The sequence below is a fragment of the Stenella coeruleoalba genome, assembly GCF_951394435.1.
Source record: "Stenella coeruleoalba genome assembly, chromosome: 4".
NCBI classification, from domain to species: Eukaryota; Metazoa; Chordata; class Mammalia; order Artiodactyla; family Delphinidae; genus Stenella; species Stenella coeruleoalba.
This window is the reverse complement of record NC_137149.1, coordinates 73,875,076-75,028,508: the sequence shown is the minus strand read 5'-3', so window position 1 is coordinate 75,028,508 and position 1,153,433 is coordinate 73,875,076. Positions and strand designations below refer to the sequence as shown.

The following is a 1,153,433-nucleotide window of genomic DNA, read 5'->3' as shown; positions in this document are numbered from 1 at the left end:
ACTATATAATGATCAAGGGATCAATCCAAGAAGAAGATATAACAATTATAAATATATATGCACCCAACATAGGAGCACCTCAATACATAAGGCAACTGCTAACAGCTATAAAAGAGGAAAACGACAGTAACACAATAATAGTGGGGGACTTTAACACCTCACTTACACCAATGGACAGATCACCCAGGCAGAAAATTAATAAGGAAACACAAGCTTTAAATGACACAATAGACCAGATAGATTTAATTGATATTTATAGGACATGCCATCCAAAAACAGCAGATTGCACTTTCTTCTCAAGTGCACATGAAACATTCTCCAGGATAGATCACATCGTGGGTCACAAATCAAGCCTCAGTAAATGTAAGAAAACTGAAATCATATCAAGCATCTTTTCCAACCACAATGCCATGAGATTAGAAATCAAATACAGGGGAAAAAAAGTAAAAAACACAAACACATGGAGGCTAAACAATACATTACTAAATAACCAAGAGATCACTGAAAAAATCAAAGAGGAAATCAAAAAATTCTTAGAGCCAAATTACAAAGAAAACACAACGATCCAAAATTTATGGGATGCAGCAAAAGCAGTTCTTAGAGGAAAGTTTATAGCAATACAAGCCTACCTCAAGAAACAAGAAAAATCTCAAATAAATAATCTAACCTTACACCTAAAGGAACTAGAGAAAGAAGAACACACAAAACCCAAAGTTAGCAGAAGGAAAGAAATCATAAAGATCAGAGCAGAAATAAATGAAATAGAAACAAAGAAAACAATAGCAAAGATCAATAAAACTAAAAGCTGGTTCTTTGAAAAGATAAACAAAATTGATAACCTTTAGCCAGACTCATCAACAAAAAAAGGGGGAGGACTCAAATCAATAAAATTAGAAATGAAAAAGGAGAAGTTACAACAGACACTGCAGAAATACAAAGCATCCTAAGATACTCGTGCAAGCAACCCTATGCCAATAAAATGGACGACCTGGAAGAAATGGACAAAATCTTAGAAAGGTATAACCTTCCAAGACTGAGCCAGGAAGAAATAGAAAATATGAACAGACCAATCACAAGTAATGAAATTGAAACAGTTATTAAAAATCTTCCAACAAACAAAAGCCCAGGACCAGATGACTTCACAGGTGAATTCTATCAAACATTTAGAGAAGAGCTAACACCCATCCTTCTCAAACTCTTCCAAAAAGTTGCAGAGGAAGGAACACTCCCAAACTCATTCTATGAGGCCACCATCACCCTGATACTAAAACCAGACAACGATACTACAAAAAAAGAAAATTACAGACCAGTATCACTGACGAATATACATGCAAAAATCCTCAACAAAATACTAGCAAACAGAATCCAACAACACATTAAAAGGATCATACACCATGATCAAGTGGGATTTATCCCAGGGATGCAAGGATTCTTCAGTACACGCAAATCAATCAGTGTGATACATCACATTAACGAACTGAAGAAGAAAAACCATATGATCATCACAATAGATGCAGAAAAAGCTTCTGACAAAATTGAACACCGTTTATGAAAAAACTCTCCAGAAAGTGGGCATAGAGGGAACCTACCTCAACATAATAAAGGCCATATACGACAAACCCATAGCAAACATCATTCTCAATGGTGAAAAACTGAAAGCATTTCCTCTAAGATCAGGAACAAGACAAGGATGTCCACTCTCGCCACTATTATTCAACATAGTTTTGGAAATTCTAGCCATGGCAATCAGAGAAGAAAAATAAATAAAGGAATAAAAATTGGAAAAGAAGAAGTAAAATTGTCACCATTTGCAGATGACATGACACTATACATAGAAAATCCTAAAAATGCCACCAGAAAACTACTAGAGCTAATCAATGAATTTGGTAAAGTAGCAGGATACAAAATTAATGCACAGAAATCTGTTGCATTCCTATACACTAACAACGAAAGATCAGAAAGAGAAAGTAAGGAAACAATCCCATTCACCATTGCAACAAAAAGAATAAAACCCTAGCAATAAACCTACCTAAGGAGGTAAAAACGTGTACTCAGTATCCTATAAGACACTGATGAAAGAAATCAAAGATGACACAAACAGATGGAGAGATATACTATGTTCTTGGATTGGAAGAATCAATATTATGAAAATGACTATACTACCCAAAGCAATCTACAGATTCAATGCAATCTCTATCAAATTACCAGTGGCAATTTTTACCGAACTAGAACAAAATATCTTAAAATTTGTACGGAGACACAAAAGACCCGAATAGCCAAAGTGGTATTGAGGGAAAAAAATGGAGCTGGAGGAATCAGACTCCCTGACTTCACAATATACTACAAAGCTACAGTAATCAAGACAATATGGTACTGGCATAAAAACAGAAATATAGATCAATGGAACAAGAGAGAAAGCCCAGAGATAAACCCACTCACCTATGGTCAACTAATCTATGACAAAGGAGGCAAGGATATACAATGGAGAAAAGACAGTCTCTTCAATAAGTGGTGCCGGGAAAACTGGACAGCTACATATAAAAGAATGAAATTAGAACACTCCCTAACACCATACACAAAAATAAACTCAAAATGGATTAGAGACCTAAATGTAAGACCAGACACTATAAAACTCTTAGCGGAATACATAGGAAGAACACTCCTTGACATAAATCACAGCAAGATCTTTTTTGATCCATCTCCTAGAGTAACGGAAATAAAAATAAAAATAAACAAATGGGACCTAATGAAACTTAAAAGCTTTTGCAAAGAAAGAAAACTACAAACAAGATGAAAAGATAGCCCTTAGAATGGGAGAAAATATTTGCAGATGAATCAACAGACAAAGGATTAATCTCCAAAATATATAAACAGCTCATGCAGCTCAATATTAAAAAAACAAACAACCCAATCAAAAAATGGGCAGAAGACCTAAATAGACATTTCTTCAAAGAAGACATACAGATGGCCAAGAAGCACATGAAAAGCTGCTCAACATCACTAATTATTAGAGAAATGCAAAAATCAAAACTACAATGAGGGATCACCTCACACCAGTTAGAATGGCATCATCAGAAAATCTACAAACAACAAATGCTGGAGAGGATATGGAGAAAAGGAACCCTCTTGCGCTGTTGGTGGGAACGTAAATTGATACAGCCACTACGGGAGAACAGTATGGAGGTTCCTTAAAAAACTAAAAATAGAATTACCATATGATCCAGCAATCCCACTACTGGGCATATACAAAGAGAAAACCATAATTCAAAAGACACATGCACCCCAATGTTCATTGCAGCACTATTTACAATAGCCAGGTCATGGAAGCAACCTAAATGCCCACCGACAGACGAATGGATAAAGAAGTTGTGGTACATATATACAATGGATATTACTCAGCCATAAAAAGAATGAAATTGGGTCATTTGTAGAGACGTGGATGGATCTAGAGACTGTCATACAGAGTGAAGTAAGTCAGAAAGAGAAAAACAAATGTGGTGTATTAACGCATATATGTGAACCTAGAGAAATGGTATAGATGAACCGGTTTTCAGGGCAGAAATTGAGACACAGATGTACAGAATAAACGTATGGACACCAGGGGGAAGCAGCGGGTGGTGGTGGTGGTGGTGTGCTGAACTGGGCAATTGGGATTGACATGTATACACTGATGTGTATAAAATTGATGACTAATAAGAACCTGCTGTATAAAAAAAATAAATAAAATATAATTCAAAAAAATTTTAAATAAAATAAAGTGAAGTCAGCTATAAGGATGATGGGGAAAAAAAGGGCATCATCTGGTTGCCTGTGCTTTGGAGAAGGGCATAGACAGCAATGCCATTAACGAATTCTGGAATAAAATGAGCAGATCGAATGAGCATCCCATAAGTTTATTTTTAGACACAATGAGTATGAGATGTCTATGGGACAATAATATGCACATGTCCAGCAGAAGGTGGAAAAGCAGGTCTGGAGTCGTAAGAGAGGCGGGGCTTGCTGATTAGCTTCAGCACTCATCAGTTGAGAGACGGGAATTCGATCAGCAGGTTGGATGAGATTGGCTAGAGGGAGTATGTGTAAGTGGAAGAGAAAGGACTAAGAATGGAACTTGTTTATACATGGTTTCACATTATTCCTTAAAATTTTACCTTGCCATAAAAAGCATAAACTTTCCTAATCCCTAGCTTTTACTTCTTTCATCCAGAGTAGCTGTTAAGAGCATGGGCTCTGAGAAAGGTAGTCCTAACTCTGCCACCAGAAGCTCAGTGATTATGGGTAAATTTCATAATCTCCCTGGGCCTCAGTTTCCTTATCTGTATAATAGGGATATCACAGTAACCACCATGTATGGTTTTTGTGAGAATTAGATGAGGTGATGTGTGTAAAGTGCTTAGCACAGTGTCTGGCACAGGGAAAGCACTCCAATAAATGTTAGCTTCTATGACGGTGGCAATGAAGAATCCTCCACAGAACTTACTACAACTCTGGCCATATGACAGGAACTTAATAAATACTGGCTGTACTGTTCTATGGTTTTGGTGTTTTTTTTGTGGTATACAGGGCTCTCACCGCTGCGGCCTCTCCCGCCGCAGAGCATAGGGACTCCGGACACGCAGGCCCAGCGGCCATGGCTCACGGGCCCAGCCACTCCGCGGCACGCGGGATCCTCCCGGACCGGGCACGAACCCACGCCCCCCTGCATCGGCAGGCGGACCCTCAACCACTGCGCCACCAGGGAAGCCCTGTTCTATGTTTTTAACATCTATTTTAATTTCTCAATGGGTGGCTTATATAAAGAGTATTTTGTTGATTTGAGTAAAACATAATTCACTATATAATAAATACAGATTCAGTGAGCACAGGGAACTGTATTCAGTACCCTGTAATAAACCACAATGGAAAAGAATATGAAGAAGTATATATATATATATATATATATATATATCAATATATATATATATAATATATATAACTGAATCACTTTGCTGTATACCAGAAACTAACATAACATTGTAAATCAACTACACTTCAATTTAAAAAATATATATATAGACAGTGTATTCTCTGATTATGTACATACAGTAACATACATTGTTACTATATAAAAACTTGACTGAGAAGTTACTGCATTGAAGAAATGGCATTCTTGTATTCTTTTCTGTTGATATTAGTACAACCTTCTGTCTCTGATCCTTTCCTACTTTAAACATTCAAGAATCCATGAACAAAAATAAGTTCCTAATCATCTACTACAAAAGGATGAAACAGGGGCATGCAGGACAGGAAAATGGATAATTTCGACTGTACAAAATAAGGAGGGTGGGCCAGATGATCTCTGCTGTCCCTTCTGGTCCAGTCGATGCTGAGTCTATGGTTGGTGGATCTTTTAATAATGGCATTACATATGTCCACTGTCATTAATGATGAAAATCTGTCAGTTGAATAGAATCAAATGATACAGAGGACAGGCTTTGTTTTAGTTGTTTCAATATTCAAAAAGTATTGCTGTTTTTATGAAAAAGCAATTTTAAAATAAAAAATCCAGTCATTGGAAAAAGCCAAAGATGTGTTATGGCACATATTTTTTAATTGCTTAAGTTTACGTACAATAAGGAGACTAAAAAAAGACAGGGCAGAGATTTGACAAACTTGGTGATGAGACAGAAATTACTGCAGCAGAGTCTATGAATATCCCAGCCTTTTAAGAAACCTACTATTAAGCAATCTCTTTCTATGTCCTATATCACCAACGTGCAGCACAGAGTGGAATTAGAAGGACCTGAGATTGAATTACAGCTCCATTACTTTGACCTTGTAAAATGAAGACAAGAACATCTACCCCATAGATATGAAGACAATGATACCCACAACTGGTTGTCTACAGGGTCTATCCTGCCACGTCTAGGCTGTAGATAAAATTGGTTCCGTTTATTTTGTTCTTAGAAAAGTTCCTTTTTCCCTATGCTATATGAAACCAGAACATCAGTGTCAGGCTTCCTGAGTCAAGCAGCAGGAGTCACATCCTTTATGCAACTGGATAAGATCTATATACCCACCTGAGAAAGAAATTTATTATAATCTCTGATAAGATAGAACTGGTACAACTTATCACCTTCCACACCAGACAGAGAAGATGACTAAGCTTGTTGGTTAAAGCAATTATTCAAGAGTGCAGGCAGAGGAAAACAAGGAGCGGCCAACACCTAACACTGACTGCAAGGAGACAGAGTCGCTGATGTTTTTGATTCTGAAAATGGGTCACTGTATCGCCAGCAGTAACCTTGGAATTCTAATGACTGCAGAACCCAGTCGGCGAAACAGAGAATGCTGACCAGAGAACAGAACAGTGGGGACGAAAACAATGAACTTTGGTAGTTCTGACTACACTAGTATCACATAATTTGCAAAGTGTGAAGTCACTTTGTTTCTAGCAAGAATAGGTCTTTTTTTTTAACATCTTTATTGGAGTATAATTGCTTTACAATGGTGTGTTAGTTTCTGCTTTATATCAAAGTGAATCACAGAACAGAAGATCTTAAAATAGCATTCTCCCAGGTTCTCACTTCCTCTTCCCTCTTAAAATTACTAACTGGAGATAGTAAAACATAGCAACAGACTGGGAAGTCAATGACCCAGGGGGGCTTCCTGGTTTATGCTTCATTACTTTAACTTCTTTGAATCTTCATTTCCTCAGTATAAGTTAGGTGAGGTTGGACCACCTATCTCTGAAGGATCCTCCAACACTAAAACTCCAAGTCTAGGTGCACTCTGATTTTAAAACAAACTTTGTTTTATCTTACTAGCAACACCAATCTTATATTTCTATAATAGCTTTACCATTATCTCACTGGAAAAATAAATGAGCACATATATGATCCTATTTTTTTCCAGTAAGATAAGAACAGCAATTACTATTTGAGATCTGGAAGTAAAGATGATTTGTCCAAAAGTCACCCTAATATTCTGGGATTTAGAAAATGCAGTCATTTTTTTTAAAAGCCAAAAGGAATAGGTCCAGAGTGAAGCAGTGAAATAAAGGTATTCTTAAAATTCTTACAATTCTAAAATATTTGGTTCTGAAATGGGTCCAATCAGCTCTGACACAGGTGTGAACAATGCCCAGTGCATTATGGGAGCAGGCAAAAAGGAGGACCCTCTGATCCATCAAGTCTCAGTTCAAATGCCACACTCCCTTCAAAGACCTTTCTGGTCTGGACCTCTGCTCACCCCATCCCCTCCCCGTTAGAATTACTATCAATCGAACTCCACCGACCTCACACAGCACTTTTTATCAGTATCTTTTATAGCACATACGGCTTTCTTCCTAGATTACAAATATTTATGCACATGTTTTATCTCCTCTATTTTAAGTTCATCACATTGCTTGTAATAATAAATAAATACTTGTAAGATCAATGATTCTCCAGAAAAATGGCTCTCTTTTTTTACTAGAATGCACAGGTAAGAAATATTTTACATTGGGACCCAGTACACATGTGCTACGTATAAATATAAATATATAAATGAAACAATAGATAGCTAGTGGGAAGCAGCCACATAGCACAGGCAGATCAGCTCGGTGCTTTGTGACCACCTAGAGGGGTGGGATAGGGAGGGTGGGAGGGAGATGCAAGAGGGAGGATACATGGGGATATATGTATACGTATAGCTGATTCACTTTGTTATAAGCAGAAACTAACACAACGTTGTAAAGCAATTATACTCCAATAAAGATGTAAAAAAAAAAAAAGAAAAACCAAAATAAATAAATAAATAAATGAAACAAGTATTTCACAAATACTTGCCCTAATCAAGTTAAGATACATTCTGATATTCTCTATTCTTTTCTATTTTAGTCTGTTTCATTTTTTTAAATCATGGTAGAAACTGACTAGATTTATGTTTATGAATCTCACCCTACAATTTGAAAATTAGTGCTCTATGAGAGTTATTGAAAAAGAAAAAAATTTAAAGGAATATCTATTTTCTGAAATTTATTTTTTTAACAAAATTATATCATCTTCATTCTTGGGCTCCCATCCTTTTTTCTTAATTAGTTTTTACTGGAATATAGTTGATTTATTAAAACTCATTTTATACTTGGACTACCCAAAAGTCATTCATGATTTACTTATTCCTCACCTTCCTACAGATGCTGAAAAGCTAAATATTTATCTTCCCAGGCTCCCTTGCAGCTATGCACAGTCATGACCCATTTCTGGCAAATGAAGTATAAGCAGAGTCACTGGAGTGCCTTCAGGAACGTTTTCTAAAGGGGGCAGATTCTCCTGCCATGCCCCTCAGCCCTTTGACTTCTCCCCCTTCTTCTTGTCTGAAATGTGGAGACAACATGTGGAGGTGTGATGGGCACCTGACAAGCATGATAACAAGACCTACAAGGAGTGGAAGAAGAGAAGGAACCCAAGTCCACGGTATCATCACAGAGCCACCAGCTCAGCCATGGGCTGTCCACCCCAGACATTTTATTATGGCAGATAAACAACATCCTTACTTGCTTTAGCCACTGTTAGGCTTTTGGTTATTTATAGTTGAACATATTCCAAAAGATCCTACACTCAATAAACCTTTTTTGGATTCAATGATCCTCCATGGGAGGTAAATTTTTTAAAAAGGAAGGGTATCTTTTCTGAAATTTATTATGGAGGGCCTCCAATGCTTTTATTTATACAAGAAAGGCTTTGGAGACCTCCAGTATAGAAAATGCCTACAGTGATCAGTTCACAGAAAAGAATTCTTTTTTGTAAAAATTTTAATTATGTATTAGTTTAATTTCATCACCAGGCACAGTGCTAGTCACTGAAGATACCACAAAGACTAGAACCCTAAGAGGCTTATAGTCTGGTGCAAGAAGTAAAGAGATAACAGGTCTGTACAATATCATGAGATAAATGCTGCGATAGGTGTCACCAGGGCACTGGGAGGGAACCAAGATGAGGCAGAAGGGATTCACATGCCTTTCAAAGTGTCACAGACAATAAAAACTAGCAAACTTTGTTCAATTGTCTCAGCAACTTCATTTCTCCTCTAAAAATGCACTGAACAGGATTATTTGTAAATGGAATAATGTGGAGAAATATCTTCCCGTGGCCTCCAGTGAAACCCTTCTACGATCGCTAAAAACGTCCCATGGAAAAGAACTTCACTGTTTCAATTAAATCTCCAAATAGCTTTTTGCAAACTAGGAAAAAGACTTAGTGCCTATCATCTCACATCACACTTTTTTTGCATCTGTCAGTTAAACTGGTGCCATTGTGGGTATCAAATGACTTCTATTTTAGCACTTTGAAAAGATCAACAATCAAAGATAACTGATATTTTTATTAATCTTCACATCCTAGAACAACAGACAGTTGACTAACCAGAAGAGTAAGACAGTAAATGTTGTCAAATTAAAAAGATAAAAATAAAAATTTTAAACAATGCATACTAGAAACAAGGATTTTTATTAATACAGCAACTTAGCTAATCGAATCAACCTATTAGAGCCAAGTCCACATTAAGATCACAGTGACCTCAATACAGTAGTTTCAACATTACAACAAGACTCTGAACAGACAGACAGATAGATCCACTTAAGTCTATCTATTTTTTTCTTTTCTTTTCTTTTTTTTTTTTTTTTGGTATTAGATCCAACACCTTTACTCACAGTGGCCGTTATTTTCAAACCAAAAATTAATTGAGCCTAATTACTAAGACTGAAACTAACCTAAAAAACCAGTGACAATACAAATAAACACCATGCCTGATCCCCAGCCAGCAAGAAGAAATAGGGGTGAGGGAGAGTAAGGACTGTGTTAAACACAGATTTCAAGCAATATGGTTTAGGTGCAATGTTAGCCCATAAGTCTTTTTTTCTGAAAGAAAACAAAAGGTTTTCAAGAAGGTTTAGGTAAGCAGGACAATTGGCAAATTGTCATGTACACAAAGTCAGTCCCTCCTCTAACTATAAATCCTTCAGCTGCTTTTTATCCCTCTTAAGGTTGCCATTCAGAACTATAAAAATTCACTTCTTAGGGCAAATTAAATATTTTTAACTTCCAGAAAAACTTACACCTGGAGGGTGTTTCCACTTCTATTCACTTGTTTTCCTTTTTTATATTTATGCTTCCTTGACTCCAAAGTTACACACACAGGTAGTTTACAGAATCAAATCGTTCTGCATGGCCTATTACACAAGCAGTGTCTTCCCACCCCATTTTTCCCACTTCCCAGAGGCAACCACATTCAAGTTTTTTAGTTGTTTCTTTTAGCACTGATCTCCATATCTTCAAATGCAATGTGTCTACTCTTGGTTTTTTAGCTATGAAAGTTTATTATCTTTTGCTTCCCCATTATGGAAACCAACCCTCCTCCCAATCCACATCTACACACACCCCTACTTCCCATCCTCCCAACCATTTTGAATGGTTCTATATTCAATGTCTATGTTATTACTGTGTAAACACTACTTACAGCTGAGCCAAATGGTACACTAATGATTATTCTTCTTTTCTTAAAAACCTCCTATTCCTAACCCCACCCTCAATGACTGTCTTATCTTTTAGTTTTCTTTATGTATTTAACACCAATTATTTTTGAAAATGTTCCACAAACTGTTTAAGTCTTCTCTTAATGGGTTAAATCAAGATTTACATCAATTTCATCTTGGAGACACGGCCCCTGAATATTTCTGACCTGTTCAAATTTGGACTACTTTGCTTTCAAGGCCTCCCACAAAGCTGTCATCTGGAGATTTTCCTTCACTGTCATCCTGAAGATTCCCTTTGCCTCACTTTTATGTTGAAGCTGTTATTTCTTGCTTTTCATGTTTTTCTATCTTTTTTGACACCCTTACTTCTCCAAAGCCTATCTTCTAGTAACTTCCCGGGAAGTAAAATTTTTGAGACCCTGAATATCTGAAAATGTATTTATTCCACCCTCATTTACTGCTGACCAAAAGACAGCATCCTAGGGTGAAAATACTTCACTGAATTTTGAAGGCATTTGCTTCATATTCTTACTGTATTCTTTCCACTGCCTTATAATGTCCATGTGTTTCAACAGTGCTGTTGAGAAGTCTGATGCCATTTTGATTCTTACCTTTGGGTATGTATCATGTGTTCTCTCTTTTCTCTGAAAGCCTTTAAGACCTTCTCTTTATCCCCAATATTTTGCAATGTCACACCAGTACGCAGAGTAGGTCACTGGCAACTATTATGCTGAGTGCTCAGTGGGCCTTCTCAGTATGGAAACTCACGTCTTCCAGGAAATTGTCCTGAAATATTTCCATGATGATGTTCTCCCTTCCATTTCTCCTTCTTTGTGGATTCCCTGTGATTGGGATGTTGGGCCTCCAGTACTGATACTCTGATTTTCTTCTATTTTCTATCTCTTTTGTCTTTTTTCTCTACTTTCTGGGAGTTTTCTTCAACTTTATCTTCCAAATCTTTTTATTATATTTTTAAATTTACCTGTGGTATTTTAATTTCATCTTTTTCATATTTAATTTTGAAATAAATTTAAATAAAAGTTGAAAAATTTTACAGAGTTTATACATACCTTTCACTCAGCTTTCCCTAATGTCAACAATGTACACACCCACCTTAAAACTAGCAAAACCATAAAATTAACATTGGAATAATACAATTAACTAAACTTCTAAGCTTATTCAAATTTCACCAGTCTTTCCCCTAATGACCCTTTTCTGTTCCAGGATCCAATCCAGGATCCCACATTGTATTTAGTCGTTACGGCTCCTTAATCTCCTCTAATCTGTGACAGGTCCTTAGTCTTTCCTTATCTTTCATAACCTTGACACCTAGGATGAGTACTAGTCAGTTAATAGTATTTTGTATAATCTCTCAATTTGAGTTTGTCTGATATTTCCTCATGATTGGATTGAGGTTATGCATTTTTGGTAAAAACACCAGAGAAGTGATGTTGCATCCTTCAAAGGGCATTGTATCAGGGATACTTGCCTGATACAAAAATACATTGTATTTTTGGTGGTGTTAATCTTGATCACTTAGTTAAGGTGGTGCCCGCCATGTTTCTCAACTGTAAATACAATAATTTCCCCTTTGTAATTGGGACAAGGTAGCAGGCAGGCAAGCACCTAACTAGCCCATTTTAACCAAAAGTGCGTGCTCTGGGTTAACTTGTTACTGTTTTTCCTGTACTCCAGCGAAAACAAACAGAAGAGGGCTTTTTTCCTTCTGAAAACTTCAAAAATAAGTAGTTGTCCAGGGAAAGAGGACTCCCAGCATCCTTAGATCTAACATAGTCTGGGGATCTACAAACACAGTGTTTATGTTTATGTTATGGTCCCTTTTGTTAAATAGGACTAAAAATTTGGCAAGTAGCTAGCAATGGTCTAATGTTTGAATCCTAACTTGGACAAAAATATAGGTACCTCCGGGCTTCCCTGGTGGCGCGGTGGTTGGGAGTCTGCCTGCCAGTGCAGGGGACGCGGGTTTGTGTCCCGGTCTGGGAGGATCCCACATGCCGCGGAGCGGCTGCGCCCATGAGCCATGGCAGCTGAGCCTGCGCGTCCGGAGCCTGTTGCTCCGCAGCGGGAGAGGCCACAGCAGTGAGAGGCCCGCGTACCACAAAAAAATATATATATATATAGGTACCTCCCGAAGGAGAAAAGGATTCACATACAGTGCGTCAGCTCTGTCACCCATAATGTCTTCTCCAGCTCAATCAACCCATTTTTGTCTTGCCTCCCAGCAGTAAATGCCCATCTCAGCTAGGACACCAGTTGTGTTCACCTTCTCTAAGGTAGAATGAATGTCTGGGTTCAATGATCTGAAGACGAAGCTCTAACTTGGAAACTCCATAAATGAAAAGGACATCTCTTTCCACTACAAGAGGTGTCCCTGAATAGACCAAAGGGACTGCCAAGGGCTGGCGGTCCCTGGGGAGGTCAAAAACTAAAGACATGACAAGTTGGAAAACTGAAAAGAGGGAAAGAAGAGATGAAAAGAAGTGTCAGGTTAGAAACAAGAAGAGAGAAGAAAAGGAATAATAATACTAGCTAAAATTTACTAAGTACATATGTGCCACTGTTCAAAGTGCATTATGAACACAGCAACAGCCCTTTAAGGTGGGTACTATCACTGCCTTCATTATACAGAGGGAAAAATGGAGGCAACAAGAGGGTAATAACCTGTCCAAGGTCATACAGTAAGTGGCCAGTCCAGGATATGATCCCAGGCCATTTAGCCACTAATGCTCTTCAAATATTATGTCTGCAGCCTCCATTAGAAGTCCACATACATGGTTGGCAAGTTCCACCAATTACCTCCGGTGCCACCCATGGCACTATTATCTTAAGTTGCATAGCCTTAGTGCGGAAACAGAGCTCGGCCTTACATATGCCTTGTGCTTTTCTAGTAGATATATTATTTGTGCTTTTCCACAAGGACAACCATCACAGTTCAACGGTGTTCATTAAATATTCTCAGGTTCTTGTACAACCCAAATGATAACTGATTATTAAAGACCAAGCTATTACAGAGGAAACAAGAAAAAAGAGGAAAAAAGAATAATGATTTCCCTTACTGCACTCAGATAAGCCCGCCTGCTATTTGCTTTAGGGAACTATGTGACCTGCTCTGACTAGAGAACAGCTTTCTTATGGCTGCTGAGAAAACTTCCACACAGCTAACACTGAAAAGGTTTGCAGACTGGAATAAATCAATCTTGCCAGCCTAGGAACTTTCCAAATATACTATTCAGATTGACAAGTGTCAGAAAGTCAAGACAAGTACAGATCTCCTTCGATAAGGATGAGTGTTTTTAAACACAAGCAGTCTTCGGGGTTTCGTTTTTATAATTCTGTAGAGTAGGATCCACTCTTGGGACTCTTCATGTCTCCTCTCACTGTGCTTTTGGCTGTTTACAGTTTATAATTCTGAGGATCCCATGGGCCTTTCCTGACTTCTGCAGAAGTCTACAGGACAGAAAGGGTTTGGCTTAAAGATGTGTGGCCTGGGGACAAATGAGATTATAAAGAGCTTTAAAAAAACAAGAAGCCCAGACTTGCAGGGACAGCCTGACTCTGCATCCAGGCCCCCAACTGGGAGATCAGAGAGGATGCTGCTGAGAAAAACACCCTACGTACCATTTCAGCCTGGCCTGAAAGTCCTTGAAGAGAGACCAAGCTCTAACATAATAACTTCCACATACACCCAGAAACTTTCCAGAAAGCAGGTTTTAATGAGGACAAGAGCTTGGGGATGGAAAAAAGATTCTGAAGGAAGTCAGATGTCACAAGGATTACTTGGAGGCAGTAGCCCAAAGCTCAGGAAGAAAGAATTAGATTTTCCCGGGATGGATTTGCAGAGTTTCAGGAGTGGAAAGAAGAGAGTAGGATTAGATGTAATATATGTCCAACAAACATCACAGACATTCCACATTTAGAATCGTATTCTAGCTAATGTTCAGACTCAATAAATTTTGACAGAAAACAAAGGCATTAACGGTTGGAAAGGATGCTGTCTCATCACTGAAAAAAGACAACCTAGGTTTGTTATCGTGAAAGGCATCAGATAATAGTAATAACTATAAATAATTAATAACCAACACTTAATATAGAGCCTATTATGTGGGAGGCAAGCTCTAAATCTATAAACTCATTTCTATTACCCATTTGACACACAACCATATCAGACACACAACCATATCATTTAATGACAGATTAGTAGGTCCTATTATTTTATTAGAAATGAGAACAGATTTAAGTGTGCACTTTGCTCCTAACGCATGAAACAACTCAAGCTCACTGCTCCAGTTATTTTTCCTTTGTCAAAAATCAAAATAACTGGATATTCATAATAACTACCTTAAAGAGTCCTTTGAAAGATCAGTGATATACTACAGGCAAATATCTTCTATTCTGTAGCAAAAGACATGACTTGGCGGCAGGTAGTTTTATTTAATTAGCTTTGATGTTCTTACTCTGCATTCTTGCAACCTCTCAGTTGCTCTTTGCTTTTAATGAAAACACAGAGCTCCAAGAATGTGTTCCACCGAGAGCCCTGAGTTCCCAAGGCTGTGAGCAAAGTGAAGACTTGCAAAAGTTCTTAACTCCTTGCCTAAGAAATAGATACCAGAGCTAAATAGAAAATAAGACAATTCGTTATCATCCATCTTAAAAACATGTGTCTGCTACCAACTGCTAAGTGAACAATGCTAAGAGAATTTCTTTCTTTTGATAATGAGTTAGGAATAACATAGAAGAATTATAGCTATTTAATGTTTTTAATAGAATTATGGACATGCCTACAAAAAGGTAGAGATGTCTCCTCTCTTCTTCTATCTTAGGCAATGCTGAGTTTACAAAAGACAAAGGATAGAAAATCTAATAATAAAAGTAAGCTTTCTACTTGGATGTAGAATCTCACCACTTGGACTTTGCCAGGAGTTCCATTATTCTTTAAGAATTAATGTAATGAAATGATTAGTCATATATAGAAGCCGCTTTCATCTTGTGCAAGTAAAAGTAATCATTTGGGAGGAGGGGAACACAAAACGGCTTCTTACTCTTATACCGTACACTCATTTTGAGTTCTTCAAACCAGAATCTTGGAAGGAAAGGCCCAGCTAAGATCTACTCAGAGGTTTCCCGCTCTAAGTTAATAATAAGGGCTTCTAGAGTAGAAGTGACCCATCCTACCACGGTCCAGACCCTCTTGGGTTTGGAGTTTAGCCAGCCAACCAGCTGTACTGGAAACCCTCAAAGGGAGCTCAAATGGCCCACCCTAGGGGCTGCCTGATTAGGTACCTACTGATCTAGCGCTCCTTTTCCCAAGGACCAATTTGGTATTTTTCCTTTTTCTCCTCTTCTGCCTATCCTCTTGCCATATCCTTTAAGCTATGAGGGTAAATCTTTAATACAGTCCATCTGGTTTTGCTCTCTTCCGGAAGAATAGGGTTAGGCGGCGTAGGGTTAGGCTGAGAAGGAAATGGGGGAGTCCAATTAGATACAGTTTTGCCTCCAGGGAGTTAGGTAAGATGAACTTCTTAAAGACTCTGAACATTTATTCATTCACTTATTCCACAAATAGTTATTGAGTTCCAACCATCTGTCAGGCACACTGCTAAAAGCTAGGGATAGAACAGTGAGTGAGCAGAAACAGATGCAGGCCCTGACTTCGTGAGACTCAGTGACAGATGGGGAAAGAGACCTTCATAAACAATCATACATGTAAATGTATATCTGCAGCTGTGGTGAGTGCTGTGAAAGGTACAAGGCCTTGAGAGCATAAAGGAGGGATGTGGTCTCGTAGGAAAGCTCAGAAAGGCTTCCCTGAGGAAGTGACGGCCGGAGCTGAGAGCTACAAGCAGAGAGAACCTAGGGCCCTGTTGAGGAAGGGGGCTGCTGGGCAAGTGTGAAGCCAAAAGCAAGCCTTATGGCCAGAAGAAAGACAGTGAGGGATACAGGAGAGCTGGAAGAGGCAGTAGGGGCCCCATCCAGCAGACTGAGCTAAGCAGCTCTGACTTTCAAGCAAGCAGTGGGAAACCAGAAGGGTTTTCGACAAGGAGGTGATGACTCAGGTTTGCAGAAAATTCAGATACAACAAAATCCCGTACGTAATCCGCCCACAGTCACCAATTAAACTCTCCTGATAGGTCAGTTTAGCCCTGGACCCTATTCGCAACAACACCAAAAAGGTCATTCATCCAAACACATGATGTGGCTATTTGGCATAAGAGAAAGAACAGTCGACTGGGAGTTTTTGTCTGTTTGGGGGCAAAGAACTAGTCACTACATTTCTCTAGTATATCCCTTTGTTTCTGCCTTTTTTTAATGAGGAGGTGGGCACTGGACCACTTAGTCCATTCTGGCCCTGGGACTCTGACTGAAAAAGGAAAAAAAAAAAAAAAAGATATACTTTTAAAAACTCAAGTGGCCAATAAACGTGGAAGAGATGATAATATTCATACATAACTAGAGAAATTAAAATGCATTCGATTGGCACAAAAATCCTGCCAGCAAGGATGTGAAACAACGGGAACCTACACTATTAAGCAGGAGTATAAATAGGTACAACCACTTCGTAGAACGATTGGGCGGTATCTTGAAAAGACACAACCCATGACTTAGCAGTTCCACCCACAGATACCTGCCCTAAATAAACTTTCACACATGGAAAGTTTATGCACAAGGAAATATATACAAAAATAGTTATAGCAGCATCATTCCTGAACAAAGTAGAAACAGCCTAAATATTAGCAAGAGAATAGAGAAATGTAGTATACTCATAAAAGGGAAAACTCTACAGCAGTGGAGAGGAATGAGATGGAGCAATGTATACAGCAACAAGGATAAATCTCATAGACAAAACTGAGTGGAATAAAAACAAATCGAGAAGTATACATTTAACATGATATCTTTACATAATGTTTAAGACATACACAATGATGCTCTATGTTGTTTAGTAATATAGTCATTTTTGGTAAAAGTACAAAGATACATGGTAAAACTAGTCACCTCTAGGGGAAGGGAGGGAAATATGACCAGGGGAGGACTCTAACTCAGTTTGTAATATTTTAACTGCTTCAAGGAGGCGGTGGATATACAAGGTAATTATCATGTTACCTTTATGCCTTTTTGTATATAGAAAGTATTCTTAACAACAACAACAGAAAGGATGGGAGGAAGGGAGGAAGAAAAACAGGTTGCTTTTCTAAATCAAATATGTCAAAACAGTAGAACTTGATTACGTATATACAGATACAGCCTTGAGAAGAAAAGGAGTTGGGCTCGGCTTTGAGCCAGAAAGTGAGAGACCTGGGCATGGAGGTGCCCATACGTAATACTGCTCCCCTGAATCAATCCTCTAAGCACTCCAGGTGGTAGTTCCCTCGTCTGTAAATCAGGAGGTTGCAACAGAGGATGCCTAAGGTCCTTCCTTTCCAGACCTAAAATCTCATGGTTTTCTACTATACTCCACCTCCACAAGCCCCATATTAGCTGGGGCTCTGGCACTGGCAACAGAGAGGCTAAGCCCTGATTTTCCCCACTCAGATCATTTGTAATCTAAATTAAGGTTTTAAAACTTGCATTTAGCTTTTTATCTATAAAATCATATGTTTTTATTCTCTTGCTCACACCTGATATGTGTATTAGCGTGCTAAGGCTGCTATAACAGAGTACCACAGACTGGGTGGCTTAAATAACGGAAATTTATTTTCTCACAATTTTGGAGGCTGGAAGTCCATGATCAAGGCAGGGTTGGTTGCTTCTGAAGCCTTCTCTCCCCTTGGCTTGCAGATGGCTGCCTTTTCCCCATGTCTTCACATGGTCTTCCCTCTGTGTGTATCTGTGTCCAACTTTGCTCTTCTTATAAGGAAACCAATCATACTGGATTAGGGCCCACCCTCATTTTAACTTAATAACCTTGGTAAAGACTTTATCTCCAAATAGTCACATTCTGAAATACTAGGGGTTAGGACTTCACCATATGAATTTTGGGGGACATAATTCAACCCATAACAATAGGAAAGCCCTAAATCTTCCTACTGATAGGTTTGTGGGAAGAAGTAGCAAAAACTTACTAACTTACCACTAATTTAAATTTGTTAGCTACTCTAATTCTATAACTGTTTACTTCCTGTCACTAAAATGTCACACATTTATCTTAGTTGCGGCATGCATGTGGTAGTTCCCCAACCAGGGATTGAACCCGGGCCCCCTGCATTGAGAGCATGGAGTCTTGCCCACTGGACCACCAGGGAAGTCCCACTATGTCTTTTCTTTTAAGAAAAACTCATTCATTTTCTAGAAATAATTTGGTTGGAAAAACACACAACTGGTTTCCAAGAACTAACGTCTGGTGCCAAAAATGACATATATATATATATATATATATATATATACACACACACACACACACACACACACATTTATATATGTGCCATATATGTCATTATACATATATATGTGTGTGTGTGTATATATATATGTCATATATATATATATATATATATATATATATATATATATATATATAATTTCTCCAGCATATCATTTCACTAGACTCTGCTAATGGAGAGACATGGTCATTTCAGAGTTAGTCCACAGCAACACATACGGCATTATATGATGTGTAATTGGCCAGTTTGTCCCACTTCCAGCGTGCTGCTCACTTAATTTAGCCCAGTGAGTGACAAACTGAACTCTGTTGGCTTGGCAGAAGTCTCAATGTCTGCTAACCCACACAGAGCCTCCTTTCTTGAGCCTGTAATCATAGGAAAGAGAGCCAGGTCTCATTAGGGCAAAACCATCAAAGGACACTGGGAGTCATGGAAACTGGCCATTCTGGAGCAGTCAATATGCCAAAACTTAAATGGCCAGTGTGGGCAGCTGAAGGACACTGTTCCTTAAGCCACAGACATGTCTATTTTTCACTTGGGGAAACTGTGGTTTTAGCCAAGACATACCTTACACCAAAGACAGGTGAGTACATCATCAAAGCATGTCCCCAGAGAGCAGGTACTTAGAAGATCCAACTTCATTTGGAACAACGAAGGAGCCAGAGGAAACAGAGAATATCAAATACTAATGTCAGATCCTGGTCATAGAAATGGTACTTGAATAAGGTAGTCACTAGCAGACAGATACACAAATCCAGCAGACCCAAAGTCTTCTCGTGAAAGATGAAGAGAGACTCTCAAAAGCGTCTCTCAAAAGAGACTCTGATGATTCAGATAGAGGCCCAAGGTTACCTAAACCTTCAAGTGAAACTAAACAGCTACCTGTTCCTCAATGAATGGTCACCAAATCTATACGATCACTGTTTCTCATGTAATTAACAGGGCAGAAATTCAGCAGAGAGTTCATGCTGTTTACCTTGATAAAGAATAGCTAATGGTGGCAGCATCAAGTTTAAATGTGGAGGTCTCTTGGGAGACAAGCTGTTGACCCCTGGAATTATCCTGTTGACACCTTAAGTTCTCATTATTATTAAGTGGAAGAAGTGTTAACTATATCAGTTTTATTAAAAATGAAGCAACAGTGCTCTAAATCTGTGACAACTGATATTATTCTTAAAGCGTGGGTCAGAATAAGCCTCAGTAATTAATGTTCTTTTTAAAGTTGATCACACTTTGTAGAATTTCCCAAAACCATAATAATATTTACTTACATTGTTACCAAAGCAGTATAAGTATATGCATACATAAAGAGTTAACATTGAACTTATGTCATCATATGTGAAAAAGAAAAACTTCAAAAGTTTTTCAAAGTTTCATATATGAAAATATGAAAAATCAAGGCAGATTTTGCAACCTGTCCATAGCAAAATCTATCACGCTGCTCTACCAGAAAACCTTAAGTCCTTACTGTTTTTCACATTATGCTTTAAATGCCAGAAAATTTTACTACAATTTCAAAGAAACTTTACGTATGCTGCAGTAAAACATTTGTCAAGTAAATGTGCAAAGCTAGCTTAAAGCACCGGAACTTCAAACCAGAAAGTCTAAATTCACTGGATTTGCCAAAGGGCATTTTGAAAGTATTTTAAAGAAGGAGTAAAAACCAGCAAAGCACTTAGGGCTTTAAAAACTTTTTTTTTTTTGAAAACTAAACACACATATAAATGTTCTCATTTTAGTTCTTTTTTTTGAATTTTTTTTCATTTTAGGGTTCTTTTGGAGAAATTTAAGCGTTGGTTTATACAATGTTAACAACTGAGGGGAGAGTAGGTCAAAGAGATAATTGTTTTAAGTAACTGCCAACTAAAAATCAGATAAAAAATGAAAATGTCACTTCTCTAAAACGATCAATAACAACAACCCCTCCATCCAATTCTCTATCACTTCCTTTTTTTACTCCAAACATCTCTAAAAATTTCTTGACCCCTCTGTACTCGCAAATACCTTTCTCACCATCATTCACTGTTTTCTTGTCCTCAGATTTCACCTAAGCCAGTTTCAATCCGTGGTCTATCATAACCATCACTTCCCTGCACACACCTTTACCTCGCTCACTCCTGTTCTCATTTCATCCTATTCACACGTCAAAACACCAAACCCAGCGAAACCCAATCCTTACCTCTTCCACAACTGTGCCAGTGTTTTTGAACATGGCTAGAAAAATACAGTCAACTAGAATGACAGGTCAAATTTTCAATTCATGGTCATGAACCTCAAGCAGCGGAGCCCTTAGCGTGGTCAGGCAATCCTAATATAGTACCATACCATCCATTCTTCCACTGTCATGGACAACCATTCCATACCTTTCCCCTTTCCTCCAACATCCAACAGGGGCTCCCCGCACCCTCACTCTCGTCTGGTGGAATAGAGGCAACCAGAAGAGAACTTCCACAAGCTCTCAGCACTGAATCTACTTACCTGCCTGTAGCTGGGCCCACTTATGGTATTCTCTCTTCCCTCCTATTACTATGGATGACATGTCCATTTCCCTAAGACCAACCCCTCCACTTTGTGCACTAGACCCCATTCACTCTCATCCACTCAAGGGGAAACATCCAGCAATTCTCCCCCTTCTCCTACATCATTAATTTTCCCACTCTACTTGGACATCCACTGGCACATATGGGAGCACAGAAACATACTATATTTCCCATCTTAAAAAAAATACCTTTCTTGACTCTTGTTTGCCTTTATAGCTTTGGTTCCATTTCTCTGTTCCACATGACAGTAACCTCAAAAAGTTGTCTCTATTTGCCGTCTTCAGTTCAACTCCTTTTATCCCTTAAACCTATTCTGATCAATTTGTCGCCACCAACATTCCACTGAGCTGCTCCTGTCCGTGTCACCAATGATCTTCATACCATTAAATCCGATGGTCAGTTCACAGTCCTCATCATCCTTGACTTCTCAGCAGCATTGGAGATGGTGGGTCGTTTCCTCCTTTCCTGAAACACTGTCTTCTTCAGAACTTCATCATCCCTGGCTCACCAGAGGCTTTCTCAGTTGAGTCCCCCGCTTATCGCAAACCTTTAAACATTAAAGTACTCGAGGGCTCAGTCCTTGAACCTCTTGCTTTTGTCATTTATACTCACTCTTTGGGTTACTTCATCCAGCCTCACAGCTTTAAATACCAATTATGGACTGATGCTTCCCAAATGTGTATTTCCACCCAGATCTCTCCCCTGAACGCAAGCCTCATGTAGCCCTCTGCCTCTTCTACATCTCTACTTGAACGTCTAATACACATCTCAACTTACTTTGTCCAAAACTGAGCCTCTGGTCTTCCCCTCCAAATGTGCTCCTTCTACAACCTTCCTCATCTCAATAAATAGCAACTCCACCCTTCCAATGGCTCAGATGAAAAAACTCTGGTGTCACCCCTGACTCCTCTCTCTCACCTCCCACATCCAATGCATCATCAAATCCTGTTGGTTCTACCTCTGAAAAATATGAAAGATACAGACATATTTCAAATCTGACCATTTCTCACTACTCCATAGCTAACACCATGACACCTGCAAGGGATGAACAAGAGCCTCTCACCTGGTCTCCCTGACCCCTCACTGTTACTCTCCACACAGATGTCAGAGTGACCCTGATAAGTCAGGTTCTATTCCCCTCTGTCAGAACCCTCCAAAGACTTTCCACCCCTCTGAGGTAAAAGCCAAAGCTTCTGCAATGACCTACAAGGTATCAGGCATGAGGGTATCAGGCTACTTCATCTCCCACTACTCTTCCCCCAACTTACTCCATTCCACCCACATGATCTTGTTCCCTGAACAAGTCAGGCACACTCCCACCTCAGAGCCTTTCCACATGCTCTGTCCTCAGCTTGGTTCATTCTTTCCCATTATAACCACATGCTACCATCTCAATTGCTTCAGGTCTTTGCTCAGATGCCACCTCCTGACTGAGGCCTCCCTAATAATTCTACTTATAATTGTAACACTCCCTATTCCTTTTCCCTGATTTTTCTCTATGGAAGTCATTGATATTTCTCCACTGCAGTACTGATAGTACTGATAAATTACATGTTCTTGAGTTTTAGTTTATTATCTGTTTCTTCCACAGTGCAGGAGAGCAGGGATTCTTGTTCACAGTTATACCCTCAGAGCCCAGGAGAGTTCCTGGCATATTATAGGCAATAAGTATTTAGAATGAATGAAAGAATGAATGAACATATTATATGATTTAAACTATATACTATGTTTTAAATTTTGATATAGTCTAATTTATCAATCTTTTTCTTTATTACCTATGCATTTTAATGTCTTATTTAAGAAATCCTACTTGACTCAGATATAACTTTATGCCATTTCTTTAAAAAGAAACAAACAGGGACTTCCCTGGCAGTCCAGTGGTTAAGACTCCACACTTCCAGTGCGAGCGGTGCAGGTTCAATCCCTGGTTGGGGAACTAAGATCCCACATGATGCATGGTGTGGCCAAGAAAATGAAAACACAAAACAAAACAAAACATAAAATAAAGTGAAACAAACAGTACAAATTATAAAGGAGGGAACTGGTAAGTTGCTTTACTTCTTCCTAAGACAGCATAAATAAAGCTAAAAGACAACAAACAGATGGAGGTAAGATCCAAAATATATAAATACTTCCTTGAAACTAGAAAGAAAAAGACCGTAAGAATTGAAAAATAAGGGCTTCCCTGGTGGCGCAGTGGTTGAGAGTCCGCCTGCCGATGCAGGGGACACGGGTTCATGCCCCGGTCCGGGAAGATCCCACATGCCGCGGAGCGGCTGGGCCCGTGAGCCATGGCCGCTGAGCCTGCGTGTCCGGAGCCTGTGCTCCGCACCGGGAGAGGCCACAACAGTGAGAGGCCCGCGTACCACAAAAAAAAAAAAAAAAAGAATTGAAAAATAGACAACAGTGATGATGAGGCAATTCACAGAGAGAAGGTTCAACAGGTCAATAATTCTAAGAAAAAATGCTCAGCCATACTGCTGATCAGAAAATGCAGATTGAAACAACTGTGAAATACCATTTTATATTCATGAAATGAGGGGAAAAAAATCAAGCTATCTGCTAATAGTAAGTGGTGGTAAGGATGCCAACAAATTGTAACTTTCACACTTTTCTGGTGGATGTATAAGTGGGTATACAAAATAAATTATATTTCTTTTATTACAGGAAATTTAAGTTTTAAGATTTCTAGTAGATAATTCTGTTAAATGTATATAGATAAATGTGCATGGAGTTATGGAATACACATAAACGAACATACATAAAGTCACTATATAAATTCCTTCCGTATTTTCCTATGCCTACATTTCCAACTAAAACATGGCAGTAGCCAATAGAGTCGAGTCGCAAACATTATTATGACTTGTTAGGGAAGAAGGAGAAAGCTCTTTGTGACACAAGGATTCAAAAGGAACAAGCAATTATTGGAAGAAAAGGTATATGTACACCGACCCAGCTTTTATTGCATTTCAAACGGTTTCCTTCAAATACAGTTTTAAAATCTCTCAGACATTTAATAAAACAGCAAACTATTTTTCCAACATTGAACTCAATAACTGTTACTTGAACTAAACTTTAAGCAAACCTTTCCACGTTATGCAATCAACTCCTAGTGACCATCTTAAAACAGAGCCAAATTCAGTCCTCCAAATGATATCATTTCAAGGTGTCCTTAATTCAAACCAAATTATCATGACTGGGTGTCCCAATCTGAAGCCTAGAAACTGCCAGCCATGGTGCATACATTACTGACAGGGAAGGAAAGACCTTTGTGTTTCTGCCAAAAAAAAGAAAGAAAGGCATCAGCATTTTCTTCTAACCAATCACTATCTAAAATGGCATGAGGCCAGAAGGGCCTCTGATTACCTACCCTCCTGAAGCATAAACAAGGTCTTCAGGATTCTGATATTGTCACTTGTGTAGAACAAGAGTATCAAAAACATTCAGAAGATAAGGCATCGCTTTGGCATGGAACCTGGCACCAGAATTCCTATTCAGGGCTTCCAGTGGAAGAACTTACCTACCTTGTGGAGAAAGACAAGAGCATTTAAGGGAAAGGAAGTTGGCCTGGTCGCAGGAAACATGAGGCCAGCCTCTATGTGCCTAAAGGAACTCCAGAGGGCCACTCTGGATATAATGTAATCTCTTTACTTGTAAAATGGGAATAATTATTTTCATCATACGATAAAGACCTCAGAAACCTCACGTGAAAAGAATAAGACAAAAATGCAAATGAAACTACTGTCATCAACGTGCATAGCCATTTCTCAACACAGCCACTCTCTGAGTTCCAAACATATTCCCAAATACCCACAGGCAGGTATGACTAACTTATGTCACATCAGAAAGTGAGGGAAGGAACCAACATTTATAAATCAGAGGCTAGCAGGATTTCCCCGTGCCTGATACACAGGAGACACTTGACCAAAGCTGATTTAACCCTCAAAACAACCCCACAAGGTAGTATTTGCCCCATTTGATAGATGAAAAAGGCCTGAGGAGAATCAAATAAATTGTCCCTAGTAAAACAAACACAGAAACTACCACAAAATCCTTAAGTACTCAAACCCCCATCAGGCTTGAGTCCAAAGCACCGGCTAATTCATCTACACCAGTGCCGTCCACTGGAAACATAACACAAGCCACAGATGCATTTTTTAAAAAAATATTTGGATCTACTTCCTTTTTTATTTATTTTTTTATTTTACATATTTCTATTGAAGTATAGTTGATTTACAATGCTGTGTTAGTTTCAGGTGTACAGCACAGTGATTCAGTTACATCTATAGACACATATTGTTTTTCAGATTCTTTTCTCTTATAGGTTATTACAAAATACTGAGTATAGTTCCCTGTACTATACAGTAGTTCCTTGTTGGTTATCTATTTTATATATAGTAGTGTGTATATGTTAATCCCAACCTCCTCATTTATCCCTCCCCCACTCCTTTGGTAACCATAAGTTTGTTTTCTCTGTCTGTGGGTCTACTTCTGTGTTGTAAATAAGTTCATTTATACACAGATGCAATTTTTATTTATTTATTTATTTTTGGAGCCGATGCAATTTTTAATCTTCTAGTAGTCTCATTAAGAAAGGTAAACAGAAATCAGTGAGATTTGTCAATATGTCAAAATATTATCAATTCATTGTGTAATCCATATAAAAAAATATCGGAGGGCTTCCCTGGGGGCGCAGTGGTTGAGAGTCCGCCTGCCGATGCAGGGGACACGGGTTCGTGCCCCGGTCCGGGAAGATCCCACATGCCGCGGAGCGGCTGGGCCCGTGAGCCATGGCCGCTAAGCCTGCGCGTCCGAAGCCTGTGCTCCGCAACGGGAGAGGCCACAACAGTGAGAGGCCCGTGTACCACAAAAAAAAAAAAAAAAAAAAAAAAAAAAGTGGCAATGTTTACATTCTTTTTTTCATTCGAAGTCTTTGGAAGTCTGGTGCATATTTTACACTTACGAACATTTTGGTTTGGACTAGCCACGCTTAGTGCTCAAGAGCCACTTGTGGCTAGTGGTCACGGTACTGGGACAGTCCATGTCTATACCCCACTGATTTCCACAAGCAAGGAAACTGTTCCTCAGGGCCCAAGACTGACGAGTGCTCTCCATCTCACAGCTGGTGGCATGAGGGGCGAGTTCCTGGAGGCATCATGTTCCCTTCTTTCCCTGGGTCAGATGCCTCTCACCTGAAAACTTCCCTCTTTAGTGGTGCCTTTCCTGACCCAAAGTCACTCTCCACCCCACCCTGGCCACCTTCTTCCACCACATCCTCTTTTACTTTTCTTCATGGCGCATATCACTAACTAAATTATCTGGTCATTCATTTGTTCACTGTTTTTTGCCCATCTCCCCACCCTAAAATTTAAGCTCCGTGATAGCAGAGCCTTTTCCATATCTTTCATCACTGCTGCCAAAGCTTGGAGCAGTGCCCGACACATAGAAGGTATTCAAAAAATATTTGTTGCATTAATGAACTGTTATAGCCAAAGGGCAGAAATTCTCCTTCCCACCAACTAGGAAAGGCATTTACCACAGAAACAATGTCATATGGAAGTCAGTTTCCCAGACTAGCCCACCAAAGTCTACTTAAGCCACAATGTATCCAAAACCTAGGAGGAAATAACAGTACGTGGGACAATGTCAGCAAGTGGCTTAGTAAAGAGCGAGTCAAAACCTCCTCCAAGGCCCAGGTCATTGTAATCACTTTACTTTCCCAGGTCCTGGTATAATCCCTGGGACACAGCAGGCCTTCAATATGAATGAATGAATCCATTCAAAGGGGAAACAGTAATCAATTCCAGCTACACTATGGGTTAGATCATCATGTGTAGGTTATCCTGGGAATCTAACCAACAATTACAACACTGTGTAAAAATATGCCGTAAGTGGCTTTCCCTGATTCCTTGATTTGGGTTAGGTCCCCATGCTATACACGTCTGTATTACAAAAGACTGCTCTGGTGTCATCCAACAGAAATTCAACCCAAACTACCTTAAGTAAAGAAGTGATATTTATTGTAAAGATTCTCATGGAGAACTCTAACCAGAAACCCAAACACTGCGAGAACTTTCTCTCCATCTCTGGTACCCACACCTCTCAGTATCAGGTTCATTTCCTCCCATTCTCTTCCTGTGGCTTCCTTCCCTCATCCGGACCTTATGGTGACCCTAAAGGCTCCCATGCTTTCACATTCCTGTTTAGACACCCAGAAATTCCTTGGCCTTTCTGTCTCTGTTCCATCTTCCAACATTCCTGGGGAAGAATAGTTACTGGCCTAGTTTGACAGGTGCTCACCCTTGAACCAATCAACTGTGACTCCCAGCATTGGTTCAACTTGTAATAACCATGTAGATGGTTGGGTATAAGAGGTGATTCCTAGAAAAGGGGTGCCAGGTAGACAAACCCACTGCAGTCCATTACAGTCCTCTAAACCCTGCATTTCCCCTTTCACTATATTCATCACACATAAGTACAACTACTGATTTAAAGTTTACCTTTCAGATTATGCCATAAACTCAAGGAAGGCAGAATATGTCTCCCTCTTGGTCTCTAGCCCCTCACCGGGAGTCGTTTCTGGCACGTAGATGCCCTTCAATATACTTCTGTTAAATAAATGAAACTATTTTAAAAGGAAAATTTAAGGTGAAGACATACAGGAGAGGTAAAACTCCTCATTGAGAACTTTTTATATAAATTAATGATATCAACCCATGAAATAAATCCTCCTCCTTTATAAGCAGACACCTGCAGCAATTCGACTGGGAATCCAGTGTTGCAGACCATAAAACCCTATAATACCCTCACCAAAACCACTTTGTCTGAATGACTCCTGTACACACTAGCTAGGCTCCCTACAGGAAGTAGTGCCCAAAGGCGGCAACTTAACAGTAGACATTCTATCAAGAAAAGTGATAGGGTTCAGGAAAAAAAAGTCTGCAAAGTGAACCCTCAGGTAACAAAAGCAACAACAGAGCAGTGCGGGAGAGGGAAGCATCGTGTTTACAGCTTAACAAAAGGAAGGATAAGCAGCCCTGTGTCTGGAGCAATACAAGCTCCTTTCACTTAGAAAGCGACCCAATTTCGCTGGCATTTGAAATCCTACTTTGGAGCAAAGGTATGAACTCTTCAAGACATGTACATTTGTACTCCCAGAGTTTTGTAGGGCATTCTAAATGTTGTACTTTACCGGTGATACTAAGTATTAACTCATTTACTCCTCAAATCTAAAGGAAAGTATCTCTAATACCGCAAAGAAACGAACATAATTTGCCAGAATTTGGTCTCTGAGGTGTACCCACATGTGTAAACTCAAATGAAAAACTAAGTTACAAGTCCTATTTGCATAACCCTTACAAAGCACTCCCACATGCTGTATATGGTTTGAATAAAGGCTCAGGGGGAGGAAGTAACTCGGCATGAATCAGTTTGGCTAGAAATGCCTAAAACAATACTTCAAACTAAGTCTTTGATACCAAACCCATTGTTCTTTTTTTTCCTTCCAGTTTTATTCAGATATAATTGACATACAGCACTGTATAAGTCTAAGGTGCACAGCATAAAGATTTGACTTCCACAACATCATGAAATGGTCACCACAGTAAGTGTAGTGGACATCCATCACCTCACATAGATACAACATTAAAGAAATAAAAAAAGTATTTTTTTCCTTATGTTGAGAACTCTTGGGATTTACTCTCTTAACTTTCATATATAACATACATCAGTGTTATATTTATCACGTTGTACACTCTCTCTCTAGTACTTATCTTATAACTGGCAGTTGGCACCTTTTGACTGCCTTCATCCTATTCCCCACCCCCCTCACTCTACTGTTCTTTCTACTGCCTCAAAAATCACAGGTAAATTCTAGTAAAGTGAGTATTCCTTAAACTTACGACTGCAGGTTACTTGTTGCACTCTGGATGCATAACTAGCATGTGTAAATACTAACTAAATCCTAGCTCTCCTGCTACACAGCTACGTGACATTGAGCAAGATGTTTATTTAGCTTCTTTTGAGCCTTAGTTTCCTCATCCATAGAATGGGTATAATAATGCCAGCTGCATGGGGTTATCATAAGTGTTAATTGAGAGGGATGCTCTGGATTCAATGAGAAACAAACAAGATTCCTCTGTCTTGGAAGAGTGCACAGTCCATGAGTAAGACATAGATAGCAACAAATAACTTCAATAATAGTGGTAAGAGAGGGATGCACAATGTGTGGGATCAAATATGAGCTGAAGTCCATGAAAAGGAACAGTCGGGACTTCTCTTGTGGTGCAGTAGATAAGAATCTGCCTGCAATGCAGGGGACACACGTTCAATCCCTGGTCCGGGAAGATCCCACATGCCGCTGAGCAACTAAGCCCGTGTGCCACAACTACTGAGCCTGCACTCTAGAGCCCAAGAGCCACAACTACTGAGCCTGCACGCCACAACTACCAAAGCCCACATGCCTAGAGCCCGTGCTCCGCAACAAGAGAAGCCACCGCAATGAAAAGCAGGCACACCACAAGGAAGAGTAGCCCCCGCTCACCGCAACTAGAGAAAGCCTGCGCGCAGCAACGAAACCCAACGCAGCCAAAAATAAATAAATAAAATAAAATAAATAAATTTATAAGAAAGAAAAGGAACAGCACAAGGAAGAGCATGGAAACATGAAAGAGTATAGAGCTCCCTGAACTCCGAGAAGGTGGTATTACTAGGCAGCAAAGGACAAAGAATGTCAGGAAACAGGTCTGGAGAGGTGGAGGTGCCAGATCTAAGGAGCTGGGTTTTATTCCGTAGATGATGGGTTGCCACTGAAGAATTTTAAGGAGTGTGACATGGTAACAGGTGTGAATTTTAGATATGGCTACAAGGATGGATTTAAGGAGGACAAAACCAGAGAAAAAGATGGCAGAGAGAGGTGATGAGGGCCTGAATTAGTGATGTGGTAGCAGAGAAGGAGGGATACAGAGGAGAGGCAGTGATGGGATAAAATCGGCAGAGCTTACTAAGTGACTGGAAGGGGAAGGGAACGGACAAAGGAGAAATGTCGAGGTCTAGGAAGATGTTCGTGCTTCTGGCTTGGGAGAGTTGGTTAATGGAGACAGGGAACAAAAGAAGAGCTTCAGGTTTGGGGGAGAAGGTGCTGACGTTAGTTTTGCACAGACTGAATTTTGTGATGCCCATGGGAAATCTAAGTAGTGATGTCCAAGAAGGCATCTGGATAAAGGAGTGTGAGGTTTAGGAGGAAAGGCTGGGACGAAGATGCACATTTGGCAAAGCAATGCCTCAAGAATGAACGAAATCAGCTCAAGAAAGCACGTAGGAGAAGAGGGTTTTGGAAAGCACCTGGGTAAGGGAAACTGCCACATTCAAGTGGTGGGCAGTGTGGGAGCCAAGAGAGGAGGCCACGGGAAAAGGAGCAGAGAAGCATGAGAAGAATCCAAGAAACCTGGTAAGAAGGCATCTCAGAGCGTCAATGGCTAACAACGTCTCTGTGACAAACACGTTCAGTTAGAGAAGGACTGAAAAGGCATCCATTCTGTGTATCAATGCCCAAATTACTGCCATCCTTCCGAAAGAAAAAAAAAGGCAGAGTGCATTTTTGTGGAGTAGGGGGAATGATTACCAAATTACTGAGGTGGAGGAGAGAACAGGTGAAAAAGTGGAGTGCAGGCTTCTTTTTCAAATGTGCCTGACCGAAAAAAGTGTTCACAGCGGTTCTGGAGTCAAAACCCCAAGGTCATATTCAGACTCCAAGGTCATAATCAGACCCCCTGGCATTACTGGAGGCTGGGACAACTCACTAACTGTACCACCAACAGCAACAGCGCAGAAAGTTGGAAGAAACTCACTGGGCCTTGCTGGGAGAGTGATATGGCTGGACAGTTCCTGACCACCACGGAAATCAGATAAGAGGGGCAGAGAAGAGGAGGAAACAGGAGTGGGCACTGGATTGGGGTGTACGGGTGGGGGAAGAGGTGGAGGGAAAGCGGGGGAGTTTGGGGCACACGGTCCAGAGTGCCCACTTCTGGGTCTTGTCCTCCGGGAAACCAAAACGCCAGCACATCCCAGTATGGGCTAAGGGGTCTCTTTAAATAGAACTTTGGACTGTTGGTTAAGTGTGAGCAACAGGATGCAACTCTATCAGAAAGGAAGGACTGGGGGGCTTCCCTGGTTGCGCAGTGGTTAACAGTGCGCCTGCCGATGCAGGGGACATGGGTTCGTGCCCCGGTCCGGGAAGATCCCACATGCCGCGGAGCGGCTGGGCCCGTGAGCCATGGCCGCTGAGCCTGCGCCTCCGGAGCCTGTGCTCCGCAACGGGAGAGGCCACGACAGTGAGAGGCCCGCATACCGCAAAAAAAAAAAAAAAAAGAAAGGAAGGACTGGGGTATTTCCTAACATTCATTCCCACCCCCATTGCCATCCCCTGCTCCCTCCCAGCCACTCTCTCCCAAAATTCAGAGCAGCTGCGGTCAGGCCTGTTTAATACTTATTTCTTTGCTTAGGCCTCCAGGGGCAATAAAATGGCTGCTTCCTTTTAGTAAGTGAAAGGTCACATCTCCATCTGCAAAGAAAGCCATTCCTCTAACTAGTTTGCTTCTCTGGGCAATTTGTATGCAATAAGAAATCTGCCGAGTGCTACAAAGGGTAGACAGCAATATGCTTGTAAAGTTGAAGAGTAGGACTTAGGAGTGAAATCAAATTTAAAACAGAGAAAATTACAAAACGGAAACTGTGTCATGAATAAATACATAATATTTAAAATAAAACAAAAAGCCAACAAGCAAACAAAAGCCCTTGCCTCCAGAATCTCCTCTCTAGCCTGGTGTTCCTCAGAGCCTTACCTCTAGAAAGTGGCCGTTCAAACTCCTCCTTTTGACTTTCCCCCGTCCTTTTCTATTATATATTGGTATATCAATAGATTGGGGTGGGCAAACGAAGGCAAGGGAGCCAAAGTCAGCCCCCAACCTGCTTATGTGTGGGCCGGGAGCTAAGAATGGTTTTTATATTTTTTAAGGGTTATAACAAACAAATAAAACCAAAGTAGAATACTCAAGGGGGACCATATGTGGCCTGGGAAGCCTGAAATATTTACTTTCTGGTCCATTACAGGAAAAGGTTGTCCCCTGAGTACGATGAAGACTTTGGTGCCCAGCAGGGCAGAGACTTTCCTGGAGCCACACAGCTGTTTAGCAGGAGAACTTCCACAAGAATCCTTGGCTCCGAGCCCCGGGCACCCTCCCAACCACCGCACTGTAGAGCCGACAGAACTGTCAGCCAAACACAGACTTGCAGTAATTCCCACTTGAAAATAAAAAGGGGAGACTTTAAGGTTTCTGAGAGAGCCACATAAATAAACGTGAGAGATTCTACTACTATATTTTAAGGACTTCTGGTTGAGGGTATGAAACGGGAGGGAAATATTTACTGATGGGCAACACACATCCCTCAGACTCTCCCTTTCTACACTCACCTTTTCCTCTAACGGTGCCTCCTGAAATCTAATCTCTGTCCCCTGGATAAGAGTGTTTGTAGAAAAGATATGTCAGGAAGTAGGATTTGTTCTTGGCCAGGCACCACTCCACTCAGACCTACCCACACTCACGCATAAAGCCACACTGTGAAGCTATGTGACAATCACACTGCCTGCAGTGAAGGCTATGCCCCGAGAGATTTTTCACGTGGCTTAAGTGGTAATCCAAGTCAAAATGTCTCTCTTTTAATGTTTAAAACTGTTTCCTACGTAATTCATTTACCTAACTTCTGATGAAGTTATGTGTGATAATCAAACTCACCTTGAAACGGCCAAGGAAAATTCACATGGTACTGACCCCTGCATAAATCTTTCCATACTAACCAGACTATTTTCCGGTTTACCTCTCTGTCCTGAATGGCCATTCAGAAACAACTCATCTCGGGGCAGATATTTAATATCATTCACTAAGAAAGGGTGGTGATAATGTATCTGTCTTTCTAAATCACAACACATCCCCACTCATCTCATCAGACATTTCTCAGTGCCCGTGGCCTCATTCTATCCTGGAGCTGGGCAGAGCTGACCCTGATGATAACAATATTATGAACACCATCATAAAAAACCTAAAAGGCGGGCTTCCCTGGTGGCGCAGTGGTTGAGAGTCTGCCTGCCGATGCAGGGGACACGGGTTCGTGCCCCGGTCCGGAAAGATCCCACATGCCGCGGAGCAGCTGGACCCCGTGAGCCATGGACGCTGAGCCTGCGCGTCCGGAGCCTGTGCTCCGCAACGAGAGAGGCCACAACAGTGAGCGGTCCGCGTACCGCAAAAAACAAAAACAAAAACCTAAAAGGCAAGAATCTGGGACAAGAAGATAAATGCAGATTTCATACTGAGTATTATTTTCAAATGTTAAAGTAAATTTTAGAAATCTAGTCCAGATTTTTCAAAAAGATACTAGGACATCATCATAAATAACAGAACCCAAGTATAATGTCTTAACTGAGTGTTCTTTCATGTCTCTTAAGACCATATTAATAATTCAAAAGAAAAGAAAAAGGAAAGATGGAGGGAAGGAAAGGGGACGGATAAAAAGAAAAATCCTCAGCCCAATGTACTTCCTGACTTTTCAGCCCAATGTAGTTCCACGGCTTTTAAACTTTCTCAGTTACTTTTATTATTTGTAATAGTTTCACTGGTCTTTTGGGGTGAAGCAGACTGGAGGTCCCAATAACATACCTCCTTACAGTACACCTAGCATGTTTCTTGGTCTTCTTATTACACATTTATCTAAAATCCCTGTTCCTCTTATCTCCTTGTTGAATTGATTCATTTGTAGGTCCTTACAGATTGCTAGTAAACACATTTTTAACCAATATCCAATTTTTAAGAAAATTAACAGTGAGTCTAGGATGGCTATAGATCCTACTTACAATAATCAAAAAAAATCTCAAATTGTTTTTCTATTCTAAATGGAGACTATTACATCAAGAAATGTAGGTGGGTTTAGGGTATGGTATGGCATGGTATGGAATGTATGCATGTGTTTACTGTGTATTTGTTTATGAGTTTATTCCCGCAGCTCAGCTTAACCTGTTAATTGATGGTTAATTTCTCACTTTTTCCACTAAGAGGAAGAAGTCCTTCTGGGAGCCTCTTTTCTTTACAAAACGAATAATTGTACATTGCTACTGATTTATTTTTCAGGTCATATTCAACCTGCTGCTTAGCTAATAACAAACTGTAAAAAAACATTTTCATCCTGGAAACATTTCAGGGTACAAGATCCTTTCTAATAACAAAGAATGGAATCAAGGCAATTTCCTACTTTTGAAAACGATTTGGTCTCATTTGCTTTTGGTTGGTGTGCTGGTGTCACTTCCACAGTCAATTACAAGAAAGAAAAAATGTTGTGACCTCCTTACAAGCCTCCAGATCTGTCTTTGGCTCTAAGGGCAGAAAGCAGGAGAATGCAGAATCTGAGCGGGAATGTGTGTCCTTTGTGTCTCTAATTTTGAGCCATCTGTCTCTTTTGTCCGTAAATTTTCTTTCTGTATCTTTCCATCTCTGTGTCTTTCTCTGACTTGCTTATTGCTCTTGTTTGTATTTTCCACTCTTTTTTCTTTTTCCCAAACTTCCTGTCCCACTTCTGCTGACAGGCCAGCATGTAGAAAATATGATACATTTATAATGTTTTTTCTCTTTTTTTCAAATGTATTGAATAGAATGTGATGTCTCTGTTCTTGGAAGCACTGGGGAAAATCTTTTGGTTTTTACCAAATCTTAAAAGCCTACCCCCTAAGCCCTATCTTTTCCTACCTCTGTATCTGAAACCCTTGGCTCCTTTTCTCTAAATTCCATCCTTTCTCCAAAGTTCGCCATCATTTACCCAGTTGCTTAAGCCAGAAATCTAGAAGTCATCTTTGATTTCTAATTTCCTCATATTCCATTTCATTTTTTTAAAATTCTCGTATAGTTGATTTATAATGTTGTGTTAGTTTCAGGTGTAGAGCAAATTGATTCAGTTATTAACTATATATATATATTCTTTTTCATATTCTTTTCCCATATAGGCTATTACAAAATATTAAGTATAGTTCCCCATGCTATACAGTAGGTCCGTGTTGTTTATCTATTTTACATATAAAATATATAACATCCTGACATCCCACTTCAAATCCATAAGCAGATGCTGCAGGCTCTACACCCAAAACACATGCCAAATCTATCCACTTCACCCCATGCCCCCTACCACCCTTCTGTAGAAGACACCATAATCCCTCACTTGGACTTCTATAGTCGCCCCCTATTTAGTACCTCTGCTTCTGCTCTTGCCTTCCTTAAATACATTCTTCACACAGTGTCCATAATGAAATTCAGAAACCAGCTCATGGCGCTGCTTTAAGGCCTCCCATTGTTTACCACCGCAATTAGCATTTCATCCAAACTTATCAAAAACCCCACAGGTCCATATGATCTGGGATCCCTACCAACCCTCCTGATCTCATCTTCTTGTTCCTCAAACATACCAAGCTCCTTCCTGCCTTGGGGCCTGGGCACCGGCGACCCCTCTGCCTGGAGGGACCAAATGTCACATGGCTGCTTCCTTCTTGTCATTCAAGTCTCAGTTAAAACATCACCACTTCCAAGCAGCCCATGTTGACCAACAATCTAACGTAATCTCCCAAAGTACTCTATCATACCACCCTATATTAAAGTTCTGCAAAACCATTATCAAATATTTCTTGTTAAATAGATTTTTTTGTTTACTGTCTTCTTTTCCCACCAGAACATAAGCACTTTAAAAGCAGAGAACTGGTAAGTCTTGTCCTCTGCTGTATGCCCAATACCTAGAGAGATTCCAGGAACTTAGTAAGATCTCAATAAACCTTTTTCTATTTTTATACAATTTTTAAAGGTTACTTTCCATTTACAGTTATTAGAAAATATTGCTATATTTCCTGTGTTGTACAGTAAGTCCTTGAGTCTATCTTACACCTAATAGTTTGTGCTTCCCACCTTCCACGATTCTTGACCACTAGTTTGTTCTCTATATCTGTGAGTTCACTTCTTTTTTGTTATATACACTAGCTTGTTATATTTTTTAGATCCCACACATAAGTGATATCATACAGTATTTGTCTTCCTCTGACTTATTTCACGTGGCATAATGTCCTCCAAGTCCATCCATGTTGCTGCAAATGGCAACATTTTGTTCTTTTTTGTGGCTGAGTAGTATTCCATTGCATGTGTATGTGTGTGTGTGTACACACACACACATCTTCTTTATCCATTCACCTGCTGATGTACACTTAGGCTGCTTCCATATCTTGGCAATTGTAAATAATGCTGCTGTGAACATTGCTGTGCACGTATCTTTTCAAATTAGTGTTTTTGTTTCTTCCCGATATATGCCCAGGAGTGGAACTGCTGGGTCATATGGTAGTTCTACTTTTAATTTTTTGAGAAACCTCCCTACTGTCTTCCACAGTGGCTGTACCAATTTACATTCGCACCAACAATGTACAAGTGTTCCCTTTACTCCACGTTCTCGCCAACATTTGTTATTTGTGTTCTTTTTGCTGATAACCATCTGACAGGTGTGAGGTGATAACTTGTGGTTTTAATTTGCATTTCCCTGATGATTAGCGATACTGGGAATCTTTTCATGTGCCTGCTCGCCATCTGCATTTTCTTTTTGGAAAAATGTCTTTTCAGGTCTTCTGTCCATTTTTAATCAGGTTGTTTGGTTTTTCAGGGGGGGAGAGGTCTTTTTTTTTTTATTATTGAAGTATAGTTAATTTACAATGTTGTGTTAGTTTAATCGGGTTGTTTTTTTGATGTTGAGTTGTATAAGCTATTTATATATGTTGGATATTAACCCCTATGGGTCATATCATTTGCAAATATTTTCTCCCATTCAGTAGGTTGTCTTTTCATTTTGTCAATGGTTTCCTTTGCTGTGCAAAAGCTTTTAAGTTTAGTAAGGTCCCATTTGTTTATTTGTACTTTTACTCCCTTTACTTCGGGAGGCGGCTCCAAAAAAATATTGCTGCAATTTATGTCAAAGAGTGTTCTGCTCTTGTTTTCCTCTAGGAGTTCTATAGTATCCGATCTGACATTTAGGTCTTTAATCCATTTTTAGTTTATTTTTGTTTATGGTGTTAGAGACTGTTCTAATTTCATTCTTTTACATGTAGCTGTCCAGTTTTCCCAGGACCACTTACTGAATAAATGAACAAAAATCCCCACAGTCTGCCCAAAGTCACTCCTTACCACTCTAGCCTAAAATGATAATTTTCCTTTACGACTTCAGAGCATTTATTTGACTCTTTGTGCCTTGCTACATCTCTTGTACTGATGCTTTCAATAAATACATGATTTAACTTTTCATGATGTCACCATTATCAACCACAAATATTATAAATATTAAACATGTACCTCCTATAGTTGAATGAAGAGAGGCAGGAAACAAAAAATATTTTGGTCAGAAAATTAATTAGCCTTTTTACCTGAGCATTCTACCTCAAGGAGATCTTTGAGTTTCTGGCAGTCATGCTGTACAGGTGCTCAGATCATTAAAAATAAAACTATACTTGATACATTCTGCATACACCATCCAGGTGAGTCTTAGGCAAAATAGTACTAAGTATAAAGTGGTGTTGATATGAAAGAATTTGAACAGAAGATGTCACATAGGTGTTTAATTTGATCTATGGTAACTAGATAATTGGGGCAAGAGAAAATAAGTGTACAGATCTAATATAGCTTGAGAAATGAGACATTTCTGGAATTTTGTTTTTAGAGAGAAGGGCATCGCTGCTCTAAACATATCATTTATCTTCGTTAATAAAGGTCTGGTGCCTTGCTTGCTGGTCACAAAAGGGCGGATGCCTTTAAAAGCAATAAATATTTTAAGTCTTGTCACCTTGACTTTGCCACTGAAACTCTCTGTTGATGAGAGAGGGGCCTTTATTTTGTAACTATATCTTCTAGAAAACTGACCTTACTAATGAGTTGGCAAACTACCACCCGCTAACACAGCGTATTCCAGTTCAAAGGAGGTTCCATAAAAGTGGGAGCCACTCTTTAGTTTATAATCAGAGATTATCTGACAAACAAAACAAGACTTCTTTAATCACCCATGCAGTAACGCGTGTGTGTAACATCACTGTAAAAAAATAAATAAATAAAATGAAAACGTATGTAGGGCTTCTTAAGCAGAGGTGACATCTGATCTCTAGCCACACACCACAACAGGTTCTAAAGGCGAGGGAAAATCTGATGCAATTTAATATCTGATCCAGCGTATGTGGTCGCTTACAATGTAAGATGATTTATGGAAATCAAACTTAGAATTGTTTAAGCCATTGCTGAAAAAGAATATAACATTCTATGGGCCAGAACCCATGATCATATTGAATTGTTTAAGCCATCGCTGAAAAAGAATACAGCATTCTATGGGCCAGAACCCATGAGCATATTTCCAGCAAATGCTACTATTTTATTTATTTATTTATTTATTTTGCAGTACACGGGCCTCTCACTGCTGTGGCCTCTCCCGCTGCGGAGCACTGGCTCCGGACGCGCAGGCTCAGCAGCCATGGCTCACGGGTCTAGCCACTCCAAAGCACGTGGGATCCTCCGGGACCAGGGCACGAACCCGTGTCCCCTGCATCAGCAGGTGCACTCTCAACCACTGCGCCACCAGGGAAGCCCAAATGCTACTATTTTAAAAGAATTCCTTCCAGTTTTCTTTTTGCCACCATTTCTTTTAACATCGTTCGGAAAAGTAAATTTAAAATATTCAATACTCAGCTAATAACACAAATTATAAGCCATTAGAAAACAGTGCTTCTGAGTTGCAGTTTTCCTTATCCTGTCTCCTATACCCCCTCTCATCTCACTCTTCTAGCGCTCATGTCCTGATCACTCAAATTATTAAACTGTTCACATGGTAAACCGACACTTGCCTTCTGTTGCTGGGGAAAAGACAAATCTGCTATTGCACAAAGTTGCGGTTTTTTCATTTTAAGGAAGAGAAAGAAGATTAAAAGAAAAGGTTATTAGGGGGACATGAGAAATAAGCTTGGTTTAGACCCAGATGCAATCAACAATTATTAGACAAAAAGAAACAAATCTTAAGCATCTAACCTATAAGCCATGTCTATTCCTACCTCCTCTGAAAAGGGGAAAAGAAACCAAAACAGGGTGATGATTCAAATATGAAGTAATTAAAAATATATACTTTTAAATCTTCCTTCCAAAAATGAAATCAGAAAGGAGACATCTTTGCATATAGACCTTTAGAGTTGATGGTAACCTTCAATATACACAATGCACTGAAAAGTCTATTCAGCCTCCCTCTGAAGTTGTTTTGGGAAAACCTCCAGAGCCTGGGGACTGGGCCGGCATGGTGCCTTTAAATGGCTTCCCCTGCCCTGGCAAGACACGCTGGACTTCACATAAAAGGAGCCTTCTACCACCAGCCAAGTGTCTGCAGACTTCGTTTTCTGAACAGCCCAACTTCACCTGCCCAGTTTTTTCGCTCCATTCCCTGGACCTGCTGTGCCTCTGAGAGTTCCATCTGTGGATTCTTCCCTTGTAACTAAAATAACCCAGACTCTCCCAGGTTCCTCCCAGCCACCCTGCTGTCTCACCTTCTTGGTTGAATGCATTCCATTAATTGCATCCGGGGTAAACTCTCTCTGCCAACCAGGCTAAAAGACACATTTTCCCCATGTACTTCAGCAAATAACCCCCCTCCAGGCCTATCGTGGCGGCCCAGATGAGAGCCAGACAATGAAAACTCAAGGGAAAAGGAAACTTGGGGTCTGCTTAGCAAAAAAGGAACCAAATGGTACCCTGTTCTGTGTCTTCTCCTTAAAAACCTAATAACAATTTAGTCAAATGGGCAATACTAGGTTTTAATCTGGATGTTAAATTAAGTACAAATACAGGGAATGACAAAGTAATTCACTCTAATGCTCTGATACAGTCATCACAGGCTTTTCTTTCATTTTATTTTGAGTTATGAAAACACTAGAGCAACAATATTAAAGGAAATTCTGAAAAAGGAAAAAGAAACCTACTGATAATTCCACAACCATAAAACACCAACTATTTATTTAGGGATATTCTTTTTCAGTTTTTTTGCCACATACACATTCATCTTTGGACCAGATCTTTCCATAGGTTGGTGCCTTTGTGTATTTCTTTCCCACTTTTCATGTGGCAAATTTCCACTCTCCTTTCAAACCCAGCTCATATATGATGTCCTCCCAAAATATCTCCAGGAAGAGCATCTGCTGGGCTCGTCAGGCCTCACAGCATCCTCTCTCTATCTCTGCTGTAGCACTGAACCTGCTGAATTCATCTGACCCTGCAGAATTCATCTGTTTTCATGACCAGTCGTGAACAAACTGCATGCTCCATGAGAACAGAGGCCTCCCTTAGTCAACTTTATATCCCAGGACCTAGCCCACCACTTGCAGGTGGTACATGAAAAGAAGGAATGAAACAATTACAATTGTGTTGTACATACAATTCGGATTTACTTTGGTTAGCTTCATGTTGTATCATAAACATTGTCCAATACCCATCTCAAGCAACTGCTGAAGGAAGGAGGAATCTGTTTGTATCACAATCTCCAATAAGAAGTACTAGGAAACTATAAAAGGACTAATAGGAGTCTTTTTTTTTTTTTTTTTTTTTTTTTTTTTTTTGCAGTACGCGGGCCTCTCACTGCTGTGGCCTCTCCCGTTGTGGAGCACAGGCTCCGGACGCGCAGGCTCAGCAGCCATGGCTCACGGGCCCAACCGCTCTGCGGCACGTGGGATCCTCCCAGACCGGGGCATGAACCCATGTCCCCTGCATCGGCAGGTGGACTCTCAACCACTGCGCCACCAGGGAAGCCCTAGGAGTCTTTTTCAATGAGGTAGGTAGCATGAAATCTGAAATCCTCTGGGGAACAAGTCAAAGTTGAGTCCATTATACACATACACACACACATACATACATGCATGCACACATATATGCCACACTGGCAGAATATGAAAGGGACCTACAGTACATGCAGAGCAGATCCCACTAGTATTCTTTTGTACTTAGAGACAAAACCACACCCATTATGACAAATAATTCAGATGAATTATTAGAGAAGCAGCATGGTATCGTTGAGAAAGAGCTGAATTTAGATGCTAAAAAAACTAAGTTCAAATTATTAGCTATAAGATCTGATACATCCATAAACAAAATATCCTGGCACTCTGCTGGATGCTGGAAATTCAGTGATGAGAGACAGAGCTCCCATTCACAGGGCTGCCAATCTGGTAAAGGAAACAGACAACAAACGGGCAACACAGTTCAGGTGGTTGGCACCATGGTGGGGAAATAGTACTAAGAAGGTTAGCAGGTCAGGGAAAGCTAGGTCCTGAAAGAGTTTAGCAGAGAAAAGAGGTGGTACGTAGGGAGGCAGGGAAGTGTCTTTCTAGGCAACAGGAACGACACGTATAAATGCCCACAGGCATCTATAAGATAGGAATCTGAATGCCAAAGCACCGCATGGAGCAATTCTGAGGTTCAAATTAGATATTGGTGTGGAAGGGTAAATTCCTTTGTGAATGGTACTTATTAATAAGATTATAAAATTGAAAAACAATTTTGCAATTTTTTAATAACATCGAGAACTGGAAAGAAATAGATGTGAATTTAAAAGAACGTAAAATAGAGTAAGTTATTCTACATTGGTGTTTCTCAACCCTTTTGTCATGATTACCCCCCTTTATAAGTCTGCTAGGGATGCCATAACAAAGTACTGTGGCTTAAACAACAGAAATTTATTCTCTCACAGTTCTAGAGACTAGAAGTCCCAGATCAAAGTGTCAGCAGGGTTTTCTTCTAAGGCCTCCCTCCTTGGCTTGTAGATGGCCACCTTCTCCCTTCGTCTTCACATGGTCTTCCCTCTATGCTCAACTTTGTACTAATGTCCTCTTCTTAAAAAGACACCAGTCATATTGGATTAGGGCCCATCCTAATGACCTCATTTTACCTTAATTACCTCTATAAGGCCCTATCCCCAAATTAGTCACGTTCTGAGGTACAAGGGGTTAGGACTTCAACATATGAATTTGAGGGAGAAGCACCCCCCAAGGAACCTTTTAAGACATTTTCTTCCCTAATCACTCCCCTCACCCATGAAATGTAAATATCTGCTTATATATTGTGGCATTTTGGAGGGCCACAAACCATTGTTATATCTAAGATTTTAGCCCCTCCGAGAACTAATTTTTGTGCCCTTGAAGGCAGTATCCTCCCTGTTGAGAACACATGCTCCTCATTATAAACAACCAGATCAAGGGACTTCCCTGGTGGTCCAGTGGTTAAGACTCCCCGTCTCCAATGCAGGGGGTGCAAGTTCATCCTCTGGTTGGGGAACTAAGATCCCGCATGTCACACGGCACAGCCAAAAAACAAAACAAAACAACCAGATCAACATCCAGCCAAAGGGCATGAGATGGTGAATTATACTGAACTAAAATGCCATGTGACCCCAATGTGGCTAACAGGATGATTTTTACTTTTTTGTTAATACTTTTCTGAGTTTCATACATTTTTTACAATGATTATGTCACATTCTCTTTAATCAGGAAGCTAAGCAAACTATGTTTTTTTATTATCTATTTGGTGTCAAGACAATTCAATGGGGAAAAGAAGAGACAATTCCACATCCACAGGCAAAAGAATAAAGTTGGGGTCCTACCTTACACCATATACAAAAATTAACTAAAATGGATCAAAGGCTTAAAGGGCTAAAACTATAAAGCTCATAGAAGAAAACATAGGCATAAATCTTCATGACCACTGATCAGGCAACAGTTTCTTATATTTGACATGAAAAGCACAAATGATAAAAGAAAAAATAGATAAATTGAACTATATCACAATGTAAGACTTTTGTGGTTCAAAGGACACCATCAAGAAAGTGAGAAAACAACCCACAGAACAGAAGAAAATATTTGCAAACCCTATACCTAGAATATATAAAGTACTCCTACAAAATAATTTTTAGAAAACCAACCCAATATAAAATTGGCAAAGAATCTCAATAGACATTTCTCCAAAGAAGATATACTAATGGACCATAAGCATATCAAAAGAAGCTCTAAGTCATTAGCCATCAAGGAAGTGCAAATCAAAATCACACTGAGATACCACTTCATAGCCACTAGGATAGTTATAATCCAAAACACTCTCATAATAATAAGTGTTGCAAGGATATAGAGAAACTAGAACCTTCATACACTGCTGGTGGGAATGTAAAATGGTACAGCCACCTTGGAAAAGTCTGGCAGTTCCTCAAAATATTAAACACAAGTTACCACATGATCCAGCAATTCCACTCCTAGAAATACACCCTAGAGATTGAAAATGTACATCCACTCAAAAACTTGTCCACAAATGTTCATTATGTACAAAGTATAATATAAAAATATGTACCCAGATAGAAAAACTTATGTAAAAATAATTTATGAGAGTGAAAGGATAAACAGAAGCATAATTTGTGTCTCTTATACTATGAACTTTAGTCGGAGTTTATACTTTATCTGAACCCAGATATTCCAATTTTGAAACTTTTGTAAGAACTAAAGAAATAAATAAATACAACCTTCACTAACAGTGATTGTTACCATCACAACATATTAAGGTAGAAAAAAACAACCTAGATCTTCTATTGACAAGGTAAATACAATTTACCTTGAGCAAAGGTAAATACAAGAGGATGGATCCTTCATTACTGTCACCAGGGAAGCTCTGGTATATCTCAGACCCTGAAGGAAGAAACTGTCTACCTGAAAAGATACCAGCTAGCGTGGGTACACATCACTGTCACCAGTATCTTTCTTGCAAAGAATCAGTTTTCTCTTTTCCTTGGTTGTCCTAAGTTTATCCTAGTGCAAAAACTTAAGGGGAATGAAAGTCTTAACCAAAAGAAGTTAAGTATTTGATTCTTAGAAGTTGTCAGTACTAATAGGGTTCTTAACGCTAGCTATTTTAATCCAGATACTAATATGAGAGGAATCCAACTTTAAAGCCTTACAAGGTCTTTTTACAAGGTAATAAAGACTGGCAAAATGTTACACAGGTCATGCCAGACACAACACAAAACTTCTGCTAGGAGAGACTCATCAGGGGAGCTGCCAAGCAGAAAAGACAGTTTTCCTCTCGCTGGGAACCCAAAGGTACACCTGCCCATGGGGGTGCCCTGTGCATGTGTGCTCACACGTACACACACACACACACACACACATACACAACCCACAGCCCCTGGGCTGCTTTCCTCCATATTTACCCAGCAGGTTCGGCTCTGAGGCACAGGCAGGAAGCATCTGCAGAAGAGGGATGGGGGACTGGAAGCTAAAGCATTCTACTCCCCACTACCACCACCAGCATAGCTGCAGCACCCACATATTGTCCTGGGAATCATGCTAAAGAATTTCAAAGAGGAAGAGAGAAATGTGACTAGACAGGTCAGGAAGGAATTCACAGGTGTTGTCAGAGCTGTGAAAATGGGCCAGGACCTGGACAGGGAGAGAGGAAGTGGGAGGGGCTGCAGGCAAAGCACACAGGGGGAAAGCATGGAATTGACAGGGACCGATGGCAGCAGAGAGGGGGTGACTGGAGGCACTGAGCAGAGGGTCGAACAAGAGAGTGAGACGCAAGACACGGTGAGGGAGGAAGGGGGAGGGGGAGGAAGTGGAATGGAAATGGAGCTGGAACCAGAAAGCAGAGAGCCTTAGGTGCCAAGCGAATGACTTTTCACTGATTTCTCTTTTTGTGTAGCTTAAGGGAATCGTTGGTTCCTGAGCATCTGAGTCTCAATCTCCTTATCTATAAAGTGACAGTTTAGGATTAGAAAATAGCTATTAACTAATAATAATTACATAAGTTGCTCACCCATTACATGTAGAGCTGTGTGCTGTGCGTGTACACACACTATCACATTAATTAAGCCCCTTCCAGTCTCAACCTGCTACAACTCTTTGAAAGAGTCTGTCTCTCTAATTGATTCTAATTCCTCCTTTGACCTGGCGTATTCTCTGAAGTGGGAGAAGAGAAAACAGCACACAGCTTCTCTGCCGCTCCAATTTATTCTGACAGCTTTCTATGCAAGCTCATTCTTGAACTGGGTAAAGGGTCCCCCATCCTTTCTTCCTCCTCTGATATAAAGTGTTCCCTGGTGGAAGATATCTGAGGTTAGTACAGAACAAAAACTAGGGACTTTCCATGGCGGTCAAGTGGTTAAGCCTTCACACTTCCACTGCAGGGGGCACGGGCTCCATCCCTGGTCGGGGAACTAAGATCCCACAAGCCATGTGCCATGGCCAAAAACAAGAAAAAAAAAAAAAAGGTAAAAAATTAGTGGGGAAAAGGAGATAATCTGAGAAGATGGGAGGTAATAAGGTCAAGAGAACAAACACAAAGTTTGACTTCAGAAAAAGAGAAGTTTTTCTTCTGGAACACTAAAGAAGAGAAGCTTGAGTAAAGATTAAGTGAGATTAATGTATATGCAAGCACCTTGTGAAGTGTACTGCTCCCTCTAAAGTTAGTTATTATGCAGCATCTACCAAATGCCAAAAGAGCAGGCATTCAAAACGTGTCTTTAAAAACAAAAATGAAAACCATGTCTGTTAAAATAAATGAGATCTTGGGTCTTCCCTGGTGGTGCAGTGGTTAAGAATCTGTCTGCCGGGCTTCCCTGGTGGCGCAGTGGTTGAGAGTCCGCCTGCCAATGCAGGAGACACGGGTTTGTGCCCCGGTCCGGGGAGATCCCACATGCCACAGAGCGGCTGGGCCCGTGAGCCATGGCCGATGAGCCTGCGCGTCCGGAGCCTGTGCTCCGCAACGGGAGAGACCACAACAGTGAGAGGCCCACGTACCGCAAAAAAAAAAAAAAAAAAAAAAAAAAAGAATCTGTCTGCCAATGCAGGGCACACGAGTTCAATCCCTGGTCCAGGAAGATGCCATATGCCACGGAGCAATTAATCCTGTGCGCCAAAACGACTGAGCCTGCGCTCTAGAGCCCGCGAGCCAAAACTACTGAACCCACATGCCACAACTGCTGAAGCCCGGGCGCCTAGAGCCCGTGCTCTGCAACGAAGAGTAGCCCCCGCTCGCCGCAACTAGAGAAAGACTGCACGCAGCAACAAAGACCCAATGCAGCCAAAAATAAATAAATAAATAAATGAGATCTAGAGGAAATCTAAGATAGTGAAATAGTTATGGGAACTGAAATGCTTAAGAAAAAGAGAAGAGAAGCAAGTTCATGCTGAATTTCCTGAGAAAAGCAAGAGACTAAGTCACCCAAAATTGAAGGCAGATTTGAAACGTATGGAAAAGGTTTGAAATAACTGCTTTGAAAACTGCGTGAAGCAAGAGGGAGGAGATATGGGGGATGTATGTGCATGTATAGCTGATTCACCTTGTTACAGAGCAGAAACTAACACACAGTTGTAAAGCAATTATACTCCAATAAAGATGTTAAAAATAAATAAAAATAGGGGCTTCCTTGGTGGCGCAGTGGTTGAGAGTCCGCCTGCCGATGCAGGAGACAAGGGTTCGTGCCCCGGTCCGGGAAGATCCCACATGCCGCAGAGCGGCTGGGCCCGTGAGCCATGGCCGCTGAGCCTGCGCGTCCGGAGCCTGTGCTCCGCAACGGGAGAGGCCACAACAGCGAGAGGCCCGCGTATCGCAAAAAAATTAAATTAATAAAATTTAAAAATAAATAAATAAATAAATAATTTAAAAAGAAAACTGCATGAAGGAGTCAAGGGCAGTAAAATAAGTCACTGAAAATTTTAATTAGTATTTTATTGGAAACCTTTTAGTCCTGACAAACAACGATGGCTCAGTCAAGGACTGGCAATATAAATGTGTAACTAACAGTGAAGAGGACTGGAGGCAGGGGTGCAGCAGCTGAGGTTGGGGGTGTCTTTAGGGTGTTAGGAGGGAAGTACTGGTGCATATTGACACGTTTGCTCATGGAGCCCAGGCTGAGCATGAGGGTGAGTAAAACGAGGAGACTGATGCACTGGGCAAATGGGAGAGGGTAGAAAAGGGGAAAAACTCAGAATGAAGGCAGAAAAGAAAGACTATCACTATGAGGAAATGGTGGGACTGAAAGGCAAGAAGGCTGTGGTCAGAGAAGGGGGCTCCATCCGCAGGGTCTGGAGCAAGAAGTCCAGAATGCTAGCAGGTGGGGATGAGCTCAACGTTCAATCCTGAATCCTAGCTGTCTCTACCCTTTAAACAGCACAGAGATATTGGACAAAATGAGATCCGCTAAGGCCAAGGTCCAAAAGTTCCAATCTAATCAGAATGAGAAAGTGCGTATTTATTTCTTCTCTTGTTGCAAGGTTGGTGGGTGGTATGGAATTTATATTAAACTATTCTTAGCTCTGGGACAGATGCTAACACATTCATCACAGCCGAAGGAAGGAGGTCAAAGAACACTGCGAGACTCTATAACCTGAGGCTAGGTACGGAAATGGCTCATTTCTTTTACATTGAAACATTACTTGGTGCAGTAAAACTCTGAAATATCCTCTAAGGAAATACTTGTTTCCTTATTACATTTTTAAATATACTGGCTCTCTAACCAATCAAAAACAAATACTCTATTTGGAGAAACTATTTTTAAACAAGTTTGCATAAAAACAAAGTCGTACGTATATATGTACATGCACATTTATACACATAAAAAATTCCGTAACTGTAAAATTATTCCAGCAAAGCAGTTTTATGATGTTTCATAAAACTTTTTAAAAAAATAAAGATTCAACTGCATCTAAGAATAACCCTTGTTATCTTACAAGAAGACAAAAATGCCCCCCCAATTCTATACTGGCTGAAACTATTTGTGCAATACTGGGGACATGAAATTTACCCATTCTTGAGAACTGAGATGGCACCCTGGGATTGGAAAGAGGACATGATTAATAGCTCTATTCTAGTTTTTATATTAATCTATTCGTCAATACCAATTTTACACTTGGAGTTGATCTCATGCACAAAAATTGGGTTCTTCTATGCACCCCTCTTATCAATTAAAGATGGAACTATAGGGCTTCCCTGGTGGCACAGTGGTTAAGAATCCACCTGCCAATGCAGGGGACACGGGCTCGAGCCCTGGTCCAGGAAGATCCCACATGCCGCGGAGCAACTAAGCCCGCGAGCCACAACTACTGAGCCTGCACTCTAGAGACCACGAGCCACAACTACTGAGCCCACGTGACACAACTACTGAAGCCCACACAGCTAGAGCCTGTGCTCCACAACAAGAGAAGCCACCGCAATGAGAAGCCCACACACTGCAATGAAGAGTAGCCCCCGCTCGCTGCAACTAGAGAAAGCCCATGCGCAGCAACAAAGACCCAATGCAGACAAAAATAAATAAAAACAAATAAATTTATAAAAGAAAAAAGATGGAACTATAGTGGTTAGCATCTTTGCATCTCTACAGACATGTCAGGAAACATCACTAATTCTAAACTTCTTAACAACCCTCAATCTCCTAGAGAACTATTTCTGTTTTGTTTTGATTTTACATATTAGACTTAAAGACAAGGGACCACATACTGAAAACTTATGCTACCTCCTCATGCCGTTTCTCCATCTATCACATGTAAAGACAATTTCCTGAAAATCTGTACTGCAAGTTTTTTGCTGACTTACTCAGCCTCACATACCACCACAAATTCTTCGCCAGCTTGAGAGAACCAGTAAGTACACAGTTGGGACTTCCCTGGTGGTGCAGCGGTTAAGAATCCGCCTGCCAATGCAGGGGACACAGATTCAATCCCTGGTCCAGGAAGATCCCACATGCTGTGAGGCAACTAAGCCCGTGTGCCACAAATGCTGAGCCTGCACTCTGGAGCCCACGAGCCACAACTACTGAACCTGTGTGCCACAACTGCTGAAGCCCACGTGCCTAGAGCCCATGCTCCGCAACAGGCGAGGCCACTGCAATGAGAGGCCTGCGTGCCGCAGCAGAGAGTGGCCCCCACTCACCACAACTAGAGGAAGCCTGCGTACAGCAACGAAGACCCAATGCAGCCAAAAATAAATGAAAAAAAGAAAAAAAAGAAGTACACAATTGTGTTTTCTTCCCATTGTCCTAAGTATGAGTTAGGGAGATAATAAAGGAAATTTTCTTCATTTTAACAGTGAAAACCATAAGCACCACCACTGTAAGCTTCAGGTGATAAACAAACAATGACCGTTCCAGTCAAAAAGGCAGATTGCTTGAGAAAGTTGGATACGGCAGCTGCAAACAGAAGATTTATAATTTAAAAAATCTTGTAGGTGGAAATGTAATGGATAATCCTGTCCCCAAAAGAAATAACAAGAGTGAAAGTGTATCTGGTTACTCACTGAACTAGTGTATAGCTTTTCTCTCACCAACATAAGAGACACTAGGACAAACATACAATTAGCACAGAAGGAGATACAACAGGGAAAAGCAGGTGAGCACCACAGGCAGAATATCACTGCTGAATCAAAGTGGATCAAAATTTGTAAGAAAACCAGAACATGGGGTTATCAGCAAAGTTTTGGGAAGCAACATGGAGGAAAAATATATGAATGACCAATACTAAACTACACTCTATGTCAGATGCCCTGGCTGTAGGAAGCCCTACATTTCTCAGTATTCATTCATGGCTTTGCCCACTGGCTTCCCAGAAGGAGCACTTGTAAACTCTCAGGGACCCTGAATCCAGATTGTGACTCAGAGACTTCATCTTGTCTTCTCCTGGAAGCTTTAATCAAACAGCATCAATATTACCATCTACTTGAAGAGCTGAGTTTGTAGCTTGCTTTTTAAGCCTCTTCCACATACATATATTAACTTTTACAGTTAAGAAAACATGTAAACACCATCAAGAAAGTGAAAACACAACCCTTAGAATAAGAGAAAATAGTTACAAATGATGTATCTGATAAGTGATTGATATCCAGAATATATAAAGAATTCCTACAACTCAACAACAAAAAAAGCAAACATCTCAATTCAAAAATGGGCAAAGGGGGCTTCCCTGGTGGTGCAGTGGTTGACAGTCCACCTGCCAATGCAGGGGACACGGGTTCGTGCCCTGGTCCAGGAAGATCCCACATGCCGCACAGCAGCTGGGCCTGTGAGCCATGGTCGCTGAGCCTGTGCATCCGGAGCCTGTGCTCCACAACAGGAGAGGCCACAACAGTGAGGGGCCCACGTACCGCAAAAAAAAAAAAAAAAAATGGGCAAAGGGGAGAGGGGTTCTGGGAAGATGGCAGAGAATCTGTCTCCCCACCTAGAAAACAACTGCACTGGCAGAATCTGTTAGATGTAATTATCTGGAATTCTGGAGTCTGTTGAAGGCTTGCAATTTCCAGAGGAAGACCTGGGCTGTAAGTTGTGGTTAATTTAAGTCAACTTCAGCTCTTAGCACCATGGCAGTTATCATCCCCCACTCCAGCCACATGGCAAGCAGCTGTGCATGGTTACTGGAGCAGCTTGCACACAGCCTGAGACAGCCAGGGTGGGCAAAAAGGAATCTGTCCTCCAAATACTTGGGAACTGTGCTGTGATTGTTGATTGCTGTCCCTCATCACAGAGGTGCAGACAAAGGGGCTGCCAGCCATTGCTGTATCTCTTCCCGTTGTTGTAAGCCCCTCTCCCTGTGGCTGAAGTGACTTATGGGAATTTACAAGGCCAGTGCCCTTCCCCCACCACCACCATTTTTCACTTTTTCCCCTTTTTGGAGCCAGATATTGAGGACTAGGACATTCAGAAACAACTGCATATATGGGGAAAATTAGAAAGTGGCCATACATACTCTGGGAAAGGTTCAGAAAAGATCTGAGAAGACATTAAGTTTACACTTCAGACTAATTCTCAGCACAGAGACAGCCTACAACAATCACAAAAATACAAAGTAAAAGAAAATAGCAAATCCCAGAGAAGGTAGAGAATCTGATTTCCAGAGTTAGAGTCAAATGTCCAAGGTTCAACAAAAAAATAACATGGCTTACAAAGAAACAAGAAAGCAAGGTCCATTCAAAAGAGAAAATAAATCGATAGAATAGTAACTGTCCCTGAAAAAGACCTAATGGCATATATACTAGACAAAGACTCTAAAACAAAGACTCTAAAACAACTATCTTAAAGATGCTCAAGGAACTAAAAGAAGATGTGGAGAAAGTCAAGAAAATGGAAATGTCAAAAAAGAAATACAAAACTTGAAAAGAAATTCTGGAGCTGAAAAGTATAACAAAAAGGAAAAATTCACTAGACAGATTCAAAGGCAGATTTAAGTAGGTAGAAGAATGAATCAGTGAACTTGAAGACAGAACAATGGAAATTAATGAGGCTGAGGAACAGAAAGAAAAAAGATTGAAGAAAAGCAAAGAGAGCCTAAAGGACCTGTGGGACACCACCAAGCTGACCAATATTTGCATCATGGGAATCCTAGAGTGAGAAGAGAGGGAAAGGGACAGAGAGAGTATTTGAAGAAATAATGGCTAAAACTGCCCAAATTTGATGAAAGACATGAATATACAAATCCAGAAAGTTCAATGAATTTCAAGTAAGATGAACTCAGAGACCCACACCAAGACACATTATAATCAAACTTTCAAAGCAGCAAGAGAGAAGCAAATCATCACATACAAGGAATCCTCAACAGAAAAAGACCTGAGATTATCAACAGATTTCTCATGGGAAACTTTGGAGGCCAGAAGGCAGTGGGCTGGTATATTCAGTGTGCCAAAAGGAAAACACTGTCAACCAAGAAATCAACATCCACCAAAATGTCCTTCAAAAGTGAGGGAGAAATTAAGACATTCCCAGATAAACAAAAGTTGAAGGGGTTCATGATCACTAAACCTGACCTGCAAGAAATGCTCAAGAGAGTCCTGCAAGGTGAAATGAAAGGACACCAGACAGTAACTTAAAACCATATGGAGAAATAATGATCTCAATAAAGGTAACCATATGGGCAATTATAAAAGCTAGTATTATTGTAACAATGGTTTGTAACTATGCATTTTGTTTGCTTTCTATATGATTTAGGAGACTAATTCATTTACAGAAAAAAATAATTATTAATATAAAGCTAGTATAACTGTAACTTTGGTATGTAACTCCAAATCTTGATTTCTACATAAGTTAGGAGACTAATGCATTTAAAAGAATTAACAGAGTATGTACTTTGTCATACAATGTATATAAAGATATAATTTTGTGACAAAAACAACCAAAAGGGATGGGGACAGAGCTATAAAGGAGCAGTTTTTGTATGTTATTGAAGTTAAGCTGATATAAAGTCTAATTAGAGTATTATAAATTTAGGATGGTAAATGTAATCCCTATGGTAACCACAAAGAAAATAACTATAGAATATACACAAAAGGAAATGAGAAAGGAATTTAAACATTTCCCTAAAAAAAATCAAGTAAACAAAGATGACAGTAATGCAGGAAATAAGGGATAAAAACATCATAGGGCAAATAGAAGACAAACAGCACAATGACAGAAGTCCCTTCTTATCAGTAATCACTTTAAACGTAAATGAATTAAACTCCCGAATCAAAAGACACAGACTTCGCAGAGTAAATAAAAACACATGACCCAATAACAGGTCCCCTATTTATGAAGGCTCAGTTCATAATTCTTTGAATTTACGACAGTGCTAAAGCAATATGCATTCAGTAGAAACTGTACTTTGAATTTTGTTCTTTTCCTGAGCTAGTGATATGCAGTACAATACTCTCTGGTGATGATGGGCAGCAGCAGCGAGCTGCAGATCCTAATCAGTCATACAATCATGAAAGTAAACAACCAATACACTTACAACCATTCTGTTTTTCACTTATAGTTCAATAGTCAATGAATTATATGAAATATTCAACACTTTATTATAAAATAGACTGTGTCAGATGATTTTGCCCAACTGTAGGCTAAGTGACTGAGTGACTGAGCACATTTAAGGTAGGCTAGGTATGATGTTCAGTAGGTTAGGTGTATTAAATGCATTTTTGACTTATGATAGTTTCAGCTTATGATGGGTTTACTGGGACATTACCCCACTGTAAGTCAAGGAAGATCTGTATATGTTGTCTATAAGAGATTCATTTGAGATCCAGAGATACAAACAGGTTAAAAGTGAAAGGATGGGAAAAAGATATTCCGTGCAAATAGTAACCAAAATAGAATATGGTGGCTATACTAACATCAGAAAAAATAGATTTGAAATCAGGAAAAGTTTACAAGGATATTATAAAGTAATAAAAGGTTTAATACATCAAGGAAATATAACAATTACATAAACACTTAGGCATCTAAAAACAGACCACCAAATTATATGAAGCAAAACTGACAGAATTGAAAGGAGAACTAGATCGTTTTAAAATAGCAGTTGGAGACTTCAATATCCCACTCACAATAATGGATAGAACAACCAGACAAAAGATAGATAAGGAAAGAGAGGACTTAAACAACTTAATAAACCAACTAGATCTAACAGACATACAGAACACTCTACCCAACAAGTGCATGTGGGATATTTTCCAGGATAAACCATTTGTTAGACCACAAATTAAGTCTCAAAAGATTTTAAAACATAGGTATCATACAAAGTATCTGCTCTGACCATATCAGAATAAAGTTAGAAATCAATAACAAAAGTAAAGGTGAAAAACTAACAAAATTGTGGAAATTAAACAATACACTTTTAAACAACCAATGGGTCAAAGAAGAAATCACAAGGGAAATTAGAAAATAGAGATGAATGAAAATGAAAACAACAATATACCAAAATATATGAGACACAGCAAAAGCAGCACTAAGAGGGAAATTTATAGCTACAAACACTTACATTAAAAAACAAGAGGGCTTCCCTGGTGGCGCAGTGGTTGAGAGTCTGCCTGCCGATGCAGGGGACACGGGTTCGTGCCCGGGTCCGGGAGGACCCCACATGCCGCGGAGCGGCTAGGCCCATGAGCTATGGCCGCTGAGCCTGCGCGTCCGGAGCCTGTGCTCCGCAACAGGAGAGGCCACAGCAGTGAGAGGCCCGTGTACTGCAAAAAAAAAAAAAACAAAAACAAGAGCTCAGGGGCTTCCCTGGTGGCTCCGTGGTTAAGAATCCACTTGCCAATGCAGGGGACATGGGTTCGAGCTCTGGTCCAGGAAGATCCCATGTGCCATGGAGCAACTAAGCCCGTGAGCCACAGCTACTGAGCCTGCGCTCTAGAGCCCGTGAACCACAGCTACTGAAGCCCGCATGCTACAACTACGGAAGCCTGCACACCTAGAGCCCATGCTCCACAACAAGAGAAGCCACCGAAATGAGAAGCCCGCACACCGTGACGAAGAGTAGCCCCCCGCTCAGCGCAACTAGAGAAAAGCCTGTGCACAACAACAAAGACACAATGCAGCCAAAAATAAATAAATAAAATGAATAATTAAAAAAAAAACGAGCTCAAATCAACAACCTAACTTTATAACTTAAGGAACTAGAAAAAGAACAAACTAAACCCAAAACTAGCAAAAGGAAGGAAACAATAAAGGTGAGAGCAGAGATAAACAAAATAGAGAATAGTAAAACAGCAGAGAACATCAATGGAACCAAAAGTTGGTTCTTTGAAAAAAATCAACAATATTGACTGGACTATTAGTCCAGCCATTAGCTGGACTAAGAAAAAAAGAGAGAACACTCAAATTACTAAAATCAGAAATGAAAGTGGGGGTCATTAGTACTGATTCTATACATATAAAATGTATTATAAGAAAGTACTGTATGCCAAAAAATTGAATAACCTAGATGAAATGGACAAACTCCTTGAAACAAAAAACTGACAGCTTCACTGGTGAATTCTACCAAACATTTAAAGAAGAACTAATACCAATCAAACCTCAAACTTTTCCAGAAAATTCAAGAGGAGGCAACGCTTCCTAACCCATTCTATGAGGCCAACATAACGCTGATACCAAAGCAAAACATACTACAAGAAAAGAAAACTATAGACCAGTATCTCTTAGGAACACTGATGCAAAAATCCACAATAGAATACTAGCAAGAAAAGAAAAATACCACATGATCATCTCAACTGATGCAGAAAAAACATTTGACAAACTCTAACACCCTTTCATGATAAAAAGACACAACCAAATAGAAATAGAAGAAATAGAAGGAAACTACCTCAACATAATAAAAGCCATATATTAAAAACCCACAGCAGGGCTTCCCTGGTGGCGCAGTGGTTGAGAGTCCACCTGCCGATGCAGGGGACACAGGTTCGTGCCCCGGTCCAAGAAGATCCCACATGCCACAATGCAGCTGCGCCTGTGAGCCATGGTCACTGAGCCTGCACGTCCAGAGCCTGTGCTCCACAACGGGAGAGGCCACAACAGTGAGAGGCCCGCGTACCGCCAAAAAAAAAAAAAAGCCCACAGCAAACATCATATTCAATGGTAAAAGACTGAAAGTTTTCCCCCTAATATCAGCAAGAACATAAGGATGTCTGCTTTCACCACTTCTATTCAACATAGTACTGGAAGTTCTAGCCAGAGCAATTAAGCAAGAAAAAGAAAAAAAGGCATCCAATTGGAAAGAAAGATGTAAATTATCTGTTTACAAATGATAGATCTAGAAAATCATAAAGACTCCACAAAAAAAGCTGTTAGAACTAATAAATGAATTCAGCGAAGCAGCAGGATACAAAGTCAGACAGAAAAATCAGCTGTATTTCTACACACAAACAATGAACAATCTGAAAAGGAAATTACAAAAACAATTCCATTTACATTAGCATTAAAAAGAATAAGATATTTCACAATTAACTTAACCAAAGAGGTATAGACTTGCACAATGAAAACTGCAGAACACTGCTGGAAGAAATTAAAGAAGACATAAATAAATGGAAACACATCCCATGTTCATGGATGAGAAGACCTGATATTGTTAAAATGTTAATACTACTCAAAGCCATCTATAGACTCAGTGTAATCCCTGTCAAAATCCCAATGATGTTTTTTGGCAGACATGGAAAACTCATCCTAAAATTCATATGGAATCTCTAGGAGCCCCAAGTAGCCAAAACGATCTTGAAAAAGAAGTACAAAACTGGGAAATTCACATTTCTGAATTTCAAAACTTACCACAAAGCTATAGTAATCCAAACAGTGTAGTATTGGCATTAAGGACAGACATATAGACCAATGGAATACAACAGAGAGTCCAGAAATAAACTCTTGCATATAGGGTCAAATGATTTTTGACAACGGCACTAACACCATGGAAAGAACAGTCTTTTCAACAAATGGTGCTAGAAAAACTTGATATCCACCTGCAGAAAAATGAAGTTGGACCCTTGCCTAACACCATATACAAAAATTAACTCAAAATGAATCAAGGATCAAAATGTAAGACCTAAAACAATAAAACTCTGAGAAGAAATCATAGGACAAAAGCTTCACAATATTGGATTTGGCAATGATTTCTTGGATATGACACCAAAGACACAGGTAACAAAAGAAAAAATAGACCAATTGGACTTCATGAAAACTTTAAAATTTTGTGCATTAAAAGACACTACCCACTGAGTAAAAAGGCAACCACAGAATGGAAGAAAATATCTGCAAATCATATATCTGATAAGGGATTGATATCCGGAATATATAGAGAACTCCTAAAACTCGACAACAAAAAAAGCAAACAATCTGATTCAAAAGAGGGCAAAGGACTTGAATAGACATTTCTCCAAAGAAGATATAGGAATGGACAATAAGCACATGATAAGATGCTCAACGTAACTAATCCTTAGGGAAATGCAAATCAAAACCACAGTGAGATATCACTTCACACCTGTCAGGATGACTATTATGAAGAAACAAAAGACAATAAGTACTGGAGAGGATGTAGAGAAATTGGAACCCTTGTGCACTGCTGGCAGGAATGTAAAATGGTATAGCCACACTGGAAAACAGTATGGTGGTTCCTCAAAAAATTAAAAATAGAATTATCATATGATCCAGCAATTCATTTTTGGGTATATATCCAAAAGAACTGAAAGCAGGTTCTCAAAGAGATATTTATACACCCTTGTTCATAGCAGCATTATTTACTATAGCTAAGACATGGAGGGAATTCCCTGGCAGTCCAGTGGTCAGGGCTTTGCACTTCCACTGCAGGGTGCACAGGTTCGATCCCTGGTAGGGGAACTAAGATCCCACATGTCGCACGGCACAGCCAAAAAAAAAAAAAAACCACCCATGGAAGTAACACAAGGTTTCACTGACAGATGAATGAATAAACAAAATGTGGTATATACATACAATGGAATATTAATTGTTATAACAAGAAATCACCAGTGAGGCTGTGGAGAAACTGAAACCCTTGCACATTGCTGGTGGGAATTTAAAATGGTATAGTCACCATGGAAAACAATTTGGCAGGTCCTCAAAAGGTTAAACAATGAATTACCATACGACCCAGCAATTCCACTCCTACCTATATATCCAGAAGAATAGAAAGCAGGGACTCAATCAGATACCTATATAACAATGTTCACAGCAGCATTATTCACAATAACCAAAAGGTGGAAACAACCCAAATGTCTATCAACAGATGAATGGATTTTTTTAAATGTATACACACACACACACACAACACACACACAGTGGAAACTTATTCAGCCATAAAAAGGAATAAAGGTCTGCTATTTGCTACAACATAAATGAACCTTGAAAACATTATTCTAAGTGAAATAAGTCAGCCACAAAAGGACAAATATTGTATGATCCCACTTCTATGAGGTACCTAGAATTCATAGAAAATTCACAGAGACAGAAAGAAGAATAGAGGTTACCAGCGGATGGGGGGAATGAAGAGTTATTGTTTAACAGATACAGAGTTTCTGTTTGTAATGTAAAGTTCTGGAAATGGATAAAGGTGATAGTTGCATGACGTTTTTTGTTTTTTGGCCACACAGTGCAGCTTGCAGGATCTTAGTTCCCTGACCAGGGATGGAACCTGGGACCCGGGCAGTGGAAGCACAGAGTCCTAACCACTGGAGGACCAGGGAATTCCCCCCAACCTTTTTTTTTTTTTGCATAACATTTTGAATGTACTTAACGCTAATAAACTGTACACTTAAGAATGGTTAAAATGATACAGAAAATGATACATTATAAATATTTTACCATAATAAAAAATATTTTTAACATTTGAAGGAAAAAAAGCAGAATATTGTAATTCATATATAATGAGCAAATCAAATACTAACATGACCTGTTAGTACAGTGTCCAAACAGAACTCCCTTTCTTCTTTCCCTCCTTTCCTTCCTTCCTTGCCTTCCTCTCTCTTTCTTAAGCTATACCAAACAACAAAACATTCTAAGGAAGACAGATGCATGAGAGAATTATAATGAAAATTTAATTTTAAAAAAATAAATCATATTGCAACAGAGACTGGCAGAATGAGGTAATCCAGAGCAGGGATTATAAAAAACTAGCAGGCAGAACCAAAGACCAGGAGGTATTTCTATCTTCAGTAAAAGTGAAAATGAAGAAAAGACAAAAATGTATATGCAAGCCCCAAATTTGTAAGTCATTTAGTTCTAGAACAACTCCTTGTAATTATCTTAAAGGATAAGTTAAATAATTCAGGTGGGGCCAGTCTCACTGGCTGTGAACTACTAGGCAAGGAGACAAAGCAACAGCCTGGATTCCATGCCAGCGGAGGCCAGGGATCACATCTTACACCATCTCTGAAAGTACAGTCTACCACTCTAGCTTCCCAACACTGCAGACATAATTTGTGGGAAATCAATTTAAAACTCTATGTGAGGGGGCTTCCCTGGTGGCACAGTGGTTGGGGGTCCACCTGCCGATGCAGGGGACGCAGGTTCGTGCCCCGGTCTGGGAGGATCCCACGTGCCGCAGAGCGGCTGGGCCCGTGGGCCATGGCCGCTGGGCCTGCGCGTCCAGAGCCTGTGCTCCGCAGAGGGAGGGGCCGCAATGGTGAGAGGCCCACGTACCGCAAAAAGAAAAAAAAAAAACTCTATGTGAGGAAAAAAAAACCCAACTCTATGTGAATAGTCCTCACTAAATAGTAAGTCCAGATTTCCCAAGCTCATAGCTCATGTTCAACAACAAGCCAGTTTTAAGCATGCTCTTCTGCAGATTACTGCTCAGCTGTTTCACATCTCCAAGAAAAAGGTTTAGGGCCAAAGAAGAATGTTTGTATTCTTCTGCCTTTCACTTGATTTGACAAGAATCATCTATAAAATAAACTTTAAGACCTCAGGAAAGACTCAGCTTATTAAGGATTCTTTTAAAAAATCATGCCACTGTTACGATTATAACTGGCAGAAATGGTCTCCTAAGATGCATTCCAACTCTAATTAAAACAGAGCTTTCCCAGGGCTCCCACTTAATTTTAATTTATATTACAATAGAAGAGCCATTCAATATACTGAACAACCACCCTAAATCTAGTGGCTTAAACAGGAGCATCTTCCCCTTTCATAAGCCATAAGCTTTGAGATGGGTAATGCGCTGAGGGATAACATGCAGAATTACCCATGCAAGGGGCATTTTTCCCAAACACTGAAGAAATTGTTTTCTAAAATGCGATTATGCTGTACTTAGTCGACTATGCTGTACTTTCAAAGATGGAGCACTAAATAGAGTCTGTCCATCGACAGCCATACCAGTGGACCTAATGGAAACTGTAAGAACAACATCTATTTGGAAACTGACTTTAATCAATATTGAAGAGATTGAACTCCCATAGCTTTTCACTTAATTATACCTATGATTTGAGATCTGGAAGAGATTCCAAAGAGTCCCATGGCTTCTTTCACTTCATCCAAAGTTTTCTGGGCTGCTCTGTGGAAACTTCTCACTCCACTCGCTCAGCTTGACTTTCCTTACAGCACTTACCACGACATGACACCGTGCTATATACTATATACTATATGCTATATACTATATACTGTTTCTTGTCCCTCTCTCCCACCAGAATATCATCTTCACAGCACAGGAGCCCTGGCTGTATGTCTGCTTTTGTATCCCAGCACCAAAAGTAGCACCTAGCACAGACCAGGCCCTTGGTAAGTCCCGTCTTTGTTTACTGATTGACCGGATAACTCTTGCCACACCCTTTTGGGTTTTTTTTGTTTTGTTTTTTTTGTTTTACAGTACGAGGGCCTCTCACTGCTGTGGCTTCTCCCGTTGCGGAGCACAGGCTCCGGACGCGCAGACTCCGCGGCATATGGGATCTTCCCAGACCGGGACACGAACCAGCGTTCCCTGCATCGGCAGGCGGACTCTCAACCACTGCGCCACCAGGGAAGGCCCACCCTTTTGTTTTATACACGAGATTATTCGAGGCCCAGAGGAGTAAAGTGACTTGCCCATGGTCACTAGACTAATTAGAGGGAAAGTTGGCCTCAGAGCCAAGCTTAACTCCCAGTCATCCTTCCAAAGTAGATACAATTATGCCACGCCCTGCTTTTGATAGCTCCTAAAAATTGTCAGGATGCTTCAGCCTTTCAAATCTCTCCAAATTTTGCCTGATCCCCTTCCTCTAGTCTTCTCTCCTGCCACTCCCTACCATGCCTGAATGTTCCTGCCACCTCAGTATACCATGGCCTCATGCTTGCCATATCTTTGCTCACTCTGTTCCCTACCTCTGGAATACCTTTCCATCTCCTCTCGATCTGTCAAAATTCTACCCACCCTTCAAGACCCAGCTCAACTATCACTTCCTCTGTAAGCAACCTCCTTATCTTTCTTCATTCTATCCTCCTTCCCCCGAACAGTCACTCCTTCTTCTGAGCCACCATAGCACTTGGACCTTCTATCACAGCACATTTTACATTCTTGTCTTTCTTCTTTACTAGAATGTGAATTCTTCATTTTGGCAGTGCCTGGTATGAACAGCTGGATCAGGGAAAGAAGGAGAAATACAGGGGACATACGCTACCTTTCCATATTCAATATGATTCCCAACATGACAACAAGCCTCCCAGCACCCCAACTGACTGTCCCAATGACCCAAATTAAAAAAAAAAAAAATCGGTTACAACTAGAAATGGGACGTGACAGCACATGAAATCAACTAGTGAATTGTATGACATAAATCATAATGCATTCATTCATTCTGCAGCAATGTAAAAACGCTACATTCTTTTCTCAAGCTAGAAACTACAAGAAAAGTTCTCATTCAAGTGACCTGTACTTCCCTAATCTTTGTTCTTTTCACGCTATGTCCATGGTGCCCAGCCCACGGTTCGCAGCACTCAACACACGTCTGCTGACGTGAAATAAACTGGATTTACGATGACTCAGGCTGCATGGGATGTGGATGGTCATGGTACTTTTCATTAAGCTTCATACCGCAGGACACAGTTACTTATTTCTGGCCTACTCCAAGGTAAGCATTTAAGACTGCTATCTTGTTTTGTTCCTCTGATCAACTTCGGTTGTTTGCAACAGACAAAAAGCATAGAAAAATGATCTCTTGATATATTTTCATAAGCCACCCTTCTGGAAGTAATTGCCTATCTTCTCTCAACCTCCACACTGCCCCTAGTAAAAGGATAAGTTCGTGCACATTACTAGCTAGTAGGGATGATGAGAGTAATTGAAGTGTAAAGAGGTTGCCTGACAAAGTTGCTGCTCATGAGTTGTCACTGATAACAAACTGATAGTAACTTACAACTCTGTATGGGCAAGGGGGAGAAAAAGACAGACTAGATCTGAGCTGCATAATGAAAACATCTTTAAGATGTTAATCTGAGCTGCCTATGTGGATTAGGAAAACAAAAATCTCAACTAAAAATAACAAATTTGGTCCTGAGGTTTTCTTCCTTTCTATCTTTGCCAATTAAAGACTATTATGTCACAAAATTGACAAGAAGCCCCCACTGGGGGCCACGGCTTTCGCACCACCTGATCCTGGCTATTTCTTCTTTGACTGGAACATCAGTCACATCCACGGTTAAGAGATAGTCACTAACAGCTCATAAGCTCTTCCTGTGGAACACCGGCTAAGCAATCTCTCTTCACTTTAGCTCTCCTCCCTCCAAAAGGAATACAGCCTTTAAATCTTGCTGCTTTGTCCTCAAGCGTCATTCAAAACTGTCTGAAATCTTCACAATGTATATTAAAGTATTCACTCAATTGAGCACCATATTTATTCCAGAGTTACAACTGTTAATGTCTAATAATTTAATGTGCTTTTCTCATAACTAAATAAAGCCATAGGGCTTCTGGCCTATAATAGGAAGGTAGAACTGAGCCTAAAAATCAACACCATAAACAAAACAAAGCCCCCCTCCTACACACGCACGCACATGCACACACACACACAACACACACACACACACACACACACACACACACACACACACATCTGGCATAATACCTAATATGCAGTGACTTAGGCACAGATCTTGCAACATATGATAATTGCCATGCACTAAATGGTCTTTTAATGGTTCAAAGGGTTCCCATCTTCCTGAACACCTAACCTATTAGCAGAGAGAGATTACAGGCAATGGAAAGAACTCAGCTCAGTTACTTAACCTCTGAACTTAGCCTTCTCATCTGTAAAATGAAGGGTTGGTCTAGAACAACACCACCCAATAGAAATATAATGCAAGCCGCATATGTAGCTTTTATTTTTCTAGTAGGTACATTTTAAAAAGTAAAAGAAAAAAAAGGTAAAATTAACTTTAATAATGTTTTAGTCAATCTAACATAGCTAAAACATTATTTCAACATGTTATATTTTTAAATTATCAATGATATATTGTACATTTTTTTCATACCAAGAGTTTGAAATCCAGTGTGTATTTCAAACGTAGGGCTCCTCCCAATTTGGACAGGCCACATTTCAAATGCTCAATAACCACATGGGGGACCAGTTACTGTATGAGACAGCACTGGTCTAGATGATCTTGGATATTTCTCTCGACACTAGAAGTAATTTTAATAAAGAGAATAAGAGATTTGGAGATGAAGGTATGCTTAAAAAAAACTATAAAGTGTTTTCCGAATATTCTCAGTCTATTCATTCTCATTCAAAATGGTGTTTTGCTTTTTTTAACTTTTATTTTTTTAATTCAAATGGGGTTGGATTTGTAAACAACTGACTAGGTCGTCTAATCTATTACTGTCAGACTTACCCTGTTCTCACTAACAGAGCCACTGTCCTACAAACCTATAAGGAAAGCTAACATTCAAGACAATGTATAACTGATAAATAAATGAGACTTCTAAAACCTCAGAACTAGAAAAAACAACTGTTAAAATGGGAGTTCAACAGAAATGACAAAGAAAATTATGGGACAACCATGTTATCTTCCACATATTAAGATAATGCCAGGAAACACCAAATGTGCACGTGCTTTTGGAATTGTTTCTCTAATTACTCAACATCCACTGAGGAAGATTCATGCTACTCCTCCCACACCGGTCTTGCTTATTAGTCCCTTTGTGATCAATGATCTGCCTTCGCCAGATGGCTGGTCTGCGTTAAGAGCACAATATGAGATCAGAGAACAAAGCAAAGCTAACTGGCCTTCCCGGGAATTGAACCTGTGACCCTGACCTCATTAACTCTAGAAAACAGTTAACCCATCACAAACATGCCTGGGCAGCTGCATCCTAAGTCGTGCCAAACAAGCCCACTGCATCTGTCACAATAATACTCTGGTAGAGAAAAAGTCACTCTACATCTATTAAGAACTTTTCAAAATGAAGAAAAGCTGGAATGCAATCATTGAGGGCAGCTGGAATTCATCGGCAGTGTCTTACCAGCTCTGCTGAATCCGTCGCAGGCTTCCCTAAGAACTTCAGCAGTGGCCCTGGCCTGAGATCACAAATGGCTTTGACAATGGGGTCCTGATGTTTCCTCTTCCAAAAACCATGATCTTGGGGCCATGGACTTTCCTTTTTTTTCTCCCAAGTTGGGAAAGTGTGGGTTAACAATTACATACAAGAACTTTCACAGATTATTTGTTGAATCCGGCTTATCCCTGATTTAAACAATAACTGAGTTTCTCTGTTGCCCCCGCCTGCTCCCCTTCTCCCCATTAGTGCCAGCCAATCCCTGACCAGGGGAGTGGAGACAGGCCCGTGGACCTCTGGGTGGCTTATTCCTACTCTCCCTGGTAAAAAGCCCAACACCTTTTTTACAAGTGCTCCCTCCTTTCTTGTTAATGAGAATAATTCTTAGCAGCTGGTATCAGCTCTAAATTCTACTCTAAAAACCTGTCTCTAGTGAGCTGAGTACTTGCTGCCAATTTAAATATTTCCCAAAGTGTTTCAGGGATGCAGCTTCTGTATCTTTTCCTCAAAGACACATTTTTAAAATATTACCAGTTTCAGAAGTAAGTTTATTAAAATTTCCACGCAAGCCTCAAAGAATACTATTTGAAAAATTCTACAAACATCTGGAAGAGCTGGTGAAGATTTTAAAATCTGAAAATATTTCTGCATTTCATTTTTGACATTTTAAATGGAATCATCTTTCCACATGCAAACTCACTAGAATATAAAAGCTATTACGTACAGTTGTTCTATTTGGCTTCTTAAATATTTCTGATAACATGTGACTAAAGCATTCAACATCTCTTAAATGTTTTTACTCGGTTTTTTCATTTCCACAAAGTTACTTAAGATCATTTTTAAATTTATGGATTAATTTAAAATTGTAATCTTGCACTTCTCATGTAACTGTGGAAATCATACATATAAGTAGATCCAAAATATGCCTATGTATCCGCCTCAAAGGCACTAGTACAAGTACATATCTAAATTGACTTTGCTCTTTTTATCTCAAAGAATTTTCACATCAAGAATAAAAGTAGTACAAAATGTAATGGGAACCCAGTTTACTTGCCTGAATGTAAAAACATCACAGTGACCGTTCAATAGCTGTAATGTTTCTTGATGCTCATAAAAACTATACCAATCCACTAAGGGTCAAGTGTTAGACAAAAGGAATAAATTAATAAAATAAGCATAAAACATAAGCTTATGACAACTGTACACAATTTCGTCAGGGGCAAAACAAGTTTTTGAGGGCTCATCTAAGGATAAAATCTGATGTCCAACAATAAATGAAACAATATACTCACTTTTATCTAATCTTAACAGAAAATGATGGTTTATGAAAAATATGTGGTTTCACATAAACCATGAAACTGCTGATCTTTGTCTAATATAGCATCATGATCTACACAAACTCTGATTTTTAAAAATCGTCAGTTTTGAAAATACCAACCTTAATTCAACAAATAAACTAGTTAAACATACCGGTGAAAGTTCAAAGCTCCATACACACGGAAGCTATAATGCAAAAGCAAAAGCGTATTTATATATCTTTAAGCACCTGGTATTTATCTTATTTATAAGATACACTCCTACGCGTTCAACCAGACACTGAAAAAGCCTGAATCTGTCAGACATAAGTGTGAAAGAAACAGTGAAATTTGCCTTTCCATTGTCATGTAAAATTATCTATTTGTGTTTCAAAGTACTCTTTATAAAATATATTGCCTAAATTCTTTCTCACAATATTTTTTTCACAATATTTTTAAAAGAGGAGGAAAGTCCCAGAACTACCAAAAAATTAAAATTAAAACACTGCTAAAAATTTAAGAAACATTTGCAAGGAAGTGAAACACAAAACCAAAAAATTAATAGTACAGTTAGTGGTGGTTTCTTACAAGTACTTTACAAAATAAATACTTTCAAAAATAAATAAATAAATACTTTCACTGCCTGGTGAGTTTGAAACAAATCAATATACTATAAAGTACTCTCGTAGCTCTTAAGTCTTCATTTTGTGCCTTAACAAAAGCCGACATTCATTTGTAATGAAATCTTTTTACAGTGACACAGCTATTTCATGTCTCTTCTGAATATGTATTAAACCTTTGGGTACACAATAAAACTGACCAATTGAGTGACTCTGTCATAAAAACCTGAGAAATTATTCCAAAATGTTTACATCAAAGACCAGCCAAAGTCAAAATGAAGTACTAGTCTATGCAGTATACTTTCTTACTTTACTAACTTGAAGATTTTCTTCAAATGGGTCCTTTCAAAGGAAAACTACAAAAGATGTACCACAACCGGTAAGTTCTCAATATTACCATTCAAATTTATGCAAAAGAAGGAATGATATGTCTTCAGAAATCACTGTGAGAGAACCTCAGAACACAGTGTTGAGGCTGAAAGAGTATAGAGCTTTGGGGTCAAACAGAACAATTCTTGCTTCAACTCTCACTAACTTTGTGACCTTGTGCAAGTTCCTAAAACCACTTTGAGTCTTAATTTCAATTACCAAATGGAAACAGAAGACCTTCTTACAAGGCTGTCATGAGCACTAAATTAGATAACATACAAAAATAGACTGCTTAGCACCGTACCTAGATGGTAATAAATACTCAATATGTGGTTATAATTACTAAGAAATGTTTAAAAACCTATTTTCAGTGTAATTTAATATTCAAATTCCAAAAGATGCTGTAAATCATTAGAGGGAAAAACAAAGATTCAATAACAGATTTTTCTTTAAGGCACTCATTAACCTGATTATCCTTTACATTAGTGCTTTTCAAATTGCAGGTCCTGGTGCATTAACGGGATATGAAATTATTTCGTGTATCTCAACCAGCATTTCTAAATAAAACAGAATGAAAAATATAAGAATGCATTGCACATAGGAAGTATGAGCACTGATTAATGAATTTTTTTTAATTAAACACACTTGTAATGTATCTGTATACTGGATGGCAAAGTAAAACTCATCTCTTATTGTGCCCCCAAAAAAAGTTTAAAAGCCACTGCTTCGTTACAATAATGAGAATAAAAGTAATTAGCTGACACTGAATGCTTAGTTTCTACTAGACACTGTGCTAAGCATTATGCTAAGCACATTGTTTCATTTGATCCTCCCCCAAATCCTGTAAGGTAGGTAGGTACTATTACTTTCACCATTTTACAGATGAGAAAACTGAGACTTAGTGAGATTAAGTCACTTGCCAAAGATGCAGAACTAGTGGCTGGTAAATCCAGAGTTCAAGTTTAGTCACCTGTCTCCAGAACTCGCACATTTAACCACTTCACTAAGTAGTGGGTTATAATATATAACTTTTCCTTATGTAAAAGTTATTCAAAAGGTAGACTTTAATAAGGCCTAATTCAAGAGAGATTTTCTGGAGGTGCAGCGTATCTTGGAGAAGACAGTGTGATTCAGAGATGAAAGCACCAGGCGTGAGGTCGAGCTTCTGTCCCTGGCATTGTTGCTTCAGTGGCGAGGAGTTGGCAAGTCATTTAATCTCGCTGTGTCTGGATTTCCTCACCTACAAAACGGGAATGATAGTATCTGCCCTGCCTCCCCACAGGCCATTGTGAGAAAGTATTTGTACATATAACAAGTGAAATGTTCTATTGTGCTACTCAGTTACATGAGATGATCATTAACATGACCCAAGGGGCCCCAGTCTTCATAGAAACATACATCACACATGATCAAAAAAGGAAGGTCACCAGGCTTTTATTATAAACTGTGTGTGGAAACAGTCTGTACAGTTCTTGGCACACAGTAGGACTTCAGTAAATGTTCATTAAACTAAAAGAAGTAAACCAATTCGATCTGTATGCATATTTTATCCATTTGCATTTTATTTTTCATTAATTCATTCTTTCTGCAACTACTTATTGAACACTTAGTATATACCAGACTGTCCCTTACCCTGGAGAAGTTCATATTAATTTCAAGTAATTTTCCCAAAATTGTGTAAGAGAAAACTGTAAAATACAGCTTCTTCACCTAGCTGTATAATATAATAACTTATATTTATTACAGTGCTTTACAGTTTTTGGAAAGAACCATGTGGAAGCTTTTGTTTCTCACACCAATTGCCTAAGTGTGTCAAGTCAGTATTATTATCTTCCTGACTCCAAATTCAGTGCTAAATGACTGCTAAGTCTTTAAAGTGAAAGTTTCCCCATTTCTGAATATCGGATTTGAAGAAGCTACCTTTTAATTCTGGAAAGGGGCAATCTAGTAGCCTGATTTTCCTCCCTTCACATGTCTGAGCTGAAGTAACGCAACCATATCGCCTACATAAGATGCATTTTTCAAAATATTTCTTAAAAAACCTGCCTTTGAAATCTTTTTTTCTTACAGTTAATTTTCTGTTGAATATATTGAACTAGGATTCAGTTTTCTCATAGCATAAAGGAGGGAGTAGTGGAAGTGTCTTTCCTTTGTTGACTTTTTAAAATTACTCAAAATTGTTGTTTTCAGATTCCTGAGTCACATACAACACCAAATAATTGTTAGCCTTTTTATATATAATTCAACAACTACTACAGGTGATTTTTACAGGGAAACGATGATTTAATGACAACTTGATGAACTGAAAATTTGCTACATGATACTAAGAAGCCTTTACTAAAATTGCCTTATCCTTTGTATTCTAACCACTCCCTCTCCATCACCACCACCCCCAACACACACGCACTCCCTCACCTACACCAGATCAGTTTCCGGGCCATTATTCTTAAAACCATATTAAAATTTCACAACACACGGTGGTAGTTACTAGGTTTTCTGCCCCCTGCCACCCCGCCCATTCACTGAATCACTGTGTCTTTAAATATATATATTTTCTCTGAAAATGCAAAATTCAGAAGATGATTACGATGCCTCTATTCTGAGACTATCTCAAATGTAGCCGTCTGCCCTTCTGTTTACTGATAAGCCGGAATAAAAGCCATACCCCACCCACCGTCTCGGTAGGGTTAGGAGGTCCAATCTCGCCACTACAGAGCTCTGCAAGAAAGGAGGGTTATAGAACCAGAAAAACCTCTGGGAGGAGATAAGGAAAACACATTTTACACCACTGGCAGCGTGCAGTCTCCCGATTCCAGCCCTTGTAAACAGGGAAAACCTTTGTCTTGCCTCAGCCATCAAACTGGTGGCTCATCAGAATTGGAGCAACAAGAGTTCGTGCGAAATGGCTCGGCAGAGGTTAAACAAAGCAATGCAGTTCAGGCCCGGGGAGAGGGCTGAGCCAGGTCAGCGTCCGAGATCCCAGACGGCGAGGTCTCGCTTTGACCCCCGCCACAGTCGGGACCCGAGCCGGGGACCCCGGGACAGGCTGCTGCGGCGCGGGAAGGACAGAGGGAATTAGAAGGTCCCACGCTCTCTGCAAGTTCCCGGGGGCACAGCCGGTCCGCAGGTTCCTCGGGTGGGATCTAAAGCGGCGCACACCACGAGCGGGTGCCTCAGGGAGGGTCCGCGCAGAACGCGCGGGGACACCGCCCCAAAGTCCACGGCCCGCCACGCCGAGCCCACGCCCCCAGGGCAAAGGCAAGGTCGGGGACCCCGGGACGCCGCGGGGGCCTGGCCCGCGGGTCGCGAGGGGAAGGGAGAAGCCCGCCCGCTGCACCCATTGTCTGGCTCTGGCCGCGGGCCGGGAGGGCGCTCACCTGAGGTCCCCGCCTGGAGCCGGGGCTGGCAGAGGGGCTGGACGGCGACGGGCGGTCCCGCGCGGGCGGCGGGCGCGGATGCACAGCCCGCGGCGCTGCCGCAGCACCAGCAGACTCCTCAGCAGCACCGGCAGCGCACCCGCCTCTCAGGCGGCCGCGGCCTCCATTGCTCTCCCCGCCGCCGCCAGCGCGCGGCACTGCGCTCCCGGCCCCGCGCGGCGTGGTCACATGCTCCGCCCGCGCCTCGGGCGCTCGGACCCGCGCCGCGGCCCCGCCTGGCTTCGCGCGTGGACCGCCGGGCCCTGCTGCGGGGCGCGGGGAGCCCCGAGTTCCCTTTCGCGCCCTCCAGGAAAGACAGGCGCCGGACGGCTCCCTTCCCGGGGAAGTAGGCGGGGGGGCCCAAAAACCGGAGCCAGGCACAGGGAAGGGCGTGGGATTGGTCAGTGCCCTCCCTACCACTGCAGGGATGTCCCGGCTGAACCCGTGGCGTCGGAGGTTACTGTGGTGAGCTCCCAGGGAGGCTCACGTGGGGCAAGAACCGGGGACCGTAAGTCACCACCCCACGGGATGCAAGTCTGGCCCCTGGTACCTGGATGAGTCAGAGACTCACGGGAACGACCTGGACTCCAGAAGGAGTTGCGCCCTGCAGAGCCCAGACAGTGAGAAATGGCAGTGGACTCCTGAAAGTCAAGTTGAAAGATGCTACACAAATAGAAAGGCTCAAAATTGCTTTGCTGAGTCGCTGTACGTCTGAACAGACTGACACTGACATTGGGCATTATTATCCCTAGCCATAATTAAATATTGACTTTGATATTTTAAGAAAACTATTTATCTTTTCCTTTTTTGGCCTAACTGGAAACACTAAGGTTTTTTCTCCATATGTTTTGCTATGACTATTTCGATGGAACTTGGAAATCCGTTTCTAGTGATCTTTTCCTTCGGTATGCATGCAAAGATGCTAAAAACAATTTTGTATCATTATTAATCAAGAAGTTGAAAACAAAGCAAAAAAAACAATTTCTGTGACAAAAGATGCAGAAGATGAGGGGTAAACTTAATAGGTGCTCCATCTTGAGTTGGATGTCCCAATGCCAAAACCAGGGCTACTAATTTAAATGCAGGTGCCTGACTTACAAGAGCAACTTTGATAGTGGGAGCATAGTGCATATTGCCTTATCCAACTGAGTTTTTCTAGATAAACAATTAACTACAGAATATGGTTGTGTATTTTTGTAAATATAGATATCATTGTTCAGTGTCTGCATATTCTAAATGATGTCTGCTTTATTCCAAATAAGCATAATGAAGAGTTGTATAAAGGCTTGAGCAAGTTCTCTTTGATTTGATCTAGTAGCACTAGAAGTTCTCAGAAGCCAAAAATTAAATCTGTGTAGAACATATAACTGGGGTCTTTTTCTTGACATATTATAGTCTTGCCAAGGACATGAATACACACACTATAAATATTCAAATTTACATAAATCAAGTGTAGGTCTACTGTCTTTTAATTTTGCAGGGCAAGGAATACCAAATTATACACCCTTAAAATATTGAAAGAGTTCTAGAGGATTTATGCTTATGTTAGAGTTCTCTAGCTCTAATGGACTTTTTGTCTCATGGGCCTCAGAAATCAGCAGCAATCAGGCACCACTTTTGACAGGTGCTGTTTTTTCCCTCACTTTTCAAACACATTGGTTCCTAGTTACTACATTCAGGGCTATAATAACAATGTGGCACATCAAACCAGGTATCAGCCCACTATTCCACTTTTGACATGTAAGACATGGATTTTCAGAGACCATAATACAATACAAAAGAAAGATGCAGAACATTAAGAATTTTTAAAATATTTAACCATTTAACTGCTGTATTAGAGGATACAGGTTAAAGGATATAAGAAAGAAATTATATAGTTAAACCAACAGTTCTCAATTGTGAGTGATTTTTCCTCTAGGAAACATTTGGCAGTTTCTGGAGACATCTTTAGTTGTCACAACTGGTTGGTAGGTGCTACTATGAGCATCTAGTGGGTAGAGGCCAGAGATGCTGCCAAACATTCTACAATGCACAGGACTACCTCCACAACCAAGAATTATCTAACCTAAAATGTCAACAGTGCCAAGGCTGAGAAACCCTGAATTAGATCATGGACTTCCAAAACCTCAGGATACTATACTCTACCATGTCTGCTTAACATCCCTTTCCCTGTGTATTCACATGGAATTTTCTTAGTGCTCAGGAAAGGAGTACAATAGTAAAATCTTTCACTGGGAGGAGAGACCAATGAACTGAATAGGACAAAAAGTAATGGTGCAAATAAAAGTTATATAGGTAATAAATAAATAAAGATAGGAAAAAGCTAAAGTAGTAGAAATACTGTGGTGTAGGAAGTATCGTGATTGTCCCTTGCAACTTCTTCAGAACCTTGTTGTGTTCCCAACAGCCTTAACCTCCAAAGTGAGAAAATTGAAGTATGACATCATTTTGCAAATTTCTATTAGTCAAGGATAAGGTTAGTAATTCCCTTCTGACCACTCCAGGGGATGGGCTGTTGTGAATATTCAGAGTTCAAGGTGAGTGAGGTGGACTTATTTAAAAGACTCAAAGGGCAGGCAGTGGCTCTTGGGATGGGGTGACACTCGGAATAACACCTACCCTATCCATAGTACTGGCTCTGTGTTCTGTGCATGGGATAATTCACTTAATTTCAGACGTTTCTTCAGGTCTGTAAAATGGGGATAATTGTTGCATGTTACATATCTTACATCTAAATTACAAAGTTATTCCTGTGATAAACCATAATGGAAAAGAATATGAAAAAGAATGTATATACATGTATAACTGAATCACTTTGCCATACAGTAGAAATTAAAACATTGTAAATCAAATATATTTCAATAAAATAAATTTTAAAAAATAAATTACAAAGTTATAATGGTGTCTAAAAATAAAGTAACAGCAAAGTATACTAGGCAAACACTAACAAAAAGAAAGCACATGGAGACAACTGGATATTAGTATGCAAAAGAATGAAACACCATCTCACACCATATACAAAAATTAATTCAAAATAGATCATAGACCTAAAAGCAAAAGCTAAAACTGTAAAACTCTTCAAACAAAACATAGGAGTAAATCTTCACATCCTTGGCTTAGACAATGGTTTCTTAGCTACAACACCAAAAGCAAAAGCAACTAAAGAAAAAATAAATAAAACAAGACTACATCAAAATTCAAAGCTTTTGTGCTGCAAATAATATCATAAAGAGAGTGGGACTTCCCTGGCGGTGCAGTGGTTGGGAGTCCACCTGCCAATGCAGGGGACACGGGTTCGAGCCCTGGCCCAGGAGGATCCCACATGCCGCGGAGCAGCTGGGCCCATGCGCCACAGCTACTGAGCCTGTGTGCTGCAACTGCTGAGGCCCGCACGCCTGGAGCCTGTGCTCCGCAACGAGGAGTGGCCCTGGCTCACCGCAACTAGAGAAAAGCCAGTGCACAGCAATGAAGACCCAATGCAGCCAAAAATAAATTTTAAAAAAAAAAAGTGAAAATATGACCCCTCCCCTGCTATCTGAAAGCAGAGCATTCTTATGAAGACTTTCATAATCCAAAGTGGTGTAAAGCAAAGAAGCAATTACCTTAGGACACAGCTTGCTAACAGATGCACAAAATAAATCAGGGTAAAGCACTTAGACAATAAGGTCCTCCCGTATAGCACAGAGAATTATATTCAATATCCTATGACAAAACATAATGGAAAAGAATATAAAAAAAGAACGTATACATATGTATAACTGAATCACTTTGCTGTACAGCAGTAATTAACACAACATTGTAAATCAACTATACTTCAATAAAAAAATAATAACACAATTTTTAAAAGATAAGGCACAGATACATACAGACACAGTTCAAACTATGGCAGCTTGATGCTGAGATGCTTAGTTTCTGGGGAAAGAGCTTGGCAGTGCCACTCTCAGTGCTTGGGATGCACATCTTTTCTATAACAGCTTGCTGTAGAACGCTGACCACTATTTTTGCTTTTTGACTTTTTCTGTAAAGAGAAAATCCTCTTTGGATTTCTTTCAGTTAGCAAAAACAGGTACTAATACAACGAAGCGGCATAAAGCAAACTTTTGAAAATCCGGGGATACCTGTATTTGCAAATCATATATGTATCTGATAAGAGACTTGTAGGCAAAATATATAAAGAACTTGTACAACTCAATAGTTTAAAAGAGAAATATCCGAATTTTTAAATGGGCAAAGGATCTCAACAGACATTTCTCTAGTAAAGATATACAAACGGCCAATAAGCAAATGAAAAGATGCTCAACACCATTAACCATCGGGGAAATGCAAATCAAAGCCACAATGAAATACCACTTTACACCCACTAGGATAGCAATAATTTAAAAGATAGATAATAACAATTGTTGGTGAGGATGTAGGAACATTCAACCCTCACACATTGCTGGTAGTAATGTAAAATGGTGCAGCCACTTTGGGAAATAGTTGGCAGTTCTGAAATATGTTAAATATGGAGTTACCTACCATATGACCCAGAAATTCCACTCCTAGGTACACACCTAAGAGAAATGAAAGATATGTGGCACAAACAATGTACATGAATGTTTATGGTAGCGTTACTTATAATGGCCAAAAGTGGAAATAATCAAAATGTCCATCGACTCATGAATGGATTAAACAAAAGGTGGTATTATCCATACAGTGGAATATTTGGCAATAAAAAAGGAATGAAATACTGATACATGCTACCACACGGATGAACCTTGAAAACGTTATGCTAAATGGAAGAAGCTAGGCACAAAAGACCATATATCACATGATTCCATTTATATCAAATGTCCAGACAGGCAAATCTATAGAGACAGTAGGAGATTCATGGCTGGGGCGAGGGGGAGTGGGGAGAATGTAGAGTGACTCTTAATAGGTATGAGGTTTCTTTTTAGGATGATGAAAATATTCTAAAATTGGTTGTGGTAATGGTTGTACAATGCTGTGAACGTACTAAAAATCATCAAATCATACAATTTAAATGGGTGCATTTTATGGAGATATATAAAGTATATCTCAATAAAGCTGTTCAAAAAAGAGTAGAAAGCATAAGCAGCAATATTAATATTTGATAAAAGAGATTTTAAGGTAAAAAGTATCAAATGCTAAAAGATACAAGCCAACAACAAAAAAACAGTCTTGAAAATTTACGTATCTAACAATAGAAATTTTGAATTATTTAAGCCAAAAACGGAAATAAAAGGAAAGGTTAAAAATCTGCTGTCATAGTGGGAGAGCTTTCAACTTTTCTTAGAAATTGACACATCACATAAACAAAGATAACTACACAGAAAATTAACAAGCTTGATTTAAAAGATGTCAAGAAATGTGTATCCAACAGAAAACATGCACATTCCGTACAGCACCATGTGGCACAGTCACAAAACTTTACCAAGTCTTAGCGCCACACACCCCCAAAAGCTCAATAAATTAAAAAAAAAAAAATCCTTGCAGACCACATTCTGTGATTAAAATTCAGTACATTACAAAGTTGTAAAAAGATCCTATGTCCTATGTGAAAATTTTTAATTTCCTTTTAAATAACTCATGTTAAAAATAGGGTGGTTCACCAGAACCTTTCTGGTTCACCCTAAACAGTCCCAGCTTACACTTATTGTCTGGACATAATATGCATATTTCACTCACGAAAGTATCCCAGTTTGGATGGTGAATTATATAGTGACCCCAGTTAATGAATAATCCAGAACAGAAAAAGGAATCTATTTAGAAAGCAATGACAAAATACCTTTGGGGGTACAGCCCAAGGTTCTTAGAGGAAATTTAAGAAAGATTAAAAGTAAACTAAGTATATAACTCAAGAATGAAAACACATAAAGGCAAAGAAAGCAGAAAAGAGGAAATGAAAGCAGAAGTAATGAAATAAAAACAAACAGTAGATGTGATCAGCAAAATAAAATGTTGATTCTTAGGAAAAGGTCAGTCAGTGAAGAGACACAAAAAATAAGCGTTTCACAAGAGAAACAATTAAGGTATGGATTTTTAAAAATCTAGATGAAATAGATTTTCCAGAAAAACTGAATTTCCAAAAGTGACTTGAGAAGGGGAAGAAAATCAGAATAGATGAATATTATAGGAGAAATCAAAAAGGTGGTCAAATGTTTTCTTCTAAAAAAGACACCTACCCAGGTAATTTCATTAGTCAGCTCTAACAAACGTTCAAGGAGTCAACAATTCCCATGTAAGGCAAAGGGTTCCAGGGCATGGGAAAAGAGAAATTTCACTACCCATTCCAGGACATTATTGGCCAGAGACGTATTAATACGTCTTTTGTTACCCGAACGTTATTGACCGGAGACGTATCAATACGTATTTTAGAGAGTGATTAATTAACATCACCTTGTGAAGCTGTTAGAGCTTAAAATTGATCAAGAGTTAATTATACAACTTATGATTGTCGTTATCATTCATATTTTGCTCTGTTAGGTTTTTGTTCCAACCTTGTGTGTATTATAAATGCAAGTTTATTACCATAAAATTTTCAAAAATGACACCATGAAATTTTGAGTGAAGAATTTTTCAGTGAATTTTATGCAGATACTTTCTCTGATTGTCCAAGTGACATATATACTAATGTCTCAGAAGATGATAGTTCTTCAGACGATGTGAATATTAGACCAAGAGAAAGACAAAAAACATTAGTGATTGATTCTGACACAGAAAGTGAAAATGAAACTCATGGTGCTGGAGAATGCTCCTTTGCTTCTACAGAAGAATGGATTGAACATTTCACGAAAAGTAGAAGACTTTACAGGTGTGTCAGGTGTAACTACTGAATGTAATAACCCGCAAAGTGTTAGTGAAATAACAGAATTAATTTTGGGTAACGACTTTTTTTTTTGGCTTCATTGGGTCTTCATTGCTGCGCGCAGGGTTTCTCTAGTTGCAGTGAGCGGGGGCTACTGTTAGTTGTGGTGCACGGGCTTCTCATTGCGGTGGCTTCTCTTGTTGCAGAGCACGGGCTCTAGGCGCCTGGGCCTCAGTAGTTACGGCTCACGGGCTCAGTTGTTGTCGCTTGAGGGCTGTAGAGCACAGGCTCAGTAGTTGTGGAGCATGGGCTTAGTTGCTCCACTTCATGTGGGATCTTCCCGGACCAGGGCTCAAATCCATGTCCCCTGCATTGGCAGGCGGATTCTTAACCACTGCGCCACCAAGGAAGTCCCGGTAATGACTTTTTTGAGTTGGTTGCTTCTCAAACAAACTTGTATCGCCAACAGAATGAAGAATCATATAAAAAGTATGATAAGGCTTTAAAATGGACTGATGTAGCCAACAGTGACATGAAGAAGTTTCTTGGATTAATAATTTTGATGGAAAAAATAAGAAAGTCAAACTGGAAAAATATTGGTCAACTGATCCCTTACTTGAAACACTTATCTTTCCAAAGATTATGACGAGAAGAAGTTTCAAACAATAATTTCTTCACTTTAACAATAACTCGGAAACTCCACTTCCTGTGGACAGAATTTCAGAAGTTAAACCTCTTTTGGATTATTTTTTCTACCAAAATTTCAATTGATCTATATACCCAAACAAGAGCTATCGCTTGATGAGGCAATGATAAAGTGGAGAGGACAACTCAGTTTCGAAACCTATAATCTCGAGGACTTCCGTGGTGGTCCAGTGGACTCCACGCTACAGCGCAGAGGGCCCGGATTCAATCCCTGATCAGGGAACTAGATTCCACACGCGCCAACAAAGATCCTGCATGCTGCAACTAAGACCCGGCACAGCCAAACAAATAAATATTTTTTTAAAAATCCTATAATCCTGGAAAATTTACAAAATATGGAGCTTTGGCCAGGATGGTTAGCGAAAGTGGAACTGGATATATATGCAAGCTTGAGATTTACACGGGTGAAGGAAAGAAACTGCAAGAAACAATATTATCAGTCCTACAACCTTATCTTGGTTCATGGCACCATAGTTACCAAAACAATTATTACAACAGTGTGTCCACATCTGAAATATTGTTGAAAAATAAAACCAGAGTTTGTGGGATTATAAGAGAGAATAGTGGTCTACCAAACCAATTAAAGGAGAAATCTAAAAATCTACAGAGGGGAGAAATGACATTCTTACGGAAGGGAGAAGTGATTCTTCTCATGTGGAAAGACAAGAGGCTAGTCCACATGGTGACAACTATTCATGACACCTCCATAGCATCTCCAGGAAAGGAAGACAGGAGGACTGGCCATCAGATACCTAAGCCCACTTGTATATTAGAGTATAATAAATATATGGAAGGAGTTGATTGATCCTATCAATATCTGGCAAACTTCAATATCCTCTGGAAAACTCGAAAATGGTATAAGAAAGTGGGTTTCTATTTGAGTAATTGCAGTTTATTCAATGCGTTTAAAATTTATTGTAGCCTTAATGCACAGAATAAAATGACTTACAAGCAATTTTTGTTAGCACTAGCTAGAGAATGGGTAACTGACCATTCTTGTGAATGTAATGGTAGTCCAACACCTGGTCCTTCTTGTGGAGTTTCTAAAAGAGCCCCCTGCAAAGATTCACCTTGCCGATTATCAGGTAAAATAAAGGAATATATTCTAGAGGAAATAATACCCACAGGACTAAGAAAAAAAGTGCCGCCAGAAAGTGTAGTCTGCTCTTCCAGGGAAAGGGCAGTGAAACACGGTATAGTTGTAATAGATGTTCTGTTCCCCTGCACGAAGGTGCCTGTTATAATGCCTATCACGCTCTAACAAAATATTAAAATGCCTTTAGTATGACATGTACGAAGTTTCAAATAAATACATGAAGTGCAAAAAATGTTGTTGATATTTACTCAAATGCAGGTGTTTTAATATTCACTTACATAACACATCACCGGACACAGGCATTAGTTTCTGCAAAAATCCCCTCGTCAATAATGTGCTGGTAAGCAAGGATGACTATGACATCAAAGCTAGACAACACTGCTTTCACACAAAAGATGACTATGGGCCAGTCCCACCTATGAACACAGATAAAAAATTCAAATTAAATGCAAAACCAGCGGTGCATTAAAAATAATATTACAGCTCTGGAAATGAATAGTGGTGATAGTACTACAACATTGTGAATGTATTTAATGCCACCGAACTGTACACTTAAAAATTGTTAAAATGGTACATTTCATGTACATCTTACCAGAATTTAAAAAAAGATAACATTACAGATGTTGGAGACAACTCTACACAGAGCTCTCATTTCTGCATGTTTTTTTCGCTGAGGTAGGGACAGTTTTTGTTCTGAACAATCTTTTCAAGGATGCTTGTAAAGCTTTGGGAGGTAGAGACAATGTCACCCCAGAGAACAAGGCAGCTTTGTTTACCATCCAATATAAGAAAGATAACATCTCCTTCCAGGGCAAAGGTTGTGCAGGTTTGCTTGAAGCCCCTTATTTGAGACTGAGGTTTCCTAAATTCCAATTCCTCAGTTGGGATATAAACCCATTGCATGTGCAGCATCCATCTAGGTCTGCCTGAATGCCCCCTGTGGGATATGGGGACAGGAGGAACTGGTGTAAAACTCACACTGCCTGCTGTGCAGTGATAAAGAGCTTCCTCCCTGACCCAGGAGTCTCTTGTCCTCTGCTGGCGCTCGTGAACCTGTGGCAGGCTACATACCAGGCTGTGAGCAGAACCAAGTCTCAGACCACTCACGGTTCTCCAGTTTGGGCCACAAAAGGATGGGTGCTGACAGACATGGCTCTCTGAAAAGAAAGGATGAAGTTAGGGGACAGGAGAAGGTTGTGCAGGAAATGATTGTAGTGAACGCTCTCACCCAAGTGTTGAGTGAAGGCGAGGAAATAGGCGTCCCGGACTGTCCTACCTGTTAGTGAATATTTAGAAGCTGAGCCATGAGAGGTACGATTGAAACAAGCTGTTGGAATGGTGTTCTGCTCAGGTGGGACAGGAAAGAGATGTCATCGTGACAACGGGCAGCAAGCCCTACAGCCCCAGTCGAAAGGCAATACACTGTGGCTGCTGAAATAAATGGTGTCAGCAATAAGGACATAGAACTTTGGTTCAGCCACTTGAAATTAGAAGTCAGTGCAAAGCTTTGCTTATTGGGGATGTCAACTGAAAAAAAAAAAAAAGGTACAACCTAAAAGTTGGGAATTATGTTTTATTTGGTGGACCAAACTGAGGACTTAAGCCTGGAAGACAGCCTCTCAGCTCTGAGGGACTGCTCCAAAGAGGTAAGGGAAGGGCCCGGGTACATAAGGGAGGGGCCGGTTTTCTTTGCAACAAAAACCAGGTAGTTGGAACATCAAAATGTTACTGTTAATTAAAGAAAAACAGACCTCTCAAGTTAATGAATTTGGTGCTTTTCTAGGTATGGGAGGATGCAAGGGTCTGGGCTCATTGAAATCATCCCTTTGATATGAACCTTAGCTATCCAGGGCCAGGATCCTGCTTTTGTCCATCCTGAAATGCAGTCCCTGATGCAGTCACTGATGGCTTGATGGCCACAACATCCTTAGCTTACTGATATGGCAGGCGACATTCTTTGTCCAAAGGGAGGAGCTGCTCTCTCCCTCTGCGCCCTCCAATCTCCCCCTCCTTCTTTTTTCTGACCTCAGGAAAGTCTTGTTACTCTAAGAAACCAAATGTTTGGGTTTGTCCCAAAGGAGGACTGAAGGCCATACACACTCTGTACAAATATACTTAGGAACCTCAGGGAGGGGAGGGACTCAAATTTCTATGGCTTCCTTGGATATAGGCACCCAAGTCACCATCCTACCTGGTCCATTGATGCTCAAATTTAATTGATGGGATTAGGACAGGGTTCTGAATGGGGAAGAGAAGCTAATTTGACCATATGGGTGGAACTAATTCAATGTGCTGCTGTTGCCTGTACATCTGAATAAATAGTAGGAATTGAGGTGCTATAGGCTTATACTCCCATCCTGTAAGTATCAGAGGGGATTATCCCAATCAGGGAAGTATAGAAAGTAGAGACATGCTTGTGAGATGAACTCCCTGCCATTTGTCACTAGTGGGTGTGCCTTTACCCTCTGATTTCAAAGTTTTCACCCTATAGATGACATCCTATTGGTTGGCAAGTCAGAAGCCTCCATCTCAAGGCCCCTATCACACCTACACTAGCGGGGTGGCTGATAAACCCTAACAAAATTCAGAGGCTGGCTTTCCAAGTGAAGTTTCTTGGACTTAAATGGGCAGATTCACAACCCTCTATTTGTCTGGCACCCCAGGAAAAAGTGCTGTATATCTGCTCCACCTACCGTCTTCCTCCAACCAAACCTTTGAGGTTTAGCTTCTTGTTGGACTTTTGGGGAACTGGAGAGAGTATGTGCCCACTTGGGCTTTCTATTTGGTCCTTTATATCAGCTAACCCACAAATCAGCATTTTTTGAGCGGGGCCCAAACCAATAGCAATGAATGCTCTCTTTGTCCCCTACAAAAAGCCTACATTGCAGCCTGCAAAAAATCATATGGTCTGCCTGAAGCAAGAAACTGCAGTGGCTGGCAATCTGACCTGCTGCTGTGTCTGTCACCCCTGTCCACAGGCTATGAAAACAGAAAAACTCATCCACTCTTGAACCATTTATTTTGCTTCGCCCAATGCCATCGATGGAAGCTCCCAGGCATGGACTCCGCCTTGTACCTGTACAAACACACACACCAACACAATCTTTTAAAAATCTGATCGATACAAATTCATATGCTTCTCCTGACTGCTGAGCAGCTTTGGGTTATGCCATGTACAACTCTCAAGGCTATCACTACCCAGTGACATAGCCCAGGTTTCTCAACCAAACCAGTGCGATGATGATCCCAATCAAGTTTAACCACAAACCCCAAACTGGAGTGACTTGTGACCTTTGGGCTATCTGTTTGTATGTGGGGGAGAGATGGCCATGGACTCTCCATTGTGGCTGAGGGTTGCTGTTTTGCTCATCTATTGCCCCATTGGCAATGACACCAGAGATTAACCAGTCAATCTAAATTGCATGAGTCATAATGGATAACAGAATGACTTTAGACCACATCCTTCATGTCTAAAATAACACCCTCTGCTCCCCATGATAACTATAGTGGGCTACGTCTGGGATCCTGGAAGGCACAATTGAGATCAGTACTGCTGGTTAGCCTCTTCCTTCTGCTTTTGGGATCTTACTGATATTAGCCTTAATTAATGCTATATGAGACACATTGAACAGGTTTGGTCCCAGCCTCTGTTGGGCATTTTCAGCAGGTGGTCAATGGAGTGGCATACTCAACTTCGGCCAAGAATGTATTAAGATCAAGGGATAGAATATCCTTGGGAGAGGCAATGTGCCATACACCCCTGAGTATCCCTGTACATTCTTTCTTTATAAAAATTTATTTATTTTTGGCTGCATTGGGTCTTCGTTGCTGCACGCGGGCTTTTCTCTGGTAGCGGTGAGCGGGGGCTACTCTTCGTTGTGGTGCGCGGGCTTCTCATTGTGGTGGCTTCTCTTGTTGGCACAGGCTCTAGGTGTGCGGACTTCAGTGGTTGTGTCACGTGGGCTCGGTAGTTGTGGCTCGGGGGCTCTAGAGCGCAGGCTCAGTAGTTGTGGTGCACGGGCTTAGTTGTTCCGCAGCATGTGGGATCTTCCCGGACCAGGGCTCAAACCCGTGTCTCCTGCATTGGCAGGCGGATTCTTAACCACTGCACCACCAGGGAAGGCCCTCCCTGTACGTTCTTGTTGTGGGTATGCAAAGAATGCAAGGCCCCAATTTATCTTCATCCAGGCCATTTCTCAGCATTGTGTTTGCAGTGAGCAACCTTGGGGGATGAAGTGATGCATCCTTCTGGGACAAAGAGCAGGCTTACTAATTGCTTGCTATAAAAGAGATGGATTAACTAAGTTCAGTGCTCTAGGCTGCTACGTGAACCTCTGCATGCTTAGTATTCATCTGGGCCCCTCCACATTGCCCCTGTGGGGATTGAGGAGGTTAAGGAGAACCAGTGCAAACATGATGCTTATGCTGCTTGCTGTGCCATGAGTAATAAAGGCCTCTGTCTCTGATCCAGGAGTCTCCTATTTTATTCCTGCATCTAGGAAACAGTAATAGGTTAACTTATTAGCTTGCAACTAAGGTAAAATAAAATCCCAACCATTATATTTGACTGTCTCTCAATTTCTTTAGTACATATTGTTCTCGTTGAGTTCTATTTTATTTCTTGTACCACGTTTCAGCATTTTTAGTTTTCATTGCATTTATCCATTTCATATATTAGCATATGTTCACTCTTCATACTTTTATTTTCTTAATATCTAAAATATTTGTAGTTATTTCCCCCTTCTGTGTTTTGACTATATATTTGTCTTGTTTCAAGTAATGTTCATTAATCAGTCCTTTTATAGATCCAGCTCTTAATTTTGTAAATCTCAATTTTTGTGGTTGATATTATTGTTCTCCAACTCATTGTTTTTTGTCCTTTATTATTTCTGTTACTTTTGGCGGAGGAGGAGCAGGGATTACTGTTACTTTTTTCCAATCTCTTGATTTAAATGCTTGCTCATTTGTGAACAGTTTTATTTCCTGATTAACACATTTAAAATTATAGGTTTTCCTCTAATTACTCATCTTTAGCTGTGTCCCACAATTTTGATTTTAATGGTTTATTACTTGATTATCAGTCTAAATTATTTTACTTTCTTTATGATTTTCATCTTTAACAAAGGGTAATTTAGAAAGACATTTTTAGTTTCCAGACATATTGAAGTTTTTTCTATCCTTTTGAAAAATTATTTTCTAATTTTATGCATTATGGCCAGAGAAATGACTTATATAATTCTTTTGAATCTGAGGCTTCCTTTAAGGGCTACTATATGGTCTATTTTTTCAAATGTAAGAGATATGCTTGAAAAACGTGTATTCTCAGTTTGTAGGGTGTGGAGTTTTATACATGTATGTACATATATAGTCGTATGTTTATGTTGGCTATATCTTCTTGTTCTATTGTACTTGTTATTCTTCTTGTTGTTCACCACTATATCACACTTTTTTTCCACCCCAAGATTCTATCTTTTTAGATAATAAGGTTAGTACTCCAGCTTTCTTTTGGTTCCCATTTGCCTGGTGAATCTTTTTCTTTCCTTCTATTTTCAAATTTTAAAAAGCATACCTCTCTTGTAACTCACATACTGTCTTGTTTTAATAAATTTATTTTTTAATATTTTTTTTTGGCTGTGTTAGGTCTTCGTTGCTGCGCGTGGGCTTTCTCTAGTTGCGGTGAGTGGGGGCTACTATTCGTTGCGGTGCGCAGGCTTCTCATTGCAGTGGCTTCTATTGTTGCAGAGCACAGGCTCTAGGCACGCGGGCTTCAGTAGTTGTGGCATACAGGCTCAGTAGTTGTGGCTCGCAGGCTCTAGAGTGCAGGCTCAGTAGTTGTGGCACACAGGCTTAGTTGCTAGATGGCATGTGGGATCTTCTTGGACAAGGGCTCGAACCCATGTCTCCTGCATTGGCAGGCGGATTCTTAACCACTGCACCACCAGGGAAGTCCCCTGTCTTTTAAATCTGATTCTTTTTTAAAAAATAAATTTATTTATTTATTTATTTTTGGCTGCATTGGGTCTTCGTTGCCATGCGTGGGCTTTCTCTAGTTGCTGCAAGTGGGGGCTGCTCTTCGTTGCAGCACATCGGCTTCTCATTGTGGGGGCTTCTCTTGCTGTGGAGCACAGGTTCTAGGCACACAGGCTTCAGTAGTTGTGGTCGTGGGCTCAGTAGTTGTGGCTCACGGGCTCTAGAGCACAGGCTCAGTAGTAAGCTCACGGGCTTAGTTGCTCCGTGGCATGTGGCATCTTCCCGGACCAGGGATTGAACCCGTGTCCCCTGCACTGGCAGGTGGATTCTTAACCACTGCATCACCAGGGAAGCCCCTGATTCTTTCTTTTTATTGATGGATTTTATCCATCAATTTACAATTTATTGTGGTTACTCTTGCATAAGGATTTATTTCTGCCATTTTGTTTCATATTTTCCATCTACTGTACTTCAATTTCATTTTTTTGTTTTGATTTTTTTTCTCTTTTCCTGCTTTCCACTGCAGAGGTCAAGTGTTCTTCTGCTGGTTAAATATTAAATCACTTTTGAAAGCATCCCAAAATGACTTCATCATTATTAGTTAAGTGGTCATGGGCAAGTCTTTCCTGTGCTCTCATCTGTAAAATGAGAATAAAGGAGAATATGGTTGTTGTGGGAATTAATTAATATATGTAAAACTCTTGAGAAAGTGCCTGGTAAGAATAAAGTTCTATGTGTTTACTGTTATATCATTTTGATAGTTGCTCTTAAGACACCTGTTTGTGTTACCCCTCCTTGCTGATTTCTGAAATATCGAGATTTGTATGTTCTCCTGACAGGTATTTTACCTCATGTGCCTTTCTTCTCTTTCTGTCCTCCTCCCCACTATCTAGCATGTTGGTATTATCCAGATTCTAAAATTTTTGGTCTTAATTTTTATAGATATATTTTGTTTCTTTTTTTGGTCCCTCCTCTTCTTAATATGCTTTACCAAGCTATTTGATTATCTTTAATTATCATATCTCTTGCAGCATCTTCTATACCTACTTCTCTAATTGATTACTTCCTTCAAGTTTTTTCAATGTTGATCTTCATTTGACATTCTGAGACTTTGTATGCCTAAGAACATTTTTATTACACCTTCAGATTTGAATGACAGCATAGTTATAAAATAGGTTCAAAATTCATTTCTTTCAATGTTCTGAAAATACTATGTTGCTCGTTTCCAGTGTAATTATTGAGAAGGTTGATGTTGTCTCAGTCTGTTGGAATTGCTATAATAATTTACCATAGATTGGTAAACAATAAAAATTTATTTCTCATGGTTTTGGAGGCTAGAAGTCAGAGATAAGGTGCCAGCATGGTCAGGTGCTGGTGAGAGCCCTTTTCTGGGTTATAGACTGCTGACTTATTATTGTACCCTCATACAACAGAGAGTGCAAGAGCTTTCTGGGATTCCTTTTACAAGGGTACTAATCCCATTCATGAGGGCTCCATCCTCATGACCTAATTATCTCCCAAAGGCCCCACCTCCTGTCATCACATTAGAAAATAGGGTTTCCACATAGCAATTTTGGGAGACACATTCAGTCCACAACAGATGTAAATCTGACCCTTGTTCCTTTTTAGGTGACCTGTTTTCTCTCTGAAGCTTTTATAATTTCTCTCCTGTCTTCAATATTGTGTCTAAATGTGGGTTTTTCCTTCTCTCCTACTTGGCTTTCTCTGAGCCCTTTTAATAAAGACCTCAGACTTTATTAAAGTATGCTTAATTTGGGGACATTTATCTCCATTATTTCTTAAACTATTTTCTACACTCCTGTCTAATATTTCTCATTTCTAAGGCTCATTATTACCTGGATGTTGGCACTCCTACACATATCCTCTATGATGCTCATCCTTTCTTTTACATTTTCAATCTCTTTTTCTGATGCCTTCTGGAAGAAGTCCTCAATCTTATCTTCAAATGCACTATTTTAAAGCTATATCTGTACCTAATCCTTCCTCAAAGAAAAATAGGAGCAGTATCAAACATAACGAAAAAGCACTAAGTGGAAAGATTAGGTATGAAAAAGGTAATAGTGGAAATAAAGAACACATGGGGGTTGTTGGTGCCTTGATAAGAATGGTTTGACTGGAGTAACGGGAATAAATTGTGATTAGGTGATTAGAATAGTTCAAGAAGGAAGGGTGGCATGAAGTGAGTATGGATAACTCCTTTCAAGGAACTTTTGCTACAAAGAGTATGAAAAATGGAATGGTATGGTTCAAGAGGGTTTTAAAATGGGAGATTAAAAATGGGAGGTATTTTTTGATGATGGCCATTCTGACTGGTGTGAGGTGATACCACATTGTAGTCTTCACTTGCATTTCTCTAACGATTAGTGATGTTGAGCAACCTTTCATGTGTTTGTTGGCAGTCTGTATATCTTCTTTGGAGAAATGTCTATTTAGGTCTTCTGCCCATTTCTGGATTGGGTTATTTGTTTTCCTGATATTGAGCTGCACAAACTGCTTGTAAATTTTAGAGATTAATCCTTTGTCAGTTGCTTCGTTTGCAAATATTTTCTCCCATTCTGAGGGTTGTCTTTTCATCTTGTTTATGGTTTCCTTTGCTGTGCAAAAGCTTTGAAGTTTCATTAGGTCCCATTTGTTTATTTTTGTTTTTATTTCCATTTCTCTAGGAGGTGGGTCAAACAGGATCTTGCTGTGATTTATCTCATAGAGTGTTCTGCCTATGATTTCCTCTAAGAGTTTTCTAGTGCCTGGCCTTCATTTGGGTCTTTAATCCATTTTGAGTTTATTTTTGTGTATGGTGTTAGGGAGTGTTCTAATTTCATTCTTTTACATGTAGCTGTCCAGTTTTCCCAGCACCACTTATTGAAGAGGCTGTCTTTTCTCCATTGTATATTCTTGCCTCCTTTATCAAAGATAAGGTGACCATATGTGTGTGGGTTTATCTCTGGGGCTTCCTATCTTGTTCCATTGATCTGTATTTCTGTTTTTGTGCCAGTTGGCCATCATCAAAAAATCTACAAACAATAAATGCTGGAGAGGGTGTGGAGAAAAGGGAACCCTCTTGCACTGTTGGTGGGAATGTAAATTGATACAGCCACTATGGAGAACAGTATAGAGGTTCCTTAAAAAACTAAAAATAGAACTACCATACAACTCAACAATCCCACTACTCAGCATATACCCTGAGAAAACCATAATTCAAAAGGAGTCACGTACCACAATGTTCACTGCAGCTCTATTTACAATAGCCAGGACATGGAAGCAACCTAAATGTCCACTGACAGACGAATGGATAAAGAAGATGTGGCACATATATACAATGGAATATTACTCAGCCATAAAAAGAAACGAAATTGAGTTATTTGTACTGAGGTGGATGGATCTAGAGTCTGTCATACAGAGTGAAGTAAGTCAGAAAGAGAAAAATAAATACCGTTATGCTAACACATATATATGGAATCTGAAAAAAAAAAATGGTTCTGACGAACCTAGGGGCAGGACAGGAATAGAGACGCAGATGTAGAGAATGGACTTGAGGACACGGGGAGGGGGAAGGGTAAACTGGGATGAAGTGAGAGAGTGGCACTGACATATATACACTACCAAATGTAAAACAGATAGCTAGTGGGAAGCAGCTGCATAGCACCGGGAGATCAGCTCCATGGTTTGTGACCACCCAGAGGGGTGGGATAGGGAGGGTGGGAGGGAGACGCAGAGGGAGGGGATATGGGGATATATGTACACGTTTAGCTGATTCATTTTGTTATTCAGCAGAAACTAACACAACATTGTAATGCAATTATACTCCAATAAAGATGTTAAAAAAAAAAAAAAAAGAAAGTGCCTGGAATCTGAGTTCAGAGACTTCTCCATATCCCACCATGATAAAATTTGATTTGAATAAATTACACTTAACTTTAGAATTAAGAATATTGCTACCATTATACAAAATTATTTGTAAGAAAGAGAAAATAAATGGACTGGAAAGTTTATTGGAAAATCTATGTCAAGCTCCATAATTTAAAATTATTTAAAACAAATTAAAAACATCTATAAAAGGTCAGAACATTCAGTATTTCAAGATAAAACTACTTTAAAAAATTGTATCATGGTTATGAAAATAACAATTATGGCAAACTATACATTTTTAAATTATAGAAACATTAAAAATAAAATATTGAACAAAATATGCCTTGCTGTTGTTTTGGGGAAAAGGTGGGGACAAATTTTAAAATTTTATTTACATATATTTATTAAAAGATTTTCCATATGACATTGTAAATAGTCCCATTTCTATTGTATTTTGCTGTAATACATGAATTCACACACAGGAGATAGAATACATAAAATTACATAGATGGTGAAAAAGTAAGCCACATCACACCAAATACACAATTACTGCAAAGGGCATAATGAGAACATATAAGGAATATTAGTTTTAGAAAAAGAGTGCTGTCCACCCCCAGGTACACACAAACACTCACACATAAGCTCCACTTTATTAAACCACAGGAGGAAATAAAATGTATCATAAATAATTGGTCTTCCATTTTCCAATGCTAGTTTTTAAGTTCTTTTTCGATCATAATGAAATCTATTAAGAACAGGATTTTCTTCAAATGTATGGTTTAAACACGATTAGTTTTTGTATGACAATCTATTTTGTACTTTTGTTCTTTTATTAATATCTGTATATATCTAAATCCTTTAAAGTTACAACTTTGAAAATTCACTGTAAAAAGCTGTTTTCTATCTAATATGCCACAACAGGTCAGTGTTTACATACTATTCTGGAAGACTGATAAATTACAACACACAGGTTTAGAAGCAAAAAACTGGATATTATTGAATGTATAATGGAATTTTAACAAAATGTTTTACTGTATTTACCCTATATATTGATATTTTTGTATTCAAAATTTTAGATTCGTACAGTGATAAATTTTATTTACTGAAAAGTATCCCAAATTTCTGTTCTATCGTTTTACAAAATTCTAAATACAGCTTTTAGTTTAATTTTGATAGCGTTTATATTATGTGAAGAGTCCATGTGGTAGCCAAAATAGTATATTGTATATAATATATGAATGTATCTTTTCTATCACAGTTCTTCTAGTTGGCAATAACAAATTATATATGGCAACCATTATTTTATCAAGACCTTTGCTATTATAAGAATAGACCTGAATATAGTCCCCTCAATGATAGACAGCATATTGGTGCATAATTAATTTTACATTTAGAAGAAAAAAGTTAAACATGACAGCATAGCATCAAAGTTGATCATCCCTTGTGAATGTATTAAAGATATGGGTTATAAACACAGGCATGGAAATGAGAATATTTATATACATATATCATGGTTCATTAAGAAAAAAATTATTAAAGCATAATGTGAATAATACATCATATTAATTCACAGTATAAACACACTTTGAGAAGTAATTTAAGTCAGGAATAATAAAAATACAGATATAACATTAGCACTATCCATACATATTCTGTTCTGTCATATATATGAAAATATACACATGGATATAGCTCTTTTAAACCAAATTTTTACATAAATATTCACTGATTTAAATAAAAGTTGACAGAGGTAGAATTTGTGTCAATGTTCATAATTTTCAGGAACAAGTGCTTCAAATATTTCATTACTGTCTGTCCTTTAAAAAAATCCATATAGCCAACTCATGAAAGCCATCATTCTGAAAAAGCGGGGAGGGGAAAGGTGGATTAAGAAAAAAATGATAAAATTACTCAGTACTTTCATGAAAAATTGCAATTCAGTAATGTTTTAACTGAAATTATAATCTCTAATAAAATCTTTGCCCACAAATTATAGTTAATAGTCAAGAAGTATTGTTCTATATTTCAAAAAGATATTCCCTTTAAACTATTATACAAAAGCACTTCAAAGTATAAGAGTACTGAAAGAATGATACACAGTGAAAAGAATGGGGTAACATAGAATGTTAATTGAGAAAAATCGTTCAAAAGAAGGGATACTATGATGTATAGGTTTCATAAAATTACAAACAAGTACTGTAAATTATGTTGTCTGAGTCTTAAAATAGCATGTTAAGGATAGTCAAATATTTTTCCAAGTATTTTGACCTTACGTGCTATCTAACCACCCTCCCAATTAAAAAACACAGACATTAAGATATAAAAAAATCACACAATGGAAACACTGAGAAAGTAATTATTTTTTTCTATATTGAGGAAGACATACTTAAGAAGAAATTATCAGGCAGGTTGTCAAATACTGATGTAAAACATTGTTTATAAGAAAAAAAAAGCTGGAAACAAACTATCGATATATGTTCCATAAGAGGAGAATGATTAAATAATTTATGGAATATCCATGTGATCAACTGTTAAACCACTATTTTAAAATGGCATTTTTGAAAATGCTTTTAATGATAAGAATAAATGTATGCAACTATATTAAGGGGAAAACCCCACAGAACAGAACAAAACAAAAAAACTGATAAAAACTATTTTGAGTATGATTTCTATTAGAATTATACATGTATGTCTATGCTTGTGTGTATATTTACTACAAATTAAACATAAGAAAGGAGTAGGGGCTTCCCTGGTGGTCCAGTGGTTAAGACTCCATGCTCCCCTCCCAATGCAGGGGTCACGGATTTGACCCCTTGTTGGGGAACTAAGATCCTGCAAAGATTCTGCATGTCGCGTGTCACGGCCAAAATAAATAAATAAATAAAGTTTAAAAAAAGTAAATAAATAAACCTTTTTTTTCTTTTTAAAAAGAAGAGAGTGTACCAAATGGCTAATTGCTATTTTCTCTGGGTTGTAGGATTAAAAGTGATTTTGATTTGTACATCCATGTTCACAGCAGCATTTTCACAATAGCCAAAAGATGGAAGCAAGCCAAGTGATGAATGGATAAACAAAGTGTGCTATATACATAGTATGGAATAATATTCGGCCTCAAAAAGGAAGGGAATTCTGACACATACTCCCTCCCTCATGGATAAAACTTGAAAACATTATAGTAAGTGAAATAAGTCAGTCACAAAAACACAAATGCTGCATGATTCCACTTACTTAAGGTACAAAGAATAGTCAAATTCATAGAGACAGAAATTGTCACGGTGATTGCAAGAGGTTAGGGGAAAGGGAGAATGGGGAGTTAGTGTTTAATGGGTACAGAGTTTTAGCTGGGGAAGATGAAAAAGTTCTGGAGATTGATGGTGGAGATGATTTTTGCACAAGAGTGTGAATGTACTAACTGCCAGAGAAATGTACACTTAAAAAATGGTTAAAATGATAAATTTGACCTTATGTATATTTTACTCCAATAAAAAAAATATAAAAAGAAGTGATTTTGGTTATCTTCTTTCTACTTTTGTATTTTATGTTTTCTCAGTGAGCATTTTTTAGATGCAATAATCAAAACAGTAAAAGCAAAACTGGATTATATATGTTAACTATTAGAGACACTGTAAATACGACTTGATATGAATATTTCATATTCATTTCTGGGTACTTATGGGGAAATCCCTTAAAATTAGTTTTGGTGACAACGTTAGAAAATATGAATGGAAATGTGCTACCAATTAACAACATCATTAGGATACTCTGGGAATTTGTTAATGGTTGTAGACATTTTCTAATCTACATCTACTAGAATGGCTATAATAAAAAAATGGAAAATAACAAGTGTTGATAAGGACTTGGAAAACTGGAACTCTTAGACTGCTGGTGAGAATGGTACAGTTATGTGGAAAAAGTTTGGCAGGTATTCAAAAAGTTAAACATAGAATTACCTTATGACCCAGCAACTCTAGGTACTCACAAAAGATATTAAAACAGACTAAAACAGATACTTGTACACCAATGTTCACAGCAGCATTATTCACAATAGCTAAGAGATGAAAACAACCCAGGTGTCCATCAACTGATGAGCAAAAGAACAAAATGTGGTATAAACACAAAGGAATATCATTCAGGGATGAAAAGGAATGAAGTTCTGATACATGCTACAACACAGATGAACCCTGAAGACATTATTCTAAATGAAGTAAGCTAGATGCAAAAAGACAAATATTGTATAAATTCACTTATATGAAAATCTAGAGTAGGCTAATTTATAGAGATAGAAAGTAGATTAGAGGTTATCAGGGGCAGGGAAGTGAAGACAGGGGACTGGAGAGTTATTGCTTAATAGATACAGAGTTTCTGTCGGGGTGATAAAAAATTCTGGAAATAGTGGTGATGGTTGTACAACATTGTGAATTTAATGCCACTGAGTTGTACACTTTACAAAATAGTTAAGAAGGCAAAGTTGAGGGACTTCCCTCGTTGTCCAGTGGTTAAGACTTTGCCTTCCAATGCAGGGGGTGTGGGTTCGATCCCAGGTCAGGGAAATAAGATCCCACATCCCTCCTGGCCAGAAAAAAAACAAAACAAAGCATAAAACTGAAGCAATATTGTAACAAATTCAATAAAGACTTTAAAAATGGTACACGTCAAAAAAACTTAAAAAAAAAGTAGGCAAAGTTCATGTTATATATATTTTATCATAATTTTAAAAAGTTTTCTAATTCATTACAGCTTTAGAGATTGCTGGAAAGCACTATGTTCTAGATCAGTGGTTCTTCTTTTTTTTTTTTTTGCGGTATGCGGGCCTCTCACTGTTGTGGCCTCTCCCATTGTGGAGCACAGGCTCCGGACGTGCAGGCTCAGCGGCCATGGTTCACAGGCCCAGCCGCTCTGCGGCATGTGGGATCTTCCGAGACTGGGGCACGAACCCATGTCCACTGCATCGGCAGGCGGACTCTCAACCACTGTGCCACCAGGGAAGCCCCCAGTGGTTCTTAAATTATAGTTTGGGGATCCCTGGGAGTCAAGCCTCTTTTCATAAACTAAGGAATTACTTGCTTTTTCACTCATATTATCTCACAAGTATACAGATAAGTTTTCCAGGGGCTATGTGACATGAAAGGCCAGTTAGTAAATAAATATTTCAGATTTGTGGGCCACAGGGTCTCTGTCACAACTCCCTAATTCTGCCACTGCAGAAAAGCAGTCTGAGACAATATGTAAACAAATCGGTGTGGCTTAATAAAGCTTAATTTACAAAATTAGGCAGTGGTGTGGATTTGGCCTACAGGGGCCTAGTTTACCAACCCTTGATCTAAAATGCAGCTGTGAATCAAGCATGAAAAAAATGCTTGTGTCACAACTGCCAAGAGGCTTTATAATGAGAAGCAGAACCTCCATCTAATCACATTCAAATTAATGCAGCAGCTTAGAAGTTGTGAGGACAAAGTGACTGCTGCCAGCACTAGGAAGTGGTCCTCAAAGTGAAAGAGGAAGCCAAATGTTTTAGTCAAATAAACAAACACAAAAGCAAAAAGCACAGCAATCAGGAATCATTTAAACATAGGCCCTACAAATACCAATAAACCCTGGGGCATCAGTATATTAAAGAATAGAACATAGCTAATACTCTTATGAGGATTCTGAAGTCACCAAGGAAATGCTTAATTATCTCCTATAAAATTCTATTGAGAGAAGCCAAAAAATGAATAATTTTTAAAAGGACTGACTTTACTATTTCTGTCAATAAGCCTGCACTTTTCAGTCATCTACTTTTCAAACCCTGGGTCTGACATGCTTCTTTCCCATTCACTCCCATCTCCAATGAATGAGCACATCACTTTGACCCTTCCTCAGCCAAATGTGTCCTAGCTCTTTACAATCACTCTGGAAAACTGCCTTACTATAACTACTCAAGCTCGAACACATGCACGTCCAGTGACCTGACAATCTCACCCCTAAGTGTATACCCAAAAGAAATGCACACATCTGTTCGCCAACATAAGGTACTAGAATGTTCATCATAATTCTATCTGTAATAGCCCAAACTGGAAATTATCACATGCCCATCAAAAACAGAATGAGTAAATGGACTGTGGTATGTTCACATAATGGAATACTATACAGCAACAAGACTGAACCAACTACAAGTACACAGCAGTATGGATGAATGTCACAGAGGTACTATTGAGAAAAAAGCCAGGAATATATGATTTCATTTATAAAATGTCCAGAAACAGACAAAAGAAATCTATGCTTTTAATAACTGAGACAGTTACTTTTAGAGTAAGGCTTATGACCAGAAGGACACCCAAGAGAGGTCATGTTTTGTTTCTTGATCCGGGTGCAGGTTGCATAGGTGTGTTCAGTTTGTAAAAATTCATTGAGCTGTATATCCTATGATATAGCACTTTTCTGTATGTATATAATAATTTATCTTAAAATATCTAGCTTTCAATATTAAATAATATTTTCTATGTCTTTGTCCACACTTTCACTATCTGTTATTTGTACCTTGAGTTTGGCACTTTATCAAATATTACCCTGTGATACATTGTCATTTAATTTTTGTTGTGGATGTCTTCTCTCTCTCTCTCTTTTTTTAAATCTGCATCGGGTCTTAGTTGCGGCGTGTGGGATCTTCATTGAGGCATGCGGGATCTTTCGTTGCGGCGTGCAGGCTCTTCCTTGCAGTGCACGGGCTTCTCTCTAGTTGTGGTGCGTGGGTTTTCTCTCTCTAGTTTTAGTGGCACATGGGCTTCTCTCTAGTTGTGGCGTGCAGGTTTTCTCTCTAGTTAGAGCGGCACATGGGCTTCTCTCTAGTTGTGGTGCGTGAGTTTTCTCTCTCTAGTTGTAGTGGCGCATGGGCTTCTCTCTAGTTGTGGCGTGCAGGTTTTCTCTCTAGTTGTAGCGGCGCGTGGGCTTCTCTCTAGTTGTGGTGCGTGAGTTTCCTCTCTCTAGTTGTGGTGTGCGGGCTCCAGAGCACGAGGGCTCTGTAGTTTGTGGCACCCAGGCTCTCACTGAGGCGCGCAAGCTCAGCAGTTGTGGTGCATGGGCTTAGTTGCCCCACGGCATGTGGGATCTTAGTTCCCCGATCAGGGATCAAACCCACGTACCCTGCATTGGAAGGCAGATTCTTTACCACTGGACCACCAGGGAAGTCCCCAGATGTCTTCTTTTTTAATTAATGTATAATTTATGTACAATAAAATACATGGACTGTAAACGTTCAGTTCAACGAATTTTTACAATTGTATACAGCCATGTAACCATCACCACCATGACACAGCACATTCTATTACCTCTGAAAGTTCCCTACCACCTTTATAGGCAATCTCCTCTCCCCCCACACAGAAAACAACTCTTGTAATTTTTATAACCAGAGATAAGTTTTGCTTGTACTTGGTGTTACATACATACCTTTCTGATAATCAGTTTGTATGTTCAGGAGAATGTAAAGGAGACTTCAGAGTAGAACTAAGGGGTGGTGTGCGAAGACCGTGCCGACGCATCTCTTGGATTGCTCGTTCTCTGTCAATAAAGACAAAATAAGAGATTATACCAAAAAGTGGTAAACAAATAAAAGGTCCTGTTATTGTTGTTAAGTAATTTCTACTCAATTGATTAATTAGTATTTCTACTAAATTTAAATCCTTTGAAGGGACTTCCCGGGTGGCACAGTGGTTAAGAATCTGCCTGCCAATGCAGGGGACACAGGTTTGAGCCCTGGTCCAGGACGATCCCACATGCTGCGGAGCAACTAAGCCCGTGTGCCACAACTACTGGGTCGGCGTTCTAGAGCCCGTGAGCTACAACTACTGAGCCCACGTGCCACAACTACTGAAGCCTGCGCGCCTAGAGCCCGTGCTCCATAACAAGAGAAGCCACCGCATAGAGAAGCCTGCACACCTCAATGAAGAGTAGCCCCTGCTTGCCATGGCAACTAGAGAAAGCCCACGCAGCAACAAAGACCCAACGCAGCCATAAACAAATAAATAAATCCTATGTCTTTATATCATTTCTAAGTTGAGGATAAAAGATGTCAATTAAAGGAATATGTACTTTAAGAGATTGTTCAAAGCCCTTCTGAATATAGATTTTCAAAGTTGGTTGGTTCCCCTCTCTGCCCCTACCTTTCCCACCTCTTCTTGCACATAAATCTAGTCCTCTTCCTTCCTGTCTCAAAACGCCCAAATGTTAGAAGTAAAATAATCTACTTTCTGTTATGTCTGGGTCTGTCCCACAAAGCATGATGACTGTGTTGCCACCTCTACTGTGGGCTATTCACAGTCCCTGGCCCAGACTTTCTGACTTGAGCTCTTCAGTACCTAGGATTTCTACCTAGACGGGTGCTTCACAAACTTTTTTCATTATAATCCCCTACAAAAACTTTTTTAGATGCCCCTCCCCAAATTATTCCCCCTCCGTCCAATTTTAATACATCAGATTTTAATACATAGATACACTGTTAATACACTGTGGCCCTTCCGAGGGCCATAAATCACTGTAGTACCTAAGGTTTCTTTACCATTTCCTCTTCCCCAAGAATCTATATTGTTCCCTGCAGGGACAATATTGCCTCTTTAAAAATGCAAGATCTAGTTGCATGGTAAACAGAAGGAAAGACATGGTCATGTGGGTCAAGGTTTCTTTGGGGACCAGGGGCAAGGAAAAAGGAGAAGAATTAAGGGAGTCTATAACCCTAGGCAACAGAGGGCTTGGTTTAGGACCCTTGAATTGAAGAGAATTTCAGTTGTCATTAATAAATGAAAATCATTACATATATACAGTTTAGTACATTCAGAAAATAGATCTTCTAAATAACAAGAAATTAACAACACTACTTTCATGACACTGATGCAACCTCAGGCTTCATTTCTCTTTGAAATCACAAATACTGATTTCCTAGCAAATTCCATCTATAATCCAAATTGCACATCACTTAAAAGTTTTGAAGCAAATGGTTAAGAATAAGATTAGAGAACTCAAAATATTGACCTAAATAAGCAATCTGACCACTATTTGAGAATGAAATCTTAGGAATGCTGATGCCTATGGTATTAATACAGTAGGAAAGAATAATGGAAGAAAAGTAAATTGACAAGTTGATTCACAAATTAGACTTGGATTTTAACTGTTAAAGCAGGTCTCATTCCTGTCTGTAACACTTGGAGATTAAAATTTTCAACATAATAAAGCAAATGAACTGAAATATAAGTGTCTATAAAAATTCCTAAGCTGTAGGGAATATATTGAAAAGATTAAGAGCACAGGCTTTAAAATTAGACAAACCTATATGGATTTTAGTCTTGGCTCTGCTATTTACTATTTGCGTGACCTTAGTTTTTAATAACAATATAGGCACAATAATAGATAGTTAATAGGATTAATCAGATACATACATAGTATCTGGCATATATTTGTTAAGTGCCCTTAAGATCATCAGTATCATCGCTTTCATGATGATTTGTATTTGGAATTTCCTATTGGACCATAATGTTTTGGGCTCTTGTAGAATCCTTACTAGCTTGCTGATTCCCTAACTATATCCTTTGAAATAATGCCCTAATTTTGTCCTGAGGAATGCTACAGCAAACATTCATACAATACTTGCTACTTTATTGTGGGGATATTATCTTCTACAACACTTGTTGCCTTTTTAGGAAGAATTACCAAAGAAATTTATTTTACATATTAATGCTAAGAAAAGTTTGCTATTTGTAAGCCATATTAAATCCTTTTGGAATAGAATAGGGAATAAATAAAAACGCTGTTCAATGCTAAAAATATATTCTTACCGTTCATATCTTTCAGTTGAAATCTGCCTTTTCAGAACATCAAGATCTGTTTGTAATTGTGCCATTTTAGCCCGAAGCATGGTGTTTTCCCGGCTTTGACTATTTCTTAAAAACAAATTTAGAAAATCAAATAAATAATAAATATTCTGTTTTATAGCATCAAGTGCTATGGATTTTTGTTTTTGTTATTAATAAATACAAATGGAGGTGACATATAAGGATGAAAAAAGAGAAGACTTTCCAACAATAATTCCATAAACGTCTGGAGCTTCTATCACAAAGTTTTCTTTTTCATTCATCTCATTTATTTAACGAACATTTACTAAGCTTCTAGTATGTGCTAGGCACTGCAGCAATGCTGGAGATACCAATGTGAGAAGACATGAATTGTAACATCAAAAAGTAAAGTATCTTTACTGGCTCTTTCTTGATTCCTACCTCAGAAAGAGATATATTTCTAATTCCTTTTAAAAGTTAATTATTCCACTCATACTATCTACTCTATGTTTCCTCCCTTCTTCCAAAAATATGTCCAAACTTCTCCATTATCAATCTCCTAAAAGGTAATCAATATTATGAGGGTCAAATTTCATGGCCTTTTCAAAGTCTTTTTCCTAATCCATAGCATGAAACACAGCCAGTTCTCCCCATTCTGAAATGCTCTCCCCTTCGCTGACTTCTCTCTTCAGTCCTCAAATTTAGGTATTTTTCTAAAGTCCACTCGTTCACTTCCATGGGTACCACCTCTGTGGAGAACATATACAAATTACACGCCCAAACATGATGTCTCTTCTGAGCTAAACCCCCTGAGTTTCCCAAAGCAGCAGCCATGTAATCAAAATACTTTGCTTTGCACTCCCATCCCCCAGTCCCCCAACACTTTGAAAACAAAATTTTTTTCGTTCCTCCACTATTTTTCTATCATTTGTTTTATGCTACAAATCTATAAAAAATTATTCATATTGAAAAATTATTTGTGACAAGCTATTTTCCTCACATAAGTTGATTCATGATGCTTACAATTTGCTTTCTGAAAGGGTTAACTTCTCTTTAAGTAGCTGAATTTCTGTATCCTTCTCATGGGAGGTTAAATGGGAATGAAATTCTTTATCTCTATTTGTAGCCAACAATGATTCAAGGTTTTTAATCGTATGTCTCTCACTTGACAGTTGTTTTTTTAACAGCTCTGATTCTGATTTTACATTTTCTAATTCCACTGCAACCTACAAGAAAAACAAAGCAAGATTACTTCAGTATAATTTTAGACTTACTCTGAAAAATTATCTGCACAGCTATACACACATCAGTTGCTTCATTTTGGGTACTGATTAAAGATTCTGTAATACTTTTCACATATAGGAAAAACATCTTATTTTCAAAATAATCTTTGTTATTTTTAGCAAAGACCTATCCCAACCCTCAAATAGTTTTCTTTCATGTTATCTTGTCAAGAGGGGGTAATTAACGTAAAATCCTAAAATGTGGCCACCCTATCAGTAAGGAGGCCCTTCTGGTTTATTAAATATGTATATTCTGTTTACATAGTCAAACCAGTCTTGAAGCTTCTCAGTACCTGAAAATAAAGTTACTACTAAATAAGTGAAAACTGGAAACACCCATGTTTAAAAACACACATTGGGTTGTTTAAAGTAATGCTTCGGTTTGGGAATAGGACGTTCCAGTTAACTCGACTTTTAAAATTAAGTAAGATTTTTATCAGGAAAATATTCCACTTAGAAAGGAATCAACTGCTCAATTCTTCATATAAGTCTTACTTTTAAGCAGAGAAAGAATGTATTGGGATATGTTCCTATTCTATAATTAGAAGACTTATATTCTCCTAAATACCCATCTGCTTCAAAACAGCACCTAATTTTATCATCATGTTTGCCAAAGAAACCTCGACAAAAAATGTAGTAGTCAAATTAGAGTAGGGCTGAATAAAACAATATGCTACTGGGACTTCCTGGTGGTGCAGTGGTTAAGAATCCGCCTGCCAATGTAGGGGACACAGGTTCGAGCCCTGGTCCGGGAAGATCCCACATGCCTCGGAGCAACTAAGCCCGTGCGCCACAACTACTGAAGCCCACGTGCCACAGCTACTGAAGCCCACGCGCCTAGAGTCCATGCTCTGCAACAAGAGAAGCCACCGCAATGAGAAGCCCGCGCACCGCAACGAAGAGTAGCCCCCACTCGCCACAACTAGAGAAAGAGCGCATGCAGCAATGAAGACCCAATACAGCCAAAAATAAATAAATAAAATAAGTAAATTTATATATAAAAAAACAATATGGTACAATATTATCTTTTAAGTTCTTACCCTCTCAAATTCAAGGTTTTTGGAATTCAATTGCTGGGTCATAATATCTTTGCCTGAATCAAGCTTAATGCAAAGGTCTCTAAGAGATGACACATCATTTAATACTGCTGCTTTCTCATCTTCTTGGTGTCTCAGCTCTTCTTCTAATCTAGACATGGCTTTTGCCATGGATGAGATCTGAGATTCATAAGCATGATGTGCATTTATGTGCTGAAAATAAGAAAACAGGTAAAAAGTTAAAGTAACCCAGTAATATTAAAGGTTTGAATCTGTGTAACTACAACGTCCCTTCATATAACTATAAAAGCCAATTTTTGCAATTTAAAAAATTTTGCAATTTTAAGATACTCTCAGGAAGCTGTCTTCTATTTAAAGATGGCCTATTTAATGCTTAAAAAAATAAACTGTGTTTAATTATTAATCATGGTAACTAAGTACCTCATGTATATATTTGGAAGATGAAAATTACTGCTTTAGGGTTGTGAACATGAGAGATCTTTTAAGTCATATTAAATTTTTCCTTTATAAACTCTGTTATAATAATGCTTTTTAAAGTAACATATATACTTATCACTCCTCAACTGCCTTTAAATTCTGAATTTCAAAAATGGAGTTTGCTTTAAAACTATATACCTAAACTCATATTTAAATTTAACTTAACCTAATAATAGTATACAACTTTATAAGATTTTAATAACTGAAATGACGAGCAAAATTTGAAATACTGATAAACACTTCTTTCCTAAAGTAATATACATTAAAAAAAATTAATTTATTTATTTTTGGTTGCGTTGGGTCTTCGTTGCTGCACACAGGCTTTCTCTAGTTGTGGTGAGCAGGGAGGGGCTACTCTTCGTTGCGGTGTGCGGGCTTCTCATTGCAGTGGCTTCTCTTGTTGCGGAGCACGGGCTCTAGGCGTGCGGGCTTCAGTAGTTGCAGCACACAGGCTTCAGTAGTTGTGGTGCACAGGCTTCAGTAGTTGTGGCTCATGGCTCTAGCGCTCAGGCTCAGTAGTTGTGGTGCATGGGCTTCATTGCTCCGTGGCATGTGGGATCTTCCTGGACTCCTGGGCTCGAACCCATGTCCCCTGCACATTCTTAACCACTGCATGGGCCACCAGGGAAGTCCCAAGTAATGCACATTTAAAATTTTTCACAATTTAAAATGTGAGTGATAAATACAAACAGATATAAACTCTACTTCTAGAATTTAGGAAGAATTCCACATTTGAAAATTAAATTATTAAACAAGCTTTACTAAAATGAATCAACATTAAAAATCTAATACACTGCTATGAAGATTTAATAAATTTCAACAATTGTAGAAAAGTACTTGGATTTTCCAAATATTAATGAATTAATTAATCAAAATTCCCCCAAAGAAATATAAATATGTAAGTCAATCTTATATACCACATAAGAACATGAACAATGACAAAGAACAAAAGAACTAAAGAATAGTTTCTCCCGAGAACTATTTTGAAGGTTGAAAAACATTCCTTTAGTTATTATACTCTTAACAGAAAAACTTACAGAAATAGTGTATTCGTTTCCTAGGACTGCTGTAACAAATTACTGCAAATTGCTGGGTGGCTTAAAACAACAGAAATTTATTCCCTCACAATTCTGGAGGTTACAAGTCTGAAATTTAGATGCTGGCAGAGTTGGCTTCTTCGGGAGGTTCTGAGGTAGAATCTGTTCCATGCCTCTCTCCAAACTTCTGGTGATTGCTGGCAATCCTTGGTGTTCCTTGCCTTGTAGACACATAACTCCAATCTCTGCCTTCACCTTCACTTGACATTCTCCTTGTGTCTTCTGTGTCCAGATTTCTCTTATCTCATAAGGATACCAAACATTAGGTTATGGCCTGCCCTAGTCCAGTATGACCTCACCTTAAATTGATTACACCTGCAAAGGTCCTATTTCCAAAAAGGTCACATTCACAGGTTCTGGTGGTTAGCATTTCAATATATTTCGGAGGGGCATAATTCTATCAACTCTCTGGCTCCCCCAAATTCATGTCCTTCCCATGTGCAAAATATATTCATTCTATCCCAACATTCTAGCATCAACTCTAAGTCCAAAATCTTATCTAAGTCAGAATGGGTAAGACTCTGGGTATGGTCCTTCCTGGGGCAAAATTCCTCTCCTTCCACAGACCTGTGATACTAGAAAACAAGTTACCTCCCTCTGAAATAAAATGGTGGAAAAGGCATAAAATGGTCCCATTCTGAAAGGGAGAAAATAGAAGGAATAAAGGAGTTACTAGTCCAAAGTAAGCCTGCAGCCAAGTAGGGCAAATTCCATTAGATTTCAAGGCCTAAAAATAATTATCTGTGTCTTGATACTCTGTCCTCTGGACCTGCTAGGGCAGCCCCACCTTCTCAGCCCTCAGGTATAGCCCCATCTCTTGGCTCACAGTGGCAGTGGCGCTGCTTTCTGGAATCAAGGAAGAAATAGCCCAGTCCCCTGGGCCTATGGTAGCGTAGCAGGTCCACCAGCTTTTGAGCTGCCCTTGGCAGCCCTGCTCATCTCTGAGCCACCTTCATTCTTCCCTTTTCTTGAAGGAGAACATATGTTCATAACTCTAGTGGCCTGTTTTCTGCTAGTAGGATCCAAGAAGTTTAACCTTCTTTCCTTGTATCCTGTTTCTGTCCCTTTCAGCCCAAGCTGGCAGTGTTTCTGCTGAGGTGATTGGTTGGGTCTATGAGTCACTCACCTACTCTCTTTGCCTAGCCACACTCTCGGCCCTGCCTCCAGAACACGCTATCTGGATAGACAAGACTTTTCCAAATCATCAAGTCCCAGCTCTTTTTTTGCTTAGCAATTCCTTCTTCAATCTGTCTCTTTCCTTCACATCTTACTATAAGCAGCAAGGAGAAACCAGGTTGCACCTTTCATACTCTGCTTGGAAATTTCCTCAGCTAAATATCCAAGTTCATAACTTATAAGTTCTACTTTCCTAAGAGTATACCATAATTCAGTCAAGTTCTCTGACATTTTATAATAAGAATTACCTTTTCTCCAGTGTCCAATAACATGTTCCTCAATTCCATCTGAGACCTCACTAGAAGAAACATTCTTATTTCTGGACAAATTCCATTCATGACGATTTATGTATTTTGTAAATAATAGAAGTTTTCTCTACAGCTTTCCTCTTTTTTTCTGCGGTACGCGGGCCTCTCACTGCTGTGGCCTCTCCTGCTGTGGAGCACAGCTCTGGACGCGCAGGCCCAGCGTCCATGGCTCACGGGCCCAGCCGCTCTGCGGCATGTGGAATCCTCCCGGACCAGGGCACAAACCTGCGTCCCCTGCATCGGCAGGCGGACTCTCAACCACTGCGCCACCAGGGAAGCCCTCCTCTTTTTTTCTGAGTTCTCGCCAGAATTGCCTTTAATATCCATCTTTCTATCTACAAACTTTTCAAGGTTGTCTAGACTTTTCTATCACGCACCTCAAAACTCTTCCAGCCTGTACCCATTACTCTTCCAGCCTGTACCCAATTCCAAAGACCCTTTTTAGGTTTGTTACAAAAGCATCCCACTTCCTGGTACCAAAATCTGTACTAGTTTCTTAACGCTGCCATAACAAAGTACCAGAAACTAGATAGCTTAAAACAACAGAAATGTATTCCCTCTCAGTTCTGGAGGCCACAAGTCTGAAACCCAGATGTCAGCAGGATCGGTTCCTTCTGGAGGTTCTGAATGAGAATCTTTTCCACACCCCTCTCCCAGCTCAAGTGATTGCTGGCAATCCTTGGGGTTCCTTGCCTTGGTAGACACATCATTTCAATCTCTGCCTCTATCCTCATATGGCATTCTCCCCTGTGTCTTCTGTGTCTGAATCTCCCTTATTTTACAAGGACACCAGTTATCAGATTAGGGTCCATCCTACCCAGTGTCACCTCATTTTAACCGTTTTAAAAAATATTTATTTATTTTTGGCTGCATTGGGTCTTCATTGCTGTGCACGGGCTTTTCTCCAGTTGCGGCGAGCGGGGGTTAGTCTTCGTTACGGTGCACAGGCTTCTCACTGCGGTGGCTCTCTTGTTGCGGAGCACGGGCTCTAGGCTCACGGGTTTCAGTAGTTGTAGCTCGTGGGCTCTAGAGTGCAGGCTCAGTAGTTGTGCGCACGGGCTTAGGTGCTCCGCGGCATGTGGGATCTTCCCAGACCAGGCCTCGAACACGTGTCCCCTGCACTGGCAGGCGGATTCTCAACCACTGTGCCACCAGGGAAGCCCACCTCATTTTAACTTGATTAAATCTGCAAAGATGCTATTTCCAAATAAGGTCACATTCACAGGTACTGGGAGCTAGGACCTAAATATATTTTTGGGGGGAGGGGTGCATAATTCTACGCACTATAGATAATCAATACTTTCTTCTAAAAAATAAAGACCAACTACGATTCTATACCAACAAAACAAAACAAAAGTAGAACTAATAGCCAACTGTTCCTTATCAATCTAACTTATTTAGGGTCCCTATATTTTAACTAAACTCAAAATTTTATCATGAGAGTTTTTTTTTTTTTTTTTTTTGCAGTATGCGGGCCTCTCACTATTGTGACCTCTCCCATTGTGGAGCACAGGCTCCAGACACGCAGGCTCAGCGGCCATGGCTCACGGGCCCAGCCGCTCCGCGGCATGTGGGATCTTCCTGGACCGGGGCACAAACCCACGTCCCCTGCATCAGCAGGCGGACTCTCAACCACTGCGCCACCAGGGAAGCCCTAAGAGACTTTTATTAGACTGTCTTTATGACAAAAGCTTATTTAAATCCATATGCAAAAGAATGAAGTTGGAACCTTACCTTATATCATGTATAAAAATTAACTCAAAATGGATCAAAGACCTCAACATAAGAGCTAAAACTATAAAACGCATAGAAAAAACAGGGGAAAAGCTTCATTATGTTCGATTTAGCAACGATTTCTTAGATATGACACCAAAAATACAGGCAAGAAGAAAAAAATAGATAAATTGGACTTCATCAAAATTTAAAACTCTTGTGCATCAAAGGATAAAACTGAGTGACAAGGTAAGCCATGAGATGGGAGAAAATATTCACAAATCACATATCTAATAAGGGATTGAAATCCAGAATATACAAACAATTCCTACAACTCAACAACAACAGAAAACAACCTGATTAAAAACTAGGCAAAGGGGCTTCCCTGGTGGCGCAGTGGTTGAGACTCCGCCTGCCGATGCAGGGGACACAGGTTCGTGCCCCAGTCCAGGAAGATCCCACATGCCGTGGAGCGGCTGGGCCCGTGAGCCACGGCCGCTGAGCCTGCACGTCTGGAGCCTGTGCTCCGCAGCAGGAGAGGCCACAACAGTGACAGGCCCGCGTACTGAAAAAAAAAAAAAACTATGCAAAGGATTTGAATACATATTTCTCCAAAGAAAATATACAAATGGCCAATAAACACACAAAATACGCTCAACATCACTAATCATTAAGAAAATACAAGTCAAAACCAAAATGAAATACCACTTCACTCCCATTGGGATGGCCATTATTAAAACAAAAAAAAACAAAACAAAAAACCCCAGAAAATAACAAGTGTTGGTGAAGATGTGGAGGAACTGGAAGCCTAACATTGCAGATGGGAATGTAAAATGGTGCAGCCCCTGTGAAAAACTGTATGGTGGTTATTCAAAAAATTAAACATAAAATTATAATATGATCCAGTAATTCCATGTCTGGATATATCCTAAAGAACTGAAAATAAAGACTTGAATAGATATTGTACATCCAAGTTCATAGCAGCATTATTTTCAATAGCCAAAGATGGAAACAAACCAAATGTTCATTGACAGATGAATGTTTAGAATGTGGTATATGCATACAGTGGGATATTATTCAGCCTTAAAAAGGAATGAAATTCTGACACATGCTACAACATGGGTGAACCTTGAGATTTAAGTGAACCTTAGGCCTAAGTAAAATAATTCAGTCACAAAAAGACAAATATTGTATGACTCCACTTACAAGAGGGACATGGAGTAGTCAAATTCATAGAGAGAAAGTAGAATGGTGGTTGTCAGTGGCTGGGGGAGGGGAGAACGAGGAGCTAGTTAGTATTTAATGGGTACAGAGTTTTAACTGGGGAAGATGAAAAAGTTCTGGAGAAGGATGGTGGTGATAGTTGCACAACAATATGCATGTACTAACTGCCACTGTATACTTAAAAATGGTTATAATGGTAAATTCGATATTATGTATATTTTACTTACAATATAAAAGTAATGGGGCTCTCCTAAGCAAATTATCAGAATGACAGATTACCATTGAACTTGATTTTTACCAATGCTTAAACCTCACTTCAATAAAGTGCCTTTGAATGTTTTCTGTTTTACTAAATTCTGTCTGTGCAAGACAAATGAATATATTACCTCCTGAATTTCTTTTTCTAGTAGCTCCACTCTTTCTCGAAGGTGTCTCCTCTCGGTGTCAATAGAAAGAAGTTCCAGTCGAACTGAGCTGCTTTCTCCCTCAGCTTGATGGGCTTTGACCTCCCAGTCTTCAGCACGGTCATGAAGCATCTGAAATCTATCTAACAAATCTTGATTTTCTCTTTCCTGGTTTAACCACAATTAAATTGTTTCTAAATTAGTCATCATTACTCACTGGAATATCCATGTCATAAACATATACACACACTGGGATTTTTGTTTTAATTTAGGAAGCATAAGCTATCTGTGCAGACACTATACTAAGTAAGATCTGTAAGAAAATATACAAAGACAGTAGGCAAGCTCTCCACTTTCATATGTTAATATCTAATAGAGGAGACAGAATAAAGAAACATGAAAAAGTTTGAAAAAAAATCAGTCTTAAATCCAACCTAAACAATGTTTTTTCACCTTAGAAGCCATTAAGCTCTCCCATCGTGACACTTCAGTTATGTAATTATGAACTCTACTCTTCATTTCTTCTTTTTCTTGCACTGCTGCTTCTAATTCCAATGAAATTTGCTATAAATCAGAAAATTGAAGACAAATCTAAAATGAATGTAGCACCTAATGAGTTCTATTTATGTTCAAATAGCTCTTTCTGAATTTGGGGAATAAGTGAGAGTAGGAAAAAAGGAAAACTGTTCCTGACCATTATTTTCACATGTTTTTCTGGACTGATCTTGACTTTTTAACCAAATATTACCATATATCTCCCACAACATATGTGACCACATATCTGGTATTTAAACTAAGGGCTAGCTACACTCAGGGGTTGACATTTTTAAAAATTTATATATCAGCAATATACTCTATAATGAATAATGTTTAAAAATAAAATATTTAAAATAAGAAAATTATTGGTTTTCTTGGTGTAATCCTTTAACAAACCAGCACAAACAAAACCAATACCTTTTAGTATTTGCCATTCTAAAATATTCATTAATTAACTTACAGGCATATCTCTAAGCCACTGGAAGTAAGTACGAATAATTAAAATCTATCATGGGTCTTTAAAACACAGCAACTTTGCCCTGGGAGTGATGCTGAGGTCCTCACCCAGTAGAGTAACACCGATTTCTGCCATAGAGAACACCATGCTCCCAGCTTCAGGATTCCTTGCAACAAAGACCACAATGGTGAGGGGACTACAGTTGTACCCATTACACACCCTGTAATATACCGCAGCATTCTAAACCACATTTTAAAATACCCTTATAAACACTATTCTCCTTAAAGAATTATTTCTTTTGTTGTTGATATTTATATAATTAAAATTTAGAAAGCATATTTAAAGCTTTAAAATTTAGCAAACAACGAATACATTGTATAACTGTATACTATAAAACTATCAAAGTTTATGCTTTATGCTCATACCTGGTTTTCTCTTGCCACTGTAGCCAGATCATCCTGTAATCTTCTGTTTTCCTTAAAAGACATTTCTTTAGATCTTCCTACTTCATCAAGTTCCTTGTGAACTGCATCAAGCTGGCGCCGGAGGCTGCTTATCTCACGGTCCCGATTAATCAATGTTTCCTTTAGGTGGCTGTTACATGGGTGGTATAGCAATAATAAAGAAAGCTTTTTGGAAAATTTAGTTCATTTAACTGTTGTACTCTGATTTAAGTATACTAGGAATGCAAGAAATTACAACTACTCAACCTATGGACTGGGAGAAAATATTTGTAAATGATGTAACCAACAAGGGTGTATACCAACAGCTCACACAACTCAATAACAAAAAAACAAACAACCCAAGTAAAAACTGGACAGAAGACCTAAATGGACATTTCTCCAAAGAAGAAACGCAGATGGCCAATAGGCACATGAAAAGATGCTCAACATTGCTAATTATTAGAGAAATGCAAATCAAAACTACAATGAGGTACCACCTCACACCAGTCAGAATGGCAAACATTAAAAAGTCTACAAATAGGGCTTCCCTGGTGGCACAGTGGTTGAGAGTCCGCCTGCCGATGCAGGGGACACAGGTTTGTGCCCCGGTCCGGGAGGATCCCACATACCGCGGAGCAGCTGGGCCTGTGAGCCACGGCCGCTGAGCCTGTGCATCTGGGCCTGTGCTCCAGAACGGGAGAGGCCACAACAGTGAGAGGCCCGCGTACCGCAAAAAAGAAAAAAAAGTCTACAAATAACAAATGCTGGAGAGGGTGTGGAGAAAAGGGAACCCTCCTACACTGTTGGTGGGAATCTAAATTGATACAGCCACTATGGAGAACAGTATGGAGGTTCCTTAAAAAAGAGAGTTACCGTATGATACAGCAATCCCACTCCTGGGCCTATACCCAGACAAAACTATAATTTGAAAAGATACACACGCCCCTATGTTCATAGCAGCATTATTTACAATAGCCAAGACATGGAAGCAACCTAAATGTCCACTGACAGTGAAATCTATAAAGAAGATGTGGTACATATATACAATGGAATACTACTCAGCCATTAAAAAGAATGAAATAAAGCCATTTGCAGCAACATGGAGGGACCTAGAGATTATCATACTAAACGAATAAGTCAGAAAGAGAAAGACAAATACCATATGGTATCACTTATATGTGGAATCTAAAATATGACACAAATGAACATATCGAAGAAACAGACTCACAAACAGAGATTGTGGTTGCCAATGGGGAGGGGGCTGGAGGAGGAAAGGATTGGGAGTTTGGGATTAGCAGATGCAAACTAGTATTACAGAATGGATAAACAACAAGTCCTACTATATAACACAGGGAACTATGTTCAATATCCTATAATAACCATAATGGGAGACTTCCCTGGTGGTGCAGTGGTTAAGAACCTGCCTGCCAATGCAGGGGACACAGGTTCAATCCCTGGTCCGGGAAGATCCCACATGCCTCAGAACAACTACGCTCGTGTCCCACAACTATTGAGCCTGCGCTCCAGAGCCCACGTGCCACAACTACTGAAGCCTGCGTGCCCTAGAGCCTACGCACTGCAACTACTAAAGCCCGCGCACCTAGAGCCTGTGCTCCACAACAACAGAAGCCACCACAATGAGAAGCCTGCGCACCGCCAACGAAGAGTAACCCCCGCTCACCGCAACTAGAGAAAGCCTGCGCGCAGCAACGAAGACCCAATGCAGCCAAAAAAACAAAAAAAACATAATGGAAAATAATATGATAAAGAATATATATATATAACTGAATCATTTTGCTGTATAGCAGAAATTAACACATTATAAATCAACCATACTGCAATAAAATTTAAAAAAAGAAATTACAACTACTGCATTAAGATACTGATTAATTAGGTGAAGCAGACATTTTAGATCTCTACCAATCATTATGTGCAAATAAAGTCATAAAATAAATTTATTATTCCAAAAGTCAAGTAAAAACAGAAGACTTTCAAGTGTTAGGAGAACATAAACGATTTAATTGGCAAACACTTATTTAATGTTTAAGTCCCCACTATTATATAATATGTAAGGGTGTATAAAATAAATACAATTAGTGACTTTCGTCTTGAAGTAGAGACCAGATATAAAATGTAAAGTCTTGTAACAATGTTCAAAAAGGTTTAGATGTGGAATAAATTAAACACTGGCTACTAGGGTAATCTAAGTTTTAATGATTAGGGCCTGCACAGGGTAATTACAGTAGAAATAAGGAGCAAGTAGGTATGTAAAAGAATAATTAATAAGACATAATTGTTTAGATGTGGATGACAGAGGAGGGAAGAAAGTTAAAGAGGATAACATTTCCATGCAGGAGACTGAGAAAATAACTGCTACTGATAAAATTAGGAAAATAGAAAAAGAAATTTTCCTATTGCCAGATTGCTATTCAAATAGATAAAGCTGCATTCACTGAAAATTTCTAAAAAAACCTGGATGCCGGGGCTTCCCTGGTGGCGCAGTGGTTGAGAGTCCGCCTGCCGATGCAGGGGACACGGGTTCGTGTCCCGGTCCGGGAAGATCCCACATGCCGCGGAGCGGCTGGGCCCATGAGCCATGGCCACTGAGCCTGCGCGTCTGGAGGCTGTGCTCCGCAATGGGAGAGGCCACAACAGTGAGAGGCCCGCGTACCGCAAAAACTAAACAAAACAAAACAAAACTGGATGCCGTTCCATTGATTACTTACTTCATAGAAGATTCATACTCTGAGACTGTTATCTTCATCTGAGTAATAGCTTTTTCCTATAGAAATTATAAAAATATGTAAGATTCTAAACCATTCATATAGAAATGTCTTCATTTGAATTGATACAATGTCACATTTATATAGTTTAAATCCAATTATATAAATTATATTATAAAAGAAACCTCCAAGTAAACATATTTCCATGTACCAATTATATTTCATATATTGGCATATTTCTACTCACTAAGAATTTGAATCGTTCCTTGAGTTTGCTATAATCATATATGATAAAACTTTCTTCTAGAAATAGAACTTTTAAAGATTCAAATTATTGGTATAAAATGAAATTTAAACACATTAGAAGGTATGGCTTTGGGTCTTAGGAGCTTGTACACAGGCAATAAGAACTGCATATCTAAAACAGAGAATAAAATAAGCTTTTCTGTTCAGATGCTGGATAACATTACTTAACAGTCACATACTTTATTAGCTAGGTTTTCATGCAAGTTTGCAATCTTTTCTGTCTTCTCATCTACAGTCTCCTGAAGAATGTCTTTTTCTTTATCAATAACACCAATGGTCTTTTTCATTACATGAGCCTCTTCATTCTGTGAAGTCATCTTGAAGTGTAGTTTATCTATAAATGAAAAAGAAATGTTTGTTAGACAAAGTAAATTAGGATTGCAAAAACAAAATTGGAGAATCCTTACCTATTTTTTCCTCCAGTATTTTAACTTGTGCTTGTGCTGATTCAAGTTCACTTCTTTTCATGGAAAGTTGGTGCTGATGGTCCTCAAGTGACCGCTGTAGCTGCTCATTTACTAGCCTAAAGAGTCAGTGGACAAAAACAAATGGTATTCTTTATCTCTGGTAGAAATAATTTTTTTTAAATGAAAGATCTTAAAAAATATTTTTATTTTTAAAGTTTCTTTTATTCCTTATTTTAAAGCTCTTCCAGTATAATCAATGGCATTATACTATATATATTATTCCTTTCTTCAAAACTGTTCCATCTTCCTCAAAATAATACAGTGTAAAAATCAAATTAATTGTATACTTTTTTCTAGAGGCTTCCTAGTAGTTTTAAAGCTTTTCTCCGTCTCCTAATCACAACCCTCTTTCTCTTAAAATCTATTTTCAATAGTCAAGGCAAAGGAAAAGTCTTGCTTTTACAGAATGGCCTAGCACTTCAACATCCTGACCATCCTGACCAGCAAGCTTTGAATTCTGCTTCCCATTCTGACTTTTTTTGATAGGTAGTCAACGGGAGGTCACAGTAAACAGGGAAATAGGTATTAACTGTAGTGCAATGAGGATTTAAGACTAAAGATTGGTTTCAGGGAGCAAAAAAAAAAGACATACAGCAAAAATAAAGACAATTTCAGACGAATCCCTTACTGATCAGTAAGATTAATTTTTTTTCAGAAGTAACAAGAATTTGCTCTCATGTCATCTAGGGTCTTTGGAAGCTTTTAGTCCTGGCCTAGGAATTCTTAGTCTGGCCTTGCTGGAAAAACATGGCTCTCACATTAGGCTATTTATTGGGGACTTCCACAGGTTCCTTTTAGGGTTTGTTTGAAGATGAGATAGTAAAAGATACTAAAGGTGGCTTAGTTTAGCATTGCCTAATAGGGAGGAGGTTGGATTCTGAAACCACTAGTAAGATGGGACATCTCCCACAGAAATGAAAAAGTTTTACATGCAACACTGAGATATTCTGAAACACAAAAGACATGACCCTGACTGCTCTAATAGCAAATGAATGATGACCCAGAGGCAGCGAGGGAAGTCAAGGTGAGGCTGACTTCTTTAGAATTGCACAACCAAATAAAACCAAGTCAGAAAGACTCTCGGTTCAAGCAATTTTACTTCATAAAATCATCTGTGAGGTCCAGGTGACTCACTGTATTCAAGCTGCTTGTAAAAGCTACAACTATTACTCTGAGGGATATAACTACACGGAGTGGAGAAAAAAGAAAGCTAATATTCACTGTACTGATAATTTACAGACATTACCTCATTTATTCCTAGGACAGTTCCATAATTAGAACCATTATCTTGATATTATAGAAACAAATAATAACTTGTTCAAGATGGCAAAGCTATTAAGGCAAAGAAAATATATAAATCCAGTTTAGTCTACCCTGATATCAATGTTTTTCTACTACATCACACTGCCTACTACGAAGAGCACAGGACATCTTCCGTGTGGAAGGGAAAATGTCTGCCAGTAAGCTATAAAGAATCCTTTCAAAACTGGAATGGCTCCCAGAGTTCCTACTGAAGGACACTGAGTAGTTGGCAGTGCTTGAAATCCTAAGTAGAAATGTAAAGATTTTTTTACATCTAAGTTCATTAGCAGGGTTAATTCCTAATGAAAGTAGGGTTGATAAATGAAGGCAGGATAACATCTTGATTGATTATACATATAAAGGAGGCCCTTAGTGAGTCTTAAAAATAGCTTTGCCTTTTCATATTCTAGTGTAGGCAGGCAAGGGAATAATAGAGATTCCACACAGACCTCGGCAGTAACTTTCTGACAGAAGGATTGCTGCTAAGATAAAGGTCTTCTTAACGAAAGAACTGAGGTATAAAGTTCATAGGAAAGAATAGTTGAGTGACTATCATATTATTGGTCATCATGGTGTTTGGAAAAGAAAATTTGAGAACCTGTTGAGAAGTAAGTTGCTAGGATGAGCTAATTTCTTAGCTTCGAAAGTGCTATAAGCAAAAAGCAAAGGGAAGTGATGACTTCCCACCAGAGAGTGAAGCAATAAAACTTAGAATCAAAATTCTAGCTCTCCACTTACCAGCCATGTGGCTGGATAAGACCATCTCTCTGAGCCTCAAATTCCTGAGTTTTATTACAGTACATGGATGTATACATGCTCTCATCTTAGGGGGCAAAAGTAATTACTTCTCTTCATGATAGAGTATATTTTAAACAAAGACAGCATCATAAAGGGTCCTTTATTCATAAGAAGTGTTCAAGTTGTAAAATGGAGCTGAAGCTCTATCTAAGAGGCATAGGTTTGGAATTTTAATGGCCTCTTAGAAGAAAGAGAGATTGATATGGTATCCCTGTTTTTTTTTAATTAATTAATTAATTTTTGGCTGCGTTGGGTCTTTGTTGCTGCCCATGGGCTTTCTCTAGTTGCAGAGAGCGGGGCTACTCTTCATTGCGGTGAGCAGGCTTCTCATTGCAGTGGCTTCTCTTGTTGCGGAGCATGGGCTCTAGGCACACAGGCTTCAGTAGTTGTGGCTTGCAGGCTCTAGAGTGCAGGCCCAGTAGTTGTGGTGCATGGGCTTAGTTGCTCTGTGTTATGTGGGATCTTCCCGGACCAGGGCTCGAACCTGTGTCTCCTGCACTGGCAGGCGGATTCTTAACCACTACGCCACCAGGGAAGCCCAGTAATGCTGGATTTTTTTTTGGTATCCCTGTTTTATTTCAGATGTCTCCAAGACTCTATGGTTATGACCACCACTAACTGAGAAAGTATCATCTCTTGATAACTGAGAGAGGGGAATAGGGATAAGGACTGGCTTTTCTGTCACATTTCTGCAAAAGGATGATGATTTATATCTGGTGGTCCTAGGTCCCTTGGCCCTTCTAAGTCCAGTTCCATGAGCTCAGCTGTCTTTACTTAGGGCCCTGGCTCCTCTTCCTGTCTTGGTAGAAAAAAATGTTAGACATGCCCAGAAGATAATTCTTAGGCATCCTAAGGAATCTATGAGCCTTATCTAAAATGGTTCTCAATTCCCTTAACAAATAAATACTTCTCAAAGGAGACCAGTTATATTTGGTTTTCTGAATATACAAACACACTGATACTTATTGCCATAATAATAACTCTAACTAGAGCTTATGGGCTCTTCCCAGGAAAATCAGCTAATGCATTTATTTGATCCTGGATAAGTACATAACCCTCTAGTTTTAAAGAAGGTACACAGAATAACTAAAGACTAAGGTGAAATGAAAACAGTCTGACGGTATTTTCAGCTGCAGAAATCTAAATGTTTAGAGGCTCATAGCTAGCAGTGGTGAGGATTAAGGCTATTGTCCTCTGCTGCTGCACCAAGAGATCCTCTATTTGGACAATTAGAGACTGTGCTTGATATAGAAAAGACTGTTTGGTGGCACTGAAATTTGATGAAAAATGCCTAACTCAGGAAGGGAAAGAGAAAATGGGCCCACCAGGTGGATGAAAAGGAATATATGCTTTATCTCTCTGAGTATCAGCTTCTTAAATGTCTTCATGTTAAGGGAAACAGAACTTGATGTGATTAAAGCGACAGCAAGATCGCTATTAAACATATCAAAAGTTGCATGAGGTTTGGACAAGGCGACTTTATTTCCATACAGTTCTTGGTATTATGTTTGTATTGGGTTCAGCTTTGGATGTGAACCTGACAGCTTGAACTCATAGTTCTAATGTTTACTGATGTATACTGATATGGAGAATGTGACTGACACACCTTCCTCAGAGACAAGTCTGATATTTGTCAGAGCAAAAAAAGTTATGGAATCCTGCAATCCCCCCATTATTACCTGTCTCTGTTTACAGACAAACAAAGGTAAAGAGAAAATTTTCCACAACCCATTCCTATAACAAGGTAAAGAGAAAATTCTCCACAACCCATTCCTATAACACAGTGACTGGATTATTCCTAGGTGAGGGAAGTAGGAGGCTGGGTAAGAGAAAAGGGTATTAGTATAGCGGAGAAAACGCCCAAGGAGCTGCACGGTAGGGGATCCAAGGGAGGGCACTGAAAGCTGTCTTATAAGACTGGAAAGGGTATCCTATGAGGGAGGGAAAGGGGAGTTATAGCTATAGTTTGAAGGAAAAAGCAAAATGGACTAAATGCAGCTCCAATCATCTGGACACAAAACGGAAAAGGGTAGACTAGTAATTCTGGGTGACAGAAATATACCATGGTATTTGTACTTTGGAGTTGAACATAGATAGACATGAACCAGAGGGGGAGAGGCCATTCCATTCAGGTAGCTCTCCTTCATAGGATGTATGTAGTGCCTTGCAAGGAAAAAAAAAAAAAAAAAAAAACGGAAAAAGAAGCTTCTACCTTAGTTCTTCCTAAACAGTATTCCTTAATTAAACAGACAAACAGTCAGTTCTTGGTCTTATTACATAGTTTGTTTTGATTTTGTGTAACAAATGTTTCCTAAATCTCACCACTGTTCTCCAAGTTCATTGCCACTGTTTCACTCCAGACACATTGTCTCCATTGTCTGCCATCAGTCTCTTAAGACTCCAAATTCACCTTCCCTATTTTTGTGAGAGTTCACTTCCTAAGAGGCATGGTAGGAAGTCACCCCCTTGGTTAAAAATTTGTTTGTTCTCCATGTTTATAAGATAAAATCCAGACACTCTTGGTTATCATACCAAGTTCTTTATTACTTGACTTCAACCTGTAGATACAGCCTACTTGGGCCATACTGACTTTTTTTACCATTTTTCAGACACATCACCTTTTAGACTCTATATATAAATATTCTGATTTTACATTTCTTTGAAAGAAGAACGAGAAGAACAATGACATAGGTAGCAAAAAACTCTGTAATTTCCAGCAATTCTACACTAAGGAGTACAAATAATCTGAAGTACAGGCATACCTTGGAGATATTGTGGGTTTGGTTCCAGACCACCACAGTAAAGAAAATATGGCAATAAAGTGTATCATGTGGATTATTTGGTTTCCCAGGGCATATAAAATTATGTTTAATACTCACAAACATAAAAAACAAACTTACGGTTAACAAAGGGGAAGGGGGAAGGGGGAAGGGGTAAATTAGGAGTTTGGGAATAGCAGATACAAACTACTATATATAAAATAAACAACAAGGTCCTACTGTATAGCACAGAGAACTATAATCACTATCTTGTTACAAAACATAATGGAAAGAATATGAAAAAGTATATATGTGTGTATATATATAAATATATATATATATATGCATATATGTATTAGTGAATCACTTTGCTGTACACCAGAAACTAACACAGCATTGTAAACAACTATACTTCAATAAAAAATATTAAATTAAAAATTCAAAGCCATTAAAAAAATAAGCAAATGAAAGTTATGTCTGTACTATACTGTAGTCTATTAGGTGTGCAATAGCATTATGTCTGAAAAAAACGATGCACACACCTTAATTTAAAAAACTTTATTTCTATAAAATAGTAACCATCATCTGAGCCTTCAGTGAGTTGTAGTAATAGTCAAAGCTCACTGATCACAGATCATCATAACAAATATAATAATTACGAAAAAGTTTGAAATATTGCAAGAATTACCAAAATGTGACACAGAAACATGAAGTGAGCAAATGCTGTTGGAAATACGGCACCAATAAACTTGCTTGATGCAGGTTTGCCAAAAACCTTCAATTTGTAAAAAACACAACATCTGCAAAGCACAATAAATTGAAGCACAATAAAACAAAGTACACCTGTATCTGTTAGGGAGATTTCAGAAGGAGGTAGGTACAAAAATTTGCCTGCAATCATATCAAGCTATGAAAGTCTTTAGAAGTACAGATACTCAAAACTTACCCAGATTCACTCAGTGAACAGGAACCTCCAGAGATCAGTCCCTAAATCCATACTTTACAAAAGCTCCCCAAGTGATTCTGCTGCAAAGCCAACTTTGAGAACTACTGCTTTTCAAAGGCCTACTCCAAAATGCCACCATTATGAACCTTATATAGCAACAAGCTTGTTCCCAGAAGAGAAATGAAACTTTCAATAAACTTACCTAAGTGAGTTCATCTCTGTTTTCTGATGAGATGAGTCACCAGCCACATGGCTAAGTTTTTGAGCTTGGAGTTTTACTTTTTTCTCTAAAGACTCTATTGTTTCTTTCATTTTTAACATTTTAGACTTTAATTCACATTTTTCGTTTTCAAGCTATAATTAAATTTTAAAAATTAATAGGTATATGTCTCAGTTTCTTTTCCTTAAGCACTCTTTCATAATATCTCTGGAAGAAAACTAAGGAAATAAATTAGATTTATTTAAAAATACTTTAAAAGTCACGTGTACACTTTAGGTTCTAGATGTCAGAATAGGCAAACACATTTTTCTCTCTCTCCTCTTCAGTATCATTGAAATCAAAGAAAAGATACCAAAAAAGAAAGGCAAGAAAGGAAGAAAAGAATGTATCCATAACAGCAATGAAGGGAAACCACTAGCAGGCCAAAATTTTGAGAAATTTCTAAAAAAAAATGTAGCTAGGACTGAACTGAAGAAAGATCAGAGCAGAAAATACCGTAACCCAAACACAAAATGGACAAGATTTACATGAGGAACCTGTAACATGTTCCTGAAGAGCATAAAACACAACCTGACAATGTGAAGACACACCATATTTCCGAATGGGAACACAATATTGGAAAGGGATTAAAATTTCCTGAAATAATTGTAAATTCAATAAAATTTCAGTAAGAATCCTGACACAACCTTTTTAAAATTAGATGGGTGACTCAGATTTCATTCTAAAATTTATTTAGGAAAAAAGAAAGTTAAGAAAAAACAGTAAAAATGGGGGGCGGGAGGAAGACTGCAGTTAGGCTTGCTTTATGAGATATCAAAATAAATGAAAAAGCTACTATAATTAAGACAGTATGGATTTCACATATGGATAAGCAGATACATCACAGATGTAAGTTTAGAAAAGGCAGCATTTTAAGAAAGTGGGAAAAGAATAAACTTTTTAAAAATAGAGCTGGGATAGCCACTCATTGAAGACAAAAAATTAGCTAGATTCTATTTTATTTTACGTACAAAAATAAACTCCAGATGCAATAATGATCTATATACAAAATTCAAAACCAAGAAACATTAGTGATAAATTTCAGTCTTCCAGTTGAAACTGTAGACTGACCACACACATTTTTAACACCCTTCTTCTGGAAACAGTGCTAAAATGACAGTAAAGAAATAAGGTTATATACTCATAAGGACAGAGAGAACAAGAGGGAAAACAAGGGTGAACAAGTGGCTTCAAAAACTTGTGGAAGACAGAGCAGAGAGTGGTTCAGAGTGGAAGAAAGATATATACAATCTAAAGTAGGGTCTGAACCTAGGAACTAACGACCTTTGAGGCCAGATAATTGTTTGTTGTGAGGGCCGTCCTGGGCACTGTAGGACGTTTAGCAACATCCCTGCCTTCTGCTTACCAGATACAATAAGTACTTTTTCCCCTAATTGTGACAGACAAAAATTCTCCAGATATTGCCAAATATCTCTTAGGAGGCAGAACTGGCCCCAGTAGAGAATCACTGACCTAAAATGGCCACAGTAGGGAATACCAATGAGCGCAGCCAGTTGACTTAGCCTGAAGAAGCTCAACACGTGGGGGCATGAAGCCGTGAGGGGGGGGGTCACAAAGAGAACTGAACAAGGAGATTGGCTGAAAGTCTATATACTGGGACACTCATACCCCAGTTATCTCTTTCTAGAAAGTTCTCTTGGAAATCAAATATATTTAAAAAATCAATAGAAGGGCTAAAAGACAAAGTTGAGGCAATCTCCCAGAAAGTTCAACAAAAAGTCAAAGAGAAAATAAAGGAGAAAGGATAAGAATATTAGATCTCTTTAGGAAGTCTAAAACCAACAAATAAAGCTCCAGAGAGAGAAAACAGAAGAGTATAGTAAATTGAAGACATAAGATAAAGAGAAAACCCCAAATCCTTTCAGAAATAAAAACATGTCATGTACAGAGGACTCAGAAAAGAATAGCATCAGACATCTCAAAGAAAGTTGAAAGACCAATGGAGAACAGTATTCAAAATTTTTAGTGAAAATAATTTTCCAATCTGGACTGCCACATGCCTAAGCCAAATCATAAATTATAAAAGTTCAATAAAGACATTTTCAGAAAAGTAGAGTACCAAAAAAATTTCCTCCCATGTATTCTTTTTCAGGAAACTGCTGGAGAAGATGCTATACCATAATGAAGGAACAAACCAAGAAAAGAAGAAAACATGAGGTTCAACACAGGAGAGGGGGACAGGGAAAGTCTTATGAGGACAGCTATGGAGAGACATAGCCCATAATGAATCAAGACAGAAAGCTCAAGAAGGAGGAAAAAGGGGGAAAAAGACCAGAACTGGTTAAGTTTGAAAACTCAAAAAATATTGAAAGGCATGTGGCAGAGATGGAGTTCTTGATAAAAATTAGCAATGAAAAACAGAAAAGTAACAAAAAACAAAATGAAACAAAACAAAACAAAAGCAATTATTAACTCCAGGAAAATGGTCTACAAGAAAAAAGGTAAGAGTAGTACTGTCCCACTTGGCTGAGCCGTAAACCACGAGAAGTCTTGGTAATATAAACAATAACTACTTAAGTGAGCAAAATATGTAATTAAACTATGTAATGGGGGAAGAAAAGGGGAGTGCTAATCCATCATCTACCATCACGGAGACTCACTAAATAACCTTAAATCAATAAAGACTAAATAGCACGAGCACATTATTTAGAAACAGGGAAGTAAACACCAGGAAAGAGAGTTGTGGATGGTAATTTGTGGGATATGGAGGTGGGAAAGGAAAAAAAAATTTTTTTGCACTAAAAATCTTCCAGAATTCTTGTTCAAACAAGAGTACATGTGTGGTATAAAGACTAAAAACAGGAACGTTTGTGTACCCATCACCTGGCTTAAAAAATATTACCTGAACCTTTGACACTACTGTGAGCAGTCTCCAGTGACATCCTCTAACTCCTGCCCACAGTATCCACTAACCTGAGTCTTCTGTTTCTCATTTCTTGCTTTTCCTTAGCACACCACGTTTGTATGAATCTCCAAACAATTTACAGTTTAGGTTAGCATGTTTTTCAACTTTACATAAGCAGAATCATACTGCATGTTTTCTTCAACATCATATTTGCAAGATTCATGCATGTTGATGTTTGTAGCTATTATTCATTCATTTTTGTTGCTCTGTAACACGCCATTGTATGACTTACCACTGTTTATTTTCCTCACAACTGACATCCAGATTGTTTTCTTTTTTCTGTCAGAGAGTAAACATTTTAGGTTTTGTGAGCCATATGGTCCTTTGCCACTACTCTACTGTAACAAAGACACAGCCATAAACAATGTATTAACAAATAAGCATGGCTGTGTTCCAATAAAAACTTTATTACAAAAACAGACTGGAGACCAGATTTGGTCTAGAGGCCATAGTTTATTGACTTTGATCCAGGGTTCATATCTAGAAATGTATTTGCTGGCTAATAGAGTATGCCTTTGCTAACCTAGAACAATGCCAAATTATTCTCCAAAGAGGTACGACCAGTTTGCACTCCCAGAAGCTTCACAAAACTAATAATACTAGCTATAACTTGTTAATTTCTGATGGATGTGAAATGATTTTGCTGTGGTTGTAATTGGTATTTTCCCTCTTATTGAGGTAGAACATCTTTTTATATTTATTAACCATTTATAATTTCTTCTGCCATGAAGTGTCAATTCATATCTTCTGTTGAGGTTTTTTAGGTTAAATGTATAGTAAGTTGTTCTCTGCATTATTGGCTTGTCTTTTCAATTTATGGCAATTTGATAAACAAAGATGTTCTTGTCAATGTGGTCCTATTTATCTATGTTTTCTTTAAAGAAATAAACTTATTTGTGTCTTGTTTAGGAGCAAACACTGGCACCTGACACCTGCTAGCTGTGTGATCTTGGGCAAGCTTCCCCTCTGTTTCTTTATCTGTGAAATAAGGATAATATTAGCATTTACTTCTTATGGTTGTTGTAAGAATTAAAATTATATACATAAATATATATAAAATGTTGAGAATAGTACCTGACACACAGTAAATGCTATATAAATGATTGCTATTATTATTATTTTGTCAAGGTAAAAAAGATTTTTCTTCTAAAATTTGTAGCTATTTCTTGAACATTCAAGGTTGCAAGTAACCTTGAACTGATTTTTGGGTCTGGTATATTTTAGGTAGGATCCAATTCTCTTTTATTTTTTATTTAAAAAAATATCTATCTAGCTAGCTATCTATCTATCTACCTATCCATTCATCCATCCATCCATCCATCCATCCATCCATCCATCCATCCATCCATCCATCTAGCTAGACTGTGCTGGGTCTTAGGTGCGGCACATGAGATCTTCATTGCGGCATGTGGGATCTTTTAGTTGTGGCATGCAGACTCTTAGTTACGGCATGCGTGTGTGATCTAGTTTCCTGACCAGGGATCAAACCTGGGCCCTCTTCATTGGGAGTGCAGAGTCTTTCCCACTGGACCACGGGGGAAGTCCCCAATTACTTTTTTATATACATATATATTAACAATTGTCCCAGATACAATTTTGTGGGTTTGCTCTCTACTGGGTTTTATCATTCTCTTAATCCCTGAGCACTACCACCCTATCTTAATTAATGACTCTAAAGCCTTTATATCTAGTAAGACAAGTTCCACACCACGTTCTTCTTTAAAATTTCTTTGTGATTCTTGGCTCTTTGCTTCCATGTAAATTTTAAAATCTATTGTCAGTGTTCACTCTCACACACATCCACCCACCCAGCCATCTTCTTGGGATTTCAGCTGAAACTACATCAACTCTACAGATGAATTTGGCAAGAATTTACATTATTTTATAAACATAATATCTGTCACCTTTTTAATAAATTGGATATATCTCTCCACTTATTTAGGTCTTCCTTAATGTCTTTCAGTAAGGATGCAAAATGTTTTCTATTAAGATCCTGCAAAATTATACATAGGTATCTTGTATTATTTATTGCTACAAAAATGGTATGGATTTTCTTTTTATCTTGCTTAGGATTTGTCATGCTACTAGAATTCACTGTACATCCTGAATCAGAGGATTCCTGTGTTTTCTATCATACCTAGAAAAGTATCAGTTATTATGTCTTCAAATACAGCCTTCTCCCATATTTTATTATATTCTCCTAGAATTTTGACTAAATAAATGTTGGACCTTCTCACTTTATTCTCTAAGGCTTTAACTTATTTTATATTTTCTATCTCCTAGTCTCTTTCCAATGACTTCTAGTACTTCAGATATATTTTCCAGTTCATTAATTCTTGCTTTCAGATTCTGGGCAGGCTAGAGTGACAGGGACCCTTCTACCTGAAATAACTAAAAATTTGGGCAAAGCATATGGAACAATGGTTTTCAAAACACTGGCCATTAGGCAATGATGGATAGTGACCCCTGAGAGATGAAACAAGTGAGATGAGCCCTATAATTGTTCCAGTTTATTGCCTGAAGAATTTCCAAGCTGTGGCACAGGGAAAGAAACCAGCTGGACCTGGTGATTCCCGTAAGTTCAGAATACAGGACTGAGAGTCAAGGGAGGCCAAAGCCGTTAGAATTCGCAGGGCGGATACTGGAGGAGAACTGCACAGAGTAAGAGCACCAGAGATCTATAAAGGGTGCCCCTTGAATCTTCAGCTGAGGAGAGCACAGCTCACAGAGAGCTACCCAAGGCCAGGGAAAGAACCATCAAAGAATTAGAGGGAACAGTACTGAGGGCTCATGCAGGGCCAGGAATAGGTTCTTTTCCCATCAGTCATTTGAAAACCTCATAATTCATGAGGCAACTGGTAGTGAGCGTACTCAAAAAGATTTGGTTTCAGTAGTAAAACAAAATTAGTCCGAAACTAAATGCCATTCTAGTCCCACCTAATTAAGCTTAAAAGCAAAATCAAAAAGTAACAAGCTACTTCCATCTGACTTAAGCGTATCCCAGAACAAACTTCAAGAGTGTTTCTAGGAATACAAGCTCTCCAGCAACCAAGAAAATAAAATTCACAATGTCTGACATCCAATCCAAAGTCAGCAGGCATACAAAGAAGCAGGAAAATACAACCTATGAGGAAGAGGGAAAAAAAATCAAGTGGCCCAAAGCTGATAGAAACAGATGATAGAATTAGCAGACAAATAAAAACAATGAAGACAGGGAAAAAGAAACTAGTCAAAACAAAACACAGAAAGCAAAAAAGACTATCAGAACACATACCAATTTGTTAAAAGCCCTATCTCTAGTGAGAGCAATAAGGAATGAAAATGATTTTCACTTTTTACTCTAAGTCTGTATTACATGATTTTTTAAACAAGAGCAAAACAACAATAATCATAGCTAACACTTACTGAGTGCTTACGATATGTCAGTAACTATACTAAGTTCTTGATATCTATTAACTCATTTAATTTTCACAAAAACTCTAAGAAGTAAGTATTAGCACCATTTCTATCTTACAAATAAAGAAATTAAGGGATGAAAAGTTTAAGAAACTTGCCTACAGGTAACAGGTGACAAAGATGGATTTGAATCTAAGTAGTCAACCTTCAGAGTACATACTCCTAGTCACTGTTATACAGTTTCTCTAACATATTATTTTTTAATTTTAAAAACATAAAAAAAAAGAAAAAGAAAAACAAATACCATATGCTAACACATATATATGGAATCTAAAAAAAAAAAAAATGGTTCTGATGAACCTAGAGTCAGGACCGGAATAAAGACACAGATGTACAAGATGGATTTGAGGACATGGGGGCTGGGCGGGGGAAGGGTAAGCTGGGATGAAGTGAGAGAGGGCATGGACATATACACTACCAAATGTAAAATAGATAGCTAGTGGGAAGCAACTGTATAGCACAGGGAGACCAGCTCAGTGCTTTGTGACCACATAGAGGGGTGGGATAGGGAGGGTGGGAGGAGACGCAAGAGGGAGGGGATATGGGGATGTATGTATACATATAGCTGATTCACTTTGTTATAGAGCAGAAACTAACACAATATTGTAAAGCAATTATACTCCAATAAAGATGTGAATTAAAAAAAATGATAAAGAAAAACAAACAAACAAAAAAAACATACAGTACATTAAAACTATAATTAAAATAGTCATTCATACAACAAAATATACCCCAAATTCAGTTTGATAAATTACCTGGTGATTAACACATGTCAAATGTTCAACAGTTTTCTCTAATTCTGATTTTCCCAAAATACTCATTTCATGGAGATTCTGTAAGAGAATTTTATAGATGTTCACTCACGTCAGATAATAAAACAAAATTACCAAAGTAAGCAATGCAAGTCTACAGTACTATTTTATCTGTCTTTTTATAACATAGAAATGTTTTAGAAAGAAAATCATTCGAAATTTTACCAAAACAATGCTTTTGGTTGAAAACAAAAACACAAGAGGTTCTCATCTTTTATGCTTTACCTCCATGTATGACTATAACAGAAGACACAGATTGGTATGGGTTCATTTATAAAGATTTGCACAGATCAATCCATTAGCACAACTATAAAGGGAAAAACCCAGCAGGTTAAGTAAGCTCAGGAGAATGCCCTCATGAGAGGAGATGAAAGAGGAAAAGAGTGTAAAGGAAGAACAGATGGGATCAGAAAGACACAGGAAGCAGAACGCTACAGGGCCATGCAAGTGATCAGTTTCAACAATGAGCTGGTCAACAGTGTAAACACGAGTGTTGTTATTTTTGGTTATATTACCTTATCCAACTTTTGCTGATGCTAAGTCTAGGACAAGTGACATGTTGGTGTTCTGTGAGAATTTTTCGTGCAAATTCTTACTTCCATCCATCTTATTCATTAAAAATAAGTAAAGACATCTGATGTTTGGATTATATATTTCATTGAAAAGATCACTGTGCTGTATGCATTTTTTTGTTTATTAAATCATTCAACTGGTATTGAGTACATACTATATACCCAGCACCAAGTAAGGTATTAGGAATACAGTAAAATGGATAAAGTCTCTGATGTCATAGACATTATAGTCTATTAAAGACAAACCTTAAACATATTAAAATAAAATCCATGAATATTCTGCTAGGAAAAGGAACTTTATGGCGACATACTGAAAGGGAGTCTAGGATCTAGGGTTCATTTCCTTTGTGAGGAAATGATGTTTAACTTGGCTATAAAGGATGAACAGGAATTAGTCAGGTGAGGGGACTGGAAGGGGTGAAGGATTTTTTCCTTAGAAAGTTGAGGGCAAGAAAAAGTCCATTAAGCCTAGCGTTGAGAAACTGAGGGGTGAGGAATAGGGGGGATGAGCTTGGGGAAAAGAAGCTAGACCTTGAAGTAGGCAAGGGCCAATCATCGAAGTCCCTGAAAACAGTTAATGGATTTTAAATAGGAAGTGATGTGATCGGATTTATATCTTTGAAAGATGACTCTGACTTCAGTGTGAAATACAGATTTGAGAGGCCGCTAATACACTAGTGCAGTTGAGAGAGAATAATGGCCAGAATAGGATGGTAGCAGGGGAACAGAAACAAGTAGGCTGATTGAAGAGAAACCAGTGTGAGCTGAGGAGCCAGATTCTTTGTGACTTCATTAGCAGGTGATCTTGGACAAATTATTATTACTGCTTTTTAAAAATTAAGGTATAGTTGATCCACAATATTATATGTCTTAGGTGTACAACATAGTGACTCACAATTTTTAAAGATTATACTTCATTTATAGTTTTTATAAAATATTGGCTGTATTCCCTGTGCTGTACAATATATCCTTGTAGCTTATTTATTTTATACATAGTTGTTTGTACCTCTTAATCTCCTACCCCATTTTGCTCCTCTCCCCTTCCCTCTCCCCACTGGTCACCACTAGTTTATTCTCTGTATCTGTGAGTCTGATTCTTTTTTGTTATATTCACTAGTTTGTTTTATTTAGATTCTATATATAAGTGATAACAGACAGTATTTGTCTTCCTCTGACTTACCTAAGCATAATACCCTCCAAGTCCATCCATGTTGTTGCAAACGCCAAAATTTAATTCTTTTTTTATGGCTGAGTGGGTACTCCATTGTGTGTGTGTGTGTGTGTGTGTGTGTGTGTGTATACATATATATATATATATGTATATATCACATCTTCTTTATCCATTCATTTGTTGATGGACACTTAAGTTGTGTCCATATCTTGGCAACTATAAATAAGGCTGCTATGAACATATATCTTTTCGAATTAGTGTTTTCATTTTCTTCAGATATATACCCAGGAGTGGAATTGCTGGATCATACAGTAGTTGCATTTTTAGGTTTCTGAGGAACCTGCATACTGTTTTCCACAGTGGCTGCACCGATTTACATTCCCACCAACAGTATACAAGGGTTCCCTTTTCTCCACAACCTTGCCAACATTCGCTATTTGTGTTTTTTTTTTGACGACAGCCATTCTGACAGGTATAAGGTGATATCTCGTTGCGGTTTTGAATGTCATTTCTCTGATGATTAGCAATGTTGAGCATCTTTTCACGTGTCTGTTGGCTGGGCAAATTATTTAAACTCACTGTAACTCAGAGACCACATCTGTAAGCATTACCTGACTAAAAAGGCAATTGTGAAGATTTGTTGAGATAGCTCTTGTAAAAAGCACTCAGAACAGAGCTTCCCACATGGAAAGGGCTTAATAAATGTTAACTATTATTTAAGAGGTAGCATCAATAGGACTTTGTGATTAAATGAGAGATAGGAGCTTTCAGGGAAAGAGGACTCAGTGCCTGGGTTCAACAACTGGGTAGATAGATAGTGGAACAACAGGAAACTACTAGAGAAGACTTAAAGACTGAGAGGATTAGTTCAGTTTTTATGTAAAAGACCTATTGCAAACTCATAAATCCTGACTCTTGTAATCCAGAAAGATTCTGGTCATATGAATGTCACTTTTTCTGAGTTTTTGGTACAAGTGCATTTTTTTAATCCTGTTTTTACATTCCTTAGTCATTTCAATGATATGGAAAAGGCTAAACCAGTAGCTTGTACTAAAACTTGCCATATTGCACAGAAGTTTTCCATTTGGTAATTTTAACAATTATTTTTATAAAAAAGCACCTTCTGGAAGGCAATATTCCAAAGGATCCCAATTAAAAGTATTTTGTAGGGGTAAAACTTTAACTGAAAATTTATGACATAAAGACTACCCTTATAATACTTAAAATGTTTTTATTCTTAATCTTAGTGACTAATTTCTAAGCATTAATTCAATAATATTTATTGGAAGTAAACTATGGACTCTGTAATAGTTAACAATAATAGTTTAATATTGAGTTCTTATAATGTACTGAGCAGTATGAAGTGCTTTATGTATATTAAAATTTTGGGGGAGATTATAAAATATAAAATACTGTCCCTAGATATTATACCAAAAGCACACGCAATAAAAGAAAAAATAGATAAATTGGACTTCATCAAAATTAAAAACTATCTGTGCTTCAAAGGACAATACTAAGAAAATGAAAAGACAACCCACTGAATGGGGGAAAGTATTTGCAAATCATATATCTGATAAGGGGACTATATTGAGAATATATTGATACAAAGTATTCTTATAATTCAATAATAATGAGACAACCCCATTTAAAAATGGGCAAAGGATCTGAATAGACACTAAAGAAGATATACAAGTGACCAAATAAGCACTGAAAGTAAGCACATTAGCTAACAGAGAAATGCAAATGAAAACCACAATGGATACTACTTCACACCCACCAGCATGATGATGATAAAAAACCTAATAACAAGTATTGGTGAGGATGTACAGAAATTAGAACTCTTGTACACTGTTGGTGGGAATATAAATGGTAAAGCCACTTTGGAAAACAGCTTGGCAGTTGCTCAAATGGTTAGTTATAGTTATCATATGAATCTAGGTATATGTCCAAGATAAATAAAAACATATATCCACATAAAAAGTTGTATACAAATGTTCATAGCACCATTATTCATAACAGCCAAAAAGTAGAAACCACCCCAATGATAAAATATTTTCTATCCATAAAATGGAATATTATTCCACAATAAAAAGGAATAAAGTATTGATACATACTACATAATGGATGAACCTTGAAAACATTATGCTAAGCTATGGAAGCCAGACATAAAGAAACACTTACTGAATGATTCAATCTATATGAAATGTCCAGAGTAGGTAAATCTAGAGATAGAAAGTAGATTAGTGGTTGTCTAGGCCTGAGGAGGCTGGGGAAAATTAAGAGTGGCTGCTATTGGGTACAGGGTTTCTTTTCGAGGTAATGAAAATCCTCTAAAATTGATTGTGGTGATGGTTGAACAAGGCTGTGAATGTACTAAAACCAAAGAATTGTACACTTTAAATGGGTGAATTATATAGTAAAGTGAATATCTCAATGAAGTTGTTTTGCAAAAAAAGATAATGCCCCTCCACATGAAGGACTTCCTATTGAGATCAGAGGTTGGTTCTTTTCTATAAAGAACCAGATGATAAATATTTAGGCTTTGTGGACCATACAGTTTTTATCGCAGTTACTCAACTCTGCCACTGCAGCACAAAAAAAGCTACACAAAACACATAAACGAATGAGTATTCCAATTAATGAGTATTATCAACAATGAAATCTGAGTTTCATAATTTTCATGTCTCATGAAATATTTTTCTTTTGATATTTTTTCAATGATTTTAAAATGTAAAAACCATTCTTAGCACACGGGCCATACAAAAACACAGCGTTCTGGATTTGGCTCATGTGCCATTGTTTGCCAACCCCTGATCTAGTTTCAAAATAGTCATGTCACAGGAAAACATATAAAAAGACCTCCCCTTTTCTCAATAAATTATCTTTTAAAAATAAGTCAATTAAGTCAATACGTACTTTTAACTTTTCTTTTAAAGCTTCTCTTTCTGCCATAATCCTTCTTAAGTCAGATAATGCAAGTTCTTTTTCCTTTTCCATAAGACTAACAGTATTATGGGAGACTGTGGTTTGGGCAGATTCTTGTCTGAGTGCAGATAATTCTTCCTGAGCCTTAATGTATTAAAGATATAAATTAAAAAACATTGGACATGCTCCCAGTTTAAAAAAGGCAACTAAACATATGCTACTTTTGCTCTCTTCCCAAATGCCACCAAAATGAGAGTAAAAGGATTAATGTAATAACAGTAATAATAAAAACAAAGGACAAGGAGATTGAGGGAAGTGCCAGCCACAAAATTTGGGAAACCAAATAGCACATGGACAACTAGTAATAAACTAAGCAGTCCCAAGAAAGCAGAAATCTAAGCTAACAGTGGGAAAAGCCCAGAAGTGGATCAATTTGTACTGCAGAATCCCAAAAAAGCACCAGAAGTGAAAACGGCTTTTTCAACTTGGCCTCTTAACCCGTATGTCCTTCTCTCCCTCTAAAAAAAGCAACAGGATTTCATGGGAGATTGGTATGGGAACAAATTTTGGTGATAAACACCATGCTTTGCTCAGACTCACCTTGCCCTCTAACAACTGAGGCTTTATAATTAGCCCAAACTGTATTGAATCTCCCCTCCCTATCCCTAGAGGCTAAGTCCTTAATATCCAATTAGTGAGTGCTACCCACTGTTTCATAGACATACCCCAACATGTCTGAATCCCAAGGATACACTTGGCTCAGAGTCAGGCTGAGACTCATTCAGTAGTTTTAGAAATAGGGAATTATCTCTAACTGACCTGACCCATAGATAAGCTAGAAAAGAGGAAGAATAAATATGAAAAAGCAATAGAAATCTCTGCTTTGGGAACAGAATGATAGTAGAAACTATTATTAATTCTAACTCTGAAGGAAAATCACTAAGGTCCATATATTACAGTAATTTAAAGGATATATACTGGTACCATTACAGTTAACTGGTGCTATATAATCTGTTGGCTTAATTATAATCAATATCTTACTTCATTATATAAGACACTTAGTTTATCTCTTTCTGCTGTCAATAATTTAACATTGGACTGTATATCCTCCATATGTTTTTCAAATCTTTCTAGCATATGCTGAAGTTCATCTCTTTCTCTTGTGATCACATGAATTTCTGAGTTGTAATCACCCTGAAACATAATTCAAAAACAGAAGTTATCATTTGTTATAATTATCACCATGTGGTTGCCACAAGGATGCTGATGATGAGACTGACTGAAAGATGCTAACAGACAAAAAGAACACAACTTCCTTTAATGTAATTAAGGAACACAATTTTTAATCTATAAGGAGAGAAGGAGAGAGAGTGCTGGCAGTACTGGGGCAAATTTCCTGGCCTTCAAGTTCCCAGCAAGGGACCCAGTTGCCACTGATACTACTTGATCAGATTCCATGAGCTGTTTCAACTGTCATTCTCCCTGAGTTGTTTATACTGGTGGTAACTAAAGTATAATCCCCAGACCAGAAGCATGTAGCATCTGGGAACTTGTTAGGCATGCAAGTTTTGGGGCCCACCCCAGACCTACTCGATCAGAAACTTTGGGGACAGGGCCCAGTAACTGGTTTATCAAGCCCTCCAGGTGATTCTGATTCATACTGATTGTTGGGAATCCCTAGTTTATAACCCTCTCCAGGGGAGGAATTAAGAGGGTATGCGTATAGCTGCTCATCCAGTACAAGTAACTGTACAGCCCAGCACATTCCTCAGTGTCTTCTGTGACTGAATCTAAGATCAATTTCCCTAGCACACCAAACCCCAACTATCCCAGCTTCAAACCTATGTGAGGTCTATTTTTGCAATCAGATAAATATAAATATTTCTTTTTTTTAAGATTTATTATTTATTTATTTTTGGCTGCATCGGGTCTTAGTTGCAGCTCACGGGCCCTTTGTTGCGGCACGTGGGATTCTCTCCAGTTGTGGAGTGTGGGTTTTCTCTTCTGAAGTTGTGGTGTGCAGGCTCCAGGGAGCATGGGCTCTGTAGTTTGTGGCACACGGGCTCTCTAGTTGAGGCGGGCGAGCTCAGTAGTTGTGGCGCGCGCAGGCTTAGCTGCCCTGCGGCATGTGGGATCTTAGTTCCCCGACCAGGGATCGAACCCACGTGGCCTGCGTTGGAAGGCCGATTCTTTACCACTGGACCACCAGGAAAGTCCCAATATAAATATTTCTACCAGACGGTGTACATTAGGGATGTTCACTGAATAAGCAACTACTTCCAACATTTCTAAAACAAGATTTTGCCTATTATTCCAGTACAATTCAAAAAATCCACTATCTTCATAGCTATTGTAGAAAATAAATACAGTAAATGTAGACTTGGGATCTGTGGTATATTAATGTTCAAGTACTAAATGCAGAAGCTCCAGATAGTGATAATCTGATAATTTGGTACACTGGGAAGCATCCTAATCTATGTTATTCAGTATCTACTGTGCACATACCATGACCAATATAGACTTGGTAAATGGTAGATATCTGTGAAGTTCCCTTCACCTGCCACTTGGAAATAAGTTATCCTCTTGGTTAAACAAGCAAAATTAAGGCATAATGGATGAGATTAGCTATATGGACACCTTAAAGGACAAGATGTATTATAGGACAAAAGCGATTAGGGTGAGGACTTAATCAAGGTTTAAATAACAATAAAAGAAAATCTGTAACTTAACAGTATCTAAATAAAAATATCTTACAGAAGGGAGGTGGGCTGCCTATGTTTTAGAAAGGAGAGCTCAATGAATAAGGATTTGACAGTCTATTTTCATTACTGTCTAGGTCTCAGCTTAAACATCACTTTCTCTAAGGAGTCCTTCAGGATTCTCCAACCTAATTCAGATCTCCCTCAATGTACTCTCATAGCATTCTGAATCTTTCCTGTATTCTTTCCTCATTAACACTTACTTTACATGAGATTATAAAGTTATTTACATGATTGGGTGTTTAATGTGTCTTTACCACTAAAATGTAAGCTCTATCAGGGACACAGTAGGTATCTGGTCTTACCACATCTTCAGGACCTAGCATGGTACCCAGTAAAATGAATGAATTCTCTACTTTTCCAAATAGATCTTGTATGTAGGCATTTATATTTGTGTTAATAATTCCCTTTTACCACTCCATTGTTCCTAATACACACACACACACACACACAGGCACACACACAATGCTAAAGACTGTGAGTATAGGAAACAGGTCTTCTTTATCGCATATTCTGGGTGTCTCATTCATAGTACAATTCAAAGTGTATGTCTACTGAACTGAACCTAACTTTCTACCTAGACCTGATGTGCTTTGAACCAGCAAATAATAAGGAAATGAAACATTTACTAGGAACTAGGTGTTAATGCTGAACCCTTCTACAAATTATCTCATGTAACCTTCACAAGAGGCTGTAGTTACTTTCCTCACTTTGCAAATGAGGAAACGTGAAGTTAGGTAACTTGCCTAAGGTCATAAAGCCAGTGTGCAGAGTTGAAACTTCTATCAGGTTTCCAAATCCAAAGCACTTTCTGCTACACTATACTCAAAACTCACATTTGGAACCCTAGTCAGTACAACGTGAAAGAGGACAGTGCCGTCCCTACACAGACAACAGAGAATCAATGGGTGTACTGTTGACAAAAATCATTGATATTAAAAATGTCAATATTTTACTGAGTTGCTGCAATCCCAAGAAACTCTGCCTAACAATTTGCCATAAGGCAGGGGTTGAAAACTCACAGCCTGTACCTAATTCAGCTTTAGAGAAGTCTTTGTTGTCTGCCAACAAGTGTTTCTAAGCACGTTTAAAATACCCAATTTTAGGTGGGAATTTACTCTAGTTCCCAGCACTCACAACTGTCTTACACTCCATCCATTTCACTCATGTACATCACCTATTATTCCCCACCATGCCTGAAATTTATTACTGGGACTTTAAAATGCTATCAATGTCCCAACTTTCTAAACTTTAGAAAGTGAATTCTTTATCTACGTCAGGTAACATTAGAATATTTCAAGAAGTAAATAAGTTGAAGGGGGAGAAAGTCTCTCCTAATTTCACCAGTACCTTACCAGTACATCTCAATTTGTCTTTCAATTATGAATTCACACCAAGCAAACAAATCAAATATTTAAAAGCGTTGAGGTACTTATCTACTCAGTTCTATTTAATAAATACTTGATTAAACTCATCAACCATCTTGTAGAAGATTGTCTGACACAATGAAGGTGATCAATTCAGTGATTTTTCCCGATCCCTAGGTATATATGGAGCTTGAAAACAACTCAGTACACATAAATTAACTTACACTGCATTTTCCACCAATTCATTGTGCTTGTAACAGATAACACAGCATAGTGTTTAAACTAAACTTTGTAAGTCAAATTCAGCCACTAGCCAATGAGGTTAAAAAACAGTCTAATCAGAAAATGACTCAAAACCATTTGACAATGGACAGAGATCTTCAGGAAAAAGATGACATAGTTGGTTAATAGAGCCAAGTCTGAAATCAAATGTTCTGAGTTTTAATGATTTTACTCCTAACTTCCCCTAATTTTATCTAGTGTGTAGACAACATCAGGGTCACATAAGCCTCCAGGACTCCCATAGCTCCAAAGCTTAAAATAAAGAAAAATCTAAAGAACCCAAATGATATTTATAAAATGTTGAAAATAATTAAGACCTAAAATAGAGACACATGCTTTTAATCTCTTATAAATCATGGTTAACTTTAAGTAATATATGTCTTTAGACTACCGAGTTGCAAATGTGATTGTAGTGGACAAATGGGATGATCTGTCCAGCACTCACTGACATTTTGTACCTTCCCCTGTTGCATAGTTATCATGGAAGATGACTGGTCTGTACAATGTGGCCTGGCTTTCTGACTGGTCCAAGGCTGGGAATGGCATGAAGCCATATAAACAAAGCCACTTTGCTTCAAGAGACAAAATGCATCTGATACAGAAAGTAAAGGATAGAAAGAGAGGGAATATCCAATAGCATGAGTTCCTGATTCCAGTTTCTGGAAGCTCAGATGCCCCTGCACTCCTCCCATATATATAATGAGCTATTCAATCTTTCCTTAATTTCCAGGAGTCAGTATGCTTTGCTTTGTTCTTAAGTAGTTTTCCTAATTAATACAGTGTTCCTAAAGTACAGGTCATGGAAGAAAACAAAAATCAAAATTAAGAAAGACTTCTTAAAAGCAAGTAGAATAACGTTAGATTTAATACAATAATAAACCATAAAAGTTTGCTCATAAAGATACTTTCTTGCCTTATCAATTACTCTCATAAAGAGATATTACCTTTTCTAGTGTCTTAATTACTGGAATTTTTTCACATGTAGAATGACTTCGAGAGCAAGATCTTCGCTGTATTAAATGCTGGAGTCTTTCTAGCTCTTTCTTATAAAAATCTCGTTCATCTTCTATACCTTTCAGAAACGTATCTAAACGAGAAGGTGACTTGTCTCGTCGTTTTATTCCATGTTCTAGCCTCATCCTCTCAACTTCCAAAGTAAGTTCTCTTTCTGCAAATTAAAGTATAAAATATTAAAACAATGTTGCATATAAAATGTATAATCAGCCAAATAAATTGTATCAATAACTTTTACAATGTAAGTTACTAAAAATCATTAGCTATTTCGTATATCACCTATAACTGCCAGGTATCAAAGAGGTAAATGCTGAAAGGAAAAGAGAAAAAAAACAAAAGCAAAAATTAAAAGTTTAAATAAAATCCAATAAGTCAAAGTCCTCTGCTTTTGTCATATACAAGGATAGGTACTATTTAGTACTACACAGTGAAGCAGTAAATCATCACATGGTACATTCTGATGACCTGAAAATGCACTAAAAGAAAATTTACCTGTAAACAATTGATCATAATGTGGGCAATTTTAACATTAAGCTTGAATTTAATATAGTATATATACAAAAAGGTCAAAACAACTAGTCTTTCTTTAAATAAACACAATTATTAACTTTTACCATAGAAATCACCTTTTCAGGAGTCATAAGTAGCCTAATACTGGCAATTTCATATAGTTCAATTTAACTGATATTCTTTACAGCTCTAAAGCATGAAATGATTTTCAAGACATATTCTGATTCACTTCCCATCTTTTCTTTCATTCATTCCACAGATAATTATTGAGTATTTACTATATGCCCAGCATGAGCTAAGGATACAAGTATGAAAAACATAGCCAAGGTCAAATAATTATTCTAGTTGTAGTAGGACAAGAGCTACAAAAGAACAGCATGCAATGCAATCTGGAGGATGAATAGGGAAATTCATTCTGAGGAGTGACCAGAGAGGTAAGAAAGTATGAGAGTGGAAGGAACAGGCAAATGTGTTAAATGCTAAGTCAAATAAACTGATGAATGGAAAAGTGTCCACTGCATTCAGCATAATGGAGGTGAGTGGTGACCTTAACAAGAGCTGTTTTATTGGTGACGTGAGGACAGAGCCAACTGGAGTGGACTGAGGTGATAAAGGGTAGTTGGTGATCAAGCAGAAAAGTACAGATGACTTTTTAAGGTGTTAAAGCTATGATGAGAAGGAAAGAGTGGCTGGATAGGAATGGGTACAATTTTTGCTTTTAGAATGGGAGAAGGGTAAGCATGTTTGAACACTAATGGGAAAAAAAACAGTACAAAGGCTAAAGTTAGGAAAGGAGATAATTAATATGAAAGCGTTATAAAATTAGAGAGAATGGGATCTAGAGAACAGATGGAGGCAGTGGCCTTTCCTAAGAGGTACAAGTAACAGGAGGGAAGATAAAGATGGACAGGTTCAAGATCTGGGGACAGGAAACCGACAGAATGCCTCCCTGATGGCTTCCATTTTCTTAGGGGAAACCAAAGGTTAAGATCATCCTCTTAGAATGGGTTTACTGAGAATGAAAAACACTTGAAAATGTTCCCTGCAGAGACTGGGCAACTAAGCAGTAAGAAGTATAGAGTAAGATTTCCACACATCACTGAGGGGTGGGTGCTGTGGTTTGGGACCATACAAGTTACAGTGCCGTTGATACTGTCGGGTGCACACGCAAGGACTGCTTAGCTGCTCATGTGTGAGTACTTTGGTTGATCCATGGCTAGGTTTTGTGCAGGGGGATATATTCAAAACACAAAGGAACGAGGGAGTTTCAGGCATCTGAAAAATTACACTGAAATGGCAGGATAGAGCTAGCATGAAAGGAAGTAAATTGCAAAGTTTTATATGTAGGTCTAAGCACTTTAATAATATATTAACCCATTTAATCCTCACAACAACCTTCTGGATTAGGTGCCACCATTAACCACACAGATATGGAAACTGAAGCAATGCTAAGGAACATGCTCAGGTCATACAGCTGGTAAGTAGAGAAGGTTAGACAGATTATCCACATGAATGCTGAAGAGCCTAGGATATAGCTTCTTCTTAAAATAGCACACTGGCTTTCTTTCACTACATGGAGTTTGATGGCACCAGGCTTCCACACTTGCCATCCCCTCTGCCTGGAAAATTGCCCCAGATCTTCATATGGTTGGTGTCCTGTCACTAAGCCCTTGGATCAGTTGATCTCTAGCATACCCTCCCATTGTATTTGAAAATTCTTACCACCTAAAACTAACTTCTTCACTTATGTGCTACTAGTTTGTCTCCCTAACTAGATTAAAGCCACCACAAGAGCAGGGGCCTTTGTGTATCTTGTTTACCATTATGTACCCTGGCACCAAAACCGGTTCATAAACACTTGTCAAATGAATGAATGAACAAATGAATGAATTCTTACAAGTTCCTTAAATCAACTCATTTAGGATGGGGTACCTGGCAGAAAGCCTATTTCAAGTGTGTGTGTGTGTGTGTGTGTGTGTGTGTGTACTTTAAGGTGATAAAACTGCATTTACTTAAAAAGATTCTATACTTCAATTTTCCACTATTTCAGAATGGTCTTCCGCGTAATCGTAATTAATTCTATTACTGCATGCCTCAAAGAAGGATATATGTACATTGAAAAATATTCAAACGGGGTTCCCTGTACCAACTAGTCAGAATGTAAAAGGCCCCTGTAAGGTCCCTGAGGCAGAGAGGTTTTCTACTGTATCTCAGTGCCTACTCTGGTTTCTGATACACAGCAAGCACTCAACAAATATTTATTGAATGAATGAATGAAAGATCATCTACTACTAAAAATAATACATTAAGAAGACATCACAATCATTTTTTAAGTTACCAACATTTCATATTTTACCTGTAACTGCGAAACTTTCAATTTTTTTGTTAAGTCTTTGCTTTTCTTGTTCAAGCTGATGAACAACAGTTTCCAGGTCTGATTTTATAAGGAGTTCATCACTCAGCCTCTCCTTTTCTTTATGACATAAGTTTAATTCCTGAAAATTTTAACACTATAATTAAGATTTCTAGCAACTTTATAAATATAGCACTTAAAACAGTATTTGTAAGCACATTTATTTAAGAGTAAGTCACATACACACTTTTAGTCAGTCAAATATATATGGTTTCAATGAAAGTTAATTATCAATTATGGCTAAAAGCAACAATAAAACCCAAATTCAACAGTGCTCCTTTCTAAAGTAGTAGAACTATCGGATTTTATTTTCTTTTAATTTGTTTCTTTTAATTTGTTAGCATACTGTCTTTTTAAAAAATGAATATGTACTTGTGCAATAAAAAATTTTGAAGTTTTTTATGTTTAAAGGAAAGCAGAAGTTAAGACAGTGCTCTAAGACTACCATAGGTATACATAAGTACAAAGGTTTCTCTCTCAGCCTCATCTGCACAATGAGGATAAGACCAGTACCTGGACACTGAGGATTCATCTATAAATGGATGACTCTGTGAATGTGAAGCACTCTGTACAATGTCCGGCACATGGCAAGTACTTAATAAGTGTTAGCTAATGATATCATTAGTATTTACCTTAAAAAAACAAAAAATGTAGTGCCAATGGAAAAAATAAGAAGGTCAGAAAGTACAGCAACATCTTGCTGTCAGGCAACAATACTAAAATTTGGTCAGAGTTCTGAGATAAGCATTATGAATCACATATAACTGTATACAGCGTGCATAAAAACAGCACTGAACAAACAACAAAAATCCCTGTCCTCACAGAGCTTACACTGTAGTGAAAACATCAAAACATCTACTTTACATTTATTGACCTCACTGGAGAATTTAAAAATATCTACGAAACTCAAGAGTAGACAACATTTAGCAGGTTTAGCTAATTCAATTATTCAATATTGAGCTGAACTGAATACCTGCAGTTGAGTAAAACAGGAAGCCATTGTGATGCACTGTTTATAGTGAGCATATAAAAATCAACAAGTATTTGAACACCTACTATGTGCCAGCATATCACAAATGGCTTTGTTTTTTAATTTGCCTTATGACTGCCACCAGAACATTACAGCTTGACTGTAAAAAGAGTATAAGTAATGAGAAAACTTGGAAATTAGTATTAGTCTTTTCATTATTAGTGGAAACTCATCCAATTTAACAGGCTATTAAAAAAATTCTTAACAATCTTTTGGATGACCACCTAGAAATTTCTACCTGTAAGACATTCTTTCTGCCAGTTCTAGACTCTAAGACTATATGCTATATCTAGGTTTATGCTGGGATGATTATTAGTTTTCTCATTTGAAGACCACCAGAACAAACAATATGACTAGTAAAACGGTTTGTAATGCCAAACAAAATTATTAAAAGACGACTGAGTGCTTTTAATAAAAGTCAACAAAATTTTACAAAGTAACTATCAATTTTTAGTTTAAATATTAGTAAACTGACAAGTCATGAAGTCATTTAAAGAATATAAAATTCCTAACAGGTTTTCCAAATTTGAGTGTAACTTGCTACCTATTATATATGACATGAAAGAATTATAAAAATATAAATGAAACTAAATATATACATACAATGGAATATTACTTAGCCATAAAAAGGAGTAACGATACATGCTATGACATGCTTGAACCTTGAAAACATTGTGCTAAGTGAAAGCCAAACACAAAAGGTCACATATTATATAATTCTATTTATACAGAATATCCAGAATAGGCAAATCTACAGAAACAGAAAGCAGACCAGTGGTCGCCAGAGGCTGAGCAGAGGAAAATGAGGGGTGACTGCTAATGGATATGAAGCTTTTTCCTGGAGTGAAAAAATGTTCTGGAATTACATAGTAATGAAAAAAACCACTGCACCTCCTATCTTCCTCCTCACTCTTTTGCCCACGCCAGCCTTGCCAATGGCAAGTTAAAGACTGACCAGACAGCCCCTCAGGGAGTGGATACAAAACTGTGGGAGCAGAGTAGCAATGAGACCCCCGAGAGATGAAGATCATTTTAATACCTTAAATTACTTTCCCACATTTTCTAAGAAACCACTTCATTCATTGGAAACTCTGATGCCTTTGTCTTACTCTGCTTACACTTTAGATGGCTTTCTACTGTCCACTAGGATAAAATCCAAACATCCTGCCATGGTTTAGAATGTCTTCCATAATTTGGACAAACTATGGTTGCACTCCTTTGTGCCTATACCAAAACCGCTGAATTGTTCACTTAAAAGAGTGAATATCATGATAGGTTAATTGTATCTTAGTTAAAAAAAAGTATAATAAAACATAAAAATTTTCTTGATGAAAATGCTGGCAATTCAATATAACAGCAGTCCCCAACCTTTTTGGCACCAGGGACTGGTTTCGTGGAAGACCATTTTTCCACGGATGGGGGTGGGGATGGCTCAGGCGGTAATGCACGTGATGGGGAGCAGCAGATGAAGTTCTGCTCATCCGCCGCTCACCTCCTGCTGTGCGGCCCGGTTCCTAACAGGCCACAGACCGGTACCAGTCCACGACCCGAGGGTTGGGGACCCCTGCAATATAACACCTACTTACCAGTTGAAGTTTTCCCATTGTTTCTTCAAGATTCTGCATTTCAGATAGCTTTTTTTTAATCTCTTTCTAGGAATAAAAAGCCTATTAGGTAAATACCTAAAAGTCAAGAATACTTATCACTAAGTCACAGTGCAAATGAGACCAAGCCATTTTCCGAGCAGTTCATGTTCCCTCTCACCAGTGAGACCTGAGGCATTAGCCAGCCCTAAGCCTCAGTTTCAATGAGGAGGAGGCAAAGTTTAGGTTTCTCTAATTTCTTGGTATCCTGAATGCTTACAGGGACCTATCTGTAACATATGAAACGAGAGGGCTACTTGAAAATCTTTTTCTATCTGTATACTTGTAGGACTTTTCTTGATCCTTGATTTTTAGGATTCATCTTGTGGCCCTGTCATTTCCTGACTTTCCTATCTTGTTTGCTTTCTCACCACCTGCTACTACCAACCTGGATCCTCTACACTGCAACTGAGAGTGCTGAATGCCAAGATTAAAATATTATAACCTAGGGGCTTCCCTGGTGGCGCAGTGGTTGAGAGTCCGCCTGCCGATGCAGGGGACACGGGATCGTGCCCCGGTCCGGGAAGATTCCACGTGCCACGGAGTGGCTGGGCCCGTGAGCCATGGCCGCTGAGCCTGCGCGTCCGGAGCCTGTGCTCCGCAACGGGAGAGGCCACAACAGTGAGAGGCCCGCGTACCGCAAAAAAAAAAAAAAAATTATAACCTAATAGGAATCTTCTATTGAGCCAAGGTGTCATTCTTGATTACTGCCAATTGGACACATGAAGCTGTGTTCAATATGTTGTATGCACAGCACAGAATATGCAAAAGGAAGTGGAAAAGGAGAGGAATGAGATATAGGAGTGTTGCAATGAAACTAAAGCCACAAAAGCAAAATTAAAACCGCAATAATTATGTTCTTCATTTTCAAGGCTGTCTTGACTATTCTGGGTCCCTTAAGATTCCACATGAATTTTAGGATTTTTTTCCTATTTCTGTAAAAAATGCCATTGGGATTTGGAGAGGTATTACACTGAATCTGCACATTGTTTTGGGTAGTATGGACATTCGAGCAGTATACAGTCTTCCAATCCATGAACACAGGATATCTTTCCATTTATTTCTGTCTTAATTTCTTTCAGCAGTGTTTTACAGCTGTCAGGGTACAAGTCTTTTGCCTCCTTGATTAAGTTTATCCCTAAGTACTTTATTCTTTTTTGATGCTATTGTAAATGGGATTATTTTCTTAATTTCCTTTTTGTATTTTAATTACTAGCATATAGAAATGCACCAGGTTTTTATGCAATGATTTTGTATCCTGCAAGTTTGCTGAATTTATTAGTTCTGTTTTTTTTTTTTTTCTTTTTAATGGAATCTTTAGTGTTTTCTACACATAAGATCATCTCATCTGGAAACATAATCTTACTTCTTTCTTTTAATTGGATGCCTTTTATTTCTTTTTCTTGCCTAATTCCTCTGGTTAGGACTGCCAGTACTATGTTGAATAGAAGTAGTAAGAATGGGCATCCTTCCCTTGCTCCTAACCTTAGAGGAAAAGTTTTCAGTCTTTTGTCACTGGGTATGATGTTAGCTGCGGGCTTTTCATAATATGGCCTTTATTATGTTGAGGTAGTTTCCTTCTATTCCCCTAATTAGTGGAGGTGACACTATAAAATTAACTCATATTATTCAACTGATGTAAAGTAGTGATCTTCAAACTAGGTTATACTCATTCCTGGGATAACATAAAGACTATCCAAGTATTATGTAAAACTATCATATATATATATACACACACACACACACACAAATAATATATTATTTACAATATATATTATATATATATATATAGTTTCAAGGAATCAATATCTGGATTCTTTTTTTTTTTTTATAAATTTATTTATTTATTTATTTTGGGGTGTGTTGGGTCTTCGTTTCTGTGCGAGGGCTTTCTCTAGTTGCGGCGAGCGGGGGCTACTCTTCGTCGCGGTGCGCGGGCCTCTTACTGTCGCGGCCTCTCTTGTTGCGGAGCACAGGCTCCAGACACGCAGGCTCAGTAGTTGTGGCTCACGGGCCTAGCTGCTCCGTGGCATGTGGGATCTTCCCAGACCAGGGCTCGAACCCGTGTCCCCTGCATTGGCAGGCAGATTCTCCACCACTGCGCCAGGAAAGCCCTGGATTCTTAAATTTGCACATACAGTCCTTCTTAAAAATTATCTACCTGAGAACCTGCTTGTGCTCTAGGTATCATGTGAGTTCTTCTTTCCCACTTCCCCTTCCAAAACTGCCTTTTCCCCACTTTTCAAAAGAAGGGCATGCATCTAATGTAATTCTATCTCTACTTATAAAAAACTTCCGAAGCACCAGACAAAAAGATAACCTGAAACGTTGGAGCTGGCCGAAGCCTTTGATTAAGACACTATTTTCTCCCATTATATCTTACTAAGAAATGTATTTCCAATAAAATTTTACTTTTTAATTTAATAAGTATTTATCAACATTTGTACTACAGTTGTCACTTTGATCCACTGATTACTAATAATTATAATGATAACACTATTTAGAGGAAAATACTAAATACTAACACTCTGAACCTTACAGTCGCAGGACATTTTTTAAAATAAAAAATTTCAATTCATGTATTTTTTTTAACTGCAGAGACATTTGATATGAGTTATTATAAAAAGATATTCAAGCATAAAATGTTAAAATAGGATAAAATTTTGTGAGGATTTCAAGAAGGGTCATTTGGATTATACTGGCTATATTTAAAAGAATGATATGACAGTTTTAAGAGATCAATACTTACAATTGATTAGAAATTACATCCTTTGCATCTATTTAAACCTGAAGATGAAAAATGTTAGCTATCAACTTAAAAATGTGCAAGGACATACACAGTTTTAAAAAATACCTTTAAAGGTTCATGAGCACAAAATGACCTAGAGGACAAACTTCAGAAGCCTGCTCACAATGCAGAGATAAAAGGACAGAGATGAAAATCTTGTAGAAAAAGAGGATAGAGTCTGGAGAGCTGTCCTAGGAAGAGATGTGCTTCAGAAAGACAAACAACTAGAAAAAGGGCAAGAATTTAGGGGATGTAAACAACACCTTAGAAAAACGTGAATTACAAAACAAACCAAAAGGCCTGAATAGGACATCAAAAGGTCTCAAGCTCACCATACTCTAGGAGAATTAATGAGCACCTCCACAACCTAGACACACCTTTGCTTCCTCAAGTTCTTTGTCGGCAGTCTCGAGCACTTCTTCTTTATGTCTTTCCAACTGCTGTGCTAACTGGTCTATTTCAGTTAATTCCTGGCAGAGTTTTTCATTTTTGTTACTTAAATTAACAACTTCAGTAGTTACTGTTTCCTTGGTTTCCATAAGCTCTTGTATATGCTTTTCCAGGTCTTTATTAGCTTGCTGAAGAAAGTCAACCTAAATTGAATTTGTAATTCATAAGGTATATAAATTGGAAAATTATTAAAATACTGAACTTCCAAAATATTTCAAAATACTATATTTAAAAAAAACCCAAAAGTTAAAACCCCAGCTCTTTTACATTTGCAAACTTATGCTGTTTCTATTTGCAAAACTGACAATGTGTGGTTTAGTAAAAATATATATCCACTGTCTTCAATTTTCAAGCATGGACGGAAAGGATAAGTAAGAAATTTGTGTGAACTTTTTCCCAATGCAGAGTTTTAAAAATATGACAAGATTATCACTACGATGATAATATTAGTCTAGAGTGCTGTCCAATATAGTAGCCACTAGCATCCACACATGGCTACTGAGCACTTAAAATGTGGCTAGTCCAAACAGAGATGTGCTATAAATGTAAAATACAAACAGGATCCCAAAGACTTAGTACAAAAAAAAGTAAAACGCTGCAACGATATTTGACAACATTGATTACATGTTGAAATGGTAATATTTTGGATATATTTAGGTAGATACATTATTAAAATTAATCTCATCTGTTTTCTTTTTACTTTTTTAATCAGGCTACTAGGAAGTTTTAAATTACATATGTGGCTCATATCCTATTTCTATTGAACAGCACTGCTCAAGAGTTACTGCTGATATTTGGGGCTTACTCTATTCTGGTTGCAGTCTAGGCAGCAGTGACATTTAAATTTCTGAAGGTCATGGAAACAACCTAAATGTCCATCAGAAGAATGGATAAAGAAGTTGTGGTGTGTAAATATATACACACACACAACAGAATCTTACCTAGCCATAAAAAAGAATGAAATAATGCTATTTACAGACACATGGATGGGCCTAGAGATTATCATACTAAATGAAGTAAGTGAGAAAGAGAAAGACAAATACCATATGATACCACTTATATGTGGAATAAAAAATAATAATACAAATGTACTTATTTACTAAACAGAAACAGACTCATAGACATAGAAAACAAACTTATGGTTACCAAAGGGGTAAGGGGATGGAGGATGGATAAATCAGGAGTTTGGAATTAGCAGATACAAACTACCATATATAAAACAAAGAACAAGGTCCTACTGTATAGCACAGGGAACTATATTCAATATTATGTAATAAAACATAATGGAAAAGAATATGAAAAAGAATAATATATATAACTGAATCACTTTGATGTATACCAGAAACTAACACACATTGTAACTCAACTATACTTCAATTAAAAAACAAATAAATAAATTCCTAAAGGTCATTTGTCATGCTTCATAGAAGTCTCTTGTTCTTTCACTCTTAGGTCAAATGCATGACAAGGGAAACCACTACATAGGTAAGTGAAAACTATATGTTTAATTTTTATATTTATTTTAAAAAACCATCTTTTATATATTATAAAAGAAATACTGTCATAAAAATTTTGAAAATGGAGAAAATCATAAAGAAGACTATCACATCACACAAAGATAAACATTGCTAGTGTACTTTGGTGTATTCTCTTCTAGTGTTTTCTCTTTCTGAATGCATACACACATTTTTTTGGTGTGTGTGTGTTCACCTAGTGTTTTTTTTATTTTTTTATACAGCAGGTTCTTATTAGTCAGCAATTCTATACACACACACATTTTTTTTTAAAGCAAATTGAAGGTTACATTTTACCTATGGTTTATTCTCTTCTTTTAAATATTTATCATTATGGTGTATATATTCCTACCTCATTAAATATTCTTAAAAAACGTGAGTTTTCAATAGCTGTACCCAATTTTGGATACTTTGACTCCATCAAATTTTTTCCACCGTAAATAATAGCCAAGAAAACAACGCTGTCACTTTCACAAACCCACAGACCATTATAAACACTTATGATTTCATATGCTCAGTGAAATAATTATAAAACTCATTACCTGAATATTTAAATGAGCAATAAGCTTTTCGTTGGCTTTATTTTTAGTCTCCAGAGAAAGGATATCAGGGGAGCGACCCCCATCCAATGCAACCGACAGTCGTTCTATCTCTCGTTCTCTTAGTTCAATCTGAAGACATAAAGTCGTGCTATCATTTTAAAAACTCGGGTTTTCAACTGAAATGATTAACACTGGACAAACATTTATTTGGATATACTTCCATTTTTCTTAGGTCCCACAATATATACAAAAGATTAACATTCATATATATACCCACACATAAATGGGATTACGAAATGCATTTATGCAGAGCAAAAATATACACAGAAAATATCAACCTAAGAACTGTCAACATAGGTTTCATAAGTATTTTTATTGAAGATATTCTTCCTAATTTTTTTGTTTTGTTTTTTCCTCCTCTAAGAGTAGGCAATGTTTATATAAAAAGAAACTACTAACTACTGGAATTGAGTCTGAACTACTTCACTGCCTGGTGGAATAAATGTGGGATAAACAAATGAATGTAAAACACAAAGGAAAGTGATTTGCTACTGAAACTCAATATTAAAAAGGATATGAGGCTGGAGTGAATTTAATTAATTATCTATTATTTAGAAAACAACAGACTATGATTAAAAACATCACTACCAACCACGAATTCACATACAAGAATCTGGAAAAACAACCTGAACCAAGATGGCGGAGTAGAATGACGTGCTCTCACTCCCTCTTGGGAGAACACGAGAATCACAACTAGCTGCTGGACAATCATCGACAGGAAGACACTGGAACTCACCAAAAAGGATACCCCACATCCAAAGACAAAGGAGAAGCCACAATAAGACTGCAGGAGGGGCGCAATCACAGTAAAATCAAATCCCATAACTGCTGGATGGGTGACTCACAGACTGGAGAACACTTATACCACAAAAGTCGACCCACTGGAATGAAGGTTCTGAGCCCCACGTCAGGCTTCCCAACCAGGGGGTCCAGCAGCGAGAGGAGGAATTCCTAGACTTACAGACTTTGAAGGCTACTGGGATTTGACTACAGGATTTCGACACGACTGGGGGAAACAGAGACTCCACTCTTGGAGTGCACACACAAAGTGGTGAGCGCACTGGGACCCAGGGGAAGGAGCAGTGACCTCAAGGGAGACTGAACCAGACCTACCTGCTTGTGTTGGAGGGTCTCCTGCAGAGGCGGGGGGGTGGCTGTGGCTCACCGTGGGGACAAGGACACTGGCAGCAGAAGTTCTGGGAAGTACTCCTTGGTGTGAGCCCTCCCACAGTCAGTCATTAGCCCCACCAAAGAGCCACCATAGGTTCCAGTGTTGGGTTGCCTCAGGCCAAACAACCAACAGGGAGGGAACCCAGCCCCACCCATCAGCATTCAAGCAGATTAAAGTTTTACTGAGCTCTGCCCACCAGAGCAACAGTCAGCTCTACCCACCACCAGTCCCTCCCATCACGAAACCTACACAAGCCACTTATATAGCCTCATCCACCAGAGGGCAGACAGCAGAAGCAAGAAGAACTACGATCCTGCAGTCTGTGGATCAAAAGCCACATTCACAGAAAGACAGACAAGATGAAAAGGCAGAGGGCTATATACCGTATGAAGGAACAAGATAAAACCACAGAAAAACAACTAAATGAAGTGGAGATAGGAAACCTTCCCGAAAAAGAATTCAGAATAATGATAGTGAAGATGACCCAGGACCTTGGAAAAAGAATGGAGGCAAAGATCGAGAAGATACAAGAAATGTTTCACAAAGACCTAGAAGAATTAAAGAAGAAACAAACAGAGATGAACAATACAATAACTGAAATGAAAACTACACTAGAAGAAATCAATACCAGAAAAACTGAGGCAGAAGAACGGGTAAGTGATCTGGAAGACAGAATGGTGGAATTCACTGTTGTGGAACGGAATAAAGAAAAGAGAATGAAAAGAAATGAAGACAGCCTAAGAGACCTGTGGGACAACATTAAATGCAACAACATTTGCATTATAGGGGTCCCAGAAGGAGAAGAGAGAGAGAAAGGACCCGAGAAAATATTTGAAGAGATTATAGTCGAAAACTTCCCTAACGTGGGAAAGGAAACAGCCACCCAAGTCCAGGAACTACAGCAAGTCCCACATAGGATAAACCCAAGTAGAAACACAACAAGACACATAATACTCAAATTGGCAAAAATTAAAGAAAAAGAAAAATTATTGAAAGCAGCAAGGGAAAAACGACAAATAACATACAAGGGAACTCCCATAAGGTTAACAGCTGATTTCTCAGCAGAAACTCTACAAGCCAGAAGGGAGTGGCATGATATACTTAAAGTGATGAAAGGGAAGAACCTAAAACCAAGATTACTCTACCCAGCAAGGATCTCATTCAGATTCCATGGAGAAATCAAAAGCTTTAGAGACACACAAAAGCTAAGAGAATTTAGCACCACCAAACCAGCTATATAGCAAATGCTAAAGGAACTTCTCTAAGTGGGAAACACAAGAGAAGAAAAGGAACTACAAAAACAAACCCAAAACAATTAAGAAAATGGTCATAGGAACATACATATCGATAATTACCTTAAACGTGAATGGATTAAATGCTCCATCCAAAGGACACAGGCTTGCTGAATGGATACAAAAACAAGACCCATATACATGCGGCCTACAAGAGAACCACTTCAGTCCTAGGGACACAGACAGACTGAAAGTGAGGGGATGGAAAAAGATATTCCATGCAAATGGAAATCAAAAGAAAGTTGGAATAGCAATACTCATATCTGATAAAACAGACTTTAAAATAAAGAATGTTACAAGAGACAAGGAAGGACACTACACAATGATCAAGGGATCAATCCAAGAAGAAGATACAACAATTATAAATATATATGCACCCAACATAGGAGCACCTCGATACATAAGGCAACTACTAACAGCTATAAAAGAGGAAATCGACAGTAACACAATAATAGTGGGGGACTTTAGTACCTCACGTACACCAATGGACAGATCATCCAAAATGAAAATAAATAAGGAAACAGAAGCTTTAAATTACACAATAGACCAGATAGATTTAATTGATATTTATAGGACATGCTATCTGAAAACGGCAGATTACACTTTCTTCTCAGGTGTGCATGGAACATTCTCCAGGATAGATCACATCTTGGGGCACAAATCAAGCCTCAGTAAATTTAAGAAAATTGAAATCATATCAAGCATCTTTTCTGACCACAACGCTATGAGATTAGAAATGAACTACATGGGAAAAAACGTAAAAAACACAAACACATGGAGGCTAAACAATACATTACTAAATAACCAAGAGATCACTGAAAAAATCAAAGAGGAAATCAAATAATACCTAGAGACAAATGACAATGAAAACACGACGATCCAAAACCTATGGGATGCAGCAAAAGCAGTTCTAAGAGTGAAGTTTATAGCTATACAAGCCTACCTCAAGAAACAAGAAAAATCTCAAATAAACAATCTAACCTTACACCTAAAGGAACTAGAGAAAGAACAGCAAACAAAACCCAAAGTTAGCAGAAGGAAAGAAATCATAAAGATCAGAGCAGAAAAAAATGAAACAGAAACAAAGAAAACAATAGCAAAGATCAATAAAAGTAAAAGCTGGTTCTTTGAGAAGAGAAACAAAATTGATAACCTTTAGCCAGACTCCTCAAGAAAAAGAGGGAGAGGATTCAAATCAATAAAATTAGAAATGAAAAAGGAGAAGTTATAACAGACACTGCAGAAATACAAAGCATCCTAAGAGACTAATGCAAGCAACCCTATGCCAATAAAATGGACAACCTAGAAGAAATGGACAAATTCTTAGAAAGGTATAACCTTCCAAGACTGAACCAGGAATAGAAAATATGAACAGACCAATCACAAGTAATGGAATGGAAACTGTGATTAAAAATCTTCCAACAAACAGAAGTCCAGGACCAGATGGCTTCACAGGTGAATTCTATCAAACATTTAGAGAAGAGCTAACACCCATCCTTCACAAACTATTCCAAAAAATTGCAGAGGAAGGAACACTTCCAAACTCATTCTATGAGGCCACCATCAACCTGATACCAAAACCAGACAGAGATACAAAAAAAAAAAAAGAAAATTATAGACCAATAGCACTGATGAATATACATGCAAAAATCCTCAACAAAATACTAGCAAACAGAATCCAACAGCACATTAAAAGGATCATACACCATGATCAAGTGGGATTTATCCCAGGGATATGAGGATTCTTCAATATACACAAATCAATCAATGTGATACATCATATTAACAAATTGAAGAATAAAAACCATATGATCATCTCAATAGATGCAGAAAAAGCTTTTGACAAAATTCAACACCCATTTATGATAAAAAACTCCCCAGAAAGTGGGCATAGAGGGAACCTACCTCAACATAATAAAGGCCATATATGACAAACCCACAGCAAATATCATTCTCAATGGTGAAAAACTGAAAGCATTTCCTCTAAGATCAGGTACAAGACAAGGATGTCCACTCTCACCACTATTATTCAACATAGTTTTGGAAGTCCTAGCCACGGCAATCAGAGAAGAAAAAGAAATAAAAGGAATACAAATTGGAAAAGAAGAAGTAAAACTGTCACTGTTTGCAGATGACATGATACTATACATAGAGAATCCTAAAAATGCCACCAGAAAACTACAAGAGCTAATCAATGAATTTGGTAAAGCAGCAGGATACAAAATTAATGCACAGAAATCTCTCGCATTCCTATACACTAATGATGAAAAATCTGAAAGAGAAATTAAGGAAACACTCCTATTTGCCACTGCAACAAAAAGAATAAAATACCTAGGAATAAACCTACCTAGGGAGACAAAAGACCTGTATGCAGAAAACTATAAGACACTGATGAAAGAAATTAAAGATGATACCAACAGATGGAGAGATATACCATGTTCTTGGATTGGAAGAATCAACATTGTGAAAATGACTCTACTACCCAAAGCAATCTACAGATTCAATGCAATCCCTATGAAATTACCAATGGCATTTTTTACAGAACTAGAACAATCTTAAAATTTGTATTGAGACACAAAAGACCTCAAATAGCCAAAGAAGTATTGAGAGAAAAAAACGGAGCTGCAGGAATCAGACTCCCTGACTTCAGACTATACTACAAAGCTACAGTAATCAAGACAATATGGTCCTGACACAAAAACAGAAACATAGATCAATGGAACAAGATAGAAAGCTCAGAGGTAAACTCACGCACCTATGGTCAACTAATCTATGACAAAGGAGGCAAGGATATACAATGGAGAAAAGACAGTCTCTTCAATAAGTGGTGCTGGGAAAACTGGACAGCTACATGTAAAAGAATGAAATTAGAACACTCCCTAACACCATACACAAAAATAAAATCAAAATGGATTCAAGACCTAAATGTAAGAGCAGACACTATAAAAGTCTTAGAGGAAAACATAGCAAGAACACTCTTTGACATAAATCACAGCAAGATCTTTTTTGATCCACCTCCTAGAGTAATGGAAATAAAAACGAGAATAAACAAATAGGACCTAATGAAACTTCAAAGCTTTTGCATGGCAAAGGAACCCATAAACAAGAAAAGACAACCCTCAGGATGGGAGAAAATATTTGCAAACAAATCAATGGACAAAGGATTAATCTCCAAAATATATAAACAGTTCATGCAGCTCAATATTAAAGAAACAAACAATGCAATCCAAAAATGGTCAGAAGACCTAAATAGACAGTTCTCCAAAGAAGACATACAGATGGCCAAGAAGCACATGAAAAGCTGCTCAACATCACTAATTATTAGAGAAATGCAAATCAAAACTACAATGAGGGATCACCTCACACCAGTTAGAATGGGCATCATCAGAAAATCTACAAACAACAAATGCTGGAGAGGGTGTGGAGAAAAGGGAACCCTCTTGCGCTGTTGGTGGGAATGTAAATGGATACAGCCACTATGGAGAACAGTATGGAGGCTCCTTAAGAAACTAAAAATAGAACTACCATATGACCCAGCAATCCCACTACTGGGCATATACCCAGAGAAAATCATAATTCAAAAAGACACATGCACCCCAATGTTCATTGCAGCACTATTTACAATAGCCAGGTCATGGAAGCAGCCTAAATGCCCATCAACAGACAAATGGATAAAGAAGTTGTGGTACATATATACAATGGAATATTACTCAGCCATAAAAAGGAACGAAATTGGGTCATGTGTTGAGACGTGGATGGATCTAGAGACCATCATACAGAGTGAAGTAAGCCAGAAAGAGAAAAACAAATATTGTATATTAACGCATGTATGGGAACGTAGAAAACCGGTTCATCTGTACCATTTTTCAGGGCAGAAGTTGAGAGACAGATGTAGAGAGAAAACATATGGACACCAAGGGGGGAAAGCCCCGGTTGGGGGGGGGGGATTGTGGTGTGATGAATTGGGCGATTGGAATTGACATGTATACACTGATGTGTATAAAATTGATGACTAATAATAACCTGTTGTATAGAAAAATAAATAAAATAAAATTCAAATATTAAAAAAAAAAGAAAACCCCACACACTTTCAATATTTGGTTTTGTTTTCCAAAAAATTTGAAAACAAAAACCAAGTATTCAATTTAACAAACAATTATTGAGCTTTGTTCTTAAGAATACAAAGATGAATAAAACACAGTCCCTTACTTTCAGGAACACACAGCTTTACAGGAAAAGCAAGCAAGCTAACCAATAATTGCTTTAATATGTTATTCAATGGTAGAAAAATAGAAATAGGTATATGGTACCAAAGTAGTCAAGGGAATAGAGTGATTTAGACTCCATTATACAATCATTTCTATCGAAATTAATGAAGGCCTTATCAAATAAACAAGTCTAAAAAACTTATAAATGATGCTAGTCAGAGAAGAAAGGAGGGATGTTCCAGGCAGTGACAGAGAAGCATAAAGCAACACGGTATGTTTGAGAGAGCAGAAATGACTCAGTATGACTGGACTGTAATGTGCGAGGAAACTAATAGTTGGAGATGAGTCTGAAGAATTAGGCAGGAACTAATTATGATAAGCACTGAATACTTCGCTGGGAGAAATATTACTCTGGACTAAAGGATGAATTTGATAAGAATAAGACCAGAGGCAGGAAGACCATTGTAGGAATATATGAGAGATGATTAGGGCCAGTGGGATAGGGCAGAGCAGAAGTAGTAAGTTTAAGAAGCACTCAGAACTGACAGAGCATGGTGAGTGGTGTGTGACAGGAGGAGAATGAGATCTAGAAAGACTACAGAATGTTGGCTTGGGCAAATGCTGATGCTTCCAACCAAAGTAGAGAATATAGGAGGAAAAAGAGATTTGAGACAGAAGTTGGGAAGTTCAGTACTAGGCATATGTGTACAGAGAGCATTCATCCAAGTGAAAATGCCCAGTGTCAAGTTGGGTATATGGGTCTGGACCTCAGCAGAGAGGTCTGAGCCTGAGACACTGGGGAGTCATCAGTATTCAGGTAATAAACTAAGAGAGTGGATGAGACTATTTGAGAAAACACAGAGGGAGAGGAGAAGGAGTCAAAGACAGAGTCTTGAGAGACAGTGATATTTTAGGGAGCAGGCAAAGGAAAAAAGCAAAGAAGATATTATAAGAGGTTAAAAAAAAAAAGCAAGAAAAGGAAAACCAACAGAAAATGAAGCCACGGATGAGTTTCAAAGAAAAATTATGAATGATGTCAAATACTACAGAGTGGGTCACAAAAATGAAGACTTAAAGTATCTTTCTGGAGGTAGCAGTTGATGTCAGTGGTATCAATTACTAGGTCAATTTATAAAGTGTGGGACAGAAGCCAGAATGCAAAAGGTTATGGAGTGAACAGGAGGTGAAGAAGCAGAGAAAGAAGAATAAGATACTCTTTAGAGAAATACTTATGAGGAAGAAAACATTAATTAGCAAGAGGGAAAAGTAGTTAAAAGAGATTTTTAACGGGATATTAGTGATGACACTAGTGCCTCCTCACCGGACTGTTAAGAAGACTAAAAAATTTATAATTGTAAAGCGGCCATGTAAGCTTGTTAAAGAATAATTGATTAAAGCAATATCCTAAGGAGAAGAGAGAAAATGGGGCCAAGTGCCCAGGCAGAAAGACTAAACCTTAAACAGGAAGAAGTACCACCCTACCCACTAAGTCTTAAGGAGAGCCTGAGTGTGCATATTGCTCATTTTAAAGGGGTAGAGATAGGAAATTGAGAAAAAGGTGATATCCTGAGAAGGAGGGTCTTATAGTCCAGGGAAAGAGCTTGAAGAGAACAGTAAAATCTGGAATATATGCTGAAAAAAACAGAACAAGTTCAAACAAAAAAAAAAACTGATAGGGAACAGAGTGGACTCAATCAAGATTGATAACCACAATAGATTGGTGGTTTCAATCAGAATGGTCAGGTTATTTTCTCCAAACACCCCAGCCACCTCATGCAGAGATAGTAAAGATTGGTCAGTTTATGTTCATAAAGTACTTGGAAAAAAATATGATGAAAGAATGACTGAATATAAATTGAAAAATATCAATACAATTCATCTCATCTCCATGAAGTAAGTTTTTTGGTTGACATTATAACAATTCCTTTTAACTCCATTTTATCCAAGTAATCTTCAAAGTACTTTATAAACTTAACAGTTACACCAACACATAAGTTACATCTATATTTGTATGTGCAGATTTCTTCACTCCAAAAAAACGTAGTCATGTGCAGAAAATGAAAAACATGTTACCCAATTTAAACTTCAGTAAGCTGTTAAGAAAGAAAGCCTATAATTATCCAAGTCAAAATTTAGCCAAGACGTCAACAGAAAGTAGGAAAGAACAAAGCTTGTTAAAGTTATAATCTAACTCTGCATCTATTAATTCCCCTGCTTCTTCAGAAAACTGTGTTATGGGGTACTAGTGCTTGTAGCAAAAACATGCAACAAATATGGTAACACAGAAAAGTAACTTTCGAAGAGCCTTATATTCAAAATGACAAAATCTATAGTAAGATTAAAAAATTATTTAAAATACCATTACAAAGCATAACACACTTTAATAAAATACCTCCTGAGATGGAAACAGTTAATACGGTTATATTTGGGGAGACAGATGATTCACCTTAAAAAAATCAAAACAAAACAAAAAACTACTATTCACCTCCATGCATAATGAAGGGAATGGACTGAATGCCCTGAAGCCATCTAAGCCATTCCATCTATTAATTCTAAATATTAACAAATTTATGAAAAAGAAGAGCTGTTTTAAAAACTCAGTATCAGTAATATCAAATATAACTTAATTTCACTTACAATCACACCTACTATGCAAGTAAATAAAAATCCTACCTGCTTGTTATAATCTCTCAGTCCACTTTCCATCACTGCTAACTTTTCTTGTAACTGGTAGACTTCTTGCTGAAGTTCTTGAATTCTGAAACACATTTATAACTAATGTCAATATACTTTTGTTAAGAAATACAAAATAACAAGAAATGAAACTAGATGCCTTCTCTTAAAAACCCTCTACTTTTTGTTTCTCAGTGAGGTAGGAGGTGCTGTTCCAAAGGGTTCCGAAGCCACGGCATAGAGTACATCATCTTGCAGATTTAATTTTCCAAGAATAGATAAAACATTGAGTGGTAAATAATTTGAAACTCAGATACATTATGCCTACTACTGCATTTTAATCCTCAGGACAACTCTTCCAGGTACTGTTGCCAATTCTCAGGTTCAGGGAACTAAGCGTCCAGTCCAAAATTCACAATATTATAAAGTGAAATAAGGGACCCTACATGACCCTGTATTTTCTAATGAACTATCCTGCAATCCTAGAAAAAAGAAAAATATTGAGAAATACTACCACTTTCCAAGTAACTACAGTAAAAAACCTACTCCTTTCCAGAACTCGTTAATTCTAAGAGAAACAAGATTTGTCTAAATTATCTGAATTCTGCAACTGCCCAAATGTATTTGTTTTACATCAAACTTTGCCATGCATTAACATAAATATGACACAACCACTTTCATACCGGAAAAATAAAGCCTGAAGCCAGGTCTGCTTTTAAGAGAGGGGCTTCCCTGGCGGCGCAGTGGTTGAGAGTCTGCCTGCCGATGCAGGGGACACGGGTTCGTGGCCTGGTCCAGGAAGATCCCACATGCCACAGAGTGGCTGGGCCCGTGAAGCCATGGCCGCTGAGCCTGCGCATCCGGAGTCTGTGCTCCACAACGGGAGAGGCCACAGCAGTGAGAGGCCCGCATACCGCAAAAAAAAAAAAAAGAGATTTTCCATGGAGTAGGGGTGAGTAAGGCTAAACACTGCTCGTCCCTGCCATTACTGGAACCAACATTTCCTACTAATCTAGGTGTAGGAGAGGAGTATGTATGCAACCACACTTACATATGCACGAATGACTCTGAATACAGTTAAATGTGCACATGCAAATTAAAACAAACAAGATAATCAAGAGACTAATGCTACCTATGATGGTTTGATAGAAAAGAAGAATGAAGAAGAACATTAAGGTGAAAGAAAAAGACAGAAAATGATAACACACGTAGCCCCCAAAAACTTCTTGCATAATACTAACACACTGTCTAAGTCCTAGATTATAACTGTACCATAAAACAAAACACGAGGTATTTCATGGGTAAGGTCAGATAACTATATAAATACAGGTACATAATACTGTGTGAGATGAACTGAGCTAAAAGATCCTAATTGGTCCCTCAATCAATGTCTTTTTTTTTTTTTTTTGCTATATTGAGATTAATAAAGTAGAAAACTCCCCCATATTCTCTGCATAATCTACAAAGTAAAAAGCTAACTGCACTAACCATTTCCACCAGTGTGTTCCGTACTTTAAACTGTTTCTGCAGCTAAGACCACAGAGGCTGTCACTAGTGCTCTCTCACTCCTCTGTACCTCTTATAATTTTCTTAATGGCATTTTGTGTATTCCTTTGTCTCATCTTTATTATACTGGGTTATAAGCTTCTCAAGAGCTGCAACACCACCTTATTCATCTTTACATCCCCAGAACAGTTACATAGTGCCTTTTCCAGAGAACTTAATGAAGTTTTAATTAAAACAATTTATATCTGATTCCAATTTAAGGAAATATCAACATATACAGCTAGAGAATCATGAAGCAGAATTTCAAAGCCAGTTACAAGTCTACTCATGTCTACTGGTATTTGACAAAAATCTGAAGTTATAAGGAGTCTGTAAAAGATTTACTGGGTGATGAAACTAAATGTCAAAGCAACTCTACTGAAATAGGCTCTAGATGGCACTAAATTGTTTTAAATCAAATATGGACAGAAACATCAGATACATGATCTCTTTGAAATCAAAAGTTTCAAAACAAGTAAAAACCTTCTATATTCAGAATACACTCAGAAAGCATTTACTGAGTGCTTGTGCAAAGTTCTGTGCTAGGCACCAGAGATACGCTAGTTAAGAAGACAGAAGCCCTACTATGAACAGACTGAAGGGGAACCAAGTGATCAATTAACTGAAGCCAACAAAGAATTATTTAATGCACCTGTTATCAGCCACTTGCAGGAGGTCTGCAATGTAAGGGTCATCTGGCTGAGGAACTGGATAAGAACTGACTTCAGAGGGAGGGACTGGTTCATCAATTTGCATACGCTGGCGCCTGAAAGCAATACTTCTTTTCTTGCCACCTAAAAAAAGCAAATGTGTATTTCAAAAAAAAAAAAAAAATTAAAAACAAAACAAAACACTGTCTTAGAATTAAATATTTCAGAAGGTTAGCCTTTTAGTTATAAAGTGTGTCTCTAGCTCATATTACATACGGATAAAATGTTTTCTTCCTTATATATAAATACCCACTTGATCTTTAAACAATGCATTCCTAAAAACCTCAACAAGATATGGTTATAAAACAAGCTTTATTTTCTGCATGCTTGGTACATATGCCCAGATTTAATCCGTTCCTCCAAGAGATGAGGACCAGCCTTCGGCAAGATGAAAGTTGAGTGTGCCTTGTGGTATTCGCTATTATGAGCTCAAGAAATCATCACCAGCAGAAAACTGTCAAACGAGGAGCTTAAGGTAGTGATAACTAAAATAAACATGCTTATTAAGCAATGCCAAAGGAGAAGATAACTGAAACTTTAAGAAGCCAAATCAGGATACAGTGGAATGTATACCCTGAATTAGTATAATTTCTTAAGTAGTAAATTGTCTCAATTATCCTTAAAACTAGCAGGAGTAATTTATTTTTATGGTTAGATATATCTTGCCTTGGTCCAAGCCACATGGATAATTTACCTTTTCCAGTATCTGGCCCAGATTAGACATGTACTTGAAAAACTAATCGACCCTCACAAAGAAAAAACATAACTCTCAACTTTGTCTTCATTAGAACCCTAACAAATTTTTTATACTCCTAATCTTTTGTTTTGAGGATGAAGAAACCGGGTCAAAAGTATTTAAATGACCTGCTTGTATACACACCTGAACAGGTAAACCATTTTCTTCTTCCCTTATCTCCTGGTTTTCCTCCTTGGTTGCTCCTCAGTTTCTTTCAAAGACCCTCTTCTTCCACCTGTGCCTTAAATGCCAATTTTCCTAGGGTCTGTCTTTGGTTCTCCTCTCTTTCCAGTCTACATAATCTTACTAGATAATTCCTACCACATTCAGAGCTTCAATTCTCATGATATTCCAATGATTCCCAAATGTGAATCTCCATCTGGGATCATACTGCTGAGAACAGATCTACATATCCCACTGCATACTAGAAATCTCAGCGTGAATGTCCTGTAGGTATAACATACTCAACACACCCTTTGTGGAGGGTGGACTCCTGTTCTGCTTTCCACATTCTCTACCTTAAGAAATATTACCATCATCCACCCACTCATTCCCTTCTAACAGAAATTTAGGAATTCCTCTACTTCCCAAGTCTACCATATCCAGTCACTAAATTTTAGAGATTACACCTCCTAAATCTCTCTTGAATCTGTCCCACTCTTTTCTCAGAAAATCCTCTTTTTTGTTTTCTTAATTTTCTAGGTACTTCTGAGATCTTCTCCCACATTTCTCCATCTTTTCTGCCTTTGGCTCACGGTCCTCCCTCTCCATCTCATTTCCTGCCATTTCAAATCCCACTGATTCCTCCCCGACCCTGACCCCTCGGTTCACAATTCCTCAACTCCAATGAGTCTCCTCTTCACTCAGCTATAGGCCCACAGTAACATGATTACGCCTGGACTTTGTCACTGGTTAGAACTGTGCCAGTGCCCAGATCTTCAACTCTCTTCTGATGGCAATCTTCATTCTGACCAAATTACTTCAGTCTCTACCTAGTCTCATAATTCAGCACTTTCCTACACCTCACTTACTTCCATAATCTTAATCCCATGGTTTAGACATCTCAATGATCTGGTTACTAATACTGGAGATTGTTCCACTGACTTTATGACCAGACAACCACCAACTCTGCATATACCCCATCATTTCTTTTTTCTTGCTTGAGAACTACTGAGCATAAAGCTAAAAAGAGTAAAATAGGGCTTCCCTGGTGGCGCAGTGGTTGAGGGTCCGCCTGTTGATGCAAGGGACGCGGGTTCATGCCCTGGTCTGGGAGGATCCCGCATGCCGCGGAGTGGCTGGGCCCGTGAGCCATGGCCGCTGGGCCTGCGCGTCCGGAGCCTGTGCTCCGCGGCGGGAGAGGCCACAGCAGTCAGAGGCCCGCGTACCGCAAAAAAAAAAAAGAGTAAAATAAACTAAGAAATAAGAAAGTACATCATTTCCAAATTCTTTAATGAGTATGAATTACTTTTATAACTGAAATAATAATAATGATAAAAATAATAGAAAAAAGAATTTAAATTAATGATTAAGGAAATAAAACTCTGGGCACTGAAGCCAGACTACTTGTATCTAAGAAGTTATTATTACATAAATTTCTAAGCACATGTATAGAATATAAGCTGGATCTTCAGAAATAAATTTAAAAGTTTTTGTGACTAGCCAAGTACATCTTTTCAAATACTAAAGTCTAAGCATGAAAATCCAAAGTCCCATTTCAGTCAACAGTTCTAATACCTTTAAAATATTACATACGTACAATTTGTTTTGAGAGGCAACAGACTCACCTGGAGTTTGTACTATAGCTTGCAAATTCTTTTCTTGAAGTTGTTGAATTTTTTCATTCTTAGCTTTACTCTCTTTCTCCAAAAGTTTGAGCTTATGAACATATTGATTATTTAGAAATTTCAGATCAGCTGTTTCACGTGCACACTTTTTCAATGTGGTTTTCAACTCTTAAAATGAAAAAGATTCAAAGAGTATTTTACAATCTAGAAATTCTTCCATTTCACAAAATACAAAAAGTCATAGTAATTTGAAAGGCTCCACCTGATTCTCATGTATGCTTTGTTAGAAAGGCTATACCTTTTCTACCACTATTAACAAACTGCAAATAAGTCACTAAGCACAAAAAGGAATTATATTTTTCTTCTGTGGTATGAGCCTAATATAAATCATGACTTTTGATCCAGTAAATTGAATATGAAGCTAAGGGATTATGAATTCATGCCAGGTATCAGACAGGGCTTCCTATTGAATATGAGAAGATTTTATAATAAGTTAGCTATATAATTACCCTTTGCCCAGTACCTTTGAAATCATTCTAATTCTACCTTCCAGATCAAAGACTGGATATTAAAGAATCAGAACGACAGATACATGGCTTTCTCTCAGTTAAGAGAAAAACAAAAGTTATTTCAAGAACATTTCTTCAGTTCCAGCATTTAATATTTTCTACAGCAATTTTTTTAAAAATTAATTTATTTATTTATGGCTGCGTTGGGTCTTTGTTGCTGTGTGCGGGCTCTTCTCTAGTTGCAGCGTGCGGGGGCTACTCTTTGTTGCGGTGTGCGGGCTTCTCCTGTTGCACAGCATGGACTCTAGGCACACAGGCTTCAGCAGTTGTGGCACGTGGGCTTCAGTAGTTGTGGCACATGGGCTCAGTAGTTGTGGTGCACGGGCTTAGTTGCTCTGCGGCATGTGAGATCTTCCCGGACCAGGGCTCAAACCCATGTCCCCTGCATTGCCAAGTGGATTCTTAACCACTGTGCCACCAGGGAGGGCCCTCTACAGCAATTTTAATTCTAAAAATTTAATCCACATAAAGTAAAAATGAATACAGTTATGGAATGCAAATTTACTTTCCTTCTTGGAAACTCTTCAACACACCCTACAATATTTCAAGAGGTGTCAATAGGATGACTATCACATTTTCTAATCAACAGTTTTAAAGGTAGACTAGGCTTTCTTACATATAAAATAAAAAGGGCAAAAATATTGCATTTTAAAAATCACAAAATTTGGGCTTCCCTGGTGGTGCAGTGGTTGAGAGTCCACCTGCCGATGCAGGGGACGCGGGTTCGTGGCCCGGTCCGGGAAGATCCCACATGCGGCAGAGCGGCTGGGCCCATGAGCCATGGCTGCTGAGCCTGTGCGTCCAGAGCCTGTGCTCCGCAACGGGAGAGGCCACAACAGTGAGAGGCCCGCGTATCGCAAAAAAAAAACCACAATATTTTACCTTTAATGTGTTGGCCTGATTGTTCTCTCAGTTTCATTAATTCCAGGTATAATTCATTATTTTCCTTACTCAATCTTGCATTTTCAAGTTTATAAGGTTCCAATACAAAATCAAAATTGGCACTTTCTTTTTCAGCTTTCACAGCAGATAATTTTGATTTCCGAAGACTTTCTGTTGTATGAACTAGATCACTAATATTCAAGAACAGAAAATGTAAATACAAGGAAACATTCCATTAACTTTTAATAACTAAAAACATATTTGTAAAAAGACTTAAAATAAATGTTAATGTTAAGTGAGCTCAAATCTAAAAACAAACAAACAAAAACAAACACTAGGAGTCTTTCAAGGTACCAGAAAGTACTCAAAAACTTCTCAAAACAGGATTAAAGTTTTTTTTAATATAAATTTATTTTATTTTTGGCTGCATTGGGTCTTCGTTGCTGTGCACAGGCTTTCACTAGTTGCAGTGAGCAGGGGCTACTCTTTGTTGTGGTGCACGGGCTCTAGGCACGTGAGCTTCAGTAGTTGTGGCACGTGGGATCAGTAGTTATGGCCTGCGGGCTCTAGAGCGCGGGCTTAGTAGTTATGGCCCGTGGGCTCAGTCACTCCGCGGCATGTGGGCTCTTCCCAGACCAGGAATCGAACCTGTGCCCCCTGCATTGGCAGGCGGATTCTTAACCACTGAGCCACCAGTGAAGTCCCAAAACAAGATTAATTAAAAGTTATGAAACAGGCTTCCCTGGTGGCACAGTGGTTGGGAGTCCGCCTGCCAATGCTGGGGACACGGGTTCATGCCCTGGTCTGGGAGGATCCCATGTGCCGCAGAGCGGCTGGGCTCGGGAGCCATGGCCGCTGGGCCTGCGCGTCCGGAGCCTGTGCTCCACAGCGGAAGAGGCCACAACAGTGAGAGGCCCACATACCGCAAAAAAAAAAAAAAAAGTTATGAAACATATACACACAGGCAGAATCATCTTTCAATCTCCCCTCTAACTTACCCCCCCATGTCTAATTAGTCACCTAATCTGGTGGAATCTGTGAAACTTATTTGTTCATTCAGCAAACATTTACTGAATACCTGCTATATGCTGTGTCAGGGACGCAACAAATAATGAGTCAGTTCCCGACCTCTAAGAACACAGACCAGTGGAATATTCATTCCATCAACATTTATTGAGCAGGGCACATGGTAAAGAACCCACTATCACGGATCTTATATTCTACTAACAATTTGTCAAAAGTTATAATACTATGTGATAACCTCAACAAATATTTCAGTGCCAACAATGTGTTCAGCCTGTTCTAGGTATGCCAGTTATAAAGTCAGTCTCTAGTCTCATGGAGTTTGCATTCTATCGGGAAGATAAAACAAGTTTCCAACAATGATAATAGCTAATAACATGCAGCAGATGTGACAGAGTCCTGCAGGCCATATGGCTAACTGAACATAAGGGCAAGGCAGGAGGGAGAGGAGAAAGGGACTTTATAGGCAGATAGAATAGCATATGGAGAGACCAAGGAAGAAAGTGAACACATGTTTAGGAGCTTCAGGTGGTTAATACAGGGGAGATGAAGGTGTACGAGTATAAAATCACTGTGGAAAAAGTTTGTCAGTTTCCTGAAAAGTTAAATATACTTCTACCCTATAACTCCGAATTGTCGATCTAGTACTCGATCATGAAGGATTCTGCAGGCCATGCTAAAGACCATAAAGTATCTTTCATCCATTCTCTCCTTTCCATCATCATCACTTATAGTCCTACTGCAAAAGCCTCCTAGGCCACTTCCCTGCTCTAGTCTCAAATCACAGTAGTAGAATTCATGTGGAAAAGAACAAAAATCACAAAGACTCTTTCAGTTAAAGTAACAAGTAACAGCTAAAGTCATGGTCAACCACATTAGAGAAACATTATAAATGTAACAGTAATTAGAGACCAGTGACTAACATAATGTCAACTATATTTCAATAAAAAATTAATGATCAGTGAATAAAGCAGTTACAGAACTCTCAACTAGATCAGAAAATCACATTAAAAATTGTACTTTTACTCACAGACAAAACCTGCAGAAACATTCACTCTGAATAGTATAGTGTGAATGGTGACCCTAGAGTTTTGCAATGTGGAGGCCCTGAATGACGACAGCAGAGTAGAATCTAAGAAGAATAGAGAAACTTCAGATGACTTAAGGACTTTTAAAAAATCTACCCATTTCTCTACTGAAGGATAAAGTTCAATCAGAAACTAGATAAATGGGATTAAGGATCACACAGGTTTAGAACCGTATTTTCATCTTTACCTGAAAAGTTTTTCTACCAAAGGTAAACACTCCACTGTCAGAGTCTGGCGGTATCCCAACTGATCCAATCTTTTCCTAATATTAATATATTTTCTTTCTGCAGCTGTAGTCATCTTGTCTTCCAAACTGGTTTTATTCATTTCCAAAAGTTAAAATCCTAAAAGAAAAGAATGAAACATCATTCTGTTATCAGCTATTATTATTGTTTCACGTTAAGAAGAAAAGAATCTTTTAATACGAAGCACTTATTCTTTGTTTCTTTTCAGGTAGGCAGTCTTCTGGAATATTCAGATTGATTTAAATCCAATGTTTATGATATTCACATTGCTGCATTAAAATAAACATCTCCTCATAAGCCTATACAGAAAAGTTAAAACAGGGACTTCCCTGGTGGTGCAGTCGTTAAGAATCCGCCTGCCAATGCAGGGCACATGGGTTCGAGCCCTGGTCCAGGAAGATCCCACATGTCGCGGAGCAACTAAACCCCTGTGCCACAACTACTGAGCCCGCGTGCCACAACTACTGAAGCCTGTACGCCTAGAGCCCGTGCTTCACAACAAAGAGAAACCACCGCAACGAGAAGCCCACGCACCACAACGAAGAGTAGCCCCCGCTTGCTGCAACTAGAGAAAGCCCACGTGCGGCAACGAAGACCCAATGCAGCAAAAAATAAATAAATAATTTTTTTAAAACAAGTTAAAACAATAAAGCTTCTAGAAAAAAAAAATATTTTCCCAAGCCTGAGACAGGCAAAGAATACTTAGAAAAGCCTCTTTTAACAGCATTAAATACAAAGGAAAAACTTGATAAACTGGATTTCTTTAAATTGAAAAGTCTGCTCATCAAAATATGCCCTTTTATTTGACAAACAAAAACAAAAGAGGAGAAAAATATTCGTAATATCTAACAAAGGATTTGTATATGGGATAAAGAACCCTTACAATTCAATAATAAAGACAACCCAATAAGAAAATGGGCTAAGACTTGCAAAAGATACCTGAATGGGAATAATCATATGAAAAGTTGCTTAATACCATTAGACATCAGGGAAATTGAAACCACAATGAGATACAATTATGCCCATACTAGAATGGCTAAAATTAAAGGTACAATATCAAATGTCATTAAGGACTTGGAGTAACAGGAATCTTCACATTGCTGACAGGAGTGTAAAATCTCTGTGGAAAAAGCCTGGTAACTTCTTATAAAGTTAAACATACTTCTATCCTATGACTCTCTAATTCTATTCCAAGGTATTTACTCAAGGAAATGAAAATAAGCATCTACAAAGAGACTCTACAAGAATATTCGAAGCAGCTTTATTCATAATAGCCCCAAACTGCAAACAACCTATTTATCCACCAATAGAGGAAAGATGTTACATAACATACATATACTGTATGATTCCATTTATATGAAGTTCAAGAACAGGCAAAATTAAACTATGTGCACAGAAATGAGAACAGCAGTGGCCTAGGGCTATGCGGGTGTGAGGAGAGCCTGACTGGATGGGCTACAAGGGAACTTTCTGAGGTAATGAAAATATTGTGTTGATGGGGACAGACGTCACACCAGTGTATACATTTATCAAAGCTTTTCAAATAGCACACTTAAGATCTGTGCATTTCACCATGTAAATTTTACTTAGTTTAGAAAGAGAAAAAGACACAAACGCATAAGCATCTCTGTACATGTTTTTATCCTTGTCTTTTTAAATATTTATGAATATATTATCTATCAACCTGCCCTAAAATGGAGTCATTCAAAAATCACTTCTTGGGCTTCCCTGGTGGCACAGTGGTTGAGAGTCCGCCTGCCGATGCAGGGGACACGGGTTCGTGCCCCAGTCCGGGAAGATCCCACATGCCGCGGAGCGGCTGGGCCCGTGAGCCATGGCCGCTGAAGCTGCATGTCCGGAGCCTGTGCTCCGCAACGGGAGAGGCCACGGCAGTGAGAGGCCCAAGTACCGCAAAAAAAAAAAAAATCACTTCTTTAGAAAAATGTGCTCTTTTCTAATTTTGCCAGGTAAATATGGTCCTAATACTCGTATTTCTAAACCAAATAAAAACTCTGTTATATATCTCTACTGTTCACAATTTATAAAACATGCAAGTATATGAATACATGCAAAATTTGGTCCTCACAACCACCCTGTGAGGGAGACAGGGTGCAGGACACCCTCCCTGTTCAAAGATGAGGTAAGACTGCCTCAAGAGAGTAACTTTCGGGACTTCCCTGGTGGCGCAGTGGTTAAGAATCCGCCTGTCAATGCAGGGGACACGGGTTGGAGCCCTGGTCCGGGAAGATCCCACATGCCGCGGAACAACGAAGCCCGCGTGCCACAACTAATAAGCCTGCGAGCCACAACTACTGAGCCCGTGCACCTAGAGCCCATGCTCCGCAACAAGAGAAGCCCACGCACCACAACGAAGAGCAGCCCCCGCTCTCCGCAACTAGAGAAAGCCCGCGCGCAGCAATGAAGACCCAAGGCAGCCAATAAATAAATAAAAAGAGTAACTATATTCCCAAACCACAAGGCCACGAAGTAGGTGGGCATTCAGGTCCCCTGAGTCCTGATCCAGCACTCTGGTTTCTGTACTATGCTGCCTCAACTTATCAAATCACTAAATTAGTACCTCTCCTTGATTACTCCTTTCTACAAATCTTTCCTTCTCCACACTCTTGCTAGCCTTTTCTTTGAATGGAGTCCCCATTCTATACTAGGTTCTTTCTAGGTTCCTTCCACAAGAGGGACCTGACTGATGCAGGGTGTTCTAGAAAAAGTCCTGGAGACATCAGAAATTCACCGGTCAAACCAAGAACTAGTAGAGCCTCAACATTCAAACATGTCTCCATTTTGTCTGGTACCCACCTTGGTTACCCAGAAATAATACTTCCTCACATCCTTCTGAGAGAGAGGGAGAATATGAATATGAATCAAAAAATCATCCACACACAGGACAGATGAAAAAGATTAAAATCCTCCCAACAAGGACAAAAAACACGTATTAAGCTTTCCCCACCCATAGGCTGCTGTCCTCCACCACCGCCCCCATCTCCATTACCCAAACACTGTGGCTATACTGAAAATTTCTAGCAAAACAACATAAAAGGTAAGGTTTGGAGGTCCTCCACACATACGTGTTTAGAACCAGCCACTTGCTTAACTCTGGGGGGTTGACGTCTGAAAGCCAGTACATCTTATTTTTACAAAAATATCCTGTGCGTACATATGCACAGGGGCCAAAAAAACAAAACATAACAAACCCCCAAACCAACCTTAACTGAGTTTATCTCGGGAATCCTCACTCATTTCAGAGAGTGGAAGCAAGAGGGGATGTTTACTAAGGTGCTGGCCAAGGGTTAATAAACGACTCTCGTCCTACGCTTTGGGGCACTTTTGTTTTTACAAAGAGCCTGTATGATTCTTATATGAAAAGAGCATTTTAACTTTTAAATCAACCCATCAGTCAGTAGAAGGCGGGTCCGCGGGGGCCGCACAGACGCTCGCGGCGAGAGGGTTAGGAGGAAACAGGGGGCTCCCGCGGCCCCAGGCCGACCTCTGGGCCGCAGCTCCGCAGTCGGGTGTTGAAGGGAAGGGGTGTCAGCAGCGGGGCGGCGGGGAGTCTCCGCGCCCCGTCCGCCAGCCCGCCCGGGCCCCACTTCCTCCCAAGGTTGCGCGGCCTCTCTCCCGGCCGCGCCCCGGCCCGCCGGGACCGCCCGGGAGGCGGAGGCACTGCCCAGCTCGGCCCTTCCGCCCCGCGCCGCGCTCACCCGCAGACCCGGCCGCTGCTCCCTCCGCCTGCGGTCGCATTCTCTCTCGCGCCTCGCCTCCCTTGCTGGCTCCTTCCGCCCCAGACACCGGTTCCGGCTCCAGGACAGTTTGAAAATGGCGCGGAGAGACTATCGGGGCAGGCGCGGAGGAGGCGCCGCGGTTGCCTCGGTAACGGGAGCGGCAGTCGTTTCGCCGCGCGCGGCGGGGACGCGCCCGACAGAGATGGCGACGCTAGGCCCGGCCCGGAAACGCAACGGCCCGCACGGCGCGACGCCGCGGCACCCCTAGCGGCGGGCGAACCCCGAACCTCAGCGGGCGCCAGAAACTGTGTCATCCTCTCCGTCGTGTGCCTTAACCTTCTGGACGCGGGGTTGAAACCCTGCCCAGCCCTGGTCCCTGCTGCGGATTGGCCTTCACCTGCTAGGGGGACGCCTACTCACCACGTAAACTCCAGCTTAAATAGCCAGTTGTCTGTGCAACTTTCCCTGAGAACCACCCACACCCACGTCCCCGATGCGTAGATCCTTATATTATATTCATCCCATTATGATGAGTATAATATCACTATGTTTTGATCCCATGAGTTATAACTCATCCCGTCAAAAGGTAATTATTTGTTTATATGTCTCTCCCTGCCTCCTCCAATTTTGAATTCCTTGAGTCAAGATTATTTTACTCAGCTAGTTTCTCTGGCACCGACCGCAGTAAACATGTGTGAATGAAATTACATTTAAATCAACTGGTTATAGAGAGCCTGCTCATATATAGAAAACACATGGTCAAATCCTAGAATTCCATTTCTCGCGTGAAAACTTCTAGATGATCAGAGAGAAGCTCATTTCCTCCTTTCTATTTACTACTCTCTCAAGTAGGACTTCCGTTCTGAAAATGTACCTAATCTTTGGGTATCACCTAACTGCTCTGTGGGTTGTGAATACTTTGTACTCATTCATATATTGCTTTAACCATTTTCATTGTGTGTGCCTTGTATGTTTTCCCACGTGCTTTAATAAGTTGTTTTATGAATTGTGGGGCAATCCTGTTGGGGCCACCCTCAAACCTGATAACTGGGGGGAAGGAGAGCCAGATGCAGAGAGAAAAAAAAATAACCTTTCACTGAAAGTGCGCTTACAAACCAAAAACAATGAAGAAATCTAATGCTAACAAGGATAGCCAACAAAATAAAACATCAAAACATGAATTCTCTCTAGATGAAATGAAAGAGTCTGATGAAGCCTTTAAAATGAATATGTGTAAGGTGATCTAGATCGAAGTTTCTCGACCTTGGCACTTTTGACATTTTGGGCTGAATAATTCTTTGTTTTAGAGGGCTTGTCCTGTGTATTGTAGAATGTTTAATAACATTCTTGGCTTCTACCCACTAGATGCCAGTAGCATCCCCCAAGTTGTGACAACCAAAAATCTCTCCAGACATTGCCAGCTGTCCCTTGGGGGGATAAATCACTCCTGGTTGAGAACCACTGGTCTAGATAGATGGAAGGAATAACAGCCATTAGAAAGAATAAGAATTGTTAAATGAAACAAGAACAGATGCATATGAAAGGGAGTCAATCAGAAAAATTGGAAATTAAAAATACAGTCATCAAATTTTTTTTTACATTACGTGGGATGAACTGTAGATTAGATATAGTGAAAAGAATTAGAAAATTTACCTATAACCTAGTGCAAAGGAATATATTTAGAAAGCAATAAAGAAATACAAATAATAGCTTCAGAGACTCAAAGAAGGTCCCAGAGCTATGAAAGGCAGACGCCCCCCGCAAAGGTGTCTACACCCAAATTTCTGGAACCTATGAATATTACATGGCAAGAGGGATTTTCCAGACATAATTAAGGTCGTTAAAGGCCTTAAAACCGGGAGATTGTCCTGGATATTCCAGGTGGGCCCAATGCATTTGCACAAACCCTTAAAAACAGACAAGTGTGAGCAGGACTTGACGGCTGTTGGGGGTTTGAAGATGGAGGGTGCAGTGTGATGAGGAATGCGGGGATCCTAGGACAGCTGAGGGAGGCTAAGAGCCTGCAGAGTATCATGAACCTCAGCCCTCCAGGAGCAAGGAATGGAATTCCTGCCAACAACCTAAGTGAATGTGGAAGCAGATTTCCTCCTTTATTCTCCTACCTTGAGATAAAAGCCAGGCTACTGACACCTTGATTTTGGCAGCAGGGCCTACCTAGACTTCTGACCTACAGAACTATGAGATAATCAATTTGTATTGTCTTAAGCTGCTACGTTTATGGTGACTTGTTACAGTAGGAAGAGAAAAACTAATTCAGCAAAGAAGCAATGTTTGAAGACATAATCGCTAAGAATTGTCCAGAACTGAATCAAGGTACAAATCTTCAGATAAAAATTTTGCATCATTTTAATTAAAGATGGCAGATTAAATGTACACATTAGCTTCAGCCTTCCTCTCGCCCTCCCTCCCTCCTTCATCCTTTTAAAATGACAGTAAAGGTACTTAAATAAATTAATTAATTAATTTTGGGCTGTGTTGGGTCTTCGTTGCTGCGCATGGGCTTTCTCTAGTGGCGGCGAGCGGGGGCTACTCTTCGTTGCGGTGTGCGAGCTTCTCATTGCGGCCGGAGCACGGGCTCTAGGTGCGCGGGCTTCAGTAGTTGTTGCACACGGGCTCAGCAGTTGTGGCACATGGGCTCAGTTGCTCCGCGGCATGTGGGATCTTCCTGGACCAGGGCTCGAACCCATTTCCCCTCATTGGCAGGCCGATTCGTTGTGGTGTGCGGGCTTCTCATTGCAGTGGTTTCTCTTGTGGAGCATGGGCTCTAGGCATATGGGCTTCAGTAGTTGTGGCTCTTGGGCTCTAGAGCGCAGGCTCAGTAGTTGTGGCTCAAGGGCTTAGTTGCTCCGCGGCATGTGGGATCTTCCTGGACCAGAGACCGAACCCTTGTCCCCTGCATTGGCAGGTGGATTCTTAACCACTGTGCCACCAGGGAAGTCCAAAAGTACTTTTTAAAAGCCTTTAGAACCAAGAGAATAGTGGAGGAGACAAGATCAGTAAAATTTGGGGACTGGCAAGCAGTTGGACAGCAGAAAACAGACTTCTCAGCCTTGAAAAATCTGAATCCCAAACAGCAGTGGTAAAAGCTAAGAAGTAAGCTAACTACTCTGCAGAAACCCCAAAGGCCCAGGAACTGGTAGTATCAGGTAGCCCTGAGGGGGCTAACAGCAGCAGACTTGTTCTTGGTAGTTTCCTACTGTCTTGCTCTGTAGGCAATCTGGAGCTAGTTCCATGTAGCTCCACCTTCATCAGGAATAGATGCTTTGCCCCCTCACCTTCATTACTTCATTACAGGTCCCCCAGCAGGATGGATCAGATGCAGGCTGAGCAAACTCTGGGGGTACAGACAGGAATTATTCATGCCGGCCCTCAGCAAGCTATTTGCTGGCTGCTATCAATGTGGGGTGCTCTCCAGATAGTAATGAGAAAGACAACTGAGAAAGCTCCTAGACACAGTGATATACACGCACAGACTAACCTGTCTCCCAGAAGCTCCTTGGCACTTGCTTGTTCAGTGTGTGGGGCTGTGGAAGGCAGGGATTTCCTAGGCTCTGGGCTTTGATATTGATTCTGTTAAGTCCATCTGATCCCTCCCCTACTTTCACTCCCTGTATTAGTTTCCCGGCTGCCATTATAAATGATCACAAACTGGGTGGCTTACCACGACAGAAATGTAACCTCTCACGGCTCTGGAGGCCAGAAGTCCATGTGTGTCTTTTATAAAGGCACTTATCATTGGATTTAGGGCCCACCCAGATAATCCAGATGATCTCTTCATCTCAAGGTCCTTAACTTTTCACATCTGCTAAGATCCTTTTTCCAAATAAGGTAACATTTGCTGGTCATGGGAATTAGGATGTAGACATGTCTCTTGGGGGGGCTACCATTCAACCCACCACACTCCCCTAGTTTTTGACATTTTTATTTAGTCTGGGTGAGGGGAAAGACAAAATACCATGTCATGTATTCTACACAGCCTCACACTTGCGTAAGGTTTTTCATCTTTTGTTTCCTTCCTTTCTTCCTCCCTCACTCTCTCCCTTTCTGCTTCACTTAAAAGCTGAGAACTTTCTATATTTGCTTATTTGTTTAGTTATGGCTGAGGTGGGAGAGGGATGGAGAGGGCTGTCCAGGTAAAAGTGAAAGAATTCAGTGAAGTGTAAAAGCATTATTCTGTCATTGCTGTATAGTGAAATAGAGCAGCCCAGCAAAATAAGAGATAGCATCTCAATGGAAGTGAGATTATAAAGCCAGACTATAGGGCGAATATCACATATTATCAAATACATATTTTTAAACATTAGATCACATTCAGAGTGACTAGATGCTGAGTTTCCAAGAAGCAAAACGAAATTGCATCTGACTGAGTGAACAGCAGAATCTCATCTTGCATCTCAATTTCCCCTGGGGAGCATAAATAAAATAGTGGGTAAAACTGCCTAGATTATTCAAATTGTGCTTTTTCCTTTCTTCCTATTTTTATAGTTCTTGGCTGAGAGCATTTTGCTGAATTTAAATGAGTGCTTTGTGTTAGAACTTTATATATTGTTATGGGTTGAATTGTGTCCTCCCCAAAATTCATATATTGAAGTCCTAGCCCCCTCAGAATGTGACCTTATTTGGAAATTGGGTCATTGCAGATATAATTGATTAAGATGAATTCATATTGGTGTAGGATGGGCCCCTAATCCAATATGCCTGGTGTCCTTATAAAAAGAACACACTATGTAAAGAGAAAGAGACACATACAGAGAAAAGACAATATGAAGACAGGGAGAATGCTGTCTACAAGGAATGCCGAATATTGCCAACAAACCACAAGTTAGGAGAGCAGCATGAAGCAGATCCTCCCTCACAGCTCTCAGAAGGAACCAGCCCTGCCAACACATTTATCTCAGATTTCTAGCCTCCAGACAATAAATTTCTGTTGTTTGAGCAACCCAATTCATGCTACTTTGTTCCTGCAGTCTTAGCACACTAATACATATATGTTTAACTACCAGTTGATGGCACAGAATAACTGTCTCAGGAATTCATAAAAGAAAAAAAATCCTTTGAGGAAAAGGACCACCAAAATTTCATGGATCAGATGGAACTTGGAGTTGAACCTTGAAACAATTAGAACTTAGATGTATAGAGAACAGGAACAGACCACTTCCAAGCCCTCTCTTTGTGGCTGTTGGCAGCATGGCTTAGTTTCTTCCCATGTGGGTCTCTCTGTAGGGCAGCAGGAGTGTCCTCACGTCATGGCAGCTGGCTTGCCACCAGGGAGAGAGAGGTCAAGGAGGAATCTGCACTGACTTTTATGACAGTCTCCGAAAGCACCCACAGTCACTTCTTCCATTTTCATCATCATCGTCACCATCATCGTCATCACCATCATCGTTGTCGTCATCATCATCACATCATCATGTATTCCATGGTAGCAAGCCACTAAGCCAGCCTATACTCAAGAGGAGGGGAATTATACCCCACCTACTGAATGGAGCAGTGTCAAACAATTTGTGGCTATCTCTTAAAACCATCACATTCCCAATAGAGGATGAAACCAGGTCAACAGGGGTAGGTTTAAACCAGACGATACATAGAGATATGTTGGTACATCTGCCTGACTGCCAGCAGCCCGAAGATGCTTATTTGCTAGTCCTTGGCTTGGTGTCTCTGAGACTCAATTATTTGCTGTCTCCCTTAGAAGGAATTGACAAAGAAAGGGAATTGGATCCTTCTAGCTGAGCCACTAAAGCTGATTTAATTGGAGTAAGGATTTGTCAAGCAAAGGGAGCAAATGTGAATTAGATATTAGGTTACTGGGCTGAAGAAAAGTTCACAGTTCAGATTCAGGGTGAAATAGATGATAGTATCTGGAAGTCAGGTCCCCACCAGAATCAATGCTGGGTACTTAATCCCTCCAACCACACTAGCTTAAACGGACTTGAGCAGGCTCTCCCATCCAAGAAGCCACTTCTCAATAAAGTAGGGAACATCTGGGAACTAGAAATGTCTATCTGTGCTTGACTGCTCCTTTAAATCCAGTGTGCAGTTTAACTCTATGGGGTCCCCTTGTCCTGGGCTTCCTGATGGAAATGTGTTCTTGAAGAGAACCAGTCCTGTCTTCACCCTCAAGAGAAACTTATATGAAGCTTGTCAGTTCAACACATTCTTAGTGAATGTCTACTGTATTTCTGGCACCCGTGACCAACCAAGTTTTTAGAGCTTTCAGGCATCTTCAAGATGCAAATTTCTGTTTAGATTTATGCTCTGCCTCTTCCTACCATATTCTTATCTATAGCCTTGCTTGCTTTAGAATATACTTGAATAAGAAGCATTGCTGCTGAGGCAGCTTATTCAAAAAAAAAAAAAAAAGTACTTCTTCCACAAGTCAAGAGCTCATCTTTAAAGCACCTTTAAATAAATTTTGTTTTTCCTTCTGATTTTGAGATGGAGTCAAAATAGATGGTCTTTTATTTATTTATTTATTTTAAATGTTTGGGTTACCAGCTTTTTGGGACTCTCAGAATTTACTGTCTCAGTTCAAACATTTCCATTAGAATGCAGCCTGCCAGCACTGTTTACAACAGCCAAGACATGGAAGCAACCTAAATGTCCATTGACAAATGAATGGATAAAGAAGATGTGGTACATATATACAATGGAATATTACTCGGCCAATAAAAAGAATGAAATAATGCCATTTGCAGCCACATGGATGGACCTAGAGATTGTCATACTGAGTGAAGTAAGTCAGACAGAGAAAGACAAATATTGTATGATATAGCTTATATGCAGAATCTAAAAAAAAAGATACAAATGAACATACTTACAAAACAGAAACAGACGCACAGACATAGAAAACTTATGGTTACCAAAGGGGAGGGTGCGGGGATAAATTGGGGGTATAGGATTAATAAACGCACACTCCCATATATAAAATAAACAAGGATTTACTGTATAGCACAGGGAGCTATATTAAATATCTTATAATAAACTATAATGGAAAAGAATAAAAAATATAGATACATATATATGTATAACTGTATCACTTTGCTGTACACCTGAAACTAACACAAAATTGTAAATCAACTATATTTCAATTAAAAAACAAAACAAAAACTCTCACCCTGCCATCTTTCTAAGAGTGGGAGGCTGGCAGAGAGGAGCTGAAATGCTTGATAGTCATTTGGCCACACTGAGATTTCCAAAGGGAGCACTTGCCAGTGCTTGAAACCCAAATCCCTGGACACTTCAAACTTAGAGAATCCCATGAATCTAGCACAGAATATCCATTCTTGCTCCAATGTACCCACTTACTCTCTATCTTAATGTTAAAACAAAACAAAACAAAGCGAAACCTCTAGCCCAGACCAAGGGTAATTTTACAGGAAACCAGGACAGCTGGGGAGGGACACTGTAGAGATAAGGGGCAAGAAGTGTGGTGAGCCATCCTGCACCCATTGTCTGTATCCAAGTCTCCGAGGACTGGGAGCCAGTGCCTCTCCTTCACCTGAAGATGGAGCCCATCTCTTTCCACCTGGGTGAGGAGACCCTCTGCTTCCCCAGGGATCAATCCGAAAGATGTCCTGCAGAGCCTAGAGGACACTCTCATTTGCAGGTGTCCAGTTAAAGCATCTTTTAAATATTTTTTATATATATATATATATATATATATATATATATATTTTTTTTTTTTTTTTTTTTTTTTTTTTTTTTTTTTGCTGTACGCGGGCCTCTCACTGTTGTGGCCTCTCCCATTGCGGAGCACAGGCTCCGGACACGCAGGCTCAGCAGCTATGGCTCACGGGCCCAGCCGCTCCGCGGCATGTGGGATCTTCCCAGACCGGGGCACGAACCCGTGTCCCCTGCATCGGCAGGTGGACTCTCAACCACTGCGCCACCAGGGAAGCCCCATAAATATTATATATATATATATATATATATTTTTTTTTTTAAACACCCTTTCCTGTCTTAGTGCCACCAGTGGCCCAGTTCCATCCATTCTGAATGGAAAAGCAGAGACTGCCAGTACTTTCCTTGGTCTTCTCTTCATCTCTCTTGATCTGGAAGTTCCCCTACCCATCCCATTCATCTCTCTGTTGTGGACGGATAGCAGAGGGCACCAGGCAGTCCTGTGTGACTCCTCCATGATCAGTATTTTTGTGTCTTGTTTTTGTAACTGTCCTTCTGAACCAGCAGGTGTTTGGAAATTAGGGAAAAAATTAAATTCTCACCAGTAGTTGCTGTTATAGTTAAATCAATAAAGATCTTGAGTATTAAAAAAAGAAGAGCGGTAAAAAAAAAAACAAAAAACAGTGCTTTGTGACCTCCTGGAGGGGTGGGATAGGGAGGGTGGGAGGGAGGGAGACGCAAGAGGGAAGAGATATGGGAACATATGTATATGTATAAATGATTCACTTTGTTATAAAGCAGAAACTAACACACCATTGTAAAGCAATTATACTCCAATAAAGATGCAAAAAAAAAAGAAAAGAAAAGTGGGAGAGACAAATTTGGAGAGGGGAGAAAAGGAGGAGAGGAGATAACATGATGAGAAAGATACTTATGGGGAAGATGATTGCTTCAGTAATAACAAAGGCAGCAAACTGATGGGGGCAAGGACGGGCAGAGTGGCATATATGACAACACTGGAAATGAAAAGTGATATCGGGGGGTGGGTGGTGGTGGTGGGATGAATTGGGAGATTGGGACTGACATATATACACTAATATGTATAAAATAGATAACTAATAAGAACCTGCTGTATAAATAAATAAATAAAATTTAAAAAGACATGAAAATGAGCACTGAATTAAATAAAAAGTGATATCAAAAGACTAAAACAGTCACTGAATGTTAGATTTCAGAGCTTGAATTTTATCCAGTATATAATGGAGAATTACTGAACATCTTTTAAACTGGAAAATTGCACGATGAAATTAGTTTGGGGAAGGTTAATTTGGGTAGTAGAAGGATGGAATGGTGAATGGTGCAGAAAGCAATATTATCTAGGACAAGAGATTATTTTAACGATGAGATAAAGGCCTGAGGGAAATGTGAGAAATATTACAAAGGAGGAATGGGCAGGGCATAGTGAGGGGCCAGCCTCTAGAAGAGAAGGGGTGGAAGGAATCCAGGTAAATGTCAAGGTTTTGAGTTTCAGAGACTGAAGAATGTGCTGTCGTGCAGACCCCTGGGTGTATAATCAGGAGGCCATCTTGAAGGGTGCTGGGGCAGGAAGGGGACAAGGGGTGGATGGTAAGCGTGGCCTGTAAGATAAGGGGCTTGAGGTGATATTGCAAAAGTATCTTGGGGTGGCATTATAGGAGAGATGTTTGGTCTTTTTCCCCAAACAGAGCATCTAAAGTCCTTGGAACTTCCTGAGTGACAAGGGTGAGAGGTACATCTTTTGTTCTAATGAGATGACTCTCAACAGGGCCCTGGATAGCTTCAGGATGGGGCTGGTCACCAGAAAGACCAAGCCTTGATTAGAAGCTTGGAATTTTCAGCCCCACCCACAATCTCTAAAGAGGACAGAGGGACTGGAGCTTGAGTTAATCACCAATGGCCAATGACTTAAACAATCATGACTACCCACCGGAACTCTGTAAAAACCCTAAACTAAGGGGTGGGATCGGGAGGGTGGGAGGGAGGGAGACGTAAGAGGGAAGAGATATGGGAACATATGTATATGTACAACTGATTCACTTTGTTATAAAGCAGAAATTAACACACCATTGTAAAGCAATTATACTCCAATAAAGATGTTTAAAAAACAAACAAACAAACAAACAAACCCTAAACTAAGGGAATCAGAAAGCTTCCAGGTGGGTAAACACATCAGGTGCTTGGAAGGTGGTGCACCTGGTGAGGACTCAGAAGCTCTGTGCCCCTTCCCCGCTTCCTTGCCCTGGGCATCTCTTCCATTTGGCTGTTCCTGAATTCTATTCTTTTTAATAAACTGGTAATAGTAAGTAAAGTGTCTTCCTGGGTTCTGTTCTAGTAAATTATCTAACCTGAGAGGGGATTATGGGAATATCCAATGTATAGCTGGTCAGTCAGAAATATGGGAGGCCTGGGACTTGTGACTGGGATCTGGAATAGGGACAGTCTTGTGGGACTGAGCCCTTAACCTGTGGGGTCTCTACTAACAAGTAGTAAGTGGTTTGTGTCAGAAATGAATTGAATTCTGGGGACTTCCCTGGTGGTCCAGTGGTAAAGCATCTGCCTTCCAACGCACGGGACACGGGTTCAATCCCTGGTCGGGGAACTAAGATCCACATGCTGCGGGGCAACTAAGCCCGCACGCCACAACTATTGAGCTTGCGTGCCCTGGAGCCCGCGCGCCACAACTAGAGAAGAGAAAACTCACACGCTACAACTAGGGAGAAGCCCGCATGCCACAGCCCAAGGGCCGTGGTGAAGAGACCGCGTGCCGTAATGGAAGATCCTGTATGCCTCAATGAAGATCCCACATGCCGCAACTAAGACCTGAGTCAGCCAAAAAAATAAGGAAAATAAATAAATACTTTTCAAAAAGGAAATGAGTTGAATTCTGGACCAGTTGGTGTCCAAGAGAGTTGGAGAAGTGGTTTTGGAAAAGATACCACATATTTGGGTATCAGGAGGAAAAAACCCTCTCATTTGGTGTTTAAAGTGTTGTGAGTAAAGAAAATTCACCAGGAAACAGCTGGGTGTATGCAGATAACATCTAGGAGAAACTGAGAGATAACTTGAGGTTCCTTTTTCAGGTTTCTGCTCTGTATATTCAAAACATATTCTGTGTACCTGGATGTTGCTAACTCACTCTACTGTAGTCACAGATTATCCTGTTTCCCCTTTTAGACTGTGAGCTCAGGACAGTACACAGAAGACTAATGTGTTCTTTTTTGTGCCTATAACCCAGGCAGAGTGTCTGGCACTTAACAAAAGATCAGGATGTATGAACTGAATTGAATTGAACAGAACTGAACTGAATGAACCAGGCCTTCTGATACAAGTCCAGTATAACAGAGCTGCCTCCTTTCAGTGACTGGCCTAAAGATGGGGCTGAAATATCAACATTACTGTCAACGAATTCAGGTCCTTTTATTTAAACAGCAGGGACTCAATTTCCCTATTGCCAGAGGTGTATAGTTTGGCTGGCAAGTTCATTATTTACCGGCAGATAAGGATAATGGTTATGATAGTTCCAGTCTGTCTGGAGCCTTGCAGTGGAGCCTCTGTAGTGACTTGGCTACAAAATAATCAGGTGCTATGAAAAGCTATTCTCTAGCAGCAGAGACACTGGAAAATTATTGGCAAGAAAGGGCGAGTCCCTTTTAAAAGCACAGTGCTGAAGCATCTTGATGATGGAGTAGTTTATTTTGTGTGTCTACAAAGACATCAGAATGTTCATTTCATAATTTTAATGCAAGGAACTACACCTTTTGGAGTCAGTAAGCATAGAGATAAGAGCAGGGGCTCTGCATGAATAAAAAGATTAATAAATACTAATATATATATTAAAAACCTTCTACATGCTCTAACCTTCAAAGGAAACTTCAAAAGTTCTATGGCCAAAAGACAAAGGATAAGCTGGGGAAAATGTTACAACTATTATCATAGACCTAGTATATAAAAAGCTCCTACAAATTGCTAGTAAAATGACTAACACATGATAGAATATATCAGGAAATTAATTTTTAAATGAAAAAGGTATGAAAATGTAATTGCTCAAAGAGCTCTTTATCATGTGACAAGAGACTCAAACTCACTGAAAATAAGAGACATATACATTAAAACCAACAGAGACTTGAAGGATGAGTAGGTAGCCAAGTGAAAGGTGGAGAAAGACAATAGTGAAGATGCTAAGAAACTAATAACAACCATTGGGTATTGAGTGCTTGTTAGGTTCTATTTTAAGTGCTGTGCATGCTTCACAGGTACTATTTCATTTAATCACCGTACTAACCCTATGAAGCAGGAAGTATTGGTGTCCCCATTTTACAGATGAGATTGAGTAATTTACCAGGAGTCACAAAGTAAGTGACAGAGCCTTGACTTTAACTCTGGAAGTTAAAACAACTCTGAATTTGGCAGACTATCAAGGAGGGGAACGCTATAGGACAACGGCTAAAAGGAGAATATTCAGATGATGATCAGTTAAACTTGGTGGAGACAGAGAGTTGTCAGGGTCCTAAAATGTCAATTAGACCAACTTCCCACATCAAACACAGATTTCTTCCGCAACGCCTCCAACAGATGGCCATCCCAGCTGCCACCTGACAATGACAAGAGGACTCACTACTTTTCAAAGCAGCTCATTTTATTGCTGAAATCTTTGTTAGAAAAATACTTCTTTATATGATGCCAAAATCTGCCTCTCCTTGTGTGTGAGCAATTTGTTCTGAGCAATCAAAAGAAAGTGAATCTTTTCCCTCATACGTGAGATGACCTTTCAGAATACTCATATCCTTCCACCTTTGCTCACATGACAGGGTCTCCAAGCCCATCACTTATCTGGCTACTTCCTCTGGAGTAGAAACACTGTAGTTTCTCAGTTTTCTTATTGAGATTTATACCCAGAAATGGTTGCATCAGATTAGGACTGAAGCTTGGGATATATTTGTTTCCCTTGTGATATCTGCACAGTACATTCAACGTATCCTAATACTGTCTTAGTATCACATTAGTCTTTTTAGTAACTGAGTCACATTCTCCAGTGAAGAACCATGCATGAGCCTCTTTCTACAGCTGACCGGTTTTTAATATCTATATTTATTATCCTGAATGCAAATATGAGGTTTCTGGTGCAGAGATCAGTTTTTATTACTTACATCAATAATTATCCTTGCTCAACCCCCCAGGGCGAGGTGAAGGGAGTCAGATGCTGCCGTATATGTACCGGGTTCTGTACTGCAGGAGAGGAACTCCCCCCGCAAATAAGAATCTGACAGTTTATGTATGAGAGGAATAGCTCTCTTCCTTCCTCTCTTGAGAAAGGGAGAGAAAGCTTTGCTGCCTAGTTAACACTAATTTTCCTTGAGAAGATAAGGGAAAGGTCCTGGGCTCTGACCTTCTGGAATATAAATAGATGTCTCGGGGAAGACAAGTGAAACCTCTCCTGGTTTACATATCCTGGGAGGTTTCCTTAGTTCCAGGTTTTGCCCCCATTTGAAATGTAAACACATACCTCCAGGGAGGTAACTCTTTCCAGAGTTTTCTCACTATCTATTCTGTCATAGTCATAATTAAACTTCCAAGCCTTGTTCTTTAACCCGGGTTCTGGTAAATCTTACTCAGAAAGTCCTGACTGTGCAGAAACATGAAAATACTCACTTGCTGACTTGGGCTCCGAATCACTCTCTCTCTCGCTCACTTATCATGGGTTCCAGTGATTCACCCTGAGTGTCAGTCAACATGCATTTGGCTGCAAGTATCAGAACGCCTGACTAAGAACTGGTTAAGTAATAAAAGCATTTCGTGGTCTCACTTGACAAAATACCTGACAGAAGTGAGTCCTGTCTTGGTTTGTCGTTCAATGGCGCCATCAAGGACCTGACTACTTTTCATGCTTCCACTCTCTCTCCTCAGTGGATGACTTTCATCCTCAGACCATTTGCCCCATGGTCACAGGATGGCTGCCACGAGTCTAAGTAACAGGTCCACGTGCATCAGCACCCAAAACAAGAAGCGAGGGCAGGGAGCAGGGATTTCATGGCAAGAAAATAAAAGGTTTTTCCTCATGGGTCTTTTTCTCATCAAAGAGAAATGTCTCCCAGAATCCACTGGTAAAGTTCCCTTTACTGGCCAGAACCGGGTTCCAGGCCCCCTCCTAGAGCAGTCACTGGCAAAGGAGGCCTGAATAATTTATGACCTATTCTCATACCAAATTAGGGTTCTATTAACAAGTGTAACCAAATGTTAGAAGTGATCCAGGAATTTTTGGAGGACTTCTCTCTTCATCTCAAATCAAGAGAGAGGGCACTTAAAGAGACCACTTAATTCGTGTCCCCTGAACAAAGGAGAGAATCCTGAGTTAAGGGCACCCTCTCAGACTTTGCCGTATCTTTTCCACAATCAGGTATGAGCCTCACGTGAGAGATCTCTGTTCCTGTACCAGATCCTGTGAACTGGGTCCCTTGGCATCAACTCCAGGCTCCTGGCATGCCTTCCTGTCTGAGAGGCTGGAAAGCTGAGTGTTGTTTTTCCTGGATTGCCTGCAGCTGAAGTTCCACCATCATCTGCACTCATGTGAGACACATTAGGAATGGGATAAAGGAAGGAGAGTGGGGGACCGGAGGCATCCACTTGGCTGGGATGGGTCGTGGAGCAGGTAGTTTCAGGAGCTGCCGGCAGCATTGGTGGAAGCTTTCCTGACCACAAAGGAGATGTGATCTTGGGAGTGGGAGCTGTTTCTAGAACAGCTGTTCCTCTATCCCTTCCAAACAATTCTGTAAGCCTCCTGCAACCTGGTTGTAAGTCCATTTCCATTGAAACAATCTAGAGGGGTTTCTCTGGTCTGCAACTAAACCCTAACAGAAGAAGGTTCTGTCTAGGAAGGCCCACAGGAAGACGAGGCGTCTTCTGCTGAGGGGAGCTGGGGCTGGTGCCAGTTCGGGAGGCAGAGAAGAAGTAAGAGCCCGCTGGGAATTGAGATGCACTGACTCTTGGCAAATGAGCTGTAGGTGAGAAACCCACAGAGCAGGGAGGAGGGTCTCCAAAGCATCTGCAACAACAAAGAAAGAGTCAGGTTTAAACACCTGAGAGCAGACGTTGGAGCACAGAAACACTGGTCAATTAAGAACTTCCCTGCCTCTTCCCTCCTCTCCCTCCTGTAGCAATTTGGGTAGAGGAGGAATTGAAGTGGGAATGGGAAAAGAGGAAAACAAGGGACCACTTCCCTTTGTTTCTCTGCCAGCAGCGGACCCAAGCTAGAAAAGGGTGAGAACATTGACCACCAAGCCACGTTTAATGTTCTGCTGATGACAGGGAACTGTTGTGGGTATTTTAATTACTAATCAAGGACTTCTTCTTCTTCAGAGACACCAAAAAAGTCATGGGATCTGCCTGAGTTATTATCCAGGGGCAAGAGGAAGAACTGGACGTGAGGAAATAAAACTTACGTTTTGAGCCATTCTGAGCAAACTATGCTTACTATCTAAACCTCAAACATAAATAAACATGGTGGCTTCCTTTTTTCTCAAAGTAGGGGAAAAACCATCTGAAGAGGAAGATGCTGATACACAGAGAACCTGCCTTGCCTCACTCTTCCTAACTCACCAAAATTGGGTGATGACGAACAGAACTTTCCAAAATAGCCTCTAAACAGGGATTTAAAGCCTCCAAGAAATGGTGCAGATGTATAAAAATGTTCAAGGAGAGTTGTAGAAATCACTGGATGCCAAACTGGTGATATTTTAAGGAATGCCCTTAAGTTTCCAGTTAATGAAATGCTGAGTCAAAATCAACCACTCTCCCTCGCTCGGCCCCTCAGCACATGTGCGCTGGTTCCCCTGGGAGGACCGAATCCTGGGTGGGATGCTCTATGGGTCTGATCTAATACATTAATTACTTCTGCTGCATAGAGCTCCCATAGCAGCTTCTTTTCATAGCATTTAATACCCTGAATTGTAATTGATTTTTAGACTGACTTAGCAGGATTGTGAATTTAACTCACACCACATCTCAGAAGTTTGGAGAAACTGTGGTCCCTTTGTTAACTGATCCAGCCTTCTTCCCTGGTCCGTACCTGCTGGTAAGGAGTAAAAACAATTAATGTTTAGATCTGACCCAGTAATTTAAACACTCCTTTTAAAGGGGGTTGTTAGTATGTCTAGGGAAATAAAAGCTCAGTCTGTCAGATTTCTCACCCTTTGGGCTCCAAGACGTGAACTGGGTGTATGCATGTGGGGAGGTGTGGAGTTGCCTCACCTGTAGCTGAGGGAAGACTGTGGGCCTTGGGAACCTCTTCTACCCTTGTCTACCTGGTTGCTCTTACCGTCGCCGGCATTGCAGCTGCCTGTGGCTGGTGTGAGGCATGGGTCTCTCTTTGTCTCCCTGGTGGCGCTCTCTCTCTGCCTCCCTGGGGCTCCTCCCAACACAACTTATTCCTCTGACTTCTGGCTGTGACTCGTCCCAGCCCATGTCGCAGGCCCTCACCCACCTCACTGGCACTATGAGTCCCCAGCCAGATTCTTGGAGAGTCTTGGTCACAGGGGCGCCATGAAGAGAGTATAGCTGACTCTAAAGTTAAACCTCATGACCTCCCTCTGCCTGGTCATGCTGGCCCCACTAGGGTTGATATGAAGCAGGCTGGAATGAGGCCTCTTCTCCAAGTCTCAAATGGGGAGTGGAGATAAGCACCCCCTTCCGCCTTTGACGTCTTCCCCAGCTAATACTACATGCCAGGATGCGTGTCTGACCACTCTGTTCCTCTCTTGCTCTTTCCTTGCCACAATCCTGGGGCTGAAGGGGAATGGCTCCCCTTCCCATCCCTCTGTATCATACCTTCCTTCCACCATAGAGTAATTAGACCCTCTCTAAGGGGTGTCTTCTCTACCCCAGGTGAGAACTCTCTGAGCCAAGGCATCCAGGCTTAGTACCTAATGGATGGGGGCTGAAGGTGAATAAAAGAATTTAGAATATCCCCTCCCAATACAATAGCCTGGCTTTTGAACTATTGTTTGGCTGCACAATCTTATTTTGAAGGCCAGAAGCTGAGTATTAATTCTTTCTCCTTGCATTACATGTAAATTGCTTACAGCAGTGTCTGGCACCCAGTAAGCAATCAGTGTTCTCATTCTGTAACAGATCTCTTTGTCTCCTTCTGAGACTGGTTGATGTCTTGGGCCAACTAGAAAAATATGTGCTAGGAAAAGCAAAAGAGAGCAATTATGTTGATGATGTCTAAGATATTAACCTTATTAACATTTCATTTTACCATGTTTCAAATTTATCAACTAGTATATGCTTGTAGAGGAATTCAAACCATACAGGAGATTACAAATCAAAAGTCACAAGAAACTTCTAATATTTTCCCTGCTCTGGTCCCCCATTTTACTCTTTTCTCTAAAGATAATGACTGTAAGCATTTGGGTTGGATATTTTTACTTGCCCATCTCTACCATTACACTATGCGCTTTTTGATCTTGTCTCTGTAGCCCCACAGGCCATTAGTAAGTGTTTGATGAATGAATAAATGATTGAATAATGAATTATCAAATAATATAAGTAAATGAAACGTCTTAAAATTTTGCTGTTATGTAAACTTGTTAAGATGCTAGTTTAGTTACTTTTTGGGCTTTCTTCATAGGATTACATCTGATTAAAATAGAACAGCAATTAAATTATGATGCTTCATTTACAGTTTTCTTTTAAATGCTTCCCATTATACTTAAGGAACCTTATACTGAGTAATAGAATGAGGAGTTTGGATGATGACAAGGCAATTCATCAAGGCTTTTGGGTTTTTGTGTGAAAACCTGATACCATAGCAGTAATGTCCACAGCTTCATGGTTTATTTTATTTTTGATGTGTTATAAAGTATAGCCAGTATATACTCTGCTATCTAATGTGCTCAAGTAAAATGAACTGTGGCGATTGATCAATTGGATTCATCAATGTTTTAAAAGGTAGTAATATAATTCTTTTTTAAATTAAAAAGGATGTAACTTTGGCGGTCTGATTAAAATGGCAGAAGAGACATGCCAATCTAGTGAATAGCTTATTGGTGTAGGAATAAGAAACAGGACCCAGTTCATATCTAGTTTCCAGAATCCGTGAATGAGCCTCTTTTCCATGTCATTTGGGGGAATTCGAAACCACTTTCTTGGAAGTCTGGATGAAGCTAGAAACTTTCTTCTGTGCTTTGTCTCACAGGTTCGCGAAAGGCTAATGAAATAACATTAGCAAGTTACTAAAGACTTTGTGGGTAATGGCTTCACAGACAAAAGACTCGATGAGACTCCCTCTGTCCTGAGAACGTATGTGAGTGCGTCATCCACTCACCCTGGAGAGATGAGTCCGATTTCTCAACCATTGCAAAGAAATGCATGATTGATTTGTTTCTTTTTAAAATTGAATTTTTATTAGTACTGTGCTAAACATTTTACAAACATTATCTGGTTTAATCCTTACAATGAACCTATGAGAGGAGTACTACTCTTTCCATTTTACAAATAGGGATAATGAGGCACAAAGGCTGACTTACTTGAACAAGATCATACAGCCAGAGAGAGGAGGATTTGAGCCCAGTTCTCTCTGACTTCAGAGCCTGAGCTCTTAGCTCAATGTTACACTACTATTTATCTTCATGGGTGCTGCCCAATGGGTGGGTGAAGGTAACTCAGTGATGCATATCCCAATTTCTTTATAAAGTCTTTCTTGACTTTATCAGACCACAGATATATCTAAGTCCTCTGAGCTATTACAACACTTACTGTCTGTATCGTACATTTGGCATCTATCATTTATTGTCTTATATAGTTGGTTTGATTTTGTGTACATACATGTTTCAGTCTGCATTAATTGGGGCTCTTTGGTTGCAAGCTACAGAAACTAACTTCAGCTAACTTAAGGGCTCCCTACCACTCCCTGACTGCAATATGGGAAGAATATTGGGTGATTCACAGACTCAGAGGAAAACAGAACCACTTGATCTTGGGAGGAATAGAAACCAGGACAACTTTGGAGATCTTTATAGAAGACATTTATGGGTGGTCTCTTTTGGTGTGACCATTGGAATGATTTAACTCTAAGTGCCTTCATCCCACTCAGAGTCACTCTGCCCAAGATTCAGATTCCTGGCAGAGAAAGACAGCCTGATTGGTCCAGCTAATATAGTCATCTGCCTAATCTTTGTAGAGCATGGAGACTGTGATGGATAGTCTTACCAGGATCCAGAATGATTCTACTATTATATAGAAGGAGAAACAGTTCAATTCATTTCTAGATTATTTTGATAAATTTTATACCCCCTGATGAACAGCAATACTATAATATTTCAGGCAGAAAAAAAAAATCTGTGGTCCAAAGACAAGGCTAAGAGGCAGGAAATTATTTAAAAGACAAGGGACCCTGAGAATAAGAAGAGAAATCACAATTCTTAAGGTGATGCCCTAGGGAGAGGTGCATAATTTCAGGCTACATCAGTAAAGGTTAAAGTATTCATCTATTACACTCTCATTAACTTTTGCTCCTCTCTCTTCTACTTAGAGAACTGTTCCCGGTGATAAATGTTATGGATTGAGCAATCTTACAGCAGATTACTCCTCCTGAATAAACAAATATGGGAATGACTTTTTATGAGCACAAGTTAGATATAGTACAGTTATAGCTGTAGTTAATTTAAAGTAAACTTGGCTTAAAAAAGTAAGTAAAATTATAATGAGTAAATTTTAATACAAACCACTTCAAGATTTTTTGTTTTTTCAAATTAAATTTAGGGCCTACAAACTGTCTCAGAAAAGCATGTGGTGTTTTGGATTAAATGTTGTATTATTCCACTACTTAGAAATCCTTTATAGAAAGTTCTCTTTCCCTAGGTGCTACAATATTGACTGTCAACCTGACCTCAAAGTAGTTGCAGAGAATCGATATTGGCTTAGTTACAGCTTGGCAAAGTCTGGGGGAGTAAAATAAGAACTGTTGGTCCAGAAAAATATCCAAAGATAAAGGGCTCTTTTAAACTATAGCAAATGAAAGAAATATTAAATTCTAATAAAACAACATAAAATTTCTTCCAAAGAACTCTCAGACCTGTTTGCAATAAGATTATTTAAATCGTCTACAAAGCTAAAAGGATCATGATTGTGCAGTGAAAATTAAATAGAAACCTCTAATGATTAATAGTAACATTTAGATAATCACTAAAGAAATTAAATTCAATACCCTAAAATTTCAAATAATTGTACCTACTCTCTCTACTGTTTATATACATATTATTTTTTGACATGTATCATTCCATGATTTACATTTTCTTTGATGGCTCAGGTAATCCTCCTACCTTCATGATCCTACCTCATGATCTCTTCATATCACAACGTACCAAGAAGGAAGAAGACATAGAGGATAAAGACCCTGCATATCTTATGAACTTCCTCTTATGTCAGGGTGGAAAATCTCTTCTGGACCCCTTAGCAGATTTTTCTCTTACATCTCACTGACCAGAACTGGGTCGTATGGATGCATATTCCTAAATTAACTACAGGCGAAGGAGAGCTGGATAGTCATGGCAGGCTTAGACCAGGGCAAACATGCTGCCCATTATAATCACCCGGGAGGTTTGTAAAAACTGGGGCTCCACCTTCAGAGATTCTTATTTATTTGGCCGGGGTGGGGTGCAGATATCAGTATTTTTAAACATTTCCCCAACAACTGTAATATGCAGCAGGTTGAGATCCAAGGGTTTACGCCAACCTTGATTTTTCACTTTTTCTGGCATGTTCCTACTCTGTAACAAGCAGAGCTCTGTTAGCAAGGAAGAGTAGGCAGATGCCATAGCCCACAGTATCTATCAGAGGAATCGACAGTAGATCTAGAAAACCCTCCTCCCCAAAAGAGCATATCTGAAGTCTACAGAAGACATTGTTTATTTAGGTCCTCCATGAATTTAATTCATCAAGTCTTTGTTGAATTTATATCACTGTGCAAGACCCTGTATAAAAACAGGGAGTAGAGCAGTTTTTCTTTTTGCTTTATCTTGTGGCTCAATTTCCTTATAACAGTTCCTTTACTCAGCACCTAGAATGAACATTATCTTCCACATCTAGTTACTGAGCACTTAAAGCAAGGTGGCACATTAAGTGCTGGGCTCAAGCAGTGAACAAAGCAGGCAGAGCCTCTGCCCTGATGCAACTTACTTTCAAGAATATGGTTGTACTGTAAACATGGAAGAGAATCGTAAAGAAATACACGTGAAGGTTTCCTCCTTTCATGCATTAACAATTCAGGTCTCCTTGTTCACTTTTTATTTATTTATTATTTAAAAAATATTTTTTATTTGGCTGCATGGGGTCTTAGCTGCGGCACATGGGATCTTCGTTGCCGCATGTGGGATCTTCCTTGCGGCCTGTGGGATCCTTTTAGTTGTGGTGTGCGGGCTCTTTTTTTAGTTGTGGCATGTGAACTCTTAGTTGCGGCATGCGGGATCTAGTTCTGTGATCAGAGATCAAACCCGGGCCCCCTGCATTGGGAGCTCAGAGTCTTAGCCACTGGACCATCAGGGAAGTCCCACTTTTTACTTTTTAAATTCAACATGTATTAAGTACTTACGTGTGCTAGATAGATACTGGTAAACAGAACAATCTTGATTCTAGTCATAAAGACTGCAGGCTAAGTAGGGGAGATAAGACACTGAAGAAGTAGAAAGACAAATAAACATATTTCATATTATGGTAAATGCCATGAAGTAAAATAATAGGCTCTTATGAGAGAATTACAGGGCAATGTAATTTACAGGAGATTCGGAAAGGCTAACTGTTTAAAATTAAATGGAGACAAGTATAAAATTCAGATTAGAGCACATTCCTTCAATTTCTTAATTTCTTTTCCACTACCTTCTCCTCTAGCTAACTAGGCTGGAACTTCTTGAAGGACTCACCATCTTGCAAGTGAAATTGATTGAGATGCTGATCTCACAGAAGCTGCTTTCTCAAGATGGTTGGGCAAGTGATTTGCTCATAGATCGACGTTGCTTTGTCTTGCTTGCTGTATTCTTCATTGTTAGCACCTGCTTTCCCTGTCCGTTTTCATATATACCTCTCCCCGTTTCCATCTACCCCACTGTCTTTTGAATGCTCCCCCTCCTAAATGCATTTAGTACTATACTCAGTCAGGGATTAAGTGAGCAGTATACCATGGTATCACGGTGCCACCAAATATTACAAACTGAGAACTCTTTTAAAACCACAAGCATAAATGTCAGCTATCTCCCAAAGGTGAAAAAACCCAAATTATCCTGATTTGTTCACAGGTATGAATGATGTAACTCTACATCACTGTTAAGCTTTGCAACACAAACTGTGGGCTGTAGACCAGCGGCATTGATATTACCTGGGATCTTGCTGGAAATGCAGAATCTTGGACCACACAAAATCTGCTGGATCAGAAACTACATTTCAACAAGATTCCTGGTTGTTCCCTATGTACGATAACATTTGAGAAGTGCCGATGTAGAGGATCCCAAGGCAGATAGTTATGAGAAAATAATCTTACTTCTTTGACACCACTCTAATATTGCATATTTAACCTTCCTGGCATAGCCATTTTTACTTTCTCAGCACTTTTTCATTTATTTATATTCTCTAAGTCAGCAGTCTCCAACATTTTTGGCACCAGGGACCGGTTTCGTGGAAGACAATTCTTCCATGGACTGGGGTGTGGGGGGAATGGTCCAGATGGTAATGCTAGTGATGGTTCTGGCAGTAATTCGAGCAACGGGGAGCGGCAGATGAAGCTTCGCTTGCTTGCCCACCGCTCACCTCCTGCTGTGCGGCCCGTTTCCTAACAGGCCGCGGACTGGTAGCAGTCCACAGCCTGGGCGTTGGGGATCCCTGCTCTAAGTTATCATCTTCAGTAGTTTGTTTAAAAGTTCTCTGTTTCTCCTTCCCTATCCCATCTAGTATACAATAGTATAGATCTTTAAGATCCAGAAAACTATAGCTGATGGGAGTCATCCACTGCCTTTTCTTTCTTTTACCTGCCATACCACCTCAGGTAAAATTAACCTTTGCCTGTTAATGGAGATATTAGATAGTGTTTGGTCCTTAGATGTAACTATATTTATATTTGTATCATTCCTGCTATCAACAGGGTAAAAGAAAGGCCAGCACTTTGAGAGGAAGGTTATTGTTGTGTGGAATATCAGCTCTGTTAATATTTGGCTTAGACCCTGAGCAAGTCACTCGATCTTCTTTGGCTCCAGATCACCATCTATAAATGTTCAAGTTTTATTATATATCAATAAAGATATATACACACATATATGTGAGTTTGATTTTATGTTTTTAAATTAAATGTTGAACTAATATAAAATAAGATTTATAAGGTATATGTAAGGTATAAAGTGTCATGGTACAATGAAATCCATGTAGCCACTACCCAGTTAAGTAAAAGAACATGACAATATGCCTTTAACATCCTGTCCCCGGGGCTTCCCTGGTGGCGCAGTGGTTGAGAGTCCACCTGCCGATGCAGGGGACACGGGTTCGTGACCCTGTCCGGGAAGATCCCACATGCCGTGGAGCGGCTGGGCCCGTGAGCCATGGCCGCTGAGCCTGCGTGTCCGGAGCCTGTGCTCCCCAACGGGAGAGGCCACAACAGTGAGAGGCCCGTGTACCGCAAAAAAAAAAAAAAAAAAAAAATCCTGTCCCTGCTAGGTACCATAAACTTCCCTTCTTGGTCCCTAATCAATCACTCTCCAGAATTTTATGATCATTTCCTTGCTTTTCTTCAGTTTTACCACATTTGCAACTCTAAACAACATATAGTTTAATTTTGGGTTTTGAACTTTTATAATAATAGAATCATACAGTATGTATTCTTTGATTTTTTTTTTTATCTGACATTATTTTCCTGGCATTTATCTGCACTGTTGTATGTAGATAAAATTCACTATTTTTCACTACTGTATTGGCATATAATGAAGATACCTTAATTTATCCATCTACTGTTAATGGACATTTGGGATATTTGCAATTTTTTGCTATTACAAACTGTACTGATAGGGTCTTTGTTAAGACTTTGTGCTAATGCCTAAGTACGAGTCTCTTTATGGCAGTGATTCTCAATCCACACTGAGTACCAGAATCACTGGGGAGCTTTGAAAAACTATAGATGCCTGCCCTCCACCCTGGCTCAGCTGAAATTTAATGTCCCAGGCATCCGTATTACACAAACACACCAGGTGATTCTAACGTGTAGTTTGGATTCAGATTGACTGCGTTGGAGTACAGACTTAGGGGTGGAATTGCTGAGTCATAGGTTACACTCATCTTTAACTTCACTAGACAGTGTTAAATTGTTTAAGTGATTATACCAACTTATGCTTCCTCCAGAAGCATTTGTGTTCTGTTGACCTCACATCCTTTTAAATTTAATTTAAATTCAATCAGGGAAAACATTTCCCTAATGTCAAGTGAACGCTTCATGTGCTTATTAGTCATACTGTCACTTTCTTCTGTGAAATGCCTGTACGTTTTTTTTTTTTTTTGTCCTTTTTGTCTATTGGTTGGTCTTTTTCTATTTTTGCTGCACCGTGTGGCTTGCAGGATCTTACTTCCCCGACCAGGGATGGAACCCTTCCCCGCTGCAGTGGAAGCTCGGAGTCCTAACCAGTAGACTGCCATGGAATTCCCTGGTTTGTCTTTTTTGTTTTAAACTGATTTTTAGGAGCTTCTTATAAGTTTTGGATGCTGATTGTCATATGTGTTGCAGTTATCATCTCTCAGTTTGTGGCCTGTTGTTTCATTTTCATGAAAGATGAACACAAGTTCCTAATTTGGACATAGTCAAATCTATCAACTTTTTTTCCCTTATGATTTGCATTTTTGCATCTTGTTCAACAAAATCTTTCCCATTCCTGAGGTAAAAAGATACTCTCTTAAGTTCTATAGTTTTACATTTCACAATTAGGAATCCAATCCATGTGGAATTCATTTTGTACATGGTGTGAGATAAGGGCTCGATTTTTACCTTTTCTCTTATGGACAACCTGTTCCAGCACTATTTATTCCAAGCCTATCTTTCCCCCATTGATTTGCCATGCCACATCTGTAATAAAGCAAGGGTCTCTATTTGTATGGGTCTGTTTCTGGACTCCTGGTTTTGTTCCACTTGTTTATTTATTTATTTATCTTTGCACCAATACAATGCTGCTTTAATTATAATTCTTGATAAGGAAATTCCTTCTACCTCATTCTTCAGGAGTGTCTTGGCTATTAGCCTTTTGTTTCGCTGTATACATTTTAGAAACAGCTTGTTGGGTCCTACGAAAACCAACCGAACCAAAACAGTTGTGACTTTGACTGGAACTGCATTGAGTCTTTAATCTCCAAATATTTTTGGGATTTTCCCGTTATCTTTCTATTTTTGGTTTCTAGTTTAATTCCACTGTGATCTGAAAGCAGACATTAGATAATTTATATTCTTTCAAATTTATTCTGAACCATTTTTTATGGTCCAGAATGTGGTCTATCTTGGTGAATGTTCCGTATGATCAGGAGAAGAATGTGTACTCTGCTGTTGTGGATGAAGTAGTCTATTGATGTCCATTATCTCCATTTGATTGATGGTACTGTTGAGTTCAGTTGCGTCCTTACTGATTTTCTGTCTGTTGGATCTGTCCATTTCTGATAAAGGTATACTGAAATCTCCAACTATAATAGTGGATTCGTTTATTTCTCCTTGCAATTCTATTAGTATTCGCCTCACATATTTCAATGCTCTGTTGTTAGGCATATGCATATTAAGGATTGTTAGGTCTTGCTGGAGAATTAGCCTCTTTATCATTATGTAATGCCCTTCTTTATCCCTGATAACTTTCCTTACTCTGCAGTCTGCTCTGTCGGAAATTAATATATCTACTCCTGCTTTCTTTTGATTAGTGTTAGCATGGTATATTTTTTCTCATCCATTTGCTTTTATTCTGTATATGTCTTTATATTTAAAGTAGATTTCTTGAAAACATATGGTTGGGTCTTGTTTTTTGATCCACTCTGACAATCTCTGTCTTTCAATTGGTGCATTTAGACCATTGACATTCAAAATGATTTTTGATATAGTTGGATTAATAGCTACCCATATATGTTACTGTTTTCTATTTGTTGCCCTTGTTCTTTGTTCCTAGCTTTGTCATTCTTTCTTTTTCTGTCTTTTGTAGTTTTAACTGTGCACTTGATATGATTCCATTTTCTCTCCTTTCTTAGCATATCAGTTATACTTCTTTTAAAACTTTTTTATTGTTTGCCCTAGAGTTTGCAATATACATTTACAACTAATCCAAGTCTTTCAAATAACCCTACAATGTATCATGGATAGTAAGAGTAGCTTATAGTAATAAAATAATCCTAATTCCTCCCTCTCATCCTTTTTTATCACTGCTATGATTCATTTCACTTATACATAAGCATATTTATATATGCATAAATAATTGAATACATTGTTGCTATTGTTATTTTGAACAAACTTATCTGTTAGATCAATTAAGAATAAGGAAAATAAGTTTTAATTTTCCCTTCACTTATTCCATCTCTGATATTCTTCCTTTCTTCATGCAGATCTGAGTTTCTGAACTGTGTCATTTTCCTTCTAAAGTTCTTTTAACATTTCTTGCAAGGCAGTTCTACTGGCAGCAAATCCCCTCAATTTTTGTTTATCTGAGGAAGTCTTTCTCTCTCCTTCACTTTTGAAGAATAATTTCACAGGTTACAGAATTCTAGGTTGGTTTTTTTCTCAACACTTTAAATATTGCACTCCACTTTCTTCTTGCTTGCATGGGTTCTGAGAAGTGGGATGTAATTATCTTTGTTCCTCTATAGCTAAGATGTTTTTTCCCCTCTGGCTTCTTTCAGGAGTTTTTTTATCTTTATCTTTCATTTTTCTGTAGCTTGAAAATGATATGCATAGGTATAGTTTTTCTGGCTTTCATCCTGCTTGTAGTTCTCTGAGCTTCCTGGATCTGTGATTTGGTGGCAAACATTGATTTGGGGTTAATTCTCAGTCATGATTGTTTCAAAGATTTCTTCTGTTCCTTTCTGTATTTCTTGTCCTCCTGGCATTCCCATTACAAGCACATTATACCCTTTGTAGTTGTCCCATAGTCCTTGGACATTGTTTGTTTTTTTTAAAAAAATCTTTGTTCTCTTCGTGTTTCAGTTTTGGAGGTATCTATTGTGATATCCTTAAGATCAGAGATTCTTTTCTCGGCTGTGTCCAGTCTGCCAGTAAGCCTATCAAAGGCCTTCTTCATTTCTGTTTTGCATGTTTTCTACTTTATCCATTAGACCCCTTAGCATATTAATCATAGTTATTTTGAATTCCTGATCTGATAATTCCAACATCCCTGCCATATCTGAGTCTGTTCTAATGCTTGTTTTGTCTCTTCAAACTGTTTTTTGCCTTTTAGTATCTCTTATAATTTTTTCTTGGTAGTCAAATAATGATGTACTGGGTAAAAAGAACTGTTGTAAATAGGTCTTAGTAATATGGTGGTGAGGTGTAGAGGGAGATGAAGCACTCTATGGCCCTAAGATAAGGTATCAGTCTTTTAATGAGCCTGTACTCTTGACTGTGAACTTTACCTGTGCTTTTCAATGCCCTCTCCCCCTTTAGGTGGAAAAGGATGACTAGAGTGGGCTGAAGTTGGGTATTTCTCTTCCATTCCATGTGGAAGGCTTGAGCCAACTGGATTTGGGTATTTCCCTTCTCCCAGATCAGTTAGGCTCTGGTTAAATAATTTCTCCTGACAGCAGACTTTGTTAAGAGTAGAATATTCTGGCATATTTCGAATTGGTTCCTTTTTCCCTCCCTTTGCTAGAAGCACAAGGGAATTTTTCTCTGATATTCAATGTGAGAACTTGGTAGAGCTATAGGAGGTAAAACTCACAAAAGTTTTACCCCCAAAGACTGTGTTCCCCCAGAGTTTTTCTCTGACTTATCTACACTCATCTCCAGCAAGCTGTCAATTACAGTTCTTTTTCCTACTTTAGCACTGGTTCCTATGGAGGTTTCAATAAGTTGTAATTCTCCCTGTTCTCCTATTAATCTCTCCAACTGTGGCAGTGGTTTGCCCTGTGACCTTGCTTCTCTTACAGATCTAAGAAGTTGCTTTTAAGTTTTTTCAGCTTTTCACTTGTTGTTAGGATGGAGAGGTGACTTTCAAGCTTCTTACTTGCTGGACTGGAAACTGGAAGTTTGCACTGAATTTTTAAATTTGGGAATAACTCTCATTTCTACCATGTTATGTGTTCTTATCTGGAAACATGAAATCATCCTCTACTTATTTAAGCCTTTTAAAATATCTTTTAATAATTTTATAATTTTCTCCATAAAGGTCTTATACTCATCTTGTGTTAGTCAGCTCAGGCTGCCATAACAAGATACCAGAGATCAGGTGATTTAAACAACAGAAATTTATTTTCTCATGGTTTTGGAGGCTGGAAGTTTGAGATCAGGGTGCCAGAATGGCTGTGTTCTGGTGCTCTCTCTTCCTGCCTTGCAGATGGCTGCCTTCTTGCTGTGTCCTCATATTGTAGAGAGAGGGCTCTGGTGTCTCTTCTCATAAGGGTACCAGTTCTACTGGATCAGGGTCCACCCTTATGACCTCATTTAACCTCAATCACCCCCTTAAAGGCCTTATCTCTAATACAGTCACACGGCAGGGCATGGTTAGGGCCTCCATATAGCAATTTTGAGGGGACACAAATTCAGTCCATAGCACATGTTTCGTTAGACTTAGTCCTAAATACTAAATGTTTTTAATGCTATTATAAATGCCTTTATTTTTATTATTATACTTTTAAGTGGTTTATGGTAAATGGACATGTAATTCATTTTTATATACTGATTTTATAAGAACTTGCTTTTATACAAATGATAGCATGATAGATCTAAGAATAATACAACCAAATTTTAATTTTTTTGAAAACTTCTTTATTTTAGATTCACTGCTACACAGAGTCACATAATCCTCAAATTCCAAGTTTACAACTGATCATCACAAGATCCCTATCCATATATACATTAGTTAGAGGGAAAAAGTTCTATACAAAATTTTAGTAGTAACATTTGTAAGGAATACTGAATTAGTGAAAGCTGAAGAACTCCCAATGCATTACACATAGGATAACCACTCTTTTTTTTTTTTTGGCGGTACGTGGGCCTCTCACCGTTGTGGCCTCTCCCGTTGCGGAGCACAGGCTCTGGACGCGCAGGCTCAGCGGCCATGGCTCATGGGCCCAGCCGCTCTGCGGCATGTGGGAACTTCCAGGACCGGGGCACGAACCCGCGTCCCCTGCATCAGCAGGTGTACTCTCAACCACTGCGCCACCAGGGAAGCCCAGGATAACCACTCTTAAATATAAGAAGCGAGGCAATACAGGAAAATTTCCTGGACAGTCTGGAAAAATGATAAAGGCATTTATGATGAGATAAATGCTTTAATTATTTATTTTTGGCTGCGCTGGGTCTTCGTTGCTGCATGTGGGCTTTCTCTAGTTGCAGCGAGCAGGGGCTACTCTTCGTTGTGGTGCGCAGGCTTCTCATTGAAGTGGCTTCTCTTGTTGCAGAGCATGGGCTCTAGGGTGTGCAGACTTCAGTAGTTGTGGGAAACGTGCTTAGTTGCTCCACGGCATGTGGGATCTTCCTGGACCAGGGCTTGAATCCATGTCTCCTGCACTGGCAGGCAGATTCTTAACCATTGCACCACCAGGGAAGCCCGAGATAAATGCTTTTAGTACACAACCTATTGGGCAAATGAAACTGCCACATAGGTTGGTACTTTCGCTTTTGAATATTTGTGGTATGGTATTACCCATTTATCTGACATTCATACATAATATTTTAAGTCTGGTTCTCAAAACGGTTGCTTGATGTTTTTGAATAGTGTCTGGTGTACTCAGAGTGCTTTTTTCATTTATCTTTTCTTCTTTTGTAAGGTTTAGTGGGACTGCGCAATGCTGGAGCAATAGTCCAGAATGTCCTGAATAGTGAATTCCATTGTAACACCAGATCCAGGATAACAGCGAGCTATCAAACCTTCAAAATGCTTGTACTGGCGTATAAATTCATCCTGCATGGAGTGCCACACCACCTATAATAAAAATGAAAATAAGAGTCGTTAAACTATGAATGGAAATAATACAGTCAAGTATGTAGAAATAATGTCAGGATATATTCTAAGGATTTAGAATAATAGTTAAAAACATACATTCTGGAGATAGAAACTGGTTCCTTCCACTTATAAGCTTTGTGACCTTGAGTACATTACATCATTGCTCTGTGCCTCAAGTTCCTTATCTGTAAACTGGGGTAATGATAATAATACCTTCCTCACAAGCTTCAGGTGAGGTTAAATGAGTGGATACACGTAAAGTGCTCAGAACAGTGTGACACAGTAAGCACTCATTACATCTAGCTGTTATTATATTTACTCCAATATCCAACACCGATGTGGATATGCACAACTATGTATGAAACTAAGACTAATGATTAAATGAAATGCAACACTGAATGCCTGAATTTCATTTCATATGAAAGTTTAACAATTTCTTTATCTAAAATTGATGATGCAAAACACTGCTTGATGCCATGGAGGACACCAAGATGAGTCAGACCAATCATCTGCAATCAAAGGAATTTATAATCTGGAAGTGGAAATCACGATGCAGACAACTATCAAGATAGAATCTGATACACACATTGACATATGAGCTAATATTAATAGGTTATATTTATTGACTTATTTCATATCAGCACAGTACAAAGTGCTTTATGTATACATTATCCTTTTTAAGTCTCATGACAACCTGGTGAGGGTGGGTACTATGAAATCATCCCTATCTGCCAGTTGAGGGGATTTTTCCTTATAAACCCTAAATCTCATAAACCCTAAATTCCTAATAGACAACTTAAGATGATTTACTAAACAGTTTTACTTACACTTTTTTGCTTCTCATCTTTTAGCTCATGGTATTTCATCCACCTGGAAGGCCACTTCTCCTACTTTATCTGTTAAGTTAGTATCTGACTTTCAGAGGCTAACACAAATGCTTTCCTTCATGAAGCCTTCCATGGTGTTAAAATCAGAATTATTCTCACTCATCTCTGGGCCTTTTAGTACGGCTTATAAAGAATGATGGCTCAGTTGGCAGTTTAAATCTGACTCTACCATTCATTAGCTATAGGATCATGGTCATATTACTCCACCTCTCTTAGCTTTGATTTTCTCATGTATAAAATGGCAATGACAGTAATAGTAGTGGCCAGTATACAGGAGAGGTATTATTTCTACTTTTCAAATAAGGAAATTGAGGCTCAGAGAGGTGAAGTAATTTGCCCCAAACCATGAAGCTTTATCTGAAGCCAGATTATGAAACCATTTCCAGCTCCAACCCCTATGCTCAGAATCACTCCACTGTACTATACAACATTCCATTTCCTTGCCACCCTCAAAACTAAAACAAAACAAAAAGCAACGAAAAAACCCATCCCCAAACAAAAGAAAAACAACTTAATGCCTCAAAACAATAAGAAAGAAATACAAAATAAACAGGAATAGTCATATAAACTTATATAAATATTATTCCTTTCTTCCCCTCACAATTCATTAATCTGGTCTGTACCTTGTGGAACTTTCCTCCTTTTCTAATTTCCTAAAATTAGAAAATGCATAGTATTTCTAGAGGAATATTTTGGAGAAAAGCGACATATGTAAGGATGTGCAATCTAGGATGGTTCAAAGAACTAAAGCATACCTGAAGTAAGTTCTCCTCTTCACATAAATGTTTGTCAACCTTCTTGTAGAGGTTATCTAGACCTTTTTTTACTTCCTTTCCAGGATACTCTTTAATAACTTTTCGGAGTTCTTGTTTGTTAAATGCAAGTTGATAGCTTACTTCCTCTTCTCTTATACCCTGTGCTACCCGAGCTTCAACGCCTTCAAAGAAATGCTTCGAGGAAATGGAAAGAAATAATGGCTAAGAACTGCTTTCATTACCACTTAAATTAAAAAAAAAATCTGATTATAAAATAGTATATATTCATTATGTAAAAATCAGTGTGTGAAAATATAAAGGATAAAATAATAATCAGTTATTATCATGCCACTCAGAGATAACCACTATCAACATTTTAGATTTCCTGCTAGTCTTTTGATGTGAGTACATAAATGAGATTATAATTTTGCACGCTGCTTTTCCACTTAATATTTTATATGTTTTCCCAAAGTATACATTTTAATGGCTGCATAATGTTCCATCCAATGACTGAACTACAATTTGTTTATTCATTCCTCCAGTATTGGGTATTTAATATTTTTCACTCTTTTTTCTTAGAGTTGGCAAAATCTACTCATCCAAAAAAAAAAAAAATCTCTTATAAATACAGTTGTCACAAATAACTTTTATACGTAAGTATTCACCCACATTACTGATTACTACCCAGCATAAATTTCTAGACTATAATTCCTCAGTTGAGGAGTATAATTGTTAAGCATTCTGAAGACTCTTCATATACATACACAAATTGCTTCCCAGAAAAGTTTATATTTATATATCAATCGGTTTATATTTCTGTCAACAGTATATGAGACTTTTACCTTACCATACTATCATCAGCATTAGCACAATTAAAAAACAAATCTTTGCCACTTTAAAAAGTGAAAAAAGTTTGTCATTTTATTTCACAATTCTTTGGCTATAAATGAAGTTAACCTGCTTTTCAGATGCTTAGTGGTACATTCAGAACCCTTGCCCATTTATATGTTGAGGTCTTGGTGCTTTCCTCATTGATTTTAAAAAGATCTTTTAGATTAAATATACTGACATGGTGTTACAAATATTCTCCTCAGGTTGTCTTTTTAATTATAATTGGTCTTTTAATATGCATATTGACTGGCAAGTCTTTATTTGAGCACAATATGACTTAATACCGACAAGCCAAATCCAGTCATTACTTTTCTCTAAAATTTTCTTAGCAATTATTATTTATTTATTCTTATAAATTATTAATTTTTTGACAGTAATTTTTGGACAAGTCTATCCCTGGTAATTTTAAAATTTTGTTTCTACAGAGACTTTTAATTGGTTATTATAACATATAGGAAATAAACTATTTTTTGATATATTTATCTTGAATCCTATTACTTTACCAGATAAAATAATTCCAACATATTATATACAGGTAATTATAACCTTGACTCTCCTTTGTATATCTTTATGTTTCGGTCTTATTGCATTGGCTAAATCTTCCATAACGATGTTAAATAATAAGGGGTCTATCAATGTTTCTGCTTTAAATTTGATTTCAAAGGAAGTGCCTCTATGTTGCAGGTAAGTATCATGCAGGCTTTAGGTCTGAGACCAACCTTCTACCCTAAAGGAATATCTGTCAGTTCTTAAGTTTTAGAAAGAATTGGTTCTGCATCTGATTAAATGTCTTTTAATCAAAACAATTATTTGAATTATTGACAACAGATACATAATTTTTATTTGACTCATTTCAAGTTAAAAACTTATAGAAGATGACTAATCATACTGTGGACAAAGTTAGTTAGAAGGGTCCATTTAAGCTTCTACTATGTTGCACAATTCTCTAAAACTATCATTTCTCACTTTTTAAAAATATTTATTTTGTTTATTATTTTTTGGCTGTGTTGGGTCTTAGTTGTGATATGTGGGCTCTTTTGTTGTGGCGCACAGGCTCCAGAGCACGTGGGCTCTTGTAATTTGCGGCACTCGGGCTCTCTAGTTGAGGTGCACGAGCTCAGTAATTGTGGCACGCGGGCTCAGTTGCCCCGTGGCATGTGGGATCTTAGTTCCCCGATCCCGTGACCCCTGCATTGGAAGGCGGATTCTTTACCACTGGACCACCAGGGAAGTCCCTCATTTCTCACTTTTAATGATCAGACTTGCTCTGGGGAATGAGAAGTCAAGAAAAGAAGCGAAAAGAAAAGGCAACGAACCAAACAATTTTTTGTTTTCCTTTTATCTTGATAAAGTTTTCAAAATCTTCATCTGAACTAGGGATAAAGGTTAGCCATTTATGAGGTAAGAAATAAAAGTCTGGTATAATGGAAAAGCCTAAATCTACGGTTCACCCCCCAGCTTTGCTACTTTCCAGTTATTATAACTTTTCATTTACTTTCAGTTTCTTCGTTTGTAAAATGGGGATAATACCATCTTACTCCACATCACTGTTCATAGGAATTAAAAGAAATAATGTATATAAAACATCTAGCAGTTGTCTGGGCACACTGGCAGCTTAAGTATCTGAGTCTCTCCTTCCTTATCCTCCTGCATCAATATATGAGCAAATTTAAAACAAATGTCTGTTGTGTTATTCATATGTACACAGGTTCAAAACCAGGAAATATATACTGAATGAAAATATACTTACATTTAGTTTTTCAAGAGGTTGTCCTAAAGAGTAAATGACATAAGACTGAAGGTGATCTGTGTATTTTTGTTTGGCTTCTTTTTTTTCAGCTTCTAGACATGAGATTTTCAAACGAGAAAGTGTTGCAAAAATATGGTGGAAGTTTTCCATCATGACTACATCCCTGGGCGTCTTCTGGCTTTCATTAGCTACTTTCTCCACTAAAATGAAAACAGAAAAAACATAGTAACATCCTGATATAAGTATAACCATATTTAGCTAGGAAAAATTTACAGGATTTTTTTCATTTGTAAGTTTAAGAAGTAAGCACATTTCTGGACTTAATAGAATAAAATATATTGTATTGAAGGATTTTCACATCTACCTAAACCTAATAAAAAATCATTCTAAAACAGTCCCAAATATATATATATATATGGAAACTTAGTATAGAATTAAAGGTGGCTTTTCAAATCAGTGGGGAAATGATGAATTATTCAAAATGTTTAGGACAACTAGCTGGTCCTTTTGAATACACTAAATTTGGATTCTTATTTCACATCTTTCAGACAAACAAATTCTAAATTGCTCAAGTACTTAAAATGTTAAAAGCAAGTAAATAAATGAATATAATCGTAAGTACTAAGAAAAATAAAGTAAATTAAAGAAATAATTTTGTGATAGTACGAACTTTCTAAGAATGGCACAAAACTTAGGATCATAAAGAGAAAGACAAATAAATATGATGAATAAATATTTCAAATAAAATTTGAAAGCTCTTGCACAGTAAAACATATCATAAACAAAACTGATTTATAGTCTTTCAGGTTTACAAAGAATAAAAAGATTGATAATACCTAGTAATATTGGGCTTTGATGCAGATGTGACAGAAACTTTCACCAAATGCTCAAAGCACTAAACTGGTATAATCTTTCTGTGTGGCTATTTGGCAAAAGCCTCAACACAGACCCAAAATTTTTGACCCAGTAATTCCATTTCTAATAATTGATCCTAAGGAAATTATTGGACAAGTGTACAAAAATATATGGAGGAAACTGGAAACAAACTAAATGCCTATTAACAAAAGATCTGGTAAATAAATAATGATACATGGAATACTATGCGATCATTAAAAATGATTATGGTTATCTATATTAATAGACAAGGAAAGACACTAGAAGTACAGAGTCTAGTAGGTTCCAAAACAGTGTGTAAGGTATGATAAAACTTTTAAAATTAGAGAACACACACACACACAATATGTACATATACACCAGTGAGAGAGATATACTCAAAAGTTTAGCAGGGAAAAAATTAAATGTTATCTTTTCATGATTAGATTACAAATTATCCTTATTTTCTTCTTGATTTTTAAAATCAGTTTGCTGATTTTTGGGGGTATGTAATGAGCATATATTACTTTACAATTAGAAAAAGCAAAGCTACTTTGAATTTTAAAAGAACTATCAACCATACAAACATTCAATCATATAATTTATCTATCTTTCCCCTAAACCTGTTTCCACTAAAAATATGTTATCTATAACTGGTGATATCATTCCACTTCCTGTCAATGTTTTAGCTTTAAAAATTCCTGAATAGATGCAATCAGATCATTTATTTCAAATTAAACAACACATCCACACTGTTTCTGTAACTTAATTGTGTGATCTGACATAGGAAGACGGTGAATTATAGTATTTTAGCATTAATCTACCTTATGTGACACATATGAAAACAGGCCTAAAGAAGTGAATTGATTTGTTTAAGGTTACACAGACATCACTGCTGATCATCTCTGGAAGACTCTTGCTAAAAAGCAATGTAATCCGGGAGATCATTTTTTGTGTTTAAACAATGAATTTCAATTTTGCATAGTGATAAGCACATATGAACCCTAAAATATAAGTGGTTCCTGGTGAATACAAATGGGTTTTATGTATTGCTTATTTTTCAAATTTAAGAAATCTTTAATTTCAGAAAACTTAAAAAAGACTATAGAACATGGAAAATAATGAACATATCTGTCCCCAACTTCTAACATACCAGAAATAATGAAAACCAACCAAAAAATTCTTTAGAATGTAACAAAAGCTTACCATTAACAAACACTCCTCTGATAAGTTTAGTATATGCTTTATCTAGATCTCCACGACGCTCAGCATTTTTAAAGATTGATTCTGCAAGTCCAGCAAACTCTTCAAATTCAGCAACAAATGGGAGAATTCCTACTTTACTCTTCTTTGAGATCTTTACTTCCTCCATTTGCCTTATTTGGTTACTCTAAAGATAGGCAGAACGCAAGGGAGAAAAATAGCCAAGCAACTTAGAAACAGCATATAATTTAAAGCAAATGCATACATCATAGAGACAGGACATAAATTAATACCTAGAACATTTTGAATGTTTACTAAATAAAGATGAATACAATACGGATAACTAAGAAAAACTATTTCTACAGATTAAAAAGTACATATATTTTACATAAGAAAATAAAGTCAAAAAAATATACAAATTATTTAAAACAAGATGCAATCAAAGCTTGTGAACCTCAGGTCTTTGTTTAAAGTAAAAACAACCAATAAACATTTTTATCATTTACGAAAGATAAGTGTACAGTGATTGCCCATTCTGGGACAGAGCAGATATCAGAGCACACACGGGATTTCTCAAGATTATTTCTGGTTGGTGGCTATGCGGTCAAGTTTGAGAACCATAGCTTATTTCCAAATCATAGCAGCCTAAAACTTGTTTGGATAGAGAAGTTCTGTATTTTTGGGGTATGAGGACAGAGAAGGAGAACAGGCATTTCTACCATGGATTTGCATTATATAATTTTCCATGTATCTATTAGTTACTTATTCTAAATTTGTAAGCAAAGTGCTTCTGTATGATGGTGACAAAGTGCAAAAGGGATGTTTCATATAGACAGAATCTAGACACTTGGGTTCAAAATGATCCCTGGGTTCAATTACGGTTCTGTGTACTTCTCAGGTTATCTAGATCTATTCACAGTAAGAATTACATTGCCAAGTAGTGTTGGATCATTTTCAACTCTTACCTAAAATTTCACTGTGTTGAGGTTTTGGGGGTAAAACCTGAAAACCATATGACATGTGGATTAGAAAAGTAATTGTTCTTTTATTCAATATGTTATTGCAAGTCCCAGTCACAGCAATCAGGTAAGTAAAAGAAATAAAAGGAATCTAAATTGGAAAGGAAGATGTAAAACTCTCACTATTTGCAGATGACATGATAGTATACATAGAAAATCCTAAAGATGCCACCAAAAAACTATTAGAACTAATAAATGAATTCAGCAAGATTGCAGATAACAAAGAAATCTTGTTTCTGTATATTAATAAGGAACCATCAGAAAAAGAAATTAAGAAAACAATCCCATTTACAGTTGTAACAAAAAGAATAAAATACCTACGAATAAATCTAACTATGGAGGTGAAAGACTTGTACTCTGAAAACTGTAAGACACTGGTGAAAAAAACTGAAGACAACACAAATGGAAAGATAAACCCTGCTCAACGACTGGAAGAATTAATATTGTTAAAATGACCATACTTCCCAAGGCAATCAAGAGAGTCGATGCAATCCCTATCAAAATACCAATGGCATTTTTCACAGAACTAGGACAAATAATTCTAAAACTGGTATGGAAACACAAAAGACCATAATAGTCAAAGCAATCTGGAGAAAGAAGAACAAAGCCAGAGGTATTATGCGCCTTGGTTTCAAACTATACTACAAAACTACAGTCATCAAAACAGTATGGCACTGGCACAGAAACAGATACATAGATTTATGGAACAGAACAGAGAGCCCAGAAATAAACCTGTGCTTATATGGTTAATTAATCTATGACAAAGAAGGCAAGAATAAACAATGATGAGACAGCCAAATCTTATCAGTTTCAAAGGTTTAAGAGTGCAAATCCATGTCACTATAGTGTGAGGAATCCTGAAAAGCAAACTAAATACAGCTAAGAAATGTACCGGATTGCAGAGTCCAGCTTGGTAGTACTTGATGTGTCAGTTACTTTCTAATTTTATCTCTGGTTCTTGCTAGGCTAACATTTTTAGCACTGTTCCTTGAAGAATAGTTTGGGCTTGGCCACCAGATGAAAGTGCCAAACTCAGGTGCTATCTATTCCACTTTCTGCAGTCATCTGACATTCATGTTTCTGTCTTAATACACAAAGACCCATTCATTACCCATTCATTATGCCCTAGGTTCTGATCTTGTCCCATGTACCAAAACATGTAACACTGAGCAAACACAATCAACCAGACACTGAGAAGATGTGAGTTAAAATAAGACACAGAGAGTGATGACAGTCAGCAGAAGGAACCATCCTTCTCCCTTTGGTGATAAGAGGTATATCCTTTAGAAATACACGCAATTTAGGAGAAAATGAGTTTATACATTTGTCTAGGTTAATTTTGCTTAATTTCTTCACTTCCCACTCTTGAGAGTAACATGAACATTCTTTAATAAACTATTATTAATTACTAGTACTATTATCACCACCACCATTACAAGTGATCCATTAGTAAGCTCTTATTCTGTGCTAGGCAATGTGCTAAGCACTTCTTTTGAACCCATGTCTACATCTACCTGATACAACATCTTACGCTTTCAACAACTATGTTCTATTGGGTTGAGAGGTATTATATAAAGTTATATTTTCCTGATAAAAGCAACAGAACCTTCATATTCTGTAAATATATAGTGTCCTCATGATTCAGTGTTCCAGTTATGTTAAATGGGACTCATTATCTTAGCCTTTGGTAGTTCTTCCTTTTCCTTTTGGCTATCAGCTTGCAATCAGATCTTCCAGGTTTATCATCACCTCTGGAGAAGGCAGGGTAGGGAAGAGGACAAGCCTTAAATGGTTAAATTTCATAATACTTCAAATGCCAAGTGAAATCACTTGGTAGGGAAGGAGGATTAACAAGACTGTTGAGGTGACATTTAAGTTTCTACAGTGGACACAGACTGTTTTTAAACTTTTAGAATCTCAATAAATATTTTTAGAAAGTATAAAAAAGAATATGGATTTTAACTGCCCTTAATATTTTTATTATTCTCCCATTCTTCTATGGCTATTCAAAAGCTGGATTTAACTTAGAGGTTACATAGTAGAAAAATTCAGATAATAAATATCCACTTTTATATACTAAATATATTAATAAAATGAAACTTTTTTTTTAGAACCTGGCCCAGTCCAGTTCATACCTACAAGCTTACCAAAACCTAACAGGAAAAAAAAAAGTTAATGATCTTTGTTCCCTATTAGAAGGAGGAAAATGGTGATTGCCAAAAGTTAACATAAGAACAATTTATTCTTAAAATAAAGCAATATGATTATTAATTAAAGCTATTAAACTAATAAACTAATTTAAGTAAGCAATTAAAATAATCCAGTTATTAATTATCTTATTGGAGTATATTAAAAGAAGCAAAACAATAAATTCAAGTGATAGTTTCAATTGTTTCATTAAATCTATGGTCATTAATAGTCAACTGAAATTTCAGTTACTTAGTGGATCTCTTATGCAGCTGCTGCCTCTATGCCACCTACTCCAGAACTTGCCAAGATTCACAATGTAGATGGGAAACTAGATGGCACAGCACCATCCAACTAGCTCTGTTCATGTAAATTGTAGCCAACACTCTGTTTCAAGGCTTTGGGCAGTAGATCCCACAGTGGAAAGCTGGAAATCTCTTGGTTTAAATACATTTTTTTTTGCAACAATTAGAATTCTAAGTTATTAAAAAACAAACAAAAACAAAACAAAAAAAACGAACTTACAATACATTTATCAAAGTTCCTTTTGACAGTCACTAAAACATTTCCCAATGTAGTACTTAGAAAAGAAGCAGGGTCCACATTTTGTGCAGTCCACACATGATGACTCATTTTGACTAGCATGTAAAGGGAGTTAAAGCTATCGATTTTGTCTCCTAATGCAATCAGGTTGTTCAGTTCTGGCTCAATGCAGCGAAATATTTTAATCATCATTTGGCGAATCATATCTTTCCTGTTCAGAAAACATACAAAATATAGAAGTTATTACAAGCTTCAGGTGTATTCATCTTCAACTTTATCCCCCGGGTATACATAAATGACTAAAATTTGGTATTTCAACTAACACTGTCCAAATATGATGAACTAATTATCCTATAGTGGTTTCCAATATAAACATATTTTTTTGAAGTTAAGTTTTATCACTCAAAGTAACTTGGTCATTTGTAAAACCGGGTCCTGAAATGTACTTTGTGATTTCTGAGAAATACACTGCAATTCAAATGCTACTTCCTACCAGCAAATATCAAAATTGATTGCATTTCTGTGGCTGCTATAGCAAAAAGAGCCGAAGAGCCATAAACAGGACCAATTTTACTTCAGTAAGATGTTCGATAAGACATTGGGCACACAGGCTGATGCTCTGAGTGCTGTCAGTTATGGAGAGTCATGTGAACTCTTCACTGAGCAGCACTCCTTCCTGCTCAATTTAAAGTTTATTTTTTTTCCAAAATAAACAACAGATAGTAACAAACACATACTCAGATGAAACAGGCAGTGGTGTGCCAGCATTATGTTGCCGTGACGACGTTCCTCCATCTAGCTCCTCTGCTTCAGTCTGCAAAAATTATTCAGGTACTTTACATAATAAAAGACCAACAATTTGACTAGTTTATATAGCAATAGCCTGCTCAGTCTTAAAATTCCTAGGAGAGAATATATTATGAGAAATAATGATTTTTAAAGGCAGTATTACCGACAAAACTATACAATTTAGGATGCTGTTTAAGAATGTTCAGGAAGTGCTATGTTCTTAGATTTTATCTTAGAATTACTGTGGCATGAGAAGTTGTGTTTGTGTGTGTGCAATGAGGGGAAAGGAGGAGAGAGAAGGTTGAGGAGGCTCAGAGGAAGCATGGGAATGGAAAGGCAGCTCAACAAAAACATCCAGAAACAACTTTCAAGAGAGAATTCTAAAAATTAAAGAAATCTCAACGATCATTTTAATAAAATTTTGATATTAAAAAATGCTATCGAAAGTTCTTACATAAGCTAACAAGTAAACATATTAACTACCTGGACCACCTACAACAACAAATCCCTAACCATTTAAAATAATTAATTTGTCATTCATTTTAGGCCTGCTTTTGATATGTTGGTTCTCTTTTTTAAGATGACCTTAATCTAAAAAAAAACTCACTCAATTTGCACTGTGCTTTTAAGTTCTTCAAAATATTCTTACAAATCTCTCATTTTACTTTCTTACACTTATGCCATCAGAGAGGCATGATGAATAGGTACTATTATACCTATTGCACAGATGAGGAAAAACAGGGATTAAATAATTGCTTTAAGGACTCATAGCTAGTTAGTAACAAAGCCATAAGATTCAGATTTGAGGCCTCCACATTTTTTTTCTTTCTTACTTTCTTTTTTATAAAGACCATGGTATATATAGACAAACATCTTTTTTATTTTTTTAATCCTATTTTTTCTTGATGATTACTAAAACTGTTTTTTAAATAATGTTTTGTTGTGGGAACTGTCTAGCAGTCCAGTGGTTAGGACTCCACGCTTCCACTGCACGGGGCCTGGGTTCCATCCCTGCTCCGGGAAGATCCCGCATGCCACACAGCACAGCCAAAAAAAAAAAAAAGTTTTTTGCAAAGTAAATTCAGACATTCTCCCCCCTTACTAATTTAGACAATGTTTAGGCCTAAAATAGTCTGGAATATTAGATTAGATGCCCAAACTCTATCATTGTTTTTAGTATCTTGTATGACAAAATGTATTTTAAAAATCCTTAATTATAAATTTTGTCTTTTTCTGTTCTGACATTGAAATTGTGGCAATATATTAATTAGGCTAATTATGCTACAGGTCATAAATACTAGCCAATAAATAACTGTGAGCCATACCATAGTTCCAGGCATGCTTTGATGTTGCTGTAGTTTGAAAAATTTACTTATGAAGTCCTGTTCTGCCAGACACAGGGGCTCCAGTTCACTTAGTACCTGTTCAAAGATCTGAAGAAAACCAAAATGATCCTACAAAGAACTGAACAAAAATGCTTAAAATAACATTCCACATTTAATTACTTTTCTGCAGGGACCAGGGATGCTTCATCTATAATCTCAATAGAATCCCCAAAACAAACACTTTCAAGATTGAAAGGACAATACAGTATTATCAAGGCATAACAGGGCCAGAACATACTTAAAATAAAACTCACAACAATTATTTACTCAAAATCTGGAAAGAGGAACACAGAGATAAACTTTTTTTTTTAAACATCTTTATTGGAGTATAATTGCTTTACGAGATAAACTTTTTAAACTTATTTAATGCATTGCAGAGAACAGTTTAGCTTCATAACAGCTATTTCCTCTTTACTCTGTAGTTGCTCAAATAACTGGATTTATGATTGCAAGCACTTTATGATTTATAACAAACTTTAATAAAACTGTTATGTCATTTAATTGATAAATCACATTTCAGTTGACATGTGACTATTTTTTTCAGATTCAGAACTGTAAAGTAAGATATGGTTAATTAAAAGAGCCAACGGAGCCCAAATCTTTGAACACAATTAAAGGAATAACAAACTGATGCTAGAAAACTAATAGTAATGTTTAAGAAGTACTTGTTATTTTATTTTACCTTATCAAATTTGGTTCTGTCGGCAACATCGAGATCAGAGGCTGACATGTTTCCCATATCCAACAAGGAAGATGACTGAGATCTGCGATTCCCTGAACTCTGAACACTGAGTTTATTTAGACTAGAAGTAGATCCAGTTAATTTCCCGGAACTTCCATGAAGACCTAAGAAATAATACAACTTTAAAAGTTGTGAACTTCACGAATAAAAGATCCATAGCATAAATCAGGGCTATCTTCTACTGTCTTGGTCTTCTGGGGCTCATACTAGTTAGGGCACAAATCTACCACAGAGGAGAGATTGTGGGCTGTCCTTCTCTTTCATTAACATTTGTGTCCTATTCCTGAACATACTGTAAAGAGTAGTGAAACTATACAGAATCACAGAATAGGACTGAACAAGATCTTAAAGATCACATTATGCCCCGCCCAGTCTCACCATAAAGATTAAGTTGCCTGATGATTTCTCTAGACTAAAGTAGATGAGGATTTCTTTCCCACTCAAACGACATGACTATGGATGAAAGTCAATGACCCCCTAGTGTACTAGTTAACATGACAGTTGTATTTCCAAAAAAACCTGCCATATCCCAAAATTACTCACCTCCACATCAAATCAACACATTAGGTGGAACCATATCAAATTAATCTTGCCCTACCAAAAAGGTCAATTACACACGATTCAACTTAATACACTCCTGAACCCAGAAACTCTGCTTTTACAGTAAGTGAACTGATTAAAGTTCTTTAAAAACTAAACAAAATGAAGAGAAAAAAAACAACACCCTGAAAATTTGTTATATTTAAAATACAACTAAAATATAATACATACATCATTAACTATAGATATATATTTTAATTTTTTAATTTAATTTTTTTATACAGCAGGTTCTTATTAGTCATCCATTTTATACACATCAGGGTATACATGTCAATCCCAATTGCCCAATTCATCACACCACCATCCCGCCCCTGCCCCGCCACAGCTTTCCCCACTTGGAGCCCATACGTTTGTTCTCCACATCTGTGTCTCAATTGCTGCCCTGCAAACCGGAACTGTACCATTTTTCTAGGTTCCACATATATGCATTAATATACAATATTTGTTTCTCTCTTTCTGACTTACTTCAATCTGTATGACAGTCTCTAGATCCATCCACATCTCAACAAATGACCCAATTTCGTTCCTTTTTATGGCTGAGTAATATTCCATTGGAATATATGTACCACATCTTCTTTATCCATTTGTCTCTCGATGGGCATTTAGGTTGCTTCCATGACCTGGCTATTGCAATGAACATTGGGGTGCATGTGTCCTTTTGAATTATGGTTTTCTCTGGGTATATGCCCAGTAGTGGGATTGCTGGATCATAAGGTAATTCTATTTTTAGTTTTTTAAAGGAACCTCCACACTGTTCTCCATAGTGGCTGTATCCGTTTATATTCCCATCAACAGCGCAAAAGGGTCCCCTTTTCTCCACACCTGCTCCAGCATTTGTTTGCAGATTTTCTGATGATGCCCATTCTAACTGGCGTGAGGTGATAACTCATTGTAGTTTAGATTTGCATTTCCCTAATGATTAGTGATGCTGAGCAGCTTTTCATGTGCTTCTTGGCCAGCTGTATGTCTTCTTTGGAGAAATGTCTATTTAGGTCTTCTGCCCATTTTGGGATTGGGTTGTTTGTTTTTTTAATATTGAGCTGCATGAGCTGTTTATAAATTTTGGAGATTAATCCTTTGTCTGTTGATTTGTTTGCAAATATTTTCTCCCATTCTGAGGGTTGTCTTTTGGTCTTGTTTATGGTTTCCTTTGCTGTGCAAAAGCTTTGAAGTTTCATTAGGTCCCATTTGTTTACTTTTGTTTTTATTTCCATTACACTAGGAGGTGGATCAAAAAAGATCTTGCTGTGATTTATGTCAAGGAGTGTTCTTCCTAAGTTTTCCTCTAAGAGTTTTATAAGTGTCTGGTCTTACGTTTAGGTCTTTAGTCCATTTTGAGTTTATTTTTGTGTATGGTGTTAGGGAGTATTCTAACTTCATTCTTTTACATGTAGCTGTCCAGTTTTCCCAGCACCACTTATTGAAGAGACTGTCTTCCCTTCATTGAATATCCTTGCCTCCTTTGTCATAGATTAGTTGACCATAGGTGCATGGGTTTATCTCTGGGCTTTCTATCCTGTGCCATTGATCTATATTTCTGTTTTTGTGCCAGTACCATATTGTTTTGATTACTGTAGCTTTGTAGTCTAGTCTGAAGTCAGGGAGTCTGATTTCTCCAGTTTGTGTTTTTCCCTCAAGACTGCTTTGCCTATTTGGTGTCTTTTGTGTCTCTATACAAACTTTAAGATTTTTTGTTCTAGTTCTGTAAAAAATGCCATTGGTAATTTGATAGGGATTGCATTGAATCTGTAGATTGCTTTGGGTAGTACAGTCATTTTCACAATATTGAAACTTCCAATCCAAGAACATGGTATATCTCTCCATCTGTTGGCATCATCGTTAATTTCTTTCATCAGTGTCTTACAGTTTTCTGCATACAGGTTTTTGCCTCCCTAGGAAGGTTTATTCCTAGGTATTTTATTGTTTTTGTTGCAACGGTAAATGGGAGTGTTTCCTTAATTTCTCTTTCAGATTTTTCATGATTAGTGTATAAGAATGCAAGAGATTTCTGTGCATTAATTTTGTATCCTGCAACTTTATCAAATTCATTGATTAGCTCTGGTAGTTTTCTGGGGGCATGTTTAGGATTCTCTATGTATAGTATCCTCTATGTATAGTATCATGTCATCTGCAAACAGTGACAGTTTTACTTTTTCTTTTTCAATTTGTATTCCTTTTATTTCTTTTTCTTCTCTGATTGCCATGGCTAGGACTTCCAAAACTATGTTAAATAATAGTGGTGAGAGTGGACATCCTTGTCTTTTCCTGATCTTAGAGGAAATGCTTTCAGTTTTTCACCATTGAGAATGATGTTTGCTGTGGGTCTGTTGTATATGACCTTTATTATGTTGAGGTAGGTTCCCTCTATGCCCACTTTGTGGAGAGTTTTTATCATAAATGGGTGTTGAATTTTGTCAAAAGCTTTTTCTGCATCTATTGACATGATCATATAGTTTTTATTCTTCAATTTGTTAATATGGTGTATCACACTGATTGATTTGCGTATATTGAAGAATCCTTGCATCCCTGGAATAAATCCCACTTGATCATGGTTTATGATCCTTTTCTTTTTTTTTTTTTTGTGGTACGCGGGCCTTTCACTGCTGTGGCCTCTCCCGTTGCGGAGCACAGGCTCCGGACGCACAGGCTCAGCAGCCATGGCTCACAGGCCGAGGTGCTCCGCGGCATGTGGGATCTTCCCAGAATGGGCACGAACTCGTGTCCCCTGCATCGGCAGGCGGACTCTCAACCACTGCGCCACCAGGGAAGCCCTATAAGATACTTTTAATGTGTTGCTGGATTCTGTTTGCTAGTATTTTGTTGAGGATTTTTGCATCTATATTCGTCAGTGATACTGGTCTGTAATTTTCTTTTTTTGTAGTATCTTTGTCTGGTTTTGGTATCAGGGTGATGGTGGCCTCACAGAATGAGTTTGGGAGTGCTCCTTCCTCTGCAAATTTGTGGAAGAGTTTGAGAAGGATGGGTGTTAGCTCTTCTCTAAATGTTTGATAGAATTCACCTGTGAAGCCATCTGGTCCTGGACTTTTGTTTGTTGGTAGATTTTTAATCACAGTTTCAATTCCATTACTTGTTGATGTGTTCATATTTTCTGTTTCTTCCTGGTTCAGTCTTGGAAGGTTATACCTTTCTAAGAATTTGTCCATTTCTTCCAGGTTGTCCAGTTTATTGGCATAGAGTTGCTGGTAGTAGTCTCTAAGGATGCGTTGTATTTCTGCGGTGTCTGTTGTAACTTCTCCTTTTTCATTTCTAATTTTATTGATTTGAGTCCTCTCCCTCTTTTTCTTGCTGAGTCTGGCTAATGGTTTATCAATTTTGTTTATCTTCTCAAAGAACCAGCTTCTAGTTTTATTGATCTTTGCTATTGTTTTGTTTCTATTTCATTTATTTCTGCTCTGATCTTTATGATTTCTTTCCTTCTGCTAAGTTTGGGTTTTGTTTGCTGTTCTTTCTCTAGTTCCTTTAGGTTTAAGGTTACATTGTTTATTTGAGATTTTTCTTGTTTCTTGAGGTATGCGTGTATAGCTATAAACTTGCCTTTTAGAACTGCTTTTGCTGCATCCCATTGTTTTGAATCGTCATGTTTTTATTGTCATTTGCGTCTAGGTATTTTTTGATTTCCTCTTTGATTTCTTCAGTGATCTCTTGGTTATTTAGTAACTTAGTGTTTAGCCTCCATGTGTTTTTCACGTTTCTTCCTCTGTAATTCATTTCTAATCTCATAGCGTTGTGGTCAGAAAAGATGCTTCACATGACTTCAATTTTCTTAAATTTACTGAGGCTTGATTTGTGACCCAAGATGTGATCTATCCCAGAGAATGTTCCGTACGCACTTGAGAAGAAAGTGTAATCTGCTGTTTTGGATGGAATGTCCTATAAAAATCAATTAAATCTATCTGGTCTACTGTGTCATTTAAAGCTTTTGTTTCCTTATTTATTTTCATTTTGGATGATCTGTCCATTGGTGTAAGTGAGGTGCTAAAGTCCCCCACTATTATTGTGTTACTGTCGATTTCCTCTTTTAGAGCTGTTCGTAGTTGCCTTATGTATTGAGGTGCTCCTACGTTGGGTGAATATATATTTATAGTGTTACATCTTCTTCTTGGATTGACCCCTTGATCATTGTGTAGTGTCCTTCCTTGTCTCTTGTAACATTCTTTAAAATCTGTTTTATCAGATATGAGTATTGCTACTCCAGCTTTCTTTTGATTTCCATTTGCATGGAATATCTTTTTCCATCCCCTCACTTTCAGTCTGCATGTGTCCCTAGGTCTGAAGTGGGTCTCTTGTAGACAGTATATATATGGGTCTTGTTTTTGTATCCATTCAGCAAGCCTGTGTCTTTTGGTTGGAGCATTTAATCCATTCACGTTTAAGGTAATTATCGATATGTATGTTCCTATGACCATTTTCTGAATTGTTTTGGGTTTGTTTTTGTAGGTCCTTTTCTTCTCTTGTGTTTCCCACTTAGAGAAGTTCTTTTAGCATTTGCTATATAGCTGGTTTGGCGGTACTGAATTCTCTTAGCTTTTGTGTGTCTGTAAAGCTTTTGATTTCTCCATCGAATCTGAATGAGATCCTTGCTGGGTAGAGTAATCTTGGTTGCAGGGTCTTCCCTTTCATCACTTTAAGTATATCAGGCCACTCCCTTCTGGCTTGTAGAGTTTCTGCTGAGAAATCAGCTGTTAACCTTATGGGAGTTCCCTTGTATGTGATTTGTCATTTTTCCCTTGCTGCTTTCAATAATTTTTCTTTGTCTTTAATTTTTGCCAATTTGAGTACTATGTGTCTCAGCATGTTCCTCCTTTGGTTTATCCTATGTGGGACTTGCTGTAGTTCCTGGACTTGGGTGGCTATTTCCTTTCCCACGTTAGGGAAGTTTTCGACGATAATCTCTTCAAATATTTTCTCGGGTCCTTTCTCTCTTCTCCTTCTGGGACCCCTGTAATGCGAATGTTGTTGTGTTTAATGTTGTCCCACAGGTCTCTTAGGCTGTCTTCATTTCTTTTCATTCTTTTTTCTTTATTCTGTTCTGCAGCAGTGAATTCCACCATTCTGTCTTCCAGGTCACTTATCCGTTCTTCTGCCTCAGTTATTCTGCTATTGATTCCTTCTAGTGTAGTTTTCATTTCATTTATTGTATTGTTCATCTCTGTTTGTTCTTTAATTCTTCTACATCTTTGTTAAGCACTTCTTGCATCTTCTCGATCTTTGCCTCCATTCTTTTTCCGAGGTCCTGGTTTATCTTCACTATCATTATTCTGAATTCTTTTTCTGGAAGGTTTCCTCTCTCCACTTCATTTAGTTGTCTTTCTGGGCTTTTATCTTGTTCCTTTATCTGATACATAGCCCTCTGCCTTTTCATCTTGTCTATCTTTCTGTGAATGTGGTTTTTGTTTCACAGGCTGCAGGACTGTAGTTCTTCTTGCTTCTGCTGTCTCTCCTCTGGTGGATGAGGCTATCTAAGAGGCTTGTGCAGGTTTCCTCCATCGTTAACTATATTAATATGGGACATGTGAGTTTAGGTATAAAGAAAGGTATCTATCGTAGCCATGGGGAAAAATGATAACAATATGTCTGGACAATATCCTACATACATAAAAGAATTAAAAGATTCCATTTACAAGAAAATGTGATGTTTTTACTAGAATTAAATTTAAACAATAAAAACATTTTATTCTTCTTGAATATTTCTCAGCTAACCTGCATTATCTGCTTATGGTCAGGAGGGACAAATGATATAATAAGTGATAAAAAGGTATAAGGACAATTAGAGATAAACTTTGGTTTCATTATGCAAAATTTGACCATACCTACAAGAATTTTTATAGTTTCTAAACACAGCCTGAAAACAAAAGTATAATGGTTAAGACTTTTTATAAATTTCTGACTACCCACCAAATATTTTTAACTATATTATGTATTTCTTGGATGTAGTCATACCACTAACATCATGTTGTTTTTTTTCACCAATACCTGGCAACTCAGAGAAATCAGTATTTTTGGTGTAACTTTTTTCAAGAAAAATAACTAATTTCTAGACAAACAAACATGCATTGAGAATACCTACTAATACACTAAGCATACTCACTCTCTGTTTCCTGTTTGACAGCACTTTCTTTTCGAGGCAGTGTAGCTGTGATGGATTAGGTTGCAAGCATCAAAGACAAAGACAAGTTAATAAACTGCAATTTGCACAAACCATGCACAAGAGGAAGTTAAAGCTCTAGTTTTAAAGACACATGCAAAGAACCATGAGCATCAAGTAACGAGAGATGCAACGTATGTTTAGTTGGTCAGCTATTGTTTGAAAAATTATGAGAGAAAAAACTTTACTAGTCTTTTAATGTACTGTTTTATGCAAATATTCAGGTAAAAATATCTACATCTGTAAGCCTCCCCCACACTTTTAAAGGATTTTTTTAAGTTTATTGAGCTGATGTACTTAAATTTAAAGACTATATTTGCAAGTATTGTTTTCTGAAGAAAACAGAGTTCAAGTAAATAATTTAATACAGTGAAAATTTATCAGAATGAAGTTGTAGATTTAGACTTTAAATGCATTAACACTCTTGTATTCACTGAAAGCTCCTGAAAGGAATCTCCACTGTACTAAATAATTGTACACTCCATCTGACAGAACATTATACGAGTGGGGCTTTAAAACCATTTTAGAATAACAACCTGAACTACTAAGAAACTTAAACTGGCTTTGTGAACACCTAGAATGAAAGGTATGTATAAAAATACTAATTATTAGGAGATGGGTAGATGGAAGGGTAAAGCTGAGGGAACAGGTTTAATGGAGGAACTGGAGCTCTTTTAGGGTCTTTTTTCTAAAATCTCTCTCTAATATTTATTAGATCAATTGTAGAGATCATCTTGTGAAACACTCTAAACCCAAATTAGAAGTTAATTTGAAAGGCAAAGAAAGAAATTACAGAATGAAACAGAAAATTAAAGAATATAACTCTAATCTAGAAATATTTAAAACATAGAAAATGTGTCAACTGTCACTATTCCTGCCAAACTTCAAGGCAAAATCCCAATAATGAACTACTAACTTGCCACACCAGAGACATGTGAATGTTCCCAGCCTTGGCTACCCGAAGCTCAAGGGAATATGAAACAATAAGGCTGGACATTAAAGTGGCAAGCAAGGAGGGATGTGCTGGAGCTACTAGTTGACCATCCTGAATAGTACCTTCTGGTGGCCTTAAGTTGTCACTCTACTAAGTTCACCAATTCCAGAGCAAAGCCTAATGCTTTATATATACACACACACATACATATTTTAGTAGTCAATAAAGAATACAGAGTTACTAGTAGTGCCCCATTTGGGGCTCATAAAAACTGTATATTATCACCAACAAGCAACAATATGCTGGTAAACTTTTAAATATCTTTAAATAATTCCTGCTAGACTATAAGCTTCAAGAGGGTAGGGTCTTTGCTCACTGCTGGATTCTCAGTACCTAGCAGTGCTTATTACATAACAGGTAATTAATAAACATTTATTGAATGAATCTTCCAGTCAGGACTAAATTCGGTCTTTCATTCAAGACTCCCTTTGGAATCAACAAGATTTCTTAATTTAGTGGAGAAACAATGAAAAAATGTTTCAGGCGTATCAATTTTAAATTTTGGATTATAAATATGAGGAAGTAATTATGTAAATGTATATGTTAATGGGCTTAAGTAATATATGTATCTGTGTCTATTTCAGCTGCAGAAAGAAAAAAAAACAAGCAAATTAAAAAATAATTACTAAATTTCGTTTTCCTGACTTTTCATTAAGTATATCTGTAGACTACAAAGGGAAAACAAAACACCCAAGTATCAATCTTGGGGGGAAAATTCACCTTTGAGGATATCAAAGTAAACCTACAGATCAAAAAAGGCAGACCTACAAAAAGTCCTTATCACAAAGAAAAAGTACTTTACTGGCATTTTAACATTATTTTAAATTATTTGAACTAAGTAGATGTTAAAGACTTGAGTCAAGATTGATTGAAAAAGAGAGAATTCCCCTGAATCTCCATGAGTATACTGACTACACAATTTCCTTTTGTAAAACACATTCAATCTGACTTCCTACTCTTATTAGTATCTGTGACCCAGCATTTTCACAGCAAGTCAAAAACAAAACAAATTAAAATTTTACTCATAATTACTTAATTTTAATTCATTGAAGTTATCTTCCCAAAGTTTTAGATGTTCCTTTTAATTATAATTACTACTAAAAACTAATTTAAACATAATTTATATCACTGAAAAGATACCTTTAGAAAGTTCACATTCTACCTATTTAAGAACTTCTTAAGCCATTTGTATTTAACTGGAAATTTATTTTTAAATGTTGACTAACAAGTTAGATCTTCAAAGATGAACAAAACCGTTTTTATCTTCTGAATTGTTTATTATTTAGTTTTTCTTCTCTTGTAACTGATAATATCAAAGTAATAGAAACTATAATTTTTTTGATTACATCAACTGTTACAAATTACTCTCCTATTCTTTATTATTTAATAGATACATAGAAGAGATATAATTTTAACACTGTTTTAAAACTGTAAAAGTATCTTCTGTATCTTGTATTAGGTTAATTTAAAAAAATTTTTAACAAGATAATTAAAGAACTTCTCAAGGGGTAAGAAAAGTAAAAATGTAACATTTCAGGTTAATGCAATGATACCGTTAAGATACTACTGTACTTGATTTAAATTAGATTTCTATTATGTCATTTATCTCAATGAGAATCTTAGGCTTGATAAACTATTATGATATCGGCATTAATAACCTCCTGAGGAGATAACTTTAGAAAGATTTCTCTTTTACTTCAGTTTTCACTGTAGAAGAGTTCTCTCAAAATAAAATGGTTCACTAACAAGTGGTGACAAATATACTAAATGAAAACATTAAACATGTAACTGTATTAATATGTCATTTACTAAAAAAAAAAAGTATAACATACCCATGGTGAAACATTAACAAGGATATAAACACACTGCTTTTTAAGAACAATTAACCTTTAGGATGAGTTAGCATTTCTGTTTCCAAAAGCCTATTGTCCCAAGATTCTTATCAGTGTCTTTACCAAGTGTAATCAATGCATTTGTACACAGATTCAAACCATTTAAAAAATCTGGACTAGTATCATCAATATATTAGTGTTGGATTTAAAAAACAACCACCACAGGGCTTCCCTGGTGGCGCAGTGGTTGAGAGTCCGCCTGCCGATGCAGGGGACATGGGTTCGTTCCCCAGTCCGGGAAGATCCACATGCCGTGGAGTGGCTAGGCCCGTGAGCCATGGCCGCTGAGCCTGCGCATCCGGAGCCTGTGCTCCACAACAGGAGAGGCCACAACAGTGAGAGGCCCGCATACCGCAAAAAAAAAACCAACCACAAATCAGTGTGATTCACACGAAATAATTACCCACTAAAGGTAGTCTTCTTTGTCTTAAAGAAAAGAATGGAAAGATGAGCTATCAATTTCAATCCTGTCTCCTGATTACGGAAGTTGCTTAGGGCATAGGCTCCTTTCAACAAGCAAATGCTAAACTCATGGTTCTAAAGGGGAGCTATGCAGACACACTGAGTACACACTGTAGCCATTTAAGGCCAGGTTTTGACTTGAGTAGGCACAGAACTCCATCCAAAAGGAAGTCCAGAGATGGGTACATGCAAGAGCAGAATGTGGCCTCGGCAAATCACTTCCTCGCAACTTGATACTTTCACTGGTTATCCTTTTAAATCATATTTTTGATTGTTTTAACATATTTAGAAGCAACAAAAACCAACTTGTTTCAAAAATATCTCTTTGGAAAAATAATGTATAATTACAGGAGAAATTTTGGTGACATTTTTATAGCCCCTTGGCAGGGGAGAAAACACTTAAAACCTTCTTTTTGATTCAAAATAGCCAGTGAGAAGTAAGAAGCCAGGAATCACTTTCACTTCCCTGTGGAGAGCAATGACTTAAGAGATCACAGACTTGCCTCCAACTGTTATGAAAGGTCTTTTAGGAAATCAGAAACTGAACTTTCAATATGTGTCTCTTAGTTTAGTTCTTTTCTCTACCAGACTGCACTTCGTTTTCTGGTCAACTGCTTCTCCTATGAATATACACAGTTATCCCTCGGTTACTGTGCAGGATTGGTTCCAGCACCCGTCGTGGATATCAAAATCCATGGATGCTCAAGTCCCATAGGTGGTCCTCCATATCTATGGGTTGCACAGCTGCGGATATGAGGCTAATTGTACTTTTAAACATAGCATGAATACACAATTGCTGTCAGATTCACATACTGCAGAATTTTAATTAGTAAAAAAACGTATTTACAGACATAAATATTTTTTCTATGAAATACCTATAAATTAAACCAATGCATTAGATTTACTCTTTCATTAATTCTACTGTATCTCCTTCCACCTTGCCTAAAAAGTCTCAGAATTATTTGTCATAAATAAAAATAAAACCATTTTTAATAGAATAGAAAACAAGGGACTGAGGTGCCTAAGCTTACCAAACTTCTTGCTTTCTTTAGTTGTGCCAGTCATCTTGATCTTTGCAACTTCAAAGAAATCTTTAATTTCTCTCTCATAGAGTCGTGATAAATAATCCATGTAATTCTTAAAAAGAAAAGTAACACGTACTTCTTATTAATAAAACAAACGTAACAATTTCCATTTTCCACCGCCCCCACCACCACCAAGTCCTTTGTGCTTGTTCTGAATTTTGTGGTCTTAAAATTTTTTTTTGAATTTTATTTTATTTTTTTTAATACAGCAGGTTCTTAGTAATACATATTAGCGTATATATGTCAATCCTGATCTCCCAATTCATCAACCCCCCACCCCCCCACATCCCAGCTTTCCCCACTTGGTGTCCCTACGTTTTTTTCTTTACATGTGCTCTTAAAATTTTGATGCATTTCATAGGATATAAAAAGAAGGCTATTTTCTGTCCTTTAAAAAAGTTAAACACATAACATTAAGAATTTACAAAAATATTAAGTTGAACATAACCACACTTACATTTTCATTTTTACGTATTACCTTTCACATACTTTAAATATAATTGCAATCATACTGTATAGGGTATTTGGGTTACAGCAATTATGTTTCTCCAGTCTCACACTCTAATGACTGCACAGTATTACGCTTTGTTGATGTGCCACAATTTAGTAAACCAATCTCCTAACACAGGCCACTTAAGTGGTTTCAATGTTTTGCTATGATAGACAATGTTACAATAAGCTTTTCATCTCTAATGAATTGTTTCCTTGGAATCATTTCCTAAGGGTGGAATTACAGTGCCAAAGAATAAGGGAATCTTTATAACTCTTCCTCCATACTGCCATGTTGCTTTAAAAACAATTATACCAATAGACAGTGTCAATGGCAATGAAGGAGTACAGAGTTTTACCATACCTTGCCAGCATGGGGTATTACATTACCCCCAAATAGGTTACTTTCAACAAGAATTTAATTAATACATCTTACAGTTTTCATAATTAAATAATTTATTTTTAAAAAAGCAAATTTAATTTATTCTAGTTCAAATAAAAAAATTATTATTTAACATGAAAACTCATTTCTTCATCATATTTGCTTATCATCACATAAAAACATCTTATACCCTTACGAAAGAGTCTTCAACAGTGGGAGACCATGTATTTTTCCAAGTCCTATGTTAAATGCCATATGTAGAGTTTCACTAAATTTAAATAAATCTACAGCAGAAAAACTGTTGTACCTAGCTATTCTTTTAAATTTATTATGGAATCTACACTTCAACTTCCTTTATTATTTCAAATTAACATACCCAGTTTTAGAGCAGGTTTACTTTGCTTTAAACATCAGATGCACCTTTCAAAGGTATACATTATTTAAATATTTGTATACTGATTCATAGTCCACCACTGATTTTTTTTAGATATTTTATAGATATATCCTTATAAAACAATTTTTGGATAAAACATAATATAGATCCTGCTTTTGTCTATCTGTAGGCCATATACATTCTCACACAGTCTCTGTAAGAAAATTACTCAAACAGGAAATTCTTTCCTGTGATCTTTGTGTAACTTTAAACGGAAATATAAATTAAAATATACCCTAAAATTATTCCTATTTCATTGGCTGTTTCACATTTTCAGCATCTCATTTTTTCAAGTTTAAATTCTCATAAAAATATTGATCACTGCAAATCATTGAAAAGGACCGACAAATGGGAAATTAGCTTCTTACAATTCATAAAATCTTCATTAGTGGTTTCTACTCAAATCACTCAATATTACAGACTGCGTTCCAATACCCCAATTGTTTAAAGAGCAAATTATGACCCAAGCAATTTAAACAGTTTCAAAACAGCTATTTTGGTATTTTGAAAACAGTGATTTGAGCAGACTACTGAAAATCATCTTCGTTTTCAAAGCAATTCAAATGACTGAATAGCTTCCCCCAGGTCCTCAACAGAATTCACTGGTGGGAAAGTCCACAGACGGGTGTGACTCTCAGTTCATTCATTTACCAAATTCTGACAGATATCTCTCACTGTGAGTACGTATTCTTCTTAGCACCTTGTATACAGCACCTTACTTAAAATTTAACTATTATGAGTATAAATACTGTTATTTCAGGTAGTGTTTTCAACTTTATTTTGTGCTGACTGTAGAGCCTTACAGATAACTCCGTGTTTTACTTTCTCTTTACACAAAAAGAAAATTCCACAAATGTAAAACTGAGGTTAAGAGAAGATGTCTGAGCAATCTTCAAGACTGACTGCCAACCTCAGGGGGCTAATTAGGAGAGGAAAGCTCATTTCCTACCTAAGCATGGATGGACCATCTCCATTATGAATTGCCCTACATGCATAACCCAGAGCCACCATTGGAGGAAGGACTCTGACAGCAGGGCTCATTACATGACCAAGGCACCTCTATTTTCCTTAAGCTCTAATTATGTATACCAAAAATCAGGGCTTTGCTTAGATTCAGCCATAAGTAGAGTTGGGGCAGGGTCTAGTGATTCTTATCCCTCAAGAATTTAAAACAGGCATTTCCTGGTCCTGCCAGAAAGTGTGAGCTGTGTACACCCAACCAAGTGCAAATAGTACCTGGATTTAATTATTTCTTACTAAAGAAACACTGGTTTAGTCTGTTTCCTTCTTTCATTCCTTTCTTCCTTCTTTCTTTTTAATAAAATCCTGTTTAGGAAAACACTTCAGCTACCAAATTAGATTATGAGGCATAAAATACATGGTCTGTCAAAAGTTCAGAACACAGGATCAAGTAATATTCCTGGGAAATAAGTCAATTTCATTTAAAAAATCACATTAATATTGTCAGTTAAAAATATTCTGTGAGCAGAAAATGATTCCATAATTCAGTGCTAGATTGGCTATCGTCATGCTTCTTCACTTTAAATTACATTCATAAATACATTATATATAAAGATAGGGCAATAATACTCACTGAGAACACAATTAGGCAAAAAAGCTTACTGAGTATTTTACTCATTTGAATACTCACTAGGGGACAAAGCACTTGTTGGCACAAAACTCTTAAGGAGATGTAACCATGTTTAATTATCCAAAATATTAATCCTCTTACAACTTCAAAAGGCAAAGATTCCAGTAATGCAAATATTTTTCTTTAAGCTATCTACAAATCAGAATTCTGCTGAATCAAAACAAAACAAAACAACACACAACAGTAGAGTACTGAACCCATGGGTTCCTGCTACGATGGCCATGTATCTAAGTCAGATCGTGTCATTCCACTACTCAAAGCCCACCAACACCACTCCCCCATCTCCCTCAAAGTAAAAGCCAAATTCTTACAATGGTGCACAGTCTCTTCCAGATCTGCCCTGCCACACCCACCTTACCTCTCCCACCTGCCCTTCTTATCCTGAACCTGGCTCGCTGTGCTCCAACTACACTGGCCTCCTCGCGCTCCTCAAGTGCTCCAGGCTGCTCTTGCCTTGGGGCACTTGCACTGTGCCGGGAAAGCTTTCCCTAGAAACTCCCGCTGCTCACCCCTCCTTGTTTTTAAAATCTGTGCTCAAATGTCACCTTCTCATGACACCTTCTCTGACCATCCTTTTTGAAACTGCAAACATTTCTGACGTCCTGGCATTCCCTGCTTTATTTTCTCTAGAGTCCTCAGCAGTACCTTCCAACAGGCTATACAACTGACCTTTGTGTCAGTCCTTCTCCACCGGCATATGCACTCTGAACAGGCAAGTGTTCACCTACTTCCTTCAGTGCTGCATCTCTAGAGCTTACCACAGTGTTAGCACATAACAGGTGCTCAATTCATTTGCTTAATGAATATATGAATGACTCTTATCTTGTCCACTTGCTGATATTTAGTCAGTGGTATATACCACTGTTCTTCTAATCTCCAAGTCTAGCAAGTTTGGCATCATCCCGTCCCTTGTCTTTGGATTCTCTCTCTTTTTGTTTATATTCTCTATTCCTATTATCATCTTTCTGGTTCAAGATTTCATTTCATTTCAGTTATTACATTAAGTTCTAAATTAGTTTCCCCCATCTAGGCTTTTCCCATGTGTGAAGAATGCTGTTAGGTCTCAAGGCTCAGATTCTTTAACCTAACTTCTCACTCTTCCAGAATACGGAATTTCTGCTTTAATCAGGCTTGCTTTCTTACAGTCCTGGGAAAAGGGCATATTTTCCCACTTTTGTCTGCACATCTTGCTCCTCATCCCTGGAATGCCCTTCCTCTTATTTCTGGCTAATTTAATTCCACTCATTACTTAAAAGTCAATTCAAGTCCAATGTTTTCCATTAAGTTTTCCCCTGTGGCTTCCGTTCATGGATTTCCCTTCTCTAAACTGCCACATATTTAAACTCATTTCCAGTTTAGCACTTAATTTTTCGCTGATTGTTTTAATTATAATTGCTCTTCCCAGTTGTCCCACAACCAGGAATAGAAATACCATGTTTCTGTGTGCCTAGAAGAGTGGAATGTTTGCTTAAGAGGCACACTGCACTTGCTTAAAAGAACAGATTACAGATTCTTAGAGGGCAAATGTCTCACAGCATCTTCATACTCCCTAGTTTCTATATTGTATATAAAGAAACTCAGGAAATAATTATAGCATTTAACTAAACTGAATGATGCTTCAGGCTACAGCATGGCCTAAAACTACATTATATTGGAAGTTCAAAATCTAGCTCTTCTCCACCCAAGTAAATAAAATAAATGTTCTCCCTGGCTAATGAGCACTTAGAAATTCAATTATTTCCTACTTTGCCAAGAATATACAATAGTATTTCAAATGTCACCTGGGGAACTGAACACATGGCCTCTTGATTCTAAAAGATTATGCTCTATACTCAGTAACTGGCATCAAATCCATACCTTTGTTAGTCCCTCATATTTTCCATAATCGGTACTCTTTAGCCACTCCATCAGCTTGGCATATCGGAGCAAGTCTCTATGAAATGGATGATGATTAGGTAAAGTCAGTTCAACAGAGTGCTGAGCAAGAGTTGAACTCTGATCATGGCCCTAGAATGAGTAAGTAAGTAAATAAATATCATAGACAGTATAAAGAAACATTGTTGTAACTAAAAATTCTAAACAGTGATCAAATATGGCCAAGCAAAACCAACAGCACATAGAAAAATAAGAACTGAGTACTTACTTGGCTTCTTTTATCATCCTGTGTATGTGAACTGAACACCACCACCATTGAACAGTCATAAACACACAAGAGTGGTTCTCTGATAAATCAACTACTTGTTTTATCTTCTAAAGGAGTTGAGAATGAATGTTTTAATCAAGCTTGCCTCTCCCATATCATTTTACAATTTACTAAGCAAATAAATATCATGATACAAACAGTATTAAGAAACACAGCAAATAAGGAAGTCATTCAGAACAAATTGTCTACATCTATGGTATTTCCATTGGAGTCTACAATATTTAAAGCAACAAATGAAAATATATAGGATATAGAATTTCGGAACTAGGAAGGACTACAGATGACTATAACCTGGGCTTTCCAGGATAATCCCTAATAATAATGTAATTTTAATTTTCCCAATGATCTGTTAAGCAAATAAATATATGATTTTGTTTTTCATCCTTGACATGACTTATATAAATTAATAAGTTTTCAAACAGCCTGAGACAGATAATGCTTTCTGACTTTTGTTTTAGAGTATATGGAACTAGTAGATCATCTGATCCAATAGAAAAATTGAAGAACAAATTGAAACTCAAAGAGTTAAGTGATTTGCACAGGTCACACAGGAGGAAAGCTAGAATCTGAACCTTAGTCATCTGAGTCTCACTTCTGTTTTCTTTTAAAAACATGTCAAACAAAATCATTTTAAGCAGACTCAAAAATTGCCAAAGGTCAATACAAACATTACATTACAGAAATGTTTTCTAATGGCCACATCAGAAGGATGACTGGGATTCCATTAAATCACAGATATTAGACACTAAGCATAAATAGATATTATAGTTTTAAGTCTGCTAAGGTCTCCAAATTGTCTTAACTAGTTACACTGACTAAAAGCAAAGAACATTTGACAAAACTGTTATAGCTTATAAATGTTTTTCAAACATTCTGTCTTTATTAATAACAATATTAGATATCTTTTCATTATCCCAATCTTCCTCATTAATTTTTCTCAATGACTTAAGACTCAAAATCATTGTTTATGTTCTTCTACAACTGTGTACTCAGACCATTACATGTTAAGTTATATTATTTAATTTAATGTCAGAAAAGCTCTTCAATTAAAAACCTTCACTTCTCCTGAAAAATGGAAGAGTTAACATTTATAGAGGATTTTACAGTTTACAAAGATCTTTCACATATATTACTATTCAAAGCTTTCTTTTGCAACAGCATTTTAAAGATCACCATCATTTGAAAATTCACTGATATAAAGAACATCATTACCTTCAAACTATTACTATTAAGATAGATTAAATGTTATTAGTGTTAACAGAAAGATTTTAGAGAAAATGGTTCCAAAATACCTATAGGAAACAGGAAAATCAAATACTTAAATTGTTTAGTTCAATCAATAATATAGAGGGACTTCCCCCGTGGTCCAATGGTAAAGAATCCACCTTCCAATGCAGGGGCCAGGGGTTCAATCCCTGGTAGGGAAACTAAGATCCCACACGCCGCTGGGCAACTAAGCCAGTGTGCCGCAACTACTGAGCTTGTCCGCCTCAACAAGAGAGCCCATGTGCCACAAACTACAGAGCCTGCACGCCACAACTACAGAGCCCATGTGCGCTGGAGCCCGTGAGCCACAACTAGAGAGAGAAAACCCGCACGCCACAACTACAGAGAAGCCTGTGTGCCACAATGAAGAGCCCGCATGCCTCAACAAAGACCTCACATGCCACAACTAAGACCCGACGCAGCCAAAAAAAATAAAGAAATTAAAAAAAAAATAGAAAACGATCACATCTAGAACTCAAATGTGCTAAGAATTTTATTCTTTATGTATTTTTAAAATTAAGACATTGTTTAAAGTTTCTTATTATAAATAAGTAAATTAGTAACAATAACAATACCATGCTAGGTTCTTTATATATATAAATTCTAATCCTTATAATAACTCTGCAGACTACTTTTCTCCTCATTTAAAAAACAGCAAAACCCTATTATTAACATAATTTTAAAATAATATACTAGATTTTTTCCAAATTAAGCTAAAACAAATACGTTTTCTAAGAACTTAGTGAATTATAAATTTTCATTAGTGTGTATGTATATATAATATATATTATTATACTATAATAATATGTATTATTATAATATATAATATATATTAATATAATATGTAATGTATATATAATATATATACATATACCTAGAATTTATAATAAAATTAGCTAATTTTGAACACTTTACTAAAACCAAGCACTGTTCTAAGTGCTGACCATATAACAACACATTAATCCTCATACCAACCCTATGAAGTAGGTATTTTTATTACCCCCATTCATTTGATAGGGCAACTAAGATGGCACAAAGAGGTTCACTTGCCCAAGGTCACCCAGGCAGCAGAATCAGGATTTGGAATCCAGGAAACTTGGCTCCAGCATCCATACTCTTAACCACTATGCTTTACTGACCTTCTAACAGAAATGACACATTCATGTTAAATACTGAGCAAATTTTCAAGATTTGGGAACTCTATGTTATGGCATGTTTATTTTTATTTTCTTAAAGGAAAAAGAAAATATGAGCAAAGTTTCAACAAACATGAAAACCGATCTTAAGTAATCACAGTCCTTTCTAAGTTTTTAACCACATCAACCTATGTTTAGAAGATTGTGAAATGTGCTTAAGGAAATAATTTTTGTGGCATGAACTGAATATTGTTGATTTATTACACAGGTTTTATTTTGCTATATGATGTTTCTGTAAATATATGTTGAAAGAAAAATTTCCAAATTTAAGCATATAGCAAAACCTCCCACAACTTCAGTTTTTTCCTGGCTGTACTTTTAGCTCAGTGCATAATTGGTCTTATCATGTTGCTAGAAGTGGAGCACAGAATCATGAGGTCTCTGTAGAACCAAAGGGGGAAAAGGGGCAGAGAACAGTTATCCTTTCAAGACAAATCTTTCAAAAAACCAAAATATTTTTTACAATGACATATCCCTTCTGCAAATATTTCCTCAATTTTATTAGCCTTAATTTGATTGCCTGCTTCCAATATCAGAATCCTAATTAGTGTAACTGGTCTGATTCCCCCAGATGAATATATTTCTAGATACATGACTCCCTAGTAAACGTGTAAGTTATGGGTAAGAGTCTATCATTTCAATGGAAGCTGAGTATGTAAAAAGATCTAAAAGAGCCAAAAAAATCTGCCAATTGTTAAAAATATTACTCTTATATTACAGTAAGAAGTGAATATTAAAAACACATTTCAAGTTTCATTAAAATATAGCTATGTGGACGTATTACTGTGAAAGTTGCATCACAGAGAGTATGCTCTGAATCAGTGATTCCCAAATATGAAGATGTTCTCACTGGCCCGCAGCAATAAGAAAACAAGAAAAGGATGGGAGCCAGTTTCTCATAAAGGTAAATGTATTAATTTAGAAAGTCTGAAATTATGTTCTTCCTTTTCTTTTAGTACCAAATGTCATTTTAGAAATAAAACGATAGTGAAAGCAGATGGAGATATTTCTTTTTTAAGGTTTTTACTTGGTAAAATAAATTGGTGACTTGGTCAGTCTCCAAATTTAATTTTATTGATGTGTGAATTTTAGAAAGACCAGAAATCAGTGCTCTTAAATCGCTGTTATGTTGTGGTCATTAGATTATTTCCACCAGATTCTTCTGTACAGTAGTTATAATATTATACCTATACATTTGCTATAAATTGCATTGCAAGAACTCTGTTCAAGACTTGTCTTAATCTGTGATGCCATATCTGACTATTTAAATCCTCAGTAAACTCACTTTTGATTAAACCTCTTTAGCACTTATACATATGAATATTATGTATATGTGGCTATACAATTAGCAATTTAATATACAAGCGTATCTCATTTTATTGTGCTTTTACTGCGCTTTGCAGAAATTGCATGTTTTACAAATTGAAGGTTTATGGCAACGCTGTGTCAAGCAAGTGTACTGGCGCCATTTTTCTAAGAGCATTGACTCACTCCATGTCTCTGTGCCACATTTTTTTTTTTTTTGCGGTACGCGGGCCTCTCACTGTTGTGGCCTCTCCCGTTGCGGAACACAGGCTCCGGACGCGCAGGCTCAGCGGCCACGGCTCACGGGTCTAGCCACTCTGCGGCATGTGGGATCTTCCCGGACCGGGGCACGAACCCGTGTCCCCTGCATCAGCAGGCGGACTCTCAACCACTGCACCACCAAGGAAGCCCCTTAAGTCTTATTATTTAAGAAATAACATTTTGTAAGGCCACAGCTGCCATAGATATAGTGATTCCTCTGATAGACCTGGGTAAAGACCACTGAAAACCTGTTGGTAAGGATTCACCACTCTAGATGCCATTAAGAACATTCGTGATTCATGAGAAGAGATCAAAATATCAACATTAACAGGAGTTTTGGAAGAAGCTGATTCCAACCCTCATGAATGACTTTGAGGGGTTCAAGACTTCAGTTGAGGAAGTAACTACAGATGTGGTAGAAATAGCAAGAGAACTAGAATTAGAAGTGGAGCCTGAAGATGTGACTGAATTGCTATAATCTCACTTAATGGATTTTAACGGATGAGGAGTTGCTTCTTATGGCTGAGCAAAGAAAGTGGTTTCTTGAGATGGAATCTACTCCTGGTGAAGATGCTGTGAAGACTATTGAAATGACAACAAAGGATTTAGGCTATTACATAAACTTAGTTGATAAAACAGCGGCAGGATTTGACAGGACTGACTCCAGTTTTGAAAGAAGTTCTACTGTGGGTAAAATGCTATCACCAGCATTGCATGCCCCAGAGAAATTGTTTGAGAATGGAGAAGTCAATCATTATAGCAAACTTCATTGTCTTATTTTTTAAAATTGCCATAGCCACCCCACTCTTCAGCAACCACCACCTTGATCCCTCAGTGCCATCAACATCGAGGAAAGACCCCCCACCAGCAAAAATATTATGACTCATTGAAGGCTCAGATGATGGTTAGCAATTTTTAGAAATAAAGTATTTTTTAAATTAAGATGTGTACTTTTTGTTAGACATAATGCTATTGTACACTTAATAGGCTACAATATAGTGTAAACATAAATTTTACATGCACTGGGAAACAAAAAAATTTGTGTGACTTGCTTTATTGAGATATTCATTTTATTGTGGTGGTCTGGAACTGAACCTTCAATGTCTCCAAGGTACTCTGTATACACTGCTGTAGAGCTTTAAGTACATTACTTTTAACACCTCCTCACAAGCATCTTGAGGGTGGGAGTCATTTCTTATTCTTATATATGGATGACACTGAGTACAAAACAGGCATGCAATAAAAATCTGGTGACTGACAAAGAGATAAACCATAATATGGTAATCAAATTTTCCCAGCTAGTGTGTCCCACAACCAGGAATAGAAATACCCATGTTTCCCAACTCTTTTGCTAGGTGACACAATGCATTAAATTTAACACACAGAAAATCTCTTTTCTATACTTGGGACATTGTCCTCCACCTTCTTCAGCACATTCTAGGTTGTTGCAACATTCTGGTTTTCAACATGCATTACTCACATGTAACAATACATATTAGATTTTCAGAACTCGGAAGCATTCACTTTAAACAAAGCCATTAGTTTATAAGGCAAGGAAGCAAAATCATAAACAGTAGCATGTTACAACAAACAATTAAGGGTGCAGAAAGGATTATCGTTTACTGACTAGTATTTTCAGTACCATCTACAAGTGTGGCCTGTATCACTGTCAACAGGATTATTTTTAAAAACTAGGGAACTGTGTAGAAATAGATATTATTGAAATAATAGTGTAAGTAAAATGTGCATTAGTATTTCCTACATGATTTCTAGGTTTACTTTTTTCTTGATGCTTTTCACGTCAAGTAAAATGTTAAGAGAGTCTTCCCCAATTTCCCCCTTGCATGCTTAGTTAGATGGCCTTCCTTTATGCTCCCACAGTACCACTATCATAACATATACCCCCCCTCAGTCCATCAGTCTATTATATCTCCCTTCTCTAGACTGTGAGTGACTTGAGGGCAGAATCAGCCTCTCATCTATTCCAAGTAAATGTCTGGTATGCATCTCTAATCACTTGGCAAATGATTTCTAAATATATGAAGGAGAAAGTGAGTGACTGATAGAATGACAGGAAGAAAGGCAAGCAGACTGAGATTAAATGCTTTTTTGGCCTAAATAAACTTTTTGTTATGGGACATTAAAAAACTGCTATAAATATGGTTAACAGGTAGCTTAAATCAGTAAATTATAATCTATAAAGATTCTGCTGCTGTTAAGCTTAGTAAACTTTACAGAAAAAAGAAAAGAATCAAAGAAGCTGGAGCCAAAGTTGATGTACTCACAGGCACCGAAAGAAAGTAGGACCTGTTATAGAGTTGAAGGAGGGCCTGAGTAAACTAATCAGAAATAAAATATAGTAAATACAATTGTTTTAGAATACTACAAAGTGAAAACAAAATAAGAATCTAGTATTTCAGACAGCATTTCTTGATGAACAGAGTTTCCCTCAATTTTTTTTTTGCCCAATAACCCTATTAAAATAAAGGAGATGAAAAATATATGAAACCAGTTTATTAAAATGCCCAGATATTAAAATGCCTTCTATTCAAATCCCTCTAAGGTACCCTTAATAATATTATTAGCATTATTATCATTGCCACAACCTTAATTATAATATCCCTTTCCATATAAAAATGCAAAGGGTTTATATAAGATTAAATCAACTGGAATTTACAACTGACTTAGTCATTTTTCTCATATATGTAAGTACATGAAGCCAATGAAACACTTCAAACATGGAATCAAGTCCTAGTTCTCAGTATTCAAAATACTAAAAAATAAAACAAGCCAAACAGTAAACATGTTAACAGGTTTGGACTTATTTTTATAAATAAGAATGTCTAAATGGTATATGCAACATGTAAGCATAGTTATTTAAAACTCAGGGAGTTTTAGCTAAAAGGAACTAGACTGTCTTCCTAAGGAGGCCACTGAGGCCCCAAATACATCTACGAGCAAATATGCGCATGTCTGCTCGTAGATGTATTTACAAATATTAAAATTTAAAAATATTAAAATCAAAGAAATGTGTGCAGGAATATACTGTGATCCCAATTAAACACACTAAAATTTTTTCTGGGAATTTAATTTTAAGCTAATATATATTATTTTTAAGTTAATATATATATAAACAGGTTACAGGAACATGCCGGTATTAATAATAAAATAAAATTACCTGTTGAACAAAAACATTGTTGAGGTGACTGGCTAGTCTCCGGGCAAAATGCTCTCGCAAATCACTGAAACGCTGCTGTTGCTGCTTGACTGCCAGAAGCATGTCATGGCCTGAAATCATAACATTTTTTGACTTATTTAATGTGTAAAAAGAGTTCCTCGATGTTTAATGAATACCTTTATAACAGTATCCATATTTCAGTTTTGAAGAACCCAAAGTTTTACTGGTTTATTCGTATGCTTTGTAAAAGAAAGGTAAAGGGAAAAAAATAGTATAGCACAGTGGTTCTCACAGTGTGGTCCTGCCTCAGCATCATCTGGGAACTGTTAGAAATATGGATTCCAAGGTCTCAGCCCAGACCTACTGATTCTGGAGGTGGCACCTGGCAATCTGTATTTTCGTAAGCCTTCTAGGTCAGTGGTCCCCAACCTTTTTGGCACCAGGGACCAGTTTCGTGGAAGACAATTTCTCCACAGATGGTGGTGGCGGGGATGGTTCAGGCGGAATGCGAGCGATGGGGAGCGGCAGATGAAGCTTCGCTCACTCGTCCGCCGCTCACCTCCTGCTGCGCGGCCCAGTTCCTAACAGGCCGCGGACCAGTACCAGTCGCAGCCCCGGGGGTTTGGGACCCCTGCTCTAGGTGATTCTAATGCAAACTCAAGTTTTGGAACTGCTGGCATAGCAAAACCTTATGTCATCTACTTTGTGCCAGGTTCTATAGACAGTACTGAAGAAAAATCCTGGTGTTAACCAGTCATTGATGGTCAATCAGAAGGAACTGAAATGAAAAATTTCTTAGTGCTAATATGAATTATGTTTGATAATAAGTGAAATTTGTTTTAATAGCTAAGAATGTAACCCTAAACCACTTGCCCCATGCACTTCTTGTCAAAAGCTTTATACTAAGTCACAGGCTTAGTCTCAGGTTCTTGGGCAGATTTTGTTGTCATACCTGGTCGAAGAGCCACATTCATGCACTGCAGAAGGGCATCCGCGGCATTGGTACAGGCCTCGATGCCCCTGGAGGAAGCAAGATCTCCTTCCTGAAGGGCCTTTATATGACCTTTGGCCAAGTCCATGTGGTTCTGGAATATATATAAATACACCGTTTGTACATGTACTCTTCAGGAAATTTACAGGTAAGATGCTACTCAATCCTATTACTAGCTCTTTGGAATTTCAGTATTTTTAAATCTTGCTCTCCCAAGGAAATTAGAAAATGTTTACAAATGGGTTTTACATATTATCATTAGATTTTTTTTATTGTTGTTGGTAATTTATAATCATGCTTACCACAAGGAACTCTATCTCTGATAGGAGTTTTACATTATTAGTGTTACTAAGATGAATCAGGTGGTTGCTCTCAGAGATCTGATCCATTTGTTCTTTTACACTTTGGAGCATTTCCTCATAACTGCTCAGTTTCAATTCAATCTGATCCACCTCCTTTAGAGCCTCGTCCAGCAAGTTCATTAGGATGTTTACTTGCTTTTCGGAGGCCATGATTGACTGGATGTTGGCCTACAAAGTTAAAAAGATAAGTAATACTTTGTATTCTTCAAATGTGTAAAAGAGGTATAAAAATGAAATATTGATAAATCTCTTTGACAGCAGAGTAACAAAGGTTGACATACACATTTAAACATCTAATTTATCATTTTGTGTTTACATTCCACTTTTTTACACAGTATTTCAGGAAAGTACACTTTCCCTTATATCAAGGTTAGGGACCATACCTCAGTATTGCATATTTCTGCAGACTGAACAAGTAGGGCTCTGCCCCACGATGTATCATCAGTAATGGTATATTCTCATTTCTATAAATTAAGTGGCATTACACTATGTCATCTCTGATACTTCTTCCAACTCTATTAGCTATAAAAATTTTCTATACTCTGTAATATTTACATAAAACCCTAAACAAAAGCAGAATCATCTACGTTAATACCTTAGTCAAGAGGGTAGCAGTAGTATGCCAGCCTTTGAAGAATTCATGGAACTAATTTATAACTGTTGTATGATTTCTACTAACAGGATGTGGAAGAGCCTGTTGCCATAAGATAGCTCCTTCTATGGTATTCTTTCTTTTCTCTTTCATTTGCGACTACTTTTTTTTCGAGGCAAAGCAGTAACAAACCACCATCCCTTTATTAATGTTTTCTAAATGATTCTGACTATTGATTCTGAATTGCCTGAAATATGGAAGCTTTCAAATCCAAAATTAAACTGCAAAGTAATATGATGACTTGCAACACAGATGCAATATTAACTAGAAAAGATAATACAAATCACTAAGCCACATTAAGAAGGCAGATAACACAGTATGAGGAAAAAATTTGGACAAGGAATTAAAAGAGTATCATTGTACAGTTGATGCTATAATTTCACATGTGTTATTTTATACACTATTCATAATAACTCAATTGTAGGTGCAGCCCAACTGTAAAGGCAGCAGGGCTCAGACCCACTGACATCAAGCAGCAGAGATGGGCTTGAACTGACCCAGGACAATTTCTACTTTAACATCTTGAAGTCTCTTTTAGGCTTTACTTCCAGAGGGTTTTATAGATTTGTAAGCTTGGACTGTTCGTGTAATCTCTGGGCCTGAGTTCAATCACATAACTTCTGTACCTTTCATGTACCTTAACGTTCTTTAAGTCTTTAAATATTTTTTATTCTCTGAGGATTTTTCTTAAATGCATACCTTGTCTAAACAAAATAAAAAACCCCCAAATGTTCCCATTTTAGGCTTTTCTCACAACAGAGGTGCTACCTGCAGCTTTTTACTTTCTAAAAAAAAGTAGATAAATAAAGATGTGCATTTAGATACAAACTTAGAAATTTGCATACAAATGAATAGAGTCTATTCCAAAACATTTCAGCAGGGGAGTCAAACATCCTTTTCCCCTGGCTCTCTGTTTTCACCACACTATCTTGCTCTCTTTGGGTACATGATTCACTTCTTTCAGCCCAATTTCTCTCTTTCTAACCTGTACCTTTTTTTCTTCCTTCAAACCACAAAAACGCTATTCTTTTGCATTGAACTATTCTGAGGTGTTTCAGAGGCTGCGGGAATCAACCCTCAAGTTGGTTTCAGGCTGGCTACTTTTTACTTCCATCACTTCAAATCAAGAAGCTCCCCAAATCCAGAACCTCAGGCAACTGCCTTCATTGGCCTATTAGGAATGGTTGTCTTTTGAACAAGAACAGCGAAAGACTGATGGCAGCTGGTAATGCACTTATAGAGAAAGACAGCAATAATCACACTACCCAGGCTTAAGTGCTCAGGCAGTAAAATATGAACATCACCAGTCTCCTCAATTCACTACACACACATCACTAATCATAGATTACAAGAAAGGCTTACCCCATCTAGCACCTGCAGCTCTCTGGACAACCTTTCTGCAAAGGCCTCGGCATTTGAAATTGCATACTCACAGCCTTCCATCATTATCTCAATATCCTGCTCTTCTCTTGCATTTAACTCTTGGTATTCATCCACTGCTTCTTCATCGCCTCCTGTCACACTCTGATTTTCTCCACTTGGTACAGATTCTTAAAGAGGGTAAAAATTAGAAATAAAGTAGTAAAAAAAAGTAGGACGGACAATAGCACTGTACTTATATGTAAGGTCAGTTATAAGCACAGGTCACATTTAGTGGCTGAAAAATAGGAAAAAATGATTCAAAATGTATGAAAAAAACCCTTATTATTATGAAGAACTGCATGTGTTAACATAATTATTATAACAAAAGCATGCAGTCTAATTCATTGACTTGTGTTAAAATAGGCTTTAGTCACAGTTTCCCAAAACATAAACTATAAAACAAATACAAAACCAGAAACAAAGCATGTGTGCAAGACTAACCTTTCCCCCTACCTGAAGTGACTGTCGCTCTAACAAAACAATGATTATGAGTTCAGGACACATGAAAAATAATTCGCTTCCCTTTTTTTCCCAGGTAACATTTTCTTCTGTTATCTTTGTTATGTTTTTTTCCTCCAAATAACTTTCAATTGAAATTTTAAAAATGCATCTACAATTCACAATTTATTTTGGGCACTGAAAATATTAACTGAATTTTCCATTTCTTTCTTTAAAATTTTTTCACGTGTTAATAAAATTTCTAAAGATCAGCTAATAGAAACTTTCTCAGTAACTGTATACTGTAGTAAGAAGAGCAACAACTACACGGCTGAGTGAAATTACAAAAATTTAAACTGTTTTCCCGCTTCAAAACAAAAGACCATGAGGTCAAATCTGAGATGCTTTCTGGGTAAATGTCTCAGTTCAGTTTTTTGAGAGAATACACTCAGCAAGTGGGATTTATATAAATCTTGAGGTTAAGAGAGGTAAAATGAAAAAAATAATTTTTACCCCTAAATAAACCTCGAAACAAAGTCATTGATTTTCATCAACTCATGTGACATGTTAAAATCACAAACACTGGATGTTTGAAATATTCATTATTTTGTATGAAAATGAATATTTGCATTCAGTGTGACATATGTTCATTTGTCCTAGAATAAAAAACACCTAATTCAAAGTAACAAACGGTTTACTCTTAAGAATGGCAATTAGGCCGATTTAGATAATGTCCCAGAAAAAAAAGGAGGGGGTAAACTTTTGGTACAGGCAATTACAGATTACAGTATATAAATATAAGTTCCTTACAGTAGCATCACCGAGCTCCTAGTCCTTTGAAACAGTCACTGTGGAAATGTTAAACTGTCATGTGTGACAGCTTCTTAGCCACTAGGGGGCAGGGAATGCCTAAACCATTCTGTACAGCTCCTTGCCCAAGTAAATATTTAAAAATAAACAAATATTTTAAATGATCATAACTGCTTCAGAAGTATTTTCTCTTCCATAAAACAGCCCTTTGGAAGTCAATAATGAATACTATCATCGATTTTTATTACCATATGGATTTTGTAGTAATATACTTTTCCCTGCACACAATTTCATAAAGTATGCAACCAACAGTACATAACAACGTCAAGTAATAAAAATCTATGGAATAGAATAAGAAGAAAAGGTGTTACGCACCTTCTGTAACTTTAGGCAGTTCTGGAGAGTAAAAAGGTATGAAAAAAGCAGAGGAAAGTAAGCAAAGAATATTAGCTGGCTAGAAACGTACACAGGTTTAAATTTTAAAAATACTACCCATATTTCATTCGAACTTCATGCTACATTAAAGCTTAAAAGACAATGTCAAATACAACTACAAACTGGAAATATCCACAAGAAGCTAAATTTCCAGTGTTCATTTTTTTAATTCATTTTCTGACAGTGACTAAAAATACATTTATCTTTCTATTTTCTCTTAGTCGTTTATGAAACAGTACTGCCGAGTCCTTGGAGGAGAAAACTGGGAAACAGATCACTTCCTGGGGATTGCTTATAGGTCAGTTGTGACTCATGCGTTTAGTCTAGTTATTTTCACTCAAGGCCCAAACCTTTACCCAGACACTCCCTCACAATGGATTAGTCATAAAACATTGTTAGAAAGGACAAGATGGAAGCAGTTTAAAAAAACACACACGATTATCAGTTCAAGCTGGCTTTTAAGGAGTCAAGTCAAAGATTTAAAAAAAAAATCTGGCTGCAAGAATGAAAAAGAAAAGCCCAAACAAAAACTTCACTCTACTTCAACTGCTAACAAGGTCCTGTTTTAAGAACCTTATTGTACTAAGAAGCCCCATTTATTAGCACGAACATTCAATTGTCACCAATAAAAACTACTAAAGCTGCTACTGCTAACATTCCCAATGAACAGTCTTACTTACTTGAATGATTACTTAGCTCTTAAAAGGAGATGTTGATAATTTCTCATTTGTTTTCTAACATAACCCAAAGCTTAGAGACTTTTTTTTAAAAAATGGGAGTTAGTGGTCATGATTTTAAAGTCCAGTAAAACATTAAACAAGTTTATGGACATTAATAAAGCTACTATATGAACTCCATTAAACCAAAGCAACAGTTACTAATTTATAGAAAGTGATTTTCAAAATGAGCTCCTTAAGGATCTCAGTATTCTTAAAATTGATCTCAATTAGGTAATATTTATAAAAATAAAAATATCTACACCTTCATTTAAGGCCCTGAAAAATTAAATGTCTTGTCTTTTTTTAAAGCTAGTCACCTCATTCTCAAAAAACAGCAATACTCTTCTCATTGATTTTGGTAATATTGCTTAATGAGGTAAATACAGGTAGGTATGTACTTGCCCATATTGTTGACTGAATGAAATATATTGGTTTAAAATACATCTCAGGCAATAAGTAACATCTGGAAACACATCATATTCAAAAACAGAACAGAAAGCTTATGAATCATTCAATGATCAGAATGTTCAACCCTGAAATGGTTAAAAAAAAAAAGAAAGCTACTCAGAACAAATTAAGCCACTATTCAAAGCATGGAAAATTACCATAAATTTCTTAAAGGTTATTCCCTCAACACACTCAACCAAGACACTGGAGGCTAATGTTGGCGAGATGGCAACCCTGAGGGCTCCAACACAAGGCCAGCCCCACTGTAGGGAGAAGCATGTGGCCTGAGAGATGTGACTTGCCTCTGCCAGTTCCAAGCATCAAGCCTGAAACCAGTAATGGCCTCACTAATTAATAAGTGATGGACAAGAATACTACAGTTAGGGAGAGAAAGATAGATGACCAAACAGCAAAGGAATTAAGTAAAACAAAATGGAGAAGGGACAGAGGCAAGTGACTAAGTCAAGGAATAGTCTGAAGCATCTGAAACTGCCATTTTTATAGGTCAAACTGGTTGAATATTGGCAATTTCAGATGTTTCACTTGACAGAACAGAAGCTTCTATTTTGAAATGCTAATATACAACTTAGGACAAATCTAAGTTTTCTTTCTAATATATAATTTAGAACAAATCTACTTTTTTTTTCCTCAATAAAGGGGCAACAACTCTGTCCACCTGCTGTTACTTCAATTGCTTTCTTTGAGATAAACAATACAACACAAATTGCATCCCCAAGGCACAAAGAACCCATCTTCTCACAATGTGTATGTCTTCATAAAAGATATTTTAAAAGAAAAAGACCTCATTGTATGTTTTCAACAATTAACAGTAGAGTTTTTGTCTTATAACACAAAATAATCCCTAGTAATATTCCTGAAGACATACTGATCTAAAATACCCTAATTAAGCTCACGTCTTAAGACTTTATCCTGATAATAGAATAATAATTGTTAATATATAATTGAGTTCTTACTATATATCTGGCATTGTTCTCATCATGTTCATATATTAATTTAATCCTTAAAACAATCCTATGGAGTCGATACTATTATTATCTCTGTTTCTGACATACGAGAAACTGAAACAGAGTAACCCAAGGTCACACAGCTATAGTAAGTGACAAAGCCAGTATTTGAACCCAGGCAGTCTGACTCCAGAGTTGTTTCTTAAACACTACACCTACACTCTACACAAAAATACAGCTACAAGGATATTCATCTCAGAGCTGTTTAAGATAAGCAAAGATTGGAAAAATTTTTTAAAGTGGTTAAAAAATTATAGTATATCCAATACAATGGAATACTATGGTGCCATTAAAAATAATGTCGGGGTAAGTGTTTAATAACATGGAAAATGTTCATGAAACATTATATGAAAAGGCATGTTAGGTAGCAACATAGATTTCTTTATTTAAAAAAAAGCATTTCAGTATGCATAGAAATGCATAGTTATCTCCGAGGATTAAGTTTATAAGTGATTTTCATTTAATTTAATGAATCAGTTTTCTATAATGAACAAGCATCACTTCTGCAATAAGAAAAATTATCTTAAAATTCCTTTACAAAAAAGATAATTCAGAGTTTTAAATACTTTGAGTAATGCCAAATTATATATTCACTTACAGATATACCTGATTTTACATATACGTTTTTATTTAACTTTACCTTCCAAAAGCTGTGAGCTAACATTGACAAAATCAATTTTCTTCCGGAGATATCGCTGGTTCAGTTTCCAAATGCATGAAATAAATGCATTCTTTTCAGCAGTGCTGCTGGCAACCCATTTATATATTTTTTCAAAATGTAAATCAAATTCAGGATTTTCCTGAAATAAAAATATACAAAAGATATTGCTTTTGATCATATCCTCTTTTCATTATTGTAAAACATATATGTCAATAAAACAAAAAGAAGTTGAAGCTGTTGTTGGAAAAAAAAATCACCATTACAAATCTACTAAAAGGGGGACTTCCCTGGTCAAGAATCCGCCTGCCAGGGCAGGGGACACAGGTTCAAGCCCTGGTCCGGGAAGATCCCACATGCCACAGAACAACTAAGCCCATGCACCACAGCTACTAAGCCTGCGCTCTAGAGCCCGCGAGCCACAACTACTGAGCCCATGTGCCACAACTACTGAAGGCCTCATGCCTAGAGCCCGTGCTCCACAACAAGAGAAGCCACTGCAATGAGAAGCCCATGCACTGCAATGAAGAGTAGCCCCCACTCGCTGCAACTAGAGAAAGCGCGCGCATAGCAACGAAGACCCAACGCAGCAAAAAAAAAAAAAAAAAATCGACTACAAGGTTTTTTCCCTCACTGAAACTGGTAATGTCAGCACAAGCAAAACTAAGTTATGTCTATATAATGTCATACCTAAATATCTACACAAAGAGATAGTCTCCAATAACTATAAATAAATCAAAATGAAATTCTACTTGAAATAGATGAGATGGAGAATAGATTAGTGGTTGTCAGGAGTCAGGGATTGTTGAGGGGAGGAAAGAGGATGGGTGTGCTATAAAGAGGTAGCTGAGGGAGCTCTTTAAGGTGTTGTAATACTTCTGTATCTTGATTGTAGCAGTGGTTACATGGACCCGCACATAATAAAATGGCAAAGAACTGCGCGCGCATGTGTGCACACACATGCACACGCGCGCACACACACACACAATCAACTAAGTGACTTGCAGAGAATGGTTCGGAGAATTCAATTTATAGCACAAATTTTGTGTACCTCTCAAAAGAAGCTGGATTAAAAACAACATAGTATTCTGGTAATTTCCTTTCTATGCCCCTTAGGTCTATGAATGAAAGTATAGGATGTCTGATGGCCTGTGTCTCAGCTTCCTAGTTTATAAGATGGCAATGGTTTCTGGTTTTGATGTGGACCTAATTTTTCTTTTTAAATTGCCTATGGGGTTTTACAGTTATACTTTTTCTTTGATAATGTGCTATTATTCACAGCTGTGAATCTTCTCATTATAACATGTGAGAAAAAATACAATCTATACCCTAGTGTGATTTCCAAGAACAAATGAGGTGAAAAGCAGGGACTGCTCCTGTTTACAATTCTGAAAATACAGAACAATTAAAGGTGTCTCAAAAGTAAAAAATACAAGCCTTTTAAGATCATTTCAAATGAAAAAGAAGTTCAACTGGTGTGAGAGAACTGCACTATGTTTTCTACATGTCTCTTAAGCCACATTACAGAAATATTTTCATGCCTTGATATTCTCCCTTGAATTTAGAACTACTTGACTACTGTATAAAATATGAAAACATATGGATGTATACTTTCCTTCACATCCAAGGAATTAAAAGAGGCTCAAATGTTTTTAATGTTCTATAGAAGGCTAAACATGTATTCAATTAATTTAAAGTATTCAATTAATTTAAAGTGTTATTTAGGGGGAATAAAATGTAATAAAGACCATAAGTAGGCAAGGAAAGTGATATGACTTTCACTGTGAAGATCTGGGATAATTTAGGGATCAAGACTTACCTATGGTACAATCATATTACAGTAGCATGGATGTACTAATGAATTTATAGCTCAATAAGCAGAATTAAAATGACAAAAGATTAAAAACTTTCACTTACAACAAAAAGGTAATTGCATTATAAGTTGGTGCAGCCACTATGGAAAACAGTATGGAGGTTCCTCAAAGAACTAAAAATAGAGTTGCCATATGATCCAGCAATCCCATTCCTGGGCATATACCTGGACAAAACTATAATTTGAAAAGATAAATGCACCCCAATGTTCACTGCAGCACTATTTGCCACAGCCACGACAGAAAAACAACCTATATGTCCATCGACGAATGGATAAAGATGATGTGGTACATATATACAATGAAATACTACTTAGCCATAAAAAAGAATGAAATAATGCCATTTGCAGCAACATGGATGCTACTAGAGAGTATCATACTAAGTGAAGTTAGTCAGACGGAGGACAAATACATATGATATCACTTATATGTGGAATCTAAAATGTGACACAAATGAACTTATCTGTGAAACAGAAACAGACTCACTTACATAGAGACCAGACTTGTGATGGCCAAGGGGGAGGAGAGGTGAGGAAGGGATGTACTGGGAGTTTGGGATTAGCAGATCCAAACTATTATACATAGAAGAGATAAACAAGGTCCTACTGTATAGCACAGGGAACTATATTCAATATTCTGTGATAAACCATAATAGAAAAGAATATGAAAAAGAATATATATATATATGTATAACTGAATCACTTTTTTGTACAGCAGAAATTAACACAACATTGTAAATCAACTATACTTAATAAATTTTTTTTAAAAAAAGGTAATTGTGGACAAGGATGTCCACTCTCACCACTATTCAACATAGTTTTGGAAGTCCTAGCCATAGCAATCAGAGAACAAAAAGAAATAAGAGGAATACAAATTGGAAAAGAAGAAGTAAAACTGTCACTGTTTGCAGATGACATGATACTATACATAGAAAATCCTAAAGATGCTACCAGAAAACTACTAGAGCTAATCAATGAATTTGGTAAAGTTGCAGGATACAAAATTAATGCACAGGAATCTCTTGCATTCCTATACACTAACAATGAAAGATCAGAAAGAGAAAGTAAGGAAACAATACCATTCACCATTGCAACAAAAAGAATAAAATACCTAGGAGAAAACCTACTGAGGGAGACAGAAGACCTCTATGCAGAAAACTATAAGACACTGATGAAAGAAATTAAAGATGATACCAACAGATGGAGAGATACCATGTTCTTGGATTGGAAGGATTAATATTGTGAAAATGACTATACTACCGAAAGAAAACTACAGATTCAATGCAATCCCTATCAAATTACCAATGGCATTTTTAACAGAATTAGAACAAGAAATCTTAAAGTTTGTATAGAGACACAAAAGACACCAAATAGGCAAAGCAGTCTTGAGGGAAAAACACAAACTGGAGGAATCAGACTCCCTGACTTCAGACTATACTACAAAGCTACAGTAATCAAGACAATATGGTACTGGCACAAAAACAGAAATATTGATCAATGGAACAGGATAGAAAGCCCAGAGATAAACCCACACACCTATGATCAACTAATCTATGACAAACGAGGCAAGGATATACAATGGAGAAGACAGTCTCTTCAGTAAGTGGTGCCAGGAAAACTGGACAGCTACATGTAAAAGAATGAAATTAGAACACTCCCTAACACCATACACAAAAATAAACTCAAAATAGATTAGAGACCTAAATGTAAGACTGGACACTGTAAGACTCTTAGAGGAAAACATAGGAAGAACACTCTTTGACATAAATCACAGCAAGATCTTTTCTGATCCACCTCCTAGAGTAATGGTAATAAAAACAAAAATAAACAAGTGGGACCTAATGAAACTTCAAAGATTTTGCACAGCAAAGGAAACCATAAAAAAGACAAAAAACAACCCTCAAAATGGGAGAAAATATTTGCAAACAAATCAATGGACAAAGGATTAGTCTCCAAAATATATAAACAGCTCATGTAGCTCAATATTAAAAGAACAAACAACCCAATTCAAAAATGGGCAGAAGACCTAAATAGATGTTTCTCTAAAGACATACAGATGGCCAAGAAGCACATGAAAAGCTGCTCAACATCACTAATTATTAGAGAAATGCAAATCAAAACTACAATGAGGTATCACCTCACACCAGTTAGAATGGGCTTCATCAGAAAATCTACAAACAACAAATGCTGGAGAGGGTGTGGAGAAAAGGGAACCCTCTTGCACTGTTGGTGGGAATGTAAACTGATACAGCCACTATGGAGAACAGTATGGAGGTTCCTTAAAAAACTACAAATAGAATTACCATATACCCAACAATCCCACTACTGGGCATATACCCAGAGAAAACCATAATTCAAAAAGACACATGCACCCCAATGTTCACTGCAGCACTATTTACAATAGCCAGGTCATGGAAGCAACCTAACTGCCCATCGACAGACGAATGGATAGAGAAGATGTGGTACATATATACAATGGAATATTACTCAGCCATAAAAAGGAACAAAACTGGGTCATTTGTAGAGATGTGGATGGATCTAGAGACTGTCATACAGAGTGAAGTAAGTCAAAAAGAGAAAAACAAATATCATATATTAACGCATATATGTGGAACCTAGAAAAATAGTACAGATGAACCAGTTTGCAGGGCAGAAATTGAGACACAAATGTAGAGAACAAACGTATGGACACCACGGGGGGAAAGCAGTGGAGGGGCGTGATGGTGGTGGTGTGTGATGAACTGGAAGATTGGGATTGACATGTATACACTGATGTGTATAAAATGGATGACTAATAAGAACCTGCTGTATAAAAAATAAAATAAAATTCAAAAAAAATAATTGCATTAGTATTTATAAAGAAATCTAAGAGTCTTGGCAACTCATATGAAGCTTGACTGGAAATGATCTCTTCCCTGGGAATATTTCACATAATGCCATAAAAGAGGCTGACTGCACCAGCAGCAACACTCACACAAATCAATGCATGATGCAGGGACTTCCCTGGTGGTGCAGTGGTTAAGAATCCGCTTGCCAATGCAGGGGACACGGGTTCGAGCCCTGGTCTGGGAAGATGCCACATGCCGCGGAGCAACTAAGCCCAGGAGCCACGACTACTGAGCCTGTGTGCCACAACTACTGAAGCCTGTGTGCCTAGATCCCGTGCTTCGCAACAAGAGAAGCCACGACAATGAGAAGCCCGTGCACCGCAATTAAGAGTAGCCCCCGCTCACTGCAACTAGAGAAAGCCCGCGTGCAGCAATGAAGATGCAACACAGCCAAAAATAAATAAATAAATAATATTTTTAAAAAAATTATTAATGTGTGATGCAAAATGGCTAATGTTAGGCTATGTATAAAAATTTTATGTTTTATATCCATATGTAGCGTACACACACCAAGGTGCCTGCATAAAATGAAAAAAAATCCATTAAGCAAGTCAGCAATGAGGTGTCAGCTGAGGAAAGCATTCAAATAAGCATTCAGCAATGTTAGTGAATTACACAAGTCAACGGGGTTATGAAGTGTGGAACTACTGAAGAGAAAAAGGCTTTTTAATAAAGGTGAATTTCTAAAAAGCCTTTCAAGTACTTTGTCTTAAACAGAAAATCTCTACTCTTGATCCTTCCCATAATAACAGAAATTATTAAATAATTGAAGTGCTTTTTAAAATCTCATTTTCATGTTCTTTCCAAATACATATACATGCACCCACATTCAAAGCACCTGTCAGACCCCATTTTCCACATCCCCCATTTTTCTAAAAACTGGGTGCTTTTTAGGAATAAAGCAAAGGCCCAGTTTGCCTAAAATATTTAAAGAACAGGCATTCTCTACATTTTGGAAGAAATCTCAACTCTACAGATATGCAGGACTCTCCTAAAGCTGTTTCTGCTTCATTAAAAAAATCTTCTTGCACCTGACTCAACTGCCTGTCACGCTGTCCAGCTTTTAGTTCCTCAGAGGTTTGTACCAGGTCAGCAAAAAACCAGACTTTTATTTTATCAGACTGCTCTACAAAGGTAGTTTTCACTTCTTTGTGCCTTTTTAATCACTGTATGAGACTTGGAGAGTTCAGTCAATGGACACATGTAGTTACAGTACTGTAAGCCTTGCTATCAGCACCATCCACAGTACAGTAGATGTGGTGCAGGGCATTCCCTAGAGCTCTGGAGGTGCCTCTGGGCTGCAGAGGAAGATGAGGGGGAGGGTTAGAGAGGCTGAAGAGGAAGAAGCACCTACTTTAACCTGAGGGGGTCTACTTTCTTTTTTTTTTGCGTTATGCGGGCCTCTCACTGTTGTGGCCTCTCCCATTGCGGAGCACAGGCTCCGGACGCACAGGCTCAGCGGCCATGGCTCACGGGTCCAGCCGCTCCGCGGCATGTGGGATCTTCCCAGACCGGGGCATGAACCCGTGTCCCCTGCATCGGCAGGCGGACTCTCAACCACTGCGCCACCAGGGAAGCCCTATTTCTTTTTTTTTTTTAAAAAAAGGGTATTGCTGTGAAAAGCCTTGAACTGTCAGGAATTAAGGTGGCCCTTTATCACGATTATCGTATTATTCAACTTTCCTGGAGTTTGAGTGTGACTTAAGGTGTAAGGTATCTTATTAATATCTTATTTAATGTCTTATATCTTATTCTTCGAAGTCCTTAAAATAAGGGGTGAAACTCACTATCACTGCCATCACTTGAGCCACAATATTCAAACCATAGCTTCAGAGGGCCAGCTTGGCTGCCTCAGCTGGTGATTCTACATTATTTTTAAGGACTACCTAAGGAAGATTCACTTTGGTTATATTTTCTGTGATTTCTGAACTAGGTTTTACCAAAACAATGATTTTTTTAAAAACTACTCACACAACACACCACTTTAAAATCCATACTAATTTATGGATTTTATACTAAGTATACCTAATCTAAATACAGAAATGTACAGTCAAGGTTATTTTGCTCTAGTTATGTAGCCTGTGAACAAACATAATTGTAGCTAAAAAAAAAAAAGCACAAACAATGAAACAAGCTTACATACATACTTATTTTAAGTAGCCTGCGAATGAGAAGTGAGAGAATGGAAGGTTGGATAATACACTTTAGACTAATTGCTGGTTAGGTGGTGAACTACGGGGTCACAAAACAAGTCTAGATCATCTTAGAAGACAACATACTATGTTATAAAATGAAAGACACTTTCTGAATTCATGTCGAAGAACTAACAAAAACATACTTTAATAGCATCCTTGGCATCTACCACAGCAAGGTCTCGAAGGGCCCAAGCAATCTGCCTTTTGTAGAAATCTCCTTTATCAGATTTCTTGACTTTGACCACCTTCACCTGCACAGGGCGTTCAGTTGTCACTGTTGAATAAAACACACACTTTCATTAGAGACATTATTCATTTCCTCAGTCTTCATTAATTCATTGCAAACACAGCTGTCAGGTGTCTGTACACAATACTAAAACAGGAATAGTATTTCATAACAATGCTATGACTGAGGAATACACAGAATACTAATGGAAGAATCTAAATCAGACTAGAAGGTCAGAGGCAGATTACTTGAGAAGTAAAACTCTTAAAACTCAAAAATAAGAAAAAAAATTCAGATTAAAAACATGGGCCAAAGACCTTGACAGACACCCGACCAAAGAAGATATATAGACCACAAATAAGCATATGAAAAGATGCTCCATAGCATATGTCATCAGGGAAACGTAAATTCAAATGACAACGAGATACCACTACACACCTATTAGAACGGCCAAAATCCAGAGCACTGACAACACCAAATGCTGGTGAGGATGTGAAGCAACATGCACTGTCATTCACTGACGGTGGGAATTAAAAATGGTACAGGGCGCTTCCCTGGTGGCGCAGTGGTTGAGAGTCCGCCTGCTGATGCAGGGGACACGGGTTCGTGCCCCGGTCCGGGAAGATCCCACATGCCGCGGAGCGGCTGGGCCCGTGAACCATGGCCGCTGAGCCTGCGTGTCCAGAGCCTGTGCTCTGCAACGGGAGAGGCCACAACAGTGAGAGGCCCGCATACCGGAAAAAAAAAAAAGGTACAGTCACTTTGGAGGAGAGTTTGGCAGTTTCCTAACAAAACTAAATGTACTCTTACCATATCATCCAGCAACTGTATTCCTTGGTATTTACCCAAAGGAGCTGAAAACATACGTCCACACAAAAACCTGCACACGGATGTTTATAGCTGCTTTATTTATAACTGCTAACTTGAAAGCAACCAAGATGTCCTTCAGTAGGTGAATGGATAAATAAACTGTGGTACATCTAGACAATGGAATGTTATGCAGCACTAAAAAGAAATGAGCTATAAGCCATGAAAACACATGGAGGAAAGTTAAATGCATATTACTAAGTGAAAGAAACCAATCTGAGAAGGTTACATACTATTTGATTCCAATTACTATATGACATTCTGGAAAAGGCAAAATTGTGGAGACAGTAAGAAGATCAGTGGTTGCCAGGGATTGGGGAAGAGATGAACAGGCAGAGCATGGAGGATTTTTAGGGCAGTTAAAATACTCTATATGACATTATCCATTTGTCCAAACCCAACACCAAGAGTGAAACCTACAGTAAACTATGGACTTTGGGTGATTATGATTTGTTAACGTAGGTTCATTCTTGGTAACAAATGTACCACTGTGGTGAGTAGTGTTAACAAAGCGAAAGGCTATGCATGTGTGGGGAAAGGGGCATAAGGGAAATCTCTGTACCTACCTCTCAATTTTCTTATAAACCTAAAGCTGCTCTAAAAAAAATAAAGTCTTAAAAATGTATTAATGCTAACAGGAGTTATTATTTACGATAGTATTAAAAATCTAGGAATAAATAAATATCTAGGGGTAAATATAAAATATGAACACATGTGCAAAGCCTTTAAAATTATAAAACTTGGGACTTCCCTGGTGGTCCAGTGGTTAAGACTCCGTGCTCCCAATGCAGGGGGCCCAGGTTTGAGCCTTGGTCAGGTAACTAAATCCCGCATGCCGCAACTAAGAGCCCACATGCTGCAACTAAAGATCCCACATGTGGCAACAAAGATCCCTTGTGCTGCAACTAAGACCCGGCGCAGCCAAATAAATAAATAAACATTAAAAAATAGTAATAATAAAATCATAAAACTTATTGAAAGTCTTTAAAACTATAAACCTTATTACAAGGCATTAAAGAAGACCAAGATAAATGGAGAACCACACCATATTCATGAACAAGAAGACTTAATATCATAAAATGCAAGTTCTCTCCAAAGTGAACTACAGATTCAAAACAATTCCAATCAAACTCCCAACAAAATTTGGAACTTGATTCTAAAATTCAGATGAAAAAACAAAATACCCACAAGACAACATAATATCCAGATATAAGAACGGACCCAGAAACAAACACACTCACACTCATCACTATAAACATGGACACAGGTAAATCAAAGACTGAAATGTGAAAGGTAAAATTATAAAACTTGTAGAATGTAGTATAGGAGAATACTTTTATTACTCCAGGGTATGGAAGGATATCTTAAATAAGACACAAAAAGGGGAAGCCATAAATGATCAGACTGATTAATCTGATTTCATTAAAAAGCATCACAAAAAGTGAAAAGATAAGCCATAAACTGGGATGCATACAATCAGCAAATTAGTATCCAAATTACATACAGAACTTAAAGAAATCGGTAAAAGGACAACCAACAGAATAGAAAAACGAGTAAAAGGCTTAAACAGGCAAATTTCTTAGGCAAGAAAATTAATGGCTAATAAATCCATGAAAAGAGGCTCAATCTCATTATTATTTAGGGAAATGCAATTTAAAACCATGAGATTCTATTTCACACCCACCAGATTGGAAACAACAGCCTGTCAAAACCAAGTTTAGACTAGGATGTGGAGAACCCGAAACACACACTGCTTGTGGGAGTGAAAACCAGTACAACTACTTTTGAAAATAATCTGGTATTAGGGTAGTGTTGACCATTCACTGCCTATGACCCAGCAAGCTCACATTTAGGTGTCCACCCTAGAAGATTCTTGCCTGTGTACACTGGCAGACAAGGACAAACATGCTCACAGAAGTGCTGCCCGAACAGCAAAATCTGGAAACAAACCTCCTGGTCATCACTGGTAAGATGGGTAAGTAAACAGCAGTACTCTCAGAGTAGAATACTACACAGCAGTGGAAATGAAAGAATTACAGCTATGGGAGAAAAACAAGAGATAACACTCACAAACATACTGTTGAGTGGAAAAAGTCACAAATGAATACCTGTGCTATGATTCAATTTATGTAAAGTTCAAAGACACGCAAATATAACAATGTATATTCGAGATTACAAACACATATGATAAAATGATAAAGAAAAGCAAGGAAAGAGTAAATCAAAACTCAGGATACTAGTTACCTCTTAATGAGGGAGGGAAGGGAATGGGAGCAGGGCAGGGCACACAGGAGACTTCAAAGGTAATGGTAAAATTCTTCTTATTCTGGACAGTGGTATACACAAGTGTTCGCACCTTGTATGTATGTTACAGAAATACTTTTGTGGGACTTCCCTGGTGGTGCAGTGGTTAAGAATCTGCCTGCCAGTGCAGGGAACACGAGTCTGATCCCTGGTCTGGGAAGATCCCACATGCCACGGAGCAACGAAGCCTGTGCGTCACAACTACTGAGCCTGTGCTCTAGAGTCCTGAGCCACAACTACTGAGCCCGCGTGCCACAACTACTGAAGCCCAAGCACCTAGAGCCCGTGCTCCACAACAAGAGAAGCCACCGCAATGAGAAGGCAACTAGAGAAAGCCCGCGTGCAGCAACAAAGACCCAACGCAGCCAAAAATAAATAAATAAATATTTTTTAAAAAGAAATACTTTTGTATCTACTCAAGATTTAATTAAAGACAATTGAAAAAAAACGAATTTGTTGGCCCGATTTTCCAGTCACAGAAACAATGAGAATATTTTATTTAATTTATTTATTTTTGAAATTGAATTTTTTTTTTTTAAAGTGATACATGGTCATTCTTTTATTTTTTAAATTTATTTATTTGGCTGCATCAGGTCTTAATTGCAGTTCACAGGATCTTCTTTGTGGGATGCAGGATCTTTCACTGCAGCACACAGGCTTCTCTAGTTGTGGTGCGCAGGCTTAGCTGCCCCGTGGCACGTGGGATCTTAGTTCCCTGACCAGAGATAGAAGGCATGTCCCCTGCACTGGAAGGCAGATTAACCACTGGACCACCAGGGAAGTCCAAGAATATTTTAAACAATGAGGAAATGACCCCTAGGGAATAAAAGAATGCCAAACAAGAACCTTGACTTACTAAATACCCACCTGTGGCACACAAAAAACAGTTCTTTTTCTTTTTTCCTGCTTTGCAGACATTGACAATACTCAGCAGGCGTTCGTCATTTGGTGTAAAAATGTCTCTTTGTAATGCGTGCTTGATTGCTGTCATCTTTACTCAACTGAAAAAATTCACAGTATAGATATTATACTCACTCTCAAAATCATTCTATCTTACATTGTTCCATTTAGGATTAAAAAAATGATCTTATTTATGGCAAATAAGTGTAGGATGAATGATTTAATACACTAGTACACCTACATCATAAAAATAAAAAGCTGTATGTTTGGAAAAGAAATTAGAGAACCAGTGATATCAAACTCTAAAATCTTTGGAAGTGTTCACCAAATATTATAATATTTTTTAAAAATTTAGGAAAAAATGTAAAAACCCATGCCCAATCCTCAAATATAAATTTCCTATATAAAGAACTCTTACAACTCAACAATAAAAAGACAAGTATCACAGTTAAAAACTGAGCAAAGGATCTGAACAGACATTTCTCCAAGGAAGAGATACAAATGGCCAATAAGCACATGGAAAGATGTGCAACATTAGCCATTAGGGAAATGCAAATCAAACCACATTGAGATACCTACCACTTTACACCGCTAGGATGGCTAAAAATTAAAAAGACAAGTGTTGGTAAAGGTGTGGAGAAAAAGGAAGTCTCATATATTGCTGGTGATTATAAAATGCTGCAGCCACTTCAGAAAACAGCTTGGTGGTTCCTCAAAAAGTTAAATATGGTTTACCATATGACCCAGCAATTCCACTCCTAGGTATATAGTATATACTCAAGAGAACTGCTAAACATATGTCCACACAAAATCGTGTAACTAAATGTCCATAGCAGTATTGTTCACCACAGTCAAAATGTGGAAACATCTCAAATGTCCTGATGAACAGCAAAATGAAATATATCCATACAGTAGAATATTATTTGGCCATAAAAAAGGAACAAAGTACTGATACATACTACAACATCAGTGAATCCTGAAAACATGATGCTAAGTGAAAGAAGCCAGTTACAAAGAACTACATATTTTATGATTCCATTTATGTGAAATGTCCAGAGTAGACAAATCCATACAGATGGATTGATTTGTGGTTGCCAGGGGCTGAGGGCAAGGAGGAATGGGGAGTGACTGCTAATGCGTATGGGGCTTCTTTTTGGGGTGATGAAAATGTCCTTGAATTAGGTAGTAGTGATGTTTTTATAACCCTTTGAATATACTGGAAACCGCTGAATTATATACTGAAAAAAGGTGAATTTTATGGTATATTAATCATCTTTTTTCAAATATAACTTAAGTTACATATTTCAAAAAAACTCACTGCAACTTTATTTTTTTAATATACTGTATATATATATTTGTGTGTATATACATTATTATTTCCAATGCAGATGTATAGTATTTCATACGTGTGAGCTTGCTTAGGAAATTAACTCCTAGTTCTAACACTGCTTCTATGGGAAAATGAAGAAATTATGAGTTTTAAATAAATGACTTAGAGTGAATTTTTATAACACATGGACACTTTTGTAAACTATAGGTATCTCCTATATTTTACTCAATCTGTAAAACTTCTATCTCTGCTCCAACTCAAAAAATTGCTTTTCTCACAAAACTCACACGTCTATCCCTCTTTCACCTCATCTCTGCCTCTAGTCTCCTGACGGCCCCCTCCTTCCTGTTCTCCTAGTCCATTTGGCCTCTCCAAGCTTAATTTCTTTTCCAACCTAGCCTAGAGGCAGTGTTCATTTCCCTACGCCCACACTATCCCCTTCAACATCTTGCTCCATTTGTAGACCAGTTCACTCTGTCCACCAATCTCCATAAACTGTCTTTTTTCTCTACTTCTCTTGGCTACCATATGCCATTTAAGAAGGCCTCATATCCATGTTCACTGCACTCATTACAAATATTTAAATCCAATTAAAGCTAAACTTTCAAAGTTGCTCAGCAATTCCTTAATACCTTCTTTGATGATTCCTCTTCCTACTCCCCATCAGTATTGCAAGTCCTTATTTCTCTCCTTCAACCCCCAATTCTAGTGTCAGCCACCTCCCTCTCTGCAAATGGCTTCACCATCTACCCTGCAGAGAATATAGAAGCTATGAAGATCAAGTTTCCTCAACTGCTTTCTTCTTCATCTCTCTACATTTTTACCCAACCTAGCCTCCATTCCACCTATTATAAAATGGCCATGTTACTATCCCTTAATACATTCTAGGGCCTACACACTGTGTTAAAAGCTCAACTCTATCCTACGCCCAAGCTACGCTGGATACTGACCAGTTTGCTTTTCTGTCTCTAGGCTCTTGTTTGTGCAATTTCTTTTTCCTGAAATTCTTTTCTCCCTGGGAAATTCCAATCCATCCTTAAGATCCTGCTGAAATGTCACCTCTTCTGTGAAGTAGTCACACACTCAAAGAAAAAAAAAAATTCCTTTCCCACTTCTCTAATATTCCCCTCTATTCTGCTAACATAGTACTTACAAACCATATTGTCTAGCTAGTTGTATTCTCTCCCCCATTAAAAGCATTTCCTTGCAGGCAAGACCACGTCTTATTCATCTTTGTATTCCAAGAACTTGGCAAAGACATACCAGGCATTTAATAAATTAACCAAAATGATAGCACCAAATAACATGACAACTAAAGCATTCTGCTGATTTTCCTTCATCTACACATAATTTATCCTTCCTGCTCCTGCTGCCAATACACTAACCCAGGTTCACATCAACCATATCTATTAAACACCACAGCATCTGGTTACCTCTTTGCAAGCTTCTACAACCCCAAAGCTCTCGACAAATAATATTAAAACATAGCTTTCATCACGATATAACCTTGCTCAACATTTTCCTAATGTTCCCAAATACAAACCTTCCACTCCAAGCTCTCTGTTCATTCTGGTCTTTAAATCTTTGCTTAGGAGCTTTTCCATGCAGGGAGTATCATGTATCCAAACCCTAATTACACTCCATAATTTATATGAAGTTGATTCAATAAAGATCTTAATCCAAACTGATCTCTCCTCTCAACTGCTACAGCACTTATTGCATTTACTAAACAATCAAGCACTTGCTATCCAACTGGTTCGTAAAATCACAAGCTCCTGGATCTCAACAACTCTCTTGAAAGAAAGGAGGGATGGGGGGTGTTTTAGCATAGTTCTGTGTCCTTTATTTTTTTTTATTTTTATGTCCTTTATTAGTGGGTACTCAACAAATATCTCTTGCGGTAACTTGAACTGAATAGTAAAAACTGGTTAAATGAATGACTAATAGTGGTCAGCATCTACCACCCAGACCCTCTTTGGTCAAAAACAAAGGACTGACTGTATGGTAAGTGGTAAAACAAGACTGGACTGGGCAGAGTTCATAAAGGAGTTAGTCATAATGAAAAGCACTATGCGATTCTCATTCATTTGGCAAATATCGATGCCTGCGAAGTGCCAGGCACAATTCTAGGTTACAGTGGTGTATATGACAGATGTGTCCATGAAGACAGGAAGAGCCATGCCTCCAATGGCATCTACATTCTCAGGGTGAAGTGATTAACTCTCCAGTCTTTACAGTACATTTTTTGTAAGTCAGTGAATGAACCATTAGAGGTCCTCCAAAACTATTTCCCCCGTTTAAGAACCCATGTATGACCATGTTCCAGTGGCAGTCAGCCACAATACTCTACACGCTGGTTCTTGTTTTCTTAAATTCAGCTGGATCGTTACAGGGTGTGGCAGGTAACTTGCCTGTAGGAGTGCCATGTCAGTGAGTGAGTGTGGGCTGGGCCTTGTATGCTCTCGAGACACCTTAGCGCGTGGAGCACTGTCCTCCAGAAAAGAACAAGGTGCCTGGAGCCAGGGAAATGCACTTAAAAGATTTAGAAGAAAATGTGGATTTGGACCCCTCCTGGTTCACGCCAGAGAGCAAACGGATCAGGGCCGTTTTTTACAGTGAAATCAGGTTTTCATGGGCGAAACTGGAAAGGGGTGTCAGGATTGCACTCCCAGCCCCCCGGGGCGGGGGATGCTCCTACCGGACTCTGCGTCTTACCCAGACAGGCAGGAAGAGAAGAAGGCCCTGACGGCGGAGGGAGCGGCACCCGACCCCCCGGTGCTGGGCCAGCAGCGGAACTGAGGAGCAGCGGAACTGAGGAGCCTCAGGACCCTGGCGTCCACCCGTCCGCTCGTAGGTGCGCCGCCGCCAGGACTGCCCGGCAGCCGCGGCCGAAGGCTTACCGCAAGGCCGGACCGAGCCCGCCTGTGCCGAGGCGGATCCTCCACGACAGAGATGGGACGGGGCTGAAGCGGCCACGGCTACGAGGATGCGCTCCTCGGTCGAGCGGCCAACCGGAAGCGGCCGCTCGGGCCCACCTCCCATATCCGGGCACGTGACCAGCCTCCGCGCCGGAAGTCGGTCGGGTAGAGCCGGAAGGAGTCGCGGCAGAGGCCTTGGCGAGGGGTGGGGGCAGGTGTCGCCGTAGGGGAGCGTCTAAGACAGGCTGGGGCGGGATTCCGTCGCTCGGAGGCTGACTCGGGAGCTGGGGCATTTGGTACTGCGTGTTAGTTTCTCTTGAAGAGTTATTTATTCAGCTGTTTTCAGCAGTTCATCTAAGAAGATATGCGATTACATGTTTTCTTTCTTGCACACATAAAGCTTTGTTAACTCTAGATACTTGCTGCTTATGGCATGGAGAGCTTAAATGAGTTAAATCAGAATTGGGGGGGGGGGGACGCTGGGAACCAAGACACCAGCACTTAAAAAAATTTTTTTTTTTACTTTTTTAGGCCCGCAGCACGCGTGATATTAGTTCCCCCACCAGCAATCGCACTCGCACCCCCTTCAATGGAAGGGGGGAGTCCTAACCACTGGACCACCAGGGAAGTTCCCACCAGCACTTTTCACATCTTTGGGGAAAATTCTAATATGCAGCTATGGTGGAGAACCATTGATACAGTGACGTTGGTATTTTAAAATGTGGTCTGTGGACCAGCTGCTTGGGCATCATCTGGGGGTTCTTTAGAAAATGCAGCCTCTGGGGCTTACTTCAGATCTACTGAATGGTAATCTACACCTTAACGAGATGACGCCTGTGCACGTTTAAGTTTGAGAAGCACAGGTGATGCCAGTGTTGCTGGTTGCAAGGCAAGTGATTTATTTATTCCATATGTTTGGCACCTGTTTTATGCCAGGCACTTTGATTGAGGTGCAGAGGTGATTCAGACATGAATCTCAACCTGAAGACGTTCCTGGTATGGTAGGGCCAAACAAGGTATACATAAAAATACATGTAAAATAAGACAAAATAAATGACCAAAGAGAGATACAGGTCCGATAAATGTGCTGGTAATTCAGAGGAGCGACGTCTTTGGTCTAGCTCAACACCATCCTTTGCATGGGTTCTGCAGGGACCCATTCAATGCAAGCATTCGTTCATTTGAAAACAGAGCCACCTCAATGCTGGACACTGTATTAGGTGCTGGAGATACAAAGACAGGGATCCCACTAAGAAGGGGACACACCGTCATTGGAGAGACAGAATTAAATAGAGGGATAAATTACAGTCTAGTGTGGTAAAGTAAACAACAAAAGTAGAAAAAAAGAGATGTAGTGCCATAGGAATGCAAAAGAGGGTGTAACTCACTCTGTCAAGATGGATTCACTGAGAACGGGACAAATGAGCTGTGCAAAGTATCTTTCAGTGTTTGGCTGAAGATATAATTTGGTGGAAAAATCAGACATAGTAGGGACCTGTTTGCTACTGAGATTAATATGCTCTAGTCAATGCTACTTGAAATGCTTTTCAGTTTCATTGAATGACTTCCCTTTTAAGAGCAGGATCTGATCTGATCTTTAGAAAGACCTCTTGGGTCCTTCCTGCTCAGTCCCAGAATGCTTACTGTGGACACTCTTTATATGACAGTTGCATGTGCTATTTTGTCCTTTTTTTTTTCCTTTCTCTTTTCTTTTCTTCCTTTTTTTTTAACCTGTATGTTTACAGCCCTCTTCAAAGTTAGGAAGTGAATTGCTTTTCAGAAGCCTGGACTTCTTCCCTGAACTCTAGATTTGTTGCTGTTGTTCTCTAGGTTTTTGGTTTTTTAAATTAATATTTACTGCAGTGTAGTTGCTTTACAATGTGAACTCCAGATTTGTGTATCCACTGCCTCCCCAACATTTCCACTCGGATGTCCATTAGGCATCTCAAACTAAATTTTAAAAATTTCTGGGCTTCCCTGGTGGTGCAGTGGTTAGGAGTCCGCCTGCCGATGCAGGGGACGCCGGTTCGCGCCGCGGTCCGGGAGGATCCCACGTGCCGCGGAGCGGCTGGGCCCGTGAGCCATGGCCGCTGAGCCTGCACGTCCGGAGACTGTGCTCCGCAACGGGAGAGGCCACAGCAGTGAGAGGCCCGCGTACCGCAAAAAAAAAAAAAAAAATTCTAAAAATTAAATTCTCCTTTCTTCCCTCCCTTTGGATTCCCCTCAAAGTAGAGGCTGAAACAAAGGCTTACGTGCAGTATTTTATTTGGGGCTTTGATAGCAGGGAGCAAGAGTGAGAGAAGAGGGAGGGGAAGTAAAACAAGGAAGAGGGAGAGGCAGTATAAGGATGTATTATTGAGTTCGTGGTCACCATATCTGAATGTTTTCTTGATCCCTTAGGACTTTCTGGGAAGCTTCGTGAGATGATTCACAAAACTGTCCACTGAAAGCCAGAATGGAAGAGACATTTATCTGTCAGCTCCTGTCTCCCTTTGATCAAAGGTTAATGCCCTTGGCCATTAACTACTCCACACTTCCCAAATGCACAATTGTGAATGCCAAGCTGACTTCCACATCAGAGAAGTCCTGAGGAAGAAGAGAGGTGCAGTCATGTCGTACTTGCCCAAAGTTCATCAAACTCTCTTCAGAAAAGTTTGCTGCAGCAGTGGTTGGAATAAGTGGCTGAAAGGATTTGAGGTGGTGACAGAAGATACACAGATGCTGTCCATTTCAGTCCACTCTTTGTACCACTCACATCTGCTTGGCCTTTTGTTACGTCTGGTCTTTTACAGAGTCCCCTTCAAGGTGATGGCCACCTACTATCTCTGCGAAGACTTAATATAAGAGAGTTGGTGGAATAAGCTTCAGTCCCTGCTGCTACACTGATGTCAAGACCGTGCTTGTTTTCATTAACTCCCTCCTCTACTATCCATCCTAACCTCCCTTCACCAGCACATCAGCTGATCTAGGTTGTTTCCTCAGCGAGGTAACTGGAACCTTCAGCCTTTGTTTACCTTGCTCTGGTTGGGCCATGATTGTGTAATTGCCTGTTCAACTTATCCCGGGGTACAGAAACACCAAGGTAAGCCTCAGTTGAATTCCTTCCAGATTTATTCCTCCCTACTGCTATTGTATAGCAACAATCCCAGATTTTTTGCCAGTCACAGTTGAGTACTTCCGCTACTGTAGTAACTCTTTCCGTTGCTACATGACTACTGCCATGAGAAACCAAGTAACCAAATGATAGTGAGGGAGTTTCAAGTTCAGTGACGCATCCTCCACCCAACTCGTGGAGAGCTAATTATTGTAATCTAGCAAAGCCTAAATTTGGGAGGCAGGAAACACAAATTCTGTGAGTGCATCACTGGAAGTGATGATAAAATGGGCCAATCCTGCTCCCCTTCTGGGGTTTCCAGAGCTATGTCTTTAGCTGTTGGGGACACTCTTTATTGTTTGGTTTTAAGCATTTACCGCATCAGAAGCTGGCTACTTCTGAGTGATGAGGGATATGGCAATATCAGTGGAGTCTCTGGTCATGTGTATATTGTCACCTTTTTTTTTAGGAGGAGGCTGCAAAGTGGATTCCTTTGTTAAAGTAGCATTGATCAGGATACTATAATTCTGGTGTTATGGATGTTGGCAGAGTCACTTCAGGCAGGAAAGACAAACCTAGGAGTCTGTAAATATTTGTACTTCGGGCCACTTCTCTCTATAAACAAAGCTAATAATAAAGAATACTGCTCCCAGCTCTACCAACTGGCAAGATTTCACTTCACCTTTGTTCTTTAAAGCCACCCCTGAGTGGGGCTATGTGCAACAGCAGTCCAGTTTAGTGTCCAGCAGTCTCTGGTTTAGTGCTCTAAATATTCACTCTTACAAATAACCCCCTGGTTTCTATTAGACAGTTTTGCAATTCTTTTTGAGTTCATCTGTAGTTCAGTGGTTTTCACCTGGGATGATTTTGACTCCCAGGGGACGTTTGGTAATGTCTGGAGACATTTTTGGTTGTCATTACCAAGGAGGTTCTACTAACATCTAGTGAGTAGAGGGCAGGGATGCTGCTGAACAGCCTGCAATACACAGGACAGCTCCCACAGCAAAGAATTATCCAGCCCCAAATGTCACTAGTGCCGAGGTTGAGGAACTCTGGTCTGGTTCTCCCTGGAGCAGGGATTGCAATCCCCACATAGGTTTGCTGAGCTCTGACCCTGGTTACAGGCTTGAGGCAGTGGTCGTTGGGGGAAGATATTGGGAAAATTAAGGTAATAAATTAGGCTCTTGCCTATTCTTTGAAGTAGTTCCAGACAAGAAGAGGCTGCTTTCCTTTATCAAGAGAAAGGAGTCTGTTGGCACAGAGGATGACAAAAAATCTGGGGGTATAAGACATGTGCACACAAATGTCCCCATTCTAGATCTCAAGGTTTCATTATTTTCCTATCAGAGCCCTAGGTTTGACACAGGTAATATTTTAAGGCTGTGCATTTAGACACTTTTGCCGCTCTGCCACCCTTTTGATTATATGTCGGAGCTGATTTTTAGCACAGTCGGCTCAGTGGCTACTCTGCCCTAGAGGCTTCTGGCTTTCACAGTGTGCCATGATTTGATTGTTGGCTGAATAGAGCCTGTCATTTTCTTTTGTTAAGATCTCCAAAGCAGTTAACAGATGTCAGCCCACTTTATGACTATCATTGCTCCATAACGCTCAAGTACCATAGCCACATGTAATTCAATGTTTCATCTTCTGTCTGCACCTCATTCTAATCTATAACAGTAGAGAGTCTTGGTAATTAGCAATCCTACTGTATGCCAGGGGTTGTCACCACTTGCAATTTACCACCAACTACTTAACCACCAGCAGGGGTCCTTATTGTCTTGTGATCAGTGCTGTAGGATCAGCCTCCAAAATCCCATACTGAGGCTTTACAATCTGGAGTCACCTTTTTTTTTAATCGGATTATAGTCGCTTTACAACGTTGTGTTAGTTTCTGCTGTACAGCAAAGTGAATCAGCTATATGTATACATATATCCCCTCGTTTTTGGATTTCCTTCCCATTTAGGTCACCACAGAACACTGAGTAGAGTTCCCTGTGCTATACAGTAGGGTCTCTGGAGTCAATTTTGATGCCCAGTGTTCCCCTTAAAGCAGAGCCCCAAACAAAGGCTTAGGTGCTAGTAGTTTATTTGAGAAAATGAGTTCAGGGAATAGACTAAGGGGCCCAGGGGAAACAAAATAGAGAAAGCGGAAAAGCCAATACAAGGATGCATCATTGAGTTGACAAATGCAGTGGGCGATTTGTTGATTGATACTGTGGAACCTTCTGAGAAGACTTAGCGACATGGGTCTCAGAATTCTGTACTGAAGTGAAGAAGAACAAAGAGGACACACTTATCTATCGGCTCCTGTCTGCCATTGGTTAAGCTTGCACCACATGCTTCTAATTGCGCATGTGCACTGTGGGCTGGTTTCTGCAGTATCCCACGCGAGAAGCAGGGAGTGAGAGAGGCAAGGTGCTGGAATATTGTTCTTGGGACATGATCTTGAGGTTGAGGCCTGCACAGAATTGGTCACTGCAGCAACACCTGGAATAAGAGGTGAGGCTGAAAGGATTTAAAATAATGCATGAAAGATTTCTAAACATGGCTTCTCCCTGAGTTTTCTCCATTTGAGTTAATGTTATCTCTACCTTCTCAGCTGCTCAGGCCGGTCCTTGACCTCTCTCTTTCTCTCATATTCTACATCCAATCTCTCAAGAAGTCTTATGGGTTCTACCTCTAAAGTATTTCCAGAATCTGACCACTTCTCCCCATCTCCATTGCTACCCTTTCCTTGATTATTGCTGTTATCTTGTCTCTCCTGAATGACTGCTTATCTCCCTGCAGTGTATTATTAACACAGCTGCCAGAGGGATCCTTTTTTAAAACATGAGCCATATCATGTTACTCTTTGCTCAGAACCCTCCAGTAGCTTCGGAGTGAAAGTCAAAGTTCTTACAATGACCTACAAGATCCCGCACAATCTCCCCATTTCCCCACCCACCAGGACTTCATCTTCTACTGCCCACCTTGGTCACTCTACTCCAGTTCCTTAGACCTCCTTGTTGTTCCTTGAAAAGTCTGGGCAAGCTGGACTTTTGCTCTTGCTTTTCCCTCCGCTTTTCCATTAAATATCTGCATGGCTCACTACTGCATCCCTTTCATGTCTTTGCTCAAAGGTTACCTCAATGAGGCCTTCCATGATAGCCCTATTTAAAATAGTGCCCCAACCTAGCATTCTTTATCTTTCATTTTTGCTTTGTTTTTCTTCATGGTTCTTATTACATCCTGCAATACTATGGCATTATATCTGATATATATATATATCAGATATAATGCCATATGTGTATATATATATATATAGTTAATATATGTTATTTGTTTATTTATTTACTTATTCTTTCCCTTTCACCAGAATGAAGCCTTATGAAGACAAAGACTTCTGTTTTGCTCACTGATGTATTCCCAGTTCCTAGAACTCATATCAATTCACTTATTATGTTCTCTGTACTATCCTAAGCATTTTACATGTATTAACTACTTTGGTCCTATGAGGTGGGAATCTTTATTATCCTTATTCTAAGGATTAGAAAACAGCACAGATTATTTAGCCCAAAGACACATAGTAGGCACATAGTAGTATTTCAGTGAATATCTCTTTATATTACTATAGTTATCTGCATAAAGTACACTTGGGAAGCAACATAAGACAGTGGAAAGAACATGGTTGCTGGGGTCGTGCAGACCTGGGTTCAAATCTGGTCTTTACTGGTTCAGTGATCACAGGGCAGATTACTTAACTCTTCTGAGCTTGAGTTTCCTCATCTGTAAATTCAAAATTATAAATGCCATCTTTTGGGACTGTCCTGCAATTCACTGAGATATATTTCTTGTAAAGCACTTGCACATTACTTGGCACATAGTAAGCACTCAATAAATGGTAGCTATTATTTATATGCAGGTTGGTTGGAAGATTAAATTGGGTAGATTTATGTTCTCAAAAGACATGAAATAGTCACTCAAGCCCTGCAGTCCTGCTTCCCTTTCATAGGCAGAAGGCCACATATATTAACATATATCATATATGAGGCAATCTCATATTTGGATAGCATGGAATAAATTTTTCATTGTTAATGAGCTCCAAGGGAAAAGTTTCTTCTAAATGGCCAGGAGTAGTGAGTATTGATGTTTGAACAATATTGGTAAAATTGAAATTGGTTCAAGATGGCGGAGTAGAAGGATGCGCTCTCACTCCCTCTTGCAAGAGCACCAGAATCACAACTAACCGCTGAACAATCATCAACAGGAAGACCCTGGAACTCACCAAAAAAGATACCCCACCTCCAAAGACACAGGAGAGTCCTCAATGAAATGGTAGGAGGGGTGCAATCACAATAAAATCAAATCCCATAATTGCTGGTGGGTGACTCACAAACTGGAGAACAATTATACCACAGAAGTCCACACACTGGATTGAAGGTTCTGAGCTCCTTGGGTCCGGCAATGGGAGAAGGAATTCCCAGAGATTCAGACTTTGTAGGCTAGCAGGATTTGATTGCAGGACTTCAACAGGACAGGGGGAAACAGAGACTCCACTCTTGGAGGGCACACTCAAAGTAGGGTGCACATCAGGACCCAAGGGGAAGGCGCAGTGATCCCATAGGAGACTGAACCAGACCTACCAGCTAGAGTGTTGGAGGGTCTCCTGCAGAGGCGGGGTGTGTCTGTGGCTCACCACAGGGACAAGGACACTGACAGCAGAAGCTCTGGGAAGTACTCCTTGGCATGAGCCCTCCTGTAGTCCACCATTAGTCCCACCAAAGAGCCTGTAGCCTCCAGTGCTGGGTTGCCTCAGGCCAAACAACCAACAGGGAGGGAACTCAGCCCCACCCATCAGCAGACAAGGGGATTAAAGTTTTACTGAGCTCTGCCCACCAAAGCAACACCCAGCTCTACCCACCACCAGTCCCTCCCATCAGGAAGCTGGCACAAGCCTCTTAGATAGCTTCATCCACTAGAGAGAAGACAGCAGAAACAAGAAGAACTAAATCCTGCAGCCTGTGGAACGAAAACCACCGTCACATAAAGGTAGACAAAATGAAAAGGCAGAGGACTATGTACCAGATGAAGGAACAAGACAAAACCCCAGAAAAAAAACTAAATGAAGTGGGAATAGGCAACCTTCCAGAAAAAGAATTCATTATAATGATAGTGAAGATGATCCAGGACCTCAGAAAAAGAATGGAAGAAAAGATTGAGAAGGTGCAAGAAATGTTTAACAAAGACCTAGAAGAATTCAAGAACATACAACTAGATAGGAATTAAAGAACAAACAGAGATAAGCAATACAACAGATGAAATGAAATATACACTAGAAGGAATCAATAGCAAATAACTGAGGCAGAAGAACGGATAAGTGACCTGGAAGACAGAATGGTGGAATTCACTACTGCAGAACAGAATAAAGAAAGAAAAATGAAAAGAAATGAAGACAGACTAAGAGACCTCTGGGACAACATTAAATACTCCAACAGGTGCATTATAGGGGTCCCAGAAGGAGAAGAGAGAGAGAAAGGACCTGAGAAAATATTTGAGGACATTATAGTCAAAAACTTCCTTAACATGGGAAGGGAAATAGCCACCCAAGTCCAGGAAGCACAGAGAGACACAGGCAGGATAAACCCAAGGAGAAACACGCCGAGACACACAGTAATCAAATTGACAAAAATTAAAGACAAAGAAAAATTATTAAAAACAACAAGGGAAAATGACAAATAACATACAAGGGAACTCCCATAAGGTCAACAGCTGATTTCTCAGCAGAAACTCTATAAGCCAGAAAGGAGTGGCATGATATATATAAAGTGACAAAAGGGAAGAAACTACAACCAAGATTACCTGGCAAGGATCTCATTCTGATTTCATGGAGAAATCAAAAGCTTTACAGATAAGCAAAAGCTAAGAGAATTCAGCACCACCCAACCAGCTCTACAACAAATGCTAAAGGAACTTCTCTAAGTGGGAAACACAACAGAAGAAAAGGACCTACAAAAACAAACCCAAAACAGTTCAGAAAATGGTAATAGGAACATACGTATTGATAATTACCTTAAATGTGAATGGATTAAATGCTCCAACCAAAAGACACAGGCTCACTGAATGGATACAAAAACAAGACCCATATATATGCTGTCTACAAGAGACCCACTTCAAACCTAGGGACACATACAGACTGAAAGTGAGAGGATAGAAAAAGATATTCCATGCAAATGGAAATCAAAAGAAAGCTGGAATAGCAATACTCACATCAGATAAAATAGACTTTAAAATAAAGAATGTTATAAGAGACAAGGAAGGATACTACACAATGATCAAGGGATCAATCCAAGAAGAAGATATAACAATTATAAATATATATGCACCCAACATAGGAGCACCTCAATACATAAGGCAAATGCTAACAGCTATAAAAGAGGATATTGACAGTAACACAATAATAGTGGGAGACGTTAACACCTAACTTACACCAATGGACAGATCATCCAGACAGAAAATTAATAAGGAAACACAAGCTTTAAATAATGACACAATAGACCAGACAGATTTAATTGATATTTATAGGACATTTCATCTAAAAACAGCAGATTACACTTTCTTCTCAAGTGCACATGGAACATTCTCCAGGATAGATCACATCTTGGGTCACAAATCAAGCCTTGGTAAATTTAAGAAAATTGAAATCGTATCAAGCATCTTTTCTGATTACAATGCTATGAGATTAGAAATGAATTACAGGGAAAAAAACGTAAAATACACAAACACATGGAGGCTAAACAGTACGTTACTAAATAACCAAGAGATCACTGAAGAAAGCAAAGAGGAAAACAAAAAATACCTAGAGACAAATGACAATGAAATACGACGATCCAAAACCTATGGGATGCAGCAAAAGCAGTTCTAAGCGGCAAGTTTATAGCTATACAGGCATACCTCAAGAAACAAGAAAAATCTCAAATAAACAATCTAACCTTACACCTAAAGGAACTAGAGAAAGAAGAACAAACAAAACCCAAAGTTAGCAGAAGGAAAGAAATCATAAAGATCAGAGCAGAAATAAATGAAATAGAAACGAAGAAAACAGTGGCAAAGATCAATAAAGCTAAAAGCTGGTTCTTTGAGAAGATAAACAAAATTGATAAAACACTAGCCAGACTCATCAAGAAAAAGAGGGAGAGGATCAAATCCTTCATTCTATTATAGTCATTTTCCTGTTATGCTCAAATTGTCTCATCTTAGGCCAGTGAGAGCTACTTCAAGTTGGCTCCTGTGTCCTTGGACTGACCCCAGTTGACTTTGATAGCTTCCTTTCTTCCTGGTACATCAAGATGTCCCATGTTCATCTTGTACATTTTCTGTCCCAGACCTGGAATCAGTAATTTCTTTAAATAGACTCCAGTCTTTTCAGTGGGAGATGGTATTGGCAGAACACTCTTGCATGCTAAGATGCTCATGCCTCACGATGTCTTTGCTTCACGGTTTCAGTAGACAAATCTAGAAAATGCATGCTTTTTTTTTTTTAAAGAAAGAGGGGTTTATATTAGTAAGTTTATATTACCATTTCCAGTTAAATTTACTGTTACTGGGCTTTAATTTCTTTGATTTTTTTACTTGTATATTCCCTCTGTTAGGCTTAAAAATCTCGGTTTCTAATGACATTAACGTGATAACATGTGTTTAATCTTACAGTACTCACACTCCTATGATACTGTCAAAATAACACTACCAATATTACTAACAATTAAGCTTTTGGATATGCTTTTAGGTTCGATGGATTTTGACAAGTGTATACAGTCATGTAACCATCACCATAAACAAGATATTTCTGAATATACAAATGGACAATGGCCAGATTATATATAAAAATAGAACTCTGCCCCACCACCTGCAGCAACCAGCTGAGGAAGCCATACTAGTATGTTCAGTAACCAGTCCAGGAAGTCAAACTACTATCTGTAGCAACCAATCTAGAAAGCCTAATAATAGCCCCTGTAGTAATGGGCCCCAGATGACCAGGACTTGATTAATAACCCAGCTTCCCTGATTTTGGCCCCCACTTCTGACTTAGGACCAACTATAGAGAAAGCCATATACATACCTTTAACCAATCACCTAGTATGCTTGGCTTCTTGTTAGCCCGCCAACACCTCCCCCATGCCAATGACCTCCAATCAGGCCTCTTCCTCTAAAGATGGATATTCGGACTATTTGAAATATTTCACTCTTGCAAACAATGTCACATGCCTTATGCATTTGTCATTCTGTATCTTTGCCAAAGTACCTTTGGGATGCCTTTGAGTCCTAGAAATAAAATAAAATTTCCATATAAAAGAGTAAATGTATACATAGTTCTGCAAGATATTCTCAAATTCCTCTCCTATCAGATTTGTACTCTCTTGCATTTCCAACAGCCGCGAATGAGGGGAACTGTTTTCCCATTCCCAATGGAATATTGTCAAAGTTTTGAATTTTTTCCAATAGAGAGGTAAGAAACAGGATCACACTGTATATTTAATTGGTATTTCTCCTATTATGGGCAAGGTTAAGCATCTTATATGTTTAAGTGTCATTTGCAATTCTTTTTCTATGTATGTATCTTTTACTAATTTTTCAGCAAATTGCAGTTAGTTTTTTTAACTCTTCAATTTTAGGAGCAATCTGTATATGAAAGGTATAAATGTATTGCTACATAACTTGCACTTTTTCCAGTTTGTCATTTGATTGAATATAGTTTTTCTTTTCATGCAAAGGCTTCTTATATTGATGTAGTTAAATTAATCATTTTTCTTCATTGTTTCTAGATTTGAGTGATAGCTAGGAGTTTTCCCCACTCTCAGTTTATAAAAAAATTCACCCATGTTTTCTTCTAGTAGATTTAAAGTAGTCCTTTTTTTCTTGTTAACATTTTTATTGATGTATAATTCACACACCATGCAATTCACCAATTTAAAGTGTACAATTCAATTATTTCTAACATATTACATTGTTTTTAAAAATTATGGTATAATATATATAACATTAAATTTGCCATTTTAACCATTTAAAGATGTATAATTCAGCAGCATTAATTACATTCACAGTGTTGTGCAACCATCACCACCAACTATTTCCAAAACTTTTTCATCACCCCAAACAGAAACTCTATAACCATTCAGTAATAACTCCCCAGTTTTTCTTCCTCCCAGCCCCTGGTAACTGCTAATCTACTTTCTGTCTCTGATTTTGCCTAGTCTATATATTTCATATAAGTGAAAGCATACAATATTTGTCCTTTTGTATCTGGTTTATTTTACTTCACGTATTTTTGATGTTCATCAATGTTGTAGCATGTATCAGAACTTCATTGCTTTTTATGGCAGAATAATATTCCACTGTACGGATATATCACATTTTGTATATCCATTCATCTGTTGATGGACACTTGCATTGTTTCCATATTTCGGCTACTGGGAATAATGCTGCAATGATTATTGGTGTACAAACATCTATTCAACTCCTTGCTTTCAATTCCTCTGGGTATATACCTAGGAGTGAAATTGCTGGGTTGTTTGGTAATTCCATGTTTAGCTTTTTGAGGACAAGTCAAACTGTTTTCCACCATGCTATACCATTTTACATTCCCATAAGCAATGTATAAGGGTTTCAGTTTCTCCACATCTTTGCCAACACTTCTTGTTTTCTGTATTTTTTAAAAATAGCCATCCTAGTAGGTGTGAAGGGGGTTACATTTTGGTTTTGATTTGCATTTCCCTAATGACTAATGATGCTGAGTTTCTTTTCTTGTGCTTACTGTATACTTTGCAGAGATGTCTATTCAAATTTCTTGTCTATCTTTGAATTAGGTGTTTGTCTTTTTGTTACTGAGTTGTAGGAGTTCTTTACATTAAACCTTTATCAGATATACAATTTGCAAATGTTTTCTTTCATTCTGTAGGTCTGTTTTTCACTTTCTTGATAATGTTCTTTGATGCAAAAGTAACTCTGTTGAAGTCCAATTTATCTAATTTTTCTTTTGTTGCTCTTCCTTTTGATGTCATAAAAATCCATTGCCAAATCTAAGGTCCCGAAGATTTACCCCTATGTGTTCTTCTAGGAGTTTAATGCTTTCAGGTTTTACATTCACACCTTTAATCCATTTTAAGGATATTTGTGTATGCTGTAAGAAAGGGGTTCAGTTTCTTTCTTTTGCATGTAGATATCCAGTTGTCCCAGCACTAATAATAAGAGATTATTTTTTCTCCTTTGAATGAACTTGGCATCCTTTCCAAAAATCAGTTGACCATAGATGTATGAGTTTATTTCTGAACTCTCAGTTCTATTCCATTCATCTGTATGTCTGTCTTTATGCCAGTACTATACTGCTTTGATCATTATACCTTTGTAGTAAGTTTTGAAATTGGGAGGTGTGAGTCCTCCAACTTTGTACTTCTTTTTCAAGATCGTTTGTCTATGTGGGGTCCCTTGCAGCTCCATATGCATTTGACTATTGACTTTTCCATTCCTACAAAAAAAGCCATTGGAATTTTGATAGGGATTATATTGATCTGCAGATCACTTTGGGTAGTACTGACACCTTGACAATATTAAATCTTCCTGTCCGTGAAAACAGGATGTATTTCCACTTATTTAGACCTTTCAAGATAATTTTTGATACCCCTTAGTAGAATACTAGTTTAGGCAAAACCATCCAACTCCTTCCAAAGATACCATAGGCAAAAGTCCAGAATATTGAATGAATGCATCGAAACACATTTCACTGCAATTCACAAAGCATCACTTTATTTTCATATGAATAGTAGTCACTGATAAAGGGAAAAAACAAAATCATGACTATCACTATTTACTTAGGGAACCATTTTCATAGAACACTGATGAAGGAACATGGTATACATATTCAGAGTGACAGGGGACACAGGGAAAAGCACACTAGACTGAAAGCATAAAAGCATATTCTCATAAGGACCAAGCAATCCTTGTTGTTGGAGGACCAAATGGAATCATCATTAATGTAAGTAGAATCAAAGTTCACGATCCGTAAGTCCTTCTTAAGGTATGCATGATTCAGCTTGTTTACAGTTCGAACAAAGGCATATTTGGAAGCACAACTATATGCTTCCAAAGTGTACACTTTCTTGAAGTGCAGATCAAAAAATGGATTGTCCTAGAAGAAAAAGAGAGACATGATTTAGTTTGTAGCCAGGAAAGTAGCTAGATTTCCTGGATTCTCTCATATTGATTGTTGTATTGATTGTAAAGTATCAGTATCAAACATTTTCCCAAAATCTACAAATGAGCTTTCCAAAACTACCTGTTTCAAACATGTTGCTTCTATAAAGAACAATAAGAAAGATTATTTTTGAAGCATCTGTGATTTTTCAATTATGCAAATAAATATGTGTCAAAATGTGCAGTTACCAAGTCTTCCCAGGGCAGTGAATTTGAGAGGATGGATGGGGATGGAAGAAAAGAATAAACCCAATTATAGACTTCCACAGGAGAGAAAAGGTTTCTCCTTTTCTCTACTAGGAGGTCGGTCCCTTGTGCTATTTCAATAGTAGAAGGGGGAAATACAGAATGGCTAAGCAGCCTTTGGCATACAACAGATCACCAACTTGCTGGCTTTGAAGTTAATAGCAAGGAATTACTTTTAAAGTTAATAGCAAGGATCATTAAATCATTTGACTGAAACTGACAATTTACTAAAGACTGACTCACTGGATTGCTCTAGGCTGTATACTTCTAGTGGAGATGTTTCAGGGAAAAGTAGGCATCAAACCTGACCTAGGTCCTACATGTTAAAATAATAATCATTGCTACTGTTACTAATAGCAGTAACAACTGTGCCTTGCATTTATAAAGTGCTTTTCAGTTTACAAAATGCTTTCGCATTCATTATCTGCCTGACTCCTAACTCTCTTTGAAGGCAGAGGTTTTCAGTTATTTATCTTTTGTGTATCCACTCAACAAATGTGTGTTGAACTGATCTGAAGTCATCCTATAAAAAGAGAAGTGGAGGTAAACATTGCCCTAAATGTTAAAGAGGCAGAGAGACCAGACCAAGCAAAAGTATTAATGACTTTTTACCATGAGGTGTGTAAAGTTTGTATATAAGAACTTATGTATTTGCAATTTCTTTTTCAAATAGGAAAATTCTTAGAGGAGACAGGAAAAAGAACAAGGGTTTTGGAGTTAGCCAACCATTTTGACTCTGATGTAACCATGGGCAGGGCACGTATTATATTTGGCCTTCACTTTTTGGATAGGGTGGCTATGAAGTTTGTATGAGATTAATCATTTAAACTGTGATACTAGTGTGGAGCTTAATGAATGATAATTCCTTTTCCCAAATCTGTCCCCAAAGATTGTGATACTGGTGTTAATATCACCTTGCTTTACACTATTAAAATTTTTAAAAAACAAAACAATACTTTAAGAAAAAGAATGTACAAGGGTGTTGTGATTTTAAGTACAATGTTCTCTAGTCACACCTTGCAAAATGTTTCCTAGCTGTCATGATTGCAGATTGAAGGACAGTTCTTTAGAGAATCTCAATGAAAGGAAATCACACCCATTCCATCACCAGATACTAAGCATACTCCTTATGTAGTTTCCTCACAGAAACATTTACTCCTTATCATGTAGAAAATATCCTTTGTTCTTTTGAGATACTTGGAGAGGATTAAGTTTTTCCATTAGCCTGATAATTGAAACCTAAGCAGGTATGAACATAGAATACAAGTTCGTCCATCTGTCCCTTCCTTCCTTCCTCCCTCCCGCCCTCGCTCCCTTCCTTCCTTCCTTCCTCTCGCCCTCTGTCTCCTCCTTCCTCTCTCTTTCTTTCTTTTGATAGAGCTAAAAGGGAATCTCATTGTTCATTCAGTAATCCCTTGTTTATAGTAGATTAAATATAATATAATGTAATGTAATAGTGAATAATAGTTTCCAGAGGGGTGAAGCCCAGGTCACACATGTAGTTATTGGCAGAGCCAAGACAAGGACTAAGCTCTCACTCAGCCCAACCCCATTTCCTGCTACATCATTCTCTCTTCTGTTGCACCACGTCAGTCTCCAAATCCCCAGTCATTCTGATTTCTGCTTTATAAATTGACTTCAATTTCAATTCCATTCCATTTTAAAGTTGACAACTTTTGGCTTGAAATAGCTCTATTTAAAACTGTATCATTGCTATCGAGAAAAATATAATATATGCTGACTCCTGAGGATTCAATTACAAGAGGCAGGACAAGTGGAAATTCCCAGAACAACTGAGATATTTTTACTTCATCCACAGAAAAGAAATATTTAAAAGAACTACTCTTTGGATATTATAGGTTTTCTTCTGGCAGTTTAATATTTTAGGCCCTAAAGTGATCAGAAAAATAGAAATACTCAATTTCCCTTTTGTATCTAGTTCACTATGAAAGATAACAATCTTCAAATGGGAAAGGGAATAATTAACAACATAGAGATGGAATTAAAGGCCAGAAAGGTGAGGAGAAAATAGAGCAGAGCTAGCTGCTTCCAATGAATCTAAGCTGACAGGCTTGATTAATACATCCCCAGGCACTGACCAAGCTTATAGAAAATAATTATGACATTAGTAACATTTGGGGTATTACTCTTGGGGTGGGTATAAAAGATGGGGTCTGTAAAATCTTTCTTTCCTAGAAATTTATTTCCTAGTTCTGTAGAAATGGTTGTATTAGATGTTCTCTATCATTTAATAATATACTTGCAGACTAAAAGATATAAGTGCTGTATAATTGGCTGTATAAAATCAGCCAATTATGTTAAACTAGCATATCTACCTTTATTGTGTTTGTCATTAGCCTGAATAGAAAGACCTTTAAAATTGATTTTTTTTAGAAAGCATTTGAATGCATTTTGTTTGGCATTATATTTATTCAATAAAGTATTTAATTAGTGCTAAGTTGGACCCTGTTGCTAAGCCCCAGCAAGCAATCATCCTAGATAGGGTTAAACCCCCAGTAAAATTGCCATATTGCACATGTCTTAATGAAGTTTGAATGTTAAATAAATTGTATATTCACTTGAGGACTTGAGAAAAAATTAAGAAAATGGTCAAAAAAAGAGGTGGGCATGATTAATTCTTGAAACTACAGATTAGTGAACTTGACACTGACTTGTGATAAAATTCAATGCAGTATAGAAATTTTGGCAAATACCTAAAAGTATATAGAAGAAAATACTTTAAAAATTTGTACTCCTATGACACAGAGATAATTATTGTTGAAGTACTGGTTAGTTTCATATATACATTTACATACCACATACATTTTTTTGTATTAAAATTTAAGGTTCAACTTTCAATTTTCAATACTATGATAAATTAAATATGTAAAATGAGATAATATTATAGAAAAGTTTTGTATTCAGCTGACTTTTAAAAAACGTATTAAATGGTGAACAATTGTGTTCTGAGGTATTCTTTTGGAAACATGACTTTTAATGACCATGTAATGTTCCAGCATAATGACATGAAAAAATATATTTAACTATTTCCTAAGTGTTGAACATTTAGGTAGAATATAATGTCAGAAAAATGCTATGTGATTACTTAGGACAGAAAGCAATGAAATCCAGCATGTCTTCACCAAGAAGTCATGCCAAACACACCAAATTTTAAAAGTAGGATTCCTAGGTGATAAGATAATAGCAGATAACATATATTGATTTCAGTAAAGATCTTAAGGGAAAAATTTAGATATTCAGACTAGATAATTAATAAGGCAGAATTAAGTGGCAGAATTAAGAGCTTGTGTCCATCTAACTTACCACTGTATCCTCAGAGCCTAGCAGAGCCTGGTATACCATAAATTCTCAGTGAGTGACTGAATACACAAATTTGTAGAGATGATAAACAACCAGTCCAAAGAAGACAAATTGATAGATTTGGAGGTAAAGTCTAGTTCCATCTCTAGAGTAGTTATTTGACCTTAGGCAAGTCAGTTAATCTCTTTATGTCTCATTTTCCTCATCTGTAAATCAGGAGTAATGATAGAATCTAATTCATGGGATTTTTGTAACAATTATGTGAAGTTACATATGGAAAGAGCTTTTTGTGGTTCCTGTCATCTGGTAAGAGTTTACTGAGTGTGAGATGGTAGCAGGTAGCAGTACTACTAGTAGTGGTAATAATAGTAGTAGTAGTGGTAACCTATCAATTACCTAGAGGTATGCACTTAGCCCTGCCTGCTTCATCATTTTTATTATTGACTTGAATGAAGTCCTAAATGCTGTGCGCATTAAATCTGCAGCATACTATAGTGAATATTAAAAAATCAAAATATTAGAAGATTTGATAGGTAGGAACAATAGGCCAACCTAAGAATATGGCATTTAATCAGATTAAGAAAAAATGAGCTTAAATTCTAACTCATCCAACAATAACAGAAATATTTATTGAGTCCCTGATAACTGCCAGGCAGACGGCTACAATAAAAGATGAAAAGGAATGGTTACAGTTTTTTATCCAGAGGGGAGACAGAGTAAACCAACAGTTGCAGTTTGTTGGATTATTTACATCCACTGTGCAATGGGGTTATAGGGCAGGGGGACAAGAGTAGGACTTTACTCCATGGGGAATCTGAGAATGGGGTGAGGGATGGAGGTGACTGAGCTTTCTAAGTCCCGAGAGTATTAAAGCACCTTTGCTGTATAAAGTTTTAGGAGAAATGACCAGATATAAAGAAGCCAGATCATGAAGGGCTTTTATCTAGATTTTATTCCATGTGCGTGGCAGGTGCGGCAGATCAGGGTAAATGGCAATTCATGCCCCAAAGACCTGAGGTCTCAGTTGAGTGTTTACTAGAAATAAGAATCCAGATCAAAGGAAATACAAATTGGTCACGCTAATTCTAAAGTATTGTATTTAATTCTGGAAAAGCTGAAACATTCCAGAGGAGAAGAGATTGCATAGTGAAGGGTGTTGCAGCAATGTCATGGGAGAAAATAACAGCGCTGTGACCTCTTAGTGTTTGTATAACCTGTCATATTAACTTATTTGATCTTCATATGAACATTATTTAAAGAATGAAATGGTTACATTTAACCCAGAAAAGAGAAAACTTGAGGGAACCTTATTAGTGTCTTCAAACATTGGAAAGGCTGCTATGTGAAAGAAGGATTGGGTTTGTTCTGGTTGGTTCAAATGACGATGCTAGGACTGATGGGTGGATGTTATAGTGAAGGAGATTTTAGTTAAACATAAGTGGGACATGTAAAAATAAAGGATGTTAATTTGGAAGTAGAATGGATTTACTCATGTGGTAATAAGTTCTCCATCAGTAGAAGAGTTCAAGGAGAGACTGGGAAAACCACTTTCAAGTGGTCACACAAGAGATTAAAGTACACACCCTTTCCCCACTTTCAACACTGAGGTTGTAGGATTTCCAAGCGTTATTGATCCTTCCAGAGGATCAAGCTGCTAACTGACAGTAAAATCTGAAGAAGATGATGAAAGGAATCCCCACAAATTATGGAGGAAACTGGGCTGGGAAGAGAGTGGTGGTGGAAGCATCAGATATTTAAAGTTTCATAACTGGCTGGAAGATTGTGTTTAACCTGTTAAGAAGACCTTGGGAAAGATGTTTTAACTCTAATCGAAAAAATTCAAATTTAAACTCATAAAAACAGAACAAACAAACCAGTAGATCATCCCAGTAAACTGTACCACTTAAGCATAATATGTCATTTTAACTGTCAGTACATGCCAAAAATATATGAAGTAAGATATTAACCATAAAGGTCTCCAGCATATTGATCCCATATCTCCCTTACAAAACAACACTTACTGTATCTGCTTCTTTTCCATCGATCATCCGCAGATCGTTCAAAGACCACTTTTTGGTTACTTCATATTTTTCATCTAAACCTATTCTGTAGTGTTTCACCATAATTATTTTTACTTCTTCATTTTTGGTCACTGTAGGACAGAAAAACACTTCGTTTACCTAGACTCTTAGAATATAATAAATTATTCATCATCATATTTTTCAGTATTTATGAATCTCCTTTTCCTATAATAAGCTTGAACATACATTGTATCTGCACCCCAGTTATGAACCCTGAGGTATCTGAAGCTTCATGAGTATGCCCTCAAATTTCCTCAGTGTGTTAACTTTATTTTTGCTGCAATTGTGGTCACATACAGCCGCGGTAATGTCTGTCAGATAGAACACCGAGCTCTGTGCTTTCAGCTCTGAGCTTTGTGGTGGAGGATAGAGTTCAACTCAGGGCAGGAAATAGGAGGCTTAGTGTGAGCATACAGTCAGTGCCAAAGTGTTTACCAGAACAAGTTGGAATTTTAATTTATGACAATATAAGAAAATGAGCACAGGAAAGTAAACAGTTCTGCTCACACAGCAACCCACTGTTGAAGACTGACCATGCAAATACTTGTGCACACTTTTATTTTTTTAAGTTGCTGTGAGATTTTTGATGTAAGAGTGCTTGCAAAACAGCAACTACTGACCTATTTGGTATCGTTTGAGATTTTTAATCCTCCGTAGTGTGTATCCAAAATCCTAGTATTCAAAATGTGCCATCGAGACAAAAAACTTTAGTTCTATACTTTGAAAGGTATGGGAAAATCATTGCTTATTTTATGTGAACAACATGAGGGAAATAATTTCCTCGTCTTAAAATCATTGTGTTTGGTCTCATATGAACACATTAGAAGAATCAACATTTGACGTTAGAGTTCCTGGACTGAAAGTTATCAATGAATTCCCAAGGGAGTATTTACTGGGTATCCACTATTTGCCTGATAGAACTATTACAAATGCCACAGGGAGTACAAGTATGAGACATGGTCCCTGCCCTCTGGAAACTTATGGTTTTGTTGAAGAGACAAGGCTAACACACATGTGTCACATAAAATATATAATATGAATGTATACAGGTATATTATAAAGAGGTGGCAGTGGTAACTGAATATCTTAAACTTTCAAGGTGGATGATGTCACTTGGAGAGTTACAAGCTGGTTCTGTCTTCTAAGAATGAGACTGGAATTTGTCTTTGGAGAAGACTCTCTTCTGGTTCTGGAAAGCATCACTTTGGCATGACCTCCGAGTTAAGAAGATTAAAACAATATATTACAATATAATCATAGGGATAGATAAGCAATATGGAACAGACTATATGTTTAACAGAAGTTCTAAGAAGGGAGAGGATTCGAATAAAGGAAACAATTATGGAAGAAATAGAATTGGAGATAGAGCTTTAAAATTAGTAAAGGCAAGGATGATACTGACGGCATTTCTAGGTGAAGGACAGTATGACAAAATGAGTAGACAATAGACCCTGAACTTCACCGGGTAGGATTAGAGACAGTGGATTGTATAGATTGATTGGTGTTAGGATATGGTGGACAACAAGGTTAACCAGGTTGTGAATATGTTTTGAAAAGTGACAGAAACCACTGTGGACTCATGGTGTCTCAACCCCCCTCTGATGGGAGGGATTGGAATCTGGCCTGGACAGTAAGGGCTCCAGAGTTGGGACTGGTGAAGGGAGTAGTTATCCTCTGTAAGTGCAGGTGATACTGAAATTAAGGCAAACAGTTGAGCTTAGACTTCATGATGGAGCTGAGCTCAGTCTCCCAGAGAAGGGAGTCTGAGCAGGTTGACAAATCTAAGAAGAGGGCACTATGTCAGTTCAGTGAAAGCTCATACTGTAATACATATTCAGTAAGTCTCTTTCCTCCTTGAACAGGAGACTAATACAGTGGTGCCCTGTTGAAGGAGTATTTTTCTGGAATCAGTGATGCCCAGGATACACTGAAGAAGAAAAGAAAGAAGAACTGGAGGTCCCTAGAAGAGGCAGTGTGTCTTAGTGGGCTCTGGCATTAAACATTCCAGATTCAAATCATGACACCACTTCTTACAGTGTGGTCTGTAATCTCATTATTTAATCTCTAGAGAGATTAAACCTCAGTTTTCTCATGTTGTAAAGTGGACATCAGAGTGATACAAACCCATAGGGTATAAAGATTAAAGTATATAAATGACTTAGGGTAGTGCCTGGTTTATAGTAATTGTTTCCGTTTTTGTTTTGTTTTGTTTATGAGGCTTTTGTTGGAACTAGGCGTAGGATGTAGGCAATGGAAATAGAGGTGGTAAATCTAAGTTAGATTTTAAATGAGGCATTCACACCACTAGATGGAAACCAAATACGTAAGCATGGTTGGGCGGAATAGTGAATTTAGTCTTTGATGTACAGATGAGCTCCATAAACTATCTCAGAAGAGAAGGAGATGATGGAAATTTATAGTTTAGGAATGAAGGTACAGACTTGGGATTTTTCTGTGGGGACAGGCTTCCGAAACTAGGTTTATAGGGAAAAGAGCAGAGGAAAGAGGTGAAACAGAGTAGAGAATAAAAAAGGTGCCAGCAGAGAGGTCTAAGAAGGGACCGGCAGAAAAGAGACAAGCCCAACAGTGCAATCTATGGAAATCAAGAGGACAGAGAATTTCAAGAGCTGGAGACAATCCCATGAAGTTACATTGTTGGGTAACTTTGTTCAGTCCTGGCACGGAATCTGACTTGGGGAAGATCATTGATTTCTTCCCTGAGGGCAGTTTCTCTAGAATGGGGAGGGCAGAAAACAGCTTGTAGAGGGCTCCTTCATGGACTAACTATACTGAGTGCGTACTATGCGCCAGTTCTCATGTTAGGTAGGGTTTAGAAAGAGAGATAAGAGAATAAAGGCTATGATTTAGATCACATATTCCAAGAGTCTGGAAGAGGAGTGATGGCATATTTTGAGGACAAAAGGAGTGATTGAGGGGCACGTCCTGGAGGGGACCTACTGTGGAAGATCTTAACCCTGGGTAAGAAAACTGGCTCAGAACCTGTGAGTCTCCTGAAACTGTGCAAAATTTGGTGGGTTTCTGCCTGTGTATACTTCTCCAACCCTAAAAAAGGTCCACTTCCACTGGTCTAGATGTTAGCTTTGGGAAGAGGAAAGGAAAAGAGAAAAGAAGCCATTAGGCTGGTGTGTTGAAGTGGAAGCATGGTTGATTCTGTCATACTTACTTAGGACAAGATTTTGGAGGCAGTTCCTTCCCCTAGGAGGTAATTGTCTGTCCAGACTCTACCTCAGAACCAAATAATAATGTTCTTGTTCTGGCTAGCTGTCTCACTGGTGACTTAGGAAGTGGGAGAGGATGGGGAGAAATAACTGGATACTGTATAAAAATATCATTTGAAGCAAATTTCACTGCCTCATCTACATGTTATGATAACCAGCTAATTGACTGTAGACCCACTGATTTGTTTCATTAATTTGATAAGTATTTGAGTGCCCCTTTTGTACAAAGCCCTGGGCTAGGCATTGAAAAAGTGCATTCCCCTATGGCACTGTTCCTGCTCCTGCTGAGATTACAGAGAGTGGGGTTTCAGAGAGAAAACACACGATCAAGTGCTGTGGATGAGGCATGGACAGGGTCTTATAGGAACATGGAGAAGGGACATCTTCATCCCACTAGGGGTCAGAGAGAGCTTCTTGAAGGAGGTTATCTGTGTTGTAAAGGACCATGGGAGTTAGCCGAATGAAGAAAGGGGTAAAGGGAGTTCTGGAACAGCATGTGGACAAAAGCGTAAAATACTTGAATCTTTTGAGTCCTTACAGGCATTTAGTATTGCTGGCATGAAGGGTAGGGGTGAATAGGTGGTAGGAAGCAGGGTAGTCAGGAGCTGGTTCCTGAATGGTCTAGAATGCTACGCTAAGGAGTTCAAATATTATCCTGAAAGCTCTGTTTTTGGGGAGATTGATGAGGGTGAGGAGTGTTGTCGCTGAAGGACTTTAAGTGAATGGTCAGGATGAGCTTTACATTTTAGAAAGTTTTCTCGGGCACTTCTGTAAAGGATGGGTGGGAGGGAGGGAATGAAGAAAGAGATGTTAAGAAGGTAGGATCTACCAGTCATCAAGTTTTCTTACATTAATGGTCACTGTCCCACTAATAACAAACTAAGAAAATAAAATGCACGCTTTAAAAGTTAACCTTTTGATATAGTGATGCAGCACAGAGACGGTACAACCTCCTCAATTTGGCAAAATAGTCTCCTCTGTAGCCAAGGAGTTTCCAAGAACTGTCTTTAGCCAAGAGTCAAAGTCTGATCAGGCTGGAGTGGACCCAATCCCTAAGTTCCATACTTGTGTTCTGCTGCTAGCTAAAATTAAATGGCCGTATTCACATTAAGGCAGTGGCAAAGTGGAAACATCACATTGTCTTAAAACAGAATTTTGTTTGTATAGTCAAAATGTTAACAGAGTTGGTTTCCGTAACATCAGATGTGCCGCTAATTATGATTTAGTGATATCTATAGACCCAGGGACTTTCAGAATGAACCTGCTCCAGTTTCACTATTTTAGTTAGCATTTTCAGAACAACCATCTTAACTTCATGCTAACAACTTATCTTCACTTTTAATTTCAAAATAAACATTGTTGTTAATAACTGCCTCTATTATCATGGTGAAATAGTCACTATTATTCATGAGGCTAAGTGGAAAGAAGATTGGCCAAGTGAACCAATATAATTTGGCAGAACAGGAAAAACAGTAGCTCACGAGTAAACTGCACAGAAAAACTTTAAATACATAAACCACTGTCATTTTACAATCCCAGTGTTACATAATTGTTTTCATCATTGAAATTAAGTAATAGGGAAAAACTACCATGAGATATCAAAGACAAGAAGCCTCAGTGAAAATGTTTCAATGTATTGGTGATGTCTTGGGGTTGTTGAGAATGCTATTACTGATTTCATCAAAAAAGTAACTTTCAAATAATTTTTCTAGAAATATTTTAATCAAATCGATTTTGGGGCAATACTGGGTACTCTAGGTTTAATGTTTGTCCCTCCTTCCCCTCAATTCCTATGTTGAAATCCTAACCCCCAAGGTTATGGTAGTAGGAAGTGGGGTCTTTCAGAGGTGATTAGGTCATGAAGGCAGAGCCCTCATGAATGGGATTAGTGTCCCTCTAAAAAGACCCCAGAGAGCTCCCTTGCCCTTTCCACCCTGCAAGGTTAGAGGGAGAAAAAGGTGGTCTATGAGGACGCAGATCCCCACCAGACACCGAATCTGCAGGCACCATGTTCTTGGACTTCCCAGACTCCAGAACTGTGAGAACTAAATGTTTGTTGTTTATAAGCCACCCAGTCTCTAGTATTTTGTTTCCTTTTCTTGTTAACTTATTTAACACTCTTTTTGTGAACAGTATAAATGATTTCACAAAATTATTCAATTCTCCGGTTCACAGAGAAGTTCTTTTTTGGCATCAACATGTAATAGGTATGGAGAATTTATGCATACCATCTTCATAATTCTAGCAAATGCCATTTATTTTCAAATGAATTACCTGTGAATGGAGAAAGTTTTTCTAAATATATGTGAATACTTAAATCTGTATCTGAATATGTATACAATTTTTATTTATAAAATATAAATACTTCCATATGTTTACTGTATATTTTATTTTTATTATAAATATTTATTTACAGCATATACTATTTATACATAAATACTTCAGCGTATGTTTTCACAATAGATACATTCTTTTCTGTAATTTTAACAATATAACCCCACCTTCCAATTTGGAATAAAATTCTAGCCCTATTTGAAGTAGAATTCATCATTTTTTCCCCCTAGTTAGGATTTAAGAGGAGAGCACTATGTGTAGATGTAAATGTTATTATTTCTGGTTCAGAGAGGTCAACACCGAGGCCGCAGCGTTGCCCCATATATCACAGCTGGCAGGTGGGCAAAGCAGAGTCATGTTTCACACCAGCTGTGTCGGACTCCTAGCCTTCCAAAGTCCATTCCACCATGCCCTGCTACTTCCCATCCAATCAGCCATAATCACTTTACATACGATTTCAAGTCCTTCAGAATTTCTTTAACTCATTTGCATTCTCATCACTGCACAACTGACTTGTCTGTTTCTTTTTCCGTACTTTATAGAGCTTCTCCCTCCTTCCTAAGAAGTTGCCGCTTTTAACAGCCAGCGATAATGATGGTCTAGGCTAGGGGAAGCTAATTTCAAGGAGAAATGACCATGTAAACCCTGATGTGGGAGGAGACAGAGGTGCCAGGAAATCCCCAATGTAAATCCTAGCAAACTTCAGAGAGGGAGACAGGATTTAAGACATCTGCTTTTTGACATTGACCAAGTAAGTTATCAACTGATAACTGATTGTTATCAGTAAATCACAATCATCTGGTTGTGAGACCCCTGCAAAAGCCAGACTCTGATTGGATAAATAGAAAGTTTAACTTATTTAAACATATCTTCTTTAATTTGAGAAATGCATGATGGGATTTAACTACTCTAGACTTGATTCTCACAAATTTAGAACTGCTGGATTGTAGGATATAAAGAGGAAATCATAACTATATGTCTCCCTACTCCCAGAAGGTGGCCAACATTCAAAACCTGGAGTTACCTGCCTCAACAGTTGAGATATGGCCTGCTTGATTCCTATCAATGGAGATTTTCTAAGTAAAGCATAGTCAAAGATTTAGGACTAGCAAGCATCACCCTGACTTTATTTTAAATTACTGTTCTGTCTAATTGCATTCGAAATTGTCATAAAGAGATGCCAAATTTGGGGAAAGTGCTCTCAAGTTGATGGATGTGATATGTAGAAGAGTCATAAAGTTGGTGAATGAACATGACTTATAATGTTAACTTTTACCTGGAATATCACAATATTGTCTTCTCTTTCTCACATCTAAGAGAACCTTGTTTTTCCTTTGCTTCTAACATGACAGAATCATTGAATTTTACTAATGAAAGTGATCACCTACTTTATGTGGCCATTGTCCAGGTGAAAACATTGAACCCTAAAGCAGTTGCCTTCACACATGTTAACAATGCCAACCCCTTGTTGTTCCAATCCTGGTTAAAAGGATTCATGTCATTTATGAAAACAGACAGCAGGTGACCCCAGCCCATAGTGTCTTTCTCAAAACTTGAGGATATTGGGGAAAAATTACATCCATTTCCAAAAATTTAATTCTAGGAGTGTTTTTTTTTTCCCATGCCAGATAGAACAAGTTAATTATATAGTTGGAGGCGGGCATTAAGATACATGTGGTAAATTAGATGTAAATAATGCCTGGTAAATAAATATGCATTATTGATTGTTCTATTTTTTATAAGTTTCTTAAAAAATACATATACACTAATGTTATGTGATGAGTAATTAGCTTTATAAAGTAGGATTATAATACGTATAAAATTATTAAATTTTCATGTTGGAATGAGCATATTCTCTAATATATTAAGTCAAGATGCTTTGAGACATAGTGATCTGATCGTTTGTATATAACACAGTTTCTAAAATTGTTTCATTTGACATTTTTCCATTTGATTTCTTTCTTTTTCCCGGACTGATTTTAAGTTTTGTACCTTGCTGATATGCTAAGCCTTACACTTTTTATTTATTTGGCAAAATATGCTAGGTAACGTATTAGATAAATGTTAGTATTCTTATGATTAAGTAAATATTCGTATACTTATTAGGAATTACAGAATTTTAAAGAGTTCTTAGCACTTTCTCTAAAGATGTTCTACTTCCCTTATAGTAGCCCCTCTTGACAACTTTTGAAAGTTCTTCTATGCAAATTATCCGGAAAGGAGTTATAACAAATTTTCTGAAAATGCTGAACTGTGTGCCTTAAAAAGCAAAGTCTACAATGAAAACTTAGAGTTTCTAAGCTCTTTCCTCCGAAGCCCCTGAGAACTATTAAAAAGCATGGATGGGGAAAAGGAAATGCTTATATTAAATTCAATAATGGCACAAGAATTTCTGTCTAAATTCAGCACAAAAATTACGGTTAGGTAAATCATAATTAAGTGCAAAAGCTTATTCCTACCTTTGGACAATTTTCATGAATTTTTAAAATATGAGGGAAAATATTTTAATTAGTTTAGAGAACATTTCCTTAAAGTTCCATCTTCATGAACTAATTTCTATCATTAAAATAGTGTTTCTGTGAGCATACTGTGAGAAAGAATTTTTAAAAGATCATTTCTCTTTTCAAAATAAGCCACCAGGAAGTCTAAATAAGCCTCAGAAGAAAATCTAAGGTCTTTTTTTTTTTTTTCTTTCCTAGCATGAAAAGAGAGAACCCTAGTTGTCCAGATTGGTTGGAAATAGAGCTGTATAACTCAATTCTCCAATATGTTTAAAAGTATAGAGAGAGCTCTCCGTTGAATTTTTTAAAACAAGCTCTTACACAAGAAAACTGCATGCCATGCAAGTGAATTAAATAAAAGACTGGAGACTAAATAATCAAATCAGCAAAGGCACATACCCAGTTTCATTTCTGAACAATTAACCAAAATATTTTTAATACAATATTTTTTTGTCTTCCATTTTAGCACTTAAAAAAATTCTGTAGAATCCACATTCTTAATCTTCGCATAGTTAAGTTCTATCACAAGAAGATACATCTGCTGTTATTGCATAGGAAAATAAACACCCAAAAATGTTCTTCTATCACCCAAGCATCTTGGGGTTATTTACGTTTTGAAATGATAACAGAAAGAACAGATTACCTGACACACAGAGGTAATACCTGTCCTGGACCGAGAACTCTATTTCAATAAACTCGTACAGATTCTGCGAGAGTGGCTTAAACAGTTTCTTCTCCAAGTCCTCCTTTACCAATGATGACATTTCCTCCAGTTCCACTTGGCCTGAGGTCCTGGCTCCAGCTCGCTCTTTCTCTCCTTCTGCTCCCTAGATTTCTTGTTTTGGTTTGCAGCTCCTATGTGAGTCCTGCCCACCTCCCAACCCTCACTTTCAACTTCTCATTCCTAGCCAGACCCAGGCTCCTGAGAGCACTCAGCGCAGTCAGACCCCTCACTGCGGTATCTGCCCAGTGGCAGCAGCGACGGCAGCCAAAATACAGCAGCGGCATCAGCCCCGCTGTCACTCTCCAGCATCCAGGCTCAAGGAGGCTGCTCTCTGGAGCTCTCCTGTGGTTTGGGGATGGGCAACATATTTATGAACACCAGCAGATACACTTGTGGAGTCCCCTGGCCTCCCTAGTCTAGTAACCTTTTCCGCTTTCACATCACTCTGCAGAAGAAGACCACTACTTCAGCTTGATTCCGTTACATAAATCAGCTGTCTGGCTCTATCGATTGGGATCATCTTCCATTAAGAACTTTGCTGTCATCGGCAAGAGAAAAAGCACCCGTGCTTTCTCCTGACACTTCCAACAAGTCTCTTTCCCTCCTTTCTTTCCCCTCCTGCAATTCATTCAGACCTTTGTTTTCAAGAGAGTCAGCATCCATTCCTGCGTCCAAATTATTTTTTAAATGGGCTTACTTTAATGTTCTTCATTTCTTTACTCACAAAGAGAAATTTACTAGGTACCTACTGGAGCAAAGCATGGTATCTGTTTCTTGGGAGGGTGGATTTCCTATCCTCAAGAAGCTTATAATCTAATAGAGATGAGTACACTAAATAATTATCATAAATGTTTAAAAGTGATAAATGGCACAAGAGAAAGGAAATATAGAAAAGTTATTTGTACCTGGAGAGTGTCAGAGACAGTGCTATGGGGGGGAAGATCTGGAACTTGAAGGGTGAGAGGGAAGTATCCAAGTGGAGGAGGGGGAGATGCATATTCTGTGGAAGGAATGTTGGAACGAAAGCTCTGATCAGTAAGCCACAGGGGGTGCTTGGGAGGACAGGAAGCAGTCCGGTTTGCTTAAATTATATAATTTGTGGAAGTAAAATATAAGGGTGGAAAGGTAAATTGAGTGGGACTGGCTCATGAAGGGCCTTGAATGCCAGAATAATCCTTTGGACTTTATTCTATGGAAGTAGAGAACCAATGAAGATTTGGGGGCATTCATTCATTTGACAAATATTTTTCAAGGGCTGATTTTTGTGCCAGGCTCTGCTCTAGGACTGGGAATGTGGCAATGAAGAAAATAGGTCCATTCCTTGCTCTTCTGGAGCTTAGTGGGGTAGATGGAAAATAAATAAAGCAGGAGTCCATCCAAGGTATACTCAGCTGCAAGTAACAGAATACATGACATCAAGTTGTAAATAGGAAAGACGTTAAACGATCTCTCATAATAAGAGGTCTGCAAGTAGGCAGTCCCAAATTTAGCTCAGGACTCATAGGTGAGGGTCCCAAGTGCTTGCCATTTTCTGATCTTCCGTCCTCAGAGGCTGGCTTTTTATCCTCAGGCCACTGTTGTTCAGCTCCAAAGACAGGAAGAAAGAGGAGTGGTTGTTGCTGTCCTTGATTTCTCTTTTTGTCAGAAGCAAACTCTTTCTCAGAAACCAGCCAACAGGCTTTCTTTTACATCTTGGTGGCCATGACTGGGTCACATGGCCATTCCTAGGAAAGCCAGAATTTGTCATTTTTGGTTTCTATCTCGGGAAGACAGATTTTCTAACGAGGAAGAAGGGCTGGGAATGACTGCAAGCAGGCAGCCGAAAATGTCGTCTGTGGCTCCCCTAAGAAAAGTTAATGGCATGTGTGACTAGGCTGAATCGTGGTGTCCTGGGTGAGACATTTGCCTTTCTGAGCCTGTTTCCTTATCTGAAGAATGATCTCTAGGCTCTTTTCCTACTTTAATATCTCCTATTCTGTTTGTGATTCTGGGAATCTATTAAAATAATTTGGGTAAGAGGACCAGAGAACTGGTACTCTGCTTTTGGGTATGGAAAATGGAGAAGAAGGAATGAATATAAGATATATTTGGATGATAAAATCAATAAGCTGTGGCACCTAATTGGATGTGAAAGGAGGAAGGTGGAGTCACTATGACACAACTACTTTCCACTTTCATCCAGAGAATGAGTAAATGGGTTCACATCACAGGAGGTAGGTTTTCAGAGAATTATTTTCAGCTTTCACTTAAAAAATTATTTTCCTATGGAGGAAAAAAAGACTGGAACAACTCATCAGCAATACTGTCATAAATATTTGATTAGATATTTATTTATGTGATTCTTTGTTTTATGTTTTTCTCCCCTCCTAGACTGTAAGTTTCATGAGGGCAGGAACCCATGTTTTTCCCACTTGCTATACAACGAGGGTATGTGATACACAGTACCTAGCACATCATAGGCATTCTTGCATTCATTTATTCATTCAATTTATTTGTAACAATTTACTAAAAGAACAAATAAGAATCAAATAGTCTTCTAATGACTTAAATTTTTTTTTGCAAAGTTGATTTTGCAGTGAAATATCTTCACAGCTGGAGCAGACAGCTGTTAGTGCTGGGACCGGGGAAATTTCCCTTTACCCCTCTTGAATTCTTTTGGCTGGTCTAATAATTAAATTGACGCAAGACAGATTAACAGGAGAAAAAAAACTATTTAATTCATACACACGGAGGTCTCATAGAAATGGGACTCCTGAAGTGGCCAAAGCAGGCTGTATACATATCATTTTTAGATAAAGAAACAATTATTTGTGAAGATTTAACAAAACAAAGAGGATTGTGCTTGGGGTAGCAGACTAATGGAGAAGTAATAGGGTTTTTCTATACAGCTTTCTTAACCTTGAATTCCCTAACAGTGATAAGGATGCTTTCTATCCTCCTGGTATAGGGAAAATAACTTCACATGGGAAATTTATTTCCTGCTTTCAGTGGGAAAGAAAGGGGTCAGAGTTGGTTTTTTAACATCATTTTTTTCCACTGGCTGTTTCTCAAGTAACTTTAATTCAAAATAATCAATATGTCATTGAGGCACATTTTGGGGCAGCCTGTCTTGGCCTCCAACATTAGTGTTACCAATCACTTATCCTGTATCAATATGCATTTGCTCCTGTTGCCATGAATACATGGACTTTAGCTGTGAGACTCAAATACACTTATGAAGGAAATAAATGCTAAAACTTTCTCTGGACGTTCTTAAGAAAAGAGTGGCTGTGCCGAGATAAACCCATGCACCTATGGTCAACTAATCTATGACAAAGGAGGCAAGGATATACAATGGAGAAAAGACAGTCTCTTCAATAAGTGGTGCTGGGAAAACTGGACAGCTACATGTAAAAGAATGAAATTAGAACACTCCCTAACACCATACACAAAAATAAACTCAAAATGGATTAAAGACCTAAACGTAAGACCGGACACTACAGAACTCTTAGAGGAAACATAGGAAGAACACTCTTTGACATAAATCACAGCAAGATCTTTTTTGACCCACCTCCTAGAGTAATGGAAATAAAAACAAAATTAAACAAATGGGACCTAATGAAACTTCAAAGCTTTTGCACAGCAAAGGAAACTACAAACAAGACCAAAAGACAACCCTCAGAATGGGAGAAAATATTTGCAAACGAATCAACAGACAAAGGATTAATCTCCAAAATATATAAACAGCTCATGCAGCTCAATATTAAAAAAACAAACAACCCAATCCAAAAATGGGCAGAAGACCTAAATAGACGTTTTTCCAAAGAAGACATACAGATTGCCAAGAAGCACATGAAAAGCTGCTCAAGATCACTAATTATTAGAGAAATGCAAATCAAAACTACAATGAGGTATCACCTCACACCGGTCAGAATGGGCTTCATCAGAAAATCTATAAACAACAAATGCTGGAGAGGGTGTGGAGAAAAGGGAACCCTCTTGCACTGCTGGTGAGAAGGTAAATTGATAGAGCCACTATGGAGAACAGTATGGAGGTTCCTTAAAAAACTAAAAATAGAATTATCATATGACCCAGCAACCCCACTCCTGGGCATATACCCAGAGAAAACCATAATTCAAAAACACATGTGCACCCCAATGTTCATTGCAGCACTATTTACAATAGTCAGGTCATGGAAGCAACCTAAATGCCCATCGACAGACGAATGGATAAAGAAGATGTGGTACATATATACAGTGGGAAATTAGCCATAGAAAGGAACAAAAATGGGTCATTTGTAGAGACGTGGATGGACCTAGAGACTGTCATACAGAGTGAAGTAAGTCAGAAAGAGAAAAACAAATATCGTATATTAACGTATATATGTGGAATCTAGAAAAATGGTACAGATGAACCGGTTTGCGAGGCAGAAATAGAGACACAGATCTAGAGAACAAATATATGGACGCCAAGCAGGGAAAGCGGGGTGGGTGGTGGTGGTGTAATGAATTGGGAGATTGGGATTGACATATATACACTAATATACATAAAATAGATAACTAATAAAAAATAAAAAGAGAGTGGCTGTGTATTCCAGTGTGGTCTCAAGTAACATTGAAATTAGAGGCTCAGGAACCGACATAGTGAGCTTTCAGTTCCAAGATGAAATGTTTGCTATCAACTAAGTGTGTTTGGAAATGATTTGCCAGCTGGTTTGAATATTCTTAAAGTATCAATTTGGTTGACAGGGGAAAATCATGTTAAAATGATAATAAATGTCTTTTTTAAGGTTTTAAATAATTCTATAAGAACGATCTATCAAAGCATTATCTACATTATAAAGAATCAAAAGAGTCAACCTTAAAAGAAATGCAAATAACAATTCATTAAAAGTGGAAATAAGGAAGATCTTTAGAGACCCTAATTTCTTTGTCATTTAAGAGGAGTACAGTACTAACCCTTTGGAAACATCAACAGAAGAGATAATAGAAAAAAAAACAAATAGACCCTCCCAAAAGTGTTCATTAAGATACTTAATAGAGATATGAAAACGTTCTTTTCTCATAGCCAAAGATTATTCTAGTCCCTAAATTTATTTTCTGAAATGCTATAGAATTGTCAATGAGATGAGGGGAAAACCATAACAAAATGGCATATTTCTGGAAACACTTATTTTTAAAACTCCAACACTCCCTAAATATATTTCCAACCGGGAAAGAATTTTTAAAAATCCATTGATTCACTAATGAGGCCCTGATAGTCCACAATCCTGGGTAAAGTAATGAAGCTCATGTGTATGTAGATATAGCCCAGCTGGTGTACAGGGAGGCCAATTACTCAGAAGAATTTCCTTGCATATAAGACTCATAGATTAATGAACTGTTGTGTTAACTGAGGAACGGAAGCCTGGATTCTAAAAGACCCATAACTACAAGAGTGGACTATAATTTCTAAGTCTATAAACAGTCCAGATCTATTTTACTCTTACTATTCTTTTTCAGAGACCAAGGAACTCTTTTTCTTTTAATTTTCAGTTTTGGAATCTTGCTTTAATCACTTTCCAACACAGTCTTTAAAAATTTTTAATTCTTTTGCAACCACAGAATGATTTATTTGCTGAAGAAATCGGGGAGCAAGTGTCCTACCTGTCCATAAGTAACAGGATCACAGTGTTCAAATGGTAATATGATTCTCCCTTTTGCACATTCACAAATTAAAGGAGGGTAGGTCTCCACAGAGCTCAAGGCTAAGGCAGCTCATTGGTCTTCAGGAATTACACATTTGGACTAATTGGGAGTATGTTGACCAAAGTTCTGTTCTTCTCAGCGTGCCTGAGGAAGTAGTGGTAAACACTATAAATACAGGCTGGGCCCCAACTCTTTGTCTTCTTTCAGACTCACATCCCACATCCCTTTTGCTTCAGCAAAATGCTTTGGTTGTGTCCACCCTCATGTGAGTAAGTCTTAGAGTGGCCTCCAGGAGAGGAGGGAAAATACTATTTGTCAGCAGGAATCATTGCCAGACTCTGTGTGTTGGCCTTTGCAATACATGTTGTTTAATCTTCCAACAAAGCTAAGAGATAGATATGATTGTCCCCATTTTTCCTCTTAGGAAACAGAGTATTCTGTGGAAACATGGTAGCCCTCCTCAAAGCTTGACGAGGAAGATGATGCACCTGTGTCCCACATTTATAGCTTCTACCTTTGGTAAGAATATCTTCAGTAGTAAAATGTTTTGTAAATCTTCATTCATAGATCGTGAACTTGATACCTTTTTATGTGTGATTCTATACCAGATTGAAAAACACCAGTTCTATGTTGTATTTGTTAAACTTTTATTGCAGGAATCAGGATCATGTTGGTATCAAAACATTTAACCTTCTTTATACACAAAAAATTCTAATACTGTACCATATCATATTTTACTTAATCCAGCAAATATTTGTTCTTTAATCAAGGTATTTCTTGGTAATTCTAGTTTAGGGACATTGTGTGTATGTGTGTGTGTGTGTGTGTGTGTGTGTGTGTGTGTGTATGTGAGTGTGTGCAATGGGCTGAATATTTATGCCCCCTCAAATTCATATGTTGAAACCCTAACCCCTAGTGTGATGGTATTAGGAGGTGAGGCCTTTGGGAGGTGATTAGGTCATGAGAGTGGAGCCCTCATGAATGGGATTAGTGTCCTTATAAAAGAGACCCCAGAGAGCTCCCTTGCCCCTTCCATGAGGAGGACACAGGGAAAAGAAGCAGAAAGCAGGCCCTCACCAGAAACTGAATCTGTTGGCACCTTGAACTTAAACTTCCCAGCCTCCAGAACAATGAGAAATAAATTCTGTTGTTTAAGCCACTCAGTCTATAGTATTGTTACGGCCGCCCGAACAGACTAAGCATGAGTGTGTGTGTGTGTGTGTGTGTGTGTGAGTGAGTGTGTACACACTTTGATGATTTAGGATAGATTCCAAATAGATGTACTTTGTAAGGTGTTTTCTCTTGTTTCTATTTGTTTTCTTCCAGGTATGGATACTCCATATAGTCCCATAACTCTGACTGTTGTAAGAGTTATTAGAGAGCACAGCCCTATTCCTGAGAGGAGAAGGAATGCAGTTCCTTCTTTTCATGCCCATTCTTCCCCGACATCTTAACATTCACCGACGAGGCCTTGCTGAGAGACTCAGTATCTGAGACTTCAGCTTATCACTAATGTTGCAGAATGTGTCACTGTTGGAAGGCTTCAGTGGTTCACAGTCAGTGCCAGAGTCCTCATTAGGAAAGGGTTTCTCTGACTCAGCCAGAGAAGGAGTACATTTCTTGCTCGGAATACTCAGAGGCAGTTTCCTTTTAAAAACAAAAAAAGAAGTTCTAAAAGTACTCTGTGAAAAAATGTTCTTTTGACAAGATATATACACAAATCCATTTTCAGGGAAGAGTTTTTCTTTTCATACAATTTTATAAACATTTAAAGAGAGACGATAAAAGAAAGGTTTGTATTTTCTTCCATATGCTGTAGAATAACACGAAGAACCAGTTTTTGTTTGCTTTTACTTGGTTCCATGGGATACATGATTAAGTTCATAAAGAGACAGAAAGTAGTGAAAAGAATAAAATTATTTTTATAGAATGGCCTCTTTTGGGGCTTCCCTGGTGGTGCAGTGGTTGAGAGTCCGCCTGCCGATACAGGGGACGTGGGTTTGTGCCCCGGTCTGGGAAGATCCCACATGCCGCGGAGCGGCTGGGCCCGTGAGCCATGGCCGCTGAGCCTGCGCATCCAGAGCCTGTGCTCCGCAACAGGAGAGGCCACAGCAGTGAGAAGCCCGCGTACCACAAAAAAAAAAAAAAAAGAATGGCCTCTTTTGTGGGTGCTAAAATATACATAGCAGTTAGATACTTCTAAACAAAAAAAAATTTTCTTATTTTGAAGATAAAAGCATTTCAAATTAGTTAATGGAGAGAAAGTCGCATTACTTGATATCCAGCTAATAATGGCAAATTCATAATAAGTGCTAATGGTCATATAGTACTTACTTACTATGTGACAAGAGCTATTCTAAGAGCTTTACAGATGTTAGCTTTTTAATCTTCCCACCAATCCTAGGAGGTAGGTATTATTGTTATTCAAATTTTGTATGTGAGAAAACTTTCATAAAAGTTACCACTTCCCTGCCCCATGTCACATTGTAGTGAGACTGGATTTGAGTTCCTGCATCCTGCTCTACAATCTGTGCTCTCAACCATGCGGTCTTCCTGCCTTGTTCTCATTTGACCATGAGTAGTATTTTAAAACTTTGCTACAAAGGTGTAGATACATCTCTTAGGACATTTAATCTGTAACTAAAGGTACCATTTTCTTGTCTTAGCCTTTTTTCCAACTGCCTTTTCATTTTTAGACCTTTTAATTCAGCCTGTGTCCACAAAGATATCAGCGGTCCAGGACTAGTGAGGATGAGCTCCTCTTATAGTAGGTGCTTAATAAACATCTCTTGAATGAATTAAAATGCAGTTATCATTCTTAAAGAAAGGCTTTAAGTTTTCCTTTCCTATATGAACAAATCCAAATAAAACCAGATGTTTTAAGGTCAATATACAACATACAAAGGACAGCTATTGTTTTTATTTGCCTAGCACTCTCCTTTCTTCTGGTTGAAGAATCCATCTGTTCTATGGAGAAGCCACTCCATGCATAGTGGTGGGGCTGCTCCTCCTACCACTTGGTTGGTCACAGCACAGGTATGAGCACATGACCCTGGCCTGCTGGTCACAGGGGAATCTATGACCTGAACCTGGTTGGTTCAGGACTGTGTGGTGATCCAAGTAGGATGGTGCCTAACCTATTGTCTCTCCAAATCCACCCTTCTTTGCCTTGCTTTTTGATCTTAAAGCTGGGCCCTTTACCTGCTAATGGAATACTAAACTTCATCAATAGAAGACAATAGAATGACCCTGCATGGCAATAGCAGGAGGAAGATACTTCCCTTCCTGCTTCTGGTCCTCCATCATCACTACTATTTAGGATGGGAGCCTAGCAAGTGCACAGGAGAATTCTAGCTGTGCCCTCAGGCCATGCTCTTATCAACAGCAGCCACCTATCCCCTCTGGCAACAGTTGACTCTTGTACGGATCAGCTGCAGCCTGTCCACACCCTCTCTCAAGGGCAAGCTGCTTCTATAGCTTGGCCCTGGCTGGTGCCCTGTGGCAAGTTTCTTGGCCAGCAGCAAGCTTCTGGCCCTTGTGTTAGTTCTGCCCTCTTCAAAGAGGCCTGAATCTCATCCTGGGTGGAGAGGGGTCTCCTTTGGTCCTTAGTCTTTTATTGTTCAGTCATCCTTAATCTAAAGTAAATAACTGCTGTTTTGTATCTGTTCCCTGATCCAATATCCAATGTGGTTTTTATCTCCAGACTGGATACTGGCTGATGTAAACGTCCATCAGTTTCCTCTCTGAAATTTTACATAGGGAATCTGGGGGAAAAGAGATGGCTTCTCTCCTTACAGAATCGAGAGCTGTAAGTATAAAGTAAGCTGGAGCTGCTTGAGGCCATTGTCCCCAAACACAGAGAAGCTATTTGGAGTTTAAAAAAAAAAAAAAAAGATGAGGTCATGAATAGAGATAAATAGATGTGAGAGACAAATGAAGATGGAGAGAATTCTGATGACATCATTTGACCTCTTATACCCAGCCATGCCTGTAAATTTTTTTTTTAATTCTATTTAAAAAACCATTTTATTGGAGTATAGTTGATTTACAATGTTGTGTTAGTTTCTGCTGTACAGCAAAGTGAATCAGTTATACATATACATATATCCGCTCTTTTTTAGATCTTTTTTCCATATAGGTCGTTACAGAGTATTGAATAGAGTTCCCTGTGCTATACAGTAGGTCCTTATTAATTATCTATTTTATATATACTAGTGTGTATATGTCAATCCCAATCTCCCAATTATCCCTCTCCTCGCCTTTCCCCCTCCATTTTTTTTCTTAAGCAAGTTTGAGTTAGATTTCTGTCTCTTGAAATTGAAAGAACACTAATTATGATACAAAGTAGTTTTGCCATAAAAGAAGTAACCAGTCTTATTCATTTTTCATTTTTTGTTTTAATAGTATCTTTAATTTTTAAAAGGATCACTTATCTAATTTTTGTTCACAATCTCCCAAAGGCAGACTCAGAAGGCTGTCTGCTGTCAGCCCTCCTTCACTGAAGGGGGATTGGGGCCATGTGTTGCAGTGTCCACCTCAGGGATGCCTACCTTAGTCTGAGGGCCTCCCTGAGAGAGTGACCACCACTGAAATGACACACAATCGTATATGAGAGTTGTCCAACTCCAGCAAAGTTTAAGAGTCAAAGAGAGGATGTATTAACCTGTCACTCAACATACCTTTACTGAGTCTCTCCAATATTATGTACAAAGGATCGTGGTGGGTGTCAGGGACACAAAACTAAATAAACTCCCTCCCATACTTTTAAGGAGATTGTATCAATATTAACCGTGTGTTTTATTTTCTGTACTCTGTTGGTTTAACATCTGCGGGCTTGCTGACCCTGGAAGGGTCACACCCACATCACCTTCTTTATCAGGTTCTCATACTCTGGGCCACTTGTCATAATCACCGCAGAGCCATGTAGCAGACATACAGGAACAGCCCCTAGCCCCAGAGCCTGCTGAACTTAATCAAGCTAGCCAATCCTAAGCCTGCTTACCCTACCTTGCTTTTTCCTTCCCTTTCCTTCTGGTGGAAACCACAATAAAGACATTTGCCCATGATTTCCCCCTCCCCCTCTGCCTCCTGACAGACCCCGGTGCTCCCCTTGTGGTCCCCTGTGGTGTGGCATGGCATGCCCCCTCCTCTTGGGATCTGTGAATTTAACAAACCATCTCTTCAGTGACAATTGTCTCCTGAACTTTTGATCTTATTGAACCTCCAATATCCTATTTCTATACTATATTTAAAAACAGAGACCATATTAGGGAAATTAAAAAATTTTTTCCTACTCCCAACTAATCTAAAGCTCATTGAAAACAGAGGCCGTGCCCACCTGTTCACCGTTGTATCCTTACCAGTAACTCAGTTACTATTATAATTATCACCACTGAATTTCCAAGCGTTGTTCATCTTGTATCACTTATATTCATTTCTTCTGTCTGATTTCTACTGATTCCACTCCACTCCAGGCTCTTATTGGCAGCTAAGTAGGCTCGCTCTTCTGGTCATTCCCTGCATCTTTCCCTCTTTCACCTGTTCACTGTCAGTTCAAATAGCACTAGACCCACAAAGCCTCTTCTGACTCTCTCAACTACGTGTATGCCTTGTGTTTCATTAACTGCCACGCTGATTTCTTTCAAATTTAATTGCACATTCTACCACTTGTTCTAGTTATCTGTGGCCTTGTTTTAACTCTATCAGATTGTGAGCCCCTTGAATGAGAGAGCCATATTTTTAGACATCTCTGTATTCTTAACTCCTGGCACAGTGCCTGGAAGGAGGTGCTCCATTACTGTTGAATGCATAGAAAAATACTGGAGTATAAATTCCTTGAAGTCAGGGACCATGTTTTACTTCTCTTTGTATATCTTGGAATACCTACCTATAGATGATCTATAAACACTTAGTGAATTGAGTAAGCCTGTAAGGTACATGGAATAAGTAGTATTAATAATCTCATTTGACAGATAAGGAAACTGAGGCTCAGAGAAGTTAATGCTTTTCCCAAGGTCACCAAGTTAGTATGAAGTAGTATAGCTGGATTAGAACCCAGGTACTTTGCCATCTACCAGAGTACTTCTCACTACCCACCATCACAGTAATAGCTGGCATACCTGAGTCATTCTTGCATACTAGAAGATAAGGATGTCCTCTCACAGGGCAAGATCTTGTTCTCTATTATATATGTTGTTGTGGACTGAATGTTTATGTCTCCCCAAAATTCGTATGTTAAATCCTAACTCCCAATGTGATGGTATTACCAGGTGGGGCCTTTGAGAAGTAATTAGGTCAGGAGGGTAGAGCCCTCATAATGGGATTATAAGAAGAGGCTAACAGCTAGTTTACTCTCTTTCCTTCATATGAGGATACAAGGAGAAACCAGCTGTCTGCAACCCAGAAGAGGGTTCTCACCAGAATCCGACCATGCTGGCACTGATCTCAGACTCCCAGCCTACAGAACTATGAGAGATAAATGTTTGTTGTTAAGCCATCCAGCTTATGGTACTTTGTTATAATGGCCCAAATTGACAATGACATAAGTTTTTGAAATCTGCTTGATTTTCATAAGATTAGAAATGTATCATGACCTTTATTGACAACAAATACTTGGATATGTCTCCAGTATTGATCTAATAAAATGTGAAGATGTAAAATAGCATTTCTGCATAAGATGAGGAATTGGCAGGTATGAGGAATTTAGCATTATTTTCTCGAGAATGACACATTGTAAATTGATCTGAATCTCTTTGATTTCCCAGAATTTTTACTGGCTGAGTGTATTCCACACACCACCCCTTCTACCTTGGCAATATCTCATGAGCTATTGATAAATTATTAAGCTCTGATGCAAACCCAAGTGCCAGCATTAACCATAAAATTGTGTATTCATCAGGGTCTAGTCAAGAGGCAGAAAACACAATGGTTATTTTGACAGAGAAAAATTAATATGAAGACGATATAAAGAGTCTTTATTAAAAAGGTAAAAGAAGCACTCAGTGTCATGGAGGTAGCAGGAAGCTACCACCACCCTAGGACTAGGGAAACAAAGGAAAGAAGTTGAAATTATTAAGACTTAGAAACTAAGAGGAGAAGCCTCCTGGAGCTGAAAGTCAGGTCTCTGAGGAGGGGTGCTGTTAGGCTGGTGTGTTGAGAAATGTACTTGGGATTGTTTTTAATCAGGTATGGAGGGCTTCCCTCGTGGCACAGTGGTTAAGAATCCGCCTGCCAATGCAGGGGACATGGGTTCAAGCCCTGGTCCAGGAAGATCCCACATGCCACAGAACAACTAAGCCCATGTGCCACAACTACTGAGCCTGTGCTCTAGAGCCCATGACCCACAACTACTGAGCCCGTGCACCTACAGCCCATGCTCTGCAACAAGAGAAGCCACCACAATGAGAAGCCTGCGCATCGCAATGAAGGGTAGCCCCTGCTCACCGCAACTAGAGAAAACCCGTGCGCAGCAACGAAGACCCAACGCAGCCAAAAATAAATAAATAAATTTATATAAAAAAAATTAGGTGTGGTAAGACATGCAGACAGAAATGGTTTTCATGCAGGAGGAAATTTATACTCATAGATGTCTGGAAACAGGAGGTACAACATTCCACCCAGGGCTGCATAGGGAAGCACCAGGGTGGGTCAGGAGGCAGAAGGAAGAGGAGAAAGCATGGGCACAAGCTTTACCGTGATCTCTTCAGGAAAGGCAAAGCAGGGCACGTTAAACAGTTTAGGATTGGGTAGTTTGAATAATTTCTTCAGGTTCTGGGCTATAGTAGTGGTTCCTAGCTATCTAGTACCTGGCTCTGGAGTGATTTAGGGCAGGGGGAATATTGGCTTGGTGTGTGAGAGTTTGATAAAAGAGGTGGTTGGAGTATGGGCTCTGGATTGGTTGATTTGCATATAAAGGCATGCTCATGACAAGTTGTTTCCATCTCTAGAAACTAGCCAATCCTGGGAGGGGCAGCCCTCCAGGGTCTGCAAGGCCCCCACAATGTCAAAGTATCATAAAATATAGAAAACAAAAACCATGATTAATAGAGCTGGGCTGGTGTTTCTAAGTTCCGAGGGCTGCCACCTGCTTTCCTAGGCTTCTCTTCCCATAAATTAAACCTTCTCCCTCCTTCAGGATCCGAGAGGGTAGCTAGCATATACCTTTCAACGGGAAGAGAGTTTCTGCCCTAATCATTGAACTTAATGGCAATTCAAAGAGTCTATACTAGAAGTGACTACCTAAGTATTCTAGATATCCTAGAAGAATAAACACACCCATCTCCCCACCTTACTTGAAGACTTTCTCTTTTAGATTCTATGTTCATTACTAAACATCAAATATCTGCAGAGAGCAGTGATGTTAAACTGCTTTTTAAACTGGAGACAAAAGTGGGGGCCTGTGATGAACATTATGTTACCTTCTATCTCTTCTGTGCTTCCTCCTGTATGTCCCATCTCCCCATTATCAGGACTCAGGAGATTTCAGGGAAAAAAATTTTTTTTTTCTAAGATAATTGCCAGCTGAGTTTGTGAAAGGATATTTTTAATCTGTAAGAATTTTATTTCTCCAAAATGGAAACTTTTATGGTTTGAGTTGACTGAAAAACAGAGCCCAAGACAAAGCCTTCATGTGAATGTTTTATTGGGGGGTGCAATCCCAGGACAGCAAGAGTGAGGAAAAAGGGAGTGTGAGGCAGAGAAGGGTGGACCACTCCTGCACTGGCCACAGCTTCAAAAGAAAACACAGCTGGACATTTGCTCACACACGATGTCTCCAGATAGGCCATATGGAACCACTGCATGTTGAAGCAGTTCATTGCGGGAAAGAAACGAAATGAATTTACCTGTTGGTTCCCTCCTTATGACTCTCATCAGTCAAAATTTGCCCCATTTTTGTTGTGTTACTTGACCCCTTTGGACATCTGATGGGAAATTCATATCCCAGGCTTCGCAGCCCAGAGCCCCTGTGGGTCTGTAAGAGCTGCCATGGCTTCTGCTACGGTGGGCCATGCCAGCCTCCAGTCTTCCCCCCGTAGAAGAAGGAGACTTCAGCAGTGTTCGGTGGAGTGGCAATGGTGGCAGTAGGCAGAGCTCTCAAGTTGCAAGTGGCAAAGAGCCCATGTGAGGATGCACATAAATTGCATCTGATATAGATAGTAATGGGTAAGGAATAAATCAGAGGTTGGAAATATCTGTAAATACAAATGAAATTAATTGGAGATGAAAAGTCCCAGAATGATATGTCTGGACTATGCGTTTACAGAACATCGGAACCAGAGGTCTCTATCAACGCATGGAACCAGCGCGTGTGTGGGGGTGGGGAAGCCCTGCCTCAGGAGGGCAGGAGACCTCGTCCCAGTTCCCTGTCTTCCCTTAGCTGTGGCAGGATCTTAAATTAGTTTCTTCTCTCTGAGCCTCTGCTGCCTTATTTAAGAAATGAAAGAGAATCAAAGCTGACGTTTTTCTGTTCTAAGATACATGTTTCAGAGAAACAATTTTACAGGAGTAATCTACATGTACAGTCTTTTCAAATTTCATTATAAGAAAATGAGGAATTATAATCAAGAGCATCACAAGACAGAAACCCATTTTTTAAAATATCTCTACTGGAGTGTAATCGCTTTACAATGGTGTGTTAGTTTCTGCTTTATAACAAAGTGAATCAGCTATACATATACATATATCCCCATACCTCCTCCCTCTTGAGCCTCCCTCCCACCCTCCCTACCCCAACCCTCTAGGTGGTCACAGAGCACCTAGCTGATCTCCCTGTGCTATGCGGCTGCTTCCCACTAGCTATTTTACATTTGGTAGTATATCTAAGTCCATGCCTCTCTCACTTCGTCCCAGCTTACCCTTCCCCCTCCCCGTGTCCTCAAGTCCACTCGCTAGTAGGTCTGCATCTTTATTCCCGTCTTGCCCCTAGGTTCTTCATGACCAATTTTTTTTCTTTTTTTTAGTTTCCATATATATGTGTTAGCATACAGTATTTTTCTCTTTCTGACTTACTTCACTCGGTATGACAGGGTCTATCCACCTCACTACAAATAACTCAATTTTGTTTCTTTTTACAGCTGAGTAATATTCCACTGTATATATATGCCACATCTTCTTTATCCATTCATCGGTCAATGGACACTTAGGTTGCTTCCATGTCCTGGCTATTGTAAATAGAGCTGCAATGGACATTGTGGTACATGATTGTTTTTGAATTATGGTTTTCTCAGGGTATATGCCCAGTAGTGGGATTGCTGGGTTGTATGGTAGTTCTCTTTTTAGTTTTTTAAGGAACCTCCATACTGTTCTCCATACTGGCTGTATCAATTTACATTCCCACCAACAGTGCAAGAGGGTTCCCTTTTCTCCACACTCTATCCAGCATGTATTGTTTGTAGATTTTTTTGATGATGGCCATTCTGACTGGTGTGAGATGATATCTCATTGTAGTTTTGATTTGCATTTCTCTAATGATTAATGATGTTGAGCATTCTTTCATGTGTTTGTTGGCTATCTGTATATCTTCTCTGGAGAAATGTCTATTTAGGTCTTCTGCCCATTTTTGGATTGGGTTGTTTGTTTTTTTGATATTGAGCTGCATGAGCTGCTTGTAAATTTTGCAGATTAATCCTATGTCAGTTGATTCATTTGCAAATATTTTCTCCCATTCTGATGGTTGTCTTTTTGTCTTGTTTAAGGTTTCCTCTGTTGAGCAAAAGCTTTTCAGTTTCATTAGGTCCCATTTATTTTTGTTTTTATTTCCATTTCTCTAGGAGGTGGATCAAAAAGGATCTTGCTGTGATTTATGTCATAGAGTATTCTGCCTATGTTTTCCTCTAAGAGTTTGACACTGTCTGGCCTTACATTTAGGTCTTTAATCCATTTTGAGTTTATTTTTGTGTATGGTGTTAGGGAGTGTTCTAATTTCATTTTTTACATGCAGCTGTCCAGTTTTCCCAGCACCATTTACTGAAGAGACTGTCTTCTCCACTGTATATTCTTGCCTCCTTTATCATAGATAAGGTAACCATATGTGTGTGGGTTTACCTCTGGGCTTTCTATCCTGTTCCATTGATCTATATTTCTGTTTTTGTGCCAATACCATACTGTCTTGATTACTGTAGCTTTGTAGTATAGTCTGAAGTCAGGGAGCCTGATTCTTCCAGCTCCATTTTTCTTTCTCAAGATTGCTTTGGCTATTCGGGGTCTTTTGTGTTTCCATACAAATTGTGAAATTTTTTGTTCTAGTTCTGTGAAAAATGCCAGTGGTAGTTTGATAGGGATTGCATTCAATCCCTAGATTGCTTTGGGTAGTAGAGTCATTTTCACAATGTTGATTCTTCCAATCCAAGAACATGGTATATCTCTCCATCTATTTGTATCATCTTTAATTTCTTTCATCAGTGTCTTATATTTTTCTGCAGACAGGTCTTTTGTCTCTTTGGGTAGGTTTACTCCTAGGTATTATATTCTTTTTGTTGCAGTGGTAAATGGGAGTGTTTTCTTGATTTCACTTTCAGATTTTTCATCATTAGTGTATAGGAATGCAAGAGATTTCTATGCATTAATTTTGTATCCTGCTACTTTACCAAATTCATTGATTAGCTCTAGTAGTTTTCTGGTAGCATCCTTAGGATTCTCTATGTATAGTATCATGTCATCTGCAAACAGTGACAGCTTAACTTCTTCTTTTCCGATTTGGATTCCTTTTATTTCCTTTTCTTCTCTGATTGCTGTGGCTAAAACTTCCAAAACTATGTTGAATAAGAGTGGTGAGAGTGGGCAACCTTGTCTTGTTCCTGATCTTAGTGGAAATGCTTTCAGTTTTTCACCATTGAGGATGATGCTGGCTGTGGGTTTGTCATATATGGTCTTTATTATGTTGAGGAAAGTTCCCTCTATGCCTACTTTCTGCAGGGTTTTTATCATAAGTTAGTGTTGAATTTTGTCAAAAGCTTTCTCTGCATCTATTGAGATGATCATATGGTTTTTCTCCTTCAATTTGTTAATGTGGTGTATCACGTTGATTGATTTGTGTATATTGAAGAATCCTTGCATTCCTGGAATAAACCCCACTTGATCATGGTGTATGATCCGTTTAATGTGCTGTTGGATTCTGTTTGCTAGTATTTTGTTGAGGATTTTTGCATCTATGTTCATCAGTGATATTGGCCTGTAGTTTTCTTTCTTTGTGACATCCTTGTCTGGTTTTGGTATCAGGGTGATGGTGGCCTCATAGAATGAGTTTGGAAGTGTTCCTCCCTCTGCTATATTTTGGAAGAGTTTGAGAAGGATAGGTGTTAGCTCTTCTCTAAATGTTTGATAGGATTCGCCTGTGAAGCCATCTGGTCCTGGGCTTTTGTTTGTTGGAAGAGTTTTAATCACAGTTTCAATTTCAGTGCTTGTGATTTGTGTGTTCATATTCTATTTCTCCCTGGTTCAGTCTCAGAGGGTTGTGCATATCTAAGAATTTGTCCATTTCTTCCAGGTTGTCCATTTTATTGGCATAGAGTTGCTTGTAGTAATCTCTCATGATCTTTTGTATTTCTGCAGTGTCAGTTGTTACTTCTCCTTTTTCATTTCTAATTCGATTGATTTGAGTCTTCTCCCTTTTGTTCTTGATGAGTCTGGCTAATGGTTTATCAATTTTGTTTATCTTCTAAAAGAACCAGCTTTTAGTTTTATTGATCTTTGCTATCATTTCCTTCATTTCTTTTTCATTTATTTCTGATCTGATTTTTATGATTTCTTTCCTTCTGCTTTCTTTGGGGTTTTTTTGTTCTTCTTTCTCTAATTGCTTTATGTGCAAGGTTAGGTTGTTTATTTGAGATGTTTCCTGTTTCTTAAGGTAGGATTGTATTACTATAAACTTCCCTCTTAGAACTGCTTTTGCTGCATCCCATAGATTCTGGGTCGTTGTGTCTCCACTGTCATTTGTTTCTAGGTATTTTTTTATTACCTCTTTGATTTCTTCAGTGATCACTTCGTTATTAAGTAGTGTATTGTTTAGCCTCTATGTGCTTGTAGTTTTTACAGATCATTTCCTGTAATTGATATCTAGTCTCATAGCATTGTGGTCGGAAAAGATACTTGATAAAATTTCAATTTTCTTAAATTTACCAAGGCTTGATTTGTGACCCAAGATATGATCTATCCTGGAGAATGTTCCATGAGCACTTGAGAAAGATGTGTATTTTGTTGTTTTTGGATGGAATGTCCTATAAATATCAATTAAGTCCATCTTATTTAATGTATCACTTAAAGCTTGTGTTTCCGTATTTATTTTCTTGTTGGATGATCTGTCCATTGGTGAAAGTGGGGTGTTAAAGTCCCCTACTATGAATGTGTTACTGTCAATTTCCCCTTTTATGGCTGTTAGTATTTGCCTTATGTATTGAGGTGCTCGTATGTTGGGTGCATAAATATTTACAATTGTTATATCTTCTTCTTGGATTGATCCCTTGATCCATCATGTAGTGTCCTTCTTTGTCTCTTCTAATAGTCTTTATTTTAAAGTCTGTTTTGTCTGATATGAGAATTGCTACTCCAGCTTTCTTTTGGTTTCCATTTGCATGAAATATCTTTTTCCATCCCCTTACTTTTAGTCTGTATTTGTCTCTAGGTCTGAAATGGGTCTCTTGTAGACAGCAAATATATGGGTCTTGTTTTTGTATCCATTCAGCCAATCTGTGTCTTTTGGTGGGAGCAATTAGTCCATTTACATTTAAGGTAATTATCAATATGTATGTTCCTATTCCCATTTTCTTAATTGTTTTGGGTTTGTTATTGTAGGTCTTTTCCTTCTCTTGTGTTTCCTGCCTAGAGAAGTTCCTTTAGCAGTTGTTGTAAAGCTGGTTTGGTGGTGCTGAACTCTCTCAGCTTTTGCTTGTCTGTAAAGGTTTTAATTTCTCCATCAAATCTGAATGAGATCTTTGCTGGGTAGAGTAATCTTGGTTGCAAGTTTTTCTCCTTCATCACTTTAAATATGTCCTGCCAGTCCCTTCTGGCTTGCAGAGTTTCTGCTGAAATATCAGCAGTTAACCTTATGGGGATTCCCTTGTGTGTTATTTGTTGTTTTTCCCTTGCTGCTTTTAATATGTTTTCTTTGTATTTAATTTTTGACAGTTTGATTAATATGCGTCTTGGCGTATTTCTCCTTGGATTTATCCTGTATTGCACTCTCTGTGCTTCCTGGACTTGATTAACTATTTCCTTTCCCATATTAGGGAAGTTTTCAACTATAATCTCTTCAAATATTTTCTCAGTCCCTTTCTTTTTCTCTTCTTCTTCTGGAACCCCTATAATTCGAATGTTGGTGCGTTTAATGTTGTCCCAGAAATCTCTGAGACTGTCCTCAGTTCTTTTCATTCTTTTTTCTTTATTCTGCTCTGCAGTAGTTATTTCCACTATTTTATCTTCCAGGTCACTTATCCGTTCTTCTGCCTCAGTTATTCTGCTATTGATCCCATCTAGGGTATTTTTAATTTCATTTATTGTGTTGTTCGTCGTTGTTTGTTTCATCTTTAGTTCTTCTAGATCCTTGTTAAATGTTTCTTGCATTTTGTCTATCCTATTTCTAAGATTTTGGATCATCTTTACTTTCATTATACTGAATTCTTTTTCAGGTAGACTGCCTATTTCCTCTTCATTTGTTAGGTCTGGTGGGTTTTTATCTTGCTCCTTAATATGCTGTGTGTTTTTCTGTCTTCTCATTTTGCTTATCTTACTGTTTGGGGTCTCCTTTTTACAGGCTGCAGGTTCGTAATTCCCGTTGTTTTTGGTGTCTGTCCCCAGTGGCTAAGGTTGGTTCAGTGGGTTGTGTAGGCTTCCTGGTGGAGGGGACTAGTGCCTGTGTTCTGGTGGATGAGGCTGGATCTCGTCTTTCTGGTGGGAAGGTCCACATGTGGTGGTGTGTTTTGGGGTGTGTGTGGACTTATTATGATTTTAGGCAGCCTCTCTGCTAATGGGTGTGCTTGTGTTCCTGTCTTGCTAGTTGTTTGACATAGGATGTCCAGCACTGTAGCTTGCTGGTCGTTGAGTGAAGCTGGGTGCTGGTGTTGAGATGGAGATCTCTGGGAGATTTTCGCCATTTGATATTATGTGGAGCTGGGAGGTCTCTTGTGGACCAGTGTCCTGAAGTTGGCTCTCCCACCTCAGAGGCACAGCACTGACTCCTGGCTGCAGCACCAAGAGCCTTTCATGCACACGACTCAGAATAAAAGGGAAAAAAAGTAGAAAGAAAGAATTAGTAGAAGTAGAAAGAAAGAAAGTAGGGAGGGAGGGAGGGAGGAAGGAGGGAAGGAAGGAAAAAAGGAAGAAAGAAGATAAAGTAAAATAAAATAAGATAAAATATAATAAAGTTATTAAAATAAAAAAATAATTATTGAGAGGAAAATAAAAAAAATTAAAAAAAACAACAACGGATGGATAGAACCCTAGGACAAATGGTGGAAGCAAAGCTATACAGACAAAATCTCACACAGAAGCATACACATATACACTCACAAAAAGAGGAAAAGGGGAAGCAATCATAAATGTTGCTCTCAAAGTCCACCTCCTCAATTTGGGATGATTCGTTGTCTATTCATGTATTCCACAGATGCAGGGTACATCAAGTTGATTGTGGAGCTTTAATCTGTTGCTTCTGAGGCTGCTGGGAGAGATTTCCCTTTCTCTTCTTTGTTCTCACAGCTCCCAGGGGCTCAGCTTTGGATTTGGCCCCACCTCTGTGTGTAGGTCTCCGGATGGCGTCTGTTCTTCGCTCAGACAGGAAGGGGTTAAAGGAGCCACTGACTCGTGGGCTCTGGCTCACTCAGGCGGGGGGCGGGGGTGGGGGGTGGAGGGAGGGGCACGGAGTGCGGGGCGGGCCTGCGGCGGCAGAGGCCGGCGTGACGTTGCCCCAGCCTGAGGCACGCCATGCGTTCCCCCCGGGGGAGTTGTCACTGGATCCCGGGACCCTGGCAGTGGCGGCTGCACAGGCTCCCCGGAAGGGGGGTGTGGATAGTGTCCTGTGCTCGCACACAGGCTTCTTGGTGGCAGCAGCAGCAGCCTTAGCGTCTCATGTCGGTCTCTGGGGTCTGCACTTTTAGCGGCGGCTCGCTTTAAGCGGCGCTCTTAATCCCCTCTCCTCGCGCATCAGGAAACAAAAAGGGAAGAAAAAGTCTCTTGCCTCTTCGGCAGCTCCAGACCTTTTCCCGGACTCCCTCCCGGCCAGCCGTGGCGCACTAGCCCCCTTAAGGCTGTGTTCACGCCGCCAACCCCAGTCCTCTCCCGGCGCTCCGACCGAAGCCCGAGCCTCAGCTCGCAGCCCCGCCCGCCCTGGCGGGTGAGCAGACAGGCCTCTCGGACTGGTGAGTGCTGGTCGGCCCTGATCCTCTGTGTGGGAATCTCCCCGCTTTTGCCTCCGCACCCCTGTTGCTGCGCTCTCCTCCGCGGTTCCGAAGCTTTCCCCCTCCGCCACCCGCAGTCTCCACCCGCGAAGGGGCTTCCTAGTGTGTGGAAACGGCTCCCTCCCACTGGTGCAGGTCCCGTCCCTATACTTTCGTCTCTGTTTACTCTTTTTACTTTTGCCGTACCAAGGTACGTGGGGAGTTTCTTGCCTTTTGGGAGGTCTGAGGTCTTCTGCCAGCGTTCAGTAGGTGTTCTGTAGGAGTTGTTCCACGTGTAGATGTATTTCTGGTGTATCTGTGGGGAGGAAGATGATCTCCGCGTCTTCCCTTCCGCCATCTTCCCGGAAGCTCTCTACAGACCGTCAACCCTCACGTTCTAACAATGAAATCTCTTCTTGAAAGTTAATAAAAACATAAAGCACTTTTAAGAGCTATGTATTTCATGTACACTTAACATCGTACATTCTAAACAGTTCATACTACTGTTACGGCAAAAGAGAATAAAAAATTATACTTCTATCAGGGACAAAATGAAGTAGGTGAAAAAGTTTATTGAAATAGACTTCTGACAGAGAAAACATTTTCTAACATGTTCAGCAACTGATCTAAGGCAACATAAAACTACAAATTAAATATTTAATTCTTCACTATTGGAAATGATAAAGCATAGTAGAAATTCTTCAGTAAATGCAATGTAATATTTAGTGTATCAGATGCATCAAATATGATACAGTCTAGAGTCTGTGTGTGAGATAATAGAAAATATATATATTGGTCTATGTCCCTGGTTCCTGACACAGTGCTCCCCAAACCTTTGTAAATTCTCAAGTGGCAAGGGCGCTAGAAGCATCTTTTTTTCTATTGCATCGACTCTGAGTGGGCTCCTAGATGGGGGCTGGTCACCAGAAAGACCACGCCATACTTAGAAGCTTGAAATTTTCAGGCCTGCTCCCCATTTCTCCAGAGAGGGCAGAGGGGATGGACATGGAGTTAATAATTGATCGTGCCTACGTGAGGAAGCGTCCATAATCCCAGTGGTACTCTTTGGAGAGCTTCCAGCCCAATGAATACATTCACCTTTGGAGGGGTGATGTACCCCAGCTCCACGGGGATGGGGGTTTCTGCGGCGGCACCCTCTCAGACTATGTATGTTTTCATCTGGCTGTTCATCTGTATCCCTTACTTATCCTTTAACAAACTGGTAAACATCAGTAAGTTTTTCCCTGAGTTCTGTAAGCTATTCTAGAAAATAATCGAATCAAAGGGGAAGTGGTGGTGGGAAATCAGACCGAAGTTGTGGGTAACCTGGGGACCTGCTACTTGGGATTGGTATCTGAAGTAGGGTGGGAGCAGTCTTGTAGGACTGAGCCCTTAACCTCTGGGATCTGACATTGTCTCCAGGTAGATAGTGTTAGATTTGAGTTAAATTGTAGGGTACTCAGCTGGTGAGGTAGGGAATTGCTTGATGTGGGAAAAACCTCCATATACTTGGTGTCCAGAGGTGAAGTGTTTTGTGTGAGTAGCAAAGGAGAAACACAGAAGAAAGACACAGCAGGAGAACTGTAGGTTAATTCCAATGCACTGTTTCTCTCCTAGGACCCTCCACTCTTGAAGGTCTCTGAAAAGACAATGTAAACTTGTTATTTTTTCTCTCCAAGAAAACATAAAAAGGCAATCTTCTTCTTCATTTGTATTTTCTCCCAACTGAACATTGCTGTAGAGAGATTCCATATATTACTGGCATAATTCCATTTTGAGGCCTTTGTAATGGAAGGAACCTGTTACGTGGCAGGTGTCTGACGAAATTGTAGGTGTTTGACGAAATTCTAAGTACTTGAAAACAACCAAAGTGTATCTAACTTCGTTTCCCAGGAAACTTAAAGCAAACGGGGCTATTCTGCTGTTAAGTTGCCCCACCCAAACGGGCAATCACATAAATCGGCCTAGTAAAAGACCTCCTAGGGCCCTTTCAGCCGTCATCTACACTACAGCCAGTCTCTTGGCTTTCACTGCCCAAGTTCCCTCAAGTTCTGCTTGTGGTTGTTTAAAGCCCGTCCTTACAGTTTTTGCCAAGAAGGCCCGGATGCAGCAGGTCTCACGATGTTTCAGTAAACGAGTTTGACCGCAGGATCAGGAGGTGGATTTGAGGTCCACTTCGCAGAGGAGCTCGCCGCGGGGAAGCTCCACGCCCAGCGCGGGACAGGGCGTCTCCTGGATCCGGGCTCAGGGCGTGCAACGAGAGGCAAGAACTCGTTTGCAGAAAGAAGTATCCGGGTAGGTGACAGCATTTCTCAACCTTGCCCTCGAGGGCGCCTCCCTGCAGATCGCTACCCCGAGGGTCTCCCTCCCCTTCGCTGAATTTATTTTAAAGTCATGTATTATTCTAAGAACGCATGCATATGTTACACTTACTTCCACAGCTTAGCCTCATTAGTTTCAGTATAAAAATAAAAGTTCACTTTTCTCCACCTCCACGCACCCATTTCCGTTCCTGCCGCAGCGGAAGGTTTGCGTGTCCTCCCCGGACCCCGCCCCTCGCCCCTCACCGCCTCCCTGTAGGGAGCGGAGCCCACGGCGTCCAGGGGAAGGGGAGGCTGAAGGCTTTCCCGTGGCCGTGGCCGGGCTTCCGAGCCCCGCCGACTCCTCCCGACCGCGGCCGGCGGGGGCTAGGGGAAGGCTCCTGCGGCCGGCCCGGATCCTGGCGCACGTCTGCGGATTGACCCAGTGCAAGAAAAGGTAACAGCCGCCCAGGGGCCTTCCCGCAGCGGCCAGGTCCGCCTCTGCCGCGAGGGCTTCCCTTGGTGTGCTTATTCCCAAAAGCCGCCGAGGTGAGGCGAGCCAGCCACCTCAGCGAGACCCGCCTACTCGAATTCGCTGGCATTCCTTCCCTCTCCTGGGAAGCGAGTCTAGTCGCCACTGACCCATCCCACTTTCTTTAGTCAGCTGTAAGAGATGTCAATTTGGTTTCCAAAACTAGGAGAGAGAACCAGAGGAAGAGTCTAAATTTTATGTGTATTTGCTTCTGGAGAATGCAAGAACCAGAGAATTAGCCCCTGGGACTTTAAGTGTTGCTCCAAGTATGGGGTGTACCTGTGGGAACTCTGTTGCTTGAGGAAGACTGGTTTCATGATTGGGGTCACGCAGCATAGGTGAGAGAGGGGTTTTGTTTTTCCTATTACACTCTAAATGAAGACCATTTAATGAGGATCTCCCACAGAAGTAAAAAGCAGCTGATGTGGGGCTTCCCTGGTGGCACAGTGGTTAAGAATCCGCCTGCCAATGCAGGGGACACAGGTTGGAGCCGAGGTCTGGGAAGATCCCATGTGCCGCGGAGCAACCAAGCCCGTGCACCACAACTACTGAGCCTGCTCTCTAGAGACCGCGAGCCACAACTACTGAGCCCATGTGCCACAACTACTGAAGCCCATGTGCCTAGAGCCCGTGCTCCGCAACAAGAGAAGCCACTGCAACGAGAAAACTGCGCACCGCAACGAAGAGTAGCCCCCGCTCACCACAACTAGATAAAGCCCGCATGCGCCCAGCAATGAAGACCCAAATGCAGCCAAAAATAAATGAATACAGACATAAATTATTTTTTTAAAAAAAGCAGCTGATATTGAGATACCACCATTCCCACTCTTTAAAGAGAAACAGAAAAGGTTATCCTTGCTTGATTCTGAACTTGGGGAAAATGTCAGATAAAATGGATATGTTTATCTAGGGAGTCACCTAAATGTGAAATCTTTAGATTGCCCTTAATTAAGTAATGTTGGGGCAAAAATCTCTCCCGGGTGTGCAGCTGTGTAGGGCGTTTGGATTACACTTGGGCAGTGAGACGCCCAGTGTGGACATCTCTGAAGACACAACAGCAGCAATAACATGTATTGAGCATGTGCTATGTGTGATTCTAAGCGTATGAAGTAGCTGATGTCGTTAGTCCCATTTTACAGACGAGGAAACGGAAACACTGGGTTTTTCAGGTGGGTAGGTGCCCTCATTCTCCAGCTGCTATGAGTATAGGCTGCCAACAGCTCACAGTTGTACCTTCTCTCAAGAACTGCCCTCGCTGATGGAAGCTGCCTTTCCAGGACATGCCCAGGTGGTTACACCCCAAGGCTTTCAGGTGTGGTCTGTAGCTAAAGGATGATTGCTAGGAGGGCTCCTTCCTGCTCCAGGGGGAATAGGTTGGCAGTGTCATTCCTGCTCCACAGTTGCTTGTGGGATCAGGCTGGGGTGGACTGCAGCGGCACCCACATCTTTGCTTTGCTTCTTCCCTTTCCTTGTCTTGCACTCCCCATTTCCTTATAGTTTTCACCTGAGAGCCTCAGATCACTAGCACAAGAATCCCCATCTCAGGCTTCTGTGAAACCCAACCTAAGACAGCTACTGTGCTCCACATGCATACCTCAGGTTCGGTTCCAGACCACCGCAATAAATCGAATGTCACAATGAAGTGATTCACATGAATTTTTTTTTTGTTTCCCAGTGCATGTAAGAATTATGTTTACACTATACTGTTGTCTATTAAGTGTGCAATAACATTATATCTAAAAATGTACATACCTTAATTTAAAAGTGCTTTATTGCTAAAAAATGCTAACCATCATCTGAGCCTTCAGTAAGTCGTGATCTTTTTGCTGATAGACTTGCTCAGTGCAGGGTTGCCACAAGCCTTCAATTTATAAAAGCAAAAAAAAAAATGCAGTGTCTGCGATGCACAATAAAATGAGGTATGCCTGTACTGGATTGTGAAGTTTTCAGAGTTTTATTTTTAATTCCCTAGAGATAATTCTGTGGAAAGACAACCCACTAGTTTCGAACATATTTCAGATGAGTTTTTCCTCTGGTTAATACAATGAAATACATTAAGGAAGCTATGCTGCTAAAATACTACTTTATTTGCGTAAAGGAAATACTAGAATGGCTTCTATTAGATGCCGTTTGGCCAAGAAAACATTATTTCTACCAGGGATGGAGATAGCCAGAGTAGGTGATAGATAAGTATTTATTCATTAATTTCTTGATTGGTGAAACTGATTATGAGAAGGAAACATGTTAATACTGTTTTTAACAGCTTTATGGAGGTATAATTGATATAATGAAGGTGCATATTTTGATAATATATGTGTATACCGATAAACTATCATCACAATCAAAATAGTGAAAATATGCATCACTCCCCAAAGTTTCTTCAGCCCCTTTCTGGCTCCAGGCAACCGCTGCTTTTTGTTTTAGTAACATAAGGTTGAAAAAGGTCCTGAGCTTCAGGTGTTCAGTAGTTGGGCATGCCTGAGTGCAAGGCATGCAGGGATTTCCATGGGGTAAGAACATGAGTGAAGTTGAATTAACTGGGGCCAGGCTGCCTTCTGCTTATTGGAAAGGAGATGGATACAAAGCTGGACGCTGATGACAACTTCGGCATCCAAGGCACAGATTCCGTAGCATGTGGCAAATTCTTATGAGGTTCAGGCAAACTTTGGGATTGGGACAGCCTGGGGTTTTGTTATAGGTTAAAGGAGGCTCTGTGAGGGAGTGATGCCATCTTTGAAATGCACAACCAAAATAAAAACATACAAACAAAACTCTCCACCCAGACTCAGAACTCCCAGGCTGACACTGGAAAAAGAATCTCCTGGGTGGTGGGGCAGGGGAGGCGGGGGGAGTTGGCCAGCTGATTTCTGCCCTTCCAGTTCATTGTCCTCTTGGTTCTCTTATTGGCAGTTCCTGGATACAGGAGACATACTTTCCCATTTTAACCCTTGGGCTCAAGCTTGCTACCTCGTAGTCCAGCTCAGACATGATTAGTGTTCTGAGGTACTACTGAAGGCTCTGGCAGAAGCAGCAGAGAGATAACACAGTGAGAGCCATAGTTCTAGAAAATCTGGCATTTAGAACCTAGTTTTCTCATCTTTGCTTTATGGTCCTTGCTCCCATGCCTGGAAATCCCCTTCCTTGACTCCACAAAATTCCAGCCAAACCCAGTTCACAGCTAGCTCCTTCCTCCTCTCACTTCTTTGCTCCTTTCTGGAGTTCTTAGAGCACAACAACGGATGGTTAGCTTCATAATCTAGCCCTTGATTTCAGTGGTCTAGATCTCAATGGTGTAGGTCATTGCTGTCCAATAGAAATATAATAATGTGAGCCACACATGTAACTTTAAATTTCCAGTGGCCACATTTTTAAAAAAAGAGGAGGGGAAAAACAGGTGAAATTATTTTTTAATAATATATTTTCAACTCAGTATTTCCAAAATACGATCATTTCAACAAGTAATCTATATAAAAATTATAATGAGATATTTTACATCCTGTTTTATACTAAGTTTTTGAAGTCCAGTGAATGCTTACAGCTCATCTCTGTTTGTATGAGCCATATTTACGTATTGCACATTACAAGTCTAGATATAACATCATGGCCTGGATCCAAAATTAACTAAGTGTTCTGTGGGGAAGAGAGGAAGAATATGAGTTTTCTTTTGGACACACTGAGTTTGGGATACTGGTAAGCATTCTTGTGGACAGTGACAATAAGCTTTTGGGAATGCAATTCTAGAATAGCAAGACAGCATCTTTCAGCTTCATTTGTCAGAGCAGCTAATACACCTCCACAGTAAGTTCCCAATTTCATCTTGTTTTTTGAATCCATACCTTAGAGTTTTTCCCCGCCTCCTAACTTGCACATTAAGGATGTTCTATGTATGTTCTACTCCAGTCAGTTCATCTCCACATTAGCTGGTTTTCCTGTACGTTTTCTCTATCAAGTAAGTACTTATCATATACATTTTCTGTATATTTATATCATCTCTCCTTCAGGTACCTTGAAAAGAGTTGAGCAAAAGGATGGGCACTGTTTTACTTGAACATAAAGAACCATTCAGCTAATGAACTTTTATTCAGCATGAGCAATTATCCTAAATATAGCTTGGTTAGTATTTTTTAACTGCATCCTAATTAATAGCTATCTAGTTTTAAGAATAGCAAAACCTGTAATGTCTTAATTTTTTTTCTAATTGTAAAAGCGACGAATGATAATGATATCACTCTGAAGTTTTAAAAAAGGGTGACAATACTCAGTATTTAAAAGATACAAAGAAATGGACACTTTTATCCATTGATGGTGGGAATGTAAATTTCTACAAGGATTTTGGAGGGCAATTTGGCAATATTTATTATAATTCAAAATGTGCATACCTCTGTCTCTGCAACTCCAGTTTTAGAAATTTATGCCATGGGAATAATTGGATTAGTGCACAAATTTGTGTGTGCAGGAATGTTGATTCTATTATTGTATTTTTATTTAAAAAAAGGAAACAACTTATATTTCAACAGCTATTTATTGGGCACTATAGTAGGTATGGGGCTACAACATTTAATCAGACACAGACGGTCCCTTATGGTTTAGGAAAGAAGACAGTCAGCTAGACATTCATTGAGTGCAGTGTTGACAGATAGATTGTGGTTGAAATGCATCTGAGGGGAGCTGAACCCAGACTTGGGAGGAAGTGAAAGCTTCTTTTTTAAAAAAAAATTATTTATTTTATTTATTTTTATTTTTGGCTGTATTTTGGCTGTGTTTTATTTTTATCTTCGTTGCTGCGTGTGGGCTTTCTCTAGTTGCAGCAAGCGGGAGCTATTCTTCATTGCGGTGAGCAGGCTTCTCATTGCAGTGGCTTCTCTTGTTGCGGAGCATGGGCTCTAGGCACATGGGCTTCAGTAGTTGCGGCGTGTGGGCTCAGCAGTTGTGGCTCGTGGGCTCTAGAGCACAGGCTCAGTAGTTGTGGCACTCAGGCTTAGCTGCTCCACGGCATGTGGGATCTTCCCAGACCAGGGATCAAACCCATGTCCCCTGCATTGGCATGCGGATTCTTAACCACCGCGCCACCAGGGAAGCCCTCTTATGCTTGTTTGCTGGAAAGACTTTACCAGTTTATAGTTTTGACCAACTAACGTTAATTTTGTCATTCCTACTAATTTTTTTTGGAAGCACCTTATAATTTATTATTATTTTTAACATCTTTATTGGGGTATAATTGCTTTACAATGGTGTGTTGGTTTCTGCTTTATAACAAAGTGAATCAGTTATACATATACATATGTTCCCATATCTCTTCCCTCTTGCGTCTCCCTCCCTCTCACCCTCCCTATCCCACCCCTCCAGGTGGTCACAAAGCACCAAGCTGATCTCCCTGTGCTATGCAGCTGCTTCCCACTAGCTATCTACCTTATGTTTGGTAGTGTATATATGTTCATGCCTCTCTCTCGCTTTGCTTATTAAGTGATGTCTAAACTGGGTTCTGAGGGGTAATTGATAAATTATATAATGGAGTACAATGCAGCTATTAAAAGTAACTGTGTACATGTGGAAAGAAGTAAATAGTATGTCACTGAAGAAAAAAAAATCAAGCCAAAAAACAGAATAGTATAATTTTATTTTTATAAAATTATGTATGTTTTTTTAGTGTACAGATATGTATATATGTGAATATATATTCATATACACACACAGAAACAGAGACACAGAGCTCTAGAATGCATCAAAATATAACTGTGGTTGGTAGGATTTCAATAGATTTTCAGTTTTAAATGTAAATATATTATTTTCATAATCAGAAAAAAATTGAGCTATTTTTTAAAATTTGAAATAAAAGTAAGGTAATACAGGTTAAGTGTAGGAAATTTGGGTTTTAAAAAGATGAAGAAGAAAATAAAAATGACTAAAAATTCTATACCCAGGGAGACAGATCATCAATTATGACATTCTGGTGTATTTCCCTCCATTCTTTATATGCATGTGAATGTATTAGCTCTTTTCGTAATGATATGTGTTTTGTAGGCCAGTTTTAAATTTTAATATATTCAGTATTAAAAGTAATTTGAACTTATATGTATTCTATCTATCACAGAGTAAAAGTTAATTCCCCAAATTACAGTTTATTATGCTTAATAGAGTTAAATTCTTATATATATTTGGGGAATATATTGACATCAAATGAAACAACTCACTTGCCTCTGTTTTCTTTTTTTAATTTGGCACAATTAACTTGTTATATGTTAATCCTATCAGTAATTTCTTCTTGTTGCTGGCATTTGTATGAGTACATTATGGGTAAAAATTCACTTTTCATGAGCACAGATGAATAATATTACTAGATCCCGTTAGAACAGTGCCGGCCAAGATGGGAGTGCGTCACACTGTGCAGTGTAGTTTCCAGCGTAGGCAGAAGATGTAGTGAAGCACAGTTCCTTGATTTAAGGATTATGTGTTGCATCATCTCTGCTATATTGCTTGGGTAGACTGTGGTAGTGTTGTCATTCATTCCATTTTAAAAATAGCTACTACAAACCAGAAGAATTAAGTCAGCATATTCCCTGTGTCATTGACAGGCATGTTAAACAGCCAGAGAGTTTATTCCTTACATAGGAAGTCAAAAAATATAAACTGCTTTTATGAGTTAATGGAGGTAAAGTACTTGAAGCAGTGCCTGGTACATAATAAATGCTCAATAAATTGTTATTATTACTATTAATAAGAACAAACAAGCTATCAGAATATGTCTAGGAGTATCTTAGATCTATATTCAGTTTCTCATCATTGCCTATGGGATATGAAGAGTAAATTGATATCAAGATTTGGCTGGAGGTCATGCTTTTTCATGTTGATGCCTAAGACCTGGAATAAAAAGTTAAGGAAAGACGCTGTATTGGGATAAATAAACTTAACTAAACTGAGTTGTATTTCACCTTAGAGTGTAGCCCTCAGTCAGTAACACTGTTTTGAAACTGAATTCCCTAGATAAAAAGGAAACAGTTACTCTTGATACTTTTGTGTAGGTTCATGGACTCTGGTGAATGTGATCTCTATTCAACTGAGCTGACATGAGAGTAGGTTACATTCATGGGGTGACTTGTAACAAGCAAACAACTCTCAACTTGCTATAATGGTCCTGTTTGTTAGAATCAAACTTGTCTGTCTATAACATGACAGTGAATTCCATGCTTGGTGCTTTAGTTGTTTTAAGTAAATATGTTTCTTAAAGTTATTTCAACAAAGTTTACGTGCAAAGTTAGAAGTCACTATTACATAAATATAACACTCTATGTTACCCAGGCTATAAATGCTTTCCAAATTTTTAGAAGAAGTTGTATCCTTGGGGACAAGTGGGATGCATTCAATGTAAATACACTTTGTTTTACAGAGCAAAGAATTTGGAAAGCTGAAAACATTGTTGTTCATTCAGCCTAAGCAAAGAAGCCAAGAAAATCTCAGAGAGGTAAAGAAATTTAAAAAGTTTTTTTTCTGATAATGGTTATTCCAATGTTATTAATAGTGCTTTTCTTCTATAATTTTAAGCGATACAGGTTAACACTATGAAAACATCATGCCAAATTATTTTTCTTATACTTCTACTCTCCTAATCTTTGCCTTAATTTTATGGTTTTATTTTTTTTAAAGAAGATGTTAGGGGTAGGAGTTTATTAATTTATTTATTTATTTTTGCTGTGTTGGATCTTCATTTCTGTGTGAGGGCTTTCTCTAGTTGTGGCAAGCGGGGGCCACTCTTCATCGCGGTGCGCGGGCCTCTCACTATCGCGGCCTCTCTTGTTGCGGAGCACAGGCTCCAGACGCGCAGGCTCGGTAGTTGTGGCTCACGGGCCTAGTTGCTCCGTGGCATGTGGGATCCTCCCAGACCAGGGCTCAAACCCGTGTCCCCTGCATTAGCAGGCAGATTCTCAACCACTGCGCCACCAGGGAAGCCCAATTTTATGGTTTTAGAAAACAAAATGGGATTAAATAAAGATGGTTGTAATATTTATATTTTATTTTGGTCTAGTGAAGCAATCTTTCATTTATTTCATATATGAATTAAAGAAATACTGATCATTGAGTTCCTACTGTGTGTTATGTTTGAGGTATATGTTTAACATAAATCATTGATTTTGAATATAAATAAATTTATTTAAGCCTATTAAAATGTTTTCTGTAATTTTAATTTACTAATCTTTGAACAAACTTCAAAGCAATCCATTATGTAGCTATGAATTTCTGTTCCTAAGATATTAGGTGGACCTTCTCTACTTCTATTAAAATTTTTAATATACTTAGGTAAATTGGATTTACATTTGTTGTTTTTTAGCCTCTAAAGGATGTTTTGTAAACCAGCTCTAAAGTAAAAAGAGATATTGATTTTAAACATTTTAAGGTATAAAGCATTTCAGAGTATCCTAAACAATAAAGTGCTATATTACAAGTATTCATCATCTTTGGCATCAGACGTTTCTAAAAGTCACTGTTTTCTGTGCTTATGACATTGTCTTGAATCCACCTATACCATTTTAGTCCAGGAGATTCCAACACTGGTATCATAGCCATGTAAGTTCTTGTAATAACGAGCTGAAATTCTTGTCTGGTTACACACAGTCCTCGACTTAGCAGTGAATTTACAATTTGGAAAAAGGAGTATAAACAAACATGATTTAAGTTCAATTTATCTTTCTTATAGAATCTAATTTAAATATAGAATTGTGTTCCTGAGGTGTAAAAATAGATATTTACTCTTTATGAATCATAGACGTACTATGAGAGATTTTAGTTTGGAAAACTTGGACATTCAGATTGCATGGGTGAATAGTAATAACTGGATACAGCTGATTTGCTTTTATTTTGGGCTTCAGTTACGTGGGATTGAGACCCATTTCTTTCAAATTACTGTGTTTAGCTGAAGCTAAAAAATTTTTAAACTTTTTATGTTGATAATTTTAGGCTTACAGAAGAATTGCAGAGATAGTACAGATAATTCTGGTATACTCTCTGCCCAGTCTCCCCAGATGTTAACATCTCATGTAGCCATGGAACAATGACCAAAACTAAGAAATTAAGATTGGTTCAACAAATACTGTAAATTAAACTACAGACTATTTAGATTTCCCCAGTGCTTCCACTGTCTTTTTTTCTGTTCCAGGATTCAAGTCAGGAGACCACAGTGCTTTTAGTTTTCATGTCTCCTTACTCTCCTTCAATCTGTGACAGTTCCTCATTTTTTTTTCCTTGTCTTTCATTACATTGACAGTTTTGAGGTGTACTGGTTAGATGTTTTGTAGAATGTCCTTCGGTTTGGGTTTACTTTTTTTTCTCATGATCAGACTGAAGTTATAGATTTTGGGTGCATGACATTAATGTCTTGTTACTGGCGATGTTATCCTTGATCAGTTGGCTAAGGTAGTATCTGCCAGGATTCTCCATGGAAAGTTACCATTTCCCCTTCCCATATTCTGTCCTTTGGAAGTGAGTTACTAAGTCCAGCCCAGTCCAGGGGAATTAAGGTCCATCTTCTGGAGGGAGGAATATTTAAGAAATTGTAGGCAGATGTTAAACCTCCACAGTTATTAATAAATATTTTTTGGGAGATACTTGGAGGCAATGTGGATACCCTGTTTCTCTCACTAATTTTAGCATTCATCAGTGGATCTTCCCTGCAGCAATTATTACTTTGGTACTCTAGTGGTGATGCTCGGTTTTCCTCTTTCTTTTTGCATTTATAATTCTTCTGAAAGGAAGAATTGCCTCTTTTCATTTATTCATTCATTCATTTGCTTGTATATTTATATCAGATGGTCTCATAGATATTTATCGCCATATGGATATTTATTTTATTCTTTGGGTTATAATTCTTTATTATCATTGTTTATTATATGGCTTAAATTATTCTAGCTCTGGGTATCAGGACCTCTTAAGGGTGGCTCATGTGTCCATTTGACAGACCCATGTCTTTTATTTATTTTATTTTTATTTCATTTATAATAATAATTATTATCACCAACTTACTTTCTGGCACTGTAAGATTCTCCAGGCTTATCTTGTATTTTCTATGCCCTGGCCCAAGAACCAGCCATTCTTTAAGAAGTATAGCTCCTTTTATTGGAGAATGGTATTTAGAAACCAAAACCTGTCCACTAGGTGTTCTTGTTGCAACTGGAGAGTCATTACTTCTAGGCCCTCTCAGTGCATAGAGCTGGCAAGTGTTTGTAGTATATTAACCCATTTATCTATATTCATTTCTGTATATATCCATCTGTATATATATTAAAATAAACATTAGTTCAAATGGATGTCTCCAACTTCAGCCTGTTACCATCGGATTTATTCTAGCATTCCTCCTTTGCTTGTTTGAAACGTCCTTCTCCTACAGATACAGACCTACTGTCATTATCTGTTGTATAGTACCATTTGTTGGAGAGACTGTCCTCTCCCCATTGTGCATTCTTGGCACCCTTGTTGAAGATCAGTTGACCATACATGTATGGATTCATTTCTGGGCTCTCTATTTTGTTCAATTGATCTATATCTGTCTTTATGCCAGTACCATACTGTTTTAATTACTGTAACTTTGTAATATATTTTGAAATCAAGTAGTGTGATATTTCCAGCTTTGTTCTTCTTTCTCAAGATTGTTTTGGCAATTCACTGTCTTTTGTGGTTCCATATGAATTTTAGAATGTTTTTTCTATTTCTGAAAGAAAAGCTGTTGGAAGTTGATAGGGATTGATTGAATCTGTAGATTGTGTAGTATGGACATTTAAACAATATTAAGTCTTCCAATCCATAAACATTAGATGTCTTTCCATTTTTTGTATCTTCTTTAATTCCTTTCATTAATGTTTTTATAGTTTTTAGTGTACAGATCTTTTACCTCCCTAGTTAACTTTATTCCTAAATATTTTCTTTTTGATGCTATTGTGAAGGGGACATCCATTGTGGCAGTGATCTTAGCAATTATTTCATTGATATGACAGAAGCTCAGGCAACAAAAGCAAAAATAGACGAGTGGGACTTGGAACTTCCCCGGCAGCCCAGTGGTTAGGACTCCGCGCTTCCATTGCAGGGGGCATGGGTTATCCCTGATTGGGGAACTAAGAGCCACATGTGGTGCAGTGTGGCCAAAAAAAAAAAAAAAAAACCATAGACAAGTGGGACTACATCAAACTAAAAGGCTTCTGCACATCAAAGGAAATAGTCAACAAAATAAAAAGGCAACCAATGGAATGAGAGATAATATTTGCAAACCATTTATCTGATAAGGGCTTAATATCCAAAATATGTAAGAAACTGCAACAGCACAATAGCAAAAAAACAAATAACCAGATTAAAAAATGGGCAAAGGAACTAAATAGACATTTCTCCAAAGAAGACATACAAAAAACCAACAGGCAAATGAAAAGATGCTTAAGGTCAGGAAAATGCAAATTAAACCACAATAAGATATCACCTCACAGCTGTTAGGATGGCTATTATCAAAAATTCAAAAGACAAGTGTTGGCAAGGATGTGGAAAAATTAGAAACCTTGTATACTGTTGGTGGGAATGTAAAATGGTGCAACCACTGTAGAAAACAGTATGGAGGTTCCTCAAAAAATTAAAAATAGAACTACTCTATGATCAAACAGTCTCACTTCTGATATTTTTCCAAAAGAATTAAAATCAAGACCTCGAAGAGATATCAACACTCCTGGGTTCATTGCAGCATTATTTACAATAGCCAAGATGTGGAAATAATCTAAATGTCCATTGACAAATGAGTGGATAAATAAGTTGTAGTATATCTGTCTAGTGGAAAGTTATTTAGCCTTCAAAAGGAATGACAGTTCTGATACACATAATCGTATGGATGACCTTGAAGACATTATGTTAAGTGAAATAAGCCAGTCACAGAATGACAAATACTACATGATTCCACTGACATGAGGTATCTAGAGTAGTCAAACTCAGAAGCAGAGAGTACAACAGTGCTTGCCAGGGGCTGGGGTGAGGGGTTATGGAGAGTCATTACTTAATAGTTACAGAGTTTCTCTATGGGGTGATGGAAAAGATTTGGAAACAGTGGTGATGGTTGCACAACAGCATGAATGTAATTAATTCCATTGAAATGCACACTTAAAAATGGTTAAAATGTCATTAAAAATTTTAAAGATATGGTCATAACATGTAGAAGTTGATACTTAAGGTTTTAAGCACCCTAAAATTTCAAAATTTTTAATCAAATTGCTTTGCAGAAAACTTACCTAGCAGGTCAGAAAATGAGGTCTTTTAGTTAGTCAAGTGTTTTTATAAATAGTAAATTAAGTCTGTACATCATAAACACCAAATTTCAAAAAATTAAAATAAAATATTAACACAAAACTATACTCATTTAGGAATTAAATGGAATTTTAATTAGTAATGAAAAGGGAAATTTAAGGATCATCCTTATAAATATCCTTCAACAGGTGAATGGATAAACAAACTGATATAGCCATACAATGAAATACAACTGAACAATAAAAAGGAACAAACTGTTGATTCATACAAGACGCGGATGATCTTAAATGCATTTTGCTAAGCCAGACACAAAAAGTAATGCATTGTATGATTCTATTTATATGATGCTGTGGATGGTAAAACTGTAGGGAGAGAAAATAATTAGTGGTTGCCAGGAATTAGGTGTCAAGGAAGGGGTTACCTAAGAGTGGAATTGCTGGGTCGTATGATAATTCTGTAGCTTTTTGAGTAATTGCCATACTGTTTTCCACAGTAGCTGCAACAATTGCATTCCCACCAACAATGCCCAAGGGTTCCAATTTCTTCACATCCTCATCAATACTTGTTATTTTCTACTATTACTACTACTATTATTATTACTGCTGTGCTAGTAGGTGTGAAGTGGTATCTCATTCTGTGTTTGATTTGCATTTCCCAAGTGACTAAGGTGGTTAAGCATCTTTTCATGTACCATTTCATGGCCATTTGTATGTCTTCTTTGGAGAAACACCTATTCAAGTCCACTGCCCATTTTAAAATTGACCTGTTTGTCTTTTAGTTACCGAGTTGGGAGTTCTTTATATATTCTGGGTATTAAACCCTTGTCAAATATGTGACTTGCAAATATTTTCTCCCATTCTATAGGTTAGTTTTCTTTTCATTGTCTTTGATAATGTCCTTTGATGCAAAAAGTTTTAAGTTTGGATAAAGTCCAGTTTATTTTTTCTATTGCTGCTATACCCCTATATTTTCCAGTTTAATATTTTTGGATCTTATATTTACATCACTGATCCACTTTTTGAGTTAATCTTTATATATGGTGTGAGGTAGGGGTTATGAACATATCTTTGTTTTCAGACCTTTTAGAAATGCAAACATTTTAAAGATTTAGTACCCACCTCACAGTTCTTTCTCAGTGATAGCAGGCAGATGCAATATTAATGCGTATTAAAACCTAATACTTTGGAAAAGGAAAAAAAGGCATGCTTGAACTTTTTACCTCAAAGTCTTCCAGTAAAGGATTTCTGGACACCATCAGGTTTTACTTTTCTGGTCCTTGGTTTGTCCTAACTGTTTTGCTGGGCAATCTAGGTTCTGAAGGATTCCTTACGAACTTCTTCACAGAGGTTGAGGGCCTAACACCATGGAACTTCATGAGTACTGGGGAAGACCATCTCCTCAGTGTCTCAATGTCTCCTTCCTTTCCATAGGAAAAGTTTTGCTCTGTTAGGATCATACCAAATTCTCATGAATCCAGATATGGAAGATTTTAATTACCAATGTCTATCACATAAAAAATGGCTGGACCTTGGGAAACACATAAAATCTACTCTTGTTTTGGTTATCAGAAACGTTGAAGGGATCTGAGCTAATTGCAGAGCATCATAATCTTTTTCCTTTAGCTCTTTTCTACGCTATTATTTATTTATTTTCTTTCTTCTTTTTGTAAAAGCTTCAACTATGTCTAAAGAAGAATAGGTCATTACACAGTTTGCCAAATGAAGTACAGCTTCACCTTTGCCAGACCACAATCTATCAAGAGTAAGTGACATGAAAATATTCCATTTGGGTCTTGGCAATCCCCTAAGATAAGCAGTGGCAGATGGTGAATAGAGTTTAACAAAACTTTGAAGACAAAAGACATGTTACAAATTGAATGTTGATCAAAAGAAATGGGTAATAATTTGGGGTTTGTGCTTTGAACTCTGTAATGTAATGATGAATTTTCCAACCAACCTAGAATTGAAAATAGGATGAAGATCAAAACTTATAAGCAAAATTCCAAAACAATAAAAACATGACTGGACTACTATAACAGTCTACTTATTTGTCTAGAAAGAGGAAAAACATGCCAAATATATTAGATAAGGTACCCTGAATTTTATGATAAAGTTGAAGTTGACATTTGCAACCTGGGGGTACCCAAAATCTTTTGAAAAAGTGCTACATTTTTATATTTCCCCATAATGTAAACCCTGCCATCTCAGTATAGAATATTAACCAAAACAAAACAAAAATCTGCCTTTTCCAGCCCCTCCTCACTTTCTTTTAGTGTATCAGTACAAGGTTTAGATTCTGACAGATGTATCTTCATGACATTTGGTTTGCAATTAATATATGGGGCGGGGAAGGGTAGGACATGGGACATCTGTTTTGCTGGTGCAGGAACTGGCAAAACCCACAGGATTCCTTGTTTAGGTGTGGTAGCTCCAGTTTCCTGACTGTGGTGGAGACAAAGTGGTTCTGGGATCTGCCCAGCATTTTCATCAAAGTTATTCCTGTAAGTTTGGCTTAGAAACTATTTCACTAACCTTTCCAAAGATTCTATAAGCTATCTAGTACCTGTAGTAAATCCTTTCTTTCTTTAAACCGATCAGAGTGGATTCTTTTGTCTGGAACCCAGAACCCTGCTTAATACAAGATCCATTGTGTATGTGAGTCTTTCTTGGAAAAAGTTAAATAATGTAGTATTAACATGAAGTCTCATTTTTAAAATCATGGATATCTAGAAATTTTAATGGGGAGTTACTTTTATTAAGCACCAGGTCATTCAGTGAAGAGTGATATTAATATTTATTCAAATTTACCCTTTTAAATGGAGAATAAAACCAAAATGAATCAGTGTATCTATAAATAATAATATTCATAGGTTTTTCTTAGAGTTCAATATACAATATACATGTATAGCCATATGTATATTAATGAGGACATTTTAGTTTTTGATTGTGAGGGTATTAAGTCTTCCTTTTTCTGTTCCTAACAGAAGTACTCTGATTTCTATATTTGTCAGGTTGGAACAGTTGTAGCTATATACTAAACAAGAAAACAATGCTTGAGGAAGATGATGATTCGAATCAAATTGTAAATATTCACAAGTGTGTCAAATGCTCCGGAAGTATAAAATTAAATGTTAAACATGAGAAACCTATTTAGTATTGTCATTCCTTCACATCACTCATGTAGGCTATTGAAGAATCATTCCAGAGTTACAATATAATACAAAAGTAGAGTACAGGCCCATGTGAATATTTTATGGTTTACTGTATGTGTGGCGTTCTTAAATTTTAATGCTGCAGGAGAAATGGGTAGCCCTGGAATCCTTGTGTCAATGAGATATAGAGGAAACTGGTGATCCAATTAGTATAATGGGCATCTGGCAGCCAAATGATGCACTTTAAAACCTGGCTGGGAATGACTGGCTCTCATCTGCACTTGCACAGTATAACAGAGAGAAAACAGAATGTGGAATCCTCCTGCTCTTTCTGTGATGCTTTAAATCCAATTGCGTGTTGAATTCCAGACTTTATTCATTAAAGTGCTTGTCCTAAATTTATTAGTTTTCAATTCCCCACACCTTCTCCTTCCTTTTCCATCACATACTTATTACTGGCCTCATTCTCATGATTCCTCGGTGCTCCTATTGACTGTTCTCCTATTCTTGGTTCATAGAAACTAATCATTATCTTGAGGATATTTCTGGGATGTGGCAGTTACTTCAGGAATTTTTGATATTTTGTTCAAGTCTACAAAGTTTGAGTAGTGGTTTTTAAAAATTGCTATTAACATAATCGAAAGTCAGGAGTCTTCCCATTGTAATCTCGTGAATCCTTTTCTCAAAGGCAGTGAAAATAGCATTGTAAAACTTCTCCTTGTATTTTTTTCCTTTTGGAACTAGAATCATAATTCTTTAGGTAACCGTCTAGCTTTATTCTAAAATTCCATTCATTTGTATTATTATGCCCTGTATGTTGAGATACAGTCTGCTTGGAGCTTCTTGTGTGCCTAAACTTCTTACTGAATGTGCTAAAATCCCAAGGCTTCGACTGTTCTTTTACCTGGGCCATTTCTCGGATTGTTTATGCAGCTGGCAGTCCTGAGAAAAGTAATGCATTGCTGTTCTTCGTGGCACCTGGTTGCCTTCCAGACAAACCAGCTTGCTTACTGCCTGTTATAAAAGCAGCAGATACCCTATGCACAGGATCCTCCCCTGTGATTCACCCCACTGCATATGTGGGCTCCACTGGGCCCCCCACATTGCCTTGAGGGATTTGGGGACTGGTGCAACAATACTGATACTCTTGTTACTCCTTTTGCTGCAACTAGTAAAGTCCTTTGTCTCTGACTCAAGAGCCCCATGCCTTCTGTCAGCATCTATGGAACTGTGACAGGCTTACTTATCAGCTTGTATGGTTGTTTTGTTGGGAGTTTTCCTGCTTCTAACTCTCCTTCACAACATCAAACTTATTGAAGTAGGGCAAAAAATCCCAATACTTTATAAAATATCTTCCTTTTGAATAATTAAAATCATTGCTATATATTCCATGTTTTTATGTCTATTAAAGTTTACCATGTATTATTACTAGAGGTAGGTTGTTTCTAGAAATTAAGGGTGGACAAACTGCTATTTCTGGCTAAAGACCTATGAATAGGGGAAATAGCAGATTTGCAAAACTGATCTTGAATATAGTACTTAAAAAAAGTCTTGATAAAAGGAACGCCAATCAACACCAAATTTATGTCTCCCAGAAAGTGAAAAATCTGGCCTTACGTCATGAATTCAGCAGTAGTAGTTTTAAAAAATACCTATATTTTGTGAAGTAGCAGGGCTCATCTAATGAATTAATTTGTAGGGAGACCTTCTGTTCTGTGGTTGTGTGGCACCCCTATTTTGCCTATTCATAAATCTACTCAGTATATATTCATTGAGTGTCTACGTTCTGAGCCAAGCACCATTCTAGGCTCTGATGCTATAGCTGTGGACAAGTTGGCTAGGGTCCCTGCTTCAAGGTCTTTACCAGAAGAGGATGAAAATTGCTTCTTAATAAAAAGTAAAATTCTTTACAGATGAAGTTGACAGGATTTTGTTAGCCAGTAATGACTTCAGACTTACCATTTTACAGAAGAGATGTTTTTAATATTCTTTCTACTCAGATTTGAAGCTGAAAGTATGATTCTAAGACAAGGACACATACCCTTAGAACACTACTTGGTTCTTGCTGGACATTTAAAGGTCATGTCAAGTAATACAAGCACAAACAAAAATACCAACTCTGAAATTTTAAGTGAGTTTGAAGAAGGTTACTTCATAGGGGTAACTACTATCTTAATTTCTCAGTCTCTCATCATCATTTTTTAGATTACAATGTAAAATAATTATGTGTCATTGCATTAAAATAATTAACATAGTATGCTATAGTATTGTCCTTGAGTATTAAATTATTTCAGTAATTGAAGTGCTTAGAAAAAACATGTTTCTTTAACATTGTAGAGCCAATATATAGCCTGTTATATAGTTTATCAACGTACAGGACACACAGGAAGATTCACGAATGATTGCTATATGAATGACTGACAAGTTAAATGAATGAGTTACAAACCATGTAGCTTGGGAGGCAGGGTGGTATTAAAAAATAGAGAAATTATACCAAAACATTTATTGATTCAAGGAGCTCTTTTTGATTCTTTAAAGAAATTTATGCTTCCAAAAGATTTTATGCAAAAGGGATACGATTTAGGCTAAGAAAAGACGCTTGTATGTAATGGTAAAACTTGCTTCATTTCTATATTTGGTCAAAGGCAGATTGGATTTAGAGATCCTTGAATCCAAAAGTCTCTAAGTGTAGAGATCTTGGGAGGTGAGAGCTGTTGCTGGAATTGAGGTCAGATACCACATTGGAAACAATGCTAAAGAGTCTGGACTTAATTCTACAGGCAGTGGAGCTCACTGAGGGTTTTTAATTAGGGAGGGAGATGGATCACATTAACATTTAGATAGATGACTGGTGAGATGATGTGGGGCTGTATTATCAGAGAAGGAACAGCATGGAATTGGAGAACAGTTGGGAGATCAGTGAGCAGACCCTGGACCAGGGCACTGATCGTGGGAATACTAATTAGGAGATGAATTCAAGATATTTTATTGGTAACAAACTCAATGAGAAGGGCAGAGAAGAAATAAATCAAACCTGATTTTTCCATGGCATTCCTACTGTTAAATTAATTATGAATCGTCATCGGTGAGTAAAAAATTTCTTGATAGGTTGAGCAGTGGTTAAGGGTTGGCCAGCCTGGGCCTGAATGGACCTTCTAGTGCTGGAGGCTCTTTGGAGGCACTCTTAGAACCTGATGATCCTCCGTGGACTCCAAGATCTTCCCCAGGATCAGCGACTGGGAGTGTTAGATGGAGCCTCACAAGTCAGCCACACAGAGCCTTTCACTTTACACCTTAGCGAATGGAGAACCAGGGTGGTTCACTGAATTGCTCACACTGACACAGGTAGTGGCAGAAATGGGAGCAGAACCCTGAATTCAGTGCTCTGTTCACTCTGCCGTGCTGCCCCAACTGTGTGCAGATTAAATAGAGCCATTGGTTTTTCAACTGAAGAGAGGAAACCTGGAGATCATCTGTACTGGTGTTTCTCAGCCAAAATCTGTACTAGTCAGCGTTTTCCAGAGAAACAGAACCAATAGGATATATTATATAGATATGTATAAGAGGAGATTTATTATAGGAATTGGCTTATACTTTCATGGAGGCCGAGAAGTCCTATAATCTGCCGTCCGCAAACTGGAGGACTAGGAAAGCCAGTGGTGGAATATGGTCCGAGTCCAGAGGCCTGAGAACCAGGGGGACCAATGGTGTAAGTCCCAGCTGGATTCCAAAGGCCTGAGAATCAAAGGGCCAGTGGTATGAGGCCCAGTCCAAGTCTGAAGGCCTGGGAACTAGGAATGCCAATGTCCAAGGCAGGAGAAGATGGATATTCCAGCTCAAGCAAAGAGATTTAAAATTCTTGCCACTCTCCTTTCTCTAGGATAATCTCACCTTGATTCTTTACTGCTAAATCTTTTCAATATTATAATCATTAAAGTGTTACAGTTTTTGTATACAGTTACACCAACATCATCCCCCCTAACTGAGCATCATGGATGCAGGTCAGCGTCTCCACCCCAAGTTTGCTGTCTTCAGAACAAAGCACCCTCTTTTCTTAGTAATAAAGTGTTGAGTGGAGCTAGGATATAGCCTTGTGCATGTTTGTAGATCATGCTGCTGTTTTAGCACATAAATATTCCAAACTAAGAACTCATTCAGCCGGGCTTCTGTTTTTATAATGTAGTTTGGGGGCTACAAAATAATCCTGCTGGGGCTGATAGACCATGTGAAAGTCCAGGCCAGTCGTTATTTATTAATCCTATAAGCTCAAGTTTTATTTAAAAAATCATTTGTTTACAATGATGCATACTTATAATTTCACACGTTCCCAGAGTTTCATTGTAAGAATGTCAGAAATTATTCTACAAGATATGCATTTGTTTTTATTTTTCAGGAAATTTGCCTGTTAACGAATGCAAATTGACCTACTTCAATTTTATGTAGAACAGGTGTAAAACTTCTAGTAATAAGTAAAGTATTTGATTATATTCATAAAAATGATTAATTTTTTTTTGTTTTTTTGTTTAACATCTTTATTGGAGTATAATTGCTTTACAATGTGTGTTAGTTTCTGCTTTATAACAAAGTGAATCAGCTATACATATACATATATCCCTATATCCCCTCCCTCTTGCGTCTCCCTCCCACCCTCCCTAGCCCACCCCTCTAGGTGTTCACAGAGCACTGAGCTGATCTCCTTGTGCTATGTGGCTGCTTCCCACTAGCTATCTACCTTACGTTTGGTAGTATATATAAGTCCATGCCACTCTCTCACTTCGTCCCAGTTTACCCTTCCCCCTCCCCGCGTCCTCAAGTCCATTCTCTACCTCTGCGTCTTTATTCCTCTCCTGCCCCTAGGTTCTTCATAACCTTTTTTTTTTTTTTTTGGTTCCATATATGTATGTTAGCATACGGTATTTTTCTCTTTCTGACTTACTTCACTCTGTATGACAGACTCTAGGTCCATCCACCTCACTACCTCACTACAAATAACTCAATTTCGTTTCTTTTTATGGTGGAGTAATATTCCATTGTATATATGTGCCACATCTTCTTTATCCATTCATCTGTCAGTGGACACTTAGGTTGCTTCCATGTCCTGGCTATTGTAAATAGAGCTGCAATGAACATTGTGGTACATGAGTCTTTTTGAATTATGGTTTTCTCAGGGTATATGCCCAGTAGTGGGATTGCTGGGTCGTATGGTAGCTCTATTTGTAGTTTTTTAAGGAAGCTCCATACTGTTCTCCATAGTGGCTGTATCAATCTACATTCCCACCAACAGTGCAAGAGGGTTCCCTTTTCTCCACACCCTCTCCAGCATTTACTGTTTGTAGATATTTTGATGATGGCAAAATGATTAATATTTTAAGGAAACTTTCTTGGGAAGCCTAGATAAATTTCAAAGCCAAAAATATTTACATTGAGAATGAATACTAAGGCAAATTAAGTGTCTATATTTTTTAAAAATGTTAGATCTTAATGCTTTGTGCTGATGGGTCAGTGGATTTAATTAGATAACAAACCATCACAGATGTAGGGGAGGCAAAATTTTCTCTCTATCCTCTTAGGGTTTTTCAACTAGGCCTGAAAATCAAACTAACATAAAACAGATTAACGGAAAAGCATACAAATTTCCATAAGGTTTACATGACACAGGAGCCCTCATAATGACATGAAAACCCAAAGAAGTGACAAAATCTAAATACTTTATACCAGGCTGAACAAAGAGAGGCAATTGTGGGAAAGTAACTAAAATACATGGGGAGGCTGAAGGAAGATAAGAATTATTTTAACAAGTTCTGTTTGTGAAGAATTCTCTTGGCTTTGACTGCCCATGGAAGAATGTTTCTTTTCTCTTGGTACAAGGAGGGCATCTTTCACATGGGAACTTTTAATATTCTATTTTCAGGAAGAAAAGGGAGATTAGAATGCCCTTCTTAACATGTTGTTTTTTAAGTGTCTTTAGCTCTAAATAATTCTTATGCCAAACTGGTGTATTTTGGGATGGTATATTCTGTCACCTATCACAGACCATAAAGGTTTTTCAGGGATTAAAATAGATAATGCACATAAAATAATAGATCGGTGCCTGGCAGAACAACACTCAGTAAGTGGTAGTTGTTACTTTTGTTGTTACTAATTATAACAACAATCATGTGCTATTGATAGATACATGCCCTTCAAATTAACTTTAAAACAGTGTGCTTACAACTGCTGCATTGTTAATGAAGATGGTTGGCTGGTTCATTGCTAGGTTTATAATTTGAACTTAAAGTGCTTATTCACAGGGATGTGCTGTGATGCTGCTGAAATTTTTGCTGAGGCAGGAGTTGTGTGTGATTCTCTTGGTTGGCAGTTGAAGTGCATTTTGTTATACAAGCCTGTGTCAAGCGCAAAGCAGAGTTTTTCATTTTCATTATTTTTGGAAAGTGATTTACAAGTGTTTAACAGTTCTTAGAGCAGGCTCAGGGGTGTACTATCATTTCCGTATTATTTAAAAAATATTTCTAAGATAAATTTCATGAGACATTGCATTAGTTTCAGGGTGTTGGTAATCCAACAGCAGCTGCTGTAAGTTGTGTGTTTTTTTTTTTTTTATTATTCATTACTCAAGACAAATGGCTTTCCGAAACTATTTAGGCCATGTGTTCCTAATCTGCCTATAAATCTTGATGTGCCAGCTACTGGAGCGATTGCTTAGTTGATCCCTTGGGAAGCCTGAAGTGAAAGCATTGATTAGGCTTTTTTGGGCTGAGAGCCCTTTTCAGCTCTTTAGCTGGCGGGAAAGTCTTCATTTCTTCATTAGAGAAGCTAGTGGCAGGAGAATCTTGCCTAGAGCCATTTATTACTTTTAGCATGGTCACAAGCACTGGCTACTATCTACTCACAAGTTCTGTTGGTAAGCCATCTGGAAGCAAAGGAATGCTCTTGAATCTGTGTTTGTTTAGAATGTTTTAAATGGAGATCTTTGTCAATACTTAGCAGATAAAGCTCATGAGATTTTCTGTATATTTGCTAGGATAAATCATTCTGTGATACACTCCTCGAACTCAGAGTGGAATGTACTATCATCTGATTTGAAAATGTCATAGGAAATATCGTGAACATTTTACTATTGATAAATATAAATTTAGTAGACACATGCTGTGTACTTCTTTACTGAACCCGTGCTGTGGGAACTTGATGGACTGTAACAATTATGGCCATAGTAAGTGCCGGTACTCAAATGTCCTATGAAAAAAAGCATCAGAAATACAATGATGTGCAGGATGTGGTTTTCTTTTTAAATATTATATTTGATTTATTATTTATGGACTAAAAAAGGAAGGTGAGCTCCATTAACCCAGTGACCTTTATTTATTCCCATACAGGATAATTGCATTATAATGGAAATATAGGAACAGTAGGTATTGTAAATACAACTCCCTGTACAAGTGGGGCTGCTCACTTTAGCCTCTGAAAGCATCCAGTGGGTTTCAACATAAATTTATAAGCAACTCAAATTCTTTACTACACAAAATAGAAAAATGATGTCAGTGTGTTAGCATCAGGAAAATCTAATAATGTTCCTGGAGTTAATCTTATATTTTATTTAAGTGTATTATGTATGTTCTCTTTAAAGTAATGGTCATCAGTTTCATTCAAGACTGAAATTACAGCCTTCAATGTCACTGTGGCGTATCTCAAAGATTGCAGTCATGGTGCTCTTATTTGGGAGTGCTATGCACATCTTGTGTGAAAACCACAAATTTAGGGCTCCTATTCTGACCACTCCTCACAGACCTTCTGTATTTTTTGATCTGATCACATCTTCTGAATCTTAAGAGACTTAATTTTGAGAACTTCCTGGAATCCAGCCAGGAGAAGGATGGAGTCTCAGTTCTGCTTTTGGGTCCTTGGTGTTCTGGGGTCACAGAGAGATGCCCAGGGGAGGCTGTCAGTGGTTCTTAAATGCTAGTTCATGCATCATTGATATTCTCTGATATTTCTTCACCTGCCAGAGAGCAAATGAGAAAGATATGGACAAGGTATGCTTTTCAGAAAGCTGAATTTATTCAAAATTTAAAAACAAGGTCCTGTTTTAGATGTTCTTTCTTTCTTTCCTTCTTTCTTTTTCTTTCTTTCTCTTCCTTCCTTCCTTCCTTCCTTTCTTTCTTTCTTTCTTTCTTTCCTTTCTCTCTCTTTCGTGCTTAAGTATCATTTATTTCATGAAATCATGTTGACAGTCCTTGGTAGCTGTTGTTTTAATGTTCTTACTTGACACACACAAGCAAAACAGAGGTTGCCAGCTGCACATCGTCTTCTTCCACTGCCGAAATTAAAAAAAAAAAAAAAAAAATGAACTGAACTGGGAAATCCCCAAATCTGGATGCTAGTGTACTTTGTTAAACTGTTTTGTCTTTATGAGGGCTCAGAGCTCAGTGTTGGGAAATGCATCCTCTAAACTGCTGGTTTGCTATTACTAGTTTTATGTTATCTATCAAAACAGCATTACTTAGTCTTGAAGAGCCTGGGCTGCGAGCCCAGGCAATTATGGTTCCAATTTCAGTGCTGCCTTTGTGAGCACTGGGCCACTTATTTAATCTTTCAGAGCCTCAGGTTCTCATCTGTGTAAACAGTGACAACAGACTGCTAATTCATAGAGGGTTGTGACCACTGAGTGAGTTAATACATGTAAAATGTTTAGAATAGTGGCTGGCATATATTAACATATATGAATTTTGCAACTGATTGTATTTTCCTTCTTTGTTTTGGTAACAGAACATTTATAGCCAGACTTGTCCCTCTTTAGCCCAAGATTGTCTGGGACACGATCAAGTGAAATCATATGGCTGGCCTTGGTTTTTTCCAAGCTGTATTCTCTCCACCCTCTGATTCCCTCAACTGTTTATTTCCACCATTGATTATGTACATTTTAAAAACACCCCACCAATATTGGGATTGGGGTAAGATATAAATACATTAAATAATTAACTTAAGGGACTTTCCTGGTGGTCCAGGGGTAAAGAATCTGCCTTGCAATGCAGGGGACACGGGTTCCATCCCTGGTCAGGGAACTAAGATCCCACATGGCGCGGGGCAACTAAGCCTGCGTGCACCACAACTACTGAGCTTGTGCGCCTCAACTAGAGAGCCCACATGTCTCAAACTACAGAGCCTGTGTGCCCTGGAGCCTGCGCGCCACAACTAGAGAGAGAAAACCCGCACACCACAACTAGAGAGAAGTCTGCGTGCCACGACAAAAGATCCCGCCTGCCTCAACGAAGATCCAGTGTGCCGCAACTAAGACCCGACACAGCCAAAAATAAATAAATAATAAATCTTTTAAAAAAGTAATTAACTTAAAAGTCCCATTTCCGGCACCAAGCCTTCACATGCCTCTTCAGGCTGGAGTGATTTCACCATCCTCTGACTTTAGAGCTGCTTTGATTATGCAACTCACTTGGCCATCCATGGACTCTTAGAATATTAGAGCAGGAAATGTAAGTGAGTTGGCTATGGCCTTGAGGCTCTGTGGGACCCCAGAGAGCCAGCTGCCAAGAAGAGGCCATTGATAGAGCCAAGCCCAAGTAGGAGAGGAGCAGAGGAACTGACACAGCTGTAATTCACAGTATCAAACACTACCATTTACTGGACACCTTTTAAAAAAATTGGATTTGTGATAAGTATATTACTTGCAGTAATATTTAATTCATTTAAGTCTCATAACTCTATTAGCTTTTATTCTTTTTTTTTTTTTTTTGTGGTACGCGGGCCTCTCACTGATGTGGCCTCTCCCGTTGCGGAGCACAGGCTCCGGATGCGCAGGGTCAGCGGCCATGGCTCACGGGCCTAGCCGCTCTGCGGTATGTGGGATCTTCCCGGGCCGGGGCACAAACCTGTGTCCCCTGCATCGGCAGGTGGACTCTCAACCACTGTGCCACCAGGGAAGCCCTATTAGCTGTTATTCTTATTCCCTTTCACAGATTAAGGAAAAAAGCTAAAAGATCTTTTAAAAGTTGTTCCAGGGTCCAAGACTAATAAGCTGTTGGACTTATTAGCCTCACACTCAGAGTCCCTGACTCTAAAACTCTGCTCCTAACCCCTGTAGTTTGTCCATTGAGTTATTTCTAGGGAGTGAAGCAGTGAAAGATATAGGTCTCCCATAAAGTTCCAAAAGATTGCCCTGGCAAGCTTGGAGAGATAGTTGTGAAACTTCCTGATTTCCAGGATAATTAAAAAGGCCTTTTACAGAAATATAGATCAATGGGACAGGATAGAAAGCCCAGAGATAAACCCATGCACATATGGTCACCTTATCTTTGATAAAGGAGGCAAGAGTATGCAATGGAGAAAAGACAGCCTCTTCAATAAGTGGTGCTGGGAAAACTGGACAGCTACATGTAAAAGAATGAAATTAGAACACTCCCTAACACCATACACAAAAATAAACTCAAAATGGATTAAAGACGTAAATGTAAAGCCAAACACTATCAAACTCTTAGAGGAAAACATAGGCAGAAGACTCTATGACATAAATCACAGCAAGATCCTTTTTGACTCACTTCCTAGAGAAATGGAAATAAAAACAAAAACAAATGGGACCTAATGAAACTTCAAAGCTTTTGCTCAGCAAAGGAAACCATAAACAAGACGAAAAGACAGCCCTCAGAATGGGAGAAGATTTTTGCAAACGAAGCAACTGACGAAGGATTAATCTCCAAACTATACAAGCAGCTCATGCAGCTCAATCTCAAGAAGACAAACAACCCAATCCAAAAATGGGCAGAAGACCTAAATAAACATTTCTCCAAAGAAGACGTACAGATGGCCAACAAACACATGAAAAGCTGCTCAGTGTCACTAATCATTAGAGAAAGGCAGAACAAAACTACAATGAGGTATCACCTCACACAGTTCATAATGGCCATCATCAAAAAATCTACAAACAATACATGCTGGAGAGGGTGTGGAGAAAAGGGAACCCTCTTGCACGGCTGGTGGGAATGTAAATTGATGCATCCACTATGGAGAACAGTATGGAGTTTCCTTAAAAGGCTAAAAATAGAACTACCATATGCCCCAGCAATCCCACTACTGGGCATATACCCTGAGAAAACCATAATTCAAAAAGACTCATGTACCACAATGTTCATTGCAGTTCTATTTACAATAGCCAGGACATGGAAGCAACCTAAGTGTCCACTGACAGATGAATGGATAAAGAAGATGTGGTACATACACGAAATTGAGTTATTTGTAGTGAGATGGATGGACCTAGAGTCTGTCATACAGAGTGAAGTAAGTCAGAAAGAGAGAAACAAATACCATATACTAACACATACATATGGAATCTAAAAAAAAAAAATGGTTCTGAAGAACCTAGGGGCAGGACAGGAATAAAGACGCAGACGTAGAGAATGGACTTGAGGACATGGGGAGGGGGAAGGGTAAACTGGGACGAAGTGAGAGAGTGGCATGGACTTATATATACTACCAAACGTAAGGTAGATAGCTAGTGGGAAGCAGCCACATAGCACAAGGAGATCAGCTCAGTACTTTGTGACCACCTAGAGGGGTGGTATAGGGAGGGTGGGAGGGAGGGGATATGGGGATATATGTATAATATAACTTATTTACTTTGTTATACAGCAGAAACTAACACAACAATGTAAAGCAATTATACTCCAATAAAGATGTTAAAAAGAAAAAGTCCTTTTTATTCGTGTCAAGATTTATTGTATAGCAGTCCATCCCATAACATGCCAGAACAGATGTATGAACCTAGCTTTGTGGCCTGACTCACTGTCTTAGTCACAGACTTGTACACTCTATGCTTTCTGTCTGGTTGAATCACGGGTAGAAATGTTTACTTACTATTGTATATACTTCCAATTTTCCCTAATTAAAGGTGGTGCTGGGTACTGAGCAGTAAGCAGCTGGCACTCCTAGGCCACTTTGCACTTGGCAGCCGAGCAGTCAGGGAAACCTGAGCAATGGAAGTTCATCTCAGGATGTAAGCATGTCCGAGAAGTCAGTGACTGCCCTGTATTTGGGATAAGAGTTTCACGCAGGTACATCTAGTACCATGCAGGTATTCTTTTCTTGTCAGGCAGTGGGGTGGTCTCAGCAGTGTTTGCCTTTTGGGGAAAACAAATACTGTGCCGGAGACTGAGTAGCCACAGGAAACATGGAAGCCCTCATTTTATATTTTGAACACGTGCATTACAGGTTGTACCTAAAATTGAGTGGGTGGTTATCAGCGGTACCTGGTGTGGTTGCCTAAGAAAGTTGTAGTGGACATTACAACCTCACAGTTTTCTTTTACTAGTTTTGTTTTGTTTGTTGTTTGCTCAGAAACTCAATGCATCAAAACTATTTCAGGTTTTATGGGATCTGGAGTCCTAGAAAAGAGAGTTCTAATTATTGAGAACTGGATATTCCTTTGGGAATGGCAATGAAGCCTCTTCAGCAGCATGCGGCTGATTGTTCAGCCAAGGTCCAGATTATGTAAAAGCTTGTCCCCAACAACTTTAGGAAATTGAGTGATTTTTGCATGTATTTTATCCAGTTATTCACAGCACACTTATAGTTTCCAGTCTTGACTTTATTTCTAATTCAGTTGGAACAACTCATTTAATATGAGCAACTTACTCAAGACGTCTGAAAGCACTATAGTTTAGTGAACAGAGTTTTGCAGTCAGAGAGGGCAAAGTTCTAATCCTGGCTCTGTCACTCCCTTGCTGTGTGACTTTGGGTAAATGACTTACCCTCTCTGAGCCTCAGAGAACTCATTTTTAAATTGGGGATGATAAGGCCTGTCATGCAGAGTGGGTGCAAAATGAATTCAAGAAAGCAACTCAAAGTAGTTACTGAGCCCTTACTATGTGTCAGGGACTGTTCCAGGCTTATGAATACAATGGTGGACTTGAACGTGCCTTCAAGGAGCTTGTGTTCAAAGGAGGGGGCCAAGCTAATGAGTGATTACAATAAAGCAATATGCAGGCTAAGATAGTTTGAAGCATGAAGGGCCTCAGGTGCTCAGGGAAAATAAGTAACTCAGTTTAGCTCAGTGGTTGTCTGCCTTGACTATTGATTAGAATTCCCTGGAGAGTTAAAAAAAACCCAATACCCTGGACACACCACTGACCAGTTAAATCAGATTTCTAGGCTGTAGCTTGGGGATCAATAATTTTCAAGTCCCCTCAGTGATTCTGATGTGGAGCCAGGTTTGAGAACCACTGGTTTAGGCTGTGATCCAGGGGGTAATCAGAGGAAGCTGAACTCTTGAGGCTGAAGCCTGCAGGACGATCCAGAGATGGACAAATGTAGAGGGTTGTGAACCATATGTAAAACAAGAAAAGCCGTGTGTGTGTGTGTGTGTGTGTGTGTGTGTGTGTGTGTGTGTGTGTGTGTGTTTATAGAGCTGCAGGGGAAAGGCAAACGACTCTGTCTGGGTTGAGCACGGAGTCAGAGAAGAGTGGGGGGGGGAGAGTTAAGCTGGGGTTGGAACCCAAGGGTCTTGAATTACATTCTAATGAAATGCCTGTGTAGAGGGCTTAGCGCTGGCTCCTGGCAGGTCATCAGTAAATGATAACGATGGCTATTAAGTTCTTAGACTCATTTACATCTGGGGTGGGAGGGACATTCTAATTATGTCTGCTCAGGGGTCTTAATGGAAAATTAATTCTCAAAACATTTCAATATCCCAGCCTTGTGAGCAGGAAGAAGAGGTTACACTGTCTGGGTTGCTGGTTTCACTCCATTCAAATTGTGCCTTCTGAGTCTAGTGAGTGACTAATTCCTCACTAGATTTTTATTTGTTTTTATTGTGGTAGGATATACTTAATACAAAACTTACCATTTTAACCATTTTTGAGTGTACAGCTCAGTGGCATTAAGTACGTTCACGTTGTTGCACAACCATCACCACCATCTATCTCCAGAACTTTTTCATCATTCCCCAATGAAGGTCTGTAGCCATTGAACAAGAACTCTCATTCCTCCTTCCCCTGGGCCCTCGTAACCTCTTTTCTGCTTTCTGTCTCTATGATTTGACTATTCTAGGTACCTTATATAAGTGGAATCATACAATATTAGTTCTTTTGTGTCTGGTGCTTTTCACTTAACACAATGTCCTCACTAGATTTTTTTAAAATTTTATTTATTTATGGCTGTGTTGGGTCTTTGTTTTTGTGCATGGGCTTTCTCTAGTTGAGGCGAGCGGGGGCCACTCTTCATCGCGGTGCATGGGCCTCTCACTGTCGCGGCCTCTCTTGTTGCGGAGCACAGGCTCCAGACGCGCAGGCTCGGTAGTTGTGGTTCATGGGCCTAGTTGCTCCGCGGCATGTGGGATCTTCCCAGACCAGGGCTCGAACCCGTGTCCCCTGCATTGGCAGGCAGATTCTCAACCACTGCGCCACCAGGGAAGCCCCTCCTCACTAGATTTTAATAGGTCTTTTGCTTGGACCTCTTTTTTTTTTAATTAATTTATTTATTTACTTTTGTCTGCGTTGGGTCTTTGTTTCTGTGTGCGGGCTTTCTCTAGTTGCAGCGAGCGGGGGCTACTCTTCGTTGCGGTGCGTGGGCTTCTCATTGCGGTGGCTTCTATTTTTGCGGAGCACGGGCTCAAGGGCACGTGGGCTCAGTAGTTGTGGCTTGCAGGCTCTAGAGCACTGGCTCGGTAGTTGTGACACATGGGCTTAGTTGCCCCACGACATGTGGGATCTTCCCGGACCAGGGTTCAAACCCGTGTTCCCTGCATTGGCAGGCGTATTCTTAACCACTGCACCACCAGGGAAGTCCCTGCTTGGACTTTAAACTCCAGCCTTTTAACAGTGTAGGACTAGCTTCAGTGTTAAGGAGTTCATAATGTTTCAACCCAGCATTACATGACAAAGCAGTGTCTAGAGTGTGTGCAAAGTCCTGCTGAGTCTCCATGACAAAGGTATGAGCGTCCTGAATTACCTGCTATGGCTTATCTCTCTCTGTTTCCTCAGATGACATAAGGACAACGTACGGGTTGTTATTCTCTCTTTATTTTTCTGTCAATCATATTTTTTGGTTGTAACTCATCACTGTAGGCTATTATTACCTGAGTCAAGTACTAGACAAATACAGTGGCTTTCAGATGTCTCTTTTCTTCAAGCTTGATAATACGTAGGAAATGGTTTTTAAATAATCTCAGTTTGTGTTTATATTAAAGCAGGAACAACTTGCATCTTCACAGCCTTGTGTTGTAATGAGTAGTCCAGTTACATGACTGATCTGTTTTCACAGTTTTCTCTGTCCTCCGAAAATGTTTATGAAAACTACTCAAAAGGATGGAAAGCACTTGGCCTAACAGTCAGCTTAATCTTCTGGAAAGAACCTGAATTCTTTCTCTTTTTTTCCTTATCTTACTTTTTCCTTTCTTAAAATTTTATTTATTCAAAAATATTTCTTGGGTCCCTAATATATGTCAAGCACTGCATTAGGGCCCAGAGCAAACAATAGATATGGTGTCTATTCTTGTACAATCTAATGGGGTTGATATCAGTTATTGATTTGTAGAGTTGATTTCTGATTCACCATCATCTAGTGCTAAGTTCACAGGATATTAAGTGGATCATGTATTCTTACATGTTTCTTTTTTTGTAACATGAGAGGGTAGAGCCACTTAAGGGGGTCTAGCTGACTGGCTACTAAGATGCCCCACAGGGTGGTGAAATTCCTGTCATGTGGGTCTGATGTTAGATTTGTAGTTCCAGAAGTTCATATGCCAGTGCCTCGTGAAATACCTCCTGATATAAGAGGAGAAGACAGACTCATGTTAATATATAAGAGAGTGGTGTAAATCCAAATGTTGATTTATTAATTTTGATGGAAAATATCTGTTTCCAGCCAAAAACATATTCATTTTTATCATTCTATGAATCCTTTCTGCATCAGGGTAACTGAGGGGCTGAATTCATAGTCAAAGGGATACTTAAGTGAAGACAAAATTGAGGTGAAGTTATGTAGGTGGTCTCAAGGGATGTTTTATCCAGACCAAGGAGATGCCTGGTGTAATCCAAACCCCGTAGCTGAGAGCACATGGAGGGTGAACCGACGTATCCCCCCAAGTTGTGTCTGGCCAGTGATGGGTCCTTACTGTGCTTTCCTTTCTATGCCCTCTTTCCTTCTGGTTCTAGGCTGATTACTGTTCTGAGTGACACATTCCCTCATCACATATGCTAACATCATCAAGATTGAGCCATAGTCAGATCAGACTCTTAATTGAGCTATTCCATCTCTTATCTTTGCTTAACTCTGATCTCATCCATAATGGGTTATGATTGCCAGCCAAACTCTAAGAGTTCTAAGGACTCTTCTTGTATCTCTGTCTAATCATATTGTTCTCTCCCTCCACTATCACTGCATTCAAAAAAGTGCTAGATTTCTTTAGGACAGAAACATTACCCTCACATAATCCATGAGGGTTTTTTTAAATTAATTAATTAATTTTATTTTTGGCTGCGTTCGGTCCCCGTTGCTGCGCACGGGCTTTCTCCAGTTGTGGTGAGCGAGGGGCCACTCCCCGTTGCGGTGCACGGGCTTCCAATTGCTGTGGACCCCCATGCTGCAGAGGATGGGCCCTGGGCGCGTGTACTCAGTAGTTGTGGCGCACGGGTCTAGCCACTCCACAGCATGTGGGATCCTCTTGGACCAGGGCTCGAACCCATGTCCTCTGCATTGGCAGGCGGACTCCTAACCACTGTACCACCAGGGAAGCCCTGGTTAGGCCTTTCTATTCCTTCATCCATTGAATCCATTTCTACTGTATTTGCCTATTGACTAAATTTTAAGGAAGTGCTTTGAACTGAATTCAGACCCAGGCTTTCAGGGAAAGAAGATTTGGTTCTTCATCATGAGCTAGACTGCAAGGGTTTAGTTTGAAAATATCAGAAATACCCATTTTTCACTCTTTCATCACTTTCTCAGGGATCCCATTTTGCCCTGAGACTGGGTCAGTTTCCCTGCTTCTGGAAGCCAGTCTCCTCGTTTTTCCTGTGGGCCCTTTCTAGACGGCAATGTCTTGACTGGACCTACTTGAGTTATAACCATCTTGGATTTATGTGCCATTTTTATGAGAGTCTTCGAAATGTGATAAGGTAAGCAGCCGTTTGTTTTATATGTACTAAGTCTGGACCTTTGTCCAGATGTCTTTATATTTTCAAAATAATACCTACTTAAATTTTATACTTTTATATTATATTCCTGACAATTTTACATTATCTTTCATAGCTGGAGAGAACTGAATTTCTTTTGTTCATGGACTTCTAACAGTGACTTCACGCCCCTGGACTTCATTATCCATTTGCAACCATCTGTTGGTAAATGCAAACTATAGAGTTTAACCCTTCACACTTCCCGCGTGGGAATCTAGTGCATTGATATCATCTTTGTCATCACTTATGATATTGCTTACCTCTGGAAAATTAATGTGCTGGCTAGTGGCATTTTCACTTCCCATTTTAGGACTTCTGGGTGTGATGCGTTTTTATGAACTGTCCAGTATATTAATAATGGACGAGCAATGGAGTCATACAAGCACACGGGGCCTTGGCGATTAAGGTCCCTGGGGATTCAGAAGAGCAAATTATAGAGCACATTTTATATCTTGGAAAGGGAGCAGATACTATAATGAATTTTTAAGTTAGCATTTTGTTCAGTCTTCTGAGACCCTGGCAGCTTGCTGAGTTTACAGGGGTAAAAAGCACCTGCAGAGAGGAATTTCTCAGTCAGAACCGACATTTAAAGTAGTGGTGTGTTCATGCTGAGAGAGAAATCCTGCATGCATTTTTTAAAACTTCTAGCTTTTGCAGCTGGATCTAACGAATGATGCTCCAAGAGGTTGAGCCAGCTTGCCATTTTCCAGGCTCCAGTTCCATTATTTATGTCCTTTCCAATCAAGTCTATGGCACATACTTAAATTAAAGACTTAGCTTTGCTAAAAGTACAGCCCAGTACCTGAATGGATGCCTGTGTAAATGCCGTTGGACCTCCGTGGTTTTCTTCTTAACCCTGCTATTCTTATTTAGGTACACTCAGCGATTTAACTTAAAATCAAGTACGTTTTCAAAGATTCTGAGTTCTTGAGGCTCTTCTTTGGAGAACGAATCTTATGTGATTAGTGTTTGATTAAGTGTTCAAAGGGGACAGTTTTCATCACAATGTCAAGTGGAGATGTGTCCTAAAAAATCAGATCAGAACTCAAAGGTAAACTGAAGATTCCATGAATTTTTATGATATTAGCACAGAGGAATTTGAGATTAAAAAGAGAAACCAAGTATTTTGGCAGTCTTCAGCAACAGGCTAAAGAAGTTATGACCTAAAATCAAATGTAATCCTATAGGCCACAGTTTTTTTAAGGCACCAGAACCATGGAAGTAAGGAATATATAATCTACTCCCCTGTCCACCCCCCATCAGAGCAGAAGCTATGGACCTTGACTCTTGGACAGGCTGACTATCTTCTGATACCGTGTTTGATAGTGCACACGTGAGCCCCATATAGGCCTTGAGTGCACATGTAGTCCTATCGTTGTCCATATCATAGTAAGTCTTGGCCACCATTTTATCGTTTCCTTAAATGTCCCTCCGTATTTCAGGCATCCCCAGGGTGGTATCTGCTTGTGTTCCGGAACTTATGCACTCAAGTTCTTTTGCTGCCCTGGGAATGTTTCTGGTCACAGAGCCAATTCTATACTATGATCTTTCGGTCTGTTGCTGGATGGGGTGGGCTTCTTCTCCAGGGCCTTCAGTTTCATGGTTAAACCTTCTCTCCATCACGGTTCAGACCAAGGCCTCGGAAGGTGAAGGGGAAGACTCCATCCTATTCCACCCATCCATCTCCCTGTCTTTCTTCCTCCAGGCACCCCTGCTAACCTGAAAAAGAACTGATTCTTCAGTCAAAGAATGATCCCCTTTGATTACCAACTCAGGCTGATAGATTTCTGCAAGGATCACTAGGTTGTCAGTTCTGTAGACCACAATCAGTTTGGACACAGGACACCCTGCGGCAAATGCAGTTTACGTGAACAGCAGGAAATGAAGGAGCTGTAGAGATACACTAGTCAGTGCAACAGTGAGTTTTCAGACAAGTTTAAAGGACAAACAGAATTCATCCAAGGAATGTTAATACCTTTTGATTGATCTTTGAGATTCTCTGCTGTCCATGATAAATAGAACCTTATTTATTTATCCCTCATTCCTCTGTGCTACAACTGGACACTAAAAAAGATGTAAAAACTGTAGAAACTTCAAAATGGAAATCCAGTGTTTCTATGCTCAAGAAGTAACCCCTAAAAATGATCGATCATATGTAACTCTCTTGTTCATGTGTGCATGCTCTCTTTCTCCACACACACACATACATTCTGTATGTTGTATGATATATCTTCCTTTTTTCTCCTTTATTGGCATATATAGATGTACTTCATTTTTATAAATTTATTTTATTTATTTTTGGCTGCATTGGGTCTTTGTTGTTGCACATGGGCTTTCTCTAGTTGCGGCGAGCGGGGGCTACTCTTTGTTGTGGTGCGCGGACTTCTCATTGCGGTGGCTTCTCTTGTTGCAGAGCGTGGGCTCTAGGCGCACAGGCTCAGTAGTTGTGGCTCTCGGGTTCTAGAGCACTGGCTCAGTAGCTGTGGCACATGGGCTTAGTTGCTCCGCGACATGTGGGATCTTCCCAGACCAGGGCTCGAACCCTTGTCCCCTGTGTTGGCAAGCAGATTCTTAACCCCTGCGCCACCAGGGAAGCCCAAGATGTACTCCATTTTTAATAGGTATATTGTATGGTATATTATGTAGAAAATTAGAATTTTATTAACTAGCCATTCATTCATGGACATTTGAATTATGAAATATTGTATTTAGAAACAAAGCAATATAGCAAGATTATCTATCATAAATAACAGTTGAATGCCTGCCAGTGTCACAATGCATTTTTCAGCAGAATCAAGTCTGAATACTTTCTGTTCTGATTATTCTAATCAATGCTCACAGCAGCAAAGAACTCGGAAGAAGGATCTTGTTTGTGCTTATTCCATCTAGGTAAATCAGTTGTGTGTTTAAATTATAGGTTTGCCAAATCATTAGTGTTACAAGTGTGGTTGAGACCATAAGTTTAGTTCAAAAGCATGCTTGGAATTTTGTAGTTTCACAATTCACAGCAAGAACCAAACTGATTCAGTTCTTTCTAATAAATAATATCTTTAATAACTGTCCTACTTAAGCAGGTAAATGATTATTCTTTGTTGAACAATAGAACCAGAACTGTGATTAATTAATTTTCTGCTTCTTTCTTTCTGTTCTGTTGTGCCTGCACTGCCAGCCCCTCCCTGTGTACAGACAGGTGAAGGAGGCCCTCACCCCCTGGCTTCTTGCACAGGCCACCACACTGTCAAGGTCAGCAGGAGAGGACTGTTGCCCAGTGGCCCCGTGTTGTTCAGCTTGGCCTGGACACCCAGCCTCCCCAAGGGCTCATCAGAACTGATCCCCTCAGCCTCTCATCCCACCTGAAGCCCACACCCCTCCAACGCTTCCACATTGTCTGTGCCCTCTGCTACCGCTCACCACCTCCACTCATCTGACCCAATTTCCCGCTGTTCTCCAACCTCCCAAAACTCCTCCCTGTGCCATTTGAATTGATGGACTGCCAGGGCAAACTGGTGCTCTGAAGGCCCTTACCACCTGCCTGACCTAATCGAAGCCCGGGTGCTTCCTGTGGACATCACTTCCCCTGCAGCCCTCTTCAGTGGAAGCGGCTTATTTTCACTGTTCTATTATGATTATGTTATTATTAGTAGTAGTAGTCACAGTGCAAGTACCACAGGCCCTTGAGCTTGAGGTGAGTGTCCTCCTAGCACCCCATTGCAGCTTCCAGACCATATCTCTTCTGTCTTCCTTAGAACACCCAGCTCCTTTGAATTTTGTGCCTTCAGACTTGACTTCCCATCTCTGTTGCTGTTATCTACAGCCCCTAGGTCCTCCCCATTCATTGCTGACCAGACTGCTTCACTGTCTTCCTGTCACTAGTGCCAGGCATCGTTCTTGGAGATTTGCATCCAGCACCTCGCTTCTTTGATCCTCTCCCCCCTGTCACTCCTACAGTCCTAACTTTGACCTTTCTGTCACCAGTAACTGGACTACCTCCCAGATCTTTACTGCGGACATTCATCTCTTGACCACTATCTCTGTGCTTCCAGCTTGCCTCTTCCAGTCCTCGCATTTCAGGTCATTTGGACCTTTACTCCACTGACCTTTCTTTCTCTTTGTTTTTCTTTTACTATCATTCTTCTGCTCCTATTGTTGGTTCCCTCCATGTCCAGCTTAGATTCTTTGTTCTGTCACCGTGATCACACCCCAGCAAATATCCATACCCTTTCTTGTCTCCCTCCCTCTCTTAAACCTGAAACTAAATAAATAATGTTAGCCAGCCTCTCTTTAAATTCTTGGCCACTGCACCGTAATTCTACTTTATTTCCTTGATATATTAACTTTCGCTTTCCCTAAAGTGACTGTTTCAATTAGTTTCCGCTCCTGAATTCTTCTCCCCACTTGCATTGATCTAATGATCTTGCCTTTTATACTGCTTAATCAGATAAATAATAAAGCAGGAACCCCCTTATCATTCTGTCATGGTTCCATCAAACAGCTTCTCTCTACCTGTAACCACAGTCTTCAATTCACTCCTGTTACTGTGGATGAAGCTCTCCTGAGTGTATTTTTATTTAAAAAAATTTTAATTGAAGTCTAACTGCTTATAATATTATATTAGTTTCAGGTGTGCAACATAGTGATTCAATATTTTTATACATTACAAAATGATCACCATGATAAGTCTAGTTACCATCTGTCACCATACAAGATTATTATAATATTATTGATTATATTCCCCATGTTGGACATTCCTGAGTGTATTGAACATCAACCTCCTGTCGTGCCCTGGTCCTGTCATAGTGAGAGCTATGAGTTTCAGTTTTATTTGGGAACTTGCTGAGGACTATAGCCCGGGAGACAGCCTCTCAGTAGCTCTGAGGAACTGCTCTGAAGAGGTAGGGGAGGAACCAGGATGTATATATGAATTTTCCAGGCTGGGAAATACATGTAGTTAAGCATACATCTTGGCAAAAGGTTACTGCTAGCCACGAGGATCAGATATCTTAGTTAATGAATTTAGTGCTTTTCTATGTATGGGAAATGCAAGAGTTTGGGCTCATTGAAATTCTCCCTTAGATATGCATTTTAACTATCGAGGGGCCCATATATCCAAAACACAGAATGCTTCATCCTGAGTTCCTCTCAGGGTGTCCTTGTAGGTCAGCGACTTGCAGTGGCCAATGACTTGACCCTTGTAGGACTGGAAAGACGGGCAATATTCTTTGTTGACCGTCCCGTATCCCCTCTCATTCATGTCTTGGGGTCTGGACTCCAGTGGTAATCACTTGCCTTGGTGGCTAAGTACACAGGCACATCTTGTCTCTGCCACCTCCTAGGTGCATTTAGGAAAATTATGTAACTTTCCTGTGCCTCAGTTGCCCCATCTGTGAGATGCGGTGTTAATGTTATATACTTTGCAGAGCTTTTATGCAGATGAAAGGTGAATTTAGTGACATGCATAGGACAGGCTGTGTCTGCCTTAGCTGTTCTTCACATGTCAGCCCTTCCCTTCAGCAGGCGGACTTGCTCTAGTAATTTCATCTTGAACCAATAGACCCTTCCCTTCTCTTTACATTTCCTCTGACACCCAACTCCCACTTTGTTTCTCTGCTCCTCCAAACCACAAAGCTTCTTGTTTTCATCTGCTTCTCTTCACCTTCAATCATCTCGCTTTAGTCCAAGCTTCTCTTGCCTGGATTGCTGCAGTGGTTTTATGATACCTTCATTGTTAATCAGATAATGTGACTGACTTTAAAAACCTCTCCCAGGAATAAAACCAACACTCTTATTCTGGCATACAGAGCCCCACAAGATCAGGACTGGTTAGATATTGCTTCAGTGATACTGAGAAGCAAACCACCCTAAAAACTCTGGCTTAAAACAACTCTCGTTCTCCTGGATCTGCTGATGTCAGCTAGTTTGCCCATGTGCCTGCAGGTTGGCGGGGAGGGCTGGGGTTGCTGGCTGACCTGGGCTCTGCAGACTGGGCAGCCCTGCTTCACGCTGCAGGTTTGCTCGGGGCCAGTCTGCTCCAGTTGTCTCTCATTCTCCTCTTGGCATCAGTCACCAGCGGGCAGTAGCAGAGCGCAAGAGGGCTGCCTATGCACCCGAGCACAATTCTTGTGTCCTATCTGCTGACATCCCATCGACCAAAGAAAATGTCATGGCAAACCTGGAGTCCAGGGGTAGGGAAATACTTCCTCTTTTGTGAGAGGAGTTGCAAAGTGACATGGCGAAAGGCATGGACACGTGTGTGTGTGTTTGTGTGTGCATGCATGTGAGAGAGAGAGGGAGAGAGAGATAGATTGGGTCTAATATTTCAATTTACCACACCGTCCTCTGACATCTCACACCAGTTACCTCCTTGCCCACAATGCTCCAGCCATACGGGGCCTTTTCCCTGTTCCTTGAACACAACCGATTCCTTCCCGTCCTAGGGCTGTTTGTACTACATTACGCTATGCTATAAATTTACACGTGGATTTAGCACCGGTTTGTTTTCCAGAGGATTCCAGTGACATGACAGCTATTCCTTTTCTCTCTTCACTGTTTTTGGCCCTTAAATTTTATTTTAGTTTTGATGATCTATTCCCTTAGAGTCTTCATTGACTTGAGGATAAATCTGAAAGCCTTTCAGATTTACCATCAAATCAACAAAACACTTTTATTTTCCTCTAATACTGTGAAACCTGCCAGAAGATGAAAAACAAATTAATTTTCTCTACATTTGCTCAGTAGGAATAATGGATAACAGGCAGAACACTATGAGGAAAAACCAAATTTAATGGAACTTTAGTATTTGGGAGTTGAGATGATTTGGATTTTGTGAACTTCTGCATTTAATAGATGTCATTTTCTAAGCATTTGTGAGCTCGTTTATTTTCTTTATTCACATTACAACATATTCAGTGGTCAGTTGGGTGTTAATTTGCCAAGTGCATCCCAGGCAGCTTGTGGAGTATCCTGTGACTCTGGGGGAGCAGGGTTTGCAAAGATGGAAGGACCCAATATAAAGTGCAGGTTGGGCTTGGGGGTTGACCCAGGAGGCCCTTCAGCAGCAGGTTCATGGATGAAAGGGACCAGTGGAGGGGGAATTCAAAGCGTGGTACTTTTTGCTTCCAAGAGAGGAGTTTGGGACCTGGGAGCAAGGCATGCTGTTTTCTTATTCAGCAGGCGTAGGGAGAGCAGGCAGGAACCACTTTCCTGGTGGAGAAAAAGGGCAGCTTTCCAGCATTGCTTGGTAGCCCCAGGCCCAAAGTGGGGGAGGTGTGTGTGTGTGTGTGTGTGTGTGTGTGTGTGTGTGTGTGTGTGTGTGTGTGTGTGTGTGTGTGTGTGTGTGTCCTTCTGCACAGCTGAAAGGCACACGTTTATCACGATCGTGATTAACATAACAGCAGTAGCTAACATAAGTGAGGGCTTTCTGCAGGTCAGCTATTATGACAAATGTTTTACAGCTGAACTCATTTAACCCCTGTAATAACTCTCAGCAGCTCTATTAGTGTCATTTCCATTTTAAAGATGAGTTAATAGAGGAGCAAAGAGTTTTCAGAGGACATTCAAGTGATAGAATCAGATTTGAGCTCAGGTCTGTCTGATGGCAGCACCGTGTGCTTAACCGCTGTGTGACTCTGCCCCACGCAGGGGGCTGCAGAGTCCAGGTGAGAATCACCGGGACCCACTATAGCCTGCAAACCCCTCTTACTACACCCCCTCCAGGGAATGCAGTACATACAGCACCTGGGGCTCCAGGAGTGGCAGCAGCCCAGCAGGGAACAAAGGGACTCAGTCTGCAAGCTGCTACTGCCTGCGTTTCAGCCACTCTGGGAGGGAAAGGTGCTGTGACTGCGGTGACCAGAGGTGAGGATTGCGGCAGAAGCAGTGAGCTTGTTGACATCTGGGTCAGGAACAATCTGTGGGGCACCGTGGGCCCCTTCTGGACACCAAAGGGCCTAACACCCCTAAGAGCCCTGGCTGAGTTGTATCAACTGGGAATTCACCTACCTTATTACCTATCCCATCATGTTATTTATTAACATGAATCCAGCAAGGTACACCTGGAGCAGACACCCTGCCTTCTCATTATGAATATTTCTGTCGCTCTTCAGGGACGCAGCTGCATGCTGGCACAGCTCCGTGTCCTCAGATCTGATGACCAGGCTTCATTACCCTGGGGCAGGGCCGGGGGGGGTTCCTTGGGTCCCACTACAGCCCTGTCCTGTCAGTCACCTCCCCTCTGGCCCCACCCACTCCACTCCTGGGATTATTCGTGCGGACAAGGAATTGGGAGCACTCAGAAGGCGGGAACTAGAATGGATGAAGCTGGTGGGCATGAGAGCAGCTTGGAAGGAGCCTTGGTCTGGCTTGGTCCCTCCCCTTGTGTCAGTCTGATTGGCTGATGTGGAAGACCAGAAATAGCAGAAGCAGTGCACACTGATAAGTTCGTTCAGCTGAAATGCTCTGCAGCATATTCCCACTTTCCTGTGCCTTGTATCACCAGGGGCTGTTATCAGGATCAAATGAGATGATGTAGATAGCCTATTTCATGAACTATAATCCTAGGTATAGGGTACTTTTTGGGCTTGCAGAAGACTGTATTATTTATAATCATTTAATGGCTCTCTGTGGAAGGACTGTTCATCCCCACCCTGTTGCTATCAGGCTTGGTCATGTGACTTGCTTTGGCCAATAACCTGTGACTGGAAGTGATATATATGTCATTTCTGGGCAGAAGCTTAAAGACCTAGCCCATGGTTCTCCATGTTCATTCTTCCCTGCCTCTGTCTTCATTAGGATGGAGCCAATGTCAGCTTGGGTTCCCTTGTGATTCACTGAGCAAACAAAGCCCATTGCTGACTCAGGATGGATATGCACATGAGTGAGAAATAAAGGTTGTTTTAAATTGCTGAGAGTTTTCAGGTTGTTTGATCCTGCAGAATAGCCTAGCCTAGCCTGAATGATACACAGATAAACCCTGAACATCTTCAGATATTTCTGGAAATTAGTGCTCAGTTGTGAAATGCAAATGCTGCTATCAATAACCAAGTTTGAAACACTTAGGAAAAAAGCAGAGGAACAATCCTATCCTTGGTTTCAGTTTGAACAGAATAGAAAGATGCCTTTTATTCATTGTTGTATTTTTTATTTTTCTCCATATCTTGTGCTTTGGTCTTTAGTGGGAGTTTGGTTTTTAACTGGCATGTACACATCCCAGTGTGCAGAAAATGCAATACAGTGTATTTCTTTACCTTCACTGCATAAATTTTATATATTTTTTATATTAGTGCTAGGGGATATGACAAATCTGATTATTGTCTTAAAAATTATTTTATACATTTGTACTCCATTATCTTTTTATGTAGTATTATGCACTTTGTGGAAAAATATCATCTATGACATAGATTAGCTTGTTTGAAGCAATTAATGTCACTACAATTTATATCTAAAAATTAAGGAGAAGTTTATTTTAACAAATTTAGAAAAATTAAGGCTACGTGAAAGTATCATGCATTTAGTTTTAAGTGAAAGTGGAAATACTTTAAAAATATTACTGCTGTTGAAATTTATTTCATGAAATAAATGATGAATTTTTTTTTAACAAATCTGCACCCCAGGGGAGGTATATGAGATTTAAAAAAAATTCAAGTCTTGTGGCTTGACTGGAGGAAGATAGAGCAGATGACTTTACAAGGTTGCTTCATATGTGTGTGTGTGTGTATAGTTTTGTGTGTTTTTGTATATGTGTGTGTGTGTAGTATGTGTGTGTGGAGAGAGGGAGAAAGACTTACTCTTTTTTATTTTGGTTTTTAGGATTTTTATTGTATTCTTGCACAGAGAGTACAAGAACAACATCAAGAGACTTGCAGCTTTTTTTAAGGCATGCATTTCCTGTAGACAATTCTTACAGTTTTAAAGGAAAGTCATTAACAGATTCATCTGATATTTTTGACTTGAAATTCAGGGCAATCTCCTATAAATGTTTACTGTGGTGGAAGGCAGCAAAGGGTATTAAACAATACATGGGCCTTGAAGACACACAGACCTGGATCTGAATCCCAGTGTTATCACTTCTTAGTTATGTGCCTTTGGACAAGTAAATATACCTCTTACCCTCAGTTTTTTTCATATATAAAATGGACATAATGGTGCAGTTCTCTATGCTATAGATTAAAAAAATAAGAATTCTTTTTTTGGATCTTTGTTTTAATCAGGATACCTAGAATAGTGCTTGAAACATGTTCAATAAATATTTGTTGAATGAATGAATGATTGAATGAGTGAATAGCATAGGTAAAAATACTAAAACAGTTCTATAAACCTTATGAGTTTGTATCTATTTCTGGATCCCTTATTCTCTTCCTCTGCTTTGTCTATTCCTGGAACACCACCAAATCAGGCAGTGCAGTCATCTGTCAGAAACCAGTAGTGTATTTGTGTGTGTGTGTTCTTTAGAATACTGTTCATTTTAAGATTTCATGACACCAACGCACCCAATGAGGTAAATACATTTTCATGCTTTTAATTTACATATGATTTATGCATTTCCCACAACTGATATCAGACCAGCTGTATGTTACATTACTTATGAATAAGTGCATGAATTAAGACAAGACGAGTAGTGGAAACATTTTTAAAATCAACAATAATAATCACCAAGCAACTGAGAGCCACGAAGCTTAAAAGCAGCTCAATTGGTTTCTTATTTCATTTATTTTTGGTTTTGTTACAGCAGTATTCTTATAGCTCATTTATGCTCATGCCTCCTTCTTACAGCCTGGACTTTTACATGGGAATAATGGCTCAGAGAAAGGAAAGAACAAGAGACACAGGATACTTTTGTCAATAGGAAGTTTGTAATCTAAAAAGAGACAAGCTGCAAAAATGTGTCATTCAATCCAATAAGGTACCAGTAAGGTACCTTAAGGTACTTTGTAAGTGCACCAATAAGGTACTATGTAAAGTCTCAAAATATGTAGCACAGACAATGGGAAAATGAGAGTAGATAATAAGGAACAAAATGTGTCTAACTACACCAAATTCAGAAGTCAAGGTAGGGAGAATCAAGGTGAATGGGCATTTTCAAGAGAGGCTTCACCTATCAATCTTGAGGTGAGGGCTACTGATCCCACAGTCGCATATTCAGATCAGAGTCTTAATAGCATCTTAGAAATAGGAAAACCGCTACGTATCTTTGCAAAAGATTAACCATACCATGATATGTAATATCAATTCTAAATGACAGGTAAGTGAAAAATTAGCCATTGATATTCTGGGTAGGTGTGAATTCTCTGTGTTATTGCTTGAAGGGAATAGCACTATTGTAGCTTGGGAGTTTGCTTCCAAAAGTGATATTTTCCCTTCCAAGAAGGATCAAAAAAATCTTTTTCATGGGGTTTTGCTTTTGCTATTGTGGAGTCTGAGTCCTACGCCCCATATTATCCTACAAAGAGACTGGAGTCCCTGGACCAGCGGGAGGTTTGTGGAGGTACAGTAGAAGTAGTGTGGCATGTTAGCAAGGAACTGGGCTTTTTAGTCCTGGTGTTGCCTCTGATTAGCTCTACAACTTTGGACAAGTTCCTGAACCTATTTTAGAGTATGTTTGGATATAAGTGTGTTAACCGTGCTTCTAGCTTCTATAAATTTGATGCTTTCACATCTGCCTTAACATGCATATGCTGGACATCCCTTGTTCTGGGCAGCCCAATAATATGCCTCAGTCACTTTTCTTGGCCTCCCACCTCTCTCATTCCCTCCCGGCCCCCTCAGGAGGAGCCCTCTCACCAGGGGCACACTTCTGCAATGCAGACCACCCAATCCAGAGTTCACACCACCGACCATCTCCTTTCTCAGGCTCTTACACTCTGGGCCATTGCACACTTGTTCTAGTGACCCCAGGGCCAGGCACCAAACAACTAGGGACAGCTCCTGTGCCCCAGAGCTTGCTGACATTCTTCAAACTTGTCAATCCTAAACCTACTGACTCTGTCTCCCCTGTCCCTTTCAGTGGGAACCACAATAAAGGCTCTTGATCACTGTTCCCGTCTCCTCCTTCTTAATGAGCAACCCCGGTGCTTCCTCCTGTGGCCCACTGCTCTTGGGAACTGTCTTTCCATGGCAGTCATCTCCTGATCTCTTGGCCTAACTAGACCTCAACTTTTCTATTAATATACTCTATTTTAAGACCGTAAGGAACTGACTCCACTCTAAGTCCACTTAACTATAGTGGAGGCTCAGAAGTATGAGAACTGGGAACTGTGGAGAAGGTTTTTCTAGGTTGCCAGGGCTGCTTCTCTGTGCTTTGCTTTGTGCACCTGCTTCATTCCTCTTGCTTTCTGAGAGCTGGCTTCCTTTGCTGTCCTGGGCGTGACTCATCTGCACTGCCCTCAAATGGTGCCCTTGGCTGACAAGTCTGTTCAAAGCCAGAGTTAATACCTTACTGCCTTAGGCTTTCTCTGTCCTTCTTCCAAATTCCTGTGAGAAAAAAAAATCCGATCAGGCCAGTCCAGCCTTGGGTCAGTTGTCCATTAATCAGCTGCTGCCAGGGGGTAGGCCGGACATGGCTTACAGAGGGGAAATGGGAGGAGCAAGACCTTTGACTAATGTCTAGTACCTGAGGGCATTTTGCAGTATTTTTTCAAAAAAGTATTTAAAGGGATTCTATTTTAAAAGATCATAAATAACTGAAAATATGACAAGTTATTATTCTTCAAAACCATATTTGCTTGGTCAGGTAGCTCACTTCCCAAAGAACAAAGATAAAATTGAGAGGTCTAGAATGTTATTAAGTCCAATCTCCTGATAGGAATTATAAATTGAGGGCTTCCCAGAGTTCTAAAGCAAATCTGAAAAAACGTCGTACCTATTGTTTACATTATAAGTAACAATAAATTTTATTTTTTGAAGTCCCAGGAAAGCTAAAACTTGGAAATTATTTAGCAATAAAGGAAGGATTGTTTCAGAGACCAAGTTGAAACATTATGAAAGGCTACAAATAAGGTAACAGCAAATATACCTATTAGAGTTTGAAAAGATTGTAGGTCAGGGTAAAGAGATTTGAAAGTAATTTGGCTAAAATAAAGAATCCAACATTAGAACTTATAATTTTAAAAAAGGAGATGATTTAATTATCAATATTTTGGTTTCAAGAGGAGTTCTGCAAATGATAAAGAAGTACAGTGCAGCTCCTTTGTTATGGGCTGAATGTTTGTGTCCCTTCCCCCACCCCCAAATTTGTATGTTGAAGCCCTAACACCCAGCACAGCTGTGTTTTGAGATGGGGCTCCTTAGGAAGTAAAGTTAAATGAGGTCATAAGGGTGGTGCCCTGATCTGATAGGTATAGTGTCTTATAAGAAAAGACACCAGAGGGCGCTCTCTCCATGTGCATGCAATGAGGAAAGGCCACGTGAGGACACAGAAAGAAGGTGGCTGTCTGCAAGCCAGGAAGAGGGTCCTCATCAGGAACTGAATCAGCCAGCACCTTGATCTTGGACTTCTAGCCTCCAGAACTATGAAGAAATAAGCTTCTGTTGTTTATGTCACCCAGTCTATGGTATTTGTCATGGCAGCCCAAGCAGACAGACATCCTTTGTCTTTTTTGCCATGATACTTTTAAAAATATCACGGTTTTTAAAATATCACAGTTGTGTCCTCTATGAGTTATTTCCATGCCAAACAAAGAACAAAAAATTCTGCACTGTTTCCTGGAGAACTCTGAGGAAGGAAGCTAATATTTTTCTCTTTAAAATGTGTAAATGGTGTCACCATCTTTCCTACGTCAATTAGCGATTGGTTGCCTCTCATTGCCCCAGTAGAGTGTATGGATGGGGAAGCTTAGTTGTAAGGTAAGATGGCCCAAATTTGAGTTAAGGTATTTTTTGCTTAAATATATTCTAAAACTTACATATTAATTTGTTTGGAAATGCAGTGCAAACTTCAAGCCCATGAGCTCCACAGCTGCTTTTCCCAGCTCGGCTAAATTGTTTCTAGCTGGAGCTGAAATCTGAACCTTGGATTATTTCAAGGCACATGGATAGTCACAGGGATAAAAGGCCACTGCCAGGACATCTTAACTCTCCATGATCCTGTATTAAGACTTTGTTAAGGAACAGGGGATAATGACACAGACTTGCTGATTGTGAAGTGGTAGAGGTTCTTGGGCATGGTAAAAGTGATCTGCTTAGGGATTGAATTGGGTTTTAGCTGCAGACTGCTTGCTCATTCATAGTCTATCATCCAGTGAATGAAGTCCAAATTCCCACAACTTCAAATCAGAGGTTGACCTATGGGCCACTTCTGGCCTGTAGGCATTTTTTGATAAATTGTCTCATAAAAATCAAGCTTTTCGGCTTCCCTTTATTTTTCTGTTAATTTTTATTATTTATTTATTTAATTATTTTTGGCTGTATCGGGTCTTAGTTGTAGAACGCAGGATCTTTGTTGAGGCATGCAGGATCTTTCATTGAGGTGCACAGGCTTCTCTCTAGTTGTGACGTGCAGGGTTTTCTCTCGTTGAGGCACGCAGGCTCCAGGGCACATGGGCTCTGGAGTTGTGGCGTGTGAGCTCCAGAGCACGTGGGCTCTGTAGTTGGCAGCACGCAGGCTCTCTAGTTGAGGCGTGCAAGCTCAATAGTTGTGGCGCGCCGGCTTAGTTGCCCCATGGCATGTGGGATCCTAGTTCCCTGACCAGGGATTGAACCTGCATCCCCTGCACTGGAAGGTGGATTCTTTACCACTGGCCCACCATGGAAGTCCCTTGGCTTCCCTTTAAAAACAGAAAGAACTGGCAGGATCAGAATATTGTATACCTCTGTGGACAAGTCATGAGGTCTCTAGGTCCCCAGTCTCCACCACTCCCTAATGTCTTTGCTTGTCCCCTTCTACTCATTCATATTACTAGTGGGTCATTTGGGATCAGAGACGTTTAAGACATTTGCTCCAAACCAACCTTCTCTTTCTCAAAAGTCAGTGGGCAGCTAGATCAGGACAACTGGCTAAAACACTATAAGTTAGTCAACTTTAGTCATTATTTACAAATAAAATATGAAAGAGGGGTTCTAACAGGATGACGGTTTCTATGTAAAACAGATGAACAAAAACTCCTCCTTGGAAAACACAAACCTATCCTTGAGAAGAAAGATTCAGTCTCTGGAAGAAGACTGAATTTTGCAACTTCAAATATATTTGCCTTTATACTTGAAATTTAGAAACCCCTTAGATTTTATGAAATTAAGCATAAGCGAGACCCTTAGCCACTCTGAAGACTCAGCAGTACTCATAGAGGCAGGACAAGCTTAAAGTGTAAACAGAGGCAGGAGAGATTGGATATGAAACGAAAAGAGGGAGAGGAGGAGAGAGAAAAAGAATGAGAGCCAAAGAGAGGAAAAAGAGAAGGGATGAGCCTCGCAGGGTTCCATCACCCGTTGTTTCAGAGCCATTTTGATTCACTTTTGTTCTGGGCTGTTATTGTTAACTAATCCACCAGGTGGTGCTCTGAAATACCAAATAAATTTTGGCTCTTAATTTTAAAAAATTACATTTGCCTGGACTTTCCAGTGCGGATTGTTATCAAAACTGGAAAGGATACATGTCTGATTATTCTTTATTTGAAAATATTTATATTATAAAAATACATGAAGTATTTTTATAGAAGGATGAAATTTAGGAGGAAAATTTGAAATCCATTTAAATTATGTTACTATCAGCACTATTAAAAATGTCGTTATAAATTACAATGAATATTTGTGCCCCCCAAATCAATATGTTTACATATCCTCTTCCCAGTTTCTTAGGGCTGAAGCCAGCCCCCTGTTAGAGCCATCTGTCCCCACTGTGTGCCTGTGGAGTGCTGAGAAAAGTTCACTGGAGGAGTCTAATTTTCTGTATTCAGCCTGGGCTCACCAGTCACACCCCAGCTCCATTCTTCATGTTTTGGTCTCTGCTTTTGGTATAGCTGTATCCTCTGGGGACCCTCAGAAGCCTAGGTCTGGCTTGTTCATCCAGCATCCGCTTTCCTCTTAGCCGGCTGTTTCCAAGCACCATTCCAGGATAGGTCTGACTCTACTCCCCACCTCAGAGCCACTGGAAGTGAATTCAGACTATTTTAAAAGTCTCTAATTTATGGTACAATATAATTCAAGGAGGAAAAAACAAATGACATGAGGAGAAATATGCTTTGGGCAAATATGCATTGGGGGCTGTGTTCTCAAAGATTTGGCTTTAAATAATCATAAATATGATAAATGATAATGTGAATTTAGCAACAATATCTTTTGAGTTAGACTGTCCTGAGTTCAAATTCTGCTACCCCACATGTTACCTCTGTGATTATGGCAAAACTAGATAGCCTCTTTGAACCTCAGTTTTCTCTCCTGTGTAATGAGGATAATAATTCCTATTTTGCATGGTGGTTGCGGGGATTAAATGAGATCATGGTGCTTAAAGTGCCTAGCAATTTCAGTGCCCTTTCATTTCCCTTCCTTACCTTATACCTGTGCTCCAACTCTAAATTTGTACTCCAGTGCCAGAAACAAGGACAATTCTGTGCTCCCCGAAGCCTTACTCCTGCCGCGGTAATCTGCTTCCAAACTTTCCGGACCCTGCCCACTAGCTGCATCTCCACCATCTTGCTTCTTCTAGCTGCTCATTGCCCTGTGCTCTGTCCTGCTGGGATGACCACCTCATGTGGTTTGTTGTACCTCTTTATGGCCTGTTGTCTACCTGCCTTCTGGAATGGCTACTATCCCTAACACCATGCCCTCTGGGTATATCTTCCACTCCCCTTCCCCCAATGAGATCCTCATTCCTGCTGCTGGGTTAACCCCCTAACTAGTTAACCCACTTTGAAGACCTCTTCTAAATCACTGGGCCTGATACTTTAGGAAGAGAGCTGTCCAGCTGCACTGTGCATAGTATCTCTTGCACACCTGGACGTGTGCAGAAAAGTTATGATTTTTAAGTTGGACTTGGAATTGGGTGGTCTGTATGTCCTGACAGAGACTGCTGGCCTCTGGTAGTACAGCTTGAGGATCTGCAAAGGGACCCCCTGGGTCCCTCATAAAACCTGTCTCCTCCCTCATAAAACCTGAATCCTTTCAAGGCAGGAGTCCACCTAGGGGAGCCCAAGGCAGCATTGCCAAGGTTGTAATAGGAAATCTGAAAAGTGAGGGGAGGCTATCAACAGAAGACTGAATGAAGAGCTCAGAAGCTCTGTGTCCTCAGAGCAAGTGGTTCAGGCTCAAGTCCAAATACACTGACAGAAGTAGTTATAGGAGCCTGTGGGAATGGAAAGCTGCCAGCCGGGAATACCCATTAGAGACGTGTGACTGTTACAGTAGTGGTTTAGCTGGGCATTCCCATTTACATATATTTAAAAACCAATTTAATAGTTCCTGGATACAACTTGCTACCATATTTCTGAAACAGTTTTTATGCTACAAAGAGCCCTTTAGGAAGTCCACTTTTCTGAATTATTTTGCATTCTCCACAAATGCTCTTTCTGCCATGAAGGATTGACTCAACTTATTAAAATTTAGCCTCACACGGATTTTACATTAAAGTCTTAAAATCAAAGCATTTAAAATTCTGAGAGAAGTAACAAACATATTTTAATAGACTCTTTGCAAATGTACCACTTTGTTTACGATAGAAATGGTTGTGAAAATCTCCTTTTCCTAGATAGTATTCCTGATTGCAGATACAGAAATAGTGCAGTAATTGGCATTTGATCAAGTTCAGGGTTCTGCTAAACTCGTTCTTTTTTTTTTTGTGGCTGTGTTGGGTCTTTGTTGCTGCACGCGGGGCTTTCTCTGGTTGCAGCGAGTGGTGGCTACTCTTCGTTGAGGTGTGCAGGCTTCTTGTTGCAGTGGCTTCTCTTGTTGTGGAGCACAGGCTCTAGGTGCTTGGGCTTCAGTAGTTGCAGCACGCGGGTTCAGTGGTTGTGGCGTGCGGGCCCTAGAGTGCATGACCTTCAGTAGTTGTGGCACGTGGGCTCTGTAGTTGTGGCATGCAGGCTCCGTAGTTGTGGCTCATGGGCTCTAGAGCGCAGGCTCGGTAGTTGTGGCGTAAGGGCTTAGTTGCTCTGAGGCATGTGGGATCTTCCCAGACCAGGGATCAAACCCGTGTCCCCTGCATTGGCAGGTGGATTCTTAACCACTGTGCCACTAGGGAAGTCCCTACACTTGTTCTTAATGCAGATTTTATCTTCAAAACTTTAGTCTGCTCTCCACAAACAGTAACAACTATTTGAGCAATAAACCAAAATGCTTGTGGTTCCAGTGATCCCAATGTCATAGTTTTAGGGAGGCCAAAATAAGATGCTTCAACTTGCCAAAGCCGTTTCTTCTTAACCTCCTCCAAAGAGTAATGCCATTAGCAGCTCTGCATTTCATTCCAAATTGCACATGCAATCATTCTCTCTCTTTTAAAAAACAAAACACTAATTATTCTGAATTTTTTTTCCCTGAATAGTGCAAGTGGAAAAAACTTAGATAAGTTCTGATCACAAGGTGTTTTTGGTTTTAAGTTTTGCTTAAGTGAACTTTAAAAATCAATGTAAAGGTTGGATCTTAAGGGCAAACGCAAAAAGCCAATCTCAAAAGCTTATGTACTGTATGATTATATATTATAACAGCCTCCAAATGACAAAGTTACAGTAATGGAGAATGGATGGGTGTTTGCCCGGGCCAGTGCTGGGGGAGGGGTGTGACAATTAAGGAATAACACTGGGGAGTTTCTTTGTGGTTATAGAACAGTTCTATATCCTGATTGAGGTGTTGGTTACTTGAACCTACACCTGTGGTAAAACTTCATATAACAATAGACCAGAAAAAGAAAAGAAAAAAAATGTATGTAAAATTTGTGAGATCCGAATAAGGACTACACGTTAATAATAAGGTGAGTTAATAATATTGAAAAACATCAATGTCCTGTCTTTGGCTATGTGCTAAGGCTGTGCAACATGTTATTATTGGGGAAGCTGGGTGAAGGGTACATGGGAACTCTACTATTTTTATAATTTCTTGTCTGCCTTAAATTACTTCAAAGATAAAGTTTATTTTTTAAGAAATACTTTTAAAAAATGAGTGGAAGGAAATAATTAGATATATGAAAGGTTTCTTTTTTCTTTTTAATGTCAGAGTGTAAGTTCTTTGAGTACCTATGGAAATGATATTAAATGTTTTAGGAAAAAAGGAAGGTTAGCAATAATGAGTAGCAATTTTCCAGTAATGATTTCCTAAATAATGTTTCCTTTTAGTCATAGTTTCTTTTTCCCTCAGTAATTTCCATTTATAGTTATGAATTTGGTCCCTAGTCTGTGTGCATTTCTGCGTATTTCTGGAGAGAGGATGGGGTATTGGAAGAATCTTGACCAGCAGGTATAGGTGAGGCAGAGAAGAGAAATTCTTATTTTTTATACTTACCAAGGGTAAGAACCTAAGCATTTAAACTTATGAATTATTCCTTTGCATGGCAAGGATGCATTTAGATTGGGAAAAAAAAAAACTACAAATGAATAAAGGTACCTCCAGTTGCCCTCAATCCCTAGATGGCTCACTTTTACGAGTGTTCTTCAGGAGACATTTGGGAAGGGGCTGGAATAAACAAGAATAAGGTGGTAATATTTTCTGCAGTACTGGCCTTGGTCAAAGTGTTGGCGATATAAGAACATACTCAAAATTGCTAATTTTCTCATTCCAATGCAAGACCTCTTCATACTACAGAGGTCAAAGTAAATTTTCCCAAAATTGTTTTAAGGTTGATGCTTACCCTGAATCTTTAGGTCAATATGGTACCAAATATCAAGGCAGTAATCCTGAGTTGATTTTTAGTCTATCCTTAAAAGGAAAAAAAAATATCGATGCAAAAGAAGATTTCTGTTTGATATTCAAAAATGATTCTACATTGCTCAGTAATATAAACAAACTTTCGAGATTCTTGGAAATGGCTTGCTAAGTTTAATTTCCTTTGTAGTTTTGGCCACTCTAAACTCTTCTCCAAAGCCTTTGGACATTTTGAGGTCAAGGGAGGCCACAATAGGAATTACAATTGCAGCTACATGGAGTGTCTGTGTGGAATGGAGAATATGACTTCTTTTATTAAATATGACACAAATAATTACCAAAGTGGACCCTGGTACCTACAGCTATATAATACGGTTTGGTGCTGTAGAGTAGTAGTAGTTGCAGATGAATCATGAAATTAACATTTATGAGACATTAATTAGTCCCTTTCTAATATCATTCAGTGCCTGTATGTCTTGTCTGCCTTTCATTGATTTTGAAATAAAGAAAAAAGTTGCCCTGGTTCTAGTGAGCCTTATAGAAATGACGGCAGAATATCTCTGGATGGGGTTCTTGTTGATTTAGGACCCAGATAGCATCGTCATTCCTTTCGCAGTGTCTCTCCAGACATTTTAAAGATATCTTAAATATCCCGAATGATGATTTGAGAATCCCTAGAATATAGATCCCTTGAAGACAGGGCTTTTATCTGTGTTCCATGCAATACACCTGATGTCAGAACAGGTCCCGACACAAGTGCTCAATAGCTTTTTTGTTGACTTGAATTGGTCACTTGGTGTTGGGAAAAGAACTATCTCTGGAGTCAGACCAACCTCGGTCAGTATCCTAACTCTGCCACTGGATGACCTGGGACAAGTTACTTCACTTTCCAGGAGCTTCAGTTTTCCCATGTATAAGCTGCTCTCCAGACTGAAGTAGCATGAGCAAAGTGCAAGGCACAGAGCTTGGGAGGTACTGAAGGGCTTAGTGAGTGACTGACCATTCCCTCATTAACTCCCATCAATCCCATCCTTTTCCTGTTAAAGCTTTCTGTTTTTCAGAATGTCACTGATTTAAAAGTAAGCATTTCAGAGAAGGCTATCATGATATCTAAGAATTCCTGGGCAGTAGAACCAACTCCTTCTTGTATTCCTCAGCTTTACCAACCTTAAATGAACTTCCACATTGGATCTACACCAACATATACGTGGAAAGCACCACTTTCTAGATTTCCACCAATGTTCACATTCATTATTTTCAGGTAGGAGGGGAAGTCTGGGTTTTGTTGTGTTTTTGTTTGTTCTATTTTATTTTCCACTTATCCAGTACATTCATATTTGGCTCTCTTGGATGTCTAGGATGGCCCAAAGAGCTAAAAATGCAGACCTTTCTTCTTCCTTGACATTCATGGTTGATACATGAAATTCCTTGACATTCATGGTTGATACACGAAATTCCTTTAACAAATGATTTTCAGGCATTCTAGTCTTTGCAGTTGATAAACGTTCTCACTATCACTCAGCAGTGATATAACTTAAGCCTCTCATTTATTTGATTAGTTAATGTTGTAGTCAGTTTTTGATTGCTTACTGTGTATCTGTGCATTCTAGTGCTGTGAAGGATAAGTAGGAGTAAGAAAGAAGTTGAGGGGGGCTTCCCTGGTGGCGCAGTGGTTGGGAGTCCGCCTGCCGATGCAGGGGACATGGGTTCGTGCCCCGGTCCGGGAAGATCCCACATGCCGCGGAGCGGCTGGGCCCGTGAGCCATGGCCACTGAGCCTGCGCGTCCGGAGCCTGTGCTCCGCAATGGGAGAGGCCACAACAGGGAGAGGCCCGCGTTCCGCAAAAAAAAAAAAAAAAGAGAAGTTGAGAGTATGGGCTCATTCTCAGGGAGATAATAAATATAAAGAAAAATTTTAATATATTATTGTATTTATAAAATAGCTTGCATAAATAAAGGTGTTAAATAAGTGGTTAGTATAATTGCTGGGTTTATGGTTAAACTCTATAGACTAATTTTGTATGCATTAGACAACAAGGAAAAATTATTTGGGAATATAGGCATATGCATGACAGTGTGGTTTATGCCATATTTATATGTTGTTTTGAAGAGCAAGAATGATCATAAATAGGCTGCTTACATCATAGGCTGTCCAGCAAAGAGGAAGCTGCCAATAAGGGCCAAAAGAAACTAATGGGTATAAAGAGCTGGTGCCCTTTCAGGAAGGCCCAGAGATTAAAATCACCATGTCCATGGAATGTAGAAAATTCCGTTCTGGTATGGGTCTGCAATTCTGTTCAAGGGAATGAATCCAAGAGGCTCAGCACATGGCGGTAGGAACTCTTAGGTAGAGATGGTTCTCTATAGGCAAGTGACAAAATCATGGGTCAGGGAGGTCCTTCTGGGTAAAAGAACTGTCATGGTCTGGGTGACCCTGTCTGTAAGACATGCTGGGAATGTGGAAGAAAGAAGGGCTGGATTAAGAGCTGGCCGGAGTTGGAACCAGGGGGAATTAACTGGGACAAAAGTGTTGACCTCCCCTTTAGAAAGGGACTAAAAGTCCAAATCACTAGGTCTAAGAAGGTATAGCAAACTCTAATTCACTTTTTCCCTAAGTGGCAAAAAGTCCTAGGGATGGATCATCTAGGGTACTTGTTAAAAATACGTTGTCAGGCCCTCCTCGGATGTCCTGAACCAGCACCTCTAGGAGAAGGGCTCGGGATTCTGTATTTTTCATGAGTGCACCTGACATTTTATGGCAGTAAGTTTGGAAAATGCTGCTTTAGTCCAATGCAGTCTGGCATCAGAATTCAAGTTCTGTTACCCAAGAGGCAGGACAAGGCTGGCAAGCAGGGCTTTTTGCATTCAGAGGGATATTGCAAAGAGTATGTCAGGAAGGGATCCTGGAAACAGGATGCAGTCCTGAGAAACAGGACTGTTACTTTCTGGCTGTTAGAATTAGGGCTCCGGTGAACTGATCTCCTTACATACGGCAGGGCTCTAGTGCTCATCGGAAACTAGAGGAGATCCTGAGAGACAAAATAGCAGTCCAGCATCCCAGCCACAGATGAGTGTGGTGGTAAAACTCCTCCAGCCCTCTTGATGCAAATGAAAGATTTAGGCTTGTGTGGTATTCCTGTCTGATGGCCTGTGGAGGCCATGGGGTAAAGCCAGACACGTGTGGGCAAGCAGCAGGTGGTGTCTCTCTTGAAAAGGATCTTGTTCCTGGATGGCAGCCATTGGGGAAAATGGATAGTCCCTGACCAATTTATTTCAAGCCTTCATTCTTTGGGTCCAGATGTTAAAGGGTCTGGGTGTCCTTGAAGCTTCACCCTCTTGAGTTCATCAGGGTCATGTGATAGATCTCCCTAAAGAGAAAGAGGGACATGAGAGTATTTGAATAGTGCTGTGAAGCTGAGGAGACCCTTCCCACAAGAGAACCTAGTCTCCTGCAGCCTTGGAAGATGCTCTGGAGGTGGACATTACTCTCAGGTGAGGCTAGAGCAGGCAGGTAGAGGTGAGCATGAGATGTAAGGAAATGATTAGTGGGTTCTATTGGGCCAAGAGTAGGACTTGTTAGCCTGGGAAGTAGTGCATTTTGACTTTGATCTCTCCTAGAAACTGAATGTTTGTGTTCCCCACCCCCCCAAATTCACATGTTGAAACCTAATGCCCAGTGTGATGATGTTTAGAGGCATTTGGCAGGTGATTAGGTCATCAGGGTGGAGTTATCAAGGATGGGGTTAGTGCCCTTTATATAAGGGGATGAAGAGACCAGAGTTCTCTCATTCCACTCTCCGAGGACGTAGGAAAAACATGGCCTCTGTGAACCGGAAAGTGGACCCTCACCAGACTGAATCTGCTGGCCTCCTGATTGATCTTGGACTTTCCAGGCTTTATAACTGTGAATATTAAATTTCTGGTGTTTATAAACCACCCAGTCTATGATATTCTGTTATAGTAACCCGAATGAACTGAGACAATCATAGAATGAATAATAGACATTACAACTGCTTAAAAAAATTCAAATAGTATCTTGGAGTATCCTTAATCCTAAATTCTGATAAATTTGTTTTCCTCTCTCAACTGGAATCTCCCATTATTCTTTTCATGGCCGAAAAAAAAGATAGACTTCCTGGTTCACTGTTCGTTACGCCGATACTACCAGTTATATTGTTATATTTTGTATCCTAAGCTTCTCTCTTAGAATCAGTAAATAAATATTTGAGCAAAATTTATTAAACAAATTAGAAGAGTAGGCTCTCTTCATCTATCAGAATCCTCTCTGCCATTCACATTCCTATCTATGCTTATAGGAGTGTCAAAATCACCTCTTTGAAACCTCACTGGGCTTCTGTATCCATATGTGACTTCTCCATCCTTTGAAAGCCCATAGCACCTTGGTTTGTAAGTCTTTATGACACCCATTCACATGGCACTGTTTACATTCTTCCTTTTGCTCTTCAAGAACATTTCATTTACCTTTATATAGTATTTACTTATAACACTTCTTGTTCCATGAAGGAAACCTGTGAAAGAAAATATAAATAAAATGGTAAGAAGGGAAAATAAAATAGGAATATGAGATAAAGCCAACTGTTACAAACATTTATTGGGTACTTGCCATGTCCTACATGCTAGACAGTCCCTGCTTTCCTGGAATGCAGAATTGAGTCAGGGCAGAGCTGTGACTAATAGACCAGTGCAACCCTAGGAAGCTCTCAGACACCAGCTTCAAACCATCACCAGAGGTTTGCTGTTAATAATTTAGCCCCCATACCTACCCAATTTCTCCCTGATGCACCCACTTCTTACTATTGTTCATCCCAGAAATCGGTCAACATTGTATTCTCAATTGTGCTAGTATTTTTCATTAAAGGACTTATTTTCTAACTCCACGGATATCTTGGTAGCTCTTTCCTGAACCTTCTTCAAGGTTGAAGGGCTTGCATACCAGACAGTAAGACCATTCCTATAATTATGCTGGGGAGACAGGGTATCCCTCAATTTTTCCAGGGAATTTCCATTCCAGCTTGTAAGTACTTTAACATATAATATGTAGGAAAATGATTCCTTGTCAGTTTTTCATCAAGTTATAGCTGCCTTTGTAAAAGAAACCTCATTTGTATGTTGTTTTCTCTACATTGGCTAAATGGCAGCAAATAAGATAAGGAAACGATTATCATTTTTTAAATGTTATGAGAGCAACTGATGGCACCAATGTAGTCATTTTTGGCTCCAGAGCAAACTGTGAATGGAAAGTTATGACTATACAAATATGTGGAAATATCGATTATTACCATGGTAATGTAAAAAGCTATAAATTTCCCCAGAATCACTACCTAATTTCTATATTTTGACCAAAATAATTCTGGAGGAAAGTCCCTACTAGGTCATTTTTAAAAGCAAAGCATTTGCACTGGGAACATTTGAAAAAATTATAAGAATATTTACTTTAATTTTCTATTTATATCTCTATGTATGAAGCAAGAATAAGAAAAAGTATGACTGCAGTATAATTGTCATTCTAATTGACCTTTAAAATAGTATTTTTATTATAATAACTATCACCTCAGACAATAACTAGTAATTAGAATTTTTTAATGCTGAATTTTTGCTGCTCTATTTTCAAAATTTAACTAAGTTGTTATTTTAAGATCATGGGTTTAATTACTCCTCCATGAATTGGAGTTTTACTCCTAGGGAGCGCCAAGAAATGTTCCTCAGTCTTATTTTTCATTATATAATAAAGTCAGTTACTTTAACATGGAAAGAGGATATTAGACCCTCCTCCCTAAAAGAGCCAGCTGTGTGCATTTATGTATATCAGGAGCTTTGCCATCATCATCTCTGGGCTTTTTCTTGAGACAAGTTTGGATCTGGTACAACATAAGAGAGAAGAGTGTAGAGACCAAGGCACACAGGGTTAAAGTGGATGGCTGCATGCAGGGGTCAGCCTGCGATCCATGGGGCAGGCAGGGTCTAATCTGGGAGGTCATTAAGTGATGCTCGGAGCCAACAGGGGTGACATCAAAAGCCAAAGGGAAATAAGCCAGGAGCCCAGGAGCAACGGCTAGGGGGATCCAAATAAATGTGCAAAAGGTAACTTTCTCACTTAGGATAAATATGTAGTCAACCTCTGGCCATATTTCTCAAGGTTTTCAGATCACAACTTAGTAAGAAATACATTTTATATCATGGTCTAATGCACATTCACACACAGCCCTGTGTCAGATTTTTAAAAATATCCTTGCCCTCACCATGGAAGAGGCACTCTGAGGGGCTATTCTATTTCATGTAAAAGTTGTTGGTAGGAGGCTTACAAATCTGATTTCATGATCTGCTAATTGATAGAAATCCATAGCTTAAAATGTATTGTTTTGGAGACTGGGGAGATGGGTTGAACAGAGTACCAAAGAAACCCCCAACACTAAAACAAACAAACAAACAAGAAAACCAAGAAACAAAGACTGGAGGACATGGTATCTGATTTTAAGGAGATTGAAAGTTCTTTGGGAAGTTAGCATGTAACACGTGAAACAACAAAATAACATATTTGGAGTAGAATAAATCAAAACAAGCAAATTAATAGGCAAGTCACTATTAATACAAGTTAGTTCTAGAAGTGTCTGCTTGAGATGTGAATAGTTAAGGTCAGTGATTAGAGGTTTCCTGGAAAAGTAAGTGTAAAGCCTGCTTTTGAATGATACGGATTGAAGGAGGGTCCAGGGAAGTAAACAGCCCAGATAGCATAACAGCAGGTTCCTACAGAGGACCCTGAAGTGTGGTTCTTGGTTGGAGTAGAGAGTGCATGTAGCACAGAAGGAAGATGAAAATAACTCAGGAGAGAGGAGGTAGGTAGAAGCTTTCAGTACTTTAGCTAACCTCAAAGGCAGTAGAGGAAAACTACCTTTGCTTATAGAAATGACATGATGTAACTGTGTTTAAGCATTATTCTAGTGACCTTGCTGAGAGAGGATGCATTGCCATCAGATTTTTTTTTATTGGAGTATAATTGCTTTACAATGGTGTGTTAGTTTCCGCTTTATAACAAAGTGAATCAGTTATACATGTACATATGTTCCATATCTCTTCCCTCTCGCGTCTCCCTCCCTCCCACCCTCCCTATCCCACCCCTCCAGGCGGTCACAAAGCACCGAGCTGATCTCCCTGTGCTATGCGGCTGCTTCCCACTAGCTATCTACCTTATGTTTGGTAGTGTATATATGTCCATGCCTCTCTCTCGCCCCGTCACAGCTTACCCTTCCCCCTCCCCATATCCTCAAGTCCATTCTCTAGTAGGTCTGTGTCTTTATTCCTGTCTTACCCCTAGGTTCTTCATGACATTTTTTTTCTTAAATTCCATATATATGTGTTAGCATACAGTATTTGTCTTTCTCTTTCTGACTTAGTTCACTCCGTATGACAGACTCTAGGTCTATCCACCTCATACAAATAGCTCGATTTCTTTTCTTTTTATGGCTGAGTAATATTCCATTGTATATATGTGCCACATCTTCTTTATCCATTCACCCGATGATGGACACTTAGGTTGTTTCCATCTACGGCTATTGTAAATAGAGCTGCAATGAACATTTTGGTACATGACTCTTTTGGAATTAACGGTTTTCTCAGGGTATATGCCCAGTAGTGGAATTGCTGGGTCATATGGTAGTTCTATTTGTAGTTTTTTAAGGAACCTCCATACTGTTCTCCAAGGTGGCTGTATCAATTTACATTCCCACCAACAGTGCAAGAGGGTTTCCTTTTCTGCACACCCTCTCCAGCATTTATTGTTTCTAGATTTTTTGATGATGGCCATTCTGACTGGTGTGAGATGATATCTCATTGTAGTTTTGATTTGCATTTCTCTAATGATTAATGATGTTGAGCATTCTATCATGTGTTTGTTGGCAGTCTGTATGTCTTCTTGGGAGAAATGTCTACTTAGGTCTTCTGCCCATTTCTGGATTGGGTTGATTGTTTTTTTGTTTTTGACCTGCATGAGCTGCTTATAAAGTTTGGAGATTAATGCTTTGTCAGTTGCTTCATTTGCAAATATTTTCTCCCATTCTGAGGGTTGTCTTTTGGTCTTGTTTATGGTTTCCTTTGCTGTGCAAAAGCTTTTAAGTTTCATTAGGTCCCATTTGTTTATTTTTGTTTTTATTTCCATTACTCTAGCAGGTGGATCAAAAAACATCTTGCTGTGATTTATGTCATAGAGTGTCCTGCCTATGTTTTCCTCTAAGAGTTTGAAAGTTTCTGACCTTACATTTAGGTCTTTAATCCATTTTGAGCTTATTTTTGTGTATGGTGTTAGGGAGTGATCTAATCTTACACTTTTACACGTAGCTGTCCAGTTTTCCCAGCACCACTTATTGAAGAGGCTGTCCTTTCTCCACTGTCCATTCCTGCCTCCTTTATCAAAGATAAGGTGACCATATGTGCGTGGGTTTATCTCTGGGCTTTCTATCCTTTTCCATTGATCTATATTTCTGTTTTTGTGCCAGTACCATACTGTCTTGATTACTGTAGCTTTGTAGTATAGTCTGAAGTCAGGAAGCCTGATTCCTCCAGCTCTGTGTTTCGTTCTTAAGATTGCTTTGGCTATTCGGGGTCTTTTGTGTTTCCATACAAATTGTGAAATTTTTTGTTCTAGTTCTGTGAAAAATGCCAGTGGTAGTTTGATAGGGTTTGCATTGAATCTGTAGATTGCTTTGGGTAGTAGAGTCATTTTCACAATGTTGATTCTTCCAATCCAAGAACATGGTATATCTCTCCATCTATTTGTATCATCTTTAATTTCTTTCATCAGTGTCTTATAATTTTCTCCATACAGGTCTTTTGTCTCCTTAGGCAGGTTTATTCCTAGATATTTTATTCTTTTTGTTGCAGTGGTAAATGGGAGTGTTTTCTTGATTTCACTTTCAGATTTTTCATCCTTAGTGTATAGGAATGCCAGAGATTTCTGTGCATTAATTTTGTATCCTGCTACTTTACCAAATTCATTGATTAGCTCTAGTAGTTTTCTGGTAGCATCTTTAGGCGTCTCTATGTATAGTATCATGTCATCTGCAAACACTGACAGCTTTACTTCTTCTTTTCCGATTTGGATTCCTTTTATTTCCTTTTCTTCTCTGATTGCTGTGGCTAAAACTTCCAAAACTATGTTGAATAAGAGTGGTGAGAGTGGGCAACCTTGTCTTGTTCCTGATCTTAGTGGAAATGCTTTCAGTTTTTCACCATTGAGGACAATGCTGGCTGTGGGTTTGTCATATATGGCCTTTATTATGTTGAGGAAAGTTCCCTCTGTGCCTACTTTCTGCAGGGTTTTTATCATAAATGGGTGTTGAATTTTGTCAAAAGCTTTCTCTGCATCTATTGAGATGATCATATGCTTTTTCTCCTTCCATTTGTTGATATGGGGTATCACGTTGATTGATTTGCATATATTGAAGAATCCTTGCATTCCTGGAATAAACCCCACTTGATCATGGTGTATGATCCGTTTAATGTGCTGTTGGATTCTGTTTGCTAGTATTTTGTTGAGGATTTTTGCATCTATGTTCATCAGTGATATTGGCCTGTAGTTTTCTTTCTTTGTGACATCCTTGTCTGGTTTTGGTAGCAGGGTGATGGTGGCCTTGTAGAATGAGTTTGGGAGTGTTCCTCCCTCTCCTATATTTTGGAAGAGTTTGAGAAGGGTAGGTGTTAGCTCTTCTCTAAATGTTTGATAGAATTCGCCTGTGAAGCCATCTGCTCCTGGGCTTTTGTTTGTTGGAAGATTTTTAATCACAGTTTCAATTTCAGTGCTTGTGATTGGTCTGTTCATATTTTCTGTTTCTTCCTGATTCAGTCTTGGCAGGTTGTGCCTTTCTAAGAATTTGTCCATTTCTTCCAGGTTGTCCATTTTTTTGGCATAGAGTTGCTTGTAGTAATCTCTCATGATCTATTGTATTTCTGCAGTGTCAGTTGTTACTTCTCCTTTTTCATTTCTAATTCTATTGATTTGAGTCTTCTCCTTTTTTTTCTTGATGAGTCTGGCTAATGGTTTATCAATTTTGTTTATCTTCACAAAGAACCAGCTTTTAATTTTATTGATCTTTGCTATCATTTCCTTCATTTCTTTTTCATTTATTTCTGATGTGATTTTTATGATTTCTTTCCTTCTGCTAACTTTGGGTTTTTTTTGTTCTTCTTTCTCTAATTGCTTTAGGTGCAAGGTTAGGTTGTTTATTTGAGAGGTTTCCTGTTTCTTAAGGTAGGATTGTATTGCTATAAACTTCCCTCTTAGAACTGCTGTTGCTGCATCCCATAGATTTTGGGTCGTCGTTTCTCCGTTGTCATTTGTTTCTAGGTATTTTTTTATTACCTCTTTGATTTCTTCAGTGATCGCTTCGTTATTGAGTAGTGTATTGTTTAGCCTCCATGTGTTTGTATTTTTTACAGATCTTTTCCTGTAATTGATATCTAGTCTCATAGTGTTGTGGTCGGAAAAGATAGCTGATACAATCTCAATTTTCTTAAATTTACCAAGGCTTGATTTGTGACCCAAGATATTATCTATCCTGGAGAATGTTCCATGAGCACTAGAGAAAAATGTGTATTCTGTTGTTTTTGGATGGAATGTCCTATAAATATCAATTAAGTCCATCTTGTTTAATGTATCATTTAAAGCTTGTGTTTCCTTATTTATTTTCTTGTTGGATGATCTGTCCATTGGTGAAAGTGGGGTGTTTAAGTCCCCTACTATGAATGTGTTACTGTCGATTTCCCCTTTTATGGCTGTTAGTATTTGCCTTATGTATTGAGGTGCTCCTACTTTGGGTGCATAAATATTTACAATTATTATATCTTCTTCTTGGATCGATCCCTTGCCCATTATGTAGTGTCCTTCTTTGTCTCTTCTAATAGTCTTTATTTTAAAGTCCATTTTGTCTGATATGAGAATTGCTACTCCAGCTTTCTTTTGGTTTCCATTTGCATGAAATATCTTTTGCCATCCCCTTACTTTCAGTCTGTATGTGTCTCTAGGTCTGAAGTGGGTCTCTTGTAGACAGCAAATATATGGGTCTTGTTTTTGTATCCATTCAGCCAATCTGTGTCTTTTGGAGGGAGCATTTAGTCCATTTACTTTTAAGGTAATTATTGATATGTATGTTCCTATTCCCATTTTCTTAATTGTTTTGGGTTTGTTATTGTAGGTCTTTTCCTTCTCTTGTGTTTCTTGCCTAGAGAAGTTCCTTTAGCAATTGTTGTAGAGCTGGTTTGGTGGTGCTGAACTCTCTCAGCTTTTGCTTGTCTGTAAAGGTTTTAATTTCTCCATCAAATCTGAATGAGATCCTTGCTGGGTAGAGTAATCTTGGTTGCAAGTTTTTCTCCTTCATCACTTTCAATATGTCCTGCCAGTCCCTTCTGGCTTGCAGAGTTTCTGCTGAAAGATCAGCTGTTAACCTTATGGGGATTCCCTTGTGTGTTATTTGTTGTTTTTCCCTTGCTGCTTTTCATACGTTTTCTTTGTATTTAATTTTTGACAGTTTGATTAATATGTGTCTTGGCGTATTTCTCCTTGGATTTATCCTGTATGGGACTCTCTGTGCTTCCTGGGCTTGATTAACTATTTCCTTTCCCATATTAGGGAAGTTTTCAACTATAATCTCTCCAAATATTTTCTCAGTCCCTTTCTTTTTCTCTTCTTCTTCTGGAACCCCTATAATTTGAATGTTGGTGCGTTTAATGTTGTCCCAGAAATCTCTGAGACTGTCCTCAGTTCTTTTCATTCTTTTTTCTTTATTCTGCTCTGCAGTAGTTATTTCCACTATTTTATCTTCCAGGTCACTTATCCGTTCTTCTGCCTCAGTAATTCTGCTCTTGATCCCATCTAGGGTATTTTTAATTTCATTTATTGTGGTGTTCATCGTTGTTTGTTTCATCTTTAGTTTTCTATGTCCTTGTTAAATGTTTCTTGCATTTTGTCTATTCTATTTCCAAGATTTTGGATCATCTTTACCATCATTATTCTGAATTCTTTTTCAGGCAGACTGCCTATTTCCTCTTCATTTGTTAGGTCTGGTGGGTTTTTATCTTGCTCCTTCATATGCTGTGTGTTTTTCTGTCTTCTCATTTTGCTTATCTTACTGTGTTTGGGGTCTCCTTTTTGCAGGCTGCAGGTTTGTAGTTCCCGTTGTTTTTGGTGTCTGTCCCCAGTGGCTAAGGTTGGTTCAGTGGGTTGTGTAGGCTTCCTGGTGGAGGGGACTAGTGCCCATTTTCTGGTGGATGAGGCTGGATCTTCTCTTTCTGGTGGGCAGGTCCACATCTGGTGTTGTGTTTTTGGGTGTCCCTGGACTTATTATGATTTTAGGCAGCCTCTCTGCTAATGGGTGTGCTTGTGTTCCTGTCTTGCTAGTTGTGTGGCATAGGATGTCCAGCACTGTAGCTTGCTGGTCATTGAGTGAAGCTGGGTGCTGGTGTTGAGATGGAGATCTCTGGGAGATTTTCGCCATTTGATATTATGTGGAGCTGGGAGGTCTCTTGTGGACCAGTGTCCTGAAGTTGGCTCTCGCACCTCAGAGGCACAGCACTGACTCCTGGCTGCAGCACCAAGAGCCTTTCATGCACACGACTCAGAATAAAAGGGAGAAAATGTAGAAAGAAAGAATTAGTAGAAGTAGAAAGAAAGAAAGAAAGAAAGAAAGTAGGGAGGGAGGGAGGAAGGAAGGAAGGAGGGAAGGAAGGAAAAAAAAAGAAGATAAAGTAAAATAAAATAAAGTAAGATAAAATATGATAAGTTTATTAAAATAAAAATATAATTATTAAGAAAAAAAATTTTTAAAAAAACGGAGAGATAGAACCCTAGGACAAATGGTGGAAGCAAAGCTATACAGACAAAATCTCACACAGAAGCATACACATACACACTCACAAAAAGAGGAAAAGGGGAAGCAATCATAAATCTTGCTCTCAAAGTCCACCTCCTCAATTTGGGATGATTTGTTGTCTATTCATGTACCACAGATGCAGGGTACATGAAGTTGATTGTGGAGCTTTAATCCGCTGCTTCTGAGGCTGCTGGGAGAGATTTCCCTTTCTCTTCTTTGTTCTCACAGCTCCCAGGGGCTCAGCCTTGGATTTGGCCCCGCCTCAGCGTGTAGGTCGCCGGAGGGCATCTGTTCTTCACTCAGACAGGACGGGGTTAAAGGAGCCTTTGATTCGGGGGCTCTGGCTCACTCAGGCCGGGGGGAGGGAGGGGCACGGAGTGCGGGTGGAGTCTGTGGCGGCAGAGGCCGGCGTGACGTTGCACCAGCCTGAGGCGCGCTGTGTGTTCGCCCGGGGGAGTTGTCCCTGGATCATGGGACCCTGGCAGTGGCGGGCTGCACAGGCTCCCCGGAAGGGGGTGTGGAGAGTGACCTGTGCTCGCACACAGGCTTCTTGGTGGCGGCAGCAGCGGCCTTAGCGTCTCATGCCCATCTCTGGGGTCCGTGCTTTTAGCCGCTCGCGCCCGTCTCTGGAGCTCCTTTAAGCAGCGCTCTTAATCCCCTCTCCTTGCACACCAGGAAACAAAGAGGGAAGAAAAAGTCTCTTGCCTCTTCGGCAGGTCCAGACTTTTCCCCGGACTCCCTCCCGGCTAGCCGTGGCGCATTAACCCCCTGCAGGCTGTGTTCATGACACCAACTCCAGTCCTCTCCTGGCGCTCCGACCGAAGCCCGAGCCTCAACTCCCAGCCTTGCCTGCCTTGGCGGGTGAGCAGACAAGCCTCTCGGGCTGGTGAGTGCCGGTCTGCCCTGATCCTCTGTGTGGGAATCTCTCCGCTTTGCCCTCTGCACCCCTGTTGCTGTGCTCTCCTCCGCGGCTCCGAAGCTTTCCCCCTCTGCCACCCGCAGTCTCCGCCCGTGAAGGGGTTTCTAGTGTGTGGAAACCTTTCCTCCTTCATGGCTCCCTCCCACTAGTGCAGGTCCCATCCCTATGCTTTTGTCTCTGTTTATTCTTTTTTCTTTTGCCCTACCCAGGTACGTGGGGACTTCCTTGCCTTTTGGGAGGTCTGAGGTCTTCTGCCAGCGTTCAGTAGGTGTTCTGTAGGAGTTGTTCCACGTGTAGATGTATTTCTGGTGTATCTGTGGCGAGGAAGGTGATCTCTGCGTCTTACTCTTCCGCCATCTTCCCGGAAGCCTCTGCCATCAGATTTTACTGGAGACAAGGAAGACTGTTGTTGTAACCTAGGGAGTGTGAAAAACTTGATCTAATGTCACAGAAATGAAAATATAAGAAGGGAGGGTCCAGGAGGTGGGAACACATTTGGCTGTTGTAGATCAGCTTTGTGACTTGTCTTCTTAGTATAAGACTCCAGTGCTGGGTGTGACTTGAGAGGTGATTAAAGGGGCTAGTTGTTCACAGTTATATCTTTGTTGATCTGGCAAGGCACTGTCTTTCCTCCAACTTGACCTGGAATTGCCAGTGTTCATCGCTGGGTTAAAGCACAAAGACAAAACTCATTTGAAAGTCTTTGTATCTGGTAGGGTGGGACAGTAACCTTTTATCAGCCTCCCTCCCATCTCTGAAAAGTATTGTTAGTATTTAAGGAAATCTGCCAGCTCTTTTGAAAAATCGGCCCTAGACCCTCCAAGGCAATGAAAGTGGCTGAACCTCACAGCCCAGGCTTCTCTTTCTAGAGGTTCATCTTTCCCTTGGAGATCTCACTGATTCCTCCCATTAGTGCTGGGATTGCTCTTCTCTACCTCTCCGACCTAGGAAGACCCAGGCTGGGGTTCATTAAAGGAGCTTGATGACAGGCTTAGGTGCAAGAACCTATTGACCTCAAGCAGTGCTGTACCCCAGAACCTCAAAAGTTCTTAAGTGGCAGCCGGTGTGGGATGAAAGCTCAGCCCTCTCTTGGCCCTCGTGCCCATGCCGTCCCCGCTGTTCACTGCTTTGAATAAAGTTGCTCATGTATTGATCTCTCCTCCTTATAAGGTCCCTTATAAACAAGGTTAATGCCTTATTCATCTTTGTAGCCCCTTACCGTTGAACACACAGTACCTTGCATTGGTGCTTGTAAATACGTTAACAGCACAATGAGAATATACAGCATTGTTGTTATTCTAGGTTTATTTAGGAAAATAACCCTAAATTAATTAGTAGAAATCAGTTCATCAAATTAGTTAGGATAAACTAGTTTAGTAGACGCTTTAGTAGAAATTAGTTTGTCAAATTAGTTATTTGGCCTTGGATTAGCTTTGAGGCCGTGGATAGTGAACATCAAGGCCTTAGGAAAGTGCCAGGGAGCCTCAGAGACACCGAAAGAAAGGAAATATATAAAAACAGAAGCAGAGAACCAAAGTCAAACTTCATTTACTTAATAATCTTACCTCAAATTATTCTGCCTATACCACTGTACATTCACTTGAATGATATCTCCCCCTGCCCTTTTTTAATGGTGTATTTCCTCAGTATCTCCAAAGAGAGTACAAATAGAGCATAGTATTGCTTTTCAAGACTAGGCACTGTGGGCTGTCTCTCCCCCCAACCCCCCGCCCCAAATCTATAATATTGGCACAAAGACGATGCTCAAGAATTGCTTGTGAGTGGAAAATACATAAAACTTCATACAGTGAGGCACTGTCTCTTTCTTGTTCCTTTTATCTTTAGCCTAGCATGCAGTAGTTTCAATGAGTTTTTTTGTATGAATAAATATATTTTCTCGGTGGTCTTTGAATCCAGCCCCCCACCTTTTTCTTTCAGGGCTGGAACAACCAATATCTCTGACAACTTAAACTCTCACTCCCTTGTATTGATCACATCTGTAAGTACACAATAGGAGCATTACACTCTTCAGTTAAAATTCCAGCAGGGAGCTATGACCAACAATTATTTCGCTTAAATGACTTTCATATCTGTGATCAGCTCTAGAGCTAAGGGGCTAGTTGAACCTGACCACAGATGACATTAGATGATTTAATAGTATCAACTCGGTTTTGAAGTTGTAAGTTAAATAACGTTCATATGTCAATATAGAAGATGACGCATTTAAGAACCCCAAGTTTCTTTCATATTCAGTTATTCAGAGTCTTTTTCAGGGTCATTGTCAGATAATTGCTCAGATGAACTCTAAGGAAATACCTGTATGTTCCTGTGTAATGAAGACCAGTTCTTGCACCCTGAAAGAAGTCCACACCATTCCTCCATCAAGAGGAACTCTTGATGTAACTGGAAGAATTTTAGAAAGTAAGAATATATCTGTGTAATAATGTTGCACAAACACTGGAGTTTATTTCTGAGTTGCAGTTCATCAATTCTGGGTCCATATGCTTATTTATTTTTATTTATTTATTAATTTATGATATGAATTATATATGTAATTTGTATATTTTATTATATTTATATATATATTTATTTATTTTTATTATATGAAATATTTTTCGATATACCATAGAAAGAAGGAAAATTTTAAATGAACATTAACTTTTTCATTAAATTGTTCTATACTGCCATTTTAAGAAGTGCCTAGTATTCCACCTAATGAATGGATCATAATATGAATAAGTTTAAAATAAAATTTGCTAAAACAAAATATCTTCTCTTAGTCAGCCATCCACAGTTTCTTCCAAGACTTCATTCTCAGCTGCTAGGGAGAAAACACTCAACACAAAAGAACCTCAGCTCCAGGTAAGATAAATGGTTTAAATTTCACTTAAAAAAAAAATTGAAGTAGAGTTGATTTACAATGTTGTGTTAATTTCTGCTGTACAGAAAAGTGATTCAGTTATATATATATGTATATATATACATATATATATACACATTCTCTTTTTTAATATTCTTTTCCATTATGCCTTTTCACAGAATATTGAATATAGTTCCCTTTGCTATGCAGTAGGACCTTGTTGTTTATCCATTCTATATATAATAGTTTGCATGTGCTAACCCCAAACTCCCACTCCATCCCTTTCCTCCCCTCACCCTTGGCAACCACAAGTCTGTTCTCTATAACTGTGACTCTGTCTCTTTCATAAAAGTTATTTGTGTCATATTTTAGATTCCACATAGTAAGTGATATCATATGGTATTTCGCTTTCTGACTTAACTTCACTTAGTATGATAATCTCTAGTTCCATCCATGTTGCTGCAAATGGCATTTCATTTTTTTTATGGCTGAGTAGTATTCCATTGTATATATGTACCACATCTTCTTTATCCTAAATGGTTTAAATTTGATGTCTCATTGAAGATCTGGATCTTAGGTTCTTTTCTCTCTAAAATACAGGAGGTTGGTCCCAGGATGCCCAGTAGATACCAAAATCCAGGGAGCTCAAGTCCCTTATGGCATAGTATTTGCATATAACCTATGCAATCCTCTTGTATACTTTAAATCACCTCTAGATAACTTATGATACCTAATATGATGTAAATACTATGTAGATAGTTGTAAACACAATGTAAATGCTATGTAAATAGTTGCCTTACATGGCAAATTCATGTTTGGCTTTTTGGAACTTTCTGGGTATTTTCAATCTGTGGTTGGTTGAATCTGCAGATTTGGAACCGTGGATAAGGAGGGCTGACTGTATCAAGGATCTTTGTTCCAGGGGGTGCAGAGTAGACATAGAAAGATCCCTTTTGTCTTGGTACTCACCAAGGGAGCACCCCAAATTCCTGTGTTTGTTTCTTTAAGTCTTGGGTAGCACCTAGATGTCAAACAGATAATTTCTTTTTCAGGAAGTTTTCTGGATGAGAAATCCACTCCTTCTCTGTGATATAGGGTGGTCTAGCGAGCTAGGTAAAATAAATAGCAAGATTTTGTAGGATCTTCCTTGATTATACTTAAATCACGTTCTTGCTCATACTTAAAGTATAAATCCACAGTCATTTATAAAGCAGCAACTCTTTGCTGAAATTGGGGCACAAGCATGAGTAAGACTGAATCTTTTAAAGAAGAGAGCTTTCCATCTCTATTGGCAAAGTGAGTCATTATTGTAAATGCTTCTGAAGAATGTAAATTATTTGTAAATAACATTTGTAGGGTTTTTTAAAATGTATAATTTATTGTCATACATATATTTATGGCATAAATGGCCTGACCTGCTTCTTTCAGAGTCTCATACTTCTTCTGTCTTGAGGCCCCATACCTGGGACTTTGGGTTGCTTCCATATTTACTAGTCCTTAGTAATAAATTACCAATAAAGAAATGTTTAATAACTAAAGACAGAAGTTGTATTTGATATCTACATTGATAATCATCAGCTTGATGCCATTCCTTAACGTCCCACAAAAACACGTGTTTTTTTTTGGGAGGAGGAGGAGGATCCCAAAAGGAGGATCCCAAAATCCTCCAGAGGAGGATCTAACCATTGCATCTTCCTCCATTTGGTGGATGTCCTATCAGTTCTTCTTAAGGTTAACGGCTCCCTATTCAAAGAGGGATTTCTGTCCTCCTCGCAGCACTAGCTACGTCTTTTTTCTTTCATTGATTCATCAGATATTTACTGAGCGCCTACTCTATGGTACTGTTCTCTGCTTATGATACCATGTCTTGGGCCCAAGGCATTTCCCTGCCTCTGTCAAAGTCACTGTTTTGATCATCGTTCCAGCACATGTCCTAGATACACTAGAGGTTTTCCCTGGGACTTGGACTAAAAGTAAGGTAACTCAGCTTTAATTGAATATGCTCTGTCTTATTTGATGAAACTAATGAAAATTACAAGCATTTAAAATTATGAATTACTTTAATAAGGACAAAGTAATTTCATAAATTAATTAATATATCATTTATTAACTGCCATTAAATCCTTGTTAATTAAGTAAAATAATAAAGTTAAATTAAAAGATGGATGATTTCCTAAAGGAGATGAAATTGTGATTTAAACATCTTTTCTTAATTGGTTTAATTGACAAGCACGGCATTGTACAATATAATTCATCCAGGACTGGGAACTACAGGCTGACAAAAGATGTCACACAGATAGAGCATTTTGTGAGCAGGAAGCAGTGAGGATTATTCTCTAGAGAATGATCACATTGTATTTTACTCTACTCCAGTGGTTATGAACTTTGTCTTGGTTAAGAGTTCAATATACATAAGTCAATTAATGTTTATTGAGTATCTCTTATATGCCAGGCATTTAGGGCATAAGAACTAAGGATTTATTTGAACAAAAATAGATCCTTTTGAGAATTTGATGAAAGCTAAAGATTTCTTCCAACAGAATAAATAAAATATAAACATGCAAACTCACACCAGCTTTTACACGCAAACTCTCAGGAGGTATATAGACCCCTAAAGTTCATTCATGGAGACCCTCAGGTCTGTGGACTTAATTTAAGGACCCTCCCCTATTTGAAGTTATTCAAGCAAGGAATGATGTGTGTGTCTTAGGACCAGGCACTTCACCTCCCTAGGCTTCCATATTTTTGCCTATTAAATGAGAGCGGTAGATGAAAGCCTTCCATTTTTAAAAATCCGTAAACCTACGAATGGGTGTTATAAATATGCTTGTCTGTTTACATCATCTGTCTCTCTGTTGCTCATATTTGTGTGTGGAGGTAGGAAAGAATAGCACAAAACAGAGCATAACAAAACAGAATAGGAATCAGAGAATCCTCTGGAGTTTAGATATCACATCAACTCATCCATGAGAAGAGACAGTGGCAATCCAGATGGTAAATGGTCCCACAGTGAGTGAGTGTCAGAGTCGGGACTTGGCTCTGCATTTCCTGACCTCCAGTCAGCTGACCACAGTGCCGCGGTGTGTATGAAGATTTATCTCCCACTAATGCCTACAAGTCGTTACACTAGCTTAATAACATCTTTCAAAATGGATATCAAAATTCATACATTGAAGTTCCACCCCCCAGGACCTCAGAATATGATCTTATTCTTTACCAAGGTAATCAAATTAAAATTAGATCATTAGAGTGGGCCCTAATCCAATATGTCTGTTGTCCTAATAAAAAGGAGACATTTTGAGATGGGTGCTCACACAGGGAGAATGTCATGTGTAGATAAAGGCAAAGATCAGGTGACGCTTCTATAAACCAGGGAACACCAGATGTTGTTCACAAACCTCCAGAAGCTAGGAGAGTCTTGGAACACATCTCTCTCACAGCTCTCAGAAGAAACAAGCTTGATTTTGTACTTCCAGCCTCCAGAAATGTTGTTTAAGCCACCCAGTTTGTGGTACTTCGTTACAACAGGGCTAGGAGGTCAAATGGCCCTCTGGGCTTTGGTTTCCTCATCTGTCAAGTGAGGGGTAACCCAGATAGGTAAGTAGCTCTCAGATGGTGTTCTGGGAGCCCTTCAGGGGCCTGTGTGGTACAAGAAAACTGTGAAGAAAAAAATGTATGTATGTATGTATATAAGTAAGTATGTCTGTTTGTTCAGGATTCCCCTCAGCCCTTCCTCCTCTGTACCAGCTGCTTCCCCAGAAACAAGTCCTCTCTATTTTCCTGTTAGGGAAAGATCTCTAAGATACTGTGTGGAAAAAGCAATCATGCCGCAGTGTGTATGGTATGCTCTCTTATTTTGTGTTTAAAAAATGGAGGTAATCGGGGCTTCCCTGGTGGTGCAGTGGTTGAGAGTCCGCCTGCCGATGCAGGGGACACGGGTTCGTGACCCGGTCCGGGAAGATCCCACATGCCACGGAGCGGCTGGGCCCGTGAGCCATGGCCGCTGAGCCTGCATGTCCAGAGCCTGTGCTCCGCAACGGGAGAGGCCACAACAGTGAGAGGCCCGCGTATCGAAAAAAAAAAAAAAAGATGGAGGTAATCAAAAAGACGAACAGTAGCAACTGTTGGTGAGGATGTGGAGAAATTGGAAACATGCATACATTGTTGGTGGGAATGTAAAATGATGCAGCCCCTTTGGAAAATAGTCTGAAAGTTTCTCAAAAATCAAACATAGAGTTGCTATGTGACTAGCAGTTCTACTCCTAGGTATATCCCAAGAGAATTGAAAATATGCTTACACAAAAACTTATATGCCACTGCTCTTAGCAGCATTACTCATAGCCAAAAAAAGTGGAAACAACACAAATGTCTATCAGCCAATGAATAGCTAAACAAAGTGGATTTAAAATTCCACTAATGGGCTTCCCTGGTGGCGCAGTGGTTGAGGGTCCGCCTGCCGATGCGGGGGACACGGGTTTGTGCCCTGGTCCGGGAGGATCCCACATGCCGCGGAGCGGCTGAGCCCATGAGCCATGGCCGCTGAGCCTGCGTGTCCGGAGCCTGTGCTCCGCAGCGGGAGAGGCCGCAGCAGTGAGAGGCCCATGTACCACAAAAAAATAAATAAATGAAAATAAATAAATAAAATTCCACTAATGTAATTAATTAATATAAACTTCCATTTTGTATTCTTAAAATGGAATATTCAACCATAGAGAGGAAGGAAGTACTGATACATGTTACAACATAGATGAACCTTGAAAACATTATGCTAAGTGAGAGAAGCCAGTCGTCAAAGGCCACCATCAAAGGCGATCATATGATTCCATATATATGAAATGTCCAGAATAGGCAAATCTATGAACTCAGAAAGTAGATTAATAGTTTCCTAGGCATAGGGGAGTTGGTGGGGGGGGGAGGTGATAGCTGAGGGATGTGGGCATTCTTTTTGGAGTAATGACAAAGTCCTTTAGTTAGATAGTGGTGATGGTTGTACAGCCTCGTGAATAAACCAAAACCCACTTAATTGTACACTTTAATTTGTACATTTTTGAATTTTATGTTACGTGTATTGTATTTTAATTTAAAAACCCTCTGGAAGGGAATAAAAATTTTTTAAAGGGAGGCAAATAGTTCATATTTTCTTGACTATGCACAAAGAAATTCTGTAAGGAGACATAAGACACTTATGAGTGGTTACCAAGATTGGGATAGGCTTCAGAGAGAGTGGGAACTGAGCAGATGCGAGACAGATGAGAGAGAGAGATTTTTAAAAAACCACAGAATTATATACACCTTTTTAAAGTGTATTTAGTTATTTTTGGCTTTGTTGGGTCTTCGTTGCTGCGCATGGGCTTTCTCTAGTTGTGGCGAACGGGAGCTACTCTTCATTGCGGTGCACGGGCTTCTCATTGTGGTGGCTTCTCTTATTGCAGAGCACGGGCTCTAGGCGCGCGGGCTTCAGTAGTTGTGGCACATGGGCTCAGTAGTTGTGGCTCGTGGGCTCTAGAGCGTAGGCCCCGTGGTTGTGGTGCCTGGGCTTAGTTGCTCCGCGGCATGTGGGATTTTCCCAGACCAGGGCTCGAACCCGTGTCCCCTGCATTGGCAGGTGGATTCTTAACCACTGCACCACCAGGTAAGTCCCAATACACCTTTTAATATTTTATAATTTTATATTAAAATTTGAACCATGTGAATAGATTGTCTTTTGAAATTTAGGTAAGCATAAAATTAATTAAAACTATATATGTTGTATTAGAGTTTTATTATGGTTAGTTTGGTATCATATAGGTTTCAATTCCTAGATATGAGATATTGAGTACACATATTTAACTTTTGTTTTTACAACATTTGGTTAATTTATCATTAGGAAACGGGTTTGTTGGATTCCTTTTCTACATGATTATGTTGTTTGATTACCCATGCTGGACAATCCTTTCTCTTTATTTTTTTTCTTTTTAACTAATTTATTTATTTATTTATTTTTGGCTGTATTGGGTCTCTGTTTCTGTGCGAGGGCTTTCTCTAGTTGTGGCAAGCGGGGGCCACTCTTCATCGCGGTGTGCGGGCCTCTCACTGTCGCGGCCTATCTTGTTGCGGAGCACAGGCTCCAGACGCGTAGGCTCAGTAGTCGTGGCTCACAGGCCCAGTTGCTCCACGGCATGTGGGATTTTCCCAGAACAGGGCTCGAACCCGTATCCCCTGCATTGGCAGGCAGATTCTCAACCACTGCGCCACCAGGGAAGCCCTCCTTTCCTTTTTGATGCAATTTCTTTTTTTAATTATTATTTTTTTACTGAAACATAGTTGGTTTACAATATTATGTTATTTTCAGATGTACAACATAGTGATTCAAAAATTCTTAATAGACTGTACTCCTTTTCAAGTTATTATACAATATTGGCTGTATTCCCTGTGTTGTACAATATATTCTTGTAGCTTATTTATTTTATACATTGTGGTGTGTACTCTTAATCCTCTATCCTTGTCTTGACCCTCTCCCCTTCCCTCTCCCCACTGGTAACCACTAGTTTGTTCTGTATATCTGTGAGTCTGTTTCTGTTTTGTTGTATCATTCGTTTTATTTTTTAGATTCTACATATAGGTGGTAACATACAGTATTTGTCTTTCTCTGTCTGACTTATTTGCCCAAGCATAATACCATCTAGGTCCATCCATGTTGTTGCAAATGGCAAAATTTCAATCTTTTTTATGGCTGAGTAGTATTCCTGTGTGTGGTGTGTGTGTGTGTGTGTGTGTGTGTGTGTGTGTGTGTGTGTGCATCAGTCACATCTTTATCCATTCATCTGTTGATGGACACTTAGGTTACTTCCGTACCTTGGCTATTGTAAACAATGTTGCTATAAACATTGGGGTGCATATATCTTTTCAAATTAGTGTTTTTGTTTTCTTTGGATATATACTCAGGAGTGGAATTGCTGGATCATATGGTAGTTCTATTTTTAGTTTTTTGAGGACCCTCCATACAGTTTTTCACAGTAGCTGCACCAGTTAACATTCCCACCAACAGTATACAAGGGTTTCCTTTTCTCCACATCCTTGCCAACATTTGTTATTTGTGGTCTTTTTGTTGATAACCATTCTGACAGGTTTGAGGTGATATTTCATTGTGATTTTGATTTGCATTCTCTGATGATTAGTGATGTTGAGCATCTTTTTATGTACCTGTTGGCCATCTGTATACCTTCTTTGGAAAAATGTCTTTTCAGGTCTTCTTCCCATTTTTAATTGGGTTGTTAAGGGTTTTTTTTGATATTGAGTTGTATGAGCTGTTTATATATTTTCGATAATAACCCCTTATTGGTCATATCATTTGCAAATATTTTCTCTCATTCAGTAGGTTGTCTTTTCATTTTGTTGACAGTTTCCTTTGCTGTGCAAAAGCGTTTAAGTAGGTCTCATTTGTTTATTTTTGCTTTTGTTTTGTTTGCCTTAGGAGACAGATCCAAAAAAATATTGCTATGATTTATGTTAAAGAGTGTTCTGTCTATGTTTTCTTTTAGGAGTTTTATGGTTTCAGAGCTGAAATTTACCTTTTTAATCCACTTTGAGTTTTCTTTTGTATATGGTGTGGGAAAATGTGCTAATTTCATTTTTTACATGTAGCTGTTCAGTTTCCCCAGCACTGCTTATTGAGGAGACTGTCTTTTTTCCATTGTATATTCTTGCCTCCTTTGTTGTAGATTAATTGACCATAGGTATGTGGGTTTATTTCTGGGCTTTCTATTCTGTTCCATTTATCCATATGTCTGTTTTTGTGCTAGTACCATACTGTTTTGATGACTGTAGCTTTGTAGTATTGTCTGAAGTCAGGGACCATGATTCTCTTCTTGGTACAATTCTTATTTCTTGTAGGACTATTCAGTTTACCTTTTATTTCTCTGCATTTGTTCTTCTCAGCATACATAAAAGGAAATAAGTACTCATCTTGTATACACATAAGCAGACATGTAATTAGTGAAACAAAATGCCTACATATAAGAATATTCCTACTTATCAAAACCTTAAAATCAGTAAAAGGGAACCTTATCCTTTTTCATTTCAACTAACTTTTTGTAATTTTAATCAGTGTTTTATAAACTATAGATTGCAACTAACTGTTTTTTTATGCAGTTAGTTTCTTAAATTGATTAAAAAGTTGAATAAAATAGAAATAAACAGTTCATGAGACATAAGAAGAGTGAGTAGAATTTTGTGTAGCATTTAAGGTGTGTGATGTGTATGTGTGTGTAGTATAATTCTAGCTGTGGGCCTTGGTTTAAAAAAATGTCTGAAAGTCACTGCTTTCTATTAATTCTTTTCTTTAGAGTATTGTTATGAACTTGTGTCTTTTATAGACTTGATTTATTTCAATTAACCAAAATGATGTGTAATTCTTATTACTCAGATCACTAATTACTATTATTCATATTATTATAATTAATAATAATTATTATTGTTTTCATGGATTACCAAATTATGACAACTTGACTAGTGAGAGATCTTTTACATTGGCTCCTGTGAGATTCATCAGTGGTAGTGTATCAGTAGTTTGTTCTTTTTTATCATACAGAATTTCATTGAATCAATATCCACAATTCATTAGTCCATTTTCCTCTTGATGTATGTTTGTGTTATTTCTGTTTTGAGACTATTATTAATAAAACTGCTACAAACATTCTTGTGTAAGTCTTTTTGTGGACATAAGCATATCTTTCTCTTGGATATACTATATAAATATATGAGGGGTAGAATTATAGGTCATTGGGCAGGCTGATGTCTGTTTAACTTTCAGAGAAATTGCCAAGCAGTTTTCCAATGTGGTTGTACAGTTTTATACTTCCACCAGCAACGTATAAGAATTCTTATCGCTCCATATCATTGCCAGTGTTTCATATTGTTAATCTTTTAATTTTAGCTACTCTGATAGGCATGTGGTGGCATCTCATTGAAGTTTTAATTTGCATTTTCCTGATATTGAGCACCGATTCAGCATGCTTATTGGTTATTTGGATATCTTCTTTTGTGAAGTGCCTGCTTAGCTCTTTTGCTCATTTTTTAAAAATTACTATATTTTTAAATCTTTTCTGTTAATCTGTGGCTTGCTTTTTCACCATAATAATGAATTCTTTTGGTGAACAGATATTTTTAAATTTGATGAGATCCCATTCATCTAATTTTTTTCTTTTAGGATTAATATCTTTTTTGTGTTAAGAAATCATTGTCTACCCCAGTGTCTTGAATAGTGAGCTATTCTGAACAGAAACAGAGGAGAGGACTTTTTTTTTATAAATTTATTTATTTATTTGTTTTTATTTTTGGCTGTGTTGGGTCTTTGTTCTGTGCGTGGGCTTTCTCTAGTTGCAGTGAGTGGTGCCCGGGCTTCTCATTGTCGTGGCTTCTCTTGTTGCAGAGCACGGGCTCTAGAGTGCAGGCTCGGTAGTTGTGGCACACGGGCTTAGTTGCTCCGTGGCATGTGGGAATCTTCCCAGGCCATGGATTGAAGCTGTGTTCCCTGCATTGGCAGGCAGATTCCCACCCACTGTGCCACCAGGGAAGCCCAGAGGATGTATTTTTTTAAGGTTATGAGTTCACATCTATTTTTTTTTTTTTTTGCGGTACGCGGGCCTCTTACTGTTGTGCCCTCTCCCGTTGCGGAGCACAGGCTCCGGAAGCGCAGGCTCAGCGGCCATGGCTCACGGGCCCAGCTGCTCTGCGGCATGTGGGATCTTCCCGGACCGGGGCACGAACCCATGTCCCCTGCCTCAGCAGGCAGACTCTTAACGACTGCGCCACCAGGGAAGCCCCACATCTATTTTTTAATTTCGCCTATTGTTTCTTATTTGTTTCATGTTTATTTCTTATTTAGCTTATTATTCTCTACTTTCCTCATAGTATTGATCACTAAGACTTTCTACTGCATTTATAACATAATCTTTTATTTGAAAAAAAAAGGTGTTGAAACTTAAGAGAAAGATATATGAAACCCCCTACCAGACTACATGGTATTTAAAGTCAGTATCATCTTTTAGATATTATGATTCACTGTGTGAGGATAATCTAGGAAGAATTGCATACAAGGGACAAATCCAGGTTTTGTGGGACTTGGAGCTTATATGAGTTAGAGATCGCTTTTTTTTTTTTTTTAAGAAGATGTTGGGGGTAGGAGTTTATTAATTTATTTTTGCTGTGTTGGGTCTTCGTTTTTGTGCGATGGCTTTCTCTAGTTGTGGCAAGCGGGGCCACTCTTCATTGCAGTGCGCGGGCCTCTCACTATCGCGGCCTCTCTTGTTGCGGAGCGCAGGCTCCAGACGCGCAGGCTCAGTAGTTGTGGCTCACGGGCCTAGTTGCTCCGCAGCATGTGGCATCCTCCCAGACCAGGGCTCGAACCCACGTCCCCTGCATTAGCAGGCAGATTCTCAACTGCTGTGCCATCAGGGAAGCCCCGAGATTGCTTTTTAAGAAACAGAATTTTACAGGCCATTTCTCCTAGGGTTGCCACATTTCAAGATGTGTCAGTCATGCCAAGATGTGATCTGATGTGTTGAGATGCATAGATATGTGAGTTTGCTCACAGAAACACTCATTGTTTGTGGTGTTGCTGTAAATTTGTACCCTACGTTCATAGGAATTGTAAAAACTTTTGTAAGATTTCCATAAAAAATACATATGATGTGTTTATATTTGTATACATTGCAGTATAGAGCATATATATGAAAAAATAGAAATTCCATTTTGACTAGGAGACAATGAGGTCAAACCTTCAACTTACAATTTTATACATCTGATAATTGGAAGAATTCCTCACAGACTAGCTTTTGGCTGTTACTCTCCAGTTTTCATAACACAATATGGTCAGTGCCCTTCATCTTCATATCATGATGCAAGATGAGTCAGAGTGGGCACTGGAATTGTTCTTGGAAGAAATTATATCCTGGGAGGCCAGCAGTACCTAATTATATAGAAGAGTGACTGATAACTGCATCAGTTTATCCCACTAAATCCAAGTTAACTGTGTCTCCAGCTCATCTTCCATTTAGCCGGATCTTTAGAATACCTCTGGTCACTGCAATACCACTCAACAAGATGGAAAATGTGATTGTAGTGGAAAGAGAAAGCTACCTTAAACAGTTATAATTAAAATATTTCACTTCTACAAAATTTATAAAAATATAAGTTCATGTGAATATGTTACTGGAGCCTCTCCTAGACTTTGGAAGGGGAGTGGCTCTAAAGCTTAAGATTCATTATTTCATGGTAAATTTGCCTCTGCTTATTACTTAAAATTAGAAATTTAAAAGAAGCATGATATACACATTATTTAATAATTACTCCCTGCTGTAAATATTAGATAATATTTAAATTTTAGCTTAGAGTATATTAGGTGCTGATGCATATGCAAACATCCACCATGTGTTGTAGAAAACAACCCCTCAGTACCTGGTCCATATCATGTGGTCAAGAATGTTTTAGGAATTAGTATACGCATGAAAAAAATACTTAAAATATGTGATAGTGAGGACCATTACCAGAGACTAATGTAAAAGTAACATATCCCCATTTTCATTAGATCTTACTATTGAAAATGTCATGTGATAATGTAATAAAAAAAGGTTCCATTTATTGTTACTCTGTGCCAAATATCATGAGACAGATAAATATACTATGTTACTTTATTTACATTAGTATCTTTCTGAAATCTTTTTAATATTTCAATAATTATAAGGGCTATGCCTTTTTATTCCACTAAATGACTCATGCACTCACTGATGTCAACAATATTTGAGTATTTGAGTTAAAATGTGGTTCCAACATTAAATAAATCTACCACATTTCACAATGAGTATTTTTAGAAAATATTTTTCAGTATCTATTTTAGTAGAAAAATAGTACATTTTTCCATTAACTGTTTGCCCTGATCTGAAAAATATTTCTGGCATCCACAGTTACATATTTTGACAGTCATGTGAATCTAATAAGAACAAAGCAAACTCTGAGGTACTGAGAGAATATACCATGGAAAGAGAGATAAAATAATCATTATGGAGGAAATTATTATTTACTCCATGGCATAATTCAAATGCATAAAATGAAAAAAATTTTAGAACAATTATAATAAATTTTGTAAGCATATTTTTAAAGCATGATTACTGCTATAAATTATTTGAGAATATGCTTAAAAATGTTATAAAGCATACTGAATATTTTAAGTTTGACATTTTCACGATGACGAGGTGGGTCAAGGCAGAAATTTAGGAGTCTGAAGCATGATCTCTTGGGTAGCTAAATTAGTTTAACCAGCATTTTTAAGTTGATAAAAATAATACATCTTGTTTGTCCATCCTAAATGCATAATGTTTATGTGTGACTCACATTTTATTCCATTTAATTAAATAAAATTATTCATGCAAAGTACCAAGATCCTTGCCTGGAACAGAGAAAATTCTTAAGTACGTTATTGCAACCCCTTATCTCTTAATTATATTTAACAGAGATGTCAGTTGCATACTGTTGTGACCAGTTATGGCAGATTATCTAATTAAGAAAATATATCTTTTGTTTAATTTATTAAAATTTAAATGTAACTCAGACTTTGAAAAAAAACTGTGAAGAGTAGCATTCAATCCAAAAAATATCGATTTAGGGAATTCCCTGGTTGCCCAGGGGTTAGGACTCCACACTTGCACTGTAAGGGGCACGGGTTCCATCCCTGGTGGGGGAACTAAGATCCCACATGGCACACTGCCAAAAAGGAAAAACAAAAAACAAATAATATTGATTTAAGTTTCAAGCTATAACAGGTAAGAATTTTTTTAAAGGATTCTGACATTGTCTCTACCCTTGAGGAGTTTATAGCTTTGCTGCCACAATTTGAGAATAAAACCATAAGCAAATAGACATTTCTCCAAAGAAGATATACAGATTGCCAACAAACCCATGAAGGATGCTCAACATCACTAACCATTAGAGAAATGCAAATCAAAGCTACAATGAGGTATCACCCCACACCAGTCAGAATGGCCATCGTCAAAAAATCTACAAACAATACATGCTGGAGAGAGTGTGGAGAAAAGGGAACCCTCTTGCACTGTTGGTGGGAATGTAAATTGATACAGCCACTATGGAGAACAGTATGGAGGTTCCTTAAAAAACTAAAAATAGAACTACCATACAGCCTGGCCATCCCACTACTGGGTACATACCCTGAGAAAACCGTAATTCAAAGAGTCATGTACCACAATGTTCATTGCAGCTCTATTTACAATAGCCAGATCATGGAAGCAACCTAAATATCCATCAACAGATGAATGGATAAAGAAGATGTGGTACATATATACAATGGAATATTACTCAGCCATAAAAAGAAACGAAATTGTGTTATTTGTAGTGAGGTAGATGGACCTAGAGTCTGACATACAGAGTGAAGTAAGTCAGAAAGAGAAAAACAAATACTGTATGCTAACACATATATGGAATCTAAAAAAAAAAAAAAAGAAAAGGTTCTGATGAACCTAGGGGCAGAACAGGAATAAAGACACAGATGTAGAGAATGGACTTGAGGACATGGGATGGGGGAAGGGTAAGCTGAGAGAGAGAGTGGCACTGGTATATATACACTACCAAATGTAAAATAGATAGCTAGTGGGAAGCAGCTGCATAGCACAGGGAGATCAGCTCGGTGCTTTGTGGCCACCTAGGGGGGTGGGATGGGAGGGTAGGGGGGAGACGCAAGAGGGAGGGGATATGGGGATATATGTATAGGTACAGCTGATTCACTTTGTTATACAGCAGCGACTAACACAACATTGTAAAGCAATTATACTCCAATAAAGATGTTAAAAAAATCATATGCAAATAAGTGCTCAATTGTCTTATATAAATGGCAGGTAGGTAACCCTTTAGGGAAGGGCAGTTGCATGGCCTGGACTGGTCAGATAGAATGTGAACCGAATCTTAACGAATGGGAAAGGTTTGGCTAGGCGATGAAGAAAGAGCTTCCTGGGAGAGTAAATGTTTTCTCATTCATAAGCAGAGCAGGTAGTTTTTTAAAACTGTTTTGAAATTTACTCTACAGATTGTGACATTTGGTGATGCCCTGTTAGATTTAAGGTTATAGAACCCTCCCTTAACAGGTGCTTTGCTTAGGTCATGTTCAGAATCTCCTTTAGAAATTCAAAGGACTCAGAATAACCAAAACAATCTTGAAAAAGAAGAGCAGAGTTGGTCAAGGTTGTGCTTAAACCTCCTTAGCCAGTTATTTTTACCTTTTACCGTTGAATGTGTGTGCAGCTCAGAGGCTGCTACATAGTTCAGAGAGTTTACTTTGGTTGTGTTTGTTGTTGGACCTTTATAGCCAGAAGCAGGAGCTTGGAACTTTCTTCTCTGATTGCTCCTGAGGTATGTTGGGAAAATATAATTAAAAACAAAATCTCTCAACCCAGAGAACTTCTCCATAGAGATCATAGAGAAAGAAAACAGTTTTATTATCGATTAAGAATTAAACCAGAATGTGATGTGCATCCCTGACAATCACTAAAAGATTGTAAAGACAGAAAGAAATCCTCACTCTTAGGCAGCCAAGCAGATACAACCCATCACATGCATGTTTTCCAGATAAACAGCGGCTAGTCAAGTAAGAGGTCTTGATGGCACGTTTTGTCACACATAAGTTTGTACTAACTTTACCTGGTAATTGGGGTGACCATCTGTGTTGGCTAATTGGCTTTATCCAGAAAAAAAAAAAAAAGCGAATTTCTCATGTTTTTATGACAGCTGGTAGTTTTGCAGCTTGGAACAAGGTCCCAGGCTCTTACCTTCCCACAGACACTGGGAGATAGAGGTGCTGTCTCTGCTGATCGCTGATAGTTACATTTCAGAGAGATGGCTCCCAGGTCCTTGAAAAAGACAGTTCTGGGTCTTAAAGCTGAAAAAGCCTAATCTAGTCTTCAAAAGGATTTATATACATTTCAAAGAGAGGAGAAAGTACTTACCATTAAGTTTTCTACAGCAAATGACCTGAGAAAAAGGAAGGTAGGCACACAGTTTTCTAGCCCACCAGGGGTGACTGTGGTGTTATTTTTAAGCCTGGCTTCCTAGGAGTTGCCCCGCAGTCAGAGCAGCTTATTGTCCAGTCAGCATTTGCTCAGAGGTTGTGTTTAAGCCCCTTGTGCCAGTGAGCCTTCTGCCCTGGGTTGATGGGTCTGTGTGCAGCTTGGAGAATGCTTTCCACTTTGCCCAGTGATTGCTTCTGAGTAGGGGCTGCCCAGGCTTCCTGACCCCTAGAGTTGACTCTGATCCCAGGATGCCTCTTCTTAGCTATTTCTTTCCTGTTTCTCTCTCTTAAACTTCTAGCTGCTTTACTGTTTGGCTAATTCAAGGAGCTACTAGCCACCTCTTAATGGTTCTCCGCTGAGATGGGTATTATTTTTCAGCAATGCCTGTAGGCATGGAGTTCTTCATTCTCAGTTCCAAATAAAGTCATTCTTCTCAGAGCTACAGACCTTCATCATGTGGACTGCCTTTCCTCTTGGGAAGAACCCCCTTTCCACTCTACCACATTTGGCTGTGAGGACTCGCTTTCCCTGGAATGACACTCCTGCTCTATTAGTTTGCATTGAGGTGGGCGTGGGGAGGAGTTGGCAGCCCCTGGTCTTCTCAGCTTGCGCCTCCAAGTGGGAAACTTTTACCCCATGAATGAGCTGGGGCGGGGGTAACTGGAGCCCCAGGATATTTGACCTTCTGTACCTGGGGTATAGCTTCTGCCCTATGAGTGGGGGGTTGGGTAGAGGATGAGAGACCTGGTCCTTAGCCATGCCTGCCTATAATAGAGCTTCCTAGAATAGATGAGAACTGTCAACAACCTGTCCTTCCTGGGATGAAACTGTAGCCCCAGACTGTAGCTGAGGGGGAGAAGGAGCTCCCATTTTTTTGTCTGCACATGAATAGAGCTTCTATAATGAGGAGCTGGTGAGATAGTGGACTGGGTTGTGGTTCAAATACTACTATTTTTACTGATATTTAGTAGATTTTCTTGAATGAATATTTCTCTATTTGCTGTTTGCCCCAGGACAATTTCCAGACTTTAAAAAAATAAAAAATTATTTTTTCACCCGTTAAATTATTTTGCTGGAAATTCAATTGAGCTCCTTACTTTATCATTCCATAAGTCCCACTTCTCACCTTCATTTTGAAATATGTTTTCACTAGATATAGAATTCTTGAAATCTTGGTTGACTTTCTTTCTTTCTTTAAGTATTTTGAAGATGTTGCTGTATTGTATTTTGACTTGCATAGTTTCTAACAGTCTGATGTCATTCATATCTTTGTTCTCTGCAAGAATTTTTCTTTATTTGGCTTTCAGCAGTTTGACTATAATGTGGTCAGGTGTAAATTTTTTTCTATTTTTCCTGCTTGGTGTTCTCTGAGATTCTTGGATTTGTGTTTGTTGTCTACTGCTAATTTTGGAAAAATTATCAGCCATTATCTCTTCAAATATTTCTGTTGATCTGTTCTCTCCTTCTGGTACTTCAACTATATCTATACTAGACCATTTGATATTGTCCCCAGAGCTCTTAAGATGTTCTGGTTTTGGTGTTATTGTTTGGGTTTTTTTCTCACTCTGTTTTTACTTTGTGTTTCAGTCTGGATAATTTCTGTTGGCTTATCTTCAAGTTCATTGATTCTTTCCTCTGTTATGACCAGTTGCCTAATAAGCCCATTGAAAGAATTTTTCAACTGTGTTACTACAATTTCTTCAATTTCTAGAATTTCAATTTGACTGTTTTTTATATGTTCCATCTCTTTGTTAAAATTCTCCATCTGTCTGATGTTTCTACTAGAGACTTTAACATATTAATCATAATTATTTTAGTCTCTATCTTAACATCTGAGGCATCTCTGGTTCTACTTCTATGGGCTGCTTTAACTTGTGACAATGATTTGGCCTTATTTGCTTTTTGTGTCTTATAACTTTTAAAATTGAATGCTAGAAATGTGTAAAAGAACAGCAGAGGCTAAAATTACACCTGGAAATGGACGTGCTCTTTCTTCAGTTAGGTTAGTCAGTAGTTTAGCTAGGTTATTCGTTGCCGTACTTGCCTTCAGTATAACATAGACTTCAAATTCCTCCATCATGGATTACTGATACCTGTACTTAGTGTGGAACCTGGAGTGAAAAAGAGTTTTTCTTAGTTTTCCTGCTCTACCTTCAGTCTTCAGTGGGCTCTGCATACTTGTATCACAAAGAGGTTCTCTTGTCCTCCCCCAACCCCTGCCCCACCAACAGTGGTTTACTGTTATTGCTTGTTACTTGGTACAATAATTAGGGTGGGGACATGGGGTTTCTCAGTTCCCCTGCTCTGTTTTCAGCGATGGATAAGCCCTGTGTGCCTGGGCCTTAGAGCTAATGTCTTTCTCAGCCTTTCTGTCCTTTCATGTCAATGAGCTTTGCTTTGTTTTGGTGGGGGATCTTTGGCAGGAGCTAGTTTCACACCTCCCCTTCAATAGATGTGGGCCTTTCGTTTGTATTAGTGCGGGATTCTGGGCCTGAGTAGGTTTACTTCCCCTCTTCCAGTGGCAGAGAACTTTTGTTTCTATCTCTTTCTCAGTGAAAAAGGGCATCCTGGGGCTTCCCTGGTGGTGCAGTGGTTAAGAATCTGCCTGCCAATGCAGGGGACATGGGTTCGAGCCCTGGTCCAGGAAGATCCCACATGCTGCGGAGCAACTAAGCCTGTGGGCCACAACTACTGAGCCTGTGCTCTAGAGCCCGCATGCCACAACTACTGAAGCCCGCACGCCTAGAGCCCGTGCTCCGCAACAAGAGAAGCCATCACAATGAGAAGCCTGTGCACTGCAACCAAGAGTAGCCCCTGCTCGCCACAACTAGAGACAGCCTGCGCGCAGCAGCGAAGACCCAACACAGCCAAAAATAAATAAATACAATAAATAAATTTATTAAAAAAAAAAAAGAAAAAGAAAAAGGGCATCCTCCTAGAATGGGGGAAATTGGAGGATTTCCTACCCCTCCTCCAATGGTAGCAGGTCTTTGTCTGGGACCATGGGATGGGAGTGTTTCCTTTTCTTCTCCTGGAATCTAATATTTTTTGCTTTTTATGAGACAAGGGTCTTTGAAGCAACTGGGTTTCCATGTCAGTTACCTGGTGGGGGGGGGGGTGGTTCTCTCAGTTTTCCTACCCTGACCCCAGTTCTTTTTGTGAGTACCCAGTGACTGTCCATGGAAATAGCTGGTGAGAAAGTTCAGACTCCTTTTGTGTCTGGGGTTCCTAGAGATTCTAAAGCGTTATGCTATCCCACACTCATCTTTTAAGAATTCTTTGGAATTTCAGTTATTTTCCATTTGTCTGCTTTTTGGGCAGCCACCTCTTCTCTGTCAGCTCATCTCTCTTTGCAGGGGCTTGTTATCCTTTGCAATTCTTTTTGCCTGGTTGCTTTATGACCTCAGCTCTCTGATAGTGGTGTGTCAGTCCATTACAATCTTTATACTTTGCCTAAAGGCTAAATGTTTAGCCTTTTTTAAACGTTTTTCCTCCTTCAATTTGATTCCTGTACCTTTGGGGATGACCCAGTAATCTTTGAGTGTTTCCTTCCTTTCTGACATAATAAGATAGCCCAGTCTCATCTTGTATGTTTCCTGCTCTACACCTGGAATTAGACGTTTCTTCAAGAAGATCTAGTTCCTTTTAGTGGGAAGTAATATTTAGAAATCACACTCTGGGGACTGTGGCTGTTTTTGACATTGAGTTGTCTTTGCTTCTACACTTTGCCTTTATAGTACATAGAGCTAGAAAATATGTGCTTTTCTTTAAGAGGGAAAAATCTTATGGTTTATACTGATATTTTTAGTTCATGTCTAAGATTATTTAATGTGTTTAATTTTATACTTGTATTGTTTTATGTTACAGTTAAAGTCTTGGTTCCTAATGACTATAAGATACTTATTTGCTTTATCCTACAATATATATGGAATACTTTCAAAACAATGATACAACTATTAACGGTAAGATTCTTGAATGCAGTTTAAGATTTCTTTGCAATTCTTTTAGTCATTAAGATATATGCCAGTGAAGTACAAGTGTCCAACTCAAAATCCACTTTCTCTGTGAGACCTTTGTGTTGGTCTACTCTACAATAGCTTTTTTCACCTCTGAACTTTTATAATTTTGATCTTAAATCTCATACTCTGCACCTGACTCAGAAGATCTTGAATTGCCTTTTACTTATTTAAATATCACAGTTGAGTATAAGGCAATGAGAACAATCTTCCTGAGAGGCCTATGGAGTCAATCTAATTTATTATTGCCACAGTAAACTCTGAAGGGCAGGTGCATTTCTTCTTTTATATACCAGAAGGAAATAGTCTCCCTAATTAAATTAAGGGTAATTAGATTCTTTTGAGAACTTGTCTCAGAATAACACAGACTGGACAGGTAGACCCTCTCCCAGGATCAGGAAATAGGAAGGATCCCCAAGATTTAATGAGAGATGACAGGTGGAACTAAGGTCAGAAAAAAGCAGGGCAAGATATTTGAGCATCTGTGCCAGTCCATTGAAGCTGGATAGTATGCAGATGAACGGATCTTGTGTTCAGAAACCTACACTTTGGAAAGCTACCTTCCCCTTCACATTTAGTAAATTTCTCCTTTAGAAATGTTTGCTCATCTCAGACAAGGACAGGATATTTCTTTGTCCTTGCATGAACCACCATACTTCAGGGACTTGGACAAGATGAAATCGATAGAAATCAAAGCACGAGAACCCCAAGAGGGAGCCACATTCAGGAAATCAGAGTGAGAGATGGGGCATAGTCACTTTTTCCATGCCTTTCAGAGCTGGGCCAGCCTGTGTTTTCTTTGGGTGAGTGGCCATTACCTCTCATGTTCCCCACTGAAGCAGAGTGTCAGGGGGAGAGCACAGGGACCTCGAGCTATAAATTAGAAGATTCAAGCTCTAGTCCTTATTGCTTATGCAGCATCAGAATAATCCCTAAAGCCCAGCATGATCTGACAGCTGCCTCCCATGCTGACCTTAGCTCGTATCATCTCCCACGCTCTAAGCCCAGTCACTGTGCTCAGTGGCCAGCTTGACTCCAGGCCCGCTGCTTCCTGATTGACCACTACACTTACTGTTTGCTCTGCCCGGATGCTCTTCCCATGCACTTTCCTCTCATTGTTCCCATCTCAGGTTTACAAACCACCTCTTCAGAGAGGCCCTCCCATAACATGACCTCTTCCCACCCAGTCTCTCTCACATGTCTTTATCAAACTTTTCAGAGCTCTTATAAGTTTCTGAAATCATCTTGTATTTCTGTTTGATCTCATGCTTATTGTCTATCTTCCTCCCTCTGAATGAGCAGCTTCACAAGGCACTTGGTAGGCACTCAATAAATATTTGTTGAATGAATTGAATAAATGATGGTGAAGTGATTTCTAGAAGAAGTTATATGTATGTGTATGGGTGTGTGTGTGTGTGTGAGCATGCATTTATTTATGCCTTGATTTATTTCACAAAAGGGTGTGAGGTGGCTTATGAGAAATACCCGACCTTGAGTCTAGGGAGCAATTGATTTCTCACTTTATTGGTACTTATGCCATTTTCATTGTGATCTGCTATTCAACTGCAGTAAAGGGCATAGATTTTACTTTCTGGTTCTCACTGACTATATAAAATGGCTGCCTCTCTTCTTCCTGTCTGTGACACACTGTTATTAACCTATTGCTACAGTTGCTAGTTATTTATCAAGTCACCACTAGATGTTTCAGGTTTTTTTTTTTTGCTCTGATAGATACAGTATAAAAATCTAGGAGCAACTAAAACAAGTTATATATTTTATTGGCAAAAAGATCAATGAGTTTTCTTCAGATGTGAGAGTACTTGTCAGTATTTTGTTGACCTACCAGGCTTATTCCCATAAGACATGAAATTTTAGTAAATTTGCATCTCTATCATTATTCATGACCAGTGAAGACATGTAAAAAGAGAGGTCAGATTAAAAATTTTAAATGACATAATTATAAGGCAGAATGCCAGACCCCAAATTGCTTGCTGTCTCCTTGCAAGAATTAATTTTGCCATTCAGGCAATAGAAAAAATGCATCTAATTGGTTTGTTTCTTGTATATAATTGGAGTATGGAAGGATAGCAATCCATCATTATAGTAGGAATTAAAGGAGTGAGACTATCATTTGAAGTAGAGTCCAGGGAAACCCCACGAAAGTGGTTTTCAGTAAGTTGCTTATTATGTCTTTGTTTATTATTCCTGCCTGTCTCCTCATCTGTAAGTCTAGAAGGTTAGACCCCCCTAAACATCCACTTCTAGCTCTGGAATTCATTGATAGATCTGTCTTCTTTCCTCAGTCTCCTTTGGTTACATTTCAGAGGACACCAGTAGGCATCCCCAAACTAATATAAATTTTCTAAAATGATCTCTTGTGAATTTGGGGAGAGCAGAGAAAAAGTTTCCAACTGAAGAGGTGATGGGCAATACTCCTACCTGCTGGGCATCCCTTCAAGTTCATATCATAGTCACAGCCATCTTGGACCTCCAGTCTGGCCTGTGGCTCGTGGTCAGCTTGTGGGACATCGTGTTCAAAGGACAAACATTACAAACATTACAAGATACAAATTTTCCTTTTGTTGTTAAAAAGAATCTCCCGATTAGAATCCACCATTTATCAGCGGTATCTGGACAGTCAACCTACATGTGGATTAGGCTGTTTTTATTTAATAGTTTGCAGTGTAGTTTATCTCAAAGTATATGGTCTGTGGACCTCAAGCATCTGAGATCTCCCCCACCCCACCCCTCCCTTTGTGTGGCTAAAATACACATTCCTTGGCCTCACCCCAGACCTGCTGAATCAGAATCTGGTGGAAGCAGATGGTGCCCAGGGATCTGCAAAGTTTCACAAATTCTTCAGGTGATTCTTACTCACACTCAGGTTTGAAAACCATCATGTTAATGAGCTGGAAATAATTCCTCTCTTGACTATCCTGCTGAAAGCGTAGAAGTAAGGCAGACCTACACAAACTTAGTAGGTGAATCCTACATCATTATACTGAAAGAAAATGAGCTTGACCTATATATAACAGGTTGATTTGCCTTGTAATATGTAATTTGTACAACAACTTCATTTGAATATTGTCCTCTTTAATTTCTGTTCTTGAATTTATTTTTGAGTGATTGTAAACACAATTTGTGGTATTTCTGCTGTTTTAAGCTACTATTTAATTAAAAGTAATAGAAAACATCATTTGATTCCCTTCTTGATGTTCCAAAAATATATACTAGTTTGATTTAATTTAGCATCAAGTGGGAGATACAGTGTATAATAATTTCTTTGACTATGAACCACTACCTTCCTCCAACAAAAAACAAAATAAGAAAAGAAACACCTCACACTTTTTTTTTTTTAAGATTTATTATTTATTTATTTTTGGCTGTGTCGGGTCTTAGTTGCGGCACGTGGGATATTCATTGAGGCACGCAGGATCTTTCATTGCAGTGCGCAGGCTTCACTCTAGTTGTGGCATGCAGGTTTTCTCTTCTCTAGTTGTGGCATGCAGGCTCCAGGGCGTATGGGCTCTGTAGTTTGCAGCACACAGGCTCTCTAATTGAGGTGCGGGAGCTTAGTAGTTGTGCATGCAGGCTTAGTTGCCCTGTGGCATGTAGGGTCTTAGTTCCCTGACCAGGTATCAAACCCACATCCCCTGCATTGGAAGGCGGATTCTTTACCACTGGACCACCAGGGAAGTCCCCCCTCACGCTTTAAATGTTTTGAAACTAACTCTTTTATATCATGTTCATAGTTCATAGAGCCCTTTAATGCAGTTTTTAATTTATTAAAGATCATCAATATATCATCAGTATATTTTAAAGTCATAGCAAAATACACTTAACATAAAGCTAACCATCTTAGCCAGTTCGAGGGTAAGCCTGTTCACTTGTGTTAAATATATTCACATTGTTGTACAACCAATCTCCAGAAATTTTTTATCTTGTAAAACTGAAATTTTATAATCATTAAATAACAACTCCCCATTTTCTCCCTCTCCCAGCCTCTGGCAACCACCATTCTACTATCTGTTTCTATGGATTTGACTATTCTAGGGATCTCATATAAATGGAATCATAACAGTATTTGTCCTTCTATGACTGGCTTATTTCACTTAGTGCAATGTCCTCAAGATTTATCCATGTTGTAGCATGTGTCAAAACTTCCTTTTTTTTTTTTTAAAGGAAATGAATAATATTCCCTTGTATGTATGTACCACACTTTGTTGATCCAGTCATCCCTTGATGGATACTTGGGTAGCTTCCATCTTTTGTCTATTATGAATAATACTGCTATAAACATGGGTGTACAAATATCTCTCTGAGACCCTGCTTTCAGATTTTTGAATACATACCCAGAAGTGGACTTGCTGGATCATATGGTAATTCTGTTTTTAATATTTTGAAGAACTCGCATACTCTTTTCCATACATTCCCATCAACATTGCACAAGGGTTTCGTTTCTCCACATCCTCGCCAACACTTATTATTTTCAAACATCATCAATATTTGAATTTTTTCTTTTCTGGAACTTCACCAGCAATATGTTTTGTTGAGATAAGAGTTCTGGAACGAGGTGAAATTTTTTCAAGTCTCTTAAATTTATTATTACAATTCATTTCTGATTGAAAATTTTGTTTCATAGGTTTATTTATTTAAATAAGTACATAGATAGAATTCATATTTTATCAATCATGCATGGTCTATAATATAGCAAATCATGACTTATATTGAACTAAGTATAAAAGCAAACATTTATATAGTGATTTATATAGTGATCTGCAGTTTACAATGGGTCTTCTTGTTTTCTTATTCTCATACTGATTCTCCACTCTATAGCTATAGTCTTTCTCAAATGCAGATTTGATCATTTCACTCTAACTTAGGGGTTTTTAAAGATTTCCCAATGCCTGTAGAATAAAATGAAACCTCCTCAGCATGGCAGATCATCCTCCCTAGCCTCATCTCTAGCTGCATCTTCCTTCCACCCTGCGTTTCAGCCAAATCAGGCTGCATGTAGTTTGCTGGCTATCACACTATAGCATACCTTTGAGTATTTACTTATGTGGTTCCCTCCAGCTGGAACACCCTTTCCAGTATCACACCCCAGATTCACTGGGAAAAATTACTTATACTTTGCCAGCTCGTGCGTCACTTCATGACGCCTGTCTTACCCCTCGCATGGTGTCAGTGAGATGTCCTTCCAGCCACCTCTCACCAAGTAGAAGTGATGTCTCCTTTCTGCCTGCTGTGGCCAAGACAGGTTTTCTTTACAGCACCCACCACATTTTACTCCATTCCTTTGTGCCTTCCTTTATATTTGTCTGTTTCTCTTCCTAGACTGTGGACTCCTTGAGGGGAAAGTATGAATCTAATTTAACTCTAAAATGTCTCCAGTGACTGGCACTTAGTAAATGCTCAATAAATGTGTGTTGAATGAATCATTGAATAAATGAATGGGTGGGTGGATGAGTAGGTAGGTGGGTAGGTGAGTAGATGGCTGGATGGAGTCAGATAGGTATTAATATTCCTACAAGATTAAAAGCGGTTAAATGAGCTGCCCAGGATCATACCACAGTAATTTGGGGGCTAAAAATCAAATCCAGATTTTCTAATCTAATGATTTTTCCTCTCCACAGTGTTGTCTTCTAAATTTAAAATGCCAACATTAAAAGCATTGCATAACAGGACAGTAATACATTTATTTAAATTTTTGAGTCTTTTTAAATAGGTGGATAAAGCAAATCTGATTCTTTTTTTTTTAAATTTTATTTATTTATATTTTTGGCTGCGTTGGGTCTTCATTGCTGCACGTGGGCTTTCTCTAGTTGCGGTGAGCAGGGGCTACTCTTCGTTGCGGTGCACGGGCTTCTCTTGCGGTGGCTTCTTCTCACCGGCTCTAGGGCATGCGGGCTTCAGTAGTTGTGGCTCGTGGGCTCTAGAGCGCAGGCTCAGTAGTTGTGGCGCACGGGCTCAGTTGCTCCGCAGCATGTGGGATCTTCCCGGACCAGGGCTCGAACCCGTGCCCCCTGCGTCGGCAGGCGGATTCTTAACCATCGCGCCACCAGGGAAGTCCCGCTGATCGTTTTTATTAGGCATGTGTATTTATAAAGTACTTCTCAGTAACTTTTATGGATTATCATTCACTATGTACCTCAAACAAAGAAATGACTTTTCCTGGAATTTCAGATGGTCACCAATGAAGTAAGGTGACTGATGATGGCCTTTGCATGTTGTCACCATGCTACATGTTTATGGATGGGGCCCAGGCAGAGAATCAGAAACAAAGTTCATTTGGCCTTTATGTTATCTGGCTTTTTATACTGACTCCATTCCTGATGATCTCTGGAGGAAGGAGGCTTGAGATTAAATTATAGTCTTCTCAGAGTCTGCTATTAGAAATCTAATATATACAGTATTTAATTTTTAGATTGCATAGATGTCATTAAAACAGTCATTTTCAAACTAATATTTACATATTCCCTCAGAGTCTAGACAACTATAATTTTTAGATTGAGGACGTCTGTGCTCCCTCATACAAAAGGAAAAGTCTCTCATTTGCTGAGTACCTAATACAGGAACACTGCACTAGGGGTTTCATGTATGTTCTCTCATTTGATCCTTACAAAAACCTTGTAAGTTAATTATTATCTCTGTTTTACAAATTAAAAAACAAAACAAAACTGGGCTCCATGAAGTTAAGGCTCCAGGGTCCCTTAGTTAGTAAGTTGCAGGACCAGGATTCATAATGGGGTCTATCTGTCTGATTCCCCAACTCCTACTCTTATAATCATAACCAGTATTTTCCAATGATGAGACAAAAGATATGGAAACATAAGCTGGAACGATGTTCACAAACTTAAGTACGAACAAGGTTCACAGGTAGTAGAAAAACATCACCAAACAAATTCAGACGTATGTTCCAGAAAATTCTAATATTTTATGTGGAAAGAATTATTAAAAATTTTCTTTTTGGCAAAACCTATATTTGATCAGAAAAATATTTCTAAATAATTTTAAGTTGTTGAAGGCCAAAATATTTTAATTAATAACAGCTGTATTAGACTAGCCAAACTGTTTGTTACATAATCACATATGTGCACACTTTGAAAAGTTCTGTTTTTCCCTCCACAAACATTTGCTTCAGAGACATTAGAAACACCTAGCTTTGGGGTGCTGAATCCTCAGATTGGCTTGCAGGTTCCTTCTTATTTCCAGTTTTTACTTTCTTGTATGGAAGTGCAAACTCAATGTTGATCAGATGTTCACCAATAAACGGTCCAGTTCTGGGTTCCATAACTTAAGAGAACTGTGTAAAAATCTCATGAGTTAAGGTATGAGGATCATGTATGGGTGGGGTGGTAAATAAGACACATCATGTTGGTTACTAAGTAAATGGGAAGTAATTTAGATCATGTGTCCTCCAGAGAGAAAACTGTTCTGTTCTACAAGTTCCAGCTTAAGTCCCACTAACTCAAAAAGTAATAATCATTCATTTCTGCTGTTAGGAAGAATCTCTTAAAGCTTAATATAAATATAGATTATCTGCCTTGGATATGTTAAGTTTTAATTGGTGGTGTGGCTCAGTCCTTGTAAATATATGGTTCTTGGCTTTATATGGATTTTAGAGTACTGGAAACATAGGTTAGATTCCCATTTTATTTGACTCCTGGAGAACCATGTGTAGGTCTATTGCTATAGTAGAAGTAATCAAAATCCATGTTTCTGCTTCGACTCTTCTCGTCTCTTGCTTAATTTAACTGATGAAGAGTTACCTTTGATTTTTAGTGACTTGGGTTCTCTTACAATTTTAGGGCTTGGTAGAAACAGTGGACAATTCATGTGATCTTCATTTGTGCCTGGTAAGAGCAGTCCTTTTTCCAAAGTGGTCTCTGAATCATTCTTAGCAAAGTCATGTGCTCTGTCTATCTGGTGAGCTAGCAGGAGCTCACAGACAAGGCACAGGGTTTCTAGCAGCATTTTACAATGTAGAAATCCAAAGAGGAGGATGGTCTCATGGGAATCAAAAACTTTAGGTTCAGAATTATTGAAACAATTTAAATAGAATTAATTTTTTTTTATTTGCCTTGGAATTTTACTTGGTCTTACTGTTTCCCCCCCCCCCAAGAGTAAATACCTTTCTTTGATCTGCCATTTTCCATATCATATGTATTCAGGATTTATCCTATATTAACCAAAACCTTATAGATTTTCCTAAGAGTAGATAGACTCTTAGGCTTTTTTCTAACATTTTGAGATTCACAAAAGTTTTCAAACAATATGAAGTAAGAATATTCGAGGAAGTTTTGAAATTCATAACCAGTGCAGAGTTAGCCTGCAGAGCTGTTCACTATGAGGCCATCTCTGTCCTCTAGAACAGGCAGTTGCAATGGAAACATCTGTGTTGGAACAGAGGCACAACTCTAGAAGAAGAGCCACTTAAGTAATAAGACTGCATTTCAGGCATATCCAACCTAGAAGATTCTCTTTTCCTCTTTTAAATTTTTAGAGGGTTCCAATTCATTCCCATCCTGCTACAGAAAGTATTTAAGAGGCCCTAATTTCTGATACATTGGCATTGGGCAATAGCAATTTTAAAAAGAATGAAAATTGCAAAGCCAAAAGAAATAACCCTGCTGAAACTTGAGCGTGAAGATTTTTTTAATAATTGAAGAGAGAATGAAGCCTAATATGAGAAAATGATCAGTCTCTTATTCACAACTCTATCCCTGGCACATAGAGACCCATCTAGAACATAGAAGTGTATAGTAGAGGTCAGAAGCATAGAATCTGATCCAATAGAAGAAAAGAAAGATCTGGACTGGGACCAGAACAGAGGCACTATGTCCTACAGAGGGAAGATTAATAATTAATATCAGACCCATACTCCATGCTACCTGCAAATTGTGATATAAATACTTATGTTATATACAAACTGTGTATGGCTTGTCCCATTAGGAGTTCATATTTTCTTTTTTTTTTTTTTTTTTTTTGCGGTACGCGGGCCTCTCACTGTTGTGGCCTCTCCCGCTGCGGAACACGGGCTCCAGACGCGCAGGCTCAGTGGCCATGGCTCACGGGCCCAGCTGCTCCGCGGCACGTGGGATCCTCCCAGACCGGGGCACGAACCCGCATCCCCTGCATCGGCAGGCTGACTCTCAACCACTGCGCCACCAGGGAAGCCCCGAACTTTGCAGATTTTGAAAGACTAACACAGTAAATAAAGAGGGGAGCACACCTAAGGAGAACTTCATGTTACATGAAACCTGTATGTTATCCTAGAAAAGTTAAAGGCAGTATTATCATGAAGTACTTCAGCAGATGCTTATTGGTGTCCCCACCTCACATACTCTCAGCCCCCCTATGATTTCTTCTGTGTTTGCTTTGGCATGTTGACAGCGTCGCACATCCAGTGCCCACTCTGGAATTCGGGTTATGTGGATAATTGCCTCAGCCTCCCAGACTGTGATGGAAGGTTTCTGAGGTGTATTAATACAGTTCCTCAAAGGGTCCTATATTAGTTACCTGTGTGACAAATTACCTCAAACTTGGAGGTCTAGAATAACAAAAATTTCTTGTTTCAGAGTTTCTATAGGTCAGGAATCAGGGAGCGGCTTACTTAGCTAGGTGGTTTGGGCTCAGAGTTCCTTACAAGGTTAACCATGTGTCAGCCAAGACCGTAGTCATCCGAGGTGTGACTGGGTCTGAAGGATTCACTTCTAACTCACTCATGTGGCTGTTGGCAGGAGGATTCCCCTCACTATGTGGACCCCTTCCTAGGGCTCCTCACCATATGGCTTCCCCCAGAGCGAGTGGTCTGAAAGAGAGAGGGCCAGTGCCCAAAATGGAAGCTGTAGTCTTTTTTATGACCTAATCTCAGAAATGACATAACATCACTTCCGCTGTATGCTATTGGTCACATAGACTAACCCTGGTGAAGTCTGGAAGGACACTGCACAGAGGTGTGATTACAAGGAGGCAGGGACCACTGGGGACCCACTTGGAGGCTGGCTACCACCAGTCCCCATCAGGATTGAGTCTCAGGTGACTACAGGGAAAGTTAAACTAATAATGAGTTCTTGTGTTGTCTTTTTCTTCTTCCCTGTGTCACTCTCCCCATCCCTTCACTTCTGCTTCTTGAGATGACCCTCCTCCCAACCCCGGAAAAAACTGACCTAAACCTAAGTCTGACTTAGGTTGTCATTTCAGAGGGACCCTAAAGAAGAGAAATCCTGCCCATTGTGCAAAATGTCAGTCAGGGTCTACCTTGAACTTTGCTAGTTGAGAAAAAAATGGGCCCACTTCAAATTTTTAACTTTTTATTTTGAAATAGCTTAAAACATAAAGTTACAATAATACTGTAAAGAGCTCCCATATACCTCTACCCAGATTCACCAATTTTTAATGTTTTGCCACATTTACCTTCATTCTCAAAGGCCTGGATTCTGAACCTAATTAAAATATCAAGTGTCATTCATGCTTTGCTGTTATTCTATATTCACAATATAATTTAGTTTGATTTCATTTTCATTGAATTTGCATTTATCTTTGGGAAGCCCCTCAATCTTTTTACACTTGCTTTCTCATCTGAAATGTGAAGATATTTATGGTTCAGGGTCGTTACAAACATTAAATGAGACAGTGCATGCAAAGCATTTAGCACAGGGCTTGGCACACAGTAACTGCATAATAAATATTACCCTTTTGTTCACTGCATCAACAAATATTTACTGAGAAACTTGTGGATGTTGTTGTCGTTATTAAGTGTCTTTGATGACTGATAGATAATTCAATCCCAGGAGGTAAGCACTGATAATAATAGTTAGAATTGGAAGGGGCAGAGCCAAGATGGTGACCTGGGAAGATGCAGAGTTCGCGTCTCCCCACCACTAGGGTGCCTTCCAGATGCTGGTGGGGGACCTCGACACCCAGGGAGATGGGAGGGACCCCTAAGCAAACCGGTAGGATGTGGGGGAACTGAAGGGGAGGAGAAGTGGAGGCCAATAAGACCAGTGCCCCAGAGGGGTGGCTGGGAGTGGGGAGGGGTTCCCATGCCTGGGGGGACCCTCAGAGGCTCGGATCAGGGGGAGATTGAGCCCAGCGTTTCCCCTGAACAATTGGGAAGTCTGCCCGGCTCTCAGGCCGTGTCCTATGCCCTTAGAGGCCCCCTCCAGGCCATGTTGGTCTTGGGGACATAGGAGGGAGGTGGGGGAGAACAGGAGAGGCAGGCCAGGAGGGGCCCTCCAGGACCAGAGGAGCGGGAGAGGAGCAGAGGGCGTTTGCCCCACCCACTTGGGCGGGGAAGCCTGCTGGGCTCCCAGGCCAGGTCCCTCACCCTCTGAGACCAGAGGCACGTCTGGGCCCCTTCTGTTCTGTTGGGCCTGAGCCCCACCCCACACCACCCTGAAGGCCTTGTCCAGCCCTGTGGGTCCTGAGCATAGCCCCCACCGCCTGCTGCCTAAACCCCACCCCTGCCTAAGCCCCGCCCCTTCCTAAGCCCCACCCCCACAGCCAAGGACTTTTCCATCTTTTTATTTTTTTCCTTCTCTTTTTTACTGTTGTGGTTCTGTTTTACCTTCCAATTGTTGTTTCATCTATATTTTTATTTTTATATTCTAACATATCTGTTAGTTTCCTAGTCTAATTTTATTTTTTACTCTTTATTATTGTTCTCTTTTTCTCTTTTTTTTTTGGCCACCCCACGTGGCTTGCTGGATCTTGGTTCATGAGCCACAGGTTGGGCGGAACCTCCTGCGGTGGGAGCTCTGAGTCTGAACCACTGGACTAACAGAGAACCTCAGACCCCAGGGAATATTCATCAGAGTGAGGTCTCCTCAGGTCCTCGTCTCAGCACCAAGACCCAGCTCTACCCAACAGTCTACAAACTCCAGTGTTGGAAGCTTCAGGCCAAACAACCAGTAAGACAAGAACACAATCCCACTCATAAAAAAAAAAAAAAAAAAAATTAAACGGCCAAAAAAATATGTCACAGATGAAGGAGTAAGATAAAAACATATAAGGCCAAATAAATGAAGAGGAAATAGGCAATCTACCTGGAAGAGAATTCAGATTAATGATAGTAAAGAAGATCCAGAATCTCAGAAATAGAATGGAGACACGGATTGAGAAAATACAAGAAATGTTTAACAAAGATCTAGAAGAACTAAAGAACAAACAAACAGAGATGAACAACACAATAACTGATATGAAAAATACACTAGAAGGAATCAATAACAGAATAACGGAGGCAGAAGAACGAATAAGTGAGCTGGAAGACAAAACGGTGGAAGTATCTGCTGAGGAGTAGAATAAAGAAAACAGAATGGAAAGAATTGAAGACAATCTCAGAGACCTCTGGGACAACACTAAACACACTAACATTCGAATTATACGGGTCCCAGAAGAAGAAGACAAAAAGAAAGGGTCTGAGAAAATATTTGAAGAGATTATAGTGGAAAATTTCCCTAACATGGGAAAGGAAATAGTCGCCCAAGTGCAGGAAGCACAGAGAGTCCCAGACCGGAAAAACCCTAGGAGAAACACACCAAGACACATATTAATCAAACTAACAAAAATTAAATTCAAAGAAAAAATATTAAAAGCAGCAAGGGAAAAGCAAAATATAACATACAAAGGAATCCCCATAAGGTTATCAGCTGATTTTTCAGCAGAAACTCTTTAGGCCAGAACGGAGTGGCAGGATATACTTAAAGTGATGAAAGAGAAAAACCTGCAACCAAGATTACTCTACCCAGCAAGGATCTCATTCAGATTCAACGGAGAAATCAAAAGCTTTTCAGACAAGCATAAGTTAAGAGAATTCAGCACCACCAAACCAGCTTTACAACAAATGCTAAAGAAACTCCTCTAGGCAGGAGACAGAGGAGAAGAAAAATACCCACAAATCAAACCCAAAACAATTAAGAAAATGGTCATAGGAACATATGTATCGATAATAACCTTGAATGTAAATGGATTAAATGCCCCAACCAAAACACACAGGCTGGCTGAATGGATACAAACACAAGACCCATATATATGCTGTCTACAAGAGACCCACTTCAGACCTAGGAACACATACAGACTGAAAGTGAGGGGATGGAAAAAGATATTCCATGCAAATGGAAATCCAAAGAAAGCTGGAGTAGCTTTGATACCAAAACCAGAAAAAGATATCACCAAAAAAAAAGAAAATTATAGCCAATATCACTGATGAACATAGATGCAAAAATCCTGAACAAAATACTAGCAAACAGAATCCAACAACATATTAAAAGGATCACACACTATGATCAAGTCGGATTTATCCCAGAAATGCAAGGATCCTTCAATATATGCAAATCAATGTGATACACCATATTAACAAATTAAGGAATAAAAACCATATGATCATCTCAATAGATGCAAAAAAAGCTTTTGACAAAATTCAACACCCATTTATGGTAAAAACTCTCCAGAAAATGGGCATAGAGGGAACCTACCTCAACATAATAAAGGCCATATATGACAAACCCACAGCAGACATCATAAGCAATGGTGAAAAACTGAAAGCATTTCCACTAAGATCAGGAACAAGACAAGGATGTCCACCCTCACCACTCTTATTCAACATAGTTTTGGAAGTCCTAGCCATGGCAATCAGAGAAGAAAAAGACATAAAAGGAACACAAATTGGAAAAGAAGTAAAATTGTCACTGTGTGCAGATGACATGACACTATACATAGAAAATCCTAAAGATGCCACCAGGAAACTACTAGAAATAAATCAATGAATTTGGTAAGGTTGCAGGATACAAAATTAATGCACAGACATCTCTTGCATTCCTATACAGTGACAATGAAAAATGAGAAAGAGAAATTAAGGAAACAATCCCATTTACCATCACAACAAAAAGAATAAAATACCTAGGAATAAACCTACCTAAGGAGGTGAAAGACTTGTACTCAGAAACCTATAAAACACTGATGGAAGAAATCAAAGATGACATAAACAGATGGAGATATATACCATGTTCTTGTATTGGAAGAATCAGTATTGTGAAAGTGACTATACTACCCAAAGCAGTCTACAGATTCAGTGCAATCCCTTTCAAACTACCAATGGCATTCTTCACAGAATTAGAACAAAAAATTTTGCAATTCCTATGGAAACACAAAAGACCCTGAATAGCCAAAGAAATCTTGAGAAAGAAAAACAGAGCTGGAGGAATCAGGCTCCCCAACTTCAAACTATACTACAAAGCTACAGTAATGAAGACAGTATGGTACTGGCACAAAAACAGAAATATATTATCAATGGTACAGGATAGAAAGCCCAGAGCTAAACCCACGCACATATGGTCACCTAATTTACGACAAAGGAGGCAAGAACATACAATGGAGAGAAGACAGCCTCTTCAATAAATGGTGCTGGGAAAACTGGACAGCTACATGTAAAAGAATGAAATTAGAACACTTCCTTGGGCTTCCCTGGTGGCGCAGTGGTTGAGAGTCCGCCTGCCAATGCAGGGGACATGGGTTCGTGCCCTGGTCCGGGAAGATCCCACATGCCACGGAGCGGCTGGGCCCGTGAGCCATGGCCGCTGAGCCTGCACGTCCGGAGCCTGTGCTCCGCAATGGGAGAGGCCACAACAGTGAGAGGCCCACGTACCACTAAAAAAAAAACACAAAAAAAAACCACTCCCTAACACCATACACAAAAATAAACTCAAAATGGATTAAAGACCTAAATGTAAGACCGCACACTATAAAACTCTTAGAGGAAAACATAGGAAAAACACTCTATGACATAAATCACAGCAAGATCTTTTTTGACCCACCTCCTAGAGTAATGGAAATAAAAACAAAAATAAACAAATGGGACCTAATGAAACTTAAAAGCTTTTGCACAGCAAAGGAAACCATAAACAAGATGAAAAGACAACCCTCAGAATGGGAGAAAATATTTGCAAATGAAACAATGCACAAAGGATTAATCTCCAAAATATACAAACAGCTCATGGAGCTCAGTATTAAAAAAACAAACAACCCAATTAAAAAATGGGCAAAAGACCTAAATAAACATTTCACCAAGGAAGACATACACATGGCCAAGAGGCACATGAAAAGCTGCTCAACATCACTAATTATTAGAGAAATGCAAATCAAAACTACAATGAGGCATCACCTCACACCAGTTAGAATGGGCATTATCAGAAAATCTCCAAACAACAAATGCTGGAGAGGGTGTGGTGAAAACAGAGCCCTCCTGCACTGTTGGTGGGAATGTAAATTGATACAACCATTATGGAGAACAGTGTGGAGGTTCCTTAAAAAACTAAAAATAGAGCTACCATATGACCCAGCAATCCCACTACTGGGCATATACCCTGAGAAAACCATAGTTCAAAAGGAGTCATGTACCACAATGTTAATTGCAGCACTATCTACAATAGCCAGGACATGGAAGGAACCTAAGTGTCCATCGACAGATGAATGGATAAAGAAGATGTGGCACATATATACAATGGAATATTACTCAGCCATAAAAAGAAACGAAATTGAGTTATTTGTAGTGAGGTGGATGGACCTAAAGTCTGTCATACAGAGCAAAGTGAGTCAGAAAGAGAAAAACAAATACTGTATGCTAATGCATATATATGGAATATATAAAAAAATGATAGTGATGAACCTAGTGGCAGGGCAGGAATAAATACGCAGACATAGAAAATGCACTTGAGCACATGCAGCGGGGAGAAGGGGATGCAGGGCTGAAGTGAGAGAAGCATGGATATATATACACTACCACATGTAAAACAGATAGCTAGTGGGAAGCAGCCGCATAGCACAGGGAGATCAGCTTGGTGCTTTTCGACACCTAGAGGGGTGGGATAGGGAAGGTGGGAAGGAGGCTCAAGAGGGAGAGGTTATGGGGGTATATGTATGCATGTGGCTGGTTCACTTTGATGTACAACAGAAACTAACACAGCATTGTGAAGCAATTGTACTCCAATAAAGATGTATAAAAATATACGTATATAAAATAATAGTTAGAATTCCCGGAAATAAAATGACATGTGAGCTTTGCTTCAAAATAATTTGTAGGGGGAACGGGTGATGGGTACATGAAGTTTCATTATACTGTCCTCTTCTTTGCATATGTTTAAAATTTTCCATAATACAAAGTTTAAAAAAAGCACAAAGATACACATACCAAATTAACCATTCTCAAATGCCTAGTAAATGTTACATTTTCCCAGAGTTGGGTCATTTAATTGGTTTGAAAAATATTAAAATGAGTCAATGAATCTTAAGATTCCAGTGGTCACAGAGGTCGGCTTCCTGTACTTTCACCATTAATTTGACAGCCACTTTTCTGCGGTTTTTAAGCATTGAACCTTGACACTGTTGTGTCCAGAAAATTACCCATTGGCTATGGCTGAATAGTACATTGTTTGTTTATATCTTGCTTATTCTGTTATGTAGGCATTCAGAAAACTACATTTATAAATGTGCTTCTTAAATCTACTAATCAATTCAGGCCTTAATTAATGGGAACTCAAACAGCTTCAGTGCCATGAAGCCAATATAGTTTAAATTTGTATTATGAATGGCAAAATTTTTTCAATTATTATTATTTTACTATATTACTTTGATAAGAAGAAACAAATATAAGCAGTAGAGGAGTTGTAAAGCTGAATCGTTTCTGATTTAGAGAACTCTGAGCTTTTGTAGCAGACCTCTGGAACTGAGTCTTAAAATGACTTTTCAGATGAATGAGCATTTGTTAGACCCCTTGCACTTCTTCCAAAATCTTGCTCCATTAATTATCTCCTTGCCAACTGTATCTTCAGTCTTTTTCCATGTTCTTACTTTTTTCAGTTTTGTCAACAAGTCTGATATTATATTTTTTATCTTAAAATACAACAAAACTCTTCCCAGGCACAAAACTCTTGTAGATGCACAAGACGGAAACAAGAGTACATACTCTAGGTGTTGAGACACCTGGACAGAGAAAGCAGTGACTGCTCAATGTCCCAAGGGCAGAGGCCGTGGAGTGTGGCACTAATTTGTCTTCAAGCTGCTTCTCACATGGCCATCTCTGGGCAGCATGTTCCAGGAAAAATGAGAGCAGATATATATTTAATAACAATGGATGCATCTCCGAAGACTAAGCCAGAGAGTAAAGAATAAAATAAGTTGCACAGAGAAATTTAAATGGGTAAAGAGTTCATTTTGTTCTCTTTAAGGCCAGAATCAGCTCTGGGCTATTCCTTCATGAGCCTCTGTTCCTTCTATTCGTTCATGATCCCCTCTGCACACCTCTCCTGACAGCAGGAGCCCAAAGTCTGGCTTCAGTCTTCCATCAGAGGTACATGGTTTTAGAATGTGAAAGTTACATTTAAAAAAACAAGGAATTCTAAATGGAGGCTTTCACTGCTGGTGACATCCTGGTAAAAGGGAATTTGAATTTTTTCATCTCTGTCCTTGCACATTTGGACTCTTTAGAAGGACTCGCTGGAAACAGACTCAGCTGGGCTTTGTTTAGTGTACTCTTAAGAAAGGCTAGTCGGAATCACTGGGGTGGTTCCTTATTTTAGTTCTCACAGTTGCTTCCCACAAGATATTAACTTAATTCTCCCTCTCCCATTCTTTGTTAATTATAGCTATGGCTCATCAAAAAGGAGTAATTCCAATATTCAAAGTCCATAATATGTCTTCAATGAAGTTAGATATGACTGCAGTTTGGGATGGAAACCTGGTCCCGAATGTCATACATTTTCGTTTTTTCTTTTTCTGTCTTAAGGTATTAAACAGATTTGCTCCAGGTAATCACCAGCTCTTAGAATGGAAAATTCTCTTATACATCAGTGCAGGCATTGATTCAGAACGGTACCTAGCTCCTGGAACACAGTATGTGCTTAGCAGATATTTGCTGACTGGCTTGAGCTGGTTCAATCGTTCCACCAGCACAGGAATATTTTCAACCCTTTGCTTGAAAGATGGTCCTTCATATCCTCTGCTTGAATCTTTCTAGTTCTGGGGAGACCCTTCTTCCTCCTCCTCTGCCCCTCCCCTCCCCTCCTTGTTCAGGAGGTCTGTGCTGAGTAGATCTATGCAGGCACCGTGCTGGGCTCTGGGATACTGTGAGTAACGATACATTCCCTGCCCTCGTGGAATTCATGGGTTAGTAGGGGAGACAGACATTATTAAAGGGCCAAAGAAGACAAGTAAAGCCACAACTCTGACAAGTACTAAGAAGGGGAGCACAGAGGGTGGAATGAGCTCCTCCAGGAGGTAGAAAGGACTCCATGAAGATGGGAAAACTGAGATCTGAAGGATGAACCGGAGTTGGTTTGGTATAGAAAAGAAGGAGGGCAACACAGGCAGAGGGACCTGCACATTCAAGATGAGAGGTGGTAAGGAGCCTGCTGTGCTCCAGGGACTAAAGAAGGTCAGTGTGGCTGCAGCCAGCGGAGTGACAGGGAGTGGATACGAGCTGGGGCTGGACACCAGCTGAACGGCCCGTCCACAAGGAACTCATAAACTCTACTAAGGACTTCGGACATTATCCCAAGAGGACTAGGAAACCATCCAGTGGTTTTTACAAGGGAGCAACATGATCAGATTTGCATCCTATGCACTGCTAGACGTGTGTGTGTGTGTGTGTGTGTGTGTGTGTGTGTGTGTGCATATGTTAGAAAGTTCTTCCTTCCATTGACTTAAAACTGCCTCCATATGACTTTCTCTCACTGCTCTTGGTTCTGTCTTTTTTCTGGAGCTCTGCAGAAGCAAGCCCTGTCCCTATTCTCAGTGAGGACTTTACAAATTCCAGTTCTGTTTCAGCTTCTTAGTATCCTGATCATATCTTTCTGTACTTCCTGCATCATCAGTCATCAAAAATGCGGTTCATAGAGTTGAATACGATCCTCCAGAAAGTTTCGGAGAACAGATTAGTTGTTTTCTGTGATCTGGACCCTATGCTTAAGCCACACACGTGACCAATAGTTTCATGCTAATTTTGTAGTCTATGAAACAACCCCAAAGCCCAACTTTTTCAGGTGCAATGCTAATAAATCAGGAGGTCTCTCTTTTTCTGTTTTTGCTCTTGTTTTTTAAAACACAGATAAATAAAACAGCTCTGGCTTTCAGCCCTGACACTGCCACCAATCCTGGAAAGTTCACATATTCTCTCTGGGCCCCCATGCTTTACAGAGGGGCAAACTTCTCTCCCCACTCCTCATGTTTCCTTCTGTGTGGTGGGAACCCCATTCCTGAACCAGGCCTGGGCTCTCTCCACTCCTCTCACTCAATCTTCCCAAAGGAGAAGTGGCGTCATCTGATGGGAGGAGGAGTGACTTCATCTGATGGAGAAAATGGACATCCTTAACTCAGTGCCTTTCTCTCTCCTCTTTGGGAGCAAGCTGGCCCACAGAAAGCACGTGCTCTGGCCTGCTCTCCCTGTGCTGTAAGTTTTGCAAAGGGTTTTCGTCCCAGGGAGCCAGCAATAGTCCAGTGGGGCTCTGTGAAGCCTACTTGTCTACAGATTTAAGTCAGTTTCTTCATTATCAACTTCATCAGTAATAAAGTAATAGTCTTGCCCGAATGGCCTTATGTCATTATCTTGTTTCTCTATTGGTTCAGCACTCAGTGCTATTTATTGGGCTCTTCCAAACAATGAGAGGATAACCAATGATGGTTTTCCCAAATTCCTTGTCCCTAGGAATATGACTTTACATTTATCCCACTAAATGTCTTCAGGTTGGTTTCAGCCCATTCTTCATTATAGCCAAAATTAGCACTAATTGGTACCCAGTGGTCTGGAGGAATTTACTCATGTCCTTCACCAATTAGTTAACTCCGAGGAAGTAATGTTGGCCCTGGGATCCATTCTAGGTTGCAGTATGCTGGGATGTTGCCATAGCTTTATTCTCAAAGCCATATTACAATTTTATGGGAGCCCCCATTAGTAAAATGTCATTTCAAAATCAGATCTGCTCTGTATTCAATTCCACTCTATTGTAGCTAATGTCACAGCAAGATCATATGCTTCACATTTGACGTATCTTTGAAAAGTTTGTCCGTGGTGCCTGTCATGTAACAAATGCAGACGTAATCATACACATTGATGATGGTGATGATTCAAAGTGTTAGTAATAGTAGTTTATATTTGCCGAGTGCTTTGTGTGATTCAAAGAACTTTCAGGTACTGTATCTCACTTGAGCTTCCCAGCTGCCCTGTGCAGCAGACAGGGCAAGAAGTATTGTCTTCATTTTACAAATGAGGAAACAGAGGGGTTCAATAATGTGTCCCAAATCACATGGTATACTTAGCAGTAGAGTCAGACCCAGAACACAAGCCTGCAAATATTGTCTAAAATTTGCCACTAAACCTGATATCCACTTCAATAGTATTTATCTTCCACCTTGAATGGGTTCTTCTTTATGACCCTGATTTAGGCGTGAATATCACACATTCATCCCTAGACTCAGCGATCCTAGTAAGTTGCATCTTCATGTGGTTCACTGGTGTCCATGGCACAGTGCCTGTCTTCATTAGACCCCAGGGTCCTCAAGACGGGGCGGGGTGGGTGGGGCACGTGCATGCTGTTCTTTCAGCAGCCAGCTTAACATATAAATGGCAGAAGCATACTTGACTTTTTAAAGCACTGGGAGAAAATGTGTTATCTGCCTTTTCTTTTTTCTCTTTTGGCTTGGTTTTACAGATACGTTAATGTTGACTCACAGTGGGGAATGTCTCTGAGACCGCGGGTGTTGGAAACAGATGGTTCAGGTTCCAGTCCTGGCTCTGCCGATTGCTGTTTGGCTTAGGGCAAGTTACCTAATCTACTTGCCGTATTTTGGGTTCTCCTGAGACAAGAACTTGGGTGAAGATAATTTGCTTCCGAGGTGATCCCGGGAAGCAGAAGTGGGGAAAATAGGACTTGGAAGGAAGAAAAGCCAATAAAGGGTAAATTAATGATTTGGTTGCTGTTGGGGGAACTGGACTCAGTTGTGCTGGGGACATTCTAAGGACTTGTATAGAACTGTCTCATCACAAGATGGAAATCCTGGTGCATTTACCTGCTGATTCTTGCCCACATTGGTTGAGAGTGACTCTGAGAGTCATTAATATTTCCCCACTCCCTTTCCAGATTTCTGCATAGCTGAGCAGTTTCCCAAGGCTTCAAAGAAACTTCTGGCAGCAAAGCAGGGAGATGCTGAGGCCCAGAATTGATGTGGGACACTGGCCTCATGCATAGAAATGTATATGCAAGACACGCTGAAACCAAGTGTACTGGGGCATGTTGCATGATCCTCCACAAACATCTGCTACAGTCCTCAAGCTTTGGTTATTGCATCTGTGATAAGGAGTTGCAATATACCTCTTCACAGAGTAATAATGATGATTAAATGAGAAAGTATACAGTTCCTGGCATATTTGATAGACTGGATAAATATTAGTGATAATGATGATGGTGATGTTATTTATCTTATATGAAATCCATAGTAATTCCAACTGAAATTAAGGTCAGCAAGCAGGTCATATTTTTGCCATTTCTTTGTGTTCGTATTATTGGTCAGATTCTAACTAATCTGGAACTGTTTATCTAGAACTGGCTATATGCTACATTGCTGCATTAAAGATTGTCTCTTAAGTTTAATAATCACTAACAAATTAAAAATAGCAATTGATAATCCTGTGTGTATGTCACCATATAATTAAAAGCAATAAATTTATAAGAGTACCGAACCCCAAGGATTGGGGTGTATGCCCATGTGTGTGCACATTCATGTATGTGCCTAATTTTAATAATTCATGAAAGATTTAACCCATGTGATCTTCATATGTTTTATATTTTGGATGCCCAGTGTTGTTAGTTTTCAGTTTGGCATTTTCTTAAGATAAAATCTGATACTGTTATCTTTGTTCTCATAAGTACCGTATAAGTACCTTCTTCTTCCTTAAAAAATCTTCAGTTCTTTAGGAAGCCCCAAGATCAGTTCAAGCTTCAGTTCTACTATTGTTTACCAGCTCTGTGACCCTTGGATCTGTTACTTGGCTTCATTTCCCTCATTCTAACACAATAAAAACTCAAAAATGTTAGTACTCTTATCTTTCACTTTCTTAGTAGGGAATCCCTCTCCTTTTCCATTGTACAGAGTGTCCCTAAGAGCAAAATTAAAATTGGCAGGTGATTTTGTGGCTGTGGTTCCTTCCACATACATTTGCTTAGTGTAGCAAAGGCAACTGGAAAGTACTCATATTAGGCTGAAGTTCGAAATGCACTTCAAACTCAGTTTTAAACAGGGATGGCCAGTGTAGCTATGACTTTCACTATAGGATGACTTCCATTTAAAATATGACATTTATAGTGAAATTTTGGCATCTTAAGATTTTCCTTAGCAAGCGATTTAAAAGTTACAGGATGAAAGCTGAGTCCAGGATTTATGATTTTGGGTCATTCCTCAATGAAGAACCATGAATAGCAGAGGTGGTTAAAGGAATATATCCCAGAGTGTTTCTCCTTTGGAGACATTCCCCACATTTCCAACCTTCCCTAAAAGAGGACATATTTGGGACAAATATAACTTTCTTCAAGGTGACCAGTAGCCACTAAAAAACAATAAACAACTGCCTTATTCAAACATAGGACCTACACTTAGAATTTGGGGCTAAAATAATCACTCTTTGTCTTCAAGTCATAAATCACTCCCAGATTCTGTGGAAGTTCACAACTTCCTTAGAAACTATAACTAGAGTTTCAGGTATGGAGAACAACATAAAACCAGGAGAATTTTGCCCTAATTTCAGTTCCCAAAAGTTTAATAAATTAATACAACTAAAACTTAGGATAATTTTTTAGGGATAATTATATCTGAAATACCTACCTAAGAGAGCTGGAAATATCCAATTAAATAACTGTTCAAATGCTTATTCTGGTTAAAATAATACAATTGTAGTTAATTTTTCAATTGTTTCAAACATAAAATTTAACTCTGGAGTTACTAATGGATATACTAAATATTTATTTTACTCAAAAGCAATGTAGAAGTGCTTTGATGCTAGCATCCTTTATTATTGTAATTGCTATCAATAGCAATAGTAATGTGTCACCTAAATCAATCCAGTGGAGAAAAGTTCATCTTAATTTATCAAAAAATACTTTCAAGTGCATACAGTTATTCGAGTTAGGTAAAAGGTTCTGGAGACCTTTCGCGAATGGATAGGAATTAGTGAAAATTTCCAAATAGTGGGTTGTGAGTGTATTCATAAGTCAAGTCTTTGGAACTTTGTCACCTTTTCCCAAATAAATGGTATAAGAAGTGGAATTTAAGATGAAACCCATAATTCCACACTATGACAGCATATGTAAATCATACTGTGCCCTGCATTGGTACTAATAGGACGCATCTAAATTTGGGTCCTGGCGTTATGGAACCAAACCTGGGTCCGCTCACCCGTGCACAGTAAAGCCAATCTACTGACATTGGGTTATGGTGAAAGAAAGTGCAGCATTTACTGTAAGGTGCCAGGCAAGGAGGCCAGGACAGCTAATGCTCAAAAAGCCAGAACTGCCTGATGGGTTTCAGGAAAGCATTTTTAAAGGCATGGTGAGGGAGGGGAGTCACAGGGTATGTGATCATCTCATGCACAATTCTCTGATTGGTTGATGGTGAGGTAACAGGGTAGCGTCATGGGGGTTAACGCTGTCATTCCTCAGGCTCCGATAGGTCTGGGGGTTGCATGCTCATACTCAGCAAGTAGTTAACATTGTCTTCCATTGGGTGGGGTTTTAGCCTCTAGAAAACAACTCAGGAAATGTGTATCAGGTACTGTTATGTAGGTACTTCAGAGAGGAGCTACAACAGAGGACATGGGGGAGAGGTCTGTCCCGGGAAGTCCCCGTAGGGTCCTGCTCAGGGTTACACTGGGAACGATAATGAGGTGCTGAAGTGAAGAAGGAGAGAAGAGGTGTTTCCTCTCTCTTATCTGCGTTATGAAGTACAAAGCTCTGGCCTCTCCTGTCTCCTAAGGTGTCTCCTCCCCTTCCTATTATGTTCTACTTCTGCCCCATTAAAGGCTCTGAGCCTAAATGCCCACCCTTCACAGTAATCTGAGGATGACTAACCTCACCTTAACAGTCTCTGTAGTACTTGAAATTTTTTTTTTTTAAACCCCACATTTGTTTATTTATTTACTTCTGGCTGTGTTAGATCTTCATTTCTGCGCAAGGGCTTTCTCTAGTTGCGACGAGCTGGGGCCACTCTTCATCGCGGTGCACGCGCCTCTCACTGTTGCGGCCTCTCTTGTTGCGGAGCACAGGCTCCAGACGCGCAGGCTCAGGAGTTGTGGCTCACGTGCCTAGTTGCTCCGCGGCATGTGGGATCCTCCCAGACCAGGGCTCGAACCCGTGTCCCCTGCATTAGCAGGCAGACTCTCAACCACTGTGCCACCAGGGAAGCCCAGTACTTGCATTTTTTAACGGAATATTTGTGAACCCAAGGGAACTGCTAATTGGTAGAATTTCTGGCTAGATGATCAAAGCAACATGTAAAGATCCAGGTAGTGAGGGAGAAAGAGTTTGAGGTTTTGCAGGCCGCTTTGTTGGCAGTGCCTCACCCCGTCACAGTTTATCATTCCTCCTTCTTTTCTTCCCCTTCAACTCCACAGTTTGTCAAATATCACTGAGACTTTCCCCCCCCCCGACTATTTGGCAACCACAGACGTTCCGTTCGGGTCAGGAGCAGAGGGTGGACATAATGATGTGACTTCTTACGTGGACGAGGACTCAGCAGTGCCATATTTCTGTGGACTTCCGTGCTTTTTAAAGGCTCAAAACTGCGTCTTCAGAAGAAAAATTATTTTGTAATCTCATTTATAATATTAATTTGCTTAGTAAATCTTCCCTCCTTCCTTCCTTCCTTCTTCCCTCTCTCCCTCCCTTTGTTTCTTTTTTAGTAGATAGGGCCAAGTTAAATTGTACCTTTGTCACAAATTCTGAACTAGTCTAAAATAATGAGCTATCACAAAACATGGGCAAGTAGAATAAAATTCATAATCTGTAGTTTCTTAGGTGCTGTGCTTAAGGAATAAATGAAAAAACTGAGTTTGAGTATATGGGTGGGCAAATATGCACACACTCCCGTGTGCCGTAATCACTCTGAATAGCAAGGTAACTAAGTTCTGTTGAACTGTCACATCTGTCTCCTCCTCTCCATGCCCACTGCCTGAGTCAGTCCTGAATGGGCACAATAGTCCTTATCTCCTGGCTCACTCTTCTCCCATCCAGCCTCCCACATTGCCTTAGAGTGGTCTATCTAAAACACAGATCTTACCATGGCATCTACCCACTTGAAACTCCTGATGGCTTCTCATCGCCCTCTGAATAACGCCTGTACATCTTAGCACAGTAAACAAAGCCCCTTTCCAACCTCGCTACGCCCGACTCTCCAGGCTTGCTTCCATCCACCCTCCCCAACAGTGAGATTTCTCACTGTCCTTTACCTGGGCATCCTGTGTACATTCCTACCGATGAGGCTTCTCTCCTGCTTTTCCCTCTGCCTGGACTTCCTCTTTGACTTTGCTCACCTGAGCTGCCTTCTCAAAGCCAGAAATAATCATTCCCTCCATGTCCTTGTACATTATATATAATATAAAATGTTGCCATTTATTATAACATCTATTGTGGTAGTTATTTTTGTTTGCTTTTCTGTACTCCAACCTAAGAAGTGAGCTCTGTCAAGACAGGGACTTCAGTATTTCTGGAACATAAAAGATGCACAAATGTCAAGATCAAATATTGAAAAATGATGGAAGGAGTTGAGTCAATGTAAATGAAGCAGAACAGGCAATACAGGGTGGGGGAGTCAGAGGTACAAGCTATTGGGTGTAAGATAAGCTCAAGGATGTAGTGTACAGCACAAGGAATATAGGTGGACTCTCAACCACTGCACCACCAGGGAAGCCCAAGAGGAGCTTTTGAGTTTGGCTTGTAGAAAGCCATTGGTGATCTTTGATGAGGGTATTTAGTAAAGTAGAGGAACTGGAGGCCAGGTCATCGGTGGTGAGTAATTATGCAGGAATGAAGAAGGAGAAATGCAAACTGCTCTTTCTAGGGTTTGTGGCAGGGTAGAGAAACAGAGCTAGAGCTAGTGAAACAAAGTGCAGAGACTGGTTGTGCTTCTGGGCTGTGGGAAAGGAGCCAGGGGCCGGGGAGTCTGAAGTTCACAGTTGTAAACTAACCAGGGTGTCATTCTCAGCATTGTATGATGGCTTAAGTGGGTGATTAGACTGGGAAAAGTTGTTTTTTGTTGGGAACTGAGGTTTGACCCTGGTAAATGAGACAGAGTTTGTTTTGTGGCCAGTAGAATGTCTCTGAGGGAAAATTCCAAGGTAAAGTTCCAAAAAAGCATTTTGAAGAGTAGCTTTTTTGCAAAGAACATAGAGGTGCTTAGGATGAATTCGGAAGACAGTAGTTTTTTGTATGTTTAAGTTCTGGTGCTCTGGCAGGAGCAGATATTATAATTATTTCCATTTTACAGATGAAGGTGTACAGAGTGTCCTGGTTATCCTCCCCCGCAAAGTCTGGCCTCTTCATGCTGTACTGGCCCTCTTTGCCCGTGTGTATTGAGAAAGTTCTCTTTTGGAGATGTTTTTCCACATTTACTACTAATGTGGGTAATACTATCCAGTTTGAAGGTACAGAGATCATCAGAGTGAGGGTTGCTTCACTGGTTGTCTAGAAAGATGTCATAGATTAACCTTAACCTTGGTGAAGTCACCAGACTCCCAAGTCTGGTTCTTAGCTTTGTGACCCAGGAACTTCCCTTTCTCAGCCTACCAAAAAAGTCATCTGACGCAAGTGGTCAGACTTAAACTTAACAACACTTACCAAGCTATCAGTTTATGATGGGGGCTGTTCGTTCACCATGACACGTACGCATCTGCCCTCCAGGAAGCTCTTCCTGGTTTCACAATATCTTAAAACCTGTGTGGACATAAATCAGGTGGTTGCTCTATGAGCACAAAGACAGCAAAGGAGGTTGATAGTATAGACGGAACTCTCGGGAAGCTAAGTGAGTTGCTTCTAACTCAGAGCAGGGCACTGCCCTTTAGTAAGCATGTTTATTTTCCTTAGGGTCAGTGTTTTTCCCCCTGAGCAATGTTACATGGATGAACTCTGCCAACTTTAGCTGTTCTGATCCCCATTTCTATATGTTCATGTAGACTACCCTCTCATATTGAAACATTCCTTATTAAGAGATATTAATATCACCCAGATAAATTCACTTTTTCTGGTTTTGAGTCAGAATCCGTTTCTTAAAAATTTTGGCTACCTTTGGCGTATGTGTTGATTTTTTTCAGTCAAGTCCATTCTTTACCCCCTTTCCCTACCTGCACTGTACTGCCCGCACAGACATGGCTTGATCTGAAGGGGGTAACTCACAGAACTCCTTGCAAGAAGTTACTTTTTTTAAAATTGCATTTTGCTTACTAAGATAGCTGTAAAAACACTGCTTGGGGAAATTAAAGAAATAACATAGCACTACTCCCCATAAGCTATTGTCAGAGATTCTAGCCATTTATATTTTTCTCCTATATTGGCTTGTTCTTTGTAAAACTCCCTTAAGAAAACCCAGAGATCTTTGGACCACAAGCACAGTTGCATTGTATGGCTATTCAGGCTCTTAAATACCTTTTTTCCTTTGAGGTGTACTCTCCCAGGTCCCATTTGCTGACTTCTTTGTTAACTTGATCTTTAAATGTCTTTATATTTGACTTCTCCATGACTGAAGGCCATGTTCTTCATTTGCAGTTTGTGCTCATCTTGTTTTGACTAAAACATCTTTAAAAATTTCTTGACGTATAGTGGATATTCAGCTATTCCTTGAAGTTATAACCTCATCTATAATGCAAACATAATCCTGGTACCAATTTATATTAGACTTTATCCATGGGTTCAATCTCATATTACTTTCAGGCTTCCAACCACCTATGTTCTTCAGTTCCAAAGATAGGGAATTTGTGTTGTGTTCTAGGAGTTAAGAAACTACTATCGGGACTTCCCTGGTGGAGCAGGGATTAAGCATCCGCCTGCCAGTGCAGAGGACGTGGGTTCGAGCCTTGGTCTGGGAAGATCCCACATGCCGCGGAGCAACTAAGCCCATGCGCCACAACTTCTGAGCCTGCGCTCTAGAGCCTACGAGCCACAACTACTGAGCCCACGTGCCACAACTAATGAAGCCCACGTGCCGAGAGCCCGAGCTCCACAATAAGAGAAGCCATCTTAATGAGAGGCCTGTGCACCACAAGAAAGAGTAGCCCCCGCTCGCCGCAACTAAAAAGAAAACCCGCGTGCAGCAACGAAGACCCAGTGCAGCCAAAAATAAATAAATAAATTAATTAATTAATTTAAAAAAAAAAGAAAGAAAGAAAGAAACTACTATCAAGTGAGAATGACTGGAAACCTTCCAGAATTCTAACTCACATTTCTCCTCGACAACCTTGGGGGATTTCTTTTTTTCAATTTTTTAATAAAATTTTTAAAGATTATACCCCATTTATAGTTATTACAAAATATTGGCTATATTCCCCATGTTGTACAATATATCCTTGTAACCTATCATACACCCAATAGTTTGTACCTCCCACTCCCCAACCCCTTCCTTCCCTCCACCACTGGTAACCACTAGTTTGTTCTCTAGTTTGTTTGAGTCTACTTCTTTTTTAAAAAAATTTATTTATTTATTTATTTATGGCTGTGTTGGGTCTTCCTTTCTGTGCGAGGGTTTTCTCTAGTTGTGGCAAGCAGGGGCCACTCTTCATGGTGGTGCACGGGCCTCTCACTATTGCGGCCTCTCTTGTTGTGGAGCACAGGCTCCAGACGCGCAGGCTCAGTAGTTGTGGCTCACGGGCCCAGTTGCTCCGTGGCATGTAGGATCTTCCCAGACCAGGGCTCGAACCCATGTCCCCTGCATTGGCAGGCAGACTCTCAACCACTGTGCCACCAGGGAAGCCCTACTTCTTTTTTGTTATATTCACTAGTTTGTTGTAGTTTTTAGATTCCACATATAAGTGATATCATATAGTATTTGTCTTTCTCTGTCTGACTTATTTCACTTAGCATAATAGCATCATGCCCTCCAAGTCCATCCATGTTGCTGCAAACGGCAAAATTTTATGCTTTTTTATGACTGAATAGTATTCTACACATAACACGTCTTCTTTATCCATTCATCTGTTGATGGACACTTAGGTTGCTTCCATATCTTGGCAATTGTAAATAATGCTGCTGTGAACATTGGGGTGCATGTATCTTTTCGAATTAGTGTTCTTGTTTCAGATATATACCCAGGAGTGGAATTGCTGGGTCATATGGTAATTCTGTTTTTAGTTTTCTGCACCTCCATACTGTTTTCCATAGTGGCTGCGCCAATTTCCATTCCCATCAGCAGTGTACAGGGTTTGCTTTTCTCCCAATCCTAGGGTGTTTTAGAGTGGCTTCCTAGCAGACACTGTCAGCACCACACCTAGATTCCTCCCCTGCCACTGAGGCATGCTCTAGCCCACTTCCAGATGCCAGGATCTGCACCTCTTTGACTAAGTGCTTTTGCAGAGCCACGTGCTTTTCTCAGTTATAAAGGGAGGGCTAGGGGAATTAATACTGCAAGCACCCTCAACCAAGGACTGATGGGACATGGTGTACAAATACCCAACAACCCTTCCTCTAGGGTTTTTTTACTTTACTGCTTCCTTCCTTTCCCTGTCCTAGTTCCTCATCCCCTGCTGGTGCTTCCTGCACCTCCCAAACTGCTTTCACTGCAATCCTTATCTCAGGATTTGCTTCTGAGCCCAAACTGAGGCGTGATATAATGGAGAAGAGGAAACTTCCTAGCCAAAGGGCCAAAGAAATCAATATCCAGAAGTTACAGCTGATGAACTATAGCGAACATAGAGCCTGGTACTGAATAATAATTGTTTTACGAATGCTTTCCAAATAATCATTGTTTGCGGTCCACCTCTCAAGGAGTGCCCAATCCAGTGGGAGAGGTTGATATATAAACCATGAGACTTTAGTATTGTGTAGTTAGTGCTATAGGGAGGTGTGAGAAACTTCCTGCAGGAGAAGATGTGAGGCAGCAGTTCCACAGGATGAGATTAGGAGTGAAAGAGGGGTTTAGGGAAAGCTTTATCGATGGAGTGGTATTAGGTACGGAAGTTGGGAGAGAACACTTCAAAAGGAGGATCGTGAACACACATACAGAGAGAGAGGGAGAGAGAGAGATTTGAACAAGCCAGGAATACTGCCATAGTGACTGGAACAATGGGCTGGAACAAGGGGTGTTGGGTGCTGGAACAACAGTGGCTGGGATGAGATGGTGAGAAGCCTCAAATGCCATGCTAAGGAGAGTTGGCCTTATCCTACAAGTGACAAGTAACATGATCATATTTTTGTATTAGAATATCTTGTTTCTAGGTATATATGGAGTAACTATGGGATACTTAAGGCTATTCTCAGAGCTCAGTTTACATAGAAGGTACAGTAGAAGGTGAATTGTTAACGCGTGGGATGCCTTTATTTGAATCCCAACCCTGCCGCTTACTAATTGTGTGATTAAAATAACTAACATTTAAAAGATTTTTATTGAAGTATATTTGGCATACAATATTATATTAGTTTCAGGTGTGCAACATAAGGATTCAGCATTTGTGTGCATTGCAAAATGATCATCACAATAAGTCTAGTTACCATCTGTCACCATACAAAGTTAATACAATATTATTGACTGTATTACCCATATTGTACATTACATCCCCATGACTTATTTATAACTTGAAGTTTGTACTTCTTGATCCCCTTCACCCATTTGTTCCCTCTCAACTCCCCTCTGCACTAGCAACCACCAATCTGTGTTTTGTATCTATGAGTCTGGATTATGTTTTGTTTTGTTTGTTTTGTTTTTTAGATTCCACATGTAAGTGAAATAATGTTGTATTTTTCTTTCTCTGTCTGACCATTCACTTAGCATAGTACCCACAAGGTTCATTCATGTTGCTGTAAATGGCAAGATTTCATTCTTTTTTATGACTGAGTAGTATTTCTCTCTCTCTTTCTCTATCATATTTTCTTTATTCATTCATCTATCAATGGATACTTAGGTTGTGGTCATATCTTGACTATTGTAAATAATGCTGTAATAAACATAGGGTTGCAGATATCTTTTCAAATTAGTGTTTTTGTTTTCTTCAAATAGATACCAAGAAGTGGAATTGCTGGATTATATGGTAGTTATATTTTTAATTTTTTGAGGAAACTCCACACTGTTTTCCATAGTAGTTGCACCAATTTACTTTCCCACCAACAGTGCATGAAGGTTCCCTTTACTACCAACACTTGTTATTTCTTGTCTTTCTGATAATATCTATCCTGGAGAACGTTGCATATGCATTTGAGAAGAATGTATATTCTGCTACTTTCGGATGGAATATTCTACATATATCTATTAAGTTCATTTGATCTAATCTGTTGTTTAAGGCCAATGTTTCCTTATTGATTTTCTGTCTGGATGATCTATCCATTGATGTAAGTGGGGTGTTAAAGTCCCCTACTATTAATACTATCAATTTCTCCCTTTAAGTCTGTTAATATTTGCTTTACATATTTTGGTGCTCCCATGTTGGGTGCATGTATATTTATAAGTTTTATATCTTCTTGCTGGATTGACCCCTTTATCATTATATAATGCCCATTGTCTTTCATTAAAGTCTTTGTTTTAAAGTCTGTTTTGTCTGATAAGTGTATACTTACACCAGCTTTCTTTTTATTTCTATTTGCATGGAATATCTTTCTCCATCCCTTCACTTTCAGTTTGTGTGTGTGTCTTTATTTTGGAAGTGAGTCTCTTGTAGGCAGCATATAGATGTTTTGTTTGTTTGTTTGTTTGTTTTTATCCATTCAGCCACTCTATGATTTTTGACTGGAGAATTTTGTCTATTTACATTTAAAGTAATTATTGATAGATATGAACTTATTACCATTTTATTAATTGTTTTCTGAATGTTTTTTGTAGTTCTTCTCTGTTCCTTTCTTCTTCCTTTCTCTATTCCCTTGTGGTTTAATGACTTTCTTTAGTGAGAAATAAGTAGCATTTATTGAGTCTACTATGTGCCTGGCACAGTTTTAAGTCCTTTACATGTACTCAATTATTAAGTCACTTGCCCTTCAGATTCCTCATCTATACAATGGAGATAATGTTACTTTACATTAATAAAATATTACTTTTGTGACAATATTTTATGTAGCTTCCTTGCAAAATAGTTTGTGTAAACTTCTTATAACAGTGCCTGCCTGGTACATAGCAGGTAACAGGTGCTGGGTAAGTGCTATTGTTATTATTAAACGCCCCTCTGCTCTCAGAGGAGCTCATATGAAAGGGAATCTATGGCTTTGCCTAAGTTCCCCTACATCTGAGTTCAGACATTACCACACAACATCTCTGGCAGGCACTTGCCCTAGTTGAAGGATAGGTAGGAGGCTGATATGGTGCAGTACTCCATAGCCTTACTTCCCTTATACAGCTCTAAGAATTTTTGTCCACTGAAGAAGCTGTCCAACCTAGACCAGAGCCTGTGGAGAGCTGTCCTTTGGTGGAGGTGCTGAAGGAGTTAGGATAAGTTGTTCAGCTGTCAAGGCACCTGAGCAGTGTTCTAGGTCTTAGAACCTAGAAGGAAAAAAAAAAAAAAAAAAAAAAAAAAAAAAAAGCATAAAACCAGCCGTGAGTTTCAGGATCAGGATTTGGAGCAGCATCTGTCTGATGTACCTGACTCCAAGGAAGTTCTGCGCTGCTGTCTATGGGGCTGTCTGTGGAGACTCCAGTGAGCAAGTAAGAAGTGGCCCATGGCGCTTCCCTGGTGGCGCAGTGGTTGAGAGTCCGCCTGCCAATGCAGGGGACACGGGTTTGTGCCCCGGTCCGGGAAAATCCCACATGCCGCAGAGCGGCTGGGCCCGTGAGCCATGGCCGCGCCGCTGAGCCTGCGCGTCCAGAGCCTGTGCTCCGCAACGGGAGAGGCCACAACAGTGAGAGGCCTGCGTACCGCAAAAAAAAAAACAAAACAAGAAAACGTGGCTCAGCCCAAGGAGAAGATTCACACAGCTTTGATTGTCTGGGGAAGGAGCTGCTGAGTTTCCTTCTGGAAAGCCCTTACTCCTGAAGCTTCAAGTTCTAGTTCTGAATGTCCCAACTGAAGCTATGACATCTTGAGGGACAATGGGGACTGTGGAGTAAAAAGTTATTAAGTTTCTTATCCAGACATCTGATGGAATTGCAGATTCAGAATTAGGAATGTGAGCTCTAGGCATCCATGACCATTTTGTATTAGAAATCAACTTTCAAATTTCTGGAAACAAATGAGGTCTGAAAAGAGAGAAGTGCACTGATATTATGATTTAATTTTTATATTCATAATTTGAACTAATTATAACTTTTTCAGAAAACCATTGCATGACTATACTGCTTGCTTCAATATATCCTTCCTGATTTTTGTCCTTTTCACTGAGTCTTCCACCCTGAGGCAAGCAGAAGAGGTGGAATTCAACTTTCTTAATAAAATATGATGAACTTGAGTCTTAAGAAGTTTCATGTTCACAAGGAGCTGCTGGGCCATTTTCTGGTATTGATAATCTCAGTACATACTCTTGGCTCTTGCTTGAGTGTGTGTATGCGTGTTTATGTGTGTGAGTCTGTCTGTACTATTTTTTTTTTTTTTTTTTGTGGTATGCGGACCTCTCACTGCCGTGGCCTCTCCCTTTGCGGAGCACAGGCTCCGGATGCGCAGGCTCAGCGGCCATGGCTCACGGGCCTAGCCGCTCTGCGGTATGTGGGATCTTCCTGGACCGGGGCACGAACCCGTGTCCCCTGCATCGGCAGGCGGACTCTCAACCACTGCACCACCAGGGAAGCCCTGTCTGTACTATTGACATCAAATTATATATGCTGGTCTGAAAACTGTGTACTTTCTTTTTTGAATAATACATCGTATTATGCAAATACCTTTGACATTTGCCTCACTTTAAAATTTAAAAGGATAGGTGTGAGTTATCATTTTGCAACTTGTGCTCCCTTGTGCCATGTAGGCAATAAATATTTTTGATCTACATTCTGTAGCCCACTTTTTAAATCCAAACTTCAGCATCTTTTCAAAATAATATATATAAAATATTTTTATTGTTTGTTTCACTATGACAGAGTGCAATAAAAGAGAATTCACTTGTGTCTACAATCTGGAAATTAAATTACTAGTTTTTACCATCTATTTGGTTCGTGTGTTTATTATTTTAGGTAAAATTTGAAACATTAAGTAGGTTAAGTATCAACTAAGGAAATAACATTAGCAACTATTATCATCAGTGAGGTAAGAAACATACTTTAGAATACCTTCATGCTAAACATATCAGTGATATCAAATTACAAGAGTACAAAAATTCAGATTCTCACCACGGAGTATCAGAAACCATTTGACTCTCCCTTTGCCCCTCTGCGGAGCATTTCTAAGTCCTACTAACAATTAGATTGGAGCAACCTCACAGACTTGTAGGATGAAATGCTTGCTACATAATCTATTTAGCAAGAGGTGAGACTGTGATTTTATGCATTAAAAAATATATATTTATGCATCCGATGGCCTCGCTACTCAAAGTGTGGACCCTGGACCAGCAACATTAACGTTAAGTTGGAGCTTATTAGAAATGCAAAATCTTGGGCCCTACTCTAGATATTCTGAGTCAGAATCTGCATTTTAAAAAAGATTCCTGACTCATTCATATGCCCATTAAAGTTTGAAAGGTGTTGCATTGGAGAGATAAAATATTACTGAAGTAAGATTTTGGAGTCTACATCTATCTAATTGTTTGTAGAACTTAGCAGTACTCCCCAGATGAGCAAAAGAGAGAGTCCAATGGCCTCCTTCCCTTTTTCTATATTGATTCTCTATATAGTAAGGTCTACTGCCTTGTGTTGGAGGTATCAGGCCACCTCGGTTTGAATCCTGCTTTACCATTTATATAACTTCTCTGTGTCTCGGTTTCCCCACCTGTATAAGAGGAATAATAATAGTATCTCAAACAGTTGTGAAGATTAACTGAACTAATACTTTTAAGGCTCTTAGAACAATGCTTAGCACATAGTAAGTGCTCAAAAATGATTCATTACCATCATTTTCAGGGTCTGAGTTTTGTAAGCCATTATCTTAACATCTCAAGTCTTCCTCTAAGGCTGTTGCTGGCAGAATGGTCCAGAGACAAGGCTGGTCAGCTCAGAGCACCTGGGGTGGAAGGATTTGGCTGAAATTTGGCTGCCTTTAAGGCAGGTCTAGACCTGGCATAGACTGCCATTTAGTAGCTTAGTGCCCAAGTGTAATGACCATGGGATGTTAATTACTGACTTCTCTTTTCCCAAATTTTACTCATTAAAAGTCACAGAAGATTTTTAGCCAATTCCCTGAAACCTTATTACCTTTACTTTGTAAAATAAGCCTCTTGAGTATAGTGGAAACCCACTGTGAACATATCTCCTAATTACATAAGCTGATGTAATTAATGGACTAGCTTCTGGCATCTTCCCATTCTTCTCTTTACCCCCTGCAAATAACTTTAAATAGAGTTAAGATGATAGACTGAATGAGATGGAAATGATAGGAACCTGATTCCATCCTTCACCAACCATCTACAAGAAGAAATGTGCCAGACCAAGGAACACTTATCAGCTAGAAATTTGGTCTCTAATTTCAATATGGAGCCCTGGGGTATAAGGAGGAGTCCTCTTGCCTAGGTCACCGCTTCTGAAATTTTAATATACAATAAATCACCTAAATATTTTGTTAAAATTCAGATTCTGACTTAATCTAGCTGGGTAGGGCCTAAGATTCTGCATTTCTAACAAGCTTCCAGGTGGAGTCAATGCTGCTGATCCATGGACCACATTTCAGTGAGGTCTAGGCTGGAACCAGTCTAAGTAGGTTAGAAGGATTCTTCCACACCTGCCTGTCTGAGCCCTCACCTGAATCTTTTTTTTTTTTTTTTTTTTTTTTTTTTGCGGTACGCGGGCCCCTCACTGTTGTAGCGTATCCCGTTGCGGAGCATAGGCTCCGGACGCGCAGGCTCAGCGGCCATGGCTCACGGGCCCAGCCGCTCCGCGGCATGTGGGATCTTCCCAGACCGGGGCATGAAACCGTGTTCCCTGCATCGACAGGCGGACTCTCAACCACTGCGTCACCAGGGAAGCCCCCTCACCTGAATCTTGGCCCTCTACATAACTGGTTCTCAGCCCTAGCTTCACATTACAATCGCCTGGGGTCCTGGTCCCAAATTCCAGATATTCTGATTTAATTGGTTTGGGGTTTATGGAAGAGAGCCAAAAAGGAAGCGTCAGAAAGACATGATTCTGGGAAAGCTTGGACTGTTCACTCCTCTGTATTAACAATGAAATTCCTTCTTGGCACTGTGATCCAATAAAATAACCTTGCCCTTGACCCTGATCCACATTTGGAGTAGAAAGTCAACAAGAGTGGGGATCCTTGAGCTTTTCACGGAGGTAAATAATAACTGCATGCAATCAACATGGGTGTCAAACCAGCTTTATAGAGCAGTTCCAGAGTATTTTTCAAAATGTAATACTGAAACATGTTCTTGGGAGAAAACTAAGTTCAGGGATTTTGAAATGCTGATTTGCTCTGATTCTGGCAAAGAGACAATCAAGTATGTATTCACTTCAGGTAAAACTGTGTAAATATATGATCCTTTTCTTTGAGGACCATGTGCTCTAGTTAGGAAGATAAAACCAATACATGTGTGCAGTGAAAGGTTAACTTAGCAGGTCTGGGTTTCCCTAAACCTGTGTATTCCAAAGAAAGCCTATCTCTATAGGACTGACCCCTGACTAACTCCTAGGAGATAACCTCTGATCCCTTAGAATATACTCACTGAAAAGAGTATTTTTATATGCTTGAGGCCCGACCCTACATTGAGTGCAATCCAGAGCCCTCAAGATGGTGGCTGGCCACAATCCCTACAAAAGACTCAAGTCAGGACAGTTAATGGGACAAGCTACACTCCCTACTGCTGCAAATGATCTCAAGGCTATAGTTGATATTTGTTATCTACCTCCTCTATCATCCATTCTAGATTCCCCTTACCCTAAGCCTGCAACCTAGGCTAGCAAAGTTCAAGCTATAAGAAGTGAGCATCTAGAACATGTAAAAGGAAATAAATGAAATGTATTGGATGTTTCTTAAAACCCAATCTGATACACTGTCTTGTTCTCTTGGACTCCAGGCATAGGAATTGTTGCTGGCTGTGTAAATATTTTGTGAATTGCTGTTACTGAAGGGAATATGTTGTATCCCTCTGTGTTTTGAGGCAGAAAAAAGAAGCTTGAAAACTACTGATCTAGAAAACCACTAATCTTTGAAAACTTGATTTAAATTTAAAATTTTCTAGAGAGTAAAGAAATATCTTGATTAAATATGTACAACTGATCATCCATAATTTATGAGGCAAAGAAGCATTTTTTATGCTTATATGAGAATTATATCCTGTCATTTTCTTAATATCTGCCAGAACCCTATTTCACAACACTGGTCACTAAAGCCCTTAATTTGTTACTGTGGTCAAATTGTATTAAGACAACTAAATAAAAATTTAGTGCCATTCCTCTTTAAATCAAATCACCAGAGAGGCTTCTATTTAAGAAAAACTTAGAAAAAAGAAACACACACAAGCACACACACACACACCCCAGCATTCTCTGTTTCTGATTTGAATTCATTTCTATTTTAAGAAGTTAAAAGCCAGGTCTTTTTTTGGAGTATAGTTGCTTTACAATGTTGTGTTAGTTTCTGCTGTACAGTAAAGTGACTCAGTTATACATATACATATATTCACTCTTTTTTAGATTTCCTTCCCATTTAGGTCACCACAGATCATGGAGCAGAGTTCCCTGTGCTAAACAGTAGGTTCTCATTAGTAATCTATTTTATACATAGTATCAATAGTGTAAATATGTCAATCCCAATCTCCCATTTTGTCCTACCCTCCCTTCCCCCCTTGGTAACTGTAAATTTGTTCTCTACATCTGTGATTCTTATTTCTGCTCTGCCAATAAGTTCATCTGTACCATTTTTCTAGATTCCACATATAAGCGATATTATATGATGTTTGTTTTTCTCTTTCTGACTTACTTCACTCTGTATGACAGTCTCTAGGTCCATCCATGTCTCTGCAAATGGCACTATTTCATTCCTTTTTATGGCTGAATAATATTCCATTGTGTGTATGTACCACATCTTCTTTATCCATTCCTCTGTCGATGGACATTTAGATTACTTCCATGTCCTGGCTATTGTAAATAGTGCACTATAAGACTCTCAGAGGAAAACATAAGCAGAACACTCTTTCACATAAATCACAGGAAGATCTTTTTTGATCCACCTCCTGGAGTAATGAAAATAAAAACAAAAATAAACAAATGGGATCTAATTAAACTTAAAAGCTTTTGCACAGCAGAGAACACCATAAACAAAACGACAATCCACAGAATGGGAGAAAATATTTGCAAATGAAGCAACCAACAAGGGATTAATCTCCAAAATATACAAACAGCTTATGCAGCTCAATATCAAAAACACAAATAACCCAATCAAAAAATGAGGGGGGATCTAAATAGACATTTCTCCAAAGAAGACATACAGATGGCCAAGAGGCACATGAAACGATGCTCAACTAATTATTAGAGAAATGCAAATCAAAACTACAATGAGGTATCACCTCACACCGGCCAGAATGGCCATCATCAAAGAATTTACAAACAATAAATGCTGGAGAGGGTGTGGAGAAAAGGAAACCCTCATATACTGTTGGTGGGAATGTAAATTGATACAGCCACTATGGAGAACATTATGGAGGTTCCTTAAAGAACTAAAAATAGAATTACCATATGACCCAGCAATCCCACTACTGGGCATATACCCAGAGAAAACAATAATTCAAAAAAACACATGCACCCCAGTGTTCACAGCAACACTATTTACAATAGCCAGGACATGGAAACAACCTAAATGTCCATCAACAGATGAATGGATAAAGAAGATATGATACATATATACAATGGAATATTTTTTCTATAAATTTATTTACTTTATTTATTTTTGGCTGCATTGATCTTTGTTGCTATGTGTGGGTTTTCTCTAGTTGAGACGAGCGGAGTCTACTCTTTGTTGCAGTGCGTGGTCTTCTTACTGCAGTGGCTTCTCTTGTTGTGGAGCACAGGCTCTAGGCACACGGACTTCAGTAGTTTTGGCACACGGGCTCAGTTACTGTGGCTCACGGGCTCTAGAGCACAGGCTCAGTAGTTGTGGTGCACGGGCTTAATTGCTCCACAGCATGTGGGATCTTCCTGGACCAGGGCTTGAACCTGTGTCCCCTGCATTGGCAGGTGGATTCTTAACCACTGCACCACCAGGGAAGCCAATACAATGGAGTATCACTCAGCCATAAAAAGGAATGCAATTGGGTCATTTATAGAGACGTGGATGGACTTAGAGAGTGTCATACTTAGTGAAGTAAGTCAGAAAGAGAAAAGCAAATATCATATAATAATGCATATATATGGAATCTAGAAAAATGGTATAGATGATCTTATTTGCAAAGGAGAATTAGAGACACAGACATAGAGAATAAATGTATGGATACCAAGATGGAAAGGGGTGGGGTGAGAGGAATTGGGAGCCTGAGATTGACACACATAAATTATTGATATCATGTATAAATAGACAACTGGTGAGAGCATACTGTATAGCACAGGGAACTTTACCCAGTGCACTGTAGTAACCTAAGTGGGAGGGAAGTCCAAAAGGGAGGGATATCTCTATGTGTATGACTGATTCATTTTGTTGTGCAGTGGAGGCTAACACGATATTGTAAAGCAGCCATACTCCAATAAAAATTAATAAAAAAAAATTTGTATAGCCACTATGGAGAACAGTATGGAGGTTCCTTAAAAAACTAAAAATAGAGCTACCATATGACCCAGCAATCCCACTCCTAGGCATATATCCGGAGAAAACCATAATTCGAAAGGATGCATGCACCCTGATGTTCTTTGCAGCACTTTTTACAAAAGCCAGGTCTTTTGATGTCAGGTTACCTATGACCGAGACTTCATGGAGTCAAGAGCTGAGTCATGTTTTTTCTTCCCTCTAAATAGATAATCAGGGCAAACCTATTCAAAGAAGTTAGGAAGTTTTCACATTATGATGACAAATGCAATAAAAATATATGTGAGGGCTTCCCTGGTGGCTCAGTGGTTGAGAATCTGCCTGCCAATGCAGGGGACACGGGTTCGAGCCCTGGTCTGGGAAGATCCCACATGCTGTGGCGGAGCAACTGGGCCCGTGAGCCACAACTACTGAGCCTGCGCATCTGGAGCCTGTGCTCCGCAACAAGAGAGGCTGCGACAGTGAGAGGCGCGTGCACCGCGATGAAGAGTGGCCCCCGCTCGCTGCAAATAGAGAAATCCCTCACACAGAAACGAAGACCCAACACAGCCAAAAATAAATAAATAAATAAATATATATATATATATGAAATTATTTTATAAAAAAGCTGATATAAAACTGTAAAATTCAACTTTTACTATCAGTGTTATTATTATTGTTGCTGTTGTCATTCAGATCTCTAATTCCTTGCCTAAAACCCTTGGAGCATATGTGTGTCAGAATTCAGAATTTTTTGGCTTTTGAAAAATAACATCATATGTTTACCATGAATTACAAAAAAACTCCCATTTGGTCTGGGGAAGAATCCTGTAATGAACAGATAAATATCTCTGCTGCAAAATGTTGAATACTCAAAGTAAATGTTATAAATAAGGGCTATGAGTAGTCTTTACATTTCAGGCCAAGTTTTGCCACCAAATTAATTCAGGTCATGTCAGATTCCTCTGCCAAATGAGTTATAAAACCTAGTTTGGGCTTTTGTGACTTAAAAATTGCAGTTATGGGTTTGTGGACTGTATTATTATTATTATCATTACATAGCTCAAACTTGGAGTTCAAAGGGCAAATATCACCTGTACCCAGAATGTTTGCTCAAGTGTCACTGCTTAGAAGGTCCTACTCATGGCGGAAGGAAATAGGCTTTCTTGTTAGACAGATGTGGGTATGAATCAGACTTGAGAAAGTCACTTACTGTCCGTGAACTTTCTTTTTCTCATATATAAAACACGTATAGTAACTCTGTGGACCCTTGGCCTTCTCCCATGATATATCTTAAGAACTTATGAAACTACAAACTCGTGAATATCTCTAGCTAATATAAATTCCCTCACAAAATTTAGTATATTGTTACTGAACCCCATTGCTTATCCTCTAGCTAATCTGTTGATAGTTACAAGTAGTGGGGAGGTCTGGATGGTGGAGCTCATAAGAAATGATTATTCAAAAGGCAGTTGGAACAAAAATGACTGTTGTTGGTATGTTTGGCTGCCTCTAATGCAGCATCTCTTAGTCACTTATGGGGAGACACACTTTGTTCCTTATGTGCAGCTCCGTCTTGCCTTGGGCATGACACATCCACGAGAAACATCCAAATACGAAAGAAAAATATGAGGCTTAGCTTGGACTTTTTATATCATGAAAGAAAATGCTGTTTGAAGGTCACTACTAGAAGAAAAAAATGTGCATGGAAAGTGTTGAAAAGAGTAGTCATGTACATCAAATAACTCAATCATTTGAAATGAAAATTTCTCCAAGAGATTGAGAAAAAATAGTAAATGTATTTTCAATAATGTCTGCCAAAGCAAGGGCACTTTAAATCCCTAAGTTGGCAGAAGGTTTGTTCATAAAACAAACTTTTATAAACTTAAAATTTTCACTTTTCTGTTACGTGTATTTCTGTACAAAAAAAGGCATTTGGAAATAGACATTCTGCTGATGTTATTTTTGATATAATTCATGACAGGCATATAATTTTCAGGTACTTTTGTGATGTTTAAGGATCCTTCACTTGAGGAGATACAGGATTTAGGGCATCTCTAGAGCCATTTACATTTACCATAATCACAGTCCAGCTGAGCTTAGTTAAGTACGGTTCATGAATCTAGAGTTGTACAGGATAAAGTAAAATAATTCAGGATGCCTGGAGTGTGTCATTTTTTGGTGTATAAGATTCAAAAATGAGTCAAATGAATTTTAAGATTTCACTATTAATAACAAAAAAAGTAACACTTCAGTTCTCTCTTGGAAAATTAAAATGACTCTCATGAAATCATATCCTCACAGAGTAGAAAGTCACAGAATGAAATCATCAGTCAAACCTTGGAGAAGAAAGGAGACATTATCCACTTGATATCTTTATGTTTTAAATAAGCACAGTGTGTGCTTGGAACTGAAAGTCTGGCCGTCAGAGCTACTGACAGGCAATGAGAGCCTTCTTTGCTTCTGTCCCAAGAGAATGTTAATAATGCTTAGGGATGATGTTTAGAATGAGCTGTGTTCTCTGAGCTGTCCTTTGACATAAGAGTGATCAGTTATCTTGTGTGACTGGGTCTAGATGGTGTCCTTTTTGAGTGTGTCCTTACTGATAGGAACCATTATAAATGAGAATGCTAATGTTTGGCAGTTTTGATATCACCAATAAATATTATAACTAACTTCTAACAAATAAGAACAAAAATAATACATTAGAAATCTATATCCAAAGATAATTTTCTTTCTCATTTATTCATCTGTCATCTGGACAAGTTATTTAGTCTCCTTAAGTTATTGAAAATAATGCTAATGATTTAATAATAATTTGATTACAGTGACTTTATTGTTTTTCTAGATTTCAATTTTCTTTTATTCTGACAGTTTTCTAATGTTTACAATTACACTTCTAAACATTTTCCTTAAAGTGACAGATAACGTTTAAAGAGAAAAATTTCTGACGTTTATTTTACTGGTTAATGCCTATCTTTTTATATCACAATATTGCGTTCCTGACATTTTTTAGTCTAATATACAGGAGTTTCAGGTGTGTAATGTCAGGATTATGATTATAAAATTCTGTTTAGTAGAAATGTGAATAATCTTACAAAGAGATTTCAAAACAGGTAAGAAAACATATCCAATAGGAGGTTATAGATTTATGTAGTTGAAATCAAGGGCAAGTGGTAGTACTTTTTACAATTTTTCTAGGAAGCATTTCCAAGATTTCTTTTTTTTTCTCTGAAATATTGAGGAGAAAATCTTTTAAAGTAGTTTCTATACAATATAAATTACATGTAAACAATATTTCTTATAATTGATAAATATTTGTTTATTTTTAGGAAACATAGTCCAACATTTACAGCCAATTTGTTTTTTGGAAAGTCTTACTGGAAGGAAGAGTTATACCTACCTAAAGCCTCACAACCTGTTTTACTCCTTTTAACCTCGAATATCACACTTTACAGACTGAAAACACTCCATCACTAAAAAGCTTAATTAAAAGATTTCCACACTTTGCCAGGAAACCTAGGGAACCATGATTTCAAGTTAATATCTTTATAAATTTGATGTTAAACTGTTACCAAAAAAAGTATGTATTGTATTGTAATTTCCCCTATATACAGAGACACAAAATAAAATTAAATCCATGATCCCTCACAGCCCTCTGAGCTTATATTCACATCCCAGATTCACAGTAAACTATGGCACACAGGGTAACCATCCCCCCAAATGGCAGACTCCAAGCTGACATACACAAAGCTCTAGAAGAAACTTTACTTGAAAAGCAGGATCCCAACACCAGGTCATTCAATTTAAGGCCTAAGGAAATTGAACTTTGGTCAGCAGGTTTTTGCTATACCTATCTTATTGTCCACCAATCAATCATGGGTGGCACATCATTCAAGAAATATTTATTGAGCACTTACTACATTGATTACAGTGACTTTAAATAGTTTTCCATGTTCCTAGGATAATCAAAGTACTCAGAGAAAAAAAGTTATTATGAATGCTTCTATTTTCTTGCCAATAGATTTTTCTTAGATGGTACAACTGATACCATCAGGATTTCACAAGAATTAGCCTGTGTGAGAATCACCCATGTTAGTCAGAAAAGCTCTAAATGATAACATTTCCTCGTTATTAAGACTTGTTTCTTGGGCTTCCCTGGTGACACAGTGGTTGAGAGTCTGCCTGCCGATGCAGGGGACACGGGTTCGTGCCCCGGTCCGTGAGGATCCCACATGCCATGGAGCGGCTGGGCCCGTGGGCCGTGGCCGCTGGGCCTGTGCGTCCAGAGCTTGTGCTCCACACCGGGGCAGGGGGGGGCCCACAACAGTGAGAGGCCCGCTTACCGCAAAAAAAAAAAAAAAAAAAAAAAAGACTTGTTTCTCTCTGAAATAATCAAATCATGGGACAATAGAGCTGTTATATTACTAAATGTAACAATGATATTCTTTTATACAAGAAGGGTAGTTTTTAAGGAGAAGTTGTGTGTAAGGCACTTATACTCTATTAACTTTTAGTACTCTGAGGCAGTTATTTGCTAAGTAATACCTAAGGAACAAATTTTAGATGTTCCCAAGTGAAATATTGTGGCTGGTTCAACAGTTTAAATACTTGGTTCATTTTCTAAAATGTATACATATATTTAAAATTTTTTTACTTTTTTAACATTTTATTAGGACTATTTCAAACCACATGATTAGAAAGGTTCAATGAACACCTAGGCATTCATTCCCCAGCTACAAAACCATCAAAACATGTTCCATCTAACTCAACCTCACTCCCTGCCCCTCCCCCCACTGGATTATTATGAATCAAGATAACATTTAATTTCATTTGTAAAAATTTCAGCATTATCACTAAAGTATAAGGCCACACAAAAAAATTAACTCCAATCCTATCATCACCTTAAAAAGTAATAATATTAGGAAAGCTAAAATGAAAAATGATTGATATCAAAAGTTGGTGAGCATGTGGAGCAACTGGAACTCTCATAACTTGGTTCTGGGAGTGTAAAATAGCACAATTACTTTACAGCTTCTTATAAAGTTAAATATACATCTACACTATCACCTAACAATTTCACTCCTAGGAATTTACCCCCAAAGAAACAAAAACATATACAGAAGGTCCTGGCTTAGGACTTTTCAGCTTTACAATGGTGTGAAGGTGATATGCATTCAGTGGAAACCATACTTGGAATTTTTAATTTTGATGTTTTCCAGGCTAGCAATATATGGTACAATCCTCTCTCATGCTGCTGAGCCAAGCAGTGAGCCACATTTCCCAGTCAGCCGTGTGATCACAAGAGTAAACAACCAATACACTAAAAGCATTCTGTACCCAGACAATCATTATGTTTTTCACTTTCAAAACAGTGTTCAATACACTACATGAGGTATTAAGCAATTTATTATAAAATAGGCTTTGTGTTAGGTGATTTTGTCCAACTGTAGGCTAATGTAAGTGTTCTGAGCATGTTTAAGGTAGGCTAGGCTAAGCTATGATGTTTGGTAAGTTGGATGTATTAAATTCACTTTTGAATTATGATATATTCATACCATGGGTTTATTGGGAAGTAACCCCATCCTAAGTTAAGGGATATCTGAGTCCACAGAAAGACCTGTGCAAGAATGTTGATAATGTTTTACTCGTAATACCCCAAACTGGAAACCACCCAAGTGTCCATGAACAGGAGAATGGATTGTTTTTAAAGTGGCATATTTATACAATGGAATGCTACTGAACAATAAATAGAAATTAACTACTAGTATATGCAACAGCATGGATAGATCTCAAAAACATTATTTGATATATATTCATTAGAATGGATGCAATCAAAAAGACAGTAACAGATGTTGACAAGGATATGGAAAAACTAAAACTCTTATACTTTGCTGGTGGGAGAGTAAAATGACATAGCCACTTTGGAAAATAGTTTGACTGCTTCTTTACAAGTTAAACATAAATGTACCATATGACCTGGTAATGCATCTACTTACCTACACAAGATAAATGAAAACATATATGAGGACAAAAACTCACATGTGAATGTTAACAGCAGCATTTTCACACTAGCCCCAAATTTGAAACAACTCAAATGCTCAATAAGAGATGAATGGATAAATAAAATATGGTCTATCTGTACAATGGAATATTATTCAGCCAATAAAAAGGAATGCTACAACATGGATGAACCTAAAAATATTATGCCAAGTGAAAGAAGCCAGACACAAAGACCACAAATTGTATGATTCAGTTTATATGAGTTGTCCAGAAAAGGCAAACGTGTGGAGACAGAAAATAGATTAGTAGCTGCCTGGGTTGGATACAGAAATGGGGACGACTTGAAAATGACCCTACTGGATCTTTTTTTTTTTTTTTAAATTTTGGTTTCTGCTCTGATTCTTTTTATTTATTTGTTTGTTTGTTTTGGGCTGCATTGGGGTCTTTGGCTGCACATGAGCTTTTCTCTAGTTGTGGTGAGCGGGAGCTACTCTTCATTGCAGTGGCTTCTCTTGTTGAGGAGCACGGGCTCTAGGCACGTGGGCTTTGGTAGTTGTGGCACAAGGGCTAAGGAGTTGTGGCTCGTGGGCTCAGTAGTTGTGGCTCACGGGCTCTAGAGTGCAGGCTCAGTAGTTGCGGCACACGGGCTTAGTTGCTCCGCAGCATGTGGGATCTTCTCGGACCAGGGCTCAAACCAGTGTCTCCTGTATTGGCAGGCAGATTCTTAACCACTGTGCCATCTGGAGCCCGAGCCTACTGGATCTTACTGGGGTGATAAAATATTCTAAAACTGGATTATATGATCGTTGCACATCTTGGTAAACTTACTAAAAGTCATTCAATTGTATACTTAGAGTGGGGGAATTTAATGATATGTAAAGAAGCCAGATACAAAAGAGTATGTGAGTGTATGATCTTTTTATATGAAGTACAAGAATAGGTGAAATTAATCTGTTGTGCTAGAAGCTAGAAATTGGTTACTCTGAGGTAAGAGTTGGGGGTTATTGACTGGAAAGGAACAGGAGAAAACTTTCTGGGGTGATGGAAATTTTCTACGTCTACATCTTTATCTTATTTTGGGCGGTGGCTACCCAAATTGTTAAAGCAGATACAATTATTAAAAGTGGTCGTACTGAACACCTAATATCTGCGCATTTTATTGTATGCAAATTATACATTCATTAGAATCATACCAATACTTCCCTTAATACTATAGAATATTCAGTTCTGAATCCCCTAATTGTTTATTTGTATATAATTGATTTGTTTGAATTAGTATCTAAACAAATTCCATACATTGCCCTTAACTGGTATGTCTCTCAAGTCTTTTTTTTCCTCAAGAAAAATAACAAAGTTGATTTATAGGTAGTGCGTGTTTTGCACATGCATTTCCTTCACTCCATTTTTTCAGTACTTTTTAAAGAAATAACTTACATATGATAAAATGCAAAGTGTTCAGTGTATAGCTTGATGACCTTTTGAATATGAACATGTATTTCTAATTTAAAAGGTAAATTGGCCACATTGTAAAACGCGTGAAATTGAGAGAAAATAAAAACAATCACAATCACCATTTTGGTGTATTTCTTTTTATCTTTTTTTGCAACCGCCTCTTAGTGAAATAATATATATAAAGTGCTATATCATCATCATCATTTCACAGGCATATATTGCTGAGGAAATGGTCAAATTTGCAGCTATAAATCTTAGTAAATCAACCATATTGGATTTTGAAGCCCCAAGCATACTATCTGATGCTATTCTATCGTGTTCATATCTAAGCCACAGTTAGGCAAAGGACATACATGTGTGCAGCAGCAGTGTGTAATTTGCCTGTCTTCTGACGGATTGATTTCTTTCTCTAGGGTATTCACAAACCTGCACAAATTTTCCCGAGGATTGTAAAGGTCTTTGTGTTGGATGCAGGGGGAAAGAGATTATTATTCCATCCATCTCCAGACCCATACTCACTTTCCAGTGTAATTTTCCAGTTGACAGAAGGATCACGCAGTTCTTTCCTTTGACATTTTCAAGTTCCAACCGGAGTATGTTTTCTTGAAAATGAGGTCTTGTCCCAGGATATGTTTTGATCTACGCTTACTGTAAACTGACTTATTCCTTACATGGGCTTTTTGGAAACAGTTTACTGACTTACTCCTTACATGGGCTTTTTGAAAACAGTTTCCATGTAATGCTTGAGGTGTTGATTTTTCTTATGATCGCATTAATTCCCATAAAAATGCCAGGTTTTGTTGAAGAGGAAGAAACTAGGCTAAATGATGGGACCCTTGGGACATGGATATTATTACTTTTACAAGCAGCATTTTTCTCTGGTCTGGAAAAGTTCACAGCATTTCTGTTTGTTTTTTTTTTTTTGCGGGGGGGTCGGGTGGGCGCCGCTGCTGTTCCCTTTCCTGAGATGTAATGAGATGCAATTGATCTGTTAGCAAAAATGGCTTTCAGAGGCTGCAGATACAGTAAAATCTAATCAAAGCAAACAAACAATATTATCCTAAATTGACTTTGAATAAAAAGTGGTTATCCCACTTTCTGAACAGCTTTTAAAATAATACCAAAAGGATGAAAACACAATCAAAGGCAACTTAATATTCTTAAAAGTTTATGATAGGGCTTCCCTAGTGGCACAGTGGTTAAGAATCCGTCTGCCAATGCGAGAGACACGGGTTCGAGCCCTGGTCCGGGAAGATCCCACATGCCGCGGAGCAACTAAGCCCAACTACTGAGCCTGCGCGCCTAGAGCCGGGGCTCTGCAACAAGAGAAGCCACTGCAATGAGAAGCCCACACACTGCAACGAAGAGTAGACCCCGCTCACAGCAACTAGAGAAAACCTGCATGCAGCAACGAAGACCCAATGCAGCCAAAAACAAATAAATAAAATAAATTTTTAAAAAACTGTTAAAAAAAATTTATGAGAGCTTTTTCAAAAAACAGTACTGGAGCAGTTAGACATCCATAGGCAAAAAAGAAAGAAAGAAAGAAAAAACAAAGAACTTGAGTTAAACTTTATACTTTATGTAAAAATTAACTTAAAAATAATCACAGACTTAATTAAAAATAAAATACAAAAATATAAAACTTTCAGGGGCTTCCCTGGTGGCGCAGTGGCTCAGAGTCCGCCTGCCGATGTAGGGGACGTGGGTTTGTGCCTCGGTCTGGGAAGATCCCACATGCGGCGGAGCAGCTGGGCCCGTGAGCCATGGCCGCTGAGCCTGCACGTCTGGAGCCTGTGCTCCGCAACGGGAGAGGCCACAACAGTGAGAGGCCCGCGTACCGCAAAAAAAAAAAAAAAAAAAAATATATATATATATATAAAACTTTTATATTTAAGAGAAAAGCTTCAGAACCTAGCACTGGGCAAAAAGCTTTCAGACTTGACACCACAGGCATGACTCATAAAAGGAGAAATGTGATAAATTGCATCTAACCAAAATTAAAATTTTTACACTGTATGATATCACTTCTATGTGGAATCTAAAAGATAAAACAAACTAGTGAATATAACAAAAAAGAAACAGACTCACAGATATAGAGGACAAACTAGTGGTTACCAGTAGGGAGAGAAGAGGGGAGGGACAAGTTGGGATAGGGGATTAAGAGTTACAAACAACTATGTATAAAATAAGTAAGCTACAAGGATATATTGTACAACACAGGTAATATAGCCAATATCTTATAATAACTATAAATGGGGTATAACCTTTAAAAATTGTGAATCACTATGTTGTATACCTGAAACATATAATATTGTACATCAGTTATACCTCAATGAAAATTTTTAATAAAAATTAAAATATTCTAGTTTCAAAAAAATTAAAAATTTTGCTCTTTATGAGGAGGAGGAGGGCCAAGCTGCAAACTGGAAGAAAATGTTTGTGAATCACATATTCAACATAAGACCTTGTATCTATAATACAGAAAGAGCTCTCAAAATTCAATCTAATTAGAAAATGGGCAGAAGACATTAGCACACATTTCACTGAAGAGAACATACAGATGGCAAACAAGCAAGTGAAAAGATGCACAACATCAATGGCTATTAGGAAAGTGCAAATTAAGCCCACAACAAGATATCACTATACACCCATCAGAATGGCTGAGATAAAATCAAAAATAACAATAACATCAAATGCTGGAAAGGCTACAGAGAAACTGGATCACTCTTTGCTGATGGGAAAGTAATATGGTACTGCTACTCTGGAAAATAGTTGGTCAATCTCTTATAAAATTAAATAAGCACTTACCATATGACCCAGCAATCGCACTCTAGGGCATTTATCTCACGGAAGTGAAAACTTATGTCAACACAAAAACTGTATGCAAATGTTCACAGCAGCTTTATTCACAATAGCCCAAAACTGGATGCCCTTCTGTAGGTGAATGGTTAAATGTAATATAATAAAAAGGAACAACCTCCTGGTAATATATAACAATTTAAATGGATCCCAAGGGAATTATGCTGAGTGTGGGTGAGAAGACATTCTCCAAAGGTAACATAGTATATGATTCCATTTATGTAACATTCTTAAAATAACAAAGGAAAAGCAGGTGGCTGCTGGAGTTAGGGGTGAGGAGAGGGGATGAGTATGGCTAAAAGAGGGTAGTACAAGGGAGCTTTGTGGTGATGGAATTGCTCTGTGTCTTGATTGTGATGGTGGTTATAAGAATCTGTGCAATTCATAAATTGCACAGATTTGCATAGAACCACAAATTACATAGAACTACACACACACACACACACACACACACACACAAGTACATGTAAAACTGGTGAAATCTGAATAAGCTCTATGGATTGTACCAATGTCACTTTCCTGATTTTGATATTGTTCTATAATTATACAAGAAATTACCTTTGGGAGAAAATAAGCAAAGAACACATAGGACTTCTCTGTAAATTGTTTGGCAACTTCTTGTGAATCTATAATTATTTCAAAATAAAAAATTTATAAACTTTATGAGAGCTTGGGCTGTGTGTTTAGGAAGAGGTCTGGATGGTAAAAGACCGTTGTAGTCATTTGTCCCATCTCCTCCTTCTGCCTTCCTGAAAAATTGGTGGGTCTAAATCTTGAAAGTTTCATGGAAGTAAATGAATTCTCCTTCTTGTGTCTGTTCTTCCTATTCTCGGCATTGACAGTCTTCATTATGAAATACACAAAAATGGAGTAAAACTTTAGAAGGAGTTTTCAAAACCCTCTCTTCTATTTAATGATTTCTCTTCCTCATCTACTTGTTAGTCATCACCAGCATAGTAAAACTTACTGTGCACTTATTTCGTGCCGGTCACTGTTGCAAATGTAAGAATCCCAACTTAAAAGAAATGGAAATTTTTGATTTACTTAACTCTGAACATCAAAGGATGACCTGGCTTCAGGCCTGGCCAGATGTCAGCATATATAACAATTTCCATCTCTCTCTCTTTCTGTGTCTCTCCATTTCTCATGGCTACTTGGTATCATTCCAAGACAGCCTCTCTGCATGTGGTAACCCACATGGTCCATGTATGTCAGACTCACAGAGAAAGAGAAAGCCTTTGCTATAGCTCTGAGGCAAATTCAGGGATCAATCCTTGAATCATGTGAGATTCTTACAGAAAAAGGAAGGGATGTTATGCAGGCAAAAAAAATTTATGCACTCTTAGTTTACAGATAATCAAAACTGGATCTTTCAAAGGTCAATTAGTATTGCAACGTCTTGCTGCCAGTAGGTGGTGCTGCTCTGAATCAAGAGCTAGATTGTCTAGGTCCTCTGCTCAAGTTCTCAATCATGAGGTCATACTGCCTCCAAGAATTCTTGCTCTCCTGGTTACATAATCCCAGTGTCTAACAGCATTTCTATATTTATGTTTATTTTCTACCATATGCTGATTGACTCTTTTCTTTATAAATTCCATCTTCTCAAGTCTCCCACACTCACTAGGTCAGAATAGGAAACAGAACCCAGGACAATGAAGATCGCTTTATCATTCCAATATAGTTATAGGGTGTATCACCATTTATACAGTAGATATATGCTTAAAGGTTGTACACTATTATAAATGAAAGTTTTATAGATCAGTTTTTTATTTTCCTTATTCATGTATATATATTTTTGTGCTTGTTACATGCCAAGTACTCTTAACACCGAGAACTTGAGTTATAGAACAATATGAAAGTGACCATAAGTGTTTTTAAAAGGATAAAAGGATTAAAAACCTGAGTTGGTATTCTCCTAGCAAAGGGAGACAAATAAAAAAACAAACCAACAACTCTATAGATAGAAGTATCTAGTATGATGTCAAGTGGTAATAAGTGTTAAGGAGAAAAAGGTGTGTAAAGGAGACGGGAAGTGCTGAGAGGAAGAGGGTGCTATTTACTATCCAGGGATCAGGGAAGGGAGACATCATCAATTATGTAACACATTTGCCTTGAGTGCTTTGCCCAATATAGAATTTACTCAACATTCCTGAAGGTCTCTATTATATGATAGAGTATAATGTGGTAGGATAGGAAAGGAGTTGAAGGCAATTCTTTGGTATATTTTTAAAGAGAATAAAAGTACAGGAGGATAGAAGGATGAGAAAAAGAAGCTCAAATTATTTTTATTGATCAACTACAATTGCCACAAATCAAGTGGTAGTTAAACCATTAAACATATGGATGTCATGATGAGAATATCAGGGTTGATCTGCTTGGAAACACACTGAATTAAGGCAATGATTGCCTTAATTTTATTTTTCAGTTTTCTCTAAGAAGTAAATCTATTATTTTGCCTACTTCTGCTTTTTCCCTTTAAGCTGTTTAAAAACTCTGAAATCAGGGTTGAAACTCAAGATTGAAAGTAGCTTACATATGTACTAATGGGTGAAAACATAAAAAAGGACCTGTGATTAATTTTTGAGAAAAAGGGATTTGATCACTTCATAGATGAACAAAGAGAATGAACTACTCAACATTGACTAATTTTATTCTTCTCAGAAATGTCTTAAATTTCTAGTATTTAATTTAGAGCAACATGACATACATCCATATACAACATGACATACATCCATATACATTGAGCAAACTCAAGTTATCTGTTATGGTCCACTTAAAAAATCAGAGCTAAAAGTATTTGAGACACTAGAGATAAAATGAGTAGTCATTACTCCTTTTATGATACTAACTGAAATGGTGCTTATTTTTATATTCAGAAACTCATTCCAGGTCTCTTTTGATTATTTTATTCTAGCATTTTTTAAAAGATCAAATAATATCAATTTTCTTTTCCTTTCTTTCAATTACCTTTGACCAAATGCAGTAAAAAATTTTATTTTAACACACCTATGTAAAGAAATTACATATTTTTTCATAAATACAGATGTCGTTAGAAAATATAATTGTTTTGACTCATTTTTAAATAGATTGAAAAACCAGTCTAGTGATAAAAAATTGTTGTACAACTTATTGTGTAGAAATAATAAATTTTACTTTATCCTTGTATTTTTTAACTGTCATTTAATTTTAGGTTCCATTTTTATAAAACTTCCTGTGTCTGGAAGTATCTGTTTTGCTGCCAGCTTTGCCAAGATGTGATTCATAAGCATGTCAAGAAAATCTAATAAATCTTTCATTAGTGTGTATAAATATTTTAATTGCAATTTAAGGAACAGAGAAAGGTTCTGCCTTCAACGGATTGGAATTTTTTTTAACGTCATGTTTCAAATTAGTAATAACAGTGCTGCATTTCTATAATGGCTTTACCCTCAGAACATCTATCATGTGAAAATCTAGCCCTGTGGGCACCAGTGTAACTGCAAAAAGTTATTGACTTTTTGCTTTTTAAGAAATTCTCTTATTACTTTTCTCAAAAGGAATTTATCTCTAAAGTCTCTCTGCAATAAATCTATGCTGCTTTCAGGCTGCATGGCAACCTTCTCTGGCCTGTACTCAGAGAATTCACCAACAGTATCTCCACCCACAGCTCCTCCTGAATGCAAGAGATTGAAGAGATGAAAGCTAGATCCTTGTGCAAAGACATTAGCAAGAATGTCTCTTGAACATACAAATCTTTTATTCACCATTAGTCCACATCTCACTCACTATGTGCATCGGATGAACCTGAAAAACAACCTCAAGCGGAAGGACTTTTATTCCTGTAAACTGTTTAAAATAAATTTTATCAAATAATTAGAGAAAATAAGAAGAGTTTCCCTCTCCTGTAAAGGATGATGTTGCATTTCTTAAATTTTGTAAGCTGCTACATCATGATCAGGGCAAAGTTAATTATCCTACAACAGAAAGCCTTAAGAAATGTAGATGTATTTGGTCTGTGGTCCTCCATTTCTTGTATTCATTATTCTTTTCTTGTCTCTTAGAAGAGTGTTTTTCCTGCGTTGATTTCTCAGTACACTGTAGTTCATCCAAAAGTCTTTCTGAGTTGAGAGATTTTCCTGGAAGCAGAGAGGTCGATATCTACCTAGTTTGAAGGCGCAGATGGGAAAAGGAAAAGTTAGGATTATTGGAGTTATTATAAAATGTATGAAATACTATTGTTCAAAGAGAAGGCAAACTCAAGTTATAAACTGGGAATTTCATCCAGCTGCCAAAGTTGTTTGTGGAAAGAGCTGAAAAGTATCCTTGTCACTAAATAATAGATACCCATCTTCAGAAGCAAATAGACCCCCAATCATTTGGTCATTTTCTTGTAATTGCCACAAATGACCCTCTCGCCTTGAACATTTGCTCTGTAACCCCACAGTTGGCTTCTCCCCTGAATTCTATTTAGAGACCAAAGGCTAAATTGAGTCTTTGGAGCAGTTTGCTTTTAACTCCCATAATCTCAACAGAACTTTACTCTTCAGTATTAGATACCCTTAAGCAAAAACTTTTCTCTAAATTTCAAATTTGATATTAGGGTGGTATTTCTAAGTGGATCATCCTGCATGAACTTAAGCAGCAAGTAACAGAAAATTGGGAAGATGCATGACAAGGTACAGGTGGTCTTAGAAAAGATAAAACAAGACGCAGAGTTTTCAGCATCTTGTTAGTCTATAAATCTTACAGGTGACACTGGCTTAATAAATGTTTCCTGAATGAGTGAGTGTCCTATAAACCATTTAGAACAGGTCATCACAAAATCCACTTGCCATTATTTATATAATGATGCTATTCATAAATAACAGTTATATCAAAGTGACTATTAAGACCAACATTCTCCATCTGGGTTTTATGAAGTATATATTTTCTGCCCTGAAAAAATTAGTTAATGACTATAGCATGATACAGACATGTCATTGATACAGACATGTCTTAGGTGAATGCCTTCACAAAGTTCTAGAGGAGGATTTCATAGTTACCAAGAACATCCAGGACTGTTATTTGTTAAATAACAAAATTTGTTATTTTGTACTGTTATTTGTTAAATAACAAAATTTGGATATTTAATGCCAAAAATAGACAAATTTTTCTTGTGCTAAATTGCAGAGGCTGCCAGCATCCTCTGCCACAGGTCATCATCATCGTATCTGGCCTGAACTTCTTTCTTTTTTTCTTTAAATTGAGATGTGATTAACATACCATAAAATTTATCCTTTTAAAGTGTACACTTCAATGATTTTTAGTATATTCACATCATCACTGTCTAATTCCAGCACACTTTTTATCACCCTAAAAAGAATGCCCCTAAAAAGAACCCTCTATTCTTATTAGCAGTCACTCTTCTTTCTTCCCAGCCCCTGGAAACTACTGATCTATTTTCTGTCTGTATGGAGTTGCCTCTTCTGCATATTACGTATAAATGGGATCATGCCATTTGAAACCTTTTGTGTCTGACTTCTTTCACTTAGCATAATGTTTTCAAGGTTCATCCATGTTGTAGCATGCATCAGTACTTCCTCCAGTTTTATGGCTCTGGTGTGGACTTCTACCATGTTCTCCCTGCTTCTACTGGGGTCCTCCACAGTCTGTTCTCCACTGAAGCCAGGGTGATGTTTTGCAAATGTAAATCGAATCATCTCACTCTTCTACTTAAAATCCTTCAAAGACTTCCCATTTTACTTAGAGAAAAAAATTGAACTCCTTCCCATGGTCTCTAAGACCTTTCAATGATCAGGACCCCACCCTGCCTACTTCCCAGCATCAGCTCCGCATATTCCACTTACTCACTCTGTACCAGTTCTGTGCCAGTTACACTGGCTTCCTTCTCCTCCTGGAAACTTCAGGCTTGGCATTTCTTTCAGTTCCTGCCCCAGGGCCTTTGCACTTGATGGTCCCATTGCCTGAGGCTCTTTTTTCACAGATCTTTCTGGTTTCTTCTTATCTTTCAGGCCTCTCATATCATCCCCTCAGAGAGGCAACCCTAGATAATCCTGTGTCAAGTGTCTTTCCCCCAACTCCCAGTCACCTTCTATCATTTCATTACCCTGTTTTCTTTATAGCATTTACTACTATCTGAAATTGTTCTGTTTTCTTTCCTTGCTTATTATCTACCTCTCCTTGAAAATCTGTCAACTCCATGAAGGCAGAGACTTTAACTGACTTGGTCTCTGCTATATCCCAAGCTTCTAGAATGGAGCCTAGAAGGTGCTCAATTAATATTTGAAGGAATGCATGGCTATCTTGCCTAGAACTCCTAAATCTTCCAGATCTTGCCTCTACTCTCAGCTCCTAAAGCTGGGTCTCTTTATTAGACTTCACTAGACTTAGCTATTGCCAACTACTGCCTGCCTGAGTTTCCATCTGTTGCTGACTCTCCCATTCTCCTGACATTCAACCATCCCCCGCTTCCTAATGCTCTCCATGATGACTTTTCTAGATACCCCTGTCACAAGCTAGCAGGTCTCACTAATCTGTAGGTCCATGATCTAATTTAGCCTTCATTCTTACAGGTTGTAAACAGAAAGCACAGTCCAGTTGCCAATTTGCAAGAGATAAATAGGTGAGAGGAATCAGCATGGTACCAAGAATCAAACTTTCAGTCTTGAACAGAGTAAGTAGGAATGCATTAGATGCTGCACTATACCTGGTGGTAGATACTGATGTATAAGCTCATGTTAGATGAATGTGAACTAAATACAGATTGGAATGTTCCTAACTAAATTGTTAAGCCTCCACTGTAGAGATCTGGGATCTTGCTTCTTTGGAATATTTGGACAAAAGGGAACCTTGGGAATCAGCTTCTTCCCATTTAGATATTTGTGGAATTCCACACCCCACCCCCGCCCCACTTAGCTCCTAGGTAAATAAAGTATCTATTTTCCCTCATTCCCTCATCCATCTTCTCTTATCATCCAAGTCACACAATAGCACGACCATTTGTCTGCAAGTCATTTTAAGCATTTCTTAAGCATTTCTTCAAAATAACAACTCATACAGTGAGTAAAAGGAAAAGCCACATATAGGGAGGAAATAGTTGCCACACAGTTAACCAACAAAAGCTCCAGATGCATAAAGCATTTCTATAATGGGTAAGAAAAAAACTAACAACCCAAAGGGGAAGAATGGGCAACAGAGATAAATGGACATTTCATTGAAGAGAAAACAATAATGGCCAATACATCTGTGAAAAGATACTCATCCTCATCAGTAGTGGGAGTTGCAAATTAAATCCACAGTGAGATACCACACCCACCAGGGTGGCAGAGGTTTTTGCAAGGATGTGCGGCAATGGAAACTTCATGCGCTGCTAGTGAAGTGTAAATTGGTACAACATATTGGAAAACAATCCAGTGTTTAACTAGATATCCCTATGACCTAATAACTCTATTCCTAGGTGTATAACTCAGAAAACTCTTACATATGTGTACCAAGGGCCCTGTACAGGAACATCCGGAGCAGCCTGATTCATTCAGGAAAAAACCTCGTAATACACAAGTCATTTCTTCTCCTGACCTGCTGGGGGTATAAAAAGCATCAAGCCCAGTATTTTCAGGTTCTTCTGCTCTCACTGACAGCTCACCCCACACAAGTGGCTGAGACTAGTGATCTCTCACTGCGCCTCCAGGGGACAAAAGAAGGCAATGGGAAACCAGAGCCTTCTTCCCCCGGCCAACATCCTTATGTCATTTACAGTCTTTGCACTATTTTTTTACTACTTTGGGGATAAATCAAGGTACACACAGTCTTGACTCAAATCTGTTCTCATCCATCTTTGAACCTGGACCAGACTCTGTAATCTGGCCTTGTTCACATGCTTCATGGGTACAAGGAACTTTAAAGTGGTAGGCATTCTTTTTTCACTTTATCTATCAGGGTTATTCTCTTGCCTCTCTGTATTTCTGCCAGAGCACCATCCCAATGGGCCTTGTAATACAGCTATTTGAGTGTGGGTTTGGGGTCCTTTATTAAATTGTGATTTCCTTTAGGAAGATTACTAAATGTTGTATTCTTAAGGACATGTCTTGCATATGGTGGGTTGCACAGTGCATGTTCTGATACATTAAAATCCCTGATTTAGAGGAGAAGCACCTTCAGAGAGTAGAATGGCCAGCGGCTCCCTCACATGCTGATACCCTTAGATTGTTTAATATCTCTAAGCGTCATCAGATGAGAATCATAATACTTTCATATCCCAGAGGTGCTGTGTATTTTAAATGAAATAGCACGGGAAAGTGCCTGACATAAAGATGTCCCTTAAGAAATGTTAATGTACTTCCTTTTCTACCCTTTCCTCAGCGTTCCTTTCAAAAGGAGGTCAAACAAGATCAGTCTTCCATCTTTCTGGAGAAGGAAATTAAAACTGTATCAGCTGGTGCCCTGGAGGAGGCTGCTTCGTGGATGTTTCCGCTTAAGAAGGAAAGTATGGAGAGGGATAGCAGAAGTCAGGTCACTCTGGAAATCAGAATGCAACAGCTAGGGAGTGACAGCAGGAGAAATGCATACGAAAGGGAGTTACCTTAGGACTGGAATTCCACAGGACAGCCAGAGACCTTCTAGAACGGTTAGAAATGTGGTGTGGTCAGACCTCAGCAGCCCTTTCTTCTTAACCGTCTTTAACAGACAACTGCTTTTCCCTAAAAGGTCTCAGACCAGGTAGGAATTTGGGGAACACCACCTCCATGAACCTGTGTTGCTCTAACGTGCCCCGGGCGTTGGGCCAGGAGCTGAGGATGAGCAAGGGAACAGAACAGAGGTGCTTGCACCGAGGTGGTGACTGGAGCGCTAGGACAGGAGGGAGGGGCAGAGAAGGCTTCCCGAGGAAGGTGCATAAGGGGTGTCCCAGGCAGAGCATCGCCACCGTCCAGCGTAAAAACCGGCATCCCAGTCTCTTCGGGCCGCCTGGCTTGCCATTTCCCTCCAGCTCCCATTCATTGCTTCCAAAGAAGGGAAGAGACTCGCCTCGTTTTAATTCCATTCTCATCTATCCCAGAGACCCTAGGGTGGGGGCGACGAAAATGAGTGGTACTCTGAGTCAGAAACTTGTGAAGGGGGCGCGGGAGCCGGCAGCGGGCTGGGAGTGACGCGAGGGAGGCCGGGGGCGGGGAGGTGACGCGCGCGGGGACCTCGCCGCCTCAGCCCACGTGTCCGCGAGATTTAAAAGTTGGCAGAGTGCGGGTGGGTCAGTCTGGCGGCCGAACTGGGCGAACAGCGCGCCAGGGACGCAGAGGCTCAGCCAGAGCATCGCTTGGAGCGCGGGCCGGTGCCGTGCAGGGTCCCGGGATGCTGCGAGCCGCGAGCCGTCGCCCCGGGCCGCCCCCCGGTCAGGTGGCCGCTGCGTCCCCGCTCCTCCTGCTACTACTGCTGTCTTGTTGCGCGGACACCTGCGGAGGTAAGCCGACCCCGTGCCTCCCAGGGCACCCGCGCCACCGCCTGGTCCCGCGCCACTCCTCCCCGCTGTGATCGCCGCGCTCTCTTCCTTCCCTTTTTTGCCTCTTCTCTTGGCTTCTGAGATTTGCCACCCCCTCGTGCTGCAGGGCTCCCCAGGTTCTCGCTCTTAATCACAGGAGCGGGTCGGCGCCCCAGGGCAGCCAGCGGCGCAGGTGCCAGTGTCCGGGCTCGAGCGCGGAACTGGGCCTGGCCTAAATCCCCAGGCCGGGCAGCCTGAGGTCGGTGGAAACTTGTAGGGCTCCCTCGGGTAATGGGAGTTAAAACAGTGAAAATGAAAATGCTTTTCCTTTGACTGCAATCACTGGAGGGATTGACAGTGAAGCAAAACTAGAGTAGGTTTGATACTTCCCCTGCTGATGCGAGGTCAACTTGCAAAGTGCTCAACTTCCTTGGTGAATGAGCTCCTGTCTGTGCAGATAATCCCGAGCAATAACATGCCCCGTTCTGGCCGTATAGATGGGGAAAGAGTCAGCTCTGTGCCTCATAGGTTTTCAGGGACCAGATCAGGAAAAGGAATAGAGACCTTCTTACAATGCGGAGTTGGAGAAGCAAATGTGCAAGCCGGGCTTTCAGTCAGTGCTACAGCTAAAGCCAGTGAAGGCAGATGTGGTTTGATAACAGTAGGGACTTCCTGAGCTTTGCTTAGAGGAAAGGTGTGGGGAAAGCAAAAGCAAGGTCAGGAAGGGGTGTCTGAAGCTTGGGAGACAGTGTAGAGCAGATGCAACTTGTTCCAGTGGAGAGATCACTTCCCTGTTCCCTTAAGGTTACCTTTCCAGGTACCTTGAGGGGACCATCCCTCATCTCCCAGCTCTGAGCCAGGGCCCCTCCAGTGACAGCCACTGACCTACTAAGATCATGAATTTTCTAGCTTCTCAGCAGGTCCTCTTAGTTTCCCTCTGCTCTCCTTCCTGTCAGTAGGATAAAGGAGGGCTGACTGTTTCATCATTGCTCAGAATGTTAGGGACTTGAAACCATAACTGTAGGGACCTTTCTTAGCACGTAGCCCAGCCTTCAGGTAGAGGTGGGGGAACTGAAACTATTATTCTTTTCCTAATTTTTTTTTTTTTCTGTCCTTTCATTGTTTTCCCCCTTTCCTTAAGGAACTGGAGACGTAGGGAGGTGGGAACACCCGTGCTTGAAAAGCAAGGTAATTTGGCTATGAAATCTAAGCAGTCAGAAGCTAGGAGACCTAAACCTTCTCCATCACATATTCAGCAGTGCTACAGCATGACTTATGCAAAGTAATATTCATCGTTTATTGGTAAAATTAGTTTGGTAATTTTTATTTACCTTATTAAGGAAGCAGATAATCATAGTTTATTTTTTTTCCTCTGTAAAGCAAATGTACTTTCCATGCATGTTACGTACTATATGCTTGCAGTGATTTTTGCATCAGTGGGAGGTAACTTCTTTTTGGTGGGGAGGCAGGGGAATTTTCAGTCTTCTGGTGATTGAGCAGAAACTATAGAAAGCAGCAACTGATTTCTAAAAAAGGCAAGTCTTGGGTTTTATTTTCAAAAGAGCATATCTGGTGGTTGACCAATCATCTGATAAATATCCCCAATATTTCTCAAGCAAAGGGATGAGATACCTCTTTCCCTACACAGAGACCCCATAGACTACCCTTTTCTGTCTTCTTTCCCCTTCAGATCTGCTCTTGATACCAAAAACTTAATTTTATCTCTCTAAAAATGTGATGGGGAGGGAAGAGGGTGAATTTTTCCTAGTCTGATCTGCCCTAGTCCTGAGACCCTAAAGATAGCACTGGAGGGGAAGCATGACATACATAAGCAAAACTGGGAGATAATCTACCAAGATTAATCGTTACGCAACACGCAAGTGGATGTATTGAAAAACAACAAAGCAAATGCCACAATGCCAGAGGAAAAAAAAATCATGTCAATAAGTACAACGTCCTTGGCAAAAATGAGTTAGCAGAGCATAAAATAGCAATGGGAAGATAAAGGACCAGCCACAGATTCGGTGGCTGGAAATGGTTTACTATTCAGAGAACATTAAAATAAAGAAGGACATTTCCTGAAAGAGGGGCACATTTGTATATCTGCAACAAACTGTCGCGTGATGTGGCCTCCGACAATAAGTGATCAAGTGCCCAAGACTAAATTGAGAAGTGTCTTTTCCTACTCAGGCCCTTATTCATGGAATAATTCCTAAAATTCAGTCAGCAGTAACAGTTTCTGACTTCCAAACACTACACTAGTTAAGTACTAGCAATGAGAAAAGAAAATTGATACCACTTTTAGAATAATCAAGTCTGTTTTTCTTTCTCTTACACATGATATATTTACAGATCACAAGCTGTCTATCCATATTATTTGCATTAGTTAGATTGTACAGTGTAAGACTAAAGATTTCACTTAACTTGAAACTGATTGATCAAAAACAGTGCAGTTTTTAGGCTGTAGATGACAGCGGCACCGTCCCTGACAATACTTGCGAAAGTATCTAGTATGGCTATTTGATTAGTATAAAGCCCACATCTGGGGTATCTTGAGAGGAAAATCACATCAACTTCAGTTAACAAATAGACAAAGGGGGAAAATTCTTCCCTTGTGTTTGGATTCAGTCATAGGATGTTAATAGTTTTCTATAAATTATAGGTAAACATTTTGAAATTTTGGCTTCTCTAACCTTTTTACCCTGAGACTGTGTTTCGTGTAAGAGCCCCAAAGTACCCCCTTTTGATTATATAAGTGCTTGGGACTAGGTTAGACAAAATGGCAATTTTGGTGTGGCCCATGCAAGCTTGGGGACATGGAAGGAGGCAAACTCTCCATGCTCTTGGTAAGGCAGGAGGGAGGGGGAGCTTCCACTTTTACTGGAGGATGGGGGTTGGTCAGGAGAAGAAATAATAGGAAACTGTATTCTTTAAACAGGAATGACCTGTCAAACAGAGATTAACCATGGTACCTTGAGTGGAGAAATCAGAAGTACAGGCAGGTGAAGACTGAATCCAACACGTGGAATTCCTTGTGCATTTCCCTGCATCATACTTGACTCTGGTTCTCTTCAATCAAATACTGCTCTCTCCCTCCATTCCTCTTTCTTTTACCTTCCTATTTTTCAAAGCTGTGCACTCTTAGTAAAAACAGATGAGTAATGCATCCAAGCTGTAAGGAATGGGCCTATGGATTTTAGATTTTTTTCATGACGACATTCATATACCCCTTTTGGAAATATTCAGACTTGTTAAAAAGGTTACACCTAAAATGTTTATTTGAGCTCCCTAGTTCTGTCAAATAAGAGGCATCCTCTGTTTCTTTCTACAATACGGTGCTTACTCCCCCTGGCTATTCACAGTTATTCATAGACCAGCGGCATCGGTATCAGGTATCACCGGGAAGCTTGCTAGAAATGCAGACTCTTGGGCCTGTCCCCGAATGACTGAATCAGAAGCTCATTTAAGTAAGATCACCAGGTGTTTTGCATGAAAAGTTGAGAAGCTTTATCCCCTCCTGAAAACAGAATCAGCTCAAAGTAATATCCACCAGACAACAGTGACTTTGGGATATACATTTGTGCTAGGGTGGGAAATATTTAATTGAGAAGTGTGTAAGTTCATTTGTCCACCTTGAATAGCTGTCCCATGAAAGGGGATTCAAACAAATCAACTCTCTACTATGGACTACATGACCCCTGTAAGTTACTTCTAATGCTGGGTACAGAAAATGTAGCGAAATACTATTACTATTATTAGAACATAGATTAAATACTAGCGCAAATTTTTGTGCACTCAAGGCAAGACATCTGAAAAGTGGTAGAATTAGAAAAAAAAATCTGTCAGGATTTGGAGTCTGGTTTGAAATCTGCTTCTGCCATGTGTATATTTTGGTGACCTGAGACAAATTACTTAATCTTTCCTTCCTTCAATTTCCTCATCTTAAAATGGGAATAAGTAGAATAGCTAACTTAAAACGTTGGTATGAAGGTTAAAGGACATGATACATTTTATTTTATTATTATTTTTACTTCTACAGACAATTTTATTGACCTAGATTGAACATTTTAGAAAAACATTTTCTAAATGTTTACTGTAATGTATAATTTTCCCAATGTTAGTTAACCCTGGATTTTACAACTAAGCCTATAATTTTGTTACCAAATGTAATAAAAAGCTTTTAAAACCCTTTAACAATCAGTGGTATAAGTTTCACATTCTCCTGAATATATAAATTTGCTATAATTTACTTCTACTGATAACGTTCGTATTGTTTCTAAGAGACCTTAACTCTTTATTTTCTAGAGCATATTATAATTAGTCACAAATAGTCTTTTTTTTCTGGTGATAAGAATGAATAGCAGGAGCAGCATTTGTGAAACCAAATCTAATATGAAACTGACTCTTTCTTGTGAGTAAATTTGAATTTTGAAGCAGTAAAACAATAAGGTTTAATATAAAGCAAAATAAATTTTTTATGTTTATGATCGGCCAATTTCCCAGAAAAAGTTTTGTGGTGACTTTAGTTCTATTCCAGATACGTTAAAATCACCAATGGACAACACATCTTTTATTCAGGTGCCATCTGAAAGTTTTAAAAATTTGTTGACTTAATATCACTGAACTGTCCACTTTAAAATGGTTAAAATGATAAATTTTCTGTTTTGTGTATTTTACCACAATTTTTAAAAAATGTGTTGTTTGACGATTTTTAGTTTTTATAAAGGTATTATATTAGCATAACAATGAAAAATTTAAAAGATCACCTCTAATCTCATTATCCTATCAAGCAATATTTACATTTTTATTTTCTCTTCCTGTTTTCTATAAACATAGTCCCACATAGCTTCAATATAATTTTCCATTCTTATCTTTTCATACTAAATTTAAATTTTATGATTCATAGTTATATATATATATATATATTTTTTGTGGTACGCGGGCCTCCCACTGTTGTAGCCTCTCCCGTTGCAGAGCACAGGCTCCAGACACGCAGGCTCAGCGGCCATGGCCCACGGTCCCAGCCACTCCGCGGCATGTGGGATCTTCCTGGACCGGGGCACGAACCCGTGTCCCCTGCATCGGCAGGCGGACTCTCAACCACTGCGCCACCAGGGAGCCCCATAGTTATACTTTTTAACATTGTATTCACAAGGTTTCATTGAGTTGGTCAATTTTTTTTTTCAAGGTAACAGTAGTGTTTGTTTTTTTTAATTGCACACATGTCTATAAACCTAATAAATAGGTTTTCTCTTTTTTTTATACAGCAGGTTCTTATTAGTTATCAATTTTATACACATCAGTGTATACATGTCAATCCCAATCGCCCAATTCATCCCACCACCACCACCACCACCACACCCCCCACTGCTTTCCCCCCTTGGTGTCCATACGTTTGTTCTCTACATCTGTGTCTCTATTTCTGCCTTGAAAACCAGTTCATCTGTACCATTTTCTACGTTCCACATATATGTGTTAATATACGATATTTGTTTTTCTCTTTCTGACTTACTTCACTTTATCTGACAGTCTCTAGATCCATCCACATCTCAACAAATGACCCAATTTCGTTCCTTTCTATGGCTGAGTAATAATCCATTGTATATCTGTACCACCTCTTCTTTATCCATTTGTCTGTCGATGGGCATTTAGGTTGCTTCCATGACCTGGCTATTGTAAATAGTGCTGCAATGAACATTGGGGTGCATGTGTCTTTTTGAATTACAGTTTTCTCTGGGTATATGCCCAGTAGTGGGATTTCTGGGTCATATGGTAATTCTATTTTTAGTTTTTTAAGGAACCTCCATACTGTTCTCCATAGTGGCTGTATCAGTTTACATTCCCACCAGCAGTGCAAAAAGGTTCCCTTTTCTCCACAGCCTCTCCAGCATTTGTTGTTTGTAGATTTTCTGATGAAGCCCATTCTAACTGGTGTGAGGTGATACCTCATTGTAGTTTTGATTTGCATTTCTCTAATAATTAGTGATGTTGAGCAGCTTTTCATGTGCTTCTTGGCCATCTGTATGTCTTCTTTGGAGAACTGTCTATTTAGGTCTTCTGCCCATTTTTGTATTGGGTTGTTTGTTTTTTTAATATTGAGCTGCATGAGCTGTTTATATATTTTGGAGATTAATCTTTTGCCCGTTGATTCCTTTGCAAATATTTTCTCCCATGCTGAGGGTTGTCTTTTCATCTTGTTTATGGTTTCCTTTGCTGTGCAAAAGCTTTTAAGTTTCATTAGGTGCCATTTGTTTATTTTTGTTTTTATTTCCATTACTCTAGGAGGTGGATCAAAAAAGATCTTGCTGTGATTTATGTCAAAGAGTGTTCTGCGTATGTTTTCCTCTAAGAGTTTGATAGTGTCTGGCCTTACATTTAGGTCTTTAATCCATTTTGAGTTTATTTCTGTGTATAGTGTTAGGGAGTATTCTAATTTCATTCTTTTACATGTAGCTGTCCAGTTTTCCCAGCACCATTTATTGAAGAGACTGTCTTTTCTCCATTGTATATTCTTGCCTCCTTTATCAAAGATAAGGTGACCATAGGTGCATAGGTTTATCTCTGGGCTTTCTAGACTATTCCATTAATCTATATTTCTATTTTTGTGCCAGTATCATACTGTCTTGATTACTGTAGCTTTGTAGTATAGTCTGAAGTCAGGGAGCCTGATTCCTCCAGCTCCGTTTTTGTTTCTCAAGATTGCTTTAGCTATTCGAGGTCTTTTGTGTTTCCATACAAATTGTGAAATTTTTTGTTCTAGTTCTGTGAAAAATGCCAGTGGTAGTTTGATAGGGATTTCATTGAATCTGTAGATTGCTTTGGGTAGTAGAGTCATTTTCACAATGTTGATTCTTCCAATCCAAGAACATGGTATATTTCTCCATCTATTTGTATCATCTTTAATTTCTTTCATCAGTGTCTTATAATTTTCTGCATACAGGTCTTTTGTCTCCTTAGGTAGGTTTATTCCTAGATATTTTATTCTTTTTGTTGCAGTGGTAAATGGGAGTGTTTTCTTGATTTCACTTTCAGATTTTTCATCAGTAGTGTATAGGAATGCAAGAGATTTCTGTGCCTTAATTTTGTATCCTGCTACTTTACCAAATTCATTGATTAGCTCTAGTAGTTTTCTGGTAGCATCTTTCGGATTCTCTATGTGTAGTATCATGTCATCTGCAAACAGTGACAGCTTTACTTCTTTTCTGATTTGGATTCCTTTTATTTCTTTTTCTTCTCTGATTGCTGTGGCTAAAACTTCCAAACCTCTGTGAATAACAGTGGTGAGAGTGGGCAACCTTGTCTTATTCCTGATCCTAGTGGAAATGGTTTTAGTTTTTCACCATTGAGAATGATGTTGGCTGTGGGTTTGTCATATATGGCCTTTATTATGTTGCAACTCAGTGATTTTTAAGTAGACTTAAGGAGTTGGGCAGTCATTTGCCTATTAATGTTTTCTTTTCTGTATTGATTTGAAAGAGTTGTATATTATAAGGATATTTACCATCACATTTTATTAAATATGTTTCATACATTTTGGAAGTTTTCATTTGTCTTTTAATTTAAATTAATTTGTGATTATGGTAGATAAGTTTGGATGAAGGTGATCAAAAGGTACAAACTTCCAGTCATAAGACGAGTAAGTACTAGAGATGTAACATACAACATGATGACTGTAGTGAACACTGCTCTGTGGTATATTTGAAAGTTAAGACAGTATATTCTGAGAGTTCTTATCACAAGGAAAAAAACATTTTTTTTTCGTATCTATATGAGGTGATGGATATTAACTAAATTTATTGTGATAATCATTTCACAATATCTGTAAGTCAAATCATTATGCTGTATACCTTAAACTTATTCAGTGCTGTATGTCAATTACATCTTCATAAAACTGGGAAGAAAAAAAGCAGAAGAAAAAAAAGATCCTCACTCATCATAGTTAAAGTGCTACAACATCATGCCATTTACATAAATTTTATCTGATACTTCATCATCCAAATTCTGTTTCAGGATCACACTGGCAATACCCTGGAGGCATTGTCTTACTTGAAAAATGTTATTTCAGTTAGTTGAATATCATTCTTTACAAGATTTAAGTCAAACAAGGTCCAGCACTAAATCCAAACCAAAATATATGTGTCTGTAATAAATTTCTGCCCCTGCATTATTCATACATAGTGGCATAGATGATTCTTCAAGCGTTCTGAATTAAGTACAATGGATTTCTCACTTTTTTATGTTCTGTCGTATAAGCCTTTTTGTACTTTTACTCCTCCTTAACAAATAAAGTATTGTTTCATCTCCACCAAAAAAAAAAAAAAAATTTGTGCAGCTATCACAACAATACAATTTTCCATCACCCCCCAAAGATCTGTTATGTCCATTTGCAGTCAGTCCGCATTCCTACCATCAGCCCCAAGCAACCACTCGTCTTTCTATCACTATAGGTTTGCCTTCTCTGGACATTCCATATGCATGGATTCATACAGTATTTGATCCTTTGCATCTGGCTTGTTTGATTTAGCATGATGTGTTTGAGATTCGTCTCTGTTGAAGCATATATCAGTAGTTCATTCCTTTTTATTGCCAACAATTTTCTATTGTGTGGATGTACTACATTTTGTTTATCTATTTACCAGGTGACGGACATCTGCATTGTTTCTGCTTTGAGCTTATTATGAATTATGCTGCTATGTGCATTCATGTACAAGTTTTTGTGTAGACATATAAGAAATTCACTCTTGAGAGTAATGTCTTTGTAATGTTTTAAGGTTTATTTAATAATTATGTCTCTTTATACTAAGTCAGATGTTGAAATATCTAGTTGAAATAGGAGGGTGGTGATATACAGTGAAAAATGAGAAATATCATCCAAAAGTAAATCAAAACTTTATCATCCAAAACTTTATTTTTAGGTGCTCCAATATTGCCTCAAGGATTACAGCTGGAACAAGAATTACAGTTGTGGAATGAGGTAAAGAATTATCCTTACGCAAACTAGTGGAAACTTTACCCTTTTTAAAATTATCATGGTGAAGTGAAATAATGTAATTGAGCTTTGGGACAACTGTGATTTTACTGACATTCTGAATTCAGAATTATTCTCTTTATCAAGTGAAAGAAGGAAAGATGAAGAAGAAACCAAAAATACAGTAAGTGGTAAATTAAGGTGGCAGAAATATGTCCTAATAATAGAGTAATTATAATAAATATGAATGTGCTAAACTACACCCCTTAAAAGAGATTCTCAGGCTGGATTTTAAAAACAGATTTAGCAATATGATCTCTGTAAGAGTCACACTGAAAGCAGAAAACAAAAAATGGCTAAGAATGGAAAATGACATACCAAGCAAATATAAACTGCAAGAAAATTGGAGTAGCAGTCTTAATATCTGATAAAATAGAATTCGAATGCACAAACCATTTTAACAGACAAAGCAGGATCTTATACGCTGGTAAAAGAACAACAGAGCAAAAAGGTACAGCCATCACTAATATATATTAACAGAACAATCTCAAAATTTATTTAACAGCTGATAGAAATTCAGGGGAAAATAGATAAATGAACATTTGTAGTTGGATATTTTAATATTCCTCTCTCAAAACTGATAGTTAAAGCAAATAGCACACAAGTAGATATGTCAAAGACCCAACAGTACAATTAATAAATTTGAATTTGAACTATTAGAAATATTTTTAAAAACCTGTACTAAACAGTATGAACATTCTTTTTGAGAATAATTGGGGCATTTTAAAAAAACAGACCATGTCTTAGAAGACAAAGAAAGTTTTCATCACTTAGGATCCATTTTAAATGTTTTGCAATCATAATGCAATAAAGTTAGAAACTATTAACAAAAGTATAACTTAAATATCCCATCTGTTAGGAAAATAAGTGGAATTTCGATAAATAGCCCTAGACTGAAAAAGAATGACATAAAAATATTATGAGTCAAAATTTGTATGCTACAACTAAAACAGTAGCTAGAAAGAAATTTTAACTTCATATATATTTATCAGGAAAAAAGAAAATTTAAAAACAAATATGCGTAGCATTCAACTGAAAAATGTGGGAGAAAAGAACAACAGAGAAAATTCAAAGAAACAGGAATGAAGTAAATAATAAAAATACGGGCAGAAATAAATATTAAAAAGAGAGAGGAGAGAAAAACTCAACAATATTAACAAAATCATATGTTTGTTCTTTCGAAATGTTAATAAGCACTGGCAGTACTGATTTAAAAAGGCAGAGGAGAAGATAAAAAAAGACATACACTGAAAAAGGGTAGATCACCAAGAAAAAGAGAGATTTAAAAAATGTTTTATATGATATTTGCTTTTCTTCTTCTGACTTTCTTCACTCTGTATGACACTTTATAGGTCCATCCGTGTCTCTACAAATGACCCAATTTCATTCCTTTTTATGGCTGAGTAGTATTCCATTGTATACATGTACCACATCTTCTTTATCCGTCCATACCAAGGGGGAAAGTGGTGGTGTGGGAGGAATTGGGAGACTGAGATTGACACATATACATTATTGATACTATGTATAAAATAAACATCTGATGGGAACATACTGTAATAGCACAGGGAACTCTACCTAATGCACTGTGGTGACCTAAATGGGAGGGAAGTCCAAAAGAGAGGGGATATCTGTATGTGTATGGCTGATTCATTTTGTTGTGCAGTGGAGGCTAACACAAGCAACCATATGGTTTACATACCATATGGTTGTAAAGCAACCATACTCCAATAAAAATTAATAAAAAATAAAAACAAAAAAATTTTTTAAATGTTTTAAATAAGTATTATGGACAATTGACTGGCAAAGTTTGCACAACTCAGTAAATAACACTAAAAACTAGTGAATTGTGTCATGTTGGTCTGGAGTCATCATACTGGTCTAGACAAAAGTTATCAACTAAGGGATGGACGGTGGTGGGTCATGACTTGTAATTTAAAAAGTCCGTGGCTGCAAAGGCCCTATGGAAAGACCCCTTGTTATTTGTAGCTCTGAACCAGAGAGTTCCTATATTCTGTGGTTCAGTTTGAAGGTCTGTATTCAAAACATGAACTTTAGGTCCAGTAACAAGGACCTAAATAAATGCAACCCAATCAAAATTCCACTTAACTTCTTTCTGGAAAGTTTATAAATTTAACCTAAAATTGATGTGGAAAAATAAAGGTCTACAAATGGCTAAGGGAATTTTAAATATAGAGAGCTAAGAGCCAGAACTTGCCCTACCAGATTTCAAGATATACTAAGAAACTGTACTCATAAAAAAGGTATGGTGAGGGCGTAAGAATAGATGAATGAACCAGTGGAACTGAGACTAGAGCTTGGAGAGTTTAGCAGACACGGTCAGTGCCCTGTCATATCCCTTTGTCATTCACCATTCTAGCACACTCCAAACTTACTGTTTCTAATTGCGAGCACCTGTGACTCTGCCTGTTTGGCCTATGCTCAGGACAGACCAGAAGTGCCTGGGACCAAATGCCCCCACCACAGGAATAGCCATCAGTTGGTGACCCAAGAGAGTTGGTGGATGAATACCTTAGCTGCCTCTCCCCTCAGATGGGATAACTCTGAGATGTATTCTGCATTGTGTCTCAGAGTACCCCAGGCAGATTGATCCCTGTTACAATGGTGGTAACCTGCTTGATAACATACCCTTGATTGGATTCCTTCCCTTCCCTGTTTTACTTCTCCACTCTTCTACCAGTGCTTTTTGGGTTATCTTCCAAATGATCTACTCATATCCACATCCTTATCTCAAGGTCTGTTTCTGGGGGAACCCAACCTAAGACAACCTGAGACAAATGCATGTGCACATAAACTTAACTTATAGTAAAAGTAACACTAAAATTCAGAGGCAAAAGGACAGATTGTTCGACAAATGAGGGTTGAGAAACTGGCTCACTGTATAGAGAAACATAAAATTAACACCCCATACAAAGGTGGGCTCCAGGTGGATTAAAGGTCTAAACATACAGGGTAAAATTATAGAGTTAATAGGAAATATCTTTTCTATTAGAAAAACATCTTTGTGAGCTAGGAACAGGGAAAGGCTTCTTTCCACAAATTTTAATAAGTTTTTCCATAAAAAATTTCCATAAGTTTTTCCATAAAAAACTTCCACCATAAATTATAAGGCCCAAAACTTCATGACTTGAATTACATTAAAAGTAAAGATTTCTGGGCTTCCCTGCTGGCGCAGTGGTTGAGAGTCCGCCTGCCGATGCAGGGGACGCGGGTTCGTGCCCCGGTCTGGGAGGATCCCACATGCTGCGGAGCGACTGGGCCCGTGAGCCATGGCCGCTGGGCCTGTGCATCCGGAGCCTGTGCTCCGCAACGGGAGAGGCCGCAGCGGTGAGAGGCCCGTGTACAGCAAAAAAAAAAAAAAAAAAAAAGTAAAGATTTCTTTCAACAAAGGACTCCATTGAAAAAATGTAGGAGCCTTTGAAAGAAGATATTGACAGAGCCTAAAACTGATAAGGAATTAGTTTCTAGAATATCTAAGAAATTCTAGCTAATTGGATAAAGACAGGAATCCAAAGTAAAAATAGTCAAATTATAGAACAATTTACAAAGAGGAAACCTAAAGACCAACAAGCATCTAAAGAGATGCTCAAATCCATTAGTAACAATGACATGAAAATTAAGACAAAAATATTGTCACTTTCTATCCGTTAGACTGGCAAAAAATTGAAATCTAGAGAATGGCAAACGTTAGCAAGGATGTAGGGTGTAGGAATCCCCATGCATTTCTGATGAGAGTGTCAACTGGTGTAGCCATCTGGAAAGCCGCCTAGATATCCCCATGGTCTAGCATGCCCTCTCCTGAGTATGTAGCCCAAACATATTCTCCTACAGAACCATATGTGGAGGACAGATACAAGGAGGTAATGGGAGGAGTGGAGGGAACCGGCCTCGCATCACTGGGGAGTAGGTAGGCAACATGTAGTGCGTGCACATTATAAATATTCTATGGCAGTTAGGAGTAACACACTAGAGGTATCCAGGAGCAGGGAGAGGTCTTAAAGTATAGTGTTAAGTTAAGAAAAGTAAGGGCTTCCCTGGTGGCGCAGTGGTTGAGAGTCTGCCTGCTGATGCAGGGGACACGGGTTCGTGCCCAGGTCCGGGAAGATCCCACATGCCGCGGAGCGGCTGGGCCCGTGAGCCATGGCCGCTGAGCCAGCGCGTCCGGAGCCTGTGCTCCGCAACAGGAGAGGCCACAACAGTGAGAGGCCCGCGTACCGCAAAAAAAGAAAAAAAGTAAGAAAATACCATATGTGCACAGCAAACAGCAGTACAGATTTTATAAGAACATAAACAGAGGATACACATCAAATACATTAGAAGAGCTGCTTATGGGAGGATGGTATAGGAGTATGAAATGGAAATATAAAAGGATAAAGAAAGTGAGTCCAGTGATGATAGAAAGCTATGAACTGAGAATACCCTTTATACCTAAGCCATCCCCTAACAAAATACATAAGGGCAAAGATAAGACAGATGATAAGGGCCAAGTACTAAAGAGTCTTAAATAGCACAGAAATTTGTAAGACTATTTTAAGGGCCTCTGCCTTGGTATATCATAATACATGCTAGAAAAATATAAGCAAGATGAAGAATAATTTAAAAACAGATATTAATGTAGAGTACAGAAACATTTAGTTTGGCTTGAAATTATATTTCTGAGGAAAATCTTTGAAAAAAACTTTTAGATGATAATGCTGGGGAAAACACTCAAATGGAGCTGTAAAAGCACTGTACGCTCTTTTATAGAAAAAGATACTTAAAGAAGATGCTAAGAACATATAGTTAAGCTTTCTGCTGGAGGTTTTAAATATTACATGGCTATTCAGATGCTAGAAACACATACTTTTCAAACCGTATACAGAGACCTAACCATTTTCAAATGGGTTCGTCGATGGACTCCACAGAGTTCTCAAAAGCATTAGTGGCACTTAAAACCATTAGGGCCATAAGCTGAGTGAAGTGAACAAATTATCCCCCTTCAGTTTAGTGTGAGAATGGCAATTAAATTAAATTCAACAAACAATTCTGAAACTAGAAGGGGGCCCCTGAGTTGTTATGCCATAAATAGGACTCAACCTAAATTATCCCAGACAGACAAGAATCAGTACCATTTTTTCCAGTCCCGTTTTAAAAGGCCGCCAAAGAAATAAATGCCATAGATAACTCTAGACACCTAGCTTAGTGCTTAACTTCTCAGCACAGTTTTTTAATGATTAGTATAAATCTCATACTACAGTTTAAGATCTTTCAAGGTTTCTTCTAAGGATAAAAGCTGAGGACAGAGCACGGGAGCCTACCTGGCTCTTTGGTGGGGCTCATTGTGGACTCTGGGAAGGCTCACGCCAAGGAGTACTTCCCAAAACTTCTGCTGCCAGTGTCCTTGTCCCCACGGTGAGCCACAGCCGCCCCCCAGCCTCTGCAGGAGACCCTCCAACACTAGCAGATGGAAGCTTTAGACAAAACCGATCAAACCTCACCTCTCTACTAGTGCACCCCATCTCAGCATCTCTCGTTGCAAAACTCATCTCTTCGCTGAAAGATAGAATCACACACAGTGCCTGTACCCCTCTAGAACTTCCAAATAATGAGGAAAGAATTGTCAGCATGCAGATTTAGACAGTCACAAAATTTGAAACAATTACTAATGTTGTTGGATATTTAAAAGGCTCGGGGCTATCCTGGTGGCGCAGTGGTTGAGAGTCCGCCTGCCGATGCAGGGGACGCGGGTTCGTGCCCCAGTCCGGGAAGATCCCACGTGCCGCGGAGCGGCTGGGCCCGTGAGCCATGGCCGCTGAGCCTGCGCATCTGGAGGCCTGTGCTCCGCAACGGGAGAGGCCACAACAGTGAGAGGGCCGCGTACCGCAAAAACAAAAACAAACAAACAAAAAAAGGCTCGACATCTCCAGACCGTTATATCATAGTTGGCAGCCATCATCATACCGCATACAGTTATAATGGACAAGAATGGGCCAGCAGCACTGCCATCATCACAGCTTTTATTCGGGCCTTGATGTTAAGAGTCAAGAAAGGGTGGAGACCAGACCGCACTATTGTTTTCTGTTCATGGGGTGGAACAGCTTTTGGAAATATTGGCTCATATGAATGGGGAGAGGATTTCAAGAAGGTTCTGCAGAAAAATGTTGTGGCTTATGTTAGTCTCCACAGTCCTGTGAGCAGTAACTCAAGTCTCTACCCTGTAGCTTCACCATCTCTTCAGCAACTGGTAGCTGAGAAAAATAATTTCAACTGTTCCAGAAGAGATGAGTGCCCAGAAACAAATATCAGTTCTGTACAGATGCAAGATGAGGCCGATTACTTCATCAACCATCTTGGAGTTCCCACCATGAGGTTTACTTATGAGGACATCAAAGCATTAGAGGGTCCAAGTTTTCTCTCTGAAGGCTTTTTCCCTAAATGTGCAACAAAAATTGAAGAAATGGATCCTTTTTTCAACCTTCACGAGACCATTACCAAGATCTGGTGTACCCCCAGCAGAGCTTTGTAATAACATTCAGCAGAAAGTGCTTCACAAATGTGTGTGCAGAGCAGTGGAAACAAGGTCTTTGGCAAGGCCTCCTAAACATCTCATCAAAACTCCACAGAGGGACTTCCCTGGTGGCTCAGTGGTTAAGAATCCACCTGCCGATATAGGGGCCACGGGTTCAATCCCTGGTCCGGAAAGATCCCACATGCCGCGGAGCAACTAAACCCGTGCGCCGTAACTATGGAGCCTGCGTTCTAGAGCCCACAAGCCACAACTACCCATATGCATAGAGCCCATGCTCCACAAGAGAAGCCACCGCAATGAGAAGCCCACACACCGCAAGGAAGAGTAGACCCCATTCGCCGCAACTAGAGAAAGCCAGCACACAGCAACAAAGACCCAACACAGCCAAAAATAAATAAATAAAATTAATTTAAAAAAATAACTCCACAGAAAGAAGCCCTCAAGATAAATTAGGAGTTTGGGATTAACATATACACACTTCTGTATATAAAATAGATAATCAACAAGAACCTATTATACAGCACAGGGAACTCTACTCAGTCTTCTGTAATCACCTATATGGTAAAAGAACCTGAAAAAGAATGGATATATGTATATATATAACTGAACCACTTTGCTGTACACCTGAAACTAACATAATGTTGTAAATCCACTATATCCCAATATAAAATAAAATTAAATGAGTTGGCAAAAAAAAACCCCAAAAAGCCAAGGACAGCTAGTTGGCAAGCATAGTTCAGTAAACCTTCACTGTAAAATAGAACTATTTTCTCATGCTGGCTTCTTGGTAGAGAACGGGAAGATGGCCCATGTTGTGTAAGACTTTTTACTTACACTCTTTGTCATTTAGCACACATGCTATTATCATGTTAATTTAGATGATGTGATTAGATTTATATGTAGATATGATTGGATTTAAAGAACCACATAGCAGGGTGCTCCTTAATTTTGAGGCCATTCTTTAGTCACTACTCAGGTTTCTCAGGCCGAATAATACCATAAGTTTTTCCCTTCAATGTTTGAAGCATCTTTATGCTCTGATGATCCCTACTGACTGTTAATGAGGATGTATATCCCTGTGCCTGGGGGTGAATCTTGGGGAAATCCCAACTCCAGGACTTCCTTAGATAGTGTAAAAGGCTCCTGCCTCCCAAATCCAGAGTCCTGAACAGTCGTGGAACTTTAATTAATGTTGCATAGGTAACTTGACTTCGTAAAAGCTGCTTTCCATTTTTCGCTGTCTTCTCTCTGTTTCCAAGATGTAACTGGCATTTTTGTTTTCTACAGATAGATGATGCTTGTTCGTCTTTCCTGTCCATGGATCCTCTGCCTCAGGTAATTCCAAATGGAGGTGTTTCACAGTGATGTAAGCATTTGTGTCATGCTGAAATACTCCATCTCTCCCTTTGGACCCATCATTACTTTATGGACTTACTAAAGTGTCAACGTATTAGAAATTATTACAGCATCTGCAGGTAATAATGAGTGCTCTGAGTTTATGGTGTAAAGTGCTAGGGCTTTTATCTCTAAAAAAAATAGATTTGCAGATAATATACCCATATTTTTGAAATTAAAATGCTAATTTCAAAATCAAATTCTGTGTTAGATTAAAAATAATGAATCCATTGCTCTCTTGGGGGACTAATATCCTGGCCCTCAATAGAGTTTGCAACCCATGGAGAGATGAACTTACAGAGTCAGACTTAGGAGATCAAAATGTCATTGTAACTGAAAAGTCAACTTGTGAATGTGGCCTTAGATCTGCTGCTAAGTGTGTCTGCCAAAACCACCCCCAGAATTAAACTGAGGTTAGACTGTGACTCAAGCCTCCTGCCAGAATCAGGTTTTCTGCCACGGGGCAGCAGTCAGGCAAGAACAACTGGCCAGGGAGCTGGCTCTCTAAGAGGAAAGAGCTCAACAGAGCGTGCCCGATTTCCTCCTCTGAATCATCTGTCAGGTAACTCACTCCTTTTCCCACGGGAAAGAGTTAAGAGGACTGGGGAGAGAAGAGTGGTGGTCTAGCTTCTGTACCTGGAAATGATACAGACCAGTGTGCTTGGCCTTCCCTAATCAATAGAAATTGACTAGAGGCCAGACAAGAAATTCAGGCAAAGCTTTACTGGGGCCCCTGCTGCAGCAGGGGGAGCTAGAATGAGTAACAGGTGCCCTTGCTCACTCTCCGAGGGGGGCGAGCTAGGTCCTTATATGAGGTGAGGGTAGGGGTGTGTCCAGCGGTCAGGCTGGAGGACTGGCGTAAGTGTTTGGCCCACTCCTCTGGTGGTGTTGAGTGCAGGGGGCACGCTCTGTACCCTGCTTTTGCTCCCCACACCCTGTTTTTGGCCCCCAGCTCTTCAGAAGTGGCAGTAAGGTTTTTTGGTCTGTTTGTATCTTTTTGTTCATAATTTGCCCCAACTGTGCATACACTCAGTTATTTTTAGTCCCACATGGTTTCTTTCTATTTTGTTGGTCAAGGAGAGGTCTGTCCAGGTTCCCGCCTTGCAGCACTGCAGCAAAGGGTCCCAGGTCCCAGCAGTCTCAGAAACACGAGCAGTGGGAAACAAGTGTGTCCTTCTTACACGTCTCTACTGGACACTGCTCCCTCTGTCTGCAGCTCTGTCTCTGAGTGCAGGTGTAGCAGTGTTAGGCTTGGTGTCTTAACTTTCTTAATCAGCATCACTAAGCCTCCTGAACAGAGAGGGCTCAGCAGAGGCTCTTGGCTCAACCCTCTCAACACAGTCAGCTGTGTGGCTGGGGCGAACCCCTACATGGTCTGGCCAGGGCGCGATGCCTGTCCTTCACGTAGTCCTTCCAGAATGTCATCCTGGCCAGTGTGGAGAAGCAGCCCTTCTCCTGCCTCGACCGGTTCCTCAGCCTGCAGAGGATCACTTGCAGCAAGTTAGAGGCATTAAGTGATAAAGCAAGACCAGAATCATAATAGACAACATTTATGAATGATATTTCAAATTGCTTGAGGAGCATTGACGGATATATAACATGTGGTGGATATTAATCAGCACACAAGCTTTTGCATTACATTGGAAATTCAGGAACACCCTCAGAATCACTTTTATGTCTTCAAAATTAAAAGGATGAATTTTAAAGCACTCATCTAAACACCATCAAGGTAAACTAAGCTTTTATTGGATTTGGAGGCTGTACCGTTTGAGGAGAGCTTTGTAAATTTACTATGAAACCTTTTACACTAACTGATACCATTTTTTAAAAATCGTTAATTTCCTGTTAACTATTATTATATTATGTATGTGATTATCTGAATATTTCTTCAAAACATTTTTACCAAATAGAAAATAAAGGCTCTTTAAAAGTTCCACAAATAAAAAATAAAATATTAAAAATCTCATATGAGAAAAATCCTTAAAGAATAGTTGTAGCTCAGTGAATAATGGCTTCATGTAAAAAGCTGCTGGAGAAAATGCAATTTGTTTTGAAACTTTTTCTGTCAAACTTCAGTCTTGTTGCCAAGCCTCAGCTGGCTTAGAAGCTATTTTCTAAGGAGACACTCATATCACTAAATTTATTCTTCTTTGAGTTAAGAGACACGTGGTATCACTAGATTTTTAAAAAAATTATTTTGTATTTTTTCAGCATTTCTAGATGGGCCATAAGAGGAAGTTTCAGGGATTTATTTCTAGATTTTTCTGGGGGTGAGCTGCATACCCAGTCCTGAAGGGAAAAAGTGAGAAAAGATGTATCAGTGTTCACGCTCTACTTTTTCTCTCATCCAACTCCCAACCGTAGGCTTAACAGTCAATACCAGTGCAACACAGGGATACCTGTAGATCAGACGACCTAGCCGTGTGTAGTATTGGGCAAGTGACAGTCTCTTAGAATCTCACTTGCTTTATATGTGAGAATAACAGTTCCCATCCTGTATATGTCAAGCTGTGTTTTAAAGACAAAGTGTGGATTATGTATATGAAAATGTTTGATAATTTATTGAAATACTACTTAAATATGAGCCATTTAATACTATTAATAAATATCCCAACAATTTGCATTGGGCAGGCAAACAAATAGAAGAGAACAAAGCAGGCCTTTGACATGCTAGGTGGGATGCTCAGAGACGCTGTTTCATGACTCCAACTGTATCCCTAAACTATAGCCAATCCTGTTAAATATGTGCTGTTTTTCAAAGGGTGAGGATCTTGCTGGCCCTGAGCAATCCTTTATGACACGTCTTCTGAATTAGCAGTAACTGCAGTTGTTAAATCAAGCTTTACAGGTCACACATTTTTCAGCGCTACTATTGTTAACTAATTGCTCTGTATGTGGCACTGTGCTAAGAGCTTTACCTACGCGTAATCCTTCCAAGAATTCTGCGTTGATGTTGTCACCCCCGATTTACGGCTGCAGGAACTGAAGTTTAGAGAGGTTAGGTAACCCGCCCAAGGTCACACAGCTAATAAAGAGGAGAAATGGAATTTGCACTGCTCTGGAGTTGCAGGCCGCTCAACTCCACAGCCCTACCCCACTCCTACACGGTTTCAGCTCCTCATTATTTCCCATATGTATTTATTAAGTAATCAATTACTCCTGGTGTGACCATGCTGAATTCTGTGCAAGGTGGGTTTCGCCCCTGCTTGTCCAGTTGGGCTCCACCTCACCACACCCAGCTGGCTGCAAACCACAAGAGCCCTGCCCTGCTTCTGTGCTCAGGTGCTTTGAAAAACCTGACCCTGGGGTATGCAGTCAGCAGCCTGGAAGGGTGGGAACTCAGGTGCACCATACACGGCTTCTTCTCCTCCAAACTCCCATTGTTTGCGAGCAATTGAAGGATTTTCAAATTAGCCAGTAATGAGTACTATTCAGCAAGGCTCACCACTTTGGCATGTAGATTCAGACTTTGCTGCAAGGTGGGAAGAATAATCCTTTTTTTGGCACTGCCTTAGTTACTCTCAGTCACAGAATTTCATAGAATTTTAGCAAATACTGAGAATTTTTTTTTTTTTTTGAGGGGGGGCGTGTGTGGGCCTCTCACTCTTGTGGCCTCTCCCGTTGCGGAGCACAGGCTCCGGACGCGCAGGCTCAGCGGCCATGGCTCACGGGCCCAGCCGCTCCGCGGCATGTGGGATCTTCCCAGACCAGGGCACGAACCCGTGTCCCCTGCATCGGCAGGCGGACTCTCAACCACTGCGCCACCAAGGAAGCCCCCAATACTGAGAATTTTGTATCTGGACCCACAGTGGAAGCCTTAATCAGTGCATATAGACAATATGTAACTTTTTTTTTTTCCTCTTTGGAAGGAAGGTTTTACTTTTAGGAGCCAAGTTTTTGTCATGAGAGAAATCGAGGGATTCCAACAGAGTGTCAGTGGGCCACAAGGATTCTATTTGGTGTAGTTGTGTTTCAGGAAGGGGGACCCCTTCCAGGGCCCGAGAGTGGGCTCTTGTCTAACACTCGTAAATGAATTGTCCGAGGAAACACATGTGCTGACAAAGCAAGAGACTTTATTGGGAAGGGGAGCCCGGGCGGAGAGCAGCTGGGTAAAGGAACCAGGAGAACTGTTCTGCCACATGGCTTGCAGTCTCGGGTTTTATGGTAATGGGGCTAGTTTCCGGGTTATCTCTGGCCAATCACTCCGACTCAGGGTCCTTCCTGGTGGCGCGCGCATCACTCAGCCGAGATGGATTCCAGCGAGAAGGATACTGGGAGGTTGGTAGGACATATGTGTAACAGGGAAAAGCCAAATCTGACTACATGTTGGATCTGTTTGTTTTACTTTAACCTTTGCTTCCCATTGCTTTTGTTCAATAAAAGGATGTTGTCTCTACATAATGGCCTGCCTCGGGGAACCCTGCCCCTCTGCCTGAATGTTAAACCAAAGTGCCTTTGTTCAGGGAAACATCCAGACCCTGTCCACCTGTGGATGGCTGCAAGAAAGAAGAAATTAACACATCCCCTCCGTCAGGCTGGCCATTCCAGGGGTTATTGCAAAACGTATGGCCTTTTTACTTCCTAATCTCCTCCCCGTCTCTGTGCTATAAAAGAAACTGGCATCCAAACCACGATAAGATGCTTATTTTGAGACATTAGTCTGCCAGCTTTCCAAATAAAGTCGTATTCCTTGCCTCAACACCTCGTCTCCGATTTATTGGCCTGTTGTGCGGCAAGCGGAGCGAGCTTGGACTCAGTAACATATGGACTGGAGTCTCTTCTCTCCTTTTGACCTTTCCTGAATTCTTCCGGTTGGTACTAGCTTGTTAGTTCCACATTCTTACCAGGACCTCCTGTTGTAAGATAACTCATGCAAGTGGTTACTGTGGTGCCTGGCCAGGGCGGGCAGTTTCGGTCAGTGGTTCTCCTAACGGTTGGAATGTCCTTGTGATCCTAACATTTTATGGTTATCTCTTCTATGCAAATGATGATAACGCAGAAGCATGGCCTATATATCTTCCCATTTCCATTAGGCATCCAATGCATTGGAGGAGCTTTGCTTCATAATTATGGGGACTCTACCAAAGCCCCAGGTAAGGTTCAAATAGTGTTTAATTTGTAGGCAAAAAAAATTGCTCAGTGGTATCTTGGATTTCCTCCTGGAAGAAAATATACCCAATTTAGGAAGCATGCCAAGAGGAACTAGAAGAGCATAAATTGACTTTGGATAAGAAGCAAATACTTCAGCTTCTTTGATGCCTGAGAATTTAGGGTTATATTAATGGAGTTTGCAGTCATCTAATTGGAAAATGGTATGTCCCCTTCAAGTATAAGATGTGTTCTAGTTCTGATGAGGGAAATTTGAGGTCATTTTGGCTCTTTCTCTCTTCTTGAATCATACTACAATTGGAGAACAGATGCATTTTTCTAAGCCCAGAGGTTAGGACAGTGTACTTTGTCAGAGAGGACATTAAGAATGCAAAAAAAGCAAACTATATTGTCAATGTCGGTTTGAAAATTATATTCTTACTGTGATGTCTCGGTTTTTATTAAAATTATTATTTGATTCTTGTGTGAGAACTTTTTGTCCCAAAGTGAGGCAATGGGAACTTGAAAAGTGGCATGAGGTACCATACCTCAGTTATGTTCTGTATCTTATAGGTAAAGTAATTTTAAAATTACCTTATTAAGGATAAGAGCCTTAGATTTAGAATGTATTTTTCATTAGCAGTTTAACCTATGATCACAAGTTTGGTCTGACTTCCATGACTTTCACATACGGTAATTCAAAGAAAACTTGATATTTTTAAAGCATAAATGTTTTCTTAAACTAAATAAGTGTTTACAACTGTATTTTTCCCCAATGTTTTTAATAGTGACATTTTCCAAAACACTTAATTGAGTTTTTTCCTAATTAAGAGAAAATAAATGGCAATGGTGTTTATCCATGAGTTTCTATTTATTTTAAAAGCAAATGAGAAAAAAAAGAACAACAAAAAAGGAATGATATGTCTTGTCCTTAAAGACAGCTTTTTGTAGGGAGAGAGGACTATAAAAAAGTTTATGGAAGAAAGCAAAAATAACTGATAATCTTGTTCTTTCATGATAACAACTACAAATATTTTGATGTGATTCCTTCTAGTCTTTTTCCCTGAATTTTCTATCATGTGATCATATCACTATTTCCTATTCCACCACTACTGAACATTTAGGATGTTTCTAGTTATTCACTCTTATGAATAATGCTGTAGTGAAGACCTTTGTTCATACTTTTATTTATAAACATACTTTTATTTATAAAGCTTTGGATTAATTGCCCATTTATTTTTAGGGTAATATATGCTTAACCAATTGCAGTCTTATGTTTTATGTATAACATATGTGTCATATATTTTAAAAATTATATAATATAATCTTATAATAAATTATAAATTTTAAACTATACATTTATATTATACATATTACGATTTTCTAATATAATATAATGACATTTCTATATCTCTCTTTTCAATAGGAAACAGATGAAAAAGATAATACCAAAAGGGTAAGGTTATTTCCATAAATATATACATTAGAAAATAATCAAGGAAACCACTAATTATCTATAGTAAAGCTCACTATTTTTTTAACAGTTCTTATTTCATTATTCGAAGACACAAAAGTTGGCCAATTCAAATGCTGTGGTAAGTTGTAGAATTACTTCTTATTAGTAATCACTAGTATTTTTTTAAACCTGTTTTTGCAGTTTATCTTAATAGAGTAGATCAAAATTCATGTTTTTTTCTTTAAAAGTTTACATGTGGGTGAACAAATGGAATTCAATATTTATTATACATTTATTTTATATCTCAATAACTACAAGTATATTAAATTCATTCAATTATTCATTCAACAGTTATTTACTGGGTATCTACTATGTGCCAAGCACAAGTCTAGGTACTAGAAATATAGCAGTAAATGTCATGCAACTTACATTTTAGAGGAAAGAAAAGCAAATGATTAAATAAAACATATTGTTTTAGATGGTGATTAGTGCAAGGGAAAAACAGACTTATGCAAAGTCATTTTAAGAATTATTTTAAAAGATGATTGTCAAAAATGTATTTAAATATAACTAGAAATACCACTTGTATTCCTAAGAGCTCCTTATTTGTAACTAGGCACTTAATTTGAGAATTTACTCTCTAAGATTAGCCAGATACCAATAACTTGAATTCATTTTACTTCTAAATTGTGTAGTTTTAGTGGTAGTTTTTCTTTTTGTATGCATGGATTTTTAAAATGCTAACCAATCTACTTTGGTGTTTCAATCTAGAATACTTAATAATTACTTGACTATAATATTCTTTCTAAGCTTGTGACTCACTACCATGGACCAATTTATGAAACGAGGAGCATAGTATATTTTAAACATGTGTTTACCTGTGGGAAAGTAACTGTAACCATAAACTCAGTTTTAAATGTTTATCCTGTTGAATATTCTTACATGTGAGGAGTTGAAAGTTAGGTTATACTGGCTTCAAATGAAATAGGAGTTGAATTGATTAACAAATAACCACTATATGGGGCTTATAGTAGTCCATTTGATGAATGAATTTAATATTTGTGAGAAGGTTCAATTGAAGTCATGCCTTTCAAATGAAACTGTTATCAGGTAGCCGCATGTCTCAAATGTGCTTTCATTTTCTTCTGCTCGGCATCTTTACATCTTGAGAAAATGCATCTTAGTCACATTTTTCACTAGCAATGACACATTGCCATTTTTTTGTGTCTCCTGTTGTCCTGTTCTACATGTTCAATTTAAATGAAATATATATTTTATAAAGAAGGTTACTAGATGTGTGTACAGTATAATCTTCCAGATAAAAATGTTCATGATGGAAAACTGATTCTCACAGAGTTGGTTTCATGTGTCCCAAATCATTCTGAGTAAGTCTGGAAACAGACAGACAGCTTTTTTGCTTCTCAAAGATGCAGGTGGGTGTTCTTGTTGGCTGCTGCAGATGGCACTCAGGCCCTCAGGAAAGAGCATCGTCAATAGAATGACCAAGGTCCCAGCATAAAACTGGAACTTTTTTTCCATCTCTTGGTTATTCTCCACAGCTCTTTGAAATGCTCACAAAGGACTGTCTTACGTCACATCTTTCTTGTTCTTTTTTGTCTGGAGCAAGGATGGTGGGTAAAAACAAAAACAAATAGGAAGCCGTCTTTATGCCCAATGCTGAGAAACCTCTGTGCTCATCACGTGTGTGTGTTCATGTCTCTCAGTCATCTGTCCTGCATCCGCTGCTGCAGCTCGTTCCACAACTGCATGAGAGAAGAATGAAGAGGTTCAAAGTGGACGTATGTAACAAAAACTGCATGCTTGCTTCGCCACTCTGTGTGTGGCAGCCCTTTCTGTTCATTCTCTGTGGTGGTGGTTTATAAGATCTTCTTCTGGGTAAGCCTCATGTAACACCCAGGTAGCCTACAGAAGAGCATCTGTTCGCAGAAGTGTTTTCACACTCAGGAAGAAGAGAACTGTCCTCCTCCCCATTATATGTCCCTTCTAAGCCAGGTTGTGGGCAGTGAGGAAAACCGGGATTAGACTTCCTTCCAAGGGCCGTGCCCCTCCCAGTGAGGAAACCTATTCATTTTTGGTTTAAGAAAGGACATGGCAGTGTGCCTAGTCATTAGATAGGAATAGGAGAAAAGATCAAGGACCATTTACTGCCCCTCTGTGTACAGGTCGGCAGATGGCTGGAATGACAAGCTTTCTATCCAGGTATTAAAGCATTAACAAGAGTAAGGCTCATGAAGTATTATAAATATATCAGACATTAAACGTAGGTATTTAGTTTTTTCCACAGTTAACAAAAATATGGCCCAAACTCAGTGTCTGTGTTTAAGATGAACATAACTAAGAGGAACATAAATGAGTTAACACATTTTAAACTAGAAACTGTGGCATTTTTATTGTCCTTTGAAAAGAATCCTAACTCTTTCAATGATGAAAGTTTCTAGGCATTATTTTTAAGTAATGCCTTACATTGTTGGAATGCCTTATAGTTTTTAGTCTTATAGGATCTCATTTTATTCTTTTGACAACTCTGTTGGCACTTAACAAGTATTGTTATCCCCAGTTTATAAAAAGGAACACAACTCAGAATAGTTAAAGGAGTTTCCCAAGATCATAGTAGTAAGTGGGATTAGAGATTATAACAATCTCTTGACTTCCAGTCTAGGCAAATATTTTTTTTTCACTATGCTGTTTCCTTTGTAGTCTAATCTTGAATATTTCTATTATTTTACTGTTAAACTTTTTCTTAATTTAAATACCATATTAATTTTATTCTACTACCAAAAGTTTGCAAATACTTTTAAAAACACATACAGTTTAGGCAAATAAATTCATCAAAATTTATTTTTATGATCACTATTTCCTCCCTAAATCCTTCACATCGTTGAACTAAGCTTCCATCATGGAAGACAATACTGCTGCCAACGTTAATGAGAAATGTAAGAGGAACTGTAGTAGCCCCTTAAAATTTTAGAATTTCCAATATGAAAAAAATCAAATCAGTTTTCATCAAACTTTCTAGAAGTAATATATGCTTTTTTGAATTAACTTTTACGTTCTGAAGTGTCTTCCCGACTTATGAATAGTGTAAGATTTCAATTTAAAGATCCAGTTTCTTAAAATACACCAGCAAGTTATTAGTTTACTACAACACTTCAGTGTTAGTATTTGCAAAATCAAAGCTACTCAGTATTGTGGGCGGTTTGGTACTTTATCTAAATGTTCCACCTTGAGTGAGACTATCTATATTTACAGATAACTATATAGAAGTGTGAACTCTGACTTAGTAGTAATATCTTGTTGGACAAATGATAGCTCTTAAAAGTAATTTGCAGCAAGCCAGGTTTTCTAGGAATCTCTAAGAGAAAAAAATGTAAAACATGAATTTTAGAAAATTACAGTAAAGTATTAATTTTGCTGGGCCTAAGTCACCTAATTTTAAACCATATTTTTGATAGTGAAATATTTTGGGTTCTTAAATAAAATGAGTTTTCAGATTTTAGTGCATTCAAACCCTTTTCTTACATGTTCTTTGCTAGACATCCTCACTTCCATCCCCACATGTTTTTCAGCTCTACCACCCAAATTCTTTTATATACTGTTCTATCTCCAATAAGACTAAAAAGACCTGTATGTTTGAGTTTGAAATTTTTAAATTTGGGCACATTTTAAGTTACATCTGTCCCACTTTTCTTTTTTTCTGTGTAATATAAAAAACACAGCTGTTCTTATATAACCATATAAAGTTCTTATGTGTACATTTTTAAATATTAAAAATTTCAATCTTTAAAGTAATTTGGGGGCATTTAATAATCAGGATGAGAATTAGATATAGAATGTTGAGAATTTAAGATACATTTGTTGTAAAGAAGGGATTTTAGAATTTTAATAGATGTCAGGGCCATTTCTTAGAATCTAAAAATGTGATTGTACTTATATTATGGAATATTTGAAAAAGGTCTTGATGACAAATTTCATATAATTGCTGTCCTGATACTTTTATAACTTGCTATTGAAAATAGGAAGCTATAAGAAACAACTTTATGGAAATCATAAAATGTTAAATATTTTTTTCCATTAACTTTGAAATGAAATATTTTGAGAAAAGAAACACTTCAAAATACATGCATTATGAATAATCAGTTTGTTCCTATTTGGTTTTTTTTTCATTACCATTTCTGTTAATATAATTTTATTGGGAAAAATCTCTTCTGAAGTCTCATTGAATAAATATAGTTTACCAAATTTGTCCCTCAATTTCAATTTAAATTTCTATAGATATATTATGTATTTTAGCTATGACACAATTCTGTTTTATATTTTTGCCTGTTCATGTGTTAGCACATACAATATGTATTGTAAAGAAATCATTTCATTCTAACAAACTACTGAGGGGAGATTTTAAATATAGTTAATTATCTATGAAATGTCCTCTGCCTACTTATTGATGAATATATGTACAACTGACAAATTTCATGAAAATAGTATCTGTTAGACTAATAAGGAAATTACCTTAAAATACAACACGCTGATGATATTGCTAGTATCACTGAAAATTCTTCCAGTAGAGATACAAAAATTACTTATTGATATGAATTATATACTCAAGTCCTTGATTCCCTAATTGTTTAATTATGATAGCTGAAAATAACTATACTCTCAAGAAGCATTTGCACTTATTTTTACTGTTGTTTGATTTGTAATGCCCTCATTTTCTCTTCCAGGAAGAATTCCATGGTCCTATTATAGACCAAAGTAGAGGATTCTTTTTATTCAGGGTATGCACATACTATATTTTTTAAAAAATCCATCAACATTGAAAAATGCTTTCACTGTGCATTTCTTTACATTAACTCATAAGTTTTAATTAAGTTTTATAGTTTATCTAAAGATATTTGACAGCAAGTGTTACAGTCTGAGATTCACTTCTGTCGCCACCTTATTGCCTTAATATCATGGCATCTCTGATCTCTTCTCTAATCCACTACTCATGTTTGTAAATACCCCAAATGACATTCACCTATTTCACAGTTTAGTTCCATAACATTTCATGTAGGAAATGAGTGTCTGAAAGATGTATTACTCTTTAAGTTCTAATGAAATATTTAGCTAAAGAAATATTAGCCAATGAAATATTTAGCTAAGCAATTACAACTTTATTATAAGTCTAAGGAGAGCTACATGGTAAGATTTGCATTTTGGAAACTAATTCTAACAATAAATTGGAGGAGAATGGACTGAAAGAAGGAGGAAAATAACAGATATAGATAAGGAAGAAATAATACCACTCAACGAGATCATTAGGCTGCTTTCTATGAAAATTAATTTCTCTCCTTAGTTACATTGATTTGTTTCTCACTTATTATTTTCCAGCCACGCAATGGAAGAAGGTCAGAAGGTTACATTTAAAATGGTATGTGCATCACAATTCAACCCAGTTTGAAAATTTCTGTCATTTTCAGATCTTCACAAGTTAACCTATGCTCAGTTTATTTCTATTATTTGATTGCATGTGTACATTAATATTCTATATAAATACTGCAAATATAGAGGCTGTGAGGACTTCATATGATGTAAAATGCTAGTATTTTAGGGCCAGATTTGCTTTGCCCATGTCATGCATTCCTCACACTATGTCACAATAGTTGTCATCAGTTTTGCAGACACTGACCTAATCATCATTTACTGTGAAAGTAGAATGTGTCAGGGATCATGTTCTTATTTTGGTAATCAGTGTCCACAATAGTGGGCCATAACTTACAGACTGGATGCATTTCTGACTTCCAAATGACCTATATTCAAAGATTCTTTATAAGAGCTGTGATTTACCATTTCCAGAGAACTAAGAAAATGTGGAAAGACATGAAAGCATGACTTCTACTTTGGGACTCCCAGAGTTTCCACCTCAATGCTGGAGATACAGTAGACACTTAGTAGCTATTGAATGGCCCTACACATTTAATAAATATGTTAATCTTAATATCTTATTAGGCTGTGAATTTTAAAATTAAATGCAAATGCACATTGATAAATTTACACCACAGAAATAAAACTATATTCTACTAACTGTATGTAATCCTCAATGCAGATTCTATGCTGAACATATTTTTGCAAATATTTCATTCATATAATTTATCTCAACCCTTTAATACATACATATTTAGCTTAAGAATGTAAAATTCTTAATATTTTCTCATAGAAACGAAAATCAAAACACGTTATTTCCAACTAAAGAAGATAACACCAAAATTATACAATATCTAGAAAATGAAGATAATGAAAACACTACACGTTAAAACTTATGGGACTCTGACAAAACCATATTTAGTGGAAAATTTAAGGCTTTAAACACTATCAAGCAAGAAAAAGTGAGTGAATTAGGAATTTGTCATTAAGTTAAAAAGAACAACAAGGTGAACCTCAGGAAAGCAGAGGAAGAAAATTATAAAATGAAAGATGAAATTAATTAATTATAAAATAGTAGAATACAACAATTGGTAAATAAACCAAAAATCTTATTCTTTATAAAAAATGAAATAAACTATCCTAATTTTCCTAGCCTAATCAATGAAAAGAAGAAACCATAAATATACAAAAATACAAATGAAAAGAGGGAAATTAAAACAGATACAGAAGAAATGGGAATCATAAGAGTTCTTTTCAAATCTCTGTGCCTATCAGTTTGAAAACCTAGATAAAATGGAGAATATACAAAACAGTAGACACTACCAAAATTGACCTCAGAAAAAAGAAAAAAATATTCTAAGCATACTGATGGCCTTGGAAAAAAAATCGAGAATGTTATCTAGAAACTCTCCCCTCAAGAGTACTAGGACAAGGAATTTCGGATTTTTCTAGCTCAGAGAAGGAAGAAAAATTTCAAAATATTTTTATGAAGTCAGCAAATACTAATACCAAAACCTTACAAAGTTAGCATAAGAAAGGAAGCTGTAGGTCAATCCTGTTTATAAATATCAATGCAAACATTTAAAAGAAATATTAGTAAATAGTATTCAGCAATACATTGAAAGAATTATATGACCCCATGAAGTGAAGTTCATTCCAGCAACTAAGATGGTTCAATATCAGGGAGTCTATGAAAATATTTTCACCATTAAAAGAAAAATTACACAATCAACTCAGTACAGGCATACCTCCATTTTATTGCGCTTTGCTTTATTGTGCCTCACAGATATTATGTTTTTTACAGTTTGAAGGTTTGTGACAACCCTGTGTTGAGCAGTTCTATCAGTGTTGTTTTTTCCAAAAGCATTTGCTCATTTCGTGTCTTATGCCTCATTTTGGTAATTCTTAAAATATTTCAAACTTTTTCATTATCATTATATTCATTATGGTGATCTGTGATCAGTGATCTTTGACATTACGATTGAAATTGTTTTGGGGTGCCATGATCCACGCCCATGTAAGATGGCAAACTTAATTGATAAATATGTGTGTTCTGACTGCTCCACTGACCAGCCATTCCACGGTCACTCTCCCTCTCGTCAGGCCTCCCTATTCCCTGAGACACAAAAATATTTAAATTAGGCCAATTAATAATCCTACAATGGCCTCTAAGGTCTCAAGTAAAAGGAAGAGTTACACGTCTCTCATTTTAAATTGAAAGCTAGAAATGGTTACGCTTAGTGAGGAAGGCATGTCAAAAGCCGAGATAGGCCAAAAGCTAGGCCCCTTGTGCCAAACAGCCAAGTTGTGAATGCAAAGAAAAAGTTCTTGAAGGAAATTAAAAGCGCTACTCCAGTGAACACGTGAATAAGAAATTGAAGTAGCCTTATTGCTGATATGGAGAACATTTCAGTGGTCTGGATAAAAGATCAAACCAGCCACAATGTTCCCTTGAGCCAAAGCCTAATCCAGAGCAAGGTCCTAACTCTCTTCAATTCTGTGAAGGCTGAGAGAGCTGAGGAAGCTGCAGAAGAAAAGTTTGAAGCTAGTAGAGGTTGTTTCATGAGATTCACGGAAAGAAGCTGTCTTCGTAGCGTAAAAGTTCAAGTTGAAGCAGTAAATGCTAATGTAGAAGCTGTAGCAGAATCCAGAAGATCTAGCTAAGATAATTAATGAAGGTGGCTACACTGAACAACAGATTTTCAATGTAGACAAAACCACCTTCTATTGAAAGAAGATGCCATCTAGGACTTCCAAAGCTAGAGAGGAGTCACTGCCTGGTTTCAAAGCTTTGAAGGACAAGCTGACTCTTGTTAGGAGCTAGCGCAGCTGGTGACTGTAAGTTGAAGCCAGTGCTCACTTACCATTCAGAAAACCCTAGGGCCCTTAAGAATTATGTTGAATCTACTCTGCCTGTGCTCTAAAAATGGAAAAACAAAAGCTAGATGACAGCATATCTTATGCAACAAAGTTTATTGACTATTTTAAGCCCAGTATCGAGACTTACGGCTCAGAAAAAAAGATTCCTTTCAAAATATTACTGCTCATTGACAGTGCATCTGGTCATCCAGGCACTCTGATGGAGAGGTACAGCGAGATTGTTTTCAAGCCTCCTAACACAACATCCCATGGATCAAGAAATAATTCCTTCAAGTCTTATTATTTAAGAAATGCATTGTGTAAGGTGATAGCTACCATAGATAGTGATTCCTCCAGTGGATCTAGGCAAAGTATAATAAATTGAAAACCTTTCGGAAAGGGTTCATCATTCTAGATACCATTAAGAATATTTTTGATTCATAGGAAGAGGTTAAAATAACAGGAGTTTGGAAGAGCTGATTCTAAACCTCATGGATGACTTTGAGGGTTCAAGACTTCAGTGGAGGAAGTAACTACAGATGTGGTAGAAATAGCAAGAGAACTCGAATTAGAAGCGGAGCCTGAAGGTGTGACTGAATTGCTATAATCTCATGATAAAACTTTAACAGATGAGCAGTTGCTTCTTATGGCTGAGCAAAGAAAGTGGTTTCTTGAGACGGAATCTACACCAGTGAAGATGCTGTAAAAATTGTTGAAATGACAACAATTTCAATGACAGAGATTTAGAATATTACATAAACTTAGTTGATAAAGCAGCAGCAGGGGGACTTCCGTGACGGTCCAGTGGTTAAGACTCCACACTTTCACTGCAGGGAGTGCAGGTCCGATCCCTGGTGGGAGACTAAGATCCTGCAGCCTAAAAGAAAAAAAAAAGCAGCAGCAGCAGCAGCAGGGTTTGAGAGGATTGACTCCAATTTTGAAAGAAGTTTTACTATGAGTAAAATGCCATCAAACAGCATTGCATGCTATCAGAGAAATTGTCCCTGAAAGGAAGAGTCAATCAATGTGGCAGACTTCATTGTTGTCTTATTTTAAGAAATTGTCACAGTCACCCCAGCCTTCAGCGACTAATACCCTGATCCCTCAGCAGCCATTAACATCTGGGCAAGACCCTCCACCAGCAAAGAGATTATGAATCTCTGAAGGCTCAGTTGATGGTTAGCAATTTTTAGCAATAAAGTATTTTTAAATTGAGGTATGTGCATTGGTCTTTTTAGACATAAAGCTACTGTGCACTTAATAAACTATTGTATAGTGTAAACATAACTTTTATATGCACCAGGAGACTAAAAAATTTGTATGACTTGCTTTATTGAGATATTCACTGGAACTGAACCTGCAGTATCTCTGAGGTATGCCTGTAGATGCTTTCAGTGAAGTTCCATGTCAATTTCTAATGTTTTCAAAGAAGATCCTGTAGAAAGAGATGAATCTTTATTAACAATATTTATATAATGGTCTGAAACAAAGTCAGTAGAAGACTTGATAGTAAAACATTTTAGAGTATTTCTATTAACATCAGAAACAAAACAAGGATGCTCTGTTCTCTTTTATTTCATATAGTTCTTATGCATTAGCCAACTCAGACAAGAAAGTAATAAAAGATACAAATATTGGAAAAGTGAAGAAAAAATTTTATGTTCTCATGGGGCATAATTATGAACTTGAATTTTTAAACTATATTTGGTATTAACTCATGTTTCAACAAAGGCTTGTTATGTTCACATCAAGAATATGAGCAGGGCTTCACTGGTGGCTCAGTGGTTAAGAATCTGCCTGCCATTGCAGGGGACACAGGTTCGAGCCCTGGTCCAATAAGATCCCACATGCTGCAGAGCAGCTAAGCCCGTGAGCCACAATTACTGAGCCTGTGCTCTGCAGCCCGTGAGCCACAACTACTGAAGCCTGCGTGCCACAACTACTGAAGCCCGCGTGCCTAGAGCCCGTGCTCTGCAATAAGAGAAGCCACTGCAATGAAAAGCCCATGCACCACAACGAAGAGTAGCCCCTGCTCGCCACAACTAGAGAAAGCCCGTGTGCAGCAACAGAGACCCAACGCAGCCAAAAATAAATAAATAAATTTATTTTAAAAAAAGAATATGAACAATCATATTCCTAATTTTTCTTGTTTCAAGGAACTAAGAACAAAAAGTTAATGGAAAAGAACTGTATTTTATAATATTACAAATGTTGAGGCATTTTATAAAATGTGAACAAAAAATAGTTTAATACTAAATGGAAAAAATGTTTGATTTTAACACTAAACTAAGTGTTAGAGTGCTCATAAATCTGAAATGGAATTTAATCCATGATTTGATCATGTTAGCAAAAAGTTCTCTCTGAAACTGAGAAAAATAGCTTTATTTGGATTGTTTCCAAAATTAGGGCCCACATATACTAATTCACTCAGGATTTCATTTTATCTTGTCAATAGAGAAACACTTCAATAATAATTTTTCTTTGTTTTTCTCATCTGATTATCTGAGATCTTACTCTGTCCTGGTGACTTATATTTATTTAGACTATGGTTAGATATAAAATAGGATGATTTAGTCACAAATACATGAGGAATAAATGCAACATATTCATAAATCTTATTGGCATCAATGAGCTTTAGGAAACTACTTTTTTACAGTTAAGTAATTTTTGTAAAACTTTGGAAAATACTGGCATACAGAATAAGCATTTCATCAGAGAGAGATTAAATGATAATTAAAAATATGCAGATTGAAGTATAGCTGAGAAATACCTCAGATGTCAATTTTATCATACATGACAAAATATTTATAGAAATGTCTATATATAAAGGAAGTGTATATAGACTTGTATATATGCTCATTATATACATGCATTCATATACCCATTTATACTTGAATCTAAATTCAATTTTTTTTTAACAGAATGCCAACTATTTTCTGCAGAAACAATGCTATGGAATACAAGATGTACTGACATTTTTTTCTTCTGAAAAACAATCCTTGCTAAGTTTAACATGTTTGAGAATCCCTGTGTTGTAAGCATTCTCAGTAAAAGTTGATTGAGATTGAAATGTTTAATTTGTTGAAAATTTAAAAAGCATCTTAAAATATTTTTTCTTAGTGTTGTAATGATAGATAGTGTATAATAAAGCTGTGAATAATTATGTTCCTTAGATCCTTGAGGCTGTTGATGGTACTCATATACAATGCTCTTTTGATATTTTTATTAAAGGCAGTCAGTAGAACTGAGTTTTAATGAGCGAATTTAGTTTATTCTATTTGGATTTCTTCAGTGACAAAATCACCAGCTCTTACAAAATACCAGGATACCAAATAGCTAACAATCTTAGAACATGAATACCAACTAAAACTATACTAGTTGGAGGATTTGGCCATGATCCATCCAATATTCCAATAAACAAGTTCTGATATATACACTGTAAAATAGATGTCTTATTGCTACTAACATAACAGGAGGCCAGCTTTTTCTACCAAGTAGTAGTATTAAGTTTATCTTTTTTTTTATTGGAATATAGTTGATTTACAATGTTGTGTTAGTTTCTGCTGTACAGCAAAGTGAGTCAGTTATACATATACATATATCCACTCTCTTTTAGATTCTTACCCCATATAGGTCATTACAGAGTATTGAGTAGAGTTCCCTATGCTATACAGTAGGTTCTTAGTTACCTAGTTGTTTCACCTTGCAGCATCTGAAAGGCAACCAGCCTTGTCCAAAAAGAATGCAGTCTTACTGGTAGAGAATCATGAACACACAGTGGGTGAACTTTTTACATCAAATCAGTGTCTAGTGGGCACAATTAACCTCATATGGATGTTGAGATTCTCTCCCTTCAGGTTCCCCTGGGTTTTCCCTTCAGATTCCCCTGGATTTTCCCTTCTGACCTGGCCTCTTGGATAACAGCCTACTCTACCAGCCGGTTGCTGGCGGATTAGAGAAGGCTGGCTCTCTGTGTGGATAGGATTAGTTCTTACATTGTTCAGAGTACCTAACAAGCCTTTGTCTTACTAATGATGACCCCTGATTATAGCTTAAATTATGCCTTTTTCTAACAGAATCCCTGAATTTCACTTCTTGTCAACCCACGTGAAGAACATGAGAAAGAAGGAGCAGAAGAGAACAAAAAGTGTCTTCTTTAAAAAAATGAATTGCCTAGATGAGATGCAGACTTGAGACAGAGAATGTTGCCAGAGCTGCTCCAGGTCTTTGCTCAAAACCTGCCAACCCCCACTTTTAGCAAGAGTTAACATAAATCTTTAAAGGGTCCAGAAATAAAAAAGGAAGCTACAAACAAACAAACAAAAACCAGATGGATCCAGCTAGGACCAAGATGGTGACAGATCTGACCTCCAACAGACCCTGAATCTCATTCTATGCTGATTTTACTACATTTGCATATTAAATGACACACCTACTGGTGGCCAAGACTGGATATTAAGGACCAAAAAAGGATAAAAAAGGGTGGCACTCCATTCCCTTGGAAAAAAACTCTGCCTCTTCCCCAGGAGACTAATGCATATGCCTCCCCATCATTAACCTCACTCCTCCTCCCTTTGTCTTTACTCTTTAAAATTAAAGCCCTCTGGACACGTGGGCAAGAAGTAGATCTGTGAACTTAGTTCCTGCTTCTCCATTCTTTGGCCACTGAATAAAGCTTGTGCTGCGTTGATCTCAGCTTTGGCTTCATTATTTGGCTGCTCGAATGTGAATGGAAAAAGAACCCTCCCCCCGCCAAGGCAGAGAGCCATTGCCCAGCTAGGGGCTGATCAGGGTCTATAGGACTTAATTCTGTAACAAAAGGGCTCTAAAGCTCTAAATGCATAGGCAGTGTTAGCTAGTGCTATGCACAGTAATTCAACTAGCCTGGATTTTAGATTGTCAAAATAAGAAAGGGAGTTGACTGCTAATTCAAGCAGCAGCTCCCAGGGCCTGTCAGGAATCTAGAGAGACTTGGGCCGCTTACATTTTGGGGGGCTCCCCTGCTATTAAAAAGAAGAAGGAGAAGAAGAAGAAAGAGGAGGAGTAGAAGGGGAATGAGGGAGGAAGGGGGGGAGGGGAGAGGAGGAGGAGGGGAATGAGAAAAAGAAGAAAACTTAACAAAACATGGTTACAAAAATAGTGTGATGTTTTAAAATATTTTATATTTAATATTAATATTTTACACACAAAACAAAACATATAGGCTATTAGGAGTGTACGATTTGTATTAACTGGGCACTACAGACCGAGTAGTCCAGTGCTGAGCCCAAGTTTAAAACTGTGTCACTAAAAACACTTTTTCTTCTTTTCCAAATCTTTTCGCATCTTTGTGACCATGGGTATAACCTTATTTGGCAATAACATCATATGTTTTCCTCATGTTCCTGGCAGCTCCCAGTAAACACCCTTCCCTTCAACTAAACACCAAGGAACCAAACTGCCTAGGTTTCCTACCTAAAGTCTGAGCTTCTGTCTCCTAAAGCAATGGGTTTTTAAGGTGGTGGCAGAGAGCCATTTGAGAATCTGATGAAAGCTCTGGTCCTTAAATACCCCCCAAAATTTACACATACAACACAATTATGTGTGCATCGAGGGCTGGGGCTAGGCACCCCCTGAAGTCCATCCAAATATAGGCTATGGGTTCCACGTTAAGAACTTCTACTCTGAAGAGTTCTCTCCCCAGGATTTTGTTACTTCTCCATGAAGACAGGACTCAGGGATTGAACGGTGCCGGAGGCACGGAAACAACGCGTGATTTTGGAGGTGGTGGAGGGAAGGGTGGGAGGAATGCCGGCACCAGTATCGTGAACGGAAAAGGCGCTGCTTGGGATAAATGCCCAAGACCAGGTGCGTCAGTACCCACAGCCACCTCCTAGGCCACGCCTCCGCGTTGCCTGGCAACAGAGCTGCGCCAGGCGCACGTGCGTCAGAGGCCCTTGTTCTCCCGTCTCCCTCCCCGTGGGCAGTGGGAACAGCTAGGACCTCGGCGGGCTCCCCTGTGGCTTCGAGGGGACGTCGGAGCCAGGAGTCCCCGCCAGGAGTTAGACGACACCGGCGTGTGAGGGGCGAGGCGGAACACCATGCAGGTGGGAGTCGCAGCCTACGGCGAGCCTGGACACCCCGGCGGGGTCCCTGGCTGGGCCTGAGGCTGAGCACGATGGGGAGGGCGGCCTACAGGGGTTAGGTTCTAACATTTGTTTTCAGCTTGCGTCTCTGTCACGATTGGAGAGAAATTCAAATTACCTCTAGGATAACGCCGTTTTTTCAACACTCAAGAAAGACTTCCGTTTGTCGCTGGAGAAAGCCTTTGGATTGCGTTTCACACCTATATCCTGGAAATCTTACTGCTGCGCTATTTCTGACTTAAGAAATAGACCGTCAGCTTTAGCCCAAGTGTAATTAAATTTAAGTATCCTGCCCCACTACATTTTAAAAAGGTCAGAGAGGAAACCCTAATAAGTCGCATCTGTCTTGAGAAAGACCAGCTGTCCCTGGAGTTTCTCCTACCTGATCACAAAAACTCTGTTAAACTTCCATTAATTCGTAAGAAGGTTGCTCCTCTATCTAAAGCTGCATTATTAAGCAGAAGGCTGTGCTTTTATTTCCTTTTTTTAATCAGAGTAAAATTCTCATTTCCAACTTCAGAAAAGCTTCTTCCCACCTGCTATCTCAGATTAAAACCACTGTGATTTTTCTAGTTTTACATATTTAATTTTGGAAATCGTTTATGCTGTATCATTTATTAGGATATTTTGAACACAAATTACATATAATTTTAAAGGATATTCCTTCTGTGTTAATAATAGATTCCTAGCAAGTGCATTTTATTCCCTATGTAAAAACATTGCAAATTTTTCCTGATTTTTGTCTGCTCTTCAAGAAATAGGCTGAAATGTAATTGAGAGTAGAGACAACAGCATATTAATCTTTGTTCATTTATTTATTCATTGATTTATTCAATAGCCAGTTTATTCAGTGCTTATGTGTAGTTGTGGACTTGTTCTGAAAGAGCTTACTGTGGGGGAATAAGAGAGAGTCAGATATAACTGTGTCATGATAAATGCCATAATACCTTTATCAAATAGATTGCGGTGCCTATTTCTACTTCTCTTATTACAATTTCATAGATAATTTCTAAAAGTGAAGGGAAGATCAGAGTATAGAGCATTTACTATTAACTCCCATTGCAACTAACTCCCAGATCAGTTAAGGAAGAGCAGTCACGGAGAGGTATGAATAAAACCATAAGTATGTGATATCATGAATATCAAGAAAGAGTGTTTTAACAAGAAGAGAATGACACACTCTCCCCAGTTCTGCCTAAGAGATCAAATACAATGAAAATCCATTGAAAATAACAATATGGAGCTCATAGGTGAGCTTAGAACAGTTTTGAAAGGGCTGTTGGAGGTAGAAGCCAAATTGGAGTAGGTTGAAGAGTGAATGGGAGGTGGAAGTGGTTACAGCATATATAGACAATTATTTTATGAAGTCTGAGTAGGAAGGAGAAAAGAGAGAGAGGGTGGTAGGGGGTGCAAAGTGCAGGGAGGGTTTTTTAAAAAGGTGACTGCTGGATTTTCTGATAATAGAGGGCTCAGTTATTTGGACCAACTCTCCTGCTGAATACAAGTAAAAATGCTGGCTAGAATGTAAAACCTATCTCCTTAAAAGCATCAGAGATAACGTGATAGTAAACGATGAGACCAAAATCAAAGGGAAAGTGGAAAAGCAGGTGAATGGATTTCCAGAGCTTTAAAGCCAGTTTTACCACAAGGTCATCTTAGCAATCTGCAGTTCTTCCCGGATGTAATCACTGGGTGATGAGGAATCAAAGGGTATGGTCCATGAAAGCATGGGAAACTAATAGGAGTGTGAACCAGGTATAAACCCATGTCTAGAGGAATTCAGGGAAGGTCATCTTGATGCCTAGTGGAGCAGGGGAGAAAAAGAAAAGCAGTACAACCTATCCCCAAGAAGGTGTGGCTCAAGAGAGCTCTCACATAGATTGCAACCTAAGGCATATTGTCTGGGTGATCCAACAAACTTCAAACTGTGAATTTGATATAAATTAGTTATATACTGTAGTGCTCGTAAATACCTGGAAGAAATAGCAAACCCTCGTGCAGGAAGACATCTTTATGTTAGAATTCATGGAGATAAGTTTTCAAGGACATCAAGCAGAAATCAGTCAAAAGTAACCAAGGGAACAGGGCACAAGGGAACAGGGTACAAGGGAACAGGGCACAAGGGAACAGGGCACAAGGGAACAGGGCACTATGAGTATGAACCAACAAAAACAGACTTGCAGAGACTTCAGTTATCTGAATGATCAGAAACAGGTATAAAATAACTATGCTTATTATGTTTAAAAAAACGAAAGACCAAATTGAAATTATCTTCAAAGAGTAGGAGACTGTAAAAAGTGACCATAAAATTTGATGAAGACATTTCTATACACTACAATGAATAATAAGAAAGGAAATTAAGAAAACAATTCCATGTATAATTGCATCAAAAAGAATAAAATACTCAGGAATAAACATAAACAGGGAGGCAAGAGACTTGTACACTGAAAACTACAAAATGTTGCTGATAGGATCAGTGTCCTTATAAGAAGAGGAAGAGACACTAGAGCATGCTCTCTCTCTTTGCACACACACAGAGGAAAGGCTATGTGAGCACACAACAAGAAGGTGGCCTCCTGCAAACTAGGAGAAGAGTTCTCACCAGTAGCAACCCTGCTGGCACCTTGATCTTAGACTTCCAGCCTCCAGAATTGTGAGAAAATAAATTTCTATTTAAGTCACCTGGTCTGTGATATTCTGTTATGGCATCCCAAGCAGACTAACACAGGCTGATTGGGTGTCCTCAAAACACGGCAACTGGTTTCCCCCCAGAGCAAGTGATGAGAGAGACTGAGAGGAAAAAGCAGCAGCAGTGCCTTTTGTGGCTTGGTCTTAGAAATCACGTAGTGTCACTTCTATCATATTTTCAGTTTATTAGAAGTGAGACAGCAGGTTCAGCGTATACTCAATGGAAGTGGGTTAAGCTTCAACTCTCAAAAAGGTGCATGAAAGAATTTGTGAATATATTTTAAAATTATCACAATAGTTTAAAAGAAGATTAGATATAGTTGAGGGCGTTTTACAATCATATGGCATGGGGTGGCAGAAAACTGCCATTTTAATAGAGATGTTGGAGGGCAAAATCCTGGGCTGGTAGAGTGGTGGGAGAATCGTGAGGAAGTCTCAGAAAGGAAATTAACACAGAAGGGATGATCCTTAAATTCTGCATATAAAATCCACACAAATCCTTATTTGTCAGCCAAACTCCATATATATATAGGAGGTCCCAAGATGCCTGGCAAAAAGCACCCATTAGAAGGTCAAAGAACTGAACTGATCTGAGGTTTTGGCTGCTGCCCATTTCAACTGAGGTAGTTTGATGTTTGAGTCCAACGAAGTTAACTGCCTTCAACTATGAAAATCAACATACTTTAGAGGAACATAAAAAAATCATAAATTTCTATGATGTATCGTCCTGAATGTCTAGTATGCAATAAAAATTATATAAGCAAAAAGAAAAAGAATGAAAAGCCATATTCAAAAAGTGACTCGTATTCAAAAGCAAAGCAAGCAATGGAAACAAATCCTGACACTATCCAGATGTTGATATTAGCAAATGAAGAATTTAAAGCAGCTATTATAAATATATTCAAGGACTTAAAGGAAAATGAATTAACAGTTGGAGAATCATAACAGAGAAATAGAAACAGTAATAAAACAAATGGAAATTCTTTTTTTTTTTTACATCTTTATTGGAGTATAATTGCTTTACAATGGTGTGTTAGTTTCCGCTATATAACAAAGTGAATCAGTTATACATATACATATGTTCCTACATCGCTTCCCTCTTGCGTCTCCCTCCCTCCCACCCTCCCTATCCCACCCCTCTAGGTGGTCACAAACCACCGAGCTGATCTCCCTGTGCTATGTGGCTGCTTCCCACTAGCTATCTATTTTACGTTTGGTAGTGTATATATGTCCCTATGTATGTCTCTAGTCCCTATGTCCCTATGTCTCTAGTAGGTCTGTGTCTTTATTCCTGTATTACCCCTAGGTTCTTCATGACACTTTTCCCCCTATATTCCATATATATGTGCTAGCATACGGTATTTGTCTTTCTCTTTATGACTTACTTCACTCTGTATGACAGACTCTAGGTCCATCCACCTCACTACAAATAACTCAATTTCGTTTCTTTTTATGGCTGAGTAATATTCCATTGTATATATCTGCCACATCTTCTTTATCCATTCATCCGATGATGGGCACTTAAGTTGTTTCCATCTCCGGGCTATTGTAAATAGAGCTGCAATGAACATTTTGGTATATGACTCTTTTTGAACTATGGTTTTCTCAGCGTATATTCCCAGTAGTGGGATTGCTGGGTCATATGGTAGTTTTATTTGCGGTTTTTTAAGGAACCTCCATACTGTTTTCCATAGTGGCTGTACCAATTCACATTCCCACCAGCAGTGCAAGAGTGTTCCCTTTTCTCCACACACTCTCCAGCATTTATTGTTTCTAGATTTTTTGATGATGGCCATTCAGGCTGGTGTGAGATGATATCTCATTGTAGTTTTGATTTGCATTTCTCTAATTAATGATGTTGAGCATTCTATAATGTGTTTGTTGGCAGTCTGTATATCTTCTTTGGAGAAATGTCTATTTTCGTCTTCTGCCCATTTTTGGATTGGGTTGTTTGTTTTTGTGTTATTGAGCTGCATGACCTGCTTATAAAGTTTGGAGATTTGTCAGTTGCTTCATTTGCAAATATTTTCTCCCATTCTGAGGCTTGTCTTTTGGTCTTGTTTATGGTTTCCTTTGCTGTACAAAAGTTTTGAAGTTTCATTAGGTCCCATTTGTTTATTTTTGTTTTTATTTCCATTTCTCTAGGACGTGGGTCAAAAAGGATCTTGCGGTGATTTATGTCATAGAGTGTTCTGCCTATGTTTTCCTCTAAGAGTTTGATAGTTTCTGGCCTTACATTTAGGTCTTAAATCCATTTTGGGCTTATTTTTGTGTATGGTGTCAGGGATTGCTCTAATCTCATACTTTTACATGTACGTGTCCAGTTTTCCCAGCACCACTTATTGAAGAGGCTGTCCTTTCTCCACTGTACATTCCTGCCTCCTTTATCAAAGATAAGTTGACCATATGTGCGTGGGTTTATCTCTGGGCTTTCTATCCTTTTCCATTGATCTATATTTCTGTTTCTGTGCCAGTACCATACTGTCTTGATTACTGTACCTTTGTAGTATAGTCTGAAGTCAGGGAGCCTGATTCCTCCAGCTCCGTTTTTCGTTCTCAAGATTGCTTTGGCTATTCGGTGTCTTTTTTGTTTCCATACAAATTGTGAAATTTTTTGTTCTAGTTCTGTGAAAAATGCCATTGGTAGTTTGATAGGGATTGCATTGAATCTGTAGATTGCTTTGGGTAGTAGAGTCATTTTCACAATGTTGATTCTTCCCATCCAAGAACATGGTATATCTCTCCATCTATTTTTATCATCTTTAATTTCTTTCATCAGTGTCTTATAATTTTCTGCATACAGGTCGTTTGTCTCCTTAGGTAGGTTTATTCCTAGATATTTTATTCCTTTTCTTGCAGTGGTAAATGGGAGTGTTTTCTTGATTTCACTTTCAGATTTTTCATCAGTAGTGTATAGGAATGCCAGAGATTACTGTGCGTTAATTTTGTATCCTGCTACTTTACCAAATTCATTGATTAGCTCTAGTAGTTTTTTGGTAGCATCTTTAGGATTCTCTATGTGTAGTATCATGTCATCTGCAAACAGTGACAGCTTTACTTCTTCTTTTCCTATTTGGATTCCTTTTATTTCCTTTTCTTCTCTGATTGCTGTGGCTAAAACTTCCAAAACTATGTTGAATAAGAGTGGTGAGAGTGGGCAACCTTGTCTTGTTCCTGATCTTAGTGGTAATGCTTTCAGTTTTTCACCATTGAGGATGATGTTGGCTGTAGGTTTGTCATATATGGCCTTTATTATGTTGAGGAAAGTTCCCTCTGTGCCTACTTTCTCCAGGGTTTTTATTATAAATGGGTGTTGAATTTTGTCAAAAGATTTCTTAGCCTCTATTGAGATGATCATATGGTTTTTCTCCTTCAATTTGTTAATATGGTGTATCACGTTGATTGATTTGCGTATATTGAAGAATCCTTGCATTCCTGGAATAAATCCCACTTTATCATGGTGTATGATCCTTTTAATGTGCTGTTGGATTCTCTCTGCTAGTATTTTTGCATCTGTGTTCATCAGTGATATTGGCCTGTAGTTTCCTTTCTTCATGACATCCTTGTATGGTTTTGGTATCAGGGTGATGGTGGCCCCGTAGAATGAATTGGGAAGTGTTCTTCTCTCTGCTATATTTTGGAAGAGTTTGAGAAGGATAGGTGTTAGCTCTTCTCTAAATGTTTGATAGAATTCGCCTGTGAAGCCATCTGGTCCTGGGCCATTGTTTGTTGGAAGATTTTTAATCACAGTTTCAATTTCAGTGCTTGTGATTGATCTGTTCACATTTTCTATTTCTTCCTGATTCAGTCTTGGCAGGTTGTGCATTTCTAAGAATTTGTCCATTTCTTCCAGGTTGTCCATTTTATTGGCAGAGAGTTGCTTGTAGTAATCGCTCATGATCCTTTGTATTTCTGCGGTGTCGGTTGTTACTTCTCCTTTTTCATTTCTAATTCGATTGATTTGAGTCTTCTCCCTTTTTTTCTTGATGAGTCTGGCTAATGGTTTATCAATTTTGTTTATCTTCTCAAAGAACCAGATTTTAGTTTTATTGATCTTTGCTATCGTTTCCTTCATTTCTTTTTCATTTATTTCTGATCTGATCTTTATGATTTCTTTCCTTCTGCTAACTTTGGGTTTTCTTGTTCTTCTTTCTCTAATTGCTTTAGGTACAAGGTTAGGTTGTTTATTCGAGATGTTTCCTGTTTCTTAAGGTAGGATTGTATTGCTATAAACTTCCCTCTTAGAACTGCTTTTGCTGCATCCCATAGGTTTTGGGTCGTCATGTCTCCATTGTTATTTGTTTCTAGGTACTTTTTGATTTCCTCTTTGATTTCTTCAGTGATCACTTCGTTATTAAGTAGTGTATTGTTTAGCCTCCATGTGTTTGTATGAATGTGTTATTGTCGATTTCCCCTTTTATGGCTGTTAGTATTTGCCTTATGTATTGAGGTGCTCCTATGTTGGGTGCATAAATATTTACAATTGTTATATCTTCTTCTTGGATCGATCCCTTGATCATTATGTAGTGTCCTTCTTTGTTTCTTGTAATAGTCTCTATTTTAAAGTCTATTTTGTCTGATATGAGAATTGCTACTCCAGCTTTCTTTTGGTTTCCATTTGCATGGAATATCTTTTTCCATCCCCTTACTTTCAGTCTGTATGTGTCCCTAGGTCTGAAGTGGGTCTCTTGTAGACAGTATATATATGGGTCTTGTTTTTGTATCCATTCAGCCAATCTGTGTCTTTTGGTGGGAGCATTTAGTCCATTTACATTTAAGGTAATTATCGATATGTATGTTCCTATTCCCATTTTCTTAATTGTTTTGGGTTCGTCATTGTAGGTCTTTCCCTTCTCTTGTGTTTCTTGCCTAGGGAAGTTCCTTTAGCATTTGTTGTAAAGCTGGTTTGGTGGTGCTGAACTCTCTCAGCTTTTGCTTCTCTGTAAAGGTTTTAATTTCTCCATCAAATCTGAATGAGATCCTTGCTGGGTAGAGTAATCTTGGTTGCAGGTTTTTCTCCTTCATCACTTTAAATATGTCCTGCCAGTCCCTTCTGGCTTGCAGAGTTTCTGCTGAAAGATCAGCCGTTAACCTTATGGGGATTCCCTTGTGTGTTATTTGTTGTTTTCCCCTTGCTGCTTTTAATATGTTTTCTTTGCATTTAATTTTTGACAGTTTGATTAATATGTGTCTTGGCGTGTTTCTCCTTGTATTTATCCTGTATGGGACTCTCTGTGCTTCCTGGAGTTGATTAACGATTTCCGTTCCCATATTAGGGAAGTTTTGAACTGTAGTCTCTTCAAATATTTTCTCAGTCCCTTTCTTTTGCTCTTCTTCTTCTGGAACCCCTATAATTTGAATGTTGGTGCGTTTAATCTTGTCCCAGAGGTCTCTGAGACTGTCCTCAGTTCTTTTCATTCTTTTTTCTTTATTCTGCTCTGCAATAGTTATTTCCACTATTTTATCCTCCAGGTCACTTATCCGTTCTTCCTCCTCAGTTATTCTGCTATTGATCCCATCTAGAGTATTTTTAATTTCATTTATTTTGTTGTTCATTGTTGCTTGTTTCTTCTTTAGTTCTTCTAAGTCCTTGTTAAATGTTTCTTGCATTTTGTCTATTCTATTTCCAAGATTTTGGATCATATTTACTATCATTACTCTGAATTCTTTTTCAGGTAGACTGCCTATTTCCTCTTCATTTGTTAGGTCTGGTGGGTTTTTATCTTGCTCCTTCATCTGCTGTGTGTTTTTCTGTCTTCTCATTTTGCTTATCTTACTGTGTTTGGGGTCTCCTTTTTGCAGGCTGCAGGTTTGTAGTTCCCGTTGTTTTTGGTGTCTGTCCCCAGTGGCTAAGGTTGGTTCAGTGGGTTGTGTAGGCTTCCTGGTAGAGGGGACTAGTGCCTGTGTTCTGGTGGATGAGGCTGGATCTTGTATTTCTGGTGGGCAGGTCCACGTCTGATGGTGTGTTTTGGGGTGTCTGTGGCCTTATTATGATTTTACGCAGCCTCTCTGCTAATGGGTGGGGTTGCGTTCCTGTCTTGCTAGTTGTTTGGCATAGGGTGTCCAGCACTGTAGCTTGCTGGGCGTTGAGTGAAGCTGGGTGTTGGTGTTGAGATGGAGATCTCTGGGAGATTTTCACTGTTTGATATTACGTGGAGCTGGGAGGTCTCTTGTGGCCAGTGTCCTGAACTTCTCTCTCCCATGTTAGAGGCACAGCACTGACTCTTGGCTGCAGCACCAAGAGCCTTTCATCCACATGGCTTAGAATAAAAGGGAGAAAAAGTAGAAAGAAAGAAAGGAAGGAAGGAAGAAGGGAGGGAGGGAGGAAGGAAGGAAGGAGGGAAGGGAAGAAAGAAAGAAAGAAAGAAAAGATAAAGTAAGATAAAATAAAATAAAGTCATTAAAATAAAAAATAATTATTAAGAAAGAAAATTTTTTTTTACAAGAAGAAAAAAAAAACCGGACGGATAGAACCCTAGGACAAATGGTGGAAGCAAAGCTATACAGACAAAATCTCACACAGAAGCATACACATACACACTCACAAAAAGAGGAAAAGGGGAAAAAATAATAAATCTTGCTCTCAAAGTCCACCTCCTCAATTTGGGATGATTCTTTGTCTATTCATGTATTCCACAGATACAGGGTACATCAAGTTGATTGTGGAGCTTTAATCCGCTGCTTCTGAGGCTGCTGGGAGAGATTTCCCTTTCTCTTCTTTGTTCTCACAGCTCCCAGGGGCTCAGCTTTGAGGGCCCCGCCTCTGTGTGTAGGTCGCCGGAGGGCGTCTGTTCTTCGCTGAGACAGGACGGGGTTAAAGGAGCCGTTGATTCGGGGGCTCTGGCTCACTCAGGCCAGGGGGAGGGAGGGGTACGGAGTGCTGGGCGAGCCTGCGGCGGCAGAGGCCAGCATGACATTGCACCAGCCTGCAGTGCGCCGTGCGTTTTCCCAGGGAACTTGTCCCTGGATCCCCGGACCCTGGCAGTGGCCGGGTGCACAGGTTCCCTGGAAGAGGGCTGTGGATAGTGACTTGTGCTCGCACACAGGCTTCTTGGTGGCGGCAGCAGCAGCAGCCTTAGCGTCTCATGCCCGTCTCTGGGGTCCGCGCTTTTAGCCACGGTTCGCGCCCGTCTCTGGAGCTCCTTTAAGCAGCGCTCTTAATCCCCTCTCCTTGCGCACCAGGAGACAAAGAGGGAAGAAAAATCTCTTACCTTTTCAGCAGGTCCAGACTTTTTCCCGGACTCCCTCCCGGCTAGCTGTGGTGCACTAACCCCCTGCAGGCTGTGTTTAACCCCAGTCCTCTCCCTGCACTCTGACCAAAGCCCAAGCCTCAGCTCCCAGCCCCACCCGCCCCAGTGGGTGAGCACACAAGCCTCTCGGGCTGGTGAGTGCCTGTCGGCCCTGACCCTCTGTGCGGGAATCTCTCCGCTTTTCCCTCTGCACCCCTGTTGCTGTGCTCTCCTCCGCAGTGCTGAAGCTTTCCCCCTCCGCAGCGCTGAAGCTTTCCCCCTCTGCAGCGCTGAAGCTTTCCCCCTCCGCCACCAGCAGTCTCCAACCGTGAAAGGGCTTCCTAGTGTGTGGAAACCTTTCCTCCTTCACAGCTCCCTCCCACTGGTGCAGGTCCCGTCCCTATCCTTTTGTCTCTGTTTATTCTTTTTTCTTTTCCCCTAGTACTTGGGGACTTTCTTGCCTTTTGGGAGGTCTGAGATCTTCTGCCAGCATTCAGTGGGTGTTCTGTAGGAGTTCTTCCACGTGTAGATGTATTTCTGGTGTATCTGTGGGGAGGAAGGTGATCTCGTGTCTTACTCTTCCGCCATCTTCACCTCGTCTCTCCAAATGGAAATTCTTGAACTGAAAAGATCAACAACTGAAATAAAAAATTCACTGAATGGGCTTTACAGCAGATTGCTGATGGCAGAAGAGTCAGGGAACTTGGATTCATCAATAGAAAGTGTCCAACGTTAAGAACAGAGAGAAAAATATTAAAAGTGAATAGAGATTCAGTGAACTGAAGGGACATTGTTAAATTGTTTAACATACATCTAACTGTAATACATGGTTAACATACATGTAACATCCTGTCAAAAATCCTAGAAGGGGGGCTTCCCTGGTGGCGCAGTGGTTGAGAGTCTGCCTGCCGATGCAGGGGACACGGGTTCGTGCCCTGGTCTGGGAAGATCCCACATGCCGCGGAGCAGCTAGGCCCATAAGCCATGGCTGCTGAGCCTGCACTCCACAACGGGAGAGGCCACAACAGTTAGAAGCCTGCATACCAGAAAAAAAAAAAATCCTAGAAGGAGAGGAAGGATGGGGTGGGGTGGGGGCAGGAAAAAATTTAAAAGGATGATGGATAAAATTGTCCAGAGTTTGAGGGAAGACATAAACTTAACAATCTAAGAAGTTCTGGGAACTCCAAAGAGGGTAAATACAAATAAAACCACACCAAGCACATAGACACACTTCTGAAATCAAAAGATAAAATCTTGAAAACATCCAGAGAAAAGACATAATGTAAAGGTGTGTATGTTTTGTATATACAGGAGAACAGCAATATGATTGACAGCTGACTTCTCATCAGAAACATTGGAGGCCAGAAGGCTTTTTAAACTGCTTTTAATCCTGGAGGGAAAACTTTCAAACCAAAATTCTATATCCAGCTAAAGTATCCATCAAAAAAACTGGGAAAAAATAGATATTTTCAGAAATATGAAAACTGAGAGAATTAGGTTCCACAGACCTGAAGGGTAAGAAATGCAAAGAAGTTTCTTCAGACTGAAAGGAAATTACATCAGGTGGAAAACTTGATCTAAAAGTAAGTGTGGGGCTTCCCTGGTGGCGCAGTGGTTGAGAGTCCGCCTGCCGATGCAGGGGACACGGGTTCGTGCCCCGGTCCGGGAGGATCCCACATGCCGCGGAGCGGCTGGGCCCGTGAGCCATGGCCGCTGAGCCTGTGCGTCCGGAGCCTGTGCTCCGCAACGGGAGAGGCCACAACAGTGAGAGGCCCGCGTACCGCAAAAAAAAAAAAAAAAAAAAAAAAAATAAATAAATAAAAGTAAGTGTGAAGAGCACCTTAAATGATAAATATGTGGGTAAATTCTAAAAACTAAATATATTTATTCTCAGTTTTCTTAAAAGACATTATAATTGTTTAGGGTAGAAATTGTAACGTTGTATTTTAGGGGTTCAAATATATTGTAAATGTTAATATATATAACAGCAGTAAGGCAAAGGATGGGATAGTGGTAAATGGAACTAAGTGAGTTTCCCATATTTTATGTAAAATAATACAATATTAACTGTAATATGTTAAAGATACCATTATAATTTCTAGAACAATTATTAAAGCAATAATGCAAAGATGTATACCTAAAAGGCCAGTTGCAAAGAACATAATTCTAGAAAATATTTAATTAACCGGAAGAAGGCAAAAAAGGAACAGAGGAACAATAAAGCAAACAATACTAATTAAAAACAGGAAAATAGTAGCTCTACATCTAATATTAACAATTATATTAATTTGCTGTACAGCAGAAACTAACACAAAACTGTAAAGCAACTATATTCCAATAAAAATTAAAAAGACAACTATAGTAAGTGTAAATGGAGTAAACACTTAAATTAAAAAGTAGAGATTATCAGAATAGTTTAAAAAGCAATACATAGCTACATATTGCTAAAAGAGACACACTTTAAATACAAAGAAACAGATGGGTTAAAGTAAAAGGATTGAAAAAGACATGTTATTTAAACAGTACTTAGGAATAAGGGGTATAAACTATATTAGTAACAAACAAAGTAGACATCAAGATGAGGATTACTACTAGAAATAAAAAGGAACATTTTATAATGATAGGAGAAATTCATCAGGAAAATATCATAAATATAGCTGAGGATTTGCATAATCAAGCTTCAAACACATAAAGCAAAAACTGATGGAGAAGTAGACAAATCCACAATCATAACTAGAGATTTTAACACCCCTCCTCCTAGTAATTGATAGAACAACTAGATACAGAAATCACAGAGTAGAAGATCTGAACAAATCTGTCAACAATCTATTGATTTGTGGAGAAAAAAGCCCATCAGTGGCAAAATACACATTCTTTTCACACTATGTAGAACATTCACTAAGATATGCCATATGCTGGGTCATAAAACAAGTAAATGTATTTCAAAAAATCAAAACCTTAAAGTATGTTTTCCGACCATGCAGAAGTAACTTAGAAATTATTAATAAGATACCTAGAAAAGTCCAAAATATTTGAAAATTAAGCAGTATCCTTCCAAATAAAAATGTCAGCAAAAAATCATAAGATTAGAAATATTTTTAACTGAATAATAATAAAAATACAGCATACCAAAACTTGTAGGATGCAGCTAAATAATTTGTTAAAGGAATATTTGTAGCTTTAAGTGGTTATAATTAGAAAAGAACTCCAATAAAGATGTTAAAAAAATTTTTAATTAAAAAAAAGACTCTAAAAATAAAATTCTATGTGTGCTTGAAAAGAAAAAAAAAGGTTTATAGTTTGATCTAAGCTTCCACCTTAAAGTAGAAAAAAATATGAGCAAAACACAATAGAGAGGCTTCTCTTTTTAAATATTTGTATTATCTGTCAGAAGTTCCCCTTTTTCATTTTTAATACTGGTGATGTCTTCTCACTTTTTTTCTTTATCAGTCTTGGCAAGTGTTTATTTTATTAGTCTTCTTCTAAGACCCAATTTTTGGCCTTGTTAACCCACTCTATTATATATTCAATTCTTATTTCATTAATTTCTGTTTTCATCTTTATTATTTCCTTCCTTCTACCTTTGGTTTATTTTGATGTTCTTTCCCAGCTTTTTAGGTTGGATGCTTATATATTAATTTGTAAGCCTTTTCCATTTTCTAATATGTTAAATTCAGGGTGTAAAATTCCTTTCATGGACTGCTCTTGTTGCAACCCACGTATTTTTGATACGTGGCTTTATGATCATTCAATTCCTAATGCTTTTAAATTTCCATTGTGATTTCTTCTTTGACCCTTTGGTCATTTAGAATTTTTTTTAAATTCCAAATATATGATGATCTCCTAGTTATCATTTTCTTATTGATTTCTGTCTTTGGTCACTATGCTCGAATCTGTGCACCTTTATTCAATTTCTCAGCCTCTTGGCCTCTTTCAGAATTGGTAGTTGATTGAAGGGGAATGGACCCAAACATAGAGCTTCTTTCTCTGGGTCTACTTCTCATCCAGGATTTTCTTACCATAATTCTCTTCACTGCTTTGTTGATTCTTCAGTGCCTTCAAATTAATTCTCATCTATTTTGTCCAGTTTTACTAGCTGTTCTCAGTAAGAGGCTTGATCCAAATTATCTAGTCTGCCATTACCAAGTGCAGAACTCCTGCTGATGGTGACTTAATTGTTTTAAGACATATAGAAAGAATGGAGATCAGAAGATTTTGTGGATAGAGAGACCAGTAAAAGACCAGTGTGAATAAAAAACCAAAACTTTGCCCAAAGAATAGGGTGAAGAGGAGAAATAAGATGATGCTTGTATTAGTTATCCATTGTTGCATAACAAATCACCACAAACTTGGTGACTTAAAATAACATATTTATTATCTCACAGTTTTTATGGGTCAAGGATCCAGGCATTGCTTAGCTGGGCCATCTGCTTCAGAGTCTCCAACAAGGTTGCAATTAAAGTGTCAGCTAGAGCTGGGGTTGAATCTGAAGGTACAACAGAGTACATCTGAAGGATCCCCTTCTAAGTTTATTTACATGGTAGTTGGCAGAATTCAGTTCTTTTGGAGCTATTTGACTGAGGATCTCAGCGTCTAGCTGATTGTTGACTACATTTTCCTTGTCACATAGTTCTCTCCATGGGGGACCTCACAGTATGGCAGCTTGCTTTATCAAAGCCAGCAAGTGTGAGAGAATGCTGGCAAGATGGAAATTACGATCTTATGGAATGAAATCAAAGAAATTATATTCCTTTACCTTTGCCATATTCTACTGATTAGAAGCATACCATGGTTCCCACCCATAATCAAGGAGAGGGGATTATGCAGGATGTGAATACCCGGAGGTGGAGCTCATTCAAGGCTATCCTTTACTTTGTTTGCAGCAGTATTTACTCATGTATATAATTAAGTTCTCCTTTTCTCTGAAAACCTCAGAGAAAAGGGACAGCAGACTAGAAAGACAATATAGTTGATATATGACAGACAATTTCAGGAAGAGCAGCAAATAAAACATCAAAGCCTAAGTAACATGGAAAACAAGATTAAGTTTCAAAGAAAGAAATTATGGTTAGACAAAAATTGAACTATGAAACGATTCCTAACCTCTTCTAAGATTTAACTTGGGAGTAAGGATTCCATGAGGCTATATAGCTGAAGAGAAGCAAGTCCACCTTGAGGTCTTCAATGCTTATGTAGAAAAAGAAAACAGTATTTTGCATGATGTGAATTGGTTTTGCCTATTATAGTCTTCAGAGAATTTAACGTGACTTACAAGTTTCTTCATTAACATTTGATATATGTTTTTCAGATTTATTTTTTATTAAACATCTCAGTGTAACTTTGAGGGTAGAGGATGTATTCTTTTTATCAAAGTATGTAGTTGCATTACGGAAATGGGAAATGGGAAAAAAGTAGGCCATTTTGTTCTATTCTTTGAAACTAATTTTCTAGTTTACCTGTAGAGTTCATGAACAATTACATGGTTGGAAATCGATTTTACAAATATTAAAATGCACAACTGTGCTAATAGATTTTTTATTTTTTTTATATAGGATCCAAATGAAGATACAGAATGGAATGACATTTTAAGAGATTTTGGCATTCTTCCTCCAAAAGAAGAGCCAAAAGATGAAATTGAAGAAATGGTTTTACGTTTACAGAAAGAAGCAATGGGTATAGTTGTGCATTTGGTGGGCTGGGTGAAGGGAATAATACAGTTATGACAGTGATCATGTATTTCATGAATTTAGAGGGAGAGATGACATTAGAAATAATTTAAATCCCACCCATACTTTTGAAATTAGGATGCTGACCCCTTAAAGTTTCTAATTCATGTGTTGAAAGTTACATGCTAGTTAATATCAGAGCTGAAATGCCCTGGTATCTAATCTAGTGAGCTTTTTTTCCCTCTGTCATATTTCTCTACCTTGTGATTACTTTCTGTTTCGATCATTCTATATAAAATGTATTATTTGTTAAAATTTCCAGGTACTTGAGGAAGTCTAAATTTATGAGGTCTAATTGATTTTCACATCTGCTTTTAAATGCAGCCTGGTAGTTCTGTGAACTCTGAGGGAGTAATAGCACTTTAAACAAACCTGAAGCAGTCAGCCACAATATAGTTTATATGCTGGAGAAACTGCAACATTAAAGATATTCTTGATCTCCATTTATCTAATATATTGTTTTTTCTAGACATGTGACTCTAAAGTAAAATTGGCTTTTAAATAACTCAGTTATCTACAACTTATTTTGTTTTAGTTAAACCATACGAAAAGATGACTCTTGCACAGTTGAAGGAAGCTGAAGATGAATTTGATGATGAAGATATGAGAGCTATTGAAATATATAGGTACAGTGGTTCATTTGGATAATTTATGAGTTTTTGAATGAAGTATTGTAAGAATGAAACTAAGGAAAAAGTCCTTTTTTGTTTACAGACTGTATTTTACAAAGAACAAAACTAACTTTTAACATTTTAAATATACTCACCTTATATAAGATGGATTTTTTTTGACCTTTTTTGCCTTTGCTTAAATAAAAAACTATTCAGTAATATACAGTAGAACTTCATCAAGTTACATGTGAATAAAGTGGAAAATATCAATAGAAGGCCAATAAAAAGAGGGCCATGGTTTTCCTTCTAGCCTGATGTTTGTCAAGGGTTTCTGTCATTTAATGAATAATTAATTACCAGTCATAAACAAATTCTTTCAGAAATTAGAACAGGTGCCTCGGTTTCCCAACTTATCCTGATACAAATACTTGACAAAGAAATTGCAAAAACAGAATGCTACAGAAAAATATCTCCTATAAATATAGGTACGAAAAATTTTGACAAAATATTAGCAAATTAAGTCCAGCAATTTAAAAGAAGAAGAATACATTCCAATCAAGTGGGATTGGTCCCAGGAATACAAGGTTGTTTTCACACGAAAAAAAATCAGTGAATTGTGTTAGAAGCAGCAATACTCTGGTAGCAATGAACACACCTAGAATTCAGCTCTTGATTCACAATACTATTTTCCAATAAAAGGAACCAGTGATTCTTTTTTTTTTTAAGATCTTTATTGCAGTATAGTTGCTTTACAATGGTGTGTTCCTTTCTGCTTTATAACAAAGTGAATCAGCTATACATATACATATATCCCCATATCCCCTTCCTCTTGCATCTCCCTCCCACACTCCCTATCCCACCCCTCTAGGTGGTCACAAAGCACCGAGCTGATCTCCCTGTGCTATGCTGCTGCTTCCCACTAGCTGTCTGTTTTACATTTGGTAGTATATATAAGTCCATGCCACTCTCTCACTTTGTCCCAGCTTACCCTTCCCCCTCCCCGTGTCCTCAAGTTCATTCTCTACGTCTGCGTCTTTATTCCTGTCCTGCCCCTAGGTTCTTCAGAACCATTTTTATTTTTTAGATTTCATATATATGTGTTAGCATATGGTATTTGTTTTTCTGTTTATGACTTACTTCACTTTGTATAACACACTCTAGGTCCATCCACCTTAACTACAAATAACTCAATTTCGTTTCTTTTTATGGCCAAGTAATATTCCATTGTATATATGTGCCATATCTTCTTTATCCATTCATCTGTCAGTGGACACTTAGGTTGCTTCCATATCCTGGCTATTGTAAATAGTGCTGCAATGAACATTGTGATACATGACTCTTTCTGAATTATGGTTTTCTCACGGTATATGTCCAGTAGTGGGATTGCTGGGTCGTATGGTAGTTTTTAGTTTTCTAAGGAACCTTAGTTTCTTAGAAAAGGAACCTTAGTTCCTTTAGTTCTGTTTTTAGTTTTCTAAGGAACCTCCATACTGTTCTCCATAGTGGCTGTATCCATTTACATTCCCACCAGCAGTGCAAGAGGGTTCCCTTTTCTCCACACCCTCTCCAGCATTTATTGTTTGTAGATTTTTTGATGATGGCCATTCTGACTGGTGTGAGGTGATACCTCACTGTAGTTTTTATTTGCATTTCTCTAATGATTAGTGATGTTAAGCATCCTTTCATGTGTTTGTTGGCAATCTATATATCTTCTTTGGAGAAATGTCTATTTAGGTCTTCTACCATTTTTGGATTAGATTGTTTGTTTTTTTGATATTCAGCTGCATGAGCTGCTTGTAAATTTTGGATATTAATCCTTTGACAGTTGCTTCATTTGCAAATATTTTCTCCCATTCTGAGGGTTGTCTTTTGGTCTTGTTTATGGTTTCCTTTGCTGTGCAAAAACTTTGAAGTTTTATTAGGTGCCATTTGTTTATTTTTGTTTTTATTTCCATTTCTCTAGGAGGTGGGTCAAAAAGGATCTTGCTGTGATTTATGTCATAGAGTGTTCTGTCTATGTTTTCCTTTAAGAGTTTGATAGTGTCTGGCCTTACATTTAGGTCTTTAATCCATTTTGAGTTTATTTTTGTGTATGGTGTTAGGGAATGTTCTAATTTCATTCTTTTACATGTAGTTCTCCAGTTTTCCCAGCACCACTTATTGAAGAGACTGTCTTTTCTCCATTGTATATTCTTGCCTCCTTTATCACAGATAAGGTGACCATATGTGCATGCGTTTGTCTCTGGGCTTTCTATCCTGTTCCATTGATCTATATTTGTTATTGTGCCAGAACCATAATGTCTCGATTACTGTAGGTTTGTAGTATAGTCTGAAGTCAGGGAGCCTGATTCCTCCAGCTCCATCTTTCTTTCTCAAGATTTCTTGGCTATTTGGGGTCTTTTGTGTTTCCATATAAACTGTAAAATTTTTTGTTCTAGTTCTGTGAAAAATGCCATTGGTAGTTTGATAGGGATTGCATTGAATCTGTAGATTGCTTTGGGTAGTATAGTCATTTTCACAGTGTTGATTCTTCCAATCCAAGAACATGGTATATCTCTCCATCTGTTGGTATCATCTTTAATTTCTTTCATCAGTGTCTTATAGTTTTCTGCATACAGGTCTTTTGTCTCCTTAGCCTAGCTATTTTATTCTTTTTGTTGCAATGGTAAATGGGAGTGTTTCCTAAACTTCTCTTTCAGATTTTTCATCATTAGTATATAGGAATACAGGAGATTTCTGTGCAATCGTTTTGTATGCTACTACTTTACCAAATTCATTGATTATCTGTAGTAGTTTTCTGGTAGCATCTTTAGGATTCTCTCTGTATAGTATCATGTCATCTGCAAACAGTGACAGCTTTACTTCTTCTTCTCTGATTTGGATTCCTTTTATTTCTTTTTCTTCTCTGATTGCTGTGGCTAAAACTTCCAAAACTATGTTGAATAATAGTGGTGAGAGTGGACAACCGTATCCTGTTCCTGATCTTAGTGGAAAAGGTTTCAGTTTTCACCATTGAGGATGATGTTGGCTGTGGGTTTGTCATATATGGCCTTCATTATGTTGAGGTAAGTTTTTCCTCTATGCCTACTTTCTGGAGGGTTTTTATCATAAATGGGTATTGAATTTTGTCAAAAGCTTTGTCTGCATCTCTTGAGATGATCATATGGTTTTTCTCCTTCAGTTTGTTATTATGGTTTGTCACATTGATTGATTTGCATATATTGAAAAATCCTTGCATTCCTGCGTAAACCCCACTTGATCATGGTGTATGATCCTTTTAATTTGCTGTTGGATTCTGTTTGCTAGTATTTTGTTGAGGATTTTTGCATCTATGTTCATCAGTGATATTGGCCTGTAGTTTTCTTTCTTCGTGACATCTTTGTCTGGTTTTGGTATCAGGGTGATGGTGGCCTCGTAGAATGAGTTTGGGAGTGTTCCTCCCCCTGCTGTATTTTGGAAGAGTTTGAGAAGGTTTGGTGTTAGCTCTTCTCTAAATGTTTGATAGAATTCACCTGTGAAGCCATCTGGTCCTGGGCTTTTGTTTGTTGGAAGATTTTTAATCACAGTCTCAATTTCAGTTCCTGTGATTGTTCAGTTCTTGTGATCTGTTTATATTTTCTATTTCTTCCTGATTCAGTCTTGGAAGTTTGTGCTTTTATAAGAATTTGTCCATTTCTTCCAGGTTGTCCATTTTATTTGTATATTGTTGCTTGTAGTAATCACTCATGGTCCTTTGTATTTCTGCAGTGTCAGTTGTTACTTCTCCTTTTTCATTTCTAATTCTATTGATTTGAGTCTTCTCCCTTTTTTTCTTGATGAGTCTTGCTAATGGTTTATCAATTTTGTTTATCTTCTCAAAGAACCAGCTTTTAGTTTTATTGATCTTTGCTATTTTTTCCTTCATTTTTTTTCATTTATTTCTGATCTGATCTTTATGATTTCTTTCCTTCTGCTAACTTTGGGGGTTTTTTGTTTTTCTTTCTCTAATTGCTCTAGGTGTAAGGTTAAGCTGTTTATTTGAGATGTTTCTTGTTTCTTGAGGTAGGATTGTATTGCTATAAACTTCCCTCTTAGAACTGCTTTTGCTGCATCCCATAGGTTTTGGTTCATCATGTTTTCATTGTCATTTGTTTGTAGGTATTTTTTGATTTCTTCAGTGATCTCTTGGTTATTAAGTAGTGTATTGTTTAGCCTCCATGTATTTGTACTTTTGACAGATTTTTTCCTGTAATTGATACCTAGTCTCATAGAGTTGTGGTCAGAAAAGATACTTGATATGATTTCAATTTTCTTAAATTTACCAAGGCTTGATTTGTGACCCAAGATATGATCTGTCCTGGAGAATATTCCACGAGCACTTGAAAAGAAAGTGTATTCTGTTGTTTTTGGATGGAATGTCCTATAATTATCAATTAAGTCCATCTTGTTTAATGTATAATTTAAAGCTTGTGTTTCCTTATTCATTTTCATTTTGGATGATCTGTCCATTGGTGAAAGTGGGGTGTTAAAGTCCCCTACTATGATTGAGTTACTGTTGATTTCCCCTTTTTATGGCTGTTAGCATTTGCCTTATGTGTTGAGGTGCTCCTATGTTGGGTGCATAAATATGTACAAATGTTATATCTTCTTCTTGGATTGATATCTTGATCCATCATGTAGTGTCCGTCTTTGTCTCTTGTAATAGTCTTTATGTTAACGTCTATTTTGTCTGATACAAGAATTGCTACTCCAGCTTTCTTTTGATTTCCATTTGTGTGGAATATCTTTTTCCATCCCCTCACTTTTAGTCTGTATGTGTCCCTAGGTCTGAAGTGGGTCTCTTGTAGACAGCATTTATACAGGTCTTGTTTCTGTTTCCATTCAGTGAGCCTGTGTCTTTTGGTTGGAGCATTTAATCCATTCATGTTTAAGGTAATTATCGATATGTATGTTCCTATTCCCATTTTCTTAATTGTTTTGGGTTCGTTATTTTAGGTCTTTTCCCTCTCTTGTGTTTCATGCCTATAGAAGTTCCTTTAGAATTTGTTGTAAAGCTGGTTTGGTGATGCTGAATTCTCTTAGGTTTTGCTTATCTGTAAAGGTTTTAATTTCTCCATCAAATCTGCATGAGAACCTTTCTGGGTAGAGTAATCTTGGTTGTAGCTTTTTCTCTTTCATCACTTTAAATATGTCCTGCCACTCCCTTCTGGCTTACAGAGTTTCTGCTGAAAGATCAGCTGTTAACCTTATGGGGATTCCCTTTTGTGTTATTTGTTGTTTTCCCCTTGCTGCTTTTAATATTTTTCTTTGTATTTAATTTTTGATAGTTTGATTAATATGTGTCTTGGTGTGTTTCTCCTTGGATTTATCCTGTATGAGACTCTCTGTGCTTCCTGGACTTGATTATTTCCTTTCCCGTATTAGGGAAGTTTTTAACTATAATCTCTTCAAATATTTTCTCAGTCCTTTTCTTTTTCTCTTCTTCTTCTGGGACCTCTATAATTCGAATGTTGGTGCATTTAATGTTGTCCCAGAGGTCTCTGAGACTGTCCTCAATTCTTTTCATTCTTTTTTCTTTATTATGCTCTGTGGTAGTTTTTTCCACTATTTTATCTTCCTGGTTACTTATCCATTCTTCTGCCTCACTTATTCTGCTATTGATTCCTTCTATAGAAATTTTAATTTCATTTATTGTGTTATTCATCATTGTTTGTTTGCTTTTTAGTTCTTCTAGTTCCTTGTTAAACATTTCACGTAATTTCTCCATTCTGTTTCCAAGATTTTGGATCATCTTTACTGTCATTACTCTGAATTCTTTTTCAGGTAGACAGCCTATTTCCTCTTCATTTGTTTGGTCTAGTGGGTTTTTAACCTTGCTCCTTCATCTGCTGTGTGTTTCTCTGTCTTCTCATCTTGCTTAACTTACTGTGTTTGGGGTCTCCTTTTCGCAGGCTGCAGGTTCATAGTTCCCATTGTTTTTGGTGTCTGCCCCCAGTGGCTATGGTTGGTTCAGTGGGTTGGGTAGTCTTCCTGGTGGAGGGGACTAGTGCCTGTGTTCTGGTGGATGAGCCTGGATCTTGTCTTTCTGATGGGCAGGACCATGTCCGGTGTTGTGTTTGGGGTGTCTGTGACCTTAGCATGATTTTAGGCAGCCTCTCTGCTAATGTATGGGGTTGTCTTCCTGTCTTGCTAGTTGTTTGGCATAACGTATCCAGCACTGTAGCTTGCTGGTCTTTGAGTGAAGCTGGGTCTTAGCGTTGAGATGGAGATCTCTGGGAGAGCTTTTGCCATTTGTTATTACGTGGAGCCAGGAGGTCTCTGGTGGACCAATGTCCTGAACTTGGCTGTCTCACCTCAGAGGCACAGGCCTGACACTCTGCCAGAGCACCAAGACCCTGTCAGCCACGTGGCCAGGTATGTGGGGAGCTTCTTGCCTTTTGGGAAGTCTGAGATCTTCTGCCAGCTTTCAGTAGGTGTTCTGTAGAAGTTGTTCCACGTGTAGATGTATTTCTGATGTATTTTTGAGGAGGAAGGTGATCTCCACGTCTTACTCCTCCGCCATCTTGAAGGTCTCCTCCGGAACCGGTGATTCTTAAAGTATTGCTTTATTCAACAGTGTGAGTTGAGAAAGAACAGTATGAGTCTGGGGCATTTTGTAGTATCAGAAAGTTAAGGCAGTGCTGAAAACTTTTTTCAAGGCACAGGAGCCACACTAAAAGATCTCAGATTGGCCAGAGTTGGAACAACTTGAACAACAAAATTAATTACTATAATATTGAATTATAAAATAATAAAATAATTATCCTTGAGTCCTTATCCTATAGTGACATAGATAAGTAAATGAATACATGAACAAATTCAGAGGAAGTAACAGTTCTTCCTCACTGAAGAATTCCAATTAATAAGTGTAGACAGAATGAGGAAAATAGAAAGATCATCATTAAAACACCACAGTAATAATCCTCCATGGGCAGGATCTGCTGATAGATGCTAAAATGAGTGGGTGAATGTTTAAATAGAAACCCAAATTTGAGGAATTTTCTAAAAATGACTGGCCAAGTGGACAGCAGGAAAGGTGAAGTAGAAAGCTCCAAGAATCCATCTGTCCATCTAGGTAGCAATTGTACTGGCAGAAACGGTCTGATATTATGGCTTTGGAACTCTGGAGTCTATCTGAACACTTGTAGCTTACAGCATAAAGCTTGGCTGGTAAATTTCAGTTAGTATTGGTTGATTTCAGTTCTCGATGTAGTAGCAGCTATCCATCCCTCACCCCCCAGCCCCATGGCAGGCAGCTGTTTCAACAGCATCCTGTGTTTCTTGCTGGATCCAGGTTAGGCAATAAGGACTTTGTCCTCAAATATCAGGATTCTGTGATCTGATTGCAGATTGCTGCTCTGAATGCAGAGGTACAGACTCAGAGACTGGCATTCATTGTGTCAACCCTCACTGGCTCAAGTGGCTTCCAGGAGATTTTAAGGAGCCACTTCTGGTTTCTTTTTTTTTAACATTCAAAAACAACTATATATATGGGGGAATGTAGAAAGCCTTGGGAAAGTTGAAGGCTCAGAAAAGACCTGAGAAGACCTTATGCTTTCACCTGAGGCTGATCCTGGCACAGACACACCCAATGTAAAAAAACAGAAACAAAAACATGGGTTGTAAGAAGAATCTGATTTCTAGAGTTACCAATTGAATGAAATATTCAGTTTTCAATAACAACAAAAAAATCAGGTGTAAAAAGAAACAGGAAAGTATGGCCCAGACAAAGGAACAAAATAAATCAATACAAAATATACCTGAGGTAGCCAAAGTGTCAGACTTACTAGACAAAGACTTTAAGACAACTTAGTTAAAGATGCTCAAAGAGCTAAAGGAAGACATGGACAAAGACAGGAAAACATAATATGAACAAAATGAGAATAACAGTAAAGAGATTGGAATTATAAAAAGGAACCAAAAAGACATTCTGAAACTAAAAAGTACAGTAATTGAATTGAAATATACACTAATGGGCTTCAAAAGCAGATATGAACCAGCAGAAGATAGAGAAAATTTGAAGATAGGACAATTGAAAGTATTGAGTCTGAGAATAAAGAAGAGAAAACAGAGCCTAACTGGCCTTGTGGTACACTACTAGGTGAACTAGCATATTTAGTATGGGAGTCACAGCAGAGGAAAAGAGAAAGAAAGGGGCACAAATCATATTTGTAGAAATAATGGCTGAAAACTCCCCAAATTTGACAAAAGGCATAAATCTACAAATCCAGGGTGCTCAATGGACTCCAAGAAGGATAAACTCAGAGACCCACACAAAGACACATCCCTTAAAAAGACTATCAGCCAATTTCTCCTCAGAAATCTTAGAGGCTGCAACAGAAAAAAAAAACACCTGTCAGTCAAGAATTCCATATTTGGCAAAACTATGCTACAAGGATGAAGGAGAAATTGAGACATTCCTAGATAAAATCTAAGTGAGTTTGTTACTACAGCAAGTCTCCTACTTATGAACGAGTTCCATTCTGAGAGCACATTCATAAGTCTAATTTGTTCATAAGTCCAACAAAGGCAGCCTAGGTACCCAAATAATACAATTGGCTATATAGTACTGTACTGTAATAGGTTTATAAACCTTTCACACAAAACATAAAAAACAAACACAAAAAATAAAGAAAACATTTTTAATCTTAACCTTGGAAAGTACAGTAGTATAGTACAACAGCTGGCACTTCTTAGCAGTACCAGCTACATCACTGCTGCTTTTTCGCTTGTTTCTGGACATCCTGGGCTTGAAATAAAGATACTGTACTACTGTACTGTATACAGTACTGTACAGTAAAGTACCAAAAGTACAACCACTTGTAGAGGATGCATGCCTGTGACAATGTACACAAAACACATGAACTAACTTACATGATTGGACATGCAAATGCACGTTCGCATCTTTCAAAGTTTGCAACTTGAAGGTTCGTATGTCGGGGACTTACTGTACTAGAATTCCCCTAAAAATTAGCTAAAGGAGTCTGTCAGCCTGAAATTAAAGGGCACTAGACAGTAACTCAAAACCATACGAAGAATAAATATCATAGGTAAAGGTAACTGTATAGGTAAATATAAAAGCCAATATTACTGTATTTTTGGGTTTTAACTCCCTTTTTTCTATATGATTTAAAAGGCAAGTTTATAAAACAATAATTATAAATCAGTGTTAATGGACACAGTATATAACAATGTAGTTTGTAACAATAATGAGATAAAGAGGGAGGGATGAAGATGTATAAGAGCAGAGTGTTTGTATGCTATTGAAGCTAAGTTGGCATTATTCACAGTAGGTTATTGTAAGATATTAATTTTAATCCTTAAGGTAATCACTAGGAAATAACTAAAAGCATACAGAAAAGGAAAGAGGAAATCAAAATGGTATACCACAATACAAAAATACAAAAAGAAGCAATGATGGAAGAATTGAAGAACAAAAAGCATGTAAGATATAGAAATACAGGAAATAGCTAAATGGCAGAAGTAAGTCCTTCCTTTTCAGTAATTACTTTGTTGTGTCAGTCCCAGCCTATCAGTAGTGATGCTATTGGCTAGGAATGCCTGAGGCACTCACTTCCTGTATTACTCATAGCTGTGATTGGACCGGTTCCTGTGGTTTATATTATGACTGTAGGATGCACTTCAGCAAGAAACTTTGAGAGAACTTCGAGGAACAAGATTTATTCCTCAGAAATCCTGAAGAACACACAGCATGCCTGAGGGCCACTCAGCCAGGTCTGGTGGAGGGGTGGGAGTGGGACCTGGGTCTGTGCCTTTATTACAGTCCATTGATGGGGTATCTAGGTTTCACGGGTTGACTCTTTATTGGCTAATGTAGAGCATAAGAGCTGGAATTAGAGCACAGGAAGGGAGAAGAGGGGTCACTCAAGTGGTCAGTTATCTAGGTTACCCAGGGCTCTCTGAAAGAAAGACTTTCATGGGTGGGAGCAGCCTAATTCCTTATCTGGTTGTTTTGCTAGTAGCTGTGTCATACAGTTGGCAGTATGGTTTTCAAGATGGATGTCTTTTGAAATAGGTGCCTCAGTAATCAAAAGCTTAATGTCAGGCACTTACATTACATACTTTAAATGTATATGGATTTTAAATTAATCCAAGTATGGATTAATCCAAGTATGGATTCATTATGCCTCTAAAATTAAAGGCATAATGAATAAAAAGAAACACATCCAGATCCTAGAAACTAAGCAATCTTGGGAAAGAACAATGTTGGAAGACCAATACTTCCTGATTTCAAAACTTACTACAAAGCAACAGTAATCAAATCAGTGTTATAGTGACATAAGGATAGACATACAGACCAGAGGAATAGAATAGAGAGACCAGAAGGAAACTCTCTCATAAATAGTCAAATGATTTTTCAACACAGTGTCAAGAACATTCAATGGGGAAAGGAAAATCTTTTCAACCAAGGGTGCTAGGAAAACTGGATATCCACATGCATAAGAATAAAGTAGGACTCCTACCTCATATCATATATAAAGATTAACTCAAAATGGATCAAAGACCCAAATGTAAGAACTAAAACTATAAAACTGTTCAAACAAAACACAGGGGAAAATGTCCATGGCATTGGATTTGGAAATGATTTCTCAGATGACACCAAAAATAACAAAAGGCAACAAAAAGGAAAAAAATAGATAAATTTGACTTCATCAAAATTTAAAATATTTGTGCATCAAAGGACACTATCAAGAAAGTGAAAAGACAACCCACAGAATGGGAGAAAATATTTGCAAATTAGATATATGATAAGGAATTACTAACAAGAATATATAAAGAACTCATAAAACTCAACAACAAAAAAACAAATAATTAAAAAACATGCAAAGGACTTGAATAGACATTTCTCCAAAGAAGGTATACAAATGGAAAATAAGCACATGAAAAGATGCTTAATATCATTAGTTATTAAGCAAATGCAAATCAAAACCACAGTGAGTTTCCATTTCACTCCCACCAGGGTGGTTATAATAAAGAAGACAGAAAAATAACAAAAGTGTTGGTGAACAGTTGGAGAATTTTGAACCACCATACATTGCTGGTGGGAATGTAAAATGGTGCAGTCTGGAATTTCTTCAAATATTAAACATAGAATTACCATGATCCAGCAATTCCACTCCTAGATATGTACACCCAAGAGAATCAAAAACACAAAACGTGTACATGAATGTTCATAGCAGCAGCATTCACAATAGCCAAAAAGTACAAAGAAACTTACTGTCCATCATCTGGTGAGTGGATAAACAAAATATGGTGTATTCATACGATGGAAAATTATTCAGCCATGTAAAGAAATGATGAACTGGTACATGCTACAACAGGACTGAACCTTGTAAATGTTATGCTAAGGAAAGAAGCCAGTGACAAAAGGTCACATTTTATATGATTCTACTTATATGAAATATTCAGAATAGGAAAATTTGTAGAGACAGAAAGCAGATTATTAATTTCCAGGGCCTGGGGTGGGGGGATAGGGAATAACTACAAATGGATATGGGGTTTCTTTTAGTACAGTAAAACTATTCTGGAACTAGATAGTGGTAATGGATGCACAGGTTTGTGACTATTTTAAAAATCACTGAGTTATACACTATAAATCGTTGAATTTTATTGTATATGAATTATGTTACAATTTAAAACTAAAGATTTTGGAGGAACTGTAATTCTCATAATATGATAACTTTGGGAAATAGTTTGGCAATTTCTTCTGAAGTTATATATGCATTTAACATATAACCTATCAGTTAAATTCCTGGATATTTACTTGAGAGAATTGAAGGTATATGTCAATACAAAGACTTGTACATGAATATTCATAATAGCCAGAAACTGGAAACAACCCAAAAGTCCATCAACATGATAAATGAATGCAAGGTGAATGAATAAACAAACTGTAGTGTGTTCATGAAAGGGAATACTACTCTGTAAGAAAGTAAGCAAACTACTGATACACACAAACTTTGGTGAAATTTGAAAACATTATATGGAATTAAAGAAGCCAGACACAGGAGAGTATCTGATACATGATCATATACATCATTTTTAAAATGAAAAAATAGTTTCCAAAATTGATACAATAAGAGGGAGAAAAGCATAATTAAGAAGATAGCCTGCTTCCTAAAATTTATTGTATAGCTGATTTTTCTCTACTTTTCAAGGCACAGATAATCCCTATGTTTTTATTAAGATGAAAAACTTACTAATAAATTGCATATGACATTGTTACATTTATTGATAATATAATCTTACTGTCACAATCAGACAAGGCTAGTACAGACGGGAAATAATAGACTCATGGATCTTAAGTTGGTTAGTCAAAATAATCACCTAGCTTTACTACTAAAAATTTTGATTTCTTGTGTGAATTGATGTCATGATAATATAATAAGCTAAATTCAGACCGTGGGAAAGTTTGGACAAGCAATCTAGTTTCCGTCAACAAAGAAATTTCTAGGGGAAAAATAGATGGAAAAGAATCTATGTATTAAATGAGATTTAAGGGATATAATAACCACTCTATAAATCTAATTTGGATTCCCATTTGAATAAACAAACTTTAAAAATGGGGCCAGAACTTAATGCTACTGAACTGTACACTTAAAAATGGTTAACATGGTAAATTTTATGTTATGGATATTTTATAACAATTAAATAAAAATTTTAAGTGGAGAAAATAGGATTATTTGAACAATATCTGAATATATTAAGGAATTACCATTGTTTTAGATATGATTATGCCATGTGAATTAAAAATTTTAAAGTATCCTCGTCTTTTAGAGATATATAATGAAATATTTACAGATGAAATGACATGATGTCTTACATTTGCTTCAAAATAGCCCTTGAAATGGGGAGTTAGTGGGGGTTGAGATGAAAGCGAATTGGCCATAGAAATTATTGATGGAAGATGCACACATCTGGGGTCGCTTTACTACTGTAAGTGTTAATAACCATCCATAATATGAAGTTAAAAATACACATTCCTGAGACCAGTACCAAGAGGTAATATTCAGTAACTTTGGGTTGAGTCTCAGGAATATGCCCATCTGTGGAACCTGCCATTCCCAAGTAATTCTCATGTGGGATGTCCACATGCCTCAACTTGATAAATACTGCTTTAGATTAATCTCACTTTTGAAACATAGATGCAAACATCTTAAATGAAATATTAGCAAATAAAACAGTGTATTAAAATAATCATATATAGTGAATAATTAGGGTTTATTCAAGGAATGCAAGGATCGTTCAATAATCACAAATCTATTGATACAGTCACGTCAGCAGAATTTATTAAGATAATGCTAGCTGCTGTAAAACAAGTGCAAAATTTTAGTGGTTTCACACAAGAAAGTTCCTCACTCTCAGATGATGCATGTTTTACAAGCTTCTTCTGAGCAGCTCTTCTCCAGGTGATGACTAGGGACCTGGGGTCTTTTTTTTTTTTTTAATTGGAGTATAATTGCTGTACAATGTTGTGTTACTTTCTGCTGTACAATGAAAACAATCAGCTATATGTATACATATATCCCCTCCCCCTTGGACCTCCCTCCCACCCCCCCACCCCATCCCACCCATCTAGGTCATCACAGAGCACAGAGCTGAGCTCTCTGGGCTCTACCGCAGGTTCCCACTAGCTATCTGTTTTACACGTGGTAGTGTATTTATGTCAAACCTAATCTCCCAATTCATCCCACCATCCCCTTCCCCCACTGTGTCCACAAGTCCATTCTCTACGTCTGCGTCTCTATTCCTGCTCTGCCAGTAAGTTCATCTGTACCATTTTTCTAGATTCCACATATATGTGTTAATATACGATATTTGTTTTTCTCTTTCTGACTTCACTCTATATGACAGACTCTAGGTCCATCCACATCTCTACAAGTGACCCAATTTCGTTCCTTTTTGTGGCTGAGTAATATTCCATTGTATATATGTACCACATCTTCCTTATCCATTCATCTGTCGATGGACATTTAGGTTGTTTCCATGTCCTGGCTAATAGTGCTGCAATGAACATTTCGTTAGGGGCTTCATCATCTCAGAATCCTTAACATCCAGGCTTGTGGACCAGGAAGACAGTATGAAAGATGGGATGGGACATTTCAGAGATAAGTCCTAGAAATGTACATATTATTTTCACACATGTTCCACTGGACGTAATCCAGTCTCATGGCCCTAATCTAACTGCCAAGGATGCTGGCAAATATAGTCTTCCTGTGAGTCCTGGAAGAGGAAGCTATACTGATGAACACCCAAACACTCTCTGCCACAGAGTAAAGAGATATTACACACAGAATTTCTTTCCCTTGCATATTCCACATCAGAAGTACAACTCTAATTCTGGTCACCAAATTCTAGTATTATTTCAGTGTCTCTGCTCTCACTTTGGATCTAAGGAAAAAGGAACCTGTAGCCTTTTAAAATTTTACTTATTGTTAAGAAGAGAAAATTCTGTAGTAGTCTTGATAGTGCTGATTTAAAGCAAATCCCTCATTTAAAGCCAAAACAAAAGAGCAATGACAAAAGAAAACCTTTAAGACTTTTTTATAAAGCAGTTTTAGGTTCACAGCAAAATTGATGGAAGGTATAGATTTCTAATATACCTCCTGCCCCACACATAACATAACGTCCCCCATTGTCAATATTACCCACCAGAGTGATATATTTGTTATAATTGATGAACCTGCATTGATACATCAGAATCACCCGAAGTCCATAATGTACATTACAGTTCATTCTTGGGTTTGGACAAATGTATGATGACATATATCCATCATTATGGTACCATTCACAGTATTTTCACTGCCCTAAAAATCCTCTGTGGTCTGCCTATTCATTCCTCTCCCCTGCCAACCCCTGATCTTTGTACTGTCTCCACTATTCTGCCTTTTCCAGTCTGTCATATAGTTGGGATCATATAGTATGTAGCCTTCTTAGATTGGCTTCTTTCACTTAGTAATATGCATTTAAGGTTTCTCCATGTCTTTCCATGGCTTGATAGCTCATTTCTTTTTAGCACTGAATAATATTTCATTATCTGGATATACCACAGTTTATTTATCCATTCACCTATTGAAGGACGTCTTAGTTGCATTCAGCTTCTGGCAATTATTTATTTATTTATTTATTTTGGGCTGCATTGGGTCTTCGTTGCTGTGCACGGGCTTTCTCTAGTTGCAGTGAGTGGGGGCTACTCTTCGTTGTGGTGCGCAGGCTTCTCATTGCAGTGGCTTCTCTTGTTGTGGAGCACGGGCTCTAGGCGCGTGGGCTTCAGTAGTCATGGCACGCAGGCTCAGTAGTTGTGGCCTGCGGGCTCTAGAGCGCAGGCCTCAGCAGCTGTGGCACACGGGCTTAGTTGCTCCGTGGCATGTGGGATCTTCCCAGAACAGGGATCAAACCCGTGTTCCCCCTGCATTGGCAGGTGGATTCTTAACCACTGTGCCACCAGTGAAGTCCCCAACTTTTGGCAATTATGAGTAAAGTTGCTATAAACGTCTGTGTGCAGGTTTTTGTGTGGACATGTTTTCAACACCTCTGGGTAAATATCAAGAAGCTTGATAGCTGGATCAAATGATAAGAGTATGTTTAGTTTTGTAAAAAAAAAAAAAAAAACAAACGGCCAAACTGTCTTCCAAAGTGCCTGTACCATTTTGCATTCTCATCAGCAACGAACGAGAGTTCCTGTTTCTCCAGTCCTCTCCAGCATTTGGCGTTATCAGTGTTCCAGATATTGGCCATTCTAATAGGTGTGTAGTGGCCTCTCGTTGTTTTAATTTTGTTTTCCTGTTGACATAGATGTGGAGCATCCTTTCATATGCTTATTTATCATCTGTATATCTTCTTTGGTGAGGTGTCTGTTAAGACCTTTCGCCCATTTTTTAAATCAGGTTGTTTTCTTATTGTGGAGTTTTTAGAGTTTTGTATATTTCAAATAACAGTCCAGTTCAGATACGACTTTTGCAAATATTTTCTCCCAGTCTCTGCTAAGGAGATAGGTTCCTAGAGACAACTGTTACAGGGGTTTTCTGATCACCAGAGTAGGGGATACTAGGGCACAATTGGAACGTTAGTTCCAGATTCCCCAGTTTCTGGATTGCAGCGGAGAAAGCTGTTCCCTTGGCAGACCAGTTTTGCAAAGTTGTTCGGGGAGTCTTCCTGGTAGCCCAGTCTGGAGCCTCCTCCTTCATCTTTCCATTAAGTTTGTAAAGCACTTAATTCCTCAGATTAAGCTTCTTGCTGCTTAAAATAGCTAAAGGGCTTTCTGTTTATGAGACTGAATCACAGCTGGTATGACTGTTAGGTGAAAAATGCAGGCCATTGAACACTCTGTCACTTCCTGATGGCAAAGCTAACCCAGGTTTTTATGTCTTTCCCTGCCCAATTCTGTTGACAGTAAAGAAAAATGAGGAGGAGAAGGTGGAAGAGTGGAGGAAGAAGAAAAGTAGTTGATAGCTGCACCATTAAGTAGGGCATAGTGCCATCATTGGAACAAAAACTTTTTGAAAATTCTGAAACATATTAAGCCAATGAGATCAAATTGAGGGACATTAATGATAGTGATGCCAAATACTCAATGCAAACAAAATAGGGCTCCCAAAAGCTCTCTGGAGTGACTGTCAGTTCTGAATATCTGGGCCAGTAGAAGGAAAATTGAAGACCTTCAGTTTGAAAACTGAGAGGGCCCTAGACTTGGATTACTGTTCTTGACATTCTCCTCTAGGCTTAATTTTGCTTGGATTACTTGTTATATAAAGTGAGTGGTCTTACTGGACATGTTTCTAATATGTGAAATAAGGACACAGTGTTTTAAAATAGACCCAGGATTTTGTATATATTCAGGTATGGTGAAGCCAACAGATCAGGAGATAATTATTATTATTATTATTATTCACAGGTCTCAAGAGTAGGGGGCATGCCCCACAATGCAGGGCCACACAGGGAAGCACCAGTTGGTCAAGAGGCAGGAGGAGGGAGAGGCTAAGATGGATATGAGCCTTTATGTAGTTTCTGTGGGAAAGACGAGCTAGGCAGGGTAAGCAGACTTAGGATTGGCTAGTTGGAAAAAATTTGGCAGGCTCTGGACCGTAGTGTCTATCTCTAATTGTCTGGTACCAAGCCCAGGGGATGATTTGGGCAGGGGGATAGTGGCTCAGCCCAGTAAAAGAGGTAGTTGAGGGACTGGGCTCTGGATTGGTTGGTTTGCATTTGAGGACTGTGCTTTCTGGTGAGTGTTTGCTGTCTTTGGGAACTAGCTAGCTCAGAGAGGGGCAGTCTCTCTAGGATCAGGAAGACCCCAGATGCCAGAGCTGAATCTAGTAAGTCCCCTACATACAAACCTTCAAGTTGAGAACTTTCAAAGATGCCAAAGTGCCCCTGTGTGCCAGCTGTTGTACTGCACTACTGTACTTTTCAAGGTACTGTACTGTAAGATCAAAAATGTTTTATTTTTTTGTGTTTGTTTTTTATGTATTATTTGTGTGAAAAGTATTATAAACTTATTACTGTACAGTACTATATAACCGATTGTGTTAGTTGGATACCTAGGCTAACTTTGTTGACTTACAAACAAATTGGATTTAATGAATGTGTTCTCAGAATGGAACTTGTTCATATGTAGAGGACTTACTGTACAGAAAACAAGAAAATATAGTTAATACACAGAGAAAGAAGGGGAGTAAATACTTCCAGGTACTTAGAGATACACAGTCAGTAACTTTTAACATACTTGCAGATATGTCAGAACCATTTGGATTTGCTTCATAAACTCAAGTATTCAACAGCTAAATCAAAGTATGTAAATTTTGAGATTTGTTTAACGAAGTTTTAAGGTTCTCTATAGATGAATAACTAGGTAACATTTATGAAAGGCTCATGGTGTGCTAGACACTGCCCTAAGAAATTTACATGTTTACACTTAATCCCGAACAATCCCATGCAAGCAGATTTTAGTTTTGTTCACATTGGGGGAAACTGAAGCTTGGAAAGATTAAATAACTTGCCCAAGTCCACGCCACTAGTAAGTGGGAGCTGGCACTTAAAGCCAGTTCAGTCTGACCTTGGAGTCCATACTCAATCACTCTTTCTCTACCACCTCTCTACCTGCAATACATTTATAACAATTAATTGCATATATTCACAAAGGCTTTGAACTGAAAGTCAGCTTAGCATGACAGTTAAGAGCATGTCAATGGGGATAGTAATAGTGCTAACTTTGTAAAGTTTTTGCAAGGATTAAATTAGTTAACACACTTAAAACAGCACCTAGCAACATAGTAAGCCCTCAATAAATGTTAGTTATTATGTATACTCTCCCTTTATTTAAGCCGTATATGAGAATTTGTTGACCCAATGTCTAAATAAACTCTCTATAGCTATGATTGACTTAGTCTTAAACAAAAATTAAGTCAGTAGCTAATTTCTTATACTTTACAATACCCATGATAAAGCAAATACCCGTATAAAAAGAGAAACTGGCATTGTAAAGCCGTTAATAGTTACTCTTTAAAGTGTTTGGTATGTACTAGCATTACATTCATTGCTCTAAATTATTATTGTATATGGGGATGGCCTTAAGAATATAACGATATTCTTATGTAATTTAATTTCTTTTTCTTAACTAGAGAAAAGCGGTTACAGGAATGGAAAGCTCTTAAGAAAAAACAAAAATTTGGGGAATTAAGAGAAATTTCTGGAAATCAGTATGTGAATGAAGTCACAAATGCAGAAAAGGATGTGTGGGTTATAATTCACCTATACAGATCAAGGTAATTACCATAGCTTTTTGCAAAAGGCTAATATACTAATTTTTAATATACGTATTTCTGGTTTTAATGTTGTATAAAGCATATAACAAAGATTAATCAAGAAAAATAAAGTAAATCAACCATACTTCAATTAAAAAAAGAAAAATATGGGCTTTCCTGGTGGCACAGTGGTTAAGAATCCGCCTGCCAGTGTGGGGGACACGGGTTCGAGCCCTGGTCCGGGAAGATCCCACATGCCGCGAAGCAACTAAGCCCGTGCGCCACAACTACTGAGCCTGCGTGCCACAACTACTGAAGCCCACGTGCCTAGAGCCCATGCTCCGCAACAAGAGAAGCCACCGCAATGAGAAGCCCAGGCACCACAACGAAGAGTAGCCCCCGCTCGCCACAACTAGAGAAAGCCCACGCGCAGCAACAAGGACCCAACACAGCCAAAAATAAATAAAGAAGAATATATGTGTAGAGTCATTGGCTTCAGGGATTAAATTAGGTATTTTAATATATTTTCATGTCTAATTTAAAGAACTTGTTATACTTCTTAGAAAAATAAGTACTTTTTGACAGTTAATTAAAAAAACTTATAGAAAATTTCAAACATACAGAAAAGTAAAAAGAATGATAAAATGAGCACCCTAAATACCAGCCAGGTAGATTCAACAATGAACATTTTGCCATATTTGTATCATTTTGTTTATATGTGTATGTGTGTGTATTTGTAGAACCATTTCAAAATAAATTACATGATGCTTTACTCTGAAGTACCTCAGCATGCATCTTCAAAATATAAGGGCATTTTTCTATATAACCATTTTCTTACCTAATACCCAGGCAGTCCTTACTCAAATTTCTCCAACTGACTTCAAAATCTTTCATAAATACATATATTTCTGAACAAGTGTCCAATCAAGGATCATGCAGTGCATTTAGATATATCAAGTCTCTTAAGTCTCTCTCTTTTTTTTTTTTGGCTGAGCCACATGGCTTGCAGGATCTTAGCTCCATGACCAGATATTGGGGCCACGGCAGAGAAAACACTGAGTCCTAACCCCTGGACTGCTAGGGAATTCAGCTCTTAAGTCTCCTTTAACTGAATAATTCCCTTGCATTCCCTTATTCCCCCAAAACAGATAATTTTAGAGTGCCTAGTTGTATTAAGTATAACCCATATGTCCCCAGGCCTCACCAGCCTGCTGTAACAGTTACCAGGAAGAGTGGACTTTTCCCTAACTCCCGGCCAGAGGAGCTGCTAGCTCCCATAGCTTCACACATCTCTCATGGAAACAGCCCCTCTAGCTTTTGGTCCCAGCCCCTCTGCCTGGGCTCCAAGCCAAATAAGAACAGAGGTCATGACAGTAGCCCTCATGTCCTCATCTCATTCTCTGTATAAAAAGTTCTTCTCTCTTCAGATCCTCAGAGAAATTCTGAACAGAGCAACTTAGGCAAATTAGAACCCTGCTGTTTACCAACTCACCAGTTTCTCAAACAAATTTTAATAGGACACCATGCCCCATAAAAGAAGACATTACTTTTATTGTAACTAAAAAGATTGATAATTAATTTTTGAGTAGTTTAAAGCCTTAAAAAGAATCAATTCCCATTTTACCTATACCACTTATATGGTAAAATCAAGTGTGTAAATGCTGCCGATTTTCATTCTTCACAAATAGGTATGAGGAACACTGACATTTATAATACTGGGATCTGTGTGTGATAAATGTTACATACTGAAGTGATTCACTGAATGTCTTTTCTGAGACCCATTCTGATTAGCAGAATAGATGTTAGTTTTGAATGCTCATACCATAGTATAAAATTTACTTTAATGGTTATATCTAGATAAATAACTAGTTTTGACCAATAATTCTCAAAAATTCATAAAAGAGGTTGAATGTGTTTTAGTCTCATCTAGTCTGTTTCAAACTGTTATGCTTTGATGGACTCAAAGAGTAAGAATCTGTTTTCATAATAGTTTAAGTATTTATGATCTTCTCAGAAAGTTCCTGGGGGGGCAATCTAAGATAGTTACATAAAATATGTGTTTTGGGGCTTCCCTGGTGGTCCAGTGGCTAAGAGCACACCCTCCCAACACAGTGGGCCCGGGTTCGATCCCTGGTCAGGGAACTAGATCCCACATGCTGCAACTAAAAGTTTTCATGCTGCAACTGAAAGATTCCACATGCCACAACGAAGATCCCGCGTGCCGCAACTAAGACCCAGCGCAGCCAAGAAAAAATAAAATTAGTTTTCTTGACATTAAGAAAATGTATTAATGTGTTGGTACAAAATTAAGAAAACTAATCTATAATCAAAGTTATAAAACAGAAAACAATTATTTGTGTTACACATGTTCTTTAGAAAAGTCTAGTTTTTAATAACTTTTTAATAATGTAAAGTATAACTGATAAATTTGTGTTTCTAGCTGCCTTCTAAAAATTTTACAGGAGGGTAAGAGTTTGTTTTTTAACTAGATTCCTAAGTTCTGTAATTTTAATGTCTCTTTGCCATTAAGTTTATAGACTCAGCCTGCTTAGGTTACCTTAAAGGGATCTAGTTCACTCTGGGCCAGTGAACCTAGTGGCTTAACTTCAAGTCAGCCTTGTTTTCGATTTTATTCAATCTTATGCCTGTGTCCAAGTTCTAATTTGGGGCTTCTACATTATTCCCGTACCCAACTGTATATTTTGAACCTCAAATATCATAACTAGGCCCTTAACTTGTTTTTGGATGTCAGAGGTCTCCCTTAGTTTTTACAGATCTTCTGAGGTTCAATTTTGGCCCTTGAACCCCAACACCAAGTCTTTTCCCTACCGCTTGCTGTCAGAACTGCCTTCAGGTAGCCACTTTCTCCCTGCACTGCAGTCTATTGTGCCGTACTCTCCTAATTCTGTACTTTTCACTGCTACCACCAATGCCCACCTGCCTTCTGCCATTAACACCACCCACCCCATAAGTGGGTCATACCACCGACTCAGCTCTCATTGTGATAGTAATCATAAAATTCTTCTAAATTAGATATTTGTGGGTGCATTTCACCTATTTGAGGGAAACTGAAGCTTATAAAGTATTTATGTCATTGCTTTGTGTGGAAAACTGATTTAAGTTAGGCAGTACATGTTTTTCTAATATTACCTTTAGTATGCTATCCACTAAAATAAAGCAATATCTAGATTTGTAGCAGGTTATACTTATCAGGATATATATGTATACATATATTCTGAAATGTAAATTAAACATATAATGCATTTAATTTGTTTTTCTCTTAGCTTTTTGTTACATAAATTGATATATAACATCTCTTAGTGTTAAGCTGATTTCTGAGGATTTTGTAGATGCTGGAGGTGCAAAGGCATATAAGGCATCTATCTCTCCCATTAAAGAAATTTCAGTAGAGGGAGACAATTAGATGTAATAATAATGTCTTTTAGGTGCTATGATTGAATTCTATACAGAGTAGAGTAAAGGCACTGAAGAGGGAGTAGTAAGTTCAACTCTTGGAGGGTGGAAGTACAGGACTTTCTGTGAAATAATTCTTGGTCTTGGCCTCAAAAATTAGGAAAAGATTCCCCGAGTTTACAGAGTTGGAGGAAGTAGACAGACTGAATGGGGTATTTCCGATGGGGTATGCAGCTTGAACAAAGGTACAGAAATAAGAGGGATCATCTTGCTTTAGAGGACCTTGAGTAATATGGTGGCAGGCAGACAGTAATGCTGGAGAGATAGGCAGGAGCCAGACCACAGAGAACCTTGAAAGCTACCCTGAGGAGCCCAGACTTATCCTGAAGGCAGTGAGGAGCCATTGGAGGATTTTACAATCAAGGGAAGGGCATTTGTTGCATGATGAGATTTTCCTGCTGAGCCAACTTTCTCAGTAGGGTCTAGGATGGGTTTGGGGAACCATGACTGGAAACGCAGAGACCACTTAGGACAATCTGAAGTTGCTCAGATGAGACAGGAAAGGAGGAAAGCAGTAGAGAAAGAGAGGAGAGGATAGGTATAAGATAAGGAGGTAGAATCAATATAACTTGATTACTTATTAGATATTGTAGAGGAAAGGGAGATTTTTTGGCCTGAGTGCACTGAGAAAATACAGATGTATTATCGTACAATGTATTATGGTATAGTTTAGATGAGAAAAGCTATAGATGAGCAGCTCATGAGCCAATATCAAAGATTACTAAATTAATGTATGTTTATATATGTCAGATGAAAATAAAATATTTAAGTTAAAATTATTTTTGTGTGATTCCCTGCTTTGACTTTTTTACCTTTGGTCCCGCTTTATCCATTTCTCCCACCTCTGGCAGCCACCAGTCTGTGCCCTGTATCTATGAGCTTTTTTTTTCTTTCTTTCTAGCTTCCACATATAAGAGATATCATATGGCATTTGCTTTTCTCTGTCTAACTTATTTCACTTGTCATAATACCCTTTAGGTACATTCGTGTTGTCCCAAAAGGCAAATTTTTGTTCTTTTTTATGGCTGAATAATATTCCATTGTATATATACCACAATTTCTTTGTCCATTCATCCACTGATGGACATTTAGGTTGTTTCCATATCTTGGCTATTGTAAATAATGCTGCAATGAATATGGGGGTGCATGTATCTTCTCGAGTTAGTGTTTTTTTTCTCCAGATAAATAACCAAAGGTAGAATTGCTAGATCATATGGTAGTTCTATTTTTAATTTTTTGAGGAACCTCTATACTGTTTTCCATAGTGGCTGTACCAGTTTACATTCCCACCAACAGTGCACAAGAATTCTCTTTTCTCCATGTCCTTGCCAACATGTTATTTCCTGTCCTTCTGATAATAGCCATTTTAACAGGTGTGAGGTGATATCTCACTGTGGTTTTGACTTGCATTTCCCTGATGATTAATAATGTTGAGTATATTTTCATGTACCTGTTGGCCGTCTGTATGTCTTCTTTGGAAAAATGTGTATTCAGATCTTCTGCCCATTTTTAAATCAGATTGTTTTTTTGATATTGAGTTATATGAGTTCTTTATATATTTTGATATTAGCTCCTTATCAGACATATGATTTGCAAATATTTTCTCCCATTCAGTAGGTTGACTTTCATTTTATTGATAGTTTCTTTTGGTGTGCAGAAGCTTTTTAGTATAATGTAGTCTCATTTACTTTTGCTTTCATTGCTTTTGCTTTTGGTGTCAGATTCAAAAAATCATTACCAAGACCTACGTCATTGCTTATGTTCTCTTCTAGGAGTTCTGTGGTTTCAGGTCTTACATTCAAGTCTTTAATCCAATTTGAGTTAATTTTTGTGTATGGTATAAGATAGGGATCAAGTTTCATTTTTCTGCATGTGGCTGTCCAGTTTTCCCAACACCATTTATTAAAGAGACTGTCCTTTCCCCATTGTATATTCTTGCCTTCTTTGTCATAAATTAACCATATAAGGTGTGGGTTTATTTCTGGGCTCCCTATGCTGTTCCATTGATCTTTGTGTCTATTTTTATGCAAATGCCATAATATTTTAATTACTATACCTTTATAAGACAGTTTGAAATCAGGAAGCAAGATGCCTCCAGCTTTGTTCTTTCTCAAGATTGCTTTGGCTATTTGGATTTTTTGTGATTCTATTCAAATTTTAGGATTATTTGTTCTCTTTCTGTGAAAAATTCCATTGGCATTTTGATAAGGATTGCATCGAATCTGTAGATTGCTTTGGGTGCTATGAACATTTTAACAAAAATAATTCCAATCCATGAGCACAAAGTATCTTTCATGTTTGTTTCTTTTTCAATTTCTTTCATTAATGTCTTGTAATTTTCAATATGCAGATCTTTCACATCCTTGGGTAAGTTTATTCCTGGGTATTTTATTCTTTCTGATGCAATTATAAATGGGATTGTTTTCTTTATTTCTCCTTCTGATAGTTCATGATTAGTGTATAGAAACACAGCTGGTTTTTGTGGATTGATTTTTTTTTATCTTGCAACTTTACTGAATTCTTTATTCAGTTTTTTTTTTTTGATGGCGTCTTTAGGGTTTTCTACATATAATATCATGTCATCTGCAAATAGTGACAATTTTACTTCTTCATTTCCTATTTGGATGCCATTTATTTATTTATTTATGTATCTTGCCTAATTGCTCTGGCTAGGACTTACAATATTATGTTGAATAAAAGCAGTAAGAGTGGGCAATCTTGTCTTGTTCCTCATCTTGAGGAAAGGCTTTCAGCTTTTCACTGTTGAGTATGACATAAGCTGTGGGCTGGTCATATATGGCCTTTATTATGTTGAGATACATTCCCTCTATACCCACTTTGTTGAGATTTTTTTTTTTTTAATTTGTGAAACAAGTTTAGCAAAATATATTGAGGATAAAAGCCAGAAACTGATAAAGAAAAGCCAAATTAAAAAATATACAAGTCTTCCCCCAAATATTGATAAGACCTAGCGCATTACCATTGATTTCAGTTTTCAGGGTTTGTTTAAAAATGGAGCAAGAACTCAAAAGTACATGTGAAGCAATTTGAGTGCAGAAATCCTTATTCTTCCTCTATCATTTATGTTTGTCTGGCCTACAATGAACTAAACTGCAATTTTTTTCTTAGTGGTTCAGCTTTATCAAGTTTTTCCAAAGCATGCATTTGATTTTCTTAAGAACTACAATGATTTTTGTTGTCCTATTTTTATTTATTTGTTAATTATAATAAAATGTGCAATGGGCATAAATAGGTGTAGAGGGAAAAAACAGACAAAAGTCCAGAGGGGTTACCACCTGCCTGGGGCATGCAGTATGCCCTGGCATGAGCCACTCAGTTAAAAGAGCTTCGACTTCAACTATAGGTGTGACAGGTTTTAGGAGTTGAGAATACAAAGGGGAATAAGATGCTTTTATGGTATAGTACAGGAGGCCAATTAAACATTATATATATATTTTGAAAGGACGTATAAAGTGTAGTACAAGAGAAAAAAGTACTAATTTTGTCTGTTTAAAGAACTTTTCCCTAATTAACATCAGTTCACACAAATATTTCTTTACACTGTTGTTTCAAATATGCTCTATATGAATGATGAGAAAATGCATACAAAGGAGAAATACATGTATCAAATTCAGTGTTTTTTTTTTTTAAAGAAAATACTGATAAAGATCAGATTTTTTTGTTTGTTTGTTTGAGGGAGGAGGGGAGATGAAGTTCATCCGCTGTTGATATCAGAATGGGTGAGACTGCCCAGTGAATGTGTCTAGAATTAGAAAAGGGTCTAGGACATAATTACAAGCAATATCTACATTTGAGGTATAGACAGAAGAAGGAAGTCAAAGGAGTAAAAAGGAAATTAATAGAAAGTGTTATCACAGAAGTCAAAAAAGGAGAACTCTTTAATAAGGGAAGTGAACAGAACATAGAGATTTTTTTTTACCTTTTTCATCTAGGCTGTGACCAGAAGGAGAGAGAGTAGTTTATTAGAGGGAGAGTTAAAAGGGACTTTTTAAAAAATTTAGTAATTTTATGTAAAGTGGAGAAGGAAAGGTTAAGAAAACAGGAAGAGAGGGAAGCAGAATAACAAATAAAGGCCCCATAGGAAATGGAAAGAGTGTGGGATAAAGCAGAGGATTAGCTTTGAAAGTATTTGATAAATCTGTGAGTGAGTGATAGACTGAGAGAAAAGGGACTAATTAACGTGTGAGTGTAATGAGAGTTAAGTGATAGAGCAGGAAGAATTGTAGGTTTTGGTTACATTTCCAATCAATTTTAAATTTCTGATGAAGAATAGTTCTGGATGATGGGGAACAGGATGTGGCATGTCAAAGAGAAGGATGGATGAAGTTTGTTAGAGTAAAGGAATTCAAGGAAGCTTGAAATAACTTCAGATGTGATGATCTCATGTGGAAATAAACCCTTGATGAAGAGTTGGGATCCCCTTGTTTCAATTCAGAGCTGCTAAGGAGTCCCTAGATATGTCCTGTTTTTTTCTTTTCTTTTTTCTTTCTTTCTCCTCCCCCCCCCACTGCCCCCCAACCCCCTCCATGTGCTATAAACTAGGAACTGGCTCGATTAAATTGATGCTAAGTCAGATGTGGTTAGCTTCAGTTAGGCAGCAAATTCCCGTGGTAGCAAGCTTCATTCCCAGGCTATGACGGTGTTTGTAATAAAAATGAGAGAACTTGTGACTTCCCTGGTGGTCCAGTAGCTAAGGCTCCGTGCTCCCAATGCAGGGGGCCCGGGTTCAATCCCTGGTCAGGGAACTAGATCCCACAAGATGCAACTAAAGAGTCCACAGGATGCAACTAAAAATTCCACAAGGTACAACTAAAGCTCCCACAAGACGCAACTAAATATCCCACAAGACGCAACTAAATATCCCACAAGACGCGACTAAAGAAACTGCATGCCGCAACTAAAAGATCCCTCATGCTGCAACGAAGATCCTGCGTGCCACAACTAAGACCCAGTGCAGGCAAATAAATAAATAAATATATTTTTTTAAAAATCAGAGAACTCTATAGTTCATCCTTACTAAAGGTAAAAATAGAGGATAGCAATTGATATGCTCTTATATTAAAAGAATATCTAAAGATATATTTTTGTCATGGAGATGTTTCACTTATTTTATTAGATTGAGATGAGTAGTCTTGTTTTTTAACAACGTTGTGTGTACTGTTTCTCTGTTTAGCATCCCAATGTGTTCGTTGGTTAACCAGCATCTTAGTCTCCTAGCAAGAAAGTTTCCTGAAACTAAATTTGTTAAAGCCATTGTGAATAGCTGTATTCAACACTACCATGACAATTGTTTACCAACAATTTTTGTTTATAAAAATGGTCAGATAGAAGGCAAATTCATTGGAATTATAGAATGTGGAGGGATAAATCTCAAGCTAGAAGGTAATGATGTTACTTTTAAATTCATTTGTAAAAATTCTATAAATTAACATATATCATGAAAGTTTATTTTCATAAAACATAAGGTTTTTCCTCTTATTTCTTATTTTCTCTTACTTCTTTTTCTTCTTAGATGCCTCCAGATTAATTTTCCTACAGTAATACTATCATAACATGCATTTGCTTAAATCCTTAATGGTTCCTTGTTTCAAATAAGTTAAAAATTCAGAATCATATGCTTGAAACTTTCAGCCCATCTATACAATTATACTTCTCAGTGCTTCCTAGTTGCTGCTCCAGCCAGGCTGGTCTTCAACCACTACCCCAGATGCACTTAACTCATTTATGGCTTTATACTTTGTTTCATACTCTTTCCCTATACCCCAAATACCTCACCCTACTTTTTTCTTCCATCCAAACCCTATTCCTTCATGGGTCTCCTAGGTTACCATTTATTCCATTATGTGTTTCTGGACCAATTTCTAATCTGTTTTCATCTTCTCTACTGAATTTCTATAGCATATATTCTCTATACAACTTATTTTCCACTTACCTACATACTGTCAGATTTTGTTGGTTAACCAATTCCCTTTGAGTTTTGTCTCCCTAACAGGTACAAGGACTATGCCTACTACTATTTTCTTTTTGACAGTACACAGCACAGGACTTTATTTTTTACCTTTTTAAATAATGTTTACTTTCTAACCTAGTTCTAAGACCATATTCTTCAGTTAGTCATTTCTTGGAACTGCTTTAATCCTGTATTATTAAAATCTTTCTCTCAGACAATCGTATTAAAGCCATTGTGAATAGCTATTTTTAACAGCTTTCCTTTCACTCTCTCATTCCCCTAAAACTGCTTTTGGCCTTACTAAGGCCTCCAGTATTTTGATTGTTCCAGAATTTTCCTTCTCCCAGTCTCTAAGGCCCCTCTTTGTTTTACTACCTTGTTTTTTCAGCTTGTACCTTATCCTCTAAATTTAAAAACTGCATAGAAATACAGACAATAATATAGTAAATATTCATGTAATCATTACCAAAAATAACAAATGTGAACATTTGTTCATGTTTGCTTCAGCTATTTGTTTATTATTGAAAAAAACAGTACAGATATTGTTGAGGTTGCCTGTATTTCCATTCCTAATCCTGTTCCCCTCTCTGCCTCACTAAGCAATCACTATCATGAATAGTGTGTTATCGGGTCCATGCTTTTTAAAATTGTTACATTTGAAAAAAAATTTTTAATTGTAAAATACACATAACATGAAATTTACCATTTTAACCATTTAAAAATATACAGTACAGTATTATTAACTGTAGTTATTGTGGTATACATTACATACCTGGGACTTAATTTATAAATAATGTTATTTTATTTAATCATTTTTAAGTATATCTTTAAGTGACATTAAGTATTGATATATTTTCACTGTTGTGCTGCTATCGTCACCATTATCCATCTCTAGAACTCTTTGCATCTTGCATAACTGCAACTCTATATCCTTAAACAATAACTCCCTATTCTCTGTTCCCTTCAGCCCCTGGCAACCACCATTCTGCTTTCTACCTCTGAATTTGACTCCTCTCAGTGAATCATACAGTGTTTGTCCTTTTGTGACTGGCTTGTTTCACTTGGCATAATGTCCTCAAGGTTAATCCATGTTGTAGCATGGGTCAGGATTTCCTTCCTTTTTAAGGCTTTACGGCTGAATAATCTTCCATTGTATGTTTTTATAGCACATTTTGTTTACCCATTAATGTGTCGATGGAAAGATTTGTTGCTTCTGTCTTTGGCCGTTGTGAATAATGCTGCTATGAACATGGACGTGCAAATAACCTGTTCTAGTCCCTGTTTTCAGTTCTTTTGAATGTATACTCAGAAGTAGAGATGCGAGATCATATGATAATTCTACTTTAATTTTCTGAGCGACAGCATACTGTTTTCCATAGGGGCTTCACCATATTGCACTCCCACCAACAGTACACAGGAGTTCTAATTTCTCTGCATCCACACCAACACCTGTTATGTTCTGTTTTGTTTTTTAAAATAGTAACCATCCTAATGTATGTGATGTGTTTTTCCCCCACTGGCTTTTAATATTTCCAGTGTCATTTTTCAGGATTAAAAAAAATGCTTCAATCTGTTTCTGAAATTTCTACTATGTTCCACTGGTCTGTTTGTCTATCCCTGAATCAATATAGCACTGTGTTAATTACTGTACCTTTGTAACAATCTAGTTGTCTCTAGTAGGGCAAGTCTTTTTCAAAATTTTATATAAATGTTGGAATTAGTCAAGTTCTGTGAGAAATACTGTTGGTTAGTTATTAGAATTATATTTATAGATTAATTGTTGGAGACTTGATATCCTAATAATAGTGAATGTTCCTATCCATGAATAAGATATAGCATGTCACTCATTTTGGTCTTCTTTCATTTTTTGGTAGTTTTCCTCATAAATATAATATATTTACAGTTGGCCCTTGAACAACACAGGGGTTAGGAGCACTGACCCCATGCAGTCGAAAATCCACACATAACTTTACAGTTGGCCCTCCATATTTGCGGTTCTGCATCTGTGGATTCAACCAACCATGGATCTTGTAGTACTATAATATACATTTACTGAAAAAAACCCACATATAAGTGAACCCCTGCAGTTCAAACCTGTGTTGTTCAAGGGTCAATTGTATTACTTTTCATAATGTAATATATTTTGTAATTTTCCTCATAAGTGTATTTTGTAATTTTCCTCACAAATGGTCTGTTCATTTATACAGTGCTTAGGAATAAATTTAACAAATAAGGAATTTGCAGAGTTGGGGGATTTTGGTTATCAGTTCAATTCTTTTCAGTTTCCCTGTTGAATATGTTTTCGTAATTCACATTTTTGTTGAAATTTTCCCACTAAAATTTTCAAATGTATTGGCATACTTTTTTTCTCATAGTAGTCTCATGGCTTTAAAATCTTTATCTTGGTTATTCCCCATGTAAAATCTTTATATTATTTGGTTTCTTTCCTTTACTTGTGATCATTTTTGCCCAAATTGTGTCTATTAGTCTCTTCAAAGAATCAACTTTTGATTTTGTTGGTCACCTCTACTGATTTTGTTTTTCTACTTTTGCTAAAGTCTTTTCTTCATTATATGCCTCATTCTGCTTTCTTTGGGTTTACTTTATTTTTTTCCTAACTTCTTGATTTGTACTTTCAAAGCACTATTTTCAGTCATTTTAAAATAAACATTTTAACCATAATTTCTCCCTTTAAGTATAACTTTGCTGTATCCAATGTGTATCTTGATATTGTAGTACTTTCATTGTAATCTAGTTCTAAATATGTCATCATTTCCACATTAATTTTCTTAGAGTCAACTTCTGTTTCATATAGATGTTCCAAGATTTTTATCTGATTTATTGATGGATTATTTATTGCAGAACTTGAATGGAAGCTAGCAGAAGTTGGAGCAATACAGACTGATTTGGAAGAAAACCCCAAAAGAGTCATTGTAGATGTGATGGTATCTTCAATTAGAAACACTTCTATTTATGATGATACTAATAGCTCAAACAGTGATAATGATGATACCAAATAGAAATATTTAATAAATAGCTTTAAAGTGTTTATATATGGAATATTTTATTTGCCACTGCCTTTATAATCAAAGATCAGAAAATTCATAAATAAATTTCTTTTTATATTAGAATTATAGCTTATATGTCATTATAAAAACTTTCAGGTATTTTAGAATATTCATTGCCTCCAACAAAACTAGAATTTGTACTGAACCCTTAATATTTGTTTGTGATTTATCTTTTTTCGGATCCTTATTGGACAAAAACAAAAATATTACAAGTCCTCTGTGTTGCCTGCTCACTTCCAAAGAGGCCTGTGGATAAAAATGATGAAAGAGAACCATGAAATTTCATTTAATTTACTTCAATCAATATTAAAGTCTATTATTTAGGGGCTTTGAATGAAAATACTTAAATTTATGACCATATGACTTTTGTTCGAAATCTCTTACCTATTAAAAAAAAATAACCAATCAATAGAAAAAATGCAATTTAAAGGTTCTGAAAAGTACACAAGAAACTTCTGCACTCATTGTTGTAGTTTTTAATAGTTGTTCTATTATTAAGTTAGAAAATATTGATTTACTAAGTATACTGACAGTTAGGCAACAGAATTATTAGAACTGTATGACATTGTAAGTCATACAATGTAAGTTTCTAAATCATGAAGAGAAGTGAGAAAAATATATTATGAGGCTTATGTATGTTTTAATAGTAATCACAGAAGAATTCATCATGAGAAAATATGTAATACGAGGACACTGAAGAAGACCTGCAGGATGTCTTATCTTGGCTTAATAATTAACACCACTTTTAGAGAAAATGGTGTTAAATCCAGCATGTAATAATAGTTCAATAACAGATTTTATTCTTCTACTATTTTTGTATTGATGACCCATCATTCTGATTATGGATATTCACTGATGTCTGTGAGAGGATCTAGACTTTAAATGATTAGATTACAAAAATAAATTGGTGAGAATTGAGGCAGTTTAACACGGAATCAGAAAAGGCTCTTTGCTCTTCTTGGGGGTGAGTTGGGATCACAGAGGCTGCAGAGAATGATGAAGTAGAAGGAAAGTTAAATACAGATTGAGTAAGGTAATGATAATTTATTTCACCAGATAAGGTAAAATCAAATGATCTAACTTTGGAAAGAATCAGGAAGACCCCTTCTGAGATAACAAAGAAAGGTTTTGAAAATATATATATTGGGATGAAGGGAAGGAAAGTTGGGAGTTGCACATAGTGGTCTTTATTATAGCTTTATGCACACATATCAGAGACATAATTACCTATAAGATCCAACTCCTGAAATTCTCTAACAAATGGATGGAAAAATTCCCATTGAGGATAAAAACAGTTGTGGAAATTAAGGGAAAAGCCATATTATCATAAAGTTAAAATGTAACTTTAGTGCCATCTAATATATATAAGTATAAACATTATTTCCCTTCCAATTGAAACTAAATGCAAAAGGTTCCCCTAAATGTAATCTTGTTTTAGTAAATCCATATTTGCCTATTTCCTTTTTTAAGTAAAAATTAACAGAGGAAGTACTAAAAGTATTTAAGATGTCTGAATAAAAAGATCCATATTTCTTTTAACTCTTAAATCCACCAGGTGGCAGTAGTTTTTACATAAAGCATAGTTCATGAAAACTTTAATATTTGTAAAATTCATAAAATTATAGCATGTTAGAGGTGGCTGGTTTTGATTCCAGCCTCAGCCTTTTTCAAGTAACGCACACACACACACAAATACATTCTTCTAGCAAGTACTCGTGCTTACCAATACAGGTCAGTACTATTTCATACCCTACTTCATTTATACATTCTCACTTAAGTAGGGTATAAATAATTGTTAGAATGTGGGGGAATTATTTAATATTTAATATTGTGCTTCCCATTTTATTGAATGAATTTTTATTTGCTTGGATACAAACTTAAAAGGTTTTTTGAAATTGCCAATATTCAAACATTTTGACCTACAAAAATGGATATTTCATATAGCCAACCTAATATTTTTCTCTATTCCTTGCTGCCAACCATGCTGTACTGAAACTCCCTTCCCTACTTTATAGTGTCTCTTATTGGTCAAAGTGTGGTCCTAGAATCAGCAGCAGCCCCAGGGAACTTGTTAGAAATGCAGTCTCTGGCCCCATCCCAGACTAGCTGAATTGGAATTTTTGTGTTAATGAGATCCTCAGTTGATTAAGCTGCACTAGTTAGCAAGTCCCCTAAAGACATCTTGAACATATTCTTTAACTCTTCTCTCACACTTTTGGTTATGAAAAGTCTGTCTGGTTTAAAACTCCAATCTCAGGTCCCAGGCAAGTGCTCTCTGGCTGAACTTGTGACTCAGGAACTCTGAAGATGGAAGGTGGAGTTTGTTTTTAGCCAATTACTTCCCTCTCTTTTCAAGGTCCATTCTCTGTGGTTTGGGGACTGGGAGGGAGATTAAGGAAGAAAGGGATACGTTTCTCTTAACTGGGTAAATACAATCCATATTGCATCAAAATGTTCACTCTTTAATGGGCACATTGAGTTCTAGAAACTCAGAGGCAGCCTCTCCACTGCATGGTTCCTTGATATGAGCGATCCGTTCTTTCTGCAGCTCTTTCTCTTTTGATCTCTCTCAGTTCCCACTCCCAGAAGTATACCAGCCTCTTGCTGCTAGAATTTCTTTTCCCCTTAGGTGTCAAGGTGTTTCAAACCCGGAGGGCACTTTCTCAGCAGCACTGATGGACCCTGTAGAAATTTACATATCTTTGCCATGGCAAATTGTAGGAGTTACATTATTTAAGCCCACTTCCTGGCTAGCTGTTTCTCTCCAAGTCTCTATCCTCCTGTTCATGTAGTTGGATGCAGAGCGTATCAACAATCTGCAAGAGATGAGATTCCAGTCTCTTCTTACAGTCACTGCAGTTTCTCTAGCTGATTCTGTTGGAGCCTCGTTCACATAACTTAGAGTAGGGTGGGGAATAAATGAGAAATGAAAAGCCACAGTGCTCTCCAGGAACCTCGTAAGACATGGCTGCAATGACTCTCTCATCCTCTTCTTCTCATGTGTTCTGCTTATAGGCCTGAAAGTGGGAGTGTTAGGTCCAGTTTTGTCCAGCTTGTAGTCTTGGCTGAAGGAGAAAGTATCTGGGTCCAAATGTAAGCAGCTATTTAGAGGGTGAGTACTTCATGTTCTTTGTTGCCTGTTTTGGACCTCATTCAGCAGCCTCTCATACAGGTGTTAGCTGTGTCTATTATAGTGTTATATATTCTTGTGGGTCTTCAAACACTCAATTACTAACACAGTACTAGTGTTTCACTAACCGTTTTCAGTTTACCTCTCCTTTGTACTTTAATATACATTGCTTAAGTTTACCTCCTGACAAGACTATAATCTGCCTACAATCATAATTTGGAACATAAGAATGATCCTAAAAATCTTCTAGCATGTTTTAACTTTCATCTCATTCATTCATTCATTCATTCAATCATTCATTTAACTCAAGCATTGAAATGGATGCTGCATGTACAGTGGTGAAAAAAACACATGGTTCTTGCCTCCTGGAATTTACCATGTAGTGGTGTCAAGGGGAAGCTAGTTAATAGATAAGAAAACAAATATCAAAAAAAGCGCAGTAATAGAGAATAACTGTGGGTACTGTGTGTGGGGGGCAGGTGAGAGGTAGGAGGGAGACCTCTTAAATAGGGTAGTTAGATCTCTGAGACATGAAGATTGAGGAGGAACCAGCCAGGAGAAAAGGTAGGAGGGTGGTCCAGGCAAGGGCACAGCATGTACCAAAGTCTGAGAATACAGAGAGATTAGCAAGGAACTGGAAGTGTTACAGGAAAAGAAGAAAATGGTAGGACATGAGGTTGGAGAGGTAGCAGGGGCTAGATCAAAGAGGTTATTATGGCCACAATTAGGAATTTGGATATAATGGGAAACAATAAGGGTTTTAAGTAGGAACATGTGATTTTATTTATATTTTTAAAAGAATATTCTTACTGCTCTGTGGAGAACAGATTGAAGGGAGCATCTAAGATATTTGAGATAGTCAAGAGGAGACATCAGATAGTCAATTGGATATGTGTTTGGAACCCAAAGGAGAGGTGTAGGTTGGAGTTGCAAATCTATGAGTTGTTTCAATCATTCCTAGGGTTTCAACAACAAATCATAAAAATCTAAAACCACCCATCCTTATCACCTAACCTTTCTGCAGTAGTTTGTAATTTACACTTGATCATCACAATTCTGAGATGCTTTTCTTCTCACTTTACAGATAAATACCCTGATGCTCAGAGAAATTACTTAACTTGCTCAGTGTCTCTTAGTAAGTATTAGTCAGGATTTAAGCCTAGACTTTTGATTACAGTCTGTAATACCACCTCATATTATTGACTTCCCACTATTTTAAAGGATCTAGAAAGAATAATTGATTAAACCATGAAGGATTCTTAAAAAAGAAACAAAAAAAACCCTAACAGTATATTCCCTATTATGCATATCAAACTTCCCATGTTCCAATCCACCTTAAACTATAGTGGCAAAACTAGGAATGTCAAGGAGAGGATGGATGAGAGAGGTATTATGAAAGAACAGAAAGGACATAAGGACACAGGGAACTAGGGGAAGAAATTGAGCAAGAGATGTAAGACCTACACAAAAAGGAACATCATTAATAATAGCCACTATGGGATTTCTTATGTACCAGGTAGTACAATACACACACACACACACACACTCTCTCTATCTATATTCTATATCTTCTCTCAATTATCCTATGAGACAGGATTATTATCCTTTATTTACAGATGAGGAAAGTGAAGAACAGAGAAATAACTTACTCAGAGTCATGCAGATATTAAGTAGTGGGGCTGGAATAAATCCTGGCCTTTAATTCCCAATTTTGTACTCTTAGCCACTAAGCTATATTGCCTCCATCAAGACATCAACTGTGGAGATCAGTTGGGAAGGGAGTTGGAAATGCTCAGTTTAAATTATAGCAAGGTGGACAAGAAGAAATGAACAATATTTGAATTACATAAATTGTGTTTAAGGAGAGGATTTAGGCTGGGGGACAATTTAGGGTCTATGAAACTATGAGGCAGGATTTTTCTTTTAGGGAAAAGTGGAGTCTGGCAGTTGGAAATGTGATTAAAAATATCTGATACAGTTTTCGTCTTGGAGAGAATATGGGCAGAAAGATAAGTTGTGAACTGAGCCACGGGAAATGTCTGAGTGGTGGCAGAGGACTGAGCAGAAAAACGGGATTATCAACAGTTCTTGGTAAATGATTAAATACATAAAGAGAGGAAGGAGTCAAAGATGAACATGATACATTCCTAGTGAATAAGAGGACAATGGAACCATTAAAAAGGGCAAAGGTTTTTTTTTTTTTTTTTTTTTGCGGTACATGGGCCTCTCACTATTGTGGCCTCTTCCACTGTGGAGCACAGGCTCGGGATGTGCAGGCCCAGTGGCCATGGCTCACGGGCCCAGCCACTCTGCGGCATGTGGGATCCTCCTGGACCCGGGCACGAACCCGTGTCCCCTAGCATCGGCAGGCAGACTCTCAACCACTGCGCCACCAGGGAAGCCCGCAAAGGTATTTTTGAAGATATGTGGTTCTAGATGATGCAGAATATGATATCACTTTCTCTAGAATAAACATCCACATCCTAGGAAAAGCATTCAAACCCTCTTGTCTAGTTGAAACCTTCCTTATCAGTATTATTAATCTTGCCTCATCTCTTGCTACCAGTATGTTAGGACTCATGATCGCAAGTGACAGAAAACTTCTCATTGGTTTAAGCAATAGATACATGAAAGAATTTATTGAGTAATTTAGCTGAAATTTCCAGAATTATCTAGTCCACAATGGATTCAGGGCATCACACATGTCTCCAGGCCAAATCTCCATTTCTGAATCTGCTTTCTTCCATGTTGCCTTTTTTCTCAGAATCTGTGAGTGGGAAGATGGCTTCAGGCTTCCATTTTTCCAGACTTAAATCCATTGGAAAAGAGAGATCACCCTTCTTAGTAAGTCTAACCTAAGGCAGAAGATTAACTCAAATATGTTTTCCTCTGGAGTCCTGCCTCAGCCATATGGTCTGAGAGTGAAGAAAGGATAGTTCTCCAAAGGAAATGATCAGAATAGGGAAAGACTGCTAAGCAGGAAAAAAAATGTCTACTAAAATCCTGTCATATGATGACTCCATCATGCTTTCCCACTGTTGACAGAAAAATCCTCAGGTGAATGATCAGGGATCTGAATAAGTTCCTCGATTCTGATGTTCCTTTTCTCTTGAGTACACTGCAAGAATTTGAAATGTTTACTGAGATGAATGTTACTTTGAAGGGAGGATTTTATAGTCACAACAGTTGTTTATTTTTTGAAACAAGAAAATGACTTCTATTTCAAACCCCAAGGACATTCATTAAAATACGAAAACTATTAGGAATTAGGAAAGTAAAAGTTCTCTTCCAATAATTTTCAACTACTGAAATGTGCTTTCCCTTGTGGACCAAGTGTGTCTTAACCATCGAGGGAAGTAATTTCCCCCTAAGATAAGGGGGAGATATTCACACGTTTTTCTAACATGGGAAGCAGTGCAAATTAGGGTCCTGGTTTATCCCCACTGCTTCATCTCCCATCTTCCTTTATACTGTCACCTGGCCTTTAGGATCAGGTAAAAAACTCCAAAGGAGCACATCCATACCTTCTTTGGCTTCCCTCCTCCAGCCAAGGATTCACGTCCGGTCTCCCCAGGCCCACCCTCCAATAAGAAGCGACTAAAGCAGTGCACCTGCAGGAGAGGGGAAGGGAAGAGTCTGGAGATCCAGTCACCTTCACAAATCCCCTCTTCCAGTCCAAGGAGGCAAAACGCAAGTGATACCATTGGAAGGGGAAAAAAGTCTTTCACCCGCCAACACCCGAAAATTTTTTCCTGGCATTCGCAAAATGAGTTGCTTTTCAAGAGAGAGAGGGTCTGAGAGAGGGTCTGCTTTTTAGCCTCTGGATCCCTCATACAAGAAACTCTCCTTTCTCTCCTCCTCGCTCCTCGAATCCAGGGTGAACACCAAAGCCGCCCTGACCCAAAGTTAACACTCCCGGGTTCGGCCGCACCCTCAGCCGACCAGGCCCCGCCTCCCCTGCTTTCCAGTAACCGGTGCAGGGAAGGAGCGCCAGGGAGATCTCGGTTTTCTTGCACGGCCGGCGGCTGCCGCGGATCGCGCAAACGCGCGGCCCAAGGGAGCGGGAGTCTCCTCCGGCACCCGGGAACCCCTCCGCAGCTCAGGGCTGACTAACGAGGCAAGTCGCATGCGCACCGAGACGGGCCGGGGAAAGGGAGAGTGAGGGGAGGGGCGAACGCAGAGCACCAGCCGTCGGAGCCCGCGGGGGTCACTGATGACGCATGCGCCGAGAAGGAGTGCAATCACAGCCTCAGCTTGCGGCGACCGGCTTAAAAAAGGAAACACCCGAGACCCAGAGGGCGAAGGAAATCTGGCTGTCGACGCGTGCGCGCTCCCGGTGAGTGGCGCCCCACCGGGTGGGCCTGGGGCGTGACGTCCGCCGGTAGGCTTGCCTGGGCGGCGCATGCGTGCTACCGGTGCTGGTGGAGGAGGGGAAGGAAAGGGAGGGGGAGGAGGAGCGGGAGGCAGTCGCGGGGAATTGTTTGGGGGTGGGTGGGGGGCGCCGCTCAGCCCCAGGTACTGCCTGAGCTGGGAGCCACGGCGTCTTCCGGGCGCAGCCGGGTTAGCTGTTCCGAGTCACCGCAGCTAGGCTCCAGGGTGGGGGAGGGAAGAAGCCGGAGCCGCCGCAAGCCACACGGTGAGGGCGCGGGGAAGGGGAGGGAGCGGGGGGCGGTGTGTACGGGGCCGGGGGGCGGCGGCCAGGGGAGGGGCGGGCGGGTGCTGAAGCCCAAGTTTTGCCCGTCGCCCTAGTGTGTCTTTTCTCGGGAGTTGGGGCGGAGGCCCGCCCCGGTTGAGGGGCCCTCCGGAAAAGCTGGGGTTACCTGCGGGGCAGGGGCGGGATTGGGGTGCACGGCGGGGCCGGGTGGTTGGAGCGCGCTCTTGGGCTGGGGCCGATTCGAGCGGCAGAGCGGCCGGGAAAGCCGGAGACCGGGTGCGGAGAGGGCTTTCGCTGGGGACCCGTTAGGCCTTGTGACCCACTTTATTCCTGTCACAACTCGGGCACGTTTGGAGCGGAGCCCAATGGGGCGCCAGGACGGCCAGCTCCTCCGGGGAACCCCCGCCCTCCCGGCCCTCGGCCCTCGCGCCGCGGTCCGCAGTCCGTGTGGCGGCCACCGCCGCCCCTGGGCTGGTTCCGTTAGTGGTCGCGGTTCCGGGCCTCGGTCCCCGGGGAGCGCGCGGCTCCGCGCGTCCGACTCGAGCGACTGCGCGGGTTCGAGGGTGCCCCGCGCGGCGCCGCTCCTCCTTCCTTCCGTCCACCCGCTCCCGCCTGCTGCGTGTCACCGCGGCAGCTGGCTCTTCTAGCTGCCTTTCCGCCGGCGAAGCCGGAGTCTTTATAGCTAGTCCTGGAGCTCTGGCCCCAGGAGTGTAGTTTCCAACGCGTAGCGCCGCAGAGCTTATATTCCTGAGTGCGTTTTCGCCGGTGTAGAAGTCGTCCTGTTAGTAATATCAGAATCCTGAAAGGTAAAAGCCTCGTCCTCTGACCTGGCAAATGAAAGAGCGAATCAGGTGGCGGTTTCTTGCTATCAGAATGCCACGCTCTACGACCTTAAGCCTTTCTAACCTTAAAAAAAAGAAAAAAAAAAAAAAGAAAAAAACCAATGTCTTCTTTTACAGTGAAGGAAAAGCCCAAGAAGTAAAGAAACTTTTACAGTAATTGTTGATTTGGCTATTATGCTGATCCCCCGAATCAAAAAAAGGTAATTTCACTTAAGTCTGCATTCTAATTTGTAGCTTCATTTTAAGTGATAAGAGGAGAAAATCATGCGGCGTTTTCCCTCTACCCGGTTGAAAAATAAACGTTCTAAAAAGGATAAAATTTAGGTAATGAGGTGCTTTCTCTGTTTTATAATCTTGGTGGGGGGGGGGGGGAAGAAACTAACTCAGGTGCTAAGTAGTTGACTGAACAGAATGTCATTAAAGGTTAGCCTGAAGAAGATAGATGGAAGTTGTGGTAGAACTAGTCATGCTCAGCTGTGAAGAATGAGGAAGCTTTCTGTGTAATGACATGGAAAGATCTCCAAAATATGTTATAAAGCGAAAAAAAGCAAGATGTAGGACAGTGTGAATAATGTGCTACTTTGTGTGTTAAGGGGGCACCCGTGGAATAAGAATACAGATTTGTGTTTGTTTTTCTACGTACAAAGAAATCTGGAGGGATAGTGGAAAACTGACAGTGATGGGGCAGAGGGAGAAGTTGCATGATGAGGGGATAGTGGGAAGTGACATGCACACTGTATGTCCTTATATTTTAAAATATTTGTGACTATATTATAGGTTTAAGGTTAAACAAAGTTCTCCTCTCCAAGATAATTTGCTGTGTGTTTTTTTCTGTTGCTTGTCTTTTCTTCCTAATTTATGGTAATTTTGGCTATTTTCAATATGATTTCTTTTAATTTTTTTTAGGAAAATGAACTAAAATTGAAAGAGGCTGAGGTCACCAGTTTAACTCTTAAAGATGTTTAGTCTTATTTTGCTTTGCTAAAATATATGACGTTATTTACATTTGGCATTATGGCTGGATTATGCTGTTTTCAGAGCATAGTTTGTCCTCCCTTCCTTTCTTCCCCAGGAATCGTAGTTGTATAAAATTTTACTTTTACTTATTTTAACTCCAAAGTTGTCATGACAAATAGTTGGAGAATATGAATACTCCATTAAAATGATAAAAGAATTGATTGTCCAGGTAGTTTGCTTTTCAGATTGGGAAATGGTTTTCTCAAGGCAATCAGACATGAACCTCAGTGACATGTAAATTTATATTTGTATACATGTATATAGTACTACTTATGGAAAATTAAACCGATAAGTCAATGATCTGTTGGTGCAAAACACTAAAAACTTCTTACAACTTATGGATTGTTATAAGCAGTATGTAATTTTGGTGGGTGGGTACTCAAAATTCCTCTGGTGGCTAATGTTGTATAATCAAAAGTAGTGAATGTTGAATGACAGTTGCTATGGGCATTTTTGTTATGTTACCAGCATTCCTTTTTATTTTGTAGGATAGGATAATTGTGTTATTTCTTTTTGATCTGTAGGTCTCTAGTAGCCAAACTTCTGCAAATGGCATTTATTTTTCGTTTGAATTCCATGTGGGTCTATTCAGTCTTTTTGAAAAAACAGAATCATATTTCAAAATTTTACTTAAAATTTTGTTTTTAACATTATAGAAGTAAATCAATGTTCATGAAGAATTAAAACAATACAATGTATATATAATAAGAGAAAACGCCCTTTGCACACTTCCACTTTGTCACATCTCTCCCTAGAGATAACTGCTGCTAACACTGTTATATAACTTTCCAGTTTTTTTTTTCTGTGCATTTACAAACATAGACTTTTCAATCTTGAAAATAGAATTATATTGATTGATCGTCTACTTTGCCAGTTTGCCTCTACTGTGGGCTGTTACTAACCCACAGGACAGGGAAATGACCTGGAGTATGTGAGAAAGTTTAACGTGTAGTATACACCGTAGGACATTCTCATCTTTTCACTTGTGAGGGGCTGGTTGGTTTGGGGTACATTTACAGAGTTTGTAGTGAGGTCTTAACTGGTGTGAGCTTTATGTGATGTAGATTGAATTCACCTGTAAGACATGGATTCCATGGCTTTTATAGGACTCTTTAGGGTCCACATTCTAACGTTTTCTTTGGGTTTTGACCTGGTCAGTAGCTCACAGGTTAAACTTTGATTTTATTCTCCTGTACTTGCAGACCACTAGAAAGCCCCTTAGATTACATCAGCCTCTCCTGGTCCTCTGAAGTGAACCTAGGTAGGCTTTGTCCTTAACTAAGAGACGTTGATTGACTTGGATGGAATCCAACCTTGGATGGAATCCAGCCTTTGAAGCGGAAAGGGGAGAAGAGGCATTTTGGTCCGGTTTGTGCTTTACTGACAGCAGACAAGTTGCATGCATACTTCCACTCAGAGAGAACATTGCCCTTCTAATAGTTCCAGAGGTGGTGGTTTTTTTTGTATTGTCTTTGTTTTTTTAAACCAAGCTGCGAATAGTTACCAAGACTTAATTCTTTTTAGGTGATAGAAAGTTGAGTATTAGTCAAGACACTTTACTAAGCTATGTGACATACATAGAAAGATAAAGTATAATTGACCCTGCCCTCAGAGGGTTTGAAATCTAGTATGGTTAAAAGAGCATGTATGTAATGATTATAACACAAGATGGGAAATGATAGATTCCATAGATACATGAGGTTTGTAAGGGTAAGACTATTTCTAGCTTTTTATTTTTGTGGGCATGGAGTTTGGAGGGAGAGTAGATATCTCAACGTTTTAAATAGTTAAGAAAGGATAGAACATAAAGCTCAAATCTTAGCTCTTAAGGGGTAAGGAAGTAAGGAGTTAAATTGCATCCTCATAGCAGGCACTTATGAACACTAATTGATAGTTTATTTTTGTTTGCTTGCTTTTTACTCTCTCCCACTGGAAAGAACCATTTGATGTTTTATTTGATCATTATAATACAGCCTCTTTTAGATTTCAGGATTTTAGAATAGGAGATTTAATTCTGCCAGTTAACTATTGTCTACCATCTAATATGTCAGGCAGTGTTAATATTAAAAGTAAATTGTTGGGGCTTCCCTGGTGGCGCAGTGGTTGAGAGTCCGCCTGCCGATGCAGGGGACGCGGGTTCGTGCCCCGGTCTGGGAAGATCCCACATGCCGCGGAGCGCCTGGGCCTGTGAGCCATGGCCGCTGAGCCTGCGAGTCCGGAGCCTGTGCTCCTCGACGGGAGAGGCCACAACAGTGAGAGGCCCGCGTACCGCAAAAAAAAAAAAAAAAAGTAAGTTGTTTTTTCCCTCAAAGCACATATTTAATGTCCCCCCTCCCCCACATTTTTACTTCTGGTGCTATGTCAAATAAAATATTTATTTGCTGTACGTATTTTAAACTCTGAAAGCAAACAACAATATGGTGAAAACTCAGAGTTCCACAGCAAAACTACCTTTTATTGTTTGTGTCTCTTACCAGTTCTTCTCAGATGCATAAAGTAAAAAAATAATTTTAAAGTGTAGTTTCTTGTAAGCACTGTACCAGTGGACATTGTATTTTCTCCTTTTCTGAGTCTAAAATTCTAGATGGAGTGTATGAATTACAGAATACATTTTAAGTGTCAGAGCAATTTAATTCTTGCTAATTGACTGTGATTTTTATAATGGCATTTATATTTATAGGTTGCTTTACAATCATTTGTTACTTATTTTTATAGCTCTGTTAGGTATAACTCCTGTGAATTAGGTGGGTAAGAGATTGCTGTTTTTCTCCATGTATTTGATTATGCAAATGTTAAATTACCTAAACTCCTCATAAGTATAGTGTCAACTTTGAGTTATTAGTTATTTTAGGTGTGTATTTCATAAAGATGTAAGTCTACTTATTATTTTAAGTCTTAGAAGTCTACAGAAAAATCACTTGTAAAAAATAAATTTTTATGTATTATTTTTGACTTTCATAGGATACTGTTTAGAATGTGATTTACCTTTTATTTTTCAGAAATATTTTCTCATTTTTATATTAATAAGATCCAAGAATAAGACAAAAATTCCCATCTCTTTCAAAGAGGGCACATTTAATCAGATATGTACATTTTTAATTCCCATCCAAGATAGTAGAAAATGAAAATACAGATTGATTCATGCTCAAAATTTTGTGTTTAAAAAATAAAACACAAATGGGTGTTGCCACAATGAGGGTTAAACCAACAACTTGCTAAGAATTTATCATTTGCATTAAAATATGGCTGTAACATAAATAGCTTATTTCTTTCTTAATCTTTCCCCCAGTTATAAAAATAGTGTATCCCTAATGTAGAAAACTTGGGAAACATGCAGAGCATGAATTAAATTTTGAAAATACCACTAGAATTCTCACAACCACTAGACGCCATTGTTAACCTTCTGAAATATCTTCTCCCTGTGTTTTGCTTAGCCACATCACATGTCTATAAGTGTACATATAGACATCACATGTACACTTATAGACGTGATGTTTACAAAATGGTCTCATAATGCGTCCACTATTGTGCAAACTATTCTATTCACTTAACAGTGAATCTTGAACATTTTTATATCAGTATTTTTCTACAACATTATTATTTTTAATAGTTATGTGATATCCTCATTTATGTTTGTGTAATAATTTACTTACTGGTCTATTTCTGTTGGATGCAAGTTTTCAGTTTTTAAAATTATAAACAATGGGACTCCCCTAGCAGTCCAGAGGGTAAGACTCTGTGCTTCCACTGCAGGGGGCGTGGGTTTGATCCCTCATTGGGGAACTAAGATCCCGCATGCTCCATGGAGCTGTGAAATAATAAATAAATACTTTAAAAAATTATTTAAAAAATGGTCACTTTTAGAACTGACAGCATTAGTCATCTGGTAGAGTTGATACTTAAAAAAATTTCAATAGGATAGTCTTCAGAAGAATTAGAATTCAAGTAGAATTTTACTGAATTTGTATTAATGTCGAGATTAAACAGAAATTTTGTGCTTTTTGTTGAAAAAATATGCCAGAAGCATATGATAAATTATCTAATATTGATTCATAATAATGACTCCAAGATTTTTATAATGGTATATTTTCTTTCTAAGGTAGGTTTAACTTTGAATTGTATTAAAGTAACTTGGCATTTCATGAGCAAACATGAGTTGGATAGCAGTGCTCTTGAATAAGCCTTCAAGTAAGGTAGGAATCTATGAAGCAGTCTTTACACACTCAATTAAAATTTAAGCTGTAACATTTTTTACAACAGAACAGAGAGTTTGTTTGATTGCTCAAAAAAACTTCCTTAAAAGGAAAGTCTGAATACCAAGAAAGAATACTTTCACCCAAAGAATTGACATTACCTGTGTATAGGATTTCTGTGAAATTTTATTCAACCCTTAGGTATCTATATCCTGTAGTTTAAATCAGGGAGAAAAACTGTTAGATTAAACTATTTTCAGGGGAAAATAGATATGATCTTAAAGTTTAATGCAGTAGTTTTAAGGTGTCTTCTGTTGCCTGTTTTTGGAAGTTACATATTTTATCAGGTTCCTATGACTATTACTTTTTAAAAATTTTTATTTGAGTATAGTTGATTTATAATGTGCTAGTTTCTGCTATGCAGCAAAGGGAGTCAGTTATACACACACATATATACACTCTTTTTTAGATTCTTTTCCCTTATAAGTCATTGCAGAGTATTGAGTAGAGTTACAGTAGGTCCTTATTAGTCATCTATTTTATATATAATAGTGTGTATATGTCAATCTCACTCTCCCAGTTTATCCCTCTTCCTACCCCCCCCCCTGGTAACCAAAAGTTTGTTTTCTACATCTGTAACTCTTTTTTTTGGTTTTTTTTTTTTTTTTTTTGCGGTACGTGGGCCTCTAACTGTGTGGCCTCTCCCGTTGCGGAGCACAGGCTCCGGACGCACAGGCTCAGCAGCCATGGCTCACAGGCCCAGCCGCTCCACGGCATGTGGGATCCTTCCGGACCGGGGCATGAACCCATGTCCCCTGCATTGGCAGGCAGACTCTCAACCACTGTGCCACCAGGGAAGCCCAACATCTATAACTCTTACTTCTGTTTTGTAGATCAGTTCATTTGTACCATTTTTTAGATTCCACATATAAGGGATATCATATGATATTTGTCTTTCTTTGACTTACTTCACTCAGTATGACAATCTCTAGGTCCATCCATGTTGCTGTAAATGGCATCATTTCGTTCTTTTTTATGGCTGATATTCCATTATGTATATATACCACATCTTCTTTATCCACTCATCTGTTGATGGACATTTAGGTTGCTTACATGTCCTGGCTATTGTAAATAGTGCTGCAGTGAACATTGGGGTGCATGTATCTTTTAAAATTATGATTTTCTCTGGATATATGCCCAGGAGTGGGATTGCAGTATCATATGGTAGCTTTATTTTTAGTTTTTTTAAGGAACCTGCATACTGTTCTCTATAGTGGCTGGACCAATTTACATGCTCACCAACAGTGTAGGAGGGTTCCCTTTTCTCCACACCCTCTCCAGCATTTACTGTTTGTAGATTTATTTTTATTTTATTTTTTATTTTTTTCCCTTTGCGGTATGCGGGCCTCTCACTGTTGTGGCCTCTCCTGTTGTGGAGCACAGGCTCCGGACATGCAGGCTCAGCGGCCATGGCTCACGGGCCCAGCCGCTGGGTGGCATGTGGGATCTTCCCGGACCAGGGCACGAACCTGCGTCCCCTGCACCGGCAGGCGGACTCCCAACCACTGCGCCACCAGGGAAGCCCTGTTTGTAGATTTTTTGATGATGGCCATTCTGACTGGTGTGAGGTGATACCTCATTGTAGTTTTGATTTGCACTTCTCTAATAATTAGTGATGTTGAGCATCCTTTCATGAGCCTCTTGGCCATCTGTGTGTCTTCTTTGGAAAAACGTCTATTTAGGTCTTCTGCCCATTTTTTGATTGGGTTGTTTGTTTTTTTGAGCTGCATGAGCTGTTTGTATATTTTGGAGATTAATGTTGCTGCAGGAGGGTTGTCTTTTCATTTTGTTTATGGTTTCCTTTGCTGTGCAAAAGCTTTTAAGTTTAATTAGGTCCCATTTGTTTATTTTTTTTTCTTTCATTACTCTAGGAGATGGATTGAAAAAGATCTTGCTGCAATTTATGTCAGAGAGTGTTCTGCCTATCTCTGTGACATAAATCACAGCAAGATCCTTTTTTGAAAAGGATCTTTTCACTTCCTAGAGAAAGGGAAATAAAAACAAAAATAAACCTCCTAGAGAAAGGGAAATAAAAACAAAAATAAACAAATGGGACCTAATGAAACTTAAAAGCTTTTGCATAGCAAAGGAAATCATAAACGAGACGAAAAGACAACCCTCAGAATGGGAGAAAATATTTGCAAACAAAGCAACTGACAAAGGATTAATCTCCAAACTATGCAAGCAGCTCATGCAGCTCAATGTCAAAAAAAACCCAATCCAGAAATGAGCAGAAGACCTAAATAGACATTTCTCCAAAGAAGATATACAGATTGCCAACAAACACATGAAAGGATGTTCAACATCACTAATCATTAGAGAAATGCAAATCAAAACTACAATGTGGTATCACCTCACACCAGTCAGAATGGCCATCATCAAAAAATCTAGGGCTTCCCTGGTGGTGCAGTGGTTGAGAATCCGCCTGCCAGTGCAGGGGACACGGATTCGTGTCCCGGTCCGGGAAGATCCCACATGCCGCGGAGCAGCTGGGCCCGTGAGCCATGGCTGCTGAGCTTGCGCATCTGGAGCCTGTGCTCTGCAACCGGAGAGGCCACAACAGTGAGAGGCCCGTGTACCACAAAAAAAGAAAAAAAAAATCTACAAACAATAATGCTGGAGAGGGTGTGGAGAAAAGGGAACCCTCTTGCACTGTTGGTGGGAATGTAAATTGGTATAGCCACTGTGGACAACAGTATGGAGGTTCCTTAAAAAACTAAAATAGAACTACCATATGACCCAGCAATCCCACTACTGGGCACATACCCTGAGAAAACCATAATTCAAAAAGCATCATGTACCACAATGTTCATTGCAGCACTGTTTACAATAGCCAGGACATGGAAGCAACCTAAGGGTCCATCGACAGATGAATGGATAAAGAAGATGTGGCACATATATACAATGCAGTATTACTCAGCCATAAAAAGAAATGAAATTGAGTTATTTGTAGTGAGGTGGATGGACCTAGAGTCTGTTATACAAAGTGAATCAAGTCATAAAGAGAAAAGCAAATACCGTATGCTAACACATATATATGGAATCTAAAAAAAAAGGTTCTGAAGAACCTAGGGGCAGGACAAGAAAAAGACGCAGACATAGAGAACGGACTTGAGGACACGGGGAGGGAGAAGGGTAAGCTGAGACAAAGTGAGAGAGTGGCATGGACATATATACACTACCAAATTTTAAATAGATAGCTAGTGGGAAGCAGCCGCATAGCACAGGGAGATCAGCTCGGTGCTTTGTGACCACCTAGAGGGGTGGGATAGGGAGGGTGGGAGGGAGATGCAAGAGGGAGGGGATATGGGGATATATGTATATGTATAGCTGATTCACTTTGTGATACAGCAGAAACTAACACACCATTGTAAAGCAATTATACTCCAATTAAGATGTTAAAAAAAAAAATGTTCTGCCTATGTTTTCCTCTAAGAGTCTTATGGTATCCAGTCTTCCATTTAGGTCTTTAATCCATTTTGAGTTTATTTTTGTGTATGGTGTTAGGGTATGACTATTACTTTTGATAGCGACTGCTTTTTTCCTTTTTCTTTTTTGTCATGAAAATAGGAAATTTGGGGGTGTTTATTTTTTCCATTTATTTATTCTCAGTGACATGATCAGATTACTAAAATATCTGGTTTTATTCTAAATAAAGCTTATTGTTATTTATTACCTGAAATTTAGTAACGAAGACAGCAGACTACTTTAAAGGTCTTAATTAGTTACATTTATAGCATGGTATAGGGATGAAGAGTGCAGAGCTCTATAGCTAGCCTGCTTGGCATTTACATCCTGGTTTTATTGCTAGTGATTGGACAAATGTTACCTCAATTTCTCATCTGTAAAATGAAGATAATACTAGTTCATAATATTGTGTGAGAATTAAACAACATGTGCAAAGTAATTAGAGTAATGAGTATTTATCACAGAGTTAATTGTTCAGTAAATGTTAGCTATTACTATTTCTGTCGTTTTGTTACTTTCATAGTGTGTACCAAACGTGGCTCTTATCATTTTTTGGAGGGGAGTTCCAATTTCAATAAGTTGCTTAGAGTTTTGTATCTACATATAGAGTTTGGGAGTACTTGACCTTTTTATGTGACTCAGAACAATGAAAAAGTTATTAGAAGATGTTGCCAGGGTGCGTGGTATTGCATATTTCTTTGAGATACTTTTGCCAAATCAAGTTATGGAAAAGCGGTGACTTTTTTTCTATGTCGAAACTTAAATTTTAGTTGAAACAATATTAGAAGTTATTTAGGAAAAAACCCACAAATTCAAATGAAATATGTTAGAACCTAAATTTTATTTTACAACTTTAACTTATGTAGTTCTATAGAAATTTCACAAAATTTTAAAGCAAGAAGAGAAATGAGAGAAACATTAGTTAATGGAAAATGCTATTTCCAACTCTTACATGGTAATTTTTGTCTCCATCAGAAATGATGATGATATAATATCTGTACTTATAAAGGTCTCTGTTTCACCAGTAGTTTATTGTATGAAACAGGCTTACATTGTTTAGCTTCTTTTTAGACTTGATCACATTCATATATTTTTCTTTAAGTCTCTTACTTTTGTTGGGGCCAATCATTATTAAAACTTAAGACTTTTTTCTTTTGAAAATAGTTTTGTGGTTTTTATAAAAATGAGTCTTGTTCCTTGGGAAAGAGTTAAAGTACCAAAAACTACAAAGAAAATCTATGATGAAAAAAATCACCCAAAATCTCAGGGATAAAGCTCTGTTAATATTTTTTTCAGCATTTTCTAAGGGAGTTGGGATGGGTGTGGGTGTGCATGTGTATGTATGTACATGTACATGTTACAATTTTATAGCAAGTGGAATATATGCAGTTTTATAAACTGCTTTTTTCCTCTCATCATGCTTTCTGTATATCTTTACTTGTAAAGTAATGTTTTCATTATTTTTATCTAGTCTTAGTCCTTTACTTTGTTTTCAGTTGACCCTTGAGCATTGTGGCAGTTAGGGACAGTAACCTTCTTTGTGGTTGAAAAGGTCGAAAATCCACGTATAACTTATAGTGGGTCCCTCCATGGTTCATCCATATATGCAGTTCCTCAGTATTCAGGGTTCCACATCCTTTAATTCAACCAACCACGGATCGTTTATTACTGAAGTATTGGGTTGGCCAAAAGGTTCGCTTGATTTTAAGTAAAAATAGAAGATGTATTTCATTTTCACCAAGAAATTTATTGAACAACGTAATCATTAACCGAGCGAACTTTTTGGGGAACCCAATATTTACTATTGGAAAAAAATCTGTGTACAGGTGGACCTGTGGAATTCAAACCTGTGTTGTTCAGGGGTCAACTGAAATTCATTTACATTTTTGCTGATAATAGCCAAGTTTGTAACCACCATCAACTTTGACTTTTCTTTGAGTCATCTGTTTTGCATTCCTTTTTATCCCTCCTATTTTGCTTTTTTTGGTGTTAATCTAATTTTTTTTCCTGTTTTTCCTCCTATTAATTTGTTAGTTATATATTCTTTCATTATACCTTTAGTGGTTGTTCTACAGGTTAAAACAAGCATATTTACAATACAAATTACATATAATACAGATAATACAAATTATTACTTTTACCATTCCCCAATAATGACACCTTCTTACACATTAACTCATACTCCAACCTTTTTGCATTGTTATTGTTCTGTGTTTTATTTATACATATTTTAAACTCCACAAGATAGTATGGTTTTGGACAGTCAATTTTTGTTCATGTTTACCCTTTCCAGGGTTCTTCCGTCCCTCATTTCTGTTTCTGTCTGGGATCATTTTCCTTCTGTCTGAATAGCTTCCTTTAGTAGTATGTATTTTAATACCAGCCTACCTACTGACAGTGAATTTTTCCATTTTTGTTTATCTGAAAACATCTTAATTTCACCTTTTTTTGAGTTATATTTTCACTGGGTATAGAATTCTATGTCAGTAGTTATTTCATTGTCTTATGGCTTTCTGTTAAAGTCTTACTGAAGGTAATGTGTCAGCTTATAGTCTTGCTAATAATTCTTTTATTTTTTTCAAAAGACTTCTCAAAATGCCTTCTTTGCTGTCATAGTTTTTTAGCAGTTTGACTATGATGTGTTGAGGTGTGTTTTTCTTTGTATTTGCTTTATGTTCATAGAGCTTTTTTGAATCTGTAGCTTGGTGCCTTTAGTTTGGAAAATTCTCTGTCATTACATCTTCAGTTATTGCTTCTGCCCCCTCCTCCTTTATGGATTTTAATTTAAACATTTATTACACCCTGTCATCATGTTTCACATGTCTCTTAAAAATTTTTTTCTCTATATATTTCAGTTTGGGTATCTTATAATGACCTATCTTATAGTATACCAACAACTATCTTACTTTTTCTCCAAGCCAATCTATTGTGTTCTTAATTTTACATTGAAACTTTGAGTTCTAAAACATCCATTTGATCCTATTTTATACATTTTTAATAGACTTCAAGTCTCTTGAACATACTGATTAAATGCTTGTTATTAATTTCAGTAACTGCATCAACCATTGGTCTACGTATATTGTTTTTCTGTTGTTTTTCATGTGTTTGTGTGGTTCTGTCACTTCATATGTTGCTAGGTTTTTCAAAGAACTTGTCCATCTCATCTAAGTTGTTGAATTAGTAAAGTTGTTTATAATATTCTCTTATTATCCTTTAAATAGCTATAGAATATATCTTGAGTCTAATATCTGTATAATCTGCAGAGATTTGGTGTCATTCCTGATATTGGGAAATTGTGTCTTCTCTCTTTTTTCCCTGATCAGTCTGACTTGAGATTTATTAACTTTATTAAGATTCTCAAAGGATCAGCTTTTGGTTTAACTGATTTCCTCTAGTTCTCCTGCTTTTTGTTGCCTTATTTCTGCTCTGATCTTTATTAATTCCTTTCTTTAACTTACTTCAGGTTTGTTTTCTTTTTCTAGTTTCTTAAGGTAGAAGCTGAGGTCATTAATCTGTGACCTTTTCCCCTGCTATATGTGTGCTACAAATGTCCCTCTAAATATTGCTTACAAATTTTAATATATATATGTTTTTCATTTTCATCCAGCTCAGAGTACTTTTTAATTTACTTTTTGATGTCTTCTTTGGCCTCGACATTATTTAGAAGTATATTATTTAGTTTCCAAGAATTTGAGGGTTTTCCAGAGATCTATTATTTTTAAGTTAATTCTCTTGTGATGAGAGAATATACTTTTATGACTTGGATCCTTTTAAATTTATTGATTTGTTTTATGGCCCAGAATATGATCTGTCTTAGTAAATGCTCCATGTGCACTTGAAAAGAATGTGGATTCTGTTGTTGTTGGGTGGAGTGTTCTGTAGATATCAATTAGGTCAAGTTGGTTGATAGTTTTTGTTTATGTCTTGTAATTTTTGATTGAATGCCAGACATTGTGAATTAAAAAACAAAATAAAGCAAGCATCAAGTATGTTCTGCCAGAGGGTGTTTACCTTTTCTTCTAGGCAGATAGACTAGGGAGCCAGTCACCTTAATTTATACAGAGGCTAGGTTGCTATTTGAGTAGTTTGGTGGTATTCTTCTTCTTCTTTCCTTTATTTGTAGGGTGTGGTTTTCCAGGACTTTCATTTCAAAGCCTTTCATTTCGTTTCAAAGGGTCTTTACCCCTTAGCAGAGCCAAAGTGGAAAATTTCACTTTGCTTTTCAAAGTTTTTCAATTATTATTTAGCCTCTTACCCTGTACTGTTTTAAAATTAAGCAAATGTCCTGTGAGAGATATTGGCCTTGAGCTTGAGGTCCCTGCAGTTTCCCATTTTTGTTACTCCAGCCTTGTGTGAACACCAAAAGCACTCCTGGTTTCTTGGTTCCTCAGCAGCAACGTTTTGTACAGGCCAAATCTCAAGTTTTCAGCCTTCACACTCAGCCCATAATCTGGAAATAACCCCAGGGAAAGCAACTGCAGATCATCTAAACAAATTTAAAAGATTCCCCCTTCTCTGGAGTGGTAGACCTTCTTGTCCCCCATGTTTTAAAGACAGCTATACGCTGCCTTTAAAAATATGTTTTTTTGTAATTTATTTAGCTTTTCTAGTTGTTCTCAAGAAGAATATTGACCCACTGCAAACTGTTTCATCCTACTTGGATGTGGACAACTCCTTACTGGTTTTTAGAAGCTTCACATAATACTCTATTTTCCTGAGCAATTTTGTATTAAGTATTCTTTTGGGTTTTAGGTAGGTGGGTTTTAGTTTTTGACCTAGTATACGTTCTAAAAATCAGATTTATTGAGGTATAATTTATATATGTTAAAACTCATCCATTGTAAGTATACATGTTGAATTTTGACGGACATATACATTTTTGTAACCACTACCACAATCAAGATACAGAAAATTCCTGTCAACATGAAAAGTTCTCTCTCCCTGGCAACCACCAATCTGTTTTCTGATAATACAATTTCACCTTTTATACAATATGATATAAATGGGATACTACAGTATATGGTCTTCGGGGTCTAGCTTGCACTTAGCATAATGCTTTTGATACTCATCTGTGTTAGTGGTTTTCTCTTTTTATTTCTGAATACTTTTCCATTGTATGAGATATGGCATAGTTTGTTTATAATTATTAGTTGTTGGACTTTTGGATTGCTTCCAGTTTTTGGCTATTATAAACAAAACTGCTAAACATTTGTGGACATGTGTTTTCATTTCACTTGGGCAGATATGTAGGAATAGAACTGTTGGGCTGTATGGTAATTATATGTTTAACTTCATAAGACACTGATGAATCGTTTTCTAAAGTGGTTTTACCGTTTTACATTCCCTTCAGCAATGAGATTTTCAGTTGGTCTGCATTCTTGCTAACACTTGGTATTGTCAGCGTTTTTGAATTTCTGCCATTCTAGTGGGTATGTAATGTTAAGTCATTGTGGTTTTAATTTGCATTTCCCTAATGACATGATATTGAGCATGTTTATGTGTGCTTATTGGTCATTCGTATATTTTCTCTTGTGAAGTGTCTGCTCAGATCTTTTACCCATTTAAAAAATTGGGTTGTTTACTCATTTACTGAGATGTAAGAGGTTTGTTTTTGTAAATATATTCTGATATGAGGCTTTTATCAGATATTAGGATTGTGAAAATTTGATCTCCCAATCTATGGCTGCCCTTTATATTTTCTTAATGGTATCTGAAGAGCAAAGTTTTAAATTTTGATGAAATCCAGTTGATTAATTCTTTTATTCTTCATATTTTTGTGTCCTAAGAAATGTTTGTCTACTTTGAAGTATATGATTCATTTCAGTTGATTTTTATATATGATATGAAAAAGGGTTGAGATTCTTAAAAAATTTTTTTTCCACATAGATATACAGTTGTTGTAGCACCATTTAATGAGAGACTGTTCTTTTTCTCCACTGAATTACCTTGTCACTTTTGTCAAAAATCAATTAATCATATGTGTGTGGGTCTTTTTTTGAACTCTATTTTATATAGTGAACTTTATACTTATCTTTACATCAGTACCTCTAAGTCTTGATTACTGTAGCTTTAAATCTGGTAATGGAAGTCCTCCAGTACCATAAACATAATATACTTCTGTATTCATTTAGGCCTTTAATTTCTCTCAGTAAAGCTTTTTAACAGTTTTTGAATATACTTTTAGTAGTGGACTTTATCCTATTTGTTCAGCAAGTACCTAGTGAACATCTGCTGTGTGCCAGGCACTGTTCTAGTTGCTGGTGTTACAGCAGTGAACAAAGAATGCAAAAAGGCCTGCCCTTGGGGAGCTTACATTCCAACTGGGGGAAACCAGATGAGAAACTCTTAACTTAAATGTATGTTAGATGGTGATTAATACTATGGAGGAAAACAAATCAGGGGAGGGGGCTGGAGTGTTAGGGTGGGGACAGAGGGATTTATAATTTTTAATTGTGTGGACAGAAAGGTCTTCACTGAGAAATTGATATTTAAGCAGACCTTAGTCTGCTCTATACCCTAATAATGAAACAACCAACAATTCAGAAGGAAAAGGGGAAAGAAGGTGGGAGCTTGAATAAGTGTGCTAAGTATGCTAGTTGCCTCCTGTGTAGTAACTAGAAGTCCATAGCATTTAAAATCAACAAGTGTAGTGATAGAAGTATCTAACAGCAGAAAGGTAGACCATAAGAAATATCATGTTTTTGGTTGAAATCTGGTGATGAGAAAGTGTAACGTCTTAACATAGCTTATAGTAGAGAACTAATAGGTAACATGAAGAAATGGAAGATGGACTTCAATACATATGATATTATAAAAGTATTATTTTAATAAAAACCTTATTAAAATAACAGAACTATCTGTAAAATGTAAATATGGAGAAAAGATGGAATTAAATGAGACATTAATGGGTATTTTGATTGTAAAGTTTATAATTTACAATGAAGAAATACCAAATAGTATTTCTTCAAAAATAGTAGAGCATTAATATTCAAAAGTAAAAGTGATCCTGGAAAGTTATAGTAGATTAGTAGAGCAAAATATTCAAAATAGTAGTAGAAAATAGTAGAAAAATAGTAGAGCATTAATATTCAAAAGTAAAAGTGATTCTGGAAAGTTATTCAGAAAAACTTTACTGGTGGACTTTAATGGATCTCTCTTAGACCAAAGTGTATCAAGTGAACAAAAAAATTAAGGCTATAGAACAATTAAATATCCCAATTAATAAGCAAAATTTGATGGATAAACTGAATCCTACCTTGAAAATAGAGACTGTATACCTTCTTTCCAAGCATTTATAGAACATATACAAAAATTGATTATAGTACTAGATCATAAAGAAAACTTTTGTACATTCCTAAAGGTAGGAATAATTTAGAACCGCCCATCTAATATGATAGCCACTAGCTACATCTAGCAATTTAAATTCATTAAAGTTGAGTAAAATTTAAAATGCAGTTTCTCAGTCTTACTAACTACATATCAAGTGCTCAAATAGGATTGATTGACATTAGAATGAGGAGAGAAGAAAGCAGATTGAAGACAGTATATGTGAACTAAATCTTCCTGTTTCATAGCAAGGAGTCAGTAGACATAATTTGAAGTTAGTCAAGAAATACAGACATGTTATATATAATTAGAGAGATAAATATAAAAACTACAGACACATAGATAAAAGTGAATGCTTCTAGCAAACAGGACTGCAGTTTTTTACTATTTGTTTTTTTAAAACCATGTGCATGTATTACATCAATAATATGCAAGTTTTACGAGACTAACAGGATATACAAACAAAATAAAAACTTATAAACTGTCTTTGCACAATAGCTTCTTATCCAGTAACTGTTAAGTGTAACTTTATTCCTTTGCATAAAGTAAAAAATGCTCTAGTTTTTTTTTGATATTTGATTAAAATTAATTTATACTGAAAGTATTAAAAAAAATTTTCAGGCACCAGTTGCCAGTCTTCTCTTCCATTTACAAATGAAGATAGCAGGCAGCTTTCTGTGACTTTGGTCATATACTACTTATCTTTAATTGATGAAATAGTTAATTTGATTTCAGTAGTGAGTAAAAGATTCATATAAAATATTTGGAGTACTTTAAGATTTTAATCTAAATAAACATCTTTCAGACAACAAAAGGGCACTTACCTGGGTCAGGAAATAAAAATCAAAGCTTATACTCACAGCCCCTGAGGACTTATGATATATTTCAAAGGTAATTTCTCTTTAATTTCTAGGGAATATTTTAAATATAAGTAAAGAGTGACATCTTTAACAAGGACATTTGGCAAATAACTATATGAAAATTTTACTGCTTATATAGTGAAGGTATTGGTTATTATTTAAGATGCCACTTTATATTGCTTTATTTATTCACAACCTGTTGCTGTAGTTATTATCTATTTTCAGAATATTATTACATCTTTTTGCATATTCACTATGAGAGAGGGACTATAGATAAGGTTTAGGGCAAAAGAGAAAGAAGTTTTGCCCCGTGATTTAATATTACTTGAAAACGTATATAGGCAGACTAGTTCACAGTGTCATTTGTTGAATGTGTATAATATTTGTTTTCCGGTTTCCCAAATTGACTGGCCAAGCCAGTTTTTACAGCTTGACACTCTGAAACTGTCAGTATATTGTAGTTTGATAATTCAAGTAACTTTACACATAAGAAAATTAAACGTATAGGGATTAAATCTAAACACTTAGCTTAGAGGAACAGCATTACACAGCAAATCATCAAAAAGACCGACAGCAAATCCCCAGTGTAGTGGAAGATTTACGGAATATGGTGTTAGTAATTTATCTTTATAGCGATAAAGTCTTGGTCTCCAAATACTTTTTCAACATTTAAAAATTCAGTATTTTAGAAATAATATTAAGATTTTTTTCTTCCTTGGAATGTAATTTACATCATTTTAATAATTAAAGATCTTTATGATTATACTTAAATCAATTACAAAGTACTTGCTGAAGGTGTAGGAGATTGGGAACTTATCTACTGACTTCTAGACACAATCTAAAACTTTGCTTTTCAATAAATCTTTGACATTTTCTTGTTTGTCTTTGTTCTAAAACATTAATGCATGTTTTAAAAGATCCAATAGTAATGAAACGTTCTATAAATGTGTGTGTCACTTACCCTAGGTTGTACTACATTGTGATTACCAGCCCTAAAATAATTATTATAATCATATGGTTTACAGTATACAGCAAGAGTCTAATGGCACCACAGGAACCATATCCAACCTGAAACAAGTGTTTATTCTATTCTTTCAACTCTCATGAAGCCATATGCCTGTATATGTTTAGAGGAGAGTATCTCTTCTTCCTTAGGCTAGGCTCACTCTGCCTCTCACTACCTTTATTTTTTGAAGGCCCTGACATTTTAAAATTCTCTAAAGGTGTTACTAGTGAGTGCTTTCCGTAGATATTATAAGAATAAAAATGAAAATATTATATTACCAACATAAGTCATAGTTTCTAATTGTAGGGACTTTGTTTTGTTCAGTCATACAGCCCTGGTACCTAAAATACCTGGCCATAGTATATACTCAGTAGTTTTTGAGCATAGGTAAATGCAGAAACAACTGATGTATCCATATTTTTATGTATATTTATTCATATTTAGCAAATACTTTAACATCATTGTATATAACGATAGTCTTGCAATTTATCTTCCTATCTAAAAGAATATTTAGTTGTATATAATCCAGTTAGACTCTAAGCTCCTTAAGGAGTTTGAGATTAACTTTCACACCACGGGAATACTAAACTGTAAGTGGGAGTAATATTCCACATTATAACTTAGCTGCCCAAATGTAAATTCTCTGGTTTGTGTCAGTTGAGAGTTCTCACTCATAATAGTCTGCTAATCATCCAGTTAAGAAAATTAATGCTCTGACAACTTTAGTTGGTCAAACACATTTTATTTAAGTAGTAAGATTTAAACCATATGTTCAGAACTTTATTTTTAAGTTTCTAAAATCTTTAATTATTAAAGATTAGCAGTAGTATGTGAGATTTCATCATCAGACCAAATTGGCAGCATAGGGATTCCTAACACTCATCCCTTGCCAAAATGTCAACTTTGCTCCTGCAAACCCAGGTCCCATCTCTACCTAGTGTCTGTCAGCTCCAGTGGCCCCAGGCAGCTCCTGTGACTCCTCAGCTCCAGGTCATGAGAATTCCAACAAACCCAGTCCCGTGATCCATTGTAGCACTAGCCAGCTCCTGTGAACCCAGGCTACAGGGTTACTTTGGTGCTGGTCAACTACTGTGGCACCAGGCCCTCAGCAGGCTCCTGATTCACCTCAGCACCAGCTGCCTTCCATGACCCTGGGCATCTTCCATAGCACCAGGCTACTGGCAGTTTCCCATGAACCCAGGTCATGGCACATCCCAGCACCAACTGCCTCTGTGGCCCCTGGGCTCAGCACCTGGACAACTACCATGACCACAGGTCCCTGACACACCCCAGCTCAAGTCTGGCCCATGTGGAACTAGACTCCAGACTGGCTTCTGTGGGCCCTGAATCAGGTCCTCCCTCTTGTACCCAGGCACCAGGATGATCCCTGAATATGCAAGCATCTGGCCTGCCCACCTGTTGACCCAGGCATCACAACTGCCCACCCCATGGCTCCAGCAGTAAACTTCCCTGTGGAAACCACCTTATGTGTCACCCAGAATCTCTGGATGGGCTGACTGGTGAAGGACTTCCTGCTGAAGCATGTTGTAAAGACTAGAAGAGGTGCTCATTTTCTCAAATGTGCAGACTCTAGTGTAAGCCACAAGGATCATGAATCATCAGGGAAACATGACACCATCAAAGGAAACTAACAAAATTCCATTCCAATGACTGCCCCCGAAGGAAGAGATCTGTGAACTATTTGGCAAAGAATTGAGAATAATCCTCTTGAAGAAATTCACTGAACTATTAAAGGAATACATACAAGTAAATGAAAGTAGGAAAACAATGAGTGAACAAAATGAGAAGTTTAACAAAGAAATTGGAAACCATTATTAAAAAAACACAGAAATCCTAGAGTTGAAGAATACAATTACTGAACTGAAGATTTCTTAGAAATCTTCAACTGCAGATTTGGCCAAGCAGAAGAAAGAAATAATGGATGAGGAGACAGGTCATTTGAAACCATCCAATCAGAGAAACGAAAAGAAAAGAGAATGAGAAAGTGTGAAGAAAGCCTGTGTAAATAATGGAATGCCATTAAAAGAAACAATCTACTAGTTATTGGAATCCCAGAGGAGAAGAGAGGGAGAAAGAAGCATAAAGCTAATTTAAAGAAATAATGGCTGAGAAGTTCCCAGATCTGGGGAGAGATTTGGATATCCAAGTTCATGAGGGTTGAAGCTAATAGGTCACCCCAAAATGATCTTCTCCAAGACATGTTATAATACAACTCTGTAAAATCCAGCACATTTTAAAAGCAGCAAGATAAAAAAAATTCTTCCCATATAAGGGAACCCCCCATAAGGCTATCAACAGAATAAGGCTATCAGCAGAAACTTTGCAGACCAGGAGTATGGGGGATGATATATTCAAAGTGCCCAAAGAAGAAAACTGCCAATCAAGAATACTTTACCCAGCAAAATTGTTTTATATACATGAAGGAGAGATACTTTCCCAAACAAAAGCTGGGGGTATTCATCACTACTAGATCTGCCTTATGAGAAATGGTGCAAGGAGTTCTTCAGGCTGAAAGCAAAGGATGCTAATTAGTAACATGAAAACATATGGAAATATAAAACATACTGGTAAAGGTAAGTATATAATCAAATTTAGAGTATTAGATAATATGACAGTATTGAGAGTAACATGGTGGTTAAGTTAATCACTTAACTCTAATATAAAGGTTTAAAGGACAACTGTGTTAAAAGTAACTATAGCTATGGGACTTCCCTGGTGGTCCAGTGGCTAAGACTCCATGCTCCCAATACAGGGGACCCAGGTTCAATCCCTGGTCAGGGAACTAGACCCCACATGCTGCAACTAAGAGTTCACATACTGCAACTAAAGATCCCACATTGCCGCAACTAAAGATCCCACATGTTGCAACTAAAGATCCTGCATGCTGTGATGAAGATCCCACATGCTGCAACTAAGACCCAACACAGCCAAATAAATAAATATTAAAAAAGGTAACTATAGCTACAGTAATTTGTTAATGGATGCACAATGTTAAAAGAGGTAAACTGTGACATCAAAAGCATAAAGTAAAAGATTAGAGTTCTTGTATATGATCTAAGTTGATAGCTTAAAGTAGACTGTTATAGCTAGAAGACGTTTTATATAAGCCTCATGATCATAAAACAAAACCTGCAGTAGATAGACAAAAGATAAAGAGAAGGGAGTCAAAGCATACCACTATGGAAAATCATCAGTTCACAAAGACATAACAAGATGGAGAAAGGAACAGGGGAACTACAAAGCAGGCAGAAAACATTTAATAAAATGTCATGAGAAAGTTCTTACCTATCAATAATTACTTTAAATGTAAATGGATAAAATTTTCCAGTCAAAACTCATGGAGTAGCTGCCTGGATTAAAAAACAAGATCAACTATATGCTGCCTATAAGAAACTCATTTCACCTTAAGGATACATGTAGGCTCAAAGGGAAGGAATGGAAAAAGATATTCCATGCAGTTGGAAACCAAAGAGAGCAGGGGTAGCTAACCTTATATCAGACAAAATAGACTTTAAATCAAAAACGATAACAAGGGGCAAAGACTGTCATTATACAATGAAAAAGGGATTGATTCATCAAGAGGATATAACAATTGCAGATATATATGCACCCAACATTGGAGCACCTAAAAATATTAAGCAAATACGAACAGATCTTAAGGGAGAAATTGACAACAATTAAGTAATAGTAGGGGACCTCAGTACCTCCACTTTCAGCAATGGATAGGTCATCTAGAAGAATGAAGGAAAACACTGGATGTGAAATATACCTTAGGCCAAATAGACCTAACACATATACAGAACATTCCACCCAACAGCAGCAGAATACGTATTCTCAAGTGTACATGGAAACTCTGCAGGATAGATCATATGTTAGGTCACAAAACAAGCCTTAGCAAACATAAGAAGATTGTTATTATACCACCTGTCTTTTCCATACAATGGTGTTAAACTTGAAAGCAATAAGAGGAAAATTGAAAAATTAACAATTGTGTGGAAATTAAATAACACACTCCTAAACAGCCAATCAGTTAAAGAAGAAATCAAAAGGGAAATTAAAAAATACCTTGAAAGAAACAAAAATGGAAATACAACATACCAAAACAGATGGTATGCGGCAAAAGCAGTTTAACAGGGAATTTCATAGCAATAAATGTCTAGATTCAGGGATGGGGGGAAAGATCACAAATAAACAACTGAACTACACCTCAAGGAACTAGAAGGGAAAAGCCTGGGACCAGATGGCTTCAAAGGAAAATGCTCCAACACATTTAAAGCAGTTAGCAGAAGGAAGGAAACAACAAAGATTAGCACAGAAATAAAGAGACCAGGAAAACAATATAGAAGATAAATGAAACTAGTGGCTGTTTTTTGTCTTTTTTTTTTTTTTTTTGAGAAGATAACATGGACAAATCTTTAGCTGGACTAAAGAAAAAAGACTCAAAATCAGAAACAGATGTAGAGAACAAACGTATGGGCACCAAGGGGGGAAAGTGATGGGGGTTGGTGGTGGTGGGATGAATTGGGAGATTGGGACTTACATTTATACACCAATATGTATAAAACAGGTAACTAATAAAAACCTGCTGTATAAAAAAAAATTCAAAAAAAAATCAGAACTGAAAGAGGAGACATTACAACTGACATGACAGAAATACAAAGGAAAATAGGAGACTACTATGAACAATCATGCCAACAAATTGGTTAATCTAGAAGAAATGGATAAATTCCTAGAAACCTACAACCTACCAAGACTGAATCATGAAGAAGTAGAAAATTTGAACAGACCAATAATGGATAAGGAGATTGGAACAGTAACCAAAAGCCTTGCAGCAAAGAAGAGCCAGGACCAGATGGTTTCACTGGTGAAACGTTCCACCAAACATTTAAAGAATACTTAACACCAATCCTTCTTAAACCCTTCCAAAAAATTGAAGAAGAAGGAACACTCGATACCAAAGCCAGATTAGCATACTACAAGAAAAGAAAACTACAGGCCAAAATCCTTGAGGAATATAGGTGCAAAAATTATCAACAAACTCTACTAGTAAACTGAATTCAGCAGCACATTAAAAGAATCAGACACCATGATCAAGTTAGATTTATCCCCAGGATGCAGGGATGGTTCAGTATACACAAATCAATAAATGTGTACACCACATTACTAGAATGAAAGATAAAAACATATTAATTATTACTGAATAGATATTTTCTACATATGTGATCTGTGAACAGAGGTAATTTTTTGCTGCTTCCTTCCATATTTGGATGACTTTTTCTTGCCTAATTGCTTTAGCTAAGACTTTGAGCACAATGTTGAATATAAGTGATATGAGTAGGCATCCTTGATTTGTCCATAATCTTGGAGGAAAAGCTTTCAGTTTTCATTGTTGAGTATGATGTTAGCTGTGATATTTTTATATATGGCTTTTATTATGTTGAGGTGGTTTATTTCTGTTTCTAGTTTAGTGTTTTTATTATGAAAGAGTGTTTAATTTTGTCAGATGCTTTTTCTTCATCAATTGAGGTATTTCCTTCCCCTTCATTCTTTTAATGTGGTATATGACACTGATTAATTTTAATGTTTTGAATCATCCTTGCATTCCACCTGATCATGGTATATAATACATTTAATGTGCTATTGAATTTGGCTTGTTAGTATTTTGTTGAGGATTTTTGCATCATTATTCATCAGGAATATTAGTCTGTAGTTTTCTTGTTGCGTCTTTTTCTGGTTTTGCTATCAGGGTAATGCTGGCATCATGAAATGAGTTGGAAATGTTCCCTCCTATTTAATTATTTGGAAGAGTTTGAGGAGGATTGGTGTTAATTCTTCTTTAAATGTTTTGGAGACTTTTCCCATGAAGCCATCTGGTCCCAGACTTTTCTTTGTTGGGATCTGCTTTTATTTCTTGATTAATTGACTTTAAATTATTCTCGATTCTTCTAAGATGAGGATTTAATTCACTTGTGCTGTCCTTAATCTCTCATATCTCTTCATCCCAAAGTTTGAAACATTGTAATTAGTTCTTTTATTAGTATCTTTGCAACTGTAAATAAAATGTTTCTTAGACATTATATTTTAAATCCCTACTGTGTAAGATAAGGATAGTAGGGCCTTTATCCATTTCTCCATCTTGTCTTTTCTACTCCTTCACTTCCATTTTACCTTTTCTTTTGCGTTTGACCAGGTTGATCACATAACATTTACGTTCTGTTATGTAATGAGATTTAAGACATTCAGTCTTTTCGGTAGGTTGATTCTAAAAGCTGAACAAAATAAATTACAGTTAATCATTGAGCTATTCATTTTCCATGGGTACAAAGTTATGATAATGGAACTCAAAAAATAAAATATGTGATATCAAGGTAAGGTTGGTTATCTTTACTTACAGTTCATAAGTTTTTTTTTTCACAGTCATGCCACTAGTTTGCCTTATATTCTGATTAGTTTGCTTAATATTGTTTATCTTTCCCCCCTACAGTCTGTAATTGCCTTTTTTTTCTTGGTCAAAATGTTTCCTGCTTGAATCACAATATCTGTTATTTGTTGGATGGAATCCCTGGTTTTCCTGGAGACATGCCTTTTAGAGTTGTCCTACTTTCTCCTTCAGTCTTCATGGGTTGGAAGCCTGCTGTATTTCTGTCATTCTGAGATACTCCTTCACTGCATTTCTGGGTTAGATTTACTGTCTCTTAGATATCACATCTTTGTCTTTTATGGCATTCTCCTTTTTGCTGGAGTATATTCTAAATTAACTTCAGTTTACAGGGTACTTAAGATGTAAACATTCTTGCATGCCTGAACATGGCTTTTTCGCCTCATTCATAATTGCTTGATAGTTTGTCTGGGTGTAGAAATTTAGATTCAGATTAAATTCCTTTAGAACTTATGGGTTTTTGCTCTGTTGTGTTTTAGATCAAGATGGTAGGAAGTCTGGTGCTACTCTTGAGTCTTGTTACTTTTTAATGACCCTTTCCCCTTGTCTTTGGAAGCTTTAGTATCTTATCTTTGTCTTTGTAGTTCTGGAATTTTATAGTTAACGTGTCTAGGTATGAGTTGTTCTTATTATTCTATCTGAACTCTCTGGGGTAGGTAGGCCCTTTCAGTTGAAATGCAGGTGTCTCCCTCCAGGTATGGGAAATGTTCTCCATTATTTTTTTGGTAATATTTCTTGGTTTTCTATGTTCTCCCACTTTGGAATGCTCACCAGCAGAATTTTGGCTTTCTGGTTTGATCCTTATGTCTTTTATCTCTTCTCATGTTGTCTATCATTGCCTTTTTATTCTGTATTCTGACAGATTTCTTCAACTATATGTTCCTACTTTTCTGTGAATGTCTGTAACCAGATTGTAAGTATTCCAGTAGCTTTGCTTATTTTTTGTTCATATCATTTCAAGAGACAACATGGTATAGTAGTTAAAAGCATATACAGTGGACCTAGACTGCCAGACTGTGTGAGTTAAGTTCCCAGCTCCATCACTTAATAACCATGTGACCTTGGGTAAGTTATTTAACCTCTCTGTGCTCAGTTTCTGAACTACAAAATGAGGATTGTAACTACTTTGTGGGCAAAGGAGTTCATATTTGTAAAGCGTTTGTAACAGTTCTTGGTGTAGTAAAATCCGTGTCATTGTTTGTTTAATATGTAGCATTCTGTTTTTGTTGTATTGAATGCAGTGTCTTTAGGAGTATCTTAAAGATATTTTGTTTTTTATTCTTTTCTTCTGTACCCTGAATAATGTATGAGTCTTCTGGGGTTAGTTGATCTACTTATTTATCTTGGTCTTCTTCTAGCTGCGGTTGTTCCTCATATGACTAGAAATTATTATTGTTGGTTCATGTATATTGCTACCGGATTATCTTGATTATTTTAGGTAGCTATGGTGGGTTTTTTTTCTCGTTGTATAGGTGGATTTTTTTCCAATTGCCATCTCTGTTTGAAAAGACTGGTTGGTGATTCTTTGTACATAGATGGAGTGTCTTGTCTGCTGGCAAGTTTAGGTTTAGAGCCTAAGAGCAGGGAACCTATTGCTATTTTCAGGAGCTTTCCGGTTGTCATATTGACATGAGCTCTGTGGACAGTAACATCCATCTAGTTTCTTTCTGAGCAGTTTGCTAAATTTCTGCTAGATTTCTTTAGAAAAAAGTGGTGCAGTTTTGGGCCTAGGTGTGATGCTGGCCTTGCTTAGCCAGGGAAGGGGTGCAGAGAAAGGAGACAGGTAAAGCTTTTTCCTAGGTCACTTGTATTCAGCCTCTGTATCTGCTAACTCTAGAGCCTAGAGTCTCAGGACAGTTGACTCAGAACTCCACTGTAGTCCCTTTATGTGTGAATTTTGCATGTGCTTAACCTGTTAATACACTTGGATCTGCTTTCTGCTCTCCAGAAATCTACTGTGTCATTTCATCTCTTCATAACTTCCTTCTCCAATGTTTTCATTGTTTTATAGATCTTACTTTTTGTTCTTCTGTGCTGTCTTACCAGTAGACTTTCCAAAGGGAAGAGAGGCAAAACTGAGTGTTTGTCATCATTATCTCTTTCATTCTTCAGGTTTTCTTGAAAGAAAGAAAGAAAGAAAGAAAGGAAGAAACAAAAGAATGAAAGAAATTGTCACTTCACCCCTAAGTAATTCTATGTTTCTTTAAAAAATAAGGATATTTTCTTACATAAACTCAGTATCATTACTACATCTAACCAAATTAACCATAATTTCTTAATATCATATAATGCCTAGTCCTTATTCAGATTTTTCTCAATTGTTTCAAAAATACTTTTTGATATTGTCTGAATCAGGATTCAAATGAGGTACTAACAATTGGTTGTAATGTTTCTTGAGTCCTTTTTTTTTTTTTCTTTTGCGGTACGCGGGCCTCTCACTGTCGTGGCCTCTCCCGTTGCGGAGCACAGGCTCCGGACGCGCAGGCCCAGCAGCCATGGCACACAGACCCAGCCGCTCCGCGGCATGTGGGATCCTCCCAGACCGGGGCATGAACCCGCGTCCCCTGCATTGGCAGGCGGACTCCCAACCACTGCGCCACCAGAGAAGCCCTTGAGTTTTTTCTTTTTAAGAGAACAATTTATTTGGAAGAAGAGTGTTATCAGTTTGTAGATCACCTTTGATAGAAAATGTTTGCCACAAGTATGTATTACACAGTAATGCTCCAATTTCTTAACAATGAAAAATCTTCTTCAAATAACACATACTTTGTTGTAATGGAAAACATATACAACAGTATACAGATTAGAATAATCTACCGATCACCCAGCTTTAATAACTATCAACTCAGAACCTGTCTTGTTTCGTCCATACCCTCACCCATGTACCCTCTCCTAGAGCTATTTGAAGCATATTCCACATATAATTCATTGTAAATATTTCTAAATGTAAATGTAAATATTTCTGAAACTAAAGGCTCTGAGGCTTTTAAAAATTTAGGACAGTTGACAACCCCCTACCCCCTTTTCCCTCCATGTTGAAGAAACTAGGTCAGTTGTTCTGTATAATATTTCACATTCTAGATTTATCTGATTGCTTCTTCCTGATGTCATTTTACTTATTCCTTTTCTGTATTAATTTAAACTGAAAGTTTGATCTAAAGCAGTGTTTCTCAACCTTTTTTTTTTTTTTTCTTCTTTAAAGGCCCTTTTTAGACATTTTTTTTTCCTTTATTGGCTGCTCTCTGAAACCCAAGAATAGATATAGCACTGTGCTTTGGAGAGCAAGAAACCATTTTAATATACTACTATGGAAGATATTTTTCACCCCTGGGTGTGACATTGCTGCTGTTAAGAATATACAATATAAAGGTTTGATAGATTCCAGCGTGACTCTTGTACACAAGAACATTTTATAAATAGTACTATATACTACATATTTCATTACATTGGGAGGTACATAATGTCTGTCTTACTTTTGGAGATGGTAAGATTGATCAGTTGCACTCATTTGGTGACAGCATGATCTGTTGTGCAAGTCACTATGACTTTTTCTCCTCATGGCTTTAAAATCCATTGATGATTGTTGCCCATCTATTTATGTAATTTCTTTTTGTTCTTATTAGCTAAAATTCTTTGAAGGACTACCCCTCACCAATTAGGTCTCTTTGGTTACCTTGAAATATAGTTTGATAGGACAGACAAGAAAAATGCTTTATCAATTACCTTTTACTTACCAATTTTTTTTTTTTTTTTTTTTTTTGTGGTACGCAGGCCTCTCACTGCCGTGGCCTCTCCCGTCGCGGAGCACAGGCTCCGGACGCGCAGGCCCAGCGGCCATGGCTCACGGGCCCAGCCGCTCCGCGGCATGTGGGATCCTCCTGGACCGGGGCACGAACCCGCATCCCCTGCATCGGCAGGCGGACTCCCAACCACTGCGCCGTCACCCGGGAAGCCCTACTTACCAATTTTTGATTAACCCTTAGTATACCATCAATATCCATTGGATTTAATTATAGCCTTTTTGATTTTTTAAGCATTCCAACTATTTATAAGAACTAGTATTTCATGATTATTATTCTTTGGGGTCTCCTAAAGAACAAAACAAAATGTACTTAAAAAATTGAATAAATCTCTGTCTTTCATTAATTATATTCTCTTACCTGTAAACATTGTATGTTTCAACATTTTAAGATTTGTTTTATCATGACTCACCAGTTATTGCTATCTTTCCTTAAAAGATAACATGGGGCTTCCCTGGTGGCGCAGTGGTTGAGAGTCCGCCTGCCGATGCAGGGGACACGGGTTCGTGCCCCGGTCCGGGAAGATCCCACATGCCACGGAGCGGCTGGGCCTGTAAGCCATGTCCGCTGAGCCTGTGCTTCCGGAGCCTGTGCTCCGCAACGGGAGAGGCCACAACAGTGAGAGGCCCGCGTACCGCAAAAAAAAAAAAAAAAAAAAAAAAAGATAACATGAAAGTAGAAGAATAATGGAATCGTGTAGAAGGGTGATAGAATATGGAAAAGTTTGTCGCTATTGCATCATTTTTTTCAGTCTGATTTTTGTATTGCCCAAGTTATTGCATCATCTTTCAAGAAGTTATTAAAGAAACCTGGAGACACTATTTTTGTAGGCTGCTTTTAGTTTTCATTGAACACAGTTGAGAATTCAGAAACTTTCATTTCTGCCCATAATGGCAAAGAGAAGAAAAATCACAGCAGAAGATGTTTCACATCTCTTTGACAAATCAGCTGCTGAGTGCAAAGAGAAATTGTAGCACTCCAGGCTCTACACTTGCATTATCCAATAGAAATATAATGTGAACCACAAATGAAGCCACATGCATTATTTAAAATTTACCTTAAAAAAGTAAGCAAAGAAAATGGTGTCATTGAGTCTGAAGTCAGGGAGCCAGATTCCTCCAGCTTCGTTTTTCTTTCTCAAGATTGCTTTGGCTATTTGGGGTCTTTTGTGTCTCCATAAAAATTTAAAAATTTTTTTGTTCTAGTTCTGTGAAAAATTGCTGATTTGATAGGGATTGCATTGAATCTGTAGATTGCCTTGGGTAGTATAATCATTTTGACAATGTTGATTCTTCCAATCCAAGAACATGGTATATCTTTCCATCTGTTTGAGTCCTTTGATTTCTTTCATCAGCGTCTTATACTTTTCAGAGTACAGATCTTTTGTCTCCTTAGGTAGGTTTATTTGTAGGTATTTTATTCTTTTTGGTGTGATGGTAAATGGGATTGTTTCTTGCATTTCTCTTTCTGATCTTTCGTTGTTAGTGTATAGAAATACAACAGATTTTTATGTATTAATTTTGTAACCTGCAGCTTTACCAAATTCATTGATGAACTCTAGTAGTCTTTTTTGTAGCATCTTCAGGATTTTCTATGTACAGTATCATGTCATCTGCAAACAATGACAGTTTAACTTCTTCTTTTCCAGTTTGGATTCCTTCTATTTCTTCTTTGATTGCCATAGCTAGGACTTCCAAAACTATGTTGAATAAAAGTGGCAAGAGAGGACATCCTTGTCTTGTTTCTGATCTTAGAGGGAATGCTTTTAACTTTTCGCCATTGGGTATGAGGTTAGCTGTAGGTTTGTTGTATATGGCCTTTATTATGTTGAGGTATGTTCCCCCTATGCCAACTTTCTGGAGAGTTTTTGTCATAAATGGGTGTTGAATTTTGTCAAAAGTTTTTCCTGCATCTAGTGAGATGATATGGTTTTTATTCTTCCGTTTGTTTATGTGGTGTATCACATTGATTGATTTGTGGATATTGAAAAATCCTTGCTTGCCTGGTATAAATCCCACTTGATCATGGTGTATGATCCTTCTAATGTATTGCTGGATTCAGATTGCTAGTACTTTGTTGAGGATTCTTGCGTCTATGTCCATCAGTGATATTGGCCTGTAATTTCCTTTTTCTGTGGTGTCTTTGTCTGGTTTTGGTATCAGGGTGATGGTGGCCTCATAGAGTAAGTTTGAGAATTTTCCTTCCTCTGCAATTTTTTTGGAACAGTTTCAGAAGGATAGGTGTTAGCTCTTCTGTAAATGTTTGATAGAATTCACCCATGAAGCCATCTGGTCCTGGACTTTTGTTTGTTGGGAGTTTTTACTCACAGTTTCAGTACTTGTGATTGGTCTGTCCATTTTTTCTATTTCATCCTGGTTCAGTCTTGGGAGATTGTACCTTCTAAGAATTTGTCATTTCTTCCAGGTTGTTTGTTTTATTGGCATACAGTTGCTTGTAGTAGTCTCTTATGATTCTTCTTATTTCTGTGGTGTTAGGTGTAACTTCTCCTTTTTCATTTCTAATTTTATTGATTTCAGTCCTCTCCCTTTTTTTCCTTAATGAGTCTAGCCAAAGGTTTATCAGTTTTGTTTATTTTTTCAAAGAATCAGCTTTTAGTTTCATTGAACTTTGCTATTGTTTTCTTTGTCTCTATTTCATTTATTTCTGCTCCGTTCTGTATGATTTCTTTCCTTCTACTAACTTTAGGCTTTGCTTGTTCTTTCTTTATTTGCTCTAGATGTAAAGTTAGGTTGTTTATTTTAGATTTTTCTTGTTTCCTGGGGTAAGATTGTATTGCTATAAACTTCCCTCTTAGAACTGCTTTTGCTGCATTGCATAGGTTTTGGATCATTGTGCTTTCACTTTCATTTGTCTCTAGCTATTTTTTGATTTCCTTTTTGATTTCTTCAGTAATCCATTGGTTGTTTAGTAGCATATTGTTTAGCCTCCATGTGTTTGTATTTTTTACAGTTTATACTGCAAAGCCATAGTCATCAAAACAGTATGGTACTGGCACAAAAATAGAAATATAGATCAATGGAACAGGATGGAAAGCCCAGAAATAAACCCATGCACCTCTGGTCACTTAATCTCTGACAGAGAAGGCAAGACTATACAATAGAGGCAAGACAGTCTCTTCAATAAATGGTGCTGGGAAAACTGGACAGCTGCATTTAAAAAAAATGAAATTAGAACATTCTCTAATACCATACACAAAAATAAACTCAAAATGGATTAAAGACCTAAATGTGAGACTGGACACTATAAAGCTCTTAGAGGAAAACATAGGCAGAACACTCTCTGACATAAATCACAGCAATATCTTTTTCGGTCCATCTCCCAGAGTAATGGAAATAAAAACAAACAAATGGGACCTAATTAAACTCAAAAGCTTTTGCACCATGAAGAAAACCATAAACAAAACGAAAAGATAACCCACAGAATGGGAGAAAATATTTGCAAATGGTATGACTGACAAGGGATTAGTTTCCAAAGTTTACAAACAGCTTTTGCAGCTCAATATCAAAAAAGAAAATGCAATCAAAAAATGGGCAGAAGACCTAAATAGACATTTCTCCATAGAAGACATACAGATGGCCAGGAGGCACATGAAAAGATGTTCAGCATTGTTAATTATTAGAGAAATGCACATCCGAACTACAATGAGATATCATCTCATACCAGTCAAAATGGCTATCATCAAAAAATTCACAAACAGAAAATGCTGGAGACTGTGTGGAGAGAAGGGAGCCCTCCTACACTGTTGGTGGGAATGTAAATTGGTGCAGCCGCTATGGAGGACAGTATGGCGGTTCCTTAAGAAACTAAAAATAGAGCTACCATATGATCATGCAATCCCACTCCTTGGCATAATACCTGGAGGAAAACATGGTCCGAAAGGGTACATGTACCCCAGTGTTCATTGCAACGCTGTTTACAATAGCCAAGACATGGAAGCAACCTAAGTGTCCATCAACAGACAAATGGATAAAGAAGAAGTGGTACATATATATAATGGAATATTACTCAGCCATTAAAAAGAATGAAATAATGACATTTGCAGCAACATGGATGGACCTAGAGATGGTTGTACTGAGTGAAGTAAGTCAGAGAAAGAGAAATATTGTGTGATATTGTTTATATGTGGAATCTAAAAAAAATTATGCAGATGAACTTATTTGCAAAATAGGAACAGACTCACAGACTTAGAGAATGAACTTATGGTTACCAGGGGGGAAGTGGCGGGGGAGGGATAGTTGGGGAATTTGGAATTGACTTGTACACACTGCTATATTTAAAATGGATAACCAACAAGGACCTACTGTGTAGCACAAGGAACTCTGCTCAATATTCTGTAACAACCTAATTGGGAAAAAAATTTGAAAAAGAATAGATGCATATATATGTATAACTGAGTCACTTTGTTGTATACCTGAAACTAATACAACATTGTTAATCAACTATACTCCAATATAAAATAAAAAGTTAAAAAAAAAAGAAAATGGTGTCATTGAGGAAAGCAAGAAATTCCTTTTAGGAATTCACACTCTGGGGGACAAACTTTGATGGATTGCTTCTGTCTCTTCTTTGGCCCCAGTCAGATAAATTCTCTCCCTTCCTCATCTCCTCTGCATTCACCCCAAAGAGGCCATGTTTCTCATGGCTCTGCCTAGCTCGTTAGTAGCTCGGTAACGTACTACCTTGGGTTTGCTTTGTCTCCTTATATGTCTTTCTTCCCTTTCACTTATTCACATCCAGACATTGAACCCTCCCTTTCCAAAGTGTCAGTTTGTCCCTATGCTTCAGGCTACCTTTTTGAGGTGAAATAGTGGCTTCCAAACTTCTTTGACCACAGCCTATAGTAAGAAATATGTTTTATGTTGTGACCCAGTATCCACATACTCAATAAACACGTACCTGAAACAACAGTTTCAGGAAATAACCTAACCATTACTAGTTGTCCTGTACTTTGACTTTTTTTTCTATTTCGTTTCATTTAAAAAAATGCTTGTTATACCCCCTGTATTGCTGGACCAAAGTGTAGGAACGTTTATAATTTTGTTAATATATTGATATATTGTCCTCCATAAGTCAGCACCTATTTCTACTCCCACCAGCAGTGCATGAGAGTAATGCCAAAACTGATATTATAAATGCTTTGAAAATTCTGCCTTTAGAGTATGTGACTCATCAATGTCCTCAAACTTGTTCCACTCCTGTCTTGCCTGGGGATAGAGTATCTTGTGCATTAACTCAGCTCCTTTTTCAGTAGTAGTGGGAGAGCGAAAAAGAAGACTGTGGGTTAGTTGAACACTTTAGGATTCCATCCTGATTTATTTATAATGTTTTGATTGTATCTCTTTGGATAGCTTTTTTGTGGTTGTTCTAGGTACTTTATGTATAGGTAACTTATTATAGTCTACTGGTTAACTCCCTTTACCCACTCCCTCCATTTCTAATTTTCTCTCTATATATTGAGAACCGTATCACACAGTGTTAATAATTTCTGCTTAAATCATCAAAAATAATGTAGAAGACTTAGGAGAAGGAAAAGGTATTGTATTTACCCATATTCTTCCTCTTTCCAGTTTTTCCCTCCTGATTTTCCAATATTCCTTCTTTTATCATTTCCTTTCTGTTAGAAGAACTTCCTATAGTCATTCCTTTTTTTTAGGGCAGGTCTACTGATGACACACTCTCTTAGTTTTCTGTCATTTGTGGATATTTTAATCTCCCTCTCTTTCCTGAAGGATATTTTGTCTGGATATAGAATTCTGGGTTGGCAGTTCCTTTCTTTCAATACTTGAAGAATGCTTCTGGGCATCAAAAATATGAATAGATATTGAAATTCAGAATGTTTATTATGACCATAATGGTCTAAGTGTTAACAGAAAAACTTTTTTTGGAATTATAATTACTACAAGTATACCATAAATGTATTATTGATTTTATTATTAAACAATTACTAGTTGTAAATGTATCTTTTCAGAGGGGACTTTTCTTTTCATGGAATTTATGTATCCATAGATGAATATTATGTATATGTTAGAATGAGACTGGTTTCAGTGGAAATTAATAGTAAAAAGAAAAGATGTTGGGTCACTAATAAGTGTGAAGTTTACAAAACACTTATGCTTTTGTTAAGTATATCATTTATAGTAGGATTTACAGTATATTCCTGCTAAACTAATCTATATGTAATATGTCCATATAGGAATGAAAAACAAGCAGAGAAATGCATGGAATGTGACAGTGTAAAGACTTGTCCCAGTTTTTTAAAAAATATGGATTTACTATGTGCAGTATTCTTTTCATAAAAGTTAATAAAAATGTTTCTCCATAAGTGTTCAAGAAAATATAAAACACTAACTTAACTTTGGTATGTGTTACGTTTACTTGAAGATATGATGTTAACTGAAGTAAGGGATCTTTTCAACTCTTTGAAATCATGTAAAATATCTTCACGTCACAGACACAAGACACAGGTGATTGATAGAATGTACTAATTTCTTTCTCATTTCTCTGAGAATGGTGAAAGTACAGATGTTGAATTCTAATTTAAGATGCTTCCCAGATCTTGAGTTCTAAATAATTCTATATAAATTATGTAAGGAGTCTGGCCACAAGCTTGTAACCCGGATGAACTAAGTTCTAGCTGTCTTCAATATTTATCATCACTGTTTTCGTTGGATTCTCTCAGATGAGCTTCTTAATCAGAAGGTTGTTTTTATTCTCACATCCTGAAGTTTTAACAGTGCATTGGGGCCAGGCCAGAATATCTGCTTTTTAATGTCATGTATTGTTCTTAACAGAGGTGTATGGGACAGGGAAAAACAAGACCTCCTTGGATATATGGTACTTCCATTAGAGGATACTCCCTTGATATCAATATTTAAAATTATTCCTTTGGTGTTCTGGATGTTTCTACATGGAAATGCATTGTAGTGAATTTTAGATGTGTAAGAGATACATCTTTCTCTTGTGAACTGGAAGAAGGAAGATACAAAATACACTGTAGGAAAGGAGAAAGCAGTATGATGCTCTGACCTTGATATTAGTTCTAGTAGCTGGTTGGTAATTATAGACATGAAGGATTTGGAAATTGATTCCCTAAAACCATCTGGTCCCTAGTGTGAAGACTGCTGGATTAAGGTGTAATCTTTCTTCACTAGGTTATAGTCTTGAATCCTCTACTGTGTAATATTCATCTGCTTTTTATCGTTATAACTGTTTTGAGTCCCTTAAGGACCTTCATCATTGTGGGCTGATTACCGGTACTTTGCTGTGCTCTCTTTTCTCTTTTTTCATTCTTCATGAGTGTGTTCCTCAGTGGACCAGATTTTTTTTTTAAATTAAGTTATACTTGACATACAACATTAGTTTCAGGTATACAACATGGTGATGAGATATTTTTATATGTTATGAAATAATCAGAACAAGTCCACTTACCTTCTGTCACTATACAAAGTTGTTACTGTATTACTGACTGTATTCCCATTACTTCCCCTTGACTTAGTTTATAGCTGGAAGTTTTATACCACTTAATCCCCTTCACCTGTTTCATCCATCATCCTCTTCTCCCAGCAGTTTGTGCTCTCTGAGTCTGTTTCTGTTTTGTTTCATTTGTTTATTTTTCTTGTTTTTTGGATTCCACATATGAGTGAAATAATTCAGTATTGGTATTATTATTATTTTTTTAACATCTTAATTGGAGTATAATTGCTCCACAATGGTGCGTTAGTTTCTGCCCCATAACAAAGTGAATCAGCTATACGTGTACATATATCCACACATCTCCTCCCTCCTACGTCTCCCTCCCACCCTCCCCATCCCACCCCTGTAGGTGGTCACAAAGCACCGAGCTGATCTCCCTGTGCCATGCAGCTGCTTCCCACTAGCTATCTATTTTACATTTGGTAGTGTATATATGTCCGTGCTACTCTCTCACTTTGTCCCAGCTTACCCTTCCCACTACCTGTGTCCTCAAGTCCATTCTCTACATCTGCGTCTTTATTCTTGTCCTGCCCCTAGGTTCTTCATAATCATTTTTTTTCTTTTTGTCTGACTTATTTCACTTAGCATGATATCCTCAAGGTCCATCCACGTTGTTGTAAATGGCAGGATTTAATTCTTTTTTATGGTAGAGTACGATGTGTGTGTGTGTGTGTGTGTGTGTGTTGTGTATACACCACATCTTTGTTATCTGTTTATCTATTGAAGGACACTTAGGTTGCTTCCGTATCTTGGGTATTGTAAATAATGCTGCAGTGAACATAGGGATACATACATCTTTTCAACTTAGTGTTTTTGTTTTCTTTGGATAAATACCCAGAAGTGGAATTGCTGGATCATATTGTAGTTCTATTTTCAGTTTTTGGAGGAACCTCTATACTGTTTTCCATAATGGCTGCACCAATTTACATTCCCACCAACAGTGCATGAGGGTTCCCTTTTTTAGTGGAGCAGTTTTTTATTCTTTCTCTTCCTCCTTCTTTAACATGTATGTATATTTTTTATTCACAGTCCACTCCCCTCAGGTTTTAATTTTCCTCTATGCATCAGATTTTGTCTGTATGGTTGTTGATTTTTCATTCATTCAAAAACTTAGGATATGTTACAAAAACATAATTGCCAATTGTATTTCAATGACTGAAACTCCATGACGGCAGGAATTTGGTGTGTTTTTCCCCTAATCATTGGATATGTAGAACCTATCATAGTAAGTGAATGAATGAGCATGAAACAAAATTTCCAACTCTTTCTCTAACAGAGAAATAACCAAATTAATGTTGTGAAGTCTTTTGTTTTTGTTAATTAATCTTTAAAATAGTACTTTTCTGATTTAATGGTAATTAAAATGCTTTTAATATTGTGGTAAGTATCGTTAACATTTCTGATAATTTTAATTGCTAATAAAAATTAATGACCATTATTGGGCTATTTCATAAAACCATACTGGAAATAAAGGCTTATAAAAGCACCTACCTCATAGGGATGTTGTGAGGATTGAATTAGTTACTACGTGTAAAGCACTTAGAACTGGACTTCACGCATAGTAAAATGCTTGGCAACTATTAATTTGTAACTGAGAATGGTGCTGAAACTGACTTCTTCCCCATCATTTTGCAGGAGGGCCCCTGATGGTCAGTTGATCAATTCATCCATTCATAGGGAGGCTGGCAGTTTTCCCTCAGGCCTTTGCAAAAGCCCCCTGAAAGGATCATCCTCCACAGGACTTTGACTCACCTTCCTTCCCAGGGGTCAACCTCTAAGACCCTTGAGGCTAGGGGACTGGGAAGAGCTTCAGAATGGCTAATATATTGCAGTCAAGTGGTGAGAGTTTAAAATGGTCTCTGCCTGTTAGCCCTGTGTGACTGAGTGATGCAGGGCAAATTGCTTCACTTCTTACTTTCCTCCCTTGCCCATCTCATCTCAGAGAATGACCTTCTCATCCCTTTTCTTACTCTGAGCAGCCATACTAGATTTCTTTTACTTGCACACAAACGCCATATCCTCTCCTACATCTGGCCCTTTGAACATGCCATTCCCTTCTAATGAAACTTGTTCTTTCTCTCCCCTCCCCTCTTGCTTTATTTGGTCAGACCCTACTCATGCTTGCATTAATTGCCTCTTTTTTAGGAAACCTTTCCTAACTAGTTCCCACTAGCCTGGTTTGTATCTCTGCCATGCTTTCCCTTCACATCATCATGATTCTTAAAGCCTTTCATCCCATTTGGAGTTGGCCTACAGACTGAGCTCCCAGAGGAATTGATGGAATCTGACATGTTCATTGCTGCATCCCCTATTCCTGGCACATAGGAAGCCCCAATTAATGCTGTATATGTGGATGGGAAAAAATACTGGCGGTATTGTTACTTAGAATTTGATTAACATTATTTCCACAGCTGCCCTTGTTTTACAGATTTTGTTTTTTGTTTTTTGTTTTTCCTGTAAAGCTGCTGAAACTTAGAAGCTGATTTTGTCACAGTGTAAGATGCCTTTGGAAGATTCTGCATTCCTCTTAGATGAATCTTTACAACTTGGTGAGTTTCACTAGATATGTTCAGTCTTCATTTTGAGCTCAGAAGTATGCCTTCTCTTTTTTTCTTTTCTTTTTTCTGTTTTCCCTTTCCTTTTCCTTTTCCTTTTCCTCCCCTCCCCTCCCCTTTCCTTTCCTTCTTCTCTCCCTCCTTCCCTCCCTTCTTTCCTTCCTTGCTTCCTTCCTTTTCTGTCATAATTATTGGGTACAGTGAGGTTTACAGTCTCCTGGCAAGGCACATAGGACAGAGTATTATAAAAATATTTAGGACATGATCGGCTACCTTCTTTGATAGTTTTTATTTATCTTTAGATTTTTTTATTCTTCAGAGGAATGAAACATTATTTATTGGTAAGGTAATTGATATCCAGATGTATTTTCTTTCAGCAATTCTTGAAATTTTTCAAAGTTACTACCTGAAAGTAAGAATTATAACTTGTCTTTTTTTGAGAGAAAGGTGATTTGCAAATGACTGAAAAGTAGAATAAGAATTATTTCCTGTCAGGTTTTAGGTTTAGAGATAAAGAAGCAGTTGACTGAGGTACAGAAGGGCCAGTCGCCTACTGCATGTCTGCCTTACAAGCAAGTCTCTCCATCAGGGGTCTGCACACCACCAAATCCAGCTTGCTGCCTGTTTTTGTATGACCCGTGAACTAAGAATAGTGTTTACATTTTTAAATGGTTGGGGGGAAAAAAAATCCTGGAAGCAGAATACTATTTTATGATATGTGAAAATTATATGAAATTCAGGTTTTAGTGTCTGTGAATAAAGCTTTATTGGAATACAGCCACTCTTATTTTTTACATATTGTGTATGGCTGTTTTCAAGCTATAGTGGCAGAGTTAGGTAGTTGCATCAGAGATGTTAGGGCCCAGAAAGCCAAAAATATTTACTTTGTGACCGTTTACAGAATAAGTTAGCCGACCCCTTCTCTACCTGGGTAGAGAAGTGTCTGTAGATTGAGTGCAAAGTAAGAGATGAGTGGGGGAAAATTAGAGGGAGGTAAGAGTTGATACCAGCTCTCAGTGACTGACTTACACTTTTTTCGTGTCCTGGAAAGCATAATCCATATTCTCATTAGGCTGACCTGTGTTACTGTTTTAAAATAGAAGATAAGTTGATTCTCCTATTACTTTTCTTCTAAAATGAATGGACATTTGTAGAAAGAAAATTAGTATAGTACTCTGTTTTCTACCAGGTTTTAGTGTTACCATAATAACTTAAGCAGACTATCCTCTAAATCATGAAGGATTAAAAGGAGCAGGTATCAAGCACACTAAAATAGTAGCTCATAATGCTTTGCTTAGCGATGCCCTCACAGGAAACAGCAGTGATAAAAATTAAGCCATAAATGAAAGTTCAACTAAGTTATGTTATTTAGGGTTGGTAAATTTCGTGCCAGCCACTGTGGTCATACAATTAACCCAAATTAATAGAAAATCGGTGTAAAATGTGTTAAAGAATAATAAAAAATAAAGTTAAGTTCTAGCTAAGCCTTAGAAAGCTATAGCTATTTAAAAATGAACTGCAAAAGTGACTTTAACAGTTACTGATCACATGACAGCTAAGACCCCAAATGGGACTAGATAGCCCACTATGCTTAGCCCTACATGCAAATAATTATCATAACAAAATTATTCGCTGGAGTACTACTAGCAATAGCTTAAAACTCAAGGGACTTGATGGTGCTTCATTCCCCTCTAGAGGAGTGTGTTCTCTCTATAATCGGTAAACCTCACCAACATTTGCTAATTCAGTCTGTATACCGCCATCTTCAGCAAACCCTGAAAAGGAATAACAGTAAGCATAATTATTATACATAGAAACATTAGGTCAAGGTGTAACTTACGGGATGGGAAAAAATGGGCTACATTTTCTATTTCAAGAACATATTTCTTATTATACAAAAATTTTGATGAAGCTAAAAACCAAAGGAGAATTTAGTAGTAAATTAAGAATAGAGTGCTTAGTTGAGTCAGGCCGTGAAGCATGCACACTCTGCCCATCACCCTTCTCAAGTATTAATAACTCTTATAACTTCTTAGCAAGTACCAAACATATGAGAGGAGATAAAGTCGTAACAAGGGAAGCATACTGGAAAGTGTGCTTGGATAAATCAAAGTATAGCTTAAACAAAAGCACCTAGTTTACACTCAGGAGATTTCAAAGTGTATGGATACTTTGAACTAAATCTAGCCCAAGCCTCCCACAAATTCAACTATTATAAGCAGATTGAATAAATCATTCACCCAATATTTAAAGTATAGGAGAGAGAAATTAAAAGCTTTTTGGCACTATAGAGAAAGTATCGTAAGGGCATGAGGCAAGAAGCATTACAAGTAATAAAAAGTAAAGCTTCCCCCTTGTACCTTTTGTATAATGATTTAACTGAAATTTTTAACAAAGAGAACTTAAGTTAAATACCCCAAAGCCAGACGAGCTACTTACGTACAGTTTATTAGAACAAACTCATCTATGTGGCAAACTTGTGAGAAGATTTATAAGTAGAGGTATAACGAGCCTGTTGATAGCTGGTTGTCCAGGAAAAGGATCTTAGTTCAACTTTAAAAACTATTCAAAAAATCATAAATTTTAACGTATTTTTAAATACTAATCTAAAAAGTTGCAGCTTTTTAGAAACAGGATACAACCTTATCTAGAGAGTAAAAATAACACCATAGTTGGCTTAAAAGCAGCCATCAGTTAAGGAAGCGTTCAAGTTCAACAACACATTTACCTTAATACCATCAATAAGTAAATCAACTCCTAGTTTAATACTGGACTAATCAATTAATAGAAGCAGTAATGTTAATATGAGTAACAAGAAATATTTGTCCTTGCATAAGCTTATATAAGTAATAGATATCACTGGTAGTTAACAACAAATAAACCTAAGTCAATGTTAGATTATTTATTAAAATTACTGTTAACCTGACACAGATATGCACCTAAGGAAAGATTAAAAAGAGTAAAAGGAAATCAGCAAATACAAATCTTGCCTGTTTACAAAAAAACGTCACCTCTAGCGTAACTAGTATTACAGGCACTGCTTGCCCAGTGACATCTGTCACATGGCCACGGTATCCTGACCATGCAAAGGTAGTATAATCATTTGTTCTCTGAATAAGGACTTGTATGAATGGCCACATGAGGGTTTTACTGTCTTTTACTTTTAATCAGTGAAATTGACAAAATAAGATAAGAAGACCCTATGGAGCTTTAATAACTGCCCGCCCCCCCCCCCCAAAAGGAACTAAACCATCAAGGGATAACAAAACTTTTATATGGGTTAGCAGTTTTGGTTGGGATGACCTCGGAGAACAAAAAAGCCTCTGAATGATTAAAACTTAGACCAACTAGTCAAAATATCTTCACTTATTGATCCAAAAAAATTGATCAATGGAGCCAGTTATGCTAGGGATAATAGCACAATCCTATTCTGGAGTTCATGTCGACAGTAGGGTTTAGGACCTCGATGTTGGATCAGGACATCCCAATGGTTTAACCCCTATTAAAGTTAAGTTTGTTCAACAATTAAAGTCCTATGTGATATGAGTTCACACCAGAGTAACCCAGGTCTGTTTCTATCTATTACATATTTATCCCAGTACGAAAAGACAAGAGAAATAAGGTCTACTTTACAAAAGTGCCTTAAAACTAATTAATGATACAATCTTAATTCATTAAAACACCCTGCCTGAGAACAGGGTTTGTTAGGGTGGCAGAGCCCAGTAATTATGTAAAACTTAAACATTTATTAGCTGTTCAACTCCTCTCCCTAACAAAATGTTTATAATTAACATTCTAACACTTATTGTCCCAATTCTTCTAGCTGTGGCATTCCTCACATTAATGAACGAAAAGTATTAGGTTATATACAACTTCAAAAAGGACCAAACTTCGTTGGACCATATGGCCTATTACAGCCTATCGCCGACGAAGTTAAATTACTTATTAAAGAGCCACTGCGACCAGCCACATCTTCTGTTTCCACATTTATTATCACGTCCATTCTAAAAGTATCTAATAGTATACACCTTTTGTACAATTTCTGTTTTTTTCTGTGTATGGAGATTACCTGTTATTTTTTAAGTGAAGGTACTAGTACATTACTTGGAAACTAGTCGGTGACTGACTCAATGGAACAAAGCTAGTACGTACATTGGGGATGACGATACATGTCCCTTTTGGAGTCAATGGATAGATAGGAGGATTCTCTTAAGGAGCTCTTCTGTAGTCTGACAGAGGCAAGTTGAGTTCTCTGTTAGGAGATTAAAGATCACGATTTCAGGATCTACCTTTTTTGTTCCTCTAGAACATTTCATAGTTTTATCTTTGGACACATTTTTCACGCTGCATCATAGTTGCTTCCTTTTCAAAATAGGAAAACATAATACTTTTCGTATCTGAAAGCAGGAATCTTAGGTTTGCTAAATTATAAGTTTCTTAAGGGTAGGTACCATGACTTTTTTTTTTTGCTGTACGCGGGCCTCTCACTGCTGTGGCCTCTCCTGTTGCGGAGCACAGGCGCCGGACGCGCAGGCTCAGCGGCCATGGCTCACGGGCCCAGCCGCTCGGCGGCATGTGGGATCTTCCCAGACCGGGGCTTGAACCCGTGTCCCCTGCATCGGCAGGCGGACTCTCAACCACTGCGCCACCAGGGAAGCCCTAAGTTGATTATATATTGTAATTTTTTGACATCTTGAGGGACAGGATTTTGAAACCACTAATCCACGAATTACCAATATCAAAGAAACCTAGAAACCTCCTCATTATAAAGCTTTAAAATGTATATATACTAAAGCCACTCTTGGATAGGAAGATTTTTGTATTCTCATCTTAGTCTTCTGAAACTTTTCCTAACTCTTCCATTGAATCTCTTTTTTTTAATGAAACTTCCCTATATAGCTTGCTTAAGAACCCAAGTTTTAAAATCTTATCTTGCAGAGTACCTTGTAAACATAAGACAGTTTAAAAGGTATTTAGCTGAAGGAAAACTTCCAGATTAAAGGAGTCTAGGGAGATAAAATAGCTAATCCAATACCTGACTCAGAACTGGATCCTGTACTAGAGGAGCCCTAAAGGACTTTATTTGCTCTCTTAAAAAAATAGATGTTAATATTGTATAATTGTTAAATTTCCTGAAGTTAGTAACTATCCTATGGTTATTTAAGAGAATGTCTTTGTTCCCAGGCTGTACACATTTAAGCAGTTGGGGGTAAAAGGACATGATATATGCAACTTACTCTCAAATGGTTCAGAAAATATGTTTATCAGTATATAAAGAAAATGATGCACGCGTTAACAGTTGGCAAACTGGATAAATTATATGTAGAAGTTCTAATCCTAATATCATAGCTAAATATCTATTAGTACAACTTAGAACTTAAAAAAAACCTTAGGTATAGTTAATTAAATTTTCATCTATCCTATACTTTTCTTTAATGTTCACTTTGGCTTGTTTCATTAAAAATCTATTAAGTTTTCCCTTAGCTCCATAAATATACTTTGTTTGTTTTTAAAAGAGATCTGTTTTTATTGTCTCAAATATTTTGAAGGAAATTCAAGAGTAAGGATCTATTGTAAGGTTTTTCAAACTGGTATAAAGAATTGCAGACTTTTTTTGAGCATTTACTTTGTGGTACACATTATTTTCTAAGCGCTTTACATTTAATAATTCATTATATTTCACAACAACCTTATGCTTACACCATGCCTTGATTTGCTTTTTTTTTTTTTTTTTTTTTTTGCGGTACCCGGGCCTCTCACTGTTGTGGTCTCTTCCATTGCGGAGCACAGGCTACGGATACGCAGGCTCAGCGGCCATGGCTCACGAGCCCAGCCACTCCACAGCATGTAGGATCTTCCCGGACCGGGGCACGAACCCGTGTCCCCTGCATCAGCAGGCAGACTCTCAACCACTGTGCCACCAGGGAAGCCCTGATTTGCTTTTTTCAAGTTTAGCTAAAACTGAGCTTAGATGCTAAGCCTCAGAAGCTTTGAATTTTCTTCTTTTTTTCCAAATACAAACTGTGGGAACTGGTGACCTGGAACTTAATATAGAAAATTGATTATATTTACATTAAGAAAAAAATGTCATCTTAGAATTATCTAGTTTGTGAACATGAGATAGGTCTAACTTCAAGGTAAACTTTTGCCGTCATAATGTGGGAAGGATCCACATATCAAAACTGTCAGTAATTATCCAGGAAAAAGTAAATAATGACTTTAGTACCCAAGTAAGAGGCAGATTGATGTAGAAACCTAGTTCTACTAGACTTCAATTTCACCAAGTAAAATAACCAAAAAGTTAAAAATAAAATATCAAGAGACTGATACAGTATTGCTAACTTTTAAAATGTTTTATATTGAATTAAAACATGCATATTATACAGTGCATAAATACTGAGTGTCATTTTGATGAAATTTTATGAAGTCAACACTCGTTTAACCAATACCAAGATCAAGATATAGAACATTTTCATCAATCCAGGAGCCTCCTTCATGCCCCCTGACAGTCATCACGCACTCCCAAAGGTAACTATTATTCTTGCTTGATTCACTATTCATTAATATTGTCTATTTTTGAACTTCTTTTGGCTTTTTATGGTCAACATCTTGTTGATGTGAGTCATTCATATTGATTCATATAGCAGTAGCTCATCCTTTTTCATTGCTTTGTAATACTTCATCATATGTATATACCAAAATTATTCATCCATTTGTACTGTTGATGAGCATTTGGTTTACTCTCAGTTTTTGGCTGTTATGAACAATTCTGCTGTGAACATTCTTGAACATTTCTTTTGGCACATATGTATGCATTTCTGTTGGATAAATATCCAGTGGTGAAAATGCTGGGTCAGGGTATTTGGCTGTTTAGCTTTTGTAGATGCTCCTAATGGTTGAATCAGTTTACACTTCCACCAACAGTGTACATGAATTCTTGTTGCTCTTCATCCTCAATAACACTTGAAATTATTAGTGTTTCAAATTAACAACTCTTCTGCAGTGTATGTAGTGAAATTTTATTGTAGTTTTAATTTGTTATTCCCTGATAACTTAAAAGGTTAGCACATGTTTACATGCTTACTGACCCTTTGGATATCCTTTTTTGAGAAATGCCTGTTCATGTTATTTGTCCATTTTTCTGTTGTGTTGTCTGTCTTACGGATTTGCAGAAGTTCTTTATTTCTAGGATAAGTTTTTGTTGGATTAAGTATTGAAGTTATCTCTTCTTCTTCACTCTTTCAGTAGTGTGTCTTAATTAAGAAAATTTCTTAATTTTAATAAAGTCTATTTTATCAGAGTGTTCTTTTATGGTTAGTTTTTTGTGTTTTAAGGATTCTTTGTCTATTTCAAAGCCAAGAAGATACTGTGCTATGTTTTCCTCTATAAACTTGAGTGTTTTAACTTTCCCATTTAGGTTTCTGCATGATGTGTGGTAGGATTCATGGTTTATTTTATTTTCCATTTGGAAATCCATTTGGTCCAGCATTATTTATTGAAAAGACTGTCCTTTCCTACTGTAATGCGGTAGTAGTGCCTTTGTTGTAATTCAGGTGACTTTATTTGTGGGTCTGTTTTTGGACTCTGTTTCTGTTCCATTGGTCTGTTGTTGTACCAGTGCCATACACTTTTAGTTATTATAGCTTTAAGTTCTCCAACTTTTGTCCTTCAAAATTGCCTTGGTTCTTCTTGGTCCTTATGAATTTCAATAAAGATTTTACACTCAGCCTGTCAGTTTCCTAAATGAGTAAATAAATAACAAATCCCTGCTTAACATTAAGCAAGTTAAATGTTATTTATTATTTCATATTATTATTGTCTAGTTTAATATTGAATCTGTAGATCAATTTGGATATATTAAATATCTTTCCATATTGAGACTTTCAATATGTTAACCACAGTATATCTCCATATATTTAGGTCTTTTAAAATTTCTCTCAGAAATATTTTGTGTGTAGAGGCCTTAGACATCTTTTATTAACTTTTAAAGGTAATGATATTGTGTTTTTTTTTTTAAGTCCTTATAATTTGCACATTCGTACTAGAGTATTTACAGATGACATGATATAGTTTTGGGGATTTGCTTCAAATAATACAAAGGAGGATGGGAAGGAATGGGGAAGGGGAAGAATAGATGAAACAGGATTGACCATGATTTGATAATTGTTGAAAATGGGTGATGAATATATGGGTTAATAATTATTCTTTTTTACTTTTGTGTATGTTTGAAATTTTCCATAAAAATAGGTTAAAAAATATGTATAACAACTGAAGATTGATACACATATAAGAATTCAGAAGTTTATAATAATACTTAAAAAAAACCCTCATTTTATTACTCTGAAAATCACTGGTAAATGAAAGAATCAACCATTTATTCTTCATTTTCTGTACAGATTTCATTCCAGGATAACCAAATAGTTAAGAGGGAAAGTTTACTGTTATAGAAAAATCATAGACAATAACAAATGCTGGGAGAATGATAGGATTAGAAATTCACCACAGTGCAATTTCTAATAGAATTATGATCTAGATAATGATCAGTCAATGACTACTAAAGACTTTAGGTGAAAGTCTGTTGAGAAATGGATATAATACAATGCATAGGCCAAAATGGAGTATGCCTCTCTCTGACTGATTAGAACTAAATACTCTCAATAGAATACTAAAAGCAACTATCTAAAGACTTTGAAAGTTAATAATAGGCAAATCAAGGGCTTCCCTGGTGGCGCAGTGGTTGAGAGTCCGCCTGCCAATGCAGGGGACACGGGTTCGTGCCCTGGTCCTGGAAGATCCCACATGCCGCGGAGCGGCTGAGCCCGTGAGCCATGGCCGCTGAGCCTGCGCGTCTGGAGCCTGTGCTCCGCAATGGGAGAGGCCGCAAGAGTGAGAGGCCCACGTACCGCAAAAAAAAAAAAAAAGGCAAATCGAGAAAGGAAGTTATAACTTGAAGACTAGCCTGTATAATGGTGAATATACCTTTTCTTTCTTCTCATGACCCAGCTTTGACCAAATGGTGGGCTGAATTAGGGAACTGCACAGTGGATGCAGCAATTTAGAGAAACCCCTATTTCTAGACACACGACAAGGAAAAGGAGTACCCCTTTATTCCCTCCCAAGCCTGCCCTGAGACCATCTCTACCTATAAAGTTACATTGCCAGGTAGCACAAGCACTTTAAAACTCTGAGAGAAAACGATTTCTCTGGTCAGAGGATTTGGGAAAAAGGCCCCTGGAAACTGGAGCATGCTGGGGAAATCTCACAGAGAAGAGAGCTGATGTGAGAGGAGACCCACAGAGGTCCCACCTTACTTATGAGCTACGCATGCATGTACAGACCCAAAGGAACACAGCAAAGACAGAGAACTGACCTACAATATAAACCACTGTTCAAATCCCAGACTTGCCTCTGAGCAGTGCATGCAGAGGATAAAGCCAAAAAACATAGCAAAGACTTTGAAAACTGAGCTGACAGTGGTACTGCCATGCTAGAATGCAATATATAACTTGTAGTATAAACTTAAGCAAAAAAAATACCAAATTCTCCAGAAGATGTTTATAAAATCTAGTTTCATAACCTAATATTCAGAATACCTAGGATATAATCCAAAATTACTTGACATACAAAGAAACAGGAAAATCTGACTTTTTTAAGAGAAAAGACAATAAATAGATGCCAACCCTGAGATATTCAGATGGTGGAATTATCAGAAAAAGACTTTAAAGCCGCTGTTATATTATATCCATGGCCCATGAGACAAAAGTGAACAGTTTTGAAGTGAATAGAAAGATAGTTCTCCTCTGAAATAAAAACCACATAAAAGAATCAAGTGATAACATCAGAACTGAAAAGTACGATATATGCAATACAAATTTACTGCATGAGTTCAATAGCAGACTTGAAGATATATCAATAGAAATCTCAAATCGTATCTTCTGTATCAAGGGTATGTCTCTGTTATGTAATACTTGTTAAGTCCAGGTTGTACCGTGTGAAGCCTGGTCATAGGCCTTCTGGCTGTGAATGAGCATGCCATATACATATCCTTTTTTATTCTTAATTACTCTTACTTGCATGCTGCAAATAAAATGTGTCTGTATCAAGGGAGTTCCATCTCCCTTGATACGCCACAGATTTAGATAGGATCTTGGCTTGTGATTTTCTCAGACCTTGTCGTTTCAGGTAAGGATCAAGCAGTGAGTCAGTGTGTTAAAAAATAATAATAGTCAACTAAGGAACTTAATATGCTCATGTATTTTTGTTCATTTGAAAACTTTGAAAGTACGTAGGTATAGAAAAGTGGGAATGGACAGTATATATATAAATCATCTATTGCAAAATCTTACAATTTAAACAGAGTGAATTTTATCTTAAATAGAAATGTAGTTATAATAATTTTAGTGAAGAAAAAATAGTTCTTGGTGGTAGTTCTCTGAATAATCTGTGGTTCAGAATGCATCTAAATGTATTTGAACTAGTTTTCAGATGGTTGTGAACTTGCTTCACCTACTTGTCTGCACAAAAGCAACCTGGCAGTTTACTCAAGTTTTAATAGGTCAAAACAACTGTCTTTTTTATAAAGTGATTACACTGCAAGAAGAGGAATATTTGTGGCCTTGAAAATTGACATTTTTTGGTTGTATTTTATATGGATCTGGTGGCCTCATCAATGAGGTGTATGTCAAAACATTGTCATTATATTTATACATATTAATTGTAAGTTATTAAATATTTCATGAGCTGACCCTAAACCTATTTCGTAATACTACTTAATCAAATTTCTTAACAGGTTCCTGTAGATTTTTAGCACTAATAAAATTCTGTACTTCTTTTGGGTTGATATAATTCACTCGCTTTTTCTGGAGATCCATCTCAGAAATTTACATACACTTGCCTTTTAAAAACAAAACATTCCAGATCAGGAAACTTGCTCAGGCCTCTTAGATAGCCTCATCCACCAGAAGACAGACAGCAGGAGCAAGAAGAACTACAATCCTGCAGCCTGTGGAACAAAAAGCACATTCACAGAAAGATAGACAAGATGAAAAGGCAGAGGGCTATGTACCAGATGAAGGAACAAGATAAAACCCCAGAAAAACAAACCAAATGAAGTGGAGGTAGGCAACCTTCCAGAAAAAGAACTCAGAATAATGATAGTGAAGATGATCCAGGACCTCGGAAAAAGAATGGAGGCAAAGATTGAGAAGATGCAAGAAATGTTTAACGAAGACCTAGAAGAATGAAAGAACAAACAAACTGAGATGAACAATACAGTAACTGAAATGAAAACTACACTAGAAGGAATCAGTAGCAGAATAACTGAGGCAGAAGAACGGGTAAGTGACCTGGAAGACAGAATGGTGGAATTCACTGCTGTGGAACAGAATAAAGAAAAGAAGAATGAAAAGAAATGAAGACAGCCTGAGAGACCTCTGGGACAACATTAAAAGCAACAACATTCACATTATAGCGGTCCCAGAAGGAGAAGAGAGAGAGAAAGGACCCGAGAAAATATTTGAAGAGATTATAGTCGAAACTTCCCTAACATGGGAAAGGAAATAGCCACCCTGGTCCAGGAAGTGCAGAGAGTCCCATACAGGATAAACCCAAGGAGAAACACGCTGAGACACATACTAATCAAATTGGCAAAAATTAAAGACAAAGAAAAATTATTGAAAGCAGCAAGGGAAAAACAACAAATAACATACAAGGGAACTCCCATAGATTAACAGCTGATCTCTCAGCAGAAACTCTACAAGCCAGAAGGGAGTGGCATGACATATTTAAAGTGATGAAAGGGAAGAACTTACAACCAAGATTACCCAGCAAGGATCTCATTCAGATTTGATGGAGAAATCAAAAGCTTTACAGACAAGCAAAAGTTAAGAGAATTCAGCACCACCAAACCAGCTCTACAACAAATAATAAGGAACTTCTCTAAGTAGGAAACACAAGAGAAGAAAAGGACCTACAAAAACAAACCCAAAACAATTAAAATAGTCATAGGAACATACATATCGATAATTACCTTAAACGTGAATGGATTAAATGCTCCAACCAAAAAACACAGGCTTGCTGAATGGATACAAAAACAAGACCCATATATATGCTGTCTGCAAGAGACCTACTACAGAACTAGGGACACATACAGACTGAAAGTGAGGGGTTGGAGAAAGATATTCCATGCAAATGGAAATCAAAAGAAAGCTGGAGTAGCAATACTCATATAAGATAAAATGGACTTTAAAGTAAAGAATGTTACAAGAGACAAGGAAGGACACTACATAATGATCAAGGGATCAATCCAAGAAGAAGATATAACAATGATAAATATATATGCACCCAACATAGGAGCACCTCAATACATAAGGCAACTGCTAACAGCTATAAAAGAGGAAATCGACAGTAACACAATAATAGTGGGGGACTTTAAAACCTCACTTACACCAATGGACAGATCATCCAAACAAAATTAATAAGGAAACACAAGCTTTAAATGACACAATAGACCAGATAGACTTAATTGATATTTATAGGACATGCCATCCAAAAACAGCATATTACACTTTCTTCTCAAATGCACACAGAACATTCTCCAGGATAGATCACATCTTGGGTCACAAATCAAGCCTCAGTAAATTTAAGAAAATTGAAATTGTATCAAGCATCTTTTCTAACCACAACACTATGAGATTAGAAATCAATTACAGGGAAGAAAACGTAAAAAACACAGACACATGGAGGCTAAACAGTACGTTACTAAATAACCCAGAGATCACTGAAGAAATCAGAGGAAATCAAAAAATACCTAGAGACAAATGACAATGAAAACACGACGATCCAAAACCTATGGGATGCAGCAAAAGCAGTTCTAAGAGGAAAGTTTATAGCAATACAAACCTACCTCAAGAAACAAGAAAAATCTCAAATAAACAATCTGACTTTATACCTAAAGGAATTAGAGAAAGAAGGAAAAAAAAACCCCAAAGTTAGCATAAGGAAAGAAATCATAAAGATCAGAGCAGAAATAAATGAAATAGAAACAAAGAGAGCAATAGCAAAGATCAATAAAACTAAAAGCTGGTTCTTTGAGAAGATAAACACAAGTGATAAACCATTAGCCAGACTCATCAAGAAAAAGAGGGAGAGGACTGAAATTAATAAAATTAGACATGAAAAAGGAAGTTACAACAGACACCACAGAAATACAAAGCATCCTAAGAGACTATTGCAAGCAATTCTATGCCAATAAAATGGACAACCTGGAAGAAATGGACAAATTTTAGAAAGGTATAACCTTCCAAGACTGAACCAGGAAGAAATAGAAAATATGAACAGACCAATCACAAGTAATGAAATTGAAACTGTGATTAAAAATCTTCCAGCAAACAAAAGTCCAGGACCTGACGGCTTCACAGGTGAATTCTATCAAACATTTAGAGAAGAGCTAACACCCATCCTTCTCAAACTCTTCCAAAAAATTGCAGAGGAAGGAACACTCCCGAACTCATTCAATGCGGCCATCATCACCCTGATACCAAAACCAGACAAAGATACGAAAAAAAAAAAAGAAAATTACAGACCAATATCACTGATGAATACAGTTGCAAAAATTCTCAAAAAATACTAGCAGACAAGTGTGTGCTTCGGCCTCGGAACACACATCTATTATTAAAAAAATCCCCAAAAATCTTAAAACATCTTTTAAAAAACCAAAAAAAAATTTACAAAAAAAAAAATACTAGCAGACAGAATCCAACAACACATTAAAAGGATCATACACCATGATCAAGTGGGATTTATCCCAGGGATGCAAGGATTCTTCAATATATGCAAATCAATCAATGTGATACACCATATTAACAAATTGAAGAATAAAAACCATATGATCGTCTCAATAGATGCAGGAAAAGCTTTTGACAAAACTCAAAAACCCATTTATGATAAAAGCTCTCTAGAAAGTGGGCATAGAGGGAACCTACCTCAACATAATGAAGGCCATATACGACTAACCCACAGCAAATGTCATTCTCAATGGTGAAAAACTGAAAGCATTTCCTCTAAGATCCGGAACAAGACCAGGATGTCCACTCTCACCACTCTTATTCAACATAGTTTTGGAAGTCCTAGCCACGCCAATCAGAGAAGAAAAAGAAATAAAAGGAATACAAATTGGAAAAGAAGTAACACTGTCACTGTTTGCAGATGACATGATACTATACATAGAGAATCCTAAAGATGCCACCAGAAAACTACTAGAGCTAATCAATAAATTTGGTAAAGTAGCAGGATACAAAATTAATGCACAGAAATCTCTTGCATTCCTATACACTAATGATGAAAAATCTGAAAGAGAAATTAAGGAAACACTTCCATTTACCATTGCAACAAAAAGAATAAAATACCTAGGAGTAAACCTACCTAGAGAGCCAAAGACCTGTATGCAGAAAACTGTAAGACACTGATGAAAGAAATTAAAGATGATACAAACAGATGGAGAGATATATCATGTTTTTGGATTGGAAGAATCAACATTGTGAAAATGACTATACTACCTAAAGCAATCTACAGATTCATTGCAATCCCTATCAAATTACCAATGGCATTTTTTACAGGACTAGAACAAAAAATCTTAAAATTTGTATGGAGACACAAAAGACCCCGAATAGCCAAAGCAGTCTTCAGGGAAAAAAATGGAGCTGGAAGAATCAGGCTCCCTGACTTCAGACTATACTACAAAGCTACAGTAATCAAGACAATATCTTACTGGCACAAAAACAGAAACATAGATCAGTGGAACAGGATAGAAAGCCCAGAGATAAACCCACTCACCTATGGTCAACTAATCTATCACAGAGGAAGCAAGAATATACAATTGAGAAAAGACAGTCTCTTCAATAAGTGGTGCTGGGAAAACTGGACAGCTACATGTAAAAGAATGAAATTAGAACACTCCCTAACACCATATACAAAAATAAACTCAAAATGGATTAGAGACCTAAATGTAAGACCAGACACTATAAAACTCCTAATGGAAAACATAGGAAGAACACTCTTTGACATAAATCACAGCAAGATCTTTTTTGATCCACCTCCTAGAGTAATGGAAATAAAAACAAAAATAAACAAATGGGACCTAATGAAAGTTAAAAGCTTTTGCAAAGTAAAGGAAACTACAAACAAGACGAAAAGACAACCCTCAGAATGGGAGAAGATATTTGCAAATGAATGAACAGACAACGAATTAATCTCCAAAATATATAAACAGCTCATGCAACTCAATATTAAAGAAACAAACAACCCAATCCAAAAATGGGCAGAAGACCTAAGTAGACATTTCTCCAAAGAAGACATACAGATGGCCAACAAACACATGAAAAGCTGCTCAACATCACTAATTATTAGAGAATTGCAAATCAAATGTACAATGAGGTATCACCGCACACCAGTTAGAATGGGCATCATCAGAAAATCTACAAACAACAAATGCTGGAGAGGGTGTGGAGAAAAGGGAACCCTCTTGCACTGTTGATGGGAATGTAAATTGTTACAGCCACTATGGAGGTTCCTTAGAAAAACTAAAAATAGAATTACCATATGACCCAGCAATCCCACTACTGGGCATGTACCCAGAGAAAACCATAATTCAAAAAGACACATGCACCCCAGTGTTCTTTGCAGCAGTATTTACAATAGCCAGGTCATGGAAGCAACCTAAGTGTCCATCGATAGACGAATGGATAAAGAAGATGTGGTACATATGTACAATGGGATATTACTCAGCCATAAAAAGGAACGAAATTGGGTCATTTTAGAGATGTGGATGAATCTGAAAACTGTCAGACAGAGTAGAATAAGTTAGAAAGAGAAAAACAAATATCGTATATTAACGCATATATGTGGATCCTAGAAAAATGGTACAGATGAACCAGTTTGCAGGGCAGAAATTGAAACACAGATGTAGAGAACAAATGTATGGACACCAGGGGGGTGAAAGCATTGCGGGGGGGTGGAGTGGTGGTGTGATGAATTGGGAGATTGGGATTGATATATATACTCTAATATGTATAAAATGGATAACCAATAAGAACCTGCTGTATAAAAAAAAATAAATTAAATTTAAAAAAAAACAAGAAATAACAAGAAAGTAATAATACCAGAGCAGAAAACAAGCTCTTCTCTAAAAACCAGAAGGGGAGCTTCTGTCTTCTCAATCCTGAAAAAGAAAAATAAAAAAATAAAGCATTCCACAAAGGCTGGGATTGATCAATCTTGTTTCGACATTTGTTTGATACTTATAAATTATGCCATTTTTGTATATGGTGTAGCCCATTAAATAATTGTCCAAAAAGGAAAGTATGCTCACATATTCATTTGGACGTTAAAACTTTTGCCATTCGGAAAAGTATCCATAGAGCCTGTTGCTTATAGCAATCAAGTTTGACCTTCAGTTGCAGTTGAACTCATGCAACTGGAATTCTCATCTACATTATTTTTCAATTCCCTTGAAGAAACATGAAAGGAAAAGATAGTTCAGATAGTTATGAACTTCTGAATGGTGATATAGTCTTTTATGTGTTGATAGATCAAATTATTTAACGTTTATCCCCAAAAGATACTTTGTGTTCACCAAAGAGATTTCTTGGGTCATGGGATGTGGTAGGCGGAATAATGGCCTTTCAAAGATGTCCATATCCTACATTGCTGGAAACTGTGACTATGTTAGGTTAAATGACCTTATAATGGGAAGATTGTCTTGGATTATCTGGGTGGGCCCAGTGTAATCAGAAGGGTATTAATAAGGGAAGAGGGAAGCAAAAGAGATGGCAGCCTGAGGAGGACTTGGTCTGCTGATGGATTTGAAGATTGAGGAGATCCATGAGCCAAGGAATGCAGGCAGCCTCTAGAAGATTGTAAAGGCAGGGAAACACATTTTTCTGTTCAAGTTTCCAGAAAGAAATGCAGCCCTGCTGGCAACTTGAGTTTAGCCCAGTAAGACCTGTGTTGGACTCTGACCTACAGAACTGGGAGATAATAAATTTGTGTTGTTTTCTTCCATTAAGGTTGTAGTAATTTGTTACAGCAGCCACAGGAAACTAATACATGGTACCTCTGTTTAGTTTTCCACTAACATGCGTTTTACATGTTGATTAATTGAATCCTAATGTGAATGACAATGTGATTTCCTGCAAAGATCAATTTTAGTTTAGTATACTAAGAAATCATTTGTGTTGATAATATGCTGGACACTGATGGGCAGACCTTTGTGTACCCAGGGATCTTTAGTTTCTCCTTCACAGGAATGGTGACATGTTTAGTGTGGCCAGAGAATAAGGAGTATGTATACAGTGAAGGTGGAGTGGGAGATGAGGCTGGAGAGAGAGAATGAAGCTAGAAAGGAAAATTGGTGTCTTATAATGTGGCAGAGCAAGTGATCTTCAGAAGCCATGGTTTCCTTCCACCTGTTCTTTAATATTTGTGTTATTTGTGCCTCTATTAGTAAATGCTGTAAATAAGTTGGAATTATAAGATGTTTTTATTATCAGCTTGACTTTAGCCGTATTAGAGTTGTAAGCAGGTTGCATTTTGCCACAGAATGGCTCATGGAATGGCTTATCTATATGTTAAATATACAAAGGAATCAATGGTAAAAAGGAAGCCTAGAGTTTAGACAAACATGAAAAAGAATTGTTTCTGATAAGGAATAATGAACAACCTGACCAACAGAGACTGTTACTATCTCAACCTGACCAACAGAGACTGTTACTATCTCTGATGTCCCCTGACCATCTCAGATAAACTTGCCTTGCTCCTTCGTACCTTTTATGGGATGAGAAACTGTAAGTACTTAGCAACGATTAGGAGGCTAGGACAGGTTAAAAAAAAAAAAAGACATAGACATAAATAAATAAATTAGAGCTATATGGCCAGTTAGAAAAAAATGCTTGTGGTTTTTTGGTTTTTTTTGATGGGTTTGAATCAAGCAGATCACATGCTATCCTAGACCTTGTGTGAGATTCAGAGGGATAAAGTGCTTGAAATTGAAAATATGGAGGGGGGGCGTGTGATTATTGCTAATGGTGAATTCTAGAGTAACTCCAGGGGAATGAGTGGGAGGTAAGTGCAGGATTGTTGGAGGAGAGGAGGTCAGGGAATTGACTGGCCAAGATGTTGGGAGGATCATTTATGTAGATATCAAAATCAAAAACACCTACAAAAGAGGTATTGGAGAGAGACAGCCCTCAGAGAAAGAGGGCTTATTCTGGGGAGTTATGAATGCTTACAACAAGCAAATGGAAATAACTGATATAGTCTGGGGGCATGAGATTCAAAGCTGGGGGATTTAGGGAGGGAGAGAAAGAATAATTCAGAAATGACAATGAGGCCCTCACACCAGGGCCTTGACATGTGAGACATGGGAGAGAAGAACAGCTATCACTTGAAAGGCCTGGAGATAGAGCAGAACTCCTGGAGGAGAGCAAGAGATCTGTTGGTGCAGGAAACGTGAAGCGAGTGTACAACAGCAATATTGAGGAAGTAGGATATTTTGCTAATGGTATACTGTGAGTTCCAGAGGACACAATGAAAGGATTTTGGAAATTGGGAAAGAAAGGGGAAAGGGGTCAATGTGGGGATATACAGAGTATATAGGGACAAGAGTCTAGGTGAAGGGGGGTGACCTGAGAGTCTTGGACCTCTCTTGGTGACTGAAATAAAAGGAAAGTAGGGCATAACAGGATTAGTCCTGGTGGTTTCCTAGGTAGATTATTGTAAATATGGAGGGAGAGAGGGTTTGGGAAAGGCAGATTTATCAAGAGCAGCCAGAGATTTTAGACCTGTATTAAATTTCTGTTGTCATAGAACAAGAAACTTAGAAACTACCACAAACTTAATGGCTTAAAACAGTACAAATTTATTATCTTACTCTTCTGCAGCTTAGAAGTTCCACAAGGGTCTCATTGGGCTAAAAGCAAGGCGTCAGTAGGGCTGCATTCCTTTCTGGAAGCTTCAGAGGAGAATGTTTCCTTGTGTTTTCAAGCTTCTAGAAGCTGCCCCTATTCCTTGGCTTGTGGCTCTTCTTTCACCATCAAAACCAGCAACACTGCATCCTTCTGACTTTTCTGTCTCACAGCTCTCTGACCACAGCCAGGAAAGGTCTTCTGCTTTTAAAGACTCATGTGATTTCATTGGACCACCCAGATAATCGAGCATAAACTACTCATCTCAAAATCTTTAACCTTGATCGCACCTGCATAGTCCTTTTTTGAAACATATTCACAGGTTTCAGGGATTGGGGCGTGGCCCATTTAGTGGGGCCTTTATTCTGCCTACCACAGGGTCCCGTCTTCCTGTGGATACTAGTGTGAGGCCTGGTGCAGGGTGGTATAGGTTCAGGGTTACAGTACATGGTTCAGTGTGTAGTTCACATTGAGACTCAAGCTTGGGCTCTTCCTGCAGCTTTAGATCTTTTATGGGGCTCATTTGAGGCTGGGGACAGTCTCAGGCCTCAGTCTCATCTCAAAAAAGGGTTAAGGTGCTCATGTATTCTGTGGACCAGATCAGTCCATCACATGAAGAGGGAGCTCAGACATTATTTGAATTTGAATAATTGCAGTAGTCTTGTGTGCCACTAAGAGAGCTGTATTAATTTTTCAGTTTTTGTTTACTTAATGAGGCTTCAAAAATACCTCACGTCTAGACATCTGACAGTCTAGAATTTTGGTAGCATTTGATGTTTGTATTGAGCAAGCATCTTCTTTGGTTCTAAGAGGTCTGGTTCATGAGACTTTGGTGTGAGGTGTGTTTCTTGTTCTTACTGTCAATTTTAAATTTAAGTTGGTCTTAGAAACTGCTGTAGAGTCAAGAATGTTTTTCATCTTGCTAATATTTTATATAGAGGTGGACTAATGTTCCCATTCAGTATTGAATAAATTGAGAACTGTTACATTTCATCTTTACTCATACACTAAATAATTAATTTTAGAAGTATTTCAGTCTTTTTTTGTAAGTTAAAATTGTTCTCTTAGAAATACTTACCTTTTTAGCTATAATACAAACAGTAATCTGCAGAAGCAAGTTTGAATTTTTCATAAATGGTGATAAATATAGATAAGGATTGTTGGGTTTTGTATTATGCCAGTCAATTAAATTTCAGCACTACTTTTAATTAATGTTAATAGATCCATCCGTCCCAGAAAGATCTGTGATATCAGATTGAACTAACCTAAATTCCAAAGTAGGTCAGTGGGTCAATAGGTTATTAGGTTAGAAAAGGGTTTATTGTGGTTTCTATTTTTTAAGCCCAGGTTCTTTGAGTTAAACCTTTTTAATGAATAATTTAAAAATTATCAATAATTAGATGAAATTTAAAGTTTTTTTCTTTAAGTTACATGAAGAGTGCATAGGAAAATAGTCTCTGTTACTCATGTTTTTTAATAGTAATGTGTTACTTTGTTACTGATGTTTTGTTCTCTGGAATGGATAACATGTATCTTATGTTCTTATGGTAGCCAGGACTCTAGTATTGGACAATTAAAAGAAAACATTCAAAAGGCAGAAGTTAAGTTTTTCTGATTATAAAATAATACATGTTCTTGGAAAAATTTTAGAAAGTGCTAAAGAAAAACTAAAAATGGAAAAAATCCATAAGCAAATTACTCAGGAATAACAACAGTTGGTACTGAAACATATTTGGATTTATGTTTGATACATTTTAATGCCACTGTTAACTGCTGTTGGATGTTTAAATCTTCCAAGCTTTACTATTTTAAATAATAGTGCAATGAATATAAAACTTTGGTTACATCTCTGATTATTTCCTTTTTTTTCAAAATGAAATTACTAGGTCAAAGGACGTAAGTGCTTGAATTATTGACACTTCTCATCAAACTTTTTTTAAGAAAGGGAGTCCTAATTTACTCTCTTAAAGCATTGTTCAGTGTCTATTTCATATCTCCATCACCAAACTTATCAAACTGTTATTAAATGTAATAGACACTTCAGAGTCACTTTCTTCTCCACAGTGCAATGTTGGCATTGTCAACTTCTTAAAGCACTCTTTTCCTTTAATTTTACTGACAAATAATCCTTCCTGGCTTTCTTCTATATCTTTGGTCCTTTTCCATCTAGTTGATACTATTATTAACACTAATCATACTTAAAATTTATTGAGCATTTGCTGTTTTCTATATACTGTCCAAACGTGTAACATAGTTAATCCTCAAAAGAACTGTATGTGGTAGGTACTACTATTATCTCCATTTTAGAAATGAAAAAACTGATGCACAGAGATTTAGTGACTAGTCTCAGACTCACAGCTAATAAAGGGGCTGATCCATAATTCACACCCAGGAAATGTTTCTAGAGCCATTTCTTTACATTGTTGCTCTGCCGCCTCCCCATTTTACTAGCTACTCTTCTGCCTGTCTGTAAAATATTAATTTTTCATCAGGTTTCAGTCTTAGCCATTTTTTCCCTAATTTTATATGTTTTTCCTAGAGAAGCCCATCTAATCATTATCTTTAATTTACCTATTTACGTCGATGGCTCCCACTTTACATCTTTACCCAGTTCTTTCCTGAATGCCAAACCCACATTTCCAACTGCCTACTGGACATTTTTCCTCTTGTATGTCCCATAGATATCTTAAACATAACATGTCCGAAACTGAATCCATCATTAAAAGTGTTTGTGAGGTATTTGTTACATAGTGATTAAGAGCATAGCTCAGGCTAAACTGTCAGGGTTCCTATCTTAGCTTTACTGCTGATCTTGGCCAGCTTACCTGTTCTCTTTGTGTTTCAGTTTCCTCATCTGTAAAATGGAGATAATAATAGAGCCTACCTCATATGATTGTTGAGTCTTAAATGAGAGAAAACTTTAAAGAATGTCCAATACGTAGTAAATGTTCAATAAATGTTAGCCACTGCTTTCAACATCTTTCCCTCACACTACCCTCCAACTTACTCCTCCTGTGTTACCTGTCAACCCACAGATGTGTCCAAGCCAAAATTTGAGTGATACTCTTGACTGCTTCCTGCCCCCAGCTTCTGTTAATCAGTCACCAGATTCTGTCTAGTCATCTCAGGATCTATTAAAATTCCTATATTTCTTTTTATAATTTCTGCTTCTGTATTATTTTACCTGAACTATTATAGTGCTCTGCTTCTACTAGTCTCTCTAATTCTAGTCGAGCCTACTTCCATTCCATTCTCTGTGTTGTAGCCAGTATGATGGTTCAAAAGAACAAATGTCTATTAATGTCACTTTCCTGCTTAAAACCTTTCAATGTCTTTGTTGAGGGGGCGGAGGTGTTGGGAGTTACCTTCATGTGACCTTTCATGATCTGCTCACCTCACCATTATCATCTCTTACAACAACCTCTGTTACCCGCTGTCCTTAGGTTTTTGCCCTAATCATACGAAACTACTTGTAGTATTCTAAAATCACAGTTCCTTCTCATGTCTCCAGACCTTTGCATATACTGTTCTTTTGGCATAGATCAAATTTCTCTATCTCTTTGCCTGGTGAACTGTTATTTTATTCTTGAGATCTCAGCTTACGTATCAGTTCTCCAGGAGGCTTCTTTAACTTCTTTGTCACTCCCAGTGTGTTCAGAGAGCACTTTGTGGGTTCTCTGGGAAGTGCCTCAAATGTAGTGGCTGTGTCTATTTCACTGTTTCCAAACTACAGTCAGCGTCGTATCGGACACTTACTTGTATTGGTACTCAGTAAATATTTGCTGAATGATAAATATATGAAGTAGAATTTTTAAGGAATCACTAATATTTAACTATAATATGTTTTTACTTAAGTTTCTTTGATTTCTAGCCAGGAATAATTTCTACATTTATTAGCCATTTGTTTTCTTCGTGGCTCCTCGTTTAGTTATACTCTTTGTTGTTTGTTTGTTTGTTTTTAGCTGGGTTTTAACCTTTTTTCAGATAACTTTTAGAGACCCTTATATGGTAAAAATATTAACCTTTTGAAGTGCTGCAAATATTTAAGCCTTTTATTTTGGCTTTAAAGGGGGAGTTTCCATTTGTGTTTATTTGGTTAATAATTGGTGTCTCTATATATTATTATCCTTTAGTCTTCACAACAGTTGCCTTAGGTAAGAAATCTGAGGCTTAGGATAACTAAGTAAATTGTCCAAAGATTTTCATCCATGCTTTTCTGGCTGTAAACTCATGGCCTTAACTTCTATACTTACTCCTCCAGCATGCTGGATTTGTTAGGTGCTTTAATTCTGACGAGTAACTCGATCCCAAAGTACTTAAAACCAAGTAGGGCAGTAGGATATGCTTCTTAATTTTGCTTCATGCACATTTTAGGAATTAAGTTCTATTGCTCCGGTGTTTTTGACTCAGACCTCTTACTTTTATTTGAGTCTGTAATCTCCAGGGATTTTTTTCTTGTTGCCATCAAAAAAATCCCTTTTTTGTACTCAAAAATACCCCCTCTTTTTTTTTGCTATCTAAAATATCCCTCCTTCTTGCTGTCATATTATATATACAGCAGATTCTTGGTGTTTTAAAAAAATTCTAGAATGGACATTGGATGGGTCAAGCAAAGTCAATGAGGGTAAAGTTTTGCATTAACTTTGGTGTGGCAAGGTTGGGTTGGTCTTGGTTAATTCAGTTATTCACAATGATTATTGAGTTTTTAGTATTTGTCAAATATTCCGACAGGTCCTAATAATAGATGAAGAAGTGAAGCTTCACTCCTGCTTCGAAGGAGCTCATGATTTAGAAGAATGTTAAGAATGAGAATGTTATAGTGATATCTCAGTTCTACAATGAGAAATAGTAAGAATACAGCAATTCCTGATTTTCCTTGTTAGTGAAAACATTTCTATCCGAAACTGACAAGTTCCTGAAGTTCCTTCCACACCAGAAATTTTACTTTTTGATTAAATTTATTCCTAAGTGTTTTATCCTTTTGATGCTCCTATAGATGATATTGTTTTCTTAATTTCCTTTTCAGATTGTTTGTTGTTAGTGTATACAGAAATGCAACTGATCTTTGTATATTTACTTTGTGTCCTGCTATTTTTTTTTTTTTTTTTTTTTTTGCGGTACGCGGGCCTCTCACTGTTGTGGCCTCTCCCGTTGCGGAGCACAGGCTCTGGACGCGCAGGCTCAGCGGCCATGGCTCACGGGCCCAGCCGCTACGCGGCATGTGGGATCTTCCTGGACCGGGGCATGAACCCGTGTCCCCTGCATCGGCAGGCGGACTCTCAACCACTGCGCCACCAGGGAAGCCCCCTGTGTCCTGCTATTTGATGTTTATTAGCTCTAACAGTTTTTTTTTGCTAGACTCTTTAGGGCTCTCTACATATAAGATCATGTCATCTGCGAAGAGAGATAATTTTACTTCAAACTTTCCAATTTTGATTTCTTTCACTTCTTGCTTAATTGTTCTAGATAGTACTGTGTTGAATACAAGTAGCGAGAGTGGCCATCCCTGCCTTGTTCCTCTAATCTTAGAGGAAAAGCTTTCAATTTTTCACTGTTGAGTGTGATGTTAGCTGTGGAGCTTTTCATATATGGCTTTTATTATCTTGAGAAAATTGCTATCTATCTCTTGTTTATTTAGTGTTTTTACCATGAAAAGGTATTGAATTATGTCAGATGCTTTTTCTGCATTAATTGATACGATCGTGTGATTTTAATACTTTGTTCCTTAATGTGGTGTGTCACATTAACTGATTTTTGTATGTAGAACCGTCCTTGTACCCCAAGGATAAATCCCACTTGGTCATGGTGTATGATCCTTTTAATATGCTATTAAATTTGGTTTGTTAATATTTTGTTGAGAATTTTTGCATATATATTTATCAGGGATATTGTAGTTTTTCCTTGTGGAGTCTGTCTGGCTTTGGTGTCAAGGTAATGTTGGCTTCATAAAATAAGCTTGGAGGTGTTCCTTTCCCTTCAGTTTTTTGGAGGGGTTTGAGCAGGATTGGTGCTAATTAATTCTTCTTTACATGTTTGGTATAATTCTTCAGTGAATGTTTGGTCCTGGCTTTTCTTTGTTGGGAGGTTTTTGATTACTGATTCAATTTTCTTATTAGTTATAGGTATGCTAAGATTTTCTATTTCTTCATGATTCAGTCTCGATAGGTTTTATATTTCTAGGAATTTATCTGTTTCCTCTAGATTATCCAGTTTATTGGCATTTAATTGTTCATGATAGTTTATTATGATCCTTTGTATTACTTGGTATCAGTTGTAATGTTTCCTCTTTTTGTTGTTCTTTGCTAAAAACACTTTTTTTCTGTTGTTTTATTTATGCTCTATTTTGTTTCTGCTTTAATCTTTATTATTTCCTTCCTTCTGCTAACTTTGGGCTTTTTCTGGTTCCTTGAGGTATAAAGTTAGGTTCTTTATATTTGACATCTTTCTTCTTTTTTAATGTAGTATTTACCACTATAAACTTCCCTCTTAATGATGCTTTTGCTGCATCCCATAAGTTTTGATGTTTTGTGCTTTTGTCTCAAAATATTTTCTAATTTCCATTTTGATTTCTTCTTTGACCCATTGATTGTTCAAGAATGTGTTTAATTTCTACATGTTTTGAATTTTCCAGTTTACCTTATACTACTGATTTCTAGTTTTATTCCATTGTGGTCAGAAAAGATATTTGATAAAGCATTTCAATCTTCTTAAATTTGTTAAGACTTGTTTTGCTCCCTGATGTGATCCATCCTGGTGAATGTCCCCTGTGCATTTAAGGAAAATGTGTATTCTGCTCCTGTTGGGTGGAATGTTCTGTTAAGTCCATTGGTCTTTAGTGTTGTTCAAGCCATCCGTTTTCTTATTGACCTTCTCTGTCTAGGGTTCTGTCCATTATTGAAACTGGGGTATTGAAATTTCCTACTATTACTGCGTTGTTGTCTGTTCCTCAGTTCAGTTCTGTCGATCTTTGCTACAAATATTTGGGTGCTTTGATGTTGGGTGTATATATATCTATAATTGTTATATCTTCCTGATAAATTTGACCGTTTTATTGTATAATGTTCTTTTTGTCTCTTGTGACAGTTTTTTACTTAAAGTCTATTTTGTCTGATGTAAGTATGGCCATTTGTGCTTTCTTGGTTACCATTTGCATGGAATATCTTTTTCCAGTCTTTTAGTCTCTGTGTGTCCTTAAATCTAAAGTGAGTCTTGTAGATAGCATGTAGTTGGATCTTGTTTTTTTATCCGTTTACCTACTTTGTCTTTTGACTGGCAACTTTAATTCATTTGCATTTAAAGTAATTACTGACAGGGAAGGACTTATTGTTATTTTGTTCATTGTTTTTGTCTGTCTTGTAGCATTTTGTCACTTTTTTCCTGTCTTGTCTTCCTTTGTGTTTCATTGTTTTCTTTTAGTGACATGCTTTGATTCTTTTCTCATTTCCTTTTGTGTATCCTGTATAGATGTTTTCTTTGTGCTTACCATGGGTCTACACAAAACATCTTATAGATTTAACAATCTATTTTAAGCTGATAACAATTTAACTTCAAAAACTCTACTCTTTTACTTCTCTCCCCCACCACACTTTATCTCCGTCACAAATTGCATCTTTTTATATTCATTATATATGAGTATTCATTAACACATATGTGTGTATTCATTAACATATTTTCATAGCTATACTTATTTTTATACTTTTGTCTTTTAACTTCTATAGTAGAATTAAAAGTAACTGTTGTAGTTTTTTTATTTTTAAGTTATTTTCTTTTAGAGACAATTTATAGAGTTTAGCATTTGTTATATATTGGTTTGGCCAAAAAGTTCATTTGGGTTTTTCCATAAGATATTACAGGAAAATCCAAACAAACATTTTGGCAAACCCAATACATTTTTGTGACAAAGTTATAAATTTTGTTATGTTTCAAAATTATTTTGAAACCTTCTTCATGATAAATGTCCATATAAGTTGAGTAAATCTAACACATTTTTTTCTGGTTTAAACAGAATTCTGAGACTGATGGTCAGCCATACAGAAGAATACATTGAACTTACAGTTTTCTGAAGAATCAGTTCAAAAGATCCCCAAAATACAAAAGGTAATGAAAGGGTTGTATCTTGGAATGTACTTTGAAATGACACTTGCCCAGGAAAATGGGAATTACAACCAACCTAAGAGAAAAGATTTGAAGGTACTGACATTAAGAATTTCCTCAATGAGGACTTCCCCGGTGGCACAGTGGTTAAGAATCCTCCTGCCAAGGCAGGGGACACGGGTTCGAGCCCTGCTCCGGGAAGATCCCACATGCCGCGGAGCAGCTAAGCCCGTGTGCCACAACTACTGAGCCTGCGCTCTAGACCCCGAGAGCCACAACTACTGAAGCCTGTGCGCCTAGAGCCCGTGCTCCACAACAAGAGAAGCCACACTGCAACGAAGAGTAGCCCCCGCTTACCGCAACTAGAGAAAACCCGCGCACAGCAAAGAAGACTCAACACAGCCAAAAACAAATAAATAAATTTATTAAAAAAAAAAAAAAAAAAAGAATTTCCTCAGTGAAATGTCCCAACATGATATCCTTAAAATAAAGTTCACAGATCCCATCCTTAAATATGAGCTGTAGCCAAAGATCACTGGACATTTTAGGAAAGCCTCTTTTGTGAGAGTCAAAGACCAAACCAAAATAGAAAATACCAAGTTAGGGGAAATGGAGACCAGATAGGCAGGTAAAAATGGAAAGAAACACAAAACTGTCATTTAATAGTTTGAGAAATAAGAAGAGATGCTAAATCCATGAATATGAGAGAGAAAAAAATAAGAAATGAAATCAGAAATGGAAAACTCAATGGAAGGGCTAAAAAATGATACTGATGTTGAAAGTAAAGCAAAGAGAAAATGGGAGAGAAAAGATAAGAAAATTGGGGAAACTGTCCAGGATCTCCAATGTTAAAAAAAATAGGAGCTCTAGAAAGAGAATAGAGGGACTAGAGGGGAGAAATACAGAATAGTGAATGATTCAGCAAAACTCTCCAGAAATTAGAGGACACACATTTACAGGTCGAAAGAGCCCATAGAGTGACCAATGCAGATATGAAAATTAGTCCAAAATAGGGCATAGACCTGTTAAATTTTGTTAAACATAAAACTACATCTCTGATAGTTTAGTCCAAGATCTTTTCTCTACTTTTCCAGCCAGTTGATAGACATGCTATATTTAAAAGAGAGGTAAAGGAAGAGCTTCCAGAATAAGAAAAATAATAGGTCACATATAAGGGATCAGTAATCAGAATGGCTTTGAACTTCTTTCTTCTTCTTTTTTTTTTTTTTTTTTTTTTTGTGGTATGCGGGCCTCTCACTATTGCAGCCTCTCCTGTTGCGGAGCACAGGCTCTGGACGCACAGGCTCAGCGGCCATGGCTCACGGGCCCAGCCGCTCCGTGGCATGTGGGATCCTCCCGGACCGGGTCACGAACCCGTGTCCCCCGCATTGGCAGGTGGACTCTCAACCACTGCGCCACCAGGGAAGCCCGGCTTTGGACTTCTTGATCCCACACTGGAAACTAGAAGACAGTGGAGAAGGGTGTCTCCACTGAAGATAGAAGGGAAAAATGATTTTCCTTCATAATTCTGAGGGAAAAATGATTTCCAACTCAGTATTCACAATCTAGCTAGACTGTTAATTAAGGATAGACCAATGTTAGTTTTAGATTTGTGATGTCTCAAAAAAATTTATCTGCCATGTTTCCTTTCTTGGGCAGTTAATGTAGGAGGTACTCAACAAAAATAAAGAAGTAAACTAAAAAAAATGAAGCCGTAGGAAGAAACAGGGAATGCAACTTACGTAGAGACCCAGGAAATCACCAAGATGATAGTGAAGAGTGATCCCAAGATTACAGCTGGTCACCAATTATAGTTATCCATTCCCAGTAGGAGTAGGTCAGAAGGTGCCAGGAGAAATAGCTGCAAAAGATTAAATTGGTAGAATCTGTAATGTATTTGAAGATATTAAAAGTAGATTTAGACAAGAGTTTAGGGCTGAATTGTAGATAAGTATTCAGAAAACCAGGTAAATAACAAAACAAAACAATGATTAACTCTAGGGAAAACTATTCCAAAAAACAAATTGTAGTATACCATATGGCTTAACTGTGAATTGTATTTACAGAGTCATAATAATGTTAACTCTGGATATAACCACCTAGCCAAAATCACGGTATTGGAAATTTGGGCAAGCGTGCGTGTATATGAGGTAAGGATGGGGGAGTCAAAGCTAAATTATTATTTTTTATAGTGGAATTCGGTAGATGATGGCTTAAAAAAAAAGACACTTTAGAGAGCAAAAGCAAGCACTTTTAATAATTACATTGGGGACAGCTCAAATAAATTGGGAGTGTATAGGCATCCTACCTAAAATAGAATCAAGAAGTAATAAAGTAAAAGTTATTAGAGATAGGGAGTTAACTACCAAGGGAAACAGTTAAAGAGATGAAAATGGTTGAAAGTAGGAAATGCGGATCAGAAGACTTCTGATTTTTTAAAAAGTCTTGTAAAACGGGATACTTTAAACTCTGAACAAGTATACATTTGTGAAAATAAACACTTAAGTTTTAAAATGAGAGAGCGGAATGAATTAAAGATGTTGAAACACCAACTGTACACAACTCTGACAAGTGGTTTTTCTGTGAAAGGGAGCAGAAAAGGAGGGCCATTCCTGAAGGGGGTTGCTGGGTCGAGGAAGTTTTTGTCTGTTTTGTTTGTTTTTTAAGATAAAATACTAAGATGTTGATCAGAATATTCCAGTTATAGAGGGAGAAATTAGTGATGTAGAAATGGAAAGCTTTGAGAAGTGACAGCAGGTGGGACTCAGAGGACAAGATACTGATACTGCATAATTTATTTTTAATGCAGAATGTGTTATATTGTATGTAAGAGTTCTTTTCCAAAGATGGAGTGCCAAGCACTGAGATTTTCTGTTAATTATGTGTAATGTTGCATGCTGCATTTAAAACATACCTGCTTCCATATTTTGCAAAGTTTGAATTGCTTAGAAGGTTTGTTAGTTAATACCTGCGCATGTGATAAATGTTTTAAAACTTGTTTTTAAAATGATGTTTATAAAAAAAAAAATGCCATCCTGCCCTCCACTGTGATAAAATAGTAATGTGGTGCTTACTCAGCTGGGAATTCATATCATTGAATGACTTTGAGCTCAAGTTGCTTAAGTAAAGGAGCATTTGATTCCTAGCAGTAACTTGATCCTTTATCATTTAATTTGTAACTGATCCTTTTAAAGACAGATTATTTCATACCATAGTGGTCTATTAATATCAATATTTAAGAAAAATGACTTTTAATAATATTTAATCTGTATTAGACCATCTCCTTGCTGTGAGTAGGGACATCGCATGCCTTCTAAAAATGACTCCTTAGAATCCATGCCATGAGCAAGTGTGACTCTGCCTAGTCTTTTTTGTGCTGAAAGTGTGAGTCCTAGGATAGAGCCCACACAAGACCTTTGGCTGCTCCCACATTACCACTTTGTCTTGTTAAAGTTAATTCAACACCATGTAAAGAAGTCAAGAGGAATCTCCTAACAGTTGCTTTAGAGTACTTAATTGGGCCTATTTCACTTCTTCCTTTATCTTTCCCTTAAATATAGCATGCCTATCAGTTGGCTGGAAAAGTAGAGGAAAGATCTTGGACTGAACTATCAGAGATGTAGTTTTATGTTGTTCGGTTAGCTGGGCAACAGATAGTGTTTGGAAAAATATTGTTAACCAACAATAGTAAAGTAGCTTAATAAAGCATCAGTCTACCTTCTAAAGCGTTTTGGATTCACTTCCCTTATAGTCAGCATGGCCTCTCCTATATAGTATAAGTTCTTATTCTTGGGGTCCTTTTTTCCCTCTAGTTTGCCCTATTTCTACCTTCTGATAATTAAACAAGCATATACTTGCTGCCATATAAGGCTCAGATCTGGTCTTTTAACTTTAAACTGAAACTGTTTTTTTAATCCACTCAAATTGGCTGTGTTACCTTTGCACTGTTCTTTCTGTTCTAGTGATAGAACCAACCTCTGTTATTACCATGATGCTAACTAAGTATGTCTGTTAGACCAGAGGGCTGTACTTAGGTGATCTTTAAAGTCTCTTCTAACTCTAAAATTCTATAATTTTCTGTTCCATCTGCTGATGTTGACCCAGACACTTAAAATCACTATTTTATCCTGGAGTTAGTTCTTTTTATTTTTCCTGACTCCCCTCACTCATTATCTTTTAAGAACTCTCAGCCCTTCACAGTTCTGCTTCTGCAGCCATAACCACATGGGCAACCCAGCATCATTTATCCAGAGTTATTCTCTCTTCCTTTCATGAATGTACATTTAAAAACAATGATAGAGTATTACAGAGTCTCATGTCCTTTAATATTCTCTCATTTAGTTAGAGTTACACAATAATTTACACTATTTTCTAAACTTTAATTAAAAAATAATTCTTGTGCCTCAAAACTGTTAGGATATTTATTAGAGTTAAGGTGGTTATTCAATATTTAACTCATGACTATCAGATGTAAGTATCTTATATGGGTAAAACCTGCTTTATACTTTAGCAAAACTGTATAGAATATAGAGAGATAAATTTTAGGCTTATGACTGAGTTTTAAAGCAGTAAATTTTAATCCCTTCAGTGTGAGTATGAAACTTCATAATAAGGCTCTTCTCTGCTTGACTTGCCTTCACCCCTTTACCACTCCTGTTGTCTCTCACTTTATGCTCTAGTAATTAAAACTTTCAGTTGTAATATGCCTACATTTTTCTCTAAAGAGAAAACTCTCTCAAATATGACGCTCTCTCATAAATGCCTGTGCCTTTGCAAATCACTTTTCTTGTGGCTTAGAATCCCTTCAGCTATTACCTCTTCCTGTCCTTTAGTCTGTTATTTCTCAAACTTAAATGGTCATACAAATCACATGAAGACCTTGTTAAAATGTAGATTTTGCTTCAGTGGGACTAGAGTTGGGATCAAGATTCTGTATTTTAACAAGCTCTCAGATGATGATCTCTGGAGCACATTTTCAGTAACAAGAATCTAGACTGCCTAACAAACTCACTGTCATCAAGAATATTTCCTCTGACTGCCCCCCCCACCAATATACCTTCATCATCCCTTTTATTATAATTATTTAGTTATCCATCTCCCTCTTTAATTGCAGATTTTTGCCTATAGTGATGGTGTCTCTCATCCTTCTATTTCCAAAGCTAACTATACTGTTTAACAGAAAGTAGGCTTTCAACAAATGTTTATTGCCCATTAGCTGGTGTTATTATAACCTACTTACATAGGCTTACATATGTAGCCTACGTAGTCTAATATATATACTGAATATTAAGAGTGGCTTTTTAATTTCCACTATTTTGTTATAGAAAGAAAATGAATTATGGTCTTCAATTTTTGTTCCCCTGTAGTCCTTTTTTTAAAAGGAAAAAAAGCCTCAAATGTGCCTCAGCTAAGTATATTTGCTTGAAAATAATGTTATAGCCTTCAGTAGAAACAAAAACATTTTGAAGTCTCTATGAAAACATAGTATTTCTCAAATTACTGTGTTTGTAGACATAAGTTTTTTAGAAAACTAATGACCATTTATTTTTCTTTCCACCCAAGGAGAAGTACAAATGTCTACTACAAGACGAAAACGTAATATGTTATGTTGTTTACCGTAAGCTGTAGTAAAATGAGCTCACTTGTTGACAGGTATGTTTTTAGAGACTTGTTTATTTTGAATTATATAAAGCTATTTAAAAAATTCACTGTTAGAGTAATGGTCTATATCAAACTGATAAAAGGAGTATTATGCTTAACCATAATTACTGTTCCATTTACCTTCTGTACCGAGCAAATTTCATGTAATAGTAAGTAAGGTATATTATCTAGAGCCAAAGTCAACAGCATGTGGCTTGTGTTCTGAATGGATCTTGAACTGTAATTCTGAGCGATCTGGTCAGAACTGCTCTGAAATAAATTATGACAATTGCAGATGTTTGCTTGGCGCTTTGTGGGATCATCTGTCTCCTTATCTGTTGGTTCTAACTTCAGCCCTTTAAGCACCTTAGCATTTGTGACTCATGAGAGTTGACTCTAATTAGGATTTCATTAGTTGAAATTATAATCTTTAAATATTACTATTGGGAAAAGGATGGGCCTCCTTGTTTCTTTGATTTAAAGACTATTTTTTTACATTTTAACATGTCTGACATTGGGATTCATCTTACAATTGGCTTATCATAGTTTAATTGGTGGCATTGTTTTCTTTCGCAGTGGCACATAAAATAGTAAGTCTTATAGTCAGTGGTGTCTTAAATTTGATGAAACACAGTACCAGTTTTTAAAAAATACCTGCTCTTTGACAGCTAATGTACAGAGCACTTTTTATGTCTTACTTCATTTAACTTCACAATAATTCCATGAGAATTTACAGATGAGGAGTCTATAGGCCAGAGAGGTTAAATAACTCGTTTAAAGTCACATAGTAAGTAATAAGGTGGAGTTATGACCTGTATTGGTCTGACACTAAAGTTCCTATAGTTCCTGTGCTTTTATTATAGTGTAATGTGTGATTCTTCCATAGGGGATTCTTTAAGAGTTTTGTAGCTAGAGTTGTGCACAGAAGTGACTTTGACATCTAGGGACAGCTTTCCTCCCTTTTCTGTGAGGTAAATAGTGAAGGTATGTACTCTATCAGAGCTTAAGACTTAAGGGGCAAGGAGTTTCCTCAGGGAGGCCTGCCTGCCACTGCCATGGATGTGGGCTGTGCCGTAGTTTCAGGTGAAATCTATGTGTAGTCTTTTCCTCAGAAAGGATGTTTCTTCACTACTCCTAAAGATTAAATATGATTTTGGCATTATGCTTCTGAATGATGGTCACTTCCTATTCTAGACAGTATGACCTGTAGGGACAACATCTGGGTGTTCAGACATAAAGCAGTGGTTTTTAATATGAGTTCATTATCTCTCTGAATATCGTGAAAGTTATGGACTCTCTTCTCAATAATGTACGTTTACATACAGAGTTTTTTATAAATTTCATTGTATACATGGAACCCCAAACGTCTACTCATGAACCTCTATGATACGAGATTTGTAGATGGTCTCAGTTGTGGGGCTCGTAGGCACTTTATAGGCCACAGAAAGATGTGGTTAAAGAAGTGAATAGTGAGTTCATGTAAAAGCTCATATCACTTGCAACTATTTACTGTTGCCCCTTAGATTAAGGAGTTAGCCACCAGTGCTCTTGGTTTCATTTGTTAGAATGCTCTTCCCCTTGGTCTTCCCATAACCAACCCCTTCTTGTCGCTTAGATCTCAGGCTCAAACGTCCCCACTTCAGCAAGTCCTTCCCTAACCACTCAGACTAAAGTAACCACCTAGTAATTAAAACATCACCCCTTAAAAAAATAATAAAATTCATACATTTTCATGTTGATTTGTTTCTACTAGAAAATAAGCTATATGAGAGTGGGGATCTGTATGTCTAATTAACTGCTCTGTAACCATGTCCAGAACAGAGCCTGGTACATGAGTGCTAACAAATATTTGTCAAATGAATCAGTACTGAGTGAAAATATATCAGTATAAGTTAATATGCTAGATATTGTGATGTTTCTGAGTGATTTGTGTTTTGTAAAGTAAATGTCTCAGAAAATGTTTTTTAAATGTGCTACTATAATTAAAAATAATTTCAAATGAATCATTTTATATAATGGCAAATATACTGACTTTCTATAGATTTTCACTGGTTACTAAAAGTTTGGAATAAGATATTTAACCTCTGGTAAAGTTAAATTCTTGTTTATTGTAATAAACTTTTTAAAATGTAAAACATAGTTGAACTTTGTTTGTCTATATGTGTTAGAAAACAGGTTAGTAGTTACTGAGTTTGAACTTATGCAATCCATAACTCTACAAAAATCCTAGGATATAACTGATTTGATTCGTACGTTGTTTTAGTATTGCTGTTGCTTAGTGAGTCTGCTCTCTTATTTTCTCCATCCACTTTCTTTTTCTTTTAGAGACGATGGTAGTATTTTTGATGGGTTGGTGGAAGAAGATGACAAGGACAAAGCAAAAAGGTAGTTCAACTTCAGATATAAAGTAGTAAATAAATGAATAATAAATAAATGTAATAGTAAATCAGTGATTTCCAAAATCTATCTGCCTTAAGAACTTAGATATGTTAGCAAGGTGGAAGAGGTTAGAGTATCAGTATGTAGTTTATAAATTAAATTATCCTCTAAAAGTGCCCTTCTCACCACATCATATTATGGCACATAATATTTACATGACATCACTGGGGATGTTAGCCTTCGTCACTCGACTAAGGCAGGGTTTGCCTAGATTTACCATTGTAGTTACTCTTTTCTGTTAACCCACTCTATTCTTTGGAAATAATTTATTTAGGATAGCACACCTTCAGAGTAGGGATGGGGGAATTAAGCTTCACCTCTCATAGGAAGGGATATCTACACATATTTGAAATTCTTCTGTAAAAAAAAAAATCTCTTTCCCATTTATTTATATCTCTGTGGACTCATGTATATTTTGTATGGACTCATGATTTATTTTGTACTTTAGGTTATACTTCAGTGCTGTGTTATTCTGTTGCTCAGTTTGTTCCAGCTTTGGCCTTTGGGAGGTCTTTCTGGGTGGGCTTCTGTGTCTTTTGACATGCCTCCATTCTCCAACAGAAGGGAAAGTGGGTGGTGGAGAGTAGGCGTGGGGGGGAAGAATTGATGGAGAGGTATCATCAAGTAGGTGACAGGATGGGATCTAGAGCCCTGGTGGTGATGGTGGGGGCTTGACCTTAGATACGGGCCTTGATGGTGATTACAGTATCAGGAGGGAGGGTCCAGAGAGCATTGCAGCCAAGTGTGGAGTCATTGAGGGTGAGCAGTAAATACTTTATGGTTTTTTCCAGCCACATTGAACTACTTGGGTGCTCAGACATGAGGGTGGAGAGTGTAGTAGCATTACATACAGATACAAACGATAAACATGTAATAAGTAGTAGTTCCTAAATGTCTGTATTTAGCAAAATAAAAGGTACTGGGATAAGAAGAATATTCCCATAACCAGATAGACTGCTAAATTCTTAAATGAATGATTAAAATATATCTGGGAAGAAGATTTTGAGGAAAGCTATATACAACTTTATTCAAGGAAATTAAAAGACCTGAATTTGAAGCTAAAAATATATTGGATGTAACTCCTTTTCCTTAACTTCAATCTAGTGGGGGAAGGTTCTTATAAAATAATTCAGGGTAGAGAGAAAGTCACTGATAAGGTGGGAATAATCAGTCTTGCCTGAATGAAGAGGCAGAACTTTTTTTTTTTTTTAACATCTTTATTAGGGTATAATTGCTTTACAATGGTGTGTTAGTTTCTGCTTTATAACAAAGTGAATCAGTTATACATATACATATGTTCCCATATCTCTTCCCTCTTGCGTCTCCCTCCCTCCCACCCTCCCTATCCCACCCCTCCAGGCGGTCACAAAGCACCGAGCCGATATCCCTGTGCCATGCGGCTGCTTCCCACTAGCTATCTACCTTACGTTTGTTAGTGTATGTATGTCCGTGCCTCTCTCTTGCCCTGTCACAGCTCACCCTTCCCCCTCCCCATATCCTCAGGTCCGTTCTCCAGTAGGTCTGTGTCTTTATTCCTGTCTTACCCCTAGGTTCTTCATGACATTTTTTTCCCCTTAAATTCCATATATATGTGTTAGCATACGGTATTTGTCTTTCTCTTTCTGACTTACTTCACTCTGTATGACAGACTCTAGGTCTATCCACCTCATTACAAATAGCTCAATTTCGTTTCTTTTTATGGGTGAGTAATATTCCATTGTATATATGTGCCACATCTTCTTTATCCATTCATCCGATGATGGACACGTAGGTTGTTTCCATCTCTGGGCTATTGTAAATAGAGCTGCAGTGAACATTTTGGTACATGACTCTTTTTGAATTATGGTTTTCTCTGGGTATGTGCCCAGTAGTGGGATTGCTGGGTCATATGGTAGTTCTATTTGTCGTTTTTTAAGGAACCTCCATACTGTTCTCCAAAGTGGCTGAACCAATTCACATTCCCACCAGCAGTGCAAGAGTGTTCCCTTTTCTCCACACCCTCTCCAGCATTTATTGTTTCTAGATTTTTTGATAATGGCCATTCTGACTGGTGTGAGATGTAGTTTTGATTTGCATTTCTTTAATGATTAATGATGTTGAGCATTCTTTCATGTGTTTGTTGGCAGTCTGTATATCTTCTTTGGAGAAATGTCTATTTAGGTCTTCAGAGGCAGAACTTTGAGGAATTAACTTGGACAGATTTAAAGGCCAAGTTTAGAGATGGATAAGGTGAGCTAAGGGTATTCTGTTCACAGAGACTTTGAAGGTTTGATCGTGTTTTTAGGGGACCAAAAATGCTATGGCTGTGGGAAACCTTGGAGAAAGAGAAGGCCTCATAATAATGCTGTCAGAATTAAATGGACCATGTTGAACGCTGACATCTGTGCCCTGTTATTATTGAGGTCATCACAAGGGCTGAATACGTCCAACCTGAACGTAACATGAAATAAAGTTGCTTTAATGGGTGTGATCGACTGGTAGAATTGGCAGTGATACTTGATTTCTGTATGTTTCTTATGCTGGAGTTAAGATGCCTGTTTTAAATTGTTACTTCTTGGTAACTGTATGATCCTGGGCATATTCTCTTTTATGCCTGAGTTGTCACACTTGTAACATGAAAAATAATAAAGTCTACTTTGTAGGAATTAAATGAAATTTCATGTATGTTTCTAGTAGTGCCTTATATACACCATTTATACAATTATATACAATTTCCAGTAGTAACTTATATACAACAAATAATGGCTCTAAATTTTACCCATGTCTTCAGATATTTCATATATGATAATTCTCAGTTGCTTATTTCCTACTTACTCCTTTCTAGAGGAATATAACTAGATCTGTATGTCTAACTTCCTCTAGTATGTGTCCTTTAAAATGTCAAACAGGCAATTTCACCATATTTAAATTCTCCCCAAACCATTGGTCTACCGAAACTAGTATCTCAAGTTATATTACACATGGTCATCTGGCCTCCAGTCTTGTTTTGCATACAGTAAATTTCCAGTGGTATTTGTTATATGAATTTGTTTTGCCAAGCACTGATCTTTTCATTACTCTAGTGCTAGAATGGTCTTAACAAGGAGTTCTGTTCATGTCAGTCATTTCTTTGCTTAAAACCTTTTAGTGCCTTCCCATGGCTTTCACTATTAAACTAAATCCTTTTGTGTAGCATAAAAACTTCATGATTTTTTCTTCCAGTACTTATTATTCCTAATTGCCACCCACCCTCCTCCCCCAACTCCAGCATAGCTGGGCACAGAAAGCTTGTACACTAGCTACATGAGCCATGCTGAACTACTTGTGATAGATGTGTGGCCCTTATTTTATTTTTTTGGCCGCACCGCACAGCATGCAGGGACATTAGTTCCGTGACCAGGGATCAGACCCGTGCCCCCTACAGTGGAAGTGCGGGGTCCTAACCACTGGACTGCCAGGGAATTCCTGTTAGGTTTTCATCTTTGTGCAAGTTTCCTGTGTCTGGAATGCCCTGCTCACACCCTGCCACCATCCCTTTCTCACTTAGCCTTCATGACTCAATTCGGCACACTTAAGGAGGTTCCATAGGTATTAGGTGAATTTCTTGAAAGGGCTTATCTTTCTGTAGTATCCCTAGTCCTTATTAGCACAGTCTCTGTCATTATAACAAAGCACTCAATGTTTGGTGAGGGAGTCAGTTAATTTCTGTTACGTTTCTTAAGAGGTTTGAACAGTTGTATTTTTTCTCAGTACTAATACAGAATAAATGCTCCTTTACTGAAAAAAATTAAATTAATAGAATTATCCTCTGACCTTTGGGGATCTTTTGGGAAAGCAGTGTACTTTCTAAAGTTGAATTCTAAAATCTGACTTCACAAAGCAGGTAATTAGAAGTATTATGGAATGATTAATTGCTCTGTAAATAATTGTGTTTATTTATCTCAAGAGTTCTCAGTACAACTAAGAATTTGCTTCTAGTTACTGCTTCACATAGAACAGTGGGAATTATTCCTTTAGCACACATATTTTGAGTGCTTACTGTTTGTTAGGTGTTATGCTTAAGTACTTAGATGAAAAAACTGGGGCTCTGTTATCAAGAAGCCTACAACCCAGTGGAGAGACAGCTATGCAAAAGAGTGGTTACAGCTCTGTGTTGGAGGCTGGGAAGGAGGAATAAAGAGGAAGAATGTGTGGGTAAGCCTGAGGGTAGGGAAATTTTCATTTGTAGATTTCTGTTTATAATTTAAAACTTACAGGAGATGGATAACTTTCTCCTATTCAATAATTTTTAATGATTTGAACTTATACATTATATGTGCTTTCAGAAACTGTATCTCAGTAATATTCATAATAACCTTATAAGGAAAATACAGATTCTTGGTAAATATTAGATTAAATAAAACCTGAGATTTGAATGTAGTTTGTCTTACTGACATTTTCATAAAAACATGTAGGCCGAATGCTTAAAATGTAAAAGCTTCTTTAGTGGTTAAATTAAGAAGAAAAATTATTGCCCTGATTAACTGTATATTGTTGGTAACCTAGGATATAAATATTTATTACCATCTGTATTGACAGAAGTACATGCTCTGTGGTTGTGTCTGTATTGAGCACTGTATTAAACTATTTGTGTAATTAAATGGACTGTTTGAAAACTGGTTATTTAATTTTTTATTTCATCAGGGTATCTAGAAACAAATCTGAAAAGAAACGTAGAGATCAGTTTAATGTTCTCATTAAAGAACTGGGATCCATGCTTCCTGGGAATGCTAGAAAGATGGACAAATCTACTGTTCTACAGAAGAGCATTGATTTTTTACGAAAACATAAAGGTACATTTTTAACTTTGTAAAATGGATTTTTTTTTTGAATAATAACAGACTGTCTCTGAAAGCATAATGTGATGAAATCTTGGCAGTGATGGCTTGAGACTGTATGCTTCCTAACCATTTTTAAGAAAAGGAAATAATTGCTTTTTTAAAGATTTCCTGGTATGTTCTTTCTTTCATTCAACAAACATGTATTTAGTGCCTACTAGTATATCCTAGATTCTTGTGGTGCAGGGTAACAGTCCTGGCCCTCAAGTAACTCAGGCCAAGGGAGACAAACATATAAACAGCTAATTGCAAAGCAAGTAATTATAATGTGAGTAGTGCTCGTAAACTGTAAACTTTGTGTGAGAACACAGAGGAAAGAATGTGTCAGGGAAGTCTTAAACAGTTAATTTTTCAACTGAGACTTCCTGTTAGCTTAAGAAAAACAGCATTTCACATGGAGGAAATAGCATGTGTAAAACCAGAGAAGCAGGGAGAGTTCAGTTTAACCGGAGCATAGTTTGAGTTGGAAAGTTATGGGTCTATTTGAAAGAGAAGCAAGAGTCAGATCATGAGAACTTTATATGTCATTTTAAAAGATTGCTTCAGTGTATATCTAGGAAATAAAAACACTGTGTTTTAAAGTGATTATTTGTTAATCAAAGAAAATCACTTTGAGTAAATAAGTCATGAAAAGAAAATTTTAAAGAATGTTAAGTATTTTGGTACTTAATAAATGCTACTTAATAGAAAATAGGTGAAAAACTTGTAAAAGGACATTTCTTTTTCAGATGGAAATGAAACTGCAGAACTTCTCAGAAAGAGAATTTGTAACTAGTGCCTCTATTTATTGCTAGCTCACTCTGTGATACATTACTAGCCTGGTTTATGCTCCACCATTGTTTAAAAATTTTTTTTGTTAGTTTAATTAATGCCATGACCCCCTACCCCCTCTGCTACCAATAAATCGGTAGCTTTTTCTTATATTTCATCCTCTTCTGCATCTCCGAAGCACTGGAAATTTTCATCCATCCTCCACTGGCTTCCTTTTCCCTTGGCCTGAGATACACTGTACTTCTTCATTCACCTCCCCCTCCCAACTGAGCTAACTTCTTTCCTCTTTCTTTTTCTGCCCTCTGAACATGACATTTCTCAAGGTCTTGTCTTTTGTGCCCTTGCTTTCTCTATGCTCCTTCCCTTGGTTTTGCCTCTCTCTTAAACTACTAAATCTATATTTCTAGATGCAAACTTTTCAGTTTTTTTTTTTCCAGGTAACTTCTGGGTCTTTGTTTTACGTGTCCTCAGACTCAACGCATCTGAAGTTGAATTCATTTTCATTTGTCAAGTCATCTCTTTCTCTCAGCTTTCCTTTTTCCATTTTCACACCACTATCCTTTCAATCCCCTGGGACTCAAGCCTGAGAAGAGTTTTGCATTTTTTTCATCTTCTGTAGTACAGTATCACAGTTGCCAGTTTTGTTGATTATTCTCAAAATTGCTGGTCTTCATTTTTATTGCCACCATTATCATTACATTTTATCTCTACAAATAGTATTCTCACTAACTTCAGGGCCCCTTGTTAGATAGCACACTCCTTCCTCAGACATTGTAGGAGTTCAGTAAATGATTGTTGAATGAAATGAAATAATATGCATGCATAATTATTTACCCCTGACAATAGAGGATTCATTTTGGCACTTAGATTTTTTTTTCAAAATTGGGTATATGATTCTCACACCAAAAAAATTTACCTTAAATTGAAAGGTGATTCTTATATACTTCTTACTCTAAAAATAAACCTGGGTTTAACTAAACTTGATGGGATTTGCTTATGGATTTAAGTCCTTTTTTCTGAGTGTATATAATGTGAATTTGAAAAGCATGACTATGTTCCACAGAATTAGTAGCTATACTTCTCAGTTACTCTTCATATCTAGTACAGGCATTTCCAATATGCCAAATTTTGGGTGCCAATTTAATATGCTATATTTATATATCTGGTAATAGAAAAATCAAAACAACTTAGTCCATTTTTTTCACTGCAAGGTAGAGTATATTTTGTAGAGTAAGCTCTATGACATAGATTTTAATTTTACTTGTTTGTTTTAATATATCTGCATTTAAAAATGAAAAAATATTACCTGAATAGTTCACATTTCATCATTTATGAATAGTTTTCTCATAACTAAATCCATTAGAAGTATGTTGCAAGATAAACTATATTGTGTTAAAATGTGTGCCTTAAGCCAGGGATCTGCAAATTTTTGACCAGCTTCCTACCACTAAGAAAACATATCAGAGGTCACTAAGCAGGATTACTCTGGGTTTATTACTATAAAGTTTTTGCCTAAAATTTTATTTTAGTCTCCTTGATTAATTAAGAATAGAATACCTTAGACTGGAAAGAATCTTTCTGCCTGGCAATAGGCAGGCCTAAAGTCATTCTTTTTATTTATTTATTTATTTTTTTTGGAGTGAAATAAAGTCATTCTTTTTTAAAAGCAGACTGACTGATCTCCTTGGCTCCTTTCCTCCAGGTTCACGTCCTTATGTCTGCTCTAGGTGCTACCGTTTGAATGGCAAAGAAAGGAAGGAGAAAAAGAACATATTCCTAATGCTTGGTCTAATCTGCTTGTTCTGATTCTTGTTTGGTCATTGTGTAAAGCAGGAAGCAATCTCAGGCCTGTCAGCAATACAGGTTCTCAGAGCTCCCCAAAGAAAATCCAAAGAGACTGGTATTTTCAGGAGAGCAAATCCAAGGAGATAACTTGCTACATTAGCTCAAATATTTCCTCATCCCCAAACTTGGACCTCCTGATAACCTACCTAGACCAATGAATGTTATTGACTATGGTTTAAGAGTGGGAGAAGGGAAGGCAACTTGTAGGACTTTTGTACCACCACCCTCTCCCTGTGGTTGGACTATACGGCTAATGTGTCAATCTGTTTACAGAAATCACTGCACAGTCAGATGCTAGTGAAATTCGACAGGACTGGAAACCTACATTCCTTAGTAATGAAGAGTTTACACAATTAATGCTGGAGGTATGTCCAGATTTAATTTTTGAAAAGTTTTATTTTCCTTAAAAGAGAAATCATGGGGGTTACCAATTTTAGTATAGTTTTAACAATATTAATTTAATATTGAAAAATCTTAATTCAGTGTAAGTCAGTCAACTATCTCTTCAGTTAAAGTTAACTGATGTAAGTATTGTAAGGAAATAGTACTATGTGGTAAAATAATGCCAAATCTTTGTGGTTTCAATAACATCTGAATTTTTGACAGGCTTAATAAAAGTCAGAAACCTATAACTACCAAGTTCTCTACCTGGACCACAGTAACATTCAAATGAAAAATAAAATATATTATTCATCACATACTAAATATTATTATGAAATATATTCTACTAGACAGTAAGATTTTTTTTAACAAATTAAAATCCACCTAAATACAACATAAAATGGTAATAAATGAAGTAGTTTGAAAATATTAAAATAATGAAATATACATTGAAAGGCAACTTTTCTCAATTCAAATAGAAACTTCTAAAACGAAATAAGTAGATGTTCTTTTGCGACAAAATTATTTTTGAAAACAATTCAGGTCATATTTGCTTAGAATTGCAAAACTTAATAACTCATACAATCAATTATAAAATCCACAAAAATTTTGAGTCACTCATACCTATCTATTTTACTTTTTTACTTTTTGATCATTTCCTATTTACATTAATAAGGTATCATCTATGCACACAAAGTACGGAGTTCAGTATCAGATTTCCATGAAAACTTACAATAAACAAAGGTGGTATACTTTGGTGGTAACAGTTAAGGACAAGAAAAATACATATGCAGAAGGTAGACATGGAAGAAGTAGAGGAAAGCAGTTGAGGTAGGAATATATAGAGGTTGTTAAATAATTTACATTTCTCATTCTGTTTGTTTGGGTCTGTTATTTTAGAACTTAAGCATTTTTCTGTGTGGTATATGTAATGCGGTGTATGTATATGTGATAGCCATGTCTCAAGTGTCTTTGTATATTGACCAAAGCCTAAAGCAACATTATTTTGCAAATTAATGAACTATTTTTCTATTTATACTTTAGGTGGAACAGTTAATTGCTGGATTAATTAAGTCTTTATTCAGCAGAAATGTTACCATATGAAAATTTGTTGGAGTATAAATACATTGTATATATATTTAAAGTTGTGCTTAAAATCTGAAAAATAACAGAGCACTTTTCACATATTACCTCAGTGAATCCTCACAATACTCTTCTGAAGATAAACTATTAGTATCCCTTTCTAACTTTCAGATGAGGAAATTGAGGAACAAAGGGATTATGAAATTTGCTCAAAATAAAACAGTAATTAGCTTAGCTAGGACTCACTGCAGGAAGACTAGCCTCTGGTCCCGGTGGCCCCAGCCCTTGTGCCCACTGCCACTCATGAGACTTGTTTTCAGTGAAGGCTAGCCGTGGCACAGGACTTTTAGCTTAGTAACCAGCAGTCAACTCTTTAAGTTAGTGGACACTTAAGTTACAAACCAAATAATAGTTCCAATTTTGTTAAATTTTTTCTCCTCTTAAAGGTAGTTTGCCATTGTCCGAAATTATCTCTTTAGATAGAAGTAATACATTTATGAAAGGGTACACACAAGCTAATGTCTGTAACCACAAGAAGAAATCAACTCATTTAATTCCTCTTTAATTTTTTCTTTGATTATTTCTCAGTGTAATCATTTAATAAGATCTTCTGTGTTAATCATAAGCTATTTATGTACCCTGCTTTATTGGTGTGAAAAATTTTTTATAAATTCATAAATTGATGTAATATCCACACTTAAGAATCTTAGCAAGGTAAATTACCTATTCACTAATAAGCTAAACGGAAAGCATTGTCCTCAAATTTGTCTTTACAATGAACAGATTTTTTAAATTAATTGCCAAGACACATGTAGTGCATATGTAGATAAGTGTTAAAAATAAAAGAGTCCAGAGATTGTAACATTATATATAATATGCAACAGAGAAAATTTAAACATGTTAATTTTGAAAATATAAATTAGTTGTCTCATGATTATCCTCACTGCTTTTAAAATTACATTCCTGAAAGATACTACATTTATTTATTTTCAATATGTCAAGCATATTTTTGATTTTTAGTGAATATTTACAACTACTAAGTGAATATGCATTTTAAGTTCATATTGCCAAGATTGAAGGATATGTATAAATGTGTGTACTGTAACCTGAGTCCAACTAACCTAGTTGTGTTACTGTTTGCTGGTCATGTTGATAAGATTACAGTTAGGCAGTCTGGATACCCGTTTCAGCAGAATTTCGGATGTAGGCTATATCGTAGAATGTTAGAGCTGCTAGTAGAGGAGTTGGGGTCATTCAGCTCAACCTCTTCATTTTACGGATGAGGCCTGGAGAGGCTACAGCCTGTCTGGTCAGATTGCTAATTAATTCAAGAACTCAGACTAAGATCTTAAAATTCACTTATACCTTATGTGTTGGCTGTCTTTCTCCATTCTTCTGTTTTCACCCGTCCCTCTTCCTCTTGTCTCTGTTGCTTAAGGAATATTCCTTGCTACCCTTGCTGGGGGTGTTGAGAGTAGCCAAGGAAATCAGGGCAGTTTACCCTGACCAGACCTCTATGCAGAGTCATCCCTGTGTGAAGTCATCTCCTTGTAAGGAGTTCTTTCTCCTTGGCAGCTGACAGCTCTCTCCAGTAATCTACAAGGGAAGGGCCAGTGCCCTGCCTGCCTCATTACAAGGTGGTTCTGTCCCCTTCCCTAGAACTTCCATCCAGTCTTCCCATATTAAACACCCACTAAGGAAACAGCGAAGGTTTACACAGGCCTTTTGTTGTGGGTAAAGTAGATGTCAAATAGGAAGGTGAGTTTTAACTAATGAGCCCTTTCCCTCCTATCATACAACGTGGGCAAGGGATAACCTTCAAGGTCTTCAGTCTTGGTATGAGGATGTCCTTCTGTGTCTTGATCTTCCTTCCACATCTCTTGAGTCTTCCTCCCCAAGGCCCCTTCAGTTTTTGGTGTACCTGCTTACCTTCTTGGGAAATTAGATTCCTCCACTCAAAAGAAGTTTGAGCCCTGGATCCCTTCTTGTGTTAATTAAGACTTGGTGAGATGCTGATGGAGGCTTTTCTCTGCTGAATCTTTGCCTGCTTTGAAAGAGGAAGGGGCAGGCTCTGGTTCTGGGAGTGGAATCAAGTCATTAAGAGTTCTGATTTTAGTTGATTCTCTTCACAGAAGAGAGTTGCATCCTAATTCCTAGCAAATAGAGATCATCATAGAAAATAGTAATTTGCTTTCAAAGATGACACAATCTAGCTTCACATGAGAAAAGCATGTCCTTCTTAACATCATTTTGACCCTTTTCCTTAGGAAATAATACCAGCATTATTGTACCAAGGAGTTTTTGTAAAAATTTCATGAATTTGCTTAAAGTATAAGATTTTCACCCCCTCCCCTTACATTAGCCAAGAATGAGTTTGAGCCATTCTAGAAAACAGGCATCTACTCAAAATAAGTACTTTCTGATATCCAAACGTCTCCCTCAATAGAAGAGGAGGTGGGGGATGCCTTTTTCCCTACTTCCAACACGTACCTCAGCAGTTACTTGGAGGGAGGTTACTCTAACTCTCAGATCCATAAATTACATACAGGTTATTTTTTAGTTGCCATGGGCCACACATATGCTAGGTGCTGCAGATACAGTATTGGAGGAGTTATACATAATTCTCACTAGAGATTGTATCTTTTGAGAGCACCCTAAAACAAGAAATTCAAATTTAGTGTGATAACTATTTATTTATTTATTTATTTTGCGGTAGGCGGGTCTCTCACTGCTGTGGCCTCTCCTGCTGCGGAGCACAGGCTCCGGATGCACAGGCCCAGTGGCCATGGCTCACAGGCCCAGCCGCTCCATGGCATGTGGGATCCCCCCGGACCAGGGCACGAACCCGTGTCCCCTGCATCGGCAGGCGGACTCCCAACCACTGTGCCACCAGGGAAGCCCTGTGATAACTATTTTGATAGGAGAAGAGGAACTCCTCTCACGGTGTATCTTTTCTGCTGTATATCTTCAACATCTTTTCTATTGCATCTTCTTTCCCTTCAGCCTGCAAATATATTTCAGTTACTTTTTAAAAAAATGACTTCCCTTGATACTTTGTCCCCTCAAAATGTGTCCTTTCATGAACTTTAGAAGGGAAGAAAGAGTGGTTTATAATAGACTTCTGATCATCCACCCATCTCTAAACTCATTGTAGTGTGACTCACCTTCCTATGGAAATTACTCTTAAAAGTCACCAAAATTCGGTCCTCATTTTCTCATTCCTTGTTTTATTTGATTCTATGTTATCCTGAACCATCCCTCTTCCTCCTCATTCACTTTGTCATTCTTTCTTCCATTGACTTCATTGACAACAGTGTATTCTGTCTTTGTCATTTTCTCTGGTGCTTTTGCTCCTTCTCATTCCCATAAATAGATTATTCCCCAAGGATTTGTCTTTGGCATTCTCCTCTCTTTTGCAGATCTCATTTCTTCAGCTGCAACTTTGGTGCCTAGGATTCTCAAATGAAAAACTTTGTGATATGTGAATACAGGATTGCTTTATTATTATTATTACTATTTTATAAATTTATTTTTAAAAATTTTTGGCTGAGTCGGGTTGGGTCTTCGTTGCTGTGCACGGGCTTTCTCTAGTTGTGGCTAGTGGGGACTACTCTTCACTGAGGTACGCGTGCTTCTCATTGCAGTGGCTTCTCTTGTTGCAGAGCATGAGCTCTAGGCACACAGGCTTCAGTAGTTGTGGCATGTGGGCTCAGTAGTTGTGGCTTGCGGGCTCTAGAGCACAGGCTCAGTAGTAGCGCACGGGCTTAGTTGCTCCGCAGCATGTGGGATCTTCCCGGACCAGGGCTCGAACCCATGTGCCCTGCATCGGCAGGCGGATTCTTAACCACTGCACCACCAGGGAAGTCCCAGGATTGCTTTATTATTAAGTATTGTTCCCCTATGCTGACTTCTCTCCTGAACTCTAACATCACATTTCTTAATGCTTGCCTAAGTCCGTCCTTCTCTATTCTTACTGCTGCTAATTTCTTTTGGATTCTCCTTAACTTCCCCAACTATTCTGAAGGCCACTGAGATTTTCCTCTTAATTCACTTTTTCCTCTAAATCCATTTTACACACTGCTTCCAGACCACTCTTGAAAAAAGTCCATATGTCTTGCCCTGGTATTCAAGGCCTATCATGATCTGACCTCAGCCTACTTTTTCAGCTTACTCCCTTTCACTTTATTCCCCATGTATCTCCCTGTGCTTCAGTCTGTACATAATATCTGTCTGTTAATATATCCAAAGGTGGTAATGTGTTCTTTTGTGTGCCGAAGACATATTATTGGTGGCCTATGTGCTTCGGAGATATTAACATCTTCAAATAAGGCCATTGTTGTATAATAACATGATAAAGGTAGAACATTGTTTCTACCTTTTAGAAACCAATCATCCAATAATGGCCATAGAGTGATTTTTTTTTTCCAGAAGCATTTTAAAATGCACAAAGATAGATACTAAGGTATTGTAAAGGGGAAAAGCTAGCATTTTGACAGTGCTCTGGAAATTTCCACAGTTAAGTCCTTTGTCATTTATCTTAGATTTTTATTTCTGTCCTGTGAAATACTTTTTTCTTTTCATTTAACTGACCATTATGTTTAATTTCAGGCTCTTGATGGTTTTTTTTTAGCAATCATGACAGATGGAAGCATAATATATGTGTCTGAGAGTGTAACTTCATTACTTGAACATTTACCAGTAAGTATAAAAATCCTGTGATCTTCTTATTTAATGCCTGTTCTAAACGTTCTAAAGCACTAAGCAGTGGACCCCTCAGAGCAGTGCTGAACAGCGGTTGGAGCGGGGATGCGACCTCTAAATAGTCTCTTGTTTTAGTATGTCTGTGTTTTCTCAGGTCAGTCATTAATCTATAGTGACTAAATATTCAGCTACCACTTCACCTAACCTCTATTCTTCTTGCCCTCTTTATTATCATGCTGAGTTTTCAGTATTAACTTTTTAATCAGTGTGGTGAAGATGTTGCTTAATCACTGAAATTATCTTGAGAATAACTAAATTTCTACTGAGATATTTGTTGCAGCTAAATAATAATTTTCTCAAAAGAATGACTTATAAGAACATACTGAAAATAATAGATAAGAACTTTTGTGCTCTGTGGCTTGAGTTGATAATATTTTAATGGCCATATTCAATTTGTTGTTAATAATCAAAAGAGTAGATAATTCGAGAAGAATTATAATTTTGATTAGAATGGTGAATACCTGAATTATGTATTTGCTGTTTTGCTTAACATATATTTATTGAACATCTGCTCTGCCAGGTACTATGCTAGGTGCTCTGCTACAATTGACAGTTCTTATGAATTTGAAGTTTTTATTGAATATGTAATGTTCTTATCTAAGATGGTGTTACCCAGAAACTGGGTTCGCCTCTTGGTGGGTGCCAAGCCAATAGACCCAACCAAGCCAAAGACTGGGAGAAGGAAGGATTTATCATAACTCGCAGCAAGTAAGGAGAACACGTGGTGGTGGGGGTGGGGGGGATCCTTCACAAAGTAGTGTCTCCCCAGACAGCAAAATTGGGGAAGTTTTAAGCTAAGGGCACATGCATATTCAGGAAGGGGCTTTAGCAGAGGAGAATTCAGCATAGAAGTGAGGCAAAGGTTGACAGAGTCCCAGCTTTACTTGGCTGAAGTCAGAAAAGGTCAGCATCATCATTATATCCTCCACTTGGGGTGGGGGGCCTTGGTTCCTACAGAGCTCAGATGTATTATTATGTATATCCTTTGAGAAGGAACTAGGACTCTGCTTTATCCCTGCACTATTGTTTGCCTGCCTTTTCTCTCTCCCTGCATTCCTTTGTTCCCTTCAGATCATTAAATACTGAGATCAGGGCAAGCATTGTGGCCAGGCTTAGATTACAAAATGGCTTCTCTTATGTCAAGAAAGCTATTCCTGGTTCTCTTTCTCCAGGGGCCCCCTAACTTATCTGCTTACAGTGGGGCTTGTGGTGTAAATATTTTGAAGTTACTTATAAATTACTCTTAAAATGCCCATCTCTCGAAAATGTATAACAGTGCAGAGTCAACTGTTCTATAAGGATCTCTTTCAAGAGATGTTGAAAAGCAGTATCTCCTTCCCTCTGATTACTCTGCTACTTTGTACTTTGTAAAGAGAATGGACTCTATACTTAAAAGGCCAGATTCTAAAAGGGTACTTTGTTTCTGAAAGCCAGGCAGTAAGTAGTAATTTGCTAATTTCTTTGGGTCACACAGAAAATGACTTGGCTTTACTGCTTCTCTAGGGGCTTTCTTTACAAGTAAGCTCAAACAATAGGTGATTAGCCCAACATCTAAAAATTGTTTGGGAATAAACAGTGAGATTATAGCAACATGTAAGTAAACTACTATGGGCAGAGAAAAGGACAGAATTTTCTGGAGGACTCTTTTTAAAAAAATATTTACGGGGCTTCCCTGGTGGCGCAGTGGTTGAGAATCTGCCTGCCGATGCAGGGGACACGGGTTCGCGCCCTTGTCTGGAAAGATCCCACATGCCGCGGAGCAACTGGGCCCGTGAGCCACAATTACTGAGCCTGCGCGTCTGGAGCCTGTGCTCCGCAACGAGAGAGGCCGCGATAGTGAGAGGCCCGCACACCGCGATGAAGAGTGGCCCCCGCTTGCCACAACTAGAGAAAGCCCTTGCACAGAAACGAAGACCCAACACAGCCATAAATTAATTAATTAATTAATATTAAAAAATATATTTACGTAGTGAAAAAAGCCAGGGAAAGAAATCCTCGATAGGATTAAGATATGACTAAGATAAGATTGAATAGTGGGTTCTAATAAATAAAACGAAAGAATGTATATAACAAAACAGAAGCAGGCTCACAGATAAAGAAAACAAACTGGTGGTTACCCGTGGTGAGAAAGATGGGGGGAGGGATGAGATAAGGGTATGGGATTACCCCTACTACGTATAAAATAGATAAGCAACAAGAATATATTGTACAGCACAGGGAAATATAGCCATTATTTTGTAATAACTTTAAAGTATAAATAACTTTTGTAATAACCTTGTAAAAACTTTTGTAGTAACTTTGGAGTGTAATCTATAAAAAAACTGAATCACTATATTGTGCATCTGAAACTAATAATACTATAAATCAACTATAATTTAAAAAAATAAAGTTAAGTAACTTGAATAAATGTATAATTATATGCTTTTAAACCACAGACATTTTTATTGGATTTTCTTTCGGTTATGTATTTATAGAAACTATATAATCTTTAATTTAGTCATAGTCAGGGTATAATTTGCAATGTGGTCAGACTTTTTAAAAGCCTGCTTCTTGGGCACTTTCCCTGGACTTCATTGAGAATTAGATTCCTTTTCTCTGTGTTCTCACGTTACCTTATACGTACTGCCACCGTGACACTTACAGTGAATTGTAATTTTCTGTTTATTTTGATAATAATGGTAGATGTAAGCTTCCTAAGTGCAGGGACTTCATCTCTGTATCCACGTGTGCTGGCTAATTTCTCAGAGAGGCACTTACGAATTATTGATTGAGTATAAGAAAGTGAGTAGATTATTTGATGTAGATGTTTTAAAAACTCCTTCCTAATGGCATACTGTTGTTGGATCTTTAGTGAGGGAATATTTAATTGCATTTTGAAATAACAACTTGTCTACCACAGATCTAGTTGGGATCCAAGTGTTTGATCATTAACATTCTCCCCTCAGTGAGAAACCTTGTCACCATTCCCTCCTGGATTTTTTTTTTAAACTTTTAATTTTAGAACTATTTGTAGATTTATAGAAAAATCAAGAAGATAGTACAGAGAGTTCCCATATGTCCCCTACCCAGTTTCCTCTGTGAGTAACATCTTCTGGATCTTTTTGATAGTCTTGTCAGCCAAAGCATGTAGCAGGTGAACGTTTGGGCAGAGGAGGTCTCTGCTGATCCAGCAGACCCATTTCATTCCATGCGGAGTTAATAGTAGCCTTTATTAAAACAGTTTTTGTGTTTTTTTTTTTTACCGCTCTCCAGTTACGGTGGATACTTTCCTTCACATCAGTGACAATGTTGTATGTTATTTGAAGGTTTGAAAACAAAAACACAAGTGTGTTTTGAGGAAATGAAGTAATACTTGTTTAGGATCAAACACAGTAAGGAAAAAAGTATGTGATTTTCTGTTTTGGCTTGCCATTAATAATTAAACTGTAACAGATGCTAAACAAAAGGTTTAAAACAATGGTGTGCCTTTCTTTGTATTTGAACATGCATACCTTTTTGTCTAAAACAGAATTTTGGCTCTTGCCCAGAGGGGGAGAAACATTAGCAAATCTCTAAATATAGACTTTAGTGTTTATAATTCAGTTCTGTTGAGAAATTAAAATTTGCCATCTTAATCAATGGTCAGTGTAACAACATTTTTAAATTTAAATTTGACTGTAAAATTGCAAGACTGATTCTATAGGTCCTGCAAAAAATTTTTTAACTTTGTCATATCATACTTATGAAATTAATTTAGGTACATTTTAACCTATTTGTGGCTAATAATCAGGAAAGGAAATTTATGAATTTTTTTTTTTCCTGGTATGGCTTTCTACAACAGAATTATGGGGTCATACCACCTCCATGCCAGAAGGGATTTTAGACATCCTTAGCCCAGCCCCTTTATGTTTGTTAGAAGCATACATGAAACCCAGAGAAATTGGACTTAATTGTACAATTTAGTGGAAGTGCCAAGACATAAAGTTGGGTCTCTTTACCAGGAGCTTAAAATTTGTAAAATTTTACAGTTTAAGATTGTTTTCCTCATACTTGCTTAAATGTGTTCCTGAGAAGAGAGTATATTAAATTTGTTACCATGTAATATAGGAAGGAAGATTCACCATGTTACAGCCTAACAGAGTCCAGGACTAAAAGTGCCACTATTAAGATACTGTATGAGCATTTCATTTTCTACTCTTCTTAACTTGGTAATTTTGAATTATAAACACAAGAATGTGCTAAGAAAGTCAGTACCATCTTTGGTGTAAATGCAGTATGCAGAAATAACTATTTGGAATTTTTTTCAATAGTTACATGATTATTGGTGAGTAAATACTTTTAATAAGAAAACCAATATTTGAAATAAGCAAATAAAGCTTACTTGATAGCGCCAGAATCTCTGTTCCTTACGCCTGTACATAAGGAGCATAGTTGTTTAAAAATATGTTATATCCAACATATACCTGACATTTCTTTGGAGGAGCTTTCAGTCCCTTTTGAGCAGCTACTCTCTATAGCAGGTATTTGTCAGTTTTCTCACTGAGGAAAAGATAATTGATGAGAGTTAATAATTTCCACCGAACGGTTGCATTGACCTAATGTAAAGAAAACAGCCTGTTGATTTATATCATATGGCAATCAGCAGGATTTACATTTCTTCTTCATGAAAATAATTGAGGGACACAGAAGGATCCAGATAGCTGTCACTTCCTTCTCTTTCCTTTGAATTGTGCTTGGGAACTGAGTGGATGGTATGGCAACATCAAGTATGATCACCTTCATTTAGAGATTGGAAGTGTAATGGTTAATGGAAAATCACACATCAGTTAGTTGCCAACTAAGTCTGATACTTCAGTTTATCGAGTGTCTGGGGACGCAGAATGGTGGAGAAGTAGTGCTTGTGATCACACCACTCTGTATACTAGATAATCATGTATTTTCTCTATGCATATGAGACAGCCTGTAGATTTATAGATAAAAAAGCAAGGGTGACAAAGGTTAGATCATAATTTACTGAAATAGTGGAAGAACTGTCAGTAAAAGTAAATAATTGTAGGAAACTAATCATCTCCAAAATGAGTTTTGGTTCTACAAATAGGTATCTTATTTTTCTGTCAAGACTATTTTTTATATTAATATCAATGCCTATATTTTAATACTTTATTTTATGAATAAAAGGCAATTTTCTAGCCTTTTTTGTTGTTCATGCCTTAATTTTTTGTTTATTCCTTCTGTTCTAGAGACTTTTCAGACATTCAGAAAAATTCCTTGTTAAAATGCAGATATATTTTTGGTGTGGTTACCCCTTAAGGCTTATCAAGTAACTCGTTAATGCAAAATAATTTACTGCACTAATAACCGAGATGTGCAAAGCTCAGTGTTATTGTATCTTGATTTGAAGGATAGGAGATAAAGGTGTAAGAGATAGGGCCCTTTAATTCACCCACAGAGCAGTAGGACATAGAGATTAAAATATAATTAAATATTTTTGACGGGAAATGAAGGATATGAGTAGTAATTACTAAAGGAACTTTATTATTTTTACTGTGGATTATGCAGTTAAGGGACATATTATTGAAGGAAATAATTTGAACTGGTCTTTGCAAGATGGAAGGGTACAAACATGTGGTGAGAGAGGGGAAAGGTACTCCACTTCATGAGGTGGACCTTGAAGGCTAGAGAAGATACAGAAGGAAGAGTGTAAATGTATGGCTTGTACAAGAGTGGTAAACACCCCTTTTCCCACCTCTTACCATCCCCAGTAGCTGTTTTTTGTTACTGTTTGAAGTTTGTTTTGTTTTTAACAATCTTTACAGTGTTTGAAATACAAAATAAAAGTGAAATTTCTTAGTGGAACCCTTAGCCCGCTTTCACAACTCCTTTTCACTTCCCTTGCCCTCCATGCCTACCTCCATAGTCTTGGAGATACCACTTCAGTAACCCCAGGATTCCACAGGGCAGTTTGAAAATGTAGAGAAGCCAGGTAGACTGCATGGGATTTGGCAGGAAATGTGAAGTTACTAAAGTTTTGTTGTCGATGGTTCTTACGGACGGGCACTGTCCTATTCACTTTTGATTCCGCAGCCATGGCACATTGTAGGCCACCTGTTGCTTGTTGATTAAAGCCGTATTTTAGCAAGGATTATAATGCTCAGCACATAACTTGCCTTTTTTGGGGGAAGAGGGTGGTTATCTTAAAGCATGGCTTTTTGACAATGGGATACAGGATAGATGGCTGGAAAAGATGAAATAAAAAAGAAAGGACACATTGGACAACTGAAATGACACTTAAAGTCAAGTCTCCTCTTCATGTAGCCTGTGGCCACTCCTGTGGTCCTTTATTGTAGTGTACACCACCATAACTTACCAGAGTTTGGGATGTATGGTAAGGCTACATCTGGTAGCCTGAGATTCTTCTAATCAACTTTCTTAGTCCTGTTATATTTTACATGTTCAAATTTGAAACTCACCTTTGCAAATAACTTATCAGACTTTCAAAGGTCATATTGATCATGAATCTGATGACACTAGTCTCAGAGGCAATGAGGTCATGTTAACCTCTTTCACCTTCTCAGTCTTGTTTCTTGAGTTGTGCTCTGTAACATGACATTTGTCAGTTTTCACAGATAATTAAACATTAACCATGTGCTCATCTGATGTATTAAGAGTGATTATGTACTTTAAAAATAAATGTCTCTTGAATCACTAGAATTATTTAACTTTTAAAAATTTCTTTTTCAGTCAGATCTTGTGGATCAAAGTATATTTAATTTTATCCCAGAGGGGGAACATTCAGAAGTTTATAAAATACTCTCTACGCATCTGCTGGAAAGTGATTCATTAACCCCTGAATATTTAAAATGTAAGTAGTAGTTCTTAAGCAAAAAGTTAAGCAGATTTGGTTGTGTTATCCTTTACTTTTGTAATTTTGTGACAAACCCAGGTATGTTTAACCAAATTAACACATGGCATCATTACAAATACCCTGTTAGATCCTTTTTAAATACTAACATATGATGGAATTATGACCATATTAGAAGTCTGAACTCTTCCAGAATACATTGAAATCTCATCTTTTTGTTATAGTATGCCATAAAACTGTATTTTACACAAAAATGGAACTTGCAGTATATTCTTCTTAATTTTTATATAAAATCTCACTGTGTTTAATGAGAGAAAATGAAACAGCTCATTTTCACCATCACTAACCAATTGAACACTGAAACTATGGGGCAAGACTTCTATATTTAAAAAAATGATTTAATAAAGGAAATTGTTTGCTTTATTAATTAAACAGAATTAAACAGTAATTTATTGGATATGTCTAGTGTGCCAGACATTTGTGTGCTATACCATAAAAGTGCCAAGAATAGGGAAAAGTAGTCCCTGCCTTTAATAAGTGTAAAATACCATGGTATAATCTGACTTTTCTCCTAGATTCACTGGACAAGTTAATTTGACCAGAATACCTCATTTTCTTGCATAAATTATCCTGTGTAAAATCTGAAATCATTACAGCACTACATTTGGCCATTAGCGATTAGATGTCTTCTTTTGCTACTTTTTCCATGATTTTTAAGTTTTGACTTTTCCAGTAATACTGATGTGAATCATTTTAAAGGTTCTTTATATTTTAAATCTTCAAATTCTGCAGAACACTAACCGTTCAAGAATTGAGATACGCATACAGACACAGACACACACACACACACACACACGTGTAAGTATGTGTGAACATACATCTTTGATAAGATAGCCTGTCAGAAGGAGTTGAGAAGAAGAAAAACTGGAGACCAGGAGAATCGATTTGAAGCCTATTTATAATTGTTTAAAAATCAAGTTCCTATGACATTGACCAAGAGACTAGTCTTTCACCCAGGAGAAAGATTTGGGTTGGGTATAATGACGTAGAGGCCAGTTATAGGCCTGTAAACGGTATTTGAAGTCGGATTGAATGACGTTGCTTGAGGTTAAATAAATAGAGTAAGGAGAGAAAAATTAGAAAGATGGAACCCTGGGCCATGGCAAGAGGTGGACAAAAGAGGAGTCTGCTTTAGAGACCTTCACAAGGGCAGCATTGTCTGGAGAACTGAACGAAAGCCTTTGGCAGAAATACAGACCTTAGGCTTCCGTTTCCAAGATCAGGCAAGAATACTTTAAAAAATATATATATATATTTATTTATTTATTTTTGGCTGCGTTGGGTCTTTGTTGCTGCTCACGGGCTTCCTCTAGTTGTGGTGAGCGGGGGGCTACCCTTCGTTGCAGTGTGCAGGCTTCTCATTGTGGTGGCTTCTCTCGTTGCGGAACACGGGCTCTAGGCGCGCGGGCTCAGTAGTTGTGGCACGTGGGCTCAGTAGTTGTGGCTCGTGGGCACTAGAGCAGAGGCTCAGTAGTTGTGGCACGTGGGCTCAGTAGTTGTGGCTCGTGGGCACTAGAGCAGAGGCTCAGTAGTTGTGGCGCATGGGCTTAGTTGCTCCGAGGCATGTGGGATCTTCCCAGACCAGGGCTTAAACCCGTGTCCCCTGCATTGGCAGGTGGATTCTTAACCACTGTACCACCAGGGAAGTCCCCAAGAATACTTTTTTTTTTTTTTGCAGTACGCGGGCCTCTCACTGTTGTGGCCTCTCCCGTTGCGGAGCACAGGCTCTGGACACGCAGGCTCAGCAGCCATGGCTCACGGGCCCAGCCGCTCCACGGCATGTGGGATCTTCCCGGACCGGGGCACGAACCCGTGTCCCCTGCATCGGCAGGCGGACTCTCAACCACTGCGCCACCAGGGAAGCCCCCCCAAGAATACTTTTTAATAGAGAAAAGCCTTAATTAAATGACTTTCAGACCTCCTGCTTAAAGAACTGATATACAAAAAAAGTTATTTCTGTTTTTGTACATGAAAAAAGGATGTTTCATGTCAAAGGAGTAAACGAGATGTAAAACAGAGGGTAAATTGCTTGGAAAACTCAGGATTCTGTAAATATGCCATTTGGGCCATAATGAAGGTGAGGTAGTACAGGTGATGTGATTTGTGTCTAGAGAAGGAAATAGGGCCTAATGTTTCATCCTAAACAGTTTGGTTTTTATTTTTTAACGTAGTGAGAAGCCAGTGCAAGGGGATTTGGGTGGTTTTGTGGTCTGAAAAGGAAATCTCTCAGGTGGAAAATTTTGAAAAATAACCAGAATGGAGATTAAAAGGATAGCAGTAGAAGTAAGGATGGAGAGGAAAGCACGCATTCAGTTGTTGAGTGGATAAACTCAGTAGGACTTGGTGTTAGGCACAGGTGTCCAAACAGCTAGGGATCATCCATGGGGAAGATTTTAGGAAGAGAGTAGTTAGAGTTTGAACCTGTTGAGTTTGATGATAAACCCATTCATGATAATAACAGAAGAGTATGTGTTTGATGCTGTGAGTGAAGAGAGGTGTTATTAGTCCTTGAGTGCTGAAATAATAATAATGAAAGTGATGTTAGTCTTAGAGTAATAGGCAAGGGTGAATCTGAGCGGGAAGAGTGTGGAGGCATGGAGAGTCCATTTTTGCAGTTACCTGGATACAGGGTAATTGACATCTGTACTAAGTTGGTGGTACTGGATGCTCATTTGGAAAAAACGACTCATGAGAGCTTCCTTGGTGAAATGAACAGCACATCCTATGACAGATTAGTTTGGGAACTGGTGATAGGACGAGAAGAGACCAAATTGATATGATTTCTAACTAAGGAGTTAAGCATACATACATAGGACGAAGGGGAAGGACAGCTGGCTTAGGAAGAAAGGGGGATAAATTCACTTTCAAATATTTTGAGTTTCAGTTACTGATGGGACAATCAGGTAGAGATGTTCTGAAATCAAATAGTGATATGAGACTTGGTCTTATATAAAATGTTAGAGTTGGGGAGAGAGATTTAGGAGTAAATAAGTTTGTCAATGCTGGTAAGTTTGTAAAGGATAATAGATTACAATCAAAAGGACTTTTTGGGCTTCCCTGGTGGCACAGTGGTTAAAAGAACTTTTGTGATGCCCATAATTTGAAGACTGATTAGCTGAAGAGATAGAAATAGTAAGGTAGGAAGGGAAGTTTCATACTATGGGAATGAAAACTTGTGAATTTTAAGAAGAGGTAGAAACAGTGAGGAAAGACCATTGAGCTTAATACAGACGTGGGTGATTTTTAGAAGAGGAGTTTCTAAAGAGGTGTGAGGGCAAAAGCCACAATGCATAAAGTTAAGGGAGGTAAACATATGGAAACTAGAGCACATAATGAAAAGGAAGGAGATCTGTGTTACTAAAAAGAGTAGCATGGAAAACTCTTTACATGTTTGCGATGGAAAGACCTGAACAAATTTAAAAGTAGAAAGTAAGGAACCACAAAAGAACATGTGTGGATGTTAAAGGGATGAATACCGTGGTGTGGCCCTGGTCCTGGAGAAGGAAGAGAGGAAAGACTGTTCAAGGTAGACATAGAAGTATTAACTTTGGAATAGGAAGCAAAACCTTTCTTTGAAATTAGAGTGAAGAATGAGAAGGAAGGACAAATAAAAATGGAGGAACATGGAGTGGCTTGTATCAGAAGATCTGTTTTCTTTATTAAGGACAAGGTGAGATCATCTAAAGAAACTGCTTTTATGGACTAAACAAAATGTCATTGAGGACCTCTGTTGAAGGAAATAATGATTGTAGACTTATACAACTGTTATAATCTTACTTTGTGTGATATATCATTCATTATGATAAATCACAAATATGTCATATTTTTTCTCTTATTTCAGCAAAAAATCAGTTAGAATTTTGTTGTCATATGCTTCGAGGAACAATAGACCCAAAGGAGCCGTCTACTTACGAATATGTGAAATTTATAGGAAATTTCAAATCTTTAAACAGTGGTAAGTTAAAATGCTTCTTTTGCAATGTAATTTCACTTGGTATTCTTTTAAGCTCTTAAGGACAGATGTTTGAATATCAGTAAAAACTAGATTTTCCTGGAGTAACTGTTGATGCTTATTTCCTTATTGTTTTAGTATCCACTTCAGCACACAATGGTTTTGAAGGAACAATACAACGCACACACAAGCCTTCTTATGAAGATAGAGTTTGTTTTGTAGCTACTGTCAGGTTAGCTACACCTCAGTTCATCAAGGTATGTTTCTAATTTTATTTCACAAAGGGGTTTCACTTTATATTATGAGAATTATCTGTGTAATTTTTTGTTGTTTCCAGATACTTCCTGTAAACATTGAAGTGGTAATGGCCATGAGACATTAAATATACATGATCATGATATTTTTGAAGCAAATAATGAGTTATCAAGGCACTCATTAAATTACATAACTAATTTTTAAATGTACACCCTTTGTAGTTAACCAGTGGTTATGTATCACCGTTGTCCTGCTTTTGTGCAAAATTTTAAGATGCTTTTTTTGTATGGTTCACAACTGCAATAAAGGGGAAAAGCCAAAAATCTAGGTAAATTTAAAAGATTGGTTTTGAAATTTTATTTTGAAATGCACAAGTTGCTTTTTACTGCCTTTCATGTACCTCTTCAGTTTTGAAATTCAGTTAAATAATTTATTTTTATATCCTGGACCCAGGAAGCAGATGATTAGTAGGGAAGTGGGAAAATCAAAGACTTCAATCACTGGAAAATGGCTGGAAATAAGCCAGGCTAAGATTTTAAATTTAGGGAAACACCATATTATAGGACAAAGTACCGAATTAGCAGTTAGAGGATCTTGAACCAGTCTTGCTCTGCTTGTTTTGATCTTAATAGCAGTGGCTAAAATGTTTATTGAGTGCTTACCACATGCTGTATACTTTACATGAGTTATTTAATTCTTAAAAATGCTGGTATGATCACCATTTTATATATAAGGAAACTGTGGCCTTAGGGAAGTTAAGTTACTTGCCCAAAGTCACAGCTATTAAGCAGTAGAACTGAGATTGATTCTAATTCTTTTTCTCTCAAAGCCCAAACTCTTAATCACTATGCTGTGCTACAGAAGGTTATTCAAGGACACAGAGGCAGGTTGGAATACATTGCTGAGTATGACTAGAGTCTAGAGTTACTGTGTGTGGAGGAGCGGATAGGGATGGTGAGAGATGATGTTAGAAAAGTAAGCAGATGCCGGCAATGAAATGTGCTTCTTTCTTTGTTGTTTGTTTCTCCTTGCTGAAGAGTGTAGACTTTATCCTGATGGCATGAGCAGCCATTAAGGTTTTTAAGCAGGGAAGTTATACAATCATATTTGAGTATTTATAAGGTAATTGTGGCCAGAATAGAAGAGGAGTTGAAGGACAGGGAGACTTGCTTGGGGAGACACTTTGGCAATAGTGTGAGCCAGTGATGGCAAGGGTCTGGAGTCTAAACTAAGACCCTGAAGCTGGATGGGATCGAACAGATTTCTTAAAAACTTAGAAGGTGAAATTGAAAGGATTTAGTAGTGGCCATTTAGATGATGAATGGTGAAAATGAGTGTATTGTGACTATCAGATTTCTAGACTTAATGGCATAACACAGGTATGCCTCTGTTAATGAGATGGAACATTGTGTAACTGGGTATGAGGAGTAAAGCAGTTAGTTTATTTTAGGACATGTTGAGTTTGTGATGTGCAGGAACATTCAGACAGAAATACAGAACTCTAATTCAGGAGAGAGATCTGAATTCAGAATTAGGGTTTTTAGGCATGTGAGTGAATAGAGAAACGTGTCGAGTGAGAAGTACTCCCCCAGAAGCCTGCATCTATTTATTGCCGTATTCCTTGGTACTAGAAAATAAAAATGTATTAAAAAAATGTTTAGGGAAAAGTTAGCTAAGAATGACTTTTACAGCTAACTATGTTTGGGACTGTGCTAAGGACACTGAAAAGTATTTCTAAATTATAATTATTAATTTATTTGTAGGAAATGTGCACTGTTGAAGAACCTAATGAAGAGTTTACATCTAGACATAGCTTAGAATGGAAGTTTCTATTTCTAGATCACAGGTAACTCCCATTTTTCAATTCTATAAAAAGATAATAATCATATTATAATTCTTGAAATTAATGGATTTCAAGGACAAACTGTTTCTCATCAGGGCGCTCAAACTCATTATCCATTATTTAAAAAATAAAGGTTCCTCCCAAAATTGATTTCTAGTTGAGTATTTTTTATTATGGAAAAATTCATAATATTGGTTGTTTTATATGTAATTTAGGGCACCACCCATAATAGGATATTTGCCATTTGAAGTTCTGGGAACATCAGGCTATGATTACTATCATGTGGATGACCTAGAAAATTTGGCAAAATGTCATGAGCACTGTAAGTAGATTTTAATATTTCTGGTGATAATAACTTTTTAATCTGTAAATAACTATCATATTAATAGAAGGTGGTGGAATACCAACTTAGAACCATTTCTGTATTTTTGAAATATATTGGAAATTTTTTCTTTGTATATATAACTAATTCCAGTAGGAATCCAGATCAAGTCTAAATTAAACTTCTTCCCATTCTACATATTTCAATCTATAGTAGTAAGTATAGTTTTATAATATGGCATCTAATAAACCTTGTTTTGAAGTATATAAGCTCTACATCTAGAGTAAGAGAAGTAGGTTTGTTTGAAAATTGTAATAGTATGTCAAAATATTAGAACACTATTTCATAAATTTTGATATCCAGGCCCAGGAGGTAGGGGCACATTTAAAGAATCTCTTTTAGAAAACTCATAGTGAGTGCTTCATTAATGTTACCTGCCGTTGTTATATTAGCAGAAGGAACATTATCATCGCATTTTTTGCCCTGTTCTAAACAATTTACGTACATTATTCTCTATTTTTCATCATCACAGTTGTAGAAAGTAGATACTACTATTATCTCCACGAGTAAACTGAGACACAGAAAGGCTAACTAATTTACTTACAAGCCCATAACTCATTGGTGGCAGAGACAGGATTAGAGTCTAGCCCTACCCCTTTACCAGGTGCTATTCATTCCTTGTTTCAGAAGTTTGTTTTTAATAGGTTTTATTTGCTTCTCTGATCCTCCTCCCCAAATCCTTCCCTCTTGAGTGTCCTCTAAATTAGATATTTAAGATACTTTCATAATGTCTTAGGCCGGTCTCATAAACCTCTCTCTATGAAAATAAAGCATGTTATATAATATCTTCAGCTATATGGAAGATTTTCAGAGTAAAGTCACTTCACAAAAACATTCCTCACTTCACGTGATAATGGGCACTAAGCTCCATGATGTATTAAAAACATCTGACACCTCTATTAGCTAGCTGGGTAATTTTGGACAAGCAGTTTGAAGTATGTAGAACTTGGTTTCCTCATTAATAGAGAGAGCAAGCGATTCCTGTCCAGCATTTCCTAAGGTTTGTTGCATGCCAGTCTATTAAAAATGAATCTTATGGTCAAGGAAAACTAGGTAACAGCTTATAATCAGTCCCCATCTCCGCACCACCAGAATCTTGACATGTATTAGTGTACTCAAGGCTTTGAGAAGACCTGTTTAACAAATTTTCCCAAGTTAATTTAACCACAAAACCCATTTGTTGCTTAATGTCATTAAAAGGCTTCCAAACTTACAATCTACAGAGAATGTTTTGGGAAATACTGTATTGTCAGTTACTTTAAATAATTAAATTTTTCTGATTTTGGTTAGTTAAGGTTTAGAATTAAATGCCTCAAAGATGCTGTACTTGTGGGGGCTGGGAGGGTGGGTGGAGTCCAGGTGTGATTACTTATTACTGTTGCCCTCAGTATGTCTTAGCAGGAGAAAGTCAGTACGTGAATAATTTATTCTTGAGTATTTGGAAATTTATTGTATGTGAAAAGTATAAGATCAGCAATAACTGGCTGTAAATTGGGCACTGTGGAAGGTATGCTAATTGCTATCTCTACAGAATAGCATTTTCTTATAATTGATGTTCTATATGTTATTGAAAAGCCAGAAGAAGAATTATATATATAGATATAAATGTGGGTGATACCTTTGGCTAAAAATCTAATAATATGAATCAAAACATATTTCTTTTCTTCTTAGTAATGCAATACGGGAAAGGCAAATCATGTTACTATAGGTTCCTGACCAAAGGACAACAGTGGATTTGGCTTCAAACTCATTATTATATCACTTATCATCAGTGGAATTCAAGACCAGAGTTCATTGTTTGTACTCACACCGTAGTAAGGTAATAATTCTTTTTACAGAATTTCTGAATATAGAAACATCCATAATGATTCTGGAATGTAATTTTATGTATAACTTATTAATGAAGTACAAAGTGATTTTTTCACCATTTTTGATATATATTTCAATTTATTATTACATTTACTTATAGGCATTATATAGAAAGAAATACAGTACAGATATGTAGAAATATATAATTCTTGACATAAATTTTATGGTTTAGAGCAGATGTTGTAACTGTCTTTTATGTACCACAGTCAGTCATGTAAAAGGAGAACTGGAGTAGATAAAGCATGCTCTTCCCTTACTTAATTCCTCTTAATTTAAGTTCTGTGTGGTTATGGATCCTTTACAGTAGCACATAAAGCTTTTGAGATATGTAGAAAAATGGAATTTGAACTAAGATATACACTGTATGTATATGTTTTAGGTTTCTGTGGTGCATAGAAAATAGTCTGGAATTTGTGATGAACAAGTAAGACACATAACAAACACTGAATGGTTGCACCTCTGCAGTATTTTAAATGAATGATCAAACACTGAAATTCTATTTTTTACCATTTATAGTTATGCAGAAGTTAGGGCTGAAAGACGACGAGAACTTGGCATTGAAGAGTCTCTTCCAGAGACAGCTGCTGACAAAGTATGTTATCCTACAGTTTTTTTTAATTATTTTTATTTCTTCCCAGTGAAAGACAAGACTCAACAAATACTTCATTTCCTTACTCGTGACAGGGTTATAACTATGCTTTACTATTTATTTTTATATTAAATTTAATGTCTTACAACCTTGTGTGCTTCTAAAAAAGATTTGAAGGGCTGCTATTTAGTGATAACTGTATGAGAGACATGTATGATCTCAGATTTAAACTAACATTTGTTACAGTGTGCTAGGCTCTGGCTAGGTTTTTATATAAATTACAAAATGTCATTTATTTCTCAGACATCCTTATCTGAGTAGGTGATATCCCCACTTTGAAAATATTAAAACTGAGCTTAAAGACTCATGCCTGGCAAGTTACAGTCAGATTTTGAACTCTGGTTTCTCTTTTCATTGTATCAGGTAGGAGTGTAGTATATTAGCTACCTATTGCTGTGTAACAGAACTTAATGATGTAAAATAACACACGTATATTATCTGATAGTTTCTGTGAGTCAGGAGTCCAGACACAGTTTAGTTGGGCCCTCTGCTTCAGAATTGGCCATGAGGCACAACGTTTCAGCCCAGGGTCCCTCACAAGTCTGTAATCATGGCGTCACTGGGGGCCACAGTCATCTCAAGGTTCAACCCTGGCAGAATCTGTTTCCAAGCTCACTTAGTGGTTGTTGGAAGGATTGGGTTCCTAATGGGCAGTTAGACTGAGGGCCTTGGTGCCTTGCTGGCTGATGGCCAGAGGCAATCCTCAGCTCCTTTCCAGGTGGCCCTTTCTATCAGAACAAGTATGCAAGAAGATCTAGGGAGAGAAAAATCCAGCAAGATTGAAGTCAGTCTTTTGTAACCTAATCACAGAAGTGATATCCCATCACTTTTGTCTGTTCTGTTCATTAGAAGTAAGCCACTAGATCCAGCCTACAGAAAAGGGGAGGGATTATACAAGGTTATGAATACCTGAAGGTAGGAATCATTATGAGCCATATCAGAAGTTGCCTACAACAAGTATTTTTGATCTGTAGAAAAATAAGTGGAATGAAAAGGTCAAGAATGTATATTAAAAAATGAGTTAAAATAGGCAGCATGCCAGGGGACAGAATGGGAGGATGTCATTCAGTCATTCAACAAACTTTATTAAGTACCTTCCATGCACAGTGAAGAAAACCATCAACGAAATGAAAAGGAAATCTACCAAATGGGAGAAGATATTTGCAGATGATATATCCAATAAGGGGTTAATATCCGAAATATATAGAGAACTCATAGGACTCAGTAACAAAAAAGAAGTCCGATTAAAAAATGGGCAGACAACCTGAATAGACATTTTCCCACCAGACACGTGAAAAGATGCTCAACACCTTTCTAATCATCAGGGAAATGCAAATCAAAACCACAATAAGGTATCACCTCCTACCTGTCAAAATGGCTGTTATCAAAAAGACAACAAACAACAAGTGTTGGCGAGGATGTGCAGAAAAGAGAGCCCTCATGCACTGTTGGTGAGATTGTAAGTTGGTGTAGCCACTGTGGAAAACAGTATGGAGGTTCTTCAAAAAATTAAAAATAGGACGACCTATCAGTTTCACTTCTGAGTATTTACCTGGAGAAAACAAAAACAGTCAAAAAGATTTATGCACCCATGTTCATGGCAGGATTAATTACAATAACCAAGATACAGAAGCAACCTAAGTAAAAATGTGGTACATATATACAGTGGAATACTTTGCAGCTGTCAAAAAACGAAATCTTGCTATTTGCAGCAATATGGGTGGATCTTGAGGGCATTATGCTAAGTGAAATAAGTCAGAGAAAGACGACTGATCTCACTTATACATAGAATTTAAAAAACAAAACAAATGAACAAACAAAACAGACCCATAGGTACAGAGAACAAACTGGTGGTTTCCAGAGTGGGGCGGGGATGGTGGTGTGTGGGCTGGGGCAAAATAGGTGAATGGGATTAAGAGGTACAGACTTCCAGTTGTAAAATAAGTAAGTCACGTAGGAATATGGTTAATAAAACTGTAATAGCTTTGTATGGGGACAGACGGGTACCAGACTTACCATGATATTCATATTTAAATGTTGAATCGCTATGTTGTACACCTGAAACTAACAATATTGTGCGTCAGCCATACTTCAGTTAAAAAAGAAGAGTGCCGGGCTTCCCTGGTGGCGCAGTGGTTGAGAGTCCGCCTGCTGTTGCAGGGGACACGGGTTCATGCCCCGGTCCGGGAAAATCCCGCATGCCGCGGGGCGGCTGGGCCCGTGAGCCATGGAAGCTGAGCCTGCGCGTCCGGAGCCTGTGCTCCACAACGGGAGAGGCCACAACAGTGAGAGGCCCACGTACCGCAAAAACAAAAACAAACAAAAAAAAAGAAGAGTGCCTTCCCTGTGCCAGGAAGTACTGGACATCGCTCTAGCTGCTGAGAGTATGGCTGCTGCTCTCATGGGTCCCATATGAAAGAATTTTTCCAAAGAGGCTCTGTCTGCTTAGGGGAGGAAAATCCAGCATGTTTTTAGTGAAAGAAATTTTCTGAGGAAAGTGCTTAAATCTAGAGTTCCTTGAAATAAGGACTATCATAGAAACCAAAGTAATACATACAGAGATTGTTCTCTTTACTTCTTTTTTTCCCCTCATGCCCATGTCCAATCCTAGGAAATTCAGCTAGCCCTACTTACAAAATATACTCCAACGATGTCTACTTTCTCCCCACATTAATGTTACCACCATGATCCTCCTGAGTTTGGGGAAGAGGTCCACTTGAGATATATTTTTCAGAAATGTCCATGTGTGGATGGTTTTAGTCAGGAATCTAAACATGATCACCAAGGGAATGAGTGTAGAGAGAAGATGACCAGGCACTAAGCACTGGGGCATTCAACGTTAAGACGTGAAGGGGTCAAGGAAGAACCAATCACAGGAGACCAAGGAGAAATATCCACTGAAGTAGGAATAATACCAGGAAGCTACGTTGTCCTAAAAGCCAAGAAAAGAAAGCGAGCGTGTCAGTGAGGAGTGAACAGTCAGCTTTGTCAGGTTCTGCTGAAATAAGTTAAATTAGATGAGTACTGAGAATTGAGCATTCAGTTCAATAACATGTATTCATTGATCAGTAAGAACAGACCAGGTGGAATAGTAATATGAGGGAAAGCTTGATTAGAGTGGGTTTAGAAGAGAATTTTCTGAGACAAGGGGAATTAGAGATGGTAAGTAGGGAAGGGTTTTACTACAAAGAGGAGAGAGATCTGGCAATAATAGGAAGCACTGGGCTAAGAAGAAGCTTTTGCTTTTTAAGGTGGGAGAAATAATAGCATATTTGTATACGGACAAGAATGGTCTGAAGGAGAGAGAAAAATTGGTGATAGGAGAGAGAGCGGTAGAAATGCTAGAGCAGTGTTCTTGAGTAGGTGAAAGAAGATGGGATCTAGTGGACAAGTGAATGGATTAGGCTTAGCTAGATAGAGGAGCAGATGATTTCAGCTACAGAAGGGGTTGGGAAACTATGGCCGTTCGGCTTGATCTGGCCCTCTGCCTTGGTTTGTAACACCCACAAGCTACAGATATGTTTTTTACATGTTTTTAAGTGATTGAAAAAAAAATAATGTTTTGTGATACACAAAGATTATATCATCAGATTTCACAGCCACACTCAATCGTACGTTGCATATGGCTGCTTTTGTACTACAACAGTTGAATTGTTGTGATAGAGACTGTGTGGCCCACAAAGCCTAAAATATTGACTCTCTGACCCTTACAGAAAAGTGTGCTGATCCCTGAATTACAGTAACATGAGGAAGGGTAGAACATGTGAGTATGTATGCTGGTAGGAAGGTTGATATAGTAGTGGAGCTGTGGCATTTCTCTACAGTGAAATAGGAAGTGGAGTTTGGGGTTTGAAAAGAGGGAAAAGTGTTGAATAGTTTTCTAGGAGAGTGAGAAAGTGAATGGACAAGGGAATTTTAGTCTGTTTGGCAGGCAGGATTAAGGGCTCATTGAGGGTCTTGGTCATTTATTTAAAGAGAGAACAACGGTTAGCATGTGTGTTTCTTCAGCGATGTTCAGCTGTGCAGGAACAGATGTGGAATAGGTTAATAATTGGGTTTCACCAGCACTGGTATTTTCCTAAGGGAGTATGGTGAAGGGAGATACGGGCAAGGGAGTTGATGATACATTCAAGGGTGTGTTTGTGATGATTAGCCATGATTTTAAGCTGGTTAAAGAGGGAAGAGAAAACAAGAGTGATTATGAAAATGTGGTAGAATTGATGTATTTTAGGTTCCACTGAAGGATTATTGGAGTTGGGATACTAAAGGGAATGAGGAAGAAACAGGGGGAAAGGTGGTTAAAGAGTAGGATGTTTGAAACTGAGGTTATGGAATGCTTATTTTTATTGATTATGACAAGGTCTAGGGTTTAACTATAAGAATAAGTGACTGAGGACAAGTGGATGTCAAGGTCTTCATCAAGGAATAGAGAAGTCATGGTGTCAAATAGGTGAATGTTGGTAATCTAGGAATTAAGAATCAGTGAGGGCAACATCTAACATCATACTCAGCAGGAGGAAAGCTGAAAGCATTTCCTCTAAGATCAGGAACAAGACAAGGATGTCCACTCTCACCACTTTTATTCAACATAGTTTTGGAAGTCCTAGCCACGGCAGTCAGAGAAGAAAAAGAAATAAAAGGAATCCAAATTGTAAAAGAAGAAGTAAAACTGTCACTGTTTGCAAATGACATGATTCTATACATAGCAAATCCTAAAGATGCTCCCAGAAAACTACTAGAGCTCATCAGTGAATTCGGTAAAGTTGCAGGATACAAAATTAATACACGAAAATCTGTTGCATTTCCATACACTAACAACGAAAGACCAGAAAGATAAATTAAGGAAACAATTCCATTTACCATCGCATCAAAAAGAATAAAATACCTAGAAATAGACCTACCTAAGGAGGCAAAAGACCTGTGCTCTGAAAACTATAAGATGCTGAAGAAAGAAATTGAAGATGACACCAATGGATGGGAAGATATACCATGTTCTTGGATTGGAAGAATTGATATTGTCAAAATGACTGTACTACCCAAGGCAATCTACAGATTGCAATGCAATCCCTTTCAAATTACCAATGGCATTTTTTGCAGATCTAGAACAAAATATCTTAAAATTTGTATGGAAACACAAAAAACCCCAAATAGCCAAAGCAATCTTTTTTTTTAATTAATTAATTTATTTATTTATTAATTTATTTATTTATGGCTGCGTCAGGTCTTCGTTGCTGTGCGTGGGCTTTCTCTAGTTGCGGTGAGCTGGGGCTACTCTTCGTTGCTGTGTGCAGGCTTCTCATTGTGGTGGCTTCTTTTGTTGCGGAGCACAGTCTCTAGGTGCTCAGGCTTCAGTAGTTGTGGCGTGCGGGCTCAGTAGTTGCGGCTCGGAGGCTCTAGAGCACAGGCTCAGTAGTTGTGGCACACGGGCTTAGTAGCTCCATGGCATGTGGGCTCTTCCCGGACCAGGGCTCGAACCCATGTGTCCTGCATTGGCAGGCAGATTCTTAACCACTGAGCCACCAGAGAAGCCCCCAAAGCAATCTTGAGATGAAAAATGGAGCTGGAAGAATCAGTCTCCCTGGCTTCGGACTATACTATAAAGCTACAGTCATCAAAACAGTAAGGTACTGGCACAAAAACAGACTTACAGATCAGTGGAACAGGATAGAAAGCCCAGAAATAAACCCACACACCTATGGTCAATTAATCTATGATAAAGAAGGCAAGAATATACAATGGAGAAAAGACAGTTTCTTTAATAAGTGGTGCTGGGAAAACTGGACAGCCACATGTAAAAGAATGAAATTAGAACATTCTCTAACAACATACACAAAAATAAACTCAAAATGGATTAAAAACCTAAATGTAAGACTGGATACCGTAAGACTCTTAGAGGAAAACATAGGCAGAACACTCTTTGACATCAATCACAGCAATATCTTTGGATCCACCTTCTAGAGTAATGAAAATAAAAATAAACAAATGGGACCTAATTAAACATAAAAACTTTTGCACAGCAAACAAAACCATAAACAAAAGGAAAAGGCAACCCACAGAATGGGAGAAAATATTTGCAAATGATGCAACCAACAAGGGATTAATCTCCAAAATATACAAATAGCTCATGCAGCTCAATACCAAAAAACAAACAAACAGCTCAACCAAAAAAATGGGCAGAAGATCTAAATAGACATTTCTCCAAAGAAGACATGTGGATGGCCAATAGGCACATGAAAAGATGCTCAACATCGCTACTTATTAGAGAAATGCAAATCAAAACTACAGTGAGGTATCACCTCACATGGGTCAGAATGGCCATCATCAAAAAGTCTACAAACGATAAATGCTGGAGTGAGTATGGAGAAAAGGGAACCCTCCTACACTTTTGGTGGGAATGTAAGCTGGTACAGCCACTATGGAGAACGGTATGGAGGTTCCTTAAAAAACTAAAAATAGAATTACCATATAATCCACCAATCCCACTCCTGGGCATATATATGGAGAAAACCATAATTCGAAAAGATACGTGCACCACAATGTTCATTGCAGTGCTATTTACAATAGCCAGGACATGTAACCAACCTAAATGTCCATCAACAGAAGAATGGATAAAGAAGATGTGGTATGTATACATAATGGAATATTAGCCATAAAAAATAACTAAATAATGCCATTTACAGCAACATGGATGGACCTAGAGATTATCATACTGAATGAAGTAAGTCAGACAGAGAAAGACAAATATGATATCTCTCATATGTGGAATCTAAAAAATGATACAAATGAACTTATTTACAAAACAGAAGCAGACTCTCAGAGAACGGACTTGTGGTTACCAAAGGGGAAAGGTGGATGGGAGGGGTAAATTAGGATGCTGAGGTTAACATATGCAGACTAGTATGTATAAAATAGATATTCAACAAGGACCTACTTCCCTCCATTATAATGAGGAGGAAAGAGAAGATGGTTATGTTCATATACCTGGTATGTTAATAGGTAGAGTTACATATTTGGTGGTGGCAAGTATTCTCATCGATATAAGACAAAGCTATCAGTTGAGAGGGGGAGAAAGAAGCTTAGGAACAATGGGAAAGATATGGAGTAATTGTGAAGAGTAGGAAGATGAGCCCACTAGAAAACTTAATGTTTCTGCTTAGTGTTGAGTATCTTTTTTAGGTTGGCGGTCATTTTAGGTTGACTATAATTGTCTCCAAAGGAACAAGTGAGCTGGAAGGCTAGGTAGGACAGGGATGGTTTAAAGTTAGATTTTAATTTGTGCTCTTAGAGGTGCTAGAGTATCTGGTAATGACAAGGAGTAGAGATTGAACGCAGTAGAGTAGAGGAAAAGGTTTCTTGGAGACGAGGTGTTCCTAGAAAGCTGAGAGGCCAGGACAGGATATTAGATGAATCACCAATATGGATATTGAATTCTGGAGAAAGGTCAGAGTTGGTGTGAAGAAGATTTTGAGCAGTCAAATGCGGAGTTCCAAAGATGCTTTTAGTGCCTTGTCTGTAAACTTAAGTGTCATCTTAATTCTGTTGGGTTTTTTTTTTCACTTTTTCTTTTTTCTGATGTGAAATATATGTAACAAAATTTACCATCTTAACCTATTTTAAGTATATAGTTGAGTGGCATTAAGTACATTCACACTGTTGTGCAAGCATCGCCACCATCCATCACCAAAACTTTTTCATCTTTCCAAACTGAAACTCCACACCCATTAAACAGTAACTCCCCATTCCCTCCTCCCTCCAGCCCCTGGCAGCCACCAATCTACTTCTGACTCTGTGAATTTGATTCCTATAGGTACCTCATGTAAGTGGAATCATACAGTATCTGTCTATATGTGACTGGCTTATTTCACTTGGCATAATGTCCTCAAGGTTCATCCATATTGTAGCATGTGTCAGCATTTCCTTTTAAAGGCTGAGTAATATTCCACTGTATGTATATACCACATTATGTTTATTCATTCATCCATCAGTGGACACTTGAGTTGCATCCATCTTTTGGCTATTGTGACTAATGCTGCTTGAACATGGCTGTACAAATATGTGTTTGAGTACCTGCTTTCAGTTCTTTTGAGGATATACCCAGAAATGAAGTTTCTGGATCATATGGTAATTCTATATTTAATTTTTTCAGGAGCTGTTATTACGGTTTTCCATAGTAGCTGCACCGTTTTATTTTATACATTCTTGTCAGCACTGCACAAGGGTTCCAGTTTCTTCATATCCTCACCAACACTGGTTATTTTCTGTTTTTTTTAATAATAGCCATCTTGATTGAAGTGGTATTTCTTGGTTTTGATTTGCATTTCCCTAATGATTAGTGATATTAAGCATCTTTTCATGTGTTTGCTGCTTATATATCTTCTTTGGAGAAATGTCTCTGCAAGAGTTGCCCATTTTTTAACTGGATTTTTTGTGGCAGGTATTTTTGGGTTTTGTTTTTTGGTTTTTTTGTTTGTTTGTTTTTGGTTTTTTTTTTTTGCTGTTGAGTGGTAGGAGCTCTTTATATATTCTGGGTATTAATTCCTTATCAAATAAATGACTTACAAATGTTTTCTCCCATTCCATGGTGCTTTTCCACTTTGTTTATAGTGTCCTTTGATATACTTCTGTTGCCTGTGCTTTTAGTGTCATATCCAAGAAATCATTGCCCAATCGAATGTTATGAAGCTTTTCCCTTTTTTTTTCCTAAAAGTTTTATAGTTTTAGTTCTCAACGTTTAGATCTTTGATCCGCTTTGAGTTAACTTTTATATATGGTATAAGGTAAGAGTCCAGCTTCATTCCTTTGCATCTGTTGTTTCTTTAAATAGAGAATGAAACCAAAACTTTCTGGCTATTAAAATTTTTTTTTTCATTTCTTGACCTAATATTACACAGGTACACTTCCCTTGTTATGGGGTAAAAACTGATTTTGGGGAGGAGGAATTAGCAAGAAGTATTGCTAATTTGGGAACTCTGAACTGAACCACAAGAAAACATTTATTTTACTCTTGTCTCCTTAGAGCCAAGATTCTGGGTCTGATAATCGTATAAATACAGTCAGTCTCAAGGAAGCATTGGAAAGGTTTGATCACAGCCCAACTCCTTCTGCTTCCTCCCGGAGTTCAAGAAAATCATCTCATACTGCAGTCTCAGACCCTTCCTGTGAGTACCCTAGCTTGAAAGCAGACTTCCTTTAAAGAGAGTCCTTCTAAATTGTTTATGTTGCCGGTATCAGCATTTTTCATCGACTGCCACTTTCAAATGATAAGTGTTTACATTTCTGAAATACACTAGCCTTTTCAGTGAGCAAGAGGCACATTGCTCACATCTAGCAAAGAGTTAAGTGTATAAAGTAGCCTATAAAATATGTAGGTAGTAATATTGGTCTTGTTATTTTTTAATCATCCCTCAAAAAGAAAGCAAAACTATTACAGTAATTCCTTTTTTATTGGTAGAGCCAGTAAGTAGTGTTCTTTGAGTTTGCTTTTTGAAAGTGCTTTGTGTGTATCTTGTCTTTATGAAGACTTACATAATTGTCATTAAATTAATGTCCTTCTTAATTTTTTAAAAAGAGTCTAGCACCTTTGTTTCTCAGAGTATTAAAACTATATATAATGAAAAAGGGGGTTGTCTGAACTACTCAACATGGTGGGTAGAACATCAAAAGAGGTTAAATATAGAAATTTCTGAGATCATAGAAAAAAAATTTTTCCCTATTATAGCTATTTCTTCCTTTTAAAAAACAAATTATTTTACTGTGATAAGAACACCTAAAATGAGATCTACCCTCTTAAATTTTTAAGTGTACAGTACATTATTGTTGACTGTAGGTATGACGTTGTACTGCAGATCTAGAGCTTATTCATTGTGCTTATCTGAAACTTTATGCCCATTAATTAATAATTCCCCATTCCCTGCCTCCTGGCCATTGGCAGTCACCATTGTGCTCTTTGATTCAATGAATTTGCCTATTTCAGATACCTCATATAATGGAGTCATGCAGTACTTGTCTTTTTCTGTCACTGGCTTATTTCACTTAGCATAATGGCCTCAAGCTTCATCCAAGTCACAAGTTGCAGAATGTCTTTCCTTTTCCAGGTTGAATAGTAGTATTTCACTGTATGTATACACCACATTTTGTTAATCCATTCATCTGTCAATAGACATTTAGATTGTTTCCATACCTTGGCTATTATGAATAGTGCTGCAGTGAACGTTGGAATGCTAGTATCTCTTTGAGATGCTGATCTCAATTCTTTTGCATAAATACCCAGAAGTGGGATTTTTAGATCATATATGGTAGTTCTAATTTTAATTTTTTTGAGAAGCATCCATACTGTTTCTACGGTGTCTGCAACATTTCCCATCCCCACCAACGGTGTGCAAGGGTTCCAGTTTCTCCACGTGCTTACCAACACTTGTCTTCAGATTTTGTTTTTTGAACAGTTTATAAGCTGTTTTTTTTTTAATTGAAGGATAGTTGATTTACAGTGTGATATTTTTGATAATAGCCATCCTGACAGGTAGAGGTGATATCTCATTGTGGTTTTGATTTGCATTTCCCTGATTAGTGACGTTGAATATTATTTCATATATCGGCTGGCCATCTCTATGTCTTTTTTGGATAAATATCTGTGCAAGTCCTTAGGCCATTTTTTAATTGAGTTATTGGTTTTTTTTACTATTGAGTTATAGGAGTAGTAACCATTTTTATATTTGAAGTTTTCCTATTTCAGATATTTTCTTTGTCCTTAAAAAAGAAGTGATTAAAAGGAATCATCTTGTTGTCATAGACTTCACTTTTATTGAATAATTTAGAAAAATAACTCAAAAACCACTTTTATTCACTGAAATGCGTTTTGAGATTGATCTTTGAAAATTATATTTTATAAAGTACTAATGCTATTCTGTTTTTGTTGACCAACCTTAGCTACACCTACAAAGATCCCAACGGATACTAGCACTCCTCCCAGACAGCATTTACCAGCTCATGAAAAGATGGCACAAAGGAGGTCATCATTTAGTAGTCAGGTAAACTCTACAGGTAGTATTCTTCTGAATAAAGATTTATTAAAGGGGAAAAAAACATCATCTAAATCTTCAGAAATTCATTTATTTATTATCCCTTTCTATGAAATTCAAAATAGTTGTTTATACATAACACTTACTCAAGATCGTTATTTTTCTGTGGAGTAGTTGTCAAACATACCAGTCCTTTTGATTATTTTTCAGGTAAACTGTTAGATTTTTTTTTTCAATTATGGAAGACTGATAATTTAGAGCCGTTTTGTATCTAATTTCAAATACCAATCACTTTCAGTAAAGTCCAGCCAGCTTTTATTGGGAGCCCATGCAAGGTAATGTGGCAGGTGCCTTGAAAGACAAAAAGATAAATAGGGAATAGGCATTTCCAGTTTAGAGGGGGAAGACATGCCTATACTCAGCTAAAAAAGTATGAGGCTAATTGTAATTCAGTTATAAAGATGCCATGGTGATATTTCTGGTGGAAGTACTCATTTATGGGAATGATTGTCACCCCAGTGTTATTGTCTATTTTGCTTCTAGTCCATAAATTCCCAGTCTGTTGGTCAGTCATTAACACAGCCAGTGATGTCTCAAGCTGCAAATTTACCAGTTCCACAAGGCATGTCCCAGGTATTTCTGTTTGTTTCAGTTAAGTATTTTAAAATTATAAATTGTTTCTAAGCTACTAGAGATTTTTAAAAGTACATACTTACAGGGCAGTAAATCTCAGCTGTGGGCATTTAGAATATCTGGGGATTTTTTGATTGTCAATGATATTGGGGTACCACTGGCCCTTTAGTCAGCAAGGACCAGGGGTGCTAATTGTCTTTTAGGGTGTGTGACAGTTTTGCACAACAAAAAACTATCCTGTTTAACCCCTATTGAGAAACAGTATAGGCAGAAAGATATTAAAGATGAAATGTAGCTGTTCATTTTGTTCTTCTTATGGATAGTGGAAGAATTGAGTAATTTTATTCATATATTCATCCATTTGTTTATATACAGGACATTTATTGAGTTCCTTGTATTATCAGATATTGCAGGTGCTGGCAGTAAATATATCTGTACTAAGAGACTTTATTACATCTAGAGGGAAGGACAGTTAACTACAATACAATGTACTATAGTCTATGCTCAGGGTCTGAAGTCTTGATATGTGAGCACATTAGATGGACCCTTAATGCAGCCTGAGGAAGTGAAACAGAACTTCCTGGAAGAATTGTTACTTGGACTGAGTCCCAGAGGAGGCTTAAATACAAAAACTAGCAAGACAAAGGAGAGGTATTGCAAAAGTGACACTTTTGATTATAACTTCGCAACTTGTAATTTATGACTGCACTCATTCAGTGCCTCAGACACGTTAAAAATACTACTGAGTTGTGCTAAAAATAATCCAAAAGTTTCTGTTCTGTTTGGTGTTAAAGATATCTTAACAGTATCTTAATTTCAAATAATGATAGTTAGCAATAGGTAAAAACAATGTTTTTCTAAAAATACCCTTATCATATGCGGTTATTTAAATTATATATATATATATAACTATAGCTATTATATATTATGACACTTGTACAAATATATTGGCAGTGCTATAAATTACCTAAATGTCATAATCTTGACTTTTAGCAACATATAATTGTGTAAGGTATTTATAACAGCACTGTATTATTAAATAGTATCTGGAGTTGCAGTAGTTTTTATCAGCACTGAGTCCTCAAAAGCTTTTTATTCTGAAGGGTAACAGAATTTTTATGTAAATATTTGACATATTTTCAATATTATTAGTTCATTAATCTCAAGATACTGAATAAGCATTTCTTAACATTGTAAAGGAATATTTTCATGAAATAAATAGTATCGACTATGTCAAAAATGTTAATAAGTATTCGAATCTCGTATTTCATTCAGTGATAAAGCCAAGCACTCTGCCTCTTAGTTCTGTGATTTTATTTCCCATTATTCTGCTTTCTGTGTTTATTTTTATTTTCGTATTTGTATTTAATAGAAATCCTTTAAGTGGTGACAATGTAATGTTTACCTAAAGGTATAAATAACTTTAGTTAGGATAAAATATATTTGTATGACATAAATATAAAATTTCAAATAATGAAAAATTAAGGCATGAGGGTATTAAACTTGTAATGTTTTCTCACACCTAGTGTAATCTAATGTATGATTTGATCTGGTATTGTCAACTTCAGAAGTCAGAGTTGTATACTTTGAAAAGTAATATTCAGTGTTCTCAATACAAACTTCTGAAGATAGAGTAAAAAAGCTTTTGGGGGGCATTTCTCACTTTTACATGAATTGTAGGAGACTATTTTAAGATTAAGACAGATTTCCAGTACAGTGAAATTCTTTCTGCTCTTACACCGTATCCTGTGCAGAATATTCCTGGAATTAAGTAAACGAGCTTAAGTGGTGAATCAACAAATGTGACTAAGTTTCAAGCAGTAGTAAATAGAAGCTGCCTGTAACTCAGGTGAAACAGAGAAATAAGTAAGATTGAAAACCTTATTTACTCTGTAGGTAGAATATCTATGCTTCCATTCATGTATGCATGCATTCATTTATAATCGCTTAGTCTTTAAAAGCCTAGGTTTTGTACTTGTCTGAGAACAATTTCATGGTTGGTTATCTGTCAGACTTTTACAACTTTCTAATGTCAGATTTTTATAACTTTCTAATGCACAAAGAGGACAGTCTAGGGATGACAGTTTGATGTGAACAACTCTAGGTGCAGGCTACTTTTTCAGTTGTTAAAGAGTAGAAATGAAGTTCAGTGGTAGTGCCGCAATAGGAACCTAGGTCTTCTAAAGCCAGTGTTATTAATTCATCTTGTAATCAGTCAAGATCTAGTCAGAAGCTAGACCAGAAATTTGAACAGGGGTAGTATAACAAATTACTGGTAACAGGGATTAACCACTGAAAGCAGTTAAGAGAATTCAAAAGAATACAGGGAAAACAGGTGTAGAGAGCAGCCACTAAATGTAAGTGAAAGGGAGAGTAGCCAAGGGGGAGCAACTTGGAAGACCCCCTCGACCCTCCTGAGCTCCTGCTCTTCCAGGCCAGGCTGGGACTCAGATCCCATTAGGCAGGTGTGGTTGTAGCCACTGGATGGTCCACACATTCACGGAGGTGCCACAGACTAGGGCTGGAGAGCAAGAAGCCACTTGCTGGGGTACCAGTAACATTTGCTGGGGAGCTGCCCACTAGGATGCCAGGGAGACTTGCAGGAAAGCCACCTGCTGGAGCGCTGATGACACTCACTAGGATGCTACCCATTGGCATAAAAACAAGAAGGAAAAGCACCAGAACCAGAAAGATAGGCACCTCACTTTGCAGTATCCCTCCAGCATCGTCACTGACAGGACTGCTTGTGCCTGCTGACTACGGAGATACATTTGTAGGGTCCAGCTCCAGTATCACAAAGCCAAGCAAAGACAGGTGAATTAGGAGTTGAGAGGCGATACATTCATAACTGGCGTAACATTCTTAGCTCATGATGTACTGCTTGTGTTTCACATTTTACAGTTATGAGAAGTGATTGTAAACTATGTTACACTTTTTCTGTCCACAATACTTAAGTTTCAGTTCTCAGCTCAGTTAGGAGCCATGCAGCATCTGAAAGACCAGTTGGAGCAACGGACTCGGATGATAGAGGCAAACATTCATCGGCAACAAGAAGAACTAAGAAAAATTCAAGAGCAGCTTCAAATGGTCCATGGTCAAGGGCTTCAGGTAAGTTATTACATTTGAATTCAAGCAAAGCATGCTATTTGCATTTTGGCTTCTTAGGAAATTGACTTTTCTTAATTAAAAGTGAGATGCAAAAGATACATTTCCTCAGTTTAGTTCAATAAATACTCATTGGTTATTTACTCAATAGGATTGTATTAACAGTCTCTAAAGATGATTCATTCCTAAGAGTGTTTCCATCAGCGTCTTTGTTTCTCCAGATTAGAGTCATCTTTTAGCAGGCTAATGTTTAGTAAGCTTTAAACCCATAACATCAAAATACTTTACATGTAGGTACAGAATTTATGACTCAATCATCAGTCATTTTTTAAAAAACATACTAGTAGGTGGGATTCAAATTAGTCTCATTTGGTCAACCAACAAGGCCACTCTAAAGTTATGTCTATCCAAGGAGACTAGGACTTTGGTCAAAGGAAACTTTAAGTGAAGGCTACTTCTGTCTAATGCCGTGAATTATAAATGGTAAGTGATGCAGAGCTGCCAGTCCACAGACCTTTGAGTAGCTCTGAGTTAGGGTAACGCTAGCTGATGTAATAATCCCCAACATGTAAAAATGTCAAACAAGTGGAGGTTTTGAAATTTATAACGCTTTTTCTGACAATTAGAAACATGATAGGGTTAGGGTGACTGGAAGAATGAAAATGAGTATCATGTTTTATTCAGCAATTATTTTTTGCTCAGTGTTCATTCAGAATGACTTAGTCTTCTTGTTACTTGCGTTTTAAACTTAATTTTTAGCTGTTTTTTTTTTAATGCTCTCATTCTTTTTAACTTAGAAAGATCATTTCAATGTAATCTTTATTTTTAAAGATGTTTTTACAACAGTCAACCCCTGGATTGAATTTTGGTTCTGTTCAACTTTCTTCTGGAAATTCATCTAATATCCAGCAGCTTGCACCTATAAATATGCAAAGCCAGGTTGTTCAGACTAACCAAATTCAAAGTGGAATGAATACTGGACACATTGGCACAACTCAGCACATGATACAACAGCAGACTTTACAAAGTACATCAAGTCAGGTAACGTTATCGAGTACAGTGGGCTGTGGAGTGTTCAGTGATTGAAATGTATGGTGTTGCTAAAACAAGAATAAAGCTTCATCTTGAACATTACCATATTTAAAACTTTACTAGTAATAGAAACTATAGTATTGAGAGTGATAATTAAAATATTTTGAGCAAAATTGTTCTTAATTGTTGAACATTGAATGCTTTCAGTATTTTCACATTTAAAAATTTTGCAGTTTGCTTAAAATGAACATACGGACTAGTTCTGTGTGTTAACAAAAAAAAGACTTTGACTTGCAAGTGTCTGACTAGGACATATGTTACTATAGGTGAAGACTGTATTGTTAGGGCAGTGATGGCTTAATCAACATTCTAGGAAATTTTGGTAATTGGTGTGCATCTGTGATTATAAATCTCAAGACTTCAAATGAAATATATAAAAATGTGTAATGTCAGTCACCCACTTTGGGTGTTTGAAGAAATTCTTCATGTATATTTCATATCATCCCTGTTAAGATCATGCTCCTTTTCAAAAGTCATAGCTTACCTTCCAGCAAGATACTGAAGGCTAATTCATTCTCAATGACTACAAGTTATTCCTTGATTTCTCCCAGAGTAATATGTTCTGCCACTTCTCTTTCTGTCATGTCAGCTATTGTTAGAATGATGAGTAATAGAATCATACTTCCTGAATAAATTTTTTTCAGATAATCTATCTGTAAAATCTTCTCTTTCCTAGCAGAATCAACAGAATGTACTGAGCGGGCACAGTCAGCAAACATCTCCTCCCAGTCAGACACAGAGCACTCTTACAGCCCCACTGTACAACACTATGGTGATTTCTCAGCCGACGGCCGGAAGCATGGTCCAGATTCCATCTAGTATGCCACAGAACAGTTCCCAGAGTGCTGCAGTAACTACATTCACTCAGGACAGACAGATAAGGTAGTGGTCATATTTCGTTAGTCATTTCAAAGATGTAAATTGTTTGATTAAAAAGCAATACTTTGCGGCTTCCCTGGTGGCGCAGTGGTTGAGAGTCCGCCTGCCAATGCAGGGGACATGGGTTCGTGCCCCGGTCCGGGAAGATCCCACATGCTGCGAAGCGGCTGGGCCCGTGAGCCATGGCCGCTGAGCCTGTGCGTCCGGAGCCTGTGCTCCACAATGGGAGAGGCCCGCGTACCACAAAAAACAACAACAACAACACTTTGATCTTTAAAAACGTGATTTTAATTTGTTGCTAACTCTTGAATTTGAAATAAAAACACAGAATGTATCCATTGTTTACGGACTTTATAATAAAAGAGTAACAACAAGTTTTGTTTTGTTCAGAAATGTGCTAATAAATATTGTAGAATCCAAATTCTACAGCACACTGTTACACAAGTTTTATAATAGGGTTTGTCTATATCACTATAAAACTTTTATCATTTCAGTACAGATGCTGGTGTGTTGTCAGTGTAGTAACAGTGGTTAGGGTGTTTGCTACCATAGTTTATATGTGTTATGGAGTAAGAGTAGCTCACCTTTCTTGATTTGTGTTAAGTACTGTACTACATGCTCAAAATATATTATCTCATTTAATTTTTATTTTTTAAAAAGGGTCTTTTATTTCCCAGGTAAGAATAAAGTGAGTTTTTAATAATTTGGTCAAGGGTCTATAGCTGTTAGGGAGTGAAGAAGGGTATCTGAATTCAAGCCTGGGTGTCTGATTTCAAAGCTCATGTGCTTTAACATATACTATGCTAAAGTTCTGTGGGCGCTTCTAGAAAAACCGCCATCTGTGACTTATTTTAGTCATCCAGATAGCTGACTTAGAAACAAATATTATGAAGAAATACCCTTTTCGAATATTAGGAAGGAGTCTTTCAACAACTATAGGATTTCTAGTCTTAATGATATTTTAAATACATTTTATTTTTTACTAATTTTAGTACAATATAAGTAGGCTGCTGCTTTTATAATAAAACCTTGCTGTTGTATTAGACTGTGTAATAGATTTTATTAAAGTCCTATTAATAATTTCCAGAGAGTAAAGAAGCTTCAGGATTGCAGAAGCAGTAAGAGCAGAGAGAAACTCATTTCTTCTCTTTGGAATTCAGTTCCTTCAAGTTAAAAAGTCCAGCTTTCAGCTTTGACTTCTGAAAGGAAGTATTATGAATATGCTCCACAGAAATACAGAGGACTAGATTTAAAGCCCGAGGGAAAATCCATTAACGTAGAATGTTGACATGCATTTGGGAGGACACAATTTAGCAACTGTTTGTAGACAACTGTTTTTTGAAGGGGGAAAAACATACTTCAGCAGACATTTGAGTGCCTACTTACATGAGTATGGCGCATTCTTTATCCCAGGACAAAGATCAGACTAGTCAAAGCCATAGAAAGGTAAATAATCAGTATTGTTTGATGTGATAAATCCTTACTAGGTCTTTAGAAAGGAGGAAGTGAGCAGTGTTATGGGTTGAGGCAAGCAGATGAAGAGAGGAGTATGGTCAGGGAAAGCTTCAGGGAGGAGATACTTGACCTGAGTCTTAAAGAGCTTGGCTTTGGATAAGCATGTGGCAGGGAGTCCAGGAGGGTGTTCTAGGCAAAGGTAGGAGTGTATACAAAGCCACAGAAGTTAAGCCAAAGTAGATTGCAGACTCTTTTAGTGCCAGAGAGGGATGAGGTAGTCTCATAGTTTACCAGTGGGCAGTTGGACAATTCAGATACGAATTACTTTTTAGATTACAGAGAAATTAGTGCTTAGCATTTCTATGATTAAGCCACTTTGTAATGTTATTTGTTTCTTTGTGCTTGCTTTATAGGTAAATTTTTTACTATATATGTTTTTGCATTAAATAATGCGTTTGGTCCTGAAGTATATAATATACAGTATTTTACTTTTAAGATTTGGAATGGATTCAGAATAGATTTATTTTGTCTTATGGAGCATATAAAGTATGTATATGTGCTAAGTTTAATCGTAGTTATGTGCTTTGAACAGTTTGTAATTGCAGCTGTGTCATGCTAAATCGACGGTAGAGTCATGTCTCAATTTCCTCACCGTGATGACCAGTGTTGGAAACTAACTTCATCTCACAGAAAAGGCAGATAGAAATAATATTGTTCCCTGAAGAGGCATCGTTTTTTGTTGTTGTCCTTTTATTAAAGACTGTGGAAGAAGGAAGGTGGGTGGGAGGGAATATTAGTGAATTGTAACACGGTGGGTACTCTGCTCCTTGATAAATTTATAAATTGAGTGTATTTTTATGTACTGTTAGGATGTCGTTTAGTTTTGAATTATGTTTATAAGATACAGCTTGCAATGTAAACATCTGTAAACCTAGAGAGTTTTTTAAAAATTCCCTTATGACTGCTTTATTTTGATTAGTTTATTTTCATTAGCAAAATCATGTGTCACATATACCTACCTCCCAAGTACCTAGTAATTTTATAAAAAGAAAAAAGTTGATATTTTTAACAGGTTAAATTTTTTCTTATTGTGGTAGAATATACATAACATAATACTTACTGTGTTAACCATTTTCACACGTACAGTTCATTGACATGAGTGCATTCGCGCCATTGTGACAATCACTACCTTCAGTCGCCAGAATATTTTCTTCTTCCCAAACTGAAAATCTGTATCCATCAGACGGTAACTCCTCACTTCTCGTCCCCCTAGCTCCTGGGAACCACCATTCTGCTTTCTAAGCACATAAGCCTCTGACTTTGACTACTCTAGATACCGCATATAAATGGAATCACATAATATATGTCTTTTCTAACTGGCTCATTTCACTTGGCATGATGTCCTCCAGGTTCATCCATGTTATAATATGTGTCAGCGTTTCCTTCCTTTTTAAGGCTAAATAATATTCCATTGTAATGTATATATCACATTTTCTTGATCCATTCATCTACTGATGGACACTTGGGTTGTATCCATCTTTTGACTGTTTTGAATAGCTGCTATGAACATGGGTGTACAAGTATTTATTTGAGTCCCTGTTTTCAGTTCAGAATTGGAATTGCTGGATCATATGGTAGTTACATTTTTAATATATTTGAAAAAACACCATACTGTTTTCCATAGTGGATGAACCACTTTACATTCCCACCAACAGTGCACAAAGGTTCCAATTTCTCCACACCCTTGTCAACACTTTGTTTGATAGTAGCCATCCTAATGGATATGAAGTGGTATCTCCTAGTGGTTTTGATGTGCATTTCCCTAATGATTAGTGATGTTGAACCTCTTTTCAGTGCTTATTGACCATTTGTATATCATCTTTGAAGAAATATCTATTCAAGACTCGTGGCCATTTTTTAATCAGAGTGTGTGTTTGTTGCTACGTTGTAGGATTGCTTTATATTTTCTAGTTATTAACCCCTTATTAGATGTATGATTTGCAAATATTTTCTCCCACTCTGTGGAGTGCCCTTTCACTGTGTTGATAGTGTCCTTTGAAACATAAACATTTTTAATTTTGTTGTACAGTTTATCTATTTTTTCTTTTGTTGTCTGTGCTTTTAGTGTCATATCCAAGAAATTATTGCCCGATCCAGTGTCATGAAACTTTCCCCCTATGTTTTGTTCCAAGAGTTTCATGGTTTCAACATTTATGTTTAGGTCTTTAATCAATTTTGAGTTAATTTTTATATATGACGTAAAGGTCAAATTTCATTCTTTTGCATGTGGATATCGGAAAAAAGTTTTGTATTTTTGTTTGGGTTCACTTCATTTTGCTCTACACACTTTTGTTTCACTGATATCCCAAAGGGAATCTTTAAAAACATGAAACAAAATTGGAACGTACAGCTTTTAGTATGGCAGTATTAAAAGGGGATTATCTTAGAGTTATACCCTATCAGTTCATTGGCAATATCATGGGTATTATCTTAGAGAAATGTTCAGCCCACCACCTTTCATAATGTATACCTTGTACTTCTGACTCCCTTTCCCGTTCTTTCCTCCTAACAGATTTTCTCAAGGTCAGCAGCTTGTGACCAAGTTAGTAACTGCTCCTGTAGCCTGCGGGGCGGTCGTGGTGCCCAGCGCTATGCTCATGGGTCAGGTGGTGACTGCCTACCCTACCTTTGCTCCACAACCACCGCAGTCACAGACACTGCCGGTCCCACAGCAGCAGCAGCAGCAGAGTTCCCAGGAACAGCAACTCCCTGCAGTGCAGCAGCCGCCGCAGGCGCAGCTGGCTCAACCGCCGCAGCAGTTTTTACAGGTAATTCTCCCCATGCGGAAGCTGTCCCAGACCTGTTTACTTTTATGGAGTGAAATTAGGGATTAAAGGAACATTTTAAAAATGATCTGAGAAGTCCATAAAGGCTCATTGTACGACTTAAATTTATATAAAGACAGAAAGCTTATCCCAGTTGGCTATTTTTTCTTCTCTTGTTCTGTCTTTGGAAAACCTTTAACCTTGCCGTGGAGATACCCCACTGTCTGAACTGCTGGATAGAGTAAGTGGCTGCTTCTTGCCCATATCAAGGTACTTTACATAGAGCTCTCTCTGGCTAGAGTTTCTGGAATTCAAGCAAAGGCACCTTTCTCTGTTCTCTTGTTTTCCTAGTGGCCCATCAAGCTGTACTCTCTACAGGGCAGAGGTATTGAAAGGGACTTTTTAAAAAAATTAGTTTAGGCATTATCTTAAATTATTTTATTGGATTAAATTTTATAGTGACTTTTTGGTAATATATTAACATCAGAGGAGATATACTGTGGAGGCATAGCCTGCGCTGAGATTGAGTCACTGCTGTACCACATACTGTGTGAACTTTGGAGGTTACTCAACTTGCTAAAATTCAGTTTCCTCATCTGTAATATGGAGGTGCTAGTAGTTAATATCTCATGGGTAAAAGAAGCATGCAAATCACTGAGTATGGTAGAAGGCACATAACTAGCTTGATTTTATGACCACTGTCTTGATAAATGTATTAATAGACACTCAGATTAACCAAAATGCAGACACAGATCTCATGTGGGTATATCAGACAGAATCTACTTATCTAAAGGGTGCAGAACAAGGTCACCTAGATCGGGATCCTCAGCAAAGAAATCAGCAGGACAAATTTCTGGACCTCAGCACCCTCATTGGGGGTACACAGTAGCAGACTATGACATCTGGAAATCCAGCTTTTTCCTTACTGGTCTAAAAGGCCAGCGATTTTGAATGTAGGCTAAGCCTAGATTTGTGCTGGATACCATTCCATGTATGCCAGATACATATCATCAGTTTTAAAGTTATACAGCATATGGTATGATTAGAAGATTCAGTGTTATACTATATACTCAGACATAAATACAGTGTTAATTTATCGCCATTGGTGTTCTGGTACAAATATAATTCTGAACTTGGTGATGTGCTAAACTAAAAGAGGTTAGTTGCCTAAATATCTCTGAGAATCATACAACCCCTTAGACCTTAAGCCTACAGTGCAGCCATTAATGACTGGGTTAGCTATTGTTACAAATTAATTAATGACAAGAATTTATAATAAGTTATAAACTATTCTCTAGGGGAAATGTATTCAATGAAAATCAAGCAAAAGCTTAGAAAGGGAGAAGACTTGCCTTAAGAGCTCAGTTTTCTCTCAGGGAACGAGGGCTCTTAAAAGAATGAACATTCTCTTCCACTTTTAAAAAAACATTCCAAAGACATGGAACCACTAAAGAAATAAGATAGGCAATACCCTTTAGAAATACACTCATATGCAGATAGAAATACACAATTTGTCTTTTCTGGTTATATAACACCTAGTTCCAAAGTGTACCTCTGTTGTAACCCTGTAAGGCTCATAAATATCCTGAGTTCTTTTCTTACAAAAGCTGTTCCTAATAACAGAGGGAAAAAGAAAATGTCTCCAGGTCCTTAGCAAAGCTTAATGGCCGTAAAGTTTCAAAGATCTGTCCTTTTGTGTGCGTGTGCAGGTGTCCTTCACATACATTTGCAGAAATCACCCATCACAGTTCCAGTTTAAAATTATGCACCCTGCGTCAAGATGTATTGTCAGTAGTGAGGAAAGACTTTCACTTTCTTTTGGCTAGTTTCCTTTATATCTCTAGAAGGAGCAATTAGGCAAAAGAAACTGAAGTTCATGGACTTGACATTTGCCCAAGGCCACACAGCTAATAAATAGCAGAGCAAAACTCACAGCCAGGGCTTCAGACTTCAGATTGCCCGCTCGCTTTTTGTTTTGCTTTTTCTTTGTTACATCATACTGCTACCTATAGGACATAAGTCTCTGACTTTGCCTGCCCTCATTTTTGTGGTACTTTTAAATAATAATAATGTTAATATTTAATCTTCACAGAAACCCATTGTGGGAGGTACTGTGATTCTCCTTATTTTGTAAATGAAGAAACTGAGGCCCAGAGATGTAAATAGCTTGACCAAGTTACACATCGGGTAAAATGGGGCAGCCAGAGTTTGAACCCAGGCAGTGCACCTCAGGGCCCATGCTCTTGGCCACTGAACTGCTGCTCTCACCAATCAAAAAGCCTGTGCAGAAGGTGTTGTCTGTTTGACCTCAGAATGTTCATGTTTCATATGCTCTTAGCGATGCTTAAATTGTATCATCTGTTTAAAATGTGGTCTTTAGGACATATAAAGTGAAAGAATATGCGTGGTTTGCCTCAGGGCATAGATTGCTTTCTGTACCATAAAACCTCTAGCTCAGTTCCTTTTAAAAAATGAAATTCTGTTATACTTTCAGGAAGAGGGAAATCCTCATTAGCGTTTTCCAAAATATTATTTTTAAATGAGAAAGCAAAACTTATGTACAGATTTTGTTCCTGCGAAGAGTGGAAAAGTTGAGTAAATCTTAATGTAGACAGTATAGTGCGGGTAAAGCAGTGTTGCATAATCCATTTGTTTTTTTAGACTTCTAGATTGCTCCACGGGAACCCTTCAACTCAGCTTATCCTCTCTGCTGCATTTCCACTACAGCAGAGCACTTTCCCTCAGTCACATCACCAGCAACACCAGTCTCAGCAACAGCAGCAACTGAATCGGCGCAGGACTGACAGTTTGACTGATCCTTCCAAGGTTCAACCACAGTAGCACACACGCTTCCTTTCTGCCCTCAAGGGAGGAAGGGGGTGGCCCATAAAAGAGTTGCTCGGATGATCTGAGGATAGCATGAAAAGTTCCAGTGGTTTCATGAGATGCAGTATTGAGTGTTCTAGTTCCTGGAATTAGTTAGCAGAGAAAATGCTGCCTCGTGCTGCGGATGTGCATTAAATACCAGCCAGCAGGAGATGATCATAGGGCCATAGCCAATCCTGACAGTGTTTTACTTGCCCAGATATTTTTTGATGGAAAAAGAGTATATTGCCAAATGTTAAGAAACTCAGCTATGAAACATGACCTCCAGTGAATAAGAAAGGCACTAACAATGTTAGTAACTTTGAGTGGTTCTGTGCCTGTTTTCAAGTGTTACAGAGGATACACCACTGCCATGTCAGGGGTTTGCTTACAATGATGCCATGAAGACAGTCCAGTAGACTCAGTAGGCCCCCTTCCCCAACCCCTCTCCCTTTTCGGATAATGATGGAATAGTAATTAATTTCAGAATGTTGTATGAGTTTAAATTCTCTATGTACAGACGCTGTAAAAATAATATTATGTATATGTCTGGATAAAAGGAGAGAAAGCAAAACATTTTGTATGCTGCATGAAAGCATTATCTCATTTAGGTATGAGTAGTTTCCTTAGATTCTGACACCATGTGCAAACTAATACATCCTCTTCTCTCTTTTGTTTACCATACAGTAGTGTTCTCTTCAGTTTCCGGGGCACAAGTCTTTTTATGTTCATACTTTGGCTGTGATGTCACAGTTTGTTCAGTGAGGTATGATGTGCTGCTGGGAATGGATTTTTTTTTTCAGGTTAAATTATTTGAAACAGGATTTTCAAGTGACTCAGAAATATCCCTCATTTCATTATTTTTCAATTATGTTTGAAAATAGGATTTGCACTGCTTTATTTTAAGATGGTTGGGAGTTTTGATCACATATTTTGATCTAGTTCATAGTTGGAAATAGTTGTGTAAATGGTTTTTAACAAGCCTGAAAGTAATTTCAAGAATGTTTCAGTTATAGGAGTGAATTTGCACACAAAATACTTTAGGCACTTTTTAACGTTCTCACTGGTGGGAATTTTAACTTTTAGGATTTGTTGGAACCTTTTTATTATCCCCACAATTTCAATGCTTCTTTTAGTCAGAAATGATTCAGGGTTATTTGAGGAAAAAAAAAAACAAAAAAAAAACAACCCATTGTGCCTTGATTTTGATTCAGGTGATAACTCACCATCTTGAGCTCATCGTCTGGTTTCAGTAGCAGTTTTGAAATCTTGGTACATTTTTAATAGCATGTGGGTGTCAGTGCCATTAAGTTTCTAATGAAGACTGCTTTGAGTCTCTTGGTTTAGAGGTACAAATAATTTCAAAATAAAAGATGACATCCTAATGATACATCAGAGTTACTAATGTGACCACAAAGTTGTTTTGCTAAATCATCATTTTCCTTAAAGCTATGTAGTCATTTAGTAATTACCAGTAAATATTTGCTCAATGTGATCTTAAAATCCTGTGAAGAAAAAAGAAGGGGTAGGAATTGGCTTTGCCTTCACTACAGCAGTAGAATATTGTAGCTCACATGCTTCGTAAACATGAACTAAGATTTCATTTGTTAATACATTCTAAAGGTAGTAAGTTCCAACCAGAATTACGTACATTAAAAAAAAAGCATTTTATAGATTTTATGGTACTAGTAATTAAATTTATAACTACAGAACAAAGGAAAATTAATGGGAAAAAATCTTATTAGAATATCAAAAATTATTACTGAGGAAAGGGAAGACAGCAAGCTATAATAAATCAAAATTGACCTTAAAAGAAAATGTGTAACAGAATTGAGGTTGTTAAATAGAAAAGATTTCAGCAATGAAAATAATCTAGTACAGAATTGCTAGATAAAGGAGTCAGGGGAACTCTCAGTCAGTTCTTAAGACTTTTCTGTTCTCAGCTTTGCTATCATCCTTAAGGGGTATACTTTGTCTTTCTGTAGAAAACCATGCCTGGCCACACATAAACTAGAAAATTAATGTTGAAAACAACCAAAGAGACTTGGTACCTACCCTTCTACAAAAGAAGTGTTACTAGATGCCAATCAGTAATTAACATATCAAGGAGCTCCTCTTCTAGCTAAATGATCATGACTTTCTCATGAATGTCAAGAATAAATGTCGGAATATCTGTGTACTTGAGCATATGTACACGTGGACAACATTGATGTTGTAGAGTATGGCAACAGTATTTTTTTCCCCTTTCAGATTGCCTTTCTTAACCTTATCATGCCATTCCATATATATCTGAGTTGTGCCTCATTTATTTATTGGCAATATGTAGTGATACAGATTTAGCAAACAAAAGATATGATGAACTATCATATTAAGGTTTATTTTCCAAGTCCCATATGTAAAAAGAAAGATGGTGAACCGTGAGTACTGTGTACTTAGGTTAACACAAGCCAAGTATAAGACAAGCCACAAGGTACATCTGTAGACTGTTTGTGCACATTCTCCTCCACCAGTCCCTTCAAGCATTTTTTCATCCTCACAAATATTTGGGAAAGAAAATTAGACAAGATTTTGCTTTACAATTCCTGCTGTTCCTCACAGCTCATTTTTTTCCTGCTTAGAATTGGTTGCTACACTTAAAGGAGCAGCTTTTCTTTTGCTGTCAGAATGAAGTGTTGGATCAGAAGAGCTAGTAACTGCCTCTCAGCTCCTCCTTTAACTTGGTTTCCTCCTGCTTCCCTGGAACTTGGGCTGCAGAGCAGTCCCTGTCCCCTCCTCCGTGCATTGAGACTTGAGCATTCTGATGAAGATTCAGCAGTGGCCTGTTCTTCATTCATTTCTGTAGCCAAAGTTGTTCATTAAAATCCAAATCTAAGTCATGAAAAAATACCAAATAGGAACACCTTTCAACTACTTAAAAATCTTATCTTCCCTCTGCTTTACTCTCATAGATCCTCGGTTTTTCTTAAAAAACACTTGATTCTGGGTGGCAGTCATTAGGTGTTACCTTCTTTGGACTGCTGTGGCACTGGGTGAGTCACTGTTGTTCTCACAGCTACCAGTGAGGACTGTAAGGGTTCATGAAGTTGCTGCCACGACTGGCGTCAGACCAGAACCAAGACACTCAAAAGCACTTCAGTTTTTGAGTGAAAATATTGGGAGAAAAGCAAATACGGGGGAAGATGGGGGCAGCGTGTGAGTAAATACTACAGTTCAGTCTCCCAACTCCGTCCCAGGTTGAGGGGGTAATTTGAGTCCTGTGCTCTGCTTTGTCACGTAAATCTGGTTTAGGAATGTACTAGTAATAAAAGGATGCCAGTGACTTTGAACAGTTTGTTGTAGAATTCTCAGTGTAGATTCGTGAAAGTGTTGTAATTCTTCAGAAGTGCTTGGGTTGTTGGTCATTGCCTTAAAGCGGTCTGCTTGCAGTTAGTTAAGGGCACTGCTTGTTGAAGGGAGATGAGCCCTTGTTCAAGAAGCCTTAGGAAGGGGCCCCTTAAAATAGTACTCTATTTGCCGGCTCTACACAGACAGGTGAAAATTATTTTAAACTGGAAGTTACTCAACGTGTTTTAAGATGTCTCCACGACATTGAGGTAGCCTTTTCTTTTTTTTTTAAAGTGGACTGCAAATAGCATTTTGCTCTGGTATTGCTCATTTCTACTTTTTTTCTTTTCCTATATTTCTCTGGTAATTGAAAGTTTGTTGACGAACATTTGTGTAAAACTCATTCAAGTCTATAACCTTTCCAATGTCTGTGACCCTGTTCTTAGTCCCTCGGGAGTCAGTGTTGGAAGGTATAAACACTGGATATTATTATTGCTGAGTGAGTCTAGCCAGGAATAAGCTGATTGGAATTTTTAAACAGAGGAAAAGAAACAGCACAAAGGCACTTGCCATTTTATAGTGATTGGAGGAAAAGAGTCTTTTGTTTGGGGTGGGTGAGCGTTCTTCCAAAAGGAGCTTCTGAAGTAATTGCAAAGGAAAAGAGTTGACTATTTTTATAGCATATTTAATATATTTGTATATAACTATGAAGATAATAGGAACCCTTCACATGCCTCCCCCCTTTTCTAATTTACTTCCCCTTTTGCCATAGCTCTAGCTTAGCCTCATCCGCATGGGTAACGTGCCTATTGTCAGCCTACCAAGAGATAGTGCTGCTGCTTTCTGAGACAGGTGAGAAGACCCAACTCTCATGCCTGGGGATCCTTTATATAGGAATAGCACACACTTCGCAGACAACACACCACAGTCTAAAAGCATCATTTTGAAAGGTAACAAGCACTTTATTGCAATTACTCATTTTGATAAAGTTTATTATCTTAGATACTACCATTTCTAAAGGATCCCCGAATCATCACTTAGGTGAAATTTTTAAATGACACATTTCTGAGAAATGTTTAGATCCAGTGAACCATAGTAGGTTTATGGGAGTGATTTCATGGTAGCCAAATGAACTTTGACTTTTGTTTTGAATGTGGTGGAGTCAAGAGACTGTGGATGCCTAGCTCCATTTAGACACTATTGTAAACCTATCTTGCCTAATGTGTGGACACCAAAAGAGACCAATGAGCCTGTTTATTTTCAGAGGTCTAGGAGAATTGCATCAGTGTGAATAGATGTATAGAACTAACCTAAAAGTGATTGGTAGTCATATTTTAGAATACAGTAATTTCAAGAATTATTCTGGGTGTTTTAAATGTGCTCTGAAATGTTGGCATGTCATTTCAGTGTTTCCATTTGAATTGCTCTTGTAATATTTTTGCACAGAAAGGACTGAGAAAGACTACTTTGGTTGAAGAAAAGGAAAAATAATAATAATTTGGTCATATTTTAATGTCTCCTGTGGAAACACTGGGGATGAATTTTGTTGGTACAGTTATTAATTCAGGATGTTTGAAACAGTATTGAACAGCTCACAAGAAACTAAGCAAACGTGGATATTAAAAATTAAAACTTTCTTTCCATGTGACTGTTTTGCATACTTTTTCCCCATGTCATAATTTAACACTACATTCCTTGTTTTTGTTAAATAAAATAATACTTTGCAGGTTCTGTTTTTGAGTATTTAACAATATTTTGTAAGCTGCCTGAGTTTTCCTAGGGAAACGTTCTTTAGTGAAATAGTTTATGAAGAGGTATTAAGTGAAAGTCCATCACCACCACCAGCAAATACTGAGGTGCTGCATTAAGTGACAATCAAAATAGTATTTATGGGAGAATTTAGAAAGTGGTTTTTAAAGAAGCAATTGCTTTGAAAGCAGTTCTCTGGGTTTCTTGAATAAAAATGGCTAAATGTATTTATTTATATTTTTAAATATCTTTGTGTTCTGTTTTCTCATCAGAGTGATTTCACAGCGTATTTAATTGTGGTTTGTTTTGTTTTGCCTTGTAATCTTCTATGTGGAGGACTGGCTCTTCCCATCTGGGGTGCAGTCCTTAGCCCTCGCGACGCCTCTTCATGGCGATTGGAACCTGTTCCACTTCAGGACAGCAGTGGAGCCCCAGTCCAGATGCCCCTGTGCTTCCCTGCTGTTCTCAACTTAGATAGGAAACAGTAAAGGTAACTCCTTTCAAATCTGCTTCATATAGCTCCAAGTTTTTTCTAGTTTCACTTGCTGCCTTTTCTATTTTATGGGCACTTTTAATATGATAACTTCCCCAACACAGCCAAACGCCAGTATGACAGAACCCAAAACACGCGCTGCCTGTTTGGGAAAATGTTATTAAAACGGTCAGCATCTTCTAATGGCCGTCACTATCATATCCATATTAAAATCCATCTAAAGTCCTTAAATATAGGTGGAATACTGCAAACTCTTCTACAGAAAACATTTGCTGTGTTTATATAGTGTAGTGTTGCTTGGTCCTTTAAAAACAAAGCCACACCAAACCTCCATACACAGCATTGTCCAATAAAGCAGTGTTTCAACATTTGAGGCCTAGAAATTTGAGGATACTTCTTGCTGGTCTGTATTGGAACAGAATTCCCCACCTTAGGGCTCCCAGAGTAGTTCTTGAGTCCCACAGTCCAGGTCCAGAGCACGCTCTAGCTTTTGGGATCCCTTAGAGAATGGTCATTAAAGGAGGTCAACCACCAGTTGGATTTAATGATATAAAAAATGTTTCTTGACTCTAAGGCTTAAATTGGAGACACGATGTCTTTAAATGTATGCTTTTTAGTTTCTGAGGAAACAAACGGTGACATTGCTTTAAAAACTACATTCAGATGTTTTATGATGTGTATTTTGAGTTGGCCTATACTGGTACAGATTCACTGCTGGCAATGGTTGTACCAATACTAAAGAGTTCAAATGTTAGGAAAGCTCTGTTATCTATCTTCAGATTGATGTATTATGTAACCGGACAATCACCATCAAGCAAAAAGAAGAGGAATCCTTTTCCTTTATAGATGTCAGCCAGAGCAGCTGTGACTTAGATCATCCTAGAATTACTCTGAAGTCTGTTTTATCATATGGTGTAAGTCGGGGAGGGTGCTCAGTGTGGCACTTGCACATTCATTCTATGTAAAGACTGAAGCCCAAAGACGAGTTAAATTCAGTGCTGTATTGAAACCAGTCAGTGCAAAAAAAAAAAAAAAGTTTTATCTCTGTAAATTTTTAATTGTTAATTTAACATCAGTTGGTAATTGTAAAAACACACACCAAATTCTTTCTAATGTTCTGTGTGGTTCTTAGTGTACTACTCTTGACATTGATGTGTCCTTACTGCTTGGTTCTTGGTTTTAAATTAAAATTAGATATAGCCTGTCATTCTTCCTTCTGAAAGGGTGGAGCTATAAATGGCTAAGAATACCTTTTTTTCCCTAAAGCAAACATTTCATTGAAATCCAGATTGATTTACAAAAACAAGACTGACATTTTCCAAGTAATAACTTCAGCCCAAATCCTAAATTACACAGAAGCACAATGGGATAATGAATGGTTTCAACGGTGCTATAATAGGTTCTCTGCTGATTTTCATGAGCTATGTTTGGAAATTCAATATTATATAAAATGCGGATCATTTTGTTACTTATTTAAATATTGCCATTTTAATTTGGTGTTACAATTGGTCACACTTGTTTCTCAGAGCTGTCCTTTGAGAACAGGTAAAGTGTTATTAGCCTACCTCCACTCAGGCCTCTTGCTGTATAATCATTTTTCCAGGTTATGATGTGCACAGTTTTTAAAAACTATATGTACTATTATAATGCTCTTTCCCATACTCTTGTATTCAGAACCTAAAATTATAGCAAAAGAGCCAAGCAGTAGCATTGAGTTTTTTTTTATAAATGTAAAATTAATTAGATTCAGACTTTGTTTCCTTATTCAGTTTTAAAAATAAAAAATACCTCAGTGCTGTTTTCCAGTATCACCTGCATTTCTCAAAGAAATAACACCTGCTTTATGTGGCACATAACTTGTAAGAATCACATTATTTTGGATTTTAAAGAATATTAAATATTTTAAAAGCACTACCAGTGACATTTTTTCCTCTCTTTTATTCAGCAATGGAGTGTAACTGCATTAGCAATTTTTACCTTGTAGCTAAGGTCTGAGCTGCCAAATTCTCTGAGTAGTTGTGTCCTGTTACAAGATTGTGGTGCCTCAGAAAGCTTCGCTGTTATTCGCCGTTAAGCTGGTGCTGGGACCAGGCGGCCTGCACTTCCAGGTGTGGGCTATGATGGTACCAGCTACTTTCTAACAAGGAAGTATCCTTTCTATTCTTGGAAAAGAAATAATGCAATTCCTCACTTATTCTGTTTGTAATAATCTAAGGCAGTATTAGGGGTATTTAACTCCAGAGAATTCTGGTGTAGTTTCAGGATTTAACCTGAGATTTCTTTGAAGTGCTTTATCTTAACTCATGGACATTGTGGTTTCTTTACGCTGTAACACACACTTTTCATGGTAGAGAACTCCTTAAAAGTTTCTAAAAATGACTTTTTCAGAAATATGTGAACTGCTGCTTTTTAACTGACATTTTTAGATCTCCTCACAGTAATGGTTACTACTGCAGAATGACTGCTGTATTGAGAATGCTGGGTGATTAACGAGATTATTTCACAATCTGTTCAAGTTACAAATGACTGTACATTGTGAACTTTGTAGTAGCTCAGTAAACCTGACTTGCTCTGGGTCTGCTATTACTTCACACAAGGAACATGTGGGAGTTTCTATAGAACAACTGTCCCTTCAGGTCTCTAGAGGCTTCTGATGGCAGTGTTATTGCATATGGTAACAGAGCCTATGAGGCTGGGAGAAAACAGTTATGCTGCTTGGACGGAACAGTTAGTACTCAAGTTAGAAGAGACTTACTTAAATGACAGTGATTACTGAAGTTGCTATGATAACATGAGGTGCCCTTCACCATAATCGGTGATTATGGTCTCTAGAAGTAAACTGGCTTGACTCCCTGCTCTACCATGTAACCCTGGATGAGTTAACCCTTTTTTTTAACTTTTTATTAGTAGCTACTCCCTCACAGAACTGTGTGAAGGTTAAGACAGTGCTTTAGAACAATGCTTTGCTACTGTTTTTTATATCAGCTTTAGAAACTGGTCTATAAATGTTAATGATTTGATAAATTAGAGTTATGAACTTGCATAACACACAAGGAAAAACAAGCACTGGTCATAACACTTTTTTATTTATGTTGTATCTTTGTTACATTGTTTATTCAATATAGAAAAAATATGAATACACTCACGGTATTCTCTTTTAATTTGGTAATTCCACATGGTCAAATATTGACTGACTGTTATTATATTGGGTTTCCTACCCAATTGAAAAAAAGAATGGACCTGGCAGACAATTCTTGTCATGTTATTAACAGTAATACATTTCCCTTGCTCTTAAAAAAAACATACAAACAAAAACCCTAATTTTTTTTTTTTTTTTTGCGATACACAGGCCTCTCACTGTTGTGGCCTCTCCCGTTGCGGAGCGCAGGCTCAGCGGCCATGGCTCACGGGCCCAGCCGCTCCGCGGCATGTGGGATCCTCCCGGACCGGGGCACGAACCCGTGTCCCCTGCATCGGCAGGCGGACTCTCAATCACTGTGCCACCAGGGAAGCCCCAAAAACCTAATTTTGAAAAGACTTCTGATTATTCTGATAAACCACTGCTTACTGGCTCAGGAAAATGTTTTAAAAGATAGCTAGATGATAGAAATTAATTCATTCTTTCCCCCAGGAAAAATTTTAAGGTAAACAAACGTCGTAAAACACCTCAGTTATTCAGGACAAAACTCATAGTCCTTGCAAAGGGGTCAGTGCTGAAAGAGAGTCAAGTGGCAGGCCCCCTGCCGAACAATGGCTCTCTATATACTACCCTCACCTCGCCCCGGCCAAGAAAAGGAGACCATATTCACATAATTAAGCTGGAGAAAAGAAAAAATCCACACTTAGATATCAGTTGTGTTTTTTTTTAAAAAAATCCATTTCGCAAATAGAATCAGTGATTATTTCTCTTGGACATAATACTTCATTAAATGGGTCAAACTCACAAATCAATGCTACAAAATACAGTATTTTCCATCACTTTTAGTTATAATATACACTATGTACATAGTTCACCTATCTTAGACTAAATATAAATGAACAGTATCATGTTAAAAACCAGAATCAGGACTTATAAATAGTGCAGAAAACGCAAATGCCAAAAATACGATGCCTCCTATGATTGTCACTGTAAGAGAACAGAAAAAAATTTAAGGCAAAATTCCTCTAAATAAGCCCTGATGTTGCCTATTATTCTTCTAATCTAGTAAACTAACATTAAAAACAAATTAGGAATACTTGAACAAATTAGAAACACTTCAACCTCATTTCCACAGCAAAATACTTAACATGCCCGACTGTGAACAGTTAAGAATCAGTTTATCTTCCAGCACTCTTTTACTAACAGAATTATTAAATTGAAACAGTGCTGACAAGCAACAATAGAACTATAACTCATCTTAAAAGCCAATTATATAAGAGAATTTTCAACAACTTCTGACCACCAAAGAGACTATTTTTATTCCATCTTTAAGATCTATCAGCTACGTAGGAAATTTTCAGCTGAATCAGTAAATATGGTCTCCATCTATGATTGCCAATCCCGAAGACACATTTTCAAAGCTAAAAAGTTCTCGTATTTCCACAGGGTTGTTTCACTGACTTAAATATGTTGACAGAAAGCTACTATGAATCCAGTAATGCTTTGAGATGGTTCTGTATTTTACTAACACCTCCAAGTGAAAAACAGTCCATGTTTGCCACAGCAGAGCCAGTACATTGGACCTCTAAGAGATTATCGTAGCAAAGACCAAGTCTGCTTCAGAAGAAACACGTTCTCTTTTCTAACCTCAGTGATTCTAAAAGTTAAAATAAATGGAATTTTCTTTCTAATTAAAAAAAGAAAAAAAGACTTACCAGTTCTGACAGAGATTTTTTGTGCTATCATTCTTCCTCCAATTACTGCCAGTCCAGTGCAGAGGCAGTGTCCCACTGTTCCACCCACTGCTACGCCATAGGGGTCCTGGAAACATACCATTAATTTAAAACCAAGGTTGAAACTGCTACCTGAGAAAGATAACTATCAAGCAATGAAAACAGAGGTCAGTAACAACAACAAAAAAAGCATAAAACAATTCTATGAATTAGCTGTTTAATTTATGAAAAGTGTCATGGCTGCTTGAAAGAATATGTTCCATTTATACCTATGACTAGAGATAAAAGAAGAATAAACTCAAATCAATGTAGATCAAAGTAACCTAATTCAACCTTTCAGCAGTTGTTGAACTTACTTCACAGGCACTATTTAGCTCTTAAGTGACAAGTGCCAAGGAGACGTACCCTAGACACCTCTTCCCTCAGGCAGTATTTGATACTGTCTAGAAACTACATAAGAGCGTATAGCCTCACTGTACTTCCTAAGAACAGAGACCCTGCCTCTCAGTCTCCACTGTGTCCCAGTGCTTTACCTCAGTGTCAGGACACAGTATTCATTCAGTAAACACCTGCCACCAAAGCAAACTGGAGGCACTCAGATTGGGAAGACCAGTGAAAGTTTTCCAGAAAAGACAGCCCTGAAGCACAAGCGGAAGCACCTGACCTGGCAGCAGGCCAGCAGCAAGAGGCAGCTGCGGAGCACTTGAGTGTTTCTAGAGAGAACCAGTGAGTCACGAGAGGAGGAGTCCCATCAAGGAGGGGGCTGGGTCATGAAGGATCTGTACAGGCTTAGAGTTTAGACTTTTTAAGACACTGGTTTTTATCTGGGGAGTGACAGACAGGTTATGCTTTAAAAGTCGAGTCTAGAGAGTGCACTGGAGGGGAAGAAGACTGAAGGCAAAGTGATCAATCGAGAGGCTACAGCAATAGCCCTGGGAAGAGACAGTGCTGGCCTGGATTGGCATGGGAGACTAGGCAGAGAAAAGCAGACGGATTCGAGAGAAACTGAGGCACTACTGATATACCTTAGTGGTAAGTGAATGATAGGAAATGAAAAAAATCAGGCCTGACACTTGAGTTCCTCACCCATAATTCTCTAGATGAATTATGGCAATACCAATGTGATTTAAAAGGTAGAGGAAGCAAGGGAGAAAGGGTTTGTGGCTGCCAACAAAGGAGTTAAAAGTAGAGAAGTTCAAGAATCAGTTGAGCTCAATGGAGAAGAAGTGATGGGACTGAACATCATAACCCCAGGAGAGAATGTAGGAAAGCGCTGACGATACGATCATGAGGAAAGCAACACTGAAGAGCTGACTGGGGAAGAGGAGCCCAAGGGAGACTGAACAGGTGGCCAAGCAATTAGCCTCCCAAGATGACCACGGCAAGCCCCACTGCTGGCTGCAGTGAACTTAAAGCACCAAATCAACCGGTGAGTCAGAAACTAGAGCCCAGTGGGTTTAGTAAGTAAGGGAGTAGAGCCAACTCCTGTTCCCATCACAGCCAAGCCCTCTGAAACTGAGGGAAGTGGGGGAGGAAAAGGCTTATATTTGGAAGAGAAGCAGAATTGAGGAAGGGGTAAAACTTTTTTAGATGAGAAAAACTTGTGCATATGCTCGCAAAATTGGGCTGGAAGAAAGGCCAAGATTTAAGCTGTAAGTGGGAGCACCGGGGGCTGGAATCCAGAATACAGGTGGGAAAGGACCCACTGTGATGGGTGGCAGTGAAGAAACAATGACCTCTGCTTTCTTCTGTGAAGTGGCAGGAGGCCTGTTTGCTGGGGTGGGCAGTGTGTGTGTGGACTGGGGAAATGGAGAGAGCTGGAAACTGTCTGTGAGGAATGGAAGAGTGGGACCACATTTCCTAAATTCTGTTATAACCTCTAAAACTAATATCCCAGAAGATGGTTTCATTCTATCTGAAAGTGACACTTGAAAAATCACTGGATTTAAATAAAATTAAATGGTTCCTTTAATACAGCATTTTTCAGAGTCTTTGGTATTTTGTATACTCCATCTTCAAAACAAAAAAACCAGGATATATTATTTGCCAAATCTATTTGACCCTGCAAACTTTTTCCTCAATTTTTTTTTTTTTTTTTTTTTTTTTTTTTTGCTTAGTACCCATTAACATCTCAAAGGATACTAGGATTCTGTGACATCCAAACTGAGAACACTGAGCTCTACTGGGAGCAGAAATGAAGTTCAGACTAAAATGGACTGGACTAGACTACTGCATGGGTTATACAAAAAAGTTACCAAAAAAAATTAGGAAGATTAAAGTAACAAAGACAACTGCATCTGTGCTCATGAAGAGCCCATTGCATGTGCCCGTGGTGCTGCAGCGTGGAAGGTGGCTGACACTGAGTGCTCCCCACAGTGGGGACCCTATGTGCATCACTTTGTTTCAGCTCAGAGCCACCCTGGATGTAGACGCTGCAGTGATGTGCTCGCATGGCCAGAGACTCAACCCCAGGCCACAGGTGCCGCACTGCTGGCAGGGAGCAGACCCTGGGGGCTCAGGGAGTCTCGAGCCTGTCCCAAGTCGCTCGTGCCGCTTAGACGACAGTATTAAGAAAAATGCAATGATTCTGCCGTCACGACAGCTCACATGGCAGAACCAACCGCCACAGAATGATCACTTGCTTTCAAGTCCCAATTCTGACAATCTGAGTGCCAATAAAAAAGGCTGGAGACCAAGAAAAATATAGGTCAAAGCCATTAAAATGACATTTTAAAAGAAAGCTTATGTTTAATACGGGACTCAAATGAAAAATCGAGTTCCTTTTTTTCCGCATTTTTGAGGCTTCTCAGACAAAACAGCCCATCCTCAACTATCTTAGCCCTGGCTTTCAACTCTTGTTTTATATTTTGAACTGCAGCCTATGTTGAGGAACTTGTTCTTTTTATGGTAGATATTTCCTAGGAGTTAAAAATAAATTCAAATCAAGCTTGCTATCTAAACATCTTACCAACTGATTAAAAACAATGTAATCTCATAGATATAAAAATATAAGAAACAGCATTAGTTAAGATCAAGAAGAGCTGAAAAGCAGCAGCAGCCTTCCATCCCACAACCGTCTCTTCAGGAGACCTCAATCAGTGTGAACAATAACAGACACCTCATGTAAAACTTTACTCCCCTCAAAAGAAATGAGGGTTAAACACTTTCTCAACAAACAGTTATCTTTTACAGAGTGGCATCTGACAACTATGAAGAAGATACAGCAGAAAAGCCTAGAAGGCAGACAGCCTCGGCTCTAGTCCTCGTCCCTGCTACCAACTAGCTTCTGTCCCCGGACAAGTCACCCAGCCTCTCTGGGCCTCAGGATCTTATCTGTAGAGCAAAGGCTAGAACGAGATAATCTGAAGTCTCTTCTGGCTTAACATCCTAGGACTGAGTAACCTGGGGCTAAGACTTAACAACTTTTCTAAGTAACCTCTGCAACACTCAAATTAGTTTTTTAGCACAAGGAACAGAAGAAGCCAAAGATATCTACTTTCAAGGCATTAGGTATTTATTGCCAAATTGGCCTTCAATAATAATATACCATTTATGTTCTCAACATAAAGTATACAAAGGAAGTTTCTGAGAAAAGAAAAAACTAAGCCAAAACAACTGCCACACCATCATTTTGGCAAAATTGAAGGGAAGAGGAGTCAAAAGAGAGTAATCTGACCGGCTGTAGAAACTGGGAGAAGGTCAGTTTTAAAGAGCGGTGGCGTAATTAGATCTAAAACAGTCTAGCATATGAAGTCATCCCTTGACCCACCCTGACTCTGTCCCATGACCTCTGGAGCAAAGTAACATTAGTTATGCTTAGTTTTAATACAGAAGCAGTCTCCACGTACCACTCACCTCTCTAGCTGCCAAAACAATTGTAGTTAGTTGAGAGCGATCACCCCATTCTGCTAAGAATGTTAATGTAAGAGCCTGAACAAAGATGGGTGAAATAAAATGCAGCCACTTTTTCTGAGGTATTGTTGTGCTTGTACCCGTTTCAACATCTCCTGGTCCATTTAAGAGTTTGGTTCGTTGAAACTAAATTTCAAAAAAAAAAAGACATTAATTCTAGGAACCAAGTCAATAGAGCACAAAATTACTTAATCTTTCTTTTAAACAGTGTTTAAATTCCATGGGAATATGCTCTGAGAAACCAAAGTTATGTGACCCCAAACTTCTCTTTTGAACCACTGGTCTCACATAGCAACAAATGCTATATTCTCAATTTTTCCATTTCTTCCCAATGAAATAAACAATATTAACTGATCACTCATTATCCTAGATGCTGTGGAAGGAAACAGGTAAAATTATAAACTGCAGTTCCTGTTTTTCAGGAGCTTATAGTCAGTCTAATTAAGGAACTTGATTACAGGTGTTCAGTATTCATCCCTGAGTCCTTTCTCTACCACAATCACACTAACCCAATCCTATCACAGCCAGATGTAAGAACGGAAACTAAACAAAATAAGCTATTTCTGTGTAGCCCACACACATCACAGATATGGATGACTATTGGAAAACCTCTGGATAGTGTTTACTCTTAATAGTTGAGTGCCTTTTTGGTCCAGATGTTTAACAGTGCTCTGACTTACTTCTTCATCTTTTTTCTTTAATTCTGCTTGAACTTCTTCTAGCTCCTCTTGACCTTCATCTGGACTCATCTTTAAGCCTTCCCGAAGCATTCTAATGCCAAAAATGGCAAATAACGCAGTTGAAACATAGTATGTATACACCCTGGGGATGACCGTGGTGGCATAGCCAAACAGAACTGCAAGGAAGTGCAACAGTGTATTGGTTAATTCGCACATTATACACCAACCAAAGAAACAGTTAACTTCAGAAGTCATCATTTACCACTGTTTTAAAGGGAAAATGGTTCACATTAGAAGCTCAGCTATTACGTAATAACCCTAAACTCCACTTCTTTTCCTCCACCACTATCGAACCCTTAGCTCTAGCCAATGACTCATCACAGCGTAGCAAGCAATCAGTGGTGCAGGTTGAGGTGGCAGGGCTTGCACACGTATCTCTCATGAGATGATCATCTCCTCTTCAGACACCCGCCAGGGGCTGGCTCGCCACAGGTCGTGCAGGGCACAGAACTTTAGTTGGGAGGTTAACTTTGATGCCCTCTATGGATCCCATGATCTAATAACCTGGAAGCTATGCCACTGCCCTATGTGACATTTCTTCATCACAAATCTTTAAATTACAAACTTCTGTAGTGAAGAATCACGACAAGATACTCATGTGGCATTATTCAAACTCTGCAACTATTTAAAAATAAGTATATCTTATGAAAGAAAACTAATAATTCCATATCTATACATATACACATACATATATATCCATACAAACTCACATATATGTAACATAACAAACTTATTCAGTACTATGCTTTCCTATCATCAAGTACAGAGGGACAATTGTATAAATTATACAAAAAAACTATACCTGGAACTATCGATATATCAAGAACCTAAATCCTACCTGTGAAACACATTCACTTTGGTAATATGAAGTTAGTAATTAAAAACTATGTAAGGGCCAGAGGGTATTTGCATATATATAACAAATGCAATTACTCTTTGCTTCACCAGCTCTTTTTATAAAGTGGGCACAACACTTACAAAACTGCCTGAACATCAAAAATATAACTGCATAGATAAAGCATTCCTTGCTTCATTATATTACAAAATGAAAAAGACTTTAAAATCATGTTTAGAAATGTAAACCTATGCTTATGTGCATATCTGTATCCAAGTTACATAGGTACGTGTGTATATGTACCCGCACACACACACATAATACAGACATATATTTTCTAGTTCCGTCCACTGAAAAGGCCAAGAAGCCAAGACATCTCAATGACAATGAGCCAACTTTGCACCCAGATCTTGATTTCTAATACATTCCCCACTAAAAGGCTCCTCAGAGAAATGGCTAATTCTAGGACTGGGCAGAGCAGGTACAAGACGAGCCTGCACTATCCTGTTATACTAGAAAGTAAGGAAGAACAAAAACACATAATAGCATGTCACAAGGACACAGGAGTCAGGCTGGAGGGGCTCCTAGCCGTCACATCTGGGACAATTTAAGGAACAATATAGTTAAGTAATTAATTATAAACCACTGAAAAAAAGGAGTTCATGAATTTATATTGATAATAAACATACAAACCAATGGGAGGTGGGGTGAGCTCTTTATCTTAGAGTAACATGCCAGGGCCCACTGGTAAACGTGGATGGGGTACTGGAATTAGCCATCATTTTGCAAGCGTCGAGGTGAAGTTCAGATCATGTAAGAGCCATCAACTGACGCTAAACTATGGGGAACAGGGTATTTGTATTGTCTTAAAGTGTCTCCCTAAAGATTACATATTAATTGCAAGGGAAGAAGAAAAAGAGTATACAAAGAGAAATCCTTACAGGGCGATCAAAATTAACATCGTCAGTGAGGGACAAATGGGCATCATGTGCTACCAGATGTGATACTCTTTTAAGAGGGACATGCATCACCTATACAGTGTTCTAGTCAAGAATGCATAACCTCAATCTAGTCATGAGGAAACATCACACAAACACAAAATGATGAACAGCCCATTAAAGGGGAGGGGGATGTACCTTCGAAAAATATTATAGAATACATAAGAAAAAACTACAGAAATATTTCAGATTAAAAGACTGAAAAGAACTTAATGTACCACCTGACCTAGACTAGATTCTCTACAAGAAGGAAAAAAGTGCTAGAGAGAATATTTTAGATCAACTGACAAAATTAAAATATGGATGATAGAGTAATGTATCAATGTCTATAAAGATATGTGTCTATGTACTTTATTTCTCTATAGATATATAAACTGTGTGTATATGTACATATACTATATACCTAGAGATATATAAATTATGTGTGTATACACATAATTTTATTCAGATATAAAGGGATAGGACACAAATGCTAAAGCAAATGTGGTAAAATGTTAACAACAGGTGAATCTGGATAAAAGGTATATAGGTGTTCTTATACTATTTTATTTTTGCAACTTTGTAAATTTAAAATATTTTCCATAAAAGGTTTTTAAAATTTTAAAAAGCGACGTAGCAAACCTTTTAAAATCTCCTAAATTTGGCTTTCCTTTTACCTTCAGATAATCTAAAAGAACTATTTACTGACACAATCCCATGTTTTCTGCCTTGACATCTCCATAGAGAGAAAAAACGATCTGGCACTATAACCTTGTTCTTCTTCCCCTGGTTGCTGTCCCTCAATTTCCTCATTTCTTGGAAGTCTTTCCTCAGACACTCGAGTACTTTGGTTCTGTGAACAAGGAGAGGTTATTTCTCTTTAAGCAAGTGATTTGCATCAAGTCAGAAATCACTGATTTACAAGTAATTAAACTGAAAACACTTGGCACAAGAACATTAGTGTGAGGGGAAAAAATGGCCCAAGGATAAAACTGTGGGGAATATCAATATTTATGGTACAGTTTGGTTTTTTTTCTCAGAGGGATAAGACTATAACTCAAAGCAGGGGGCATCTTAGAAGCCAAGAGAATAAAAGGATGAGAATGCCCATGAATGTGGCCTGAGGGGCTCATTAAAATGAAAATTGAACTCTGTAATAACGAAAGCTGATTACTGAAGCCTTTAAAACACAGACTTTCCGGGGGACACGGATGAACAGTTTGTGAAAGAATCTATTTGCAGAAGTTCAACTTCCATGGGTACTTTTCCCTAAAACTCATCTGCCTGAAAACATGCTTGTAGCTGAGGAGTTGTGCGGGTTCTCCTTTCTCACGTCCCTTCTTCACAGCTGCCCTCTGCTCACTCTACAAAGATGCCTTTCACCCAGCACCTATGGTGCGTTTCCCACAGTGTGGAAAGATATCCTAGGGCACCAAAGAGAGGGTCTGAAATACTGGTATCCCCAGTCAAGGCATCATAAACCAGAGACGGGGCTTTGGGTCTTCCCTGTCTTACGCAAGTTTCCTATAAGGCCACAGCATTAGAAATAATGGCATTTTAGGCACCGGAAATAATGGTCATGGACGAGAAACAGGGTATTTGGACCTCAGTAGGAATACTTTTTACTTAGAAATTGTGCTTCCTTCATCCTCCAACCAGGGAGATGCTTTTCCCTAAGGCAAAGAGAGCATCAGAAAAGATACTAAATCCCAGTGGCTTATTTCCCCAGGCAGCTCACACTGAGCTGGGTTCCAGGCCCAATCTGGCCAGCCAACCATTTTAGAATTAGAATTCTAAACAGCTAGTTGCCATGGGGACATATATCATGTTTATTAAATTCAAAAACCAAGTAAATGTCTTCTGACAGAAAATAAGCCTGACTTAGATGGTTCACTGTGGAGCAACTGCCATGGCAATGAGGCAGTGTGGCAGACAGCTCCCATAAACTGAATGAGCCAAAGCTGTGGCTCCAAGGCTCCAGGAAAATAGATTTTAAACATGTGATCTGATACAATTTTTAAGATGAAATCATTTATTGGTGAAAGTACGCTGAAATTAAAAATATTCAATTTTCTCAACCTTTTCTAAATATATCCAATTAAACAGAGAATTGGGTTGGCCAGAAAGTTTGTTTGGGCTTTTCCCCAAGATGTTACAGAAAAATCCGAATGAACTTTTTGGCCAACCCAATACTTCTAAGTAAAAGACTAAACATGTATAAGAACAGTCATTTGATGAAGTTCAGAAAAACACTTTTTGGTATACTCGATGGTTTCCAACTCTCTGCTTCTAACAAAATTGACGGAAGACCTTATTAAGTTGTCAGTTGGTAAATCATTTAAAATCTCCTGATGATAGACCAGTATGTGATATTAAGCGTATATATAACCCAGGAGTTCAATGAACTGAGTAAAGTGGCTATAACAAAATTCCTTCCTGTCTACTTATGTGAATAAAATTTCTCAGCTCTTATATCTATTTTTTTTTTTTTTAGAAAGACCAGAATTGATTCTAAACCTAGCTTCATTCTAGCAATAATTATCATCCGTGGACATATAAACTAATTTTAAAAGAACAGTTCTATCATCTCATTAAGAGATGCATTTCCAACTTTTAAAAAATGTTTACTTAAATTTGTGATATATTTTGCTTTGATCAACTGTATGCTAGTAATCAAACTGTATGCTAGTAACTATAACTCAATCGATAAACGTTAACATTTAGAGACTTAACAAAGGAAATTTTCACCATCTTCTAAAGTTCAATTTAAATGCGTATTTTTGCTGCAGATAAATGACAGTGTGATCCATAAAAGATTTTCAAGCAAAAAACTTATCATCGTTAGAGTAAAATTGTATGAGGAGAGTAAATGAAAGTCAGAATTAACGGAGGAAAAAGAACAATGTAAATTTCCAAATGTTAAAGCAGAGTTTACTCATGTTTTTTTAAAGGAATGATGGTGGCAGTGATGGTAAGTATCAAATTGGTAATGGTATTTAGATTCCATTAGGTGTATTTTACAAGAACAGGCCAAGTAGGCCCGAGCCCTGGGACAGCTGGTGCAGGCCCACCCTGGCTGAGTCGGGAAGGAAATCAATGTTGACTTACAGCTGCTCCTACCTCCCCGCTCATCGCTCTCCTTCCTCTCAGGCCTTCTTCCAAATCTGCCCTGGGTTTCTCTATAGTCACTCCTCCTAAGGAACAAACTCACAAAAACTGAGAAGTTGCCTCTCTTGACGGCTTTGAATTTTAGTGAGAAATTCCGAAAACAGCCAAAGACAAGAATGCCTGATGGAGGCTGTTCAGACATCGAGCTCTCTTCAGGGTGGGACGGGGCAGGAGGAGACGCCTCTCACAGCCTCCGCACTACTGGCTGCCCGTGCCCCTTCCACCACGCATGCCTGGGCACAGACCCAACACTTTTCTAGGCACACAGGTGGTTCTAAACAAGTACTTATTGAATTAACTGGCCATTTTTGTAAATCATGTGAAAACATCCAAATGAATGGTTCAGTTGTGCCCTGGGCACAGGTGAACCATACCTAGATGCAAAGCCTCTTTATGATAAGGGGGAAGAGAACTAACCGTTACAGAACTAACCATCCTATACAACATGGTTTGCTTATTTTACTTCATTTAATCTTTCTTACAATTCTGTAAGGATTGTTACTATCAGTATCCTGAGTTTACAGCAGACAAAGATTCTCCAGGAGCTTAAATAACTTAGAAAGTCATAATGGAGTAAAAATATAGTTATTTCCCAGTGACTCTTAAGCTTCAAACCTTTTCCCAATAAAATTTTAATTAGCAAACAGATGACAGTAAATTGTTCTCAGAGGAAGGATTGGGGGCCCATAGCCACCCTGACTGTGCAGCCTCCAGCCCTCATCCACCTCCCCCTGTAGAACCTCTTACCCTGAAGAAAACCATCAGAAACCCCTGGATTCAGAGACAGACACAGCCTTTGAATCCCAGCTCCACTGCCTGTGAGCCATGAGTGCATAATACGTCTCTGCTTTCTGTTTGTCCATCTGTAGCAGGACAAAGGGTTGTCCCGAAGTGGGCCTGAAGCATCATGCACACAGATGGTACTCAGCAAATGGCAGCCGTGTGACCTGCTCCTGTCTGCATGATGAGCAAGCAGTAGAGGCTAGATTCAGCCCCAGGCTCAAGACGTCAGGTCTCGTGCCTTTCCTGCCCCCCACCCCCCAGCAGCTCCACGCTCCTAAATAGAACATAGAAAAAGGGCTCAGGACCCAAAGGCAAGCCAGCTTAGGAGCGAATCTGGAATGCTAACAAGAAAGAGCACTAGCAAACGGAAATTTTGCAAAGGAAAGCGCTGGCTCCACGCTTACAGACTGCTGAAATTCCCCCGGAACTGAACTCAACCATCTAGGGGGAATGGGTACAGTGTGACCAGGCTGATGGGAAAAAAAATGGGGTCAAGAGATTTGACCGGGGAAGCAGTGTTTAACCTATCTCGAAAGACTGTGTTTAAAATGTATGATGTCTGAAATTTCTTTTTTAATCAGTTTGCAAATGCAATATAAATTTAAATATTGTGTAACAAATGTTAAAACACTTATAAGACAAACATAAGAAAACAAAGAATACCAACTATAACAATTCTACACAATATACCAAAAATCAGATCTTTGAAACTCCTTGAACTTAACGATGAGAAGTGAGAGGGGGTATAGTTTTTCAAAATTATTTTAGAGATATACAAGGAAGAGGTTTGAAGACCACTGATACAGCCCATTCCTTCAAATAGTCCAGGTGAGAGGAGCTGTCAGTACCAGCAGCCAGAGGGAGGTGGGCCAAGGGTCAGGACAAAAGAGACCAGCCCCACTCACCGCTGAGGGAAGGGAGCTAAACCCATAGAAGAGGGGGGGGAACGCATGGAGCCAGGTTCTGAGGAGGGAATGGGTGGAGAGAGGACAGCCTTCTACTTTATCCTCAAAGCTGGAAGTTTCAAAACTAAAATTCTCTGATATTATTCAAACTCATTCCAAACAAGTGACTTCACCATTTACAACCTGCTCCACTATTTCCTAGAATCAAAGAGAAATTTGAAGAGAAATTTTCTGTGTGTGAAATATGAATAATGCTAATATCCAAATGTGAAAAGTAGTCAATTTTTTTATTCAATAAAATACTCATTATAGTAGGTTTAAAAAGACAAACTTTAACAAGCATCCAAGCATCCAGAAATAGAACCTGTCCTGTACTTTAAGAACTGCGTTTCAGGAGAAATCTAAGGCATGCTGAAAGAGAGGAGTGAAGGACTGAGCACCTGAAATATAAGATCTCATTTTAATACAAACCGCAACCCTGTGAGGCAGCTAGATACTATCTCCAGTTTACAGATGGGGAACTGAAACTCAAAGAGGTTGAGTAACTTACCATTAAGTTAATACACAGCAGAATGAGACTCCAATCCAAATCTGGCTCTAAGGGGAAAACTTGCTATTTTCCATCCAACTACATGGCTCAAGGTAGCTTTTGAATCAGAGACTAAACTATGTTTAATTATGTAGTGTTAAGTTTACTTTCTCCTGGTCTTAATTCTTTGAAAAATTGAAGCCTATATAATAGTAACTCAAATAGTAATATAAACCGGGAATCTAAGAATGTTTCATTCCCTACTGTTGGAGTAAGAGGTTAAGAATAGCTTAACAGAACACAATACTGTGAACATTACCCCTCACTACTGATTACCAAATGCCCTTCAACAGAAAATACACAATTCTCTGTGGTTGCTTGCGTCCTGCTTCTAAGATATCAGATATAAATTTCTCTGGACTTAAAAAGGAAAAAAGAAAAAAAAGCAAGGATAGCCATAGCAAAAGCAAGGGTCAAAAAACTAGTGAATAAATGAGGAGCATGTATCTTGACTGTGAATAGCTAAAAATTTAATTTCAGGGTTTCCCTGGTGGCACAGTGGTTGAGAGTCCACCTGCCGATGCAGGGGACACAGGTTCGTGCCCTGGTCCAGGAAGACCGCACATGCTGCAGAGCAGCTGGGCCCATAAGCCATGGCCGCTGAGCCTGCGCGTCCAGAGCCTGTGCTCCGCGACGGGAGAGGCCACAGCAGTGAGAGGCCCATGTACCGTGGGAAAATAAAAAAAAAAAATTAATTTCAGAAGTGCAATATCGTTTTTAGGAATTTATGTACTGTAAACATTTTCTGCTTACTAAGTTCTGAAACATGAACCAAATTCCAATATAACTAGTTGAATGATTCAGTGACTTAACACCACCATGCTTTCTCTTTAATTCAATAAACTCATTAGGAGGAAAAAGCACTCACCTGATAAGCACGTCATTAGGCCCAAGGCAAGCATAGCACCAGCCAACACTGTCAAACGATTATAGCGCATTGCCATGATGGCTGCTATAAAAAATGTCTTATCACCCAGTTCAGATACAATGATAACTGATATGGCAGCCACAAATGCATGGATAAATCCCAAATTAGTTTGGGTAGCTGGATCTTCTTTATTGGTATGAACTGGAGCAGCTGGTGTAAATCCTTTCTGAAATTAAAAAAAAAATACATATTAGCTACTTTTTTGAAAAAAGTCATTATTTAAAATTATTTTATTTTGTATGTGAATTAAGATTGTTTTTCTGTCATGGTCATTAGACTTATTTACTGTCTAATCACTTTGAAAGCCATTAGCAATGACAGAAGCCTCTGATGGATGCCTGCTACAATGGAAATCCAAGTACAAGTCTACAAAACAATTAAAAAAAAAAAGTAGAGACCAGTTATATCCACACATCAAAATTACCTTGTTTTCTAAGTGTGAGTTGAGATTTAGTTCTTAGCTATGTCTCATTCAAATTTTTATTCATAACTTGTGTGTAAGACCCAAGGTATTATGCTTATCAAACATTTAACAGGAAGCTGAGAGAAATTTCATGAACACTTACGAGAACAAAGTAGGATCCGGAAAGCTCTCAACAGGCTACAAGAAGAGTTGCCTCTAGCTAAGATGAGATCTAATATAGCTGGATATATGGTTGGTCCTACACTAAAAATATCCTAGGCTGAAATGTGGCCTAATAAAAAAGATAAGCCAGAGTCTCAGCTGGGGCTAAGGTCATTCTGAGTTGAAAATGTGACAAAGCTCCAAAAAGGCAGCAAGCACTTTAAGCACTTTAAAGAGTTAGTGACAAGCCCATCTTCTGTGCTGCATAGCCCTTACCCAAAGTTCTGTACTGGCTCTGAGGCACCACATTTTAAGAAGGCACTGCCCTCTGAAGATTACTGCAGACAAAAGAGACTCTAAAGCCAGGGACTGGCAAGCAACAGCTAAGAGTAAATCCAGCTGAGAATGATTTTTACGTTTTTTAAGGGTTTGCAAAAAAAAAGAAAAAGAGAAAGAGGGAGAGAGGGAGGGAAAGGGATGGAGGGAAGTAGGAAAAGAAAATTATGCAACAGAGACCTTAAGTAGCCTGCAAACACGTGGCCCAAACCTAAAGTATTTGTAATCTGGCCCAAGACAAAAGAAAGTTTGCCAACTCAGTCTCTAAAACAATCACATAAGGGACCAGGAAGGACTGGGTGCCTATGTTCCAATAATTGAGAAAGTCTGATGAAAGTCTATATGGTCCCAAGAGATAGAACTAAAAAGTTATAGGTGGCATGGCAGGTTGTAGCTTAACACACACAAAAGATTTCTACTCCACAGGAGCCCCCAGAGGCTGAAATGGACTTCTAGAGAGTGTAGCAAATTCCCCCCTCAACGTGAGAGTTCCAGAGAAGAGAACCACCACCTACAGAAAGTGTGCTCATCAGAGGTTCTCAACCAGGGCGATTTTGCCTCCCAGGGGACTTTTGGCAAAGTCCGGAGACATTTTTTTGTCACAGCTGAAGGGAAACTAATGGCATCTAGTGGGTGGAGGCGAGAACTGCTGCTACGGACAGGACATAATGCGTAGGACAGCTCCTCACAACAAAACATTATCTAATCCAAAATATCACTAGTTCCTAGGGGGAAAGACCCTGGACTAAAGGAATCACTTCTAAAGGCCTCTTCCAATCTTAATTGCCTATCTTTAATTAATTTTTAAAGCCTATGAGTCTCTAGAAACCTGAGGGGTAAAAAAGAAAAAGAAACCCAAGAATGTATGTGATTTTGGACAGAGTATAAAAAGTACTTTTATTCACAAAGGCTCCAGTCAGAGATAAGAATAAAATCCTAAAGTTTTAAGTGTGCATGTCATTCCTTAACACATGACATAAACTTGACTCCCAAATTCCACGGTAAAGATCAGAAAACTTTAAGCATTACTCAGACTAGACCTCTGAGCTAAAAATTGGGGAAATTTAACAATTTAGAAAATACTTGGTGTGAGGGCTAAATCAAAAGGGCAGCCTCAGAAGCTAGCTCTTGATTAAGCAAGTACCATTTTAAGGGATTTTAGCTTTCTCTCCATTATCATTTTAATTCCAACTATGCTGATCTTCTTGTCTCTTCCAATACCCTATGAGCATTAAGCATCATAAAAAATATAAGCATTTTCATTTAGCTTTCACTAATGCAACATTTTCCTCTTGGAAATACCTTTTGAATGAAAAAGTTTCATTGCAAAATATTTAGGACCTGAAATCCAGAAAATTTTTTAGGAATAAATATTCCTAAAACATTTATTTACAACCAATTAGCTGCAAGCTCAAACAGAAAATGTTTACTTTTAAAAACAAACAATAATGATCAAAACCACAAATTCTCATTGTTTTATAATTCGCAGCTATAAAACCGTGGCCACATTACTTAGCCTCTCTGTTCCTCTGTGAAATGATGAGAATAAAACTTGCCTTGCAAGCACAAAGCAAAACAAAACTACATATTCTTAAAACCTTTCTATATACAAAGCACAAGAAAAATTAACTTACAGTTTTTGTTATATATTGCGCTCGTCCTGGATAGCCAAAATCAGTGTTAAACAGCCACCAACCATGGTGTGATAAGAATTTAAAACAAAAGTACCAGGGTATTATGAAGATAGAAGATTTAAAAAACTTGAAGTGTTAATAAATAGGGGCAGAAAATGATCAATTACCATTCATTCATTTGTTGTCGATCAATTGCCCAAGTGATTACTGTGTACAAGGATCATCTCCTTTTTCTAATTCACCTTCAGAGTGACAGAATGTACTGGTTTAATAGGTGGGCTCTGGAATCAGACTTCCAGGGTTCATAGCCAAGGTTATTACTGGTTACTGTATGACCCTGCGCCAGTAAGTTTACCTCCCTGTGACTCAAGTTACATCTCTAAGATGAGGGGTACCTATACCTTACAAGGTTGTTGTGAGGATTAAATGAATTACTACACATAAAGCCCCTAGGATGGTGCCTAATATACAGTAAGCACTCAGTTACAGTCAGTTATTATAGCACACCACAACGTGACCAGTTGAATCTTCCTAAAACTAATTTCATCATGACCTTCTTATGCCTAGAACATAAAATGCAAATACTTAATTCTGGTAACTGTCCAACATGTCCCATCTAATCACATACCAATTCCCAAAGTGAACCTTGGTGAACCTCCCTAATGAAGGATGAGCCAGAGCAGCACTGTCCAACAGAAAATAATGCAAGCCACATAATGAATTTTTAAAATTTCTAAGGGGGGCTTCCCTTGTGGCACAGTGGTTAAGAATCCGCATGCCAATGCAGGGGACATGGGTTCGATCCCTGGTCCGGGAAGATCCCACATGCTGCAGAACAGCTAAGCCCTGGCACCACAACTACTGAGCCTGTGCTCTAGAGCCCGCGAGCCACAACTACTGAGCCCGCGAGCCACAACTATTGAAGCCCACGTGCCTAGAGCCCGTGCTCTGGAACAAGAGAAGCCACCACAATGAGAAGCCCTCACAACGAAGAGTAGCCCCCGCTCACCGCAACTAGAGAAAGCCTGCGCGCAGCAACGAAGACCCAACACAGCCCAAAATAAATTAATTAATTTAAAAAAAAATTAAAAATAAAATAAAATTTCTAGGGAATTCCCTAGCGGTCCAGTGGAGTTAGGACTCCATGCTTCCACTCCAAGGGGCACGGGTTCGATCCTGGTTGGGGAACTGGGATCCTGCAAGCTGCGCAGTGCAGCCCGAAACAGTAAAATAAAATAAAATTTCTAGTAGCCAGATATTAAAAAGTAAAAACAGATAAAATTACTTTTAACATTATTTAATTTAACCCAATATATCCAAAACACTACTCTAGGAATATTTTTCAAATGACTAATGAGATATCAGTATTTAACCCTCTGTTTTTGTTCTTACCAAATCTTTAAACACCGGTGTGTATCTACTCACTGCACACATCTCTTGCACATCTCAGTTTGGACCTGCCACATCTTTTCAAGTGCTTAAAAACTGCCACATGGCTCATGGCTGTAGTGCTGGGCAGTGTGGCTCAAGAACACTTCAAGTTTTGGGGTAACACAAGCCTTCAGTCACGCAGTCCTGCTTCCCTTCCTACCTTCCTATCATTATGCCCCTATTCATCCACATTCCTCAAGCCCCAACTTATGTAGAGCCTCTTGAGCAAGCCGTACCTCAACAACTCCAGCCCCTTAAGGATCCCACTTCCCTCAAACTGCAGGCATACTGTGGGCAATGAGTCATAGCAAGTACATGACTGGAACAAAGTTTGAGGTAGGAACACTCAGGGAGTTAACCGTTTTGTCCTAGAAATGCGTATAAATGTAATGTTATCATATGTAATAATTAAGAGACATAAATAACTAAATGTCCATCCATAAGGAACTGGTTAAATAAATGGTAGCTCCATATACTGGAATATTACGGGGCTAAAAATAAGAACGTTTTATATACACTAATAAAAAAATCACTAAGACATTTTTAAGTTGAAAAAAGTACATCTTATGTACATAGTTACTGTATGTATGTTATGGGGTGGTGGGTTAGGGAGGTATATAAAGTATATACACAGTTGCTAATGAACCGGAAATCTCAGGACACAGTAACAGTGGCCAGGGAAGGAACCAGGATGACTAGAACAGGTGTTGGCAAACTTTTACTTAAAGGGCCAAATATTTAACCTCATGGACCGTAAAGTTTCTTTGGTATACCCAACTCTGAGGCTACACCCTGAGATCAGCCATAGGTAACACTTAAACGAATGGCCTGGCTCTATTCCAACAAAACTTTATTTACAAAGATAGGCAGTCAGTGGTAAACTACAGTTTGCTGACCCCAGTCAGTGGTAAACTACAGTTTGCTGACCCCTGAGCTAGAATACAAGAGGAGGTGACACACTTCTCATTCTACATTTTTCTGTACCTTTTGGATTTTTCACCATGCACATGATTAAAGACACCTATTGTGCACCACTTCAAAAATCTCTTGACCCAATCTCTTACTCCAGCTAGGGAGGACCAATTCCTTGCAGGCTGTAACTAGCTTTAGGCAGATCCAACCAGAAAGTAAGCGCGGTGCACATACTTACTCACTACACTACCCAGAAGTATACAGGAGTTAACCCCTGTGGGGCAACCTTTGACCAATGTGGAGGAATCGATTCTGAGGTTCATTACATTAGGCTCCCAGAAAGTCGCTGCAGGATTCATACTAGTCACTCGTGGAGTGGCTAACTTCAAAATGCATCAGGTACATGCATTCTCCTTCTGCCCTGGACTGACAATTTGAGAAAATACAGGCTTTATTCTGATAACAGGGAGTAAACCACCAGATGAATGGTTGGGGTAAGATAAGAAAGATAAACTGGGCTCGGACCGAAAAGCCTGTATGTTTATGGACCAGCTTAGAGGCAAGCAAGAAGCCCTTTCAAGTTTCTGAGTAGAAGACACAAATGTAATTAAGGCACTGTGACTAACAGATCGGTACAGAAAGTAGAGAATATAGAGAATACAGGCCACTGGACCAATTAATTAGAAGTTAGAAATTAGGAGGTCTGCTGCACAAGACCAATGTTGAAGACAAAATAAAGGAAAACATTCTGCACATGATGAAAAAGAAAAATTAACAGAATTTTTTAAAGGCAAAGAATCAAAGATGCTATTCATATTCCCATAAGGTATACGGAAAAGAGGAATAAAAATAAGGGGTTTGGTTTCACACATGTTCAATTTGAGGATAAAAAGCATTTCAAATAAAGCTTTCCAAGAAGTCATCAGAAATGAAAACCTGAGTTTAGGCCAGCACAGCCTCAAGGTATGTATTTGGTTGCTGGCAACCTGAATTTATCAGCTAGTCTTGCAAAGGCAGAGATTACATTGAAAAAATGAACCTTAGACAATGTCTATATTTAAGGAAGGTGTGGAGGGGGGGAAAAAAAGAGAAAACAAAATTGTCTTTGATATTTAGAGGCACAGGCAGGAGAACACCACAGATGGTTCAAGTTAGGGGCAATCACCATTTCACTGAGCTGCTAACTAAAGGCCAGGGATTTCCATGTACATTGTTTTGATACTCAAAACCTTAAAGCTGTTATCCCAACTTAACACAAAAGGAGAAGCTGAGAACCAATAGAGTTACACCATTTCCTCAAGTTCATACAAACCAAGATACATCAGGAGTCTTAAAAAAGTGGATAGATAATAGCGTCAAACAGGAACTGAAAAAGAGCCCTGGATTTAGCAATTAAGTAGGTTACAGGTATCCTTCAAAAATGAAATTTCAATGTAAAGACATGGGCTGATGCCAGATAACAGAAGACTAAAGCAATGTGAAAAAGCAGCTAATTCCCTAGTTAAAAATTTCATTTACAAAACTGAAGAACAGAAATTAATGCAGCCAAGTAGAGTTAAGTCATTGGCCTTTTTTTTTCCCTCCAAACAGGAGAAACCTGTGGGCATGTGTAAGCAGATAGAAAGGAACCAAAGAAAAGGAGAGAATAAAGATACTGTAGGGAAAGTACTGGAGGTCAGAGGAGAATGGGCACATGGACAGAAAGAAATATGGAAAGGGTGATCGTTTTGTCCAATTCAGAAGAAAGGCAGAAAGTACTGGCATAGAAGCAAATATATAGATTAGTAAAGGACAGTCACATGCAGCAGTGACTATATTTCCAATTTTGGCATTCCACTAGTCAGTTACACAGTGTTAAAGTAATGAAACACAGTGTTTTCCTTAGTACAAATACCACCCTTTCAGTATTTTAATTTGGGTCTGAAACTCAGATCATTTAATTTGATCTGAAACCCAAATTATTTACATCCTGATAGCAGGGTCAACAACTTATAATTAGAAAACAAAACCAAAAAACTTACTGAATAAAACTCTTTAAGTTAAAATTAGTTCCAAATTGAAAAATTGTTAAAAAGCTCCCTCATTTAGAGAGTATCCTTTTATTCTTTCATTTTCTTCAGGAGATGAACATAACAATTAACAATGAAAAAATAATTCCTATTCTAGTTCCAGGGCTCAAATGAACACATACGTGACTGTAATGAAATTGATACAGATACCTGCATCAGAATCATCTACACGTGATGAACTAGAGAAGATGAAGATGCTTTCTTTGGAACAAAAGCTAGAGCCTGCTACCAAGAAAAAGACTGATGTCCCTGCAAAAACAAAGTCCCTCAACAAAAGTTACCACCCAAGAGGTAAGATTATTTGAAGATGAAGAAGTCACAGGAAAACGCTTAGAACTGTCTCAGAACTGTCTCCTTGCCATTACTTTATTATATGAAGTCAGAAAAACCTTTCAGAAATTGGAAAAATGTGCACAAAAGTACACGTGTAACTTAAACAATGACACCATGGATAATCTTGGTTTTAAAAGACTGCATTAATATAAAGAAATAGGGCTTCCCTGGTGGCGCAGTGGTTGAGAGTCCACCTGCCGATGCAGGGAACACAGGTTCGTGCCCCGGTCCGGGAAGATCCCACATGCCGCGGAGCGGCTGGGCTCGTGTGCCATGGCCGCTGAGCCTACGCGACTGGAGCCTGTGCTCCGCAACGGGAGAGGCCACAACAGTGAGAGGCCCGCGTACACACACACACACAAAAAAAAGGAAATAAAATTATATTTTATTATAAATTTTCACTATCACCTTTTATTTGTGGATGTTTGACCTTTTTTCCCATACATTTATTTTATTTATTTATTTTTGGCTGGGTTGGGTCTTCATTGCTCTGCGCCGGCTTCCTCTAATTGCGGTGAGCAGGGGCTACCCTTCCTTGCAGTGTGCGGGCTTCTCATTGTGGAGCACGGACTCTAGGCACAAAGGCTTCAGTAGTTGTGGCACACGGGCTCAGTAGATGTGGCTCACAGGCTCTAGGCGCGTGGCTTCAGCAGTTGTGGCTCATGGGCTCTAGAGCGCAGGCTCAGTAGTTGTGGCGCCCGGGCTTAGCTGCTCCGCGGCATGTGGGATCTTCCCAGACCAGGGCTCGAACCCGTGTCCCCCGCATTGACAGGCGGATTCTTAACCACTGGGCCACCAGGGAAGCCCTAGCTTGTTGTTTTTTAAATAATATTTTTATGAATGTTACTGTTAATTCATATTAGAATAATTAACAATTACATTTTTCTAAATACATTTTTATTTTAATGAATCTTTAAACAGCTTTGTTTTTATGAATGTTACTGTTTCATAATGTATTTATAAATTTTGACATTTGAAATGTATTAAGTGTATTTAATTTCACTGATTTTTATTTTAATGAATTGCTTTGACAGCAGAACACCAACAAATAAATGCAGTAACATCATGATCGTTTCATTCTGACACAGCAATCATGAGTAAGACAAGGGTCTTCATACCCTTGGCATCAGTCTTAGCTGTAAGGAGGCTAGAATTGGGAGTTTGGACTGGATGGAGCAGGACTGCAACTTAATGAAAATGGAAGAAAGTTTAAAATATTGTGTGGAAGGCCTTGGTGTTAGAAGATAATAGACAAAAGAAATGCCAAGAAACAGTAAAGCAGAAATACAGTAAGGAGAATGTGTACGGGGTTGAGTGACAGGCTTCTGCGGCTTTATCAACAGCGCTTCACAACCAGAGCAGTCCTTCACTGGCCCTTCCAGAATACGCAGCAAATTATAAATTACCTCTGTTAAATCTAGCTGATTTCCCCCAACTAAAGGGACTTAATGCTTCTTGTACTACATACTCTGCCCAAGGAAGGATAAGAAAAAAAACTGAGTATGTCACTAGAAGTAAACTGCATAAACGAAAGGATCTCAGTAATCTTGCTTTAAAGCACCCTATAAGATACAACTACAGGGCTTCCCTGGTGGTGCAGTGGTTAAAAGTCCGCCTGCCGATGCAGGGGACGCAGGTTCGTGCCCCAGTCCGGGAAGATCCCACACGCCGCGGAGCGGCTGGGCCCGTGAGCCGTGGTCGCGGAGCCTGTGCTCCACAACGGGAGAGGCCACAACAGTGAGAGGCCCGCGTACCGCAAAAAAAAAAAAAAAAAAAAAAAAAAAGATACAACTACATTTTTATAATACATCTTATATTTGAAAGCTTACCAATACATTTTTTCCTCTCCATTTTCATAAGTCCACACTCACACAGTGGCATGAAAGCATGTATTTAAACATCCTACCCTTTTAAAAGATCTGCTCCATGCAGTTGCAAAGCAAAACAGTTGAAACTTTCGGATATGCAGTGATGCTGAATCCTTGCTTACGTGGCTATTAAACTGAACTCTGGCCATATTTTACTTCTGCCAAGTGGACAAAAAAAAAAGCAAATGATACTTACATTACATAGCTTAGAAAATATGTGAAAGGAAAATCTCTTCCAATATACTATAATACCATAGAGGGAAAGACACTTGAGCCATAACAAAAAGTTACGTGAAAATATAATTAAAACAAAATAATTAGATTCTACTACAATACAGAACAAAGAGAGTAAATTCCTATCTAAGAAGAACCACAGAGAATATATCAAAATAGTAAAGACAAAAATCATACTATCTTGTGCCTGTCCCTTCCCTTCACACCCCCAGTTTTAAAGACAAGCATCCTTAAGACACTTAAATATGGTCACTGGATACTGCTGCCTTTTATTTTTACACGACTATATTTCTCCTAGCTGTCTAAAAAGGTATCGATAAGCATACCTACCATTATCTGTATCTCAAAAACCACTATATGACTAAAACTTTAATGCAAGGCCTGGAAAGTTACACAACCCAAAATATTTACCACTTTAAAATAAACTTCTGATAGTGAGTTAAGTGGCAGAAAGCTAAATGATGAACACTAAGAATGAATTTCATGAATCACCATTTCAGTTCAATTTCAGAAGTGGAAATGGTGAGCCGGGTCAGCTGAGCCCACGAGTGACAGGCAGGAGAGAGAAATAACTTTTTGCCCGGAAATTTTAGGGAAGTCTTCATGGAGAGGAGATATCTGCTGGTTCTTGAAGGGTGGGAAAGGTTCTGATCAGTAGGCTTCAAGCTCACTAAAGCCCTTTTATTTAGAGGCCTTTTGTTGGAGAGACTAGCAACAGAGCACATGGCATGTCTTGGATTTGAGTACAGCATATGATTGCGCAAGGCAGTGAGGACTAAAAAGTCTAGAGAGGTTGACTGGAGCCGGATCACCAAAATACCTGAACATCTTGATGAAGAGGCTGGACTGAAATCATTATGCCGGGAAACTCACTAAAGATTTCTGAGAAGGAAAATGGAATTCAATGTTTAGGAAGTTTAGTTACCTGGGAACATGCTGAAGGTAGCCTGGGGTGGAAACGGGAGGGTTAAGTGCCAAATGGTCCCCTACTTGAAGACACTACAGAGGGCCTGGATTCAGGAATTCAAATTGGAAACGAGGAGAAAGCCCAGGACCCATACTGGGACTAAATTTAAAAACGCTGCTGAGATTTTGAACACTAGTGACTGATTCTATTAACATAAATTAAGATGTTAATTAATATCTACTTAGTGAAGGCCAAAATGCAGGATTCTGGTACACTTATAAATTTAGTCTTGGCATCCCACACCGCTGCAGCACTCCTTACTGTCAAAGACTGACTGTTCCTCTGCATTCCTAAGGCTACTTCCTGCAAGCCAGAGCACGTTTTTAAAAAAGTGAGAGTCACGCTTCGTTATCCATATACATTTGGCAAAAATCACAAGTCGTGCAAAGCTGAATTTGGTAAACAATTTGGGATAGTCTGTTTCAACAATGAAATGGCCCATGTTATTATTCTCAGAGAATACGAAAAGCCTCCCAGCTGCCCTCCGTTAAAAACTTTCTACTTGGGATGAGTATTTCCATCTCTCTAGAATACATCTGATCAACAAGACGCCCATTCCTCAGTAGCATCTTTATCCTCCCGAGCTAAAGGCTTACAGTTGGACTCCCAGCTCTGCTCTCCCCTCCCCTCCCCCCATAAGGAGCCGGGCGAGGCCAGGCCCGACCCGGGAAAAGCGCACTCCTCGGTCTTCCACCCCAGGGAGCCGGGGCCGGGCTCCCCTCCCCCCGCTGGCAGCCTGCGTCAAGGGCGGCGCTCCGGCGGCGGCGAGTCTGGTACCCGGCCCGTCCTGCTCACCTCGGCCCGGGCCGGCTCGGGGCCCTGCACGGCCGCGGGCTGCTGCTGCAGCTGCTGGGCAGGCGCCGGAGGTTCCTTGTTCCGGTGACTGAGGTCTTCGTCGGGTACGGCCCTGACCCCGGCCGGGGCCCACAGCAGCGGAAACAGCAGGAGCAGAAGCAGCCGGGGCGCAGATGCGCGGCCGCTACCCCGGGCCGCCGCCGCCATCCCGCCCGCCGAGACAGCCGCGCACGGGCGCCTCAAGAGGAAGTGCGGGCGACTGGAAGCCTCGACCCTGAGCCGTCCCCGGGCGCGTCCCCCACGCCTAGCCGCCACCTTTCAGGGAGGAGCCTGCAGCATGCGGGAAGTGGCCAGGGCGGACGTGAGTCTTAGGTCAGGCCGGCTACCGTGGCCGGGGACTCGCACTCTCCTCGCCCACGGTGGCCACAAGACTCCGCGAACTGTCCCAGCGCAGCCCGGCCCAATTCCTCCGGGCTCCGCCCCTGACTGTGATGGCCTCCCATTGGCCCGGCGTCCGCCTCGGCGTCGTGACGTCCTCGGGCAGGTTGAGGTGCGACTCGCGCCCTCTTCCTATTGGACCCGGCGCTCCCGAGGTACAGGTCGCTGCGTGACCTTCCTCGCCTCGCATCCTTCTCGCGCTCCACCTGGGACCCGTTTCCCATCTGTCTGTCCACCGTCCCAGAACCGCACGGCTCTTTACTTCTTGTTCCCTCCTGAGTCTTTTGCCCTAATATCCAGTCCAGCCTGTCTCTTAGCCTTTCCTAGATGTCAAAGCAGTTCGAACGCCCTGGCTACGTGGCAATTGCGGGAGCTGCCACAGCTTAGCCGGGTTCCGCACTCCTTCACCGATTCTCGGTGCCGCCTCCGACCCGGCGACCTACTGAGGACAATGTGCTTAGAGCGTCAGGATGCGATTATCTAAAACAAACCTCTGAGATGAGATTTAGGAAATAACAAGAAAAATTTCAAACCTTGTTTTAGATGTTGTTTGTTTGCCTATAATCGCCCCCAGACCAAAAACATCTAACATTACCCTTTTCCTGTAACGCCTTTTCGTTTTACGTGTTTTGTGCCACACCTGTCTTAGACTGGCCTCTTAATATGTTTGGCTTTTGAAATTGAGTGTTTAGGATTTTTGAAGGATGGGGATTGGGGTGAGCAAGCATAGGAAATAGGAAAGGATGATTGGTTGAGAATATTTTTACATCTTATTTTTTAAAAGTTGAGCTACTTAGTTATCAGAAGTGAGACTAAGATTGTGCTAACCTTGAGGCCAAGGCAGTATTATAAATACTTTATATATATTTATATATATTAAGCCTGTACTTTGTGAAGAACTAAGGAAGGTTATCAGTAAATACTGGAACAAGAAATTAATCCAACAAAACAATCTGTGGAAGAGTGGACAAACCTACTTTGAATTCACTGAAGATACCATGTTATGTCATGGGTTACTAAAGCTTTTGTCCATGCTGTTCCTGTCTGTAACTAATTTCCTCCTTTCTGTCATTGTAAACTCCTACTCATACTTCCAAAACCTGTTCAGGCCTGACCACTCAGAAGTCTTCCCCCAACACCTCTTACAGAATTCATCAGTCCTTGCTTCATGCTACTGTAGATTATGCATGCTTCTATCACTGTGTTAGTAACTAGGATGCCGTACAGCTTGGTATACAACTATTGTGCCTCCCAGTTCATCCCTAGGATGCAAACGTTTGAGTCTCACAAACTAGTAGAGAACCCAGAGGTGTGAACTATCCTCCCTCCAACACCCTCTCCTTTACGCCTACAGCATTTGCTGAGCTTAAGAGGTAACTGAAAGGAAGTCTGGTGGCTCAGTCTAATGAGTGAGACAGAAGGGTGAATGCAGCAACACTGGCCATGTCTCTTGGATTCCTGGAAGGTGCTTGGCTTATTTTCTGGAATGGGCCCCTACACTCCAGAGCTCTCTAACAGGAAGTACTCATGGCTGAATTCCCAGCTACCTTGGCAGATGTGGCAATGAGGACTTACGGGTTAAGCTGGAGGATGTCTATGCACCAGCCACTGAGTGAGGGGTGGCTCAAGGGCAAGGCAGCAAAGCTCTTAGCAGATGTAAACAGACATAAAGCCTTGCCCTCAGGGGGAACCTGCACAGTGGGGTCAGTGACAGTGTCAGAATCTTGGCCAGAGTGGGGCTCTTCCAGGCTGTTCCAGTGCACCCTGATCCAAGGGCCCTCAGGCTTCTCAGCCAGTTTAGGCTCCAGGTGTCAGATTCCAAAGTGATCAGCTCTTTCCATGCCCAGGAGTGCTACATCAGGGCTGGTTCTAGCTTTCACCACCTTGAGGATTTAGAGTTATCATTGTTCTATCCCTCACTGGTAACTAACTCCTTTGGAAAACAAAACAAAACAAAAAAACTAAAAACACAGGCAGTTTCCTGATACCTTTCTTGCAAACAGAGGTACTTACTTGACCCCAACCAATAAGGATGTAGGAGGCTCAGCAATTCCAAGATTACTTTTTATTTATTTATTTATTTTTGTCCTGGCCTGCATAGATAGAGTCTCACTAAAATGCTATCACTGGTAGGCACCCTTCTGGTAAGAAACCCTACTACATGTGCATTACACTGTATTTTTTTTAATATAAATTTTATTTATTTATTTATTTTTGCCTGCATTGGGTCTTCGTTGCTGCGCATGGGCTTTCTCTAGTTGTGGTGAGCGGGGGCTACTCTTCATTGCAGTGCACGGGCTTCTCATTGTGGTGGCTTCTCTTTGTTGTGGAGCACGGGCTCTAGGCACGCAGGCTTCAGTAGTTGTGGCACTTGGGCTCCAGAGTTGTGGCTTGCGGGCTCTAGAGTATAGGCTCAGTAGTTTTGGTGCACGGGCTTAGTGGTTCCACGGCATGTGAGATCTTCCTGGACCAGGGCTCGAACCCGTGTCCCTTGAATTGACAGGCAGATTCTTAACCACTGCACCACCAGAGAAGCCCTACACTGTATTTTAACGTTTTTTTTCCTTACTGAGCTTCAGATGGTAAGATTATATCTTTTATATCCCTGGCACCTAGCTGATTTCCTAACTTACTAATAGTGATAGCCATCATTACAGTAGTAATAGTAGCAGGAAATCTTTACTGAGTGCTTATTCTGATCCATGCAGTGCACTGAATGTGTTACATGAATGATCTCACAAGGCAGGTACTCATTTTTTTTATTTTTTACACAGCAGGTTCTTATTAGTTATCCATTTTATACATATTAGTGTATATATGTCATTCCCAATCTCCCAATTCATCCCACCACCACCACCCACCCTGCTTTCCCCCCTTGGTGTCCATACGTTTGTTCTCTACATCTGTGTCTCTATTTCAAGGCAGGTACTCTTCTACTTTTTTTTTTTTTTTTTGCGGTACGCGGGCCTCTCACCGCCGCGGCCTCTCCCGTTGCGGAGCACAGGCTCTGGACGCGCAGGCTCAGCGGCCATGGCTCACGGGCCCAGCTGCTCCGCGGCATGTGGGATCCTCCAGGACCGGGACACGAACCCGTGCCCCCCGCATCGGCAGGCGAACCCTCAACCACTGCGCCACCAGGGAAGTCCCCAAGGCAGGTACTCTTAAACTCGTTTTTACAAATGAGAAATTTGAGACAGCTCAAGTAACTTTCCCAAAATCGCACAGTTCATAAGTGGCAGAATTGTGCTTGATATCTGCTTGTTGAACTTAACTGTGTCCTACTTACTAAAAAGCCAAACATATAAAAGCAGCCAATTAATGGTGAACATTTCCATTATCATCAGGGGAGAATGTCCTCTCTCCACTCCAAGTTTCCATGAGGAGGATTGTTTCCTGGCTTCTGAGGCTTAACCATTTCACCTCTGATGATGGAAAGTAAATTTGGGCAGAGTAACTGAGCATACCGGGCCCAGTTCTGCCACCTTTGTCCTCTTGGAAGGTGCAGCCCACAGGCAAAAACAAGTTTCTGCTGCTCTCCCTGCAGTCTGCTTGCTCCCAGTCCGGAGCTGCTTGGAACTGGATGGGGACAGCTCTTAATTCTGAAATTCAGTAGTAGCTCAGCACACCTGGCTCCCAGACCTAAAGTCACTCCTGGGGGCCTGTCTCACTCTCTGTTTTCTTCCTCAGCTTTTCAGAAGTAAGGAAGAGGTGATGAGCTATTTCCTGAGCTCTCTTAGACACCTCTCCCTGCACTCCAGTATCATCAAAGGGTGACTATAAGTGTTTTAACTTGAAATAGTCTACAGAGGAAAGGCTGGTTAGAAAAGCCAGGGCACGAAGTGATGAGAAAGGAGAGGGGGAAGCAGAAACCAGAAACTTCCTGCTAACAGTCAACTGAAGATCATTCAAAATTAAGAAGGTGCTTGGCAAACTGAAATGTAAGTGAATGACAGAGAGCAATTTACAAGTTGCTGTACCTGCACAACTCTTTAAAGCACTTCTACTATGTGAAATGAAGCCTATCGTTACCCGTAGGTATGCTAAAACCCTTTAGATGATGGGGTCTGGACCTTGTAGGGCACCTCCACTGGTCCAGAGGAAAGGGGAACTGCCCTTTTAGGGTCATTCTTGGACTTTCCTAGGTTTCTACAAGCAGGCTGAAAATTCCAAAAAGGATGCTAAATATGTCTCCACGAATTCTTATTTATCCAACAACATGTTCACCATCTCTATCTAGCTGTTTCACAGGCATTTCAAATAAAGCATGGGACAAAGTGTTCTCTTGATTTTCTTCCAAAAAGCTGTTCCTTCTTCAGGCTTCCATCTCAGTAGATGGAAGCAGCAAACCCCTTTAGATTCCTCTCATTTTCTCCTACTCCATATCCAATCCACTTGCCAAGTTCTGTTGTCTCTACCTCTAAAGCAGATCCTGAATCTGTTCCCCTCTATCTCCACTATTACCACCTTGTCCAAACTAGGTGTCATTTCTTACTTGGACTGTTAAAACGACGCCCACTTGGCCTCCCTGCTTGCACTCTTGCCAATCTATAATCTAACCAGCATCCAGGGAGAGCTTTCAAAATTAATATAAGTCATTTCATCCCCTTGGTTAATATTATCTTAATGGCTTCTAAATGCCCTTATAATTAAGTCCAATTAATGCCCTTAGAATAAAGTCCAAGTCTGAATTAAAGTTCGATGGGATCTAGCCCCTGCCTGCTGTGTGACTTCATCTCTTGGCTTTCTCTACCTCATGATGCCCAACCAAGCTTTCTTCTACCTCAGGACCTTTGTAGTTGCTGTTTCTCTTCTTAGAGTCCTCTTTTTTCAGATCTTCTTTGGGTCATTCACGGTAAATATCACCTCCTCAAAAGAGAACTTCCTGCCCATCCATCTAAAGTAGATTGCTCCCTTCCCCCTTGTCGCTCTCCGTCTCACCTTCTTTTTTCTTAAGTTGGGTTTTCTTTTTTTTTTTTTTTCAGTTTTTTCATAGCACTTATCACTATCTGAAATTACCTTGATTATCTAATTTTTTACTTGTTATATTTATTATCTGTATCCCTCAACTAAAAGGTAAGCTCCATCAGAGCAGAAATCCTACCTGTTTTGCTCACTGTATTTCCAAGGTCTAAAACAGTGCCTGGCCATTGAAGACACTCAGATATAAATGAATCATTGGTTTAACGAAATTCTGAGAATGAAAAGAAAAGGCAAAGACAAATCTAGATATAGACATAGACATAGTTTGGCTTGAAAACACAGATTCCTAATCTTGTCATAGCTTCCCCTTTGAAGGTTAGCCTCATTCCACACCCAAAAGGCCTGAGCAGTTTTGAAGGGTCTTTTATGCCTTCTTTGTCCTTAGCCTGATTCTGAGAGACAAGAGTTCATCTTACTTTCTCCTTGCATCCTAGTGTCGTTGAGTTCATTCATAGCCAAAGATAAGAATCAGTCTTTAGGGCTTCCCTGGTGGCACAGTGGTTGAGAGTCCGCCTGCCGATGCAGGGGACACGGGTTCGTGCCCTGGTCTGGGAATATCCCACATGCCGCGGAGCGGCTGGGCCCGTGAGCCATGGTCGCTGAGCCTGTGCTCCGCAGCAGGAGAAACCACAACAGTGAGAGGCCCGCGTACGGCAAAAAAAAAAAAAAAAAAAAAAATCAGTCTTTACTTCACCAAGAACCCTTCCAGTCAGAACATCTCTCCTCCCAGGTCCATTTAGGTCTGACAGCAACCGGGCCTCCAACCTCCATCCCCTCCCCCAAATTAGGGGGAATCCTCTTAGGCCATGTCAAGTCAATGCAGGAAGTTTGGTGACGCTATAAAGGGCAAAGATGGCTGGAAACTGGGTGGGGGTGGGTGATACACTTTCACTAAAATAAAACTTGAGTATATTAGTGAGAAACTGGGTCAAAATTATGTGGACTACAGGAGTACAAATTCATTAGACTAAATGAAGGTCTTTAAAATGAGAAGACTGTTGCAGCCATGGAGTGGAAGACTCTCTGTATCCCTCCTCCCAAGCCTTGAGTAGAGCTTCCCCACCATGAGAAGTCTGCACACACTGAGACCTGTCCCGCTCCTCCCGTGGGCAGGCCTATAGGACTATGAGGCAGTATCTCAAATGGCAGAGGAAGGCCCGTTTCCACCTGCATCAGACACATCTTCCTTTGTGGACCACACCAACTTGGGAATGCTCCTGCTGCAAATGATGCAGAGAGGAAAGACTAAGCTATAAGGTTGGCATCCATGATTTTCCATCCTTCCTATTCTCCAAAAAAAGTAGCTGGAGAAACAGCCTAAGAGGACAGAATAAGTTTGTGCAAGGGCCTATCACACAGAAGTAAAACCCCATCATCTATGTCAGGGAACAGCAAGCTCAAATGCCTTCAGGAACTTAAACAGAGGAAAAGAAACTGATGGGGTCTCCAGCTCTGTCTAAAGCAGGTGAGCATCCATTATCCTGCCCTAGGCTGTTGCTAAAATGAGGAGCATGACCCCAGGTTTATCAGATACTCCAAATGGTCAAGGGAGAAGCCATGGATTAGAATTTTTATGTGATATTTTCTCATTTTTAAACTAGGATTACCTTCCACTAAATGTAACAGAAAATCCAAAACACCATCTAGTATGAATTAGATAAGAAGGTTTTCCTTTGTGAGAGGCAGTTCAGAACTAATGTAGTAGGTCCTAAGGGATCAGGGATCCAGGTTCCTTCCAGCCTTCTGCTCTATCATTCCTAGGGTGTGGCCTTTACCTTTATGACCCAGTATAGCTGCTAGAGCTCTAACGGCCTGGTCCAGACAGCAGGATAGAGGACTGGCTGGAAAAAGAAGGGCCACAGGATACGTGTCTTTTAAGGAAGCTGGCACAAAGCACATCTGCTTACATCTTATTGGCTAGAACCTAGCTGCATGGCCACTGTTAACTGCAATGTCACTTTTCCCAACTTCCCTTGCAGTTACGTGTGTGTGTGTGTGTGTGTGTGTGTGTGTGTGTGTGTGTGTGTGTACAGAGAAAGATGCTTATTTTAAGGAATTGGCTCAGGTGATTGTGGGGGCTGGCAAGTCTGAAATGCTTAGGGCAGGCCAGCAGGCTGGAAGCTCAGGCAACATTTTTATATTGCAGTCCTCGAGCATAATTCCTTCTCCAGGAAACCTCAGATTTTGCTTTCAAGGACTTCGATTTATCAGATGAAAGCCACGCTCATTACTGAGGGCAATTTCCTTTACTTAAGGTAAACTAATTACAGATGTTAATCACACCTACGAAACATCTTCACAAGCAACATCTAGATTAGTGTTTGAACAAGCCATTGAGCACCATAGCCTAGCTAAATTGACACGTAAAACTAACCATCACAGGCGCTCATTAAAAAATGTTCAAAACTGTGCTGGCAAAATAACACCCATGAGACTGATTTGGGCTTCAGCCTGCCCGTTTGCAATCCTTTCCCTACACTAGAGCAAGGAGCTCTGTTCTTTATAGCCCTAGAATATAACAACCCCATATATCCTCCACACAGCTGGAATCACACATGTATGATAACAAGAGGTCTGCAGTCCCACCCTTTCCGGGAGACTATACCTAGATAAATAGCTAATCTCAGGTTTTTGTGTATGTGTGTTTCTGTTATTTTTGTTTTTGCCACTGTGTTGATGATATCTGATAAACAACATCCTTTTCTCTTTGACCTTGTTCTAGCTCATTAAATTATTTTCACTGTAAATTCCAAGCTTTCTGGTGCTAGTGGTTTAGGGAGAGTAGGGCGGGCTGAGGGGGCAGGCAGGGCATTTTGGCTAATAAAGCCAAACCACCAGTCACTGTATTCCCTGAGGACCACCCAGACAGAGGAATGCCACTCTTTTCCACACTCTCCTCAAACAGTTCTTTTAAACTTGCTTTTGTCTTTCAAATCTAACTTTGATAACACAGTCGGCCTAGAAAACCGAGGCCTGCTGCAGTTATTTTGTCACTAATTTGTAAGAGGGCTTTATATGAGTATTTATTTTCTCATTTTTATATGTATTGCGCTTGTTTTTCCTAATTTTGTAAACATTGTTTATGATGCCTTTCTCTGTAATTCTGTACATGCTTGCAGCTTTTCTCAGTCTATTTTAACATTATAGGTACTAGAAATGTGACCCATTAAAAGCATTGATACACAAATTATATCACTTAGAAATCCATAACTTCATTAAATCAGAAAGACAGAACTAAATTTGTTTTGGGTAAATGTGCATCTTCTTTTAAAGTTGTTTTATGTAACAATCATCTCACAAAAATAATTTTAATGAAGTGGATCTTTTTTGTTAGCCTTACGGGAAGCAAATTTGGTTTATCTGGTTTAAATGCTTTCCCCTGATGTTTCATTTTCAAATGTAAGTCATCTCTACGGTGATTTTGTATCTACGGTAAAGTTCACTAGAAGTCGTCCGTTCTGAAGAATCCTAGAAGGGGAGGGCCCATACTGTGGTGCCATTTCTCTGGTTTTGGGAAAAACAGCTCTTCGTCCTTGAAAGTCACAGAATGCTGACAGGACGATCTGACCAACCTACTGCTTATAAAGTATGAGTTTGACCCTCATTTGAATGGATGTTTATCCCTGTTAATCTCATGCTTTGGATGGCAAACACTGTAATTTTAATCAGGATGCCAACCCATTGGAGGCATTGTCCCCAACTGTTCTTTTGTGATGTCCGATTTGGATCAAATACAGATTTTTCCTTATGCCAAATTCTGCACTCTGGCCCATAGTATTACATTATTTTACTCTTAACATAGGTAAAATGCCTACCAGCTGATAGATTTTTGTATGGAACACGTTAAAACATGCATTTTCTTGGGCTTCCCTGGTGGCGCAGTGGTTGAGAGTCCGCCTGCCGATGCAGGGGACACGGGTTCGTGCCCCGGTCCGGGAAGATACCACATGCTGCAGAGCGGCTGGGCCCGTGAGCCATGGCCGCTGAGCCTGCGTGTCCGGAGCCTGTGCTCTGCAACGGGAGAGACCACAACAGTGAGAGGCCCATGTACCGCAAAAAAAAAAAAAAGAAGAAAAAAGAACATGGATTTTCTTACATATCTTGCCCTTTTCTATACTTCTTAAGCATTCATAGCACAAACTGTCTTCAATAATGGCTTACGATGAAAATTTGTCATTCTCTGACCTGACCAGGGCTGGCTACATAATTTGCTGGGCCCAGTGCAGAATGAAAATGTAGGACCCCTGTTCAAAAGCAGGGAAAAAAGTGCAGCTAAAGGTACTAGTGTAATAGGGGTAATGGTGATAAACGGGTAACTCGGTGAACTTAAAAATTGCAAAAATATATTTGGGGGGGTCAATATTCTATATAATGCCATAAACAACAACAGTATATTAATGTGATATCTTGATCATGAAAATTTTTCTGGCTCACCTGTCTGCAAATTAAGATTTATACTTGTCATTTTATTTTCATTTTCAACAGGTAAGAAATTCATTTCACATAGTTTTTTTTCCCACGAGATATGACTGAAAGAAGTATCAGTCACTCTCGGCAAATGCAAGATCACAAGTTATGACCATTTGCATTCTGAAAAGGATCTTTCTGCTGATGCAACTGTTAAGAAAATTTTATAGGCTGTGACAACACAGATGAATTTCTAATAACATTTTGAGATACAAATTTTAGTAGTTCTAGTCTATTCTAGTGTTGATTCTTGTGGAATTATTTTTCTAAACAGATTTTTCACATGAATACATTTTATGTAAGTCTGAATTTAAGTATAAATTTATATAATGGCATTTTAATGTTTCCTCAGACATGGGGAAATGTTTCCTGAAACTTGTGGAGGTCGTACAAGCAACTGGTGACTTTATGGTTTGAGTATAAATCAAAAGTCCTGTTTATGCTTTCTGTTGTCGTAGCTTCAATTACAAGGAAAAAGATTTAATTGCCTTCCTCTTTAACAATTGGTTCATTCAGACCTTCAAATGAAAATAGTGTTTTTTAAAAACTGACGTATAGTTGATTTCAATAACATTAGTTTTGGGTGTACAACATAGTCATTCGATGTCTTTATAGTTATAATCTGTATAAAGTTATTGTAAAATACTGGCTATATTCCCTGTGCTGTATATTACATCCTTGTATCTTACGTTATACCTAGTAGTTTGTACCTCTTAATCCCCTACCCCTATATTGCCTTTCCTCCTACCTCTCTCCCCAGCAGTAACCACTAGTTTGCTCTCTGTATCTGCAAGTCTGTTTCTGTTTTGTTATATTCATTTGTTTTAGATTCCACATATAAGTGATAACACACAGTATTTGTCTCTCTCTGACTTATTCCATTAGGTCAGAGAGAGACAACTCTCTGACCCTCCAACTCCATCCATGTTGTTGAAATGGCAAAATTTCATTCTTTTTAATGGCTGAGTAATATTCCACTATATATGTACCACATCTTTCTAGTGTTCTTTTCTGTAGAATATGATGATCTTTATATTTAATTTCTATTTCTATATGTGTGGTTATTTGCTTCACCATGTTGCAGCAGTTTTCAAAACTAGAGATTCTAAATCCTTTAAGAATTCTAATAATTCCCTGATAGGCTTTATTGCAATGTTCACGTATTTTTTGTTTTTGTTTTTTGTGGTACGTGGGCCTCTCACTGTTGTGGCCTCTCCCGTTGCGGAGCACAGGCTCCGGACGTGCAGGCTCAGCGGCCATGGCTCACGGGCCCAGCCACTCCGCAGCATGTGGGATCTTCCTGGACTGGGGCACGAACCCGTGTCCCCTGCATCGGCAGGCGGACTCTCAACCACTGCGCCACCAGGGAAGCCCTGTTCATGTATTTTGTACTAATTTACTGATAAAGTCTGCTGCCTGAGTGCCAGCAGTTCCTGTCCCAGGGTCCGGCTGATGAGTTCATTTGTGCGGATGACAGGGACTTGCAAGCTGGCTTCCCACTGCAGGTCCTGGTGCTGCCCCCGTGCAGAGCCCCTTCCCACCTGTCGAGCCAGGGCTGCCACAGCTGTTGCCTCCGCTTCTGCTGTTGCCGCCACCATCCCCACTGCCGTGCAGGCTCAGGAACCTGCCCGGCTGCGGCAAGCTCCTCGGAGGCGTGTGTGTGCATGCTGGGTTGCCTGCACTGCCCGAGCCCTCTGCGCACGTGCAAGCATAACCTCTGGTCATGTTTCCACTGTTCACGTGCATGTTCCATTGTCCTATCAGACTTCACTTACCAAACACAAGTTCAAAAATAAAATTATTAAGAATTTCAAGACAGGAACAGCAGAGGATTAAACCAAGCGTGGGGTCCTTCTGAGAGAAGGGCCCTGTGAGACTGCACGGCTCACACGCTTGCGAAGCTGCATATGGTTGCATAGTCTGTCAAGTGTCAGGATTTGAACTGGAAGAACATGAGGTGGTAGGGAAATGATGAAACTGACGGATTCCCTCCATGTCTTTAACTTAAGGAAATAGGTTGTTGATAAATCTGTGTCATCCTCATACTGAAATGTGTACTTATTGAGAGCAAGAATCGTGTCTTATATAACCCGGTACGCACCACAGAGCCTACCTCCGTGCTTTGGATATAGCAGATGTTAAATAAATTTGGTTGAATAGATAAACTGCTATTCTTCTGTTTTCAGAGGGGTAACATCTAAAGACCTGGCCACAGACAGATGATCTTTTTATGTAAGTCACTAACCTGATCAAAGTCGGTGTAAAAAACTCTGATCTGATTGTCTGGTCCAGGAGGAGGAATATTGTTAGTAAGCATTGTGTTTCCTGTAGCGATGCTCTAAATGTGCCTGTATGCAAACTTCCTAAGTTTGGCGGGAATCCTTCTGCCTTTCCCTGGACGTAAAGAGAATCTCATAATTGATTTCCGTTTTTTTCTCCTTTGTTTCCTGAGGGGACTTAATTCTTTTCCAGACCCAAGATTAAGATGGCATTATTCTTTACCCAGAGTTTCCAAAGGTGATTTTGTAAATATTGTCTTAGACCTAACGATGAAAGACTGCTGACTAGGGAAATCTAATCAGCAAGTGGGAGATGAAGGCAAGGAGCAAAGTCTATAATTCTGCCTGTAACTTTTTATTAAAAACTGTCTTCTGTAGTAGGCAAGTCAGGGTGCTGCTCCACCAAGTAGCACAAGTACTTGCCTTGGGGGCTCCCTTGTTTCACTTACTGTATAAGTTTGAATTTAGGGTAATAAAAACAGACCTTGTTGAGTCATGAAAATGGAAGATAGGCCTGGATTCTGCAGGGCAGTTGCAATAAGTGCTCAGTCTACAGACAGCCAGGCCCTTGGCCAACCTCTACTAACCAGTGTTAAGGTCTACCCACAGCCCAAAATTCCTGTCGATCTTGATAAGTCTACACTCTATGAATGAGTAAAATTTATTAGTATGCCTGCCAAAATGGCACACTCAGATGTTACTTATTCATACTGACACACCCTGATACTATCAGGCGCTTCCAATTCTAAATTACCACACATTCCAGAGGATGCGATCCAGGGAGTACAAATAACATTCATCTGGGTTAGTAAGAGCCTATGTCCCTCTTATATAAAACAACAACAATAAAACTTACTGATGGGACCTCAGCCCTGGTGACACCTTGACTGCAGTGAATTCTTGAGGCAGAGGCACCCAGCTAAGTTGTACCTGAAGTCCTGACCCACAGAAACTACGAGAGACGTTTGCTGTTTTATGCTGCTAAGATTTGGAGTACGTCATTACACAGCAGCAGATGATCCGACTTAAAGGGGGCATGGGGGTCAGCCACGTGGCCCTCTGGAGGAGGAGCACTCTAGGCAGAAGAAACAGCCAGTGCAAAGGCCCTAAAATAGGAGCACGGCGGATATGGAACAGCAAGGGGGCCAGTGTGTAGGAAGAGGGAATGAGGGTAAGAATAGGAGATGAGATAAGGGAGATGACTGCGGGTCAGATCGTATGGGAAGCTAGCAGGTTACTGGAGTTAACTTTGGCCTTGATCTAAGAGAAACTGGGAGCTGTTGCAGGGTTTTGAGAGAGTAGTGGCATGATCTACGTTTCTGAAAGATCACTCTGGCTTGTGCTGAGGAGCAGCTGTAGAGAATAAGGGAGAAAGCTAGGACACCAATTATGAGTCTGGGGCAGTAAATTAGGCAAGAAATGATGGTGGCTAAAATCAAGATGGTAGCTCATAGAGTCAATGTAACAGGGATGACTTCTGGATGTAGAACCACAGATTGGTCTGCTGGGCATGAGAGAAAGAGAAGAGTCAAGGAAGACCTCATCATTTTCAGTTTGAGTAATAAAGAAATGGGAAGACTGTAGGAGGATCAGGTGTGGGGATGAGGAAAATCAGAAATTCACATTTAATCACATCTATCGAGATATCTATTACACACCAAGTAGAGACATTAAGCAGGAAATTGGACATACGAGTCTAGAGTTGGGGAATGATGTTTAGGCTGGATATATATATTTAGAAGTTGTCAGTATACAAATAGTATTTAAAGTCATGAGACTGTATGAGATCACCATCTAAAGATTGAGGGACCAAGGGACCAAAAACTGGGAATTGGCATATTCCTACATTCAGAAGTCAGGATAGAGAGAAGGAATTGTAGAGAAACCTGGGAAGGAACAGTCAGGGAGGTAGGGGGAAAACTCGGAGTGTGTGGAGTCTTGGAGTCAATTAAAGGAAGTGTATCAAGGTGAAGTGGCAGACCACCGCTGCTGTGCTGGTATGAATACTGAGAAGTGACCGCTGGACTTTCAAGAGCAGTGTCAGTTGAGTCGTGAGGTCTGGAGAGTGACTGGAATGGGTTTGGCAGTGAGAGAAAAAGAACTGGAGCTAGTAAGAACAAAATAACTCTTTCTAGTTTTGCTGCAAAGCCACCAGAAAAATCAGGTGGTGAGGGCAATGGGGTTAGGTGTTAAAAAGGTATTTTTCTGCTGATGGGAAAATTGAGAAATGGCAAAACTTGGCTGATTTAGTAGGAGGAAGAATGGCTAACCAATGTCCTTAGGTAGACTCTAGTGCCCAAGTAGAGGGCCTAGCTTTGAGTAGAAACCCAGAGAGATTGTTTAGTCTCAGGAAGAAACTGCAAATGACTTGGAAATTAGCAAAAAATATTACTGGTGCCCTGTCCAGCACACTCCTCAGGATATCTGCACCTCATCTTTGAGCTATTTTGCAACTTCGTAAGCAGCAGACTCTTGGTACTGGTTCTAACATCTTACTAGTTCCTTCATTATGAGTTCAATAAAATCTTTGGCATGTGCTCATTTTATATTTGTGTGAGAATCATGATTATACATCCTCTTTTAAAAAGAAAGTATCCTTCAACAGTAACGAGGGCAGACAACATAAATGGGCAAATGCTTAGGTGGGTGGAGGCAGTGGTGGTAACGGTGGAAGCTGTCTTCCAGCGGCTTCATTTTCCTGAGGACAGGGATGTGACACAGTCAGCAGAATGGGAGAGTGAATGGACTGGGGAAGTTTAGTACGACTGCAGCAGTGAACACCACTTGAGGTTAACGGCCATGAATTCGAAGGGGGATGTTGGTGGACTGTATTTCTCCAGCCATAGTTCAGTTGCATAGGTGCACACACCAAGGAGGGAAGGTTGAATTTAACCAGGGGTGTGCCTTGGTTAAACCACCAGGAAGCAGCAATGTGGGGCGGCAAGAGAATTGGGGATATATACAAAGAATGATTAGAGTGATTCACTTAAGCAGGGTAAGGAGATATGACTTAGAAAAGGTGAAGGACTACGTTCTATTGACAGACTGGAGGTCCCAATGGGGTGGAAAGACTTGGAGTTGCTGTACTAGAACAATAAGCTGGGAAGACAGGAGCTGGTAATCAGAGAAGCAAAATATTCTCTCTACTTGGGGCCAGCATCCTAGCATCTGGACAGACATTCTACTGTTTGAGGGTCACTTACCTGTTAACCACGAGACTCCTCTTTTAGTGTGTGGAAGCAGAGATGTTTTGCATAGAGTGCTTACTTCCCCTTCTCCTAGTTTAATTCTTATGGTCTTTCTCAATGAGATGATTCCATGAAATCAAGTTTTGTTTTCTTCAAGAGTGAACAGAATCTGCAGACAGACAGGCAGCACGATGAGCAGGGTCTCTCTGGAAGGTTGTGCAGTCTGCGCACTGCACAAAGGACCACAAGCTAAAGGGTGAGTGGGCTGAGATCCAGCTCAAGCTCCGCTCACTGAGCTGCAGTCCTATCACCAGCTGCCTTTTGTGTCCACAAAGGTTCATGCCCTGCTCTTGTGGGGATGTTCTAGAGTAACGACTTACCTAATTCACAGAAAGACGCTATGTAGACCAAGGAGCCCTGACAAAAAATGCACATGTGCTATGAGGCTTTTACCCAGAGGGCTAGGCTCAGGAGGCAGATATGTCTTTCTGTAGAGAAATCTCTTGTGTTCTTTTGTCCTCTAAGCATTTCAAGTGTTCAGAGTCTTTTTGAAGGAAGAGACCTGATATGTGCATAGAGTAGCTCTCTGTTTCCCCCAAACCAATACATGGCTTTCTAGATCATTGGTATTTGAGAAAAAGGATGAAGTATGCATCACGTGAATTACTTAGGGATCACTGCCACCTCCACTGTTTCTTGTCCATTTATCAGAAAAATCTTAGACTAATGTAAGACACTGATAAAAATCAGCTGAATATTTTTTTTTCTGATAAGCAATGTAAGCGAGTGGGCAGAAATTGCTTAGATAGGTGTAAAAAATTTCTACTTGCTCATTTACTATTTTAAGACCTTTAATACAACAGTTCATTTTGAGATATGTTACTTATCAATGGTCTTTGAATTTTCAGGTAACTTCAGTTATGCAAATGTTTACAGTCTCCTTAAACTATCCATTAAGCTTCATATAAAAGTACCGGCAAAGGCTTTTTTTTGGGATAGGAATTCTAGCAATAACCACTCATTGAATTAAAAACACAATACAGAACAAAGCTTTGTGGAGACAAAATAATCCATGCTACTGAAAGCAAATGTTAGTATAGAGGATGAGCTACAACTTGGAGACTTAAAAACAAAGGTTATTTTCAGTACACTTTTCTATTCAGTAGCTAATCCAGGGAATGCTGTCATGAGGTAGTTCAGTAACATTTTCCCGAACTTAATAGTAACAGAATTAAAGAGTAAAGCTATTCAACTAAGCCAATAGGAAAATCAAGAATCTCCAGCCCCAAGCTATTTCTGGATTATCCATGTGAAGAATCTGCAGACTCTCTCTGGTGTTCTCCCTTTAGGCACATGGATTATTTTTACCAGCACAAATAGCAACGTTGACTGTGATCTTGCAAGCACAATTCTCAATTATTCTCCACGGCTGAGCTTTCGCCAAAGACCACACAACTTTGTTCGGAGCCTCTTTGAGGACATCACTACTTCCTTTTCTGTCTTCACCTAGAAATGCAATGTTTGGGCAAGGAAGGGGGAGGGAGAGTAGAAGACAGGAGAAGCATGAGAAGGATGGCAAGAACATGGGGAGCACAGAGCTGACTGGGAACCCTCTCTCAGGGCCCGACAGGCTTCTTCACAGGGAATGCTCATTATTTTACTTAAAAGTACAATGAAATTCCAGAATAGCAGACAAATTCCTAGTCTAACCTAGTATAAAACCGTATGCTAAAGCAAAATACATTTTTCTGCCCAAATAATATTCTAAAATTATTTATGCCATTTGTGTGGCAATTAAGGCCAAAATGCAATATGCTTTACATTTCTGGTGTAGAAAGTTTTGTTCCTGAGTCCCGGTCCTGAGGATGGCAAATCTAAATGATAAATGAAATGACTATGTCATTTATTAGATGGAATAGCTGATGGAAATGATATTTGATTATTGGGGAGAAAATGTTACTTCAGAAATCTAAGCACTTTAGAAAATGTGCTGATGTACATATATTGAAAGTTGGGTTAAAAAGAATCTGTTTACCAGCTTCGGTTTACTACTCCAGAGATGCAGGTTGGGAGGATATTCTTAGACTGTGCCTTCCATGCATGTCTGGTTAATAATGAGGTGCTTTCCCCCATAGCATGGCACATCTTAGTGCAAAACTTTAGTACCTAGTAGACTATAAGAAGATATCTGTATAAAAGAAATAAAGTTAATACCTCAGCCAGTAAGCCAGTAAATCTTATGCTGCACGAATGTGCAGTTTTTTACTGCGTTGCTCAGGCTATAGTATTATTTTCTACTTTCACACCATGCAGTTATATCCACTTGATTTAATCATGGATATTTTCTTAACATAAGCTATCTTAAGTGCAAATTTCATTTTTAAATATCTTCAGATTCATTCTATTAGTTAAAATACACTCAGGCAGACATTAATCCAATTTGAATAACTACATATGAATGAGGCTACAGCACTATCCAATACCGGGAGCAAGTCAGTTCCATTCATGAGGGCTTTTTATGCATAAATATAAAAATATTTTATTTCAGATGCTTACACTTTTAAGGTACTCCCTAGAAAGGGATGTCAAAAAAATATTAAATAAAAGAGGTTTCAAACTTTGTTAGGCTATGATTTGAGGGGGAAATGACTATTGATGGTTACATAGCTGGAAATCTTTGTGGTAATAAGTATAAGCTAACTTCAATCAACTCACTTTTCCCAGAATCCATTGGTGTGAAATTATACATTGTTGTTATTTTCAAAGACTATTCAGCTTTGACTGATATGCAACAAGCAGTTACTGAGCATCTGCTATATTGCTTATTGTGTAGTCTAGTTAATTTGTCTGTAGCAAAAACAAAGCCACAGATGACCTTATCTCTTCCACTGTGTGTGTGTTTGTTTGAAGCTGTTTGTATATTCTTGATTAGTCTGTTTTTGAAGCAGCTTGGAAAAGTCTCATCTACTTTTTAGCATTTGGTTGCTTTTATAAAGCGTCTTAGAAAGCAGACATAGCACTCCCAGGTCTGCCAGAAGTATTTCTTCTCTGAAGACTCAATTTCTTCCATTGTTTAAAAAAATTTTATTTATTTTGCCACGCTGAGCAGCAAGTGAGATCTTAGTTCCCCAACCAGGGATCGAACCCATGCCCCCTGCAGTGGAAGTGCGGAGCCTTAACCATTGGACTGCCAAGGAAGTCCCAAGACTCATTTTCTTGAGTGGTATTGCTTTCCTCATGCACTGAAGACTTCTGGTAACAGAAATGGACCAGAGACTTTTAAACAGTTCTACAGAAATTGTACTTTGGTCTCTAGACTTTGTTGTCCTTGGGAATTGGAACTGTCACCTGGTGTGCATTCCTCATAACTGAGATTATCTTAAAACAGAAATGGTAGGAAAGCTTTCCTGTGCTTCGGGTAGGAGACGAATTTGCTTTTGTAGAATTTGTGGCTGAGGAAAGCTGACAGAGCCTGGCTGAAGAAGACATATGTTACCACGAGCCACCAAGTTAAGTTGTGGAAACCAAAGGTGACAGCCATGGAAATGTAGATCATCAGCTCTGCCAGGTAGTTAGGGGAAGAAACGTATTCAAACCAGTCTCCAAAAGGGATTCGGTGGTTACAGTGAATGACCACTCCTGAAATGGAAAAAGAAGATACCCTGAACATTTGAAGTTGCCAAAACGAAGTTTTACCACTTCACCCTCCAAATAATTTATAAAACTCATTTAGAAAAAGGTGTCACAGACCTGTACAAACCACCATCCTGTCACACCTCCATTGTCATTCTACTACATATTAAAAAGTCACATGCTGAGGTTATACTAACAACTGTAAATACGTTTCGCCAACAATCCTCCAAGCTATTAACAACTCAGACACCAGAGTCAGACTGCATGAGTTCAAATCCTAGCTCTGCCACTTACAAGCTGTGTAACTTTAGATAAGTTGCTTAACCTCTCTGTGCCTCTCTTTCCTCATCTATAAAATGAGGATAAGACTGTACCCGCCTAAAGCGAGTTCTGTGAAGTTACATATAAAGCACTCAGAACAGGGCCAGCACAAAATAAGCACTTGATAAACGCTGAATAGTACTATTCCATTTTTAATATTTCAAAAAGTCTAATAAAAACTGTAACTGTGATAAGTCAACACAAGTTAACTAAAGAGTCAAGGTTTTTTTGCTTTAGCTGGAATGATACTAACTTGGCACAGTAATACTAGGGCTCACATGCTGGTTAGACACATATATGCAGTGTAGGCCCCAAAATGTGGGCACAGAATAGAGTTGCAGAATGTCAGGGCTAGACGGTGTCAGGGAGGTCTTTCAGTAAAATGCTCTCATTTTACAGATGGGAAGATCAAGACCCAGAGAGTCTTGTCAAAAATGAGCATTGGAGGGCTTCCCTGGTAGTGCAATGGTTGAGAGTCCGCCTGCCGATGCAGGGGACGCGGGTTCATGCCCCGGTCCGGGAAGATCCCACATGCCGCGGAGTGGCCGGGCCCGTGAGCCATGGCCGCTGAGCCTGCGCGGAGCCTGTGCTCCGCAATGGGAGAGGCCCGCGTACCGCAAGAAAAAAAAAAAAAAGAGAGCATTTGATAGATTAGTCAACTAATTAGGGCAGGAAAGAAAAGAGAGAAGTAATATGTACACCTAACTTCTGAGGGCTAAAATCCACATGCAGTGGTTCTAAAAGATATCTCACCTGCTTTATTTTTCCTGAGATTTCCGAGAATGACATGACACTTATACTGATGGACAGATGACCAGATGAACATCATCATTCCGAGGATATGGAACCACCGAGCTTGCATCAAGAGATTTTTCCCTATCACGTAGACTACAGAAATAAGAATTATCTTATTAGCCAACTCTGCAAAATTTCAGAGGCTCAGAGCATTAAAAAAATCATATAATCAGTAGAACACCATTACCTACTTATTCTGTTCTTCACGACTGGAAAATCATCCTGTTATAATTTCCCAAGTACAGAGGGGAGAACAGCATCCCTGTGGATGAGGGAGGTGTGCTCCTCAGCCAGGGGCAGCTTCAGGGGCCCCTGGCAGAGAATTCCATATCAACACATTCTCTTGCTCCTTCTTCAAGTGCTTCAAGCACAGGGGTCAGCTCTGTCTCCCACTCTTGTGATGCACTCTTGTGTGGTGAGACTACTTAGCATTTTTATTTCTAAGCCTGGTTTTATGTCCTCTTTCTTACAGTCTGTCAGAAAAACACTTCCTAAAGGATCTCATCCCGAGCCATTTCTAAGGAAACCTTTAACGCTGACTTGACTGGCTCTGGCCAGTGAAGAAAATCACTGGAAGTAAAGGCTAACAGTGGAACTTCTCAAAAAGAGGAGAAATGGAAACTGCAAGATAAAGACCAAAACAGTATCCCTTTCTGATTAGAGAGAATCTAGTCAGAGAGATTTCGTTTCAGGAGTAGAAACACTCAAAAGTTTCATCTTCTTGCTTCTCCAGCTACCAAGAAGACGTGAAGAATGCAGGTTTTCTAAGGACTGGCATTAGAAAAACAAATTAAGGACTTCCCTATGTTCAGCAGGAAGCAGTGAGGCTAGTCAGGGATTTGACTGAAAAAACAAAGCTGTCCATTGACAACGGGGAAGAGCCGGAGGCTCTGCAGCCAAGAGGGAGCCCCTACAAAGTTGATTCAGGTAGGAGAACCAAGGGTCAAGCTATTCCATATGGGTACCTGGAGGCAGGACTCAGCTGATGACAGCTAATGACTAATGACAGTCCACCAAAATCTAATTGTGTTAATTTCTTTTAAAAACTTGCTTTCTCTAAACAATCTACCATAGTCTCTTAATGTTGACTAAGTTTAGCCATTTAACTAAATAGTTATATTTTTATAGTTAAAAATAAGCAGAATATGAAAAATAGTTTTAAATCAGAGGGCTATAAGAGCAAGTCACCACAGGATTAAAAGTTGAAGCAAGTGTCTGAAAGTTCACGTTACAGCCAAGTCACCTACTCTAAAGGCAGAGAAATTACCTATGAGAGAAAAAAAAATTTTAAGAGGAAGTTTTGATACAGGAAAGGGGAGGCAGGAGGAAGGCTATTTACTGAGAGTCTAATCTGTGTAGTATTTAGTTATTCATTTATTCATTCGTTCCTTATTGAGTGTCTACTGAGTGTGGCATCTCTCACAAGGGATAAAGCAGTGGGTAAGTCAGGTGAGGTCCCAGTCCTCATGAACTCACACTCTAGTAGCAAGAGATGAAACAAGTAAAAAAATCAATGACCAAGATAATTTAAGGTACAGATGGTACTCTGAAGAAAAAACAACAGAACAATGTAACGGAGAGTGACTGGGGGTGGACCCTCTAGACTCTGAAGGCAAGGAGATGTGAAGATATGGGTAGTTTACAGATACACTTTCTTTCCACTTTCACAAGAACCCTCTGAAATCAGTATATGTCCCTAATTCCAGATGAAGGTTCTGAGGCTCTGAGATGTTAATAAGCCAGAATTCAGACTCAGGCCCATCTGACGCCCAAGCCCCTGTCATTTCTATCAGACTCTGCAGCTGGCAAATGCCCCAGTGTTCTCTTCCAATGAATTCCTGAAACCAGTCCTCCCCATACTGTCCCAGATGATCTCTTGAAGGACAGGTAAGTGAAACACAAGTTTCAGAAAACTTCAGAAAGGAGTGTCTACAAGCTATTTTGTGGGTGTCTCAGCAGCCTTTCCTTGACTTCTTATACAGGAAGGAAGGTGGAAGTTGGGGTCCAGCCAGCAGAGGAAACTCCAGGAGAGATATGTAATGCTAACAGACTGCAAACTAGTGGGTTACCAAAGTGCTTTGGAAAGCTCCTTTGGGTAAAAACCTCGGACTGTTCTCCAGGAATGATGGCTCAAACCATGACATGGGAGGCACAAGGATGCCACAGCCAAAAGCTCAGGGAGGAAAAACTGACTTACGTTCAGAGAAATTAGATGGAGAGATGCTAACTGAGTGGCTGGAGCCAATAAACAACTCAGGAATTGAGAAAGAGCATCAATAAGTCATACTTTAAAATCGTTCCTTGCGCCATGGAGGCCACGGGCTGTCCTACAGCAACAGAGAGAGAGGCCAATCAAGGGGCACTTGACACTGAAATCAAACCTGAGGAGAGAGCTCACTCACTGAGTACTGGAAATATCCAGACCATGGGCTCAATTTACAAGGAGGGATAGGGCAGCTTTAGGAAACAGGGAGACTTGGGCTTAGAGAAAACAGCTGTGAAGGACCTACCCTAGAGCGTGTGGGTTGACGGATACCAAGGATGCGAGATGAAGTTAAGCTCAGCACTAGAAAACTCATTTCCATCGCCCAAAATGACTTGAATTCTTTATGATAAGCATGCACTGTTTTTACAAAAACCATGGTCAGATATGTCAGATATCCAATCCTCCCTCTCCCCCATCCCCCAAATCACATTTCATTTCCTCCTCATAAACAAGGTCATGATTTTGCTTCCCTCTTCCTGGCTAGTGAGAGCTCAGAAGTGTTAAGGCACAATTTTGATTTACCACAGTGCTCTTTTGTCCTCTCCGCTCAGGCTGCCTCACTTGAAATAAGCTTTGTTACAACGGGAACAATCACAAGAACGAGATGGCAACAAAATGGCTCCCTACCTCCTCTTCAAATCCCAACTATTCACCATGAGCTCAGGCCACCCTTTCCTCCTCTGGTATTCCATGATTTCACCCTGCACAACAACTTTCCCTTCCCCACCCTCATCCCTCACCCCTCCACCCCTGGATGATGAGGCTTTGGTGAGGCAGCTTGGCTTGCTGACCCTTTCTCCTGTTCCAGTGTGTTCCCCTGCTTCCTGTTCTACTCTTGACCACACTGCCTCTTCCTTTCCAGACTAACTCCACAGAAGTTCACTGACTTCAATCCCACTGATGGAAACCCCACATCCCACTTCTTCATCCCTAAACCAGGCCTCCTGAAGACTTTGCACTTTATTCTCTTTACTGAAGGCATTGCTGCTTACATTGGTGTCTCTCAGGTTTTAGCAGTTATGGTTGTGATGTGCATCTGCTAGGCACCCTTGGGCATGCTGGCTTTTTAAAGCTACAATTAGAGCCCAAACTCCTCAAATGCGAAGTGAACTCCTACTTTCTAACTTCCATAATGCTTGGTGGAATGCTTCACCCGGAGTCCCTCATATACCCAGTGACTCAGCTGACAGACCCCAGCAACCACTCACCATTCCTGCCGTCCATTGGCACTTGGCTCAACACAGTTAGGCCAACAAGGACATAGTAGACAAGTCCAAAACAGTACTGCACGACGTGAATCATGGCATTGGAGAAGACACTGACATAGAAGCACTCGAAGAGTCTTCGTAGGCTGTGTAGCCACAGAAACACTAGCACTAAGAACGCAGACAGCACGAGCTCACCCCCTACAATTCAGAATGGAACACACTCAGCATCTCTCTCTCCAGGACTAATCCAAAGTTATGATTTCCCCTACTGTTAAACAGGGTATTAAACAAGATCAGAGCTTGGAAGGGGCCCTAGATATCATCCAGCCTAACACCTCCTTTGTTTGGCAATGAGGGAGTGAGCCAAGTGAAGTCAAGGCATTTGGCTCAAGGTTACACAGTAAGCTGGTGACAGAGCTGAGACAGACTCGGGTCTCCTGACTCTACGCTGTGATGTGAAAGCCTTCTGGGTTACACGGCTGTAAAGGGATCCATGCTCTCAGAACCCAAACTCCATGGTCTCTGGTCCCTGGCACTAATCCCCATCTGAAGATAGTCAGGAAGAGTTCCTGGATGACCTCTGAGCAAGGACTCCTGGTGGGATCCCTGAGGTCAGTGGGGAGAAGAGACACAGGCATATACAGAAGCAGAAAGGGGGATGGGAACAGAGACAGGAAGAGTTATGCATTTCTTTCTGTATTAAAAAAAAAAAAGAAATTATACTTTTGGGGGACTGTGAGACTTGAGATCTATCTTCCTATCTGCCTCTCAGCCCTCTGCCTCAAGAGAAGTCAGAAGAAATTCTGGTTTTTAAAATGACATAAAATCTAGATGTTTTTTAAAAATGTTATCACACACATCATAAAAATACAATAAGGACACAGCCTAATGAATTTTTGCAAAGTACACCAGCCCATCCCACCCATACGACCAGCCCCTACATCAAGAAACAGAACACAACCAGCACCTCGTGCTCCCCTCCAGGCACTGCCCGTCCCCGCACCCTCCCACGGGTACGCTCTATGGAGACTTCTATCACACAGATTGGCTTTGCCTGCTTTTCTCATTTAAATATAGTGAAACCTAGTTCTAACTCTTCAGGAATAGGATAAAACAAACAACCAAATACAACTCCTCACAACCACCCTTCAAATATCAGAACCCAGCCAGCCCCCCAGTAAGCAAATGAAGAGGTAAAGTTTTAATGGGTGAAGTAGGATTCACCGAGGTATCTTCCCCTCCCAAGTAGGATCTGCATAGCTTTTTCTTTCCGTCATCTTTTGCAACAAGTTCCTCTGGTTATACAGAAAAGGACTGTTCCTAGGAAGCCAGCGGTTTGGCTGCTGGAACAAAGGACAGAGATAGCACCAGAACAATTTGTTTCTAATTCTGCCCCTCTCCTGATGCCTGATATTAATTGAGGCCACTTTATGGTTTTCACCTTCAATTCCTTACCTTTTAAATTGTTCTGTGTATCCTTTATTCAAGGCACAGTGAGGCAAATTTAAATGCTATTTTGTAATCATCTGATCAACAACTATTTACAGTCAATTTTTTTTATACAACCAAAGCCTCACAGCATAACAAACATTTTTAACCTGTGATCAAAAAGTAATTTTCTATCAAATTTCTGGAGTCCAGAGGCATGATTGTGGTTGGAACTATATATATGATAAATGTTTCAAGGCAAACCTGAGGGATCCTAAAGTACTAAAAATATCAGAGGGAGAACAGCCAGTCCTGTTCAGCACAGCACTTGCTGGGAAATCAGGGATGAAGAGCTGACTCTCAGCTCTGCCATGATCTCAGTGAAGGACTTGGGGCCTTCCCCTTGGCCATCTGGCTGTGATCCACGCGGAACCCTTTCTGCCCCACCCTTCACTTCCCAGCCCTGCCAAGAAGCTGAGAGTGGCTATGAAATACCGAGAACACCTCCCTGCAGGCAGGAGAGACAGGAACAGGATACAATGGTTGGTATTAGCCAGAGGAGTTGTTACCTCGGAATTGCGCAGCCCCAAGAATTCTGAGTAAATGATGAAGCCAGTTTGGAAAAGGTGCTCCCACAAACAGAGACTGAGTAAGGCTCCAAAGCAGGAAGCCATTCCACAGCACTGAGATGATATAGAAGTGAGAAAAATACCTGCGGAGGGAAAACAAGTTAGGTAATAATCAGAGTGGATCCACTTTAAGCCTTTATACAGGAAGACTATTTTTAGTTTCCCTATCCTCTTTCCTCCATTCCGCAAGTATAGCTTTGCTTTTTTAATAGAACCTGAATCCTACAGATGTTCAGATTTTTGAAATTTCCTTTCAAATGATGGGACTGGTTAACTAATAAGAAAAAGAGGCTTCCTAAAGTCAACAAGAACATGAATGACCTTGTTAAACTTAGATGTAGGGTTAATTAGCTCTCTCTTATCTTCAGGTAACAGGATTGGGCTCAAACTCAAAAATAGGGGCCCCAGGGCCTGGCAGAGACAGCCTAGATTGTGCTAACACTAGCCAAATCTGTGGAAGATTTATAAATCTCGAGTGATATTGCTGCAATAGCCGTACAACTGTTACACAAGATTTGCACAATCACAGGTTCTCAGGGTTGCAAGAAACCTTAAAGGTCTTCTGATTCAGTGTTTTCTTAAATTGTGTTGATCTAACTTACTTTTATAATAACATGACAAATATTAACTCATAAAACTAGCTATCAACTCCTGATGGGTACCGCTCTCATACAAATACAATACATATTTTGCAATCATGACAGTAACGAATGAAATAAATAAAACCACAAAACCAATAAAAGTTGAAATTAGTAATTAGCAATGTCAATTTAACATGAAAGATTATGCTGGTTTGCTGCAAAGGAATCACCTAATATGGCACCAGGGCCTAACATGCTTTTTTGAGGTCTCTTTACCTATACCTCTACTATTTTTCTCTAATCAAATCAATGCAAAATCTTTCTGACACTGCAGGGTGCCTGGAGGTCACCTGGCCTTCCCTGGTCTTCAATGCATCACATCTATATTAAGCCCTCCTTCTTGTCTCATTTATCTGTGATGCAGTAAGACAGTCTGGAGTCAATAGGATTACACATAGATTCAGGGACTCCTCTTCCAGTTGATTCAGAGTATGCTTGTATGTACCAGACCTCACAGTCCCCCAGACTATGCCCACAACCCGTCTGACAAACACTGATCTAAGCTGACCATTCCATAGCAACCCACTTATTCTCCCCACTACTGTTACAAATTCTATCACCAGATCTGTCCTCTCTGAGATGTCCTGTTATTCTGGATTCAGATCTTCTCTAGGCTCAAGAGCTTAGTTTCCTGCAAAGTTCATGCATGAGTGTCAAGTCTACCCCCTCGTCCCCACCCCTGGGCCCCTGGCCTTTGGTTGCCTCCCAGGGTCTTCCGTAAGACACACGTCCTAGAACTGAGCCCAGGTCTGGTCTGAGCCAGCAGAGCAGAATGGCAGCTGCAAGGTGCTCTGCAGGCTCCCATGGAAAGGGGAGGGGCCAGCTTCTGAGGAGCAACTTTCAGCCGCTTTACCTACTTCATGTTTTCAAAACAATTTACTGAGCACTTAGAACATGCTAGGTGATGTTCTTGGAGCTGGAGACGCAGCAGGGAGCAAACTGAGCAGGTGGCTGCCGTGATGAAGTTTATCTTTCGGCAGACAGTCAGCAAATGAACCTGTAGACATCCAGCCCAGTGCTGGGTGAGGGAACAGAGACGGTGCAGAGGGGAGGCCATTCTGGGTGAGTGGTCAAGGATGGCCTCTCTGGAAGTGACACTTGGCTAGAATGAATAACCTTTGTGAATTTCTGAGCAAAGAATGTTCTAGGGAGAGGAAACAACCACCACGAAGGCCCTGAGGCACAACAAAGGACACATGTGTGGAGGGTGCTAGGGCATGAAAAGCAAGGGCAGACCCTACAGGGCCCTGTAAGGACACTGGCTTTTTTTTTTTTTTTTTTTTTTTTGCGGTACGCAGGCCTCTCACTGTTGTGGCCTCTCCCGTTGCGGAGCACAGGCTCCGGACGCGCAGGCTCAGCGGCTATGGTCCACGGGCCCAGCTGCTCTGAGGCATGTGGGATCTTCCCGGACCGTGTTCCCTGCATCAGCAGGCGGACTCTCAACCACTGTGCCACCAGGGAAGCCCAGGACACTGGCTTTCAAGTGGGATGGGAAGGCATCTGAACACAGCAACCTGAAGTAATACTTTATGTTTTAAAAATCCTTCTGGCTGATGGAAAAGTTCTGGAGATGATGACAGTGGTGATGGCTGCACAACAATGTGAATGTACTTAAAGCCAATGAGCTGTACACGCAAAAAGGGTTAAAGTGGAAAATGGTATGTCATGTATATTATATCACAATCAAAAGAAAAAAAGAGAGAGAGCATTGTTCATTCATTTTGGTCTTTTCTAAGTTAAAAAAAATCCCCCTGGTAAGGAAAGAGAATCGTCCAGTTGTGGGGAGACCAGTTAAAGAGTATTTCATTTCATCTTCCCAACAATCCTGTCAAGTTTGCATTATATTTACATGTGGCAGCTGAGAAAACTAAGGCTCAGAAGGTTAAGTTACTTATCCAAGGTCATGCAGTAAGTGGCAGTGTTGGCTCCACACTCAGCCCTGATGACTCTGAAGTTAAAATCACATGGCTGTGCTCCTATTCATGTGATCTAGACTTGCCGGAACCTGCTTTTCCAGCCCTATGTTACATGTACCAATTTATACCAAACCATAAGTCAACCAAATTACTCAAGAATGTTTGATATAAGATGCTAAGCCACATTTTGCTGTGCCCTCCTTGTGCCATGGGGTTTTGATTCACAGGCAGATTGTTTTCCTTATTCCTACATTTTGCACATTCTATCTCTTGTTTTGCTTGCCTTATTTCCTGCTACAGGAAACGTGTCCTACTCTTAATTCGTGGTTACATCTGTTTTTTGAAAAGACCCAGCTCTAGCCTCAAAAGCAGATCTGAAAACTCTCCTTCCTTCTCTTCTAGACGCTCTCCCTCTTTTCCCCCCTTGGCACTTTGCTTAACTGAAGTGAACCCCTGGGAGCAGGGATATGGGGACCCTTATGGTAGCTCAGGGCTGGGCACCGAGCAAGCACTCCTCTGACTTAACAAACATTTTGGTGCTTAGTATAAGCCAGGGACTGCTCTAGGCTCTGGGGATACAGCAATGAACACAAAAGACAACAGTTCCTGCCCTCATGGAGCTTATACTCACAGTTACACACAGAAGTAAAATTTACACCATGTCAGTAGGTGATAATTGCTAACAAGAAAACTAAAGCTGGGAAGAGACGAGGAAGTGCTGGGGATGGTAGTATTATACTTTTAAACAGGGTGGGTAGGGCAGGCCTCGTTGAGAAGGTTATACCTGAGCAGAATTATAGGAAGTGAGGGCATAAACCATCTGGCTATTTGGGGGAAGAGCTTTCCAGGTAGAGGAAAGGCCTCTACAGGGCGAAGGCCCTGAGGGGACAGAAAACAAGCAGAGAGACCCAGAAAACTGGATTGGATCCACACGAGGGGCAAACGATCGGATCTCAGTGAGGTGGTGGGGACAAGACTGTACAGGGTCTTGGGCTCTTCCTGGGAGTGAGCTGGAAGCCACTAAATGGTTCTGGGACAGGAGATATCTGATCTAACACTACTTGCTGATTGCAAGAACTGATCCCAGGACCAGTTAGGGGAGTCATAGGTTTAATTAAGGAAGGAAACCAATGGTTCCTGAGTTCTGACGAGGTGCCTGGCCCTGTGCCACGTGCTTTAACGTCATAACCACCTGTATGAGGAACAGGTGCTATTATGCTAACACTCCAGTCCATACCACCACCTCTTGCCTGGAGCACCCTTAACGGCCTCTTACCCAGTCTTCTCCACACAATGGCTAGTCATCCTCTCAAACATAAATCACATAATGCCATGCCCCCTTCCCCATCCTAAAGCTACTTTCCACACACTCAGAATAAAATCTAATCTCCACTATGGTCTGTAAGGCCTGCTGTCTGTCCTGGCCTCCCAAAATAAACTCATCTTCTGCCCTGCCCCTTTCTGATCATCCTTTCTAGTGCTGTCATCGGCAACCCCATCTTGCTCATGATCAAGTAACCAGGCTGGATTTCCTCTGAAGCACTTATTACCATCTGAAATTATTTTGCTTGTTTTACAAGATTTGTTTACATATTTACCATTTTACAAAAACAAAGGCTCCAAGGAACCTAGAATAGCTCCTGGCAATAGTAAGTACTCTATAAAGAATGGTTAAATAAATGAATGAAAGAGAAGGTACCACATCCAAAGTTACTCTGAGAAAGCAGTCAAGTTAATCAACAAACCAATTAAAGCTAAAACCTTTTTTTTTTTGATTCATTCAAAACATTGATCGAGGACCTTATTATCATCAGGCATTGAGCCCGAGATATGGTAACAAACAAGACAAATGTAAACATATGGAGTTTACAGTCTAGAGCAGGGATTCCTGACATTTTTTATCCATCATGCACTCCTTTGGCAGTCTGGTGAAGGCTACATGCCTAAAAGACATAGGGATAAACGAAACCAATTATGCTGAAATATAGGTAACACAACCACTAAGAAACATTTGTAATATATGTGCTTCTTAATTAATGTATTAAATAACAAGATATAGTGGAGGATAATACAGTATTCTTATAGTGAAAATAATGTTTTGAGGTCTCCTCAATATTTTTAATATAACATTAAAAAACTTGTCACAAAATTGCAGGAATTGCTAATTCTACTGTGGTTTGTTGATTACATTTACCATTAAAGTGCCAAATTTCAGCTAGAGGTTAGTGAAATAAAGATATAATTTTTTCCAATCCAATTTGCCCCAAATTCTATCCACAGATCCCCTGGACTGCAGGTTAGGACCCCTGAACCCTAGGAGGGAAAGTCTGGATGGTTCTCTTTGTCTCTACAGCTCAATTCAATTGCAATGTTTCTATAACATTCTAAACATTCAATTGCAATGTTTCTAATATTTTGAAATATTAGAAACAGAAGTACTTCCATATACACTATGCAAGTCAAGAGCACTGTGACTCACGTTCGAGGTCATGTATTTATTCAGACTTTCTGGGAAATCAAAACTCCAGGAAGGGCTTCCCTGGTGGCACAGTGGTTAAGAATCCACCTGCCAATGCAGGGGACATGGGTTCGAGCCCTGGTTCGGGAAGATTCCACATGCCGTGGAGCAACTAAGCCCATGTGCCACAACTACTGAGCCTGTGCTCTAGAGCCCGCAAGCGACAACTACTGAACCCGCATGCCACAACTACTGAAGCCCGCAGGCCTAGAGACCGTGCTCCGCAACAAGAGAAGCCATCGCAGTGAGAAGCCTGCGCACCTCAACGAAGAGTAGCCACAACTAGAGAAAGCCTGCCCGCAGCAACGAAGACCCAATGCAGCCAAAAATAAATAAATAAAATAAATAAATTATTTTTAAAAATTAAAAAAACACAAAAAACAAAACTGCAGGAACCAAAAGAAAACAAGAAAAGCAACTATCACCTTAATTAAAAAAAAAAAAAAACTACCAGGCAGGGGTAATGGAATCAACATTCCATGAATTCAATTAAGGTTTAATTCTTTCCTCTTTAGGAAAAAATAATCCCAAACAAATTCACCTAAGCTCTTGGGTGCAGAAACGTGATATACAGCTGCCTATTTCTAAGTGTAAAAATTACAGGCTTATTTTCACCTTTAAGAGTACTACTGAATTCTGAACAAGGAAAAATAATTAAATATAGCATCTAGACATTTTTGCCTTTCATGACTGGCCTGGGTTTGCTGCACCTTCTCTAGTATGAAAAGGAATTTTAGTTTAAATTTAGAAAAAAGACCAAACAAAACACCATGGAAAGGTCCGTTCTAGAATTCTGGAAGAAGAAAAACACATAAATTATTTCATAATATAGCAGAAGTTACAAGGAGCCCAAAGAGTACCAATTTTGTAGTAAAGAGTAAGGGAAAGGTACAAAATTTGTTTCTTGGCCGTCAAATATAAGGACAGACCGGAGCAGTAACAGGTAGGGTATGGGAGCCAAAGAGGTAAGTGCTGGGAATGATTTGAAATATGCCCTCTACTCCAGAAACAGTAGTACCTTTTCTAAAATTCAGAAAATAAATTGTTAGAACTCACACTCTCAAAAAAATTTTTTTCTTCACCTTGTAACACTAAAAAAATGACAATCTAGGAATGTTCCTGCTATGAAATAGAAAAGTACTACACTCAAAACCTGATGAAAAATAGGATGACCGGAAACTTTAGCTTACAAAGAGCTTCTAAGAAATAGGAGGTTTAATCACTGTGTGTGAATCGTCTACTTCCCAGAGCCTCATTCCCGTTACATTTCCTCAGAATGACCTAGTGCTCGCTTCTCAGTGTTAATACCTGATGAATATTTCTGCAACAGTCAAAAGTGGGAAGCCAAGTTTATTTAGACTCTTTCTTGTCTGCAGACCTGGGGCACCGCCTATGCGAGGTTTAAGTGAGAACCAAGATGTTTTAATACATCAGAAACCCTATCACATTTCTCCAGATTCCTTCCTAAACGCCAACTTAGGCTGTATCTCCAAGAAAAGCCACTGCTATATTCCTACCGTCTAGCAGTGTTTGGCTGACTCTTGCCGGTAATGTTCTGAATTTAAAGAAAAGCAAACAAAAACCGAAACTATAACAAGCCTTACAATGTCTGAAAGAATTCTATTGAAGTCCTAACGATTTAATCTCTCGTTGAACTTAGTTATGAAATCTGCTGAAAGTCAAATGGGGCTTAGGGACCAGGCTTGCCTAAAATGTGCCATCTTGGGGAACATTTCTCCAGGGGCACCTGCCGAGATGCGGGTAAGGAGCGTCAGTGCGATCGAAGGAGGTGGGCGCCAGTTGGTGACCCGCGTCTCACCCTTCATCCTAACTGTTTAGAGTTGGGAAACAAATACGGGACACAGAGGCGCGAAAGGAGGGCCTGCCTTCATTTTTAGTGAGTTCCGGCGACCTCAAGTTAGCTTATGAGCCCCTAGAGTGCAGGAGAGGGGAAACAGGAGAATTTTCGGAAACTTTAATTTACCGCCTGGTGACCGAGCCTAAATTGGGAAGCGCTGCCATTTACCCCGAAGGAAAGGCTACGTGCGGCCAGAAGTTCACGTTCCTGCACCCCGGAAGGTGCGCGCAGCTCAGCACCCTCGGTGTCGACGGACACTCGCGGCATTCAGCCCCCAGCGCCACGCAGCGGACGCGGGCAGAGCCGGAGGGCGGGCCGGCGTTGCGCCGCGTCGAGGAACCCGCCTGGGCCTCCCGGGCCGGTCCGCGCCGGCCCCGCCAGCCCCGCGCCCACCTCTGCTGCCCCCTGCCGGCTGCTCGAGCGGGGCGCCCCCGGCTCTCCGCGCCTAGGCAGCCAGGACTCGCGCCCGGGCGCGGTTACCTCTTGGGGACATCAAAAGCCCGACAGGCGGCCGGTCGCGACGGCCCCCCTTCCTTGGTTTTTCCATAGCGGATCAGGTCCTGGAAGAGCGCGCAGCCCGGAAGCAGGCCGGACGGCACGAGCTGCAGCAGTAGGGTCAGCAGGAAGGCCGCGGCCAGCGTGAGCCACACGGCACGCAGCGGATTCAGCGCCGAGAGTTCGGCCCCCGCCCAGAGAGACATGGCCGGCGCACCCGGCGTCCGCGCTCCTCGGGCCCTCGCCACCCGTTGGCGGAGAAACAGCCACTCGAGCGCGGCGCGCCGGCCTCAGCCGGGCGGGACGTGGGTGACGCAGCGCAGGGCTGGGTCGCGCTCGGCCCCGCCCAGGACACGCCTCCCGGGAGGAGGCACCGCCCCGCCGCGCGGAATTCTTGGTCTGGGTCTTGCTGGAGCTTGTTGGTCGCTCTATCACTAGTCTGAGTCGGGGTTCCTATATGGAACCCCAGAAATACGACTCAACAGTATGATTTAAAGCAGCGGAACGAACAAGACTACGTCTGCAAGTCTTCACTGCAGCACTGTTTTCATTGGAAAAGTGGAAACAATCCAGAATGTTCCACGTTAAGGTATCTAGCTAAATTATGGTACAATAACATTGGAGTATCATGAATCCATTAACATAATTATGAAGACGGTCGAAACACGGAAAACTGCTTATGATAACTGGAACTGTAGGTTAAGCGAAAAAAAAGACTAAAATATATAGCTATGATTGCGAACAACTATATTAATATGAATGTGTGAATATATGGATGAAGAAGGCGGGACATACAAGAAAATGAATAGTTGTATTAGGATGTTAGGAAGGTGTATAATTTAAACGCGTAAAGTAGAAAGTCAAGACAATTGCACGTACAAAAATGAAAGTGGTAAAAATTCTATTTTAAAAACTGCAGTCCTCTCCCTACTAGAGTTCCACTTCTTAGAGGCAAAGTTTTTAACACCATCTGCCGTTTCTGATATTTACTCCGTGTAGTGACTGCTATTTTTATTGACTCATCAATTTTAAACAACATTGATTTTCAGTTAGGACAAATGTAAATTTAACTCTTTTAGGTAATTTTTTTAAAGCCTTGAAAATGTCAGTGCTTAAAATATTGTATGCCTCTTATATGACAGGCATCGTTTTGCACACCAAGGACAGAGAGGCTTACAGGACAATGTCCCTGCCCTTCTGGAGCTTAGGTTCTTGAGGTTGGGTGGCAGGTGAGGGGTAGGAGAGGGGAGTGGCCGCCCTTACCCCAGTGTGATACCCTACATTTGTGTTGAATGAGCCACAGGGAACTGGGTAGGAAGGTTATTGTGGCTTGAACAGTCCTTTGGAATGTTAAATGTGCCAGCTTCTTAAGAGTTTTGGTTCTTTGTTCAAGGACACTTCAGCCTTTACCAGTGACTTGAGAAACACGTGATAAAGGTTAGTCAAATTGGCCTTCCAGCTGGGACAATGAGGTCTCTCTGTATGACCTAGGGTTTCATCTGCAGGGGTCACCTCTTCATTGTCTCTTCACTGTTCTTAGGTTAACCCCATAGAAATGCTGCTGGACTTTCTAGAACATCTTTCCAGACAAGCTACCTGGAAGTTCATTGCAGGGATCAAGTTTCCTGAGTGGGAGGTTCTCTTGTAGTTACCTGATCTGGGGAAGGATCACAAAACAATATGTGTGTGTGTGTGTGTGTGTGTGTCACAAAACAATATGTGGGGTGTGTGTGTGTGTGTGTGTGTGTGTGTGTGTGTGTGTGTGTGTGTGTGTGTGTGTGTAGTGGAAACAGGAAAGACTGAAGCTGGAGGGAAAAATTATCCCATGTTTTCTGGCTTGAATTTTAGTTAGAGTTCACAGCTCATATTCAGACAAGCCCCCTGTAGAGGGCAGTGGCTGAACAGGAAGCCACAAGTCAAACCCTACTGTAAGCATTTGTAAATGTTGAAATGCTTACTGGAGTGAGTTATTTCAAAAGTGGAAAACCAGGCTAAAGCCTGTTAGACTGATCATCGCCAAGAAGTAGCAATCAGTTTTTGTCTTTCTTCATTTAATTACCTGCACTGTATAATCAGCAAACCTCTGGCTTGGCCTGCAGTAAATGACAATGCCGTTTTTCCAGTTGTTCAGGCCAAACCCCTTGAACTCAGCCTTGATTACTCTCTTGCTAAATACAATCTGTCAGCAAATCCTGTTGGCTCTACCTTCAAAATATGAAACGAAAATTCAATCACCTTTGGAGTCAGTGCTTTCCTGAAGGCCCTAGCTAGCTCAATAAATAGGAGAAAGAAATAACAGGTCTACAGACTACAAAGTAAGAAACGAGCTGTTATTATTTGAAGGTAATATGAAACTCCAAGAGAGTCTGCAGATAACATATTAGAACTAATAGAGTTTGGTAAGGTTGGATACAAAAATCAGTTTCTAAATATTGGTCATTTCTATTTCTGAGCAACAAACAGAAAATAAATGCTTTAAAGATAACATTTTCAGTGGCATAAATTTATGTGTCTAGGAATAAATCTAATAAAAGGTATGTAAATCTTCAAAGAAAATAAAATGTTAACTGGTATTAAAGAAGACATATTTAAAGGGAGAGATATACTAAACTCACAGATCAAAAGACTCAATATAGTTAAAATGAAAATTCTCCCCAAGCTGATTATGGAATAAATGTAGTACCAATCAGACCCCAGCTTTTTATGGAACTTAAGAAGCCGATTCTAAAATTTATATGAAAGTAGGAAGGGCTAAAGATAGCTAAGGTACTCTCAAAAATAAAAAAGAGGACTTGCTTCATGAGATAACAAGACCAATACAGAGATGTAGTAATTATGTCAGTATGGTGTGGAAGCAGGGATAGACGAAGAGACAGTGGAGCATAATGGAGAGTCCAGAAACAGAACCTCCTCCCACTTCCCACACTCCCTTTATATTTCTCCATAGCCTTTGCCATGCCATGCCATGCCATGCGCATTCATTTCTTAATTTAGGAAGCACATTTGTACCTCCTGGTACATAGTGTATGCTCAGTAATTATCTGTGGAATGACTGAATGAATGAACAAACTTACTGAGCCTCCACCATGCATAAGGTTTTATACAGTAAACTATGGGGTGGGGTCCACAGGGCCATGATCATAGGCTCCTTGAACAGCATATCAGAGTGAAAACCTGGGGGCTTTGGAGCAGACACACTTGCATTAGACTGACTGCTCCATTACTTACAATCAGCTATGTAACTTACAGTCACCTCTAAAATAGAAGCACAGGGTGTTGTGCAGGTTGAGTGAAATTATGTATGGAAAGCTTTGTACACAGAATAGGTCCTCAACAGGCGTTAACACCTCTGCATTATCCTCATCTGTGCATTGGGCACGATACAATCTTCCTTAAGGAGATCCAATAAGATTCTTCCAGATGAAAACATCCCACGCACCACCTGTCACACAGATGTTCAAAAATGCTAATTTCACATACATTTGAAAAAATAACCACAATGAAGCAGAGAAAAAGGGCTAAATGGGTGGAGGGGTCATTTCTAACTGGCGTGGTCAGTGAAGTCTTCCTGAAGGAAGCTAGATCTTGAAGGATGGTGAGAGTTCCTAATAAACGAAGGGCCAAAAGGGAACGAGAACCTTTTAGACTAAGGAAATGGCATCAACAAGGTCCTGTTTTGGTGGTGGTGGTGCATCAAATCTCGGTGAAAAAAGTTACCTTTGTTCAGCATTTGCAAGCAGATGCAGCGTTGACATCAGCTGCAAGTGTCTCTGAATTGGTGCCACCGCTTCTCTGGCTACATGGTTTGGCTTCCCCTGCTGAACAGAAGACCTAGGTGTACAGCACACTATGTCTGCAGTATTTAGTCAGCAGACAGCGACTGAATTTTAAACAAAGGAGTTACATGATTAGACCTTTCAGTTCATTCTGGCAGCAGGGTGGAGAATGGATGGGATTAGGCTGGGGGCAAGGGTGGGTGAGATGAAAGGCAGGAGAGCAGGTAGAAGCCTTTGTAAAAGTTTTGTTGTGGCCTAAAGGAAAACTCTGCCCGTGGGGTGTGAGGAGTGAATGCTTCTGAGACATGTGTGGTTTGCTGCTTTTCCTTCCCAGCCTGAATTCATGCTCTATTGGTGCTTTTTTTTCTTTTTTTTAATAAATTTATTTTATTTGTTTATTTTTGGCCGCGTTGGGTCTTCACTGCTGCACGCGGCCCTCTCCAGTTGCGCAGAGCGGGGACTGCTCCTCGCCGTGGTGCGCGGGCCTCTCACCATGGTGGCCTCTCCCGTTGCGGAGCCCGGGCTCCAGGCACGCGGGCCTCAGCAGTCGTGGCACGTGAGCTCTAGAGCGCAGGCTCAGCGGCCATGGCTCACGGGCTTGGCTTCTCCGCGGCATGTGGGATCCTCTCAGACCAGGGCTCGAACCCCGTGTCCCCTGCATTGGCAGGCGGATTCTTAACCACTGCACCACCAGGGAAGCCCCTATTGGTGCTTTTTTTCTACTTCCTATTACACACACACACACACACACACACACACACACACACACACACACACCAGTTCTCATTCCTGTTCGTCTCTTGCAGTGGCCCTGCAAATCCCCAACCCTGTGTGGACCCAATCACCCACTTTCTATCAGAGCTACTGAGCAGGATGGGCTCATTATAGGATTGTGACCTGAACTCACGGGACAGCCTGAGCCATCTGACAGTCCTTTCATTTGCTTTTGTCAAATTCCAAGCCCATCATCCTGTACTGAGTCTTCACAACCTTCTCCTTCCAAATCACCTGGCACTTTGCCGTATCACCCTTTGCTCTCAGAAGGTTATCTGAATACCTACTTCACAAAAAAGGTCTTTGGGTTGCACTTTATGCACCTGTGGTTATATTGATGGCCACACCTGTCTTTACCTCCGTTCTACCAATCAGGCCTGAGCAGGTGACTATAATCTGACTGCCTGAATCTTGGCACAACTGCTGGGCTTGCTCCTCTAGCTCTTATCAGCATTCTGCCAGAGTCTTGAAGGTCTCTGGCTTTATTTCCCTATAACTGAGCCTGGGACCCATGGCTTCCCATTCCCTCAGCCTGTTTGCTCTCACCTGTTCTAGGTCAATGCCTTTCCTGCCCTAAGGTCCAGTTTTGCCTTATGCCTTCTATTCCATCCCATGTTATGGGTTGAATTGTGTCCCACAAAAAATTTGTATGTTGAAGTCCTAGCCTTCAGTACCTCAGAATGTAACACTATTTGCAGATCATATTTATTCATTCAATATATTTTTCAAGCACAAGCACTTTTTGTTACCATATGCCCTCTTCCCCATCCATTAAGAATAATCTTCTCCCCACCCTTCCGTGCTCAACCCTGCTGATGGGACATGCCTCAGGGTTTTTTGTTTTCTTAATTAATAGACTTGACTTTAGAGCAGTTTTAGATTTATAGAGTAATGAGCAAAGTATAGACAACTCCCATATACTCCTTTATTATCCTTTTAATGTCCATGGGATCTGTAGTGATGTCCCCTCTTTAATTTCTGATATTAGTAATTTGTGTTCTCTTTCTTCTTTTTTTAGTTAGCCTGGATAGAGGCTTATCAGTTTTATTAATTTTTTCAAAGAACCAGCTTTCGATTTTGTTAATTTTCTCTATTGATTTCCTGTTTTCAATTTCATTGATTTCTGCTTTAATTCTTATTATTTCTTTTCTTCTGCTTACTTTGGGCTTAATTTGCTCTTCTTTTTCTAGTTTTCTAAGATTGGAACTTAGATTATTGATTTAATTTTTTAATAAATTTATTTATTTATTTTTGGCTGCACTGGGTCTTCATTGCTACATGGGGGCTTTCTCTAGTTGCCGAGAGCAGGGGCTACTCTTCGTTGCAGTGTACGGGCTTCTCATTGTGGTGGCTTCTCTTGTTGCAGAACATGGGCTGTCAGCGCGCAGGCTTCAGTAGCTGTGGCTCGCTGGCTCTACAGTGCAAGCTCAGTAGTTGTGGCACATGGGTTTAGTTGCTCCACGGCATGTGGGATCTTCCCAGACCAGGGCTCGAACCCATATCCCCTGCATTGGCAGGAAGATTCTTAACCACTGCATCATCAGGGAAGTCCTGATTATTGATTTTAGATCTTTCTTTTTTTCTAATATATGCATTCAATGCTATAAATTTCCTTCTAAATACTGCTTTTGCTGCTTCCCACAAATTTTGATAAGTTGTGTTTTCATTTTCGTTTCGTTCAAAATATTTTTAAACTTCCCTTGAGATTTCATGTTTGACCCATGTATTATTTAGAAGTGTGTTGTTTAATATCCATGTATTTTGAAAATTTCCAGTTTTCTTTCTGTTATTGACTGCTAGCTTAATTCCATTGTGATCTGAGAGCAGACATTATATAATTCTTATTTTTAAAAATTTGTTAAGGGGTGTTTTATGGCCCAGAATGCAGTTTATTTTAGTGAATGTTCCATGTGAGCTTGAGATAAATAAATATGACATGATAAGTGGAGAGATAGATCATGTTCCTGTTTTTGAAGATTCAGTGTTGTTAAGATGTTAATTCCTCCTTTATTGATCCAATTATTCAACATAACTACAATTGAAATCCCAGCAAGAATTTTGTGGAAACTGACAAGATGAATCTAAAATGTATATGGAAAACAAAGGATCTAAAATAGTCCAAGGTAAGATCAAAGAAGAAAAAAGGTAGAGGATTTAAGTGATCATATTTCAAGACTTAATATAAAGCTATAGTAATTAAGATAGTGTAGTATTGGTGTAAGGATACATAGTTATGTAATAAAAATTATTCCATAAATAGACCAACATATATCGGTTACTTGATTTATGATGAAGGCTGCTTGCAATACAGTGAAGAAAAAGGTCTTTTCAGTAACTGGTGCTGGAGCAATTGGCCATCCACATAGGAAAAAATATACTCTTGACCTTTACCTAATACCATACACAAAATTTCATTCAAATGATTCATAGACTTATTGTTCAAGAGTAAGGGGAAATAAAGACTTTCTGGGACAAACAAAAATGGAGAGAATTTGCCACCAGTAGACCTACCTGGCAAGAAATGTTAAACAAATTCTTTAAAAAGAAGGAAAACAATGTAAGTCAAAAACCTGGATCTACATAAAGAAGTGAAGAGCATCTAAAAAGGATTAAGCGAAGGTAAAATAAAAACTTTTGATCTTGCAAAACTTAGTTATTCCAAGAGTTTGTAGCTACCTTAGAATTTTCTGTTTCCGTTATCTGTGAACGAGGAGAGTTTTACTTCTTTCTTTCTCATCTGGATACTCTTATTTATTTTTATTGCCTTATGCACTGGGTGAAGCCTCCAGTATGTTGAATAGAAGTGGTGGGAGGAAACATCTTTGTCTTGTTGCCAGACATTCTTGCCTCATTCCTGATTTTAAGGGCAAAGGATTCAGTCTTTCATCATTAAATGTGATGTTAATAGTAGGTTTTACATAAACACCTTTTGTTAGGTTGAAAAAGTGCCTTTTATTTCAAGTTTTATTATAATTTTTTAAGTCATGAAAAGTGCTGAATATTATATAATTTTTAAGCACTGATTGAGATAATCATATGTTTTTTCCATTTAAAGTTGACCCTTGAACAACACGGGAGACTAGGGATGCCAACCCTCTGTGAGGTTGAAAATCCACGTATAATTTATAGTCAACCCATCTGTATCCAGTGTTCCTCTGTATCTGCCGTTCCTCCATATCACAGGATTCAACCAATCGCAGATTGTGTAGTACTGTAGTGTTTGCTGTTGAAAAATATCTGAGTATAAGTGGACACTTGCAGTTCAAACCCATGTTCGAAGGTCAGCTGTATTCTCTTAATGTAATTAATGTCACTGATTTATGAAAAATATAGCAACTTCACATACTTGGGATAAATCTTGCTTGGTTACAATTTGGCATACCTTTATATTTAATTGGGTTTGACTTGTTAATATTTTGAAAAGGATTTCTTTGATGTCTTTTCTCATGAGGGATACTAGTCCACAAATTTCTTTTCTTGTAATGTCCTTGTCAAGTTTTAGTACCAGTGTCCTGTTAGTTCATAAAACAAGTTGGGAATTGTTCCCTCTTCCTATTTTCTCTAAAAGAATTTGTATAGGAATGGTTTATTTTTTCATTAAATGTTAACAGAATTTACCAGTGACAACATCTGGGCCTGGAGTTTTCCTTGGGATTGAGAGTTATGTTTATTTTTGTATCAGTTTAGGAAATAAATTTGTCCATATCTTCTAAGTTGTATAGTTATTCAGAATAATTATATTTACTAATTATAATTATTTATAATAATCTTGTATCCTTTTTAACATCAATAGTGATCTATAGTGATGTCCTCTTTTTCTTTTGTAATACTGATAATTTGTATTTTCTTTCTTTACCAGTCTTGTTAGAGTTTTATCAATTTTAGTAATGTTTTCAAAGAATGAACTGTTGGGTTTGTTGATTTTCCCTATTTTATGTTTGTCTTCTATTTCATTGGTTGTTTTTTTTACATCTTTACTGGAGTATAATTACTTTACAATGGTGTGTTAGTTTCTGCTTTATAACAAAGTGAATCAGTTATACATATACATATGTTCCCATATCTCTTCCCTCTTGCATCTCCCTCCCTCCCACCCTCCCTATCCCACCCCTCTAGGAGGTCACAAAGCACCGAGCTGATCTCCCTGTGCTATGCAGCTGCTTCCCACTAGCTATCTATTTTACGTTTGGTAGTGTATATATGTCCATGCCACTCTATCACTTTGTCACAGCTTACCCTTTCCCCTCCCCAAATCCTCAAGTCCATTCTCTAGTAGGTCTGTGTCTTTATTCCCATCTTATCCCTAGGTTCTTCATGACATTTTTTTTTCTTAGATTCCATATATATGTGTTAGCATACGGTATTTGTCTTTCTCTTTCTGACTTACTTCACTCTGTATGACAGATTCTAGGTCCATCCACCTCACTACAAATAACTCAATTTCGTTTCTTTTTATGGCTGAGTAATATTCCATTGTATATATGTACCACATCTTTATCCACTCATCCGATGATGGACACTTAGGTGGCTTCCAAATCCTGGCTATTGTAAATAGAGCTGCAATGAACATTTTGGTACATGACTCTTTTTGAATTATGGTTTTGTCAGGGTATATGCCCAGTAGTGCGGTTGCTGGGTCATATGGTAGTTCTATTTGTAGTTTTTTAAGGAACCTCCATACTGTTCTCCATAGTGGTTGTACCAATTCACATTCCCACCAGCAGTGCAAGAGTGTTCCCTTTTCTCCACACCCTCTCCAGCATTTATTGTTTCTAGATTTTTTGATGATGGCCGTTCTGACTGGTGTGAGATGATATCTCATTGTAGTTTTGCTTTGCATTTCTCTAATGATTAATGATGTTGAGCATTCTGTCATGTGTTTGTTGGCAATCTGTATATCTTCTTTGGAGAAATGTCTATTTAGGTCTTCTGCCCATTGTTGGATTGGGTTGTTTGTTTTTTCTCTTATTGAGCTGCATGAGCTGCTTGTAAATTTTGGAGATTAATCCTTTGTCAGTTGCTTCATTTGCAAATATTTTCTCCCATTCTGAGGGTTGTCTTTTGGTCTTATTTATGGTTTCCTTTGCTGTGCAAAAGCTTTGAAGTTTCATTAGGTCCCATTTGTTTATTTTTGTTTTTATTTCCATTTCTCTAGGAGGTGGGTCAAAAAGGATCTTGCTGTGATTTATGACATAGAGTGTTCTGCCTATGTTTTCCTCTAAAAGTTTGATAGTGTCTGGCATTACATTTACGTCTTTAATCCATTTTGAGCTTATTTTTGTGTATGGTGTTAGGGAGTGTTCTAATCTCATACTTTTACATGTACCTGTCCAGTTTTCCCAGCACCACTTATTGAAGAGGCTGTCCTTTCTCCACTGTACATTCCTGCCTCCTTTATCAAAGATAAGGTGACCATATGTGCGTGGGTTTATCTCTGGGCTTTTTGTCCTGTTCCATTGATCTATATTTCTGTTTTTGTGCAAGTACCATACTGTCTTGATTACTGTAGCTTTGTAGTATAGTCTGAAGTCAGGGAACCTGAATCCTTCAGCTCCATTTTTCGTTCTCAAGATTGCTCTGGCTATTCAGGGTCTTTGGTGTTTCCATATAAATTGTGAAATTTTTTGTTCTAGTTCTGTGAAAAATGCCACTGGGAGTTTGATAAGGATTGCATTGAATCTGTAGATTGCTTTGGGTAGTAGAGTCATTTTCACAATGTTGATTCTTCCAATCCAAGAACATGGTATATCTCTCCATCTATTTGTATCATCTTTAATTTCTTTCATTAGTGTCTTATAATTTTCTGCATACAGGTCGTTTGTCTCCTTAGGTAGGTTTACTCCTAGATATTTTATTCTTTTTGTTGCAGTGGTAAATGGGAGAGGTTTCTTAATTTCACTTTCAGATTTTTCATCATTAGTGTATAGGAATGCCAGAGATTTCTGTGCATTAATTTTGTATCCTGCTACTTTACCAAATTCATTGATTAGCTCTAGTAGATTTCTGGTAGCGTCTTTAGGAGTCTCTATATATAGTATCATGTCATCTGCAAACAGAGACAGCTTTACTTCTTCTTTTCTGATTTGGATTCCTTTTATTTCCTTTTATTCTCTGATTGCTGTGGCTAAAACTTCCAAAACTATGTTGAATAAAAGTGGTGAGAGTGGGCAACCTTGTCTTGTACGTGATCTTAGTGGAAATGGTTTCATTTTTTCACCACTGAGAACAATGTCGGCTGTGGGTTTGTCATATATGGCCTTTATTATGTTGAGGAAAGTTTCCTCTATACGTACTTTCTGCAGGGATTTTATCATAAATGGGTGTTGAATTTTGTCGAAAGCTTTCTCTGCATCTATTGAGATGATCATATGGTTTTTCTCCTTCAATTTGTTAACATGGTGTATCACATTGATTGATTTGCGTATATTGAAGAATCCTTGCATTCCTGGGATAAACCTCACTTGATCATGATGTATGATCCTTTTAATGTGCAGTTGGATTCTGTTTGCTAGTATTTTATTGAGGATTTTTCATCTATGTTTATCAGTGATATTGGCCTGTAGTTTTCTTTCTTTGTGACATCCTTGTCTGGTTTTGGTATCAGGGTGATGGTGGCCTCGTAGAATGAGTTTGGGAGTATTCCTCCCTCTCCTATATTTTGGAAGAGTTTGAGAAGGATAGGTGTTAGCTCTTCTCTAAATGTTTGATAGAATTCGCCTGTGAAGCCATCTGGTCCTGGGCTTTTGTCTGTTGGAAGATTTTTAATCACAGTTTCAATTTCAGTGCTTGTGATTGATCTGTTCATATTTTCTATTTCTTCCTGATTCAGTCTTGGCAGGTTGTGCATTTCTAAGAATTTGTCCATTTCTTCCAGGTTGTCCATTTTATTGGCATAGAGTTGCTTGTAGTAATCTCTCATGATCTTTTGTATTTCTGCAGTGTCAGTTGTTACTTCTCCTTTTTCATTTCTAATTCTATTGATTTGAGTCTTCTCCCTTTTTTTCTTGATGAGTCTGGCTAATGGTTTATCAGTTTTGTTTATCTTCTCAAAGAACCAGCTTTTACTTTTATTGATCTATGCTATCGTTTCCTTCATTTCTTTTTCATTTATTTCTGATCTGATCTTTATGATTTCTTTCCTTCTGCTAACTTTGGGGTTCTTTTGTTCTTCTTTCTCTAATTGTTTTAGGTTCAAGATTAGGTTGTTTATTTGAGATGTTTCTTAAGGTAGGATTGTATTGCTATAAACTTCCCTCTTAGAACTGCTTTTGCTGCATCCCATAGGTTTTGGGTCATTGTGTCTCCATTGTCATTTGTTTCTAGGTATTTTTTGATTTCCTCTTTGATTTCTTCAGTGATCACTTTGTTATTAAGTAGTGTATTGTTTAGCCTCCATGTGTTTGTATTTTTTACAGATCTTTTTCCGTAATTGATATCTAGTCTCATAGCGTTGTGGTCGGAGAAGATACTTGATAAAATTTCAGTTTTCTTAAATTTACCAAGGCTTGATTTGTGACCCAAGATATGATCTATCCTGGAGAATGTTCCATGAACACTTGAGAAAAATGTGTATTCTGTTGTTTTTGGATGGAATGTCCTATAAATATCAATTAAGTCCATCTTGTTTAATGTATCATTTAAAGCTTGTGTTTCCTTATTTATTTTGACTTTGGATGATCTGTCCATTGGTGAAAGTGGGGTGTTAAAGTCCCCTACTATGAATGTGTTACTGTCAATTTCCCCTTTTATGGCTGTTAGTATTTGCCTTATGTATTGAGATGCTCCTATGTTGGGTGCATAAATATTTACAATTGTTATATCTTCTTCTTGGATCGATCTCTTGATCATTATGTAGTATCCTTCTTTGTCTCTTCTAATAGTCTTTATTTTAAAGTCTATTTTGTCTGATATGAGAATTGCTACTCCAGCTTTCTTTTGGTTTCCATTTGCATGGAATATCTTTTTCCATCCCCTTACTTTCAGTCTGTATGTGTCTCTAGGTCTGAAGTGGGTCTCTTGTAAACAGCATATATATGGGTCTTGTTTTTGTATCCATTCAGCCAGTCTGTGTCTTTTGGTGGGAGCATTTAATCCATTTACATTTAAGGTAATTATCGATATGTATGTTCCTATTCCCATTTTCTTAATTGTTTTGGGTTCGTTATTGTAGGTCTTTTCCTTCTCTTGTGTTTCTGCCTGGAGAAGTTCCTTTAGCATTTGTTGTAAAGCTGGTTTGGTGATGCTGAACTCTCTCAGCTTTTGCTTGTCTGTAAAGGTTTTAATTTCTCCATCAAATCTGAATGAGATCCTTGCTGGATCTCATTCCAGTAATCTTGGTTGTAGGTTTTTTCTCCTTCATCACTTTAAATATGTCCTGCCAGTCTCTTCTGGCTTGCAGAGTTTCTGCTGAAAGATCAGCTGTTAACCTTATGGGGATTCCCTTGTGTGTTATTTGTTGGTTTTCCCTTGCTGCTTTTCATGTGTTTTCTTTGTATTTAATTTTTGACAGTTTGATTAATATGTGTCTTGGCATATTTCTCCTTGGATTTATCTTGTATGGGACTCTCTGTGCTTCCTGGACTTGATTAACTATTTCCTTTCCCATATTAGGGAAGTTTTCAACTATAATCTCTTCAAATATTTTCTCCATCCCTTTCTTTTTCTCTTCTTCTTCTGGAACCCCTATAATTCGAATGTTGGTGCGTTTAATATTGTCCCAGAGGTCTCTGAGACTTTCCTCAGTTCTTTTCATCTTTTTTCTTTATTCTGCTCTGCAGTAGTTATTTCCACTAGTTTATCTTCCAGGTCATTTATCCGTTCTTCTGCCTCAGTGACTCTGCTACTGATCCCATCTAGAGTATTTTTAATTTCATTTATTGTGTTGTTCATCATTGCTTGTTTCATCTTTAGTTTTTCTAGGTCCTTGTTAAATGTTTCTTGCATTTTGTCTATTCTATTTCCAAGATTTTGGATCATCTTTACTATCATTATTCTGAATTCTTTTTCAGGCAGACTGCCTATTTCCTCTTCATTTGTTAGGTCTGGTGGGTTTTTATCTTGCTCCTTCATCTGCTGTGTGTTTTTCTGTCTTCTCATTTTGCTTATCTTACTGTGTTTGGGGTCTCCTTTTTGCAGGCTGCAGGTTTGTAGTTCTCATTGTTTTTGGTGTCTGTCCCCTGTGGCTAAAGTTGGTTCAGTGGGTTGTGTAGGCTTCCTGGTGGAGGGGACTAGTGCCTGTGTTCTGGTGGATGAGGCTGGATCTTGTATTTCTGGTGGGCAGGTCCACGTCTGGTGTTGTGTTTTTGGGTGTCCCTGGACTTATTATGATTTTAGGCAGCCTCTCTGCTAATGGGTGGGGTTGTGTTCCTGTCTTACTAGTTGTTTGGCATAGGGTGTCCAGCACTGTAGCTTGCTGGTCATTGACTGAAGCTGTGTGTTGGTGTTGAGATGGAGCTCTCTGGGAGATTTTCGCCATTTGATATTATGTGGAGCTGGGAGGTGTCTTGTGGACCAGTGTCCTGAAGTTGGCTCTCCCACGTCAGAGGCACAGCACTGACTGCTGACTGCGGCACCAAGAGCCTTTCATCCACACGGCTCAGAATAAAGGGGAGAAAAAGTAGAAAGAAGGAAAGAAAGAGGATAAAATAAAATAAACTTATTAAAATAAAAAATAATTATTAAGAAAAAAACTTTTTTTAAAGTAGAAAAAAAGAACGGACAGACAGAACCCTAGGACAAATGGTGAAAGCAAAGGTATATAGACAAAATCTCACACAGAATCATACACATACACACTCAAAAAAAGAGGAAAAGTGGAAAAAATAGTAAATCTTGCTTTCAAAGTCCACCTCCTCAATTTGGGATGATTCGTTGACTATTCAATTATTCCACAGATGCAGGGTACATCAAGTTGATTGTGGAGATTTAATCCGCTACTCCTGAGGCTGCTGGGAGAGATTTCCCTTTCTTTTCTTTGCTTGCACAGCTCCTGGGGTTCAGCTTTGGATTTGGCCCCGCCTCTGCGTGTAGGTCGCTGGAGGGCGTCTGTTCTTTGCTGAGACAGGACGGGGTTAAAGGAGCTGCTGATTCAGGGGCTCTGGCTCACTCAGGCCGGAGGGGGGGAAGGATGCGGAGTGCAGGGCCGGCCTGCGGCGGCAGAGGCCAGCAAGACGTTGCACTAGCCTGTGGCCGCGCTGTGCGTTCTTCCAGGGAAGTTGTCCCTGGATCCTGGGACCCTGGCAGTGGCGGGCTGCACATGCTCCCTGGAGGGGAGGTTTGGATAGTAACCTGTACTCGCACACAGGCTTCTTGGTGGCGGCAGCAGCAGCCTTAGCGTCTCATGCCCGTCTCTGGGGTCCGCGCTTTTAGCCGCGGCTCGCGCCCGTCTCTGGAGCTCCTTTAAGCAGCGCTCTTAATCCCCTCTCCTCGAGCACCAGGAAACAAAGAGGGAAGAAACAGTCTCTTGCCTCTTCGGCAGCTCCAGACTTTTCCCCGTACTCCCTCCTGGCTAGGCATGGCGCACTAACCCCTTCAGGCTGTGTCACGCCGCCAGTCCTCTCCCTGTGATCCGACCGAAGCCCGAGCCTCGGCTCCCAGCCCCTGCCCATCCCGGTGGGTGAGCAGACAAGCCTCTCGGGCTGGTTGAGTACGGGTCGGCACCGATCCTCTGTGCGGGAATCTCTCCGCCTTGCCCTCCGCACCCCTGTTGCTGTGCTCTTCTCCGCGGCTCCGAGGCTTCCCCCCTGTGCCACCCGCAGTCTCGGCCTGTGAAGGGGCTTCCTAGTGTGTGGAAACCTTTCCTCCTTGACAGCTCCCTCCCACTGGTGCAGGTCCCGTCCCTATTCTTTTTTCTCTGTTTATTCTTTTTTCTTTTGCCCTAACCAGGTACGTGGGGGTTTCTTGCCTTTTGGGAGGTCTGAGGTCTTCTGCCAGCGTTCAGTGGGTGTTCTATAGGAGTTGTTCCACATGTAGATGTATTTCTGATGTATCTGTGGGGAGGAAGGTGACCTCTGTGCCTTACTCTTCTGCTATCTTCAGCAGGCCTATTTCATTGATTTTTTGTTATCTTTATTCGATTCTTTCTAATTTTTTGGATGTAACTGCTAATTTTTTTTTGGCTTTTTGAAATGGAAACTTAGATCTTAATTTAAAATCTTTTTTTCCTAATGAGCATTTAAACTGTCACTTTCCCTCTACACACTGCTTTAGCTGCAGCCCACAAATTTTGATACATTATTATTTATTATTGTTTAGTTGAAAATATTTTCCAATTTCCATTATGACTTCTTCCCTCAATTCTTTAGTTATCTCTCTGTTATTTATTTCTGGTTTAATTCTGCTGTGGCTAGTGAACATTGCTGTGTGGTTTCAATTTTTGGAATGTGTTGAGGCTTACTTTATGTTCCAGTACATGGTATTTTGTAAATGTTTAAGTGTACTTGAGAAGAAAGTGTGATCTATAGTAGTTGAGCATAGTATTTTATGAATATCAATTAGATCAAATTGGTTGACAGTATTTGAATATTTTATATGTCCTTGTCTACTTGCTCTATCATTTCCTGAAGGAGATGTGTTAATATATAGGGGCAATTATGATTTGCCTGTATTTCCCTTTATTTCTTTATTTTTAGTCAATTTTCTTTCTGTATTTTAAAGTTATGTTATTAGGTATATACCCATTAAGGGTTATTGTGTCTTTCTATTTAACTGAATCATCTGTGTGTCTGCTTCTATTGTCTATTTTTCTTTTGATTGTACTTCACATTTTATGTGCTTCACACTTTACAATTTTTAATTATCTATCAGACTTTTTTAAAAGAGCATTCTGTTTTAATCAGCACCATGGCTCTATGAAGTGGTGTTAGCACCCATCCTGTGGATGAGAGAGCAACTCCTTAGGATGCCTGGCTCGTCCTTGGCAGAGGGGGTGACCTGGGTGTGCCTATAAAAGGGCCATCGATATTGAAGTCAGTGTTTTCCCTCAGAGAAACCTTGCCCTTTATTTGGTCATAACAGGAGAGAAACGACTGCCTGGAAGGACTTTTCCTTCTCTGGAATTAAACTCATCTAGACTTTGTTTCTACATCCTTTCAGTGTCTTAAAATGAGATATTTGTTTTGTTTCCATTTTTTCTATTTGTTGTGGCAGGAGTAGTAGCCCGCTGCTATCGTTTACAACCTAACCAACAATAAGTAGCTTATAAAGTTTCTCTGTAGCTTTCTATGGTGAAAATGTATAAAGATGAATTAGAAAAAAAAAATCTACCCACTGGCAGAAATAGATGAAAAAAAGCTTGTAGGTAATAGTTTGGGCTTTGGATGGGAGGAAAAATATCAACCTGTCTGCTTTCTAGGTGTTCTATCTTACCTTTAACTGTCTTTCTTAGGTGAGAAAGTAATATAAAAATTGGTCCAAGCTTTTGATACTTCTGCCTGGCACAGCAAATGCCAAAACACTTGGAACAAATTGTCAGAGAAAAAGAACTCGCACTAAAGATGTCCTAAAAGGAAACAGAACTCATTTGGAAGCAATCTACGATGAGTGGCAAAAGTCAGGAATACAGAACAATAAGAAATTGAGATAATTGAACTGCAGTCTGAAAGATATAAAATAAATATGTTTGCAGTGGTCAAAGACACAATAGAAGGGCTTAAAATCCTAGAAAAGAATGCACTGTTAGGGAAAGACCAGGGAAGTTTTATAGAACCAAATAGAACTTCTAGAAAAGGAAAGAAAAGTGATTAAACAGCTAGTTAGAGATAGCTGACAAGAAACCTGGAAGGTAAATCTAGGGTAGATACTCAGAAAGCAGCAAAAATTGATAGAGATGGGAAATGAAAGAAAAGAACAAGGCAGAAGAAAGAGAGCCAACATATAACCAAGGATGCCAGAAGGAAAGAAAAGAGGAAATGTACAACAGATAAAGTTTGAAAAGGTAGTGTTTGAAATAATTTCCAATTTGATTAAAATTTTGCATCTTTATATTTAAGAAACATAATGAAACTTGAGCAGAATAAATAAAAATAGACATTTAGACACAAGTAGAAATGAATATCAGAGGCAAACCACACACACACAAAATCTTAAATGCACTTAGAGAAGCGATGGAAGAAATGTTCACATATTGAGGTATGGGGAAGTCACTCTGGTCTATACGTGATTTAACTTAAACTTTATGGTAACCTCAACAGGCTGTTTTGTGGCTTGTCAGGTATGCATTGCTCATCTGCTTTAACCATTAAAGAAAAGAATGCATTAAAAAAATCAAAATGGAGTAACTGTGGTTCAGGCATTCAGGATGGAGCTGGGTGGCCATTGTGGATGTGGTTTCAGACATGTTCTGTGTCACCAAGAACCTGAATTTTCTGAACTGTATCATTCTCAAGGCCACCACCAACTATTCTCAAAACAATATCTGCTAGCAGCTGCCAGCTGCACCCTTATGGTCTTAAGGTCTCCACTTGTAACTATGCAACCATTTTGTACCCAATCAATCCTTACTTAACAAGCACCCTTATTTTTTGCCAGCTACAGTTATAATTCTTGACCAACGCATTACGTAATTTTGTGGGTTTTGCCTGTATAAGCCTCCTCCGTTTGGTAGTCCAGTGGAACATAATTCACGTGCTTCTTGAATCTGTGTCTCCTGGGCTATAGTTCTCAGTTTGGCTCAAATAAAATTCTTTTCTACTCCTATTATAGATTGGTTTATTGATTATTTCCGTAGACAGAAGGAAGACATTTATCTAGAGGAGTAATAACTAGACAACAACAGCAATTATAGAATCTAGAAATCAATGGAATCGTATTTTAAAATATTAAAGGAAAGTAGCTGTCAATTAGAAACTATACAAAATAAACTATTATCCAAAAATAAGCATATAAAAAAACTGAAGAAATATAATTTAATACTCATAGGATCTTTTTGAAAAAAGTACTTGAGCATGTCCTTTAGGAAGAAGGAAATTGAACCCAGAAGGAAAGAGTGAGATGCAGTAAACAATGGTAAACAATGTAATTAGCAAATTTGAGTGTTTAGTTAGATTACCAAGTAAGCACCGACTTCATAAAATAATAATAATGACATGACAAATTTGTAAGGTATAAGTAATAAAGTTGGAGTAAGATACTATATAACAGTGAAAATGGGATGAAGTGGTAAGTTTTTTTAAGGTCTTTGTGTTTGGGAGAAGGAGAAGAGCTGTTATATTTGACTTAAAGGCTCAAAAAGAAAAAAAAAAGTAAGGTTAACCAGTACAATAGAAATAGGGTCCAAACTAGTCTGTGTGGTGAGGAAAGAATAAAGAAGAATATACAAATGGCCAATAAGCACATCAAGAGATGCTCAACATTGTGATCCGGGAAATGCAGATCCAAACCTCAATGAGATACCACTTCATACCCAGTGGGACCACTGTGATCAAGTAACAAGTGTTGGGGAGAGAGCAGAACCCTCATACACTACTGGTGGGAATGCACAAGTGAGCATCTAGCTTGAAAAACACTCTGGAAGCTCCTCAGAAAGTTAAACATAGAGGTACTCTTTGATCTAGCAATTTTACTCCTAGGAATATGCCCAAAAGAATTGAAAATATATATCTACACAAAAACTTGTACACGAGTGTTCATAGCAGCATTATTCATAATTGCCAAAGGTGGAAACCATCCACATGTCTATCAGCTGATGAATGGATAAACAAAATTCAGTACATCCTTACAATGGGGTAATGTTTGGCCATAAGAAGGAATGAAAGACTGATACATGCTGCAGTATGGATGGGCCTTGAAAAAAGTATGTATGCTAAGTGAAAGAAACCAATCACAAAAGACCGTATAGCACTACACTGAGACTTGAAGAGGGGATAATTTACCATTCTCCTCTCCCTCTCCTAGCCCCCAAATGGTAATCTTACAACTTGAGAACTCTCCCTGGAAAAGTAAGAGCCCAGAAACTGCTGAGCCTCCCAGTCTCAATTTCCTTTCCCAGATTCATCAAGTAGGTAAGTCATTCTTTCCCCCATGGGGAGGAGTGAGTGATGGGGACTGGAGAAATATGCCAGATATGGTCCTCCTGTACTTCTTCTTCCTTTGTCTTGGCAACCCCTCTAAACATTGCATGGTACATTCATTTATTCATTCATTCACCAGGTATTTATTGATCACCCATCATAGGCAAAGTGCATAATGAAAAATGTAAAGACTGGGCTGCAGCCTCAGGGAGCTAGCATTTTGTTTGGGGGAATGACAACACTAAACATCTTAACAGTTAAGCAGCAGTCAGCCCCTTTCAGTATTGGATATTCCAAAGCTCAGTTCTGAAATTCTTGTTGGCTCCAGTTCCACTCTCTTCTTTGTTGATCCCATATCTCGGGACTGAACTAATGCCAAGGACTCCAGCCTCAGCCTTTCCCTTGAATTCTGTTCTAGTCTGTCAAATTTTTAAAAATGAATATTTAAAAGTCACCTTAAATTCATCTCTAAAATCATTCTCTGATTTCCCTCCCTCTGCCTCTCCCCAACCAAATTTGCTCACTTCTCAGTTTTCCCAGGAACTGGTATCTCCATTGGTCAGAAAACTTGAGGTCTTATCTTGTCTTTTCATGTGCCGCGTCTAATCCACCTGAAAATCCTGCTAGTTTTACCTTCAAAATATGTCTAGAATTTTATACCATTTCACTATCATCCTGGACCACGTCATCATCATTTCTTGCCTGGATTATTATTATAGTCTTCTAATTCCCACTTCTGCCTTGACCCCTAAGGTCTATTTCCAACACAGCAGCTAGAGTGAGTCCTTCTAAAGGTCAAGTCAGATCATGTCATGTCATGATAAACCCTCTAGTTGTTTTTCCTCATACTTAGAGGAATGTCCAGAGTGCTTACAATGGTGTACAGTGTCCTACCTGATCTGGCCCTTGCTCCCTCTCTGACTTCCTCTCCTCCTACTCCTGCTCATGTCCACTCCTCTCCCCTCACCTTGGCCTCCACGTTGCTCCTCAATCCACTAAGCATGCTCCTGCCTTATGGCCTTTGTACTTTATTCCATTTGATCAGGCAGCTCTCCCCCAGATATCTGCATGATCTCCTCCCTCGCTTCTTACAGGTTCCCACCCAAAATTAAGAGAGACCACCTTTAATGTTCCCCGCATCACTCATTACAGTATGATGTACCATGTATTTCATTACTTGTGTGTTTGAGAACAAATGCTCCAGGAGGGCAGTGATTATTTTATTCCCTGTGTATATTGTTGAATGAATGAATCATTCTATATCTGTTCAAGACTTCAATAAAAGAAATGTTGTAAGGCAGTACACATCTCAGTGCCAAATAAATGACATATACATTTTTTGGATATTAATGATATATAATCGAATGGTTTATATACTATTTTTGCCTATTATTATATATATATTATTTTTCAGATTCTTTTCCATTGTAGGTTATTACAAGATATTGAATATAGCTCTCTGTGTGTATATACTGTTCTATATACAGTAGGACCTTGTTGTTTATTTTATATAAAGAAGTGTGTATCTGTTATTCCCAAGCTCCTAATTTATCCCTCCCCCACTTTCCCCTCTGGTAACCATAAGTTTGTTTTCTATGTCTGTGAGTCTGTTTATGTTTTGTAAATAAGTTCATTTGTATCATTTCTTTAGATTCCACATATGAGTGATATCATATGGTATTTGTCTTTCTCTGTCTGACTTCATTTAGTATGATAATCTCTAGGTCCATCCATGTTGCTGCAAATTGCCTATTATTTTTATTGTTATTACCATTCCAATAATTATATGCAACAGTCATCTGTTCGTTATTATATATAACAGGCAAGATTGATGTCCTATTATTTTATTTAGGTTAATAACAAAACCTGACATGAGTAATGGATAAAACATGAGGAAATGGGACAATTGAAAGGAAGAGAGTGGGAGTTAAACTTTCCTTCCTATATGACTTACATCATTAAAAAAATCATTTCATTAATGTGCTTCCTATTCTAGTTAGTATAGTCAATTTGTATAGCACCGAAGTTCATTTCCTAAGTTAAATCTACAGTTTCCAGTTGGCATACAAAAAAAGTAATTTCTTATGAGAGAAAACGTTTTGGTCATACACACGGTACACTGGAAATTGATTAGGTTTGATTAATCTGTCTTACAAAAATCTTTACAAAAGTGAGTGAAAATATTTTAACAACTTCTGCTCCTTGGAATTCCTTACCAATATTATCTTGTTTTACCTGGAGCCTCCTCTTCCTGTACGATGAATTACATTTTCATGACCAAAGTTAGTATCTATTTGAATTTTTTCTTAACAATGTGCTTAATTACAAAGGGATTTTGGCATAAAAGCACGACTGATTTTAGCTGCGGTTCCTACTTAAGTGTTTTCCTAAATTTCTTTACATTGTTGTTAGACAATGTAAAGAAAGGAACATTTCCTGAGGTATAGAACCTAAGCAACAGAAATGAATGTGTTCATTCAACACATTTATTCAAAGCTATGAGCTAAACATATTGTGAGGAGCTGGACATTCAAAGAATGAATAAGACCCTCCTGCAAGGAGGTGGGTTACAAAACTGACTCAGTGACTGGAATGCACATTATTGATTTTAAACTCTGACCCTTTTTCATGGTCATGGATGTTATTTGTAAGAATAGTTAAGAAAGCACAGGTTTTCTACAATCTTATGTAGTGACTTACAGTGACTGACTTGCTTAAGGACTGAAGAATACCCTAGAATATTCCTGAGATCACCATCTGTTTTTTATATATTTGCAATAATATGTTTTGTCTTTTGCTAGTGAAGCAGCAGTCTGTTTTATTTTTACAAGATGGAAGGGTCTTCAGGATGATGCAGTGTGGGGTGCGGTATTTGGCAGTTTTAATACCACTGGAGAATCAGGCTTTAGGTAACCAGCTAGGTAACCATGAACAAGCCACACTGGGTCTCAGTTTGCCCAGTTGGATTACAGCAGCAAGTCTCAAAGTTAATATAAATGTCACCTGGGGATTTTGCTAAAATGCAGATTCCTATTCAGTACATTGGAATGGGGCCTGAGATTCTGCATCTCTAACAATCTCTCAGGTAATGAACACCCCTGCTGCTGGCCCCATGGCCCACATACTGAGTGGGAAGGGTGAGAGCAGCATTGTCCAATACAAAGATAAAGTGAGCTATGTATGTAATTTTAAACGTCTAGAAGGCACATTAGAAAGGTAAAAATAAATAGGTGAAATTAGTTTTAATAACATTTGATTTAATCTCATATAATAAAAAATATTTGAACATGTCATCAATATAAAAATTATGAACGAGATATTTTGCATTATTTTTTCCATATTGTCTTTGATATAAGGTATGTATTTTACACTTATGGCACATCTCAATTTGGACTGGCCACAGTTCAGCTGCTCAATAGCCACACATGTGCTACCGTTTAGGACCATGCAAGGCTAGACCATCTCTGCTGCCAGTTTAAGTGCTGATAAAGTTATGTTCCTTACATTTCAAATTGACTCTTGCCTCCAGGTGGCGCTAACGTTCTTTGTTTCATCCCTGGGGAAAAAATTATTTTTTTCCACTTGGTTGAGAGCTCTACAAACGGTCACTTAATATATTTACTTATTTACTCATCTAGTCCCTTCTCTTCATTCATTCATCCTATAATATATATTTACAGGCTGTACTAATGGTTCGTATATTATATTCTCTGTAACTTTGTCCAATAACTTTGTCCAATAAAGTGCAATGAATTATCATTAATTATGCCGAAGTAAATTATAGAAGGAATGCTTAAAGTCATTTTTAGGAATGTGATCCATTCTTGGGGGGAGGTGCTATATAAGGTTGATCCCTGATTATATAATATTTTTAGACACAGGGTGGTGACCAGCTATTTAACAGAGCAAACGTAGAAACAGGAAAATTGCTGACTAGTATACAAAAGATTTAAATAATAACTTTGTGACATGGTTGTTTTATGAAGAGGAGGAAAATATTTCTCTTCCTTCAGTTTTACCTAATACAGGATGACTGGTACTCTGTATGGTGATTTAGGTGTTTAATTTTCTGGAAGGGAAATGATGAATATAAACATCTCTATTTCAACTCTATAATTTTGCCTATACTCCAGGCATACTATATACTTAGAGATTACATTTTCTAGAAGAATAATTTTAACACTCAGACTTAGTTTTAAGAAGGTATGTCCAATGCCCAAGTTTTTTAAAAGCTTGGTATTATTTCTTTTTGTCTGCTTGTGGCTCTAATGATAACTAAAATGTCAGGTATATCAGGAACAAGTAGTGTAAATGTGTCCCATCCTCACAGTAAACCAATGAGGTAGATACTTTTATCACCCCCACATTTCAAGTGAGGAAATGGATGCTCTAGAGATTAAATAATCTGTCCTGAGCACATGACCATTAAGAAGAGACAGAGTGTGAACTCATATCCGGTCTGTTGGACCCTCAAATTCATTCCCTTGCCTACCATACTTATTGGGGAGGCTCTCTTCCTCTGTCCTAAGCTGAGTTTGCTGAACAGTCAATAAAAAGTGCAGTCTACAATATCCAAATCTATAATATCTGTGAGGTTGTCTTTTATAATGAGCTTGTGTTTTATAATGATAAGCCATACATGTTTAAAACAAGGTCAGAGAGCCAAAACCTCAGGTATCTTTGGTCTTAGTTCTCATTTGACTTGTGACTCTCTATACCAAGTCACCTAAACTCTGTTTTCTATAAGACAGAATGAAATGGGGAGTCTCTTTCATGGATATATAGGTTGAATTCATTACATGATTTCATGACAACTCGTGTCACAAATATAAACTCCTCCCACTTAACCATTGTAAAAATATACTCATTATATTGTTTCATACATAGAGTTCCCAACAGTTATGTGCTTTCTTTCTTTTCTTTTTTCTTTGCGGTACGCGGGCCTCTCACTGTTGTGGCCTCTCCTGTTGCGGAGCACAGGCTCCGGGCGCGCAGGCTCAGCGGCCATGGCTCACGGGCCCAGCCTCTCCGCGGCATGTGGGATCTTCCCGGACCGGGGCACGAACCCGTGTCCCCTGCATCGGCAGGAGGACTCTCAACCACTGCGCCACCAGGGAAGTCCTGTGCTTTCTTTTTGATGCATATAATACAAAATGGCATGTGTGCGCGCGCTCGTGTGTGTGTGTGTGTGTGTGTGTGTGTGTGTGTGTGAGAGAGAGAGAGATCAGAATTGAGTTCAGATCCTTTCTTTGCCACCCTCTGGCTCTGTTGTCTTGGGTAGCTTAGTGAAGCTCTCTTGGAACATCAGTTTCCCCAACTGCAAATCTGGGTTGATGTATTTTTTTTTTCTGAGAATGTGTCATGAGAATTAAGTGAGATGGTATATGCAAAGTCTCTAGCATATATAGCATATAGCATGTATAGCATATAGTCTAGTTAACACTCAACAATGTTAATTTTATAGAATGATGAGATAGAAATATTGGCAAGCTACATCCATACCTGCTTACTTTACTTTTTAGAGGAACTTGATATCTGCTAACAAATGGAGCAGAAAAGTGAGGCTACTCCCCCCAGTTCCCCAAATTCTCAACTTTTTATGAAATTGGGCCAAGTTCATCTAATATATGCAGCAAACTGCTTTAGTTCTTTACTTTGCCTTGGCAATGAAAATCACTCTCTTAAGTCATCTTGTTGAAGGGCTTATGAAGACATTATGGTGTTTGGCTCCCTATCTTATCCAAGTTGCCTGGATGAAAAATTGGTCTTTCCTTCCCATCTTTCAGACAAAGGATTTATAACTACTTTAGCATATTATTGAAGCAAAGAGATACTATAGAAACGTTACTTTGTGCGGACTTTTATAGGTTCTGATTTGGATGCAGTGCTTAAAGTTCACAGGTGGAAAAAATACATTGTTTTAAAAATGTCAGCATTTCCTGTTATAAAAGGAATTATTTTCTTTTTTTTCTTTTCTTTTCTTTCTTCTTCCTTCTCCTCCTTCGTGTGTATGACTGCATCTAAGAACATACAAATCTTGAAACATTACACTGGATTCTTGAAAACAGGCTCAAATGATTTTCCTCCTTAAATACCCTCTTTTGTTGCTGGTCAGGAACAAAGTCACCTAAGCTAAATGGTCACAGTTCACTTCACACATAGGGAGAAGAAAAATCTGTTTTAATCCCCTGAAGATTCAGAGACAATCTGCTTCTGACACTAGAAGGGGATCTTGGAAAAAACGATTCACGGATAGAACGGATGATCTCAGAATATCCTCCAAGGACTCGGAAGGTGCCCAAACAAATATGGAGTATAAAAGTTTCCCTGTGTCATGTGTTTGGGAAAGGAGTGGAGAGTTGGAGAAAGAAGGAAAACTTTATCAAGGAGAAAGGCAGACAATGGCCAGACGTGAATGATATCTTAAAATGGATAAGGGAGATTCAAGCATGGTGATTAGAATTGTATACAAGGTTGAACTGAGAGAGAATTTTCCCACAAAGAAGCTGGGATCTGCTGTCCTTTCTGCGGAGCAGCTCTGAAGTAGATAGTGACGTGTGATGAACTGGTGGTGGGAGACAATCCAGAAATGGTTTCCCTTAGCCTCTACCCCACCCCCAACCTTGCATTATTGAACGGCCGAGGGTAAGGTGCAGAGGTGCAGCGGCAGTATCAATAATACAGGCTTTGTAAGCACAAGAAAGTGAGTGTGAATCCCAGCTCTACTCCTGAGTCTGGCAAGTCCCTCAGATCTCGGAGCCTCAATTTCCTCCTCTGGAAATGCAAATAATATCTGTCCCAATAACCTAACCAAGTTGTTGTGAGAATCACATTAGGTAATGGAGAGGAAAGTGCTGTGCAAATTATCAAGTGCTGCAAATGTAGTCTAGTGATAACAACAAACACAGAACTGATGAATCTCATGTCTGTGGGTTTCTGCAGATCTGAGGTTCAGGTTCACTGATGAAATCTCCTTCCCTTATCTTTGTCAGATAACAGGTGGGAGGACTTGGTCAGCCTCCATCAGATGGAATTAATCATATTCCAACGTGGAAGAACCAGCCAACACCTTGCCCTCAGGCTCTCTTGCCCTAGAGCCCTGATCAGAAGCATGTTTCCGTACTGCCTACTATGTACCAGACCCCAAGCCAGACAACTTACCTAGGCTTTCTTACTAACGCTCTGCTTTGCGGAAGAGAAAATGGAGGATCCAGTAATGAAGACACTTGCTCAAGTTGACACAGCTGTTAAGTGGGAGGGCCAGGATTCTAAGGCAGGAGCTCTTTCCTCCCCACAGGGCACAGGGGCAAGTGTGGTTTTCCCTAGTTTTCCCATCTTACCTTCCCTCTCCTCCTCCTCATCTTCCTCTCTCCTCCCTCTCTTCCTCTTCCCCATGTCTTCTCCTTCTTGAGGTATGAAGCTTTCTTTACTAAATAAACACAGGAAATTTAAAAAGGAATGAAAATACAGCTGAGCAGGAGTAGAAACTCTGCTAAATGTGGCTTTTTCCAGAGTCCTCAGGGAAAGCGCCAAAGAAGTAAACTCTTGAATACATGGAGTTTCTGTAGTGTGTACAGTGTGTACATGGGTGTATGCCTGTCTCTGTAAGAGCTTCTTGCTTTAAAAGTATTGTTCCTAGGGATCCCTCCTGCACTGTTGGTGGGAATGTAAATTGATACAGCCACTATGGAGAACAGTATGGAGATTCCTTAAAAAACTAAAAATAGAACTACCATAGAACCCAGTAATCCCACTACTGGGCATATACCCTGAGAAAACCATAATTCAAAGAGTCATGTGCCACATGTTCATTGCAGCTCTATTTACAATAGCCAGGACATGTAAGCAACCTAAGTGTCCACTGGTAGATGAATGGATAAAGAAGATGTGGCACATATATACAATGGAATATTACTCAGCCATTAAAAGGAACGAAATTGAGTTATTTGTAATGAGGTGGATGGACCTAGAGTCTGTCATACAGAGTGAAGTAAGTCAGAAAGAGAAAAAAAAATACCGTATGCTAATGCACATATATGGAATCTAAAAAAACGGTACTGATGAACCTAGTGGCAGGGCAGGAATAAAGATGCAGATGTAGAGAATGGACTTGAGGACACAGGGTGGGAAGGGGAAGCTGGGTGGAGTGAGAGAGTATCATTGACATATATACACTACCAAATGTAAACTGGATGTCTAGTGGGAAGCAGCTGCATAGCACAGGGAGATCAGCTTGGTGATTTGTGACGACCTAGAGGGGTGGGATAGGGAGGGTGGGATAGGGAGGCTCAAGAGGGAGGGGATATGGGGATGGATATATATATATATATATATATATATCTGATTTACTTTGTTGTACAGCAGAAACTAACACAACATTGTAAAGCAATTATACTCCAATAAAGATATAAAAAAAATACAGACTAAATAAAACATAACTACATTTTAAAATTTGTTCCTATTAATTACACAAGAAATACATGAATACATTTTTATTGTAAATTGAAAAAGTTGAACATTACGGATCAAGTTAAACTCTCTTTTGATGCCTTTTATCCTATTTCCTATCCCAGATGTAACTATTACTATCATTTTAATATATATTTTTCTAAAACTGATAAAAATTAATTGTATATAAAAATTATATTTAAATTGAATTATTTTTCTTAATTTTTAATTATAAAAATTAATTTTATATTTTAAATCTTATATATATAATTTTAAATTATATTTTTCTAAAATTAAATTAAAAATTAACTTATGCATATTTAGCCACGAATATTTATGTATTTTATTTTTACATGTGTGGCATCAGTTGTACTTATCATCTTGTGGCTTGTTTTAAAATTTTTTATTCAATAACATATCTTGGAGATAACCTATGTCTGGCATATGTATTTACCTCTTTCTTTTATTGAAGTATAATTAATTTATACTTCAATATTGTGTTAGTTTCAGGCATTGCCTTGTTTCTTTACTGCTTCATAGTATGAAGCCTTGGTAATTTAAATAATCCCCTACTGATGGACTTTTAGGTGGTTTCCATTCTATTGCAAACAGTGTTCCAATGAGCAATCTTGTACTCCTATGTGAGTGTTGCTCTAGGGTAGATACTATAATGTTGTGAATCTGAATATAATGAAATTGGTTGATGGGCTTCCATCCTTCATCTAACTCCTGTTCTCAAAAGGCAGTCAGCTAAAAACCTCTTAACGATGATCGCTTGGCATCCTCTCATTTCAGCAGATTGTCAGTTTCGTATGATACAATTTTCATGATCTTTATTTTTGTGCTTTTGTGATATAACAGACTGACTGGAAACTGTTGTTTGCATCATTCTTACAATAATCAACTCTGCACTTGACATGGTTGAGTTGTGTGTGTGTTTATGTGTGTGCAGTTAAGGAATTAATAGTGTCATCCAAATTGCTCTCTCAAATGGCTATAATTAACTTATGCTCCTGCCAGCACTGTCCAAGAAAACCCATTTCCTAAACCTTCACCAACACCTGATATTTTCAAACATTAAACATTTTGCTAATCTAATGGGATGGGTGAAAATGACATTTTATTATTGTTTTAATTTGCATTTTTGACCTAATTTTCTTCGTATGGCAGAAATGTCCTCCCTAGGGAATTCTTACATCCTCATTAAGCAGTGGGGAGTCCCTTCCCCAGATCTGTGCCATCCCAGCACCCCTAGGTATGGGCTAGAGAAAGTGCCTGGAGCAGCGGTGAGGTCCAGAGTTCCACACACAACCTCCTCTCCCCCAGGGCTCTGGATTCTATATTGGAAATTCTCATAGCATCCCAGTCCAGCTCTGGACTATTAGGCTGTGTTTAGAAGTTCTTCAGAGATGCTTTAAGATGATCACATGCTCAGTTTCTCTGTGTTGTTTGTTTACCTATTGTAGGTGTTATATTTTATGCCTAATATGTCAATTGTTTTTAAACATGGGGACCTGCACTGTGGCATTTTAACAGTACGCATATATTTTCTGATTATGAAAATACTGCATGTGCGTTATTTAACACCTGAAAAAGTTTTAAAGAAGTATAAAGAAGTAGAAAACTATCTTTTACTCAAAGACAATGATGGTTAAGGTGAAAATACATGTTTTGAAGAAAATAAGTTTTCAGTTAGAAGCATATCAGTATTCTATCCAGATTTTACAAGTGTCTCCTATACTCATTTTTTTCACCACTCAGAGAGGTCGTTTTCTCTTTATTTCCTCTGTTATTTTGTTTATGAGTGTATTCCTGTGTCGCTCATTTGGAATATATCTTTTTTAAAAAAATTTATTTTATTCACTTATTTTTGGCTGTGTTGGGTCTTCATTGCTCCATGCAGGCTCTCTCTAGTTGCAGCGAGCGGGGGCTACTCTTTGTTGTGGTGCGCGGGCTTCGCACAGTGGTGGCTTCCCTTTGCTGTGGAGCACGGGCTCTAGGGTGCACGGGCTTCAGTAGTTGTGGCACGTGGGCTCCGTAGTTGTGGCTTGCAGGCCCTAGAGTGCAGGCTCAATAGTTGTGGTGCACGGGCTTAGTTGCTCCGTGGCATGTGGGATCTTCCTGGACCGGGGCTTGAACCCGTGTCCCCTTCATTGGCAGACGGATTCTTAACCACTGCGCCACCAGGGAAGCCCGGGAAGCCCCCTGGAATATATCTTTATACTTACCATTTAAAGCTGGCATGAGGTGATTACTCCTCTCACATGTCTACTGAAAGCTCATCAATCTATGAGGCGCTCTCGGTTGAGTGGGACTTCAGACCCTGAGGGTCTGTGTGTGTCCTCAGGGTAGACAGGCCTTTTAAACTACCCTGAGTGATAAGGTAACTTCATTACTATCTCACAGTTTGCTCAGGGACAACACCTAATTTGCACAAGGGCCGAGAACCCCAACTGGCAAGAACGCAAACCCTTTCCACGACTGGTGTTGGAGAGCATGACCTAAGCGGAAGCCGGAGGCCCTGGGAAGAAGTCTAGCGTGTGGCCAGATGGGGTGTAGGAGAGCAGTGTCTCCAAGTTTCACAGGAGCCTGAGCCTGCCCAGTGTCCCAGCTCTTCTGCTGAGCTCCCAGACTGTGCCAGCTGGGGAGACAAAGACTCCTTCTTGCCCCCCAACTCCCCAGTGCAGCCAAAGGGAGAGTCAACTGGCTGTTAATTATGCACACCGAATTCTTGGAGAGAGTTCTTCTTCCATAAACACAGAAGCTTATTCTTCATATTATGGCTAAGGTAAATGCACGAGGCTGCATAATTTTTCACAGTTGGATAGGAGGAATGTTGAATTAAATGCTCTGATTCATTTCAGTTCTATTGTGAAAATTATTTGTTGGCTGCTACTTATTTCCTCTCTTGATCCTTGGTTTATTTAATTGACTCTGAACACACAGCGATGATTGAAATGGTTTGCTTCAGAACAGATGGTTTCATGCTATTATATAGAAAGTGCTCTGAAAGCTCCAGCTTTATGAACTGGCGCTGTGATTCCTGGCAGCAATTATTTTAACAATTAAGACTTATTTCCCAATATTTGTTGGCACTTAAAAGTGCCATTATATCTTTGGATCAGTTGGCTGAAAGCAGTGGTTCCCAATCAGTGCATCAAGAATGGAGGTGGTTGTACAGGCCAGGGGCTAGCTTCTAGGAGTGCCGGTGAAGATTCTTATTTTGCTTGTAATTTTGGCAGCATTCTCAAGGGAGGACTCAATGTTTGAGACTAAGATGCTTGTGCTGGGATTACCACCCTCAGAAGAAAGCTCTGAATTCCAGGGTGAGCATGGTAGGATAAGGGTCAGAGAGCCAACTGGATGTCACGCCTAGCTGTGGCCTTGGAAGGGCCACCCTAAAGTAGATGGGGGAGTAGGAAGGGAAACAATGAGAGAGGAGAAAGGGGAAAGAATATGAAAGGAAGGAGGAAGAGCATGAAAGGGGCTCAGGGTGGTGAAGTTCAATGTCAAGGCTGACTAGCACTAGCAAAGACTTCTGGCTGGGGCACATGGGGCCTGAGGTCACCCTGCTTTTACTCACCAGCTAAGTAGACCAGGACACAGGGCACCTCAAGTCCCTGAGAGCCTTCCTAATTCTCAGGAAAGTTCCGTTTAGGCTAGTGTGGCCCTGGAGGGATGAGCAATGAAGGCCCCTTGGCTTCATTGCTGAGCTCCTTTGTGGAACCAGAAGGTGACCAGAGGTTCAAAGATCTTATTATTTTCTGTTATGGGCAGTTATGCAAGTACATGTAACACTGGAATTGAGGGTTGTTATACTTGAGGTGGTATCAAGGGGCTCCCTTAAAAGGTAAGGATCACATTCTGTTCTCTTGGATCAGTACTTCCTCCAACCAGTCCAAGGATCTTTTGGCTTCAGAAGATTTTGGTTCAGACTCCAGAGCTGATGTTTTTTAGTCGAGGGGGCTGGGAGAATTCCTTGAACTTTCTGAGCCTCGTTTTCCTTGCTTGAAAATGGAAAATGTGAGGACTAAAATAAAGTTTGAGGGTATGGAAGCTTTGTCAAATGTGAAGTGCTAGGTAAATATTAATTCTTATCTTCTGGAAGGAATCATCTTTAAAGAGATGTGGCTAGCAGCAGACATCAAAACTATGTGGTATGCACCCCAGTGTTCATTGCAGCACTATTTACCATAGCCAGGTCATGGAAGCAGCCTAAATGCCCATCGACAGATGAATGGATAAAGAAGAGGTGGTACATATACACAATGGAATATTACTCAGCCATTAAAAGGAATGAAACTGGGTCATTTGTTGAGATGTGGATGGATCTAGAGACTGTCATACAGAGTGAAGTAAGTCAGAAAGAGAAAAACAAATATTGTATATTAACGCATATATGTGGAACTTAGAAAAATGGTACAGATGAACTGGTTTGCAGGGCAGAAATAGAGACACAGATGTAGAAAACAAATGTATGGACACCAAGGGGGGAAAGCCACGGGGTGGTGGGATGAATTGGGAGATTGGGATTGACATGTATACCCTGATGTGTATAAAATTGATGACTAATAAGAACCTGCTGTATAAAAAAATACAATAGGGCTTCCCTGGTGGCACAGTGGTTGAGAGCCTGCCTGCCGATGCAGGGGACACGGGTTCGTGCCCCGGTCCGGGAAGATCCCACATGCCGCGGAGCGGCTGGGCCCGTGAGCCATGGCCGCTGAGCCTGCGCGTCCGGAGCCTGTGCTCCGCAACGGGAGAGGCCACAACAGTGAGAGGCCCACGTACCGCAAAAATATATAAATAAATAAATAAATAAATAAATACAATAAAATTCAAAAAAAACACTAAACTATGTGGTAATACATGCACACACACACACAAATATATGGCATATAAAAGTATATACACACACACACGAATTCAAGGATATGAATAAAATAGTAACCATATTGTAAAACTTTGCGTATGTACTTTATTATATACTGCAGGTTAGGGCAATATAAGGTATTTTTTCAGGTCACTTTTACACTATATGATTTATCCATTATACCCTGTATAAGTCAGCATTCTCCAGAGAAGCAGAACCAATAGGAAATTGGGGGACTTTCCTGGTGGTCTAGTGGTTAAGACTCCTCGCTTCCACTGCAGAACCAATAGGAGATATATATATATACCAATTTCTTATAAGAAATCTCTTGATTTCGTATACATATATCATTTCATATATTGTATCAAATCACATTTAGTAGGTATGTGATTAAGGAGGCTGGGCAGTCTAGACCCAGGAGATCCAAGCAGATATCCCAGCTTGAAGCCAGTGAGGCAGAGAGAGAGAATTCTTTCTCACTCAGCCTTTTATTCTATTCAGGCCTTGAATGAATTGGATGAGGCCCAGTCACATTGGAGAGGGCAATATTTATTCAGTCTACCAGTTCAAATGTTAATCTCATCCAGAAACACATTCCTAGACATACCCCCAAATTTAATGTTTAACCATATATCTGGGCACCCCATGGCCCAATTAAGTTGACACAAAAGATTAGCCATTACATACTCTCTTTAGGATTCCACTCTAAGTAGAAGATGGGGAAAAGAATGTAGGGAAAAGACCATATCCAGGAAAAAGCATGCGAATATGCATACTTACTATAAGGATTAATATAGATGCTGGAATAGGACTTGAGCTGTGTGAGCTTTCTGGCAGCCAAAGCAAAAAGGGAAACACCATCAGTGACATAAACCTCATTATCAGAATATAATGGACTGGAGCATACCAGTCCTTTAAGGGGAAATAAAAAAGGTTTTTCTAGTACTTACATAATAAATTCTTCAAATGAGATTTATGTAGGGAATACTCAAATGGGTAGTACCTAATGATCCTAACAATGTTTTTGTGGTAAAAGCAGTAATAGATATTTCTTCATAAAAGTTAAGGACGTGAAAAAAAAAAAAAGTTAAGGACATGACCTTAAAACGCAATACAGTGAAGGTAAATCGTGAAAGGGCCTAAGGTGATATGGTCCAACTAAGAAATGCTCTGTGGATATGGCTTTATTTAAGCCTAGAATTTTAGAGATTCTAACAGAATGGAAGAACTAGAGCTCTTCAAATGGTCTCCTGTACTTCAATTTTTGGCTATTTCGATATGAGTTGGGGAGCAAAGAGTGTAAGGGAATAACACTGGTGGTGATACTGTTGTCTGCCTTATTGTTTGAGGGTGGAGCCATATGTGCAGTCATTACTATACTTGCTAAGTATGAGCTAAATACATCTTACAAAACATGACTTATGGAGTCAGAAGAACTAGGTTTGAGTCACATTATGATATCTTAAATTTTGTGCTTGTGATGCTTGTCATATTTCATCTCTTTGAAAAGTTTCCTCGTATGTATGTAATGAGATAGAGACAAATTATCATGTTCATGGCTGTTATGGGAATTCATTTTAATGACCAGCTGTGTCATTTAAGTCTTTCTCCTGCAAGTGACAAAAAAAGCTCAACGTAAAATGGCCTAAGGAAAAAAGGGAGGGTCTTTTTGACTCAGTAAATGAAAAGTCCAGTGATAGGGCTCGTGAATTAGTTTCCTAATTGCTGCAACCTTGATGGTTTAAAATAACAGAAGTTTATTGTCTCATAGTTCTGGAGGGCAGAAGCCCAAATTAAGGTGTTGGCAGGGCTGCACTCCTTCCAGACACACTGGGAGACCTTGCCTCTTCTAGCCTCTGATGGCTACCTGGCATTCCTTGGTGTTCCTTGGAACCACAACTAGAACCACAATTGGAGTGATTATGGCTGTCACTCCAATCTCTACCTTCATCTTCATACCAGCTTCGCCTCTTTGTGTCTGCTTTCTCTTCTTCTGTCTGCATTTACTCTCTCTCTCTCATAGGAATGCATGGGCTTACATTTAGGGCCTGGATAATCCAGGATAAACTCCTTGCAAGATTCTTAACTTAATGACAGGTTTTTTTTGCCTCATAAAGTAATATTAATTTTTTGCCATATAAGGTATCATTTACAGGTTCCAGGGAATAGAAGGTAGATATATCTTTGTGGCCACCATTCAGCCCATCGGAGTTGGCTTCAGACATTGCTGACATCAGGCCCAAATTATGTCATCAAGACTTGGTTTCATACCATCGTTCAGCTATCTTTGGTGTGTGGCTTCGGTCTCAGGCTCCATTTATTGCAAGATGATGGCAGCAGCTCTAGATTTTATATCCTCTCTGCTTCATATCTGTTGAAATCAAATCCTTTCTCCCAGAAGTGTCGGTGAAAGTCTCACGGGGCATCCTTGTATCTGAGGAGTCACTCATCTGTTCCCAAACCCGTCACTGTGACCAGGGGAATGTGAGGCTCTAATTGGTTTGGCCTGAGTCATATGATTATGGTGTCAGCTCTTCTGGGACCACAGGCACTGGGAATTGGGGAGAAATGGCTCCCCAAATTAAAATAAAGGCTAGTCCCACAAGAAAGGGAAGTGGATGCTGGGTGGCAAGATAAGGAAACAAAACAAAACAAATTTTAAAACTCCACAAATATCTACTACTTTAGCTCTGTTGATAAGTTGCTTTAATAAGCCTGTTATTCATGTAGAAGAAGGAAGCTATTCTATGTAATACAGGAGGGAAAGGAAAGTTTCCAGGGGGAAGATCTGGTGAGTGGAGCACGAGGTGAGACTCAGGAGAGGTCTATTGAGATTTTGCAGAGCTGTGTACTGTGTAAGATGACCCCTGAGGGGCTTCATGAATCTGATAGTTCTAGAAATATGATATGTTTGGTTAAATCAACTGGATTTCTGTTTGGAATGGTGAAGAGATTGTGTTTGTATCAAGCTTGGGGTTTGGCCAAAGTATAGTCAGCTCTTGTAGATGAAGTTGAGAGTAGAGACCACCATTCTATATAAAACAGGGTTAATGACCTTATCTTCATAGGACTGTTGGGCGTCAGTGGAGATCTAGGGTATGAAAAGACTTTCTAACTGTAAAGGGATATACTCTTGGGAGGTACCCTTGTGGTGTTCTCATGACTTTCCTCATGAATTCATATCCGTGTAGGCCTGTTAGTTTTCCTCTGCATCATGCCCAGGCCGTATCAGGGAATCAGTCAAGAATGTAGATATATCTGCTGAAATTCCTCTTCCCACCAACAAAAGACCTCAGAGCACATCTCTACTGATGGTAAGGCATCTTGGTAATCAACATCGCCATCCACAGTTTATTGTGTGGACAACGATGCAAGGGTTGGAGCAGAGTTTCAACAAAGTGGACTTCTTATGTTACCTTACGTCAGGGACCCTTTACCTGGGACACACCCATAGGCATGTTGCATCTGTCGATCTACTAAAATTGTGTGCAGAATGTGTGCACGCAATTTTTTTTTTAAATGTAACCAGTGGCTGTTTTGAAATGCTAGGACTTTTTTCAATGTTTCCATATTTTATTTATTTATTTGGCTCCATTGGGTCTTTGTTGCTGCACGCGGCTTTCTCTAGCTGCGGCGAGCAGGGGCTACTCTTCGTTGTAGTGCGAGGGCTTCTCATTGCGGTGGCTTCTTTTGTTGCGGAGCACAGGCTCTAGGCGCACGGGCTTCAGTAGTTGTGGCACGTGGGCTCAGTAGTTGTGGCTCCTGGGCTCTAGAGCGCAAGCTCCGTAGTTGTGGCACACGGGCTTAGTTGCTCCGTGGCATGTGGGACCTTCCCGGACCAGGGCTCAAACCCATGTCCCCTGCATTGGCAGGCAGATTCTTAACCACTGCACCACCAGGGAAGCCCTGGTGTGTGCAGATGCATGCACGTGCTTCTCTCATTGTCCTGGGAAGAGGCTCCACAGCTTTCAGCAGATTCTCAGAGGAGTCATGACCCCTCAGAGGTGGTGTACTATTGACTCTCCTTGTTTATGGTAATGGGACTTTGGTGAAAGGTGAATGAAGAAACTTGAGAATTCTGACCCCACTCAGTTTTCAGCTCACTTATCCTGGCTCTTCTCTGAGGCTCTGCAGTGCCACTCAAACACTGCATTTTAGGAAGGAGCAAAACGTTTTGTTTGTGTTTGGGTGCTTGTTCCTTTTTTGAAAAAATTAAGTATTTCGTATGTATGTTTGCAGTTAGAAAGATAATGCTACTTCTAGAGAATTCAGAAATGAAAGAAAAGCAGAAAGATGCTTTAAAAATTATTTTAAAACCTCGTGAAGAAGTTTGCTGGCAAGAGAGATATGAGCATGGCCTTTGGTGTCAGATACACTGGAGTTTGTGTTCTGTGAAATTTGGGGAAAGTTGCTTAATCTCATCAAGTCTGTCTTCTCATTAATAAAGTTGAAATAATAATTGTACTTACCTCATAGGTCCTTGGGGATTACATGAGAAAATGCATGTAAAGTGCTTAGCAGAGTGCCTGGAAGGCAGTAAGTGCTTAACACATGATAGTGTTCTGTTGTGACTATTATTTTCTTTTCAGTCTTTTTTACATATTTGAGATCATACTGTGTTTACAGTTTCATATCCTGCCTTTTATCTCTTTTCATTGTACCATTACACACTCTTTGTTAATGTTAGTTTTAATGGCTACATTGTATTAAACACAGGAAATATACAGACATTCTTTGACTTACAATGGGGTTATGTCCCCATAAACCCATCTTAAGTTAAAAATATTGTAAGTTGAAAACACATTTAATACGCCTAACCGACCAGACATCATCACTGAACCTAGTCTGCCTTAAATGTGCTCAGGTCACTTAACGTTAGCCTACAGTTGGGCAAAATCATCTCACACAAAGCCTGTTCTATAATAAAGTGTTGAATATCTCATGTAATTTACTGAATACTGTACTGAAAGTGAAAAACAGAATGGTTGTAATGGTACACAGTGGTTGTAAGTGAATCAGTTGTTCACCCTCGTGATCGTGTGCTGGCGGGAGCTCTGCCCTGCCCAGCATAGTGATTTGTAGAGAGGATAGTACAGCATAATCACTTGCCTGGGAAAATATCAAAATAATTCGAAGAGCAGTTTCTACTGACTGCCTATTTTTGCACCGTTGTAAAGTTGAAACATCGTAAGACAGGAACTGCCTGTACTCACATTTACTTGACAATTTCCCCGTTCTTGGATATTGGGGGTGTTTTTGATTTTTAACTACTATAAAAGTATATTGTCATGAACAACTTGTTGGTATTTGTAGGTTTCCTCGTATCCAAGTCTGATGGTCCTATCAGTGTATTTTAGGCAAATGCACTTTTGAAACCAGTCTGATCATGCAGAGCACTGGGGCTTTTTTCAGAGGATATATGTGATTGCTGGAAGACAGTTGAAAGACTGGGAGATGGAGAACCATCATGGATTTTGCTTGTGACGGCTCCTTCTGGCCACTGGGAACTTTGAATTCTAATAGTTTCAATTCAAAGCAAAAGGAGGGGGACTTCTCTGGTGGCACAGTGGTTAATAATCCGCCTGACAATGTAGGGGACATGGGTTCGGTCCCTGGCCTGGGAAGGGCCCACATGCCGTGGAACAACTAAGCCTGTGCGCCACAACTACTGAGCCTGCTCTCTAGAGCCCAAGAGCCACAACTACTGAAGCCCTCGCGCCTGGAACCCGTGATCCACGACAAGAGAAGCCACCGCAATGAGAAATGAGAAGCCCGCACAAGGCAACGAAGAGTAGCCCCCGCTCGCCACAACTAGAGAAAGCCTGCGTGCAGCAATGAAGACCCAATGCAGCCAAAAATAAATATATAAATAAATTTATTAAAAAACAAACAAAGCAAAAGGGAAAAAAACACAGGAGAGACCAAGAAGTTGTATAACGATATGAGCTTGCCAGTTGAAATAGAGACCCTCTAATCATAGGCTTAAATAAGTTAGAAGTTTGTTTTCTCTCTCACATAATGGTTCTGGTATCTGGTATCATGGTCCAGGACTGATATGGTGGCTTTAGGGACCCATCCTCTTTTCATCTTATTCTCATCCTCAGAGTCCAGAACGGCTCATGCATCCAGCTTGTGGGAGTGGAAAAATGGGGAAGAAAGCAACTGTTTACTCTTTAGGAAGTTGCATGCCCCACTTCAGCTCATATTCCATTGGCCAGAAAATAATCATAGGGCCACACATAGCTGCTAGGGAGTCTGGGGTATGTAGTTCTAATTCTGGGCATCCTTGTATCCAGCAAAATATCAGGGGTTCTATTTCTATAGAAGAAGAGGAGAACTGATATTGAAGGAGAACTAGCTATCTCTGCCACATTAAAAAGCTGTCTCCTTTTAATACAAAAAGTAAACTTGAAAAGATCCCAGGTGTGGGTGATAATGGGGCAAAAAGAGTGTAAGTACTGCTACTAGAGCAATGAAAGTATTAGGGGTGTAAATCACATTTGCCTGTATGTCACCCCTCCTCCATCTTATTTAGATTCAGTTTCTCTTCTAAACTAGATGATTGGACACAATTTCTCCTGCTTGTTCTTTTTCACTCCTTTTTGTTGCCCTTCTTCGCACAAACTCCTGTTTTGATAATGTCTTTTCTATTCAATAAGCATTCAGAAAGCGCTGGGGATGCCCAACTATGACACCTCCCTTTGAAGGACTGAGGGGCTTACAGTCACAGAGACAATGAAGCGTGATTAGTGTAAATAAGAGATAGCATACTCTGCTGGAAGTCAGCACAGGGTACTGTGGAAGCTCCAGGGATTGAGGAGCTTTTTCTAACTAGAGTGGACGTCAGGACTGGTCTAGAAAGATTCACAGAGAGGTGGTGCTGGAACTGAATCTTTTTTTTTTTTTTGGCCACACCATGTGGCTTGTGGGATCTAAGTTCCCTGACCAGGGATTGAACCTGGGCCACGGCTGTGAAAGCACCAGGTCCTAACCACTGGACTGCCAGGGAATTCCCTAGAACTTAACCTTGAAGAGTGAAAAGGTGTTTATCAGACCACAAGCGTGTGATGAGGAGAAGAGACAGAATGAAACACAGAAAAGCATCCTCCTTGTGTGACTCACGGTTGTAAGATACTAGAAGACCAATTCAAATGGGTTTAAACATAAAGAGCGTATTCGTTGGCTTGCACAATTGAAAAAGTCTAAAGGGGTGGGAAATGCAGAGCCGGCTTCAGAAGCAGCTGGATCCAGGCACTCATTGGATGCCATTATGCCTGAGGTTCTTGCTTTCTCCAGGATTCATTCTTTCTGTTGGCTTCATTTAGGCAGGATCTTCCCAGATCCTGGCAGAGATGGCAACAAAAATTCGGGTTTCAATCTAGTTTCTGAGATGCCCCATGAAAAGATAGCTTGTGTTCCCTAATGGCTCCAGTTAAAATGTCTAGATGACCTCTGATTGGACATCTGTCTAACGCAGAATATGAGTGTGGTGGAGCAGCTCCTAGCAAACCACATAAACTGAGGATGGGTTGAGTGCTGTTTCCTGAAGGAAAATGGATGATGTTAGCAGAAGAAGAAAAAGTGGATGTTGGGCAGGCAGGCAAAAACATCAGATGAACATGAGAGTTTATTTAGGGAACTAGTAATCCTGGATGGGTAGAGCAAGGGACCAGATGATGGAGGGCTTTGGTTGCTCTTGTGCATGGGATTTCTTAGGTGGGCAGTGGGGTACCACTCAAGGGTTTTCATCAGGAGTAACATGGTCCTTTGATACATTATTAGTAACTGAAGTTCGTAGTTTACATTAAGGTTCATTCTTTGTGTTGTACATTCTGTGGGTTCTGACAAATGCATAATGACATGTATCCAGCATTACAGTGTCATACAAAATAGTTTCACTGCCCTGAAAATCCTCTGTGCTACACATATTCATCCTTTCCTCCCTCTAAACCCCTGGCAACCACTGGTCTTTTTACTGTCTCCCGAGTTTTACCTTTTCCAGAATGTCCGATAGTTGGAATCATATAGTATGTACCCTTTTTAGATGGACTTCTTGCACTTAGCAATATCATTTAAGGTTCCTCCCTGCCTTTACATGGCTTGATAGCTCGTTCCTTTTTATTGCTGAACAATATCCTACTGTATGGATGTACCAAATTTTGTTTATCCATCCACCTATTGAAGGACATCTTTGTTGCTTCCAAATATTGGCAATTTCATGATTGCCAATTTGTGCACAGGTTTTTGGGTGGACATAAGTTTTCCACTCACTTGGGTTAAATACCAAGGAAAGTGATGGCCGGATCAAACATGGCCTTTTGACTAACCCTCTTGTATTTGCACAGTACTCTCACATTCATTAATTGACTTGATTTTCACAGGAGCTCTCTGAACTTGTGAGGCCTGTATTATTATTCCCACTTTTTATGCAAAACTGAGGCTCTAAGACTTTAAGTAAAACATATAAATTCACATAGTTGGTGAATGTGTAACCCAGGCACTTCTTAATCCAGTCTCTTCACACGGCCTGAAGTTTACAATAAAGCAATTAGCTCTAGCCAGAATTATTCTCATGATCTCAGCCCAAACCACTCAAACAATGAGACTGGGCCAGTCCCAGCAAAATGGGGAAGCAGTAAGGTTCTTTTTCATGTCTTGCTGGGCCCACACCCAGAGTCTGTCTTTCAGACAGACATCCTCTGGCCTTCTCCCCAGGATCAAAAGGCATCTTTACTGTTACCCTGGAAACTGCCCAGTAATTGGACGGGAGTTTAACTTGATGAAGTCATTTGAGTAATTGTTATTACTAATGACTCAATGTGCCACCCCTCCCAGATAAAATGTGCATTTTCATAGTAGCTTTTAATACCTTCACTCAAAGAAGTTTAAAAAAATGTGGGAATTTTCAGCACCAGGCAGACCTTAGGGGGTGGAATGAGATGAAGTGAATTCTCCCAGTGCTGTCCACATTTACTTCACACTGAATGTCTCACCCACAGCTAATGGCATTTGTTCTTCCATTCCATTCCTAGATGCAGAGATTATCCCCATAGAATGGGAAGAAGGTATCAGTGGACAAAATGACTTCAGTATGGTCACATGTTCTTCGAGGAACAGCCTTAATTTCCCCATCAGTCATATTTATTAGCCTTACAGGTTAATTACCGTCAGTGGGACATACCACATTTATTGAGGGGTGGTGACATCACAAGAGGGTAGTTTAGGAGTATTCTAGCTGCCCTTATTTAATCTCCAAGCCATTACAAATAAACATACAATCTGAATAAAAACAGTGTCCTAGCTACACAGATGTAGCTTCAGGACAAATCTCTTCCAAGCAGGTTATTGGCCTTAAGCCCCTTCTTTGTAGAAACTCTGTAGTTGAGAAAGACTCCTTCATAGGATTTTAGAAAATAAAACAAACATTTCTAGCATGAATTTTGACATGATCCCTCAAACACTGAAAGAGTCATTTCTTGATTATTACAATGGGTTGCTGGCCTCCATCCAGCATACTCTATTTTTACTACTAAAATGACTCAAATTCCTTCCTTTTGCCTTCAAAATTTTAGTAGTCAATTTTTTAATTTTATTTTATTCAGAGCCCTGGCCTTGGGCATCTCTGATCTTATGATTTGGATAATCTTGGGAATCTTACAGTAAATGAAGGCTTTGCTTGCCTGAATATGATTCTTGTCTTTTTAAAAACGATCATTTTTCTGGGTTTCAGTCTACCTGAGTGAAGTTTTACTTGTTTCAGGGATCTCAAGGTAGCCGTTGCCTGGCTCTGTGCTGTTGTTGGGTGAGGATAATGTAACGTATCCCCAAAAGGCATACTCTTTGGGTGGTAGTGATTTTTCAAGGGGGAGGTTTTAATTTAGTTCATTCTGAGTGCCGGAATCTAGATGAGGTATTTGGGGTTCACCCAATGTGAGAATGTTACATTGGTGGAACATTTAATTAATATATCTTTCAGCGGCTCCCTTAACCAGAACAAAGTGTAAGCTCCTTAATCAGACTCAGGACCCTTCATGATGTACCCTTCTAAGCATTCCAGTGCTTCCCTAGCCGGGTACTTAGTACCCATGTAGAACTTGAGTCTGCATTGTAAATGTTGTTTACCATTCTATCTCCCCTGCTAAGCTGCAGGCTCGGTACTCCCATTCCTGAGCACAGGGTATGGAATTTTGTAGCAATCCATAAATGCCAGCTGAATGAACGAATGAAAGCAATTCATGAAAGAACCCAAACTATGGGATAAGCTTTAAACACTTTACTAAACAGTTAGCTTAAGCAAATGTCCTAATAAAACAAAAGAACAATATTAAGTATGTGAAGAGTATTAACTTGGTATTAACTTGTCTCTCCTCACTGTGAATGCAGGAACCCCTTCAGTGGAGAGAAGTCAGGCTAATCATTCTCCCCGGTCCCATGTGCCTTGGTTTATTTTCTTTCTTGGCTTTGGCTTTTCCTTGTCCCAGAGGCTCTTCTCTGAGCCCGACTCCTCTGTACCCTATGCTCGTGGGCACCGGAATGGGCTCTTCCCTTTATAGGGGTTTCAGTGGAAATCACCAGGACTTCTCAGTCTGTCCGAATGAAGTTGTGCAAAGTTCACAGTCTAAAAAGACCCTATTTCTATAACCTGGCTTCTTGTTGTTTCTAATTTGTTATTGTAAGACCTCTGCCTGGGACTTCCCTGGTGGCGCAGTGGTTAAGAATCTGCCTGCCAATGCAGGGGACACGGGTTTGATCCCTGGTCCGGGAAGATCCCACATGCCGCGGAGCAACTAAGCCCGTGTGCCACAGCTACTGAGCCCGTGCTGTAGAGCCCAGGAGCCACAACTGCTGAAGCCCACACACTCTAGAGCCCGTGTGCTGCAACTACTGAGCCCATGTGCCACAACTACTGAAGCCCGCACGCTCTGGGGCCTGTGTGCCACAACTACTGAGCCCGCGTCCTGCAACTACTGAAGCCTGTGTGCCTAGAGCCCATGCTCCGCAACAAGAGAAGTCACGGCAATGAGAAGCCCACGCACCACAATGAAGAGTAGCCCCCACTCGCTGCAACTAGAGAAAGTCAGCACGCAGCAACGAAGACCCAGTGCAGCCAAAAAAAAAAAAAAAAACAGACCTCTGCCTGCCCTAATCTTGAGGAAGCCTGGTGCTATACTCAATGTTTCTGTCCTCCCCTCCCCCCAATTCATATGCTGAAACCCTAACTCCTAAGGCGATGGTGTTAGGAGGGGCCTTTGGTAGGTGATTAGATGATGAGGGCAGAGTCCTCATGAATGAGATCAGTGCCCTATAAAAGAGACTCGAGAGCTCTCTCACCCTTGTACCGTATGAGAACACGTACGGGCTCCTTGCACCACATGAGAAGATAGCCATCTATGAATGAGGAAGCAAGTTCTCACCAGACACTGAATCTGATGGCACCTTAATCTTGGACTTTCAGCCTCTGGAGCTGTGAGAAACAAATATTTGTTGTTTAAGCACCCAGTTTACGGTATCTTTATTATAGCAGCCTGAATGGACTAAGACATCTGGTTTCCTTCAGTGTGCCCTCTGCAGAAAGCAGAGGCTGGTTTCCTCTGCCTGGGGCACTCCTTTCTCTACTCCGCTCTGTCTCTTAGCTTTACATGGGAGCAGGGCCGGTGTGGTCAAAACCACCACCAACGCCGTTGCCACCACCACCACCATCAGCACCATCAACACATGTCACTTAACTTGCTCAGCTGCAGTGCTAAGTATCCCATCCATGTTCATTCACTGAATCCTCACAGAAGCCGTAAGGAGTAGGTGCCGTTATTATAATCTTCCTTTTAAGGCATGGAAGGACACAGATTTGCTAAAGGTCACATGGTGTTAAATGACCCTTGTAGTCTGGCTCTAGGGCCAGTGCATTACACCTGCCTGGATTTTTCTTGGGACAACTTCCCCTCTGGACTCTGTGTCACACTAGCAAATATCCTGCACCCTCCACCATCCTAACTCTAGCAGCCAGAGTTTTTAATGTTATGCTCAACTTCCTGTGGACTTTATAGGCAGAGTCTTGAAAGCAAAATGTTTTCCTTTCATGTGGTCTTCGTTTCTTTGGTCTGCCTTTCTTTCTTGCTGATAGTCAGCTCTTGTGTTGAGTGATCCTTGGGTATTGGGCACTTTTTCCAGCAATAAGGGTGTCCTGCCAGAGGGAGGATGCTGTGATACTAGGAAGCAGTGGGGGTTAAGTTGAGGGTGGAGCATGTTGGGGAGCCTCTAAGGGAAAATACAGGGAAAAAAGGTCTAAGACCCTTTGGTATAATATTGCAGAGTGATGTAGGCTTCATACCTTCCATTTCCACAACTCTTTAGAGTTTTCAAAAACAGAAAGTCATCTGTCTTTACATAAGCAGCTTCATGAGCTAGGCAGGGTAGGATTTAGTGCTTCTTTTTTTGCCAAAGAGAAGACAGCAGCTTAGAAAGTTAAACCATTTGCTGTAGGTCACCCAGCTACTAAGCAGTGAAGCAGGTCTAGTATTTCTGTCTCCTTATCCTTTTTCACTATAGCACCCTTTTTCTCTATCATTGTATAAGCAGAGAATGATTAAAAATGACCATGTTCCATCTTAATAATTTGTTTTTGTTTTGTTACTTCCTCAGGAAACAATGAACGAAAATGAACTTGGCATCCCCATTGACTAGCTTAGCTCTTGTTGCAACCTTCATTCTCACTGACAAATTCCAGCAGGTTGTGTCTGGAATTTGTGATGAGTGGCTTCAGAAGGGCCAAGGCTTTTGGTGCTGAACCGAGGATGTTCAAATCCTTTTGTCTGGAAATCAAGCTGACTCTTACACTAGTCTGGATTTTTGAAGCCAACTGATGTGTGAGACTGTGAGAAAGTCACCTTATCACTTTGTTCCTATTTCCGTCTCTGTCCCAGGTGATGGGGGTGGATTACTGTACGTGAAGTATAGAAAAGTAGGAGGAGAAATGTTCTGGGGTTTCCAAAGGATATAATTCTATTCAATCCCACCACTGAATATTCTACCCTGGATTTGTGTGGCATCCACTTTTACTGTCTCCTCTCCATCCTTCACCAGACTTTTAATTTTTTCCTCATGAGAATGTATTATTCTTATAGTAACAACAAAGAGCTAATGTAAAATGACCAGCAACAAACTGACTCTATTTTAATTCTGACTTGAGCCTCCAAAGTGGAATGAAGAATGAGTGCAAAATTTGCTTTATGATATAATGGGTGGAAAACCCCACATAATTCTAATTATTCTCTACATTTCTTCCTCTACGTGTTTGTATAGTCTTGGCTATTTTATTTAAATGAAAGTTCTTTGTATTCATTTTATTTTCTTTTTTTAAAATTGAAGTACAGTTGATTTACAATATTGTGTTAGTTGCAGGTGTACAGCATAGAGATTCAGTGTTTTTACAGATTATATTCCATTATAGGTTATTTTAAGATACTGGGCATAGTTCCCTGTGCTATACAGTATATCCTTGTTGCTTATCTATTTTATATATAGTAGCTTGTATCTGTTAATCCCATACCCCTAATTTGGCCCTCCCCGCTTCCCTCTCCCCTTTGGTAACCACTAGGTTTTTTTTTCTGTATCTGTGAGTCCGTTTCCATTTTGCATATAGATCCATTTGTATTATTTTTTAGATTCTACATATAAGTGATATTGTAGAGTATTTGAAGTATATGTCTTTCTCTGTCTGACTTATTTTGCTAAGCCTAATGATCCCTAGGTCCATTCATGTTACCACAGATGGCATTATTTCATTCTTTTTCATGGCTGAGTAATATTCCATTCTCTGTATACAATACATCTTAATCTAATCATCTGTTGATGGGCACTTGGGTTGCTTCCATATCTTGGCTACTGTAAATTGTGCTGCTATGAACATCCCTCACATTCATTTTAATTCAACAAAACTTTGTTCCATACCTACTTTTGGATAGTTACTGATTTGATTCTTCAAACAATAAGATACAGTACCTGCCCTTATAGAAATGACAAATTGGTGGATGAGAAGTGAAAAAAATGCTGATTTCCCTAAGACATGCTCTTGAGGGGGAAATAGGGTCCTGACCCGCACAGAATCACAGAGCTTCCAGACACACCCCTTCCCAATGCTGCTTCCTCTGCTCCTGCTGTGGAGGTGGGCTGCCGGTCACCCCAGATGCTTGGATGCTGTGGACGATAATGCCATTTCCTGTTTCTTCTCTGGCTGGTCCAGCTCCAGTCTCACACCATTGAGCCATTTTTTGCCTCAGCCTTCCCCAACTTTCACATCAAGAGGGAAAATCATCCTTTATCCCTAATTCTGTTACACTCTCAGGGATAGACCACAAATCAGAAGTGCCTTCTATTCTCCCAGTCCTACAGGAATTCAAATTACAAATAAAAATTAAAATGATAAAAAACTGTAAAAAAAAAAAAACAACAAAAAACCAAAACCACCCACTTCTGACATTGAAGCTCCCCTTTATTTAGAACTCCCACTAGGCTTTAAGTTCCCTAAGGTCGAGAATGGGTCTGTCTTGCTCACTTGTGTATTCCCAGTGCCCAGTCCAGCGCCTGACTCAGAGTAGGAACTCACTAAATGTTTGTTAAGTGCAAATGGATTACTGCATGACTCAGGCATGTGTCCCTGTGATCTTGGCCAAGGGCAAGCTGAGTGGCAGACACCCTGCTGTACTCAAATTGAGCCCCTCCTCGGACACTGGCTGACTGTCCTTGGAACGTATTTGTGTGACTTGGCCTCTCTCCCATGAGGATGAGTTCATTTCCCAGGAGGCTCCCCAGACCCTCATGTACTAGAACCTTGGCAGACCTATCCCAGGGTCCCTCCAGACTTGCCCAGGCCCTGTCTTTATCCTGGAGTGAAGATGGCCTGGGTTCAAGCCAGGCCTCAGCTACATAAATGACAGCTGGAATGTTAAATGCAGGGGCTTCTGACTGGGAAAGTCAAGGAAGGCATTGGGCAGGTGATCAGAGTGAGGGGCCAGCTGCAGGAGCAGGTCACAGGGCACCTAGGAGCACAGTGTTCTGGGGCAGTGGTCAGGGCCCACTGTGGAGAATAATCTTGGGAGATGATGAAAGAGAGATTGTTTGGGGACAGTCATGGACTTTATTCTCGAGGCCAAGAGAAGCAACTGACTTGAGTTTTGGGAAGTGTCACCGAAGGATGGCTTGTCGGGAGAGAGACTGGAAACCTGCTTAGGAAGAAGCTCTATTGACAATCCAAGGGAGAGGAGGGTTGAGAATGACCGAAGGCAGGGGCAATGGGGATGCAAAGTCCCCTCCACTGTACAGTACTCAGCCTTTGTTTACTTATCTTTGTATTCACAACCAGTGTCAGGCTCAGAAATAGTGGTCGGTAAATGATTGTAGAATGAATAAATACAGCACAGACAGAAAAGATCTTGGGGACATAGACTCAGTAAGTTCGGAGGCTGAGCAGACTTTGGTGAGAGAAAGGGAGAAGGTGAAGATAAGATGAGTTAGGTGTTGTGTTTCTATGGTTGGGGTGCTCCTACTAGGGCAGGAGTACAAGGGAAAGTAACAGGAAGGCTCTTTCAGATCTGCGGAGTGCGTTCCCATCCTACTAGGAGTAAGTGAGTTTTCTGCCTGGCCCTGACTTTTTGGGCAATAGTGAGCATTGCCCAGTGGTGTTTGAGAGGGGATTATGACAACATCTAATGAGTCCTTATACTATGCCAGGTGTGCTTCTAAGTGCTTCATGTATAACTTATTTTATCCCTATGATGGCCTTACACAGTAAGTACGATTATTCTTTGGCAGAAGAAGACACTGAGACAACAGGGATGTCAGGTAATCTCCTCAAGTAACACAGCTAAGAAATGGCACAGCCAGAATTTGAACCTTGCCTCTTGGTTTGGGACCTATTACTTTTGAGATATCTGTGAGGTACGTGTGGCCAAATCTTGCAGGTGTTGGAAGACAAGCCACTTTGCAAATGCTTTTCAGGCCCTTTTAGTGTCACTGTCTGTTCTGTGATTCTAACCAATGTATTAGTCAGGGCTCTTCAGAGAAACAGAACCAATAGGATGTGTGTCTATCTATCTATCTATCTATCTATCTATCTATCTATCTATCTATCCATCCATCCATCCATCCGTCTATCATCTTATCAAGATTCATTTTAAAGAATTGGCTCACATGAGTATGGCAAGTCCAAAATCTGCATGGTAGCCCGGCAGGCTAGAGACTCAGGGAAGAGTTGCAGTTTGAGTCCAAACTCAAGTCTGGGACTGGTATATTTGAGTCTGCTGGTAAATTCCCTGTTCTTCTGGGGAGAGCAGTCTTTTTCTATTGAGGCCTTCAACTGATTGGATGAGGCCCACCCACATTGTGGAGGCCAACCTGCTTCCCTCAAAGTCTCCTGGTTTAACTGTTAATCTCTGCTTTAAAAATGTCTTCACAGAGACATCTAGCATGCTGTTTGGTCAAATATCTTGCTACCATGGCCTCACCAAGTTGACACCTAAAACTAACCATCACACTAGCTCAGAGAATAAGGACTGTGGCAGATCCTTAGCATACACTGCAGGTAGCCTTGCTGACACAGGAGGAAGTGTGACTCAGCGCTTGGTGAATTTGGAACATTCTAGGCTTGGATTACCAACACTTAGGACCTTTAGAACCAGACCTCTAGTGGTGGTTTGACTCTGCCTCATTTTGACAAGGAAGATGATGGATTAGCTATAGTTTCCAGGTATATTTAATATTTCTGGGAATATAGAATGACACGACTGTGGTTGTCGCACCTGTATTAGTGCAACCCACCTCCAATTTATCATGATCGTAAAAAGAAGGCTGTTTCAGTCAGACATGGGGAGTGCATTTCCATCTCCCTACGAACGTGTGAGTTTCCTGCCTGGCCCTGACTTTTTGAGCAAAGATGAGCAGTGTCATCACAGGCAGTCAGGACGGCCCTAAGTTAAAGTCCTATCACAGCTCAATCTTAGCATCGAGTTATTTTCTTTCTTTTGAATCAACACACTTAGATTCCTACATGTTTTCTATGTGAGCATTTTTGATGAATATTTATTGGCCTGGGTTGTATTACCTCTCCCCCTCATATATATTTATTTTGGGGTTAGCACTTTTAAATTCTCAGAAACTACCGCAAGTATTGACATTTATTTTCTAGGCTCCAAGAAACCATTATCTATGCTGTTTGGAATGACATTATTTGGTGTCTGGTTAGTCAAGAAATGGAGACACTGAAATCTAATCTTAGTTTGGGGTGCTAGAATGTCTTTTTGAGAGTATAATTTTTATCTGTATATAAGAATATTTTTAAAATAAGAGTATATTTAGGCTTTATATAGTACTTTATAAACATGAATTCATTCTTTCTGAGTTCTTAGGATGCTATGCAGAGTACAATTATATTTTGAGTGGAGTCAGAAAAACCCTTAAAAGGATAAATTGGCCTAAATTACTTGGTTGGTCAAGCCAGGAATTAAACCCTTGTCTCCAGATTCCCTCACCAGGGCACCCTGAGAGGTGGTGGAGGCCTGGTTGACACCCTGGGAGGCCTGGTGAAAAGAGGATGGACTCTGGAGTCATGGGTTCAAGTCTCTGTTCTACCCCTTACTAGCTGTGTGAACTTGGATGAGTTATTTGATATCTCTAAGCCTTGCTTACCTCATTGGTCCAACATACGCCCATCAGGGGGTTATTTGTGAGCATTAAATGAGGTAATTGTAAGTGTCCAGCATGGAGCACACATGAAGTGCCGGTGCCCTCTTCCTCCTGTTTCTGGTTAGTTATCACATGTATGCCTCTCTGACAGAGGATGAATCTTTCTCATTCTGAGCACTCAGAAAAAATCCTGCTCAGGAGCTAAGGGAAGATGTCCAACTAATTGTTGTTGCATGCTCTCGTGGGCTTTTTTTTTTTTTTTTTTTTTTCCCCCGCGGTACGCGGGCCTCTCACTGTTGTGGCCTCTCCCGTTGCGGAGCACAGGCTCCGGACGCGCAGGCTCAGCGGCATGTGGGATCTTCCCGGACCGGGGCACGAACCCCTGTCCCCTCATCGGCAGGCGGACACTCAACCACTGCGCCACCAGGGAAGCCCTCTCGTGGGCTTTTTAAATAATATATTCTATGGCATTATTTATGAAATACCTGTATCACATGTGCTAGAGCAAGGTTTCCCCCTAAACAGTAATGCATGTTTTTAATCACTTTTTACTTATCCCCATTCCCATCCTTGATAACGGAAGTTGAGGCGTAGATTCTTTTTCTCCTCTTTCCTCCTCTTCCTCCTCACACTGGGGGCCCATGGGAATACACAGAAGATAATTTACTTGGTTTTCTTCCTGATTCGTTGTAAAATTTGAGATGGGAAAGACTGATAAACAGAATATTAAGTTTGGTGATTAGTCCAAGAAGCAGAGTAGAGTATGTTGAGTGTAAGGGAATTAAGGGAGGAGGCACTTTCTGGTGGATCTGAGGGAACCTGGAGATGCCCTGTCATTTAAGACGCACCTAATGAGGAAAACTATCAAAATGAAATAATCACAATAAAGATTTATTTAATAATAATAGTCCACCATTTATTGAGTATCTGTTTAGTACCGGTACTGTGATAAGCATTTTACATGCTTTGACTCGAGGCAGAGCTACCATTATTCTCAAGTTACAGATAAGGAAAATAAGACTTATAGAAACCTGCACAGCTTGTAGTAGTGGCAGAGATGGGATTAGTATCAACAACTGTATCATGTGTCTTCTAGTAACTACCATTCAATGAAGAGCTGATAATGTGCCGGGCATCATGCTACGTGCAGTTCAAGCATTATTGCAGCATCTCCATGAAGTAGGCATTATTATCCTCATTTTAGAGACGTAGAAACTGAGGCAATATAATTATTGGAATGACTCATTAACTTGTACTTCAACCATTTATCAGCATATTGATGAATGGTGTTCATAGTTGAGGTACTGTTAAATCTTGAAAGTATTAAAAAGTAAAAATATCTTCATCAAAGTGTTCAATGCACTTGCTAAATAACTGATACAGAACTGGGAGCTTATAATAAAAAGTCTACTTGTACTTCTCTTGTCTACTTCTCTGTACTCCATTCTCACTCTCCAGAAGCAATCGCTTTCAACAGTTTATGCTTTGGATTCTTTTGGGCAGTGTGTTCATAAACCTAGAAAATGTACTCCTAGAAATAGTTCTTAATTCCAATTTAGTATTTTCTATTGTTGATAATTTAACTCATTTACACCACCTACCTCATGCATGCCTCGTCTCCTCTCAATATAGTTGTATATCCATATTCAACTTCAAAAGCAAAACCTTCATTTCTTTTTTATTCCCTTCTTTTATGGGAGTATATTCTCAAGTATCTTCTTAAGTAAAGGTGCTCCTTTCTTTGATGTATCATTGCATGACTGAATATGGCTTTTATTTTTCTTTTCTATTGATTATTTGGTGGGGTGTAAAATTCTCGGTTGAAAATCATCTTTCCTCAGAAATTGGAAGGCTTTACCCCTAGTGTTTTCTGGCATCTAGTATTACTGATGAGAAATCTGATACTATGTTTATTCTCATTTCTTTGTAGGTGACCTGCCTTTTCTCTCTGAAATTTATGTATATAAAAATATATTTATCTTTATATATTTATATATAAATATCTTTATATAAATATATAAATCTATTTATCTTATATTAATATATATTTATTTTTAGTGTTTGAAAATTTTATGTGGATGTGTCTAGTTAATCAGTCTATTTTTAGTCATCCTTCTGAGAATGTGGTACTCCTTTCAGTCTGAAAACATGTATTTTTTGACTTACAGAAGGTTTTCTTTAATAATTATATCCTTTTTGTAGTCTTTGTTCTCTTTTTCTGGAACTTGTATTAGTTGGGTAATGGACATTCTGGTTTGGTCTCCATCTCATATTTTCTTCCATATATATTCATACTTTATGTGTATTGTACATGTCTGTATTTCTCTACCTTCTGAGAATTTTCTTCAACTTTACCTACCAACTCTTCTATTGAACTTTCTGTATTGGCAATTATATTTTAAACGCTGGCTTCTACTAATTCTTTAGTTATACTTTGAAAAATAGCATCTTGTTCTTTTTTATAAAGATACAGTCTCTTCTAAAATCTGAAAAGGTGTCAACGTTTAAAAAAAGGTCTCTTTGGGGCTTCCCTGGTGGCGCAGTGGTTGAGAGTCCGCCTGCCGATGCAGGGGACGCGGGTTCATGCCCTGGTCCGGGAAGATCCCACATGCCGTGCGGAGTGGCTGGGCCTGTGAGCCATGGCCGCTGAGCCTGTGTGTCCGGAGCCTGTGCTCCACGGCAGGAGAGGCCATGACAGTGAGAGGCCCGCGTACCGCAAAAAAAAAACAAAAACAAAAACAGAAAAAAGGTCTCTTCTGTTAGCTCTGAGTTTTCTCTCCTCCTCTTCCCCTACCTCCTTCCCTCCCTCCCTCCTTCTCTTTCTTTCTCTCCCTCCCCCTCTGTTTTTTCCCTCTGTCTGTCATAATATTTTTCTGTCACGGTACAAGCTTTTCTCAAATTTGGGGACAGAAAGGCTCCTTTTATATCAGTATGGCTTTTTGACTGTCATGCTTTGCTCAAGCAAGTCCCTAGAGAGCTAGCCAGTACAGGGGTGGAGAGTAAATGCCAGCTCTGGGAGGCCTTTATTTTGAAGCACTAACGCTTGCGCTAGTCAACTTAATTCTCCCAGGACAGTTTGTCGATTTCCTTGAAGAAGAACGTTCTGATTTTTGCCTGGGTTTAGCTATGGGCAGTTCTTTGTGAAGGGGCAGGAAAAGAGTGGGGATGTGTGAATTGTCCTCTATATAGATCTTCAGTCATACGCTGTTTTTAGCGGCACGTCTCACTTCCATCATCCTGGTACCTGCCTTCTTTAAATCCAGAGTCTCCTTGGAGCTCTGCCGGGTAGATTGCTCCCACCCCAGCTGTAGCATAAATCCCAAACTGTGGCTTCTTTTCTCTCCTTCTTCAATCACCAGACTTCCGTGTATTTTCCATCTTCTAGACTTTTGCTGAACTCTCCTGAGTGCTCGTGATCTTTGCAGTGTTCTTGGGTTATTGCGAGTTTATATCATTTTAATACTTTTTTCTTTTCATTTTAATGGAGTCCAGAAAGGAGAGGAAATAACTTTTCTTAGCCTATTGTCTTGAACTGGAAGCCCTCTCACTATCTTTTGGAGTTTATTAATTCACCAATACTTGTTGAACACATACTATATACCAGGTGCTGGCTTAGGCACTAGAGATGCAAATTGGAATCAGATATAGTTTTTCAGATATAGATCTAGTGTTTCTAGATCTAGAAGGAGACAGATGTTTAACAAGTAACTGTGTGTTGCAGTGTTGATAGTGAGTAATAAAAGCACATACAAGATGATGAAGATCGCAGAAGGAAGAACAGTTAATTCTGTTGGCAGTAGAAGGGAGGTTATAGAATAACCAAGTGTACCATTTAAGAAGTTTCTATATCTTTCAGGCCACAGCAGTCTGAAGACAAAGTGGCGTCATATTATCAGGAACAAAAAAGTCACCATTTCTGTAGCTCAGCGGTCCCCAACCTTTTTGGCACCAGGGACCGGTTTCGTGGAAGACAATTTTTCCACTGATGGGGGCGGGGGGGCGGTGCGGAGAGGGATGGTTCAGGAGGTAATGCGAGCGATGGGGAGAGATGGGGAACGGAAGATGAAGTTTTGCCCGCTTCCCTGCCGCTCACCTCCTAATGGGCAGTTCGGTTCCTAACAGACCGTGGACTGCTACCGGTCCGCGGCCAGGGGGTTGGGGACCCCTGCTCTAGCTGATGTAAGACTTCGGTTGAGTAGCTCCAATGGCAGAGTGAGACACAAACCATGGTACAGGTAGTATGGGAGAGATAATCCCAGGAAGCACAATGAGGAAGTAGGGAGGATGAGACAGGAAAGGAAGAAAATCCAGTACAGGTATTTTATGGAGCTGATTGCTGCTGTGGGCAACTGGGGCTCTGAAAAAATTTGTAGAAAGCACCTAAAGTAATTTTTTAATGGGCAGGAAGCTGGGGCATTTATCCACTGACCCCGGGACCTCAGCTGTTGAGGGTTGCTTTGGGAGGTGTTATTTCTCTTTCTCTTCTGGGCTGTGGCTACATGCAGGCTCAGTCATCTTCCTTGGTTTTGGAGAAAATCCCTGAGCAGAAAAGCTGGGGATGCTTTGGTAGGAGCTTGAGTTGGAATCTGGCGTTGCACGGAACTGTACAGAATCTGGTGGGCTGAAGGGAGTGTCAAGGACCGCAGAAACACTTTGCTGCAGACCTCCATCTCCCCCTCAAGAGTTTCTGATACTGTGCAGGGCAACCTCATGTGTGATTGCAAACATGTGGCCAGAGGCCTGTGCAGTAGTAGCTGATGAGAGAGCCCCACAGAGCTCCTCACATCTGTGGTGGCCACTGGCCCAGTGTGACTCTTCAGTCTGCTGCCCCCATCTCTGCCGTCTCCCACTGAGCCATATCCCGGCCACACTGTGTCAACATCAAACCACCGAGGGTGGGAAGAATCCCGTCTGCCTGACTTTGTACCCTAACACTCTGACTTTGATCCTAAAAGCATTAAGGCATTGAGAATCTAGGAAACTTCTGTGAGGCTGCAAATGTCACCTGGAAGAGGAACACCTCGATCCACTGGGACTTCTTCCTGCATCATCTGGGGTCAGTTAATATGTTTTGTACCAGAGAGCACAGAGTTGAGGGAGTATGAAAGCAGATGGGTATGTTTTGTTGTGGGAATCAGGAGTCTAGACATATCTGGGAGGAAATGAGTACTTTCTCTTCCCTTTTGAGATCCAGGCAGGAAAGGCAAGGAGTGTGAAGAAGGGAACTAGCATGCTGAGGGGCTTCTATGTGTCTGATGTTTTCTAATATTAGATCTCATTTAACTTTTATAGCACTTCACACTACTGTGAAGTAAAGGTTATTATTTCCAAGGCAATCGAAGCAACAAAAATTCAGAGAGAATAAAGCGTTTTTCGAAGGCTACAGGATTAGGAAGAAGCAGAGGCAGGATTTGAACCCTGGTCTATTTAGTTCTATAATTTGATCAACCATAGAGCAGCTGAAAGGAGGAAAGAAGGGAGAAAAATCAAATGTTAAATTAATTAAATTGGAGGAGAACACTTGCCACAGATTTTTTTTTTTTTGCAGTACACGGGCCTCTCATTGTTGTGGCCTCTCCCGTTGCGGAGCACAGGCTCCGGACGCGCAGGCTCAGTGGCCATGGCTCACGGGCCCAGCCGCTCCGCGGCATGTGGGATCTTCCCGGACCGGGGCACGAGCCCGTGTCCCCTGCATCGGCAGGCGGACTCTCAACCACTGCGCCACCAGGGAAGCCCTGGTCAACTGATTTTGATTCCAGTTTGCACTCTGAACCACCTAAGTGGTCCCCAAAATAAATTCCATGGGTATAAGCAACCGTTCATGTGAAAAAGGCCTGGGGGATTGAGCTGACCTCAAGTTCAGCAAGTCATCAGGCGGCTGCTGCTACTACTAAGAAGGGAAAGTGTTCTTACCTGGCAAAATAGAATTACAGGGGAATTGTAGGAGGTCATAGACCTACTGTGCTTTGTTCTGTTTAGAATTTACCTGGAGGTCCAGGTCACCACATTTCAAGTGATACTAGGAGACTTCCAAATCAGTGTGTTTGCTAAAAGAACCAATAGGAAGCTGGTGGTTTAAAAAAAACCTGATGTGCAAGGTGTATTGTGGGCAGCAGATATTAAGCTGGAGGAAGAGAACACTAAGAGATACATGGTGGCTGTTCTCAGATATGTAAAGGATTTGTAACCCAAGACAGTGGATCGAAAAATACGAAGGGAAGAAAGCACTTATTTACTGAGACCTACTGTGTACCAGCCACTGCTCTGGGACAAGTATTTGAACTCAACCTAAGGAAGATGGGAAAAAAAGCTGACATGTCCATCATTACGGTAGGAATTCTCTCAAAGTGGGCAACTGGACATACCAAACAAAGACCCAGTTAGTGCTGGACTAAGATCTTGTAGAAGGAATTTCAGCATGAGGCAAGCCGTTTGCATGGAAGATGAATGCCTTCTCAGATCTATCTGTTCACCGTTAATAAATATGTGGATAATCTCGGCCACTTATCACTCTTCAAGATCATTGAGAATAGGACACCCATCAATCAGATATATTAAAGTGAAAATTAAAAAAAGAAAAAAAGGGAATTCCCTGGTGGTCCAGAGGTTAGGACTCCGTGCTTTCACTGCCGAGGGCATGGGTTCGATCCCTGGTCAGGAAACGAAGATCCCGCAAGCATGCAGGGCGTGGCCAAAGGAAAAAAAAAAGTGAAAGTAAAGCTCCTCTGAGACAAGGATTAAAAATTCTAAGATCTTCCAGAAAGAAAGCAGATCACATACAAAGGAACATGACTCTTGAAATGAGAACTGCAAATTGAGCCATGAGATACCACTTTACAGTGATAAAATGAACAGAAAATTGCAAGGCTTGGTACTTCCAAGTGTCGGTCAGACACTTTCACACAGGGAAAGATAAACTTTTATGTGCTTCTGACGGGAAGGTGAGCTGTCACAGCCATTCTGGAAACCAGTCTGTGGCTCCGTGGTGAAACTGAGAAGAATACATATTCTCTACTACACGATTCCCTCTCTAGTCATATGCCCCAGAGAGACTCTTGCACAGGTCTAGAGAGATGGCATAGGAGAATTATTTTTTTTTGCAGTCGTTTGTGGTGGTAGGCAGTTGGAAGGGACTTTGTCTATTGCAATGAGAATGAGTAAGTAAACCAAGGTGGACATCTAGTATGGACTATATACTATAATGCAGTCACAATTCAATGAACTAGATGTACCTATGGTTTACCATGGATTGAGCTTTAAAACATAGTGAAAAAGGGAAGAAAGTGGTTAAGATTTATGCAGTATCATTTGCAATATGAAAAATAAGAATACGTGTGTAAAAACATTATCTTTCAGGGATACATACAGATGCAGAGATTAACTATACACATTAGAGTGGGCAGGGAATGGGAGTGAGGATGTGATGGGGAAAAAGAGGCACAATAGAATAAGGTAAGAGACAGTGGTGCTCAGAGAGCATGCCAACTTCTGTACCTCTGATGATGTGCTGTGAACTGAAAAAGTTTACAACCTTTTTTCTTGAACAGCAAGGAAAATATAATTTGTGCTTTTTATAAGCCTATGTGAAATCATAACTTATGTGTTGTTCTGCTTGCCAATTTATTTTTTAATTGTATGTTCACTTGTTTAATATTTAACACATTTTTATGGAGCATCCACTGCTCAACATATATATACCTGGTACAGTTCTAGGGCTCGAAGCACAGGGAATACAGCTATGAATGACACGCCCACAGGATAAATACCTAGAAGAAGCATCGGGTCAGAGGGTAAGCACAACTAAAATTTAATAGATATTGCTAAATTGTCCTGAAAATGTCTATACCAACTGGTATTTTTTATTAGGTGAGGTATTTTTGATGTGGTATTAATAGGGGCACTTTCCAATTATTTGTTTCTCTAAATGTGGATGAAAGGGAGTGAGAGGAAGGGAGTTAGGAAGAATCCTAAGGAAAGATGGGATTTGAGCCGTACATTGTGTGTGAGCTGAGACAGCCCTGACAGAGCAATGTCTGATGTGTACGAGAGGCACATGCTCCCCAGGCCTCCTCATCCCAGCCCAGCCTCTCCTGACCTGGGCATTTCCCTCTTGGGTCATTTGGCAGTGGGCTCTGACATCAAGCACCTGCCGTGGCAGGGGGAGAGGAAAACCCATCTCATGATTATTCCTTACCCATTGTTACCTTAGCAGGAGTGCAGCATCTGTGCCGTGGGCCGGCACCCCTACCAGGCTTCCGATGTGCTTTCCATCCAACTGCCACAGCCCTAGATGGCAACCCCTGGGCTCCACCCAGAGCTCGTGGCGGAAACAGGATGTAATGCTTCCAAGCGGGGTGAGCAGCAATGGCTTATCTGCAGTGGTCAGTGAGGCAGACAGAAACATTCTCCGTGACCTTCCTTCCTTTGTGTGTTTGAAAACCAGGACCCTACCCCCCTTTATGGAGGAGGCAACTGAGGAGTTGTAACGAAGTGGGGTATAAACATGAAGTGTTTGTGTTTCTTCCAGTGACTGATTTCTGAAGTGTTCAGCTGAATTCCCATTTCCCACCCTTTAGCATCTTTGGCAGATTCCATAACTCTCTGCTCTCTTTCGGGAATAAAAATTTCAGTCCATTGTGGTTTAAAGTGTCAATCGCAGAATCTCGGACTCAGTTTAACTCTAATCTCCTCCCTCGTCCCAACCACGGGTTTGAGCTGAGGCTTGGGAGATCTGGGGCAGGAGTGTATAAACTGTCTTTTCACTTTCCCACAAATCCAGCACTTTGGAATAGAGAGGGGGCTGATAGGCAGGAGTAGGGGGGCAATGGAGGAGAAACAGTCTACAGTCTACAGTCGTCTGACCCTTTCCTGGGTCAACCAGTATGTTTTTCTATAGGGAGTCATCTTGTCATTTGGGGGTTGGACAATTCTTAGCATAGAACTGTTCTGTACATTTCAGAATACTTAACACTTTCCCCCTTGACCTCCACACAGATTCCCATAGCACCTTTCAGTCTTTATGACGTACAACACTTTCCCAAACACCTCCTACAGGAGCCATTCTGCCTTGGTTGAGAACCACTGGAACCTTCTTGGGTTGGGGCCAAGGAGAAGGGACGGAGGACCAAGAGCTTAGATTCCTGGGCCTGAGTCAGGGGTGGGAAGGAATCCTGCTTGTCTTCTGGTTGGGTCTGGCTTCATTTGGATCTGCTGCTGTGTGTCAGTCTCTGTAAAAGAGGCTATGATTGAAAATCTAAGGCTGTTGTTCATCTTCTTTTGGACCTTTCTGTCGTTGAGGACGAACTTAGAGAGGGTAGCTGTGTCTTCCTTTGCTCCCAACAGTGATTCGTGCTTCCAGCACTCTCTCAGGGGAAGGGGTAGCCCTAGGGTAAATGGGTTCACTTCCCTTCACCTGAAAGCCCCTTGAGCAGCCCCCCAATTCTCCATCTAACTCCGTGCTCCTGTAACGCTATGTCCTGTGCAGTAGCCGTGGGAACCGCTAGAGCACTCTTGAGAAACCTCTCATAGGTTGCCTCCATCTTCTTCCCAGCAAGGATTTTGCCTTCATAAATCTCCGGAAGAGCATGAGACACCAAGCTCTACATTCACGGATGTCTCCAGACTCTAGGGGAAGCATGTCACGTACATCAAGCTCTCCCAGGAGACACCTTACAACGCTCTACTTGGATGGCAATCCCAGGATGGGACTGAAGATTGTAAGGGTGAGGTGCCAGCTTCCCGTTTTTCATATACCCGCAGCCTCTAAACGTGATTATCTTGCAACCTGCCCATCTCTTGGCTTTATGAGGAATGGGGAAGCACACCGCTCCGGTTCTAAAAATATTTCTCCCCAAGAACCCATGAGGTTGGTAGACCTCAATTCCAACTCTGTATCCCCTCTCTTTCTTTTAGATTACCTTGGAAAAGGTTCTGTGCATGTAGGGGGTGGGGAGGTTGGAGTGATGTTGGTAATGGTAGTAGGAAATTAGTAGTTCTGGCGATTTTCAGAAAGCCCTTTGTCAGCTCACTTTAACGGGTGGTGTATTTAGGTCCTTTTTTGTCCTCGGCCATGAACCCTGTCCCTATTCCAGGGCAACAGGAAAAGTCCTATTCAACCTCTTCTGATATAAGAACAGCCTGCTAGGGGAAAACTTCCAGAGTTTTGACACTAGGCCTGATGCCAGATGTAGAAACTGGAGGATAGGACCACATTCTCAGAATTAAACAAAGAGGAAAGGAAAGCTCCCCCTCCATAGCCTAAGAGCCCACAATTATCTCCGTTGGCTGTTGGTCTCTCCTTTTAAATATTCTATGGCAGGTGGAGAACGAAAAAAGAAAATACGTGTCGAGAGAACAAATCAAGGTAGAAAGACCATTTGCGGGGAAGAAAGAGATGGTCTGCTGCTCTCTCTGCTTAAGGAGTATGGAATGGCTGGGAACTTCCTGAGGTGGAAGTGAGATTCCATCTTCTGATACCACAGGAGGACAAACATTTACAACTAAAACCCTTCCAACTGTCTGTCCATCCATCCACCCACCCATCCATCCAACAGGTGTTATTATATGTCTACTCTGAGACAGGTACTTATTTTCATTATTAATGAAAATAATCTTTGTGCTATGACTTTTCTCTCCTTCTATACCTGCCTCATATGATCTTCCTGTCTAGGTATAGAACTATTAGGACCATATGTTCCTAGATACCTTGCCGGGCAGAGGCCCCATTACTGAGCAAAGTGGACCAGGGAAGATCCCTAGGGGCTAGAGTTTTGGGGCTGCTGATCTCCTGAAGTTCTTAATAAGTAATTTAATTCCTCTTTGTTTTTTTAATTTATAAAATGAGATATAAATGTAATTCAGATTTTTTTTCTATTTGGTAATTGTGAGCTTTAGAGAAAAGGATCTGAATTATACAATGACTGTGTGTATCAGTGACGAGAGAGATATACGTATACTCAGCTATAGATGCAGATATTATTATTCCTGTTATTTAGATGAGGAAACAGAATGTCAGAGGGGTTAAGTCTTACCTAAGGACTCAGAGTACTGGTAAGAGTCTGTATTTGAATTTCACACCATAATGCCTCTAAGTCAGTAGGATACATAAAGGGAAGATAAGTTAAAAAAGAAGAAATCACATGTATCCCACAAAACATATGAGGCCTTCAGAACACTATCCTTATGGCAGTGCTTTGGGGAGGATACTGAGGAGTTCATTATTTGTGTGATTTAAAATTTGTGTCTATAACTGGTGTTTGCTTTTCTTGTTATTGTTTTCATGTCTGCTTCTTAGTAATGTAGTTGGCTTAACATCTTTGTAAGAACTTCCCCATTCCCAGAGCCTCATGGGGGCCAGACTCCCTTCTTTTGCTTCTTCCCAGGAGGGCAACATAAAGATTTGTGCTTCACAGATATGACAATAGTAGTTAGTCTCCAAAGATCAACCCAACAGCTCTTAGAATTCATATCCTTCATGGTATTCTCCCTTTGAATCTGGCCCTGCCTCGTACTCACTGTTGACCAATAGAATTTGGTGGAAATGATGCTTCAGAACTTCTGAGACCAGATCATAAGAAACTTTGCAACCTCTGCTTGGTTTTTGTGGAATCCTTGTTCTTAGGATGCTCCCTTTTCTGAACTCTCCCTGTTGGAACCCACCTGCCATGAAAGACCTAAGTTACATGTATGGTCATGTATTGGTGCTCTGCCAGTAGCCCTCCCTGGCCTCCCAGCTGACAGCCAGCATCACCTGGCAGCCATGTGAGTGCACCATCTTGGATATGCAGCCCAGCCCCATCATTTAAATGGCTAATGCAGTCAGATAACTTCTGGCCCAGCCATCACATATGACTGTAACTATATGAGAGACCTTAAGCAAAGACTGCCTCACTGAGCTCACTTAACCCACAGAACCATGAGAAAGAAGAATAAATTATAGAGTTTTAAGCCATTATGTTTAAGGTGGTTTATTACATAGCAGAAGATAACTGGAACAATTCCTCTGGGGAGAGGCCAGACTCCTAGGCTCGAGTTGACCATTGGAGCTTGGGAGTTAGAATCTGGACCTTATTAGCATCTTGACCTCGTGCAAGTTCCTTCCCTTCTTTTTATATCAGTGTGCTCATCTGTAAAATGGAGACAATAATAGTACAGTCCTCATGGGATTTCTGTGAGAATTAAATGTGATGATCTGTGTAAAGGACTTAATGTGGTACCTGGCATTTACTAAGCACGGACTAAATAATTATTGAAATTAGTGGTTTTATGGAAAGTGTCTTCTAAACACAGCCATTAATTACATTTTTCTTTATTTTTGTCTTAGTCTTTTTTCTACCAGTCCTAACCTACCAGATCCCCTGGAAGCCAGACATGCAAACTTTGTGGCAAAGCTGCCTTGTACTATTTTTGCCACAGATTTTAACTGAAGGGTGGATTTTCTGAGTTGACCTGATTATTTCTTGGGTTGAGGGAATATGAAGCTTCTCTTCACCCATTTTGATCTCATCTCTTCTTCAAATGCCCTATCAGTTTTGCTTTTCCTTCAGTTTCCTCCAGGGAATTGCTTTTCCTGATCTGACGGGCAGAGGGAATTGAGTGGGTAATTGATGTATAAAGATGACAAGAATGAGGGTCATTGGGATGAAAATGAAAACTGACACTAAAATTGTCCTCTGTGGTCTCTTAATGACTTGTGGCTAAGAGCATTATGCTGTTTCCATAAAAGGGAAGCAAACATATACTAGGGTTTGTTGAAATGCCAAGATGAGCGAGGCTTTCCAGAATAGCAAACATTTTCCTGTGACTTTACAGCTCCTGTAATTATGTTCATGCTGGGACCTGGGGGTGCACCATGACCACCAGGAATCCTACCTCCTCCCATGCCCGTACTGTAGATGCCAAGCTTCAACAACAAAATCGCATTGAAACCTTAGCTCTCTGAGCGGTGTGCTCTGTACCTAACCTACCTCCTTCCTCCCCATAGATTTGCTCTTTTTTTTTTTTTTTTTTTTTTTTACAGTCAGGACATGACTTAGAAGAGAGGGTCAAGTGACTTATGTTGGGAATTTTATGCACACTAGGAATCTACATGTAGGGGTGCGATAGATAAGGAGAAAGATTGCTATATTTCATTTAGCTTTGTTTCTTTGTCTTTGATAGAAAAACATCTGGTTTAGGTCTTCAATTTGTACCTGAAAGAAATCTAAACCACAGAAATCTTGAAGAAAATTTTATCATCTGAGATATGGGGGAGTGGAGGTGGGGAGGGCAGTGACTTATTTTTTGACACTTTACAGCAGAAAAATCCCAGGGACCAGTTACCATGAATCAAACTAGTTATCAGCAGCACACTGGTTACTTGAATGATAGTTTTTTGGGGTTGCCTGAAACTCTGCACTGTGGTTAACACTGTTTGGCTCCACATGAGCTTGGCATACAGTTGGCACACCATAAATGTCTGATAATAGAATGAAAGAATGATACGCATCTGCCAGTCTCTCAAACCAACTGTGGCTTCTTCTTGTCATCAAGTCGACTTCGATCACGAGTTTTGCCTGTGTTTTTAAACTTGCATCAACCTCTGTAGTTCTAGCTGCTGCTTTTTCCTTTTTATGTCTGGAGACAAAGCCCACATTCTTATTATCTATCTGAGACAGCGGGCCAGGTAATTGAATTTCATATACTGTGGTGTGGAATGAAAGATGAGTCCTGACTCTTACTTCATGAAAAATTATCTATGCTTTGTAATGGTATAATTCTGTTGCATGTTTGTCAACGGTGATCCATATTTCTGAATTCTTGGTGTCTGTGATGGTGGAAAATTATACATTTGGAATAAAAATTCGAAAATCTAGATTTTGAGTAATAGATTTTTGAATCAATAACTAATTTAATAAAAGGCTTATGTTTGAGTTAGTTGCTGTATTTAAGCTCTGTTGATTAGTATGGAAAATCATTACTCACTAAGGGGTGATGGCTTACTGGCTCTAGGAGGGAAAAACTTATGGTCTTAGTGCACTTTTAATCAAATTGATTTCCTTATCAGGAACAAGCATGTTTTATTGACAGTTTTACCCAAGAGCTTAAAGACTGAACATAATGAGATTTCCTTTGTTTTTGTTTTTTCCAATTTTGAAAGAAAGGCTTCCCTACTGGAGTCTAGAGATTAGCCTCGTCTGGTCTACTAGCCATGTGAAGTCTGGAACTGTCAATCTGTGAAATACATGGAAAAAGACATGACTTATCTGTAATCATCTTTCATTTTCCAGTACTCAGTGGTCAAGGTGAAAGTTTGTAGTTTTGGCTTTGGAAGCTTCCATTGCTATGTCCTGTTCTATCCTCATCCTACTTTCAAGTGATTATAGAATATATGTTTCTATAGTCTTTCTTTATTTTAAACCATTCTGCCCCCTACCCCCCAATATTCCCCTGTCCTTAACTCTGTGAAGTTTCAAGTGATAAACTGGCAGGGGAAAATTGATAGATGAACAGAAGGAAAAATAGATCCAATTTATGTTTGTTTTTTTTTTTTACATCTTTATTGGGGTATAATTGCTTTACAATGGTGTGTTAGTTTCTTCTTTATAAAAAACTGAATCAGTTATACATATACATATGTTCCCATATCTCTTCCCTCTTAAGTCTCCCTCCGTCCCACCCTCCCTATCCCACCCCTCCAGGCGGTCACAAGGCACCGAGCTGATCTCCCTGTGCTATGCGGCTGCTTCCCACTAGCTATCTACCTTACGTTTGGTAGTGTATATATGTCCATGCCTCTCTCTTGCTTTGTCACAGCTTACCCTTCCCCCTCTCCATATCCTCAAGTCCATTCTCTAGTAGGTCTGTGTCTTTATTCCTGTCTTACCCCTAGGTTCTTCATGACATTTTTTTCCCTTAAATTCTATATATATGTGTTAGCATACGGTATTTATCTTTCTCTTTCTGACTTACTTCACTCTGTATGAGAGACTCTAGGTCTATCCACCTCATTATATAAATAGCTCAATTTCGTTTTTTTTATGGCTACGTAATATTCCATTGTATATATGTGCCACATCTTCTTTATCCATTCATCCGATGATGGACACTTAGGTTGTTTCCATCTCCGGGCTATTGTAAATATAGCTGCAATGAACATTTTGGTACATGACTCTTTTTGAATTATGGTTTTCTCAGGGTGTATGCCCAGTAGTGGGATTGCTGGGTCATATGGTAGTTCCATTTGTAGTTTTTAAGGAACCTCCATACTGTTCTCCACAGTGGCTGTATCAATTTACATTCCCACCAACAGTGCAAGAGGGTTCCCTTTTCTCCACACCCTCTCCAGCATTTGTTGTTTGTAGATTTTTTGATGATGGCCATTCTGACTGGTGTGAGATGATATCTCATTGTAGTTTTGATTTGCATTTCTCTAATGATTAATGATATTGAGCATTCTTTCATGTGTTTGTTGGCAGTCTGTATATCTTCTTTGGAGAAATGTCTATTTAGGTCTTCTGCCCATTTTTGGATCAGGTTGTTTGTTTTTTTGTTATTGAGCTGCATGAGCTGCTTATAAATTTTGGAGATTAATCCTTTGTCAGTTGATTCATTTGCAAATATTTTCTCCCATTCTGAGCGTTGTCTTTTGGTCTTGTTTATGGTTTCCTTTGCTGTGCAAAAGCTTTGAAGTTTTATTAGGTCCCATTTGTTTATTTTTGTTTTTATTTTCATTTTCTGGGAGGTGGGGCAGAAAGGAACTTGCTGTGATTTATGTCATAGAGTGCTCTGCCTATGTTTTCCTCTAAGAGTTTGATAGTTTCTGGCCTTACATTTAGGTCTTTAATCCATTTTGAGCTTTATTTTTGTGTATGGTGTTAGGGAGGGATCTAATCTCATACTTTTACATGTACCTGTCCAGTTGTCCCAGCACCACTTATTGAAGAGGCTGTCCTTTCTCCACTGTACATTCCTGCCTCCTTTATCAAAGATGTGACCATATGTGCGTGGGTTTATCTCTGGGCTTTCTATCCTGTTCCATTGATCTATCTTTCTGTTTTTGTGCCAGTACCATACTGTCTTGATTACTGCAGCTTTGTAGTATAGTCTGAAGTCAGGGAGCCTGATTCCTCCAGCTCCGTTTTTCGTTCTCAAGATTGCTTTGGCTATTCGGGGTCTTTTGTGTTTCCATACAAATTGTGAAATTTTTTGTTCTAGTTCTGTGAAAAATACCAGTGGTAGTTTGATAGGGATTGCATTGAATCTGTAGATTGCTTTGGGTAGTAAAGTCATTTTCACAATGTTGATTCTTCCAATCCAAGAACATGGTATATCTCTATTTGTATCATCTTTAATTTCTTTCATTAGTGTCCTACAGTTTTCAGCATACGGGTCTTTTGTCTCCTTCGGTAGGTTTATTCCTAGGTATTATATTATTTTTGTTGCAGTGGTAAATGGGAGTGTTTCCTTAATTTCTATTTCAGATTTTTCATCATTAGTATATAGGAATGCCAGAGTATTCCGCGCATTAATTTTGTATCCTGCTACTCTACCAAATTCATTGATTAGCTCTAGTAGTTTTCTGGTAGCATCTTTAGGAGTCTCTATGTATAGTATCATGTCATCTGCAAACAGTGACAGCTTTACTTCTTCTTTTCTGATTTGGATTCCTTTTATTTCCTTCTCTGATTGCTGTGGCTAAAACTTCCAAAACTATGTTGAATAAGAGTGGTGACAGTGAGCAACCTTGTCTTGTTCCTGATCTTAGTGGAAATGCTTTCAGTTTTTCACCACTGAGGACGATGTTGTCTGTGGGTTTGTCATATATGGCCTTTATTATGTTGAGGAAAGTTCCCACTATGCTTACTTTCCACAGGGTTTTTTAAATCATAAATGGGTGTTGAATTTTGTCGAAAGCTTTCTCTGCATCTATTGAAATGATCATATGGTTTTTCTCCTTCAATTTGATAATATGGTTTATCACATTGATTGTTTTGCATATATTGAAGAATTCTTGCATTCCTGGAATAAACCCCAGTTGATCATGGTGTATGATCCTTTTAATGTGCTGTTGGATTCTGTTTGCTAGTATTTTGTTGAGGATTTTTGCATCTATGTTCATCAGTGATATTGGCCTGTAGATTTCTTTCTTTGTGACATCTTTGTCTTGTTTGGTATCAGGGTGATGGTGGCCTCATAGAATGAGTTTGGGAGTGTTCCTCCCTCTGCTATATTTTGGAAGAGTTTGAGAAGGATAGGTGTTAGCTCTTCCCTAAATGTTTGATAGAATTCTCCTGTGAAGCCATCTGGTCCTGGGCTTTTGTTTGTTGGAAGATTTTTAATCACAGTCTCAACTTCAGTGCTTGTGATTGGTCTGTTCATATTTTCTGTTCCTTCCTGATTCAGTCTTGGCACGTTGTGCATTTCTAAGAATTTGTCCATTTCTTCCAGGTTGTCCATTTTATTGGCATAGAGTTGCTTGTAGTAATCTCTCATGATCTTTTGTATTTCTGCACTGTCAGTTGTTACTTCTCCTTTTTCATTTCTAATTCTATTGATTAGAGTCTTCTCCCTTTTTTTCTTGATGAGTCTGGCTAATGGTTTATCAATTTTGTTTATCTTCTCAAAGAACCAGCTTTTAGTTTTATTGATCTTTGCTATCATTTCCCTCATTTCTTTTTCATTTATTTCTGATCTGATTTTTATGATTTCTTTCCTTCTGCTAGCTTTGGGGTTTTTGTGTTTTTCTATCTCTGTTTGCTTTAGGTGCAAGGTTAGGTTGTTTATTCGAGATGTTTCCTGTTTCTTAAGGTAGGATTGTATTGCTATAAACTTCCCTCTTAGAACTGTTTTTGCTGAATCCCATAGGTTTTGGGTCGTCGGGTCTCCATTGTCATTTGTTTCTACGTATTTTTTTATTTCCTCTTTGATTTCGTCAGTGATCAGTTCGTTATTAAGTAGTGTATTGTTTAGCCTCCATGTGGTTGTATTTTTTTACAGATCTTTTCCTGTAATTGATATCTAGTCTCATAGCATTGTGGTCAGAAAAGATACTTGAAACAATTTCAATTTTCTTAAATTTACCAAGGCTTGTGACCCAAGATATGATCTATCCTGCAGAATGTTCCATGAGCACTTGAGAAAATGTGTATTCTGTTGTTTTTGGATGGAATGTCCTATAAATATCAATTAAGTCCATCTTGTTTAATGTATCATTTAAAGCTTGTGTTTCCTTATTTATTTTCATTTTGGATGATCTGTGCATTGGTGAAAGTGGGGTGTTTAAGTCCCCTACTATGAATGTGTTACTGTCGATTTCCCCTTTTATGGCTGTTAGTATTTGCCTTATGTATTGAGGTGCTCCTACTTTGGGTGCATAAATATTTACAATTGTTATATCTTCTTCTTGGATCGATCCCTTGCCCATTATGTAGTGTCCTTCTTTGTCTCTTCTAATAGTCTTTATTTTAAAGTCCATTTTGTCTGATATGAGAATTGCTACTCCAGCTTTCTTTTGGTTTCCATTTGCATGAAATATCTTTTGCCATCCCCTTACTTTCAGTCTGTATGTGTCTCTAGGTCTGAAGTGGGTCTCTTGTAGACAGCAAATATATGGGTCTTGTTTTTGTATCCATTCAGCCAATCTGTGTCTTTTGGAGGGAGCATTTAGTCCATTTACTTTTAAGGTAATTATTGATATGTATGTTCCTATTCCCATTTTCTTAATTGTTTTGGGTTCGTTATTGTAGGTCTTTTCCTTCTCTTGTGTTTCTTGCCTAGAGAAGTTCCTTTAGCAGTTGTTGTAAAGCTGGTTTGGTGGTGCTGAACTCTCAGCTTTTGCTTGTCTGTAAAGGTTTTAATTTCTCCATCAAATCTGAATGAGATCCTTGCTGGGTAGAGTAATCTTGGTTGCAAGTTTTTCTCCTTCATCACTTTAAATATGTCCCGCCAGTCCCTTCTGGCAGCGGAGTTTCTGCTGAAAGATCAGCTGTTAACCTTATGGGTATTCCCTTGTGTGTTATTTGTTGTTTTTCCCTTGCTGCTTTTAATATGTTTTCTTTGTATTTAATTTTTGACAGTTTGATTAATATGTGTCTTGGCATATTTCTCCTTGGATTTATCCTGTATGGGACTCTCTGTGCTTCCTGGACTTGATTAACTATTTCCTTTCCCATATTAGGGAAGTTTTCAACTATAATCTCTTCAAATATTTTCTCAGTCCCTTTCTTTTGCTCTTCTTCTTCTGGAACCCCTATAATTCGAATGTTGGTGAGTTTAATGTTGTCCCAGAAGTCTCTGAGACTGTCCTCTGTTCTGTTCATCTTTTTTCCTTATTCTGATCTGCAGTAGTTATTTCCACTATTTTATCTTCCAGGTCACTTATCCATTCTTCTGCCTCAGTTACTCTGCTATTGATCCCATCAAGAGTATTTTTAATTTCATTTATTGTGTTGTTCATTGTTTCATCTTTAGTTCTTCTAGGTCCTTGTTAAATGTTTCTTGCATTTTGTCCATTCTATTTCCAAGATTTTGGATCATCTTTACTATCATTATTCTGATTTCTTTTTCAGGTAGACTGCCTATTTCCTCTTCATTTGTTAGGTGTGGTGGGTTTTTATCTTGCTCCTTCCTCTGCTGTGTGTTTTTTTGTCTTCTCATTTTACTTATCTTACTGTGTTTGGGGTCTCCTTTTTGCAGGCTGCAGGTTCGTAATTCCCGTTGTTTTTGGTGTCTGTCCCCAGTGGCTAAGGTTGGTTCAGTGGGTTGTGTAGGCTTCCTGGTGGAGGAGACTAGTGCCTGTGTTCTGGTGGATGAGGCTGGATCTTGTCTTTCTGGTGGGCAGGACTGAGTCCGGTGGTGTGTTTTGGGGTGTCTGTGGACTTATTATGATTTTAGGCAGCCTCTGCTAATGGGTGGGGTTGTGTTCCTGTCTTGCTAGTTGTTTGGCATAGGGTGTCCAGCACTGTAGCTGGCTGGTCTTTGAGTGAAGGTGGGTGCTGGTGTTGAGATGAAGATCTCTGGGAACTTTTTGCTGTTTGATATTATGTGGAGCTGGGAGGTCTCTTGTGGACCAGTGTCCTGAAGTTGGCTCTCCCACCTCAGAGGCACAGTACTGACTCCTGACTGCAGCACCAAGAGCTTTTCATCCACATGGCTCAGAATAAAAGGGAGAAAAAGTAGCAAGAAAGAATTAGTAGAAGTAGAAAGAAAGAAAGAAAGAAAGGAGGGAGGGAGAGAGGAAGGAAGGAAGGAAGGAGGGAAGGAAGAAAAAAAGAAAGAAAGAAGATAAAGTAAAATAAAGTAAGATAAAATATAATAAAGTTATTAAAATAAAAAAATAATTATTAAGAAAACAAAAACGGACAGATAGAACCCTAGGACAAATGGTGAAAGCAAAGCTATACAGACATAATCTCACACAGAAGCATACACATACACACTCACAAAAAGAGGAAAAGGGGAAAAATCATAAATCTTGCTCTCAAAGTCCACCTCCTCAATTTGGGATGATTCGTTGTCTATTCATGTATTCCACAGATGCAGGGTACATCGAGTTGATTGTGGAGCTTTAATCCGCTGCTTCTGAGGCACCTGGGAGAGATTTCCCTTTCTCTTCTTTGTTCTCACAGCCCCCAGGGGCTCAGCTTTGGATTTGTTCCCGCCTCTGCGTGTAGGTCGCCAGAGGGCGTCTGTTCTTCGCTCAGACAGGACGGGGTTAAAGGAGCCGCTGATTCGGGGGCTCTGGCTCACTCAGGCCGGGGGAAGGGAGGGGCACGGAGTGCGGGGCGGGCCTGTGGCGGCAGAAGCCGGCGTGACGTTGCCCCAGCCTGAGGCGCGCCGTGCGTTCTCCCGGGGAAGTTGTCCCTGGATCCCGGGACCCTGGCAGTGGCGGGCTTCACAGGCTCCCCGGAAAGGGGGTGTGGAGAGTGACCTGTGCTCGCACACAGGCCTCCTGGTGGCGGCAGCAGCAGCCTTAGCGTCTCATGCCCGACTCTGGGGTCCGCGCTTTTAGCCGCGGCTCGCGCCCGTCTCTGGAGCTCCCTTAAGAAGCGTTCTTAATCCCCTCTCCTCGCGCACCAGGAAACAAAGAGGCAAGAAAAAGTCTCCTGCCTCTTCGGCAGGTCCAGACTTTTCCCCGGACTCCCTCCCGGCTAGCCGTGGCGCACTAGCCCCCTTCAGGCTGTGTTCACGCCCCCAACCCCAGTCCTCTCCCGGCGCTCCGACGGAAACCCGAGCCTTACCTCCCAGCCCCGCCCGCCCCGGCGGCTGAGCAGACAAGCCTCTCGGGCTGGTGAGTGCCGGTCGGCCCTGATCCTCTGTGCGGGAATCTCGCCGCTTTACCCTCCGCACCCCTGTTGCTGTGCTCTCCTCCGCGGCTTCGAAGCTCCCCCCTCCGCCACCCGCAGTCTCCGCCCGCGAAGGGGCTTCCTAGTGTGTGGGAACCTTTCCTCCTTCACGGCTCCCTCCCACTGGTGCAGGTCCCGTCCCTATGCTTTTGTCTCTGTTTATTCTTTTGCCCTACCCAGGTATGTGGGGGAGTTTCTTGCGTTTTGGGAGGTCTGAGGTCTTCAGCTAGTGTTCAGTAGGTGTTCTGTAGGAGTTGTTCCACGTGTAGATGTATTTCTGTTGTATCTGTGGGGAGGAAGGTGATCTTCGCGTCTTACTCTTCCGCCATCTTGCCGGAAGCTCCCATCTTCTGAATAACTAGGCTTTAAAATGCTTAGGCCCTGGATCCTACCTCACCCAGTTTCTGACTAAGACTGAAGTGGATTTAGCCCCTACCTGGCTTCTGAATAACTAGGCTTGAAAATGCTTAGGCCGTGGATTCTACCTCAGTAAGTTTCTGCCTAAAACTGAATGGATTTAGGTCCTAACTGGCTTCTGAATAACTAGGCTTTAAATGCTTGGGCCCTGCATTGTACCTCTGCCACTTTCTGACTAAAACTGAAGTGGATTTAGCCCCTACCTGGCTTCTGAATAACTAGGCTTTAAAATGCTTAGGTCCCGGATTCTACCTCAGCCAGTTTCTGATTAAAACTGAAGTGCCAATTTATGTTTTAAATGTCCAGCTGAAGCTCCCAAACTAGAGAAAAATACCTAAAAGAAATTGAGGCTTTCAGGTAAAAAAATATATCATTGTTGTTATTATTTTTAATGGTAATAATAATAATCCATGACTAACAGATGTCAAAATCTATGTGGAAAAAACTAAGCATGTGTTTCTGTCAGAGGAGTGAATTTGAAAACAGATGATCAAGAAAGTAAGGCTGCTTGTTATCTCTGTCTAGTTATTACCGTACAGCACTGGGTCATCTTTGGCAAGTACAGTGTCCCTCAGTATCTGTGGGGGATTGGTTCCAGGGGTCCCTGTGGATACCAGAATCCTCAGATGTTCAGGTCCCTTACATATAAAATGGTGTCATACAATTAATACAGTCAGCCCTCTGATCTGTGGATTCAGTCAGTCAGTGAAACCCACAGATACCAAGGGCCGACAGTAGGGGTATTTGTGTGCACTTACTTCAAAGGAAAGGTCAAGTCTGAGAATAACAATTGAGATATTATTAGTTCCTATGAGACTAAGATTGTCATGTAATCTATAATATAATAAATCGAATTTTTCTGAACTTCAAAATTAAAATGAATTACTTACTGATAGTAAGTAATCCTAATTATTTACTAATCCCATTTGCTGAGGACTTCTTGTGTGTCAGGTAATGTGATAAATCCTCTCTTTACATTATTTAATCTAATCATTTCAGTAACTCAGTGCCATAGGGAGAACTATTATTCTATTTTATAGATGAGGAAACTGAGGCTTGTAAGAGTTAGGTAACTTGTCCAGGTAAAGTAAGGGAATGTTGACAAGCTACATGCAATAGTACCTGTTAGGGTTGTTGTTTTCCATTTTAAAAACAAACATTTATTGAGCACTTTCTATATGCCAGGGGGTTTCACATATGTTATTATATTTAGTCTTTAAAACAATTCTCTGGAGTAAGGCATGGATATTCCCACTTTAGAGATCAGGAAACTTAGGTTCAGCAAGATCAGGTGTCTTGCTCAAGACATTATAGGTAGAAAGTGATGAAGCTAGGATTTGAGTCCAAATCTTCTGACTTGAAATCAGAATAGAGTCTCAAAATTGTTAAAGTGGTAATACACCTGGAAATCATAGTTGTTGTAGACTTCAATTAGGACTATCATGCTCTTATTTGGGACATGGGGGCAGAATGGTATATTTAATTCCAACACAAGAACAAAGAACAATTTTAGTAGCAAAAAATAAATCTACATGTATGATTATAAAACAAATCAACCTGTGGCAACGACCTAAATATGCCACTCAGCTGTCCCTTCAAGAGAGAGCCTGCTGCAGGAAAACAGTGAGCTGTCAGCTCTTGCACCTTTGGGGTCTGCTCTGGCCTTCACCCTGAGGCCACGTTCTCCCCAGCTAATGACTGGGCATAATGGAGGTACTAGAGCTGGGTCATTTTTGTTCAATGTGAAACTTCTCAATGGGCAGTCGTCTCTCTGAGGCGCCCACAAGTCTGGCTGAGACCTTCACAGAGGTCACTGCAGTCTGAGGCTCTTGTACCATGTCCTCCTTCCCTCCCTCTCTAGAAACACGGTCTGAGTTGCTCTTGGGCTACTCCTGCCCCCACTCCCCTTTGTCCTTCATAAACATTTCCCCCAGTAAATCTGTTATGTTTCTGTTTCCTGGAAGTCCCATTTCCTGGAGGTCCCAAACTGATGCAGAACCTAAAACATTATTGTCTGTGAAAAAATAACAATGAGCTATTGAACTAGGTATTGTTTATTAATATTTATTTGCTATTTTATCATTTATTTTGTTAGCTGCTAATATTTGCTAGCAGATAGGTGATAATACCAACATTTTAAGAAAAAGTTAGAGATACACAGTTTAAAAATGGAGTTAATCTATTCATGAATCTGATTCTTTTGAGAGAGACTGCCATTATTTTCTGTAAGTATCTTATACCTTTTTCAAACTTGAGGGATCATAAGAGAATCACAGGTACAACTATATAGGTATTTTAATTTTGCAAGTTCAGAAATTTGATTTTCTTCCCACACATGGTTGGACTGACCAAGGGAGATTGATTTGTGTCAACTACATTCACACTAAACTAATTTATAAACCCAAATTCCAGCTAATTGATTTATATTTAGATACATACCAGGCCCAATCAAGTAACAGGGGGATCATTTGCACAGGTTGTTATAAAATGGTTTGTTATTATTATCATTATAATTGCTACTGTATTATTATTACAGCTACTATTAATATCAACAAGGATCAGTTGACTAGAATTAGAACTCATGTAGTCTGAACTGTGTTGATGACATACTGACAAATCATTCTCCAACTTTCCATTTCCAACTTAAATTTTTACTTTTTCTTCTTTATAAAAGCAATACATATCATTGTAGAAAATTGAGAAAATACAGACAAGCCAACAGCAAAACAAAATAAGACAGTAACAACAAAAATTATACGTAATCCCACTACTCAGAGATTATTCCTACTAACATTTTGGTGTATATTTTTCCATTATTACTTACAAAGCGTACATCAAAATGTTTTAAGTACTGTATGAGCTCACTGTATGAGCTCTTTAATATTTTGCCTTTTCACTTAGCAGTATAACTTGAACATTTTACCATTGCATTAAATATTCTTCTGCTGCACTGTTTCCTAACTTTTTTGGGGGGTTATAACACATTGATTCAGAGTTAGGGTCTCTTGCCCTAGAAAAGTGAACATGCATGCAAAAGTTGCATACAAATCTTAGAAGTTTCACTGCCTGAATAGAGACTGTACATTTCCTGTCCCTGCCTATCCCATTATAGACAGCTACACAGTATTCTATCCAGTTTAAGTTAGTACTATCATTTGTTTAATCACATTCCTATAGATAGTTTTCCCTATCATGAACAGGGTGATTGAGATCTTTTATATTTGTTATTATGATATTCTTTCACATCACAATTCCCAGTACTGCAACTTCATAGTTACAATTTAGCTCAAAGGTTTAAGTATAAATGACCAGAGCTTATACATCTGGAAGAGTGAGGGCAGCTTTTGGAAGATTTTACCTTTGGGAGCGTTACACTAAATCCAGTGATGCTGATATTTGAATTAGTTTTTTAAATGCCACCTGTGCTGTGGTTTCTAGTGACACATGCTTTTAAAAATTCTCAAAGGTGGTAAATTTTCAACTTTGAAAGTGAATTTGATTTTTAAAAATGGTCCCAACTTCTTTGGAACAAAGTTATTTTAACTAAATAATTAAATAAACTGAATAATAACATTTGGGCTATTTTAAAAAATTACTATAAGCAAAAAGATTAATTTTCTTTTTTTGCTTGGGTTGGGCTCTGCCTTGTACAGACAGAGACTTAGCAAAAGAGAACAAAGAAAGCATCAATGAAATAGTGTATAATTTCCCAAGTTCACTACTTGGAATTAGAAATTCACTTATACAAACACAGATAGGTTCATTTAAAAGAAAATATGTGTCATAACTGTGTTGGTTAATTTTAGTTGTGAGCTTAGCTAGGTTACAGTACCAGTTGTTTGGTCCAGTACCAGTGTAGATGTTGCTGTGAAGGTATTTTTTAGATGAGATTAACATTAAGTTTTAACTGATTAACATTTAAATGAGATTATTCTTATTAAGTGAGATTAACATTTTATATCAGTAGATGTTGAATAAGCAGATTATCCTCTGTGGTGGGGTGGGCCTCATCTAATCAGTCAAAGGTCTTAAAGCCAAAGATGGAGGTCCCCTAAAGAGGAAGGAATTCTGCCTCAAGACTGTAACATAGAAACCCTGCCCGAGTTTCTGGCCTTTGGACTCAAGACTGCAACATCAACTCTTGCCAGAATTTCCTGCCTGCAGCCTACCCTATGGATTCTGGACCTGACAGCCTCACAATGATGAGCCAGTTGTGAGCCATCTCCTTAAAATAAATCTCGCTCTATGTATCCTATTGGCTTTGTTTCTCTGGTGAACCCTGAATAATTCAATTATCAGTTGTTCCCAGATCCCTTTTGTCGTGTGGTATTTTTACTATTATCAGTTGTGAGGAGAGATGCTTGCTGACTTTGTCTTAGATTTAGGACTCCACATTCCCTTTGGGTTGCTGGCCCTCTGTTGACTCCAATTGATACATAGCAGATTTTAAAAACATTGAGAACAGTATTTGTTTAAAGAAATCAACTTTGTAAAATTGCATTGGGATCATTCACTTATTACCATTATTTTTAATTGTGATAAAATACATGTAGCATGAAATTTACCGTCTTAACATTTTAAGTGTACAGTTCAGAAGTGTTCAGTATATTCACATTATTGTGAAACAGATCTCCAGAACTCCTTTATTCTTGCTGATCTGAAACTCTATACCCATTAAACAACTTGCCATTTCTCTCTACTCTGCAGCTCCTGAAGACCACCATTCTGCTTTCTGTCTCTATGACTCTAGATACCTCACATAAGTAGAATCATATGGTATTTGTTTTTTGTGACTAGTGTATTTCACTTGGCATAATGTCCTCAGGGTTCATCCATGTTATAGCATCTGTCAGAATTTTCTTCCTTTTTAAGGCTAAATACTATTCTATTGTATGTATATACCACATTTTATTTATCCATTCATCCATTGATGGACATTTGGGTTGCTTCTACCTTTTGGCTATTGTGCATAATGCTGCTGTGGTTGTGGGTGTATAAATATTTGAGACCCTGCTCTCAATTCTTTTGAATATATACCCAGAAGTAGAATTGCTGGATCATATGGTAGTTCTATTTTTCATTTTTTAGAAAAACTACCATATTATTTTCTGTAAGGGATGAACCACTTTTCATTCCCATCACTGGTGCACAAAGATTCCAATTTCTCCACATCCTTTTCAACACTTGTTATTTTCTCTTTATTTGATAGCCATCCTAATGGGTATAAAGTGGTATCTCATTGTGGTTTTGATTTCTATTTCTCTAATGGTTAGTGAGGCTGAGCATCTTTTCGTATGCTTATTGGCCATTTGTACATCTCCTTTGGAGAAATGTCTATTCAAATTCTTTGCCCATTTTTTAATTGGGTTGTTTGTTTTTTGTTGTTGAGTTGTAGGATTTATTTGTTTATTCTAGATAATAACCTCTTACCAGATCTATGATTTGCAGGTATTTTCTTCTGTTCCATGGTTTGACTTTTCACTCTGTTGATTGTGTCTTTTGGCACAGATGTTTGGACTTTTGATATAGTCCTGTTTATTTATTTTCTTCTTTTGTTGTCTGTGCTTTTGGTGTCATAGGGACCATTAACTTTTTTCTAAAATCACACCATATTTATATAAATCACACCCTATGAATAGTCTATATATCACTCCAGTCATACACATATTTTTTGCCTTCAGTAACACTCAACATTGTCCCCATCAACACACTCATAGGAATCCTAAGAAAAATTTCACAGGACAGCAATTTGGGCTGTTTTTCTATGACCATGGCCAAGACTTGGTCATCATGATTTACTGTGGCTCTGAAGTGAGTGAAGAGGACATTTGGAAGCAATTTTCTGCTGCAACAACTAGCACCAAGTAGATATCTAGGCCATATTTATTGAGTGATTGAATGATAGTCTCATTCTTTGACATCTGAAAATATTTTCAGAATTTATTTCATGTTTTTTTTAATTCTACCACAGTCATTCCCTCAGATGGAACAGCTACAATTTGTGCAACTGGAAATTCAGTCCAACAGGTTGTCATTGCCTCAGAATGCTTAAAAATTGTTGTTTTGAAAGACTTATGTCATCTCTCTAAGGCAAGTTGAAGTGATAGCAAAACGTTGAGACTCAGAGAGTTTTAAGGCTGATTTCGATTTAAGGCTAACTGAATGGAAAACAAGACAGCCCGTTGTGAAAGATGAAAATTCAAAATCTTATACCCTATCACTGCTCAGTGAATGAATGGCCTTTTACTATATAAACAAAGATTGTCAGAGAAAATCATGTCAAGTGAACCAGATTTAACATGCAACTACTAGATTAAGAGCTCCTTGAAGGCAAGGGCCACATCTGTCAATCCTTGCCAACACACACACGCAGCCATGCATAGACACACGTATGTGTACACATCTCAAAGACAAATAAAACTTTGTGTCAGTTCTCTAACTTAGAATCCCAAAGAATTTATCTGTACCTATATAATTAAATTATATACACATACTAAATATGTCTAAATATAGTTTAATGTGAATGTCCATGTTTACAAGTATTTTATTGGGTTAGGAGAATTCTGGCAAATCAATAGCCATGATTCAAAGAAGTATGAGAATACATTTTGATTTTGGTTGTAAGCTGACCTTTTGGGGAAAGCAGTAAGTATATTTTCTAATTATTCCTTGGCCAAAATGAAAAACTAACTGGGTTTCTTAAAAATAATTATTGTTTGCGTCTTTCTCTTTGGAGACTCTGATTTGTTTCCTTTTGTTTTTTGATATCACCACACTGGTTTCCCCAGAGGACGTTGACGTTGACAGAGAAAGACCAAAGGAACTTTTGTGACTTCATCCAAATGTCATAACAAAAGTAAGTCTTAGCATGCTTCTGAGGGATTGACTTTCAAGCAGGAACTAGGTTGTTTTGGAAACTTAGCTAATGACATTGTTATTATTTCTCATGAGTGATTAGGTTGATAGATCAGTCCCACTTGCATTTAGTGTAATCCCTCCAGACCTGAATGGTGACCCATCAGTACAGAAGCTGTGTGGCCCTGAAGCTTGGCCAAAGCGCTCTTCTCTGTAAGAAGGATGTGGCATTTGCCTCTGAAATCTTTACATTTGGCTGTGAACCGCCCCCCCCCCAATAATGTTTTCTTAATAAGTACACCTAAAGATTTTGAGGCATCTTTCATCCTTGGAATATTAATAGATTTTGAAAAATTTAAAGGATAAATTTGCAAAGCACAAATGACATTTGTAGAAATTCAGGCAAGACACAAATATTACAGGTATTAGAATTCATTTGATTTGCAGTTTTTAATTGTGCCTGGCAGACAGTAGGAGTGCAATAAATATTTACTGAATGTTGAGTAAATGAAGTGAATTTGGAAATAAGCAGAGAGCCCTTGTTGCATTGTAAATCATTGCAGAAGTATGTTTTTACAGATATCATTGGGATGCAATCGTATCTTCTTGACCTTCTTATGCCTTTATTGATGTGTTTTGACTGATGCTAAGAAGATACTAGTTTAAAAGGAGACGCCTATAATTTAAAAACATGATTTTTACCATCTCCTAACACTTCACAAAGGTCAAGAGGGTAGATAAACAACTTCCTACAGCTGCTGCTACATCTGGCACACGCCTGCAGCAGAAAGTGTGCGCTGAAAAGATAAACACGTCAGGTTGTATCTACTTGCACGCCTATGCTTTTTGTGTCTGAACTTGACCCTTAGCCATTAAGTTTAAAACCAGGCTTGACATTAATGAATAAAAACTCAAAAGAAGTTATGCTGAATTGAAATTACAAGCATTCCCAAGAGGACATATTTCTCTGATGGTTTTGAGGTTAACTTTGATTTTGTAATCCTGGCTCAGCATTTTATCTTTGTTGCTTCCTTCTGGGAATCATCTCATCTTGATTTCTGCGCAGTTTCAGGTCCCTTATGATTTCCTAATTGTTCTGTCTAGGTGGATTTACTTATATATGGCTATGTGTCAAGTGTTACTTCATTTTGTGACCTCTTGAGGATGCGTCCAGCTCTGAGATTCTGCGACACTTGAGGTATATCTGAAATTTGCAGGTGAGTTTTCAAAGAAGTCATCACACAGGATTCTGTTCTAGCTTTCAAGTGAATAATCTGTTGGTTGATTATCTTGCATACTTCTTATAAATACTGCTGATGACTCAGAGCCTTAAGAAACCTATTCAGCCTGGATCCTTTCACTGAAGACTTTAGGGATTAGGTATGACTTTATAATGTTCACTCATTGTTATTTGTGATGAAGCTGGGAATGCTCTCAATGAACATTTATTGGATCAAACAGAGACCTCTCAATTCCAAGTTGATTTTCCTATCCAGGAAACCACAGCAGCTGTCAGACACAGTATTGCTGATTCTCTTATTTGCTAACTAAGCATCCAGATGCTATTATTCACATCGTTTGGATCCGTTCACATATTCCTATCTCAAATATTTTCCATAGAACCAAGTTATGTCTTTATATAATATGCTTAAGTTTGTGAGAATTATAATTTCAATCTCCTGTCCTTGTTTATTGCCACAAATAATCATCGATATAAGTGTATCGGTTTTCCTAGTATTATGTTCAACACATCTGAAACTTCTAGAAAAACATTTGAATATTCTGTTTCTTTTTGTGGTGGCAGACACAGCCTCTGTGGTGGTCATTTCTGCATTGATCCTTGACCAACAAATGCAGGTATCCAGGCATGATGTTTACACTCTGTTTTTGCCAGATTGCTGGGTGAGCACTTTACAAGATCACAGAGTGTTCTCTATCTCCTCATTAGCATTTAGAGAACCTTGGCAACAGGGATGGAGCCATAGGAGGGAAGCCGGCTGCTATTTAAATGGAGGAAAGTCACTCTATGGCTGATAAGCAGGAGGAGTGATAAATTGCAATCGGCCTTTCAGCCTTAGGAATTCACAGTGCGGGTCCATCGTGAACCCAGTCGCATCTGATGAACTTTTACTTTTCACAACATCATCTGAGGGCAGCGATAGGGGCGAAGTAATGTCCTTGCATGGTCTGCATTGGATACCTGTCAGTTGGTTTACAGATAATCTACAGACCACAGAGTATTTTGCTGATGTACTTAAGACCAGAAACACAGCAGCAGGAAATGCTAAGTTCAGAAGGCTTCTAGGAATAAGTGTCGCCAGTCTGCAGTATTATATTTCCGCTTTAAGAAAGATCAAAATATTGTTGATAAACACTAGGTTTTAGACCTGTACAAAGCCCTGTAAATGCATGCTTGTTTTTCTTTAAACTTAGGAATACTGTACCTGTTGACATAGTAAATACTAATAAAACTCCAGGGATGAACTGGGAAGCCCCTTCATCTGGAAGGGGGGGGCATAGATTGAGAAAAAAGGGTTGTTGACCCAGTTCGGTTTCTAGTTATGCTCCACTGGTGCACATATGTGATTTCCACATTGTCTACGTGAGAACCTTCAGGGTTGTGATGCGGGTGTAGAGCATCCCTGATGTCTAGCACAGTGCCTGATAATCACAGTTATTAAATACATATTTGTGAACAAATGAAAGGCTAGAAATATGATTTACTGAGTCACATGCCTGGCTGTTCTCACTGATGCCTGTTTTGGGTTAAGTTGCTGTGATTGAGCAACAGGTATCCAGCATGACCGTGAAGTTATAACATGGATGGATTACGGAATTATGCCTATGAAGTCATATCATGGGTGGCTTTTGGAATTAGGCTCTACTTACGCACATTCCTGATGGCTACGGTGTGTTTAATGCTGGGCAGAGGACAATGAAGAATGAGAAGAATGATGCATGATCTCTGTCTTCAAAGAGTTTTTAACCTAGATGGGGAGACAAGACTAAAAGACTTTCAGCAATAGCATATTCATGGGAGTCTAAACGATATAGTGCTAAATTGTTTATCCTAGGGTGTGAGAGCTTGGGGGCTATTACTCTCATCATCTGGTTTTATTCTACTTCAGACAGTCATGGCATTAAGTAGAATTATGGAACATTAGGGTGAAATGAGACCTGTCAGGAGTTTTGATACCTTTTCGTCCAGCTCATTTTTTTTAGATGAGAACACCAAGAGGTTAAGTGTCTTGTCCAAGAGCACATGATTACACAGTCAGTGGCAATCTTCACTTATTTCTCTAGGATTTTGGTTCCAAAGTATGCTAGGGCCCCAGGCTCATGCCAAGAGTTTGCTTTGTTTCTAAATGAAGCCTTTGTTTTGTGATAATAAAGCCCCCATTGCGTGGGTTCTAAGATAGATGCAACTTACCCTGAATTCTACTCCTTAGCAAATATATTAAAGTTAGTTTCCACTGTGTCTGTATTTTCTTTCTTTCTTTTTTTCTTAAAGAAAAACAGCCCCTTAGGATTATGCCCATAATCTGCACAGTGTAAGAAATGTTGGAAGTCATGCATGTCATCTGATATTAACAGTAAACATTTCTTTAGCCCAGTGGCCCAGGCCCCTGCTCTTTCCATCCACCACCTCACTTAATCGTCATAATCACCCTGTGAGGCAGACAGGGAGGCTTAGAGAGTTTAAGGAACTCATCTAAGTTCTCAGAGATAGCATGTGCTGGGGTTACAGTGTGAACCCAAGAAGTCAGGCTCCAGAGCCTGTGGCCTGAACTGCAGCTCCACAGTACTCGTGCATTTTAAATGCCAGACCCCTAAAAGTTGGCATGGTGGGAACCCACCACACCTCGGAGCCACTGGAGCATTCCAGCATCCATCCAGAATCTTGGCTGCACCCTCCGGCTAAACTCTCTGTGCTTCTCCTTTTCAAATGTTCACATCTCTTCAAGAAGGAGATATCAGTGCTAGGACTATCTCAGGGCACCGTTTAGCCCGTTGGGAATTTAAACATAAGAGTCATAACCCAACAGCTCTTATATTTTCAGTGACTATCCCTTCTCTTCCCTTCCCTTCCCTTCCCTCCCCTCCCCTCCCCTCCCCTCCCCTCCCGTCTCCTCTCCTCTCCTTCCTTTCCCTTTCTTTCCTGCTTGCTTTTTTTCATCAGATTTAGTGAAAAATCTGGAAGGATTGAATTGATTGGAGAATGTTACAACAGCTATAGAATTTACAGTACCTTATAGAACTGGTGATTCGGTGAAAAGTTATTTATTTTAAGCGTTTCTCCTTTTCCTTAGCCCACTTTTTAATTTTTTTTTAAGGTAAAATAAGAATGGAGAAACAGGAAGCAACCTCGTGGTTTCAGTGTAGCTCACCCACTGATCCTTCCAGGGGAGCCTCCTGTCCTGCAGAGCATTGGAATCTAGGACATCTAATCCACCCAGAGGGGGCTTCAGATTTGATTAGGCCCTTGGAATTCAGCTTAGAAAACGAGCTGTTAAAAAGTGGAGGCAAAATAGAGAGTGGTCCCCTGACTCTTTGGGCGGGTTGGTGGCCTCTCTGAGCAGGAAGTGTTCTGATGTGCTGACAATGAGGAAACAGGCCGTGTTTTTGTTTATTTTCTCATAAAGTGCTGATGAACAAATGAGGGAGTTGCATTAAGGGGCTCCGAAGGCAAGCTGTGAAGAGAGATTGGGGTTTATCAGCCTTTTAACTTGGTTTCCTTTGGAAAGAATGCTTATGACATGGCCGGGCTCTGCAAGCCCGCCGGTCCGCCCCCTCCTCCTGGCGCCCCTCCTCCCCTCACACCCCTTGATAACTCTGAATGCCTCAAACTGATGTCAGCCCATTTTGGCAGATGGGGAGAAGGTAGGCCTCATGGATTCCTTAATAAAAGAAGCAAGTGCATGAGAGATAAAGCCAATTTCCACACACTAAATAACCTTTTTTTGTTGTTTTATTGTGCTTGGCCTAATAGTTCTAAATTTAATTTCTGGACTCCTTTAAAGAGATACCTAGGAAATTGGTGGTGGGGGGGCGGAGTTGGAGAGGGATTCTGTTGGGAGGAACATTCATATTTTTGGGGATCTAAGATCTTACCTGCCATAAGAGTGGAAGAATGTCAGAAAAATAAGGGAAGCATTGCCTATAGCTATGAATAAATCTGTCACTTGGAAGATAAAAATTCTTAAGCAGCATACCTTAAAAAAAAAAAAAAGGATGAACTTTGAATCCTTGGTGGAGCAAGGCATGAAATAAAGAAATAAGTGATCAAATAAATTTAAAATAATTAAATAACCCAGAAGCCTGCTTTGCTGCTAAACTCTGTGTCCTTACAAGTTTCATAAAGAATGATTCTAGAGCAGTCATTATCACTGCTCCTTAATTGCGGTTACATCAGCTTCAAAGGTCATTCTGTCTTCCTCTGAGGGAGAAAATAAGTCTGTTTCCCTGAGCTAGAGTTGACATCCTAGGGGTAAGGTAATGTCTGGTAAAAGAACTCACTAAAAATCAAGTTTGACCAGTGTGCTTCTGAGTCAAGGGATTTAAAATGTTTCACAGATGATAGCAGTTTTCACCAATGTGACCTCGAGTAATCCAATAAAAAATAGCAGTAAGTGGTTCCGAAATGGATTTGACCCATTCCTGAAAGTTTTTCAGGTGTTTTTGTTTTTTTTTCAAATTTCTTGCAATGCATGAATATACAATGAAAATAATAATGGAGATTTGGAAGTAATTGGATTATATATTGGAAGAAGATGAAATATTTGATGTGAAACTCAATCTGCTCAGAAATTAAGACTAGCATACACTTTGCTCTTTCTTGCTGTATGTTTTAATATATGTGAGGATCCAGTATCTGACAGCTGAAGCATTTACTATCAGGTACAAAAGAGTAATGTCAACAATACTGATGTAGAGAGCTTTTTATTTCTTTCTTGAGTGGGCATGCTGATGGAATGTTACCATGGGGGAGTGAGTATATGGGAATTTTGGGAAAATGTTCTAGTTACTAACCTTTAATGAGCCTCAGTTTCCCCGCATGAGGGTGGAGGTGATGACTGTGGGGTCTGGAGCCAGACTGCTGGAGTCAAGTCCCAGCTCTGTGAGTGACCAGTGGTCAGCTCTTGAACCAGGTTACTCTCTTCTTTCTGCCTTAGTTTCCTCATCTGTAAAATGGGGGCATCATAACCTACCTCATAGGGTTGAGGGGCTTAAATGAGTTAACACTTGTAATACACTTGGAACAATGACCAGAACAGAGTAGATACCTCATAATTACTTGCTACTGCTACTAATAAACATCACAAATATATGGATTCTTCTTTAGAATTTGCCTGGATTCAGTTTTTCTGGCTGAAAAACTAAAATACATAGGGTGATGAAACATTGTTAAAACTAAAAGGTTCAGCACTTCCTGGATGTAAGGTACAACTGAAGAAAAAGCTGAGTTTATTATTAAATGTCATTGTGTTACTTTGAAGAGCTCCCATAATATCAGTGGTCTAGACATCCTAGGACTTTAATGTGACCTACCAAAAAAAATAATAACACATATGGCTTATAAAAATACCATACAGGAAGGCCTCAGATCAAAGATACTATTTAAATGTGAAGAATTATTATTTTTATTTTTTTCTATTACTCAGAATTTCCTACCAAAAAAGAAAAAAAATAGGATTTCAGTGAAAAATGCACTAGCTTTTGTTTTGATATGAGCTAACTACAGAAATAAAGGAGTAGGATCAGTGTTATGAAAACTAAAATTACAATACCGTATTGTAAATATTATGAATTCGTTTGGAAAACTTCAACCTCAGCATCTTTCATCTTTTTTCCATGTTATGTCGCTTAAAAAAATTGCCTAAGATTCATGAGGCTGCATATCAGAAGATTTTGATTTTATGATTTTGATTTTTTTTTTTAAATCTTGATCTTGGTTAACAGCAGAATGTGTTATTAGAGATCATCTAGTTCACTTTCCCTGTTTCACAGGTAGGGAAACTGAGGCCCAGAGAGAAACAGTGCTTCACTCCACCGGGTGAGGGTGGAGCCCAGACCGGAGCCCAGACCAGAGCCCAGGCGGTGCCTAGCTCTGGCTCTCCCGTCTGTACTTCCTTCTGCCTTTTGGAAAGATGAGTGTTTGCGACAGCATCCCTGCCCACCGCCCCACTTCTTCTCCAACATTCCTTCTATTTCTTGCTTTAATTTCGAGTCAGTCTGGAATCCTCAGAAGTTTCTCTGGGTCTCAGCCTCCTCATATGTAAAACCAGATGATTATCACCTGGTTTGCAGGGCTGTGGTAAGGTCTACGTGAGGTGACCTTTGGGAAATGCCTGGCAAATGATGAGCTTTCAATAAATATTGTTGTTGAAAATATTGTGGTCCTGAGAACCCATGTTTTTGAAAAATATTTATATCTTAAGACAGGCAAGAAATTGTTTAAAAATATGTTTCGGGGGAGTCTGGGCTCACCGTGAACATAGCGAGGCTGTCTCTCATTCAGAACTGGTGAACATTGAGTGCTTTTAGTTTGTAGATGGGTCCTGCTGAGTAGTAGCTGAACAAAGGACAGAAGAGGACTGGACTCTAAAAGCACATCTGACTATAACCACTCATTCCTTCCTTCAAGGATAGGAAGTGTTTCTGAAGATGGAAGAGTGATAACAATATAATAATGATACAGCAGCTATGCTTTAGTGGGGACTTACTATGAGATGGGCACTTGCCAAACTCTACACAGAGGTGTCCCCTCTAAATCTCACAGCCACCTTATGGGGTAAGTTCCCATTTTATGTATGAAAAGCTGGGGCTTAGAGTTTAGTAACTTGAACAAGGTGAAGGATACAGTTAAGGCCCAATCCAGACTTTCTGATTCCAAAGCCCCAACTTTTAACCCCTGTCCAATTTAAGTCACTCTTCCAAAATTGTTGGTGGTCAAATTCATCAAATAAGTACTCAATTTTCTACTTTGCTAATGTAGATTCAGTTGATTTCCCAATACCTTGTAGTTTCCCTCTCTTCCAGTGCTGGGGCAAAGCTGCCCACGACTGGCATATTAGTTTCCTAGGGCTGCCGTAACAAATTACCACAAACTGGGTGGCTTAAAACTACAGACATTTGTTCTCTCACAGTTCTGGAGGCTAGAAGTCTGAAAGCAAGGTGTTAGGGGGCCTTGCTCCTTCTGAAGTCTGTAGGAATGAATCCTTCCTTGCCTCTGCTAGCTTCTGGTGCTTACCCAGCAATCCTTGGTGTTCCTTGGTTTATAACTGCATCACTACAATCTCTGCCTCTGGTTTCACATGGCCTGCCTCCGTGTGTGTATGTGTGTGTGAATCTCCCTCTCTTTTCTTTTATAAAGACACCAGTCATTGAATTTAGGCCCTGCCCTGATCCAGTGTGACTTCATCTTAAATAATTTCCTCTGCAAAGACCCTATGTCTAAATAAGATCACATTCTGAGGTTTTGATTGGACATGAATTTTGCGGGGACTACGATTCAACCCTCCACAGCTGTTATACCTGGAAAGAATATTACCTGCATAAGAATCCACTCCCAGAAAGGGTACATTTTTGTCTTTTCTAGGGCACTGTGGTGCGATACAGGCAAAACATAAGGTATTTTTCACTTTAAATTCCTATTATTGCTATAATCAGGTATTTTCTGTTGCAGATTGCAATGGCGCATAGTCTGGAATTCATTTCATAAGTCTTTTGAAATTTTAATGGACTGCAAACAAAATATAATTTTTCAGAAGAATTAACGCCGCAGCTCCTTCTGAAGCAGACTCAGAGAGGTTGTGGCCATGAACTCTTCAAGGAGGCACCCTGAGAAATGTTCCAAGGCTCACGTCTCCTTCCTTCAGAGCCCCAGGCCTTGGAAAGTGGGACCATTTGTCTCAGGAAGCCATTTATCTGTCTTCTTTGCTGGTGGGAGTGAAAAGTGACAAAACAATGTTATCAGAGGCAGTGTTCACAGTTGTGATAGGCGTCAAGGAGACTCAACTGATCCTACATTTATTTACCAGAACTGCCAATAAGATTTGTGCCCATACAAACGTGTACAATTATGCATCATATTTATGTTGCAAATCTGGTTGAATTGGGAGGAAAAATTGGCATGTTTTTAAGCTGACTTTTTGAGCCCACTTTCATGTTTAAAGCAAATTATTTATTTGTCAATTGTGACTCCAACCTCGCTGGTCTTTTTTCCATCCCTGGAAGATGCCAAGCTCATTCCTGCCTCAAAGCCTTTATATCTGTTGCTCCCTCTTCTACAAAACTCTCTTCTTCCAAATCTTCCCAAGGCTTCCTCCTTATTGTCACTCATATTTCCCCTCAAGAGGTCTTCCCTAATCACCCCAGAATCTGTCTATGCCACCCTGTTTTATTTTCATTAGAGCATAATCCTAACCTGACTTGTAATTATTATTTTGTCTTAATTGTTCATACATTTGTCTCTCCCACCCTCTATCCGGATTCTAAACTCCCTGAGATCAGAGACCTTATTTGATTCTCTGCTGTATTCTCAGCACATAGGGTAGTGCCTGGCACATAGGAGGTGCTCAATTAGTATTTGTCACTGAGTTCCCCTGATGAAGATGTATTCAGTCCTCATCTTAGACTAAAGGGACACCAGGAACTCCATCCAAGAGAGCTCAGTGTCCAGTCTCTCTTCCCAGGCAAACAAGAGGCCAGGTCACTGGACACAGGCTGCTCCAGCCCAGCTGGAATCACCATGGCCACATTCAGGGAAGGGTAGGAAGGGCTTGCCAAGGGCTGCAGAGCATATCATTGGAGGTCCAAGATGGAGCAAGGCAAGCCGGGCAATTCAGTTATCAACCCAAAGAGAATAGGCAAAGAGGGAAAATCCAGGTTCAAGGAAACAGGAAGGAACAAGGGAAACCAGACCAAAACAATAGGGTTCAAAGTAAAGAATGGGAGGTGGAAGCTGGAGGAAGTTCCTGAACTGTGGAATCGTAGGTACAGCTGCTTATAGGATCTTTGCCCAAGTGCACAGGTGGAAAGGAAGCTATTAAGGGCAGTGACTTAGATTCACTCGCTCAGCATCAAATCAGACTTTCTATTGGACCAGTTCTGATCTTGTGCCCAATCCTAGTTGCTGGATCTTGATCTTTTCCCCAAAGCCCAGTGCCTTCCATGTAACCAGGTCCTAGATTTGAATATTAGTCTTGTTCCCAGTTATGGAGAGACGAGTTTAGCAGAGGGCAGAACTAGGTATAGAGTGACAGATCTTCGACCGTGAGTGTATTTGGCAAGCCTGGTTTCTTAGTATTAAGTGTGAGATTTGAAATGTTAAAATACTTATGAAAAATAATTAATAAAGGAAGAACTTACTTAAAGTGAGCTTTGGGAATAAACGGGGGACATGTGTTGCCACTTAGCTAGTTATCCCTATGGCTAGGCACTGTTTAATCTTCAGCCAGAACAAAAATGAGGTGTTTACGAGCTGATCTATTAAAGTTTTAAGTGTGCTTCATTCGCAGTGAAATCTTAAAAGTCTGAGGCGTTATCGTTGGCTGGAGTTATGTGGGGTAGAGTCCTCAAGGTGCAGCAGAAACACTGGGAGTAAAGAGATGAGTTAGGCCTTGCTGTTAAGTAGCAACAAGACTTTGGGTCCCCCTCACATCATCTGTCAAACGAGCAGATTTCTAACATGCTTGATTCTCTGTTTATCTGTAATATGTATGAGATCAGAATTCTTACAGCAAAATATACATATGTTTTCAAAATATATCTACAATTAGGTTGATGTCAGTCTAAAAGTAAATTTTCCTGGTGACATTCACATCATCTGCTTGCATCAGATACAGTGTCAAAATGCAGCTTGGTGTTTCGGATGAAGTTTCATCCTTTGAAGCCAGGACTCCGATCTGTTCATCTTGCCTCTGGGCTTCTACCGCAAGGCCATAGTGGACATCTCAGTTGTTTTACCATCTCAGCATCCATATTTTGTTCTGGTAACAGCCCTGTGATTTTCTTTCGGGACAATGTCTCTTCTACTCTCAGTCCATTTCCAGCGGAGGTTATATGAACCTAGGATTGGCCGATCAGGGCATTATGCTCCTCGGGCCATGGTGAGTGGTTCAAGGGCTGCCACATGAATATTGTTAGAACCAACTGGACTCAATCCTTTTTTTTTTTTTTTTTAAACTGTTGGAAAGCTAGTATCTGTATTTCTGTTGTGGTTGTTGGGGACACTGGATACAAGTCTGGAGTGGTAGGCAGCCATCGTAACACTATCAGGAAAGCCTTACTGATAATGAAGTGATCACAAAGAAAAGTAGTCTGAAATTTCATGAGATATCAAGTTCTGAAGATTCCAGATGATTTAGGAATGTGTGAAGTCAGTTGCCCATGGACTTCAGTTTTGTGAACTCCTGAATTTTCCTTTTTGCTAAAGCCAATTTGAACTGGGTGTTGTTTTTTTGCAACGAATGGAGTCTTGATATAAAGGCACTTAACCTTCCCCACTTTAACTGACTAAGCAATAAAAATGAAATCTTCTAAGTGGTAAGTCCCACAAGAGCAGGGATATTGCCTGATTTCTGGTCACCTAGGTCAGTGCCTGGCCCATAGGAGGTGCTCAACAAATATTTGTTACGATAATTATAGTGATGAGGCCTATTAACCAGTTCTATTTTTAAATATCCCTTTTTCTTATTATGGTAGTAAATGTTTGTTATAGAAACTTTATTTAAAAGGATAGAAAGAAATAACTATCACTCATTACTTTACCCCTCAGAGATATGCATGGTTAACTTTAGCCATGGTATATCGTATAGTTTTTCAATCATATATCATATATTTTTCAAAATGATATTGTATTTCATATATTGCTTTGCTCACAAATTTTCCAATTAATGTATAACAGACTAATTTCCAAGCCACTACATAATGTTTTGCAGCATACTTTTAAATGGCTACATAGTATTTCATTGTATGGATGAACTAAAAGTTATTTAAGAAATCCCCAATTATGGACTTTTGCGTTACTTCCAATTTTCAATAATATAAACAAAAATATTTACAAATCACAATTACTATTTCCTTAGCGTCATTTCCTAGAGATAGAATATTTTTTGCTGTGTGTAAAATAGGAGATTTTATTTTCTGAACATTTAGCAGTTTATTTCACATTCTACATGTAACCTTGTGTTACAGTCTATAACGTCTGAGGAGGCATGCGTGCACAGTCCACTGCCAGGAAAAAATACAGTCTTACTAGTAGCTGACTGCAAACATTCTCAGAGTCCAGATTATGATGCAAACTTTTTTTTTTCTTTTTTTCTTTTACTGTTCTCATTGTGCTCTTTTAGCCTACCTGAGTCAGCTTTAGCCCTCTTTTCCCCTGGACATTCTACTTTCCTCCCTTCTTCTTTTACTTATTCCTCCACCCACCCCCTGTGGTCAGAGCTGGGAAACCACTATTCCTGGGTCTCTTCTGGAAGGCAGTGAGGAATCAGAGTTGGTGGCAATGAGGTTTATATTTTAAAAAAATATTATAGGTCACTGGTACTTCTCCTTTTATGAATTCTAGGACAGTTCTTTATTTAACCATCTGTTTCTTAATACATTTATTATGTTTTATGTTCAAAGATGCTCCTGTAGGCCTGTGGCTTCCAGAATGCCTGTTTTCCCAATAGAGAGTGGATATTTGGCTGTCCCATGAATAGCCATGTTAGCCTTTCAGAAAACCAATCACTGTGGACTTTGTCTTTTAGTTCCGTGAACTGCAAAAACGTTTTGGGTCCCACTGAGATGCTCATACTGACAGTTCTGCTTGATTTAATCACTTTAAAGGTCTCTTTGCTTATTCCAGACCATCAGTGTCAGTAGCATCATCAGATGTTTCTATTTCTCTAGTTCAAACCATCATCCCCTTTCACCAGATTATTGCAATAGTCTCCCAAATGGTCTTTCTGCCTCCTTCTCCTCCCTGGTCCAGTCTATCCCTGCCTTCTCACCTGGAAAATAAGCAAATAATCAACCAATCAAAACTCATAGCTTTCATGGTTCTACTGCCCATGAACCTTCAATGACTCCATATTGCTTCCTGAGTACAGCCCAAGCTTCTTGTGCTCAAGGCTTATTGTGCTAAAGGCCTTTCATGATTTGGTCCCAGCTCACCTTTCCATTCTCATTCTGCATTACTCTCATAAATCACAAACCTTACCCATCAACCAATCTGAACTGTCTCTATGCCTTTATTCACATTCTCTTCTCCTTGAATGCCCTTCCTCACCTCTGCTTGTCAAAATCATTGAAGATACAGTCCATGTGCCCCCTTACCCCTGCCACGAAGTCATCTTCACTCCCCCAGCTAGGAAAGTCTCTCCCTCTGTGCATCAAACACAAATTACATATAAATCTTAGAGAACTTACCTCCCCCTGTTGCCTCCTGTGGTTATTTTTGTAGATGACTTGTCTTCCTTAATGAGAGGGAAAACACTCATCTAAATATATAACTATAGCTCCCAAAGGTTTTGGGGAAATATCAGTCAAAATATTTAAGAAGCCTATTTTTTTTTTCCCGCTTACAGGGTGGATCTTGTCTCCCACATTTCTTGGGCCTCTGTGTCAGCATCCATCTTGACCTAGCCCCTTGATTGTTTCTATAGCTCTGACTGTCCCTGATTTTAATCCTGAAATTTTCACAGAGTTTTCTGAAATGCACTTCAGGATTCCACTTTGTTTTTCTTCTGTGTTTAGGAGGAAGGGAGGCAGGGAGTTGGTAAACACAGCCTGGAGAGCTTCCCCAAACAGGCAGCTAGATACTTTGATCATGAGTTCTGTTAAGCGTCTTCCTTTCTGCTGCCTCATGAGGATCTATTTTCCAGGTCTGTTTGGAGGAAGCAGGAGCAGCCACTCCCCCATAATCAGGGAGTCATGGGGCTATTTAATAGGGTGTTTGTTTCTTGTAAATTTAATTACTTACAGTCAAAATTCTACAATCTAGAACAGGAGTTACTCTTTCCCTTTTACACTCAGATTGGTTTAACTGGGCAGAGGGCCTAAGCTTCTTATCCGTGCTGCCATATTGGTGTGAATCCCCTGACCATCTTGATCTTAATATGATCATGATTTCGCTTGGCACTGTCCTGTTGGAAATCCTCTCTTAAGTCACATCAATTTTTTTTTTTTTTTTTTTTTTTTTTTGCGGTACGCGGGCCTCTCACTGTTGTGGCCTCTCCTGTTGCGGAGCACAGGCTCCAGACGCTCAGGCCCAGCGGCCATGGCTCACGGGCCCAGCCGCTCCGCGGCATGTGGGATCTTCCCGGACTGGGCATGAACCCGTGTCCCCTGCATCGGCAGGCAGACTCTCAACCACTGCGCCACCAGGGAAGCCCCCAAGTCACATCAATTTTAAGATTGCTAAAATAAATACTCTTAAAAACGCCACACTCTATTGACACAGTAAGAGAGTTAAAGACATCCCTTTTCTCCAACCTTCCACTCAACCCCCTTTTTGCTCACCAAGGCTCACAACAACAAGGTATGGTGAGTGGTTGAAAACAAACTTAATTTCCCACATGGTGTCGAATACATTTGGTTCTAGCAAGGGAAGGCTTCGCTTAAGCTGAGATCCAAGTCCTTGGCTTGCCAAGAGTCACCAGAGGCCACAGGGAGTGTGCTCAGGAGCCAGGCATAGGAGTCAGCCTCCAAATGGAAAGTTCCACAGCCCATCAGCCCTCAGCAAGGAATCTCCGTTAGCCTTTGCTATCTGCTGCCCCCTGTCCTGGTCTTCTCCACACTCTGCACCACTTTCCTGACTCCTTCATTTCTGTCCAGCATTTCTTCTGGTATGTGGCAGCTGTGTCAGTGCCTGGCACTGGGATCCTGACCTGCAGAGGAAAACACAGAACCTCTTGGTCTGAGCATCACGGCCAACTGGGCTTCAGGCCCAGGCAGAAGCTGGGGCAAGTGTTTACTAAGCACCTCCCATTTGCTGGGCACTGAGCATATTGGGCCAAGGGCAACCACAGCACAAGGTGGAGGCAAAAGGAGGGGAAAACAGCCTTCTTTCATTTAATATTTAAGGAGACAAGCCCTAAAGATGAGCCATCATCTTCACCGGGGGACGCTTTTCCGTCATTTTGAGCCAAATGTGTATTGTCAGTTAAGCTCACCGATTTGCTGCTCTCTCGTCTCTGAAAGGGCTGAGGCGAGTGTTCCATCCGAAACTTCCAGTGTCTCACTCCATTGCTTAAGGAACTGCTGATGGTTCCCTGACTACGTTATGTCATTCACTCATGCATTCATTTTCATTTATCAGTCTCTGTGCAAGACCTTGGGCTCACCACTGTGAAGGAAACACATGAAAATAATAAATTCCTGATGCCAGCTTTCAAGGAACTTCTAGAGTAGGAGCAAAGACAACCATTATACAACCAACCATTATAGAAATACATAGAAAATAAGTATTTATTAGTGGCATATAATACAGTGGGAACCCAGAAAAGGAATAATCCATTCTACTTGGGGGTCTCTGTGGTGGTCTTATAGAGAGGTGAAACTTACCTTGAGTCTTAGAGGATGAGTTGGACTTTGGTAGATGAAGAATAGAGAAGGGCAGTCTAGGTTGAAGAAATGAAAGGAGCGTGGTACTGAGGCTTGAAAATGCAGCATATTCAGCTAACGGTCAGTTGAGCTTGGAATATGGGGCAGATGGATAGAGTTAAGGTATTGAGGTAGGAAAAGAAGGCTGGTGTTGAACTTTGGAAGGTGTTGAATACTATACCAAGGATATCTGAACTTTTATTCTGCAGGTAAGAGAGAGCCGTTAAAGTTTTCTGAGGAGGACAGCGACCTGAACTAAGTTGTGTTTTACGAACACTGTCCTGGCAGCAATGTAAAGGATGAGTCAAGGGAAGAAGTCGAGGGCAGAGAAACCAGGTAAGGAGCTTATCCAAACAAGAGATAAGAAGAGCCTAAACAAGGACAACAAAAGGGACTCGAGACTATTTTATTAACCTCATCTACTCAATTCTTTCCTTTAGTTTAAAAAAGGTTGATTGCCAGAAACACTTGCAGAATGAGGGTCATAATATAATTTTTAAAAAAGCAGACAGAAAGAGGAAGGACCTTTCTAAATTCTGTGTTAGACTGTTACTATCCAGAAGCATTTATTGAACCCCTAGAGTTTGCCGGTCTGCCTGGGGGATACATGGAAGGAAAAAGACTTAAAAAGCTACAATTCATTTTGAAGAACCAGACATAGAATCATAGGCAAATAACCAAGGATATAAAACACTACATGCAATTAAGGTTTAGATACTAAAATGCACCAGGAGCGTGGTTTTCCTGCATCGTTTTTTTTTTTTTTTTTTTGCGATACGCGGGCTTCTCACTGTTGTGGCCTCTCCCGTTGTGGAGCACAGGCTCCAGACGCGCAGGCTCAGCGGCCATGGCTCACGGGCCCAGCCAGTCCGCGGCATGTGGGATCTTCCCGGACCGGGGCACGAACCCGTGTCCCCTGCATCGGCAGGCAGACTCTCAACCACTGCGCCACCAGGGAAGCCCTGCATCTATTTTTTATAAGAAGAATTCTGTTAACTTTATTCATCCTGACGGCATCAACAACTCATGGCAGGAAGCCAGAGGCAGGAGAGGAGTTCGGATATTTTCTGGGGTCCTTGATTGGAAGATGAGAGTTTGCCATATCTAAAGCCTTAAGCCTTTGTTGTTATAAAAAATTGAATATGGACACTCTTTAGTAATATATAATCTATTCGGTTAAATTCAACTAACTTTCATGATGTAGCTATTATGTATAAGCCACTGTTCAGGAGGACAAAGATGAACAAGGAATGATCTTGTCTTTGCCAACACATGGGAGAGCTGAGGTGTGTTCTCCCACAACTGTATTTGATTCAAACAAACCCTTCTCATTGACATACTGCTGATGAGATAAAGACCGTGAGTGAGGGTCAAATGACATAATGTAGTGGGTTGTTTTCTTTGCCTTCTTTTTTCTTACGTTGTGAGAGAATTGGCTGAATTTTTGTTCTAATCACTCTGTAAAGTTGATTTAGTCACTGTTTATTTTCCTCATCTGAAATATAAGAGTCATAATTACAAATGTGAAAGTACTGAGTTCTGGGCTCCGGGTACTTCATTTTCTTTCCTTTCCGTGTTGGATCTGATTCCTCACCATCGGAACTTCACCTCTTTGTTAAATGAATTTATTATTTCTTCCATGGTCATTTCTTTTTCCCTTTTTCTTCCTTCAGTTCCTCTTTCTCCTCCCCTCAGATGCTGTCTTTTCCTCTCTTCGCCCTCATTTGACTAGCTGCTTACCTTTTTCCCTGCTTCTTGATACCAAATGTCTGTCTCTTGGGACTCTGATAGAGAAATGAAGTTTCCATTTTAAGAGTACATTGTGTTTATTACATAAACTCTTAAGCTTTTGATTCTAAACTTAAAAACTGGCAAATTTAATGTTTCTTATTTATTTCAAAAAACAAGGGGGTACCTTTTACTTTATTTAGCTTTGTCATTTCTCCTTCTCCATGGAGAGGTAACCAAGGATAGAAGGTCTGATAGAGATAAGAATTGCCCTTGTAAACTTTATAAATGGATTAATCTGTCTGATTATTGTTTCATGTAATTGTCTAGGCCAGCTTTGACCAAGGTATCTCACTGTTCGTTTTTAACTGTGCCAAAACTCAGTACTCACAGGCAGCCAGATTTCAGATCAGCTATTCTGAGCAAAGCCAATTTCTAGAATAAATTTTGGAAGGCAATTCCAATGAAGTTGCTTTGTCTCTGCCTTCCAAGGGCCCATGTTGTCTGATTTGGAGAGGGGAACTGATCTCAGGGGATTTAAAGGGAATCTCTGGAAGTCTATGTCTGTTTCTGTTGCTTTCCTTGGAGGATAGTAGCATTCATTTATTCACTCATAATGTGTGTCTACGTTCAGCCTGTGCCAGCTTCTGTGCTAAGTGCTTTATGTTGAACCCTATCTAATAGTATAATTATATTTTACAGATGAGGAAACTGAGGCTCAGAAAGAGTAGTGTTACCATGAGCAGTTCTCTGAGATTTAGGCCCAACTCTGTGTGACTTCCATGCCTCCTCCCATTTTTTGAACAATTACCATGTCCTAGTCTCCATACTAGGTACGTTTGTGCTTAATTTACATTAAATTCTACAACTAGCAGAAATAAAGATTATTAACCCATTTTACAGTTGAGGACCCTGGAATAATAGCTTGAACTTAAGTATCGAAGAGAATAGTTTTGAGATGGAGTGGAAGGTAAGACTAGGAAGGCAGATCAGGGGCCAAGTTATGGACTTTGAATACTAAGTGAAATACTAAGACTTTATCTAAGGGGTAATTGTGAACCCAGGACTTTTTTGTTTTTATTTTTAAGCTTTATTCCCATATGAGAAATCATATTCCCCAGCCTGTAAAGTTTAAAAATTATTTAAAAAATGAGTATGTGAGGTTGGATATTTCTCAAAAAACTTCCAGTTTTTCACAGAAAGGAAACTTGTTGAATTAAGGGCACCACTAAATTTTAATATGTATAAAACCTGAAAGGCATTATTTTGTTGGGATTTATAAATGGAATAAATGAGAAGCTGGCTGTATGGATTAGTGAAGATTAAAGTCACAGCAAAAAACAAATTGTCAGGAAAAATCAAAAGGAATACTCAGCTGATATAAAAGCAAAATAAATCTGCTCCACTTAAGGAGGTTTCACTAGAACCAGCGTCAAGGATATCTACAAAGTCAGAGTTGAGAAATGACGGAGAAGTCTAATATGATTGGGATTTTACTCTAATCTGAAGACATTCTCATTAATTGGACACCATGGGTTCCAAATTCATGGAAGTTTACTTTTGTATCTATGAAAAAAGAATTGCCAAATAATTTAATAGTCTAAACAAGATGCCATGAAGATATTTAAAGTGCTTGAGAGTACAAATAATAATTAAGCACCTTCAAGTGTTTCAGAAAAACATTTTATATACAATTTATATACTACAGACAAATTATTTTTATTATCTGCTAAAATAGTTTCCTAAGGCCATCTTCTAAGCCTCATTTTAATTAATTAATTTTTTAACATCTCTATTGGAATATAATTGCTTTACGGTGTTGTGTTAGTTTCTGCTGTATAACAAAGTGAATCAGCCACATGCATATGTGTATCCCCATATCCCCTCCCTCTTGCATCTCCCTCCCACCCTCCTTATCCCACCCCTCTAGGTGGTCGCAAAACACTTAGCTGATCTCCCTATGCCATGCAGCTTAAGCCTCATTTTAATTAGTTTGGCTTTAGTATTTATTTTGAAGGTAAATGTACATATATAAAGTCTTTAAAAATATTAATTAGTACAAAGTAGAAGCTTTTTATTCTTCAAAATATATGTATACTTTTAGCGTATTATATCAAATAAATCAGGTGGGTTTCAAAAATGCAAGGTAGGTTATATGAGCCAAGCACATTCATTTGAATAAACTGGCAGAGCCATTACTTAATTTTAGACTTGCAACCTACTGATTAGAACTAGAAACTTCCTTTTGCTAATGGTATTTAGAATATTTTGGAAGATAAAGGGTCAGAATCTTATTTCATTAAGCTTGTTGTACACAATTACATATTACATATGAAAATAGTTATTTTTAATTTGACATAGAACTAGGGAATATTGTGATCCAGGCTGAAAATATCATAAAGAACGGTGCAGTATAGGCAGCTTACTTTTTTTTTTCCTGCATTTTTTTTCCACACACACACACACTGTATTTTATTTTTACAAGAGATAAATAAACTGACACCAAGCTTTGTAAATGGATGACCACAACAAAAGCAACAATGATTGCAATTACCAAACACGGAACACACTCACACTATGTCATAATATTGACATTCAGTCCAGGAATCCTCCACTGTAACACCTCCTTTACTTTGCAGTGAAAATTGATTTGTATATTTTTAGGCAGCTTACTTTGATCTTCATTTTTTTTCTTTGTAAAACTTTATATGTGTAAGGTGGAAAAGAGATCTGAAGCTATTATCCTAAATAAATAAAAGCCCTTCATTTTGCATTATCTTCAATTATTTTTGTATTGTAGGTAGAAGAAATTTTTATTTTTTGCCTATAATTTCCAGATATTTATGTAAATTTTCAGTTCATATTTCATGGATACTTACTTACTGCCTTTTCATTTTGAAGCTGTTCTCAGACTAGCTCTGGTATTCTCAAGAGTAAAGAACATGTATTTTACATACTTTGTATTTCCCCAAGTGCCTGGTACAGTGTTCTGCACATGCTAAAACCTTAATAAAGGGTTTTTTTTTTTCTGTTTAATTTATTTATTTATTTTTGGCTGTGTTGGGTCTTTGTTGCTGTGTGCAGGCTACTCTTTATTGAGGTGCACAGGCTTCTCATTGCGGTGGCTTCTCATTGCAGAGCACAGGCTCTAGGCACACAGGCTTCAGTAGCTGTGGCACGTGGGTTAAGTAGTTGTGGCTTGTGGGCTCTAGAGCACAGGCTCAGTAGTTGTGGTGCACGGGCTTAGTTGCTCTGTGGCATGTGGGATCTTCCTGGACCAGGACTTGAACCCGTGTCCCCTGCATTGGCAGGGGGATTCTTAACCACTGCGCCACCGGGAAAGCCCAATAAAGGGTTTTAAGTGATGGTAGTATTACGATTGATAGTGATGATGATGATCGTGGTGGTGGTGGTGATAACAGATGGTGCTACACTGGGCGCGTAGCAATCTCAAAATACCAAAAGCATAATGAAGTCCCATTGCAACATGAAGCCAGCCAGTGGACTATTTTAAAATGGTTACACCTTAAATATATTTAGAAAGCACACTCTATTTTTTTTTTTTTTAAGTATAGCATATATGGCAAGAGCGTAGACTCTGAGTTGCACTGCCTGAGTTAAAATCCTCGCTACTCTACTTATTGGCTCTGTAACTTTGTGTAACTTCCTTAATTGCACTGTGCCTCAATTTCCTCATCTATAAAATGAGGATAGTAATAGTATTTATGTTTTAGGGTAGTTATAAGGATTAAATGTTAGAAGGTGGAATATTGTATAAAGGATTTAGAAGAGTGCCTGCTATATAGTAAACACTTGGTAAGTGGTAGTTATTATTATTAAATAAAGTCTTAAAATAAAAAGATACATGTTCATTATAGAAAATTTAGGAAGTACAAAAGCAGAAAGAAGAAAAATTACCCAGTGTCCCATCTCCTAGAGCGACTGTTTATTAATATTTTGATATATTTATTTTTATTGTATATCAAGTTAAGCAACTTAGTGGTATAGTCTTAGAATAGATAAGGTATCCGGTTAACGTTACTGGTGACAGAATTAGGTGAATTTTAGGTAAAAATACTATGCAGCCATTATAAAAATGAAATGTGAAGACTGTGGAAACATACGAAAATGTTTAGCATAATGTTAAGTGGAAAAAGACGAATGTAAAATTAACGTGCACATGCAGTATATTCAATTTTGTAAAGTTAAATATGCAAAGTAAAATTAGTATTAGTGGTGTAGGATTATGTGTAATTTATTACAATCATCATTACTAGACTTAATGCTGCTATTGTTTTTAACATTTCTGTGTCAAGTTTATTTTTAAAAATATGGTGCCTGGTAGAATTGTAATTATTCCATGGCTGAGTCATTGGATGACAGTGTGAACTCTGCTGTCTCCTTGTACCTTGGACCTAGAAGGGATATGTAAAGGGGGTACTTGTGTGGTACAGGGTGGTACTCACAAGAGACCAACATGTTGGGTTGAACAGTTATATATCCTGAGGTTGTTCAGATCAACATCAGTTACATGTGGTGTCCTGGCAATGTGGGGACAAGCATTCCAAAGCAGGAAAGCGTGTGTGCACGCGTGTGTGTACTGTGTGTGCGCGCATGTGTGCGTGCACGTGTGTGTGTGTGTGTATGTTGGGGAGAAGGAGGGTGAGGAAAAGATAGAGATAGGTGCAAAAGTAAGAGATGAAGGAAGTGATATCTAAGGTAAAAGAGGTTAAAGAGGGGAAGGTTCCTTGGGTTGGAATTTGTAGGAAACATTCAGACAACTATGAATTACATATCTTTTTTTAAATGATAATTAAAGCACCTCAATATCTGTATTTCCCTTGCCACTATTTTTTGATATTTAAATAAAAAGGCGTTATAAAAGAAGTTGGAGATTATGTGCCATCTCTATTGGGAGTCCTGAGGGGTAAGTGGCATAACGACTTGTCAAGGAGGAGTGGGTGGGACATTTGTAAAACCTACAAAAATGTCACAGGACAAATAACTTTATTTAAACTGCCTGAGGTTTTCCTAAGGAAGTAGCCAGATTATTACACTGTGCATCCTGCTCTGCCCATGGTAACTTGACCCCTGGCCCAGGGTAAATAACAGTGTTTGCCAGGTTTCAGTGAATTCTAGTAGCTGTCATTTTACTGTGATTTTGAAAGGGGGCAGCGAGAGGTGAAGGCCGGTGAAAAGCCTTAGGGTGTTCCGAAATACTTAGTTGTTGGACTCATTTTAGAAGCATCTCTTAAGATAGACAAATGAGGTGCCTCTATTGCACAGAACGTCTGCCTGCTGCCAGATCAGAATTTTTCCCATGAAACCTCTCCTATTGAATAGGATAGCAATAAGCGACTAACTCAGACACACCGAGTTTCCCTCAATTAAAAAGAAAATCCTGGAACTTCCTTGGTCATCCGTTGGGTAGGCTCTTCGCTCCCGATGCAGGGGGCCCGGGTTCCATCCCTGGTGAGGGAACTAGATCGTACATGCGTGCTGTAACTAAGAAGTCCACATGCTGCAACTAAAGATCCCTCATGCTGCAGCTAAGACCTGGCACAGCCTAAATAAATAAATAAATAAAAAGCATTTAAATAATGCTTAAAAAAGAGAAAATCCTTATTTAAAGTCAAAAGAACATTTTTTTTCTTCTTTGCGGTACGCGGGCCTCTCACTGTTGTGGCCTCTCCCGTTGCGCAGCACAGGCTCCGGACGCGCAGGCTCAGCGGCCACGGCTCACGGGCCTAGCTGCTCTGCGGCATGTGGGATCCTCCCGGACCGGGGCACGAACCCATGTCCCCTGCATCGGCAGGCGTACTCTCAACCACGGTGCCACCAGGGAAGCCCCCAAAGAACATTTTAATTTTACTTCTTGAGGTGAAGGAAAAGAATAGCAATATATATCTTCCATTTTGCATAGTTTTATGAAGCTTTATCTTTAAGAGTTTTGTTTTACTTCTAACTCGGGGAGGGTTACAGTTTCAGGTTTGCAGAGGGCTTCTTTTGGATGTGGTTGCTGGAACTGTCTGGAACCAATGTTTTGTTAAAAGCGACATCAAAATGCAGAAAATAGTCCCTGTGAGAAGGAGTAGAAAGTGGTTCCTGCCATGACACTCGCAGAGATATAAGAGCAGTGAAAAATTTGAGACTTAGAAGCAAAAACAGGAAGGACAAGAAATTCACTTTCAGGGAGAGCTGGAGGACTTCCTACCGTAATCCTATCTTCTTTCCATGTGTTTGTGTAACTAATACCCGCCATCTGCGCAAACAGATCAAGGGATGTGCACCTTTTGGGGGTGTTACTCTGGGAGGCCTTTTCTATCTCTGGGTTGAGGTGGAGGACTTCAGCACCAATTAATTCCACTTTAAAAGCAGGATGGATAGTTAATGAGTACGGTTTCCTTAGCATATTTCAGAATGAATCTGCACAAAGTTACAGGGGAAAAAGAGAGCTGAACATTGGAGGTTTTCTAGCCTGTTAAATTTTCCAGAAGTTTAATCATGGACAAAATACATATCAGCATGTTTAAAACCCAGTAATACCAGGCAGATAGACGCAACTGGGCTTTTGGGCAACTCTGTGGGGACTGGGGGATGTTGGGAACTGATTTGAATATTCCACCTTTCTTTGGGTGACTGAGGTGTTGACAGCGCTAGGATAGGCATGTGTCACTCCTGCGCTGGGTCCGGAAGGGAGGTAAACATAAGATTCCTAAGCCCTCCTCCCCCATCATGCTGTATGAATGCATTTCATTTTTTATTGTATGTAATATAAATATTTAATTATAACTATAAGCTATATATTGAGCATGTTGGAGCCTCTGTTCAAGGAGCCCAAGTGTAGCTGGAGAATAGACACATAAAGAACTAACCATAAGATAGTGTAACTATTGGAATAATTCAGAGATATAGTAAGTTTTAAGTACAAACACTTCGGAAGACTGTTTACCAGCACATGCTCAAGTAAAACATATATATATATATATATATATATATATATATATATATATATATATATTTATTGCTGTGACCTAGCAATTCTACTTCTGAGTATATACCCAACAGAAGTAGTGCATGAGTCCACAAAAAAGATATGTACAATAATTTTCATGACAGCTTTAATTATAACAGCCCCCAAATTGAAGCACCCCAAATATTCATTCACAGAATGGATAAATAAAATGTGGTACGTTCATAAAATAGAATACCACATAGAAGGGTGCATACTGTGTTATTCCATTTATATACAACTTATAGACAGGCAACTTAATCTAGTGTGACAGATGTTAGAATAGTGGTTACCTTCGGGTGGCAAAGTATTGACTGGGAGGGGGTACAAGAGAACTTTGAGGAGCTGCTGGAGTGTTTGATATCTTGATCTGGGTGGTGGCTACAGGTTGTACACATATGTAAAAATTAATCAAGCAGTACCCTTAAGATTTGTGCCCTTTGCTGTATGTAAGTTAAATCTCAATAAAGTAATTTTGTACAATGATTATGTTAAAACCAAAAGAGAGTGGTATGGAAACATTGATGAGGGAACCACTGATTTTTCCTGGGAGAATGAGATGCACACATGAGGGACATTTGGCCTGTTATGTTGAGGGGGTTTGCCCCTTCTGGTCAAGGTTTTAAGGAGTTGGATGTGAATCAAGAGGCAGCGTTCATAGTCCAGAGAGAAAGGTGATTGGGGCCAAAAGTAGGGCACTGGGAATGGAGGGAGGTAGAGGTGAGGGCATTTCAGAGTTAGTATGAGATAGGGTCTCAAGTGACTAAAACTGTGTGTGCATGAAGAGCATGGGGAAGATAGTAAAGGAGAGGGTAAAGACAGAATGGCTCAATGTGTTCTCCTTTGGGTGCCTGGGTTGCTGATGCCATTGCTAATGGAGAAGGTTGGAGAAAAAACACATTTGGAAATATCTTAAATCATATGACCAGTTGGTTTGACTTGGCCCCAGTCAGAACCAGCATTTGAGTTAATTAACAGCACCTGCTATATGACTTGAACTTTGCTCCTTTTTTCTTCTACAAATAGATCTCAAAGCACGGATCACTTATATACTATGCCTGTGTGATGTAGATCTTATGTAGATCCTTTTCGTTTGAAAATGTTTAATCATGATGATACTTATATATCGGTATATTTTGACACATTCAACACTTAACTCTCTTCTATTTCTAAACTGAGGTTTATTCTGGAGTATTGTTAGATCTTGTGAAGAAATGCGAACACTAATTTTTTAAGCTGTGGGTACACTACTATACCAAGTCCAGAAGGCTAGGTACAGCACTACATATGTGGAAGCATGGATAGCTTCTCTCATTATTGTTACATTTGCTAGGAGGCATTGTAACTCATCTTACTGTTTCTGCTCATTTTGAGTTCTTATAGTTGAGTGCTATGTTGATTTAGGGTGGTTTCACCCAGAGGAGTTTGGGGCCCAGCAAAAGACTTCTGCAGATGGAAGGTGTATAGCTTATCTTCTGCTTGTTTACTGCCAGTTGACAAAACTATCTTCCCTTTTGTTTAAAGCCTAATAAATGTGTTTTGAGTATACATTCCTTTTCATTTCCTCAGTATTAAAACTGAGTGGATGTTATCTGGCTGTCAGGGAGAGTTGCAGTGGATTGCAGGTGCTGTCTGCGCTCTACCTAGCAGCCCAGGTCTGCAGATGAATAAGCCATCTTGTTTCCTGGGCTGGGTCAAAGTAACTGATATGGCTCCTGCCACTGCTTTTCCTGCTCTGGGGCAGGGTAAGAATGGCTGACAGAGAGCTTCCTGTTTCCTGTTTGCCTCTGGGAGAGCACAATTCGAAATGGCCCCGGTTCTCTGCCTTTGGAAAGGCAGTTGTCCTCTGCTCTTAATCAGCCCTCCTGGGAAGTCACCTGTGATTCTTCAGGGGGCCCAGCCTTCTAGAGATAACACTGTTGTTAAGAATTCCTCACTGTGCTGCTTGTTAGAGGAAAAAATGAAAATGGTAAAATTGCTGATGAATTACAGCTAATTTGAGGAAGACGTTCTGGAATGAAAATATTATTAACTAATCTGTAGAATATTTCTGTATTTTATTTATTTGGGGTATGTACGAAATTATGTCTTTAATCTGGAAATTCTTAGAATAAACTTTTGATTTACATTTTATTTTACTTTTAGTTAAAAAACATTTTTTTGGCTTGTGGGATCTTAGTTCCCTGACCAGGGATTGAACCCACACCCCCTGCAGTGGAAGCACGGAATCCTAACCACTGGACCGCCAGGGAAGTCCCTTGATTTACCTTTTTAAAAGTAAAAAAAATTATTTTTCTAGATCAGTCTGTTAAATATATGAATTGGAACAGATTAATTTTATGCCTCATGAAATGAATGAGGATTTTCAGTTAGGTACATTATTTCTTTTTGTGAAATGTGTAGGAAGGCCACCAAATTCATATTTGGAGACAGAAATCTACCTGTATGTGACCCTTTGCCTGAGATTCCAGGTTCTCCATGCTGAGTCCATCCATGTTCTTATGCTCTAGGAATCCTCTGTCCCTGTGAAGTCTGTTTACTCACAAGACCTCTGCACCTGCTTTGCCTTTCCCCAGACGCTCTGACAGTGTCTCTCAAAGTGGTTTAGTGTGCATCAGAATCACCTGGAGGGCTTGCTCTAGCCAGATTGCAGGGCCTCACCAGAGTTTCTGATTCAGTAGGTCTGGGATGAGGGCTGAGAATTTGCATTTCTAACAAATTACCAGGTGATGCTGATGCCGCTGGTTCAAGGCCACTGCATTAGACCTTTGCTGAAACATCCGTGGTTGGTAGAATAATGGGCCTCCGAATATGTCCACATCCCAATCCCCAGAACCTGTGAATATGTTAACTTACATGAAAAAAGGGACTTTGCAGCTGTGGTTTAGTTAAGGATCCTAAGATGGGGAGATGATCCTGGATTATCCATCTGTACCCAGTGTCATCACAATGATCCTTATAAGAGGGAAGCAAGAGGATCAAAGGCGGAAAAAGGAGAAGTGATGAAAGAAGCAGAGGTTCAAGGGATGTACTTTGAAGATGAAGGAAGGAAGGGACCACAAACCAAGGAACTCAGGTGAACTTTAGAAGATGGAAAAGGCAAGGAAACGTTCTTTCCTGGAGCCTCTAGAAAGAACAGCACTCTGCCAAAATAATGACTTTAGCCCTGGAAGACTCATTTCAGACTTCCGACCTCAGAACTGTAATAAATTTGTGTTGTTTTAATCCACTAGGTTTGTGGTCATTGGTTTCAGCCGCAATTAGAAACTAATAAATACAGCATCCTACCCCAGATAGCAGGCTACCTAAATTCTATCCACTTTGGCTCAAATGTTAACGGAAGTCTACCTCAACCTGCATCTTCATGATGTTTTCACTCAACGATTTCAGTTCAGAATTTTCTATCCTCCTGTGACCAGTTGTATAGATTTAAAAGATCTCATTTATTTAACAGTTTGCTGTGTTGCAGACCTCCAGCTGAGGCTGACAGTGAAAAGCCAGAACTCCTACCCTTAAGGGGCTCCTAATCTATCAAGGGAGACAGACATAACATGACCACCTTAATCATATATATCACATACACGATTGTGTTACATAACTAATGTGATTTATGTGTGTATCACATATCACATATCTAAAGTAAATGTATACTGCCTTAGAGTATGATCCTTCATTTATATGTCTTTCTACATAGAGATTGTAAACTTCTGGCAGGAAGGGACAATTTCTTTTTTTTTTTTTTAATTGGAGTATAGTTGCTTTACAATATTGTGTTAGTTTATACTGTACAGCAAAGTGAATCAGCTATACGTATATATATATCCCCTCCTTTTTAGATTTCCTTCTCATTTAAGTCACCATAGAGCACTGAGTAGAGTTCCCTGTGCTATACAGTAGGTTCTCATTAGTTATCTACTTTATACATAGTGTCAGTAGTGTATATATGTCAATCTCAATCTCCCAATTCATCCCACCCCCCCCCTTTTCCCCTTGGTGTCCATATGTTTGTTCTCTACATCTGTGTCTCTATTTCTATTTTGTAAATAAGATCGTCTATACCAAGTTTTTCAGATTGCACATGTATGCATTAATATACGATATTTGTTTTTCTCTTTCTGACTTACTTCACTCTGTGTGACAGTCTCTAGATCCATCCATGAAGAAGAGACAATTTCTTATACTGCTAAGTTCCTCAGTAATGGGTCTTTTTTTTTTTTTTGAGCTATGTTCATAACTTTTAAAAGCCTGATAGAAAAAATATGCTTTTCTTATATTAGGATTATGTGAATCATCATTTCAGAATTATATTTTATTTAGTAAAGTCTTTTTTAAAGTTTGAGTCCGTAGTGGATAAGGGGAGAGAGTTAGAGAGGAATCTTTTTTTTTCGAACCAACAAATGTACTTCATCATGAAAAGAGCATTGAACAGGAGTTAAAAAGCCAGAGATCTTGTTTCGGGACAAACAATTCTTCTGCAAAATGAATGAGTCTGATTAGACGATCTCTGAGTTTCTTTCAGATCTAAAGTTCTTTGGTCTGTAATCTTTTCTCACAACCCAAAAAGCACAATGCCTTGCATGTGAGAAGGACTAGATAAATGAAGTGATCTGAGTGCTATTTTAGAAGTAGCAGAATGTTTTATATTTCACACATTGCTAAAGTGTATGCATCTCTGTTTCTAGAACAAAGTGGGGTTCTCAGACTCAAAGTAAAATGAAAGTTCAGACTTAGGATAAAATGACTTATTCGAAAATTAATTTAGATGAGTTAATGTACCATACCAACTTAGCATATATGTAATACCTCTTGTTCTCTGTTAACTCAAAAAATGTCACAATGTTCTAAAACACCTTGCAGCATGAGGGAAAGGCTGTTTAGCACAAAGTGAGGTGGAGATTTGGCAGTCAGTGGGTCAATTTGACAAATGTAGGTTATGAGATTATGATTCATTCTAGGGCAATTATTCAAAATTCATCAATCAGGATGCTTCTGGTAAACTGATTAATTCTTCAACTGACAACAGTTAGAAATAATGGATAAAATTAAAAAAAATAAATATTTGAAGACATCTGAGAGTTACCAGGACAGAGGTTGAGGGGCCAAGATGCTGGAAAGAAGAGAAACACAAAAATGAACCCAACTTTTGTTGCCAGTTCCTCTCTTAAGGCATTGGTTAATTCACAAGTGGAAGATGAAACATGAAAAAGCTGAACAGAAAATGGTGGCTAAGAGGCTGAGTTTCTACCAGTGTTACAGCTGGAGAAACAATATTGGAATCTAGGGCCTACCAAGAAGGTGGGACTCTTGAAACAAAATATTCCAGGCTTTCATTTGGAATCCCCAAAAGATTGCATCCTAGGAGTAAGGATGAAGTAGAAAAGACAGCCTTCACAAAAAACAAAATCCTTTATCACACCAGATCAGTTGGATTAAGGTGATCTGTTCTTACTCTGAATACCTGCCAGAAGCAAAAGTAAATCATCTCTGGAGGACTGTAATATCACACAGAGCCTCAAATTATCTCCATAGGTTTTTATCCCCAATGTCTGGCAATTTACCAGGCATACTAGCAAACAAAACCAAATGATCAAAAATCAAGGGGAAAAAACTCCAGACAATAAATATAGACCAACAAAATAACCTGATATTTGAGGTAGCAGACAAAGGGTTTAAAATGATATGTTCAAGAGATAAGATGACAAGGTGGAAAATTTCCATATAGAACCGGAAAGCATGAAATAAAGCTAAACAGTACTTTTACAACTGAAAATTTCAATAATGGAAATTAAGAATTCAATACGTTGGGTTAAAAAAGCACATTAGAGCAAAACAAACAAACAAAACCAAAAAATATAGATCAGAAGAAAATATCTGGACTGAGGAATCAAGAGAAGAAAATACAAAATTGAATGTAAGAGAGATAAGGACATAATGTAAAGAGGTAACACGTGTATGACTGGACTGTCAGGAGAGGAAAGAGAGAATAGAGCAAACTCAGTATTTAATGATCAGAGTTCCCTGAAACTGATGGAAGATGTCAAGCCACTGATACAGAAATGCTATGGACCCCAAGCAGGATAAATATAAAGAGTCACTCTGGGGCCTAGATTATCTAGAACAAGTTACTTTGGCAGACTGCTGGTTTTCCCAATTAAAATAGTACAGTTTCCACCTGAGATGTAAGCAGAAGATATCAATTAGGATTGCCAGGAAAATTCCTTAAGAGAAATAGAAACTGTCACACTCCCTTTGTCCTTGCCCATTTCCTCCTTCCTGCTTCTTAGAATGAGGCATGATGGCTGAGTTTCAGCAGCTATATTGGTGCATTATGCCAAAGTAGTAGTTAATTTTCTGTGTCAACTTTTTGTGTATCAGATTCCTCCCTTTTCTCCTAAGTTTTATGTTTTACATTTCAGTCTATGATCCGCTTTGAGTTGTTTTTTGATATCAGGTATGAGACTTAGGTTAAGATTTTTTTTTCTTTTCTCTTTCCCTTCCCTTCCCTTCCCTTCCCTTGGGATGTCCAATTTATCCAGCATCTTGAAAAGGCTATCTTTCTTCCATTGAACTTTTTGCACCTTTGTTAAAAACCAGTTGGGCATATTCATGTGGATCTATTTCTGGGTTCTCTGTTCTGCTACATTGATCTATATGTCTGTCCCTGTGACAATACCTCACAGTCTTTATTACTATAGCTATATCATGTCTTGAAATTGGGTAGACTAAACCTCCCACTTTATTCTTCTTTTTAAAAATTGTTTTAACTATTCTAGTTCCTTTGCCTTTCCATATAAATTTTAAAATAATCTGTATTTACAAAACAATCTTGCTGGAATTTTGCTAGGAATTTCATTAAACCAGTATATCAATTTGGAAAAAATTGACATCTTGACTGTAGTGGTTTCCCAATCCATGAGCATAGTATGTCTTTCTGTCTATTTAGATCTTTAATTTCTTTCCTCAGTGTTGTGTAGTTTTCATGATGGAAGTTTTGTACATCTTTTGTTATATTTATACCTAAGCATTTCATTTTATTTGAGTGATTGTAAATGGAACTATATTTTTAACGTTTTAGTGTGTTTATTGCTAGTATATAGAAGTATGATTGAGTTTAGTTTGCTTATCTTGTATTCTGTGACCTTGCTGAACTCACTTACTAGGTCTGGGATATTTTTTGTAGACTTCTTGGGATTTTCTATGTTGACAATTATGTCATATGAAAATAGGGACAGTTTTATTTCTTCCTTTATGGTGTGTATGTCCTTTATTTCCTTTTCATGCCTTACTGCACTGGCTAGAACTTCCAGCACTATGTTGAATAAGAGTGCTAAGAGTGGACATCCTACCTTGTTCCTGATCTTAGAGGAAAAGCATTGTCTTTCCATTAAGTATAATGTTAGTTGCAAGTTTTGATAGATGCTTTTTATCAAGCTAAGAATTTCCTCTCTATTATTTTTCTGAGAGTGTTTAACATGTATTGAATTTTGTCAAATGCTTTTTTGTATTGATTGGTATGATCATGTGATTTTTCTTCCTTAGCCTGTTAATATGGTAGATTACATTGATGAATTTTCAAGTATTGAACTGGCTTTCATCCCTGGAATAAACCCCACTTGGACATGATGTATAATTCTTCGTACATATTGTTGAATTCTATCTGCTAATATTTTGTTAATGATGTTTGCTTTTATTCATGAAGGATAGTGGTCTGTAGTTTTATTGTACTGTCTTTTTCTCATTTTGATATCAGAGTAATGCTAGCTTTATAAAATGAATTGGGAGGAATTTCCTTCTTTTCTATTTCCTAGGAAGAGGTTTTATAGGATTGGTATTAATTACTCTTTAAATGTTTGATAGAATTCTCTACCAGTGAAACCATCTGGGCCTGGAGATTTCTTTGTTGGGAGTTTTAAAATTGTGAACTCAGTTTCCTTAATAGTTATATGGATACTATTCCAATTATCTCTTTCATGTTGTATGAATTGTGGTAGTTTGTGTTTTTCAAGGAGTTGGTCTATTTTGTCTAGGTGGTTAAATGTGTGTAGGGTTGTTTGTCGTCTTCCCTTATTCTCCTTTCGATGTCTGCAAAGTTTGTAGTGATATCCCTTTATCATTTCTGATACTTATATTGGCATTTTTTGTCTTCTGTCTTTTTTCTTTGTTAGTTTTCTAGAGGTTTGTCAATTTTACTGATCTTTTCAAAGCATTAGCTCTCTGTTTTGTTGTTTTTCTCTACTGTTTTTTCCATTTTTAATTTCATTGACTTCTACTCTTATCTTTATTATTTCCTTCCTTCCTCTCAATCTGCCTTCTTCTCTTCACCTTTCAGAGTCTTTTAATATTTGTTTTATATATAATGTCTGGGTTCTTAGATATAGTTAATGGGAGGAGTAGGGAGAAGTATCTCTACTCCATCTTCCCAGACTGTACATTTTGCTTTTGTGTGGATAATGTCCTTGGATTCTACTGACCTTAGGTCAGGTTCAACGTTATTCTTTTCTGTGTTATGGGACAACCTTTGAAATATGGGTATATTGGGAAATAGTTTTTTTGTGATGATTTTTCATTCTTGCTGTGATGGGTGTTCAGCGTAATTATTGAAAGTAGATAAGACATAACTTAGGGCAGGGGTGATCTAATATTTACAGTAGATCTAAAACTTTTCCTACACTTCTGCTAGATGGCTGCTGCCATCAGGACTTCTCCCACATAGCTGACTTCTTGGTGGGGAGGGGAAGGAGCAGTTGGCTCAGAAACCTTGTTGTCAACTTCTTTTCTCCCTCCCTCTTCCTTTGCTTCAAAATGGTCTCAAATCTGGAAAGAGAGAAGAAACACCATTTCATGATAGAGATAGCAAAAATCATGCTTGGCTTTGTAGTATTTCTATATAAAAATAGTATATACACACACACGCACACACACACACACACACACACACACACACTCACACACTTCAGCAGTTTAATTGTACTCATATTAAATGTGGGTCCATTTCGTACTACAATGGTTCTTACTTTTTGATTTCCCTTTATCATTCTGATGTGAAAATCATGTTGAAGGGGAAATTGTTTTTGCATATAATGAGTATAACTTGCATCCTAGGGGCCTTGAAATGCAGTTTACTAAACTAGATACAAAAGACAACAGTCTAAACATAGATTTCTTCATAGTCAAGCTCTTCCTGTGAAGGTTTAAAAAAAAAACAACAAAAAACCTAGGGAATTGTCACACTTCCCATTGTTATTCACATGCTTGTTTGGGATTTGACGGTGGCAGCTGCCAGAGGCCTGACATTTCAGCAGGGAGAGAAACAGGACAAAGAGTCAGAAATCTCTGAGCAGCACTTTCAAATTCACTGTAGCCCCTGGGCATTCTGGAAAATGTGGTAATGGTTGTAGAATTCGGATAGATGATTCCTATATTAAAACAAATTCAATTACCTAACAACATGTTTGAACACTACGGAATACAGAATTAAAATTCCACCAAATCCTATCTGTTGCTTTAAATTCTGCTCCTTCAATGGCTTGCCAGCCAAGTCTACAAATACTGTTTATCAAGAAAGGACAAAGTGCTGGGCACTATACTTGGGGGCTGTTGGGGATACAAAGATAAACAGGCCCCAGTCCTTGAATCTGAGTAAATCATCTAGACGGGAAATAAAAATGTATACAAGTGACTGCTCTAATGTGCTTGAGATGAGGCTTCATGAAGGAGTTGCCATTTGAACAGAATCTTCAAGGATTGTTTGGTGGCTGCAAGCAGCAGAGATGGACTATGGCTAATTGAAAAGGGAAGGGGGGAAGGAAAAGAGGGGAATCTATTGGGGATTGTGGGAGTAGCTCCTGAATTAAAATAAAAGCTGAACCTCTAAGGGAATAGGCACTGTGGATTGATGTATGGAGACTGGTGGCCGATTTTTTTTCAGAGCGTGGTCTGTAGGATGGGTCAACTCCAACACTATAGGGTTGGGTCACTCCTCTCAAGGTACAGATTTCAAGGTAAGAGGGCCTGATAGGTATGACTTAGATCATGTGTCCACCTCTTGGCCAATGCAGTGCCAGGGGAGTCATTCCTTAAAGGAAGATCACGAACTCTAATCGAAGGCCAACCACAGACAGGTGGAGGGAACAGCTGAGACACAGAGGTCGGGAAATCAGGAGCATGTTTGAGCATAACAGAGAATCTAGTCTGTCTGACGCATAAAGTAAAGGAGGGGCCTAAGGTGGGAGAGATGAGGAAGGAGAGGCCGATTGGAAGTGGGTGGTGGAAGGCCTGGGTCACTGTGTTTGAAATTGGGGAGAGAATCAGTGGCTGGGGGTGGCAGGAGCAGATCTGGTAAGACCTGTTCTTTAAGAATACTTTTCTGGAAACAGACTTGGGTTGTGAAAAGAGAAGACTGGCTTCAGGAAGGTCAAAAAAGAGGTTGCTTAGCTGAAAAGGAGTCGAGAAGGCTTAGAATGATACTGTACTTACCACTAAACTACATCAAGCGTGAAGACTTTTACGCATTTTTATTTTTACCCGGCAAAGGAGACAGCGCATGCATTATTTACCCCTTTTAGTACGAAAGCTGGAGTGGCTAAGGACCTGTTCTAGATCCCGTGATGGTAAGGGAGAGCCAGGGCTCACCTTCAGGCCCTCTGCCAGGGCTCCTCTAACACGTGAGACCCTGTAGCGGCATCCAACCAACTTTGCTTCATTGTACCACAGGCCGGATCCCTTTTTTCCCACCACCAGGATAATGCCCTTTTGAGGTTGTGCCCTTGAGTAAACAGCTCCAGTCCGTTTGAATCTTAGCATGTGCCTGACGTGCTTATGTGGGTTGAATGGGGTTTTTCTTCCTCCCTCTTGAGAGAGGATTTCCCAAGAGGAGTTTCAAAATAACTTGTGGTCGTATTGAACCTGTGCTCAGCAGCTGAGCGTCCGGACAATGATAGCATGGAAGGAAGCAGAACAGTGGTAAGAACCGTGGAAAGTCCAGTGGCTTACATTAAAGTCCCTGCTCTGCCTCTTTCTAGCCATGGGACCTTGTTCAAGATAGTTGCCTCTCTAAAGCTCAGTTTCTTCATTTGTAATGTGGAATTAGTAAGGGATCGACTCCATGGAGTTGCTCTGAGAATTAGATGAGATAATGCTTGTAGAGGCATAGTAAGTGCTTAATAATGCTGCTACTATGTTGTTTTTGTTATCTCAATTAAAATATGGCGGGAGAAGGATTCTAAATAGTTTTGTGACATTTGAGTTTCGGTGCCATCTAGTGGCCAGGAAATTTCAGAATGTGCTATGGGCCTGGGTGTTGCACCCACAGATGACAAAAGGGCCTGTTATTCTGTAGCTGAAGGAATTGCTGCTAACTGATTTCAAAGGTGGGTCTTGGGCATGCAGGCCAGGACCAGGAATATTGTGTGACCTCTTTACTGGCCTGAGTTGCATATAGAGGATAGTTTTGCCTCTATAGACAGTAAAGGAAGTCAGACCTTGGATTCTCTGGTGCCTCCTCTTCCTTGGACTGGCCACACAAGGGAACTCTATGTTTCCAACAGGTGTAGCAGCCGCTTGGGGCAATGCAGACCCCAGACCAACTTGCCAGTGGAGTGGTGAGGAATGTGATTATGGTGGTCATGTGGTTTGTGACTTATAAGTGGAATGACATCAGTAAGTTACTTAACCTCTTTAAGCCTTTGCGGGTGTGGAGAGAAATAGTACCTACTTCACAGGGTTTTCCTACGAATGCATGTCTGTGCTTAGCATAGGGCCTGATACAGAGAAGGTGGTCAGTGAACATTAGCCATGCTTAGTTTTCACTTTTTTTGATTTTTTTAAATTGAGGTATAGTTGATGAACAATATTTTATAAGTTACAGGTGTATAATATAGTGATTCATAATTTTTAAAGGTTATACTCAATTTATAGTTATAAAATATTGGCTGTATTCTGTGTTATGGAATATATCCTTATTTATTTTATACATAATAGTTTGTACTTCTTTATCCACATCCCTATCTTGCCCCTCCCCCTTCCCTCTCCCCACTGGTCACCACTAGTTTGTTCTCTGTATCTGTGAGTCTGTTTCTTTTTTGTTGTATTCACTAGTTTGTTTTATTTTTTAGATTTAAGTGATATCATACAGTATTTATTTTTCTCTGTCTGACTTATTTCACTTAGCATAATACCCTCCAAATCCATCCACACTATTGCAATTGGAAAATTTTCCTTCTTTTTTATGACTGAGTAATATTCCATTGTATATATATACCACATCTTCTTTATCCATTCATCTGTTGATGGACACTTAGGTTGCTTCCACAGCATGGCTATTGTAAATAGTGCTGCTATGAACATTGGGGTGCATGTATCTTTTCGAATTAGTGTTTTCATTTTGGGGGGATATATACCCAGGAATCGAATTGCTGGGTCATATGGTAGTTCTATTTTTAGTTCTTTGAGAAACCTCCATACTGCTTTCCGCAGCAGCTGCACCAATGTACATTCTCCTTAGTTTTCACTTCTGTAGTAGACTCTTGTATTAAAGAAGGAACTTTCATTCATTCATTCAATCAGTCATTCAATGGATATATATATATTGAGAACCTACTATGTACCAGGAGCTGAGCTAGATGAAAAACTGAGCTAGATGAACTGAACATACATAAAACAGACACAGCTCCTCATGGTTGGGGTGATGGGTGATGACTTAAACAAGTGAATTCCAGGGGAGCTGTGTGTCATGAGCTTAAGTTGTAGACTGAACAAAGGACCTTTCATGGAGCATCATTCACATCACAGACATCGTAGAGTTGTGCAAACTTACGTGACACTTTGAAAGTAGATGGGAGTTAAGTTTCTTGTTCTTAAAAAAATCAGTACCTTACAATGATTTTTCAGAAGATGAAAGTAGTGCTTTGAGGAATGGCTGTGCTTTCCTAATTTGCCTAAATGCACTGTATGGGCTGGTGGTGGACCTGGCAATGACATTAAAATATACTTGGATTCACCTATTATTAATACTCGCTTGAATATTATTCACCCATTATTAAGGCTTTGGTGGCTTGGGTGACCAATTTCATTTTGTTGAAAGGCTAAAGAGCATCCTATTTATCTTTAACCTGTCTATGTAATCAATATAATAATCCTCCTCCTCTCCTCCACCTTTTCTGCACATTAGCCTTATGTTTCTGAATATTTTCTGCCTTCAGTTCACAGGAATTTAGCAAGCTCCTGAAGTCCCACTTCTTTCAGAAAACCACTCTGCAATATGTATTACAGATGGAATAATTCTCCTAGGCTAAGTTCTAAAGCAGTGATTTTTTTTTTTTTTGCGGTATGCGGGCCTCTCACTGCTGTGGCCTCTCCCGTTGCGGAGCACAGGCTCCGGACGCACAGGCTCAGCGGCCATGGCTCACGGGCCCAGCCGCTCCGCGGCATGTGGGATCTTCCCAGACCGGGGCACGAACCCGTGTCCCCTGCATCGGCAGGCGGACTCTCAACCACTGCGCCACCAGGGAAGCCCTAAAGCAGTGATTTTTATGAAGGGCTTGGTGAGGGGCATTGAGGAGAGGAGAAATAGCTGTGTATGCTTGGGAAAAACATGTTCAGTATGAAAATATATTAAGTAATATATAAGGCAGTGTATGACTCTATACATGAAATAGTCTGTATTATACGGAACAATAGAAAATGTGTATTCTTTTCATTACATAATCAACAAAAAAGTAAAGCTCAACAAAATTTTCCTGCCTGGAAGATAGACTCTTCAGGGATTCTTAGGGATATTCCCATACAGGGGAACATACTAAATAAACTCTGGTTGAGACACTGGGTAATATTTTTTCCATTTATCAAAATGGAACGTGGATTAAAACAAAATTGGCAAAGAAACCAAAGGCTGGAAAATGTCTGTTTATCTGGTTTCAATTATCTTCTAAATGAACATTGTTTGGGAATTCCCAAATAATAGCAATAACGATGATGGTGATGACATCGATTTTTGTGCCAGGCTCTGTGTCAGGAACATACCACATGGTACCTCATCCACTCCTCACCTTGTCAAGGAGGAAGGTAAGAAAATTTTTAGTGGTAAGACTGCTACTGTTGCCACTTCAGCCAAGCTCGGTGACTTTCCTGGGGTCAGTTAATTCTTGTCTTTCTGGGACCTGCATGCCTGCTTCGGTGCTGTTTGCTTCCTGAAAAGCAAGCCCCTTCTTTGATCCTACTTGGCAGCGTTTTTCATAAATTCATTTCCCTTCATTTAAGTGTGTTCTGCAGCCCCTAGAGGATAATTAAAAAGTTAATTTTATAATAGTTAATATTAGTGTAGCTCTTCAAGGTCAGAGTCTTCTACCAAAATCCCACTTCTTTTATATTTTCTATTCAGCTTCCATTGTTGAGAGGTTCTGCAAAAAAGATTTCTGTTTACACACTGCTGGCAGGGAGAGAGCAGAATCTTTCCTCCATCGTTGTTTTTTGACTTTAAAAAATTTGGCTTAAAAATGTGTTTTTGTGAGATCTTCTTTTTCATTTTGTTCTGTGGGACTGATTTGTTGCTAAAAGTTTTGCCTAAAAGTTACTATTACTGAATACGTTTCCAGTAGATCCTAGACTGAGATGGCATACTTTTAGAATTTCTTTTTAGGCAGTTAAATTAGGGAAGAAATGGCCACATAATTAAAATAAAGCTGTTTGGTTGCTGGCCTTTAGCATGTGTTCTCCAAAGCATAACGATTGTTTGAAATCTCACTCCCCTTTATGCTCTTAAATGGGCACCTTCAGTTGCATCAGATGCCATGCTATGTCTATCCATCCTGAACTATAACTCGTTTCTTGGTGCTGTGCTCTATCATCTATTTATTCTATGAAGGCTGGTGTTTTAGAGGACTGTATGTGAATCTATTTCTTGGTGGTGCTGGTGGCTGTAGTTAATGTTCTTACTTCCCCTGATGGCTTACACAGGAAGCTTAAGGCGCAATCAGACTATAAAATCCCGACCAGAGGAGAGACCGTAATTTCAGCTACAGACTAAGCAGATAACAGACGATGGCTATTCACTAATCAGAAAGATAAGGGAATGAGTTTGATTCCTCATTAAAAGCTTCATGGTTTAAGTCTTTTTTAAAAGAAAGCTCTGGGTCTTAGCTTATTAAGTTACATAAACAGAGTGAAGTGCCATGGGGGAGAATGGAAACTCTCCGTGTGACCTATAATTAGAAAATTTCCACACAGGGAATAAAAACAGAGACTGTGTGCCACTTCCTGACCCCACTCACCCATAGAGGCTAAGCCATTGGTGGGAGACAGATAAGAAAACACCAAGGAAAGGAAACCTGAGTAGTCAGTCGGCCAGTTTGCTGTGATGTGACTCAGCCTGAGATCCATGCATGGAACATGCCCTTGTAGTTTAAATCACCTCCAAGGCAACAGTAAGGAGAAAGGCTTCCTAGTGCCAAACTCTACGCTAGGGAAGAGCAGTTGCTGTGTGATTCCCGGGTGTAAGGCAAGGAATCAGAATCCTACTCTCCTACTTACTCATTTTGTGACTTTGGGAAAATACACTTTTCTGAGGCTCCATTTCTGCCTATGTATCTTCCTCCTATGTATCCCCATAGATCCTGAAATAGGGTGAGAATATTGAGCCCACCAATTTGTTGGTCAGTCGATTGGTGAACTGTTTGAGGACAGAGATGGTCTCCTAAGCACATAACACAGTGGCTGACCTATAGTAAATGCTCAATTAATATTAATTGAATAAAAATATGTGTGTGTGGAGAAAAGGGAACCCTTGTGCACTGTTGGTGGGAATGTAAATTTGTGCAGCCCCTATGGAATACAGTGTGGGGATTCCTCAAAAAAATTAAAATAGAACTACCATACAATCCAGCAATTCCACTTCTGGGTATTTACCTGAAGAAAACAAAAATGCTAACTTGAAAAGATATATGGAGCCCTATGTTCATGACAGCATTATTTACATTAACCAAAGTATGGAAGCAACCTAAGTGCCCATCAGTTGATAGATTGATAATGAAGATGTGATATATATATATATATATATATATATATATATATACACACACACACATATATATGCAATGGAATATTACTCAGCCATAAAAGGAATGAAATCTTGCCATTTGTAACAACATGGGTGGGCCTAGAGCATATTATACTAAGTGAAATGTCAGACAGAGAATGATAAATACTATATGATTTCACTTAATTGTGGAATCAAAAAGACAAAACAACTGAACAAACATAACTAAACAGGGCTTTCCTGGTGGTGCAGTGGTTAACCATCCACCTGCCAGTGCAGGGGACGCGGGTTTGAGCCCTGGTCCAGGACGATCCTACATGCCTCGGAGCAACTAAGCCCGTGCACCACAACTACTGAGCCCATGATAGCCTAGAGTTCGTGCTCTGCAACAAGAGAAGCCACCGCAGTGAGAAGCCCGCGCACCGCAACGAAGAGTAGCCCCTGCTCGCTGCAACTAGAGAAAGCCTGCGGGCAGCAACGAAGACCCAGTGCAGCCAAAAATAAATGAATAAAGTAAATAAATTTATTAAAAAAAATAACTAAACAGAAACAGAGATAGAGTTACAGAGAACAAACAGGTGGTTGCCAGAGGGGAGGAGGATGGGAGGAAGAGAGAAATAGGTGAGGGAGATTAAGAGGCATAAAGTTTTAATTACAAAATAAATGAGTCACAGGTATGAAATACACAGTGTGAGGAGTATAGTCAATGATTATGTAATATCTTTGTATGATGAAAAATGACAACGAGGGCTTCCCTGGTGGCGCAGTGGTTGAGAGTCCGCCTGCCGATGCAGGGGACACAGGTTCGTGCCCCACTCTGGGAAGATCCCACATGCCGTGGAGCGGCTGGGCCCGTGAGCCATGGCCGCTGAGCCTGCACGTCCGGAGCCTGTGCTCCGCAATGGGAGAGGCCACAACAGTGAGAGGCCCGCGTACCGGAAAAAAAAAAAAAAAAAAAAAAAAAAAAAAGACAACGAGATATAGCATGCTAATAATTTTGAAATGTATAGAAATATTGTATCACTATGTTGTGTACCAGGAATTAACATAGAGTTGTAGGTCAATTACACTTCAAAAATAAGCACACAAACAAACTCGGAGAAAAAGAGATCAGAGGAGGCAGGGGTGTGGGGAGGGGAATTAGATGAAGGTAGTCAAAAAGTACAAACTTCCAGTTATAAGATGAATAATTACTAAGGATATAATGGACAACATGATAAAGCTAATTAACACTGCTGTACATTATACGTGGAAGTTACTAAGAAAGTAAATCCTAAGAGTTCTCATCACAAGGAAAAAATATTTTCTATTTTTTTATTGGAGTATAATTGCTTTACAATGTTGTGTTAGTCTCTGCTGTACAGTGAAGTGAATCAGCTATATGTATACATATATCCCCTAACTCTTGAGTCTCCCTCCCACCCCGCCATCCCACCCCTCTAGGTCATCACAGAGCACCAAGCTGAGCTCCCTGTTCTATACAGCAGCTCTCTACTAGCTATGTATTTTATACATGGTAGTATATACATGTCAGTGCTACTCTCTCAATTTGTCCCACCCTCCCCTTCCCCTCCTGTGTCCACAAATCCATTCTCTACGTCTGCATCTCTTTTCCTGCCCCACAAATAGGTTCATCAGTACCATTTTTCTAGATTCCATATATATGCGTTAATATACGATATTCGTTTTTCTCTTTCTGACTTGCTTCACTTGCTATAACAGACTCTAGGTTCATCCACATCACTACAAATGACCTAATTTCTTTCCTTTTTATGGCTAAGTAATAGTCCATTGTATATATGTACCACATCTTCTTTATCCATTCATCTGTCAATGGACATTTAGGTTGCTTCCATGTCCTAGCTACTGTAAATACATGGGGTACATGTATCTCTTTGAACTATGTTTTTCTCAGGGTATATGCCCAGTAGTGGGATTGCTGGGTCATATGGTAGTTCTACTTTTAATTTTTAAGGAACCTCCATACTCTTCTCCAAAGTGGCTGTATCAATTTACATTCCCACCAACAGTGCAAGAGGGTTCCCTTTTCTCCACACCCTCTCCAGCATTTGTTGTTTGTAGATTTTTTGATGATGGCCATTCTGACTGGTGTGAGGTGATACCTCACTGTGGTTTTGATTTCCATTTCTCTAATAATTAGGGATGTTGAGCATCTTTTCATGTGTTTATTGGCCATCTATATGTCTTCTTTGGAGAAATGTCTATTTAGGTCTTCTGCCCATTTTTGGATTGGGTTGTTTGTTTTTCTGATATTGAGCTGCATGTGCTGCTTGTATATTTTGGAGATTAATCCTTTGTCAGTTGCTTCGTTTGCAAATATCTTCTCCCATTCTGAGGGTTGTCTTTTTGTCTTTTTTATGGTTTCGTTTGCTGCACAAAAGCTTGTTAAGTTTAATTAGGTTCCATTTAAGGATGTAATGGACAACATGATAAAGGTAATTCACACTGCTGTACATTATATGTGAAAGTTATTAAGAAAGTAAATCCTAAGAGTTCTCATCACAAGGAAAAAGATTTGTTTTCTATTTTTTTAATGACGTATCTACATGAGATGATGGATGTTCACTAAACTTATTGTGATAATCATTTCATGATGTATGTAAGTTAAATAATTGGGCTGTACACCTTAAACTTATATAGTGCTATATGTCAATTATATCTCAATAAAATTGGCAAACAAAATCCTGGTATGGTGACTGGCACATAGTAGGTGCTGGTTAGAATTTTGGTCCTATTTCCCTGATACTTTTTTTTTTTCCTTAAAAAATATGTCACTAGGACTTCCCTGGTGGGGCAGTGGTTAAGAATCCGCCTGCCTATGTGGGGGACATGGGTTTGAGCCCTGGTCCGGGAAGATCCCATGTGCCACGGAGCAACTAAGCCCGTGTGCTACAACTACTGAGCCTGTGCTCTAGAGCCCGTGAGCCACAACTGAAACCCGCGCACCTAGAGCCCATGCCCTGCAATGAGAAGCCACCGCAATGAGAAGCCTGCACACCACAACGAAGAGTAGCCCCTACTCGCTGCAACTAGAGAAAGCCCCCATGCAGCAACAAAGACCCAGCGCAGCAAAAAGTATAAAAAAAAAAAAAAAAAGCTGGTGGCAGAAGTATGTATAGACTCTGATCCCATTTATATAAAAATGCACACATATATAAATTTGTGTACACATAGAAAACGTCTGAGTACGCTGAATGCAAAAACCACTGTCAAGAGGAGATACTTTGGAGAGTAGAATTTGGCAGAGTGTAGTGGGAGAACTTTAACGTTTTTCTTTACAAACTTTCATAATACTTTATATTACAAACTCCTGTGTTATTTGAATTATCATGGATTTGTTTTTAAGAATAAATGAGGGAAAAGTTGTAATGAGAGAAAGTAACACATAATGTAAGGAAGAGAATTAGAACCATCAGTACTCAAAAGAAGAACATTAGTTGCCTTTGGAAGTCGTGAGTTCCCCTTCTCTGGAGATATCTGAAGTTTACTTTAATGGTTACACTTATCACCATTTTAAACCATAATCCTGGGCCAAAAAGCAGGAATTAGGCTATTTCTATTAGTCTTTGTTATAAGATTTCCTCTGCTGATGCTGTTTTCTTTATTCTTTTTAGTTGTAGGATTATCATGGGATATTTCCTGAATGGCTACTGTGTTGCAGACATCGTGCTTTACATACGCAATCTCATTTAATTCTCACAATAATGCATGATAGCATGATTATTATTTCCATTTTATGGATGAGGAAACTGAGGCCAAGAGAGGTAAAACAACTTACTCAGTGTCACAGAGCTAGTAATGTGCTGAAGATTTGGGGTGTCAAGTCTTTAATATCCTTTTTTTTTAAGCATCTTTGACCTCTCCCATATTACATCCAAAAAATGTGACCTTGGTAATTACCTCCTCTCTAAAGACAGTTTCTGATTAGTCAAAGCCAACAATCATAATAAAACATTTTAATGAACATTTTTCCTCCTCATCGTAGCTGGTATGATGATTTGGAACTTCTTCGTGTGCTTTTTAGTATTCATCTTTCTGAAGAAATGACCTTGACCCTGGTGGGACAGGCAGGGCATTTATCTGCCTGGGTGGGTGGGGTGGGAAAACATGAGGGGAGGGTGTGGAGATTAGAAATCTTATGTATAAAGTGCAGAGACAAAGGTGCAAGTAACAATCCCTCCTGACATTGCAAATAAAATTGCATTCTGCCTACAGAGAGCCGTTGCTCTGAGGAGGGCTTTTCTAAATTCCTTCATTTCCCCCTAAAATACACAAAGGAAAAGGCCTTGCTTTTTTGACTAGGGATGAGAAAGCCTGGTTAGTAACTCTGCCATATAACACTGGGTAGTAAATGAATATCCCACTCCTTTCTACCCCAAGGAGCGATGGGAAGAAGAGAAGTGGGCAAGAGAGAAAAGGGAGAGAGGGGAGAAGCAGGAACCTGTCCGCTCTGCTCTGGGTTGAAACTTCTGAGGGAGGATTTGTGTTAAAGGCAGCCAGAGTAGTTTCAGGGAGTCTGAGGGCTGGGCCCTGCCCTGCTTTGTGGGCAAAGCCTGGGACAATTGTAGTCTCCTGAGAGAGGCCCTCAGTGCATCAGACTCTGGAAAAACTGGGCGGCCTTCGGACGTGATATCTGAGGGAGGCTTCTGGTGGAATAGGGTTCCCAGTTTCTTGAGGTGCTAAGGCTGGAGTGGCGGGCAATCTAGAGAATCCGGTGGGCCTAGGCTGCAGAGTAGGTCTCAGAAGGTGGTCGGCTGTGGGAGGTTGGCAGGCCTCCTCTTGACCCGTCTCAGGCCTGCTTATGGACTGGAGGACCACGTCAGTGGAAGGAATAGAGACTTGGCCTTTGTAAGGCCCTGAAGCCAGGAATTTGAGGGAGGGATGTTTGTATGGGAACCCGAAGGCTGCCGAGGGACCCCAAAGTTGACGTAGCCTGAACTCACTGAAGACCAGCACCAGGCCACCTGGCTCCTGGGGCAGGGGAAGTCACATCCCTTTCTCCACACATGCAGACCCCCTCCAGACCTCACCCAGTCCCCATCCAGCCAGGGAGGAGCTGAATGGCTCAGAAATCTGAGACTGAGCCTTATCTGGAGCGAGACTGTCTAATGGAACATTCTGCAATGATGCGGACATTCTAAATGTCCAATATGGTAGCTATGAGCCACGTGTGGCTATCAAACACTTAAGACATGGCTAGTGACTCTGAGGAAATGAATTATTTTTCATTTTTAGCCATTATTTTTATTGTAAAAAAACAATTTAACAATATAAAAGAATTTATTAAAATAGGAAACAGTACCACTCATAATCCTTACACCCTAACATAAAGTTATTTGTATATAATCTTTGAGTCTTATTCTTTTGTATGTGTACTTCTACATTTTTAAAATCAACACATTCAAGATAAAAATCAACTTCTAATTATTTTATCTCTAAGGATATCTAGGAAGAGAGCTAAAATATTTCTGAGTAAAGGGCAGTGAAAATAAACTTTGTTTTGTAGTTTTTTGAGAATTATTTTAAAGAATTCAAAGGGAAATCGAATGATACAGCTGTGTGGAGAACTGAATTTTAAATATGAACTAATTAACATTTAAAATTAGATAGCCACAAGTGGCTAGTGACTACCATACTGGATAATGAATATATTAGAGGGGCTATTTAATGTACTGAATTGAACTATGTTTTAAAGTAGAAAGGATGAAAAGGTAATGTTTCCCCTCTAATAAGTGGTTATTGTAAAGAAGAATGGGTTAGTTACAGATCAAATAAGGAAATTACCTCTTCTCTGTGTATCCAATGGTTGTGAGATACATTTTTGACTCCACTCTATATTATTGCTAATGAACGTGTGTTCATTGTTGAAAAATCTGGAAAATACGGGTGAGCTAAAAAGAAAAATTAATATCTAGAGTTCCACCTTTTCCCTTTTTATTTTAATAAATAAATGTGACCGTCCAGTCTGGTCACATGTGCGTGTAGGTGTATATATGTGTGTATGTATAATTATTTTTAAGAATGGAATTATAGTGTCCTGTTGTTTTATAATTTGCTTTTCCCCTGATTTATATCACAAATAATCCCCAAATGAAAACACTGAGGCTGTCTTCAGTGTTTCCGGCTCATGAGCGATGCTTTGATAAATGTCCTGGTGGCCAAATCTTTGTGCACAGCCATAACTGTTTTCTTGGTACTGCTCTCCTGGATCCTATGTGCCCCTGACTTCCATAAAATCTCCATGGCACATTCATTGTCCCCTTCCCTTCAACCAACCAATCCACCTTGCTCTTTTTCTCCCTCAGGAACCCCACCTTATCCCACTGTGAAGGAATCAGAGGAAGATTATTTACTTCACTTGAGTCTAGTTGAATATTTACCAGGATTAATCCAGATGGGAGAAGGCAGGTCCTGTCTCCTGGTTGGGAGTGGGGTTCTCCGCTTGTCTCCACATAAAATTTAAGAGGTAAAGAGGCCATATGGTTGTTTCCTGTTTATGGAAACCTCATCTTTCTTCACCTGTCCTTCCTGTTCCCTCTTCCTGTCTTTGCCTTCATGAGCATCCCGCGATTTCCTGTTCTGTGACCTGCCGTGAGGCTTCTCTGAGCTCACGGTGGGAATGTTTGAGAGAATCCTCACCAGGTAGGATCATTGTGAATTCCACTTAACTCAGCTATAACTTAGTTACAACGCCCCCTTTCTAATTTGACTGATTTCCACACTTTAGAAATGTTTCCCCAGCCTGACACCATTCTCCTGGTGGCAAGCCGTGGCTCTACTGTCACCTCTCTGACAGATCCTTTAAATTACTAAACGGTGACAGGAGTAAAGGGAATAGGAGAGTCATTCATCGCTGATAATTGTCTTCACGTTGTATGAATCATCTGTCTCTATTTGTATGCCAAGGTGATTAAGAAGTTACTGTAAAGAGTTGCTGTAAAAATTATTTTACTCGTTTTATTCTGAAAAGGCAATACATGCACAAGGCATGAAATTAAGAGAACGTGAAAAGGTATAGAGTGAAAATTAATTCTCCCTTTTACCCCCATCCCCAGAGAGGTTTTCTTTCCAGAGGTAACTGTTGTTGTTATCAGTTTCTTGTGTTGTTATCAGTTTTTTGAGGACCTGCGATGTCCAGTAAGGACACCCTGCCGTATGTGCCAATGCGTATATAGCTGCACTGAACACACAAAAGGTAGCTAGTCCAAACTGAGATGCGCTGTAAGTGTAAAACACACACCATATTTTAAAGACGTATGAAGGAGGGCATGTAAAATATCTCATAAATAATTTTTGTATTGATTGCATGTTGAAGTGACAATATTTTGGATATTCTTAAGCGCATTTTACCCGTTTCTTTTTACTTTCTTTGTAACAACTAGAAATTTTTAAATTAACATATGTGGCTCACATTTGCAGCTTGCATTATGTTTCAGCCCAAAAGTGGAGGACACTTAGATTGTTTCCAGTTTTCTTCTGCCCACTTTTTACAGATGATGCTACAATAAATAGCCTTTTATATTATCACACTGATGCAGTTGGATAAGCTAGATCAAATAATATTTATTTACATTTTTAATTTTGACAAATGTTGTCCAGTTTGTCTCCTGAGAGGATGTGACAACTTATACACCCATAAGTTTGCTCATGCCCCTTACCTCCCTAACACGTGTAGTATCAAACATTTGGATCTTTGCCAATCTGATAATTGGCAAACTCTATGGTTAGTTTGGACTACCTGGTCAAGTAACTTAGTTTAAAATATATCTAAGAATAATGATTACTAATTTTATGTAGCAAATTATCATTTCCAAAGCATTTTCATATGTTTCCTCATTCAATTCTTACAATAACCTGGTGATACAAGCATTTTAGCTAGAAGCAAACTGAAGCTGAGATAAGGAGGAGAAATGAACCTCTGTGTGTGGTGAATACTTTATATACATAAATTCATTTAATTCTCAACACAATATGGAAGCAGATTTTATAGGCTTTATGATTCCCATTTTATAGATGAGGGCACTGAGGTCCAGCATGGTTAGGTGACTCACAGAAATCACACAGCAAATAGAGGGGTTAATGGTGCAACTTTGCTGTCAGACTAGCGTGAGTGAACTACCTTACTAGCTGTGTGAACTTGGACAAGTGTATTTATATGTAAAATTGGGAGAATAAAAGTACCTACCCTATGGAGGGGTGTCAAAATTAACTGAGGTGGTGTATATAAATAGCACAGTGCCTGGCACACAGCAAGCCCTTAAACAAGTGTGTGTATGTGTATACATGTGTGTATGTACATGTATGTGTGCATTTGTGTGTGTGTGTGTGTGTGTGTGTGTGTGTGTGTATGCATGCCAGGATTCAAACCCAGGTTCTTGGTTTCCTGAGCCCTCACCTCTTTGTTTTCCCCCTCTCAATGACTCAGTCTGTCTAGGCAGTAGGCTCAGTTTTCTGACCCAGTTATTACCTTTGTGTGAGTCGGGAAGGGCAGGAGCAGAGGGGAGGGGAGGCATTTCCAGGTTTTCATGTGCTTGCCACCTCCTCTCCAGCCAGGGGAGAGGTTGACCCTTTCTGTACCTGATTATCTTCTTCATCAAATGGGTCATGGGGCGGTATTGATAAGGTGGAGACTCTTACAAGCTGTCTTTGATGTCTTGGAGCAAAATAATTTGCAAGTCACATGGACTTGTGAGTGAAAAGGTGAAAACGCTTGTACTAGGGACTCATGTGGAAGTTGCCCATGGCTCAGGGACACTCTTGATTAGGGTAGGCTAGTACTGGCATACTTAGATGCCTCCAAATCAAGTAAATAATTATAATCCAATAAACTGCAGTTGTGAAGTTGAGCAGAACCTTCTGTGATTTTAGAAGGGTCTTTATTCTTTCCCTTTTGGAAAAAAAATGACAGGAAGTAAGTGATCAGGAAGTGCAGGAACAATAGGCTTTTCCTGGAAGAGTGGCTCTGAAGTGATGACTAAACATTCAGACATGCTGGGCTTCACCGGCAGAGGCTGAGGCCATGGCCACAGCGGAGAGAGGGGCCATAGGTAACTTCGGAGAGAGGGACAGTTCAGCTGAAGTGTATTATTGACTACTCCCTATCTGGTGGAAATAAGTGAGAGATTAGGGCAAGGTTATACTGGACCTGGAGACCATCACATAGTTAACTGGCAAAAACTGCTGCCTGATTTGAAGCCTTGAAGGAGTTCTTAGTATCAATCAGGAGCAGCCAAGAGAGAATGCTTTCATTTGCTTCGGTAAAGGAAACGTCCTAGAGGTTTTTGAAATGTCTTAAAAACGGTAGCAGACAGCGCAGGTCTGTTGCCTGTTGGTCTTCCATCTTTTAATCCACTGAATTCTGTTTTGAAAGACCTTGTATGACTAGCAACGTTTATTAAGCCAAGTTGTTTTTCTTTTTATAATTAATCATGATTTGTAAAAAATAAAACTACCCCTCTGAATGCCTCATCAGCCTGATGTAATCCGTGTGATCACGCTGAATTAATGTAATCTGGGGCAGGAGAAGAGACACACGATGCTTAAGGTATGCTAAGCTGCCTGCTTACCAGCGAATGCATGATTTTTCCTAGGCTTTGTGACATGTTGACAAACCGCTCTGGAGCCCTTCTTTCTAGCTCCTCAGACCCTTTAGAGAACCAGGAGCCTTAGCATCTGTTTTGTAGGGGTTCCTAGGAAAGGAGAAGGTCCCTTTCCAATGGAGCATGAGATTGAAGTAACAGTAACGTTTTATTTCTTTGAAAAATATTTAAAGATGATAAAGAAAAAAAAATCATTCATAATCTTACCACTTCAACAAATTATATAAGAAGAGTATCTTCTTCAGCAATCTCATTTCATGTCCCTGAGGTAACATTGTGAAGAAACAAGGTGTATATTCCTCTCATTTCTTTTCTTAACTGTGTAATTATACACACACACACACACACACACACACACACACACACCCACACCCCTGCTTTCTTAAACAGAATGGGATGCAGTTTGCTGTTTTTTACTTGATTCTCTACATTAGCACTTAGAATTTTTCTTTTTTAAAAATGGTTACAAAATAGTTGACATTTAACAAAGTTTGTTACGTGCTATTTATTCTTCTAAGCATTTCCAAGTATTAACTAACTTTAATGCTCACAACAACCTCTGAGGTAACCACTTTTCTCATTCCCATTTAACAGAGGGAGGAGCCTGAGGCCTTGAGAGGCTGCGTGATTTGCCCAGGATCGTAAACATTAGTGCAGCCAGGACCCCAGCTCAGTCAGTTCAGCTCTATCACCCACACAGCTCACTCTTCCGCTCACATTTGCAGCCACTGTGCCATGGATGGACCATAGCTTAGTCAGCCTTTCCAATTTTTTTCTTCTTTGTTATTTCAATGCTTAATAAATACCTCTGTACATACATCTTTATGTCCTTTTGCTTTTCTGTCTGAAGTGTTATCTCCTACAAGTGGGATTGCTGGGTCAAAGAATAGATTATATAAAATTTGAATTAAAGTTATTTTTTCTTCTGGTTTTATTGAGATATAATTGACATACAGCACTGTATAAGTTTAAGATGTACAGCATAGTGATTTGACTTACATACATCATGAAATAATTGCCAAGTTTAGTGAATATCCATTATCTCATATAGATACAAAATAAAAGAATAAGAAAGACAATTTTTTCCTCATGATGAGAACTCTTAGGATTTTCTGCTAAGAGCAGTATATAATATATAGCAGTGTTAATTATATTAACCATGTTGTACATTATAATATATATATATTATGTTAACCACATTGTACATCCCTAGTATTTACTTATAACTGGAAGTTTGTACCACCTTCATCCAATCCGCCCTGTAGTTTTAATTATTCCTCACGTTTTAACATGCCTTACATCAAAGAATACAGTCTATACAATTTTTATATCAAGTGTTTGCTTAGTGGACGTTCTAAAAAGAGGATCATAACTTTACTTAAAAATATAAACATAGTCTGGTCGTGGAACAACAGACTAGGCAATATGTGGATTTTCTAGGTCCCTTCTTTCTTCTCAGCATTTTCGTGTCATGTCACTGCTCTGCCACTTATTAATAGGTTAACCTTGGGCAAGTTAGGCCAAATTTCCTCATCTGGAAAGTGGAGTTAACGAGAGTATCTCATTCTGTGGAAGTATTGTGAGGACTGAATCAAATAATTCACGCCCAGCATTTGACATTGTGCCTGGCACACAGGAGGCCTGAGTCAATGTTAGCAGGGATCTGAGGCAGCAGCACAAATCAACATCAAGAGTGGACAGTTTGGGGGCTTCCCTGGTGGCGCAGTGGTTAAGAGTCCACCTGCCAAGGTAGGGGACACGGGTTCGAGCCCTGGCCCGGGAAGATCCCACATGCCGCGGAGCAACTAAGCCCCGTGAGCCACAACTGCTGAGCCCGAGCTCTAGAGCCTGCACGCCACAACTACTGAGCCCACGTGCCACAACTACTGAAGCCTGTGCGCCTAGAGCCCGTGCTGCTCAACAAGAGAAGCCACGACAATGAGAAACCCGCGCACCGCAACGAAGAGTAGCCCCCGCTCACCGCAACTAGAGGAAGCCTCCGCGCAGCAGTGAAGACCCAACACAGCCAAAAATAAATAAATTTTTAAAAAAAGGAGTGGACAGTTTGTTAGCTTTCAAACTGGGTTCAATATGCAAGAGATTTCCGAAACAGAGTATGGAGAAGGCTTCTGAAGATTACAACGAGGTTATCTGGCAGTTGGAGTGAATGGGGTGAGAATTTCATGAAATTGACCACTAAGTGGGATGCCATAGGCAGCCCCTTCTGAGTTGCCCTCCATTCAGAAAATCCCCTCCACGGCCCATCCGGCATCTCTGACCAGCTGGCTTCTCTTCTTCCTCCTGACTTCAAGGTTCTATCTTCTACCTTTGCCATTTCTTGTCTACAGCCTCTCCCCGGTGATCTGTTTATGCTTCGGTGGTTACAGAAACTTAGAGAATAATTAAGGACAGGGGAGAAAGAAGTGATTTTTTTGTTATGAGGATGGGAGGAAAGAGGGTTGAGAACGTTGGCCAACTTGGAGGTGGGGGTAGGGCAGGAAGGAATTCAGTTTAAAATGTCACCTTTTGGACTTGATTTTCACCATTGGCTTTTTGAGTCTCGGTTAATTGAGTCTTTTTGCCAAAATGATAAAATGCTCCCCTTTTGCATTTGGGGTAAGTTGATAGGAATTAATCAGACTCTGTGAAGTGTGTAGAGGAGTGTATGACCTATCTAGGTATGTGTGGGAGTAGTTCCACCAGATGTGAAAGTCAAATTAGCACAGTTGCTCCCTGCAGCTGGGGGGAAGGTTTATCTGGGAAAGAGGCTGAATCTGTTGGCTAAAGCAAGCCTTTGGGTTTTATCCATGGTTTCTCATATTCCATGCATTTAATAATTAAGAGTTGGCTCCATACCAGTAATGTGGAGCCTCAGAATTAATACGTGGGAGTTTGGGTGCATAACGTTTTGATGCTTATTATTACCTGGAGATAACTACTGGGTCTGTAAGACTAGCCAGGAAATCTCATGAAAAGAGTTCCTTTGTTGATATACTGGCTCCTGTTTTATTGTATTTGGTGGAGCAATCTAATGAAAATAATAATTTTTACTTTTCTGGTTTATTTGTGGGTTCAACTGAGAAGCTAAGGAACGCAATACTGAAAAAAGGACCAGGGGGAAAATGAATTAATGAAGCCTCCCCAAGCTCTGAGTGAAGAATACTATCGAGGCCATCTGTGGTCTGCCTGCCCAGTGCCCTTCGTCTCCACAGGGTCCATCTCTTTCTGCGGGAAAAATCACATCTCCCTGACCCTGATCTTATGGTTTGGACGGAGAGGGCACTACCTCCTGGCTCTGGTGGGAACTCAGTTTCAACCAATAACACCACATCCCTCCGGTCACAGTAACTAATTCTGGGGCTGGCCCTTGACCAATGCCAGATCAGACAGAGGCAAGCCTGAGCCTCTTGCTCAAATCCGTGGGATTGCTAAACTGGCAGCACATACGCCCAGAGCTTCTGGAAGTCATCCTGCTACCACAGGAGAGGAGCCTGCCAGAGAAGAAATCCAACATAAAGGAAAGCAGAGCCAGGGATGGATACTAATTCCTGATGACACCATATGAGTATCTGGATCCAGCTGCACTTACAGCCAGAACCACTTGGATGTTTGTTATCTAAACAAATAAATCTTTTGTTGTTGTTGTTAAGTCAGTAATAACTTGAATTCTAAGTATTCTATACCCAGAAAGGAAGAATCTATCTGTATACAAATTTATAGCCTGGAGAAATAAAATGTCAGCCTCTTCTGTTAATCTTCCTGGTGTCGAAAAAAGAAAGATATCTCAATGATGAGACTGTTGGCTAGTTTCCAAAATGTGTCAGGGTGAGGAATCATATTATTCTTTTCCTTGCTCCCAAATATGTTTCTGACAGCCACATGGTGTTCAGATAGCCAGTGTTTGTGTAGAAATCCCCTGTCTGTCCAGCCTTATCATGTTCAGCGGATCTCTGTTTGCAGAGACTAGGTGTCCCTTCTCCCTCTTTTGCCTTTGCTCAACACGTCCTGTGTCTTATCTGGAGCTCCTGGAAGCCAAGTTTCTCTTTTCAGATGAGCACCTCCCCATGTTAACACATGAATCATGCTGACAATACAGACGATCCTTACCCTCCAGGTCCTGAGGAAAAGAGAAGGCTTGGAAGGCTTATGTAGCTGTATGATGACAGTCTACAGAGAGAGACACAAGACTGCTGAGACCACACATGCAAATGGAGCTTGACTTTAGCCCTATGTTAGGAGAATCATTTTCCCGAGAGAACAGAGTTAGTGCCACCCATCTGTTGCCAAGAGCCATCTCTTAGACCCTTGATGTGGGATTGTGAAATAGAGTTGGCCTAATGACAAGGGGGCATAAAAAGTGGAACTTCCTCACTCCAAATGTCTAATTTATATGGTAGAAAACTATGCTCAATTTGTAAGAATTTATTTCATATTCTGCACCAGTTTGCAATGGTCATATGAGACCCAGCACTGGCCTGAGCATCTCTAGATTAGGGATTGGGAACTCAAGTGCCTGCAGGTGCCAGGAAGCTGGCAGAGTTGGGTGAAGTGGACTGGGTGGGGCCTGAGCACTTGCTTGCATGATTCAAGGGAGCTGTCACCGTTCGGCTCCATCTGAGGGTCATGTGCACGTGCAACATGCACTCTGTGCTGTTGGATCCTACTTGCTTCACCAGAGGGCCTGGAACCCAGAAGTCATCCATTTGCAACCTCTGACTTGATAATAACATAGGTGATTGTTCCAGGTGGCTGGATGTTGGGTTGGGTTTAAACCTAATTTAGTTCACTTTGAATAGGACCCAAAGTGTTGTGGTTTAGAGCACAGACTCTGGTGTCAGGCCAACCTGGGTTTGTGGCCTGGCTTTGACATTTACTAATGTTTTGACCTTAGCCAAGGAATGTAACATCTTGGAGATGCAGTTTTCACATTTGTAAAATGGGGTTACATCTGGCTGTGGGTGGGCTTGGGGGTAGCAGAATTTGAGGTTAAGTGACATGATGCTCTTAAAGCTCTTATGCAGTGGTTTTGTAAAAGTGTAAAGCTTTCATAAATGCTAGCAGTTCTATGACTAGAGCTGACAGAAATCCAAGTAAGAAGTTGTTCTTTTATTCTCCAGAAGTATAAAGTCAGAGAGACAATACTGTGTAGTGGTTAAGAGGTACAAACCCTGGAGTCAAATCTTGCTCTCTTTCTAGCCATGAGACCTTAGCCTCTGTTTTCTCATCTGTAAAATGGAGATCTAAGGTTGTCTATCCCCAAAGAGTCTAAATGATTATGTGATTTAACACTTACAACTGAGTTCGCATTCCTAAAACATTTAGAACAGCCTGACACACAGGAAGGGCTATGGGAGTGAAAGTTTACAATACTGTGACTGCAGTGAAGTTTTAATAGCTCTTGTAACTTTGTCATTTGAGTAACACTGTATACATATCCTGGAACTTGTCGTTTACATTATACTAACTTTAATAACACCTGATGCAATTATTTTTAACGTAAAGAGTTACAAAAGTTTATTCACTATTATAAAGGCCACTTCAAATCCACAGTGAAAGGTATAAAAATGTAGAGTATAAAAAAATGAATGCAATTATGTCAAGTTCTTTAAAAGCAGGTTTTACAAAACTCATCTAGATGAGAGTCACGTACATTAGGAAAAAAATAACAATTGGTTGAGAGCCTGTTTTGTGCAATGCACGTGGTGAAGCCTAGAATCAAAGCAATAAATGGGGAAAGGTAAACACCTCTACTTCAAGCCAACATCCATGTCCACACACACTAGCATATTGTCGGTATGGGGACATTTCCTGAGATCTTTTTCTACCTTCAGAAGTTACCTGGTAGCGCTGGGGTACAGGGGATAAAGATCAGTACTAGTGAGTTCAGAAGTAATGCAGACAAAGTTGCTTCCAGGGCGGGTATAGGGACTCAGCCAGGAGGTGTCCAGGGTCTTGCACGGTGGGAAATGGGAAAGAGGACCAGTGGAGGGGTTGGGCGTGCTCCTTCGCTGTTTCTTCTTCCCAAAGCCTGCGGGGAGAGTGCGTCTCCAAAAGATTTCGATCTGAATTTCGTGAGAGTCTGAAAGTAGGGGAGACTGGCATCTTAAGCCCCGCCTGGAAGCGCGTGCAAGAGCCCAGGGAGAAGGGGAGGGAGGGGGTGACCGGGAGGCTAGGGGTGCGGAGGAGGCTCCATCCCGGACGAGGGCCGCGGGGTCCAGAGCTGGATGGAGGCCGAGGAGCGCAGGCTGCCGGCTTGCTGGGCGTCGCAGAAGCCAAGTGGGAGAGGCGCGTTTCCTGGCCCACAGTGGCACCCTCCACCGAGATCAGACCGGGCTCCGGGACATCCGCCCGGGGCCCCCAGGCAGAACCCCCCTCGGCAGGTCCTGTCGAGGCCTCCACGAGGTCCCAGGAACCCGCAGCCCTGCTGGCCCACGAAAGGGGACCGCCACCACCTCGCCGTGCACGGAATGCCCTCCCACTCCGCGCCAACTCCAAGCCCAGAGTCACCGTCGGCTGCCTGCTCTGGGAAGGAAGGGAGCTAACTGAAATGAGACGTTGATTAACCAAAAAGGGGTGGGAAGTTAGGGAATCGGCCTGAGATGTGATTACGGGAGGCACTTACCAGCTGGAAAAGGGCAAAGGAGGTTGTCCACAGAGTAGCTGGTGGCAGTTATTTGAAAAAGTAAAAACATCTCATGTGTATGCACTTCTGATGAACTGAGTTACACAGGCACAGGCAGGGCTGTTTTTTAGCTCAGCCAGCTTGGGTGTTGGTGTCAGCAAGCTGCTTTACTTGTGGGGCGACCTCAGGTGAGCATTTAACTTCCCTGAGGCTTAGTTTCTTCTTTGTTAATGTGAGGCTGACATTAACCTCTTAGCTACATCACAGGGTTCTGTTTAGGGGCAACTGAGGCAATTTCTGAGTGAAAGTTCAGAATCATCAAGTATTGTATAAACCTTAGCTCTCATTAAATGAATTTCAAATTCACTCCTCCCCATGCTTTCTGATTCATCTCATGATTTAGGGTATAACTGCTTAAGGTGGAGAGTTGAATATTCAGTTCAATTTGATAAATATTTATTGAATGACTCCTGTTGTAAAGAGCTGTCTATAGAATTTGATCAGTGTGGACAACTGGTCTGAATCACGTGAGCCTCCTTTAGGATTTTGTCAGTGGCTTTTGGGAGGGTTGGGTATCTATTACTGACATGTCATCTTCAAGTGTTCAGTTCATTTTCTGCATGATTGCCTGTTGACCTTCCATTTTTTACTATGGAAAATACCTGTTATGATGATGAATAATTGGCTTTGTTTCCAAGTTATTTCCTATACCTAATTTATTCTTATTTAGAATTGTAATCAAACACTATTCAGTGGTTTAATGGTGGGCTTCATAGTTCAAGCTGAGACTGACTTTATTCAAGGGGGAGAATACAGTTTTATTATTTATGCTATTTCAGGTTAGGTTATTTTCAAATAGTTGAATAAAGCTAAATATATTAAATATGTACATAAACTTGAGAACTCTAAAGAGAGGAAAATCCTTCTGCAAACAACTACATAATAGTTTGGAGGAGGAAAAAGCCCAAAGGTGTATTTTAAGGTAAAGAAGTATACTTTAACTAGAATAATTTATAATTTAAAGAACTGACCCTGTAGCTTGAGTTCTACATTATAATTTCATTGCAGTTAAATCCAAAGAACTATTTTCTCCCTGATGGAAGTCTATTTGCCTGTATGGTTCCTGCATAGTTTTAAAAGTGTAATCATATATTGCCTCATATTACTTTAATTTATTGCCTAAGTATTATTCTAACAGGAAAGACAGTCCTTAGAGCAGAGAGATTGTGTGGCTCTTTCCTAAGCCCCTCCACTCAGTGTTTTTCACAGAACTATGCCTAAAATAATTACGTAATATATATCTTTGACTTGATTAATTGTCCAGATGCTTTTGTTGTACTGTGATTTGTTTCTATTGGGCCAGATATTGTTATCCCTAATTTAGCTAAATACTCCACTGTCGACTTAGACTTTTTGTAAATTTAAACCTTATCTCATAAATTACCTTGGGCTGTCAGGCTTCTGTAACAATTTCAAGGGGATTAGCATTTCCCTTCTTTAATCTACAGAAGATTAAGAGAATAAAGTCTCTTAGAATAGTTCAGAATGGCACTCATTGTGAGCAACTTTGAAGAAATAAAGTTGGAAAAATGTTTTACAGCTATGACCAGCCAACGCATCCACTGTCCTTTGCTTTGGGTTTTGGTTTGAGGTCCATAGAAAGTCATCTCCTTAAGGGAGAGCCATCTTGGATGATATCTAGCCTCTAGTTTCTGTCTAGGGATGGAGGGGGGCGTAAGAATGATGCTTCTTTCATCACTGATCACTTTGGTGACATCAAAGGATTAAGGGAAGTGTTTTTCCCTAGGCCTCTCACCTATTTCTCTTGTCCCTTCCTCTTCACTCTCCATAAAGCTTATCTTGGAAGCCAGGCACCATTTGCCATGTGACAGTAAGATGTGTGTAATACATGCTTTGATGGGTTTGTGTTTATAACACAAATACATGGAGTTGTCATTGAGGCAGGAATTGCTTGCTATCAAGAGGTACATCCTGAACAGGGATTACCAAGGCTGGCCTGTGGTCAGATCGGCTTCTTCACGTAACTTTCTCTCCCCCTTCATATCTATACCTTTACTTATGAGAGTCCCACTTTTTTTTTTGTTGCTTTTGTTGTTCATTTTCTTTTCTAATCTCAGCCCTTCTGTGAATAAACTTCTGTTTCATCCTGAGGAAAAAAACCTCTTCCAGTTTCAGGGGGGGTAGAGGTGAAAACAGAATGAAACGGAAAGCTGTTCGGATAACCCAGGAGGATTTTAAGACCGCTTTGTTATAACAATCCTTTTATGTTTGAAATATTTATTGGGCCTCTTCCTGGTCACGATCGGAAGGGAAACCTGAATTGGTGCCCTCTAAGTTGCTCGGGCGGACAGAAGAATACATGTTTACAGTCAAGATGGTGCTTGATCTTGGAACGACAGGAAATGATTTTGCAAATCCAGATAAACTATTTTATCCTAGAAAGCATACATGCCAAACACAGTTTAAAGTAAACACATAAGAATCCTTGTGTTGTTCCGAATGGGTAGGGTGTTGGGAGAAGCTAGCATTTCTCCAGACTAAGGACAATTTTGTGTGACAGTTGCCTCTAAGTGACTTGTTTTGCCTGTGTGTCCTCTTGCAGGTGTAAGCTTTTGGATTTCCATAAGGAGCATGCATAGCGAAATAGTGGAATTTGTTTGAATGAATGAATGAATGGGATCGCCCTCCTACCCCCCAACAACTTCTGGAATTTGCATCCTATGTCAAAAGTTGTGAGTGCCTTCGAGTAAATCACGATAGACTTGATCTCCACTTTTGGTAGTAGTTCTGTACTAGTTTGGTACTAGTTCCCTTCCAGACAGGGTGAAGCTGGTATCTTAGTTCTAGTCTTCCTTCCAAAATTATTTAAAAAAATTTTTAAGTTTGTATAGATGAATATTTTAGGACAATATTACTTTAAAGTTTATTTACATAAATACTATGGAAAATCACCAAGAAAGTTTTGAAAAAGAAGATTAGGGAGAGGGACTTGCCCCACCAGATTTTAAAATTTGTTGTAAAGCGATAATAAAACAATAAGAAATAGAAAATATAAACAGGCCAATCACAAGCACTGAAATTCAGACTGTGATTAAAAATCTTCCAACAAACAAAGCCCAGGAGGAGATGGCTTCACAGGCAAATTCTATCAAACATTTAGAGAAGAGTTAACACCTATCCTTATCAAACTCTTCCAAAATACAGTAGAGGGAGGAACACTCCCAAACTCATTCTATGAGGCCACCATCACCCTGATACCAAAACCAGACAAAGATGTCACAAAGAAAGAAAACTACAGGCCAATATCACTGATGAAAATAGATGCAAAAATCCTCAACAAAATACTAGCAAACAGAATCCAACAGCACATTAAAAAGATCATACACCATGATCAAGTGGGGTGTATCCCAGGAATGCAAGGATTCTTCAATATATGCAAATCAATCAGTGTGATACACCATATTAACAAATTGAAGGAGAGAAACTATATGATCATCTCATTAGATGCAGAAAAAGCTTTCAACAAAATTCAACACTCATTTATGATAAAAACCCTCCAGAAAGTAGGCATAGAGGGAACTTACTTCAACATAATAAGGGTCATATATGATGAACCCACAGCCAACATCGTCCTCAATGGTGAAAAAGTGAAACCATTTTCACTAAGATCAGGAACAAGACAAGGTTGCCCACTCTCACCACTATTATTCAACAAAGTTTTGGAAGTTTTAGCCACAGCAATCAGAGAAGAAAAAGAAAGAAAAGGAATCCATATCGGAAAAGAAGTGGTGAAGCTGTCACTGTTTGCAGATGACATGATACTATACATAGAGAATCCTAAAAATGCCACCAGAAAACTACTAGAGCGAATCAATGAATTTGGTAAAGTAGCAGAATACAGAATTAATGCACAGAAATCTCTTGCATTCCTATACACTAATGATGAAAAATCTGAAATAGAAATTAAGGGAACACTCCCATTTACCACTGCAACAAAAATAATATAATACCTAGGAATAAACCTACCGAAGGAGACAAAAGACCTGTATGCTGAAAACTGTAAGACACTGATGAAAGAAATTAAAGATGATCCAAAGAGACGGAGAGATATACCATGTTCTTGGATTGCAAGAATCAACATTGTGAAAATGACTATACTACCCAAAGCAATCTACAGATTCAGTGCAATCCCTATCAAACTACCAATGACACTTTTCACAGAACTAGAACAAAAAATTTCACAATTCGTATGGAAACACAAAAGACCCCAAATAGCCAAAGCAATCTTGAGAAACAAAAACAGAGCTGGAGGAATCAGGCTCCGTGACTTCAGACAAAGCTACAGTAATCAAGACAGTATGGTACTGGCACAAAAACAGAAATATAGATCAATGGAACAGGATAGAAAGCTGAGAGATAAACCCACGCACATATGGTCACGTTATTTTTGATAAAGGAGGCAAGAATATACAATGGAGAAAAGACAGCCTCTTCAGTAAGTGGTGCTGGGAAAACTGGACTACAAGTGAAAGAATGAAATTAGAACACTCCCTAACACCGTACACAAAAATAAACTCAAAATGGATTAAAGACCTAAATGTAAGGCCAGACACTATCAAACTCTTGAGAGGAAAACATAGGCAGAACATTCTATGACATAAATCACAGCAAGATCCTTTTTGACCCACCTCCTAGAAAATGGAAATAAAAATAAACAAGTGGGACCTAATGAAACTTAAAAGGTTTTGCACAGCAAAGGAAAACATAAACAAGACGAAAAGACAACCCTCAGAATGGGAGAAAATATATTCAAATGAGGCAACTGACAAAGGATTAATCTCCAGAATTTACAAGCAGCTCATGCAGCTCAATATCAGAAAAACAAACAACCCAATCCAAAAATGGGCAGAAGACCTAATTAGACATTTCTCCAAAGAAGATATCCAGATTACCAACAAACACATGAAAGAATGCTCAACATCACTAATCATTAGAGAAATGCAAATCAAAACTACAATGAGGTACACCTCACACCAGTCAGAATAGCCATCATCAAAAAATCTACAAACAATAAATGCTGGAGAGGGTGTGGAGAAAAGGGAACCCTCCTACACTGTTGGTGCGAATGTAAATTGATACAGCCACTATGGAGGTTCCTTAAAAAACTAAAAAAAGCTGCCATATGACCCAGCAATCCCACTACTGGGCATATACCCTGAGGAAACCATAATTCAAAAAGAGTCACGGGGCTTCCCTGGTGGCGCAGTGATTGAGAGTCCGCCTGCCGATGCAGGAGACACGGGTTCGTGCCCCGGTCCGGGAAGATTCTACATGCCGCGGAGTGCCTGGGCCCGTGAGCCATGGCCGCTGAGCCTGTGCGTCCGGAGCCTGTGCTCCGCAACGGGAGAGGCCACAACAGTGAGAGGCCCGCGTGCCGCAAAAAAAAAAAAAAAAAAAAAAGAGTCACGTACCACAATGTTCATTGCAGCTCTATTTACAATAGCCAGGACGTGGAAGCAGCCTAAGTGTCCATCATCGGATGAATGGATTAAGAAGATGTGGCACATATATACAATGGAATATCACTCAGCCATAAAAAGAAATGAAATTGAGTTATTTGTAGTGAGGTAGATAGACCTGGAGTCTGTCATACAGAGTGAAGTAAGTCAGATAGAGAAAGACAAATACCATATGCTAACACATATATATGGAATATAAGAAAAAAAAATGTCACAAAGAACCTAGGGGTAAGATGGGAATAAAGACACAGACCTACCAGAGAATGGACTTGAGGATATGGGGAGGGGGAAGGGTAAGCTGTGACAAAGTGAGAGAGTGGCATGGGCATATATACACTACCAAACGTAAAATAGATAGCTAGTGGGAAGCAGCCGCATAGCACAGGGAGATCAGCTTGGTGCTTTGTGACCACCTGGATGGGTGGGATAGGAAGGGTGGGAGGGAGGGAGCCGCAAGCAGGAGGAGATATGGGGACATATGTATATGTATAACTGATTCACTTTGTTATAAAGCAGAAACTAACACATCATTGTAAAGCAATTATACTCCAATAAGGATGTTTAAAAAAAATCCCAACAATATGGTATTCATATATAGATCAGTGGAACACAAGAGAATCTGGAACAGATCTAAATATATATGCTGACTTTATATTGCTAAAAGCGGCATTTTTTGACTAAAAAATTGCTTAAATGATGGCAGCCACGGGGAGGGGGAGGGGTTAGCTGGGACGAAATGAGAGAGTGGCATGGACATATATACACTACCAAATGTGAAATCGATAGCTAGTGGGAAGCAGCCGCATAGCACAGGGAGATCAGCTCGGTGCTTTGTGACCACTTAGAGGGGTGGGATAGGGAGGGTGGCAGGGAGGGAGATGCAAGAGGGAAGAGATATGGGAACATATGTATATGTATAACTGATTCAGTTTGTTATAAAGCAGAAACTAACGCACCATTGTAAAGCAATTATACTCCAATAAAGATGTTAAAAAAAAATGGTGGCAGGATTTTTCCACTGGGTCAGTTAACAGCTAGCACTTAGTGAGCATTTACTGTGTGCCAGATACTATTCTAAGGTCTTTTCATGTATTAACTCAATCCTCAATACAGCCTTTTGACATCAAAACTGTTTTTATCCCCATTTGAAGATGAAAGAAATGAAACATAGGGAGGTTTAGTAACTGGTTCAAAGTCACACAGCTAAGAAGAGTGTAGAGTCAGGATTTGAACCCAGGCAATAAAATTAGATCATTACCTGGGTTATGCTATAGTATAAACACTGAAATTCCAGCTGGATTAAAAATCTAACTGTATAAAATAACATCTTTATAACATACACTATAAAAAGAAAATGCAGAAAAACAGTTATATAATCTTGAAATTGGAGAGACTTTCTTAAGCAAGATAGAAATTCCAGAAAAAATAAAGAAAAATATTGTTCTGACAACATTAAAAACAAAACCCCAAATTTCTGTTGACAGGATACCATGAGCAAAATCAAAAGTTCAGTGGTTACCAAAAAGGAAATATATTTGCACTACATTTCACAGAAAAAGTGTTTGTACTCTACAAAGAAGTTTTATAAAATGACATTTTTAGAAAAGTCCAGTTGAAAAGGATATGGACTGGCAATTCAGAGACGATAAAATGCAAATGGACAATAAATAAACAGATAACAGTGGCAACGTGTACGGTGCTAATAGGCTTTTAGGGAAACTCCCAGTTCTGTTTGGTTCTGCTTTGGTCAAGGAACTAAGGTTTTCCTTTAAGTTCTTCCTCCCCCACCCCGATTTCTTTCCTCCATCACCCCACCTTCCACCCCATCACCTTTCAAGATGTTAAAATTCCTTATCCTATGTTCAGAGAGTCCAGGACTCTTGGGTGGAGGGCTGTCAGTATCTGGGGAGTGAGTCGTTGAAAGTGAACGCTGAAAAGCTACCTGGCAGTGATTTCCTGCTGCTCTGCTTCCTGGTCCTCTGAGCAGAAGATATTTCTCCTTCCTACGTTGTGATCTGGAATCCTTCCCATCCCTTTCTCTGCCCCTAGTTAGGATGGGTCTTCTGCCTCCAATTTCCATCTTCAAGCCGGAGTCCTATCTAGCCTTTGGGAGAGCAAAAGCATTAAAGTCTTCCTGTTCTACACTTGGGCCTGAGGCTTCTTTGAGTCTCTGTTGCAGCTTAGAGTGGTCTTGGGGCTGGGGTGATAGAAAAATAACCATCAGAGTTCAAAGGTACCAGGGAGAGAACACGGAAACCGTGTAAACTAACATTTTGAGATATTATCTTGCCAGAGGTCTATGTTTTTAACTTCTCTAGTACTCAAGAAATGCAAGGAACAATGAACTGACCTTTTGTTTTGGCCCATTAAATTGATCAGAGTTTAAAATATTTGATATGAGAGTTTAAAATATATTGATAGCATTCAATATAGGCCAGAGCTAGGGGGAAGGATACCCTTATATATTGTTGGGAGATGAATTGCTGAAACTTTCTAGGAATTGTTAAAACATGTCTGTACCCATTGAAACTTAAATTGACATAAGCTATGACCTAGCAGTATACGACTATGAATTGAGCCCGAAGAAACAAAAGCACCAGACATATGGATTTACTTACAAAGTTGTATATTGCAAAATTATTTACCAGGGGGCTCTAGACAATCCAAATGCCTATCAAGGAATACTTGAATAAGTTATAGCTCATTCATATAATGGAATACCATATAGCTACTAAAAAGAACATCTTAACTCTATGATCCCTTTTATTTTATAAAAAACAATATTAAGAGCTTTAAATATGGTAAATAAGTGTATATTCTATAAGTGTAGAAAGTATGAAAGATATACACCACACGATTAATTTAAGGCAAGCATCATAAACTTCAGTGGCTCCAGGGACCAGCCTGAATGTCAGTGCAGCAGAATGGACAGTGAAACCTCTGTGGAGTAAGAAAAGGTTATTGTGTGTTGGGGTCCTAAGAAAGTGGCAAAGGATGGGTTCCAAAACACAGAAGAAGGGATATTTTGGGGTCAGAAGAAACAAAAATAGGACAGGAACAGATGTAGGTAGGTCGACATGATAGATAATGGGAGATAAGGCATTCCAACTGATGGCTTTTCTTTTTCCCATAATGTTGGAGTAAAGGGTTCGAAGGAAGTAAAGACAGCTTAGAGAAGGTTTCCTGGAGAATGAGAAAGAAAAAAGTAGGAATGCAAAGGTCGATTTAAGGTTAGTGAGCATTAATGTAGAGTGGAACCATTATATCCTTTTATTAGATTGACATGAGCACCAGAAACTATTAAAAATGAATAAAAATTCCTGGTAAAGTAGAAGTTAAGATTTTTTTTACTTTTCTAGGAGAAAAATTCAAAAGTCCAATATTAGGAACAATCTCAAGAAATGGAGGGAGTTACTTGCTCTTTCACATTAGAAAATTTATTTTTAGTCATAGAATTTTTTAAACAGCTTTATTGAGGTATGATTCATTTACTATACAATTCAACCACCTAAAATGTACAATTCAATGGGTTTTAGTATCTTTGTAGATATATATGCAACCATCACCACAATCAATTTTAGAGTTTTATTTCTCCCCAAGGAAATCCATACCCTTCAGCCATCACCCTCCCCTCCCCACCCCAACTTAATCTTCCCACCACCCCACTCCCTGCTCCCACCTTCCACCCCAGCCCCTGGCAACCATTAATCTACTTTCTGTCTCTATAGATTTGCCTATTCTGGACATTTCATATAAATGGAATCATATAATATGTGGTCCTTTGTGACTGGCTTCTTTCATTTAGCATAATGTTTTCAACTTTCATCCATGTGGTAGCATGTATCAGTACCTCATTCCTTTTCATTGCCGAATGATAGTCCATTGCATGGATAAACCACTTTTTCTTTATCCGTTCAGCAGTCCTTGGGCATTTGGGATGTTTCCACTTTTTGGCTATTATTAATAATGCTGCTGTTAAGATTCTTATACAAGTTTTTGGGTGGACATACATTTTCATTTCTCCTGAGTATATACCTATAAGTGGAATTGCTGGTAACTCTAGGCTTGGCCTTTTGAGGAACTGTCAGAATGTTTTCCAAAACATAGAATTTAGAACTAGATGGGATCATAGAAATTACTAGAGATATTTAAGTCATCGCTAACTGTTAGTGGGAGACCAAACTCAAAAAGCTAATTAGTGGGAGATAAGAACCTAGATTTTGATTTTTTTGTTTAATGTTGTTATTTTTTATTTCTTTAACTTTATCTTAAATGTTTAAAATTTCTTTACACATGTACTCATACATATACATTAGTTTCCATTAATATTATTTTAAACATATGATTTAGTATAAATTTTTGGATTTTCTTTTCCCTTTTCTATGCTATCTTATGCCTCCTTCTCACATTACCTTCATCCCCTTCACGAGGTAATTAATACTAATAACCTAAAAAAAATTCTCTCATGTTTTCTCCATGATAATATAATCCTACATATACACACATACGCAAAGGGAATTTTGATCACTATTTTATAAAAATGGGATCATCTTATACTATTTTTTTGCACATTGCTTGTGGAATTTCCTCCAAATCAACCAGTGTACTTTTATTTTTATTTTAAATGTCTGCAGAATACTCAGTGATATGGGTGTTTTATAACTTATTGAGCCTATCAATGAATGTTCACTCATTGTTTCTGGTTTTAATTTAATTTTTGAATAAACAGTGCTACAGTAAACATCCTTGCTCCTCAGGTGTGGTCCATGAACTGGCAGCGTGCCAGGGAGCTTTATAGACATACAGACACTCAGGTTCCAGCCTTCCCTACTGAATTAGATTTTGCATTTTAACAAGATCCCCAGGAGATTCATATTCACATTGAAAATTGAGCACTGACCTAGTACATACGACCTTTCAGTGAAGTGCTATCATATCTATAGTTAGATTCCAAGGAGTGAATTCTGGGGCAAAAGGGTATACATACTTTAAATTTTAATAGATGGTTTAACAGACTGCTTCCTTTAAAGACTGCAGCACATAGGATTTCTACCAGCACTGTTTGAGAATACCCTTTTCCCCTGTGTTCCCATTAACAATGAGTGTTGACGTTGAGATTTTAAAGGAAATTTGCTATGATAGGAACATTTAGGTTTTATTTGATTTTTCCCACGTAATTGAGCAAACTATTCATAAGATAGTATTTTTAGAATAGTACCAATTTCAGTTTTTAGATTTTGAAGTCAAATGATAGAAGGAACAAAATACAAAAAATAGCAAAGAATAAAGATGCAATTATCTAATAGAAAACTTCTCTCCTCTTTGTTAACCTTCCTTGGTGCTAACATGAGAAAATGGGTACCCAGGATAGTGATCACGTGACCAGCTGGATGTTTACAGTGCCTTGTTCACACTTACTGGGAACGTTTTCAGATAAATGATTGAGAGAAAAGGTAAAACACAATAAAGGTTTAACAAAGTCTGCTTAATCTCAAAATTAATCATGGAGTTGTAAATTAAAATAAAATACCATATTTTGCCCATCAGATTGACAGGGTTTTTTTTTAACATCTTTATTGGAGTATAATTGCTTTACAATGGTGTGTTAGTTTCTGCTTTATAACAAAGTGAATCAGCTATACGTATACATATATCCCCATATCCCCTCCCTCTTGCGTCTCCCTCCCATCCTCCCTATCCCACCCCTCTAGGTGGTCACAAAGCACTGAGCTGATCTCCCTGTGCTATGCAGCTGCTTCCCACTAGCTATCTATTTTACATTTGGTAGTGTATGTATGTCCATGCCACTCTCTCACTTCGTCCCAGTTTACCCTTCCCCCTCTCCATGTCCTCAAGTCCATTCTCTACGTCTGTGTCTTTATTCCTGTCCAGATTGGCAGACTTTATTTTACTTTTGGCAGATTTTAAAATTAACAATATTCAGTGTTGGAAAAGATGTGGAAAAACAGACATGCTCATAAATTGTTCATGGGAATATAAATTGATAATGTCCTTTTAGGGAATGAAACAGCAGTGTATATAAAACATTTCAGTGCACATACCTTATGACTCAGCAAGAGAGTAATCTGTCTTACAGATTTAGTCATACATGAGAAAAAAGATATACTAAAGGACATCCACTGGAAATTTGAGACCACTTAAATGCCCATCCATAGGGACATGAATTTACATATTTTGGTGTATTGATAGTGTCTATATCTGGTATGGGGAAAGCTCTACAAGACATATAGCTAAACAACAAAAAAATCAAGTCTCAAAACAATGTATTTTGTACAATCCACTTTTGGAAGTGATAACACAAAAGATGTGTGTTTGTGTACACATATCTATGTATATAGTAGAAAAACACAAACCAGACTGCTAGCAGTGGTTACCTCTGGGTGTGTGTTAGAGGGAGGGTGGTTGGAATGGTGGTGAAAGAGTAACATATACACTATTTCCTAAACAATATCAATTGTTAACATTTATGGAGCACATTATATGTCTAGCATATGCTAAAAACTTTCCATGAATAATCTTAATCCTGACAACCACCTGATGAAGTAAGTACTATCGTTACTATCTGAATTTTGCCATTAAGTTAACTGAGTCACAAATAGGTGAAGTAATTTGCTTAAGGTGATGCAGTCAGAAAGGTGTGGTGCTGTAATTTGAACCAAGGTAGGCTGACTCTAGAGACCATGCTCAGAACCTCAATTCTGTCTACCCATCTATCCATTACCTACCCTCCCATCACCTATGTTTGTTTATCTATCAGCTATTTATCTATCTTTCTATCTATCTACCTACCTACCTACCTACCATCTTCCATCTATCTGTCTGTCACACTAAGGTTCTCAAGCCACCATAGAGAAAATTAACCCAGTTTTCTATTTACATCATTGAGGTACAATATAATTTATGAAAACACACTGAGATTTTCAGAGAATAGCGTAATTGACAGGTAATGTAACTGATTCTGATTCCTTACCAGAATGAGGGAGAATTGTCTCATTCCAGGACATTGTGTGATGGCCTGATTGTAGATCTCTGGATGGAGTAGAAAAAGCAACCTGGTATAATCCACCCCCCTAGCTGGCCACTGATCTACAGAACAAAACATTCCATAACGTTAGTGATCCTCTCCTTTATTTTGCTAAAGAAGATCCTCTCCCTTATTTCTTCCAGAGTATGTGAGTGGCAGAATTGGTATTGAAATCAGGTTTTCTGACTCTGAGTTCAGTGTTCTTTGCACTATATTATGATTTGGGATTTATGACACACATCTTACTTCCTGTAGGATGTAACCAGACAGATGGGTACAGTGCAGACCCATTCCTGTGTTTGGAGACCCCAAATTTGTATATCATTATTTAGAAGGAAAGAAAGGATTGAACAGCCAGTGTTGAGTGATGTTTTATCACCAGCTTCAAAGGTTTGGCCATTATATGCTCTTAAAAATTAAGGAGGTCCGACTAATTTCCTGGGTGTTATGTTTAACTATGTAAATTAATTAGCTAGTTGGTTTTACAGAGACATCCTCCAAAAAGTTTTGTTCCTCTTAAACAAAAAAAACCCCAGCTTGGTGGTATGGTTAGGTGATGGTGTAGTTAAGTGATGGTGTGGTCATATGATGGCTGGACATGAAGCAAATCACCCGCAGAAGACATGGGCAGCCTGGTGAAGCACAATGATGGGTCCAGGACATAGAGATGGGCAGGATGTCATCGTCAGCTAAACCCATGTGCAGGTGACTGCCCCTGAACAGAAAAAAAGGTCAAGGGTCAGGAAACATGTGGACCCTGAGGAGAGCAGAGAAAGTACTGAGTCTAAACCACTTTTCCTGATTTTATTCAAGCCAAGAGGAAGGCAAAGGGCTGTGTCATCTAACTTTCCCTGAACCGGTGCATCAGCAGAACGGGCTGAGCCTCTCCCACTTACCTCCTCATCCCCCACACAGAGTTCATGGCCATCCAGCTGCCCTGTTTGGATCTCCAGCAGGCAAAGGAGAAAGGCCACTTGGACATCTGGAACTCCTCAATCTTGCTCAAGGCTGGCAGCTGTCACAGAATGTCATCAGCTAAGAGAGCATCATAGCAACATGTTTCCCACTTCTTAAACCATTAGTCTCTCACATTTTATGGTTAGTTCTATGAGCACATGTTTTTCAGCTACGGAACTCAAGCTTCTGAGGTTTTAAACTATTTATTAGTGCCTAAAAGTCAAAATATTCATCCATCTATTGCTTGAGGAAATTTTGATTTTCTGTAAGGGAATGACCTATATCCTGAAATAAAAAAAAATCTGTGTGTAGTGACCATTCTTCATGCCTAATGTTTCTTTTTTTTTTTTTTGTGGTACGCGGGCCTCTCAGTGTTGTGGCCTCTCCCGTTGCGGAGCACAGGCTCCGGACGCGCAGGCTCAGTGGCCATGGCTCACAGGCCTAGCCCCTCCGCGGCATGTGGGGTCTTCCTGGACCGGGGCATGAACCTGTGTCCCCTGCATGAGCAGGCGGACTCTCAACCACTGTGCCACCAGGGAAGCCCTAATGTTTCATTTTTATGAACCTTCTGTTAACATTCTGCCTCACTTTGAGTGGATATCTCTAGGTCATTCATTGACAAAGAAGAATATTTGAAAAACAAAAATGTCAATATGTACATGTAGATTAAATTATTTTTTAAGTATAAATGTGATATACTTTTAAAAACTCCACCAGCACTGAAAATATTAAAAAAGTAAAAGTTAGTTACTGCTCTCACAAATATCACATTGTTAACAATTTCTCACATTGCCTCCTGGAAATGATTGGTGTATGAGGGGCATTCATGAGGTACAGATGTCCTTTTTTGTTTTAACTAAATGGGATCATACGAGACATTACTGCTTGGCAGTTTGATCTTTTCCATTTGCAGTATCCTTATTGATGAATATTAAGGTTGTTTTCAAAACCTTTTAATCATCTAACATTGCAATGAATATCCTTGTTATAGGCAACTTTGCAGACTTGTGCATGTATGTCTTCAAATCATTACACTTTGGTTCTTGTTACCTAAGTTTTCAAAAGCAAAGTTTTGAAAACTGGAAACAGAGCCTGAAGGCAAAAATAAAGGGTATGACATGTCCCTGGATTTGTCCTCTTTAGTCTCTATCCTCAAATGCTACAGATAATTGGAAGCTGACTGTTGGAAAAGAAGAGAAGCAAAAGGAAATATATTTATGAAATATGGACAAGGATTTTCTTGGGTGTCACTTAGTTCAGCTCTTAGGAGAGATGTGACTTGGTAATTTTTATCCTGGTAAAGTATTTAAAAGAAAGTGATTTCATTGGTCACAAAATAAGTAATTTTTTTCTTCTTCGAGTCTTACCACCACTGAGGTTTTCCTATCCTTTCCAACTCTCAGTTTTTGTTCCTTCTAAGAAATGCCTATGATACTAATTGTTTGTCTTATAAATTTGACATGCTGTGTATTTAGCCTTACAGATTGACTTTCTAAGGTATGTTTTTTGACTTGCTTGTAATCTTATAAACCCCTTCAAGGCAAGCTTGGTCCTCTCTATATCCCTTGTAGCACCTCTGAAGCAATATGCAATGCTTTGGAAATGGTAGTGAATACTTAGTCACTTGTAAATTGACTTCTCTAGGCTCTAGACTCCTGACTTATTTTTTTATCTAACACAATCTGATGAATAAGGGAAATATTTTTTTCCACAGCTCCTTAGTAAGGTGGCCCAATGCTTGGCATCCCGTTTCCTAATCTGTGTTTCCAAGGTCTGGGTGGACCAAAACATGGCATTTTGGTAGACAATGACCATGAACCTTTGTTTTGTTTCCTTTCACAGGTCAGGGGGCCTCAGCTGGTACATAAGTAGAAACAGATGTCGAAAAGGGTAAGGAGGTACGTGGTGCCAAAGTCTCAGTTCTGGGAAAAGGAAACACTTCACAGAGAATAGGTGCCACCTGTAGGGGTTATAGTTTGCCAAGCAAAACCAGTTTGGCTAAAGATTGCTAAAAATAACTCCCAAGGGCATAAGGTAATGTTTGCTTATACATGAAATTGAATGAGGGTGTTGTGTGTGTACGTGTCTATGTCTGTGTGTGTACCTGACACTCCAATGAAGCTTATTCACCCATTTATGAACTCCAGTTGCTGAAAGAACATTTTTATTTAATATTTGTCCCATTCATACGGATAGAGTTGTTAAATTTCTATCTAACAGGCATAGAAGAAAGAATTTTAAATTTTCTTTTTTTCAACCATCTCACTGAGATTTTTTGGGGGGGGTGGTGGTCACAAAGCATTGAGCTGATCTCCCTGTGCTATGTGGCTGCTTCCCACTAGCTATCTGTTTTACATTTGGTAGTGTATATATGTCCATGCCTCTCTCTCACTTTGTCCCAGCTTACCCATCGCACTCCCCGTGTCCTCAAGTCCATTCTCCATGTCTGCGTCTTTATTCCTGTCCTGCCCCTACGTTCTTCAGAACCTTTTTTATTTTTATTCTTTTTAGATACCATATATATATGTTAGCATAGGGTATTTGTTTTTCTCTTTCTGACTTACTTCACTCTGTATGACAGACTCTAGGTCCATCCACCTCACTACAAATAACTCAATTTTGTTTCTTTTCATGGCTGATTAATATTCCATTGTATATATGTGCCACATATTCTTTATCCATTCATCCATTGATGGGCACTTAGGTTGCTTCCATGTCCTGGCTATTGTAAATAGAGCTGCAATGAACATTGTGGTACGTTACTCTTTTTGAATTATGGTTTTCTCAGGGTATATGCCCAGTAGTGGGATTGCTGGGTCGTATGGTAGTTCTATTTTTAGTTTTTTAAGGAACCTCCATACTGTTCTCCATAGTGGCTGTATCAATTTACATTCCCACCAACAGTGCAAGAGGGTTCCCTTTTCTCCACACCCGCTCCAGCATGTATTGTTTGTAGATTTTTTGAAGAGGGCCATTCTGACTAGTGTGAGGTGATACCTCATTGTAGTTTTGATTTGCATTTCTCTAATGATTAGTGATGTTGAGCATCCTTTCATGGGTTTGTTGGCAATCTGTATATCTTCTTTGGAGAAATGTCTATTTAGGTCTTCTGCCCATTTTTGGATTGGGTTATTTGTTTTTTTTTGATATTGAGCTGCATGAGCTGCTTGTAAAATTTGGAGATTAATCCTTTGTCAGTTGCTTCATTTGCAACTATTTTCTCCCATTCTGAGGGTTGTCTTTTCATCTTGTTTATGTTTTCCTTTGCTGTGAAAACCTTTTAAATTTCATTAGGTCCCATTTGTTTATTTTTGTTCTTATTTCCATTTCTCTAGGAGGTGAGTCAAAAAGGATCTTGCTGTGATTTATGTCATAGAGTGTTCTGCCTATGTTTTCCTCTAAGAGTTTTATAGTGTCTGGCCTTACATTTAGGTCTTTAATCGATTTTGAGTTTATTTTTGTGTATGGTGTTAGGGAGTGTTCTAATTTCATTCTTTTACATGTAGCTGTCCAGTTTTCCCAGCACCACTTATTGAAGAGGCTGTCTTTTCTCCATTGTATATTCTTGCCTCCTTTATCAAAAATAACATGACCATATGTGTGTGGGTTTATCTCTGGGCTTTCTATCCTGTTCCATTGATCTGTACTGCTGTTTTTGTGCCAGTACCATACTGTCTTGATTACTGTAGCTTTGTCTGAAGTCAGGCAGCCTGATTCCTCCAGCTCTGTTTTTGTTTCTCAAGATTGCTTTGGCTATTTGGGGTCTTTTGTGTTTCTATACGAATTGTGAAATTTTTTGTTCTAGTTCTGTGAAAAGTGTCATTGGTAGTTTGATAGGGATTGCACTGAATCTGTAGATTGCTTTGGGTAGTATAGTCATTTTCACAAGGTTGATTCTTCCAATCCAAGAACATGGTATATCTCTCCATCTCTTTGTATCATCTTTAATTTCTTTCATCAATGTCCTACAGTTTTCAGCATACAGGTCTTTTGTCTTCTTCGGTAGGTTTATTCCTAGGTATTATCTTCTTTTTGTTGCAGTGGTAAATGGGAGTGTTTCCTTAATTTCTATTTCATATTTTTCATCGTTAGTGTATAGGAGTGCAAGAGACTTCTGTGCATTAATTCTGTATCCTGCTACTTTACCAAATTCATTGAGTAGCTCTAGCAGTCTTCTGGTAGCATCTTTAGGATTTTCTTTGTATAGTATCATGTCATATGCAAACAGTGACAGCTGTACTTCTTCTTTTCTGATTTGGATTCCTTTTCTTTCTTTTTCTTCTCTGATTGCTGTGGCTAAAACTTCCAAAACTATGTTGAATAATAGTGGTGAGAGTGGACAACCTTATCTTGTTCCTGATCTTAGTGAAAATGGTTTCACTTTTTCACCATTGAGAATGATGTTGGCTGTGGGTTTGTCATATATGGCCTTTATTATGTTGAGGTAAGTTCCCTCTATGCCTACTTTCTGGAGGGTTTTTTTTAAATGGGTGTTTAATTTTGTCAAAATGTTTTTCTGCATCTATTGAGCTGGTCATATGGTTTTTCTCCTTCAATTTGTTAACATGGTTTATCACATTGATTTATTTGCTTATGTTGAAGAATCCTTGCATTCCTGGGATACACCCCACTTGATCATGGTGTATGATCCTTTTAATGTGCTGTTGGATTCTGTTTGCTAGTATTTTGTTGAGGATTTTTGCATCTATGTTCACCAGTGATATTGGCCTGTAGTTTTCTTTCTTTGTGACCTCTTTGTCTGGTTTTGGTATCAGGGTGATGGTGGCCTCATAGAATGAGTTTGAGAGTGTTCCTCCCTGTGCTATATTTTGGAAGAGTTTGAGAAGGATAGGTGTTAGCTCTTCTCTAAATGTTTGATAGAATTCGCCTGTGAAGCCATCTGGTCCTGGGCTTTTGTTTGTTGGAAGATTTTTAATCACAGTCTGAATTTCAGTGCTTGTGATTGGTCTGTTTATATTTTCTATTCCTGGTTCAGTCTTGGAAGGTTGTTAAGCTATCCAAAAGGGATTGGGGGCTTTGAAGAACTGTGAAACTTTATACAGTGGTTAAATCTTACTTAAATTTTCCTCCTAGCAGAATTTAGTTACAGTTGGGGGATTAATTATATTCAAGACCATTAGACAGAATTTAGTGCAAATGCCATGTCTCTTTGGGCAAACTACTATACTTCTTTGTGCTTCAATTTCCTCATCTGTAAAATGGGCGTAATAATTGTACATATCTCATGGGGTTATTGAGAAGAGTGAATGTTCTAAGAAAGTCACAGTACACAGCACATAAGAAGTCATCTATTACTGCTACACTTTACTGCACTACTAATGCCATCATGACAATGACCACCACGACTCCAGTCTTTCTTCTTTTTCTCTCCACATTGTCTCCTTTAGTTCACAAAGATCATCAATAATTTAATGTAATCATGAAATTCCACTGAAATTTGTGAATTTCCTAGATATGGGAATCCATAATTTTCCTTGTTGTTGGAATTTAAGTCATGAGGCCAGATGTCATGGGACGATTACCATATTCAGAGTCCAATGACTTGGATTTAGTTCTAGCTCTGTCACTTACTACCTTGGTGACCCTGGGAAGGTTGTCACATCTTTCTGGGCTTCTGTTTCCTCAACTGTAAAATGGGGGTGGGCGAATGAATAAGATGATTTCTAAGGTCTCTTCTGGGAGAAGCTTAGGAGCACTTGGGCTCTAAGACCAAGATGTAGGAAAAAAACCTGTAATATTTTATACTACCAGCTGAACTCAACTGTTAATTTAACTTACCACAACAAATGTAAAAATAATCTACTACAAGTGAAACAGCTTAGATAAAAATCAAACAAAATATTCTATAAAATTAATAAGCAGGATTAAAGATAAGGACATCAGACTATAAAATCTTCAATGTTAGGGACAATGCATGAATATGTATCCTTGTCCTTGTATCTCCAGAGGCTAGCAGAAGACCTGGTACATGGTTGGTATTCAAACAAAGTTTGGCAAAATGAAACAAACAGAATTGAGAGTCAGTGTAGCTTGTGAACTAAATAATATTCTATTTGGATTGGATCCAGGATGTAAATTGTGAGAAAGCTGGAATTTCTGAAATCTGAGGCTTTATATTAAAGCAGAAGTTCTCTCATGGTTGTTGGATCAACATCATCATTATCACCCGGGCGCTTGTTAGACATGCAGATTTTTCGGCTCTACCCCGCATCTACTGCATGAGAAACTCTGAGGATGGAGTCTAACAACCTGTGTCTTTGTTGTTGATTTTTAATTAGACTTCATTTTCTTAGAGCAGTGTTAGGTTCACCTCAAAACTGGGCAGAAAGTACAGAGAGTTCCCACATACCCCCTGTCCACCCATTACAGCCTCTGGTGGGAGATATTGATAGTTACAGTTGGGGGATTAATTATATTCAACATCATCCCCTGCCAGAGTGGTACATGTGTTATAGCTGATGAAACTGCATTGACACATCATGATCACCCAAAGTCCCTAGTTCACATTAGGTTCATTCTTAGGGGTGTACGTTCTATGGGTTTTGACAAATATATGACATGAATCCACCATTACAGTATCACATAGAATAGTTTCACTGCCTTAAACAATCTGTTTTAAGAAGCCCTCCAGGTGATTTTCGTGCACATTAAGGCTTGACAACCATTGCATTGCAGGATAGAATTTTTCAAAGCTAAGTTGGAGAAATAACGAAGAAATTAAGACTGTCATAAATCCTACATCTAAACTGAAGCTATAATTGATTTATCCTACTCTCCTCTTAGTACACATTTGGATGCTAATGGTCAGGACAGTCTTTAAAACGATTTGGGAACTCTCAGCATCTGGGCTTCTGCTTTACTCTTTGCTGAAATTTTAGGGCACCCTTTTCTCTACCATATTACTAGAAAGTAGGATAGAGCTGTGGAAAGGACACATTTCTAAGAGAAAGTATTTTATTATTGAAAATTATTGAAAATATTTTATTATTGAAATTTTTCAATTTTATATTGAAAATACACTGATTGCTAAACTTCAATAATTATCAACTCCTGGCCTATCTCATTTTATCTGTATTCACATCCATCCCTCCCTTCATTCCAAATTATTTTTAAACAAATCCAAGATGATGGTATCATTTCACCTGTAAATATATATGGCCCAGAAAAATAGAAGAGAAGGGAACCCTTCCCAACTAAATGATTTACCATGGTTTAAAAAAAAAAACAGAAAATGTTATTACAAGGAAAGTAAACTGTAGACCAATATCCCTCCTAAACATGGATTTAAAAAAATTTTATTATCAAACCAAATCTAACTATATATAGAAAAGATAACATATCATGTCCAAGTGTGGTTTCTCCCAGGGATGCAAGTTTGGTTCAACATTCAAAAATCAATAAATGCAATTTGCCAGAACAACCATAGGATCGTCTCAACAGATTCAGAAAAAGCATTTGACAAAATTCAACATTCGTAATAACGTCTAATAAGTTAGGACTAGAAAGGAATTTCTTCAGCCTGATAAAAGGAATCTATGCAAAACTTATAATGTCATACTTAATGATGAGCGACTGCCTGCTTTCTTCTCAAGCATGGATTTGAGGCAAGGATGTCTACTCTTATTACTTCTATTTGACATTATATTGGAGATTGTAGCCTATATAAGAAGCCAACAAATGAAAAGCATACAGATTAGAAAGGAAGAAATAAAATTGTCTTTATTCACAGAAACATGATTGTCTACAAAGAAAATCCTAAAGAATCTACCAAAAAGCTACTAGAACTTATATGTGAGTCTAACAAGGGCACAGGGTACTAGGATATACAAAAAATAATTGTATTTTTATATAGTGGCAAAAAAAATTGGAAATTAGAACTTACAGCGGCATCAATGAACACGAAATACTTTGGGGTAAATCTATCAAAATATGGTGAAGATTTGAATGCTGAAAACTATATAACACTAATAAGAGAAATTACAGTCAAATCCTTGATGATCCCCAATGACCCTGTCTCCTGTATTTAAACCCTGGGTATTAACGTCCTCAGACTGTGAACAGGGCTGAACTGTATAATAGGATATTGTGGACATGGTCATATATGACTTCCAGTTCTAGGTCATAAAAGACACTGTGGCTTCCACCTTGCTATCTTGGATCACTTGCTCTGGGAAAACCAACTTCCATATCTGAGGGCACAAGTAGCCCTAGCCCTATGGAGACTCCCAACGTTCAATGAGGATCTGAATTCTTCTGCCGTAGTCATGCGAGTGAGTCACACTAGAGATGGATTTTTCAGCCCTAATCAAGCCTTCACATGACTGCATCCCAGGCTGACATCTTTTCTGTAACCTTATGAGAGACCTGGAACTAGAAAGACCCAGCTAAACTGCTCCCACACTCCTGAACCACAAAGACTCCGCAATAATAAACGCCTATGGTTTGAAGCCACTAGACTTTGGAGTAATTTGTTATGTGGCAATAGAAAACTAGCACAGGTTTTGGTACCTGGAAGTGAGGTGTCGCCACAATAAACATTTAAAAATGTGGGAGTGGCTTTCAAGTGCAGCAGTTGGAAGAGGTTGTAAGACCTTTGAGAAGCTTGTTAGTGAAAACCTAAGGGATATTGAAGAGATGATCATGTGATTTTCATCCTTCATTCTGTTAATGTGGTGTATCACATTAGTTGATTTTCATATGTTGAGCCATCCACGCATCCCAGGGATCAGTCCCACTTGGTTATGGTGTATGATCCTTTTAATGTGCTGTTGAATTCAGTTTCCTAGTATTTTGTTGAGGATTTTTGCATCAATGTTCATCAGGGATATTGGCCTGCAGTTTTCTTTTCTTGTGGTGTCTTTGTCTGGCTTTAGTATCAGAGTAATGCTAACTTCATAAAATAAGTTTGGAAATGTTCTCTCCTCTACAATTTTTTTTTTTTTGGAAAAGTTTAGAAGGATTGGTGTTAATTCTTCTTTAAATGTTTGGTAGAATTAAGTTTCAGTTATGCAAGATGAATAAGTTCTAGAGGTCTGCTGTACATTGTGCCTGTAGATAATAATACTATATTCTACACTTAAAACATCTATGAAGAGGATAAAGCTCATGTTCAGTGTTCTTACCACAGTAAATTTTTTTTTAAGTAGAATAAAATTTAAAAAAGAAAATTGGGGCTGAGCACAGTTAAAATTGCCCACGTAGCAGAGCTGAGATTCTAATCTCGGTTCATCTGGCGCCAGAGCTCCCACTCGTCCACTACATCATTGTACTTCCCCTTCAAACAAATATGGGAAACTGGAAGAGGAAAATATCTTTAGAACAAGCCATTTGAAACTAAATACAGTACGTTACTCCATAGGAAATCGATTAAAAAAACAATGGCAGCCTTTACACGTAAGGTATTATTTTATATATATGTGAAAAATCACCTATTATATTTTGAAGATTCTTCCCCCTTCACAGTTATGGGGGATATATTTTGAAGGATTTTCCCCCTTTTCAGTCACGGGAATAGTTATTTAGGAGCTTATTATGAAGAAAGGACGTATGCTGAAGAGTGGAACAGGCATCAATGAAAAATTGCAATTGATCAATGCAAAATTAAAAAAAAAAAGTAATATGGACCAAACCCTGTATCTTGAAACTTCTCCATACAAAAAATTTAAACTATTACAGTATGTATGTGTGGAAGAAATTGTATGTAAAAAAAAGAATATTGATGAGGTTGTTAGCAAAATCATGATGGCATTTGAGAAGCCTGCCAGTGAGGGCTAGAAGGAAAATATTTGATCCTGGAGGCAGAAAGTTTAGCAGAAAGATTAAAGGTCTTGTCTTAGGATTATTTGGTCAAACAATTGAGTTTCTAAGATACCTGGGGAGCCATCGTCCCCCAGCAGTTTCAGCAGAAGCCCAAGGTAGAGAAACACTTGCCTCAAAGAGATTTGCGGATGTGGACTTTGACTAATAGAGTGAATCTCAAGAAGAGAGGGTTATATCAGCAGAAATGTTACCAACTTAGATGGATAACCACTTACTGTTCAAATTTCCTGACGGTTTCACGATTTGAATTTCTTTCCATTGTAGGACACTGGTTTACCAACTTAGATGGATAACCACTTACTGTTCAAATTTCCTGATGGTTTCACGATTTGAATTTCTTTCCATTGTAGGACACTGGTTTGTGAAGCCAGAAAGATGTAGATTTAAATCCTGGCACTTCCATTCACTCGCTATGTGGGCTGTCAAAGATACTTGAAATTTCCGAGTCTCATAGGATTATTTTGAAGAGAAAACGAGATAATGTATAAGGAAACATTTTGCACAGCAGGTATATAATTCATTTGAGCTTTTTAAATGAATTATTATTGATAAGTTATGGCTTTTCTGGGGTCAAGCTCCTGCTTTGGCACCACCATGAAACCCATGAGGAAACAGGGAGTATTCCAGGAGAACTACTCCATGCCCTCTAAGCAGGAGAGAGAAGGGCAAACACTTCTGTTCATATTCTCTTACCCACCTGGGCAAATGAGATGTTAATAAAGATACCTTCAAATTAGAGAGGATGAGGATGGCCTTTAATAGCTTTCTAAAAATCCAAAATATATCATGTTTATTATTATTTAAATTATGATTTTAAATGATCAATTATCAATGAAAATACTAAAAAATATAAAAGAGCATAGAGTAATAAATGAAACCTCTTCTATCTACCATTTCCATCCTGGTCCTCAGTAGTAATTATTTTTAAGTTTCATGTGTGCCCTTCAACAATTTTTTCTTTTTTTTTAAATTTAGTTTAATTAATTAATTTAAAAAAAATCTTTATTGGAGTATAATTGCTTTACAATGTTGTGTTAGTTTCTGCTGTACAACAGAGTGAATCAGCTGTATGTATACATATATGCCCATATCCCCTCCCTCTTGCATCTCCCTCCCACCCTCCCTATCCCACCCCTCTAGGTGGTCACAAAGCACAGAGCTGATCTCCCTGTGTGATGCAGCTGCTTCCCACTAGCTAGCTATTTTACATTTGGTAGTGTATATATAACAATTTTCTTTTCTGCATATGTGTGTAAAAAGTATTCTGTGATTCTTGAAGATCATTTAAGTCCTCCGTATTTTTCTCAAATAACCACTGTTAAATTCTGATGTGTCTATCTTCAGTCTGTTTTCTGTACACAAGCATACACATAAAGACATTTTCCAACTTTTTGAAACACGAGCTCGTAAAGAATTTTAGGGATGTTTGTAGTCTGGGGTCCTCATTTTTAGACCCTGAAGAATTCTTGTAACTGAATATAAGAGCTAGTGCTACATGTCACTCCAATTCATTGGAATTTGGCTTTTGATTTTAGGAGCTAAGGAAGGGTGAAAGATAATGTCACATACTGAATTGCATTCAGCAGTGTTTCTAGATCAGAGAAACTGATTTAGATAATTCATCTTTCTTGAAGCTCAATTTGGGTGTCTTCCTCCTTCCCAACCTCCCCCAGGCAGTTCTTTAATTCAGAATAGCATTTATTGAAAGGCATAACTCAGAAAGAATGGGAGAGTTGCCTCAATACACATAAAAAGCTTATCTTCTTTTTGAAGCTGTAAGTCTTTGTATCAAAATGAATTGTTGTTACCAGACTGTTGACTTCAGACTCTTTTACTTGCTTGACATTTACTTCAGCAGTAGCTAGGAACATTTCAAGCTGTAAATATTGAATTAAAATTTGAAATACTCTATGGAGGAGGCTTTAAGATCTTTTTATGTTGTAGGTGCTCTTACTTTTGGAAGACTCACCCTGAATCATGGCAAACACATTAAAATGTACTGCCATCTCACATATTTTTTTGGTTGAAAAATATTTAAAAGTATTTTTAATAACGTTGAGTTTGCTAAGAATAATTTTGTTCTTATGAGTTATACTTTTAAATTTTCTCACATATTTTTATACTTTTTAGAAATCTCACTGTGACTATAGTACCCAATGCATGAAATAGTCCTGAAGCTATAATGTTTTCATTTCAAAGTTTCAGAAGGATCTTTTCTGTTCTCATGAACAAGAGTTTAACGTGATGTTTCTCTGCTCTGGCTGCACATTAGAATCACATTCGAATGCAAAAACAAAAATCTGTTGGTCAGGTTTTCCTCCCAGAGATTCTGATTTAATTGATGTACGATGGTTCCAGGTACCAGTATTTTTTCAAAGCTCCCCAGACCCAGGAGAGTCTAATGTGTAGTCAGGATTGAGAATCTCTGTTTTGTTGTTAATAAATAAATTATCTAATAAATAAAAAAGTAGATAAAATAATTTAATAAATTCATAAATAAGACTAAAATAATAAATGTCCAATAAAGCCTCTAATAAAAACATGAACAGTATATCTAGTTCAACTACTTTTAGAGAGTCTAAAATTCCGGTGTTTGCATAGATATGTCATAATTCACTTGCTACTAAAAAGTAAATTAATAATTTGCTAAATGAATAGGGATTGCTCAGAAATCTGCCATCTGTACTCAAGGAGCAGGCCTCTGGTACTATAGCAGGTTTCTGGGTACAGAGTGTGAGGTGAGACCTCATGGTGTTGACATCTTGGGAAGACTCTGCCACAGTCACATGCTAGAAGAGATTCTGTGCTGCTGAGTGTGGTTGTGAAGAATCTTTTCAGTATTTCTTCAAGAGGCAAATAATCAAGACCTGTCTTTAGTGGCTAATGACTTGTTGACTAAAGACAGGAGACTGAGTTGAATAATCTCTTAAGGGCCCCTATAGTTCTGTGAGTTCCGTTTCCTGGGAGGGACAGCATCAAGGAGTTAGTTGACTTGCAGTCTCATAAGAATTATTGTCAGGAGCAACTCCAAATATGACCCAACATCAGTTCCTCATGGTACATGATTATGAGGTGAAAGACAGTAACTATTTGATATTGGTGATCAGGTCAGGAAGAAGAGTGTAGAGACTAGGAGGATAGTTTGGGGTCAACACATGAGATTGATTGATTTTCAAATACATTATTCTAGAAGTTGAGCCAAGAGATGGTCTGAACTTGATGGTCAGTTTAATATAAGAATAAATTAGAAAGAACAAATGTGTTAGGAAAGGAGAATTGGCAATATTGAGCGATGCTTGGGATGGGAGGGATGAAAGACAAGCAGTAGCTTTTTAGTGACTGTTTTACCAAGAGGTGTATTTTTTGAGAGATGAACTAGCACGAGTCTGCTTTAGAGTGTAGCTTTGGATTCATCCTGCTTTGGCTCAAATCCTGGCTCTACCACATGCAAGCTACATGGCAGTGGGCAAGTTACTTAACCTCTCTGAGCCTTAGTTTCCACATCTAGGAAGTGAAGATAATAATAGTACCTACTTTGTAAGACAGTGTTGAGGATTAAGGGAGTCAACACATGTAAAGTGCTTACAACAGGGCCTGATTTATTAAATGTTAGTTATTTTTATGATACGTTATGATGATAACATTGGAAGAAAGGGGAATATTTCCAGAAGACCAAAAAGGCTTGTCTTCAATTAATTGGAAGGTTAGAGAAAACAGCTATGAAAGCTACACTAAACTGGTCCTCAGTCTCACGATATAATGAAGAAGACAGATACACAGACCAAATAAATCTGATATAAAGCAGGATATCATATAGCTACAACAGATATAGAATAATGTATTCTTGGAGTATGGGGAATATAGTAGTCATTAGTTGGTTGTCTCCTTACCATTCATATCCTCCTACTTTCTATAAAAACCTTCAGATTTTTCTTTGAGAAACAGTCCCTTCCCCATTTCAGTGATGTGGTTTTGATGTTATTGACCCCACTTCTAATTGCAGGCGTGGACTCTGATTAACCTAACCCTACTGGCATCCTTCTTGTCTACTATGGTCTGAATGTTTGTGTCCCCCAAAATTCATATGTTGAAATCGTAACCCGGAAGGTGATGGTATTAGTAGATGGAGCCTTTGATAGGTGATTAGGTCATGAGGGTGGAGCCCTCATGAATGAGATTAGTGCTGTTATAAAAGAGACCCCACAGAGCTCCCCAGCCTTTTTTGCCATGTGAGGATACAATAAGAAGTCTACAACTTCAAAAAGGGCCCTCACTCAACCATGCTGGCACGCTGATCTCAGACTTCCAGCCTCCAGAATTGTGAGAAATAAGTTTCTGTTGTTTGTATGCCACCCAGTCTGTGGTGTCTTGTTATAGCAGCCTAAATGGACTAAGATACTGCCCTAGTAACTGGTATAAGGATGAGCAAATGAGACGCAAGAGAATGTTTGCTGAGGACAGAGTCTTCCTCATTTTTTCTCAAGACCTTCTGGCAAAGAATTTTCTGTGGAGAGTGTGGTGTGAAGATATACAGCCTTTTTTTTTTTTTTTTTTTTACAGTGAGCCTGAGGGCAGAATTGAGAAACTTATACAGAAAAATAGCAGGATGACACACTGAGATTCTAGATAAAACTATCTGAAATCAGCCCAGAACTTACAGCAGCATGATCCTATACATTTAAGCCAGATTGAGTTGGTTTTTTCTGTTGCTTACAATCCAAGGAATCCTAACTATTGCAGGTAGGGAACAAGTAATTCAGTTGGCCAGGGGTGCAGCAGTAGGGATTGAAGAGACTTCTTGGGGCCTGGTTTTGAAGGGAGGCCAGTCTCCTATAGACAGATCTTGGAATAAAGTACATTCTAAGCAAAGAGAACATATATCGGGCAAAGCCTGGAGACGAGAGAGTAAAAAGCATTTTTTGGAAGTGGCCAGTGGACTCTATATGGCTGGAATATAGAGTATGTCTATGGTATACTAGAAGATAAGCTGGAAAAACAGGAAGCAGGCGAGGAATGAAGCTTTGAACACCAGGCTTAGGATTTGGGGCTTTATGCTGTGTGCAAATGCCAACTGTCAAAGATAAAGGACAGATGCACCTTGTGTTTTAGGGAGATAACTTTGGCAGCAGAGTGATGGATGGATTGGAAAATTCCAGGACAAAGGCAAAATGGTCATGAATCAGGGCAGTCTGGTGAATGAAAATAGGGGATAGATATGAGAGATATAAAGAATGTAGACAAGATTGGTTTGGGTGGGAGAAAAACATCAGGGGAGTAACACAGCTTCAAGGTATGGAGTATAAGCACTTGGAAGGACTGCACTTGAGGGTGCTGCAGGAGGCAGTACAGGAGTAAGAGAAACAGTGCTCAGTTTTGTACACTTTGAATTTCAGAGCCTGGTGGGATGTACACAGGCAGATATCCAGGAAGGGCTGGAGGTTAGAGTCTGGAGCTAGGGTAGAAACCAGAGCTGGAAAGCACAACTTTGCATGTTATCCCCATAAAGAAGACAGTCGAAGGCACAAGGGGGAATGAGGTCCCTGAGAGAGTCATGGAAGAGGAAAAAGGATGATGACCAAGAATGATTTGGAGATTCCCTATGTTTAAGGAGCTTAAGCCAGTGAAAGGCATTGGCTGGAGAGGTAGGCGTGTACAGTGTAATGAGAATCAAGCAAAGACAGAGCTTTAAGATGGGGTGGACAATGGAATGGATGTGCTGGAGATGCTGGGCAGAGTCAAAACTGAGAAGAAGCTATTGTATTTGAGAAGAGAAGATGCGGGGTCACCTCTCTCTTTCCGGAACTTTTTTTTGTCTTTTTTCCGTACGCGGGTCTCTCACTGTTGTGGCCTCTCCCGTTGCGGAGCACAGGCTCCGGACGCGCAAAGCTCAGCAGCCATGGCTCACGGGCCCAGGCGCTCCGCGGCATGTGGGATCCTCCCGGACCAGGGCACGAACCCGTGTCCCCTGCATCGGCAGGCAGACTCTCAACCACTGCACCACTAGGGAAGCCCACTTTCCAGAACTTTTACAATGAGGAATGGCAAAAGTAACCAACAACCAAGTAGCTTTAGGAAGAAGCAAGGTCAAGGTCCTTATTTCTTAGGATAAGGAAATCTAAGTGTTTTTGTATACAATCCAAAGACCATTTTAGTGTCTAATATTTTCTATGTGTTGCTTTGTTACAAGACTCATTTTCTCTACATCTGGAACTTCTATTTATATTATGTGGTCAGATGCATGAAATGACTCCCTTATGGCCTTTCATCTGCCTATAACCAGCCTGACTAATTTTGGGATGATTATCAGTTAGATCTGAAGTTGTATTTTTTACTTTATTTAAAACTGTCTCTCTGTGTGAGGTGTTCCTTGCTGAGTTGTTCTGCTTGGTTTTATTATGTTCACCAAAGCAGTAACGTATGAGAAATGAATGTTCAGAAACACACGGAAAGAGAATTTTTATTTGTGCCTCAAGGGACTCCTCACTAATGTTTTGGAAACTCTGAAAACTAAATTTCTATACAAAGACCATAAAACTTTTCTGCTTCCATTGATTAGCTGTCATTGCTGGTGAAGCAACACTAGTGGAAAATGCTATCTTTATTCTGGAGAAATGTGAAAAGCACTGAATACTAATACACCTAAACTGGAAGTGGATATATTCTTCTGTGAGGGATGAGTGACTTATAATAATTCTCTAGGAAACAAAAGAATTTGTTTTTGCACTGTTCAGTTCCTTGAAAACTTGAGAAACTTTTAAGAGGGGAGATGACATTAATTCACTGGAAAATGGTTACAACCTGCAAAGGGCACAGACATAAAATTCGGGACACATATTTTTTGTATAGCACATGCAAACCTTATAAATGCTCTTTTTCTTTTTCTTTGTTACTCAAAATAAAAAAAAAACAACTCCAATCTCCACTGATTAATAAATTAAGAACTTTTTCACTCTGTGTCTATGTTGATGTTGTATAGTTCTATTTATTCCAGTAAGTTGCTTCCTGTAAAGGTAATTGTGACGGATACTCAAGAGGCATGTGATTCTGAGGGGGAAAAAAGTGAAGAAGAAACAAAGAACAGAAATGGAAATAATAAAAATAATTTGAACTTTATCAAAGTATTGAGAAGAGAGGATGCACAGAGGCTGTGCTAGGCATTGAAAATACAAAATAGATTTGACCTAAACTCCTGCTTTTGAACGAGAAACATTCACATAAACGTAGTCATATTATCATATATCATATCATAAAAGTGCTGTGTGTATATAGGAAAAGGAAAGTAATTTCCTGGCTCTGTGAATAACAAAATAGTCCAAATTAATTGGTCTAGGATAAAGTATAAATTCAGTATAGCTCTGGATATATTTATTAAGTGTATGACTATTATTTAAATGTGAAGTTAAGAATGATTTGTAAGGTACATTTTACATAGCTAGTACATATCATTTGAACCCCACAGTATTTTTGATGATAGCTCTATTTAACTACACATATCATGATAAGTATGTAATGTACAGGGTACATTTTACTAAATAAGCATCAACATCATGCATTTCACCATTCTTATTACACCTTAACCACCATCCTTCTACACAACCACCTGCTCAAGTAAGATTTAACCTCTGCCTGTTTTTTCTGGGAGGATCTCAATTGAAGAAGGCAGTTGAATAAAAAGCTAAAACTTTACTTGGGAAGGACATTTGAGCTGGGTATTGAAGGTCAAATAAAAGTTTTCTAAGACACTAAAGGACAAAAAAAATCCATGGCAGAAAACAAATACCCCAAATGCCCAAGTGATTATGTACATAGGAGCAACTGCTTCTCTTTGAAGGGGTAAGGAGGTGAAGATCCAGTTGGGCTGGGGTTCCTGGGGCGGGGGAGAGGGAGATCTAGTTACCTGCCTTTAATTCTGCCTTGATTGTCTGTCGCAGAATGAGTCTCCTAAGTCACCCTTGGACTTCCATCCACCTAGGAAAATGGAAGCCATCATCATGGAGAGGCTGAGGAAGCCAATGGTATCTATTGACTCAGCCTCACCCCTTGAAGGAGACCAGTCCTCATCAAGAAACTATGTGCTTGAATTATACTCCAATAAAGATGTTAAAAAAAAAAAAGGGAAGTATGTTAAATAAAAATATTAAACTATTCCCTTAAAAAAAAAAAAGAAAGAAACTATATGCTTGGAGGAATCTGTCTTGGATGTTTACCACCTCTCTGCTTTTAAGTCCTGATTCCACTACTTTTAGTTGTGGGACTTTGGAAAAGTTACTTAAACCTTCAAATCTCATCCCCCACCCCCATATGAAAATAATTATAGTATCTTCACTGAGTTATTGTAAACATTACAATAAGTTAAGCAAAAGAAAATACCTGGCATATAATAAGTGCTCCAAAAATCGACTTATTATTATTATTATTATAAAAAAAAAACAAAGAGTGTCTTGATTTTTAACCAATCATTAACTAATGGTGAGAAAACGATGCATTGATTGTTTGCAAAGAGATAAAACAACTTTTTTTTTTATTTTTTGCAAGACTTTTAGGAAGGCAAAGGATCATTTACTTAAGGATAAGCAATTCCTTGTCTTCACTCTTCTTCTTCACTGAGAATTGCTAACAGTGCTCGCTGCCATCATGGGATGTTGCAAGGATGAAGCAAAGGATGCAGCGAAGCATTCAGAACAGTGCCTGCTCACAGAATGCGCTCAGTGAGTGTTGGCTACTTTTAATTTTCTGACATCCTTCTCTGGTGTTATGTGGATTTTCAGTTGGTTACTTAAATTCCCTGCATGCTTTCCACTTTTTAAAATTGTTATATTTTGGGCTTCCCTGGTGGCGCAGTGGTTGAGAATCTGCCTGCCAATGCAGGGGATACGGGTTCGAGCCCTGGTCTAGGAAGATCCCACATGCCGCGGAGCAACTGGGCCCGTGAGCCACAACTACTGAGCCTGCGCGTCTGGAGCCTGTGCTCCGCAACAAGAGAGGCCGCGACGGTGAGAGGCCCGCGCACCGCGATGAAGAGTGGCCCCCGCTTGCCACAGCTAGAGAAAGCCCTCGCACAGAAACGAAGACCCAACACAGCCAAAAATAAATAAATTTACAAAATTGTTATATTTATCCTTGTGAGATATAGCAAGCAACTATATGGGTGAGTTTGGGGAGGGCACATAGGCATGCATATTTATAGTAACAGATTTTTCCTGTGCAGGTGGCAAGTAACGAAGTTCTGTTTCATTTGTCTCACCAAAAGAATGGGGAGTTTGTTTTATATTTATTAGAATGTAAGACCTGATGAATGAAGCCAAACACTGATAGAAACATCCAAGGCGAGCCTGGCTTTGTGATAACAAAACCTTCTTTTCCTTGAACATACCAATATGTTTTAAGTTTAAGTTAAAAATAAGTCACACAGAGAGAAAAATACACATAGGTGTGTAAGGAAGGTGGATAATGAGAGATAAAGGGTGCTCAGGATCTCCCAGTGCATGATAGTCATGAGTACAATGGGCTATGAAATCCAGCCAACATCTGGCAAGGTAGTCAGGGCTCTGGTAAGTTAGAGCATAAACAAATATTGGAAACAAATTAAGGGAAGTAAACAGGAGAAAGTGACATGCAAATATGTAATCAACAAATGGCAATATTTGAAAACTATAACAGCCACTAGAAGGGAGAGTTGAATCTTGATCCATATATTTTATTTGTAAAAGTTACACTTTCTCATTTTGACAAAATGCCATAGAAATACATGAAGTAAAAAGTGCAAGTTCCCATCCACTTGCCTCTCTGCTTCAACCATTTCCCAGAGGTAATGTCAAGACCAACTATGGAAAAGTCAATGGTATTATACAAAACCGGCCAGCACTTTGATTATAGTTACTTAAAACAGGTTTTTTTAATCATGGAAAATTTTAAATGTGTAACTGTAGAGAGGATAGTAAAATGAACCTTTATGTACTCATCATCCAACTTCCTCAGTTATTAACCTTTTGCTAGCCTTCGTATTTACTTTTTTAAGATATGAAGTCCAAAATACTGGTGGCAATGGAACAAAAGTTGGCACTGTGGAGTGTAATTTATGCAGTATGCTTTGATGATATGAACAATTTATATTCTTTGTGCACAAAGCCCGATGAAACAGCTGGAGATACAGAGCACTCTGTGATTAAGTTAAATTTGCCCCGGTGGAGCTATTGTGAGGACTGCTCATTTCTGCTCACGTTCACCACTGTAACCCTAGTCTCTCCTGTAATATCTAGCACGTAGTAGGACCAGAAAATGTTGTTGAAGAAATGAGCCTTATTTACCATTCAGATCTTAGCAACATGAAGGAGATAGTATAATTAATCTTTGCACAGTGTTTCCCAATGTGCATTGGGTGCTTACTGTGTGCTAGGTGCTTGTGCTTACTAGGTATTAGGTCAGGCTTTATGTGCAGTAACTCATTCCATTCCTGCAAAAACCCTAGGGAGAAGGTTCTATTATCATCTTTTGTGTTTCATAGATATGCAACCAGTAAGTTGGTCAAGATCACGTGGATAGTAAAGCGGTAGACCTGGGAGGCAAGCCCAGCCAGTGTGGCCCCTGTGTACTTAGCACTACTCCTGGCTGCTTCACCCCCAAAGGTGTCTGAATACCATTTACGGGGCACTGAACACACTTGCCTACTTTGATAGATGGTGATCTTACCTGTACTGTCTGATTAACTCACAAATCACTCCTTTGCAGCAGTGCCAGATAATGGGAGGGTGTTGCACATGGAACAGACTTAAAAAAAAAGAAAGAAAGAAAGAAAGAAAGAAAACAAAAAAAAACCCCACCAGACTTTGTCATTTTTCATGAACACAAGGTACTTCTTAGTGCTGTGTGGGAGGGAATGTGGTAGACTGATTTCATTGAGACCCTGCCAAATTCTGGTCTTGTGGCCATCAAAGACGCATCATTTCCTCCAAGACTTCTAAAGGGGGCTATTACCATGGGCCTGCAGGTTCTGGTTTGCATTCAGAGGAGACACTATCTTCTTAAGTGAGACGTGGAAGAGGAAGTGTCATGAATTGTAAATAAAGCTGAGAGAGAAGAATTGTTTGGAGATGGAGATGGAGAAAAACTGCCTGCTCCAAACCAGGTTCCATCTCCCTCCCCCTTATCCAGCTTTGCCAGAGCCCATCCTGTTTTCCTTGCTAAGTTTACTTGCAGGAAGAGAGGAGTTTCTTTTAAGTATACCCCTGGCCCTGACGAATACCTCCTAGATTAAATATTAGTGCATCTATACAGTGCAACACCATGCCACTGTGAAAAGGAACAAGATGGAGCCCTAAAGCTTGATGTAGAATGACCTCCAAGTTATATTTTAAAGTGAAAAAAGCCAGCACTCAAGCAGTATTTATACCAAGGGTACCCTTTGTGGAAGGAGGAGCATGATATACTTATACCTATATGTGCATAGAATTTGCTTGGGAGAAAAGGAAAGGTAAAAATGCCTGCCTCTGCCGAAGGAAGGACTTTTCATTCTAAACCTTTTCATATTAGAAAGATTTTTTAGGGCTTCCCTGGTGGCGCAGTGGTTGAGAGTCCGCCTGCCGATGCAGGGGACACGGGTTCGTGCCCCGGTCCTGGAAGATCCCACATGCCGCGGAGCGGCAGGGCCCGTGAGCCATGGCCGCTGAGCCTGCGCGTCCGGAGCCTGTGCTCCGCAACGGGAGAGGCCACAACAGTGAGAGGCCCGCATACCGCAAAAAAAAAAAAAAAAAAGAGAAGAAACACTTTACATTAATGTCTATTTCAGGAGGAGGAGTTTGGACTAGATGTAGAAATAAAATATTTCTACCTCTTCATCTCCCTGAAGGGTGGTCCTTTAAGTTGTCATTTAAAAGCACCTGCGAAGTAAGAGACGGAGGGATCTGGAAGATCCCATTTAATGAAGTTAGGGGACATCTGTCACTTCCCAGGTGTGGGGACAGATGGAGAAAAAAGAAGAACAAATGTAGTTAGAAAGGAAACAGAGAGTCTACAGAGCCACATGGAATCTACACCTGCTGAGAGAGTTGGGAGGTTTGGTACAGAGTGTTCTGGGTGCCCAGGGTCTGGCCAGTAACTCATTGTCTTATTGTCAAAGTGAGACAGGGTCTGGGCTTTGCTTCATTGCGTCTCCAGGGAAGCCCGCCGCTGCGGGCCTCCTTCCCCGCGGCTTAAGGGGAGCTTGGCTGGAAGCTGTGCTCTGAAAATGCCCGGGAAGCGTCAAGCGACGGACTCCTGGTCGGGTAACCCGGTGGACAAAACCTTTTCTCAAGGAAACCCACAAGCGCCGCGGATATTCGAGAGCCCTGGGTACTTCCAGCTCCCCGGAGGCCTGAGGTAGGTTTTTGGTGAAAGCCAGGTAAGAGGGGGAGGGTCTCAAATTTAAATGCTTTGGGGGGCGAGGCAGGTAACTTAAAAACAATTGAAGCCGTCAGGTGTAAGAGGAAATAGTGGGAACTTTGGAGAACTGGGCAAGTGAGTATTCGGACTAAAGGCATTCAGTTTCAGATTTTTAAACTACAACTGTGCTGGCCAAGCAAAACACTCATACTGGCTGTAGTCACAGTTTGCGATCCTGCATTCGCCTCTGCTCAGTATCCGCTTCTGCCTCGTTTCTTCAGCCTGCCGCTGATCCTCAGCCTGTGCCCCAGCCACTTCAGAGGCGCGCAGAGCTAAGACCGTCCCAAACTTTGGCGCTCCTCCTGAGGGCGCAGTGTCCCTCGCAGCACTCCCAGTGTTGCTCCCCAACATCTCGGGGCGGGAGGGCAGCCGCCGACTGAAACTTGGAGTGGCTCAGAACCCGTTATGGGCTACGTTTTCTTTCAGAAATGGAGTGGTTGCGCCCGGAACGTTCACCCTCGGGCCACTCCGGGCCAGACGCAGTCCGGTGCAACTGGGGAGATGGGGAGATGTAGTGGGCGTGGGAAGCACCGGGTCCACTCACAGAACCCGGCTGAGGGGCGGGGCCGGCTGCGAAGGGAAGCCCCGCCCCGCATAGCCCCGCCCCCGCGCTCTAGAGTTTCGGCTCTGGCTCCCCACCCAGCACTGAATCCCGGGACCCCGGGAGAGCCGGAGGTATACGGTTGCGTTTCGTCTGCCCGCAGGGGGTATCACTTGCCCGCTACAGAAAGCCCTAAGCTGTCTGGCAGTCGGGATACCCTCTCCTGCTGGCACCCGCAGACGCCCCTGCAGCCGCGGCCGAAGCCGGGGCACCCTCGCCCTGAGAGCGTCGGAGCCCTGCGCGGCGGCGCGCATTCCACCTCCGCGCCTTGTTCGCGGAGCAGGACCAGGGAGAGAGAACCGCCGGTCGAGTTCTGGGCACTGCGCCCGGCGCGAGGTGCGGGATGGAGAGCAAGGCGCTGCTGGCCTTTGCTCTGTGGCTCTGCGTGGAGACCCGGGCTGCCTCTGTGGGTAAGGAGCCCACTCCCTAGAAGGAAAGCGGAGAAGGTCGGGTACGGGCGGAGAGATAGGGATGCGGAGAGGACCTGGAGGCCGGACCTAACTGGGAGTCATAGAGCTGGAGAGGTGAAAGTGACTTCACACTGTGTTTTTTCATTTATCAAAGAGGAAACTGAAGCTCAGTGACTGGCCTAAGATTACGCAGCGAGTTGGTGGTCTCCTGAGCCCAGTTCCATTTCCGCGACTCTGGCCTCCGACAGGGCCTGGGCTGGAGCGTGTCCTGCAGAGCCGATACACCCGTGCTCTTAGGAGGCGGGAGTGGGAAAGCGCCTGTGGCTGGCAGGCAGGAGGTGCCCCCGCAGGCGGGAACACGCGGTGAAACGTTGTCCGGCTGCGCGCACCATCCTAGCCAGGACGCTAGGGAAGGAAACCCTTAGGGGGCCGCGAGCCGGCTCTGCAGACGGCAGCGTGCGCGTAGCTCTGCCTCTGTAGGAGTCGAACCGGGAACCCGGTCTACTGTTCCCTTTTGGTTCGAACTCACGTACACACCCAGTGTATAAGGTGGGGTCTAGGGGAGAGGGAAACTTTTTCTTCTTCCTGGTGCAGGACACCGCTCTCCTCGCAGAGAGAAAGGGGAATTGGGCTTGGACCTGGGGCTGTGACAGCTTCCCGAAGTGTCTCCAAGTAATAGTCACCTTCTCATGTAAAACAGTTTAACATCTTTCAAAGCGCTTTGGTCTTTCGGGTAAGCACAGGTCAGAAGTTCACGTTCTGAAAACTTGCTCTGAAGGTTTTGGTACCTAGGTTGGGCGCCACTCGCCACTCTCCTTGTCGTCTAAAATTTCACTCTCCTTCAAGATTAGGAACACGCATGCCCTTGGTGCAATAAATTCTCTCTCTCCCCCAGCCCTATTTCCTTCTCTGTTTATCTCTCTCTTTCTCATCTCTCTCTAATCTCTTTCCTGTAGCCAGTTTGTTGATTTACAGATTTCCACTCTTTGGAGGGTGAGAAAGGGGAGAGGGTGGAAAAGGAAGAAAAGGTAAAATGATTCAGGTGAAAATTCCTTATAAATTAAAGAATCACATGTCTTTTTTTTTTTTTAAAGACACCCACACACATATATGGTAACAAGATCATCTGTCTATAGTTACTGAATTTTCTGAATGACGACTTGGTTCATCCAGGCCAGCTCCACCAGGAACACTCATTTGTCCCTGACAAGACCTCTCTCTTCCCCTTTATGGTGAGAGGATGAAGCTCTGGAACTTGTGGTTTGTTCTGTATCCCACAAAGAAGTGAGTTGCTTTTAAGCCTGGGGTGTTTCATAGCACAGCAGTAGTAACCGTAATCGGGCTGCCCTGAATATAATGATGAGGTTGCCCTTTTGGAGTGTGTGACTTGCTTAATTGGATTGGGCTATAATTGATGCCATCAAATTCTAGAGACAGAGGCACTGTTGTTTTTCCTTCCTGTCTTTGAGCTGGAAGGGTAATAGTGCACAAATGAATTAATTTTGGCTATGGAATTTGAACATAGAAGAGCTTTTTATTGAGTAGCAGCGTATGTACTTCTTAGAGTTATTTCTTTAGAACTTTCTGAAGAGCAGAACTCAAACTTGTCAGTGAAAATGAATGAAGCTTATTGGAGCAAAAAGAAATTGAGTGTTGGTCTACATATATGAATTTGAAGTTATCATTATTGATAGCCTTGTTGAATAGTTTTTTGTTGGAGACATGTCTCTAGAATAGTATGGTGTTGTTTTGGCTCCCTATGAATGGAGAACCTTTTTTTTTTAACATTGGAAAGTGTGTCTAGAGTGTGAGATAATCTGTGGCAGTGATTTACAGGAGAGGTTCAAGAATCTTTTATTTTTGTGGTGGGGTGAGCTTGGCTTAATTAGAGCTTAGTCTTTACTACCATTTTTTTCTCACATGAATGTGCCCAAATAATGGGTTCTTTCTCATTTGGGTCATCATAGGAATTGTATTAAGTTACTGTTTTTGACATGTTTCTCAACCTGGTGTTTCCCAGTCAAGTTTGATACCTGTGCTCATCCAAATGAATTATTTTCATTTTCCTTCTGTGACACAGAATGGGGCTCCATTATTGGAAGACTTTTCTTTTGCTTTTAAACACTTTGCTTTATTGTTTGCCTACTTTGGGAGCAGTTATTTCCTTCATATTGAAAAGTGCTCTGCTGATTAACTGAGCATGACCACCCAGACCAATAGCCATCCAACAGTGGCCCGTAGACCATGTATGACCGCGTCACCTACAAATGCAGATTTGTAGGCCTAGGCATATTCTGACACGTGCTAAAGTTTAAGAACCACTGCCCCAAACCCATGGCCGTTCCAACGCCAATTAGTTCCTGAGATTTATTGATATAAAGTAATTTCCAGTTAAAAAAAAATTTTTTAATATTGATTAACAAATCTACAGCAACCTATTTTACACATCTGAGTGAGCGTATGAGAACACGAGTCATCAGCTGTTCATTCTGCCTGCAGCTGTTCACGTTGGGGTCCACAGATTCAATGCTGTGCATATTTACACTGGATATTTGCTCATACTCTGTTTATTCATACTCTTTCATATTTGCTAATAGTCTTTTATTTGCCCAACAATGTCAATCCCAGTTTAGGCCTAGAGAGTCATTTGTTCTTAGTGGATGTGAGTCAAGGATCGTAAGAAGCTGGGGTGCTTACCCAGCATCAATCACTTTTTTTTTTTTTTTTTTTAATTATTTTTTTGCAGTACATGGGCCCCTCACTGTTGCGGCCTCTCCCGTCGCGGAGCACAGGCTCCGGACGCGCAGGCTCAGCGGCCATGGCTCACGGGCCCAGCCGCTCCACGGCATGTGGGATCTTCCCGGACCGGGGCACGAACCCGCGGCCCCCGCATCGGCAGGCGGACTCCCAACCACTGCGCCACCAGGGAAGCCCATCAATCACTTTTTAAGGTTGTGTTTTGAAGATCTAGATATGAGTTAAGACCCTGACATGGTGGACAGTTTTTCTTTCTCTGATGCTTTATCAACATAGTAGTTCTTTGCATTTAGTTGGCAGAGAACTCAGTCTTCTTGCTGTAGAGTGACCCATGGCAAGGAATCTGTCCCGTGGTATATTTAGGTAGACACTTTTCCTGTGTTCCAAGCTTGGTGTCAGGACAAGCTCAGCGCTTTGATCAGTAAGTTGAGATTCCCCAGTTGTAATTCATTAGCATTACCCTTTTTTTAACTTATTTTTTCTTTAACTTTATTATTTATTTACGACTGCGCTGGGTCTTCGTAGCTGTGTGCAAGCTTTCTCTAGTTGCGGCGAGCAGGGACTACTCTTCATTGTGGTGCACAGGCTTCTCACTGCCATGGCTTCTCTTGTTGCAGAGCATGGGCTCTAGGTGCACGGGCTTCAGTAGCTGAAGCATGTGGGCTCAGTAGTGGTGGCTCGCGGGCTCTAGAGCGGGGGCTAAGTAGTTGTGGTGCACGGGCTTAGTTGCTCCGCGGCATGTGGGATCTTCCCAGAGCAGGGATCAAACTCATGTCCCCTGCGCTAGCAGGCAGATTCTTAACCACTGAACTACCAGGGAAGTCCTGCATTACCCTTTTTAAGTTCTGTTTTCTGAAGGAAAGTATATGCATGTTATATGACATGGGAACATGTTTCTTTCCTCAGTTCCTCTCATCTAGTTTTAATGTACAGTCTTTCAACCTTGGCAGTTCAGTTACCAGAGGAAGTGCACTAGAAAATTGATAAAGGAAAATGAGACAATGTCATGGACATTCCCACCCCCCTCAAAGTACATGGATGAACTATATAGAAATCTCTCTAAGTAGTATTCATTAATCAGCAATTTCGTCAAATGTGTGCATCCTATGTTTTATAAGAAATGTCAGTGGGTCCTTTCCCAGGGGAGTGAGATCATCAGATGAAGGTTCATTTGGTTTCAATGTCCCATATCCTTTTGTAAGACCTTGAAGTTGGCAATGCAGGAAAACAGGAACTCCACCCTCGCTCAATGAATTGCAGAACTGTTGTGTTGGTTTATGACCATCTGCCCATTCTTCCTGTTATGACACAGCTTGTGAACTTTTACTGGGAATGGTGAAAAGTAAATTCACAAGTTTTACACAATGAATTGCTGAAGAGGTGTTTTAAAGTATAGGGTGTGCATTGTTTATGGAAGATGTTTCCTATTGGGTCTGAGTAGCAATTATATTCATTTATTTAATTTGTTTCTAGGTTTGTCTAGCGTTTCTCTTGATCCACCCAGGCTCAGCATAAAAAAAGACATACTTACAATTATGGCTAACACAACGCTTCAAATTACTTGCAGGTAAGGATACATTTTAGATTCAGATTTCCTGTGTCAAATATCATTGTTTATTAAAGAAAAAATAATTTCCATACATCAGAATTATAATAGAGTCTTCATAATTGTGTATAAGTAGTGAGGTTTCTAAGAGCTAATGTAATAATGAAAACATGAGGAAGGTCTTCTCTGGAAAATTCTGTACAATTTTGCTGGCATTTTTTTCCTACTACCCTCTGCCAACACACACATACACACACACACACACACACACACACACACACACACACACACTAATAACCAGTATAGCACCTAGCATATATTATGTAAGACACATTCAATAAATATTGAATGAATAAATGAATCTTTACAGTTAAAGAAGTTTGGGGACGTATTTGTTATACTCAGAATGGCTCTTAGACATCTGTTTAGCACTTTTCAAGAACTTTATTTTATGGAAAAATTCTGACTGTAGTTGCAATTTTATATTCAGTCATTAATATTGCTGAGTGCATGTCAAGCTCTGGCCTGAGGTCCTGGCATGTCTCTTTCACCAGCTAGCAAGAAGTCATGCTCTTGATTTTTGCTAGCTGGGGAAATAGGCCTCTTTGACAAGATGAGGAGGCGTCTAAATTTTGCTTTCCAGCCCCTACCTCAGGGAGAAAAGTAGAAGACTTTAGGGTTTAATGTAGTGATTATGTATGACAGAGCCAGAGGCTTCTTGGGACCGGTGTGGTTTTGGCAGAGGAGGTGGGTAGAGGTGATCTTGCCCCCTGAGAACAGTGCTGATGGTCCACAAAGAACCTTGGGGAGCTTGTTGCCATTGTTTTTGCTTGATGAATGCCAAGTGTTCAGCACAGTGACACAGATCTGTTTTAGCTTGCCGAGTGTAAAGGATACCCTAGTTGCCTTATCAAGGGTAGGGGACCAATACCCAACCCTTGGGAAAAAACATAGTAACAGGTGCTGTTTGCCTAGCTTTGCTACTTCAAGATGCATTTCTCAGCAGATTTTCCTCTTACCCACCCTTAACAACAAAGGTTATTTAAAATTCCCCAAGATTCTATATATACACCTCTTATGTCCCCAGAAAAACAATGGAGTGTGTTAAAAGTAACTTCATTAATGTAACTGCAACTTCGTGGAAATTTCAAGTTCTTTAAAGAAGGGTCAGTGATGTTACATTCTTCTTGATGTTGACTGTCTTCCTTGGGGCTTTGTAGAGAAATGCTGCAATGAAAGTAATCTGTGCTTTAATGCCATCCTTCCAAGGTCCTACGAGGCCCTTAGACAGTTGCATCTCCTTCCTTCCTAACCTCACCTCTTACTCTCCCGACTGCCCACTCTTCTCTAGCTACGCTGGCTTCCTTGCCATTCCCCGAATACTCCAGATAGGCACCCACCCCAGGGCCTTGACATTGGCTGTTCCCTCTGCCTGAAACTCTGTTCCTCCTGATATCTATACGGCCCACTTCACCAAGCCCCCTCCCTCTAGAACTCTTCACTTGTTTCTTTGCCTCTTCTAGACTTTCTTCATAGTATTTATCACCACCTTTTATACAACATATTTTACTTACTTTTTAAAAGTTTCAGCTTTATTGAAGTTTACGTACTTTTTTACTGCCTGTCTCCTCCAACTAGACTCAAGTTCCATGAAGACAATGATTTTTATCTGATTTGTTCACTGCTGTATTCCCAGTCTTCAACAACGTTTGACACATAGCACATGCTTAATAAATATTTGTTGGTTGAATAAAATAAGTAATAGAAAACTCGGGAATCCTTATAAGTGATTTCTGAAGCTGAGACTCTGGCTTTTTGTCATTTGTCCATATAATCTGTCATTGTTGGTAGAAGGCTATGAATCTGTCTGTTGAGGAGTTTGTATAAGTTTGAGAACTAAACCTTCTATTTTCTTAGAAACAGCCTCATAGGCATTTCACTTAAATACTTGCTTGGAATGAATTTTTCAGGGGTCAGAGGGACTTGGACTGGCTTTGGCCCAACAATCAGAGCGGCTCTGAGAAAAGAGTGGAGGTGACGGATTGCAGTGACAGTGCCTTATGTAAGATGCTCACCATTCCAAAAGTGATCGGAAATGATACTGGAGCCTACAAGTGCTTCTACCGGGACACTGACATGGCCTCCGTCGTCTATGTGTATGTTCAAGGTAAGTGGTTAAATGGAATTCACTTCCCAAGTTAATTTACCAGTTACAAAACACAATCGGTGCAAAGAAGAATCCGGACAACAAAGGCTCGCTCTAAATGCTCTCTGCCAACAGGAATCTACAAAATTCTTCTCTCCCAAGGCCTCCTCTGAGTACAAGACTCAGTGATTTGTTCTGCAGTTTGGGCCTTGCTACATCTCTATTGCCCAATTAGTTTGGTTCTGATCTTTGTTTCTAAGGGAAATCTGTGTTCACAGTTGGCAATGGAGATTTATAAGAAGTCTTCTGATATTTGAGAAAAAAAACCCTGAAATCCTCGAAAAGGAAGATTCAGGGGAGAATTATGGAGAGGTTTCTGTGGAGAGATAGGTTATCTACAGCAGATTCGGAGATTTCCCCAAGAATGCACAGGGAGTCAGCCAAGGGCTCTGGAGCATTTTTTGTTCATAGGAACTTTTCTTTTCCCACTTACACTTTATAAAAAACAATTTCCATACACTTGTGCAAATAAAGTCACTGCCTCAAAAGGCCTTTGGAGGACAGTGTTTCCTTTGCTTGTGTGGTCTGAGATCTTGGATGACACGCTCCATCTTTCTATAGTTTGCAATTTGGGGTTTACACTGTGGAGGCCAACTTAACATCCACGTAGGGTAAACTCCATGTCACATGTATTTAGCATTTATAATCTGAATTATTCGTTCCTTCGTGTTTCAAAAATCTTATGCTAACTTAAGAAAACCTGACTTAACTAATGAGATATGAATCATATAACTTGGGTGGGTATAAGTCTATAGTATAGTATTTTGCTTAGATATACTAAATATTTTTCTTTTCAGTAAAGATGAGCTTTTTAGACATTTTATTTATACATTTACATACCTCTGTACATCCTAGAGAATTTGAAGCAGCTGAAGATGGCTTAGACTTTTTTCCAGAAGCATCTTTTACAGAACAGGAATTTCATCAGCTTTGGGAGACACACTTGCACATCTCCATTTGCGTTTCAATAGTGCAGTATGGTCAGTGCAAGGGAAGAATGGGGACCACATCAGAATAATGTATGTCACTCCTGGATTGCACAATATTTGAGAATTACTTTTGCCCAGGGTAAGCACAGTCCAAGGTAGAATTTTGTGCTCTCCTCCCCTCTGCAGAAGTTGAAAGAGACAAGGCCCAGATCTTCGAGAATTTCTGGCTCCTTTTGATCTGGCAGTCTTGGGAGATCAGGCTTTCTCAGAAGATTGCAAGGATTTCCTGCTTTCAGGCTGTCTGGAAATACTACAAGATGAACCTCTCCCATAATATCTCGTTATTTCCTTCTCCCCAAGTCAGGAAACCTGGAGACATGTGAAAATTCATTTCATGAGTTACAGTAAATATTTTATTTTGAGAGGATGGGTGGTTGTTTGGGTTTCTTTTGTTTATTTCCTCTTTTTGGGATACTGAAATAGAATTGATTTACTGAATAGCTTTAGTCTTACGTCAAGGGGTTAATTTAGCTTCCAAAGACTTGCTCTGTAAGCAAGCTATGTAATATTTCATAGCATGCAGATGAAAGGTAGGTAATATGAAGAAGTAGCAATCCCCAGCACTGTTTATTTGTACACTGCCTGTCTCTGAGTATACCATCAAATTCTGCTTCCTGTCTAAGCCTGGCGTTCTAGGAGGTGAGTTGTCCGAGATTTTGGTCATGAAGTTTAACAGTGGAAAAGAAAACATTGAAGTATTCCCTATGGATGGTCCTGTAATATCCCCTCTGGTCCCCACCTTACTTCCTTAGTCTTCTGACCCCATTCCCTCCAGCAATGGATGGAGCCGGGAAGTGGGTCTTGGTCTCGTAAGATAATGACTATGGCATGTGGTGGCTGGATTGGCTGCCTTTCTGTGCTGTCCAGCTGGGAGGGAAATCAAACTTCTGCTGTTGCAGGGAATTAGCTGCTTTTCTCCCCTTTGGTTTAATTAACTCTTTCTTTCCTTGAACCAACCATCCTGAAGAGCTCTGAAAATGCTTGGTCAGGTGTGTTGGGGAGAGTGGCATGAACCATTATCTCTCTGAGATTTCAGGCATGGCTTCACACCCATCAACTCTATCTCCGGGAGAAGGAGTCGTTTCCCAGCAGCGTGTTAACATCATACGAACAGTGTTTGAACGGCCTTAAAATCTCTTTTGTTTTTTTCTCAGTCTTTGCCATGGTGGCTTTTCAGGCTTTTGTCATTGAAGATATTAATGATTGCTGAATCTTAAACTAAATGCAATTAAACAGGAAACATAAACAATTTAACTATTCAGCATTATTATATAAAGAATCTTATATCTAGTCTTCACAATCTTAAAATACTCACGTGAAACTTTGTCTTGAATTATTGAATTAAAAATCGTTAGTCATTTCTTTACTTTAAAGAATCTTTGGGAGCCATTAACCTATTTTCATGACAGTTACACTATTTGCCTTAAGAGAGAGAACATGAAGTTTTTAACATCAAAAAACTCAGTAGGTAAACTATACAGGTTTAACTTTAAATTTACTTTAAAACTTATGTACATGAAAGATGTATAGTGCATATGAAAATGTATATGAAAATGAAGACGTGTGCTCCCTCACTTTGAAAAAACTGTAATGATCAATCTGCTTAAATGTGGAACCTATAAAGTACACTCTACTTGTTGATCATCAGTGCAAAAGGAGCCAGTCTCATTCCGGGAGTTTTCTTCCAGATTTTTCACACATACACACCCCCCCTCCTGTAGCATAACCTTGGAGCCAGATATTTACCAGCAGACCTACCTCTGGATTCCTTTGCCTAGTGTGAAATGTCTTTCCCAATCGTTTACTTCTCTGGTTAGAGTTTATGAACCTGAAAGATGACCCACTTTTCTAGTAAATGCCATTAACTCATGGAACTACATTTTCTTCTAGATTACAGATCTCCGTTTATTGCTTCTGTCAGCGACCAACATGGAGTTGTATACATCACTGAGAACAAAAACAAAACTGTGGTGATTCCGTGTCTGGGGACCATTTCAAACCTCAATGTGTCACTTTGTGCAGTAAGTTACATCTTCTTTCTTCATCTCTTACCCTTTCATAATATTAAGCTAGTATTAAGATGGGTAGCCTGTTTATAACATCATATATATTATAAATGTATATATTACATGCATTATATAGCATTAAGTCAACAATGAGTTTTAAAGGAAACTTTAGGAAGGGTCAAAATGACAAGAAATAAAACCAATTTGTATTCTTAAAATAAGATGAATTCTTTAGTGTTCATGGTTTTTACTTTTGGATAGCACTTGATTAAATATTTGATATTTCTTTTTCTACCCAGAGGTATCCAGAAAAGAGGTTTGTTCCTGATGGTAACAGAATTTCCTGGGACAGCAAGAAAGGCTTCACTATTCCCAGCTACATGATCAGCTATGCTGGCATGGTCTTCTGTGAAGCAAAAATTAATGATGAAAGTTACCAGTCTATTATGTACATAGTTGTGGTTGTAGGTAAGAGGACAATTCCTTTTTGTATCATTAATGTCAGACAATAAAGATTAGCTTCTTATATTAAGATTCTGGAGGACAAGAGATATTGAGAAATATATTATTTCAAGATTTGTTGTTAAGCAATTCACTACATCCGCTCTTCTCTACCCAGTAAACCTATGTGCAACTGAGGTTTTTCTCCTTCCTTACCAAGACCAAGAATGAATAAGAGTTCTGTTATGGGAGCGTATTGTTTGGAAAATTCAATGTTCAGAGCATTGCTTGGCATCAAGTCTTTTAATTATACCTATTTTATGGAAAGTTTGGTAGCTTTCTAAAACCGGCCGCATTGACTATTGACCTCTCAGATTTTACTGCTTTTCTGTCCAATGGGCTACAACATCTTTGAGATCCATTTAGGGCTGCTTTGTGGATCTCTGTAGACCATTTTCCTGGGAGTTCACCAAGGTTTGGGGAGACCCTCAGGGAAAAATGATGTGACACATTTTGAAGTTGCATCATGTCTGAAAAAATGTGTGCCAAGTTATAGATTTTGGTTTCCCTCTCACTTTCTGTTTTTCCAATGTACTTGCTCCAGGGTACAAGATTTATGATGTGGTTCTGAGCCCCCCTCACGGAGTTGAGCTGTCTGTTGGAGAGAAGCTTGTCTTAAATTGTACAGCAAGAACTGAACTAAATGTGGGGATTGACTTCAACTGGGAATACCCTTCTTTGAAGGTAACACTAACAATTCAAAGCCAGACCTCCAAATACTTTGATAATAAGCTCCAACGAAGTTTGCTTCAGAGAGATAGGGACCTCTTTGGCCAGATAAAATGTAAGGGCCTTAACTTACACTAACATACACACACACACATTTTAAGAGAACTGTAGGACATACAGCACTCATGGGAAAAAAAGATGCAAAACCAAGAACTCTGTCCAGGCTGTGAAGATTAGTTTTCTTTAGGGGATTATGTCTTTCTAGGTTGCATTATTTCTCTGTTCTCCAAAGTCCTTGATCTATTTTCCTTTTAAGGGAATTTCTTTTCAAGAGGTGGCATGAGACACACTTCTCCTTAAACAGTGGTCATATTTCCTTGGGTTTCTGCAGTTTACATTGATCTCATTCCCATTATGTGAGGTTTGAAAATGCCTGATTCAGTTGATTCTATTTATTTCTCCTGAAACCAAATGTATTTGTCATCAGCATGATGATAAAAGTTCAGAAGTGTCTATTATTAGCATTAAATAGTGTTCACCAAAGGCCAAGACTTTTATGGGTATCTAGAAGCTACCAGGGAATGTTATTCTGGACTTTGGAAGTTCACTAAACTCTTTTTCAGCATCAGCATAAGAAACTTGTAAACCGGGACCTAAAAACCCAGTCTGGGAGTGAGATGAAGAAGTTTTTGAGCACCTTGACTATAGATGGTGTAACCCGGAGTGACCAAGGGTGGTACACCTGTGCCGCTTCCAGTGGGCTCATGACCAAGAGGAACAGCACATTCATCAGGGTCCATGGTAAGCTAAGATTTCCTTTGGAATTATGCTCTGCCTTGAAAAGTGAGATGATTTAAATAAATGTAGGTCAGCTAGTGATTCCTATTTTGCTCGTTCAGAAGATGTTTTTGAGCTCTTGCTAGGAAGGCCACTTGACCTTGAGGTCAAGAGCGTAGCTTGGGTTCAAATCCCAACTTTAAAGATGAGATGAGCTGATGTAGTAAGGGCTCACTACATATTATTTGTTGTTGCTATTACTATTATCACTATAATAAGCAGAGGGTTATTATCTAAGATCATTTTTAAATTTTCATTTGATCGCAAGGCTGAGAGGCTTCCCTGAGTAAGCATGGGCCTTGCAATTGGGGAAACCTGTATTTAGTTACTTTCTGTGGGGCTTTGAGAAAATAACTTAACTTCCCATTTATTCTCTTTCATTCACATAAATGTCTCAGTTTAGATGATAATTTGTATGGCATCCAACTTATAGGCCTTCATAAGGGTTTGGATTTTATAATATGGGAATGCATAGAAGGGTTTTGAGCAGAGAGAGACATGCTCTGGCTTATGTTTTTATAGGATCACTATGTGGGTTATTTTAATGTGAAATACTTTAGGGAAGTAAGGGCAGAAGTAGAGAGACTAGTTAGAAGGCTAATTGCAGTCATCCAGGTGAGAGATGGTGGGTGGCTTAGACAAGGGTGGTAAGTGGAGGTGGTCAGAAGTGACCTGATTCTGGATGTATTTTTGAAGATAGAGCCAGTAGGGTTTGCCTATCGATTCCCTGGCTGTGGGATATAAGAGAAAAAGAATGGAAGATGACCTTTGCGTTTTTAGCGTGAGCAACTGAGTGAACGGTAGTTTTCTCAACCGAGATAGGGAAGATAGAAAGAGGAATAGGACACAGGGTTGGGTGGCTTCATTTGGAGATGCCCACTAAATATCCAAGTGGAGACTTTAATATATTAACCTAGAACGCAGGGAAGTCAGGGGCAGGAGATATAGATTTAGGAGGAATGTGTAATTGACAAGAGGAAGGTGTTGGTAAAGACAAGAGGTCCGAGGACTGAGTCCTGGGGCACGTGGGAGGTATGTATAGGGTGTCATGGGAGCAGAGGAGACGTAGGGAAAACTTCACAGAGAAGCAAATGCTTGAGTTGAGTGAGATTTGAGTGCTCGGTAGACTTGTGGAGCAGACTGTGGGAGAGAGAAAAGCTAACGCAGAGACCACAGGTGAGGGAGAACCTGGAGTGGGACCTGTAGAAGGGTGAGATGGGGACTCTCTGAACAGCAGTGACTCAGACCCCCAAGGTCTTTGACTCTTCACTTGAAATGAAAAACTAAACCAAATGGCCGTTTATAAGAAGTTGCCATTTATGAGAAAAATTATTTTTATTTTCTTCCAGAAAAACCTTTTGTTGCTTTTGGTAGTGGCATGGAATCTTTGGTGGAAGCCACCGTGGGAGACCGTGTCAGAGTCCCTGTGAAGTGCCTTGGTTACCCTCCTCCAGAAATAAAATGGTAACGACTGGAAGTAAATGCAAAGCCTTGTTCCACGTGAAAGCAAATCCTTAGATTGGACTCATTTCTGGGATTTGTTTTTCCCCACAGGTATAAAAATGGAAGACCCATTGAGTCCAATCACACAATTAAAGTGGGGCACGTACTGACTATTATGGAAGTGAGTGAAAAAGATACAGGAAATTACACTGTCATCCTTACCAATCCCATTTCAAAGGAGAAACAGAGCCACGTGGTATCTCTGGTTGTGAATGGTGAGTCCATTCAGTTTTCCTTCTCTAGAGTATGATTATGTCCTCCTGAACAGCCAGGCCACCGTTCCTTTGGTGTCTCTGCCTCACTTACATCATGAGTAGCCCTGGTGTATAAAAATGATCCAGGACAGTGCGGCTGAAGTGAGGTGTGGGGCGGTATGCTCTGGACATGTTTGCTTAAGAGGCCATGCGAATGAAGCAGTTGGTGGTCGAACTCGAGCCTAAAGTAGATGGTTCAGCCGATGGCTAAATGCTGTGACATGAGAGTGCCCACAGGGACAGTCATCAGGCTCCAGTTGCAGTACCTTTGAATTGTGCTCCTGGCATGCAAATGTTTAAGACTCTTCTTGAATTTTGTGGGAAGCTACTAGTTTGATTTGGGGGTTGATGTATCAGTGATGCACAGGCAGATTCCAATGCAGAAGGCTTTTGCAGGTGGACACTGTTGGCTGGTTGGAAGTGTTTTAATTTTTTTTTCAACAGGAGTCTGGGATCTGACTCTGAGCCTATAAAGGGGGAGATATTAAGTTTTTGATTTAAGAATGGTTTGAATTTTATTTTTCCAAACTGAAAGATACTTATTTACAATAAGTACTCTGGGTGGGGAGGAAAAGGACATCATGGTCAAGTAAATGTGGGAGATGCTAAGTTGATGGACATAGTATATTGCCATTCTCCAGTGGTGGGTGGGAGACATAGAGTAGCCAAGGTTTAACAAACTTATTTGACCAGAGCACCCCTCCCGCATACATCCATTAATATCTTGCTCCAAACACAGGTTGGGAAATGCCTCTCTTTTGTAATTCTTTGTGCTTTCTACTGTCATGGCAGATTAAAACTTCAGGATCTTCTCATGTGGCATTAAGGTGCTTCCCTGTATATCCTGCCAAGCTCTGTATGTCTTCTGAGCTTGGCTTCGTTTCTTTGCGGGGACATCAGCTTCGGGGAGTATTTTAAAGATAACAGGTTCCAGAAATGTGACTTAGGAGCCACTTGGGTGTAGGAGTTTGGGGAGTATAGAGAAGCTGGGAAGCTGAAAAGTAGGGTGGGGAGAAGGAAAGGAACAAGAAATAAAGATGTAAAAATGGACAGTGAATAACTCTATCTCATTCATCCAGGAAGTCACTAAATGTTTGATTCACCCTAGCATTTACCCTGCTCTATAAAACAAAGATAAAGAAAGAAGTCAAGGTTTGAAAGTATAATCTGAGGCTTTAGGCTGGTAGTGATGAGAAGATAGTTTCACATTAATGACTTTGGAGCCTAAAAAAGAAAGAGAGAAAAAAGGGAGAGAAGGAGGAAAAGACACGGAAGGAATGGAGGGAGGAAGGGAAGAAAACAAGAAAGGATGGGAGAGAGGAGGGGAGAAAGGAAGGAAGGGGAAGAAGGAGGGAGAAATGGAGAAGCAGGCATGGTGGGTGACCTTGGGCAAGTCATTTCACTTTTAAATTTTTCCCGTGTGTTAAGTGGAGGACAATAGCAGTGACTGTGAGGATTAAATGAATTAATTGATGTAAAGCGCTTAGAACAATACTCAGTACATAATACATGTACTCACTGTATTATTCACAACTCTTTTCTTCCTGGAGCCTTGTCTGACCTTGTGAAATTGGGAGGATTAGGAGAACAATCTCTGTAATGTAGATGAGAAAAAGGTGAGGCACAGGGTGGTGAGACTGGCACAAAGTCACTCAACTTACTAGTTTATTATTATTGCTATCATGAGTATCACTAGAAGTCAGATGTCCTGTCTCCAAATCTAGATGTTCTTTGAAAAAGCAAATGGGGGCAAAAATTCTATGCTTGGAAAAACACAGGTTTTAATGGCTGAAAACTTTTACTTTCCATTCCTCAAAGCTGATTGACAATTCAAAAGCTGTCTTTCCCATCTCCAGTCCCACCCCAGATTGGTGAGAAATCTCTGATCTCTCCCGTGGACTCTTACCAGTACGGCACCTCCCAAACGCTGACGTGCACGGTCTATGCCGTTCCTCCCCCGAGTCACATCCAGTGGTACTGGCAGCTGGAAACAGAGTGTACCTACCAGCCCATGTGAGTAGGGTCACATCCTTTTTTCCTGCTCTTTTGCATTTAAAAAAATATTTATTCATTTGTTTTCTTTTTAGATCCCACACGTAAGTGATATCATACAGTTTTTGTCTGGCTTACTTAGTATGATAACCTCTAGGTCCATCCATGTTGCTGCAAATGGCATTATTTCATTCCTTATATGGCAGTGTAGTATTCCGCTGTATATATGTACCACATCTTCTTTATCTATTCCTCTGTCGATGGACATAGCCAAGCTACGATATGACACCATTCTAAGCCAAGAAGACTATCTCTAAGAAGGTTATCCCTCAAGTGGTACTCTTAATCTCCTTCCGTCTTTCTCTGTGCTTACGTCTTTAGGAGATGTCATTCCTTGGGGTATCCCGCTTTGAGATTAGCTAGCTCTCTCTTCGGGTTGGCCCTGATGTCCATCTCTCTGAATGCAGTTTCTTTGCTCACTTTGTTAATTGCCAGTCTTTGGTTTTTCTCCTTATGCCAATCAACCGGTGAATACCACAGTCTCCTTATCTGTGAGAAGGTACATCTCAAGGGAAGTGCTGATGGATGCAAGGACCTCGGAGCCTCAGGCCCGGCTTATCAGGTCCTAACACAAGTCCAGACATCCTTAGGAAAAAAACAACAAGTCACCCACCACCACCCTAAGCAGTTCACTTCCTGTTGTTGTTTTTGAGATGGCCTCTATTAGTTTCTTCCTCAGATGCTGACCATTTCCTACACAAAGGCCACAGTCCCAGGGAGATTAAGAAGCCCAATGGCTTCTTAGTTTCCTTGCCTTCCTTTGAACTAAATTAACTTGAATTGTCTTGTCGATCCAATTTATGAATGGAGGTTTGTTCCCAGAATAGCTGCTTCCCTCCTGTATCCTGAATGAATCTACCTAGAACCTTTTCCTTCATTGCTGAGGCCTATTTTTAATTGGCGCCAAGTCTTGTAATGTGGTAGGGTGCATTGGAAGTTAGTTCTAAGAACGTAATAACCAAAGTCTGACTCCTTTCCTTGCTGTTGATATGAATTAAAGAAAAATTAAGTCATGATATCATCTGTTACCTCTTTCTTATAGCCAAGCTGCCTTAACGACAAACCCACATACCTGTAAAGAATGGAGAAACGTGGAGGACTTCCAGGGGGGAAACAATATCGAAGTCAACAAAAATCAATTTGCCCTAATTGAAGGAAAAAACAAAGTGAGTTTGAAGTTCTTTAATTTGAAAATCTGTCTCTCTTTTATGGAAGGATGGAGTGAAAGTAGGGTAAAATAATATCAATGTGTGAGGAATATGGGCGATTGATCATCAAATAAATTGGATGATAAAATACTAGCATGTTAAGTCAGTTTGAAAACACCATTAACTTTTAGAAACACCATTGACTTACTGTTACTGTATCAGAGAAAAATAAAACACATATGTCATTAACTCTGTACATGGGATGTACGGTAATTCTGATTTTATAAACATGAAAATGAGAAAAGGTATGTAATGTTGTATTAAAACACATTCTTTATTCCATGGTTTCCAAAGCTCGTTTTGTATGATGTGTGAGCTGCACCAGCATAATTATAATTGCACAGATTTGAGCGTGCGTGGTCAGTGCTGGAGTCTGAATGGCGTAGGCAGGTCACAGCAGTGGTGGGGATGCTGACTTTTAGTCTGAATGCACGTGCGTAAACACAGCCTCCATTGTTTATGGCCTGGAATTTGTTTTTTTCACAGACTGTAAGTACCCTTGTTATCCAAGCAGCCAATGTATCCGCTTTGTACAAATGTGAAGCGGTGAACAAAGCTGGGCGAGGAGAGAGGGTTATCTCCTTCCACGTGACCAGTAAGTGCTCTCCAGGGGCTGGGCTGTCTGATACTCTGTTGTCCTGGCCATTCCCATGAGTGGCGTGGCTTTAGGAAGGGGAGTTGGATGGCTAATTGATGCTTTTGTTCATAAAGGAGAGTTCCCCAGGTAGCTCCTGGGCTCACGTGAAGTCAGTACATCTGACTTCACAGGAGAGGGAGCATGGGTTCACACATGCTTTTGAAGCTCAAGTCCCGCGTGATATTTTTGTCTTTGTCATCACAGTGCAGCACAGTGCTTGGCTTAGCGAGGTTCAGTCAACGTTTATGCACTTGCTGTTGGACAGCTGACAAGGTTGGGTTTTTGGGAGGCAATTGTAATGACATTGGAGCAGTGCCTTCCCAATACTACCAACTTTGTTCATCTTAATTCTATGGCTAGCTTTAGCTGACTGGATGGAATAAAATATTTCAGTCTGAGCTAATTCACTGTAATAAACATAGCTTTCCTGTCAGTGAGTGTTATATATTAATGAGGAATTAATTTTTTAAATCCCAAGTTATAATTATCTGCTTTGAATTGGGGGGGGTTAAATCTTAAAACCGTGCTTAGAGCTCAAAGTGGAGATTTCATATATATCTGAGGAATTCATTTACATTTCCAAATAATGTATTTTGGCAAAATAATACATTTTGAATCTGGAATTGTCCAGTTTGGTCGTCTCCTTGTATTCCATCGTCTGGGAATGCCAGAGCTTCACCTCTCTTGGTGCTTTACCACAGACTGAGGGCAACAAGGAAGCAATAGTGTGCTGCCCAAGTTAAATCACTGTCTTCTAAGCATGGGTTTTACATTTCAGAGGGTTTTGAAATCACTTTGCAACCCGGCACCCAGCCCACCGAGCAGGAGAGCGTGTCTCTGTGGTGCTCCGCGGACCGAACTATGTTTGAGAACCTCACGTGGTACAAACTTGGCCCACAGGCTCTGCCCATCCACGTGGGAGAGCTGCCCACACCTGTTTGCAAGAACTTGGATGCTCTTTGGAGAATGAACGCCACGATGATCTCTAATAGCACAAATGACATTTTGATCATGGAGTTGCAGAATGCATCCTTGCAGGACCAAGGAGACTACATCTGCTTTGCTCAGGACAGGAAGACCAAGAAAAGACATTGCGTGGCCAGGCAGCTTACAGTCCTAGGTAGGGAGGTAACTCTGGACCATCCAGAAGCAGTTGGGATGCCGTAAATGTAATGCTTTCAGGGGCTGTGTGAAGATTGTCCTCTAGCAGCTTATGAAGTAGACCGGTGAGCACTTATCTTGCGGAAAGTCCTCAAGTCAGAAGGAAGCTAATCGTGGTGAAGTGATGTATTAAAAAGAGAAAATAGCCCCATTCTTTCCAACCCTGATGGTGGGGTCACTCACTACTATCTGCAAGGGATTCCCCTAAACCAGGGAAGTTTCTGCCTCATTCTTGAGCATTCAGTTATTTAAATAGACACATATTTGTGAATGCCTACCATGAGCTAGGAGGGTGCCGGAAGTTCATAGTGGTGGGCAGAGTGAGAACACAGACAACTGCTGGGCTGTGGGGTACAGTGAGGTCTCTGTGTCCATGAGGACAGGGGTTGTTTCTGTTTTACTCCTTGCTGAGCTCCAGGCATAGAACATAGTGGCACATACTGCGTGCTTGATAAGACATCTGCTGCCTGAAGAGTGTGGTGATGGGGTTGTTTAAGACCTGTGAGAGCCTCTGGGAGGGATGCTGCACTCAGTGCCTGTACCTCTGTGGTACAGCTCACGGTCAATGAAATGAGCATTTTAGTGCAAGAAAGCTTTGTAAGTCCCACACCAAGTCACTCTCTATACCTCCTCTAACCCCGCGCCTTGCACAAAATCCGTGCAGACACGGCTCTGTCTCTGGGGAAATCAGTCAAATTTGGGGAGTTTCTCAGTGCTATCTCCTTCCATTTTCTCCTCTCCCTAGTGTCCCTTCCTAGTTTCTAGGGTGCATGTGTTCTGTTTTTGGTTTTTTTTAACTGTCAGGAAGGGGGAACTGCCCAGATCAACTAATTTATACCAAAGTTTTAGAGGAATAATATTTTCAAAGGCCTTGACATATTTTAAGAGGTATTTTCAAACAGGCACTAGGACAGATTTTGCTAGTGTTGAGACTCTGGTGTCAGAAGAAGAGATGTTTTTGAGTGAAGTCATCCCAAGGCCCTTCAAATCACACCCCATATATGATCATGGTTTTCTGTTCATCTTGGTGACCGGTCTGGTTTCAAGCTAGTGAAAAAATTCAGAAAGAGATGTGAAGGAGGTTCCTGGCTTTGCCATGCCCAGGAAATACATGCTCACAATGAGCTGGTTTGCTCTCTAAGGACTCCCAAGTTGTTTTCCAAAAATTATTCTTGGAAATAGACTAGAGTCCATTTGCTTAAGCCCCAGCGTAGTTCACCATTGAGGTAATCTAATTTTGCTAAATGTTGAAGTGGATTCTCTCAGCAGGATTCTTTTCGACGTTCAGTTGGTTTGGACAAGATATTTCCACAGCACTTTGATGATTTGTAGGAAAGGTTAAATCTAAAGTTGTCCCGTACATTTAAATGAGTACCTATGGGCTTCATTTTTTAAAAATCTTTGACTTTCCTTAGGTTATCATTGTTTTGTCTGTGTTTTAGTGGAAATTCTGAGTTCAACTGTTTACTTAGTTATAAGGACTGGGGTAAGTTGTTTAACCCCTTTCATCTGCAAAATAAGGCTAATACTGCCCACCATAGGGTTGATAGTGAAAAACAGAAATAGGACAAATGAGTTTTGTAAAAAGTGTCAAATAAATATAAGGCATTCTTTGTTGAATTACACTGAAGTTATGTACTTTCCAAGAGAAACATGGCAGAATTCTTGTGTGTCACTGGCTAGAATTTATTTATTTATCTGGAGGGAAGTCAAGGGTGACAACTTTTATTTTGCGATGTGATTACCAGCTTGAATCACTAATATGAATGTTCAGAGAGATGCAGTAATCTGTCTGAACTGACTGACTTGTTTCATTTAACTTTACGCCATGAACAATGCTCCAGTTATCAACCTCTGTGTATTTTTGGCTTAGTAAATTAACAGTTTACTAAATGGTTTAATAGTTTACTGATATGAAAACCACTTCAAAACTTATAACTAAATGTCCTATGATTTTTTTTGTGTGCGTGTGCATAGAGCGCATGGCACCTACAATCACAGGAAACCTGGAGAACCAGACAACAAGTATTGGTGAAACCATCGAAGTTTCCTGCACAGCGTCTGGGAATCCCCCTCCACAGATTACGTGGTTTAAAGATAATGAGACGCTTGTGGAAGATTCAGGTGAATAGAGCATGTCGGTCTCTTTTTGGCTGCAAAATCTTCCTAGAGATATTAACTAAAATCCATATGATTTCTTTCTTAAAAAAATTATTTATTTATTTATTTTTATTAAGGTATATCGATGTACAATATTATTTAAGTTGCAGGTGGACAGCATAGTGAGTCTCAATTTTTAAAGATTATTCTCCATTTATAGTTATAAAATATTGACTGTATCCCCTGTGCTGTACAATATATCCTTGTAGCTTGTTTATTTTATACTTAGTAGTTTGTACCTCTTAATCCCCTACCCCTATCTTGCTTCCCTCTCCCCTGTCCCCTCTCCCCACTGGTCACCACTAGTTTGTTCTCTGTATCCGTGAGTCTGTTTCTTTTTTGTTATATTCACTAGTTTGTTTTATTTTTTAGATTCCACATAGAGGTGTCCTACAGTATAAAATCCATATGGTTTCTTGATTTGTTTTAGGTAGAACAGAAAGCAGTATTACTGCCCATGGTCTGGCTCATCTCATAGACTCGGAACCCGAGTATTCAGAGCCTGCTGAATTCTCCTGGAAGCCAGGGGAGCTGAGACAGCAGTTGACCCTGTATGACTCTTTTTAGAGTTAGATAATAGCCCAAGATAAAGGGAAACATTTACATTAAAAAGATTTTTGTCCTGAAAAACTCTGCCAGACCACATCATAAATAAAAACCATCCATTTCCCCCTTTCTCAGGCATCGTGCTAAAAGATGGGAACCGGAACCTAACTATCCGCAGGGTGAGGAAGGAGGATGAAGGCTTGTACACCTGCCAGGCATGCAGTGTTCTCGGGTGTGCAAAAGTGGAGGCGTTTTTCATAGTGGAAGGTCAGTGGGAATTCATAGACCATCAGGTGGTTTTTAAAAATTAGAGAGGCCCGCGTACCACAAAAAAAAAAAAAAAAAAATTAGCTTGTATCTGGGCTTCCCTGGTGGCGCAGTGGTTGAGAGTCTGCCTGCCGATGCAGGGGACACGGGTTCGTGCCCCGGTCCTGGAAGATCCCACATGCCGCGGAGCGGCTGGGCCCTTGAGCCATGGCCGCTGAGCCTGCACGTCCGGAGCCTGTGCTCCGCAACGGAAGAGGCCACAGCAGTGAGAGACCCACGTACCGCAAAAAAAAAAAATTAGCTTGTATCTTATATATACTCATATACTTTGGGCAGGAGGGTTATGGGTGGTTTTAATATTCTTTGTACTTTGTATGTTTTCTACTATATGTTATTTTAACCAGAAAACATAATTAATGTTATTTTAATTCTGCTCTCATCACATTTCTATCCCCGCAGTTCTCACTGTGGAAAAATTCTTAGCCAGGCGGGTGGAATATCCTCCTCTCCCTGATTCTTTCTTCATATGAATGGCTTAATGACCTTGTTATGAAAATTATGCCTCTATATTTATTAGGTAGAATTGCTGCCTAGTCATGAAAGTCGGTGCTATCTAGATAGTCACAAAGGTTCATAGTTTTTATTGGACTAAAGATAATTAACATTCATTTGTGAACAATAGACCATTGCTTCTCTGTTATAGAAAATTTGGGTTCTTATCTAAATGTGTATGCAGGAATGATGTGAATCTGGCATTTTCTCAGATGGGAAAGGTGAATTTGTGACAGAATATTTTATCTTCAAAAGTGTATTCCTATGTCTTTTTAAAAATAACCCATCAGGGGACAATGAAACTGTATTATGTGGGTGAAGGAATGGTATGCAAGGGGAAAAGAGAGGGGTGGTGATAGATGGAGGAACTGATGTATTTCTATGCACTCATCCTAATTTGTCTCTCAAAGACTAGATTTTAGTTCCTTTAGTCTGTCAAATCTATGTTGCCAAGTATTACGTCTCAATACCTTGACTTCTTTTCAAATCTATAGGCTTATTACCATTTTGTAAACTGCACTTGCAAATAAAGATTTCAAGTGACACGGTGGTTTTGTCACTTTCAAAGCGCTACATGTTTTAGGCAAAATCCTAAGGGAGACTTCCAGTTCTCTCCCATGCTTTGCCTCAGCTCTGTTAGCTGTCTGCAGCTGGTTACCAAGAGGCCTAACTAGGTAACCTTGGCACAGAGATTGTATTTACTTCTCACCAGAAGAGAATACTAAGAAAGGAAGAGGTAAATATTTAATGCTCCTGCTACTTTCCCAAATGTTCATATGGGAATATTAATGCACCAACTTATATAGACAGTTGAATCTTTGAACTTTTTACTATGAACAAACAGACTTTTAAATCTCTGTGTATAAATAGAGAATTCCCTCAGTAAGACCACCAGAGAAACAAAATCTACTTCCAAGCATACTTGGTGCTTGTCTCTCAACTATAACTCTTATTTTGCTAACTAATTAATTACTTGTCTTTCTGTCTTCTTGAGGCTGCCTGAGCCACTGTCACAGCTTGTGGCCCAGTTTGATTCACACTGCACTCATCCAATGGGAGAGCCTAAGTGGTAATTGCTTCCTTGTCACCACTGTGCTAATCACTCTGGGTTGAAAGCTTCCTCTGGGCTTAATTTTCCCCACTCAGAGCTGTCCTCTGGAGTCCTGAACATCTGCAGCTTTCCTTGCTGACCTCCAGCTTTTTCTCTTCTCTTTCCTTTCCTGAGTATGTTTAAACTCATACTGCCAGGCCACGCCTGAGGCACTCACCTCAGCTCTTTCACTTTCCTCACTGAGGCTCTTGCCACACAAGGATGGGGTAGTGAAATGTTAGCCAGTGTTGGACAGACCTTGTTTAACTCTTGACCATTGCATCAACTTGCTGTGTGCCCTTGATGAAGTAGCTTAACCTCTCTGAGCTTGCTTCTCCATCTGAAAACTGAGGGTTGTCGAGAAGACTGAGTGACATGACATATCTAAAGTGATGAGCATCTCGTAGGTGCCTAGTCACCAATAGCTCTCTGGCCAAAGGACTGCATTTATTTCCCTACTTGTTTTCTTAAACAGTCCTTCCGCAAACTCCATACAGATCAAAATATAGACCAACAGCATAAAACCAAACATTTGTTTTCCCCAAATAGAATACTTTTCTTCTCTATAGAACATGATCTGGCTTTTTTTTCCATCAAAGGCTGCTCTTCTTCCAAATGCTTTCTGTTTGTCTTTTAGGACATTAATATTTCTCTCTTAATTACTTTAGAATTTTACTGTTGGAAGTTTTCATGAGCAATGTTTTGCAAACTTGAAATTATCCATTAAGAATATTATAAACTCCATTCAAGTCAGAGGTTTGTGACTATTATTGTCTAGGATTTTCCTGAGTTGGTAAGATTGAGATTTTGCTTTAGTGTGGAACTTTGTTATTTTATATCAAAAGGTATGAGTTTCCAGTTGTTGATGCTCATTCATTTGTGTCTTTCCAGGTGCCCAGGAAAAGACAAACTTGGAAGTCATTATTCTAGTCGGCACTGCAGTGATTGCCATGTTCTTCTGGCTACTTCTTGTCATCGTTCTACGGACCGTTAAGCGGGTAACGAAATCATTTCCCTTCCGTCCCTTGCACGTTGGTTTTCATGATTAATGAAAGCTGACTGGGGTTCTTTGAGTTGATTCTTCCCATTGTTATTGGCTCAACAGGCACAATTTTATTTCTATACAATAACCTTCTTACCCACTTGCTTTTGGCTAGACCACTGGGCTTTAATTGATAGAAGCAACAAGAGAAGAAATGGGCTTGGACTGTCTAGTGTAATTAAGATTTAAGAATTAAATTCTGAGCTCATTTGGGGGTCGAGGGGACACTGGGAGCAGAATTATAATAGGACTACTCTCACACACTATGAGCCATTTAGAAAATGAGACACCAAGAATGGGGCTTCTATAAACAACAATAACAAGCACAGAGAACAACAGCCAGACAACAGGGTGTGTGTGACCGGAAGGAGCAATGCTTTCCAGGCCAGTGGAGGGGAACTGAAGACGGGCTACTTATCCATCGTCATGGATCCAGACGAACTCCCCCTGGATGAGCACTGTGAACGCCTGCCTTATGATGCCAGCAAATGGGAATTCCCCAGAGACCGGCTGAAACTAGGTGTGTTTTCAAGTGATGTTAATTTGATATTGGGTTGACCAGGCCATCTCTTCCTCTTTTAGGCTGGTGACAAATCTGGTCTATTTAAATGTTGGATCCTGGTTCAGAAAATGCATCCCATCTCCTGAATTTGAGTAATCGTCCATTTTAGTCACTTAGAAGTAGGGTCCCTGTATAATCACCCAAAGCAGGACATTTAGAGGGTGAAGAGGGGGGTATTAAATTATTAAGCCAGGACAAGGGGGTCAACTGTACTGTCCATGATAAACTGGGATGTGTGGTCACCCTATCGAGTCAGAATCTTTGCCTATCGCTTTGGTGGTGAAATAGTCCAAATGTGTTTTGTTGTTGACTCTAGGTAAGCCTCTTGGCCGTGGTGCCTTTGGGCAGGTGATTGAAGCAGATGCCTTTGGAATTGACAAGACAGCAACCTGCAAGACAGTGGCTGTCAAAATGTTGAAAGGTAAAAGCAAAATTCTATGGTGATGTATCCCTCTATCTGTTTCATCCCATCTTTAAACATGATGAAAGGCTTGTATCAGTGGCTCTGTGGCTAGGTGGGCCCACGAGCCAAACATGCAGCCAGACTATACGATGCCTTTGTACAAACTAGATAAAAATTTCCTCTTTTATAGACTCATGTCAGGGTCCACAGCCTGGCAGGCAAAGTTGGGATGGGTCTGAGCTCCCCTACCGCCCCACCTTGCCTGGGAGCCCTTGCACAGATCACAGCTTGTACAACTATATTTAGTAGTCCGGCTATAGGAAAAAAATACCTTGGTTACATCAAAACTGTTTTCTTAGTGTACTATAGTGCATTAGTAAGATAATTACAGACCATCAAGAAACGGAAAAAGAAATTTGATGTAATAAGTAAAAATAGCAGCATGCAAAAACCAGCATGTTCCCTAGAACTGGAATACGTAAAAGATTCTCACATATAAAAGGCAATATGCAAAATAAGAATGGTTGTGCTGGGAAAAAAAGGATTAAGGGGGACATTTTTAAAATTGAAAATTTCATAAACAATTGTCAAGCCTAACCATAATGGAATTCTGGTCTTGCCGTTTTAATTTGGGAGGGGGGTGATGCGTATAAAGCTCTTTGCTAGAATTCTCACGTGCTTTCATGGATGGAGACAGTGCTACTGACCCTTCGCCAATAGGTCTTGTGCATTTTGAAGGCATCTCTCTCCTTTTGCCTTTTCTCCCTTGTGGCCGAGGAGCATGTAATTTTGAGGTGGCTCATCAGGGCCTGAGGTGTGGACCACGTCTGTGAATTAGAGGGAAGTGTACCAGTCTGTACAGGATCAAACTCACAGTCTTAGCCTCATCGGCCTCATGTGCCAACTGGCTTTGCCAGCTGGCCCTTGTTAAGTTTCCTGCTCGGCACAGATTGGTGGGAACTCCAGCATAGCCCCTAACGCATGAGCAATACATGGTGTTGCTTCCTTACGAGGAAGCACTGAAATAATCAGGCCCTAAGAAGCATAGTAAACCTGATATGTGAAAATCCAGTTTTGTAAAAGGAGAAAATCTGCGCATGATTTCATTTGCAGATGTATTCTCCACTTTGCAAAAGACCTCACAGTGGCTTCCTTCAAATATCAAACATTCTGGGTGCACTTAAAGAATTCGATTTAGAATTATAAAATATAATTTATGTTTGTCTTTTAATGCAGCTAGCCTGTCAATTGGGTTACAGTTGTATTACCCCTGGAAGGAAAGTTGCACAGATGCACATAGTGCGGCGTTAATCCTCCTAAGGTAATGCCTCATGTATGATTTCCCTCTTTGTTTATATTTGTAGAAGGAGCAACACACAGCGAACACCGAGCCCTCATGTCTGAACTCAAGATCCTCATTCATATTGGCCACCATCTCAATGTGGTCAATCTTCTTGGTGCCTGTACCAAGCCAGGGGGTGAGTGTCTATAGATGGCTCTGGCTGTGGGATTTTGGCATGTACTTTTCTGCTGGTATTTGAGGGAAACCACCCAACTCCCATGGCCTTGGTTTCCTTAACTTAGGAAACTTGGGCAGATTCCTATATATAAATATATTTCATGGAGGTTTAATGGGCACTGTAAATTATTCTAGAACGTGAATTAAAAAATACTACATCATTATAATACAGTTTGCTACTTATGTAATAGGTGTTCAGAGGAGAAGAGTAAACTTCCCCCCAAATTTGAAAACAAAGGACTTTAAGAGTGGTGCCCCCTAAAATGGAGTCATCTCAGGTGATTGTGTTGAAAAGCAAGTGGGTGGATTTTCTTCTGAAATTTTGGTTCATCTTCTGTGGAATTGCCTTTTGGAAAAAGAAAAGTTACAATATAAGGGAATTGCAGCCAGCTGATTTCTATGATCCTGTTTCCAGTGAAAGGGTGTAGCCTCTTCTGTGATATTTTCTAGCTCATTGATATCTTAAACACTTGGTGAGAAACGAGTGAAAATACAAATACATTTTCTCTTCTTGGTATGCTGTGCTGTCTGCAGGGCCACTCATGGTGATTGTGGAATTCTGCAAGTTTGGAAACCTGTCAACTTACTTAAGGAGCAAGAGAAATGAGTTTGTCCCCTACAAGGTATGTCATTTCCTAACTCAACTGTGGTCACACTGTAAAATGGAGAAAAACTCAAAGTGGTAAAATTCTGCAAAGAAATTGTGAGGAATCTTTTCATGTTACCTCTTGGCTGTTGTAACTTCCTCTTTTACCTTCTGGAGGACACATACTTCTCATGTTTTATTTTTGTGACTCTGATCTACTGACCCATTATAGATGATGCCAAGGAGGGGAAGGTGGGTGTGATTAAGGGTAGGGAATGACAGGTGGAAGGACAGCTCTGGATTATTCTGTCTCTGCCCTGGCCATATGTGGCCCTATGGAGTGTCAATCCCAGTGTCAAAAGTGCCCTAATGTTGGAAGTGTGTCTGAGTGAAACTTGTAACAAGGCCCTTATCTCTAAGCTAGAAAAGAGACAGGCTTTATGGAAGAAAATCTACTATGTAGAGCACTTGCCCCAAATTTCAGCCCAGAGATTCCATGATCCTGAAATTGATGTCTCTCATCTTCTTTTAATAGTTACAATTGTTTCTGTAGTTTACCTACATTGGAGAGATTTTCTGGTGTTCAAGGAGTTTGTTCAACTGTTTCGTTATAGACTAAAGGGGCACGATTCCGGCAAGGGAAAGAATACGTTGGGGAAATCACCGTGGATCCTAAACGCCGCTTGGACAGCATCACCAGTAGCCAGAGCTCAGCCAGCTCCGGATTTGTTGAGGAGAAATCCCTCAGTGATGTGGAGGAAGAGGAAGGTACCTGCCATTGCTTCCTCTGCACCGAATGCATGCTCTTGTAGGAACAGACGAGGTGACAGGGTGTTACAATGAATTTTGTCCTGGAAAAATCCAGTATTACCTAATATTTGAAAGAGACCTAAATTTCTAGGAGGCTTTCATTCAGTCTCCCCAAAAGTGAGGGGCGGAAGGTCTCAATAAGCAGCAGGCTACGTGGTGAGGCAGAGCATGGCTAGCCTGAGAAATCTGGGTCCCCCAGGAGGGCTAAGCAGTTGGCAAACAGTCAAACCAACGCTCTTCAAGTCTTGGTTCAACATTTGTCAGCAGGAGAGGCTCAGCGCCATCTTCCGGATGGGCAAAGGAGGCTCTCTGGTGTTTGATCCAGCCTCCCCGTTGTCCACAGCGGTTCAGTCCCACCTTGTCTGCTTCACCAGCACAACAGAAGTCCTTCAGTTAATCATACCTAACTGAAGTTAGGCATTGTAGGCATCTGTTGTTTCTACCCCAAGTGGCTTATCAAGTCTTCCGTATTTCGTCAGAAGAGTCTTGGTCAATACACTTTTCTTTATCCGCTTACGCTTCCAGTGATATTTTAGTGCTCTTTATGAGTGGAGCTGTGTTCCCAGCCTAACTTTCAGGACCTCTTCCAGCTTCAGGATACACTGTATATCTGCTTCCCTCAGAAGGAGCAGAGAAAGCTCTGTGGAGGTAGACATGGGGCTTCCTGACATTTGGGTCTTCTTGAGGCATGAGCTTAGAAGAATTAAATCATGAAATAGTGGGAGAAACCTGCTTCTGTTTCCTTTGACATGAGGCCACAGAGAGAACTTAAAACTGACTTCTTTCCCATAGAAGCCAAGCAGGCAGTGTGAGGCTAGAACTTGGTCTAGAAAAGCGTGGGGAGGTTGTCTGGACCTCACATAACTGGGTGCACACTGAGTGGAGCCACTTCTGCCCTGTCCTCTCTCTCACAAAATGGTGGCCAGAGAGCTGGAAACCCAAGGGCTTGAGGGAGTCAGTCCGAGTAGAGGGGGCATTGGCCCAGAATTTTGCCTCCATTTCTTCATCTGGAAAATGAAAGAGTTTCACTAATTATTCATGGGGAGCCCTCCAGCCCCGAACATAGAAAGTCATTGAGGAAAAGTTTCGTAGTCTTTTTAATACTTACAAGGTTATTATTACAACTGAGTTTTCATTTGCTCTGGTATTTGTCTTCAGGAAAGAAGCCATGTCTTATCTTATCGGACCAAAGTTAAGAGATCATGTTGAAACGCTCATTAATGTCTTAGTGTTTCTTTGTACTAGTTGCCCAGAAGTAAATACCACAAATTTACGTAAATTCATCTTCCTCTCGATGTTCCTGTCTTCTCTCATTCGTATCCTTGAAGGAAAAAAGCATTCTCACAGGCCAGATTTAATGTGTTTACAGCCCTTTCTCAGTTTAAAAGTGAGAGAGGTAAATATATTACTGGTATTTTTAGTTAGCCATTGTAGATTATGGTTTGACCTTTGGCCTTTGTCCCGGGACAAAGCCTGGAGAGAAAAGATTCAGTGACCCTGGATATTGTTGTTTTATTTTTAGAGTTCTTGATATGAAAACTATTGTTTATCCCTCTGGGTATATGAAAAAAACACAACACTTTAAACAGCAAATTTGTAAAAGCCTGCTTTTACCCCCCTGTTACCTATGCCAGTTTTTCCTCCATTTTGCCTCCTGGATTTGTTCGTCCAATTTGGCTAAAATGGAAAAACCAATATTTTTGCTAAGGGGTATGATGAAGGCTAATAATATACCAGGATTCAGCATACTTACAGAAGATAGAAGCATTTTCTGTCTGCTTCTGTTTCCTGAAATTTAACTCCCAAGTTTTAAAATGAAGATTGCTCTATCAAACTTACAAACAGTTTCTGGCCGAAATACCAATCTCTGTCCTCCTGCATCTTCTGACAGTTTCTGAAGATGTGTACAAGAACTTCCTGACCTTGGAGCATCTCATCTGTTACAGCTTCCAAGTGGCTAAGGGCATGGAGTTTTTGGCATCACGAAAGGTGAGACAGAGTATCTCTTCACATCACAGATTTGCAAATGAGGTGTCCAGTGCCAGCCATTGGTGTTTGTTTGGGACTGTAATTCATTCACCACTGCTGGAGCACTGTTAAGAGAGCTCTACTGGGGAGGCCCCATTTCTGCTCATTAAAGTGGTGTTAGGAGTTCATGAAATTAATTCATGTGATAAATACCTACTAAATGCAGGCAGTCTTCTGAGCGCTAAGGACACTGTGTGAGCAAATAGGCAAAACTCTCCACCTTCATGGAGATTATGTTCTAGTGGGTGGAACAAACAATATAAACAAGTAAAATGCCTGATAGGCTAGATGGGAGTAAGTACTGTGGAGAAAAATCAGCAGGGAAGAGTTACAGAGTATACAGGAGCGTTATGTTCCTGTGGACATATGCCTCTGTGTTTGTGTACATTGATTTTAAACCAAGGGGACACCGAAGGCTTTAGGGGAATGTGCATTTGAGTAATGGCCTAGAAGAGGTGAGGGGCTGAGCCTTGCACATATCTTGGCACAAGTCTGTTTTTCATTTCTTTGATATTCATCACCATCCATCAAAAAGTATTTGGTAGTAGCATAATTAGAAACCAGGAAGGACGGGCTTCAGATGAGAGCGATTGAAAGAGCTAAAATTAGAAAAGTAGGCCAAACAAAGGCTGAGGTGGATACGTGACAAGTTACAAACATTCCAAAGGTTGTAAACACCGTGGAGGCACCCCTCGGAAAGGGTAAAAGGGATGGTTTTACGTTAAACAAGAAAAATTCAGATTAAGTATCAGGAAAAATGATCAGTTGACAGAATGCAGTTGCTGCAGCCTACCTGTGGGAGAAAGACTTAAAGTTTTTACTTTGTGGTTTTTTCCTCAATTAGAGTGCAATCCCTCACGCATGCCTTTTTCTGGAGTTTAAAGCTTGTCACCGCTTTCAGAGCCTCAGGATCTCCGAGGTTTCTGCCCAAGAGCTCTTGTCTTCTCTCTTCCAAGGGGAAGGGAGAGAAGTGGGATCTTAGCGGATTTTTCCAAAGAGAAAGACCCTTTGCCCTTCTTGAAGATTCTGATTTTATTTTATTATTTTTTTAAAGGCCAGAGCCTGCCATTTAGTCAGGGTTCCTTTGACGGGGAAGGGAATGAGGGGTGGAGGGGGATCCTTTTACTTCCCTTGCATCTACCAGCTGAATTTCTTGAATACCACCTGGTTGCTTAATAAAGGAAGCTCTTCAGTTCGGGGCAAAGTAGGAAGGACTGTGTTTTTTGGAGTCTCCTGTCTTGATCAATCACGCCAGACAATGTGCTTTTAAAAAAAAATTTTTTTTAATAGAATTTTTAAACGTTACACTCCATTTGCAATTATTACAAAATATTGGCTATATTTCCTGTGCCTCGTTCAGAGGAAAGTGCTCTACAGATGTGAGGTGTAAGGGGTCCGTAATGCCTGGCTCACACATCACTCCTCCACTGACATAAGAATTCTCATCTAAGCCTTTCATTCATTTCTCAATGTTCCCTGAGACTCTTGTTCTCTTATAAATCTATCAGGTGGAGTTAAAGCTGCTTAGGGTAGGAAGTTACATGAAGGTAGGGGGATGCAGAGAAGAGAGAAACTGAGGAACAGAAAAGAATAGAAGGAAAGCCAAGGAGAATTCGCTTTTCCTTTATCGTGTACCAGAGAATCCCCTTGACTAGTGAGAGGCTGAGAGTGCTTTCACAGACCTCCACGATAAGCCAGTGCTTTGAAAACAGGGTGAGCCCCACTGGGAATTGTTTCTCAGAGCTTGTCCCGCTTCGGTTACGTATGGAATAGAGAAACCAACAAAGGGCACCAAACCAAGGAGAGCCCCTTGTTTCTGATTTCCGTGCATTCATTCAAAATAAACTCCATTCTAGGGCCTCCTTAGAATAACACGTTTTAACCGTATATGGTGCCAGGCAAAAGGGATGTGTGGATGTGACCAGAAACACATTCTTAATTGTGTCCAAGAGAAGTCTATTTATGACTCCATCAGCATGCTATAACATAACTATTTAATTCCAGAGTCTGGGGCTGTTTATGGAATAAGCAGATGTGTGCCTCAATGAAACTTACAGACTTTTCTTCCGGAAGAGTTGATAAAAGATGTTTAACCCAGTGCTTGTTAATCAGTTGGTTTTCTGATGTGGGTTTTTTTTTTTTTTCTTTTTTTTTAAAGCATGAGGTCACAACAGATGTGGAAGAGATCAGTTATGTTGAGTCCTAATGCACACGATTCTTTTTGCAGTGTATCCACAGGGACCTGGCAGCGAGAAACATCCTCTTGTCGGAGAAGAATGTGGTTAAAATCTGTGACTTTGGCTTGGCCCGGGATATTTATAAAGACCCAGATTATGTCAGAAAAGGAGATGTAAGTTTCAGAGATGCACCCAGTGATCTGTTAAGTTGCAGAATTCAAACTCCTCTCAGCAAGCCTCAGGACCTGTGTCCAGGGACAATGGAAGCTTTTCCTTCAGATATTTGATAAGTAGGTTCTCATTCCTTGTCTTCTACCCCTGTAGGCTCGCCTCCCTTTGAAATGGATGGCCCCGGAAACAATTTTTGACAGAGTGTACACAATTCAGAGTGACGTGTGGTCTTTTGGTGTCCTGCTCTGGGAAATATTTTCCTTAGGTAAGTCCCTTCTCTTTGTCTCTCCATCCATACTCCAAATAAAATGATAAAAGTCAGTGACCCCAGTGTACCTTTCCCTCTCCTGTATTCCACCTTTATCGGATGAAACTTACTTGGAAGCTTTGGGTTGTAAAACCTAAAAAAGCAAAGAAAGAAAGAAAGGAACAAAAGATATATATGTGAAGAAGGTGTTGAAGAATCGGGCTCAGGGCTTTCTGCAAGAGAAAATCAAATCAATAAGGCACCATTCCTCAGGACGGGAATAAAGAGGCTGACGTAGAGTGGACTTGATGACACGGGGAGGGGGAAGGGTGAGCTGGAACGAAGTGAGAGAGTGGCATGCACATATATACACTACCAAATGTAAAATAGATAGCTAGTGGGAAGCAGCCGCACAGCACAGGGAGATCAGCTTGGTGCTTTGTGACCACCTAGAGGGATGGGATAGGGAGGGTGGGAGGGAGGTGCAAGAGGGAGGAGATAAGGAAACATATGTATATGTATAGCTGATTCACTTTGTGATACAGCAGAAACTAACACAACATTGTAAAGCAATTATACTCCAATAAAGATGTTAAAAAGAAATAATAATGCCCCATGCCTGTTTTATTTTAGGTGCTTCTCCATATCCTGGAGTAAAGATTGATGAGGAATTTTGTAGGAGATTGAAAGAAGGAACTAGAATGAGAGCTCCTGATTATACCACACCCGAAATGTAAGACTTTACAAGTATTTCTCTTTCCTCCTTTGCTCACAAAAATTCTCCCTGCCTAGAAGACTTTCCATTATAGGTACCTCCTTCATGGCCCAGTTTGTGTCTTACTTCTCCCTTGAGGTCCTCCTTGATAATCAAGCACAGAGTCATCCTTCTTGAAATGACAGCACTTTATCTATACCAACCAGTCAGTTTTTACTAGATGTTGATTTATGATGTTTCCTTTTCGATACACACTTGATGCTCCAAGTGTAGGGTTCTGTGTTTTACGTAGTTTCGTATCCCTCTTTAGCATCTTGGCTCATGGTGGACTCTTTATAAATATTTACTCATTCAAGTGCTTATTGTCAGCATCAGATCAGGAGGAAAGAGGCGGTTAATGACATCAGTGTTTTGCTTCTCTAGGTACCAGACCATGCTTGACTGCTGGCATGGGGAGCCCAATCAGAGACCCACGTTTTCAGAGCTGGTGGAACATTTGGGAAATCTGTTACAAGCGAATGCTCAGCAGGTTTGTGACCTCCATCCAAGAAGCTTCTACAGAGAGTACTTAGGTGTCCAGGGCTCGTCTGCTGCCTAGACCTTCTCATGGCCACCATACTGTCCTCTCAGCCACTGAATCCAAGGAGCCATATTCTTCCAGATCTGAGCAGTAATGCTTTTCTAAAAGTCATAATTACCTTTTTGACAGATGAGATCCTAATTCATAACCTGGGAGCTGATCACTTTTATTTTTACTGATGTATATTGTGGTGTCTTCAGAGGCTCTTATAAAGTAAAAAAGCAAACAAACAACAAACAAAACTAAAAAACCCAAAACCTAGTTGATCAAGTGAATATCAACAGTGGACAGAATTTCAAGGAATTTTAAATACATTCTTCAAGCAAAAACACATCTGAACCCTGCAAAATTGATGGGGTTTTTTTCCCTCTGTAAAATCCCAGGCCCTCATAACTTCCATTGGAGGATTTTAGACTTGTAGCCTTTACTGTTAGAAAGTTACTTAATCTCCAGTCAACACCTCTTACTACAGTGAATGGAAGTCAATTTCCTCCTGCTTTTCTTTTGAACAGGTGGGGGACAATGGGTCAAATCTATTTTTATCGATAAACCTTCCAAACATTTAGAGGTATAAAATTGCCCTTTATTGCTGTATCAAATTGCCCTTTCTTTCTTTCTCTTGATGAAATAATGTTAAGTTCTGCAACCTTTTCTCAGTAGACCCATTTTCCTGAACATTTACTGCTTTTCTTTAGACTGTCATCAGTTTTTCCATTGCCTTGAAGCATAGACACTAAAATTGGATGACATGCCCTTTAAAGGACCCAGCTCGTGTAGATAGGACTATGTGAAGAAAAGATTTCTCAGCTCTGTGGAGCTCTGCCTGTTCTGTTGTTCCATCTGTAACCACAACCCGTTTTGTCTTCATTGTAGCCATAGTGCTCTGTGGTCCCCTTACTCATCTTGTTTTTTGTTAGATCCTTTAATATACTTTCATCGACACATCGCTTTTGAGTGCCCTTTTGTTTTTGACAAGCCATTTTTAAAGTTGTCTTAAAGTTTTACATTCAGATATGAAAACCACATTCCCCATAAACAAGAAGCCCCAATGGCCTTTGTTTTTCATAGAAAGGCTCTTGAAGGACTGAAGCCATAACAATAGCACTCTGTGTTTATTGTTTCAGGATGGCAAAGACTACATTGTTCTTCCCATATCAGAGACTTTGAGCATGGAAGAGGATTCGGGACTCTCTCTGCCTACCTCACCTGTTTCCTGTATGGAGGAAGAGGAAGTGTGTGACCCCAAATTCCATTATGACAACACAGCAGGAATCAGGTACGGTCTAAGGTCAACATCCCCTGGGGGAGGGAGCTTCAAGGTCATCTTAGGGAAGGGGATGGAGGAAGGACATCATATAAAGTTGCTGCATTTCACTTGCACATTCACCCTTTGCCCTGAGAGGTCCTCCTTGAAGAGCGCCTGGGTAGGTGAGTCTCTTTCCATCTGTGGTCCACATTGCTGCCTAAGCTCTTCATTTCAGAATTCTAAGCCCTGCAGCTGCAAATAGCTGGAATGCCACAGTTTGTTAATCTCCAGAAAAAGAGACCAATTTTACAAAGACATCTGTATTTAAATTATCCCCATGTACTCTTTTATTAATGTGAGTTATATGGCTTAGGAAAGATTCAGGAAGGAAGAGTTCTATGCATTTATGAAAACAGACCTTTGCCTCTCTGGCTGGGATACAGTGTGCCATGGGGATGTGTCCTGAGTTTGACTGGGCAGCACAACGTCAGAAGCCCATCCCAAGTCTGATTTTCAGCATTTTATTTGCATAATGGGACTTCGGGGCTTATTTAAAACACATGCACTGCCGTATTTTCCTGATTTGTAGAGGGGTCCTAAAGGCAGCTTTCTTTTTGTTCCCTCCCAGCACCTGTGCATAAGGAAAGAGTTGGTATGGTTTCTACAATATGATATTAAAATTGCCTTTTACTAAGCCTGTGACTACTTCACTTTGCTTTGTCTTGGGTGTTTTCCTCCTGTAACCAGACCCCTGGCGGCATGAGCCCAGGCTGCCCCCCTTGAGTGTGCTGTGGCCGCAGGGGGGACCATGGAGTGCTAGCCTTTGGCCGGGTTGCCAGATGGCAGGTGGGGAGTCACGCAGGACAGTTTGCCCCGTGGACTCGCACAGGGAGGGCAGCAGGAACGCTGCCGTGGGAGAGAAGAAAGCTCAGAGTGGGAAGAAGCCAACTCGTAAGCTGTCCATTCCATTTGTGTCAAGAACTTTCAGCATTTTTCAAAGAACTTTTTCTTACCAGATTTTGCCAAAGTTAGGCAAGGTAGATACTATTATCTTTTGATGTAGATGTTGAACGTGAGTGTCAGAGCAGTTCCCTGGGGAGAATACAATATTGTGGTTAAAGATCCAGAGTTTAGAGTCACGTGGAACTGGGTTGGATTCCCAAGTCTGCCCTTCGCAGCTGTGACCTGGGGCAAATTTTCACCGTGACCCAGGCAAGGACACTGGTGTTGTACAAAAATGATGACTTTGAGAATTACATGGTATCATGAGTTTCTAAGTGCCTGGCACCTAGAGAACACTCAATAAACGATAGCAATTAAGTGAGCTGCTTAAAATCACATGGGATGAATCCAGTTCCTCTGATATCTAACTCAGGGCTGTTTTCTCGCATACCAAGGAGGGGGCCTCAAAGAGAAAGAGGAATGAAATGAAAACCTGTAGTTGCACCCCAACGTTTAAAAAGTCCTTGTTCAAGTTCAGCTGGCCTTCTGGTGTGGTAATTATTCCCGAAACACTGTTGCCTTCTGTGTTATCAGAAAGCCATCTGATGGTGAGCTGTGTTCCTTGGGTTCTTCCGTGACCAGGTGGGGCAAGGACCCAAGCCGGCAGCCTCTTGGCTTACTCAGGCGCTTTGCGTGTGGTGCCGAGAGTCAATGAAGTCACATATGTGTAATGGAAGTGCCAAATGCGATGCTGGATCTGAAACAGGGCTGCCAACATGTATCCCCAGAGGCGTGGACAAATGTGACACCACACTCCCAACACAGGCCTGGCTCCTGTTTTCTGTCTGTGATTTTTGAATTGGTCTTTCCAGTCCAGTTTCCCTTTTATCCAGCTGTAATTTGAAAACTAAAATGGAAATTGGAATCTTTTGTCTGCATCTCCACTCGACCCCCCCCCACCCCACCTTTTTGCCTTTACTAAAACTAAGGCACCACGCTCACATTTTAATCGTCTGGGTTAAAGGAGAGGCAGAATCGAGGCATCTGCACACAGCACATTTCAGTTGGATGCTCTCTTGTGTTCTGCTTCCCTGGGGAAGAGGAAGTGAGGCTGGGGTGCCTCTCAAGGAACTTGTGCCCTTATCTTCCATGTTGCCAGTCAAGGAGAAGAGCCAAGGAGTCTTTCTCACTTGCTTCTTCATAATTTTCTATTTCATTGCATTATGAATAGAGCTGGACAGAGACATCCCCGTGGGAGCCAACCTCCTGATTTTTTGCCCCTTTAAACTATTTTTAAAATATTTGTTCAGCATTTATTTAGAGAAGAGGCTGAGAGATATGTGGGGGAAGGGTGAGGAGGAAGGACCACTAGTGTCTAGACTTAGGTTTGTCTCTAATTTCCCCTGTGGATCAGCTCTGGCCCCAAGTCTGCATGCTTCCTGCAAGAAAACACATCTTAATTGGACTCATCGTTCCTGGAGGACAGTTTGGGGACCATCTGCGGTTGCTCCACCAATTCCCCTGGGAGTTTCGTCTCCCACTCCAAGCAGCTTATCAAAGATTTCTTTTCAATTCTCTCCCAGGGAAAGGTTCTGGCACATAGCTTTTTTTTTTTTTTTTTCATTTTCGTTAATTGCTAGCAATGATTTAAATGCTCCTTGTAGATTGATGCCTGGGACAGCCTGCTGGCTAGATTTTCCTGAATTTGGCTCTGATGTTAGACTGCTTGAAATGAAACTGTCCTTTCTGCACCTTTTGTCTATCTTTTTTTTTTTAACATCTTTATTGGAGTATAATTGCTTTACAGTGGTGTGTTCGTTTCTGCCGTATAACAAAGTGAATCAGCTGTACATGTACATATATCCCCATATCCCCTCCCTCTTGCATCTCCATCCCTCCCACCCTCCCTATCCCCCCTCCCCCACCCCCCACCCCTGCCCCACCGCATGGTCAGTGCACACATGGGAGAGAGCAGGGCTGTGTGCATACTGGGTGCCCAGTAAAGCCTTGGACAATCTTTACTTCACTACTGTCTTCTTCCTTCTCCTTCCTAGTGCTTTTCCAAGGGCGTCAATGTGGAATAAGGTAAAAACAAACAGAAACAACCCTGCATGGGCTCTAGAAACCTAAGTTTGAACCCCAGTTCTAGCTGTTTCCTCCCTAAGCTTCCTTATTTCCAAATAGGAAATAATGAAAACCTATTTTGTAGTTTTGTGAAGAGCAGATGCAGTGATGTCCATGAAAATGCCTTGTCAACTGTGAAGGGCTGAGCCATGTTTATTATTATTGGGCTCAGCAAGCAAGGAGCTGGCCTTTCTAAGGCAGCTGCATTACAGCCCAAATACCTCTGGAATCTGTCCACAGACCATGTGGGCATCACCTTTCTTTAGTCAGGCTGCTCTTCTTTCTCCTAGATAATTGGAACAGCCTCCCGATTGGCCTCATGGCCTCTGGTCTTACCCTCCTCAACCCAGAGTCATCTTTCTAAAGGGCGTATCTGACTTTGTCAATCTCATGCTTAGAATCCTTCAGTGACTGCTCATTGCCCTCAAGATAATAATCCAGATATTCCAGTTATGTGATTCTGGACAAGTTCCTTAACCTTTCCGTGTCTTAGTTCCTCATCTGAAGTTGGGATAATGATACCCACCTAGAGAGGTACCATTTGTGGAGAAGCCGTGAGACAGTGGTTGAGGAGCATTTAGCAGAGCCTGGCACGTGGGAGAGTCTCAGTAAAGGATTCCGGAATGAGTGAATGCATGAATGAATGACTATGGTACCAGTAATTTTTGGTAACCACCACTTTTAGGGACTGGACTTAGGAGAAGTAGGCTTTTCTCTCTCCTTTATGTCATGTCCTCTCTCCTGTGGAGTTTCCTGAGTAAGGACGTCATTGGTGAACCCCATTCTCTCTTCTTTGTAAGAGGAGGAACCAGCCTCCTGGGGCAGGGGACGGAGATTTAGTTTCCATTATCCTTCTTTGCCCAAATGAGTCCTCTCTTCACTTGATCACAGAAAACACACAGAATATATAATATATCCAGAAGGCCGTCTAAAGTGGGAAGTATGCTGGGATAAGAGTGAAGAGTGAATTTGCTGTCCCTTCCCATGAAAAGGACTTTCCTTCTCTCCACTTGGTCTGGTTTTAACAGAAAATCAGACTCACCCAAAGTCACATAGTAGGGAAGGAACACCCTTAGGGAACAGGTGATGTGTTGTTGTGATGTGACAAGTCCTATCCTTTGGACTCCTGAAAGAAACGTGTACCCTTTGGAATTCAAAGGAGGAAAACAAGCTTTGGTTGATGGTGCATCATTCTTTCTAAGACCCCCTTATCAACCACCAGTGATCACCTCATTCATCCTCCAGGTATCTTTGTGAGTGAGGAAAGGAAAGCTCTTGCCAGTACATTTTAAAGATGGAGCAATAGGGGCACAGAAATATATTTGTGACTTTCCCAAGTCTGTGTAGTTCGTGGTAGATTTTGAAATAGATAGAATACCTTGTGACTCTCGAACTACACCCCCAACTCTGTGGGCTAACAATAGGAGATTCAGCCCACCTGCCCCTGTACCCATTACACCTCTATTACATGTAGAAGAAGATTGTCTCCAGACCTTGCTGGGTTCAGCATCCTTTACTGGAGCCGGGTGAGATTCAGTGAGATCTGCAGGTGTTTCCTCTGCCCATCTTTCATTGACTGGTTGTTCTGTGGGCCTTGTCTAGAAAACTTGCTTAGGAGATGGCCAGAAAGATGTGAAACACTCAGTAATATGCCGAGAGCTCAGTGGAGGAATCACAGGCAATCAGGAGGCCAAGCAGAAGGCAGCTGACCACTGAGTCTGCTGTTGTTGTCTTCAGTCCAGCCCTGGACCTCAGAAGTACGATTCAAAGGAAAAGGGGCTCATCTATGCCCCCTCAGTTATATTATACTTTTAAATGGGCTTTCACAGGAAATTAAGCCTTCAGTGTGTGCTAGCAGAGAAAGATTTTTGTTTTGTTTTTCTTTTTCCAAAGGATGTTTGAAGGTCGCTATTAAACTTGCGGTTGAAAGATAATGAACTTAGGTATCACTTGTGGAATCTGCAGCCAAATATACCACCACTAAAACATAAATATTTGTTCTTTTGCAGTCAGTATCTGCAGAACAGTAAGCGAAAGAGCCGGCCTGTCAGTGTAAAAACATTTGAAGATATCCCGTTGGAAGAACCAGAAGTAAAAGTAATCCCAGATGTAAGCACATCTTTTAAAAATAGTCTTAGAAATAATACTAAAGGTGAAACATTAGCTAGATAAATATTAACCTAAGCATTAGAGACTTGAAGCCTCATTATAAGGCTGTCCTTGAGGGTATGTGTGATGGGGTCATTACAGCAATGGAACTTATTGGGCCCCCTTGGTTTTTCCATAAGCAAAGCCCCCGGTCTAAGGTTCAAGACAGTCCAGCTTCATGCCCAATTCCCCTCAAGCGAACATAGCATCATTGTGAAAGAGGGATAGAAACGGGTCTCCTCGGCTTCTTCTTCCTAAATTTCTCTCTTCTTCCAGGCCTGCATCTATTTCTTGGAAGCAGTTACTTCCTTTTATAGCCTGCACGGTTTCTGGCTATGATACCTTTACCTGCCTCTGCAGAACGTGGGAATGTTGTCCAATAGATGGGTTAGGAAATCAGTTTAATTAAGTAATTGTTCAGTGTACACCATCAACTATGCCATCTCATTGTCTCTTAAAAAGGACAACCAGACGGACAGTGGTATGGTTCTTGCATCTGAAGAGCTGAAAACCTTGGAAGACAGAAGCAAATTAGCCCCATCTTTTAGGTAAGGCTCAGCCGAAATAGAAGGACAAATTTCAACAGGAACTTTTGGAAGGAACCTAGGACTTAGAGTGTAGGTGCAGAGTTTTCCCTTTTTGTGTCTTCGTGGGTTGGGCAAATTTGCATCAACCTAACTAATAAAGAATGGAAACAAATCAAACTAATTACCTGGCAAGTCTAAAAAAGAATCTGAACTAAGAGGATTTGGTCAGTTTTCATGAGAGTTTATGAATACTAGGGGATTTTTGAGCATATTTACTATGGTCAGTGGTTTGTGTGGTACTGGCTAAGTAAAAAAGAGGTCATTGGATGTGATCCTTAAAACTGTGGAGATAGTTAAAATCTTTGTGCACTCTACTCTGAAGAATTTTCAAACTTGAACAGCAACGGGTACACCTGTCTTTATGAAATATAATGTATAAAGAAGCCATTATCTATTTGCTTAAGATACTTAAATATTTTTGGCTGAATTATTAAGTACTTAATTGTGGGAAAAATGCTGAATTTGGTTTTGAATATTTCTTCCATGTGATTCTGTAGGAATTCGTAGCTGTTTTGAGTAGATACACCTGCTTTTAACTTAACAAATAAATAAGATTCTGTATCTATAAGAATATTGGGATTCAGAGTAGTTATTTATTTGCTAGCAGGTTCACTCTAGGTGAGAATAGAGAAGACTTTGATCTACTTATAATCGAACTGTTGGATGAAATGGGACCACCCTTGGTACCGAGTGATGGTCATGTAAAACAAACAAACACACACACAAAAAACCCATTAAAATGTGCCATTGTGCCATTTCATTGTCTGCCATAGGCCCAGGATGAGAGACTGTGAGAGCCGATCATATGTTTCATTCACTGATTCAAATATATTTGTTCAGCAATGAATAGGTACCATGCCATTGTCTGAGACACTAAGCTCATTTTACTGAGGTTGGATTGAAAGAAAAAATGGATATCTAGTCATTTGAAATAACTTTTAAACCATATATGAACACGGAGTTAATCAAATCCTTTTTTTGCAGTTTTTAACATGAATAGCTTGGTAAAACACCTACTAAGGGGGCAAAAAAACCCACACTTCAGAATGGCTTAAGCTCCACACAGCCTACACCAAGCTACAGAAAGCCTTTTTAAGCTTTTTTTCTAAGCTTGGACATGATTACCGTCTGTCACGATTCCACCGTCCTTCCAAAGAATGTGGTTTTGATGAGTAAAAAGCACTTTTTGACATGTCTGGCTTGATTACACACACACGCTTCGACTTACTAAAGTTGAAAGTTGCACAAGAACTTTATTAACACCACCCACGGGCCTTGTAATCCCTTACTTGACAGTGTGGTGCAAGCACTAGTGGACTTTCAGAGCATCCCAGTTTCACTCCACATCCTGAAAGAGTCCCTTTGGCTCCTATCCTTGTATACAAACTTGTCAATCTGCAAGGCCATAAAAAGGTTCCACTGGTTGGAGCCTTCACATAACTCAGGAGAACTGCCTTTTATCTCATCTCAGGCTTGAAAGACTTGGACCTGAATAAGACGACTTATCTGAAACTCCAGATTCACGCGAGTACCTGAAAATAGACATTGTCTGAGTGAGGCTGCTATGTTGATGAACAAGGGGGAGGGAGAGGGACTGGTGTCTCCAGGAAGATGCCAGCCCACACGGGGTTGGGAACGGGGTTAGGATAAGATGCAAGAGAACTCCCTTCTCTCTGCCGACTCATTTGGTTGCCATCTCTTCTGCAGTGGAATGATGCCCAGCAAAAGCAAGGAGTCTGTGGCATCTGAAGGCTCAAACCAGACGAGCGGCTACCAGTCGGGGTATCACTCCGATGACACGGACACCACTGTGTACTCCAGCGAGGAGGCGGAACTTTTAAAGCTGGTAGAGATTGGACCGCAAGCTGGCAGTGCAGCTCAGATTCTCCAGCCTGATACTGGGATCACACTGAGCTCCCCTCCTGTTTAAAAGGGGGCACCCACGTCCCCCAGTCCTAGAAATCACATGAGAGGTGCTGCTCAGATTTTCAAGTGTTGTTCTTTCCACCACCAGAAAGTAGCCACATTTGATTTTCATTTCAAAAGCAAGGACCTCGGACTGCAGGGAGGCAGTCCTCTAGGCATTTCCTGAGAAGATGCTTGTGACCCAAGAATGTGTTTGTGTCTTCTCCCGGTGTTGACCTTATTCTTTTTAAAATTCATTTAAAAAGTATGTCTGATGCCCCCTAATGTGGGTCACCCCAGGGGTTACAGCAAAAGAAGTTCAAGAAATGGCTTCATCCTCCAAGAAGTAGCAGTACCGGGGGAGCTGACACCTGTAAAACTAGAAGATAAACCAGGCAATGGAAGTGCTTTAGGTGTTGAAGATGGGAAAGACCTTTAGGACTGAGTCCATCTAAGAAGCTTTGTTTAGGAGATGGGTCCTGAGCCAAGTCTTATGTGTGGGGAATGGATTGATGGAAAGGAAGATGCTGGCTTGCTTTGAGGATGCACTGGAGCCTGCACATGCATTGCGTTGGCTCCGGTGGAGGTGGACATAGGGTCTGTTAGGAAACGTAAAGGCTTCATACGAGGTGACTGGTTTTAGAAGGTTGCGTGCTCTTCCCATTTGGGCTAAATGAGAGTTCCTTGTGCTGTTTCCGACTCCTAATGAGAGTTCCTTCCGGACTCTTACGTGTCTCCTGGCCAAGCCCCAGGAAGGAAATGATGCAGCTCTGGCTCCTTGTCTCCCAGGCTGATCCTTTATTCAGGACACCACAAAGAAAGGACACTCAGCCTCTCTGTTGCGTCGAAGATTTCTGACTATGTAAACCAGCTTCTGGTTTCTTCTGGATGAATACCGACATGTCTGTCCTGATGTGATACGTCTGAGCCTGAATGCAGTAGATTCAACATCAAGCTGTGGTGTCAAAGCTTCAGGAAGAATATTACTCTCTTGTTCCTTCTCCCCTCTCCATGCCTTCCCCCTCCCTTCAGTATTTTCCTGACCTCCCAGCCAGTCAGTATTCTAGTAATTTGGCCTCTACACCCTAGTAAAAGCTGACCTGGTTTGTTCACTCTCTGAGTAATTATTAGCCAGATTTCAAAATTACTTTGTAGCCAAAGTTATAACAACTATTGTATTACTTAGACTTTTAACATGTAAAGCTCTTTCTACTGGTTTCTGCCCTTGTTCTTTCCTTTTTAAAAAAGAAAATGTATTTTTCGTTTGGTACCATAGTGTGAGATGCTGGGAACCATGACTATAAAACATGCTATGGCACATATATTTATAGTCTGTTTATGTAGAAACAAATGTAATATATTAAAACCTTATATTATATATAATGAACTTTGTACTATCACATTTTGTATCAGTATTATGTAGCATAACAAAGGTCATAAAGCTTTTAGCAATTGATGCCATTTTATTAAAAAAAAAAAGTGAAAAACTTGAAGTAATCCCTTTGCAAGGTTGCATCACTGTACCTATCATTTCTCTCACTTCTAGAATGGAGGAGGGGGAATCAGACATCATTTCCATATGGCTGTTTTTTATTTTCACTTGTTCCCTTATTCTTCTTATGAAGGATATCTTCATTAAATGTTTATATACTTTTTAAACCAATAAATGTATTCTTAGTAAAAAAAAAAAATACAATGGTATAATACTATCACAGCTGTTTTGAGGGTAAATATTTCTGGCTTAAATGCTTCTCCCCCTCCTTCGTTACACAAATAATTCACACACACATGCACTCTTGTTAAATTCCAAACACTTCTGAGATTCTTAAAACGTGGACTGAGAGATACCTGATAAATAGTCCAACAGTATTTGTGGCTCGCTAGTAACCCCTGTGCCTGTTAGAACAGCCAACCATGAAAATCATGGGGCGAGAGATCCTGAGACAGGTGGCCAGACCTGGCAGTGCAGGGAAGCATGGAACGTATCTATAGTTTTCAATAATGCTTTACTCTATCCTTGCAGTGTCAGAACCTCAGATCCAACATTGCCATTTTAAATGGTTACTTTTGCCTGAATTCAGTGAGTGGAATTATCCAAAGATCATTGGCACCAAAGTGTGGTCCTACTCTTTCTTCATGGGATTTTTTTTTATACAAGATTTTGAAACGTTTATATAATCAAAAGATATGCCTATTATTTTTTTTAACGTCTTCTAGGTTTTTTAATCATATTGATGAAGGTCTTCCCAATTCTAAAATAATGCAAAATCCTAAATTGCCTTCCTTCTTTTATTACATTTAAATCCATTTGGGATTTATTTTTGTATATGGAGTGAGGTAAGGACCTGGCTTTGTTTTCTTCAAGCGGCTGTCCATCATGGCAGCATTGTTTATTAAATATACCTCTTTTCCCCTGTGCTTGGGGAAATACACACTGTACCATTTTTCAAACCCTATCATCTCACTGAGATATTCTGCACAACTTTATGATGGAAAAGAGGGTGGCTCCGGGTGTGTGTGGTTCCTGGGCACTGCACTTACAGATTGGGCCATTGGCTGGAGTTAGTGGAGTAGGGTCTTCTGACAGATGTTAAACTGTAGGTCACGCCTGGTCTTGTCTTTCCCATTGTTACAGTGTTGTCCAGTAAATGAATGGCAGAAGAGTCTAGGTTATTCAAGATGGAGAAGACCTCATAGACAAATGGAATTTTCTTCATTTTAGGAAAAAGAGATTTTGTTTCTCGTAAGCGGCCCCTGGCACTGTTTCCAATGCCAGGAAATTGGATTCATTTGAAACTTCACACTTCATAAAGAAATGCTTTCAGCACCTCAGGCAGAATGATTAGGAGGTGAGGTTTGGCCCTCTCCTTCTTCTCTCTTCTGTTTTCCACACCCCTTGTTCTTAGCTCCTTTTCTCTCCTCATTTGCCCCTGTATTGAAGAGAACGTTGTAGCTTTATAAAGTGCTTCTTGCACGGTCTTATTTTCAAGGCTTTCACTGAAGGTATCTGGTGTTTTAGGTGAGGCCAACTGTCTCCCCCTGGCTCCTGACCTCTCTCATTCTCTCCCTTGGCTTGCTTTGTTCTTCTCCCTCTTCTCAAACCCCTTTGTCCCTTCTCCTTCTGTTTCTCTCTTTCCACTAAACTTCCTCTCCTGTGAACCCTCCCCCCAGCAGCCTTTCTCCTCAACCACATCACAGGAGAGAGGAGAGTGGTGGGAAGTTTAAGTTCATTACCCCTGGACTAACTATTCCTATCAATGTCTGTCTCAATGAAAGAAGAAAAGTAAAAATCTCAAATCCACAACTTTGTAGTTAACCCATTTTCCTGTCTCCCCTAGTATGTCTTTCTTTCTACCTCTCACTCAGATATTCATCACCCACATGGTAAAATGTAGGCAAAGCCAGAAAGCTTAAGCCTTTCAGTGAGTAGCTCTTGATATAAATCTTCCCACATTTGTGTGCCCTTGTCCCTTAGGGATAGTAGGCATGTCATGTCCATGCTTTCAGGTAAGGAGTGAGCACAGATCAAAGGGGGTTCCAATCTGTTTTTATAAAATTGCATTTCTGCATGAGTCTCTCCCACGTAAGGGTTTAGACATAAGTGGAAATCTGGGCAGTCTTTGTGAAACCAATATTAAATCTGATTTTGGAGGGGGAAAGTTACAGAATGCTCCTAGGTAATAGAGGTTAAAAAGGTAAAATAAAGCCATTTGCTCTAGTTTTGATCAGAATGGAGAGAATTACAAGAATCTGGGAGGAGCAACTCAGAGAGAAATGTAAGTTGGCCTGAAGTTCTGGAGCTAAAGTGGTAGAACATACCAGGCTCAGCTGAGGTCTGACTCAGAGATAAGAGCTCTGAGTTAGGAAAAAAGTATTCTAAGGAAGACTATTGATAAGACAAGGATTGCAGTAAACTATGACAGATACGTGACGAGTGAATGTTAATGAGAAGACATCAAACTGTATCTTAGATTTTATTTTCTTTACAACACAGCATATGACCTTTATGTGACTTGATACCTGTAGAACAACATTACATTCAATAGTTTCACTCATAGCTTTTGGTTTAAAAATAAAAGAATGAAAACATATGGTTTGATTTTTTTACATTAGTCTCACCTTTTGTTTATTCCGAGTACTTTAGAACCTATGATCAGTGTACTTACCAGTAACTGGTGACAGCATACCCCCATACTATACTTTAATTGCTAGAAGCTCTCGACTTTTAGATACACTGGAAGAGAAAAAGGGCAGGGAATAAGAAAGCGGTCCTTCGCTCCAGTTGTATTCCATTCTTTGCTCTCTGTCCTCTCCCTTCTTCAGGGAGTGACGTTTGTGGGGGGCAGAGAGTGTGGAATAAGTCCAGCAAAGTGGGTTGAGTTCTTCGGTGTGAAGGATACTCTCAGTGGCTGACTCTGATCCCGTGTGTACTTCACAGGATATGGGGTAAGAAATGACTCATCAAGAGCCCTCTGAACCATTGTTATGGGGAGAGGTTTCATGGGAGCCTGGTGCTTTGCATGGAATCTCTTTAAGCTGAATGTCTTATCCTGATAAAGGGGATTGAAAACATTCCGTTCATTGCCACAGAGAGAACAGAAATGGAAATGAAAACCCAGACGCAAAGTAGAGAATTCAGGCTGGTGACATAGTGAGCAACAACATTCCACATTCATCCCCCAAGGTAACAAGAAAACTGGCAGACAGGAATCCTGCAGCCCATAGTGGGGAAAAGCGAGGCCCTCCAGAGGAATCAGGTACCAAAGGTTCAGCCCTTAACACTAAACTTTAAGCAAGTCATATTTATTTGTTTGTTTATATTTAACTGTACTTTAAAAATGCTACATTGTGCCAGACACTCTTTTGAAAAGAGTTTATTAATATTAACTCATTGAATTAATCGGGACCCTAAAGCAAGATGTAGGCATCACCCTGTAGATTGGGTGGCAATCTCCTCCTTTTATGTAGGAGACATAAAGGGATCCTCACTGATGGTTTCTACAAATGTTTGTTAGGCATTTACTATGTGCCAGGCACCTTAGCAGACAGTGGTCAAAACCGTTTTCTCGGCTGCTGGGGTTACAGGTTATCAGCAGAACCCTAGAGAGGAGGAACTCCCATCTTATTCCAGAACTCTCTACATATCCTTATGGTACCCCTTTAACAAATTGAGCGTAGTTCTAATTATTGGTCATTCTTCATTCAGTCATTTTTGAATAAAGATCTGAGTTCAAGAACCCTTCTAGGTATAGATTCCACGCTTAACCTGACTTCAGAGTCAGGATGCTCATGGGAAAAACCAGATAAGAAGCCTTCTGACAGAAGGCTGAGGAAAGGCTTTTCTTGGTCTGGTTCACCTCACCTTGAAGAATTTGCATTTCACTTGTAAAGCAAGAGGAGATTCTGTTAATGCACCCAGAAGAATTCCATGTTGGCAGGCATTTATGGCAACATAGAAGGAATCTTTTGTTTTGTCATAAGTAACATTGTTTGACCTTTATGCTACTGTTCTACATTTTAAACTTTTCCAGTGGATGAAAATCCAAAGTACGGAAAGAATAAATTCCACCATTGCCATTAGTTTTACTAGGAATTCTTCAGTAGGGATTGTTCTAAGTGTATAATGACTTCCCCTTGGGTATTTCAAAATATTGTCGAGTAGCATGCAACACTTCATGAATACATCTGTTTTACAAATCAAAGTGTACTCCTGTATAAACCACCTTGAGAATCTTTTAAGCAGCATATACTTGAAGTCAATAGAAACAGAATTTTCTTTTAGTTCAATCACCACGAATAGATCATGATCTATTGCTGTGCCTTTTCCCCCTGCTCCTGTCTAATATGGTTGGCAAATTGCCTTGAGGACCTGTCATGAAGAGAAAAAAAAGATCCTCATTCTTCCTTTATCAACCTCATTCATCAGTAAATTTCAGTGTTCTGCCCAGCTTTCATTCTTGTAGTCTTTTGCACTGCAGGAGAGCTTATTCCTTCTCTGACTGATGAACAAGACAAGGGGATGTCATGCCAGAAACTATTCCTGAGTCCAATCTTACAGAATTACTTAGTAATGTTCACTTTAAAAAGAAGTACCAATAAGTATTAATTTTGGATGACATATATATTAGAACAAGTTTAGTCATGGTAATAGAATTTTTAGATAGATATATATCATGGATTCAACTTTCATTATGTTTCTCTGTTTCATGGTGATAGACATTTCAAGTAGCTCTGCAGTCACTCAGACCTGAGTAGCCTGAAGGACAGAGAAATAACCTTGATCGTTGATCGGCTGCCATATGCCAGGCATTGAGCTATGCACTCCTCACACTTTACCTCATTAAATCCTTGTAATGGGCCCTCGTGTTAGGTGCTGTTATCACCAGGTTCCAAGTGAAGACTGGCAGTTAAAATTTGAAGCCCCGGTAAGCAAGGTTTTGCCGGGATGGAATCCAGTCTACTTATACCTTGGGGACATGTTCCCATTTGGGATGGGAACCAGAATGGGATCCTCTCTCCTGGTGGAAGGCAGTGAGCTGACTCATCTGATAAATCAACCAACCAAAAAAAAGATACATATGAAGGTGACCTGGTACCTTTAAGTGTCTTAGTTAATATATGTTGGCTTAAATATTTCCATCTTTCAGGCAGCTTTATCTACAAGCTAAATCCACTTTGACTAAATGTAAAAGTTTAGTGTTACAATAAACGTCTGATTTCCAGAGGGAAGAAAGTGTGTTCCTTACTAGCTGTATGGTCTTGAGCAAGTTACTTAACCTCTTTGAGTCTTCTTTTCCTTAGCTGGATAAGAAGTAAATGAGATACGTATGTAAAATAGCCACCATACTACCTGATAAGTGGGAAGTATTCAATAAAGGTAGCTATTTTCTTATGCTGCTGGGGATAGGGAAGTTAGGTTTATAGCTTGTTGAATGATAGTTCTCAAAGATTGTTAATTAACTTACCATTGACAAACCGGTTGGAGGTCTCCAATGGTACTTTCTGCTGTCCCTGGTTCCCTAGGTTTGAAGACTGGCATAAGGACTCAGCATGAAGAACAAATTGCTGGATGACAAGCACCTGGGAAGATTGCAGTGTGATAGAGTCAGGATTCAGTAAAAGCTCACTGGTCAGTGACTCAAATAACTTAATTCAGTTTTTCTGCACAAATTTTGGGATGGGGCACCATGGCTTAGCAATAACTTTAAATTGGTTAACAAGTATCAGTTTGCCAAAAATCAGCTAGACAATGACCAATGTGCTAAAAATCAGTTTGTCAGATGACCGGTTTGCCCAATGATGAGCTCATCAAATTAAACTTGTCAATAAACACCAACTTTCAAGAATAATCTATAAAGTTTACAGCCATTTGTAGTGAAGATTTCTGTGAAGTTGTAATGGACTGGTTTTCACTCTGTCTTCAAAACAGAATTTTATGGGAAGTTCAATTCTTCAAAAGTTGATGGACATAGGCTTACATTTCCCATTAATACATTTAATCATTTTCAATGAGTCATTCAAACTCATCAATTTCAGCATAAAATTGTATTATATATTTGCCATTGATATATAAATTCTGTCAAGGGATCCAGACTAATCAAAATGATATGAAATGCTGACTTTTTCTTACTAACTGCTGCTAGAAATGCAAGATGAAGTCTCATATGCCATTTGAGGCATTATTGAAATGACATTCAAAGCAATAAGAACTCAAAAGTGGCTGGAGCAATTCCATTATACTAAGAATGTTAGCTTCATCAAGACAAGAATTTCTGTCTATTTTGTTCACTACTTTATCTCTAGTGTCTAGAACAGTGTCTGGACAGTAGTAGGTACTCAATATCTGTGGAATGCAATGATAAAATCGGTCATTGGGTAAATAGAATTTTAGCCAATTGGCTCTCAGCAAATTGATTTTTGGCATTTTAGCTTGGTTTCCTAGGTACCAGCAAGAGCAAAAAAAAAAAAAACCTTAAGGGCTTTTGTTGACTACATGTTCAGGGTACGTTGGAGTTTCCAAAGAGGTGAAAGAAATTTTAAGTTGTGTAAATATGGGGAGATCAAGGGAGGGATTTGTCCGCCCAGTCTCCTTGCTGATTAGACCAACTTGATTCTGACTCTCCATTCCTGGAACCACACTTAAGAGATAATTTGACAAGCTGTAGCACACCCACAGGAGGGTGACTGGGATGGTCTTACATACAGAATGGTTGGCAAACTGGAACTAGTTAGACTGGAGAAGGTTTAAGGGGTTATGCAAGGGCTGTCTTTTAATATATGAGGAAGCTTCCATGGAAAGTGCTCTTTCTTTTGTGTTGCCAAAGGGCAGTTAGACCAATGGATACAAACCATGAGAATGGCAGACCCTGGGTCATCTGATGCCCAATCACGTGTTCTTTCCTTTGTGCCTCGCAGAGTCTCCCTTCCCTGGAGTAAGTAGAGATTGTTCTGTAAGGATGTTGGAGAGGAGTTATAAGAGTTGAGGATCAGGGTACCAGTTGGCTCAGATGGCCTCCAAGTCCTGTTTCAGCCCAGAATATTAGAGACCAAGAAGCTGGGTGCTTGAGTAAGACAGACGGGTTTGGATCCTGACTCTACCATATACTAGCTGTGTGATCACGTACAAGTTACTGACCTCTCTGAGCCTCAGTTTCCTCATTCATGAAATGGAGATAACAACCATACAGGGGTTGTCATAAGGGTTAAATAAAATAATGGATGTAAAGGGCTTAGGAGAGTGCCTGGCACATAAGTGCTCAATAAGTTCCTTACCTATTATTATGAATCAATGAAAAAGAATGTACTCTGTCTTCCTTTCTTTTTGCAAGAGGTGGTAATCAAGATTTCAGTCTCAAATTGTTAACGTAGACACTTCTAAGAGCTCACCAAGTTCTTCTGAGGGCAGGGAAGTTACTTTTTTGTTTTCAAAATAGCTGCTTCCACAGATGACGCCCGAATATATACACAACACTTTAGAGTTTGCCGTGGACTCCAGACTTCTGCTTTGTTCAGGGGCCTGGGTGGACTGGAGACAGGAAGAGGCTCTGAGACACAGTGGCCAAGGAGCCGGAGTGCAGGCCGGGTTCAGCAGGGAAGTGGCCCCGTGAGTCACAGGCTGGAAAACTCCAGCAGGGCCCCTCTGGCTTCTGGCTCCCGGCTCCTCACGCTGGGAGACATTTCCTGCTCTTTACACTTGGCGGCCCCGCCTCCCCCAGGAGTTCCTTAAGACTCGGTCTTTAACTAAATTGTTGTAACCCAGGGGAAGGAGTGTTTTCTGTGTCTGCCAAGGCAGGAATCTCCCAAGCTTTGCAATAATTGTGTATGAAGCAAGTTGTTTCTCCGGCTGGGGCCTACCTTGCCGTCCTGGCGAAAGGAAGGCGGTAGCGTTGACTGGTTCCCTCGGGGGTTGGAGGGGCTTAGCTAGCTTGTGAGTTAGAAAGCCAAGAGTTACTACCAAAAGATTCCTTCTACAGCACCCCTGGAAGGGCAAAAGCTTCGCTTTGACTTTGGATAAGGTGCTCAGTAATCCCCTGGGCTTTGCTCGCTCGAGCTCCACGTGGCATGAAGGTCAGCACAGGAAGCCCTGGTCACCGGGGCAGAGGAGCTGATGTGGGTCATCTGGGCCCCAGCTTGGCCTTTGACAGGTTTATGGAGGACAGAAGGCAGGGAGGAAGCTCCTCCCTTGGCTTTGGCCTCCCAGCTGGTTCAGGTTGGGACTCTGTTCAAGGCCCCTCTTTGGGCCTGCAGACTGATTAGGCCCCAGACCCTCCTGGGGTCATTTGGAAACAGTCCAGGCCCTCTAACATATGGCCCTGATAAGGATCTCCCTCTCTGAGATAAGGAGCTGTTTAAGGGAATCCGAGGAAGCCCGGGGTTTGTTTCCATAACGCTGCACAATGTAAAGTGTAATCCCTACACAGATGCAATTAGCTGTTAAGCATATTAAGTCACGAGGAAGGGGTGCTCTGCTGGCTCATAAATTACTGCGAGTCCACCCCAGGGGGACCGAGGGCAGGTATCTTTTCCTGCCAGATCATTAGAATGGTGACCGATGATGGGTCAGGAGGCTGAACTTTCTGCAGCTTCGGCAACCACGAGCCTCCTGAGGAGGAAGGACCCCAGGGAGCCGTGGCCACGAAGGACCATTTGTTTCCCTAATATTGGGAGGGCTATAGAGTCACCTCTGAGGGAGGCTTTGAAGTCCTGTCAAGGCCCAGCGTGGCAGCCAGCTGGCTCGGCGTTTCCCGCTAACTCAGGGTTTGGCACTACAGCGCTAGGTTGCCAGGTGAGCTTGGTGAAGGTTGAGTGCCCCTCCAGAATGGTCAGCTGGATGCCTGGCAAGGCCATTAAAACTGCATCTGTCAGAAGGAAGGAGACTGTAAGTCTCATTTCTGGGCAAATAGCTACTAAACGGCCCTTACCTTGTGTACCAATGGCACCTCCTCCTAACTTCCATTGATTTCATAGAAGTAATAATAACAACAACAGTAATCATCGATAAATTAAGAACTTAAGTCTGTGCTAGGCAGGGTACTAAGCAGTTATAAATATAGTTCTCATAACAACCCTCTGAGCTAGGTGCTAATGTTATCACCAATTTACAGATGAGGAAACTGAAGTTTAGGCAGGTTAACCTATTTGTACAAAATGGTACAGTTAGTAAGAAATAGTGGATCCAGATTTTAATCCCAGAAGCTGATTCAAGCACTGAAACTCAAAGTCAATATTTTAGGACCTGTTAGAAACCTCTCTCCACTAGGCTTGTGGAGAAATGTGCCATTCCTCAGACTCCAACTGGTATCAAGACCAACCCAAAATAAGATGTATTAGAAAAATATGTTGGTAGCGCCCGTAACAATACTATCTTCTCTATCCCCTCTCTTTATCAGCCTGATTTAGCCTGACCTTCAGAAACTCATATGGGGCTTTTCTGTCATAGTTAACTTCATGTTGTTTGGGAACTTTTTGAGATGGTGTAAGAACAAAGCAATCGGTGAAAACGCTTGTAATTACGTCTTTGAGTGTCTTCCAATTTTATGGAGACAGGGTTTTTCAGGAGAATAACCAACAGTTGGGGTGGGATGCTGAGGAAATCAAGTTAAGATTCTGGATTTCTAAGCAGAATCTAGGAAAGTCTCTTTTCCTTTGAATTGGCCAGCTAGCACTCCAACTGTCAGGCTCTCTGGAGTTTGTGTGCCCGGGCAGGATAAGATGCTCAAGGCTGGGTGGGTGGCAGACTACATGTTTTCAAGGTGACATTCTCTTTCTCTCCTGGTCTCCTCTATGCAGCTTCCAATCAGAAATATTTGAACACTGACAATGTCTGATCTGAGACTCCAATGAGCATTTCCTGCCACGGCAGACTGTGATGTGACTGCTTAATGATGTCACTGCTCTTTTTTTTTTTTTTGGTGGTACGCGGGCCTCTCACTGTTTTGGCCTCTCCCGTTGCGGAGCACAGGCTCCGGACGCGCACGCTCAGCGACCATGGCTCACGGGCCCATGAGGCATGTGGGATCTTCCCGGACCGGGGCACGAACCCGTGTCCCCTGCATCGGCAGGCGGACTCTCAACCACTGCGCCACCAGGGAAGCCCTCACTGCTCTCTTTAAGATGCTGGCTGCACCTTCCACCCACTGACTTGTGAGGGGAGATTCCTAGGGACCGATTCACTCTAAGTGGAAGCTTTGTTGATTTCTCTTAAATGACAAGAGGGTCTCCTACCAGGCACTTTATTGAAAGTTAGTCTCAGCCCACTACCGACCTCCACAACCTGCTGGGATTCTTATTCCATGGGCGTCCTTGGACCCTGCACTGTATGTAAAGTGCTGAGTGCATACAGGGGGACAGCGTGACTGCCTTGAGCATTTGGCGCACCAGATAACAGAGTCTGTGCAGTAGACTTAGGATGGCAAGACAGAAAGTGGCTCTGTGGCCAGCAAGAACCAGGTGGGAGTGGAGTAGAGGGTGATCGGGTCAGCCAGGCTATGCCGAGACGAGAACACAGCTTACTCCGTGTCTTATCAATTGCCATTTGGTGTGACTTAAGTCAGCCCAGTATTAAATTTTTTTTAAAGTATGGGGGCAGTGGTGGAGTGGGGCAGGCATGGACGAAAATCTAAATACTGTGGTACTCATTTCCAGGACCTTCAGGAGATAATGTCCCACCAGGAGCCGTGCCGGGACACTTAGGGTAGGCTTGCCCCAAGGTGAAATAATAATCACAAAGTGATCTTTACATTTTCTGATAAAGCTCTCCCTCTTGCTACTAACAAAAGCTGATGAACATTGTATTTGAGTTAAGCACTGAAAGCAGCAGGGAGTGTTGAGATAAACCACCACAATTATTAACATACTTGCTGTTTAATGGCACGAAAACCACCATTAGTGTGGTGGGCCTGACTGGGTCCCCGCAGGGATCCTGCCCTCGTGTGGGCCCAGCTTATTACGTTTTATTGGCAGCCCGCAGCTCATGTTAATTGTACAGCCATCCCTAGGAAGCGTTAGTCCCTGAAAGGTGTAAGCTTGTCCCTCCTCACACCAGTTTGCTTTCCTAGGGCCTGGTTAGGTAGAGTGGTGGGTCAGTTTGAAAGCTGTCATTCTTATTTGTGGCTGTGATTTTTTTTTTCACTATGTATCTCACGAGATACCTGTGTTTCCCTCTCTCTTCCCCCTCTACTGTACCCACCAACTGTTCCAATATGGTGCTTTTGATGGTCTGTGTTGAGAATTGATGCTCTGGAAGATTTCATTTCCAAGAGCTTGTTGAACTCTTTTAAGCAGGTACTATTTATAACAGCTTCCTTGCTAAGAGTGATTTTATAAATGTACTTGCATGAAAAATATTTTTGAAGCTTATTGGCAATTTATAAGAGTGGAACGTATGAAGATTCTAGCACCCTATACCTTCCACAGTGTACCAACCAAAAACATAAGATATTCAAATATTGTATTCACTTGATAGTTAAACTCAACATTTACTAAAATATAGTGTAACTTTTGTTAAAGGTAACTTGTCACAAAATAGTTAATGAAAACATAAACACTTTTCGGAATGACTGAGTAGGTTCATCCACATCCTTGATCGTTAACGTGTTACAAATATGCAAAATCACATGGAACAGGCTTTGGATGGGTTTTGTTACGTCCCCAAGAAACAGACGTCAGTAATGGTGCACTTTAGAGGCAAAGACCTCAGCCCAGGAGGAATCAATGTGAGAAAACCCCAAAGCAAATCCCTGCCTTGGAAGTTTAAGAGAAACAACAATGGAGATGTCTGCAAAAGTGTCTTTATCTGTCAAAGTGCTTTCAGGTGTAACGAACAGAAAACCCTGACTCAGATGGGTTTGCCCCTGAAGACCTTGACTTGACCTTGGAATAACCCGGGGATCAGTAGTTTCTAAACTCCCTAGAGATTCTGATATACAGTGAAAGTTAAGAAAAACTGTTTTAAACAATAAGAAAATGTATTACCTCACATAACAACAAGTCTGGAGGTGGAGCTGGCTTTAGCAGCTCTGCGATGCCACCAGAGACCCAGGTTATTTCCATCTCTCTGGCTTTTGATCTTCAGTGGCAGTTTCAATGTCACACAGAAAGCAAGATGGTTGTGGTTGGTCCAAACGTGACAGTGTGAGAAAGAAAAGGAGAAACCATGTCATCGTGGGGCTGTCTCTCAGAGACAAGCAAATGATCCCCACTTATACCCTGGACTTCACCTGATGGCTCATTGGTCAGAGCGGGCCATTTCTGAATCAGTCACTGGCAAGGAGGATGGGATTATCCTTAGATCAATCAGGAAGCCCTTGGAACCAAGGGTGGGATGGCCGAAGCCCATGGCTTTGCCATGAAGCACAGGACCTTGTGCCTGAATAAACTGGGTTTGTTATGAAGGAAAATGAAGTCTGGATGAGGGAGCCATTCACTGTGAGTGATGAGGTGAACTGGAGTGACTTGTTTGGTTTTATTTTTCTTTTTACTGCTTTTTTTTTCCAAGTCACAAAACTAATATATGTTCTTTGTACAACATTTTTAAAATTCAGGAAATTAAAGTCACATTACTTTCTACCTAATAACATTATTATTACTTGGTTTTAACATACGTATTTTAAATATATATGTTATATATATTTAGAATATATGTGTATATTTAGAATATATATGATTAGAAACCAAATATTAATAATACAAAACATACATATTTTATGTATATATGTGTGTATATTTTACATATATATACATAGATAGATATGTAAGGATATAATGGGATAATAATATGCATGGTATTTTGTAAGTCTGCTTTTTCACTGAAAATATACTGTGAACATTTCCCCATGGTAGTAAATACTCTTCTAAATCTTGATTTTTGATGGTCACGTAGTATTCCATTATTAAATGTGTAATAACCAGTCCCCTGTTGTTTGATTATTGTTTTTCTCATGTTTTTTACATTATAAATGTAAAAATATTATATGTAATATTTATAAATGTAAAAATATTAATTTGATAAACATAATTGTGTCACTTTTCTCTTTCTTTTAGAGATCTATTCCTAGAGGTGGAGTGGCAGACTTAAGATTAAGATCATTTTTAAAGCCTTTAATAACTACTGCCAGTTTATCAACTGATATGAGTGGTACAATGCCTTAGGAAAGCAATTTTGAAAATGTATCTGGTCCATTGTATCAAAAGCCTTAAAAATATTTATATATCTACTAATCCTGTTCCTGGGAAATTTATACTGAGGAATTAATCTGAACTAAACAAAAGTAAGAGAAGGCTATCTGCACAAAAATGTTACTGGCAGCAGCCTTGATAACAGTAAACTTATAAGAGTAAATGCTTTAGAAACACATTACTGGAAGGGTTCTTGGAGATCATCTAATTCTTACTTTTCAATGTGGAAACTAGTGTCCGGAGAGTTAAAGTGGTTTCCCTAGGATCACACAGAAAGCTGAGGTGTTCAGACTCCCATTCCAGATTATAGCTTGTAAAAGTTTCACTTATGCCTTTCAAAATGTTAAACTTTTTTCATAATGAACTCTCAACCCGTAATCATTTAATTTCTTTTTTGGGGAAATAGAGTTTTCAAAATAAAAGTTAAATCTTTTCGCACAAGTATGAAATATTCAAAGTATATTGATTTTACAAATGTAAAATCTCATCAGATTTTGAAGCATTGAAAAGCTATATATCCTGCCTGAGCTTCATCGTGTAATGCCTACATGATAGTATTATTTTTTAAATTAGAAGACATGAAAGTTGTTTTATGTAAAAGGTATACTTAGAAACAATGCTCTAGGGCTTCCCTGGTGGCGCAGTGGTTGAGAGTCCGCCTGCCAATGCAGGGGACGCGGGTTCGTGCCCCGGTCTGGGAAGATCCCACATGCCGCGGAGCGGCTGGGCCCGTGAGCCATGGCCGCTGGGCCTGCGTGTCCGGAGCCTGTACTCCGCAACGGGAGAGGCCACAACAGTGAGTAGGCCCGCGTACCACAAAAACAAAACAAAACAAAACAAAAAAAACACAATGCTCTATAAGAAAATCCACCTGTTCTGAACAAAGCAAAACATTAATCACTATTTCTAATTTCTTCTCAAATAATATGGGAATTTAGAATGCATTAATTTTAAACTGTCCCAGTCTTCACCTTCATGTTAACTGGAATTTAAATTCTCTAAAATTAGTTTTCGTTTTAAAATTTTTTTATCCTTATTTAGATTTAATAACATATTACCAACATTGTGTTCACCATTACTTTATGCATTCACTTCTTCTGTTTTCAATTTCTTCTTGTGTACATTCTTTTCTATGAGGATTGATGCATTAAAAACTTCCTTGACCTTTGTTAGTCTAAAGATGGCTTTATCTCACCTTCCATCTTCAATGATCGGTTAGCCAGTTATACAATTCTTTCTTCACAGTTTTTTCATAACTGTGAATGTATTATTTCATTATCTTCTGGTACTTATTTTTGCTGATGAGACGTTTGCTGTCTGTCTAATTGCCATGTCTTTGGATATAATTGGTTTTTCTCCTTTGCAGCTTTAAGTTTTTTCTTTTTGAATTTAATGTTTGTAGTTTTACTACAACGAGCCTAGGTGTAGATTTATGTTTATTTATATTGCTCAGGACCCTGTGTGCTCCTTCAACCTGAAGTCTCATTTATTTCTCTATCTCCAGAAAATTCTCATCTATAATCTCTCTGAATATTGCCTCTCTTCTACTCTCTATTCTCTCCAGAATTTTTATTAGATGGATTGGAGATTGGAGATTTTTGTCCTATCTTCCAGATTTCCTTGATTTTTCTTTCACATCTCTCATCTCTTAGCTGTCTGTATTGCATTAAGGTAATTAACATTTCTGTGCTTTCATTTCCTTATCTGTGACTTGTGGTCTAAATAGTTCTCACAAATCATGCAAGGGTCAAATGAGTTGTGGTAGGCAGCCTCAAAGATGGTCTCCAGTGATCTTTAAGGAGGAAAGAAGAAGGAGATGAAGGAGGAAAAAAAAAGGGAAAAAGAGAAAAGAGAATGAAGTTAGCATACCCAGCATTTTCTTTTTAAAGACATTTCTGTAAGTCACATGTGCAACGAAAATGTTCCAGACAGCATGCAGCAATGAAGAATACCCAAGCTTTATAGTTGAAGATTTATCCAGAAAAAAGATGAGGTCTGCAGTCCATCTATTCCAATATGTGAAAAAAGATTTTTCATAAAGAATGTGATTCGGGAGTGTCCTGAGGGGGCCCCTGGAATACTGGCTATATTCAATTTCTTGAATTAGGTCATTGTTTTCAGAAGTGGATCTGTTTTGGGATTTGGGTATCAAGATGGATATTGACATAATTATTATTTTAACTGTAGATATAAATCTTATGCAGTATTCTGAATTATGATATACCTCATATTAAAAAGAAAATATAAGAGGAATTTAATTTAATTTTAATTTTTGATCAATTTTCGTATCTAATGATATGATGTGTTTTCAGGAATAGAACTCTGACTTCTAATACTGAACCTGTGTAACATGAGTCTAGTTGTGACATTGTGACTGTGGCCTAGAAATCCCATGTCCTAACTCAGTCCCATGTTATTAGTAGGTATTCATTTCTAGACAAGGCTCCAGCTGGGTAGGAAGGTTTTCAACATGGAGTAGAGGGACCCTGGCAAGGAATGGTGGATTGCACTGAAGACAAATCTTTGGTACTTCCTGATTCTCTGCAGGATGTGCTTCTTCCCCAGATCTATGGTTTCTATGTCCCTGTATGGGTGCTATTCTTGTGCTATTATTTAGGAATGGTTGTGATCAAAGCAGGATCGTTTGTACATGTCCAGGGTTCAAATGGACCTTCACTGGAGAGAGGAACAGGGCTCTGGAGTGTCCACTGAGGGCATGGAGAAACAACAAACCCCCAGGAGCATCCTTTCATGAGAACAGATATTTTTTTAAAAACTGTTGGGTAGAGAATAATAATGCTGGGGTAACTATTTCTACTAGAGGTAGGAAGAGCTTTCTGATTTGGACAGACTTGTATTTACTAGAGGGTGAGGAAGGGAGAGGCCAAAGGCCAGGGAGGATGTGCTTCCTTCCTTCTTTTAATTGTTTAGGCAGTTACTACACACACGCGCGCGCACACACACACACACACACACACACACACACACCCCATGGTGTGCAGTGGGCGTTTGCTAAGAGTAGATTCTCCATATATGCACATGGGGAAAAGCAACCTAACTAGATAATGGTCTTCTACATTTATTTATGTGTTATTCTGCACAGAGCACGTGCACCTTATACTGTGATAAGTGTTGTAAGTAAGCTTTGGAGTCAGGCAGCATATCGTTTGGTAAATTATTTATCTTAGCTAAGCACTGTTTTTCTCATCCCATTTTTACCTTTCAGGCTTATTGCAGGGATTGGCAACAAGGTAAGGTGCTTAACATAGCCCCTAGCTTTATAGCACTTGCTTAATAAATAATAGTAGCAGTAGTAATTTTCATCTTGGTTGTCCTCTTACTGGAAAAACCTATTAACCGTTTTGGCAAAGATATAAAATTCTGTTCTTTAGCAAGACTTTGCTGGAAGTTGTTTCCACTGATGCTGAGTAGAGAGGACAGTTGAAATGTGTGGATCATGAATTTTGAAATTTACTCCAAGATTTCCAATAGGAGGGAACAACATTCAATTCATTAATTTGTTCAACAAATATTTAACCGGGCTTTACTTTGTGCTATACATTGTACTAAAATGCTGGAGAAAAAATGGTGAGCAAGATACATAGATCTCTGCCTCCCTGGAGTTGATAGTACAGGGGATTTTTTCCCCCTTATATCCCTTTTAGCACCATGTAGGAAACATTCTTTGAGCTGTTTTAGAATAATGAGATCCTTTGAGATGTCCATTTGGAGACCTTATCCTCTCAACAGATCTCTCAGTCTGAGCATCTTTGGAAGCAAGGCGTGCTGCATTTGGGGATCCCCAGCTCAGTCCCAAACAGGCCACCAACCATGAACAGGCCATGGCAAATTCAGGCAAGGAACTCTCCTACAACTTCAGGAACCTGGGCATTTCCGACCGATTCTGGAAGGATTTGAAAACCACTTAATATAGATATCCTGTAAAATTACATTCTACTGGGATCTTGGTTTAATCAGTTTTTATAGAAGCAATTTCTTCTATCTATAAAGCAAGAATCACAGCAAAGAAGAAGGAGCAACTCCCTAACTACTCATTCCCTGCCCTCCTGTCCCCTTCCCCTTTTCTAAAAAAGTTTTTTCTCCCCTTTTTTTGGAAACGTGTCCAGCATTTTAATATGAAAAATGTCAAGCTACAGCATAGTTGAGAGAATTTATAGTGAACACCTGTACACCCTCCACCTAGAGTCTACCACTAACGTTTAACTATATTTGCTTTATTGTGTATCTATTCACCTATGCATCCCTCTACCCATCCATTAATGCATCTTTTCTTTATTGCATTGCAAAGTAAATTGCAGACATCAGTATGCTTCCCTATAAACATTTCGATTTGCATAGCATTAAGTAGTGTTCAGTATTTGTTTGCAGTTTTTTCTTTGATATATAATATACAAACAAAATAAATCTTAATTTATCTTAAGGATATACACTGATTTTGACAATTCATAAACTTGTATAACCCAAACCTCTTTCAGGATATAGGACAGTACCATCAGGCTCAGGAAGTTGTTTCATGCCTTTCCTGATCAATCTCTGCCAACTCCCACCCCCACCAAAGTCAACCACAGTTCGATTTTTTCTACCATAGATTAGTTTTCCCTATTCTAGAATTTTGTATAAATGGAGTAGTATAGCACATACTCTTTTTGTGAGGCTTTTTCCTCTCAGCATAATATTTTTAAGTTTTGATCATATTGTTTTGTGTATTAGTGGTTCATTCCTTTATGTCACTGAGTAGCATTCCATTTTATGACTAAGCCACAGGTCAGCCTCAAGGTAGTTGAAATTTTTACATATTGGTTCAGGGTTTCAAAAGCGAGTGTTCCAGTGAACAAGGCCAAAGTTGCGTGAACTTTTGTGACCTAGACTCAAAAGTCACATTGGTCAAAGCATTCACAAGCCTACCCAGATTCAAGGGAGGAGAGATGGACTCCAACTTTTAATGGAGTGGATGTCAAAGAATTTGCAGCCATGTTTTAACGCTAATGCAAGTGGGTTTAAGCTTACCATCTTATGTTTATTTTCAAATTGTTGCATCTGATTGTTTGTTCTTGCTTACATGTTTTCTTTTGGATAAATTGGGTATTTTTTAGTATTCTTCTGGCTTTTGGGTATGTATAATAACAGAATATTCCCTATTCCTAATAACAGAATATTCCTAATTCCTAATATTCCTAATTCCTGATTATTTAGTATTCTTCTGGCTTTTTCATATGTATAATAACAGAATATTCCTGTCCTTTATATCATTGGTGTCATTCATTTCACTTATATATAAGCATATGTATATATGTATGCTTATATATGTGTATATGCTTATGTATATAAGCATTCGTAACTGAACATATTATTGCTATTATTATTTTGAACAAACTCTCTGTTAGATAAACTAATAGTAAGAAAAATAAATGTTTTTATTTTACTTTCACTTGTTAATTATCTGATGCTCTTTCCTTTTGTAAATCTGAGTTTCTAACCAATATCATTTTCCTTCTCTCCAAAGAAGTTCTAAACATTTCTTGCAAGGCGAGTCTACTGGCAACAAATTCCCTCAATTTTTGTTTTTCTGAGAAAGTGTTTATTTCTCCTTTACTTTTGAAGGATAGTTTCACAAGGTACAGAATTCTGGGTTGGTAGGTTTTTTTCTATTAACATTTTAAATATTTCACTCTACTTTCTTCTTGCTTACATGGTTTCTGAAGAGAAGTTGGATGTAATTCTAATCTTTGCTCCGCTATACATGAATGTTTTTTTCAAGAATTTTTGCTTATGTTTGGTTTATGAAGTTTGAATATGATATGCTCAGGTGTGGTTTTTGTTTTCGTGTTTATTTTTAATTTATCCTGCTTGGTGTTCTCTGAGATTCCTAGATCTATGGTTTTATGTCTAACATTAACTTGGGAACATTCTGAGTCCTTATTGCTTTAAATATTTCTTCTTTTCCTTTCTCTCTTCTCCTTCCATGATTCCCATGATGTATGTTATACCTTTTGTAGTTATGCCTGTTCTTGGATACTCTGTTTTGTTTTTTTAAGTCCTTTTTTTTCTCTTTGCTTTCCACTTTTGGAAGTTTCTATTGTCATATCCTCAAACTCAGAGATTCTTTCCTTGGCTATATTCAGTCCACTAATGCCATCAAAAGGCATTCTTCATTTCTTTTATAAAATTTTTGTCTGTAAAATTTTGTTTTGATTAGTTTTAAGAATTCTTACCTCTCTGCCTATATCATACATCTGTTCTTGCATGTTGTCTACGTTTCCCATTAAAGCCTTAGTATATTAATCATAGTTTTTATTTATTTATTTTTTGCAGTACGCGGGCCTCTCACTGCTGTGGCCTCTCCCGTTGCGGAGCACAGGCTCCGGACGCGCAGGCTCAGCGGCCATGGCTCATGGGCCCAGCCACTCCGCAGCATGTGGGATCTTCCCGGACTGGGGCATGAACCCGTGTCCCCTGCATTGGCAGGCGGACTTTCAACCACTGCGCCACCAGGGAAGCCCAATCATAGTTTTTTTAATTCCTCGTCTGATAATTCCAGCATTCCTGTCATATCTGACTGTGGATCTGATGCTTGTTCCATCTCTTCAAGCTGTAGTTTTTTGCCCTTTAGTATGCCTTATAATTTTTTGTTGAAAGGTGGGCATGATGTAGTGTGTAAAGGAACTGCAGTAAATATGCCTTTAGTAATGTGGTGGTAAGGTGTGGGAAGAGGGAAAGTGTTCCACAATCCTGTGATTAGGTTGCAGTCTTTTGGTGAGCCTGTGCCCTGGACAGTGAATTTCATCAGTGCTTCTGAGTTTTATTCCCCACTCATCCCTTAGGTAGGACAGTATGGCTGGAGAGGCTAGAGTTAGATATTTCCCTTTCCCTGTGTATGTTAGGCTCTGATAGAACCCCCGGAAGTTGGGTTTTGATCAAATAGTTTCTCTTGAGCACAGTCCTTGTTAAGAAGAACAGAATACTCTAGCCTATTTCAAAATGGTTCCTTTTCCACTTCCCTGCTGGGAGCACTGGGAGAGGTTTCTCCACTGTTTACTATGAAGGCCTGGTAAAACTCTTGGAAGTAAAACTCACAGAAGTGTGGGACCACCCCTATGACTGAGTCTCTCTGAAGATTTTTTAAGATTTTATTTTTTTAGAGCAGTTTTAGGTTCACATCACAATTGAGAGGAAGGTACAGAGGTTTCCCATATACCCTCTGCCCCATACATGCACAGCCTCCCCATTACCAACATCACTCGACCAAATTTTACATCTGTTACCAAAGGATGAATCTACATTGCCACATCATAATCACCCAAAGTCTAGAGTTTACCTTAGGGTTAATTCTTGGTGTTGTACATTCTATGGGCTTGAACAAATGTATAATGACATACACCCATCATTATAATATCATAGAGAGTATTTTAACTGCTCTAAAACTCCTGTGAGCTTTGCCTGTTCATCCCTTGTGTCCCCTCCCCCCTGGCAGTCACTGGTCTGTCACCAGTTTTGCCGTTTCCAGAATGTTGTATAGTTGGAATCACACAGTATGTAGCCTTTTCAGATTGGCTTCTTTCACTTAGTAATATACACTTAAGGTTCTTCCATGTCTTTTCATAGTTTGATAGCTCATTTCTTTTTAGTACTGAATAATATTCCATTGTCTGGATGTACCATAGTTTATCTGTCCATTCACCCACTGAAGGACGCTTTGGTTGCTTCCAAGTTTTGTCAATGATGAGTAAAGTTAGTATAAACATCTGTGTGTAGATTCTTGTGGGACGTAAGCTTTCAACTCCTTTGGGGAAATACCAAGGAGTATGATTGCTGGATTGTGTGGTAAGGATATGTTTAGTTTTGTGAGAAAATGGCAAACTGTCTTCCAAGATGACTGTACTGTTTTTGAATTCCTACCGGAAATGTATGCATTCCAGTTACTCCACACCCTTGTCAGTATTTGGTGCTGTCAGTGTTTCAGATTTTGGTCATTCTAATAGGTGTGAAGACACCTTACTGATGTTTTAATTTGCATCTTCCTGATAACATACAATGTGGAAAATCTTTTCATATGCTTATTTTCCATTTGTATATCTTCTTTAATGAGGTATCTGTTAAGGTCTTTGACCCATTTTTTAATCATGTTGGGTTTTTTCTTATCGTTGAGTTTTAAGAGTTCTTTGTATATTTTGGATAACAGTCTTTTATCAGATGTATCTTTTGTAAATATTTTCTCTCAGTCTGTGGACTATCTTCTCATGCTTTTGACACTGTGTTCTATAGAGAAGAAGTTTATAATTTTAATGAAGTCCAGCTTATCAACTTCTTTCATGGATCATGCCTTTGGTGTTATATGTAAAAAGTCATTGCCATACCCAAGGTTATCTAGATTTTCTCCTATGTTGTCATCTAAGAGTTTTATAGGTTTGCATTTTACATTTAGGTCTGTGATCATTTTGGGTTAATTTTCGTGAAGGTCTGTGTCTAGCCTTTTCTTTTTGCATGTGGATATCCCGTTGTTCCCACACCAGTTGTCAAAGAAACTGTCTTTGCTCCAATGGATTGTTTTTTCTCCTTTGTCAAAGAACAGTTGACTATATCTTTGGAAAGCTATTTCTAGGCTCTCAATTCTGTTCCATTGATCCATTTTCTATTCTTTTGTGAATACTGCACTATCTTGATTACTGTTGCTTTACAGTAAGTCTTAAAGTTGGGTAGTATCCGTCCTCCAACTTTGTTCTTCTCCTTTAATATTGTGTTGGCTATTCTGGGTCTTCTGCCTCTCCATGTAAACTTTAGAATCAGTTTGTCTGTCAATATCTATTAAATAACTCGCTGGGATTTTGATTGGGATCGCATTGAATCTATGGTCAAGCTGAGAAGAACTGACATCTTGACAATATAGTGTTTTCCTATCCATGAACATGGAATATCTCTCCATTTATTTAGTTCTTCTTTGATTTTGTTCATCAGAATTTTGTAGTTTCCCTCATATAGATCTTGTACATATTTTGTTATATCTGAAAGTATTTGATTTTGGAGGGTGATAATGTAAATAATAAGATATTTCAAAAAAAATGTGCACCACTTTCAAAAGAATCTTCTGAGATGGTCTTGATCATCTGATGGAAGCAAGATAGCAGCTGGCTCGGCCAACAGGTTTGTGTTTATGTGGGATATCAGAAGCACGAGGATTTTGTATAAGCTGCCCAGCCATGCTGGCTCCATCAATGAAGTGTCTTTCTACCCTGATGAGTCCATTATTCACTCATCATCCAGTGACAAGAGACTGTATATGGGGGAGGTTCAGTGAAGATATGGAATGGAAGACTTGGGGCAACTTGACCTTGATGTCTCAGATTGCATCAGGGGCATCAAATGGTGCCCAGGCCATCATCTTCCCTTCAGATGAAAATCATTACTAGCATAAAACAAGGAGATGGCCATATTCCAATGACCACATGTCTTCCATTTCACCAGAATGATTAAGGCAAGCTTCCAGGGCCCTGTAAAAACCAACTGCTGTATTTCAGGGACTGTTTTATTTTCCCTCTTCTTTTTTTTTTTCTTTAAATAAGATTTCTTCAAAAGGGCAGATATTAGGTGGTTTGTAGTTTCGTGTTTTCTAAGCCAAGCTAAAGACAGGGACTGTGACTAAAATTTGTTAGGGAATTTTTTTCAATAACTGGCTTTCTCTGCTTCTCTGAGTTATTTTGTACTAAAAGCCAAATAGATGCCTTTTTACAAGGCAAGAAAATGTGTTTTTAGTTTCAAATTGTACTTGTTCATTGAGAACTCTCAGAGTTGTCCACACTCAGCCTCCAGCAATTTGTCAATTACAGTTCAGGTTTTTCTGCCCAGGTAGTGGTTCTCACAGAAATTCCTACTTGTGAGTTTCTGCTCCAATAAGTTGTGACTCTCTGTATTCACTTGTTTCTCCAATTCGAGGGGCAACAGTTTGACCTTTGACCTCACTTCTCTGACAGAGAAGTCTAAGAAGAATTGTTGATTTTCCAGTTTCTTCAGCTTTTTACAGTTTTTAGCACAGAGTGGTGACTTCTTAAAGCTCCCATTACCTATTTTCTTCATTATTTTTTACTTTCTGTATATCCAGGTTTCTATCTGGTATCATTTCTCTTTAGTTTGAAAATTTTTCTTTAGTACTTATTGTAGTATAAATTTGCTTGCAGCAAATTCTCTCAGCCTTCTTTCATCTGAAAATATCCTTACTTTACCTTCGTTTTTTTTTTTTTTTTTTAATGCCCATCTCACAGGATGTTATGATGATTAATTTAATATCTTTGTATAACGTACAGTGTTATGTAATTTCTTCTTGTTTTACTTGAGTAAATTCATATCCTTAAGCAACTCACTGTAAACAACAGTTACTTACTTGCTTAAATTACTCTTATCTTCTATTATCAGCTGAATTGTGTCCTGCTCAAGTTAATATGTGGAAGTCTTAACCCCCAGTACCTGGTAATATGACTGTATTTGGAGATAAGGCCCTTAAGTAGGTAACTGAGGTCAAATGAGGTCAAATGGGTGGGCTCTAATCCACTATGACTGGTGTCCTTATAAAAAGAAAATATTAGGACACAGACATGCACAGAGAGAAGACCATGTGAAGACAAAAGGAAAACATGGCATCTACAAACCAAGAAGGGATACTTGAGAAGAAATCAATCCTGCTGACACCTTATCTCAGATTTCTAGCCTCTAGACCTGTGAGTGAGTAAATTTCTGTTGTTTAACCTCCTCAGTCTCTGGTACTTTGTCATGGCAGCTCTAGGAAACTAATACAACTTTTTATGGCCTCCTTGTCTCAAGTTGAAAGTTCAATATTTGGCATCATAGCTAGGAAACAAAAATATCATCTACATTCCTTGTTGTAGTCTTTCTTCCCCATTCTCATTGCTAGTAATTTCCATATTTGGGTCTCTTTTCTGTGCCTTGTAAACAGAGCGTTACGCTCATTTCTGGTCTTACTGCTAATATACAGTAAATGTGCAGATACCGAATAGATTTTGGAGAAGTGCAGCATATAGTTGGCACATGTGTGTATGTGTGTGTATTCATATAATTTATACTTTTTCTCTATTTTCTTCCTTTGGTGTGAGCTAAGATTCTCTGCTTTTGTGACGAGTACTCCTGAGTACTAATCCCTGAATTTAATTCACCAAAAATTGCCATACCTTCGTTTTTGAAGAATGTTTTTAGTTGGATATAAAATTCTATGGTGACAGTTTATTTCCTTTAAAGATGGTGTTGCATTGTCTTCTGAGATGTTTTCTGTCTTGTCTTCTGTGATGTTTTCTGTCTTATATAGTTTCTGATGAGAAATCAGCTATCATTCATATCATTGTTCCTATATGTATGTCTTATTTTCTGGTGGCTTTTAAGATGTTCCCTTTCTCTTTATGTTTCACCAATTTGGACATCATGTATTTAGAAGGGGTTTTCTTTGTATTTATCTTGCTTGGGGATTGTTGCATATCTTGGATCCATGGGTTGGTGTTTTCATCAAATTTAGAGAGTTTCAGTTATTATTTCTTCAAGTATGTTTTTCTGCCTGCTTATCTCTCTCCCCCTCATACTCAAATTCATGTACATTAGAAACTTGATATTATTCATGGTATGGATAATCTATTCATTTTTCTATCTTTTTTCTTTCTTTCCTTCAATTTGAGCAACTGCTATTGCTCTATCTCCCCATTCACTCTCCTCTGTAGTGTCTAAATGCTACTTATAAGCCCCAAGTGTCTTAGATATTATATTTTTCAGTTTTATATTTTCTATTTTTTAGTGTTTAAATTGTTCTCCTGAAATGCTTCATATTTTTACCTATTATATCCATATTTTTAAGTAACTTCTTTAACATATCACAATAGTTGATTTAAAGTCCTGGTCTGGTAATTCTAATAACTGAGTCATCTTTGGATTTGCATCACTTGACTGCTCCTACGTCCTAACTTCAAGTGTGAGTTCTCCCGTGCCATTTTTTTAAAATGTTAATTCTCCCATGATGCAGCTTTCGCATTGGTGTAGAAAAGAATCCAACATGATCTGAAATATCAGTGAAGCCTCTTTTCTGGGTCAGAACTTACCCAGCAGGTAGAAGAAGACAGAATCCCACTGGAATGGGCCCCGAGGTGGTGGAAGTATTTGGGTGGTTTTAGGCATCTGAACAGCCCTGGATTTTAAATGTAGGGGATTTTCTGGGTTTAGCTCTAGACCCTATCCTCTTCTCAGTCTGTGTACTTTTACTGGATGATCCTATCCATTCTTACGACTCCAGTTACCGTCTATATACTGATAAATTCCAAAACTATACTTATAGTCCAAACTTTCCTCCTGAGTTCCAGACCCATATATCCACTGCATACCTTTCCATCTGGAGGTCATAAAGGCACTTTCAACTGAGCATATTCATAACTTAACACATACATAATTCTCTCTCTCTCTCCCTCTCTCTCCTGCCAGACTTTAGGTTATCACAATAAAAAATTTTAAATACTTTACACAAAACTGTATATAAAATTTAGTATATTTAAAAAATTGGGGTAACATTAAATTCCTAAGGTATCATTTCTTGTTAAGATGTGCACTAACAATTAAAATAACATCCTATTTTATATCATTTTACATTAGAATTTTTTCATTATTTAACTTTTGAATATCTATTATTTGCATAATCCAAAATATAAAAAGCCTATTAAATGAGGTCATTGCCCAGGCGAAAAGAAGATTTAGAAGAAGCATAAATTATTGTTTTCAAGTGTGTAAAGGTGTAGTGTGCAGAAATCAATGGAGTATCTCTTTGCCACTTCATCCAAAATCTAAAAAGAAAACTGTCTGTTAACCTCACTGAGTTGTGACTTGGTATACGCTATGAATTTAAAGTATGAGTATCAGTAACATATTTATCACTGAAACCTGAAAAAACAAAGTCCTTTGTTGGGGTGTATCCCAGGAAACCAAAGGGAGTGTGTCACATTCCTTAGCCTGCAATATGACACAAAATGATGCACAATTGCCAATGCCAAGTCTATAGGTAAGACCGTCATGTATTTCTCCCAGTGTAAAATTACTGGAAAAGACATTCTTTTCTTTTTTTTCTTTAAAGAACATAGGTGGTAATTTGAGGCTAAGTTGGGAGTAGTTGGCTACTTAGGCTATAGAACAGAGGAGCTTGAAAAAAAAATTCTTAAAAACCTTGTCCAGCATTTGTCTCTGATTCCCATGCTCTTCTCCTATTTTACATCTTCAGTGAGCACGACAACAAAGAATTGGTGTTTGTCTCAAAACTGCCCCTGAGAAATGGCAAGTCCTGCACCTGAATGTCTGTTAGCTTTCCCTCATTAGACAATCCAATGTGTATCCTTGTGGAAGGCCAGCCCCAAGGGACCAGACTCAGCCTGCACCTGTGTCTCCAGAACTGGTTCCACAGTTGGGCTTTGTTTTTCCGTGGGTCAATAAAGTAGTAGAAAGTGTGGAAAGAGCTCAAAATCTAAAGTCAGAGACCAGTATTTAAATTCCTGCTCCCAAATCCATTAGCTGGGTAACCTTAGATAATTCTTACCTTTCCTTCTCTGAAAAAATGGAAGTAATAGTACCTTCCTTGCATGGTTGCTGTGTTAACTAGATAAGACACTCTAGGACCTGATAGCGAGTTGGTGCTCTGTAAATGCTAATTTCTTCCCCACTCCTTTTCCTTTCAGCCTCTAGGTAAGTTATGGGAAGGAGTGGTGCAAATCACCAGCTACAGCCACAAAGACATTAGTGAAAGAAAAGTCTGTGGAAGTGAATATTGTGCATGTTTGCATTTTTATTCCCCTTGATTCTTCATTAATCCTATGGTTTGGTATGGAAAGAAGAAAATGATGTTCTTCTCCTAAGATTGGCCTCTTTCAGTTGAATCCAATCTGTTTTGCAAACTCCCTCCAAGCAGAGAGCAGCATCTTGCCCCTGCTTTTCTACAGGATCCCTCAAGCTCTGAGGGTGTACTCCCTGCAGAATAATTGCTGTCCCATCGGTCCTCTGTACCGATGGAGGTTAGAGCCTGGGAAACACTCATGGAAAAAAACAATCAAGTGGACAATGCCAAGGATGTAACGGTGACTCAGGTTTTTCTCAGTTCAGTGGTAGCCACTCTCCACATTCAGCCTGAAGGAAAAGAGAGGCTATATGAGGAAGGTGATTTGGGATCTGAAAGCAAAGGATTTGTTATATTTATATACACAAACTTTTTCCCTCCAGTGGTTCACACGGAAATTCAGGAACAACATTGCTCTTCTGAAAGCTATTTCAGGATTCCAGACGTTTTGTTGACATTTGGATACAAGCTTAAGCAATGGTGTGCCGGTAAGCTGGCTCTCTGGGTGGGGAGTGGGGGACCCTATTGGTGGCACCTGCTGGTTTCCGTGGTGTAAATACTGCCACCTGGGTTGATTACCCGCTCCCAACCTGACATCCCCGAGCATGGGGTCGGGAAGAGCCATGAAGAACTGGCTCTCTTGATTTGGTGCAAGCTGGCTCTGGCATCACACTGAGCTCAGGGCTCATGTTTAGTGATAATAGCTATTGGCACATTCAACCCTTGTTGAAAACAGACATCATCGAGTTCTAGAATTCACTGTCTCTTGCTCTATGGCCTGCATTTTGGTCATTGTTCCTCCTGCTTTTTGAAGCGGCTCAGTGAATCTCACCGCTGTGGACCCCAGACCCTTTGACTTAATGAAGATTGATGTCTTCATTAGATTTTGTAAAGGAATGCTTGGACATTTTATTACCTGGTGGCTGGTGCCTAGTACTCTCTGTTCCATGGCCCATCTCCCCCACCTCCTGTGACACATTCCTGAAAAGGCTCCAGGAAAAAAATGTTACAGCCTTGGCAGATCAACGTTTTCTGATTGTGCAATACTCTTCCTGAGAAACCCCATTCTCCAAAGGCAGTCATTCTGAAACTGGAGCTAGAAATGGGAGTACAGGCTGGCCACCGGGAGGGTGGCCTAGGAGGCCAAGTGGTGGAGAGCTGGGACAGAATAAATCGATGGGAGATGGTGTCCGTGTGTATTCTGCCGGTTTTATGGGTTTACAAAACTGTCAAAAATTGCATCAGAAAGAAGAAAGGAATGAAAGAGTATTTACTTTTCCAAATACTCCATTTTAATTATTTTTCACCCCTTGCAAAGCAATTTCACAAACATTATCTCATTGGCTCCTCATAGCAGGCTGATGAGACATAATATTGTTAATATAATAAAATAACATACTACGTATCATATATCGGTGTAATGTAATATTAATAGTAATATGATAACTATGATTATTTCTCCTTTACAGCAAAGACACTGAGATTCAGAGAAGACAAATGACTTGTTTAGGGTCATACAGATGTTAATGACAGTGGAGGAACTTGAGCCCCACGTGTCTGATGCCCGGCTAGAGCTTGCTCTATAACCAGACTGTGTGTATATGTGGTGATCAGAGGTTTCTATCAGCTCTGATTATGTAATCACATGTGCCAGGTGGCATCAGAACTGTCAGAACGTTTAAACAAGTCTGAAGTTGTGCTACTATCCAAGGAGTTTCAACGGCTCCTGGAGGTCAGATGTTTTCCAAGATGTAGTTCAGTAACACCTCACTTATTCAGGGGCTGGCAGGGAAGAAGATAATCTGCAAAAATAAAATGTCCGTGTAATTATTCACATCCCTTAAGCTTCCAAATTTCGAATGAAATCTTTTAAAATGACTTGGCACATCACCCCGTGTTTTTAAACATAGAATGCAAAACACAACTTGTTTAAGGCATCGTTAACTTAGGGCATCGTTGATTTAGGGCATCATTGTCAATCTCAGTTTTTTTAGACTTTAATTTACAACGCTCCAGGGCACTACACTACAAGGTTCCACACTGCTGTGCTTTTTGGAGTTCTTGTTTCTTTTTGGCTTCTATTGGTGCACTTACCTTTTTTTTTTTTTTTTTTTTTCTTTTAATGTGGGTGTGCCTTTGGAAGTAGGCTGTGGGCTTTTTTTGTTTTTTTTTTAAAGCTGTGGTTTTGTTTTTTTTTTTTTGAAGATGTTGGGGGTAGGAGTTTATATATTAATTAATTTATTTTTGCTGTGTTGGGTCTTCGTTTCTGTGCGAGGGCTTTCTCTAGTTGTGGCAAGTGGGGGCCACTCCTCGTCGCGGTGCGCGGGCCTCTTACTATCGCGGCCTCTCCCGTTGCGGAGCACAGGCTCCAGACGCGCAGGCTCAGCAGCCGTGGCTCACGGGCCCAGTTGCTCTGTGGCATGTGGGGTCCTCCCAGACCAGGGCTCGAACCCGTGTCCCCTGCATTAGCAGGCAGACTCTCAACCACTGTGCCACCAGGGAAGCCCTGCGCTTACCTTTAACAGTCTCTGCACCCTCTTCTATCTTGCTGTTTCTAATCTGTTAGGAGTGAGCAACTGGTCCAGATAGACTTGTTGATGAAGTAGGAGGAGATAGGTTTTAAATAAAGGTTTGCATAATCCTCCTAGGAGTAAGCACTTTCTATCATCTTTATTTTTAGGGGTATGGCAGGAGCTTTTGTTGTGCTGCTCAGATCCCTTTCCCAGAGTAGTTCTCTTGTCACTCAGCTGCTGTGAGTGTTGATGACCAATGCTTGCAGCTGGACCCTTCCCTGAAGACTCACTCTCGGTCCACAGGAGCTGTTCCATGCAGAAATGCCTGGGAGGTATCCCCCTACCTCTGGCATGGTTGCAGCCAACTACTAATTCAGGGGTATAAAATCCCAACCTCTTTGCCTCCAGGTGGGGTAATTCTCTGAGGCCATCCTTGTCCCTTGTCCCGGAACTTCCCGTGGGATTGGGCTGAGGCTGGACTTGCTTTGTTTCGCCCATGCCCCTGTCTTGCTTCCCTCGCTCTTTTACAAGATGTCCCTGATAGCACTTGCATGAGACTCAGCCTCTGATTCCAGAGACTCTAACCTAATGCAGGCTTCCCCTGCTTTCCTGCTTTTCATATTCTCAGCTATATTCTGGAAACATCTCCCTATCCCTTTCCTCAACTCAATGTTAAGAGAGGAGGGTAGCCAAATCATAAAAGAAAGAATGCCTAATGAGAAAAAATTATTTTTGCAAAAAATATATTAGAAATTTTTAAATTCGTCACACTTTGACTTAAAGCCTACCTTATGAGTCACTGTACTAGGGTCCTAGAATACAGATATAAAAGACACAATTTCCCTTCACCTTATTCTTTTGAGAAATTCACGGCCTATGAAGAAACCAACAAGTAAGTAGGGCAATTATCATACGTCATAATAAACGCTGTTATTGAAGTCAGAACTCATTTATTCCTTCAAGAAATATTTCTCAAGCATCTACTATATGCTAAACTTTTGGAGTCCAAGCAACCCAGAACAAAGAACTGTAGAATCCAAAGGCTGGTGAAGAGATGATGGTTTTGACTTTGGAAATGATATTGGAGTTGGTTCTGGTAGAATGAGCAGGAGTTGACTAGGTGAAGATTAGGGAAAGGGTTCGGATCAAAGGACAATGACCTGAAAGCGTGTGGTGTTGGGGGGCGCACTTGGGAGAAGTTTATCACGGCAGGAGATGAGGAGAAGACAGAGAAGAAGGCAGTGGATGGAGGTGAAGGGGATGGGTTATCTGCCAGGATGAGAAGTTTGGCTTTTATACTGTAGGTAATTTGAAGCCAAGAGAGCCTTATGAACCTGGGAGTGAGGCCAAGACCATTTCAGTAGGAATATGATGGTCAACACTGGGCAGGGAGAGAAGTGGGAGCTCACAGCTCAACAAGCAGATGCCTGCATCAGGCTCTTGAGTGCAGCTACGGGCAGCCCTAATGACCTGTGACATCGTGGCTTAGCTATGGTGCTCTGGTCCAATCCATGTCTCTTTGAGGAAGAGAATGAAGAATTCCTAAGTTTTTCTCTCTTGAAAATTTGATCTGTAAAGGAACTCAAAATTCTCCTGCTGAGCACTTCTTGTGTTAGAGGTGGTTAGCTGTCTGTATTTGACTTGATAGCATCAAGAAATATTCAAGGGAATCTCCGTCCCCAGAACCCATAGCCTGTCATCATTGCCTGAAAGGCTACAGTTGCATGTCCATCCTTATGACTCACCAGTCTCTCACCAGGCTAGGAGAGAAGGTGGGTATTGGCGGGGAGAAGAGGGCAAAGAGGAGAGATTGTGGGCTCTCTGTGGTGCCGTGGGGATAGGGGGGTAGTGGGGATGGGGAAGGGTGCTGAAAGAAAGGGAAGAGGCAGAAGGTCAGAGCTTGAGGGAGCCATAAATATACATTTTCTTTCCAACACTGCAATAGGCAGGCGCTGGCTGCTCAAATTTACATCAGTATCACTTAATGCCAAGTATTCTGATTATTTTATTAAGGGGAAAATATTTTCAGATTTTCAGACTGAGCAATTCCTGTCTTTGTTTATATTTTCCCTAGTACTAATAACAACAATAACAATAAATACACGTTTAACAGTTACCATATGCCCGGCATTGGGCTAAGAACTTTGCCTACATTAATCTCATTTCATTCTTCCCCAAACCTATGATAGAGATATTGTTAGTACTGACTTATAATGGAAGAGGAAAGTAAAGTCTAGAGAGCTTATGTGACATGCTCAGAATCACAGTTTGTGAGTGGCCTACCCAGGTCAATCAGCTTCACTCCAAAGTCAATCCTTAAACTCTGGCTTTCCCAGTATGGTTATTTGCCCCTTCGTCCACCATTTCAAACGCTTTTTGTCATTCAAGGCCCAATTCCAGTTTCTTTTGTTCACTTAACTGACATTATTAAGCACCTTCCATGTATATTGCATCCTCATCTTCCAGGGAGATTTTCCACACTGATTTCTACCTTCTTTAAACACCTGAGTCTTTAAAGTAGGGAGTGAGTCTTACTACGAATAGATTTGTATGGTTCTCTAAATGTTTTTAGTGGATTTATTTTTTTTTTTTCCCTTCAAAGATTTTAATCCATGGCCAGGTCAGGATCAAGTCTTCAAGTTTCCTATCTTCTCAACAGCACCCAATTCAGTGTTGGGTGGATGTGTCAGGAAGGCCCTGACTCTTAGCCCATCCAGGGGCTGTATTTTAAGGAAGAAGAAACACATGTGTGGATCTGATAAGATCTGAGTGCTATGTGGAGAAGATGCCCTATGAGTGACGATCAGCTGTGTTTACCATTTAACTGTACAGCGGCAAGCCAAGATAACTGTCGTGGTCTGTGGACAGAAGTTCATGAAGATCACTGCTTGACAGGTCAGAGTAAAGGTCTCTTTCTTTCAAAATATGTGAAGGGGCAGGAAACGTGTGCACCAGGTGTTTTGTGTTCATGACGGCCTGGGAAAGATAATTCTGTCGGCTCGATAAGAACATTGTGCTCTACACACCAGGTTGTTTTTCCAGCAGCTATTTTCTGCCTATAAAAACGAGCATCACTGGCTCTCAACTTCTTTCCGCAAATCCCCTGGGCTGCAAACAATAACAAAAGGTATCTTATATTTATACAAGGCTGCCCTCAGAAAAGCTCAAGGACCTGAACAAAGCTTGTTTTCATATATAAGAGTTCTTATATAATCCCCAAGGGGAAAGGGAGCAGAGGGTGACAATTGAGTTTGGAACGTGGTCATTCCCAGCTAACAAAACGGAAAAGTGAGGGCCTATTGCAGGACACACTGACGGTCATGACCAGGACAGGAAGTCCGTCTTTCCCACTTCCTGTCCAGGGTTCTGAACACTGGACCACACTGCCTTGTCAGAAATCTGAAAATCTGGAGGAGATGGCTGGAGGGGAATGCGTGGGAGAGAAAGCCCAGCCACATGAGAAGGGATGCTGCAGTCTCACTGCCTTTAGCGTCTGTTTTCACCAGTCAGGATTCTGCAGCTCCTAGAGCGAGTGCCCTTTTTGTCCTAGGTAGGACTGATCCGGGGGGGGGAGAATTTTCATCACCCTCATTAGGAGTTACAGCTGAATCAGAGTAGATCTCAGAGGTCTGGGTGGTTTGGGGAAGAAGAGCCATCTGAGCAAAGGGCATTCTGTAAATATTTGTGACACACTTGGATACAAAGATAAGTAAGGCATAAGCTCTGGATTCAGTCCAGAGCATCATGTAACAGGGGAGACAAACACAGGATGAGAGGATCTGTGAGTGCTAGATGAATACAAGAAAAGAAAGGCAGTTACTTTTTTTTCAAATTCTTATTGGAATATGGTTGCTTTACAATGTTGTGTTAGCCTCCACTGCACAACAAAAGGAATCAGCCATACACATACAGATATCCCGTCCCTTTTGGACTTCCCTCCCGTTTAGGTTACCACAGTGCATTAGGTAGAGTTCCCTGTGCTATTACAGTATGTTCCCATCAGTTGTCTATTTTATACGTAGTATCAATAATGTATATGTGTCAATCCCTGTCTCCCAGTTCCTCCCAACCCACCCCTTTCCCCCTTGGTATCCGTACAAAAGGCAGTTACTTTTTGATTGTGACTTTGAGTCGGGACTCCATGGGCCTAGGAGGGGGTCATTTTTTTTTTTAACATCTTTATTGGAGTATAATTGCTTTACGATGGTGTGTTAGTTTCTGCTGTAACACAAAGTAAATCAGCTATACATATACATATATCCCCATATCCCCTTCCTCTTGCGTCTCCCTCCCACCCTCCCTATCGCACCCCTCTAGGTGGTCACAAAGCACCGAGCTGATCTCCCTGTGCTATGCGGCTGCTTCCCACTAGCTGTCTAGTTTACATGTGGTAGTTTTGGCTGAGGCCTGAAGGATAAGCCGGAAGGGTTTTAAGGGATACCTTCTACGCTGCACTGAGGCAGTATCTCTCTAGTAAAATCACCTGGGGAGGCTTTTTAGGCAACCCTCATCCCTAAATCATTGGATTTAATTATTGGATCCAAGTGTCACCTGGGCGTAAGTATTATTGAAGATAATTACTCCCAGGTAATTTTACTGAGCAAACAAGAGAGACAACCACAGAAGGAGCATGGTCTTTGGAATTAGACGGCCTTGTTCTAACGCCCTGTGCCATTCGACTAGGCCCATTGTGGCGGCTGTGTCCGTGTCCCACAGCTGCTCTGTTTCCTCCTATTTCTACCAGTGCCTGGGAAGAAACCCTGCCATGGGAGAGTCCCTCCCCTTTGACAAACTTTCCTTGACTGAAAAAGCCTGGACTGGGAATCAGGAAATCTGGATTCTATCCCAGCTCCGCCACTGAGGTGCTACATGCGTGTGCTGGGTCACATAAGGAGATAAAGCAAAGACACTTGGGATTAATATTTGCAAGACATCGCGCTAGGTACTCAACGCATCTCCGGGCCTCAACGTCCCCATCGGTTGAGGTTTTTAGATCAGCATTTGTAGTCCATAAAGTCTATTTAAGAGGCCATGACGAGAATTATCTTTAAAGAATGATGTAAAGCATAATAGAAAAGTGGAGTGCACTGCATAGAATAGGGCAAGTATTGTGAAGTACAATTTTGTTTCAGTTATAAATACATGCATTTACTGCGTCATAATGTAAAATAAATGTCATGTTATAGGTTGTAAGTTAAAAACTTTAAGAGTACTCACTGGCAGTACATATACTAAAATTGGAAAGATACAGAGAAGATTAACATGGCGCCTGTGCAAACACATGAAGCATTCCATGTATTTTTTGATGTTACATTTTTTTTTTTACCACAACTTTAAAAAAAGAGTTTGAGAAACATGGGATTAGATGCTCTCTGCGGACCCCTCCCTTCTGCTTTGTAGCCCTTGACTACTCCAGCCTACCCTGAACCTACCTTTCTGTAACCTCCTTTTAGTTAGTACCGTGTAATTCTAGCCTATCATTTATTTCTTTTAAGAGGGAGGCAGGACAGTGTAGTGGTTAAAAGCACCTTACTGAGTTAGATAAATCTATGTTTGAATCGAATTTCTTCACTTATTTGTTGAATGACCTAGAAAATATACCCAACCTCTCCTAGCCTTGGGTTTCTTATGTGGGTAATCACATCTAGGACACACAATATTTCTAAGATTAAATATGATGCTGAAAGTCAGACTCTTAGCATGAATCATCTTGTTCACAGAAAGTGCCTGGTGCAGAACAGCAATTATTATCTGACTTCCGTCCACCCAGATTTTAAGGCACAGTCTGCAATTTTGTGCCTGGAATATACAAAGTCATAAATACCTAATGCATAGAAAACCAAGGATTCCAGCCCCAAGCAGCCCCTCAGGCTGGAGAGCAGCCATTCTCTGTCGGCATGGCATGCCCCATGGCCATCCAGGTCTCAGGAGGAGAGGCAGGGTGCTCTGTCCTCTACGCATGCATCCCCTTCGCTTTTCCTCTGACACGATTGGTCGAACCTGGGAAGGCAAGGCAGAAGGCAGATCCTGGCTACAATTTGCTTCAGGGATCGAAACATCCATGACATGGCAGTGCCATCCAAACCAAGACAGATGGAAACTCAAGATCATCTGTTTCACAAGCATCTACCTGAGATGGTTTCAGATAGAAGCACGGGGCAAAGAAATGAGAAAGAGATGGTGGCCAGAATACTGAGAAAATGGGGGTAAGATTCAGACATTACACCAGGAAAAAGTGACCATTATCCAACAGTCAACAAATAAGCAACTCACTAGGTCTTAATTGCCTCACAAATATGGCTGGGAACCAAAGCATTGTCTTGTAAATGATTCATTTCAGGAAGTACCCACTAATCAATTACTAGGGCTTCTGTGTAACAGTTTCCCCAGATTTGTAGGTGGTGATCCTGTGAACTGGATCGTTGATTTCAGAATGAGATAAGCGGCAATACTGGTAACTTAATCTACCTATTCCAAGTAGCTACAAAGAAATTAGCTGCCCTTAGTGGAAGCCAGCCCATTAGGAAGAGTGAAAAGAAACCCATTCATCATGAGAGAGCCTCACACCAGCCAAGTCTCCCTGGAGCATTCAGCTAAGCTGAGAAGGTGTTGATGGAGAAGGGGATAATGATCCATAAATAGATGTATGGGAAAGGAGGGGAGAGGGGAGGGAAGCCTCATGAGTTTGCACAGGGAAAAAAATGGGCCTTAAAATGATAAAAATGATAGAAATACAAGATTACAAGGACTACACAAATAGTATTATAAAGAAGAGGACTGTTGAAAGTAGCCCTTGATGCTACTTCTTTTTTTTTATTTTTGGAAGAAAACTTGCTTTGAAATTGTATGGTGAAAAAGAAAAGAAAATGTATGTGAATAATGTAGCCCCACCTAAAAATATGTTGCTAACACAATGGTTTTTCAGGAAAGAAAAAGCAAGGATGCCTGGAAATAGCTGCATCTAATCAGCCCCCATCCCAAGCAATCAACTGAAGTCCAGGAAATTCCATATGTAACCAGAAGAATAGACATCCTGGAGCATTTTGCCACAGTTAAGATTAGCGGAAACAGACCCCCATCAGCTCTAGTAACAAAGAAGAATTAAAGGTGAAGAAACTGCTGTGGGTCCCTGTGCCTCCCTTCTGGGAAGGTGGTGGCCAGTGCGTGGGGGAGAAGGATGGGAATTTGGACAGAGGCAGTGGCCCTGGCTGTCCCCACAGCCTATTGTTCTGAAACCACCCCTTCAGCGCGGCTCAGAGCAGTATTTTTCTCCAGGGAAAATAATTAAACAACAGTGGCTGGAGCTCAGCTTATCCTCCTGTCTTATCCTCACAATCATTAAAAATGTTTGTTAACATAACAATAGTTTATGATTAGCACTTTTGGGGTCTTAAGAAATCCTTCTCTACCCAAAGGTCATAAAGATGTTCTCCTGTACTTTATTCTAAAAGATTTAAAGTTTTCCCTTTCGCAATGAATTCCTCCTTCTCTATGGACTTGAAAGTCACCAAATGCACAAACCGAAAAGGGAAAAATGAATAAATTTCACTTCATTAAAATTAATAACTTCTGCTTGCCAAAAATATCATGAAGATAAGCCACAAACTCAGAGAAAATCTTGATACCACATCTGACAAAGGACTAGGATGAAGAATAATCAAAGAATGGCTGCAACCCAGTGAAAAAATATCCAAAAAACATGATAAGGTAATTCACAAAAAGAAATATAGATGACTATTCAAGATATTAAAAGATTCTTTTTTTTTTTTGACGTGTCGCATGGCTTGTGGGATCTTAGTTCCCCCGACCAGTGACTAAAGCCTCAGCTTTGAAAGCATGGAGTCCTAACCACTGGACCTCCAGGAAATTCCCAAAAGATTCTTAACTTTCTTAACAATCAGGGAAATGCACATTAAAATCATCATAATGGGGCTTCCCTGGTGGCGCAGTGGTTGAGAGTCCGCCTGCTGATGCAGGGGACACGGGTTCGTGCCCCGGTCCGGGAAGATCCCACATGCCGCGGAGTGGCTGGGCCCGTGAGCCATGGCCGCTGAGCCTGCGCGTCCGGAGCCTATGCTCCGCAACGGGAGAGGCCACAACAGTGAGAGGCCTGCGTACAGCAAAAAACAAAAAACAACCAAAAAAAAACACATCATAATGAGATATCATTTTACATCTACTAGATGAAAAAATAATGAAGTCTGATAATACTGTGTTGGTGAGGATGTGGAAAAGCCGAATCTTATATGCTGCTGTTGGGTTGTAAGATAGTACAATTCCTTTGGAAAACAACTTGGCACTATCTAAAACAAGTAAAGATCACATTTCTATGACCCAGCAATTCCACTTCAAGTGGAAGTGTGGAAACTCTTGCGTATGTGCTCTAGGAGACATGTGTAAGACTGTTAAGAGAAAGAAGCACAGTCCATATGAGCAAAAACACATATGCTAAATGCAGACACAGCTGAGCACCATTGTTTGGGGATGCCTACATTGTAGTCTACTATTTTTAAAAAGCAAGAGATGATAACACAAAATTCAGGAAAGGGGTTATGTTTGAGGGGAAGGCAGGAGGGTGGGAAAAGGGGAGGAAGACACAGCCAGTTATAATCATATTTTTAATGTTGGGAATCTTCTGTTGGCCAGTGACTTTACATATATTACACATATTCCATGGTAGGCGCAGAATATTTCATAATAAATTTCTTTTAATTTGTTACGAAAAGAAAGGGGTGAACAAAGAACAGAAATCTCTAACGGCTCAGTGTCAAGGAAAACATGAGATCTTGGTAACATCAGTCTCACCAAAATAAGAGGGGAACGGTACTCAAGAAGTGATGGATTGCTCTCTGTCAGGGAGGGTCTGCATAATTTGTGTGTCTGTGGAGGTCCTCCCAGAACGTGGGCAGCTGGCCTAGTGACCAGGACTGGTGCCCAGGGTTACACCCTATTACTCAGGTTGGCAAGTGGCCTGGTGGGCAAGTGGTGATCAGCTATGGAAAAGATATGCCACTTAGCACATGAATGTTGTATGTGGCAAGATCTATTATAGATGATTTTCCCTGCAGAAAACTGAGGGCTGTTCTGGGGCAAGGCCGTTTGGTCTAATATTGGGGATACCCTACTTTCTACCTTGACTGCATGAATTTGACATTGAACCAAGGCTGTTTTTCCAACAGTTGGCATTTTGAATTGTTATTTGAAAGACTCAATACTCGGGTCTTGGCACTGTAAGGACTTTGTAACCGTAACACTACTCATATATCTACAACCCTTTTTTTGGTTGTTATTTCTACCTTTAATATATTTGAGTCTTACCTATTCTCCCAAAAGGATTATAAAGTTATCCAGGTGGCAGGATTTTCTAAAGCCCTGTTTTGTCCATCCTTGCTGCCAAAAACTTGGCAAAATAAGGGCTTAATAGGTTTTTTAGTTTGAAAAAATTATAAAGTCCCAGGAAGTTTCAAAAATAGTAGAGAGGTGCCACATACTCTTCATTCAGTTTCCCCCAGTGACTATACCTTACATAACTATGGAACAATGTCAAAACTAGGAAACTGCTATTGGTACAATGTGTGCCCTCCATGTTGCTGCAAATGGCATTTTTTTTCTTTTTTATAGCTGAGTAGTATTCCGTAGTGTGTATGTGTGTGTGAACTTTATCCATTCATCTGTTGATGGACACTTAAGTTGCTTCCATATCTTGGCAAGTGTCAATAATGCTGCTATGAACATTGGGGTGCATGTATCTTTTTGAATTATTGTTTTTGTTTTTTTCAGATATATTCCCAGGAGTGGAATTGCTGTGTCATATGATAATATCACTCTAGGTTGGTGATTAGTTCCTCTCTGCTTTAAAAAAAAATTCCATTACATTTTTTTTACATGTAGCTGGCCAGTTTTCCCAGCATCATTTATTGAAGAGACTGTCTTTCCACCATTGTGTAGTCTTGCCTCCTTTGTCATAGATTGACCATAGGTGCATGGGTTTATATCTGGGCTTTCTATACTGTTCCACTGATCTATATTTCTAGTTTTGTGCCAGTACCATAATTTTTTTGATGACTATAGTTTTGTCTTATAGTCTGAAGTCAGGGAGCCTGATTCCTCCAGCTCCATTTTTCTTTCTCAAGATTGCTTTGGCTATTCGGGGTCTTTTGTGTCTCCATACAAATTTTAAGATTTTTTGTTCTAGTTCTGTGAAAATGCCATTGGTAATTTAATAGGGATTGCATTGAATCTGTAGACTGCCTTGTGTAGTATAGTCATTTTGACAATACTGATTTTTTCAATCCACAAACATGATATATCTTTCCACCTGTTTGCGGCTTCTTTGATTTCTTTCATCAGTGTCTTATAGTTTTCGGAGTACAGGTCTTTTGTCTCACTAGGTAGGTTTATTCCTAGGTATTTTATTCTTTCTGATGTAACGGTAAATGGGATTGTTTCTTGAATTTCTCTTTCTGATCTTTCAGTATGGAGGTTCCTTAAAAAACTAAGAATAGAACTACCATATGATGCAATCCCACTCCTGGGCATATATCTGGAGAAAAACATGGTCCAAAAGGATACATATACCCCAATGTTCATTGCAGCACTGGTTACAATAGCCAAGACATGGAAGCAACCTAAATGTCCATTGACAGAGGAATGGATAAGGAAGATGTGGTACATATATACAATGGAATATTACTCAGCCATTAAAAAGAATGAAATAATGCCATTTGCAGCAACATGGATGGACCTAGAGATTGTCATACTGAGTGAAGTAAGTCATACAGAGAAAGAGAAATATCACATGATATCCCTTACATGTGGAATCTAAAAAGAAATGATATAAATGAACTTATTTACAAAACAGAAACAGACTCACAGACTTAGAGAACGAACTTATGGTTACTGGGTGGTGGGGGAAGGATGAGGGGAAGAGATAGTTAGGGAGTATGGGATCAACATGTACACACTGCTATATTTAAAATGGATAACCAACAAGGACCTACTGAATAGCACAGGGAACTCTGTTCAATGTTATGTGGCAGCCTGGATGGGGAGGGAATCTGGCGGAGAATGGATACATGTATATGTATGGCTGAGTCACTTTGCTGTGCACCTGAAACTATCACAAGTTTGTTAATTGGCTATACTCCAATATAAAATTAAAAGTTTTTTTTAAAAGTAAAAAAAAAAAAACCCATTATATTCTGATTTTCATAGTGCCTACTGGGAAATCAGATGTCAACCTAATTTGTTCCTTTGTCAGTAATCTGTGTTTTTCTCTGGTTGTCTTTAAGATTGTCTTTCTTTTTCTTTTATTCTCTTTCCTTCCTTTTCTCCTTCCTTCTCTCCCTCCCCCCTTCTTTCTTCCTCTCCTTCTTTTGGTATTCTGCTGTATCATTGCAATATATCTATCTAGCCTTGTATTTCTTTTTATTTATTCTGCTAGGGATTCACTGGGTTTCCTAAATCTGAAGATTTCTGTTTCTGTAAATTCATGAAAATTCTTAGTCAACACCTCTTTGAATATTGCCTTATTCTGCAGTTTTTCTATTATCTCTTTCTTGTACTCTGATTAGGTATATGTTAGATATCTTAACTATAGTCCCTATGTCTTCTTTTCCAAATATATTTAATTCCAAATACTTGTTCATTTCTTTTTTTTATAAAGTTAAGATTTTTAAATTAATTTATTTATTCATTTATTTAATTTTTGGCTGCATTGGGTCTTCACTGCTGCACGTGGGCTTTCTCTAGTTGCAGTGAGCAGGGGCTACTCTTTGTTGCGGGGCACAGGCTTCTCATTGTGGTGGCTCCTCTTGTTGTGGAGCACAGACTCTAGGCGTGTGGGCTTCAGTAGTTGTGGCACATGGACTTCAGTAGTTGTGGCTCGTGGGCTCTAGAGCGCAGGCTCAGTAGTTGTGGCACATGGGCTTAGTTGCTCTGCAGCATGTGGGATCCTCCCAGACCAAGGCTCGAACCCATGTCCCCTGCACTGGCAGGCAGATTCTCAACCACTGTGCCACCAGGGAAGCCCTGTTCATTTCTTAAAAAGAATTTATAGCTTAAAACTTGCAGATCACTATTAGTTTTATTAATAAGTATTTCTAAATATTTTGACTAAGAACATTTTAATCACAAAAACAGCATATGTTACTGCAAGTCCAGTTAAAATCTTGCTCAGTGGAACCAACAGCAGCGATAGCTAGACCCTTATCATAAACATATTTGGCGCACACTTTTTGAACTGTCTCAGCATCTAGAGCATCAATTCCTGCTTCCAAGTTAGGGATGGGAATGCTTCTATTATAACATAACTTTTGCCTACCAATATCTTCACCATGGAGTTGAACCTCAGAGTTGCAAAAACATGTTTTGTTTCTAGAAGAATTTTTGTGCTGCTTTACTTTCAGTGACACTTATACAGAGTCACATGTATTCTTTTTGAACAACATGTAGCATGCCTGCAGCAATGTCTGGTTTACAACTCATATAGAGTCCCCACAATCCTGTATCTCTGTAGCAAGTGTTGAAAGACTGGAAGCTATGGCAGAGGTTGCCACATCAGATGAGACAGGCTGGCTTACTAATTAAATTCATTCCTCCTCTGAAATGGCAATCCTAGTTGCCAGTCAGTGTGTTTGCAACTATGAGAGAGATTGTATCAGGATGTTCCCAACCAACAGCTGCAACAGCTCTTGCAAGGTGTGTCAAAGGCATCTTGTAATTCCTCAAACAAATCTCACTTTCTGTGAATTTGCAGGGAGCCAGAGTTGTTCTTTTTCCTTTGTGTGTGGAAAAAAAAAAAAGTCATCAAAAGGAAACTTTGTTAACTTAAGCTATTCACTATAGGAGATTCCTCCAGCCATAGCAAGGACTATTCTTGACCTCTTATAATGTGTGGTTATATAGTCCACTAAGTCTTTATGACTTATAGATTTGATATTTTCACCTGGTCCCCACATTGTCAATCCAAGTGCAGTATTTGATAAACTATGACATTAAGATAATAAAAAGACAACTTCTTGTAAATTAGCTTTGATTTCGTGTATCTCTCTAAGGATTATTCTATACTTGTGCTCAGTCTCTGCTTCTGCCAATGTACTGTTTTGTGTTATATCAGCAAGAACGCGTACAGCTCTTGGCAAATCTTTAGAGAATTCTTTGGCATAATACATGATCTGCTTTCTGGAGGTATAGGTGTTGAAATGAGCACCCATGTTTTCATTTTCAAGTTCCAGATCTAATTTGAATCTCTTTTTGGTGAAGTTCATATGTTCCAGAGAATGAGCTGTTCCGTTATTCTTAATTTCATGTCAAATTCCAACATCAATCCAGAGACTCACTGTACATATTGACAATCCAGAGTTTTCAGAGGCCACTCTGAGTTCATTTTCCAAACATGTTACTCATGTTTCAAGAACATTCAGAGCAACTTGTATAGTGGCCTGTGCATTTCTCAATCTGTTGTCTCCAAATTATAATGACAACCCAGTGGCCCCTCTGATCAGGAGCCTTTCAGTGAAACCGCAGAGCTTCTCAGTGAAACCCCAGAGCCACTGCCATACCATGGGCAACAGCATGGCTTGGACCTCCACTGCTACCATCTCTTCTCAATGTCTTTTAACTTCTGTTTTATTTTTTCAATATCTTTTTCCCTCTGCTGAATATTGAGTAATGCTTCAGTTTTGTCTTCCAGTTCATTAATATTCTCTTCCATTGTATCTAATGCTGTACCTATACACTTAGTTTCTAGTTTCATTTATTATGTGGTTTTTTTTTTCACCCGCAAGTTCTATTTGGTTTTTTTTTTTTAAAATCCACCTGACCATATTTCAAAGTATCTAGTACCTTGTTATACTTCAAATAATCTCTTTCTTTTATTGAGTATCAAAACTACTTATTTTATATTTCTTAATTGATAATTCCAATATCATCCATTTTTGTGGCTATAATCTTACTATTTATTTCTGCTTATTCTCCCTCAAATGACTTGTTTCCTCTTGTGTTTTATAATTTTTATATTTCAGGTGAGTTTATAATTACCTGAGGGAACTATTTGAAGCCTTGATTTAAGGAATATTTATCCAGGAAGTCATTATGAATCTTGAATCACTTTAAATTAAATTCCAAAGTTGAGTATTTAGGGACCGCTTAGGTAGTGTGAATTCTAGATTTTGGCTCTAAACCCTCATGAGGATCACTTGTAAATAGCAACTTTCAAGATAGACTCTACCCAGAGTCAATGTTGAGATAAGAAAGTTTCTTTACTATTTTCCTTTGTGGGATAGATTTTCCTCTTTTGGTTTACCTTTGCATTAAAAATGTCAGCTTCTGTGTCCTGAACTATTTAGGGATCTTGTGTCCTGAACTATTTAGGGATCTTTTTATGTCTTAATCTGGTTTAAGTCCTAGGCGTTGTATCCCCAACCCTGCTTGAGGCCCATCAAAATAAAGGGTCTACGCCACCAGTGGTAAGTTAATGACCACAGGGCCCCATTGCTTCAGGGTGGTTACCTCTGAAGATTTGTGCTTTCTTGTATTTTTATCCTCTGATGATTTCCATCATTTTCCTGACAGCTCAGGTAAGCATTTTAACATCTTTTATCTACACGTTTTTAGGTGTTGTAAGCCAAGGAAGTTCCTCATGGTATTTATTCTGTAATATTGTGAGAAGTGGAAGTTTGGGCACTATTCTTAAATACTCTAATTTACAAGCTCTATTGTAAGATAAGCTGAATTGAGGAACAGATATAGTCCTCATCACTCCCCCTCACCCACCGCCAGATAAAAGTCCTCTGAACCCCTCAGACTCAAACACTTGAGCTATTAGGGCCAAGTTATCATTTTACCCCCATTATAGCATGGCTGCTGCCCCAGTGAAACACTGGTTAACTTCTTCCAGTAGAAGACAAACTGAACATAAAGTGAGAAGGGACAGTGTCTGGTTCCTGGATAGGTACCCAGCATGATGTACTTACTTTGAGCTTCACAACAACCTAATGAAATGAGTGACATTGCTTTCATTTTATAAGTAAGAACACTGAACCTCAGTGATGTTAAGTAATTCATCTGAAGGCTACAGAAGGAGCCAAGATGTTCTGAAAGATCAGCCAAGCACATCCTCCTAAAGCAGGCCTTCAGAGGACCTCCGGGTTAACCATTTCCTTACTCATCCAACCATTTGTGAATCCATTCAAGAAACCTTTCTTGATAACTTACCATGTGTATGACACTGTGCTAGACACTGACCTACAAAAATGAATAAGACAAAGAGCTTACATTCTCATATGGGAAGACACAGAAGCAATTATATTATAGTGCAGTAAGTTAAATGCTAGGAGTTATGAGAACATTGGGAAGGGCATCACCCCTGAAACCAGCTCATGTATAGTTTGGGGGTGGAAAGAGGGAAGTTGGTTGCTGACTAAAATGAGTAGTGAAGTAGAGGTAGGCACATCAGTAACAAGTGAAGGAGCAGTCTTTCTTCTTTCAGGAGCTGACTGTTCTTTTTTCTAAAAAGAGGGACATTAGAACTCAAAATGATTGTCTTGAAGAAGGGTTTATTCTCTCCAGTTACCAAGAGCTAAAACTGTTGCAGTACAGGATCAGCTTACTTGCTGGTTGGGACAGATCAGTGATGGCTTCGTTAGTTATCCATCTTGTGGTCTTTTCTAAAATTGAAACATCACACAGGGAAAGACTTGTCTGGTACAATTGCTTATAATTGCACTTTTCTCTCGATTACACAGGTCGTTATATCAGGCGCTCTCATCCAATTTTCTCAGACCCCATCTCCCTACTGGCCAACAAAGGTTCCATGCTGGGTCTTGCAAAATTAAGCTATAAGCTTTTCTTCCACCAAAGATTCGAATCCAAGCACAGACGTCAGAGTTAATCCCATTACCCCCTAGAAAAGTAGATTTGTCTTGCTGCCTTTTTTTAATGGTGAGGAATTTTCCTCTACTCAGCAACTCTCTTCACTTTGTTGGTTACACCTACTTGGGTTTACCTTTGTCTGACCCAACATGATGGACAGACCTTTCTGTGTCCTGTGTTTATTTCTAGGGCTTAAAATGTGGGTCATAGACACCGCTAGAGACTAACTATCCACTGGGAATCTTTATCCCACTCTACCTGTTTGTTCTGAAAACAAAACTGTTATCAGTGACTCTGGAAAACTGAACCTGGAGCTTTGAGGATGTTGTAGTGGTTACTTGATATTACAGCTAAACTGAGTATTCACAGTGGTGTTAATTGGGGTCATCTTCCAACATGCTTTTGAGGTCTGTGATTGCTACCCCTATAACCAAAGTCTCTTAAAGGCTGCATACTTATCAGTAGTTCAAACTGACCCTTGGTCTTTTAGATGAGTCACTTACCATCATACTTGGACATTTAATTCGTTATTGGGGTCTTTCCTAACTAAGCTTTTCTTGAGTGATCTATAGTGAGTCCCCTATATCCATAATTCTTGGCAGTACAGTTTGGACAGGACAGAAGGACGTGTTTCAAATCCTGACTATAACACTTTTTAAAAGGGGGACCTTGGGCAAGTTACTCCATTCGTTTCTTCATCTGCAAAATTGGGACAGTAATGTTCATCTCAAAGATTTGGTGTGAGGACTACGAGAAACAATGTATGTAAGACATGTAGCATAGGACATGACTTAGAGTAAGCACCCAGCACGTAGTAGCTGTTCTGATTTCCTTACTAATAAGGGCATCGTGCTCACAGTTCTACCAAGAAGGGGTGGGGTTGCCGACTTACTGCCAGGAAGAGGGAGACTACAGATTTACATTCAAGATTGTATGAAGAGCAAGAACGACCAGTCACACTGGAGATTGGTAGACAGATTTTGTACACTCATCTCTGCCCAGTCTTTGGCAAACATTTTACAATATTGCAAGAAATGTGAAACAGAGGGGAGGACAGGCAGAAAGTGAGGTAGATTGAAATTATGCAATTGTTATACATCCCCGGTCCTCTCTGTTGCCACAGCTCCGGTCCATCGTTCCCATTACGTACAGGTCTGTGCTGCCTGTAGCTCCTTGTTGCTTCTCACTCAGGATTCATGAGATCCCTTCGTCCTGGGTGCTAAGAATTGGGTCTTACGGCACCAAGGGGAGCTGTGTTCGGTGTGGTAGTGAAGAAGACATACCAAAGTGACTGTAAGAAGAGCCCAGCTACAACAGTGTGCCGGATGCTTTGCTGGGAGCCTAGGAAACCATGACCATGACCATCTCTGTCCTCAGTTTGTGTACTACAGTCTAGTGGATGAGACCGACAGGCACACAAAAAATGCCACTGTAGAGCAGTGAGTGCCATGCAGGTTTCAGCGTAGGGTTCTAGAAACCACAGCTAACTCTCCTGGAGGTCAGAGGTAGGGATATATATATACACTCATTTAATATGTATACTATATGTGTGTGTATACTACACACACACACACTCATTTAATCCTTGAAGAAATCATGTGAAGGAAATATGATGATGTCCATTTTTTTTTCAAATGAGAACATTGGGAGGCAAAGGTGTAAAGCAATTTGTCCAAGATCACCAGCTAGTGTGTAGCAGAGAATTCAAGGCAGGTCTGACTCAAAAGTCCATGAGTTTCCTCTTGTATTTTATAAAATTTTTTTCTGAATATGAAATGTTTATGTAGAAAAACCCAAATAATACAAAAAACAAAGATGCATCCTCCTATATTCTTACATCTTAACTCACTATTAACATTTTATGGTTTGCACCCTGTCTTTATCTTCTGCAGTTTTAAATACATATTTATAAGATTGGCTCATATATATGCATGTATATATTTTTCCAGCTTAATTGGGGTGTAATTGATATATAACGTTGTATAAGTTTAAGGTGTACAATGTGATGATTTGATGCACATATATATTGAAATGATTACCACAATAAGATTAGTTAACACATCTATCATCTCACATAATGACCTTTTTCGTGGTGAAAATATTTAAGCTCTACTTTCTTAGGCACTTTCAAGTATACCATATAGTGCTGTTAACTGTAGTCATGCTGTGATTACATCCCCAGAACGTATTCATCCTGTAACTGGAAGTTTGTCTCCTTTGACCAGTATGTCCCCATTTCCCCCACCACCACTGGTAGTCTCCATTCTAATCTGTTTGACTTTTTAAATTCCACGTGTAAGCGATATCAAGCTATACCTGTCTTCCTTTGTCTGACTTATTTCACTTAACATGCATGCTGGGTATGATGATATCCATCACCGTTTAGATTTTTAATTTTTGGATTCCTACTAAACTGAATATTTTTCAAATGTGTAATGATCCCTTATATTTGTTAATTTCCTTATTTTGAGAGCAAGTGTTAGGTGGGCAAACTAAGTCCATGGGCCAAATCTGGTCCGTCGTCTGTTTTGGTAAATAGAATTTTATCAGGACACAGCCATACCCTTTCATTTATGTATTGCCTGTGGCTGCTTTTGTGTCCTTCTGTAGAGTTGGGTAATTGTGACAGAAACAGTATAATCTGTAACTCCTAAAAGATTTACCATCTGGATCTTTACAAAAAGGTTTGCCACCCTGCTCTAGAGAAGAGACTCCTGTATTGTCAATCTCCTAGTCCCTTTATCTTAGATTTTCAATGCTTTCCTGTATGTCTTGAATTGATTTTTTTCATGCTACTTATCCTCAGTCAGAGAGATGTATCTAGACCGGGTGTTGGTCACTAAGCGGGATGCAGGGATTTCCCGCAATTGTCCTTGCTGATCACTAGCCTTCTGGCGGAGTCTTTCTCAGGTCTACAGAAAAGTGATTGCACATTTAATTCCCAATCCTCAGGATCCAGCTGGTATTCATGTAACCTGGCTCTGGGGTTCCGAGAGAGGATTTTCTATCTCCATCCACAGTTCGTTTCTCTGATACAAATCATTAATAATATCATTGGTATTTCTATTACTTTTGAGAGGCAATACAGTTGCCCCTTGAACAATGCAGGTGTTGGGGTGCCCCCCCCCGTGCAGTTGAAAATCCACGTATAACTTTACAGTCGGCCCTCCGTAACCACAGATCGTGTAGTACTGTAGCATATTGACAGAAAAAAATCTGCATATAAGTGGCTCCGTGCAGTTCAAACCCATGTTGTTCAAGGATCAGCTGCATAATATAATTTTTAAAAGCACAGATTCTGGAATCAGATAGTCTGGTTAAAATCTCAGGTCTGTCACTTACTAACAATGTGGATTTGGGTAAATTATTTTTTCTTTGTGCCAGTTTCTCAGCGTCTGTGAAAATCATCGGGATTATGCTATTACCTTCCTCACAAGGGTTGTGAGAGAGACAGTTAGTGCTCACTAAGATATCCATGAGCTCCTTGATGTTTCCCAGGCATCTTTGCTGTGATTGGGGCCATGTGACTAGTTCCAGCCAATGGGCTGGAAGTAGAAATGTCATGTGTCATTGCCAGGCTGGGGCAGGTAGGAGCTGGTTTGCCTTTTGCATCCTCTCTCTCTCTCTCTCTACCAGGGTGCCCTTGGGTGGTATCACGAGACAGAGGGAGCCTGAATCCTTGAGTTACCAGGTGGAGGAGAGTCTCTGCCTACTCAAATCCAGCTTTGCAGGAGTAAGAAATAAACTTGTGTTATGCTAACTACGAAGATTTTGGAGTTATTTATTTCATTTTTACCACAGCATAGTTTATACTATGCTGACTAATACAGGGTTGTTCTAAACACTGATTAAAACATAGAAAGCACTTGGATTAATGCCTAGTATATTAAGTGCTGTAAAAATGTTTCCCTTTTGTCCTCTTCTTAAAAGAACCATAATTCTTAGCATGGACCATTTTTGTTTCCACTTACATCTTTATCACTCTATTTATTACTCTGCTTATGATGAACCAGCCTCATATGGATGCATTTACTACACACACACACACACACACACACACACATCATGTTGTCTTAAGGAAGTTAATAGTCTACAAGTAGGGCTAGAAACTTGGGTGTGGAGTGAAGTAAGAAAGAGTTCTCTCTCCATCTCAAAAGACAGCCACCCATGTATGAAGTTCTGTTTAGACAGACTCTGTGTCTCTGAGCAAGAGAAGGGAATCTATGTATCTTGCTACCATCTCTCAGGTTGCTAGGGCCGCTCTGTTTCATGAGGGAAAGCACAAGCAGACTACCATTTTGTTTTCTCAGTACACTTCCATTCGCCTTACAGTTAGTAGAAATTTCTCCCAGATTCTGCAGTAGGCTGTTTTTATCTTTCAGTGTTAATTATTTTCATCTTTTCCTGAGTCTCCATTGGTTCTTTCTCAAACCATCAGTTTTTGACCTCCAGTCGTGCTTCTTACATTCATTCATTCTTCTTACACAGACTATATTCCGTCTATATATTCTCAATAAAGTTATTTTCATTTCAAAGCCGTTTTCTTTGATGACTCATTAGTTGGAGGCTGGAACACAGCAGAACAGATATGATTAAGAGAGTGGCTGAAGTTCAGTAGTCTCCATCTCCCACAGTGTTCCTTATTTCAAATAGCAAGCCATCCTTTGTTTCTTCTTTGACATATCAAGTATGCATAATCTAACTTCCTTATTCTTGGAAAATGGAACTTGACTATTCATGGTCTACATCCTGAGCCCTGGTATATATTGTATTTCCATGCTGTTTTGGAGTCATAGGTTGAGGACGTGTGTATTAGCCAATTTTGGTGGAAGGATGAGTAGGGGCCAAATCATGAAGGGACTTAAGTGCCAAACTTAGGACTTTGCACCGTAGGGACTGTGGTAACTTGATACAATCTGCATTTAGGAAAGGCGATCCTGGTAGGAAACATGGAAGGAAGTAAAGAGGATGTAGCCCAAGAGCATTTGGTTTACCCTCTCACCCTTAAGGGAATAGAGAGGAAATATGGACTGTTGTTAGGAAGGTAGAACTGATGGACTTGGTGTCTGGTTGAAAAAGACAGAGGTGCAGTGATGCCAGGTTTCTGACTTGAGTCACTGTGAGTGCTGGTGTCATTTATTCATCAAAATTCAGCCCACAAGAGTAAAAGAAGATTTTTGGAGAAGAAGATAATTTCTTTTTTGCATGTGTTGTGTTTGGGATATCTTGGGAACATTCTGCTGAGGTGTCTGAAAGGCATTTGGATATATAGGCTCAGAACTCAGAGAAGGTAACTGGAGTAGAGAGGAGAGAAGCAGCTCAGGTAACCGTCACCTTTAGGGAGGTGGCTGAGAGATGTCAGTACCTCAGGTAGAGTCCTGAGGGTTGTGAATAGGCAGCAGAGACCTGAGGAAGGGCAGCAGTGTTACTGAAGGATAGCTTTAGTCTGCTGTGCCCACGACACCCTGGGGATTCCCGGAGATTCTAAAGGGGAGAGAATCTTGAGTGGAGAGAAAGTAGTATCCCGATGTTCAGCTGATGGGGACTTTGGAGCCAACAAAAGCTGACATATTAACATGATGTTATTAGCCCCGACATGCAGAATGGTTTACCCATTCATCCTTCAGGGGTTACTTTATTATTCAGTAACAGAAAGGCCTCGGACTTTCCTCTTAAAAGCGTCATCTTGGTCTTTTTCCTCTTTCATCCACACAGAGCCCATTGCCTCATATGGAGGCAGCGTGTTGTGGAAACAGCAGGGACTCTAAAAACTTTCAATTCTAGATTTAAACTTGGGGTAGAAACTTACTGGCTAGGTAACATTGGTAAAACTGCTTCGCTTCACTGAGCCTCTCTTTCCTTTCTTATAACCTCAGATATTGTTGAGATTAAATAGGTAACATAAAGACATTTGACACAGCTAGTTTTCCCTATCTTGCTTTTAATTGCTGAGTAGTACTTTTATGCTTTAATGTCAGCATCTCAGCCAAAGACTTTTCTTTCAGTAAAGAGCACCTTTGTACCAGTACCTTTCATTGAGGTCCAAGAACCTGACCCTCATTTTACTGACTGTTGGTTTTAAGCTTGCAAAGGTGTGTCTCTGACTAACTAGATAGGGTCCTCTTTCACTATGATGAAGTTCCAGAAAGCCATTCTTCAACAAAAACCATTCTCCCGGGCTTCCCTGGTTGGGAGTCCGCCTGCCGATGCAGGGGACACGGGTTCGTGCCCCGGTCCGGGAAGATCCCACATGCCGCGGAGCGGCTGGTCCCGTGAGCCATGGCCTCTGAGCCTGCGCGTCTGGAGCCTGTGCTCCGCAACGGGAGAGGCCACAACAGTGAGAGGCCTGCGTACCGCAAAAAGGTGGTACCGCGTACCACCTTTTTCTGTGACCCTTGGAAACTGCAGTCATTGTAGTTCAATCTTGTCTGACACAATTTTGTTTGTCTGAGCCCCATGAATGGGGACCGCTGCTGCTTCTGCTTCTCTGCCTGCCCATGAAGGCCTCATCTGTCTCATTCATCTCCTCGAGGTTTGTGATCTCAAATTCCTATTTTATTTACCCACTGTGGTCATTGACTGAACTTCATAGCCCATCGGTAGTCCTTGGCCTGGGGAACCATGTGGATTCCTCTAATCCTTTGTAAGTGGTATAGCCATTTTATTGGAATTTTCAAATTTCCCCCTACTATCTGAAAGCAGAGGTTCCTATGAATCCTTTCCTAAGCGAAAATGGCAAAAAGTGAAGAAGCAGTTACCTTGGGATATGTCGTGCTAACAGACGCACAAAATAAATGGAGATGAAGCACAGATGCTCACAGACACAGTTCAAAGCTATGGGGGCTTGATGCTTAGATGCTGAGTGTAGTTCCTGGGGAAGGAGCTGGGTGGTGTCACTCTCTCTGCTCAGGTGCACCCCGCCTCTATAACGGCTGCTACAAAACCAACGCTGAACTCTATTTTCACTTTTTGTCTTGTTTTGTAATAGCGAAACCTCTTCGGATTTCTTTTGGTTAGATAAAACAGGTACTAATGTGGGTCTTCCGTTAAGAGCTAGGTGGAGTAAAGTGAACTCTTGAAAAGCAGGGTTATCTGTACCTGATAAAAGGCAGGGCTCTGTCCATCAAAATATTTGTGATTATAGCTTGGTTATGGCCTCAATGGGAAAAGTAGTCTTCCAAACTTCCTGAGATGAGTTTTAGCATGTCTTATAATCTTCCGTCCAGCTTCTCTGTGTAGCTCCTTCCCTTTGTCATTGTTAGCCTGGGACCAAGGGCACTGTGTACATTTGGGAAAGCTGGCCCACAGTCCCTGACCTTGGATTACAAAGATATCTTCAAGGTGAAGCTTCCGTATTCGAGGATTTCCAAAGCAATGTGGAAGGACCATTCTCTCTTGGCCAGTCTTGTTGATTTTTCAGGAAAATGAGCCATTACCACAACCTTTCTCCTCCATACCATTGTTTGCTAACTCTTTGTCCCTTTCAAGAGTAAAATGCTCAGTGATTTATAACCTGAAGGGCCCATGTCAGGCTGTGGAGTACTTTGTCCTCTCAACTACCTTCAGGAAAATGACCCAAGATACTACCCTCATAAGGCATCTTTTCTTAGAAGTCCTCTTGTTCTAAATTACTTTAAAGTTAGTAACTTACAACTTCTGTGAACAGCATCTTAGGCTTTTAAACATACTCATGGCTTCCTTTTTTTTTTTTAATCTCTAGAGTTGCCCTTCTGTTTTCTGAAGTTACTTTAAGGATCATCTTTCAGAAGGAAAACAACCTGGCATATAAACCACTTCTGAGCCTGTTTATCCAGAGTGGAGGGTGAGGACACTAATAGGCATGAAAAACAATTTCACGGGTGTTAAGCTGTAGCTCCAGGCTTCACCTTCAAGGAATCAGTGTCTCAGGCTCTGCTATTGAACAAGAAGATGTTGATGCCAGTGTCTCTGGGGAAGACAAGAGACTAGATTGAATATTGCTGAATTTGTTTTCTGAAGAAATATTTAGAAACATCTGCCCTTCACTTTTCATCTTTTCACCTGCACACCTGATTAAACATCTATAAAAGTAATTGCAAAGTCGGATAATCACCACAATGAGGACCAGATGCAGATGTGCCTCCTGGAAAAGGGAGTGGATCGCAGTGGAAGAGTAGCACGTGGGGATGGCTAGGAAAGGGAAGACAAATAGGGCAGCCAGAGATGTGTCTCAGGAGAAGGCTGGGGAGATCATTCTGGAACCTCCCCAGTCTCTGGACTAGGCCAGAAAGGTACAGGCTGAGCCAAGAACTCATGAATGCCTCTGGTCAGTGAGTTAATCATTTAATGAATAAGGAAACTATGCACGGGCCTCCAGGTTAAAGGTTAACGGGCAGGGTTTCAAAAACAATTTCATTAAGTAGACACTAATAGATTACAACTTCTGTGTTCCCACATTAAAACAAGAAACTGGTTCAAATGAACGAATGCATACTGGATTCAAAATGATTTTTAAAAAAGTGTGAGTGAGCGGCTGAGGAAAGCTGAAATCTTAAGATAGAAATAAAAGCACCACGTAGTAAGGAGCATAGAGTAGCTATTGGGAAGTTAATTGTGTATCCATTGATCTTCCCGAAGAGACAGTGGTTCTGTAGATAGTGGTCCAGGGAGGGACTCTGTCTTCATCCTTCTGTTCCTCATAGTGGATTAATTCAATAAATAGGAGTTGAATTCAACTCAGTGTCACACTGGCATTATGGTTGTACATTGGGTATGCAGAAAAAAAATCAGTGAAATTGTTTATAGTACCAAGAATTCCCTATAATGGATTTAACTCACCTGTACCTTCAAACTGAGAAAGAAAAAAGGATACACTCATTATGTAATAAAATTAAGGTATGTGTTTTAAACACCTGGAAAGAAATCCAGCTGTCATGTTTCAACCCCCCAACATCAAATGGACTGAAGATGGATTGTTAAGAACCACTACCACCGCCGCTACGGTAACAGCAAACACAAGAGCAGACACCGTTCCAAGTATTTTACATATTAATGCACTTAATTCTCATAAAACTCTATAAGATAGGTACTCTTGTGGTCTTCATTTTACAGAGAGAGAAACTGAGACACAGAGAGGTTACATTACTTGCCCCAGGTCATACAACAAGTGAGCGGCAGAAGCTGGATTTGAATCAATGCACTTAGGCTCTAAACTCTGTGCTGTGGACCCTCACTTGACTACTCCCCTATGGGACTGTGCAACGAGCTGAAATAATGTTGGAAAAAAATACTATAAACTTACTAGATAGGGAGCATTTCATTCCACCTGTAGTATTCAGGGAAGACCTTCTAAAGGAGGCATGATGTGGGAGTTCCCTGGTGGTCTGGTGGTTAGGATTTGGTGCTTTCACTGCCATGGCCCAGGTTCAATTCCTGGTCGGGGAACTGAGATCGCACCAGCTGTGCCGTGTGGCCAAAAAATAAATAAATAAATAAAATAAAGGAGGCGTGATGTGAGTTGAAGGACAAGCTGGATTTCAGCGGGTGGGGAAGGAAAGAGGTCGTGAAGGATGAGGTAGGTGTGCATAGGTGGGTAGGGGAGATGAAGAAAGGTGTTGCAGATGACAGAAGGGAATGAGAAGGAACATAACTTCAAGGCAATTTGGGGAAATAGTGGGTAGACCAGTTTTTGGCAGGAGATCACTTGGAAAGGTACAGATGATGGCGGGATGAACTTGATCCCTGAAGGCAATGGGAAGCTATTGAAAACTTTTGGGCTCGTAAACAGCATGAGTAGAAAATCTTCCTGGCTTCCTCCAGACCAAAACTGGACCTCAAGACTTGGAAACCCATCCTGCCCAATGACTGAATTTAGTTAGAAGTTAAGCCCAAATACAGAACATGGGTTTCAAGGGTCTCAGGTCTCAGTTGTACAATTAGGCTACTTTGTTTACTTTCCTTTTTCATGTAAAGTCACTATTGTAGAATGAACTTATTTACAAAACAGAAATAGAGTCACAGATGTAGAAAACGAACTTACGGTTACCAGGGGGCAAAGTGGCGTGGGTGGGGGTGGGGGGGATAAATTGGGAGATTGGGATTGACGTATACACACTACTATATATAAAATAGATAACTAATAAGGACCTACTGTATAGCACAGGGAACTCTTCTCAATAATGACCTATATGGGAAAAGAATCTAAAAAGAGTGGATATATGTATATGTATAACTGATTCGCTTTGCTGTACAGCAGAAACTAACACAATATTGTGAGTCGACTATAGTCCAATAAAAATTTTAAAAAAACACTATTGTAGGTTTTAAGAGGATATTAATGATTAAAATAAACAAAAATAGCCCTGTCCTCATGGAGCTAACAATCTAGAGGGAGAAGACATAATGCACAAGATAAAATAAGTAAAGAGAATATATGAATATTTTGAATATATTGCATATCTGGAAGTTGCTAAGAGAGTAGATCTTAAAAGTTCTCATCACAAGAAAAAGATTATTTTTTAACTCTGTAAGATGATGGATGTTAACTAGACTTATAATAGTGTTGAGCATTTTGCTCTGTATACAAATATCAAATCATTATGCTGTATACCTGCAACTAATTAATGTTATATGCCAATTATAGCTCAATTTTTTAAAAAAGAATGAATTATATAAATCTTTACATTTGTGTACTAAGTTTCTGGACAATGAAACAGACTTATAAGAATCTTAGTAAGAATTCTTAGTAAGAATCCTCCTTCAGGAGATCTCAAGAGAAAGTCCATTCTATTGACTATAGTAAACAATAACAACAAAAAATATATATATATAATGTATATATAATGTATATGATTGTTAGATAGTGATGAAAGGAGAAAAATAAGAAGGGGAGGGGGACAAGAACAGTGAGGGTATTGAATTTTGGACAGAAAAACCTGTCTAAGAAGTAAATACTCAAAGGAGTTGATGAGGGAACCGTGTGGATATTTGGAGGAAGAGCTTTCCAGGAAGAGGGAAGAACAAGTGCAAAGGCCCTGAGGTGGAAGCATGTCTGGAATATATGAGGAAGGAAGTGGAGGGAGTAGTGGCATGATTAACTGGAGGTAAAGTGAGTGAGGTAAGTGTGAGGTAGATCACGTGGGCCCACATAGGTCATAACAAGGATTTAGCTCTTACTCTGAGACCACTGTAGTTCTGGAGCAGAGGACTGACACAATCTGAGTGATGTGTTAGTAGGATCAGTGTGTCTTGCATGTTGAGAATAAGACCTGAGGATGAGCGTAGATAGGAGACAAAGGCAGAAGCAGGAAAACCTGTTAGGAATAGGGTGGCAGCAAGAGAGAGGGTATTCAATTTTGAATATATTTTAAGGTAGAGTGTATAGAATTTTCTGATGTACAAAGTGTGGAGGAAGAGGAAGAGAGGAGCCAGGCACAGCACGATGGATTTACCTGAGTGACTAGATGATGGGAGGAACGGTTTTCTTTTTGGTAGTAGTGGAAGGAGAGCCATCAGGAGTTCAGTTGTAGATGAGATAGGTTGGCAAGCTCTATTAAACATTCAAGTAGAAATATCAGTTGGCCAGATAGTTATAAGATCTGGGGCTCAGGAAAGGGGTTTAGGCTAGACACATACACATTGGATCATAGCACATGGATGGGAAAGCCGTTAACTGACTGAGATCACCTAGATAATCAGCTTAGATAGAAGAGGTCCAAGGACTGATCCCTGGGCACTGAACATTCAGAAAGGGAGGGTGGGGAGAAAGAGCCAGAGAATCCAAGAAGGAAGGCCGGTAAGGTGTGAGGAAAACAAAGTGGGTGTGATGTCCTAGAAGCCAAGGCAAGAAAGGGTTTCAAGGAGAAGTGAGGCCGGAGAAAGGAGCCCCTGACTCAGCAACAGGCAGCCTTTGTGACATTGAGAAGAGCAGCAAAGGTCAACAGCAGAGAGTACGGCTGAGTGGTTTGAGAGGCTGGACACCCCCTATTTTATTTTAGCAATGTCATTCTCTTGGCATCTTCTTAGGTGGGTACCTGATGGAGAAAAGGTCCCTTTTTAAAAGTGCTTCCATGGTGTTCTGCCTTTGCACAGCTTTTCTCCTGTGTTCATTTGTGGATTCGAGTTTTTTTTTTTTTCCAGAAAACTTACATTGATGGAAGCCTCCTTTGGGCAAAGGCATGGTGCTAGCTGGTGTGCTGGGTTAGCAGGGTAGAGGGAATTCCGAGAAATAGGAGGTGTAATTCCAGTGGTTGCTCTGGTGCCCATCACACTTCCCTTTCGTTCACTCTGGAAACATGTTTCACTGTGGTCTGGGTATCGCTGAGGTGGCCTCACCCCCAACCAAGACTGGGCAGGTGACCTAGGCTTAGCCAACCAGAATGCTGGCTCTCCTCTGCCACAGTGATCGGTCCAAGGGCCAGCAGCCACCATCACACCAAAAGCTCCACTCTATAGCACCTGCATCCAATAGGGTACCTGGCTTGGGGAGGACTGAGATGTGAGTGGCTAGAATGGGGAAATTTTCAGCTTCCCCAAGAGGCCCCAAGCTGGCAGTGTACATAGACGGGAGGCTGTGTGCCCTCCAGGGGTCTACTGGCAGGCTCAACCAGTGAGCAGGAAGTTGTGACTACAGGGAGATCCCTGGCAGAAGGGCAAGCCACACGGGGAACCTCCCTTTCTGACTTGGCCTCCCCGACCGCTGACTCGGGACCTCACTGGAGGGACCTCGAAAATGGCCTGGCTGTTTTGCATTATCAGCAACTATTACAAAGCCACATGATAAATGACGGCCTGTTTCCTCACTTCTGTTTTCGAGGGCACCACAAAAGGACATCACAATCCATAGTCCTGCTGGGCCAGAACCCCCCTGCCCCCATCCTCTCCCCTCCCCCCAAGTAAGATCCTCCCCAGAGCGTGATTGATCACAGGAATGGCAGGTCTCCAGCTGAAGCTGGGGAGAGAGGAAGGATGGGCAGTGGGATTAAAGTGGATGGAAAAGTTAAAAGGGGGAGAATTTTTATTTTTGCAATGTGCCCCTCTGCTAACCATTATTTTAAAGCTTCCTGAATGGAAACGAATCAGGAAACAGCAGTGGGACTAATAAAATCATACTGGGGAACAGCTGGGGATAGCATCAGTGATCATTAATAATACCACTATTGTGTGGGACCTTTGGTCATACATAAACTTGGCTAAAATCCTTTTTTTCTCCCAATGTCCCCAAGTTTTTTTTGTTTTTTGTGTTTTGGAGGTTTTTTTGGACAATGAGAGTGTAATTCAAAAAGTTAAGTGACTTGCCCAAGGACATCCACACTGGATCAAGACAGAGCAAGAAGTTAAAATTATGTCCTTGTGATTTAGTTTCTTTACCCCTCCAGACTGGATGTGCTTAGCTTTCCTGCTTGTGCCCTTCTGCTGCCCCTCTGCCTGGGGGGGATTCAGCTCATTTTCAGTTTCAGTGAAGGAGGCTAACAATGTTACTTTCAACACTAAGCCAGAAGATGAATGTCCTAGAACGAATCCCCATTGCTTTTTCTGGCAATTGACCTTGTTGACCTGGCCTGAAAATTGCCTTAAGCAAAAGCACTTCAGACCTTAAAGAATTTATTTTCTTTTATTCTCCTCTCCCTCCTTTGTTGCAGGGACTTTTGTCCACCTGGTCCTCAGTTTTAAAAAAATACACATTGATTTTAGCTTCTCTTTCTGTTCATTTGCTCATTCATTCATTAACTAAATTTATGAAGCATAAATATTTATTGAGCACTTACTATGGACCAATGCCATGCTAAGTTCTGGAAGGACAGTGGCGCAACCCAGTCAGGGGGTTAGGAAATCTTTCCCTGTGGAAAGGACTGATTAGCTGGGACTTGAAGGATGAGTAGGCTTTAGCCAGGTGAAGAGGGGGCTGGAAGAGAATCCCAGGACAGCAGGTATACTTGGAGGCAATAGGAAGCAGGGTTCCTCAGAGAAGTGCCCAGGTGTTGGGTAAGCCAGGAGGAGGACGGAAAGATAGACTATAGAGGCATGAAGGCTGTTAAGGGGTATTGACTTTCTTCTAAGAACCATGGGAAACTGGAAGAGTTTTAAATACACAAGCTTCTAGCTCCATCTCTCTCTCATCCTAGAACTCTAATGGCTATGGGAGAAAATCAAATGTGTTTTGATAAATACCTGAGTTCCCAGGCCCTGGCCACTCCCATGCATCTTTAACTGTGGGTGTGAAATCCCCCCAGGCCCTCCCATTACAATAAGAGAGGAGAGGGAGTCCTGAGAGGTACAGATCATCCCTTGGCAAGATCTAATTTCAAAAATGACCCTGAACAGAAAAACTGTTGAGAATCCCAGTGACCAAAGCGATCCAAAGAAGGGGACAAGGGGACACGCACACCGGGAAGGGACAGTCCTAAAATTCTGTGATCCAAGGCCAAATTCCACTAGTGCCTCACAAGGCACCGGGCCACACTCCTAACTGTTCGGGGAATCAAAACACAGTGACCCGCCTTGTCTCCCGCTGACTTGTTTTAGGTGTGTCCTTGAGATTCCAGCCCCGATTCTCCAGTCAGGGAGTGGAATCTTGGAACGTGCTCCTTTTTATAACCTTTGGCTTTGCCTTTTCACACATGTACACCCCAATTCCAGAGCTGCACCTGTTGAAACCATTTTCATCATTGCTCCTGCTGCTTCAAAGCCATTTCCTCTGCAGCCCCCGGAGAGAAACTGTCTTGTCTGGGGCCTCCCTGGCAGTGGAAAAGAGAGAAGCTGAGTCTTATTGTTCACTAGGCATAATGGTCCTGCCTCAGGACCTTTGCTTGGGCTACACATCAGCCTGGACACTTTCTCGAGATACCTGCCTCACGTCGTCAAGTCTTTGCTTATCTATTACCTTCTTACTAAGGTCCTTTCTATCCTATTTAATACCACCCACCTGCTGCATATCCTCCTCACCCTACTTTCCTTTTCCTTTTTTCTATACATCTGTCTTAGAATACACTATGTAATTTACTTATGTACTGCACTCATTGTTCATTGTCTGTTTTATCCAACTAGAATACAAGCTCACCAAAGGCATGGGAGTGTCCCAAATACATAAAGCAGTGCTTGCATGTGGTGAGTGTTCACTGAGTATTCACTGAATGCTTTTCCAGCAGGATGATGCATTGTTTTCTCCATATTACTTTCATGCTTCGTTGGCAGTGGACGCTGACATCATCAAGGTCCATGGTGTTATGCACAGGTAACGTCTCCGCTCCAGGGTCCTCTGAGGTACCCTCCACATTCAGTCAATTCTCCTTAGACACATAGGAATGAAATGAGGTATAAGGAATTGGTCTCTGGTAGGCACTGAGCATCAAGGTGAAAAGGTTTGATGCCCAGAGGCAGATGTATAAACAAGTGCTTTTAAAATGGGGCCGGGGGATTACTGAGCCCTGAGAATTGCCTGTTGGTACGAACTCACGAAGTCAGGAGGTGGCAGGCAGCAAACACTGACCACACTCCAATCAACAAGGTCAGCGAAGAATTTACATGCAGGAAGTCATCTATTTTTAATATTGCAATTGCTTTCCTGTTTTCCTTTATTTGGTATGTTACCACAGGAGCCCCATTCCAAGAGTTTTGTTTGAACGCTTTCCTCTCCTATTTTTCTTTTTTAAGTTTGGAGGCAGCCTGGTATTTCCAGAGAGCAAACGTTCTCCTATTATTTAAAGAAAATCAGGAGGCCGGGTCATCTGTCAGGCTGAACAATGCTGGACTGATGTAAAGTGTGAGGGTCACAGAGGTTGGCGATGCTAAAGGGTCGGGCCGAAAGTGAGCTGTCTTCTGGGGGATGGTGTGAAAGGGTGTGCCGCAGGCAGCGAGGGTGAGCCAACCCAGGGAAGCAGGAGGTTTCTTGCCAAACTGGCAGGACTTGAAGTGAGTCCCCAATGGTCTAGTGCCCACCCCCGTCCTACCTCACCACACCCCCATGGTGCGAGAGGGAAACATTCCTTTCATACCCAAAACTGTCTAAGCCCCTCCTGGATGTATTTTTCTGGCCAATTATATGTTATTTAGCTGAGGTTTTATAGACTTTGTATTTTCCAAGCACCGAAATTGCAAAGTTTCCCAACTGTTTGATTATAACTCCACAATCAACCCTGTTTGCATTACCCTTTCATTAGCCCTTTGCAGGGCCATGACTCGCAAAGCCTGGGCGGGAACACAGGCAAAAGCAGTGGAGATTTTTCGGAACACAGATTCCTTATTGTAATGAAGTTAACGTTGAGCTACATCTGGGCCTGGCTAACAAGGTTCCCTGGGTCCCAAATCCACAGGACGGTCCTCCCTTCTGTGTGGCTGAAAGACTTGGATTTGAGCTGATGGACTGTTGTTCATTCTTGGAGTTTACTCCCCGGTCTTCCACCAGCCTCCCTGGCCCTGGTTATGTGGCATTTCAGCTCCACTGAAACAGTCCCAAGGAAGGCACTTCCCTCTCTGAGAAGCGGCCCTGGACTTCCTGCTCTGACCTTGCAGATGTTTCCTTAATTTCTCCTGGAAATCTTGATGGTCCTGTGCCGCAAGTCTTAGATTCTTGCCTCTCCCCCGCTCCTTTCTACGATCCTTGTTTGGTGTCTCTGAGTCATATTCAGAAGTCCAGCGTGGGTTCCTTTTTGCTGCTGGCCGGCTCTACCTATTTTTCTGGTGACTTTGGCAGACTCTGAAGGGAAACGTTTTCGTGGAACAGAAAGACGTCAAGCGCACTCATCTTTCACAGAGACCAGGATTAACATTGCAACTAAGACAGAAACAACACCGAATTTTTCGTAGTCAAAGTGATTTCAAACGTTAACCCATGAATCCAAATGGAGTTGTGCAGTGAGCAGTGCTAACCCCGTATTAGAAAAGAGAACCTGTCAAGGTTAAATAATTCATTGCCGATCAGGGCAGAAGCCCAACAAGGAACTCTCACCACCAGTACCATCTCCAGAACCGGAGTTACGTTTTAGGAAAACAAAGCATTCCACTTTGTAAGAGTAAAGCAACTATCCCCTTGTTCTAGACACTCACCACTGTTGTCTCAGGCATCCCTATGCTTTGAAAAAAATTGTATTATTTGAGCCAGAATTCGCTATTAATACCCCATAATTTGTTCAACAAATAATATAGGAAATACATATAATAAAATATAGGCTTAAAACTGAATAACAGGGTCAGAGATATGTAAATTAGAACAAGTGTAGAGTGAAGATGAGGGAATCCAAAAAATCTTACCAAGTTACAGTAATTGAGCAGTAAATTTGCCTCATAGCTTCCTGATGGCCAAAGCAAAGAAAGAAATAGGGTCATTTACACAGATGTTATTATCCGCTAGGGAAAAAAATGACCCTTTCCTCCGGAAACAAAGCTTTTTGCTTTTAGTTCTGAAGGATGTGTCTCATGGAAGGCTTCAGCAAATGAAGGAACATTTTCATAAAGTTATCTATTTCAAGATATATCCATGAAGTGAAATCTTGGGTAGATTGCATAATCTCACTGAACAGCAGTTTTCCATCATGTCCATCCATTTTAGGGTGTCTGTCACCCATGCCTGGGCAGAGGTAAAGCTGATTCATTTCAATAACTGCATCTAAAGATTTCATGTGTGAAGCACTGTGCTATGTGCTCCAGGAATATAAGATTTTTTAAAAGATATGGTCTTGGTCCTCTGGGTCCATAGCCCAGTGAGGGGGGGACACATAAATACACAAATAATTATCATACAATGTAGCTTGTTGTCTTATCTGTAACAGAATACCATAGACTGGGTGGCTTAAACAACAGACATTTATTTCTCACAGTTCTGGAGGCTGAGAAGTTAAGATCAAGGCACCAGTGTCTGGTGAGAGCCTTCTTTCTGGTCTGCAGATGGCCATCCTCTTGTATCCTCACACAGTAGAGAGCAGAGGGACAGCAAACTCTCCTCTCACTTCTATAAGGGCACTTATACCATTCACAAGAGCTCCACCCTCATGACCCACTCACTTCCCAAAGTGCCCTCACTCCTAATATCATCCCATCAGGGGTTAAGTTTTCAACATATGAATTAGGGGGACACAAATATTCAGTCCATAATACTTGTGTTTAGGAGTGTTACAAAATGTGAACAAAGAGCTGTTGGGTAAATTCATTTTCCAAAGAAATGTCCAATACCCTTTTGATATCATTGTGTTATGAGGCTGGGTGCATACGTATCTGAAACTGCTTGGGAATGACAATAGCTATAGACCCAAGGATTTCTCTGACTGACTTGGTGAGAAATGTGTCAATCCCTAAAGTGACCTCTCCAGACAAGGGTACAGTACTCTCTGTAGGCCACATGCCCACCCTGGTAGCCCAGACTGGGACCAGAGTGGGGTGACTGTCCAAGGGGAGGTGTGGGTTCTGTTACCCAAATCAAAGCTGCTGGGAAGCTCAAAGCCACAAAGGTCCACTATCTGGTTTTCCCTTCTTCAAACATGTCCCCTATTTGCTAACCTGGATAGTTTGTTTTTTTTTTTGTTTTTTTTTAAAAATTCCTCCTGTCTTTATTTATTTATTTATTTATTTATTTATTTTGCGGTACACGGGTCTCTCACCATTGTGGCCTCTCCCGTTGCAGAGCACAGGCTCCGGACGCCCAGGCTCCGCGGCCATGGCTCACGGGCCCAGCCGCTCCGCGGCATGTGGGATCTTCCCGGACCAGGGCACGAACCCGCGTCCCCTGCATCGGCAGGCGGACTCTCAACCACTGCACCACCAGGGAAGCCCCCCTGGATAATTTGTTTTTTTCTGGGCTCCCTGCAACCCAGATTCAGTTGTCATCTCTAGTTGAACTCGGGAAGACAGAGCAGATATACAGCATTCACTTTTCTTATTATTGGGAGAGAAACAGTTAATTGTAAGGAAGCAACAGTTCTGCTCTCTTTTCTGGCTAAAGCAGCTTAATTTATAAAATGTTTCCTATCACTTTGCTGCTGTTACCAAGGGAGCTCGATGGAAACCCTCCAGCACTTGTGTAATTCCTTAAATCCTGTACTCCTGTTAGCCACCAAACCCTGCTTGGGTCCCTTGACCCCAGAAGAGCAAGGCTGAAAAAACGAGACGGACACACTAGAGCCTCACTGTGAAAAATTCATCAGCTCTTGATGTGAATTATGGCATAAGACAGAGGAACACTCTCACCTATATCCTGGTGGGGCTTGAGGGCTGCATCTTTGACATACATTCTTTTCCTTTTCCCAACCTGGATCGGATGCCCACTCTTATTCCGTCTCACACTCCAAGTGTGGGAGGGTGGGCAGCTGGACGGAGCTCGTCAGGGGAAACATGCCTTTCCACTCAGACCACACAGTGCTGTGCTGACTCTCTCTATCAGTCCAGGGAACATAGGAACGGTGGCACGGAGAGTATGAAATAATAGTACTCAAACATGATTTTTTTTCCCCAAAGCCAATCTACACTGCATGTGGAAAGCCATCATTGCAATGCATGCTTGGGTTGTGTTAACCATCGCACATATATGCAGAACAGGCTTACCTGCTTAATTCTGTTAGGCTACAAATCACTTTTCTCTCATCTCCGAACACCGGCTGAAAAACTCCCTCAAAGGTGTTCCTTCTTGGGCTTCCCTGGTGGTGCAGTGGTTGAGAGTCCGCCTGCCGATGCAGGGGACATGGGTTCGTGTCCCGGTCCGGGAGGATCCCACATGCCGCGGAGCGGCTGGGCCCGTGAGCCATGGCCGCTGAGCCTGCGCGTCCGGAGCCTGTGCTCCGCAACGGGAGAGGCCACAACAGTGAGGGGCCCGCGTACCGCAAAAAAAAAAAAAAAAAAGGTGTTCCCTCTGAACCCCGAATTCAACATGTCTGTGAGACTTCCGTATGACCAAACCCTCAGAATTATCTTTGTTATCTCCATTTCCTGTTCTCTAATTATGTATCAGTCTGTTTATCAACCTATCTTCCCCTCAACAAGTATCTCCTGAGCTCCTTTCATGTGGCCGGCACTGTGCAAGGCCCTGGGAATATGATGCGGAGGAAGAGAGGACATGGTTCCTGCCTCATGGAGGCTCCCGTCTGATAGAAGAGACAGGTGTTACCCCAAATCATCATAGACACAACTAAGAAATTACAACCAGGACAAGTGCTAAAAGGAGAAATAAGCTCAGTTGATGCTTCTTTCGTAATTACTCCTGAGTTTATTTTTTCTTTCCCACCATGGCCATGTACCTTGACCAGGATTTATCACCTCATGTCTAGATCTCTGCAATAAACCTCCTGTTCTATTCCCCTACTCAGCACAGTATGAGGACTCCTCATTGCCAACACACCTTGGACCTCTTTTGGACCTGGGTGCCTCATTCTTTGAATGGTCCTTCCTATTCTACCCACTCACCATTGTTATCTCTCCAAATGCTACCCCTATTTAAGACCCAGCAGATACAAATGAACTTATTTACAAAACAGAAATAGACTCACAGACAAAGAGCGCAAACTTATGGTTACCAAAGGGGAAGAGGGATAAATTAGAAGTTTGGGGGCTTCCCTGGTGGCGCAGTGGTTGGGAGTCCGCCTGCAGATGCAGGGAACACGGGTTCGTGCCCCGGTCCGGTCCGGGAAGATCCCACATGCCGCGGAGAAGCTGGGCCCGTGAACCATGGCTGCTGAGCCTGCGCGTCCGGAGCCTGTGCTCCGCAACGGGAGAGGCCACAACAGTGAGAGGCACGCGTACCGCAAAAAAAAAAAAAGAAGTTTGGGATTTAAAAAAACACACTACTACACACACACACACACACACACACACACACACACACGGAGTAGATAACCAACAAGGACGTACTGTATAACACAGGGAACTATACTCAATATCTTGTAATAACCTATAATGGAAAAGAATCTAAAAAAGAAAAAATATTCTCTGCTTATTTTGTGAATCTAGGCAGTGAGCTCTAGGGATCTGCCCGAAGCATTTGCTTATTGTTCCCATCTTCTTCTGAGCCAGCATGTCCTGGACCCCACTTAATTCCTCAAATCTTCATAGACACAAATAAGGAACTATAACCAGGACAAGTGCTAAAAGGAGAAATAAACTCAGTTGATGCTTCGTTCATAATTAAACTCGTGAGTTGTTTTCCCTTCAGCATGGCCATACACCTCGACCAGAATTTACCACATATTTGCTGTATACCTGAAACTGACACAACATTGTAAATCAGCTATATTTCAAACAAAAAAGACCCAGCAGAAGTGTGATCCCGTCTTTGAATCTGTCATCTCCAGCCAGAATTGAACTCCTACCTCTCCCTTCAAGAAGCACTTCTTGTCCACATCATTTTAGTGGCATATCTTTTTTTTTTTTTTTTTTTTTTTTGCGGTACGCGGGCCTCTCGCTGCTGTGGCTTCTCCCGTTGCGGAGCACGGGCTCCGGACGCGCAGGCTCAGCAGCCATGGCTCACGGGCCCAGCCGCTCCGCGGCATGTGGGATCTTCCCGGACTGGGGCACGAACCCGCGTGCCCTGCATCGGCAGGCGGACTCTCAACCACTGCGCCACCAGGGATGCCCATAGTGGCATATCTTATATACTGTGGTCATTTGTGTGGATCTTCTCTCCTGTTAGTTTGTAAGTGCCTGCAGGGCAAGGACTCCATGTTCCATGTAGTGGTCACTTGCCATAATTTTGGCTGTACCAGAATCTGAAGTTCCTTTCCGGATTTTGGGAATTGAGTCTTTGTTAAAGACCCAGCCCACATCCTACTACAGAAGTCCCCAGGCACTCATGTTCCCAGGCTTCTTTGTTGTCAGGGTTTGGACATGGGACTTACGTTCTTCCAAACAGATGCCCCAAACGGAGAGCTAATGATACAAAGGAGCAAGGATATCAAAGACGCTCTCTGGTGGAGGCTGCAGCCCAGCAGTGGTGGCAGTGTTTGATGGCATCTTCCAGCGCCCATGATGGTGGGGTCAGTGGCAACAATTTCCTCACCAGATTGGGTCTGTGAAATGACTTTAGGGTTTCTCCCTGTTGGCATAGCCAGATCTCTCCAGGATTCCGTGAGCTACTCAATATCCTTCTATGAATGCCTTCCTGCTTAACTCAGCTGCAGTCTCTCTTAGCCTCCAAAGATAGTAACACAGAGCCTCAGTCATTGTTAAGAACTTTGTAAATATTTGTTGAATAAGTGAATAAACCTATTATTGCTAGCTGTAATAGCCTAAAACGGTGTTTTCTCATCCATGAATTGGCTAATAATTCCTACCCCAAAAGGATGCTGTAAGAATTGGATGAGAAATGTATGCACAGCGGCTAGCACGTAGTAAGTAAGCAATAAAGAATAGTTTTGGGGTAGAAATAGGGATCTGATGATGATGATGATAATGATAGATCAATGAATACTCCCCGCTTGCACAGGAGAGAATTTGAGAAAGTTCTGTCAGGGACACGTGCTTAACTTCCAAAGTTGCTTCATGTCATCCATATTTAAATGCTGGTTGCCCTTGTGTTTCCAAGAAATCTGAAGAGGGTTGTATGCCTGGGCTTGGCACCTGGCTGGACCAGTGAATGCAAGTCCATGTGAAAACTCACCTGAGGGTGTACTGTAAAGAAGTGTTTCTTTTGACATCATTATATCACCTTGAGAGCCTTGGAAAAAAGCCAGCGTTTGACGCAGGAGTCTAACTCAGGAAACCAAGGTTAAAGAACACCAAATCTTGAGCTAAAAGAAGACTTTTTCAAAGAACCAGAGCACCGCTTGCAGGACAAGAGAGGAACTTGAAGAATGAAAGTATGGTCAGGCAACCATGTACCTGCAAGGAAGAGAAAGCAAGAGTTCAAGCAGACAGCAAGTTGAGAATAGCTTCCAGTTGACCAGACAGTGAAGAAGCAAAAGCAGATGGCAGCCCAGCTCTGCAACCAGTTGCTGAAAAGAAAGGACAGTCTTAAACATGTGTGATGTGGCAAAGACTCTTGGTCAAATAAACTGTTATTTATTTATGCCTCTACCAAACAGATGAACAACTCTCACATTTTCATACCCAGGGTTAGTGTTTTTGATAGTTTGTTCATCATGGGTTTTTTTTTTTGCATTGTTTGACTTTTAAAAAATATGGTATTTAAATAGTATTTGTTTTGATTGCTGACTTTTGGGGGAGTCCCCCTAAATTTTTCTCCTCACTGGCCTTACCCTGGTCCTGGCCTGGCTCATACCAAATTGTAGTTGGCAAATATTCCCACATAGGATCACATTCATTCTTCATAGCAATCCGACAGGGAGGTGTTCCTATCTCCATTTTATGGTGAAATAAACTGAGCCACTGGAAGATCCAGTGTCTTGCCAAACTTCATGCAGCTAACTGAAAATTTTAACCTGTTCAAGTTGAATTTGAACACCAGCTGCATTCTTACTCCCAAAACAAAACTGTAGTCTAGGACAATAGACAAAGGACAGCATAGGGAATCAGGTAATACTGGATTGAAACATATAAAATTCATTCTGAGCAGTATTATAATTGAAATTGAGATAACTGTATGCTTAAAGCAGAATGACTATAAGTTTCCAAGGAATTACTTTCCAAGGAGCACTTGACATGTGACTCTTGAAAAGTCCTATTGAATGAAATGTTTCCATGATATCCTCTTCTCCAAAGAAACATCTTTCTCCACAAATTCTTTAAGCCATCGGTTCTATTTGGCATGCAACCCAGTTCAAAACCCTACTTGTGCTCTCCTGGTCCATCATAGCAACCTGCTCTAAGTATTCATTTCTTCCTTAGTTAAAACCAGGAATTGGTTTCCCTTGGATACACACCGTCAAAGCCAGTTTTAATTAAATTTCTGAGAAAGTTGGCAGAATGAAGGAAAAACATTTCACTGGCCAGACAGTCTTCATGAGAACAATATCCATAAGTTCTACAGAAAATTGTTTTCATTATTTTATAATTATAGCTCATTCTCCCTCACATGCTTATCTACAGAGAGCTTTCGGAAGCATATAGGCGAGAACCTGAAAAAACTCCAGCCAGCTGAACTTTGCCCAGAGGTGGAAACACCCCTGACGGGCCCTTACGGCACAGACTTCGGCACTGAGGGTATTCAGGAGAGACAGGGCTCCCTTTCAAGTGCTTGCTTTGCAGTTTCAAAGGCGCAGCTCTTCAGTAGGGAGACTGGTGGATGAATCTGCTGTGGAAGATCTCAGAAAGAGAAGGACTCATTAACTCTTTCAAGCATGTGCTTCCAATCTGGGTTTTAGTGATGCTAAGAGAGCTCAGAATTATATGTGGAGTCTCCTCGTGTAACCCAATTTTTATTGCAGAGAGAGGATCCCCATAAATTAAGGGGATGCATGATTGTGACAGGGATACTCTCTTTAGATATCTTTGAGGAATTCACTGTTATTAAATACACTTGAAAAACATAGTTAAATGTTCCCAAAGGGAAAGGCTTGTCTATGTTAAATATCCTCAGTGAACTGATCATTATTTATTTATTAAACAAATAATAATTGATTGATGGTTCAGGCAGTGCTCCAGGAGCTGGGGATATAGCAGTGACTGAGGCAACCAAAATCCTGGCCTTCTTGAAGCTTCCATTCTAAGGGAAATAAGAAACAAGTGACTAAGGGTTTCCCTGGTGGCGCAGTGGTTGAGAATCTGCCTGTTAATGCAGGGGACACGGGTTCGAGTCCTGGTCTGAGAGGATCCCACATGCCACGGAGCAACTAGGCCCGTGAGCCACAACTACTGAGCCTGCACGTCTAGAGCCTGTGCTTCGCAACAAAAGAGGCCGCGATAGTGAGAGGCCTTCGCACCGCAATGAAGAATGGCCTCCGCTTGCCACAACTAGAGAAAGCCCTCGCACAGAGACGAAAACCCAACACAGCAAAAATAAATAAATTAATTAATAAACTCCTACCCCCAACATCTTCTTTAAAAAAAAAACAAAAAACAAAAAAAAAGAAACAAGTGACTAATAAAATTTTAGGTACTGATGGGAAATAACGTTAGGGGCAGAGGATAGAGATTGATAGGGTGGTGGGGGCAGCCTACTGTAGATGGGATGTTCAGGGAAGACCTTTTCAAGGACATTTGAACAAATACCTGAATGACGTGAGTGGGTGAGCCATGTGAGAATCTGGGGGAAGAGCATTCTACACGGAAGGATCTTTTTTTGTTGTTTTTTGAATTTTATTTATTTTTTTACACAGCAGGAAGGATCTTCTAGAATGTGAGCTCCATGAAAATAGAAACTTTGTTGTTTTCACTGTATCCCCAGATACAATGCCTGACACGTACTAAGCATTTCATACATCCTTATTGAGTTTTTGCTGGTGCGAAAGTCTTAATGTGGAAACTGTTGAAAAGAGCAGCACGGCCAGTGTGGTGGGAGCTAAGGGATCAGGGAAAGGGTTAGGTGTGAGGTTGTCATTTTGTTTCATTTGTAATAGCCGAAACTTGGAAGCAACCAAAACGTCCTTCAAAAAGTAAATGAATAAATAAATTTTGATACATGCAGACAATGGAATATTATTTAGCACTAAAAAGAAATAACCTATCAAGCCATGAAAAGACATGGAGGAACGTTAAATGTATATTGCTAACTAAAAGATGCCAATCTGAAAAGGCTGCATACTGTATGATCCCGACTCTATGACATTCTGAAAAAGGCTAAACTATGAGACAGTAAAAGGATCAGTGGTTGCCAGAGGTTGCAGTGGGGTGGGGGGAGATAAATAGGCAGAACACAGAGGATTTTTAGAACACTGAAAATACTCTGTATGATACTATCATGATGGATACATGTCATACACTTGTCCAAACCCATACAATGTATGCCAAGATTGAACCAGAATGTAAACTATGAACTTTGGGTGATTAAGATATGTCAATATATGTTCATCAATTGTAGCAAGTGTGCCACCCCGTTGGGGGATGTTGATAGTGGTTGAGGCTATGCATGTGTGGAGGTGAGAGCATGTGGAAACTCTGTACTTTCTGCTCAATTTTGCTGTGAACCCAAAGCTTCTCTAAAAAAAATTGTCTTTAAAAATATAGCGAGGGACTTCCCCGGTGGCGCAGTGGTTAAGAATCTGCCTGCCAATGGTCTAGGAAGATCCCACATGCTGTGGAGCAGTTAAGCCCGGGTACCACAACTACTGAGCCTGCGCTCTAGAGCCCTCGAGCCACAACTACTGAAGCCCGCGCACCTAGAGCCTGTGCTCCGCAACAAGAGAAGCCACCGCGATGAGAAGCCTGCGTACCACAACAAAGAGCAGCCCCTGCTCGTAGCAACTAGAGAAAGCCCACGCGCAGCAATGAAGACCCAACGCAGCCAAAAATACATAAATAAATTTATTTTAAATATATATATAGTGAGGCCAGTCTAACTATTCATTATCATCATCATCTATATTACAAAAATAAGACACTATTAAGAAAGTTTTGCCTCCAGGAAAGCAAAGATGATTCAACATCAGAAAATCAATCAATATAACTTACCACATCAATAGACTAAAAGAGAAAAACTATACAATTACTGTAATAGAACCAGAAAAAGCACTGATAGAATTTAATAACTATGTATGATTAAAAATAAAAACTCTTAGAAAATCAGATCTGGAAGGAAATACCCTTATTTTATAAAGGTCAAATCCTAAGTATCCACAGAAAACATTATGTTTGGTAGAGAAATTCTAGAGGAATTCCTTCTGAGACTGGGTACCAGACAGGATGCTCACTATCACTGATACTGTTTAACTTAATATTGGGGGTCCTGAGAAATGCACTGTAAGGAAAGAAATTGAATAAGAGGCAAAAGGATTTGAAGGGGAAAGAAATAATTGTCATTTGCCATAGATAAGATCATCTATATAGAAAACCATTAGAATAATCAACCAACTATTAGAACAGATAAGACTTCAGCAAGGTTGACAGATACAACTAAAAAAATCACTAGCATTTCTCTACACCAGTAACAACTATTTACTACATATATTTTTTAAAAATAGGATACCCTTCACAACAGAAGCAAAAGTGATAAAGTACCTAGGGATTAATTTATCAAAGAGCATTTAGTGATCTCTCTGGTATACAAGTATGTAATATTCATCTTATGGAATATTCATCAAGCTGTAAAAATAAATTCTGTATGGAGGTTAGATATCAATACGGAAGCTTTTTCTTTTAAAGACTAGCTTGGAATATTCTGAAGAGAAAAGAAATAAGACGACAAGGGGGAGCTAGACTTACCAGAAATTTAGAAGTGTTACTAAGCAACTGTTATTGAACCAATTTGATTAAGAAACGAATACTTAGGGCTTCCCTGGTGGCGCCGTGGTTGAGAGTCCGCCTGCTGATGCAGGGGAGGCGGGTTCGTGCCCCGGTCCGGGAAGATCCCACATGCCGTGGAGCGGCTGGACCCATGAGCCATGGCCGCTGAGCCTGCGCGTCTGGAGCCTGTGCTCCGCAACGGGAGAGGCCACAACAGTGAGAGGCCCGCGTACCGCAAAAAAAAAAGAAACGAATACTTAGAATCTCAGTGGAGAAAATATGAAACTCTATTAAGAGACATAAATACGATATAAGTAAATGAAGAGTTATTCTGTACTCTTGAATGGGATAACTTAATATAATAAAATGTCAGTTCTTAGCAAAGAAGGCCATAAATTCAATGAGATCCCAATGAATTTCCAGCTAGCTTTGCTTTTTAGAAACCCAACAATTTTATGTAAATTTGATAAGGAAGTTTAAGGATCCATGAGTAACCAAGCCAACTTTGAAAAAGAAGAGCAAAGGATGGGGAAATGGGGGTTCGCTTTACCACAAAGTCATAGTAATGAAAACAGTACAAGTCTGATAAAAGAACAAATAGACCAATGAAACACAATTGGGGCTCAGAGAAAGAACTCTATTCCTGTCTAACACCACGTTCACGGATGAACTGTAGCTAGATTAAGACCTAAACATACAAAGGGCAAAGACATAAAGTTAATAGAAGATACGAGGGAGAATATCCTTGTGACTCAGAGATGGGAACAAACTTCTTCAACAAAAACCCCAAAGTTACAAACCGTGAGTCTAAATTGTATGGATTTGATTACATCATAAATAAGTTTTTCTGTTCAATGAAAATAATCATGGACAAAGGTAACAGGCAGAGAACAGGTAGTAAGCTTGTGAATTCCAACAGACATTCAGTCAAAGGAAAAAAACACTGGATTTATAAGAAGAGAAAACATGATATGATATCCAGTCTGTGATGAGATGCTCAGACTCACGGAGCTTTGCAATAAATGCAAATTAAAACAAAAATCTATTACTTTATTCACATCAGATTAACACAAATTACAAAGCGAGAGCTCAAGCTGAGTGTTGTGGAGAGGGAGGGGATGTCCAGATCCTTAATTCCTGCTGGTGGCTGTGTGGACTGGTACAGCCAGGTTGGACAGCCATCTGCCCTATTTGGTCAAGTTAAGACTAACTATATCCTGTGACCCAGCCATTCTACTGAGGAATCCAGAGGTTTGTTGTGGGCTGGATATCTGGGTGCCTGTGCCAGAGAAAGTCTGACAAAGGTCCACGAGGGGACATATATGAAGATGTTCATTGTTTTTCAGGGAGGTGGAGGCCATCTGGGGTCCCTCACTGGGAGAACGGAGAAACATTTGTAGTGGATATTCTCTAGGGAGTATTAGAAAACAGTGGTTAACCCAGGCTTGATATATGCTTAGCAACATGGAGAGACCTTTGAACCAGAAGGCTGAGTGAAAAAGTGAGAAACAGAATGAGGTGCATGGTGAATACGATTTGGGTACATTGAAAATACCCTGCATAGAGACATCAATGTTTTTTTTTCACAAGAAGTACATAATTTCGTACATGCCAGAAAGGTATGGAAAGAAGCCTTGCGTGGATCCACTGTGATGAGGCATCATGAGCTGAGGATTTGGATTTGAGATCTAATGTGGAATTTACAAAAGAAGGAAGAGAGGGAGGCAGGAAGGAATGAAAACGGGGGGTGACTCTGATCCAGGCCCTCCTGCTGAGCCAGTTGGTGTCTGGTGAGGCTGTCTTAAAGGGTGATCCTCAAAGAGGGTGGTCCAAGGCCTTACCATACAAGGCTGGCCTTGAGGAAGTGGCTTATGGAAGAAATAATTGAAAGAAGGGCATTTGGGGCAGATCTATCCATGAAAGAGTCCAGACAGGAGAAGAGGGTAGAGACCGGGTGGCCAGAGGTAGATGAGCCGTTTGGGAATCCTGTTTACCTAGGCAGGTGCCGGAAGCAGAGTGGCTTCTGCACAGTTGGGAATAGAGATGTGCGCAACGTTGATCCATGGGATTCAGCCGGGGTGTTGAGGGATACAGGAAAGACACCTCTGGACCAAGTTTACGTATGCCATGCAGTGGTGAGGGCACTCACCCTTCACCATCCACGGCTGCTGGCAGCCCACGTGGTTTCAAAGGGGCCCCAAACTGGCCAGATAGATTCGGGCTGAAAGGTATACTGTAGATACAATAATTCCAAGTGAATTAAAAATGTAAAGGAAGGCCCACAGGTGCATAGTTAAGGGAATTAAGTTGCAGTAAAAGAATGAATAAGGTTGTACACGTACTGAAACACTTCCCTAAAGGGCCTGAAAATCTTGTAAAGTAAAGCTCCAGGTAATGCATTGAAACAATTCTCTGATATATAAATGTTTAGAGCCAATCTCTGTATGTTTTGATTTTTCTATCAAGAAAACCACTCCTAAGTATTACTTTTAAGCCTCCTTTTAGGTATCTCTATCACTTATGTTCCAGAAGCAGAGGCTTTAAATTGTTTCTTAACTCAGATCTCCATATTCTAGGCTAGGCAGCCCTTAATAAATAATTTAAATTATTCATGGGGTTGGTCTTTAAGGACCAGTAAGTACTCAGCATGTCACCATGGAAACCAGCACAAGTGCTGTCAGGCTCTATCAGTCTTCTACGTCTAAAACCCTCCTGCTGATATGACAGTTGAAGATTGGAGACCCAGATAGTAACTGGCATGAGTTCCAAATATAAGTCAATGATCCCAAGAGTCTCAAAATGTCCTTCAGGGATGCCTGCACACATCAGAAAGGAGAGTAACCATGGATCCCTTAAACAGACTTTTCTTCCTTCCACGACGTGGTGAGAAATATCTTGTCCACGCCTAGACCTTCCCAGTCTACATTTTCGGCATAGATATGGATATTCAGTATGAGAACCTCTGGGGCTCTGTCTTTAGAGGGGTTCCTTTCGTGGCGCACTGTACACAGGGAACGAGGGTCAGATCTGCGCAGAATTGGAGAGAGCCTGGCAACTACCACAGTGGGGATGGATAGTGTTTCCTAAGTAACTCCATAGTAGCATTCACTGACTCTACTATTACAGGAAAGAAACACTGCTCACTCCAAGCTGGCTTTTAAGAAATAGAGTGCTCGATTGTCTGTAATATGTTACGAGTTATCCCATGCCAACTACAAGACTAATACGCCATCATCCTTAACGTGACGCCTCCCCCCAGCTGCTTCAGCACCTCACCCGCAGATGCATCATGGGTGTCAGAGATGGACGGAGCTGTCTGTTTTCCTCACAGATTAGTGAAGCCTTGGCACGGATCAGGACTGGTTCGTAGCCAAGTGTTCGGAAACCAAGTATAAATGAGCTGCTTGCGTAATATATTATCAAGAATAAGTCATTTTCTCCTTTTTCATTCTCAGCCTAGCATCTTGCTGATTTCTTGTTTTCAACATTCCTTTTACATATAATAAATGAGATCTATACTCCTCTCTCCTATAATTTACCTGTTTGCCTAAAATACTTTCAGTTGTAATTATTTCCTTCATTTTTCTTTTTTCCCTTGTGTTATCAGATTCTTGATTTTTTTTTTTTTTTTTCGGTACGCGGGCCTCTCACTGTTGTGGCCTCTCCCGTTGTGGAGCACAGGCTCCGGACGCGCAGGCTCAGCGGCCATGGCTCACGGGCCCAGCCGCTCTGCGGCATGTGGGATCCTCCCAGACCGGGGCACGAACCCGTGTCCCCTGCATTGGCAGGCAGACTCTCAACCACTGCGCCACTAGGGAAGCCTCAAATTCTTGATATTTTACGAGGATGGCTTTAAGAGGTTAGGTTTCCTCTTATCGTTGTCATCTTTGAGACTTATTGCTAACATCTGGTATTCTCATAATTCCTTTAAGTCAAGAAGCTTAACCTGCTTTGCATAGTACCTCTAATTCTCTAAGATAGCATTTTTCTATTAACAGAGGGGGAGGCATGCATTCTGTATCAAGGCCCAGACCTGGTGATTTGGGTGCTGACGTTTCTCTAACAACTTCTCCCAAGTTGCAAGCTTCTCCTTGGAGCCTATGAAGTTGAGTGATAGGTCAAGTTTGCCTGGGGACTCTTGAATATGAACTCCTGGCTCCATTATCCAGACTCATTGCTTTCTTTACAAAACAACTTGTCTGAAAAGGTCCGGAGAGTCTGTTCTTCCAGTGGTTCACATTATTGTAGATGTGACTGTCTACAAGAAAGCATTTGCTATAAACCTAAGATACATTTATTGTTCATTGTAGGGAAAAGATACCATGAAAAGTATTATTCCTTCCTATACAACCACGTTCGTGATAGCTGTATTCAGAGTTTTGTTTTGTTTTCTTTTTCCTGGAAAGAGTGAACCTTCCCTAGCTGGCTCTTTCCAGGCAATGTCAAAGATAGCAAACTGTGCTGAGAACACCACCTAGTGTCTAACTTTGAAATTACTGCTGTACTAGAAGAGCACTAATTTAAAGCGTTCATCAACTAACATCAGAGTGTATTTTGTTGTGTGTTCCGCTGTATTGATTGTTCCTTTTGATCTTTGCTTTGAAAGTGGATTTGCCCATAATCTGGACTGTTGGCTACCAATGTTGCATATGTTATTATTGTCCAGGTGACTGCATGATCACATGATTTGGTTTTATTGGTTTTAAGGAGGATTGACTTTAAAGCATGAATTAAATGCTCCTGAAGGTTGATTCTTCAGGACTCAGATTTCACCATTTCCAAGAAGCCTTCTCTGATCTTTCCTCAACCCCATTCTCTGCTGGGCAGTTGCCCCATCTTTTTACTTTTTAAGACTGTGTGTACATATTGTAGCTCTTGTCACTGTGGGCTATGATTGGTTACTCACCTGTTTCTCATCCAAAAGGGTGCACGTTCCTCAAGGGCAAGCATCAGGTCTCAAGGTCTATATTATACCCCCCTGAACCCAGCACATGGAGGTGCTCCCTATGAATCTATTGTATGGAATGAATGAATGAATGAATAAGGTTTTCTAAATAAGATTCAGGAGCGAGGCTGATTTTTGTTTCCTTGTAACTCTCAGCTTTCTTCTATGCTCAGTAAATCATTCTATCTTGAAATAGGTGGATTGAACAAAACTAAGAGCTCTAGGTAAGATCATCTTGGCAAGATAATCAAAATCCTGATTTGAGGGCAAAATCTTGAATTCAAAGGTGAATAAAGCTCTGAAGACAGGATACATCTGCCTCTCAAAGTCAGATTCCCTGCTCTGTCTAGTAACTCTACAAGGTGGACACGAACTGTTTATCTCTTATACCACAGTCTTCATCAGCCCTGACCTGCTTTAAAGGGGCGTTTGCAGGAGGGACCAGAGTACCAAACTACAAGAGGAATAGAAATGGGGGAGCCTGGCCAAGGAGGAGCTCTCCCTTAAGGAATGTCCATGGCTCCTTCCTGGAGACCCCCTGCTGGTGCGGGATAAGTTCCTGTCATATTCCCAAATTAAAAACTTTAATCTTCTTAGGAGAGATGCTCCTTACCGAAGCTTTAAGGTAATTAATCCCTTGTGTGATATTGGGTAAAATTACCTGATGCTGATTAGTTGGAGTCCTGGAGTCTCCAAAATATGATTTGGGCTATAAAATGGAGGTAAATCGCACACACGGATTCATCAGTGGAACTCTGCGCCTCACAACTCCTCTTAGGAAGGAGAGGCAGTTAAGAAGAGATTTGGAGTCATATTCACCTGAGCTCAAAACCTGGCTCTGTTACTTATTTGCTATACGATTTTGATAGACTTACTGACATTGCTAAACCTGTCTTCTCCTCTGTCAAATGGGGCGTAGACACATCCTACCCACTCCTGGGGTAGTTGTAAGGATTCAGTGAGGTTTGCTGCATGTAGCATGCTTAGCGGACCACCTGGTAAACAAGTAAGCGTTTAGCGCATGTAGAGCACCGAAGACTTGCTGTGGGCAACTCTGTTCCCAAATCCTGCAGTGTAGGAATCACACTCCTGTGGACTGGACACAAGACAGCAGGGTTATCTTTCAGGATCTACTGACCTGTGGTTACCAGGACAGTCACCCCCGAAGATCTGCACTCTGGGCTCTGACTCTTCCCGACAGCACCAGCACTGAACACGCCACGAGCTCTTGCCTCTCCGTTTCTTGTTTAGCTGAAGCCTCCCTCCACCTCCACCCTCAACTTCCTACCCTTCAGGACCCCAGCTCCGATGACACTCTCCCTCTGTAGACTTACCTTGGCACCAAGAACAACAGATGAATCCTTCCCCAAGGACCCTGGACACACGTTATCCGCATGCTCAGTTAGCTGTCTCCCCTGCCAGCTGTTGAGCTCCGGAAACTCAGGGACCACGCCTCCTTCATCTTTATCTCTCAGTACTTATTTTACACTTGGGCATCAGCAAGTGCTTCTAAAAACAAATTATATTCAGTGTGTAAACACTTATTTTGTCTAGATGGAGCTAGAGAGAACCTTTCCACCTCTTGGCCCCCGTTGCTCTATTCTGGTTACATCCCTCGAAAGAGCAGTGCATAGGGAAAGAAGTGTGGGCAGCAATGACCTTTCAACACTGTCTAAGCACATAAGCGAGAAGCAGGGAGATGTGAATTGTGAAATCAGCAATACAAGTGGCCCTTGAATAAAGACATGAAGGAAGTCCTCCTGGGACACTACAGACAGCCAGGGTGAAGCTGTCGTTTGAGATGAGTCTGGGCAAGTACTTTGTTCTTTGATATGGACAGCTCTCCCTCAAAGAGTGGTCCATGGGGAGGCACCTCCCCCATCCTCTGGATCTTATATGGATGGAGCTTTGAAACAGTCAGTGCTAATTTTTGCCTTTCAAATCCCCTGCTAGTACTGTGTTAAAAGAGCAAAAAAGAATTCATGAAATTCAAAGGAATGTCAAAGTGGGACAGATCTATAGCATACACAGTGCATCTCAAAGAATACGTCCTTGGAGCCGTAGAGGTCAGTCTTATGGACAGGGCAGCTGTTTCATGTAAGAATGTATTTACACATGTGTGCCCAGGAGTCTGGTGGGAGGTTCCAACTGAGATCTTGTTCTGCTCTGGAGCCCACACACAGGTCTCCTGGTGGGAGAAACCTCTGTTTTCCAGGGCCGAGTTCAAATAAGAGATCATTCTTGGTGTAAGACTCTGCAATTCCAGGGGTGACTGGAGTTAGGTCCCATACTGTAGAGAGATGTAAGCTGGAGGTCGAGGCCAAACTTCTTTTGGGGAATACAAGAAAGAAAGGTCATTTCCTCACCTCTGCCTTCCCCTGGAGGATGGGAGGGCAAGCATGAATGGGTCCTGTCCCCAAAGTTCAGAGAAGGCAAACCCCCAAATTACTTACCGAATTATGAGTTCTGTCAGAAGGGGTGACATTCCCTGTCCTGGGGAGCAGATACCACACTTCCTGACCTCCCTCGTCTGAGCAGGGCATAGCCAGGCAGAGATGAAGGGCCAAAGACCACACAGGTGCACATCCCTGAGGGGCCCCGAAGATGTACTGAGCCTGTGAATTAGGGTTGCAGATGGTATGTAAGACTGGGGGCCACAGGCTTGCCAGGAACTGCTAGAGTGACGACCATGGAAGCACATTCTGTCGGGGAATGCAGACGTAGGGCCAGCATTCGTGGGGCAGAAGTCGACGGAGTCGTGTCTCTTTATTAAGGACTGTTACCGTTTCCATCTGTAACCACAGAGGGGTCTACAGTTTAGAAGCTACATTAGCGGCCAGGAGTTTACAGAAAGGGGGTAAGTATACTTTATCATAACCAGTCTTCAAGAGAGACTTTCCCCACCCCCTGCCTCTTTCTTCTCAGATCAATGCCAGAGGAGTAACTATTCGAAAGAGGGCCGAGGAGAAAGGCTCCTTCAAGACTAGTCACACCAGCCTAGGCTGGGAGTCGGGGGTAGGGGAGGCAACTTTGAATTAAATACAATATTGAAAATTTCAAAGGCACAGAACGAAGTCTTGGTAACCAGAATGAGACTGTTGTAATTACCAAAAGTGAATTAAAAGTTATAGAATTGGATTGAGATGGCTTAAAGGGAGCCACCGCCCAGTGGGAAAATGGGCACTTTGATAGAAGACAATGGAAAAAAGTCAATTCGCACTTCCTGCTGTTGAGTCAAACCCCTTCCTAAACTAGCTGTGTGTGTGTGTGTGTGTGTGGGTGTGTGTGTGTGTGTGTGGCTATACTCTGCTTTTTCTAGAAGTTATCTAAGGCAACTTTAAAAGATGAGCGAGTGTCTATATGAGGGCAGTCATTTATAAATAACCCAGTACTATGGTTGGTCTTGACTTCGGAACTTGTTTAGAGCATGAACTTTGTCCATTAAGTTTGAACATCACCCAGTTCGTTGCCTTAGCCAGAGGGGGTATAACAAAAATCCCGTCCATGAGAACAACAGCATGGTTGTGGTTACAACATGAGTTAATCATGCTCTTTGTGCGTAGGCTACTGTTATGAATTCATGCTTTTTACCAGTAATGAAAAAGTCCTACAGAAGTCTTTCCCAGATATGGGATTTCCGACACTCTCCCGGATGTGTTTACTGGTGTTATGGGGGTTGGGGGAGGGGGTCAGCTTCCCCTTGGTGGTGCCTCACTGCGTTAGCTGGAGCTGCCTGCTGAAGCTAAGGGAAGAAGCCATTCTGGAGGAGGTCATAACAGTGTTTTTCAAAAAAAATAAATTTAGATCTACAGAAGAAAATAGTACAGAACATTCCCATATACCCTTCACCCAGCTCCCTCTAATGTTAACATCCAACGTATCCATAGTACATTTGTCAAAATTAAGACATTAACATTGGTTAAACTAAGAAATTAACAATCCTTGACTTCCCTGGTGGTGCAGTGGTTAAGAATCCACCTGCCAAGGCAGGGGACACGGGTTCGAGCCCTGGTCCGGGAAGATCCCACATGCCGCGGAGCGACTAAGCCCGTGCGCCACAACTACTGAGCCCGCGTGCCAGAACTACTGAAGCCTGCGCACCTAGAGCCCGTGCTCTGCAACAAGAGAAGCCACCACAATGAGAAGCCCGCGGACCACAACGAAGAGCAGCCCCCGCTCGCTGCAACTAAAGAAAGCCTGCGCACAGCAACAAGGACCCAACACAGCCATAAATAAATAAGAAATGAACAGTCCTATTCCCTGAATACTTTACCCACTTTCTCCACGAATGCCCCTTTCCGTTCCAGCGTTCAATCCAGGCTACCACATGGCATTCCATTATTTCCATAGTTTTGGAGGAGGTAACTTCTAAGATGAGGAGTCTCTTTCTGAAGTCCAGTTCTGTGGCCCTGAACTTGGCACCAGGAGAAAAGGGTGCAGGCGAAGAACGTGCAGTGCAGGTTTTTTAACCTCTCTGCCTGGAGGTCATAAGTCAACCCGAAGTTTCTTGCCTGGGTTGCCTGTGCCCCTCTCCATCTTATGAAGTCACCAAAGACAGATTACTGTGGTTCCCACTGTTTTTATTTGGAATTACCTGGCTAGAGTAGCAAAGTGTCAGGATTCTACCCTGATTAGATTAAGAAGATGCTGAAGCGCCAGAGACAAAACGGCAGCCGCCGGATTTTACGTCATGGCCCCGCCACCGCCCATTCTTTTCCCTTCTTTCTCCTCCCAGCTACTGCTTCTCCAGGCTGGCATTTGCCTCTCTGTTCTCAAATCTGTTTCTGTTTCTTCCTGCTCTTCTCTGTACCCAAGTGGCCAGGCCCTGCAAACTCCATGCCCCTTTGCCAATGGAGAATGATTAGGTTAAGCCCGGGGCGGGGTGGGGGGTGGGGGTACTGGCCGGAGACCAGGGAGCAAAAGGAAGAGAGGTCCCCTCCTTCCTCTCTGCTTTGGGTGGGGGCAGTTCTGGGAGTGGCTGGGCAGCCCTGCATCGTTTCTTCTCCTGCCGGGGCCCTGCCCTGCCTCTGGCAATGCCCCCTCTGCCTTTTGTCCCGCCAGTAGTCAAGATGGTAGCTACTCCCTGCTGTTGCTAACCTCAGAGTTGCTTCAACATCTCCTATGTGGCTTTTAAACTTTTCCAACACCTTTGTAACTAGTTCTCTCTATAAAGGTTCCCCCTATTAAAACTACCTGGGATGGATTCTGTTTCCCTGGCCGGGCTCTAATTGGTTACAGATACCCCAGTCATCGCTTCCTCTTCTTCCTTCCCAGGGACTAGAACAGGAGCTGGGGAGACTAAGCTCACTTATTCTGCTCAAGGGACTTATCATCGCAGGTGGGGAAAGGGCTCCTGGGCTCAGCGGTATAAATGTGGACAGAAAGCTCTATTTTATTCCTCCATCTTAGACTCTTGCCAAGAACCCTCAAAGTGACATGGTGACAAGCACTGGTCTGTATTCCAACAAACCAAGAAATTACTGCATTCAGGTATTTTTCACCTTAAAAATGGTAATTTCACATGATTCTACTTAATAGGAAAAGAAGCAGGTAGGGAATAGATAACAAGTAAATTGCCTGTGATGATTTACAGCCAATAATAAAGCTAATATTTATTGTGTGTTTACTACGTGGAAGGTATCTTAAGACACTTTTTATTTTTTAAGATTTTTTTTTTAATGTGGACTATTTTTTTTAAAGTCTTTATTAAATTTGTTACAGTATTGCTTCTGTTTCACGTTTTGTTTTTTTGGCCGCGAGGCATGTGGGATCTTAGCTCCCTGACCAGGGTTCAAACCCTCACTCCCTGCATTGGAGGGCAAAGTTCCAACCACTGGACGACCAGAGAAGTCCCAAAACACTTTAAACAGTAGTAATGATGGCAAATTCATCTGAGACGTCTGCTCTAAGTGTTTTGTGTGTATATATATATATATATATATATATATATATATATATATATATATATATATATAGAATCGTTTAATCTTCAGAACAACCCTGAAAGGTCAGAACTATTTTAACCCATTTTATGGCTTAGGCACAGAGAGGTTAAATAACTTGCCTGAGGTCACATAGTAAGTGGCGGGGTCAGGATTTGAAGCCAGGGAGCTTGGCTCTGAAGCATGTGCCCTGAACTATGACATCATACATTATCTTGAAGCAGATGTTGTTATATCCATTGTACAGATGGGAAGCTGAGAATTAGAGAGGTTGGACAACTTGCCCTAAGTCACACAGCTAGGATATGCTAAGATGGCATTTGAACCCAGTGCCATCCAACTGCCAAGCATAAATGCTCCAGGCTTCCATGCCACCTCTCTCTCCAGTTTGTCCTGAGAGGTCTCTAACACTCCTCTTCACTGTGTTCTCTTGTCTTTGCCACAAAAGATAATAATGTGCATATTTCATCACATTCCACCTGCACATCAAACTCTTGCCACATTTATTGAGTTTTCCTCCCTGTGACGCCCGGGGGCCTTTCTTGTGTGGAGAACCAATTCAGAAGGAAATTATTGTGGTTTGTGTTAAGACCCCTGCCATGTGAGGGATCTAAGTATCTCTTTTGATCTCAGACCTATTCTCACTCCCTCTACTTACTACTTAAAAAATTGGGCATTTAATAATGACCTTGTTTACAAGTTTATAAGTGTTTTTATGTTATGTTTGTGTAGTGCCAAGAAGCACGGGCATTATTTCTCTGGATAGTAGGCTTCTTTTCTGTTTCTTGGCGACCCAGGGCAGGATCTGTATGACATCTTTCTTTCAAAGATCAGAAATGATAATTTCCAAGATCAAGATGTTAGTACAATCAATGTTGAACTGCTGGGGGTGTAGTATTTAGATTGGCCACAAGAGGGCTCTATTTCTTTGTCCCACTGGTCCATAGCAATAATAGCTTTTGGGGCCACAGATGTGAAATGCTATTCTGGACACAGTAATTAAACCACATTTAGTGCAATTTACCAAAAATAAGTGAAATTGTTTGGTGGAATAATAAACTATATCATTTATTTAACCTCCGAATACAAAGAGGAAGACCTTTTAATAAAATGAATTTATTTTCCAGCAGGCATTCACAGGAATTTCTCCCATTCCTATTTGGATAGCGGCCTTTGAACAATAGTAATTCCATATTAACCTTACTTAAAAATGCCCCCCGCCTCTTTTTTGTAACTGAGTGTCCTAATGAATCTTTCTGAAAAAATTGATAATAACTGAAATGTCACATAATCTTGAGTTTCCTTCTAAGGCTGGATATCAGTCAGGGTCCAGGCAGGAAAACAAAAAACACATTTGAAATTTCAACAGAAGAAATTTAAGATGGAGAATTGATCACACAGATGTGAGAGGGCTGAAGGAACAAAAAGGGACCATCGAAGCAACCAATGTCATTATCGGTGAAAGTAGCAACTACTCTTGGGGCTGAGAAAACAAAGAGAAGGAGGTGGGATTAGCAAAACCTAGGTGCTCCAGGGAAGGGACTTGGTTATGCTTGTACCTGTAAGAGGGTGCAATGAGGCTGCTTTTAGGCAGCGCTGAAACTGGACGGACCCCGTCAATGCTAGGGTGAAGGGTCCCTGTGAGTCAATGTTTGTAGGAGCAGCAGGTCTTCACCCTACCCCAATTCCAGCTTTCTGGTATCCCGCTAGTGTCCCCTATTGGCAGAACATAACCAGGTGCCAGCTGTCAAAAGAGCCATACAGCCCTCACATCACTGAGCAGAATATAGAAAGGTAGCTTTGGAGCACAGATCACTCCCTTGCCTACTCAGCTACTGTACACACTTTCCCAACAGGTTTAAATTTCCATACAAAAATGGTAACTTCTTGCTCTGGCTATAGATGATATCTTTTTCATTAGCTTTTACGACTGAACATGGATGTACTACGTAGTACCTTGGAGAATCCCTTGGGTTCTAGATAAAGGTCTTGTGTTGTAGAAAACTGATGTCTCTTAGTATATAGTCAGGATCCACCAACACAGAGACCCCCTTCTGCCCTTGCTAGTTCAGCAGGAGGGGGAGCCCCCAATGGCCGATTGGCAGAGTGTCAACTTCCAAACCAGTGCAGCAGTTTTGTGTCACCTGGTGGAAGCGTTTCTCCATTATGACATTGGACCTCCGAACCAGAAGAGCCCAAAGTTGCAGGGACAGAAAGCAAAACATGCTGTGAGTGGGTATTAGGTGTCATAGTGAGAAAAGCCACTCCCACTTCCACCCTTGATCCTGGACCTATATGTTCTGGCTTTGGGAGAAACACGTTGGTAACTGATTCAAAGCATATGTGGCATCTTATTAACTAGAACTCTGACCTGCAGGTTATTCTCCCAAACTGAGCTGTAACTGAGTCTTCCACAGGCCACTTCACTTTCTATAAGGCCAGCTACTCCTGAGTGACGGGATACATGGTGAGACCAGTGAATTCCATGGTATGAACCCCATGTCACAATTTTTTTCCCTGAGAACTGAGTTCCTTGGTCAGAAGCAATGCTATGTGGAATGCTATCCATATAAGTAAGGCATTATGCAAATTTGTTGATGGAAGTCTTCGTGAAGCATAGGTTTTGTGATGGCCAGTACACGTCTTTGCGGAGAATAAGCCATTGGATGATAATGTCCTAAAAATCAAGTCAGATCTGTGCTCTATCCTGCCCTTTCCCCTCTTCCATATTTTCTTTTTTGTTTCTAGGTAGGGTTTTCTGTTTATTTGAGGACAGATATTCATGGGCCAAGAGCCTTACTGATGATGAGTCAAGTTTTCACCCTGCCTACATTTCAACATGTGTCTCTGTCAGGAAGAAAATGGGGAAGGACAACAGAGATGAGGTCACACATGCATTTGGCAGCAAATGTTTGCCTGAAGTTGACTTGGTTTCAGCCTCAGTATTTATTTTCCTGAGCATGATGATTTCATGAAAAATGGTTATTCAACACCCATGCACACTCAATTATCACTTATATTTATGCTTTCTCTAAGGAGAGGTATGTAAATGCATTGCTTTCCCTCAAAAGGACTTAAGCAATTTTCTATTTGCTTAATATTGTTATGGCAACACTGTTTATAGTTGATGTTAGTTTTCAAGGTGATAATACCTTCAAAAATTTGTGCCAGGCATTTTTCACAGAACTAGAACAAAGAATTTCACAATTTATATGGAAACACAAAAGAGCCCGAATAGCTAAAGCAATCTTGAGAAAGAAAAACAGAGCTGGAGGAATCAGGCTCCCTGACTTCAGACTATACTACAAAGCTACAGTAATCGAGACAGTATGGTACTGGCACAAAAACAGAAATATGGATCAATGGAACAGGATAGAAAGCTCAGAGATAAACCCATGCACATATGGTCACCTTATCTTTGATAAAGGGGGCAAGAATATACAGTGGAGAAAAGACAGCCTCTTCGATAAGTGGTGCTGGGAAAACTGGACAGCTGCATGTAAAAGAATGAAATTAGAACTCTCCTTAACACCATACACAAAAATAAACTCAAAATCGATTAAAGACCTAAATGTAAGGCCAGACACCATCAAACTCTTAGAAGCAAACATAGGCAGAACACTCTATGACACAAATCACAGCAAGATCCTTTTTGACCCACCTCCTAGAGAAATGGAAATAAAACCAAGAATAAACAAATGGGACCTAATGAAACTTCAAAGCTTTTGCACAGCAAAGGAAACCATAAACAAGACCAAAAGACAACCCTCAGAATGGGAGGAAATATTTGCAAATGAAGCAATTGACAAAGGATTAATCTCCAAAACATACAACCAACTCATGCAGCTCAATATCAAAAAAACAAACAACCCAATCCAAAAATGGGCAGAAGACCTAAATAAACATTTCTCCAAAGAAGATATACAGATTGCCAACAAACACATGAAAGGATGTTCAACATCATTAATCATTAGAGAAATGCAAATCAAAACTACAGTGAGATATCATCTCACACCAGTCAGAATGGCCATCATCAAAAATTCTACAAACAATAAATGCTGGAGAGGGTGTGGAGAATAAGGAACCCTCTTGCACTGTTGGTGGGAATATTAATTGATACAGCCACTATGGAGAACAGTATGGACGTTCCTTAAAAACTAAAAATAGAACTACCATACAACCCAGCAATCCCACTACTGGGCATATACCCTGAGAAAACCATAATTCAAAAAGAGACATGTACCAAAATGTTCATTGCAGCTCTATTTACAATAGCCAGGACATGGAAGCAACCTAAGTGCCCATCAATGGATGAATGGATAAAGAATATGTGGCACATATATACAATGGAATATTACTCAGCCATAAAAAGGAATGAAACTGAGTTATTTGTAGTGAGGTGGATGGACCTAGAGTCTGTCATACATAGTGAAGTAAGTCAGAAGAGAAAAAAAAATACCGTATGCTAACACATATATGTGGAATCTAAAAAATAAAAGAAAATGGTCAGAAGAACCTAGGGGCAAGACGGGAATAAAGATGCAGACCTACTAGAGAATGGACTTGAGGATAAGGGGAGGGGGAATGGTAAGCTGGGACAAAGTGAGAGAGAGGCATGGACATATAGACACTACCAAACATGAAATAGATAGCTAGTGGGAAGCAGCCACATAGCACAGAGAGATCAGCTCGGTGCTTTGTGACCACCTAGAGGGCTGGGATAGGGAGGGTGGGAGGGAGGGAGATGCAAGAGGGAAGAGATATGGGGACATATGTATATGTATAACTGATTCACTTTCTTATAAAGCAGAAACTGACCCACCACTGTAAAGCAATTATACTGTAATGAAGATGTTTAAAAAAAAGAGAGAGCTACGTGCAAGCTAGTTAATAAAATAATCCTCAGCATTCTGTTACAAACAAACAAAGAAACAAACAAAAAATTTGTGCCAATACCAGATCTAGCACTAACCCTGCCTAGTATTTTTACAAGCATTTAAAGAGCTGAAAGTCACTCCACCACTGAACATCTTAGGACTGAAATTATAAGGACCAATTCACAAGACACAGTCCCCAAGCATCAGTCCAAGTCTAGCCGGTCCCTTGGTTTCCCATAGAACAAAGACCCACCTCCTCTCCCTCCACTTGTTGGTTGACTTTTTCACATTTCAATAGCTTATCTGGTGGTCAAATTCTCATCATTCTTATGACTATGGAAAGAGGGAAGATGAACTGTTCTTTAAATATATATATTTGTGCTATTTTTTCAACAAACTTTGAATGAGGACCTACTTTATACTGAGAATTGGGTAGGCACTGAGCATACGTCTGTTATGAGTGTTCTTCCATGTCAGGCCAGCCTCACTGGACCAGGAGGGTGACAGTAAGTGGAACAAAAACCTAATTCCCTGCTTCCTCTGCTCATGGGACCCCAGTCTCATCCTAGTCCCCCCTGGTTTGGGGTGTTCTGTGGGAGTGTCCATGTGCCTGCAAACAGTAGTCTTCCTCTACCTCTCTCCTCTAGGCTGGCATACCTTGCATGGCCTTCAATTCACCCTTCATGACCTCACTCCTGGGGAACATGTAAGGGAGGCACTGGTAAGCCCCGACTGGTGAAACCAGAAAACCTGGCTCTGCGTCAGATTCAAAGGGTTGGGGGCAAGGCCAGAAACAGGAAACCACACTGATGGGGTCAGGAGCTGTGGGAAGGGAAAAGCAAGAGTCCAAATCTTGCCTTGAATAGGGAGTGGAGAAAGGGCTACTACCCAGGATTCTTTCTTTGTTTGTTTAATTAATTAATTAATTAAATTTATTTTTGTCTGCGTTAGGTCTTCTTTGCTGCGCACAAGCTTTCTCTAGTAGCGGCGAGCGGGGACTACTCAGTTGTGGTGCGCAGGCTTCTCATTGCGGTGGCTTCTCTTGTTGCGGAGCACGGGCTCTAGGGGCGTAGGCTTCAGTAGTTGTGTCTCTTGGGCTCTAGAGAGCAGGCTCAGCAGATGTGGCGCACGGACTTAGCTGCTCCGTGGCATGTGGGACCTTCCCAGACCAGGGATCAAACCCGTGTTCTCTGCATTGGCAGGCGAATTCGTAACCACCGCACCACCAGGGAAGCCCAACCCAGGATTCTTCATGTTGCTCATTGACACCTCCTGGGTGTTCCATTCACATAAATCACAGTGTGATTGGCAACAACTCAAGATGTACAGTGCCCAGCCTGTGCAACTGTACTAGCTGTGCTATAACACCTAGTTTGTTTTGTCTTGGGCACTGGTGCTACTCTGGTGCCTGGAGGGCATTACTTGTAGACCAGGATGGGACAGACATACCAGCATCTTCCTCACACTGTTTGTTGTCTTCTGAATCAGAACGTGTGAACTCTTTCCCATGTCAATAGTCTTACCCGCTCTCAGAGCTACCTCTGTGCTTAACCCTTAGTTTTATACCGAATCTATTGATAACCACGTTGCATTTATCTCAGACTTTTTAAAAAGCTGCTTCTTCCTGGAAGAAGGCAATGACGATTCTCCCACTGTGGAGCCCTGAGTTCTCCTTAATACCTGCTTCAGCCCATAGTCCACTTCAACTTGGCTCTCAGCAATTGCCTTTCCTTAATGAGTCTTGTTCTCACCTGCTACACATGTGGAATATTCAGATTAACTCCAATTTCTAGGGCCTTCAGAATTTTTTCCTCAGTATCAGCATTCAACTTCTAGCTATATAGCTCTCCCATGAGGCTATTTGATTCTTCATGCAACCTGACGCCCCCAACCCTTTATTCAGGTCCTATAGTAGTCATTAGGCCAGCTCACAATTGTGTCGTCCTTCCAGGCACACGGTAGGATTGCGCTTACCCACCCTCTTAGGAGTTCCGTGTGCGTGTGACTTGTTTGGTCAATCAAATCTGAGCAGATATGACACTTTTGAGCAGAGCCTTTAGAAGTTGGGGCATGATATGTCATGCCCCTTTCCCCTGATGAGATGACCAAAAAGATATGCGTCATGGTGAAACCAGGGGTATCTGAGTCCTTAAATGACAAATGAGAGCCTGCCTGACAACTGTGTTGGACCTGTAACCTGAGGAAGAGATAAACTTGGGTTGTGTGAAGAAACTAAAATTTTGAGGTTGTTTGTTATTGTAACAGAACCTTACCTATCCTGACTGACACCAAGTCCCCAAAGGTCTGGAATCACAATGACTGCACACAACTCAAGCCTTTGTGCTCTACCCTCTACCAAACCAAGATGGTGGTCCAGAAAACAGCCAAGTGAAGGTGATGGTAATTATCATCTCCTAAAATCGTTGCTCAGCTGCACCAGCTTCACTTCTACCATCTTGAGAGAGATCAACAGGCAGATCTTTGAAGCTGCGATCGACACAGTGATGTGACTGCAGTGAGGGAGAAAAGAAGGGCAGTGGCACGCTGCCTTGCGGCCCTAGCTTTGTATAACAGCTAACCTGTTACCAAAGGGCGTTAGTGGTTCACCTGAGCCAGAACAGTGGGACTCTGGCTCACTCTCTGGAATGACGAGATGACCCCTGGGGGCAGGGATATAACAAAAGTGCCAAAGCTGGAAAGGGTGACTATGCCCAGGGTTTCTTATTTGTCTCCATTGCTCCCAGTCTTTACTTTTTACTGGTCCCCAGATGGGGAACATGATGTTCTCAACCAGGTATGGCATTTGGAGATTTATGACTATAACCAATGGATCTGTTTAGTTAACATTGCTAAGTTGACAAACTTGAATTTAGAGCCCTGCCCTTCTGAATTCTTAGCCTCTAAATATTCCCTACCCTATTGAGGCTCCTTCTGGAAATGTTGGCTCTCAAACAGCCTCTCTTGAACTCTCATTAGCTCATAAGTATGTCAACAAACAATATTTCAGCACCTCGTCACTGTGCACGTCATGCGAGAGGCACTGGGGGTAGAGAGATGGCAAGGAAAGGTCACTGACTTACAGCTTCGTGCTGTGCTGAGAGATCATGGCCCACGGGCCCAGTCCAGCCTGCCGCAGGCGTGGTAAATAGAGTTTCCTGGAACACAGCCATGCCCATTCACTTACACACTGTCTGGGGCTGCTTTGGGACAACCTCTGTAGAGGCTGATACTTGCAATGGAGACGGTGTGGTCCACAAAGCCTAAAATGTCTACCATCTGGTCCTTTTCAGAAGAAGTTTGCCCACTCCTCTCTAGTGGACTATTGGCCTTCCTAAAGGAGTTTGCACTCTAGTCGCATTCTCCTAAAGGCCGATTCTGTGAGATTCAAGGGGATTACGTTACTGGAGGAAATTCAGGCAGTAGGGAGCTATTTTGAGGGAGGAAGTCCTGTCTAGCTGCTGTCAAGCCCTACCCTTTAGGCAGCTGCCTTCTCCATCGGTCCAGGAAAGTGGAGTGCTATTTCCAAATCCCCGTGCAGAGCGGCGAGCACAGGGAAGGAGAGGCAGCTTTTGCAGCTGCGGCTGGTCCCACGCAGGAGGAGGTGAAAGCACCCTCTCTGTGTGCCTCCAAGAGGGCCCTTGGCTTCAACGTGGCTACAGAGAGGAGCCAAGTTTGCCTTCTTTGCTCCGCTGGGTTTTCTGATGACGACAGAATGAACGATTTGCAAGGGCCAAGGGAAGGCTTCATGCATAGCTCTCTCTACACAGGCACAGATATAGGGGATGGAACGAGGAGTTTCCTAAGGTTCCATCGTTTTTTTTCAGCTCAGGGGAAAATGGGAAAAGCCGAAGCAGGCTCAGGTGGGAAGGCTTTTTGCTGCACTGTGTCCACTCCCCGAGTGAGAGGATGACCAACTGCCCTCTGAAATGCCCAGCCTCTCTCATTGGTCAAGAAGAATCCTGCCCGCGGGAACAGGGGCCAAGCAAGTTTCCCTGCCAGAAAGACCAGCATCTTCTAAGAAACTCGAGGACTTGACCTGTGCTTACTCCTCAAATGGGGGCTGGGCTGAAGCCTCTGCCCCTGCTTGCGTGTCACTTGGGGGGAAGCTGTGGCCACACTCACGGGGAGCCATCAGCTTAGCACCGGGGCCGTGACGCCTCCCAAGGTTGCAGATGACACTTCCAGCCTGAGTCGGAGTGAGGAGGACCTCTTCTCAGTCTGTGACGCTAACCTCGGTGGAGATGGGAGGAAAATCACACAGGGCCTCAGAGCCCTTCTTCCTTCTCTGGCGTTGTCATGGAAACTTAGTCGTCTCAGCAAACATGGGCTGAGTGTCTGGACAGCAAAGCAGTGTCCTTATAGGGGCTATGAGAGGATGTGGTCGCATTGCCCTCAGAACCATGAAGCAGAGACAGAAAAGTAAATAACAAAATTTAAAGCAAGATAAAAAAAAAAAAGCAAGATGGATAGTGTGAAGTCTAGAAAAGGCATGAAATCCTGGACTTTGGAGAAGGACACATCTAGGTTTAAATCTCAACTCTGTCACTTGCTAGTTATATGACTCTGGGTATATTCATGATTTCATCCAAAGAACACTAATTGAAGGCCTACTATGTACCAGGCATCCCTCTAAGTGCCAAGGATTTAGAGTGGCCCAAATTAGAGGAGGTGACTTTTCTCACCCTCATGGAACTTATTCTAATGGAGGAAGACAGGCACTAAGCATGAGACACATAAATAAAAAATATAATTTCGGAGAGTGATGGGGGCTGTGAGAAAATAGAGTGATGTGCAAGAGTGACTCAGAGCGCTAGCTCTTTAAGAATGACTGGTCAAGGGAGGCTTCTTGGAGGAGGTGACATTTGAACTGAGACCCAAGTAAGGAGGCAGTCTGGTGACAATCTAGAGGACGAGGACTCCAGGAAGAGGGAGGTATTGTTGCAAAGGTCTGCTCACAGGAGTCTCTGAGTTTCGGCTTCTTTGTCTATAATTGGGGGATAATTCACTTAATGGGATTGTTGTAAAGGTTCAGTGATACAATGTGCTTAGCATTTAGCTCAAAGCCTAGCACCAGGTAAGTGCTCTTTAATATTATTAAGTACAGCAAAACACAAAGGCACAGTTATTCTGATGGGTGTGGCTGAGTGCTGGCTGACTCAGGCCTTGCAGAATGGGAAGGGTTTGGGTGAGCAGATAGTAGGCTGGAATTCTCTGCTGTTGGTGCCTCTACCTCCCAGCAGCTTCCCTCTCAGAAACCTGACTACATTTCACTGTAATAATGTGAATATTTTCTCTCCTCTAATCTATAATAGATTATATAAAAGCAGAGACCTCCTGTTTCTTTTCCCCATTCTACTCCAGTGATTAAATAAGATAATGCATGCCAAGCATTTAGAATAGTCTTTTGTGCACGAATGAATGAATGAATGAATGGTGGGAGGGCTTTGAGGTAGTAAGTACCGCATGAAGTTGAGTCTGTTTGGGAACTGGTGATAGATCAGCAAAGAAGGAACGTAGAACCCAGAAAGGCTGACCTTCTCCCGAGTAACAGAAAAGTCTTCTTGCCTGGCTACCTTCTTTGAACCAGGGCTCCGTTTTTTTCCTGCCTTTAGACTCCAACCGAGACATGAGCTCTTCCTGAGCCTCAAGCCTGTCAGCCTTTGGATAGAGCTACACCGTCAGCTCTGCTGGTTCCCAGGCCCTCAGATCATAGTGGAACTAAAGCATCTTCTCTCCAGGGCCTCCAACTTGCTGACTCAACCTTGCACATCTTGGGACCTGCCAGCTTCCATAATCATGCAAGGCAATTTCTTATAATAAGTCTCTCTCTCTCTCTCATATATATATGTGTGTGTGTATATATATATATATATATATACACACATATATATATGTATATATATATATATATATACACACATATATATATGTGTATATATATATATATATATATATATATATATATATATATATATATATATGTTCTGTGTCCCTGGAGAGAGCTGACTTGACACAAGAGCCCATCCTGAGGGATTCCTTTTAATTTAATCACATGTATAAAGGCCCTGTCTCCAAATATAGCCACATTCTGAGGTATTAGGAGTTAAGGCTTCAACATATTATTTTGGGGAGGGGGACACAATTCAACCCATAACAGCAAGCAAATAATCCTTTATTTGTTTAAGCTATTGTTACTTACGGCTGAGACCATGCTTAGCTCCTTACACGTGGTACAGATTCACATACCAAGTTTGATGAACCACAAGAAGGTGTCTTGCTACATCTCCTTGGTAGCATGTTACAATTTCTTCCATCTTTGAGGAGTCATTGAAGGATGGGCTTGGGAGAAAGCAGGTCTCCAAGGGTGTCAGTTTGATGACTGACTTTTGGGACATCTCCCAACCATGCTTTAATTTGTCCATTTCCAGCTGACATTAAAATAACATCATGCACCCTTGATGTGAAAGTCATTCCAAACACGTAATCATCTGCGCCTTGCGGCGGGGGACGGGGTTTGGCAGCCCTGGAGAGGCAGCTCTCTTCAGCCAAACTTACTGAAATGCCCCCATGCCCACCTTCCAGCCAATGTCAGCTGCTGATCTGTATGAATTAATGCAGTAATAACTGGGCCGTATTCAGCAAGCACTAATTTCTTTCACTACATCAAATCAAGCCTCATGATTGTTTCGAAATAAACATGCCATCCCCAGAATGCTGAATCCCTGCACTGGCAGCTGGGTTCTGAATGGATCTGGAAAGGTCCAGGGAGGAGACTGGATTGCCCAGCGGAGGGAGCCGTTCCTGAGCGGCAGCCTGGACAACGGGGCGATACCTCCTGAGCCCAACCACTTGTTTCGTTTTTTAATTAATTAATTTTTTAAACATCTTTATTGGAGTCTAATTGCTTTACAATGGTGTGTTAGTTTCTGCTTTATAACAAAGTGAATCAGCTATACATATACATATATCCCCATATCTCCTCCCTGTTGCCTCTCCCTCCCACCCTCCCTATCCCACCCCTCTAGGTGGTCACAGAGCACCGAGCTGATCTCCCTGTGCTGTGCGGCTGCTTCCCACTAGCTATCTAGTTTACGTTTGGTAGTGTACTGACCACATTTTAAAGGGTGGGAAGAAGCAGAGCTTTGATTCTGGCCAGTGTCCAAGGAGCATTCGCCCAGGAAGCATCCTCTATGCTCTTCCTTCTTCAGGAGGCTCCACCCCACAGCGCAGGAGAGGGCAGCCCTGCAGCCGAGAGCTCCAGATGAACAGTTGCTCCCCAGGCCTTGCTAAGGGGGTGGGGGGTGGGGAACCTCACGCTGTCACTGCAGTGAGAGACCATGAGAGAGATGATCTCAAAGATTCACAGGTCAGACTGCAGGTAAACCGCAGAGGAAGTGTCTAACAGACTCACAAGCGAGGAAACCGGAAAACCAAAGAGAGAGCATCTTTGAGCGAGGGAGCCAGAGGTGCTTTCCTTTCTTCTGCCTGCAGGAGGGCAAGTGCAAGAAAGAACAAGGTCTAGACAGATGATGAAGGAGATAGGGCAAGGATGGCTGACTGATGTTAGAAGGAGTCTGTGGTAGTTCTCCAAATAAGACGGCGAACAAGTCGCTGGGAACTTTAGATGTTCCAGTCCAGTCTCTGGGCGGTGCTTTCAGTAGCATCATAGAGCCCTCCTCACCTCTTCTCTCTCACTCTTGAACCTTCGTTATGAATGTGCCAGGCCCTGGGCTCCACTCGGGTTTGGGGGCAGGTGGAGGCAAAGCACTTGGGTCCTGTCTTCTCCCCCGCTCCGTTCCTATCTTTTCTTTCTGTCTCCTCCCTGCCTCTCTGTGTCTCTCTCTCCCCTCCATGCCTAGGTTCCAAATAACCTTGGGAGAAATTAATATTCCATTCAGTGGTCCGCTAACCACTTACTAATTAATTTTCCAAATAAGCAATTCAGGACTGAATTCCACATCTTTTCCCCTCACATCGGCTGTGCTGTGTAGACATGTGTCTCCCACCCCCCACCCCAGCCCTGGTGTCTCTCTCAAGCTATGCCCCCGCACTGGGTGTGCTGCTTCACACCCCCCACTCTCCGCTACCTGCTTATCTTTCACAAGCTTAGAATGTCAGCGCCTGTAAAGCTCCTTTAGATTTCTCTGCTCTTCCTTCTGTCCTTATCCTGTCAGTCAGGATGAAAGAAATTAGGTTGTGTAAGTCTACACGTTTCTCTGTGATCCCAGCTTCCGGGGCTTAGAGCTGCCTGGAAGCTGCCACATCACCTGGGTCTGGGTTCAGACATGAAAAGCTTCGGGAGTTCTGGGAAATAAGTGTCACGATGTTCTCAAAGCTCCAACTTTCCAGTTCATAACTTGGAAAGCAGAAAGGAAGCTGTGAATCAGAGCTCTAAGGAAATTGATTCTAGCATGGGTGGCAATGAACCAGACAGCTCTGCATGTCTGCCCCAAGCAAAGAGTTCTTTGTGTTATGCATTTGCCATGGTATTGGCCCTGGGTTGGCACCTGGTATTATAGCCACAGTATTAATGTCCAGATCTTCTCCATCCCAAAGCCTTGTCTCTTTCCGCCTCCACCTCCCTTGTACAGCTGACCCTGGAACAACACTGGTTTGGACTCTGCAGACCCACTTATACATGGATTTACTTCAATTAATATGTTAGAAAAATTCTGGAGATTTGTGACAATCTGAAAAGACTCGCAGACAAGCCGTGTGCCCTGAAAATATAGAAAATATTAAGAAAAAGTTAAGTACGACATGAATGCATAAAATAGATGTAGATACTAGTCTAACCTTACATAGGTATAAGGTGAGTAACATTTAGTACAAAATTAAGATGTTAGTTTTCTTACTGTTTTATAGCTTTGCTTTCAAAGAATTCCATTACTGTACAGTATACCTCTCTTGTAATTGGAGAAACTGCGTATCAGCCTATCATCATAGGTACGTGGTTTTTCAAAAAATGTAGCAATGTTTCCAACACTGTATTATGAATGTGACTGTAATCCTATATGCCATAAAAATTTTGAAAAGATTAATTCATTAGTGTATAGGCTAGGCTACCGTGATGCTATTGTATCAATTACACTAGGCGACCATAAAGCAATCCTATAGCTGCTTCTTTGTTATCAATGCATGAATCATCATACCTATAAATAAATCTGAATCTCTTTTTCACCTTATCTTCGTTTTTGATGTCTAGTGTTATATATATACATATAAAACATCTACAGTGGTTTGTATCATATAAGACAATAATGATGTAGATACTGACAGACAATTCCTCTTGACATAAACATACAGTATCAATAAAACAGTGCTATAATTGTATTTTCTCTTCCTTATAATTTCCTTAATAACATTTTCTTTTCTGTAACTTACTGTATTGTAAGAATACAGTATATAATACATATAACACACAAAATGTGCATGAATCAACTGTTTATATTATCAGTAAGGCCTCCTGTGAACACTAGGCTATTACTAGTTATTTTCGGGGAGTCAAAATCGGCACGTGGAGTTTTGACTGCACGGGGTGTTGGTGTCCCTAACCCCACGTGGTTCAAGGGTCAACTGTATTGCATCCAGAATACTGACAATATCTTGCTCCTAGAGATCCTTAACTAGCAAAAATGAAACAATTATGGCCAGTAAGTTTGAGTCCTACTTACGAAAGCAGGGAAAGGAACCAATGGATTTTCGTTTTGCAAGACTGCGTTCAAAGTGTCCCTCTGCTTAACTGTCAGTCCCACAGAGCATTCTTTTAAACAGAATCCGTCCTTCCCTCTCTCTTCTACCCACCCCAGACTTCCTGTTGTTTAAAGATTTAGGGTTTTAGATATGATTCCTATTTCTCCAGACCAAGTTGACCTGAGGCTGAGGTAGAGTTTAACTTGGCATCTTTTGTTATCAGTACAATGAACCAGAACCAGAATCAGATCATTGAAATGAAGAATGACTTTTCTCCCTGATAGCACTTTCGGAAAACAATCAAACAAAACAAAACCTTTGATGTATTGTTAAGTGAAAAAAGCAAGGTGTAGAACAATGTGCATTGTACATTATTATTTGTGTATTTAAGACGCATATACATATATGAATGTTTGTAACTACATAAGATGTCTCCAGCAGAATACTCTAGGAACTGGCAATAAAGATTATCTTTGGTAAGGGAACTGGTGGCTGCTGGGGGGCAGGGGGGCAAGAGAGAATTATTTTTCACTGCATATTCCTTAAAACTTTATCTATTGGTGTGTGTGTTCCTATTACCACTCAAAATAAAGAATAAATTTTTTAAAGGAAGAAAGTGCACCTCCTCTGGCCTAGCCCCTTGTTTCACTGCAATCAGACTGCAATGTCTTAGGACTCAGATGCCTTGACTTTTTTTTTTTTAGTCTTTATTGAATTTTTTTTTTTTTTTTTTTTTTTTTTTTTTTTTAATTTATTTATTTTAATTTATTTGTTATTTTTGGCTGCATTTGGTCTTCATAGCTGTGCGCGGGTTTTCTCTAGTTGCGGTGAGTGGGGGCTGCTCTTCATTGTGGTGAGTGGGCTTCTCATTGTGGTGGCTTCTCGTTGCGGAGCACGGGATCTGGAGCGTGCAGGCTTCAGTAGATGCAGCGTGTGGGCTCAGTAGTTGTGGCTCACAGGCTCTAGAGTGCAGGCTCAGTAGTTGTGGCGCATGAGCTTAGTTGCTCTGCTGCATGTGGGATCTTCCCAGACCAGGGCTCAAACCCGTGTCCCCTGCATTGGCAGGCGGATTCTTAACCACTGAGCCACCAGGGCAATGAAAGGGAATGGAATGATCAAGTGTTTCAAATGCTGTCAATAGGTCAAGTGAGATGTGGATTGAGAAACAACCGTCAAATTTGGTAGCATAAAAGTAATATATTTCTTAATATAAGACATTGGAATAGGCTACAGCTTCAGTAGTTCATGTCATTTATCTTATCCTACTCATATCTGTATCATGCTATCCCTATTAATTTTGGCTTTTTTAAGCACAAATAACAAGTAAAGCTAAAATGTTGAGTTAAGCCACATCTATACCAAATTTCACTTTTACATTGTAATTCAACTTTTCTTGATCACAAAGCACACTATTTAGGGAAAATATTTTAACAACTATATGAGGCTAATAAAACACAAAAGTAATTAAGAATCATGAATAAGGCTTTAAAAAAACAAATCACAACTATGATGATTGCACAATTGTAGGAATAATATAATAAAAATCTCACAGTACAAAACTTTAAGCCACATATAGATTTTAGGGTTAGTGGTGGAAATTCAGACAGCATATTTTTATCGGAAAAACTGAGGGGAAATTAATTATTGTTTACATCTTATTAGCTTAGCAATGTTTGTAATTTTTGAAAAAGGCTATCACTAATTTAGTGGTTAGTTAACCATATATGACCTTTATTCTTTTACTGTGGTTATTGAATGATGAAGTAACTGCTATGGGTTATTGGGAATGGAGGTAGTTAAACATCACACAGATAATTCTTGCATGTATTTGCTTACAAATAAATATTTTCATGCTTCATAAAATAGTATATATCATGATCTCTAAAACATATTCAGTAATGATGACATTTTCAAAAACTGTTCTTGTCACTTAGATTTATAGTAATTTTAAGGCCAAAAGAAAATTAAAATGACTGTCTTCAGTGAGTACTGAGATGTTTTCTCTCTTTTTTTTCATTAACTTGTGGCATTATTTTAAATGAATTTCTGAAAGTATTTTACAAGTTTTAACAGGAAGCCTTTGTGTTAACTATAGTTATTTTATTTCCTTAAGAATCCAAATACTAGTAACAAGAAAAGGACAGACCTGTCCTTGACTTCTTCATGGTATTATTTTCCACAAATATTTTGTGGCTATTTTGCTAAATTTTTTTTTTTTTTTTTTTTTTTTTAACATCTTTATTGGGGTATAATTGCTTTACAATGGTGTGTTAGTTTCTGCTTTATAACAAAGTGAATCAGTCATACATAAACATATGTTCCCATATGTCTTCCCTGTTGCGTCTCCCTCCCTCCCACCCTCCCCATCCCACCCCTCCAGGCTGTCACAAAGCACCGAGCCAATATCCCTGTGCCATGCGGCTGCTTCCCACTAGCTATCTACCTTACTGCGTTTGTTACTATGTATATGCCCATGACTCTCTCTCGCCCTGTCACAGCTCACCCTTCCCCCTCCCCATAACCTCAAGTCCGTTCTCTAAGAGGTCTGCGTCTTTATTCCTGCTTTACCCCTAGGTTCTTCATGACATTTTTTTCTTAAATTCCATATATATGTGTTAGCATACGGTATTTGTCTTTTTCTTTCTGACTTACTTCACTCTGTATGACAGACTCTAGGTCTATCCACCTCATTACAAATAGCTCAATTTCGTTTCTTTTTATGGCTGAGTAATATTCCATTGTATATATGTGCCACATCTTCTTTATCCATTCATCCGATGACGGGCACTTAGGTTGTTTCCATCTCCGGGCTATTGTAAATAGAGCTGCAATGAACATTTTGGTACATGACTCTTTTTGAATTTTGATTTTCTCAGGGTATATGCCCAGTAGTGGGATTGCTGGGTCATATGGTAGTTCTATTTGTAGTTTTTTAAGGAACCTCCATACTGTTCTCCATAGTGGCTGAACCAATTCACATTCCCACCAGCAGTGCAAGAGTGTTCCCTTTTCTCCACACCCTCTCCAGCATTTATTGTTTCTCGATTTTTTGATGATGGCCATTCTGACTGGTGTGAGATGATATCTCATTGTAGTTTTGATTTGCATTTCTCTAATGATTAATGATGTTGAGCATTCTTTCATGTGTTTGTTGGCAGTCTGTATATCTTCTTTGGAGAAATGTCTATTTAGGTCTTCTGCCCATTTTTGGATTGGGTTGTTTGTTTTCTTGTTATTGAGCTGCATGAGCTGCTTGTAAATTTTGGAGATTAATCCTTTGTCGGTTGCTTCATTTGCAAATATTTTCTCCCATTCTGAGGGTTGTCTTTTGGTCTTGTTTATGGTTTCCTTTGCTGTGCAAAAGCTTTGAAGTTTCATTAGGTCCCATTTGTTTATTTTTGTTTTTATTTCCATTACTCTAGGAGGTGGGTCAGAAAGGATCTTGCTTTGATTTATGTCATAGAGTGTTCTGCCTATGTTTTCCTCTAAGAGTTTGATAGTTTCTGGCCTTACATTTAGGTCTTTAATCCATTTTGAGCTTATTTTTGTGTATGGTGTTAGGGAGTGATCTAATCTCATACTTTTACATGTACCTGTCCAGTTTTCCCAGCACCACTTATTGAAGAGGCTGTCCTTTCTCCATTGTACATTACTGCCACCTTTATCAAAGATAAGGTGTCCATATGTGCATGGGTTTATCTCTGGGCTTTCTATCCTGTTCCATTGATCTATCTTTCTGTTTTTGTGCCAGTACCATACCGTCTTGATGACTGTAGCTTTGTAGTATAGTCTGAAGTCAGGGAGCCTGATTCCTCCAGTTCCTTCTTTCGTTCTCAAGATTGCTTTGGCTATTCGGGGTCTTTTGTGTTTCCATACAAATTGTGAAATTTTTTGTTCTAGTTCTGTGAAAAATGCCAGTGGTAGTTTGATAGGGATTGCATTGAATCTATAGATTGCTTTGGGTAGTAGAGTCATTTTCACAATGTTGATTCTTCCAATCCAAGAACATGGTATATCTCTCCATCGATTTATATCATCTTTAATTTCTTTCATCAGTGTCTTATAATTTTCTGCATACAGGTCTTTTGTCTCCTTAGGTAGGTTTATTCCTAGATATTTTATTCTTTTTGTTGCAATGGTAAATGGGAGTGTTTTCTTGATTTCACTTTCAGATTTTTCATCATTAGTATATAGGAATGCCAGAGATTTCTGTGCATTAATTTTGTATCCTGCCACTTTACCAAATTCATTGATTAGCTCTAGTAGTTTTCTGGTAGCATCCTTAGAGTTCTCTATGTATAGGATCATGTCATCTGCAAACAGTGACAGCTTTACTTCTTCTTTTCCAATTTGGATTCCTTTTATTTCCTTTTCTTCTCTGATTGCTGTGGCTAAAACTTCCAAAACAATGTTGAATAATAGTGGTGAGAGTGGGCAACCTTGTCTTGTTCCTGATCTTAGTGGAAATGCTTTCAGTTTTTCACCATTGAGGATGATGTTTGCTGTGGGCTTGTCATATATGGCCTTTATTATGTTGAGGAAAGTTCCCTCTATGCCTACTTTCTGCAGGGTTTTTATCATAAATGGGTGTTGAATTTTGTCAAAAGCTTTCTCTGCATCTATTGAGATGATCATATGGTTTTTCTCCTTCAATTTGTTAATATGGTTTATCACATTGATAGATTTGCGTATATTGAAGAATCCTTGCATTCCTGGAATAAACCCCACTTGATCATGGTGTATGATCCTTTTAATGTGCTGTTGGATTCTGTTTGCTAGTATTTTGTTGAGGATTTTTGCATCTATGTTCATTAGTGATATTGGCCTGTAGTTTTCTTTCTTTGTGACATCCTTGTCTGGTTTTGGTATCAAGGTGATGGTGGCCTCGTAGAAGGAGTTAGGGAGTGGTCCTCCCTCTGCTATATTTTGGAAGAGTTTGAGAAGGATAGGTGTTAGCTCTTCTCTAAATGTTTGATAGAATTCGCCTGTGAAGCCATCTGGTCCTGGGCTTTTCTTTGTTGGAAGATTTTTAATCACAGTTTCAATTTCAGTGCTTGTGATTGGTCTGTTCATATTTTCTATTTCTTCCTGATTCAGTCTTGGCAGGTTGTGCATTTCTAAGAATTTGTCCATTTCTTCCAGATTGTCCATTTTATTGGCATAGAGTTGTTTGTAGTAATCTCTCATGATCTCTTTTATCTCTGCAGTGTCAGTTGTTACCTCTCCTTTTTCATTTCTAATTCTATTGATTTGAGTCTTCTCCCTTTTTTTCTTGATGAGTCTGGCTAGTGGTTTATCTATTTTGTTTATCTTCTCAAAGAACCAGCTTTTAGTTTTATTGATCTTTGCTATTGTTTCCTTCATTTCTTTTTCATTTATTTCTGATCTGATTTTTATGATTTCTTTCCTTCTGCTAGCTTTGGGGTTTTTTTGTTCTTCTTTCTCTAATTGCTTGAGGTGCAAGGTTAGGTTGTTTATTCGAGATGTTTCCTGCTTCTTAAGGTGGGCTTGTATTGCTATAAACTTCCCCCTTAGAACTGCTTTTGCTGCATCCCACAGGTTTTGGGTCGTTGTGTCTCCATTGTCATTTGTTTCTAGGTATTTTTTGATTTCCTCTTTGATTTCTTCAGTGATCTCTTCATTATTAAGTAGTGTATTGTTTAGTCTCCATGTGTTTGTATTTTTTACAGATCTTTTCCTGTAATTGATATCTAGTCTCATGGCGTTGTGGTCAGAAAAGATACTTGATACAATTTCAATTTTCTTAAATTTACCAAGGCTTGATTTGTGACCTAAGATATGATCTATCCTGGAGAATGTTCCATGAGCACTTGAGAAAAATGTGTATTCTGTTGTTTTTGGATGGAGTGTCCTATAAATATCAATTAAGTCCATCTTGTTTAATGTATCATTTAAAGCTTGTGTTTCCTTATTTATTTTCATTTTGGATGATCTGTCCATGGGTGAAAGTGGGGTGTTTAAGTCCCCTACTATGAATGTGTTACTGTCGATTTCCCCTTTTATGGCTGTTAGTATTTGCCTTATGTATTGAGGTGCTCCTATGTTGGGTGCATAAATATTTACAATTGTTATATCTTCTTCTTGGATCGATCCCTTGATCATTATGTAGTGTCCTTCTTTGTCTCTTTTAATAGTCCTTATTTTAAAGTCTATTTTGTCTGTTATGAGAATTGCTACTCCAGCTTTCTTTTGGCTTCCATTTGCATGGAATATCTTTTTCCATCCCCTTACTTTCAGTCTGTATGTGTCTCTAGGTCTGAAGTGGGTCTCTTGTAGACAGCATATATAAGGGTCTTGTTTTTGTATCCATTCAGCTAATCTGTGTCTTTTGGTGGGAGCATTTAGTCCATTTACATTTAAGGTAATTATCGATATGTATGTTCCTATTCCCATTTTCTAAATTGTTTTGGGTTCGTTATTATAGGTCTTTTCCTTCTCTTGTGTTTCTTGCCTAGAGAAGATCCTTTAGCATTTGTTGTAAAGCTGGTTTGGTGGTGCTGAACTCTCTCAGCTTTTGCTTGTCTGTAAAGGTTTTAATTTCTCCATCAAATCTGAATGAGATCCTTGCTGGGTAGAGTAGTCTTGGCTGCATGTTTTTCTCCTTCATCACTTTCAGTATGTCCTGCCACTCCCTTCTGGCTTGTAGGGTTTCTGCTGAGAGATCAGCTGTTAACCTTATGGGGATTCCCTTATGTGTTATTTGTTGTTTTTCCCTTGCTGCTTTTAATATGCTTTCTTTGTATTTAATTTTTGACAGTTTGATTAATATGTGTCTTGGCGTATTTCTCCTTGTATTTATCTTGTATGGGACTCTCTGTGCTTCCTGGACTTGATTAACTATTTCCTTTCCCATATTAGGGAAGTTTTCAACTATAATCTCTTCAAATATTTTCTCAGTCCCTTTCTTTTTCTCTTCTTCTTCTGGAACCCCTATAATTCGAATGTTGGTGCGTTTAATGTTGTCCCAGAGGTCTCTGAGACTGTCCTCAGTTCTTTTCATTCTTTTTTCTTTATTCTGCTCTGCAGTAGTTATTTCCACTATTTTATCTTCCAGGTCACTTATCCGTTCTTCTGCCTCAGTTATTCTGCTATTGATCCCATCTAGAGTACTTTTAATTTCATTTATTGTGTTGTTCATCGTTGCTTGTTTCATCTTTAGTTCTTCTAGGTCCTTGTTAACTGATTCTTGCATTTTGTCCAATCTATTGTCCATTCTATCTCCAAGATTTCGGATCAACCTTACTATCATTATTCTGAATTCTCTTTCAGGTAGACTGCCTATTTCCTCTTCATTTGTTAGGTCTGGTGGGTTTTTATCTTGCTCCTTCATCTGCTGTGTGTTTTTCTGTCTTCTCATTTTGCTTATCTTACTGTGTTTGGGGTCTCGTTTTTGCAGGCTGCAGGTTTGTAGTTCCTCCTGTTTTTGATGTCTGTCTACAGTGGCTAAGGTTGGTTCAGTGGGTTGTGTAGGCTTCCTGGTGGAGGGGGCTAGTGCCTGTGTTGTGGTGGATGAGGCTGGATCTTGTCTCTCTAGTAGGCAGGTTCACGTCTGGTGGTGTGTTTGGGGGTGTCTGTGGCCTTATTATGATTTTAGGCAGCCTCTCTGCTAATGGGTGGGGTTGTGTTCCTGTTTTGCTAGTTGTTTGGCATAGGTTTTCCAGCACTGTGGCTTGCTGGTCGTTGAGTGAAGCTGGGTGCTGGTGTTAAGATGGAGGTCTCTGGGAGATTTTCGCCGTTTGATATTATGTGGAGCTGGGAGGTCTCTTGTTGATCAGTGTCCTGAAGTTGGCTGTCCTACCTCAGAGGCAGAGCCCTGCCTCCTGGCTGGAGCACCAAAAGCTTTTCATCCACAGGCTCAGGATAAAAGGGAGAAAAAGTAGAGGGAATTAGTAGAAGTATGAGGAAAGAAAGAAGGAAAGGAGGGTAGGAAGGAAGGAAGAAAGAAAGAAAGAAGCAAAGAAGGAAAGAAGGCAAGAAGGAAAGAAAGGAGGGAGGGAGGGAGGGAGGAAGGAAGGAAGGAGGGAAAGAAGGAAAAAAGGCAGAAAGAAAGAAGATACAGTAAAAATAAAATAAAGTATAATAAAGTTATTGAATTAAAAACTTCTTATTTAGGAAAAAAAAAAAAGGGACGGAAAGAACCTTAGGACAAATGTTGGAAGCAAAGCTATACAGACAAAATCTTACACAGAAGCATACACATACACCCTCACTAAAAGAGGTAAATGGGGAAAAATCCTAAATCTTGCTGTCAGAGACCACCTCCTCAATTTGGGATGATTCGTTGTCTAAAGGAGGGAAGGAAGGACGGAAAGAAAGAAAGAAAGAACGAAGGTAAAGTGTAATAAGGTTATTAAAATTAATTATTAAGAAAAAAAATTAAAAAAAAATGGACGGATAGAACCCTAGGACAAATGGTGGAAGCAAGACTATACAGACAAGATCTCACACAGAAGCATACACATACACATTCACAGAAAGAGGAAAGGGGGAAAAATCATAGATCTTGCTCCTAAAGTCCACTTCCTTAATTTGGGATGATTGGTTGTCTATTCAGGTATTCCACAGATGCAGGGTACATCAAGTTGATTGTGGAGCTTTAATCCGCTGCTTCTGAGGCTGCTGGGAGAGATTTCCCTTTCTCTTCTTTGTTCTCACAGCTCCCAGGGCTAAGCTTTGGATTTGGCCCTGCCACTGCGTGTAGATCGCTGGAGGGCGTCTGTTTTTTGCTCAGACAGGATGGGGTTAAAAGAGCCGCTGATTGGGGGCTCTGGCGCACTCAGGCCGGCAGGGACGAAGGGGCACAGAGTGCGGGGCGGGCCTGCGGTGGCAAAGGCCGGCGTGACTTTGCACCAGCCTGAGGCGCGCTGTGCGCTCTCCCGGGGATGTTGTCCCTGGATCCCGGGAACCCGGCAGTGGCGGGCTGCACAGGCTCCGCGGAGGAGGGGTGTGGAGAGTGACCTGTGCTCGCACACAGGCCCCTCGGTGGCGGCAGCAGCAGCCTTAACGTCTCCCGCCCGCCTCTGGGGTCCGTGCTTTTAGCCGCGGCTCGCGCCCGTCTCTGGATTCCGCGCTTTCAGCCGCGGCTCGCGCCCGTCTCTGGATTCCGCGCTTTCAGCCGCGGCTCGCGCCTGCCTCTGGATTCCGCGCTTTCAGCCGCGGCTCGCGCCCGTCTCTGGATTCCGCGCTTTCAGCCGCGGCTCGCGCCCGTCTCTGGGGTCCGCGCTTTCAGCCGCGGCTCGCGCCCGTCTCTGGGGTTCGCGCTTTTAGCCGCGGCTCGCGCCCGTCTCTGGAGTTCCTTTAAGCAGCGTTCTTAAACCCCTCTCCTCACGCCCCAGGAAACAAAGAGGGAAGGAAAAGTCTCCTGCCTCTTCTGCAGGTGCAGGCTTTTCCCCGGACTCCCTCCCGGCTAGCTGTGGTGCACTAACCCCTTCAGGCTATGTTCAAGCCGCCAACCCCAGTCCTCTCCCTGCGCTCCGGCCTCAGCTCGCAGCCCCGCCCGCCCCGGCGGGTGAGCAGACAAGCCTCTCGGGCTGGTGAGTGCCGGTCGGCACCGATCCTCTGTGCGGGAATCTCCCCGCTTTGCCCTCCGCACCCGTTGCTGTGCACTCCTCCGCAGCTTCGAAGCTCCCCCCTCCGCCTCCCGCAGTCTCCGCCCGCGAAGGGGCTTCCTAGAGTGTGGAAACTTTTCCTCCTTCACAGCTCCCTCCCACTGGTGCAGGTGCCGTCCCTATTCTTTTGTCTCTGTTTTTTCTTTTGCCCTACCCAGGTACGTGGGGAGTTTCTTGCCTTTTGGGAGGTCTGAGGTCTTCTGCCAGCCTTCAGTAGGTGTTCTGTAGGAGTTGTTCCACGTGTAGTTGTATTTCTGGTGTATCTGTGGGGAGGAAGGTGATCTCCGCGTCTTACTCTTCCGCCATCTTCCGCCTTCCCCAGTCTTTATTGAATTTGTTGCAATATTGCTTCTGTTTTTATGTTTTGGTTTTTTGGCCGCAAGGCATGTCGGATCTTAGCTCCCCAACCAGGGATCAAACCCGCACCCCCTGCATTGGAAGGCAAAGTCTTAACCACTGGACCGCCAGGGAAGTCCCAGATGCCTTGACTTTTGAAGAGACTTGGGAGGAGGAGCTGGCACAAGAGGAAGAGGACCTTCTGGCACGTTCTCTTCGCCTCCATAGTTGAGGTGCCGTATCAACATCCTCTGAGTCTCCACAGCCAACCAGGACAAAATGAAGGGGCAGGAACCAGAGCCCGGTGGTTTCCACAAGCGAAAGTGATCAGCTGTTTTCTTAAAAAACAGAGCCAAAGAATACATATATATATATCTTCTGATCTCACTCTGAGTTACATTATGAACTCTCCAAAAGTCAGTCCTTAGATTTCCACCTGACAGCCAAGGATGTTTTTCTGTTAAATTTTAATCATATCACCAGAGTTTATTAATTGTTTCAACAAACAGACATCTATGTCCGTTCATTTAAAAAAAAAAAACGACAGAGTAAATAAATCAACTTTCAAATCATGTCCTTCTGTAAACACCAGCTGCACCGGAAAAGGAAGGCAGCCTGTGAGCAGCTTCCCACTGCGGTGCTGGGCTGGGGCTGTCCACGCACATGCTCAGAGCTTGTTGATGTGTCCTACAGCCCACAGGAAAGAACTTCAGCGGAAAGCAAGAAGGCAGAACAATTGTGTGAACCTACCTCCCCTTCTTACCCTCCAAACATCTGGCTCTTGTGTGTGTCACCTCTTTGATTCAAACCTGCTCTGGGGTTATTGATAAAGAAAATCTCCACCTGGGTGAGGAGGGGTGGGTAACTACTTCTTCGCTAAAGAACAATTAGCACAGGCTCACTTTTTGTAGCGAAAGAGTGGAGCAGGTTGGTTATAAACCATGTTTCTGAAGTTGCCCAGCTAGTTCTCTGCCAACTCTTTACAGGGATACTGAAACAAAAGCTGGAAGCAAAGAGATAGTAAGAAAAGCCCTTACGACTGGGGCTATGGGAAAAGGTAAACACCCAAGACGCCATCTTGGTATTGGCCAGCCGTAGGGAAATCTCTGCTGTTTAACATAATGCGTTTATAAACACAGATGTCAGGGATGACAAGTTTATTTTTGTAGTTCTGCATCTTTCGTTTCCCCAGTTGATTCTTATTCTTATCTTCTTCGACGTCAGAACAGCCAAACAAGTGATACATTTGGATGGCTTGCTTCCCTGAATTGTGTCTCTATTCATTTACAAGACAGACACTTAATTCCACCTGTGGAAACGGCAGTTTTGCAATTGTCACAACCATTGTCCCGCTCATTTCATTTTACTGGGGTACTTTGGATAACAACCTCCTGGACTTATTTGGATGGCAGTTTGATAGTAATGTTGGCTGGAGATCAGCTATTAAGTTTATGTGCTCATCAAATTTTAACTAAATGCCTAATTTAAAAGTAATTAGAGCCACTTGAATTTGGTTGGGCGCCAAAGTTAAGCTGCAGGCAGAACTTGAGGACTGCAGGCTGCGCGCTTAGTGTGCAGGAGACTGCATTCCCTTCTCTTTTCCACCTCTCTCATTATCAGCACTTACACCCGGGGATGGGTGGATGGGTGGGTGCAGAAAGTGAGGGAAATAAAGTGCCACTGAGCCAGTGCCACTGGAAGAAATTCAACAGGGTTAAATGCAAAGTCATGCATTTAGGCTGGAAAAAAGAAATCAATTGCACAAGTTTAGACTGGAGGAGACCAAGTCGGCAAGCACATACATGAAAGAGATTTGAGAGTTTAGTTAACTGCAACCTTATTTTTAAAAAAATTAAAACCATGGTAGGACTTACAATACACTAAAACTCACCATTCTAAATACTTTACAAATATTAACTCTTTTCATTCTTTATGAGCAATTTTGTGAAGTAAATACTATTAATATGTCCCATTATCGCATGGGAAATTGAGGCAGAAAGAGAATAAATAACTTGCATGTAGTTACCTAGCTAGAAAGTACCAGAGCCATGATCAAATTCAGATGATCTGACCACAGAGTCCACGCTTTTAATGCTGGACCTTGATACAAGCCAGTAGTGGGCAGATTCACTTTTCATGTTGTCTCTGGTTAAAGCTCATTATGATGAATATCATGATAATCAAAGTTTCCATGAAAAGAAAACTAGATGTCCAAAGTCTATGTCAATTGCTTCAAATAATAGTGGACAAAAGAAAATTCTACAACCTTAAAAATAATTAATATTATCCTAATAAATACGGTACGATGCTGTTAAACGCACATTTTTGTGATAGTTTTGATGGAAACAATATCAACAAAAATATAAGGGCAACATTTCAAGTCAAATTAACCTTCTGGGTCTTCAGTCTCATCTGTCCAGTGTCTAGAATGAGCTCAATCATTTCAATCCCTTCAAACTTTAAGATTCTAATACAGGCATACCTTGGAGTTATTGCAGGTTTCGTTCCAAACCACCCAAATAAAGCAAATTTTGCAGAAAAGTGAGTCATAGGAATTTATTGCTTCCCAGTGCATTTAAGAGTTATAGTTACACTATACTGTAGTCTATTAAGTGTGCAATAGCATTGTGTCTAAAAAAACAATGTACATACCTTAATTTTAGAAATGTTGAGGTTTTTGGTTCAAGATGGCAGAGTAGAGGGACGTGCTCTCAATCTCTCTTGCGAGAGCACAAGAATTACAATTAACTGCTGAACAATCTTCGACAGGAAGACACTGGAACTCACCAAAAAAGATACCCCACATCCAAAGACAAAGGAGAAGCTACAATGAGACGGTAGGAGAGGCACAATCACAATAAAATCAAATCCCATAACTGCTGTGTGGGTGACTCACAAACTCGGGAACACTTATACCACAGAAGTCCAGCCACTGGAGTGAAGGTTCTGAGCCCCACGTCAGGCTTCCCAACCTGGGGGTCTGGCAATGGAAGGGGGAATTCCTAGAGAATCAGACTTTGAAGGCTAGTGGGATTTGATTGCAGGACTTCGACAGGACTGGGGAAAACAGGGACTCCACTCTTGGAGGGCACACACAAAGTAGTGTGCGCATCGAGACCCAGGGGACCCCAAGAACAGTGACCCCAAAGAAGACTGAACCAGACCTACCTGCGAGTGTTGGAGGGTCTCCTGCAGAGGTGGGGGGTGGCTGTGTCTCACCGTGAGGACAAGGACACTGGCAGCAGTTCTGGGAAGTACTCCTTGGCATGAGGCCTCCTGAAGTCTGCCATTAGCCCCACCAAAGAGCCCGGGTAGGCTCCAGTGTTGGGTCGCCTCAGGCCAAACAAACAACAGGGAGGGAAGCCAGCCCCACCTATCAGCAGACAAGTGGATTAAAGTTTTACTGAGCTCTGCCCACCAGAGCAACAGCCAGCTCTATCCACTACCAGTCCCTCCCATCAGGAAACTTGCACAAACCTCTTAGATAGCCTCATCCACCAGATGGCAGACAGCAGAAGCAAGAAGAACTACAATCCTGAAGCCTGTGGAACAAAAACCACATTCACAGAAAGATAGACAAGATGAAAAGGCAGAGGGCTATGTACCAGATGAATGAACCAGATAAAACCCCAGAAAAACAACTAAATGAAGTGGAGATAGGCAACCTTCCAGAAAAAGAATTCAGAATAATGATAGTGACGATAGTGAACTACCTCGGAAAAAGAATGGAAGCAAAGATCGAGAAGATGCAAGAAATGTTTAACAAAGACCTAGAACAATTAAAGAACAAACAAACAGAGATGAACAATACAATAACTGAAATGAAAAATACACTAGAAAGAATCAATAGCAGAATAACTGAGACAGAAGAACAGATTAGTGACCTGGAAGAAAGAATGGTGGAATTCACTGCTGCGGCACAGAATAAAGAAAAAAGAATGAAAAGAAATGAAGACAGCCTAAGAAACCTCTGGGACAACATTAAACATAACAACATTCACATTATATGGGTCCCAGAAGGAGAAGAGAGAAAGGACCCGAGAAATTATTTGAAGAGATTATAGTCGAAAACTTCCCTAACATGGGAAAGGAAGTAGCCACCCAAGTCAAGGAAGCGCAGAGACTCCTATACAGGGTAAACCCAAGGAGAAACATGCTGAGACACATAGTAATCAAATTGGAAAAAATTAAAGACAAAGAAAAATTATTGAAAGCAGCAAGGGAAAAACGACAAATAACATACAAGGGAACTCCCATAAGGTTAACAGCTGATTTCTCAGCAGAAACTCTACAAGTTAGAAGGGAGTGGCATGACATATTTAAAGTGATGAAAGCGAAGAACCTATAACCAAGATTACTCTATCCAGCAAAGAGGCAAGGAACTCATTCAGATTCGATGGAGAGATGAAAAGGTTTACAGACAAACAAAAGCTAAGAGCATTCAGCACCATCAAACCAGTTCTACAACAAATGCTAAAGGAACTTCTCTAAGTGGGAAACACAAGAGAAGAAAAGGACCTACAAAAACAAACCCAAAACAATTCAGAAAATGGTAATAGGAACATACATGTTGATAATTACCTTAAATGTGAATGGATTAAATGCTCCAACCAAAAGACACAGGCTCGCTGAATGGATACAAAAAAGACCCATATATATGCTGTCTACAAGAGACCCACTTCAGACCTAGGGACACATACAGACTGCAAGTGAGGAGATGGAAAAAGATATTCCATGCAAATGGAAATCAGAAGAAAGCTGGAGTAGCAATACTCATCAGATAAAATAGACTTTAAAATAAAGAATGTTATAGAGACAAGGAAGGACACTACATAATGATCAAGGGATCAATCCAGGAAGAAGATATAACAATTATAAATATATATGCACCCAACATAGGAGCACCTCAATACATAAGGCAACTGCTAACAGCTCTAAAAGAGGAAATCGACAGTAACACAATAATAGTGGGGGACTTTAACACCTCACTTACACCAATGGACAGATCATCCAAACAGAAAATTAATAAGGAAACACAAGCTTTAAATGACACAATAGACCAGATAGATTTAATTGATATTTATAGGACATTCCACCTGAAAACAGCAGATTACACTTTCTTCTTAAGTGTGCATGGAACATTCTCCAGGATAGATCACATCTTGGGTCACAAATCAAGCCTCACTAAATTTAAGGAAATTGAAATCATATCAAATATCTTTTCTGACCACAACGCTATGAGTTTAGAAATGAATTACAGGGGAAAAAACATAAAAAACACAAACACATGGAGGCTAAACAATATGTTACTAAATAACTAAGAGATCACTGAATAAATCAAAGAGGAAATCAAAAAATACCTAGAGACAAATGACAATGAAAGCACGATGATCCAAAACCTATGGGATGCGACAAAAGCAGTTCTAAGAGGGAAGTTTATAGCAATACAAGCCTACCTCAAGAAATAAGAAAAATCTCAAATAAACCATCTAACCTTACACCTAAGGGAGCTAAAGAAAGAAGAACAAACAAAACCAAAAGTTAGCATAAGGAAAGAAATCATAAAGATCAGAGCAGAAATAAATGAAACAGAAACAAAGAAAACCATAGAAAAGATCAAGAAAACTAAAAGCTGGTTCTTTAAGAAGATAAACACAAGTGATAAACCATTAGCCAGACTCAGCAAGAAAAAGAGGGAGAGGACTCAAATCAATAAAATTAGAAATGAAAACAAAGAAGTTACAACAGACACCGTAGAAACACGAAGCATCCTAAGAGATTACTACAAGCAACTCTCTGCCAATAAAATGGACAACCTGGAAGAAATGGACAAATTCTTAGAAAGGTATAACCTTCCAAGACTGAACCATGGAGAAACAGAAAATATGAACAGACCAATCACAAGTAATGAAGTTGAAACTGTGATTAAAAATCTTCCAACAAACAAAAGTCCAGGACCAGATGGCTTCACAGGTGAATTCTATCAAACATTTAGAGAAGCGCTAACACCCATCCTTCTCAAACTCTTCCAAAAAATTGCAGAGGAAGGAACTCTCCCGAAGTCATTCTATGAGGCCACCATCACCCTGATACCAAAACCAGACAAAGATACTACAAAAAAGAAAATTACAGACCAATATCACTTATGAATATCGATGCAAAAATCCTCAACAAAATACTAGCAAACAGAATCTAACAACATATTAAAAGAATCATACACCATGATCAAGTGGGATTTATCCCAGGGATGCAAGGATTCTTCAATATACACAAATCAATGTGATACACCATATTAACAAGTTGAAGAATAAAAACCATATGTTCCTCTCAATAGATGCAGAAAAAGCTTTTGACAAAATTCAATGCCAATTTATGATAAAAACTCTCCAGAAAGTGGGCATACAGGGAATGTACCTCAACATAATAAAGGCCATATATGACAAACCCACAGCAAACATCATTCTCAATGGTGAAAAACTGAAAGCACTTCCTCTAAGATCAGGAACAAGACAAGGATGTCCACTCTCACCTCTATTATTCAACATAGTTTTGGAAGTCCTGGCCACGGCAATCAGAGAAGAAAAAGAAATAAAAGGAATACACATTGGAAAAGAAGAAGTAAAACTGTCACTGTTTGCAGATGACATGATACTATACGTAGAGAATCCTAAAGATACCACCAGAAAACTACTAGAGCCAATCAATGAATTTGGTAAAGTTGCAGGATACAAAATTAATGCACAGAAATCTCTTGCATTCCTATACAGTAATGATGAAAAATATGAAAGAGAAATTAAGAAAACACTCCCATTTACCACTGCAACAAAAATAATTAAATACCTAGGAATAAACCTACCTAGGGAGACAAAAGACCTGTATGCAGAAAACTATAAGACACTGATGAAAGAAATTAAAGATGATACAAACAGATGGAGAGATATACCATGTTCTTGGATTGGAACAATCAATATTGTGAAAATGACTATACTACCCAAAGCAATCTACAGATTCAATGCAATCCCTATCAAATTACCAATGGTATTTTTTACAGAACTAGAAGAAAAAATTCTTAAAATTTTTATGGAGACACAAAAGACCCCAAATAGCCAAAGCAGTCTTGAGGGAAAAAACGGAGCTGGAGGAATCAGAGTCCCTGACTTCAGACTATACTACAAAGCTACAGTAATCAAGACAATATGGTACTGGCACAAAAACAGAGATATAGATCAATGGAACAGGCTAGAAAACCCAGAGATAAACCCACACACCTATGGTCAACTAATCTATGACAAAGGAGGCAAGGATATACAGTGGAGAAAAGACAGCCTCTTCAATAAGTGGTGCTGGGAAAACTGGACAGCTACATGTAAAAGAATGAAATTAGAACACTCCCTAACACCATACACAAAAATAAACTCAAAATGGCTTAGAGACCTAAATGTAAGAGCAGACACTATAAAAGTCTTAGAGGAAAACATAGGAAGAACACTCTTTGACATAAATCACAGCAAGATCTTTTTTGATCCACCTCCTAGAGTAATGGAAATAAAAACAAAAATAAACAAATGGGACCTAATGAAACTTCAAAGCTTCTGCACAGCAAAGGAAACCATAAACAAGACGAAAAGACAACCCTCAAAATGGGAGAAAATATTTGCAAACGAATCAACGGACAAAGGATTAATCTCCAAAATATATAAACAGCTCATGCAGCTTAATATTAAAAAAACAAACAACCCAATCCAAAAATGGGCAGAAGACCTAAATAGACATTCCTCCAAAGAAGACATACAGATGGCCAAGAAGCATATGAAAAGCTCATCAACATCACTAATTATTAGAGAAATGCAAATCAAAACTACAATGAGGTATCACCTCACACCAGTTAGAATGGGCATCGTCAGAAAATCTACAAACAAATGCTGGAGAGGGTGTGGAGAAAAGGGAACTCTCTTGCACTGTTGGTGGGAATGTAAATTGCTACAGCCACTATGGAGAACAGTAATGGAGGTCCCTTAGAAAACTAAAAATAGAATTACCATATGACCCAGCAATTCCACTACTGGGCATATAACCAAAGAAAACCATAATTCAAAAAGACACATGCATTGCAGTGTTTTTGCAGCACTATTTACAATAGCCAGGTCATGGAAGCAACCTAAATGCCCAACAACAGACGAATGGATAGAGAAGATGTGGTACATATATGCAATGGAATATTACTCAGCCATAAAAAGGAATGAAATTGGGCCATTTGTAGAGATGTGGATGGACCTAGAGACTGTCATACAGAGTAAAGTAAGCCAGAAAGAGAAAAACAAATATAGTATATTAACGCATATATGTGAAACCTAGAAAAATGGTACAGATGAACCGGTTTGCAGGGCAGAAATTGAGACACAGATGTAGAGAACAAATGTATGGACACTAAGCAGGGAAAGTGGAGGGGTGGGTGGTGTGATGAATTGGGAGATTGGAATTGACATGTATATAGTAATATGTATAAAATGGATAACTAATGAAAAATAGAATAAAATAAATAAAAATGCTGCTGGAAAAATTGCACCAATAGATTTGTTCAATGAAGAGTTGCCAGAAACTTTCAATTTGTAAAAAATGCAATATGTGTGAAATTCAATAAAATGAAGTGTGTCTGTACTCCCCCAAATGACCTTTTAGGTCAGTTAGAAGTTCGTTTATTCAGTCACGAAACTGGCATTTTTCTGAATGTTTACTGTTTTACAAGCCACCCTGCTGGGATCGTGGAGAACAGTCTGATGAGAAGATGAGACCCAGGCTTAGGGAACTATCATGAAGCCTGTGCCGTACACATGCTGTGGGAGTTCTTGGGCAGCATATTGGTTAGTGTCCTTAGTTGCAGAAACACTATCACTCTACTTTCTTTACATAAGAAGGGATTTGGGGGCTTCCCTGGTGGTGCAGTGGTTAAGAATCTGCCTGCCAATGCAGGGGACACAGGTTCGAGCCCTCGTCCGGGAAGATCCCACATGCCGCGGAGCAACTAAGCCACAACTACTGAGCCTGTGCTCTAGAGCCCGCGAGCCACAACTACTGAAGCCTGTGTGCCACAACTACTAAAGCCTGTGCTCCGCAACAAAAGAAACCACTGCAGTGAGAAGCCCGTGCACCACAACAAAGAGTAGCTGCCGCTTGCCACAACTAGAGAAAGCCTGTGCACAGCAACGAAGACACAGCACAGCCAAAAATAAAATAAATAAATTTATAAAAAAAAACAAAAAAGAAAGAAGGGATTTGGTATGGGGATATTCAGCACTCACAGCATCTTTGGAACAGCTAAAGGAATATTTCTGGACTAATGCTCTTAGAATAATGCCTAAAGCCACCCTGAAGAACTGGCCTGGTAAGGGTGATGCCTCCCACTGACTCTAGAACCAACTGGTTGGCTCCCACCATCTGCAACAGCAAAATGGGTGTTCCGTGCTCCTCTTGTTTCCACAGCTCGCCTCCAAGTCAAATTCTCTCACGGGTGCATAGGATTGGAAGAAACTGAATGGTGGGGTTGGAGGGTTGTAGGATGGGTTGAGTGGGAAAAATAAAGTTTTGAGGGATTCTATTTGAGGTAGGCTGGGATCATAGTATAGGAACTATCAAAATGTAGGAAGAATGTTCCAGAGGTTCTTGGCAGCCACGAAAAACAAATGTCTGCTACTTACATTTCTCTCCATTCAGCACTGGGAAGGCTCTCATTTAAGAACAGTGTTATGTTTGTGTGAAAGAGCCATGTCTGAGATTGGTCCCTGTGTTGATGGTAGTGGTGGTGAAGAGGGTGACGGTGATCATTCATGAAGCATTTTTCTCTTAGCCTCTGTGCCAGGTGTTTTACATACAGTAGCGGACGTATTCTATGCCACCAACTTTTTGTTCTCCATTTTTCTGGTAAAACAGAAATTTTATTCTGGGCAACTTCCCCTTTTCCAACTGAGACCTTGATATTTGGGTGGATTAGACCCCTCCTTAACTCCAGGGGGTGGTCAGGACCCAGGCATAAGCCAATTAGCATTCTCATTCCCTGGCCTAAGAGTCAGTTCAAGATTGAGCTTTTTTTTTTTTTTTTTTTTTTTTTTTTTTGCGGTACGCAGGGCCTCTCACTGTTGTGGCCTCTCCCGTTGCGGAGCACAGGCTCCGAACGCGCAGGCTCAGCGGCCATGGCTCACGGGCCCAGCCGCTCCGCGGCATGTGGGATCTTCCCGGACCGGGGCACGAACCCGTGTCCCCTGCATCGGCAGGCGGACTCTCAACCACTGCGCCACCAGGGAAGCCCAAGATTGAGCATTTTAATGTGTTTCAGATCAATGAATGTCAGGCTCAGGACTTTGATTTGAATGTTGGACTAGATCGTAGGAGAATGGGGTCTATGCTTCTTGGCTGCCATCTTGACATCACATGGAGCCTTGAACAAAGCCAAAAAAATAAGAGTAGAGCTAGAGATGGAGAAAGATTAAGTTCTGGTGACAACATTTGAGCCCCTGGATCAAGCTACTCCTGTAATTGGCATACCCCCCTGGACTTTTCAATCATGTAAATCAACAAATTCCCCCTTTCTCCGTAAGCCACATGACGTTATGCTTTCTGTGACTTCTTTCCAAAGTTGTCTTAATTTCTACACATACATTAAGTCTTTTAATCCTCAAGAATAAAATCCCCATGAGGTTAATAATATGATCACATTTCATAGATGAGGACACTAAGGTACAAAAAGATTAGTAACTTGGCCAAGTTCACATAACTTGTCAGTACGACTCCAATGCACAGATCCTTAAACTCCTACGTCATGGAGGGGCATCAGAGAGTGTTGACTGGCAGGTTGCACTGTGATGTGAAGTTTGAAAAGCAGACCTTACGGGCTGATAGTGAGGAGCCTCAGGGTGGCAAGAAAAACACTTTGCATTTCTCCTCTAGTCCCTGCAGTGGCACAGGCTGGCTTTCAATAGGCACTCCTTGCTTATTGAGTGAAGTGGCAAATGAGGGGAACAGAATCCCACCGGTCTGGGAAGACAAGAGACCTAGATTAGCAATCTCCACCTGTATGAAGGCTTAGCCTACGAATGACAAGGACAATGAGCCTATATGACCCCTGGTTGGAGAACAAGGATATATGTGGGCGTGTCTGTGTTTCAGGAAGATGAACGAAGGTTCGACATCAAACAGAACTTTCTACTCACAAAGGGTGTGAGGCAACGCTGTGTTAACACTGCAGCCTCATTTTCTGAAAATATTAAAGACAGAAAAATATGATCTTCTTACCCTATTTGATATTTGCTTAGCCCCAGAAGCTCTTTCACGTTTCACTGCATGTGTCTTTCCTTCTGCTGGAAATACCCCCGCAACTCCTTGTTTGTCTAGCAAACTCTTACTCATCCTTCAAGATTTAGCTCGACGCCACCTCCTCTGGGAAGCCCTCACTGAACTATTACCCTTGGTTCAATTCCTGCTTCTTCAATCTCCCCACAGCATCTTGTGTACATCTGTATTAGCCCTTAACACATTTTGTTTCAATAATTTGTTCGAAATTTCTGAATATCAGTGAAGGAGCTTTTTTTTTTTTTTCTCCTTATTTTCCTTGCTCTTAGCATAATGCCTGGAACTCTAGGTGATCTTGCAAATCCTGCCAAGAAAACCCTTCCGCAGTCTGTTTGTCTGACTCTATTCCAATTTGTCCTTTAGGAATCTGCTTAGAAATCACCTCCTTGGGAAGCCTTCCTCAACCCCTCAAAGCTGGGTCACTATTCTTCTCCTATATGGTCCCCACAGCACCCTGTGCATAGGTAAGGATTAGGAAAAGAGCATCAATATAGAACTGCCTGAGTGTGAATCCCATCTCTTCCATTTTACAGCAGGTTCTTAACCTCCCTGTGCCTCAGTTTACTCATCTGTAAAACAGGAATAGTAATAAAAATAATATTATCTTCTAGGGTTTTTAAAACAAGTAATTCAGGTAAAGTGCTATGAAGAGTGCCTAGCAAAAAAAAAAAAAACATAATAGATTTAACTATTACACTAGATGTTAACTATTATTATCATTGTTAACTAATTTACTAAAGATTTGTTAAAGCTCTCATATGTCAGGCTCTCTAAGAAATGGACATACAACAATCGACAAAATTCCTGTTCTCATAATCAAAATATTAGGTGAACTAATGAATGAATCAAATGCAATAGATATAAATTATTGGAGAATTAAGTTGATGTATATTTCAATCATCATAAAGCATGTTGCCCTGAGGTTCCCTACCCACTGGCCAATGGCATTCTCTCCCTCACAGAGATATGCCAATGCAGTCTGAGAAAAGTGGATGAGTTCACCCCTCAGCTTCAAATTGGGATTTTTTTGAGAGCAAAGTACAAAAAAATTCGGAAAGCCAAATTTTGTTGAGACAGAGATGGATTCTGTCAATTCTAAAAGTACACACTGGAGAGTAGATCTCCCAGCTCCTAATCGATTCGCCCCAGCAGATGCCATGTAGAGCAGAGGCAAACTATACCCACCTAGCCTGGCTCAAATTGCACACTCATGAACAAAATAAATGATTGCTGGTTTAAGCCTCTAAGTTTGGGGGTAGTTTTTAGAGAGCAATAGACTGTTAGAGCACATCACTCACCCTGCTCTTGCTAATTTATTGTCGGAGCTGAAGATTTTACTAATTTTTGCTAGCAAAAACTAAGCTTGGAGGCTAAGCATAAAGTTTTCAATTAATCCCTACTGTGGAATGAACACAGGATCTGATATAAAGGAGGTACCTACCACCCAGGAAGGAGAAACTCCTTCTAGCGTGGGGAATAACCTGCATAGGGGCTCCAATGGTCTGAGACTTAAGCAAAGCTGCTGCTTTGGTCTAGCGGGGAGGTGGAGAGCATGGAGAGGGAAGGCAAAGAACCCAGAGAAGAGACAAGTTGAGAGGGAAGGGAAAAGCTGAGAGGAAACAGGTCACCCGCACATGGCTGGGGGAGAACCACGAATATTAATTGACGAGTGACCACGTGGGACACACTGTTCTAGGCACATTGGAATCAGCAGGGAGTGAAACAGACATAGATACCCATCCTCACGGAGTTTACCTTCTAGTATAAGAGAGTAATCAGCGTAGAGTTGGTATTTAAAACCATGGCGTGCAATAAACAAACTAAATGAATAAATCATACAGTCTATTAGACAGTGATGACCACCAAGGAGGAAAAATAAAGTAGAAGGAGGAGAAGCTCTGGGGGGAGCATGTGTAGTTTGTCAGTTTGCGAGGGAAGGTTTTACTGAAAAGATTGATTACAAGTGATTACAGATCTAAAGGAGGTGAGTGAGGGAGCCATGTATATATGGCAATGTAGACGGGAACAGTAAGTGCAAAGGCCCTGAGACAAGCATGTCTGGGTGTTCAAGGAACAGCAAAGAGGACGGAGAGAGGCGAATATGGGGTGAGTGAGGTTGCTGCAGTGAGAGAGTCTCTAAGGCTCTATAATAAACCACCTTGAAACATAATGACACAAAAACAATCATCTTGTTGTTTATACATCTTCAATATGAGCACGGCTTAGTGGGAACAGCCTGTCTCTGTTCCCTGTGGCATCAGCTGGGGAGAATCAGTGAAGGACTGTGAAGAAGGCTCACTCCTACAGCTGGCAGGTAGGTGCTGGCTGTCAGCTGAGAGCTCACCAGGGGCTACTGGACGGGGGCCTCAGTTTCTCTCCACGTGGCACATTCCACAGGCTCCTAGACTCGAGTAAGTATCCCAAATGGCAGAGAGTGGAAGCTGCCACACGTAACCTTGCGCCCAGCAGTCACAGAAGCCAAATTAACAGCAGGAGATAGAGATCCCTGGTCTCTAAATAAAAGGAGTGTCAAAGAATTTGAGGACCATGTTTTAAAACTGCCACAGAGTGGGAGAAAGGAAAGAAATGAGGTTAGAGAAGGCGGGCTGATCATGCAGGACCTTATAAGCCGTCGTAATGGATTTGGCTCCACTCTCAGAGAGGAATGAGGAACTGTGGGAGGATTTTGAGAAAGGCATGACCTAATTCGATGTGTGTCTAGCAAGATCACTCTGGCTGCTAAATTAAGAACAGACTGAAAGTAGGCAAGGTAAACCAGTTAGCAAGGATCCAGGCAAGAGATAATGGTGGCTTGTACCAGGGTAATTAGCAGCACGGAGGATAAGAAGTGGTCAGAATGTGAATACATTTTGAAGGTAGAGTGAACAGGATTTCTTGATGGTTGAGATACACAATAGAAGAGAAAGTGAGGGATTGAGGATGACACCAAGGTTTTTGTCCTGAGCCATTGGAAGAATGGAGTTGCCATTATTTGATGTGATGGCTGAGGAGAAGCAGATCTGGCAGCTAAGAGTAGGAACTTGCTTTTTGACGGGTTAAGTTAGACATCCAAGTACAGATGCTGAACGGGGAGGGAGATCTATGAGCCTGGAGCTCAGGGCGGGGTGGGACACCAGGGATGGAGATATCAATTGGGGAGGTATTAACACAGAGATGATATTCAAAGCCATGAGATTGGATGAGACCGCCAGGAAAGTGAGTGTGGATAGAAAAGAGAAGAGGCCTAAGAACTGAGCCATGGGATAGGCCAGCATTACAAGATCTTGGTCGGGGAGGGGGGGACGAGGGGGAACCAGCAAAAGAGGCTGAGAAAGAGCAGCAGATGAAACAAAAGGCAGAAAGGACACTGTGGTTAGGCAGGAGAAAGGGTGTTATATACAACATATTATGTACAATAATACGTTGTATATAATAATATAAGGTACAATAATAATAATTTTAAAAGGTGGCTCTGATCTCTACTTATTCTCCTCTTCCCAACTGCCTACCTCCACCCCAAAGAATAGGGCAATCAGCTACAAAGTTTTCAGGAACAGGTGATTTGCAGTTTACTCATTTTAAACATAATTAAAATAATACATGCGTATACAAAATTTCGAAATTAAAAACAAATATAAAGAAGAAAATGAGAGTCATACATTATCCCTCCATCTAGAGATAACCACCCTCAGTATTCAGGTGCATGTACTTCTATACATGCATTGTACAAAAATGGGATCATACCGGATGTGTACTTTTATAATTTAAAAAAAATTGAATTACATAGCATGGGCAGTTCACTGCTAATTAATATCCTTATGCATCAACTTAATGACTGCTTAGGATTTCAGTTCATCTATGTACTAATTATTCATCCAATCCCTGTTACAGAAAATTTAAATTGTTTCCATGTTTCACTGTTAGAAGCAACAGCAGGACGAACACCATTTTAGCTATATCTTTGTGCAAAGCCATGATTGTTTATTTCCTATGAATAAAATTCTATAATTGGGTCAATTATACCCTAGATGGGTCAAAAGATATGCAAAATTCGAAGGCTTTTGATACACATTGCCAAGCTGTCCTCCAGAAATATTTCACCCGTTTAGTCTCCTCCCAGTGGGATATGATAATGTCCATTTCCCCACACCATCTCTCTTACTATTAGCATTAAAAATTCTTTGCCTTGGATGACTTGTGGAGATTTCTTCTGACCCTTGATTTGCGTTTCCATGGTGAGAATGAGGCTGCTTCCACTTGACTTTTTCTCTTACTTAAGTGGACTGATGGACCTCTGGCAAGAAGGTTTTGGCCGCCATTTTTAAGCCACCAGAAGGCGTGGACATATAACAGCAAAGGGAGGCCAAAACGGTTTCAAGTCAAAAAGTACTGGACTGGGGACCATCTGACTTGTTCTTGGGAGTTACTAATATTCTGGGCTCAAGGCACCGCATCTGACTTCCTTCCAGCCCTTAGTTGCTACATCATTTGTCTTCATGTTTCAGGGAAGATTATTGCCAGCTCATCCTCAGTATCTGCGGACAGAAGGTCAGTCCAAAGTCAAGCATATTTGGAAACACTTCTTCTGCCTCATTATCCTTTCTTTGCATATGTACAACCTTAATAGAAAATTGAGTTCTATCTTTGCCTTTGTTCAGGCTGATAGAGATCTTTCAATTCAACTCGGATAATATTTGTCGATCGACTCCATGGTTCGTGACACACTAGGCATTACAGAAACCCACGTCCATTCTTCCCCCCGGTAAGGTCCTTTTCTTTTCTTTCTCTGTAGTAAACTCTTGTTCACCCACCGACATTTCCTCCTTGGTCTCCTCTCTAGAAGATTCCAGATGTCATGGCTGTCGTCATCATACGGCCACGAAGGCAGCATGATTTATTGGCTGTTTCCAAGGCTTATTATTTGACTGTGAGATCACAGCAAACAAGAACCCCTGATCACATGGGTGAGAGGTTCATTCTTGGACAATCCCAGTTATAGAAGATGCATTGTTTTGACCATAAGCTCACTTTTAAAACAATGGTGTGCGGTGGAAAAAAAAAAAAAAGACTGGGAACAATGGGGTAACACCTGAACAAATGAGGTGATTTGGGGGAAGTTTCTGGCTTACAAAGTATTTACAGTGGCTCCAAAAGTTGAGTCATGTTTTCTCTTTTGCTAAAAGCTCATTTGAGACTCTTGCAAACGGGACTACAATGAATTTAAACAGAGAAGCAAAACATTTTGGCTTTCAGGCAGATTTTTAGTCCTTCAGTGGGGACTGGGAAACAAAAAGCTGAGTACTAATAATGGAAAACTGAGTCTGTTGCTTAATGCAGCACTAGGGTACAGTTTATGGGAAAATAACCTGTATTTTTATATGCTGTTTATCCACACAGACATGCTGACACATGCACAGATACATGCTCAAATAATGTCACAGTATTTTTAACAGAAACATATGGAGATAGATATAGATATATAGATATGTAGAAATATAGATGCACACATATATATGGACATAAATGTAGATACATACACACGTATACACACACACGGACTCACATATATACATGTTTGTGGGGTTTTTTGAAATGTGAATTGCATCTACAAAAGTTGCATCATCTTGTCCGAGAGAGAGGAGCTTGCATGGAGTGTGGAGATTTCAGAGTCACCCTCTCTTCTCCTTATTTGAAGCACAAGCCAGTGACTGTCATTAGCACCGAGCAGAAGAGTCTGTGCCAAAGGGTGACAGAATAGAAAAGTAATCCCCAGTGTCAGCTTCTGGGTGTGATACCGCTGCGATGTATGCCCTCTGTGCCTGCCAGGCCTGTCTCTCTCTGTTCTGGAAAGTGGAATCCAATGATAAATGTCAATACACTTATGTTGCCACATGGAAGTGAGCTGTAGCTGTCTGGATCACAAACAGAAGTGGCAGATCTCAAGATATGGGTGCCAAATGGCACGTAGGAGCTGGGCGCGGGGACGGCTGCTGGGGGAGGTTTTATTAGCTGAGACAAGTGGCCTGCCACCTTGCCCCCTCTGGGGGTTCCCTCTAGAGCACATTATCCAATTTGCTTTTCAAAACCCATTAAGCACACAGACTCCCCCCTCCTTAATGGACTTCCTGGGATGTGTTTGGAGGGGCCTTGGCTAAGAGATGCCATCAAAATCTGTACACGGGAGGAGAGTGATGTGGGAGAGAAGCTTTGTCATAGAGACACTGTCCCACCGACAAGAGGGAGTTTTCTGTTTTCAATGAGTGATGACATTTCTGTCACAGTGTAATCAAGCTTGAGTGGCAAGTGAGGTGTTACCTGCTTCAGCTTCCCACTTTACTGAAAGCCGGTCTTGGGGAAAGTGTCTGGCAGTCCCACAGCATGACAGTCTCCTTTTCCTTTTTTCCTGGGGGGTGGTGTGGGGAGAAATACCTTTACAACATTAAAACCTTGTATGTGCATTTTTTCGCTTTGCAGTTTATGAAACACGTTCACATGTAGTCATGTCTCCTCTCAGCGGCACTGCTGTCACCTTTCGTGATGCAGAAACGGAGACCCTGAGAGGTGGTGACCCTGCTTCTAGTCACACAGGGTGACTGAAGTCTAGCAGGGCCTGACCCCTCCCCAGCACCCACCGCTCACTGATCCCTGCTGCCTGAAGCCACTAGGCTGCTGTAACAACATACCACAGGCTGGGGGGCTCATCAACAAAAGGTATTTACTTCTCACAGTTCTGGAGGCTGGGTGTCTGAGATCAGAGTGCCAGCCTGGTGGGGTAAAGGCCCTCTTCAGGACAGTAGACTTCTCATTGTGTCCTTACAGAGTGGAAGGGGCAAGGGAGCTCCCTGGGGTCTCTTTTATAAGAGCACTAACCCCATTCATGTAGGCCCCACCCTCGTGACCAAAGGCCCACCTCCTAATACTATCACATTGGGGGTGAGGATTTCAAAATATGAACTTGGGGAGACACAAACATTCAAACCTAACACCTACTGTGTGCCGTGTACATATATTACACATATTATTTTGACCTTTTCAACAAGTCTGTGGAGTAGGCATTATTGTTGTCACGTGCAGATGACAAAATCGAGGCTTAGAGGGGCTAAATTCCTTGCTCAGTGTCACATAATTATGTGGCCAAGCTAGGATTTGAAACCATGTCTGCCTTGATTACAAAGCCTATATCATTCTACTCTAGTAAGTACAAAATCTAACAATTAAAGAGCATTTACTATTTTCTAAGCACTGTTCTAAGTGATTTAACTGTATTAACACATTTAGTCTTTACAACAAGAATATGAAGTAGGTGTTGCTAACATCCCCATTTTACAGATGGAGAAATTGAGGCATGCAAAGGATAAGTGATTTGCTAAAGACTACACCAATGGGTGGAACCAAGGTTTGAATTCACATATAATTTGACTCACATATAATATGATCTGTCACATAATCATCATTATGCACTACTTTAGCACTACACCAGCTTAAGACCTCAGGGCAGTAGGTATGGTTGAAGAAGGATTTTAGGTCAACGCATTTCTTTATAAATTTTGGAGCCATCCCACACTCTCTCTAGAGTCGATACAAACGTCTCTATTCGTTCTAGAACTACCCTCCAGAGTCTACTTTGGATCAGAAATGACGAGAGTCTTGCTGCTGAAAATGTAAAGACAGCCTCAGCATCTACTTGGGAGTTTCTTAGAGGTGCAGACTCTCCGCACCAGAGATACTGAACCAGAGTCTGCACCGTTAGCAAGATCGCCGGGTGACTTGGATGCAGGTTAAAGTTTTGGAAACACTGGTCTAAGTGGGAACTAGAGCCTTGAAGGGTGTAGTTCTAAATCTCAACCACACATTGGGAGTTCCAGGAAGTTGTTTTTTTTTTTGCAGTACGCGGGCCTCTCACTGTTGTGGCCTCTCCCGTTGCGGCGCGCAGGCTCCGGACGCACAGGCTCAGCGGCCATGGCTCACGGGCCCAGCCACTCCGCGGCATGTGGGATCTTCCCGGACCGGGGCACGAACCCATGTCCCCTGCATCGGCAGGCAGACTCTCAACCACTGCACCACCAGGGAAGCCCCTGGGAAGTTTTAAAAAGGACTGATGCCTGAATCTCATCCCCAGAGATTCTGATTTACTTGCAGCCTGAACATCAGGAATTTTAAAAGCTCTCCAGTTGATTCTAAAGTGCAGCCGAGGTTGAGAACCACTGCTGTGGGGATGCCTGGCCATTCTCAACAGTTCCTCAGAGTTCACCCACATCCCCACACCCAGACTTCTGCATCTGCCCCTGGGTTGGGGGGGTTACAGAAATCATCAAAAGCCTGTTCACTCTGTAGGTAACGGTAGTTATCATCACCCATAGTTGTAATAGAATCAGCATCATTCAGACTGTACTGGCCTGGAAAGTTCTCCCTGATCCAACCCTAGTGATTTCTCCTCCTTTTTTTTTTCTTAAAGTCACATGTGAAATAAGCCCACACTTACCCTGAATGAAGAAGAGGAGGCTTCAGATGTGATGCTAATTACCCTGACCCTCCAGGGTAGAAGATCTGTCATCCCATCACGAGGCCCAACTGTATCCCAACTGCCCAGAGAGGCAAGGTCTGTGTGGCAAAGGACTTGACGGTGAAGAAGAGCTGAGCTTTGAAGTAGATGCCCATCAGGTCCTTGAGGCAAGACCTTGTCCATGAGCCTGACCTTGAAGTAGAGCCATGGGTTTGTAACAAAACTGTAGAAACTAGCTATCTAGGGCAGGACATTTGTTCATGGTCCTATAGTCGCACAAGAAAGTAAGTTCCAAGAGGGCAGGGACTTTGTTACACTCTGTGTTATGTTCAGTGTCCACTACCCAACACACGGTAGGGACTTTGTAAGTATTTATTGAATGAACAACGGGAGATGACAATTAACAATACCATTTACTGAATGCTCTCTGAATTCCAGACACTTTACAAACATTATTTCATTTAGTCCTATGACAATCTCAAGAGATAGATTCTTGTTTGTTCACTTGCTTTTAATTGTTCAGTGAAGTGAAATAATTCACCATTTGTTGTTCCTTTCTATTAAGTGGCAAAATCTGGAATCATTCATTCAATTCATATTTATCGAGTGCTAGACACTCTTCTAGGTATTTGGGCTACATCAGTGAACAAAACAGAAAAGGAAAGGTCCCTTACCTTTATAAGTTCAAAGAAGAGGGGCATATATTAAGTAACATAACAAATAAGTAAATTATATAATATGTTAGAAGGTGTTAAGTGCTATGGCATAAAATAAATACACTAATCTAGGTGTTGCTGTGGACGTATTTTTGTAGATGTGGTTAATATCTATAATCAATTGACTTTAAGTAAAGGTGATTACCCTTGATAACATGGGTGGGTCTCACCCAATCAGTTGAAGCCCTGCATAGACCAAAAAAAGCTGACTCTCCCATGAGTAAGAGAGAATTCTTCTTGCATGCCTGCCTTTGAACAGGACATCAGCTTTTTTTCCTGCCTTTGGACTCAAAGTGAAGCATTGACTCTTTCTGGGTCTTGAGCCTGCCACCCTTTGGATAGAACTACACCATTGGCTCTCTTGGTTCTCAGGCCTTCAGACTCAAACTGGAACTAAACATGGTTATCTTGGGTCTTCAGTTTTTGACTCTCCCTGCAGAGCTTGGGACTTGCCTACCTGCATAATTGAGTGAGTCAATTTCTTATAATAAATATCTTTACACACACACACACACACACACACACACACACACACACACACACACACACAATTTGTTCTGTTTCTCTGGAGAAGGCTGACTAATACAAGCATGTTTACTTTGTGATTAAACTTGAGTTCAAACCTCAGCTTCATCACTTACTTAACCAAGGAGACTTGGACTAGGTATTAACCTCTCTAAACTTCAGTTTCCTCAACCATAAAATGAGGGCATTGACAGAATCTCAATGACAAGGATGTGAAGTGACTACAAGGTAATCCTTGTAAAACATTATACTGGCCTTAATCAAGTTCTCAATAAATATTTAAAATTTTCATTAGGAGTAATAAAGTATATCAGGAACAGTTTTACAGATGTAAAATTCAGTACTGGGTCTTTCATTAACCAACTGTGTCACCTTGAGTATGTTGTTTGTCTGGGCCTTTGTTTTCTCATCTGCAAAATGGCAATGAGCTAGAACAGTGCTGTGCAAATTGTGGTCCACTGTCTATTGCCATCCATGAACCGTTACTGGCCAATGATGGGCAATCCAGAGAAAGAGCTAGAGTGCATTATTTAGAGACTTCCATGGCAATTTGACCAAGTAATTTCTTGTCTTTTGAATCTAATAATAAAAGCTTGGGTTTGTATTCTATATGTCTCTGCCATTTTTATTTCATTATTCTAATAATTTATTCTTATTATATTTTCAAGTGTATCAGTCCACAGAAGATTAGAGGGGAAAAAACCAAGAACTAGTCTTTCAGCACAGATAGTTTGAGAACTCTTTTAGATCAGTGCTTCTTCAATTTCAGTGTGCAAAGGGGTCACCTGGGAACCCTGTTAAATGTGCAGATTCTGATCCAGCAGGTCTGGCGGGGTGGGGATGGAGATTCTGCATTTCTGACAAGCTCCTGTGTGATGCTGACTTGCTGGTCCATAGGTCACTCAGAGTGGCAAGGCCTAGATAACTCCTATTACCACAGATTGATTAATTGATGTCCTACCTTTTTACAAAATGGAATTACAGAAACATGAGAAAATTCAGGTGACCTCTGAGGTCTTCTAAACCTGTCATTTCTTTGGGACTTTTACATATTTTGTTCAATTTTTAAAAGGGTTTTAATATGGTAATTCAGGGATAATCAACATGCTGTCTTCCATTTTTATCCAGAATCTTTGAGGTTAAGATAACTCTACCTGGGTCACTAAGTCTTCTGCATTGGGATTATAGGAATGCATTTTTATATAGTTTGATTTGAGCCAATAATTTTTCAGAGAGACAAATTGTTCAGACCAGATGAGCCATCACTCCAATCAGGGCATCTGTTCTTCGGAAGGCAGGGGTCTCATTTAGCCATCAGAAGGGCCTCGTGCTAGGCTCTCAACACAGCTAGCAGACTTGACCTTGAAGAGGAGACTCTAAGGACCCAGAGGTAAGTGTAGATGAGAAGTGACAAATGAAATACCTTAAATGTATGTACTTGGGGGTGGGAGAGGAAGCGGTTGCCACTCTCTTCTGCAAGTTTTAATTATGAAATTTGCAATAAAAAAGGACATGAGCTAGCCTTCCTAACATGAAGCAGCAGGAGGGGGCACAGTGCTACTGGAGCTTGAGCAGTGGAAGAACCGGCCTGACGGGATCTACATCCACTTTACCCGGCCGCCGCTACCAGAATCAGATCAGGCAGGTGAGGGGGCGAGAGAAGAAGCACCCCGGGCTCTCTTCTACCTTTCCATCTCTGCACAGGTGCCTCCTATTGGCTAAACCAACTGGCAGCCAGATGGCAGGGCATCCCGAGTTTTGACATCTGCGGACGTCAGCTCCCAGGGGCACAGAACAAGACAGAGAATGTGAAGAATGGATTCAGAGAAGGAGAATAACCCGCACAGACCCCACATTCAATAACCTGACCCCATCAATCTCAGTCTTCTCATAAAATTTCACACCCACACGAACACTGGAAACCGCTGCTGGACATTTATGCACCACGCTGAGTTGGGACCAAAAAATACAGGGCATACTGTGCAACAGAGGAGTTGCTAGAATTAAGTTAGTTCAATCCAAGATATCTTTCTGGTTTTGAGGTGAACTCATGAGGAGATGAGAGACATGAGTCTGGGGACAAGAGAAAGGCACTCATGGCAGAGATAATAGTCTGAGTAGCTTGTAGGTGGAAAGAGGGATGTTTAGAAATGAACACCAAACCAGCCAGTTGGTAGAGGGCATCGGATCCTGATTTGAATGGTACAGGGGAGCAATGGCTCTTTGAATACAGGGAAATGACATAATACAGAGTGGGAAGATTAATAATAATAACTGTGCATAGGGTACATTAGAGATAAAATTATCTTCCATAGTGATTTGTCACAAACACGGTGTCATTGATGCCCCACAGCAATCTGATGGGGGTGGAAATATAATCACCTTCATCATTTTATAGAAGGAAAAACTGAGGGCCAGACCAAAACTGCTTTGCCGAATGAGGTAGACTATGTTATCACCCAAAAAGAGTTTCTGTCCCTCCCGCGGGAATTCTCTTTATCATCTCCTCCCTACCAGACGACTTTCTGGTTATACTTGTTCCATGGACATCAAGCTTGGTTATGTGACTTACTGTGGCCAATGAATGTGAGTGAAAATGATAACTACCACTTCGAAGCAGAGCCTTTAAGATCCCTTGCTCTTTTCCCCCTGGGTAGAGGCTACTTGAACATATCAATAGCCAGTAACCCACAGTGGGCATGTAAAGACAGCAAGAAATATTTGCTCTGCTACTGGAAGCCATTGAGATGTGGGAGTCATTTGTTAAAGCAGCATAGCCTAGCCTAGCCTGACTGATTGACCAGGGATACCAGTTTCTCCCTGGTTGCTGTATTCAGAATACTCATTTCTAGTTTTCACTGTACTTGAGCTCCCTGTCATATTTAATATTTGATCAGCCCTTCTTTCGTGAGGTATTTTCTTTCGTGGCTTCTCCTGGTTTTCCTCCTACTCTGTGCCTGTTACTTCTTGGGTCCTCTTAGGATGCCTCTGCCTCTGCTCCCTCCTTCAATGTTGAATGTTCACCAAAGTTCTGGCCGTGGATCACCTTATCTGACACATATTCCCTGGGCAATCACATTCATGCTCCTGGCTTCATCAGTCAATGGGTGAGTCCTATGATAATTGGAGTGGGAGATAGGGGTACCTGGTATTTACAATTTTGATACCAGAACCATGGGGGGAATATCACATCACGTCTAAGACAAAGAGTGAGGGGAAGCTTAAGGGCATTTTAATGGGTCATCAGAACAAAGAAACTCAAGGTGACGGGAGCTGAGCTGTGGAACCAAGTGAGGATGGAGGATTGGGCAAGATGAGAGTGAGAGTGAGCCTGCCCTTCCTACATCTCCCTAGTGTGTTGGAGGCTATGCTGAACCACAGCTTTTCTAAGCCCTGAACAACTTCTGGGCTGTTGGTAATGTCAGGAGGTGGGAAAGGTGGAGAAGGAAGCAGTAAGAAGGATAACTATAATTGATTGCTCTGAAAAACAAATATTTTTTGATTGGAGGAGTTCAGTTCCTCAGTGGCAGAGCTGGTGAACCCATTTGTGGTCAGCAAGTGAGGGAAGCACAGGTGTCTCCACAGTGAGAAGTTGGCATCTCCACTTGCCTATGTTCTGCAGGCGATGGGGTGATGGTACACGGGTGGATGCAGACATGGAGTCTTTAATCACTACCTCAAACTGAGTATGCCCCAAAGTGGTCTCATTCCTCCTTGCCAGCACCAATTCATTCTCCCTTCTGCATTCTGGCTCTCAAGGGGTATTTGGAAATGTAGGGAGTCACTTTTTAGATGTCACAATGACTAGGAAATGCTACTGGAGCTTAGTGGATTGGGCCAAAGATGCCAACATTTTTAAATGCACAAGAGAGTCCCACACATAAAGAATTTTCCTGTCCAAAATGCCACTAACACCTCTATTAAGAAACACTATGTGAATATCATCACTGGATATTCAATTGCCCAAGAAAGAAACCTGAAAGTCATCCAAGATCCCTTCTCCTCGCTTCTGCCCTCACCCAGCTGTCACTGAGTTTTATTAATTATACCTCCTAAACATCTCTCAAGTCAATGTCCTTCTCTTCATCCCCTCTGTCCTATATTGGCCTCCAAAGTCTTTCTCTTAGGCTGCAAGCTGCTTCTGCACAGAAGATTCCACTCGGTATTTGTGGAATGAATGAATTTTAACCACTTCTACTGCTTTATCTTCCTTAGTCAGAGTAAGTATTCCAAAGCACGTCTGATCAGCCTACTTCTGCTTTTAAACCTTCATTTCCTCCTCACCATCTTCAGGGTAAAAATGAAACACAGGTCCCTTGCCTCACCTTCTAGCCTCATCTTCTACCATTCCGCCATGATAACATGTGTTGCAGCTTTTTTGAACTGTCATTGATAACCTCTGACCATTTTTTAAAAATTTATTTTGTTGAAGTATAGTTGATTTACAATGTTGTGTTAGTTTCTAGTATACAGAAAAGTGATTCAGATATATATATATGTATACACACACACACACACACACACACACACACACACACACACACATACATTATTTTTCATGTTCTTTTCCATTATGGTTTATCACAGGATATTGAATATAGTTTCCTGTGCTATACAGCAGGACCTTGTTGTTTATCCATCCTATATATACTAGTTTGCATCTGCTCATCCCAGACTCCTGGTCCATCCCTCCCCAAGCCCCTCCCCCTTGGCACGACTAGTCTGTTCTCTGTGTCTGTGAGTCTGTTTCATAGATAAGTTCATTTGTGTCATATTTTAGATTCCACATATAAGTGATCTCATATGGTATTTGTCTTTCTCTTTCTGACTTACTTCACTTAGTATGAAAACCTCTAGGTCTATCCATGTTGCTGCAAATGGCAGTAGTCCATTCTTTTTTATGGCTGAGTAGTATGCCATTGTATATACATGCTACCTCTTCTTTATCCATTCATCAGTCGATGGACATTTAGGTTGCTTCCATGTCTTGGCTATTGTAAATAGTGCTGCTGTGAACATTGGGGTGCATGTATCTTTTCGAATTAGAGTTCTGTCTGGATACATGCCCAGGAGTGGGATTGCTGGGTCACATGGCAATTCTATGTTGTTTTTTGAGGAACCTCCATACTGTTTTCCATAGTGACTATACCAATTTACATTCCCAACAACAGTGTAAGAGCGTTCCCTTTCCTCTACACCCTCTCCATCGTTTATTTGTCGATGTTTTTAATGATGGCCATTCTGACCAGTGTGAGATGCTACCTTACTGTAGTTTTGATTTGCATTTCTCTAATAATTAGCGATGTTGAGAATCTTTTCATGTGCCTCTTGGCCGTCTGTATGTCTCTGACCGTTTTTGACTTTGTATATGCTGTTCTCTGTGCCAGAAGTACACTTCTTCCCCTTCCTTGAATGGCTGACTCATAATTCTGGACCTAGCCAAAATGTGATTTCCTCTGGGAAGACTTCCCTGGCTGCTGCTCCCACTAACAGCTGGACTGGCCTTTCACTATAGCTCCATGATATCAGAATCACACACTTCCATCACACCGTGCCGAGATTGCTGTGTTCCATGCCCTTCATCCCCCCTAGACGGCAGCTTGCAGGCAGACACCGTGCATTTCATTTCTCTCTCTCCTGTGTCTTGCATAATCCATGGCCCGTGGTCACTCGATCAGTGCTTCTTGCATCTGAAGAAACTAGCCAAGGCCACATGGTCCATAAGCGGCCAAGCTGATCTCCATCAGATCTTCGGCCTCCAGCGCACTCCACTGTCTCTCGTGGAACTTAGAACGTAGGAAGTCAGTTACTGGGTTGACGCATTAATTCTGGAATAATGGAAGATTAGTGAAGCTGGAAAACAATGAGTAGAGTTCACTGAACTTTCAAAAAGTGTTTATTGAGCACTTACTGAGTCCAGGAACAGAGGTAAGAAATATTTTGATGGAAGGTGCAAGAGATCTAAAGGTTGGACTTTGTGTGTCTGTGGCAGAGGAAGGAGCATCACCAGGGAATCCCGGAGTCAAGTGGGTACCACCTTAAGAGCAGGCGCTCAGTCAGGTGGTGGCCTGACCTCAGGAATTTGGTAAGCTGAGTAAGGTTAGACTGTTGGTCACCACCAGAAATAGGACTCCTGCACAGCCAGCATACCATTCTCCTTCTCCTGCCCCTCTGTGGGGGATGGAGATGAGCTACCAAAGGAAAAATGTCTAGAAGGCATAGCCAAGTTCCCTCCCGCCTCAGTCACCAGCCAGAGAAAAGAAGCTGGTGTTCCAGGAGGAAACCTTTTGTTAGAGCTCACTGTTTACCAACAGGACCGCCTGGCACAGCTTCAGCTGCTGGTTTCTGGCAAAAGTGGGAAAGGGACAAAAATAAATAGCAGTCTGCCATTGCAAACACCTGAATGGGAAGGGAGGGCAAGGAGGCAGGGGATGGGGGCACCGTCAGCACGATAAGGGCCTAGAGGTCATCAAAAACCCAAGATCTGGAGTCTTGATAGCCTCTAGTTCTGGAAACTGCATCCTCCAGTTCATGGCCCCATGGGACTCCTTCAAGGGCGAACAGGCAGGAAGCAGGAGCCCAGAAGCCAAGATGCAGGGAATACTCTGCCCTGCAAACACCACGAGGTCTTCCTGCCTTCTGCTTGGATGGCCACAAGTGACCTTAGTGGCTGAAAAAGCCATCTCAGGGTTTTGGCAGGTGCTGGGAGAGAGCAGGATAATGACAAAGCAGCGTGAGCATGAAACCCAGTCCTGGTTACGAACTGGACTTAGGAAAAGGGATGGATGGCTTCGTAGACAGTGACCGACAAGAGGAAATGTACAAATCAAGAGTTAATGAGAGCCGGCCAGATCTGCAAAATGTCATACCCCTATTTTAACATTCATTTTGATTTCCTCACTCAAGTTTTACTAGGACAACGGGACTCACAATAAAATGGATTTCAGTGGAGAAAATAAACTTCTAGTTACTAAATATGTTGCTTTTGGAAAGTTTGTGTTTATACGATTTTTTTTTCTAAAAAATTAATGATCTCAGGTCAGTTGGGTTACTCAAATCCTGACAAAGAACACAGTATTTCAATTTTTGTGCAAGACAAAGTAATGGCAAACAGCTCTCTTTACGACAACTTTAAAGTCATTAACATTAAAAAATATTTTAGAATTAATTTATGCCTTATCATTGGTTCCGGAGGTTCCGGAGATTGAAACTCACATCTGATGCCAGAATTAGGCTTAGCCTGGCCTTTGGAATCCACTCCTATAGGCTTTCCATCTGTGCTCTCCTCTTACAATGGGTTCAACTCCCCTGAGAGTCAAAACCAAGTCCTAAGCCAATCACTGTAAAGCCTTTTTCTAGGATCTGAGAAAATAAAACATTCTTAATAGAAAATTACAAGAGGGAGTTTAGTTACTAGTTAAATGAGCGTTGAGTTGGATATGTAAACGTCAGGGAAAAACATGAGGGCCTAGCCCTGTTGGACCGGCTTTCGTGGTGGCGTCGGTAGTAAGCAAATACGCAGAGTCTTAAGTCTTCTTAAGCGGAAGCGCAATTAAAAAGGCAAACCTTGGAACAGGCTTTGTGGAAGGCCAAGAGCTTTAGATTCTGCCAGTCCAGGAAGGAAGGGATTCCAAAGATAAAGGGCATCCATCGCAAACATCTTGTTTCCAAGTCCCGGGAGCTCTCCATCAGGAAATGAACAGCAACGTGCTGCCTCACACTGAGTGAGAGAGAGCGAGAGAGAGAGAGGGAGAGAGAGAGGGAGAGAATGTCTCTAAAATAACCATTAGCACGAATCCCTAGAATCCAGGTGTTTTGGTTTCCAAAATCTCCGGAGAAAGTCTACGTCCCTCAGATGCTAAATACCTTAAAAGGCTGAGAAGCTAATGTTTCCACTGCCCTTTGTTTTGAAATCCTTTCCCCCACCTTTCCATGTAAAACTAAACTTAGTTTCATTCTTTGGTCCAGACTCTGCCGTGATGACTGTTCCTGACGTGCAGGCAAGACAATTTAATTGCCGGGGTAATGCAAGTTCCAGGTTAAGAGCCATGTGATATGAAGGTGTCTGTTTCTTGACACAGTGGTTCTATTGAGCAGGTTTGATGCTGTGGTCTGAGGAATGCCTGGTGGTGACAATGACTAAGTCCTGGCTGTTGCATGCGAACTTCACCTTGATGTTAAACTGGGAGACAGACTCACTCCTGTGTCTGGACTTGCCTTGAGAGCAGCTGGGTGTAGCAGCTGAGAAGTGACTGTTTGGATAATGGAATGAAACTGTTCAGGAACCAAATGATAAAACAGCAGTAATCGTGGTTGTGAGGACTCCATTGAAAACAGGAGAATTATGTCTGAGACAAAGCGCGCCAGAAACAGAGCTAGAAGTCTCTCCTATACGACCTACTGGATACAGGTGCCTGCTCTGGAGTCTGCCTCCCAGGTTGGAATCCCACGTAGTAGCTGTGGCAAGTTACTTAGCCTTTCTGTCTTGGTTCTTAGTAACTGAAGCGGAAAGAAATGACAGTGCCTACCTTTTAGGGTTAATTTAGGATTAACCGAGTTAAAGCATGTAAGTGAGTATCGTTCACACCCGGCACGAAGGTCATCAGCAGATAGCCAGAGCTTCACCATGAACACCTAACTTTTCACATTCCCTAGGCTGCATCATCACACCTGCTCCTAAGGTAATTGTGTGCCACTTTCCAGCTGTGTGACATCGGGCAAGTCACTTGACCTTTCTGTGCTAGGTTTGTTCTTCTGTAAAATTTGATAGGATTGTTGTGAGGATTAAGTGAGTTAATATTTCTGAAGTGCTTAGAACAGTAAGTACTAGATGCTTATTAAATAAACAAGACTGTGCCTGGAATAGCTAAGAGTTGAATATATATTAGCTGTGGTTTTAAACATGGTCACCTTCAAGGAGAACTTGATTCTGGTCTGAGCTCTTAGCTAGAACGAGAACTTGTGAAGTCAGCCAGGGTATAATGGCAAGAGAAAGTGCCTGTGAGTGCATGCCAGAGAGGGGGTGGGGAGAATGATAAAATATCTCTTTGAAGATTATCCATCACTGTGTATAATAATAATCCCCTTCTCAGTGTGGTAGAAGAATAAAATGTAGGCCCAAGGCAATATCAATTAATATTACTTAGAGCCTTGTCTTCATCATGATTAAACAATTAATTTTTCTAGCACCATTGTAAAGAATTGCGGACTCACAGTGTAGAATTACTGGACCTTTGAATATGATGGTGGTGCTTCTATAATGTTTCATCTGCTTTGATCCTTAAAATGTTTCCTTTTTTATTTGGTTTTAATGGAGCTCCTGCTGCTGATCAGGAAGCATTTAATGTGAAGTTGTCTTGGACAAAATTGAAGCATATCTTTTGAAATACAAAGCTATGTTTTTAAATGATGAAGAAACTATTGGCCTAGACCAAAGGTAGAACGGCAGTAGACATTGCCCCTCTCTTCTTTGGCTTCATCCCAAGATCTGGAAGGCTGTGAGTCAGGGAAACGTAACCCAGAAGGAGAGGGAGGTGGTGGTAGGATTCTTCCCCTATTGGTAGGTAGCCTAAGCCTTTCATTCCAGGGTTCCATTATTGGGCTTGGCTTTTTCACTTTATAACGCTCTGGAAGTGTCCCAGATTCAGTTTTTCCATTCCTGGTGTGGCCAAACAGGTTTGTCTCGTGGGCTTCTAGGCAGCCCTCAACAAGCACAGCACGGGCTCCAGGAGAGCCCCGAAGCCTTGGCTCTGCAGAGCGGGGAGCTGTGATCCATTAGCAATGTCTTTCTGGGGCAGAGGTGATGATGGCCGAGGGGTGGGTGCACCTTTTATTTTGACTTTCCTGCCCCAATTCCTATGTTTAACTGAGAGGCAGGATTGCAGAGAAGTTCCAGCTGGGAGGTTGGGGGTTTATTTCTCAAACTCTCTGAGCCTCAATCCTCATCTTTAAAAGGGAGAAAATAGTGCAAGGACCACTGCACTATCTGACGCTCTCATAAGAGGAAAAGTTGCAAGCAGTTGAGATAACTAACTAGAGAAACAGATGTCTGCTGTGAAAGGTTTAGACAGATGTCTATGTACAAGATAGAGCAGTTTTGTTCAGTGCTGCTTTAAAGAGTTTTCAATAAACTTAAGAAATAACATTCTAAGGAAGAGCTCTTCTGTTTTGGGAGACGTTTCTGATCACTAGAGAGAGTCAAGCGAACACACCTATGGCCCATCCATGCTCATGGAGTGGGGCGGGAGAAATTCTTATATTGGGTTGATAAAGTTGGAGTTTTTGGAGACCACTGAATAAATTTTTCCCTCCTGAGTTTGGAACCAATTGAGAAATGAGAAAGAGGGGTTAAATAAGAGGTGATCAAACTTCAGTACTAGTAAAGACTGGGCTGGAGAATAAGTGTCTTCCAGATTTTTTTTTTTTCTCCCCTATCATAAGCTACCCTAAATCAGTGCCTTAAAATAATACCAATCATTTATCTGCTCACGATGTGAGAATTGGCTGGTCTCACCTAGGTGAGTTCCACTCTGGTGTCTCACGTGGTTGCAGTCAAATGATGGCGGGGAGTGCGCGCATTCATTCGAATGTCTGGCACCTGGGCTGGAAAGCCTCCAGGAGCTGCGGCTGGAGCAGCATCTCTCCCCTGCTCCCATATGCTCTCTCCATATGGTGACCTCAGGGTCCCTGGCCTTCTTTCGCGGTGACTGAAAGGTCCCAAAGTGTTCCAAGAGAAACTAACAGGAGCCACGTGGCTTTTTTAACAGCCTCGGAAGCCAGGCTGCACCACTTCCGCAGCGTTCTATTTACTAAGCAAACTCCTAGCCAGGTTCAAAAGGAAGGGACGTAGACGCCATCTCCGGATGGGAAAAATGCCAGAGAATTTGCAGATATGTTTTAATACAACCACAGTGTGCCACCACGTGGGTCTGTAACACCTTTTCCCTTCAACGGAACTTCGCTCCAAGTTGCGATCTGAACCCCTTGCAGGGACAAACTCTACCACACGGAGCTTACTAAATGCCTCTCTGTGGACAGGCCCGGCTGCACTAGAGAGCATGCTCAGTTGCACTTTCAAATTCACCGATCAGGTAAGTTGCTGCTAAACTGGGGTCGGGGATGGGAGAGGCTAGGAGTGTTACACTGGAAGAATATTTCCACAGGGAGATATGAGGCCAGGGAATGGGGATTAATTACACCTTTAATAGGCAATAGGATGGGATGGAGCACTTTTCATTTTTAAGCTTTTAAGTAGTTATGAATTTCGATACCTAAATGTTGTTTGTATATTCAGGTGCAGAATAACTTAACATCTCTGGCAATTTCCCAAAGGGAATCTGGACATTTTGTTTTAAATATGTGTCCAAATGCTCACTTACTCATTTCCTCTTCCCTTCAAGGTGGCTTTAAAAAAAAATAACAGTTTTATTGAGGGATAATTCACCCATTTAAAGTATATAATTCAATGGTTTTTAATATAGGGACAGATATGTGCAACCATCACCACAGTTAATTTTAGAGCATTTCATCACCTTCAAAAGAAATCCTGTACACTTTAGCCATCACCTCTTTGTCCTTCCAGCTTATCCAGCCCTAAGCAACCACCAATCTACTTTCTGTCTTTATAGATTAGGACATGTCATCTAAATGGAATCACATAATATGTAGCCTTTGTGTCTGGCTCCTTTCACTTAGCGTAATGTTTTCAAAGTTTGTCCATGTTATAGCATGTATCAGTACTTCATTCTATTTTTTTTTTTTTTTTGGCGGTACGCGGGCCTCTCACCGTTGTGGCCTCTCCCGTTGCAGAGCACAGGCTCCGGACGCGCAGGCTCAGCGGCCATGGCTCACGGGCCCAGCCGCTCCGCGGCATGTGGGATCTTCCCGGACCGGGGCACGAACCCGTGTCCCCTGCATCGGCAGGCGGACTCTCAAAGTACTTCATTCTTGAATGAATTCTTGAACATGAATAATGTTCCTTTGTATAGATGGCAAACCACATTTTGTTTATTTATTTATCATTTGATGGACATCTGGGATGTTTCCACCGTTTGACTGTAAACATTTGTGAACATGTTTATATGTGGACATATGTTTTCTTTCTTTTAGGTATATACCTAGGAGTGGAACTGCTGGGTCTTGTGGTCACTCTATGTTTAACCATTTGAAGAACTATCCAACTGTCTCCCAAAGTGGCTGCATCATTTTGCTCCCACTAGCAGTGTATGAGGATTCTGGTTTCTCTAGATTCTTGTCAATACTTATTGTTATCTGACTTTCTAATTCTAGCCATTCTAGTGGCTGTGAAGTGATATATCATTGTAGGTTTGATTTGCACTTCCCTAATGACTAATAATGTCAAACATCTTCATATGCTTACTGGCTATTTGTCTATCTATCTTCTTTGGAGAAATGTTTATTCAGTTCATTTTCCAATGAGTTATCTATCTTTTTATTATTGAGTTGTATGAGCTCTTTATATATAGATACATGTTCCTTATGAGATATTTGATTTGCAAATATTTCTTTCCCATTCTTTTCACTTTCTTGATAATGTCCTTTGAAGCACAAAAATTTTAATTTGATGAAGTCTAATTTATCTATTTTTTCTTTTATTGTTCATGCTTTCAGTATCATATCTATAAATCCATTGTCAAATCTGAGGTCATAAAGATTTATCCCAATATCTCCTTCTAAGAGTTTTACAGTTTAGCTCTTATATTTAGGTCTTTGATGCATTTTGAATTAATTTTGTATATGATGTGAGGTAAGGGTGTCATTTTAGTCCAAGTCTGAAGGCCTGAAAACCAGGGGAGCTGATGGCATAAATTCTAGTCCAAGGGCAGGAAAAGACTAGTGTCGCAGCTCAAGCAGGCAAGCAGGAAGAAGAACAGATGAATTCTTCCTTTCTCTGCCTTTTGTTTTAGTTAGACCCTCAATGGATTGGATGATGCCCACCCACATCGGGGAGGGCAATCTACTGAGTCCACCAATTCAAATGCTAATCTAATTCGGAAACAACCTCATAGGTAAACCCCTTAATAATATTTAATCTGGGCACCCCACGGCACAATTTAACACACAAAATAACCATAACATGAGTTCCCTTTTTTCTCTTTTTTTGGAAGTTTGTGAAGAATTGATATTAATTATTCTTGAATGTTTGATAGCATGCAGCAGTGAAATCATCTGGGCCTGGGATTTTCTTTGTGGGTAGTTATTTTTTTAAATTACTACTTCAATTTCTTTACTTGTTATAGATCTATTCAGACTGTCTATTTCTTCCTGGGTCAGCTTCGGTAGTTTGTATCTTTCTAAGAATTTGTCCATTTTATCTGAGTAATCTGATGTACTAGCATACAATTGCTTATAGTATTGTTTTTTAAATTGAAGTATAGTTGATTTACAATGTTGTGCTAGTTTCAGGTGTACAGCAAAGTGATTCAATTATCACTTTTCAGGCTCATTTCCCTTATAGGTTATTACAAGATATTGAATATAGTTCCCTGTGCTATACAGTAGATTCTTGTTGTTTATCTATTTTATATGTAGTAGTGTTGTATATCCATTAATCTCAAATTCCTAATTTAACCCTCCCTCATAGTATTTTTTTTATAATTCTTTTTTTTTCAGTAAGATTGGTAATAATGTTCCCTTTCTTATTTCTGATTCTAGTCATTTGAGTCTTTCTCTCTTTTTCTTGGTCAATCTAGCTAAAGGTTGGTCAGTTTTATTGATGTTTTCAAAGAAACAGCTTTTTGGTTTTATTGATTTTCTCTATTGTTTTTGTATTCTCTATTTCATTGAGTTTCATTATAATCTTTATTATTTCCTTCCTTCTTCTTGATTTCTTGATTATTACTATCTCCTCAAAGGGACATTGGTAATCCACATTTTTAGTGAAAACACAAGAAAATCATTTTTATCATAGTATTATCTTCTTTCCACTCCTGTTTCTTTTCTTATACTGTTAATTTTATTATGTCACTGCAGTCACCCAAGCTGGAAACTGGAAGCTTTATTTATTCTTTTTTCTCCTCATGCCTCACATTCAATTGGTCATTGAATCCTATCAGGCCAACTCAACTACATCCACTCCTCTTTGTTTCTACTCTTTCTCACTAAAATTCACTGCCCACTGTTATCTAGGTTACCTGGTAGTGGGTAACTCAGGCCCACCCCTGGTATTTGCAGGTCCCAAAGAAGAATTAAAATGGAGGTTTCCATCCCATTGCCCAACCTCTTCTTTTCCCACCCCAGAGCTGTGTCTCACTATAAAGGGCCTCACATCCATGCAGACATCCCAACTCACACAACCAAGTTCTTTCCCATAGTCCCAACAAACAGCCACCCCTTGGGCTTAGAGGATAGACCTATGAAGGCCTGCACAATTTACAAACCCTCACAGCAGGCTTGGGATTCTTTGAGCAGGGAGTTTCAGTTCCCGAGCACTCAGATTGTGATCTAGAAGTGGGCAAGAACACAGGCTGTGAGTGGACACCTCCCACTGGTCTTGTGGACTCCTTGCCTTGTAGAAATTGATGTGTCTGTAGGGGGGCCAGACCTGGGTCTCCTAAAGGGCAGGTTCCAGTGGAGGGTGTCTCAGTCCAAGTGGTACTATGCCACTCCCCTGCATAAAATTCTCAAGTCCTATCCTGTGGCCCGCTGAATTGTGTCTAAACTCCTTAACTTAGTACACAAGGCCTACCAAAACCTGATTTCGGCCTATTTTCCCATCTTTTCTCGTTCTTCCATGAATTCAGCTCCTCCGAAACCTCTAGGGAGAATTAATTGCTTTCTCATGCTTTGATGACCCTCAGCCCTACTCTTAAACATACTTCCATTAAAGCACGTAAAACATTGCATTATTTCTATTTGTTTGAATATCTGTCTTCCCTATAAACTAGAAAGCTCCCTGAGGTGTATTTGTGGTCTTTTGTCTGCACAGGAGCCATTCTTTATTCAAGGAATAGCACCCCCTTTGTTTTAGGAAACTGCTCCTCCCTCTCTCCCCTTGCAGACCCCTCTGTTGTAATATGAGATTTAAATGGTAGCTGATGTCCAGACTCATCAAATTGTATGTATTAAATTGTATATCAATTATACTTTAATAAATCCTTTTTTTTAATAAGGCTGCTGGCTCTGCCCCTGTAGCCAGTGTCTGGCAGCATGTGACCTATGCTGGACCAATCAAGTTCTTTCCTAGGACGTTTTTACATGCAACTGTATGGAAAAACTTTTTCCTCTTGGGTGGTGAATTAAGGAAGGTGGAACCTGGAGCTCTTGATTGTTATGGGATCAGTTTCATGGGGAGTTGCCAAAACAGAAATCAAGCTAAGAGACGGGAAGAAACATCTGGAAAGCACTCAAGGCTGTAGTTCATGTCATCCTGGTCATTTCTGTGGTTTGGCTATGTGAGTCAATGAACTCTCCTTTTTGCTTCAGCTAATTCAAGTTTGGTTTTTATGATTTGCAACCCAAAAAATTCAGTAAGGTTTTCCTTCAAGGTGGAGGCCAGGGTTTCTTCATTTTTTGTCTCCCAAAGTCTAGCATAGACCCTGGCACAGAGTAGGCATTCAGGACATTTATTTATTGCTTTAAAGCAAAACACAAATTGGCTGAATTAATTCATTGAGAACTGTGCTGGTCAGTCTAAAATGAAAAGAAAGCATCCAGTGTTACTTAAGTATATTGGGAGAACAAGAGCTTGATGATTTGTATAATTAAATGTGGGGGAAAGAAGCAGTGAGAAGTAAAAACAGTCCCAGAAAAAGAATAAATCTGCTGCCAACTTGGCTAAGTGAACTATAGCAAGCTAGAAATATTTGTTTCCCTTCACTCTTCTCCAATAGTTTTCCAACTAAAACTTCCTTTTGTAAAATATAAAACTTCCTTTTATAAAGTAATATATTTATGATTTTGCTTATGAGACATGGAAGCTTTAACTTCCCTCCCTGAGCCCCATTGTCTCTCACCATCCCATTTGGGCTTTAGGAGGGCAGGGGAAGAGGATGAAGTAAGGTTGGATAACTGGGATGACCTTTACCAACTCACAAGTGCAATTACTTATTCCCAAACAAGAATATACCCTTCATTGTACCTCCCCTCAGGCATTCAGTAAAAGGAAGCCTGGCTATAAAATTGGCAGAAAAGTGCAACCACATCTTCACCAAACAGGTCTGGCTGGTTTAGGACCATGTGTTTTGCCAGCTTAAGTGGCTGTACCAACAATAAGATCCTGAAGAGTCCACCCATTGTGAAAACCAAGGGCCATTTATTCCTGGAGATGGATGGAACCTCAGAGGTCTTCTGGTTCAACCACCATCTGCTGTCTGATCATCTCCATACTGTCCTTGAATTAATTTCCAGTTCCTTCTTGAGCCCGCTTATGAAGAGCGACCCAGGTCTCCAGACAGCCATTTCATCTATGAACTGTTAGAAAATTCTTTGTTTTACTGGGATGAAAGCTGTTTTCAGAAATTTCCTGCCATTGATTCAAATGGCCTTGCTTAAGTTCTTGGAGGGAATTCCCTGGCGGTCCAGTGGTTAGGACTCCGAACTTTCACTGCTGAGGGCCTGGGTTCAATCCCTGATCGGGAACCAAGATTCTGTCAAGCCGCGAGGCGTAGCCAAAAACAAAAAGTTCTTAGAAAATAAATCCAGTCTCTCTTCCAAATTAATCACTCCTCCAGGCCTTTAGATACTTGAGGCAGCTACCACATATTTTTAGGCAAGACATCCCAAGGATGTCCTTTAGCAGTCCTTCATAGGACACTAGGGTTTTAATCTTCTCTGGGCAGGCACTGGGGCAGCAATTGGGTGCAAAGGACATGCAGCCAGTTAGGGCCAAGTCACAATTCTTGCGCCTCAACTCACCTTGTGTGTGTGTGACTTGTGCACATTATTTTAACCTTTATTGACTTCAGGTTTATCATTGCTAAAAGAAAGATATAACCTTCTGAACTTCATTTTATTCATAAAATGGAAACAATAATAGCTATATTATGGGTTGTCTTGAAGATTATGTGAGATATTACATTATAAAATGGTTAGCACAATGCCCAGAACACACAAACTACATTATTGTTGCTGTTATTATTATATTATTTTAAAAATATTATCTATAATGTGTTAGCCAACTCAGGCTGCCATAACAAAATACCATAGACTGGGTGGCTTAAACAACAGAAATTTATTTTTCATGGTTCTGAAGGTGGGATGTCCAAGATCAAGGTGCCAGAAAGGTAGGTTTGATTCTGAAGCTTCTTCTCTTGTCTTGTAGGGAGCTACCATGTATCTTTCTGGGTGCTCAGTGACCACTTAAATGTGCACACATGGAGAGAGAGAGAGAGAGAGTGAGCAAGAGAGAAAGAGAGCTATTGGGTTTCTCTTATTATGAGGACACTAATCTTATCTGATTAGGGCCTCACACTCATGACCTCATTTACCCTTAATTACCTCCTAAGGACCCTATTTCCACATACAATCACACTGGAGGTTAGAGCTTCAACATATGAATTTTGGGAGTACACAAGTCAGTCCATAGCATATGATATTATATTATACTTCCAACATTTAAAAGAAAAGTATGCATCCAGCTAAGGGGTCAGCATCTATAAAGGCTCTCAAATGAAATATTGAATACAGTCCTATGTGGCTGAGACAGAGAATACAGGAGAAAGATAAAATTGGGAAGCAAGCAGGGGTAAGACTGTGATGGGACCAGTAGTTCATGCTAAGGAGTTTGCATTTTTTCTGAGGGCAATGAGAAGACTTTGAAGGGTTGTAAGTCGGAATATGACCTAGTATATTTTGTGCGTTATTGGGATCATTCTGTCTGTGTGCAGAAAACGGATTGAAGGGGATTTAATCCTGAGAAACCTAACAAGCACATATTAAAGGGTTGTCCTCAGGGTGGTGGGAAGAAGAAAGAAATATTAACAATCTGGGCACAAATCCCAAGGATGGTTTTGAACTCAAACCTTAATGTTTTGGTTTTTTTTTTTTTTTTTTTTTGCGGTATGCGGGCCTCTCACTATTGTGGCCTCTCCCATTGCGGAGCACAGACTCCAGATGCACAGGCTCAGCGGCCATGGCTCACGGGCCCAGCCACTCCACGGCATGTGGGATCTTCCCGGACCGGGGCACGAACCCATGTCCCCTGCATCGGCAGGCGGACTCTCAACCACTGCGCCACCAGGGAAGCCCGCCTTAATGGTTTTTGAGCTGCTCTCATGGAGCAGTGGTTAAGAATCCTCCTGCCAATGCAGGGCACACGGGTTCAAGCCCTGGTCCGGGAAGATCCCACATGCCACGGAGCAACTAAGCCCGTGTGCCACAACTGCTGAGCCTGTGTGCCTAGAGCCTGTGCTCCACAACAAGAGAAGCCACCGCAATGAGAAGCCCGTGCACCACAACGAAGAGTAGTCCCCGTGAACAGCAGCTAAAGAAAGCCCACGCGCAGCTACGAGGACCCAAGGCAGCCAAAAAATAAATTAAAAAAAAAAAACACGAAAAAACCTTAATGGTTTTTATTCAGCCTTTCTAATGACTAGTAGCAGCCCCCGCCCTCCCCGCCTATCACCCTCCTCCCACTGCCTTTCTATAATCTCCAGTTTTCTCTGATGGCTGTGGAAGAGTGAGTTTTGGGTGCTGTTACTAATTAGCATAGTGTAAGATAAGCAGCAATTTGGTTGGAACATTTTAATAATAGTTATTTTCTCTTTTGCCTATATTTAAAAGTTCTAATTTAATGAATAAATTATCTTCAGAGATCTAAGTTATTTCTAGTTTTGTTGTTCCATCTGATATGTTAATTTCAACAACAGATTTATTTTAATAATGGAAGAAGAAACTTAAAAAAAAAAGCAACTTCTACCTTGAAGTCTAAACTGACTTGTATGTGAATACCCTAGGAAGTTTGGTGAAGAGGTCTTTGCACAGAAGGGTTTGGATGATGAACTTTGCAGGGCAATTTCCTATCCAAAGATGAGGCATTCCCAAATCAGAGTCGTCTGAAGTTCTTTTGAATAATTTTTTAAGCCACTCGGGCTGAGATTGCTTTTCCTTTGAATGAAAGCCAGGAGGCAGAACAGAAATAGCAGCGAACCTGAGACTCCCAGACTGGGTCCTTGGCTTCATCATTAACTGCCTATATGATGCGACATATGCCCATAGCTCTTCTGGATCTCAATTATTCTAGGAAAACAAGAGAGAAAGACTAGTTCATTTCTAAAGCCTTTACGATGTGCCTCTTATGTCAGGCTCTGCTCAAGGAATGTGGGAGTGGATAAAATATATATGATCCCTGATCCCACTGAGCATTTATTCTTATGGAGGAACATAATTTCTAAAACGAGCATATTAATGAACAAATAGTATGCATCCAGATGGGGTAAGTGTTTAAGAAAATGAAATGGGATAGTGATATACAGAGATATATGTGTTTGCTAGGAGCAACTATTTATATAGGGTGGGCAGTCAGGCAAACTTGTCTGATGAGGTTCCTTCTTTGCTGAGACTTGAGTGGTGAGAAACAGTTATCTACACAAACACCTAGGGTAAGAGCATTCCAGACAGAAGAAGAGCTGGAGCAAGGCCCTGAAGAGTGAGGAGCTTGGTGTATTCCAGGGATAAGGAGATGAGCGTGGCTGCGGCCCAGTGAATGGAATGAAGTCTGAAAGGTGAATGGTGGCCAGATCCTGTAAGGCCTGTTTGGCTGTGGAAGGGGTTTGGATTTTATTCAAGTAGTCATGAGCAGTTCTGACCCATGGACAGTTTTGGGTAAGGGCGTGATGTGGTCTGTTTCTGTCTTGTTTTGTTTTTAAACATTTGTCAGGGGGCCGTGTGGAGATGGGCTGTGTTAATGAGTGAGAATGAAGGCAAGACACCAAGTAAGCACCTGCTGTGGTAATCCAGCTGAGTGATCGTTGCCGTGGGCGGGGGTTAGAGAGCTGGAGTCAGGAGCGCTTGCTAAGGAGTGGCTGTTTATGCCTCCATGACCTACTGGTCTATTAAGATTCCATCATTCTCCGCTACTAGCTGAGTTCCCCTCTCTCCCCTCCCACATCTATGAGATGGCTGTTTGGGGTGAGAAGAGTGGTTCGTGGTTATGAGACTGATTCAGGTTGGCTGCAGAGAGATCAGAGTGACCTTGCATCCACAAGCATGATGCTTTGTCTCAATGAGTCAATGGAACATTCGATGGGAGAAATATCTCTGAAGGAAAAATAAAAGTAGAGAGTAGCTAGGGGCATTGAGACAAACCTGAACCCTCTGACAAAGCAAAGACTCCTTTCTGCTTTCTTTCCCTTTCAAATTTATTTGCAAGAACTTGGGACATTCAATTTGGCTGTAGCGGAGACAGCTGTTTTAAACAGAATCGAATCCAATTTCCATGACATTTTGCACGCATGCAGATTTTGGCATTCAAATGATTCGTGAGTACAATTAATAAATGGCAGTATTATTTTGGAACATTTAGAGCATTATGTTTTCAGGAAGTGCAGCCTACCTAACTTTTCTTTTTTAATTCTTATTGGGGTGTAGTGGCTTCACAATGTTGTGTTAGTTTCTGCTGTACAGCAGAAAGTGAATCAGCTGTATGTATACATATATCCCCTCATTTTTTAATTTCCTTCTCATTTAGGTCACCAGAGAGCATTAAGTAGGGTTCCCTGTGCTATACAGTAGGTTCTCATTAGTTATCTATTTTATACATATTAGTGTATATATGTCAATCCCAATTCCCAATTCCCCCCTTGGTGTCCATACATTTGTTCTCTACATCTGTGTCTCTATTTCTGCCTTGCCTTTCTAGATTCCACATATACACATTAATATACAATATTTGTTTTTCTCTTTCTGACTTACTTCACTCTGTATGACAGTCTCTAGGTCCATCCACATCTCTACAAATGACCCAATCTCATTCCTTCTTATGGAAGCCTACCTAACTTTTAACAACTTCTATTCTGCCTTCACTTTAATATAGTCATGTCACTGTAGTTTGGGGCTACATAGCCCTACAGCATAATTATATTCCCTATCAGTCTGAATAGGAGGCAATAATTCTCTTTTTGCCATGACCCAAATGATGAGATATGTCCATTTTTAAAGAACTAGCATACCAAGTCCCAGATCCTAAAATGCCGTAATTCATTCTGCATCTGCTGAGAATGTTGTTGGTATCTTTGGGACCCGGCTTTGTCAATAATTTTGTTGCACAAGTGACTCCACCTAGGATGTCTGGGAGGGCTAGAGATTGGGTCCATTCGTCCAGCAGATATTGGAGCCCCTTGCTCCATGCAAGGTACTCTATGCTGGACACTGCGGGGGGATCGCAAGACATGACATCTCTGCCCTCCATCTAGCTAACTATCCACTCGGGAAAGTTGTGCAGAAGAGATTAAATAACAGCATATTAAATAATAATATAGGACATCTCAGACTAGCGGGATATGATCTGATGATGGATAACGGTTTATAACTGTGCTTCTCAAACTGTTATATGCACACAAATCTCTTAGGTATCTTGTTAAATGCACATTCTGATTCTGTAGGTTGGGGACGATGGGAATAAGTTCCCACTTAATGCCAAGGCTGAAGCCTCATGACCAAATTTTGAGTAGCCAGGATTTATATTTAATATCCCCAAACTGTACACCGAGGCACCCCAGGGTGCTGCAGTGAATTTGCAGGGGCACCATTGGATTTTTTATGAAAAAAATTAAAAACACAGTAATGCTCATCATATGAGTTACTAGTAGTTCATTGTTTCGACGTTAGATCATGCTACATTCCTCTGATCTTATATCTTGGCAAAGCTGGACCCTCACCGTAACTGTACTGTGATAAAAAATGTAAGTACAGCACAAAAAGCCATGTGAAACAGGCAAAGAGAGCAGTGGTGTCTGATCTGATTTCAAGGTTTGAGAAGTTGTACAGTGCCCAATAGGCACGTATATACAGTGGTAAGTAATTATGGTTATGTAAGAGTAAAATTTCCAAGAGCAATTTTCTCTCAGTTTGTATGCACTATTTCTTTCAAACAGCTGCTAAGTTGTTAGGACGTGATTTTTTGGATATAACTACTAAATAATGAAGACTATTAGGTATTTCTTTTGACCAAGGAACACCACACAAAAAAATTGGGAGACACAAGATGCCGTGAACAGGGAAAGTTTGGAAGTCTCTGGGTTAGCTAATAAGTACTATGAGTTCAGAGACGTTTGGGTGGTCATGAAGGTCACGTGGAGGTCGTAGCACCTGGGTCAGGTCTGCAGGAGGAACAGCATGGCTGCACTTCCCAGATTTTATGAAATGCATGAACGGGTGCTTAGATTTCCATATTAATTCAACCCCCCCACTCCCCTACTTTCTTTGGTGCCTCTTTGAATGCACACAGGTTTCAACTCAGAACTCCCCTTGTGTAGGGAAGTACCACTCCCTGAGTAGCCAATGGCCTCAAATCAGATTTTTCCTCCAATATCCTCCAAACACATGTTCTAACCTGGAGAGTGGTTTGGTGTATTGGGCTATGTGTTTGTCCTTCTTTATGTATATGTCACCTGGCATCTTTCTGAGTGTCTGCAAACCACAATATGTGTCTGTGATTAAAATTTTTCAAAGAACCAGAATTTTATTTTCATTGTTTTAGAGACATTAGTTAGTTCTTAAATGGACTCATTTTAATTGTCTCTTTTTAAATTGATTTGTTTTTTATCAGTATTTCCACAGAATAAATGTATCTATTTCTAAAAGTACTTGAACATAAACATGTTAATAAAGTTTGAGGTCAATTTCACTAATCATTTTATTCCTCAACCCAAATGGTGTTGAGTTCAGAGCAATAGGCAACAGGGAGCTGGTAACAAAACAGTTGTGAAGTAGAACATAAAGTGCTGTTTAGGATGGATTGGAAGGAGGAGTGACCAGGGAGAGGCTGGCGGTGAAGCTCTAGGGTGAGGTGACAGTGGCAGTAGAAAAGAAAAGAAAGCGATGGCTACAAAAGATACGAGAAGGGAGTCTCGTGCCTGATTGTATTAATATATGAAGTGAGCCAGGAGGAGGTAGAGATCATGCTGTGGATCCTGGAGGTCTGGGTGACTGGGAGAATGATGGAAAAATACAGAAAAGTCCAGAGAGAGGAAGCCATCTTGGAAGGAAGAGGAGAGTTTGGCTTGACACTGGGTTTCAGGAGATGGTATGCAGTTAAATATGCCACTGCAGTTAGAGCTGGAGGTTGGAAGACAGGCGGCAGAGATTTGGTCAGGTAAGACGCGAAGGACTGAGAATGAGGAAAAGAGTGGGAGTGTAAGGTGGGTCATGGCTAGATCTTGGGAAGCATCTAATATGATTGCGCAGCAGGGCAAAGTGGAGCCAATGAATGACACAAAGAAGGACAGTCGGAAGGCTGGAAAGAAAGCACCATAATAAGGCTCTTGAAGGAGGACTGAGAAGTTTTATTTATTGAGTGCCTCACAGGTGTAAACTATATTTTTCACATGTTGTTACATGGAATACCCACAACAAATTTTGAGATGGATATTATCATCCTCATTTTACAGGTTAGGAAATCGAAGGTCAGAGACACTGTGTAACCTGGCCAAGGTCATTCCGTTAGTACGTGGAAGGATTTGAATCCAACTCTTAGTTTGAACCCAAAGTACTTGCTCTTCCCCTAACCCTTTCCAGAATGAAAAGGAAGATGATTAAAAGATTAATGTGACCTGTTAGAGCAAAGAGTCTAAATCTTTGGTCCTTAAGGGCTCCCCTGAATAAACTTCAGGAAGTTTACTAATCTCTCAAGTTACATGCAAAATTTTGTTGTAAAAAAATACATTTTTTGGGGCTTCCCTGGTGGCACAGTGGTTAAGAATCCACCAGCCAATGCAGGGGACACGGGTTAGAGCCCTGGTTCGGGAAGATCCCACATGCCGCGGAGCAACTAAGCCCATGCTCCACAACTACTGAGCCTGCACTCTAGAGCCTGCAAGCCACAACTACTGAGCTGGCGAGCCACAACTACTGAAGCCCGCGCGCCTACAGCCTGTGCTCCGCGACAAGAGAAACGACCGCAATGAGAAGCCTGTGCACCGCAACGAAGACCCAACACAGCCATAAATAAATAAATTTAAAAATAAAATAAAAGGAATAAACATTTAAAAAATTACATTTTTTGTTCTGATAAGATGGTCTATACTTCACCAGATTTCCAAAGGGTATTGAATGCTCCCCAAAATGGAAGAACAGCTGTTCTAGACAGATGTTTTAGTAGAGCAGTGAATTTTGGGGAGTTATGGACTAAACAGGTAGTGAGGAAGACAAAAGCAGTATGTGACATATTCAAGAAATTTGCCTCCAAAAGAAGAAAAAAGTGCTATGGTAGTTTGAAGAGGCAAAAAAAGCAATTGAAAGTTTTGGTTTTTTTTTTTACAGATTGGGAAGCTACGAGCCCTTTTGGCAACAGAAGGGAAGAGTCCAGTGAGGAGACATTGTTGACTTGGGGTGGGAGGGGACAGGTACCAACAGAGGAGGAAGTTCGCCAGGGACAGCGGAGGGGGTTGGCCTTCTCTCCTGGGGATGCTGGTGGGCTTCACACCTCCACTAAGCAATGCTGTCATTCCATTAGCTGGTTCAACGATTTTCCAGAACAGTCTCTTCCAGAAGTAGTCGGGGAAAAAAAAAGGGAGAAAGAAAGGAAGAATGGGAAAAAGAGAAGGAGGAAGGTAAGATGGGAAGAAGGAAAAAGGGAGTGGGGGAGGGAGAAAACCCAGAGTGTTTCTCTAAGATAGAAGTGAGAAGGAGTGGAGGAAAAATTGGGGGTGGAAATCATATATTCCTGATCCTGTCTTTACTCCTAGGGGTCAAGGTCAATTCTATAACAATGTCTACCTCATGCATCAAGAGGGAGTGGAGACTCCCAGGAACACTGCAAGCCTCCAGCGATGCTCTAAATGAAGAGCCCACTCTGTCTTCCAAGGACAGTCATTTTTGAACTTAGAAAGAGGGGGAGGGGATTCAACTAGACTGATTTGATTACAAAATTTTCATCTCTTATTATCTCCTGGGCTTCAGATGCATTTAATTATCCTTCCCAAATGTCATATTCTGCTTTTAATGAAAATCTTTAAAAAAAAAAAAAGAACTTCTTAATGCAGATGCAAATTAAATTTGGTGTTTTGTTTACATGGAGGAAAATACAAGGAGTACCTTGTTTGCTTCTCCATGGGCTACAAGGATAGTGTTTGGGGGCTTATCTTTAAACAAAAATAGGATTTTATTATCATTATCAATAGATGCTCATGGAATATACAAAATCAAATTCAGTTCATGTTTGCAAAATCTGGGCATTATTAAGTAATTCACTAAGGAATCCACAGCTACAGAAGTTTCTATTTAAAAATATGCATGCGTGCACACACGCGATTTTCATTAGCATTAAATGCATAGTCTTCAGTTTCTGTTATGTGTTGGACATTGTGTTGTCCTTAATTCCAAGGAGCTCAGAATCAAATAAGCAAAAAGAAAGATAAGCAAATTAATAATTATAATAAAATAATGAAAATTGAGCACTTACTATGTACCAGGCACTGCTGTAAATGCTTTACAAAGATGAACCCATTTAATCCTCACAATACATCTACATCATGGGCGCTATTATTGTCCTCATTTTACAAATGAGGAGTCTGAGGGACACAGGAGTTAAATAACTGGTTCAATTTCACACAGCTAGTGAGCGGTGGCTCTAGGCAGCCCACACGCTTAACCATAATGCAGTTATGGAAACAGATGCCCAGGACAGAAGGGGCTGGGAGGAAGGACTGATGGGGGATGGAGGATGCTTCCCGGTGGAGGTGACCTATGAGTTGGGTTCTTAAGAATGAAGTAGGTGGTGGACTATAGGCAGAGAAGTCTTAACAGCAGGTGAGTTCTAGAAATCAGGCAGTTTGGTGTTAGTGGATATGTGGTAGGGGGGGTAAGGATTGGGTGGGAAGTGATGTTGGAGAGATATTCCTAAGGCCGATGGTGAAGGATGTTGAATGTTGCCCCAGGCAGCTTAGACTTTGTCCTGTGGCTTATGAAAGACTGAAATAAAGGAGAGACACAGCCACAACTGCAAGTACAATGCCCAAGCTGGGTACAGGTGGATTATTCTCTGAACTACTCTGGATTCTTAGTTTTCTATTAAAAAAAAAAACATACCAAAAAAAGAAAAAGAGAAAAAGGAGAATACCCAAGGAATCACAAGGGTTTTTTTTGTTTTTGTTTTTGTTTTTTGCGGTACGCGGTCCTCTCACTGTTGTGGCCTCTCCCGTTGCGGAGCACAGGCTCTGGACGCGCAGGCTCAGCGGCCATGGCTCACGGGCCCAGCCACTCTGTGGCATGTGGGATCTTCCCGGACCGGGGCACGAACCCGTGTCCCCTACATCGGCAGGCGGACTCTCAACCACTGGGCCACCAGGGAAGCCCTCAAGGGTTTATTAAAACAACATAATTTGTGGGAAATTTTAACTTACTGTTGACTCAGTTCCTTGGTTAATAAATAACACATCTTCTTTGTATCTCTTAAATTAATGAGATTAACAAGATTACTTAATAAGAATAAGAATTAATAAGAATAAATAAAATAAGAGGTAGTGGAAAAACATTTATGAGAAACCTGATTGTCCTCCATGCTTTGAGAAAGAGCTTTTTCCTTGAATGTTTCTATAATAATTTACTTTATACCTTTATTCTGCCCCCTAACTCAAGCATAAGCTTTATTCTGGGGTCAAATTTCAGTCCTGTACATGTCGTGTGATCTATGTGTTTCCTGCCCGTGGACCTCCAGGCCTTCCACCTTTTTAGAGAAATGCTTTCTTTGAACATACACATTAAATAGTATGTGGCCCATCTCGTGTATTATGGAAAAACCACACCTTCTCCAAGATTGCTGAAGCCTCCCAGGGCATCTCACATTATCAGGGTCACCTCCTGTTTTGAATTCCAGCTGTCATTGAATTCCTTTCTTTCTTATAATCATACCTGCTTATTTAGGGTCCCCTCCTCCCAAACAAAAAAGCTAGCTTCTTCTTAAGAATGTTGCCTTCCTTCTGGGCTAACCAGTATAAACTGCCAACAGCTTTTAAAGTAACAATGTTTTCTTTCCTATTACAATAATACCTTACATTATTACATGTATTATAATTCCACAGTACATTACAGTTTTCAAAACATTTTCGTTATTACATGTATTATAATTCCATAGTACATTACAGTTTTCAAAACATTTTCACAACAGAGCAGGTGTGATTGTTCTCATTTTAGAGGAGAATGGAGGAGGGCACTAACATTTATAGGCTGCCTTTTATGAGTTAGGCTTTGTCTTCTTGTTTTACATGTTGTAGCTCATTAGCATAGGTAATCTAATTAAGCACATTTTCTCAATCATTCTTCACAATTTTGCAAGGTAGGCATTTGTATTAGTACCTATTGCCATATACACATTACCCCAACACTGAGCAGCTTAAAACAACAAATATTCATGATCTCACACTTTCTGCAGGTCAGGACTCTGGGTATGGCTTCACTGAGTACCTCTGGATCAAGGTCTCTCCAGAGGCTGCAGTTCTGCTGTTGGTCTTGGCTGTGGTCTCATCTAAAGTCAGGGGAGGACCTGCTTCCCACCTCACTCACATGGCTGTTGACAGGCTTCAGTTCCTCACCTAGCTGAGGTCTCCCTCAGTGGATTGCCATGGTGTCCTCTCCACAAGCAGCTCCCAACATGGCAGCTAACTTCTCTCCCAGTGATTCAGCAAGAAAGTGGAGAGAGGGAGCTTTCATGGTCTCTTTGTAACCTAATCTTGGAAGTGACCTCTCCGTCCTTTCACCATAGTCTGTTTGTTAGAAGTGAATCACTGCGTCCAGCCCACGGTCCAGGGGCGTGGATTACACAACGGCAAGGATACCAGGAACTGGGACCGTTGGGGGCCATCTTCGAGGTTGCCTACACAGCACAACGATCCCCACTTTGCAGAGGGAGAAAAAGAGGGGGTTAAAGAGGTTAAGCAACTTGATCAAGGTCTTACAATTGGCAAATTGTAAAGCCAGCAGTGAATTCTGATCTTAATGTCCTAAGTAGAAAATTGCACATTTATTGGCTGCAAAAAAAATCTCTTTTTTTTTAAATAATGAAAAAAGAGCTGAATCGTTGGGAAACAAACCCATATCAGTAATTTATTAAAAACAAAACAAAACAGAGAGCCCTTCCAGTGACTTCCTGGGGCCAGTACAGATTCAGTCACATGATTTATCCCAGCAGTTCCCAAATGCTGGTCTACATCTAAGAAACAGTTTTGGCCAGTCTGCAGCAAACTAAGAAAAATAAAAGGATCAGGACTTCCCTGGCAGTCCAGTGGTTAAGACTCCACACTCCCAAAGCAGATGGGCACTGGTCTGGATACTAAGATTCTACATGCCGCAAGATATGTCAAAAAAAAAAAAAAAAAAAAGTAGAAGTTTTTCATAAGAAAAATATTCAGTTAAAAGGGGTTTTTATTTCTTTATCATTTTTTATTGTGGTAAGGACACTTAACATGAGCTCTACCCTCTTAACACAATTTTAATTACAGTATTGTTGACTATAGGTACAGTGTTGTACAGAAGGAATCTAGAACTTATTCACCTTGCACACTGACACTGTACACTCATTGAACAGCAACTGCCCATTTCCCCCTCCTCCCAGCATCTGGCAACCACCATTCTACTTTCAGTTTCTATGAGTCTGACTATTTTAAATACCTTATATCAATATATTTGATCTTCTGTGATTGGCTTATTTCACTTAGCATAATGTCCTTAAGGTTCATCCATGTTGTCACATGTGGCAGGATGCAGAAAATCCTCACACTCTAAAAAAGTAAAAGGACTTTCTTTATTCTTATTTTCATTCTGCCGTTTTGGGGTGTTAAAACGATCCTTTTACAATGTGTTGCTGATAATAGAATCGTGGTTTTTCTAAAAAGTTACTTTACTTATTTGAAGAAACAAATACTATGCAACACGGATAGATTCCTAGATTTTATCTGAACTTTTGCTAGTCTTTGAAATTCAAGAATTTAGAGATCTCTGCATCATACCCTAATTATGTGATCCTATAAAGTGATCCTACAACGTGAGTCAGAATGATGACCCTGCATTTGAGGTAAGATCCTCCAATATTAAATAAAGTGTCAAGTATTCTAGAGCATTTAATAAGACAGGAAAGTGACATTTTATTTATACAGAGTAAAATAGAATGGTCTTTCCCTAAATTTTTAAAAATAAACTTTAAAATTTTAGAATACTTTCAGATTTACAAAATGTAAAGGTAGTTACAGAGGGTTCTCATATACCCCTCACCCAGTTTCCCCTACTGTTACCATTTTACTTTGCTGTGATCCATTTGTCACTACTAAGGAACCAGCGTTGGTGCATTACTGTTAACTAAGCTCCACGTTTATTCAGATTTCACTAGTTTTTCCCTGATGTTCATTTTCGTTCCAGGGTTCTACCCAAGATATCGCATTACTTACAGTCATTGTCTTCTTAGCTTCCTCTAATCTCTGACAGTTTTCTCAAACTTTCCTTGTTTTCTTATGACTTTGATAGTTTTAAGGAATATTGGTCAAGTATTTTATAGACTGTCCCTGAATTTGGGTTTGTCTGATATTTTTCTCATTAAAGATTCAGAACTCCAGAAAGGTGAAATAATTGATATTGAAACAAAACCTTGTTTGTGAAAGATGCAAGGAATCAGAGTTCTAGATCCTTAGGATATATCTCTACAAATACCAGACTTCTGCAACAGTGATCTTTTTAAAGCACAAATCGTCTTGTGTCTCCACTCTCACACCTTTAAAATCTTTCAATAGTTCCCCAAATTGTGAAATTGAAGTCTTTATTTAAGATCCAGGAACTGTGTTATTCACTAGTGACTCAGAAAGTTATACGACGTGTGTTGGATCTCAAGGGGCGTTCAGATCCCCCCCATCTTCCTTTTGAGTTTTGGATATATTATCTTCCTTTGAGAGTGATTCAGTCCATATCTCATGTAAATCAATTTAGCCCCCTCCTACAGACTCTTGTCAATTTTGCCACTGTACCCATTACCTTGACCAGCACAAAATGACTTACAATACGAATACAGATGCCTTTTAAGAAGAATGGAGTGGGACAAGGAGGCAGAGAGAGGAAGAAGGAAGTGCTTAATATTGATGCTTAAATATTTTTTGATGCTTGAGTATTTTGACAGGGACAAAGAGAGTTATAGGATTCGGGTGACAGAAAATTGAACAGTGGATCAGAGGGAACACAAAAAGAGAGTAACCAATTCTATCAGGGAGGAGAGGATTAGGAGCATCCTCTGTGAGGGTATCATTAAGCTAATTTTTTTTTTTTTTTTTTTTTTTTTTTGCGGTATGCGGGTCTCTCACTGTTGTGGCCTCTCCCGTTGCGGAGCACAGGCTCCGGGCGCGCAGGCGCAACGGCCATGGCTCACGGGCCCAGCCGCTCCGCGGCACGTGGGATCCTCCCGGACCTGAGCACGAACCCGCGTCCCCTGCATCAGCAGGCGGACCCTCAACCACTGCGCCACCAGGGAAGCCCCTAAGCTAATTTTTTAAAAAGCAAATTTACCATTTAACCATTTTTAAGTGTACATTTCAGTATCATTAAGTATATTCACATTGTTGTACAACCATCACTACTATCCATCTCCAGAACTTTTCATCCCAAAATGAAACTCTGTACTCATTAAACACTAACTCCCCATCTCCCCTCTCCCTATATATATTTTTAATTGAAGCCTAATTATTTAATCAAAATCTCAGAATGTTAGTGCTTAAATACCTTCTGGACTAACGTATGTAAGTATATTACAATCCCAGATACCTGTTATGCAATTATAGGAGACTAAGGCTCCATTTAGAATAATAGATTGAAAATGTCCGTATTCAGAATCTACAAAACCTTTAAATCTGTATAACTCTTAAGATACTAAACTGAAAACACAGGAAAAGAAATAACCGACTTGGCCATCAAGATGAAAGAACAGGGAATCCCCTGGTGGTCCAGGGATTGGGACTCTATGCTTTCAATGCCGGGCCCTGGTCGGGGAACTAAGATCCCACAAGCTGCGCGGTATGGCCAAAAAACAAACAAAGAAGCGAACAAAAAAAGATGCAGGAACAACAGTAGAAAAAAGCAGTTTGGGGACCAAATACCACATGTATTTAAAATAATTATGTTCAGACCATAGTTTCTGACACAATTAAGCTGAGTCCTGAAGATAGGTGTTTGCCAGATGCAGGTTGTTGTGAGTTGAATTGTTTACAGGTTCCAGCTCTAAGCCCCAGAACCTGTGAATGTGCTCTTACAGGGTATTTGCCAAAAAAAAAAATCAGCTTAAAGTGAAGTCATACTGAATGAGGGTGGACCCCAAGCCAATGACTGGTGTCTTTATAAGAAGACAGAAGTTTGGACACAGAAGCACACAGGGAGGATGCCATGTGACACAGAGGCAGAGACGGGAGTGACACATTTGCTAGTCAAAGAAAGCTGAGAATTGCTGGCAACCACCAGAAACTAAGAAAGAGGCATGGTGTGGATTCTCAGAGCCTCAGAGCCTCTAGAAGGACCTAACCCCACCAGAACCTTAATTTTGGACTTCTAGGCTCCAGAACTGTGAGACAGTAAATTCTGTTGTTTTAAACCATGCAAGCTCGTGGTAATTTGTTATGGTAGCCCTAGGAAACTAATACAGATAGAACACGGAAGAATATAGTAGACAGAGGACACAGCACAGCAAAGGCCTGGGCTGTGAAACAGCCTGGGCATCTTTTTATGGAAGATCCTCAGGAACATTCCAGAGGTGGGGTTGTAGACTCTGCCTCTGCCGTTAGTAGGCTATTACTACTGTTGTCGTTCTTAGGCAAGGTACAGTTAGACCTTCCAAAACGTTAGCTGCATATCCACCATAAGAGCAAACATTTAAGGTCTGAAAATACCTTATTACACATACTTGCTTGATTTACGCATTTCTCTAAAAATTAGGAAGAATTTGTCATTTTACATTCCAAATATGGTAAAAGAAAGTTGTCATTGGATATCTGCCTTATGAAAAGGATTTTTGGAGCCCTCCTCCCTGCTTCCCTTGATGGAACGTTAATGCTGACTTGGCTGTAGGCTGCTCGTACATTCCTCTGTATCTGTCCCTTGCCAAGGAACTCATAAAGCCCTGGGACCTAGGATGATTGGGTTGAGTGGGATGGCAACGAGTTATCCCCAAGGGAGAATTTCAGTTCTAGAGAGATGATAAACTGCCTTCTAAGGAGAGTGGGGCTGATAGCTGCAGAGTATTTCCTTTTTGAGGGAGATATATACAGGACAGGAACACCAGACATCCTTCTGAGACTATGCAGAACTCAAACTCTCCTCTAAATGAATATTGAACAAACATTTAAAGAGTATTGGCATTGAGTTATTCAGCTGTACTGAAAAACAGTTGGGATACAGGCAGGTACTTACCTGTCTCTAACTGTCCTTCATGGAGCCCCACATGGTTAATGATGATAAAAGCTATCATAAAATAAACTTTCACTATGTGTCAGGCACGGGGCTAAGTAATTTATGAACAACATTAGTTTTGATCTTCAAGTCAACCCTAGGAGATAGATTCTACTATTACTTCTTATTATAGATAGGGAAACCGTGGCTTTGAGGGGCTAAGAAACATGTCCAAAGTCACATGACCATGTAAGTGATGGAGCTCAGACTGATAACCCAACTTCAGAGCGCCACTAGCTCTCAGCAGGTGACTTAAGTCAGGGGAGTGATGGTGAAGGACAACACAAGAAAGGAGAGTGGCATCGGATCTGAGATAGTCTTGGATGTACCAAAGACATTGGACTTCATCAATAACAAGAACCCACTGAAAAATTTTAAGCAGAAGAGTCAAAGAGTGACCAGCATTTGGTAGGTCTTCATGAAATATCTGTTGAATGGACACAGTCAAGCTGTGGTTTACAAGTTCTGCAGAATGGATTGCGGGAGAACAGTGTTCTCTCCCTACCATGTCTACAAGTCAGGAGGAGAGTCCTCACTGGGAAACCAAATCGACCAGTCCCTTGATGTTGGACCTCCAGCTCCTAGAGCTGCGAGAAATCAGTTCCTGTTGTTGAAGCCCTTCAGTCTCAGGTATTTTGTTATGACCACCGAGCTAAGACACCTGTCCTGCAGATTCTAGCCACTTCAACGGCCCCAACTTCTGATCTCTGTTTCCTTAGCTCCGGGGGACCACTGTACCCTGCTTACTGTTTAGGTGGGGTCCTGATGCTCTATGTAGCTCCCCTCAGTCCTCACTCTAACCTTTGGGCTTCTGGCTATGGTACTGCTCCTACCTGAATCACCTAGAGCCCTAAAACTACCCCTGATATGGCAAGATAATCTAGGAGGATGTTTTCTCAAATGGACAAGTCAGTGAAGAACAGCTGAGTTCAAAGAAAGAGAAAAACAGTCAGTTGGGTCAGTTGTGCATCATGAATACTGAGACCCATATTCGTGTAATACCTTTTTCTAAATCTAGTTGTATATCGGGTTCACCTGAGCAGCATTAAACATGTATAGATATCTAGTGATTTTTGCTTCAACCTGTACTTTTCAAGGTACTCATCCAACCAGTATATGAGTCTCAAACACACGCATTTAGGAATCCACTTATTATTCTGCATCTGCCTCCATGCCCCAGCTCCATTCTGTGCCCTCTGCTGCCCCGTCCTGTGCCCTGGGACTGGCCCCTGTAGACCGGATCCTCTCACGGAGGCAGAGTTCCCTCAGCTCCCTGCTTAGACATCAGAGAGCCCAGCATCTTGTCCCAGGACCCCTCCCCATGGTTCTGGTTTTGATAGTGACCATTCCGTGTACGGTTATAGCCAACAGTTTGCTGTTGCTGGCTTGTTAAATTTTCAGTAGTTTTGTGATCTAGTCGTTAAACATAGCCAGTAACAAAAATAAAGTATATGCATTTACAATGAAATAAATTGTATTAAAAATAATAAATACTCAAAACCCATGGCTTCGTATCATTGTACTATTAGGGATGCTCTTGAGGTTACTTACATCTATTGTGTTTGTGTGATGGAAATCCTAGGTAAAGGTGTGTCTTCTGCATCTCTTGCCACTCCACGTTCACTGACTTCACGTTGGTAGCTTGAAATGGGCCATGGCAGGAGGATTTGCACCTTGAAAATCAGCAAATATTACAAACAGGCTTTTTTCTTCCTGAAAAGCAGGTTGTTAAACATTTACCAGGAAGCACACCACTGGCCACAGCTACTGGGACCAGCTCGCCTTCCACCGCCTCAGCCCTCCCTACATTTTGGTAACACTGCACCCTCCCATGGGATGACAACAGCTTCCCATCATTGCTGACACCTGGATTCTTGCTGGTTCTCTTACCTCTGACCACATCCCTCAGAATAGTCCCTTTATTAAACTCACTTCAGTTAAACCCTTTGGAATGTATCGTCTGTTTCCTGCTGGACCATTGACTGCTATGGGAACAATTGCCAGAGACCAGTATTTCCAAAAGAGCAATTGATGGAAGATGAATACGGTAAAATAAGAATAATTTTTACATTAAAAAAAGATTCATTGGTTGAATGAGTTATGAAGTGCAGGGTCTAACAAAATTAGAATGTTACCTTACTGTGGGACTTTCCAGAGACTTCAATATACCTAATTCGTATTGTGAAGAAGCCTTAAATTCTCTTGGCCTTTTTTTTTTTTTCCTAAAAAGCATCTTTTGCAAGCAATTTTCCAAGAAACACTCTCATGAGGTCATTTTTGAAATCCAGTGAGTGGGCCTACATTGGAAATTGACCTAAAAGGAAAAATGCTTTAATAGGTCTCATAGTATATTTTTATTTTTAAACTAAGTGCACTGATAGTTGCTGTCATTTGTATAAATATATACTAACACCTCTTTTATCCATTGACATTGAAGAATAAGTCCTGTACACGTAAGTTTGAATTTTAAATGTTGGAAGATTATCCCTGTAAGCAGTGGAAATCAGTTTAAAACATTTTGGATGAAAAGCATTTTTAAATGTCCAGTGGCTTTGTGAGGTATGTACGATGACTATTCGAAACATTTCTCAGTGTGATTCGGGGGTCAGTAGGTGTTGATTTGCCTCTACATTTAATAGCTCCAAACTACTGGTTTTGTGTTTTTATGCATGGCTTTATGCTTTAGATATTCTGTATTATTTCACTCTCTGGCAGGTTGTCAAGCCATCGTTGCTTACAATTGTCAAAGTATCTAATTCTAGCTTCACTCTTGCTTCTAATCTTCTCTAACATGGGAATCCAGACACCCAAGTGGTTAGAATTGTGTGTCCAGTCGTGATGGATGCTTACTCTTTATATTCTAGTTTGATAAGGTTACCAGATAAATAGCCTCCACATAAGAGGCAGAATATATCAAATTCAACCCAAGTTTAAACGAAACTCAAGTTGAGTCTAAATGTCATAAGTATGTATAGTAAGACTTAACTGTAAGATAAGAAACCCTGTAAACAGAATATATTTTGTGGAAATCACCCCTTTGGCCTAAAGTTTTCATTTTCACAAGATACCTTTTAAAGCACAGCCAACTCTTCATTACGTGGTGAAACTAAGTCTGTTTTTCTGACAACCATTTTGTGAGTTTCATGTCAGACAAATTAATTCTGAAGGGAAAAATAAATGTTCGCTTTCTGCTTTTTTTTTTTTGGACTGGCTTTTCAGTCTGGGATTGAAATGATCTCTGCGGGATGACAGCTCAGAGAACCCAAACATCTAAGGAGAGAGAACAAAAAAAGTCACAAGAGAAACCTCCAGGAGCTCTGAAAAGTCGCCCGCCTGAGACAACACACACTTACATAAGCTTCCATTATGCATGAAGTTACTGAGGATCTTGGCAAATGGCTCATGGGAGACCTATTTACACAGATTTTGTTACAGACACTAACCACATTTTGAGTCAGACAGAGTGGTGTCTGATGTTAAATAAATAAATAAAAATGCCCTCGTGAAAAAACATCTCTTCCAGTCATGAGCCATCATTGGTGTGACTCGTGACCTTGAAGCTGTGTTTAGACTTGAGGGAAGATGATCAACAGTGCAGCTCAGGAGCCGATCATGGTTATCGTTTTCTAGAAAGGCATCATATTTTGGTTAATGCTGGGAATGTGTGAGGCATCGATGCACACATACACAGATGTTTATTTATTTATTTATTTATTTGCGGTACGCAGGCCTCTCACTGTTGTGGCCTCTCCCGTTGCGGAGCACAGGTCCCGCACGCGCAGGCTTAGCGGCCATGGCTCACGGGCCCAGCCGCTCCGCGGCATGTGGGATCTTCCCGGACCCGGGCACGAACCCGTGTCCCCTGCATCGGCAGGCAGACTCTCAACCACTGCGCCACCAGGGAAGCCCTATTTATTTATTTTTTAAATATGCTATGTTTGGGAAGAATTTCAAAAGATCTTCAGTTGTTTCAAGGAGATTGCTCCCTTAAAAGTTGGTGTTTACCTTCTGGGTGAAAGGAATCTAATTTAGACCAAACCCAAAGAAAATTGAGTTAAGGCTGGCTGGGATGGTCATAATAGTTATAACGACCACTACCATTTATCAAGTTTCTATTATGAGCTGTGTACTAGGTACTTAATGTTCATTCATATTCACAATCCTCAGCACCACCCTACGTTAGCCCCATTTTACAGATGGACAAACTAACACTTAGAGAGAGTAATCAATTTACCCACATGTACACATCGGTGAAGTAGTGGAGCTGGGATTAAAACATCAGGCCCTTTTGACACATTTGCTCCTTTGAGTTGCTTAATCAGCCCCTCCCCTGTCACCCTTTTGGCATGTGGATTCAAGCACTTAACATCTGAGCTCTGGGTTATAGCCACAGTCCCTTACCTGGCTTCCTCGTAGCTGGCTTTCCCACCTATGATCTGATGGCCATATTGTGCCTATTCTTATCTCCTGAAGCTTAATTCTCCTTCGTTAAAACCCCACACTCTGCAGGATGGAGCCGCCCTCTTTAGCCTGACACTCAGAGACTTCCAGAACTCAACTCCATCTACCTTCTCCATCACTTCCTACCACATTCCTGTGCTTTGGTCAGCCTAAAGCATTTGACCTCCCCATCTACCACCTTAGACTCATCCCATTGGTACCATTTTCTCTCCCTCCACTATCTTCTGCCCTGTCTCCTTATCTAACTTTTATCTGCCCTTCATGGCCCAGCTGCAGGGCTATCTCCTCCATGAAACCTCCCCTGGTCCCCCAGCTGGAAATGATCCTTCCTCCCTGTGAACTCCTGTGACAATTTGTATATACATCTCTCGTGGGGTTTATCACTTACTACCCAGAGCATTAATTTTTAGTGTCTAATTCTTATCCTAATGTACTATAGGAACCCACGCCTGTCTTGCTCACCACAGAAACCTCATCCTCACATTAGCATGGAGTAAACAATAAATAACTGCTAGTGGATGAAAAGATGTTGATTTTTTACTGCTAATATAGTCCATCTTTTTATTGCAAATATAACATACGTACAGAAAAGCGAGAAAATGATGTGCAGAACAATGTATTATTACAAAGTGAACATACCCATGAAACCATGACCCAGGTCAAGAAACTGCACATTAAATGCACCTCCATAATCCCTCCCTCATTTGCAGGAGAAGAGTGGGGAGGGGGTCTTGCAGGTAGGCCATTCAGAGCCTCCTTATTGCTCCAGATGTCAAGGCAGTACATAATATTGGACCTTAGTGTTGGGCCTTCTACCACACATATGCGTAAGGATGGGGGCCCGTCAAAATTGAGGACAGGATTCAAGATGTGACCAAATTCAGCTGCAATTTAGGAGATGCCTCCTTTTGGAGATTCTAGAGAAGAGGTTTTTGAGGGTAATTTAAATTAAAAATTTTTTTTCAGTGTTTTACATTCTTGCCCTTACAAGGTCTGTCTAAATGATTTGCTAGCTCCCCTCACCCACGATCTAGAAATATGGGGATATAAGTATACATATAGCTGATTCACTTTGTTACACAGCAGAAAGTAACACACCATTGTAAAGCAATTATACTCCAATAAAGATATTTAAAAAAATAAAAAAGAAGGACAAAATAGAAGTAACTCTAATTTCTAAGAATAGTGGGCAAGAGAGAGAGAGAGAGAATTTTAGTATATACATTTTAAGTTAAATTTGGTATATACTTTATGCCCTTGTTACAAGGGCTTTCTCACATCATAATTATAGTACTATTTTATGTCTTTGGCTTTGATCTTAGACATGGTCAGGAAGCTTCTTGACGGCAGAAATAAAATCTTATTCTTCTTTCTATTTTTTCCTAGGACGTAGGAGACTGTTTCTGGTTTGAAAATGAATGTCAGTTCAGCATCTAGGTCAGAGCATAGTGCAGATAGATGCCTGTAAATGTTGTGTTGTATGATGACAGTGATGATATAGCTCCATACTCACACTGTGGTCCACTGTGGACCCTCTTGTGCCTCCCCCTTCCCCCGACAGAGCTACTGATTCAGAAGATCCCCGGGTGATCCACATTCTCACTAAAGTCCGAAAAGCATTGACGTAAAAGACCATCCTCTCAGAATGTGAAATCTCGTCATCAGGACAGCTCCTATCGCGACTCAGGAAGTTTACTGAAAACAAGATGGTGCTGAGGAAACTGGCATGTATTTTCCCTCAACCCTCCACCCTACTCCGGTGTAATTGAAAACGAATTGAACAAGACCCAAAGATTTCATCAGAGTATGCATTGAATTTCTTCCTTTAAGCAAAAAAAAAGGGGGGGTGGGGAACGGCTGGGGAAAGGGAAACAGGAAAGGAGGAGACATGAAGAAACACTTGGTCCTCACATGTTGGGATGCAATCCTGCCTTCGGATGTCCCCATGCCTGGGATTTGATCCTTGCAAAGTGAAGAAATCTTGACAGACTCCCTTCCCATTGCCATTTGTTTTCTTCTTCATGCCTCACTCTTATTGTTTTGTTTTGATTTGTGTAGTGTCTGGCTCCAAGATGTTTGCTGTCTGACTAGAAAGTTTCTAACCAGAAACTTAGACAAGGGAAAAAGTAAGAAAACAAGAGCTTGGAGCCTTTCCCTTTGGGCTAGGGAGAATATGCCCAGGGGCTAGTCACAGGCTGCCTTTTCTTACCCAAAACTTGGTCTCCCAAGGCAGGAGTATATCTCTGAATCATTGTGTTTATGATAAGATCATTCCTTATAAAAGCACAAGATCATAGTGACAGTCCTGGAAAAAAACTCAGAAAACTTATGTTCCAGCAAGCCCTCAACTTTAGCTATTTGAGAAATAGCTATATATATATTTTGTCATGAGCATATCATCTTTACTACCACTTACTTAATACTTTTCTTTAAATCAATGAACTGTTAAATAAACAAACCTAAATAAATTCATGTACAAATTTGGATTTATCAAATAAATTTAATTTCAAAGGGCAATTTTATTAGAACCATGACTAGAAACTCCGTATCGCTTTTCTAAGTGAAAGAATACAGTAAGGAATAAAAGTAAATGAAAACCATTACGTCATTAAACTCTAGCTGAAAGGTGTTGCCTGCCAAAGGCTCTGAGCCTGACGTCTGTTTTCTCTTTGTTCAAAAAAAGGGCTGGTCCTTGCCCTTGTGGATAGTACGTTTTAGTGGGGAAAGGATACAGGTAAGTAAATAAAAGTACAAGGTAGTGTCGGGCAGTGATCAGTGCTATGAGAGGGCACGTGAGATAAGACATGTGAAAACACCCAGCGCAGCGCATGGCACAAATAATACTGTTTCCTGCACCGTTCTCGGGGCTTTAAATAGGTATCTCCCGTAGTCCCAGTAGGACTCCCAGGTGTCCTACTGCTAATAAGGGTCAGAGTTAGTACTTGAACCTTCTTTTGAATGCCCAACTTTTCCAATTAGTCATTTAATCACAGTCACGGCCACCCCCAGGGACTTCAGAGAAGCCTTAGTCATGACTGCGATACATATACCTGAACAATGCTTAAACTCACCTTTTCATTCTATTGTCTTTTGTATACATTTTACGTGGGAATTTGTTCTATTGGGAAAATCTGGGTATTTGCTTCAATGCGTCACAGGCTTGAGCATCAGGAAGGTTTTTTTCTTGTTTTTAATACACATGATAGTAAATTTCAGCTTTAATAATTTTTGAGAGCTGCCACTATTATCCTTTCAAGTGACGCTGCATCTAAATGATTCCATTCAAGCTGTTGAATGAGAAAATAAACAGATCCTGTCCTTCATCCACTTGGAGCCTCCTTTGGCCTGGACCTTGCTTTAGGAAGTTATGAAGAATTGGTGTGCTGAGGGACAGGGGAAGTCTGCCTTCCTAGAAAGAAGGTTTAGAGTCAAAATCAAGTGGTTCTAATTTGCATATTTATCCATGCATTCCTTTAATTCAGGAGTCAGCAGGCTATATCCAGCTCAGTACCTGCTTTTGTAAAGAAAGTTTTAGTGGAACACAGCCTTGCCCTGTGTGTGTGTGTGTGTGTGTGTGTGTGTGTGTGTGTGTGTGTGTGTGAGACTATGGCTACTTTCTTGCTGCAACGGCAGAGCTGAGTAGTTGCAACAGAGACCTTAAGTCTGCAAAGCCAAAAATATTTACTCCCTGGCCCTTTACGGAAGATGTTTGCTGATCCCTGATTAATTGTTCAGAAAATCTCTCTTGAACACTTGCATGAGTCATGCGTCACACTAGATAATGATGGCACAGGAGTGGATCAGGGAGACTTGCCTATGAAGCCCACAGTCAAGTGCAGCATCTGGGGTTAACTATGGGAAAGGACTCTTATTCCTATGAAAAAGTTAGATAAGGCTTGAGAGACAGGAGGAGCAAGGTCATGTTGGGGGATGGGGGAGTTACAGACCATCAAGGATGCTGGGCTTAATAAAGGTGATGAAGAGTCACCGAAATATTTTAAGCAGATTTGTCAGATTTGCATTTTACATGGAGCTGGGTGGCAGTGTGAAGGAACGACTTTATTTGTTATGTGAGTTTTTTAAGACACTGGTTGCATGGGGCATTGTTATTTGGCATTTCCCTCTGCCCCCGCCACACACACACACACACACACACACACACACACACACACACACACACATTGTATTCTTGGGACTACTTGAAATAGAAGACAAACACTTAAACAGGATTATTTTAAGAAGTTGGATGAACACAAATGACTATATAACATTTACATGAACCAAAAGTGTTTGAACCACATACAGACACTGAGAATTCTTAGGTAACTAATCTGAGCCCAAACTGTTCCTCTCACACTTTATGCCTTTGGTGGATGACCACAATTCCGGGGCTGCACCTATTACTTTCCTACCATTCGTAGGGCAGAGGCTTGGAGTTAGACAGGAAATCCCGTGAACCCTTTATCCACCTCTATTTGCACCTATTTGATTCTCCACTCTCTGACTTCAGGGAAGACAGGGGCCATCAGAGCCCTGCCCTGTGGTCTGCCTACCTGCTATCTCCCTAAGGCACTCTTAACACTAAACCTGTCTGCTAAGACCAGAAGAAAAGGAGCATATTAATCTTTGCTGACGCTAAGTTTCTAATTTGGGGGAAATCCACATTGCCAGAGTCACTTATTCACCCCATGGTTCCTCTTTGACCTCACAGTCCGAGCTTGCTGCCTGCTCTCTTGGGCCTGTAACCCCTGGCCCATTCCATAGCAAGATCGGAAATGAGGAGACCAGTCAGGAGGCTATTGCAATCTTCTGGATGTGAAATCCCGAGATGCTGAACTAAGGCAGAGGCTGGATGGAGAGGAGAGGTAGGACTCAAGAAATAAATGAGGTATAGGGTTGGCGGGACTTACTGGGTAGTTGAATCTGAAGGGTGAGAGACAACGTTTATGGTTCTAGCTTGAGTGCAGAGAAGAGTGGTACCATTCCAAGCAACAGAAAATACAGAAATAAAGTCAGGTCTTAGGTGAAGATAATAGTGTTGCATTTTGAATATGTTCTTTGAGGTGTCCAAAGTAGACATTGTGTATCCAAGTAGAGATTTTAATTAGATACATGAGTCAGGGTCCAGTGAGAGGTCATGGCTTGAGATGCAAATCTGGGACTTGTAGTGCATAAGGGGTAGTTAAAATTATGAAAGTGAGTGATAACACCCATAGGGCATGTGGAGTGAAAATAGTCAGAAAATGAGAGAACTCTCAGGAACGAAAATGTATATGGAGAACACAAAGGATGAAATGCTCATAAAATACTGAAGAAGAATGGTCACAAAGTGAGGAGACCTAGGATAATTTGTGTAAACGTTATATATTGTGGAATAATATTCCTTTTAACTCACAAGATTGATATGTATAAAACGAAAAGTGGTTTGTAAACTGTAAAACACTCTAAAGATATAGGATACTATTAAAATTTGTAATTTGCTTTTATGCTTTCTGTGTTTTATATCTATATATGTATATATTTACATATTTATATGATAGTAATATATGCATATATATATATATGTATATAATTATTTGAAGACACTAGAGATTGAACAAAAGCAGACAGAATTCGGAGGGGTTTCGATCCTTGAAGTCCTTGAAAGGAACCAAAATGGGTGAGATCTACATTTCTTTGGTTCTTCCTCTGAGGGCACTCCGCATTCTGTGAACTACAGGGTGGCTTGAATTCAAGCAGAAAACCACAGTCTTACTGGTCTGGGGTGTCAGTTGGGGCTACAAGAAGGACTGGAAATTGAAGGGGCAATCTTGAAAAGGAGGTACCTGCAAAAAGGGGAAACTCTCAGGTCTGCATACAAACTCTCGTCAAATCGGTGAATGGCCTGGATACCTGGGGAAGATGCCAAGGGGCTGAGTAAAACTCAGCAGCTAGATGTCTGTAAAAGCTAAGCAGAGGTTTAGCTGTTGTCCAAAAGTGGGGAAACAGACATTGGCGTTTACATCCCACCAACTTGAAGGGTCTTGGTAGAAAACTCAGGATTTCCTTTTTTCTATTAAATCTTTTATTTTGAAATAATAGATTCACAGGAAATTGCAAAGATAGGTGCCATGCACCCTTCATTCAGTTTCTCCCGGTTGCTATATCGTATATAACTGTAGTATAATATCAAAACCCAGAAGATTGACATTAGTACAATATGTGTACAGTCCATGCCATTGTATTACATGTGGAAATTCATGTAACCACTACTTCAATCAAAATCCAGAACTAGGGCTTCCCTGGTGGTGCGGAGGTTGGGAGTCCGCCTGCCGATGCAGGGGACGCGGGTTCGTGCCCCGGTCCGGGAAGATCCCACGTGCCGCGGAGCGGCTGGGCCCTTGAGCCATGGCCGCTGAGCCTGCGCGTCCGGACTCCGCAGCGGGAGAGGCCACAACGGTGAGAGGTCTGCGTACCGCAAAAAAAAAAAAAAAAAAAAAAAAAAAAAAAATCCAGAACTATTCCATCATAAGGAAGAGCTCTTCCTCGTGCACGTCTTTAGAGTCATGCCCACTCTCCTCCCTGCCACGACCTCTAAACCCTGACAATAACTAATATGTTCTCAGTAACTCAGCCTACAGCTCAGGTTGTTTTGGCCAGAACTAGTGAACTTGTTCTATTCAACTGCAAGAGGGTTGAGAAGTACAATCTCTAAAGTTCCCAGAAGGAGAGGAGAACAGGACATGGGTGAACTGCAGTTATGTCTACCACACCTCCTCACGACTTCCTCCTTTCTCCCAAGGGCTCCATCTCAGTACCTGTTGAAGAGTAAGATTTCCAGAGGCACACATGACAGCTGAGTCGTTCCATGACAAAATAGGCTATGCGTGTTCTTGATGACATTCCTTAGAGGGAACCTGGGCTCAATAGTTTTCCAAGATCTCCCAGGTCTCCCATTTTTTCCCCTTCTTTAAGCCATTAAACACAAATTTCCATCTAATGCTAAAGTCCAATGACTATGTAAATATATAGAGCCTCGAGTTCGCAGGGTTTTTCTTATGTAGCTGCTATTGCTTAGGAATTCGGGATTCGGGAGGCGGTCAAGACTTTGTATCTCACATTCAATTCAATTCTATTCACGCTCCTGTCACTTCTCAGTATATTTTAATGGTTCTTCCCTGTGTGTCAACATAGGTGAAGAATCTACCCACTTCTCCTTTAGTAGTGGGAACAGTGGTCCTAGAACTCAAGATTTTGGCTTCCAGTTGCACTCACCAAATGGAAACTGTAGAAATTCAAAGAAAATGCAAATTTGTGACCTGGAGAAGAGCATCTGGCTACAAAGTGGTATTTGTTCTGTGCTGGTCAAAGTGTGTCCCTGAGCACTTGTTCCCCAAGGTGCTTCTGGGAAAAGTAGTTGCAGAGTTAAGTGGATTAAGATTCGATTCACATTGTCTCCTCTTCTTAGAGACTGTGGTGAAAGAGCCTATTCAATGTTCTGAAAAGCACCCAGAATAAAGCAAGATGGCATTCTTTAACTCAGCAATTTGAGAATTTACTTGACCAGAGAACTCTGTTCTTTTGACATAAAACCTATGAACACACTGTGGGAAAATGTTCTTTGGAACACATTCTAGAAAAGGTCAACCTAGGAAAATTAACTATGGTGATCCAGGATCTTACTTGACAACACAGTGAGAGAAGGTTGGTCTTTTAGAAGCAAACTCTCTCTAATCAAGAAGTATATATATCTCAGATGAAGTTATTCATTTTTGGAATTTGCTGCGTGTGGTAGGTGGCAGAGGAAGGGTGTAGGCGGGGACATAAGTAAAGCAAAAATGGCCATTATTAGTTGATGGCTTATGGGTCATGGGTACCTGGGGCTTCGTTATACAATTTTCTGCTTTTGGGTTTGAGATTTTTCCTTAGAAAAGATTTTTTAAAGGAAATATTTAAATCAGAATGCCTTCTGATTTATTTATAATAGTAGTATAACAAGCGTAAATGAATCATGTTCCAATACTTTACACGAATTATGTCATTACTCATATTACACCTGAGTGAGGAAGACATTCGTTATTGTCCTCATTTTATACATTAAAAAAAACAGAGCCTCAGAAGTGTAGACACCGCTTAGGATCACACTGCTGGTGAAAAAGCAGAGGCAGAATGTGGACCCAGGTGTCTCTGACTACTGGGTTTGTACTCTTAACAAGTATGTTACATATTTGCTGCAAATGAGACCATACCCTCATGTCCTCTGTCCAGCACAGCTTTTCCCTAAACGCAAGCTGTGTGAGAAGGCAAATTATAATCAAGGGTGCTTGCCACGGATGTAAAAAGAAAATGCACAGCCCCATAGACTCTCAGCGCTGGATCGCTTTAGCAATCATGCAGATAACATCTACCCAATGCAACCTCTCTCCTTCTTCAGCAGTCTGCCCACGGAGGCATCAACAAAAGTTTCTTCCCTTTTTTTCACCACAGCAAATGTCTTTCCAGGAAATGAAACCAAACTTAGAATACCAATACTGCTCCAAACCTGTTAACTAGTTTTAAAATCTTCTGATCCCACGTTTTCCAGAGGGCGAACCACTATTTAAGTATAGATAATCCTCCACTTATGATGTTTTCAGCTAATTGCATGAATTGGAACAAAACTTTGCTCTAAACAAAACCAGTGCCTATTTTGCTGTACATCAAAACTGGCAACAGCAGCCATGCCCAGTCATTTTAACCTATGAGCACTTTGCTAATTTCTGAGGCATTTCCCCCTAAATTATTATCCCCATCGTGTCTGGTAAGCAATGAATGTGAAAGGACTATTGAAAATAAGTAGACTGTCGCAATTTTCCTTTTAATTTGAACGTGGAGAGAAAAATCACAAATGTTGCTTGTATGGTGGCATTGTGGATTTGCTAAGAAATAATAATAAACAGTTTTCCATAACCCAAACGGTGTGGAAGGGGAGTTGATTCTATACTTCAAAGAGGGATGTTTACAGGGTTGTTTTGTCAGCAGCAAAAGTCTTTTTGAGAAAAACAAGCAAAAAACCCCACAAACAAATAGCATGTGTGTGAATTTCATTAGGTCAAATAATGTGTAATTTGGATGGGAGGGTAGAGTGTATTTTTGTATTAAAGCAACTTATATTGATTGGGCTTGTCTTTTAAATCCCTGTGGCATTCCAGGAAGCCTCACCTGAGTCAAGTTTTCATTTGTAAGCAACAATCCTCCCGAATCAGTCACTGGAAATGAGGAAATATTTGTTTATGCACATCCACTTTCAATTGCAATTTTGTTTGTGAACAAAAGAGAACGCTAATTACTATCTTAACTGAATTTTATTGCAACAGGGCACAGAAAGCTGCAATCAAAGAGAATCAAGAATCTCCAAATGTCAGCAACTGCCACGTGCTCATCCCTGAGCCAATCACTGCAAAGGATTTTGGAATACCTACTGGGATTGGCCAGGCCCAGGCCCTTTCCTGGGGGATGGGAGGGGGAGGGAAACTCCACCCAAACCATACAGACTAAGCACAATTGCTCTGGGATAGGAAGGACTCATTCTCCAAAGAAAGGATGCAACATGACAAATCATATGCCCATTATGAGGCCCAACTGGCAACAGTAAAAAAGACAGCTCTACGTGTATATAGTAGATAGGGGCATAACTAAAATTCCAGAACTTGTACCTGCAAACAAGCCATGTTCCCACTGCTGCTTTGAGAGGGTATATTCTTTTTTTTGTTTTGTTTTTGTTTTCGTTTTTTTGTTTTTTTTTTTAGGTACGCGGGCCTCTCACTGTTGTGGCCTCTCCCCTTGCAGAGCACAGGCTCCAGACGCGCAGGCTCAGCGGCCATGGCTCACGGGCCCAGCCGCTCCGCGGCATGTGGGATCTTCCCGGACCGGGGCACGAGCCCGTGTCCCCTGCATCGGCAGGCGGCCTCTCAACCACTGCGCCACCAGGGAAGCCCGAGAGGGTATATTCTTAATCCCCAAGTGCTATCATTGGGCAAAAGCATCTGAGGAAATGTTTTGATGAGAGTAAGGAGAATGAGAGAGGACAAGGACGCTTAGAATGTGGAAGGTGAAGAGAAGGTGGGTCTTCTGATTGGGGTGGATGGTAGAGGAGGGGAATCATTGATTCACCACTTCTCAGTGTTGTCCAGAAAATTCTGCCTGTCTTTTGGTTGGATGACAAAACTGAGTTCTTTAAAAAAGACTTATCCACTCACTGCCTTTAAGCTGTTTACATGCTCATTTCTTAGTGTCACAAGCTAGCCTCGGTCTTCAAGAGGCTCGTTTGCCACAGGGCAAAGCAAAGGCCAGGTAAGCAGTTTGAAAATGAAGAGAGTTGGGAATATAGGACTTCTAGCCTTTTCAAGTTTGAAGATAAAACGAATTTTGTTTGCTTTCAAAATTCATGCCCATCTACTAGGCAGGATTCCGGAAAAGAATGTAGTTGCCCCTACCTCTTAGCGAAAGTACCGCGAAGCATTCCTGAAAGAGCTGCTTGCAGTTTAAGGCAGAGCCATAATTTCATTTTTTTCCATGCTTTTTTCCATTTGACCTTGGGTCCTACAATATTAATGAAAAAAGAAAGGCAACTCCTTCTCAGCTGGGCCAAAATCCAAGGCACCTGCCTTACCTAAAACACTGCATATGCAAGCCCTCCTTTGCATGCTTAAATTCTCACCTTGCTCCAAGCTAATGGCTGATGGTATAAGCAACATGCTTGGAAATTCAGGTCACAGCCTGACATCCTAACTGTGGGAAATGACATATTCAGTAGGGTATGAATAAAATGCAGCAGTATCTGCTGGGCTCCAGATCCTGGTTTTCAGAGATTGTATTATGTGTAGATATTATTACCCCCTGCTATTATTTGCATCTTTTGCCGGCGCTTTGTCTAACACTTGGTTCCATAGGGTGCCGTTCAGAGACTGACAGGGCAGCCTCCGGAGCAGAAGGGGCTCGCTTTGCAAGTCTAAAGGGCAACGGCTGTTCAGAATTAGACCTGGCAGTTATTAGAGTTTGCCAGTGTGCCTGCTTTTATGGAGAAGAATTACATGGCTACTGGAGATGGCAAGATATTCTGATACTTATGGTGAGTCCTGCCAGTGAGACTACAGCTTGGCTTCAGAATGGTTGCAATGGGAACTCAGAATGCTAGCGCTCCTGGGAAAAAACTGTGGTCTAAGAGCCTCAGATTGCTAACAGTTAAGAGGGTCACATGGTCCATTACATAAAACATTTCAATCACTTCTCACTGCTTTCAGGAAAAAGAAGAAAAAAGAAAAGCCTCCTTAACATGGTTCTATCACTGTATCGTCCTGACTCCCTAAAAATGTCCCCAACCTCATCTCACACCACTCTCCACATTATGATCTGAGTTCCATGTCAACACTTCTTTGCCTGTCATTCTCCACCTTCCACAGGGTCTTGGCATCTGTGGCTCCCTCTGAATTCTCTTCCTTCCTCATCAACTCTTACTCACCCACATCTCAGACCAAGGGAAGCTTCCTCAGAGAAGCCTCCTTTGACATCTGAATGTGCTAAATCTCCTTTAATATTTACCTTTCCAGACATGGGGATGTAGGAAATGGAAATGGTGAACGGCACAACTCCTATTTAAACTTCAAAGCTCAGCTCAAATGTCTCCTTCACGATGGAGTCATTATTTTTTTTAACATCTTTATTGGAGTATAATTGCTTTACAATGGTGTGTTAGTTTCTGCTTTATAACAAAGTGAATCAGCTATACATGTACATATATCCCCATATCTCCCCCCTCTTGTGTCTCCCTCCCACCCTCCCTATCCCACCCCTCTAGGTGGTCACAAAGCACTGAGCTGATCTCCCTGTGCTGTGCAGCTGCTTCCCACTAGCTGTCTATCTTACATTTGGTAGTGTATATATGTCCATGCCACTCTCTAACTTTGTCCCAGCTTACCCTTTCCCCACCCCACATCCTCAAGTCCATTCTCTAGTAGGTCTGTGTCTTTATTCCTGTCTTGCCCCTAGGTTCTTCATGACCTTTTTTTTTTTAGATTCCATATATATGTGTTAGCATACGGTATTTGTTTTTCTTTTTCTGACTTACTTCACTCTGTATGACACACTCTAGGTCCATCCACCTCACTACAAATAACTCAATTTCGTTTCTTTTTATGGCTGAGTAATATTCCATTGTATATATGTGCCACATCTTCTTTATCCATTCATCCGTTGATGGACACTTATGTTGCTCCCATGTCTGGGCTACTGTAAATAGAGCTGCAATGAACATTGTGATGCATGACTCTTTTTGAATTATGGTTTTCTCAGGGTATATGCCCAGTCGTGGGATTGCTGGGTCATATGGTAGTTCTATTTTTAGTTTTTAAGGAACCTCCATACTGTTCTCCGTAGTGGCTGTATCAATTTACATTCCCACCAACAGTGCAGGAGGGTTCTCTTTTCTACACACCCTCTCCAGCATTTATTGTTTGCAGATTTTTTTTTTTTTTTTCCGGTACGCGGGTCTCTCACTGTCATGGCCTCTCCCGTTGCGGAGCACAGGCTCCGGACGTGCAGGCTCAGCGGCCATGGCTCACGGGCCCAGCTGCTCCGCGGCATGTGGGATCTTCCCGGACCGAGGCACGAACCCGTGTCCCCTGCATCGGCAGGCGGCCTCTCAACCACTGCGCCACCAGGGAAGCCCCCACTGTAGTTTTGATTTGCATTTCTCTAATGATTAATGATGTTGAGCATTCTTTCATGTGTTTGTTGGCAATCTGTATATCTTCTTTGGAGAAATGTCTTTTTAGGTCTTCTGCCCATTTTTGGATTGGGTTGTTTGTTTTTCTGATATTGAGCTGCATGAGCTGCTTGTAAATTTTGGAGATTAATCCTTTGTCAGTTGCTTTATTTTCAAATATATTCTCCCATTCTGAGGGTTGTCTTTTCATCTTGTTTATGTTTTCCTTTGCTGTGTGAAAGCTTTTAAGTTTCATTAGGTCCCATTTTTTTATTTTTGTTTTAATTTCCGTTTCTCTAGGAGGTGGGTCAAAAAGGATCTTGCTGTGATTTATGTCATAGAGTGTTCTGCCTATGTTTTCCTCTAAGAGTTTTATAGTGTCTGGCCTTACATTTAGGTCTTTAATCCATTTTGAGTTTATTTTGTGTATGGTGTTAGGGAGTGTTCTAATTTCATTCTTTTACATGTAGCTGTCCAGTTTTTCCAGTAGCACTTATTGAAGAGACTGTCTTTTCTCCATTGTATTTTCTTTCCTCCTTTATCAAAAATAAGTTGACCATATGTGCATGGGTTTATCTCTGGGCTTTGTATCCTGTTCCATTGATCTATGTTTCTGTTTTTGTGCCAATACTATACTATCTTGATTACTGTAGCTTTGTAGTATAGTCTGAAGTCAGGGAGCCTGATTCCTCCAGCTCCATTTTTCTTTCTCAAGATTGCTTTTGCTATTCGGGGTCTTCTGTGTTTCCATACAAATTGTGAAATTTTTTGTTCTAGTTCTGTGAAAAATGCCATTCATAGTTTGATAGGGATTGCATTAAATATGTAGATTGCTTTGGGTAGTATAGTCATTTTCACAATGTTGATTCTTGCAATCCAAGAACATGGTATATCTCTCCATTTTTTTGTGTCATCTTTAATTTCTTTCATCAGTGTCTTATAGTTTTCTGCATACAGGTCTTTTGTCTCCTTAGGTAGGTGTATGCCTAGGTATTTTATTCTTTTTGTTGCAGTGGTAAATGGGAGTTTTTCCTTAATTTCTCTTTCAGATTTTTCATCATTAGTGTATAGGACGGCAAGAGATTTCTGTGCATTAATTTTGTATCCTGCTACTTTACTAAATTCATTGATTAGCTCTGGAAGTTTTCTGGTAGCATCTTTAGGATTCTCTATGTATAGTATCATGTCATCTGCAAACAGTGACAGCTTTACTTCTTCTTTTCCGATTTGGATTCCTTTTATTTCTTTTTCTTCTCTGTTTGCTGTGGCTAAAACTTCCAAAACAATGTTGAATAATAGTGATGAGAGTGGGCAACCTTGTCTTGTTCCTGATCTTAGTGGAAATGTTTTCAGTTTTTCACCATTGAGGACAATGTTGGCTGTGGGTTTGTCATATATGGCCTTTATTATGTTGAGATAAGTTCCCTCTATGCCTACTTTCTGGAGGGTTTTTTATCATAAATGGGTGTTGAATTTTGTCAAAAGCTTTTTCTGCATCTATTGAGATGATCATAAGGTTTTTCTCCTTCAATTTGTTAATATGGTGTATCACGTTGATTGATTTGCGTATACTGAAGAATCCTTGCATTCCTGGGATAAACCCCACTTGATCATGGTGTATGATCCTTTTAATGTGCTGTTGGATTCTGTTTGCTAGTATTTTATTGAGGATTTTTACATCTATGTTCATCAGAGATATTGGCCTGTAGTTTTCTTTCTTTGTGACATCTTTGTCTGGTTTTGGTATCAGGGTGATGGTGGCCTCGTAGAATGAATTTGGGAGTGTTCTTCCCTCTGCTATATTTTGGAAGAGTTGGAGAAGGATAGGTGTTAACTCTTCTCTAAATGTTTGATAGAATTCGCCTGTGAAGGCTTCTTGTCCTGGGCTTTTGTTTGTTGGAAGATTTTTAATCACAGTCTCAATTTCAGTGCTTGTGATTGATCTGTTTATATTTTCTCTTTCTTCCTGGTTCAGACTTGGAAGGTTGTGCTTTTCTGAGAATTTGTCCATTTCTTCCAGGTTGTCCATTTTATTGGCATACAGTTGCTTGCTGTAATCTATCACGATCCTTTGTATTTCTGCAGTGTCAGTTGTTACTTCTTTTTCATTTCTAATTCTATTTATTTGAGTCTTCTCCCTTTTTTTCTTAATGAGTCTGTCTAATGGTTTATCAATTTTGTTATCTTCTCAAAGAACCAGCTTTTAGTTTTATTAATCTTTGCTATTTCCTTCATATCTTTTTCTTTTATTTCTGATCTGATCTTTATGATTTCTTTCCTTCTGCTGACTTTGGGGTTTTTTGTTCTTCTTTCTCTAATTGCTTTAGGTGTACTGTTAGGTTGTTTATTTGAGATGTTTCTTGTTTCTTGAGGTAAGATTGTATTGCTATAAACTTCCCTCTTAGAACTGCTTTGTTGCATCCCATAGGTTTTGGGACATCGTGTTTTCATTGTCGTTTGTTTCTAGGTATTTTTTGATTTCCTCTTTGATTTCTTCAGTGATCTCTTGGCTATTAAGTAGTGTGCTGTTTAGCCTCCATGTGTTTGTACTTTTTACAGGTTTTTTTCCTGTAATTGATACCTAGTGTCATAGCATTGTGGTTGGAAAAGATACTTGATATGATTTCAATTTTCTTAAATTACTAAGGCTTGATTTGTGACCCAAGATATGATCTATCCTGGAGAATGTTCCATGAGCACATGAGAAGAAATTGTATTCTGTTGTTTTTGGATGGAATGTCCTATAAATATCAATTAAGTCCATCTTGTTTAATGTATCATTTTAAGCTTCTGTTTCCTTATTTATTTTCATTTCAGATGATCTGTCCATTGGTGAATGTGGGGTGTTAAAGTCCCCTACTATGTTTGTGTTACTGTTGATTTCCCCTTTTATGACTATTAGCATTTGCCTTATATATTGAGGTGCTCCTATGTTGAGTGCAGAAATATTTACAATTGTTATATCTTCTTCTTCTTGGACTGACCCTTTGATCATTATGTAGTGTCCTTCTTTGTCTCTTGTAATAGTCTTTGTTTTAAAGTCTGTTTTGTCTGATATGAGAATTGCTACTCCAGTTTTCTTTTGATTTCCATTTGCATGGAATATCTTATTCCATCCCCTCCCTTTTAGTCTGTATGTGTCCCTAGGTCTGAAGTGGGTCTCTTGTAGACAGCATATATATGGGTCTTGTTTTTGTATCCCTTCAGCCAGTCTATGTCTTTTGGTTGGAACTTTTAATCCATTTACATTTAAGGTAGTTATCAATATGTATATTCCTATTGCCATTTTCTTAATTGTTTTGGGTTTGTTATTGTAGGTCTTTTCCTTCTCTTGTGTTTCCTGCCTAGAGAATTTCCTTTAGCATTTGTTTTAAAGCTGGTTTAGTGGTGCTGAATTCTCTTAGCTTTTGCTACTCTGTAAAGGTTTTAGGTTCTCCATCAAATCTGAATGAGATCCTTGGTGGGTAGAGTAATCTTGGTTATACGTTTTCCCTTTCATCACTTTAAATATGTCCTGCCATATGGAGTCATTCTTAATTCTCTGGGCACTCCCTGTGGTTCATGACTTATTTTTAATCTCTTTTATATCACTTACAAATTTGGTTATTTATCTGCTCACAATTCTGTCTACTCAATTTTGGGCTCTTGAGTGCAAGAAGTGTGTCTTACTCATCTTTGTGTTCCTAGTCCCTATTCACTTAATAAATGTTTATTGAATGAATGAGTGAGTGAATAAGGAGAAAAAATGAACTGAAAATATAGGAGGAGACGAATAGAATACCAGTCTTTATTTATGAACAGGGTGATGGTCATACCCCTGAGTATTCATTTCTGTTTTGGTTAAACCAGACACCTTCTGGACTATAGATCCAGGTATACTATTTGGAGTGAATTTCCTATTTTTTAAACTATGTTTTTATTTTTTTAAACCATCATTTGTAGTGTAAAATACCCTCTAACTCTCTCCCATTTGCATCTGGTGATGCCATCCTTAACATTTCTCCACTCAACTCTCAATCCTAACCCACAGAAACTTACCTCTCCAGTGTTCTGTTCAAGGTGGTGATGAGTTGATGTGATCATTTAAGTTCAGCTAATTTGTTACTTGGAAAAAGGCTACAGAGGAATTCAGTCAGGTTTCCAGGCCCCTCACTCTTCTATTTCCTAGTGGCTATCTGGAAATGATGTCATTGCCAAATCCATCAGTGAGTGAGATTGTGGCAGTCTCAGTCAGAGGTGTATTCAGCTGCACGTGGCAGGAAATTTTGACCAGGTTGGAATAAACAAGGAAGAGGTTTGTTTTTCTCCTATATTAATAAGTCCAGAGGTTGGTCGTCCAGGACTGATACAGCTAATCATGGATGTCTTTGACTACCTAGAGTTCATCTACCTTCCTGCTCTACCATGTTTAGTGACTTTCATCTTCATAATTACAAGAAGGCTAATGTAGCATCTATATAGGCTTTGCATCTGTATTCCAGGCAGGAAGAATGGGAAAGAGAAAAGGGCAAATCAGAGAAGGACCATGCCAGCCAAATCTAACTCTTTCCAAGCTTTTCAAGATCCAAATACAGTGGCTTCTTTAAGTCTCATTGGCTGTAACTGTGTCATGTGACCGCTCCTAGCTGCAAAGGAGGCTGGGAAATCAAGTATTTTAGCTAGGTATTTCCGATCAAGACAAAATTAGGATTCTTTCAGTAAGAAAGGAATAAGGGAGATGGCTATTGGTCCAGATCTAGCAATGTGTGCCACAGGGCACTTACTGAGCATCTTAAGAGCCAAGGAAGAACCATGTTTGATTCCTTTGGGCATTTTCTCAAATTGTGAGAAAACGCTTGCTTCTGCCTAAGATCTGGAAATATGTACTGTTGCCCTCTGTAGAGCTGTGTCACCCAGATACCATTTGTGGTCTCCTTGTCCCTTATACAGTAAGTCCCCTACATATGAACTTTCAAGTTGCGAACTTTCAAAGATGCGAACGTGTGTTCGCATGTCCGATCACATAAGTTAGCTCCTGTGCCTGGTGTACATTGTCACATGTGTGCATCCTCTACAAGTGGTTGTGCTTTTGTGTACTTTACTGTATAGAGTACAGTAGTACAATATCTTTATTTCAAGCACAGGATGTCCGGAAGCAAGCTTAAAAGCAGCGGTGATGTATTGACTGCTAAGAAGCGCCAAGAAAGACAAGAAGAAGAAATAACTGAAGAACTTAAGAGATTCACGATGCAGGAAATGGCAAGGGGATTTTCTTTATTTGTGGAGGCACTGTTAGTGTTTGAGGCACAGGACTCAAACGTAGAATGGTACACGAAGGTTACAGCAGCCGTTCAGAATGCAATCTGTGTCATCTATGATGAGAAAAATAGAGCTACTACCCAGACACCACTGGATCGTTTCTTCAAAAGCGTAGATAGAATTGAATCCAGCAAGGGACCAGAACCTGTGCCATCAACATCAGGCGTGAGTGAAACTGCAGCTCGCCCTCCATCACCTATTGCTGACGATCCTTCAGCTCTACCATCTCCCACCTCCTCTCCCTCCTCCAGTCAGTAACTCTTCTTGCCTCTTCACTCGATGCCAGTCCCTGTATGCCAAGTATCGTACTGCACTACTGTACTTTCCACGGTACTGTACTGTAAGATTAAAAATGTTTATTTTTTGTTTGTTTGTTTTTTATGTATTATTTGTGTGAAAAGTATTATAAACCTATTACAGTACAGTATTGTATAGCCGATTGTGTTAATTGGGTACCTAGGCTAAATTTGTTAGACTTATGAACAAATTGGACTTACGAACTTGCTCTTGGAATGGAACTCATTTGTATGTAGGGGACTTACTGTATTAGGGTTCTCCAGAGAAACAGAATTGATTCTCTCTCCCTCTCTCTCTCCTCTCTCTCTCTATGTATCTATCTAGAGAGTGAGAGGTTTTAGGGAACTGGCTCATGTGATTGTGGGGACTGGCAGATCTGAAATCCACATGGCAAGCTGGCTGGCTGGAAATTCAGGTAAGAGTTAACGTTGCAGTATTGAGCCCAAAATCTGCAGGGCAGACCAGCAGGTGGGAAACTCAGGCAGGGTTTCTATGTTGCAGTCTTAAGGCAAAATTCCTTCTTCTTTGGAAACTTCAATCTTTGCTCCTAAGGCCCTCAGCTGATTGGATGAGGCCCACCCACATTATTGAGAGTAATCTACTTTACCGAAAATCTACTGATTGCAAATGCTAATCACATCTAAAATATCTTTCCAAGGACATCTAGACTGATTTCTGAGCGAATAACTGGGGGCACCGTAGCCTAACTGAGTTGACACGTAAAATTAACCAGCACACCCTTCAAATCTAGTTCAGAACCATAGCCTGGGGAAACCAAGGCCCTTTCCAAGAGCTGCATATTCCCAGCAGTTTATGTATTTAGGGCTACTTCAGGCTCCACAACACATTCTGCTGTGCACATTCCATCCTACACCCCAGTTCAAGTCTGCCCTGAAATTCAAGCCTGTCCTCAATATCCCACCACAAAATACCACTTGCATACAGCATTTATGGTTTTTAAAGACTTTCCTCAAGATTTGTTGAGTTGGGAGCTATCCTGCCACCATGTCCCAGATCGCTCTTTCCTCCCTTCTTGACAGCTCTCTTTTGGACTGAGACCTATACCAAAACCCCAAATTCTTTCTCCCCAGTTATGAAAAAAGTAGTTCCCCTCTTCTGATATTTAAAATCACAAATTCTCAGGTGTATGGGGTTTACCTTAAGGCTTTATCAACATATTTTTTCCAAAAAAAGACAGTTATTTCTCTCTCCAATTGAAATTTTGGTACCATTGCTAAGATGATAATATGTTTTTTTTTACTTCTTTACATCTCGGAGTGTGAGACCAGTAAAACATGGCCCTTGAGAGAGTTCAAATTTTCCAGACAAAACAGAATAATAAAGGCATTCAGGGAGGGAGATCCCCAAAAGGCATTACAACCTAGAAGAGTTGCCATATTCTGCCAATGAGCCCAAGCTCCTTAGCACAGCACACGGGTCCTTGCCTAGTTACTTTCTCATGCTATGTGAGCTCAAACTCTGTGTCCTGGTCACATTAAGCTCCTGGCTGCGTCTTTGTTCATGCTGTTGCTTGCATCAGACATCAGTCTTTCTCTATCTTTCTCTTGCTCTCGCCCTTTCTCTCTCCCTCTCTGCAAGTCATCCTGGTGAATTCATCCTTCAGAGAAGCTCTTCCTGACTCCTCCAGAGAGAATGTTCCCATTGCTTATTGGACAATAATTCTCTACCAAGAGCAACAGAAACTTTAGTTCTCTCTATTCCCTAGTGTCAACCATAGCATCAGGACCACAGCTCAATAAATACTTGTTGAATTGAATGGAATTCAAATGAATTGGCACACAATGTACTTCATCCTTGGAGATTTTCCACCCAATGTCATTATAAAGCCAAGGAGAATTTCATTTCTAGATTCTATATTTAAAACTACTGTTCCATTGCAATGCTCTAAAATGGTGGTTTTCACTTTAATAGGAAAAAGAAAAGGCCATTCATATAGATCCCAGAGAATGTAACTGAAGGTCCCCTAATATTTCTGGAGACCACAGCTGGAGAAACACTGACTTTAAAAAATCAAGTTTTATTCTATAGAAGAAGACTTTCAAATGGGAATCAGTGCTCCAAAAGAAAAGCGTTATCTTTATAACTGGTAAAACTTTTGTGTTAGATAATCATGAAAACAAAACCCCAAAGGAAAAATGTCTAGGATTCCTAAAAATTAGTCAGACCCCAGTTTCAGGAACACGGAGGTCACAACTCATGGGGCAAGCTTTGTGACAGTATAAGGGCAAGACCTTTAGGCAGAGGAGCAGGTCCTCATACCAAGATACCATTGACCTTCATTTCACAGTTTCACATTCAGCAAGGCCAAGGGCAAATCTGCATGGGAGTGTGTTGAGCTAGCAGGCTGAACATAGATGTTCCCACAGTCGGCCGTGGTCAAGTTCAAGTGCAGAGCTCCACTCTCTCAGGTGGTTGGCACGCGTTGCCGTTAGGACAGGACTCTCAGCAGGCTCCCTGCCCAGAGGCCCTACCATTGTGCCTGAGAAGAGGACACAGAGGCCTGGAGGTACACCCAAGGCCCTCGACGCGAAGGCAGGCTGGCCCTGCAAGCTTAGCCCGCTGTCTGCTCAGGTGCCACCCCTTCTCCAACCTAGCAAACTGCTGTCCCCCAGAGAGCCTACCAAAACATTGGAAGATTGCAAAGTGTATTTCCTATGTCCACAGGACGCCACACATCTCTGTCCTGTAAAACCTCTCAGCAGCCAAAACGTGGCTCACGGCACCACCTGCATTAGAATCATCTTGGGATTTTGTTCAGAACGCAGCTCCGTGGGCTCCACTCTAGGCTCTTCTGTGGCCTTCCTCAAGGGGCTGCTTTCATTGGCAAGGAGGCGCTCTGCGGTCCTCCTCCCCCTCCTGAGTCCTTTCTTTTCATCTTGGTTCACTCCATGAGCTCCTGGTATCCCGTTCACCTTCTCCGGCTGCCTGTAGACCCTGCCCTCTCCCCGGCTCTGACTCCAGAACTGTCCCCCAGGGCCATGGCAACGCGTTATGTCTGCATGTATGCACCACTCTCCCTGGACTTTCAGAAACAGGTTCTGGCTGACAGGCTCCGTGATCCTAATCTTCCCAGAAGACAGCCTGCTGAGCAAGGGCTAGCAGCAGTCCCCTCAGCTGCCAGGTCTCTTTTACTCTCCAATAATTTTTTGGCTCCGAAAGGCCCTTGGGTTTACACCAAACACAGAGAGTGAAGTCCAGACATTTTCCCTTTCAGCAGCCCCTTGTCCACCTTCAGCTGCTTCTAAGGAGCCTCTGGAAAAGGGACGGGCTCCATGCATCAGGGACATCAACTAATTTCCCTCTGTTCTGTCTGCCCTGGGCCCTCCTGCTTCCATTGCTTGGGCAGGTGACAGATGCTTCCCTTGGGATCCGGAGCTTGCCAGCCCTCTGGATTTGGTGTTTGGACTGTACCTTTGTCCCAAGTCTGACTTTTCCCAGAATGGTGTCCTGGACTTTTCTCACGTCCTGTAGACCAGCCCCACGTCCTGACTTTATCTCCTTCCCAGCCCTGATAGACCTGGGAGGGCAACGTATGGCAACCAACTCAGGCCTTTGACTGGAGAACTGTGTAAATAAACAGGGCTATGATCTAAGGATGGAATTTCTATTTCATTTTGCTCACTGTGTACCGTGAAGATGAAAGGATTCAGTTATGTTGGTAAATAATGTTGGTAGATCTCTAAAGAGAGAAACGAAAGGAAGAGTCACATATACTAACTAATACGAGCTTATTACAAAGATACTTGGGGACTCAGAGTAACAGAGGAAGTCACTCCTTTGGCCTTATTGGCTATATGCGGCCACTCTGGCTCCCAGAATTCCAACAACAGCATGTGCCTGAGCTTTCAAGAACAGTGACTAGTCTAAAGTGACAGGCTCATGTGTTCACCCACCATTGATGTTTCCCCAAGGTGGGGATTTGATAGAGTAAACCAGCGTGCCTCTAGGGGGCAGAGCTTAGAGATGGCCGCAGAGCAGAGAGGCTCCCTTGGGCTCAGGTCACTAATGGCTGCCTTCTGCAGACGAACTTTTTCTTTGGCCCTATAAATGGTGACGGGTACAGCAGGCTGGCTTCATCTACAAAGCTCATGTGATGAGCTGTGGTCACTTTCACAGGGAAAGACGATCAACAGGGAGGTCTTCCCCAGACGGTGGATGCATATGCGGCTGGCATATACGACTCAGTAACGCCTCCTTCAGTTCTCCCAGGAGATCCTGCCAAGAAGAGGGGGAGTGCTGACTAGGAATATGAATGAGATGGACTTAAAGAGCTGTTCTGATGCCCTACTCTGCCCCGCCACTAGCCACCCCACAAATGAAAGTGGCCGAACACTTGTGTTTATCATCTGTGCTAACATGACAGAAAACCGTGGGCTGGGAGGTTGCCATGATCCTGACGTCCACCTGCCTTTCCCTCCCTCCATGTATAACTGTGGACGGATTACTCTGACCCACCGGGAATAAGTGATGACGGGCGTTCAGTCATCACAGTGAACTGGAGGG

The 1,153,433-nt window shown here is 39.5% G+C and overlaps 10 protein-coding genes, 1 long non-coding RNA gene and 1 pseudogene across 55 annotated transcripts in view; 5 read left to right on the top strand and 7 right to left on the bottom strand.

The window, feature by feature from the left end:
- Nucleotides 1-70,446, bottom strand: part of CRACD (capping protein inhibiting regulator of actin dynamics) — a 271,734-nt gene extending 201,288 nt beyond the window's left edge. The window contains exon 1 of the mRNA XM_079920857.1: nt 69,958-70,446. The gene's annotated coding sequence lies outside the window, so the exon portion shown is untranslated. The remainder of the gene's footprint in view (nt 1-69,957) is intronic.
- Nucleotides 70,447-84,945: 14,499 nt separating this feature from the next.
- On the bottom strand, nt 84,946-167,996 carry CEP135 (centrosomal protein 135). 6 transcript variants are annotated; one of them, XM_079920702.1, is made up of 26 exons: nt 167,859-167,996; nt 164,085-164,241; nt 161,787-161,977; nt 160,336-160,503; nt 157,755-157,896; nt 155,558-155,642; nt 146,154-146,282; nt 144,025-144,240; nt 140,803-140,868; nt 138,130-138,268; nt 135,194-135,417; nt 130,883-131,035; nt 129,833-129,985; nt 125,117-125,194; nt 117,923-118,074; nt 111,856-111,971; nt 111,628-111,782; nt 111,146-111,201; nt 108,402-108,570; nt 107,436-107,546; nt 106,965-107,150; nt 100,566-100,775; nt 99,266-99,468; nt 98,246-98,350; nt 95,868-95,978; nt 84,946-85,213 (listed from the first exon to the last, which is right to left on the bottom strand). In XM_079920702.1, exons 2-25 carry the CDS (start codon nt 164,222-164,224, stop codon nt 95,879-95,881), a joined length of 3,447 nt encoding a protein of 1,148 aa, XP_079776828.1. In that variant the 5' UTR covers nt 164,225-164,241; nt 167,859-167,996; the 3' UTR covers nt 84,946-85,213; nt 95,868-95,878. The 6 variants fall into 6 exon arrangements, with proteins under 6 accessions (XP_079776828.1, XP_079776826.1, XP_079776830.1 ...); XM_079920700.1 differs by lacking the exon at nt 84,946-85,213 and adding an exon at nt 88,612-90,301; XM_079920701.1 differs by lacking the exon at nt 84,946-85,213 and adding an exon at nt 95,509-95,564.
- Nucleotides 167,997-196,542: 28,546 nt separating this feature from the next.
- On the bottom strand, nt 196,543-257,848 carry EXOC1 (exocyst complex component 1). 3 transcript variants are annotated; one of them, XM_079920254.1, is made up of 19 exons: nt 257,731-257,848; nt 253,468-253,601; nt 249,347-249,477; nt 242,233-242,392; nt 237,659-237,846; nt 235,585-235,812; nt 235,244-235,376; nt 234,292-234,401; nt 226,740-226,889; nt 221,874-221,979; nt 217,438-217,482; nt 210,669-210,832; nt 209,927-210,034; nt 208,550-208,626; nt 207,795-208,023; nt 204,067-204,250; nt 201,988-202,187; nt 199,347-199,541; nt 196,543-197,683 (listed from the first exon to the last, which is right to left on the bottom strand). In XM_079920254.1, exons 2-19 carry the CDS (start codon nt 253,589-253,591, stop codon nt 197,531-197,533), a joined length of 2,685 nt encoding a protein of 894 aa, XP_079776380.1. In that variant the 5' UTR covers nt 253,592-253,601; nt 257,731-257,848; the 3' UTR covers nt 196,543-197,530. The 3 variants fall into 3 exon arrangements, with proteins under 3 accessions (XP_079776380.1, XP_079776379.1, XP_079776381.1); XM_079920253.1 differs by having other exon boundaries at nt 257,546-257,816; XM_079920255.1 differs by lacking the exon at nt 217,438-217,482 and having other exon boundaries at nt 257,546-257,815.
- Nucleotides 257,833-495,679, top strand: NMU (neuromedin U). Of its 11 annotated transcripts, XM_079920258.1 has the most exons (20): nt 257,833-257,913; nt 260,149-260,830; nt 292,603-292,697; nt 318,759-318,833; nt 343,731-343,900; nt 344,034-344,122; nt 379,465-379,525; nt 379,800-379,947; nt 380,307-380,388; nt 456,330-456,430; nt 458,116-459,208; nt 468,142-468,200; nt 476,068-476,115; nt 481,209-481,268; nt 482,690-482,719; nt 482,808-482,858; nt 484,444-484,518; nt 487,459-487,512; nt 488,108-488,147; nt 495,076-495,679. In XM_079920258.1, the coding sequence occupies exons 11-19, from the start codon at nt 459,100-459,102 to the stop codon at nt 488,141-488,143; spliced, it is 522 nt and encodes a 173-aa protein (XP_079776384.1). In that variant the 5' UTR covers nt 257,833-257,913; nt 260,149-260,830; nt 292,603-292,697; nt 318,759-318,833; nt 343,731-343,900; nt 344,034-344,122; nt 379,465-379,525; nt 379,800-379,947; nt 380,307-380,388; nt 456,330-456,430; nt 458,116-459,099; the 3' UTR covers nt 488,144-488,147; nt 495,076-495,679. The 11 variants fall into 11 exon arrangements, 10 of the variants coding, with proteins under 10 accessions (XP_079776384.1, XP_079776390.1, XP_079776389.1 ...); XM_079920264.1 differs by lacking the exons at nt 344,034-344,122; nt 456,330-456,430; nt 468,142-468,200; ... (6 more) ...; nt 488,108-488,147; nt 495,076-495,679 and having other exon boundaries at nt 458,116-459,029; XM_079920263.1 differs by lacking the exons at nt 257,833-257,913; nt 344,034-344,122; nt 456,330-456,430; ... (7 more) ...; nt 488,108-488,147; nt 495,076-495,679 and adding an exon at nt 257,958-258,044 and having other exon boundaries at nt 458,116-459,029.
- Nucleotides 271,734-286,551, bottom strand: EXOC1L (exocyst complex component 1 like; the record flags this gene model as incomplete). The annotated part of the gene is made up of 3 exons (XM_079920330.1): nt 271,734-272,000; nt 277,654-277,784; nt 286,431-286,551. 3 exons carry the CDS (start codon nt 286,549-286,551, stop codon nt 271,734-271,736), a joined length of 519 nt encoding a protein of 172 aa, XP_079776456.1.
- A 1,278-nt stretch (nt 495,680-496,957) lies between the features above and the next one.
- PDCL2 (phosducin like 2) lies at nt 496,958-544,918 on the top strand. The gene is made up of 6 exons (XM_079920348.1): nt 496,958-497,085; nt 512,594-512,714; nt 513,303-513,393; nt 532,038-532,181; nt 540,829-541,037; nt 544,468-544,918. The coding sequence occupies exons 1-6, from the start codon at nt 497,080-497,082 to the stop codon at nt 544,623-544,625; spliced, it is 729 nt and encodes a 242-aa protein (XP_079776474.1). The 5' UTR covers nt 496,958-497,079; the 3' UTR covers nt 544,626-544,918.
- Nucleotides 544,919-547,686: 2,768 nt separating this feature from the next.
- Nucleotides 547,687-686,748, top strand: CLOCK (clock circadian regulator). Of its 19 annotated transcripts, none has more exons than XR_013827962.1 (27): nt 551,380-552,139; nt 553,417-553,499; nt 591,446-591,532; nt 597,966-598,066; nt 618,503-618,594; nt 620,658-620,741; nt 624,154-624,243; nt 626,557-626,616; nt 631,333-631,481; nt 634,416-634,507; nt 640,215-640,304; nt 647,088-647,208; nt 651,110-651,223; nt 651,359-651,477; nt 653,239-653,321; nt 653,534-653,640; nt 655,372-655,519; nt 656,086-656,161; nt 665,235-665,376; nt 667,145-667,245; nt 667,780-667,869; nt 670,825-670,977; nt 671,806-672,015; nt 672,743-672,948; nt 676,973-677,228; nt 679,887-680,856; nt 684,187-686,748. XR_013827962.1 is itself a non-coding variant. In XM_079919457.1 (27 exons), exons 8-27 carry the CDS (start codon nt 624,197-624,199, stop codon nt 680,064-680,066), a joined length of 2,544 nt encoding a protein of 847 aa, XP_079775583.1. In that variant the 5' UTR covers nt 551,380-552,139; nt 553,417-553,499; nt 590,661-590,822; nt 591,446-591,532; nt 597,966-598,066; nt 618,503-618,594; nt 620,658-620,741; nt 624,154-624,196; the 3' UTR covers nt 680,067-686,748. The 19 variants fall into 19 exon arrangements, 18 of the variants coding, with proteins under 18 accessions (XP_079775586.1, XP_079775583.1, XP_079775582.1 ...); XM_079919457.1 differs by adding an exon at nt 590,661-590,822 and having other exon boundaries at nt 679,887-686,748; XM_079919456.1 differs by adding an exon at nt 590,619-590,822 and having other exon boundaries at nt 679,887-686,748.
- Nucleotides 686,749-688,728: 1,980 nt separating this feature from the next.
- On the bottom strand, nt 688,729-714,947 carry TMEM165 (transmembrane protein 165). The gene is made up of 6 exons (XM_079920431.1): nt 714,510-714,947; nt 703,306-703,531; nt 695,121-695,296; nt 694,384-694,566; nt 690,511-690,616; nt 688,729-689,782 (listed from the first exon to the last, which is right to left on the bottom strand). Exons 1-6 carry the CDS (start codon nt 714,714-714,716, stop codon nt 689,706-689,708), a joined length of 975 nt encoding a protein of 324 aa, XP_079776557.1. The 5' UTR covers nt 714,717-714,947; the 3' UTR covers nt 688,729-689,705.
- Nucleotides 714,948-729,134: 14,187 nt separating this feature from the next.
- Nucleotides 729,135-747,889, bottom strand: SRD5A3 (steroid 5 alpha-reductase 3). 3 transcript variants are annotated; one of them, XR_013828271.1, is made up of 6 exons: nt 747,555-747,889; nt 740,082-740,224; nt 738,085-738,282; nt 734,569-734,703; nt 731,230-733,500; nt 729,135-730,030 (listed from the first exon to the last, which is right to left on the bottom strand). XR_013828271.1 is itself a non-coding variant. In XM_079921099.1 (5 exons), exons 1-5 carry the CDS (start codon nt 747,773-747,775, stop codon nt 733,241-733,243), a joined length of 957 nt encoding a protein of 318 aa, XP_079777225.1. In that variant the 5' UTR covers nt 747,776-747,889; the 3' UTR covers nt 730,073-733,240. The 3 variants fall into 3 exon arrangements, 1 of the variants encoding a protein (XP_079777225.1); XR_013828272.1 differs by lacking the exon at nt 729,135-730,030 and having other exon boundaries at nt 730,072-731,367; nt 732,577-733,500; XM_079921099.1 differs by lacking the exon at nt 729,135-730,030 and having other exon boundaries at nt 730,073-733,500.
- A 71,126-nt stretch (nt 747,890-819,015) lies between these two features.
- On the top strand, nt 819,016-879,948 carry LOC307185182. Of its 2 annotated transcripts, none has more exons than XR_013827900.1 (5): nt 819,016-819,392; nt 826,653-826,720; nt 827,824-827,936; nt 842,523-842,649; nt 879,788-879,948. It is a non-coding gene; the product is annotated as an uncharacterized lncRNA (long non-coding RNA). The 2 variants fall into 2 exon arrangements; XR_013827901.1 differs by lacking the exon at nt 879,788-879,948 and adding an exon at nt 870,719-870,829.
- A 38,646-nt stretch (nt 879,949-918,594) lies between these two features.
- KDR (kinase insert domain receptor) lies at nt 918,595-991,909 on the top strand. Of its 6 annotated transcripts, XR_013828089.1 has the most exons (33): nt 919,791-920,135; nt 924,366-924,459; nt 926,409-926,605; nt 929,524-929,654; nt 929,939-930,107; nt 930,685-930,824; nt 931,433-931,610; nt 932,996-933,110; nt 933,201-933,364; nt 935,260-935,416; nt 936,498-936,621; nt 937,150-937,258; nt 938,079-938,420; nt 940,439-940,585; nt 941,303-941,434; nt 943,968-944,074; nt 944,503-944,638; nt 944,997-945,101; nt 946,448-946,561; nt 947,137-947,225; nt 947,803-947,956; nt 949,890-949,987; nt 952,254-952,376; nt 952,528-952,639; nt 953,255-953,354; nt 953,760-953,865; nt 955,041-955,192; nt 960,238-960,337; nt 960,839-960,924; nt 967,192-967,625; nt 969,892-969,997; nt 980,771-980,795; nt 991,804-991,909. XR_013828089.1 is itself a non-coding variant. In XM_079919763.1 (30 exons), exons 2-30 carry the CDS (start codon nt 924,428-924,430, stop codon nt 962,891-962,893), a joined length of 3,942 nt encoding a protein of 1,313 aa, XP_079775889.1. In that variant the 5' UTR covers nt 918,595-919,061; nt 924,366-924,427; the 3' UTR covers nt 962,894-964,750. The 6 variants fall into 6 exon arrangements, 4 of the variants coding, with proteins under 4 accessions (XP_079775889.1, XP_079775891.1, XP_079775888.1 ...); XR_013828090.1 differs by lacking the exon at nt 980,771-980,795 and having other exon boundaries at nt 991,804-991,816; XM_079919763.1 differs by lacking the exons at nt 919,791-920,135; nt 967,192-967,625; nt 969,892-969,997; nt 980,771-980,795; nt 991,804-991,909 and adding exons at nt 918,595-919,061; nt 962,671-964,750.
- A 14,149-nt stretch (nt 991,910-1,006,058) lies between these two features.
- LOC307185492 (mitochondrial-processing peptidase subunit beta-like) lies at nt 1,006,059-1,056,077 on the bottom strand (annotated as a pseudogene). The gene is made up of 2 exons: nt 1,055,986-1,056,077; nt 1,006,059-1,007,391 (listed from the first exon to the last, which is right to left on the bottom strand). The product of its transcript is annotated as a mitochondrial-processing peptidase subunit beta-like (transcript).
- Between the last annotated feature and the right edge of the window lie 97,356 nt (nt 1,056,078-1,153,433).

Excerpts from the sequence above, each read along its gene's own strand:
- CEP135 (XM_079920702.1), bottom strand. The coding sequence starts at position 164,224 with ATGAATAAAACCAGTTTGGAAGACAAGATGACTACAGCTGCAGAAAGA. Across the intron at positions 118,075-125,116 it reads TGACATGTGTTAATCACCAG|CTTGAAAACGAAAAATGTGA; the intron begins GTAATTTATCAA and ends ATTTAATTATAG. Across the intron at positions 98,351-99,265 it reads ACCCTTTCAGAAAGCAAATT|AAATAGTCAAAGCCGGGAAA; the intron begins GTAAGCATCATG and ends TTTGTTTTTAAG.
- EXOC1 (XM_079920254.1), bottom strand. The coding sequence starts at position 253,591 with ATGACAGCAATCAAGCACGCATTACAAAGAGACATTTTTACACCAAAT. Across the intron at positions 226,890-234,291 it reads ACAATGTTTTTGTTCAACAG|GGCCATGATCAGAGTTCAAC; the intron begins GTAATTTTATTT and ends TACTCATTCTAG. Across the intron at positions 217,483-221,873 it reads TAAAGAAAGCAAGAAGTTTG|CTACACTGCCTCGAAAAGAA; the intron begins GTAAGCTTAGGC and ends AATCCATCACAG.
- NMU (XM_079920259.1), top strand. The coding sequence starts at position 315,461 with ATGAGCAATTATCCTAAATATAGCTTG. Across the intron at positions 315,488-318,758 it reads ATTATCCTAAATATAGCTTG|AGCAAAGAATTTGGAAAGCT; the intron begins GTTAGTATTTTT and ends TTTGTTTTACAG. Across the intron at positions 318,834-343,730 it reads GCCAAGAAAATCTCAGAGAG|GGATCCCATTTTGCCCTGAG; the intron begins GTAAAGAAATTT and ends TCACTTTCTCAG.
- PDCL2 (XM_079920348.1), top strand. Across the intron at positions 532,182-540,828 it reads ATTCACCTATACAGATCAAG|CATCCCAATGTGTTCGTTGG; the intron begins GTAATTACCATA and ends TTCTCTGTTTAG. Across the intron at positions 541,038-544,467 it reads GATAAATCTCAAGCTAGAAG|AACTTGAATGGAAGCTAGCA; the intron begins GTAATGATGTTA and ends TATTTATTGCAG.
- CLOCK (XM_079919460.1), top strand. The coding sequence starts at position 624,197 with ATGTTGTTTACCGTAAGCTGTAGTAAAATGAGCTCACTTGTTGACAG. Across the intron at positions 647,209-651,109 it reads AACCCCTGAATATTTAAAAT|CAAAAAATCAGTTAGAATTT; the intron begins GTAAGTAGTAGT and ends CTCTTATTTCAG. Across the intron at positions 677,229-679,886 it reads CGCCGCAGCAGTTTTTACAG|ACTTCTAGATTGCTCCACGG; the intron begins GTAATTCTCCCC and ends TTGTTTTTTTAG.
- TMEM165 (XM_079920431.1), bottom strand. The coding sequence starts at position 714,716 with ATGGCGGCGGCGGCCCGGGGTAGCGGCCGCGCATCTGCGCCCCGGCTG. Across the intron at positions 703,532-714,509 it reads CCGAGCCGGCCCGGGCCGAG|AAAGGATTTACACCAGCTGC; the intron begins GTGAGCAGGACG and ends TTTTAATTTCAG. Across the intron at positions 695,297-703,305 it reads CCTAATGACGTGCTTATCAG|TTCTGTTTGGCTATGCCACC; the intron begins GTGAGTGCTTTT and ends ACTTCCTTGCAG.
- SRD5A3 (XM_079921099.1), bottom strand. The coding sequence starts at position 747,775 with ATGTCTCTCTGGGCGGGGGCCGAACTCTCGGCGCTGAATCCGCTGCGT. Across the intron at positions 740,225-747,554 it reads GCTTTTGATGTCCCCAAGAG|GTATTTTTCTCACTTCTATA; the intron begins GTAACCGCGCCC and ends TTCCCTCCGCAG. Across the intron at positions 734,704-738,084 it reads GCCAATGGACGGCAGGAATG|TCTACGTGATAGGGAAAAAT; the intron begins GTGAGTGGTTGC and ends TTATTTCTGTAG.
- KDR (XM_079919762.1), top strand. The coding sequence starts at position 920,069 with ATGGAGAGCAAGGCGCTGCTGGCCTTTGCTCTGTGGCTCTGCGTGGAG. Across the intron at positions 933,111-933,200 it reads CCTCCTCCAGAAATAAAATG|GTATAAAAATGGAAGACCCA; the intron begins GTAACGACTGGA and ends TTTTCCCCACAG. Across the intron at positions 944,639-944,996 it reads CAGAGACCGGCTGAAACTAG|GTAAGCCTCTTGGCCGTGGT; the intron begins GTGTGTTTTCAA and ends TGTTGACTCTAG.